Here is a 1,153,433-nt window from a genome sequence, read left to right as displayed (position 1 = left end):
ATTACGACGCTAGCGCCTCTAGTTGTGAAACGCGCAATCGATCAAATTCAAATTGATCGTTGAAGTCATGGTCGATGGAAATTTCTCTAGTGTTACGTCTGTTTGTCTGTGGTATTAGACAGTTTTCCTATTAACGATGAAGGATTATCTTCATACTAAAATAAGACTTATGGTCTTTTGGCAGCACTGTACAGCTAGAAGTTCTTGGGCCGAGGTGATTTTTTGTTCGGTTTGAGGATACATTTTTAAATGTATTCCAATATGTTTATATAAAATCTAGTGATACGAACAATTACAAAAGATTGAAGTGCGTGAGTTTAGCATTATTGTGTAGTGATAAACAGCCTGAAGCAATGGTTGTATCGAGCACTGTGACGATTTTCAGGTAGGTGTTTATTTGATGATACCGTTTTGTAAAAGTGGAAAGAATCACTCCGGCTCAGTGGTGTTGCAACGAAGAGCAAAATTTTGAAATCTACATTTTTATTTTCTATAATTGGATCGATTAGGAGTGAAATAAATGGTTGAAAAATATTGAGTATTGTGCGAGATAAATAGGAGACTTTTTTAAAATGATCAATCATAAACCTATGGCTACTAAACAGTATAAATCATTAGCTTTCTGTGTAGTGAGCCGGGAATGGGGTCCATAGGCCCAAGTAGTGATTTACCCTAGGTGTTTTACTTTACATCTATTTTTTTTTAAATAAAGATTTTTATAAAATGCCTGGTTAGTCATATTTGTCACCTATGCATAGCATTTCTCTGCTAACTTATGGTCATCATTTTTTGTGCTTATGAAAAGTCATCAATTCTAAGCTTAGCTTAAAGCACCCGTGGAGTACATAATACCAAGGAATTGATGCAGGTAACTGTGCCGCACGTTCTGCCCCCCCATGCATGGCGCATGTTGAGATCCGCTTTCCGAGTCTGATTTTCGAAGAAAGCGACTTGCATTTATTACCTCTCGTAAACGCAGCTCAACGTAGATCCATGTTGTAAAATATAGCTGAAAATATACTGCTGGGTGCATATGTCCGTGTTACTTAAGCCGGAGTACCTCAGCCATATTCTTATCCGACTACTGAAACTAATATAAATCACTACACTGTGCTGTACCATTAGTACCTGAGACGTTAGTACCATTGCGTATTAGTTTCCTTTGTGCAGATAGGACATTCCAGTCAAATTGTGCAGTGGAGAATTACGTCAAGCTGAAATACAGAAATAATGAATGTTTTGATCATATCTGAAAATAGTTTTTAATTAAGAAATGCTTGTTACGAATTTGTTTTTTCCAGATTTTTACGTTTCGTGACATTTTTTTAGGGAATAAATAAACAATGTGAAATGGTTACTAAGCTACAACAAGCGTCGGAAGCAGGTCAGCGTCGGAAGCAGTTACTGTCAGATTTCTTTATGGCAGCCGCCATTATGGCGAACGTGGAAAGCTGGATTGGAACCGACCGTTCGAAATTGTCGCTCCTTGAACGGTCGTCGAAATCGCCGTTTTCACCTTCACACCCGTCTTCATTCGCGAAGTCGAAGCAAAATTCTTCACACAAACAATGACAATTCTTTATGGGTTTTTACAGTAGAGCAACAGAGAGGAGGAGATGGCGGCCATGTTTCACTCAAACTCTGACAGATAGCAATGGGATTTCCCATAGGAGGGAAGAGCAGAATTTGCTTCGACTTCGGGAATAGTAAAATCTGTCAAAACTGACAAGTCTGACACGTGCTTTTTTTTCCTCGGACTTCTCTTTCTTTTTCCGATGTTTTGACCAAGATTTTTTTATGTATACAGGTTATCCGACTTGTCAATATCTCCAACTCAGCCATCTTGGATTTTTGTATGGAATTTATGCTCGTTTATTTACGTTTTGCACTGAAAATTTATGTTTCCCCCCCCCCGCTGGTTATTCCCATCTACTGACGAAGTCGGATAACCTGTACATAAAAAAAAATCTTGGTTTTGACATCTGATTTGATACACAAGGAGCAAAAAAACAAGGTAACCCGGATAAAAATTTACAGTTCCTTGTATGGTATGATCCATTGGAATTCAATTGGTTGTATGGTAAATAATACAATCTATTGTACTTTTATTGTAGATTTTTCACGGTTGTAAAAATCCTTTATTGTACTTACTTTAAAAGTACAATACATTTAAATGTGACCGATACATTCTATAATATTTTAGTTGTTCGCTTATGTTTTATATTGCTCATCCAAAAATTAAACAAATTATAAAAGTATTCCATCTCGGTGATCAGATAATCCGTTTTAAAGAAAATAAAAATATAATTTTAGAATATTTCATTGATTCATTATGTTGATGGAATAACAATTGAAAACAATAAAATAACAATAACTTTCATTGTTACATGAAAATTCTACCGATTTTCAAATATATGTTTTAATTGCAGGTCTTGAAATATTCATGTTCTGATCAATTTAAATTTAAAAATTCAAAGGAACAAAATCTTTCACTTTTAATTTTACTTGGAGAATGACTTGATTTAGATGAGCGTGTACAATTTTGTTTGTGATTAGTGAGAAGACGAAGTAAACGAAGTGTTCCTTTTATAATCGTCTATCCGGTACAAAGTTAGTACGCTTTTTATATCGAAGTTGGATTTTTCTCCAGATACAGATCCAGATCCAGATACAGATTTTCTCCCAACAAACATCAATTAGTTTGACAGATAAAATTTCGGAAGAAAGTTCGGTTCGGAAGTCCCGACTTCCGAGTTCTAAGTTGATGCTACGCCGACAATAAATACTGATTCTGCGAGCAAGCAACGGCCGATCATTTCCCGCTGTACCGTGGTGAGTATCTATCAAGGTATCTATATTAGTGTTATCATCATGATACCGGATCATTTTGATGTGGGATATATCTTTCAATACGTAAAGAAAAAAACTTATAAATTAAAACCTTATAAGCAACAACCTATTCGAAAATATCAATACACTAAATTCATTATGCCATCTGATGAATGATCCCATACCAAAAAGCAATAACATTAATAAGTTAATGAAAAGTATAAGTTTTGGAATGTATGTGCCTAGTAACATTATTGTTTTTTACGTGAAAGACTTTCAGGAAGGGGTCCCTTGATTTACACCGCCGAAGCAGTTCGCAGATTTTTTATTAACATGTATCCTTGTTCCTTTTCAGAAATTGAATTAATGATAAAACACTGCTGCATGCCACCATCACTGATGATTCAATATCGTTCGGCGACTATCATCGAGCTATATCACCAACGGGATACAGTAGCCGTTCGATAACTGCAAAATGTTTACTTTTCAGATAACGAATGCCGTTTGATAACTGCAACGCATTTTAGACGTCAAACGGTTGTCAGTCGACGTCAGGGTAGATGCAATAAAAGTGCATCTAATGGTGCAGTGCAATGCAGCTGTCATTAAGTTTGACATCAATTTGAAGTTTGGCGGTCCGATAACTGCAAAATTGTTGCAACTATCGAATTGCAGTTAAAAAGCGTTGCAGTTAAATGACTTGCAGCCATCGAACGTCTACTGTACAATAAAAAATTGAACAGGTAACTTTTGTTTTTCTTCTCGGCTTATACTTTTTGTAAGAAACCTGACATGATCTTATAATTTACGTCTTCCACAGGAAAAAAATGCGAGCAGCATTAGTTGCAGCGGCTTCAGTGAGTATAGCCGGTTGCATCATTGGCGACTGAAATCTACGTTTATGAATCCCGGTCTGAATAGCAGTTAACGCACTTAACAATACCACTAATAATTTTAATTTTAATTCGAACACAAATTGAACTAAAATCAAATTGAAATTAAATTAAATCTGAATTGAATTTAGTTAAAACTGAAGTAAAATTATCTTAAAAATATATTAAAAATGAAACAAAATTTAAATTTACTGATTACAAATAAAATTTAAAACTAAATTTAAATAGTACCAATAAAATAAATTGTACATCATTAAATTGAATTGTATTTTTATTGTAATATTGAAGTCGAGATTGAAGTGAAATTTATTTAAAATCCCATTGTATTTCTACTGTAAAACAATAAAAAAATTTAAGAAAAAACATTTGAAACACATTGTTTTCTATTGTTTTGGCCTTCGAAATCATCCCATTGAAGAACCGTTAAATCAATTGTTTTGCTCTGAATTTTGTATGAAATTTTTTCGATTTTTTTATTGTAAAGATACATAACAACCCCCCTTTTTTATTGTAAAAGTCCCATTTACCATTCATTTAATCGTGGAAAACAATTGTCTCTGATGTGATTTAGTTGTTAAAATTCCATTACATTCAATGGTAATTTCTATGTTTTACATGGTGATGTAACAGTAAAATTTATAATATTCTAATCATATTTTTTATCCGGGAATCTACCAAACATTTATTGAGTTTGGCAAACCTTGCTGGAAAAGGGAACGTTTGAAATAGGCAAGTGAATCGACCTTCGAATCAAAAATGAATAATTCCAATTATTGGCACGCCACATGAATACTTTTCACCAAGCCGCTGGCTATGAAAAGACTATTAACGCATTTGCACAAAAGTATACGCGCCGCTTCCCACAGGAAACGACGCACCGCGCTTTTTGCTGCCCGTATACTCGATTCTTATGCGGAGATAACATTGCGGCGTTTCCTAAGGTGCGGTTGTTCCTTTCGAATGTGGAACGCCGCGTGGAATCTTGTGCAAATGCGCTTTTGGAAACATTACAACAGCCGCGCGGTGAATCGTATTGACAGCACCCTACAATATTAAAATAGAAGGCTAATGAATGAATTACTTAGCTCTAATGTCAATAAGCTCTATTATTTATTCATTTATTTAGTTTACATCTAAACAGATAACACTGAATCAACAATTTGACGCCACAATGCACGGTTCGAGGCCGCATCTCTCCATCCTCGGATACGCCCCACGCTCGCCAAGTCGTTTTGCACCTGGTCTGCCCATCTCGCTCGCTGTGCTCTACGCCGTCTCGTACCTGCCGGATCGGAAGCGAACACCATCTTTGCAGGGTTGCTGTCCGGCATTCTTGCAACATGTCCTGCCCATCGTACCCTTCCGGCTTTAGCTACCTTCTGGATACTGGGTTCGCCGTAGAGTTGGGCGAGCTCATGGTTCATTCTTCGCCGCCACACACCGTCTTCTTGCACACCGCCAAAGATGGTCCTAAGCACCCGTCTCTCGAATACTCCGAGTGCTTGCAAGTCCTCCTCGAGCATTGTCCATGTTTCATGTCCGTAGAGGACAACCGGTCTTATAAGCGTCTTGTACATGACACATTTGGTGCGGTGGCGAATCTTTTTCGATCGCAGTTTCTTCTGGAGCCCGTAGTAGGCCCGACTTCCACAGATGATGCGCCTTCGTATTTCACGACTAACGTTGTTGTCAGCCGTTAGCAAGGATCCGAGGTAGACGAATTCCTCGACCACCTCGAAGGTATCCCCGTCTATCGTAACACTGCTTCCCAGGTGGGCCCTGTCGCGCTCGGTTCCACCCACAAGCATGTACTTTGTCTTTGACGCATTCACCACCAGTCCAACTTTTGTTGCTTCACGTTTCAGGCGGGTGTACAGTTCTGCCACCTTTGCAAATGTTCGGCCGACAATGTCCATGTCATCCGCGAAGCAAATAAATTGACTGGATCTGTTGAAAATCGTACCCCGGCTGTTACACCCGGCTCTCCGCATGACACCTTCTAGCGCAATGTTGAACAACAGGCACGAAAGTCCATCACCTTGCCTTAGTCCCCGGCGCGATTCGAACGAACTGGAGAGTTCGCCCGAGATCTTCACACAGTTTTGCACACCATCCACCGTTGCTTTGATCAGTCTGGTAAGCTTCCCAGGGAAGCTGTTCTCGTCCATAATTTTCCATAGCTCTACGCGGTCTATACTGTCGTATGCCGCCTTGAAGTCAACGAACAGATGGTGCATTGGGACCTGGTATTCACGGCATTTTTGAAGGATTTGCCGTACAGTAAAGATCTGGTCCGTTGTCGAGCGGCCGTCAACGAAGCCGGCTTGATAACTTCCCACGAACTCATTCACTAATGGTGACAGACGCCGGAAGATGATCTGGGATATCACTTTGTAGGCGGCATTAAGGATGGTGATCGCTCGAAAATTCTCACACTCTAGTTTGTCGCCTTTCTTGTAGATGGGGCATATAACCCCTTCCTTCCACTCCTCCGGTAGCTGTTCGGTTTCCCAGATTCTGACTATCAGTTTGTGCAGGCAAGTGGCCAGCTTTTCCGGGCCCATCTTGATGAGCTCAGCTCCGATACCATCCTTACCAGCTGCTTTATTGGTCTTTAGCTGTTGAATGGCATCCTTAACTTCCCTCAAGGTGGGGGCTGGTTGGCTTCCATCGTCCGCTGAACTGACGTAGTCTTCTCCTCCGCTGCCTTGACTTTCACTGCCTGTACTCTCAGCGCCATTCAGATGTTCCTCGTAGTGCTGCTTCCACCTTTCGATCACCACACGTTCGTCCGTCAAGATGCTCCCATCCTTATCCCGGCACATTTCGGCTCGCGGCACGAAGCCTTTGCGGGATGCGTTGAGCTTCTGATAGAACTTGCGTGTATCTTGAGAACGGCACAGCTGTCCCATCTCCTCGCACTCCGCTTCTTCCAGGCGGCGTTTCTTCTCCTGAAAAAGGCGGGTCTGCTGTCTCCGCTTCCGTCTATAACGTTCCGCGTTCTGCCGGGTACCTTGCGCGACCGCCCGCGCTGTGTCCTTCTCCTCCAGAATCTGTCTGCACTCTTCGTCGAACCAATCGTTCCGTCGACTTCGTCCCATATACCCGACGTTGTTCTCTGCTGCGTCGTTAATGGCTATTTTGACTATATTCCAGCAGTCCTCAAGAGGGGCCCCATTGAGCTCACCCTCTTCCGGCAACGCTGCCTCGAGATGCTGCGCGTATGCAGTGGCGACATCAGGTTGCTTCAGTCGCTCTAGGTCGTACCGCGGCGGTCGTCGGTACCGAACATTGTTGATGACGGATAGTTTTGGGCGCAGTTTAACCATCACCAGATAGTGGTCAGAGTCGATGTTAGCGCCACGATATGTCCTGACGTCGATAATGTCGGAGAAGTGCCGTCCATTAATCAGAACGTGGTCGATTTGTGATTCTGTCTGCAGTGGTGATCTCCAGGTGTACCGATACGGCAGGCTGTGTTGGAAGTAGGTGCTGCGAATGGCCATATTCTTGGAGGCGGCGAAATCAATAAGTCGTAGGCCGTTTTCGTTCGTCAGCCGGTGAGCGCTGAACTTTCCAATAGTCGGTCTAAACTCCTCCTCTTGGCCAACCTGAGCGTTCAAATCTCCTATGATGATTTTGACGTCGTGGCTTGGGCAGCTGTCGTACTCACGTTCCAGCTGCGCGTAGAATGCGTCCTTATCATCATCAGTGCTTCCGGAGTGTGGGCTATGGACGTTGATTATGCTGAAGTTGAAGAACCGGCCTTTGATCCTCAACCTGCACATTCTTTCATTGATCGGCCACCACCCGATCATGCGTCTTTGCATATCGCCCATCACTATGAAAGCTGTTCCCAGCTCGTGTGTGTTGCCGCAGCTCTGGTAGATGGTATGATTACCTCTAAACGTTCGCACCATTGATCCCTTCCAACAAACCTCCTGCAGCGCTACGATGCCGAATCCACGGTCCTTGAGCACATCGGCGAGTATGCGTGTGCTCCCGATGAAGTTGAGAGATTTGCAGTTCCACGAACCGAGTTTCCAATCGCTAATCCCTTTTCGTCGCAGTGGTCTTCGCCGATGGTTCCGGTCCATACTCTCTTGTTGATTGTTCGTTGCTTATGATTTTTTAAAGGCTGGCTTGCAGGGCCTGACACCAAACCCCCTAAATTTCCGGAAGACCATTCCTCCTTATTTCCGGTGGACCATGGTGCACAGTTTCACTTAGAGTCCCTCGCTGGCACTCGGACGATGATCAGCCGCCCCTAACATGGAGAACAGACGCTGTTGTGAGCCGATCCTGACATGGAGAACAGACGCTCAATAAGATTTGCACCTCCGGAGAGGAGCAAACCCCCCCTTCCCTGTCAGCATACGACCATAGTTCCCACCGGGGTTGGTTACCCGATCTTCCCTAAGGTTGCTCGTATCCCGGCCAGCACCGCGGGGAGGTAGGGATAGGAGTTGCTGGGTAAGAGGCTAAGGACCGCGAGATGGGGTCTATTTTATTCCTTCAGGTACGCGAAGTACCAATGGTACGCTTTACCCAGCATTTGCAGTGCCAATAAGCTCTATTGTCAAAGGGATTTAAGATGTTGCTCCTAGGACGCCTAGAAATTCTCTTTTGATTTGAAATTATTTCAGAATTTCATTTGAAATTCCTTCAAGAATAATTCTTCCATGAATTCAAACTAGGAATTCCTTCACGAATTTCTACAGAAATTAATTCAAGAAACCCTCCAGAAATAGCTTCGAATACTTTTTCGGATATTCGGATTTCCTGTAAAGCTAACATCCTGATGAACGATGTTTTGGAAGACATTATTGTACAAAATTGATGAATGTAAGGAATAAGAGAAGACCTGTTCAAGTGTGAACCTACCTCTCTTCCGTGATTTTATACAGTCAAGTCAATCTAAAATCGTGGGCATAAATATATCCCATCCTTCCTGAAAGGGTTTAAGCTCATCTGTTATTATCATGTTATTAGTTGGATGTTATAATTTAATATAAACGGTCGTGTAATCTCTGTATATAAGAATGAGTTTACTTTTCCTTTGAGGCATTATATTCTGACTAATAGATTCGTCTTAGGATTCTCTGTGTTTATATACACCTGTGTTCAGAATAATAGCAGCGGAAGCCGTTTTTCATACAAAATGGTCAACTTTAACAAGCTGTAATTTTGTACTCCGATGACCGATTGAGATGAAATTTTGGCAGTGAACTATAAATAAGTTGTTGACATTTACACATACTAAGTATAATTTTCGAACGCGTCATTCGTGTGTAAATTTCAACATCACTGCCAAAATTTCATCTCAATCGGTCATCGGTCATCAAAGTACAAAGTTGACCATTTTGTATGAAAAACGGCTTCCGCTGATATTATTCTGAACACAGGTGTATACTAAAATTTTGTCAGAGTAGAGTTTTTAAATTGTCGAAATGCAACATGAGTCCTGAAGAAAGCCATCAAACTCGAACTGTAATCGATCTACATAAGAGTGCAAAACTGCAATCAATTAAAAGATTGACAGTTTGACCGAGAGAGAAAAAAAAACAACCCGAGGGCCGAGTGAGATCGGACAGATTTGTATAGTAAATAAAAAATCATAAGATCAGTCAACATTATTGGGCTTGCCTAAAACAAAAAATATGTTGTTTGTACCTTATTTCCTTTTTCAAATTAGAAAGGAACTGGCAGCATTTCAACAAAAAATCTTTGTATTCACCAGCCTCTCCCGCTCATTGAGAGCAAATTTCCAACGTTTTCAGCTTAGAACCTCTTAGAACTAGAATTTTCCTTACCCAGAATCCCGGCCACTCTTTTAGTTCTTGTTTTGCTAAAATCATTCGTGACACACAGTCAATGCCAAACCTCGCATACTTACATGTTTCGTTACTAACACCAGCCACGCAGCTGCGCACAATTACTGATCAACTGTTATTTACCGGTCGCTCATTCTCAGCAGACGACCGTTTTCTGCGAGCATTTTTCTCGCAACTATAATACGTGACAGAGTATACAAGCAAGTATCCGGGAAATCACCTCCTCTATGAGTACCCTTTTGCCGGTTGTCAAACGCAAATCCGTGCAGTCTGTTTGGACGGCACCAGCTCAGAGAGCTCTATAATTATATAGGCCCTGTCGATAAGTTCCCAGCGTTCATGAATGCATTTTCCCGCAGTGCATTCTACATGCCGGGAAAGCATGCACGTTGCACTTCACTTGCACATAACAGATCACCGCGCGCCAGGAACGTTCGTGATGATGGAGCTAAATCAACAATCACAATACGTACCTCGAAGAGGCTGGCACTGCGTCGGTTTCTGCTGTTTGCGTTCACGACCTTGTCCCGTTGGTTTTGTATACGCTATGCGTGTGCACTTTATGCACTGTATGTTGATGGGATGTGAAAATGTCGATAATGCGAAACATCAAAAGAAAATCAAATGGGTACATACCTATAAGATGACTGCGGGAAATAGAGTGATTAAATGTGTAACGATTGTACTAACACAGTCATTTACAAGATTTTGGTGATTAAATCGTACATACAAATATTTCTGTTGTACTTATATTTATTCTAAATCACTGAATACTCGCGAATGATAATTTAAATCAACGAACTTATCACCTAACGAGATTGAACAAAAATGTATACCTATTATGATCTGAACTAACGATTTTCTTACCTTAATCATACGGCGAAGGAAATCCAACAACATCTTCTCCTAGGAAAGACACCCAGGCAGGATCGCCATGAAAATCAACACATTTCACTCATTCTCACTGCACTTTTCTAAGTTAGTTTTCCACTATGCACTAAATGAAATCAATATCTATTGCTGGAGTGAATAATTATTCGAAAAAAAACTCCCGAAAAAAACCTGTAAAGATTTTTAATTATTTGTTCTTCGTCGCCTTGTGTGCAGTTGGAAAACGCTTTGCCAAACTGGCGTTTTGAACTGAAATAATCTTATGTCATTTAATTTATTTAGTTTACATCTAAACAGCCACCAGCACACTCCGTATAGTCCGTCAATCTATTCAGTATCACTCTCTCCAACAACTTACCAGTTATGTCAAGTAGGTAAATTGGTCTGTATGGCGAAGGCTCTCCCGAGAATTTCCCAGACTTAGGCAATAGCACCAACTTCTGCCGTTTCCAACGAGCTGGGAAGTTTCCTTCGTCCAGGCAATGTTGGAGGCAGCTCCTGAACATATATGGAGCGACAAGAATCGCATGCTTAAGGACCAGGTTAGGAATACAATCCGGCACTGGTGCCTTGTTCAGCTTAGTTTTCTTGCAACGGCGATAAGCTCATCGTTAGTCACTAGCGGTACCACGTTCACTGACTCGTACGGTGTGGCGGGCCAGTCCGATTAATCAGAAGGTGTGCTGTTGGTCCTAGCCATCACTATCCTGTATGCATCCCCCATGGAGTATTATTGGCCATCCTACACAGCTCTTCGAAGCAGGCTCTCTTACTACATTTGATTTCGTAGTTCAGTGCTCTGCTCGCTGTTTGGAACACCCAGCGTCTTTCTAGCCTGTCCGCTTCGGATGCGGTTGCCGGTTGGCATAGTCCTCCTGGACATTGTCACGACACATGCTCGTGTTAAGACATCGGATAACTCATCACCACTAAGGCCTACAGTCCGATTTTCCCACCATAGGGATTCTTCCAACAGTTCTGGGTCGAACTGCAAGGTACGCCATCTTAGATTAGCTTTACTGACCCACCTTGTTATTCTGTTGGGGGTATAACTGACCATAACACATATTTCTTGATAGTCACTAGCAGTATACCCTTCGTGAACCCTCCATTCAGGCTCCACCGTCCTTCCCGCGCTGCAGAAGGCCACATCGATGCATGACTCGTCATTCGGTCCTCTGAATGTTGACGCTTGGCCCTCGTTCAGCAGTACTACGTTCAGTATCGCTAGAGACTCTAGCAGGATATGACCTCTAGCTTTAGTGAACCGAGAGGCCAAATCCACTGCCCACGCGTTGAAGTCACCTGCTACAACTAATGGTTTAAGACCAGTTAGTCTCGCTACAAGATTATCTTACACCCTAGTATACTGCTGTATGCTCCATCTTGGAGGAAAGTAGCAGCTGCAAATGTAAACTCCGTTTACCTTTGCTATATCAAAACCCTCATCATCAGGATATGACACTATCTCCTGGATGGGGTACCTCCCGCAAGTCCAGATGGTCACTATTCCGGACTTATCCACAACCCAACTGCTATGTTTAGCAGGGATGCAGTACGGGTCGGACAGCAAGGCAACATCAGTCTTATTCTCGTGTACCGATTGTTGTAGCAGCGCTTGCGCTGCCTCGCAGTGGTTGAGATTTAGCTGAGCTACTTGCATGACCGATCTTGTCTCGAGGCCGGACAGGCCTGCCTACCGGATGGGTTTTTGTTGTCTGTGCCAGGACCACAGATCAAACACCTAGGTGCGACCTGGCAAGTGTGAGCCTTGTGACCTTCAGCTCCAAACCTCCAGCAAAGCCGACTCCGATCAGGACCTTTGCAGTCATATGACTTATGTCCGTAATCGAAGCACTTGAAGCAGGCCTGAGGTTGTTGATTTGCGCTCACCGAGCATACCGACCAACCCACCTTCAGCTTGGCCTTATCCAGTACCTTCTTGGCGTCAGCCATGGGTACCTGGAATGAGGCAACCTGCGTTCCAGCACAACCTTTCCGCAACCGAATCGTGGTATCCTGGATTTCAATGCCACACTGATCTCTCAGTGTAGCTACCAGCTCACCGGCTCCGGTAATTTCGTCCAGACCTCGGCATTGAATTACATCTACTGGACATAGGGCTCTCACCTAAACCACATCACCCAGTACCTCTTCTGCCAACTTTTTATACGCGGAACTCTTCCGTGCAGCATTCCGCTTCAGGACAAGGATCATCTCGCCCTTCTGCATTCTGTGGATGCAGTTGACATCATCCCCAAGGCCAGTGAGCTTCTTATCGCCCCGCAATACCTTCAGAACGTCAGCATAGCTCTTACCATCAGCCTTGACGATAATTGCTTCCCCTCTGTCCTTCCTGCCATGACCTTTGGAAGGTGTGCCCTTTCCTCTACGGGCACTCCCCTTCTTGGCCAATGGCGCCTTCGCCTCCTCTACCGATTTTCGCTCCTTCTTCGCCTTTTTGGGATTCACAACTTCCGTCCAGAGCAGGCCTTCCTCCCGGCGAACTTCGGAAGTCCTCGAAGAAGGAGGAACTGGTTTCCGTCGTTCCTTAGGGCCGGCAACTTGCTCAACCTTCTCCCGTCGGATCTTAGTAGCCTTCTTCTCGTGCAATACCGGCTTGGCGCTAACTCCTTTCAGGTCGGTTGCCATACTGACCCTACTAAGCTTTGGAGTTGCTCCAGTAACAGCCATCAATCTGCGGAGTTCTGCAGTCTGGCTTTCTGCCAGCCGACTCTTCGACTCGGCTTCCTTCCTGGCCTCCACCGCTTGGCTCACTTACAACTCTTTCTCCTCGGTAAGTTGGTGGATCTCCTTACTTGCCTGCAGCAAGGACTTCCACTCCTCGTTTGCCTCTACAACCATGTTGCAGAGGATTAGCACGGACTTCTTAACTGCCGCTATCCGCAAGTCGAGCACATCTGTATATGGAGGCCCATATACAGATGTGCTCGACTTGCGGTTAGCGGCAGTTAAGGTCCTTGCTGTACTTTCCACCGTTGTCCAGAAAGGACATGATTACGTCTGTAATCATCTCCATTTTATGGGCTCCACTTTCCTTGTGACTAATCATCACCTCCGTGATGACCCTGGCCAGGGTAGCTCCGTCCATCTTGATCTCAGTGGGCGGCTCCTCCAACCTGCCACGCTCTTCTGCCCCTGGCGATCGGTGGGGCGACCTGTTAAGGCCACTTCGTCTGGCGAAGGGACCCACCGTTTCGTCAGACGCTTCTCTCTCTCCACTCAAATTTGATTTTTCTAGTCGACATAGGCACATGGATGAAGAAGGCCTTTACAAGTTTAAGAAATGGGGCCCTCCTTAGCCGTGCGGTAAGACGCTCGGCTATAAAGCAAGACCATGCTGAGGGTGGCTGGGTTCGATTCCCGGTGCCGGTCTAGGCAATTTTCGGATTGGAAATTGTCTCGACTACCCTGGGCATAAAAGTATCATCGTGTTAGCCTCATGATATACGAATGCAAAAATGGTAAGTTGGCTTAGAAACCTCGCAGTTAATAACTGTGGAACTGCTTAATGAACACTAAGCTGCGAGGCAGCTCTGTCCCAGTGTGGGGATGTAATGCCAATAAGAAGAAGAAGAAGAAAGTTTAAGAAATATCTGGAGAAACAGGCAGATAAGTCAAGACACTAAAATCCGTATTTTATTTCAAACTGTTGACTCGACAGACGTTGTTAGGCAGGCGCATAGTAGGCGAAATTGCGCGTTGTGAACTGCCTATGCAACATTTCCATACGAATCTCAATTGCTTTTTCCAATTTTACTCAATTTGACTTTCTATAAAATCATCAGAGTATATAACGAAAAGAATTGCTGCAGAAATGAAAAAAAATATCCTGTAGAGATGAGCCAAACTAGGGCTGAAAATCTGTTTAATCCCAAAAGTTCATTTTCGAACCGATTCTCAATTTTTTGGAACCAAATTGAAGATATGGATTCCACGGATGTTGTTACGGACAGGTTTTTGCACTTTGGCCATTCTGGTTCCCAGGAATCGATGCTGAAGGAACATAGATTCTTAGGCAATTTTTTAGCGAGCCTTTCGAAGGGTGATTTTGGAAATGCTCATTAATTTGCGTAGCAATAATTCCAATATAATGTAGCCATTGTCCATTTCCATGGATCAACACAATTCCTGGTTATTACGCGGTCCGGTGTCCCTCCGGAAGATCCGGAACATCCGTAGAAGTGGCAATTCATTGAACTCATCCTAGAAGAGCGCGGTTTTTTCCTAAGCTTTTCATTATCGAACGCTGAGTAACAAATGATCGTGGTGACCCATTTTGATGGACTTGCGTGGCCACCGGAGGTCCTCCAGAGCATCCGGAACATTCGGTGAAGTGGTCAATTCATGGAACTCATCCTAGAAGAATGCAGTTTTCTCAAAACTTTTGATTATTGTAATTTGAGTAACAAATGATTGTGGTTACCCATTTTGGTGGAACTGGGTGGCCACCGGAGTCCTCCGGAAGATCAGGAACGTCCGTAAAAATGAAATGGTCAATTAATGAAACTTATCATATAAGAGCGCGGTTTTTTTTTTCAACGATTTTCATTATCGAACTACGAGTAACAAATGAATGTGGTGACCCATTTTGATGGACCTGTGTGGCCGAAGGTCCTTCAGAAGATCCGGAACGTCCGTAAAAGTGGTCAATTCATGAAATACATCATAGAAGAGCGCGGTTTTTTTCAAAGCTTTTCCTTATAGTACTTTGGGTAGCAAATGATTGTGATGACCTATTTTGGTGGATCTGGGTGGCAACCGGAAGTGCCCCAGAAGATCCGGAACGTCCGTAAAAATGGTCAATTCATGAAACTTATCATAAAAGAGCACGGTTTTTTCTAAAGCTTTTCATTATCGAACTTTAAAAAAAAAACTTTCTATTATCGAACTCTGAGCAAGACACGAAGGAATGTCGTGACCCGTTCTTATTTACCAAAGTGACTATCGGAGGTCTTACGGAAGATACGGAACATCGGTTAAAGTGGTTAATGGATGTAATACATACTAGAAGAGCCTATTTTTTTTTTATTTCCTTGTCGTACTCTGAACATGAAATTATTGCCGTGACCTTTCTCACGGAGTAGCAACCAAAGGCCCTCCGGAATATCCGTATCACACGTAAAAGAGATCAATTCATAAAACCCATCTTCGAAAAACACGCCATATAATCAATAGAAGAAGTAGATGAAGCACACTATTCTTCTAAATCTTTTTATTTTCCTAATTTTAGAAACAAATGATCGTAACCAATTCGCATTAATTGCCCACTGTATGTCTTCAGGTACATTCAAATCATCCGTAAAATCGGTCAATTAATGAAACTTGTCATAGTTTTCCTATTTTCATATCCTGAGTAATGGATGATCGTTGTAACCCATTATCAGGAACGTGTGTAGTCATCAATGAAACTCCGCAAGATCAAATAATCTGTAATTATAGTCAATTCATAAAAATTAGAATGACAATCACATTAACCCAGAAAATATAGTATAGCATAATTTGCTTCCATGATCGATATTCAGTCATAAATCATCGACTCATGAAAATTTGACTTAAAATAAAAATTTACTTTGGTTGAATCTTTTGACAACTTTTGGTCAAAAATTTCTTGCAAGATGATGAACCATGGAAAACCTATCTTATAATTTTAATTTTTATTAACAGGGGGTCTATAATGGCAGCAAAGAGGTTCAACTATAAAAAGAACACCTTAAATTTTCTTAAATTTGTAAGGTGACAATATCAGGTCGAAAACGTGATAAAATCGGGTCGAAAACGAGAGAAAATCGAGGGCAAACAAAATCGCGAAGTGACAAAACTGGGTTGATACTGTTTTATTAGGCTAACATGATGAAACTTTTATGCTCAGAGAAAGTCGAGAAAATTTCCAACCCCAAAACTTCCTAGACCGGACCGGGAATCGAACCCCGCCACTCTCAGCATGATCTTGCTTTGTAGCCGCGAATCTTACCGCACGGGGGCACGGGAAATGAGGGCCCCGCAGAAAGCATCACAACAACCTTCATGAGATGATCAATAAGTAAAATAACAAACAGTTTTCAAAAGATCGTGTTCTAGTAGGATGAGTATCAAGTGTTGACCAATCCGTAGGAACTTTAGGAGGACATCCAGTGATCACTTAAGTCGTGTGTATGGATTACGAGAGGGCCTCCACTGGCCATTCAAGTCCATAACTGAGGGTCACGACAAAAATATCTTGCTCATTTCGATAATAGATTCGAGATGATGATTCGAGATGATTCGAGATTCGTTAGTTTGCAGCTTTTAGGAATATTACGGGCATTATTCATGAAGAAGTGGCCACTCAGGTCCATAAGAATGGGTTACGATAATTTTCTATAACTCAAAGAATGTTAATAAAAAGCTTTAGAAAAGCCGCGTTCTTCTTTGATAAGTTGCATGGAATAAACATTTCTACGAATGTTCCGGATCTTAGAAAGGACCTCCGGTAGCTACTCAAGAACATTTAAATGGGTCACCACTATCTTTTGTTACTCAGAGTAGCTTTGTAAAAATCGTACTCTTCCATGATGAGTTATATTAATTGACCACTTTAACGGACGTTCCGAATCTTCCGGAAGACCTCGGTGGCCACCCAGGTCCTTCAAAAAGGTGTCATCATAATCATTTATTACTCAGCGTTCGGTGATTCAGCTAATCCATGGTGAGGACTTCCGGTGGCCACCCAGGTCCACCAAAATGGGTCACCACAATCATTTGTTAGTCAAAGTACGATAATGAAAAGCTATGAAAAAACGCGCACTACTAGGATGAGTTCCATGAATTGACAATTTTTACGGACGTTCCGGATCTTCTTCTGGCCGCCCAGGTCCACCAAAATAGGTCCCCGCAACCATTTGTTACTCAAAGTACTATGAGGAAAAGCTTTGAAAAAAACCGCACCCTTTTATGATAAGTTTCATGATTTGGCCATTCTTACGGACGTTCCGGATCTACTGGAGCACCTCCGGTGGCCACCCAGGTCCACCAAAGTGGGTCACCAGAATCAATTGTTACTCTAAGTACTATGAGGAAAAGCTATGGAAAAATCGCACCCTTTTATGATAAATTTCATGAATTGGCCATTTTTACGGACGTTACGGATCTACTGGAGGACTTCCGGTGGCCACCCAGGTCCACCAAAATGGGTCACCACAATCATTTGTTACTCAAAGTACTATGAGGAAAAGCTTTGGAAAAAACCGCACCCTTTTATGATAAGTTTCATGATTTGGCCATTCTTACGGACGTTCCGGATCTACTGGAGCACCTCCGGTGGCCACCCAGGTCCACCAAAGTGGGTCACCACAATCATTTGTTACTCAAAGTACTATGAGGAAAAGCTTTGGAAAAAACCGCACCCTTTTATGATAAGTTTCATGATTTGGCCATTCTTACGGACGTTCCGGATCTACTGGAGCACCTCCGGTGGCCACCCAGGTCCACCAAAATAGGTCCCCACAATCATTTGTTGCTCAAAGTACTATGAAGAAAAGCTTTGAAAAAAAACGCACCCTTTTATGATAAGTTTCGTGAATTGGCCATTTTTACGGACGTTCCGGATCTACTGGAGGACCTCCGGTGGCCACCCAGGTCCACCAAAATGGGTCACCACAATCATTTGTTGCTCAAAGTACTATGAAGAAAAGCTTTGGAAAAAAACGCACCCTTTTATGATAAGTTTCGTGAATTGGCCATTTTTACGGACGTTCCGGATCTACTGGAGGACCTCCGGTGGCCACCCAGGTCCACCAAAATGGGTCACCACAATCATTTGTTACTCAAAGTACGATAATGAAAAGCTTTGGGAAAAAACGCGTACTTCTAGGATGAGTTCCATGAATTGGCCATTTTTATGGATGTTCCGGATCTTCTGGAGGAACTCCGGTGGCCACTCAGGTCTATCACAATGGGTCACCATAACCATTTGTTCCTCAGCGTTCGATAATTAAATGCTTTGGAAAAAACCGCGCTCTTCTAGGATGAGTTCAATGAATTGACCACTTCTACGGATGTTCCAGATCTTCCGGAGGGACACCGGACCGCGTAATAACCAGGAATTGTGTTGATCCATGGAAATGGACAATGGCTACATTCTATTGGAATTATTGCTACGCAAAATTATGAGCATTTCCAAAATAAACCTTCGAAAGGCAAGAAAACAGGCCAAAAATTGGCCTAAGAATCCATGTTCCTTCAACATCGATTCCTGGGAACCAGAATGGCCAAATTGCAAAAATCTGTCCGTACCGACATCCGCGGATTCCATACCTTCAATTTGGTTCCAAAAGATTGAGAATCGGTTCGAAAATAAACTTTTGAGAGCGAATTTAATTTGGGGTCATTTTTGACCCGCTAATGCACAATGTGTCACTTTTTTTGTTGTGGCGTTCCTAGAGGTCGCTGATAGCTGGTTATCACCCCAAAATGTTCATTTCCAAAAGTTAGGAAAAGTCAGAAAATTTCAACGCCCTATCTCATTTGATTACAAAGCTACAACGTTTTTAAATCATCTCTGGGCCAAAATAGACCCCAATGCACTAGGAAGGTTAAATTTAAATTGGGCTTCTAAAGATAATTCTCGCCAAATTAGTCACATGACATTCATTAATCGTATTTAAAATATATTCTCATACATTTGTAGTGAAAAGTAAGAAGGGTTTGTAGTGGGAAACAAAAAGTGAGAAGTAACAAATGAGAAATGAGTAGTGTGAAGTTGTTGGTAAGAACTAAGATGTGACAGGTGAGAAGTGATAAGTGTAATAGCGAGTAGAAAGCAATACGAAGCGCGATCATATCTGAATAAGAATAAAAAAAGAAGAAGGAAAATGGTAGAACAGCGGTTCTCAACCTGGGATACATGTACCCCTGGGGGTAACTTCGTTGGCCCCAGGGGGTATCCCGGATATAAATGCGTAATGGCGGTTTTATAACAATTCCAATAAACACTCTGTTGACACCGCGGTTCACCCAGTGTGCCGACCAACACTGGCATGAAGCAGATGAAGAGTTGATCATACCTATTTGGTATTTACTATTGGTATTGTTTAATGTGACTCCCTAGATAGTAAGATAGATGTTGATACTGAATGAAAACCAAAACAAACTGTGAAGAGGGATAAAGAAAAGTTGCGAAAACGGCCATTCTAAATTTAGCAAAGAGCAAGTTTATTTGAGTGGAAATTATAAAATTATTTCTAATTAGTTGAAATCAAGTTCGGTGCCTGCAAAGGAGATAAAGAAATTTTCGGAATTGCTGTAAATGAATTGAAGGTAAAGATAAGAAATTCAGTTAACTAACGAGTTTGTTTATATTTGTAATTTGAAGATTTGCGAATCGGTGTTGCTGCTGGTGGCGAATACCTGAAAAGTGGTTGAGGTTGAAATTATAATCTGAGTGAAGTTGTGAGTATTTAGCAAGATTTAAAGGTTTATGAGCCATTTAAATAATTAATAGTTACAGCTTGTGTAGACGGAATTAGAAACTCTTGAGAAGGTGAGAAGCACCGGAGAATACAAATTAGTGATCGGTTATAGCTGGAAGGGAACAAGACCAATTCTTGTGAGTAAAACCAACAAAAACAATGTATTCAAACGTAATAAATCTAATAAAATTTTAGTTTGAGCTGCCACGAAACAGTGCTGCTGCAAAAACTGGTACACCTCCGAACAACCTCAAAAGAATTGTACGAGAATCGGATATCCTCAACAGTACCATGACCGATTCTACTGCACAAATCCTGGACCTTACAGAAACCCCCTGTGCGGCGTGTGATGAAGTGTCAACTGAAAATGAGCAGATGATCAGCTGTGACGGATGCAAACAGTGGTTTCACACTCGTTGTGTCGGCATATCGGACGAGAAAGAGATCGAAAAAAACTGGTTTTGCGCAGAAATTAAATGCCAGCAAGCCATGCGAAAAAAGAAGAATCGCACCAAGAAGAGCGGAGATGACTCGGACCGCTCCAGCGTCAAATCTGATGCCGTACTCACTCTAGAGCAAAAGCTCAAAACCATGGAGGAGAATCAAAAGCTGATGGAGCAAGAGCTGGAGGCGGAAATGACCTTGAAGAAGAAGGAAAGGGAAATCAAGCGGGCAATCGAAAGAAAACGCTTGATGTTAGAGAAGAAGATGTACGAAGAAGAAGAAGAGCAGGAGAAGTTGCTGCAGGAAGAGATCCTACGGGAAAGGAAAGCGCAAGTGGATCGTTTGAGAACAAACAAACAGTCTTTCGAGGAGAATTTGAGGATTTTAGATGAACAGATGCGTGGCTTAAAATACCGTACAGAGCAGAATAAGTTGAAGAAAGACGTCGATGCTGGCGAAGGCGTTTCTGGTGTACGGACGCCGTTGCGTAATCCGGAGGTGGGAAAGGTAGCGGAACAGGCAACAATTAAGCGGAAAAGCACTCCAATCGTTCCATCACAAGATGTATCCGATTCTGATGATGAAACCGACGCAGACGAAACCGCTGAAGAGGACCCCACTACATACAGCGAGAATCCGACGGTTCAATAGAAGAGACGGAAAGAAAGCTCACCAAAATCAGCAAGAGAAAATCCAGCCAATACGGGTTGGGGAAAAACCGTTGCATGCCAACTAAATTTCAAATGGCCGCCAGAAGTGGTATCAGTAGAAAATTGCCTACATTTTCTGGAAAACCAGAGGAATGGCCGCTGTTCTATGGAACGTACCAAGCATCAAATGAAGCTTGTGGTTATAGCGATGTGGAAAATTTGGTACGGCTTCACGAATGCCTGAAAGGTCCAGCTTTAGAAATGGTGCGTGGACAACTGCTTCTTCCGAAATCAGTTCCGAAAGTAATTGCAAAGCTGCGCCAGCTGTATGGTCGTCCAGAACAACTGTTACAAAGCCACTTGGATAAAGTTCGTCGGCTAGAATCTCCCAAAACTGGCAAACTTGCTAGCTTCATTCCATTCGGGACTGCGGTAGAACAATTGTGTGAGCATCTAGAGGCGGCGGAATTGAAACAGCATTTAGTCAACCCTCTGCTTGTGCAAGACCTAGTAGACAAGCTTCCCGACAATGAAAAGCGTGAATGGGTGCGTTTCAAAAGAGGAAAGAAGAGGGTAACACTGCGAACTTTCACCGATTTCCTGTCCGAAATAGTTGCGGAGGTGTGTGAAGCCAACGTGAGCCTAGAATGCAAATCATCAAGTAAGCCAATTAGTGGAGGACGTTCTGGAATGGGTAACGGATCGAAGGGCGCACTTTTCAATCATGATGAAGGGGAACAGCGAGTAAATAGTCCCGAGTTGGTGAGGGAAGAACGTAAAGGTCTGAAACCGTGCAGAGTATGTAATAGAACAGATCATCGATTACGTTATTGCCAAGATTTTAAAAGCCTGGATTACGCGGAGCGAATGCAAGTTGTAAACCAGTGGAAATTATGTCGGGTGTGTTTGAATGAACATGGACAAGCATTGTGTAAGTTCAAGCTGCGTTGCAATGTCGGGGATTGCCGACAAGCACACAATCCTCTTCTGCACCCAGTTGACGGCGTAATTGGAACCAGCGCACATTAGAACAAATAATATGACTATGTTTCGGATGATTCCGGTACGACTCCACAGCGGACAGAAGTCAATCACCGTGCTCGCTTTTCTGGACGAAGGCGCGTCGGTAACATTGGTAGAGCGAAGGATAGCGGATCGATTAGGAGTAGTCGGTGTTCAAGAAAAGCTTACCATCCAGTGGACAGCAGAAATAGAGCGAGTTGAGAAAGCTTCAATGCGGACGAACGTATGGGTGTCGGCGCTGGGAGCGAAAGAAAAGCTGCTATTGACGACGGTAAACACCGTAAATAAGCTAATGCTACCATCACAGTCGCTAGACGCAAAAGAGTTAAGTTGCGAATATGCTCATCTAAGGATTTGCCAATTTCTTCATACAATGGCCGGCCGGAAATGCTCATCGGTCTGAATAATTTGCATTCATTCGCTCCGCTTGAAGCAAAGATTGGGACTGTGGTGGAACCTATAGCGGTGCGATGTCAACTTGGTTGGACGGTATACGGACCGAAGCAAACATCAAGAACAACAGAGTCTACGGGATATATGAACCTTCACCGGGATGTCACAAATGAAGACCTACATGACCTACTCAAAACTCATTACGCGGTAGAAGAGTCTGTAGTGTCACTTTCATTGGAGTCAGCAGAAAACAAAAGGGCACGTGAAATTTTACAGCGCACCACCAAACGAATCGGTCATCGCTTCGAAACCGGCTTGCTGTGGAAAACCGACAACCCGTCATTTCCAGACAGCTATCCGATGGCACTACGCAGGTTGAAGCAATTGGAGAAAAAGCTAGATAAAAACCCAGACTTGCAGCGAAATGTTAGCAAGCAAATCACCGAATATCAAAAGAAGGGCTATGCACATCTAGCTACCCCGAAAGAGCTTGCGACAGATCCTGATAAAGTATGGTACCTTCCGTTAAACGTCCTGCTGAACCCCAAAAGCCAGGGAAAATACGACTTGTATGGGATGCCGCAGCTACCGTCCAAGGCGTATCTCTAAATGCTCAGCTATTGAAAGGACCCGATATGTTGGTTCCGTTGGTGACCGTTATTACCGGTTTTCGGGAGCATCGAGTAGCTGTGGGTGGCGATCTACGTGAGATGTATCACCAAATCAAGATAGCAGAACATGATAAGCAGTTCCAGCGCTTTCTATTTCGGCATGATCCTAAAGATGATGTTCGTGTTTACGTCATGGATGTCGCAACGTTTGGGGCAACAAGTTCTCCCTGTTCAGCCCAATATATTAAGAACCACAACGCGCAGGACTACGCTGATCAATTTCCAGAAGCAGCAAACGCAATCATTAAACGCCACTATGTGGACGATTATTTCGATAGCGTTGATACCGTTGAAGAAGCAGTTATGCGCGCGAAGGATGTTACCTTTGTGCATCGAATGGGTGGCTTTGAGATTAGAAACTGGGTTTCCAATTCAGCAGAAGTACTCCAAAGCTTGGGTGAATACGGAGCTATTTCTCCCGTCCATTTTACCGAAGATAAAACGACGTCGCATGAACGCGTATTGGGAATGATATGGGATCCAATTAGGGACGAGTTTTCCTTCTCCACAAAACATCGTGATCAGCATCTGCCTTACTTCAATGGTGACCAACGACCAACAAAGCGTGCTGTACTAAGTTGTGTCATGGGATTCTTCGATCCATTAGGTCTCCTCACTCCGTTTACTATTCATGGAAAAATCATCGTACAGTGTTTATGGCGTAGTGGATGCGACTGGGATGAAACCATCAACGAAGAATGCTGGGAAATGTGGAAACGTTGGATTAGTCTATTGCCAGAGGTAGAGAACATTCGCATCCCACGATGCTATCTTGGCACCTACCTGTCATCGGATGTTGAAGCAGTAGAAGCGCACATCTTCACAGACGCCAGTGAACACGCATATGGCTGTGTTGCATATCTCAGAATTGTCGTCGGGGGGATCATTCGTTGTACGCTGGTTATGTCCAGATCCAAGGTAGCACCACTGAAGCGACAATCGATCCCACGATTGGAACTTATGGCAGCCGTTCTCGGAGCCCGGATGAGTCGAACGGTGGTAGACACGCACTCATTAAAGATCAATCGATGTGTTCTTTGGACAGATTCGCGAACAGTATGGAGCTGGATCCGCTCCGATCAACACTTCTACAAACAGTTTGTTGCATTTAGAATTGGAGAGATTCTAGAACTGACACGAGCTACTGATTGGCGCTGGGTTCCAACTAAGCTGAATCAAGCGGATGTGCTGACGAAGTGGCATCGAGATACGTTAGGTAGCGACGGAGATTGGTTTAAAGGCGCAGTTTCTTTATCAACCTGAACATCAATGGCCAACTCTTGATGTACCAATTGAGCAGACAAAGGAAGAAGCCAGAGGTAACGTATTTTTTCACGGAATTGTTGACGTCGGACGATGTTCACGGTGGATGAAACTGCAAAGAGTGATGGCTTATGTAGTCAGGTTTATCGAAAATTGCAAACGCAAAGTGATGAAGCAACCTATACACACAGTAAAATGCACGAAGAATCAGCAAAAGAAAAATTTGGCGCATTTACCGTCAGTGCTATGTGGGCTTACGAAAGAAGAGTTTCAAAGGGCAGAGGTTTTTCTATGGAAACAAACACAACTGGAAGGTTTTGCAGAGGAGATTAGTGCGTTATCCAAGAATATTTCAGTAAAGAAAACGAGTAACCTATACAAGCTAACACCAATGCTGGACAAAGACGGTGTGCTTCGGATGGGTGGAAGAATGGAGCTGTCGGGGGAAATTTCGATTGACAAGCGCTTTCCAATAATTCTACCTAGGAAACATGCCGCAACGGAGAAAGTGATACAGTTTTATCATGAGAAGTTCGGTCATGCTAACCGAGAGACTGTGACAAACGAACTTCGTCAAAGATTTTGGATTCAAAACATCCGTGCCACTGTGCGGAAGGTTATGAACGAATGCGTTTGGTGCAGAGTAAATCGATGTCGTCCACGAACCCCTATGATGGCACCACTTCCGACGCAGCGAGTTACGCCCTATGTTCGACCGTTTAATTCAGTGGGAATTGACTATCTTGGCCCAATTGAAGTCACCGTTGGACGTAGGAAAGAAAAACGGTGGGTGGCAATATTCACCTGCCTTGCTGTACGGGCAATACATCTTGAAGTTGTTGTGAGTTTATCAACACAATCATGCTTGATGGCCATCCGGAGGTTTAGCTGCAAACGAGGTGTTCCCGGAGAAATATTCTCAGACAACGCAACGTGTTTCAAAGGGGCAAATAACGAAATGAAAAGAATATACGGAGAGTGTGCAGAGAAAGTAGTGAATGCTGCGACAGCGTGGCACTTCAACCCGCCAGCGACACCTCATATGGGCGGCATCTGGGAACGGATGGTAAGGTCGGTAAAGGAAGCGATGAAAGCACTAGATGATGGACGAACACTGTCTGATGAGGTACTGACAACAACACTAGCAGAAGTAGAAGATATGGTTAACACGCGTCCGTTGACATACGCGTCTCAAGATGCTGACGACGAGGCAATCACTCCGAACCACTTCCTTCGTGGATCCGTTGCAGATGCAGATGCGAAGATAGAACATACGGTGAATATAGCTGAAGCCCTGCGCGATTCCTACAAACGCTCTCAACTATTAGCGAACCAAATGTGGGAAAGATGGTTGAAGGAATATCTGCCAACAATCAACAGACGGACTAAATGGTTCGAAGAGAAGAAGCCACTGCAAGTAAACGACCTAGTTTTTCTCGTCGATGGAAAAACCGAAAGAGTTGGATCAGAGGAACAGTAGAAGAAGTGTTGAAAGGACCCGACGGTCGAGTGAGGCAGGCGATAGTGCGTACAGCTCGAGGTGTATATCGGCGTGCAGTATCAAACTTAGCGGTGTTGGAGATTTGAAGGTAAACCCAGGTATTCTCAAGGAATCACAGGATGTTACGGGCTGGGGTATGTTGACACCGCGGTTCACCCAGTGTGCCGACCAACACTGGCATGAAGCAGATGAAGAGTTGATCATACCTATTTGGTATTTACTATTGGTATTGTTTAATGTGACTCCCTAGATAGTAAGATAGATGTTGATACTGAATGAAAACCAAAACAAACTGTGAAGAGGATAAAGAAAAGTTGCGAAAACGGCCATTCTAAATTTAGCAAAGAGCAAGTTTATTTGAGTGGAAATTATAAAATTATTTCTAATTAGTTGAAATCAAGTTCGGTGCCTGCAAAGGAGATAAAGAAATTTTCGGAATTGCTGTAAATGAATTGAAGGTAAAGATAAGAAATTCAGTTAACTAACGAGTTTGTTTATATTTGTAATTTGAAGATTTGCGAATCGGTGTTGCTGCTGGTGGCGAATACCTGAAAAGTGGTTGAGGTTGAAATTATAATCTGAGTGAAGTTGTGAGTATTTAGCAAGATTTAAAGGTTTATGAGCCATTTAAATAATTAATAGTTACAGCTTGTGTAGACGGAATTAGAAACTCTTGAGAAGGTGAGAAGCACCGGAGAATACAAATTAGTGATCGGTTATAGCTGGAAGGGAACAAGACCAATTCTTGTGAGTAAAACCAACAAAAACAATGTATTCAAACGTAATAAATCTAATAAAATTTTAGTTTGAGCTGCCACGAAACAGTGCTGCTGCAAAAAACTGGTACACCTCCGAACACACTCACCAAAAAAGTTTTAATAAGTTTTGATAAAAGATAATTGTGTAATATGCATCTCGATCAGCAAATCAAAACCTATAAAATCCTGTCACTACAGCCAGTATACTATATGAAGGGCTGTGGGACAAAACGTAGAGTGATTAAAATCTAGAACCTAAAGGCTCGGAAGCCTCCATTTGAAAGGCTTTTTCCGAAAAGCTAAATAGCTTCGTTGCAAGAGGCTTGGAAAGCTCCTTCCGAGCAGCTCACAAGCTTCTTTTCGAAAGGCTCCGAAGCTTCCTTTCGAAAGGCTCCGAAGCTTCCTTTCGAAAGACTCCGAAGCTTCCTTTCGAAAAGCCCCGAAGCTTTCATTCAAAAGGCTCCAAAGCTTCCTTTCGAGAGACTCCGAAGCTTCCTTCCAAGAGGCTCGGAAGCCTCCTCTTAAGAGGCTTGGAAGCTTCATTTCAAGATCGTCGGAAGCCTTCTTCCAAGAGGCTCAGAAACCTTTTTTCAAGATGCTCCGAAGCCTCCGTTTAAGAGGCTCGGAAGCCTCTTTTCGAAAGGCTTGGAATCCTCCTTTCAAGAGTCTCTAAAGCTTCTTTCCAAGAGGCTCGGAATCCTCTTTCCAAGAGGCTCGGAAGCCTTCTTCCAAGAGGCTCGGAAGCCTTCTTCCAAGAGGCTCGGAAGCCTCCTTCCAAGAGGCTCGGAAGCCTCCTTCCAAGAGGCTCGGAAGCCTCCTTCCAAGAGGCTCGGAAGCCTCCTTCCAAGAGGCTCGGAAGCCTCCTTCCAAGAGGCTCAGAAGCCTCCTTCCAAGAGGCTCAGGAAGCCTCCTTCCAAGAGGCTCAGAAGCCTCCTTCCAAGAGGCCTGGAAGCCTCCTTCCAAGAGGCTCAGAAGCCTCCTTCCAAGAGGCTCAGAGCCTCCTTCCAAGAGGTTCAGGAAGCCTCCTTCCAAGAGGCCTGGAAGCCTCCTTCCAAGAGGCTCGGAAGCCTCCTTCCAAGAGGCTCGGAAGCCTCCTTCCAAGACGCCCGGAAGCCTCCTTCCAAGAGGCTGGAAGCCTCCTTCCAAGAGGCTGGAAGCCTCCTTCCAAGAGACTCAGAAGCCTCCTTCCAAGAGGCTCTGGAAGCCTCCTTCCAAGAGGCTCGGAAGCCTCCTTCCAAGAGGCTCGGAAGCCTCCTTCCAAGAGGCTCGGAAGCCTCCTTCCAAGAGGCTCAGAAGCCTCCTTCCAAGAGGCTCAAGCCTCCTTCCAAGAGGCTCAGAAGCCTCCTTCCAAGAGGCTCGGAAGCCTCCTTCCAAGAGGCTCAAGCCTCCTTCCAAGAGGCTCAAGCCTCCTTCCAAGAGGCTCAAGCCTCCTTCCAAGAGGCTCAGAAGCCTCCTTCCAAGAGGCTCAGAAGCCTCCTTCCAAGAGGCTCAGGAAGCCTCCTTCCAAGAGGCTCAGAAGCCTCCTTCAAGAGGCTCGGAAGCCTCCTCCAAGAGGCTCGAAGCCTCCTTCCAAGAGGCTCGGAAGCCTCTTTCCAAGAGGTTGGAAGCCTCCTTCCAAGAGGCTCGGAAGCCTCCTTCCAAGAGGCTCGGAAGCCTCCTTCCAAGAGGCTCGGAAGCCTCCTTCCAAGAGGCTCGGAAGCCTCCTTCCAAGAGGCTCGGAAGCCTCCTTCCAAGAGGCTCAGAAGCCTCCTTCCAAGAGGCTCGGAAGCCTTCTTCCAAGCGGCTCGGAAGCCTTCTTCCAAGAGCTCAAGCCTCCTTCCAAGAGGCTCAGAAGCCTCCTTCCAAGAGCTCAAGCCTCCTTCCAAGAGGCTCAGAAGCCTCCTTCAAGAGGCTCAGAAGCCTCCTGCCAAGAGGCTCAGAAGCCTCCTGCCAAGAGGCTCAAGCCTCCTGCCAAGAGGCCTGGAAGCCTCCTGCCAAGAGGCTCAGAAGCCTCCTGCCAAGAGGCTCAGCCTCCTGCCAAGAGGCTCAGGCCTCCTGCCAAGAGGCTGGAAGCCTCCTGCCAAGAGGCTCAGAGCCTCCTGCCAAGAGGCTCAGAGCCTCCTGCCAAGAGGCTCGGAAGCCTCCTGCCAAGAGGCTCAGAAGCCTCCTTCCAAGAGGCTGGAAGCCTCCTGCCAAGAGGCTCAAGCCTCCTGCCAAGAGGCTCGGAAGCCTCCTGCCAAGAGGCTGGAAGCCTCCTGCCAAGAGGCTCAGAAGCCTCCTGCCAAGAGGCCTGGAAGCCTCCTGCCAAGTGGCTCGGAAGCCTCCTGTCAAAAGGCCCAGAAGCCTTCTGCCAAGAGGCTCGGAATCCTCCTTCCCAGAGGCTCGGAACCCTCCTACCAAGAGGCTCGGAACCCTCCTACCAAAAGGCTCGGAAGCCTCCTTTCAAGAGGCTCGGAAGCCTCCTTCCAAAAGGCTCGGAAGCCTCCTTCCAAGAGGCTCGGAAGCCTTCTTCCAAGAGGCTCGGAAGCCTTCTTCCAAGAGGCTCGGAAGCCTCCTTCCAAGAGGCTCGGAAGCCTCCTTTTAAGATACTCGGAAGCCTCCTTTTAAGATACTCGGAAGCCTCCTGGCAAGAGGCTCGGAAGCCTCCTTTTAAGATACTCGGAAGCCTCCTGCCAAGAGGCTCGGAAGCCTCCTGCCAAGAGGCTCGGAAGCCTCCTGCCAAGAGGCTCGGAAGCCTCCTGCCAAGAGGCTCGGAAGCCTCCTGCCAAGAGGCTCGGAAGCCTCCTGCCAAGGCTCGGAAGCCTCCTGCCAAGAGGCTCGGAAGCTTCCTGCCGAGAGGCTCGGAAGCTTCCTACCAAGAGGCTCGGAACCCGCGTACCAAGAGGCTCGGAAACCTCCTTCCAAGAGGCTCGGAAGCCTCCTTATAAGATACTCGGAAGCCTCCTTCCAAGAGACACGGAAACCTCCTTTCAAAAGGCTGGTAATCTCTTTTGAAAAGACTTGCAAACTACTTTCAAGAGGCTGGGAGGCTTTCTTCTAAGAGTTTCGGAAGCTTCCAAAAGTCATCGAAGTATGTAGGGACCCTCCTTAACCGTGCGGTAAGACTCGTGGCGACAAAGCAAGACCATGCTGAGGGTGGCTGGGTTCGATTCCCGGTGCCGGTCTAGGCAATTTTCGGAATGAAAATTGTCTCGACTTCCCTGGGCATAAATGTATCATCGTGTTAGCCTCATGATAAACGAATGCAAAAATGGTAACCTGGCTTAGAAACCTTGCAGTTAATAACTGTGGAAGTGCTTAATGAACACTAAGCTCCGAGGCGGCTCTGTCCCAGTGTGGGGATGTAATGCTAATAAGAAGTAGAAGATGTATGAACTGCCAAGCTGTTAGCTCCACGGAACAGCGAAAATTTCAGACAACTATTTGGAGCGCCATGTATCCCGTTAGTTTTCAGGTCCGTTTTTCATACTTATGCGTTAAGCTTGTTTTCATTTGCAGCGGAAAATATAGGGAGTACCTTGATAAATGTAAAAGCTCGAAAGAGTACCTCTGAAGGAAAAGGTTGAGAAACGCTGAGGTAGAAGAAAGAAGAAAGAATCAAGAAAGAAGAAGGAAGATGGAAGAAAAAAGAAAGAAGGAAGATGGAAATAGGCAGAAAGAAGAAGAAAGAGGGAGGCAGGAAGAATTTAGAAGGAAAAAAGATTGAGGAAAAGGGAGGAAGGAATAAAGTTGAAGAGAAGTAAGAATGAAGAAGAAATGAGAAAAGAGAGACAGAAAAAAGAAGAAGGAAGAAGGAAGAAAGAAGAAGGAAGAGCGAATAAGGAAGAAGAAAGAAGAAGAAAAGAAGACAGAAAACAAAAGGAGGAAGGAAGATAGAAAAAGGACGAAGAAAGAAATTCTCTGTTCTCAGTTCTCAGTTCACTTTCCTCTTTCCACTTTCTACTTGTCACTTCCTACTTCACATTACTCATTATCCACTACTCGTAATCTGAGGTGTTTTTTTTTACTATTCGGCTAAACGACATTCGGCCAAATGGCCTGACACCGCCAAAACTGGTACAATCACCCTACTTTATGACTATCGGCGTAAAACTTGGCTCTATTGATAGGGCAAAACTTTCTTCCCAGTATAGAAAACTGCTGCAAACATGTGCTTCGTTTGGTTCTCGATCGGGCGTCACGGTTTTCATTGAAGACATCTACAGCCAACTACAGTATCAGGAACTACTACTAATAATGGTTGCTAGAATGCCGCATGAAAGATTAACAACGATAAAACGATCTCTATTACCAATATTAACGTTAACTGGTAGTCGCATCGTTTTAATCGTCATTTGTTATTATAGCTACGAGAATATTTTCTACAGGTTGACAGAAAGCTAGATGAGCGTCATGTAGATGTAAGTACCGAGCGAACAAAACCTGACCCGAGTGAATTAGTCGTCTTGATCTAGATAGAACTTTGTTGATTACACTGTTCTTTTGGTATTAACCCGGTATAATTTTGTAATTGCAATTTTAAAATACACAGGATTTTGTTTTTACACGATTTTTTTTCGCTCGTATTTTTGATCGTGTGACTTCAATTTACCACCAAACTCTTCGAAACATGTTCAAAAAATTCAGAATAAATCAAAGAAAAATCACATGATAATTAATGTGCGTTAAACATTTAGGATAAGTGGCAAATTGAGAAAATGTAAATCGTGTAAAAACAGAATCCAGTGTATGTCCTTTAAATACTGAAATTGCCCAATCTTAAACAGGTAAGAATCTGATATTTATTTTTATTTTGAACAACTATATTTTTTACAATGTCCTCTATTCAGCAATTCAACATTGTTTAGCGAAGTTACACATTTAAACTAGACACCACTCACAACTATGAGTCTCTCGTGTTCCATAATAGTGCTTAGGAAACAGAATTCAATCTAAGTAATTGCAAAAACCAAAGATAAAAATGAAAAATGTCAGCAAAATGTATGCTCTTTTTCTTTGTATTAAGTTAACTACTAAATTTAATTCATTCTAATCATGCATAGAACAAAACAAGAGTGTACAATCTCACATTTGTTCAGGTAAGTAGACCCTGCAACAGAACCGTCCACATATAGCGTACCATTTTATAGCCCAGAGGATGACGAAATAAAGGATCGTCCATGTGCTATGCATATTATATTATCGAATGCTTATATGAACATATCGCGCATCACGGCATTTAGGGAAACGATCATGGAAACGTACCTGATCTAAGTAGAAGCTATCCCATCGTGACTCGTACCTGCACCTTTCGGCTGGGAACGCAATATTAGTTGCAGTTTTAATTCCACGCCGGTTGGGTCGAGACTTCGTTAGTGTTCTAAGTAAAGCCAGTTAACGTGCGCATGATACTATTAACGCAAGTGATTAATTGAGCTGATGCCCATTAGGCAATTGTAGTGCATTCAAGTGGACAGGTGAAATTCAGCTGAGCGTCCCACCAGATATTATGAAGGTTGATAATATGTAATTAAATAAACAACAACTTATAAAAGTTGTACCATGTGTTAGCAATATTCGATCCGCTGAATTAAAAGAATAGACTTTATAAGAGACAATTTAATTCATGCATCGTTGGTAATAGCAAAAGAAGTTCAACTGGTCGTTGCGTATGCATGAGCTTGAATTACGTGTAGGGAAAACACAAGTATGAAAAGGAACTGGATTCTTGGAATCAAGATCTGTATATATCTTGATTCTACGATGATACGCAATATGATCCGTAATATTATGAGAGCATCGTAGTTTTTTTTTCTGAAAGTAGATCAAGAAAAATCCTAGCATTTAAAATTATCAGACCAAATTAGAGCATAAAATCTATTAGAAAGCCTTCTTTTCGGAATATAGTAAAATTTATTAACATGATAAATATACGGCTGTGTAAAATAATTGAAAACTATTGCAGGAAGTGATATTTAAAAAGTGGTTTTGATATTGAAAGTTTAATTAATATTGTCATCAATCGAAATACATATCACTCTTCTACACATTGTAGCCGAACAACTAATTAATTTATGAATCATCTGTCTCGCATATATAATCGACCATTTCAGCAAATTATATTACTTTAAGTTCTACGAAGATTCAAACAACCTGTTTTCAATATCCAATCAAACCTTTTCTAACAATAATAATCAAAAGCTGACACACTCTCCTACTTCGGATTGAGATAGGAAATCAATAAAAGATGTGTCAACCGTTTAATATTTCAGTTACTTTTCCTGGTAATACTGCTGGGGATAGCGATTAATGGCAGTCACCAGAAAACATCTCCATGTCCTGCAGTCTTTAGTTACGATGAAAAGGAAGACACGTCGGACACATGGTATGGAACGCTGCGACTAAAAACCAACGTTCCTTTGCATGGAATCTTCATCGATGTGATTTTCGATGGACAAGTTTACGTGTTTGGGGTATAGAAAACATACATCTCGGATTAACAAACATATAAAGCAGATCAATTTCAGCAGGCATATTTCAAGGACGTTACAACCAAAGATAATCTACGATTTCATATTGAGGATAAGACATATCAGTTGAACGCTGGAGAGACTTTGATTTTAAAATTCTATGTAAAACATTCGGAATACGGACGATCTCCGGGTCTACGGCAAGTCCGTTTCAATGGACAAAATATCTGTGTGGACCTACCAACTGTGAAGCCAACAGTTACTGATCGTCATCAAATCAAGCCAATTGTGCTCAGCCCGTATGATAAACCGATTGTGTATCCAGATGATCCAATAACACGAGAACACCGACCTAACAGGTAACAACGCACGGCTAAAAATTTGTATCCTAATACATTTGTGAAATAACATTACAGAAGTGATAACTTGCATGATATAACAGCATATTCAGTCCAAGCGATCAACCCTGATGTACGTCACGATCCTGAAACTAACCTTCTTGCTAACTATACTTATCCAACATCAACTAGTTCATTGTTTAACACAAAACCCACTTCAATGACCCGAGATGATGTTTCTAAGATGCAAACAAGGTACTGCTGAAAATTCCTAACTAACTGGTCAATGAGAGATTTTTAACAGATTTTCAGAAACATCGAACGTGTCAACTGGAGTCAACAATCAGAACAGTAGCCCGACGATAGAGAAAAACCGCGAAGAATATGATCCTATTCAAGATCCATCAATTTGGAAGAAGCCGACTACGGAAACATCGACATCGCGATCAATTCGACAACCAGTCCCCGGTTATGAGAACACCAACGACAACAACAACAACTATAACTTAAATGTGCGGACCTCTACTAGCCCTGGAAATTACCGTCCACGCACCACCGAGCGTACTACAACCACGGAATCATCCTATTTTCAAGGGGACCATCATTACCAAAGAAGCTCTACTCAAAAGCCGTCGTATTTCCAGGGAGATTATGCCTTCATTCAACCAGTTGAAACATCTGTAACAAAAATTATATACAAATTAAAAACTATCCAACAATCTAAGATTGTATATAATTTTTCAGACCCACTACATAAACTCGTACGACAATGACATCTGCGGAACGGTTGTCCCTAAAGCGAATCCCCTGGTAGTTCACGGCAGCTCAGCTCAGCACGCTCAATTTCCATGGCACGGTGCGTTGTACCGTTCGTCCTCTACCGAACTGCGCTATCTCTGTGGATCCACACTTGTCTCGAAACGGTTCATCCTCACAGCGGCCCACTGCGTTGCTCTGGAGAAAAGCCGTCGTCCAATAGATGCGGATAACTTGCTGCTCTATCTGGGAAAGACCAATCTCAAAAAGTGGACCGGCCCGGAACAAGATGCCAAGGTCGAACGTATTCTCATACATCCGGATTACAACTACGAGCGTTTCTTCGCGGATGTGGCGTTGCTGAAGCTGAAGGCAGATGTGAAGTTTAACAACTTCATTCGGCCGGCTTGTATGTGGAACTTTGACGAAGATTATAAAGTTTTGATCAACAAGGTCGGACTGGTGCCCGGTTGGGGCTACAATGAACGAGGATTGGTTAGCGAGGAATTGTCGTTCGCGCAGATGCCAGTAGTGGCGCACGAAACGTGCATATGGTCCAATCGAGACTTTTTCAGCAAAGTGACCTCGAATACATCGTACTGTGCCGGATTCAGGAATGGTAATTTGGTAGAATATAATTGTCAATCACATGATTTTGAATATTTATTTTTTCGTTTCGCAGGAACCTCGGTCTGCAATGGAGATAGCGGCGGGGGAATGGTTTTTAAACAGAGCAACCGATGGTATCTACGAGGAATTGTTTCGGTCAGTGCTGCGCTTCAAGACAAGATCACATGTGACCCTAACCACTATGCCGTGTTCACCGATGTTGCGAAGTTCTTGGGATGGATTAAGAGTTTTATGTAAAACAGTGTAGAAGAAACTATTTTAAATTATTCAAATGTACGTACATTGACTACAAAAAATAAATTATTATGTAGGATAAAGTGCGTATTAAGTTTCTTGAAGTTATACTTCCACAAAACCTTGGAACGAACGGATTTCGGAACTTGTAATCAAGTTATCATTTGCATAATCAGGCTACCCTTGCCTGACCAATCAGGCTACCCTTTCCAGACGCACCTTGTCCCTTAGTTACTAGAACTTTGTTATTGTACCTTGCAAAAAAATGCCAACTTTCGTGATCATTTTCCAAGGCTCTCATAGATGTGTAAAATTTCTCCGCAGTACAAATAGCACGTGTTATCCAAGCATTCACTGCCGGAATGCACCACGTTATGGTAAAATTTTCAAAAATATCGTAGTAGCTTTTTTTCTTGAGGCATGTTTTTCTTAGGCGACTATCTGGCGCGTATTTTTCGTTGCGACAAAAAATGAGTGGAGGTGTTGTAGCCCTCTACTAGTGCGCTACTACTTGTTTTAACAAATGGCTTAAGCGCCACCTCTTCCGAGGACCACTTTTCGTTTTGTTGCCCGGCTAAACTCCGCTTCAGGGCGGGTTCAATTTTCAATCAACTACCCGAACGTGCTAGTAGAGGCTCTAGTTCTCGAAATACTCGGTTCGCAACCCCTAACAGTTTCAGAAAGTAATCCAAAATACGTTTTTCTACCAGACAATGCACACGAGCGACGGTTTATCATCACTGGCCAAGTTCTTCCCGTAACCCTTGTGTGACCCCAAATGGCTGGAGCGAATTGTTATGACAGCAGATCTCGGTGGGTGCGTGTGCACGCCGGAGGTCTGGCCAGAAGAGGCCGAGTCATGGCTTGCTGCGCACTGATCGACACGCTGAGGTGTTAATGTATAATCGCACGCTGATGGTAACTTACTCAAACCCCACATTTCCCTTCTACTCTCATTAAAAAAGGCAAAAAAAAATCCTCTAGCATAGAACGCAATGATTTTTTTTGGTGTAGAGCTACGTCTAACTTTTCTATATTGGGGTACACTTTACGATTGCAGAAAACTCTAAAAACGTGATGAAAATATGAAAGACTTTGATCGTTAATATCTTATACCGTCCATTAAGTCCAACTATCAGCTTTATGTATAGTAACACCAGCAAGTTGATCTTCAACATATCGATGTTGAACTTGTCAACAACCGCTTAGAACGTGTGTTCCCAAACTGTGGGCCGCGACTCCCGTGGAGGTCGGTTGTGAAAGACGAATCTTGATTCATACTTTTGTCCCACAAATCTATCACAGCCATTAGATTTGGATGTAGCGAATTTTGAGATTTTTCCAAATACAATGCAATCCAAACAATTCAAATCCAACCAAAATCCAATCCAAATCCAAACCCAATCAAAATCTAATCCAAATCCGATCCACATCCATTCCAAATCCAATCCAATCTAAATCTAATCCATATCCGATCTAAATCCTATCTAAATCCGTTCCAAATCCAATCAAATGCAATCTTAATCCAAATCTAATTCAAATCCAATCCAAATCCAACCAAAATCTAATCCAAGTCCGTTTCAAATCCAACCAAAATCTAATCCAAATTCTATCTGAATCCGTTCGAATTCCAAATCATTTCCAATCCATTCAAAGTAATATAATGATGCGATATGAAGCAATTCATAATGGTTTGTTCAATCTAATGCGAACTCATTTTTATCCGAATTCTAAAAGCCAATGTGGGAGGGTCGCAACCAATATGCGATTCTGCTAGGTGGGTCGCATGTACAAGTAGTTAGGGAACATCTGGCCTAGGATATGACATTTATCTAAAATTTCGCAGATATCATACTTAAATGAGATAGCATAAGTATATACCTAAACTTATGTTAACCAGTACTATTAGCCAATAACACCAAACTCATGACTTTGTGAATGCTGGCAACGTTTTTGAGCTTCGTGAATGTTGGATATCGTATCCAACGGGTTATTCCGCTACGACTACTTAGTCAGTAAATTCCAAAACAAACTTCAAGATAATATATTAAGCCTTCCAAACAACTTTGTGGCATACGATAGATCTCCATATCTCTCAGATTTCGTTAGAACTAGCTTAACTGGTAGTCTCATGTATACTAAAGTCGCCAAGTTGTACATTCCGAACTAAATTTATTTTAATCAAAATCAATGTTTCCATGACCCACTTGGGATTTTCTAGATTTTCAACCCTTTTCTCGGAAGTCTCCCAGAGGCGCCTTGTGGTATTGCAAACCAGAAACCACTTTCCAGTGATCTCCCGCGCTTTGTGATTTTTCAAACCACAATCCATTTTACAGCGGTCTTCCAGACGCGCTTTGTGGATAATCAAACCACAAAGCATTTTCCAACGGTCTTCCAGACACACTTTGTGATTTTCCGAACCACAATCCATTTTCCAGCGGTCTTCCAGACACGCTTTGTGATTTTCCAAACCATAAACCATTTTCCAGACGCGCTTTGCGATTTTCCAAACCACAATCCGTTTTCCAGCGCACTTTGTGATTTTCCAAACCACAATTATTTTCTAGAGGTCTCCAGACGCGCTTTGTAATTATCCAAATCACAATCCATTTTCCAGCGGTCTTCTAGACGCGCTTTGCGATTTTTCAAACTACAATCCAATTTCCAGCGGTCTTCCAGACGCGCGTTATGATTTTTCAAACTATAAACCATTTTCCAGACGTGCTTTGCGATTTTCAAACCACAATCCGTTTCCCAGCGGTCTTTCAGACACACTTTGTAATTTTCCAAATCACAATCCATTTTCCAGCGGTCTTCTAGATGCGCTTCGCGATTTTCCAAACTTAAATCCATTTTTCAGCGGTCTTCCAGACGCGCTTTGTGATTTTCCAAACCACAAACCATTTTCCAGCGGTCTTCCAGACGCGCTTTGTGATTTTTCAAACCACAATCCATTTTCCAGACGCGTTTTCAGATTTTCCAAACCAATTTCCAGCGGTCTTCCAGACGTCAAAAAATAACCTGGCAGTATCGCCAAAATGTGTGGCCCCAATGGCCGGATCGAAATGCGATGACAGCAGCTCTTCGTGGGTGCATGTGTACGCCTCTTAGATCTGACGAGAAGAGCTCGAGCATGGCTTGCTGCTTACCGATTGACACGTTGAGATCTTAATGCATAATCACACGCTGATGGTAACTTACTCAAACCCCACAATATACCGTTATGACTCAAGTCCCAAACAGACTCATATTCCGAACACTATAGTCACATGAACTGTTATCTGAAACATTTCATTATTATTGCATAAATAAGCGAATTCTCTCGGCAGGTGTATAGATCAAGGCCATTATAGTAGCCCAACAATGAGATAACTTTGAAATATTGCTTTTTAGTGCTTCCTAAGTGGTGTTCGCGACGATGGACAAGCTGTGGAGTCACCTACACTAGATGAGGATGAGTGCGCCAATTACCGAGGAATAACCCTCCTTAATTCGGCGTACAAAATTATGTCCCGTATTCTGTTCAACAGATTGAGACCGCTTGAAGAGTCCTTCGTCGGCGAATACCAAGCAGATTTTCGTGAGGGCCGATCAACGACGGATCAAATGTTTACCCTGAGACAAATCCTTGATAAATTCCGGGAGTACAACTGGCAGACACATCATCTGTTTATTGATTTCAAGGCGGCGTACGATTCAGTGAAACGGAATGAATTATGGCAAATTATGCTTGAACATGGTTTTCCGGCGAAACTGATACGGCTGATTCGTATAACGTTGGACGGATCGAAATCAAGCGTAAGGGTTGCGGATGAAATATCGACGTCATTTGTTACCTTAGATGGATTAAAGCAGGGTGATGCACTCTCGAATCTACTGTTCAATATAGCGCTCGAGGGAGCGATTAGGAGAAGCGGTACCATTATCACAAAATCGCATATGCTCCTGGGATTTGCGGACGATATCGATATTATCGGAATTAATCGCCGTGCCGTGGAAGAGGCTTTTGTGCCTTTTAAGAGGGAGACAGCGAGGATTGGACTCACGATCAATACCAGCAAAACGAAGTACATGATCGCTGGCAATCAACGTGGGTTCATTAGTGGTGGTGGTAGCGAAATGGTGCTGAATAGTGATAAATTTGAAGTGGTAGAAGAATTTGTGTATCTTGGAACATTAGTGACGTACAATAATGATAGGTGAAAAGGCGTATTGCAGCTGCAAATAGGGCTTATTACGGACTTCGTGACCAGCTTAAGTCCCGTAGTCTGCAAACGAAAACAAAACTCGCGCTGTATACTACTCTGATTCTTACGGTGGCTTTATACGGCCATGAGACATGGACGTTAAAGGAGGCTGATCGGAGAGCTCTCGGAGTGTTTGAGCGTAAGGTGCTGCGGACAATGCTCGGCGGTAAACAGGAGAACAGTATCTGGCGGCGTCGCATGAATCACGAATTGTACCAGGTGTATAAAGGGCTGGATATTGTTAAGCTTATACAACACGGCAGACTACGGTGGGCTGTTCACGTTGTTCGTATGCCGGAAGAACGTCAAGCGAAGATAATATTTAGCAGAGAACCCGGAAGAGGCCGCAGGCGCCGTGGAAGGCCGCGTACACGATGGCTTTTGCAGTTGAAGAGGACCTGAGGGCGCTCAATGTTCAGGGCGACTGGAAGCGATTGGACCAGGATCGAGTCCAGTGGAGAAGGATACTCTATTCGGCGTAGGTTCATCGAAGAGCTGTAGCCCATCAAGTATCAAGTAAGTAAGTGATGTTCGCAACCTGGCGGAAGATTGAAGGAGCGTAGAGAAGCAAAGGTCGAGATAGAGCGGGCAAGAACCAGAGCAGTCAAGTACGAGTCCCGTCAACGGTATTTGGCTCTAGAGAAGGAAGTTAAACGCTGCTACAGACGGGACAAGCGAGCGTAGGTAGACTTCCTGACCGACGAAGGGGAGAAAGCTGTTACAACTGGTGATATTTGCCTCCTCTACAGTGTCTTACGACGCCTGGAGCAAGGATGAATCCAAGGATGCGACGCTACTCCATTATTGCAGGAAATTAAAGCAGTTATTCAAAGCATGAACTCCCACAAGGCTCTCGGGGTCGCATTTCAGCAGAGATGCTCAAAACTGATCCCATGCTATCTGCGCAAATGTTGCATCAATTATATTACAATATCTACAAAACCGAGACTTTTCCTACCTACTAGATGCAGGGCGTTTTAGTGAAGATCCCAAAAAGGAGATATGACTGTGTATGACACATTAGGGTGGTTCAAAAAATCGATTTTGCTCCACAGTGCTCATCTGATTCTTTATCATGTTCTGAGTGTCCTCTGAAAATTTGAGTTCATTTGGATTAAAACTGATTTAGCACAAGCGATTTCAAGTTTGCATGCAAATTAGTATGGGGAAATTTATTTTTTCATTATACTGTTGATGACGCTTCCCCATTATGCGCAGGTTAAAAGAAAACCTACATAGCTAAAAGGAATACTCAACATCTTTCACTCAGTGAAAACCGCATCTTAATTAATCGTTCCAATAATTAGTAATCGAATTTAATCTATATCATGGTTTTCTGGAGCTAATTGCATAACTCCTCAACAGGCAACATTGCTGCTCGTGGCGCGAAAGATAGCACACACAAATTCAGGCTACTATGTTGCACTGCACATTTCAGTGATGCCCTCAAAGAAGTTTAACGATCATGACTAAAGATTCGCAACGTGTATTAAAATCGATTACTAATTACTGGGGCGATCAATCAACATGCGGTTTTCGTTGGGTGAAAGCTGTTGAGTATTCCTTTTAGCTATGTAGGTTTTCTTTTAACCTGCGCTTAATGCGGAAGTGTCATTTACAGTATACTAAAAAAATAAATTTCCCCATACTAATTTGCATGCAAACTTGAAATCGCTTGTGCTAAATCAGTTTTAATCCAAATGAACTCAAATTTTCAGAGGACACTCAGAACATGATAAAGAATCAGATGAGCACTGTGGAGCAAAATCGATTTTTTGAACCACCCTAATGACACATGTATGTGGGCTGCACACATTGTTTATATGCCAGAAGAGTATCAAGCGAAGATATCCAGTAGAGAAGCTTCGTGGAAGGCCGCGTACGCGATGACTGTTTGCAGTAGAAGAGGACCGGAGGGCGGTTAACGTTAAGGGCGATTGTAAGCCTTTGGCCCAGAATCGAGTCCAGTGGAGGAGGATACTCCATTCGGCGTAGGTTCATCGAGGAGCTGTAGCACATCAAGTCAAGAAGGCTACGCAAAACGCACGAGATAGCGAAGTCTGCAGCTCACCGGCAAACGAAAGCCCTTCCGTCATTTCTGACACTACCCCTTCAAGCATCAGGAAGCAAAAGTGTAGAATAGTATCATAAAAATGGATAGCGGATTATATTGAATGACAAGAATTGATTGCGGAAGATAAAAATTAGTATAGCCAATTCTTTGAAAACTCGTATTGATAATATTTAATTTTATGTTTATAGATCGTAAATGTGGTCTCCAGTAGCCTTGCGAGCAAAGGCGTAGGGTTGCCAATCTGGAGATGGCGTGTTCAATTCTCGGTCCAGTCTAGGATGTTTTCGTATGGGAAACATTCTCGACACCCTGGGCATAGTGTATCCTTGTAATTGCCACACAAGATACATATTCATGCAATGGCGGGCATAGAAAAGAGAGCATTCAATAAATTACTGAGGAAATGCTAATAGAATAAAAGAGGGCCAAGTTCCAGTTGGAATGTAGAGCCATAGAAGAAGAAGAAGTAGAGCGTAAATGTGTATTGTGTATAAATATACAATACTGTAAAGTGTCTTTGTGAAGTGATCCTCACGTCTAAGCCTTGCAATCAAACAGACTGCATGAAAACTGCGTCTACTTGTCTCTATAGATGAAATCGCATAAACACCATCCTCATCTTTCAGTATTCTTATTCATTCATAACCGGATTTATGTCTATCTGTTAAACGCCACTTTTATTCAATAATTATAATCAAACTCGTGCAACGGTCACGACGGCACAGTATCACTTGGCCATGCCCTCATCCTCAGTAGCTACCATTTTTCCTAGCTAGATCGTACCGCTCCGCATGTTTATCAGCAAGCAAAATTTGCGGTTAATAAATCACACATTCCTATGATTAAGTGCCTCATTTAATTACATGTGAAAGCGCGGCATTTAGCACGTCATTAAATTTTACCGGTTTTCAATTTTGTTTTGACTACGGTTCTTCGTGGTCGAAGACGATCGGCGACGTCCTTATACGAGAGTCATCTCTTATCAGCCTCATCAATGTTCTCCGACTGGTTGCTTTTCTAAAGATTTCGCATTTGGCGGTTTGCCTTCAAACGGATCGGACGTAGTTTGCAAATTTCTGTCTGTTATCATCTCTTAGTTGTGTCCTAGGCTTGCCTTTGGTAAGGTAATCAAGTATTTGAACAAGCGTTGATGAAATGTACGCATCAATAGTAAGTTGCTGTCGAATATAATGCTCTTATGCGTATTCTAAATAACGGCTAAATTGCAGCGTGGTTCAGCATTTCGCTTCTTCCTGCTTCTACTGAGTACTCAATCGGCTAGCGCCGGGCGCCAAATAATCGAACAGTCCTATCATCAGCCTGTCACCAGTCCGACTACTACGGGTGAAGTCAACTGTAACGATCTGTTCAATGTGGATCGCGAAAGCTACTATCAAAAGCGGTATGAGGGGACACTGCAGCTGAAGAGTGACATCGCGTTGCGTGACGTTGAGATCGATCTTCGGTTCGATCGCCAAGTCGATTTGTTGGTGGTGAGTAATAGGCACACGACATGACGTTTTAATGCATTCGGACTGGGTTTAACTGTTAACTCAAGATTAACGATCGTAAACAATTGCAATAGTGTTTGTGCTTCAGTTCCAATCAAGTGAAACAGTTGCAGTAGAGGCGAGAAAAATAACTGCATATTGATTACATGTGTTTCGAATCGAGAAATTCAAACACATTCCTAAAGGGGACTTCACCGACTTGTGACGATGAATACATTTGAATTAATTAATTTAATGCCGTTTTATGATTTTAGAATTATTTTGGAGGCGCAGCTAGTGTTAATAATCGTGATTTCCGAATAACTAAGTCCGGTTACAAACTATTCCCTTATACGCTATTAAGGATAAAGCTTGAAGTTAGCTATTCCACATCGTCACCCCCACAGCTAGAGGAGGTTCGACTTAATGGAGTTATTGTATGCCCCATTAAATTTGTTAGCAGGTAGATATATAGCTCAATCATTTAATGATATCCCATTTCAAGACCTGATTTCGACTCCCAGAACCAGCGTTTCAACCGAATCATCAACTCCAGTTTATCGCTACCCGCCAAACAGTTGGAGTCTCGAAAGAAATCCAGTTCCGTTACTACGACCATCGGCTATCAGCAATATCCCTTCGTTTCAACCAATTCAGCAACCGGCGGCTGTGCCACGCAATTTCACCGATGAGCGAGAAAACCGTTTCAATTCATCATGTGCGGCAATGAGTCCGAGCATTATTATCACCGCCGGTCGTTGGGATGGAGAGTTGACACTGAACACTGAGGTGGCCGTTGAACATGTGGAGATTGAGATTGTATTCGATAGACCCGTTTACGTCCTTGGGGTGAGTAGAGTGAATATGTTTTAACTTATTTTGTCGCACGGCGGACACGTGAATTGTATGTGCTATAATACGTTCCATAAACTTTTGTGATCCGAGAATGTAACTACAGAGTGTTGCGTTAACTGTGAGTTTTGACACTAATAACTAGTGATAGTGGAGACATTCAATGCTCAACAATGTATCAGTAGGATGTATGAAGGACTCCATGATACGTAAAAATCGTCCATTTCCAAAAAATGACGAAACATGGCAAAATAGGTATCGACAATCAGTATTTTGTAAGAATTATTGTCGGCGAAGCACAAAACTAGAATTCGGAAGTCGGGACTTCCGAACCGAACTTTCTTCCAAAATTTTATCTGTCAAACTAATTGATGCGTTTTTTAACGAATTTTATTTGCTTATTATCTAATACATACATTCATCTCTTAGACTAGATGTTCCGTGTTTTCTTAACACTATAATCCTTATTTGCTATGATACATTTTTTTATTATTATTAATACATTTCAATTGCCTCTGGCAGTTAGGATGTTTCCACTAGTTGAATTGAACCTTGTAGGAATTACAATGTTTTAAACTTAAACTAAACTCAACCTAATTTATACTAAGGGTACAAGGAGCTAATCGTACAATAGAAGATTGCAATTGCTGTACTCAAGCACTTCTTCTAAAATTCCGGCCCTAGCGCCGACTGGCTTACTGAGATCCACTGCTACGCTGTCTCGATCCCTCGCCGGTCCACAAACTTCCTAACTCGAATCCTCCTGATTCCCCCCGAAGTCGAGGGTGGTCCACTAGTTCCGGTGAAGGAAACTTCCGCACGGATGGTGCCACGACTACCGGCGGCTATCGCAGGGGACGCTTTCGCGCATTGCGCCGACTTCGTCTTCGGGTTGCAGAGGTGGTCCGACAGTTTCGGTGATGGATGACGTCCGCACTGGCGGTGCCGACATACCCGAAGCACTGCCTTCATCTTTCTTCTTTCTTCAGAAGGTTGGCGGTTCGAGTGTTGAGGTCGGTCCGAGGATTCCGATTGGCAGAAGACTTCCGGTTCGCTGGCACCCCGACGACTCGAGACCAAAAACTGCTCACTGTGCTGGATTTCCCTCCAGACTGACGCTTACTTGCTGGTCCCTTCTCCATCTCAACTGGATGATCTTCATTAATCCCGGCCCGCCATCGCCTTCTTGTATGCAGGGCATTGGAAGCCACCTGTCGTATGGTCATTTCCGTCCTCCGGTTTGCAGAGCAATCATTTTGGTTGCTTCGTGCAATCTTTAGCAACGTGCACTTCTTCGCCACATTTCCTACATATACCGAATCTGTCCGGGCCTTTGCAGCTTCGCGCCTGGTGGCCAATGCATGGCGATCCATCTGTCCATACTGTTGTGACCGGAGATGCGAATGAAGGCTTTTCATTTTTGCTTCTGTACTTCTTAACAATCATTGGAAGACTGATTTACAATTCTATTCTTCTGACATTTATAACAAACCAAAGCCTCCTATGGGAACTATTATAAGCACTCTATCCATCACTACATTACTCCCTTTCTCTAATCTCTTTATGTTCTTTTATTTGTACAGAATATAGTAATCTAAATAAATAAAAATGAGTTGAAGGCTCGTTTGTCATGATTCAACTCATGAACGAATTGCGTGGGATCAGCTTTCTTTTGCTTCTATCTTCCTCGACATTTGTTGGATGACTGATTTGAAATTCTATTTTTCTTACGTTCATCATAAACCAGAGGCTCATATGTTTCTAATCTACATTGAAATATGTTTACTTTACAACACATACCATCTTTTTACAATATTATTTTAAAGAAAATTGTGAACTTGAATTAATTCAGTTTGCAATAAAAGTCACAGTAACTTTATCACTTTTCTGTTAATCATCCTTCTAGTCTTCGTATTATCTGTTGTTAAAGGGTGGATAACTACCGTATTTTCATTTAATTTATGAACAGATCACAACCTTTCATGATGATTTGATCACTTAGAACATTGAATCTGCTGCACACAAAATAATTGTTTTCTATCTCGAGCGTGGTTCGGGCTATAGTTACGCATGTAAGCATAGTTACAATAGATTAATATTCAACAATAAAATTTTGAAATCTTTAAAAAATGCAAACGTGGACTTCATTGTTATATCATAGATAATATTAAATAATCGCAACATTTCTTTTGTCATTTCATTGCCTGTCAACTCTACACTGCCAAAAATATCTATATAAGATATATGTGCCGCCGTTATAAATTTTTGCAATAGCTCCACCCTAACATAATCGATATAGAACCACACATAAATTAAATAATTGCTAATTCGAGACCACTCATAAAGTTTATTTGGATATATATTTTATTAGCAGTTCACATGGAGAATGGTTATGTGTGCGCTGATATACATCATAAGTTAAATCTATGGATTTTCGCCAATAAATATGTGTGGATTTTTAGTAGTGTATGATTTACTCCAAATAATCCAAAATAATGAACGGTTTTTTCTATGCCCATGATTTGTTTTTTTTTTTTACATAAATCCATGAAATGCGAATATTGCTGTATTCAGTTCAATTAAAACCGATTTCTAAACCACTGTTAGTTTATAAATGAGTTCGTTTCAACATTAAAAATGATATCTATTGTTATCATCAAGTTAGTAATCATTTGGAGAACTATATATCTCATGAAAGCAATCCATTTTCTCTTCATTGGAGTTCCTAATAATTAACTAACTATGGACATTGATTGATCGGTACTCCGTATACAATATCGGAGATGACTATTCCGCATTCTTTATCGGACTTATCAACAGGGTTACTCTACCTTATCCAGCAAAGCTTAGTTCAAGTATGGTTCTCCACCTTCTCAATTGGACCAACCATCATCATCTTTATTTAGTAACAACTAGATATTCCGCCTTCTCAATCGGACTTATCTGAATTTGTCTCTGCTTTATAGAACTGTGGTACTCAACCTGAACGTAGAGCATCATTCCAGTACTTTGCTTTTTTTTCTTACTCGCCGAAGTAGTATTTGCTTGACCTAACATTGTCATTGGAAGCCATCAGGTATTCCAGGTTGCATTTAGTGTAACACAGTGTTAATCCAGTCTGAAAAGCCCTCTGCTGTTGTCTTTATCTGCTCTATAAAAGCATATTGTGAACTGGAATACCTCACTACTTTTATTGGACTTCAGAATATTCTGCAATCTTTATCAGAGCCATACAGTAATATAGTAATATAGAGCCATACAGTAATAACAATTCAAAAATACAAGAGCCTTTTCCGATCTTCGATGATTTGATTTTATAAACGCAGTAAACAGCAACCTAAATTATTGAAATTGTTCCAAAATACGCCAAATTTAATATTTCTGATTCCATTCAAATTTCTTGCAATATTTCTTCAGAATCGCTTCTTAGTTCCACCTAGGGAGACTCAATTGCGCCAATGTTGTGACCGGAGATGCGAATGATACATAGGCTTTTTATTTTTGCTTCTGTACTTCTTGACAATCATTAGAAGACTGATTTACAATTCTATTATTCTGACATTTATAACAAACCAAAGCCTCCTATGGTAACTATTATAAGCACTCTATCCATCACTACATTACTCCCTTTCTCTAATCTCTTTATGTTCTTTTATTTGTACAGAATATAGCAATCTAAATAAAAAAAAATGAGTTGAAGGCTCGTTTGTCATGATTCAACTCTTGAACGAATTGCGTGGGATCAGCTTTTTTTTGCTTCTATCTTCCTCGACATTTGTTGGATGACTGATTTGAAATTCTATTTTTCTTACGTTCATTATAAACCAGAGGCTCATATGTTTCTAATCTACATTGAAATATGTTTACTTTACAACCGACTGCGCCAATGTTGTGACCGGAGATGCGAATGAAGGCTTTTCATTTTTGCTTCTGCACTTCTTGACAATCATTGGAAGACTGATTTACAATTCTCGCTTAACTTTTCAAAATGACCTAAGTAACATTTTTTCATGAATTAATTTGAATACTGCAATCAATAGCTTTCATGTTGTTCTGTTGATTGCGCTATTCAAATTATTTCATGAAAAAAATGTTACTTAGGTCCTTTTGAAAAGTTAAGCGAGAATTCTATTCTTCTGACATTTATAACAAACCAAAGCCTCCTATGGTAACTATTATAAGCACTCTATCCATCACTACACATACCATCTGTTTGATGACTCGTGGGGCGAATCTCAACGGGCAGACTGACCATCTTACTTTCACCTTAACAGCCTCCACCATTTTGTTGACAGCCGCTGCTGGTAGTCGTATCGCTGCTACTTGTGTACCACCGTACGCTCTCCTCAGCCTGTTCTTCTTCCGACGTAATCTCGTGCAGACCTCTGCACTCGACTACTGCCTCCTGTGTTAGAGCTCTTACGTTTGCTTCACTGCCCAAGGAATTGGCCAATTGAGAATGTCCAATGTCGTTTTGATGGAAGCTAGGCATCGGCTCTACTAAACTCTAAGTCATAGCATCCCGTCATGATGGAGCGCAGTAACGCGGCAACCACAATTCTATGCTTAATCTTGACATGTAGATAAATAAGCCTTCTAGAAGAAATTGTCCATTCTGCTTCTGACCAGTAAACCAGAAGGAAGCTTCATTACGACTACTTCATTACGTCTTAAGTTCCAATCCAATAGGTTATGGCCCTAGGGATAATTTTATAGTCCGGGAGAACCTATAGAGCTTGCTGACGATAATCATCTTTCTCTTGCACGCGCATAGAGGGAATAGGATTTGTCGGGAAACGCTTCTGAGGCGTTGCTATCCAAAGATAATCAAACGTCAGCAAGCTCTATGGAAAAACGTGTCAGAGGACGCCTCCAACCTACTGGCCGATTTCTGAAAGGAAGTGGACGCCAAAACGGTGACATGGAGACCGACTTGTTTCGGATGTAAGAACTATTCTCAAGTTTAGCGAATGCGGGTCAGGAACTGGATGCGAATCTGAAAATGGCCATGGTTCTGAAGAGCATGCCAGAGTCTTTTGATTACCTCACAACGGCGTTGGAGACTCGTGCGGACAAGGACTTGACCATGGAATTGGTAAAAAGCAAGTTACTAGATGAAGCACAAGAAAAAAGGAGAAGTCCCATCAAAGTGAGTCCATCCTACGCGTCAAGTTGGATACTGAAATCATAAAGTACGAACTAGAAGTCGTTCAACAGTTCAATGTCGATTTTCTGGATGATCTTGCTGATGCGGCTCCAGAATCTGAAGAAGATATCAACGATGCAACTCTGGTTGAGGAGGAGCTATCGAATGAAGATTCAAGCATGTACGATACTCCGAACGAAGATGACGATGGTGCAGCAGTCGACGAAGTAATCGAGCCAACTGCCACACCGGTTAGATGATCATCCCGTAACGGAAAGGGTTTGTCGCCTCTGCGTTTCCGAGAAACAACAGGAATGGCATGACAATTTAAAGATGAGCCGAAAACATATAACGAAGCAATGAATAGTCCCGAAGCAGAGCTATGGAAGGCAGCTATACGAGATGAGATTAAATCATTGCATGAGAATGGTACATGGCATTTGGCGGATTTACCACCTGATCGGAAAGCGATTGGCTGCAAATGGATTTTTGAACGCAAATTGGACGAAGACGGCAACGTTATAACGCTTTATACCTCGCAATTGCAAGGTATAAAGCCCGCTTAGTCGCTAAAGGCTCCAATCAAAAGTTTGGGACTATAAAGAAGTTTTTGCATCAGTGGTTCGTCAAGTAACTTTTCTAGTTCTGCTAACGGTTGCCAGCCAACGAGGAATGTTGGTCAAACACGCTGATGTAAAAAACCGCCTGCCTCAACGGGGATATGAAGGAGTCAATTTTTATGCGCCAGCGTCCTGGATTTGAAGATGGAAAGCCAAACACAGTATGCTCATTACACAAGTCATTGTATGGGCTAAAATAAGCTGGTCATGGTCTGGATCAAGAAATTCGACCAAATTTTAAAGCAGATGAAATTCCAACAGTCGAAGAATGACGCATGCTTGTACGTTAGGCAAAATGGAAAGAAGTACTCTTATCTGGTGGTTTACGTTGACGACATGGTGATTGCCTGCCACAAAGAAGAAGAATATGAAGAGATTATCCGTAGTCTGAACAAGCATTTCCAAGTGGTATCGTTAGGTGACATACATAATTTCCTTGGCATCAAAGTAAGACGCACCGAGAAAGGTTTTTCATTGAATCAGCAGACGTATATTCAAAAGGTTTTGACACGTTTTGACATGGATCAAGCGAAGCCGTCCAAATACCCCATGGATCCTGGCCACATCAAGCAAAAGGAGGAGGTAGACAAGTTATCCGACTACTATCATTGCGATAAGTGTTTCCATTCTGGGCAGGTCAATGAGTGCACCAACACAGGCAGACTGGACCGAATCCAAAAGAATACTCCGCTACCTCAAGCATACCATGGACCATGAACTCGTTTTGGGAAAATCTGATTCCGACCTGGAGATGTACGTTGATGCAGATTGGGCCAGTGATGCGAAAAGTCGTAAGTCCAACTCCGGGTACTTACTCCTGTTTGACGGTGGACCAACATGCTGGGGATCCCGAAAACAAACGTGCATTGCCCTCAGCAGTACGGAGGCGGAGTTCATGGCGGTCGCAGAAGGTTGCCAAGAACTACTGTGGATTGATCGTTTACTAGCGAATTTCACGGTGAAAACAGCCAAGCCAATAGTAATCCATGAGGACAACCAGTCTTGTATAAAACAATTCCGGAAGTCCGGACGTTCCATTAGCCGCTCAAAACACGTGGACACAAATTACCATTTCGTGTACCAACTAAAGGAGGATGGGATGATCCGGATGCAGTACTGTTCTACAGATGAAATGGTGGCCGATATGCTGACAAAGCCCCCGACCAATGTGAAGCTATCAAGATTCAGGGAAGCAGGTGGAGTTCACCCGTCGAGGAGGAGTGATGGAAGCTAGACAGCTTCCTACTAAACTCTAAGGGGCAAGCCAGAGTAAACGCGACGAGCGATGCGACGCGACGCGACTCACGTAAAAGAATAACAATCATTATCAACAGGCTGTCAAATTGCACTGTCGCGTCGCGTCGCATCGCTCGTCGCGTTTACTCTGGCATGCCCCTAAGACATAGCATCCCGTCACGATGGAGCGCAGCAACGCGGCAACCGCTTACCCTAATCCGATTGGCCGGATTTTTTTTTTTTTTTTTTGTGTCTTTATTAAGGAGACTTTCAGCCCGAGGCTGGCTCGTCTCCGAATTGGCCGGATTGAATTATGACCAAAATACGACTTTTTATACCCAAAACGAGTTAAAAAACTATTATTTTTATAATGAACGGCAACATTACCGCAGGTGAATTAAACAGAGTTTTTTTTTTTAATATTCTATGACTTCTTATATGCTACGAGCTCGGTGGTCTAGTGGCTACCGCTTCTGCCTTATAAGCAGGAGGTCGTGGGTTCAATTCCAGGCTCGTCCATTTCCTATTTGTATTTCTATCTTAGTTCTTTCTGTGTTTCACGTTCTCTACCAAAACGATTCCTACTGTTATAACCTTCCACACAATCCCAAAACCTCCCGTGGCACCTATGAGAGGTCGTAGAGTTCTCTGCATCTTTCTTAAGTAGGTGTCCAACTAACCATCCTTCCCCTTCCTCTCAGCATTCGCAAGGACGTGGCCAGGACAGATCTCGACTATTGGAAAGTGCCTTGCTTCCATCTAAGAGGTAGTGATTAGTCCCAAATCATTATCTGTGGTAACGGATGAAAGTGAAGCTACTCTCGTACAATAGTGTTGGCTTGTACCTAGGATAGGATGTGCCAAGTAGTCATTAAAAATCGTACCGATTTTCTGTCACAATCGTACCGGTTGCTGATTGGTTGAAAATGACAATCGATTACTTCGATTGGTGGCGGCGCGTTTTTCGTAGGGCAGCATGTTGTTAGTTTGGCCGTGTTGCTGGTTTGTAAAGTTGATATTAAGCAAAACACGTAAATGTTTGAGTTCCAGTTTTTTGGCACAAAACCAATTTATATTGAACTGCAAACGCCATATAAATTTATCTAAAGGCTTGTTAAGGTTTAAAACTGTTGATTTTAAGCATTATCATTCACCTTTATGTCATTTTCGATCTCAAAATCATATTTTCATTAGCGAAAATTTCTCACTGTTAGTCTTTCGCTTCTCTTACAAAAATAATGGATGCAACGGAAAAAAAACATCAAATTTTGATACATGATGTTTGGAAGATTTTGTACCAAATTAATTTGGATGCACTGGCGACCACCTCGTCAGAGCAACCGACTAAAAAACAACAAGGCAGTCTTAATTGAGTTGTCACATCCTATCCTAGGCTTGTACCACCTACGAATATGTGCGAAATGCTTAATGCTAAAGCTAATGCTAATTCTATGACTTCTTATATGCTAACTTATATCCAACACTTCACAGAATCTTTTCGGAGAAGTACATACCCTGGACGGCGTCCGATTTATAATTGAAAACAGCACCCTGGCGCTGGCTGCCGATGCCGAGGTGAAACTCAACTTTTTCGTGAAATTTAACGAGAACGGTCGAATCCCGGACGTCCAGGAGGTCAACTTCAATGGTCGGGATCTGTGTCGGCAACGAGTGCGACGGGTTTCTGTTACAAGCGAGGCCTCTGTGGGAATTTTTGACACGAGAAGAGTGACAACCGAACGGACGTTAAGAGAATCGAGCGTAAGTTGAAGCTTGCTTTTTGATGCGTTTTTTTATGAACGACCACTAGTATCCACATTTTTTAGACGACAAAAGCTGTATCAGAAGAAGAGTATGATGAAAGCGATTGCGCCACGATATATCCTTCGAACGATCCCGTCGTTCAATCCAGAATCATCGGCGGAACAAATGCTAAATCTGGAGAGATTCCGTGGCACGTCGCCATATACAATGATGATGTAGGTATGGTCGTATCATAAATTTTGCATTAACTCTAATGACTTTTGACTATAGCAATACCAATGCGGTGGAAGTATCATCTCGAGCCGAAGCATTTTAACAGCAGCCCATTGCCTTACCAAGGAAAATAGTAACGAAACTTTGGAAATGGAACTCTTCAAGGTCTACATCGGTATTGTGGATATCGGATTGATAGATGATTATTTCTTCCATACTGCTGAAAGCGCCACAATCCATCGCGATTATAATTCAGCGACGCAGACTACGGATATTGGAATACTCAAACTTAGGAGGGATATCATTTTCAACAATTTCATCAAACCTGTTTGTCTGTACCGGAATACGACTGACATCAGTGCGTTTTACAACCGATATGGAAAGGTGGCCGGATGGGGAATTAACAGGAATGGCATTGTTACCAACATCTTGAACTATCTGGATATGCCCGTTGTTTCACAGAAAAAGTGTTCACAGACAAATATTCAGTATAACACAGTTCTGGCGTTCGGAGAATCGTTCTGCGCGGGACATGCTGACGGTTTGTTATAAAAATTCCTAATTAAATAACCATTACTTACCATACTATCCCTAGGAAACTCGGTGTGCAATGGCGACAGCGGCGGAGGGCTGGTATTTGTCGATAACTATCGATACTATCTACGCGGAATTGTATCGATCAGCGCTCAGAAACGCAACCAACTCATGTGTGATCCGAATCGCTACTCTGTGTTTACTGATGTGTCTAAGTTTCTCAAATGGATTCGTGAAAATATGAATTAGCATATACAAGGAATGTCATCTTTCGTTTGAGAAATCCTATATTTTGAGATTTTGAGGAAAGAGGGGAAAGTCAAACAAAAATCAAACTAAAGAGGACCCGCAAACCCAAAGTGTTAACTCAATCGATTCAAAATCTCAGCGAATTGAAGTGATGAATGTAGTGTATAAAAATGTGAGACACACTTTTTGGTACTCAGCATCTTTACTTATTGGGTTTGTTCGTCAAAATTTCAACGAGAAGACGGTATTTTTTCGCTATTGAAATTATGGCAAAAAAAATCACTATTTTTCCCAAGTAAATAGTTACCAACAATCGTATGATTCATAACTTTGTTGAACCAAAATAGTTGGATGCAATATAAAATTTAAACTTGCTTGTTTAAAATAATTGTCTAACTTAGAAAAAAATATATTTAAAAAAAAAATTCAAAGTTAAAGAGGGACAGATAAGGATACTGCAATAATTATCTTTGCATTATGTTCAAATTTGTAATTTATTTATGCTATGTATTGGTTATAAAACTAACAAATAGCATACTATTGAAGCAATGAAAAAACATTCATAAGGATCATTTGAAAACTTGACTTTGTAGATCATCGAGGTGATATTTTTTTAATGCTGTTAAATGAGCAGCTCGAAGTTGTTCCAGTCCTGCTCGTTCTTTTTAGTCAACAAACGGACATGAGAGGGATGGGAATAACTTCAAGCTACTTCGAGCTGCTCATTGGACAGCACTATTGTAGATCATTAGTCAGTTATATACAAAAAAGCAACAGATATAATAGATCCTAAATCGTTTTCACCTTCTTCTTCATCATTGGCATTACATCCCCCACTGAGGCATTGCCGCCTCGCAGCTTAGCGTTCATTAAGCACTTCCACAGTTATTAACTGCGAGGTTTCTAAACCAAATTATCATTTCTGCATTCGTATATCATGAGGCAAACACGATGATAGGGAAGTCGAGACAATTTCCAAGCTGAAAATTGCCTATACCGGCACCGGGAATCGAACCCAGTCACCCTCAGCATGGTCTTGCTTTGTAGCCGCGCATCTTACCGCACGGCTAAGGAGAACCCCCGTTTTCATCTAGGGACTAAAATTATGTTTCTTTACGCGTTTTGGGATATTTACCGTTTGTTTGAGGTTGTCCGGCATTATTACCCTATCTTAGAATATCCTAACCGCTTAAAAACCATCGATTTAAATTGAATTGCAGCTATATTTTCATGAAGCTCAATAATTAGATTTTTCGCAACAAATAAGAATACTTATGAAGTAAAACAAAAAAAATATATTCAAATAGAAAAAAACATTCAAAAGCAAAATTTCTCACGAAATACCCCCGTATGGAATTTTACCCAGATCAAACCTGTCGTTGCCTAAACTTAACTCAGTACCTCCTTACTGCGACCCCACACGATCCCGAGGAATTAACCGAAGCTCGGACCCGTGCTTCAGGAACACGTTGCCAGCCGTTTGCTGGGGATTGATACCGATGCCGTCGTCGGTGATGATGGCACTGGTTGCCGGAGGGACCTTGAACTCTTCGGCGGCGAACTTTAGCACTGCTGTGAAAGGCGTAGCTTCTGGAACACTGAGCCTGCAATTTCGTATTTTATTTTACTTATTGGCCTTCGGTCTGTAAACCATTGCTCCGTTTACTTACACTTTGAACGGAAGCTTTGGATCTGAAGTCAAAGTAATTTTGAAAGTAACTTTCGATCTGCAAAGATGACAAAAGTGAAAGTGATGACACTTATATCAGCAAAGGTTGTACTATACTTACGCCATAATGTATATCGAACAAACAGAAAAATAGTTATGTAGTTATAATACTTTAATATGTTAGGTATTTTATATGTAAAATCCAACAAAAAACGAAGTTTTTTCTCACGTTTGCTTCGCTGATACAATCAGATGGATGGAATGCAACGAAAACAAATTTTGACAGTTAATGACACGTTGCTCTGCTTTTGGCTGCGTATACCGTTGGCTGCGTTCTAACCATTTACACTGGAAACCAAAACTATCCCAAAGTGGATTATTTTCACCAGGGGGGGAGTAATCTAGGATACACTCAGAAATAAAATAAATCTGTTCAAGCATTGAAATAAACCTTTTTAGTCATTTTTTACTTTTAAACTATGCATAGTATAATAGGTATACTATCTAGGGTAAAACGACCTATTATGGAGGGGTTAAGCACCGTTTCAAAATGTAATTAATTACAAAAATTCTTCAAAAATTACCTGTTGGTCGAATTCCATATTGTAGTAGTTGAATAGGATGCTCGTTAACTATAGTTTCGTAAATATTACGTGAATTGTGCTGAACTTAAGTTGTTTTGTTTTTCTCACAATGAAAACAAACTACCGCAATAATAGGACGCAGTTGCCTATCGTTGCGATATTTTTTGAAGGTCAGTCCTATTGTTGCGGTATTGCATGTAATTCTTATGGAGAGCGATACCGCAACAATAGGACCTTAGCACTACCGGAATAATAGGCTCAAGGGATTCAAATTTTTAACGAAAAATGTTGATTTTTCATCATTTTGAACGAAATATTGTCAAACAAAAGCTGTTCTAGTCGTTAATTCGAAGAGTTTTAGCGTACCCACAATTGTTTTCAATGGTATTATATCCAGAATGGACTACTTTAACACTACCGCAACATTAGGGCATACCACAACGATAGGACGTTTTACCCTACTAATGTAATTTATACTAAGGGTCTGTCTCATTTGGAGAATTAAACCATTGACGAATACATAGACGGAATGCTGGCCAGTTTTCCGAGCACCACTCAGTACCCCTGGGGAGTGAGCGATTACAATTATTAAAATCACCCGACCGTTGAGAAGCCCCTCAATTCGAAACACGTCAGTTTGACAACAATAGAGATGAGTGACGTTTAGCGCTCGCACACTGATGTGTAATTCGGCATGTGTAAATACATATTTGTTTTCCTTCTGCTCATAACCTCAAAATTGATCGGGTCATCACAATGATTCCAAAGGAATCGAAATATATATGGAAATACACTAATTTTAACCCAAGCTTTGCTGAGTAGCACCATCTAGGAGTGTTTGTTTTCCTTTTATCGCCACTCACACATTCGGACGTGAGAATCTCAATTGTCAGTTATGCTTATTCACGCATAATTTTTCATATCGACGTATGTAACAATTATGAGGATTCGAGAAATCCTTTACAGAAAGTTGGCAAAACTTTTTCTAAAGCTGTTTAAAAACTAAATATTTTTTCAATATTTTTTTCCGCTGGCATGCATTAATACATGGCACTTAATAAGCGTGCTTCACGTCATAGCTCAGTTAATTTAAATTCCCTGTGAAAAACGATAAAATTATACATACACCGGTATGTTGTACATACGTCGCTGTACATTGGTCGGTTTTCCATAGTGCACGATTGACGCAACTGCAGTTTTGTTTTGTTTTGCTTTTTTGGTACATAGGTCGCTCTTAGTTCCCATATGTTAAAGCGACGTAAGTAACAGTGAGACTCCAAAAAACGAAAATTCTACATACGTCGATTTGCAAAAAGATTAAATTAAAGAATTTTTAGATCTAACATCAGTAAAATCTATGCGTATTATATTTATAAAGTCGCGTGTGATTGTCATGTTGTATTAAAAACCTCGTTTTGTTTAGAAATACTAGAATAAGAGATCGGCGAAGACGCCATCTTGTTTCCAATCGAACCGTCAAAAGCGGTTCCATTTCGACTTGTTTACTTTTTGCATCCATAAGAAGCAAGCAAAAAGTTCAAGTGCTGCCAGAATTTTTTTCACGATTTCATGCATTTTCATACGTTGCCATTTCGACAGTTTTTCACTCCGCCGGTCTCTGGTTATAGGGTTGCTAGTTTTGTTTACTTTTGTTACATACGTCCTTATGAAAAATTATGCTTGTATTTATTTATTTTCTTTCTCCGATGTTTGTTTTTGTTATCGAATTTTTCAATCGCGTTCGAAATGTTTTTGTGGAAACGAATGAATCGTGTTGAATTGGTTGAATTGGTTCCTTTTGGTGAATGGAAATATAGGTCATTGGATACTCACCAGCTAGCGGAATGGTGCATGTCATATCTCTGTGTGAACTACAACAGCACCTGCAAGCTTTCGCCGCGAAGTTTGAAGAGTCTGCATCCGGACAATCAGGATTATTTGCGAGAGCACCGATAGCCACCGGTGTGAAGGACTACGACTACTACCAACAATGTATGAACGAGCTCAACAATGGGAAGAAAGACTGCACGGCAGACGACAAGGGTTGTCTCTGCTTTTCCGAAGGGAAATCAAAACAATCGGCCGCGGCAGCCAAATCGACCATGCAGAAGGCAATTACCTAGTTAGCTCGGAGCACCAATCGGACATGGTTAGCACCAGTCTGTTCGAGTCGAATGCCAACTTGGTGAACCAGTTTAATCCGGAACACGACGGTGCGGATCTCTGACATTTGGCCTACGGATCGTGGAAGTCGCTTCGTTTCATTGTGATTCTGCCAGTGCTGATTTGTTTCATCTGCACCATCCTGAGCATTCTGATCATTTTCCAGATCTACAACTAATATTTGCTGCAAGGCGAATCCGGTAAATAATTTAAAAGCTTATTCATAATAAACTTATATTAATAATAACTATTTTGCATGCAGCTATCAAATTGGTTTTATTTGCCACGGCTTCTAAACCTGGTAGAGTGCCGGCAGGTGATTTAGGATGTCACGGAACGAAACCAGTGGGAAAGTTGAACACTGCTTGAGGTCATTGGATGCTCACCAGCTAGCGGAATTGTGCATGTCGTATCTCTGTGTGAACTACAACAGCACCTGCAAGCTTTCGCCGCGAAGTTTGAAGAGTCTGCATCCGGACAATCAGGATTATTTGCGAGAGCACCGATAGCCACCGGTGTGAATTCTGAAGGACTACGACTACTACCAACGATGTATGAACGAGCTCAACAATGGGAAGAAAGACTAGGCAGACGACAAGGGTTGTCTCTGCTTTTCCGGAGGGAAATCAAAACAATCGGCCGCGGCAGCCAAATCGACCATGCAGACGGCAATTACCTAGTTAGCTCGGAGCACCAATCGGACATGGTTAGCACCAGTCTGTTCGAGTCAAATGCCAACTCGGTGAACCAGTTCGATCTGGAACACGACGGTGCGGATCTCTGACATTTGGCCTACGGATCGTGGAAGTCGCTTTGTTTCATTGTGATTCTGCCAGTTTCATCTGCACCATCCTGAGCATTCTGATCATTTTCCAGATCTACAACTAATATTTGCTGCAAGGCAAATCCGGTAAATAATTTAAAAACTTATTCATAATTAACTTATATTAATAATAACAATTTTTCATGCAGCTATCAAATTGGTTTTATTTTCAACGGCTTAGGACGAATCTCGTCGCCCGGTTCTCTAGGCTTGCAACTCGCAAGCATCTTTCGTCAATCTATAATAGTACGGAGCGGAGACTACTCGTTGATTCGAAATTTGGAACCACATCAAAACAACTTGCAAACCTGCACTCAATATTAGCCAGAATACTACTGAAGATAGCAGATCTTCGATTAGCTCGTCATGCATGTCAAGCAGACATTTATCCGGCTTTTTGTTTAGGGAAGCTGAAACATTTCCAAGCTAAATATACTTTTAACAATGATATAGTAATACAGATGAAAGTTAAGGTCACATTCACTCACAGTACACTAATATGTACGTCTAGAATTTGAGAAAGCAAACCTAAAATTGTAGGTTACATAATTAGCTGTAATATTCCGATGGGTTCCTTAGAACTAGAAACAAAAACAAGCTAGCCAATTGTGAAGAAAAGTATTTTACTCTCAGAATTTAGAATGTTTCATTATTTTTATCTAGCTTTTTGAGCGCATGGAGTGATAAAATTACAGGAAATGATAAAGTAGTTTTTAAAACTTTCGTGAAATATAAGATTATATAAGTAATAATAATTTGGTTTTTATTTGAATTTAAAGTGCAAAACAATTGTTATTTCGAAAGTTTCACAGTTAATTCTATAATAAAATACATTTTTGATTTAAAGAACAAAATGTGATTTTGAAAAGTTATAAGAACGTTGTTTTGAAAGGTAAAATGTTATTTTGAAAGGTCGGTTCTTGTCATAGTTCTTACCGAAGTGACATTTATCAAATTGTTATTTAAACAATCTTATACTTTCTACTGAAAATCACTAACTGATTTACCAACGTTTCTTTTATTTCTACCAACGATTTTTTTTTTTGTGATAGGAACTTTTCATGAAAAACTATTTGGTACCGGTTAGGGGCAAGCCAGAGTAAACGCGACGTGCGATGCGACGCGACGCGACAGTGCAATTTGACAGCCTGTTGATAATGATTGTTATTCTTTTACATGAGTCGCATCGCGTCGCATCGCTCGTCGCGTTTACTCTGTCAGGCACCTTATGAAGGATGGTGTCCGCTACTACGCCCACCAAATATTTTTTCGATTAAGCTGCTTAATTTTGAGAAATCGAACCTTAGATGCCTTTCGCCATACTGATTTCAGAAAGTTAACTCCTGGTGTGCCGCTGTAAGCACGCTCAAAGCAGGCGATTCATTGAGACTGACTAATTGATTGAGATTGATAAATTGGTTTTACTCATTGATTGAGATTCATTAATTGATCGATTGAGATTGATTATGATTGATTGAGTAATAATGTTGGATTGAGATTGATTAATTCATTGATTGAGATTGATTGAATTATTAAGATTAATTGATTGATCTATTGAGATTGATTATAATATTGATTGATTGGCTGATCGATTAAGATTGATTTTTTGATCGATTGAGATTGATTAGGATTGATTGATTGAGTGATATTGTTTGATTGAGAGATTGATTGGTGATTCATTGATTGAATGATTGATTTTTAATTTATTTATTAAGATTGATTGATTGATTATTTAGTTGATTAACTGAGCTTGATTGAATGATTGATGGATTGAGATTAATTGAGTAAGATTAATTGATTGGTGAGGATTGTTTGATTGCTTGATTGAGATTGATTAATCGAGATTAATTGATTATGTGAGATTGATTGACTTATGGATTAATTGAGATTGATCAAGATTAATTGAATGCTCGAGATTGTTTTTTTTAATAATGATTGATTGGTTTTATTGAATGAGATTGATGGATTGAGAATGATTGATTGAATTTTTTTACTGATTTAGATCGATTAGGATTGATTGATTGATTGATTGACTGAGCTTGACTGAATGATTGAGATGGATTGATTTATGGATTGAGATTGATTGATAGATCGATTGAATAATATTGACTGATTGGTTTATCAGATTGATAATTTATTGATATTGATTCATTGATTGAATGATTGAGATTTATTGAGGTTGTTTGATAAAGATTAATGAGTGTAATTGATTTTATTAATTGAAATTGATTTATTAGGATTGATTGATTGATTAGTTGATTAATTGACTGAGCTTGATTGAATGATTGAGATTTATTGATTGAGATTTACTGATTGATTGATTGACTGAGATTGATCGAGATTGTTTGATTGATAGATTGATATTGATTGAATAATTATTTCATTTATTTTTTTATTATCTTTATTACGGTGACTTTCAGCAATCATTGGGTAAACCCAATATACAAGATAATTTATTAGTAACACATCATGATAATGCAGCAACATATAGCATAGTTCCGGTAGTTCGTCAAATTGTACTTCATATTGAAGCAGTACGTCTTCATAGCGTTATTAGCAAAAATGGCTTTCTTTTGCTTCTCTTCTTCTGAGCAGTATTTCTCGTTTGTTGATCATGCGTTTGATGTCCTCGATGCAAATGTGACCCTTGTCGCCGTTACATTCCGAATATCGTTTACATAAATATCAAAAGAGTACACCGCGATTTGGTGGTGATGTTCTGACCAGTTAAAGCATGCCAAGTATGTGGTGAAAGTTTTTAGATATGCTTATTTCGGCAACGATCTCATTAAGACGCAACATATCGGCGTTTAGTTATTTGAAACGGACACGGGTTGTCGTTGGTGCCCTCGAACAACAATTCATTTTCAAAGCTGACCAGTGTCGGTGACGACAATCGGTAGTCAGAGTCCTTACAGCCAAGATGGGTGTCATCGGCTGCAGACTTTGAAGATGCTATCATTGACAGGATTTACTCATCAATAGTACCGCCACCATAATTGATAAACATAATGTTTCACTCGCTGGTGGTCTTTTCATCCAGATCGTGGACAACGACAGCTGCTATTAGTTCATCATTTCGAAGATGGAACCGACTCTGACTTTGCAGGTCATTGTAGGAAAAGGCAGCATCGAGGGCAGCATCATCCTAACACAACGGCGTTGGACACCGTTTTGACAAGTGCTTCATGTTAGCCTCGTATCTAAAACGTCAAAACGAGTCGGTTGGTACATGAATGAGGTGTCCGGTGCTCCTTGGGAATACTGTTGTTGAGATGCGGAATGATCTCAATTATGCTGCTGAGGTTGTTGTACAGACCACTGTAAATAAAGGATGAAATGTATCATTTTGTTTGTAATATTTTTGTGGAAACAACAATATCTTATAAATCACGAATACTAACCGTTTTTCGAAACTAGGACTGCCGATTGTCTACCGTACTTTCCTGGCTGCCATCGTAGCAGAACGACAATGTATCCCCTGAATTTCACCAGAACACTCATCGTCGTCGTCAATTCTGGTCTTTTCATATTTGAATCCCGGGATGTCGGGCATCTCGTACGAAAAGATGTTTAGTTTCAACAGCCCTTGGTTGAGTATATTTTTCGGTTGTTTGCTAGATTTTCGGTTGGACCCAATGGCAATGATGTCCCAATGGCAATGATCGTCCTCCACTAATACTTTATTATCCGATGACACGACATAAACACCCGGCCATCGTGATTGACCTTTGGGGTTATTAATCATTGTTGATGGGATCAGCCTATAAAATACACCATCTATAATATGAATTAACTATTAATAAAATAGAAGACTTACCACAAAACAATTAATTTCACCTTATGAAATGTTTTGAACCATCCAGGCTATCCCGAAAGCTATCGTTTTTTATTAATCACCAATTATTCACAAATAGGATATTTTAATACAAGGATACTGCAACTAATCACTTGTGAGAAAAATCAAGTTTTTGTTGTTGCTTTTTGGATTTGACAGTTGGGCCGAAGTGTGAGAACGAAACAAACAGGCAAAATGTCAAAAGGTCGGGAGGGGTCCGGCAATTCGCTGGTGAAATTAATAATGTAATTCGTCACCCACGAGGGGTATTTTTCTCAAAATGAAGAAGAAGACATGGTGCCCGAATTTAAAATGATTTGTACCGGACATTGCGGTCTATGTATTAGTCTATGATTAAACTTAAAAGTGACAGTTCGAAAATTAAAAAATCACCCCGTCATAAGAATGGCTGGTGCTACCCAGCAATTCCAATAGGACATCGATGGAAAATGATTCGATATCTGTCAAAAGTAATCTTGCTCTGCGAGCAGGGTTATTTGATAATTATTGAAATGTCACTTTTAAGTTTAATTTCAGTTTAATTATCCAATTGAGACAGACCCTAAGCTGCAATATCACGACATTATTTTTATTTAGCATTTTGTTTTTGTATAAAATATGTTTTTCATTTACTTGCATTTTATTTACTTCATTTACACCCAACGCGGTGGATGATTTCCGGAAAATGTCCATCGTAGTTTTTTTATAGTTCCATCCTCGGTTCCGGCACGAGTGTTTATTAATTCCCCGGTAACTCAACCGTTTCTACATAGCGGAAAATTCACATGGAGTGGCTGTTCGCTGGCACATTTTGGCAATTTGCAAAGCAACGGTAGCTCTTCCTCAAGGACGACGACTACAACATCCGCGGAGCGGCTATATCATGGTTCCCGTTTTTAATCTGTGCCACACACACGAGTATCACGGCTCGAAGCATTTGGATTACCCGAGGAATGCTTGAGGTGCCACTGGCGCTCAAAACAGCTTCGCTGCGAAAAGTCATTCCAGCACCTGCACGATGCGGGACGGTTAGATTTGGTATTTTTGTGGATCATCCGATCGAAAGAACCGGAAACCCTTGTGTCGGCATGTGAATGTTATTTTGGTAAGCCAACATGATACAAAAAATAAATAGCATACATTTTGTTTCTATCAATTTCATTATTTTTCCCCAGATCCTCGAGCCTAAAGCAAAAGTGCTTCACCATGAAATAATATGCGCTTATTGCTTTCTATCTGGTGCTAATGAAACATTCTTGGTGAGACAGCTAAGCACGTAGGACCAAAATCACTCGCACCCACCTAATTTATGTTCAGCGAGACAACTAGACCCCGTTTATTCCCGTATTATCGAGCTTCTCCATCCTCGGCGGAAGACAGCCAAGCGCAGGATAATGGCTAGCCACACGCATTTTGTTCCAGTTTAATGTCAACAAGGCCCCGGTTCCGTACCGCTAGGTAGTCCTCAAACGATTGCATAACATCAATTCTTCCGAAGATTTTAACCCTTAAAGGCGCAAGGCGATTTTTTTAAAAATCGTCGGAAATATTTTTAGCGTAAATAACTATTGAAATTATTAACATTAAACGTATTTTCGGTTTGTTGTTTTAAAACAACATTGCGCATTTAAGGGTTAATTTAATAAACCTAATAAAAATTGTATTTTGATTTTGATTTTTATGGTTTCAATTATTAGAAACAAAACAAAAACAAACAAACATAACCTAGAAATCATTCTCAAATCCAAAATAAACTAAACAGTAATAAAGCTCATTTATACTAGAGAACGATTTTCTTAAAGTTATACTATCTTGGTATTGTTGGATAAAATACGAGTTTGGGGTCAACCAGGCGAATAGCCATTTAGGCTGTGAACCATTCCACCGATTCGTTTAACTTTTAGTTAAAATTTGACACTTCGATGGTTATTTTCGCATCGTGGTTAAAATTTTACTCCGAAGCCGACCCATTTGAGTTTTGACAGATTGATAGTTATTCGGAACGAAATGGATTTGGCGCCAATTTTCTCGCGAACAAAGTTTAACTATCGAACTGTCAAATCTAACCATGCTCCGGAGCAGGGTTATTTTTAACCACAACGAAATAACCATCGAACAGTCAAATTTTAACTAAAAGTTAAATGAATCGGTGGAATGGTTCACAGCCTTAGAATGACTTTTAATCTATTTAGAATAAATTAATTTCTGAGTGTAGGATCCCGCATACACTGAAAGAAAGGACATAGTAACGCCAACCATATCAAGGGTAAAATCAAAAACATTTTACCACTTGATTTCGGTAGAACGCAATACACGTTTGAAACTACTGCGTTTGTTGGCGATTTTACTATGTTGTTTACAGTGATGTGCTACAGCAGATTTTACTATTTTCATAGATAAATTTACCATGCGCGTTGTGCTATGATCGTGGTAGATTTGACTACGATATGTTATCAGATTACTATAGGTATGGTAGTGACTTTGCTTTCATTTCATTATAATGAAACTAATTGTTTTATTTATATAGGCTTTATTATGAATATAATTTAATCATTTTTAAACTGTTGACACCTTTACACATTTATGTTATGTAAATCTTATCTCCAGACTTCTCGAAACAAGGAAAAGTTTTTCCTGGAAAACCATAATGATGCAGTTGGCAAATGTGGAATGTGTGTTCAAAGCAAGGGGAGCGGAACAAGTTTTTCGAAGCTGAAAAAGACTGCATATCCCACTAAAAGACGGCATATGATGTGTGGATTTTGTCGTCTTTTATTGCATTTTTTTCGGCATAGGAAAACATGTCGTTCCCCTCGGGTTAGATTTCGTTTTACCTAAATTCTTTCCTCTCAATCGCGAGATAAATACTTTTGGACTCCCTGGTTCGTGGTAATAGGTGGGTAATTGAAACTGTTGTTCCGCAATTTTTAAGACCAAGTGGCCACCGGCAAGGGGAACAATACTTTTCAGATACATTCAACACCACAGAGTATTTCTCCATCTTCAAAACAGGATCATCTGCGATGGGCTTTGGGTGCCGGAACTAAGATCAATTTGCCTGAAAATATGTCTTTTCGTTACTCAATGTTTAAAACACACAATTGATAACTACTTACCACATGAATTAATTGTAACTAAAATTGTTTTCAAAGATGCAATTTAATAATGAATTGGAAAAATCGCCCAACACCATACATAAGCCAAATATTATTTTTTGATTGACTTTCGTGTCTGTTTTACTATAAATCATAGAAATCATAACTATGAACAATCATGATTGCAACTATGCGCATAGTAATATTGGCTATATTATACACAGTTAATTCAACCGTGGGTTATAGTAACAGTTTGACAGCTCACACATAGTAATATCGACTAGGTATCTGTATAATTCATTATGTTTATCAGTTAACCACACTATTCTAAGGCATAGTAATGCTAAACAGGTCTCTGTTGTCGCATTTACTACAGAATTTGTATCAGTGTAATTACAAACTGTACACTCAGAAATTTAAAAAACCATTAAAAGAATAAAATCTATACTATTTTCTTATTTATGCGATTTATTCATTGCTTACCCGGATAATAAAAAACAACATGTTATATGGTCAGAATCATTATTACGATGTAAGATATAGCTTCACAGTTTACGTTGCGGTTATCTAATACTTTTCGATCGATTCAACCATAACTGCTCGACATCATCACTAAATGTCAACATATAACATGTTGTCTCAAAAATGTTCTTTATTTCCTGCATTATATGTCAACATTTTATCATACTGTTGAGCGAAAATTTTGCACGCGAAAACAGACGATTTTTTATGGTGACATAACTTAACAACCCATTCAACATACTGTTATTTGTCAAATAACCGTACCACAAACTGTTAAAACTTTATATGAGATTGTTCATTTACAGTTGTCAACATTAAAGGATACTGTTGTCGACCGCACGGGAAAATATCCATGTACAGTTTCTAATTATGCGGGTAGTATAACACGTATACTACCATTGTATACAAAATAAACTAGTGAAGATTTGGGTGGACTTATTTTCGTTAGTATAATCGGTGTTGACAGTTCTTTTCAAGCATGATAAATGTACGCTCTTAGATTTAAAAGTTAAACTTTTATTTAAAAAAAATAAATGCATGGCGATAGTGAAACATTATATATGCGTGAAAGGTAAGTTGTGCAGAACAAATATTACACTAGTCCACGCTTTCTTTTACGTTCCACAGAATATAAGTTCGAAATGTTATTTTGTAGGCAATGCCGGAGAATCAAAAATGTTGGTCAACCAAGCTCAAACTCAAATTCAAGTCAATGCCGGAGAATTGATAATGCTGCCTTCGATGTCCAGGATCGAATCAAATGGATAAACGGTTCCCTGAAACTAGTAGGATTACGAATTATTTAATAAGGAGATTGCAGGAATACCGTGGCAAGAATAATCTGGATGCTATGAAAACGCAACGATCTACCGTGTGTCGTATTCTATGAATCCAAAAAGTGGTTTTCAGTTTGATTAATACCTAATTATTTGTTAAGATTTAGTTATAAGATGTGTTGAAAAACTATGTAAACGCGAAATAAAAACTGATATTTATGATTATATTTTCATTTCCATTATTTTATAATCAAAACAAAACATTCGTTCAATGCAGAATCCAGCTATAATTTCAGCCAAATGAAATTAAACTAATGTTGATTATAGTCAACTTATACATTACTCCCAATAAATCCAAGTTATACTAACGCGGTATAGTACACACCTAAACTAAGTTGGGGTCAACCAGGCAAGTTAGTATGACTTTTAACCTATTTGGTTTTTATTTTTTCCAGAGTGTACATGAACATTTTCCCGTGCGGTCGGCAACAGTATCCTTTACTGTTGACAACTGTATATGAACAATCTCATATAAAGTTTCAACAGTTTGTGGTACGGTTATTTGTCAAATAACAATATGTTGAATGGGTTGTTAAGTTATGTCACCATAAAAAATCGGCCGTTTTCGCCTGCAAAATTTTCGCTCGACAGTATGATAAAAAGTTGACATATAATGCAGGAAATATAAAACATTTTTGGGACAGCATGTCATACATTGACATTTAGCGTTGATGTCGAGCAGTTATGGTTGAATCGCCGAAAAGTATTTGATAACCGCAACGTAAACTGTGAAGCTATATCTTACATCGTAATAATGATTCTGACCATATAACATGTTGTTTTTTATTATGCGGGATGTGACAATTGAATAGACGAATCCAAGTAAAAATAAGAAGAAGACACACGACGGTGTTAACTTTGACAGATCCTATAGGTACTATCAACACATTTTTTTAACATGGAATAAGATCAGTTTTACCACAGATAACAGATGTTGAGGCTAGCATCCCATACGTGTGTAAACATCCGCAACCGTTAATTCAAATGTATTTTAAATTGGGACCGCGTTTGGCAATCGATTAGAGATGGCGCAAGAATCATTGTTATTGAAAACGCAGCCCGATTGCGGCTGTCAAATGCATTGGCTGCGTTCGCTGCATCCTTATGTACTGCCGCAATCAGTTGAGTAGATGGCAGTAGTGGGCCAACGTATATCAATTCAAAAGTTTACACAGGATTTTCAATAAAATTTGTTCTAGCTTCAATGTCTGTTATCTGTGGTTTTACAGTGTAATGGGTAAAAAGATGGTTAAAAATGCTTCTAGTCGAGTGTTTTAGATAAGCATAATCCTTGAGAATAATGCATATATCATTTGCAGTCTAGCATGAATTCATTTCACCCAAAAAATTAAAAAAACAAACATTTGAATTTTGTCATAAAATTGAATTTAATTACCCAGCAACATGGCCAAGCCACAGATAACAGACATTGAAGCTAGAACAAATTTTATTGAAAATCCTGTGTAAACTTTTGAATTGATATACGTTGGCCCACTACTGCCATCTACTCAACTGATTGCGGCAGTACCTAAGGATGCAGCTGAATTACAACCGTCGAACGCAGCCAATGCATTTGACAGCCGCAATCGGGCTGCGTTTTCAATAACAATGACCCTTGCGCCATCTCCAATCGATTGCCAAACGCGGTCCCAATTTAAAATACATTTGAATTAACGGTTGCGGATGTTTACACACGTATGGGATGCCAGCCTCAACATCTGTTATCTGTGGCCAAGCTAACAACAAACTGCCCTTTTGAAAATGTGATACCGCCGATCGAAGTAATCGATTGTCATTTTCACCCAATCAGAACAGACAGAAAATCGGTACGATTTTTAATGACTAATTGGCACATCCTACACACTTAAAATAAATCGCCGAATTCGGTAAAATTTTACCGAAATCTCAACAGCAGAACTGTTCGGTAAATAATTTAACTGATTTTCGGTGATTTTGACAGTTGAGCAATGGAAAAAATACAAAAAATCTGTAAAATAAATTACCGAACAGTTCTGCTGTTGAGATTTCGGTAAAATTTACCGAATACGGTGAAATGAGTTAAGTGTGTATCCTACACTCAAACCAAACTGCTGATATATTCTATGTGCACAAAGCGCATAGATTATAAGATGGGGCAAGAATTTTCATTCTATGCACTCTGGAAAAAATAAAAACCAAATAGGTTAAAAGTCATACTAACTGGCTATTTGCCTGGTTGACCCCAACTTAGTTTAGGTGTGTACTATACCGCGTTAGTATAACTTGGATTTATTGGGAGTAATGTATAAGTTGACTATAATCAACATTAGTTTAATTTCATTTGGCTGAAATTATAGCTGGATTCTGCATTGAACGAATGTTTTGTTTTGATTATAAAATAATGGAAATGAAAATATAATCATAAATATCAGTTTTTATTTCGCGTTTACATAGTTTTTCAACACATCTTATAACTAAATCTTAACAAATAATTAGGTATTAATCAAACTGAAAACCACTTTTTGGATTCATAGAATACGACACACGGTAGATCGTTGCGTTTTCATAGCATCCAGATAATTCTTGCCACGGTATTCCTGCAATCTCCTTATTAAATAATTCGTAATCCTACTAGTTTCAGGGAACCGTTTATCCATTTGATTCGATCCTGGACATCGAAGGCAGCATTATCAATTCTCCGGCATTGACTTGAATTTGAGTTTGAGCTTGGTTGACCAACATTTTTGATTCTCCGGCATTGCCTACAAAATAACATTTCGAACTTATATTCTGTGGAACGTAAAAGAAAGCGTGGACTAGTGTAATATTTGTTCTGCACAACTTACCTTTCACGCATATATAATGTTTCACTATCGCCATGCATTTATTTTTTTTAAATAAAAGTTTAACTTTTAAATCTAAGAACGTACATTTATCATGCTTGAAAAGAACTGTCAACACCGATTATACTAACGAAAATAAGTCCATACCCAAATCTTCACTAGTTTATTTTGTATACAATGGTAGTATACGTGTTATACTAAGCAATGAATAAGTGCCCGAACACAATGTGAACGGCAATGCGGCAGAACGGTAACGGCAAATTTCCAACACATGGAACTATATGGTGCAGCTCACAATGACGGCGCTGCGGCAAAAGTGACATTGTACTAAATCTCAGAAATTTGGAAACTTGCGAAACAGCAAGCTTTGCAAAACGGTAAACGTCAAACGTCCAAATCAAGATCAACGAATGAAAATGCCTGAGGTACTTTTAGAGATAATTTGTAAACAAATATATTTTTGTAAAGAAATATGCTCATGAATGTATATATTTTCTGAGAAACAGCAAGTCATGATGCCCTCCGTTTATTATATTGTCAGATTTTCTGTATATGATACACTGCGCGGCGTTTGTAATGTTCCCAAACGGGTACTTGCACAAAACTTCACGCGGCGAATGACTGTCGAAAGGTACGGCCGCGCCAAACGATACACCGCAATGCTATTCACCCATAAGAATCAAGTAAACGGGGTGAAGAAAGCGCGGCGGTACCTTTCATGGAGGATTCGCCGCGTGCAATTTTCAGAAAATCAGACAATACTAATAAGAGTGAAAATAACGAAAATTATGTTACAAAAATAAACTGTTTGTGGCTATTTTGAACTGCCAGTATCGCCTTTCAACCGTTCACATTGTGGGTTGGTCTGCGGCAAAGCGGCAACGGCAGAACGGCAACGGCAGTTTTAGAACAATTCCGCTCTGCCGCAATTCCGTTCTGCCGGATTGCCGTTCACATTGTGTTCAGGCACTAAATCGCATAAATAAGAAAATAGTATAGATTTTATTCTTTTAATGGTTTTTTAAATTTCTGAGTGTGTGCAGCTAATAAAACATATGAATTGTATTTATGAAGTATATCATTCCTAAATTAGATTTGAAGTATACCAACATAAAAAGCATGAGTACCCCGCAATATTTTTATTGACGCAAAATAAACAATGTTTGGGCGCGAGCAACAGTCTGGAACGTCTTGAAGAACCATAAATTCAACAAAATTGGAACTGTGGAGCACTGGCGAAACTAATCGAGGTAATTATTATGTTTTATTATTACATCCATTATTCAACTTTCTGTTATTCTATTACAGGCAGCACCCGCATACGTTCCCGCCAATTGGGCTTCGGAGAAAATTCGGCGAAACCAGTTCCCAGATCAGAATCGAGAATCCGGACTCAGATACAGCGAGCGATATATGCAATATCTCATCAAATCGTCCAATAAATTTGTCCGGGCCGGATTGTTTGCAACCATAGACAACAGAAAGAGAGGATTTTATTTGAGCCGTGAAACCTTCATTGAAACGATTGGATCATTCAATCCATCGCCCCCTCATTTTGCAATCGCAAAAGACCCCTCACCATATTGTCTGCATTCGTTTTTCCCCTGAAGCTTGGTCGCAAAGATAGGATTTGCAAAAAAACTAAATAAAATAACAATTTAACCAAATGTCCATTTCCAACAAGATTGAATTAAAGATTTACTTTCCATATAATCATTGCCATTTGGGCTTATTCTACGAGTGGAGTGACGTGAGATAGCTCGAATGACGTGCACGCTTACTTCAGTTCACCCAAATATGGGTGAAGAGTACCTAAAATCGCCAAAAAGTGCACATACCTAGATATGGGTGAAGTTGCATTTACCTATATATGGGTAAACCGAGCGAGGAACAATTTCTAGGTGATTTTCACGCATATTTGGGTACTTTTTTATTCTTTTGTATGCATACATCCATGGAATAGGAATCAAATATTGGATTCAAAATTGTAATTAAATTAAAAGTAAGTCAAATTAAAAAGACAAGGTCATTTAAATTTATTAAATTATTCCAATATGTAGATAGATACAATTAATCTAATGTATACAACCCTATAGGTAGTTTCTGCTCTAATCGTAGACTCCACATCGTGTCATTCATTGGGTGTTTCCTGAAAAACAAAGTTGAATATTATATTTCGCATAGCATGTTAAGATATTTCTTCCTGTTCCACTTACCGATATGCGTGGAATAAGCTGAACAACTGCTGAACCTTATAAAAATGTATTTAGTCACCGGATTCATCACAGGTATGACACTCCCGGCTCCGTTGGTGTAATGCAGTGTATATATGATATTGATACATTCCCCCGCTAGTGGTATATTGCGGCACATTCCTGTTATGAAACCCAAACAGTGTTTTCTCGTTGTGGAGATTGCAGCAGAATGTGGGTGGTGGCTCGGGTGATGGTCCATGGCGAATCCGGTTCCTGAAAGGTATGAAAACGAAAGATGGAGTGTCATTATGGAAGTTAGAGGCATGGACAATCATTAACACTCACATGTTGATGAGGTACGTGTCATGGTCGCTGATTTGGTGGGTATAGTGGATTTCCACATCAGATGTGCGCTCTTCATTGAAGCTGATTTCGTTGGGGTGGATGGGGTATTCATACTGGTATATCGTTGGAAGAAAAACGAAGAAATCGTTATATACTCCTAAAGTATCTTGCCTCGTACCCGGGTCGTCCGGGTGCATTACAAAACAAGCCTCCCGGCGATAAAAGAGAATGACAGTATTTTCACTGTTGATTCTGAAAATAAGAGAAAAACATCATGAGAATAAAACAAATACGTATTTGATGGAAATGATTGTTAATATTATTCATTATTCAGATTAATTCCGAACTGATTCTACCAAGGGAATAAAAATTTCATATCTACTTACCGATGAAGGGACACCTGTCTCGTGATTTGACATTTTACGCAGAAGGGCATAGCCGTGTTCCGACCCGTAATTGAGCCGTGATTTATCGTAATTGACTGTTGACCAGTAGATGATTCATAGAGGACACTATTGGTTGTCGATCTTCCGGAGGTTGGCAGAAGTTGAGACGGCATAGCGCTGGATTTTTATTGATAGTTGTCCGGATGTTTGAAAGCGACCGATAAAGAACAAAAAATTTTCGTCGGTAGCTGATTCCACTCATTGCTTGAAGATCAGATTTATACGGCCGTTGTAGAAGAAGGATGATTGAAGAGGATGACTGCTGATTCGGTACATTCTATTGGGTCACGGATCCGAGGGCTCCACAAGGATCGTTAGAGGCTCGAAAGAACTGCTGGCAGCTGCTGGCTTGGGGTTCGTCCGTTGCGTATAGCAAATCCGATATCTTTAAATAAATAAAATAAACAATAAATAATCTGAAACAGGATTTACCTTCTTAATTAGGATTTTACTCACCGCTCGCTTCTCGCTTCATGAACTGCAGGACCGGTTTAATGATTTATATTCAGAGCTTGAAATAAGAACAACAAAGTCCTATTTTTCAACCAAATATGAGTAAATTAATTTACCCATAAATTGGTAAACTCACTTCACCAACAATATGGGTGAAATTTACCGATTTTCTCAGTATATTTCACTCATAATATAAGTAAAGTTTTCAATACTCAAATATGGGTAAATCAACTACTCATAAATAGGTAAATTGATCTAAGCGTGTGAGAAGAGTCGTATAGCCCCATTTGAATAACATGGTCACCTCACGTGAGAATGGCTAAAATCGACTCACCTCACGTCACTCGACTCGTAGAATAAGCCCAATTATAAATAGCAATTTAATTGGGGGTACAATTTATTTGATCCTAATCCAAATAAAGCAAGACCAGAGGCAAGGCCATTACACTATTATTTTCATTACTCTAATAAATGTAATCCATTTGAGTTTCTTAATATGAATCAAAAGGCTGCACATAAAATCCATCTTGACGATATCGGCTATAATTCAATAGCGTTGCACATAGTTTGCATGTACGAAAGTAACTGGTCATATTTTAAGTGCAGGGCATATATATGTAATGTGCGTTTTTATTTGAGTGTAGGGAGTAATGGGTCAAACCACAGATAACAGATATTGAAGCTAGAGCAAATTTTATTGAAAATCCTGTGTAAACTTTTGAATTTATATACGTTGGCCCACTACTGCCATCTACTCAACTGATTGCGGCAGTACATAAGGATGCAGCTGATTAACAACCGTCGAACGCAGCCAATGCATTTGACAGCCGCATTCGGGCTGCGTTTTCAATAACAATGATCATTGCGCCATCTGCAATCGATTGCCAAACGCGGTCCCAATTTAAAACACATTTGAATTAACGGTTGCGGATGTTTACACACGTATCGGATGCCAGCCTCAATATCTGTTATCTGTGGTCAAACACAATTGATACGTTTGCGTGCGTTTTGACAGTTTTCCCATGGGAAAACTGTCAAAACGCACGCAAACGTATCAATTGTGTTTGGCCCATAAGCCTGCCATCAACGAACAAATCAAGCTTAAAGCCCTCTAAGAAATCTGAGTCCGACAGGAGCTTGACATCAAAGGGAGGATCAGTGAGACAGAGTCCGATCTGAGTCTCAGCAGAGCAAGAGGATCCGCCTTACATCTCGCGATTCTGCACCGTTTGCGTCGAGCCCGTCTGGCTTCGAACATGCGAAATGGTTTTGACGTTTCAGCCTGATATGGGTCCGACGTCTTGCTATGTAACGTCAAGCCATGTCGAGCTCCTTATTTGGGGTTCTTCTTCTTGTTTTTTCTTTTTCTTTCATCAATGAGCTCGCTGACGTCAAATCATCTTTCTCTTTCAAGCGTTTAGAAAGGATATGATCTACTTTCATCGTTTTCCGATGAAAACAAATCATATTCTTCCGACGCGCTTGAAAGAGAAAGATGATTAGACGTCAGCCAGCTCCAGTTTTGACCTTTGTTTTCAATGTTGGAAGGTTGAAAATAAAAACATTATTTTTATTTTATTAAATCAAAATTATTAACAGCTGTATAGTCACGCTTTTTAATAACTCGGGCTCTGCGACACCGGTGGATTCCTGGATCAGATTCATGGTCGAACGATGATCAGAAGGAACTGCAGTTCTGGTCACAAATTTCGGAAGTATCCCGCCGGGAAGATGTTGAAGTGTGTGTTTCTTGAAGTGTAGCTATCCGGTAAACGCTGCTATGATATTCGGAACATTATTGCTACACAGAGAAAAAAAAAGTTGGGATTCCAACTGTTTTCTAGTTTTATTTTAACAATATGAAAATTTTGGTGTTTTTAAGAGTAAAACCACAGATAACAGATATTGAAGCTAGAGCAAATTTTATTGAAAATCCTGTGTAAACTTTTGAATTTATATACGTTGGCCCACTACTGCCATCTACTCAACTGATTGCGGCAGTACATAAGGATGCAGCTGATTAACAACCGTCGAACGCAGCCAATGCATTTGACAGCCGCATTCGGGCTGCGTTTTCAATAACAATGATCATTGCGCCATCTGCAATCGATTGCCAAACGCGGTCCCAATTTAAAACACATTTGAATTAACGGTTGCGGATGTTTACACACGTATCGGATGCCAGCCTCAATATCTGTTATCTGTGGTAAAACTTTTCGTTCGAATGAAAAATTGATTGATTTGAAAGTTTTTTCTCAGTGTAAAATTTTCATTTTTACAGTGGAAGCTCTCAGGCCGGTCCCAATCCTGAAGTTGCAGTTTCAGTTTGGTACTGCTTGATGTTATAAAATTTATAACTGTCAAAATAGAACTACAACTTGGTGCCCGCAACGCAGAGTTGTAAACGAAATGCAACTTGGTTTTATTTTTTCATAAAACAAAAATAAAACAAACTAACGTTTTTCGCGGTAGTATTTACCTCGCATACGAACAATAATGAGTTTGTCCATCATCTCAAACAAACAAACACAATTAAATAAATTTGAAACTCAGTTTCATTCAAGTTTCAAATCAGGTTTTATTTGCAACAAACCAGTCGAGCAGTTGCAAATCAGTTTCAAAAAGTGCTCGAAAAATAAAACTGCAACTCTGCGTTGCGAACTGCTAGTTTCAGTTCTAGTTTGTTTTCCAAACACGCCATACAAAACCCAACAGCATTGCGACCGGCCTCAAAACGAAATTTATAAAATAATCAAACACACTTCGAGATTTCACATTTTTTGGCAACTCTGGCAGATAAAAATATCCAAACGATCCAAACTGGCATCCAACGACTATCTGTGACAGTTGTAAAAAAAAGAAAATTCCCGCCGAACTCTCACAAATTTTATTTCTTCGATTAAACAGGTAAGTAATTTGTCTCAAAGTAAAATAAATTAATATTAATGGTTTTAATTTGATATTTACAGCTTCGCATTATTCGCCAGTGGAAAGTGGAACATATGGAAGTGAACGTAATGTCAGCAGCAGTGAGAAATTCGTCGCAGAGTTCCGCATTAACACAACACTAGGATTACCGTCTCCATCAGCAGCACCGTCATCGTTTCCATCCGAAAGTACTTTTCCCGTCGCTCGGAGGCGAGTTATTTTCCGTACGGAACCAAGCTTGAGCTAGCGCTGCAAACATAGTGATATAACAGGCGAACGGCAATGGACGTCCCTACAACGATGCTGCAGCAGGAGATGTGGGAATTCGAGCAGAAATGCAAATGATGAAGGTGGTACGGGACGGTCGTAATAGTGATGGGATGAGATATCTACATTGTCGCAGAGTATCAACGAGATTAAAATTAGAGTCAGTGCAGTTAGGAAAAAATAAATTTATCCAATATCTGTGGTAGTCTGTAATTTAAAATGAGATAATAAAAATGATAATAAAAATGAAACTATTTAATTGAATTATTGATTAATTGTTAATTTTGACAAATAATAACTAAAAATGAATATTTATACAACTTGTTGCTTTAAAAGGATCACTTGATGATTCAAATAGAAAAACTACTTTTGATTTGAGAGGAAAACTTTTATTTTGAAAAGCAATCGGTTCTGGCCAATGTAACGTTTTTACATTAGTAAATTTAAGGGCATCTTTAGTAAAGTCACAGATAACAGATGTTGAGGCTAGCATCCCATACGTGTGTAAACATCCGCAACCGTTAATTCAAATGTATTTTAAATTGGGACCGCGTTTGGCAATCGATTAGAGATGGCGCAAGAATCATTGTTATTGAAAACGCAGCCCGATTGCGGCTGTCAAATGCATTGGCTGCGTTCGCTGCATCCTTATGTACTGCCGCAATCAGTTGAGTAGATGGCAGTAGTGGGCCAACGTATATCAATTCAAAAGTTTACACAGGATTTTCAATAAAATTTGTTCTAGCTTCAATGTCTGTTATCTGTGGTAGAGTTATAAATCGTATGGGAGTTAGGCCGGTCGCAATGCTGTTGGGTTTTGTATGGCGTGTTTGGAAATCAAATTAGAACTGAAACTAGCAGATCGCAACGCAGAGTTGCAGTTTTATTTTTCGAGCACTTTTTGAAACTGATTTGCAACTGCTCGACTGGTTTGTTGCAAATAAAACCTGATTTGAAACTTGAATGAAACTGAGTTTCAAATTTATTTAATTGTGTTTGTTTGTTTGAGATGATGGACAAACTCATTGTTGTTCGTATGCGAGGTAAAAACTACCGCGAAAAATGTTAGTTTGTTTTATTTTTGTTTTATGAAAAAATAAAACCAAGTTGCATTTCGTTTACAACTCTGCGTTGCGGGCACCAAGTTGTAGTTCTATTTTGACAGTTATAAATTTCATAACATCAAGCAGTACCAAACTGAAACTGCAACTTCAGCATTGGGACTGGCCTTAGGAAATGAAATTGAAACTGTAAAAATGCCATCTTCAACAGACGTTATAGTTTTAAAAATTCGAACAGTTTCGTCGGGAAATTTATAACTGGAATACTGCTCAGTTGTATTTTTGCACGAGTTTGCAACATAATTTACTCGAGTTTTATTTCATTCAAAACAATTGAAGATGACGTCATCGGCTACAAAAATTCTATTTCATCGACATCCTAACAGTTTGACATTTGAATTGGCCTCGGTAGATTATTTTTTCGTTTTCCAGTATAAAACATGTGCAGCTTATAACTGCTACTGAAGATGCATTTCTTGTTCTATATCTTTGACAGTTATAAAATGTAAAACTCGGGAAATATATATAACTATAACTGTAACATTACTAAAGATGCCCTAACAGTCCTATACTTTCTACTGAAAATCACTAACTCATTTTCTTAATTTTACCCACGATTCTTTTAGTTTTACCAACGATTTTTTTTTTGTGTGTACCCGAGAATGTACCGCCAGATACAGTGATCGTTCGCTAATTGGGGCACGACCTCACCCCAACTAGCGAATGCCGTTCGCTAATTGGGGCGTTTTGACAAGCGTCAATGTTGTTTACTTTTTGCATTGAACAAAGGAAAATTTTACGCACCAGAAAATTTCGATCCCGCCAAACACGGAAACAAAACGTCAACGCGTTTTTGACATAATATTCTGACGTTTAGCTGCTTTTTAATTGGGTTTCGCCCCAATTAGCGAACCCCCAACTAAAAAGCGCCCCAACTAGAAAAACCCCAATTAGCGAACGTTCACTGTACTGGTACAACAGCCTTAGCAAATGCCTTGTGGGCCCGGGAAGTATCAAACAATGCTTTGGACGCATTACTCTTTACTTGAAACACGCTCCAGCAGTTCCGTTTATGCCCGAAGAATGGATCTCGCATTGAATCTGGAAGGAAACAATTAATGTAGGCTGCAGATCAATGCTTTGCAGTTTTTTTTATCTACCTCCTATGCACGGTATCCGATTGTTGGCTAATCCGAGGCGCGGCAGCCAACGAGGGGCGATTCACTTGTGTATTTTCGATTCAGGCCAACGTATTTGATCACGTATTGATGTATTTTTTGGGTATTTAAACGCATTGTATGCAATAATGTATTTTTGAAAATTAATGCATTTCTCCGTGTATTTTAGTATTTAAAAGTATTTTTATCAAATAAAGGTATTGAAATCGAATGATCGTATATTTCAAATTACTTTTTGACGTTTCATTGTTTACGTTTGATTTCATGCTGAAAAAGCGTTCCAAGACAATTATTCGGTTTTGATTCCAGTTCCAAGATGATCTTTTGGATTTTTTGGATGAATTTGTAAATTTCTTGTAGAATGAAAAAATACTGGGATGTTTAGAATGTGCTGCTCGGTTTAATCCGAGCAACTTCACTTTTTGCTGACCATCACAAATATGCGAATACTCCACAGCCCATTGTCGGTAGCATCTTTCCCGAACCCGTGGCAGCTTGGTCAGTGCTATGTTAAGTACAAAGTACAGAATGTATGGATCAAGGCAAAGTCGATGCGCAAGTTGGGCTCGTTGGGGTGGAAATCAATCACGATCATTGGCGGTCGTCCTATAGTGGTGGCCACTGGCCGGGTGGCTACGGATTCGAGTATTGCGTCAGTGAACAGGACAAAGTTTAAGCCGATAGCGTCAGTCACTTTCTTCGGCTAGCTGGTATAGCTATTAGTGGACAACATTTAGAACATGAAGAACGGCACAAGATTTTCAAAGCCAAAAAATCGTGGAACAGACTCCACATCCCGCAAAAAACACGACAAAACCCGTACAAGATATGTCGTCTTTTTGTGGGATATGTAGTTTTTATCGGGATTTTTCAGCTTGGGAAAACTTGTCGATCGCGGTCCTCTTGATTTAGAGCACAGAAAATCCTTAAGACTTTTCGCATTTTCGCATCTGAACGGTAAATAAAATTGAAATAAAATTGTTAAATAAGCTTTATTTTTTTTGCTATAGTTGAATAACAAGATGAATTCGATTTCTTATCACCGCGGAATATAATTTGCTACACTTTCCAGAATACCAAGTAGTTTTTGAAATAAAATACAAAATGTCGTACACTGCTAGAAAAAACATTTTGATTTTCATAAGTCTTGCCTTATGAAACCCCATGAATTCATTATATTTAAATTTCATAAGGTACCAATGGAAACCATAAGTCTGCCTTATGAAATTCATAGCAATTTATTGTGTAAAATTATCATAAGGTATTCTTATGAAAAAGCCTTGTTCATTTCGATGTTCATCCTGACCTATATCCTGACAGTTACCAACGAAAATGGATTGCTTTCTGGCGCAATTTTTATTTATGTTCGAATTATTTACACCAGAAATATCTTAAATCCTACTGAACAAAATTGATATTAATATTTCACAATTACCAATTTCCATCGATTATTTTGTCGAAGTATACGCGTTAAATCTTATATATAAAAATGAAATGGTCTGTGTTCGTATCCGCATAACTCGAAAACGGCTGGATGGATTTTTTTCATTTCTTCAGCAGAAACATTCGTTATCGTTTCCGACGGGTTTATATGATATTTCCTAATAAGAAAATCACGAGTTAGGTTGAGTAAATCGTGAAAAACCAAAATTAAGATTCGTATGGAAATTTCATATGGGCAGTTCACAACGCGCATTTTCGCCTACTATGCAGGACAACGTCTGCCGGGTCGACTAGTGCTTAATTATTTCTATGCACAGCATGTACATTCTAAAGCCGTGGCATTCTTTCAGCCAGATGTTTTCCCCCGTCATCAGCGTAAGTATGTTTCGATTGAACTCACAAAATTATACCTATTAATCAAATATTGAATTTCTCCTTCTAATCTTTCTAATATTTATTTTAGTAAAAGTAAGAGTACGAACATCCTGCGCTATCAGAACTCAGGGATGACCAACTAGCTGGAAGCAACTATTTGAGCCATGAATCGATTCGACCAAGGTCCTCCGGAAACGAAAACAACTTCACGATCCCCGCTGCTAATGACCTTTTCCTTTTTCCCACGGTGAACGGTGTCCTCTACTGTGCAACGTTTGAAACCCGGTCAACTGGCTCAAGATGTTCAACTTCTCACCCATATACCAGCCATCCGCATCGGTAGCCCATCTCCGTGGATCAAGTTTACGACACATCTGTCATGTACATCACCTCGACACCTTACAACACAGCAACAAAAGACAATCAAGTCTGTATGGACTTCAACGTCTACATACAAATCAGTAAAAGTGCATTGTCCTTACTCCGCGTTTCATAGTGCATTTTACTGAACCCGGATAGACGATGCAAGAAAGCGACTATTATGGGGTTTTGAAGAAAGCCATCAAGGTAATATTCTGTCGAATATTTTAGAAGTATACATGAGAAGAACTAGGTACATGACATAAACTTACATAGCTAAATACAATCTTTTCATTATTCAGATCAGGAAAAAAAACATTTGCCGTTACTATGAACTGCATCACCGTTGTCAGGAGGAACTCGGACGATATAAATAAGGAAACTCTGGTACGCGTATAGGCTAATGGAACTTCGGTCAGCAATGTATATGTAATATTTTTAATCAATGGCTAATATTTGAAGGTAAGAGTAACTATGTTTTTCTTATCCTTTACAGGAATTCCATGGAAGATTCGGAACAGGAAAAGAAGCCAGGTGTACTTTGACCCGCAGCTAAGCCGGAAAAGACGTTAAGTTAAAGTTGGCCTCCGAGAATCCGAGCACAAGGTGAACATCAAAAAGAGCATACGATTTGCCTGCACTGTCGCTGAGCAAAAGGGGCATACGGAATAGAGTGACCGGTAGACATGGCTTATCACAGAAAGCAATTTCTCAGTTAAGATCAGAACTTTGTGTAGTAAGGCATTTGTCGCTAATCATCTAACTTCGGCAAAGAGAGCATTAAGAACCATATAGCCGCAGTTCCCACGAACTACAATGAAATTTATCAAGGAATTTCTGCCTAATTTTGGAGATCCTGTCATTACCTTCTTGTATAGTGCATGACGATTGTGAACTGGGTGTCGTGTCGTATATCCTGCTTGCAATCATAACCTAGTGTACTGCCTACATAAAGGATACAGGATACAGGAACCGTTATTATAACCTTATACGATGCCAATGTTGCTTCTGCTCGCCAATATGCTTCTGCTCGTATTTGTGTGGCAAATCGATCTCAGAATTACGTGCAGTTTATTCATTCGTGTGACAAAGTTTTGCTAGTGGACCAGCTCTTTTTGATTGTTCTGCAACTCCAATATAGTTTGTCAATGAAAACACGAGTGTGCTTAGATGTTCGATCATGCTTCAAACTCACGCTCCCAGTGTATGATAGCAGAAACCGAAATAGCAAACAGGTAAAGGTTCACGACAAAGACTTCTTTAATGGCTCTACATTCCAACTGGAACTTGGCCTGCTTTTCAACTTAGTGTTCTATTAGTATTTCATCAGTTATTAATTGAAAACTCTTCTATGCCTGCTATTGCATGAGTGTGTATCTTATGTGGCAAGTACAATGGATACACTATATGTACCCAGGTAGTCGAGACTGTTTCCTACCCTAAAACATCCTAGACCGGACCGAGAATTGAACTCGCCATCTCCGGATTGACAATCCTACGCCTTTGCTTGCAAGGCTAGTGAAGACCCCATCACCGCATGCTACTGGGAGACCTCATAGACCCCACGACAAAGACTAAGCAATACATAATTCTTGTAGTTTTTTCTTCATGGTTCATGGTTTTGATGGTTCAAACTTGGGATTTCCAAGACCTATTACGATTGCCATAACTGTGGCGATAATGTTCATTCAAGAGGAATATTGTGCTTCCAGTTGAAAACCGAAGTGAGCTCTCGCGACGATTGAGTTTTTCCTTATTTCCTGATTTCGCAACTGCATCGCGACTAGTGCGCATCTATGCCACCGCCGTGCGCCATGATGCGCACTAGTCGCGACGTAGTTGCGACAAAAGGAAACGGGAGAAAACTCGATTGTCGCGAGAGCTCACTTCGGTTTTCAACTGGAAGTACAATACATCATATTATATTTTACAGTTGAAAGAGATTCAGTTTCATGTTGGTGTAGTTAAGGTATAAAAGTTTCAGATCCGTATTTGACTTCTCCGGAAGCGATTTTAAACGGTTGCAAATGCGATCGAATATGTGATTTTGTCCAATGCATTTCCTATATTAGTGCTGCCATTTTTAATTTCATTCTTACTCGACTTACTCTTAAATCAATTAAGATATTGATTATGTATAGCAATTTCGTCATCGTGTTCTTCCCAAGTACTGACCGTCATACGGTCACTTAACGTGCCACTTATACCCTATAGGAATAAAATTCATATATAGTGTTAGTAAGTTAGTAAATAAAAATGATTAAAAAACATATTTCATTATTTTGTTTTCAAATTAAAATTTATTTTAAGTTAAAACATTGTCACACCGTATAAATAAGAATTTCATAAGGCAGGGTTATGAAATTTCATAAGGCAGGCTTATGAAATTTCATAAGGATAATCAATGAAAATGTTAAGGCAACTTTAAGATAAACATATGTCTCATTATGGGCATAATTCATTCAAAGTTCATTTTGTTCCATAAGGCAACCTTATGGTTTTCAATCAATTATCTTGTGGCTAATTTCCATAAGGTAAGTTAATGAACTTCGAAAGGTTTTTTTCGGCAGTGTATTTTTTCTCAGAATATTTAATTTTTCTTGCTTTTCCATTGTTTTGCCTTGTTTTTGAATTTTCGTGTATTTCAGTGTATTTTTGCCTTTCTCGTACAACAAAGTTGTACCGAAAGGCTATCATTTCACTCCAAAATCGAACTTTTTATAGAAGTCTCGGAGACCCATGATGCTATATTGTCTATCCGGATAAAAGTTAGACCGATTTTTATACCGAAGTTGGATTTTTCTCCAGATACAGGCAACTTTCCCAACTTCGGAAATAGTGCGCTAGATTCGCCTACACAGAAAAAACAAAAATTGTTTTAATGAAAATTTTATACTTTATATTTGAAAGTTGTTCTGTTTTGATCAAAATAAAAGTTTTTTTCTCATTTTGAAAGTGATATTTTTAATTTAAAAGTTTGAAATTCCTGTTCGGAGTATAAATTTGAAAGTATCTTCTTTCAGTGTGAAAATTATAGACCTGTCAAACTTCTAAGAGTAAAATCAGCAGTGATTCAAATCGTTCGGGGCTGTCAGTTTGAATATGAATCTGAAACATTGAATTTCCCAGCAGCTGTTCTAGATTCAGTTTTTATACCAGTCAACTGTCAAAAAATAAAACTGGTATAACGCTCCGTTCTATTTTCTGCAGATTTGAACCACGATTGAATCACGAGATTCAAATATTTTTCAATTGTTTTGGTGTATGAATGCGTCATTTTATCTACGGATCAACCCACTTTGCAATTACGGCACTTTTCTTGGCAGTAACATAATGATTTCAATTAATCGAAAATTTGAAAAACATGAATAGAACACTGCTGGGGAAACAAGTGAGTTTGTTCTATATTGCTCCAGATGCAAACTAGAATAGTGGTCGAAAATTTAGAATCAAACTGAATCACTCCTGATTTCACCCTAAAACAGATACGATAAAGAGTGTGCGTGTGGAATGGAAGAAAAGCGAAACAATAAAAACAAATTCTCAAACTGGAGTGCCGAAATTTTAATCGTTTTGATGTTGTGCTGAATATTCTTCTGATTGATAGAGAATACTTAATAAACATAAGGTAGGTGAAAAAAGTCCGATATAAATCGGTATAGTGATAATTTAGGGAAATACCAATGTTATAATACCAATAATTATTCCTTTGTAAACAGCCGAAATGAAAGCGATGACATATCCTGGTCTGTCGTGAACGCTGAGGTCAAAACTAGTTTTTTCCTAATGGATATCTGCTGCAGGCAATGGGCAGTGAAAGGTAAGTTTTATTTAAATAAATAATCGAAGTTGCTGTAAACCAATAGTGAAATGTTTTCCATTAATATTGACAGAGACAATCCATCATGATTTCCTCCACGTAACTTCGAGTGCAGTTTCAGCAGAAGGCGAAGCAGTAGACTGTTTTATTCGAGAATTTGCTGCCTGTTGGCTTCAAGGAAGATCATAGCCAATGGCATTTGAAGGGACCCGATTTGTATCACATGATAGGCATGTTCCTGAAAACCATGCATTGGATAGTAAGTATCTACACATTCATCAAATACATTTGCTTCCAGTTTTTCCTTTTTTCCCCGACAAATTAATGATTTATGACTTTTTAATTTGTATTCGTATGATTTGTTTCAGCGAAATTTGTGTTATATTCCTGACCACCAATAAATGGAGCTAAGCGGATCAATATGGATCGGGAGATCTATCATGATAACCTCAAGGATGAAAGCTCTCGTGGAAACAACGGGTCGGGTCGACAGTATAAAAATGTTAACCTTGCTTTAATTTGATTAATAAAATAATTCATGGTTGCAAATTCATTCTTGATTTTACTGGTCTGAAAATATAAAGAAATCGTCATTTAAAACAATAATAAATATACTTTTAGTTTTTGTAGCGTACCTCTTTCGATTTGACGGTTCTACAATTCATAAAGAAAGTTTAAACTTTTAAAAGTTTAGTTTCAGTGTGGCTTTAGGTTACTTCTAAAAACAAAAGTTGTTGAACTTTTATTTTGATTTTTCGCAACTCTCTACGAAAAAGAACCAACAAAACTTTTTATTTTAACCAATGGATTTTTTAATTCAACCAATGGTATTTCTTTGTGTGTAAAGATGCGCTAAACAAGACATCAATTAGTTTGACAGATAAAACTTCGGAAGAAAGTTCGGTTCGGAAGTCCCGACTTCCGAATTCTAAGTTGGTGCTACGCCGACAATATACCAATCGACTCAGCTCGTCGAGCTGAACAAATGTCTGTCTGTCCGTGTGTATGTGTGTGTGTGTGTGCACACGACAACCGAAAAACATTAGCCACTTTTTCATATAGTAATTCTTAACCGATTTTCTCGCAACAAGTTGCATTCGATGGGGGACAAACCCTAGTTGATCACTATTGAATTTGATAACGATCGACCATTGCGTTTAAAAGTAATTAAGAAAATGGAATCGAACTATGTAAGCGCCATATAAGGTTGGTGTCTTGGCTAAATGCGAGAAAGGCAGTGTCACCACTCGGTGATTTAGGTTGGGTTTTTGCATTAAAAATTATTTTCGAATTTTTCGTGTAATAATGCATTTTTTTGAATTATTTGCATTTTTATGCATTACTTTTTTTCGCATTTTCGAAGCAGTCATAAGTATTGATGAACACATTGGGGTATTTTCAAGCATTTTACGTTGCATATTGTTGCATTGGAGTACACATTCATATGCATTTCACAGTGCATTGATGCATTAGTGTACGCATTTCAATATTTTACCATGCATTTGTAATGGTTTCGTACTTCAAGTTTGACGTGGAGTTGTTATGTTTTCGAGCGCTGACAGTTCTTTATGGGTTTTTACAGTAGAGAAACAGAGAGGAGTGGATGGGGGCCATGTTTCTTGCAAACTCTGATAGATAGCAGAGCAATGCATGGGATTTTCCACAGGAGAGAAGATAAGAATTTGCGTCGACTTCGCGAATTTTCTTCATTATTCCACACAAATAATTTGGTTGTTTTATTGAATCTTTTGTCGTTCGTTTGCATGATGAAGTATTATTACGTGAATATTTAAGAGCCCCGCACATAGGAAACGTTTGCGTTGCGTTTGACACATTTCCCATGGGAAAACTGTCAAACGCAACGCAAACGTATGCTATGTGTGGGGCTCTTTACTCGTATTTACACTATCATAGCGTCTTCGAAAAAATCCCAGATCTACCCGTCTCACTGGCAAAGTGGGGTTAGGTCGCGGCCTGACAAAATATAAAATAATCGTGGATTATTTAAATATTGATCGGATTTTTCAAATGATATCTAAAAAGCTGGAAAGTCTACAAAGCAACTGTAAACATCTCGTGAATTTCTCGTTGCAAATGGAAACGATACAAGTTTTTTTTTAAATCCGAAAAATCCTTACAAGGACTGCATGTCCTACAGAAAAGACAATCTTTTTGATCCACCATTTCTGGATGCACCAAATATCCGTCGAAAACATGCCATTTTGTAGAAATATGAAGGTTGAAACGTCCTAGGCTGGGTTTTTAAAAGTACTCTAAAAGTAGCTATCTCTTCCGCGATCCTGCATTTCGGGATATTCCCCCAATTTTCAAAGTAGGACCGCTCTTTACACTCGTCTTTGCCAACAACCACTATGAGCAGCTAGGGTTCAGCGCCTTGTACCGAATGGAAGCGGGAACACCGTCAGTTGTATCACAGATAACAGATATTTAAGCTAGAACAAATTTTATTGAAAATCCTGTGTAAACTTTTGAATTGATATACGTTGGCTCACTAGTGCCATCTACTCAACTGATTGCGGCAGTACATACTGGCGCAGCTGATTAACAACCGTCGAACGCAGCCAATGGATTTGACAGCCACATTCGGGCTGCGTTTTCAATAACAATGATCCTTGCGCCATCTCCAATCGATTGCTAAACGCGGTCCCAGTTTGAAATATTGTCTATCCGGATAAAAGTTAGACCGATTTTTATACCGAAGTTGGATTTTTCTCCAGATACAGGCAACTTTCTCAACTTCGGAAATAGTGCGCTAGATTCGCCTAAAGATGCGCTAAACAACGCATCAATTAGTTTGACAGATAAAACTTCGGAAGAAAGTTCGGTTCGGAAGTCCCGACTTCCGAATTCTAACTTGGTGCTACGCCGACAATACATTTGAATTAACGGTTGCCGATGTTTACACACGATTCGGATGCCAGCCTCAATATCTGTTATCTGTGGTTGTATCAACACGCAGAAAAAACTACGTTAAAAACAAACATATTCTAGGTAAATCCAAACATAAATTCAGTTTGTTCTGGCATCAAACATAACTATGTTTGGATCAAACATATTGTTGCATTTGAAGCGAACGAAAACTTTTTTTTGAATCAAATGTGCGTTTCAACAAGGGGTAAACCACTCGGCACAATGTGCCGCCGGCACTTTTCGGCACACTTTCGGCACGTCTGGGCACCCTTCTTCACGATTTCCTATTTTGACAGCTGAGCCTTCATACATGAAATGTCAAGAGTGTAAAAGTAAAAACAATCGACCATCATCAATGAAATTTCGGAACTGAAGCACACCCAGCTAGTGGTCGTTGGCCACATTTCCGGATGATGGTACGAGAACATTGAAAATCCTCCCAGTGAATACATTGCAGATGATGTAAGTATCATGAGTTAGGAAAACAGAGTAGATTCAGAACTTTGCAAATCTATATGTATTGCAGAATCTCAAGCTCAATCTTGCGTTGATTGCAAGGAGTCGGACTGGGCTCTGCCACTTCCAGAAACCTCGTCAGTCTTGGATACCAGCGGATAGACGGAAAGGAGTTGGTCATTGATGAGGATCAGTTACCGGATTCGAATTGCAGCACTGCTACTAAACAAATCTCCGACACCGCCTAGCCAGTGCTGAAAATCAAGGTTCTATTAGAAGCAAGATTGAAGACATTGAATGAACAATCACTATAGGACGGCAGCTTCATATATTCGACCGCATGTCCTGAAAATATTAACGGTATAACGAAGAGTTTCAACAAGACAGACTGGAGGACAACTGGAGGAGATCCCAAGCGTGCAACTGACTTCTGGGAGAACAACGTCTCGACGGAAGTAAGTCGTACGTGTCCAATCATGCCTGGTGAATTTCTAATCACAACCTTGTGCATTCTGTACGGGAGTTCAGGTTTGAACGAGATACTATTCTCCATTTGCTGCTGCCAACCATGCCGTCAGTATTGTGTGCGTACATACAGCATTTGGAGGATAAACCAACAGGACCAACTTGGGCCTAATGAAATTGACCTGCTTCGCGATGAACTACACCGCGTTCTCCTCAAACAAAGGCGTTCAATCGATTCAATTGAATGTGTTCGTGGTGAACCGTGTGCTAAATACGTGCAACGTGGCTACAGGTAAAAAAGGAAAGTGGGCACAATTCTGCTGTATATATGCTGTATAGTATGGAGTATGCCGGAGGAAAACGCCAAATTAGGGAAGAAAACTACCGGATTTAGATGTAATTGTGGGCAATATTCAGTATACAATAACAATATGCTGATACCCGATCATGTCCATACCATGAATATGTCCAAAACGACAACGTAATAGCAAACTTGGCCTTACTTGCCATTGAACTTTGTTAGCGCCTTGGATAAAAGCGCTATGAACGAAAGCGGATTACTCATATATCAAAAGCACCGGCAGCAGTTACAACAATTTCTATTGCTAGAAAATTGAATCTGTTTTTGAACGTTTAACCAATAGGTCAATATTAGCCCGATGACGAATGTAATTCCACAAACGATGTCTGCCTATTTAGAAAAAAAAAGCAGGTTAGCCAAGCAGGCATTTAGTAAAACGTTCGCATTGCTGTCATGGTTGCCATGGAACACAACTTTATGGGCACACCGCTATTGAATTTTGAATAATTTCACAATCTGCACCACTCTCCTGGTTGTTGTTCACATGCTTGCTCTAAGGATAGCTTTACTGGTACATTGTGACGGCATGGGCCTTCTTGATTTCCTTAGGCTAAAACAGTGATGTAATACTTGGGCTACATCACTCTGTGCTGGTTCAAATTTGACGATCCCAATTCATGTAGGTATGCATAGTCCTCATTCCTCATCTCTTTGTTGGTCATGTTGGTGACGTTTGCCCTAAATTTTTATCGATCTCGCATGATGCACTCGTTCGAAGTAACCGTTTCCAGCATTCAGGAATTATAGATTCAAAAAAAAAACAAGTCAAATGCAATCCTACGTTCATGGCATAACGAGACTCCGTATCAGTCAATGCAAATCGCTTGATCCGTATTTCTATCATCACCATCACGGGCCACCGTATCAGATCATCAAGATCCTTAAGTCCATCATTTCAAATCGGAAACAATGCACACGTGGACGTGTGATCATGATTTCTTTTCCATAGCGAAAAATTATTAAGCTGATCTTTAGGTGCCCGCCAGAGTAGACGCGACGTGCGATGCGACGCGACGCGACTCACGTAAAAGAATAACAATCATTATCAACAGGCTGTCAAATTGCACTGTCGCGTCGCGTCGCATCGCACGTCGCGTTTACTCTGGCTTCGCCCTTATACTTTTTTCAGAATACCGTGGACCCCGGGTAATATGACCGCTTTTAATCTGAACACTTTTTAATTTGAACCCCGTTGGTTTGAACATCATTCAAATTAGAAATGGTTCAAATGACATTTAGCACGTGGAATCGAGAGAAAAAAAAAATGAAACATCTTGAAACGGAACGCAGAATCAAAACAAACCAGCAAAGAGAGAGGCCAGAAACCAGTTTTTCTGATGCAAATAGAGTAACCAGAAGTTCAAATTAAAAATGAACCCCGTTAATTTGAATGAAGTACCGTTCAAATTATCGGGGTCGGTATAACGAAAGTCTGTAATATTGATATTATGTTTACTCCAGACACGATGTTCTATCATAAAAGGCCGATATTTATATATTAATCAACTTAGCCCAACGAATTGAAGTGGTGTCCTATGTGCGCAATTATCAATCAATAATTGTTTTGGCACTCCAATGGGAATCCAGCCCCAATGTTTCCTATTAAAAATGAGACAGATCGAAATATAGGATTAAAAGTATTGCCAAAAAACTATGTTTTATAATACATCAGAAAGGCAGTATTAAAGCTAGGCGGATTAATCATGAACTGAATCCTGCAGGGTTCTTATTTTATATTGAAGTAATCTCATTTATATCAATGAATCAATAAATGTGATAATGCGCATATTTGAAGTAGGTATATTTTAAAAAGGCAACTCCTAATAAAATAACGCATTAGTCATTATCGTTTTTTTAAGCTAACATGCTATTATTTTATTTTCTTGTCATGATATTTATTTGTTTAAAAGATTTATTCTTGCTGTTGCTGTTGTGTTGAGCCATGCTTCGCTTGGATCTTTGTCGGTATACTTAGAATGCTGCTTTTCTCTCTGAATCCTTTTGCTGCTAGTCAACTCACCGACGGCGCTTCTGATCGTTTCTTATGCTGTTCTGATTATCGATTTTTCGCTTTCATATCCGGTTCCTCCTTTAGCGATTATGGGATCCCATGTGTGTTGCTGCTGGTGATGCTTATCGGATCAAAACATCGAAAGCAATGAACATGGAATCAAAACATACGTTGATGAGCCGAGGGTAATAGGTATATGGTCACCACGCCAGTATAGAATTTCGCTTGTACAGACGGAGACGTCTAATGCAGATGAGGTGGCGCTTTGATATGCCGCCTGTCTGATGTCCCTTACTATTCAGACTCTAAAGCAGACGGTGTGAACCCTCCATCCATGAAACTTGCATTTGAATAAACATTATTTCGTTCCGATGGCCGTCCCATCAGCTGTTCTGGAGACAATAGTGGCGGTGGTAGGGATATCATAGGTGGCAAACCACTAAAAACATCTTATTCAATACATCTACTTTCTGAAGGCATCTGCGGAATTGGCCCTAGCGGAAGTTTCCATTCGTAGGAATTTCAAAATTGCTATTTCGAACGAGTTTGTGTATACGCCACCCGGATGACTGAAAATTAAATTAGCTGCACAATTGTCATTTATGTATATAAAAAATACTTACTGAAGATAGTGGTTGCGCACTCTTGTTATTTCGATAACGATATAATTTGGAAAAATCCTACACTGAACCAAAACTTCATCCCGACAGCGACTGATACTTGATTTGGTCCTGCCCCTTAACGAGAATCATTCGCTTTCAGGATGATCGTCATTTGCCTGTTCCCGTTCGTGCGTATGACAGTCATCTCATTTCCTTTACACAATACAGATGAATGAATGCTGACAAGCATTCGATTAACGGTTGAGTTTTTGATGGTTTTGAAATTAATTTGATTTGAAAGTAATATGCTGTGATTTGGAAGTCGAATAACGATCTGTATTGTCTTTTCGTGTTACAAAATAAAAATACAATACAATAGACGCATGTTTTATTTACATTTTGCGAGAATCGAAACTGGTTTTTATTCATGATTTTAGTGTATACTCAACAGAAACGCGTAGCGACCTGCCTTTATTAAGTTGTATCTCAATTGCGAAATTTTGCGATATGGGATCCCGCCTTTCAGCATGATTATTCCTGTGTCCATAGTGCGGTTACATATCATCGCGTCAAAGCGGCCGTCCAGCGGGTTTCTAATCTTTATTTAGCCCGTTCAGCGGGTCAAATCCTGGAGAAAAAATAGAACAAAGTTCAATTTTATAAAGTTCTGCGTATTCGTAATAAACATGTTCTCACCGGATGCCACAGGGACGAAAAAGTCTTCAAAGCTCCAATCAGTTTTTGTTTAACCTCAAGTTTAACCTGTAAGTGTGACGCGATAAAATAGTTATTTGTAGAATAATTAGAAATGATTTATGACTCACCTATTTACTGAAAATAAAATGTTCTTCAGCGACACTTCAACTTAGCTTGAAACCGAAACGATTACAAATGGCGACAATTGAGCAGTGAACCACCCACTGACCCAAGATGCATAATAAAACTATATGATAAACGTAATGGGGCGCGACCAAAAGGAACATCATTTGTGTTTCGGGTTTCAATTCAGTCGGTACTGTGTCATCCTATAATTGGATGATACGTCATTTGGAAATGGTTCGAAAATCATCCGTTTCCCGTGTAACTATTTTATGGGGTTTTGATGATTTTACATTGACTCCGTTTCATCATACGCAAGCGGGATGACACGTTTCATAGGTAATAGAAATTACAAATCAGACTGTTTCGGCAGGATGTTTGGGTTCAGTGTACGTAAAAATTTTGGCGAAATCAATTTTACATTGATTTTGTGTTTTTAAATAAACATAAACAAAACAAATTATTTTTCCGTGATGCCATCTATACATAATAGCCAGTGCTCCCAAAAATAATATTATTTTTGGTTCGGCACATTTCGGCACAATTTAGGCACAGTGGGGCACAATTAGTCATTCTGGAACTGTGCCGAGTGGCTTACCCCTTGTCAAAACCCCATAAAATAGTTACACGGGAAACGGATGATTTTCGAACCATTTCCAAATGACGTGTCATCCAATTATAGGATGACGCAGTACCGACTGAATTTAAACCCAAAACACAAATGATGTTCCTTTTGGTCGCGCCCCATTACGTTTATCATCTAGTTTTATTATGCATCTTGGGTCAGTGGGTGGTTAACTGCTCAATTGTCGCCATTTGTAATCGTTTCGGTTTCAAGCTAAGTTGAAGTGTCGCTGAAGAACATTTTATTTTCAGTAAATAGGTGAGTCATAAATCATTTCTAATTATTCTACAAATAACTATTTTATCGCGTCACACTTACAGGTTAAACTTGAGGTTAAACGAAACCCGATTGGAGCTTTGAAGACTTTTTCGTCCCTGTGGCATCCGGTGAGAACATGTTTATTACGAATACGCAGAACTTTATAAAATTGAACTTTGTTCTATTTTTTCTCCAGGATTTGACCCGCTGAACGGGCTAAATAAAGATTAGAAACCAGCTGGACGGCCGCTTTGACGCGATGATATGTAACCGCACTATGGACACAGGAATAATCATGCTGAGAGGCGGGATCCCATATCGCAAAATTTCGCAATTGAGATACAATTTAATAAAGGCAGGTCGCTACGCGTTTCTGTTGAGTATACACTAAAATCATGAATAAAAACCAGTTTCGATTCTCGCAAAATGTAAATAAAACATGCGTCTAAAATTGTATTTTTATTTTTTAACACGAAAAGACAATATAGATCGTTATTCGGCTTCCAAATCACAGCATATTACTTTCAAATCAAATTAATTTCAAAACCATCAAAAACTCAACCGTTAATCGAATGCTTGTCAGCATTCATTCATCTATATTGTGTAAAGGAAATGGGATGACTGTCATACGCGATGCACGCAAGCGAACGGGAACAGGCAAATGACGATCATCCTGAAAGCGAATGATTCTCGTTAAGGGGCAGGACCAAATCAAGTATCAGTCGCTGTCGGGATGAAGTTTTGGTTCAGTGTAGGATTTTTCCAAATTATATCGTTATCGAAATAACAAGAGTGCGCAACCACTATCTTCAGTAAGTATTTTTTATATACATAAATGACAATTGTGCAGCTAATTTAATTTTCAGTCATCCGGGTGGCGTATACACAAACTCGTTCGAAATAGCAATTTTGAAATTCCTACAAATGGAAAGTTCCGCTATTGCCAATTCCGCAGATGCCTCCAGAAAGTAGATGTATAAGATGTTTTTAGTGGTTTGCCACCTATGATATCCCTACCACCGCCACTATTGTCTCCAGAACAGCTGATGGGACGGCCATCGGAACAAAATAATGTGTATTCAAATGCAAGTTTCATGGATGGAGGGTTCACACCGTCTGCTTTAGAGTCTGAATAGTAAGGGACATCAGTCAGGCGGCATATCAAAGCGCCACCTCATCTGCATTAGACGTCTCCGTCTGTACAAGCGAAATTCTATACTGGCGTGGTGACCATATACCTATTACCCTCGGCTCATCAACGTATGTTTTGATTCCATGTTCATTGCTTTCGATGTTTTGATCCGATAAGCATCACCAGCAGCAACACAAATGGGATCCCATAATCGCTAAAGGAGGAACCGGATATGAAAGCGAAAAATCGATAATCAGAACAGCATAAGAAACGATCAGAAGCGCCGTTGAGTTGACTAGCAGCAAAAGGATTCAGAGAGAAAAGCAGCATTCTAAGTATACCGACAAAGATCCAAGCGAAGCATGGCTCAACACAACAGCAACAGCAAGAATAAATCTTTTAAACAAATAAATATCATGACAAGAAAATAAAATAATAGCATGTTAGCTTAAAAAAACGATAATGACTAATGCGTTATTTTATTAGGAGTTGCCTTTAAAAATATACCTACTTCAAATATGCGCATTATCACATTTATTGATTCATTGATATAAATGAGATTACTTCAATATAAAATAAGAACCCTGCAGGATTCAGTTCATGATTAATCCGCCTAGCTTTAATACTGCCTTTCTGATGTATTATAAAACATAGTTTTTTGGCAATACTTTTAATCCTATATTTCGATCTGTCTCATTTTTAATAGGAAACATTGGGGCTGGATTCCCATTGGAGTGCCAAAACAATTATTGATTGATAATTGCGCACATAGGACACCACTTCAATTCGTTGGGCTAAGTTGATTAATATATAAATATCGGCCTTTTATGATAGAACATCGTGTCTGGAGTAAACATAATATCAATATTACAGACTTTCGTTATACCGACCCCCGATAATTTGAACGGTACTTCATTCAAATTAACGGGGTTCATTTTTAATTTGAACTTCTGGTTACTCTATTTGCATCAGAAAAACTGGTTTCTGGCCGCTCTCTTTGCTGTTTTGTTTTGATTCTGCGTTCCGTTTCAAGATGTTTCATTTTTCTTCTCTCGATTCCACGTGCTAAATGACATTTGAACCATTTCTAATTTGAACGATGTTCAAACCAACGGGGTTCAAATTAAAAAGTGTTCAGATTAAAAGCGGTCATATTACCGGGGGTCCACGGTATTCTGAAAAAAGTGTAAGGGCGAAGCCAGAGTAAACGCGACGTGCGATGCGACGCGACGCGACAGTGCAATTTGACAGCCTGTTGATAATGATTGTTATTCTTTTACGTGAGTCGCGTCGCGTCGCATCGCACGTCGCGTCTACTCTGGCGGGCACCTAAAGATCAGCTTAATAATTTTTCGCTATGGAAAAGAAATCATGATCACACGTCCACGTGTGCATTGTTTCCGATTTGAAATGATGGACTTAAGGATCTTGATGATCTGATACGGTGGCCCGTGATGGTGATGATAGAAATACGGATCAAGCGATTTGCATTGACTGATACGGAGTCTCGTTATGCCATGAACGTAGGATTGCATTTGACTTGTTTTTTTTTTGAATCTATAATTCCTGAATGCTGGAAACGGTTACTTCGAACGAGTGCATCATGCGAGATCGATAAAAATTTAGGGCAAACGTCACCAACATGACCAACAAAGAGATGAGGACTATGCATACCTACATGAATTGGGATCGTCAAATTTGAACCAGCACAGAGTGATGTAGCCCAAGTATTACATCACTGTTTTAGCCTAAGGAAATCAAGAAGGCCCATGCCGTCACAATGTACCAGTAAAGCTGCTCACAAGTGAAATGGAATTTTCTATCCTTAGAGCAAGCATGTGAACAACAATCAGGAGAGTGGTACAGATTGTGAAATTATCCAAAATTCAATAGCGGTGTGCCCATAAAGTTGTGTTCCATGGCAACCATGCGAACGTTTTACTAAATGCCTGCTTGGCTAACCTGCTTTTTTTTTTTCTAAATAGGCAGACATCGTTTGTGGAATTACATTCGTCATCGGGCTAATATTGACCTATTGGTTAAACGTTCAAAAACAGATTCAATTTTCTAGCAATAGAAATTGTTGTAACTGCTGCCGGTGCTTTTGATATATGAGTAATACGATTTCGTTCATAGCGCTTTTATCCAAGGCGCTAACAAAGTTCAATGGCAAGTAAGGCCAAGTTTGCTATTACGTTGTCGTTTTGGACATATTCATGGTATGGACATGATCGGGTATCAGCATATTGTTATTGTATACTGAATATTGCCCACAATTACATCTGAATCCGGTAGTTTTCTTCCCTAATTTGGCGTTTTCCTCCGGCATACTCCATACTATACAGCATATATACAGCAGAATTGTGCCCACTTTCCTTTTTACCTGTAGCCACGTTGCACGTATTTAGCACACGGTTCACCACGAACACATTCAATTGAATCGATTGAACGCCTTTGTTTGAGGAGAACGCGGTGTAGTTCATCGCGAAGCAGGTCAATTTCATTAGGCCCAAGTTGGTCCTGTTGGTTTATCCTCCAAATGCTGTATGTACGCACACAATACTGACGGCATGGTTGGCAGCAGCAAATGGAGAATAGTATCTCGTTCAAACCTGAACTCCCGTACAGAATGCACAAGGTTGTGATTGGAAATTCACCAGGCATGATTGGACACGTACGACTTACTTCCGTCGAGACGTTGTTCTCCCAGAAGTCAGTTGCACGCTTGGGATCTCCTCCAGTTGTCCTCCAGTCTGTCTTGTTGAAACTCTTCGTTATACCGTTAATATTTTCAGGACATGCGGTCGAATATATGAAGCTGCCGTCCTATAGTGATTGTTCATTCAATGTCTTCAATCTTGCTTCTAATAGAACCTTGATTTTCAGCACTGGCTAGGCGGTGTCGGAGATTTGTTTAGTAGCAGTGCTGCAATTCGAATCCGGTAACTGATCCTCATCAATGACCAACTCCTTTTCCGTCTATCCGCTGGTATCCAAGACTGACGAGGTTTCTGGAAGTGACAGAGCCCAGTCCGACTCCTTGCAATCAACGCAAGATTGAGCTTGAGATTCTGCAATACATATAGATTTGCAAAGTTCTGAATCTACTCTGTTTTCCTAACTCATGATACTTACATCATCTGCAATGTATTCACTGGGAGGATTTTCAATGTTCTCGTACCGTCATCCGGAAATGTGGCCAACGACCACTAGCTGGGTGTGCTTCAGTTCCGAAATTTCATTGATGATGGTCGATTTCGATTGTTTTTACTTTTACACGCTTGACATTTCATGTATGAAGGCTCAGCTGTCAAAATAGGAAATCGTGAAGAAGGGTGCCCAGACGTGCCGAAAGTGTGCCGAAAAGTGCCGGCGGCACATTGTGCCGAGTGGTTTACCCCTTGGGTTTTGATGATTTTACATTGACTCCGTTTCATCATACGCAAGCGGGATGACACGTTTCATAGGTAATAGAAATTACAAATCAGACTGTTTCGGTAGGATGTTTGGGTTCAGTGTACGTAAAAATTTTGGCGAAATCAATTTTACATTGATTTTGTGTTTTTAAATAAACATAAACAAAACAAATTATTTTTCCGTGATGCCATCTATACATAATAGCCAGTGCTCCCAAAAATAATATTATTTTTGGTTCGGCACATTTCGGCACAATTTAGGCACAGTGGGGCACAATTAGTCATTCTGGAACTGTGCCGAGTGGCTTACCCCTTGCGTTTCAAGTTGTTTCAACCAGCTAAATGTTTGAAGCAAACATGGATATTATTGTTTTGGTTCGACCACTCATAATATTTTCTTATCAATTCTACCAATTTTCATATTCTGGTAGCATTTGACTACCAGATTTCACTATTCCATACATTCATTTTTCATTTAAGCCCCAAACGCAATACAACGGAACGGCGACGGAAACGGAAAATCTGACAGAAAATATATGGGCTAACTGTCAAATTTGCCGTTTCCGTCGCCGTTCCGTTGTATTGCGTTTGGGGCTTTACTTACCTTTCTGTACCTGAAAAACATCCTTATCATCAATTTGGAAGCAAGAAAACATATGATTCACTCTTGCTCCTGCTCCTCTGTTGACTACCGATCGGATCCGATTTGAACTCGAGGTTTTGTTTACTTTTGCAAGAGCGAGCGAGGGGCTGCCCACTAGTGTATGTATAAAACAAACAGAGATTTAATTTGGTTTTAAAAATAAATATGTTTGATTCAAACATATTACCATTTTGGAAATAAACATGTATATTTTTGAAGCAAATGGATGAAATTTGTATCCGTGAAGTTTTCCTGAAATCAATGGCAAAAATTAGAGGCCTGAATAAGAGAAACGCGGATAGGTATGTGCCGCCAATCGAACCGTCAAAAAACAGCAGCCAATTGAGCAGGAGACCTGTCAAGCAGCCAAAATGTTGGCTCAAATACTGAAAAAGGCCAAATTCGATTTTATGCCATTTTTCAATAAACAAAATTGAATGTATTTTACATTAGTTTGCAATAATATATGCAAGTCATTAATAGATTATGAAATGAAATTCCATTGTTTATTGGATTCTATTGTTATGTGATGTGGACCTGGTGTGGACACATAAAATAGCGGATTGTGAGATTTTATCTACTTAAACCATTTCTTCCTTTTCATGTGTTGTTCTTTGATGAAGAGATTGAATGCAGTGTTGGCAGAGTCATATTTTCTATCCGCGTTTCTCTTATTCAGGCCTCTAGCAAAAATCAGTGTTTGTGACAACAATATCAAAATATGGCGTTTATATCTGTCAAATCTTTCAAGTGCAATTCGTGGAAAAAACGCACTTTCTAACGAATTGATGCATTTACAATGCATTATGTATTTTATACCAACGAATATTTATTAGCGCACTTTGTATTTAGACGCATTTTTGAACGCATTAAGCTTTTATTTGCATTTTTCAGCGCATTTGATATTTTATACATTTTTTAACGCATTACACTGTGCCAGCAAAGTACTCTTTAATGGGTAAAAAAGTACCCATTATGAAGTTAAATAGTTCAACTCATTAAAAGAGTAAACAGTATAGATAGTGGAATATATAGATGAGCGAAGATAAATCCTCTGTCTCCAAACGAACTGTCAAACGTGTCTCCAAACGAGCATGACGTCACGATTTCAATGGAAACGTTAAGGGCTGTGACGTCATATGCGCGTGTGCACGGGCAAAAAAATCGACTCAGCCGTGCATTCGCTCATCTATAGATTCTACTATCTATAGTAAACAGCGTTTACTCATTAATGAGTAAAAGGCTTCTACGTCAAATTCAAGAGTATTTTTTACCCATTAATGGAAAAAATATCTTGGCCGTAATGGGTATTTTTTACTCTTCTTTATTTATAGAAAAGCATTCGAATTTTAGTATGGTATTCAAACAAAAGACACAATAATTATTGGGAGGAATTCATGAAATAATGAATAAATAAAATATTGTTCTTTATTTCATATATATCAAAACAAATAATTGACAAGCGATTTTCTTTCATAGTAAAAACTAAAACTGTTTTGTTCGCTCATCTTCCTTATCGGTTCGCATCGGGTGGGAACTTCGCATCGAGGGAACATAAACAAAAACTAATTCCATGATCGTCGGCGTTCCAAATTTGCGACAACCGTCTCTGACCACGTTGACGTAATAGAAAATACAGACGGTCCCCATCCGTTGAACCTCACAAAAGGAAGGATTTCACATCGTCGATTGGCGGAGTCGACAGAGTCAGATCCTTTTTGACGCAGGGATACCCATCCAGTACGTTCATCGGATGTTCCTCGAATCATTTTTGTAGTTTGGAGCTCCCTATATATTGATTAGGAACGAGAATATGCTGTTATTGAACATTCGAGGAAAATAGAACCAACCCACCTAAGCTTTTATTTATAAATTCCGAACGATCCAAGCCACGATCGAGCTATCATTACCATTTATGCGCCGAAACGCCAAAACGAAATTCGACGTGTTGATCATCAGCTGTGTCACGCACCGTTTCTGTAACAAAAACAAAACATTAATCACCGAAATAGGTAGTTCTAAACTTCCGGAACAACGAAAAGAACAGATTGTCATCCCTCTAGCAGTGTTGTTAAAGGATATCATCATCGTACCATATCAATCAGCTGCCAAACGTTTTCCCAGCTTCCGAAGGAACTTGTAGATTTCGGAGAAGTTTTGATGATGGTGTTGCTGGAATGATGGGATTGCTATATTGGATCGTCCCCGACAAAGGCTGGTTCGCGAAGTCAGTTGATGCGCGGTACCGGGAGCAACATTATTTTGCTTTGTTTTTTTAACACCGACTCTCGACGACAACAGTGTTGGGAGCGCACAACAGTGGAAACAAAAGTACAGCGGAACGAGAAAACAAAACGTGAACGACTGACGAAAGTAAAACTCAACCAGTTACTTGGACTGCTCACGAACGAATACAATTTATTCAACATAAAAAATATAAACAATAACATTCGATAACACAATCATAGTGTGTCCATTATGCCTCAACATAAATGTTGTCTCGAATACGAGGGGTGACGGTTGCACACTAAATTTATTCCCAACACCCCTCCTCAAACCGACAACCTGAGTATCACAGTTCCTGATATCACTAATATCACAGATCGTTTTTCAAAATAAACACTTCGATTACTTGATCTTTCCAAGTCTCATTCCTGATACTTCTCTGAACAGAGGTTTTCATAGTAAATGCATCATTCTAAACAACAACCATAGCGTTTTTCTTTCGGCCCCTCCTAGCTGCAAGCCTCGTCAAACTCGTCTTCTCGGAACAATCTTTCCGTTTGTCAAACCTACGGTCCTGCTTGCACTTTCATACACTTCATATTCTTCCATTTCTTCAACACATTTCTTCCAAAAACTTTCTATTTATCGCCATTTGTGTACCTTCCTTCTTCTACACATTGCCACATACTGCTTGGCCAGAGTGTTTGATATAATTTCGCTCACCATTGCTGTACTTGCTTTACACCGTAGCTCACATCCAACTCGTATTGCTTTCCATTGTAGTACGCGGCAGCCACTACTGAACCACGTTTCATGATTTCCGCTTTATTATCGAAAAAGCAAACGTTCATACCGGCTCGTGCAACACGATTCACAGAGAATAAATTGCAGCTAAGGCCGGGTACGTACAGCACATTCTTGATTTCACAATTCTTCGTTTTTCCATCCGTTGAGTGCACTACTACATCGCCACAGTATTCCGCCAACAATTTTTCACCGCTCGCTACTACAACTTCCACAGGCCGCTTTAGTCGTCGTTTCGTACGAAAGTAACTGCAATTGTTCACCATATGGTCCGTCGCTCCAGAGTCTAGGAACCACTGCATCCTCGTCATGTCTTCCTCTCCGTCTTCTTCTTTGGAAGCCATGAATACAATCTCCGCGCTATCCGAAGTACGGTTTTCTTCAACCACTATGTCTGCTTTTTGTCTTCGGCTTCTCACTACTCTGTACTCACTCGGATCCGATTCTGACGCATTCACACGACAATTGGCTTGCCTGTGCCCAACTCTACCGCACCGAAAACACTTGAACTTCCTCCAGCTCTGTCTACTGAACATGGCAACACCCTCATCGTCGCCTCCAGGGGCCAGCAGATTTCTTCGCTTTAGATCTACATCCAGTAAACGTTTCTTCACAAATGGCATCGTTACACCGGTAGGAAGTGTCTCGATCGCGGTAACTACCGAATCAAACGACGGTGGTAACGTCAACAGCAAATGACAAATCGCGTCGGAGTCTTCAACAGCCGCACCACTTTCTTTTAACTCCCGAATCAAACGATCGAACTTTAGCAAGTGCTCCGGTAAACTATCATCAACTTCCTCCACATACTTCAATGTGAGGAGCTGTTTCCGAATAAACAACTGTCCGGCAACACCACGACGTTCGAACACCGCCTTCAGCGTGTCCCAAATTTGTTTCGGGGTCGCACAGTCTTTCACTAATTCAAGCTGGCTGTCAGCAATCGCCTGAATTATCACAGCTTTACACCTTTTCTCTGCGGCTTTCCGTTCCACCATTTTCTTTTTCTTCTCCGACTTTATACTTGCCGAATCGTCCGCCACCACTTTCAACTCGTCGATCTCACTCATCTCCCGGTGGAGGCAATCCAGAAGATCGTACGTGTCGAGAACGGTTTCCATCCGGAACTTCCAGTTGTGGAAGCCGGACCCGTCGAACGCGGCGATTTTTATTTTCTCGTCCATACCTGGGCCAATAACCTGTTGGGAGCGCACAACAGTGGAAACAAAAGTACAGCGGAACGAGAAAACAAAACGTGAACGACTGACGAAAGTAAAACTCAACCAGTTACTTGGACTGCTCACGAACGAATACAATTTATTCAACATAAAAAATATAAACAATAACATTCGATAACACAATCATAGTGTGTCCATTATGCCTCAACATAAATGTTGTCTCGAATACGAGGGGTGACGGTTGCACACTAAAATTATTCCCAACAAACAGGAGCAACAATCATTAAATTTTGTTCAACTTGTTTTTCACTCATTAATGAGTAAAAACTCGGAGCTTCTAAATGGGCATAAAATACGCATTATATGAAAAAATAAATTACCCACTATTTTGACAGGTTCATACTATAGATAGTGGAATATATAGATGAGCGAAGATAAATCCTCTGTCTCCAAACGAACTGTCAAACGTGTCTCCAAACGAGCATGACGTCACGATTTCAATGGAAACGTTAAGGGCTGTGACGTCATATGCGCGTGTGCACGGGCAAAAAAATCGACTCAGCCGTGCATTCGCTCATCTATAGATTCTACTATCTATAGTTCATACCTTGCCAAAAAAGGGGTGATTTTTACTCTTTAAAGAGTATTGTCAGGTTTACAGTGTAGATTAAATCAAGCATAATTTTTCATAACGACGTATGTAACAAAAGTAAACAAAACGAGGTTTTGATTACAACGTGACAATCACACGCGGCTTTATATAATACGCATCGATTTTACTGATTTCAGATCTTAAAATTCTTTAATTCAATCTTTTTACGAATCGACGTATATAAAAAAATCTATTTTTGAAGTCTCACTGTTACATACGTCGCTTTAACATATGGGAACTAAGAGCGACCTATGTTACAAAAAAGCCAAACAAAACAAAACTGTAGTTGCGTCAATCGTGCACTATGGAAAACCGACCAATGTACACCGACGTGCGTGCAGCATACCGGTGTATGTATAATTTTATCGTTTTTCACAGTGAATTTGAATGAACTGAGATTTGATGTGAAGCACGCTTATTACGTGTCATGTATTTAATGACGCATGCCAGCGGAAAAAAGTATCGAAAAAAGATTTAGTTTTAAAACAGATTTAGAAAAAGTTTTGCCAACTTTCTGCAAAGGATTTCTTGAATCCTCATAATTGTTACATACGTCGTTATGAAAAATTATGCTTGAAATGGCACATTTTTGGCACAATTTTTATCAATACGTATTTTGGATTCAGTCAAAATTCAAAGTGATTCGCCCCTCGATAGTTTTAAACAGCAATCGGAATAGTAGGAGTAATGTTATTTATCGTCAGAAATGATCTGAGATATGGTTCAATTATGGTTCACGTATGGTACGTGCACGTGAAATTCAGGTTTAAACAACGTTTGGGTAATTTGGAGTGTTCGAGTTCTCATTGGACAGGGCTAATAATTGTTTGATAAGCCGTTATGGAAAACTATGCTCGAAATGATTTTTAGCGTGTTTGTTGAAGTTTTGAAGTGAACGTACGCAGCCAGAAAAATAATAAGAGGAATTCTATGCAGCAGCAGCAGCAGCAGCAGAGAAGACAGACGAAATCGCGAGCCAATTTTTCTGTGAAAAAGAAGCGATTTTTTCAGTTTGGTGGATTTTCGGTCCGCGCGGTGCTTATTCGGAGCTCATCTCCCGAAGAATAGGAAGTTCAAATAGATCGGGAAGTACGGTTTACAAATAGTGCTTCCTGCCAAAGAACGGAGCAGTGGGATTGTTCGATCGGAGTGCATCAGAAGACTCGTTCTGTGCTGGCGTCAAAGTCGCGGCCAGTCCTTGCGACGAAAAAGGTACACATTTTCGGCATCCAAGGATGATGGGAATTGTGCGAATTTTGTGCGATTGAAAACCGCAGACTACTCTGAAATGGAAAAGCGAAATTAAATCAAGGAAAAAAAGGTAAGCGTGTGCGGCATGCCGAAAAGCTGGCCTCAGCCCGAGAACGGAAGACATTTTTTCCGCGGTTTGCGTGAGTGTATTTGTGCTCATATTGTGCCTTTAAAAGGACATTGTTGAAAATTTATTATTGTCAAAAAATGCAGTGATGGCCATTGTTGCGAGGGGCTTTCCTATGTGAAAAAGTTGTGATCTGATGAAGATGTTGCAGAAATGGTCTCGTCTCGCCCTTATTATCACTTATTGTGTAACAGTTTTGCCTACTTTCGAACGGTTCGGACTTCACTTTATTTTATGAAAAGAGACGAAAACAGAGCTGAATCCATGGCACCAAACATGGGCAAATAGCACGGCGTCTGGGGGGTTCGGATTCGGTGGGGAGGGTAGTGCATTTTTAAGCGATGAGTCGGTGTCTCGTGCGTGCGATCGAAATGTTTGGCACTGTGATTATTGTTTCTTTCCTCTTGTTCGAATGCATCCGATGTTCGGATGTTTAAGGAGTGTCCAAGCATTTGAGATTGCAGAAAGCGATCCTTTGTGGATATTCTCTTAGCTAATGTAACCAGTATGTACTTTTTGAGCTTGGTTTAGTTTGATTCAGTTTTTGAAATTATAAGAACATGTTAAAACTTTTCAAAATGATTTTAAATAGGTTGTATACAAAAAAAATCCATGACAGCTGATTGATTGGATATGTTATTCGGTATGGTTCAGGTAATCTCGGAAAATGTATTGAAAATGACCAACCTTCGTGCGTCAATATGACCTTGGAAAACTAATATTTAAGAACCCCAAAATATGTTGCTTAATACATTTCTATTTAGGTAGTGTAGATAAAGACAGTTATAGTTTTTGTTTTTGCAATCTTTTAAATACACTAGATTCTGTTTTTACACGATTTTCATTTGCTCAATTTTGCACTCATCCTGAGTGTTTACGCATATTAATTATCATGTGATTTTTCTTTGATTCATTCATATTGCAAAACATATTGCAAAGATTTAGGTGGTAAGTTGAAGTCACACGATCAAAAATACGAACAAAGAAAAAACGTGTAAAAACAGAATCTTGTGTATTGGATTTCTAAAAAATCCGTTTAACTGTTTCCTAGCATATTTGAGATTTAATAGACATCTGATTTTGCATATCAGTGAAAATGGTTCTTCTACAAAATCTCGAAATGGATTTTTTCCTACAAAAAAAATCTGTAAATTTGATCATTGAAAACAAATTTATGAAAATTCACGGTGACTTCGTCAAACTCAAACAAACAAACAAAATGCGACTCCGAACTTTCAAAAAGATAAAGAACAATAATGAATTATTTTGTCATGTGTACCGTACAGAAATTGTCGAAACGAATCTGAACAGTTTGAGTTTCTCCATGTAGTTCCTTTCGAATTCCACGCTACCACATAGCTTTTTGAGTAGCGATTGGAGCCACACAATCAGCCTGGAGTCGCTACTACAGTAGCTTGTATCCTAGTACAGTTCTACTCCCCCAGTCTTCTTGAAGACTTAGCCAAAGATTGATCGACGAGTAGTCATTTTCCAAATCCACATAGCTCTGTTCGTTCTTTCTTCGGTTTTTTCGTGTAGTTTAGCTCAATGTTCTATGCCATTTACAATACACTGGATTTTGTTATTACGCGATTTACATTATCTCAATTTTCCACTCATCCTAAATGTATAACGCATATTAGGGTAAGACACCCAGAAATCGCCCTCCCCCCAGTTTTCGCCCACCTATTTTAAAACCTTCATTTCTCGAAAACTAGTTGGGAAACAGTTAAAGTTCAGGTTTTTTTCATAATTTACTGATGCTTGTATGGAAAAACTTTAACTGGTACTGTTTTCAACAACTAGTTTACGAGAAATGAAGATTTTAAAATAGGTGGGCGAAAACTGGGGGGAGGGCGATTTCTGGGTGTCTTACCCTAATTATCATGTGATTTTTCTTCGATTTATTTTGGATTTTTTGAAACATGTTGCGAAGAGTTTGGTGGTAAATTGAAGTCACACGATCAAAAATACGAGCGAAAAAAAATCATGTAAAAACAAAATCCTGTGTATTAAATCTACGGCACAATAATAAGTGGATCTCTTCAAAATCTTTCAATTATGCGTTCAGTTTCTGATTCTATTCCCTACTAACTTGCTTCAGGCCTTGTGTTGCTTTAAGGCTTTAAATGCCAACTGGAACATAGGCTGCTTTCCAACTTAATGTTCTATTAGCATTTCTGCAGTTATTAATTGTTACTTTTTAATGCCTTCCATTCTATCGCATGGATATGTATTTCGTGTGACAAGCACAAGTAATATACTATGCCCAAAATTCGAGAATGTTTCCCACCCCGACCCGAAAGCTCACTTGACCGGATTAAGAAACAGGCCACTAACGGATTGGTGTTAGAAATCACAGTCAGGTACAGTGGGGTAAGTGGGTAAATGGGCGATCCCATAACTTTATAAACTGGATGTGCTTCTGCTTCGAAAAAGCTTTTGTGAATCCATTAGCCGGATGTTCATTGATGTTACCCTTCTCTACTACGTCCTTCACAAAGTTATGGCGAAAAGATACGTGCTTTTTCCGGGGATTCGAATTGCCTTTGCGTGCCATCTTCTACTTCTTATTGTCATTACATCCCCACACTGCGACAGAGCCGCCTCGCAGCTTAGTGTTCATTAAGCACTTCCACAGTTATCAACTGCGAGGTTTCTAAGCTAAGTTATCATTTTTGCATTCGTATTTCATGAGGCTAACACGATGATACTTTTATGCCCAGGGAAGTCGAGACAATTTCCAATCCGAAAATTGCCTGGACCGGCACCGGGAATCGATCCCAGCCACCCTCAGCATGGTCTTGCTTTGTAGCCGCGCGTCTTACCGCACGGCTAAGGAGGGCCGTTTATTTATTGCGGATTGGCTTCCTGCCTCGTGGTAAATTTGTCAAAATCCAGGTTTCATTTTCGTGTAACGCACGCATTTCCTCTTGTATCGCCTCAGTCCAGAGATGATGATCTGCTCGCTCTAGTGCCTCAGCATAAGTCGTCGGATCATCAGCCCCAGATCATCGTAGTTATCATTGCCAAACTGTTCAGGGATATTATGTACAGAAGTTGAACTTAAGCAAACGAAATCGGAATACTTGCCAGGAAATAAGCGCTCCCGACCACTGCGCCTCAACCCTTGTTGCTCATCAACTGGTCTTGTAAGTTGCGGTGGGAGCGCATGTTCAGGTGCGACACTATTTGCAGAACATTCTGATAAACTTGGATCTCCATAATAATAAACTGATAAACTTCTCCAATTAGAGCCACAGACGAAATTTCATTTTGGGTATTGTTTTCATCCGTTTCTATCCAAGCAAAAAGCTCCATGAACTCTACAGATTCTTGAGGTCCTATCTTCTCAAATTTTGGCGGTTGACCTTTATTTAAAATTGCTACATCTCTGCTGATTGTTTCGTTGTCAGAATCAGGGTTATAAATACGAAATCCTTTTGAATTGTGTGCATAGCCGACAAAAATACCTTCGCAAGACGTAGCATCATAGCACATAGCACGAGATCCAAACACCTTCAAATGTTGTATATCCGGTTTCCGTTTGGACCATTAAGTGACCTTGACGGACTACGATTTACCAGGTATGCTGCTGTGGATATAGCTTCTGCCCAATATTTCTTTAGTAATTGAGAATCTTGTAACATACATCTCGCCTTTTCAACTACAGTAATATCCCGATTTTATCACCCCCCTGGTGAATTTTGGGGTGATAAAACAGGGTATGTGACAAAATTGGAAAAAAAATATTTTCATTTTTTTTAATTCATTCCACAAGTATGAATCATTTTATGCCTTGGAAAGGCCAAATGCGTGAACAGTACCCGTTATTTCTTGTTGAAATTGCTTACAGAATATTTCCCAGGTACTCAGAAGTCTTTCGTAATAAACTACAGGCGGTGAAAGTTATTTCATGAAAATCAATGCTCACACTCAGTTCAGCTCGGCATTTTTTGATTCTTTTACCGAGATCCGCACAGCCGAGCGCTCGGTTCGTGACTTTTAGCTGATGTCTCAGCTGGAAAAGTAATTTGCTTATTGCGGCACTCAAGAGTGCCGCTGTAATTATACGTCATTTCAGACGATATCTCAGCTATTCAACTTTAACCGAGATTTGCACAGCCGAGATCGGTGAAAAAATTTAAGTGTGCTGTTTTTGATATTATTTACGAAAATAAAAAGAATGACAAAAATTTTTGGGGTGACAAAATCGGGTCGAAAACGTGACAAAATCGGGACGTGATAAAATCGGGTCGAAAACGTGATAAAATCGGGGGTAGACAAAATCGGGGAGTGACAAAATCGGGTCAACACTGTAGCAAGCGGTTCATACGCTCGGCAACACCATTTTGCTCTGGGGTGTATGGACAACTAGTTTGATGTATGACGCCACCAGGCTGCTGCATGCTCCTCTGCATTCCTGAATTAACATATTCGGTTCCATTATCATTGCGAAGAACTTTCAGCTTTCTGTTCGATTGTCTTTCTACTCGCGATTCGAACTGCTCATACACTTCAGCCATTTGATGTTTATAGACTCCACACAGTACACAAATACTCTCCTGCTTGCATCATCGATGAAGGTGACAAAGAATCGGCTTTTTCCCAGTGATGGAACCTCAATAGGACCGCATACATCCGAGTGCACCATGTCCAGTAAACCTTCCGCTCTTGTAGTGCTAGTATGGAAGGTGTCTCGTGCATAATAGTAGCAGCACAATCTGGAATAGCTTCCTTCTTCAAACTTATGCTCTCAGCCATTGATAACAGTTTTATCATGCTTTGCTGATTTAGATGTCCTAATCGCTTGTGCCACTGTCCACTGTCCACTGTCAGGAAAGACTGCTCCGCCTTCTTGAGGTTCAATCTATACAAACCGTCTTCCTCTGCTCCTGATGCAATGATGCCATTTTCATTATCCAAAACTTCGCATTTTGTCGCCGTGAAAACTACTTTCATCCCTTACTTTCAAATTTTGCAATTGATAATAAATAAATTACTAGGTCAGGAAGCAGTAATAACACGTCCGGAACTTCGATACTTCCTTCTTCGATATCCAGTTCGATGAGCCCTTACGCGACTGATTTGATGGACTGGTTGTTTGCGGTGTCTATAGAGTTCACAATACGCTCTTGTTTCTTGAAACTTTCTTCATTCTGGTCATATATCTACTTGCAGCCGATTCGAAGTACCATTCTTCTTATTTTCCTCTGCCCACAGGCAACATTGCTCACAGAGCCTTCCCCTTGTGTTTCGTTTGCTGCTTTTGTGGATAGTTCACTGCGTAATGACCTGGTTTTCTACAGTTGAAGGAGTTTCCATTTTCCTTCTCACTCTTCAATTGTCTTTGTTCTGCTTGGTATATAATGCTCCTTCCTTCCCATACTATTTCAATGGCCACTTTACGTCTGGAAGAAATTTCGCCTTGACAGTATCAGCAATTAGTTCAATGGCCGAAGCTTGCAGACCCATAATCATCGGGTTATAATACTCCGGCAATCCTTTCACACGCAAAAAAAGCGTTCCCGAATTCGTGAACTAACAAAAAATACACCGTGATTTAATTCATGGATTCGGGAACACCAGTCACGTTTTCCAGAACGTTCCAGAAAACGTGACTGTATTCCCGAATCCGTGACTTTTGTTCCCGAAAAAATACACCATGAACTCGTTAGTTCACGAATTCATGAACGCTTTTTTTTTGCGTGCAGTAACAGCGATGCCAAACACTGATAATTTACTTCAAATCCAATCTAACTCAAGTTTTGTGCCGTTGTAACTAATACATCTACGTATTCTACGACGGAGCCATGTTCTTCTAATTTCACAGAAGTAAGTTTATCCAACAATCCACATCGGCGAATCAGTCCATTGTCCTGGAACGCCCTCTGAAGATTTTCCCATGATTCTTTTGTGGTTTCTTCGTTCTTCACCAGGCTATAATTGTTCTTCTCCAAACTTAGGTAAATGGCTGCCAACGCTCGATCACTGATTTCTGGATCAACCTCTTGACCTTCTATCGGTTTCACAGCTCGCCAGGAACCTTCTTTTATCAGCGTCATCTTCATTGCGAATGCCCTCGATGCATAATTTTCACGTCCGTGCAGCTTCTTGTAAGATTTACAGGGTTTCCTAAGACACGATCAAAACCTCCTACTCGCAATCCATCACCACCAGCTGGTGATCCTGTGCCGCTATTTGTCGTCCTTGTACTTCTGCCTGTACTACTATCAGCAACGCTGTCATTATCGTTCGTATCCCTCGGAATCATGGCTTCAAATTCTACTTATCGTTGTTTCCATGCTATTTGAATGATAAAGTGTAGGATCAATCATTTCACATCCCAATCCTACATACGTTGAATCAGTAAAATATGAACTAATGACCTATTTAAACGAATGAGAGAGAGAAACTTCATTCAACTGCTATTCACATGTCAATAAATTGAATATTTTAAGTTGATTTTCAAAACGTAGAAAAACAAAAAATTGCAAATTTTAATTCACTTGAATGAATAAGTAATAGTAAATCCAAAACCGAAGGTGTATATCGTATCAAAATATTTGATAATCCATGTGGGGGGCTGTGCACAAACGACGTAAACCGAAATTTCACAGTTTCAAATCAATTTTAAAAATTCGTTGATTTTATACAAAATCAAACTGAATCCTTCATCTAAGGCTGCTGAAACCAGATCATGAAATCAACTAATGGCACTTCAGGTAGATTCGATTCCTCCTAGAGGTGTGTGCCACTGCCGATATTTTTACATCGACGCGCCGCTGTTTGAAATTTTTGAACATTTTTCTTCTAAAGTTCCATTATGAAGAATTTTCCACGGACATTCCGAAGAGTTCTCGTGGATATCCAAAGAATATCTCGTGGAAATTCCTAGAATTTTCCGCGGGCTTTTTCAGTATTTTTTGTGGAAATTGCGAAAGGAGATTCCGTGGAGATTCAAAGAAAGTTCCTTTGGAAAATTCCAAAGAATTTTCCGTCGTACAATTTCCAAAAAAGTTTCTGTAGAATTTTCAAAGATTTTTCCGTGGAATCTTCGAAGAATTTCAAGTGAGAATATTGAAAAGTTTTCCAAGATTTTGTAGTTCGAAACATAGAATTTTCTGAGGAAATCCAAGACAGTTTAACGCCAATATTCAAATTTTTACTTCAGTGCAATCCATTAGATTTTTTTTATTATTTAGTCTACCTACATCTAAACAGATAACACTAAATCAACAATTTGAAGCCACAATACACGGTTCGAGGCCGCATCTCTCCATCCTCGAATACGCCCCACGCTCGCCAAGTCGTTCTGCACCTGGTCTGCCCATCTCGCTCGCTGCGCTCCAGTTTGTCTCGTACCTGCCGGATTCGAAGCGAACGCCATCTTTGCAGGGTTGCTGTACGGCATTCTTGCAACATGTCCTGCCCATCGTACCCTTCCGGCTTTAGCTACCTTCTGGATACTGGGTTCGCCATAGAGCAGGGCGAGCTTGTGGTTCATTCTTCACCGCCACACACCGTCTTCCTGCACACCGCCAAAGATGACAACCGGTCTTATTAGCGTCTTGTACATGACACATTTGGTGCGGTGGCGAATCTTTTCTGACCGCAGTTTCTTCTGGAGCCCGTAGTAGGCCCGACTTCCACAGATGATGTGCCTTCGTATTTCACGACTAACATTGTTATCAGTCGTTAGCAAGGATCCGAGGTAGACGAATTCTTCGACCACCTCGAAGGCATCCCCGTCTATCGTAACACTGCTTCCCAGGCGGGCCCTGTCGGTTCCGCCCACAAGCATGTACTTTGTCTTTGACGCATTCACCACCAGTTCAATTTTTGTTGCTTCACGTTTCAGGCGGGTGTACAGTTCTGCCACCTTGGCAAATGTTCGGCCGACAATGTCCATGTCATCCGCGAAACAAATAAATTGACTGGATCTGTTGAAAATCGTACCCCGGCTGTTACACCCGGCTCTCCGCATGACACCTTCTAGCGCAATGTTGAACAACAGGCACGAAAGTCCATCACCTTGTATTAGTCCCCGGCGCGATTCGAACGAACTGGAGTGTTCGCCCGAAATCTTCACACAGTATTGCACACCATCCACCGTTGCTTTGATCAGTCTTGTAAGCTTCCCAGGGAAGCTATGAAGCTGTTCTCGTCCATAATTTTCCATAGCTCTACGCGGTCTATACTGTCGTATGCCGCCTTGAAATCAACGAACAGATGGTATTCACGGCATTTTTGAAGGATTTGCCGTACAGTAAAGATCTGGTCCGTTGTCGAGCGGCCCGTCAACGAAGCCGGCTTGATAACTTTCCACAAACTCATGACTTAATGGTGACAGACGTCGAAAGATGATCTGGGATATCACTTTGTAAGTGGCATTAAGGATGGCGATCGCTCGAAAGTTCTCACACTCCAGCTTGTCGCCTTTCTTTTAGATGGGGCATATAACCCCTTCCTTCCACTCCTCCGGTAGCTGTTCAGTTTCCCAGATTCTGACTATCAGTTTGTGCAGGCAAGTGGCTAGCTTTTCCGGGCCCATCTTCCTGAGCTCAGCTCCGATACCATCCTTTCCAGCTGCTTTATTGGTCTTTAGCTGTTGAATGGCGTCCTTAACTTTCCTGAAGGTGGAGGCTGGTTGGCTTCCATCGTCCTCTGAACTGACGTAGTCATCTCCTCCGCTGCCTTGACTTTCGCTGCCTGTACTCTCAGCACCATTCAAATGTTCCTTGTAGTGCTGCTTCCACCTTTCGATCACCACACGTTCGTCCGTCAAGATGCTCCCATCCTTATCCCGGAACATTTTGGCTCGCGGCACGAAGCCTTTGCGGGATGCGTTGAGCTTCTGATAGAACTTGCGTGTTTCTTGAGAACGGCACAGCTGTTCCATCTCCTCGTACTCCGCTTCTTCCAGGTGGCTTTTCTTCTTCTGAAAAGACGGGTCTGCTGTCTCAGCTTCCGTCTATAACGTTCCACGTTCTGCCCGCGCTGCGTCCTTCTCCTCCAGAATCTGTCTGCACTCTTCGTCGAACCAATCGTTCCGTCGACGTCGTCCCACATACCCAACGTTGTTCTCCGCTGCGTCATTAATGGCTGCTTTGACTCAAGAGGGGCCCCATCGAGCTCACCCTCTTCCGGCAAGGCTGCCTCGAGATACTGCGCGAGTTCGCGTTCTCGCGTTTGGGATTTCTTTTTAAAAAAGACCCAAGTCGATGGACTACTAAACTTAAACTGATTTATTGTCTTAATGTAACCTACCACCTAACCTAATAATGTGATCGATGATACTGCTGACCGAGCTCCGTGCCGTCGCCGTTGCCGAGGGCACCCAAATCGCTGACGTCGGTGGTGCCATCGATGGAATGTGCTAAGTCCGGGTGGCCGGGCGTTAACTCGACCTTCCTTAGAGATGAACCTCCTGGTTCATGGTATCCACTATGGAAAAGGTTTTGAAATTTTCCAAGCCCTGCCTAGGCTCCTTTGCTCCATGATGTTCCTTGTTGCTTGGTACCGTCTGCAGCTTGATCTTGGTAGTCCTATGGAAGAAAATACTGAAGAAAATAGCAATACCGATTATGATGGGGAGGATTGCAATTCCTCCAAACAGTGGCCAATGTGGAAAATGTAAGCTTTTGGTTTCCAAGCGAAGTAGATCCAACTCCTTTCGGGTTTCTGACTGGAGTTTGTGGAGATGTTCCATGCTGAGGTTCAAAACGTCTCCGTTTTTAGAGATGGTTATCCCGTCCAAAGGGAGATATATCGGTTTTCCGGCAATGTTTCTGGTTTTACTTGTGTACGGGACACCATTGATCTGTATGGTGCAATTCTCGTACTGGATTAAATACGATCCGGAGAGGATCCTCTCAGAACCGCTGCAATCGGATGAAAAGGTGAAGTTTTTGGCGGTGTTGACAAGTATATGGTGTGTGTCAATTGAAATGACTTCTTGTTGGATAGGGTTTGATGTATAGTTGCAGACAGCTGTTTTCCGTCCAAGAGATTGGGTATACATGAGGAATCGGCTACTTCAGTATCTTCCAAATTGTAAATTGTTGGTTCTAGCGTGTGGACTGTAAATTTTTCAGATGGGTGGATTAAGAAATATTTCTTGGCCGTGTGTATTTGTTGTCGATTGTGGAAGGTTGGGCAAACAAGGATCTTATGAAAAACTCGAGGATCCAATTTCGGCAATTTGATGAACAGTATGATCTCCTGGTTGTTGGTGGCTATTGAAGTAGTGGCATAGGTGACAACTTCGGCTGACGAATGGACAGTTACATTTTCCTCTCGAAATCTTTCCTAAACATTTCCTTCTCATTTTTAGTTAATATTTTCCCATTTAAAATCCCTAATTTAGCTAACATTATCGTATCTATTATATCTCCAATTTTCTCGTTTAAATCTTTAAGGTTAAAGAGAATGTTTATTGAATATAGCTCTGAAGATTTGTTCTTGAATAACTGAATAGCTTCTTTAGTCTTGAAAACGGATTCCTTTAGCTGAAGAGTCATTTCTCTGTTAATTTTGACTTGCTTGTTATTATTGTAGATGAGATTGTTAATGCTATTGTTAATCAATTTTAAATCATTTGCATCAGGTGACCCAGCAATAAATTTCCAAACAGTTCCTACAGCATCCCATCTTCTTTTGCCTTCTAATAGGGATTATACTTTCCAAAGACTTATTAATTTCATCGAATTTTTGTAGTATTATTTCCGAAAATTGGTTTTATCTATTTCATCAAATCTATTCCTGAGATCTACGACATGTGTTCTTAATGACTCTATGCTGAAGTGGTGGATGTAACGATACGATGAATATTTTAATCTGCTCATTCCGTGGTCGAAGACGAAAATAGGTTGTTCCAGTCGTTGTAGGGGTAACGTCCATGCTTCTGTCAGTAGGGTGGAGATTCTGAAAAGGTTGGAGTTTGTCAGTCAAATTTGTCTGATTTTTATGTCGTTTTTGTGGACACGTCTACCGTCATCTGTTTTTATTGTGCTTTTATTGACCTTAGCTATTTTAATCTTTTTATATCGTGGGGTCGTTTTTACTCTACGTCTTGTCTTTTCGTATGCGTCAATTCCTGCTTCAATTTCTGTATGTTTTGTCTTTTGATTGTGACGTTTCAGGTCTTTAGTCTGTGTCGCCAGCAAATTTCTATAAACAGTTTCACATATTGTCGAGCTTTGAGAGCTGGGAATGACTACTTCGTATGGGGTATGTTTCGTGGTGGAGTGAATGGTGTTGTTGTACTTTATTATTGAAATGTCCATGATTTCTTGTAGGGTTTGATTTGGATTCTCAGCTTTGCTTATTCGATAAATTTCTAGTAAAGTCGAATGGAAGCGTTCTACGATCCCATTCATCTCGCTTCGATTTTGTTGGTGTTATAAAAATTTACTAGCTCACCCGTCATGAATGACTTTTCCTGGTCCATGACCAAGGTTTCAGGGAACCTAAATTTTGATAACACTTCCTTTACAGCCGGAATAAGGTCTACAGCGGCTCTCGATTCAATTAAACGAGCTTGAGCATACTTTGAGAATTTATCGACATAAGTTAAGTACTGAAGATTGTCTATAAAAAGAATGTCGATGTGAGCTATTTGAAACGGTCGATTAGGTATTGGGGTTTTTTGGATAGGGAAGTGAATAGGGCTTCTATCATATTTATTTTCATGACAAATTCGGCAATTTTTTATAAAGTCATGCAATTTTTGAGAAAGCTTTGGAAAATAAAACTTCCTCAAAAGCTGCCATTTATTTTCATCTGCGCCGCGGTGCGCACGATAATGTTCTTTGTGTATCAAATCCCACTGCTCGTTCTCTTCTCGGACATCCTGGAGTTGACGGATTTTTAACAGCTTTTTATCTCCAAAGTGAGTTTTATACACTTCCTGTAATTTACCCATAATTTCCTCAGTTGTTAAGAGTCCGTTTAACTTATTAACATCAAAATGGTTTTTCAATACCTGCAATAGAGAATTGTCGTTAATATCACTGATAAAAACATTTACTCTGGTGAAATTTTCAAAGGGGTGTTCTGTATTGACTTTATCGGGACCTTTGTTCAAAATAACCTGGTGTCTAAATACATTAATAGGGGATTCCGTAGATTTGATATAGAAATGATCGCTATTTTCTGCTGAGTGTTGTGTAGCAGTCATGGAACACACTATTCGACTCAAAGCATCAGCAACCACATTGCTTTTGCCTGGCTTGTATTCAATGGTATAATCGTGTTCTTCCAAATATGCCTTCCAACGCTTAAGCTTTGCATTTGTATTTTTGCTGATAGAGAAAAGTTAAAGGTTGATGATCTGTGAGAATTTTGAATTTGGAACCGTATAAATAGTTCCTAAACGTTTGTAGTGCCCAAAATATGGTTAACATCTCCTTTTCTGGTACTGAGAATCCTTCTTCGGATTTCGAGAGAGTTCTGGAGGCGAAATGGATAGGCTTATCTTTACCTGCCTCACCTTGCGACAAGACGGCTCCGATGGCGAAATCAGATGCATCGGTTGTGAGAATGAAAGGCTTGCTATAGTCGGGATAAATTAAAATGTCTGAGGAAGATAAAATACTTTTCATTTTCCTAAAACAGTTTGATTCCACTTCGTTAAATTTGATCTTTTTATTTGAGGTACATCCCTCCCTCTCAGAAGGCTTGTAAGGGGTTTTGCGATTTTCGCAAAGTCCTTTACGAACCGTCTGTAATAGCCCATCATTCCTAAGAATGATCTCAGCTCTTTGATTGTTGATGGTTCGGGATACTTCTCTATCGCTTCAATTTTTTTATGTTTGGTTTAAGACCCTTAGATGTGATGACGTAACCGAGAAACTCAATTTCTTTATGTAAGAATTCTGACTTATCCAATTGAATTTTCGGATTAGCATCATTCAGCGCCTTTAAAATTATCTCGAGATTCTTAAGTGCTTCTTTGAGTGTTTTGCCAAATATGATTACGTCATCAATATAGACGTAACATATTTTCCCAATATGTTCCCTTAATATATCATCGATTGCACGTTGAAATATCGCGGGAGCATTCTTGAGTCCAAATGGCATACGAGTAAACTCGTATTTGCCATTATTAATCGAGAAAGCAGTTTTCTCGATGTCACTCTCTTTCATCTTTATCTGGTGAAAACCAGATGCCAAATCGAGGGTGATAAAATATTGTTGACCTTTTAATTGGTCAATAACATGGTTTATTTCAGGCATCGGGTACCTGTCTGATAAAGTTTTTTCATTTAATTTTCGGTAGTCTACTACCATTCGAAATTTTTCTCTCCGGAGGCATCGGATTTCTTTGGAACAATCCATACTGGGGACGTCCAAGCGAATCGTGATGGCCTTATAATTCCATCATCGAGAAGTTTTTCACTTGTTTATTTACCTCTGTTGCATATGCAGCAGGGTATGGATAAACTTTTTGGTGGATTGGAATATCATCCGCGGTGTTTATAGCACACTCAATTACGGTACTGCAAGTCAGTTTTGCATCGGGCTGATGAAACATTTCTTGATGCCGTTCAATCACCTCGAATAATTTGTCCTTCTCGTCGGCTGAAAGATGAGCCGTTCTGAACATTTTGTCTACGTTGCTTGCCCGTGGTTCGAGTGCCAATTGTTGGGGTAGGCAACTGGATGGTCTTGGATTTGTTTCAGGGAACTAACAATTTGTGTGGGGAATATTGAAGAAGGGAATAGTCAGAAATTCATTGTCTTTACTTAGCTGGAGAGTGTTATTTTTGAGGTCAATCTTTGCGCTGAGTACGTTTAATATTCCGGTACCTATTATACCGTGAAAAATGGATGAAAATCGTGTAGTAGAAATTGTGCTCGGTAATGTATTTTGGTCTAAAAATTCAATATCAATCGCCGAGTTAGCGCTGAATTTCCCATTAGCGCTACTGGTATCGTGAAATGATACGGTTTTGTTAATGAATAATTGTATGCTAGCATTGGATGTATTAGGTTTATATTTGCCCCTGTATCAATTAAAAAGGGGAATTCGCCAATGTTTGTTTGAAGGTTTATGTAAGGCATCGTTGGGGTTACCAACGGGGGAGCCATTCTAAAAAATTTGCGTGCTGTTCTTGTTGTTCAGTAGCATTCTATTTTGGCGGAGCGGTACCAGAGGCTTCTCCTATTTCAAACCTGTCAGCAGGAGGCGCTTCGTCATATGAGCAGTCCTGCATGGGATATGGGCTCCGATAATCTGGATAGCACTCGTTGTAGCACGATTGATCGTACTGATAAGCATACTGGTTGTAATTATCGTAATTATCATAATAATCATAAACAGGGTATGCGTTTTCTAACGGATGTGCTTGTCGTTTGACATTTTGGTGATATTGTTGAGAAGCTGGCCTTTTTAAATTCATTGGCGGCCGATTACCATAATTTACGAATTTCGATTGTTGACTCGGGTCAACTTCCATGGCTTCTACTCTTTGGGAAGTTTGAGGTGACCTGAAGGGGTTTTGTGAAAATGGATTGTATGAGAATGCATTTTGGGAAGGCTGATGCCTAAATGGGTTGGTTTGCAAGGGGACTCTGGGAGGTAAAGCATAATTTTGAGGCACACTAGGTTTTCTTGGAGGTAATGGTGGCGGTAGTAGAATTTTGGGATTTAAAAACTGTGTCCTGGAAGGTATTTTTGGAGGTTCCTTTGGCTTAGGCAATGATTGGCCACCATGTTCGTTTCGGAAGGGGGCAGAACGGATATCTAAATTATAATATTCAGTGCAGAAGTTGTAAGCTTGACCCAAAGTTTTTGGGTTTGTACTTTTTAACAGGATGCTCAGAGGTTTATCCAATCCTCTGATAAATGCATCGAGTGACTTGTCACGGAAGTAGTCGATATGTGCTGCGGCATTCGGTCGCAGTTTATCGTCCGTTTGTATCTGAGCAATTATCAATGATAATAACTCATTGACGCGGCTGTAATAACTGCTGAGGCTTTCCTCGGCAGATTTTCTTATAGATGTTAATTGGAAATCTAACGTCTTAACATCGCGTCGGTCACGATAATACAGGATTAACGTGTTTTTTATATCCGTGCAAGAGGACGAGACATTATTCGCATTCAAAATATCGGCAGCTTCGCCATCAATTTTCCGGCGCACTGACCGTTCAAGGATATTAACTTGCGACGGTGTAGCACCGTTGTCGCGGTAAGTTCTGAGAATGGAATCAACATCGGTGATCCAATCAATAAGTCTGGTAGGATCACCCTTGAAAATTTTAATTTCCTTGACAAAGTCTGGAACTTTGCCTAAATCAATAAACTGTTGAATGCTCATAGCAGGAGGCGGGGGCACTGGATTAGGGTTAGGATTCATCATATTTGAGTAATAGAAATTTACTCGCGATTTCTTCTTCGGTAAAATATTGAGCAAATTGGGCAAGAGCTTGAGGAGAACTTCGACAAAATCACCGTAAAAAAAAAAAAAAATCACTCGGATAGGAGCAAAAATTAAAACTTTTGAGATATTGGAATAAAAATTTCACTCACACTTTTCGGATTTAACAAACTATCACTAGCACTTGTTTGATTGAATAAAATAAAAGAAACTTACAGTAAAATTGCCAACATCCTCCGTTGGACTTCCTGGGATGATTTTTGATAGCGGGACTCCGTCTATGGGGGAGAACCAGGCAGTTATTTCGGGTTGGTCCGTTTTGCTGCTGACGGCTACTCCGGGCCCTAATAACGATCGATCCGGCTGGATGCGGTGTCCTGATCCTCGCTTCGTCCGTAGGGTAGGCTCGTTGAACCTAGGGTGTGGTGTTTGGCTCCTTCCACCAATGGTGTGATAGATCACTTTGAGGATTTTTACACTTCACTTGTTGAACGATTTTTCACTACCGGACACTTATACTATTCCCACGTCGACGGGTCCCTATTCGGGCGCCAGTTCGCGTTCTCGCGTTTGGGATTTCTTTTTAAAAAAGACCCAAGTCGATTGACTACTAAACTTAAACTGATTTATTGTCTTAATGTAACCTACCACCTAACCTAATAATGCCATATCAGCACCCTACACCTGGCCTCGATGCCAATCGATGATACTGCTGACCGAGCTCCGTGCCGTCGCCGTTGCCGAGGGCACCCAAATCGCTGACGTCGGTGGTGCCATCGATGGAATGTGCTAAGTCCGGGTGGCCGGGCGTTAACTCGCGTATGCAGTGGCGACATCAGGTTGCTTCAGTCGCTCTAGGTCGTACCGCGGCGGTCGTCGGTACCGAGCATTGTGGATGACGGATAGTTTTAGGCGCAGTTTAACCATCACCAGATAGTGGTCAGAGTCGATGTGTATTTCTTATAACAATTGAATAATAACTAAATTTTTTTCAGCACGCATTCTACTACAATAGCCACTTATATGTTTTTATTTATTTTTTTCAGGTCGGAAATGCTAAGTTCCCGTTGGAATGGTTCCTTCCACTACGTAAGGTTACTAAAATGTAACTCAAACAACTACTAAAAGTAAACATCAATCATCCTGGTTTTGGGGGAAAGAGTCAAACGACGTTCATCCGACGGTCGTATTGGACCAACACGAGTGGACTGTTTGAATCAGCCGAAGCAATACAGCTTACGATAACTGTAAGGCAAACCGAAAACCAGAGCGGTCTCCCATGCCGCCAAGTTAATCCAAAGTCATAACTGCCTCCCTCCGCATTGACGCTAGTTGTGCGAGCACGAGTCGACGACGGATGCCGTTAAAGTTATTATTTTAAAAGAAATATTTATTTATTTATTTAGTTCTATTTATCTGCCCTTAACTTCCTCTATTCTTCCTACTATTATATTAATTAAGAAATCAAACTATTGCGGCCATCGTATAAATAGAGTTGATCCTCTATGTTGCCGTTTTATAAAGTGGTTGAAACACAAGAATAAGCTCAATGTCTCTGAAGAAAATGCATCCACCAGCTATGGTACAACCGACTGCACCAATTGCAAGTAGGGCTAATACATTGGTAGTCAGTGGCGGTGGCAAAGGAACGAAAGATCGTCAAAATGCGGAAAATATTGTTCCCACCAACCACCAACAAAACGGGCTAAGTGAACAAGCAAACGGCAAGAAAATCAGCAATAAGACTTCTTCAGTGAAAGCAATCGCTGCGACAACACCAACTGTAATGTCGTCGAGTACGATTAGAACAGTTCATTCAAATGTCAATGGTTCATCGGCCATTTCTACGCTAAACAGCACCAATCGACGAAAAAGCCATCGAATCAATTCGCCCAATCGTAAACGGCGAGAACAACTGAACGTATTCAACAGTTTGAGGGCATGGAATGTAAAGTTTGTGCCGAGTAGCCAAACGACAGCCCGGGAAGAAAGTAGGATAGACGAGAAACAGCCCGCTGCTCCAGGCGGTGGCGGCAGCAGCAGCAATGAGGCCAGCAAAGCTAACAGCGAAAGAAGCAGCAGCGCCAGCAGCACTTCAACTTCTGGCAGTATGTCGAGTAGCGTTAGCAGCAATACTAGCAGTAGTAGTAGTAGTATTAGCAGCAGTAGCAATATAAGTGATAGTATTAAAGAAAACGCGTTATCAAAGGGGAAAAAGCGTACAACGGTGGCGACGGCAGTAGTTTCTAAAGAGCCTCCAGCGACGGATGTATCGACCACCCACAATGTGAAGAAAAGAGAGGACATCACTGAGCAAACCGCTGGATATAATGATGTTAAGCAGTTTCAGAAGGCGCCACCCACTCATACCATAAGCGTAACAAATGGACACCCGGGAGCTCACGGAAAAAATGACAAAAAGGTAAGTTCTAACTGAATTTTTAAAATTCGTATCATTTAGATAGGGTTGACAGTTGAGTTGACACATCTTTGTATTTCATCTTCAATTATAAAACATGTGTTTGTACTATTTCATTTATTTGTATTTATTTTTTGGCCAAAAATGTGAAAAAATAACTGCATCTTGCGCAACAAAGCTTCAAATTTTCATTCCACCTGTAGGGACCAGAAGTTCTTTTTTTTTATCAAATTTGTATTATTTTATCATTTATTGTTCACCTTAGAAACTGGATTACGATAAATGAAAGACTCTAAAATATTCTAGCCATTTTTCATACAAAGTTATTTTTGTATGCATTTTCCATAGACAGTATAACGACAGCTATTGGGTTTCGGAACCAATCTTACCAATAAATTTTATTGTGAAATTTGGCAAAACAAAATTCTTATCCTAAGTTTTTGGCCGAAAATAAGGATCCCGGTTGGAAATACTTGTCGTTAACCCATCAATTAATAATCTCATAATGATCCCTTTTTTCGATAGAAATGCAAATTTTTTACTTTTTGATTGTGATTGCTTTGAATTGCCGTCACATTTTTATTTTTGTCATTTTGTTTAATCAAAGTAACCATTTCTTGTCATGTAGCTGCGCGGCTTGAATAGTTTGTGTAGAGGGTTCTATAGGAAAAAATGCCAGGCTGTTGTCTGCAAAAGGGAAAATCCAACAGAGGCCTTCACTGGGCCTCATAGTAGTTCTTTTTGTTTGCGTTTCATCGTTTCCATCGTTCGCTAACCAATATGGGCGACAAACCTGATAAGCATTTTCGGCGCTCGCGGAGAAATCTAATCATACACCCATGTGTTCCCTCTCCTCTTCTATTCAAGCTGATGAACGGAAGTGGAGGCTTCAGTGCAAATCATCGTCATCCGTCAGCGGTCATTTCGCCATCACACTCATCATCCTCTGGATCTGTCATTCCATCGTCGTCGTCCGCGGTTGTTTCGCTACCGTCCTCAGCATCATCTATGACACGTTCATCGCTGACATCTCCTGTTATGTCTACATCATCTCCGGCAGTGCTAACGAGTTCCCCGACCAATCATTCGAGGCACATCTCCAACGGCAATACCCGCGCAGCCAATGCTGGTAAGGTGCTTCTTCCTAATGTGAATCCACTTGCCGGAACTCCGTTGGATCCGATGACGCTGCTCCAGGGAAAGCTGCGAGGCACAATGATTGGGCAGCAACCACAGACTCCTCATCACATCTCGCATCATCATTCCAATCATTCAAACTTGCCGGGACAAGGCCACCAGCAGCAGCAACAACACAACGGTCATCAACAAATGGCACCCACCACACCTCCGCATTATAGTTTGGACTTTTTGCACTCAGTTGGCATGCGAATGTTTACCACTACCGGAACTAGTCAGCCCACAAATGCTGCATCGTCAGCAGCAGCTTCCGTGCTTTTACGTGGTAACCCACATTTTAACAACAACAACAATTTCAATCAACAGCTGCACCAACAACAGCAACAATTAATCCATCAGCATCAACAGTCACAACAACATCAACAATTTCATCCGATGCAGAGGTATTACACAAATATCTACAATTGTGACGAAATGTTGGTCCACAGTAGTGGGGCAGGTGACCAAATGTATTCGGGTTTTCCCGTTTCGGATCATATGGCCGGTGCAGGAGGTGCTGCTGCAGGTGCGGACGGTAGCAGCGCAAATGATACCACCGGGATGGTTTACTGTTATTCACAGAATCATCACCATCAGCAACAGCATAATCATTCCACTCATCAGCAGCATCACCATCATCATCAACAGCAGCAGCAGCCGCAGCAAACGTATGGAAACGGAGGTGGTAATTACCATCAGAACAACAATTATCAGCAGCACAATAGGAACTACGGCCGGACAGGACCAAGCAGGTGAGTCGATGTCTTGATGCCGTAAGTGCAAAAGTTCCTAACAATTATCCTATTTCCCAATAGTTGTCAATGATTGCATTATAACTACCATCTTCCAGAGTCTCAAAACCAATGCATATCTTGCATCCAAATAGGTTTACACCATTTGAGTAGTAGGGAGCAGATTTATTTCGGCAGAGCACCTCTATTCCATTCTCCATCGCGTATCACTCATCAGTTTTACAACCAAATTACTCGATTTTTCGATAAGAAACAACGTGTATGGTTCATGCATTACTAAAGCATAAACCCTCGTGAAATGAATTCAAAAAATGAAAATAATCGGTTTTGTCACATTCCCCATTTTATCACCCCAAAATCCACCAGGGATGATAAAATCGGGATATTCTTTGAATGAATATTATTTATGGACTGAAAAACAGTCATTCGCTTATTAATTACCTTTTTATTAAAAAAGTTTATTCGGTTTAAATACGATTCGACTAAGTAATATGAGCCAGGGGAAGAAATATGAGTTAATTCTAATTCTTCCCCAGAGGTGCAAGCCGCAAGCCTCTTTAATAATGAATGAAAAAAATCTAACTCATTCACTCCAAAGTGAGTTCTAGCTCCTGGAGCTAGAAGTATTATTATTATTATTATCGTCTTTATTTAAGAGGTTTTCAGCCCTTGGCTGGCTCACCTCTAGCTAGAAGTATGTTGGGTTTCATTTGTCCATTAGAGATAATATAGTCATAACAACTAATTTGCAAAATGAAACATTTTAATGGAAATTTAATAATTTTACGACTTTCAAGATTATTTACTATGCTCGCTTATCTGCCTTTTGAATCCACAGTTGAAAAATCGCCTTTATATTAATACGTGTTGGTTATCATTTCAAGTATGGTTATGAATTGAAAAATATCGATTGTTTTATGTTTTTTTTTCTATATAACAGTGCAAATTTGCAAAACGGTGGTGGAAAGAAATCTTGGAATAACAACTGGAACAATGGCAAGAAGTCCATGCAAGGAAAATATGGCAATAAGGGACCCGGCTATAACCACGGCTACCGGAAAAATTTCCACTATTATCATAACAGCCATTACGGTGGTGGACATCATTACGACCAGACCCAGGTTCAATCAGAAAGCTTGCGAAATCTTATCTACATCAAAGGTTTCAACAATGGGCAAGGAGCTCCCGGAAGCAATGGGAGTATAAGCCGATCACCAACCCCTAGTCCACAATCGTCAAGTCCAACAATCGAAGCGACTGAGGCGAGCCAAACAATTGGTTCAGGTAGAATCATACTTCACGATGAACCATCGGATAGTGGAATCGAAGAAACGGGCAGCAATCATAAGAAGTCAGGCAACGTTCCGAGTTCATCCTCTTCTTCGTCTTCGATGGTTTCTATCCAGTCGACTGATTCTTCAACAATCACTGCGTCCACGGCACATAACCTCAGCTTGGAAATGAATTGTGGAAACGGACAAGGCTACGAATCGGATTCATCACATTCCTCCAACTACAATAATCATAGCTATCGAAACCGAAAGTATGCCAATAGTGGCCAGGTTTATCGATCTTCCTCCTCCACTTCCTCGGGTGTATCATCCACCTCAACTTTTCCACCGCTCCAAGATTATCACCCATCAGTACAAACATCTACATCCGCTACCAACACACCAGCAGCAATGAATGCTCAGATAACGGATTTCTTTTTGCGAAGTCAAAGCTATCATGGCTCTCATCAGAATCTGACTGTCGTCAGTGCCAGTGCTAGTCCAAATCCGCCAGATTCGCCCGTAAACACAGCTCGCTCGATCGTCGGTACGCAATCCATGCCTATGTTTAGTGAACTATTTACTGGAATGCCGCCACCACAACACTCCCACCATCCAAAACAGCAACGAAGTCAGCCTACCTCTCACTACGGGAGCGATAACTCGCTTGAGCTCACTCTTCCGGCTGGTGTCGAGTGCTCGGGAGCGACAGTAGTTAGCTCCAACGAGAACTGCGGCAGTAAAGAATATGCAAGTGCTCCAGCGTCTACGGTGCCGCCCAACGAGGCTCACTCGATGCAGAGCGGACATCCGAAGAAACGGTAAGTTTCCTTTAATAATCTAAAGATATTTGTCAAAATCAACAAAACATTCTTTTTTATCTCAAGCTTCTCGGGTCGTACATCACCGATGCCATATATTGCCATATCTGATCAAAAACCCAACAGGCCATCGCTCACTGTACCCAGTACGGCTTCATCTAGTCAACCATCCAGTCCTACTTCCTCTAACCGGAATGTCCAACCAGCGGCATGGAACAAACCATCAACCTCGATTGAACCTATTCCTGCTTTGTCACCAACAGTACCTCAAGCGGACTCTCCGGTCCCATTAAGTCCTGATCTTAACGGCCCTTTCTTGTATCCATTTGATGTTGTTAATATGCATACGCCAGCCGACCGTTTTCTAGTGCGAGGCCACCTAGTAGAAATGACTACACCTCCTGTTGAACTAGCCCCTAGTGGCTGCAAGTGGGCTTCATTGACAACGGCTATTTGGAATAAGTTCACCGGAGCACAACAGACCCAGCAGAAGTTTGTACAGAAGCTTCACATGTGGAGGTTTTTGTTTATAAACATCAGGACGGCGTTTCCGCGGCTTAGCTTGTACCTGGTCGGAAGTTCTATTTCCGGGTTCGCTTCCGACAACTCGGATGTGGATATGTGTTTGGTTTATCGTACCACCGCTCTACCATTTGATATGCGAGGCGAAGCATTGTTTCAGCTGGGTCAGATTAAAAACTACTTCATGAACGCCAACACCAATTTCGAGGAGTTCAGTCTTATCCAAGCTAAGGTGCCGATTCTCAGGTTTCGTGATACATCCAACTCGATTGTGGTGGACCTGAACTACAACAATTGTGTTGGTATTCGGAACACCCATCTGCTGTACATGTATTCGCAAAGTAAGTTTCCGTTTTGGACTGATGATCATGCGACAGGCTTTAATGATATACAAAATAATTACAGTGGACTGGCGATTGCGGCCGTTGACACTGGTTGTCAAACTGTGGGCTCAGCATCACAACATCAACGATGCGAAGAACATGACCATTTCGAGCTATTCGTTAGTACTGATGGTGATTCATTTCCTACAGTATGGTGTTTGTCCTCCGATATTGCCCTGCTTGCATGCGATGTATCCGGAAAGATTCATGGTTCGTTTTTTTATTAGGAAACTATAAAAAACATTCCTTATCGATTGGTTTCTATTTTAGCGAATGACAGACATCAGCGCATTGGATCTCATGGAAAAGGTGGAGCCTTACAAGAATGATAACTCCTCCACATTAGGCGAGCTCTTCTTGCAGTTTTTGGGCTATTATACCAAATTCGAGTAAGTATATTGGATAATATTTTTGTTATGTATATTTTATATAGAAATTTGGTTGGGGTGGCGGATTGATTGATTATTCGATCAACATTATTTCGATACCCGGGGAGACTTGTCAAGGGTTAAAACTTTTACGATAGAGATACGGAAGAGAGCTTTATCTGGGTAACAAACCATATATAATTATTAGAGTAGGACGCAGTTGCATGGAAAAACGCAAACTTCATCCAGTCATGTAAAATCTAGGTTTCGCTCTCGCTTTCCGCAACCTTATTTGAATTTTATTTGGAAATTATTATAGAAAAGTTTTTGCATTTTTTCAATCAATTTATCGTCAATCACGTGACTAAAACTCAATACGTTAGTGTATAGTCTGAAAGATGCCGAAAAAGGTACGTTGCTGGAGCGTCTACAAGTACAAGAAAGTTACAACGCTTCGAAGATTAATTGTTCAAGCCATATGCAGGGTGGCCAGTGAATCGGGAAATGCGGGAAATATGCGGGTATCGAAAGTCCATGCGGGAAAAAGTCGGAAATTTCTTAAAAGTATACAAAAAATCGGGAACGAAGTCACGTGGTGTTCATTTCATTAATTCATGTATTTATGCGACTACAAAGCAAGACCATGCTGAGGGTGGCTGGGTTCGATTCCCGGTGCCGGTTCCCTGGGCATAAAAGTATCATCGTGTTAGCCTCATGATATACGAATGCAAAAATGGTAACTTGGCTTAGAAACCTCGCAGTTAATAACTGTGGAAGTGCTGAATGAACACTAAGTTGCGAGGCGGCTCTGTTATAGTGTGGGTATGTAATGCCAATAAGAAGAAGAAGAATGTGGGGCAAGATGGGTCAGGTTCGTTCTAATTGTCACTAAATTTGATGATAAAATTTCATTTTGGTAGAGTATGGCGAAGTGAAATGTCATGTAGGCAAGGAATGTAAAATAACAACATTGCCAATGACAACAACATTGTCCTCTCTTGTAAATGTTAGGACAAACTCAACTCGCAATAAGCGTTTGTCCTAAACTGCAACAGAATAGGACAATGATCGCCTGCCGCGCATTTTGAGAAAAAGTCGGTTTTCGATGATGTTTTTGGTTAAATAAGTATCAGTTATCAATGTTTAGACATAAATTTAACCATCTGTTGACATGATTTGTGTTTTACTTCTGAAATATACAAGTTATCGCAGTTTGAAAAGTTCACAACAATTACCTCTCCATATTTGTTGCAAATAAAATGTCTTTATCAACAAAGTCTTTATCCTCTGCAGATGAGGACAAAGAGTTATCGCTATTCCCTTTTGTTGCTTGTTTTTTTGCATTTTTCAGCGACAATTACATTCCTTGCATGTAGGTGATGTCATACTAACTAGAGATGCACTTAATAGTGGTTCAGACCGCATCGTGCTTTCGTGCTGTGCGGTTCTTTCTCTCTTTGCGGAAGGAAGTTTTTAATACTACCCGAAGCTATTTTAATTTCAACGGTGCTTCTTAGCGCTATTTGTACCCACTGATCCCGTTACGATCTTTGCAAGGACCCGTGCCTTCGTTTTACGTTGGACCCGTTTGCGGAAGTAAAATTCCGACAAGCGGTGGTAATCCTGCAGGGACACCATTCTGGGAAAAAACCTCTTAGAAGGTCACGTCTCCACGCTCAGCCATGAGCATTAATAAAAACAAGAGGAAGGGGGAGTCTCTGAATTCTCCACTTCCTTCAAAGAAACAAGGTTTCAAGACTGTCCTGCCAAAGCGCGGAAAAAATAGAAGGAAGCTGGAGAATGAGAATTCAGATATTCCTTCTAACTCTAATATCGGAAATAATTCTTCTCCAATCGAACTGAGCAATCAGTTCGATTTGATTAACCTTTTGTCTGTGCTCTGGGGTCAATATGACCCCAGGCCACTTTGAGTGGCTGCCATTTTTTTAGTTTTCAACCGATTCTCCTAATTTTTGGTAGTTTGGTAAAACTCGCCAAAATCTGTCTCCTAGGTGCAAATTTGCTTGAAAAATCTTGAAAATATGCGGTACAGTGTACTTTTTTCAAAAAACTTACGTTGTCTGTGCTCTGGGGTCAAATTGACCCCAAATTGAAATTGCTATAACTTTTTTAATGTTTGGCCAATTTTGGATTTTTGGGGCTGTTTCAAAAGATAATTTAATCATCTTTCAGGTCGTTACCAAAGATTGACTGTAGGTGGGCGGGTACATCGCGGGGAGGGGTTTTTGTGAAAAAGGGTACAAAACAGTGATTTTTTATGATTATTTTGCTCATATCCGAAAATCCTACCCATATTGAACTGCACCTTTCTTTAAAAGGTTATGCAGGAAGGCATGCGCTTTGGCATGAGGCGTTGATAAGTTTAGAACTCGGCCGCCAGGTGGTGGTATATAGTCACCCACCAATAGTCAATCTTTGGTAACGACCTGAAAGATGATTAAATTATCTTTCGAAACAGCCCCAAAAATCCACAATTGGCCAAACAATAAAAAAGTTATAGCAACTTCAATTTGGGGTCAATTTGACCCCAGAGCACAGACAACGTAAGTTTTTTTGAGCACAGACAGAAGGTTAATGATGAAATTGAGCAAATCGAATATACCTCTAGCCCAGGTGATTCGATTCATGCGAAAAAGCAAAGGATTCCGCCAATTGTGGTATCTGTTGCCGAGTTTTCTGGCTTCCGGAATGAGATTTTGAGTAACCTTCAGGGGATCAAGGTTTCATTTCAGATTGCTAGGAAGGGTGACTGCCGCGTTTTGCCGGGATCCTTTGACGATCGCAAACGTCTTCTTCAGTATTTAACTGAGAAGCGCCATAAATTCTTCACATACGACGACAAAACTGAGCGATTGTTCAAAGTCGTCTTGAAAGGTCTCCCCAGTGATGATAAATCACTGGATGAGATTAAAATTGAAATTTCTCAATTACTTGGATTTTCACCAGTCCAAGTAATTAAGATGAAAAAGAAATCCCACTCTGGTACTTCCCAGAGGGGCATTTCTCAAGAATTTTATTTAGTTCATTTTAACAAAAGTGAACTAAATAATATGAAAAGTTTGGAAAAGGCCTGTATTATGTCTCATGTCCGTGTTACATGGGAACATTTCCGCAGGCCTGGGGGAAATTTCCAGAACCCCACCCAGTGCCGTAAGTGCCAAAAGTGGGGTCATGGAACCAAACATTGTCACATGGATGCTAAATGCATGATTTGTGGTGGAACCTCTCACGCCAAGGACGCATGTCCTGTGAGAGAAGATTCCAATAAATTTAAATGTGGAAATTGTGGGGCAATCATAAATCCAATTTCTGGGAATGCCCTTCACGCAAAAGTTTTGAATTCCCGTGCAAAATTGTTGACGGAAATTCCAATCGGATCCCAGATTCGACGGGTAGAAATTTTTCAAACGCTCAAATTTCGAAACCAGTTACCGGTCGAGCAATTCATACCCACCACAATTCACAAACAAATTTTGCCGCTCGTCAACGGGTAGCAAGCACTTCAGTAAATTCCAATTTTTCGAATGTACCTACGTATGCAAACATCGCTGCTGGTAGACAAAATTTCTCTTCTCAAAATGAGGTTTATACCCATGTCCCAACGGAAAATAATGGTCATGTTGCCGATTCAGGTAGCATGACTGCTTCCGATTTTGATTTTTAACTGAACAATTGCATCACATGATTGATGCAATGTTCAAAGCAAATACCATACCAGAAGCTGTTCAGGTTGGTATAAAGTACACACAAAAATTGTTATCGGACTCCGTTTTAATGGATCTAAATAATTGTGTGAAAGTTCTAAATTGGAATGCCCGCTCTCTAAAGGGTAAGGAAGATGAATTATTCAACTTCCTTTCAGTTCATAATGTGCATATTGCCATTATAACTGAAACGTATTTAAAACCAGGACTCTCCATTAAAAGAGATCCAAATTATTTTATCTACAGAAATGATCGTCTTGACAGCGCCTGTAGTGGGGTCGCCATCATCATTAATAGACGTATCAAATATAAATTATTTTCTAAGTTTGAAACCAAAGTTTTTGAAACCTTGGGAGTTTCTGTTGAAACAAATTTTGGTCAATTTTCCTTCATTGCAGCCTATTTGCCTTTTCAATGCAATGGGCAGCAAAAGAATTTGTTGAAAGCTGATCTTCAAATTCTGACTCGCAACAAATCAAAATTCTTCGTAATTGGTGACTTCAATGCCAAACACCGTTCATGGAATAATGCTCAAAGCAATTCCAACGTCAAAATTTTATTTGAAGATTGTTCTGCGGGATATTATACTATTCAATATCCCAATGGCCCTACGTGTTTTTCTTCCAGTCTAAATCCTTCTACAATTGATTTAGTTTTAACGGATTCAAGTCAGCTGAGTGGCCAATTGGTAACTCATGCTGACTTTGACTTGATCACCTTCCTGTGACATTTGAAATCTCACAAGAAGCCATTTACAATCCAATCAGCTCTACTTTTAATTACCATAGAGCTGATTGGGATTTATATAAAACATATATCGATAGGAATTTTGATGTTAATATTCCTTTGGATACCAAAAGTGATATTGACAATGCGCTCGTATCTTTGACAAATTTAATTGTCGAAGCCAGAGGCATTGCAATTCCTAAATGTGAAATTAAATTCAACTCCATTATTATTGACGACGATCTTCAGCTACTGATCCATCTTAAAAATGTGAGGCGAAGGCAATACCAAAGAACTCGCGATCCCGCGTTGAAAGTTATTTGGCGAGATTTGCAAAATGAAATTAAAAAACGTTTCGCTATTCTGAGAAATACCAACTTTGAGAATAATGTCTCGAAGTTGGATCCCAGTTCGAAACCCTTTTGGAAATTAACGAAAATTCTTAAAAACCTCAAAAGCCAATTCCAGCGCTTAAAGAGGGAAATAAAATTTTATTAACAAATGGCGAAAAGGCTCAAAAACTTGCTCAGCAGTTCGAGAGTGCCCATAATTTTAGTCTAGGTCTCACTAGTCCAATTGAGGATCAGGTTACACGAAGCTTCGAAGACATTCTCAACCAAGATAATGTTTTTGACCCTTCGTTGGGAACTAATTTGGATGAAGTGAGATCTATTACTAGAAAATTTAAAAATATGAAAGCCCCGGGTGATGATGGTGTTTTCTACATACTTATCAAAAAACTTCCTGAGAGCTCTTTATCCTTTTTGGTTAATTTATTTAACAAATGTTTTCAATTGGCATACTTCCCAGATAAATGGAAAATGCCAAAGTTGTTCCAATTTTGAAGCCGGACAAAACTCCAGCTGAGGCTTCTAGTTATTGCTCAATCAGTTTGCTTTCTTCAATAAGTAAACTGTTTGAAAAGATTATTTTAAATAGAGTGATGGTTCATATTAATGATAATTCTATTTTTGCTGATGAGCAATTTGGTTTTCGCCATGGGCATTCAACCACTCATCAGTTATTAAGAGTTACGAACTTAATTCGGCTCAACAAATCTGAAGGATATTCGACTGGAGTTGCTCTTCTTGATATAGAGAAAGCATTTGACAGTGTTTGGCATGAAGGTTTGATTGTAAAATTGATGAATTTTAATTTTCCTCTATACATTATTAAACTGATCCAAAATTATTTATCAGATCCGATCGCTCACTGCAGGTAAACTATCAGAATTCTAAATCTGATAGATTACCTGTAAGAGCTGGTGTTCCCCAAGGCAGCATACTGGGGCCCATTTTGTATAACATTTTTACTTCTGACTTACCTGATTTACCACCAGGGTGTCAAAAATCTTTGTTCGCAGATGACACAGGTCTCTCAGCCAGAGGGCGTAGCCTTCGTGTCATTTGTAGTAGATTGCAAAAAAGTTTGGCTATTTTCTCCACTTACTTGCAAAAATGGAAAATTTCCCCGAATGCTTCCAAAACTCAGCTTATAATTTTCCCACATAAGCCGAGAGCTTCTTATTTGAAACCTTCTAGCAGACATATTGTCACTATGAATGGGGTTCCAATTAATTGGTCTAGCGAAGCTAAATATTTAGGACTTCTGCTAGATCAAAAATTAACTTTTAAAAATCACATTGAAGCCCTTCAAGCCAAATGTAACAAATATATAAAGTGTCTATATCCACTTATAAACAGAAAATCAAAACTTTGTCTTAAGAACAAACTTTTGATTTACAAACAAATTTTTAGACCTGCCATGTTGTATGCTGTGCCAATATGGACTAGTTGCTGCAATACCAGAAAGAAGGCACTTCAGAGGATTCAAAATAAAATTCTGAAAATGATTCTGAAGTTGCCTCCGTGGTATAGTACCAATGAACTTCATAGAATTTCTAATATTGAGACATTGCAACAAATGTCCAATAAAATAATTTCCAATTTTAGACAAAAATCGTTGCAATCTTCTATTGCAACGATTAGCTCCTTGTACTATTAGTATAAATTAGGTTAAGTTATTTTAAGTAGAAAACATTGTAATTCCTACATGGGAGTTCAGTGCGAGATTTCTCTTGTTTCGGACAGCAGAACGATGGCGCGATTGGCCGAAATATTGTGTTCTGCTTTGCGCGGCCGGTAATAAAAATCAGTTCAGTGCGAGATTTCTCTTGTTTCGGACAGCAGAACGATGGCGCGATCGGCCGAAATATTGTGTTCGGCTTTGCGCGGCCGGTAATAAAAATCAGTTCAGTGCGAGATTTCTCTTGTTTCGGACAGCAGAACGATGGCGCGATCGGACGAAATATTGTGTTCTGCTTTGCGCGGCCGGTAATAAAAATTAGTTCAGTGCGAGATTTCTCTTGTTTCGGACAGCAGAACGATGGCGCGATCGGCCGAAATATTGTGTTCGGCTTTGCGCGGCCGGTAATAAAAATCAGTTCAGTGCGAGATTTCTCTTGTTTCGGACAGCAGAACGATGGCGCGATCGGACGAAATATTGTGTTCTGCTTTGCGCGGCCGGTAATAAAAATCAGTTCAGTGCGAGATTTCTCTTGTTTCGGACAGCAGAACGATGGCGCGATCGGACGAAATATTGTGTTCTGCTTTGCGCGGCCGGTAATAAAATTAATCAGTTCAGTGCGTGATCTCTCATGTTTCGGACAGCAGAACGATGGCGCGATCGGCCGAAATATTGTGTTCTGCTTTGCGCGGCCGGTAATAAAAATCAGTTCAGTGCGAGATTTCTCTTGTTTCGGACAGCAGAACGATGGCGCGATCGGACGAAGTATTGTGTTCTGCTTTGCGCGGCCGGTAATAAAAATCAGGTCAGTGCGAGATTTCTCTTGTTTCGGACAGCAGAACGACGATCGCGCGATCGGTCGAAATATTGTGTTCTGCATTGCGCGCCCGGTAGGCCGGTAGTTAGTTTGTATTACTTTTCGCGCCCGATTCATGGCTAGGTAAAATCACTGTGTATAAAGAATGACACGGTCGTATCGCTTATCAGAGTGAATCCAGATCCAACGATGCCTACCAATTAACTGATAATCCTTCCTGTGGTTTTTGTGGAGACGCAGAGGTAAACACGGTCTTCAAATAGCAAAAACCACCTACTAATATTCCTTCCTTCTTCCTAACTGACTACAAGGACGTGGCCGGCGCCGTTATTGATCATTTGAATTTTAGAGTCACTGAAACTTGCACAATGAGAATGCTTGAACAATCCCAGTCAATCATTCAGTTGATTCTTTGTGCAATTTCACTGATTCTGGTCAATCACGGAGTAGCAACCATAGATATGTGTAGTCAGTCAAAGCTAAAACATTGTAATTCCTACATGGTTCAATTCAACCAGAGGAAATATTCCAACTGCCAGAGGCAATTCAAATGTATTAATATTAACTAAAAATGTAACATAGCAAATAAGGATGATAGTGTTAAGAAAACACGGAACACCTAGTCTAAGAGATGAATGCATGTATTAGATAATTAGCAAATAAAATTAGTTAAAAAAAAAAAAAAAAAAAAAACTTAATAGTGGTATTCGGCGTTCGGCCGCATACCGAATATTTCTATTTTTAGTTTTTCTGCGAAACAAATAGGGTATCTGTTCCCATGTCCATCTCAGCCCCTATATCCATCTCATTCGGTACTCATCAAATTTAAATTAAGCATACCACTCTAAATAATCACTGATCGAATCAAAAAACCAATCAGGCACATTTTTACGGGTTCAAATTAATTTTTTTCTAACAAATATGAGCGAGAATCACATTTCCAAACCGTAATTTTTAATAAAAAGTCGAACATCTTCCATGTAGGATGAAAATCTTACCTTCATAAAAGTCATTCGTCTTATTAGTCAATCCGTACTAGTGCAATACCACTTGACACCACTGAACTTTTTCACATTTTTACAATTTATTCGCAATACTTTCCTCGAAAAAACACCACGCACAACACACTTCGAAACATAAACTCACGAATTTACTAATTTTTAGTTAAAAAATAGCCACATAATGCTTGAAAATTATGAGATGAATTTTGTTATCGAAGAAAAACTGTTTTGTTCGTATATGCATCTCATTTTACTATCTTCCTAGCAGCACAGAGGTGCCAGTTTTCAAGGCTATGGTACCGTTTTAAGAGAAAAAATTCCGGGATATACGCAGTGTATAACGATGATATTTTGTTTAATTTAGATTTGAATATTTTTTTCAAACACTAGAAGCACATAATCATAAGCTTTTTGACATAATTTCGCTCAAAATATATGCGGTAAATTTCGAAGTAAATTGTATGCAAAGTTAATTTTTTAACTTTGGCATCACGGCCAGCATGCTTGCGCGGCATCACGATGCGCATGCGCAAACTGGCAATGTGTGCGAGCTTGTTGGGAATAGACATATTTGTGAATTACTTTGCGCAATTTGTTGTTGTCGGTTTTTCCTTTGGAATAAAATAAACAAATCAATTGATAATGTCATTTACTATTCAAGCTAGCCGCTCAGGTGTGAGTTATACGAATAAATCTATATGAGACTATTGAAGAGCTACAGTAGTGTGAAGTAAATTTTTGGCAGTAAAAAATAAGACGGATATCGGTTCTCTAGTCGCGATTCACTTGAGATGAAAATCTTACGGTGAGATGGATATATGTTCAATTCGCTGCTAGTTTCAAACGGTTATTAGTTCAATTGGGGAAGGAAACTGCCTAATTTTCTAATTGCAGATAAATCAACGATTATGAGCAAGCACGGTTTTGATATGGATATAGGGACATATACCCTATTCGGCCGAATTTTCCGCCGAATAATCATTCATACTCAATTAATAGTAATAATTGAGTATGAATGACCATCTAGTAAAAGATGCCCAACGTATTGCAAGGAAACCGATACCCGAATTCGGGTTAACTTGTGTATATCCTACCCGCAAGCCAAACTTGACCAAACGTCACTACGACCAAACCCACGGACTAAACAGCTACTCCAAAATACCAGCAGCAGGTAAAGACCAGACGATGCCAGTTGTGCCATTGGACATAGGAAAATTGAAGTTCTCATGATGCCAAATATGAGGATCAACACATCAAGCTTGCCACATTGGACCTGGCAAAAGCTTTCAAATCGAGCTTGGACACCCGGCAGCAGCTCAGTAAATGGGGTTTATCTGGACACATTCTCCACTTCCTACGAAACTTCCTCCGTAAAAGATTCTTTCAAGTTTGTGTCGGCAACCACCGCTCGAAATGTTTTGCAGAGGATACTGGAGCCTGGAGTCACAGGGTTCTGTCATTGCCACGGGTTCTGTCACGATTTTTCTGGTAGCAATTAATGGAATCTTCGCTCACCTTCCGAAAGAGATATACATCTTCGTATATGCAGATAATATCATGCTCATAGCTGTGGATTCGACTGAGACTGAACGCTGTTGCCAAATGGGCAAACGAAGAAGGTTTCGATATCGCCATCGACAAAAGTGCTATAATGCACATTTGCAGTTCGTCAATCCCTTTGAAAAAAATCGATTCGAGTATACTAGGTGTCTATCTGATCTGGATTATCGTCTTTCATTCCAAGATCATTTCAAGCAAGTAAAACAAAACTGTAAAGCATGTCTGAATCTAAGCGGTAAGCAATTCAGCAAAGAAGACACGCCGAACCTATTGCCAGCTATTCGAGACATGATCTCGAACAAGTACATCCTTGACACTTTTCGGTTGTGCTCAGAGGGGGTGAAGCTCATGGTCTTTAACAAGGCCTCTTTCGATTTCGTGGTGCAGTATTATATGAAGAGAAAGGAATGGGAGTACTACAACCCACGACTTCCCCGGTACTAAACCACTAAAGGTAGTGCTACGCGGTCTCGATTATATGGATAAGAAGCAGGAGCTCGTTGAGGAGTTGAAGCATTGCGGACTGCAACCAGTAGCGGTTCACAAAATCGCGCAGCATGATAAAAGCCGCAGGCACCGTGACCAACTGTACCTCGACCATCTCGAGCATGGATCCACCTCGCTCAAGGACCTGAAGGCGATTAAGGTGGTCAACAGTACCGTTATCAAGTGGACAAAATATAAGCCCGTGCATCGCGGAGTGGAGATCCGGCTTGCTGCTGCCGCTGCATCGGTTTCTTTCGCGGCACACGATCCCCAAGTAGCCAGTGGCCCCCGCTTTCTCCCCATGGATTCCGTCGTCAGGACAACGAGTCCCTTCTGGATGAAGCTAGTTCCAATTTTCACACAACTGGCATCGCGACTACGCGGGTGCAAAACACGCTTCGACCAGATTTTCACCCTGGGCATGTTTGTCATCGGAATTGGCTGCTAGGGTGGGTCTGGTCAATTGGAACGCTTGCTCAGTTAAGAGCAAAACTATTGAGCTGGTTGGTTTCCTCGACGAGAGGGAGATCGACGTGGCTTTCATCACGGAAACACACCTGCAGCCCGAGGACTTCCGTGTGGTGAGACTCGATCGGCCTAACTCCAGGGGAGGAGGTGTGGCCATCGCACTGAGAAGCAACATCAATTGTCGTCTGCTACCAAGTCTCCAACTCAAGTTCATCGAGGCCGTTGGGGTAGAAGTTACTATTTCCGTTGGCGTCATCACCCTCATCGTGGCATACTGCCCAACGTAAGCCAAGGAGATCGATGGGACATCGGCCGCCCTACGCAGAGACATCGTCAAACTAACGCGGCGCCAAGGGCAGTACATAATCGCCGTTGATCTGAATGCAAGACATCAAGCCCGGGAAAACTCAAGGAGCAATCGGAACGGCATGATCTGAAGTAGCGATCTAGAAGAAGGCCATAACACCATCCTGAACCCGAACTCACTCACCCGTTTTAGCAGATCCGGGGTACATTCGACGCTCGATCTGTTCATCACGAACATAGATAACCAAATATCGCAGCCGGTCATCTTTCAGGAGTTGCGCTCCGATCACTATCCGGTGGTGAACGAAATCGGGTCTTCGATCAACCGACACCAACTCTCTATCATCGAGTGAACTGGCAGCGGTTCCAGCAGTGCGTCGACAACACGTCGGAATCCAAATTCAAAACCCGTTGCACATGACCAAAATCATCAAATCCAGAATCTCGTGCTCTCCCAAAGTGTGCTAAGCCGGCATTTCGTCAGCTCTCATAATCTTGGACAAAACAACGTAAGTCCACATGAAGCTGCTGTCAGTTAGCATACAAACAACATTCATCTTATTCCCAACGACTTCTTGGAGGAGTTGGAGATAACATCTGGTGAATTGTCGGCCTATATCAAATCATCCAAAAATGGAGGCCCCAGGTTTCGACAACATCTTCAACTTGGAGCTGAAGCATTTGTGTGTCCAGTTTTTCGATCACCTCGCGTTAATCTTCGATCAGTGCCTTCGACTTAGTTACTTCCCATCGTCCTGAAAGTCAGCAAAAGTGATCCCCATCCGGAAACCTGGGAAAGACCCTTCCTCGCCCAAAAGCTATCGTCAGCCTTCTCTCAGCGTTATTCAAGCTTTTTGAAAAGGGAATTCATTGCCGGCTACTTGATTTTGCCGACGAAAACAACATCACGCTCGAGGAACAGTTTGGATTCCGACGCGGTCGATCAACTGTGCACCAACTGACCCGAGTCACCAGCATCCTCAGACGGAACTAGTTTGTCCCAAGAACTCCGCCATGGCGTTGCTCGATGTCGAGAAGGGATTTGACAATGTATGGCATGATGGACTGGTGTACAAACTACAACACTACAATCTTCCCAGCTACCTCGTAAAGATTATCATAAACTATCTGTCGGAAAGGACACTCCGGGTCACAATCAGCGGAGCGACTTCCGATGCGCACGGCATCATCGCAGGTGTCCCCCAGGGCAGTATCCTCGGGCCCCTGTTGTTCAACCTGTTTACCTCCGACATGCCAGTACTTCCTGAAGACGGCATTTTGTCACTGTTCGCAGATGACACCTCGATCGTCTATAAGGGACGAGTCATCAAAGCCCTTGTGGCTAAGCTCCAACGTGGCCAGGGTGTCCTGACAAGCTTCCTCACCAGCTGGAAGATTTGTATCAACGCGGCGAAAACCCAGGTAATCATCTTCCCCCATTTCAAATCCCCTAAACTTGTTCCGCCTGGGGATTGTAACATCACCCTTAATGGCACATCCGTTCGTGTAATGGGCCGATACTTATGACTACCTTGGCTTGACCCTCGACAGCAAGCTTGTTTGCTATTGCTATTCTGCCGTGAATCGCATATCTGTCCCATCTTTGCTGGGTTTCCTATTCATATGGGACAAATATGCGATTCACGGCAGTATTAAACAAAATAAAAGATGAAGGGCCGAGTGGCCAACCACTTGAAATGATAAAAATGATGTAATAAAAAAAATCAGAAATGAAAAAAAAAAAAATAACCCGCAAAGTCTACCATCCTACCCAGTTTTCCGCAAGTGGTAATAGCCGGCAGCTTGCCTCCGGGTTAGTCTCTGATTTGAATTTCCGGAGGTCAACTGCACCTGCACCCACCGCTTCGAGCATTCTGACCAATGTGCCATAGAAAAAGGTGCTGATTCAGTGAATTCAAGCCTTCTTGTGTACCACATTGATCAAAATGCTCGAACGGTGGGTGCAGATGACCTCCACAAACGTCAGATCAAAGACTAAACCCGCAGGCAAGCTGGTGGCCATTACCGCTCGCGGAAAACTGGATAATTTTTTTTTTCATACTGCGTTTTAATGATGACAGCGGGCTATGTCTATTGATGATGATGATGATACCGCGCTTGTCACCGGCTCGCTTGTTTCCGTATCGGTCACTATTTTCGGCTCGCAATTTGATTGCTGTATTCCGTACCGGTGACATTTGACAGTTTATCAAATAGCAGCGCTCTTACCGCGTTACAAAATTTGGTCACCTGTCAGTCGCGCAACTGTTATCCAATTTTCCGCGAGCGGTAATGGCCACCAGCTTGCCTGCGGGTTTAGTCTCTGATCTGACGTTTGTAGAGGTCAACTTCACCCACCATTCAAGCATTTTGATCAATGTGGTACATAACAAGTAACCAAAAGTTCCTTTAAGAGTACGTTTGGCGCTTAAGCAGCTCAGTGAAGCTGATTAAGCGAAAAACTTACTCTTAAAGGAACTTTAGGTTACATGAGGAAGTACTCATTTTTTGAGATTTGTGCTAACGTAAGAAAAACGCGACGCGAGACTGGACACAACACTTATGGTTCTTACAAACGAAAAAATATTTTTTTTTAATTTACCTTTTTGTCGATCGGTTTCGGGCTCGATGTTGCCCATCTACAGGACGTGGTCCAACTGACCCGGTTGGACCACGTCCTGTAGATGGGCAACATCGAGCCCGAAACCGGTCGACAAAAAGGTAAATTAAAAAAAAGCCCTTTTTCGTTTGTAAGAACCATAAGTGTTGTGTCCAGTCTCGCGTCGTGTACATGGGGAAGACTTAAATCCACTGAATCAGCACCTTCTTCTATGGCACATTGGTCAGAATGCTCGAAACGGTGGGTGCAGTTGACCTCCAGAAATGTCAAATCAGAGACTAACCCGGAGGCAAGCAGGCGGCTATTACCGCTCGCAGAAAACTGGATAGCATAGGCGGATTGTGTAAACCTTGGTTATGATTTTTATCAAAATATGTCTGTTCTAACGGTGTATACATGTATTTACTTTTCAGCTATGCGCATTACGCTATCTCGGTCCGTACGGCTTCGGTGATTTCGATCGAAACTGCACGTGTAGCTCGTAGCTACAAAAACGATCCTCATCACTGGCGGCAGTTATGCATAGAAGGTAACATTTCTATGAAATAACATTTACACGATCTAACAATGTTCTAACTATTGCAGAGCCATTCGAACTTACTAATACAGCACGGGCAGTGTTCGATGCGGATGTTTTCGAGCACATTAAAACCGTTTTCCAGACCTGCTGGCAACGACTGAAGGAGACCAATGATCTCGGTTCGATATTTGACTGCGAGCCACTGTTCATACCCGTGAGTTCGGCGCTATCGATTACGTCATGATTACCACCATTGGCGATCCAAATGTTGTCTACGTCGTCGTGGTCGGAGCTGCTAATCGATTTCGGAGGCGGTTTTGTTGTAGTAGTTTGCACGTTCCGATGCAACTCACCTGATTGCTGATGGGAGGTGAGCTTCATAAGACTGACACTATTCTATAAGGGAGGTAAGAAATGGTAAATTCAGCTGGGCGATGCGTTCAATCAACGGATCTATGTACGAGTGCGTGGAGTCCGTTTTGCGCAATCGGGTTGGTGGGTGAATCGTAAAACCACGTCTACACATATCATCGGCATAAAAGGCCGATATCTTGCCCGCCACCTGCCGGAAGTGAACATGACCCAGCATTCGCTATGAAAGTTGGCACGTACTTTACCTGCAAGCAATGAAACTAAAAGGCATTAATCAGAGTCAAAAAATGGCAACAAAATGTGTTCTTTTTATCGCCAGTCGAATAGTGCGTATGTATTCCGGAGACTAACGAACGAGCGGCTTGTATGAATGGAAATGAGAGTCAAAAGAATTTTTAAAGTTAGATTTGCGCACTCCATAGCGGAACGCTATATCATGAAATGATCTCTTTAATTATTACGTTGTACTGTGCCATCGGTTTTTTTTGTTGTTTTGTACATTTGTACACTCGTAGCGTACGCGGAAAGTTTTTCGTTTTTTTGTGACTGAAGTGATGAATCCAGAAGGGATGTTCAATATGAGGGGACCAAATGGATACGCATACCCTGAAACTGCTTAAAATGGAAGCTTTCCCCTAGCTTGCAAACCAGTAGCAGTCCGTAAACATATATTTTCATCTTTCGCCCCGTCAAGAGTTCCTCTTGATTGATTTGAATTCAATACTCTTCCTAGCTAGCGTTGGCTTTATAGATACAAAAAGAAAGCTAAAAAACTAAAAGGAAATTGAGAGATCCTAAGTAATAATATATAGCAAAAGTAGGGAAACGGCTGAAGAGGTACAATAATTCAGTGGGTGAAACAAAGACAGTTTGCAAACACGAAATGAATACACTTTTTAAGGGTTCATTTTTAAAACAAAAAAAGATTTATATTAGAGATAAAAAAACACGGCTGTGAAAATTAAGAAATTTAAATTATTATTAAAAAAAGAGTGAAGCGTAACTTAAAAACTAATTAAAGGTATATTTTTAGATTTAATTTATATGAACATGGGAAGATGAAGACTATGGTTAATGTGAAGTAGGAAGCAAGAAGCGATCGAGACAGAAGGCGGAAGAGAGGAATGAAGAAAAACAAAAAAAAAACAAAAAAAGTATTAAAACAGAAAGTAAAAAAAAAAAACTAAAAAAAGTTACATAAAAAGTAAAACGTTTGACGAAGGCTGCTAGTATCAGGAACGAAGCAATCAAGAATCAAGTAGTCAGCAGTTTCGTTAAAATTGCATGAACCTATCATCAATGTTGGTTGTGTTCTGCACAACGGCAGTTTTCTCTTGCGAACCAAAAAAAGCAATAAGAAAGGATAAAGCAAACAAAAAAAAGTCCAAAAAGATGCGTTTCGTTTGAAAGGGCAAATTCTATCTCAATTTTTGTATATTGTTCAAAGGCACGACTAAAGGTGCAGCATTAGAAGGTAACCAGAGTTAGACCGAACAAAATGATCGGGCAAAGTTAACTAAACGGTGGCACAGGAAATAGAAAGAACGCTCATGCCCACATAACTCGAAACAAAAGGTTGGTTCAAGTGGCTCTTTGCTTCATTATCTCTGTTACACAAAATTTTTAAACCAAAAGCTTAGGATAATTAATCTTTGCCATTCTTGCTCCAGTTTTTTTTGTTATCTTTGCATCATCTATGTGAAATACTATAAGAGGCAGATTATTTCCGTATGTAAAGGACCAAAAGTCATGTAAAGCTAAAAAAAAGTTCAAAATCCAACCGAAACACAACGTTTGTTTTGTTCTATCCCCATTTCAATCACACTCGTATCGCCTGACGATTGAAGTCATGCAGCAACGTTCGTGGACAGCGTTCTTGTTTGTTTCCTTGTGCAGGTTTGAACGCCAAAGTTTTTTTTTTTAATTCTGATTATGGACAACGGAATTCAGAGGATGAGAGGAAAACAGAATGGATGGTTAGGAATTTACTGTTTGTTGGTGGCTCAAAACATTGATCGGAATCAAGGTTGACACGAACCACAGAGCTGTAAAGTATATAATAGGAGTTTTGCGTTGATGAAAAAGAATGAAAGGACAGTGTGAAAAAATAATTGAAATTTAACGTATCTGGCCGGACGCAAGAAACGTGATCATGAAAAGTTGAATAAAAAGTGAAAAAAGTGAATATTTGTCATAATCTTTCAATGTTTCCGAAAATCTGCTCTTACAAATCAATATTTTCCGAACCTAATCATAACAACATAAAATATTCAGGATTAGGGATTGAATCCGAAGGAGAATGAATAAAAATCTCTCACTTATCATCTCTGTATACATTTACGATTATGTAGCATATCACGAGAGACTTTTTTTTCGCAAGCTGTCGTCATGACAAAGATCTGATTTGGCCTATTATACCCCATGATAAACTTATTTTAAAAGGTTCTAAACGCTTCCCGCGCTGGTTCTGATGATGCATTTTAATTTATTTCACACAGTAGCAGGGGAAAAATATAGTATTAACATTTGCGAAAAAGAATCTACATGTCTTGGAAGGACTCGATCACTCAACCTCGTACGCTCTAGACAGGCGTGATAACCCCTACACTAAACGAACTGAACTATCGAAATTCATAACTGACGCCTTATGAATATTCGACCGATTATTCCATCAACAATGCTTCTTATACGCAGTTAGCTCCTCGAATACCCAAGCGTCGATGGGCGTGTGGTATACATAACGACTTCCCGATCCCGACGTCCATGGTTCGAACCCAGTCTGCCGCACTTCACTTTTTTTTAATGAAAATCATCATTCATAAGGCAACATATTGAAATTCATACCGATGCTTTGTGGCAAATTTCCATAAGGCGTTTTATTGATAATTGTACGTCCATTTTCCTCAGTGTACACAACAAGACCACTTAAAGATCACGTTTGCGGAAAAGCCATCAGAATCCGAGAGCCAGCATTCACGGTAAGCTCTTTTTTTTGCAATTTGAATATCATTACAGTTATCCTCTATCGGATACAGGAGAAAATAGACATGACTCTCCGACGGCAGCAGGCTGCATTCAGCTCCGCAATACATTTTTCGCTCAGCAATACATTTTTCGAACTAAATCTTTCACATGTTGTGCAACTGCACAAATCGAGTTTCAGACATAGTAAAGAAATAAGCAGGGAATCTATATTCCACCAACGCCTAACAATATAGGTACCCTTTGTCATCAACAGAGTTTGTTACTCGCAACTAGCCTTTTCAGAAGCCAAGGTGGAAGGCCTTCACCTACGTGTTGATGGTGGTATTTTGCGTCGGAGTGCTATCAGATTCGTCAAATCGACGTTTGAATCTTTGTTAACAAAAGCAAATAAGGCCGGCACATATATGAATTATTTCTTTTGTCATGTTGGTCATTGGATAACGAAGGGGGAGGTAAATAAAAAATAAATGGATAAATTGATAAAATCGTAATACTCATCAGTTTTCTTAAAGGATTTTCTGGGAAAGCCTAATATTTTATTTATTTTTACAATCAAATTTTGAATTCCCCCCTCAAATAATAAAATAAAGCCATCAAAAATGGAGGGGGGGGGCGGTGATAGAAGAAGAGAATAATATGTGTTCCGGTCTAAGTCGTTCCGAAAATTTGGTATTGATTGTCAAGTTCGGAGTATTACAAATAATCAACAAAACATAATACATTTGACCTCAAATTTTGCCAAAAATCCTGTTATGTAAGTCTGTTCACTGTACGATGTTGGGAATTGAGATCTTGCTAATTTTATCCCATGTTCTCATATTCCTCAAATTGCTTACTAATAACCTCACATTACTAGTCTGATCCAGAATTTTCCAGGGAATCGAGTAGACTTATTTTTGTCCACCGCACGACTAAAGAAGCCAAAATATTGCTTATTTTATCCCACGTAAACCAACTGCTCCTGGAATTCATCTCAAGGCTCCGGTATTCATCCCATCATAAAAGCAATGGAAAGCAATTTGATTTGTTTCTTATTTTTGTGTTTTTTCAGCAGTGAGCACATATGTCGACAAAAGGAAGCGACGAAATTGGTGCTGTATTTCTTTGTTTCGCGATAAGATGATATATTCAGTGAGTTGGAGATCGGAACAGTCCCCCCATTACCCAAAAGGCGCCGTTTCTAAATTTCCTCTTTCGTCCTTCTCGCTTCCTGTTGAAACGCATATACATAGCGTTTGCGTTGGCTGATTCAACTGTGGCGTACACGGTAAAGTAATTCCGTACGGAACATCCTGCCCCCGGTTGAAGCGTCGCGGTTCAAAAAAATATTGATGATCAGGTTGGCGTTGGTTTTCTTCAATTGACAAAACAGATAACTTCGCAATGGATCGGGAGAAAGTTTTGCCTTTGCTGAAAACGTCTACAACACGGACCAAACTGTCGGGACCAGGATAGACTTTGGTGATACGACCGAGCTTCCAGTGCAGTGGAGGTCGGTTTTTGTCCTGCAGAAGCACGATCATCCCAGGTCGAACGTTCGATGCGGTGTTCCTGTTTTTCTTCCTCGGTTGCAGGCTGCACAAGTAATCGCAAGACCAAGCCCTCCAGAATTGTTCTTGAAGTAGCTGCAGATGTTGCCAGCGGCTAAGCCGGCTGATCTTGATGTCCTCATAGGTTGGTTCGGGTAAGGCAGTCATTGAGCGACCAATCAAAAAGTGTGCTGGAGAAATCACTTCTGGATCAGCTGGGTCTCCGGATATAGCGAAAAGTGGTCTCGAGTTCAGAACGGCCTCAATTTCGCACAATAATGTTACCATTTCTTCGAAATTTAACGTTTTATTTCCTATTACTCGTTTCAGGTGTGTCTTGATAGGAAGAGTGGAATCGCCAACTTCTTATTGTTAACATTTCGTGGATAAAGGGCGGGCTCTTCTCCCCATCTATTTTGTCAATCTGGGAAACGAGGGCTAGATTATATTATTGTATGTACGAACTTTCTTCTGGAAGGAGATTCTCTTTTCATCCCGTGGATTCGCATAAGCGTCTTTGCGATTGTATGTCATACCCCAGAAACCCGTTGCCCAGAAAGTGATTCCCCAGAAATTAATTCCCCTGAATGCACTACTCCCCAGAAAACCATTCCCCAGAATACCACAATCCCCAGAAAGGCATTCCCCAGAATGCCCCTATCCCCCGAAAGACATTTCCCAGAATGCCTCCATCCCCCGAAATACATTCTCCAGAATGTCCTAATCCCCAGAATGCACCATTTCCTAGCTTAGACTAAATACTTCGTAATTGCTTCATCCCGGGCAAATGTGTACTTTTAAAGAAGGAGTCATCTACTCTTTTGCCTTATTCCGGACAAATGCATACTTCTAAAGAAGGAGTCATCTACTCTTTTGCTTCATCCCGGGCAAATGCGTACTTTTAAAGGAGTCATTTACTCTTCTGCCTTTTTTCCTGGCAAATGCATACTTTTGAAGAAGTAGTTATCTACTCGTTTGCCTTTTTCCGGGCAAACGCATACTTTTAAAGAAGAAGTCATCTGCTCTTTTGCATTATCCCGGGCAAATGCTTACTTTTAAAGAAGGAGTCATCTACTCTTTTGCATTATCCCGGGCAAATGCGTACTTTAAAAAAATGAGTGATTTACTCTTTTACCTTTTCCGGGCAAATGCATACTTTTGAAGAGGTAGTTATCTACTCGTTTGCCTTTTTCCGGGCAAACGCATACTTTTAAAGAAGGAGTCATCTACTCTTTTGTCTTATTCCAGGTAAATACATACTTCTACACGGAGACAAAAGCATTTAGTTTGAAACAACCATCTTTTTGGTTGAAAATCAAACTTATATTATGGCTGTTTTAAACTAATTTTTGGTTGTTTCGAAACCATGGTTTTGTTTGAAACAAACAGTCTTTATAGTTAGAAACAAACTTAAAAATAAGTTTAGATATACCATTTTTTTGTTTATTTCAAACGAAAAGCTAGATTCTATTTAACAAAATGTTGTATTGTTTCAAACAAAATTTGGATAGTAACTACAAACTGTTTATCTTGAGTTGTAACCGAAATATTTGTACACAAATTGATGAAACCGCACCATCACTGTGATCAATTACAGAAACAAGGAATTTAATTTCAGTAACTTAAATACAGGTAAGATATGATTACATTAAAATGATATATGCGAAAAACTATATACATCCTAACTGATTTATTCGAAAATTATATTTTGATGATAATTTGTTTTCTTTTTGCAGCTTGTAAACGCATTCGCCATGTTTAAAGATAAGTGCTACCGGGGCGAAGCTTGTCCATAGGAAATTATTTGAACAAAATCTACACTGGAATCGAATGCTACGACGAAACCGATCGACGAAAATCGTCAATATCTGCCATTATCTACGCCGCGCCGTTGAGGCATCAATTGTTCAGCTTATAATCCAGTTCCAAGAGCTCAAAGACCATCATGATGAAGACCCGTTGCTCTATGTATATATTAACCCGTCGAAACAAGGTCTGGAGGGCCTAGCGATAGCTTGGGAACGCTGATTAGAATGGCTGGCCTTGAAGACACAAGTGAAAATCTAAAATCCAAGTGGATGGTCATAAACATCAATATTTTTCAATATGAATCAATTAAATAAAATAGAATTGTAAGCAACTATGTAAGTTTCTTTTGATTACATAATATAAAAAACAAAAATGACAAGAAAACAATAAAAACAACAGTTTGGAATAAACTATTATTTGTTGGTTTCAAACAATAAATTGGTTTGATTCTAACTAAATTTTTGTTACTTCAAACTGTTTCCATTAGTTTGAAACAACCAAAGTTGGTGTCTGTAGCACGAAATGTCAAATGAATCAACCAAAATTATGGTCGATTCAAACAAAACTTTGGTTGAATTCAAAAACAAAGTGGAAAAACAACAACAGATTATTTTAGTTTGTTTTTACCAACATACTTGGTTGAAGTAAACATATTTTTGTTTGTGCCCAAATCAACCTAAGAATTTGTTTGAAGTAACCCAAGTTTTGGTTGTAGTTACTATTTATTTTTCTCCGTGTAAGAATAGAAATCATATATTCTTACGACCCATCGCATTTCATACTATTTTCAACGATTATGTCAAATGGTCATTATGCCACACGGCATTATGCCAAATGGTATTATGCCATATGGGCTTCCCCCAATATGAACAACGAGTATAATGGATTATATGCTCCTTCGTATTATATGTGAGCCCTAACAAACATATCAAAAGGGCTCCATTCCGGTCAAATGCGTGCTCTAAAATAAGGCAGCATATGTCGTTTTGCCTTATTCCGGTCAAATGCGTACTTCAATATAAGTATTTTTGCATATAAATATAGTATCTAGTATTTTTAGTTTTTTAGTATCTAGTAACATAGTTTCTTAGACTGATACCTTTTTCTGGGGAACGGGTCATTCTGGGTTTTTGGTTTCTGGGGAATGGGTCATTCGGGTTTTTTTTTTCTGGGGAATGGGTCAATATTATTCTGGAGAATTGGTCGTTCTGGGAAATGGAATTCTGGGAAATACCATTCTGGGGAACTGATTCTGGGGATTGGTATTCTGGGCATTGACATACAACCGTCTTTGCTTATGGAACCACCCCACCCATTTTTGTCCCTTCGTACAGGAGTCTGATGAAATACAAACAATAGCATAATCATGATTAAATCGTTCGTCAGATATGGCCAGTGCTATCGGCAGGTGCCTTGCTACAATAGATGGTAGTATCATCATCATCATCATCATTACTCGTTTCAGGTGTGTCTTGGTACTCTTTACGGCAGCCTCCCACATGCCACCGAACTCGCGAGAGTCTGGCGGAATGAAATGGCACTCAATTTCTTTCATGTGGCAAAACCTTACTATTTTGTCTACGTCGGGCTGGTTCCGGAACATCTCGAATACATGGTGAAGCTCATTCTTAGCACCATGAAAATTTGTCGCATTATCAGAATGAATTTGCGAAACATCTCCCCTACGGCTACGAAGCGTTGCAAGGCGGCGAGAAATGCGTCGGTTGTCAGATCGGACACCAACTCCAAGTGTGCGGCTTTCGTTGCCATACAAACGAAAACCGCGATGTAAGCTTTGACCACCTTTGGACGATGTGTTCCTTGCTTCACAGGCATCGGTCCGGCATAGTCCACACCAGTAATGCTGAACACGGGAGATGGTGTCACTCGTTGTTTTGCAAGATCGCCCATGAGCTGAGAAATGCCTGTTGGATTCGATCGAAAGCATTTCACGCATGACCTAGTCACCTGTCGAATGGTTGATCGAGCGCGTAGCAACCAAAACTGCTGTCTGATTGCAGAAAGAAGCCCAGCCGGTCCAACATGCAAAAGTTCGTGATGCATTTCTCGGATCAGGCGATGTGTGACTGGACGTGCGTTCGAAAGAATCAGCTGGTGCTTTGATTTGTCGGAAAAGTTGGAATGCTTGAGTCGTCCACCTACCCTTAGCACACCATCATCGGTGTAGATAGGATTGAGATTTCCAATGCGTTTGCAAAGCGTTTTAGTTTTCACTCGCTGGATTTCATCGCGTAGTTCGATATGCTGAACCACGCGTACGATGACCATCGTCGACCGTCGAAGTTCTTGTATGATTAGATGTCTTCTGGTGATGCGCTCCTTTTTAGGCTTGCGCGCGTTGTCCGAGAATTGCATTACCCATGCGATTAATCGTAGAAGCCGTCGGAAAGAACTGCAGGTTTCAAATATTTCCAGCTGCTCTTCGATGAGCGCCGGCATTACTGCTACATTGACCTTCAGTTCCGGTAGATCCTCGTCGAGCACATCATTCACCACCTCAAGACTAGTAACAAGTTGATATACTTGCCACCAGTCCAGAACAATTCGCTAACCATAAGCTCGCATGGAAGCATCCCACGAGATACAATGTCCGCTGTATTGTGTTAGGAACGAACATAATTCCACAGAAGTCCATCGGAGTTGGCTTGAATCTTGCTTACACGATTACATACGAATGTTTGTAGCTGATAAGGATGCTTTTTCAGCCACGCCAAAACTATTTCGCTGTCGGCTCAGCATCAACACTACCTTTCGTATGTTGATGCTGAGGGCTGGCAGCACCTTGCAGATCAGACGAACGAGTAACAATGACACGCACAATTCCTTGCGTGAAATCGTAAGTGCTCGGAGTGGTGCCACCTTCGATTTGCTGATTAGCTGTCTGGATTTGACGGTTCCATTATGCTTTGGATGTAAACACAGGCTCCGTATGCCGCATTAGATGCATCTGCAAATCCGTGCAGCTCATAACAAACAGCATCACGAAACGTTACTTGGCGAGGGATTTTTACCTGCATCAGTTGAGGGAGCGCGGTCTTGAGGTTGTTCCATTCCATTTGTGTTTGGTCGTAAACGGGTTCGTTCCAATCCAGTTTACATTGCCATAAGCGTTGCGCTTATTACATTGCCTTTGCGCATTCGGCAATTAATAGTTCATCGGTGATTATCTCCCACAGTAGGCCGAGAACGTTGATGACATTGTTGACATGGCGATCTGCAAGCGGCTTCAGCGTTTTTTCTCGTCTTCCGGAATACGTGCAATTAGCTCTGGTGAATTAGAGCACCACTTGTGAACACGGTATACAGAAAACAAGGTAGGCTCGTTAGAAAAATGACCCTTCGAATGTGACGCATATTTTATCGCCACATGTTGGAGTACAAAAGTAAGCATGCTGCGACCGTAGAGCATCGTCTCGGTCTAGCTTTTGCGAAGATAGCAGTGACGTCACATGTTTACATTCAAACTGAATGTTTACATACGTGATGAGCCTGCCTGACTTGTGAATTGGGAATCCACCACGAGCCAACATCAATTGTAGCTGGTGTTGTGCTTCTATGGCATCGTCGATCGTAGCAGTCCCTGATAAGACGTCGTCAACATAACAGTCAGACTTGATGATATTTGCTGCTACCGGGAATGTCGCTTCTTCTTCGTTGGCCAGCTGCACCAGGCATCGAGTGGCTTGGAAAGGCGCTGAAGCAGTACCGTAAGTGACGGTCAGTAGCTCCAGAATTTTCATCGGATCGTTCGGATTCTCCCTCCAATATATACGCTGCTTGTGTAAGTCGTGGGGGTTGCACATTAATCTGACGGTACATCTTGGTAATGTCCGCCGAGAAAACAATCTGGTGTAGTCGAAAGCGAAGCATGATGGAGACGATGTCGCTTTGAACTACTGGACCTATCAGCAGCACATCGTTGAGCGACAGATTCGTTTGAGCAGATTTAGCGCTTGCGTCGAAAACAACCCGAAATTTTGTCGACGAGCTTCCAGGACGAAGTACCGCGTGATGTGGCAAATAATATGGCTTGATATTCGTATCGTCGTCGACCACATTTACCTCTCGGCAATGACCAAGTTGCAGATACTCTCGGATAAAGTCCACATATTGCGCTCTCAGTTCGGGGTTGGGCTGTAGCCGATTTTCCTGCATGAAAAAACGTCGCATTGCTAGATTTCGGCAGCTGTCCATCTGATTGGCATTCTCTTTGAGCGGTAATCGAACCACAAATCGTCCACTGTTATCTCGGAAGTGTGTTGATGTAAAATGGTCTTCACATCGTTGTTCTTCGGTCGAAGTAGTGGCAGCATTAGGAACTTCTTCAATTTCCCAGAATTGGCGAATCATTTGTCCGACAGAAGCGAGAGATGCAACATGGGAATACTGGATCGCTTCTTCTTTTCGTGTTGGCCGGTAAGCACCAGTTACTAGCCATCCTAGGTGCGAGTTTCGTAGCTCGGGAAGATCGTCATCGAGTGTGATGTGTCCTGGTTTCATCAGTGCAAAGAACAACTCTGCACCAATCAGCATATCAACTTTGTTGGATTTGAAGAACGACGGATCGGCTAGTTGAATACCATCTGGGATTACCCAATCAGTGACATCGATGTTTGTTGTCGGGATTGCTCCAGTGACCTTGGGGGTCACCAGGCATTCAACTGCCGCACGGAAATCACTGCATCGGGATTGAAAATGAACTTCCACCTTGTCTCGTGCCAAAGTCCTGACATTGTTGATGCCAGATATGGGAACATTAGCACGCTGCTTTTCCATTCCAAGAGTGTTGGCCATGCGTTCGGTAATGAAGTTTCCTTGGGATCCACTGTCCAGAAGGGCTCTGTACTAATGGATTCGGTTGTCTCGGTCGGTCACTAGAACTACTGCAGTTAGCAGTAGCACTGTTTTCGGAGCGTGGTCGTTGCTCAGTTAGCATGTTGTCGTTACATTTTCTGACGAATCTTGTTCCTGTGGAATACACAATGAGGACGACGATGTCGTTCCGAGATTCGCAGTTCTCGACTCAGTCGTTGCGATAATGGTTTTAGACTCCAGCTGGTTCGTAGTGTCGTCATGCAGTATTGCGTGTGGTGTCGCTTTTGACATTTTTGTCAGGTCTTTGATGAAGGGCAAGCATTAGAGCGATGTCCCTTTCGGAGGCAGTTAAAGCATATACCTGCCGCGCGTACTTTCTCGAACTTTTCAGCACTCGACATTGTGTTGAGTTTGTTGCACTGATAGTTTCGATGGAGTGCGTCGCAGAAATCACATTTTTCGTTGAAATTTTCGGAATTCGTTGGCGCTGCGTGTGATCGCTGGTTAGCAACCTTAGCGGTTGGAATCTGAATCTGCTGTTTCAGTGCTGGCCTCGTTGATGACTGCAAGCAAGCAGCTTCGCACCTCCCCAGCACTTGACATTGCGGCTTTAGAAAGGTGATCGTGGGGCGATATTCTGGCAACTTCCCCAGCACTTGACATTGCGGCTTTAGAAAGGTGATCGTGGGGCGATATTCTGGCAACTTCCCTGGTTTCAGAGATTGTTTCCATTGCTTACGTGTCAACTTGTCTAATGCTGCAGTCAACAGATAGACAATCATCAACTCTGATACACCCTTCAACTCCTGGTTCAAGTACTCGAGACTCTCGACGTGGTTGATACATTCGTCGAGCAGGGATCGCAGTTCTCTGTGGGATTCGGATGTCATTCTTATTAGGGATAGGAGATCTCGGATGTGTGTCTCCACAATTACACGTTGATTCTCGTAGAGTTCTGTTAGGATTGCCCATGCCTGTGCGTAGTTACCTTCGTGTATTGTTTTTGCATCGAGTAAACCTGCTGCCGCTCCGACCAGTGCCTTGTCCAGGTGGTAGAGCTTGATGGCATCCGAATCGCGGGATTGTGCCATCACATCCTGAAGCATGGCTTTGAATATTGGCCACTACTCACCATCGAAAGCCGGGATCGGTGCTTTCAGTGGCTGCTGCTGTATGACAACTTGTGCTGGTGGGGCAACCTGAATAACCGGGTGTTGCATGATTCTTGCTTCCACTGCGGCGGATGTGTGGTCGAAATAGTTTTCGAAGCGAATGTATTCAATTTCTTGCGCTTCCAGCTCATCATCCGGAACAATGGCAACAATCTCACTGTGGTATTTCGAGTATTCAGTGTATGCTGACTGCAACTTCGTTGCGTACACTTTCAAATTGAATAACTCGATCGGAAGTTGCACGTTGACACTTTCGTAGATGCGCAGAATCTTATTCATCGCCTGGTCCCTCTGGCGTTTGAGGGATTTTATTTGCGCAGCTATTGCGGGATCACATACAGCAGCCGTCGGGTCATCCCTTTTTTCATTCGTGTCAGCATTGTTAGAACTAGCACCTTTGCTGGGAACGTCTTCGAACCCGAGGAATCCCGATTCATCTTCAGACGTTCTCACCGGCGTACGTTGCATCATGTTGGATTTTATTATTCACTGTTCTGCAATCGCAGGAAAATTTAATGAACTGTTCTGCACTTTGCAGGATTGTATTTTCGCACTGTTCTGCCGCAGCAGGAATGTTTTCGTTTTTGCACTGTTCTGCCTCAGCAGGAAATGTTTTCGTTTTCGCACTGTTCTGCCTCAGCAGGAAATTTCTTCTTCTTTCTTTCTTTTTTTCGGAAACTATTGCCCTCGCGGCGACGCGTACACAGAAGCTTAATCCGGTTCATTACGGACCATATGTTCGGTCGGGAAAAAATCGAGTTCGGTGGACACAAGGTGGACTGTATAATTTCGAGACTTCTGAGCACGGTTCTTTGCGGGCGGACAACTCGGGATTGTAGCGGTCGGAATAATTAGAAATCACAGTCGAAAATTGAATTTAATAAACTTATTTAATTTCATCACATTAGAAAAAAACACTAAACTCGGGGCGCATCGCGATGTTACTTCGTCGGTAGTCGGACTGAGAGTGATGCATAAAATGGAGGCAAACACGATTCAAGTTTTGCTTCTGCTTCCGTTGCGCGCGCTTTCGCGCCGTTTCTAAATTTCCTCTTTCGTTCTTCTCGCTTCCTGTTGAAACGCATACATAGCGTTTGCGTTGGCTGATTCAACTGTGGCGTACACGGTAAAGTAATTCCGTACGGAACACTCCTACACGGAGACAAAAGCATTTAGTTTGAAACAACCATCTTTTTGGTTGAAAATCAAACTTATATTATGGCTGTTTTAAACTAATTTTTGGTTGTTTCGAAACCATGGTTTTGTTTGAAACAAACAGTCTTTATAGTTAGAAACAAACTTAAAAATAAGTTTAGATATACCATTTTTTTGTTTATTTCAAACGAAAAGCTAGATTTTATTTAACAAAATGCTGTATTGTTTCAAACAAAATTTAGATAGTAACTACAAACTGTTTGTCTTGAGTTGTAAACGAAATATTTGTACACAAATTGATGAAACCGCAGCATCACTGTGATCAATTACAGAAACAAGGAATTTAATTTCAGTAACTTAAATGCAGGTAAGATATGATTACATTAAAATGATATATGCGAAAAACTATATACATCCTAACTGATTTATTCGAAAATTATATTTTGATGAATATTTGTTTTCTTTTTGCAGCTTGTAAACGCATTCGCCATGTTTAAAGATAGGTGCTACCGGGGCGAAGCTTGTCCATAGGAAGTTATTTGAACAAAATCTACACTGGAATCGAATGCTATGACGAAAACGATCGACGAAAATCGTCAATATCTGCCATTATCCACGCCGCGCCGTTGAAGCATCAATTGTTCAGCTTATAATCCAGTTCCAAGAGCTCAAAGACCATCATGATGAAGACCCGTTGCTCTATGTATATATTAACCCGTCGAAACAAGGTCTGGAGGGCCTAGCGATAGCTTGGGAACGCTGATTAGAATGGCTGGCCTTGAAGACACAAGTGAAAATCTAAAATCCAAGTGGATGGTCATAAACATCAATATTTTTCAATATGAATCAATTAAATAAAATAGAATTGTAAGCAACTATGTAAGTTTTTTTTGATTACATAATATAAAAAACAAAAATGACAAGAAAACAACAGTTTGGAATAAACTATTATTTGCTTGTTTCAAACAATAAATTGGTTTGATTCTAACTAAATTTTTGTTATTTCAAACTGTTTCCATTAGTTTGAAACAACCAAAGTTGGTGTTTGTAGCACGAAATGTCAAATGAATCAACCAAAGTTATGGTCGATTCAAACAAAACTTTGGTTGAATTCAAAAACAAAGTGGAAAAACAACAACAGATTATTTTAGTTTGTTTTTACCAACATACTTGGTTGAAGTAAACATATTTTTGTTTGTGCCCAAATCAACCTAAGAATTTGTTTGAAGTAACCCAAGTTTTGGTTGTAGTTACTATTTATTTTTCTCCGTGTAGTAAACACATAAATTATAATTCAATAATCTTGGCAGCTATTGAGCAAGCATGATCCTATTTTAGAAGGGCCATCAGTTACCTATTGAAGCGTATGAAAATATCCTCTTGTATTAATTTTGAAGTGTGAATCTCCAGTTACCCTTGTGAGCAGAGGCGTAGGATTGCCAATCCGGAGATGGCGAGTTCGGTCCGGTTTAGGATTGTTCTCGAGTGGAAAACATACTCGATTCCCTGGGCATAGTGTATCCATTCTATTTGCCATACAAGATACATATTTATGCAATTGGCATTCATGAAAAAAAAACTTTCTATTAATAGAAGTTGAAAAGCAGGCCAAGCTTTAGTTGGAATGTAGAGCCATCGAAGAAGAAATAATTTTGATCTACAGATAACAGTATCAATTATTCGATATTAATATTGATATCAATGCTGGAATATTTTGGATTCCAGTGTATGGCCGATAAAAGCGCTGCTATCACATTTGCTTGTAATAGACTCAATCCAGTTGAAACCCGAAAGTGGGTGCTAGCGAAGTTGGATTTTTCTCACAATCCGTACGTTAAACCTAACTTCGGAAGTGGTGCGCTGAATAGCGCTTCGCGATATGAAAACAGCGCACCACTTCCGAAGTTAGGTTTAACGTACGGATTGTGAGAAAAATCCAACTTCGCTATCCCCCAATTCCGGTTTTCAACTGGATTGAGAATAGTCATCCTCGTTGATTGACGTAGAATTACTTTTTGACGGCGCCAAGTATCAGCATGATACATATCCGTAAAGCTGCCTGCTACTGCTATGGCTTTGGGCATACCAATAACCATTGATAGCGATGGGCCGACGACCAACACGGGGATGATTAGATTGTGTGCGTCCAATGCGATCGGATGCGATAAATCAAATTATTCACTAATTGATTGCAATAGCCTACCGAGAGACGACGGTTGGCGATATTCGGTGCACTACGTGTTTCATGTTGCGGTCATCGTCCTCGATGCGCATAGATACGAAATTTATCCTGGGGATTTAACACTTAGAATATGAAATTTAGAACAAATATATATTGGCTCTGTCGCCACGGTAGATTAGTAAGTATGAGTATGTTTGATGTCGGCATTTGGATTGGAATAGATTGTGCAATTTCCATGAAATCATTGCATGCATAATGCAATTGTCTCGTTAAGCTTAATTGTGATTTCAATTTATCATTAGGGGGACATCCCCCAGTGCAGGACTCCTGAACCATTTAACGCAAAATTCTGGCACACCATAAATGCAAAGATTTATAGTTAATGATTCATACAAACCATATTTGAGCAGAAGAATTTATTAAAATAGTAAATAACGCTGCAAAAAACTTATTTCATGAACATATTGGAATGGAGAAAAACGCTTTTTTTCAAAAACAACTGGATTCCATCGACTACCTTTCAATGTAGACATACTTCCCAAGTAACAATTTCAATGCTTCGAAGATTTATGCTAGTTTTATAGAGGTTTTATTACGGCATGTAGAAATGCTTTAAGTTTTATTTTGGTTTTATTCAGTTGTCATTTAATTAGATCCGCAAAAGAACTTGAGAACTACGATTTGAATTCCAATATAAAAACACAGCTCTTTAGGTTTTATAATGCTCCTGTGTTCCTCCTCAGAGCTAAAAAATGGAACTGGCATAAAGCCAGCAGTTAAGTTATATGTTGGTTTTGATCAAGACTTATAAAAGCTGCCAAGCTTCGTAGAGTCCTGTATAAAACCCACATATAACCTTTACTCCTGAAGAAGACCTGCATAACCCAAGTAACAATTAAGGTTGTATCAGAGTTTTATAGCGTTCTTCAAAACCTAATCTCAAAACCTTCCATGCAGTCCTCGCAGTTTCCACAACCTCCTGTAGATTTCTATAAAACCATGTTACAGCCAGTTGGCCCAGTTTTATTGCAATCATTAAAACCTAATATGCGTTCCAGTTCAGAACCAACGGTTTTATAATATACTTCAAGTCTCACATAAAACATGCAACATAAAACCTCCTCTAGACTTGGTGGTTTTGAGAACCACTATATAACCATGATACAACCACTTCATGACTATGATACAACAGCAAATAAGCCGATAATGAAGCAGTTGTCAACTCTCAGGTTGATTATTTGTTTATTGTTTGTACTCGAAAAAAATATGCTATTCTTCCTGCAATACACGGATTACATGTCAACAACAAAAATTTGTTATCAGCCAGTTCAATAAAGTTCATATCTGGCTTTGAGTGTTCTATGCATGTTTGAAGGCATGCCAGGGATTTTCATGGTGAAACCATGATTAATAATCAGTATTTTAACAATGCGCTTCGTTAATTTGTTATTATTTAGAATTTTCAAGTTTAATTATTTGCCTTAGTTAATTGCTTTAAAAATAATGTTAATGAATAACCGCTTTGGTTGATCAAATAATCAAAGCATTGTTCCTAAAACTTATTAGAATGTCCAATTTTACCGTTTAAAAAGTGAAACAGAAATTTGCATGATATTTCGATTATGACATTCATAATTTTTTTCATATCGGCGACATTTTTTCGAATAAAACTTTGATTGCATAAAAAATGCCTCTATATAACCATCACTCCTGAACTGGCCCTATCTGGGCATTTCAAACACCTAGAGGTTTTATCTTGGCCTTTTTCAAGAGCATGTTACGACTAGCAAGTTTTATCTTGGTCAAACCTAAAGCTTGGTAGTTTTATATATAATGACAACATGACAATGTAGACAGATATAAAAAAACATAAACAAACTTTTCTGCCCTCGGCATCGAATGCAAGTACTTTTAAAACAAGTATTTCAATTAAAAAGCATATAGTGGCAATTGTTAAATGGTATATTTTGTACCATAAAGTGTTTTACTCGTGTTAAATTGGCAAAGCATGTATGGATTAAATACACATTTCCTTACCCCTCATGAGCAAATGCTGTTTGAACAGTTTTTCAACGACTCAAATATATAAAGGGAACTGCTCCTGGATTTCAACTCATGGCACTGATGTTCATCCCATTGAAAGCAGAGCAATGGAAAGGTATTTGATTTGTGATTTTTTCAGCAGTAGTTCGCATGTTGACAAAAAGAAGCGAAGAAATTGGTGCCGTATTTCTTTGCTTCCCGATAAGATGAATGTATTTTCAGTGAGTGAGATGGAGATCGGAACAGTTCCCCACATAATTCACGACATAGAAAAAACTGTTAATGTTTTTTTCATTTTCGACTGAAAGCGAAATTAAAAAACTTCCGTGGGTCAAACTATTTGTGCTGAAAATTTAGTTTCTATCCATAGTAGTTAGTAGTTTCAAGCTTCGTATTCTTCGATCTCCATCTCACTCACTGAAAATACATTCATCTTATCGGGAAGTAAAGAAATACGGCACCAATTTCTTCGCTTCTTTTTGTCAACATGCGAACTCCTGCTGAAAAAAATCACAAATCAAATACCTTTCCATTGCTCTGCTTTCAATGGGATGAACATCAGTGCCATGAGTTGAAATCCAGGAGCAGTTCCCTTATATATTTGAGTCGTTGAAAAAACTGTTCAAACAGCATTTGCTCATGAGGGGTATGAAAATGTGTATTTAATCCATACATGCTTTGCCAATTTAACACGAGTAAAACACTTTTATGGTACAAAATATACCATTTAACAATTGCCACTATATGCTTTTTAATTGAAATACTTGTTTTTAAAAGTACTTGCATTCGATGCCGAGGGCAGAAAAAGTTTGTTTATGTTTTTTTTATATCTGTCTACATTGTCATGTTGTCATTATATATAAAACTACCAAGCTTTAGGTTTGACCAAGATAAAACTTGCTAGTCGTAACATGCTCTTGAAAAAGGCCAAGATAAAACCTCTAGGTGTTTGAAATGCCCAGATAGGGCCAGTTCAGGAGTGATGGTTATATAGAGGCATTTTTTATGCAATCAAAGTTTTATTCGAAAAAATGTCGCCGATATGAAAAAAATTATGAATGTCATAATCGAAATATCATGCAAATTTCTGTTTCACTTTTTAAACGGTAAAATTGGACATTCTAATAAGTTTTAGGAACAATGCTTTGATTATTTGATCAACCAAAGCGGTTATTCATTAACATTATTTTTAAAGCAATTAACTAAGGCAAATAATTAAACTTGAAAAATTCTAAATAATAACAAATTAACGAAGCGCATTGTTAAAATACTGATTATTAATCATGGTTTCACCATGAAAAATCCCTGGCATGCCTTCAAACATGCATAGAACACTCAAAGCCAGATATGAACTTTTATTGAACTGGCTGATAACAAATTTTTGTTGTTGACATGTAATCCGTGTATTGCAGGAAGAATAGCATATTTTTTTCGAGTACAAACAATAAACAAATAATCAACCTGAGAGTTGACAACTGCTTCATTATCGGCTTATTTGCTGTTGTATCATAGTCATGAAGTGGTTGTATCATGGTTATATAGTGGTTCTCAAAACCACCAAGTCTAGAGGAGGTTTTATGTTGCATGTTTTATGTGAGACTTGAAGTATATTATAAAACCGTTGGTTCTGAACTGGAACGCATATTAGGTTTTAATGATTGCAATAAAACTGGGCCAACTGGCTGTAACATGGTTTTATAGAAATCTACAGGAGGTTGTGGAAACTGCGAGGACTGCATGGAAGGTTTTGAGATTAGGTTTTGAAGAACGCTATAAAACTCTGATACAACCTTAATTGTTACTTGGGTTGTTTCGCCCTGAAAAACCCGTATGGTTATTCTACGAACTATATATGATGAAATGGAACTATAAATTTTTTTTCCAGCGATTCCTCCGGTAAAGCCCCATGAGTTCCGACGGAAAGTCCATCAGGAGATCTTCCAAAAACTCCTCCCGAGTTACTGCGGCAAGTACTACAAAAACTGCCTTGAAAATACCTCCGAAAATTCTTTCAGGAATATCTCAACGAGTTTCTACAGAAATTCCTCCATAAAGTCCTTTGGCAATTCCTCCAGGAGTTTCTGTGGAAACGAGTTCCTTCCGAAGTTGCTTCAGTAACTTTTTTCGATATACCTCGGCAAGTACCTCCAGGAATTCCTCCAGATGTTTCTTCGGGAATTCCTCCAGAAGTTTTTAGAAATTTCTACCATGAATTTTTCCAGTTATTCCTCCAGGAGTTCTTCCGGAAAATCCTCCAGGAGTTCATTCGACAATTCCTCCTGGACTTCCTCTATGAGATCCTCCGAAAAGTTCTTCAGAAGTTCCTACGGAAATTTCTTTAAAAACGTCTTCGGAATTTCCTAAAGGTGTTCTTCTATAATTCGTCCAGGAGTTCCTTCAGAAATTCCTCCGAAAGTACCTCTAATAATTGCTCTGAAAATTCCTTCAGTGGCTTTTACGGAAATTCCTCCAAGTTTCTCCGGAAAACTCCAGAAATTCTCCAGAAATAGCTGCAGATGTTCCTCCGGAAACTCTTCAAACGTTTTTCCGGAAATCCCTCCAGAAGGTCATTCAAGAATTATTCCAGGAGTTCCTCTTCGTAATCTTTCAGGAGTTTCTTCGGAAATTCCTCCGGAAATAGCTGCAGTAGCTCCTTTGAATATTCCGAATTACTCCTAAAATTCCTTCAGTAGCTTATAATGGAAATTCCTTCAAGAGTTCCTTCGGAAATTCCTCCAAGAATTGTATATGAGAATTGCCGGAAAATTTGGCAAGAACTCCCCCGAAAATTCCTTCACGAACTCCTCTAGAAATTCCTCTAGGAGCTCTTTCGGGTATTCCTCCAAAAATACCTGCAGAAGTTTTTTGGAAACTCTTCAAAAGATTCTTCTGGAAATTCCTCCAGGAGTACCTTCAGAAGGTCTTTCAAGAATTATTTCAGAAGTTTCTCCTGAAAATCTTCCAGGTGTTTTTTTGGAAATTCCTCAAGGAGTTCCCCCAGAAGTTACTCCAGAAACTTGTTCCAAAATACCTCGGCAAGTACAGTTTTCAAGACATTCTCCCAGGAATTGTTCCAGCAATTTCTCCAGGAGTTCCTTCGAAAATTCCTCCAGGAGTTCATTCAAAAATTCTTCCTAGACTTCCTCCTGAAATTCCTCCAGGAGATCCTCCGTAAAGTTTTTCAGAAGTTTCTACGGAAATTTCTCTAAAAATTCCTTTTCCTTTTCTCAAGGAGTTTTTCCACAATTATTCCAGAAGTTCCTTTAGAAATTCCTCCATGAATTACCCACGAGTTTCTCCGAAAAATTCGGCAGGGACTCCACTGGAAATTCCTTCGGGAATTTTTCTTGTAATTCCTCCAGGAGCTCTTTTGGATAATTCTCCAGAAAAAAACTGCAGAAGTTCCTCCGGAAACTCTTCAAGAATTTTCCCAGAAATTCCGCTAGGAGTTTCTCCAGAAGGCCATTCAAAAATTATTCCAGGAGCTCCTCTTGAAAATCTTTCAGGATTTTCTTCGGAAATTGCTAAAGAAGTTCCTCCGGAAACATCTCCAGTAGCTCCTCTTAATATTCCAAATTACTCAGAATATTCATTCAGTAGCTTCTTCGGAAATTCCTTCAAGAGTTTTTCCGGAAATTCCTCCAGGATTGCCTTAGAAAAATCCTTCGGAAGATTTACCCTTGACTTCTTCCCGAAATTCCTCCAGCAGATTGTATGAAAAGTTCTTCAGAAGCTCCTAAATTTCTCTAAAACCTCCTTCGCAATTTCCTTAAGGAGTTCTTCCACAATTCCTCCAGGAGTTTTGATGCCTTGATGTACGTTCGTGAGAATTTACCGTCGATTAGAACGTGGTCAATTTGGTTTTCCGTTTCTTGATTAGGTGATTTCCATGTGGCCTTGTGGATATTCTTGCGGGGGAAGAAAGTGATTCGGACTACCATTCCGCGGGAGGCTGCAAAGTTTATGCATCGTTGGCTGTTGTCGTTCGATACGGTATGCAGACTATCCGGTCCGATGACCGGTCTATATATTTCCTCCCTTCCTACCTGAGCGTTCATTTCACCGATGACGATTTTGACGTCCCGCAGTGGGCATCCGTCGTATGTCTGCTCCAGCTGTGCATAGAACGCTTCTTTCTCGTCGTCGGGTTTCCCTTCGAGTGGGCAATGCACGTTGATGATGCTATAGTTGAAGAAACGGCCTTTTATCCTCAGCTTGCACATCCTTGCGTTGATTGGCAGCCACCCAATCACGCGTTGGCGCATCTTTCCCAGCACTATGAAGCCGGTTCCCAGCTCGTTGGTGGTGCCACAGCTTTGGTAGAAGGTAGCCGCTCGATGCCCGCTTTTCCACACTTTCTGTCCTGTCCAGCAGATTTCCTGCAGCGCTACGACGTCGAAGTTGCGAGGATGTAATTCATCGTAGATTATCCTTAGCCTAGCGACTTGCAGTTCCATGTTCCAAGCTTCCAATCGTGATCCTTTATTCGTCGCCTAGGTCTTTGCTGATTATATCGAATCGCATTATCTCTTATATTGTTCATAATTGTTGTTTTGGAAGGCGGCTTATTGGGCCTGCGCAAACCTCCTGTCTCGTCGGAGGGCCGTCGTGTCAGGGATGTTTAGCGTCCCACCGAACACCAGGACTTGGGTGTGCGCTTTGCGCGCCTGTGCTGCTACTGCTACTCCTGATACAACTCAAGCGTGTGAGTTTTGTGGATCCTTCTCTGCTTGTTCTTCATTTTGGTTATTCCAGGTCTGGCGTTAAGAGCAAGAGTCCTTTTTGAGTCCCAACGTTACACACATAAACTACTTGTCTTTGAGGCCATCATCTGCGTTTTTACTCAGCGCTTCCATCATAGCCTTCGGAGTCATAAACTTAACAAATATTGATCGCTCAATCGATGTTCAAGAACTTGGCTACCACTATAGATAGTGGAATCTATAGATGAGCGAAGATAAATCCTCTGTCTCCAAACGAATTGTCATTATCAAACGTGTCTCTAAACGATGGTCTATTGGAAATATCATCCACAGATTTCAGCATAGGAAAATTAGAACTTGAGCCCCATTTAAAATTACATTGAAGTTTAAAATACCATGATGAATGCTAATTTCAGTTGACTAGTCGATTGCTAGACATCAGATTTTGCATTATAACTTAAATCAAGAACTTCAACTTTTTCAAATTTATGCCATCAAAATAAAAAAACCAACCGTTTTCCTCATACCGCAACTATCCCGAAGGACAATGCTCTCTTTTGAGTTTCCACTGGAATGGCTTTGATTTTGGCGCTGAGTGAAATCTTGGCAGAACGCAGGACGTGCCAGACCAGACAGGCGTTTTACTGCGAAGGCAACTCCATGAAACAACAGCAACAATCTGCTGCTTTAGTGCACATTTTCTCAGTCAGTCCGTATATCCGCTTCGGTAGATTTATGCGGAATCCTGCAACAGTGAATAAATAAATCACGCCAAATTTAAACTCGCTCAATTCAACGGTTCGGTTTTTGTGGGATTATTTTGCGCTTCTTTGTTCGACGAAGTTTGGTGAACTTGTTTTCCCTCGGCGCGAAACAGAGCGGTTGGTTTTGTACGAAAATTTCGTTTGATTGTTCGGTAGACAGCTGGAAAAGATGTTTTTTATGACAGGAACTTCAGACTTCAACAAACTGTTGGAATATAATTTGCTCGGATCTGATTGAAATTTGAAATCGAACAGATTCTTATGGAATTACTAGAAGTTGGGGTAACGTGACTAGAAAAAAAGAAAACTTTTTCTTCAATTTATAGATATTGTTTCATCAACATCGCGCAACATCTGAGCGCTGTTAAACTCCCATTTAAGATTGACTTGAAAACATGTGGCGCTAATCACAACCAGTCTGCACAAATACTTAGCTTCAATACCCAATGTTATATCGAATATCATACCGAACGAAGCTACATAGTGCCAATATTATAATTTCAAATGATTATTATTTCATTATGTGTATATTTATGTCATGTTTATCCTTAACGGATTTCCTGGTTTGAGTATATTCAAACGGCACACCATAAGTAAATATTTATAAACCAATACAGCGAAAGGCGTCAATCTAAAGTAAGATTTTACAAAATTAAACACTTTCACAAATATGTTTCGAGAAAAGCTCATAGTTTTTAGGAAATTCACCATACATGTGAGTCGCATTATAAGCGGGTTTTCCTGGTTATTTCTGGTCTTAGGATTTATTGATACATCGAATTGACCCCACGAAAAACTCAACCAAAAAGAATAGAAGAAAAATCAGGTGGGACCGTCTATCGGGGTAACTTGCAACGCTTTTCACTTTCAAAGTCATTTTACTACAAATGAAGCAGCCGAAAAAGATAAGTTCCTCATCCCATATTCTAAAGGGGACGCGTAGAATGCGTTATGCATCCAACTTCACCGAAATAGCGATTGGATTGATTCAGAAGAATGAAAAATATGCTTATGTGGGGTAACTTGCAACACTTGTAACTTGTAATAACTTTACCGCTAAAAGCTTAAACTATTTCCATCAATTGTTTTAGAACAATCACCCTTATTTACGTACGAACGCGCTTTCGAACGAAAGCTGATGCGCATTCTCGTTTACGTCAGCAAAATCAAGTGGGGAAACGATTCGAACGCACGGCATTCGTTCGAAAGTTTCGTTCGTCTGTAAACAAGAATAGGGGTGAATGTCGTGTAACAAATAAGGGACCACTCCAATCAAAAATAAGCATACCCATGTTCTTTTTACGGTTTTTGAATCAATTTTCTGAATAATATACGAATAGGGTAATATTTCAAAACCATCCTTTCTCACGAAACGTAACACCATCGCTATTTTAGCACTCTCAGTAGTAGACCTGTGCGCCGAAGTATTTGTGAACGGTGGCGGCGTAAGGCCATTTTTACACCGGCGGCGGCGTCACGCCGTAAGCAATGTTCGGCGGCGACGGCGGCGGCGTGAATCGGCGTAAATGATCGGCGTAACTATGAATTCCTTCAGAACTTACTCCAAAATTTATTTGGCTATTGCTTCGGAAATTCTTTCCAAAATTTCTTCAAAAGTTCCTTCAGGAAATTCCTTGGAAATTACTTTAGGGATTGCTTCGGAAATTCCTTTACGGAGTCTTATGGGATTTTTTTCGGAAATTCATTTGAAAACTTTTTTTCTTCGGAAATTCCTTTAAGAATTCTTTAGAAAATACCCATGGAAACACCTTCATGAATTTCCATTGGAATACCTACGGACACTGTTTGAGGAATACATCCGGAAATCCCTTTAGGAGAACGCCTTCGGAATTCGTTTTTTTTTAACCTTTGCTTAAGTGTTTTTTGCCTTTCTCGTATACAAAGTATACGTAAAGGCTATATGTTCGCTCCAAAAACGAACTTTTTATAGGAGTCCCGGAGACCCATAGTGTTATATACCGATCGACTCAGCTCGACGAATTGAAGTGATGTCTGTGTGTATGTGTGTGTGTATGTGTGTGTGTATGTGTGTGTATGTGTGTGCGCAAAATAATCTCACTCATTTTTCAGGCACTTATCATTAACCGATTTGCTCGCAACAAGTTGCATTCGACGCGGAATCTTGTCCCATTGTTTCGTATTGAAAATTGGCCGAATCGGACTATGGGCTTCGGAGTTATGGCCAAAATATATTTTTTTACAACACAAATTCTCACTCCCTTTTTTGACACTTACTCTTAGCTGATTTACTCGCAACAAGTTTCATTCAACGCAGAATCATGTCCCATTGTTTCGTATTGAAAATTGGACAGATCGGACTATGGGTTTCGAAGTTATGGCCAAAATCCACATTTTCACATGATGAACACGTACAAAATTCTCACTCATTTTTCAGGCCTTTATCCTTAACCGATTTGCTTGCAACAAGTTTCATTCGACGCGAAATGCTGTCCCATTGTTTCGTATTGAAAATTGGTCTAATCGAACTATGGGATTCGAAGTAATGGCCAAAATACATTTGTTGACAAGAAAAATTCTCACTCATTTTTTAGGCACTTACTTTTAGCCGATTTGCCTGCAACAAGTTGCATTCGACGCAGAATCTTGTTCCATTGTTTCGTATTGAAAATTGGTCGATTCGAACTATGGGATTTGAAGTAATGGCCAAAATAATTTTTTTTTCGTTTTTTAGGCACTTACTCTTAGCCGATTTGCCCGATGCAGAATCTTGTCTCATTGTTTCTTATCGAATATTGGTTTAATCAGACTATGGGCTTCAGAGTTATGGCCAAAACATATTTTTACTTACTCTTAACCGATTTGCTTGCAACAAGTTTCATTCGACGCGGAATCCTGTTCCATTGTTTCCTTCTCGGTTTCTATTTGAGTGTCTCGAGAAAATATCAAGACAAAATTTTCAAAACGACTTATCTGCTTTTGTAAACAAAGATTCAAACGACGATTTGACGAATCTGATAGTTCTCCCACGCAAACTAACACCATCAACAGGTATCGGAAACCTTCACCTTCCTATTGGTGGTGTTGGTTTGCGTGGGAGAGCTATCAGATTCGTCAATTCGTCGTTTGAATCTTTGTTTACAAAAGCAGATAAGTCGTTTTGAAAATTTTGTCTTGATACAGAATATTGCGGCTTCCTGCTGGCCCCTCCGGTAATCGCAACAATCACTAATCAAAACAGAGTCAATGAAAATCTGACCCACCGTATCCACTTGCCATGAGAAATACTCTCGATGTACTCAGTGACACCAGCTGTCATTTACCGAAAAGCCCACCCCCTCGTAATGTGTTTTGTATGGAAGGGTTCTAAAATTTGTATGGGCCGTAACGCTCGCAGAATCATCAAAGACCAGTTATTTATTCCAGTTATTTAGACCCGACGAACTTCGTTTCATCTAAAATTGATTTATTCTCTGATTAGTTCTCGAGTTATGCAGAAATTTATGTTTCATTTGTATGGAAGCCCCCCTTTCCTAAGGGGGGATGGGTCTCGAATCATCTTAAGAACCTTCCCCGTCCCAAAAAAAACCTCTGCATACAAATTTTCACGCTGATCGGCTTAGTAGTTTCGGAGTCTATCCAGTTTTCCGCGAGCGGTAATGGCCGCCAGCTTGCCTGCGGGTCAGTCTCTGATTTGACGTTTGTGGATGTCAACTGCACCCACCGCTCCGAGCATTCTGACCAATGTGACATATAAGAAGGTACTGATTCAGTGAATTCAAGCCTTGTTATATAACGCATTGAACAAAATGCTCGAATGGTGGGTGCAGTTGACCTCCAGAAACGTCAAATCAGAGACTAACCCGCAGGCAAGCTGGCGGCCATTACCGCTCGCGGAAAACTGGATAATGGTCAGACAGACAGAAATTCATTTTTATGTATAGACCTGTACAGCTGTTTTCGAATTCACTCACCCGATGGATTTTTACCGAGCCTGTAACAAGCGCGGTTTCATCATCATCAATAGACATAGACCGCTGTCATCATTGAAAAGTAGTATGAAAAAAGTTATAGCCCGGGACATCCTGGCTACGATTTGGCGATAGGCTAAACAATAGCATGACAGTAGCCAGATTTTTACATTTGAGCGGCTCGTCTTCTCGAACAAAAGTTCATTATGCGACCCGCTCAAACGTCATAATTTCTTGGGGGAGTTCATTTTGCGTTAGTCTATATAGAAGATTATCAACGTTTACGAGGCCAGGTATCCAGGACCGAAAACCTCATTAATAAAGATATTAATAATAATAATTATCAACGTAGCCAGAGGCGGCTATGTCCCAGAGTGGGGATGTAATGCCAATCAGAAGAAGAAGAATCTAGCCAGAAGTACAATAATGCAACAAAGTTACTCAATTGTACCTTTACTGACCCATCACTCCAAGCTTCCGAAACAGACTAATAACATGTTGATATCGTTTCAATTTAAGGACAACTATGCGTCCATCGTCAGTATTACCGAGTCAATAAATCCATTCAAGTAACCCCCAATTTCCCAGTCCTTTTCTGCAGAGTAATCACTCTTTGTAAGCGCTGTCGCTCGTAGAAATGGCACAACGTCAAACCAGGCAATCCGAGATCTCTCGCTGCTTCAAATGGCCGATGGTCATGGTTCGGTGAAACACCTTTTCGATGAATTTGCGATACTTAGTCCGTAAAAGCCCTCCTTAGCCGTGCGGTAAAATGCGCGGCTACAAAGCCAGGGTGGCTGGGTTCGATTTCCGGTGCCGATCTAGGCAATTTTCGGATTGGAAATTGTCTCGACTTCCCTGGGCATAAAAGTATCATGGTGCTAGCCTCATGATATACGAATGCAAAAATGGTAACCTGGCTTAGAAACCTCGCAGTTAATAACTGTGGAAGTGCTTAATGAACACTAAGCCGCGAGGCGGCTCTGTCCTAGTGTGGGGATGTAATGCCAATAAGATAGAGAGAGTCCGTAAAAGCAAACGGAAATAAACAATAACTTTTCAATGGCGCTTGGTGCGATTTAGCATAACCCAGACCATATATAGCTATCTCATACACTGGGCTGGAGTAACCTGTAGCCGAGAATAGAACCGTGCTGTCAATACAGTGGCCAAGTCCTTACCCGCTAGTGTAACCATGAGGTATAGTTGATTGGTCACGCTACCCGTTCATAGCGCACATACGTACTAAGTTTCATAAAGAGGTCCTATAGTATCCGCGGTAATATCATGGGGGTTCCCCGAGAAAATGGTAACTGGATGTAGATGCGAAAGATTTAGAAGACATTTGGATTTTTGTAGGATTGATTGATATGTCTACGCTCATAAGTTTTTTTTGCCTTTCTCGTATACAAAGTATACGTAAAGGCTATATGTTCGCTCCAAAAACGAACTTTTGATAGGAGTTCCGGAGACCCATAGGCTCAGAAGTTAGGGACGTTCCGATACTTCCGATATATCGGAATATCGATATTTTGGTTTCGATATTCGATATATTTTTTTCGATATTTAGCTTTCAATATATCGGTCATATCGATATTTTTGCTTTCGATATCGATATATTGTATCAGAACATAGTAACACAAAAATAACAATTGTATTGTATTTTGTGAAGAAAAAATACCTCTTTCAAAATGGATCCAGAATGCGGTTTTTTTACTGATTTAGAGGATTTTTCTCGGTAGAGCGGATGGAGTAAGGTGTGCGCTGTCATCACAAATAGTTTTGACAACTCGACACTTTGCATTGATGCACCATTGTGCAACATCTGTCAGGCCGCTGGTCCTTAAATCCTTTTGCGAATGCAATTATCTATTTGGCGTTTTTCCATGATAAATTAGATAAATCAACTTAGAAATTAGGAAGAGATTTGTGGAAATAGGAGTTAAAAGTATTGGAAAACATATGAAAATTTTCTTCAAAATAATGCCCTGAAGGAATTAAACAGAATTTCCTGAAAACATTTCTAGGGTTTCCTGATGATAATTTTGATTTTTTTTTTCTGATGGAACTTTTGCGATAATTTTGAAGAATGCCTGTGAAAATCAAGGAGAATTTCCTAAAGAAATCCAAGAGAATTCCATATAAACAAAGAGGATAATTTCTCGTGAAAGTTTAAGAAAAGTTCCTTTTTAGTTAAGAATATTTTAATGGATTTTCTTGTAAAAATTCTGAATTTTATTTAAGAATTAAATTCAAACTTCAAAAACTTCCTTGGAAATTCTGAAGAGAGAATTTAATATTGTCAAAAAACAGAATAACCCGAGGAGAAATACAGAAAAAAAATCAGCAAATTTCTCGAAACTTCAGTTGATTTTTTCTAACGAACGGAAAATAGTGAGGTCAGTGAGGTGCTGTAAACGCTGTCTCTACCGGGTAAAACTACGACGTACGGCGCCGCCGATGATTGTTGGACTGGCACACTCTAGAAGCGGATTGGATTAAAAATAGTCATTTCTAATAATTATTGTAAATTGGTAATACGGTAATACGATAGTAAATGAATAAATACATAAAATATATTTTAAATATTTTCATTTTTAAAATATCATTTGATTTTCCGATGTATCGATATTTTCATTCCAATGTATCGGTGATATCGATACTTTGATTGGATTATCGTATCGAATCAAATATCGATATTTTGAAGTATCGGAAAGTCCATATCAGAAGTTATGGTCAAAATACTTTTTTTTCACCAAAAGTGCGTAGAAATTACTCACTCGAAAGAAACGAGAAAGGCACTATCACCGCTAGGTGGATTAATCTGGGTTTTTTAATTGAAAATAAGTTTAACGCTCAAATATCTTTGGAAATTTCTTCGAAAATTCCTTTATAAATTCCTCCAAATAAGAATTCTTTCCGGAATTATTCTTGTATGAATTTTGTATAGTTTATTGAAGGAATTTCCTAAGGACCTCCTGGAGGAATTTCCGACTAAATTCTTGAAGGAATAACCGAAAGAGAACCTGAAAAGATTTTTTAAATGAATTTCAAAGAGGTGAACCAGGGCTGAAAACCTCTATAATAAATTTTGTTTGACTCTTATCGGCTCTTTCAGTCATATAAGTATCACGAAAGTATCACATTAACTCTATAATAGAGAAAAAAAAAATAAAAATAAATGAATTTCTGAAGGAATATCCGAAAAAATTCTGAAAGTAATTTACGAAGAAATGTTTAATGGATTTACTGAACAAATAGCTATTGGTATGTACACAGAAATTCCTATAGTTCTCCAGGAATTTCTTCGAAAGTCCGGACAGTAGTAGAACAAACTCAGTTTTGGCTTTAGAATCAAGACTGCATGCCAAGAAAAACTCTCAAAATATCGAGATTGCAGATATTCGGATATTCTCAAGAATTCTTTGGGAATTTCTTGCACGAGTTCCTTCGAAAATTTCTACAGATTTTTTTTATAAATACCTTAAGTAATTCCCTAGGAAAAATATTCAGGAATTAATTCGGTAAGTCATCAGGAAACTCATCCTAAAATACCTTCTAAAACTCCGTCAGCAATCCGATCAAGAATTTCTTCAAAAACTCTCCACAAATGAAACCAGGCTTTTCTTTTAAATTCCCCCTAGGAATTGCTTCGGAACTTCTTGGGACCTTAAGAAATTTCTTAAGGAATTCTTCTGGAAATTCCTTCAAAAATTCATATAAGATTCACACTGACCATTCCATAAAGAATTCCTTCAGAATTTCTTTTTAGTAATAGATTTAATAATTTCTACTCATGTAGATTGGTACACTTCCCCACAGTTGTAATGGACTCGACGTGCCCTTCTTCAAAGAAGCCATCCCTCGGAAAACTCAAAAAGGCTTGCGAATCTATTTATTAGTCTGTTGGATTACATTGCTGAAAGGAGATTCTCTCTATCCCGCGGGCTTCACGTAAGTGTCTCTGGTTACGGGTCCGCCACCTCCGTTGCTTGCCCTTCACACAGCAGTGCATTTAAAGCAGAATGGTACTTAAGTTCGATTGTGCTATTGGGTGAAGCCGCATGCAGAGCAAGACTCAAGTCAGGATGATGGATAACTACATACATACATACATACTTTTAAAAATTTCTTCAAAATTCCTTCGGAAATTATTTTAACAATTCCACTGGAATTTTTCCAGGTATTTCATAAGGCATTCCATTACCTCGAAATTAATCTAGTAATTCTTTCGGAATTTCCAACACCATTTCCTTCCAAAACTGTAGGACGAATTTTAAGATACCTATTTCCGTACGAATTCCTAGAGCAATTTCCAAAGGACCTCCTAAAGAAATTACTGACATACTTAAATTTCTTAAACAATTTCTTTGGACATTCCTCGTAGAATTCCTTCATGATTTTCTCCAGAGATTCCTTTAGAAAATCCTCCAGAAATTACAACGGAGATAAATTCAGACATTCTTCAAGGCTCTTATTTTGCTGGGCTAACGGCTGTGTGGAATTTGCCGAGCTGTATAAATAAAAACTGAGTGTGTAAGCACTGGACCAATTAAGATATGTAACATGTGTTGGCCAAACCTCGGCGTGAAATACGAAATTCGGCGGCGTGGAGCCAACCGGCGTATGGCGCGCCGCCGACACCTTGACCGGCGTCGGCGTACGTCAATAAGTGTCGGCGGCGGCGGCGTGGCGCGGCGGCGCACAGGTCTACTCAGTAGAGACATTTTCATAGGCACGAGGTAACATTTTATGTACTTTCGGAGCATATATAGGAGAGAACAGTGCATAATGCACTCATCTGTTGTAGGACATTTATGAACGAATATTATCATTTCAATTCATAATTAGTTATCCATTATTGGGCTCCATTGGAAAAAATGAGTATTCATATTTTCTCAAATTTAGCGATTTGCGATTCTTCCACCTCACCCGTAAGATTGTAGTTCTGTAACGACTCTGTGTTAAACTGCAATGGGATTTCCTAGGAATCCCATTAAACAACTGGCATTAAGTGACTGTGCCGTCTCTCAAGAAAAAGAGAAATTGTTACTCTCGCGTTACGTTGTTCATGGCACCACCCAAGGTCTCTCTCACTATCTAGAATCCAGAAAATTAACCGACCATGAGTGGCTGCGCAGTAAGGTGGCTCGCACCCACAGCAATGAGGATTGCATACGGGATTGTGGTACACACAGAGAAATAATCTGGAAAGAAGATCCTCGGATCGCGTAATGGATGGCAGATGAGGATTAGCCTTGAAGGAAATTCCCATCTGTATTTGTAGATGACCTAATCCAACAATAGCTCCGTAATTTTTGCCCTGCTATCTCTTTCGTGAAACCCAGCAATTGAGTCATACGACAAAAATTACAAGGGAAAGTTAGCCTAAAAACTTTTTGTATTCTATAATCGCATAAGTGTAAGAAGACGAGCTCGGTGGTCAAGTGGCTACCGCTTCTGCCTTATAAGCAGGAGGTCGTGGGTTCAATTCCAGGCTCGTCCCTTTCCTACTTTGTATTTCTATCTTAGTTCTTTCTGTGTTTCACGTTCTACCAAAACGATTCCTACTGTTATAACCTTCCACACAAACCCAAAACCTCCCGTGGCATCTATGAGAGGTCGTAGAGTTCTCTGCATCTTTCTTAAGTAGGTGTCCAACAAATCATCCTTTCCCTTCCTCAGCATTCGCAAGGACGTGGTCAGGACAGATCTCGACTATTGGAGAATGCATTGCTTCCATCTAAGAGATAGTGGTTAGTCCCAAAGTGGTTAGTCCCGATATCTGTGGTAACGGATGAAAGTGATGCTACTCTCATACAATAGCCTTCACGGAAGATTGGAAGTACTCATTAAAGGAGTTTTATTCACCCATTTTTTGATCAAGTACTGACATGTCAAAAAATGGGTATATTTTAATGACCAGAAAAAGGGTACATTAGCCCCATTTCAATATAATTCTTCTCGTAAGAATAATGGGTAAACAGTACTCGGAAGTGTTTATTGAAATTCGGCCATTTTTTCTAGCTGTTAAGAAAACATGTTTGCACCGGGCAGAAAAAATATAAATTTAGTCAGCAAAAGAATGTTTCCAAGAGGTCAGCCAGCAGACGGCTGCAAGCCCTTTTTAATAAAGAACAAAGAAAAAGAATATTTTCTTTTCTTAGAAATGTGTAAAAACCAACAAAGGTAAGTTCCTACCAATAAGTTACTTCGAAGAACTACAAATGGAATCGGTAACAGCATTATTTTTGTTTGTTGCAGAAATTTCATGTGCACTGATTTTGCATCATTTTTTGGGCGCTGGATGCACCGGACAAGACGATTGGGCCGTATTTAACCTGCTACAGTTAAGTGATGTCGGTAGTTCCGATTTTTGTATGCTCCTGGAAGAAGCAGCTGCAGCGGGGAGTAACAAGCAATGGCCGGAAAGAGCATCTCGCGGCAGAGGCAAGCAGCCCACTAAAAGTTTATAATGTAGCAGTCTAATGTAAAATGCATGACTAAATAAATAACCTTGTTTTATTCTTTTAAATTGTGATATCTGTTTGTGGAAATCCATTAAATCCATGAGAATTCCCAAGAAAAGGAAAAACAAGGCGATGAGTTATTTTTACGCATTTATTGTTGTGGAACCGACGGGTACGAAATACCCATTTTGTGAAGTTTCATTCGAGTACTCATTAATGAGTAAAAGCGATTTACTCATTAAATGAGTTATGCCGCTTTTCTTTATAATGGGTACGAAAGTACCCATTAATGGGTACTTGCCAACTTCCGTGCAAGGCGTTGTGGGTATCTCTCTTCTTTATCGACATCAGTGCACCACTACTCTTCGGACCGTTCCAACCGGCTCACATAAGGCATCGTGAGAGAGAGTCACACTTGCTGCAGCCGCAGATAGATTCTGAGCCGAGAGCTTCACCCTCTCGATTTCCACGCTAACTCGGCGCATCATCATCCATTTATATCTCGATGAGCAACCGGGTCTCCCATCTCGAGACACAGAGAGAGGAACTCACACTAGTTGCCGCCGCTGGACAGTTCCACAGCAGGGTACCTCGCCATCGCGACGCTTCGTAATCGATTCTGAGTTGCGGTGAGCGATCGCGTCACAGAGGCCCGTGACAGAGACCAACCAATTTGTTGCATGTGGTGCATCTAGTCTGCAGTTCGATCTGTCGCAACGACGTCCAACTTAAAAACAAAGCTTGCAAGTAAGTGCTTAGGAACTTTGAGCTCAAACTAGGATCCCCCTGAAGATTGTAAACCTCCTCCTCTGAGATCTTCGTTCTAATTCTTAGTTCGGCTAGCTTCCGTTTGGATAGTCAAAGAATCACGAGTGTTTGAGCCACTTTCGAAAACTTGCCCAAAGATAGGGTCTCAGAGCCGGACCTATAGAAAGCGTCAGCAGTCTCTGTAACCCGGAAGTGGCGCTTAAGCTGCTGTAGGTTGTGTGCAGAACACGAACGTTTCAGTTCAATCGTTTAAGAAAAACAAACAACCATGCGTTCACCATTATTTTACATGCAATTGGGTCATTTGGCACCCCCATTCGGGCGTTTTGTCCCAGGTCTATTTTTAAAACATTTTTGGCTTACGCGTATACTAAGTATACGTAAAGGCTATAGGATCACTCCAAAACCGAACTTTTAATAGAAGGCTCGGAAACCCATAGTGTTATATACCAATCGATTCAGCTCGACGAATTGAGGTGATGTCTGTATGTGTGTATGTATGTATGTATGTGTGTGTGTACAAAAAAATGTGAAACACACTTTTTTGTACTTACCCTTATCCGATTTGCTCGCAACAGATTGCATTCAACGCGGAATCCTTCCTAATTTTCCGCTATTGATAATCGGATATTGCGCTCCGAAGTTATTAAAAAAAGATTGATTTTGTCCCCACTATTTCCAAGGGTCTTCTTCTTCGTTGGCATTACATCCCCCACTGGGACATTGCCACCTCGCAGCTTAGTGTTCATTAAGCACTTCCACAGTTATTAACCGCGAGGTTTCTAAGCAAAGTTACCATTTCTGCATTCGTATATCATGAGGCTAGCACGATGATACTTTTATGCCCAGGGAAGTCGAGACAATTTCCAAGCCGAAAATTGTCTAGACTGGCACCGGGAATCGAACTCAGCCACCCTCAGCATGGTCTTGCTTTGTAGCCACGCATCTTACCGCACGACTAAGGAGGGCCTCAAGGATCCCAAGGGTCCCCCCTTGGAAAAAAAAATCAAAATCGATTTTTTTTTCAAAAGTATTGCGATTCTCTTCTAAAATTAGCATACTGGCTTTCCAGTTACGCGGCGGGTACCACGCGTCGAGTTGTGCACCATGCAAAAAGTAAATAAATCAATGTCAAACAGATGTGAGCTTTCGGTGAACTTTTCCACATTCGAGTCTAAGGTAGGCAGCATTTTGCCGTCCCTTTACAAAATATATTTTTTGATGGAATTGTTTGAGTTTTAAACAGATTTTCCGTCATTAAGCATGTGTTGGGTTCTGTATATTATTGTGGTGGATCTTGGTAGTGTAAACAGTGTAATGTGCGATGTAATATTTTACATTGAAAATTGATGAAAATTGTATAAGTAACACAATATACTGAAATATGTACCTTAGCGGCGCACAACTAAGCGAGGCAGAGGTGACTGAGCGAAATGCTAAAAAATCTAAAAATCTCGAGAACCACAATAAATGTGAATTGATGGAAATAACTGAATCCTATCTCCCTAAAGGGCAGTTTTGACCTCTCTTATGTGCTTTTCTTACTCTTATGTGATTTTATGTTTTATAATACACATCACCGCTGGGTGGATTAATCTGGGTTTTTTCTTAAATGCGTTAGAAATTTATGTAAACCTTATTGTTTTAAATGGAAGATCATTGTGAAATGTAGTTGGTTTTGTAAATTTGGTATCTACACGTTGAAATAGTTCGGTATTTTTGTTTATATTGGTAAAAACATCGAAAAAGCTTAAAGGGTGCATTTTGGACCGTTCTCCCCAACTTATTTAACATAACTGCAAAAAAAATTGAAAGCGAGTTTCCAAACTTTGCAAATAACTGACATTCCATGTTTGCGTCGCCGGAAAGTAGGCAATTCCCATATTGTTCAAGGCTATACCAGAGACGATGGTATTATATAGAGACACGCGGAGAGAATAAAAGCAATTCTGGCTTCATGGCCAGCAGACGAAAAAATTCTTTGCGATCGGCAGCATAAAAATTTGTGAGAACTTGAAGTGACTCTCAGTGAGAGCAGTTATTTCGTTTTCTCCAACTACATATTTTCATTACTTTAGCACCATTTTATTATATTCAACAATAAATATGATTAAATACCATATATAAATTTGCTATGAGAACTCTAAAAACATCTTCATTTACTGAACTTTTCAAACTTTTTGATAATTTCTATAATGTTGATTACAATATTGTGGTTCTCGAGATATTATAGCATTTTGCTCATTCACCTCTGCCTCGCTTAGTTATGCGCCGCTAAGGTATTTTATCATATTGTGGTACTTAACCAACTCAAGTGTAGAATATTACATAACAAATTAAGCACAATTTCATCACTAAGATCCACTTAAACAATATACCAAACTCAACAGAGGCGAAAGAAAAGAAAAAAACTACTAAAACTCGAACAATTCCACTGAAGAATATCTTTCTGTATTAAAGGGACGACAATATACTGCATACCTTAGAAGCGAATGTGGAAAAGCTCACCGAAAGCTCGCATCGGTTTGACATTGGTTTATTTTCTTTTTGCATGGCGCACAACTCGACGCATGGGACCCGGCGCGTAACCGATGAGCCAGTCTGCTAATTTTAGAAGAGAATCGCAATACCTATCTTGCATTTAGTATCGATTGGTAATGTTTGTTTACTTTGATCGTTTGGTACCGCGTTTGACGGTTCGTTTAGTACTTTCAGCTTCACTGTTTGCGGGTCTCTATCTATAAACAACGTCTCTGGGCTATACCACTGTTGCAAGTTACCCCATACGAGTAGCCAGGAAAGTCGATCTTTTATGTTGTTTAATTCATATTATTTTTAACACACAGTTTTGTTCATTGTAACTTTTGATTATTCTTTCGAAATGTGGAGGTCTTGAGCATTGAGTACTTTCCTTCTGGCTAGGCGAGGTTCGATTTTCAGTTTTATTTCTAAGCTGAAATTGATTAAGCACTTCTTAAGGTCACTCCTGACGGAATCCAAGTTTCAAAGTGCTCGATACGGAAGCAACGCACAACTGTCATTTTTATATTTTCACGCATGCTGCGACGCAGCAAAACTATATCAACAAAAATGACAGTTGTACGCCGGCTCCGTATCGAGTGGTGTGCCCCCGAAAACGCGAGCACTGCGAAAGTTGGATTCCGTCAGGAGAATAGAGGTAATAAACTATAGAGGAAGATTGTCGCTGTCGTCACTGGCGAAACATGTTTTGCTGGCGAGGATAGGGCACTAAATGTCAACGAAGGAAAAATCACTATGTTTTGACAGATAGGTACCCAACATGTTTGGGAACGATAACAAAGGGAACCGCAGCGACAATCGTCCTCTATAGTTTATTACCTCTATTGTCAGGAGTGACCTTAAGCAAGTGACTTGAGAAAGGTATCGAATTTTATTCTGATCTAAACGTCATAGCTTGCGTCATAACGTCATAACAAACTCAAAGTTTGACAGTCTTGATTTCCAGATCAAAAACATAACTATCAGTCTAGAAAAATGTATCTGAATGGCAGCTTATCAAAGGATGTAGAAATTGAGATAGACAGAAAAATTGATAAAATCCACCCGCGTACAATGCGACCCCAGTGTAGGTGCTTTTTGACTATACACATTTCCGGTAATTAATTTGATGCTGAGTTTCGTAGGGGAAGAGGCCCCAAAACGCCCTCCGAGGCAAAACGCCTTTTGTGGTTTCCCTCATATTTACCGTCATTAAGATGTCCGTAACAAAACTAGATCTAAAATTATGTAGGTTAGACAAAAAAAGTTTCAAAATAGTGTATGGAAAGGTCGGAAAAAACGAAAATTTCCAACCGTCTAAGACGAATTAAGTACTCTCCATTTAATTCCACCAATTATTTTCGATATCTTTGCAGATACGTATTTCGACCACAACTGTGTGGTCGTCTTCAGTGTCTCGTACTTGACTCGACTTGAAGAAAACAATCGCAACTATTTATACTACGCTAGGTACCTAAATGGAGAGTACTTAATTCTTCTTAGACGGTTGAAGACATTCCACTAAAAGAGCTTAATATATTTTTCGGAAAATTTCCACATATTGGAGAAACATCTAACATGTTGACGAGGAAAAACGCCCTAGTGGCACTAACCTAGAATGTACTTGCGTCTCCACGGACTATCCATACCAGAATGCTGATTCGCCGACGCGTGGTGCTTTGTTCCCTAGGAGCTGCCAGATAAAAGGCGTTCTGCCTCATGAGTTTTCCGGCAACAGAATATCGCCACTTTTTTGAAATTTGAGTGTTATCAATATGATCGAGATTTTTGACAATTTTTGAATGGCACCAACTAGCTATCTTGTTTAACTGATGCATAATGTAAAAATACCCATGAATAGCGTTACAAATAAGACAATAAAGCAGTGTTTGCTTAGCTAGGGCATATTGCCCCCTTCCCCTAAATAAATAGGAGCCCAGTGATGTGCTGCCAACTGCAGCAAAGGATTCAATGTTCAGAAAATAATATCAATATAATGTTTAGGCCTATTGCTCACCGCAAGTTAGTTCGAGGTATTTTCAACCTTAAACGAACTCCCCTGGCTGGCTGTGGCTAGTACGGAAATCGAACCCACTATTGGCTTACGAATATTATTCTCCGTATCATGTGTAATTGGCATCCTACGGCAGCTGTTGCAGCTCTTATGCAACATACTCATATGCTTCAGAGGAAAAAACTCGAAAATACACGTTTTCAGTTGCTTGCAAGCTGGTGTAATCATTTTAATTTCCACCAGCGATGGACTTGGATTTTTGTTCAATCTTTAAAAGGAACCCACCAAGCACGTTTCTAGTTTTCATTGTAGGTACATATTGCGTTTTGGTAAAAGGTGTGCCCGTGAGCCATACAGCGGAATATATTTTCTGTATGAATGGCTCGGTAATATACTTCCGTTTTAATTAAATTACGGACTCTGCTGCAGCCATCGGAATACTTGGATTCTACAATATGCGTTAGGGATTCTCAAACAAAATTCGTTTTCACCGTGTGATTGTAATTTTACAGATTTTACATGTCGTCATGTAAGTCGAGTCAAGTAAGAAAAAATGAAGGCGACCTTATTAAGGTCTAAATACGTAGGTGTTAGGATTAATCAAGTGGTGGAATTAAATTGGATAGTACTAACTCGTCTTACGACAAGTTCGGAATTTCGGAATCATAATGTGAATAAAAAAGTAAACATTGCCCTTATATAATGTCACGGTGCAACAATGCGTTTGTAATAAATTCGAAAAGACAAATCTCACTCTAGTAGGGCAATATTTTCAATAAATTAATGCATAACATCAGCATTTCAACTTCTCCATGTACGATTCATTTATAGCCTGTGGATATGCAGTTGGGTGCAACTTGAGAAATACTGGTGCTGCAGTTTGCTGTTTCATTTTCATAATTAACCCTCAGGTGTTGTAACATATTGTGCTCGCAGTTTATCGTCAAGTTTCTTCAGTTACATGCGGTTCACCTGAAGTTCAGGGAAATATAAAATAGTCGTTGTGCAGTGGCACTTTCCTTGAGCAAATTAGCTTCATATGAAAAGGGCAGATGTAGTACAGATACTTGATCCTATGTTAATGGTTTATGCACCGCTTCGTGGAAATATTTGTCGAACAGTGGTCTGTAGGGAATCTTGCTTTGCTAGAGATGCATTTGGCGCCAAATCGTATTCGGCGCTGTACTTATGAACTTTGTCATAAGAAGCCGCTTTTTTTTTGAGAAGGGTCAAACTTTTTTTATCGATCTTTTTTCACATATCAAGACAAAATTTTCAATTTGATATGCTATCAAATGCTGGCTGCAGATCGTATCTCCAGTGCCCGAGGACCGATCCAAGAATAAGGCCAGAATACTATAAAAAAGTTTCCGCATCCGATAGTACCGGTTTTATCAAAATCAGATTATCTCAACCAAAGTTATGCTGATTGGAATTTTGATAAAATTTTGCCTATCTCAACCTTTTCGTTCAACGTCTGTACAGGAAATAGTCATAAGGACGCTCTTATTCGTACTAAATACTCGGGTAGTAGAAGCTCGAGAAGATCCATCATTTCTAGCTTAACTAAAGCGTGAACCTGATAGCTGGGTATCTCACAATATTCGCGGCAACAGCAACAAACGATGTCCTGTATGTATTCAGTGACAATTTTTATGATTTTTCAAAAAGATTAGGCAATGGTATGAGGGAGGTAGAACTGGAACGTGCTCATCAATTTCGTTCGTCTACTTTGAGCTTTGCGCTTCTCATTTTCTCTTGAATCAACAATTTGACGCCAGAATACACGGTTCGAAGCCGCATCTCTCCATCCTCGAAGGAGCACCACGCTCGCCAAGTCAATCTGTATCTGGTCAGTCCATCTCGCTCGCTGCGCTCCACGATGTCTCGTACCTGCCGGATCAGAAGCAAAAACCATCTCTGCAGAATTTCACGCCCTGCTCATCGTACCCTTAGGGTCTGTTCAAATATTACGTAACGCAATAGGGGGTAGGGAGTTGTTTGATTTTTGTTACGCTTTGTTACGCAAAATACAGGGGGTGGGGGTCCTTCGAAGTATTGTTACGCGTAACAAATTATTTCCAAAGGGAAAAATATTTTAAAAAATTCAAAAAATATTCATTATCTTTGAAAAAGCATGAAATAACAAAAGATAATAATTATCAAATTCTACTAAAATTAAGATCTATTTAAGAAAAATCGCATTTGTTACGCGTTACGCATAGGGGTGGGGGTGGTTCTGGAAATTGTTACGGATTGTTACGAGGGGGTGGGGGGTTCTTAAAATCAACATTTTTCGCGTTACGTAATATTTGAACAGACCCTTACGGCTTTAGCTACCTTCTGAATGGATTCGCCATAGAGCTGGGCGAGCTCGTGGTTCATCCTTCGTCGCCACACGCCGTCTTCTTGCACACCGCCACAGATGGTCCTAAGCACCCGTCTCTCAAATACTCCGAGTGCTTGCAAGTCCTCCTCGAGCATTGTCCAAGTTTCATGCCCGTAGAGGACTACCGGTCTTATCAGCGTCTTGTACATGGGACATTTGTTGCGGTGAATCTTTCTTGACCGTAGTTTTTTTCTGGAGCTCGTAGTAGGACCGACTTCCACAGATTATGCGCCTTCGTATTTCACGACTAACATTATTATCAGCCGTTAGCAAGGATCCAAGATAGACGAATTTGTCGACCACCTAGAAGGTATCCCATATATCGTAACACTGCTTCCCAAGCAGGCCCTGACGCGCTCGGTTCCATGTACTTTGTCTTCGACGCATTTACCACCAGTCCAACTTTTGTTGCTTCACGTTTCAGGCAGGTGTACAGTTCTGCCACCTTTGCAAATGTTCGGCCGACAATATCCATGTCATCCGCGAAACAAATAGATTGACTGGATCTGTTAAAAATCGCATCCCGGCTGTTACACCCGGCTCTCCGCATGACACCTTTTAGCGCAATGCTGAACAATAGGCAAGAAGTCCATCACCTTGTCTTAGTCCCCGGCCGAATTGAAACAAACTGGAGTGTTCGCCCGAAATCTGCACACAGTTTAACACCATCCACCGTTGCTTTGATCAGTCTGAGAAACTGTTCCCGTCCATATTTTCCCATATCTATACGCGGTCTATACTGTTGTATCTTTGGAGGATTTGCCGTACAGTAAAGATCTGGTCCGTTGTCGAGCGGCCGTCAACGAAGCCGGCTTGATAACTTCCCACGAACTCACTATTGGTAACAGACGACGGAAGATGATCTGGGATATCACTTTGTAGGCGGCATTATGCAACGTACACACCAGTCAAGCAGTTTGACGAACATTGACTTCGCCCCCAAGAAAACGCTTCGGTTGCTGCTTTGTTTGAACGTGTGTGAAGTTGTTCGAACAACCATTTGACAGTTGGCGGCTCGGTTGGAAAAAAAATAAAACGGTTTGATTTTGGTTTGAGTTGTCGGGGTCGGAGTCAAGGTTCGCCGAACATGTTTGAGCATTTGTAGTAAAGTTGCACAAACTTCCATATATTTTTGGATGGTTGGTGCTCAAGTTGGTGCTCCGGTCGTTCGTGTGTGATATTGTTGGTCGAATAAATTGATTGTTCGTGGCGCTGTTGGTAAAACTTGATGGATGTTTGAGCAAACGAGAGGTGGAGTCAATGTTGGTCAATCTGCTTGACCGTGTGTACGTTCCATTAAGGATGGTGATCGCTCGAAAGTTGTCACACTCCAGCTGTTCGCTAGGAAGGGGGGATACGACCCCTTCCTTCCACTCCTCCGGTAGCTGTTCAGTCTCTCAGATTCTGACAATCAGTTTTTGGTCAGCTTTTCCGAGCTCATCTTGATGAGATCAGCTCCGATACCATCCCTACCAGCTGCTTTATTGGTCTTTAGCTGATGGATGGCATCCTTAACTTCCCTCGAGGTGGGGGCTGATTGCCTGAACTTTTTTTCATACTTTATTACCGTGATTTTTTTCTGTTCAAGAAGTTCATCACTTTACTGTCCGCTGAACTGACGTACTCACCTCCTTCACCTCCTTGACTTTCACTGCCTCAACTTTCAGCGCCATTCAAATGTTCTTCGTATTAGTAGAGTGAGCATCGAACCCAGCTTCACGTGGCATGTTAGAGGTGAGCACCCAAGTTAGACTCACATGGTATGTTAAGGGCGAGCACCTATGTATGCTATGTCAGAAGTGAGAACCTAAGTAAGTCCCATATGGTGTGTCAGGGAGCGTGTGTCAGGAGGAGTGGCAGGGTGTGCTAGAATGAGCACTCAAATAAGTCTCAAATTACTGGGCTAGAGCGTGAATCAGGTGGTAGGGTGAGCATCCAAGTTAGTCTCACATGGTGCGTAAAGGGTGGGCACCCAAATTAGACTCACATGGTATGTCAGTGGTGAGCATCCAAGTAAGACTCATATGGTGCGTCAGAAAGAGTGTCAGGGTGTGTCAGAGGGTATATTAGAGAGAGAGCACCCAAGTGAGCCTCATACGGGATGAGTGCCTGTGTGAGCGTGAATGAGCGAGTACAGTAACCGTTCGATAACTGGGCTAAGAGCAAAGCCCGGTTAGCGAATGCTGCTCGACTTAGTCGAGTCAAGTACGAGACACTGAAGACGGCCTTACTGTTGAGGTCGAAATACGTATCTGTCGAGATACACTTAAGTGATGGAATTCAATGGGATTGTACGAGTTCGTCTTATGACAAGTGATTACAGACTAATTAACCTCATATCTTGTTTGTTTTGTTCCTCTAAAAATTATGCATTTGTCAGACGATGAGTTATTTTATTTAAACAACTAGCTAAATGACGTCTTATCCTGCGTCTTATTCTTTGGCAACAATTTCCATAAAGTAAGCAGCAATTGAGCTTTTCGAGAGATTATTGCATACCTTGATACTACTATTAAAACTGAATTTTTCATTCATGAAATATTGGATAAAAAATTAATTTCAATCGTATATTGGCCATTAAAATCATTTCGTGTATTGGGCTTTCAGCGATCGTGTACGTACACGCACGTTTCACTCACACTTTTACTCGGTTTGTTTGCAACCACGAGCAGCTGTCACGGCAAAATCAAATGGGATTGTTTGCAACCACGAACCCGCGTTCGTGTTGGTGAGAAATGTCGGCGAGACCCTAATTGACCACTGTTTCTAATTTAATTTTACTAAGCTGTCAAACAGAAAGCTAATTGTCAAATAATCAATTTTAAAATATCTTTCAAAATTGATTTCAATCCTCAAAACGTCTTTATTAGGTTCTGTTTTTTTTTAAATGAATATATTCATTCTTCATTCTTATAAGAAAAATCAACATGTTTTACAAAATTTGTTGGGTAAATTTTTTTTTACCTTTATCAACGTATCTTTCAACACGCTTTTTAATTGGGGGTTTGCTAATTGGGACAAAACTCAATGAAAAAGTAGGCAAACGTTAAAATATGATGTCAAAATAAAATATGTGTCATCGTTTCATTTACACTTTGGAGCGTAATTGTGTTCAATGCAGAAATAAACCACATTGACGATTGTCAAAATGCCCTAATTAGCGAAACGCATTCGCTATCCGGGGCGAGGCCGTGCTCTAACTAGCGAACGATGCACTCCAATCTAAATAAATGTAACAAAAAGCGCATTGAAAAATATGGCTAAAATCTACCAAAAATTAACTATCGGTATGCAGTTATTCGTTGTGGTCGATATTTCAAATCCATTGAAAACAACAAAAATATGCAACAAGAATGAATTGCCAATTGGGCGTATCAAAACTTTTTTACCCAGATTGTTGAAACGACTGATCTAAATTTTATTCTTACAGTTTGACAGATGTTGACGGAAGATATCAACGCATTTGCTTACATTACTCGTGGTGTTCCCAACAGGAAACAACGCACCACGTTTTTTGCTGCCATTAGTACCTATACTTGATTTGTATGAGGAGATAATATTGCGGCGTTTCCTAGGATGCAGACGTTCTTTTCGAATATCAAACACTACGTGAAATTTTGTGCAAATGAGATTTTGGTCTTCTGAACATTATGTTGCGATATCAAATTTTAATTGAATTAACTGAATAAAATTAATAATAGGATTACGCCCAATTCACATGTTACTCGAGAATTAATTATATTCACTCGTCTCCCTTACGCATGCCCCTAGATAGTTTTGACAATAAAATGTCAAACTCATTTTGACGTCTATTTTTAACGTTAACTGCTTTTTAACTGAGCTGTAGCCCAGTTAGCGAACGCCCAGTTAAAAAGCAGCCCAGTAAAAGAGCACCCAGTTATCGAACGTTTACTATACATTAAGTACTACCTATCCACCAGAAGTAATGCTGCGAGGCATTTCCGGGGGGAACCAGTGTATTAGAGCATCATTATCGGTCGCGAGCATTTTAATCACCCGCGCAGCACTTTCATTTTAGTTTCGTCACTCACTTCCGTATCGGTCACTATTTTCGGCTTTCAATTTGGTTGCTGTATTCCGTACCGGTGACGTTTGACAGTTGCCAGTTCATCAAATTGCAGCGCTCTTATCGCGCTACCAAATTTGGTCACCTGTCAGTCGCGCTACTGTTATTGCAGCGCGTTATAGGTAAAGTGCCAAGTAATGATACTGCGCTGCCAAATGGCTTAAACTCACCACCGGTAATCTTGCTCTTAGTAGAGAGTAACTCAAGTAACCCTCCGTTACTTGGGTGGGTTAAGCGTGTACAGCGTTCCGTCAGCCCCACTCCCTGAGTGATAATTTCAGGTGTCTGTTTGCAGATTTGCCTTCATCCCTCTATAAAAAATGTTCCTCGTAGTGCTGCTTCTACCATTCGATCACCACACGTTCGTCCGTTGAGATGCTCCCATCCTTAAGGTTTCCCCAAACACACGCGATGCGACAGTCGCGACGCGATTCTATCGCTTGGCGACAGCGATTCAGTCGCCATTGGTATGGAAGCGTAAACAGAACATTGCCGGCAGCGACCGAACGATAGAATCGCGGCGACTAGTTGTCGCCGTCGCGGCGATGAAATCGCTTAGTTCTGGGGAAGCCTTTATCCCTGCACATCTCAATTCGCGGCACGAAGCATTTGCGGGATGCGTCTTTCCTGTGTCTTTCTTGAGAACGACACAGCTGTTCTATCTCCTCGCATTCCGCTTCTGGGTCGGGTCTGGTGTCTCCGGGTCTGCGGGTCTGCTGTCTCCGCTTCCGTTTATAGCGTTCCACGTTCTGCCAGGTTCCTTGCTGCAGCGTGACCGCCCGCGTTGCGTCCTTCTCCTCCAGAATCTGTCTGCACTCTTCGTCGAACCAATCGTTCCGTCGACTTCTTGGTCGAGCTGACCCTCTTCCGGCAGCGCTGCCTCGAGAAGCTGCGCGTATGCAGTGGCGACATCAGGTATGTCTAGGTTGTACCGCGGCGGCCGTCGGTACCGAACATTTTTGATGACGGATAGTTTTGGGCGCAGTATAACAATTAACAGACAGCCTAGATCAATTTAGGAAAAGCTGCAAACTCGCTTTTTGTGACTAAGGGCATCTTCAGTAGAGTTATAAATTGCATGGGAGTTAGGAAATGAAATAAGAACTGTCAAAATGCCCACTATAACAAACGTTGTAATTTGAAAAATTCGAACGATTCGTTAGAAAATCATAACTAGAATACTGCTCAGTTGTATTTTCGCTCAAATTGGCAACAGAATTTACTCGATTTATATTTTGTTTATCCTTAGCCGTGCGAACAACATTTTTTTTTTAATTAGGGAGCGACGTACTCGCGACTACTTCGAAATTGGGGATAACAAACGTACAATGAGGAACAGAGGAGTTACATATATCGTTCCTTATTTATCAACTATTAAATACCTACTTTTCTTCAACATTCGGGGCAAACCATAATCTTCATTCTAACTAAACTCCAAAACCTTCATTTTCATTCTAAATAAACTTGGAAAACTCCTGTGACATTGCTCTCACTTCAGCAGGCACAGTTATCAGTTTCTACACTATCAAAAAGCTTTTGGCATTAACAAAAGTTATGATGACAAAGTTTCCAGAGCAAATTATAGAGAAAATTATTGACCACTATCTACGGGAGAAAATGTACGAAGCCGTTGGCTGTGAGGTAGGTATACGGGGCAACCTTCACGTGCGGCAAGTTTCGGCAAGCTACGACATTTTTGCTTCGTTTATATACCATTTTGATACTTCCGGGAACCGCTTTGATTCATTTTCCGACCAAACTCAATTTTTTAACAGTCAATTTTTAAGGCGATTACACAACAAAGTTAAAAACTGGACCTCTGGGAAACAACCTGCTTTTCCGGTAATTTTTCAAAAGAACGAGTTGAGCGAACCATATCGCACGTATAGTGATGGTAGATCATTTGATTGCTTATGCTGTCTTAATTTTCATCATTGTACGAAAATTTAATCACTTTAAGGTGATTCTAAAGTTAACTTCGTGGTGAATTTAAAATTCATCACATGTTTTTCTAAGAACGACTGTCAAACATGAACCCTACATATATCGTGTAGTCATCAATACAAGTTGCGGTTAACATATGGACCTACGGCTTTACTAATAGAATACTTGTTGTTGAAAGCAGGCCTAGTTCTAGTTGGAATGTAGAGTCATTGCAGATGTAAAAGAAGAAGCAGAGACCGACAGGGGGATAGAACCCAGACCCACTGGGGTGAGAGGTAGTCACACTTCACTCAACCACTAGTACCATCACTCCCTGTCCAATTAATTCCACTCATTTCTATATTTTTACATTTCGTTTTCAATTAGTTAGATTTGATAACTGTACAGCATATAAAACAGAACGGTAATTTCTAGCATGACCGAAAAGTGTCTTGATTGCTGCAACAAACATTGGTTTTAGTGGAAAAGTGGAACCACAAACAGTCGCCGATGAAATGCGGAACAAAGTTTACCAGCGCGTTGCATGCCCTTGCGAACAAAATATTTTGACAGCGTGTTTCAGCTTGTCAAGGATGCTTGGGTGGTTTGTGGGAATCAATTTACTAAATATTTTATTCACGTCTTTACGGTGAAAGCGGATCGCTTTAAAGCTGTAACGAATATGCACGGATATAACTTTGGCCTGATAAGGTTTGTGTATCACGTGAAGTACCCCGGCGGACAAGCGGATAAACTATGCAATGCTGGTCATAGACCAATCGAGATCATTATTAAGAAAAACATGATTCTAGAAAGATGGAAATTTTGATGTCTTATTAGTTACAATATGCATTATTCACGAATAAGCTCGTCGTTGTCAGTTCTACGGAGCACATTTTTTTATTCTTTACTAGCAGACCCGACGAACTTGGTTTCGTCTAAAATTGATTTATTCTCTGATTATTTCTCGAGTTATGAAGAAATTGATGTTTCATTTGTATGGCAGCCCTCCTTTCCAAAGGGGGGAGGGGTCTCGAATCATCTTAAGAACCTTCCCTGGCCCCAAAAAACTCTGCATACAAATTTTCACGCCGGTCGTTTCAGTAGTTTCGAAGTCTATAAGGTTCAGACAGACAGAAATTCATTTTTCTGTATATAGATTATAGTGATATTTTTATATATATAGGGGAACTGCTCCGTTTTCAATCTCACTGTACATATATTCATCTCATCGCAAAACAAATAAATACAGCACCAATTTCGTTCCTTCTTTTTGCTAACATGCATGCTCACTGCTGAAAAAAATCACAAAAATAATAAACAAATCAAATACCTTTTCGTTGCTTTGTTTTTCGTAGGACCAATATCAGAGCTATGAGATGAAGTCCAGGAGCAGTAACCCTATAGGAAGTTGATCACTTATACGTCATTTTGTTGCAAGGCACAATCGAATATACAGCTACCTACATAGTCTGACAGATGCTTAAAGACTATGCTGAATAACAACACAATGATAACTTTCGTGATCATTCTTCAAGGCTTCCACAGATCTGAAAAAAATATCCGCAATACAAATAGCACGTGCTATCAAAGCATTCACCGCTACAAGCCGCCACGTGGCGGTCAAATTTTCAAAATTATTATAGTAGCTTTTTTGCTGCAGATATGTTTTTTATAGGCGACTATCTGGCCCTCATTTTTGGTTGCGGTGAAATATAAGCGGATGAGTAGATTTTTTTTTATGCGCGGTACAATACGATGCCGGAAAGTCTATAAACAAAAAATAGTTTAACGCTTGAGAAATGATTCTGAATAATTCCAAAATGCTCCGCACTTTGAAGAGCAATTATAGAGTATTGCTTGCAGTTTTTGCACTGTACCCCAGTGTGTTGAGTTTTGCTGAAAATTATTGATTTGTATCGAAGAAATTGAAAGATTCGGTGCAAATTGTTAAAAAACAGTTTTTTTTGTTTTCTCGAAATTGTGTAAAATGGATATATGCAGTTTCTTAAACAAATGATTCAATTATAATCTGAATCGCATTCTGCTGATCACTGCTACCTTAATTAATAGTAGGTGAGGTACATATATTAAAAACGACGACCACTAATGCGAGATGTCCCTAATCATGAGCATTCAATCGTTTTATTGGTGCCATCCATTCCGGTAAGCATAGATTGAATCTATTATTTTTTTTCCTGTTGCTTGCAGTTTGTTCTGTCCCAGTGGGGAGAAAAATGTTTCCTGGTTGCCCCACATTTGCCGACATTGTCGGCGGTCGTTGTCGTTAGTTCTACGGAGGTGAATGTCAAAGTTTTTCATATTTCCTCTTGCTGGACATTTCCGACATCAACCGGATCTCGGTGCTAGGTTTTAGTTCAACGGATAGCTTGTGAGCAGCAAAAAAGTGTATGGAACTGGAACATAGCAACGATCACATGTAGGGAAAAGGACTGTTTCAGCATGAGGAAATTTAGTCAATTCTTCCGTGCACAACCGCATGCCCTGCTCTAACTAATTGTATGCTGAAAATGCTTCATTAGGCAAAACGGTTGTAATGAAGTATTACGGTTATGTAAATTGTTTTACTAATATACGAATCTTCGATGGAAATATGGTTCATTCTATATTTTACCTGCTAACCCCAAGCGATAAATACAAGAATTCAAGTCTGACGCAGCTCCGAGCATTATCATATACCTACTTCCGAAATAAATCCAATTCTTGCGAAACGGAAAGAGCTTCATATGTATGTGGTATGAAAAAGCGAATCAAGGGCCATCGACGGATTATATTCAATACTTTAGCATTGCTTTTTCTTTACAGATTTCATGCATATATTGGCATAGTTTTTTTTTGTAATGTGTTGTAAAATATACTCAGCTTAAAATGAGATGATGAATGTTTGTACGTGCGAGTTTGATACTTTCCTGGTAGCATATGTGACATTAGGGGCCCTCCTTAGCCGTGCGGTAAGACGCGCGGCTATAAAGCAAGACCATGCTGAGGGTGGCTGGGTTCGATTCCCGGTGCCGGTCTAGACAATTTTCGGATTGGAAATTGCCTCGACTTCCCTGGGCATAAAAGTATCATCGTGCTAGCCTCATGATATACGAATGCAAAAATGGTAACTTGGCTTAGAAACCTCGCAGTTAATAACTGTGGAAGTGCTTAATGAACACTAAGCTGCGAGGCGGCAATGTCCCAGTGTGGGGATGTAATGCCAATAAGATATGTGACATTGACAATGACAGCGGTGTTATTTCGTCGCCTCTAGCTACTCCGTGGCCATTTGTGCTTTATCAATATATATATAACCCCAAGTGCTATAAACTTTTTTGAATACCTGTCCATCGCCTCTGAGTATTATTCATATACATATTCACCTTCCATCTAATTGTTGTGCCCGTCATGTCGCTATCGAGATCCATTTTTGACATTATCGGTACGTTCCTTATAAGTAATTGGAAATATTATATGGGCAGCCATTAATTGCCATTCAACTCTATTACCACCTATTACAATGTTTGAAAACTCGATTTGTGGAATTGCCCAACATGTCAAATATTTAGTTCGAAAAATATATTGCATGTATCCACTTACTTTGGTAGATCGGTAACAAAGACCGTCAATTATTGGTAGTGTGTTGGCTGACAAAAGCCTGCGAACAGTTGTCCCCCTGACGTCAGCTAGAGTAAGTATCCATCAGGAGAATATCGCAAATTATAGAAAATTAAAGAAAAGATAGACGTAGTCCTACGTCAAAACGAAACACGTCAGCTATAGCCACCCTATAACCAGAGACCGGCGGAGTGAAAAACTGTCGAAATGGCAACGTATGAAAATGCATGAAATAGTGAAAATAATACTGGCATCACTTGAACTTTTTGCTTGCTTCTTATGGATGCAAAAAGTAAACAAGTCGAATTGGAACCGCTTTTGACGGTTCGATTGGAAACAAGATGGCGTCTTCGCCGATCTCTTATTGTAGTATTTCTAGTCAGCTATACTTAACCGCCTCACCAACACAGTGCGGCGTAGATAAAGCGACTGTAGTATATTGGATGTGTGTTCCATATTGACTTGTGATAGAATGCACAATGTCTCAAATCTTGTTTAATGCTGTCATTTGTACCGCATGTATTTATTATATATTTTGGCAGCACTGGCAGTGTTTATGTTGGATGATATGACGGCGAGAGCTCAGTCTTGTTTAGCTACAGCGACGGGCGGACGCGATTCCACAATTGGCGACGAGGATGGGATCGCGAAAGGTAAATATTGGAGATTATATTCGAAAGAAACCAAATGTGGGAACCAGTTGATTCTTTTCTCTGGTTAGCCTTAGTGGAGCGAAGCGATGGTATCACCATCGGCTCGAAAAGAGTTGGAACCAGTGGAAACCTTGGTTGGACTTGCGGAGTGAAAATGATAGTTTCACTGCCGGCTAGATGAGAAAAGAAGACGCGAGAATTGATGAGAATTCTCCGTGGGGCCGAACTTTGCGGGAATCAGGAGTGATTCACATGGAGTAAGCGGGAATCTGCAGGATTCCCCCTGTACTATTTGCGAGAATTGTTAGAATTCTCCAGGGGGCAAAGTTCGAGAGAATGTTTGACATTCTTATGGATGGAGTGAGCGGAAATCTTTAGGGTTTCCCAGATAATGGATTATCAGTCAAAATCTGAAGATTATATGTTGTAAAGAGACGGAAATGTAGTATTTCCCAGGAATTAGAGAAAGTGGAAGTGGTTTTGTTGAAATATGATTCGTTGATTGCGGGCGTTATTATTTCTCAGATAATGCGGAAATCTGAAACATTTGTTTTGTAGAATGACAAAGACAGAGAATCGAGGGGATTCTGACAGACATGGAGCGGGAAATTGTGATTTTGCGTGGATATATTCTGGAGCATAGAATGGCTTGCAGAATAATACATATCGAAAACAATGTGTGTTGAACTGGAGAAAACGAATGACGGGTGAAATCATACAAAGTGTATGAATTCTGACAAGTATTCATTTGGAAAAGACCCTTGGCATTGAAATAATGAGGATGATGAGAACTTCATAGAAAAGATGTTCTAGTGGCTTGAAACAGACCTGCTTGATAATTTGTTTTTTTTGCAGGATCAGAATAATCAGTGATTTAATAAAGATAATTGGATACTGATTTGACGCTGCCTCTCGTGTGGCAATGTTTGCGTGTATAGTTGCACTCGTATGAGTTGAGCAGTGGTTTTTCAGAATATTTACTGAGACTGACTTTGGTATGAGCTTGGTCTAGATTTGCAAGTGCTGTGTTTACAGAAAATGGGACAAACGAGAGACTAGGAATAAAGGAAATTTGTTGAACCAGCATTGTTGATATACAGTCGCGATTCGGTGGTTTGGCCACGACCTTGACCCAACTAACGTGTATTTCGACTTGAACATCACAAATGATATCCAGTGACGCCCAATCCCGTTTTCCGTGTTTACATTGAATTTTGACGTACGATTGCTTTTTAGTTGGGCCATGACCTAACCAGCGGAGGCCCAAGTTTTAAAATTCCAACCAGCGAATCCTGACTGTACTTCCTCAATTAGGATTGTTGGAACTTTAGATTGAAATCCTAGTTTGGTGCACTTACTGTGTATAGTCATTATTAGAAGATTGCTTGACTTGGTTGGTTTAGTAAAGTGCTGTCTGGGAACGACCAAGAGAGATGTTGACGTTTATGGCGAAATGAGATGGTCGAAGACGGTGTTCCTGTTTTATAATTGGAAGTACAATTTTTCAGAATGCACTTCAGAACTGAAGGGAATTGAGATCGACAAGTGTTTGCTTGGCTGTGTGGTATTTAGCCACTATTGAGCTTTATAACTTTGCTTTGGATAGCAGTAAGATGCGCGGCCAGGAAGTAACATTATGCTGAACGTGGCCGTTAAGAAAATGTTCGGTTTGTCAATTTTCTCGACATGTTTGGAAGTGGAACTACTTTGTAAACATATAACAGGCGAAGGTGCCGCAGTGGGAGATGTATGTGAAATAGGTAGATAAGGATCGTAAGATGTACGACTGCAATTTAAAAGCGCGCTGATAGATGTTGGGTGCGAATTAAGTTCCACTCTAGGAGATTTCGTCATAACGGATTTCTCGACATTTGCTAGGTGAAAAATGCCATAGTGTGTGTGCAATGAAGTATACGAATATGATAAGTTAGACTCGATGTGCTTTACTACTTTACTGAAGCACATCGAGTTAGACTGAACTCTACTCAAATGCTTTGAAAAAGCTTGAAGAGTAATGGGCTACGATGCGGAACTGTTTCAGTCGAATATTGCAAGGTAGAGGATTGTTCATGGCATCGAAAAGCATGAAAAACTTCTGTGACGTTGCGTGGAGTTTTACTTTCAACCTGTATGTTGCTTAATTGGGAAAGTATGTGGCTTGTCAGGCCGATTCCATTTATTTTGAAATTTAAAGTCGTTTACTCTTGTGAAAGGCATCTAGAGGCCAAGGAGCGGGATTTCATAATTTTCGATCCAGTGTGGATTTTAAGCTTGGTAATGTTATAAGAATGATAAAACTCTTTTGAAATTTAAGTGAAGTGTGGTATTATGCCTTCGTTGTGCGCTGCTGGAGCGCTGAGGTCTACGATAGCAGTTTTACACCATTTGCTTTTGGGCCTTAGGTGCTATGACCGTTTTGTTAAGGCCAAAGCTATTGCTGGGTAAGATTGAGTTTTCATGCTATGCATATGTTAGCGGTATTGAAGTGCACACGTTCAGTAGGATTTGGTTTGAACATGCATATCTAATTTCTGTGAGTCATTGGCCCACACTCGGGTGTGTGTATGGGTTGGTTGGCAGATGCGTACTCCTAGAAATGGATTTCTCATCCGCAGCGAGCGATTTTGAAGTGATAGAACCTTTGTTTGAGCGTTGTTAATGGCAGACTGATTCTTATTACAAGTCCATTCACTTGAGTGTTGCGGTTCCCGATTGATGTTGCAAGCGGGGCATGGGTTTTTGACCTAGGTTCGAGATCGGGTTCGGTACTCCGGTCTGCAATGATTGCGGGTGGGCAGCATTCTCGACTTCCGGGGCTTATCACAAAGAATGCATGTTTATAAAATGACGGGTGCGGAAAGACGTTCATTCAATAACTGAAACTGATAGTTCGAGGAACACTTAGTTTAGGGGCAGGCCAGGTTCTAGTTGGAATGGCACGAAAAGAAAGAGAAAGGCACGCTCTGGCATGTTAGGAAAGGGTGTATTCGAGTAGGATTACCTTAGGAGTGTGCGGAGATGTTTCTACGCTTCTAGTTTTAGATTCTTCTGAACAAAACAAACTATGGCGTTTATGATGGCTCATGCTCATTTGGCTGAATGGTGTTCACTAAGCTTAGTGTACGAACATTTGTTATCCTGAAGTATTCGTAGAACGTGTCGTTGTGTTTATCCCATTGAATCTTTCGGTCTCTTGAGAATGCATGATAGAAGCCAGATAGCAGGGGCTAAAATTTTGTAGTTGCTGATCTAACAGAAAACATTTGAGTTCACAGAAGAGACAGAACCACTAAAAGAATGGATAACTTACTGAAAAGCTTTGAATGCCATGGAAGTCGATGATAGAATGACAGGAAACTGAAATAAAATATATTATCAGGGTATTCTCAGGACTATGACTGATCTGAGCGATGTATAACGTTATGAACATTTCTTAAACTATGGTAAACTCCTCTAAACGAGTATTCGGGTATCAGTATTCTTGTTGAACGAATCTTTATTAGACCTCGCTTACAATGGGCATAACAAGCGGACAAACAATTACAGTGAATTGGATTTATCCGGATGTTTCGCATACATGAATGTTAGTTGGTGTTCAACAGAGGCAAGCAGGTTTATACCTGATGTTTGCAATCATGCTAGATAATTGAGCGACGATTTTTTGAATGTTATTGTTGATGTTGACTAATGAAATAATAATAGAAGGAGTGGCTACTTTGTTTCAACATGAGGAGAAAGAAACGATGAGCCAGAATAGGAGCACATTGGAAAGGATGTATGTATTTTGTGAGTGAGGTTGGTCGGTGACGAGTTGGGACTGGGATGGTTCTTGCATTCAAAAAAGGGTGCGGATTGAAAGAAGTACGAAGCTGTGACACATTTCTATCACTCTGAAATAGATCTTGTTTTTATTGTGGGATTGTATCATAGTGCGCGTGCAATACAGATTGTTGAATTGGAAGTTGCCAAAAAAAATATGATGAAACAGATTGATTCTTCGAATAAGTCATTTCCGTCTACATGAATTAGAAGCGAAATTGATAAGAAGTTACGATGAACATACACTGGAAAGATTCCCCAGGTAGCAGCAGTAGATGCAATGACCATTCAAATGGCTTATTATGTGTGGACAGGAATTGAACATATCTGACCTACAAGTGTTTGCATTTTTATATCAAAGGGGGGATTGTAGTATATTGGATGTGTGTTCCATATTGACTTGTGATAGAATGCACAATGTCTCAAATCTTGTTTAATGCTGTCATTTGTACCGCATGTATTTATTATATATTTTGGCAGCACTGGCAGTGTTTATGTTGGATGATATGACGGCGAGAGCTCAGTCTTGTTTAGCTACAGCGACGGGCGGACGCGATTCCACAGCGACAATGGTAAACAAGCTTACTGGAGAACTTACGAAAAATTAAAAAAATAGGAAAATAGAAAAATAGGAAAAAAAACGTTATTTTTTACAACCTGCTCTGCAACGAAATAAGGACTATGAAAAATACAGTACCCATGGATTTAATAACCTTAAATAAACCTGGCAGCAAAATGGTTGGTTGACATCAAAGAAGGTGCGTCTAACATAGCTCTAATCCCCACAAGTTCTTATCTAACGCTTCCACGGGTCGACCGATGACAAAAGACGTACTCAGCTCAGCTGGTAGTGCAGCCTGGGCGCTGTTGTCCTTCTGACATCAGCTATAGTGAGAAGGTGCGCCTCGAGCGTCTGTTCACCAGGAGGTGCAGCTCAAACAACGTCTTCCTGGTACCCAGCGGCTGATTAACGGAACGTTGTGTCGCGTCAGCTATACCTAAGGTGCCAGCCCCACCAGCGCGATGTAGGTAACGAGAGCCCGGTAAGGTAGCTTATTGAAGCCTCTTAAATACCACGAAAAATTGGGATAGAAGAAAAAGAGAACGTCATTTTTGGCAACCGACCCGGCAACGAAATAAGGACTGTGATTGTAAATTCGGTACCTGTAATGTTAGAACCCTAAATGAACCTGGATGAGTGAGCCTTCTTGCTCGTGAATGACAGAAGGTTGGAGTGAACGTGGCCGCTGTTCAAAAAGTCCGAGGGCCTAGCTCCGGAGAACGTAAATTCAGAGCCGTAGATCCCACGACGAACACTGCATCCAAATATAACATCTAATATAGCGGCGCGGCGGCGGAAAAAGCAGAGCATGAATCTGGTTTCGTAGTGATGGGCAAGCACAGTGGCGTCGGGGGTGGGTAGGACAAGTAGTACATGTCCTACGCATGAATTTTCCTGGGTCAAAGCATTGTCCTACCCATGATTATGGTAAGAAGAAGTTAATGGCTGGCAGAAATCTAATAACAATAATCATAGAGATTTATGTTTCTGAATGTTTTTGTTCATTTAGTAATTTCGGCACGATCATTTTGTAGTATGTTAATAACTCACTCCAGAGTCTGAATTTTAAAATGTGTTGTATGGTGGACTTCTAGTGTAGTGTGAACGTGTTTCTACAACTCCGCCAAACAAACCATTATTTGAAGTGATGAACTTGATGGCTCTTTGAATATACAATTTAATAAATTCTAAAAAAAAAAACCGTTGTTTGAATTCCACTGAAAACCGAGTTAACTCGCTAATTGCCGTAACTCCTACTAAATGAGAACTAAATTTCAATTATTTAGTCTAAGTTACTGCAATTAGCGCTATAACTTCGTTATAAATTGCATTCAAACAACGAACGCTTAGGCAATGTTGTAGCAAAAGCTTCGCACAAGAAGTTCACCATAAAACACATTTTAGAATTATGCTAAAGAAACAAAATTATGCTAAACAAACTACTAAATGATTGAATCCAGTTTACTAAATGATCGAAAACATCCTTTGTCTTAACCCTCTCCCGCCCATGGTGTATGTAGAGCACCATCAAATTTTGCACCTTCTATCCTTCAACGAATTGTTTCAATAACAAAAAGCAATATTTGGCATATTTGTATGGTTCCATTAGACTGAAAATACAATAAATTTTGAGTACGAATTGTAAAACTATTGAAAACAATAATAGTTAATTTACAATCAAACATTTTTTTTTGTTTTCCACTAGCTAAAGCATAGCTAAAGCCAAATAAATTTTGTTCCAGCATTTTTCTCAAAGATGATTTTTCTAAATGAAATCTTTGAATTAGTCGTGGACGGGAAAAGGTAAAAAAGAGGTAAGCCAGAAGTTGTTGAAATCTGCAAATGAGATTGATAAACATTTTTGGAAGTTATGATAAACAAAACACGCTTAAATGAATTCATAAAAGCTAACGGGAGAAGTTTTATACAAACTTCAAAAGATTTATTGAAATCTGAGGAACCACAAACATCCCAAATCCCGCTTGAAATCTAGTCAGTAAAGAATTCTGAGGTCCGAAAAAGATTATTTGACAATCATGCGATTGCTTGGTAGTTTGCTTTGAAGCGCTATTACTGCCCTTCTACGCATAGTTGTCCCATGTTAGTTTTTTGTGGATTTTGACTTTTCACCACAGAGCAGTCTATTTTGATGTATACTTTTAGAAAACTCAAACAGATTTCGAACTTTGTTCGGAAAATCATTGAAAACAACATCAAGTCTATTTGTCCCATTGCTTAATTTCTACGCATAATTGTCTCGCGGTGATTAAATTCATCGTTATGGCGGATTCTGTTATTTTATGAAGCAACACGCATTGAAATAGCATTTTCTGTTTAGATCTTGCAATCTTAGCCTGTTGCACTGGTTTAATGGGGGCAATTTGTACAATACTCATTCTAAGCGACATAATCACTTCAACCACGTGGCAGGTTCACTTCCATAGATAAAGCATGTGGAGACGTAAGTCAATCGCAGTAGTCATTCACGAAATCATGCATTGAACGGGGCTGATATGCGTAGAAACCATAAAACAAGTGCTCTATTTCTCGGCATAACTGTCCCGCCAAACTATTTTCATGATCGTTGTCGCAAATTCTATTTGTGAGTGAAAAATAAGAATGATTGCAATAAAATTAAGGCTTCTGAATGGTTCTGTGATGTAATAATCTTATATTGCATTATAGTTATACGCCAGCAATGAAAATTAGTGTTCAATTTAAAATGCCATTTTCTCATTTGTCGTTTTTTGAATTTGGTACAAGCATGCGCAGAACGGCAATATCTATAACAATTTTTAAAAGTTAATATAAAATCCAAGCGATTAGCAATAATTGATTGAAACAATTGATGATTTATACAAATTTCTGTGATTCGTGACTTCTGAAGCTTGTAAAGATATTAGATAATCGTAAGAATTCCTGTATGTCAGCTTCTTAGTAGGCCTTAATAATCATGGATGGAAATGCAATGTTTGTCCCGAAAATTTAAACAAAAATCTCAAATTATGTGAGTATTCTCCGCAAGAGCTTTACAAGTCCTGATGAATATTTTAGAATTGATTATATTGCCACCGCAAGCATAACTGTGCCATATAGAAATAGATTTCAAATCAACATAGGACGGTTATGTTTTCAGCGGCAGTATTGGTAGAATGTGCATCGATTTCTCAACACCAGAACGATTGCCCAAATCGGAGACAAGCTCGGTGGTCTAGTGACTACCGCTTCTGCCTGTGCTCAGGAGGTCGGAGGCTCGATCGCTCGAGCCAGGTTCTTATTCTGCAATCCTAAGTTTTTTTCTGTTTCTGTAAGGATTCCAGCGGAGATGCTACTCTCATACAACAGTCTAAGCTTGTAACACCTACGAATTCATGAAAATCGCTCAATGCTAAAGTTAATATGTACCAGAACTTTTGCCCAAATTGGCCATTCCTATTTGTCCTACCCACGACTCGGAACGTGGATGCGCCTCTGGGCAAGCAGATGAACGAATCTGTGTGTTGAGGCTACGGGGCAAATTCTTCAATTACGGCCTAATCAACGTTTAAGCACCGACAAACTAAAAACCGACGACGTGAAGGACATGTTTTATTAATGCCTTTGTAAAGCCTATAGAGAGAGCCCATAGCATGACGTGAAAATTGTCATCGGAGACGCTACCAATGACAACGGCCTACGGCTAGTAAATTTCGCTGCTGCCAGAGGGATGGCCATCAGTAGCACCTACTTTCCACGAAAGGAACATCCGAAAACACACCTGGAGACACCCAAATGGTAAAATTTGCAACCAGATACTATTTTTTGATGTATAGGTGCCGGGTGTTCAGAGGTCCGAACATTGACATTGATCACTTTCTCGTTGTCAGTAAAATTTGATCACGGTTGTCAACTGTATCAGACGAAAGATCATAGCGAACGATGCGTTATAATATCCAGCGAGCAAGTGTTGAGCACAACAGCATGAGAAGTGGTAGGCACTGCACAGAGGCGACCCAGGACGGGATGGTTCGATGTGGAGTGTCAGAGAGTGACAGACGAATACAGATCGGTACAAGGAAGCAAGAGCAGTCGAAAAACGAACCCATCACAGGAAGAAAACCCCAGAAAAATCCACCTTGCGGTGATGGTGCCTTTCTCGTGTATTATAAAATGTAACAAGAAAAGGGAGGTCAAAATTGCATTTTAGGGAAATAGATTCAGTTATTTCCATCAACTCACATTTTTTGCGTTCATTTGAACGCATTGCAGCAGTTTTTGTACTATTTGAAATAAAAAATTCGAAAGCTTAAAGAGTCCTTCGTCGGCGAATACCAGGCAGGTTTTCGTGAGAGCCGATCGGGGGTACAACTTGCAGACAGATCATCTGTTTGGCGGCGGCGTACGATTCAGTGAAACGAATTGTTTTCCAAATGGTTTCCATGGTTTTCCGGCGAAACTGATACGTCTGATTCGTGTAACGGATCGTGGACGGATTGAAATCAAATGTAAGGGTTGCGCATGAAATATTGACATTTTTTGTTATCTTAGATGGATTGTAGCAGGGTAAGCAGGGTGATGCACTCTCGAATCTACTGTTCAATATAGTGTTCAAGGCAGCGTTTAGGAGAGCTGGTTTGGGAAGAAGTACCATTATCACAAGATCGCATATGGTCCTGGTTTTATAGGGATTGATCGCCGTGCCGTGGAAGAGGCATTTTTGCTTTTTGAGAGAGCGGGGATTGGACTCACGATCAATACAATCTAAGAAACCACGCGAAGTGCGAGATCTGGATCTACAGATCTGAACTGAATATCTTCGGGTCCGAGGAAAACAACAGGAGCCTACTAGGTAAGTGTTGGTGCATCTTGATCTCAAATATTTGTCCCCTGTCCATCACCCCTCTCGTATGTCTTCCTCTCGTGTTGTCTCTCAAGAAAATATTTGTTTGTCCTGTTACATAGCGTAGCTTACTGACTGGGGTTTAATCACCGTGGAAACTTATTTGTTGTTTTGTTTGGCTTTTATTCGGAGAAATTTCACCGAGAAAAGCCAATCAAAACATCTAATAACTTAGCTTAGTTTGATTGACTGTGCCCTTCGTAGACTAGAAACGTGATTGGCCGAAAAGTAACAAATATACACACACAGCTCATCAATTGAACATTTTGCTTGGATTAGAAAACTATTCTCACTGTATGTATATGCTTTGAAGCTTCGTGTATTCAAGATCAGTAACGATGCCGAACATATCCTCACAGTGAATTTGGGATTAGAAGAGGAAATGAGTTCGATGATCATTGCTACCAGAGACCGAGGAATTCTCTGTATACTGGAGAATCACGACTCAATTAAATTACTCTATGGTAAGTGCAAAAAAGTGTTTTACTTTTTTGTATATCAACATAAACACTGCAAGTGAACCGTTTGTTTAAGAAACTGCATATGTAACGTTTTTGGCCAAAATGAGATTTTAATATTTTCTGAATCCTCGTTCAAAAATATGTATCCTGGCAAAAAATTCGAAAAAGTTTTTTGATTAGGAATGTATGATTTTTTGGTTGGTTTGTGAAACTGCATATGTGCACGCACTTTGAGGAGCAATTATGGAGTACTGCTTACAGTTTACTGAAAGTGCCCCAGGATGTCGAGTTTTGCAAAAACTATTGATCTGTATCAAAGAAATCGAAAGATTCGGTGCCAATTTATTCAAAAACAGTTTTTTGTTGTTCTCTCGAAATTGTGTAAATGGACATATGCAGTTTCTCAAACAAATGATTCAAGTGTAACCTCATTCAGTTAAACCGAGTCTATTAGTATGTTGGCCTCAGCGATACAGTCTTCCATTTAAGAATCCTTTCCATAGCGTTCTTTTATGTATGTAGTATGTTGCTTTTCAGTGAAACAAAGTTTATCATTGATCATAGATTGCTCTACAGTTTCCAATATGCTAAATCAATTCTTTCCGCATCCATCATGGTTCTGTCCAGTACCTAACATGGTTTCAACCCCTATCAATTTTAATTTAGTAGACAGCAATAATGTTTATAACCTCTCACATGTTCCAGCTTCGTAACCCAAAACACGGATGAAAATCTAAATTAGCTTCAGGACTCCATCCCAGCACACTCTTATTAATATTGAAATTTTAATTATTTTACCATAACAGTTAATGGACTGGCGGACGGCTGACTGGGGTGGATTCATGACAGTGCGAGAGCTTAGCCAGCTGACATGGTAGACATAATGATGACAGTGAAGGTATTTTCGGGAGCTTTAAGCAAAAACTCCAGTGACACATTAGGGTTGTTCGCTGGTAAATATGGGTAGACGAGGTAAGATGGATGTATCTGAATGTATCTGAATAGAATACTGTCATCATTGTCTCGTGATGTCGAGTCAAGCACGAGACACTGAACACAGCCTTACTGTTAAGGTCGAAATACATATCAGTAAGGATTACAAAGTGGCGAATTAAATGCATTAGTGCTATATTGTTTTATTACAAGAAATGAGAACCACTCTACTAATGTTCATTCATAAGTAGTGAAATGCTCGGGTTTGTCCTTAAGGTTCCTTTATGCTGCTTCTCCCTCTCTATTTAGAGGAACTTTGCACAATATTAGGATTACCAGTTTGTAATATGGTATATGGATTGGATTCAGTGGCGTAGCCACGGGGGTGGTTTTAAACATAAACCCTCCCCCAGAGACAAAATTTTTAGAAGAAATTTTTTTTGTCGAAAAAAAAATGTTCTGAAACCCCCCCCACCCCAGACCAATTTTCTGGCTACGCCACTGATTGGATATCTTGATGACATTGTTCTTGATTATGATTTGAATAACATGTCCGAAGTCTAAACGTAGTATTACCGCCTTGTCGGGCAAACATCATTGGTTGGGAAACTTGTATTCCGTGGAACTGTGGCCATATTGAAACAGATTGAAAGCGGGTGCAAACCTGTAAATGATTAATCTCATGCTCATATGCGAAAGCGGGCTTATCACCTGTTTTATTGCTGGTTGACGTGGGTTTGCAGAATGTAATTCCTATTTACCGTAGAATTCTCCATTCGGATATTCCGAGTCAGAAAGTAATTTTCAGCCTGACATGGTATAGATAAATTGAAATTGATTTCATTATCAAATATGTCAGTAGATACTCTGTGCTTTTCTTTACAAAGTTAATTAATAACTATTGGTTCATCTCTCGTCCCGGATAGAGTACCTATGATCTCGTAAGCTAATGAAAATTATGGTTATACCCCCATGCATTATCTATGAAATACTAAGAAATGATCGGTCGCTGTTGCAAAATAGTTGCCGGTAGGGACATCCTAATGAGTACTGGGTTTTGTACAAGCAAGGCAATCATCCATCGGAGCCAACTAAAATGCTGCGGCATTTCTAACCTCATAAAAGGAAAGCACCGGTTTCAATCAAACCGCCTTGAATAGATTGTGGCCATAAGCATAAATTAGACACGAGCATAAACTTCAATAGCGTAACCCAGCAGTGAGAAGCCTGACGTGTATCCTCGTCAGTCGCCGTCGGATGGAAGAATGCACGCCTTTGCACTAAAGGAGTTGGGTGGTTATTTATTTATCCCGCATAATGAACTGCTAGTAGAGTAAGACGGTTTTGGACTTTGATTTCTAGAAAACTATAACTAATTAAGGGTCAAAATCAGTTGGTACCTATAAGTATTTGTAAGCCCACCATACTATGTAAATGTGGAAGTATTTTTGTATTACACAATGAAAATAATAGCAAAATACAAAAAGTTACAGTTTTGATGTAACTTTTCATGTTTGTTTGCTCAACATACTGGTGCGACTCTGGCATACTGTTCGCAAAACTTGTACTGGAACACTCAGTTGGGCAACAAAATAACTTTCCTCAGTGGTTAATAAGATAAAAAATTGCTTCCATCTTCAAAAATGTAACGATTTTCGAAAACATGTTTCACTGGCCAAAACGCCCCAGTGTAGGCAGGACGATATGCCCTTACCAACTGGCCACAAGCGCAGCGAGCCTGCAGCAGTTACTTCCAAATTGTATGGAAAATATTGAAATGTAATTCACACCTCCTTGAATGGACCTATGTTGGTTTTTTAATGTCAAGCGCATAAGAATTTGTAGCCTTTTTATTATGGGATTGATAAATTACTAATGAAGGGCTATGAAACGTCTTTGGTTGAGGTGGGGCGTATTGCCCAGGCACTTTTTAAAATTCATTTTTTCACGACTTTTCAAAAAAGTTTTATTACGTGTTATCTGTAATATTTTTATATGACTACTCATGGGCAATGCATTTTGGACTTCCTGGACTACCAAATAACACAAAGTTTGCATAAATTGCGTTGAAAAGTAAAAAGTTATCAAGGGAGTTGCTTTAAGGGGGGGCATATTATACCGTCTTACCCTAATGCAGCCAATGTAGCTAGTCAGCTCACATCGTGACGTAGGGGAGAACAGAGCATAATGTATCCCTGGAGCAAAATGGCCTCACTCATAAAATCACTCATATAATCTGTTGTAGGACATTTATAAACGAATATCACCATTAGAATTCATAATTAGTTATCCATCATTGTGCTTCATTGGAAAAAGTGAGCAAAATCCCTTCATATTTACTCAAATTTGACGAATTGTGATTTTTCCACCTCACCCGTAAGATTGTAGTTGAATTCATTGAGAAAAAACCAAACAACCATGCGTTCATCATTATTTTACATGCAATCGAGTCATTTTACACCACCATTCGGGCGTTTTGCCCCAGGCCTATTTTTAAAACATTTTTAAATGCGTTAGAAAGCCATGAAAACCTTATTGTTTTGAATGGGAGATCATTGTGAAATGTTGCTGGTTTCGTAAATTTTGCATCTACACTTTGAAATGGTTCGGTATTCTTGTTTATATTTGTGAAAACATCGAATAAGCTTAAGGGGTGCATTTTGGACCGTTCTCCCCTAAAGTGAAACGTTGCTACAGGGTGTGAGAGATTGATTCGGTTAGTGCCAATCGGATGACGGGAGTGTCAACAGTCGGACAGCAAATATTTATGGAAGAGTGATTTTTTTTAATTTTAATTAAAACTATTGTTTAGCAAAATTTGTCTATAAATAGCTGATTTAAGGTTCCCCCAAACACACGCGACGCGACAGTCGCGACGCGATTCTATCTCTTGGCGACAGCGATTCTGTCGCCGTTGATATGGAAGCATAAATAGCGCATTGCCTGCAGCGACCCAACGATAGAATCGCGACGACTAGTTGTCGCCGTCGCTGCGATGAAATCGCTTAGGTCTGGGGGAGCCTTTATATTTAGGTTATTCAACGAAACAAAAATGGGTTTCCGGCAGTAACTTTTTTAAAGTTTTGAAAGCCTTCTGCAACAGGTTAAAGCCATGGAAGGACATCGCTCAGGATGAAGATCTTTCAAGACGGCTCTTTGTACCACATAGGGTATACACTGCCCTTCTACGCATAGTTGTCCCATGATAGTTTTTGTGAATTTTGACTTTTCACCATAGAGCAGTCTATTTTGATGTACACTTTTAGAAAACTGTAACAGATTTCGAACTTTGTTCGGAAAATCATTGAAAACATCAAGTCTATTTGTCCCATTGCTTAATTTCTACGCATAATTAAATTCATCATTATGGCGGATTCTGTTATTTTATGGAGCAACACACATTGTAATAGCATTTTCTGTTTAGATCTTGCAATCTTAGCCTGTTGCACTGGTTTAATGGGGCAATTTGTACAATACTCATTCTAAGCGACATAATCACTTCAACCACGTGGAAGGTTCACTTCCATAGATAAAGCATGTGGAGGCATATGTCAATCGCAGTAGTCATTCACGAAATCATTCATTAAACGGGGCTGATATGCGTAGAAAACATAAAACAAGTGCTCTATTTCTCGGCATAACTGTCCCGCCAAACTATTTTCATGATCGTTGTCGCAAATTCTATTTGTGAGTGAAAAATAAGAATGATTTCAACGAAATGAAGTCTTCTTAATGGTTCTGTGATGTAATAATCGTATATTGCATTATGGTTATTCGCCAGCAATGAAAATTAGTGTTCAATTTCAAATGCCATTTTCTCATTTGTCGTTTTATGAATTTGGTACAAGCATGCGTAGAACGGCAGTACAACAGGTGTTAAGAGGAAAGCAACGATCTAAAAATGTTTGTCTGCGAAATGTCAAACACAGGCTTTACCAATGCACTGTTGTGTCTACGTTAAGTGTTTAGATCATTCTATGACTATTGTAAAACTTTTCGGAAGAGTCTGGTATAGATAAATTGAAGGCCTTAGGTTTCTATAATATCGTAAATCTGGGATTGGTTCTTTGATCACTTTGATCACTACTTCCTCTCGTCCTGGGGGAAGTCAGTAGAAGCCGCCCTTACCTGGAAGCCAAGCGGCCTCCAGAAGTTGACGCCCGATTTGCCTTTTCTCGTTGTTTACCAAACTCATTGAAAAAACAATATATTGGAGGTCGATTGCTTGTTACTGCCGAAGAGAACAACATCTTGCTCCAGGAACAGGTTAGATATCGACACTGTCGTTCAGCAGTCCATAATTAGGTCTGGGCGTTTATCACCAGGCCATCTTGTTTCGCCTAGGCTTGTTTCGACCCAGGGTATTGTAATCCTCCTAAACAGCACACCAATAGAATGGAGTTATGTGATTATACACATCTCAGCCCCTCGCTTGACAGCCAGCTTATTTTCAGACAGCAGGTTGACAAGGCAGCTACCGAATACGACACTTTGTTGAAATCGATCAAATATCTAAGCTATTAAAATTTGTTTGGTGCCTTAAAACAAAACTTTATCCTCGTGATTCATTACGCTATGTTCGTTTGGTTGAATACATCATGCTTCAGAATAAAGACCTCCACTTGATTGCAAACATTCCGTGAAAGCCACCAACGTAGACTGGAATGAAAACTTTGAAGGTCGCTTTGGTGAGGCGAACACTATTTTGAGAAATGTCGAAGCGGTGAGAGATTTAATCATTAGGTTATAAAAGTTTATTTTTTTATTTAATTTTAATTTGTTTTTAGGACCTTTTAACTTGTTATTCAGGTCCAGATAAAAGTTTAGTTTGTGTAGTTGGTCGTTCTCCATAGTATTCAAATTAATCGAAGCTATTCCACACAACGGTTAGCCACACAACGGTTAAAATGGAGACGTGAATTCTACTAATCCATATATAGTCCTTTGGAGGTGAAACAGTCTAGGTTTGAAAACCAATAGTCCTATGGCTTGTTGATATTCTAAGACTAGATTATAGGATAAAAATAGTCCAGTTTTTATGGTATGGAATTCTTATTAAAACACATTCTGCTTACGTTTTTGCCTTTTAGGAGAAATATGATATTGGCCTGATTGATTATGTTTTTCGACAATGGCTCCTTACACTAGTTTTAACTAGGGACTGGTTTGAATGAATGCCATTATCGTCTGCCAATCGTGACCGGATATTCGATATTATTATAAATGCGTTCTATTCGCCGCATATCTGAAACAGAGGCTTCCTGATTAGATTTGCGGTGCGGCATCGGTTTGTAATGTGATAGGAGTGATAAATAATGGGTATGCTTAATGGAGGGAGCAGTTTTAGTTTCCTCCAGATATGCCTTATAAAAGATTTGCAGGAGGTGTTCAAGCTAGCATGGAGAAATATTTTTTAGGGATTACTCTTCTATTTCACTCTACTAATGTTCTAACGCTCTGAACGTGCAACTGCATTTAAATAAATAAAATTCTGAAAATTTGGACTGCGTGGCATTTTTCACAAATCAAAGTCCACTTATATAGAGGAAATACTGGTTGTTAACAATCTGAGCCTTTCGCTAATTAAATTCATGTTCACCTTAGAGCACGGACAACAAATTTGAGATAGAGATAGGCGAAAACATTTTTTTAGAATTCCGAATACCATGGTGGACCGAAAATCGTGCACCTGCCTAAAATCAATAAATTAAAGGGGAATTTAAAGAACAAATTTATAAGTAGGTAATAACACTCGGAAGTTGGGTTTCTCAGTCTGAAGAATCAGGACGATGGTTTTTACTTGTTTTTACTTTACAATCTATTGGTCGAAACGTCGAACAAATAAAAAACCATCGTTCTGATTCTTCAGACTGAGAAGCCAACTTGTTACAGCCGATTGTTACAATTTTATCCTGTCGATAAAACTCTTTTCCAGAGTTCAGTGCGTGTTTTCTCTTGTTTCAGACAGCAGAATGATCGTGCGATCTGCCGAAATATTGTGTTCTGCATTGCGCGGCCGGTAATAAAGTTAATCAGTTCAGTGCGTGTTTTTTTCGGATTAGCCATCGAGCAAGCGTTGTGCAGTGCGTGTTTTAGTCGTCGCGATGTAGATATCGAATCAGTCTTCGGGAAAATACGTAAGACACGCGTTGCTTTTCTGTTTTTGTATCATCATGAATATGGCGTCGTTCAATAGAAATAATTAGTCGCTTACCTAGGCGATTTCCAATATATTTCCTTCCCAACTAACATACTATTCCTTTCCAGTGCGCTCATGGAGATGCAGAGGATTCCTCGGTCTCTTGTAGCAATGAGTGTTGAACTAATTTTCCTCCCCTTATCCTAATTGACTGTGAGGACGTGGTCGGCATCGTTATTAGTCTTGAATTAAAGAAACTCTGAAGCATGTACAGCGAGAATAGCTTTCTAGTCCCGAGAAAACTATTCAATTGGTGAGCTGTGCATTATTTGTTGTTTCTCGGTCAATCACGACTAGCAACTACGATGGGTACAGTCAATCAAGCTAAGCTAAGCTAAGCTGTCGATAAAACTTTTCCAATTTATAAATAATTATTTTAATCTTTGTCATATCTACACTTCACAATAAGCTTTATGTCCATTGAAATGAAAGTAGGCCTCGAAATTTAAACAAAACAAATCAAAAACAATTCGCCACCCAGAAAACGCGGAATTTAAGGAATCATGTGTTCGCGTGTTGTCAAAAATTGTAGCAAAAGTGATGGTGTTTATATGGAAAATCGCAAAGGATAAAGAAAGATCAGTAGAATTTGAATCAAAAGAATCACTTCTTAAGGTGCGTGTTGACTATTCACAGTGGTAGTTTTTTTTATTCAATAATGCAACTTGTTGCGAGAAAATCGATTAAGGATTACTATATGAAAAGTTGGTCACATTTTTTTTTATTTTTTGTGCACTATAAAAAGTTCGCTTTCAGGGTGAAATAATAGCCTTTCTGTATAACTTTGTTGTACGAGAAAGACAAAAATATCTATACGGATTTAGATTCTATTATTCGAAGTCTGTTCACGGTGGACGGAAAATCATCTTTTTGCAACTAGTTACACTCTACAAAATCTGGTAAAAGACTATCTAGTTGCATATTGTTCGACTAATTAGTTGCATATTATTCGGGATTCCGCTGTAACTGAAATTAATGTTGCGAAAAAGAATCTTGATGGGACTTGAACCCTAGGCGTGATAACCCCTATACAATAAGACCACTTAATGGTCCACTTTGCGAAAAAGCCGTCAGAATCCGAGTACCAACCTCCACCGCAGATAGCTCTTTTTGCAATTTGAATATCTTTCGGATGCTTGATTTGCCTAATCGCCAAATGTAGCAAACCAGCAAACCTGTTGTATATTCACAACCATGCGAGCACATTTGTTTATTATCTAGAATCTCATACACTGAAGACCCCCAACAACTTGCTGGGTAGATGGTATAGTGTGTGAATCAATCACTCACTGCTACACAAGGTTTTATGGCAACAAAATAAAATACCCATAAAAAATTAGAAATTTTCCATAAACAATTAGGAAATTGCCAATAAAGAAATCAGGGTATGATCAATAAATAAATATATTCCACAAATAAAACAAAATTTTTATGAACAATTAGGAATTTTTAACAAAACAAAAATAAATAAGCACTTTTGAAAGCAAAAATAGCAATTATAAAAGAAGAATTATCCATAAAGAAATCAAAATGTTCCACGAAAAAAATACAAAGTTTCCAAAAATAAATCAATATTAGCAAACAATTAAAAAATTTTACACAAAATAATATTTTTTTCCATAAAAAAATTAAAAAAATCTACAAAATAATCAATAAAGAGCAATAAAAATAAGAAAATTCCCATAAAAAATACAAGAAAGCAATAAAGCTGATGAAATTTTACATGAACTTTAAACGCTTTTAAAGAAGGGGTATCTATGGCAAAAAAGCACATGGAAATTTTCTTATTTTTTATTGCTCTTTATTGATCATTTTGATGACAATTTTTATTTTTTTTTTGAAAAAAATATATTTATTTTGTGGAAAATTTTGTAATTTTTTATAGCTTATATTGATTTATTTATGTAAATTTTGTATTTTTTTCGTGGAATATTTAGATTTTTTTTATGGAAAATTCTTCTTTTGCTTATTTATTTCTGTTTTGTGGAAAATTCTTAATTGTTTATGAAAATTTTGTTTTATTTGGGGACATTTTATATTTATTTATTGTTTATATCCTCATTTCTTTATTGGCAATTTTCTAATTTTTAGGGGGAGTTTTTATTTAAGTCATTAAAACATATATGCGGATCGGACTAGTCATCAACACGTCGAAGACGAACATGATAGGAAGAGGTTCAAGAGAAGACAACGTAAGCCACCCACCGCGAGTTTGCATCGGTGGTGACGAAATCGAGGGGGTAGAAGAATTTGTGTACTTGGGCTCACTGGTGACTGCCGAAAATGATAACAGCAGAGAAATTCGGAGACGCATAGTGGCTGGAAATCGTACGTACTTTGGACTCCGCTAGACGCTCCGATCGAATAGAGTTCGCCGCCGTACCAAACTGACATTCTACAAAACGCTCATTAAACCAGTAGTCCTCTACGGACACGAGACCTGGACGATGCTCGTGGAGAACCAACGCGCACTTGGAGTTTTCGAAAGGAAAGTGTTGCGTACCATCTATGGTGGGGTGCAGATGTCGGACGGTACGTGGAGGAGGCGAATGAACCACGAGTTGCATGAGCTGCTGGGAGAACCATTCATCGTTCACACCGCGAAAATCGGACGACTGCGGTGGGCCGGGCATGTAGCCAGAATGTCGGACAATAACCCGGTGGAAATGGTTCTCGACAACGATCCGACGGGCACAAGCAGGCGAGGTGCGCAGCGGGCAAGGTGAATCGATCAGGTGGAAGATGACTTGCGGACCCTCTGTAGACTGCTTGGTTGACGACGTATAGCAATGGACCGAGCTGAATGGAGAAGACTCTTATATACCACACAGGCCACTTCGGCCTTAGTCTAAATAAATAATAATAATAATAAATAATAATAATAAAACATATAAGATCAACAACAATCTGTATTATTTCAATACAGTATCTATAAAAATAAAGGGGCCCTCCTTAGCCGTGCGCTACCGTGCTGAGGGTGGCGATTCCCGGTGCCGGTCTAGGCAATTTTCGCATTGGAAATTGTCTCGACTTCCCTGGCCATAAACGTATCATCGTGTTAGCCTCATAATATACGAATGCAGAAAAGGAAATTTGGCTTAGAAACCTTGCGGTTAATAACTGTGGAAGTGCTTAATGAACACTAAACTGCGAGGCGGCTCTGTCCCAATATGGGCATGTAATAAGAAGATGCCAATAAGAAGAAGAAAAAGATCTGTATAAAAAGCTTTCATCTTTCTTTTGTAAATCTTTCGACGTTTGAATCCATGTTCACAAAAGCAGATAAGTCTTTTTAAAAATTTGGTATTGATTTCTGCTTTCTAAAAAGAAAGCATGTTGGGCGTTCTCATGAGCAGCATGTTGTTTCTTTGAAATTCTTTGGAAGCAAACTTTTTTGTCGTTCATTTTAAGATAATGAAAACTTCACGGTTGCCATTATCTAGCCGTCCGTCATACACAGTTCCTCCATTCGTTGACCTCCAGGTTCAAAATAAAAACCTAATTACACAGTCCCGTAGAGCTCCTAATTACTATTGCATCTGACACTGTACCCACTGTAGCACATATACATACGAACAAGAGGTTGAATAGTTCTCACCCCAAAAACTATCCCATTAGCAACAGCATCAGCAGACTGCAGCCAGACAATTTATTATCTTCTTCCTCTGCAGAATGGTCCATCCATATTCAAATGTGATTATCAGCCCCGAGGGCTTCGGGCTCCCAAAAGAAATCTACTCGGTAAACGAGTAGAAAAGTACCAACCATTCGCAATTTTGAGACGATCCAGCAGCGCGAGGGGTAATAATAACGAAAACAGTCACTTTGCACCACAAATATATCTATGCCTGGAATCATCTCCAGTTCTTCTGACTAGGAGAGAATTTCAAGAAGGGAAAAGATTCTTGCACGGAAAGAAATGAAGTGGAACTTATTGGCTTATGACAGTACTATTGCATGGATGCATGAATATGTTCGTTATTTTCAATTGCTAATTCAATCTTAATATTCACGGAACCCATCCCGAACAACAACAAATAGATCACATCCAATGAGCAGCTCGAAGTTGTTCCCGTCCTGCTCGATCTTTTTTGTCAACAAATGGAGAAGGAGAGGGATGGGAATAACTTCGAGCTCCTTCGAGCTGCTCGTTGGACAGCATTAAAAACTCATGAACGACCAGATTCAATTACAATGAAGTTGCTGATTCTCTTTGGTTGTGTTACGGACCGTAACATACGGTTAAGGTTATTTAGCCACATTGATTTAAAGTTGAATCTAACTATTGAATGTGGAAAATTGCCATGAACACTGGTTTAGTTATTGTTTCCAGGGTTGGTTCGCTCTGAGGAGTATTCAAGAGAAGGTGTAAAAACTTCTCTTTTCACGATCTGTTATCCGAGTGTATTGTGCAGAAATACACTTTATCTTTGTATGAAGGAGCGTGCGTAGTATCCACTCTTCGTCGCACAAGTCCACAAGTGTAAAGAGTACAGGAAAATGGTAATTTGCTGTTTACCAAAATGCATACATTTAGGCTATATTCTAAATCTTCCATGTAAATACGCTGTTGTGAGCGCCTAAACATAGGCCATTTTGTACACAATATCAAAACACACGCGACCGAAAATGTTCTCACTCTTTGTCGATCATGTTTCTCTTGGCTTCAATCACACGTACGTGTGAACGCTCTCGAGTGTGAATCAATACACTTCTCTTTATTTGTAAATTCTCTACACATTTCAAGACGAAGTGTGAGAAATGACCAACCCTGATTGTTTCAACTTGCAAGGATTCAGAGTTGAAGCAATATTAAATGGCAGCCCTTACTTTGCACCGTTCGATGTGGAAAAACGATCCATAAAAAATGAAAAACGATCTATAAATAACATCTGAATGTTCCATAAAACGCTACCATAAATCCATAAAATAGTTCGAGAGATTCCATAAAGAATATTTTTATGATCCATAAAAACTATATATTGATCCATAAAATTTCAAATTTGCGCAATCCTGATGATGATCCATAATTTCAGCCATATGGTCCATAATTTTGGTCATATGATCCATAATTTTGATAATGTGATCCATAATGCTCGGAAAGAAGGCCAATGAAACTATATTAATTTATCCACACATTTTATAAAATCTATGGATCATTTATCAAAATTTATGGATCATATCACCAAAACTATGGATCATTTGAACAAAGTTATGGATCAAATGGCCAGAATTATGGATCATATGACTAAAATTGTGGATATTACTGAAATTATGGATCATCATCACGATAAAAAAATGCGCAAATTTGAAGTTTTATGGATCAAAATATAGTTTTGTATGGATCATTTTCCAATTATGGATTATGGATTATTTGTAATATTTTCATGGGAAAATAGCGAGAATTGGATTGTTTTCCTTGACCATGTTAATGGAACATATCTCCCAATTAATTGCTAAATTTTAGCTTAGTTATGGATCGAAAAATTATTCTTTATGGAACCTCATAAACTATTTTATGGATTTATGGTAGCATTTTAAGGAACATTCAGATGTTATTTATGGATCGTTTTTTAGTTTTTATGGATCCGTCTTTATCGTTTATATGCAAAAGTATGTTTTGCCATATTAAATCATTAAATGGTAGACAGTTGAATCAAGTAGCCATCTGTACCGATTGTTGTTTCAGTCGTAGCCTTTTTTCTGCGTGTAAGACAACCGGCAGCAGTCGTTCGTTAATGCCCTGGACTTATACAGTTATAAGTGAACTCATTTCTCAACGACCTCTCGCGCAAACGAGCGCTTTGGAAAAGCTGGATGGCCGTGTTTTCCGCTGCCCAAGGGTTTTCCTCACTTTCTGCTGCATGGCTGAGTCTTTTTTTAGTTTTAATTAAGTTCTTTTATTCGTTTCCATTACTCAAGCGGTTGTTTTACTGGTACCATGCTTCCACTTCGAGTGTATCTCAGTGCCCTGGCATCTCATTCTGCAGGGTCGATTGCCCAAATGCTGTGAAAGTAAATAAAAATGTATTTGTCAGGGTTTCCGTTATATTATGTAACTTAAGCTGGAACAGCATTGTCAGATAACACGATAGGTAATTGTTTGAAGTACAATCTTGCCTTTGATACAATCACGAAAAAGTCCGAAAATGGCTGCCACCATGGCCGTCCTGGCCCTCACCTCGCCTTTTTTCTGCAAAAATCTCTATTTATAGATGGTTAGCACATCTGAAAAACATTTTTCCAAACCTTTCTTTATTTATTCTTCCTTTATTTATTTTTTAATTATCATTTATTCGGAGACCTCCTTTATTTATGTTAATTTTTTAACTTGAAGTTCTTCACTTCTAGCCTTAGGAGCTGTGTGCCCCTGAAGCGTGATGTATAGTTTGGAAATTGGGTTCTAATGCGATTCACCTTAATTTCAGCATTATTCAAGTACAAAACAACCATACAAGAAAGTGGTGGAATTTCGAGCGGAAAGACCATACCATTCATTGGCTGGTTCTTCTTGAGTGCATTGCTTTACAGTTAGTGTTACAAATGAGATGACATTACAAGCACCTTCATTGCCCAGTTCTTCATTTCCATTCTCTGACACCCGAAAGGGCACCAGCGTTTAGTAAACAAAAACGGATCTTTCTTCCCGTTTGGATGCCATCCAAATGATTTAAGTTGGGGTTATTCAGTATTTACGTAAGACGCGGAAAGGTTGTTCCTATATAGAAATTCGATCAGTGGATGTTAGATTTTTTTTATAATTCTGTATAAGAACCTACCAAAATACGTATAACAATTGGGCATATTCCAAATTTGCTGGTTTTCTGTAACAAGCATTGTACGAAAAGCTTGAAAAAATGTAAAGTCTGGTTGGGTAACTTCTACGAAGAATAACAAAAAGTTTTAAACCAGTTTGAACAGAATAAGTGAGATGATTATTATGTTATTGTGGCTGTTGCTAGCAGATATATAATAGAAGCGTGTCTTATAATAGAATAGCAATATACAATTCAAAAAAATTTGCTTCAATCAATACAATTTATTACTTATATATAGCAGCATATCTATAGTCGTCGAGCTCAAAATAATAATTTAAGAGTGATTTGTTTTAAAAGTACACGTGTTCCAGTGGTAAAAGTTTCGTTTAGATACTCGTAGTAGTAAAAAAGTTCCGACGGTCTTTTAGATGCGCCTTGTGGTCTCCCAAGCCACAGCACATTTTCTGGTGGTCTTTCTGACGCGCCTTGTGATTTTGTAAACCACAAACTATTTTTCCAGCGGTCTCCCAGACGTGCTTTGTGGTTATTCAAACCACGAACAATTCTCGGGACTCAATTTTTACAGGTTTACCCTCAACTGTGGTTACGCTGAACCGTTGAATGTCACGAGGTCAGGATTTTCTCACATGAACGAGAATGGTTCGTGCACAGCGTTTATGGTAAAACCTTTTGTAAAACAATGGTGATCGATCTTATACCAGGTACTAAATTCCAAACAAGCGGAAACGGTCCTAATGCAACGTACACACCAGTCAAGCAGTTTGACGAACATTGACTCCAACCCCAAGAAAACGCTTCGGTTGCTGCTTTGTTTGAACGTGTGTGAAGTTGTTCGAACAACCATTTGTCAGTTGGCGGGTCGGTTGGAAAGAATTAAAACGGTTTGATTTTGGTTCGAGTTGTCGGGGTTCGTCAAGGTTCGCCGAACATGTTTGAGCATTTGTAGTGAAGTTGCACAAACCATCATATATTTTTTGATGGTTGGTGCTCGAGTTGGTGCTTCGGTCGTTCGTGTGTGATATTGTTGGTCGAATAAATTGATTGTTCGTGTCGCTGTTGGTAAAACTTTATGGATGTTTGAATAAACGAGAGGTGGAGTCAATGTTGGTCAAACAGCTTGACCGTGTGTACGTTCCATAAGTCCCAGACTACAGTGAACGTTCGCTAATTGGGGTTTTTCTAGTTGGGGCGCTTTTTAGTTGGGGGTTCGCTAATTGGGGCGAAACCCAATTAAAAAGCAGTCAAACGTCAGAATGTGATGTCAAAAACGCGTTGACGTTTTGTTTCCGTGTTTGGCGGGATCGATATTTTCTGGCGCGTAAAATTTTCCTTTGTTCAATGCAAAAAGTAAACAACTTTTAGTCCTTGAGTCCCAGGGTCGATGGAGGTAATGAGAAGGTTTTCGAATTTGCTAAAAATCGGAAGCTTGACGGTTATGCAATGGCATACTGCCTACAAAGCCAACTTGCTACTCGATGGCGTGCATGAATCACCGATAGGAAAGGGGTCTCGGCTCGATGGGTGGCTTTGCTGGACCGTTTGGCCGATGCCCATGATATAAAGAAGGTAGAATTATGCCTAACGTCTTTACGCCTAACGTACTACCTACCTAACGTCGCACTGATGAGTATTTCAGTCCAAATCCTGGTCAAAAGTCCAAACCGAAATTTTAGATGTTTCCGTTCACGATTTTCTTGGTTTTTAATTATTTTTAAGATTTAAATCAATGTAGGTATCAATAATGAGGGCATTTGACGTTTTCAAGCATGATTCGATTTGAAACCGTTTTCAGGTGATCCATAATCATGGTATTAATTGCTAGCTTTTTTCTACATTTTTCTTCTTTTATATTGTTCTTATTGGTATTACATCCCCCACTGGGACATTGCCGCCTCACTGCTTTGTTCAGCACTTCCACAGTTATTAACCGCGAGGTTTCTAAGCCAAGTTACCATTTTTGCATTCGAATATAATGAGGCTAACACGATGATGCTATACCTAGGGAAGTCAAGACAATTTTCAAACCGAAAATTGTCTAGACCGGCACCGGGAATCGAACCCAGCCACCCTCAGCATGGTCTTGCTTCAAAGCCGTTCATCTTACCGCACGGCTAAGGAGGGCCTCTACCTTTTTCAGGGAATCAATATTCGAGGTGCTAGATGAATGTAAACAGCAGGAAAACGAAAAAAAAATACACTTTACTGTTTATATTGAACGCATTTACAGACGACGAAATGATTGACATAGTTTTGGCAACGCTTTTACATTGCGTACTCTTATGTGCGTCGTGGACCCGCTACCAATAATATTTCGGAAATTCTCAGAAAGGAAGGATTGAAGGCGTAATTCTTCATAGTTGCTCCAGGAACTGCTCGATTCCCCCGAGGTTGGGGAGCTGGATGATCACACCAAACGATTCGAGTCAGCGGCTAATCTCGCTCGGCCACTAGCACTTGGCTCTGAAGGGATCAGGATCATTTGGCATAAAGTCATTTGGTAAACGCCATTTGGCATAAGGTCATTTTGCATAAAGGTCGTTTGGCATAATGATCATTTGGTATAACAGACATTTGGCATAATTTTGAACTACAACAAAAAAGTGGGTCATTTGGCAGGATTTGGAACTGTTCAGAACTACTTCCGAGGAAGGGATCACGTCCGTCATTAATTAAATCCCGGAAAACGTCTATACTAAAAAAAATAATCTTGATTCCCCTTGCTTGGTTCTTGACAAACGCCTACTTTCAAAGAAGGTATCACATCCTCCATTGTCTTACACCTGGTCAACGCCCGGGATTAAATTCACCACATCACATCCACTATAACCTTAATCCGAGCAAACGCCTACTTAAGAAAATATTGCATCCACCATTTTCTTAATTCTGTCAAGCGCTTATTTTATAGAAGAAATCCCTTTTAAAGAAGGGATCACATCCACCATCGCATTATGTCTAGCAAAAGTCTTCATTTAAAGAAGAGATCACATCCACAATTGTCGTAATTCGAGCAAGCACCTACTTTTAAAGAAGGCATCATACCCACCATTGATTTAACCAGGCAAGGGTCTATTATAAAAGAAGAGGTCACATCCACAATTGCCTTAATACGAGCAAGTGCCTATTTTATAAAAAAGAGATTGCATCTAACATTTGCTTAATCCGGACAAGTGCTTATTTTTAAAGAAGGGATCACATCACCAGTGCCTTAATTCGAACAATAGCCTACTTTTAAAGAAGGGATCACATCTACCATTGCCTTAACTCGGGAAAACGCTTCCCGATAGATGCTTTATTTCCAATAGAGAGATAAAATTTATCATTGCTTCATACTCGGCTATTACATGCTTGTTTCTAAAAGATTATGTCTTTTGACGACCTTCAGGATTCCGCACAGTATGTTCCACGAAGTGTTTTTCGTAATATCGCTCGCTTGTATACCAGCCCTTTGAGTGCTATACCTCTTCCAACTGCCAGAAACGGATAAGCAACAATGAGATAGGTCATTGGTTTCCGACATAACATTTTTGTATACCCCAACCCCGGTTTAAAGTGCTGCGGATGTCACATCAACTCGTACACAAGGTTAGAGAATTTTAGTTAAGGAATTTTGTTTTTTGAAATCAAAAGCATGTTAGTTATTACACCCTCAGCTTATATATCGTTGCTATGTGGAGTTTGAATCAATTTGAAGCACCTGTGAATATTCACATTCTGAGCAGCAATTTGGTCCAGAAGCAAAATTATACGAATGTGAGCCAAAACTTTTTTAAAGTTATCATCTGTTCTATGAGGTTTCAATTGTAAAATAAGTTCGTAATGCCCCAGTTAGGTAAAGTTAACCACCGCATTTCTATTGCTATTCTGTTGACGTCAGTGACGTATATTGTTGAAATTGTTTTTTTTGCGATTCTCTAAATCGTTTGAAAATATTTTGGACCAAACAGTAACAAACTTTCGATTAGAATTGCTAAGGAGCTACCAAGGAAGTTATAATAATATCACTCCCGGGCAGGGATACGACCCCAGTCGCTTTACCGTGGTCTGCCATGTGACTTACTGCTGCCTAACTTACTTACAATGGTAAAAGTAGCATACAAATTGAACGCAATTAATGGATAAGCCCTATCGAGTAGAATGCACTCTTTATTCGTCCCGACAACGAAAGAAAAACGAACCCCGAAAAGCATAACAACTGTGCTGTCCAACTCGGACCGGAAAATGAACACCAAAGTTTTGTCCGTTGATTGATACATCAAGTCGCGTTGCTGGTGCGGAATGGTGTAGCGAAAAACAGTGGCACACTTCTCCAGCGAACAGTGCAAAAGACATGATTGCTTTTTAGGTCCAGCGGGGGAAAAATTGCTTCGCTCCGGAAGTGGTAGAAACAAATTTAATGGCAGACTCTTTCCTGGCGCTGCAGCGCTGCTGCTTTGTAGAGATTTGTACGTTTTTCTGCTTTTCTTGTACAACTATTTTGTGCTGAAAGCTATCAGTTTACTCTAACAATTATTTTTTGAATGGCTTTTGTTATGAAGTCCTATACCCAATGTTAGATTTACTTACACTTTACTATATAAGAAGCGACAAAAAATTGTATAAGAACTATTCAATAAATATTGTATTAAGCCATATAATTTTGACAACTTTTTTTTCAATATCTGAACAAAAAGCTAACATTTGTTTTTGTATTAAAATCTAATAATTTATCATCTGCTAAGTTATAATACAGATTGTGGTTCTTATATAAAATTGTAAGACAGTCTAAAATCCGCTGGTCGGGTGTATATAACATTCATCTGTACTCGACGAAGTTTACAAACAGTCTGTCCGAGTAACATGCAGTAAAAAAATTAAAGCTAAACTTATGCCAACTTTATATAAAGTAATTTCTAGCCAAAACAGCGTTAAATTTTTGTTTCACGGAGAGTACGGTGAAAGGAGTATCGAGAAATGAGAGTCGAAATTTTGGCGATCTATGCGGAAGACAGCATCACTAGTAGGTGAATGAATTAGGGTTTTTTATTCCTTCAATATCGAGTGGGTAACTGCAATGGACAAGTGGAGATGTTAATGAAAAGCACTATGCATAACTTTATTCAAAATTTATTTCAGTTAACGTGAGCTTTTTGTTTCACTCTACCAAATAGCAGAAAAGAGGGATAAATTCGCTTCTAAGTGGTTGAGAAATGCCTGATGTTGTAATTTATGGCTTTGGCTCGGGAGGAAATGTAGTAGGATGAACGTTTTTTGATTTCGTTGCAGACGTGATTCGAAAAGAAGAGGAGACCATAGTAGATAAGATACCATCTGCACTATAGTAGGTAAAAGGTGATAATTGGCAATTTAAATTCTTCTGGACTCTAGATGTTGTAATATGTATTATGAAAAAAAAAACCTGAATCATCCACTTAGCGGTGGGGTGCCTTTCTCGTGCCAAAAAATACAAAAGCATATGAATGAGTGTTTTTAGCGTGTTTTGCATACAAGAAATAGTAATTCCAAACGAGCTGTTTGCAACAGGTGTTTATCTTCATCTTTTGACTAAACTTTAGAAAATTTTGCTAACTAGCTATCAATCACTTCATTTCATTTAGGTACAAAAGAGAAAAACACAAGAGTTGACAATATCTACGGTTGGAATTGTTAGAGCACATTGATATAAACCAGTAAAACTCGATAAAATTCTTTAAGGTAATTTCATTCCACTCCTGCCATATGAACATAGAACATGCACAGGAAGTCGCTTCCTTATGTTGCTATTTTTAAATTATCTCCAGCTATAACTTCCTGTTCCTTTCTTTTGAGAAGGTGATACAGGCGGGTAGCGACTGCCGTATGCTGTGCATGATTGGATCTAGGAGATCATCCGATAAAATATTCAAATTCAAATCACTGCAGCAGAAGCACCGAGAACCATTAGGTATCCTATCTGCTGTACTCCCTTTTTTCGTACTCGCTCAAAATGGAGCGGAAAATCCTCGGCAAAGATTTCACATATGCGGAGGGGGCACACGTAGCTGCTGCTGCTGAGAGCACCTTCAGTTATGGTTTCCATGCCCATTCGGAACCCACATATACAACCGATTTGCTGTAGGAAAAACGTGATCATACGAACGAAGAGAAGCAACGTTAAACAGTTACTAGTTTTTGGATGGATCCGAAAAAAGTTAACATTTTTAAAACCTAGTTTATGAATATTTACTCAAACTGCTTCGGAATAGCTTCATCTTCACTGGAAGCCTTCTATGCTGAACCATGCTTCAGTACGGCATGTGGTTTGGTCGTCCGTAAGGGTATTTTGTGGCGCTTGAAAGTTTCTGTCTATGAAAAAAGACGAAAGAATAAGTTAGAGTAAAATGGTTAGCGAAACTGTTATTTGAAGCATTTCCGATCCGTGTAAGTTCTGATTTCTGTTGGTTTGTTCCTATCACTAGCTTTGAGGGCAAAAGCATAGGATATAATTGCAAATCTGGAGATGGCGAGTCTTGGGTGGTGAAAACAGGCGTCAAATGATGCGTGGTATTGACAGCTTTCAGTTAATAACTGTGGAAATCTTACGCAGAGAGAACAGTTGTTGAAAAGCAGGCCTAGTTCTAGGCACTAGAAGAAACCAGAAGTGAATGCGGAGAAAAAAGGTGTTGAGTTACTGAAAAAAGATACACATAAAAATATTTTTTTCAAAATTATCAATAACATGCTGTATTCACAAAGGGAACAAATTTGGTATAATCTGTGTCGCTTTTTATATTCCACCATGCGGGCTCATAACTATATAAGTATATAATCACAAAATTGATAAACAAAGAATAATAAAACAATTGAATGGTAAACAATGATAGACATCTGTTTCTACAATAAATTGTTCCATTGGAAACTTCTCTGAAACGCTTCCCAGTTAACCAATAAGAATTAAAGTAAGCACTATAGCAGCATTATTCTTGCATTGCATATACTCTATGCTGTATATAAGCATTTCGAAAACCTGGCTGTTCTAAATAAGCATTATCAAAGCAATCATGAGAGGAATAGGTGGGTGTACAGCTCTGCCACCTTTGCAAATGTTCGGCCGACATTGTCCATCCGCGAAACAAATAAATTGACTAGTGTGGAGTTTTTTTTTTTTTCCCTCGTTTGTCGGGTGAAGATCACTGCGTCCAGATTTTAGGACTATTGTGATATACCCTTTTACTGTGAAATACGCAAGTTATCTCAGTAACATGTTTGTCACTGAGATACCTTGGTATCGACTGAACTCAAGACCATCTATTATTGATGAATAGAGATCCTGAGTTACAGTATGTGACTCCCCCATTCTGGCGAGACTAGCTTTATGAAGCCAACCACGTCCTTGGGGGATAAGATCCATATGTCAGCAGGCCCTAAAAGGGCTTGCTGAGAACTTGAACCTACGTTGGGTGAGTGCACTGCAATAGCAGAGGATGTGTTCTGATGTTTCTCTCTCCTCGTCACAGAAGCGGCAATTTGAGGTTTGGATTGCTCCGATCTTTGTAGATGGTATCTGCAGGGGCAGTGTCCAGTTATTAGACCGGTGTAGATGTTGAGATCCCTTTTGTTGAGACCTAATAGTTGTTGGGTTTTCTTGGGGTTAATCGTTACGAGCCTTTTGGATTGGCTCGTATGGGGAAGTGCATTCCAGTTTGATGTGATTTGACTGACCATATATTTGTTCAGTTCCATTTTTACAGAGCAGTCTGAGATCCCGCAGAAGGGCTCAGGGCCAATGAACCTTTCATTAGATCCATTCCTGGCTAGCTCATCAGCAATCTCGTTTCCCTCTAGACCCGTATGTCCTGGGATCCAATATAGGTAGACTCGATTGCGTATGGATAAGTTTTTCAAAGCCAGAATGCATTCCCACACTAGCTTTGAGTTACAAGTGTAGTTATTAAGCGACTTAAGTGCCGCTTGGCTGTCAGAGAAAATACATATTTTTGCAAATCTATACTTTCTCCTCAGGCATAATAACACGCATTCTAATATTGCATATATTTCCGCCTGAAATACTGTGGGCCACTGTCCTAAGTGGACAGAAATTTTGTTGTAGGGCCATAGATTCCGGATCCTGTCAGATTATTCATTTTCGAACCATCTGTGAAGAAATTTATAGAGCCTGTTGGAACGCTGGGTCCACCTCCTTCCCACTCCTGGCGGGAAGGAATGAACACATCGTAAGGTAAGTCATAATTGACTACCGTTTCCATCCAGTCACTACAAATTCCTATTGCGGGATTTATGGCAAATTCATTTAATATGCTGAGGTGACCCGTAAGGTCTCCCGACAGCAGTGTTTTTGTTCTCTTTAACCTTAGAGCACTTTTTCCGCTTCCAGCTTTATGAATTGATCTAACCGGGGCAGGTGAAGCATTGCGTCTAGGGCCAAAGTGGGTGTACTACGAACTGCACCAGTGATGGCTATGCAAGCGGTGCGTTGGATTTTGTTGAGCTTAGCCCTTGCAGCAGCTTCATTAGTTTTAGGCCACCAGACAAGGGAAGCGTAAGTTGTCCTGGGACGGACAATGGTTTTATATATCCACATGATCATACTTGGTTTTAGGCCCCATCTTTTACCAAGGGTTTTTGAACAAACCCAAAGTGTATTGAGACCTTTCTGCACAACTGATTGGAGATGAGAGTTCCAATTAAGCTTTGCGTCGAGTATGACACCTAGATATTTTACTTCACTTGAATAAACTAATTGTGTTTGATTCAAGAAAAGGTACCAGTTGTACCTTTCTCCGTTTGGTGAAAGGGATAATGGAAGTTTTTGTAGGATTTATGCCTAGTTGATACTTTTGACACCAGGAAAAAGTGTGATTTAGGGCATATTGCATTCTTTCCACGATAACACTTTCGAATTTGCCTCGTACAATAATGACTACGTCATCAGCATATCCAACCACTTCGAAGCCTCTTCTCTCTAAGCTGTCTAGAAGCTCATCCACCACCAGTGACCATCCACCACTCCGCCTTGCGGACACCCCCTTGTTGCTTTAACAGTGATGTATGAACCGCTAAGCTCAGAGGAGATTTTCCGATTAGCTGGCATAGCATGTACCCAGGTAACAATGCATGGGTCGAATTTTCTCCTCAACATTGCTGACCCTATAGACGAATAAGAAGCGTTATCGAATGCGCCCTCAATATCAAGAAATGCTACAAGAGCAAGTGTGGAGTTTATTCTGACTGTTAGCAAGCGGGAGCCACTTGGAACGTCTTATCGCACTGTTTGTTCACTGAATCTGACGGACGACACATTCCCCGATTGCTTTGATTGCTGATGATGTGACTCTAAGTTGTAGTTCACATTAGGCCTACTTCGATGGTTTCAAAGCAATTGAATATATGATTTATGTAGTAAACGGCAAGTACTGTTTCACTACCACACATTTCCCCTCTTCTCAGGAATTTATGTGAAAAAAATTGTCATTTGAATTGACTTTCAATGAAAAACATGAAAACTTTGTGGTTTTATTATGCCTATAAGAAACCAAAATATAAACCCGTTTACTGTATGTGGCACATACTATTACTACATACATCACTTAACAACTGTAAGACGAAGTTGAATTCATCTTGTCAAATTGTGTTGTTCTCCAGATATGAGATCTCCAAATATAATGTTTATACTAACTCGTACTGAGATACCTTGGTATCGACTGAACTCAAGACCATCTATTATTGATGAATAGAGATCCTGAGTTACAGTATGTGACTCCCCCATTCTGGCGAGACTAGCTTTATGAAGCCAACCACGTCCTTGGGGGATAAGATCCATATGTCAGCAGGCCCTAAAAAGGGCTTGCTGAGAACTTTGAACCTACGTTGGGTGAGTGCACTGCAATAGCAGAGGATGTGTTCTGATGTTTCTCTCTCCTCGTCACAGAAGCGGCAATTTGAGGTTTGGATTGCTCCGATCTTTTGTAGATGGTATCTGCAGGGGCAGTGTCCAGTTATTAGACCGGTGTAGATGTTGAGATCCCTTTTGTTGAGACCTAATAGTTGTTGGGTTTTCTTGGGGTTAATCGTTACGAGCCTTTTGGATTGGCTCGTATGGGGAAGTGCATTCCAGTTTGATGTGATTTGACTGACCATATATTTGTTCAGTTCCATTTTACAGAGCAGTCTGAGATCCCGCAGAAGGGCTCAGGGCCAATGAACCTTTCATTAGATCCATTCCTGGCTAGCTCATCAGCAATCTCGTTTCCCTCTAGACCCGTATGTCCTGGGATCCAATATAGGTAGACTCGATTGCGTATGGATAAGTTTTTCAAAGCCAGAATGCATTCCCACACTAGCTTTGAGTTACAAGTGTAGTTATTAAGCGACTTAAGTGCCGCTTGGCTGTCAGAGAAAATACATATTTTTGCAAATCTATACTTTCTCCTCAGGCATAATAACACGCATTCTAATATTGCATATATTTCCGCCTGAAATACTGTGGGCCACTGTCCTAAGTGGACAGAAATTTTTGTTGTAGGGCCATAGATTCCGGATCCTGTCAGATTATTCATTTTCGAACCATCTGTGAAGAAATTTATAGAGCCTGTTGGAACGCTGGGTCCACCTCCTTCCCACTCCTGGCGGGAAGGAATGAACACATCGTAAGGTAAGTCATAATTGACTACCGTTTCCATCCAGTCACTACAAATTCCTATTGCGGGATTTATGGCAAATTCATTTAATATGCTGAGGTGACCCGTAAGGTCTCCCGACAGCAGTGTTTTGTTCTCTTTAACCTTAGAGCACTTTTTTCCGCTTCCAGCTTTATGAATTGATCTAACCGGGGCAGGTGAAGCATTGCGTCTAGGGCCAAAGTGGGTGTACTACGAACTGCACCAGTGATGGCTATGCAAGCGGTGCGTTGGATTTTGTTGAGCTTAGCCCTTGCAGCAGCTTCATTAGTTTTAGGCCACCAGACAAGGGAAGCGTAAGTTGTCCTGGGACGGACAATGGTTTTATATATCCACATGATCATACTTGGTTTTAGGCCCCATCTTTTACCAAGGGTTTTTGAACAAACCCAAAGTGTATTGAGACCTTTCTGCACAACTGATTGGAGATGAGAGTTCCAATTAAGCTTTGCGTCGAGTATGACACCTAGATATTTTACTTCACTTGAATAAACTAATTGTGTTTGATTCAAGAAAAGGGGTTTCAGTTGTACCTTTCTCCGTTTGGTGAAAGGGATAATGGAAGTTTTTGTAGGATTTATGCCTAGTTGATACTTTTGACACCAGGAAAAAGTGTGATTTAGGGCAGATTGCATTCTTTCCACGATAACACTTTCGAATTTGCCTCGTACAATAATGACAACGTCATCAGCATATCCAACCACTTCGAAGCCTCTTCTCTCTAAGCTGTCTAGAAGCTCATCCACCACCAGTGACCACAACAAAGGGGAAAGCACTCCGCCTTGCGGACACCCCCTTGTTGCTTTAACAGTGATGTATGAACCGCTAAGCTCAGAGGAGATTTTCCGATTAGCTAGCATAGCATGTACCCAGGTAACAATGCATGGGTCGAATTTTCTCCTCAACATTGCTGACCCAATAGACGAATAAGAAGCGTTATCGAATGCGCCCTCAATATCAAGAAATGCTACAAGAGCAAGTGTGGAGTTTATTCTGACTGTTAGCAAGCGGGAGCCACTTGGAACGTCTTATCGCACTGTTTGTTCACTGAATCTGACGGACGACACATTCCCCGATTGCTTTGATTGCTGATGATGTGACTCTAAGTTGTAGTTCACATTAGGCCTACTTCGATGGTTTCAAAGCAATCCCAAGCAGCACAACTTGTTTCACTACTGAATATTTCACTGTGTTGCATCTATTCGGAAAGAAACAATCTTTGCGTATGTGTCATCAAATATAACTCTCTTGCAATCTAAAAAGCGCAAGAGGTGGAGCCTACGGAAACATCCTTCGATTGCAATAAAATTTCAATAATGTTGCAAAATACTACAGCGGAAAAAAAATAAAAATATAAAACTGGATTCGATTTATGAATCTTGTGATTGATAGTCCTTCACTCTACCACAGCACCATTCAACACTTCGAAGGGACTGCATGTTGACTCACCATAAAAACCATACGATTATGAAGTTGTGTACTCGGGTTTTCTGTTACTTGATTGCATCATCACCGGAAAAAATGTGAGTTGTCAAAACGTTGAACGATGCTTAATTAAACATGAAGACACACTCAACTTATCTGCAACTTAATTTAAACAAACAAATAAATTTTGAAAGACGCATTGATGTTACATGGTAAAACATATGCAACTTGATGATTTTGTTTCGTGTTTGCAACATAAAGTGCAGTATTCTTTGGTTGTTTGTTTCCAAATGTCAAACATGTACTGCATTGCAATGGTAATGAAACATTGATCACAACTCGAACGTTTTTGACATCTTGATGCAACTTGTTTGTGCTTTGATGTTTTTCCAATGCCTCTAATGAAACTGAATAGAAACATGGTGCTTTTTGGAAGATGTTGCGTGTGCTACTTGGGATTGAATATATGATTTATGTAGTAAACGGCAAGTACTGTTTCACTACCACACATTTCCCCTCTTCTCAGAAATTTATGTGAAAAAAATTGTCATTTGAATTGACTTTCAATGAAAAACATGAAAACTTTGTGGTTTTATTATGCCTATAAAAAACCAAAATATAAACCCGTTTACTGTATGTGGCACATACTATTACTACATACATCACTTAACAACTGTAAGACGAAGTTGAATTCATCTTGTCAAATTGTGTTGTTCTCCAGATATGAGATCTCCAAATATAATGTTTATACTGACTAGATACCGCATATGCTATGCTAGCTGATCCGTCGAACTTCGTCTCTCTAAAAAAACTATTATTTAGCGCCAACATTGTTTTTTTTACTACTTTATAGGCAAAATTATATCGATTCAAGCGCTTAGCAACGTACGTATCATCTGGTATTATTAATATTGCATTTATAGTATATGGCTACTTTTAAGCAAGGGTCTTAAGTGGCATTTTATTAGAATGCAACTGACTGTATCTCATTGTTAAATGTAATTATATGAACCACTCGCGCTCCTTACGAAGATTAGCTACACTAAGTCTCACTTATTAATTTATGCGAAAGCCACTCGTGCTCATTTAAAAAGTCATAACAATAACTCGTACTGAGCACTTCATGCGAGCACCACTCGCGCTCTTTGCGAAGATTAACAACACTAAGTCGCACTGACCACTTTATGCGAGCACCACTCGCGCTCATTCAAAACATCATAACAATAACTCGTACTGAGCACTTTATGCGAGCACCACTCGCGCTCTTTATGAAGATTAGCAACACTAAGTTGCACTGAGCACTTTATGCGAGCACCACTCGCGCTCATTCAAAAATGTATAACAATTTATAACTTTACGAAGATTAGCAACACTAAGTCTCACTGAGCACTTTATGCGAGCACCACTCGCGCTCATTCAAAAACTCATAACAATAACTCGTACTGAGCACTTAATGCGAGCACCACACGCGCTGTTTACGATTAGCAACACTAAGTAGCACTGAGCACTTTATGCGAGCACCACTCGCGCTCATTCAAAACATCATCACAATAACTCGTACTGAGCATTACTCGCGCTCTTTACGAAGATTAGCAACACTAAGTCGCACTGAGCACTTTATGCGAGCACCACTCGCGCTCATCCAAAAATCATACCAATAACTCGTACTCACTCACGCTCATTGAAGTATGCATAATACTAAGTCGTACTAAACACTTCTAAGTATGTCTGAGTTGAAACTACCTATTGTTAATTAACAAACACATTTTATTAATACTGGTATCAAAAAATGATGTCACTACCAGAGAAATTTTCGTTTGGTAGCCATGAACAGCCCTATACGTGTGCTTGGGCCTAACAAACTTCGAACAAACTGGAGTGTTCGCCCGAAATCTGCATACAGTTTTGCACACCATCCACCGTTGCTTCGATCAGTCTGGTAAGCTTCCAAGAGAAGCTGTTCTCGTCCATAATTTTCCATAGCTCTACGCGTTCTATACTGTCGTATGCCGCCTTGAAATCAATGAACAGATGGTGCGTTGGGACCTGGTATTCACGGCATTTTTGAAGGATTTGCCGTACAGTAAAGATCTGATCCATTATCGATGGCCGTCAACGAAGCCGGCTTGATAACTTCCCACGAACTCATTCACAAATGGTGACATACGACGGAAGATGATCTATGATATCACTTTGTAGGCTGCATTAAGGATGGCGATCGCTCGAAAGTTCTCACACTCCAGCTTGTCGCCTTTCTTGTAGTTGGGGCATAGAACCCCTTCCTTCCACTCCTCCGGTAGTTGTTCAGTTTCCCAAATTCTGACTATCAGTTTGTGCAGGCAGGTGGCTAGCTTTTTCGGGCCCATTTTGATGAGCTCAGCTCCGATACCATCCTTACCAGCTAATTTATTGGTCTTTAGCTGCGGGATGGCATCCTTAACTTCCCTCAAGGTGGTGGCGTCCGCTGAACTGACGTAGTCATCTCCTCCGCTGCCTTGACTTTTACTGCCTGAACTCTCAGCGCCATTCAAATGTTCCTCATTTGAAGCCATATTGGGCCAAAACTTGCTATAAAATAACAATAAAGGCGACTATAGGGCTTATTGGCATTTCATGTTTTGCCGTAGAGACGCATTATTTAATGCTTACTGGTTACCTGGGTTGTCATAAGCGGTGTAAAAGCAGTCTTCCTTACATCGTTTTTGGTATTTCAATTTTTGAATCATATCTTGTAAGTGGTACATTTTATTTCAGCTGTTAGCTTTGGACGAGTGGCTCTTGTGTAGTTAGTGCTAATTGTGATAATAGTGATAATTATATAATAAGTGATAATTATCGGCAATTCCTGACGGATACTTGCAATCGTAAAAAATTCTGGTTCGTTGAAACAAGAATTGTCGCTGGCTGAAATGTGGTCATAATAATGACCTGTTTTCCGGACTACTTAGAGCTTTTCTAAGTTAAACCAACTATTTTTTTATGAATCTACACAAAATCCTTATCAATACTTCTCTGAATAAGTCATAAACGAAAAAAGTCCTTCATTATTTCGTCAACCCCGGATGATGACCCTCGGTGACCATTAGAGGCAAAAAAATGGAAATTATATGGTCTGCGTAAACCACGTTCTAATCGACGGTAAATTCTTCTCCGACATCACGAACGTCCGCACTTACCGCAGTGCGAATATTGAATCCGACCACTACCTCGTTGCAGTATGCCTGCGCTCAAAACTCTCGACGGTGTACAACACGCGTCGAAGTCGGACGCCGCGGCTTAATATCGGGCGGCTACGAGACGGTAGACTAGCCCAAGAATACGCGCAGCAGCTGGAAGTGGCACTCCCAACGGAAGAGCAGCTAGGCGCAGCGTCTCTTGAAGATGGCTGGAGAGATATTCGATCCGCCATTGGTAGCACCGCAACCGCTGCACTTGGCACGGTGCCCCCGGATCAGAGAAACGACTGGTATGACGGCGAATGTGAGCAGTTAGTGGAAGAGAAGAATGCAGCATGGCCGAGATTGCTGCAACACCGCACGAGGGCGAACGAGGCACGATATAAACAGGCGCGGAACAGACAAAACTCGATTTTCCGGAGGAAAAAGCGCCAGCAGGAAGATCGAGACCGTGAAGAAACGGAGCAACTGTACCGCGCTAATAACACACGAAAGTTCTATGAGAAGTTAAACCGTTCACGTAAGGGCCACGTGCCACAGCCTGATATGTGTAAGGACATAAACGGGAACCTTCTTACGAACGAGCGTGAGGTGATCCAAAGGTGGCGGCAGCACTACGAAGAACACCTGAATGGCGATGTGGCAGACGAAGATGGCGGTATGGTGATGGACCTGGGAGAACGCGCGCAGGACATAATCTTCCCGGCTCCGGATCTCCAGGAAATCCAGGAGGAGATTGGCCGGTTGAAGAACAACAAAGCCCCTGGGGTTGACCAACTACCAGGAGAGCTATTTAAACACGGTGGTGAGGCACTGGCTAGAGCGCTGCACTGGGTCATTACCAAGATTTGGGAGGAGGAAGTTTTGCCGCAGGAGTGGATGGAAGGTGTCGTGTGTCCCATCTACAAAAAGGGCGATAAGCTGGATTGTAGCAACTACCGCGCAATCACATTGCTGAACGCCGCCTACAAGGTACTCTCCCAAATTTTATGCCGTCGACTAGCACCAACTGCAAGGGAGTTCGTGGGGCAGTACCAGGCGGGTTTTATGGGCGAACGCTCCACCACGGACCAGGTGTTCGCCATTCGCCAAGTACTGCAGAAATGCCGCGAATACAACGTGCCCACACATCATCTATTCATCGACTTCAAAGCCGCATATGATACAATCGATCGGGACCAGCTATGGCAGCTAATGCACGAACACGGTTTTCCGGATAAACTGATACGGTTGATCAAGGCGACGATGGATCGGGTGATGTGCGTAGTTCGAGTTTCAGGGGCATTCTCGAGTCCCTTCGAAACCCGCAGAGGGTTACGGCAAGGTGATGGTCTTTCGTGTTTGCTATTCAACATCGCTTTGGAGGGGTAATACGAAGAGCAGGGATTAACACGAGTGGTACAATTTTCAATAAGTCCGTCCAGCTATTTGGTTTCGCCGACGACATAGATATTATGGCACGTAACTTTGAGAAGATGGAGGAAGCCTACATCAGACTGAAGAGGGAAGCCAAGCGGATCGGACTAGTCATCAACACGTCGAAGACGAAGTACATGATAGGAAGAGGTTCAAGAGAAGATGCCACCCACCGCGAGTTTGCATCGGTGGTGACGAAATCGAGGTGGTAGATGAATTTGTGTACTTGGGCTCACTGGTGACTGCCGAAAATGACACCAGCAGAGAAATTCGGAGACGCATAGTGGCTGGAAATCGTACGTACTTTGGACTCCGCAAGACGCTCCGATCGAATAGAGTTCGCCGCCGTACCAAACTGACAATCTACAAAACGCTCATTAGACCGGTAGTCCTCTACGGACACGAGACCTGGACGATGCTCGTGGAGGACCAACGCGCACTTGGAGTTTTCGAAAGGAAAGTGCTGCGTACCATCTATGGTGGGGTGCAGATGGCGGACGGTACGTGGAGGAGGCGAATGAACCACGAATTGCATCAGCTGTTGGGAGAACCATCCATCGTTCACACCGCGAAAATCGGACGACTGCGATGGGCCGGGCACGTAGCCAGAATGTCGGACAGTAACCCGGTGAAAATGGTTCTCGACAACGATCCGACGGGCACAAGAAGGCGAGGTGCGCAGCGGGCAAGGTGGATCGATCAGGTGGAAGATGACTTGCGGACCCTCCGTAGACTGCGTGGTTGGCGACGTGTAGCCATGGACCGAGCCGAATGGAGGAGACTCTTATATACCGCACAGGCCACTTCGGCCTTAGTCTGAATAAATAATAATAATAATGGTCTGCGTAATACCTACACAGTATAAAAATGTTACAGCATATATGATGTAACAAACAGGCTCCGTTCGATTCAACTCATTTTTGTATCACTTTTTAAAATTACAGGTCGTCGTTACTATGGAACTCGTATTCAATATTGCATACAATAAAAAGTTGGATGTAAAATTAGAGGCTATTGAACACAAAAATATGCGTTCAAATATTTCCATAGGGGGCCATCCACAAAGTACGTCACGCTCCTAGGGGGGAGGGGGGGTTCCGAGCAGCGTGACGACTCATACAAAAATTTTAGAGTTTTAATACAAAAAGTGTGACGAAGGGGGGAGGGGGGGTTGAAAATCGCCAATTTTTGCGTGACGTACTTTATGGATCTTCCCTAGCGTGTAATTTCCAGAATTTTAACTGTGTACCTGGGTACTTGGTTGGTTACAGCGTCGATACATCTATGCATGGCGTATTGTAGAGCTCCATAATCGTCGGTCTTGGGCGATGTTCCTCCAGTTTCTCCGAACGTTTATGGTCCCTAGGTCCGATTCCACCGCGAACAGCGTGGTTCTCTCCTCTCTCCGAGTATTGTACGCAGCACTTTTCGCTCGAAAACCCCGAAAGCTCTCCGGTCCACCTCTTTTAACGTCCATGCTTCATGTCCATAAAGGGCCATTGGTAGAATCAGAGTTTTGTATAGAACAAATTTCGTTTCCGTCTGCATGTTGCGGGACCTAAGCTGGTTACGTAATCCGTAGAAGGCTATTTCACTGCTTTCCCTACTAAGTCAGTACCCGCTAAGCTGCGGTGGACGACGGAGGTCCTTCGTAGCTTAGTAGGGAAAGCACCTGTCATGCGAACTGGGGTCGTGGGATCAAACCCCACCGAAGGGGCGGTTACCCTCCAATACCTTTTCCGAACTAAATCTATCACATGTTGTACATATGCATAATCAAGTTTCAGACAAAAAAAGATAAACTAGCAGCACTGCATCAGTTTGACAGGTATTCTGGTCAACTATTATCATGTGTAATTGTAAACGATTTGAATGAACAACAAGGGAGATATGGAGTTAGATAACTTTTTGGTCATTTTGCTAAAAATAATTGGATTTCCGCAACTAGTATTTCATTACCATATATACGTTCATTCAGGTGAACATTATACCATTTCGATAACCTATTGTATAGAGTACTTTATGGTACAGAACACCAATCCGGTTGGTTTTCCAAGAAGTCAAAACCATTACTTGAATAATTTTTGGGACTGTGGGGTAAAAGTACGCCGGAACCGGTGGGGCAAGAGTACGCATATGAATTTTTAAATTATGATGTCAAACCCGTATCTCCGGTCGAAATAAGACTTCTTCCAAAGCGTAAAGATCCACAACTAAGAAAAAAGGGACAGAATTCGAAATTATCACAAGTTTTTAGGATAAGTTGAAGTAATTCGGTGTTAGAAAGGACTAAGCGAACAAAGCACTGAAGCGAAGTAATGAAATTGTATTAGGACTTGTTGTACACCTAAACATAGTATGAAAACACAATTTCATCTAAATGATAATTTCATTTAATCAAAAGAAACATTCATAAATTATGCAACGTTTAGCTGGGAGGGGTTGCAAGATTTGTGACGATCCATATAATTTTTAGAGGGTTCATACAAATATTTTAAGATAGGGGGAGGCCTTTGTATACGCCACGCGAAACCTGATACATATTTTTACCTCTGTAGTATATAAAAAACAATGGTTTTTCGTATGAAAGTGCACATTTTTAGAACCCCCTCCCCCTTTAAGAGTTACGTAATCTTTAAACATTCTCTAATATATGCTCATTAAACATCAATTAAATGTTATTAACTCTTATTTGTGTTAATATATACTTAAAGCACATGATTGGATAAAAGCGTACTCTTACCCCACCTGTTGACGGCGCTACTTTGACGAGAGCATCAAGCCCCACGCGCCCCGCAAAGTCGACATGAATTTGGAATTCATCCACTCTACACCCATCGCACGTTCGGAGGATCGTGCGAGATCTAGCGATCAAGAGAAGGTCAGACAAGTAAACAACCGCGTCTATTGTGTGGTCTGACCTTCGTCTGTAGGACGGTAGTGCATCAGAAGTGCGGAATGCTAAAATTGAACTACATATCTAATTGAATTATATCTTAAAAGTACTTACGAACTGCCTATTTGAATGAATTATATCTTAAAAGTATGTGCTTAAAACTATTTACGAACTACTAGTGTAAAACTTATCATCTACTTATAGAGCTAAACCGTAAATCTAGGAGGTTGCTTATCCTAACTAAAACTACGATTACTGCCAAGTGCGTTTAGGTGGTTTTCCTGTGGCAAATATGCATTAATATTGCAATTGATTAATATAAGTATGTGACTAAGACAAAATTACAAGACTAAAACTAATCTGTGAATCCTAAAGTCGCTAAACAGGTTACGGATTCTTCTTAGGTGGTAACAGTCGTCGAACCTCTTTGTAGGAACAGTTGAGGCTCGAGTCGAGTAGAGGTGAGAATGGAATAAGAAAACCTCAATGAAATTAAATACTTACATAAACTTATGACTAGACTACAATTAGAACGACGCACAGTACGACTACGAAAAATTAAAATAATCACCGTTGAGTGGTAGTATCCACTAACGTAAGTTATAAGCATACATCCTATTTTTTTATATGTAACTAAAATTATTTTTACACGGCAGGAATTTTGTAATAAACCCATATATTCGCCAACGGATTGGTTAATTAACAAAATTGAGGTTTTTACTACTACCACCCAACATTTTACAAAATTCGTTAGTGGTCGTAACAATGTTCGGCAAGGAGTTAAGGAATTCCAGGACGAGTTCCAAATCGAGTTCGGACATGGCTGCGGCGGGCCAGCTTTTGGCCACGGGTGCAATTGGAACCAACGACGCCATGGGTACTCCAACAACCAATGCAGATGTAGTTACCGGTATCAACAGTCTCACTATCGCGACTAGCGCGCAAGGCGAAGCGAGGGACTTAACGACGACGGTAACCGGTGCCAAGAGCCATGCATCTACGGTACAGGAAATACCCTCCCCAAGTTCTCAGGTAAATGCTGATATTGCCAATGTTAGTCCCAGAGGAGCCATACCGAAATTAAAAGCTGGTGTCAATACTAACGTCAATCCCATACGGTCGTCGAATGTCAACGATAACGCGAGTCCCACCGCGCCGCCAAATTCGAATCAACGCGTATACGTTACTCGGTATAGTCATTGCGAATGGTGTAGTGAACGAGATAATAGTAGAATGGTGCAGTGTGATGGTTGCGATAAGTGGTATCATTTTTCTTGTGTGGAAGTGACTGGTGGCGTTGCGAACCGAAGTTGGATTTGTCCAAAGTGTCCACATGAGCCAACGGGCGCAAGTAATCAAATGGAACAAGTACCAACACCCCATCAAAATCAAGCGGTAGCTCCACCCCCAAACATTACAAATACAAGGAAGTCCGCCGGAAAGGCAAGCAGCCATCGGAGTCATCAACGCAAGGTCGATCTACAGTTGCAGAAGCTCGAAGAACAGAAGAAATTGGAGCAAAAGTTTTTGGACGAGAAATACCGCATTTTGGAACAAGAAGACGGCGAGGGAACAGTGGTTAGTGATGATGATGTACAGTCTGGTGAGATGTCCAAGGTCCGAGGATGGCTGAGAGATACGGATAAATGTGGTGAAGAAAGTGATTCCGGTCTAGTTGAAGAATACGTGAACGGCGACCAGATGCAGCTTAGAGTTCAACAGGCACCAGATGGCGGGCAGATAGAACGGCGATCAACGTTACAGAGTTTCGTTCCCCTCTACGATCAACACCCCAAGAAGCGGATCGATCAGATGTTCCGCTGAGTAATCGTGAATTTCGAGCTACGGTTCCTACGCCAATCCCCGAAGATCGGTTCCAGCGAAGATCAATACTAGTTCCAGAGAAGCAGTGTCCTCCGCCGCCGTTTCCAAATAATCAACGAGCAGATGCAACACGAGGAGTCCAATTTCGTCGACCGCCGGCGTCCTTTCTTGAAGATCCGTGTCAGATGGCACAATTTTCAACTCCAGAGAACTTTTCTCACCAACACAAAGTTCGTCAATCAGTTCCAGTATCAGGAATACAGTTCAACCAACCGCAACATCGTCAACCGGTTTCGTCTCAAAGCTACCAGGCTCAGGACCAGTGGTCGGGTTCGAATCCAAGAGCCCAGTTGCATCCTTCGTTCGATCCACAGGGGGCGTTTGGCCCAACAATCTCGGGTGTCAGAACAGCGCCCTCCGATCCAAACGTCCAGTTCTGGACGAAAACCAGGGAAGGAATCCTGCCGGGCTTTCGAGTCAACACCTTCGAGGGCTCAGAAATTCGGAGTTTGACGATCGTGATGCTGACGATAACGTGTGTGTTCTCAACCGAAGTCAGGTGGCGGCACGCCAGGCTGTATCCAGAGACCTACCGGAGTTTTACGGGAATCCCGAAGATTGGCCTCTCTTCTTCTCGATGTACACTTCATCATCTCAAATGTGCGGTTTTTCCAACGAGGAAAACATGCTCCGTCTTAGGAAATGCCTGAAGGGAAAGGCATTAGAAGCCGTTCGCTGCCGACTACTCCATCCGTCCAACGTTGGCGGTGTAATGTCCACATTAAAAATGCTCTATGGTAGGCCAGATGCAATCGTACATGCTTCGATTGGGAAGATCCGGTCGTTACCATCGCCACAAGTAGAAAAACTCGACACGCTGGTCACGTTTGCACTAACGGTCGAAAATTTGGTTTCTACTATAGAAGCATGTGGAGTTCAGGACTTTATCTACAATGCTGCACTGAAAGTCGAGCTGGTAGATCGCCTTCCACCCGGATTAAAGCTCGACTGGGCAAAGTATTCTCGAAGTAATCCTGCACCGAACCTACTACACTTCAGTCGTTGGCTGTATTCGATTGCAGAAGATGCTAGCGCCGTTATGCAAACTCCTTCCAATACACCTAGAAGCCGCGGCTGGAAAAATGACGGATTTATAAACATCCATTCAGATGTTGAAGAAGAACGAAACCGATCCGCACCAGCAAAAGCACTAGCTGGCCACCGATCGTCCTCAGCGTCAACCACTGCATGCATTACATGCAAAGGAAGCTGTCCCACGGTTGCCAAATGTAAACGGTTTGCCGAATTAAGCCTAGATGCCAAATGGGCCGTCGTACGGGAGGCAAAGCTGTGCCGTAAATGTCTACGGAAGCACAATAGTACATGCAGACAACAGAAACATTGCGGAATTAAAGGCTGCACCTTTTTTCACCACCCGTTGATGCACAACGATAAGCAGGACAGTTCTGCTACCAGAAGCTGTAACATCCACCAAGCGCTAACCAGCGAAGTATTGTTCAGGATTGTTCCCGTGTTGCTCCGTGGGCCATCAACGCAGGTCCAGACGTATGCCTTCATAGACGATGGTTCGGAGCTAACGCTAATGGAGGATAGCTTAGCTGAGGAGTTGGGAGTAGACGGGCCTCGAACTCCGCTGTGCTTAAAATGGACGGAGGTACCAAGAGAGTAGAAAATGCGTCCCAGAAAGTTGAGTAGAAATCTCGGGCATCGAAGCCGCTTCCAAGTCTCACAGGATGTCAAATGTGCATACGGTTCAGAGCCTACAACTTCGGCCGCAAACGTTAGTGTACTCGGAGTTACTGCAACGGTTCAACCATCTCGACGGGCTACCCGTAAAGTCCTACAGTAACGTATGTCCGAGAATTCTGATTGGTCTTGATCATGCGTCGCTTGGGCATGCTCTAAAAAGTCGAGAAGGAAAACCCTGTGAACCTATCGCCGTCAAAAAGCGCTTGGGTTGGATCATCTATGGGAACACCTCACGAACACAACGACAGGGAAATTACGTGAACGTGCATTCTGTTAAAGTGTGTGAATGTCAGCATGAATCCGACGAGAATCTGCACGCCACAATGAAAAGCTACTTCAATCTGGATAGCCTTGGGATTTCAAAACCGGAAAAGATTTTGCGGTCGAATGAAGATCAACGAGCGTTGGATATGCTTGAAAAGCTAACAACCCCAAAAGAGGGAAGGTACGAAGCGGGACTCCTCTGGAAGTACGACAACGTTCGTTTTCCGAATAGCCAAAGTATGGCTTTCAGAAGATGGCAGTGCCTTGACCGGCGTATGCAAATGGATAATAATCTCGCAGAAACCGTTAGGATGAAGATGGAGGACTACGTGAATAAGGGTTACGTGCGAAAGCTGACGCAAGCAGAACTCAACAAACAGCAGTCTCAACAATGGTTCGTGCCCGTATTCCCTGTTGTGAATCCCAACAAACCGGGTAAGGTACGGCTAGTATGGGACGCCGCTGCTCCTGCTCATGGTGTTTGCCTCAATTCGTTCCTAATCAAAGGCCCTGATCTTTTGACATCGCTACTAGCAGTTCTCGTCCAGTTTCGGGAGTTTCGCATCGCTATCTGCGGGGATATTCGGGAGATGTACCTGCAGATTCTTCTGAGACAAGACGTTCGCCTGTGCTTCTTTTGGAGGGACGATGTAGGGAGCGCTGAACCCAGCATATACACTTTGCTGGTGTTGCCGTTTGGGGTATCATGTGCCCCTAGTATCGCACAATATGTGAAAAATACCAATGCTCAGCGATTCCAGGAAAGTCATCCGGCAGCGGTTCGAGCCATCGTCGATAAACATTACGTGGATGATATGCTTGCAAGCGTCGAAAGCGAACAAGAAGCAATAGATCTCGCGCTGAACGTGAAGGAAATCCATGCTGAAGCCGGCTTTGACATGAGAAATTGGATCTCAAACTGTCCGGCTGTTTTGGAGGCGCTACATGAGAGAATCACGGAAGAGAAGGACCTTAGTATGGCGGAAGGAGCCACTACGGAAAAGGTACTCGGAATGTGGTGGAATACTTGACTGACTGTTTCACCTTCAAGATTTCTCCTCGCTATGATCCAGAGCTTATGTCGGGCCAGCGGAGACCAACCAAGAGGGAAGTACTCAGAACGTTGATGATGATCTTCGACCCCTTGGGGCTTATTGGTCATTTCTTAATGTTCTTGAAGGTGGTGTTACAGGAAATATGGAGAACGTCCGTCGGATGGGATGATCCTATAGAAGAAAAACAGTTTGGAATGTGGATGCAGTGGCTAAAGGTACTTCCTGAAGTGGCGACGGTAGAAATCCCACGTTGCTATAGGACCGCTACATCAATTGATAGTACCAACGAAGTGCAAATGCACATCTTTGTCGACGCTAGTGAGAAAGGGTTCGCTGCAGTGGTATACCTGCGATTCAAGCAAGGAGACATCATTGAAACGGCGCTGGTAGGATCAAAGACACGTGTTGCACCTATCAAGTTCCTATCAATTCCGCGATCAGAGCTACAAGCCAGCGTAATCGGAGTAAGGTTGGCGAATAGCATAGCGCAATCGCTGTCCGTCAAGATTAACAGGCGCTTCTTTTGGACCGATTCAAGCGACGTCATCAGCTGGCTCAAATCCGATCATCGCAGATATAGCCCGTTTGTCGCTTTCCGAGTGAGCGAGATGCTGGAAGCTTCGGATGTCAGCAAATGGCAGTGGATTCAAACGAATAATAATGTCGCTGACGATGGAACAAAGTGGAAACGAGTACCTGATATGAGAAAAACAAGTCGATGGTTCCACGGTCCGGAATTTCTCAAAACTCCAGAAGCAGAATGGCCTGTGAAGATACACGTCGATAACGCTACCTCGGAGGAATTACGTCCACATTTATTGCTGCACATCAAATTTCCAGAGCCAATCATCGATCCTCAAAACTTCTCCAAATGGACTTCGCTTCTACGTCGATGCGCATACGTGTTTCGATTCATCGGGAATGTGAAGACATCTAGCTCTGAAGAAAGAACTGTTGGAGCATTGACAGCTGGTGAGCTAGTAAAGGCTGAAAACTACTTGTACCGGCTGGCCCAAGATAGTTCGTACGCAGATGAGCTAGCAATACTATCGAACACAAGAGCGTCCAAAGATTCTACCTTGACGATACCGAAGAATAGTTCAATCTATTATCTCTGTCCGTTCCTGGACCAACATGGCGTACTCCGGGTGCGTGGTCGAACCTCGGCGTGTCCCGGTGTGAATCCGGATGCAGTGAATCCAATCATCCTTCCACGAACTAATCACATCACACGTCTCATCATATCCCACTACCACAACAAATATCATCATCAAAACCACAATACCGTGGTTAACGAGTTGCGCCAACGATACAGCATTTCTCGACTGAAGCCTGCCTACAATGAGATTCGTCGATGCTGTCAGCAGTGCAAAACGATCGTGCACAACCACTACCACCAGCTATGGGCGACTTGCCATTACCTCGCCTGGCCGCCTACGCTCGACAGTTCACGTATATGGGGGTGGACTACTTTGGACCAATTATGATTACCGTTGGACGTCGTCAGGAGAAGCGTTGGGTACTTCTCGCCACATGTCTAACCACTCGCGCCATCCACTTGCAAATCATACACAATATGACTACCGATTCCTGCATTCTGGGACTGAGAAACGTAATGGCAAGGAGAGGGTACCTGCTGTAATCTTTAGCGACCGGGGTACAAACTTCGTGGGAGCTAGCAGAGAGCTAGAAAATGCCATGCAGAACTTGGATCAAGAGCTTCTTGCAGAAGAGTTCACTACCTCACACACCTCTTGGAGCTTCATTCCCCGGCCTCGCCCCATATGGGTGGATCGTGGGAGCGGCTAGTACGCAGTGTTAAGGCTAACCTTGCGAACCTGAAACCGAATAGGACGTTGTCCTATGAAGTGCTGGAAAACATGCTAGCAGAGGTCGAGAATATCATCAATTCTCGTCTACTAACCAGCATTCCGCTGGACGATGACCAGTCCCCAGTGCTGACTCCCAACCATTTTTTGCTGGGATCAAGCAACGGATTAAGACCTTGGGTTGCGTTTGACGACAGCTCGAAGGCGCTCAAGTACGGTTGGGAGCTATCTCAAACCTTAACAAACCAGTTCTGGAAGCAATGGCTTCGGGACTATCTCCCTACAATAACGCGGAGGACCAAATGGTTTGCAGAGACGAAGCCCATATGTGTCAACGACATCGTCATCATTGTAGACCCGAAGCTCCCTAGGAACACCTGGCCCAAAGGTCGGGTCATTTCTATTAAGAAGGGATCAGACGGAAAGGTCCGAAGTGCTGCTGTGCAGACATCCAGTGGCATCTACGAGCGACCAACCGTGAAGCTTGCTGTGCTCGACGTAGGCGTTAGGAGTAATGGGCATCGAACTCCGCTGTGCTTAAAATGGACGGGAGGTACCAAGAGAGTAGAAAATGCGTCCCAGAAAGTTGGAGTAGAAATCTCGGGCATCGAAGCCGCTTCCAAGTCTCACAGGATGTCAAATGTGCATACGGTTCAGAGCCTACAACTTCGGCTGCAAACGTTAGTGTACTCGGAGTTACTGCAACGGTTCAACCATCTCGACAGAACGACGCACAGTACGACTACGAAAAATTAAAATAATCACCGTTGAGTGGTAGTATCCACTAACGTAAGTTATAAGCATACATCCTATTTTTTTATATGTAACTAAAATTATCTTTACACGGCAGGAATTTTGTAATAAACCCATATATTTGCCAACGGATAGGTTAATTAACAAAATTGAGGTTTTACTACTACCACCCAACACCACCCGATGCGCACTTTTACACCACCGGTGGGGCTTGTAAGAGTACGTGTTTCACTTGTCTTGCAATAAGGGTTCTACTAAAACGAATCTCAATAATTTCAATATTTTTTTCCACTGGGTAACATAAAGGAAGAGTATATGAATCATCGACACAGATTTGATATGCAGAAGCTTGCTTCATAAGGGCCACATGATCGATTGAAAACTAAGTGCGTACTCTTGCCCCACTCTACTCTACTGCTCTGCAATCGATTCCAATGAGGTTGATGTCGTCCGCAAAGCCCAGAAGCATATGCGACCGTGTGATGATAGTGCCGTTCCTTTGCACGCCAGATCTCTTAATAGCCACTTCGAGTGCTATGTCGAACAATAAAATTCGAAAGTGTATCACCCTGCTTCGTCTAAGGTTACAAACGAGGTTGACATTTTGTCTGCCATCCGAATACTTGATTTCGAGCCATCCTGCGTGGCACTTATCAGTCCAATCAGTTTACGCCGAAAAACCATGTTCGGACATTATCTGCCACGGTTCATTTCTTTTCACTGAATCGTACGCTGCTTTGAAATCAATGAACAGATGGTGAGTCTGCCAGTTATACTCCCGGAATTTATCAAGGATCATCCGCAGGCTAAACATTTGATCCGTCGTTGATCGACCCTCACTAAAACCTACCTGGTGTTCGCCGAGGAAGGACTCCTCAAGCGGTCTCAGTCTGTCAAACAGGATACGCGACAGAATTTTGTACGCCGAGCTCAGAAAGGTAATCCCTCTGTAATTGGCACACTCTAGTATATGCCTTTTCTTATAGATTTGGCATATGAGGCCACCCAACCAGCTGGCAGGCAGTTTTTCATCCTCCCATATTTTCTGGATAACGTGGCGGATTGATTGCTCACTTCCATGTTTGAGAAGCTCGACCGTGACCTCGTCCTTCCCAGCAGCTTTTTTACCTCGTCCGGCGTTGGTTGTTCCACAGTAGGGCAGTTCAAATTTCAAAAATGTTCGAAAATTCCAACTCCCATATGTCTATTAGCATCATTTTGATAATATAGGACTTCTGGCAAAATTTCAGGCAATTCGGTGGCCATTTAGGGGTGGCGCGAAGTCAATTTATGTTTATATGGGAAAAACGTAAAATTTATTCAAGTATCCCTACAGCTGTCAAATCGTGATGAATTCAAATAAACATCCCCAACCTCCCTTTTTGGAATCTATATAAATGAGACCTCTGGATAACACATTAGTTATGAGTGTATTGAACGGTTCTATTGACAGTGTGAATATGGGATAAATGGCTAAAATGGTGTAATTAGCATCAACGTAGCAGTGGAAATATAAATCAAAATTAATGAGTTACCCACTGGTTGAGCACAAATAGATTCCAAAAATGGAGGTTGGGGATGTTTATTTGGATTCATCACGATTTAAGAGTTGTAGGGAGATTTGAATAAATTTTAAGTTTTTCCCATACAAATTTCCATATAAACATAAATTGACTTCGCGCCACCCCTAAATGGCCACCGAATTGCCTGAAATTTTGCCAGAACTCCTATATTATCAAAATGATGCTAATAGACATATGGGAGTTGGAATTTTCGAACATTTTTGAAATTTGAACTGCCCTATTCCACAGCTTGACCGTCGCTGACTGACCGTTCAACAAATCTTCGAAGTGCTCCTTCCACCTGGCTGCCACCATAGTCTTGTCTGTCAGCAAATTACCCTCTCGGTCATTGTACATGGCGGGCACTGGCGCAGTCTTATGCCGCGAGTCATTGACAGTTGCGTAAAACCTCCGCATATCATTTCTATCCACGTACTCCTGCGCTTCAGCTATCACACTCTCTTCGTGTTGCCTTTTTCTTCTGCGGTGGATTCGTTTCACTTCTGCCACAGTGCAGCAAACTGTACCGCTCTCTGTTGGAACGGGTGCGACCCACTAGCATTTGACTCCTAGCAGCATTTTTCTCGTCCGTCACTAGCTGGTACTCCTCATCAAACCAACCATTTCGTTGGCGTCGCTGTGCAATTCCTAACACTTTCTGCGCTGTTGTAGTCACAGCTTCGTGGATATTTTTCCACAATCTGTTGACGTCTCTAGCAGGGTTGGTCATTTCTCACACTTCGTCTTGAAATGTGTAGAGAATTTACAAATAAAGAGAAGTGTATTGATTCACACTCGAGAGCGTTCACACGTACGTGTGATTGAAGCCAAGAGAAACATGATCGACAAAGAGTGAGAACATTTTCGGTCGCGTGTGTTTTGATATTGTGTACAAAATGGCCTATGTTTAGGCGCTCACAACAGCGTATTTACATGGAAGATTTAGAATATAGCCTAAATGTATGCATTTTGGTAAACAGCAAATTACCATTTTCCTGTACTCTTTACACTTGTGGACTTGTGCGACGAAGAGTGGATACTACGCACGCTCCTTCATACAAAGATAAAGTGTATTTCTGCACAATACACTCGGATAACAGATCGTGAAAAGAGAAGTTTTTACACCTTCTCTTGAATACTCCTCAGAGCGAACCAACCCTGGTCTCTAGATCTTGTGGCATCTCCTATCCGGCCGTCTTCTGGTGTTACTGTTCAGCAACTCCTTCAACTGACAAGCATTGGATATTCTGTTCTGTTACCGCCGCTATAGTAAATGTGGTACTATAATGAAGTGTTCGCTATGGGATCCATCACCCGGAATTCACGTTCTCCAGTTTTGGGGATTGCTGCCACACTCACGCCGATCATTTGCAGCTCACGAGCCAGGAGCCCAACAAGAGCGGGCTCGTTCATGGTTCTCACGTTCCAAGATCCGACTTTCCAATCGTTGTCCTTTTTTCGTTGCCGGGGCTGTTGCCGTTGAATCCATCCATTTGCGCTATTTTATTTACTTTCTTGGTAACTGTAGAATCTTCGGTAGGCTTCAGTCAGCATACGACCATAGTTCCCACCGGGGTTGGTTAACCGATCTTCCCTAATGTTGCTCGTATCCCGGCCAGCGCCATGAGGATGTGTGGATCGAAGTTGCTGGAAAAGAGGCTAAGGGTCGCGAAATGGGGTCTATTTTATTCCTTCAGGTACGTGAAGTAGGGGAAGAGGCCCCAAAACGCCCCCCCCCCCAGGCAAAACGCCGTTTGTGGTTTCCCTCATATTTCCCGTCATTAAGATGTTCGTAACAAAACTAGATCTAAAATTATGTAGGTTAGGCGAAAAAAGTTTCAAAATAGTGTATGGGAAGGTCGGAAAAACCGAAAACTTCCACATTTTGAAGAAACATCTAATATTTTGGCGAGGCAAAACGCTCTAGTGGCACTAACCTACAATGTACTTGCGTCTCCACGCACTATCCATACCAGAATGCTGATTCGCCGACGCGTGGTGCTTTGTTCCCTAGGAGCTGCCAGCTAAAAGGCGTTTTGCCTCATGAGTTTTCCGGCAACAGAATATCACCACTTTTTTGAAATGTGAATATTATCAATATAATTGAGATTTTTGACAATTTTTGAATGGCATCAACTAGCTATCTTGTTTAACTGATGCATAATGTAAAAATACCCATGAATAGCGTTACAAATAAGACAATAAAGCAGTGTTTGCTTAGCTAGGGCATATTGCTCCCCCTTCTCCTTCCAATGGTACGCTTTACCCACCATTTGCCGTGCCGATCTGCGTAATATGGGAATTAAAGTTCATGATTTTATGGTATAATGTTTTGAATGTTATTTTTTAGATCCAACTGGCCGGCTTTTCAACTTAGTATTCTATTTAGCATTTCCTCAGTTATCAATTGTAAGCTTTTCTTTGCCTGTCATTGCATGAGTATGTACCTTGTGTGGCAATGGATACACTATACCCAGGGTATCGAGAATGTTTTCCACCCGCAAAACGTGAGAGATAAAGTCCAGGAGTGGTATCCCTATCTGTTTATGATACGAGCTTTATTTAGATTCATTGTTGTTATGGTGAAGTGATCGTCTTTCGGTATATCTGAGGCAAACTTATAGGCTGACTGCAATGGGCAGAATTTCTCAGAGAAGATGATATTGCATCTAAAAACAAACAAACAGTTTATATGTATGGCTAAAAGCGATGCAGATACCTACGAAAAAATATACTGTATACTGCTTCACGTTGATCTCAACTCAACCCCTGTTCCAACCTCTGAGCTGCACTCAACACTCGATACTTGAGTTTCCACGATGTTTTTTTTCTTTTTGAAGACAAACTTCAACTGTTGCAAATTTCCGTGAATCGGATGCAACCGAGAGCTCGTCGGAAGAGAGTCGTTTTAAAAGATATCAAAACTACTTGGTGAAAAGATAAAAGTATACCTCATACAGCGACAGTGAACCAATATTAGAGACCCGATGCCTGTCTGTTGGGAGAAAAAGGCAAAATTGAAAATTAAGACGAATTCATTCGATGGTGGGTGAGGAAGTTGTGGATCGACTTTTCGTTTGAACTCGACTTGGTTTGCATTACTTGCGTACAGCTTCTCGAGGGAATTTAAACTCTGTAGCTGCGGGGAAGGACAAGCCAATCGAAACTTTACGTTTTGCTGTTGGGAATTTGCGAAGCATTTGTAGGAAATCGAGTTTCAACATTCTAAGGGGAAATTGTGCTGGTGAAACTTAGTCGATGATTTTTGTCAGGAAATTGAATTTATGTGCTTGTGGATCAGTTATTTTCATCGGGACGGTAAATCTGGAGTACTTATTGGAACATTTCCGGGAAATAGTATGTATTCACATAAACTAAATTTTTAACTAACCAAACTAAACTATGTGTGTATTCATCATCAGTTCAAGACAGCAAAGTTTAGGTTGGCGTTCGGTGAAATAATATTATTTTCTTATTTTTAGAGATATAGCTTTGCAACAGCTTTGCAACGTTAATAAAACCCGAACTGTGCTGGCTATCAAAATCACCATGAGCGCTCTTTGATTGGTGATAATATCTTTGTTTAAATGGTATTGTAATGCCTGGTGGAGGTGAAAATCCCAAACGTAGCATTATGGGTGCCATACGCGCTTTACTGCTTCGGCTCTTCACCTCTTAGCTGCTATATATTGAACACATAAAAATTAATGCAATGCATTTTAATTTATTTCTAAATTTTGAGTTTTTTCAGCAGCTACTACCATGTAGCAAAAATAACCGACGAAATATGTAGTTTACTCTTTTTTTCAAGATTGGATGAATTTATAGCAACGAGGAACTGGTACCCATGTAGGACATATGAACAAGTTTAAAAGAATCATTGAACAATGTAACAACCACAGTGCGGAACTGCTACTATCTTGTTTCGACGAAGGCGTATCTGTTAAACTTCCAAGTGCAATGCTCAGCATACTGCTGGTATTTCCTACCTATTCTTAATTGCATTCCATGGTACAAACCACCGAACCAGACTCGGTTTGTAACCTTATTAAGCGATACAGAAAATTCTCTTTGACAGAATTATATACGGAGGAAGGTGGTTCACATTGAACTTATGTAGATGACATCCGAACCATTAAATAATTCCAGAAAGCATTTTCATTTTTTTTGCGTTTATGTATAGAAATAAATGTTGGAAGATTTGTACATTTCTTGTATATCGGCTTACTAAAAGCATTTTTTACTAGATACGAAAAGTTTGTCTTAATTATATTTTTGCTTGTGAATGACGCTTTAATGAAAGTCACCTAGAATGAAGTGATAGATTTGTAGGTTCTCATGCTTTTCACACTAAGTGAATCATTCATTTTTGAAGAAATTTGAGCACATAAATGCTAGTTCGAGTAGATATAATTATATCGTTATTTATGACCGTTTCTTTTTGCGTCGTTGAAATTTCGAAAATAGTAAAGTAACCGTGATGTTACAAAATTTGTAATTTAATATGTTAATTGACGATATACGAGCATTTCTCATCAGATTCTACTTATGTCATATATACATGCGTATGCGTAAAGTCTATCTAAGTTTTCGCTAACTTAAGGATTCATCTGCATTGTTCACAAGTAAACTACAAGCAGCTCGGTTAGCGTAGACGACAACTTATAATCTACTTCAGCACAACACAAGATGCTTGTGTTTTACCATCTGTTGCCAAAGGGTACGTGCTTCACAGTAACGCTCTTTCACCCCCGTTCGCAATTCGCATCACTTCCGAAATAACTTACCCGCGAACTTGTCCTTGTCAGTCCCTTGTTGGCACTTTATGGCCACCAACGTACGAGTGTGTCGCTAACTGGAACGGTGTTTGCTCCCGTCATCATCCGTGCGGTGCAGGGTTTCCTCGCGGCCATGTCCGTTCCAGAGCCAGTCTAGTTAACCATAGACATCAACGGCACTCTATCCGTGAAGAGCACATCGGCATTAGAAAATTAATTTGCTTTATGGTAATATTCACTAGACGCAACTTCTCTGCGTCGTTGCTCGGATCTCTGTACCATGATTATTGGAGTAAGGAGTCGGAAGCTGTTCACTCGACGAGTGAATCATGTATTATTCAAACGATCGAATTAGTGACCGGAAAGTTAAAATAATTCGATAAAATAGTCGTCGTTCTCAAGTTATGTAAAATTTTGCTTTTCAGGAATGGGCCAATTTGTAAATTACATAAGAGTCATTCCATATGAAGTGACCGAGAAAAAATGCAAACGTGCAATCGACTTTCTTAGAATTGAATGAAATTTTGAGCAATTGTTTATGTATGGGCTATACACCAAAAACCAAAATTTCGTGGTGATTGGACCTCCCCACGATGAATTAGACCATCCCCCTTTTCGGACAAATGTTTGAAACTCATCATATTGTTTTATACATATCTCTGGAACTGTGAGGACTATAATGAATCTAAGGTAACCATTCGAAAGAAGATTTTCCAAGGAATTTATAAAAAAATAATTTGTTGATGTGCAGTGTTGCCAAATGAACAATTTTTAAGTTTTTGTTTGAAAAATGCATTTTTTACCCAATGAGTATATTTTTATTCAGGAAATAACCTCACCAACGTGTTCTTTGACCATTTTTACATTGGAAACGCTTAAAACCCCGTGGTACTATGTTCCGATTTTGAGATACAGGATTTTAAAAATGAAAAGTCCTTTTTTCACTGTGAACATTGTAGATTTTTTATTGATTTCCGAACATACACACATATACGCATTGACACATACATAACACACATTCACAGCTCGATTGGTTGCTTCCCCACTTACAGCATCGCGTTTGAAATTTATATGGAGATTAGTATGGAAAAATATATTTTTTGCATTTTTGCTCCTAGCGGCTTTATTTTATCGTTAATTCAATCATCTGACTCAATACTGAGAGATGCTGAAAGAGTTTGCTGAAGAATAAGCATTGCTGGAAATATTAGAACGCTTTGAAGATTGATTGTTGAAATCATATGCAAGAAATCAATGTTTCTGCCAGCACTACCTGTCAACTGTCCTTACTATGTCTGAAACTCGATTATGCATATGTACAACATGTGATAGATTTAGTTCGGAAAAGGTATTGGAGGGTAACCGCCGCTTCGGTGGGCTTTGATCCCACTGTCCTTGTTCCTTGTTAGACGGAAAAACCATTTCTCTTTCAGGAATTTTCCATTAAAAATTGATCTGAATAACTACAATTTGTACCTCAGCACTAAAAGATTAAAAATTTTAAAATAACACTCAGTTGAATTATTGGTACACGTAGTTTGGCAGTTCTGGTAGAATAAACAATTCTAGTCGTCGTTCCAGCAAGGCTTCTTCTTCTGCGAAGATTTTCGGCATCCTTAGGGTCAACTATTAAAAATTAAAACAATATGATTCTGCCATAGTGGACTAGTATTGACATTAAGGTCTTCTTCTCCCTTTTATATAGCTACAAACTACGTTTAAAAATTGCATCCAACGTTTATCGCCATTTTCAACCCTCTTACCTCCCACCTGTCACAAATCACTAACCCTCTCCTTCTGTACGTACAAATACCATTTACATATTGATTTGCCTTTTCATACATTATTTTTCCACAATAACATAGTGAAAGTCTACTTCCTTATGAGCTAATTTATTTTTACCTTTCTCGTACACTAAGTGTACCGAAATGCTTTATGTTCGCTCCAAAAACAATCTTTTTATAGAAGGCGGGAGACCCATAGTGTTGTATACCAATCGACTCAGCTCAACGAATTGAGGTGATGTCTGTGTGTGTGTATGCATATGTGTGTGAGTAAAAAAGCCTCATCCACTATTTAGGGGCTTGCCCTTAACCGATTTGTTCGCACCATGTTGCATTTTACAGGAAATCCTGGCCCATTGTTTCCTATTAAAATTTTACTGGTTGGGATTATGGGCTCGAAAGTTATGGTCAAAATACTATTTCTATAATGCACGAGAAAGGCACCATTACCGCTAGGTAAATTAATCAAAGATTTTTAGATAACCATATCGTTTCTTTTGTCGTAATTGCCTCTCGTATGTTTTTCCTTTGTTGTTTTTAAGAAAATGTTTGTTTAACGGTGATGAAATTCTTGTTTTATTTCTATGTCCCGTAACAGTAATGAAACAAGAACTTCATCAATGTTTTCATCATCGTCATAAATTTAGTATTATTCGCTACTGAGATACTGTATTCCCTTATCCAGATTGAAAAACGAGTCTTTCGGTTCACTTAATCTAACGTTATTTTGTAAGAATAAAATAGTATAAAGATTTCGGCTCCGTAATGCTCAACGGCATAAGAGCCGAGAGCTTTCGAAATTAATAAATGTTCTATAAAATTTAAAAAAATCTTCCCATAGCAGGTGAAATAATATAGTATCTATGTGAGTAATAGCCCAGTCAACATTTTGATACCTATAACTCTTGATATAGGTTATCTAACTAAATCGTATATAATGCACAGAATGGCTATATACGTACCAAAGTGGAGGCGATATAGGTACATACGAGTTTTATTTCACGATTTTTCCCGACATCATACGAACAGTATTACGATTAAACATTAAAATATGAAAAATAAAAAAAATCTTACCAGCACCAAGTCTCGAACATGCGATCTTTGGATCTGCAGGCGGATACTCTACCACGGCACCATAGTGCACATCTTGAAGTGAATTGGATTTTTGTCCAACATAAACTACACAATTTATATCTTTACAACTGCTTGAAACTTCTGCAAGCCACTTGGACTGAGGTGGTTTCGATTGTATTACGATTCACGTAGACATTCATTCGCACTGATATAGGATATTACAAGGAATATAAGTCATTATGAGTTTTTATTTACACAATTACGATTGATTTTCACTAGGGTATAAATTTTCGTATATGATACGTTCAAGACGACATTTGTCGACAATAAACTTATAAAGTTTGATATGCAGTGCGATTTAGATTTTTAATGGACGCAAATGCGACTTTATTTGCTGTTTGTAATACGATATGTGGTTTACTGGGAGTTTAATAGTACGCTCTACAACAATACAGAAAAGCTATTCCTTCCAAAGGGACTACGTTGCCAAGTACATTATTTTCTATTCAAAGGCTCAAGTTACATGTTTTACAATTTATTTGAAGAAAACAATATCTTCGAATTCTTGGCAATTCCATAAAAGGTAAAGGTTCAGTATGCATAACAAAATCTTATGTGATTGATAAGTTCCATATGAATCATATAATATTCAGAACTCCATAACTCGAGAACGGCTCATAGTACCTTGGGGTTTCTGAGTGTTTCTTAAACAAAATTTTCTGGAGAACACGATGCTGGTGTTATTTTTAAATAAAATATACTCATTGGCAGAAAAATACGATTTTTACTTAAAATGCAAAAACAATAGAGGCAACACTTCTACTCAAAATCGATAATTTTTCTCAAAAGTTTGAAGAATTCTCTTCAAAATGCATAAAAAGAAGTTATTTGTAGCTTAAAAACTGTCCGAGATATGAGTTGTTCAAAAATATGGTTTTACAAATCGTCAAAAACGGGGGGGTGCTCGCATTTGCCGAGGGGTTGGCCAATCATTAAAAAAATTGGATTTTTACATAAAGTCGATAGACAAACAAATCCACGAAACTTGATTAAAATCTATGCAAATCGATTACAAGTGGTTCGGCCACTTGGTATGGAATGACCCATAAGCTTTAGAGGTTGGGAGTGTGTCCATCGTGGTGTCATTGCTCATACAACTTTTTGAAATCCTCCATACAAAAAAACACTGGTAGGATTGAAAATGGTCAATTTCAACATGACACATTGAAGCATATTGAACCATTTTATTCTTGTTAAAGGTTTCTCATTATAAGATAGGTAATAAATTCCAGACTTCGATTGATGTCTGTGTGTAGCCTGCCACTGTGGATCATTGGTTAGCCTAGCTGTGCAAGATAAAGGAAACAACCGTCGGGATCCATTTGTAATGCCGCTGGAGCAAGGGTACGGGAATGGCATGTTCGCTCTGGCGTTAATTTGCGCTATTTGCCCTCTGGGTTGTCGTCGTCCATTAGGTAAGGATATAAGTGCGAACATACAAAGCAGTTCCCGATTACGGGGATATGTTGGATTTCTGGATTGTGTACGTTAAATTTGAAACACCATTGCGTTTATGGGATCCAGTCATCGAAGTTGTAGATAAAAAAAAATCAAACTTTCTTGGTCATAGTTTTTGAGAAAATTATTGAATAGTGGCAATAGTAACATTCTTAAGGAATTTTTTTTTTCACTGGCACTGGAGCTCGAGAAACGTGCTAATTCTCAGCTATTCATTAAATTGATAAAATAAGATAGGTTTACTTTTTAAAGTAAATTTATTCACAGTTTTACCACCTTTGGAAATATCCGGCCTTGTCGGCCCTGTCCATGTCATCCGCGAAACAAATAAATTGACTAGATCTGTTGAAAATCGTACCACGGCTGTTACACCCGGCTGCATGACACTTTCTAGCGCAATGTTGAACAACAGGCACGAAAGTCACCTTGTCATAGTCCCCGGCGCGATTTGAACGAACTGAAGTGTTCACCTTAAATCGTCACACAGTTTTGCACACTCTCCACTGTTGCTTTGATCAGTCTGGTAAGCTTCCCAGGGAAGCTGTTCTCGTCGGGTTAGGGACAAAAGGTCTAAAGGACAAAAGGTCGAAATACAAAAGGTCGAAATATAAAAGATCGAAAGACAAAAGGTCGAAGGGACAAATGGTCGAAAAGGACAAAATGTTGAAAGGGACAACGAGTCGAAAGGACAAAAGGTCGAACGGGACAAAAGGTCGAAACGGAGAGAAAGTCGAACGGGACAAAAGGTCGAAGGGAACTAAAGATCAATAAAATCAAAAGGTCGAAATGGACAAGGAACTGAAACGGAGAGAGTCAATCTAGCACAACAGTTATCAAAAACTCTGATCTTTTATTTTTCACAATTTTTAATAAATAAATAAAATTCATTCAGTGAGTACAACTAACAGATGGATGTTGAGTTTTATAAATGTCACTTCGATCTGTCAAAATGGTGCACGCCACACATCAAATACACCGGCGTATATTACACGCCGGTGTATTTTCAATGCGTGCGCCTGGGTGGCTACGTAGTACACTCTTTTGACAGATTGAAGCGACATTCAGAAAACCTAGATTTTCATCTATTATTTGCACTCATTGAATGAATTTTATTTAATTGCTAAAAATAGTTTAAAATAAAAGAGCAACTTTTTTTGCCAATTGTATAGGACAACTCTGTCTCGCGCAATACAAGTTTTATTCATTTCCTAAATCAACAATCTTTTTATCTCTAACAGAACTATCTAGATATTCATAATATTGTTTCAGAGTAATTACTCCTTCTTTGAAAATTGCTCATTCTTCAACTTTGATTGATGTAATGAGTGTGTTATTTCTACTTGAAGTTAAATGCATTTCATAAATTCTTTCGGAATACACCAAACTTGTTATCAACTTGTTCTTGATCTACCTTTTGTCCCTTTCGACCTTTTGTCCTTTCTGGACCTTAGTCATTTTCGACCTTTTGCCCTTTTCGACCTTTTGTCCTTTTCGACCTTTTGTCCTTCCCATAGCTCTACGCGGTCTATACTGTCGTATGCCGCATTGAAATCAATGAACCAGGGATGGACAAAACGGATCACTTTGATGAACGCATCAGATCTGGGTCATTCATTCTAATGATCCGGATCTTTCAACCGGATCCGATTTTTAGAACAAAACGTAAGGAGAATGCAAAAAAGTGAAACCTTTGTCATTTTGGCTCACATTTTGAACCGTACGGTTGACAATCACTTTACCTTTTCTTGTTTACAAGCATATGGATTACAAAGAATGAACTTTTTATATTATTATTTCCTTACAAATGGTAAAATAATTTGCTGATCTGGTGAACCGGATCTTTTAAAAAATAATCCACGAATCATTCACTCACTTTAGATATCTGGATCATTTGACCGGTTCCGGATCTGAACGCCCATCTCTGCAATGAACAGATGGTGCGTTGGGATCTGGTATTCACGGCATTTTTGAAGGATTTGCCCTACAGTCCGTCCACGAAACCGGCTTGATAACTTCCCACGAATTCATTCACTATTGGTGACAGATGACGGGAGATGATCTGGGATATCACTTTGTATGCGGCATTAAGGATGGTGATCGCCGAAAGTTCTCACACTCCAGCTTGTCGCCTTTCTTGTAGATAACCAAATAGGTAGATGTTCAGCTTCCCAAATTCTGACTATAAGTTTGTGCAGGCAAGCTTTTCCGGGCCCATTTTGATGAGTTCAGCTTCGATACCAGCTGCTTTATTGGACTTCAGCTATTGGATGACATCCTCAAATTCCCTCAAGGTAAGAGCTGGTTGGCTTCCATCGTCCGCTGAAGTGAAGTAGTCATCTCCTCCGCTGCCTTGACTTCCACTGCCTGTACTCTCAGCGCCATTCAAATGTTCCTTGTAGTGCTGCTTCCACCTTTCGATCACCACACCACACCGCAGTTTAACCATCACCAGATAGTGGTCAAAGTCGATTTTAGCGCCACGATATGTCCTGACGTCGATAATGTTGGATAAATGTCGTCCATCAATCAGAACGTGCTCGATTTGTGGTTCTGTCTGCAGTGGTGATCTCCAGGTGTACCGATACGGAAGGCTGTGCTGCGAATAGCCATATTCTTGGACGGGGTGAAATCAATTAGTCAATAGCCGTTTTCGTCGTCAGGCGGTGGGCGCTGAACTTTTCTGAACTCTTCTTTCTGGCCAACTTGAGCGTTTCAATCTTCTATGATGATTCTGATGTCGCGTTCGAGCGGCGCGTAGAATACGTCCTTATCATCATCAGTACTTCCGGAGTGTGGGCTATGGACGTTGATAATGTTAAAGTTTGAGAACCGGCCCTTGATAATATTAAAGTTTAAGATCCTCAACGTGCAAATTCATATATTGATAGACCGCCACAAGATCACACGTGTCTGCATACCGCTCTGAAAGCTGCTCCTAGTTCGTGTGTGTTGCCGCAGATCTGGTAGATGGTATGATTACCTCTAAACGTTCGTATCAATGATTCCTTCAACAAATCTCCTGCAGCGGTACGATGCTGAATCCACGCTCCTTGAACCGAGTTTCCAATCGCTAGTTCCTTTTCGTCGCTGTGGTCTTCGGTGATTGCGCTGACCCGTATTAGTCTTGGTGACTGTTCGTTCCTTTTTTCCAAAGACTGGCTTGCAGTTCCTGAACTAAATCTCCTACATAAAATAATAATAATTAAAAAAATTATAGTTGACTGAACGGTTCATATGGCCGAAAGTGTTGTTTATACAAACGGGCGATTATGACGTAAACTGGTTTGGGGAGATCGCAGCAGTCTGCGTGCGCGAGTGGTTGTGTTTTTCCTAGTACCTAGCACTTCCCAATTTCAATCAATTCTTTTTGGCTGGAAAATAAGGTTTTGGCCGTAAACCTGTGAAATGTGAGTGGAGCCTCAAGTTTTATCGTTCTTTTGATTTCGAAATCGTGGTGCCACTTGGTAAACTGAACAACACGGGGAGCCAAAGAGATTTTTATCAGGCACAGCCCAGCTGTTTCGTTTTTGTCAAAAAAGCCGTTCCTATCGACGTATATGTGGGAATTCAGTGTTGCCCCTCATAGAAATGTGGAGGCTGATCGCTGTAGAGAGGGCGCCCTTCTGCTTCATAGACCTGTGCTGATGGGAGGCACGGCAAGCGGACCATGTTCACAGTCGATTGGCCAACATGCGATTTCGGCGGTGGACGTGTGCAGATCTCCTCCACTCCACTCCACTGAGGTGTCTTTCCAGTCTGCTGTTTTGGTGAGGTCGAATCTATTTAACGAAATATTTCTTCTTTTGGTTTTCCTTTGGATTTTCTTTTAACTAATGTGTTGTGTTTACTCTTTGTAGCTATTTAAAACTAGCCAGAACACTGATCATATAAAAACAAATATCAAAGCGATTAATCACAACCTAAGTGACCATGAGGTTGAGGCCCGGTTGATTGCATGTTTGGGGTATATTTGTGGCCTGCGCTGGCTGTAAAACCGTGGTTGAGTTAAAGGCGGGATATGATCGCATTTCGATTATATCTCATAACTATAAAACAAACATAATGGGACCCTTTTCCGATTTGATTTTACTTTTATGGTGGATTGTTATTTTGCATAGGTCTTGGATTTGCTCTAGATACGCAGATAATAATGCTCTAGCCTCATAGTTACTTGAGGAGCGCTTATTTTGACACATCCGCAACATGTCAACAAGCACTCACCAGAAAAAACATTAAAGCATATTTTCTATGGCAGCTTTTCAAAGATCGTCGATCAAATTAACCTGGGTTTATTTGTGCTTTAAATGTCATTATAGGCACAATTCTAAATCAACATTTTTTTCCGAAACAATGTTTCTTAGTTTTTGACCCAAAGTAGAAACTTTTGTATTTTTCTGTTCCTATAAGCTAGTTTTATCTCACACGACACTAAAAATATAGGGTTATTTAATTCTGGATACTATTTAGTGACATAATGGTAAAATATGATAATATTAAGTTAAAGTGAATTGTGTGTTTGTGAATCAAACATGGGAAAGGGCAATCAATGTATTTCACTTTCTTTCTCGTTTCAGAGAGCAAACAATGACGCTTAAACCTAAGATAATTAGCCAGGGTAAGTTTAATAGCCTCGCCTCATCCCAGGACAATAAAAAATGGAGTGACATAAATTTCTTAGCATTGTCACTTCCACCGTCTATTTAAATTCATTTTATCATTTGCTTATAATGATATTCCTAAATCACATACCTTTCCAAATATCCAACTTCTTGACATCTATGAGGGCGTCAGTGAGTCGCTGCCCTATCGTTTAAATAGATGTCATATCATCATTTCCTTCCCTTTCCCAGTTACGGAGAAAATGGGCGTGGCCAGCAATGGTAGCTTTTATGCTTTATCATTTTGGACCTCCAATTGGGTTGCTATTAAATCCCAAATAGCAATCCATAAGCAGTTGGGGTAAAAAGTTAAAGTAGGGGAACGGTTCGCCACTTCATCTCATAGCTCCTTTTTCCATCCCATCAAATATGGAACAAAGCAATGGAAAGGAATTTGGTTTGTTGATTATTTTTGTGATTTTTTTCAGCAGTGAGCACGCGTGTTGACAAAAAGAAGCGACGAATTTGGTGCCGTACTTCTTTTTTTAGCGATGAGATGGATATATGTACAGTGAGATGGAGATCGGAACAGTTCCCCTATATACATGACAGCTATCAGTATGCAGAAATACTCTGTCACAACGCAACGCAACGCAAATTTAACTGGTTTGGCCGAATAAATTTCATCTACGTCAACGCGTTCGATTAAATAGATCGTTCGAACAATATAGTTGTTTTTCATCCAAAAATAGACTCAAACGCTAAATTAATCACCGAAAAGTACATCGAAAACAGTCGAGAATACCAAAACGTTGTTTTGTCCAAAAAATCTCTTGTTCTGATCATTTTAAAGCATGTCGTTATATACCAGTTTCGCAGTGTTAGTATGCTGAAAAAATATGGTAGAAATTTTCCACATTTCATTTTTGACGCTGATTTCATAAATTCTGGCACCCTCGAAATTTAGTGCGTTGACTAATCTAGTTGGACCTCCTTAAGTCTCGTGAACTTCCAAAAGCAGCCCTAGCATTGTTTTTCATTTTATCAGTCAAATGGCCAAATACAATAAACAAATCGAGTCTAATCGAATAAGCTGTCCGGTCATATGACCTTTTCAACTATAGGACACGTTCGGCCAAATTACATTTTCGACCTAATAACATCTTCGGCCAAATGACATATTCGACTGTACACGCTGACCTACTCAGTGACTGAGTAAAATTGTATTGTTCTCTCTTTCTATCCCACGGAAATTTTACTCAATTTCCGTCAAAAACAGGACAACTCAAAACTATGAGTAATCCTGCTTTTGACGGAAACTGAGTAAAATTTCCGTGGGAAGAAAAGAGATGGCAATACAATTTTACTCAGTCTCTGAGTAGGTGAAAGTTAGAGTGTATGATCTGTTCATTTTTGGTCAAATGACATGTTAACATTAGCATTAGCATTGAGCAATTCGCACAAATTCGTAGGTGGTACAAGCCTGGATTATTGTATGAGAGTAGCATCACTTTCATCCGTTACCATAGATATTGATTTGAGCCTAATCACTATCTCTTAGATGGAAGCAATGCATTCTCCAATAGTCCAGCAATAGTCCAGATCTGCCCTGGCCACGTCCTTGCGAATGGTGGGGAATGGGAAGGATAGTTAGTCGGATACCTATTTGAGAAAGATGCAGAGAATTCTACGACCTCTCATAGATGCCACGGGAGGTTTTGGAACGGTTAGTGTGGAAGGTTATAACAGTAGGAATCGTGTTGGTAGAACGTGAAACATAGAAAGAACTATGATAGAAATACAAAGTAGGAAAGGGACGAGCCTGGAATTGAACGCATGACCTCCTGCTTATAAGGATAAGGCAGAAGCGGTAGCCACTAGACCACCAAGCTCGTCACATTTTTGGCCAAATGACATGTTCGGCGAAAGTATATTTTCGGCCGTATGAGCAGTTCGGCCAGAAGTAATTCTCTACCAAACGCCATTTTCGGCTGACTGATCTGTTCCGCCAAACCTTTCTTCCGGCCAAATGACTTGTTTGGCTAAATCGATTGAAACATTCGCCCAACTAGTTTCTAGCCATACGTTCAGTTCGGCTAAATGTAATTTGGCTAGATGACATTCTGCCCAATGTGTTATTCGGCCAAGGGGCATTCTGCAAGTGGCATTCAACCAAATTGCTTTCACCTGGAAGTCTTTCGGTCAAACGAGCATTCCTTCTTATGTATTTTGTAAAAAAAACGTCGAAGATTGATATGGTACAAATGTGCCTGGATGTTTCCTATGCATCCAAACGGATCGAAATTGACAATAGAATTGTAACATTAGTTTCTGAATGTCTATCGATTTGCCTCGGGCTGAAAGTCTCTTTAATAAAGACACAAAAAAAAAATGTCTATCGATTCAAGTGTGCCCAAAACTGGCCATCAGGCTTCAAAATTCGTGCAGATGCATCACAAATAAGTGTTCTCCACGATACGGCAATGAAAAGATGATTATTGTACGAATAACAAATAGGACCCCACTGAGACTCCGTGTTTATCTGGAATAGTTGAACGGACATGTCTTGATGATCGGCCTTCCTAAAATATGATGATTTCTGGTTGATGTCTGCTTTCGTAGGGGAGACACCATACAAGAGATCTATTATTATTATAGAGTTTTGGCACTTCCTCAGCAAGCGTGCTGGGAATTTTCACCTACCCCGGGCAATCTGAATGCCAAAGGGGATTAGGCTCTGTGGATCTCATTCGCCGGTTGACTTAAAATCCTATAATAAACGTTTGCACCGGATGTATTAGTTATGGTGGTTCAGGAATCTTCTTACGATGCTGCAAGTTCCAAGAACCACTGTCTTTTGGATGCTATGGAGGTTATGAGATAGATCCAGTTCTCCTAAGGATCTCAGAAGAGATTTCGGGACGATTCCGGTAGCTGAGATAACAACCGGAATTATACGCACGTCCTCCAGGTGCCACATCTGCTTCAACTCCTCCGCCAAGTCGTGGTACTTCGTTATATTGTTGGAGAATGTTGTTTGGACATTATGGTCTAGCGGTACAGCAATGTCGATGAGGGTTACCCGCTTCATCCTTTTGTCGTAGACCACAATATCGGGCCGATTGGCACGAATGAGGACATCCGTTATGATCTCGCGATCCCAGTACAGCTTCACGAAACTATTTTCCAGATCCGGGACAGGCACATATTTGTAGTAGGCGACAAACTGGTTAACCAAGTTGTGCTTTAAAGCAAGCTGTTGGTGCACAATCTTGGCTACTTCGTTATGACGACCGAGATAGGCTGAATCAGCTAAGGCTGAACACCCGGACACGATATGTTCGATCGTCTCTCCTACTGAATTGCACTTCCTGCAGCGGTCCTCCACGTTTTCGTGCAATATATAGTGCCGATAGTTCTTCGTCGCAATTACCCGGTCCTGGATGGCTACCATGAATCCTTCTGTTTCCGAGAAGAGTTCACCCCGCACCAGCCACGTATTCGACGCCGCTTTGTCGATATATTCCAGCTCCAGTTGATGGGGGTGCGTCCCGTGTAACTCCTTCTGCTTCCACGATGCGATCATCTCGTCGACAGATTTGATGTCGCAATTTAGCTGATAGTCCTCCTGCGCCAGATGCAGGGCACTGAATCCGTGGTCAGCTTCACATAGCGCGATAGATTTCGTGGCGGTTCTGGCTTTCCACGAAGTATCTTCGCAACTGCTGGATCTGGGAAACACATAGTGTTTGTATATCGGTGACGCCTCTTCCTCCTACTGTACGTGGCAGGGTGACTCTCTCAATGGACGATTTTGGATGGCGCATGCGATGCTTAGTGAACGCCACTCATACTGCTCGTTCTAACGCCTCCAAGTCAGTCTTGGTCCACTTCACCACCCCTAAACTGTATGACAACAAGGGCACAGCAAACGTGTTTATCGCCTTCACCTTGTTGCCGGCCGACAAGAGGCTCTTCAAAATACCGTTGACACGATGCAAGAACTTTTCCTGCAGCTCTTTCTTGATCGTCGTATGGCGAATTCCTTTCAGTTGCAGGAAACCTAGGAACTTGAATGTTTCGCCTTCAACCATGATTCGAATCTCCTCCTGTTCGTTGACGCGGAAACTGTCGGCATCCACCAGGTGACCCCGGTGTAGATGTATGGATCGACATTTATCGATACCAAACTCCATCCGGATGTCGTTGCTGAATACCGTTACAAGCCGCAGAAATTGGTGCAGCTTCTCCACAGATTCCGCAAACAGCTTCAAGTCGTCCATAAAGAAGGTGTGGGTAATGTTTGTACTCCTTTCCCCACTCTTCAAATGATAGCCATAGTTGTGTTGGTTAAGTGCTCTGCTAAGAGGATTCATGGCAAGGCAAAACCATAGAGGACTAAAGGTATCGCCTTGGAATATACCCCTCCTGATGCTGAGAGTCCTGGACCGTAACACCTTTTCTCCGTCGGTAATGTGTAGGGATGTGCTCCACATCCCCATAGCGTGCTGCATTAGCCTGATGACGTTACCGTCTATCTTATACAACTGCAGTACCTTAAGAAGGTACGAGTGAGGTACTGAGTCGTATGCCTTTTTATAGTCGATATACGCCATGCTCAGGTTTCTTTGCTTGTGGGTGGCCTGCCCAACAACGACTGCATCAATGATGACCTGATCCTTGCAGCCTCGTGTGTTACGGTTGGTCATCAGGTTGTTGACGTCACAATGGTTCTGCACCCTCCTCGCTATTACCGATGACAGCACTTTGTACAGACTCGAAAGGCACGTTATTGGTCTGTACTTGGCTGGGTTCAAAGTGTTCCGATCCTTCGGCAGAAGATAAGTGACACCCCTAGTGATGTATTCCGGTAGCTGCCCAGGGTTATCTAGTACCGTGTTGAAGCATTCCGCCATCCGCCCGTGAACCGTTGTGAGTTTTTATACCAGAAATTATGCACAAAATCGGGTCCTGGTGCAGCCCAATTCCTGGTATACCGAGTAGCCTCACGTATGTCTTGGGCGGTCACGTTGATAGCGGTCATGTCTCCAATTCCACCACAGTATTGCTCTTCTTCTGCCATCCACACCCCGTCACCGTTGTGTATGACGGGGTTCTCCCATAGATTGGACCAAAACTGCGTGACTTCTCCAATCTCCGGAAGGCCCTCGCCAAAGTCGGCTTTGTCGTTTCGGATGTGGTTGTAGAACTCCCTTTCGTTGATTTTGAACATTCGATTTTGCTCCTTCCTCTTCGAACATTCTCCATAACGTCGCAGTCGTTTAGCAAGAGCACTCAACCGCTGTACATGGGTGTCGAGGATCTCAGTTATGTTCACCTTGGTGAGATCACGGAGTTCTATGGGTTTCACAATTTCAGCAACATTCCGAACTAGCCTGGTTGATCGATTCCCCTGCTTGTACTGTGTTAATCGACCAACCTTTGACCGCAGTGTGGCGATGCGGGTCTCCAGACGTCGCATCCTCGCGGGTTTTCGTGCTTTGGGGCGTGCGCGTCCATCACTCTCACCTTGTGGGCGCGTTCGCAATCCCAACGTTCTTACAACAGCCACTGCAGCCGAATACACGATAAATTGCAGCTCCTCAAGGTTCTCCACGGTTTCCAAGTACTGTGGCAAAATATCCTGGTTAAGGATGCTTACTGTACTCGTCAACCGATAGGAGTACTGCAACTTGGGTATCTGGTGTCGGGACATGGGGTCTGTCCCACGGAACTGTGTAACTGCTGTGCCCATATGATTAGCTAGTTCGTCCTTCAATTGCTGTCGTTGCAATTCCACTGTTGGTCCTGGAGCGGCGGGTGCAATCGAATCGCGACGGTTACTTGCGATTGATGCATCCAACCCAACAGAACTCCTTCTCGACGTATCGCTCGATCTTGCCTCCTGCTCCTCTCCTAATTCCCTCTGCACTTCCCGCTTGATGTACTCTACGTCTTCTGGAGTCAGCATATTATGTGACATAATAGCTCTCTGGCGTGTGTACAACTTGTTCTGGTCAAGCTGGGGTGCAAACCGAGGGAACCTCTCATTGAACATCTCCAGCATCGCCGGTCTGCCGGACATATCCGTCTCCATCCTGGTGCAAACGTAGTAGCAACGGATCACGTACTGATTCATCTCCCTTGTCCACATGATCCGTTGCCGTCGGCGGCCCGCTAACGTGAGTGATTGACGTCGATCAACCACAGCAACATCAGCAGGTGCAGCATTGCATTGCCTTGGTGATTTCTTCTGCTGCCGTTTCTGTTTTGCCTTGTCGGCACGGGCTGAGCCCGATGACTAGAGGGTCGCTGTTGCACCTCTCCTTCCTCTAGCCGCTGGCCGCTCGCTCTGTCCCCCGTTCCAGGACCAGCTCCAGTAGGGGCTCCCTCCTCGGGCAATCGCATGGGTGGTATTGTTCTTGAGCGTAACTCCATATTTGGGTGTGCTTTCATTCCCGGAAGCTACGGGTTCTGTAAAGTTATTTAATTCTTTACAGTGCTAAATAGCTAGGTTCAAGCGCCAGTGCTCGCCCGAGGGTGGTTTTTCATTGGTGCTTAGGAATTGGGCCTTCAGCTCCCACCTACTCGAAATGGTGGTTTTTCATGGACGCCCAGGGTATTTCACCTGAGCTCCCACCTACCACCTATTATTATTATTATTATTATTATTATTATTATACAGGTTTTGCATTTTTTAATAACAATTTAAATGCTTCGAAAAACTTTTGAGTAAGAGATCTATGAAATAAGTAGCTTATGTCTGGTTGTGAGTTTTTACGATGTGATATTTAAGTTAACTTATATTAGTTAACTATACGAATAAGTTTGAGAGTTGCGTTTCGCGCATTTTCTTCTTATAAATGATAGACTCAATAGTTTGTAGCACTCCCAAAATCAATAAGGCCAAAACAAATATGAATTCCTTCTTCCATCCTGGTAGTATTTGGATAATGAAAGAAGTGAGAATAAAATAAACGAATAAATTGATAAAATTGCAAAAATCTTCAGTTTTCTTGATGAATTTTCTGGGAAAGCTAAATAGGTATTTTTTTATTTTCCAATAAAATTCTGAATCCTCTCAATTCATAAAATAAAGCCACAAAAAATCGAGGGTGGAGACAAAAGAAAATAACATTTGTTCCGGCCCAAATAAAACCGCCCAGGTCTTATCTTTCTTTTGTTACTAAGTATAGTTCTCACAAATTTAAATGTTGCAATGTCATCTATCATTCCCTATACGTAAAATCGTTTTCTCTTCTGCTGAACTTCAATGATACATCATTCGCGTGTATATGCAGTTGTCAGTAGCATGCTTTTAAAACCCACCGCTCCATTATCGAAATGTGACGCTGTTGGTGAAGCCATTGATCGTGATGGTGATAATGGTGATGGGTAATAATACTCCCATCTCTCAAATCTCATGACCAATTGCGAACAGTGCGCTGCTTTCGACAAACCGTATCATGTGTCTATTTGCGCATGTGGTCACCATTGCGGTGGGCGATAACATAGACCCCGAAAGTGCATCAAATTGCTATTTTATGCACCCATTTTGTGGTGGCGCCTTCATTGTCGCTGTCGGTATCTACTGTGCGGTCGCATTATCACCACTGCGTCTCGAAAACAACGGAACGCAGTTCAGGATGGTAGTCTGTGCTGTATCGTGACTTTCTCTTGTTCTCGCTTAACATGTGCGAACTTGGCAGTCCGAAAACGATGCATCTATGAAGTATTTCATGAGCTGCATTTCTGCGGAAGAACCTTGATCTGTGTTGTATCGTTATCAGTTATCCATTACGAGTTGGTTCATTAACCCTCAGTTGAGCTTTCCCGTCAAATATTGCTCAAATATTATTATCAAATATTACTCGTCGATAGATAATTATTGTTATTTGCTAAATCGATTGTGTAGTTTATTGAGGACAGCCTTTTCAAAAAAGCCCTTATTTTTTATATAAAAAAAAACAAAATTGAAAAAGTTCTACCATTTAAGTTTGATTCAACATTTGCCCGATTTTTTACCTAGATCAAACCATACTACAGGCTTTCAATTTTCAAATAGGTAGAGACTTAAATAAAAATGTGGGATCTTTAGGAAAATTGACCTTAAATAAGTCAAAAAAATCGATTATGACAAAAAACGAGGTAATATTTTAAAAGGGCAAGGGTAATGGTAACCATGATTGGCTGGACTATTTGTGACGTCGTTGTTATCAACGTAGCACAACATTCAACTCATAACTTTATAAGAGAGGAATAATATAATATGCACCCGTAGATCAAAAGGCTGAAATTGCTCATTAAATCATTTTTACAAATTTGTAACACTGCTCCCACGTTTTTTTGCTAGACTGTTTTAACATGATTAGTTATTTGTGAAGAAGATAAATACACCCCACTGGTTTAACGTTTTAAATTGGCATAGGTTACTAATTCGGTTCTTCATCTCATAGAACATTGATTCATTTTATTCACTTTTCCTATTTACATGCTAAATGAATCACTCTCTTATAAAAGATAAATTGATATTGACGCAAACGTCGAATAAGCTCAAAAGTAATTTTTTTTTCTTCTCTCCCTTATTCGACACTGCGAGGGCCTAGTTATGCTGTGAACAATGCCATCGTTTTCATTCTCACTCCATACAAACATGTGACGCAAAAACACCGTGAGCGCTATAAAATTATACCAATAGAGTAAGTGTTCTATTTCCAACGCGAGTATCAAAAGTAATTAACCTCACGATATTTATGAATAGGGAGCTGGCGAAGATTATAGGGCCTTCCTTAGCCGTGCTTTAAGATTGCGGCTACAAAGCAAGACTATGCTGGGTCCGATTCGCGGTCCGATCTAGAAAACTTTTGTGTTCTGAATTAATTCAAATAAAAAAAATATTAGACAAGATTTTCGAAGATCCGATAATCTATTACGCAGACCAAAGCGTACATTGCGTTGAGTTCATATTCATTTCCTATTATATACTTCAACTTTCGATACAACTACCCTAGAGCTAATATTATGACTAAATTTTACAGCCAACGTCGTGCGTCGTACGTCGACAACTTGTCGTATACCGCCTTTTTGACTGTTGATAGTAACGACCGACCGCTTCTGACGACGACGATGACGGTGCGAGGAAGATGCGTGTCCGATGCTGTTGTTTACTTGTCGCGGAATTTGTTACGCATTTGTCGTTCTAAACTGAGTTAGGAATAATGCGAGAATTTACTGACGCCGGCGCACCGTATGTAAAGTTGGTATCCACCTACTACAAGCACATCGTCACAGCACAGCCAGATAGTCATTTGGAAGTTGGATAATGCGATTCGCAGTAAATTCGTTTGTTTTACGACGATGATGATTGCGTTTTCACAGCTCACACGTCACTGCACTGACGCGGGGTCGATTGGAACGTCATACAGCAACAAGCCATGTTATGTTTCGAGTTGAAGTTTTTCTTGCCTTGGTTATGTGGATATTAAACTTGATGATTCGTTCGTTAAGAGGCGCCGTGGCTTAGTTGGTTAAAGCGCCTGTCTAGTAAACAGGAGATCGTGAGTTCGAATCTCGCCGGAGCCTATGTGAAACGATCTTTTTACAACTCTCATGCAAGAGGTTCAAAATCGCAAGATCGTATTATGATTGATGATCAAGTATCGTTGTAAATATCCATAACTTACACATTTTCATGGATTCCAGATCACTCAACTCAATAATATGGTCATAATGGTTATATCATTTCGCACCAAAATATATCCAATCCATTCAAACACGAATGAATAACTATGAGTCAAATTATTTAATCGTGAGAAGCACAGATTTAAGAATAATTTCGTTGAACTTATAATCGTATTCACCAGCAACCAAGCGAGAGGTCTCTTTTTCCGCAAAATGCAGTTTCAGCCATTATTCTCGCGCTCCTAGCTCTAACGTGCATGCTTGCACCACCAACCACAATATCGCTTTCATCTTCGGAGAAGTGCGGGAGAACCGAAAGAAAAACCGGCAGCCATTATTGTAATTTAACTTTTCGCCTCACAATGCCACATGTTCCGAGACGTTTGCAGAAAAGCTAAGCGGGAAACAGCCTGCTTCCTTTTGCAGAATCCATGCTGGTACCCATTTTTTCTCGTTTAGCACCGGCTCTGACGATATTGGAATCACTTCTTGTTCCAGATCGGTGGCAAAGTTCAGAAAAGCACTTTTCCAGAGACAGACTGCCTCTGCCTATTGTAGGAAAGTGCACTTCGGATGTGGCAGCTGGGGAAGTGGAAAAAGGGGTAACCTAGTTGGACCGTGCTATCAATATAAGTTGGTTACCTTCGGTGTTCGCTGGTTAGGTTAAAGACTGTGGATCGAAACGATATGTACGGCATCCAGTGCTGGTTACAATGGAAGACACAGTCTGCATCCTCCGCAACGTGTGCAAAATTGTCTGCAGTATCAAGTGCGAACATTTTGCACCCGCCATCTGCAGCCCATGTGGTGCTTGTTGAAATTTTTTCATGTTCCGAGGCGCGAAAAACAGGAGGAAACATGATCACCTACTCACGATGCGAGACGGGTTGTACTATGGAGTTATGAATCTTTTTCTGGGATATAGGGATCTTAATTTTACTAAGTATGTATGTTTCTTAGTATTTTCAGCTGAGGTCGTTAAATAATTAAGGTGTACATTTATCGTATAGACTGAATAGAGCATAATTCTGGTCTAAGACGAACAGAAATGGATTGAAATCTATACGAGATCAAAATAATACTGATCCATTACAGTGACTATGGAATTTGAAACGAATGGATGTATTGAAATACTTTTGACTCCACCAAAAAATTAGGTGGTGTATAAACAGTTGTGGAAATTAACGTGAAACTGATACAATCTATCCACGTAAGAAGCGACTCCAGCGTACTACTGCTGGTCTTCTACTGAAAGAATTCAAGATGATTGATGACGGCTCACTGTGCCTGCATGAATGGAATTGACAAGCATTACTTTGATCTCTTTGTTACCATCAACTTAGTTTCCTGTTTCTCAAGCAGTTATTTCCATCATTCCAAGAAATTATTCCTATCAATGTCGGTGCTTCATCCCTGTCGTCCATTGGATTCAGGCTTTTTTTTCAGGTTGTTGTGATATAGCACAAGCATCCGCCTGTAGGAGGGGCTCGAGTAAGAAAGACACCTTCAAATAAAATCGTTTTTAGAGAAAAAAAATTAAACTGTAAAATAATGGTTAAAGCATTAATTTGCAAACATTGTCGTTCACCAACAGTTTATTAATAAAAAAACACAATAAATATATTCAATTATCATATATCGTTAACGATGTTTTGTTTTTGAAAATGAAAATGTTTTTAAATTCAAGAATTTTTTTGGACGGGTGGCTCATACACTGAGCTAAATAAAAATAGCACTACCACGTTTTTGGCTAATATTTTTTGAAATTATGGACAGATGGCGGTAATTTTAGTTCAGAATGTAAGCACATTCACATTGCTATTTAAAAGGCAGAATAATTTTTCCAAGAATTTTCGACTCGAAATAACAGTAACGAGCAAGTATAAACCATGCTTAAATGTTAATGGTCCGCGTTATGGGCCAAACACAATGGATACGTTGGCGTGCGTTTTGACAGTTTTCTCATGGGAAAATTGGCAATAACGCACGCAAACGTATCTATTGTGTTTGGCCCATTAATGTCAATGTTGCGAAACAAAATGTCTCTGAACTGAAATTACCGTCGACTGTTCATGATTTCAGAAAATATTAAAATAAATAGTGGTGGTGCCATTTTTATTTTGCTCAGTGTATATGCCCAGCGTTTTAAATTGGCGGTGTAAAATCACAGCAAGGTCCCCACTTTCTTCAGCATAGAGGTCAAGTGTGATTATACACTGAAGATCCAGATTTCCGAAACCGAATTTTGTTTCTGATAGCATGCGAATGAATCTGAATTATTTGAAACCTATATCGCATTGTTTGATAATTGTGAACACTCACTCAAGTTTAGTTATCCTAAACGTCAAGCCAGTGATCAATTTTCAGGAAATTTCTAAAAAAAATCCATTTGAATTTTGTTTGTTGGGCGTAGAACCACTGCGTTCAGACATTCAGAACTGTGAACAGAAGTTCCTTGGAAAATTGTTCGAAAGGACCATCAGAGTAACTTTTTCTTCCTCTTATTGGGATTACATCTCCCACTGGGACTTGGCCACCTTGCTGCATAGTGTTCATTAAGCACTTCCCCAACTTTGAGGTTTTCAGCAAAGCTTAGATTAGAACCCAGCCTTCCTCAGCTTGTATTGTAGCCACGCACGAAGGCAGAGTAACCGAGAAAAAAGGCCAGTAGGAGCTTTTCAAAGTAATCAGTGAAATCATATCAACTCAATGGACATTATTCAAAACTCGATAAATTTATGAACTACTGTTACCAAAAAAGGAAAAAGTAGAAAAAACGGTATTTAACGGCATCAGATCCGGCAACGAAAGAAGGACAACGAGCAAAAATCCGGATAATGGAACGTGAGAGCTCACGAGTTGCGCTCCTGGCAGAACGTCGGTGTGAGCGTGGCAACACCGAAGATAGTTTCTCACTAGAAATCTCAGGTAGAAAATCTTAGATTCTCACATAAAAAGAATATTTTCCCACTCCAGACATACGGACAATCACTTGTTTTCCGTTGGCATATGAGAACGGAAGCAACGAAACGACTTTGCGGCTTCGGTCTTAAGTCAAAAAAATACACTCTTCTTGTACAGACATTTTGTACACAGTTTCCATCTTCGAATGCCAAAGTACTTTTCACCGCCGTCTTATTGTACTTTTCGAGCACTGGTATAAAACAAAGCACTGAAAACAAGCTGGCTAGCTACCACCCGGAAGTGTACCAGAGTGTGGGAATCCTCTAGCCGTGACTGGTCCTATCAACTAAACCTTCCTTGGGCTCCAACCCCATAATTCCCCTCGGGACTGCCTTCCAGTATTACTTCTGGGGGATAGGTAGTACTTAACGTACTCCTCCCAAAACGAAACACTTTGCGTTGCTTCTGTCCGTTGATCTGATTAACTTCTGAGCCCACTGGCTTCATAGTTCGCGCACTTTTGAGCAGTGACTGTGCCAGTAAGAACACCAAAGCCATGAGTCCTTTAGATCTTCCCATTGTACCATTTAGTACCACGAGCCTTATAGCTCTCAACGTGCTAGCAATCTACTCAGATAGTCCCCGGCGGCGGATCTAACCTAATCCGACCAGGAGTCCTCCGGCGGTGGAAGTTCCCAAGCTATCTGCACAAACGACTCGCACATGGTCATCTACGACCCGCACTTTTCATCTGGTCATCATATTCATAGAACAGCTTAAGTCCTAAGCACTTTTTCATTTCAACGGGTGACCGGACGAGTGCCGAGGTCGATCAAATTATTCCAGGTGGAAATAGCTTCCGATTCAATGGTGCCCCGACGACCAGAAGCCGGTGCAGTTCTAGTTCCTTGAGCCATTCGGCTTCCTGTCTAACCGTTGAGTTATTCAGATCCCGCCTTGATCGCAGACTACGTGGATAATCCCCGGGGTAATTCAGTTATAAACCGTCGGAAAGTTCTCAGGCGTAGGAAGCTCCCCCGTAACAAAAGGCCTGTCTCAACGGTTGACCGGACGAGTGCCGAGGTCTATCCAAAGATTCCGGGTGGAGATAGCTTCAGGTTCATTGGTGCCTAGGCGAGCCGAAGCACGAAACGATCTACTCAACGAGTCCCCGGCGCGGTGGATCTAGCCTCGACAGCCGTTTTTCATGCCCCTTAAGCCATACTTGAGCTGTCAATACTTATGTCGAATTCGTTTTTAAACCTTGGTTAGTGCCAACCGGAGCCTTGAAAAAAAAAAATGTTTTCAGTTCCATCTGTCATTGGATATGTTGGTGTGCGTAGCATCGTGTTTGTTTTGATTCGAAATATATGATCACCAAATGGTTCTTTCACAAATTACGTAACGCTGAAGGGAGAGGGAGGGGGTCAAGCCTAGCGTTATGGTCCATACAAAAATATTAAACCTTCCATACAAAAAGTGTTACGTGGGGGAGGGTGGGGGTCCAAAATCACCAAATTTAGCGTTACGTAATTTTAGAAAGAATCCAAACCGGACTGACAATGTGTGAGTCGTTTGAGTTCGCGCACTGATTTTTGAGGATGACGAAATTTACTTTTAGGCGGATATATGTATCTGATGGTATTCTATAAACCTGTGACATTTTTTCACCAAGAATTCCGTATGAAATTCATCTAGAAGATTCTCTATTCTACAGGAATTCTTCCTAAAATTCCGAATAATATTCCCACAGTTTTTATTCTTCTGAAAATCACTTAGCAGCTTGTAATAAAAATCCTCCAGAATTTGTTAAATGTTTTTTTTTTCGGAAAATCCACGTAACCTTACCTGATAATACTTCATAAGCAGTTTCTCTTGGAGATCGTCCGTAGATTACTTTAAGAAAGTCCTCCTAGAAATCCTTCCGAAATTAGTCCTGGAAATCCTCTAGGAGTTCCATCCTTGTCCTTCAAGAGGCCTACATGGAAAACATTAGAAAGTCTCAACCACAAATTCACCAAGAAAATCCTTTAAAAATCTCCCCTTTAAATTCCCCAGGAGTTCCGAATAATGTTTCCTCGGCTCTGCATGAAATTCGCGAAGTATCTAAGGAAGTATGCTCCGGAAATTCTTTTAGTAATTACCTCTAAAGTTTCTTCAGGAACTCCTCCGGAAGTTTCTTCAGGAATTTGCTCGAAGTTTCCTTCAGGAATTCCTCCGCAAGTTCCATATTCAAATGCTTCCGGAAATTTATTTAGGCATTCCTCGGAATTTCGTTCTGGAGCTTCTCCATAAGTTCGTTCCGGAATTTCCCCCGAAGTTCGTTCAGGATTTCTTTTTCCTCCGGAAGTTTCTTTGGGAAGTCTTTCGGAAGTTCCTTCAGAAATTTCTCCGGGAGTTCGTTCAGGAATTCCTTCAAAAGCTCGTTCAGGATTTCCTTTAGAAGTTCCTTCAGGAATTCCTTAGGGAGTTCCTTGAGGAATTCCTCCGAAAGCTGCTTGAGGAATTCATCCAGAAGTTCCTTCGAGAATTCCCCCCAAAGTTTTTCCAGGAATTCTTCCAAAAGTTCCTTCTGATAGTCTTTCGGAAGTTCCTTCAGGAATTTCTCCAGAATATCCTTAAGAAATTTCTCCAGAAGTTCCTTCGCGAATTCCTCCCTCACGAGGTTTTTTTTTTCAGGAATTCTTCCAGAAGTTCATTTAAGATTTCCTTTAGAAGTTCCTTTAGGAATTCCTTCAGAAGTTTCTTCGGGAAGTCTTTCAGAAGTTTCTTCAGGAAATCCAAAGGGGGTTCCTTGAGGAATTCCTTCGAAAGTTCCTTGAAGAATTCCTTCGAAAGTTCCTTGAGGAATTCCTCCAGAAGTTCCTTCAGGAATTCCTCCGGAAATTCCTTCAGGAACTCTTCCGGAATTGCCTTCTGAAAATCTTTCAAAATTTCTTCTGGAGGTATTCTTGGAGAAACTTCTGGAGGTATTCCTGAAGGAGTTTCCGGAAAAAATCCTCAAGGAACTTCAAGGGGAATTCCTCAAAACTTCCGGAATGGTTCCTGAAGAAACTTCCGGAATGGTTCCTGAAAGAACTTCCAAAGGATTTCCTGAAGAAACATCGGAAGGAAATCCTGAAGGAATTGCTGAAGAAACTTCCGGAGGATTTTCTTAAGGAACTTCGCTGCCGTAATCTGGAAAAGTAACAGCCATTTTACAACATGCATGTTTTTCATTTTTCTGTTAAAGAGCTCAATGAGTGATACGCATTAACACCATTTTTGGAAAATGGCGTATACGTCACTTTTTCAGATTACGGCAGTTCGGGAGTATTTCCTTAAGCATCTTCCGGGGGAATTCCCGAAAGAACTTCCGGAAGAATTCCTGAAAATACTTCCGGAGGAATTAGCGAAAGAACTTTCGGAGGAATTCCTGAAAAAAAAATCCGGAGGACTTACTGAAGAAACTTCTGGAGGAATTCCGAATGGAACTTTCGGAGGAGTTCCTGAAGGAACTTCTGGAGGAGTTCCTGGAAATTTATGGACGAATTCCTGAACAAACTTCCGGAGCGATTCTTGGAAGATTCCTTGGCTTCCGGTGGGATTCCTGAAGAAACATCTGGAGGATTTCCTAAAGGATCTCCCGGAGGAATTTCTGATGGATTCTCCGGACGAATTCCTGAAGGAACTTCAAGGGAATGCTTGGAAGACATTCCGGAAGAAGCTTCAGAAAGTATTCTAGAGGGATTGTCGGGATAAATTATTGCAGGAATTTCCAGATAAATTCCTGGACCAACTTCCAGAGAAAGAGCTCATAATTCAAAATATTCCTAGAAAAATTACTATAAGCATTCATCACGAAGGAATCCTTCGTGAAAAATTATGCAGGAATTCCTGGAAGATTTCACTGAGGAATTCCTAGAAGATATCGCCAAGAAATGCATATAAGAATTTAAGAAATAATTCCTGGTAGAATTACGGGGCCCTCCTTAGCCGTGCGATAAGACGTGCGGCTACAAAGCAAGATCATGCTGAGGGTGGCTGGGTTCGATTCCCGGTGCCGGTCTAGGCAATTTTCGGCTTGGAAATTGTATCGACTTCCCTGGGCATAAAAGTATCATCGTGTTAGCCTCATGATATATGAATGCAAAAATGGTAACTTGGCTTAGAAACCTCGCAGTTAATAATTGTGGAAGTGCTTGATGAACACTAAGCTGCGAGGCGGCTCTGTCCAAGTGTGGGGATGTAATACCAATAATAATAAGAAGAAGAATTACTGCGAATTAATCGCATCTGCACGGCATGAAACCGAGCCATACGTAAACCTATGATCATGGCCTATGTATTCGCCATGCAAAAAATTTGTTACCAGCTTCTAAGTACCACTGAATTGTATCCTTTGGGAACACTTCGCGCTGTTCAGCACATCCATCGTTTTCTTTCATAAACGAACATCCTAAATTGTGGGTGGATACGTCGTCCGAGGAACGTCGAATCTAATCGTAAGTACATGCCCCTTTGAAACGTAAAGGTGGTGGCTTGGTTTATTTTTCCTATTTGTTATAATTCTGCCCCTCACTTCACAAAGCAATTTTAAAAATTTGTATGTAGCCAGGTCATTTAACAGATACCCCACTTTTTCTGCAAAACGACCAGGTGATTTATTGATAGCCCCTTTCCCATACAAATCTGTCGTGAACAAAGCGCCTCGATAACGGCTATAGAGTATAGTTTTTTTTCGCTTGAGCTCGTTTGTTCCGGCGGCGGCCTAAGCGAAGCATGCCAATAAAGTGGGAAGCAAGGCCGTCTTTGGCCTCGCCTCGGTTGGAAATGCATCGAAACCAGTGCTCTAGCAGCCAAAGTGCAATAACAGCATTCTCGATTGCCGGTTTCTCCTCGATTCGTTATGGAGCCAATCCACTTGCTCAAGATGATTTCCCTCGTGTTGACACCATGGCATACGGAGCAAATGACGGGGCCGTTCCCCGGTTCAAGTAGCTTTTGATGGGTAGTCGTGACACGGTGAAGCTCTTGAAGAAGAACATACCGACCGCCTCTTGCATGGAAATGTAATTTAAACTTGGATGTCATTTCTCATCGGCTCAAGACGGCGTACACGTACTTACGCTTTTATCGTAGGCTATATTTCAAATACTCTTTTCGGCGTGTGCATAGTTTAAAATTGGCTGAATGTGGCAATAAAACTGCCAAAGGAAATTATGAAAAAGCGGCAAAACCGTTAATGTTGGGTTTATGTTATAAAATCTGCATGATTAAAAAAGGGCTGGATGAATTTTCTTCTCTTATTTAGCAGCTACGTTCGGTATAGTTTCCGACGGGTGTACATGCTATTTGCTAAAATTACAAGCAACATTGAGTAGGTAAATCGAGAAAAACTAAAACAAAAATCTAAAGAAATTTTATATGAGCAGTGTACAATGCGCATTTTCGCTTACTATGCAGGACAACGTCTGCTGGGACAACTTACTAGATAGGGTGAAATATCCAATAGTGGAAGAACTAGGCACCTTCCAACGCTATTTAATCGCTTGCACTAAATCTATACTTCATTTTGCTTACCTTGAGAGTGAGTTCGAAATCTGTTTAGCTTCATTTTGCATAAAAAGTGGTGAAATTTGCCACAGAATCCAGACTTACTACCTAAAACCAGTCCTTCAATTATTGGTGCATTGTTCTAATAGTTGCGGTATTTTATAACTCGTGTTCCTATAGTTACGAATCCCATTGGTTTTATTCGGGATTCGTAGCTTTGGAACACTACCGCAACTATTGTATATCGTATATTTTCTAAAAAGTATACTAACGCAACTTTAGGAACACCCACGACTATCGAACCATTTGACCTACGTATAATGAAATTATAATAACATGTAATTTTTTGATATATATTTCTTTATTATTTGTTCGCTATAAGAAGCTGCACACAGTGTATTATGCTTTAATATTATTTAATTATTCTTCCCATAACACGGGTGCTCTCCTTAACTCTATTTTAAAGCAACTTTTGAGTAAGGAGAGAAGTATCGAATAAGATAGGAAAATAAATAAAATTAATAAATATGTACCTAGTATCGTCAAACTAGCCAGGATTTACATTGTATTGAAGATGGGATAGTTTACTTTAACACTTTTGAAATACCGCCAACGGGGGTGACAATGGGTCTGGGGGCGAGAATGGGTCATCGCTCTCACCGGCAGTCTGGAGTTCGTAGAGCAAAATCGTTCAAAAAGGTCTCTTATATTTTGGTCTTCTTGCCCTCAGATGTATTCAATCTATACTACAAGCACTCTAAGTAGTTGAAACAGTGACCCATTTTCACATCCATTTGACCCATTGTCACCCCCGACGACGGTACTATAAGAAAAATCTATTATCTTCGGAATTCTTGGGTGCTAGTTGAGTTAATCTAATCACCGTTGTACAAAGTAGGACACCTTCGTAAACAGTTTGCTTGTTCATAAAAGCATCATGCAAGCCCCGAAAAGCTAAAAATATATTAGGTATACATCAAAATCCCAGGAGCTTATACGCCTAGCCTCCGACTATCTTTGTAACGGTTGACTTGCAGGTTTTTGGAGACCTGGAAATCAATCTTCTTGAACAGTATGGTTATCTACACATATAAAAATTCTAATATTTATACGCTACGTAAATATTTGAACACACAATTCGGCACCAACATTTTAAATTGGGGGAAACAATTTTTGTAAACAAGAGCTTCTCGCGTCGCTGCTGGTGGGCTAATTAGAACCCACCCACGCAATCCAACACCACTGATGGAAGCAATGAATCCTCTTCTTTTATTCAATGGCGCTAGATTGAGTGGGTGGGCACAAATTAGCCTACCAGTGACTTGAGAAGCTTTTGTTTACAAAAGCAGTTTCGCCCTTTTAAAATGTTGATGCCGAATGTTCTATCCAATATACATTTGTCGCATCTTATTCTCATAAGAAGATATTCAATCGATTTTCCAAGCTCCATTCCACTGTCGCACTTTCCGGGGGAGGAGGATGGTTATTTTCCGTCGATTGGCATTATTATGCATAAATGAGAAAACTCTGTACTTCCATTAGTGAGCCGCATTGTGCGGGATTGAGTTGACCAAGAGGAATGAACCGGCGTTTGACCTACCAAAATCTGTTTCATATAAGGACTCAGTGTATTCATTTGGATGCGAGAGCGACTCAAGGTTCAGCTTCAATATTGAGATGGGCAACAATATTGATATTTTACCATATAACAAAGTGATAAGAATTTTGCCAGGGGAAATTTCTCAGCTGCGCTCAGTTGCATAAATACCTGTTTCTTCTATGCATATCAGCACACAACCATAACAGATAGGCAATGATGATGGCTATCTGTTTTGTGATATTAGCCCAAGTATGTCAGTTGATATTGAATAAAATGTGAAGTGCTATGCACTGTCCAGCAAAGTTGCCCTAGATTGAGCTTATTAATATGTACTGCCATTGGCTTGATCATGATGTCGATGCCGTGGTCTGCTGAACGATAGAGACAAATAGTGAGACACACTGCCAATATCAGTAATTTGATGAATTTCATCAGAAACAAACAATGACTAGCTGGTCTTCAACACAATATCTGTTCATTAGTGCACATTCTGTTGGTAATTTGCCGACATATCATATAATACATGTTGTCCTAAAATCGAAGTGTGAATTTTAGTATTTTGGTATGCATGGTTGTTCAAGTGTTGTTTATTAGGTCTTACACAGCGAAATCTATAGTTTCCAAAACCTTTTTCTGGGAAATGTTGTTTAAATAAACAAAATTCATAAAAAAAACAAAGTCTTAAACTAATAAAAAAATACATATTGCCAAATTGTTTAATACTACTGAAAATCGTAGTTCAGCTTGTGTCTCTCCATGGGAAACGATTCTTTTTCGGCATCTCCCTCGACTTGAGTTGGCTACTTCAATTTTCTAACGACCGCAATCCGATAAAATGCCGTTCCGTGTAGCACCGCGTTTGATTTACGGATGGATGCTCTCGCGCACAACGAATGAAATCAAATCCAAACGAAAATTTTCTCATTAATCATAATTTTTAGGAAGATAATGGCGTGCTGGTTCTGATGTAATCAGTGTTGGGAAAGAGTTCAGATCCCGTCACGGGTCATATCACGGGAAGGGTGGTTTGTGATGGGACTGTGATCCGAAGGGATTGTATACGATTGTTTTAGGGATAGCTTCATAAATTATAATGATTGATTCGATTTTCTAGGCACAACGCTGATGGAAGGGTATGACTTTAAATTTACATATTGTTTGCATAAATGAAAAAATGTGTAATAATTTGAATATGAATTACAACAGAAATGAGATTCAGTTAGCCATCACTCTAAGTAGGGTATTGGCATGTATTACCGGCAGCATATTGCGCTTCGGCATACCCCACAAAAGCCGCAAATGTACCTTTAAGATCAATGGCAACTAGCTGCATCGTAGATGATTCTACTAACAGAGAATATCATCCGTAATAATTTTGAAACAAAAACTTACATTTTATTTGTTGGTTTGCTTGAAAACAGGCGTAAGGCTCAAGGAGGAATGGTTCAGAATCCAAACATGGTCCACAAATGTTTGTTTTGGTTTACATACGTGTTTTGGATGACATCATCGTAACAAAAAAAAACTTTATAATAAGATGATTTCGATTTTACAATGTACATATCAGAAAGAATCGTGGCTCTGTATACTGCCGCCAACCGCAAGTCGAGCACATCTGTATATGGAGGCCCATATACAGATGTGCTCGACTTGCGGTTAGCGGCAGTATAGTGTTATATAAGCCAGAGCCTACCTAAAAACCTACCTTAACGAACAAAGAAAAAATGGAACGAAAAACAGTTGATTCCTCTGTATCCTAGACATAACCGTTGATTCCTCTGCATTCTATCAATATATCGTGCGTACGATAGACGATTGTAGCTTGTATGCATGTTGCTAGCCAATGCGAAGCAACGCTTGAAATATGGAGTGCGACTGTTTCGGTATTTCCGAAAGTAGGACTGCTTATAATTTTTTAGCTTACAGAGATGTCCAAAGAGGTTTCAGCGGAAATTGCTTGAGTGGAGATCAACAAATAGCCGGGTTTCATGATTGAATATGCTGATCGTATCATTCAGATCACAAACAGAATCCAGAAATCGCCGATCTATCAAGAGATTGTTCAAACAGCAGCGGCAGAACCATCCTAATGCCGTAATCGGTATCGATATCGATATCGGCAACATTTATTTATTTATCATCAGACTAAGGCCGGAGTGGCCTGTGCTGCACATAAAAGACTTCTCTATTCAGCTCGGTTCATGGCTGCACTTCGCCAACCACGCAGTCTGCGGAGGGTCCGCAAGTCGTCCTCCACCTGATCGATTCACCTTGCCCGCTGTGCACCTCGCCTTCTTGTTCCCGTCGGATCGTTGTCGAGAACCATTTTCACCGGATTACTGTCCGACATTCTGGCTACGTGCCCGGCCCACCGCAGTCTTCCGATTTTCGCGGTGTGAACGATGGATGGTTCTCCCCACAAGTGATGCAACTCGTGGATCATTCACCTCCTCCACGTACCGTCCGCCATCTGCAACCCACCATAGATACGTACGCTATAGTACGCAACACTTTCCTTTCGAAAACTCCCAGTGCGCGTTGGTCCTCCACGAGCATCGTCCAGGTCTCGTGTCCGTAGAGAACTACCGGTCTTATAAGCGTTTTGTAGATAGTCAGTTTGGTACGGCGGCGAACTCTATTCGATCGGAGCGTCTTGCGGAGTCCAAAGTACGTACGATTTCCAGCCACTATGCGTCTCCGAATTTCTCTGCTGATATCGTTATCGGCGGTCACCAGTGAGCCCAAGTACACGAATTCCTCAACCACCTCGATTTCGTCACCACCGATAGAAACTCGTGGTGGGTGGCTCACATTGACCTCTCTTGAGCCTCTTCCTATCATGTACTTCGTCTTCGACGTGTTGATGACTAGTCCAATCCGTTTAGCTTCGCTTTTCAGTCTGATGTAGGCTTCCTCCATCCTCTCAAAGTTACGTGCCATGATATCAATGTCGTCGGCGAAACCAAATAACTGGACGGACTTCGTGAAAATCGTACCACTCGTGTCAATCCCTGCCCTTCGTATTACTCCCTCCAAAGCGATGTTGAATAGCAGACACGAAAGACCATCACCTTGCCGTAACCCTCTACGGGTTTCGAAGGGACTCGAGAATGCCTCTGAAACTCGAACTACGCACATCACCCGATCCATCGTCGCCTTGATCAACCGTATCAGTTTATCCGGAAATCCGTTTTCGTGCATTAGCTGCCATAGCTGGTCCCGATCGATTGTATCATATGCGACTTTGAAGTCGATAAATAGATGATGTGTGGGCACGTTGTATTCGCGGCATTTCTGCAATACCTGACGTATGGCGAACACCTGGTCTGTGGTAGAGCGTTCATCCATAAATCCCGCCTGGTACTGCCCCACGAACTCTCTTGCAATTGGTGTTAGTCGATGGCATAAAATTTGGGAGAGTACCTTGTAGGCGGCGTTCAGCAATGTGATTGCGCGGTAGTTGCTACAATCCAGCTTATCGCCCTTTTGTAGATGGGACACGACACCTTCCATCCACTCCTGCGGCAGAACCTCATCCTCCCAAACCTTGGTAATCACCCAGTGCAGCGCTCTAGCCAGTGCTTCACCACCGTGTTTAAACAGCTCTCCTGGTAGTTGGTCAACTCCAGGGGCTTTGTTGTTTTTCAGCCGGCCGATCTCCTCCTGGATTTCCTGGAGATTCGGAGCCGGAAGTCGCGTGTCCTGCGCGCGTGCTCCTAGGTTCATTACCATACCGCCACCGTTGTCTGCCATATCGCCATTCAGGTGCTCTTCGTAGTGCTGCCGCCACCTTTGGATCACCTCACGCTCGTTCGTAAGAAGGTTCCCGTTTATGTCCTTACACATATCGGGCTGTGGCACGTGGCCCTTACGTGAACGATTCAACTTCTCATAGAACTTTCGTGCGTTATTAGCGCGGTACAGTTCCTCCGTCTCTTCACGGTCTCGATCTTCCTGCTGGCGCTTTTCCTCCGGAAAATCGAGTTTTGTCTGTTTCACGCCCGTGTATCGTGCCTCGTTCGCCCTCGTGCGGTGTTGCAGCAATCTTGCCCATGCTGCATTCTTCTCCTCAACTAACTGCTCGCATTCGCCGTCATACCAGTCGTTTCTCTGATCCGGAGCCACCGTGCCTAGTGCAGCGGTTGCGGTGCTTCCAATGGCGGATCGAATATCTCTCCAGCCATCTTCAAGAGATGCTGCGCCTAGCTGCTCTTCCGTTGGGAGTGCCACTTCCAGCTGCTGCGCGTAGTCTTGGGCTAGTCTACCGTCTTGTAGCCGCCCAATGTTAAGCCGCGGCGGACGACTCCGACGCGTGTTGATCACCGTCGAGAGTTTTGAGCGCAAACATACCGCGACGAGGTAGTGGTCGGATTCAATATTCGCACTGCGGTAAGTGCGTACGTTCGTGATGTCGGAGAAGAATTTACCGTCGATTAGAACGTAGTCGATTTGGTTTTCCGTTACTTGATTAGGTGATTTCCATGTGGCCTTGTGGATATTCTTACGGGGAAGAAAGTGCTTCGGACTACCATTCCGCGGGAGGCTGCAAAGTTTATGCATCGTTGGCCGTTGTCGTTCGATACGGTATGCAGACTATCCGGTCCGATGACCGGTCTATACATTTCCTCCTTCCTACCTGAGCGTTCATGTCACCGATGACGATTTTGACGTCCCGCAGTGGGCATCCATCGTATGTCTGCTCCAGCTGCGCATAGAACGCTTCTTTCTCGTCGTCGGATCTCCCTTCGTGTGGGCAGTGCACGTTGATGATGCTATAGTTGAAGAAACGGCCTTTTATCCTCAGCTTGCACATCCTTGCGTTGATTGGCTGCCACCCAATCACGCGTTGGCGCATCTTTCCCAGCACTATGAAGCCCGTTCCCAGCTCGTTGGTGGTGCCACAGCTTTGGTAGAAGGTAGCCGCTCGATGCCCGCTTTTCCACACTTTCTGCCCTGTCCAGCAGATTTCCTGCAGCGCTACGACTTCGAAGTTGCGAGGATGTAATTCATCGTAGATTATCCTGTCGCCATCTGCGAAGCCTAGCGACTTGCAGTTCCATGTTCCAAGCTTCCAATCGTGATCCTTTATTCGTCGCCTAGGTCGTTGCCGATTGTATCGAGTCGTATTATCTTCTATGTCGTTCGTAATAGTTGTTTTTAAAGGCGGCTTATTGGGCCTGCGCAAACCTCCTGTCTCGTCGGAGGGCCGTCGTGTCAGGGCTGTTTAGCGTCCCACCTAACACCAGGACTTGGGCTTGTGCGCTTTGAGAGGCACACGGTCGCTTTGGCGGAGCCTACTTGCGGATACATGCAGCTTTTTATAGAGGTTTAACAGGGCCCACTGTCAAACCCCACCACATCCTAGGCAGGCGCCACAACTCGCAGATGGCCTGGGGAGGGATCGTCAAGCCCTTGGACATAGTCCCTGCTGCCCCTATCGGCAACAACTACACCTGTATTCAGAATAATAGCAGCGGAAGCCGTTTTTCATACAAAATGGTCAACTTTCAACTTATCTGTAGTTCACTGCCAAAATTTCAGCTCAATCGGTCATCGGGGTACAAAGTTACAGCTGGTCAAAGTTGACCATTTTGTATGAAAAACGGCTTCCGCTGCTATTATTCTGAACACAGGTGTATCTGCTCCACTGCTTCCGAAACGCAGCAAACTGTTAACGTCTTATCACCAGCGCCAAACCGAGAATCCTGTTTGCTAGTGTTCTTTATGCAGTTTATCTGTGTCAAACCATTCTTGCTAATCTTTTCTAAAGGATTGAAGGACAGACGTTGATAGCAATATTCAAATTAATTCATGGAAAAAATGTTACTTAGGTTCTTTTGAAAAGGTAAGCGAGCATTGAAACACAATGCATCGTATAGTGCATTCTCGGATCGTGGGAGCTGCTAACATAAATCTTGAAGCTACCAACCTCGGATCGTGTTCACCGCATTTCGAGCTGGAAGAAGAAGAAAAGCACAGTCGTTTTGGGTTTGGCAAGATGCCATGGATTCGATGGAGTCAATGTGCTGTTGAATAAATTTCAGATCGCTTTTCCGGTTACATCCGCCAACTGGAGTAGAATTGTCGAATAGGCAATAGTACACCGTCTCCTCTAGCCTTTTACTACTAAGCGTATTTCGACCAGCTCTGTGCACCGTTAATGATCCACCAACAAGTTGTGTAAAAGGATACAATTATCAATCATCAAGTCTCGGGTCCCCACGATAAAGTCGTATGTCGCATCCGAAGCTGCTACAAAAGGAGTCGATCTTAGTGCGAACATCAAGGTGGATCACCTCAACTTGAATCCGTAGCGCTGCAGTAGTATCCCTAATTTAAGGGCAGAGGAGTAGGCCGAGTGGCATAGAGAAGGTGCAAAATAAAAGACACAGAAGAAAGGAATGGCCAAGTAAAGTTGTTGAACAAAAGGCACAAAAAAATGCCCCAAAGAGAAAAATCCTATTTGGATTTGGATTGGATTTGGATTAGCATTGGATTTGGATTGGATTTGATTTGGATTGGATATGGATTGGATTTGGATTGGATGTGGATTGGATTTGGATTGTATTTGGATTGGATTTGGACTGGTTTTGGATTATATTTGGATTGAATTTGGATTAGATTGGGATTGAAATTGGATTAGATTTGAATTGGTTGGATTGGTTTGGATTGGTTTGGATTGGATGTGGATTGGTTTGGATTGGATTTGAATTGGTTTGGATTGGTTTGGATTGGATGTGGATTGGTTTGGATTGGTTTGTATTGGTTTGGATTGGTTTGGATTGGTTTGGATTGATTTGGATTGGTTTGGATTGGTTTGGATTGGTTTGGATTGGTTTGGATTGAATTTGGATTGGTTTGGATTGAATTTGGATTGGTTTGGATTGGTTTTGAATTGGTTTGGATTGGTTTGGATTGGTTTGGATTGGTTTGGATTGGTTTGGATTGGTTTGGATTGGTTTGGATTGGTTTGGATTGGTTTGGATTGGTTTGGATTGGTTTGGATTGGTTTGGATTGGTTTGGATTGGTTTGGATTGGTTTGGATTGATTTGGATTGGTTTGGATTGGTTTGGATTGGTTTGGATTGGTTTGGATTGGTTTGGATTGGTTTGGATTTGGATTGTATTTGGAGTTGATTTGGATTGGTTTGGTTTGGATTGTATTTGGATTGGTTTGGATTGGTTTGGATTGGTTTGGATTGGATATGGATTGCGTTTGGATTTGGATTGTATTTGGAATTGATTTGGATTGGTTATGGATTGGTTTGGATAGGTTTTGGTTTGGATTGGATGTGGATTGGTTTGGATTGTATTTGGATTGGTTTGGATTGGTTTGGATTGGATGTGGATTGGTTTGGATTGGTTTGTATTGGTTTGGATTGGTTTGGTTTGGATTGGTTGGATTGGATTGGTTTGGATTGGTTTGGATTGGTTTGGATTGGTTTGGATTGGATTTGGATTGGTTTGGATTGGTTTGGATTGGTTTGGATTGGTTTGGATTGGTTTGGATTGGTTTGGATTGGTTTGGATTGGTTTGGATTGGTTTGGATTGGTTGGATAGGATTTGGATTGGTTTGGATTGGTTTGGTTGGATTGTATTTGGATTGGTTGGATTGGTTTGGTTTGGATTGTATTTGGATTGGTTTGGATTGGTTTGGATTGGATATGGATTGGTTTGGATGGGTTTTGGATTTGGATTGATTTGGATTGGTTTGGATTGGTTTGGATTGGATTTGGATTGGATCTGGATTGGATTTGGATTGGATTTGGATTGGATTGGAGTTAGATTGGATTTGGATTGGATTGGAGTTAGATTGGATTTGGATTGGATTTGGATTGGATTTGGATTGGATTTGGATTGGATTGGAGTTAGATTGGATTTGGATTGGATCTGGAGTTAGATTGGATTTGGATTGGATTTGGATTAGATTTGGATTGGATTGGATTGGATTTGGATTGGATTTGGATTGGATTTGGATTGTATTTGGATTGGATTTGGATTTTGATTGGATTTGGATTAGATTTGGTTTGCATATGGATTGGATTTGGATTGGATGTGGAATGGATTTGGATTGGATTTGGATTGGATTTGTATTGGATTTGGATTGGATTTGGATTAGATTTGGTTTGGATTAGGATTGGATTCGGATTGGATCACGACAGAGACGTGTATCGTTTGCTAAATGTACTCTAGAGAAGCCCTGCTACATTATTTGTTTTTTAGTAATGAATATAATCATCTGTTTTAAAATTATTTAACAAATTTAGCATAACTTTTATCATAACTAGACAGTCAATTAGATATAGAATGTTGCTACATTGCGATGCCTGCTAAATTTTTGCACAAAGGAATCGTTACTCGACTCGACTTCGACTTAGGACAAGAGGAATTCGAGTCTTTCAACTGTCTGCAAGGTAACATTAATTATGTTTTGTTTCTGATACTGCTGTTGGTAGCGGGGATAAAATACGATGAATCCTTAATTACCACAACTTATTGCCCTAGCTAGAAAAATGGATTAAGCTTGGGCTCTGTTTGCTAGAACTTACATCGTAACACACTACGTCAAAGTGATCTACCGTGTTACGGGAAAAATATAATTTTATGTTTTTTTAAGCAGACCTCAGACTAGAGATATATTGACAATACTTTTCTCATCAAACCTTTCATCAAACTTTTCTTCAATATTTTCACTGATTAGCCGGCGTGGCCGTAGCTGAAGAAAAATTCAAATTTTTCTTGAACTACTACGAATCAAATAGCGGTAGCCACAAAACACGCACACAGTCAACCGTCGTCGACTCCTGTGGGCTGTAGGATATTCGGATGATGAAACAGGATATTTATATCACTCGGATAGGGATTTCACTAGGCTTTATTTCACTTCACACAGCCTGTCACAAACCACCCACTCGCTCTCGGTGTCGGAAACTAACTGCCTCCTCATCATCTATATCAGTGTCTACTTTGATCTCTCTGATACTATTAGGGCAAGACCCTACAACCCCCCTTAACCTTTATTTGCTTAATATGGGATAAAATCTTTAGATCTACTTGGTTCTACTCTAGTACGTTTATCGCGATTTGCTTGATTTTCCTCTGTTTTCTTCTCCGCTGACGCAATCTTTTTTAAATGAGCTACGTTACGCCTATATTCCTTCCCTGATTCAACGGATTCAACTGTTACATCCCCTCCTACTTTCCTTATGACCTTGAACTCTTCTGCTGAGAAATCTGTATCCAACTTGTTATTCTTCTTCATCCTTTTCATTATTACTCTGTCACCAGTTTGGATGTCACTTTCCTTCGCCTTTCGTTTTGAATCCGCATACACCTTCCCTTTCTCTTTGGCCACTGCATCTCGATCTCGTACTTCCTCATCATTCAAAATTTCTGCTTCAATTCTTGGTAATTTACTACGAATTTTTCTGCCGAACATCAATTCCGCGGGTGATTTACCAGTTGTACTATGAATTGTTGCATGATAGGTCAGCAAATATTGCCGAAGTTCCGATTTCCAATCTTTGCCCAACTCCTGCGCAATTTTCAATCTTTTCAAAATAGATCTATTCTGCCGCTCAACTTCGCCATTCATTGCAGGCCAGAAAGGAATAGTATTCACCAAAGTAATACCATTATTTTCACAGAATTTGCGAAACTCTTCACATTTGGAACTGAATTGCGGACCATTATCGACTCGTAATGTTTTTGGTATTCCAAACCGACTAAAAATAGTAGCAAGCTCTTTTATGGTATCCGTAGCTGTTATCATCTCCATAACACAAACTTCGGTGAAACGGCTATAATAATCGATTACAACAAGTAAATATTGCCCTTCTGGTAATGGCCCAAGGAAATCTGCTGCAATATCTTTCCACGGTTGCTCTGGAAGTGCTCGGCGCACCATTGGTTCTGGAGCATTTGGCGCCGATACCAAAGTACACCCTTTACATTGTTTGACGTATTTCTCCACATCCTGGTCCATTCGTGGCCACCAAACGTTTGTTCTTAGATGACTCTTCCCCTGGATGTCCTTCGTGAGCTAGCTGTAATACTCATTTTATTTACAGTAGGAGTAGTTACATTTACTAACTACGGTTTCACACTTGATCAATTCTTCAATTAGAATGTTTCGTATATTATTCCATAGAATGCCATATCTAATAAACCTTCAATAATCTTTATTATCATCCAAATAATAAATTCGCCATACCCCAACTTCTTGCTTTTTTTCATTCAGTTGATGACACACAGCAATCCTCAAATCACTTACCTTTCCCCTCAGTACCAGTAAAACAATCAACACAACGAAATAAATTTCATAAATGAATACCGTTACCTTTTTTTTTTAACTCACCTAACGGTCTTACATGCAAACACATACAAACATAAACCTTTTATCTCAGGTCCCGCTGTTTCTCAATGAAACGTGTACGTATTTGCCTAGCTGGGCTAGAGTTCTCTCACACGCAAAAATTCGTGCACCATATTGAACGTACCAGCTTCTCAACATGTGGTTAGAGCAGCTTCGGTACGTATATGCCATCACCGCGACCGTCCTGCTATTTTCCCAATCACTCACTCTCCCTAGAACCGTCATCGTCATGGTATCTCACTAACAAACAGAATAAAGATTATCGCACGCACCCCGCGCGCTTGTAACTGTCGCGTATTATGCAACGTACACACCAGTCAAGCAGTTCGATGAACATTGACACCGCCCCCAAGAAAACGCTTCGGTTGCTGCTTTGTTCGAACGTGCGTGAAGTTGTTTGAACAACCATTTGACAGTTGGCAGCTCGGTTGGAAAAAATTAAAACGGTTTGATTTGTGCCAAAAGTGGGGTCATGGAACCAAACATTGTCACATGGATGCTAAATGCATGATTTGTGGTGGAACCTCTCACGCCAAGGATGCATGTCCTGTGAGTGAAGATTCCAATAAATTTAAGTGCGCAAACTGTGGGGGCAATCATAAATCCAATTTCTGGGAATGCCCTTCACGCAAAAAAGTTTTGAATTCCCGTGCAAAATTGATGACGGGAAATTCCAATCGGATCCCAGATTCGACGGGTAGAAATTTTTCAAACGCTCAAATTTCGAAACCGGTTACCGGTCGACCAATTCATACCCACCACAATTCACAAACAAATTTTGCCGCTCGTCAACGGGTAGCAAGCACTTCAGTAAATTCCAATTTTTCCAATGTACCTGCGTATGCAAACATCGCTGCTGGTAGACAAAATTTCTCTTCCCAAAATGAGGTTTATACCCATGTCCCAACGGAAAATAATGGTTGCCGATTCAGGTAGCATGACTGCTTCCGATTTTGATTTTTTAACTGAACAATTCGGCACCAACATTTCAAAAGGGCGAAACTGCTTTTGTAAACAAGAGCTTCTCACGTCTCTGGTGGGCTTATTTGTGCTCACCCACGCAATCCAGCACCATTAAATGAAAGAAGAGGATTCGATGCTTCCATCAGTGGTGTTGGATTGCGTGGGTGGGCTCAAATTAACTCACCAGTGACGTGAGAAGCTTTTGTTTACAAAAGCAGTTACGCCCTTTTGAAATGTTGGTGCCGAATTGCATTACATGATTGATGCAATGTTCAAAGCAAATACCATACCAGGTTCAGGTTGGTATAAAGTACACACAAAAAAATGTTATCGGACTCCGTTTTAATGGATCTAAATAATTGTGTGAAAGTTCTAAATTGGAATGCCCGCTCTCTAAAGGGTAAGGAAGATGAATTATTCAACTTCCTAACAGTTCATAATGAGCATATTGCCATTATAACAGAAACTTATTTAAAGCCCGGACTCTCCATTGAAAGAGATCCAAATTATTTTATCTACAGAAATGATCGTCTTGACAGCGCCTGTGTGGTGGGGTCGCCATTGTCATTAATAGACGTATCAAACATAAATTATTTTCTTCGTTTGAAACCAAAGTTTTTGAAACCTTGGGAGTTTCTGTTGAAACAAATTTTGGTCAATTTTCCTTTATTGCAGCCTATTTGCCTTTTCAATGCAATGGGCAGCAAAAGAATTTGTTGAAAGCTGATCTTCAAATTCTGACTCGCAACAAATCAAAATTCTTCGTAATTGGTGACTTCAATGCCAAACACCGTTCATGGAATAATGCTCAAAGCAATTCCAACGGCAACATTTTATTTGAAGATTGTTCTGCTGGATATTATACTATTCAATATCCCAATGGCCCTACTTGTTTTTCTTCCAGTCGAAATCCTTCTACAATTGATTTAGTCTTAACGGATTCAAGTCACCTGTGTGGCCAATTGGTAACTCATGCTGACTTTGACTCTGATCACCTTCCTGTGACATTTGAAATCTCACAAGAAGCCATTTACAATCCAATCAGCTCTACTTTTAATTATCATAGAGCTGATTGGGATTTATATAAAACATATATCGATAGGAATTTTGATGTTAATATTCCTTTGGATACCAAAAGTGATATTGACAATGCGCTCGTATCTTTGACAAATTTAATTGTCGAAGCCAGAGGCATTGCAATTCCTAAATGTGAAATTAAATTCAACTCCATTATTATTGACGACGGTCTTCAGCTACTGATCCGTCTTAAAAATGTGGGAAGAAGGCAATACCAAAGAACTCGCGATCCCGCGTTGAAAGTTATTTGGCGAGATTTGCAAAATGAAATTAAAAAACGTTTCGCTATTCTGAGAAATACCAACTTTGAGAATAATGTCTCGAAGTTGGATCCCAGTTCGAAACCCTTTTGGAAATTAACGAAAATTCTTAAAAAACCTCAAAAGCCAATTCCAGCGCTTAAAGAGGGAAATAAAATTTTATTAACAAATGGCGAAAAGGCTCAACAACTTGCTCAGCAGTTCGAGAGTGCCCATAATTTTAGTCTAGGTCTCACTAGTCCAATTGAGGATCAGGTTACACGAAGCTTCGAAGACATTCTCAACCAAGATAATGTTTTTGACCCTTCGTTGGGAACTAATTTGGATGAAGTGAGATCTATTACTAGAAAATTTAAAAATATGAAAGCTCCGGGTGATGATGGTATTTTCTACATACTTAAAAAGCTTCCTGAGAGCTCTTTATCCTTTTTGATTAATTTATTTAACAAATGTTTTTAATTGGCATACTTCCCAGATAAATGGAAAAATGCCAAAGTTGTTCCAATTTTGAAGCCGGACAAAAATCGAGCTGAGGCTTCTAGTTATCGCCCAATCAGTTTGCTTTCTTCAATAAGCAAACTGTTTGAAAAGATTATTTTAAATAGAATGATGGTTCATATTAATGACAATTCTATTTTTGCTGATGAGCAATTTGGTTTTCGCCATGGGCATTCAACCACTCATCAGTTATTAAGAGTTACGAACTTAATCCGGCTCAACAAATCTGAAGGATATTCGACTGGAGTTGCTCTTCTTGATATAGAGAAAGCATTTAACAGTGTTTGGCTTGAAGGTTTGATTGTAAAATTGATGAATTTGAATTTTCCTCTGTACATTATTAAACTGATCCAAAATTATTTATCAGATCGCTCACCGCAGGTAAACTATCAGAATTCTAAATCTGGTAGATTACCTGTAAGGGCTGGTGTCCCCCAAGGCAGCATACTGGGGCCCATTTTGTATAACATTTTTACTTCTGACTTACCTGATTTACCACCAGGGTGTCAAAAATCTTTGTTTGCAGATGACACAGGTCTCTCAGCCAAAGGGGGTAGCCTTCGTGGGATTTGGAGTAGATTGCAAAAAGTTTGGATATTTTCTCCACTTACTTGAAAAATGGAAAACTTTCCCGAATGCTTCCAAAACTCAGCTTATAATTTTCCCACATAAGCCGAGAGCTTCTTATTTGAAACCTTCTAGCAGACATATTGTCACTATGAATGGGGTTCCAACTAATTGGTCTAGCGAAGCTAAATATTTAGGACTTCTGATAGATCAAAAATTAACTTTTAAAAATCACATTGAAGGCCTTCAAGCCAAATGTAACAAATATATTAAGTGTCTATATCCACTTATAAACAGAAAATCAAAACTTTTTCTTAAGAACAAACTTTTGATTTACAAACAAATTTTTAGACCTGCCATGTTGTATGCTGTGCCAATATGGACTAGTTGCTGCAATACCAGAAAGAAGGCACTTCAGAGGATTCAAAATAAAATTCTGAAAATGATTCTGAAGCCTTCGTGGTATAGTACCAATGAACTTTTTTAAAATGTCTAATATTGAGACATTGCAACAAATGTCCAACAAAATAATTTCCAATTTTAGACAAAAATCGTTGCAATCTTCTATTGCAACGATTAACTCCTTGTACCTTTAGTATAAAATAGGTTAAGATTAGTTTAAGTTGAAAACATTGTAATTCCTACATGGTTCAATTCAATAGCAAATAAGGATGATAGTGTTAAGAAGATACGGAACACCTAGTCTAAAAGATGAATGCATGTATTAGATAATTAGCAAATAAAATTAGTTAAAAAAAAAAGCGCCGCGGTAGTATCCCTGATGAAAGGGCAGAGGAGTAGACCGAGTGGCATAGAGAAGGTGCAAAATAAAAGACACAGAAGAAAAGAGTGACAAAGAAAAGGTGTTGAATAAAAGGCACAAAAAAAATAAAATAATGAAGAACGAATGCCCTGAAATGGTCCCCTAAAGAAAAAAAGGTGCAAAAATGCCACAATGAGAAAAATAAGGCATAAAAAGGAATAATTAAAAACGAAAAAAACGATGAAGAATTCTCGATTAACTTTTCAAAGGGACATAAGTAACATTTTTTCATGAATTAATTTGAATACAGCAATCAATAGCTTTCATGTTGTTCTGTTGATAGCGCTATTCAAATTAATTCATGAAAAAAATGTTACTTAGGTCCTTTTGAAAAGTTAAGCGAGAATTTTATCATCTTTGGTAAGCTTCCTGACGAGAAGGCAGACAACTAGGTAAGATGAAGAAAAATTTGGATTGCATTTGGAATGGATTAATATTTGATTTGGATTTGGATTGGATTTGGATTAGATTTGGATTGGATTTGGATTTGGATTCGATTTGTATTGGATTGGATTGGATTAGATTTGGATTGGATTGGAAAAAAAATTATTTTGAGCTTTTTAGTGGAATGTCTTCACTTGTCATAATACGAGCTTGTATAATCCCATTGGATATGAATTGGATTTGGATTGAAATTGGATTAGGATTGGATTTGAATGCGAACGTCTCTGGTAGACTCCCTGAAAAAAAGAGCTGCAAAGATGCCACAATGAGAAAAATAAGGCAAAAAAGGGGGAAACCGATGAAGAATGCTAACATCTTTAGTAAGCTCTCTGACGAGAAGGCAGATAACTAGGTTAGATAAAAAAAAGTCAAAAAGATGGCACTGTAAAAATAATATTAATTTGGCCTGAATTTAGATTTAATTTGGATTGGTTTGAATTTGGACTGGATTTGGATTGGATTTGGATTGGATTTGGATTGGATTTAGATTGGATTTGGATTGGATTTGGATTGGATTTGGATTTGGATTGGATTTAAATTGGATTTGGTTAGAATTTAAATTGGATTTGGTTAGGATTGGATTTGAATTTGATTTGGATTAAATTTGGGTTGGATTCGGATTTGGATTGGATTTGGATTTGAATTTGATTTGGATTAGATTTGCGTTGGATTTGGATTTGGATTGGATTTGGATTGGATTTGGATTGGATTTGGATTGGATTTGGATTGGATTTGGATTGGATTTGGATTGGATTTGGATTTAGATTGGATTTGGATTGGATTTGGATTGGATTTGGATTGGATTTGGATTGGATTTGGATTGGATTTGAATTGGATTCAGATTTTGATTTGGATTGGATTTGGATTGGATTTGGATTGGATTTGGATTGGATTTGGATTGGATTTGGATTGGATTTGGATTGGATTTGGATTGGATTTGGATTGGATTTGGATTGGATTTGGGTTGGATTTGGATTGGATTTGGATTGGATTTGGATTGGATTTGGATTTGGATTGGATTTGGATTGGATTTGGATTGGATTTGGATTGGATTTGGATTGGATTTGGATTGGATTTGGTTAGGATTGGATTTGGATTTGATTTGTATTATATTTCGTTTAGATTTTGATTTGGATTGGATTTGGATTGGATTTGGGTTGGATTTGGATTGGATTTGGATTGGATTGGATTTGGATTGGATTTGGATTGGATTGGATTTGGATTGGATTGGCTTTAGATTGGCTTTGTAATGGATTTGGAATTGATTTGGAATTGGAATGGATTTGGATTGGATTTGAATTTGATTTGGATTGGATTTGGATTGGATTTAATTAGATTTGGATTGGATTTGGATTGGGTTTGGATTGTATTTGGATTGTATTTGGCTTGAATTTGTATTGGACTCGGATTGGAATCGGATTAGATTTGAATTGGATTTGAATTTGATTTGGATTGGATTTGGAATGGATTTGCATTAGATTTGGATTTGATTTGGATTGGATTTGGATTAGATTTGGATTGGATTTGGATTATATTTTGATTGGATTGGATTTGAATTGGATTGGGATTGGATTTTCTCGACTTCCCTGGGCATAAAAGTATCATCGTGTTAGCCTCATGATATACGAATGCAAAAATGGTAACTTGGTCTAGAAACCTCGCAGTTAATAACTGTGGAAGTGCTTAATGAAAACTAAGCGTCGAGGCGGCAATGTCCCTGTGGGGTATGTAATACCAATAAGAAGAAGAAGAGTGACAATAGTATTTTCTACATTACTAATCAAATAACTTGTTGAGAGTTCTTCTTTCTTTTTGGTTTATTTATTTAACAAATGCTTCCAATTGGCATACTTTCAAGATAAATGGAAAAACGCCAAAGTTGTTCCAATTTCAAAGCCGGGCAAACATTCAGCTGAGACTTCTAGTTATCGCTCGACCAGGTTACTCTTCTTGATATAGAGAGAGCATTTCACAGTGTTTGGCATGAAGTTTTGATTGTAAAATCAACGAATTTTAATTTTGCTCTGTACATCATCAAACTTATTCAAAATTATTTATCAGACCGCTCACTGCAGAATTTGAATCTGATAGGTTCTCTGTAAGCAATTTTGTTCCAAGGTAGAATACTGGGGCCCATATATGTAGTATAAGATTTTTATTTCTGACTTACAAGCGCCAAAATACATAATAATTACATGTATCCCATTTTTCTGTTGAAGAGCCCGATGAGTAAGTATTACTTGTTAACATACATATTGGTAAATGTCGTATATGTCACTTTTTCAGATTACAGCAGTTCAAAACTCATAGGCCGAAAGTTTCTTATTTGAAACCTTCTAGCAATCGTATTTTTCACCTCATTATTCCAACTAATTGGTCTAGCGAAGTCAAACATTTAGAACTTATGCCTGATCAAAAATTAACTTTCCAAAAACACTTTGAAGACGTTCAAGCAAAATGTAACAAATATTATGTTATGTTTGTTTATCCACTTATCAACAGAAAAGCAAAACTTTTCCTTAAAATCAAATTCATAGACCAGCCATGTTGTATGCTGTGCCAATTTAGACTTATTCCTCCTTTTCTATGGCTCTTCATTTTAAGCTTTTCAACTTAGTATTCTATGGCAGCAAAATAAAATTTTCATGAAAAATTAGAAATTTTCCATAAAAATTGGGAAATTGCCAATAAATAAATTCGAGTATGAGCAATAAATAAATATAAAATTACCACAAATAATGCAAAATTTTCACAAAACAAAAATAAATTAGCCTTTTTAAATGCAAAAATATCAATTAAAAAAGATTTTTTCATAAAGAAAACAAAACATTCCATTTTGTTAAATTATTTGGAGCTTTTTAGTGGAATGTCTTCACTTGTCGATTTGTAGCCTCCCATTTAATTCCACCACATGATTATACGTTGACAGATACGTACGTGAGTTTACATTTCTTTTGAGTCAATATAATTCGCGAACGGATGAACCAATTTGCAAGATTTCCTCACAAATCCATTCATCTTGGAATCCGCTGAGAAAAGATAACAATTTTCGGTTAGATAATTTGAAAACCATAAAATGTAAAAAGCTGCTGCATTGTGAAAAATTTCAGAACAATCGTGTCAAAATCGATCTGGAGTGCGGCGCTGCATAGGTAGCAAAATAAAATTCCCTACGCTTTCCTACGCCTACGCTGTGAACACTACACTAATAGTCAACTAGCGCTTGTGCACGTGGTGTTTATATTGTACCGCTCATAAAGAAATCTACTCCTCCGCTTATTTTTAATCGCAACAAAAAATGAGCGCCAGATAGTTGCCTAAGAAAAACATACCTCCAGAAAAAAAGCTTCTTCGATATTTTTTAAAATTCGGCAGCCACGTGGTGGATTGTGGCGATGAATGCTTTGATATGTCGTTTTCGTTTTTGTGGTGTAGCTACACCGGAAAGTGCACCTTTTTGCACCACATAAAAGAACATTTTCAGTGCAATTCCAATAAGATTGCGAAAGTATGTGTGACATCGATCATCTTTCATGCTTCTGTCATATTTGTTTTTGTTCGGACCTGTTCTGACCGTTCTGACTGCCTGCTTCGAAATATGTTATTCTAATCATTTTTGTTGGGCCTAAATTGAAATTTTATAACTATAGTGTCATTCTTGTAGACATTTTACGTTTACTTTCTGTTTAATTGGTTCGATTATCTAAAACTGAGCACAGTACGCACTGTTTATCCGAGATATGGGACACAACATAAATCTTGAGAACAATGCATATTATTTCAAAACGAATCAACGTTGAATCAACGTGTTGACCCGATTTTGTTACATGTCATATTCAGAGTCTATTATATATATAGAGATGCGCAAAGAGTGAAGCTAAATCTACCTATTGAACTGTAAAACCCAAGGTAAAACCGTCTACCTGTCGAGCAAAGTAAATAAATGCTTGTTGGTAAGGCGGAAGTACTGTCATCGCCTAATGATTATTATGGCGAATTAAAACGCACGAGTTGAAATGTATTAGATTTGTTCTAGAAATAGCTTCAAAACACTTGAATATATTGTCGGCGTAGCACCAAGTTAGAATTCGGAAGTCGGGACTTCCGAACCGAACTTTCTTCCGAAGTTTTATTTGTCAAACTAATTGATGCGTTGTTTAGCGCATCTTTAGGCGAATCCAGCGCACTACTTCCGAAGTTGGGAAAGTTGCCTGTATCTGGAGAAAAATCCAACTTCGGTATAAAAAGCGGTATAAATTTATTCCGGATACACAATACTCCCCAATGAAGTAGCAACAAGAAATTCACGTGTTTGCACTCTGTGGGTGAATTGGTGACACTCCCGTGAAAAAACTTGAAGAAATGAAAAAAAATGAAAGTTGTTAACATAATAACAAGAAGATCTTCTTTGTGGAACTTTATAATCAGAAACTGTGGCCATATTGATAAAAAAAATCCACTATTTTATCACGTTTTCGACCCAAACTCAACGGGCACGAGTCGGGATTATTTCTAATGGAAATATGTATAAATATCCAATAAATCACAATACTAAACTACAAGAAAATTAATTATTGGGTTTTTATTGGGAATTCTTGGGCCAAGTCAGATTCTCGAGAAGTATATTGGAATCTGATGGAAACGTTTTCACTGATCCTCAATTTGCTATTATATTACAACTATTATGGCGGGGAACTTCGTTTCGTAAGAGACAGATATGATTCTTAGCATTCACAAATTAAATAGAAAGTAGAATGTGTTATAAATGAATCAAATGCAAAAAAAATGGTTTACACAGTTTACCAGTTTTATAAAATATTGCTTTAAAAAGATATTTATTCAAAAAATATAGAAGAACAGCTCACATCTAAGGTCGCATCTAAGAGCAAAATCGAGGCTGTAATTTTCAATATGTTCTAGATTCATATTTTCTACCATGATATTTATTAAGATAAATGTCGTAATCTGAATATGCTATGAAACTTCGCCACATCACAATTCACAATTTATGTTCAATTACGCGTTGCTCAACCACGTTTTTAAAATTCCACAAAAGAAGCATGTTCATTAGAATAATTTTATGACTAATGATATATTCAAACCGATAGTTTAGGTCGAAGTCATGGTAATGGAAGTATAAAATTAAGTAGTAGGAATACATATGAATCAGTTCTGATGATATCATACAACTGATTAAATGTAAGCAATTTCATTTGCCTTGGTATATATCGCCTAACTTTTATAAACTAATCGATTAGTAAGTCTGTTACACTCTTTTTAATTATCCTTTTCTTATGACATACATAAAATAAATGTTTATTCCTTTGCATAAGATAAATAGAAACAAAATAACTCGCAACAGAAATAAAATAACAATCATTCCCACTTCAAGGATCCCCAAACCTAAGCGATTTCATCGCCGCGATGGCGACAACTAGTCGCCGCGATTCTATCGTTGGGTCGCTGCAGGCAATGTTCCATTTACGCTTCCATACCAACGGCGACAGAATCGCAGTCGCCATGCGATAGAATCGCGTCGCGATTGTCGTGTCGCGTGTGTTTGGGGGAACCTTTAATTGCATTTTTTCCAAACCAACTCCAACGAGCACCCGGCCCATCAAAATCGAAAACAAAACAAAACAGAATTTGACAGCAACAAGCACGTGACATGCGACTGTATTGGTAGCACCACCGTTCGAACAAGCTACACTCCCGATTTTATGCGTGCTACACTACCCTTACGGTGCACGAAAAAGTGGGGTTTGAGTGTAGAGCGAAAACCAAAAACGAACAATTTCAGTGCAGAAAGTGTACACCTGGTGTAGCTACACCGCAAAAACGAAAACGACAATAGTACGTGTTATTTGTACTGCGGATAAATTTTCCACATCTATGAGAGCCTTGTAAAATGATTACGAAAATTGTCATTTTGTTGCAAGGCACAATACTTTGTTTCAGTAATTTCGTTTAGCTGACCAGTTGAGAATAAGTAAATTACTGCATGCAATAATCATTTTCACTTCACTCGTAAATCACACAAATCAACCATCTGCGCCGAAATAGCTCAGTTGGGAGAGCGTTAGACTGAAGATCTAAAGGTCCCCGGTTCAATCCCGGGTTTCGGCATGCTATCCTTTTTTGAAACTCTATTTAATCAAGGTTAAGGTCACAGCAATAGCACGCAAGTCAGGTCTGTATTATGTGGATTATTACGCCAATGGTGGTCGCAGTGGTATCATGGAAGAAAACAATTGATTATGTGTGGGGATTATCATTAAATCTCGGGTACTTATTCAAAAGGACGTATGTGATTTTGTAAGCAAAGATTCAAATGTCGATTTGTCCAATCTGATGGCACTCCCACGCAAACCAACACCACCAACATGTAGCCGAAGGCTTCTCCTACTTGTCTGAGGTGATGGTTTGCGTGGGAGTGCTATCAGACTGGACAAAACGACGTTTGAATCTTTGTTTACAAAATCACATACGTCCTTTTGAATAAGTACCCGAGAAATGTTGGTTACAAATTTCAATAACATTTCAAACTTTGTTTAGATACACACTTTCAATTCGACTCATGCTCTTTGCCACAAAAACTTCCATGATAACCAAGAACACTTGAATCATAAATCTAAAAAGTCGTTTCAAGTTCAAAATCGCACTCAATTCCAAATTTAAACAGACCATTGAGTTGCGGAAATGTAAGCAAACCCAGTCAACTGATGCAATAATGTTGTACCCTTGGGTGTGTGTGAATATGTATGAATATTTGAATGTAGATAGATATGTAGAAGATGAAATGGTTCATCCAGAACCAAGCTCACCGTCCATCCACACTGTTATCAGGCACACTAGATTAGAGAATGGACCACAAACACGTCGGAATTTGCTGGCTGCTGCAAATTCCAACATTTCGGTTCCGAAGGACGGTGGTCAAAACTCGTTCGGTATGATTTTGTGTGTAGGCATGTGCACATGATGAAGCCAAGATGTGTAAAATCGGCCTGTTTTGCTGCTGCTGCAGAGTGTTGGGCGATTATGACCAAATCCACTTCTTCTCCTCTGTGAGTACACCCTGCAGAGCCCCATTGACCGACCACCTGGTCGTTCATACCCCGATGCGATGATAGGGTGTTGGATGAGGTCGACTACTGTGTGTTAGCACGTGCAATCAACATTTTAATAGCTAGCTGTATGATAGTCTCAAAGTTGAATCCTTCGGTCAGTCGGATGTCTAGAAATGGACATTTTACAAAGCACCGAGTCGGAAAAACCATTGCAGCAATTATATAACGAACTAAAGACCAAATCACATATACAAACATACATATTTTCGTTCCACAGCCTTCATCCAATCTACATACGTTCTTTGCAGAAGAATCACCCTGAGAATGGCACTGAGAGCATCAAAAAGGCAAGATTGATGATAAGTCGTCTGGTTCAGTGCTTGTGCAGCATAAACTACCATTTTGGCCGCTTCAACTGGACTCTAACCCACAGTAGAGAGTTAACACGAAAATATTGTACGGCTTGCAACAGGAAGTAAGGCTTTCCTCACTACAACACAGAATGTATTGACAATTTTTACTGTTTTTTTTAATATGGTAATATAGATAATGATATCGGAAAATGCGTGACTTTTTGTTTAATGACGCCAAGATTACTCAAATTAAGAATATGTCACATTCACATGTAATTCATGCGTGGGTAAAAATTTTTGCCAATCAATAACTGCAAACATTTGACTGATTTTAATTTTATTTGTTGTTTCAAATATCTTGTTTTTCTTGCTTTATCATAAAGGTAATTATCTTCATTAATATTATGGGGCCCTCCTTAGCCGTGCGGTAAGACGCGCGGCTACGAAGCAAGACCATGCTGAGGGTGGCTGGGTTCGATTTCCGGTGCCGATCTAGGCAATTTTCGGTTGGAAATTGTCTCGACTTCACTGGGCATAAAAGTATCGTCGTGTTAGCCTTATGATATACGAATGCAAAAATGGTAACCTGGCTTATAAACCTCGCAGTTAATAACTGTGGAAGTGCTTAACTGCCGTAATCTGAAAAAGTGACGTTTTATAAACATTTTCCGAAAATGGTGTTAACGAGTAGTACTCATCGTGCTCTTTAACAGAAAAATGGAAAAGTAGTATGTTGTAATTTGGCGCATACGTCACTTTTTCAGATTACGGCAGTTAATGAACACTAAGCTGTGAGGCGGCTCTGTCCCAGTGTGGGGAGCAGCAGTAACTTTCTACTGGAAATCTAACACTCAATTGATCTAGAGTAACCAGTCGTGCATAATTCTTTCAGCCCGGTGGCATCCCTATCTCACACAATAGGTTTGTTTTGCAGCCAACATTGCGCGACCGTATCCCACTGACAGTTCTGTATCCTAATCAGAATCAAATGTGATGTTTGTAAACAAAACACATACTATCATGAATTTTATACTGATACTTTTATACTGTTCAATATTCATATAATAACTCTACTATGCTGTCGTAATCTGAAAGAGTGACGTATGCGGCAAATTACAACATACAAGTACACAAAAGTACACGAGTAGTACTCATCGGGGTACTACTCGTTAACACTATTTTTGGAAAATGGCGTATACGTCACTTTATCAGATAACAGCAGTATAACTTATTGTACCTAGAAATACAAATGAGGGGAATAAGAAAATGTTGCGGATATGATCACATGAAATTAATGACAAAACACACGTACCATAACTGTCCTACTAATTTTCTCGATGAAAACATGACACCTAGTAAAAACTTTAGTGTCTTGCAATAGTTTCGTAGTTACTCTTTATTTGCTCCAAAGGCGTATCGTATTATTACGTGTAATGGAATCACTGCAAATTTTTTTTTCGTTGTTCGCCACTTCAATTTGAACAAAGGTTTGAGGCATTCGTTAGCTCCCATGTGTGTAAGCAACTTCAGTTCATTGGTCGTTTGTCAAAACATGGCAGGCGAGTTGCATTGGCCGATTGTGATTGTCGTCTTTAGTTTTTCCCCACCTTTTTCTCAAACGACAACGATGACCACCGAGAATCTTTTTCGAAAAGTATCTGATTCTAGAGAAAACAGTGGTGAAGTGAAAACCTTTTCCTCGGTTATCCGCATTTTAGGTGCCCCTTTTGAAACAAATGGACGAGATTTTGATATATTACGTCCTTCGGGGTCGTTCTACAGATGTCAGGAAAAGTAGTCAGGAAGCATGGACTAATATTCTAGCCGGCTTCCAAGCGATTTGGAGATTTTCGTATGAATCGTGGTATCAATCGATCGACGAACTCTTAATGATTTTGCTCAACTATTAAAATAACGTACTGTTTAAAATCTGTAAACCAACATGGGCCATAATCCCGAGTTCAATCAAGACTTCACGAACAATGGACACGAGGACCGCACAGTACTATCGCAACGATGATGCCGGTAGCAGCAGTTTCAGCAGAAAGCGGATCACAAAAGGCCGTCGCCAACAGCAGCAGTACTCAAAAGAAATTTCCACGCAGCGTTCGGAACATCGTTCGACTGCTATTTAGTCATTAGAGAGGCACATTGTGAAGAGAAAATTGGTTCTTTTCAGGACCAACATTGCATGAAAAGAAGAGTTGATTGCGTCGGTTGCGGTCCCGGGATATACTAGTGGCGTTACTGAAAATGACTGTCGAGTGACTATCGGAAATTTTTACTTAAGGTTCGGGCTAACGTTTGGTTGCCGTAAGTGATTAGAAAGGCGCGTAAACGTAAACAAACGAGCATAAATTCCATACAAAAAGTCAGAAGACCCCCCAATAAATGCATCCTGGTCTGAATCTCGCTGCAGGTGATCGTTGAGCGTTTGTTGTAGTGTGGAGGCCTCAGCCGCAATAGGCGTGAAGATATCGTGAACGAAGCTGTTCATGATGCTTATCGCCTTCGACGAGAAGCCAGTGCCTAGATGAACCTGCTTCTGTTCCTAGTAAATGTACCTAGATGGCATAGCTGTCCTTCCACCGTGGATTCCGCTTCAGTGTCGCAATCGACGATATTTTTCTAAGCCTTGCTGTCACTACCCGTTGCCCCACCATATGTAGCAGCCACCGTCGCAGTTGCTTTTTTTCGTTGTCTTTCTGCCGACTTTCGGTGCCGTGATGTTTAGTTGTTTGGTGCTGCTTCTTTCCGGTCGTTGTTCTGCTGATCGGTCGCGAAGGCACTTTTTATTTTATTTTCTTACCGGTACATTTATTTCTGTTCTATATTTGTTTTACATTTTTGGTATGGTATAACATTTGGATATTGTTAAGCTTATACAACACGGCAGACTACGGGCTGGAAACATTGTTCGTATGACGGAAGAACGTCAAGCGAAGATAATATTTAGTAGAGAACCCGGAAGATGCCGCAGGCTTCGTGGAAGGCCGCGTACACGATGTTTTTTTGCAGTTGAAGAGGACCTGAGGGCGCTCAATATTCAGGGCGACTGGAAGCGATTGGCCCAGGATCGAGTCCAGTGGAGAAGGATACTCCATTCGGCGTAGGTTCTTCGAAGAGCTTTAGCCCATCAAGTATCAAGTAAGTATAACATTTAAGTAGGGTGGTCGGTATTGGCCATTTTTGACAAAATTGGTAGTCGGTATTTGGTGTAATCAATTTCGATAAAACCGGTAAAATACAGGTGCTTGCGTTTTGAAGGCCTCACCACTCCATACGGAAGTAACGCACAACTGTCATTTTTATTATCCTTTGCTATCTTATTGAGTGGTGTGCCCTTGAAAATCGAGTACTTTTCAATTTGGATTTCGTGGAGAGTGTCCTTAAATCCTTCAGATTCATAATAGGAAATTTTTGTTTACGGATTGCTTGCAAGGATCCTAGCGTCAACGTAGTTGCTACCGGCAAAGCAAGTGTTTTGCTCTCTGAAGTCTCTTCACGAGTTGTTCTTTAGCCGATAAGCCAGAAAAATCATCCATAAAGGCATCTTCTTCGTACTGATCGTCATCTGTGGTTGCTGTCTTAGTTTCAAGGATCGCATCAGTATGGATTAGACGCTTCAAGATCTCGCACGCTCTCGAGCACGCTCTGGATATCTTGAAGAAAATATCAAAATCGTTTCTGATCAATTGCTTTACGACAGGATTATTCAAAATGCAAAAAGATCGGCATATTCTAATCGTCTCCTTTGGATTCGTCTTTCATAAAGCTTCATAGTGCAGAACTCACGACAGAGTAGTTCCACAGCAGCTTTAACAGGTTAACAGGCTTCAAATCGATCAGTTTTTTTTTCTACTCAACATCCTTGCACTTTAGCTCAACATCCTTGCACTTTAGAATCCTCCTTAGAGTAAAATCAGTAGTGATTCAGTTTCATTCTAAATTTTCGACCACTATTCTAGTTTGAATCTGGAGCAAAATAGAACTAACTCGCTGGTTTCCCCAGCAGTGTTCCATTCATTATTTTCAAATTTTCAATTAAATGAAATAATTAAGTTGCTGCCAAGAAAGGCGCCATAATTGCAAAGTGGATTGATCCGTAGATAAAATGACGCATAAATATACCAAAACAATTGAAAAATATTTGAATCTCGTGATTCAATCGTGGTTCAAATCTGCAGAAAATAGAACTGAGCTTTATACCAGTTTTTTTTTTGACAGTTGGTATAAACTGTTGACTGGTATAAAAAATGAATCAAGAACAGCTGTTGGGAAAATTTATGTTTCAGGTTCATATTCAAACTGACAGCCCCGAACGATTTAAATCACTACTGATTTTACTCTGACAACTGCCAGTAGTAATGGCTGTACCTTACATGCACAGGGTGTGCAAGGGCTTTCATAAACTGATCCATGTTATAGACTGATTCATACCACACATCTTCCCTCTTCTCTCATAATCAGTGCATAAAACTAAATCGCTCTCAAACATCTAACAAAAACGAAAGAAACATTCAAACCGGAATGTGGTAAGCAATACCATCTAATAGAGTAGAGACATATAATGAAAATTAAATCATGTCAGCTGGCTTGTAAACTTATTCATTCGGTAATTTTTCTACTATTATGCATTTCGGGAAAACATGAAACCATTCCTAATCAAACTTATTACTCTCATTAGAAAATATGGACACGACAATACAATAGATTTTATCGAGGCTTGCTACCAAACTTTTTCACATCATCCAGAGAAAACAGCATCACCGATGAGACTTGCAGGAAGATTGAGTAATGAAGAAAAACCAAAACCGCGAACAAAAACCAAAGGAGACGGAATTTTAGCCCATCAACCACACTCGGCTCTGGAAAATAAAGTAAAGCACTCAAGTCGACGGGACAAGCGATAGTGGGCGGAATCTCTTGCCAAAGAAGATTAGAAAGCCACAGCAACCGGGGCAAAGATGAATGCAATGATTCCTGTGAAAGACGCGATTGGCCTGCTGAAAAAGAGGTTCAAGTTATTCGAACAACTTTTCTAAGTGTTAGCCGGGCCACCACCACCTTGGCATGATCTGCCTATGATACCACGCGTTAGTACCGAAGCTTCATCACTGCTAGCGATCCAAAAAACCATCCAATAATGAACCGACGGCAGCAGGTCGGGCTGTATGTGGGAAGATCCTATGTGTCTATATTGTCACGCTCCTTATTATTCTGGAACCGGTCAACGGATTCCAAGAGTCTTCCAATTTGGTTCCTATTGACTTCGAAAAATCTTTCAACCAACTTAATCACAATGAGACGCAAAACGGTTTGTAAAACTCGAATCTTCTGTCAAGAATAACCACAGATCAACATTCCCATTTCTTTTCAAATGATGGCAAGGTTTGAGGGATGTTCTTGAAGAACTCCGGTTTGCAGTATTTGTCTGGTGAGTTAGTTCCTTTCTTCAGTTTATAACGAGTGAGTTCAGAATAATTTGTCTGTGTTTATTTTATTTCTTGAAGTAGCAGTGATCAACATTTATAACAATTGTTCTTTCCTTGGTTAGTTCGGCAAGGAAATGAGATAAATTTGTAAATTTGTATTTCATCTAATAACGAAATTGACAACATCTGCGTTAGTGTTTAAACAAATCTGCACTTTGTAACATCTCGTGAAATCCATCATTTCCGTGATGAGAAAATTAGAAGAGCGTAATGAATGATAAACTGAATATAGACCTCTGACGAGATTAGTTTTCACACATACTATCGTCGTCCTAACACATAACTGATGATTCAACAGACTGTTCTGAGGACAACTAAACCATCATTGGCAATCGAGATAATATTATTTATTATTTCAATCAATAGTGTTTAAATTTATAAGTCAGGAAATTAAATGTTGATCACATGCTTTTTTGCTCGAATTGAGAGAAGTGTGCTTGAGTGTTTCCTTCAAATTGTATACACTAAATCAATATTTTCCTAGAAACGAGTTGTCATATGATTCTGGACCAATAATTATTCATTTTCCACATATGGTGTCCTATGCTTTTTTGTACATTGCTGTGTAACAATAGAATTACTGCAGTGCATCGATATTGAGGGAGCTAAAAAGATCATTAAAATTACTTGTCACATGACGAGTTTGTACTATTTCAATTAATTCCACTATATTATTGTACCTTAGACAGATACGTATTTCGACCTAAACAGTAAGGCCATCTTTAGTGTCTCGTACTTGACTCAACAGTATTAGTACAAGCTCGTCTTATGACAAGTGAAATACATTCCACTTAAAGCATTTAAAAATAAGTTTATTGATTTCAAAATAACCTATACATATGTCATATTTCCATTTTTATTTTTCTCAAAGAAATAATGAATTTTTAGTTAATTGAAGAAATAATGATAGCGTTGGTCCAAATTCAAATGAAAAATCACTCACTTTGGGCGATTGATGGTTTGTCCTCTTAATGGATGAACAATTTACCTTTTAAGGGGCAGCAGGGACTATGTCCAAGGGCTTGACAACCCCTCCCCATGGCCACTGTGAGTTAGAGAGCCTGCCTAGGATGTGGTGGGGTTTGACAGTGGGCTCTGTTAAATCTCTACGAAAAGCTGCATTTGTCTATAAGGTCCTATCAAACCCAGTCAACACATGAACGTTTATGGTGTCGTATAGGATGCTGAAATGGAGGCGATAGAGGTACTTCTCCTTACAATACGTATGTATATCGTCTTAGCATGTATATCGTCTTTGGCATCTTGTATTGCACCATGTACGATTTTATATAGACTGGGAAGTGACCGTGTGCCGCTCAAAGCGCACAAGCCCAACACGAGTGCCAACCGGCACATCAGTGCCAATCGGTACCAGTGAGATCCTGATTACGGTATACTGGTCACGGCAAGCGACACACACACGCGCGCGAAAGTAATGCAAAATAAACGACATGTAAAATAAACGTAAATTAACAAAATATGTCTGGCTGAACATTCTTATTTAACCTCAAATAGAGATAAAATAAGGGTTGCTGATTGACATTAGCTTTCATATTACTATCAATCTGGTTAAACAGCTGTGAATATTACTTAATTTTCAATTTAAATCCATTTTTTTTACTTTCCTTACGTTAAAGAAATGATGACGCGAGCGCCTAATCCAGAATTCAAATGAACAATCGCTCACTTTGGGCGATAGATTGTTTATTCTCGCGAAGGATGAACAATTTAACAAATTAAGGAAATGCTAATATACTGTAGTGTAGAAGTGGCATAGGTCACATCACTTTCCATGGTGAATCCCGATCTATGTTACTGATTACCCCACCCAACTAACAAAACTTCCTTCCCGTGGTTATTGTGGAGATGCAGAGGTATTCTCGGTCTCTAGTAGCAACAATAACCACATATTAACATTCCCTCCCTTTTCCAACTGACTGTAAGGACTTGGCCGGCGCCGTTATTGATCAACATTTGCGAGCTGCTGAAACGTGCACTTCGAGAATAGATGGTAAATCCCAACCACTATTCACTTGGATCGTAGTGCAATTTGCACCAGTTCTGATCAATCACGGAGTAGCAACCATTGATATGTACAGTCAGTCTAAGCTAAGCTAAGCTAAGCTAATGAGACGCAAAACGGTTTGTTAGCAAACCAGCAACCTAATCAAGGCAAAGCAAGGAGCCCTCTCATACAGAGTGATGAACAACGGGAACCTGTTCGATGTCAACCGGGTCGCAGCTGGTGAGGCAAGGATATATCCTATCATCAACATGCTGCACAGTAAACGACGGTGTTATTGTTCGTGATCGAAACCACAAACCACCAGACAGCACCTGAACGACTTCGATTTGGCTGAAAACGTTACACTTCTAGTTTGACGGCTATCTGATATGCAGATTAAGATTAACGAACTGCCTAATCGACAGGTTTAGTCATCAACGTCAACAAAACCAAATCGTTGAATGCAAACACGATGACCGCTTCCAGTCAGCCCGATCCGCTTTCTAAATTTCTTTGCGCGGTCACCCCGAACCGCTTCCTACATTCAAGTTCGCGGTCATCCCGATCCACTTCCTAAATTTCATTTCGCGGTCATCCCCTTCCGCTTCCTACATTCCACTGCGCGGTCATCCCGATCCACTTCCTTAATTTCATTGCGCGGTCATCCCGATCCGCTTCCTACATTCCATAGCACGGTCATCCCGATCCGTTTCCTAAATTCCATTACGCGGTAATCCCGATCCGTTTCCTACATTCAAGTGCGCGGTCATCCCGATCCGCTTCCTACGTTCCATTGCGCGGTCAACCAGATCCGCTACCTAAATTTCATTGCGCGGTCATTTCGATCCGCTTTCTACATTCCATTACGTGGTCATCTCGATTCGCTTCCGTCAATTCATTGCGCGGTCACCCTGATCCGCTTCCAACAAATCAATTAAGCCTCCACATCGATTCTTTACTAGTCACAAAGTTGCATGCAGTAACTTTAACCATTCACAACCCTAACAATCCCAATCAGCAAGGTCCAGTCACAAACTCAATTCCTCAATCCACCTAAAACCTCCATTATAAAAACAAACAAACAATAACATCTGTTTGGAAAGGCCTTTTCTATAGTAACGTACACCAATAAGCCAAAACTCTGTGAATGTCTATGTTGGCCCCAAAGGGAGCAATAACAATTCCAAATCTATGGGGCAAGGCGTTTCATTTCCTCAATCCAGCCCGACCTCCTCCAAACTATGATCTATAACACTTCACCCCGACCAGTCACAGCATCAAACCCATCGACCAACAATGATGTACTTGATCAATCTAACAAATTGCACCATACTCAATTTGTTAGATTTTCACTATAGTATACTATAGTATACAGTATACTGTGCACTGCTGTTATGAAAACAACAACACAACTACTCCTTTGCGCGCTCGGATGAGTAGTAGGAAAATCCCTTTTACACCATCTCCGCGAGCTTGTGCTGGGTTATTCTCCATTTATGCTACAGTAAATCGAATTAAACTCCTGGCAGGATCGCCAAATATGTAGCTTTGACTCCAACAGAGAATCACCCAACACAGCTCGACGTCCTTGCACTTTAGAATCCTCCTTACAACTGCCAGCAGTAATGGCTGTACCTTACATGCACAGGGTGTGCAAGGGCTTTCATAGACTGATCCATGTTATAGCCTGATTCATACAAAACAAGATGATTCAACAAGATCTTTTCCAATGTAAGAATGGACATATTTTTGTAGCAAATCATTTTTTACAGGTGACCTTCGGAACAGAACTTCTACGACAGGCACCTTTATCACCATTTCATACGTAGGGGGAAAATTCTCCACGATGTAAACAATGTTCATTGAAGAAAAAAGTCACTAATGCCTACTTGTGCAAAGGTTCATTCATGTGCGCGTTCATTTTTTGTAAGCGTTTGTTGCACGGTGTGTCTTTATCTGATAGGGGAAATGTTCCGATATCCATCTCACTGTACATATACCCATCTCATCGCTAAACAAAGAAATACGGCACCAAATTTGTCGCTTCTTTTTGTCATGTGTGCTCACTGCTGAAAAAAATCACAAAAATAATAAACAAACCAAATTCCTTTCTATTGCTTTGTTTTTGATGGGATGGAAATAGGCGCTATGAGATAAAGTGGCGAACCGTTCCCCTATATGTAGGTGAAAACTATTCGAGATTTTTTATACTGGCAGAAAAAATATGAAGTATCGGGAATACCGGTATTTTTCCGTCGCTAATACCGGTATTTTCGGTACTCAAAATGGGCTGGTAATATTAACTTGGTGAGAGAATTCCATTTATATTGTTACCAAATTATAGTGAAACTATATTATTATAAACCATAAAAAAACCATCAGGGCACCCGATTGAAGCGATTTGGATAGGAAGAGTGGAATCGCCAACTTCTTATTGTTAACATTTCGTGGATAAAGGGCGGGCTCTTCTCCCCATCTATTGGGTCAATCTGGGAAACGAGGGCTAGATTATATTATTGTATGTACGAATTTTCTTCTGGAAGGAGATTCTCTATTCATCCCGTGGATTCGCATAAGCGTCTTTGCTTATGGAACCACCCCACCCATTTTTGGCCCTTCATACAGGAGTTTGATGAAATACATACAATAGTACAATCATGATCAAATCGTTCGTCAAATATGGCCAGTGCTATCGGCAGGTGCCTTGCTACAATAGATGGTAGTATCATCATCATCATCATCATCATCAAAATGGGCTGGTAATATCGGTATTACCGGTTTCGGTCCTACCGGTTAGACCACCCTACATTCAAGTTATTTAGCTTTCACAGAAGCTATTTTATCTTTGTTTCGTTTGCTTTTAATTTTTTTTATGTTTTCATATGTTTGCTGTAGAGCTTATTTGAACTTCTTAAATTTTGATTATAGTATTATGTTGCTTATGTCTACAAATAGTCTATAAAAGCAAAAATCAATGAACCAAACTCTTTAATGCTGTTTAATTATAGGCCTGAACAATACCTACGTCAAAGCTTACGTCAATGTACGCAGATTGAATGACAGTAAAGAGAAAGTATAATATAAAAATAATTTTGTTTAATTTGGTTTTTATTCCATTTAGTGACATCTGAATAAGCCTGTCAATGCCTTTCATCGCATTTCCTTACCATCGATACCATTGATACGATACCATAGAGAATGCCATGCGATTAGAAATCTCCATTAACGAAATTGTTTGCATTCCTTTTCTTCAATTGGCGCTGTCGAGAGTACCGATGGCTGCTTCAGTACCAGTTTTCTGTCTCCAGTACTTGACTGGTGGTTTCAGTTCCAAGGAATTTTACGCTTTGAAATTGGAACCATTAACATGTCAATCGTATTGCCGCTGAACCAATATTATTATGTCTGTGAGGGAAAATTGAGCCGCTGCTATCTGATGGTGGTTTTGAGTTTGTATATATTAGGGGAACCCCTCCAACCACCGTACAGTGATATATTCATCATAATTAAAAGACCTTTTTTATTTGTTTTTGTTTCACTTTATTACTGGTATCACATCTCACAACTGGAAGATAGCCGCCTTGCATCTTGTTATTCATAAGGCCATTTTACATTTGCTATATTGCGATTAGAAAATTATTTTTAATTTTGTAGTGGAAAGTATTTACTTGTCATAACACGAATTAGTACATTTAACTACTAATAAATAATTGCAGTGGATGTATGTAAATGGAAGAAGGAAGAGTGATCAAATAATTAGTTTTGATTGATGAATTTGATATTTCTTTCAGATTGAACACCATTGACCCCATCCAAACTTTGATTTTGGATAGTGAAGCCACGTTTCATTTTGTTTTTGAAACATTCGGAGTCATTAGAGTCCCCAAACCTCGAGTGGTTTAGTTTAGCCACGATTCAGTGCTGACCCAGTGTAGGGTAATTCGCCATATGTTGAATAGCTAATTTTGTCGCGCCTAATGTTGAACGCACGTGCATTTCTTATGGGTGTTCCACAATAGGCAAGAATTTTCGCCGTTCAACATTTGGCGATTTCCCCTAATTGTTCATTCAAATTAATGTTTCTGAGAGTATTTAGCGCCATTTTTTTCTCAAACCAATGGGATCTATTCATTTTCCATTTTATTAAAAAATGCTAATGTGCCTTATTTAGGCCAATCCTATTACATGTTTGGTTGAATAATCAACTCTATACAAACCGATCTATTTTCGCAGTTTATGACGCTAAACTGTACACCCACAAAAATCTTTTTTTTTACAACCACCGACCTTATTTCATTCAACCTACATACACACACATCTTTCTACCGGGAGCAGAAGATGCATGTATTCTGCTTCAAACCCATCCCATCTCCGGTAGCCGAAACAGAAATTTAGGCCAGGAATTTTATTAGCATTTCTTTCGGATACCTGCATGAACTGTGCCGCCGTCTTGTGCCGGTTCCGCCGATAAAATGTGAAACGAGAGGACTAACAGCAGCTAGAAAGCCATTCGCTGTCAGACCAATTTCCGGGTGTTTTATGGCCTTTCACCCCCAAACAACACTCGGACGTAGGGATGTCGGTTGGACGAGAGTCTAGTCTCTCGTAGCGGCCAAGCCAAGAACTGAACAGGGATGATGTTTTAACAGTGGTAGTCCGTTCGGGTTCGAAGCTGCCCTCTTTGGCCGACATGAACGGAAGTTAAACTTCAACTTCACTTCCGCCACGGTAGAACCCTTTTTCGCCGTACCGTAGATCGATAGAGCCTTTCAACACGCAGACCTACATACCTTCTACAGAATGATTCAATAAAATGAATGAAATTAAAAGAAAATCAGAGATTTTTTAACTGTCATTAAATGAAGAATAGAAATTTGAAAACTAAACTAAAAATTTCACTAACATCCGTACCGAATCATGAAAATATTAAATATAAACAGTTCTTATGAAATAATGATGCATCACACTCTTGCAGATATTTGAGAGCAATAACTTATTGAATCCTAAATCTATTATTGGAATCGAAACAATGTTGTAGCGTTGTGCCCCATTCTCCCAGAGCTTAACATATTTCAAACAAAGTATTCGGAAAATCAGTAGATACAGCTATTCTTGGTATTTGCAAAAAAAAACCTAGGGAAGGACTATGCAAGATCGCCACCCGGGACAAGACGGGCACCCCTCAATGTTATCGTTATAATGCCTTTTGCTCTCTAAATAACCCCGCACACTGTTAAACTATAGTCCATCAAAAGATTTGTCACGAAAAAAATATTATGGAAATAAAATGAATTTGTAATACAGATGAATTAGCTAAAGGTAGAAAAAACTTGGAATTTCTTATAAGAAATCAGCATTAGAAAATAAAGATTTTTCTGAACATTTTTTTTCCGAAAAAAAAAAGTTTCTTCCAAAAATTTTGTCTCTGGGGAGGGTTTTATGTCCAAAACCACCCCGTGGCTACGCCACTGCATTTACATATTGTATGTTTGTTTGTCTTGTAATTCTTGTTATACGAAAGATTTTCTTTTTGTGCTTTTTTCCATCGCACCCTGTTATCATGGACTGCGCGCACAAGGTAGGCAGTGAATCGTTTTCGGGAAAATTGGAAAACGAGATCGTAAACGATTTTAATTGGTTTCATCATTGGAAGAGTGGCATTCTGGGTTGGCAACCCACCAAACCATCAGCCAAATTATAGCTCGCGTTTTATTTCCGTATCTCGTCGGATAATGCGTTCAATAGGCGTCAGAAGCGTGGATTCCCTATTGTGGAAGTTTAATGACTACAACGTCGTCGTCGTCGTCGTGGACCAAACGGTGGTGTCGTTAAATTTCAGAATAACAATCAATCGAATTTAAGTGGTGCAGAGTGGATTGGCACGCTTCTTCCATCCCCAGCTTACGTTCGGTTTTTAGGTACGCTAACGTGGATCGTTAGTTGATTGATGGTTAACGACCGACAATTAATCGAATTGGAGTGTTTTACTCCATCAAATAAAAATCGGAATTCGTCTAAACGCTCTGGTTGTTGGTGTTAGTGAATTTCTAAAAGTCCGTTTAAGGACGAAACGTTTCTAAGGATAGTGTGTTTCGAAAAGCTCAATATATACTATGCCACACCCAAAAAACAAATCTGACAATTATTGTGTAAAATCTGGGCATATACAATTCTGTAAGCTTTTTATACAAATATTGTATTAAAATAATACAAATCTGTATTATTTCAATACAATATTTGTATAAAAAGCTTACAGAATTGTATATGCCCAATTATTATACAGTTTCTGTAAGGTTCTTATGCAGAACTGTATTAAAATCTGCCATCTCCTGGTTGGGTGCAAAGGGGTTCATATGAGAAGTGAATTGACAATTTCAGCGCGACTTCATTAACTTCCCACCTTTTAAGAATTATCGACAATAACTGATTAATATATTTTCCCTAGTTTGTTCAAGATTTTATGAATTGTTCTTTATGAGCATTATTAAACAAATGGTTCCTAATCAGTCATAAGAGGAATAACTAACATATTTTGTCTCTGAGACCTTAGAAGTAAAATCAGAATTTGTTTCTCACATCGATTGAGCATGAAATTAAACACTCTGTAAAACAAGAGTAAAATTTTACTAGTAAAATTTCAAACAAATTCGTTTGAATGTGATCTTAAATTTATAGAAGAATAATTAATAAAATCAGTGTTATTAATAAGAATACAAAAACTTAGTTAATATTAACCACAAAAGTAATAAAATAACTGCCGAAACCCGGGATTGAACCGGGGACCTTTAGATCTTCAGTCTAACGCTCTCCCAACTGAGCTATTTCGGCTGGTTAGTATGAATGGTGCAGCTTGATTCGAAATGCATTTCTAAACGTTACCTACCGCCCGATAGTGCTCCAGTTATCAAGAGCAACCGTACATGCAGTTGGAAGCACTTGCCACTTAATTACTCACTATGCATTAGACTGGCCCAGATTACTATGGGGAGAAAAAAATGTTGTCAAATTCCACGGGGCACCCCCCAGAATTGTGTCTTTGGGTGAGAAAATCAATCTCTGAAAATTTCAGCTCAATCGCTTGTTGCATAAGCTGGCGCATTTGATTTGAAGTTTGTATGGGGATTTCAGCCAAAATGTATAGGAAAATACACCTCCGTCACTCATTCGATCTGGAAATTGGTTCTGATTGCTCGCTTGACCTCAGAATTGCAAAAACGGCAGTTGGTATGCTACAGAACAATTTCACAGAACATTGCATGATGATTAAATGAACTTTTATATAATTTTCGGCTGGTTTATTAGGAGCTGATTTGTGTGTTTTTGGGTTTTTTGATCGAATCGCAGCAGCCGAAACCTAAATAAAAGTTCATTTAATCATCATACAATGTTCTGTGAAATTGTTCTGTAGCATACCAACTGCCGTTTTTGCAATTCTGAGGTCAATCGAGCAATCAGAACCAATTTCCAGATCGAATGAGTGACGGAGGTGTATTTTCCTATACATTTTGGCTGAAATCCCCATACAAACTTCAAATCAAATGCGCCAGCTTATGCAACAAGCGATTGAGCTGAAATTTTCAGAGATTGATTTTCTCACCCAAAGACACAATTCTGGGGGGTGCCCCGTGGAATTAGACAACTTTTTGTTTCCTGGGCCAGTCTACTATGCATGGTCTCTGTGAAGGCCGACTGCGAGGCGTAAATCATGCCGCACGGATTATTGCAAACACACAGAGTGAAATTGTAGAAAGTCGAGTACCGCCTCTTATCAGGAAGTTTCGTATCAAGACGACGGCTCGACTCCTCCTCGGAACCGGAAAAGTAAACAATCAGAACTTTAACAGACTAAGCAAATCGACTGGACCGACTCGCACGGCAGAGCATATATTCTTACTACAAACTAGGGATCATATATTCATAGATGAGCGGATTCAGCCCAAGCGGATAAGTATTATATGCTTGGTCCTGATAGGGACGTTTAAAATGCGTATGTAAGATGCACCTTCCTTTGCCAGAAGTGAGATTTGATTGATTCGAAGGTAAAAAAAACATGCCTGTTGCAAATTACCCCACATATTCAAATTTACTGCTAAATAAGTCCCATTTTTACAGCAAAATAAGTCCCTTGACGTGTATAATAAATAAGAAAAATAAGCCTCTTTTGTGTATCTATTCATCCCAAAATGCGTCGAAATCTTTAAAATATATATGAATCTCATCATATTTTTAAACACCCTTCTCATAAAATTGTAACGCAAATCATAAATATTTCCATATTTATCACGAAATCAGAAAATCCAGATAAATCCATTTAACCCTTCCGTTCCCAATCCTCTTTAGAAAGAAAAAAAAAGCATTTTTTATATGGAAGGTATCTTTTTTGTTTTTCTATATTTTTTTTTCGCAACTTTCACCAAAAATTGGAATTTATTCAAATTTCAAGGACTTTTTGGATTTCCAGGATTGGCCACTTAGTTCCGGAGTTATTCTTGATTTAAAATAGGTTAGTCAGGGATCTTAATGCTCCCTCATTCTCGCAAGCAGAGGATGCTCACTCACGTACACTTTCGCCGAGCCTGATGAAAGATAACTATTTCTCCCTCACTGTCAGTGCCACGAAAAGTTGATTTTCTCGTTTTCATCCTTTTCATGCCTTCACCAATGCAAACAAGAGTAGCTTTTATGGAACAGGGGGCCTATACTTAATAAGCAGTATGGCAGAGTGAGCGCAACCCAGTGCCATTTTTGTTAGTATTCTGGGTTTGAATTCCGTTGCGGTCATATTTTTTTTTATAATTCCGCACCGGAAATTTTCGCTAAAAACGTAAGTGAGGCGTAAGAATGATGAAACGAAAAAACAATTTCATCAAGTAGGCACGATTTTCGTTTATTTCAGGCTTGCTTTAGAGGAAAACTCAAAGGTAAAGCCCAATCTGGTTGTACGCAAAGGTGACGTAGGACTACATGTGCTATACTAAATAGATGGTAATTGTCATCATAATTTGTGTCTCTTATTAACATTAAGCAAACTGTTCGGAGTTCAAACGAACCAAGAAACCGAATTGGAGCTCCCAGTAGGATGGACTTTGAGTCTCCAACTTTGGAAAAAGTACACTATTAATGATTATTATTATTTATTCAGACTAAGGCCGAAGTGGGGCCCAACTTAGCCGTGCGGTAAGACGCGCGGCTACAAAGCAAGACCATGCTGAGGGTGGCTGGTTTCGATTCCCGGTGCCGGTCTAGGCAATTTTCGGATTGGAAATTATCTCGCCTTCCCTGGGCATAAAAGTATCATCATGCTAGCCTCATGATATACCAGGGGACTGAAGAGAAGGCTAATACGCCTACCCACCATTTATTCAATATGGCGTACGATGTTTTTGTTTTAATTTCGTTCGATCCATAATAACAAAACTTCGGAAGTATCGACGAGCTATTTATCGACATAAATAATCCATACAAACACAAAAAGCTCGATGTACCTCAACCAAATGCAAGTTTTCGCCAGGAAAAGTTAATTGCCGATAATTAGCACTAACTGCGTACGAACCAATCACCCTAAATGAGCGCTGAATTCGGGTATACTAGCCAGAAACTGGGTACCAAAAACAGAAGTACCAAAAACGATGTTGGGTAGAGTGCCATTGTACCGCGGATGACAGGCGTTTCACCCTCCTGTGATATACGAATGCAAAAATGGTAACCTGGCTTAGAAACCTCGCAGTTAATAACTGTGGAAGTGCTTACTGAACACTAAGCTGCGAGGCGGCAATGTCTCAGTGGGGGGATGTAATGTCAATTAAGAAGATGAAGAAGGACGAAGTGGCCTGTACGGTATATAAGAAGAGCCTTCTCCATTCGACTCGGCCCATGACTACACGTCGCCAACCACGCAGTCTACGGAGGGTCCGCAAGTCATCTTCCACCTGATCGACCCAACTTGCCCGCTGCGCACCTCGCCTCCTTGTGCCCGTCGGATCGTTGTCGAGAACCATTTTCACCGGGTTACTGTCCGACATTCTGGCTACGTGCCCGGCCCACCGCAGTCGTCCGATTTTCGCGGTGTGAACGACGGATGGTTCTCCCAACAGCTGATGCAACTCGTGGTTCATTCGCCTCCTCCACGTACCGTCCGCCACCTGCACCCCACCATAGATGGTACGCAGCACTTTCCTTTCGAAAACTCCGAGTGCGCGTTGGTCATCCACGAGCATCGTCCAGGTCTCGTGTCCGTAGAAGACTACTGGTCTAATGAGCGTTTTGTAGATTGTCAGTTTGGTACGGCGGCGAACTCTATTCGATCGGAGCGTCTTGCGGAGTCTAAAGTACGTACGATTTCCAGCCACTATGCGTCTCCGAATTTCTCTGCTGGTATCATTTTCGGCAGTCACCAGTGAGCCCAAGTACACAATTTCTTCTACAACCTCGATTTCGTCACCACCAATGCAAACTCGCGGTGGGTGGCTCACATTGTCTTCTCTTGAACCTCTTCCTATTATGTACTTCGTCTTCGACGTGTTGATGACTAGTCCGATCCGCTTAGCTTTCCTCTTTAGTCTGATGTAGGCTTCCTCCATCTTCTCAAAGTTACGTGCCATAATATCTATGTCGTCGGCGAAACCAAATAGCTGGACGGACTTATTGAAAATTGTACCACTCGTGTCAATCCCTGCTCTTCGTATTACCCCTTCCAAAGTGATGTTGAATAGCAGACACGAAATACCATCACCTTGCCGTAACCCTCTGCGGGTTTCGGAGGGACTCGAGAATGACCCTGAAACTCGTACTACGCACATCACCCGATCCATTGTCGCTTTGATCAACAGTGTCAGTTTATCCAGAAATCCGTGTTCGTGCATTAGCTGCCATAGCTGGTCCCGATCGATTGTATCATATGCGGCTTTGAAGTTGATGAATAGATGATGTGTGGGCACGTTGTATTCGCGGCATTTCTGCAGTACTTGGCAAATGGCGAACACCTGATCTGTGGTGGAGCGTTCGCCCATAAAACCCACCTGGTACTGCCCCACGAACTCCCTTGCAGTTGGTGCTAGTCGACGGCATAAAATTTGGGAGAGTACCTTGTAGGCGGCGTTCAGCAATGTGATTGCGCGGTAGTTGCTACAATCCAGCTTATCGCCCTTTTTGTAGATGGGACACACGACACCTTCCATCCACTCCTGCGGCAAAACTTCCTCCTCCCAAATCTTGGTAATGACCCAGTGCAGCGCTCTAGCCAGTGCCTCACCACCGTGTTTAAATAGCTCTCCTGGTAGTTGGTCAACCCCAGGGAGGTTCAAGAAGAAGACAATGTGAGCCACCCACCGCGAGTTTGCATCGGTGGTGACGAAATCGAGGTGGTAGAAGAATTTGTGTACTTGGGCTCACTGGTGACTGCCGAAAATGACACCAGCAGAGAAATTCGGAGACGCATAGTGGCTGGAAATCGTACGTACTTTGGACTCCGCAAGACGCTCCGATCGAATAGAGTTCGCCGCCGTACCAAACTGACAATCTACAAAACGCTCATTAGACCGGTAGTCCTCTACGGACACGAGACCTGGACGATGCTCGTGGAGGACCAACGCGCACTTGGAGTTTTCGAAAGGAAAGTGCTGCGTACCATCTATGGTGGGGTGCAGATGGCGGACGGTACGTGGAGGAGGCGAATGAACCACGAATTGCATCAGCTGTTGGGAGAACCATCCATCGTTCACACCGCGAAAATCGGACGACTGCGATGGGCCGGGCACGTAGCCAGAATGTCGGACAGTAACCCGGTGAAAATGGTTCTCGACAACGATCCGACGGGCACAAGAAGGCGAGGTGCGCAGCGGGCAAGGTGGATCGATCAGGTGGAAGATGACTTGCGGACCCTCCGTAGACTGCGTGGTTGGCGACGTGTAGCCATGGACCGAGCCGAATGGAGGAGACTCTTATTCCGCACAGGCCTTTTCGGCTTTAGTCTGAATAAATAATAATAAATTAAACGACAAAGACGATTCTGAAAAGATCCTTTATTTTCAATAATGCGCCATTTCAAAGCTTGAAGCAACTAAACGAAATTTTCTACTAAGCTGGCGTCTTCATCCGTCTGACTGTTGTCGGCCGTAAGTGAAACTTTCAAGATTCTTTGGCTTTGTTTCTGTTAGTCATTAGAAATGAAATCTTTTTTTTCCGGGCCACCATTTTATACAAAAGAAGGTTAATCTGAGATAAATTTTCTTCAAAGTGCAAAACATGGCGACGATGCAGGGTCATTAGGCCGAATGGTCATTAGGCCGAACGGTCATTAGGCCGAATGGCCATTAGGCCGAATGAGAACTGGAGAGTGAGAAGTGAGTAGTGCGAAGTGAGGAAGAAGAAGAACGGAAGAAGAAGAAAGGAAAAAGGAGGAAGAAGTAAGAAGGAAGAAGGATGGAGAAAGAAGGAAGAATGAAGAAGGAAGCTGGAAGAAGGAAGAAGGAGAAAAGAAAAAGGAAGAAGGAAGAAAGAAGAGGGAAGAAGGAAGAATGAAGTAGCAAGACGGAAGAAGCAAGAAAGAAGAAGAAAGTAGGAAGAAGGAAGAAGGAAGAAGAAAGAATAAAGAAGAGAGAAAGAAGATGAAAGAAGAAAGAAGGAAGATGGCAGAAGGAAGATGGAAGAAGGAAGAAGAAAGAAAGAAGATGAAAGAAGGAAGAAAACGAAAGAAGATGGAAGAAGAAAGAAGGTAGAAGGAGGAGGGAAGAAGAAAGAAAAAAGAAAGAAGAAGGAAGAAAGAAAAAGAAAGAAGGAAGAAAGAAATAGAAAGAAGGAGGATGGAAGAAGGAAGAAGGAGTAAGGAAGAAGGTAGAAGGAAGAAGCAAGATGAAAGAAGGAAGAAGAGAGAAGGAAGAAGGAAGAAGGAAGATGGAAGGAGGAAGAAGGAAGAAAGAAGAAAAAAAGAAAGAAGATGAAAGAAGGAAAATGAAAAAAGGAAGAAAACAGAAGAAAGAAGAAAGAAAAAGGAAGAAAGAAGAGAAAGAAGGAAGAAGGAAAAAGGAAGAAGAAAGAAAGAAGAAGGAAGAATGAAAAAGGAAGAAGGAAGAAGGAAGAAGGAAGAAGGAAGAAGGAAGAAGGAAGAAGGAAGAAGGAAGAAGGAAGAAGGAAGAAGGAAGAAGGAAGAAGGAAGAAGGAAGAAGGAAGAAGGAAGAAGGAAAGGAAGAAGGAAGAAGGAAGAAGGAAGAAGGAAGAAGGAAGAAGGAAGAAGGAAGAAGGAAGAAGGAAGAAGGAAGAAGGAAGATGAAATAAGGAAGAAGGAATAAGGAAGAAGGAAGAAGAGTGAAAGAAGAAGAAAAAAGAAGAAGAAAGAAGGACGAAAACGAAAGAAAGAAAAAAGAATATAGAATGAAGAGGGGAGAAGAAAGAAAGAAGAAGGAAGAAGGATAAAGGAAAACGGAAGAAGGAAGAAGGAGAAATGAAGAAGTAAGAAGGATGAGAGAAGAAGGAAGAAAAATAAAAGAAGAAGGAAAAAGGAAGTAGGAAGAAATAAGGAAGAAGGGAAACGGAAGAAAGAAAAAGGAGGAAGAAAGTAGGAAGAAGGCTGAGGGAGGAGCAAGAAAGAAGAAAGAAGGAAGAAAAAAGAAAGGGGAAAGGAATAAAGAAGAAGGAAATAGCAAGAAGGCTGAAGGAAGACGAAAGAAGGAAGAAAGAAGAAAGAAGGAAAAAGAAGAAAGAAGGAATGAAGAATAAAGAATAAGGAAAAAGGAAGAAAGTAGAACGGAGAAAAAGCGAAGAAGGAAAAATTAAGAAAAAAGAAGAAGGAAAAAAGAAGGAATAATTGAGAAGGAAGAAGAAAAAGGAAGAGACAAGAGGAATGAAAGAAGCAACAGAGAAAAAGCAACAAGAAAGAAAGAAAAAGAAAGAAGGATAAAAGAAGAAGGAAGAAAGAAAAAGGAAAAAAGAAGAAAGAAGTAGGAGAAAAGAGGAAAGAGAAAAGAAAAAGAGAAAAGAAGAATAATGTAGAAAGAAGATGAGTGGGGAAAAGAAGAAAAAAAAGAAGGAAGAACAAAGAGAGAAGAAGAATGAAGGACGAAAGAAGGAAGAAGAATGCAGAAAGTAACAAAGAAGAAGGAAGAACGAAAAAGAAAGAAGACAGATAGAAGAAGGAAGATGCAAGAACGGAAAAGGAAAAAGGGGTAAGGTGAAGAAAGAACTTCACATTTTCACTTTTTGCTTCTTTTTACTAATTCGGTCTAATGGCCATTCGGCCTAATGACCTTCGGCCAAATGGCCTTCGGCCTAATGGCCTGACACCATGACGACGGAAGAAAAATGCTCTTCGATAGAATAAACACAATCGCTCGTCGGAGAGAGATGATGCAATAAATTTGTTTGAATGGATGGAATCACTCACAGCCAAACGCCGATGCTACCGAAACAGTCCTTTTTTCTGTCCAGAAATGCTGGTCCTGATAAAAATCAATTTTATTTCCTCAATGCGCTTTTCCAATAACTATCTGCATTCGAACGCTTGACGGAACATTGCGTTGGAATTTCACTTCGTTCTGTTATTTTTCGACGGCCACTCGATGAGTTTTCGCTGTACGACGCCACAATGAATCACATACAGTGGCTGATTTGCTACCCACCGCTGCCACCTTCAGGCACTAACGTATATATGCGATAATAGCCAGCATGAGTTAACCACTTGAAGTTTGTATGACGAAAGACATCTAACGCGGGATTTGTCAACAGTAGGAACTTTTCATGATTTGGAGCAGTTATGAAGGTAGGTGTCTGCTACTACGCCTACTAAATATTTTTTCGAATAAGGTGATTATTTTTGAGATATCAAACGCGCATCTAACCGCACGGCTAAGGAGGGCCCCCAGTTATTGTTAGAATAGTCAATTTGAAGGTTTAGGAGGATAGAGAAACGGAAACGGTGTAAAAGCTGATTTCCAGTTCTAGCGATTGTTAGAAAATGAGAAATATAGAGAAAGATTCAAAAGTAGGCCTGCGTATGAGGCAGAACCAGTAGCCATATGACTACAAAGTCCGTTCCATAGCAAGCAGTATTCAGCGGTATTCCCCCAACTTTTTTTTATTTACATTTTTCAGTAGTTGCTAACTTTGGTGGAATATGTACAGAACCTTGCACAAACATACAGAATGGACTGAAAGATCATAAAAAATGTAAAAGGTTGTTTACTTACTTATTAATGATTCCTTACAACTCATACTGTCCATAACGTCCTAGCACTCAATTGGAGGAATCTTATGCAAATTTCAGAAGTTTGTTGAGTCAAAAAAATCAACACTGAAATGAATCGGTTGATGGTCGAAATCGCTATCGGATCTATCCGAATCGACACTGAAATGAATCGGTTGATGGTCGAAATCGCTATCGGATCTATCCGAATCGAGAAGAATCAATTGGTCTGTCAGTGGTTTGAAGGCACTGTTGTACTTCGTTGAATCCAACTTTTAAGAGGTCGGAATCGCCATCGGAAGCAGATGGACCACGTGGTGAAGTGAGGCGATGAATACTTCAATAGCCTTGAGAAATGACAACCAAAGTAGTGATTTTAGCAAGGTGCATATATTATCTCTGTCCATCGTAGATTCAATAGTTTCCTCTTTCACTCATTGATATAAGTTTCTGGTTTGTCCCCGGGTCATATGCGGTCATAATTATCATTTTTCTGATTACATGGAATTTCTTCTGAATAAAACGAGCAAAATTAACAGATGTTAATACTTCCCCTTAGCGGTGACCAAAATAGTGGTTAAAACTAATCAGACCGCTTCGTGCTTTCGTGCTGTGCGGTTCTTTCTCTCTTTGCGGAAGGAAGTTTTTAATACTACCCGAAGCTATTTTAATTTCAACGGTGCTTCTTAGCGCTATTTGTACCCACTGATCCCGTTACGATCTTTGCAAGGACCCGTGCCTTCGTTTTACGTTGGACCCGTTTGCGGAAGTAAAATTCCGACAAGCGGTGGTAATCCTGCAGGGACACCGTTCTGGGAAAAAACCTCTTAGAAGGTCACGTCTCCACGCTCAGCAATGAGTATTAATAAAAACAAGAGGAAGGGGGAGTCTCTGAATTCTCCACTTCCTTCAAAGAAACAAGGTTTCAAGACCGTCCTGCCCAAGCGCGGAAAAATAGAAGGAAGCTGGAGAATTCAGATATTCCTTCTAACTCTAATATCGGAAATAATTCTTCTCCAATCGAACTGAGCAATCAGTTCGATTTGATTAATGATGAAATTGAGCAAATCGAATCTACCTCTAGCCCAGGTGATTCGATTCATGCGAAAAAGCAAAGGATTCCGCCAATTGTGGTATCTGTTGCCGAGTTTTCTGGCTTCCGGAATGAGATTTTGAGTAACCTTCAGGGGATCAAGGTTTCATTTCAGATTGCTAGGCAGGGTGACTGCCGCGTTTTGCCGGGATCCTTTGACGATCGCGTCTTCTTCAGTATTTAACTGAGAAGCGCCATAAATTCTTCACATACGACGACAAAACTGAGCGATTGTTCAAAGTCGTCTTGAAAGGCCTCCCCAGTGATGACAAATCACTGGATGAGATTAAATTGAAATTTCTCAATTACTTGGATTTTCACCAGTCCAAGTAATTAAGATGAAAAAGAAATCCCATTCTGGTACTTCCCAGAGGGCATTTCTCAAGAATTTTATTTAGTTCATTTTAACAAAAGTGAACTAAATAATATGAAAAGTTGGAAAAGGCCTGTATTATGTCTCATGTCCGTGTTACATGGGAACATTTCCGCAGGCCTGGGGAAATTTCAAAACCCTACGCAGTACCGTAAGTGCCAAAAGTGGGGTCATGGAACCAAGCATAGTCACATGGATGCTAAATGCATGATTTGTGGGGGAACCTCTCACGCCAAGGGCGCATGTCCTGTAAGAGAAGATTCAAATAAATTCAAGTGCGCAAATTATGGAGCAATCACAAATCCAATTTTTGGGAATGCCCTTCACGCAAAAAAGTTTTGAATTCCCGTGCAAAATTGATAACGGGAAATTCCATTGGGATCTCAGATTCGACGGGTAGAAATTTTTCAAACGCTCAAATTTCGAAACCGGTTACCGGTCGAGCAATTCATACCCACCACAATTCACAAACAAATTTTGTCGCTCGTCAACGGGTAGCAAGCACTTCAGTAAATTCCGATTTTTCCAATGTACCTACGTATGCAAACATCGCTGCTGGTAGACCAAATTTCTCTTCTCAAAATGAGGTTTATACCCATGTCCCAACGGAAAATAACGGTCATGTTGCCGTTTCAGGTAGCATGACTGCTTCCGATTTTGATTTTTTAACTGAACAATTGCATCACATGATTGATGCAATGTTCAAAGCAAATACCATACCAGAAGCTGTTCAGGTTGGTATAAAGTACAAACAAAAAATTGTTATCGGACTCCGTTTCAATGGATCCAAATAATTGTGTGAAAGTTCTAAATTGGAATGCCCGCTCTCTAAAGGGTAAGGAAGATGAATTATTCAACTTCCTTTCAGTTCATAATGTGCATATTGCCATTATAACTGAAACGTATTTAAAACCAGGACTCTCCATTAAAAGAGATCCAAACTATTTTATCTACAGAAATGATCGTCTTGACAGCGCCTGTGGTGGGGTCGCCATTGTCATTAATAGACGTATCAAACATAAATTATTTTCTTCGTTTGAAACCAAAGTTTTTGAAACCTTGGGAGTTTCTGTTGAAACCAGTGTTGGGAAATGTACATTAAAACACTTTGATTATGCGAATGTTTATCTTTTTTTCAGTCAAATTTATTGCGCCAAACAAGCCGAAACTGTTTGCCAAAAAAAATGTACGCGACATCGTGACATTTATTTTTCCGATGAAGCAAACTGTTTGCTTGCTGCTACGTTAGAGTCGTGCCGGCACGCGGTCAACATTTACGTGAGATTTTTTGTTTCGGCTCGTGCGCAGCGTAAACAGCACAGAATCGAGTTCAATTACCTGTGACGCAAAGCCTAGAAGGAGTGCTATCCGTAGGTACTGATTTATTCGTTCTTGTCTCTAAATCAAGCAAGTAGTAATGAAATGAATATTTCCCACCAAAAACGGTTATACGCTGTGAAATTATTGCACGAAAACATTAATTGTGGGGAGAGAAAATGGTAAAAGCATGTGCTGACTATCGTCTGCTTGGCGTGGCTGCTGCTGTGGCTGCCGTGGTTTTGTTTTTATTTTTTTGCATAGAAGAAGGAATGGTAAAAAGAAATGTCAACCATTCCCGTCCCTGGTTGAAACAAATTTTGGTCAATTTTCCTTCATTGCAGCCTATTTGCCTTTTCAATGCAATGGGCAGCAAAAGAATTTGTTGAAAGCTGATCTTCAAATTCTGACTCGCAACAAATCAAAATTCTTCTTAATTGGTGACTTCAATGCCAAACACCGTTCATGGAATAATGCTCAAAGCAATTCCAATGGTAAAATTTTATTTGAAGATTGTTCTGCGGGATATTATACTATTCAATATCCCAATGGACCAACTTGTTTCTCTTCCAGTCGAAATCCTTCTACAATTGATTTAGTTTTAACGGATTCAAGTCAGCTGTGTGGCCAATTGGTAACTCATGCTGACTTTGACTCTGATCACCTTCCTGTGACATTTGAAATCTCACAAGAAGCCATTTATAATCCAATCAGCTCTACTTTTAATTATCATAGAGCTGATTGGGATTCTATAAAACGTATATCGATAGGAATTTTGATGTTGATATTCCTCTCGATACCAAAAGTGATATTGATAATGCTCTCGTATCTTTGACAGATTTAATTGTCGAAGCCAGAGTCATTACAATTCGAAATGTGAAGTTAAATTCAACTCCATTATTATTGACGACGATCTTCAGCTATTGATCCGTCTTAAAAATGTGAGAAGAAGGCAATACCAAAGAACTCGCGATCCCGCGTTGAAAGTTATTTGGCGAGATTTGCAAAATGAAATAAAAAACGTTTCGCTATTCTGAGAAATACCAACTTTGAGAATAATGTCTCGAAGTTGGATCCCAGTTCGAAACCCTTTTGGAAATTAACAAAAATTCTTAAAAAACCTCAAAAGCCAATTCCAGCGCTTAAAGAGGGAAATAAAATTTTATTAACAAATGGCGAAAAGGCTCAAAAACTTGCTCAGCAGTTCGAGAGTGCCCATAATTTTAGTCTAGGTCTCACTAGTCTAATTGAGGATCAGGTTACACGGAGCTTCGAAGACATTTTCAATCAAGAGAATGTTTTTGACCCTTCGTTGGGAACTAATTTGGTTGAAGTGAGATCTATTACTAGAAAATTTAAAAATATGAAAGCCCCAGGTGATGATGGTATTTTCTACATACTTATCAAAAAACTTCCTGAGAGCTCTTTATCCTTTTTGGTTAATTTATTTAACAAATGTTTTCAATTGGCATACTTTCCAGATAAATGGAAAAACGCCAAAGTTGTTCCAATTTTGAAGCCGGACAAAAATCCAGCTGAGGCTTCTAGTTATCAGCCAATCAGTTTGCTTTCTTCAATAAGCAAACTGTTTGAAAAGATTATTTTAAATAGAATGATGGTTCATATTAATGACAATTCTATTTTTGCTGATGAGCAATTTGGTTTTCGCCATGGGCATTCAACCACTCATCAGTTATTAAGAGTTACGAACTTAATTCGGCTCAACAAATCTGAAGGATATTCGACTGGAGTTGCTCTTCTTGATATAGAGAAAGCATTTGACAGTGTTTGGCATGAAGGTTTGATTGTAAAATTGATGAATTTTAATTTTCCTCTGTACATCATTAAACTGATCCAAAATTATTTATCAGATCGCTCGCTGCAGGTAAACTATCAGAATTCCAAATCTGATAGATTACCTGTAAGAACTAGTGTCCCCAAGGCAGCATACTGGGGCCCATATTGTATAACATTTTACTTCTGACTTACCTGATTTACTACCAGGGTGTCAAAATACTTTGTTTGCAGATGACACGGGCCTCTCAGCCAAAGGGCAAAGCCTTCGTGTCATTTGTAGTAGATTGCAAAAAAGTTTGGATATTTTCTCCACTTACTTGCAAAAATGGAAAATTTCCCCGAATGCTTCCAAAACTCAGCTTATAATTTTCCCACATAAGCCGAGAGCTTCTTATTTGAAACCTTCTAGCAGACATATTGTCACTATGAATGGGGTTCCAATTAATTGGTCTAGCGAAGCTAAATATTTAGGACTTCTGCTAGATCAAAATTTAACTTTTAAAAATCACATTGAAGGCCTTCAAGCCAAATGTAACAAATATATTAAGTGTCTATATCCACTTATAAACAGAAAATCAAAACTTTGTCTTAAGAACAAACTTTTGATTTACAAACAAATATTTAGACCTGCCATGTTGTATGCTGTGCCAATATGGACTAGTTGCTGCAATACCAGAAAGAAGGCACTTCAGAGGATTCAAAATAAAATTTTGAAAATGATTCTGAAGTTGCCTCCGTGGTATAGTACCAATGAACTTCATAGAATTTCTAATATTGAGACATTGCAACAAATGTCTAACAAAATAATTTCCAATTTTAGACAAAAATCGTTGCAATCTTCTATTGCAACGATTAGCTCCTTGTACCCTTAGTATAAATTAGGTTAGGTTTAGTTTAAGTTAAAAACATTGTAATTCCTACATGGTTCAATTAAACCAGAGGAAAAATCCTAACTGCCAGAGGCAATTGAAATGTATTAATAATAACTAAAAAGTAACATATCAAATAAGGATGATAGTGTTAAGAAAACACGGAACACCTAGTCTAAGAGATGAATGCATGTATTAGATGATATTTAGCAAATAAAATTAGTTAAAAAAAAAAAAAAAAAAAAAGTGGTTAAAACTTAGACCAAACCATGACATGTTGATTTGAGATAGGTAAACAAACATTCTTTGATTGATTTAGAGTACTCAAAATATCGTCCTTTGGACTTTGTAGTCGGTTTGACATTAATTGGCCCTGTAAGTAAATAAAATTGGGGCCCTCCTCAGCCGTGTGGTAAGACGCGCGGCTACAAAGCAAGACCATGCTGAGGGTGGCTGGGTTCGATTCCCGGTGTCGGTCTAGGCAATTTTTGGATTGGAAATTGTCTCGACTTCCCTGGGCATAAAAGTATCATCGTGTTAGCCTCATGATATACGAATGCAGAAATGGTAACTTGGCTTAGAAACCTCGCAGTTAATAACTGTGGAATTGCTTAATGAACACTCAGCTGCGAGGCGGCTCTGTCCCAGTGTAGGGATGTAATGCCAATAAGAAGAAGAAGAACCAATAAAATTGTTCTGTTTTTCATGCCGTAATTCTTGATTCCGGCGCCCCCCTGAGGGCTGGCGCCCTTGGCGCGTTATATACCGATCGACTCAGCTCGACGAACCGAGGTGATGTCTGTATGTGTACAAATTTTGTAGACACAGTTTTTGGAACTTAGCATTACCCGATTGACTTGCAACAAGTTGCATTCGACGGGGAATGCGGTCCAATTGTTTTCTATTGAAAATTGGTCCGATCGGATATTGCATTTCTGAATTATAGAAAAAATAATTCCCCTTGGAAAAAAAAAATGAAAAACAATTTATTTTTCGAGAATGGTGGCAATGCATAGTAATTAATGCAAAAACATGCAAAATGATAGAAAATGCGATTTACTCCCGTAATGTGCTTTTTTGACCATTCTTATGTGATTTTTTAAATACATTTTACGAAGCACGAGAAAGGCAACATCGCCGCTAGGTGGATTATTCTGGGTTTTTTTTAAATCTCTCCGTATTGATACAGAACTCATCTGGTGACATTATCCCAATGTTTGTAATCAAATTTTAGCTGGAAATATTCGCTCCCTAATACACGATCTAATGAATGAGCCTCAATGTTGTTTAATTTGACCAGTTATCTTGCTAGGTCCAAATAATACAAGCAGATTATTATTGCTTGGAAGCACCCAAGGAGGTATGTTCATAGTTCGCAGCTGATAAGGTGGATTTGTATTTTAAGTGACTTGCTGTCAATTTTAAATTTTCTCTTTTGTTTTACTCGTACAACAAAATTGTACTGAAAGGCAATAAATTTATTCGTATAGCGAAAAGTTCCTGTGAAAATAAAAAGATTAAGTTTAATTGACTGTTCAATCCAGTAAGACAAATTGATATATGGATGATTAAAACTCCACTCCGTGAGAAACTTGATCAACTTAAAGCAGTTCATTTGAAATTTTTCCGATGTTAAACTTGACAGTTGTTTTGGCTCACTAAGAGAAATGCATTATTCCCATTAGGAGAATAAATCAAATTATTTGATGAACAATGACTTTCAAATTCAATATCAGCCTCCCGTGCGTATCACATGTGAACTAATCGTCGAGCCATATCTCAGAGATACTGAAGTCAGCGTGATAAGTTGATTTCATTGCAGCTATAAATGGCTTGTTCAATATTATTGTCGTCAAAAGAGCATACTTACCTCGCGCATAGTTACCATGTCGTCCGCGTACGATCCAGAGAAAAAAATTTGGTCCGGCGTTAAGCTGCCGGGCCCGTTTAATCCGCAGGCGAATTTGGGTCAACTGATCCTGAATACACTGGAAAGAAATCCGTCTATGGTGGCTCAGGTCTGTGTGGAATCCGGAGTGGAGTTAACATGCGAGGAGATACGACTCCGAGCCATTCGAGCTGCACAGAATCTGACCAAGCTGGGGTACAAGAAAGGTGACATGATTGGCTTTGCTGTGAGGAACCGAGAGAATGTTGCGCCACTGGTTTACGGTTGCTTCCTAATTGGAGCTCCGATCAATTGCATTGATCCGGATTTTACGATAAATGACATTGCGCACATGTTTCGCATCAGTAAACCGGTACTGGTGGTTGCCGATAGAGATAACGTGGAAACCGTGAAAAGTGCTTGTCGTGATGCTGGAATAAGCCCAAGGTTTTTATTAGATAGTGACGACTGTAAACAGGACGATATATCTATTTTGGATGTAATTAAGGAGACGGGAAGTGAACAGTATTATTTGTGAGTTATCCAAGACTCGCTTCTCGAAGAATGTTAAAATATGCTTAATTCGTTTTACTTTCCAGCCCTCAATATCTCGGTGACTCGGAGAAGCTTGTCGCAGCTATTCTATGCTCATCCGGAACAACTGGAATGCCGAAAGGAATCTGTTTATCACATGCACAGCTCATTCACCAGACTGCCATGATATGGTAAAAAATGGGTACACCCAGTTCTTTTTTTACACGGGTGGGTTTTAGTTAATTATGGTCTTTAGCGTTGATGAAACTATGAGTTAACCCCATGAAAAAATTCACAAAAAATCAAAGAAAATTCAGGTGGTATTTAAAAAGCTGTGAAAAATCAGGTTAACCGGGAAATTGAAGAATACCAACCGTGTAAAAAAAATATTGGGTGTATTATGAAATGCCTTTCCCGTGCATTGAGAAATTGTATTTAACTAACTCTTTTACGAATACATAGATGTTTCTATAATTTGTTTCAACCTAATTATGTTCAGTCCAAATATGAGTACCATTCCGCTCCAATGCACGACAAGGACTCTATCATAACGAAGTGGATTAACCTGCTTTTATTTTCTCCCACCAGCAACCTTCACTTGTACAAGATTCCGTTCTCGTTCAGCTCTCTTTACTGGGCCTCCGGATTTTTCCAGTTGATTCAGTGCCCGTTTAACAGCGCCACGCATTACATATCAACCCGTCGTTTCAGCCCTGAGGCATTTTTCGAAATCGTAGAGAAGCAAGCTCTCACAACCATGTTTTGTCCCCCTGCGCAGATGACGATGATCCTCCAAAGCCCTCTGTTGTCAAGAGCGAACTTGTCTAGTCTGAAGAGCATTTTCAGTGGAGGGGGATTTGTTTCAACTGGACTACGTAAGTCTTTTGAGAAAATGGTTCCTTCGTGCACTGTTGGTGTAGGGTATGGAACATCTGAAATCGGATATGTCTCTTCGGATGGATTTGGAGGAAAACCGCGGGAAGGATCCGTTGGAACTTTGGCGCCAAACATAGAAGCAAAGATATTGAATGACGATGGCAATCAAGTGGGCGTCAATGAGCAAGGAGTCCTCTGGTTTAGATACCAAATCAAACCAATAGGCTACCTGTACAATCAAGAAGCAACCGACGAAATAATGACCGAAGACGGATGGGTGTGCAGTGGAGATATTGGGTACTTCGATAAGGATTGTTTCTTGTTCGTGGTGGACAGAAAGAAGGAAATCATCAAATACAAAAACTACCAAATATCACCGGCAGAGATTGAAGCCGTCATTGAGCAACTTCCGGAAGTGGCCCACGTGTGCGTGGTGGGATTGGTCGACTCGGTTCAGCACACTGACTTACCGACTGCAGTGGTTCAGCTTCGGCGCGACTGTACGCTAAGTGAGGCAAGTATTGTCGACCTCGTAGCGGCAAAGTTAGCTGACTTCAAGCATCTCCGCGGTGGGGTGTTTTTTGCGGATGAATTGCCAATGACCAAATCTGGTAAGCTTCAGAGGTACGAGATACGAAAGTATGCAGAGAAAAGAGCGGCATCCAATAGTGTCGGAAATAGAGTGTCCGACACCGTGAAGCTTTTGGAAAAGTTTATTTCTAGTAATGGTAAATAAATGCTGGTTAAGCTAAACTATGCAAAATGCAGTATCAATCATACAGAATTAAGTTTTTACACGAATTTTTTCGCTCGTATTTTCGATCGTGTGACTTAAATTTGCCACTAAAATCATCGCAATATGTTTCAAAAAATCCTAAATAATTCAAAGATAAATCGCACGGTATTTACAATGTGTTAAACATTTGGGATGACCGCAGAATTGAAAAAAAATGTGAGTTGTGTAAAAACAGAATCCTGTGTATTTTAAGATACACAGGATTTTGTTTTTACACGATTTTTTTTCGCTCGTATTTTTGATCGTATGACTTCAATTTGCCACCAAACTCTTCGCAACATGTTTCAAAAAATCCAGAATAAATCAAAGAAAAATCACATGATAATTAATATACGTTAAACATTTAGAAAGAGTGGAAAATTGAGAAAATGTAAATCGTGTAAAAACAAAATCCAGTGTACTTATAACATATAAGTAGCTCAAATTTTCTTCGTTCTTCGTAACAATGCACTATGGTCCAGGATACAGATTTACGCGGAAAGATGCATTTTACGCCAAAACTTAGGCCATTACAAATATTGGATTAACATTTTGTCCTACTGTTCTCCGAAAGGATAATCTTAATCTATACATATAAAAACCAATCTATGTATGTATGTTCGCTAACTACTTCTGAACCACTTGGCCGATTTCAATCAAATTTGGTACAGACATTCTCTATCCTCAGGGGAAGTTAACAAAGGGGTGGGATTGTCATGTAGAAAAGGGGGAGGGGTGGTGGGAGGGGTTTTGTTCAGAAAACGAACAATTCTGTGTAACTTTCAACTCCCAAGACCGATTTCAACCAAATGTTGTTCACATATTCCCTACGAGGAGGCAATCATATGGGAGGGGAATTGGGAAAGGGGGAGGGGGCTGGAGGGAGAGGTTTTGTTTAGTAAACGGGCAATTCAAAGTAAATTATGAACCCCTGTACCGATTTCAACCAAATTTGGTACACATTCTACATTATAAAGAAAAGATAACAAAGGGGGTGGGATGGTCATTAGGAAAAAGGGGAGGGTATAGGGGGAGGTGTTGTCTTTGGAAAACGAGCAACTCACTGTAACTCCCAACTCCCAGGACCGATTTCAATCAAATTTTGTACACATCAGGGATGGGAAAAATCAAATTTTCCGAAAAATCGGGAAAGAAGAAACTCTCCCGCGATCCTACTTTTAAATTATCAAGTGATTAAAACTCGCCAACGATTAGGAATCGTTTGAAAATCGTATCTTGATTTGAAGCATTTAGCGTTACATTTTGAACTCTTTTTCCTTGCTACCATGAAACCATAACGCCAAATAGTAGATATAACGTGACTGTTAACAATTAGCTGATATTAGTAAAGAATAATGATTGAATGAAAATTCTGTGTTTATTATCGTTCGAGTACAAAATTTGAGAAGTTGTCGCCGGTGACAACTCGCCTACTGTTTTCACGTGAAAAGTTTTCGCATGAAAATCGCAATCATTATCGCCTGATAAGGGGCCATCCACAAAGTACGTCACGCTCCTAGGGGGGAGGGGGGTTCCGAGCAGCGTGACGACTCATACAAAAATTTTAGAGTTGTAATACAAAAAGTGTGACGAAGGGGGGAGGGGGGATTTAAAATCGCCAATTTTTGCGTGACGTACTTTATGGATCTCCCCTAATGATTCAGCACAACACTGGTACACATATTCACTATGAGGAGCCGATCATACGGGAGGGTAATTTGGACAAGGGGGGAGGGGTCTGAAGGGAGGGGTATTGTTCAGAAAACGTGTAACTTACTGTAACTTCTGAACCGCTGTACCGATTTCAACCAAATTTGGTACACAGATTCTCTATCCCGAAGAGAAGATAACAAAGGTGATGAAATGGTCGTTGAGAAAAGTGGGAGGGTAGAGGGGAAGGGGTTGTCTTTAGAAAACGAGCAATTCAGTGTAACTCCCAACCTCCAGAACCAATTCCAACCAGATTAAATGATTAAATCATTCAACTCTATGATTAAAGATTATGATTAATGAATTAATATTTTTGGAAATGATGACTGATAATGATTAACGATTAAATTCATTTTGACAATAATTAACGATTATGAATAATGAAAAAAAAAAAACGTTGGAGTATGATTAAGGCTCTATAAACCGTAATCAATCCCATAATGACGATGATTTTATTCGAATCTAAATCAATATTTTGGGGCTATTTAGGAACTTACCCTCCATCATAATATATTCATTGCATTTCCATATTATTTTTCATTTATCAAAACTAGCAATTACTGAGGAATTTACGCAATTACGCTGAAAACTGCGTTTTTCCTTGGCCGATATTCGTATGTTCAACGAACGCATACTATCGTTCGAACGTTCAGATCAAACACATACACATTCACTTTATTTTTCACTTGATCTTTTCCCAATGTTTCCTTGATTTGATCACTCCTAAAACATATTCACTAACTGAGTTTCACATTTTTCTTCAACCTTGACTACCAATTAATTCACTTCACGCCCAAAAACTGTCGAAAACTGCTTTCCAAAAATCGAAGTGAGAGACAAATTTGACGACCGTATTGTGAATGCAATAAAATGCGGATGACTCAAATTCACTAGCGCAATAAGTGAAATGGTGAGTACAAAATCTACGCGACGCAACTTCGTTCAATCCGAACAATACAACGTATACGCCAGCCAACACGCAAACAAAGATGTGCATACACAAGAAAATAATCATCTCTTCACCGTTGCCAGATTTATTTATTGGAAAAAATCATTGCTGTTTGTCGGATTGAACAATAAAACCAAAAATAAATATTTAAACATGTTATGTAAGCTTCTATCACATTCCAAGTGGTGTATAAATTTTTCTAAATTGATAAATACCCATATATTTGATACGCCATGAACATGTCTCATGATATAAAATAAACAATTCGTCAAGTTTGGCAACATTATGCATCAGCTGGCATATTTTACCACCCCATTTCCACCCACCCAGTTGAAAACAACATTTTATTCATCGCTGCTGCACTTTTCCGTACCAAATGCATCACTATTACAAGCAAGTGATACAGTCATTAGTTTTCAAAACATTGTGATGGAGTCTTGAGCCTTAACGATTACCGATCGTGATTAAATGTTGACTCACTATGTGTATGATTAATGATTAACGATCGATATGATTAATGATTGATGATTATGAATGATCAAATTGAATGATTTGCATAGTGATCCATAACCGAGTAACCTTTATTCCAAATTTTAAAAGGTATGAAAATTATATGATTATGATTAAAGATTAAAAAATAAAAGCAAGGTATGCAATGATCCAATGTTTCATAACTTCTGTACCTTTTGCCCGATTTCAACCAAATTTGGAACAAACATTATTTTCCTTAAGAAGGCGAAGATGGTAGAGATGATATTTTGAAAACGGGAAGGTTGTGGAGGGACTGGCATTGTTCAGCTCTCAATCTCCTCAGTGTAACTTCTGATCTCCCTTTAGCCGATTTCAGTTAAATTTGGAGCACACATTCTTCATATTAAGGAGACGACGATAGTGGGTTAAGGATGGAAAAGGGGAGGGTGTGGGGGAGTTGTATTGTTTAGTTATCGGTCAACTCAACACATCGAAATCATGGTTTGCCCAGTGAAAAGCAATGATTAAAGTGTTTCCTTCTGGATGATAAATGTGATCATTTCTTTAAAAATAGTAAGCATATGCGGTATTTCGAAAAATTTCGTTTCAGGTGGTTCGAAACGAAATTCCGCGAAATTTCGCGGAATTTTAGCATGGCGAAATAGCATTTCTTGATTTCGTTTCGTTTCGTAAAATTACAAAAATTTCGCTAGAAAAAACTAGATTCTAACGAAATTTAACGGAATTCCGCGGAATTTCGAAACAAATTTAAACTTAAACTATTCTTTATATTATCAAAAATTTTGGCTGCGCCGCTGAACAAAATCGTTAAATTGTTTTCAAAATATTAGGTTATACAATTTATTCTATTAACGCTTACTACATAACCCCATTCTTAGTCGACAAATAGGGGTAACGGCTCAAACCTTGGCCCATTATGCTACGGTTGAGCACAATTATCGTTATAAATCTTCATATATTGCATTTCCAACCAGAATTATTCCACCAGCCGGCTTGCTTACATTTGGTGTTGACGCCAAATATCAAAAAACGGCGATGAATGTCCGCAATATCTCATTTAAACCAGCGAAAGTCTCGAGAGAAATTGACAAAATGTCGGCATCCTTGTCCCTATCAGGTGGATCATTTTTCAGCCCACTTGGGACGAGTGATTGTTGATTTCGAACATACGAAAGATAAAGATGGGTTGCTGGTTGTAGTACCAGTCATTTTGCTTGCGTTGAATAAAGGCAGCATGCAAACAAATAGAGAAAATCAAATCATCTGATTGAGCGTGAATTCTAATTGGTTGCATGTAAAATACTACCACACGGATTGTGAGAGTGCGTTTTTGATTCCCCCAATAGCGCGCTTACCAAGGACATGCTAACGAAAATACTATTATATGAATCATTTTTTTCCCAAATATTTACCATATTTGCAAGTGAAGAATGAAAGAAAAATGCAAACTGTATTAAAAATTGCAATTGCAAAAAAGGCTACATGTTCTAGCCCTCATGTTATGCCTTCAAACAAATTATATACGTTAATTATTGGCTGCCGCATAATTTTGAGATTTACTGCTAGTTGAAACCATGGCAGTTGTGTTGCTCTCGCTCTCGCGATACTCTCAAAGAAACTTTTGACGTAGGACTTACGTCTCTCTTTACTATACCGGGTGTCATTTCAAAATATTCAAATCGAGCGCGTTACGCTGTGTTGAAAGATTTTAAACGTTAATAGCGTTCGTCTCAGTGGACGAATTTCTGCGGTAAGCCCCTCAATCGACAGATTTCAAGTATGCCTTTCATGTCCATGCTTGATACGACCCGAAAAACTTGTTTCAATAGGCATGAAACTGTTTTCAATGAAAAACATTGAGATCAAGGAAACCTATAAATATGGGTACCGCATAATTCTTGCATCATTCCATTACCACGTTCTGATTGGTGCAGACACCAGCGAATGAGCAGCCGCTGGGTCTGCGAAAAGCCATAAAATAGCGCAACGCGATTTTTTCCTTTCATTCTGACCGGGAGAAGCGAAGCAACCACATCATCGATTGAACAGCACTCACACCAGGGAATGAAGTCTGCTCGACACCATCGAAGCCACCATCATCAGCCGAAACCTAGCCAGTTCAGCAGCAGTCCACCCTACAGACCCGACAAAGCAGCAATGCTGAGCAGATACCGGCAGCAGCAGCAGAGTCGAGCCGAGACCGGCCGGCATCGGTGATGAGCCGAGACAGGCTGAAGAAAAGCCACATGATGCAGCATGTGTCCAAAAAACAACGGGTTCTTCAGAGAACCAAAAATAGAGATCAATATCAAAGCTTTCAATATCCTTCGGGATAGAAATTGTACTCCAATATTCTAGTGATAAAATTTTATGCGAGATTTTCATAAATAGCGACTTCGCTTGACCATGCCTGAAAAAAACATAAGATGTCCAAATCTCTAACATAATATTTGGATATTTGGATTTAAAAAAAACACCGATAACAGCTCAAACATTAATAAACTATCAATAGATTTTTCATCAAATGTTGGATTTTTTGGCATTGATCAAGAAATATCTGGATAAACATTATTTGATACTGACCGCACACAAAGTGAACGTGACTGAATGATCGTCCCATGTTACCAATTCTAAATCTTATCACCCGAAAACCCATGTCAGGGTGTTTCCTTCCATCTACTACTAACAATGTTGTCTCAGAAAAGAACACGTACTTCTCACCTTAACTAAAATTCTAAGCTCGCTTGCCCGGCTTATTGGCCTGTATCAAGCGAAAAGTCCCGGTTAGAAATAGACGCCAGCAGCGAGCAACAAGCGTAAAAAAGAAGAAGTCCTTCTCGAACGCGTTGATGATGATGACGCTTTGGCTGACAAAGAAGCAGGATACAAGACACTGGCTGATTGGCCCACCAATTGGGAAGCAGAGAAGTTCAGTCTTTTTTATACCACCACTAGAAATTTGCGGTTATTTGAAATGATCGTTATCTTACTTTTTGGACTTAGCCGAAGCAAACAGCCTTTTTCAAGGCTCTAAGAGTTAAAAATAATGTTCTCCTTCACCCAAGTAACATTTTGAGTTTTATCATAGTCTATTAGCGGATTTGGAGAACAAATTTTCAAGGCCAGCAATAAAACTAATATCTACATATTAACCTCTTGATGACCGCTATAAGATTATGTTATGACCAAGTGGACCACTCTTGAGAACGTCTTCAAAGCAAGTTCAAGAATGTTCATAAAACTGCCATAAAACCGCTGTCAAAAAAGGGAATTTCTTTTCCGTGGATCTTTTTGTTATTGTTTTGGAGAAAATGGAAAATAGTAGAAATGGATAATAAAAACATTCATGGACATTGATCATGATGAAAAATATTATAAAATAATCGGAAATTGGATGCCCCAGAATTCGTTCGCGTGCTTACAATTCTTATGCGCGTTCGAATTTCTGGTGAAACCAGGTAAGAAAATCAGTTTATTAAAGCGCGCCGTCGTAATATTGTAGTTTACGGCTTATTAATTAGTGAAAAAGTGCAAATGATAAATCGATATGCTGTCTATTTTTCTAGTGGCATTCCGATTCGCAACAAAACATTTCTTATGCTTCAATATTTGAAAATCATCGAGAAATGCAGCCGTTATTAATAATAGTAATAGATTTCGCAAAATATTTTCTCCAATATTAAATCAATTCTATGCTAACAGCATGGCTACTACACTGTGGGCAGTTTAACGGTCAAAATAAAATTTGCATAACTTTTAAAAATAAAATATTTTTTGCTGAAACTTGCGGCACTCGGCATTTACTCTCTGCTATTTTGTTTTGAATATGCGTTCCGTTTACCGATGTTTTCGCCATCCCACTTGCTGAATGACGTTTAAACCATTTTTAATTTGAATGATGTTCGAGTCAACGGGGTTCAAATTAAAAGGTCTTCACATTGAAAGCGGTCAAACTACCCAGTCCATGGGCAATTGAATAGAACTTATGCTTCCAGCAGCAGCAGAAGGACATCTCAAATCGTGGCCATCTCACCATTCGTGGCGTATTCGTATTTATACCATTTTAATTGACCGGTAGTAAAGTGACACGTTCCTTCAGTTTATTCTATTATTATTATCTGTTCCATTCTCAGGAGTGGAATTTGACCAATGGAGATTTTATTGTTAATAAACAAAACAACAATATTTTTAAATAGGGGAACTGCTTCTTGAATTCATACCATGTACCCAAATCAATACCATCAGAAAACAAAGAGTTGGTGCGCAAATAGATTTATTTCTCATTTTTGTGATTTTTTTCAGCAGTGAGCACGTCGGATAACAACAAAACACGACACTAATTGAGCTAAATTGCCTGTTTTGCGAATGTTATTGATATAGGGATATGTTATTATAATGGAACAGATACCCTATGCGAATGATCAATTGGGAATATTGTGTTTAATGGTTCCTTTGTTTAAATTATTTGAGGAACATGTAACAGAAACATTTCTTTTTAGCCATTCGAATGACCATAGTTCATGAAATTTAACATAAACATTATGCTCTTGTACAATGCCATTATAAACCTTTTGAAAACTACTAAGTTTTATTTAGGTTATGCGTAAGACAAGTCTATGACCAATATATTTGTCTTTATGACAGTTTTTAAAATTGGTTTTATTGAAGTCCTCAGGATAATCATTAGACCACTAATAAGCTCATGAGATATTTGACGTTTGTGGATTTATTGAGCGTTTTATTACGGTTTTGAAGATAGCTATAAATCTTCGAATTAAGCAAATCTCGCAGCATTGAACAAAGCAGCGATAAAACCGTTAAAAAACTTAAGTAAATCCATGTAGCCTTGAAATTGTTACTTGGGCAGTCGCTATCGCACGGATTAGGCGGCCCTACATCCCCTGCTGAGCCAACTTGTGGCTTATTTCAGGCAGTCCTTCAGTGGAACGGTTGCCACTGTCGAGGCTAATATTCCGTGGCCGGACAGATACTTCCTGAATTGTTTTTGATTATTCTTGTTCGAGGTAGATTTGATTTCTGTGTCGGTTTGATGAGAAGATTTTGCCAAGGAATGGTATGCAACGCCGATTATTTATCAAAAATAGCTGATGTGAAAAATTTGGACATATGTATCTTAAAGGCATGGTCAAGTCAAGTCCTACGTCCACTTAGCGGTTATGTCACAGACATTACCCACTGTTCGTTTTTTCCAAAACGTAAACAATGCTTTAGGTGGGGATGATGCATAACGCACTACTGAAGAAAGCCAAGTGTAAAACTTTTTCTATGCAATTCCTTGCTTTGTACTGTGCATAAACAGTTATAACTGAGCCAACTACCTGATATTATTACACAATTATTCATAAATACAATTATTGGATGCTTGTTTTTAACTCTGCCTGCATTGAAGTTTCATGATTGGTACGTGCGTTTGACTCCACTCCTCTCTATATCGATCAGCTGTTGTGAATCCTCTCAAATCTCTCACGTGTTTCAACTTTCCGAGTTGAAAGAATACTTTTTCGGTGTCATTTTACAGATCAAAATACTTTTTGCAAGCAATAGTAGATCTGAATTATGATGAAGATATTTGTCGAGTAATTTGACTTGACATTATTCACATGAAATGACGTTGAAAGTTTATCTAATGAAATATACGATCCATTGTATCGTTCCATTATTAAATGAAAAAATGTTTGTAGGATTCGCGCGAAAGAAGATATTCATACACTAATTGAATCATTTATTCGCGAAATTATGAAGAAAATGGTGTATCGAACCCAAAAGGTTGATGCTTGAATCGCTTTCGTTTGAATCGTGTTTGGAAGCCGTAAGGTGGGCAATTATTTTTGGTATGTTGTGCGAATGAAAGCGATTATATCGTGTTTCGAGAAAAGAATCAACCCATTCACAAACTACATGACGTTTTAGGTTGTGAGAGGGTACTTGTCTGAGCGTTAAGGACTTTATAAATTTCAGAACTCTACAATACATTGAGCATTACTAGAGGCTTGGTGTGGGTTGATTTTAGCGTTATGTAATTTGTGAATGAAACTTAACCGCTGAGTGGATTCACCTGTGTTTACAAAAATTCTCAGCATCTCAATCGCAAGCATCGGATATTCTATCTATCTGCAGCTTTCGGTTATTTTCTCCAGTACGGGTTATTGGTGAGAATGTTTTGATTTTAGAGTTTCACCTATACTAACGTAGTGCTGCAAATCGAAAGCGCATGCCAACATTTGACTACAGGTGCCCCCAGTATTGTCCAGAAAAGTTTTGGTTGATAATGTCGCTATACTAATAGAAATTGTGAAATAAAACTGATAGCTGACATAGTGTGGTTGTTATCCATTCATCTGATGTGCGAAAGCAGGTATGTTCATTCAGAAAACTCTTTTATTGGGCAAAAGAAAAACTCTAGCACAGCCAGTCTGCATAAGTCAACGAAACATGGCTGCTAAAAAACCGAGTCAAAGTGATTTTTCACGCAAGATAATTGCTTTTAATAGTTTAAAAAGTGTTTAAATCTAGAGTTATGAAGCAGATATTTGTTTGATACACTTTTCTGTAGAAGCAGTGGTTAATATCTCCCTACAAATCGACGTATTATCGCTGAAATATTGATTAATTTGCGTGATGAGCCAATGTTACATCCAGGGCCAAAATTACCGCCGGTTACCCTATGTCTTCTTAAATGGCTGCTTAAATCCGAGTCAAAGTGATTTTATCACGCAAGTTTATTGAGTGTATCAGTTGAAGACGTGCATAAATCTGTCGTAACGTAATGTAATTTAAATGTGCTTGATACAATTTTTTAGATAGGCAATAAAAAATATTTCTCTACAAAATAATGCCCTCAACAATGAGCCAACGTTTCATCCTAGTCTAACTTTACCTCCTGTGATCCTAATATTTTTTTTCTTATGTGCAGTCAAACAGTTCATTTTAACAGAGCCGTTTACGCCTATCTCTGTTAAAAAGATTCCTTCTACAATCGTGTCAGAGTGTGTGAACTAAGAGCAAACAACACGCCACCGCCGGCCGTTCTATCCATGTATAAATGTAGTGCACATTACTCAAGTAACCCCATTATAGGTCGAGAGTATCTTCTGCGGCATGATTGCGTTTCTCAAGACTTGCGGCGGGCTGGGATGTTGCACCTAAAATCATTTGCCGTGCTCGCATTACACCGGCCAGCGAGCCTGGGGGCTGCAACGAATCATGCAAAACAATCATTTGTCTTTGCGGCGTACTACCCACTTGTTCCTCGTGTTGGGCACAGGTGGCCATGTGAGCACGTGGACTACGAACTGTACCGGAGGGTTGTAAATCATTTCATGTGTCTGGTTGATATGGTCGATGGTTTGCTCGGATCGCCTTCTGACCTTTTCTGAATAATGGGTATTAAAATGGTACTTAGATTGTTAAGAGTAGTGATTATTCAGATAAGAGATGTTGCTTAGTGTTTTCTTGATGGTGTGGATCACATTTGCCAAATGCATTGCACTTTTATTAAACTTCATTATCAATGAAGTTTATTCGCTTAGATAGAAAAAATGTTGGCATTGTTATTTCCAATTCATTCAACTGCTCACAGTAGTAAATGTCATGATACAGTGGCTGATCATTTAGTATACAGTCGTTTGACATTAGTTTTAGCATTAAGGGGTTTGTCAACTATGTTCAAATATCATGACGATTGGGTAATAATGGAATGAAATCAACATTTTTCGCCTGTCGTACTTGAAGGGTTTGGCCAAGGCTCCTAATTTGGTTTATTTTGCAGAATATTCCAAAAATAAAGGTAGGTGGATTGATCAGGGTCTTTTTTTATAATAAATTTCTTAAATTATAACAGCTTTCGGGTCGGGTCTGAGCATGACGACCGACTGGCATATAGCTCTCATAAGCTCACTTGATCAGTTGCTGATGAAGAATGTGTGTAGCCGCCAGACATTCTAAACACTCACGCTCCTCTAATATGAACGTGTACCATACACATATGGAAGTGTTGGCTTGACAAGTGGATTGCGAGTGATTTGACTATGCGTCCAATTTGGGAATCTCGAGCTCATTCAATAGCCGCTAGGTTGCAAAGGCCGACGGAGGTCCTTCGTAGTTTAGTTGGCTAAAACACCAGTCTAGCGTACTGTAGGGTGCATTCAATTCGAAATTTTACGAAAGGAAACGACATTTTTTTTCCGCGGAATTTTCATTGAATTGGTTTTAGTCTAGATTATGTATGCAATTCTCATTTCCCTTTTTTTAAGGCAAATAACTATCTTACTATCAAGAGAGTTAAAATAACAGAAGAAGCAGGGTATGATAATCACCGCGTTCCCGTTTATAAATCATTGGCGATAAGGCAATACCCCAGCATTTGTGCCGCTTTTAAACGAATTCATCGTGGAGTGAGTACTTCCGAATCTGTTAAATTTTATATCACTTCGGTATAAATCTGTTAAAAACCTTATTTCACTTAGAAATTATTGAGATTATGTGATTCATATTGTCTCATCATCGTGGCTTTATGGTATTAGGCTAAATCTAACCAACTATAACATTTATATATCCACATCTGCCAGGCATATACGGAGATAGAGAATTGATAATAGCATACATTCCTGTGCAGAATCCTGCGTACCTTTCTAAAATGCACAAAGATATGTATTTCACAAATGGTGATCGTAAAGTTTTTATGGCAGGTATGAAAAAATAATTCTTCCTTTCCCATAGAAAAAGTTGTACCAAAAGGCATTCCAAATTCAAACTTTTTATATGAGGCTCGGAGACCCATAGTCTTATATACAATCAGCTCGACGAACTGAGCTATTGTCTGTTTCTGTTTGTCCTTGTATATGTGTTTGTGTATATGAGACATGCAAAAATTGATGCCAAATTTTCATCATCAACCCACTTCAATTAAGTGCAAGAAACAGCTGTTTTGGTCAGTATGTCAGTATGAAAATAATCATGAGTAAAGAACCTTCAGCAATTTTAATGATCATTCAACCCGTTCTGTTTTTTTTTACAAATTCCATGTGAAGATCTAGAAATGCCCGCGATTCTGCAATGTTGAATGAATAGCTTAGCTTGATTAACTGTACACATCGTAGTTGCTCATCAGGATTGGCCGAGAAACAACAAATGTGCACAGTTTACCAATTGAATAATTTTCTTGGGATAAATAAAAATTATTCTCATTGTACTTGCTTCAGTCAATTTAAGCATTAGGAGATGAAAATTAGTTTGACACTCATTGTTATAAGAGACCGAGGAATGCTCTGCATCTCCGTGAGCGCCACGGGAAAAGAATCGTTGATTGGTTGAAAAGATAATTTATGTGATGCCACCTTGGTAAGTTACTAAATATTTATTGTGAACGAAGTGCGCGTTCTCCCGGACTAACTGCCGTCCCCTGACCAGCAGCAACATGATCGATTTCGATTGTGCAAATAGTCAAATAACATCACAAAATGTTTATTAAAATCTTGGGGTCTGTATGTATATTTCGATGATTCGCCGAATATTGACTGGTGTGTGGAGTATCTTCAATCCTCCGAACTTTTTATTCTTACTTTTAGGTAAGATTCAAATTGTTGTTTGAACGTAAAATGTTGCATTTTGTTTTCCTTAGGGCCTTCTTAACGCTTAAGCGGTGCTTTCCCATGCACTTAAACCTGGTTTGAGGCCTAAGCGAAAGTGAAGAAATCAGCCTTTAATAAGAAAGAGGCGCTCAAAAAAGACTTCACAAGGGCCCTACGAATCCACGCCACGGCGTTGCCTTTTTGACAAAGTTATACTGATTTGATTCGTTTCTGATTACACTCTATTCACACATTGAGCCGCATCACTTTTACAAAAAATAGTATAGGATAGTTAAAGATACTTTTCGTTTTCTGTTAGATATTTCTAACAAGCCAAACCACTCTAGGGCGAAGGTTTTCATACAACTCTGCCTTATGATTCGTTGTTAGAATTTATCTAATAACGGAGTTATAGCGCTAGTTGCAGTAACTTAAACTAAATGATTGTAATTTTGCTATCATTTAGTCTAAGTTACTGAAATTTTAGCTATAACTCCGTTTCTAGCGGAATTCAAACAATGAACCATTAGGCAGAGTTGTTAAAAACCTTCGCACTTATAGTCCACCATACAACATATTTTGAAATTCAACTTTTGAAATGAATTATTGACAAACTACTAAATGAATCGAAAATGAATGAAATTACTAAATGATCGATAACATCCTTTATACAAAGTATGTTTTAAGTTTAAATTTGTTTCGAAATTCCGCGGAATTCCGTTTAGTTTCGTCAGAAGCTAGTTTTTTCTAGCGAATTTTTTGAAATTTGACGAAACGAAACGAAATCAAGAAATCAGATTTCGCCATGCTCAAATTCCGCGAAATTCTGCGGAATTTTGTTTAGAGTCACCTGAAACGTAATTTTTCGAAATACCGCATATGCTTAGTACGACCCCATACTCTGCATCAAAGCTTAGAACTAAAATCGTTAATACGCACAAGTTAACCTTCTACAACCAAAATTTTTGTTCTCGCTCAAAATCACTATTTTGCTCTCTAAATTCGATCTAAACACGGTTCGGGCATGAACAATTTTTAATTCGCGATTTTGTCAATTTCACACTTTAATTTTTAGAATTTTGTTTTTATCCAATCAAATATTTTTTGAACTTATTGCAATTTTAAAATGCAATTTTAAAATTTTCAGAGTTAATTTTTCTATTTTCCCTGTAACGAGCTGGATAAATATTTTAGAGTGCAGCAGTGATCTGATTTCATTACGTTTGGCATTTCAGAATCTCACATTTACACAGAGCTCTAATCAGTCAGAGGGTTTAGCAGATCCACCAAATTCGTATCCGCTCCTTTCCTAATTAACGAGCGCTCTGGAGCTTGGAGATTCATGTCGTCGGCTTCGAAACCAACCTAAAAGCCGTATTCGGAGAAGCTATTGGGCCATTTATATCACTGTCGAATATCATGAACTAATTTGAAATGTGTTCCCATATACCAATATTAATGTATTTAATCTTTTCCACGCATCTTTTTTTGTCAATCAAGCCTATTAACTCGTTTGTCGCAACCTAAACTAAAGGCACGAAAATCCAATTTAGAATTTTACCCATTTCACTTCTAATTAACACTTTCAGTGGGTTGGTCGTGCTGACTTCAACCGAATGTCCGTTTTTCACCACAGAAACCTCAGCCGGTCTCGAGGTACCGATGGTAATCCATCTCCGGTGACTGGACGGTACCAACGCAGCATAGGACTAAATATGTCGCGTTTTTGCGTTGCAAGTAAAATAGTTCACCGGTTCCCTGCTGTGTCGCCGCCGATTAATGTAATTTATTTGAAAACTAATTAAAATGCAACAGTTTTGCACCAACTGGCCTCTTGTATGACGTGACACGGTGGGAAATTTCGATGCATTTGCTCACAATTATGAGCAAAATCGAGGAGCCTGTGTGAAACTTTACCACCAGTGCAATCTAACAAGTTCGCACTTTCGTTGTCAATGGTAACACATAGTCGCTCACGAGTCACGTTACGTACGTTCAGAACCGACTCCAACGGGGTTTAAAAACCTACCCACTAGAATTACGTATGTAAAAATATTCTAAGTGGGCAGTCATCGATCGACCCAGGCGATTTCAGCTGGTCGGTCAAGTGCATTATCGAAATTTTCACATGCAACTAGCGAGATCCCTAGTCGCGCGGTGTCATAATCACGTATATTATGGAACGTTTATTTTCGATGAATTTTTATGAGCAAAAGCCTTTTTGGCTGGATATCAAACGAGGGACGGAATTGTTTAGAATCAAATACTGCCTTCATTCGATTTTGGCAACATGGCAAATGCGAAAATGCTAGATTTTTATACAAAAATTGTATGAGACCTTACAATTTTGCAAGCTTTTCTTACAATATTTGTTTGTTAGCTTACACTATGTGTATAAAAATCTAACAATTTCGCATATGCCCAGTTCTTATACAGGTTTTGGTAGATTCTTATACATAATTGTTAGAAAATCTAGCAGTCGCTGGTTGGGTGTAGGGTGTCCCAGAAAGTATAAGCACGATTTGAAAATACCATTACGATTTTGGTTTTTGAGGAAATTTGATTATCGTTTTATGTCCTATGTTTTTCTGCAGTTCTTTGCCACTTATCCGAGATCAATTTATTCGTATGGAAAGGAGTGGATTTTGGTGAGATGGTGCCCATTAGCTTCAGCACAGACCGTTTGTCAACGGTTGAGGTTACATTTTTAATCTTTTTTGGTTGTGATGGAGTTTGCCGCTTGATACATAAATGTGCCATTGTCAAAACCCAAAAAGTTTCAATATAAACTTCCTTGGGATATTTTAGACTGATAAGAGAATCTATCTCCTTGAGTACGGATTCGACTTCTTTTTTTACCAGACTACCATCTGTCCATCACGTAATACACTAATGCCAAATTCGGCCAAAATAGTACTGTGTTATGAAATTTTCGGATAATGGACAGAAGCAACAATAATTGAACCGGTGCCAGCAAAAATGGTACATGTTACTTTGAGTAAAATTTTCAGGAGACGCATTTTCCCAAAAACATCGAATAATAAATTGTACCAACATGTTATGACTGATGTGCCTAAAAACAGTAGTGAAAAAAAAGCGAAGCTTATGACAAATTTCAAGTTTATTGGAATCTACGAGGTGAACCGGCCCAGGGCAGAAAACCTCTTTAATAAAAAAAATAATAATAAGTTTATTAGAACAAATTGCACATGTAGGGAGAAAGACGGCTTTGGCAGGCTTTGTTCTATTATTGTCAGGGGGTTTTTGTTGACCAAATTTTATGAAATTTGGCCACAATATTCTTTGATATGCAAAGAATGTTTAGGCCAAATTTGGGCATAGTCAGTCATAAAAAAAACCCCTGCCAATAATAGAACAAAACCTGCCAAAGCCGTCATTCCCCCTACCACTATTAATGGGAACAAAAGGAAACAGAAACCGAAAAACGTTAACAGTAAAAATGGTACATGTACATTTTTAAAATCATTCTAAACGGCAGTAAACTATCATGTTGCTGAATTTTCTTTTAAATAAGCTGATTTTAGTGGGTGGAACTGTACATGTACCACTTTTTCTGGCAACAAAATGGCCATTGTAATATATACCAGAAAATAAAATGTGCATATCTCAAGATCTTTGCAAATAGAAGCCGTTGGTATTAAAAACTCAAAATTGACAAAATTGGTTTATGTGCCACTTTCGCTGGCACCGGTTTAATTCTCGAACGCACACATCCACTGTTATTGTATCGGTTGTTGCAAATGGATTTGAGAGCATTACTACACTTACAAATTGTTTGCTTTTTACAGAATTTTCCCAAGTAAACTGGCTTATCAGCATCGGCAATACTTTATTCGGATCGTGCAGAACTGGTACCGTGGAAGTATCTTTTAATTGAATTTCACTCATGATTCATCATCTATAACCTTGCATAAAAATCTTCAACACAAAAGCTTATCGTATAACTTATGGACCCATGTTCTGACATATGCGGTTTTTTCTCATTCTGCTCCCCGAGGCTTCGTAGTCCATTTTGTCATTGATTCGAGAATTTATTGTCTTGTCCATATGTCCTAGTTGGACAGTTTTACTTATTACGAGACGCGGAGAATACACTGTTTGAACACTTACCATAGCCAATTGAGCAGAATGTAGTCTATTGTTGGTTTTCCCAAATGAGTGTTATAATGATTTTTAATGAACTCATTTCAGTGCAATAATGCTACAATAATCCAGCCTAATTGACTTGGTAGACCAATTGGTCCGAAACGCAGAAAGATTCAAAAGACTTAAAACATCACATTTGACCATATTTAGATACAAGGGGCTGTCCATAAACCACGTAGACTCTTGAGGGGGAGGTAGGGGTTTCGGAAAAGTCTACGTTAGTCTACGAAGGGGGTCGGGGGGGGGGGGTATACTAAAAGTCTACGTAGACTTTCTTTTAACATTTCATACAGCAGCTTTGTGCGAAGTTCACTTGTTTGATTTTTTAAAGAATTGTTTCCGTTTTTTTTGCAAGAGTTTACCGAAATCACTTGAATTTCTCCAGAGAAATCTTATGGATTGCACTGAAGTAATAGTCTGAACTACGGCTTAAAAATATCATGATTTCAACAGAAATTTCTTCTGTGTTAAGCAGGAAAATTCTATAAAAACTTTTGAAAAAATTCAAAATTTTCGCTTGGACTATATTACAGATTCCATTAAAATATCTTTTGGCTTTTCGGCAAGAGCTTCTTTAGAAACTACAAGTGATTATTCAGAATTTCCACTGAAAATTATGTTGCACTTCAAAATTCTTTAGAATTTACAAATGAAGCATTTTGGAAAATACAACAAATTTAGGAACATTCTTTGGAACTTGTAAGGGAATTCTCCGAAATTTCCTCGAGAAACCCTTCAGAATTTCCACCTAAGATTTTCTGGGAAGTCCCCGGGATTTTTATCTTGATTTCGGTAATTCACCAAAAATTCAACTGAAAATTCTCCATAATTCACACCGAAAATTATTCGGAAAAATCTTTGGAATGTCCAAAAGATATTTTTTTTCAAATTTCCTCAGGATAAGGCTCCTATTTTGCAAAAGAAATTTAAAAATATCGTACCGTTTCGGTTCAATTTTCGAACATGGGTTATATCTCGAACAATCGCTTTTAAATGGCCATTTTAAATTTTCTCTATAGAAGCTTGAATTATTTTGCAATCTTGATCCTCAGTACGAAAAACCAATGAAAACTTTAGTTTCAGGGCCCTAAAACGCTAGTGTTATGAAATATGAGTCATGTTCGGAATTTAATCTAAAACGGTAGGTAACTATTCTGAAATTCCACGGGAAATAATTTTAAGTTTTTACGGAAAATTACTCGGCATTTTAACAGGAATACTTTTGGAATTAAAAAAAAACCGTGGGGTTTCAGCAGATGATTATTTAGGAAGATATTGTATGGGATTTTCAAGAAAAACATCGGAATTATCACGGAGAGTTATTTGGAGTATTACCTGGAAACTTTAGAGGTTATCAATCGGGAAATTCTACAGAATTTCCCCGAAAAACTTATTGGAATGTAGACTTGACTTGTCATTCTCGGAATTTCAACTCGAAATTTTTCGAAATTCTGAAAATTCTTCGGTTTTCTACTAATTTGAACCGGCATGAAGATTAATAATTAATTTTCAAACCCTGCGGCATGAAGAATTATAGGTCAGATGCGTGACCTGGCGCGCCAATGCAAGTGTAGGTGTCGGTGGCGCACACCTCTAGGATGAATCAAATTCAACAGAAAATAAGTTAATTGGCTTCGAGATTTGGTTTCAAGAGCTATGGACAGATGATTAAATTTGATTTCGTTTTGAATTGATATATGTTTTGTTGGATTTTGTTCAGTTTGATTTCGTTATGTGAATTTTACTGTAATGTTCACAATGGATTTGAATAGCTAAATTCCTGAAGATGTGGTTGATTTCCATATTTTTATTTTCCCATATTTTTACACTCACATATGATTTTTGTAAAATTTGATAAGTCTACGTAGACTTCAAGGGGGTGGGGAGGGGTTTCGGAAAAGTCTACGAAAGTATGCAAGGGGGAAGGGGGGGTTTGAAAATGTGAAATTTCGGTCTACGTGGTTTGTGGACAGCCCCCAAAAAAATCAGAAGGCTTGTGTACATGACACAACCACAAGGTAGCTTTCCAACAACGCAACGTTGGATTGATCTTTCTGCCGTCACTAAACTGTCCCTATTCGCATAAGCGTCCCATGTCAGTTTTCTTCAACTTGAGTATTATGCCGTTGAATGTTTGTTTACGTGGAGAAATGCAAAAAAACATTTAATAAATTGATGAAACCTGCAATCTTTCTGAAAATTTGGCATAATATTCTTTATCAGTATACATTGTTATGGACCAATTAAATGGGCCATAGTTATATTTATTTTTTGTGCCAAAGTGTATCAAAATCTGATATGTGACTGTTATGCGAATAAATAGAAAGATGGGACAACACAAAAGGGGTTTGATTTCAAAATTTCTAGAACAAAGCCTATTATTTTATCAGTTTTTCTTGAAGATGAGGTTATTTCAAGCTTATTTCTGGAAGAAAATCAAAATCATCAAAAATCGACATGGGACTCTTATGCGAATCGCGGCAGTAAAGCGATTGTGTTTTGTACTTTGAAAAAAATTCTTCTCAGATTAGAATTTATTTTCAATTATGTATCTTATCATTAGCAAACAGCATCAAAAACAAATCGAATTCTTGAGAAATAATTCTCGCTTAACTTTTCAAAAGGTCCTAAGTAACATTTTTTCATGAATTAATTTTAATAGCGCAATCAACAAAACAACACGAAAGCTATTGATTGCAGTATTCAAATTAATTCATGAAAACATGTTACTTAGGTCCTTTTGAAAAGTTAAGCGAGAATTTCACTTTACTGCTACTGACACCATGCATGCGGCGTACTTATATTTTTTGCAACATCTCTTTCCGACGCGCGCTTGTGACTCTGGACGAATGCCTCTTTCTGCTGTCGCCATGTAGTTATAATTTGCACTTTGAACAAAATTTGTCTCAGTTCAACTGGCTCTTCTAGGGGAACGGTTCGGCACTTCATCCCATAGCTCCTATTTCGAACCCATCAAAAACAAAGCAATGAAAAGAATTTGGTTTGTTTATTATTTTTGTGTTTTTTGACCACGCTTGTTAGCAAAAAGAAGCGACGAGATTGGTGCTGTATTTCTTTGTTTTGCGATGAGATGAATATACGTTCAGTGAGATGGAAAACGGAAACAGTGCCCTTATATGGTGCAAGGATGCAAAGTGCAAGCGAAAAGGTTTTGGAGCGTCATACCACCGCAGAATGAGGGAGCGAATGTATGGGTGATAGAATGAGTGAAGTCTTGCTAGGCCTGGGAGGATTGTGGAGGGGGGTTGATGTTTCTGCAGCACATCAGAAATAGATACATGTAAGACAAATGATGCCACGCTGTTGCATGACGGGGTGACCACTGTGTGGCCCTAAATGGCCGGAACGAAATTATGACAGCGACTCTCCGTGGATGCGTGTGCATGCCACGGAGGTCTGACTAGAAAGGGACATGGCTTGCTGCTCGCCGATTGACACGCTGATGTGTGCATCTATTAACACACGCTGAAGGCATTTTACTCAAACCCCACAGCCACAACACTGCTAGAGCACTAACTCGGCTACGAAATGTCAACTGGTGGGTACGTACTGCAAGATACCTGCAGATAACTTGTTGGCAGTATCCAAGCACAGGAGGTGCACAAACTGGATACATAAAGGAGTAATACCCAAAAACATACACACTTACAGACATCACCTCAATTCGTCGAGCTGAGTCGATTGGTATATAGCACTATCCTATAGTCTTTGCCTACGTATACTTATTTAGTATACGAGAAAAACAAAAAGGGTCGGAACTCCAGAATGATTTGGAGAACTTACTACATCTTCCGGAATATTGACTGCATTACGTTTCGTATTGATGAAACAGTTTTAGCACTCTATCGAGAGGAAAAACAGGAATAAAATCGATGTAACGCGGTGTTATGCAATTTTTGTCCAACTTTCAATCCTAACACCGTGTACAAAATGTATGTGTGACCGATCGTCAATCTGAAAATTTTTGAGCTTACAATTATTTTGGGTATATAAACATGTATATTTGGGTGAGAAAATGTCTGATATATTTCCAAGTCAATTCCGGGTCTATGTGGTTCGAACACCTTAAGTGTGAGTTTGAGCGCTGTATTGTAGGTAGGTTAAATGCGACGAGCTCGAAGGTCTAGAGGCCACCGCTCCTGCCTTACATGCAGGAGGTCGTGGGCTCAAATTGACGTTCAATTCCAGGCTCGTTCCTTTCCTACTTTGTATTTCTATCTTAATTCTTTCCGTGTTTCACGTTCTATTCAAAGGATTTTTTACTGTTATAACCTTCCATACTTAACAATTCCGAATCCTCCCGTGGCACCTTTGAGAGGTCGCAGAGTTCTCTGCACCTTTCTTAGGCCCGATGCCCACGTAGCGTCTTTTCAATGCAACGTGCACGCAGCGGTCAAATAACGCAGGTGTGTATCGGCGCGGTGACGCTTCGTACTGGTTTTTCCTGATGTACACAAGCCTCTTTTTAGCGCTGAGTGCACACAGCGTTGAAAAGACGCTACGTGGACATCGGCCATAGAGTAGGCGTTCAACTAACCATCCTTCCCCTTTCTTATCATTCGCATGGATGTGGCCATGATAGATCGCGACTATTGGAGAGTGCATTGCTTCCATACTTTTCTTCTTCAATGGCTCTTTAGAATTTTTCTGCTGTCGGTGTAGCCGACACACGCAAAGTTTTAGTTCAAGAGTGTATTGTACCAAAATAGGTAATGTTGAACTAAACTTCTCGATTTTTGTTTGAATGTATGCGAACTTTTTTGTGTACGGATTGGCATTTACTGGCGACGGACCGTCGCCAATAGCATACCACGGTGCCGGATTGGAACCAAAGACAAGGGTCCATTTGATCATGGGCGGTCATAACCGAAACAAAGTAGGCGAAGCCGCTAATTAAACAAGCCAATACGTTGGCTCTTATCGTCAGGGGAAATCAACACGGGAAGCGCGACGCCGCTTTCTCGAGCAAATCGGAGGCCTTCCGTTCAGCCACTACTCACTTCGTCCCTTTAGTTCCACCATAATTGCAAGAGCTCATTAGCTGCGCGCTATCTTCCATTCGTTGACACCATCGCCCCGAACCGTTTCGCCGCCATAGCGCCGACGAAGAAAAGAAACCTGCGCGTTTATATGTAACTATAAGAGTGTAGACAACGATAATGCAGACTAGGAGGATTAATAACTAAACTTTTCAAATGCCACATGAACCAACTGCGCCATTCTGCACCAGAAGAAGCAACGCACAACTGTCATTTTTATTTTTTCACGCATGCTGCGACGCAGCAAAGCACATAACATTTAGGAATCTTTCCCTTGGAATGTGGTCCCTCCATGATTTTGGAACGCTAGCGAACCTAGCGGTGGAAGTCAAGCTTTACTGAACAACGTGCATTAGACAGAGCAGCATCGCATGCTTTGCTGTCTCTCCATCACGCGGTTTTGAAAATTAATGACTTTATCGCTTGTTTTTTGGGGTAACTCGGGTAATATGCACCTGCACCCGGGGCAAAACGAACTTTTGGCATTTTTAGTGATTTTCCAGGAATATTTTCAAGAATGTTTACTACAGGATTGGTAGTTCAAGATCCGAACTACATACGCTGTAGTAAATACTATTGAAAAAGTACTGAAATTGTACTCAACAATGCCAAAGGGTCGTTTTGCCCCGGGGTGCATATTACCCTAGTTTCCCCTAACAGTGATTCAATTTGTACGGTAAAGTGCAACAGCGATAAATAAATTTTGCTTACAACCGGGGTGCAGCGATGCCAGATTGCTTCAACATCAATTCCGTAGATTCACTCAACAGTTTTGCCTTTCCCAGATCTTTCACTTTTCTCAATGAATAGAAATTAGATAACAACATGACCACTAACCGTAAAAATTTATAGTTACTGGTCTTGTTATATCCTAACTTTCATAAAAATCCAAAAAGAAAGAGATTCATAGGCACAGTGCCCTATACAGTTTTCCACGCTCCTGAGACGAGCCAGCCTTGGGCTGAAAGTTTCCTAAATAAAGTTTAAAAAGAAAAAAGTTTTCCACGCTCGTTATTATGGCAGTTGCGGTAGATATTTTTGACAGTGACTTTTGCCAACGCCGAGACTAACATTTTCGCATTTTATTTATTGAACTTTTATTAGTCCAACATAGAGTCAGTTTAATATGATGGACTTCTTATTTTTCAGAATATTTTAAATTATTAAGCTGATTGCTTGGCTTTTTAGTGCTAATAGGTTTCGAAGAAACTTCTGGAGAAATTTACAAAGGTGGTGGAATGAAATGTAATTGAACAAACTCGTCTTATGACAAGTACTTACAGTTTGTTATAGTTATCTTGTACTTCAACAAAGGGAAGATTATTTATCTTCCTGTGAAAGGATTGAAACATTTGGTCAAGTATTGCATAGTTTGAGCTTGTTAATAGTAGACTGTTACCCTAGCTGCACACATGCTTTGCATAAATTACTGAAACTCGTTTTTTACCTGATTTAGTCACAACCAAGTTGCTGCAATCATTTTTATCTAACTTGTGCAGCTCGAGAAGCAATGATAGTATATGAAATTATAAAAGGTACATGTGATATTTTTTAAATTTAATTATCAAATTACTAAATTTGGGCACCTAATATCTAATATAATAAAAATATCTTCCATAAACATCTTGTCGGTTATACCGCGCTTCAAACTCGTGACACCCGTACACGCATATAAATATCCCTTTTCTAAAAGTGAGCTCGGATGTGGAACCGTAGCAGCCGGCTCTTCTCAAATTCAATAATGTCACCAACAGAGGAAAGCGTTCGTTCGACACTGAGCTAATTCCGAATTCGACACCAATAGTGTGATGATATATAGCAGCATGCTTTTTGGCATACATTGCATTTACGAGCTGGGTAGGCGATTTTAGAAGGTCCACCGCATGCGGTTGAATGGGGCCCACTACGAGTATTATAAAATATACCGACCGGCTAAAATTACCTTCCAAATTGGCGTTAATTGGTTTAGAACGTGAAAATGAAAAATGTATCCCGGTTCGATACATGGTAAATTGATTAAGAATATTGGGATTATGTAAAATTTATGAAACTGAAAAAGTGTTTAAGAATGCAATTGAGGTATTTCTGAAAATTTAGTTCTACAAATAGTTAAAAAAATGCCATGGAAAGTACATTATTGTTCATCAAAGTCATCTGTTAATTTTATTAGCACACGAAAGAAAACAGTCATATGAGCTCTGTCCATTTGGAAGGAGTCTTGAATGAGTCCTGAGTTTAAAACACTCAATAAATGTGGCGTAACGAAACTAGGCGTTCTAAAATTGTTTTAAGGGGACATTACGCTAAAAGTCAGCGTCTTCCGTTTGCAATAAAAACACATCTTGATGTAATCCACTTAATGATTTATTGGTTTCATTTAAATTCTCAAAATGAATTAAAAAAACTCAGCTGTTCAATCAGATCAAACAACAACGGCAATAAATGTTTATATCTATTTTCAAACCATGATTTCTAAGTTATCAGAAAATGGATGAAGTAGTGTCTACTCACGCACAGATCAAATTCAAAAACAAATTTCAATACTTTAATCATGGTGGAGCTCATCAGATAATTCTTCATTCATTTCTTCCGTTTGACCAACCAAACACTGTGGGGTCCCTCCAACTTTGCTGTTATTTCATACCTAAACTTAAAGTCCGCTTGCTTTAGATTGGTTCGCACTTCGAAACACTGCAGAAGCCTCAGCAGCATTATCTTCATTGCGTTCATCGCGTACCGGTGTCCTATACAGTTACGGGCACCCCCGGAAAAAGGCAAAAACGCGTACGGATGCCTCCGCTGAACAGCTTCCGGGCGAAACCGTTCCGGGTCAAACTGCTCCGGATCAGGACCCCAGAACTCCTTGCGCCGATGGAGAGTGTACAAATCGAAAGCCAATATTTCACCTTTCGGCACACAGATGTCGTCCAAAAAGATTTGACTGGAGGTTTGACGAGCTCCGAACGGGGCCGTTGGACAAATGCGAAGTGCTTCTTTGATGACCATTTCGGTGTATTCGAGCTGCTTCAAGGTATCCTGGTTGATCGCCACTTCGGCAGAGTAGAATACTCGGTCCATTTCGGCTAACACTTTGTTCTGAATTTCCGGATTCATGCCCAAAAAAAGGCACGTGTAGGATATTGTAAGGGCTGAAGTGTCGTTGGCCTGTAAGTGACAAGTTTTTCTGTTAATATGAAAAGGTATGCAAACGGGGAAACTACAAACAGCGGACATTATGGTGAATAGCTGGTAAATGAGCTCTGTGTTAGAAAATGTTGTTCCATCACTCCTTCGGGCTGTTAAAATTTGATCCAACGTATTCATTCGCTTTTTAATATATTCATCATCGGTTGCACAATTAATTGGTTCATTTTGAATTTCACGTCTCCGTTCCTCGATGATCTGAAATTGTTAGAATAATCTATATATTATAAGAAATCATTTTAAAAAATATAATAAACCTTATTTGTAAATTCATAACAAATCTTGCGCGCTCGTTCATCTATTTTATAAGCTTCAGAAAAGCTATAAAATAACCAAAGATTGACGTTTATCAAACGTGCCCCTATGGCGTTCATTATTCTAAAAAAGAAATTAATTTAGTTGAGATTTAGATTTCATATGAGATTTGAACTGTACATTTCCAAATTATGGATGTAATCCTGTTGGCCTGGGATTTCATCGTCCATCCTTCCCATGGTGGTGCTAAGCGCAATCTCCAATGTGCAGGTCGATATGTACGGGTAGATGTCGATCTCGGTGTGTCCGTCGGCCATGGTTTGCAGTTTTGAAACCATTTTCGTTGCCCGTCCGTCCATTGTAGGAAGAAAACTCGTCAGCATATTTGTATTGAAAGTAGGACCAACCAGCTTTCTTGTCTGCAGCCATTGTTCACCAGCTAAAAGAGTAAGAACCAAGTTTAACTTAACTTGAAGCATCTAATCGATGCTCACTGGGGATTTTCCAAAACAAAAGGCTCTAAATTCAATAACTCCAGCTGACGCTGCAAAATTTCCAGAAAGCATATGCTTCCTGAAGGGAAAAAGTGCGATAAATCGATTGCGCGGGGTTTCGTGCTGGTTCAAGTGCCCATTTTGCCCCAATTCCTCTAAAAATTACAATATTTCTGCTATGCCTCGTATTGATGCTGAAACTTCTTCAATAATTATATGCTTCCTGAAGGGATGGTCGGTGCCACACATCATTGTGATATTTTCCAGTAACAACAGCTTTGAAGTTAAAAAAAAAATAGTTATTTTCCAAAAGGGATTCGAACTGGGATTCAATTTTGAGACATTATTCTCAAAGTTGGTATTTCTCAGAATAGCGAAGCGTTTTGCCTTTCTCTTATACTAAGTATATGTAAAGGCTATATATAGACCAACATTTGAAAAGGGCGTAACAGCCAAAATTTATTCCTTCTGATTATTAGTCCACATATATAGCTATATATGTAGACGAAGAATCAAAAGGAATAAATTTTGGCTGTTACGCCCTTTTCAAATGTTGGTCTAGATATGATCACTCCAAAACCAAACTTTTGAAAGATGGCTCGGAGACCCATAGTGTTATATACCGATCGACTCAGTTCGATTAATTGAGGCGACTCTTTATGTGTGTGTATGTGTACAAAAAATGTGAGTAAAACTTTTTAGAACTTTGCATTATTCGATTCGGTCGCAACAGGTTGCATTATATTAGTGGAATATTAGACCCTATTTAAAATTGGCCCAAGTGGCCTTTGCGTTCCGGATCTTAGAAAAAAAACATTGTTTTTTGCCAGAGGTACTCCTTGAAAAAAGGATAAAGACGAAAAAATAAAATTTACTCAAAAATGGCTGTATTAAAATGCATGCAAATAAATACCAAGGTGAATACTAGACTAACATTTGAAAAGGGCGAAACAGCCAAAATTTATTCCTTCTGATTCTTCGTCCACATATAGAGTTGTATATATAGACGAAAAATCAGAAGAAATAAATTTTGGCTGTTACGCCCTTTTCAAATGTTGGTCTAGAATAGATTTGTTTTTTTTATAGACAATGATTTTCAAGGATCTATGTATAAAATTTCTTTTTTGCTCCATTATGCATTAGATTTGACGGAAAATTTCTATTCGTTTGAACATACCTGCTTCACACAAAAATAAGTGTATCATACGCGAAGCCAATTACTTGGTAGCCTAGAGTCTCCAGTTGTACGAAGAAAATCAGCAACGATTAACAATAAAAATAGAAATAATTTCACCATTGCTTGGAGACACTTTTTGTTCGGTCTTACACTAATTGATAAACTTCCGAGGATTTATTTTTTTTCTTTTCGAGAACCTTTCCCCAATCAAGTTCAGTACACGCGTCGGAATGGCGTGTTTCATTGTGTTTTTTTCAATGAGATGTGAGATGTGCTATTGAATGTTGCTTTCCTAGGAACGATACCCGGGAGAGCTACTTTGTAGCAAACTTGTAACACACTGTTACTGACTCTCACCTTACTTAAATGTAAATTGTTTTACATGTAGGTTGACCAAGTTACTAGCTGACCCGGCGAACTTTGTCTCGCCAAAAACTGATAAATTTTCTGATACAAATTTTTGCGCCCACAAGTTATATAGAAAACAAATCGGTTGTTCAGAATGATCTCTCATTTTTTTACAACATTGTTTTATATATAGATGATCAAAAATTTAAAATTCCATGCAAATTGTAGGAAAAACCATTTATTTCATCGAAAAGATAGGGTTTTAATTTTCAAAACATTCCTGTTTCATCATAACATTTTTCCTCGTAAAATGAAAAAGAAAACGAATATAAATTAGCGAAAATTGGGCTGTCTTTTCTTGAGTGATGCACGGTCGTACAAATGCCAACAGATTTCTCATTTTTCAGTATAATGAGTAATAAAGCTAATTGGTTTGAAATATTTGGTTTAAATTATCTTCGAAAGCTAATTTCGGTATGAATAAAAATGCACAATAATCTGAACGGGTGGTAAGATCTCAAATCTGCAACGCAAGGAAGGGTAGTTTGGATGGTTAACAGCTATCAATCGCGCATTCACTTTCTGTTCATTAAGTGGTCATTGCACAGTAATGCTTTTTGCCGATTTTGTGCGCTTTTTAAAAGCACCGTTTCTAAAAAAAAATTTCGCTGTAGTTTGCTTGGAAAAGACGTTAGATATGAAAAGGACCTTCTTTTGAAAAAAAATGTAAAATGTAAAATCCACCTAAAAGTGAGATGAAAATTTTACTTATTCATCGAAAGCACATATGAGCTTAGTGCCTTCGGGAAAGTTGTAGCGTTCAAGCAACTTTCTCAAAGACATCCCATACCTAAGCTGCCCATGATCACATATGTCGAATTCGTTTTTAAACCTGGGTCAGTGCCAACCCGAACCCTGAATAAAAAAGCATTTTCAGTTCCATCTGTCATTGGATATGTTGGTTTGTTTTGATTCGAAACATATGATCCAGGACATCCAGTGCACTGGCAGTGCGTTGGCCTTGACTAATCATGATCATGATGTTTAAGTGCGTGAACTGATTTTTGCGGATAGTGGAATTTACTTTTGGGTGGATATACATACGGGAACTGCTCCTGGAATTCATCTCATGGCTCCGATATTCATCCCATCAAAAACAAAGCAATGGAAAGGAATTTGGATTGTTTATTATTTTTGTGATTTTTTTTCAGCAGTGAGCACGCATGTTGACAAAAAGAGGCGACGAAATTGGTGCTGTATTTCTTTGTTTCCCGATGAGATGAATATATTTGAGATGGATATCGGAACAGTTCCCCTATTTAATTATATGCTATAATCGCACATTTTTATACCAAGAATTTTTTTTCGGAGAACACTCAGAAGCATGTAATAAAAATTCTTCAAGATTCGCAAATTTTTTCCTTGCGGAGCAATCCCTGAAGAAAACTTCGTGTAAGTTCCTGTATTCCAGAAGGAATTTCCAAATTAATTCCTGGAGCAACTTCCAGAGAAAATCCTGGAACAGTATTCAAAGATATTCCCAGAAGAATTTCCAAAGTAGTTCATCTCGAAAGGATCTTTTGGAAAAAATATGGAGGAATGCCTGAAAGATATTGCCAAAAATTCAAGAAAGAATTACTGAAAGAATTTCTAAAGTAATTTCTGGCAGAATTCCCGAAGAAAATTCAGAAACGCACGAAAGAGTTTTTGGAAGAATTTCAAAAGAAATTCTGCATAAGGGTTTCAAGGGGAATTCCCAAACTACATAATTCCATCCACCGACCTAATTTAGGTCACAATCTGTGAGGAAAACCTGAATGAACTTATGAATACATAGCTTCCCTAACAATTATTTTTAAAACTGATTCTAGACAACAATACCGGATTAATTTCATTAAAAACTACAATAACAAATATCACAAAATTCCCGGAAAAAAAGAATTTCAACGCACATTTCATTTTAATAAACGGAAACGAAACTCTCCCTTCTGCTTGTTTATTCCGCCCAGTACCACCCACCCACGTGGTTTTGACAGTTGAAGTACAGTTGTATTGGTGAACCCGGTGCGAAACCGTGAAACAACACAGTGCGAACCCGACAGCTTTGGGGTTGGAACTAGTGCGAACCTATTATCAATTCAGTAGAAAACCGAATTATAGCCGCTAACGAAGTTGGATTTTTCTCACAATCCATACGTTAAACCTAATTTCGGAAGTGGTGCGCTGTATAGCGCATCACCAAGTGAAAACAGCGCACTACTTCCGAAGTTAGGTTTAACGTATGGATTGTGAGAAAAATCCAACTTCATTAGCGGCTATAATTCGGTTTTCCACTGAATTGATAATAGTTCCAACCTGAGCGAATAAAAAAACACTTTGACAGCACTTAGGTTGGAACTGGTTCCAACCTAGGTTGGAACTTTTTTGTGGACACTTTTTTTGTGGATATGGATTCTTCGTATGGTTATACATCCATGAAAAAATATTTATGTTTCGTTCGGCAACATTCGAGTTATGGCGATAATTGTTTTTGGAAAAATGGTCATTTGATTGCATAAGTTGACGTACCTCCATTACATGCTGCAACATGAAGCAAAAACCTGCCTTATATAAGGTGACCAGACCAGTCCCGCATTTTCGCCATTTGTCCCGCGCTGAAAAGAGTCCCGCGAAATGTCCCGCGTTTCACTTATTTCAAGATAATGTCCCGCGAAATAAAGAAATATTTAATAAATAGCAGTAATTTAGTAAACGTTCTTCAAGAACTTATAAGATTTTGAAAATTTATTATATTGATTAATGATTTTCGATTTTCGTCTCATACAAAGCATCGCTCCGGAGGCTTGATGAGTGGTCTTTCACCCAACGCCACGGCCACACTCGCATGTTGTTTAAACCTTTTTACTGCGTCCAAATTATATTTCTTACACCTTAAATAAAGTTATCATCAGTAACAAACAGAGTAAAGCCCCAAACGCAATACAACGGAACGGCAACAGAAACGGAAAATTTGACAGAAAATATATGGGCTAAATGTCAAATTTTCCGTATCCGTTACCGTTCCGTTGTATTGCGTTTGGGGCTTAAGGAAGAGCTAAACAAATTTTTTTAGCTCTTCCTTACTCTGTTTGTTACTAATGATAATTTTATTTAAGATGTAAGAAATATAATTTTACACAGAAAAGAGGTTTCTCCAAGTGTTTCTCATATTGTCAGCAACGTCATTTGTATCTTTCCGTCTCCTACAAAATTATAACAGTGATAGTGCAACGCTGAGCGGCAGCACAAGCACTCACTTAAAACACGTGTTTGTTGGTTTCCAATTTTATTTCGTCCGAGAGAGTCCGTAGCGAGTTTGAGGAATTTCGACAAGCCTGCTTTGGTGTATTCTAGTGATCCTAGTCAAATCCTCATGAACACGAGAACGAGGATAGACATTAAATGGGATACCTACTAAAAGAACTATAATAAGTGAAATGGAAGATTTCAATGTGCTATTGAGAAATATTTTACTCAATCTGCAAGAATAACAATGCTTTCAAAGTGAAGAACTGAAATCATTTCAAAATTCACAGAAATAATAAATTTTCAAGATTTTTCGGCTATACAGACTGATTTATAAGAACAAATTTTTAAATTTTGTCTAATGTTTCGGCATCGAGTGCGATGTCTTCTTCAGGTAAAAAAATTGTTTGCTCTTTGTAATGGAACGCCTACCATACTTAACAAAAAGCGATCATTTCTTTTCTCCTGGAAGAAGACATTGACCCCGATGTTGAAACGCTGGACAAAATTTAAAAATATGTTCTAATAAATCAGACTGCATAGCCGACAAATCTCGAAAATCAACACTACAGTAGAAGTCAACAACTAGAAATAATAAGAAAAATAACAATGCTCCTTTGGCACAGATTCTGACAGTACTCAATGCTCGATTGGCTCAAGATCTCTGAATGTAGGATCCCTAGCTCAACAATTTCAACTCACATCGTGTTCGTATGTTGTTATTATTTCAGTAAAAACTTCACTTGAAATCTGAGCAAGTTCGACGAATTTTATGTAGCTCGGATCTTTTTTTGTTTCAAGCTTATGGAAAAATTTATGATAAATCGTCTGTCAGTTTGCGGGGAATAATAAAAAAACTGAGTAAGATAGATGTAGGGATTTTAAGCAAATTTGAGCACTCTGCCTAATTGCATAAAACGAATAATACGATCTATAGCTAAATGAATCATGCATACAATACAAATAAGTTTAACTATCAGGAACTCGCACCGTTGTTTGATTAATTCACAACAGAGGTGGGATTGTGTGATTGATCCAGGGCCAAGCGAGTCCAAGAGGGGTTTATCAAGTTTTAAGGTTTTGACTTAAGCACATTTTTGTATAAAAACAAGGATTTACAAAATTTTGTCCCGCGCTGGCACAAAATATATCTGGTCACTTTAGCCTCATATTTTATCGACATTCACAATCCACTAATTAAGCACAACATAGGTTTTCGTTTTACTTTGTCGTATTTCAGGACTACTTCATGATTCGGGCGTAACTGGTTTTGTTATCAAACATCAATATGCAAGTTCCTGCAAAAGCAAGCATTTCTTGTGAAAACCACGGTATAATGCGATAGATTCTTTTGAATCAAAAAAATAATGTTTGTTTGCTAAATATTGTCGCGAATTTCACTCCGAAAGCAAACTTTTTATAGAAAGCTTGTAGACCCATAGTGTTATGTTATAGCTCGACGAACTGAGCAAATGTTTGTCCGTGTCTGTGTTTGTGTACGCGTGTGTGCTGCATTCGAAAGGTGGTAAAGTCTTGTTCATTGATATTGAATTTGATAACGATCGGTTATTGCGTTCAAAATTTAGAAACAAAATGGTGATCCAAACCGAAAAGGTTGGTGTCTTGGCTAAATTCAAGAAATGCAGTACCACTACTAGGTGATGTCATTTGGGTTTTTATATTCCTATGATTGCAATATACGATCCTAAACTAATATGAAGATAAAGGTAATTAAGCCTCCGAACGTGGTTTTATATTGGCTATACATTTGAACTTCCGAAAAATAACCATGGATAGCTAATCTCCAGCACAATTCTCCCAATTATTCGTACAATTTCCGAAGTTTGTTTATCATGATATACCAACTACGAATCGTACGGGCATCTTGCTCGTGCTTGTGCCTTTCCGTGTTTAAGGATAAAATACGTGTCTTTTAGAGGATTAAGATTAATTTTTATTTGATCTTTAGTTCAAAGCAAAACTACCTAAACAAATTTTAAAATAAGGATTGGAACAATTTTTGCAGGAAATTTGTTTGGAACGAGGGGCCAATACATGATAACGATATTATAATGCTGTAATGGTGCCAAAATCCCCGTACGGTACTGATTAAATATTTTGCAACACAAACTCTTCCACACATAATTTTAATTTTCACGGAAAAAGCTATCCGAAAAACCTTTCCCGGAAACTTGAACTTTTCGAAAGATTTCCCTTCCACAACCAATAAATCATCGGAACCAACTACAATTATTCTTTAGCGCAATATAACCACACGCAGTAGCCTGGTTTTGTTGTGGGAACAAACATTTCACAAAACGTTTGTTTGATTGCATAAACTGTCGTATGCATATTTTGACCACTTCAATCAAAGGAAATAGTAGTTTGTGCAACTAGTTGCAAAAAGATGATTTTTTCAGCACGAGTTGTACGTTTATCCAACGAGGCTTGCCGAGTTGGATAAATACCACGAGTGCTGAAAAAATCGAGTTTTGCAACGAGTTGCACACGCTATTTTTTGCAATGACGAAAAATGGGCTTTAATATGATTAATCTATACCAAAATTGTACAATCGAATTTACTCCACATGATCATTCATGCCAATAAATTATGTTGCGGCAGAGAACAATATGATTCCATCTTATCGTGCCAAATTGCATAGCTTGAAAAGCTATGAAGCGATGAATGCAATTGCCTTTGGAAAATTGTGATGTTATGTCCAACAAACCATTTAATTTATTACGAGACGCTTAGAGTACACTATTTAAACACTCACCCAAACGAATTCAGCTAAATGTAGTCAAGTAACTACTGTCCCAATGTAGGTTTTTCATTATAGCACCCAAATGAGTGCTATAATGAATATTATGCAACCCATTTGAGTTGCATAATGGTCATTAAAGCACCCATTCTGTTGGTATGGAAAAGTAGGCCGTTTTATCACTCAAATGACAACTGTAAACCAGGTATTATGATCAGGAATTGCAAATAATAATTTATTCCCCGCGGCCTTAAAACAACTACTAATATTGTCCATATAGTCAGATTAGTTAATGTATTTTGTTAATTGATATGATAATTCGGGTAAAATTAATAAAAATGCGTTTTCCCAACGTCGATAGTGCTGGTTGTTACGTCAACTATGAAATCAAGGGCAGCAAGGCTTATATAGTACGAGATATGTGACGTTTTCTGTGAAAGATCCCATAACTTTTTTTTCTATGTTTCAGACACCTCTACCACTTTCTACAAAGTTGTTTGGCTAACAAAAATACACGTTTTGATAGAACTTTGCAAAGCTCTATCTCTTAAAACTGAAAAATTATTTGGAAAAATGTGGTTTTCTAGGGGTGTTTTAAAATCAAGTTTAAAATCGTGTAACTTGTTCCGGCGCAAAATGGTGCACATAACTTTTTAGTACACTAAAACTGTTGTATGTTTACTATTGTCTAGCGGTTAAAGCTTGTGTCTACATGAAATAACACGTAAGTTATATAGATTTAAAATGTCCCACTTCTTGCCTTACTTGTACACCAAATTTTTGTAAGGGGCTGCCCATAAACCACGTAGACTCTAGAGGGCGGGGGAGGGGTTTCGAAAAGTCTACGATAGTCTACGAAGGGGGACGGGGGGTATACCAAAAGTCTACGTAGACGTTTATTTATTTATTTTTTTTAAGACGATATATACAGCAGCTTTGAGCTGAGTACACTAGTTTGATTTTTTTTTGGATTTTCTGTTTTTTTTGCATGACTTGACCGAAATAATCTTTTGCGTTTCTCCATGAAAATGTTATGAATTTCACTGAATTAAAAGTCTGAACTACGGCTTACAACTATCAAGAATTTTACCAGCAGTTTCTTTTGTGTTGAGCAGAAAAAATCTCCAAAGTATTCTATAAAAAAAACTTTCGAAACTTTTTCAACATCCTCACTTGGATTTTACTGCAGATTCTACTAGAATTTCTTTTGATTTTTGGAACTTCTTTGCAAACTATGGAAATTATGTCGTACTTCCACGGATTTTTTTTTTCATTTACAAAGGAAGCATTTTGGAATATCACAGAAAAAGTCTTTAAAATTATCTGACAAAACTTTGATAGGTTCGGTGATATAAAAACGGGAGGAGCTGACAAGATACAAAGGAAAGGTAACATTTCCAATACAATAGAAGAAACATATTTATTTTAATAATTTTTACCATATATTTTTATTAACACACGGTGATCTGGTGACGCTGATTTCTTGAAGCTGAGGTCCTTCGGTCAGGGACACTGTGAACTATTTTTCAAATAATGTAATCCCAATCTAAACATTAATATTTCCTTTTCAGCTGAAACAAGTGTTGCTGGTAAAGTTTATTTCACACCAAGGATCAATTTGCTCTCCTTTGATTTCCATAAATTTCAACGTTTTTTCTATACTTATTCTTAATATTTCCATACCACGGAGCTCCATATATTTTAAATAATCTCGCATAAACATTTATAAACAATCATCTTGTCAACGATTTACCTAACCAAATGACAATTATTGATCTTCATTTTCAGAAAAATTGGGTGCTGACGAAGATTCTGAAGCAGCATCACACTACAAAGTCTAATATTACTACAATTTATTATTTCAGAAATCTGCGGCATAGATTGCAAAATCAATGAAATTGTTTTGTCAAAATCTATTTATTCATATTACATTCCAGAACAAAACATTACCTTTTACAATGTCAATACCAATAAAAATATAATATTTACGCTTTTTCGCCTAGAAAATCACCCCTTAATAGCCCATCCAAACTCCAACTCCAGCTACTTATGAAGGTCGCGCAAGTTCTCTGCATCTTCTTAAGTAGGTATCTAATCAATACTTCCCACTCAAATCCCCACTGATCGTAAGGACCTGGCCAGATGTTGAACGAAGGGATCGTTGAATGAGAAACATGCAAAGCCCCAGGCTGTTTTTCTGGCGCATCTAATGTCCCTGTCGACAGCCAACCCAGGATAGTGTGCGGTCAGATATGCTATGCTATGCTATCCCAGAAAAAAGTCTTTAGAATGCCCAAAAGATATTGTTTGGAGTTTGTAAAAGGAATTCTCCGAAATTTCTGCGAGAAACCCTTCAGGATATTCACTGGAGATTCTCTCGATTTTTTTAAATTAATTTCTTTGGATATATAAGCAAAAATATTCGAAATGACCGTGGAAAATTCTTCGGCAGGTAAAATGCCAATTCTTTGGAAGAATCGATGGAGAATTTTTGAAAACTTCCAAGAGAAATTATTTTAATTTCCCACCAAAAACAGTTTGAGTCTCCACAAAAAAAATTGCAATTTTTGTAAAAAAGGCTTTCTAATTTTCATGAAAATTTATTCGAATTTTTTACGAGAAGACAAAAATTTCAAACTAAAATTCTCCAGAATTTCCGCCGAAAGTTATTCAGAAAATTCTTTGGAATGCCCATACGATTTATTTTAATTTCCTAAAGAAATTGCTCCAAATTTGCAAGAGAAATTAAAAAATATCGTGGGAAACCATTCTAAAAAAAAATATTTCGGGGAATATTTCGGAATGTCCGTTTAAACTTAAAATTACCTCGGAAAAACAATTCTTAATTTTCACGAAAAATTACTCGGGGTTTTTAAACGGGGAAACTTTTGGAATTGGTGGCGCACCGATGTAAAAGTGTCGGCGATGGTGGCACACACCTCTAGGAGGAATTGAATTCAACAGTAATTAAATTAATTGGCTTTGAGATTTTTTTTTATGTCTTTATTATCGAGACTTTCAGCCCAAGGCTGGCGTATTGTGGCTTTGAGATTTGATTTCAGGAGTTATGGACAGAGGATTAAATAAGATTTCGTTTCAATTTGATATTTGTTTTGTTGGATTTTGTTCAGTTTGATTGAAATACGAACTTTGTTGTAATGTGGGGGGGGGGGGGGGTGTTGAAAAAGTGAAATTTCGGTCTACGTGGTTAGTGGACAGCCTCTAAATGCTACAGTTTCGCCATAAAAATTAACCTTGATTTTCTTCATTTTGGAAAAGTCTACGTAGACTTCATGGAGAGGGGAGGGGTTCTGGAAAAGTCTACGAAAGTCTACTAGGGTGGAAGGGGGGTTTGAAAATGTGAAAATATGATCTACTTGGTTTGTGCACAAGCCCAGTACCTATATGTTTATGGGGAGTTCAATCGCGCACCTCCTGTATTCCCTTCTGCTCCAATATGAACTATGCAGTGATGATAGCTCCATTCATCACTTCGTGAAGAGCACACCGTATATAGACCAATTTGTTGAACATTCCGCAGACCTTATAGTCATTTCTTATGCTGAGGCTGTTCGGCCAGATTGAGAGTTGACGTAAAGTCAATGTCAACTTCTCTCCCCGAACAGCCAAGATAGCTGTGTGGTGTCGGCAGCCAGTTATCTGGCTAAGAATAACGCTACGGATTGCTTGTTCCGGTGGTAGAAGTCCACCATACAGGTGACCCCAAATTCTTGGTGTGATGCGGCTTTATGCTTACCGTGCCTACGAATGAATGGTTAGAAAGGTCTAAAAAGAACCTAACCGCTAACGGAGCCTGTGAAGCACCAGAGCACCCTTCACAGTATTGAGCCCTTACTGCGCTAACCGGAGCTATGGCGTAGTTGACTTTTTGCTTTTCCGAGATAATCGGCTACTCTTATTCAAACTCAACTTGAGGTTAAATATGGGTGGGATTATGAGTATGTTTTATTTAGTTTTTCAACAAATTGTCACCTATATGGATTTGCTTTATACGTTATACGCATTGTACTCTGTGGTTCGCCTTTGACGTTCTTGATAAGATACCAGTTTGTTTGCTGTTCATATTATTGCTGAAGTTGTGGAGTGCATTATCTTAATTTGCAATAGCTTCAGTTAAAATAGCTCAAACCAATCTTCAGCATAAAAGAACAGCGACGATAATTCTTTGTAGACTTATGCAAATTGGCAAATCCCAAGTGGCTTTGGTGAAGGAACCCTATTTTCGCAAGGCCTCAATAACTTTTGATTCGCATGAGATATGGCAACGCTAAGTCCATGAAAAGTTGCGCCCTGCAAAGCACAAAAAGTGCTCTGAACATCACATTGCTGAGAAATTTGAAACAAAAAAGTTAGAGCAAAAAAACTGTTTTTTTGAGGGTCACCCTAAGTAAACTTGGGAAAATTGCTCTAAATCAGTCAATTTAAGAGCTAGAGAAATAATTTTTTTAGCAAAATTCTTGGAATCTGGCTGAACTATATCTTCGCGAAACATTGTATAGCCGTATCTCTGCAAATGAAAAAGTTTTATACTTATTTTTTTTCAAATGTGGCCCACCCTAATTTTTATGAAAACCTCGAAAAGCCCCTCACCGTTAGGAGCAACTTTGTAGAACAAAGTTTTTTTCTATCTCTGCTATGTTCGGCTTGAACAACTTATTACCGCTTTATATGCTACCTGGACCAATGTGCAAGGGTAGCTTCTACCTAGGTAACCTAGTGAACCCGGTTTTTGCTGCTTTTAGTAAAGAAATGGCAAACTCTCGATCAATGCCGCGTGCATGTGTGCTTGCTAACAATGCTATTGTCGCTACACTTATCTCTGAACTAACAACCAGAGATGTATGTGCTGTCACAATTGATGGCGGAACCCCCGTCAGGAAATACGTCTATTGTTCGGTTTATTTACCACATGATGAACCATCCCCTACGGATGCTTTCAAACGAGTTGTCATATATTGCACTTCAAAAGGCCTTCCGCTAATTGTCGGCAGTGATGCTAATGCTCATCACATCATCTGGGGTAGCTCGGATATCAATCTGAGAGGCTCCAGCTTGATGGAATACTTAAGTAGTACCGAACTTAGTTTACTTAACATAGGCAATCGCCCAACCTTTATGGTATCTAATAGAGCAGAAGTGTTAGACATAACCCTTTGCACCAATAGAATCAGACACGAGTTGACGAATTGGTATGTGTCAGATGAAGAATCTATATCGCTACATCCACTTTGATCATTTGAATGCCACTTCGCAGACCTTGCGTTTTGAAATCCTCGTTGAACCAACTGGGATCTTTACACAGAGTTGCTCTCTACCAAATTTCATGGATATCTACCTTCTATAGAAACTCCTACCGACTTGGATGATGCAGTTGATACAACTACGTTGCACATCGTGGAAGCTTTCGAAGAAGCTTGCCCTTTACGTTCTGTAAAAACCTCAAGAGGAACCCCTTGGTGGAATTCCGATTTGGCTAAGCTAAGGAAGCAGTGCAGAAGGAGTTGGAACAGACGCCATTCAGCAGGGACGGATTCTTTCAAGTTGGCTCGCAAAGCTTACAAGAAGGCTCTACGATCTGCTGAACGATCCGGCTGGAAAAACCTTTGTGCAAATGTTTCCAATTTGAGTGAAGCCAGTCGATTGAATAAAATTCTTGCGAGATCCAAGGATTTCCAAGTTGGCGAAATTCGCAAGCCAAATAGCGACTACACTTCTTCTGATGAAGAATCGTTAGAACACTTATTTGATACGCACTTCCCTGGATGTGTCGATATAACATCTTCGGATGATCCTGATGTCTTTTCATGTAGCTATGGGTCTTGGGCTCAAGCACGTAGAATCATAACTACTGAATCGATTCAATGGGCACTTAACAGTTTTGCTCCCTACAAATCTCCAGGGGAGGATGGGATTTATCCCGTTCTACTTCAGAAAGGTTTTGAACATATCAAACATGTTTTGAAAAAGCTTTTAGTATGCAGTTTTGCTACTGGGTATATTCCCATATCCTGGCGGGATGTCACTGTAAAGTTTATCCCAAAAGGAGGACGTGCTTCGTATGAAGAAGCGAAGAGTTTTAGACCCATCAGTCTGACCTCATTTCTTCTGAAATGCTTAGAACGTATTATCGACCATCACATTCGTGATGACTGTTTGGCAAACATGCCTCTTCATGTTAATCAACATGCTTACCAATCTGGAAAGTCCACCGTGACTCTTCTACACAAGGTTGTGTACGATATCGAGAAAGCATTCGCTCAAAAGCAATCGTGCTTGGGTGCTTTCTTAGATATTGAAGGTGCTTTCGACAACGTGTCTTTCGATGCAATATGGGAAGCCGCACGTTGTCATGGGCTACCTAATATTATTACCATATGGATTCACCAGATGCTTAAAAACCGACATCTCTACTCGACATTACGTCAAGCAGCGATTAGGAAATTAAGTGTCTGCGGATGCCCTCAAGGGGGAGTATTATCTCCACTTTTGTGGAATCTCGTTGCAGATACGCTATTGAGGTTACTCAATAATGGTGGTTTTCCTACCTATGGATTTGCCGACGACTATCTTACATTGATAGTGGGTTTGTGCATTACTACCTTATTCGACCTGATGCAAAATGCTCTCCAGGTAGTTGAAAGTTGGTGTCGCCAATATGGCCTTTCGGTCAATCCGTATAAAACATCATTTCGGTCTACGTGGTTAGTAGACAGCCTCTAAATGTTACAGTTTCGCCATAAAAATCAACCTTGATTTTCTTTATTTTGGAAAAGTCTACGTAGACTTCATGGAGAGGGGAGGGGTTCTGGAAAAGTCTACGAAAGTCTACTAGGGTGGAAGGGGGGTTTGAAAATGTGAAAATATGATCTACTTGGTTTGTGCACAAGCCCAGTACCTATATGTTTATGGGGAGTTCAATCGCGCACCTCCTGTATTCCCTTCTGCTCCAATATGAACTATGCAGTGATGATAGCTCCATTCATCACTTCGTGAAGAGCACACCGTATATAGACCAATTTGTTGAACATTCCGCAGACCTTATAGTCATTTCTTATGCTGAGGCTGTTCGGCCACATTGAGAGTTGACGTAAAGTCAATGTCAACTTCTCTCCCCGAACAGCCAAGATAGCTGTGTGGTGTCGGCAGCCAGTTATCTGGCTAAGAATAACGCTACGGATTGCTTGTTCCGGTGGTAGAAGTCCACCATACAGGTGACCCCAAATTCTTGGTGTGATGCGGCTTTATGCTTACCGTGCCTACGAATGAATGGTTAGGGGGGTCTAAAAAGAACCTAACCGCTAACGGAGCCTGTGAAGCACCAGGGCACCCTTCACAGTATCTAGCCCTTACTGCGCTAACCGGAGCTATGGCGTAGTTGACTTTTTTGCTTCTCCGAAATAATCGGCTACTCTTATTCAATCTCAACTTGAGGTTAAATAAGGGTGGGATTATGAGCATGTTTTTATTTAGTTTTTCAACAAATTGTCACCTATATGGATTTGCTTTATGCGTTATACACATTGTACTCTGTGTTTCGTCTTTGACTTTCTTGATAAGATAGCAATTTGGTTTCATCGTTGCTGTTCATATTAATGCTGAAGTTGTGGAGTGCATTATCTTAATTTGCAATGGCTTCAGTTAAGATAGCTCAAATCAATCTTCAGCATAAAAGAACAGCAACGATTAATCTTTGTAGTCTCATGCAAAATGGCAAATCACAAGTGGCTTTGGTGCAGGAACCCTATTTTCGCAAGGCCTCAATAACTTTTGATTCGCATGAGATATGGCAACGCTAAGTCCATGAAAAGTTGCGCCCTGCAAAGCACAAAAAGTGCTCTGAACATCACATTGCTGAGAAATTTGAAACAAAAAAGTTAGAGCAAAAAAACTGTTTTTTTGAGGGTCACCCTAAGTAAACTTGGGAAAATTGCTCTAAATCAGTCAATTTTTTTAGCTGAATTCTTGGAATCTGGCTGAACTATAACTTCGCCGAACATTGTATAGCCGTATCTCTGGAAATGAAAAAGTTTTATTCTTCATTTTTTTCAAATGTGGCCCACCCTAATTTTTATGAAAACCTCAATAAGCCCCTCACCGTTAGGAGCAACTTTGTAGAACAAAGTTTTTTTCTATCTCTGCTATGTTCGGCTTGAACAACTTATTACCGCTTTATATGCTACCTGGACCAATGTGCAAGGGTAGCTTCTACCTAGGTAACCTAGTGAACCCGGTTTTTGCTGCTTTTAGTAAAGAAATGGCAAACTCTCGATCAATGCCGCGTGCATGTGTGCTTGCTAACAATGCTATTGTTGCTACACTTATCTCTGAACTAACAACCAGAGATGTATGTGCTGTCACAATTGATGGCGGAACCCCCGTCAGGAAATACGTCTATTGTTCGGTTTATTTACCACATGATGAACCATCCCCTACGGATGCTTTCAAACGAGTTGTCATATATTGCACTTCAAAAGGCCTTCCGCTAATTGTCGGCAGTGATGCTAATGCTCATCACATCATCTGGGGTAGCTCGGATATCAATCTGAGAGGCTCCAGCTTGATGGAATACTTAAGTAGTACCGAACTTAGTTTACTTAACATAGGCAATCGCCCAACCTTTATGGTATCTAATAGAGCAGAAGTGTTAGACATAACCCTTTGCACCAATAGAATCAGTCACGAATTGACGAATTGGCATGTGTCAGATGAGGAATCGATATCTGACCATCGCTACATCTACTTTGATCATTTGAATGCTACTTCGCAGACCTTGCGTTTTAGAAATCCCCGTTCAACAAACTGGGATCTTTACACAGAGTTGCTCTCTACCAAATTTCATGGATATCTACCTTCTATAGAAACTCCTACCGACTTGGATGATGCAGTTGATACAACTACGTTGCACATCGTGGAAGCTTTCGAAGAAGCTTGCCCTTTACGTTCTGTAAAAACCTCAAGAGGAACCCCTTGGTGGAATTCCGATTTGGCTAAGCTAAGGAAGCAGTGCAGAAGGAGTTGGAACAGACGCCATTCAGCAGGGACGGATTCTTTCAAGTTGGCTCGCAAAGCTTACAAGAAGGCTCTACGATCTGCTGAACGATCCGGCTGGAAAAACCTTTGTGCAAATGTTTCCAATTTGAGTGAAGCCAGTCGATTGAATAAAATTCTTGCGAGATCCAAGGATTTCCAAGTTGGCGAAATTCGCAAGCCAAATAGCGACTACACTTCTTCTGATGAAGAATCGTTAGAACACTTATTTGATACGCACTTCCTGGATGTGTCGATATAACATCTTCGGATGATCCTGATGTCTTTTCATGTAGCTATGGGTCTTGGGCTCAAGCACGTAGAATCATAACTACTGAATCGATTCAATGGGCACTTAACAGTTTTGCTCCTACAAATCTCCAGGGAGGATGGGATTTATCCTGTTCTACTTCAGAAAGGTTTTGAACATATCAAACATGTTTTGAAAAAGCTTTTAGTATGCAGTTTTGCTACTGGGTATATTCCCATATCCTGGCGGGATGTCACTGTAAAGTTTATCCCAAAAGGAGGACGTGCTTCGTATGAAGAAGCGAAGAGTTTTAGACCCATCAGTCTGACCTCATTTCTTCTGAAATGCTTAGAACGTATTATCGACCATCACATTCGTGATGACTGTTTGGCAAACATGCCTCTTCATGTTAATCAACATGCTTACCAATCTGGAAAGTCCACCGTGACTCTTCTACACAAGGTTGTGTACGATATCGAGAAAGCATTCGCTCAAAAGCAATCGTGCTTGGGTGCTTTCTTAGATATTGAAGGTGCTTTCGACAACGTGTCTTTCGATGCAATATGGGAAGCCGCACGTTGTCATGGGCTACCTAATATTATTACCTTATGGATTCACCAGATGCTTAAAAACCGACATCTCTACTCGACATTACGTCAAGCAGCGATTAGGAAATTAAGTGTCTGCGGATGCCCTCAAGGGGGAGTATTATCTCCACTTTTGTGGAATCTCGTTGCAGATACGCTATTGAGGTTACTCAATAATGGTGGTTTTCCTACCTATGGATTTGCCGACGACTATCTTACATTGATAGTGGGTTTGTGCATTACTACCTTATTCGACCTGATGCAAAATGCTCTCCAGGTAGTTGAAAGTTGGTGTCGCCAATATGGCCTTTCGGTCAATCCGAATAAAACATCTATTGTTCTTTTCACGGAAAAACGTAATCTTAATGGTATTCGTCCATTACATCTTTTTGGTTCTGAAATCAATGTAACTGATCAAGTAAAGTATGTGGGTCTAATTTTGGATTCAAAGCTTTCTTGGACTCCTAACATTGAGTTCAGAATCAAAAAGGCGTGTATGGCTTTCGGCCAATGCCGACGAACCTTTGGTAAAACTTGGGGTCTTAAACCCAAATATATCAAATGGATTTACACAACAGTTGTACGACCAATTTTGGCTTATGGATGTCTTGTGTGGTGGCAAAAGGGGGAAGTGAGGACAATTCAGTCTAAATTAGGCCACCTTCAAAGGATGTGCCTAATGGCAATGACTGGTGCGTTCTCTTCAACTCCCACGGCTGCTCTCGAAGTTCTCTTCAACGTGGCCCCACTACACATACATCTCAAACAAGAAGCATTTTCTTGTACTTACCGACTATGGGTTCTCGGTTTTATGGAAGAGAATCCTGTAAACCGCAGTTCTACACACACTTCGTTGTTACCGCTTATGGTTAATTGGGACAAAATTTCCCTTGCTCCAAGTGATCTCACACAAGTTAGTAGTTTTCCTTATAGGACATTTTCGACACAATTCCCCTCGCGGGATGAGTGGACATCTGGCTATTTGGAGAGAAGTATGTCGGACAGCATTGTTTGTTACACTGACGGCTCCCTCCTCGAAGGTAGAGCAGGTGCAGGCGTCTATTCGCGTGAGCTGAGATTGGAACAGTCACACTCACTGGGTGCACACTGCACTGTCTTTCAAGCGGAAATTTTTGCCATCATGTGTGGAGTGCAATCTGCACTGCAGCAACGCATTATGGGCAAAGTAATATACTTCTGTTCAGATAGCCAAGCAGCTATTAAAGCTCTCGCCTCGGCCAACTCAAGGTCGAAGTTAGTAATCGCATGTCGAACTCAAATTGAGGAACTGAATTCAGTAAATACTTTACACCTTATATGGGTACCTGGCCATTCTTCCATAGCTGGAAACGAATTGGCTGATGAGTTTGCTCGTAATGGAGCATCGCATGACTTTATTGGTCCTGAGCCAGCTATTCCAATATCCAAGTGTTGGGTGAAGCTTTTGATCAACTCTTGGGCTGTCACTCAGCACAAATGGCATTGGAGTAGTCTGGATTCATGTCATCAAACAAAATTGTACATCCGGGAGCCATCTCCGGTAGTAGCAAGCTATTTAGCTAATCTGTCTAAACAGAATTGCAGTGTCTTAGTCAAGGCTTTGACAGGTCACTGCCGACTGAACTATCACATGGCAAATATTCAACGCGTTGAATCATCTGTTTGTGATAGTTGTGAATCCGATTATGGAACTTCTTATCATCTAATATGTAACTGCCCAGTCTATGCACAATTGCGCTTCCAAATATTTGGTAAACACTTACTTAGTGAAATTGACTTCAGAAACCTGAACCTTCAGAGTATTTTGTTGTTCATAACCCGTTGTGGTAAGGAGCTATAAGCTCTTGTACGCTTATGCGTTGTATGCCCTCTTCAAGGGCCCTTTTCCAAACATTCCCTTTGTTCTCCCATCCACATTCCTTTCCTTTTGTTCACTTCCTTTTCCGTCAGGTGTGTGATGAAAAAGGCTGTGAATGCGATTGCACAAATCTCCCAAATTGAGGTGAACGTGCCCCTGGAGCCGACGTTCTGATACCTGATACCTGATACACCAAATTTTTGTAAATGCTACAGTTTCGCCATAAAAATTAACCTTGATTTTCTTCATTTTGGAAAAGTCTACGAAGACTTCATGGAGAGGGGAGGGGTTCTGGAAAAGTCTACGAAAGTCTACTAGGGTGGAAGGGGGTTTTGAAAATGTGAAAATATGATCTACTTGGTTTGTGCACAGCCCCAGTACCTGTATGTTTATGGGGAGCTGAATCGCGCACCTCCTGTATTCCCCTCTGCTCCAATATGAACTATGCAGTGATGATAGCTCCATTCATCACTTCGTGAAGAGCACACCGTATATTGACCAATTTGTTGAACATTCCGCAGACCTTATAGTCATTTCTTATAGACCTAGAGTTAATACATTTTAAGTGATTGCTCTTCAAGATTATCATTTAACAGTTTGTGATTTACATGTAACGCAACGCAACCTGAACAACTTGCTTTGATCCTCGTATCGATGTCAGTTCGAGTTTGTAGAATCCAAGCTATCGGCTTCTCACTTCAGTTCCACCATTGGATCTTATCACACTAGGAGGAAATTCAACCAATTGCAGGCTTCAAAAACCTTCAATTGACTGTGAAATAGTCATCAAGTATTTTGGCTGAATTTGAAAATTAGTTCTGCTTAAACGTATGATATGTACTTTGTACATATTTACTTTATTTTCAGTGAAAATTAAATCTGTGACATCAAAACACTATTTAATAAATGATAAAACCTGAAGTTTGATTATGCTATTAGTAATGCAAAGATCTATTTATTTAATTAACTTGAAATAATTTCTGTTTTACCATTCAAAACATTAGTCCATATTAATGACGGTAAATATGAGGGAAATCACTGTCAATGGGGGAGGGGGGGTTGCGGTTGTGGTTACGGGGCGTTTTGGGGCCTCTGCCAGCTAGAAGGCGTTTTGCCTCATGAGTTTCCGGCAACAGAATATCACCACTTTTTTGAAATGTGAATATTATCAATATGATTGGGATTTTTGACAATTTTTGACTGGCATCGACTCTCTACCAAAATTTAAATTTGTTTTTTGTTTTTTTTGCTTCATACCCAAGTAACATTTCAAGTTTTATTCCGCTCTAGGAATGGTTTTCAAGATTGAATTATAAGAGATTGAACATCAATAACGTAAATCTTCACTAAATTTATTGATATTACACCCAAATATGTTTGTTTTTTTTTTATATCTTTTATCAAAAACGTGTCTTTTGCGGCGAAAACACCGTCTAATCATAAATTCCAGTGATAAATTTCACTGACTTGAAGATGGTTCTCCATTTCCAATATGGACATCATAGATTTCGATCAGAAAAATGTTGCTCTTATTAAACACCGTTATAAACCCTTTGCAATGTAAATATTCTTATTGGGGTTATTCATTTGACCACATTACGACCCAAAATTATGGCTTTGATCAAGCTTTGAAAATTGGACTTATTATGCTCTTCGTTACAACCGTAAAGCTGCTAACAAGACCAGTTGGCATTTGACGTTTGAAGCTTTTCGAGCAGATTCATTAGAGGTTTATTGATAGCAATAAGATCGCCAATAAATCTGAGCAACTAGCCATGGTGACTGCTGTCATAAATCCGCTATAAGAATTAAGGTCACTCCTGACGGAATCCAAGTTCCAAAGTGCTCGCGTTTTCGGGGGCACACCACTCGATTCAGAGGCGGCACACAACTGTCATTTTTGTTGATTTAGCTATGCTGCGTCGCAGCATGCGTGAAATAATAGAAATGACAGTTGTGCCTTGCTTCCGTATCGAGTGGTGTGCCCCCGAAAACGCGAGCACTTTTAAACTTGGATTCCGTCAGGAGTGACCTTAAATAAATCCAACAAGCATGAAAATTGTTACTTGGGATACTGTTCTTCATTATTGCGCTCCCTCTCTCACTCACCGATAAATGCCAACAAATCAATTGGATCATTTGTTTGAGAAACTGCATATTTCCATTTTGCACAATTTCGAGAAAATAACAAAAAGCTGTTTTTGAACAAATTGGCACCAAATCTTTCGATTTCTTCGATACCGATCAATAGTTTTTTGGCAAAGCTCAACACCCTAGGAAACTTCCAGTACGAAAACTATAAGCGGTCCTCAAAAATTGCCCTTTTAAAGTCAAACACACTTTTTGTACTTACTTAACCTTATCCGATTTACTTTGTTTTTTTTTTCTCCATTTTTCCCAAGGGTTCCCCTTGAGATTTCAAATCAATGCAAATAAATGTGAAATGATGGAAATAACTGAATTTCGTTACACTTTATAATACACGATTTTTTATGTACATAACTGTTACATTTTATACAACGTATTCAATATTGATTAGTCGCAGTTATGTGAAAGACCCTTACGATTTCAGAATATATGTGCTTCGTCATTTCTGGAGAGGTTTGAAGTTTGATTAGGAATAGAAAATCTTAAACCTTCAGCACATCAATTATTTCTTTAGAACATTGTTCATTTTTCTTTCCAATTTATCCACAAAAACAACGAACCCACAATACTACCAATAGCACAAACCCTGCACTGAACTCACATCTTTCACTGATCAGTCCATTGCCCAGCCGGAAGAATTCGTAGAGAAACGGCTTATCGTACACATCGTTCCGGGTCAACACTTGCTGCATCAAATCCGGATGGTTGATGATGATCAACGGTTTCGGGCCGATCATGAGCTTTCCGACGCGCTCCACCGTACTCAGCAACCTAACGGCGGCATCGAATGCCTGGTGAGTGTTCTTCCCCCAGAACACTGGGATATGGCCGAGCAGCGGATATACCGGCTGCAACGATGGAATCCTGTCCGCATAGCTATTCCACAGCAGTAGTTTGATGTATTGGAAGAGCAGCAACGCTCCGACAAAACCAAGAAGCACTAGTAGCATTTTGTCACACACGTGCGACTCGCTACGAACCTTTTCCGAACCGACTATTCACGGGTTGAAGATTGGCGAGAACTGCTTGAGCAGTTGAATGAAAAACACAGTTTTATTTGATCTGAATAGTTGGAGTTTTTGCAGGGTTTTAGATGTTCTGGCGCAGCAGTGTTCAACTTGTTTAGGATGGCGGTATTTTGTTGGTTAGTAGATTTCCAGAGCTGATTGTAACAATGTGAGGATTTTCTTCATCTGCAAATTGAGTAATGTGACCGGAAAATGCTACCAGCCAACCCATTGCGGTCAATGCAAATTCGTATGCGTTGTCCACATCGCAGCCAATATCGCATCAGAGACAGACGCAGCTTCAATAAAAAAATAGAAGAAGTCGACCGAAAGCTAACCTGGCAACCGGTTAAAGCGATAGCTGGACATCACTCAGGATGGAGATCTTTCAAGTCGACCCTTTGCATCACTGGAGGTGTACAAGACCCATAAGTAAGTAAAATACGTTGTCCCAATAGAAAGCCTCAACTTCCTTCTATCTAAACTAAGTACGTAGATCATTACTTGTCATGAGACGAGTTTATACTATTCCATTCAACTCCACTGGAATTAAATGGAATAGTACGAACTCGTCTTAGGACAAGTAAATACATTTCACTAAAAGCTTAAAATAATTTTCGTATCAATACGTAAATTATATTTTTTTTTGGTTTTCTGTATTAGAAAAGGTGTTCTGCTTATAATGAATGGAAACGCAACACTAATGATTCAGTACAGGAAATATTAGTCGTCAAAGCTTCTTAGATTGGAAACTCCTGTCGAGAAACAGTTTACCAGGTTTGAGATCATAATTATCAATCTTTATTACAGCATGAGGAGAAAAAGTGGGTTTTAACGGGAGTGTAGTTTGGTTGTGTCATGTACGCAAGTGCTATTCGAGCCTACAGCCAAACGGAAGGAACGAAAATTGAACAAAAACCGACATGATATCAAAGGTTCAGACGCGTGTCACAAACTAACGTTTCAAGATAGGAGCAAATATATATTTTTTCCAATCTTTCTAGTTCATTGGCTTTCCATTGAAGGGTTTGATGTCCAATTTTGTCCATCACCATTTCTGATTCCAAAAAGAAATTGTGATCCGCTAAAATGGATGCAATAATATTGAAAATCGATTGTTTCAAATGTGTTAATTTGTTTCTTCAATTCCTCTATGGTTCATATTAAATTGTCATAATCAGTTATTAATTTTAAACATAATAGTAAAAACGGAAGTACATGTTTTTATTATGCTGGGCAATATCCGTTAATGATATCGACACCAACATTTCAAGAGAGCGATACTGCCTTTGTATACAAAAGATTTTTCCGTTGCTGTTGGGCTAATTTGTGCCTACCAACGCAATCCAGCGCCATTTAATGGAAAAGGAGAAATCGCTGCTTCCATCTGTGGTCTTAGATAGCGTGGGTGGTCTCATATGAGCCCTTGTCGCATATACCCATGACCCATCATATGCGCTTCATTTTTATATCATAATGTTGATATTACCAACTATTGCAGCAAGATTTGATCCTGGTTATATTATCATTTGTATATCTCCTGAATGAAGAGTTAAAATGTGGAAGGCGGATTCGTAAGCAGAGACACTTACGCATAATCCGTAGGGAATAGCACGTCAAAGCACGTTTAAAGTTCATTCCGGACTTGGACTCAGACAGCGATCAGCCGTTTCAGGGCTTCCTCATCCGCTATTGAATCAATGCTTGTCAGAAAAAGCTAATATTAGCACAGCTAAATAGAATTCTGAAAGACTGGTTGACCGGCGAAGTAATCGAGAGTTCATTGACGACTTGGCGACTCGTTGGATAGAATTATGATTCTTCTTAATGCTGAAAACTGATAACAAAAATTACGTTTATGTCTGTGAAAAAAAATCACGATCGGTTACAATTGCAAAAATCTTTTGAGCTTATATTATTCTGAATTCTCAAAAAAATAAATGCCCTTTACTGTTATGAAATAAAATAATGAACATCATACAGATTTAGAGGTTTGCGGTACTATGTAGATCGGTTTCAGACCACAATACCCTATGCTTTCAAGACAAAAAAACTGTCGCATTATTAATGGCTGCTTTTGACTCGGATGAGTTTGTATTTTTTTTTTCAATTGCGGTTCACACTTCGTCTGGAAGCTAAGTGCGACTATAGTAATAAAACGATGATAGTATTTCATTGACAAAAGATGCAAAAAGTTGTTTTGGTTAAAATTATGATACCAACTGGTAAAATCTAGTTTTTATTACAACATTCTAATCTATGTAGAATGACAACGACTATTTGATATGAAGCTTGTTTAACTAGAATTCAGTAAAAGTACCTGCATTCCACTTGTTATGCTAGTTATTCTCTTTTATTATTTTTCGGAAGAATTGTTTGAAGAATCACTTATTTTTCTGTTATTCTATTTATTCACATCGATCGGAATATCGAGATAATATTGTTATTTTATATGATGGTTAATTGAGATCTCGAGTAGGTTAATTATCAGTGACCTAGATAGATAGTATCAAGCTAGATCTTTGCAGAAGTAAATACGATTCCTGGTTCGGTCGGAATTGCTTGCGATAACAAGTTTCAGCAACATTTTTGGAATTGCCAATACCCTTGCAGAAATGCGATGGAGAAGATTTTTAAAATTTGAATTTATTTCAATCCTTCGAAATTACCTAACCTAAGCTTCAATTTAATATGGGGAATGACGGCTTTGGCAGGTTTTGTTCTGTTATTGGCAGGGGTTTTTTTATATGACTGACTAGACTCAAATTTGACCTAAACATTCTTTGCATATCAAAGAATATTGTGGCCAAATTTCATAAAATTTGGTCGACAAAAACCCCCTGCCAGTAATAGAACAAAACCTGCCAAAGCCGTCTCTCCCCCTACCAAATTTACAAATCGACTTTTTTGCTTTTGTAAACAAAGATTTGACTGTCGGTTCGATGAGTCTGATAGCACTCCCACGCAAACCAACACCATCTACAGGTAGCAGAATGTTATTAATTATTATTAATAAAAAAAATCACGTTAATAAAGTAAAATAAAACAGATGGAAGAAACCTTCACCTACGCATTGATGGTGTTGGTTTGCGTGGGAGTGCTATCAGACTCATCGAACCAACAGTTGAGTGTTTGTTTACAAAAGCAGAAATAGCTTAGTTTAGGTCATTTCGAAGGGTTGAAATAAATTCAAGTTTTAAAAATCATCTCCATCGCATTTCTGCAAGCTCATTGGCAATTCCAAAATTTCCGATACCCAAAAATGTTGCTGAAACTTGTTATCGCAAGCAATTCCGATCGAATAAGGATTGTATTTACTTCTGCAAAGATCTGGCTTGGTACTATCTATCTAGGTCACTGATAATTAACCTATTCGAGGTCTCAATTAACCATCATATAAAATTACAATATATTTCGATAATCCGATCGATGTAAATAAAAAGAATAACAGAAAAATAATATAATTCGTTAAATCGACGTTTGAATCTTCGTTTACAAAAGCAGATAAGTCATTTTGAAAATTTGGTATTAAATTACAACGGAAAATCATCAATCGCACTGTACGCTGCAGCAGCTCAATACATCCAGAAAAAAATGCAAGCAAATAAAACTAACTTCTTTAGCAAGAAATCGGTCTTAGTTATGCAGAGCACATTTAACAACAACGAATAACACAAATTCGACCATTAGTCGCGATTCTTCGTCGTTTATGTAGACCTTCTTCTGATAATAATTTTCCTCTGTCTGATAAATGTGTTCGCACTCGTAGGTATATCAAATTTGATTATTCCCATTAGGCGCGCAACACGTTTTCCTACTTCTTTTCAAACGACGACGGTTTTTTGATTGAGAAGTGATGACTCAAGGGTTTGCGAAAGCAATTTTCGGTGTTCGTTTTATTCGAAATTTAATTGGTAGATGTCAACTTGCAAGGGAGGGTAAGACGTGAGTCAGTGAAGCACGCTCGAATCAGACCGTAGACGATGGAAGACAACGATTTGCAATTCTTGTCGCCTGGGACGGAATCGTGCCTGGAAAAAAATCACTATTTACGGCTAACTTCATTTAGATAATAACCTACGGCGTTCAAAGCGGAAACATAAATCGATTCCTTATTCGTGATCACTTGGATGCTACTGTTTTAAAGATTCTAAAATGATCTTTGTTCCATGTAGAGGTGTGCGCCGGTCCGAAAATCGGCGGCGGCGGCGTTTGTCAGAATTTTGGTCGACGGCGGCGGCGTTTTCGGCGTCACGCCGAATGCCATTTTAACCGGCGGCGGCGTGAATCGGCGTTGCGTTTTTTATATAACGTTCTTTTTTTTTAATTTTTTTGGGATAAGACATGAATGGGAGCGTCTTTTCCAGAAAATTCTTTAAGTTCTTCCAAAATATTCATTATTGGAAATTATTTTCGAAATTTCCACAGGAACTACTTTGAAGCTTTTTGTAATTCCCAAGGAAAATTGTTCGAAATTTCAGAGGAAAATTATTCGGAATTTACATGAGAAACTATTCAATATTTTCACGAGAAATTGTTCCAAATTTTTTACAGAAAATTGTTTGGAAAATTATAGGAAAGTTCCTGTTTAGTTTCTGTTGAGTGTTTTGTAAAATTTACACTGAACATTTTTAGGAATAACTGCGGGATATTCTGAGGAGTTTCAACTGGAAACTCGCTTGAATTTTTACCAGAAATATTCCACGATAGATTTTTCAAAATGAGAAATTTTTTTTTGGATTTCAATGGAAATTGTAGGAAATAAAAAAATCATTCTAATTTGCACGGGCTGCCATGGGAAATTCTTTGGAATTTCCTCAGGAAATTTTTCAGGAATGTATTTAAAAAAGGATTTTAAGGCAGTTCCTGGAACAACTTAACAACAAAATTTCTGGATCAATTTTGAAAGAAATTTTAGGATGGTTTTCCATAGGAATCACTCAAGGCGTATCCATAGGAATTATTAGCGTAATTTTCTAAATAATTCCTGAAAGAATTTCCAAGATGAGTCTCCGGAAGAATTCCTGGAGGAATTTCTTAAGTGATTCAAGAGGAATTTACGAAAGAATTCTTCAAGAAATGAAAAAAGGAGAACATGAAAGGATTTTCCAGAAAAAATTAAGGAAATTGTGAAGGATTTTCGCCAAAGGAATTTTCGATAGAATTCCGAATGGATGTTCCAAAGGAATTTTCAAAGAAATGCCTAAAGGTATTCTCGAAAGAATTCGTAAAAAAAATTTCAAAGAATTCCTTAGAAGGATTCCATGATGAATTACTGAATAAATAACTATGGAAATTTTAAACAAATTTCCGAAGGGTCAAAAGAAGATTTGGAAGAGATGCTTAAAAAACTCTCTAGAAATGTGTAAAGGAATCTCCGGAGAAGTTACTAGAAGAATTTCCAAAACAAATACGGGAAATAATCTCCTCTGGGAATTCTCGAAATAATTTCCAAAGAAATTCGTAAAAGAATTTCCGAAGGAATCTCCAAAAGAAATTTAGTATTCAAACCATTCAAACCATAACAATTCCTTAATGTGTTTTCTAAAGTTTTCGTAAGTAAATGTTTGAATGAATTCCTAAAAAATCCGCAAGGAATTAAAAATAATCCGAAGCATTTCCCGAATGTATCTCCAGTAGAAGCAAAAGTACTAAAACGCTAGTGGCGCTGCAACCATTAAAATTATTTCGCCATTGAAAATTGTTTTGCTTCAATAGTTGAGCATTAACTTGACTTGGCCTTGTCTGTCATGTTGTAGTGTATGATTGGTTGCATCAACATCAATAACACTTATAAGTACCGGTTTTTTTGGCTGCTACGTTTGAGCACACGAACTGGAGCGACATTAGCAGTTTTATACTTTTGCATTAAGTGTATTTCCCAAAGATTTTCTAAAGGAATTCCTTGAAGCATTTTCAAGAATTTACAAAGGAATCGTCAAATGCTTTTCTGACGGACTATTTGTACGAAGTTCTGAAGGAATTCCCGAACAAAATTTCCGGAGATTACCAAATTAAAATCTTTTGAATTTTCGAAGAAATTTTGAAAGATTATCTGAAAAAATCTCCAAAGTATATTACGAAGGAGACCCTAAAAGAATTTCTGGATGAAGTTCTGGAAGAAGCTCGGAAGGAATTCCTAAAGGAAATTACGAAGTAATTCTTAGAATTCTCTCTTTGAAGGAGTTTCCGATTTCATTTCCTGCAAAAGAATTCTTGGAGGCATTTCCTAGTGAATTTTTTAAGTAATTTACGAGTCAGGGCTACAAAGCAAGACCATGCAGAAGGTGGCTGGGTTAGATTCCCGATCAGGTCTAGGATTTTTTTTTGAATTCCCTGCAATTTGTTGAACTTTCACCGAGATTCGCACAGCCGAGTCCCAGCAAACGTGTTTTTTGTCGAGATTTCTGTCAAAATTGCTGAAAATCAGCAAAAAATTGCCGAAAACCTGCTAACAAACGTTTTTTTTGCCAGAATATTAGTTTTTATTTTGCTGAGCGAACGGCTGTGTGGATTTTGCCGAACTGCAGAAATAAAAACTGAGCGTGTAATGTTGTAACAACAAGACCACAAACATGTTTAATGTTGATGATTTTATGATTGTTTACGTTAAAAATATTTTCAACGATTTGCAAATTATTGGGTTATTGAAAACTGTGAGGCGACAATGTCCTAGTCAGAAATGTAATACTGCCAATAAGAAAAAATAGGAAACGAGAAAAAATGTTGTGAGACCATCAATAATTTTGTATTATGTGGGGATCATTCGGGAAATTCTACGGAAATTCGATTGAATCTTCGAAATTTCGACGGAAAATTCTGCGGACTTCTTCAAATGTGAATCGGCGTGGTAAAATATAGATCAACGGCATGATAAATTTCACCCGGCGGCGCCCCGATGCAAAAATGTCGGCGGTGGCGTCGTGCCAAAAACAGTCGGCGGCGGCGGCGCACATTTCTAGTCCTATGTAAAAAAAAACGACGATGGTACCATCATGCAATGCAAAACAGACAATTTCTTCTATACTTATTTTGAGAATAAGTAAAAATAAAGGCTTAGATCAGACTTTTTAAGCAAAAAATGTAGTTTTTAGGGCGGCAATAATGAAATTCCAAAAATTCTAAACTACAAAATTCTATTTAGGGGAACTGTTCTGTTTTCCATTTCACATTCATCTCATCGCAAAACAAAGAAATACAGCACCAATCTCGTCGCTTTTTTTTGCTAACACGTGTACGTACACACTACTGAAAAAATCACAAAAATAAGAAACAAACCAAATTCCTTTTCATTGTTTTGTTTTTGATGGGATCAAAATAGGAGCTGTGGGATGAAGTGCCGAACCGTTCCCCTTTTTATCACTATTAACAATTTTGGCACCGGGGTAGAGTCCAAGGCCGATAGTTGTTTGACCAAATGGAAATATTAGTCGAATAGGATTTTCTTGGCCGATGCATGTTATTTGCCTATCAGTTAATACAGTGAGTCCAAAAAGTATTCGTCTAGCTGTGTGTTTTCTAGAAAATGTCAAAGATAGAATCTAGTAAGCTCATAAAATAAAACTATCGATTACATTATGTAGCAAATTAATCATTCCATCTTTATTATTGAAGATAGAAAAACAAAACAATAACAAAAACAAAGGTAACAAAACATAACAATTCATAAAATATGGGTTCAAAAAGTATTCGTCCATTCAGGTTTGGCGAACTTTTGAAACGAAAACAGGAGTTGTAGAATGGAATTCAATATTTCGTTGGATTCCCCTGTGTATCTACATATGACTGCTTGTAGTTCTTGTGGCATGTAACTGATCAAGTTATCCGTGACGGAGGACGGAATTTTCTCCCATTCTTCTTTCAACACTAATTTCAATTCGTTGTTGTTGTAAATCTGACTTTTACAAATTTTGTCGTCCAGCACCTTGCGATGGTGTTGAATTGGATTCATATATGGGCTCCGATGAGGTGTTTAGAGTTGATTGGGGTATTATAGAGTAGCTACAGCTTAGTATTTCGGGCTGTGTGGTTGGGGGAATTACCATGCCGAAAGATGTATGTTCCCTGTCAGCCTAATTTCTCAGCACTAGCGATCATATTTTCTTTCAAAATGCGGATAAACTTTTTGTGATACATAATTCCTTCATTTATGTGAAATTTTCCCACGCTCATGCACCTCAGGTTGCGCTCATGCACCTCAGAGATCATGACGGAGCCTCCATTATGTTTTACTGCTGAAAAGAGGTTCTGCGGCCGTATCTCAATATTTCTTTTCTGCCATACGAAACATCGGCCATTTGATCCAAATATACTGTACTTGCTTTCGTCAGATAACACGACTTGATTCCGAAAATCATCCATCTTTCAGCGATATTTTTTGGTGAAATCGAGCCGTTTTTTGTTAATTTGATGGCTCACTTGAAATTTCTTCCGTGACACTCGCCTTCTACACCCATACTTTTCACAGGTATTTCTGTTCGTATTGGTTTATATCTTAGCACATCTTCTCTCCAACTAACTTGCCCATTTGGGTGCACTCGTTTTAAGTTTTTTTTTCATAATTATCAGTTTACCATCACGGACGACCACTCTGTTATTTCTTTGATAGGTTTTTGTGGCGCTAATGCAATTAATCACCGATTTAATGGTTGAATTCTTGCTAATCATGGTCTATCCTTAATTCTTGCAAACGCATAAGTCAACTTGCACTAATTATGTAGGCATAGGGTAAGTTTTGCTTTCATTGGGTTGGGACCCATCTTTTTTACCTTTCCCAGCCATGATGCCTCTATTTTTCGCGCCAAGTTCAAACAAAACAAATACATTATTTGATTTGTCATTGAGTATTGACAAAAAGGTTGCCGAACATCACTAGAGTGTGCTAGTATAGCTACATGCGAATATAACTATTATATTCGTGTTTCACTCGATTATTTTTTGAAAAGACGAATACATTTTGAGCGAGCGAAATTAGTGAAATTTAGATATTTTCTACATGCCAACAAAAGTAATTGAAATTTATATATGTTCTTGAATAAACATCATGTACTGATAAGTTTTCTACTAAATTTAGAAAAAAGTTTTTTTATTTCACACCTAAGTTTAATACGTTACATAAAAATATGCAGCTAGACGAATACTTTTTGGACTAACTGTAGGTAAGAAAGTCGTAGGGCCTATTGGGTCGATAGGTCGTTATTTATTAAATGTCTTTGAGACCTCGGATAGAATCGGTTAGGATACGACATTACCGAACCGAAGGTTCAATTCCCACTTCGCTTGAGAAGCGAGAATTGGGTAGTGAGTGGTGAGAAATAAGGAGCAAAACGTTAGTTATCACTTCTTGCTTATCATTCCTTATTTTCATCGGTGAAGATTGATAGTAGGAATTGAATTTTGAAGAGTTGGAAGTGTAAAATGAACAATTACATTAGTGTAAAATTTCTTTTCGAACTCCGTCATTCTCATTGTTATTTTTTGACTGTGTGAAGTGCGAAAGGACAAGGGATAAGTGAGAATTAAATAGTGAAAAAAAAACTACTCACTATTTTTGTTGCTATCTGAGTTGGAAAAGAGTTACTGTACACCCTATATCTGGTGTACTTTCATCGAGCTCCTAGAATATTTACCGTAAAGCCCCAAACGCAATACAACGGAACGGCGACGGAAACGGCAAATTTGACAGAAAATATATGGGCTAACTGTCAAATTTTCCGTTTCCGTCGCCGTTCCGTTGTATTGCGTTTGGGGCTTAAGAAGTCCATTGTTTTTCCTATTTGCTTACTTGATACTTGATAGATAATGGGCTTCTCCTCTTGGTGAGCCTATATGCATAATGAAGTATTATTCGGCAGCTTTATAACCCGACCAGTTAGTCATAACAAAATTATTTCACAATTAAGGTATACCGGGGCAAGTTGAAATGCGGGGTAAGTTGAAACGGAAGCTGCAATTTAGATAGAAAATGACCGAAGGCTCTGATTATTTTTTTCAACAAGCTACTCCCTTAAACGTACCTTTTGACTGCCATTATCGGACGATTGCAGCTTTCAAAAGCAATCCTTGCCATCGTTTATTTTTCTCCCATTGCAAAATCCAAACCAACTATTTGACGTGCCAATGAAATAGGTCTCGAACCTCTGTTTGGAAAAGTTTTTTCATCAAATTTTCACGGTATGTAATCATTCAATGTTAAATAATCATAATGATTATGAAATATCGATGAAAGACCCGTTTTAATTTTTGTATATTGGTTGTTTGTGTAGGGATTGAGAGGGGTATGAGTAAATATATTGACTAAATAAGAGGGCATATAGTCATGAGCACTAGATGCGACAGGTGACAGTTCAACGAAGTGAGCATTCAGTTTTGTGATGTATTTCGCGGGAAGCAGTTGTGCTTCGGAGCTGCTGCGAATCGAGCAGCAGCTGGAGACGGCTGATTCGGATGCAGCTGCCTCCTAAGGACACGACAGTTTGATATTACTCCGCATGTTCAATTCAAGGGGCAAATAGAAATGCGTGGTGTGGGGCAAGTTGCAACAACGATTCAGAGCGTCACTCTCGCAATTAAAAGTAAGGCTTTTTTCCCCAGAATTCAACATGGTCCGTAAATACATACATTATGAAAACATAAATTTATAAAAACATGCAAACTTTGGTTTATTAATGTGCATTTTGTAAGATGCAATAATCGAAAATTAATCAAGTGCACAAGATACAATGGAATCAAATAATGAACCATCCTGAATAGTAATCCGAGTGGTTACCAGTAGGAGGAAATTAATTTGATAAATTTTCAGCGTAGTGCGTTCTCCAGAATTTGGTCTCTGAAATACGCTTGTGACTTCGTTGTACACTGCCCTTATATTTTTCAAAATGCTATCTTTTGAAAAATAGACATAATATTTTTTATCTGTATATGTTGCTGTGAGACAATTAATTGTTTATTTTTTGTGTAAAAGAGTATCAAAATCTGGAACGTTAAACTTTTATGCGGGTAAATATCAAGATGAGACAACAAAAGTGGGATTTGTTTTCAAATTTCTAGAACAAAGCCTACTTTTTATCAGTTTTTCTTGAACAGTAAACATTTTTAAGCTAATTTCTGAAAGAAAATCAAAATCATCAAAAACTTACATAGGGTTCTTATGCGAATCCTGGCAGTATTATAGTCATTTTGTTATTAATACGGAAAAATTAGCTTGTGTCTGTATGTAATGCAACGTACACACCAGTCAAGCAGTTGGACGAACATTGACTCCGCCCCCAAGAAAACGCATCGGTTGCTGCTTTGTTTGAACGTGTGTGAAGTTGTTCGAACAACCATTTGACAGTTGGCGGCTCGTTTGGAAAAAATTAAAACGGTTTGATTTTGGTTTGAGTTGTCGGGGGTGGAGTCAAGGTTCGCCGAACATGTTTGAGCATTTGTAGTGAAGTTGAACAAACCCCCATATATTTTTTGATGGTTGGTGCTCGAGTTGGTGCTTCGGTCGTTCGTGTGTGGTATTGTTGGTCGAATGAATTGATTGTTCGTGTCGCTGTTGGTGAAACTTGAGGATGTTTGAATAAACGAGAGGTGGAGTCAATGTTGGTCAAACTGCTTGACCGTGTGTACGTTCCATAACGCAGTGTTTCAACTTGCCCCGATACGCGGAGCAAGTTGAAACGATGCATATAAAAAAATAATTTAATTATATAAAATATTTATAAAAAGTTTGTTAGGGTTACTTATTTTTTATGTTTAATATATGGCCCGAACTAGCAAACACCGCAAATGGATTCAAAATATATCAAAGAGTGAATTTTTTTACAGCACTTCGAATTTCAACTTTGAAAAAAATGTTTCAACTTGCCCCGGTGTACCTTATATCAATATGTGTTTCAAATAACTTTATCTGCAATAATTCTGTTGTTAATTTTCTGATATAAAAAAATGATCGTTTATAAAAACACCCTTATTCAACTGACAAAATTTATTACTTTTTTCGTAAAAGTGATTGAAATCGCAGATTAGCAGCTGGATTTGGTTTTAAAGCCTTTTGGAAAGTCCAAAGAAATATGTAGTGGTAGTCCCTGTCAATTTTCCATGAAATTTAGTTTTTCTCATCGGGCCTTATTAGAATGTTTTATCAATTATTTTTCCGCATGTTACCCGCTCTTCGAAAGTGTATGAAACAAACTTTCAGAAACCTTTTTAAGGAGTTGGAAAAGAGTTACTGTAGCCGAAGATATTGACAGTTGAACAAAGCATTTGTTTTATAAAAACTAAAAACTGTCTGGCTCTGATGCCAATATCTTGATAAGAAGGTCAACTGGAATTTTGATTTCGAGATAGTCGATTTTTGATTATTGGCCATCTGATTCCTCATAGTGCTGAGTTGATGCAGATTTTTCAACTTCATTAGGGTGAGTGTTACAGCGCGCATTTTCGAGTGTTAATTGTCAGGTAAAATGTTCAAGAGGATGACTAGGAAATGTGTGAACCGGTTTTCTAGATTGGTGTGGCTGTTAAAGTCATTCCCTTGTAATGGATAATATGCCAGGTATTAGCTTACTTATAGGTACTTACATTTGAAACAAGACCACAAACGACAAAGATGTTGGTAACATGTAGGGAAAAATCTCAACATACTCGGTACAAGCCTTTTGGTTTCGCCTGGTCACCATCCTCGCTAGCGGTATTGGTCCGCAAATGAAGCCAATGATTAAAAAACCAGGCCGACGAAGGCAGCGCACTCGCTCGAATAGTAGGAGAGCTTGGTTACATATGGGGTTGATTTATTGATATTTTTCGGTGAACAATAACTACGCCATTTGTTTTCCTGCGTGACGTTTCGGTCTACTACTATGTCTCGACCATCTTCAGACGCCTTATTTATTGAGAAAATTAAACAAAAAATAAACATGAATTAAGTTACAATTATTTGGAACGACACTTTACGTTTTACACAAAACACTTTTTTTCCACCACATTTTTTTTTTTCACATTTCGATCATCGCAGCAATTTCCTCTGCTGGGCGATCACGTACCACTGGCAAGTGGGGTTGCAGTTGTGGTGTTTGTCGTCTATTTGTCTCTCTTCGTCGTCTTTCGTCATTCGTCAAATTTCGTAGCTTAACCACTAATGCATTGTAGTCCGAGTTGAACATTCCACACTCTCGCTGGAGGTTGACTGTGTTGTGTTCTCCCGCCAGTTTGATATGGAATGTCTCCGCCGTCATCCTGCTTTCCTGGTCGTCGATGCGTTCAATTATTTTAGTTTTGTCAAAATTAAAGTTGTGTCCATCAATCAGCGTATGTTGTGTTAATCCCGTACGGTTGTCTTTTCGTTTTACGTCATTCCTATGTTCTCTTATTCGTATGTCGAGTTTCCTTCCTGTTTGTCCGATGTAAACTTTTCCATCTCCTGTTCCACATGGCACGGAATACAGCTTGGTTTTTGCCAGAATGGGAAACAAACATATACACACTGGCCTCACATATATAAGTCACTTTGTAACAAGAAATAGACACTCCATTTTGCATGTTGGTCAAATGGGAATGACTCATATTCGTATGTGACCCATGATTGTGGGGTCAGTGTACCTAGTAGTAAATTGTAGTGCTTCGGACTGTTAATTTCTGTTGTGTTGCTGATAGAGAATGAATCTGACGACGTAGCCGTACGTCATTGAAGGACATAGTCATTTAAAAAGGGTTATGATACGGTGATTGTTCGTTTTGTAAAAGCATGGATGTTTATTGTCACGCTGTTCGTTTTCTTATGGATTACATTTTATGCCGCTTACGTTGGCTTCATGCGCAACAAATTCACTCCCATCGAGAACTAGTTTGAAGATGGCCAGTATGTCTACTAAGTCCGAGCAGCTAACAGGGTTGTGCTGGATGCCGAAGTTTTGGAGACTTTTGTTGCGCTTCAGGTGGCTGACATTAACGTACGGTATTTGGTTCCCGTGGAGCAAGAGCGTCCGTAGATACTTGAGCGGAACGAACACCAAGTAGTTGATTTCGTTGATATCGTTGTACGACAAATCGATTTCGTCTATGAGATCATATTTTCGGATTGAGAATGTACCGAATTCAACGTGTGAAATTCGGTTGTACCGCAGGTTGACGAAATTCAAGGATGACAGGTCCGAGAAAATTCCGATAGGAAGCTGTGAAATGTCGTTGTGGGATAGATCCAGCGTTGTTAAGAAATCCAAATTTTTAAATACGCTTAGCGGAATTCCATCGAAAGTAAAATTCATATGCGACATTATCAAAGTATGCAGTGAAGGAATGCTGTTTAGAAAGTTGTAATTCTTCAATTGTCTGTTGTTGGATAGAACCAATGTTCCTAATTCCGATTTGTTGTAGAATGCCATAGGACTGACTCCGATTAATTTGTTGTCGCTCAAATCCACCTTATCCACTATCATGAAAGACTCTTTTTCAATAATCGATATATTATTGCTTGCTAGATTTATCGTCAAATGATGACGCGTCTCTACTTCTGGGTCAATGGTGCGGAAATTAATAATGAAAGCGCCGGACGATACTCTTGATAGGTAATTATTGCTGAGATCAAGTTTCTCCAACGATTCTAGTTTATTAAATATCCCAACTGGAATGTTCATTATTTTGTTGTTACTCATGTTTAGGGTTTTCAAAACCTTCATGGCCGCAAACACATCAACTTCGATGAAATCCAAGTCCAATTTCATGTCCGACATTTGCAAATCTTGCAGTCCGTTCAATTTCTTCAGAAAACCCAAATCTTTCAACAGCGGATTTCCATTAATCACCAATGTCTGGACCTCTTCGGGCCAATCGAAGGCCTTCGCTGATATGTCACGTAGTCTGTTGTACGATACATCTAGGTGTTTCACAGTCGAAAATGTTTTCTCCACCACCCGCACCAAGTTTATCCCTTTGGCTTCCACGGATTTGATGTACGGTATCTTTGGCAATGTATGAATGTGGCAATCAAAAAACTCAATAATGTCACTATGTTCCACGCCGTGTACATCTTTAAAATTATCGTCTTCGGAGGCGTAAATGTTCTTCAGATAGCAAACACGATTTTTAATAACGCAGTTGAGTCTGATCAGCGCTGGTGTTGTTTCTGCTTGGGTGATTGCGATAAGAGTGGCGTAGGTTACGATGAACAGCAGCATAGCTGCCTTGGTCCGTACCGGAATCATGCTGACGATGAACTGAGTTGCGTATGGTTTTGCATTATTAGTTAGAACGAAGATGCATGTTATCAATTCGGAATGTTGTTGAGATTAAAACGGGGCATGTTCTAAAAGTATTATCGCTGCTATATTTTCTAACTTAGTATTCTCAGTACCTTAGAAAAGTAGGAGCACAGGCAAACAGAAGTAACACTGATGAAATTTCCATCGACTATGAATCCAACGTTCAAACTTACACACTAGACCTCTTCATGTTTTCAAAAAGTATCGTAAATTCAACCGGTCAGCCCAGAATAAAAATTCCTATGCTAAAATAAGTCTCCTGTCAAATTTTTAGCTAATTCGGAAAAAGATTCGAGGTGGCTCAAATCGATTTACTGTTTTCAGCTATTTTCAATTTTGGAAAAAATCTAACAAGAGATATAAACGTCGAAAACTATCGCAACTGAAGCATACGGAAGCTTTTGGTGTGCTCTACAAGTCTTGTGAACATTGCTATTCGTTCCGTTCACGTTTTGTCCATGTAAAAGTGATTTTCAAGCTTTCAAGTGCATATAAATACTGTTTCCTCCAAAAGTCGTTGTTCTACAAAATTCTTGAATTCATGACAAATGATTGCTAATTTATAATATTATTATTCTTCTTTTTTCCCTGAAAGTTTGAGTAATATAATTGTCGATGTGCGATTTACCGTTAAATTCTTAAAAATCAAAGGTGAACATTTGTCATAAATTTGCACGCTGAGATTTCTTCAAACAAGTTGTTCGAACAAAACATAAATCAAATCATATGATATTTATTGCTTACACATACACACGTTTGGGCTTTTTATTGACATTGGCCTTTTGGCAGCACGCGGCTAGAAGTGCTTGGACCGTGGTGATTTTTTGTTCGGTTTGAGGATATATTTTTAAATGTATTCTAATATGTTTATATAAGTTCTGTGATACGAACAAATAGAAAAGATTGAAGTGCGTGAGTTTAGAATTATTGTGTGTTGATAAACATGCTGGCAGGGAAGGGGGGGTTTGCTCCTCTCCGGAGGTGCAAATCTTACTGAGCGTCTGTTCTCCATGTCAGGATCGGCTCACAACAGCGTTTGTTCTCCATGTTAGGGGCGGCTGATCATCGTCCGAGTGTCACCGAGGGACTCTAAGTGAAACTGTGCACCATGGTCCACCGGGAATAAGGAGGAGGCTCCTCCGAAAATTTGGGGGGTTTGGTGTCAGGCCCTGTTGCCAGCCTTTAAAAAAAACATAAGCAACGAACAATCAACAAGAGAATACGGACTGGAACCATCGGCGAAGACCACTGTGACGAAAAGGGACTACCGATTTCCAATCGGTTCGTGGAACTGCAAATTTCTCAATTTCATCGGGAGCACACGCATACTTGCCGATGTGCTCAAGGACCGTGGATTCGGCATCGTAGCGCTGCAGGAGGTTTGTTGGGAGAATGGTGCGAACGTTTAGAGGTAATCATACCATCTACCAGAGCTGCAGCAACACACACGAGCTGGGAACAGCTTTCATAGTGATGGGCGATATGCAAAGGCGCGTGATCGGGTGGTGGCCGATCAATGAAAGAATGTGCAGGTTGAGGATCAAAGGCCGGTTCTTCAACTTCAGCATAATCAACGTCCATAGCCCACACTCCGGAAGCATTGATGATGATGCACACTGATGATGATAAGGACGCATTCTACGCGCAGCTGGAACGTGAGTACGACAGCTGCCCACGCCACGACGTCAAAATCATCATAGGAGATTTGAACGCGCTCAGGTTGGCCAAGAGGAGGAGTTTAGACTGACTATTGGGAAGTTCAGCGCTCACCGGCTGACGAACGAAAACGGCCTAAGACTAATTGACTTCGCAGCCTCCAAGAATATGGGCATTCGCAGCACCTACTTCCAACACAGCCTTCCGTATCAGTACACCTGGAGATCACCACTGCAGACAGAATCACAAATCGACCACGTTCGGATTGATGGACGGCACTTCTCCGACATTATCAACGTCAGAACATATCGTGGCGCTAACATCGACTCTGACCACTATTTGGTGATGGGTCAACTGCGCCCAAACTGTCCGTCATCAACAATGTTCGGTACCGACGGCCGCCGCGGTACGATCTAGAGCGACTGAAGCAACCTGATATCCCCACAGCATACGCGCAGTATCTCGAGGCAGCGTTGCCGGAAGAGGGTGAGCTCGATGGAGCTCCTCTTGAGGACTGGAATACAGTCAAAGCAGCCATTAACGACGCAGTGGAGAACAACGTTGGGACGAAGTCGACGGAACGATTGGTTCGACGAAGAGTGCAGACAGATTCTGGAGGAGAAGGACGCAGCGCGGCAGAACGGCAGAACGTGGAACGTTATAGACGGAAGCGGAGACAGCAGACCCGCCTTTTCAGGAGAAAAAATGCCGCCTGGAAGAAGCGGAGTGCGAGGATATGGAACAGCTGTGCCGTTCGAAATGTGGAAGCAGCACTACGAGGAACATTTGAATGGCGCTGAGAGTACAGGCAGTGGAAGTCATGGCAGTGGAGGAGATAACTACGTCAGCTTAGCGGACAATGAAATCCAACTAGCCCCCACCTTGAGGGAAGTTAAGGATGCCATCCAACAGCTAAAGACCAATAAAGCAGCTGGTAAGGATGGTATCGAAGCTGAGCTTATCAAGATGGGCCCTGAAAAGCTGTCCACTTGCCTGCACAAAGTGGTAGTCAGAATCTGGGAAACTTAACAGCTACCGGAGGAGTGGAAGGCAGGGGTTATATGCCCCATCTACAAGAAAGGCTGGAGTGTGAGAACTTTCGAGCGATCACCATCTTTAATGCCGCCTACAAAGTTATATCCCAGATCATCTTCCGTTGTCTGTCACCATTAGTAAATGAGTTCGTGGGAAGTTATCAAGCCGGCTTCGTTGACGGCCGTTCGACAACGGACCAGATCTATACTGTACGGCAAATCCTTCAAAAATGCCGTGAATACCAGGTCCCAACGCACAGTCTGTTCATTGATTTCAAGGTGGCATACGACAGCATAAACCGCGTAGATCTATGGAAAACTATGGACAAGAACAGCTTCCCTGGGAAGCTTACCATACTTACCTTACTTACCATACATAGATCAAAGCAACGGTGGATGGTGTGCAAAACTGTGTGAAGATTTCGGGGGAACACTCCAGTTCGTTCGAATCGCGGACTTTCGTGCCTGTAGTTCAACATTGCACTAGAAGGTGTCATGCGGAGAGCCGGGTGTAATAGCCGGGTACGATTTTCAACAGATTCAGTTAGTTTATTTGTTTCGCGGATGACATGGACATTGTTGGCCAAACATTTGCAAAAGAACTGTACACCTGCATGAAACGTGAAGCAACAAAAGTTGGACTGTTGGTAAATGCGTCAAAGACAAAGTACATGCTTGTGGGCGGAATCGAGCGCGACAGGGCCCGCATGGGAAGCAGTATTACAATAGACGGGGATACGTTCGAGGTGGTCGATGAATTCGTCTACCTTGGATCCTTGCTAACGGCTGATAACAATGGTAGTCGTGAAATACGAAGGCGCATCATCATCTGTGGAAGTCGGGCCTTCTACGGGCTCCAGGAGAAATTGCGGTCAAAAAAGATTCACCACCGCACCAAATGTGTCATGTATAAGACGCTGATAAGACCGATAGTCCTGTGCGGACATGAAAAATGGACAATGCTCGAGGATGACTTGCAAGCACTCGGAGTATTCGAGAGACGGGTGCTTAGGACCATCTTTGGCGGTGTGCAAGAAGACGGTTTGTTGCGGCGAAAAATGAACCACGAGCTCCCCCAGCTCTACGGCGAACCCAGCATCCAGAAGGTAGCTAAAGCCGGAAGGGTGCGATGGGCAGAACATGTTGCAAAGCAACCCTGCAAAGATGGTGTTCGCTTCCGATCTGGCAGGTAGAAGACGGCGTGGAGCGCAGCGAACGAGATGGACAAACTAGGTGCAAATCGGCTTGGCGAGCGTTTTTTTTTTTTTTTTTTAATTAAAGAACATATTTATTATAAATAATATCTACAAAGAAATATACATGGTTACTATTTATAATAAACACATAAAACGTTTGAAATGTTTGGCATACAATGTTTTGTTATTCCATCGTGTTACACTTGTTCCGTCTGTTCCAGCTGTTGTTCCGTCCGTGGGGTTATTTAAACAATATTTCAACGTTTCAACTGTTAACCAAATTGCTGCTTCCTATTTAGAATTATTATCTCCTATTCTCAATGTTAGCAAATCCTGAGCATCTTTTATATTTATTCTGAACCTTGCTTTTATTATGTTATTCAGCCACTTCCAAATCTCTGATGATCCTGTGCAATATTTGATTCTATGATCAACAAAATCGGTTCTTCCACAAGAATCGCATGTTGGAGAATCCGAGCCTCTTACTTGATGTCGAAAGAGTTTGGATTTGCATGGCACTAAATCTCGTAGCACCATGAAAAGTGTAGATCTTGAATTTGTAGTCAAAAACGTTTGATTAGAGTTTTCAAAAATGTTCTCTAATTCTAAATGGGGTTTCTTCTCTTGCTGTTTAATTTTGATATCCATTGTAGTAATCAAGTAATCATAAAACTGTTTACTAGTGATTAGATTTTTATCTTTAAGATCTAACGCCGAACAAATCCATTCACGAGTGTTTCTACTCAGGTTTCTGTTGGTGTTCTGCCTGATCATAAAATTGTCAATTAAACCGCTTTTTCGACTACATAATGTATTCTTGATAAAAAGTGCCTTTGCTTTTGACTCGATGTCAATCAAAGCGAGTCCTCCCTTATGCTCCGGTGCATACAGTTCCGTTCTTTCCGTTTTGTAGAAAAATCCTTTCCAAATGAAGTTTCCACAATGTTTCCGCAGAATGGCGATATGACTGTTTTCAGGGGGAAACAATTGTGCCACGTACCATAGCTTAGAGAGAATATACGTATTCAATAGCCAGATTTTTTGAATTATGTTCAGTCGCCTATTGAACTGTAGTGTGAGACTAAAGTTGATATTTTTGATTATAGCGTTATAGTTTAAATTAATCATCTTTATATAATTCTCGCTAAAATAAACACCAAGGATTTTAACATAGTCAGATTCTTTAACAAGGTGTGGTCCCAATGGACAGTTGTTCAGTCTGAGAAATTGCGATTTGAAAATATTGATTTTGATTTTAGAATAAATACTGTAGTAATTAATCAGTTCCAAAGCTATACTAAATTCTTCATCATTTCTGATGAAGATATTCAAATCGTCTGCGTAGGCTATAACTCTCACAAAATCGTCATTGACAAGAACACCTCGTAAATTACTTTTAATATTCCTTAAAAGTGGTTCAAGGTATAATCCAAACAAGGCCATGCTCAGCGGACATCCTTGTCTCACTGAGCATCCAATAGAAAACGATTGTGTCAGGAATCCGTTGAATAGAACTTTGGATGTTGCATTTTTTGTTTTTCCAAGCAGTTAGTGAAATTGTTTGGGAAATCAAACTTCTCCAGAATTTTCCATAGAAACTCATGGTCTACTCTGTCAAATGCCTTTTCCAGGTCAATAGATAATATAATTCCTTTGAACTTTCTACTAGAGTTTGCCTTGATGATTATGTTGCGTAATAGTGTTAAATTGTCTATGCACGAGCTATTATCCTTGCACGCTGACTGCCCGGATATTAAGAGTTTTTGCAAAATAGGCTTTAGTCGGTTGAACAACATTTTTGTAAAAAGCTTATAGTCAGCATTCAACATGCTAATCGGTCTTTTGTTGTCTAAATCAAATATGTTACCTTTTTTTGGAATTAATGTAATAACTCCCGAAGAAAAAAGTGCCGGAGGATATTCGTCACTTGTGAGATAAGCATTAAAAAGTTTTATCATGTCATTTTTAATTAAATCAAAGAATGTTGAATAGAATTCGTAGTTAACCTTCCTAGTGCATTGGGGTCTATTTTGGCCCAGAGATGATTTAAAAACGTTTTAGCTTTGTAGTCAAATGAGATAGGACGTTGAAATTTTCTGACTTTTCCTAACTTTTGGAAATGAAAATTTTGGGGTGATAACCAGCTATCAGCGACCTCTAGGAACGCCACAGCAAAAAAAAGTGACACATTGTGCATTAGCGGGTCAAAAATGACCCCAAATTGAATTCGCTCCCAAAAATTCATTTTTGAACTGATTCTCAATCTTTTGGAACCAAATTGAAGGTATGGAATCCGCGGATGTCGTTACGGACAGATTTTTGCAATTTGGCCATTCTGGTTCCCAGGAATCGATGTTGAAGGAACATAGATTCTTAGGCCAATTTTTAGCGTGATTTCTTGCCTTTTGATCTTGGAAATGCTCATAAATTTGCGTAGCAATAATCCCAATAGAATGTAGCCATTGTCCATTTCCATGGATCAATACAATTCCTGATTATTTCACGGTCCAGTGTCCCTCCGGGAGACCCGGAACATCCGTAGAAGTGGTCAATTCATTGAACTCATCCTAGAAGAGCGCGGTTTTTTCCAAAGCTTTTCATTATCGAACGCTGAGTAACAAATGATTATAGTCACCCATTTTGGTGGACCTGGGTGGCCACCGGAGGTCCTCCGGAAGATCCGGAACATCCGTAAAAATAATCAATTTATTAAACTTATCATAGAAGAGCGCGGTTTTTTTTCCAAAGCTTTTTATTATCGAACTAAGAGTAACAAATGATTATGGTGACCCATTGTGATGGACCTGAGTGGCCACCGGAGTTCCTCCAGAAGATCCGGAACATCCGTAAAAGTGGTCAATTTATGGAACACATTCTAGAAGTGCGCGTTTTTTCCCAAAGCTTTTCAAGATCGTACTTTGAATAACAAGTGATTGTGGTGACCTATTTTGGTGGACCTGTGTGGTCACCGAAGGTCCTCCAGAAGATCCGGAACGTCCGTAAAAATGGTCAATTTATGAATTACATCATAGAAGAGTGCGGTTTTTTCCAATGCTTTTCCTTATAGTACCTTGAGTAACAAATGATTGTGGGGACCTATTTTGGTGGACCTGGGTGGCCACCGGAGGTCCTCCAGAAGATCCGGAACGTCCGTAAAAATGGTCAATTTATGAAACTTATCATAGAAGAGCGCGGTTTTTTTTTCAAAGCTTTTTATTATCGAACTACGAGTAACAAATGATTATGGTGACCCATTGCAATGCATTGTGATGGACCTGAGTGGCCACCGGAGTTCCTCCAGTAGATCCGGAACATCCGTGAAAGTGATCAATTCATAAAACTCACCATACAATAGCTGAATCACCGAACGCTGAGTAATACATGATTATGATGACCTTCTTTGAAGGCCCTGGGTAACTCATCATGGAAGAGTGCAATTTTTACAAAGCTACTCTGAGTAACAAAAGAACGTGGTGACACATTTAAATGTACTTGAGTGGCCACCAGAGGTCCTTTCTAAGATCCGGAACATCCGTAGAAATGTTCATTCTATGCAACCCACCATTGAAGGCTTTTCCAAAGCTTTTCATTAACATTCTCTGAGTTATAGAAAATTATCGTTACCCATTCTTATGGACCTGAGCAATCACTCCTTTATGAGTAATGCCCACAATATTCCTAAAAGCTGGAAACTAACGAATCTCGAATCATAGGAGCATGGTTTTACAAAAAATCTATTATCGCAATCTGAGTAAGACATTTTTGTCGTGACCCTCAGTTATGGACTTGAATGGTCAGTGAAGGCCCTCTCGTGATCCATATACATGACTTAAGTGATCACTGGATGTCCTCCTAAAGTTCCTACGGATTGGTCGACACTTGAAACTTATCCTACTAGAACACGATCTTTTGAAAGTGTTTGTTATTCTACTTATTGATCATCTCATGAAGGTTGTTGTGATGCATTCTGCGGGGGCCCCCTTTCCCGTGCGGTAAGATTCGCGACTACAAAGCAAGATCATGCTGAGGGTGGCGGGGTTCGAGTCCCTGTTAATAAAAATTTAAAATTATAAGATAGGTTTTTTATGATCCATCATCTTGCAAGACATTTTTGGCCAAAAGTAGTCAAAAGATTCAACCAAAGTAAATTTTTATTTTAAGTCAAACTTTCATGAGTCGATGATTTATGACTAAATATCGATTCATGGAAGCAAATTTAACCATACTTGAAAATATTTTCTGGGTTAATGTGATCGTCCTTTCAAAAAAAAATTAGTGTCACCATATTTTTTATAAATTGACTATAATTACAGATTTTTTGATCTTGCGGAGCTTCATTGGTGACTACACACGTTCCTGAGAATAGGTTACAACGATCATAATGACTCAGGATACGAAAATAGGAAAACTATGACAACAGTTTCATGAATTGACCGATTTTACGGATGATCTGAATGTACTTGAAGACATACAATGGGCAATCCATGCGAATTGGTTACGATAATTTGTTTCTAAAATTAGGAAAATAAAAAGGTTTAGAAGAATCGTGTGCTTCATCATCTCTTATATGGCGTGTTTTTCTAAGGTGGGTTTTATGAATTGATCACTTTTACGTGTGATACGGATCTTCCGGAGGGCCTTTGGTTGCTACTCACATCCGTGAGAAAAATTTCCGGCAATAATTTCATGTTCAGAGTACGACAAGGAAATTTAAAAAATAGGCTCTTCTAGTATGTATTACATCAATTAACCACTTAAACCGATGTTCCGTATCTTCCGTAAGACCTCCGATAGTTACTTTGGTAAATAAGAACGGGTCACGACATTCCTTCGTGTCTTGCTCAGAGTTCGATAATAGAAAAAAAATTTAAACTCTTTTCTGGGATGAGTTTTTTTAAATTGATAACTTTTGTGGTTGCTCGAATCTTCTGGAAGACCCCAGTGACTGTTCAAAAATTGACCACTTTATGAGATATTTTATTATTCAGAGTACGATATTCAAGAGCTAGGAAGAAACTGCGCTATTTTATGATGAGTTTCATGAATTGACTTCTTTTACGGACCTCTTTACGGATATACTGGAGGACCTCCGGTGGCCGCTCAGATCTATCACACGGGGTCACCATAACCATTTGTGTGATTGATTCGCACTCTATACAATCCGCCCAGTCCGTTGTTGGGGGCTATAGTGCGATCCTCTCGTTTAATAAACAACTTGCACTCGCTTGACTGTGGATATACAACAGTAAAGCACATGTGGATATTGGACAAATCAAGCATCCGAAAGATATTCAATTTGCAAAAAAAGAGCTAACCGCGGTGGAGGTTGGTACTCAGATTCTAATGGCTTTTACGCAAGCGTGACCTTTAAGTGGTCTTGTTGTGTAGGGGTTATCACGCCTATCTAGAGAGTAGGAGGTTGAGGGTTCGAGTCCCTCCAAGACACGTGGATTCTTTTTCGCAAATTGCATATCAATTTGTCCATTTCTAAACATGTGCTGTGCATATGCACAGCCAAGATATTTAACAAAAAATGATTTCCGTACGACCGAGTTGCCGAATAATATGCAATTAATCATAATCATTTGTTACTCTGCGTTTGAAAATGAAAAGATTCGAAAAAAACGCACTCTTCTATGATAAGTTTGATGAATTGACCACTGATCTTCTGGGGGAGCTCCGGTAGCCACTCAGATCCATCAAAATGAGTCACCACAATAATTTGTTATTCAACTTTCGATAATGAAAAGCTTTGTAAAAAACCGCGCTATTATATGATAAGTTTCGTAATTGTCAATTTTTACGGACGCTCCGGATCTTCTGAAGGAACTCCGGTGGCCGTTCAGGTCTATCAAAATGACCAGCGTTCGACAATAAAAAAACGCAATTTTCTAGCATGATTTTCATGAATTAACCAATTCTACGGACGATCCGGATCTTCTGTAGCACCTCCGGTGGCCACCCAGTTCCACCAAAATAGGTCAAAATCCGCGCCCTTCTATGATAAGTTTCATAAATTGACCACTTTTACGGACGTTCCGGATCTTCTGAAGGACCTTCGGTGGCCACACAGGTCGTTCAGAATGGGTCACCACAATCATTTGTTACTCAAAGTTCGATAATGAAAAGCTTTGGAAAAAACCGCGCTCTTCTATGATGTGTTTGATAATTGACTTTTACGGACGTTCCGGATCTACTGGAAGACCTCCGGTGGCCACTTAGATCCATCAAATTAGGTCACCACAATCATTTGTTACTCAAAGATCGATAATGAAAAGCTTTATAAAAAAACCGCGCTCCTTTATGATAAGTTTCATGAATTGACCATTTTTACGGACGTTCCGGATCTTCCTGAGGACCTCCGGTGGCCACCCAGGTCCACCAAAATGGGTCACCACAATCATTTGTTTCTCAAAGTACTATAAGGAAATGCTTTGGAAAAACCGCGCTCTTCTATGATAAGTTTTATGAAATGACCATTTTTACGGGTGTTCCGGATCTTCCGGAGGACCTCCGGTGGCCACCCAGTTCCTCCAAAATGGGTCACCACAATCATTTGTTACCCAAATTACGATAATCAAATGCTTTGTGAAAACTGCACTCTTCTAGGATGAGTTCAATGAATTGATCACTTCTACGGATGTTCCGGGTCTTCCGGATGGACACTGGACCGTGAAATAATCAGGAATTGTATTGATCCATGGAAATGGACAATGGCTACATTCTATTAGGATTATTGCTACGCAAATTAATGAGCATTTCAAAAATCACCCTTCGATAGGCAAGAAATCACGCTAAAAATTGGCCTAAGAATCTATGTTCCTTCAAAATCGATTCCTGGGAACCAGAATGGCCAAATTGCAAAATTCTGTCCGTAATGACATCTGTGGAATCCATACCTTCAATTTGGTTCCAAAAGATTGAGAATCGGTTTGAAAATGAACTTTTGGGAGCGATTGCATTTTGGGGTCATTTTTGACCCGCTAATGCACAATGTGTAACTTTTTTTTAATGCACTAGGAAGGTTAATACCATCTAGACCTGGGCAGCTGTTGTTCGATGATTCTAGTAGCGCGTTTTTGATTTCTTCTACTCTGAACGGTTCAATCAACGCTAATTTATCATCTTCTGTTAATTGCTGGTAAATGTAATCTAGAGTCTCCACAACCATCATTTCGTTCAGATTTTTCTGGAATTTGTTTGAAAAGTGGCTGAATATTTCTTGTTTTAGAACCGACGGATTTGAAGTGACTTCCTCATTAACTTTTAGTTTTAGTAGTCTAGAGTGAGTAGATCGATTTAAGAAAGACGTGACCTGAAGAAACGATAGCTTTTCGTCAGTGTATAAAGAATGAACCTTAAATCTACTTCGTATCCTATTGAGCATGTTTTGCTCCAAGTCCATTAATTTTGATTTTGCAAATTTTAGCTCATCGCTGACGTTTGGTACTGAACTGCTTCTTGGAAACATTTGTAGTAAAAACTTTTATGTCTGGAAAGCTGTTGGTTTAAGTTAAATGATTCACTCTTAAAAAACCTTTTAATACTATTTTTTAAATCAGTATTCCACCAATAACTTATATTATGATAAGCGTTTCTTGTTTTTAACTGTTCGTACAAATTTCTGAATTTTTCTTTTGTTGCATCGTCGGTCAAAAGGTTTGGATTCATCTTCCAGTATCCTCGACCATAAAGATTAAGCTTCCTAGCATCATGAACATCTAATGTTAAGATTACACTATAATGGTCTGAAAAAGGTACCGCCAATGTTTCAACTTTCTTCACTTGCTGAACAAACACGCTAGATCCGTAAACTCGATCTATTCTAGAGCTGGATACCCTCTCATGAAGGTAAAACATCGCTTATCACTTTCAAGCAATCCAACATCCTTTAGATCCAACTCGCTAACCATTCTTTTTAAACCATTGCATATGTTTTAACCGAACCTGAGGAATCGTTCTTGTCAATTATGCAATTAAATTCACCGAGCACCACATTTTCTTTGAATTCTCTATCACCAGGGATATAATGCGACCATTTGTGTTCATAATCAAATTCGAATATTCAATATTCGATCTCACTAGAACCCCCGTTCCTTTCCCATCCTCACTGATATTTATTAAAGCTTTATGTGTCGATATATGAAAGAAAAATTTTCGAATGCCACTTCTTGTACGAAAATAACGTCCAGGTCATTATTCCATACAAACTCTTTGAAAAGATGTTGTTTAACGCGTGTACTTATTGCATTCAAATTGATAGTAGCTATCTTCCGCGTGAATGTTATGTTCATTTCAAAGCTATTATAGCGAGTATACCGATATTAACACTGTTCAACTTTCACGAGACGAAACTTGGGACAAATTTCCACTTTTTACGAGTTTACTCGACGTGAGTTACTCCGACGCGAGTTACTTCGAGATCGTCTACCGGGCTTCTCCGTTAAAGGTTTTTTCTTTCTGCCTCGTCCCCTACTTCCTCCAAACTCCATATCAGAGCTGTCATTTTCGGATATTGGTAGTGGTAGTCCTTTTAAGCTCTCCTTACCTACTCCCGATGTACCACCCGTCTCCATTGAATCTTGCAGTTCCATGTGTTTCGTGGTGTTAGTCAGGAGCTCTGAAGTCTCGCTTTGCTCTGCTGTAGCCATTGCATTATTGGCGTTCTCTCCCATGTGTGCTTCCTCTGATGCCATACCTTGAGCCACTGGTTCCGCTTGTTCTTGATTAGCGTTTTAAGAGCTGGGATGCTTTGGAACTTGTAGGACCGTCATCGTTGTAGACGCTGCGCTCACATCATCACTGCGTCCCGTCGCAATCCGAAGGTTAGCTGCTACTTGACTGTATAACCTGCTGTTGACTGAACCCGGCGCCCCTTGTTCCCTGTTGCTCGCCAACTTTGGACAGTCTGCTTTATTATGCCCCTCCGCTTTGCAGAAAAAGCACCTATTCTTCAGCCCCTCATAATAGAGTCTCGCACGGAAGTGTCCGATGTACAGGTTCGCAGGTATTTCTTTATCTATTTCCATGTGCACTCCCCTTACACCACTGAAAACCGGGTATGCATAATCTGTTGGGTACTTTTCACGCACGTGTTGACGGATTCGACCAAATTGTCCTAGAGCTGTAGCTATATCCTTATCTTCCGTTTCAGGAGGCAAGTTGAAGATCCGTATGTATTTAAACTGCCTACTAGCCATCTCGAGCTGCACACGTGTTTTCTCGCCATCTGCATACTGAAACCAATAATGATCCTCCATTGTGCCACTAAATCTGTTGAGGCTCATTTCGTCGATGCATTTCACGTAGAATCGCTGGTCGTTTTCGTCTTTGTACACTGAGTGCACATCAGTTGCTGGAATCTTCAGCACCCGCATCATAAACAGTAGCACATCCAGATGAATCGGTATTCTAGCAGCCGGCGTAAAAGCCAACCACATTGTATTCTTCCTGGTTTCCATTTTATCTATTAAATGAATAGATTCCGGTTGTTTGATAAAAAAAAATCACACAAAGTGTGAGCAACCATTTACTACTTGATCAGCACTTTCGAGTATGTGTTCACTCTACGGCGTCCGAGTATAAACTGATTTGGCGCATTCGAGGATGGATGGATGCGGCTTCGAACCGTGTATTGTGGCGTCAAATTGTTGATTCAGTGTTATCTGTTTAGATGTAAACTAAAGACATGAAAAATAAAACATGATCGATCTATTTCAGAATTGTCTGAAATGAATGCAAGCGCTCACAAATTCCCAGTTATATCTCTCAACAAGAACAGATCATCTGTAATAGTATGGGATTGCGGAATATGCGGAGCACAAATTGAACGGGTTACAGTCGTCAAAAACGTTGGAGTATTGTTGGTTCTTTTTCCGTGATTATTGCTAAAGCGTACGGGAATCTGGGATTTATTATGCGATCAGCTCGTTATATTCAGAACCAGAACCGTAAGCAAACGATTGCTTGACTTTATGTATGAACAACGAAGGTCGTACAGAGCCATGGTTATCGTTCATGGTTCTTGATATTTTTCCCATTGTATGTGATACATTTTATCAGTTTTTTGTCCTCTTGAGTACATCATCTGTGATTTCAAAAAGACTTTTCCATATCTCCGCCCTCATGAAGATTACTATCAGATAAGATTTATGAATAACAAACAAACAAGTGAAGAAATACCTACATTGGAATCGTTCGGATTAAAAAAAAAGACAATTATATCGTTTAATTTTCTCGTTCACTGTCTCAGTTTCGATTTTATTTCCAATTTGTTTACAAAGTTAATTTAACTTGAAGTTGTCTGCCAAGTTTTTTTTTTCTCTGCATCACCGTTGAATTATGTGACTTTTTTGTTTCAGTACGTTGCCAAACTATTGCAGCGTAATAGTACAGTTCGGGTCAGACTTCTCTATTTGTTTTTTCATCGTAATCCCTTTCTGATCCTCTCAAACTAGAGTTCCGTCGATGTACTCTCCTATTTAAAGGTTACAAATTGTGCGCCAAAAAGGAGCAAACTTATTACTGACGTGAATAAAATAGGAATTGAAAACAAAATGTACTAAATGACAAACTCCATTCAATTTGAATTAACTATTTACCATTAAAATTCAATTCTTTGTTGTACAATGGTTCATCAGCTTGATTTTGGATGATTCGTTTTCGTATTTCAATCCAGCTATCCTACATTTGTGCTGACGGTGAAAAAAAAATCTCGTCGACTAACAATGTTCATCAAAAAATATTGTTTAAAGTTAGTAGAGCTGTGCAAATTTTCCTAGAACTTAGTATCCGATACGGTACATTTTTCGATTTCATTAGCACTGACAGGTGCACTTAGCAGCATTTTCCGGTATTTAAAATCGATTCCCAGGTAAATGAAGCCAGCATTCGTTTCCACTCGCCCACGAGGTGCGGTTGCATGGTAATTTGTTATTCGAATCGGAAAACCTCGGATAATTATTTAATCCATTAAGCATGTTGGATTTTTTAATGAACTCATGTGATATATTCTCTTGTTATGCTTCACAGAAAAAATCTTTTCAGTGAAATGTTCTGCTTGGTTTATAAATTAGAACTAAGAATACATTTTTTGTCATTAGAATCAAGAAAATAAAGTTCAAATTATAGGTACATGTTTATTGATATTTGTGTTCAGCGACTCAGAATTTGCTAAATTCAGTTAAGTTAGTTTTGATGAGTGCATAAAATAAGAAATTAAGCAAAATGTACGAGAAAAACAAATATTCAATTATTATGCATATGACACTGAGAACTCCAAAATCATGCTTTCTGATGAACAGCGTAATCTCTTTCTGCTAAAAAAAATATTAATTTCATTTGCGCTTGTCACATTTCCCTCTCTATGAATTATTTAATTTACCGTCATTTGTACACATCATTCATTTGCTACTATTTTATACATTTTACATTATTTTTGTTTAACAACGAACCTTTCTGGACCGAATGGATGAATAAAATTTCGCACATTCTTAACAACAACGGCATTGCCCACACACGCACCCATCGCTCGTAACAGCTTTCTATTGCTCCGTTTTTTGTGTGCTATCAAAAGCCTGTGGGTTGATCAGAAATTAAATAGATTTCAATGGGCCTTTTGCCATTGAACGTATTTCGTTGCGAAACAAAAAAGTTATTAAAAATTAAATTAAGAGTTTCGACTCACTTTTTCACCCGGGCATTAATCGATGCCGACATTCAAACTGCTGCAGCTGCACATTCACGAACAAGGTCTGCCGAGTGATATGTTAACAAACACGTGCTTTACGCTTACTTTCTGTTTTAATTCCACTTTTTCATGGGACGATTTTTGATGGTATTCTCGGTTTTAATGGATGACTGTTACTATTTGCTCTTGATGGTTCAGTGAAAAGGGTGAGTAACAATAATTGTTTTACTTAATTTTTTTTCATTTCTGCATTTAGTTGGTTTTATTGGATTTGTCTAGATTTTAGTCATTTAGAAAATCATGCATAAACAACTCAGCAATAACGAAGACTAGCAATTCTGGCCTTGTATGTCGTTCATTTATGCTCTAAAACAATTTGATGAGATATTTTATGAGTTCTTTTAAAATTACGATAACTTATTAGTCCGGAATCGGAATTAAAGTCGTATCTTTTGATGATTGTAATTTATTTTTTGGTTTAAAATTGATGAAAATTTATCATTTTCAAAGGGCACTTCGACTTACGAAAAAGGGTAATGCAACCAGTTATGGAGCAATTAGGCATCCTATTTGAGCAAGATGAGTTATAAAGTATTGCTTACATTCAAGCAGCCTGCTGGAAAACTATTTTAACTCCTGGTTTATGAAAACTGGCCAATTTTGCCAAATGTTATTAGACGCATATCTCATGACACACATTATTGACACGAAGGCCCATCGTATTTCGTTCAATCGCAATGCTGCAATATTACTCCACAATAGGACCTTATCAAGAAACGATTGCTTTCAGCATCAATCGTTATCAAATAATTTAACCTTTAGGACAAACGTCCCGGAATCCAAAAGAAAATTCACTCGCGTTTTCAAGGGCACAACAGTCTATTCGGAAGCGATGCACACCTGTCATTTTTATTATTCCAAGTTTACTGTTTCGCAGAATGCGTGGAATAATAAAAATTACAGTTGTGCGTTGCTTCCGGTGTACCCTTAAAAACGTGAGTTTATTTAGTTTTGGATTCCGGGAGTCTTGTCCTTAATGAAGTATCTTAGAATGTAAAAACCCGCTTTGTTGTATGACAAATGCAAAAACAAATAGCGCGTTTAATACGTAATCAGCCTTCAGCATCCAACATTGGATGCAGAATTTAAATTAAATTTCAAGCATAGCCAGCTCTCAAAATATTTTCAAAATCAAGCCTGAGATTCACAGTCCCCCTTGAAAACAATTTAATGCAATTATGCGAAGGGTGAAGTGCATTGACAGCTGAATAATCAAACATATTAATACATGTCGAGGAAAGGAGTAAATCGATTAAACAATTAATTATACTTGCTCGTTGCCCAACCAGGCAGAAAAATCCTGGTATTCAACTTGATGTATGTGCATCTATAAAATACACAGCGTAGGTGTGGTAATTTTAATAGCCATACATTATTCATTCGTTTGCTATGTCAAAATCGTCGTTTGAAAAATCTTTTATCTGTAATATAAAATATCCACAACATGTACAAATTATTCCTCCATTCTCCACTTGAGATTTTTGCAACTTTAAACCGCCATTGTCGAATTTAACTAGAAAACACATAAAATCAAAATCTTATGCTATTACGGCCGTTAAACTACCATCCTCGAACAATTGTAATATGATATGTCATAAACGATTCAAATTAAAGCCCTTTTGATGACATCAATAGGATTCGATTGTTTAATCCTATTTACGTAAACTTAGTAATGATACAAGCAGCACGAACAAACTGCAGCACTCAAAACCAAACGGTGCTTCATCATGCATGGAGCATTGCAGTGATTGCTTTTTCAATGGAGATCATTAGAATTCGCTACAATATCGATGTGGAATCATTCGCAATACTGTCTATGATTTCATAGTTGACGTAAAAGCCACTTTACATTTGAATGACTTTTGACTTAGTTTGGTCTTTATGCAGATGGCTGACTCGATATTACATTCATGTGTCGAATGTTTCAATCCTTCCTGTCTACGAATTCGAATGCTTTGCAAATACTGACAGTTGACGTTGAAGCATTTGAATTATTAGCTAGGTTTAGTGAAATGGATTTTACGTCACCTATGCGATGCTGGGCAAAATGCTTTTTCATTGGCAATTATCTAAAATTAAATATGATTTTTATCCCTGATCCTATTACGACAGTTTTACAAACCTGAAAATCAATCTAGATTTGTGTACCTACTAATCGGATGTTCATGGGCACTGTTCATTAGGGTGGTTAACAAAACTATCAGAACACTCATTCAAATTTCATTCAGAAAACGAGTGAAACTACGGTTGTATACGAAAATTCATCGACTCTGTATGAAATAATAATCCAACTAATTCACATAGCTAAGGATGGTTCGAATAATATCGTCAGAGTTGGTAATTCTAATTACTGTTTACGGAAGCTGTAGTTGGTGAGATCAATAACAGACAGAATTTTGAAATTGTTTTCAATATTTATTTAATCATTTTAAAAACATAATATGCCATATGGAATGTACATATACCTTGTAGAAAAAGACTTTTTCTTTCGTATTCACATGATAGACGACCTAGCAAATTTAAACTTCAACGACGATTCCGTGATTGTACCCGAGATGGGCGTAAAACAGCGTTTTAGCTTGTTCGCCTTCAGGGACACGATTCTTTTTAATAGCTGTGTATTAGACCTGTTCACCATTTTCAAAAGTGTTCCACATTCATAGTGCCACCCCTCCATTTCAATAAGTATCTTAAATGGAGTCTCCTGACCAATTTTCAGCCAAATCCATGGAAATTTAGAGGTGCATCGAACGAGATTTGTTGATTTTTCAGACTTTCTCATACAAATGTCGTTTAAATGCATCAATTTTACTCCACAAATTGGTGGAATCAGTCGTTAATAGATGATTTATACTATTATCTACCACTTTGTCATTGATACTAGGATGTTTAGAGTGTTTATTCTTTTATGACTTATGCCTAAAAACTAGAAAAAATAAATTTCTAATATGTGCCGTTTATTTCTTTCGAGTGTTGCGGAAGTTTCGTTCATACATCACTTTATTCTGAAAAATAATCTTCGGCATGTAGAAATGCAGATTTCATGAAATACTCAACATTTGAATTGGGTAGTCAAGCAAGACCATTCCCCCCATACTAGATCAAAGTTGACCATGATTTATAAGCAATGTCATCCAGTATGCTCAACCTACTAGTATAGATCTAGAGTGGGCTATGTGGTAGTGTCACTGCCTACAGATCAAGGGGTCTACAGTTCAAGGCGCAGAGTAGATAAACATATTTTTTTTTCAAGGCAGGTTGGTAATTCCATGTTGCCGATGATCTGTCGCTGTCGGAAACTCACTTTAAATTGAGCGTGATAAAAAAAATCTTAAAAAAATTTAAAAAATCATCCTGATTTATTTGTTATCCTTTCTCTAGTTATTGTACCACACTCATGGCACACAAAAAAATACCGGATCGATGTCACCAACAAAAAACCATAACTTCACAATTGGTGTCTGCAATGATGTACATAAACTTATTATAATTTCAATATCTGAAGGTTTTTCAGCTAAATCTACTAAAAAGTCATAGAATAAACACTCTAAACATCCTGTATCAATGATATAGTGGTAGATAATAATATAAAGCAGCTATTAACGACTAATGCTTCTATTATGTGGAGTAAAATTGATGCATTCAGACGACATTTCTATGAGAAAGTCTGAAAAATCAACAAATCTCGTTTGATGCACCTCTAAATTTCCATGGATTTGGTTGAAAATTGGTCAGGAGACTCCATTTAAGATACTCATTGAAATCGAGGGGTGGCACTTTGAAACTGGAACACTTTTGAAAATGGTGAACAGATCTACTGTGTATGAACCATGCCAAAGACATTTTCTAGGTACCAACATATTCTATATTTGGCGACAAAACTTTCGAAATTACCAACTAAACTTCTAGGGAATCTGAAACGAACAATTCTTTTTGAAATCTTTAACGTAGTATTAAAAATTTAACACGAAATTGATAGAATATTGTAATGAAAATTTTGAGATTTTCTAGAAATTGAAAATGTTTTTTTTAATTGGTCAAAATCATCACAAAACTCGTCAATAATTTCTTCGCATAGTTTGAAAAGTTACGCCACAAAATGTAAACAAATTCGCCACAGGTTTTCAAAACAAAAATTGTCGACGATGGTTTTGAAATCGGCCATGTTTCTGAAAATTTCACCGTATTTTTTAAATATTCGATTTAACAAATGAATTGGCCAATGTACACATTTCGGAAGCTAATATATTTTAATTCAAAAACAGTGCCCTTTGCTCATATCATTAAGAAAGGATTGTTCATCTGACTCTCGTTGTCACTAGAGACCGAGTATACCTTTGTATTTCCACGATTGTCTTGGGATAATGTCTAACATCTAACAAACGCTGGTTGGGTGTACCACCCAATGTCCAGCCGGTTAATCAGGATTTTGCTCTAATAACTGTTACTAGGAAAAGTTTATTGTAGAGACTAGCAGCCCTAGATTGGCTCTGATTCAAAATAAGTTTGTTTGTTTAATTCAGAAAATCTTAAAGTGATCCGGAAATTGATCATTCCGGATGAATTTTATTGACCCAACTATTCTAGAGACCAGTAGTGCCTCCTCAACCCAAATAGATCCGATTTCGATCATCGACCAACCCACTAAAGAGTTGGGTTTTTCCTGATTCAACTAGGCCAATAGGAATTCCGATCATCGATCTTCTCACTTCATAGCTAGATTTTATTGAACCAACTAATCCATTCCAGGGACGGGTAACTGAGTTATTGTGGTTCCTTTCATCGACTCATACCAGAGTTGGATTATTTTGACGCAACGAAGTCCAGTAATATTCCTTCAAACCATCAACCGGCTTTGGATTTTTCTTGATATGAATAGGCCCGATGGCGATTCCGGCCACAGGGTTTTTTATCCGGCTAGGTCCGATAACGACTCTTACCATCGACCATCTCATTACAGAGTTGGACACGAAATCTTTTTCTTAGGATTTGCGTATATTTTTGGAATCTATCAGAAATTCGTAAAAATATCAAGAATTGTTATTTTTTAATTTTATTTTTTAGCAATTGTTACAATTGATTGTTCTTAAAATATAAAACACTGATCATTTGTTTAGTAAATAAGGGGCGCCCAACAATGGTTTTACCAAGGGGGCTGAGAGTCCACGCTACGGCTCTGGTTGATGCGTATTGACAATGTTCTACTCACATTCCTTCCTTTCGAACTGGTTTGCTACTTGCAAACACGATCAAACGTGCACTTACTAATTTATTTACTGACCGCACAAAGCAGAGGGAAATTCTTCGGATGACCGCGCGTTAATCGCAAACACGGTCGAACGCTCACCAAATATTTTATTTACTGGATGCGTTCATTATAAGAACACAATGTTTCAGATAATCGCGCGATTGATCTGTGTTCTAATCGAAAACCCAATAATGCACTAATGTCTACGATTTTTTTTTTGAAATGTTACGGAAAAGTTGCTTCGGTGTTTTAAAAGCCAGTTTTTCTGCAAGCAACATTATTGAAACTTTTCGATAAACTATTTTAATTTCAACGTCGATTTTTTTAAATTTTGCTCCGAAACGATTGTAGTACCGCAAAGTTTTTTTTTTAATTTTTATCGATGTTTGCTTCAAATTGGCAAATTTGCTATTTATAGATGAAAAAATTGAGAAATTTGCTGCAAAACTTTTGAAAGTGAGCGATGAAATATTTGATACTAAACGATTTTTTTATAACTCCCGCGATTAAAAAAATGAAGCATTTATTTAAATTTAATTTGATTTTTTTCCAAATAAACAAAAAGTTTGAACATTGTAGCTTTTATAAAATTTTACAGTTTTAAATATTAGCGAGGGGATTTTTCAAACTTCCACAACAATTTTGTTAAAATTTCACAACAAAGTTGGTCGAACCGAGAATTTGAAAAATCTTTCGATTTTTCGGAAATAATACTTGGAACTTTTCTAAAACTTTGAGAAAAATTACTAAAAATTTCGAGAAAAAAGTTTAACATTTATTCAAATAATGTAGTACAAATCTTTCCGATTTTACATGGAAATATTGGAAAAGTCGCGACATTTTATTTTATTTTTGGAAAATAATTATGATTTTTTTTGCAATGGAAGTATTGGTATTTTGGGACAAAATTGTCATTTTTTTACATTTTGCGTGAATTTATTTATGTTTGGAACTCTTTTAAAGTGTGAACCCAGCCAACACAAAGTCGCATATGCTAGCAAATAAGTGTACAAGGTGGAGGCGATATAGGCGCATTCCTCCGTTTGACTGCATAAAAAATGCACATCGTTGTGATATACGATCTTGTGTTTGCTGGGAATTCCATAATGATAACTGAGAAGTGAGAAGTAAGAAATAAGAAGCTTAAAGTTTGAAGAGAAAACAAAAATTTATAAAAATAAGCAGTGAGACGTCTCACTTCTCACTATGATAAGGGGACCTTTCTTAGCCATGCGGCTACAATGCAGGACCATGCTAAAGGTAGCTGGGTTTGATTCCCGGTCCGATATAGACAATTTTCTGGTTGGAAATTATCTAAACTTTTCCTTGGCACAAAAGCACCATCGTGTTTGCTTCATGAACCATGATATACGAATGCAAAAATGGTAAATTGGCTTAGAAACGCAGTTAGCAACTACGGAAGTGCTAAATAAACACTAAGCTGCGAGACTACAATATCCCAGTGGTGGATGTACTGCCAAAAACCCAGATTAATCCACCTAGCGTTGGTGGTGCCTTTCTCGCGCATTAAAAAAATAAGAAAAATACATAAGAGAGGTCAAAATAGCACTTAAGGGGAATAGATTTTACTTTTTCCATCAATTCATATGCATTTGCGGTCATTTGAATGCATTGCTGCAATTTTTGAAAAAAAAAATCGTTTTTGAAAAAAAATTCCAAGGGGGGAAACAATGTTTTTTCAATAACTTTGGAACGCAATGACCGATAAGGCCAATTTTCAATAGGAAACAACTAGACCGCAATCCGCGTTGACTGCAAATTGTTGCGAGCAAATCGAATAATGCTAAGAACCAAAAAGTGTGTCTCACATTTTTGTACACACACACATACATACACATATACAGACATCACCTCAATTCGTCGAGCTGAGTCGATTGGTATATAACACTATGGGTCTCCGAGCCTTCTATCAAAAGTTTGGTTTTGGAGTGATCCTATAGCCTTTATGTATACTTAGTATACGAGAAAGACAAAAAACTCACTGTGAGAAGTGAGAAAAGAGAAGTTAAAAAGTAATAAGTAAGAAATGAATACCAGAAGTCAAATAGAAGTCAAACGTCTCACATATCACTTCTTACTTCCCAGTTGTTACTTCTCACTACTCACTTCTAACATTGAAAAGTGAAAATAAGAAATGAGAAGAAAGTTATAAATAGAAAAAGAGACATCTATCTTCTCACTCCAAATGAAAATTGAGAGGTAAGAAGGGAAACTAACTATTTTTTTACTTTAATTTCTCACCTGTCATTACTCACTTCTCAATATATCATTAACCACTTTTACTTTAACAGTTGCTCATCGCGTTCGATTGATTTGAAATACGGTTTTTATTTCCGTGCTTTTAAAATACCGCCATCGGGGGTGACAATGGGTCTGGGGGGTGAGAATGGGTCATGGCTCTCACCGCTAGCCTGGAGGTCGTAGAGCAAAATCGATCAAAAAGCCCTCAGACACATTCAATCCATTCTACAAGCATTCTAAGTAATTAAAAAAGTGACCCATTCTCACCCCCATTTGATCCATTGTCACCCCCGACGACGGTACCCTCGCACTCAAACAATATTTAATCGCTTACCAAGGCTTACCTTCTCAACTAACCAACTATTCCTATTCCTATTCCGTGGCACTCATGGAGATACAAAGGGTTCCTCGGTCTTCTGTAGCAATGAATTTTGAACTAATTTTCCTCTCCTTATTCTAAATTGACTGTGAGGATGTGGCCAGCATCGTTATTGTTCTTGAATTAATGGAACCCCAGTTCATGTACACTGTACAGTGAGAATATCTTTCTTATCTCAAGAAAACTATTCAATTGATGAGCTGTGTACATTTGTTGTTTCTTAGCCAATCACGACTAACAACTGCGATGTGTACAAACAAACAAGCTGAGCAAGGTCAAGCTAAACGGCATTTTCGGCCAAATTAACATTTCAATCAAATAAATTTCGGCGAGATTGGTTTCGGCTCAATGCAATGTTTGGTCAAATGACGAACTAATTTTGGTCTCTCGGTCAGATGGCTTTCGACCAAATGAAACTACCCCAGTCATGTTGAGTAACTGGTCATCATTTCTCCACATTTTTTTTGAATTCCATATTTCGAAAAATTCCTTTCTTAGATGCACGGCTACAAAGCCAGACTAGAAGGTGGCTGGGTTCGATTCCCGATCCGGTCTAGAACATTTCGGGCTGGAAATATTCTTGACTTCTCTGAACACAAATGTATCATCGTGTTAGCCTAAGCCTAATGATATACGTATGCAAAAATGGTAACTCGGCTTAGAAACCTCGCAATTAACGATTGTGGAAGTGTTGAACACCAAGCTGTGATTCATTTGTTCGTTAGTTATAATGCCTCAAAGAAAAACCAATTTCAATTCTATATATATCTAAAGATAGAAAAGATAGATAGATAGATATATAGATAGAAAGAAGAAAGAAAAAAATAAATGAAGAAGAGAGGAAGAAGAAGAGAAGAAAAGAGAAGAAGATAAGCTTCCCGGAATTCAAATTTAAATCCACTCGCGTTTTCAAGGGCGCAACACTCAAAGGGAACAATCATACAAATGTCATTTTTATTAACCTGAAACTTTTCGTTCACTGGGTGGCGATTTCTTTTGAAGTGTAAAAAACTTTTCGAATTGAGCAGCATGATTTTTTGAAAATATAGTTGTTTTGGCCTAAATGATAAAAATATATTCTGAAATAAGAATCACAGTGCTCAATTTGAATTGGATGGTTTATTCGCTCAAGAATGTACACTTAATCACAGCTTTAATTAATCGAATATTTTTGGTGAAGCCCATCGGCCTTCTTTGTCACCCTCACTTCGTACATATTCATATTCGGCTGAACATTGACAATTCCCGATCAAATATCAGTCAGTGAGTATTTATTTAGATTTCGGAAACTAATAAATTACTGTAAAACTAAACACTTAAATGATGATTTCAACAATTACTCACATAGATCTGACCCCGACGTTAAACTGAGGGACAATTTTAGTGCCAAAAGTCAACATAATCAAGGCCAATTTTGTTTTCTTTAAACGCAGTGACGATTCTCAGTACCAATCAAATGAATGAATATGTGAAGAAGAAAACTGAGTAAGTCATTCTATGTTTTGAATAGTCATGCGACGTTTGTCAATATTCGGTCCGAAGTTGCTTCGTGAAGGTGATTATTTTATGCTCTGCACTCAATGCTTAAGGTAGCCTCACACCTCGGGAATTTGGTCCACGGATTTTTTCCCCATGTGTTTTTGCATATGCGATGTTTATAGAATATGGGCACGTAAAATAAAAATCCCGGTCCCCTTTAAAATACACGGGGGCAAAAATCCGGCGGAAAATTTTCCCGAGGTGTAAGGTAGCCTTTAAGGAAAGATAATTATAATACACCCAGTTCTTTTTTTACACGGATTTTAATCGGTTACGTTTAACGTCAGTGAAACTATAAGTTAACCTCATGAAAAAATTCACAAAAAAATCGAAGAAAATTCAGGTGGTATTTAAAAAGCTGTAATAGATCGGCAGCCCTCACTGAATGTTCCATAAAACGCTACCACAAATCCATAAAATAGTGCGGGAGATTCCATAACAAATAATTTTATCATCCATAAATATTTGGAAAATGATCCATGGAAACTATAGTTTGATCCATAAAATGTTAAATTTGCGCAGTTTTTATCCTGATGATGATCCCTAATTTTGGTCATATGATCCATAATCCTTGGAAAGAAGGCCAATGAAACTACATACACAGAAAAAAATAATGAAAACTAATCAGCGCGCAAAAAAAACAGACGCAGAAAATTACACTATTCTGAGCATACATGAATCTTTTCCTTCACTTTTGCCCTAAATGTATGCAATTTGTATAACATTATGCCACTTAATCGAAGTGATGGTGGACATCATAGTTTGTTTGCCTCTGTGCGGAAAGAAAAGTTAATTTTTGCGTGTGAAAGTGAACTTGTGCCGCGGGAAAAATATTTCTATCGTGTGCCCTTTTTGTTACTGTATCAGGATAAGTAGGAGGCATTTAGCCTCCGTGCCAAATTTTCATTTAATTTAACATTTATTACTCAACACAGCATCCCGTGAAGCCATAGTTCTACCTATAGCTTCGCGCGGCAAGCTGTTGTTGTTCATTTGCTTGCCCTATTTCTTTTATTCGTCTCTGTGGATCGTGTAGTGTGTTGTTGCATGTTTGAGTCCACTGCTGTGTAGAGGATGGAGTGCGAAAAGTGCAAAGTGGGGATCGCAATCAACGATTTCCCACTGTGTTGTTTTCAATGTGAGAAATATTTTCATGCCCGCTGCTCTCCTATTGAAGCGAAGGCAGCGGCCAGATTGATTACGGAGAATGCAAATGTTTTTTCAAGTGTTGTGACTGTCTATCTAGTCGATCTTGCGACGGACAGAATGTACAGGTTCCGAATACCATTCGTTTCGATGAAGAGATGAAGAAACTTTCTTCTCTTTCTGATTCGATCGGTGATATTCGGAATCACATTACTGCCCAAATAGACAGCGCGTTGTTAATCGGTATTGAGAAATTACAGAAAAATGTATCTGAGGTTTTGAACGAGGCTGTTAATGGTCTCAAAAATTCGATCAGCAAAGAAATGGAAAATATGAAATGTTCATTTTTTCAATTTAACCCGAGTAGAAATGTAGCTGTAATGAATGAAATGCAAGGTACATCGCAAAAGGCTACGGGGCCTAATTTGACTCCCAAAACGAAAAAGCGTAAGGTACAAGATGTTGACGATACATCTGATATTGCAATGCCAGAAAATGTTAGTTTCGCGGATATTGTTAAAAATAATGTTGGGAAAAATAACGTTAAAGTAACGAAAAAAGTCACTGCGCCTAAGGAAGTAAAGGTCACTCGTAAGGCTCGTCCGGTCATTGTGATTAAACCGAAAGAGTCCAACCAGAGTAGCGATGATACTCGGAAATTTTTGAATAGTAAACTGGATCCAAAAACACACAGGATCAGTAACTTTAGAAACGGGAAAAACGGCTCTATTATTGCTGAGTGTGCAACAGGATTTAATGTTGATGTTGTGAAAAATGGCATTCAAAGCAATCTGGGTGAAAACTATGATGCTGTTGTTCCCTCATCGGTGCCAAGACTAAAAGTGATGGGAATGTGCGATAAGTTTTCTTCCGATGAATTCATTCAGATTTTGAAAGATCAGAATGAAGACATCGCAATAAATGATGTTAAAGTAATAAGAATGTATGAAAATCCACGTTTTAAATATAACAAGAACAATGTTGTTATTGAAGTCGATAAAGAGACTTATAGTTGTTTGTTGACCGCGAGAAAAGTTAACATAAGGTTTGATCGGTGCCTTGTTGTTCCCGAAATTAGTGTTTTGAGATGTTTTTCAATGTGGAGAATTTGGGCACATGAGTACGGATTGCAAAAATGGCATTGCGTGCTCAAAGTGCAGCGATCGTCACAAGACATCCGAATGCACGTCAACTGTATTGAAATGTGTCAATTGTATAAAAATGAATTCCGAACGTAAAATGAAATTGGACGTGAACCACAGTGCCTTCAGTACTGAGTGTAGTGTTTATAAGCGATTAGTTGAACGGAAAAAGAGCAGCTTACGTTTCAATGAATAGCAACCAAGTTCTAGTAGAAATGTGAGCAAATTCGATATTTTGTATTTGAATATTGCGGGTTTGTCTACAAACTACGTTGCATTACGTAAGATTGTAGAAGATAAACGTCCATTTTAGTGTTTCTATCTGAAACTCATATAGTCGATATTGAAGCATTTGATCAATATAGCATTCCGGGTTATAGTGTAGCTGCTTGTTTTATCACATTCTAGACACACTGGCGGTGTTGCTATTTATGTCAAAGAATCAGTTCAGTTCAAGCTTCAATTAAACGAAGTTTGTGATGGAAACTGGTTCTTAGGCATTGTAGTTGTTGGTGGGATGAAGATGGGAAATTATGGTGTTTTATATCACTCTCCCAGTGCAAGTGACCAGCGCTTTATTGAGATTTTGGAATACTGGTTTGAGTCATTTATAGATCCTAGTAAATTAAAATGTAATCGCTGGTGATTTAAAACCAATTGGTGTGACGATTCCAATTCGAATCATTTGAAACGTTTAGCGGATTTTTTCAATTTAAAACAAAAAGTAAATTCTTATACGCGTATTTCCCAGCACAGTAGAACTTTGATTGATCATGTGTATACAAATTTTGATTCTGTAACTAGCGAAACGAGTAATGATTTAAAAGTAACCGATCATGAAACGCTAGTCATTAATGTTACCGACAATAATAGTAATGATAGTAATTTTATTAAAATGAAGTGCTGGAGAAAATACTCTAAACTAGCAATTTCGGGTCTTGTCGAAAGAAACGTGGATTTTCAAGAAAATTCCGGTAATATAGATGAAAGATCAGCTGTTCTCACAAACGTTTTGAAATCCTGTACCAATCAATTAATAGAACAGAAGTTAATAACTTTGCATAATTCTAACAGCTGGTATAATTTAGATCTTTTGCGCCTGAAACGTAAAAGAGATAAATTGTATAAAAAGTTTCAAAGAACTAATAATGAAAATCATTGGAATAGGTATCAGGTAGCGCGGAACAAATATTCGCAATCTTTGACACGTACACGATGCGAGTATATTCAGAGGAAAATTTATCAGCATCAAAACAACAGCAAAGAGTTATGGAAAATATTGAAATCATTATTAAAGCCTAGTAGTTGCAAGCCGCGGTCCATAACTTTTAATGGCACATTAGAACAGTCAGAACAAGAAATTGCATCTAAATTCAACGATTATTTCGTCAATAGTGTCTTATCCATTAACCGATCTATCGAGTTAGTGGATGAGCCTGATGAAATAAAACAGCCGATAAATATTAACTGTCGATTTGATTGTTTTCACCCTATTACTTTTGAAGAACTTAAAACATTTGCTTTTCTTTAGGTAAAACGGATGGTTTTGTAATGTTAATGCTAGAGTTGTTCAGGATTGCTTTCATGTCATTGGACACCACTTGCTGGACCTTATAAATGAATCGTTACAAACTGGACACGTGCCGCATATTTGGAAGGAATCACTAGGGATCAATACAAAAAGTTGCTGGAACGATTAAAGCCGTCCCATCAAAATGTTGCAACAATAAGGAAAATTTTAGAACGTGTGGTTAAAGGCCATCTAATTACATATTTAAATAGTAATAACTTGTTAATACCGGAACAATCAGGTTACAGAGAAGGTCATTCCTGTGAAACTGCATTGAACTTGGTATTATCTAAATGGAAAGAAAATATGGAGCGTAAAGATACTATTCTAGCAGTGTTTTGGATCTCAAACGCGCTTTTGAGATAATTTCTCGGCCCTTATTGTTGAAAACTGTTAAGCGCTTTGGAATTTCGGGTTCTGCATACAAATGGTTTGAAAGCTATTTGCTGATAGATCCCAACGGACTGCTTTCAATGATTATGTGTCGTGTCCCGTGGAGAATGACCTTGGTGTACCACAGGGAAGTGTATTAGGGCCCTTTTGTTCATTATGTACATTAATGACATGCGACAGGTCTTACGTTATTGTGATATTAATTTGTTTGCTGATGATACTGTAATATTCATTTGCAGCTCAAAATCTGGAGGAAGCGATTGAACACTTGAATGAAGATTTGCATTCTTTAAGTAGATGGTTGAAGTACAAACAGTTAAAATTGAATATTAGTAAAACAAAGTATATGGTAATTTCGCGAAATCGTTCAATTGATAATGTCTCTGTGAAAATTGATGACGAGACTCTTGATCGCGTACGGGAAATTAAATATCTTGGCGTGATTATTGATGATAAATTGAAATTTGACCAACATATTGACAATGTCATCAAGAAAATAGCCAAGAAGTATGGTGTCCTATGTCGACTGAGACACGAATTAAATACAGCTAGTAAGATACAGTTGTACAAATCAATCATCTCTCCTCACTTGGACTTTTGCCCTTCCATTTTGTTTTTAGCAAATCAAACACAAATATCGAGATTGCAGCGCTTGCAGAATAAGATTATGCGTTTGATTTTAAGATGTAACAGATTCACTTCCTCAACTTTTTTCGGTGAAGCAAAGAATTGTGTATTTAACAATGGTGTTCATTTTTAAAGTAGTAAATGGTTTGCTGCCTCGATATTTGTGTGATCGAATTGAAAGAGGAAGTGACATTCATAGATATAACACTAGAAACGCGGAAGATGTAAGAACACCTAACTTTTTACATGGAGCTTCACAAAATTCTTTGTTTTTTAAAGGTATCAATGATTTCAATTCGATGCCTACACATATCAAACGTGCAACGACATTATCACAATTCAAGAGACTTTGTGTTTCACACGTAAAAGCTGTATTTTAAGCAGCTACTTAGTTGACTTTTAAAATCATTAATTATTGTATCTTGACGAAGTTTGACCTACGGATATTTTGTTTGGACAATTGTGTTTTCAATTATTGAGGCACTAATAAACTATTTTGTTCGCCTAGATGATGATGATGGATTTTATATTTATTGACGTAATTGTAATTTGACCTTTTTCTTGTGTAGTTCTCAAAAGTTTGAGTCTCGCGCGCGAAAAGCAGATATGAATGATTTTTAAATTTATGTACAGACTTGCGCTTTTTCAGCTGTTTCAATGATTCTGCGGATTAGTAATAGGCTATCTAGTAGAGTTTGGTTCCCGCGGTTGATACCGAAACTTTTGATATCGACGGAGCGGTAACACAAGTTTTGATTTTGTTGACAACGACATAGTTTATTAGATTATTATTGATGCTTTCGAGTGGCTAACGTTACTTGTAATTACATGAAACGCGATTCTTGGTGGAACTTTTGAAATCTGTGCGAGAGGTATCACAAGTTTTGCATTTTTATGCACTCGAAGCATCACTACTGATACTTATGAGAATCTGTAGATGAAATAAACAGTTTTTACATTTAATATTTTTGCTGGATAGTAATGGAAAGTTAAGAAATTTATATCTGTGATGGTAATCAGATCGTTTTTGTTTTGTTTTGCAAATCTGATTAAATTGTTGAAAAATTAAATTCAATTAATTATCTTAAAGATAAATCGTCTAGCTCAAACCTTTGTAGGGGTATGTGGCGGGACCATCATCATCATCATCATCATCATCTATATATATAAAAATCAATCTATGTATGTATGTTCGCTAACTACTTCTGAACCACTTGGCCGAATTCAACCAAATTTGGTACACACGTTCTCTATCCTCAGGGGAAGTTAACAAAGGGGTGGGAGGGTCATTTAGAAAAGGGGAGGGTTTTGTTTAGAAAACGAACAATTATGTGTAACTTGCATCTCCTAGGACCGATTTCAATCAAATTTTGTACACATATTCAATATAAGGAGACAACCATATGAGAGTGTAATCTTTGAAAGGGGGGGGGGGGCTGGAGGGAGGGGTGGGGTTCAGAAAACGGGTAATTCAGAGTAAATTCTGAACCCCTGCACCGATTTCAACCAAATTTGATACAAACATTCTCTACCCTAAAGAAAAGATAACAAAGCGGGTGGGGCGGTCATTGTAAAAAAGGGAGGGTATGGGGGGAGGGGTTGTCTTTATAAAACGAGCAATTCAGTGTAACTCCCAACCCCCAGTACCCATATCAACCAAATTTTGTACACATATTCACTAAGAGTAGTCGATCATATGGAAGTGTAATTTGGGAAAGAGGGGAGGGGGCTGGGGGGAGGGGTATTGTTCAGAAAACAAGCAATTCAGTGTATCTTTTGAACCCCTGGACCGATTTCATCCAAATTTGGTACACACATTCTCTATCCTAAGGAGAAAATAACAAAGGGTGGTATGATCATTGGGAAAAAGGGAGGGTAAGGGGAAGGGTTGTATTTAGAAAAGAGCAATTCAGTGTAACACCTAACTCCCAGTACCGATTTCAACCAAAATTGGTGTACACATTTTCTATCCCAAGGAGAAGATAACAAAGGAGGTGGGAGGTTCATTGGTGAAAAAGGGCTGTTATGGGGAAGGGTTGTCTTTAAAAAATGAGCAATTCAGTGTAACTCCCAGGATAAATTACAACCAGATTTGGTACACTTATTCTCTATTTTTGGAAGATGTTTATTGAAAAGGTAGAAGGGCCAAACAAATATATAAAAATAGATTGATACAAAGGAACAATTCTATGAGCGGTAGATCTACCTCTGTGGGTTTTGTGCTACAGCATTGGACATTTTAATTGAATAATTTACTTTTCAGTCCCTAGCAAAGCCGAATACATATAGCTATTAGCTATCTATATATCTCGGATACTTATTCAACGTATGTGACGTATGTGATTTTGTAAACAAAAATTTAAACGTTGATTTCTGCAATCTGATAGCACTCCCACGCAAACCATCGCCACATACAGGTAGGGGAGGTTTCGGCTACATGTTCGTTGTGTTGGTTTGCGTAGGAGTGCCATCATATTTGACAAATCGACGTATGCATCTTTGTTTACAAAATCACATACGTCACTGAATAAGTACCGAGATATATAAAACTCAATGTTTGTATGTTTGTGTGTATGCTCCAGCCTAACTTCTGAACCCATTATTGTATTGTTTAGTTATCGATCAATTTAACCATTTATCGAAATTATGGTTGCCCAGTGACAAGCAATGATTAATGTGTTTCCTTCTGGATGGTGAATGTGATCCCTTCTTTAAAATAGACGTTTGCCCGGAATAAGGCATCGGTGGATGTTTTTCCTTCTTTAGAAATAAACGTTTGCCCGGAATATGGCGATTATGGGTTTGCTCCCTTCTTCAAAACCAGTCAATGTTTTCAAATGAAATCTGCCTTCTTCTGATCAAATGATGAAGTATCGATAAGAAAACGCAATTATCCTGTTGACCAATTGGTTTATTCATTTTCCGATTGTGAAAAAAAACTGCGAATCAAACTGGCAATTCCGAGCAAGGCCGGGTACATAAAGCTATCATCAATAAATAGTGGCATAATGCAATACAAATTGCATACATTCAAGCGAAAATATCGTTTAAAATTACGCTCTTTTTGGCATTCCCTTTATGTGCATTACTTTCGTGTAAATTTCAACAACTTTTTCTATCTGTGTATATTAATTATTATTAATAATAATATTATTGATTATTATTTTTTTTAAATCTATGGATCATTTAGCTAAATGTATGGATCATATCACCAAAACTATGGGTCATTTGAACAAAGTTATGGATCAAATGGCCAGTATGGATCATATGTCTAAAATTATGGATCATATTACTGAAATTATGGATCATCATCACGATAAAAAATGCGCAAATTTGAGGTTTCATGGATCAAAATATAGTTTTTTATGGATCATTTTCCAAAGATTGATGGATCGTTTATCATACGTTCATGGGAAAAAAGCAAGAATTGTATTGTTTTTTGACCATTTCAATGGAAAATATTCTCCAATTAATTGCTTAATTTTAGCTACACAGATAGAAAAAGTTGTTGAAATTTACACGAAAGTAATGTACATAAAGGGAATGCCAAAAAGAGCGTAATTTTAAACGATATTTTCGCTTGAATGTATGCAATTTGTATTGCATTATGCCACTATTTATTCGATTAAGTGGCATAATGCTATGTAAATTGCATACATTTAGGGCGAACTTGTTGGAAAAGATTCATGTACGCCTAGAATAGTGTAATTTTCCACGTCTTTATTATTTACGCGTCGATTACTTTTCATTATTTCTTTCTGTGTAGTTATGGATCGAAAAAATATTCTTTATGGAATCTCCTTAACTATTTTATGGATTTATCGTAGCATTTATGGAACATTCAGATGTTATTTACGGATCGTTTTTATTTTTTTTATGGATCCATCTTTATTGTTTATGTATATGCAAAAGTATGTTTTGCCTAAAAGATCAGGGTCACCAGGAAATTAAAGAATACCAACCATGTAAAAAAATGTTGGGTGTATTCAACTAAGGCCAAAACAACTTTTATTATCTACTTCTGTCTCCGCCCCCTCAAAATTTCGTAGTCAAATTTAATTATTTGAGGGGGGATTTCAAATTTTTACCCAAAAAAATAATAAAATTTCGGACTTTTGTAGAAAATTGTTTAAGAAAACTGATGAGTTTTTCGATTTTATCAATTTATTCATTTATTTTTTTATTTGCCTCCCCCTTCATTTTCAAAAGATCAATAGGACAAAACAAGAATTTTATATTTGTTCTGGTGTAACAGCAAATAACTGCTGCTTAAAGCTCTGCAATGCATGATTCAAGAAAATTAAAATTCTCTTCTACCCTTTTAATTTTTACACTGAACGAACATAGTAAATGTTCTGTTCGTTTCCGACGTTAGAACAACATTTTAAAGTGTAAGACGACGGTCTCAACTATAGGAATGCCTTTTTTACAGATCAAGAATTTCCAAAGAGTGATTCAATATAGAATCGGGCAGTCCTGTAATAGTGGGGGATCGTGGTTAGTCGACGACTAACAAGCTGTTCCGGGATGATTTTTTTGGTCTTGAGTTGTTGGGTGAAATGATGTATTCTGCAACATATGAAGTTTTTTTTTTTAATTTTAAAATGAGACAATCCATGCCGTAGTTGAAAAGTTAATGTTAGAGCTCAGAACTGAATCAAAGTAAAACAGCTATTACCCTTCATCACCTAAAAGTAAAAATTACTACCTTCGTGAACCAAAATTGATTCCCGAATCACCCTAATGCACATGTACCTTCCTTACACAAACACGTCAGATCGCCAGCAAATATTATTAATGTTCAGCAGCGTGACCCATTCCCCTTCTTTTGTATCAAACGCAATCGTTCGCTGTTTGTATTTGCGTTTAGAATTGAATTAAATAAATTCAACCTATCTGATCTGTTTACTTGTATAAATACCTATTGTTCAGCTATATGTAATTACTCGATTTCGGAACTGATTGGAAATTGAAAACGAATTATCGACTCTCGTCTCACACTCGCACGCACATCACTTCTTTGTTGCACACGCTCATGCTATCTGTTAGTTACCTTAAATGTACATTTATATAAAAAATCTATTCTTCATATATTTAACCGAAATATGCCGAACCTTCCGAAAAGTTCTATTTTTGACACGACGTAACTCAGATTTTTCTTTCTCTAGTATTTCAAACATACGGATTTCTCCAGACTTTTGTTTCACTTTCTCCGTTTTATAGTAAGTTTTAGTAGAATGTGGCTGTACAAAACAAGACACTCAATGGAGTTGTCTCTGCTTGGAGCGGGGATTGAGGGATATACAATGACTGTGACAGTGACTTTGTGGGTGTGACCGATAGATAGTGGTGATTAGTGACGAGTAAAAGATTTGTGGGGTTTGCATTGTTTTTTTTTCTCTTTCTGTCGTTGGCTGCCCGGATATGCCAGTACGGTGGCGAAGAAAACTGAGGAAGATCTTACTACGTCAGTGGATACTTCCACCGGATGCTGTGATGGTAGTACAGGAGTAAGCAAGAGAGCACGAATGCCACTAAGCTTGGACCGGCCAGGATGGTAGACATTCCGTGATGCATCGCCGCTGGGTGTTCTCCTGAAACGAAGGGAATACATTACTAGTAGAGGCGTTTCACTTAATCAAAAGTTTTGGTCTGTGTCTAATTTCAAATGAGGTATGTTAATATATTGTAGAATTCCTGTCCATGGCATCTCCTACATTTTGACTATCCCTCTTCTTGGACTGTAATCTTCAAATATGTGTGGAAGTTATATGATCGTTGCAACCTTATTTAATTGATGAATAAATTAGAATGGAAATAAAATGTCTAATTATGGTGCATCCCATGTTGAAGAAGGTATTTCACAATGCGTCGCAACAGACTTGTTTCTCTTGTATTGAATTCAACTGATAACACATTGTAACCGACCCCATATCGTTCAAATGTCATCTGTAGGAAAATAAAGTAGAGAACAGCAATGCAATCAAAACCTACCATTAAGTATGTGCACCCGGACCGAGGCCGGATTGGCATTGGAGGGTTCGCACGTGTACAGCCCGGAATCGCTGGCTATCGCTTTCTGCACCAGCAACCGGCTACTGGTCAGTACCCCTTTCTCGGTCACCAGCGAGATGCCACCTCGAGGCGAATCAAAGTTGATGTCCTGCAAAGAGAATGGGAAATGCGACCGTCAGACATATTGCAGCAACGTGCACCTTTGCGTCTTTTGAACTTGTTGGTGACGGCCGTGTCCACTGACTGTCCAGGCCGGGATACTTACGTCTCGATTGTGCTTCCAGATCACGGCTGGCGGTGGCTCCGGAGCGTACTTGACTATGCAGGTGAGATTTATCGTTGAGCCTTTATTGATAAATAAATCAGGCCCGCCATTAATCTCTGTCACTGGTTCTTGACGTGGAAGATGACCTCCCCCAGGGTGGTGGTTTTCCGTGAGGATGCGAAGACACCGAGCAACGACGTTGTTGAGTGGCGAATGCGGTATCAGTCAACGGGAATGCAAAAAGAAAAAGAGAGGTCATAGAAAAAGATGAGAAACACATTGATTGGAATGAATCGTTTGTATTGCTTCCGGTCGGTTGATGGGGTGGTGGCTTGGATCAAGTAGCTACAAAAACTTAACTAGATAGGATAGGATGACGTAATACGTCCTCTTTGGGAATTCTTGAATATATAGGAGATCGGCAACGTCATTAAACGGTGACAGGTTCCGACTTTTTCAGTCTCTCCAACAACCTGTGTGCCCTGTGTTTCAGCTCTACTGGTCAAAATGTTGAAATAACTGAACTGGCTGAGAAATCTCGTCACAATGTTATAAGAGACTTGTAATTAAAATTGTGAAATTAGTAATAAATCATTAAGTTTCGAATTATTCGGTAACAAAACGCCCGCATTTCTTTCACGAATAATTTATCACGGTGCAAAATAAAAAGCGTTTGTTGCCCCTACGTGATAGTTGGCGGCATTATGCATTAAGTTGGGCTTGTATAAAATTTCCATTTGTTTTCAACTTCTGTACTGATAAGTCTCCCCCTCAAACATCCCCGGGCCTACGGGTTATTGCCTAGCAGGTAATGTGTAGCAGTGTGATTGTAGGTGGTGTTGTCTTCCTGACAATAGCGGGATTGAAGAGGTGCGGCACGAACGTCTGTTTACCGTCCAAGCATCCAGCGGCTGAATACGGAAAGCTGTTCCCCGGAAGCTGTATGTACCTAAGCCATCACGGTGGATAGTGAAGCTTGGGTTAAAAGCATACCGCTCTCAAAACATCAGAACTGCTAAAGAAATCGATATGGTGTAATTGTTTGGTAAGCCTGATAGTTTTAACGCCGATCTCCCACTTATTGATGAGACTTCAGTTATGAAGGCTCGTTAGATGAAAAACGCTATTTTGCTATCACTTTTTACTTTGTATCAAACAGCTGCTGCTTCAATCTAAATTGTTTGAATTGGTTTATCTCCCTACTTAGTAATATAGAGATCATACATGTACATTTTGTTTTGGAAGGGCGCTTTACACCTTATTATCCGCTTGCTAGCGTGGCTCGTGATATTTGCACAAATGAAAAGACAGCACACTATGGCTTGGATTGGTCAAATTGTACACCTATTTCAGAATGCCGTACTTGCTTTGTATTTTTAAAATTTTATTTATCATAAATAAAAATCAGAAGAGTTGTGTTCAATACACGACCGCAAATAGACGTTGGACAACGTAAGGACATCGATTGATTTTTCAACAGTAACTTAGCGACTGTATTTTGTACATTGGAGAAATTTTTTCTCTGATCAACTTTATTTTGTATGACTTGAGAGCTGCTGATGCTGACGACGGCGACTACACGATCCAAGCCGTCGGTGAGAATAAAATTTCCTTCATTGTCGATGCTGCGACTGCTCTTCGCTTTCCGCGACATCTCGAACGAAATGTTTCGCGCGATGCGGAAAGCAGCTTTCTTATAGCCCCGCCCCGGATTACCTGTGCAGGATACTGAAAAGCTATTTTCAGAATAGGGTGCTGTTATACGACACTGATGCTGGTCAAAAGTCGATCGTAGTGTCCGCTGGTGTTCCACAGGGATCGATCCTCGGACCGGTTCTGTGGAATATTATGTACGATGGAGTATTACGCATAAGTCTCCCGGCCGGAGTGAAGATAGAAGGCTTCGCGGATGACGTAATGCTAGAAGTAGCAGGTGACACTCTCGACGAAGTTAGATTGAAGGCTTCATACGCGATTGGCAGGGTGGAGGAATGGCTCAACTCGAGACGGTTATCCCTTGCACACCACAAGACGGAAGTCGTGGTAGTGCATAACCGTCATGGATTGCAACAGGCTAGGATAAGAGTAGGGACCTGCACAGTTAACTCCGTGAGGTCTCTCAAGCATCTGGGCGTGATGATCGATGATAAGCTCAATTTTACGAGCCACGTCGATTATGCATGTCAGCGGGCTTCATTGGCGATAAAATCTTTATCACGAATGATGTCCAACAGATCGGCGGTGCATAGTCAAGTGCGTAGGCTGATAGCTGGCGTAGCATTGTCTATCATCCGTTATGGCGTGCCGGCATGGGCCGTAGCACTAAAGCCCAGTACAATGTAAAGAAATTGATCAGAGTACACCGGCTGATGTGCTTACGTGTCGCGAGCGCATATCGCACCATATCATATGAGGCGGTGTGCGTTATAGCTGGAATGATGCCGATCGACACACTCTTAGAGGAGGATGTGGAGTGCTACAACGAAAGGGACTCGGTGCAAGTGCGACATGTCAAGAGAGCAGCTTCGTTGCTCAAATGGCAAAGAGCATGGGACACCGCAGTCAAAGGTCGTTGGACCCACAGACTGATTCCAGATGTGTCCAACTGGGTTGATAGGAAGCATGGTCAAGTCAACTTCCACCTAAAACAGGTGTTGTCTGAACATGGCTGCTTTAAGAAATTCCTACACAGGTTTGGCTTCGCAGATTCTGCGGAGTGTCCTGAATGTGTAGGTGAGGTAGAATCGGCAGAGCATGTGATGTTCGCATGCCCGCGATTCGAGGTAGAACGCAATACCATGCTGCTTATTAGTGGTATGGATACAACCCCGGACAACCTCGTCGAGAGGATGTGCCGGGAAGAAGCTATATGGAATGCGGTGAACACAGCATCTCGACAGATTATGTCGAAACTGCAGCGGTGGTGGCGTCTTGAACAAAACCAACACAGAAAGAAATAATGAAAAGTAATCAACGCGTAAATAATGAAGACGTGGAAAATTACACTATTCTGGGCGTACATGAATCTTTTCCAACAAGTTCGCCCTAAATGTATGCAATTTACATAGCATTATGACACTTATTCGTATAAAAAGTGTCATAATGCAATACAAATTGCATACATTCAGGTGATAATATCGTTCCAATTTACACTCTTTTTGGCATTCCCTTTATGTGCATGACTTTCGTGTAAATTTCAACAACTTTTTCTATCTGTGAACGAGTGCAGTAAGGGCACTTGTGATGCAGTGAACACTTTGCTCACCCCGACAACTAACATGTCGCGGGTGGGCTGCGGGGACCTCAGTATGTAGATATAGAGGTCATTGCGGTTCACGCGCGGTGGTTGTTGTCGGGGTGCTCGTCTCCAACGTGAGATTATGATACGGACCGTTAGGTTACTATCATAGCTTGCGATCGACGGGTGGTGAGGTAGCCACCCTTGAAGTCGATGTTGTGTGTATTGACGTCAAGTGCGTTAGCATAGGCGTGAGCGTTCTCAATAGTCCCCCCCTGATGTATTGCTTAATTGCGGGCCGGGGGTACGGACTGGCGAAAGGGTTTTGGTTTTAGTGGGTCGGGTAAGAGTTACATGACATACCCATCCCCACACTACCTGAGTACCTCCTCAGGTGTCTGGTTGCAGATTTCCGTTTACCCTTGCTCAAGAAAAAAAAAAAATAGCCCCGCCCCATTTGGTGAGCTTTATGGTTGCACATATTAAATTTTTACCCATAGCGGCGGCGGCGGGACTAATGGGCCGAAAAAAATTGTCTCGGTTTAACCTTTTCTTCTTTAAAATTTTGGTTCTGGAAAAAAACCGAATTATCATCAATTCCAGTTCGTGACAACCAGGGGGGAGTAAGCCTGTCATCCACGAACAAATCAAGCCTACCTAAGACGTATTATCTGGGCCACCCCGCTTGGCAAGTGTAACAGTGTTCGAATTGGAATCTTGTAGGATATTGGTTAATCTACACTACTGCTGACTAACAAAAAAATGTGGGATTGTTTATTTACATTTGCTTCATACTACATGCAGAGGAGGCACGATGCACCGCATACTACCCCCTGGTGACAACAGCGCGTACGGACGTGCTTTTTGCTCGCGCATTTTTTTTTCCAAGGGCGCAATCGTTAATGCGAACATATTTAAATTCGGTTAGTTACTGCAAATAAATTCTTTTTCGAGTCCCTATAATCAAGCAGGTATCTCAAGCATACCACATCGTTATATTGCTGCATGATTAAGTGTTTAATTTTGATAAAATATCGAAAACAAAAGTGTGCATAAAAATTGCCTCGCCATAACAAAAAGGTGATAGAGAATTAACACTGTTGTTTACAGTTTAGAACCAAATCCAGATGACGCACATGTCGGGGTAGGGATTCAGTGCTTCGCCTTCTCCCCCTGGTTTTTTCTCGTTCGTTCGCTGTTTACATTTTCACTTCGTCGCGTTGGCGTTATTTTCTTCCGGACCCGTCATAGGAGACTCGGTTCGCGATTCGGTCGCGGGAAAAGTGCCTAAGCTCACTGCTCTTGGACGCGCTGGTAACCCGTCCAAGTAGCTTTTGCAGAGCAACGTGTTCTCCCTGTTGCCGCTTAATGACGCAGGCAATCATACGAAAAGAGAAAAAAGCAGTAATCGCAGGTGTAAACTGAGCGGATGAAGTGCCAGCCTGTCTTATTGCACCGAATTTGCGACAGAAAATCCGCCAGCTTATTGCAAAGGGCCTCAAGGGCACGTTCCGGCTTTGGAGCGAGGGAGTAAAGGTGATGCCTACAGGTCTACAAGTATGAGTTTTACACTCATGACTTCCCCGGTACGAAGCCGTTCAAGGCTATGCTGCGAGGGCTCCAAGATATGAAGGAGGAAGAGAAAGCAGTGAACTCAAGCCTATCGCGCTCGCCATGACAAGGCCAGAAAGTACCGAGATCAGCTTTAGCTGGTCTATCTGGAGCATGGCTCCATCACTTTCAAGAACCTGAAGCGGAGTAATAAACTAACTACACCGTCGTCGGCTGGGAGCAATACCAGCCCGTGCATAGTGACGTGACGCAGTGCACCAAATGTTTCAGGGCTGGTAGCGATGAATGCCGTTCAAAATAGTGACTTTAGTGACCAACGATGACAAAAAAGTGACCAAATAGTGACTTTCAATTGCAGAAAAAGTGACCAAATAGTGACTTTTGTATGAAGTTTTAAACCATGGATAGAGCTACAAGTTGCATTAGCATTGTTATGATATAATTCGTAGATTTCAAACTAGTGTTTTATTTTCGAAATCCTTTTCTGGAATGATATCAGAAATTAAGAAAAGGAAAAAACGACATAAGCATGAATATTACTGCTACTGGCCACGCATATCTTCAGCGTGAGGAGAAAGAGGATGGAAGCAAGAGGCCAGTATCACAGAGTTGGATATTGATGGTGGTATTAGTTGGATGAGCCAGAAGCTAGCAATGTGACCATGGTATCATATTAAGGCATCATATTACTGCCGCTAATCGCAAGTCGAGCACATCTGTATATGGGCGTCCATATACAGATGTGCTCGACTTGCGGTTAGCGGCAGATTAAGTTACGCACGTAAGGTATCTACTCGGCGTCACAGGACGGGTAGTGAATTACAAGTTGTTACACAAAATTATGTTGATAAAAAAATGTTTTTTTTAATATGAGCTCAAAGTTTTCTGTATAACAGCAAAAGAAAAATATAAAATACTAGTTGACCCGACAGACGTTGTTCTGCATAGTTGGCGAAAATGCGCGTTGAGAAGTGCCTATGCGAAATTTCCAAACAAATCTTCATTTTAGTATTTCCTGATTTACTCAATGATTTTCCACAGAGAACATATCATATAAACCCGTCGGAAACTATAACAAATGTAACTGCTGAAGGAATGAATAAAATCTATCCAGCCGTTTTCGAGTTATGCGGATACGAACACAGACCATTTCATTTTTATTACATAAGAAGATTCTAATTGATTCCTATACGGTGAACTATTTGGACTCACAAAGCTTATAAATCTTTGGTAGAACAGGGTAGAACCATCTGTTTTAAAAATTTAAAGTAATTGCACTAAGGCCGGAATAAACATTATTTTTTTAGGTCTCACTGACCTATCGATAATGAAGGGGGTGGGAAATAAAAAATAAAGGCATAAATTGATAAAATTGAAAAACTAAACTAACTAATTGCAAAACTAATCATCAGTTTTCTTAAAGATTTTTTTATGAAAGTTCAAAATTTTATTAGTTTGACATAGAATTACGTCCTTTGGTAAGAGGGGGGGGGGGTCATTCCAAAGTTTCAAATTTGGGACCGTCACGAAAAGAGGTCAGGAAGTACGAGCCAATAACTCAGTCGTTTTCCAACGGATTCCGGAGATCTTGGTATGAATCGATCAGCAAACTCTTTAAAATTCTATACAACTATTGTAAACAGTTGATTCAATGCATTTAACTATTGAAATATAAATCATTTTACATACAATTGAGTCATTTTAGACCACCATTCGGGCGTTTTGCCCCTGGCCTATTTTTAAAACATTTTTTAAATGCGTTAGAAAGTCATGAAAACCTTATTGTTTTGAATAGGAGATCATTGTGAAATGTAGCAGGGTTTGTAAATTTTGCACCTATACGTTGAAATGGTTGGGTATTTTTGTTTACATGGGCGAAAACATCGAAAAAGCTTAAGGGGTGCATTTTGGACTGTTCTCCCCTACAATTTACGATCGTATCTTTGATACAACCCTCCTCCTTATTCCGGTAAAATTTTGAAATCCCCCCCTCAAATAAAATTTAGCTAGGGATGGTGACAGAAGATATTCAAATTTGTTCCCGCCTGATGAAGAAATTTAAAAAAATACGATTTTACCTGTTATTAAGCTATGATCTAATAACAAGTTTAAAATCCAAAAGTTTCTGGGCGAGCGTGGTTCAGAGGTGAGGACTTAAGTCGAGGCTTCATTCGCGTGATGTCGAGACTTATGTCCAATCACTATTCACTAAACGCACATCTGTACAGAATAAACCTTGTCGATAGCAACTTATGTAGGTGCGGAGCCGGTTATGATGACATCGATCACGTAGTTTGGTTCTGCTCGGAAAATGACGCCTCCAGAGAGTGACTATTGGAGTGGCCCTAGTGGCCCGAGGTAAACAACCCTTCAGGGAAATTCGAGGTGTTTTGGGGGATCGTGATGGGGTCTATATGCAGGCCATTTATAGTTTCATTTGTGATTCTGACATCAAAATCTAATTTTTTTTTCTTCTGCCAAAGATTTGTTTGTACTGTCTCTGTCTCTATGTTCCGTAGATCTCCGTTACTCAGGCCATCCGGAAGACGCTCCCAGTCGAACCAATCCTCGAGCACGACGACACGCCACATCTTCCCTTACGCCAAATGCCCGGATGAGCAGCCGAAATTCCTTGATTCCGAATCCTAAGCCTCGTCCATCCTTAAATATTGTAAACTAACCTCGAGTCACCACGAGTACGCTGGCTCCTATCCCTCTCTTACTAACTGAAAAAATGACATTGATTGTATATATCACAAAGAAATATGGCTCCGTAAAGTGTTATACACGCCTAAGCCTACCAAATAAACGAACTTGAAAAAAAAAACAAGTTTAAATGAAATTTTCAAGATTTTGAGTTCGACGTGGCATTCTGAGGACTTTTTGGAAAATCCAATGGAACCATGGTCTTTTATTAGAAATCCAGAAATTCGAATTTTATTTTCTTTCTTATTTTATTTTTGACTAGCAGACCCGACGAACTCTGCTTCTCCTAAACTTGATTCATTCTCTGATTAGTTCTCGAGTAATGCAGAAATTCCTATTTCATTGGTATGCGAGCCCCCCTTTCCAGAAGGGGGGGGGGGGTTCGAACCACCACAGGAACATATCTTCCCTTACAAAACCACCACATGCAAGTTTTGTTTCCATTTGCTTGATTAATTCTCAAGTGATAAAAGAAATTGGTGTTTCGTTTGTATGGGAGGGGCTCTTTGGAAAGGGGGAGGGGTCTCAAGCCATCTTAAGAGCCTTCCCCGGCCTCAAAAACCTCTGCATATAAATTTTCATCCCGATCGATTCAGTAGTTTCCGAGGCTATAAGGGTCAGACAGACAGAAATTCATTTTTATTTATATAGATATTTTAGAAATTCGACCAATTCATTCACCTCCACACTAGGTTTTGGGTATCTATTCTGATGTTTCTTAAATAATTTTGAATTACACCACGATGGTTTTTTAAGGCGATGTTCGGGCATGACACCCGAAGTTGCCACATTGCCACGCGCTGCAACAAGGGAGGCGAACTGCACCCGACGGATGAGTGCGACAAGATGGAGGTGGCCGATCCAAAGTGCGCCAACTGTGGCGGGCCACTACGAAAAGCTGTCCGAAACGCGCGGAGTTCCTGGAAATCCAAAGAAAAGCATCAATCAAGGCTTATCCGAAGAGGAACCGTGTCCCAATGATCGACAAGGTGAACCGTCCTGCCATCCCGGCTTTCCGATGAACGGTACCAATACTTCCACCATTGCAGCCGCACAAGCGACTGGCCGCAGCAGCTGCATCGATTGAAGCCCCAGCACCACCTGCTTCTTCCTCCAGCGAATGGCCCCCGTTTACTCCTCCTGGATTCCGTCGGCAGCCGAAGAATCAAAGTGTCCCGCAGGAAAAACCTGCACCGCTCTACACCACGGAGCAACTGATGCCAATCTTCTACCAGCTCGCCACTCGGCTGTGTGGTTGCAAAACCCGATTCGACCAGGTCTGGTCAACTGGGACGCTTGCTCGCTAAAGAGCAAAACAATTGAGCTGAAGGATTTCCTTGAGGAGAAGGTGAACGCCAACATCCCAGACTTTCGCATCCTGCGACACGATCGGCCGACCAGGGGAGGTGATATGGCCATCGCTCTTCGCTACAACATCAACTGTCGTCTGCTTTAAGCTTCCAGCAGTGTCATTGAGGCCATCGGGGTCGAAATCACCACTTCTGTTGGCACAATTGGGTTCATCGCGGCGTACTGCCCAAGTTAAGCTAAAGCCGATGGTTCATCGACAGACCCTTCGGAGGGACATCGTCAAGCTTACGCGGAGACCAGGCCAGTTTATCATTACCGGCGATGAATGCCAAACATCAAGCCTGGGGCTACAGTCGTGGCAATCGAAACGGCGCCATCTGGAGCGCCAACATGGAGGAAGGCCACTACACGATCCTTAGTCCGGATTCCCCACTCGGCTGAGTCGGTCCGTAGTCCATGCAACGATAGATCTGTACATAGCTAACATGAACATGTGGTCGTTCCCAGCCGGTCGTGTACCAGGAGCTCAGCTCGGATCAATTTTTCGTGGTGGCGGAAGTGGGCTCCTCGGTTAATCGGCATCAGCTGTCCCGGAGAAATTATCATCGAGTTGACTGGGCCCGGTTCCAAAGGTGCGTGAATGTCGACATAGACGACGAGGTGCGTCCGGAAACTCCGGAAAGTCTCTACCCCCAGCTGTGCACTATCGAAGAGGCAATCTCGGTGGCTAAATAGCAGCATGTTCCAACGGCTCACTCACCATACTTAATTTCCATACACTCAACAAACTTAATTTCCGACGCAAAAGTTTCTGAAACGAACTGATTATGTTGCTTGGACTGTGAGTTACAGGGACTAACAACATCCCATGTCTACTATGCTGTTTTCATACTGAGATGCTTCTGAGATAGTGCTAGCAGAAGCTCAACGTTAGGCTTTGTGCCACGAGTTGAAATGTGCAGAAATAAAGAATGAGATCACCTCCAGATCTCATTCCGAAAGCCCGAAAACTCGTCAACAGATACCACAACTGGCGGAATCCTTTGCTTTTTCGCATGAATCGAATCAAATTTGATTAGCTCAATTTCATCATAAATCAATGTAGCTACCTCCTTTGACGTACTCACGTCTGTGGAGGAGACTTCGTAACGTCCTTCTTACTAGCTCACTAGGGTCTTATCTCACGATCGGCACGCAGCACCTACTTGAGGGAACACACGAACCTTATCTATACGGAAGCGTACTTAATCATGACGAGACAACAAACAAAAATCTCTCACATATCATGTTTGCATACACTCTCGATAGGTAGCATACCGTGAGAGACGTTTTTCGGCAGTTGTTTGTTACGATAATAAACTGATTCGGGGGGCTACAACCCATGATAAATTTCTTTTCTACATCCCATGATAAAAAGTTTTGCACAGCTGTGCGAAAAAAAAATGATCCCCAACATAAAATGAGCGAGAACAAAGCGTTTTATCAAACTCCCTCGGTGGGGGTCACCTATCCGAATCAGTTTTTTCAACTTGTATACAAGTGCGATAGTTTTGTTTTCATAGATTGTTATGATTCGAAGAGGTTTTTGCCTCAATTTTATTGTTGTTCGTTCTCTATTGAGAGCGGTTTCTGCAAACCCTGGTCTTTAAGGTTAGTACTGGTTTGACCGATCGGGCACGTTAGGCCCATTGCTGGCATGCGGCTTACTTTGATGTACCTTGTCTGCATGTAATCTGGTTCTACCTTTACCGCTACAGCAATATAGGGCTCAGCTCCAGAAGCCAGAGTGGGTTCGCTTTCCAGCTGGGTTATAGATGGACACGTAGAAATTGCTTGGAGCCTTCAGTTGATCGGATGACGGCTCAATACGGTCGGGAGATTATAATTTCTCTTGGTCTCGTAGTCGCGGGATACTCCGCTAGATAACTACAGAACAGAGCACGACACAGGCCGTCCACGGCTGGTGGTCTCGGGGTGTGGGTAATGATTGGACGCGTAGAATCTCGTGCTCATCGGAGGGTGACCTACCAATGTCAGGACATTGGTAATTTTCTAACCGTACGGGGGTGCCCGGAACGTGAACAGGCCCTGCGGCCGAGTAAGACGAGAGGTGACTGCTGATAATGGTGCTGCCCTGAGGCTTCTCTGGACCTAGGTGATTCGTGGATGCCGATCTATCACCATCGGGCGACAATGAAAACAGCGTATCGCGGTTCCGGACGGGTGACGACAATACGAGGCGTGATTTGTAGACGGCCCTTATGGTATACCAGGCGACCTGGTAACTTGATGCGGCACTTATTACGGTCAGGTGATGCTCTGGTCAGGATAGGGCCGGTGAAATCCCGGTGGATGGTGACAATCCAGTCAAGTGCAGGCCAAGTACGGCGGAGACCGTAGGTGTGGTATAATAGGACGGAACAAGGCTACCACGCGGCCAACTGTTTGCCGGGTTCCCGTAAGACAAAGATTGGACCATTGGACAGGCGAACTACGAACGGTACGGGATCGTCGGTGGAAGGCAGTGGTTCCTATTGTCTTCCGAAGAGAGCTCCTCGACGTCGAAAGGTCCGATGCCGAGCGCAGGCGGGTCTTCCTGACCCTTTACTCTTCTTCCTTAACACGCATTTTGTTTTCTTTTTTTAGAGCGATTCGTTTTTGGAACTTGCGTCGATGTTGGTGTTCGTTCTACTCCCCGAATCCTGCTTTTCCGTCGTTATTCCTCGTTTTTTCTCCGTCTCCAAACTCACCCGGAGTTCGTGTTGTCGCGAGGAATTCGCCTAGATTGATTTGGTACGTCAGTCAGGGGTTAGTGGTACATACACTATTAAGCCAGAGTACTCAAATAAATTGAAGATGTGTGTGGGTATTCATGGTCTCAAAAAATACTACGTGCGAAGTCTTACAAATCTTAGTTATATTTTTAAGGTACTAAAGCCCATGTCAGCTCGTCGTCTCATTGTTACCTTATACGGTAACATTAATTCGAACTGATTGCTCAGGTCGATAGGAGAAGAATTACTTTCAATGATAAAGTTAGAAGGAATATCTGAAGTCTCCAGCTTCCTTCTATTCCAGGAAGGGTGAATTCCTCTTGTTTTTGTAAATGCTCATTGCTGAGCGTACAGACGTGACCTTCTAAGATGTTTTTTTCCAGAACGGTGCCCTTGCAGGACTACCACCACTTGTCGGAATTTTACTTCCGCGAACGGGTCCAACGTAAAGCGAAGGAACAAGTTCAAGCAAAGATCGTAACGGGATCAGTAGATCCAGCGCTGAGAAGCACTGTTGAAATTAAAATAGCTTCGGGTAGTATCAAAAACTTCGTTCAGCAAAGACAAAATAGAGCCGCTCAGCACGAAAGCACAATTGCTCGAAACTGATCAAAGTAACGATGGATGCTATGCAAAACTGTGTGAAGACTTCTGGTGAACATGAACAGTAACTTCAGTGCCTGTTGTTCAACATTGGGCTAGAAGGTGTCAAGCCTGGTGCAACAGCCGGGGAACGATTTTCAAGCCAGTTAATTTATTTGTTTAGCGGATAATATGAATATTGTCAGTAAAAACTTTGAAAAGGCGAGGAATCAAAACACCCTCCGGAAATGTGCGGTTACAAAAGTTGGACTGGTACGTTTAAGTAGCTGAATGTTTAATTACCATTATTTTGAGATTAGATATTGTTGTTCTATATGTTAGAGATGAAACAAATGGGAAGCTGTTTTCTTTTTGAATAAAATATTTTATATGTAATACAAAGGAAATCATTTTCAATGCTAAGTGTCTGCGAAATATGCAAAAACGTGCAGCAGCTTAAGTTCTTAACATAGAGATATATTAAAATCAATACATTCTCGCAGTTATGATTTTGCAAAACGAAACGTGTACCATCGTACCATAGTGCAGTGTTTCTTTATATTGAAATGCTTGAGGCGTTACTGCGAAGCAGGATATTGAAACATGCTTTTTATTGTTATGTTTCACGAAAGTGGAACAATCCGTATGATTATCCAGTCATTAGACGAGAATTGTGTTGGGGTTTAAGAAAAAAGACAATGCGGAATGGAGTAGCATTGTTTCATTTAGAACATCCATCCATCATTCACTCACGGTCTCGATGGCTGTTTGCAATGTGGTGATCTGTGAAAGGATACCGAAACCGGAGAAGCATTGACGTAGCTTGAATTCATAGTATAGTAATTGTACTGGAGTTGAACATCAATGAAAAATAAAATGATTTGAAACACAGAGAACATTCTATTCTATTTTATTTCATGTGGTATCAAATATCTGCTCACACAGATTTTCAAGAGTTTTTACTTAGATATCCGATAGACGAGTCGAAGCACCTCAAGATTTTAATTCACTGGAAAGCTTCCCTCTCTATCTACGCCATTGACTATTGCAATATGGAATGAATGTGTAACGACAGATGTTCGTGCCGGATTGGATTTGCAGATGCTGATAATGGGATCCTCAAAGCAGACAGCAACAGAGGAGGAGTCCCGTCCCATTCAACCGGAGCTTCGTTATTTATTCTATTGTTTTGCTGCGCTTGTCTTAATTACACGAAGCCCCCAGACGGAGCAGCAAAATTGATTGCGCTGACAATGTGCTTTTTGTTCCTCTGCTCGGTATTCGTCGGGTTGCGGGAAGAGCGATTGTTACATTGATGAAAGAGACCATTCACTCACCTACAACCGTCAGATAGACAAAGTGTCCGATGGGAGGGGTGGTGGATATTTGACACTCGTAGATCCCGGAATCCTTACGCTGGGCGTATCGTATCCGCAGGGTCCACTCTTCGGTGTGGGGCGAGTGCATGGCCTCGAAGCGCTGATCCGAGGTGTACGTGTACCGACCTACTGTCAGCAGATGGATGTCACGGTGGCGCACCCAGGAGACCTGAAATTAGTCAAGAGAGAGAACCGGAGATGAGGAACACTTGTTTGGAAATGGTATGGTTTATCGGGGCAGTTTTCGTTAATTTTATTATCTAAGGTCAAGCGATTATCTAAGCATTAGAACAAATTCAGATCCATACAGAATAAAAAAATGGTAATTGTTATTAGTTGAAATTTCAATGCAAGCTTAATCCTATATATCATGGGACACCTATGCTTAGCTACAGATAAGACTGCAATACGTATTGAAGATGGCTAAACTCACATAACACCATTGTTCCAATTTTCATATCACAGTAACAAATTCATCTCTTCTCGACACATCGACTATCTGGTAATTCCACGTAGTGATAGGTGACCCGGTCCACTGCCCTTTTCTGTTTTAGTCTGAAGAATGCTTTACATGTACTTGAAGTTGTGTACCTTCAATGGGGGTGACAATAGGCATGGGGTGCAATTTGACCATCGCTCTTACGAACAGACTGCTGGTCGGATACTAAAATCATTCGAAAAGGTCTTATATATTTTAGTTCTCCTTTCATTATTTGCTACATTTAATTCATTCTTAAACCATTCTAAGACGTTGAAACAGTGGCCCATTATGCTGACCATACGTACCGTATTTAACGGGACAGTCCCGTTTTTTTACCTTTTTGTGCTGTCCCGTCGTAATCTGAAAAATCCTCAATTTGTCCCGTTTTTTCATTGATTCTACATTGATCATACATACACAGATAAAAATATGTTGTGATTTTAAATTTATTTTCATGCACATATTTGCAGCATGCAAATAAACGTAACATTCAATCGATGTTACTGTTCTTTCAAATCGAAATAAATTTAAACCGAGCTTGCTTGTAAAATTCAATAAAATTTAATTGAACATCGAGTGTTTATTCGTTTGTGGTGACAAGCTAACCATTTTTCAGGTAGTTGAATTTTCAAAATTATTTGCTGTGTAGTAATTGTTTGGGTCCTTATTAGAGAGATTTACAGCCCTCGGCTGGCTCATCTTTCAACGAAGAAAGTAGACGGAACCCATAAAAAAATGTTGGATGTTATGTTATTAGTGTTGCTTTTAAAAGAATGCTATCTATACCGTTTTGTATTTTCCATTGATCGACTTTTCTTAAGGTTTTTAACAGTTAATGACAACAAGTCGCTTCTCCGGGAGATTTTTATACAATCAATGATTTTTTCTGCTTATTCCGAGGGCATTGAAATTTGGCCAATTTCATCAGTGGATTGAACCGAATCAGTAACTTGGTAGACACGTATTTCCCTAAAATCAGGTTACACCTCAATGTCAATAAAATGAAGCGCAGGGACAGACATTCTAAATTTCAGATTAAGTTTATTTTCCATTATTCTTTTTTAATCTTCCGAAGTATGTACTTCAATTTTTTTCAAATCTGCTTTACCACATGTTGTTCAATCATTTGATTCTTTTCGAATCATTCCAAGTATTTCTAAATAATTCTGAATATTTCGAAATCATCCACTGTAAAAAAACGACGGCATGAGAAACATAACTTATAAATCAAATGAACAAAATTGAGATTGAGGCAGTTTCAAACCTAGGGAAAATTTGGTCGGATTAAAGGCTAGATTTAAGGTCCCCACGTACTTTAGGGCTAGTTCACACATCAGGAAATTTTGCTCTCATGTGTGTGGACGAGATTTATGGGATTCCGTTATGAAAAATTAGAAATTCGACTCTATTTAAAATACAATCCGGCGGAAATCGCTGAAAGTTCAAGCTATAAACCAGGCTATAAATTGGCCAGGATTTTTTACCTTTCCGCGACGAAATAGCATGAGTCTTGGTTTTTTGGGAGCACATGGGAACAAAATCAATTGACAAGTAGTCCCGAGGTGTGAGACCCCTTTTAGCGTCATTTAAATCAATTTCGTTTAAAAAGGACTGTGAATTGATTAGATTGGTACTCTGACTATTGTTTGTTATTTTGAAATGTTAAGGATTGGAAAAGTTCTTGATATTGGTCAATAGAAAACACTTTAATGCTTGTCTAGGATTAGATTAAAATAAAATTTCAAAATTCCCCATTTTTCCACAACTAACCTAATACAATAGAAGGTTATGGTGGTGAATGATTCACTCTAAAATATTTCTAATTTCTTACACGGAAAATGAAAATTATGGCCATAAATTTTGAAATTCCCATAGCTCTTGATCACAAGGCTTTTTGACATGTCCCGTCTTGCAAGCGTGTTTGTCCCGTTTTTTCACCGAAATGATCTGGTCAGCCTACCATTATCACAACCATTTGACCCATTTCCCGAGCCTACCTCGATACCATACTCTTTTATGAACTAGCCTTGCATAAGAGGTACAATATCGTCAAGCGGGGCTTCTTGACTTGGACTTGAAAGATCTCCATCCTGAGCGTTGCCCGGCTATCGTTTTAACCTGTTGCCAGGTTAGATTTCGGTCGACTTCTTTTATTTCTTTATTGAGGCTTCGCCGCCATGAGCCTCTGGGTCTGCCTCTGCTGCGATGTCCTGCTGGGTTCCAGTCTAATGCTTGTTTACAGATTTCGTTTCCGCCCTACGTAGAGTGTGGCCGACCCAGCCCCACTTCCGATCCCGAATTTCTGTTGCTATCGGCCTCTGGTGACAACGACGATGGAGCTCGTTGTTTGAGATCCAGTTGTGAGGCCACCAGGCCCGAATTATATACCGCAGGCATCTGTTAATGAACACCTGCAGCCGTTGAGTGTTCTCCACTGATACACACCATGTTTTGCTAGCGTATAACAGCACAGATTTCACGTTAGAGTTGAAAATTCGTATTTTGGTGCGTTCACTTATCTGCCTGTTTTTCCAGATATTTCTTAAACTCGCAAAGGCAGCCCTTGCTTTCTTGATCCGTGCGCCTATGTCGATCTTGGTACCGCCGTCTGACGCCATTTGGCTACCAAGATATTGGAAGCTTTCAACATTCTCCACTGGTTGCCCGGCTACTGTGAAACTGGAAGGAGTCACCGTGTTTACATCCAACGATTTGGTTTTGTTGACGTTGATGACTAAACCTGCCGAAGAGGAGCGCTCGGCAAGGTCGTTGAGCTTACTCTGCATATCAGAGCGCCGTTGCGCGAGGAGTGCAACATCATCCGCCAATTCGAAGTCATTTAGGTGCTCCATGGTTATAGGCTGCCATAACAGCCCGCGGTTTGGATCACGGTCAATCGCATCTACCAGAATCTCGTCGATTACGATGAGGAACAGTAACGGTGATAGAATACATCCTTGCCTCACACCAGCTACGGCTCGGATAGGGTCGGACAAGACTGCACAATGGGGCACTCTATACGAGAAGGCCTCATACTATGCCTCTATGAGGCCGATGTTTTTCTCAGGAACCCCTTTGCGTCTCAGGGCGCCCCGCATATTCTCGTGTTTGAGACGGTCGAAAGCTTTTCGTAGTCAATGGATACCAAGTAAAGGGACTCTTCGAATTCGTTCACCTGCTCCAGAATGATGCGGATCGTGATAATATGGTCCACACATGATCTTCCGGCACGGAATCCGGCTTGCTGCCGCCGGAGAGTCGCATCGATCTTCTTCTGAATCCGGGCTAGGATAATTTTGCACAGAACTTTGAGAACGGTACACAGCAACATAATGCCTCGCCAGTTATCGCATACAGTCAGGTCACCCATTTTGGGCACCTTTACTAAGATACCTTGCATCCAGTCGACCGGGAAAGTTGCGGTGTCCCAGATATTACGAAATAAACGATGCAGTAGTTGAGCGGATGTCATGGGGTCAGCTTTGAGCATCTCGGCTGATATGCGGTCGACCCCTGGGGCTTTATTCGATTTCATGCATTGGATGGCTGTTTGAATCTCTAGCAGTGATGGAGCTTCGGTATTGACGCGTGTTATACGTCGGATCTTAGGCAGGTCATGCCGAGGTGGTGATGGCCTGGCTGGCACTTGAAAAAGTTGTTCGAAGTGCTCGAACCAGCATTTCAGCTGGTCAGTTGGGTCGGTCAATAACTGATCATTCGCGTCTTTCACAGGCATCGTTGCATTCATCTTCGCCCCGCTTAAGCGTCGTGAGATATCGTAGAGGAGGCGAATGTCCCCGGTTGCGGCGGCTCTCTCTCCTTCGTCGGCCAGAGAGTCTGCCCACGCTCGCTTGTCCCGTCGACATGAGCGTTTTACTTCCTTCTCAAGAGCCGTGTATCGTTGACGGGCTAAGACCTTGGCTCCTCTGGTTTTCGATCGCTCTATCGCGGCTTTGGCTTCTCTTCGCTCCTCTATCTTCCTCCAGGTCTCATCGGTGATCCATTGTTTTCTCTGGGTGCGTAGTTCGCTCAGATTGTTCTCGCTGGTGGAGATGAAGGCATTCTTGATGGCGGTCCATTGGTCTTCCACGCTGCCACCTTCCGGAATATCTGCAGCACGCGTCTCCAGTTCTTCAACGAAGGACCGTTTCACCGTGGCATCTTCTAGTCGGCGTGTGTTGAATCGTCGTCCAACTCTTTCCTCCTGCCGACGAATCCGCGCAATGCGCAGGCGTATTTCGCCGATGAGGAGGTGATGATCAGACGCGATATCGGCACTACGTTTATTCCGTACATCAAGAAGGCTCCGTTTCCATTTTCGGCTGATGCAGATGTGGTCGATTTGATTTTCTGTAAAGCCGTCACGGGAGACCCACGTGACCTTGTGAACCATGTCGTTATTACCACAAAATTCTGCGAACAGCTCTCCGTTTTCGCTCATTTCTCCGAGACCATGGCGTCCCATAATGCGCCCATGGTTCGAGTTGTCGGATCCGATCTTCGCATTGAAGTCGCCCAAACAGATCTTGATATCACCCTTCGGAATTCTATCTACGACGGCATTGAGTTGACTGTAGAAGTTCTCTTTGTCTTGCAGATCGGCAGCATCGGTTGGCGCATAACATTGGATTATAGTAAGGTTTCGGACCCGTGTTCTAAATCTGGCAACGATTATCCTTTCACTTATAGGTTCCCACTTCATAAGCGCAGAGTGTGCCTGAGCGCTTAGTAGGAAGCCAACTCCGCGATGCCGGGGAGCGTGTTCACCTCGTAAACCAGAGTATAGCAGAACTTGTCCCGACGGCGTTCTGTGTTCGCCAAAGTTTGGCAAACGGACTTCACTCAATCCCAGGATCTCAAGCTTCATGCGGCGTGCTTCATTGGCAAGTTCTGCCAATTTACCCTGCTGGGCTAGGGTTAAAACGTTCCATGTTCCTATTCGTGTCCGTTGTTTCGCGCTTAGAGTCGTCGCCGTAAAATCAGTCCGTATTCTTTCATTATCGGATTCTCGAACAAATTGATGTTTCGGGAACAGTAGGTTGTTGGCCCAAGGTTCCCTATCCACCGGGATGGGGCTGCCATCTTAGGTATAGCTTCCGGGAATAGCATTTCATACTCAGCCGCTGGATGCCAGAACAGACGCTGTTGGAGCCGCACCTCCTTGGTGGACAGACGCTCGATCAGTCGGGTCAAATTTGTTTAAAGTCCCACCCAACACCAGGACTAGGCTAGTGCGCTTTGAGCGGCACACGGTCGCTTTGATAGGGCCTGCTTGGGGACACATGCAGCTTTTTATAGAAGTTCAACAGAGCCCACTGTCGAACCCCACCACATCCTAGGCAGACCCCACAGGACGCACTCTAGCTGATGTCAGAAGGACAACAGTGCCCAGGCTGCACTACCAGCTAAGTACGCAACCTTTAGCTGGCGGTCAATTGTCATCGTAAGACCCGTGGAAGCCTGAGTATTGGAACTTGTGAGGACCAGAGCTATGTTAGGTGCCTCTTCCCGGATGTCAACTCACCATTTCGCAGCCCTCGACACATCGACTATCTGGTAATTCCACGTAGTGATAGGTGACCCGGTCCACTGCCCTTTTCTGTTTTAGTCTGAAGAATGCTTTACATGTACTTGAAGTTGTGTACCTTCAATGGGGGTGACAATATGCATGGGGTGAAATTTGGCCATCGCTCTTACGAACAGACTGCTGGTCGGATACTAAAATCATTCGAAAAGGTCTTATATATTTTAGTTCTCCTTTCATTATTTGCTACATTTAATTCATTCTAAAACCATTCTAAGACGTTGAAACAGTGGCCCATTGTCACAACCATTTGACCCATTCTCACTCCCCATTTCACGAGGCTACCTTATAACATACTTAGGTATTTCAATACCAAGCGAATAATAATTTGTGATGCGTTTGGTATTGCAATAACAGAGTATGTTATGCATAAAGTATTGTGCATATTAATTTTTGGTAATATTTTTTGGTATTTTACCTGTTATGCAAGGCTGGTTCATAACAGAGTATGGTATCAATAACAGAATGAGGTATTATTGAGGTAATTTCTCCTGCTCGGATTGGCCCACGCTCCTCCATGATCATGTCTGCTCAAATTACTGGAGGACTGCAAATATTAAATCATGAGATTTTATAAATTCCATGTCTTTTGTGTTTATTCTACGTCTTGTATGAGATAAGGCGTTTTGGATGAAATGAGAATAAATTATGCTATTATTGCAAATTAATCAGGGTGCATTTTACCGTGTTACTGTTCAAAACAGTTTTGGGCTTATGAAGCCGAAGGAGCTGCATCAACTAGGTGGGTTCTTTCCAATTTTTATTATAATTTTATTATTACATATATATACCTATGAATGCGTATTTTGCATATTGGAATTCATTAAAAAGATATTGGATTATCGGCACAATAACCATTTCTGTCAACCGGTCAATTCGGACGAACGTAATTCCTTGAAATAACATGTTATTAAGCCGAATGGCTTTCGACGAATGTCTATAAAAAATCTAAAATTTAATCGGGAAATTCTTCCGAATATCCACGGCAAGTTGTTCCGAATTTTGTCGAAAAATTCTTTCGAACGCCTTTGTATTTTTTCAATTACCGGGGGAATTCTTTTCAGAATTTCCGTGGAAAACTTCATTGAATTTCCGTGCAAATTTTCTCAATTTCTGTTGGAAATTCCTGTGAGAAATCTACCGAAGTTTTGAAGAAATTTTTTCTGCATTTTTGTGAGACATTGTTTCAAACCTCCGTAAAAAAATATTTCAAATTTCCGTCAGAAATTTTTCAGACCTTTTGAAGAGATCCTTTCGAAATTCTATGGAACTTTTTCATGAGTTTCAAAATAAGGGTTTCCTGAATTTTCGTGGGAAATTCTTTTGAATTTCTCAAAAATGCTCTTCCAAACATCCGTTGAAAATTCCTTTCGTTCAAAATTGATTTCGCATTGGATTTATTGGAAACACGGTTTTCGTCTTTCTGTGTTTGAAATAACTTAGTTGAGATTCCATAAAACACCTTCTCAGATAACCAATCATTCTTTCCCGTGGTGCTCATGGAGATACAGATGACTCCTCGGTTTCTTGTAGCAATGATTGTCGAACTAACTTTTCTCCCATAATCCTTAATTAACTATGAGAATGTGGCCAGCATTTGGTCTTGATTTAATGACACTTCAAAACATGTACAGTGATAATAGTGTTCTAATACTAATAAGGCTATTCAATTGGTTAGCTGTGCATATTTGTTGTTCCTAGGCCAATTATGACTAGCAACTACGAAGTGGACAGTCAAGCAAGCTAAACTGGTATATTCCTTTTATTTTCCTTGGAGAACTCTTTCGATTTTGCTTGATAAATTCTTTCGAATTACCTTTCATTCAAATTTTCTTGGGTGAATCTTTCAAACTCATGTGGAAAATTCTTCGAAACTCCTTTGGATTTTTTCTCAAATTTTCGTGAGAAAACATTCTGAATTTCTGTGGAATATTCTTTAGAGATTATGAAGAAAGTTTTCCCACTTTTCCATTGGAAATTCTTTTAACTTTAAGATGGGAAATTTTTCCGAATTTCGGTGGGAAATTGTTCTGCATTTATGTGGGAAATTCTCCACATATTCTGTGGGAAACTACTTCAATTCTGCTTAATTTATTTTCGAGGGAAATTCTTCCACATTCCGACGATTTTTTTTCGATTTTTTAGAAGATGTTCTTCTGAATTTCCGAATTGAAATTTTTCTAATTCATTCAATTTTTTAAAAAGACAGGAACACCGCTTTCGGAAGAAGTCATACAGACTGAACACTTAATACCTGGACAACGGACAGAACACATTATACCCAGTGGACCGCCCGGTGGATAATTTTTCTATCACGAAAAGTTTCCTCCTTACCGGGAAGGAAATCGAACCTACGCTCCATAGCCCATGCGTTTAGACGATTATGTCGGAAACCGCACTTCCACGAAGCCCACAAAAATTCTTTTGTATTCCCTTTCTTCCGAATTTTCGTGGATGAATCTTTCAAATTGTATGTTTTTAAAAGAAGAAGAAGAAGAAGTAGAAGAATATGTTTTTAGAGCAGAATTCATCCTTTTTTTCATTAGGAATTCTCCTAGATTTCCGTGCTTCCGAAAATCCACCCTTTTTTTAATTTCCTAGTTAGATTCTTTTGAGACAATTTTCAGTCAAAAATTATTCGTTGCGTGGCGTCTAAAAAGCAGGAAAGTCTATTTCAGCCTCGGAAATAAGTAGACGTATGCTAGTCTAATGTTATATTTACAGAAAAGGTGGAATTACTTATAGTAACAAGCAAAAAGCTATGAAAATTTTAAACTCATCAAATTTGTTTCTGACGTTCCAGTGATGCATATCTTTTTCGGCTCATTGACCTATTATGTACCATACGCCTCCAAACGCTGCATGTACGAAGAATAGTGAGCGGACGCGTTTATTCTTTGAAGCTGATTTGTCTCCATGCCAACATCTAGTAACGACCTCATTTTCTTGAAAGCCTATTATCAAACTGATGAAACCGGTTTGACTCAAGTTCCAAACCTACTCATATTCCGAACACTTCGTGAAACATTTTGTTATTATTATTGCATAAATAAACGAAATGTCTTGACAGGCGCTCATATCAATGACATAATAATTGCTCAACAATGATATAACGTTAGAATGTTGCATTTTAGTGCATTTAAGGTAGGGACATGGCAGGTATTTCTGTCCATCGTCATAGGGGCTAAAACCAACGAAAGTAACGTACATTTGCTAGAACTCTACTATAGCAGAACGTTTCTCCTGAACTTACGATTTGGTACGTATGAGTTTTACAAAAAAGCGTCTCTTTTATTGGTTTTCGAGACAATGACGAACAGACGAAAATACCTGCCGTGTCCCTAGTGTTCGGAAATTGAATCAAAGTGTTCTGAATTTGAGACAGTTTTTACTATGCGTATTTGGCATTTAAAAAAAGTTTGATAAAATAAAATCATTCAGTATTGATTGTTACAAACAATAAAACATGACTATCAAGCGTTTATATGAAAGTTCTTTCCTTACGCTACCCGATGGGAGCTATCGATCTTTTCAAATATTATGGCATACCTCCGAAGTGAAAAATGTGCTTAAGTGTTCGGAATATGGATCAAAACGGTAAACCAATTTTACTTAAATTCCGAACACGCGTGTTTTTAAATAGCCATTCTGACTCTATTCCTGTGGAGAAAAACAGGAGATTGATTTCGTTGATTGATCCTCAGTGCGGAAAATCAATGAAAGTTTCAGGTTTAGAGCGCCAAAACGTCAGTGTTCGGAATATGAGTCATGTTCGGGATTTGAGTCAAAACGGTACACTCTCACCGTCTCTCTGATTGGCTTTTGGGCTACAAGACTTGCTCAATAATAAGGTGATACCGTTTTGACTCAAATTCTGAAGATGGTTCATATTCTGAACACTCGCTTTTAAATAGCCATTTTGGCTTTGTTCGTGTAATTCTCTCCATAGGATCTTAAATTCATTTGTAATCTTGATCAGCAGAACTGGAAACTGGTGTATTTTTTAGTTTTAGGGTGCCAAAATGCCAGTGTTCGAAATATGAGTCATGTTCGGGATTTAAGCCAAAACGGTACCTTTCGACATAATTTAGCTCGTAGCCAGCTGAAATGATCCATAAATCCATAATTCCATTTGAAAAATTTAAATGGATTCAACTTTTGGGAATCTAATCCGGACCGACTAACTTGAGCTGTGGGTTCCCTTGTGGAGCGCCGCTTAAGCCACGTGCTTTTATAAGTAAATCGTTATACGTGCCGGATACACCAGTTAGGTCAAACGTCTCATATGGTTAATTAACATTATAGTCGATAAACAACACACTGAAGATGTCCACAATTAGTGGACGAAATACGTATTTGTGAAGATACGTAAAAACAAAATAGTGGAAGTAAAAGGAAGATAAATTCTCTCAAACCCTGTAACATTTTCCCCTAAGACGCTCAAAACTAATTATTAATAACATTATCAGCTGAATCTATGACAAAAGGTGGAAAGACAAAAGGTCGAAAGGACAGAAGGTCGAAAGACAAAAGGTCGAAAGGGACGAAAGGTCGAAAGGGACAAAAGGTCGAAAAGGACAAAAAGGTCGAAAGGGACAATTTTGTGTATTCCAAAGGAATTTGTGAAATGCATTTAACTTCAAGCAGAAATTACACACCCATCTCATTAATCAAAGTTGAAGAATGAGCAATTTTCAAAGAAGGAGTAGATAGATAGTTCTGTTAGAGGTGAAAAAGATTGTTGAATTAAACTTTGTTTTGCACGAGACAGAGTTGGCCTATACAGTTCGCATAACATTGCTCTTTTATTTTTCATTATTTTTTTCACTCACTTTCACTTAACTTTTTACACTATTTTTAATAAAATTCATTCAATGAGTGCAAATAATAGATGTTTATCTAGGTTTTCTAAATGTTACTTTGATCTGTTAAAATAGTGCACGCCTTAGCCACGCAGACGCGTGCATTAAAAATACACCTATGTGTAATACACGCCGGTATATTTTATGTGCGGCGTGCGCCATTTTGACAAATCGAAGTGACATTTAGAAAACTCAAACATCCATCTATTAGTTGTACTAATTGTGAAAAATGAAAGAGCAGATTTTTTGCCAACTGTGTAGGCCAACTCTGGGGCGAGATTGATTATCTTCGTTTCAGTTTCTTGTCTATTTCGACCTTTTGTCCCTCTCGCATTTCTTTTTGATATTTTTTTTTCTTTCGACCTTTTGTCCCGTTCGACGTTTTTTCCTTTCAACCTTTTGGCTTTCGACCTTTTGTCCCTTCGACCTTTTGTCTTTCGACGTTTTGTCTTTCGACCTTTTGTCTTTCGACGTTTTGTCTTTCGACCTTTTGTCCTTTCGACCTTTTGTCCCTAACCCTTATCAGCCAAATACCTTTGTTTGCCTTATTGTAATAACAATATTATTACATAATTATTGTAATATGTTGTGCCTGAGGTATTTTGCATATCAATGTTTTGGTTTTTTTATGGTATTTTACTTATGCAGTGTAGAGGACAGAAAGCAGAATTTGGTATTATTGTGTAGTTTTCTCTTGTTCGAGTAACCAAGACAAACTACTGCCAAATAAAAAAAATCAGTTTTGTTGTGTACAAGACACGAGAGAAAGACAAACGTTGGATAACGTAAGAGCAACGTTGCGATTAATCTTAAAGCCGTCACTAAGTGAGTGTGTTTTGTACTTTGAAGAAACTTCTTCACGGATCAGCTTTTATTTGTATGAAAAGGTGGTCTTGAAAATTACCGATTCATTTCCAATAATGCACCTTCTCAATCACAAACAGCAACAAAATTAAATCATAATCTTGAGAGAAAATTTCACTGTTGACGCCATCCATGCGAATTACTTGTCATAAGACGAGTTTATACAATCCCATTGAATTCCACCACTTAATTGTATCTTGACAGATACGTATTTCGACCTCAACAGTAAGGCTTCAGTGTCTCGTACTTGACTCGATTCGTGTCGAGTCAAGTACGAGACACTGAAGACGGCCTTACTGTTGAGGTTGAAATACGTATCTGTCAAGATACAATTAAGTGGTGGAATTCAATGGGATTGTATAAACTCGTCTTATGACAAGTGAAAACATTCCACTAAAAAGCTCAAAATAATTTTCTTATCAAACATGCGAATTAGTTTTTGCAGCATCACCTTCCGAAGCGCGCTCGTGATTTTGTTACGAACGCCAACATTCTGCCGTCGCTAAGCGATTAATTTGCACTTCGAACAAAATTCGTCTCGGTTCAACCTTTCCTTGCATTGAACGGTGTTCCTAAAAATTAATTTCCTATATTGCGGCTTTCGAATCGCTAGCAATCAGTCTTAAGTTTGGTTTTGCAAGGAAGGTGTGGCTTGAGAGTTGCTTCCACTGATGATTGCCAATCAATGATACTTCAAACGCCACCGTTGCAGAAATATATTCCATCACGGTGCTGCTACTCGACCACAGACGCCATCGTAGCGAAATGGGCAACCGATAGTCTGAAAGCTGCGAAAAAATTAGCTTGAGTGCTGCTGATGGTAACGACGACGACGACCACACGACCCACGCCGTTGTGCAAATTCAAACTATTGAGTGGTTACTGTTAGTGATTCGAAACCGCATTATTGGTTCTTTCCAGGATCACCATTCTATACAAGGAAAGGTTGATCCGAGACAAATTTTGTTCAACGTGCCAATTACTCGCATGGTGACAACAGAAAGCTGCAGCTCAAGGATGGCGTCATTGCCAGCCAAGCGAAATTTTCTCTCTAGATTTGATTCTGTTGCTCGTAATTCTGCTATCTACGATAACTTACTGCCGTCGTCTAACGATTATACTTTGCATTTCGAAGAAAATATGACTTAACCGTCTCTTCTATAAAATTGTAGTCCTGAAAAGAATCGATTAATTTTCAGTAATACTCCTTCCCAATCACTAACAGCAACAAAACCAAATTCATAATCTTGAAAGAAGATTTCACTTGGCTTTTACAGCGTCTCCCTCCAACGCGCTTTTTATTTAGCTTGTGAAGGCAACTTTCTGCTGTCGCCAAGCGATTATGATTCGCACTTTGAACAAAAGTCGTCTCGGCTCAACCTTCCCTTGTATGAAATGGTGGGTCTTATAACTTACTTACTTACTTATGGATCCTGTACACCTCCGGTGGTGCAAAGGGCCGACTTGAAAGATCTCCATCCTGAGCGATGCCCGGCTATCGCTTTAACCTGTTGCCAGGTTAGATTTCGGTCGACTTCTTTTATTTCTTTATTGAGGCTTCGCCGCCATGAGCCTCTGGGTCTGCCTCTGCTGCGATGTCCCGCTGGGTTCCAGTCTAATGCTTGCTTACAGATTTCATTTCCGCCCCTACGTAGAGTGTGGCCGACCCAGCCCCACTTCCGATCCCGAATTTCTGTTGCTATCGGCCTCTGGTGACAACGACGATGGAGCTCGTTGTTTGAGATCCAGTTGTGAGGCCACCAGGCCCGAGTTATATACCGCAGGCATCTGTTAATGAACACCTGCAGCCGTTGAGTGTTCTCCACTGATACACACCATGTTTCGCTAGCGTATAACAGCACAGATTTCACGTTAGAGTTGAAAATTCGTATTTTGGTGCGTTCACTTATCTGCCTGTTTTCCAGATATTTCTTAAACTCGCAAAGGCAGCCCTTGCTTTCTTGATCCGTGCGCCTATGTCGATCTTGGTACCGCCGTCTGACGCCATTTGGCTACCAAGATATTGGAAGCTTTCAACATTCTCCACTGGTTGCCCGGCTACTGTGAAACTGGAAGGAGTCACCGTGTTTACATCCAACGATTTGGTTTTGTTGACGTTGATGACTAAACCTGCCGAGGAGGAGCGATCGGCAAGGTCGTTGAGCTTACTCTGCATATCAGAGCGCCGTTGCGCGAGTAGTGCAACGTCATCCGCCAATTCGAAGTCGTTTAGGTGCTCCATGGTTATAGGCTGCCATAACAGCCCGCGGTTTGGTTCACGGTCAATCGCATCTACCAGAATCTCATCGATTACGATGAGGAACAGTAACGGTGATAGAAAACATCCTTTCTTCACACCCGCCACGACCCCGAGAGGGTCGGGGCGGGCCCCCTTGTGCAGCACTCTACACGAAAAGGCCTCGTACTGTGCTTCGATGAGGCCGATGATTTTCTCAGGAACCCCCTTGCGTCTCAGGGCGCCCCACATATTCTCGTGATTGAGACGGTCGAAAGCTTTTTCGTAGTCAATGAATACCAAGTAAAGGGACTCTTGGAATTCGTTGACCTGCTCCAAAATGATGCGGAGCGTGACAATATGGTCCACACAGGATCTTTCGGCACGGAATCCGGCTTGCTGCCGCCGGAGAGTCGCATCGATCTTCTCCTGAATCCGGGCTAGGATAATTTTGCACAGAACTTTGAGAACGGTACACAGCAACATAATGCCTCGCCAGTTATCGCATACAGTCAGGCCACCCTTTTTGGGCACCTTCACTAAGATACCTTGCATCCAGTCGACCGGGAAAGTTGCGGTGTCCCAGATATTACGAAATTAACGATGCAGTAGTCATGCGGATGTCATGGGGTCAGCTTTGAGCATCTCGGCTGATATGCGGTCGACCCCTGGGGCTTTATTCGATTTCATGCTTTGGATGGCTGTTTGAATCTCTAGCAGTGAGGGAGCTTCGGTATTGACGCGTGTTATACGTCGGATCCTAGGCAGGTCATGCCGAGGTGGTGATGGCCTGGCTGGCACTTGAAAAAGTTGATCGAAGTGCTCGAACCAGCGTTTCAGCTGGTCAGTTGGGTCGGTCAATAACTGATCATTCGCGTCTTTCACAGGCATCGTTGCATTCATCTTCGCCCCGCTTAAGCGTCGTGAGATATCGTAGAGGAGGCGAATGTCCCCGGTTGCGGCGGCTCTCTCTCCTTCGTCGGCCAGAGAGTCTGCCCACGCTCGCTTGTCCCGTCGACATGAGCGTTTTACTTCCTTCTCAAGAGCCGCGTATCGTTGACGGGCTAAGACTTTGGCTCCTCTGGTTTTCGATCGCTCTATCGCGGCTTTGGCTTCTCTTCGCTCCTCTGTCTTTCTCCAGGTCTCATCGGTGATCCATTGTTTTCTCTGGGTGCGTAGTTCGCCCAGATTGTTCTCGCTGGTGGTGATGAAGGCATTCTTGATGGCGGTCCATTGGTCTTCCACGCTGCCACCTTCCGGAATATCTGCAGCACGCGTCTCCAGTTCTTCAACGAAGGACCGTTTCACCGTGGCATCTTCCAGTCGGCGTGTGTTGAATCGTCGTCCAACTCTTTCCTCCTGCCGACGAATCCGCGCAATGCGCAGGCGTATTTCGCCGATGAGGAGGTGATGATCAGACGCGATATCGGCACTACGTTTATTCCGTACATCAAGAAGGCTCCGTTTCCATTTTCGGCTGATGCAGATGTGGTCGATTTGATTTTCTGTAAAGCCGTCACGGGAGACCCACTTGACCTTGTGAACCGGTCGATGAGGGAAGAGCGATCCCCCGATCACCATGTCGTTATTACCACAGAATTCTGCGAACAGCTCTCCGTTTTCGCTCATTTCTCCGAGACCATGGCGTCCCATAATGCGCTCATGGTTCGAGTTGTCGGATCCGATCTTCGCATTGAAGTCGCCCATACAGATCTTGATATCACCCTTCGGAATTCTATCTACGACGGCATTGAGTTGACTGTAGAAGTTCTCTTTGTCTTGCAGATCGGCAGCATCGGTTGGCGCATAACATTGGATTATAGTAAGGTTTCGGACCCGTGTGCTAAATCTGGCAACGATTATCCTTTCACTTATAGGTTCCTACTTCATAAGCGCAGAGTGTGCCTGAGCGCTTAGTAGGAAGCCAACTCCGCGATGCCGGGGAGCGTGTTCACCTCGTAAACCAGAGTATAGCAGAACTTGTCCCGACGGCGTTCTGTGTTCGCCAAAGTTTGGCAAACGGACTTCACTCAATCCCAGGATCTCAAGCTTCATGCGGCGTGCTTCATTGGCAAGTTCTGCCAATTTACCCTGCTGGGCTAGGGTTAAAACGTTCCATGTTCCTATTCGTGTCCGTTGTTTCGCGCTTAGAGTCGTCGCCGTAAAATCAGTCCGTATTCTTTCATTATCGGATTCTCGAACAAATTGATGTTTCGGGAACAGTAGGTTGTTGGCCCAAGGTTCCCTATCCACCGGGATGGGGCTGCCATCTTAGGTATAGCTTCCGGGGAATAGCATTTCATACTCAGCCGCTGGATGCCAGAACAGACGCTGTTGGAGCCGCACCTCCTTGGTGGACAGACGCTCGATCAGTCGGGTCATATTTGTTTAAAGTCCCACCCAACATCAGGACTAGTCTAGTGCGCTTTGAGCGGCACACGATCGCTTCGAGAGGGCCTGCTCGAGGACCTGCTTTTAAAGAAGTTCAGCAGAGCACACTGTCAAACTCCACCATATCCAAGGCAGACCCCACAGGATGCTCACTCTAGCTGATGACAACAGTGCCAAGGCTACACTACCAGCTAAGTAAGCAACCCTTAACTAGCAGTCAATTGTCATTGGAAGACCCGTGGAAGCGTGAGTATTGGAACTTGTGAGGACCAGAGCTATGTTAGGCGCCCTTCCCGGATGTCAACTCACCATTTCGCAGCCCTGGGTCTTATAAGAACCGATTTATTTTCTGATGTGCGCATTTCCAATCACTTATTGCAACAAAACCAGAACCATGCGAGAAAATTACACTGGAGTGCTGCTGATGCCGTGGACTCTCGCACAGAAATGATGCACGAGCGCGTCTTTTTATACCAACACTCAGGCAAATAAACATACGAAATGCATAAGGCTAAAATTATGAATCTGCAAGATTGTTGAAAATTGTCGAAACATAAGTCTCTTATGCTTTTCATCTTGAGCTCTTTAAATATCATTATGGGACGTATGTTGTTTATTCGTTACATGTAGTGAATTTCATAAGACACCTCTAGTATTTTATTCAAAGCTGATTTGAAGGAAAACATAATGCGTTCTATGAAAGACATGATGCTCATTTTATTTATACCCTAATCGAAAGAAAGAGCTTCTGTCAAGAGAATCATGTTCTCACATATTGCAAAGTTTTCAAGTCGTGCGGTTGTATTGAATATCTAGGGGGTCTTGAAAAAAGATTAGGTGTTCTCAAGTGAACGGTGAGTAATATAAGTTCAACGGTAAAATAATAATTGCATCATGTGCAAAGGAACAGTTTCCATTCGATTAAGACAAGTAATGGAACGTACACACGGTCAAGCAGTTCGACCAACATTGACTCCACCTCTCGTTTGTGCAAACATCCAACAGCGGCACGAACAATCAATTTATTCGACCAACAATATCGCACACGAACGACCGAAGCGCCAACTTGAGCACCAACCATCAAAAAATATATGGGGGTTTGTGCAACTTCAGTACAAATGCTCAAACATGGTCGGCGAACCTTGACTCCGCCTCCGACAACTCAAACTAAAATCAAACCGTTTTAATTTTTTCCAACCGAGCCGCCAACTGTCAAATGGTTGTTCGAACAGCTTCATACACGTTCAAACAAAGCAGCAACCGAAGCGTTTTCTTGGGGGTGGAGTCAATGTTCGTCGAACTGCTTGACTGGTGTGTACGCTGCATAACGCAGGTTATTTATTCATACCCTCTCGATGTGTTCGATACAACCGAAACGCGAATTTGAAATTACTTGTACATATATGCATAACAATGAATGAACCAAATTTTTTAATATCTGACATTCAACACGTGCTAATAATTCAAGAAAATTTTCAATATACTCGATTTAGAAATTCATAATGCAGCATTATAAATTGATTAATATATCTTAAAATGCTATAACGAATTCATAAATCTGCATTATGAATTAATTAAGATGCTTCCTTAAAATTACGAAATTCATAAGGCGTGGTTATGGCCTCCAAATGCTACTTTCGTAATTCATAAGGCAGGGTTATGGATTTATTCGTGTCTAGCGTACAGGTTCACAATGCTTTATTGTGATTTCATAAATGTGCCTTAAAAAAATGTCATGTTTTGTATTGACCATGAAAATTTATTTCATAATGCGTCCTTTTGAATTTTAAATCTAAAACTTGTGGCAAATATCCAAAAGGCAGTATTATGATTTTCGATAGCCAATTTGCCTGAGTGCAGAGAAGATGAAGCAATGAGCCAAAAGGCCAAGAGTCAAGTGGATATAAGATCTAAGATCATTATGATGTCTGTTAGAAAAAATATTTTAAGCTCTTTTCAGTGTAATGTATTCAACCGTCTAAGACGAGTTAAGTATTCTCCATTTAATTCCACCAATTATTTCGATATCTTTGCAGATACGTATTTCGCCCACAACTGTGTGGTCGTCTTCAGTGTCTCGTGTCTCAGTGTCAAGTCGAGTCAAGTACGAGACACTGAAGACGACCACACAAAGATATCGAAATAATTGGTGGAATTAAATGGTGAATACTTAACTCACTGTCTTTGTTGGGAATGCATGAACGGAATTGGTTGATTCTGAAGTGCTGAAATTTTCAACAGTTTATCGCGAATGGTTCACACGTGTCCATGGTTTCAATGAAATTGGCAAATTGCTGTAGAGTTTCCGTGTCGATTGATATAAACATATTCGAAAATCCATCGAAAATTGAAGGCGCTTTTAACGTGCAAAATTTTAAGTAATGTCGACGAGAGTCGACCTAATAATCCTTCCTTTCTTTGATGGCCGTAAGGACGTGGCTGGTGCCGTTATTGACTTAGTAAAATGCGATGAATTTCCGCCATTTGTACATTGAGAATGATAGCTAAATTCCAAGCTCCATTCAATTCCACAGGTACAGGCATGGCATTATAATACGCATATGAAACTACAAACCATATATTTTTAATCCTTAGAGGATTTCCTTGCCCCGATTTCCCCCCATTATTTTTGGCCTTAAATCGCCGAAAACACACACTTATTCGACAATTTTATTCTCGGTAAAATAAATTGACGAACATGATCAGTAAAGCTTATTTTAACTGATATCTCGTTAATAAATATGACGTTTGCACAAGTTACTGAAAATCGGCAGTCAAGTTTGCCATAGTGATCGGTAGTTCGTAATTTCACCGAGTTTCGGCAAACCCATCTGTCAAACGCATTACCTCTAGCATGCTCTATCGCTGTTTAAAAACTTGTGAAGAAACAAAAAGTAATTGAAAAATAAAAACTTCATCTTTGCATTTTTGAAAGCAAGCAAGTTAAAATTAACCACATTTAAAATGCACATTTGAACTACGTTTCTTTTAAAATTTCCATGCACAGGTTGCAGAAAACTTCACTCCCATGCAATCGACACTCATCGTTCGTGCTCCGGTCGCTATATGTTGGCGAATCCTTACATACTGGGTAGAAATCGGACTTCCGACGGCGTTTGAGATATATGATTGGTACTATTCTGGGTATCGAGACGTTGGGTGGTATGATCATGCTTTATGCACGCGCTGCCTTGATGTTTTTGTTTTTTGTCCGATATTAAAGAATAAAAAAGTGTATATATCTTTGCCACTTAGTATTAATTCACCAGAAAAAATGCAATCCGAAAATTATTGATCAAATCCTTAAAACGTAAAAATACCGAATTGGTTCGGTACAAGCGATCCAGAAATTACCGAACAGTTCGGTTGTTTTTGACAGATCATCAAAAATCTGGTTACCGAACTGTACACGGAAGAAATAAACTACCCAATAGTGAGTTTAATTCACCCAACCTTGAACATCCGTACGGGAAGCCAAAATTGAGTAAGTTTTGACAGTTCATCAAAATATTCCATTACCGAACGTTCGGTAAAAAATTACCGTATACTGTGAAATATTCTAAGTGTGTAAGTTTCAAAAAATATGATTAAAAATTGAATTCTGATGGCCTGTCCATAAAAACCGTCCGTATTTCAAAAACGATGATAGATGGACACTCGATGTCTTCAGTAAAAACAATGTAATTAATCACACTACAACTTTGCCAAAGATACCATATTTAAAAAAAAAACTATGATAAGACAAGTTACGAAATTTGTAACTAGAACTTTTCATCATTCGATGAGCCGCATTTTTATAAAATGTATTCCCGAGGACACTGATGCAAAAAAAACCACACCCTAAAATGCAGAGAAAAAAAGGTTCATAATTTTCACCAAACGCATCACTGTGCATTGGTTCCCTGTGCACTGTGCCGTTACGATTGTGTACGATCATCATACTCATGTTCAATTATTTTCGGCCAAGCGACCCTTCTTCCAATTTTCTAGGAATTTTTTCCCAACTTCTGTGAACAATTTTTCCGAAATTCTGTTTGAGATTCTTTCAAATTTCTATGGGAGATTCTCTCAAAATTCCGTGGTAAATTTCTCTGTGTTTCATTTACTCTGAGAAATTCTTCTAAATTACTCTGAGAATTTCTTTCGAATGATGAAAAACTGAGATTTGCGATATTTGTATCTGACATTGTTGCGATGAAACACGTCTGCGTCATACAAACAATATACCATGCGCCTCCATGCACTGCCTATACCAGGAATAGTAAGCAGACGCGATGATTCCTTGGAGATGTTTTGTCTCCTTGTCAACACCTTCAAAAACCTCATACATTTCTTGAAAATATGAATGTTATCATATTAAAATTTTCTTCAATTAAGAAATACCATCATTTGCACTTTAAGTGAAAAGTATTGCAAAAATCGTTACACTTGAAAGATTATAGCAGCATTTTTTTTACTTAAGTAGGACATGTTGCCCGTTTTCATATATATTCATACTACCGCGGCATCAATACTACGTTTGTGTAAGAACTGTCGACGACAATTATTTACCTTTCCTGGACAAGTTGGTCTGCCCAAAATCACGTCGCGCGAGGATAAAAAGTGTTGCAGTAAATACACCGTGCCGCAGCATATTATTATCATGCATTTGGTGCAAGACACATCGCCGACCTGAATCACTTGACTTGCTGTATGCTCTTCTATGGTAGAATGTGCGGAACTGCCAACCGCCACCCAACGAGAAAGTTAACCAAATAACGTCACCGGCTTAGTAACGGCAAGCTAATGAAACTAAACACATGTGTGTGACCTCCGGATAGGTCGGTCGGTGCATATTCTATTTGCACTTCATTCCTCTGTTCCCGCTAGGTTTGTCCATGAAGCAAATAGAGTGGAGAATTCACTTTGAATCACCCTGCTAGGTTTATCCAAATGTACATCGAATGCCACTGCTAAGTCGACGAAGGCATATTGCCAGGTTCGCTAGATATGGTGTATCATGCGGTTGTTGTGAAAATTTCAACTAGTTTCTACGCGTTTTACATTTGACTACGCAGGTTAATCCTGTCGTCATAACAAACCCCTCATAGATCACATAGATATCATTTCTGTGGGTCCTGGAGATTGTTCGTTCATGCCAATGTATATAGTCGCATGGTTTTCAAATGGCCTATAGAATACAATGGACAAAACGTGTTGCGCCGCGCGCTCTACTTCGACAAAAACCGCGTGAAATTTTCGCGAAAACCTCAATAGAATAATCTGCTAGGCTTACGCCATGTGGTTTCTGTTGTTTGCGGCCTGCAGTCTGCCAACATGAAAACACGCCAGTGCCTACCACAGCAGCCAGCGTACATACATATGCGTTATGGGAAACCGGAAGATGTTGAACCAGACAGCGTACTGCAATGAACGTGGCAGCTATGCCAACATAGCATTATGACCCATTATAAGCATTTATGAGCTGAACAACGATCCGCTCTTTGTGCTGCGATGCGATGGTTGGCTGTCCAACATGGGAAACCGCAATATGTGAGCATACTGTCGGCGCACTGCGGGGTATTGGGTGACCATAATTGAAAAATACCTTTCTTTAAATCAGCATCTTCAGAGAAGAGCAGATGAGAGATAAAACGACATGTTCACATGTTGATCCACAGTGCATAAATGATATTTAATCATAGCTTTTGATCGCCAAATTGAGTGAAATCTACCTATAGTGAACTCATGAATATGGGAGTCAAAAATGGTCATCAGATTATTGCTTTCTGCTATCTGGGCTGGCCATCCGCATGAGGTATGGTAGCGATTATCGTTCTAGACGGTTAATTTTTTCCGTTTTATGGAAGTTATTTTCTTTGCTAGATAAGCTAGATGTACTGTGATTACAATCAACATTGGCGACGCTGTCCAAGTGAGGATAAGAATCATCTGTCAGTCTCATGCTAAATCGCGTTACAAACACGCAGACACCCTGTCCAAGTGATTTAAGGATGCTCCACTTCGTTTTCTTTATTTTAGTTTGATTCCCGACACTTTTTTTTAACAAATCGGATCAAACACTATTATTGTTAGACCGTTGGGTTCGCTTCATTGGATAAATGGATCTATTTGTGTTTCATTTTGTTATTTCCTGTCTCTCTTTTCACTTAAAATAAATAGAAAACGAAGTAGCAAAAACCAACAAAGAATGTCTTTTTTGTAGAAATCTTTCAATGAACCCTGGGGAAGCTTTTCAATAAAACTCTGTCAATTAAATCAACAAAAGCAGCTTTCTCGCTTTTCACGATTCACGTCGATAATCCTAGTCTGTGCGCAGCCCCAGGTAATGGTGGAACAGAGGCCAGCTTTATATCGTTCCACATTCCGAATGTCTGTGGGCTTGTTCACAAATAACGTAACACTGTAGGGGGAAGAAAGACAGGGTCAACTACACATATATCGAATCTCCCGTGCAAAAGTGTTACAAAGGAAAAGAGGAGATCATGAATTGGTAAAATTTCGTAATTTGTGAACAGACCGTACGACAGACACTGGCTGTACCGAATAGGAAGCGAAACAAGGGAAACCGTTTTAGCTTTGATGTCAGAGAAAATGAATCCCCACGCAGCGGCACAGCGTGAATGGAAAGCTCTTCTCCCCGGACCATACGGCCGGAGCACAGATTAAGATGAAATAAAGGCATTTTCGTAATGCCAATTAAGATTCTATCATCGGCTTAGCAGTGGCCCTACGCAATTCATGGCGCTCGTCCGTAGATGGCCCATCAGTATAGAATGGCACGTCCCGGTTTGCAGATGTCTCTGACTTTTGCCGAACTAGTTCCACTGCAGCAAAGTTAATGCCATTGTGGCTTTGCGAAAGAGTCGTTTTTTAATTAAGACTTCACTAAACGGATGAACGGAAAGTAGGTATTTTGTTCGAGAGAAGGGTAAGATAAACGGTTTGCAATCAACTAAGATTTGTACAAGTCGTTAAATGAGTAAATTTTAGTGAGATCACTGGGACACGTTATGGAATTGGAAGGATTAGGCTTAGGTTAAGAATTATGACACTGAAGAATATGAAGTTGAATGAAGCTATTTTTAAAGGATAATTTTGGATCTGGTTTTTCACTGTCATTTCTTTTATTGTCGTTTTTATTCATTCGACTCCTAACATATCGATTTTCTATATCTCGATATCTGTCCCTGTGTCAATGGTTTTCTGGTTGGTTCGATCTAGATGTCTTCTTCTTCATTGGCATTGCACTAGGCCCCACTGGGCCATTGCCGCCTCGCAGCTTAGTGTTCATTAAGTTCTTCCACAGTTATTAACTGCAAGTTTTCTAAGCCGAGTTACCATTTTTGCATTTGTATATCATTAGGCTAACACGACGATACTTTTATGCCCAGGGAAGTCGAGAAAATTTCCAACCCAAAAATTTTCTAGACTGGACCAGGTTTCGAACCCAGTCACCCTCAGCATGGTCTTGCGTTGTAGCCGCGCATCTGGAAGACATTTTTTTGTTGTCGTTTTTCAAAGCAATGAACTCTTTCTGATCTAGTACTCACTTCTATTTTCCTTTCATTTCTCTATCTCTACTTGTCTTAATGATCCCTTCAATATCGCGATGTGGAAAGGCGACTGTAGTTAAAGAGGCTGCACTCATAACAAAGAGATGAAGTATCAAAATTGGAACAGCGCATTTGCTGTCAAATCGGTTGTTCCAATCGAGCACAAGGTTGTTAAAGGTAGGAGTATTGCGTCTCTTTGTTTTTAATCCAGGCTCGTTAACTGTAGTAACAAGCTTGGTAACGAAGGTTAACGATTTTTTTTTGAACTAGCACTCATTTCAATGCATCCTTCACACGTAGCCAAAAACTACCTAAATGTGAGTTGTTTCCACTCGAAACTTTACTCTGGATCATAGCCTAATTTTGAGTAAAATTACTTTTCTGGTACTACACGCTAAAAATGAACTACTCAAAAATTGAGCCGAATCCGACTCATACTCCGAAAGCCGAATATAAATTAAACCAAGGAAGGATAATTGGTAGCACTTAGAAAGAAGATATATAAAACACTGCGAGACCAGGGGTGGCATTGCGCATCTTGATTCGAACGAAATTCTATCGAATCAAGCATGTTTGACATTACGGCTTTCGATTAGACATCTTAAACGACTGAAGTCGAATGAAAAACGCTCGTCACCTATATTGCTTTCGAATGTTGTTCGAGTGAAGAGAATGAATGTTTTATTATTGTATCTCGAATGAAAGAATGCCATAAATAAAAACTCCCCCTGAAAAATAAATTTTTCATGAAAAAAAGGAAATGTTCAAAAAAGAAATCAGGGTATGAGCAATAAAGAATTTTTTGTCACAAAACAAAAATAAAATAGCACATTTAAAAGCAAAAACTGCAATTATAAAAGAAGAATTTTCTATAAAGAAATCAAAATACTCCACGGGAAAAATACAAAATTTCCATAACTAAATCTATATTAGCAATAAACAGTTCCAAATTTTCCACAAAATAAATTTTTTTTATACAAAAAATAAAAACTTTTTACGAAAAAAACAATTAAGAGCATTAAGCCTGGTAACTCGACTTTATTTTTGTTATGTTGAAAATTCTTAATTGTCCCGGGAAATTCTGGCCAATTTCGATGTTTTTAAAAATATTTTATTTTTGTTATGAAAACTATTTTATTCAAAGTTTAGGGGTAAAGATTTTCAGAAAGGCTAGATGGCACATAATTCGAATTGAAACGCTATTAATTTTTTTTATTTAACTCGATTCTTTTGAAATGACTTAAAAAAAAATAGTATTCGCGTTTTTATCGGAAAGTTGGGTTTTCCCCAAGGAATGTAATTGTCGCTGAAAAGTGCAAAAAACAAGCGACAAAAGAGAATAGCGATAACTCTTTGTCCTCATCTGCAGAGGATAAAGACATTGTTGCGTTCCATTTTATTTGCAACAAACATGGAGAGGTAATTGTTGTGAACTTTTCAAACTGTGATAATTTGTATATTTCAGAAGTAAAACACAAATCATGTCAACAGATGGTTAAGTTTATGTCTAAACTATAATAACTGATACTTATATCACCAAAAACATCATCGGAAACCGACTACTTCTCAAAATGCGCGGCAGGCGATCATTGTCCTATTCTGTTGCAGTTTGGGACAAACGCTTATTGCGAGTTGAGTTTGTCCCAACATTTACAAGAGAGGATAATGTTGTTGTCATTGGCAATGTTGCTATTTTACATTCCTTGGTTTTTCCACAGATGGTCGGGGTTCAGCCAAACCGCACCAAACGGCTTTTTGACTGACTTGTGGTATATTGTTCGCAAAAAAAAACCGAAATCATTTTATATTAATTCATACGTACATTTGCTGAAAGATATCCACGGTTATGAGGCTAAGGGACATCCGATACTATTTGTGATCAATTTGATCTGCTTACCCAAAGTTTGGACAGAAAAATTGGTAATATTTTTGCTGGCACTCGGTGTAATTTTGCAGAACCCCGGCCAGATGTTCGCCGTGTCTGAAAAGACGCGTTCGCTGTCGGTCGAAGCAGGCTTGACTGTTAGTATTATATAGTGGATTTAGACCATATCTATGTTTTCATTAAAGGGTGGTATGGACTTCTAAAGTACTGTACAAATAGATAGGACAAGTAGTGGTCAAGAAATTAATCTGCTGTTGACATTCCTTGAACAGTACGGAGCTGATAAGGAAAACTAATAAATAGGCAATAGCAGGCGTGTCTCAGTAAATAAATCACAGACTGACATCTTCCCTTGCGGAATAATGCACTGATGCATTATTCCGCAAGTAAAGTCACATTTTATTCAGTTTCCTTTATTTTTTTATTCGCTATTTATTGCAGGTCGACTGTTTTCTGGGCTTGGCAATCTCCAGGTGTAATGATACGGTAAATCATGCTGTAAATGGGTGCTTCGAATGACCAAGAACATGGAAGCGGCGAAATTGGTTATTTAGCTGAAGGTCGTCCTTGTTTGCCAGCAGCCGGTGGACGCTGAAATTTCCAATAATCGATCTTAGTTCATCCTTTTGATCAACCTGAGCGTTCAAGTATCTTATGATGGTTTTGGTGTCGTAGCTTGAGCAGCTGCTGTTATCGTCCTAGCTGTTCTCATTATCAGTGCTTCCGGAGTGTCGTGCATATCGGTCATCAATATGAAAGCTGTTCCCAGTTAATTGCAAGCGCTGGAAAGCTGTTCATCCGCTACTAACAAGGAGATAGACGGCGTTGTGACCCGTTCCTGCTTGGTGAACAGACACTTAATCAAATTCGAATCTCCGGAGAGAAGTAAATCCTGCTCTCTGTCAGAATACGACCAAAGTTCCTATTCGACCGACAGGCAACACGGGATATAGATTTAGAAGTTGTATGGCAAAAGGCTAAAGAACACTCAATGGGATCTATATTATTTTAACACAAAGTACAAATGGTACGTCATTCCCAGCATGTAATATGCCAAATACTACCATCATATTATAGGACCATTACAAATATTATTTTAAAAATATGTCTTGGTGCTCTTCGAGTAGTCAAGGAGGTGGGAAAAATAATACATAATAAACCAAATGAAATCTGAAAACTCATCACATAACGTCTTGGAACTCCATGCACTTATTTTTCAAAGGAAGAGTATAAAATTAACGAAGCATTATTGATAATTGCTAGCCTATTTTATAACGGCTTGCATTCGTTTGAATTGTAAGCGTGTGCCATTGCTCCACTTTACTCACCATCTTACTACATCAAAACTAAGCTAAGCTTGAGTAGAGAATAGATTCCAGTGATTTCATAATAGGAAAGTATGAAACGATAAAAATATAATAAAAGAATTAATTGTAAATTATTGGTATATGCCCTCTAGATTTCGGTAGCGCTAATAAGCACCGGTGGGTGCAGAAGTGTTTTCATGGTTTTCATGAGTGAGGGCCAATAAAGGCCGGCGCAGAATGTATCCGGTCCGGATTGCGGATGAGTTTGCGGTTTGTACTAAATCTGATCCGGATTGTACTAAAGCGCTGACCACACGCAAAACCGCTAACGAACGCACAATTGATCCGGATAGACATGTCATTACGGATCGACTCCTGAAATATTTATGATGCCCCAAGGAATTAAAAAATAGTTTTTTTTTGCCATTGGAAATCAATTAATGATTAGTAATTAGTTGATTATTAATAATTGATTGATAATTAACACGTACGTCCCCATCCCCAACCCCCATTTTACGACAAAACTCTAAATTCAAAACCACGCAGCTCAGCCAATTTCTAACGGATTTTCAAGCAATCTTCTGGAATCGATCACAAAATTCCTATAGTTTTAGGAACCGAGATCAATTTTTGTGCAATGGCCATGGTTCCGGATATATTGCGGGGAGTACTGGGGTCACCTCCCTCCCGGAAAAAATTGTCACTGGCAGTTCGGCTTCAAAATCCATCGTGCGATATGTCAAACTTCATGATTTTGCAAAACAAGTACACTGGACTACATTTCGGTGACTTTCGATCGAATTGGTCCGGGTACTTCCAGGGCCTGGTTCCCTTGGAGATATGGCCAATTTTCGTTCAGTCATGGAACCAATCTTGCGACATGTCAAACTTCATGATTTTGCAAAACAAGTACACTGGAGTACATTTCGGCGACTTTCGATCGAATTGGCCACCCTCCGGGTACTTCCAGGGCCTGGTTCCCTTGGGGAAGTGGCCAATATCCGTTCAATCGAAACCCATCTTGCGACATGTCAAACTTCATGATTTTGCAAAACAAGTACACTGGAGTACATTTCGGCGACTTTAGATCGAATTGGCCACCCTCCGGGTACTTCCAGGGCCTGGTTCCCTTGGGGAAGTGGCCAATTTTCGTTCAATCTTGGAACCCATCTTGCGACATGTCAAACTTCATGATTTTGCAAAACAAGTACACTGGAGTACATTTCGGCGATTTTCGATCGAATTGGCCACCTTCCGGGTACTTCCAGGTAGACCTGTGCGCTGATTGAAATTTTACCGGCGGTGGCGTGATAGATCATTTTCAGCCAGCGGCGGCGGCGTCACGCCGTTGGTGATCAGCGTGAACCAGTTTCAAGCGCGAAAATTTCTTCGGAAGTTCGTCAAGGAATTCTTCCAGAAAATTCTCCACTAGTTTTTTTTAAAGATCGTCAAGAAATTCCATTGGACATTCCTCCGTAAGTGCCTCTGGGAAGTTCCTCCAGAAATTCCTCCCGGATTTCGTCTGGAAGTTCCTTCGGGAATTCCTCCGGAAGCTCCTCCAGGAATTCATCTGGAAGTTCCTCCAGGAATTCCTCCGGAGGTTCCTCCAGGAGTTCTTCCGGAAGTTCCTCCAGGTATTCCTCCGGAAGTTCCTCCAGGTATATCTCCGGAAGTTCCTCCAGGAATTCCTCCGGAAACTGGAATTGGCCATCTAGAACTCCAGGAATTTCTGGAGGATTTTCCGGATAAATTCCTGGAGGAACTTCCCGGGAATTCCTGATGGAACATACTAGATAAATCCTGAAGGAACTTCGGTAAGAATTCCTGGAGGAACTTCCGGAGGAACTACTGGAGGAACTTGCAGAGGAATTTCTGGAGGAACTTCCGGAGGAATTACTGTAGGAACTTCCGCAGGAATTATGGGAAAAAATTAGAGGATCTTTCGGAGGAACTGCTGAAGGAACTTGCGGAGGAATTCCAGGGGGAACTTGCGGAGGAATTCCTGGAGAAACTTGCGGAGGAATTCCTGGAGGAACTTGCGGAGGAACTTCTGGAGGAGCTTGTGGAGGAAATCCTGGAGAAACTTCCGGAGGAATTGCTGAAGGAACTTCCGGAGGAATTCCTGTAGGAACTTCCGGAGGAATTCCTGGAGGAACTTCCGAAGGAATTCCTGGAGGAACTTCCGAAGGAATTCCTGGAGGAACTTCCGAAGGAATTCCTGGAGGAACTTCCGAAGGAATTCCTGGAGGAACTTCCGAAGGAATTCCTGGAGGAACTTCCGAAGGAATTCCTGGAGGAACTTCCGAAGGAATTCCTGGAGGAACTTCCGAAGGAATTCCTGGAGGAACTTCCGAAGGAATTCCTGGAGGAACTTCCGAAGGAATTCCTGGAGGAACTTCCGAAGGAATTCCTGGAGGAACTTCCGAAGGAATTCCTGGAGGAACTTCCGAAGGAATTCCTGGAGGAACTTCCGAAGGAATTCCTGGAGGAACTTCCGAAGGAATTCCTGGAGGAACTTCCGAAGGAATTCCTGGAGGAACTTCCGGGGAATCTCCTGGAGGATTTTCCGGAGGAATTCCTGGAGGAATATCTGGAGGAAATTCCGGAGGAATTCCTGGAGGAATATCTGGAGGAAATTCCGGAGGAATTCCTGGAGGAATATCTGGAGGAATTTTTTGATGTACAACGAACTGTTGGAGGAACTTCCTGAGGAAAACATTGTGGAACTTTTGAAGAAATTTCGTAGAAAATTTGGCGCTTGAAACTAGTTCACGCCGAGTCGCGCAGCCGCGCCACTGCCGCCGATCACCAACGGCCACGGCACCACGCCGCCGCCGCTGGTTGAAAATGATCTATCACGCCACCACCGATAAAATTTCAATCGGCGCAAAGGTCTAAATTCCTCCAGAGTCCCAGAAATGGGGAATTCTTTTAGGACTGCCTTCAGGATTTCCTTCAGGAATACCTCCAAGAATTCTGCAAGAAATCCCTCCGAGAATTCCACTGACTTCCTTCAGGATTTATCCCGGGAATCACTCCAAGAATTTATGTGTTGTACTTAATACTTAATTAAAAAAACACATTAATGAAGAACAAAAAAAAAACTTCTAGAATTTTTCCGGGAATCTCTCCAAGAAACTCTTCAAGAATACATTCCTGTCCTTGCTAAATATATATGTTTCTATGTAATATCCGGCTATGGTATCGATAAAAGAAAGGAGGCACAAACAACTCGCACTTATGGAGAAAGAATTCCGTCCAAGCGAGGAGTGGAATCCTGTAAGGATATTTAGGGCCGTTAATATAAAATAAGATCCCACCGATTCACGCCAGTACGCTGCCGCTGCTGACAAGAAGTGTTCCGACCATCACTCATAAAATTTAACTGGAATAGTTGGAGATAGAATACAATGTAGTTACCTAGATCCTCTCGAGTAAGAGGGTAAGACAAAAATAAAATACAATTTATATAACAACCGTTGATATCACATCGAGCATATTACATACATCGATAAATCGTTTGGACACTCGTAACAAAATTATAAATTATAACAGCATGAGATAGATTTCAAAATTTTGTTAGAAAAATTAGTTATTTTAACAATAACCTGAACCATGGTAAGAGTAGCCTATGTTGAGAATTGTGTAAAGTGTAACTCAGTAACACAACATGATATAAATTCGTTATTATCTCCTGCTTGAGTTAGTTCGTGATACGCTACGTAAAGCCTATTTTCAATCATTTGTTTGATGATTTCAACTTGAATATTTCACCCTGGTGAACAAACTCGAATAGGTCGAAAGGTCCAGAAAGCCACATTGATCTCTGTCTATGGTCAAATTTACTACATATTATTAGATTGTCAGTGGAAGGATATAAAAGATTCTCATGGTAGTGATAGCATGACGATTGTCACCATAATCAAAAGTGGCTATCAACGAGCAGAACCTGTTAATGTTCCTTCCATCCTATCGAGGGACATTGACTAGCAAAAATTTACAACGGCAGTAAAAGTGGTATTGAATCAACAGATATTCTTCTACCACTGGATGAGTGAACGGCATATAATCCTGGCGACGTTTTGTCGAGGGACTACTACAAAAAACCTCAATGACAAGAATTTGTAAAATGGCTCGCAACAAGCGAGAGTGAAGAATACTCCAATCGATGGATATTCAACATAAAAAAATAAAAATGTCAAGATTCAGTACCATCTGATCCAATATTTAGAGAAACCAGACTTCTGAACGTTGGAACTATCAATGTCTCTTTGTTTATCAAATATTTCTTATACGGCATGCGATAACATTAAATCAAATATTAATAATATATCAATAAACTGTCTTTGATTAAATTCAATTATCTGAAAAAAAAAACCTGATATCGTAAATAGTCGATAAATTGAGCTGAGGAACTGTGTTGTGGAGTACAATATTGTGCCATCAGAATGGAGGCCGTTTTCAATGCTATTATGCATGAGAAAAATATTGTAAAAAGTATTATTTAATAAATCGACCATTGGGTCGAGCAAAATGCATCACGTTGATAATTAAAAAAGTGGCAGGTTTCTGGCACACAGCAGCAACAAACGGTTTAGGAAAATTCGCAGCTTTCTAAGTCAAATTATCAGAATTGGGCTTGTTGGTACCACGGGATCAATTAATGGTCCTTGCACAGACTGATGAATTATGAAAATACCGCATTTTTCTAGGATGAACGGATTTTTGAGTTGCTACGGGGTTTTTGGGATCGAGAATATATAAACTCCACCCCGGTGACCATCGCTGCACAGGAAGCTAAACATTTATCTTTTCTGATACATTTCAATTTTGGATGATACGTCACGAATATGGGGGTGTTTGAAATGTTCGGTTTGTTGCAAATTTTCGGTCAAATCTTCGAACTACAAATAAAAAAACACATTAATGGCTATTCACAAGAGATCTATTAGAGCTTCTTCATTTATCCCAATATCTGCAGCTGAAGTCTAATCAAAAGCTCGGTAGCAAATCAGCTGTTCAATAATTATATCTGCATTCAAATTCATCTTTTTCCGCTTCATTTGCTGCAGCTTTTAGATACATAAATACAACCAGCATACAACCGTCGAGCAAGCTACCAGAAAACAAAACCGTAAAACATTTATAAAAATGTATGGTATATGATTTCGTAAATTAATTATTTACAATTACCTGCTTGATGACATTCTGCTACATTGACTTACGGAAGAGGACAGAAAACAATTTGTTTTTCGCCTACTTTATGAATTACGTTAGCTAATCAAAATTACTTTGGTAATTAGATCGAATTTTCCTTGAGCATTTTCCTTGAGAGCTGCATACTAAGCTTAAGAGCCAGTTCGCGAGAAGCGCGACCCCCTTTCCAAGGGAGTAGAGGTGTGCGCCGGTCCAATATTCGTCGGCGGCGGCGTTTGTCAAAATTTTACCCGGCGGCGGCGGCGTTTTCGGCGTCACGCCGAATGTCATTTTACCCGGCGGCGGCGGCGGCGTGAATCGGCGTGGTGATTTTTTCATTACGTTTTTCAAAGATTTTTTTTTGAATTTTTTCGGGATACTTTCAAGACATCTAAAGATGATTTTTTTGATTTTCGCATGAAATATCTAATGATCTTCTCCAGAATATTTTAGGATTGTTTGAAGCTTCGCGAAATCTTTGGAATTACCAAGAGAAGCTCTTTTGAATTCCCAATTAAACTTGTTTGAAATTATAGCAGAAAATTTGTCACAATTTACGTAAGAAACTTCAGAATTTTCACAAAAAAAAAATGTTCTTAACTTCTACAGGAAAAACTTTGGAAATTAATTAAAAGTTCTTGTTGAGTTTCTGTTGGGTATTATTCCAAATTTTCACAGAACATTATTGATGATTGTAGTAGAGTGCGGCTGGTTGAATGGGAATGGCTTTCTCAGTCTAGAATAATAAAAACGGCTAGTTTGGCATCGCCAGCTATAAAACAGTCAATTATTAAGAATTTCCGCGGGAGACTCTAAGGAGTTTTCCAGAAAAATTCTCTAACTATCTGCTTACTGAGCAGAAACACGACAAAACAGGCATTTATGGCCGCGCAATGCAGAACCAGTTTGCCACATTTAAATCTGTATTTTTGCCCCAGAAAATCTTTATTCCTGTATCTCAAGTAAAAAAATCTGTATTGCAAATCTGTATCCATCTGAACCAAATCAAAATCGACTTTTATAAAGTTAGTTTTGAAAAGATAAAGTCCGGAAATACTATGCGGAACAACAAGTCAGACGTCAATATTTAGCATTTTTTTGCACATTTCTTCCCAAGGATTACAAATAAAGGAATACAAGCAACAATGCTTGCTTTCTCAATGTTTAATATTTGATCATTTACGAATAACATATGTAAAGGATCCATTATAGCCATATGGACAACATCTTTATTGGACTAGTATTCAGTACTAATAAACTGTTTCAAAGCATTTCAGATATGACCAATAATATATAGACCTGATTCTTTAGTATTAATTTTAGAGCGTTCTCTAAGATCACATGTATTAAAATATAATCTGAACATTCTGATCGAATTTCAAAATCATGAATCTGCATAAATTGCCAATTAAGAGCAAAACCTACCAGAGACCACATGCTCTGTATTTTTAAATTGAAATTGAGTTAATCTCAAAATGGCTCTAATTAGGATCATTTTAGAGTAGAATAAAAGTAATTTACAATAATTTTCGGTACTAAAATCCTCAAAAAATCTGTAAAATCTGTAAATTTTCCAAAAATCTGTATATCTGTATATACAGATTCTTGATCACAGCTATATCTCAAAAATCTGTATATGTTGCAACCCTGTGCAGAACACAATATTTCGTCCAACCGCGCGAACGTCCGAAACAAGAGCCAACACGCACTGAACTGATTAACTTTATTACCGGCCGCGCAATCGTTTAACCGAATAGATCATTTGACCGAAAATTCCGTTTGGTAGGAATGGTAATTTGGCCCGAAAATGTCCTTTCTGGCCGAACGGCATTATCTGCCAAATGACCTATTCGGTGCACGTTTTTTTCGACAAAATGATCAATTCAGCTGAACGACACTTTTGAAAAAAGGTTGCAGAAAGGACATTTGGGGCTGTACATCGCTTTCGGCCAAACTACATTTTCGGTCAAACCAGTGTTGATATGATAACAGTTTCCGTGAATCGTTTTGCTAAATGATAATACCTGGCTAAATGTCTTTTCTCCTAAAGTCCAGTATTAACTTAAAAATAAAGAGGTTACGGAATGTTGTTCAATGGTCAATTGACAAAAAAGATTATTTCGCCAAACAAGTGGCCATTTCTGACCATATTACCCGTTCAGTACGAGGTTCAGTCATTGAAATTTGGCCGTATGACCCCGTTGGTCCAAATGACATTTTTAGCCACATTGCCCATTCTGTAAAAAAAACTATTTCTGATAAATTGGCATTTGGCAGGGATTGAACTTATCATTTCATTATCATTTAGTATTTAGCCAATAACTCATTCCAGAGACGGAATTCCGGAAAGTGTTGTATATCAGACTTCTAGCGCTATTTCCCCTCTACAACTTTGTATAATGGTACATTGCTCTATGTCTAATATTTACAGCGTGATACGCTAGTATCACTTAATATACTAAATGATAATAAGTGTTATTATGTTATTATGTCAAATGATACTAGCTTTTCACGCTGTAAATATTATACACTAGCAGACCCGACGAACTTCGTTTCGTCTAAAATTGATTTATTCTTTAGTTTAGTCCTCGAGTTATGCAGTATTTTGTGTTTCATTTGTATGGTAGCCCCCCTTTCCGAAGGATGGAGGAGTCTCGAACCATCTTAAGAACCTTCCCCGGCCCCAAAAACCTTTGCATACAAATTTTCATGCCGATCGGTTCAGTAGTTTCGGAGTCTATAAGGTTCAGACAGACAGAAATTCATTTTTATGTATATAGAAGAAGAAGAAGATAGAGCAATGTACCCTTAGACAAAGTTGTAGAGGGGAAATAGCGCTAAAAGTCCGCCATATAACACTTTTCGGAATTCCGCCTCTGGAACGAGTTATTGGCTGAATACGAAATGATAAGTTCAATCCCTGTTTTTCGGCAACGATGGTTTCGGCCAGACGATCTGTTAGGGCAAACGGCTTTTTCGGTCAAATTACCAGCTTGGCGTCTGTCTGTTTCGGTCTTATTGGAATGGAATGGAACTTACCAGGAATTTTTAATCAAAAATAGATAAAATTTTCTGAAGAAATCCAAAAACAATCCTCAAAAATTTCGAGTATTTTTCCGATGTTTTGAAGTTAGCCGTTTAATGATGAACTTCTCGCAGCGAAAAAAAAAAAAATGAGGATAAAAAACTAACAAATCTTGATTAATTTAGATTGGAGAGGTCAACGTTAAAGCATCTCTTTCACTAGTCACAATTTTCTGTGTGAATTTTAAAGAATACTCAACAGAGACTCAATAGGAACTTTCCGTGAATATTCCGAATATTTTCCTGTAGAAATTTGGAACAACTTCCCGTAAAATCTATGAAGAGATTCTCATGTAAATCCCAAACAATTTTCCTTGGTAATTCCAAAGAGTTCTCGAAACTAGAAAGTAGTTCCCGTGGAAAATCTGAAAATAATTTTTAAATGAATATTCTGGAAAAACTTGAAGAATTTCTGGGGAAGTTCATCAATTTTTTGAGGCGAAATTCAAAAGATTCTCCCGTTATTGTCCAAAATGACCAATTCAGCCGAACGACATTTTCGATCGAATGTCCTTTCGACCAAACGACTATTTCGGCCGAAGGACAAGTTCACGATTTTTTCAGCCAAAAGAACTGTTCGACCAAATGACATTCTCGGCCAAATATCTTTAGGCTAGATATCCTACCAAAGTCTGAAAACATAATGAGAGCATATAGAATATTTTGATTTTGACATCAAATTGATTCATAATTAGTTTTCAAATATGTATAAATCATAATGATTGATTAGATATTTTGATCTCATGTTGCTGTAGATTACTAAATTCAATGATATGACATCAAACTGTGTACTTATTTTGCTATGTGAAATCAATATCAAATTTAGTTTTCGATTTGCTCTCATCGACAGCAGAAATAGTTTTTAATTTGATGTCACAGTAAGATAATTCTGCTGTACGTTTTGTTATTTTAACCGTTAAAACGACCAAAAAGATATCAAATTAAGTAAACATAATCGATGATTTCACAACATTAAATCAAGTTATAAATTTGCTCTTAAGCTTTGCTCGGGTAGGATTCTACCAAATAGTCTTTTCAATTGAACGATTCGGCCTAACAACTTTCAGTCTTGTGACTTTCTGCTCAAAAATTCAATTTAAAACAGATTTTTTTTATTTCAACGTGAACTCCTCCGCAATGTTCACGCTTGGTTTTTACGGAGAGCTCTTCGAAGTGTTAACAAGATATTGTATGGAATTTTCATGGAAATAGTTGGTTCTTCTTCTTCTTATTGGCATTACATCCCCACACTGGGACAGAGCCGCCTCGCAGCTTAGTGTTCATTAAGCACTTCCGCAGTTATCAACTGCGAGGTTTCTAAGCCAGGATACCATTTTTGCATTCGTATATTATGAGGCTAGCACGATGATACTTTTATGCCCAGGGAAGTCGAGACAATTTCCAATCCGAAAATTGCCTAGACTGGCACCGGGAATCGAACCCAGCCACCCTCAGCATGGTCTTGCTTTGTAGCCGCGCGTTTTACCGCACGGCTAAGGAGGGCCCCATAAATAATTGGTATAATTGGTAATAATTGGTATAATTGGAAATAATTGGTATCTTCACGAAAAATTCTCTGGAGTTTCAACGTAATGTTGTAGAGATCTATCAGGAAATTATACGGAAAATCCAGTGAATCTTAGAAGTTTCCACTGAAAATTTTAATCGGCGTGGAAAATTATAGATCAACGGCGTGACAAATTTTAAACGGCGGCGCGCCGATGCAAAAATGTCGGCGGCGGCGGCGTGCCAAAAACTGTCGGCGGCGGCGGCGTGGCGCGGCGGCGCACACCTTTACAAGGGAGGTTGCAACGATGTTCTCCGATTTGGATGAAATTTTCAGGGTTTGTTCATATATGTAAGAGAAGACATTTAGCAAATTTTCAGATTTTTTCTTTGAGGAGAAGTGGGGTAAAACGGCCCTTCAAAAATTAATGTTAAAAAAATCGCCAAAATAAAACAATGCAATAACTTTGGCAATGAGTGACCGATTTTGTTTAAATTTTGCACGTTTTTTCTACTCAATTAGTACTTTATACCAAGTGGTTAATAGGGTTATAAAGTTGTTTACTTTAGGAGAAAATTGACTTTTTCGATAAAAAATGGTCGTTTTTCCAAAGGGAATATTTTTCACCAACAGATCTAGGATAAAAAAACTAAACCCGTAAGGCAATTAAGGAACTAAAGAGCTTTCATCTCATATATAATTCAGAAGCGCCAACTCAAGAATTTCTAAGAAAATCGCAATTTTCTGCAACACTGTTTATTCTTAAGAAAGTTCACTTTAAATTTCGACCCTACCTATGTTGATGTTTTCCGATCTGGTGAAAACTGTCCAAACTTTTTGTCTCAGTTGAAATTAAAAATCAGAATTTTCTATTAGGGAGTGTAGGGTAAAATAGTCCTTTAAAATAAATGTCAAAAAATACATCATTTTTATGTGAGTTCCAGCAGAAAATACATAAGTTTAAAAAAACTGTTTCTTCTTCCTTTCAATTCATCTATATTTTTCGTCTCAATAGATACGTATATCCTTCGCTGATCTATATTAGATAGCAAACTAGGGGCCGTACACATATTACGTAAGCACTTATGGGGGGAGGGGGGGTCGGTCAATATCTTACGCTCCATATAAATAAAAAATCTCTTGTATGAATAAAATCTTACAAGGAGGGAGGGGGGTCGAAAAACCCAGAAAAAATGCTTACGTAATAATTGTACGACCCCCTATTTGCAGAACAATTTTCAACAGAAGTAAAATAGGACGAAAATAAGTGCCTTAAACATTAGCACGTCTTTCGAAAACTGAAACAAAAATGAACGATTTCGGCGAACGTGCTTGTTGAAATTTTTTTTTTGAATCAGCAACAATTAATGTGGGTACCGGTAGTGATGTTGCTTTTACATCTATGCGAACAAAAAACAATTATTCTTAACGACAAATGAGCAATTTCGGTAAATTGGGTAAAATAGCCTTGTAAAAATAAAATGTCAAAAACTCATAAGTTTTTATATGTGAGCTCAAGCAGAATATACATCAAACTTATTGAAACTTATTTCAGTGCGCCGACATAAGAATAATCAAGCAAATTAAAAATTTCTGCACATTGCACTGTTTGTTTGCAAGCCAGTTTGTGAGAATCGCAACTCCATTTTATCGATGTTTCAGCATCTGGCTGAAACTCACAAGGTTTATTTCTATATGTAGATGAAACTATTTGGCAAAATATTGGGATGGGGAGAGAGGGGTAAAATAGATCTCCAAATATAAATAATGTTACGAAACAAGACAATCGTAACCACACTTCTTATATTTGATTATTCCGACCCAGCTGGCAACTAATCTAGTGATTTTGCTAGTTTGCTTCGAAATTCTTCCAAGCTTAGTATTTTTATGGTTTTCTATCTGTCAACAAATAAATCCTTCACAATCTCTCAATCTCAAAAAATAACGTGAACTAGTCATGTCATTTCTATAATATTCCGGCGGAGGTAATGTAAACTTTGCGCCGTCTTAAACTCCCGTTCAAAAAGATTGTTCCACCAAAATATATTCCCACCAGTTCCTCCATGGTGACGTCTTAATTGCAAGAACGATGCATGGTTCAAGAACGACGTAAAGCAAAATCCAGTGCTTTAGCTAGTTTCCATCCATTCGGAAGTGAGAACATTTGTTTTGGTACTTTGTTTGTTACATTGGTACTTCACGGTACACGGTAGTCTATTCCTCGGTGAAAAAAGCAATAGATAGATTTCTCAAAAAGTATTGCAAGCTGTTACTACCCAAGTACTACTTCTTAGCAAATCACACCTTATGGTTGGTTGGAAATATGTTCATATAAGGTTAGCAAAGATTTCATGAGAAAAAGGCTGATATTTAAGGCATCCTTTTTACAATCAACTACACTTGCACTTTCAGGTGGTGTAAATTAAGCCGAGAATAAAACAGTTTTGCTTGGTAATCTTTAAATTAATTGATTAAGCGATCTACAATTTACATACTTTATCTATGAGTGTAGAAACGTGTATCCTAAAATTTTAAATATTTTCATGAGGGGTGTGTTTTCAAATCGTCAGACAATTGATACACTATCCTATTCAATAGTATACACATTACATTGTTACGCTCTCCTTGTAAAAAATCAGCTCGTTGTTGAAAAAAAAGGTTTCTCCCGTATTGTGCAAAATGAATGCAACTTTGTTATACTATGGAGTGTTTTTTACACAGTTGTGTAAACACAGAATCGAGGGTATTCCATTACCTATGAGATAAAATGTCCAACCCTTGAAAATATATACACCCGATTAGAACTGGTATAGTCCATTCAGTCAAACATTTTGTTCAGATTGTATCTCTGTAATATTGGCTAGCAGTATGAAGGTTAGTAATTCAAAATGTATGAATGGTACACGGTTTGACGTTTTTGCACAATAAACTTGCAGAATTCGGTTCAAATTGATAATGATGGAGGATGAAAGAGAGTTATGAATACCACACAATCGTTACAAGCTACAAAAACAAGCCTATGGTAACCTGATGCAAGTAGGTACAAAAGAAAAATATAATCTGAGAAGCAGCTCCATCAACAAGCTACACAGATAAAAATATGTTGTGATTTTAAATGTATTTCCATGCACATGTTTGGAGCATGCAAATAAACGCAACATTCAATCGATCTTACTATTCTTTTAAATCGAAATAAATTTAAACGGTGCTTGCTTGCAAAGTTCAATCAAATTGAATTGAATATCGAATGTTAATTCGTTTGATGGGTTCAGCTGCAATTTTACACGTCGTTGAATTTTCAAAATTATTTGCTGTGTATGTTTAAACGTTACGAACTTGCTCATTTGCCGTTAAGAATAATTGTTTTTTTTTCGCATAGCTGTAAAAGCAACATCAGTACCGGTACCCACAGTAATTGTAGCTGATTCAAAAAAAAAAAAATCAACAAGCACTTTCATCGAATCTGTTCATTATTGTTTCAGTTTGCGAAGAACGTGCTAATGTTTAAGGAACTTATTTTGGTTCTATTTTACTTCTGTTGAAAATTGTTCTGCAAATAGTTTGCTATCTAATATAGATCAGCGAAGGATATACGTATCTATTGAGACGAAAAATATAGATGAATTGAAAATAAGAAGAAACAGTTTATTAAAACTTATGTATTTTCTGCTAGAACTCACATAAAAAAATGATGTATATTTTAACATTTATTTTTAAAGGACTATTTTACCCTACACTCCCCTAATAGAAAATTCTGATTTTTAATATCAACTTGGACAAAAAAGTTTGGACAGTTTCCCCCAGATCGGAAAACACCAACTTAAGTAGGGTCAAAATTTGTGCGAGCTTTCTTTTGAATAAACAGTGTTGCAGAAAATTGCGATTATCTTAGAAATTCTTGACTTGGCGCTTCTACATTATATATGAGATGAAAGCTCTTTAGTTCCTTAATTGCCTTACGGGTTTAGTTTTTTATCCTAGATCTGTTGGTGAAAAATATTCCCTTTGGAAAAACGACCATTTTTCATCGAAAAAGTCAATTTTCTCCTAAAGTAAACAACTTTATAACCCTATTAACCACTTGGTACAAAGTACTAATTGAGTAGAAAAAAACGTGCAAAATTTAAACAAAATCGGTCACTCATTGCCAAAGTTATTGCATTTTTTTGTTTTTGGCGATTTTTGAACAATAATTTTTGAAGGGCCGTTTTACCCCACTTCCCCTCAATGAAAAAATCTGAAAATTAGCTAAATGTCTTCTCTTACATATATGAACAAACCCTGAAAATTTCATCCAAATCGGAGAATATCGATACAAGAGGGGGTCGCGCTTCTCGCGAACTGGCTCTTAAAGCAACCTATTTTTTATGGCAATACTAGGTAGCGTCAGACACCCCGCTGTAGACGGAAGATGCGCAGTGGAATCGTAGTGGGCCCATAACCTCATGCCGAAATAACAATAGGGTAAAACGTCCTATCGTTGTGGTATGCCCTAATGTTGCGCTAGTGTTAAAATAGTCCATTCTGGATATAATACCATTGAAAACAATTGTGGGTACGCTAAAACTTTTCGGATTAACAACTAGAACAGCTTTTGTTTGACAAAATTCCGTTCAAAATGATTTTTCGTTAAAAATTTGAATCCTTTGAGCCTATTATTGCGGTAGTGCTAAGATCCTATTGTTGCGGTATCGCTCTCCATAAGAATTACATGCAATACCGCAACAATAGGACTGACCTTCAACAAATATCGCAACGATAGGCAACTGCGTCCTATTGTTGCGGTAGTTTGATTTTATTGTGATAAAAACAAAACAACATAAGTTTAGCACAATTGACGTAATATTTACGAAACTATAGTTAACGAGCATCCTACTCACTACTACTATGTGGAAATCGACCAACAGGTATTTTTTGAAGAGTTTTTGTAATGAATTTTGTTTTGACACGGTGCTTAACCCCTCCATAATAGGTCGTTTTACCCTACTAGAGTTCCCTTTATATCTCGCTTAACTTTTCAAAAGGACCTAAGTAACATTTTTTTCATGAATTAATTTGAATAGCGCAATCAACAGAACAACATGAAAGCTATTGATTGCAGTATTCAAATTAAATCATGAAAAAAATGTTACTTAGGTCCTTTTGAAAAGTTAAGCGAGATATCATTTATATCAGTTGCAGCTCATCCGATTCTTCAACAGGTTATGGGCCCAGGGACGGTTCCGGATCTACAACTTAGGGTCGATGGATTAATCACAAAGACGTAATCAAAGACTAACTAATTGACTAAATAGTCTTTGACGTAATCGCAGTACGGGATCCATGAATTGGCTGCATAAGTCACGTGGCGCCGTGGCATTATGGAATGGTTGTGTTAATTGTAGGTAGCGTCGTACGGAATTCATCGGGATAGCTGGTTTGTCAGCAGAAGTTTAAGAGAAGCTTTGAACCAAAACATTCAGGAACTGGTCAGCAGAATTCCTGGAGGAGTTTCGGACCAAAACATAGATACAAGGGACGAGCCCAGGATGACTGGCTCGGTGTTATGAGGAGATTATGACGAGGCGTGCACACTACGCACAAAAAAAATGTAATGTAAATTAGATTACGTTTGAGATACTATTTTATATTTAATGAAATCATAAACTTTATTTGATGTTATAACAACCATCATGTAAATTTAAATTTAAATTAATTAATATTTCAATTAAATTTGGTTTATTGTTACATTAATCAATCAATTAAATCGATTTATATTTAAAATTAAAGCGAGTTCGTTTATTTTTGCGCCTATTTTTATGCTCCAAGTATGTGGTGCATCGAAATGAACGTAAATTTACAAAATATTTCAGGCTGTGTAGATATTGGAATAAGAATTAGGTGCTGTGTGACTCACCACTGTATACGGAAGATGAGTGGGAACTATGTGCCAGAATTAGTTGCTCTTTTATATATCAAAAAATATTGTTAACGATGTATTGCAGAAACTTGTTGTTTTAATATAAATGAAAAATGTTGTTTTGCCCCGGATTTTCGGGATTCTAAAAATAATATCCCGGGAATCGGAGAATCCCGAAAGTCCTGGGATGTTTTGTCCCGGGATGGAATCTCTAAAAAATCGTCAAAAAATATGATTTTTTTCCCCAAAGATAATGTATATCTAAACTAATAGTCTAGGTGCAAATATTTTTGTCTTGCTAGAATAAACTCTGGGATCATTGTGTCATTGTAATTGTTTATGTGACCATTGTGTTTTGTAATTGTTTATTGCTAATGTTGATTCATCTATATTTTTTTGCATATTTTTGCATATATTTTTCCCATGGAATATTTTGATTTCTTTATAAAAAAATCTCTTTTTGTAATTTTTGCTTTTAAAAGTGCTAACCCAAAATTAAGTTATTTTTTCATGAAATTAAGTAAAATTCAATTAATATTAGGTAAAATATAGTTAATTTTAAATAGAAACTAACCAAAAGTTAGGTAAATTTTACTCAACTTTTGGAAACATGAGATTACTCAACGTTAGGTTCCCACACTTTAATGCCCTTGTTGAGTGGTTTTCCTCTTCATTTTATGACAACAAAGAGAAGAGGGAGGGAGATGCAAGAGGAAAAAGTACCTAAAATTAGGTACTTTTTTCTAACCGTATGGGTGATGTGAGTTCTGTTGTTTACTCCTCTTCCTCTTCGCGAGTGTGAGATAAATTTCAAGGAAGGAAGAAAATTAAAAAAATGAAATAAATAAGCATTACCTTCATTCAGTGCTGCCAAATATTTACAGCCCTTGCTCATACTCTGATTTCTTTTCTGATTTCCTAATTGATTATGGATATTTTTTAATTTTTTAGGGGGAGATTTTATTTTAGTCTCTCTTGTTAGAAGGGCCACTTCCAGCTGCTGTGCGTAGTCTTGAGCTAGTCTACCATTTTGAAGCCGCTCATTATTGTTAAGCCACGAAGTTCGACTTTGACGCGTGGTGTACACCGTCGAGAGTTCTGCGCGCAGACATACTACAACGAGGTAGTGGTCGGATTCTATATTCGCACTGCGGTCGATTTGGTTCTCCGTTTCTTGGTTAGGTGATCTCCGTGTGGCCTAGTGGATATTCTTGCTGGAGGGGTCGTACACTTATTGGGTAAGCATTTTTTTTCTGGAATTTGTGAAAGGATAGTACTTTTGGCAGGAAAAGTTAAACAAATGTAAACATACTACGTTTTCATTGGATTTACAGGTAAAAAAGCAACCCAAGCTAGATCGGGCAAGTTCGTCTAATAGACACTTATAAGAGCTAAATTGTTTATCGCAAACATAATTTATTGAATTTCAATCATATTCACTTTTATCACTGACTAGTGCCAAAACCTGGATTTTTTGTATTTTAATAACAGCATTATTTAATGACATGCACAGTGCACAACGATCTTTTTAAATTTGGTAGAAATTGTGCTTTTGTTGCTCCTTTTAACACATCCTTTGTCATTTGCATATAATCCATTCAACCTTGAAGTCAATAACTGTCGCCAGACAGCGTTCACAGTGCACAGTCGCATTTGCTTGTGAATGACCAAACGGGTGGATCCGAACCGGCGATTAGCATCATCCACACCCTATTCATAAACAGTGGGAGTGTTCCATTCGCCATCGTAAAGTTTCATTTTATGCACAACTTTTGCCAGCCATGGTATTCCGTTCACGGCGAGCAGCGACGTACAGTCGACTCAGTGTCGGATCCTGTACCATGCAATGTGGGTATTTGCGCTCGCTATAATAGTAGACACCACCAGCGCAACGACCAACCTGAGTCCCTCGTATGGCGTCGAAGGAAAACTTTTATGAACTAACCAACTCAACTGGAGAGAAAAGCGGGTTCAAATTAGAGGGCGGAATGCATGAATACATGCTATCAACGGCCACTTTTATATTCATACCCGGGGTAGGATTAAAGCACCAGAAATTGTGATTTGAGTCTCTCGACCCTTCCAGATGAGCGGAATCCCGATCAGAACGATCGAACAAAACTATTTGAAAACTGTTATAATGGAGTTATTTTCTGAATAATTTTGTGTTTATCATGGTTTCCAAAACTTGTTGAATTATTATTAATAGGCGATGGTCTGATAATACTAAAAGTTGTATCCATTCTCTTGGCCCATTATTGTACATCGCTAACGACGCAGTCACGTAGGGTCCGCAATCCATCTTTTAACACAGATCGATCTTATCCTGCTCGATGGGTATATCATCTTTTGTGCTCTTCAAAACTTGATAGAAAACCATTTCCACAGAATTATTATTCAATGCATTCAATCTATTGCAGTCGTCGGATATTTGCTAAGGATTGATGCACGCACATTTTATCAAAATTTTGAACAGAACATCATGATTGCCACCATTCACAATTAATGAAAAACTTTCTCTTGATTCTGCAGAAAATTAGCCAAATTATGTTATTTCCTAGACCAAACTGGAAATCGCTTTGTTGCCGCGCATTTTACCACATGGCTAAGGAAGGCCCGGCAGTTTAGATATTGATGAATAATTAGCAAAACAATGAGTTCAATATTTCCTCTGTTAACTTTGTGCGGTGGATGCAAAGATCTCCATTTGATTTGGCAGAGATTTTTACTTAAGAAAATGTATATTTCCTAATAATACTATTTTAACATCAACGTCTTGCATACATTCTTCCGATGCCCAACAGAAATATTGAATCAGTTGCTGCATACGATTTCCATGAAATCCATAGATGCTATCACGCACAAGAATGTTTCATGATGTTTTACCATGGAAATGGTTGTTTCAAACAACGTGGGCATCATTATTCTGACAACCGTTCCATAATTCAGAGAAAAGATATAAACTAATCAACCACTTTATCTGTATGTATGAAGCATAAAGCAAAGGTAAAGTCGCTGACTCTCACACTCTTCCTTCTTTTTTCTTCCTTCTTCCTGATTTATGCCTATTTTCTTCTTCTTCTTTCTTCCTTTTTCAATCTTCCTTCTTCTTTCTTCTTTATTTCTTCATCCTTCTTCTTTCTTCCTTCTACCTTCTAGCTTATTTCTTCTTCATTCTTCGTGCTTCGTTTTCTTCTTTCCTTCTTTTCATTTTCTTCTTCTTTTTTCCTCCTTCCTTATTTCGTTAGCCTACGTCCTTTTTACCCACCTTCCAACTTTCTTATTCCTTCTTCTTTTTACTTTTTTTTCCTTGTCAATTTTTATTCTTTTTTTGCCTTCGTCCCTCTTCATATTTTATGCTTCCTTCTTGTTACTTTCTTTCTTCTTCCTTTTTCTTTTTCCTTCTCACTTGTTCTTTCTTCCTTGTTCTTCCTTTTTTCTTCTTTCTACCTTATTCCTTCTTTCTACCTACTTCCTTCTTCTTTTTTCTCACTTTTTTTTCCTTTTGCTTCCTTCTTTCTTCTTTCTACCTTCTTTCTCCTTCCTTTTTTATATTTTAGGGAGACTTTCAGCCCAAGGCTGGCTCGTCTCGTAAGCTTCTTCCTTTTTCCTTATTTCTTCTTCTTTCCTTTTGTCTGATTCTCTTACCTATGTACTTTCATATGATATATAAATCAGACAAATTACACCCAATCGGCGGATGTTAGATTTTCTAACAATTCTGTATAAGAATCTACCAAAACCTGTATAAGAACTGGGCATATGCGAAATTGTTAGATTCTTATAAAAGTATTGTATAAGAATCTAACAATTCTGTAATCTGTAGAAATAGTAAAGTTTTCAATTAGCGGCCACCCTATTCCACATAATGCACTGTCTCCAATGAATGTTCAGACCTGGCGTATTTCAAATGCTTTACAAGATACGTGCTTTCTTTCACTATGCGAGTATTCCTTCTAACTCTTGCGCGTTTTCTACTCAGACCATTTTTGTACCGTAGTTTCTCCCGCGGGAGGTTCCAAGCCTACAACTCCCAACAATTTCTAACCCCTATTCTTCAAGGATTCATTCAACAAACCGACCTGTCACAATCCTGGCCTTGCAATGGAATATAAATGTTTTTCACAATAACTATAGTGACCTTGACCAAGTTTTGTTTATGTTATTCGGTAAAAGATATTTTAGTTACAAGATAACGATTGTCGTTGTCGTCGCTGTCCGGAATATCTTCTGCTGGCGAGGATAGGGTGCTAAATGTTAATGAAGGAAAAATACATACGATTTGACAGTTCGGTACCCAACATGTTTCGGACAACAGAATATAAGGGAATCGAAGCGACAATCTTTATCTTGTAACTAAAATATCTTTTTATTTGGCACATAGTGATGTCGGTGGCAAAAATGCTCTTAATTTCATTATTGTCATTCGCTCCATAACGTTCGAAGTATTTCCGAACTTGAGAAGAAGATAAAACGTAGCTGTGGGTTCCACTTACCGTTCTGTTTCCCAGATTCTTCACTTTGCAGATCAGCAGAACCGTCTTGCCGACCAGCCCGGTTATGTTGGAGGGAATCGAAGCGGTGTCGAAGTAAGGCCCAGTTCCCGGCGTTGGCCACTCTTGGAGGAAATCGGTTCGAAACTTGCGCGACGCACCGACCAGTTCACCTGGAAAACACAATGAGAGAAAGGATTAAAAAATTTTCCTAATATAACATATGGCATTGATCAGTAAAATAATCAATAGAATCAAGAAAGTAGCATGGCAATTAGTGGTTATATGTTATAAGCGTACGTGTACTATAAATGAAAGACTAATTCTTTTCTTTGTCTCAATAATGGACCGATGTGTTCATTTTAAGAATCAATAGTTCTTCTTCCAAGAAAGAGTTTAGTATAATTTAAAGAAAGGATAATCTATGCACTCAATTACGTATTTTTTACCTCCACTGTATTGTTTAATTAAATACCTACTATCATATTTTTCTTTTAGTATGCATCGTACGTGCTTTGGACTCCGCAAAACGGTACGGGGCGAATAACCACGAGTACTCACTGTACTCTAAAATCTTATCCTTCCAGAATATCATTGAATAGATTTAAAAGCAAGCAACTGTTGAATTGCTTTCAAGTCTTTTGATGGAGTGATATTCAGATTCCAAATTTGACTGTAGTAATAGATAGACAGGTCCCTAAACATTTTTGAGAAGGATAATTCGACGTTTAGAACACGCACTCACTCATGAATGTTTGCATTAGCCTTGTCCTGCCCCAGGTCTGATTCCTATCGGCATCTTTTATACCTTTGTTGAGTCTTCGTCGCCATGAGTCCCTTATTATTATGATTCATGAAATTTATTTCAGCAGCTCGCAAATGTTGATCAATAAATGCGCCGGTCAAGTCCTTACAGTCAGTTGGGAAAGGGAGGGAATGTTGGTGTGTGGTTATTGTTGCTACTAGAGACAGAGAATACCTCTGCATCTCCACAATTACCACGAGAAGGAAGTTGTGTTAGTTATGTGGGGTATCCAGTAACATAGATCGGAATTCACCATGGAAAGTGATGTGACCTATGCAACTTCTACACAACAGTATTAGCATTTCCTTAATTTGTTCAATTGTTCATCCTTCGCGTGAATAAACAATTAATCGCTCAAAGTAAGCGAATGTTTATTTGAAATTCGGATTAGGCGACCGCGTAATCATTCCTTTAACGCAAGGAAAGTAAAAAAGAAACGGGACTAACTTACCACATTGATAGTAATCGGAAAGCTAATGTCAATCAGCAACCCTTATTTTATCTCTGCAGCTTGGCGTATTTCTTGATGGGCTACAGCTCTTCGATGAACCTACGCCGAATGAAGTATCCTTCTCCACTGGATTCGATCCTGGGCCAATCGCTTCCAGTCGCCCTGAACATTGAGCGCCCTCAGGTCCTCTTCAACTGCAAAAAGCCATCGTGTACGCGGCCTTCCACGAAGCCTGCGGCCTCTTCCGGGTTCTCTACTAAATATTATCTTCGCTTGTCGTTTTTCCGGCATACGAACAACGTGACCAGCCCACCGTAGTCTGCCGTGTTGTATAAGCTTAATAATATCCAGCCCTTTATACACCTGGTACAATTCGTGATTCATGCGACGCCGCCAGATACCGTTCTCCTGTTTACCGCCGAGTATTGTCCGCAGCACCTTACGCTCAAACACTCCGAGAGCTCTCCGATCAGCCTCCTTTAACGTCCATGTCTCATGGCCGTATAAAACCACCGGAAGAATCAGAGTAGTATACAGCGCGAGTTTTGTTTTCGTTTGCAGACTACGGGACTTAAGCTGGTTACGAAGTCCGTAATAAGCCCTATTTGCAGCTGCAATACGCCTTTTCACCTCGCGGGTAACATCATTATCGCACGTCACTAATGTTCCAAGATACACAAATTCTTCTACCACTTCAAATTTTTCACCATCCAGCACTATTTCGCTACCACCACCACTAATGAACCCACGTTGATTGCCAGCGACCATGTACTTCGTTTTACTGGTATTGATCGTGAGTCCAATCCTCGCTGTCTCCCTCTTAAAAGGCACAAAAGCCTCTTCCACGGCACGACGATCAATTCCGATAATATCGATATCGTCCGCAAATCCCAGGAGCATATGCGATTTTGTGATAATGGTACCGCTTCTTTGCTCTCCTAATCGCTCCCTCGAGCGCTATATTGAACAGTAGGTTCGAGAGTGCATCACCCTGCTTTAATCCATCTAAGGTAACAAATGACGTCGAAATTTCATCCGCAACCCTTACACTTGATTTCGATCCGTCCAACGTTATACGAATCAGCCGTATCAGTTTCGCCGGAAAACCATGTTCAAGCATAATTTGCCATAATTCATTCCGTTTCACTGAATCGTACGCCGCCTTGAAATCAATAAACAGATGATGTGTCTGCAAGTTGTACTCCCGGAATTTATCAAGGATTTGTCTCAGGGTAAACATTTGATCCGTCGTTGATCGGCCCTCACGAAAACCTGCTTGGTATTCGCCGACGAAGGACTCTTCAAGCGGTCTCGATCTGTTGAACAGAATACGGGACATAATTTTGTACGCCGAATTAAGGAGGGTTATTCCTCGGTAATTGGCGCACACCAGTCTGTGCCCTTTCTTAAAGAGAGGGCAAATGAGGCCGTCCAACCAACTAGCAGGCATTTCCTCGTCTTCCCATATTTTCGACATAATATGGTGCAGAACTTCGTAAAGCTGCTCACTGCCATGTTTGAGAAGTTCAGCCGGGAGCTGGTCCTTCCCCGCAGCCTTATTGTTTTTCAGCTCTTTGAATTTTATCTCTATTTGAGGTTAAATAAGAATGTTCATCCAGATATATTTTATTAATTTACGTTTATTTTACATTGTTGTTGCCGGTTGACACTCGTGTTGGGCTTGTACGCTTTGACCGGCACACGGTCGCTTTCCAGTCTACATAAAATCGTACATGGTGCAATACAAGATGCTAAATTGGAGACGGTATACATACATGTTGTATGGAGAAGCACATCTATCGCCTCCACCAAGATTTTTTTATGTACATGTTATCCCAAGCAGCACGCGCAACATCTTTCAAATAGGTGTTTGTTCCTAATAAATTGCATTGAAGACACTGGCAATACATCGAGTCACATTAAAGCCCCTTCCCAGTTTCAGAAAATCATAATGTTTCATTTCCGTTTAAGTGGCGTCGCAATATTCTACCCATCTGACTTCTTGGGTGGTTTAAAATTCGATGTGTTTCATATCAGTAACAAAACAGATAAGTTGCAGAATTAATAACACTTCGGTTCATTGCTGTTACGAAAATGTTTCTGATATGTTGCAAAACACTTTGAGCTCAGCTGAGCAGTATTTTATTTTTGACAGTCCCCTGCATGTTCCGTATAAGGTACAATGAAGTTACACTTTTTTTTGACTTAAATTCGTTTATTTTTCAATTTTTGTATAGTACAGTATTTTAAAAACAATTCAAGTGGTTGGCCACAAGGCTCTTCAACTTTAGTTTCTTTTTTAAGGTTATTTTCAATGAAATTTCAAAAGATTATCTAGCTTGATTTACCATATCATCCTTTAGGAGGAATTGATTATTTCAGAAATTTGATAACCTAACTACTATGTACACCAATATTTACAATAAAAATTTGATAACCTAGATTGGAACTAGCGCCCTAAGCGCTTCTTGGTCCGAGTGCAAGCAACGGACCCTAAACTTTTCTTTACACTCACCAAAGCGTTCATGTAAGGTTTTTATTCCGGCCAGACGGTGGACCTCGGATGTTCTTGTCCTGGGAGGGGTGTTGAGGATCATCCTCAGGAATTTGTTTTGGACCCGTTGAAGTTTGAGGTGGTGGGTTTTAGCGCAGCTCTCCCAGACCGGCATGCCATATTCGATCACAGGGAGGATGATTTGCTTGTAGACAGCAAGCTTATTTATCAGGGACAATGACGACCGGCGGTTGATCAAAGGGTACAGTAGTTTCAACAAGACGTTACACTTTGTCACCGTTTTGTCAACCTGTTGCCTGAAAATAAGCTTGCTGTCGAGGGTCAAGCCAACAGTCGTGCCGTTGAGGATGATTTTACAGTCCCCAGGCGGAACAAGTTTAGGGGATTTGGAGTGGGGGAAAATGATGACCTGGGTCTTCGCCGTGTTGATACAGATCTTCCAGCTGGTGAGGTACTCTGTGAGGGCATCCAGGCCTCGTTGGAGTTTTGCCACTAGCGCTCTGATCACTCTACCGTTGTAGACGATGGAGGTGTCATCTGCGAACAGAGACAGAATGCCGCCTTCTGGAGGTTCTGGCATGTCGGAGGTGAACAGATTGAAAAGCAGGGTCCCGAGGATACTGCCCTGGGGGACGCCTGCGACAATGTTGTGCGCATTGGAACTCGCTCCGCTGATTGAGACCCGGAATGTCCTTGCCGACAGGTAATTGTTGATGATTTTCACCAGGTAGCTGGGAAGATTGTAGCGTTGTAGTTTGTACACCAGGCCATCATGCCATACATTGTTAAATGCCTTCTCGACATCGAGTAAGGCCATGGCGGATGTTTTCGAGACAAACTTGTTCCGTCTGAGGACGTTGGTAACTCGAGTCAGTTGGTGTACAGTTGACCGACCGCGTCGGAAACCAAACTGTTCCTCGAGCAAGATGTTGAGATTTTCGGCAGACTCAAGTAACCGATGATGAATAGCATTTTCGAATAGCTTGGATAACCCTGAGAGAAGGCTGATGGGTCGATAACTTTTGGGGGAGGAAGGATCCTTCCCAGGCTTCCGGATGGGGATGACTTTCGCTGACTTCCAGGACGATGGGAAGTAACTGAGCCGGAGACACTGATTAAAGATCAGCGAGAGGTGCTCAAAGAAAGGAGCACTCATGCGTTTGAGCTCGAGATTCAGGATGCTATCGAAGCCTGGGGCCTTCATGTTCTTCGACGATTTGATATAGGCCGTCAATTCGTCAGCTGAGATTTCCAACTCCTCCGAGTAGTCGTTGGGAATCAAATGGATGTTGTTAGCATGCTCGTTGACGGCTGCTTCGTGTGGACAGACGATGTTCTGCCCAAGATTGTGTGAGCTGACGAAGTGACGACCTATTTCAGCGACCTTCTCTGCAGGAGTTATCAAGCGATTCTTAGAGCCATTATTGTCTAGTGGGATCAAAGGTGGAATGGGCCGAGGCTTGGATTTTAGAATTTTGGTCATTTTCCAGAACGGCTTAGCATAATCTGGGAGAGTGCGGATCTTATTTGAGAAGTCGTTATTTTTGAGGTCCACCATTCTGGCCTTGATAATTTTTGTGATTCGATTGCAGCGTGCCGTAAGCTCAGGCAGTCCAGTACGCTGAAACTGCCTGCGAGTGACATTCCGCAATCGAATCAAATCTTTGGTGAGTGTATCGATGTTTAAGGAGTTGCTTACCTGCCGAGCCGTCGGGACATGCTGCTCTCTGGCCACCGAGATTGCCTCTTCGATGGCGCACAGCTGGCGGTCGATACTTTCCGGCGTCTCCGGACGCACCTCGTAATCGACGGTGTTATCGACGCACTGCTGGAACCGCTGCCAGTTCACTCGGTGGTAGTTCCGCCGTAACTGCTGGTGCCGATTGACCGAGGAGCCCAGTTCCGCCACCACCGGATAGTGATCCGAACTGAGCTCCTGGTATACAACCCGGTTGCGAGACGTGGTCACTCAGGTTTGTTATGTAGAGGTCGAGCGTTGCGTGGGCACCGGACCGACTCAGCCGAGTGGGGGAATCCGGGCTCAAGATCGTGTAGTGGCCTTCCTTCATGTCGTTGCTCCAGATGGTGCCGTTTCGATTGCCGCGACTGTTGCCCCAGGCTTGATGTTTGGCATTCAAGTCGCCGGCAATGATATACTGGCCTTGCCTCCGCGTCAGCTTGACGATGTCCCTCCGAAGGGCAGCCGATGATCCATCGCCGGCTTTGGCTTGCGTTGGACAGTACGCCGCGATGAGCGCGATTGTGCCGACCGAAGTGGTGATTTCGACACCGATGGCCTCGATGACACTGAGCTGGAAGCTTGGAAGCAGACGACAGTTGATGTTGTAGCGAAGAGCGATGGCCACACCACCTCCCCTGGTCGGCCGGTCGAGTCGCACGATGCGGAAGTCCGGGATGTTGATGTTCACCTCCGGTTTTAGGTGCGTTTCGGTGATGAACGCCACGTCTATTTCCTTCTCCTCATGGAAATCCTTCAGCTCGATTGTTTTGCTCTTTAGCGAGCAAGCGTTTCAATGATGAACATGCCAAGTGTGAAGACCTGGTCGAATCGGGTTTTGCAGCCGCGCAGTCGAGTGGCGAGCTGCGCGAAGATCGGCATCAGTTGCTCCGGAGTGTACAGCGGGGCAGATTCTTCCGGTGGGACGGCTTCGTTCTCCGACTGCCGACGGAACCCAGGAGGAGGGAGCGGGGGCCATTCGCTGGTGGATGGTGCCGACGATGTTGGAGCTTGGACCGATGCAGCTGCCGCTGCCAGTCGCTTGTGCGGTTGTAGCGGTGGGAGTATTGGAATCACACGACGGGGAGCCGGGATGGCTGGAAAGTTCACCTCGTTGATTACAGGAACACGGTTCTTCTTCGGAATGGTCCTGGTGGAAGCCTTCTTCCGGATTCCCAGGAACTCGGCTCGCTTTGGGCAGCCCTTTGTGGTGGCCCGATGTTTGTCACCACAGTTGGCGCACTTGGGATCGGCCACCTCCATTTTGTCGCACTCGTCCGTCGGATGGGGTTCGCCACACTTGTTGCAGCGCGGCTTCATGCGGCAGTTCCTGGTGCCATGCCCGAAATTGAAGCAGTTGGTGCATTGCGTGACATCGCGGTGCACTGGCCGATATCGCTCCCAGTCAACGACGGTGTAATTTATAACGCCAACCAGCTTCAGGTCCTTCCAGGTAGTGGAGCCGTGCTCCAGATGGATCAGGTAAAGCTGGTCGCGATATCTCCTCGCCTTGTCGTGACGAGCGATCTTGTGGACTGCTACTGGCTTCAGTCCGCAACTTTCAAGCTGTGCTTGAAGCTCTTCCACCTCATGTCGTGAAGTCCTCGCAGCAAAACCTTGAGCGGCTTCGTGCCGGGGTGGTCATGAGTGTAGTACTCATACTTGTGGACCTCGAGGAGCTCCACGACGGATTGGTGATGGTCCCTGTTGGCCGGCATCAATTTCACGCCCTCGCTGCAGAGCCGAAAAGTACATTTCAGCCCCTTAGCGATCAGCTGACGAATTTTTGGGCGTAAATCCGGCGGATCGCCCTTCACAAACACAGGCGGGCACTTCTCCTTCCGCTCCGGTTGCACCTGCGGCAGCTGCGATTGCTGCTTCTTCCGCTTTTTCGGCGGATTGCCGGCGTCATCAAGCGGCAACGGCGAGAACACGTTGCTCTGCAAAAGCTGCTTGGAGGGGTTACCCGCACCTCCAAGAGCAGTGCGCTTAGGCACTTTTCCAGCGACCGAATCGGTTTACTATTTTTTGTACACACAGTTGATAGTAACTGTCATACTGAGACCCATATAGGCGAATCTGAGTTTTGATGAACTAAAATAGACCAACACAAATTTTTGCTTAAGAGGAAAGCTTCTTAGTTGTCGACTAAGCGGTTGACGGGTCCGGGAGAAAATAACGCCAACGTGACAAGCGAAAACGTAAACAGCGAACGAACGAGAAAAAACACTCAAAAAAAAAAATGCGCGAGCAACAAACACGTCCGTACGTGTTGCTGTCTCGAACTGGAATGAAGTTACAAATGACTTTGTTGTTTATGTAGTGCACTTGTAGCAGAATCACCAAATAGAATTGTTGGTGTGATGGTTATAGTAGAAGGTTGCAAATCTCAAGGTCCATGGTTCGATTCCCGGTTGGTTTTTGTGTTTTTATTTTCATTGTAGCCGCAAGATGTTGCAAATAGGCTCCACCTCTTGCGCTTTTTGTGTCACAAAGGAGTTCCAAATACGACGCGTTGTGCATAAGTCAGACCTTTAGTAAGTCACACCACAGTTGTTGTTACTCACTGAGAAACAAGAGGTGTTATTTGGGATCCGACTTGTCAATATCCCCAACTCAGCCATCTTGGATTTTTGTATGGAATTTATGCTCGTTTGTTTACGTTTTGCACTGAAAATGTATGTCCCCCCCCCCCTCCCCCGCGCTGGTTATTCCCATCTACTGACGAAGTCGGATAACCTGTACATAAATAAAAAAATCTCCATTTCAGTATCCCACATAGGGCCTGCTTATAGACACATTTCAGCTTTTTGTAGAGGTTTAACAGAGCCCACTATCAAACCCCACCACATTATAGGCAGGCCCCCTAACTCGCAGTGGCAACGGGGAGGGGTGCTGCTGCAAAAAAGGTACTATAGACTAAAAGCCAGCTACGGCGATAAAACCTGTAGAACGAAATGTCCTTACATGTACATAATTTATTTGAAAAAGATCACAATAATATACTATTTAGTTCAAATATACAATATTATGTAATATACAATATGAACTGAAAAACAAATGTTGCAAATATGCTGCGGCCTGCTTCAAAAACCTCGAAATTTCTGTGTGGCTCTGGATAGTAAACACGTTGGGGACCACTGTTCTACGTGATCCCTGGTGATAACTATCAAGTCTCACTGGCATATAAAAACACAGATTTCGCATTAGAAATTCCAAACTAGGGGTAGCATTGCGCATCTCGAATTGAATCTCTCGATTCTTACGTTTTTGCTCTCGATTCAGGAAAACGGCGGTATTATGTATTTCGTTCGTTTTCATCCATTCGCAGTACAAGATTTCGAATGGTGCCGTACTAGCTCATCGAGAGTATGCTGCCTTGGGGAACACCAGCTCTTACAGGTAATCTATCAGATTTAGAATTCTGGTAGTTTATCTGCAGTGAGCGATCTGATAAGTAATTTTTGATCAATTTAATAATGTACAGAGGAAAATTAAAATACATCAATTTTACATTCAAACCTTCAAGCCAAACACTGTCAAATGCCTTCTTGATATCAAGAAGAGCAATTCCAGTCGAATATCCTTCAGGTTTGTTGAGTCGAATCAAATTCGTGCCATTTAATAATAAAACATTACCATTGCCATTTAATAATAAAACATCACGTACAGAAAAAAAATAACGAATATATTGATAAACTTTCAACGAGAAAAAACTCTTGAACAACATTCGAAATCAATAAAAGTGACGATCAGACCGCATCGTGCTTTCGTGCTGTGCGGTTCTTTCTCTCTTTGCGGAAGGAAGTTTTTAATACTACCCGAAGCTATTTTAATTTCAACGGTGCTTCTTAGCGCTATTTGTACCCACTGATCCCGTTACGATCTTTGCAAGGACCCGTGCCTTCGTTTTACGTTGGACCCGTTTGCGGAAGTAAAATTCCGACAAGCGGTGGTAATCCTGCAGGGACACCGTTCTGGGAAAAAACCTCTTAGAAGGTCACGTCTCCACGCTCAGCAATGAGTATTAACAAAAACAAGAGGAAGGGGAGTCTCTGAATTCTCCACTTCCTTCAAAGAAACAAGGTTTCAAGACCGTCCTGCCAAAGCGCGGAAAAAATAGAAGGAAGCTGGAGAATTCAGATATTCCTTCTAACTCTAATATCGGAAATAATTCTTCTCCAATCGAACTGAGCAATCAGTTCGATTTGATTAACGATGAAATTGAGCAAATCGAATCTACCTCTAGCCCAGGTGATTCGATTCATGCGAAAAAGCAAAGGATTCCGCCAATTGTGGTATCTGTTGCCGAGTTTTCTGGCTTCCGGAATGAGATTTTGAGTAACCTTCAGGGGATCAAGGTTTCATTTCAGATTGCTAGGAAGGGTGACTGCCGCGTTTTGCCGGGATCGCTTTGACGATCGCAAACGTCTTCTTCACTATTTAACTGAGAAGCGCCATAAATTCTTCACATACGACGACAAAACTGAGCGATTGTTCAAAGTCGTCTTGAAAGGTCTCCCCAGTGATGATAAATCACTGGATGAGATTAAAATTGAAATTTCTCAATTACTTGGATTTTCACCAGTCCAAGTAATTAAGATGAAAAAGAAATCCCACTCCGGTACTTCCCAGAGGGGCATTTCTCAAGAATTTTATTTAGTTCATTTTAACAAAAGTGAACTAAATAATATGAAGAGTTTGGAAAAGGCCTGTATTAGGTCTCATGGCCGTGTTACGTGGGAACATTTCCGCAGGCCTGGGGAAATTCAAAACCCCACCCAGTGCCGTAAGTGCCAAAAGTGGGGTCATGGAACCAAACATTGTCACATGGATGCTAAATGTATGATTTGTGGTGGAACCTCTCACGCCAAGGACGCATGTCCTGTGAGAGAAGATTCCAATAAATTTAAATGTGCAAATTGTGGGGGCAATCATAAATCCAATTTCTGGGAATGCCCTTCACGCAAAAGTTTTGAATTCCCGTGCAAAATTGATGACGGGAAATTCCAATCGGATCCCAGATTCGACGGGTAGAAATTTTCAAACGCTCAAATTTCGAAACCAGTTACCGGTCGAGCAATTCATACCCACCAAAATTCACAAACAAATTTTGCCGCTCGTCAACGGGTAGCAAGCACTTCAGTAAATTCCAATTTTTCGAATGTACCTACGTATGCAAACATCGCTGCTGGTAGACAAAATTTCTCTTCTCAAAATGAGGTTTATACCCATGTCCCAACGGAAAATAACGGTCATGTTGCCGATTCAGGTAGCATGACTGCTTCCGATTTTGATTTTTTAACTGAACAATTGCATCACATGATTGATGCAATGTTCAAAACAAATACCATTCCTGAAGCTGTTCAGGTTGGTATAAAGTACACACAAAAATTGTTATCGGACTCCGTTTCAATGGATCCAAATAATTGTGTGAAAGTTCTAAATTGGAATGCCCGCTCTCTAAAGGGTAAGGAAGATGAATTATTCAACTTCCTTTCAGTTCATAATGTGCATATTGCCATTATAACTGAAACGTATTTAAAACCAGGACTCTCCATTAAAAGAGATCCAAACTATTTTATCTACAGAAATGATCGTCTTGACAGCGCCTGTGGTGGGGTCGCCATTGTCATTAATAGACGTATCAAACATAAATTATTTTCTTCGTTTGAAACCAAAGTTTTTGAAACCTTGGGAGTTTCTGTTGAAACAAATTTTGGACAATTTTCCTTTATTGCAGCCTACTTGCCTTTTCAATGCAATGGACAGCAAAAGAATTTGTTGAAAGCTGATCTTCAAATTCTGACTCGCAACAAATCAAAATTCTTCGTAATTGGTGACTTCAATGCCAAACACCGTTCATGGAATAATGCTCAAAGCAATTCCAATGGTAAAATTTTATTTGAAGATTGTTCTGCGGGATATTATACTATTCAATATCCCAATGGACCAACTTGTTTTTCTTCCAGTCGAAATCCTTCTACAATTGATTTAGTTTTAACGGATTCAAGTCAGCTGTGTGGCCAATTGGTAACTCATGCTGACTTTGACTCTGATCACCTTCCTGTGACATTTGAAATCTCACAAGAAGCCATTTATAATCCAATCAGCTCTACTTTTAATTATCATAGAGCTGATTGGGATTCTATATAAAACGTATATCGATAGGAATTTTGATGTTGATATTCCTCTCGATACCAAAAGTGATATTGATAATGCTCTCGTATCTTTGACAAATTTAATTGTCGAAGCCAGAGGCATTACAATTCCGAAATGTGAAGTTAAATTCAACTCCATTATTATTGACGACGATCTTCAGCTACTGATCCGTCTTAAAAATGTGAGAAGAAGGCAATACCAAAGAACTCGCGATCCCGCGTTGAAAGTTATTTGGCGAGATTTGCAAAATGAAATTATAAAACGTTCCGCTATTCTGAGAAATACCAATTTTGAGAATAATGTTTCAAAGTAGGATCTCAGTTTGAAACCCTTTTGGAAATAAACGAAAATTCTTAAAAAACCTCAAAAGCCAATTCCAGTGCGTAAAGAGGAGAATAAAATTTTATTAACAAATGGCGAAAAGGCTCAAAAACTTGCTCAGCAGTTCGAGAGTGCCCATAATTTTAGTCTAGGTCTCACTAGTCCAATTGAGGATCAGGTTATACGGAGCTTCGAAGACATTCTCAATCAAGATAATGTTTTTGATCCTTCGTTGGGAACTAATTTGGATGAAGTAAGATCTATTACTAGAAAATTTAAAAATATGAAAGCCCCGGGTGATGATGGTATTTTCTACATACTTATCAAAAAACTTCCTGAGAGCTCTTTATCCTTTTTGGTTAATTTATTTAACAAATGTTTTCAATTGGCATACTTCCCAGATAAATGGAAAAACGCCAAAGTTGTTCCAATTTTGAAGCCGGACAAAAATCCAGCTGAGGCTTCTAGTTATCGCCCAATCAGTTTGCTTTCTTCAATAAGCAAACTGTTTGAAAAGATTATTTTAAATAGAATGATGGTTCATATTAATGACAATTCTATTTTTGCTGATGAGCAATTTGGTTTTCGCCATGGGCATTCAACCACTCATCAGTTATTAAGAGTTACGAACTTAATTCAGCTCAACAAATCTGAAGGATATTCGACTGGAGTTGCTGTTCTTGATAGAGAAAGCATTTGACAGTGTTTGGCATGAAGGTTTGATTGTAAAATTGATGAATTTTAATTTTCCTCTGTACATCATTAAACTGATCCAAAATTATTTATCAAATCGCTCGCTGCAGGTAAACTATCAGAATACTAAATCTGATAGATTACCTGTAAGAACTAATGTCCCCAAGGCAGCATACTGGGGCCCATTTTGTATAACATTTTTACTTCTGACTTACCTGATTTACCACCCGGGTTGCAAAAATCTTTGTTTGCAGATGACACGGGCCTTTCAGCCTAAGGGCGAAGCCTTCGTGTCATAGTAGATTGCAAAAAAGTTTGGATATTTTCTCCACTTACTTGCAAAAATGGAAAATTTCCCCGAATGCTTCCAAAACTCAGCTTATAATTTTCCCACATAAGCCGAGAGCTTCTTATTTGAAACCTTCTAGCAGACATATTGTCACTATGAATGGGGTTCCAATTAATTGGTCTAGCGAAGCTAAATATTTAGGACTTCTGCTAGATCAAAAATTAACTTTAAAAATCACATTGAAGGCCTTCAAGCCAAATGTAACAAATATATTAAGTGCCTATATCCACTTATAAACAGTAAATCCAAACTTTGTCTTAAGAACAAACTTTGGATTTACAAACAAATTTTAGACCTGCCAGGTTGTATGCTGTGCCAATATGGACTAGTTGCTGCAATACCAGAAAGAAGGCACTCCAGAGGACTCAAAATAAAATTCTGAAAATGATTCTGAAGTTGCCTCCGTGGTATAGTACCAATGAACTTCATAGAATTTCTAATATTGAGACTTTGCAACAAATGTCCAACAAAATAATTTCAATTTTAGACAAAAATCGTTGCAATCTTCTATTGCAACGATTAACTCCTTGTACCCTTAGTTTTAAATAGGTTAAGTTTAGTTTAAGTTGAAAACATTGTAATTCCTACATGGTTCAATTCAACCAGAGGAAAAATTTTAACTGCCAGAGGCAATTGAAATGTATTAATAATAACTAAAAGCGTAACATAGCAAATAAGGATGATAGTGTTAAGAAAACACGGAACACCTAGTCTAAGAGGAATGCATGTATTAGATAATTAGCAAATAAAATTAGTTAAAAAAAAAAAAAAAAAAAAATAAAAGTGACGAGCGTTAATCATTCGACTTGAGTCGTTTTCCAGTGTGCTATCGAGTATCCATAATGCCAAAATATCTCGCTATTCTTGTACCTCCTCGAACGATAATTCGTTTTCGAAATCGAATCGAAAGTCGTAATGCCAAACATGCTCGATTCGATAGAATTTCGTTCGAATCGATATGCGCAATGCCACTCTAGGTAATTAATAAAATGGACTGGTAGGTTCTTAATTTAACAGAATAATATAACAGAATCTAGGCATTAATTACATACAGGTAAAAATCATTTTTCATCTTGCTAACCGCAATTGCAACCAGTTCATTACTTACTATTGGAAACATTACCTTTACACTAAAAGTTTAATGGCGAACATATAGGTAAGATTTTACTCTCTCAGTGAATCGAATCCCTTCTAACTATGGAAAAATGACACGTCATTTTCTCGCTTCGCAACTTTAACCATCAATGTAATGCACATACATATATTGAATTTAGTAAAATATCACGATGATCAAACCTGGGTGTGGGTGGCACATTGATTGTTGCCAGTTATTTTGAGCTGCTTATCGAACATAATGAACACTGTCGGGAAAAAATGTGTTTTTTTGCGACGTTTTGATTTTTAATCACTAATCGTTCTTATTTCAATCTAGAAAAGAAATGCAATTCTTATTATTATTATTATCGTCTTTATTTAAGAGGTTTTCAGCCCTTGGCTGGCTCACTTCTGGTGAAATGCAATTCTGAAGTGTTCATCGAAAGTGAGTAAAAGATTTTAACGATTCACACAACGAAAAGGGTTCTCAAAAAATGGGAGTCGTTCAAAATTTAAACGTTAACAGTTTTATATTTTGCTGAAATCTTACTGTCAACAACACTGGCAATCACATCAATCAAAACGCAAGTAATTGTGTGAAAAAAAACTCCAATGATCCAATCGATGCGATGCGTGCGCGTTGGCTGAAACGGTTCAATGGATAAAGTTCATATTCCACGTAATGCTCATATTTTACGACTTGGGCTTTGAGTTTCCTTAGCGTCGTCGTCGTCCAATTCTGCCCGGATGAGGACGGCGAGAAGCTTTTAGCTTTGTTACAGAATTCATGGAAATGAACACGCAAAATCATCGGAACCGTTTCGTTCCATCGCAACGGTACGGGGGCGCAGCGACGAAAATATCCACGTCTAAACGATGACTTAGTGAGTTTCGATGCTTAATTTGCCATAATTGCTTTTGTGAGCTTGTGTTATTTTATGTGTCTTGGACGGTCTTTCGACAATCAAGGTACATATACGTTCTTTGAAAGCTATGGTTATATGTAATGGAACAGAGAGATGTGTCTGGAGCTGGATATGATTAAGTTTTTTTTTTCATTTTGCTTAGCAGAATGTCGATAAATGTACATGTCTCATCCTCATATTGAGTCACAATCAGAAGGATCTTCTCCTTCTAGGCTTTATGCAACTTTATTGATAATGATAGTTAGATTATAGACGAATTTCAAACAAATGTTTTAGATACCAATCAAATGCGCCAATTTGTATTGTGTGTGAAATGATATTCGATGGTCAGAGAAGTCAAGAAAATATAGATCAGAGAGTTCCCCTCGACCGGCTAAGAATTGTACCTTCCACCTTAGCCGTGGTAATGTCGTGCCTTTCCCGATTAGGCTATCTGAGACCTCAAAGTTCAAGGAAGCTTAAATATGCATATATTCAATACAAACGCTCCTGACAGATGATTCTTCATTCATCAGATTAAAAAAAACCGATATCCAGATAAATTTATTTCACGAAGTCGACCTGTATATGCAAAACAGACTGAAAGGAGAAATAGACAAAAAATAAAGGAATATGGATTTAAAAGAAAAAAAAAATAGGTAGAAGAGAAGAAGGATTAACTATTAAAAGAAATAAAAAATAGTGAATTGGATGTAAGAAATAAAAATTCATAAGTGAGTAATCGAAAATAAAAACTCCGAAGGGCAAACGATCAGAAATTAGGCCTAGGCAAGGTACGACGTGTAAGGAAGAAGCACATAGCCAATAAATGAGAAATAAAACAGTCTGGGCCAAACGACTTGTGGCTAATCGGTCAACGGGCAATTTATATTCATTCGTTTGAACGGCAATCGATCTAATTTCCTACTATCCTAGATGAGAGGAATTTTTGGCTTCTACGACTGGCTTATCATTGTTGATATTCAACTGTGGAAATGCTTATTAAGATACAAAGATCCGCCGAAATAAGTAGACAAGTATAATTTTTCTTGAATAAAACTTTGCGCTCAGAAATTCCGTGCGCATAACCAAACTTTTGAAGAAAAAACTACAGTTCCTTTTAAAAGTGCTGATGGAGTCTTTCAAACTCAAACATCGTTAAATTTTATCCGTAAAGAATCTTAAAGAATCATCGTTTCTTTTTCGTCTCGTTGCACCGCCAGACAGCGAGGCGTTCTACACGGCTTATCACAATCAGCCGCCAGCTACTATCCGGCTTCTGTATGCTAGAGCTTTCCTCCATGTGCCTCGGACAGCCAGGGAAATCTATGTCGACACACCTGTTTTTTCATAGTCGATTATGCATGCAGTTGTTGCTACTGGCTGCACATAGCTCTCTTCCCTGTTTACCGTTTTTCCGGTCTCGGTTCTCGTTTTTCGTTTCATCAGAAAACAGATTCATGCAGTCGTCCGCTATATGGTGCTCATTAGACCTGTTCAGATCGAAGAAAATGACATGGAAGTATGTGGATATTTGGTATGTAAATTTACTGTTTCAGTTGATTATATCGGTAATTACATTAATGAACAAAATAGGGAAGCCAATCGTAATAGGTGTCAACGCTTCTTTCCAGCTCCTCCATAGTATAATCCGAACAGGAGATATCAGATTGTGCGTACAGAAACTAGTTGCTACTTTCGTACTCGGCAATGTGTGTACAAGAAATTGCACTCAATAACCATTCGAAATAGATTTAAACAATTCTTCTGAAATTCACAGGAAAATTCTATCGAATTGTCAATGTAATTTGTAATTTTCCGGCTTTTTATGGAAAAACATTCCATGAGGGAATTCTTTCGCATTTTCTCGGGAAGTTTTTTTTTCCAAATTTCTACGAGAAACTCTTCAGAATTTCCACAAACAAATCCGCGGAAAAATTTACCGAATTTCCTCAATAAAAAAACCAATGGAAATTCTTCTGACTTGTCAATTCATTCAAATTTTCACGTAATTTCCTTCAGTAGAATTTTCTCAGTGAATTCGTTCTAATTTGCTTTGGAAAATCTTCCGAAATTCCTAAGAAAATCTTCCTAATCTACTTGAAAAATTCTTTCGAATATCCCTGAGAAATTCTGCTGAAATTTTCCTTCGAACTTCCTTTGGAAATTCTTCCGAATTCTTTGGAAAATTATTCCGAATTTTCTTTGGGAAATTTTTTAGAACTTTCTTGTGGGTTCTTTCCGAATTTCCATGAATTTGTTCCGAGTTTCCTTTGAAAATTGTTCCGAATTTTCTTGTCAATATCTGTAAAAAAGAATATCCAAAAGACTCGGAAAAAATTTCCAATGATTTTTTTAATCTTGCCTTTATTTAGAAGGCTCATTTGCTATTTGGCGTTACGGAGCCGGATATATGTTTCTTTTGAACAATTTGTTTTTCAATTCTTGTGATTCTTCTTACAACTAAAGTTAGGTTGGGTAGCTGACGTACACGCGACTGACTCGAGGTTAGGGATCATAAATACACTTTAGTAAAGGAGGGGCTTTAGGGTTTTAAAATTATTGATTGCGATGTTGTTGACTTGGTTTGGTGGTGGATTTTGGCATTGATTTGTAATGGAAGACAAACAAAAACAAAAAAAAAAGACAACGAAAAGAAGAGGAACATTTTTAAGGGGAAATGCTACAGACAGGGGACATACAAAGAATCAAATTCTAAGATCAATCTCTTTCAGAAACAGATAGATAAGGTTCATATACTGCAAATAAAGGCCCGCCGACACTTCCCTAACGGGTTTTATTTTCTTTCCTCGGATTCGGACAGTTTCAGTCAATTCAGACCTGGTTTCATGAGGCTCGACGCTCCCTCACACGACGTGCTCGATATCCTGATAGTTGCCGCAGACACAGAGATTGATTCCAGAAAGCCCAATCCAAAACGTATGTGCATTTAGCGAGTAGTGATTAGACATTATTCTACACATGGTTCGAATGAAATCACGTCCCACATTCAACCCTTTGAACCATAGGGAGGAGGGAACCATGAGGGAGAATAGAATGCAGCCATCTACCCATGTCTCCACTTTTCCATTTGCGCTGCGAACTGATCCAGGTCTCCTGACGAGCTATTGCAAACAAATCATCAAAGGCGATTTGCCGTTCGTAAATATCGCCTTCCATAGCGCCCACCTTAGCCAGGGAGCCCGATTTTTTATTGCCCGGAATCGAGCAATGAGAAGAAACCCATGCCATGGTGATGATATAGGAGCGTTTCGATAAAGCACTCCATGCTTTTCGTATCCCTCTTAAGAAATACGCATAGTGCTCAATCGGCTTCATCGACCGAACAGCCTTCATATAACGTAGACTGTCGTTGAATATGAAGGAGTACTCAGTTAGAAATGTTGCAATATACTCTAGTGCGTAGTATATGGCTGCAAGGTCAGCAACGTACATACTGAACATCAATTCTGCAATTCGAAGGAGGCGTTATGAAAATTGTTGTACACACCAAAACCAGTGGAATCCTCAAATTTTGATTCATCTGTGAAAAACCTTCTGTCCGCGCTGACATGCCCGTACTTGTTTGCAAATATTCCCATCGAAAGATGGGAATCGGATATTTAATGAATCTCCTGTTTCATGGTTGCCTCAAACACTACAGCGGAACTGTGAGAATAAGAGAAGTTATCACGATTGGTCTTAACCGAAGAGGGGCATACCTCCAACGTCATGTACCGGTAGCACACATTTATAAAACGAGTTTGATGATTACGTTCAAGCAGCTTCTCGAAATTCTCAATGACCAATGGGTTTAGTACCTCACAACGAATGAGGAAGCGGAGTAATATTTCCACAAAACGACCAGTAAGAGGAAGTACTCCCGCAAGTACTTCTAGACTCATCGTATGAGTCGAGTTCATACAACATTGAGCGAATTCTCTTCTGGCATTTTTGTGTCAGATACACAGTGTGCTTCCCGAAGGTGCATTTGGAATCGAACCTGACCCCGAGGTATTTAGAAGACATGCTGTGAGTGATTGTCTTACCCATGAGTTGAAGCGGGAATTTTGCCAGCTTATGCTTTTTTGAAAAGACAACCATCTCAGTTTTCTCCGAAGATAATTCGATACCCAGCTTTAAAGCCCAAGTAGACAAATTGTCCAGAGTATCTTGTAATGGTCCTTGCAGATCAACTGCGGTTGGTCCTGTAACAGATACAATACAGTCATCCGCAAGCTGTCTTAACGTGCAATTTTCCATGAGACATTTGTCAATTTCTCTGACATAAAAATTGTAAAGAAGGAGGCTCAAACATGAGCCCTGGGGTAGAGCCATGAAATTGATTCGTGAAGTTGTCAAGTCACGATGAGAAAAAATCATACGCTTCTCTGACAACAAATTGTACAAATAGTTGTTCAAAATCGGCGAAAATCCGCTCTTGTGGAGCTTTTCAGACAAAACATTGGCGCAAACTGTGTGTCCAAAAATACATTTGCTCTTTATGAGAGAAGGTGTGTTGGATTTCTGAAGTAAGCAACGCAAGGCGGTCATTTGTTCCGTTGCCTCTCCGGAAACCAAATTGTGTATCTTACAACAAACCATAAGACTCAACCCATTCATCGAACCGATGAAGAAGCATCTTCTCCAACAGCTTCCGAAGACACGATAGCATCGCGATAGGACGATATGAAGATATGAATTATGAAGAATTAATTTAATAATGAATATGTTCAATAAGCGCCTCTTCGCGACGTCTGAGATGTTTTTCAGAAAATTAAACCTGATTCTATCCATCCCCGGAGCAGAATTGTTACATGAAAGAAGAGCGAGTGAGAATTCAACCATCGAAAAGGACCGTGCCTCCAGTAACCGCTTTTCTTTGCCTTGACCAGCTTCTTGAACTGGTCCTCAAGCGCAATATAACGCTTATGAAGTACGACCAAACTATGTTTTCGAAAATCCTTAAACGCTGTGGATTTCTCGCGATAGAGCTGTGTACAATCGCTATCCCACCACGGACTAAATGGCTTCCTACGGACCGAAACTCCCGGCACCAGTCGGCGTTGTGCCTGAAGAGCGCTGTTAAGAATCAATTCGGACACAAACTGGTACTCCACCCGCGGTGGAAGTACGTCTACCGACTGTTCACCGACAAAAATTGCCTCAGCATATTTACCCCAGTCAATGTGCTTCGTGAGGTCATATGCGATTTCGACCATATTGAAAGATAATCGGCTATCTTTCGCCGAATGTGCCACTTGTGTAACTTCTCCAGTACAAGAATGGTTATATTGGAGTCGTCGCAGAGGTCGTATATCAGAGATGTTCCATGAGAGTTGAAATCTCCTAAGAGCAACCGTGGCTCGGGCATAACCGAGCAGATATGTGGGAGTGCCTGCGAGATATCGCAGTTCCCGGAGGAAGATATATCGGGCGATACTGAGGCCTTTTCCTCGGATAGTCATCTGACATGTGATGGCTTCGGTGCCTGACATAGGTGCAAGATCAACTCTATAGAAGGAGTGCTGTTTTCTGATCCCTCACAGTACAGTATGTCTGTCTGCACGATCTCGGCGAATGATGTTAAATTCTGGAAAATGGAGGATCACATCGGGTGTTAGCCATGTTTCGCACAAAGCAAAAACATCGGATTGTAATTTGTTAACTAACAATTTAAAAATATCTAATTTGTGAAGGATGCTTCGACAGTTCCGCTGTAGAACCGAAATCCTACTGACCTTGTTGACCTTGTTAGACATCGAAGGATACGATTGTTTCAAGTAGGGGCATTTCGGAAGCCAGGTGCTTCAAAAGGGGTGTCAAAAGAGGGAGAATTGATTTAACCATGTTTGTCACATGGTGAGAAGCGTTGAAGAAGTTAAGGATGAAATACACGATGCCAGCAAACGTGAATATTGGAGTACCCTGGGATTGCTCTCGATGCCCAGCAGCTGACGGAGAAAACGAAAAAGTAGGAACATCAGGGATTTTATATGTCCCCGGAAGGGGCGGAAGTTACTGTTCTTCCTGGAGAAAGACTCTAGGAGCTGAACGTTTGGGCATACTTCCACTTACCTTCGATTTTGCCATGTTGGCTTGGGGAACACTGCGTGGCAGTTTTAGAGGTTTTTTTAAGCTCTCTGACTCTGTTTTCCTCGTTTCCTCGATGTCCTTTTGAAAACAAAGGACACTTCTTCGTCAACTTCAGAGTCAGAAGCTTGATCATCAACTGACAGATGTTATCTGCTTCAACAGGCGAAGCGGCCTTTTTCAGCATCTCGGCGTAGCTTCGTCGAGAACGCTGCTGTAGAGACCGCTTCTGGGACTCTCGCCGCTATATGTACGTAGGGCAAGCGGTGAGAGCATGCGGAGGGCCTTTGTTGCAATAAACGCATTTCGGCTGCCTTGCATGCACCGTCCTCATGTTTTTCCCCGCACGATGCACCCTCGGCACGTACAGCCGAGCAGGCAATCGAAGTTTGCCAATCAGTACAAAATCAGGCAATGCAGACCCGGAAAAGGTCACTCAAAAGGAGTCAGAAGCCAAGTAGACCTTTTTCTCTCCCTTCTACGACATCGAATGCATTTTCCTGCAATCCAGTATCGGGACAGGAGGAAGCGAACGGTTTTTGAATATCTTTGGTGGCCACGCCGATTGGCACAGGACCCAGAGGTACAAGAAGAACGTCTGTCTCGCACGGTAGCTCGACAAAGAATGACCGAGGAAATTTGAAAGGAATATCCGAGGAAATCAGAGAAAATTTTCCGAATAATTTACTTAGGAAAATGATCCGCATCTCCTAAGGAAAATCTTTTGAATTTCATTTGAAATTCTTCTGATTGTCATTTGGAAATTCTTTCTTATTTCCTTCCTAATTTCATTGGGAAAGTCTTCCGAATCATCTTAGGAAATTCTTCCGAATTTCCTTGGGAAATTCTTCTGAATTTCCTTGGGAAATTCTTCTGAATTTCCTTGGGAAATTCTTCCGAATTCCCTTGGGAAATTCTTCCGAATTTCCTTGGGAAATTCTTTCGAATTTCCTTGAGAAATTCTTTCGAATTTCCTTGGGAAATTCTTTCGAATTTCCTTGGGAAATTCTTTCGAATTTCATTGGGAAATTCTTTAAAAATTTCTTTGGGAAATTCTTTTGAACCACTGCCACTCGAACCTAACTTAAAAATTCCAACAAATTCCACATGAAATCGTGGCAAGTGCAGAGGTATATTTGGCTTGCAGTTGGCGAGGGATTGCATCATCATTTCCTCCCCCATCAGTACATTGATTTGCATTCTGACGTGGCAGGCGCCAGTATGAGCGAACATATGACCAGTACAGTACATTGAAGATGAGTGCTAGTCCCAAGGAAATATCTGTGTTTCTCTGTGGTCATAATGGAGTAGCAACTACGGGCAGTTAATCAAGCTCATGAAAGTTATTTGTCCTAAGTATTATGATATTATATTTATTATAGATCCCTAAAGGGGCCCTCCTTAGCCGTGCGGTAAGATGCACGGCTACAAAGCAAGACCATGCTGAGGGTGGCTGGGCTTGATTCCCGGTGCCGGTCCAGACAATTTTCGAATTGGAAATTGTCTCGACTTCCCTGGGCATAAAAGTATCATCGTGTTAGCCTCATGATATACGATATACGAATGGTAACATGGCTTAGAAACCTCGCAGTTAATAACTGTGGAAGTGCTGAATGAACACCAAGCTGCGAGGCGGCAATGTCCCAGTGGGGGATGTAAAAGCAATGAAGAAGAAGATACCTAGACTCTAATGTATGTACTTATCTCCTGCATTGATAGTATCAAAAGCTGCTCATCATCAAGCTTATAAAAATATTAATCTTGATTCTTGGCATACTCTTTTGCGTGAACAAGTCTACTGTTTTCTTCATCTTTGTATCTATTCGCCTGCCTGATTGTCCCAACTAAAAATGCGCTTATATGAATACATTAGCTTTGCTTTATATCAGGAAGGTTTTAAAGAACCGATTATGAGTCTTGAATGTGTGATGCAGCGAAACCAGAGCACGATGATCATTATGAAGTCGGGGAAGCTAAAACATATTGAATTGGAATAACTTAATTGAACTTATTACCGTCACATGTTTTTATTTGATAATCCTACCCATCAACCAATGCGTTCCGGAGTTATAACTGAATACTGATTTTCAATAACGGGAAGAATTTTTTTAAATTTTTTTTAAGGAGCTATACTTGAATTTCTTGTGGAAAAAAACATAAAAGAAACATCTGATCAAAAAACTAGAAATGTTCTAGAGGTTTCACTGAATAAACTACAAAAATGCTAAATTACTTCAGAACATCATTGGTCCATTATATGTAAGAGAGAATAGTGCGAATAGCAGCTTTCCAGTTTTCCCTTTTGGCTATGTACACCTAACTAAAATAAACTATTTTTGAAATAAATTCAACGACAAAGATTATTCATCCCGCTTTGGATAGTTTATTTCTTTTATTCTAAACATGTGCCAGAAATGGTATACGATTTTTATTACGGACATTACGTTTGTATGAAAGCTATTCCAGGATTTCTGCATAGGATAACGACATTATACGGAGCGACCTTCCCGTATGGCAGAAACCATTTTCCACAAAGCTCTGTTATAGCCGTACCCCATGCACTCCCGAAAATGGTTCCAATTTGGTTCCATCCCTTCGGGATGCGAGTCTGGGAATGTGTGGGTGTTGTACCTCGAAAGTACATTTCGATAGTCATTCCCAAGTTGCAAGAAGTTGATACAAATGGTTCTGGTAAAAATATTCCCTGGCGTTTGCCATAAGTTAGTGACTACCCTGCTGTTACTGTTGTTGGTGCCGCCGCTGCTTCTGCCATTGCCATTCCTACATCCGTTTGCATAAATAATGCCATTCTTCGCTCGTGCCACTCTGGCTCGCTCGCTGTGAATCATGATAATTTTAGACGGAATAGAATGCATTTAACGAACAGCAGCCAGCCCAGCAACAGCAAACTGCGGTACATATCTCGGAAGGAGTGAACAGCATTTCTAAATGGTGAAACGACGCTTAGTTGAAAATATGTTGTTGTGCAAGTTGTATGAAATTCTCGGAATAAATTGTACGGTAGCGTAATACAAATTGTGCTCGATAAAACAAAATTCAACACTAATCTTAGGTGACTTCACAAAAATAAAATTATGTATCTCTTTAAATTGAATGGGGTGGGAAAACTAAATACGGCTTCTGACATCCATAATTGAAGGTTTACATAAAGGAGTCAAGCACTAGACTAAGGAAATTATCTCACAGTTGAGGCACTATTATTCTTTCGGCCAGTGACCATGAACATATGTTATGGAAACAAGCTGTGCTTTCGAGCTATCCCTACTGCAGATAGGTTGGCAGTTGGAGACGATTGATTGGGGCTTAGCTGTCTCCTCCGCCACGACAGACATATTCAAGCTTTTCAATACAGCTTTAACTCTCAGAAAATAAAAATAAAGCTATCAATCTCACCAAATTATTTGAAATTCATATCTATCTGTTCGTTACGTACCCTTTTCTATTAAATTATTCCGAGAGTGAAATTTGCAATGTCAATTATTGATATCATTATATTTCAATCTACGGCAATGAGAAGGTGGACTACATAGCTAGCGAAGGTGAGCACACAGAAAGGTGAGGTTTACGATAGACAGCTCTCGAACAACGAGTTTTTCCCATTAGTCCGTACTCTTCAGAGTTGGCAAAGGAATTGGACACACACCGAAAATGGACGGTAGCTATTTTCCATAGTTTCAAAAGTTTCTGCGCGAGCGTGGTTCAGAGGTGAGGACTTCATTCGCGTGACGCGAGGCTTATGTCCAATTACTATTCACTAAACGCACATCTCTACAGAATAAACCTTGTCGATGGCAACTTACGTAGGTGCGGAGCCGGTGACATCGATCACGTAGTTTGGTTCTGCTCGGAAAACTACGCCTCCAGAGAGCGACTTTTGGATACCCTTGTGACCCGAGGTTGTTTAACCCTTCAGGGAAGTTCGAGGTGTTTTGGGAGTTTTCTAGTTTATAGTTTTCTTTTTTCTTCTGACGTCAAAATCTAATATTTTGTTTTTTTTTATCTTTCTTCAAAGTTTTGCCTTTCTCGTACAACAAAGTTGTACCGAAAGGCTATCATTTCACTACGAAAACGAACTTTTTATAGGAGCCTCGGAGACCCATAGTGTTATATACCAATCGACTCAGCTCGACAAACTGAGCACATGTCTGTCTGTCCGTGTGTATGTATGTGTGTGTGTGTGCACAAAAGCTAAGAAAAACATTAGACAACTTTTCTTAGTAATCGTCAACCGATTTCCTCGCACTAAGTTTCATTCGGCAGGGGGCAAAGCCTAGTTGATCACTATTAAATTTGATAACGATCGACTGTTGCGTTTAAAAGTTATAAAGAAACTGGTACATCGAACCATATTAGCACCATATAAGGTTGGTGTCTTGGCTAAATGCGAGAAAGGCAGTATCACTACTCGGTGAATAAAGTTGGGTTTTTTGTTAAGTCTTTGCTTTTCTGTTCCATAGAGCTCCGTAGCTCTGGGAGATACTCCCTGTCGAACCATTCCTCGAGAGCGAAGACACACCACTTCGTCCCTTACGCCAAATGACCCAATTCTTTGATTATAATGATTCCCTGATTTCTGAATCGTAATCCCCTTCCATCCTTAAACATTGTAAACCTAACCTCGAGTTACCACTAAAACGTTGGCTTCTACCCCTCTGTTACTAACGTTATAATAAAATGATATTGATTGTACATTTCACAAAGAACTCCGTAAAGTGTTATACACGCCAAACAAACGAATTTAAAAAAAATGATATCATTATAAATACCGAAATAGGCGAACAGAACATGGTAGATGAAGTTTTTCTCATTTTTCCAAAATTTGAATGAAATAAAAAAGTGTTTGTCACAAGAATGAGCTTTCAGGTCAGTCATTGCAGTGGATGCATGCAAGAGGGACTCCAGCTGTTCCCATTCGGAAAGGTCACTGAACAGTACTTAGTCATGTACGTACATACTCCGGTGCAATAAGCGGATTACAAGCCTGAACACGCACCCACCGATGCGCCTTTTTGTACGTTTGCATAAATGTAGCGAGGTCCGGTCGCAGAAGGTAATTCAAGAGTAATCCTCGGAGGGGAGACTGGTTTGATGTAATTATCGCGAACGTTCACATTAAATCATTTCAGATTCCGTGGGATTTAATGTGGACTTTGTGGAAAAAAAAAACAAGGGCGTGATTACGCTTCCGTTCGCGGTCACTTCGCACTTGTGGCGGCAGTTGGCGTCGGTTGAGTGATTCGGCAGGGTAGGAGAATTAATGGGAAAAATAATTGGAATAAACTTGTGACATGTCCGTGTCGTGCAAGGCTGTAAGGTGAAATCGGCAGCGTGTGATAATGTCATTTGGGCTATCTACATAATGAGGAGTTAACTGTTTTATGACGTGTTAATTCGCGAACGCTCGGTACCAATACAAAACGATCGTTTATGTACTCGGAAATGAATTTTGAATTATCATATTATTACTAGGGTTTCTGAAAGTATGTTCGTCCGTGTTTTAGTTCTCCTAACAGACTTGAAAGTCAATGAAAATTACTCTTTTTTGCTATAACTCTTTATTTATTTATTACCAGACTAAGGCCGGATTGGACTGTGCAGCCTTGAAGTCTTTTCTATGTAGCTCGGTCCTTGGCTGCACGTCGCCAACCACGCAGTCTGCGGGGGGTCCGCAAATCGTCCTTCACCTGAACGATCCACCTTTTTCCGCTGTGCACCTTGCCTTTTTGTTTCCGTTGGTTCATTGCCGAGAACCATTTTCACCGGATTACTTTTCTGATGTTTGCAGTGTGAACGATGGATGGTTTTTCCAACAGCTGATGCAACTCGTAGTTCATTCGCCTCCTCTACGTACCGTCCGCCATCTGCACCCCATCATAGATGGTACGCAGCACTTTCCTTTCGAAAACTCCCAGCCCAGTTGGTCCTCCACGAGCATCGTCCAGGTCTCGTGTCCGTATAGAACTACCGGTCTAATAAGCGTTTTGTAGATAGTCAGTCTGGTACGGCAGCGAACTTTATTCGATCGGAGCGTTTTTCGGAGTCCAAAGTACGTACGATTTCCTGCCAATATGCGTCTCCGAATTTCTCTGCTCCATTATACAGGGTGTTCAATAAGTTCGAATACAAATGTTTGATCATTGTGTTTGTAAGCCCAATGTGTATATTAGTGTGGCTCAAAAAACACTTTTTCTAATTTTTTTGATGGGCCGCCCTCTTATTCGGTTCTATTTGATGCCCTGATGCTCTGGACAAAATTTCAGCCAAATCGGTCAACGTTTGGGCGGTGCTAAACTCGTTGGAAGTTTATATGCAAAAACGTATGCAGAAACATCCAAAAACAGTGATTTGCAGTTGGACGGCACAATTTACGATCAAGAACCATGATACTCATTCAGTTCTTGTAGAATTAAATACAGAATGTTATGCTGAAAACCGCGAGAAGATTGGAGTTTATTAAGCAAAGATATTAGCATTTTACTGGAGTGTTGTAGGGGTGAATTTATTTCTTTTCAAAGGTAAAAGAAACGAAATTTGCTCAAACCCCACTTCAGAGAAATGCTAATAACTTAGCCGGGCAAACTCGAATCTTCTCGCGGTTTTCTGCATAACATTTTGTATTAAATTCTTCAAGATCTGAATGAGTAAACTGTGTCATCCAACTGCAATTCACTGTTTTCGGATGTTTCTGCATACATTTTTGCATATAAACTTCCAACGAGTTTAGCACCGCCCAAGCGTTAACCGATTTGGCTGAAATTTTGTCCAGAGCATCAGGGCATCAAATAGAACCGAATAAGAGGGCGGCCCATCAAAAAAAAAATTGAAAAAAGTTTTTCCCATACGATTTTGAGCCACCCTAGTGTATATTCTGTATTAGTATTGGTGTCAGCGTTAGCGGTATATATACGCTAACGAATGTGTGTGGTGTTGACATTCTGTCTCTTGTTGTTTGTTTATTACGCGCGTTGAAAATAGATTGGGGTATCGTAAATAGCCGTTTTTGAAGGTCGAAATCATTGCGGCGTACTACAAAACTGAGGTTTTGGGGATGATTAATGCGTCCAGTGGCCCGGTGATAACACAGAGATCAGCCCTACGTGTTCCAACAGGACGATAACCTTTTATACACGAAAAATGCGATTTAAGCCTTATATGGGGAAAATTTCATCGACTTTTTGGACAAAACTTTGCGACCTCCCAGCTTCCCGGATTTGAACCCTCTTAACTTTCTTGTTTGGTCCTTTGTTATGTTGAAGCTGTACGATTACGAGGTCAGTAACTTGGACCAGTTCAAGACGTAATTCTCAAAATCTGGAACGAAATGCCCATGCAGACCGTGCGTGCCGCTTGCGATGGGTTTTAGAAACGTTTGAAGTTCGTGAAGAAGTACAAAATAGAGGCCATTCCAAAAGAAATGTTACAAACGTTCCTTATAAACAATACTTTCAATGAAATGGAACCGGGAAAAGAAATAATTTAATCTCAATTTTCAAACATTTTTTGAAAGCGTATTCGAACTTATTGAACACCCTGAATGATGATGATGATGATACTACCATCTATTGTAGCAAGGCACCTGCCAGTAGGTCATATGTAATATTTGATAAACGATTTGATCATGTTTATATTATTGTTTGTATTTCATCAAACTCCTGTATGAAGCGCCAAAAATGGGTGGCGTGGTTCCGAATCAGCTGTAGGACAAAAGGTCGAAGGTCAAAAGGTCGAAGGACAAAAGGACGAAGGTCGAAAGGACAAAAGGTCGAAGGGTCAAAAGATCAAAGGGTCAAAAGGTCGAAACAAAAGAACTGCGTCAAAAGGTCGTAGGACAAAAGGTCGAAAGAGAGAAAGGTGCTTCGATGATGATGATGATGATGGTCCCGCCACATACCCCTACAAGGGTTTGAGCTAGACGAGTTATCTTTAAGATAATTAATTGATATACATTTAATCGGATTTCCAAGAAGAAAAACGATCCGATTTCTTATCACAGATATAAATTTGAATATTTTACATCACTATACAGCAAAAAATATAAATTTAAAAAACTGATCTTTCCAAAACCGCAATCTTGCTAAAACATCATACATACAGCTCTATGAAAATGCAAAACTTGTGATACCTCTCGCACAGATTTCAAAAGTTTCACCAGGAATCGCGTATCAAGTCAATTTTCGCTCAACAACTTATATGTATCTATAGTATTCATTATCCTCGACAATACAGGCACCAACACTTGTGATACCGCTCCGTCGATATCAAAAGTTTCAGTTTAACCGCGAAACAATCTACTGGATAGCTATATCGAACATTCAAAATGTGGCACACGAAAATTAAATTTGAAATAATTTATACCTGTATTTCGCGCGCGAGACTCAAACTCTTGTAGACTACACAAAGAAAAGTTAAATTGATAATTACGTCAAGAAAGTATAAAATCCATCACCATCATCATCGAGGCGATCGTTGTAGTCGTTAATGTCGCAATAACAAAAAATAAAATTAAAATAAAACACACAAAAGTATCCGTTGGGTAAAACTTCGTCAAAACTTAAATCAGCTAATGCTAAAAATTTGTCAAGTAGCTGAGATCTGTCTAGCTTCGATCTTATTTTTTCTCGCTTTTACCTTCTATTTTCTTCCTTCTTTATTTTTCCTTCCTCGTTCTTCCTTATTAATTCATATGTTTCCTTTCTTCCTTGTCCTTGCTTTTTTCTTATTTCTTGCTTTTTTCTTCCACATTTCACTTTCCTTTTTTCTAACTTCCTTTTTTCTTTCTTCCTTCTTTCTTCTATCCTTTTTGCCTTTCTCGTATACAAAGAATACGTAAAGGCTATGTTCGCTCCAAAAACGAAATTTTTATAGGAGTCCCGAAGACCCATAGTGTTATATACCGATCGACTCAGCTCGACGAATTGAGGTGATGTCTGTGTGTGCGCAAAATAATCTCACTCATTTTTCAAGTACTTATCCTTAACCGATTTGCTCGCAACAAGTTGTATTCGACGCGGAATCTTGTCCCATTGTTTCGTGTTGAAAATTCGCCCAATCGGACTATGGGCTTCGGAGTTATGGCCAAAATATATTTTTTTACAAGAACTCATTTTTTAGGCACTTACTCTTAGCTGATTCACTCGCAACAAGTTTCATTCGACGCAGAATCTTGTCCCATTGTTTCGTATTGAAAATTGGTTTCGAAGTTATGGCCAAAATTCATTTTTTCACATAAGAAACACATACAAATTTCTCACCCATTTTTAGGCACTTGTCTTTTACGGATTCGCTCGCAACAAGTTGCATTCAACGCGGAATCTTGTCTTATTATTTCGTATTGAAAATAGGCGGAATTGGCCTACGGGATTCGAAGTTAAGGCCAAAATATATTTTTTCACAAAAAAAGTCTCACTCATTTTTAGGCACTTACTCTCAGTTGATTTGCTCGCAACAAGTTGTATTTGACACGGAATCATGTCCCATTGTTTCCTATTGAATCCTTGCCGGATCAAACAATGGGCTCAGAAGTTATGGCCAAAATACTTTTTTTTCATACCAAAAGTGCGAAGAAATTACTCACTCGAAAAAAACGAGAAAGGCACCATCACCGCTAGGTGGATTAATCTGGGTTTTTCCTTATTCTTTCTTCCTTCTTTAATTCTATCTTCCGTCTTCCTTACGCCTTTCTTTCTTCTTTTGCCTTCTTTTTTCATACTTTCTTCTTTTTCCCTTTTTCTTCTTGTTTCCTGATTCTTTTCTTTATTGTTTCCTGGTTTCTTCCTTTTTATGTTTTTTCCTTCTTCCTTTCTTCTTTCTTCTTTCTTTCTTCTTTCTTTCTACCTTCTTTCTTTCTTACTTCTTGTTTCCTGTTTTTCTTCCTTCTTTCTTTCTTCCGTCTTTCTTCCATCTTTCCTCCTTCTTTCTTTTTTCCTTCCTTCTTTTTTCTTCCTTCCTTCCTTTTTTCCTTATTTCTTCCTTCTTTGTTCTTTATTACCTCTATCTATCTTTCTTCCTTCCCTGTTACTTGCTTCTTCTTTTTATCTTTGTTTTTGTTTCTTTGTGTCTTCTTCCTTCTTTCTTTCTTCCGTCTATCTTCCTTTTTCTTCCTTCTTTCCTCCTTCTTTCTTGTTCCCTTCCTTCCTTTCTTCTTCCTTCCTTATTCCTTCCTTTTTTTCTTCTGTTTTCCTTATTTCTTACTTCTTTGTTCTTTATTTCATCTATTTTTCTTTCTTCCCTGTTGCTTGCTTCTTCTTTCTATCTTTGTTTTTTTCCTTGTGTCTTCTCTCCTTCTTCTTTCTTGATGTTTTCTTCATTCTGCTCTCCTTCTAATTTCTTTCGATTTTCCTTCATCATGGCAGGCGCCAATGTGAGCGAACATATGACCAGTACAGTACATTGAAGATGAGTGCTAGTCCCATGGAAATATATGTATGTGTTTCTCTGTGCAAGAACAGCTGATCTGGTCATAATGGAGTAGCAACTACGGGCAGTCAATCAAGCTCAAGCTCCTCCTTTTTTCTTTCTTTTTTTCTTCTTTCTTTCTCCTCTTTTTCTTACCTCCTTTTTTCTTTTTTCTATCTTCCTTTCTACTTTTTTTTTTCTTTTCTTCTTCCTTATTTCTTTCTTTTTTTATTATTCCTTATTTCTTCCATCTTTCTTCTTTTTTTCCATCGCTGCTACTTCCCTGTTTACTTAAGATGGAAGAATCTTTCTTCTTTATTCCTTCTTCTTTTCTGGATCTTATTTGTACTTCTGTTCTTCTTCCATCCTTTCTTTTTCTTACTGTAAATTTTTCCTTCCTCCTTCTTTCTACTTTTTTACTTGTCATCTTTACCTCATTTCTTATTTCTCTCTTTCTTGCTTCTCACATCACACTTATTTATTTCTCATTTCTTCCTTTAAACTTCTCACTTCTCATTTCTCACTACTAACTACTCACTTCTCATTTCTCACTCATCAATCCTCATTTCCCACTTCTCACTTTCCACTTCTCATTTATCTATGCTCATTACTCCCTTCTTACTTCTTACTTTTCACTACTCATTTCTTGTGTTTTTGTCTTTTCGACCTTTTGTCCTTCGACCTTTTGACCTTCGCCGTTATGACACATATTCGACCTTTTGACCTTTCGACCTTTTGTTCGTTCAACCTTTTGTCCTTTTGACCTTTTGACCTTTCAACCTTTTGTCCTTTCGACCTTTTGTCCTTCGACGTTTTGACCTCCTTTTGATACAGATTCTCCGAATCTATGACGGTCGGAACATCGGTCGGTCTATGACGGTCTTATATTACAATTTCCCCCCCCCCCCCCCCTTAGTGCCCCTAGTTGAAAACATGGCCCAATCTAACCCTTACTTGGCCAATTGTCACCCCCGATGACGGTTCCTACATCAATTTCAACCAATTTTGTAATTTCGATCTTTTGTCACTTCGACCTTTTGTCTCTTCGACATTTTGTCCGTCAACCTTCTGTCCTTCGACCTTTTGTCTTTCTACATTCTGTCCCTAAGCCGTGGTTCCATAAGCAGAAACATTTATGCGAATCCACGAGATGAATAGAGAATCTCCTTCCAGAAGAAAGTTCGTACGTTCCTTGTTGTCTTGCGGGTTGTTCGGCCACATTGAGAGTTGACGTAAAGTCAATGTCAACTTCTCTCCACGAACAGCCTAGATAGCCGTGTGGTGTCGGCAGCTGGTTATCTGGCTAAGAATAACATTACGGATTGCCTGTTCCAGTGGTAAAAGTCCACCATACAGGTGACTCCTAATTCTCGGTGTGATGCGGCTTTATGCTTACCGTGCCTACGAATGAATGGTTAGGGGGTCTAATAAGAACCTAACCGCAAACGGAGCCTGTGAAGCACCAGGGCCCCCTTCACAGTATTTAGCCCTCGCTGCGCTAACCGGAGCTATGGCGTAGTTGACTTTTCGCTTCTCCGAGATAATCGGCTACTCTTATTCAATCTCAACGTAAGGTTAAATAAAAGTGGGGTTATGAATGTGTGTTTTACTAAGTTTTTCAACAAACTGTCACCTATATGGATTCGCATTATGCGTTTTTCACAGTGTACTCTGTGTCTCGTCTTTGACGTTCGGCTTCGGCTACTCTTGTTCAATCTCAACTTGAGGTTAAATAAGGGTGGGGTTATGAATATGTTTTTTTACTTAGTTTTTCAACAAATTGTTACCTATATGGATTCGCATTATGCGTTTTTTACAATGTACTTTGTGTTTGTCACCTATATGAATTCGCATGATGCATTTTTCACAGTGTACTCTGTGTTTCGTCTTTGACGTTCGGCTTCGGCTACTCTTGTTCAATCTCAACGTGAGGTTAAATAAGAGTGGGGTTATGAATATGTGTTTTACTTAGTTTTCAACAAATTGCTACCTATATGGATTCACATTATGCGTTAAATAATCATGTTGAAATGAAGCTTGGTGGTGATAAAGCGATGCGCAGATGGATCGATGAGGTTGAGTGTTTTGCAACCATAGAATGAACTGCAATTTGTGTGTTATGCTACGTACAACTATAAACCAAATTGAGTGGGCTTTACATATTGTGCCCGGGTATCTTTATCAGGATAAGCGATTATGTTTGCAGTAACCAAATTCCACAAATATATCTTCAGAAGACGTTTTCGATTGCAAACAGACCACGCTTCGCTTCTACGTATTTTCTAATCCAAAAATCGCATATTAATGTACAGCGAATCGCCTTCGACTACGATTTTTCTATGCAATATGGCGTAACGGTCATTGATCAACATATAAAACACGATGAGGATTGCATTATAGCTTGTACAAGCTTCGAAGAAGACATGAAGTCAATAGCCTATAAACCTTACTAGCCATCTACCGCTCAGTTTTCGGATGGTGGAACAGGCCACAAAGTCGGATCCAATGCTTCGAAAAGTATACCGTTATGTCAAAATTAACGTTATTTTTAATTTACCGCCACGCCGTTAAAATAATTTCAACAATCCGGAAACTTTTTGAGCGTTTTTGTAAAATGCAGGTGATTCATCGACTTTCAGTGGGCAAATGCAGGCATCTTCATTTCTGTAGCATTCCCCATGCCGGGCCAAACTTTTAACACTCGCACGAGAAATGTGGATAGTTGCTCAAGCAAATTTGTGTTTCATATTGATTGAGCTGAATCATAGCAAAAATAATTGTAAATAACGCAACGGTTTACTTTGCAATTAACAACAGTTAATAATTATGCAAACTTCAAAAAAACATCTGCAATAACATGTAGCCGCAAAAATTTCCGGGATAATTTTTAATCACGTGCAAAACATTTTAATTGTAAATTCCAATGTTAACCTTTTTCCGCTACAAAGGAATGAAACCAATGCACATCATTGGATGGAATATTTTAAAACACATTACATTCAATACCTCGAGTAATCCCACGACCACAGCCATGTCAACAATTGCGGCAACAAAAATCTGAACAGTTGTTTGTTTTTCCTACAATATTACAACCTGTGCCATCTGAATCACTACCAAAGCTGAAACAGTGCAGGGTGCCTGAAACGCCGGCGTACCTTTCCCGATGGGGCCAAAAAAGCATCACCAACCACATCCGGATCACTGGAGGTTGGTACAAAAATGTTCATTATGCAATTAATGCCACATTATTGTCCCTGTAACAACCAGGGAGACAGCAGTGAGGAGATACATGCAGTTGATCCGATGACATCGCCTCCGGCCGCTGTACCGGCCAGGAAGTCCACCCAAATAGTCACCATGCCACTCGGTTTGCTCATCCGTTCAACTGAGCAGTACGAGCTAACCCTACATGGTGGTGTGTTAGAAAAACTGTGTTGGCTTATTGTCCTGTTGTGTGGTTTTTGTACATCCACGTGGGATATTGAAATATTTTTCCTTTGTTACATGTTCCATGGATAAAATGATTAATAATGGACTTTTTAGTCGCAGGAATCTACTCTCCCTGTTTATTTTATGCATCGTATAAATGTGTTTATTTTTAATGCGTGGATCTCAATAATTGGAACACAGTGGCATTTACTAATGTGAAACAAGCTTCTTGTCAAAACTTTAGTTTCTGTCTATGAAGACTATTAGAAATCGAAGTGTGGAAAATATTTTCATTCCAACCTTAGACACAATAAATGTAAACATAGAATGATTATTACTTCCTTCAACGCAAACATTGAGAGAAATTAACTGTTGATATGGTACTTTCTGAAAAAATGTCATGTGCCAATCTAGTCATACATTCGACTGAATTCGGTAAATCTGGACGTGTGCGCCGGTCCGATATTCGTCGGCGGCGGCGTTTGTCAGAATATTGATCGGCGGCAGCGGCGGCGTTTTCGGCGTCACTCCGAAAGCCATTTTAGCTGGCGGCGGCGGCGGCGGCGTGGTGATTTTTTCATTACGCTTCTTAATTTATTTTTTTTGAAAGGATCTTTTGAATTTTTCATGAAAAATTTTATTAACTTCTCCAGAAAATTCTATAAGTTTTTCCGAAATTTGGAAATTATTTTCGGATTTTCCACGGGGGAAGCGGGCTTGGTAGTCATATGGCTACTGCTTCTGCCTCATACGCAGGAGGTCGTGGGATCAATCCCAGGTCCGTTCCATTCTCCTACTTTGTATCTTTCTCTTTATTTCTCATGTTCTAGCAATCGCTAGAACTGGAAATGGACTTCCATACCGTTTCCATTACTATTCCTATACCTTCAACTTGAGTATTCTTACAGTAATCTGTTAGAATTGGAAATGAACTATAGAGCTCGTTTCCTACATCCAATTAGAAATTCCATCAGTTACCTTCTCCTATCTATCACATTGGCAGCTCGTTAACCAAGACGGACCTCTGCCTCTCCAACCTAACCCAGAAATTCCAACAAATTCCGCATGAACTCGTGGCAAGTGCAGAGGTATATTCGGCTTGCAGTGGGCGAGTGATTGCATCATCATTTCTCCCCCCTTCCCTACATTGACTTGCATTCTGACGTGGCAGGCGCCAGTATGACCTAACAAATGAGATCACCAGTACTTGTACATTGAAGATGTGTGCTAGTCCCAAGCAAACATCTGTTGGTTCCCTGTGCAAGAACAGCTGATCTGGTCATAATGGAGTAGCAACTACGAGCAGTCAATCAAGCTCAAGCTCAAGCTCAAGCTCAATTTGGAAATTATTTTCGGATTTTCCACGGGAGCTAGGGGAAAAGACGGCTTCGGCAGGTTTTGTTCTATTATTGTCAGGGGATTTTTGTCGACCAAATTTTAAGAAATTTGGCCTCAATATTCTTTGATATGCAAAGAATGTTTACGCCGAATTTGAGCATAATTAGTCATAAAAATCCCTCCCTGACAATAATAGAACAAAACCTGCCAAAGACGTCATTCTCCCTACTTTAAAGTTTCGATAATTCTTTTGAATTACCAAGAGAAGCTCTTTGAAATTCTTAAATTAGATTGTTTGGAATATCAGCAGAAAATTCGTCGCAATTTACATGAGAAACTTCAGAATTTTTCACGAAAAATTGCTCTTAACTTCTACAGGAAAACATTCGGAAATTCACGGAAAGTTTCTGTTGAGTATTCTTCGAAATTTGTATTCATAATTGCATAATAATCGCAGGAGAGTGTTTTAACGTTGACTTTCTCAGTCTAGAATAATAAGGTTTGGCATGGCCAACGGCTAGTTTGGCATGGCCAACGATAAAACAGTAAATTCTTAAGAATTTCCGCGGGAGGCTCTAAGGAGTTTTCAAGGAAAATTCTCTGGAACTTTCACGAAAAGTTCTCCGTAAGTTTAACGGAAACTTCTTTAGAATTTTCGCGGAGGATTGTTCAAAATGTAGATTTCAATTAAAAAAATATTCGGATTTCAACGGAAAACTGTTCGAAATTATTGAATTTCTAACGAAAATGCTTTCTACAATAGACGTTCGATAACTGAAAGTCATTTAACTGCAATGCTTTTAACTGCAATTCGGTAGTTACATCAGTTTTGCAGTTATCGGACAGCTGAACTTCAATTGCATCTGACGACGCTTTACAATTGTTTGACGTTTAGACTGCGTCGCAGTTATCGAACGGCATTCGATAACTGAAACGAAAACAAAATTGTCCAAAAGAAATTCTTGGGAAATTCCATTTGGCGAAAGGTAAATATACGGCCGAAAAAGTCGTTTGCCCTAATTGGTCATTTGGCCGAAACCTCATCAGCCCGAAAAGACCGTTTGGCCGAAATGGTCGGTTAACAGAATGGGTCATTTGGCCGAAACTATCGTTTGGACCAACAGCTCATACGGCCAAATATCAAAAACTGAACGTTGTTGAACACCCATCATACTTAACAAAGAGCAATCAAACTTTTTTACCTGAAGAAGACACCGATGTTGAAACGTTGAACAAAATTTTTAATTTGTTCTAATAAATCAGATTGCATAGCCGAAAAATCTCAAAAATGAACGGGTAATTCAGTCAAAAATATCCATCCGTTTGGCCTAATGACATTTACTTTGAAAAGGCCTTTTTATCAAACGACCGTTGAACGAAATTTCGTAACCTCTACTTTTCAAGTCGATACTGGCCTTTAAGTCAAAATTATTCTACCCAATTCACATTAAGCCGAACTGAACGTTAATGCAAAACAGTTATCAGGTCAAAAATGCTTTGATTAAAAATGTACTTTGACCGAAAGCGGTATACAGCCAAAATGGATATTCAGCCGAACTGTTAATTTGTCCGTAAAAAAACGTTCAACCGAATAGATCATTCAACTGAAAATGCCGTTTGGTAGAAATGGTCGTTTGGCCCGAAAATGTCTTTTCTGGAAAACAACCCTTCCGGCCAAACGAATATTTTTTCAAATGACCTATTCGGCTGATCGTCTTTTTGGGAAACTGATCAATTGAGCCGAACGAAGAACAAGGTCAAACAAGGTTGCTGAAAGGACATTCTTTGGCCAAGCGGCTTTATCTACCAAATGACAACTCTTACCAAACGGAATTTTTGGTCATACGACTTTTTCAGCCGAAGGGCATTTTTAGCCAAGTGACCGGCTAGGTCAAATAACTTTTTACAAGTTTTCAAAGATGAAAGTCTTATTTATGAAATAGAAATTCGAAATGAGCTTCAGTTATTGATACATCAGTGAAATTTTCCATTTTCTGAAATGAAAATATTCTTCGTTTTGGACAGTGCAACATATTTTGGACCCCCAAATGTACACATTTTTAACACCCCCAATTTAGTCTCTTCGAAGTCTAATTTCTAATTTACCCTGGAAAATTGAGTCGAAGCCAAATCTTATCTTTCGATTGGCATGCATCAATGAGAGGATTTCTGCGTTTTAAATTCACAATTTCGACAAAAACTTATTATGTACGTTTTGAGATTTTCAGTTGCAACGCTCGCCTTCTTGAACAAACTAATTTCCTCGAAATTTCATCTAAATATCGCTTTTTCGCACGGGAAACCAGTGAAATAGATACTGAACAATGTTAATTTCCTGAAGCCAATGGGGGGATTAGCAGCGGCCTTTGTTTTAGTTCAGAAATCAGAAAAATTTCGTCAGGAGGGTCCAAAATATGTAGGGGTCCAAATCAAGTTGGTTACCCTATCACCCGTTCAGTCCGTTGGACCAAATGACATTTCGGCTAAATGGACCATTCTGTCAAAAAACATTTCGGCTAAACGGCATTTTTGACCAACGATCGTTTCGATCTGCTAGGGCATATGGCTCTTTCGGACAAATTACCGTCTGTCGCTTTCGGTCAATGGAATTTCCCAAGAAATTCTTATCATAAATAAAAAGAATTTTCTGAAGAAATTCAAAAAAATCCTCAAAAAATCCGAGTTTTCGTTGTTCTAAAGTTTATTATGCCAAACTAGCCGTCTAGTGATGAACTTCTCCCTGCGAAAAAATCACTCTTATGAAGGATAAAAAAACTAGCCGTCTTGAATAATCTAGATTGACAAAGTCAACGTTAAAGCGTCCCTTTTACCAGTTACAATTTTCTGTGTAAATTTCAAAGAATACTCAACAGAAACTCAAAAAGAACTTTCCGTGGATATTCCGAATATTTTCCTGTAGGAATTTTGAACAACTTCCCGTGAAAACTCTGAAGAGATTCTCATGTAAATTCCAAACAACTTTCCTTGGTAGATCCTAAAAGCTACTCTTGGTAATTCCAAAAAGTTCTCGAAACTTGAAAATAGTTCCCGTGGAAAATATGAAAAAAAATGCCAAATTAATATTCTAAAACTTGAAGAATTGTCTAAGAAAGTTCATTAATTTTTGAGGCGAAAAACAAAAATTCTCCCGTTAATGTTTTCAAATAAAGTAAACATAATCGATGTTTTCACAACATTAAAAAAAGTTATCGATTTGCTCTCAAGCTATGCTCTGGCCGGGTTCTACCAAATAGTCTTTTGGTTAAACAACATATTTGCCAGACTACTTTCAGCCCTGTGGTCTTCAGCCAAATGGATTTCTGTCGAACGACTCTGCCATTCAAAAATTAAATTTCAATAAGTTTTTAAAAATTTCAACGGGAACTCCTTCGCAATGTTTACTCGAAGGTTTTGCTTAGTTTTTACGGAGAGCTTTTCGTAATTTAAACAAGTAATTGTATGGCGTTTTCATGGAAATCATTGGTATCTACACGGAACATTCTTTGGAGTTTCATGGTGATGTTAAAGAGATCTATCAGCTAATTATACGGAAATTCCACTGAATCTTCGGAATGTCCACTGAAAATTTTGCGGACTTCTTCAAATTTGAATCGGCGTGAAAAATTATAGATCAGCGGCGTGAAAATTTTTAAACGGCGGCGCGCCGATGCAAAAATAGCGGTGGCGGCGTGCCAAAAACTGTCGGCGGCGGCGGCGCACACCTCTAGGTAAATCATAAAAACTTGATTTCCATGTAGTTTTCTAGACTAATTTGTAAATTTCTCAAATTTTCCGTTTCGAGTGAAATTGTGTATATTACGCTCTATAAATGAATTTATTCTAAAGAAGCCATTTATTTGTCTTTTGTCGGATCGAGTGACGTACACCAATTATACCTCCAAAGGACAAGAAGCCACCGGCTGTTTATGGTCCAGCTCAAAAACATCCAGAGGGACTTAGACAACATCTCTAGATTTGTACAAAACTACCAGCCGACCTTTACTGTTAGTATAATCAACATTCGTCTGCAACTAATTGTGGTCTAAATCTAAAGTTGTGGAGAGTTGTCGGTCTAATCTAAAGTTGTGGGGAAGGTTTTGAACGACATCTAGGCTCACGATGACTTCGAGGATGAGAAAGAAAGAGAGAAAGAGAATTTTATGAGGCCAGGTTAAGGTATAGCGATAAGTACTATGCTGCCAGTAAAGGCTTATTTGTCACATCATGACATTGATCTCTCAAGACATATTATGGATTGCAGCAATAATCTAAATAACTTATTCTGCCGAATGAATCCAACTTTCAGCCTCGTGTGTGGTAACACCGTCTAGCTGACCTTCAACATGTCGATGTTAAACTTCCGAACAATCGCCTTGAATATGATATTTATTTAAAAACCCAGATTAATCCACCTAGCGGTGATGGTGCCTTTCTCGACCTTCGTAAAATGTGTTTGCTTGAAAGTAGATGAGCTAGTAGCTAGGAGTAAAAAATAAAAACTTCTTTGTCCGTTCTATGAAAATCGGATTATTTCAAGCAAAGATATTGTAGATCCAGTTGAAAACGCGAGATCTCGGTTCGATTTTCAACTTGATCTACAATATGCTAGAATTTCTACAATTTTTTTCCTTTCCCAATCTTTTTGATGTACATACCCCTGTTTTATGTTACCCAGTTATAGATTTTAAGGATGTTTGGATGTTTGTTAAACTGAAGCTCTGACTATACAAAAAGAAAACGAAAATGTCATTCCCATCAAGCGAGCGGAGGGCAATATTTGTTATGATATAAATCTCAAGACCGTCCTTCTGCCAAACTCCCGTATGAAGAGGGAGGGAAGTGTATCAGTGTGGAAGCATCCGATAGTTCGTTTTCGGAGAGAAATTATAGCCTTTCGGTACAACTTTGTAGCACAAGAAAGGCAAAAAGTATTTAGGCCATAATTTCTAAGGTAATAGTCCAAGCTGGCCAATTTTCAATAGAAAATAATAGAATAGGATTCCGCGTCCATCAATCGATTGAGAGTAAGTGCATTAAACATGATCTAGACTTTTTACGCGCTTTTTATAACATAAAGCATTTTGGCCATAATTTTGTGCCCATAGTCCGATCTTCCAAATTTTCAATAGAAAACAATACGAAAGGATCCCACGCCGAATGGAATTTGTTGCAAGTAAATCGGTGGAGGATAAGTACCTAAAAAGTGAGCTAAACTTTTCGCACTTTTGGTGCGCGAACCGCTCACACATGCATACACACACAGAGACATCATCTCAGTTCATCGAGCTGAGTCGATTGGTATATAACACTATGGGTCTCCAGGCCTTCTGTAAAAGTTTGGTTTTGGAGCGAACATATAGCCTTTTCGTATACTTTGTAGACAAAAGGCAAAAATGGTGTTCTGGCCAATGTTCAATAGGACACATTGGGACAGGATTATGCGTCGAATGCAACTTGTTGCGAGCAAATAATCTGAAGATAAATGCCTAAAAATGAGTGACATTCTTTACGCGATTTTTTCGTAAAAGTTTTCATTTTAGCCATAACTGGCCAGTTTTCAATAGGAAACAATGGGACAGGAATCTGCGTCGAATGCAACTTGTTGCGTGTAAATCGATCAAGGTTAGGTTTCCGAAAAATAGGTGACATTTTTTGGTGATTTTTCTATTAAAAAAAGGTATTTTGGCCATAATTTCCGATCCAATAGTTCGATCTGGCCAATTTCAAATAGGAAACAATGGGACAGGATTCTGCGTCGAATGCAATTTGTTGCGAGCAAATCGGTTGAGGATAAGTGCCCGAAAAATGAGTGACATTTTTTACGCGATTTTTTCGTATGAATTTGTATTTTGGCCATAACTTCTGATCCCATAGTCCGATCTGGCCAATTTCAAATAGGAAACAATGGGACAGGATTCTGCGTTGAATGCAACTTGTTGCAAGTAAATCAGTTGAGGATAAGTGCCCGAAAAATGAGTGACATTTTGTACGCGATTTTTTCGTATGAATTTGTATTTTGGCCATAACTTCTGATCCCATGGTTCGATCTGGCCAATTCAAATAGGAAACAATGGGACAGGATTCTGCGTCGAATGCAACTTGTTGCGAGCAAATCAGTTGAGGTAAGTGCCCGAAAAATGAGTGACATTTTTGAGTAGTTTTGCACACACACACACACACACACACACATACACACACACACACACACACACACACACACACACACACACACACACACACACACACACACACACACACATCACCTCAATTCGTCGAACTGAGTCGATTGGTATATAACACTATGGGTCTCCGGGCCTTCTATAAAAAGTTTGTTTTTGGAGCGATCATATAGCCTTTACCGTATACTTAGTATACGAGAAAGGCAAAAAGATAGATGATGGTTCTCCATATGTCTCAGATTCCGTTCTTCTTCTTCTTCTTCTTATTGGCATTACATCCCCACACTGGGACAGAGCCGCCTCGCAGCTTAGTGTTCGTTAATCACTTCCACAGTTATTAACTGCGAGGTTTCAAAGCCAAGTTACCATTTTTGCATTCGTATATCATGAGGCTAACACGATGATACTTTTATGCCCAGGGAAGTCGAGACAATTTCCAAACCGAAAATTGTCTAGACCGGCGCCGGGAATCAAACCCAGCAACCCTCAGCATGGTCTTGCTTTGTAGCCGCGCGTCTTACCGCACGGCTAAGGAGGGCCCCTTAGAATAAGCTTAGCTTGTGGTCTCGTGTATACTGTCAATGGCATAAATTTTAAATTAAAATTATTATATCCAAAATCTATGCTTCCAGGACTTATCCTGGAATTTTCTAAATCGATTTTTGTGATTCAAATTGAGCACACTATGAACAATCCTAGGTACACAGAAATGTCATTTCAGCAAACAATACGTAATCTCTGAAAGTACTTTAGAACAAGGCTTAACACTGATGTCATAGCAACATTTTCTAATCTAATCTAATCTAATCTTATCTAATCTAATCTAATATAATCTAATCTAATCTAATCTAATCTAATCTAATCGAACACAAACGCAGCCTGTATAAAGAAAACATCCTGGAAGTGATTAAACCGAAATCATAAACCCAGAATAATCCATCTAGCGGTGATGGTGTATTGTATATCTCGTGTATTGTAAAATGTAACAAGAAAAGCACATAAGAGAGGATCAAAATGCACTTTAGGGAGATAAATTCAGTTATTTTCATCAATTCACATTTATTTGCGATCATTTGAATGTATTGCAGCAGTTTTTGAAAAAAAAATTCGCAGTTTTTGCAGTAGTTTTGAAAAAAAATTCGATTATGATTTTTTTTGTCCAAGGGGGGAAAAGGGAGGAACGTAATGGCCAATTGGGTCAATTTTCAATAGCAAAAGTTTAGGATCCGCGTCGAATGCAACCTGTTGCAAGCAAATCGGATAAGGCTAAGTGCAAAAAAGTGTGTCTCACCTTTTTTTACACCCACACACACATACAGACATCACCTCAATTCGTCGAGCTGAGTGATTGGTACATAACACTATGGGTCTCCAAGCTTTCTATAAAAAGTTCGGTTTTGGAGTGATCCTATAACCTTTACGTATACTTAGTATACGCGAAAGGCAAAACCGAAATTTGCTGTAGAGATAGATAACGGATTGAAAAGTTAGCAACAAAATTGTCTTCTTTTTTGTCGCTGAAATTTTTTTTCGGATCTTTGTCATTAATATCTCCGACAAAAACAAAGCTTTGTAGTTTGTTCTTTTTTGTCGCTTGTTTCACATGCAAAAAATTGATTCCCTGCCTACCCCACATATCCAAAATCTCGTGGAAGTGCAGATGACTCGTCGGCTTCTATCAAAGCGAGTATCATACCTATTCCTTAATTGACCTGCATTCAGACACGGCCGGCGCTGGTATTGCTTATTTTTGGGGTTACCAGTTCTTACACATTGAGGATGATGTTAGTCCCAAACTTCATCTGTTGATTCACTGTGTAATTGCATCTGACCTGGCAATAACGGAGTAGCAACCGTGGGCGGTCAATCATGCTCATGCTCAAGCAGTTTTGTGAAAATCGTGTAGATAAAGATCGTGTAAAAATAAATCGTGTAAGCACATTTGAAATTTTTATCTTCTGCGACGCACAAAGGGATTTTTGCGCGAAATCGACCAGTTGTTAACATTATAAACAATTTTGTAAGGATTTTTCTTATTTCAAAAATATTTCAATATTCTGTAACATTTAAAGAACCCTATAACTTGCTATAACTTTGTCTAACAGATCATTGTGTATGGGACATAAGAGTGAAATCATAAAAAGATAACGAAATTAAATGACATTAATGTCATTTGACACTTTTTTGGTTCTCACGCTGCCGATTTTGGATTTAGAGCAATGACCAATTAGACAAAGTTATAGGATCTCTTATGCATTACATGTTCATTTAAATCCCATTTTTTCTAATAATCAGTGAAAAACGGAACATAGTTACTTCAGAAAAACTGACAATAATTATAGGTTACATATACCCAGATGGATTTAACTCATTGTTAATAAGGGGTGGTAAACTTCAAAAAGCGCAAGAGGTTTATTTGTTCTCAAGTTTTCCTTAAATTCGCATGATAATGAAGATCCACTGCTAAGATAGGTACCGTTCTGACTCAAATCCCGAACATGACTCATATTCCGCACACTGGCGTTTTAGCGCCCTAAAACTAAAACTTTCATTGGTTTTCCCCACTGAGGATCTAGATTACAAACGATTTCAAGCTCCTGTAAAGAAAATTACACGAATAAAGTCAAAATATGCATTTAAAAGCGAGTGTTCGGAATTTGAGTCAAAACGGTACCTAAGATTAAACAACAGTCAAATACCAAGTCAACTACTTAGCCATTCTAGTTTTGCTGTGTACGCAGTGTCCATTGCTTTGAAGCTCTGACTGCATCAAGCCACTGCTGAAACTACCGGGCACACAATCACAACCACTTAAGAGGATACAAAAAGATATAAAATAAATACCCGAAGCAGCACATTCCTGACTGCAGCTTCAAATTGAAGAAAATTAAAAAGGAAATGAAGAACATTTTTCGCAGCTCGGTACGTTCTTGGTTCGCCAGGAGATTGCCAGTTCAAAACAAGTTTCACTCAAAATCTATTACACTGAGCACCCAAGATAAAGTTGGTCCCAGAGTAGTCGCCAGAGTCGCAACTATTTATCAACGGTTTTCTACTTTTTTCTTTTTTCAGACATCTCCGCACCGCCAAAACAGAGGGCTGCCCAACCTAGTTTGGATCAGAAGGACTAGGAAGACCACGACGAGATCAGAGCAGTTGTTTGTTCCATTTTGCCACCAGCCTCTGTGTATGTTTTCCATGAATAGCAAAGAAGTCACAAGATACAGTTCTTGCCTGCCGTTTGCAGCTGGCTGACGCATCCTTCTCCCCACCCGCCGATATAGCTGCAGGAAATGAGAAAAATGTAATTCCATTTCTGTTTGTGTCGATTTTCGCTGACTTTTTGACTTTTGAGTTCCGCCAGCACCAAGTCCGGATCCGGATTGCTTTGCGATGATGTTGTTCCACACTTGACCCACCTCGATCCGAGTCCCTCGCTTTTTATGCGCAGTGAAAGGATTTCGTTCCCATTTAGCAGTTCGTTTTCAGCAGGAAAATTGCCAACAAGATTGCATCTTAGCAATTCGAAAACGAGGGGATCTCTCTGTTTTCACAGAAATGACAAGCTCCCTAAATCCAATTAGGCAGCACATTCCAAGCTCCAGATTACGGGTGAATAACACCAGCAGGAACCGAGGCAAACTGTCTTCAAATGTCAATTTTACAAAGAATACTTGCTCAAGTTATAATTCCGCTCCGGCAAACTCGTTGTAATTTATTCGGTAAATTTTAAGACATCGTAAGTTCATTTGCGAAGGGAAATTTATCGGTGGGAAGTCACCCGCAGTCAAGGAAAAAGAATAATTTTCCGTAAAATGTTCCAAATGCCGTAAGACCCTCATTACCGAAAAGTGAGGAAGTTTTCCTGGCAACCGTCGGCCCATATCGATTTTCGAACACACGCGACACTGCTGCACTGGTAGGAATGTGCCTCCACCTTTTTTTACATCCAGAGACGGATTCACACTCGTACGTAATCGGGACCAAGACATTATATTAAAAGATATTTTGTTGTTGAACGTATCAACCAATTGACGAGATATTTTATTTGTTCAATCCATAATTTACCAAGGAATTTTTATACAAAAATAGAAAAGTTGAAAAATGGTTGCAAACACACAAACAAATTGGGAAAGTTGAATTAGCATGGGCTTCTCGAAAACTTAGGCCCAATGCCCAAGAAGCGTCTTTTCAACTCCACGTGCACACAGCGTTAAAATGGTGGTGCACAGATGTATCTTTTGAACGCCATGTACACGCAGGGCCATGTACGTGGGCATCGGGCCTTAGGGGACTCCTACTTTTGTAGAAAGTACAATAGATTTTAAAAAAGCACGCTTGCCACTATCACTAGTTACTAACTAGTAGTTAGTCTAATGCCGTACTCGCATGGCTGCATGCTTTGGTTTTTATTTCATGCTTCTATTTCGTCAAATTCGACCCTGCTCGCTACGTATACAGGTGGAAATGCTGTCGAAGGAAAGCAACCTAATAATGAATGGGCCATGCTGGCAAGCGAGCGGGTGAATATTATGCGTTCTGGCACCAGAAGATACAAACTCCGCTACTGCTCCATCGTACCGAGAAACGAATTAAGTCTTCTGTTGAATGAACAAGACTTAGTCTTTACATAAGTGCGATAAGATATTTCGCACGCCAAGCTGTTACGCCCCTCTAAATATTCCCAATATCAGAAAATTAAATAAAGAAATCTTGATTACTTTGCATTGAGCAGTCACTGAATGAGTACGGAAAGCTTTGCTTTTTTTTGCTTGACAGTCTTCTTCGCATAAAAATAGACGCTTCTTAATTTTATACGAACATTCAGGAATCTTAATTTGTTATATCAAATTGGGGATGAAAAAATCTTTGCACTATGAGATCAAATAGTGCGTATGTAACCAGAGGTTCCGTGGAATTAATTTGTTACTTGGATGAGTGTGGTAGCTCTGAATCCTACGTTTACTACACTATGGTTAATTCTATGTTTGGTTTGGGAATTAGGAGACAGCAATGCAATCATTGAGATATATTTGACATCTAAATATATACCCAATTCCTCTGGGCAATTCGTCTGCTGCGTGATTTTCTCTGGATACAAGACAAACTGATTCAATTGAACCAATAAAGCCTACTTATCGCTTCAAATGTACCTTACTGAACCGTGTTAAATACAATCAAGATGTCCCAATCTTATGTTTATTTAGGATTTCCCTAAATTGCGACCCCTGTTCCACGAACTTGTTTCGTTCCACTAGGTTTCAGGTTCTCCAATAGGCACACCAACCCATGTGAATACAAATCTCACATACGCTCTATTTCCCACCCGCCAATAGAGTAAACATTTTGTGAACAAACGTCCTCAAGTGGAACGTGTTCTACCTCGAGCATAGGAGCTCCTACATACCGCACCGCAAACCGAGTGATTACATTCTTAAGAAAACCAAAATGTAACCGTATTGCCGAAAGTCAGAAAACAAATAACAATTTGATAAGGTTCACTCTCCCGTGTTGGCATAGCGCTTTGAAGAACTGCCCCGTATGCCTACACGGAATGTGAAGGGGGTTATCCCAAAGGGGAAAACAGCAATTGAGGTGCGATTGACATTTGAATACGTTCCTACTTGAAGTAGAAACGTGGTTCGGAGAATAACCCGAGATCTAAGAATCTTTGAAATCGGAGGAGGTAAGTAAGCGAAGTTTATTTGTTTGACCAAGCGTGATACTTAAATATCCTTTTTCTTCTCTGTTAGATGGGAATCAGGTTAGATGTTACAGTCTTCAATGTTTATTGGGGCTAAATTGAAGCTTTAGACGAGTGAATCGTGTTTCAAAAGATTGCATCGCCAGTCCATTTGGATAAGACAGTTTATTTGTTGTATATAATGCATGCGAAAGCTTGCCAATTAAAGAGCATACAGAGCAACCACATGTAGAACATTCGGGCTCAACGGAGATTATTAATAGACGACTTATATAAATTTGCCCTCTGTCTTACGTTTGATTTCAAACATCATACTTATGAGAATTACAATAATACTCGACCGTTTTAATAAACAAAATGTGGTGGAATTAAAATCTTCGGAAATTAAAAATTCCTAAATTTTTCGCTGTTTCTGTATGTTTTCTTTTACAGAACTGTATTAAAATCTGCCATCCGCTGGTTGTGTGAGTTATTCGTTTGATACCTTCTACGCATTACTATAGCGAGACTAATGAAAGATACAAGTGATTTTATAAAAAAATATGGGAAATTCTCCTTGTACTATTTTGGGGATATCCTTTCTCTAGGATTTTTGGGAAATTCCTTCTTCAATAAATCTGGTTCATTTCATCCGCAGAAATTCTGTGAAACAACACCATGAGAAATTTCTTCTGTAAGAATTTTGGGGAATCACTCTCTCGGAAATTCTGGAGAATCCTTCCACCAAGAATTCCTTCTGAGAATTTTGCGAAGTCTCTCTCCTCACTTCAGATATTCTGGGGATTTCATCCATCAAGAATTATGGGTACCGTCAACTGGGGGGAAGATGATCATTGAGGTGAAGATGATCATTTGATGCGTCAGTCAAAAGTGCCAATTTTTTTTATGAAACGGTAGTCAACAATATTCTCCGTTCAAGTAATGTTACCGCTAGGTAGAAATCCGAGTTTTTCGATTATAATCATGAAAATGTATTTTGTGGAAGAAAAAGAGATATAGTCATAAATGACGCTATTTTCGTTTCAAATATTGACTTCGTAGACTTCTTTACGTAGTAAATTCAACATTCATACAAATAACCTAGTGTATTTTGACTACTAGGTCATAATGATTTTAGTAGAGCTATCTTGATCAACTTCACCCCAAACCAGATTACTCAAAAAAATGTGTGATAATTTAATTTATTTTAATAAATGCGAACGCATTTCAGAAAACTAAAGTTGTTGATTATTGCAACGTATAGCAGTACATGTTTTGAAAATATTTATTTCGATTTAAAATGTAAACACACTTTGTTATTGCATGTTTTGTCTTATAAATGATCATCTTCCCCCCAGTTGACGGTACTTTATTATTACCTTTTTCAATTCTGAGGATATTTCTGGAAATTTCATACACTAGGGTCGCATTTTACGCGGATATATTTTGTAAATTTCTTGGTATGCAATGTTTTGATAAATCCAAAGTCCAGAAAAAAAACAAAAACAAAGCGCACAAAAACAACCCTAGTCCACTCCAGGAAATCAGAGTTATTGCTGCTCTAAGAATTCCTTCCCAGGAGTTCTGGAATCCTTGAGAAATTATTACTCTGAAGATTTTAAGAAATTAATGCCCCACTAGGTATTTTTTTTCATTGAATTCTATTAGGGGGTATCGATTACCATTGCTACCGTCGTCGGGGGTGACAATGGGTCAAATGGGGGTGAGAATGGGTCACTGTTTCAACTATTTAGAATGTACTATGTAGAATTGATTGAATGTATCTGAGGGCAAGAAAACTAAAATATAAGAGACCTTTTTGAACGATTTTGTTATCCGACCTTCATGCTGTCGGTGAGACCGATGACCCATTCTCATCCCCCAGACCCATTGTCACCCCCGATGGCGGTACTGTATCTGTTGCATACGCAGGAGGCCGTGAATTCAATCCCAGGCCGTGGATTTAATCCGTTCCATTCCACCTACTTTGTATCTTTCTCTATAAATTTATCATATTCTAGGAAATTTGCTAGTTGAATTGGGAATGAATTCCATACCGTTTTTATCTTCTATCATATGTCTTCAACTTGACTGTTCAGTTAGCATTCAGTTAGAATTGGGAATGAACGACAGTAAGTTTGTCCTTGCGTCCTTTCTTTCCTGTCACATTGGCAGCCGTTTAACCTAGAAAAAACCTCTGCCGCTTGAACTCGTGGCAAGTGAAAAGGAGAATGTTTTCTTTCAGAAACTCTGGAGAATGCCTCCTTCAAGAATTCATTCTACAGCAATTCTTTAGAATACTCTTTCAGAAATTTTATGAATTTACCCTTTTAAAAGTTCAGAGCAACAAATTTGGGGAATGAAGTTCAGATGAATTCCTTCTTCAGGTAATGGCTCCTCATAGAATTCTGAAGAATTGCTCAACCCAGCCTAGATATTTTGGACAAATTCTCTACATAGAACTCTGGAGCATTTGTTCCTCTTGAATTATGACGAAATCTTCTTCCACGAAATCCATGTTTCTAGGGAATTTTTTCAACTCAACTTCTAGGAAGTCACTTATCCATTATTATTCTCTTAAGTAAGGGGAGCTTGTTCTGCTAGATGTTTTAGAAATTCACTTTCCAGGAATTTCTTATCGATTCATTTTGGGGATTGCCTTAAATGGTGGTCGTCCCAGACTTCGGATATAGCGATGCAACTGGACTCAACGTTAGGATGAGAATGCGACAAGACTAGGGTGGTCTAACCAGTAATACCGGTATTTCCGGCCAATTTCGAGTACCGAAAATACCGGTATTTTCGGTATTATATATTCTGTACTCATACAGGGGTTAGACAGAAAGGTTGAGATAGGCAAAAATTTGTCGAAGTTCAAATCAGCATAATTTGCGTAGAATAATCCGATTTTGATGAAACCGGGACCATCGGACGTGGACACTCTTATAGCATATTTTCATTTTGCAAAACCTGAGATGAGTCTTTAGTCGCTGGAGATATCCGGGTTTTCTGAGGGTATGTTCAAGATGCATTTTTTTCACAGTTTGTTATTTAATGTGACGTTCAATTTCATCATGTTTTATGCTTTCTCCAAAACTAGAACTAATATACCGATCAATGGTGGCTGTAGATCGAGAATCCATCAAAACTACGCAGAGATATGGCCATTTCCGTAAAAATTGTTCCGGGAACATGATGAAATGAAAACAGCTCGGACTAATGCAAATATTTTTTAACTTCATGACTTTGCGAGACGATGATTGCAGAAAAATTTCCAGAATGATAGTGTCCACTGCCACCCTTATAGCAGGTTCCAAGAGGGGCCGGTTTTGGGTGCCAAAATTCATGTTGTCCCTAGACGATGAATATAGGATCTTTATTAAAGATACATTTTGAGGATTGTAAGCCTCTGTGGCCAATTTGTAACAGGTTCCGGGTGTTCTGCGAAAGTGACATCTGTTTTGGTTGTACGGCCAAACTTCGACAAAATTTTGCCTATCTCAACCTTTTTATCTAAATCCTGTATATCAGCTGAAAACAAACCGTGAAACTTACAACAATTTCATGCATGCATGAATGAGGTTTTGCACAAGTAAAGCCCCAAACGCAATTCAACGGAACGGCGACGGAAACGGAAAATTTGACAGTTAGCCCATATATTTTCTGTCAAATTTGCCGTTTCCGTCGCCGTTCCGTTGTATTGCGTTTGGGGCTTAAGGATCATTAACGACGTTCTACAATAAAAAACGATCATTATCGTCAGTAGCTCCATCGTGTTGCTCCATTCTCTTGGTCATCTGTCAAATTGCCAATGACTTTTTTCTTTAATGAACATTGTTTACATCGTTTACAAGTTTGTCAATCAATATTGTTTTTTCACCCAAAAGTCCAAACCAAAAGTTTTTTTATATACCTATATCTGATTTTTTTACAAATACCGGTATTTTGCCGGTATTACTGGTATTGACTCCGCCAAATACCGAATACCGGTATTTGTCAAAAATGGTCAATACCGACCACCCTGGACAAGACTTATTTTCAGACCTTATCTTAGTTAATGATTACAAATGGTTTACTGTTTACCTACGGTGACCCAGAACAAGGCAGCAGGGCTGACAATAGTCATTCTCGTCGTATGAAGCGAAAAAAATTTAGTCTTCGTCATAACATTGGACGACGCAACACCTATTCGTTTTCTTCGCGCCGCATGCGTACCACGACGATAGTCGCGCAGCCAAAAGTTATGACGATTTTCGTCGTCACTTCTTCACACAATTGATTGCACGTCATTATAGACGGACTGGTTAAAAACATAATAGCGTCTCAAATAAACAAATAGTAGGAAATTTGGTAACATAAGTGTATCGATAACATTCATAACGTTTTCATAAGTTGCTTCAAATTCATTATTACAAAGAATTAGTAAAAATCTTCGCATGGCAGCTGGCGCTTGAAGAATAACGGTAGGGTAAAACGTCCTATCGTTGTGGTATGTCCTAATGTTGCGGTAGTGTTTAAATAGCCCATCCTGGATATAATAGCATCAAAAACAATTATGGATCCGCTAAAACTCTTCGAATCAACCTCTAGAACACCTTTTGTTTGACAAAATTTCGTTCAAAATGATGTAAAATCAACGTATTCCATTAAAAAATTGCTTCCTTTGAGCCTATTATTGCGGTAGTGCTAAGGTCCTATTGTTGTGGTATCGCTCTCCATAAGAAATACAGGCAATACCGCAACAATAGGACTGACCTTCAAAAAACACCGCAACAATAGGCAACTGCATCCTATTATTGCGGTATTTTGTTTTTATTGCGATAAAATAAAAACAACATAAGTTTAGCACAATTGACGTAATATTTACGAAACTAGAGTTAACCAGCATCATATTCGACTACTGCAATATGAAAAAAGATTTACAGTTAATTTTTTAAGAATTTTCGAAATTAATTTTGTTTCGATGTGGCGCTTAAGCCCTCCATAATAGGTCGTTTTACCCTATGAAGTCTTCGTTCTTCGATGTCGTCAGGACGATTTGGTTACACGACGAAAGCTAACGTCGTGCGCGTCAATGACGATGTGTAGAGTAGCAATGAAGACAATGCAACTCGTCGCTACTGTGGCATTTCGTGCTATGACGATGACGATTGTCAGCCCTGCAAGGCAGACAAGCTGTGTTGTTGCTTATGCGCAGGCATCAGCTCGACGGTTAAGGTCGTGTTTAATTATAAATTATAACGTTATGCGTCGTGCTTGTTTGTTAGTCGGTTAGAATGGAAACTGGAAAGGTTTTTCTCATGGTGCTGCAATGATATGTTTAGATAGAAAGGTTTGAAATGTGCTAACATCGCAAGGATGAATCTTTATTAGAGGTTGTTTTATGACTGTCGGGTTTCGCTATAGGTGGTAAGGATTTTTTTGGAATATGGGTAGAAGTATAGAAAGCGGGGGAATTGTGCAAACATGCTACACTTATCCAGGAGTTCTGAGAAATGAATGAGACATTTCCCAGGGTTTCTGTTGGCCGATCAATGGAAGAATGTGCAGGTTGAGGATCAAAGGCCGGTTCTTCAACTTCAGCATAATCAACGTCCATAGCCCACACTCCGAAAGCACTGATGATTATAAGGACGCATTCTACGCGCAGCTGGAACGGTAGTACGACAGCTGCCCAACCCACGACGTCAAAATCATCATAGGAGATTTGAACGCTCAGGTTCGCCAAGAGGTTTAGACCGACTATTGGGAAGTTCAGTGCCGACCGGCTGACGAACGAAAACCGGCCTACGACTAATTGATTTCGCCGTCTCCAAGAATATGGCCATTCGCAGCACCTACTTCCAACACAGCCTCCCGTATCGGTACACCTGAAGATCACCACTGCAGACAGAATCACAAATCGACCACGTTCTGATTGATGGACGGCACTTCTCCGACATTATCGACGTCAAGACATATCGTGGCGCTAAAATCGACTCTGGCCACTATCTGGTGATGGTTAAACTGCGCCCAAAACTATCCGTCATCAACAATGTTCGGTACCGACGACCGCCGCGGTACGACCTAGAGCGACTGAAACAACCTGATGTTGCCACTGCATACGCGCAGTATCTCGAGGCAGCGTTGCCGGAAGAGGTTGAGCTCGATGGGGCTCCTCTTGAGGACTGCTGGAATACAGTCAAAGCAGCCATGAACGACGCAGCGGAGAACATCGTCGGGTATATGGGACGAAGTCGACGGAACGATTGGGTCGACGAAGAGTGCAGACAGATTCTGGAGGAGAAGGACGCAGCGCGGGCGGTCGCGCTGCAGCAAGGTACCCGGCAGAACGTGGAACGTTATAGACGGAAGCGGAGGCAGCAGACCCGCCTTTTTCAGGAGAAGAAACGCCACCTGGAAGAAGCGGAGTGCGAGGAGATGGAACAGCTGTGCCGTTCTCAAGATACACGCAAGTTCTATCAGAAGCTCAACGCATCCCGCAAAGGCTTCGTGCCGCGAGCCGAAATGTGCCGGGATAAGGATGGGAGCATCTTGACGGACGAACGTGTGGTGATCCAAATGTGGAAGCAGCATTACGAGGAACATTTGAATGGCGCTGAGCAGTGTTGGTAAAAACTCAAAATCTCAAAACTCATGGATGATTCAAATCAAGCGTGAGTTGAAACGAACCCAACTCACCACCTAAAAACTCATGGATGAGTTGAATCATCCATTTGAACCATCCTAGGTTTTCATTTATTCTCCTTCGTTGAAAACAGTGAATTGACGTTTGTCGCTTAAAATATTAGACTCTCTTTTATGTATAAGCAATAAATTGCCCCCAAATTGATTTCAAATGCATTTTTAAACCAAAATTATTTTTTGGCAAATGAGTGAAATGATGCGTTTTAGCATGAAAAATTCAAGCGTGATGCTTTTTTAAAATCGTAGACGATTTCGTTCGCACGGGAACGCTCGTTGATTGAAATTTATGAGTGATCCTTGCTAACGGCTGACAACAACGTTAGTCGTGAAATACGAAGGCGCATCATCTGTGGAAGTCGGGCCTACTACGGGCTCCAGAAGAAACTGCGGTCAAAAAAGATTCGCCACCGCACCAAATGTGTCATTTACAAGACGCTAATAAGACCGGTTGTCCTCTACGGACATGAAACATGGACAATGCTCGAGGAGGACTTGCAAGCACTCGGAGTATTCGAGAGACTGGTGCTTAGGACCATCTTTGGCGGTGTGCAAGAAGACGGTGTGTGGCGGCGAAGAATGAACCACGAGCTCGCCCAACTCTACGGCGAACCCAGTATCACGAAGGTAGCTAAATCTAGATGGATACAATGGGCAGGCCATGTTGTAAGAATGCCGGACAGCAACCCTGCAAAGATGGTGTTATAAAGTCGAGTGCGTTAGAATTATGCATGACTTCTCGTTGGGCGAATTATCGAAGGGATTCATGGACAATCTCAAGGAAATCGTATATAAATTACTGAAAAAAATCGAGGATAGAAGGTAGGATTATTTATTATGGTATTCCTGAATGATCTGTTAGATAAATTGATGAGGAAGTCTAGAATAAGCTCGTGGAGCTGTTGTCTGAAGAAATTCTCGAAAAAAAAATCCTGGGCCAATTCTGCAGTTTTCCAACATGTTTGAAGGAATACTTTAGAAATTGTGGAGAAATTCACCGGAATTTCCGGAATTCTCCAAAATTTACAGAAAATATCTTTAGAATTCCCTGTTATCGTTGTGTATTGGAGATTTTTTATTTTCTAAAACGCACACTTTTTTGCCACATTACAGAGTGAAAATTGACTGCGTATTTAAGGACAAGCCTCCCGGAATCCAAATTTAAATCTACTCCCGTTTTCAAGGGCACACTACTCAAAACAGAAGCAACGCACAATTCTCATTTTTATCATTTCAGATTTGCCGCGTCACAGCAAGTGTGGAATAATGGAAAAAGTCCTTTTTGCGTTGCTTCTGGGAGTGGGTAATTTGGCATAAAGCCATTTGGCATATGCGCATTTAGCGTAATGAACATTTGGCATAATTGTGAACAGTCGTGTTTTCGTCTCCAAAAATAACGCATCTATTTTGATGCGCTTGTCTGGGTTACGGCAATGGTGGATGTGGTTATTTCTTTAAAAGTAAAAATTTGCTCGAAATAAGACAATCACGCGATAGCTTCTTGAAAAGTAGACACTTGCCCGGATTAAGGCAATGGTGGCTATGATTCATTTTTGAAAACTAGGCGTTTTCCGGATTAAGGCAATGGTGGATGTGAACTCTTCTTTTAAAGTGGGCACCCGCTAGGATTGACGCAATGGTGAATATGATGTCTTCTTTAAAAGTAGGTGTTTGCCAGATGTAAGACAATGATGGATGGGATTACTCTTTAAAAGTAGGTCTTTGCTTGGATCTAGGAAATAGCGGATGTATACCCTTCTTTGAAGGTAGGCGCTTGCCCTTATGGTAGATGTCATCCTTTCTTTTAAAGTTAGCACTTGCCTGGATTAAGGTAATGGCAATTAAGGCAATGGTGATGTGCGTTCTTTAAAAGAAGGAGTTTAACCAGAATAAGGCAATGGTGAATGTGATTCATCCTTTGGAAGCTGGCATTTTTCCGGATTGAGGCAATGATGAATTTGATTCCTTCTTCAAAAGTAAGTGTTTGTCCGGCATAAAGCAACGGGAATTGCGATTTTTTTTTTGGATCTAGCCGATTGCCTGCAATAAGTCAATGATGAATGTGATCCAGGGCCGGATTTAGACGGAAGGAGGCCCCAAAATCTACAAAAAAGGTTAGTTTTGGTACACAATATTTGTGGTGGCCCGGGAAAACGCCCCCCCCCCCTAAATCTGGTCCACATTGTGTTTTCTTCCTCGGAAGTAGTTCTGCCATTTCAATTATCCGTCATTCCAATTCATAAATTTATCAGAACGTATCCTCGATCTACTTTATTTATGTGAAAAAATACATTGAATAACCCCTTTTCTGTCATAGTTTCAATTTATGCCAAATTTCCGCTATGCCATATTACCCACTCTTTTGTTGCAGTTCAAAATTTTGCCAAATGCTCTTTATGGCAAATGACCCAAACCTTCTTAAAAACGTGAGTGAATTTAGTTTTGGATTTTGGATTTGGGTGATCGAAGCTCATCGTCAATATATATTGCGAAGCATCAGCATTTCCACTGCATGCTGATGGCAATGGAAAATGAAATTGAACATTGCACAACTGGGGTCGACTGTTGGTTACGCGATTTGTTTTTGATTGATCATGACCTTCGGATTTAATAAAGCTTTTAGTTGACGAAGAAATTCACCAAAAAAAAAAAAAACGAAAAATAATCAAATACCGTGGGGGACCGAAATCCGTCCACCTCATGAGATATCAATAAATGAAAGATTTTTTTTTGGTGGGGCGTAGGAGCACTGCGTCCATTGAGTTGAACTTTTGTGGTATACCCCTATTTGCAATAAACTCCGCATCTTGTAGGTTGATCACCATTTCTCAAATAAACAACCTAAGACGCGTCTGATCACAGTCCTGCAAAATTGAATTAATAAAACTCACTACCTTTCCAGGGTTTTCGTTTCAAATTTCACTTAGTTGCATAAAGCCACTATTTAAAAATTTGGATCTACATTTGTACAATGCACAACAACTGCAAAGCAGATGCTCCGAGGCTTCACGTTCCATGTTACAGAAACGACATATATCATTCTGAACCTGGCCAATATTTTTTAAATGATATCTACTCGGGTAGTGTCCGGTAAAGGTACAAAGAGCCCTCTTATTGAGCTCCTAAACCTTGTTGGTTATTGAAACATTGGGAATTATAAATCTCTTTGATTGAGCACGCTTTTTGGCGACCATCCAGTTGGCCATCAATGTTTATGCTTCTCAGGATTTCAATTCCATTTTATGGTACAGTATGATATACCACAGAAAGGTTCTGGGCCAATGAACTGTAGGAGAGACTGGAGACCCTTTTCTGATTTCCAATAAATCACAGCCAAAAATAAATAAACTTTCGCGGTTTTCGCACAAACTCTCTAAGGGCCGATTTCTTCACCTCCGCTTAGGCCTTAAACCAGGTTTAAACGTATGGGTAAGCACCGCTTAAGAGTTAAGCGAAGGTGAAGAAATTGGCCCTAAGAAATACAGTATTTAACTTTACTGATGTATGATAGGCCCGGAAGCCTCCTTTCAAGAGGCCCGGAAGCCTAATTTCAAGAGGCCCGGAAGCCTCCTTTCAAGAGGCCCGGAAGCCTCCTTTCAAGAGGCCCGGAAGCCTCCTTTCAAGAGGCCCGGAAGCCTCCTTTCAAGAGGCCCGGAAGCCTCCTTTCAAGAGGCCCGGAAGCCTCCTTTCAAGAGGCCCGGAAGCCTCCTTTCAAGAGGACCGGAAGCCTCCTTTCAAGAGGCCCGGAAGTCTCCTTTCAAGAGGCCCGGAAGTCTCCTTTCAAGAGGCTCGGAAGCCTTCTTTTTCAAGAGGCCCGGAAGCCTCCTTTCAAGAGGCCCGGAAGCCTCCTTTCAAGAGGCTCGGAAGCCTCCTTTCAAGAGGCCCGGAAGCCTCCTTTCAAGAGGCCCGTAAGCCTCCTTTCAAGAGGCCCAGATGCCTCCTTTCAAGAGGCCCGGAAGCCTCCTTTCAAGAGGCCCGGAAGCCTCCTTTCAAGAGGCCCGGAAGCCTCCTTTCGAGCGGCCGGGCACCCTCCTGTCATGAGGCCCCGAGGCCACCTTTCGAGAGCCCTCGACTCCTCCTATCAAGAGGCCCGGAAGCCTCCTTTCCAGAGGCCAGAAGCCTCCTTTCAAGAGGCCCGAAGCCTCCTTTCAAGAGGCCCGAAGCCTCCTTTCAAGAGGCCAGAAGCATCCTTTCAAGAGGCCCGGAAGCCTCCTTTCAAGAGATCCGGAAGCCTCCTTTCAAGAGGCCCGGAAGCCTTCTTTCAAGAGGCCCGGAAGCCTCCTTTCAAGAGGACCGGAAGCCTCCTTTCAAGAGGCCCGGAAGCTTCATTTCAAGAGGCCCGGAAGCTTCCTTTCAAGATGCCCGTAAGCCTCCTTTCAAGAGGCCCGTAAGCCTCCTTTCAAGAGGTCCGTAAGCCTCCTTTCAAAAGGCCTGTAAGCCTCCTTTCAAGCGGCCCGTAAACCTCCTTTCAAGCGGCCCATAAGCCTCCTCTCGAGAGCCTCGGAAGCCTCCTTTCAAGAGGCCCGGAAGGCTCCTGTCGAGAGGCACGGAAGCCTCCTTTCAAGATGCCTGAAAGCCTCCTTTCAAGAGGCCCGGAAGCCTCCTTTCAAGAGGCCTGGAAGCCTCCTTTCAAGAGGCCTGGAAGCCTCCTTTCAAGAGGCCAGAAGCCTTTTTTCAAGAGGCCCGGAAGCCTCCTTTCAAGAGGCCAGGAAGCCTCCTTTCAAGAGGCCCTGGAAGCCTCCTTTCAAGAGGCCCAGGCCTCCTTTCAAGAGGCCAGAAGCCTCCTTTCAAGAGGCCCGGAAGCCTCCTTTCAAGAGGCCCGGAAGCCTCCTTTCAAGAGGCCAGGAAGCCTCCTTTCAAGAGGCCAGAAGCCTCCTTTCAAGAGGCCAGAAGCCTCCTTTCAAGAGGCCCGGAAGCCTCCTTTCAAGAGGCCCGGAAGCCTCCTTTCAAGAGGCCCAGAGCCTCCTTTCAAGAGGCCAGGAAGCCTCCTTTCAAAAGACTCGGAAGCCTCATTTCAAGAGGCTCAGAAGCCTCCTTTCAAGAGGCCCGGAAGCCTCCTTTCAAGAGGCCCGGAAGCCTCCTTTCAAGAGGCCCGGAAGCCTCCTTTCAAGAGGCCCGGAAGCCTCCTTTCAAGAGGCCCAGAAGCCTCCTTTCAAGAGGCCCAGAAGCCTCCTTTCAAGAGGCCCGGAAGCCTCCTTTCAAGAGGCCCGGAAGCCTCCTTTCAAGAGGCCCGGAAGCCTCCTTTCAAGAGGCCCGGAAGCCTCCTTTCAAGAGGCCCAGAAGCCTCCTTTCAAGAGGCCCGGAAGCCTCCTTTCAAGGGGCCCGGGCCTCCTTTCAAGAGGCCCGGAAGCCTCCTTTCAAGAGGCCAGAAGCCTCCTTTCAAGAGGCCCGGAAGCCTCCTTTCAAGAGGCCCGGAAGCCTCCTTTCAAGAGGCCCAGAAGCCTCCTTTCAAGAGGCCCAGAAGCCTCCTTTCAAGAGGCCCGGAAGCCTCCTTTCAAGAGGCCAGAAGCCTCCTTTCAAGAGGCCAGGAAGCCTCCTTTCAAGAGGCCCGGAAGCCTCCTTTCAAGAGGCCCGGAAGCCTCCTTTCAAGAGGCCCAGGCCTCCTTTCAAGAGGCCAGGAAGCCTCCTTTCAAGAGGCCCGGAAGCCTCCTTTCAAGAGGCCAGGAAGCCTCCTTTCAAGAGGCCCGGAAGCCTCCTTTCAAGAGGCCAGAAGCCTCCTTTCAAGAGGCCCAGAAGCCTCCTTTCAAGAGGCCCGGAAGCCTCCTTTCAAGAGGCCAGGAAGCCTCCTTTCAAGAGGCCCAGGAAGCCTCCTTTCAAGAGGCCAGAAGCCTCCTTTCAAGAGGCCCAGAAGCCTCCTTTCAAGAGGCCAGGAATCCTCCTTTCAAGAGGCCAGGAAGCCTCCTTTCAAGAGGCCCGGAAGCCTCCTTTCAAGAGGCCAGGAAGCCTCCTTTCAAGAGGCCAGGAAGCCTCCTTTCAAGAGGCCCGGAAGCCTCCTTTCAAAAGGCCCGGAAGCCTCTTTTCAAGAGGCTCGGAAGCCGCCTTTCAAGAGGCCCAGAAGCCTCCTTTCAAGAGGCCCGGAAGCCTCCTTTCAAAAGGCCCGGAAGCTTCCTTTCAAGAGACCAGGAAGCCTCCTTTCAAGAGGCCAGGAAGACTCCTTTCAAGAGGTCCGGAAGCCTTCTTTCAAGAGGCCAGGAAGACTCCTTTCAAGAGGCCAGGAAGCCTCCTTTCAAGAGGCCAGGAAGCCTCCTTTCAAGAGGCCAGGAAGCCTCCTTTCAAGAGGCCCGGAAGCCTCCTTTTAAGAGGCCGGGAAGCCTCCTTTCAAGAGGCCCAGAAGCCTCCTTTCAAGAGGCCCGGAAGCCTCCTTTCATGAGTCCTGGAAGCCTGCTTTCAAGAGGCCCAGGCCTCCTTTCAAGAGGCCCGGAAGCCTCCTTTCAAGAGGCCCGGAAGCCTCCTTTCAAGAGGCCCGGAAGCCTCCTTTCAAGAGGCCCGGAAGCCTCCTTTCAAGAGGCCCAGAAGCCTCCTTTCAAGAGGCCCAGAAGCCTCCTTTCAAGAGGCCCGGAAGCCTCCTTTCAAGAGGCTCGGAAGCCTCCTTTCAAGAGGCTCGGAAGCCTCCTTTCAAGAGGCTCGGAAGCCTCCTTTCAAGAGGCCCGGAAGCCTCCTTTCAATAGGCCCGGAAGCCTCCTTTCAATAGGCCCGGAAGCCTCCTTTCAAGAGGCTCGGAAGCCTGCTTTCAAGAGGCCCGGAAGCCTTTTTTCAAGAGGCCCTTTTTACAGTGGTAGTTTAGTCAATCAGACTGCTTCAATTTCCATATTTAGTTAAAAATAGCTGTACGGATTTTGATCCTTTGATTCTAAATCCATCCACGGTGGACGGATTTCGATTCAAAAGTAGTTAATTTTATTCATTATTTTATCATGTTTTTCATAGTTTTTAATAAGTAAACGTAAAACACTTCAAAAGTAGAAACCTTCATGCTCCTGTGTCAATGACAAACGTTTTATTTATATTTGATTCCTTTTTCTAATGACTTTTTCATATACTAAGGTGCTTAAGTGTACGGATTTTGATGCCCCACGGTAGCATTTGAATAGTTGCGGAGAAAAATGAAAACTAAGAATATCCCAATAAGCTTTTTCCACCTGGCGGCAACCCCTGTTTGTCATGACGAGCATTCTCAATGTCTTTGCCATGTTTAAAAGAAATTTTAAGTTTAAGATGGAAGAGAGAAAGATCAAAGACAAATTTAACTAAAAACACAAAAACCGGCTTGATTCTCTTTCACATTCTTTCCAATGTCTTGTAATATATCGCATAGGCTTCTGGAATTTCAAATTCCGAACTTAATTAATTGCCGTTAACACCAGCGAAAAAGTACACTTGATGTTCACAACGCAGGTGTAGCTGCATAGAATTATCACAGGCGTGATGTCTCAATAAGGTGAAAATGTCCCAGTTGCGGGATAAGATGCCACTGAAGACTGCGTTTTCATCCATCGAGTCCACTATATAAATTGGTTTTTTAGTAACGTTATTATCGCAAAACATAATTACCGATTAGATCCATATGCAGCAGATTTTTTTTTGTTATCGTGAGAAGAAATCCGCAAATACTGAATTTTAATAATCAACCCACATATTCCCCCGGTAAAAGTCGGGTTGTGTTGGCAACTCATATCTCAATATCTATGTATGTTTTCAATATGGTACCGCAATTAAACCTCTATCACTACTTGGAATTTATTTTGAGCATATGATAATCAGCTTTCTTCAGTGTTCAGTCAAACAGCAGAAACAAAATTCGATCCCACAAACTGAAACAACATCGTTCGCCCACGCCGATGGCACAAAATTGAACCCGTAAGTGGCCAGAAACCAGCCCGCATCCGTTTTCTTGAACATTACAGCACAAACGATAAACCGGCCGCACATATTTACTCGCGCGGGTCCCATTAGAATCAGTTGCGAGTTTAATGGTTCGAACGTAAAGATTTTAGCACTTACGGGGTTTGCTCTAAATTCTGAAGCCCGCAAAGCAATTGAGAGCTTTAGCGGTGGCGTTTCCATAAGCTAGTATCACTGGGAGCAGCCTCTTCCAGCTCGTTTGCTTCAGGGCTAGGGAATATTATTTTACCGGCGCACCACATCGAGGCGCCAACGGAGAATTACGTAAAGATGGAATCGACTTTGCTTATCCCCCCCCCCTTACGGTTCGAACGATTTACAATGATGGTATGGACCGTAACTCTCTACGGCACTAGCGTTACGAAATAAGTGGACGGCGCCTCATACATGAGCGAGGGTGCGCCATTAATGGTAATGCTACTGGCAGTGACGGAAGTGGTGGCAGATTCGATAGCGTTCTCTCGGAAAAAGAGCATCCATCCGCGCTCGTGTATAACGTGGTTGGCTTCATTCGACTGGAGGGTAAAAACGGGGTGAAGAACAAACACCCGGCTGTCGAAGCTTTAACGGATTTGCCAGATAGGTTTAAAGTGCGGGCCAGTGCCAGCAGTAGTGGCTACATGTGCTGGAAGAAGGCCACGTTCAAAAGCTGTAGGATAAGCGAGATCTATACTGTAGTTATCGATTTTGGGAAGCGAAAATTGACGCTGCAAAACCGATTTTAGATTTATGTGATTTGCTCCTGTGGGAATTTTTATGTGTTTGAACTCATTCTCCTAACCGGCATGAGTTATTTTTTGCTTGCTTTCAAAGTGTATGATATTGAATATGTTTGTATATGGAATTGTAGTTTTGTTTAAATCTAAAATTTATTCCAATATTATAAAGGAAGTACCGCAATCTTGAAACAAATTTATCATTTTGAAACGAAGATTTAGAGAACAATACATTGTTGTGATTCCACCATTCGGTGATAATTTGTAGTTGAAGCACCGTGATTAAATTAAACTTCAAGAGAAATTTCCCAGGGAACCAATAGAAAGAGCCTGATGCAGTTTAATCTACTCGCAATGTACTTTTTTCGACATGTCAACCATTTTCAGGTTAATAATGGCGCCGGCCACGCCATTATGTTCAACCGAAATGTTTATTTTCAACTAACGGATGTTAGTTCAAATTTGTTTGTTTGAAAAATCGTTTCAGCCGTTTCATCAATTTTACAATTTTGTATGGGAAACTTCTAATTCTTTATGGAACTTTTGGATTCCTGCCTTTCGAAATCGCGTTGGATTGAAATATGAATGAATTAACTGCTTACCTTAATTTGAACACTGCACAATGATAACCTATAGAAGCACGGATGAATTACCTGCAATAAAAATGAAAAATATGTTTTATATTAGACATATAACATTATTGTTGGTGAACGATACATAAAAATGAATTTCTATCTGTCTGTACGACCCTCAAACGCCAAACTTTATTATGGAATATTTAATATGGAATATTGAAACAGAAAATTAAAAAAAAACCGAGATGAGCCGGGCTAGGGAATAAGGTCTCGTTAATAAAGACAATAATAAAACAAGACAGTTTAAATCTTAAAGGGCGGTACAACTCGCACTGTTGTATAAAAGTACATCTCTTCGGAAAACAGCAAGCTTATCAACAGGAGCGGGACTGCGTGACTGCCCAAAGATAATGCAAGTCCCGGAGGGTTAAATCAGTGGAGAATTAGATTGAAATCAAGAAATTTTTGACGACAAACGTCAAAAAAACAAGGTAGTCGTCTTGCTGAGCAGTTTAATGAACAACGCTAAATCTTTTTTGCATGGATTGCTTAACATTTTTACAATGTTCCGTCTCCTTTAGAGGAGAATTTTGTCAGCTACTGTTTCAGTTTGGTGAAAAATATGTTAAACTGATATTTTTTTTTCTTTTTTGTGCTGATTCATAAATATCTGCAGTTTAAACAACTGATGTTACAACTGTACTAAAAAAAATAGTTGCAAACATTTTGTCTAAGCAAACATTACCTTTCAGTTGAATTTGTATTTAATTTTCAAGGCACTTTTTCTTTCAATTATTCTTCCAATTTCTAAGAAATTTTATCACTCTTTCAAATCAGGCTTTACAATGATTTAAGGTATAAAGAGCTTAAGTTGTTCATCAGTATGGAAATAAATCAAAACCATCTTCATAAGTTGAGCCCGTGATTAACGGACCACAATTCCCAAAACGTCGATTTCAACAATCAACGAAATTTCCATTGATTGAATCTCATCCCACCCCCTTTGTGATGATGAAATCAAGATAACCTTGCATAACATCTTTCACACATTCTCACGAGAAACCCTTCTCCCATGTGGTATCAAAACAAATCCTACAGCTCGTTCAAACCGTAGATGGTTGCAAAACTGCCACAAATTAGCATCCGCAAATTGACTTCGCTGATTAGGGACTCTTGGCTTTCGGGGCCGCTTCCGAGCTTCCGCTGGCGCCGGGTATTATGCCACGGAAATATATTATTCCAGAAACGTATGGCTTGTATAACGATTGCGCAAGAATGAAACTAACTACAACAAAGTAGGGCACCGGGCCCCAACCGGTACAGGAAGTGCGGCCACATTGGATCAACAGCAGCAACAACATAGGAATACACGAAGTTTTCCCACAAAGGCGACGACAGTGCGCAGTGGCCGAAACCCTGTACCAGTGTAGAAAAATGTAACTTCGCGTTATTTGACATAATTACCGGGATTTTTTTTCGGAAGTAATACTCGAACTGAGATTTTTAGGAAACTTTAGGAACGTTTAGGAATTGTTTAGAAATTTTAGTTTCAAAATGTGCTGTATGTTGGAGTATCAGCATAATGTTTTTTCTACAACTCTGTCTAACAGTTCGTTGCATAAATTCCACGAACAATGGAGTTGAAGCGCTAATTGCTTATCACATATTTTTCGAATTTTCAATCTCAATTTTGACTCAGGATTTGAGTTGAAACGGTTTGTTGTTTCTGATAATTCTCCAAACAGATAGGCTGTCTTCACATAAACGTGATGTACGTTGAGCGGCTTCTTCACAGAGATCAAGTTTGACTCAAAATCTGGGACATACAGAACATCGGTTTGAGTTACTTTAAAGTGTTCACCCTCGGGAGAAACGATTGTCATACAACATGACCCAGTTCTTTTCGCTAAAGCCTTCTTCAAGGATGTTTTCAATTATTTAGTAATTTGGGTTCGATCGCTCAGTAGTTTGTCCTGTTGTTGTTTGAATTAATAACGGAGTTGCTAGTTGCAGTAATTTATACTTAATGATAACAAAACTTGAATCATTTATTTTAATTTACTGCAACTAGCGCTACATTATGACTGCAAAGTTTTTACGGCAGCAGTTTGCCAGATATGAAATAATTTTCCTTTCTCATACAAAAAATTGTATCAAAAGGCTAGTTATCATTCCTGCCAAATTAAAACTTTTTATAGGATACTCGGCCCGTAGTCTTATATACAATCAGCTCGACAAACTGAGCTAGTTTATGTTTGTCCTTATTTATTTATCATCAGACTAAGGCCGGAGTGGCCTGTGCTGCACATAAAAGACTTCTCCATTCAGCTCGGTTCATGGCTGCACTTCGCCAACCACGCAGTCTGCGGAGGGTCCGCAAGTCGTCCTCCACCTGATCGATCCACCTTGCCCGCTGTGCACCTCGCCTTCTTGTTCCCGTCGGATCGTTGTCGAGAACCATTTTCACCGGATTACTGTCCGACATTCTGGCTACGTGCCCGGCCCACCGCAGTCTTCCGATTTTCGCGGTGTGAACGATGGATGGTTCTCCCAACAGCTGATGCAACTCGTGGTTCATTCGCCTCCTCCACGTACCGTCCGCCATCTGCAACCCACCATAGATGGTACGCAACACTTTCCTTTCGAAAACTCCCAGTGCGCGTTGGTCCTCCACGAGCATCGTCCAGGTCTCGTGTCCGTAGAGGACTACCGGTCTAATGAGCGTTTTGTAGATTGTCAGTTTGGTACGGCGGCGAACTCTATTCGATCGAAGCGTCTTGCGGAGTCTAAAGTACGTACGATTTCCAGCCACTATGCGTCTCCGAATTTCTCTGCTGGTATCGTTATCGGCGGTGACCAGTGAGCCCAAGTACACGAATTCTTCAACCACCTCGATTTCGTCACCACCGATAGAAACTCGTGGTGGGTGGCTCACATTGACCTCTCTTGAGCCTCTTCCTATCATGTACTTCGTCTTCGACGTGTTGATGACTAGTCCAATCCGTTTAGCTTCGCTTTTCAGTCTGATGTAGGCTTCCTCCATCCTCTCAAAGTTACGTGCTTTGGGGGGGCTTTGTTGTTTTTCAGCCGGCCGATCTCCTCCTGGATTTCCTGGAGATTCGGAGCCGGAAGTCGCATGTTCTGCGCGCGTGCTCCTAGGTTCATTACCATACCGCCACCGTTGTCTGCCATATCGCCATAGTCTTGGGCTAGTCTATGTGTTTGTGCATGTGAGGAATGCAAAAAAAGAGCAATCTTTTGCAAACTGTATAGGACAACTCTGTCTTGTGCAATACAGGTTTTATTTCAACAATCTTTTTTATCTCTAACAGAACTATCCAGATATTTATAATATTGTTTCATAGTCATTACTCCTTCTTTGAAAATAGCTCATTCTTCAACTGTGATTAATGTAATGAGTGTGTAATTGCTGCTTGAAGTTAAATGCATTTCACAAATTCCTTTGGAATACACAAAACTTGTTATCAACTTGTTCTTTATCGACCTTTTGACCTTTCGACCTTTTTGTCCTTTTCAACCTTTTGTCCATTTCGGCCTTCTGTCATTTTCGACCTTTTGTCCATTTCGACCTTTTGTCCTTTCGACCTTTTGTCCTTTCGACCTTCTGTCCCTTTCGACGTTTTGTCCTTTCGACCTTTTGTCATAGATTCACTTTGTGAAGCATACAAGGCGTTGAAAGGCCGAAACGTGAAAGATTCTCCGTTGTTTTTGGGCGATATCATGGACTGGGCGATTTTTTGAAAATGAATTCAAAACGTCCACTGAGTAGTTTCATCTTTCCGATCGTGATAACCCTGATAACCGCAGGAGGCTAAACAAAGCACTGCAAGGAAAAGCATTCAAGACCGTGGAGCCATTGCCGTCCACTCCACATAATTTCGATGAAATTATAAACCTCGGGCGCATGAAAATTTGAATGAAGGAAATATCGAATTATTCCGGGCCTTCTACAACGCGGTGGTTGATACAAAAATTGCGATGCAGAATGTTAAGGCGGGTAACTGAGGGGGGTAAATGAGGCTTCGCCGCCATGAGCCTCTGGGTCTGCCTCTGCTGCAATGTCCCGCTGGGTTCCAGTCTAATGCTTGTTTACAGATTTCGTTTCCGCCCCTACGTAGAGTGTGGCCGATCCAGCCCCACTTCCGATCCCGAATTTCTGTTGCTATCGGCCTCTGGTGACAACGACGATGGAGCTCGTTGTTTGAGATCCAGTTGTGAGGCCACCAGGCCCGAATTATATACCGCAGGCATCTGTTAATGAACACCTGCAGCCGTTGAGTGTTCTCCACTGATACACACCATGTTTCGCTAGCGTATAACAGCACAGATTTCACGTTAGAGTTGAAAATTCGTATTTTGGTGCGTTCACTTATCTGCCTGTTTTCCAGATATTTCTTAAACTCGCAAAGGCAGTCTTTGCTTTCTTTTTCTGTGCGCGTATGTCAATCTTGGTACCGCCGTCTGACGCCATTTGGCTACCAAGATATTGGAAGCTTTCAACATTCTCCACTGGTTGCCCGGCTACTGTGAAACTGGAAGGAGTCACCGTGTTTACATCCAACGATTTGGTTTTTTTGACGTTGATGACTAAACCTGCCGAAGAGGAGCGCTCGGCAAGGTCGTTGAGCTTACTCTGCATATCCGAGCGCCGTTGCGCGAGTTCGAAGTCGTTTTACATCCAACGTGTTTACATCCAACGATTTGGTTTTTTTGACGTTGATGACTAAACCTGCCGAAGAGGAGCGCTCGGCAAGGTCGTTGAGCTTACTCTGCATATCCGAGCGCCGTTGCGCCAATTCGAAGTCGTTTAGGTGCTCCATGGTTATAGGCTGCCATAACAGCCCACGATTTGGTTCACGGTCAATCGCATTTACCAGAATCTCATCGATTACGATGAGGAACAGTAACGGTGGTAGAATACATCCTTGCCTCACACCAGCTACGACCCGGATAGGGTCGGACAGGACCCCATTATGCAGCACTCTACACGAAAAGGCCTCGTACTGTGCTTTGATGAGGCCGATGATTTTCTCAGGAACCCCCTTGCGTATCAGGGCGCCTCACATATTCTCGTGATTGAGACGGTCGAAAGCTTTTTCGTAGTCAATAAATACCAAGTAAAGGGACTCTTGGAATTCGTTGACCTGCTCCAGAATTATGCGGAGCGTGACAATATGGTCCACACAGGATCATCCAGCACGGAATCCGGCTTGCTGCCGCCGGAGAGCCGCATCGATCTTCTCCTGAATCCGGGCTAGGATAATTTTGCACAAAACTTTGAGAACGGTACACAGCAACATAATGCCTCGCCAGTTATCGCATATAGACAGGTCACCCTTTTTGAGCCCCTTCACTAAGATACCCTGCATCCAGTCGACCGGGGGAGTTGTGGTGTCCCAGATGTTACGAAACAAACGATGCAGTATTTTAGCGGATGTAATGGGGTCAGCTTTGAGCATCTCGGCTGATATGCGGTCGACCCCTGGGGCTTTATTCGATTTCATGCTTTGGATGGATGTTTGAATCTCTAGCAGTGATGGAGCTTCGGTATTGACGCGTGTTATACGTCGGATCCTAGGCAGATCATGCCGAGGTGGTGATGGCCTGGCTGGCACTTGGAAAAGTTGTTCGAAGTGCTCGAACCAGCGTTTCAGCTGGTTAGTTGAGTCGGTCAATAACTGATCATTCGCGTCTTTCACAGGCATCGTTGCATTCATCTTCGCCCCGCTTAAGCGTCGTGAGATATCGTAGAGGAGGCGAATGTCCCCGGTTGCGGCGGCTCTCTCTTCTTCGTCGGTCAGAGAGTCTGCCCACGCTCGTTTGTCCCGTCGACATGAGCGTTCTACTTCCTTCTCAAGAGCCGCGTATCGTTGACGGGCTAAGACTTTGGCTCCTCTGGTTTTCGATCGCTCTATCGCGGCTTTGGCTTCTCTTCGCTCCTCTATCTTCCTCCAGGTCTCATCGGTGATCCATTGTTTTCTCTGGGTGCGTAGTTCGCCCAGATTGTTCTCGCTGGTGGCGATGAAGGCATTCTTGATGGCGGTCCATTGGTCTTCCACGCTGCCACCTTCCGGAATATCTGCAGCACGCGTCTCCAGTTCTTCAACGAAGGACCGTTTCACCGTGGCATCTTCCAGTCGGCGTGTGTTGAATCGTCGTCCAACTCTTTCCTCCTGCCGACGAATCCGCGCAATGCGCAGGCGTATTTCGCCTATGAGGAGGTGATGATTAGACGCGATATCGGCACTACGTTTATTCCGTACATAAAAAAGGCTCCGTTTCCATTTTCGGCTGATACAGATGTGGTCGATTTGATTTTCTGTAAAGCCGTCACGGGAGACCCACGTGACCTTGTGAACCGGTCGATGAGGGAAGAGCGATCCCCCGATCACCATGTCGTTATAACCACAAAATTCTGCGAACAGCTCTCCGTTTTCGCTCATTTCTCCGAGATCATGGCTTCCCATAATGCGCTCATGGTTAGAGTTGTCGGATCCTATCTTCGCATTTAAGTCGCCCATATAGATCTGGATATCACCCTTCGGAATTCTATCTACGACGGCATTGAGTTGACTGTAGAAGTTCTCTTTGTCTTGCAGATCGGCAGCATCGGTTGGCGCATAACATTGTAAGGTTTTGAACCCGTGTTCTAAATCTGGCAACGATTATCCTTTCACTTATAGGTTCCCACTTCATAAGCGCAGAGTGTGCCTGAGCGCTTAGTAGGAAGCCAACTCCGCGATGCCGGGGAGCGTGTTCACCTCGTAAACCAGAGTATAGCAGAACCTGACCCGACGGCGTTCTGTGTTCTCCAAAGTTTGGCCAACGGATTTCACTCAGTCCCAGCATCTCAAGCTTCATGCGGTGTGCTTCATTGGCAAGTTGTGCCAATTTACCCTGCTGGGCTAGGGTTAAAACGTTCCATGTTCCTATTCGTGTCCGTTGTTTCGCGCTAAGAGTCGTCGCCGTAAACTACTCGTCGGGTAACTACTTGCTGAACCCTAAACTTATTTCGCACCTGGCTGAAAAATTACCTGCTTTCAGCAAGCAGATGTGGATTTAAACACTTACGGCCGCTGCTTGGAGGATGATATGAAGACATCCTTCCAAATTCTCATTCGTCAAGTGGACCAGGACTCCACTTGGTAAAGATTTGGTAAAGATTTTCGGAGCCGAGTCCTCTCCTTCCATAGCGCATTTCATCAAAAACGTCAACGTCAAAGAGTTGGAGTAAGTGTTCCCCGGGGTGGAATGAGTCGTTTTGAAGCAATGCTATGAAGACGACTTTTTCTTATTGCGCGGACACCGAGGAGGCCGCCGTTAAACTTATTCAGCGTGTCATCGAGGTGCATAAACACGGCACGGATTTAAGCTAGTCAAATTTTCGTCAAGCTCTGAAGTGCTCCTGAATTCACTGGATCTAGAATCGATCGCTGATAATAATACAAGTACCACTAGTGTGCTTGACATAGTTTGGGACCTTCGCTCTGACGAGTTCGTGTTTTCGTTGGAATTCTCAAAACTAATTGAAAGTTTCTGATCTGACGAGAGTATTCCTACAAATCGACAGTTAACAGCCCAATCACAATACAGTTGAAGATAATTTTTCATGAATTTTGGCGACGATGAGATTCCGGACGGTTTGGGTTCGAGGTAGAATGAGTGATAACGTGAAACTGCGAAACTGAAAGAAGTTCATGTCTCAAGGTACACTCAAAATAATTTTCACTTAGAAGCTACTTGAAAACATATGCAGATATTTTCCATGTAGTTTCGTGTGTGAAAGTTAAATGATTTATTAGTGATGGCACTCATTATTCTCAATTCACTAGAAAATAAAATAAAATTTAAGTGAAATTTTGTTTGGTCATGTACTTAAATTTTAAGTGAAACTTTGATCATTTTTTTCTATAGTATCCCTATTAGTGATGTATATCCCGTCCACTAGAAGCGGACGAGGGCAAAAATTGGAGTACAAAACTATTTCATACTCAAACATTTTGCTTCGCAAATCGTTCTCATAATGCTTTTGCAAAATGTTTCATTAGCGATAGTTGATAAACATACATTTCATTCTGAGAACCCCACTCATATATGTTTAATACATTCATTTTGAGTAGAATTCACTAGAAGAGTATATAGATATTATTTTCAATGTTTTCTAATGAATTCCACTACATTTCTTATTAAGATGCACTTGTGATTTGAGTAAGTTTTATTTGATTCCAGTAAGGTCGATGGAAGTTTCGATTTTTAAAGTCTACATGACTTTTTATAGTGGAATTAAAGTGACAATTATTTTGAGTGTACTATTTCTCAGAGCTACCATCGTTTTCCAATGTCGAATTGCATGCTTTCTGTGACACGAGTGACAAGGCCTTCGCTTGTGCGATTTACATGGTTCATCGTCAAGAAGGTTATTCGCATGTGGCCTTGGTCTATGCAAAGTCGATTGGACTGTGTCACAATTTGAGCTTCAAGGCTGTCTTCTTGCAAGTCAGATGATGAAAGTATTTCAAGAAGAACTAGATATAGATGTGACGAAGACGTTTTTCTGGACGGATTCCAAAAATTTGCTTAAGTTGAATGAAACTGATCAAAATCTGTCCGACAATACTAGCGCGATTAGCACAATGTAAACAGGAATTGTCTTCGCTAATAAGCGTTTACATTATGCTAATTTCGCGCTAGCACTGTCAGCTAGTGCACTGTCCGCTAGAACTGACGTATATGTAAAAGGGCCATAATGCACATCAAGGCTTAGTTGTCAACAACATCAAGCAACGCCATCTTATTCTCTGGATTCGCTCGCAGGTGAAAAAATACGTTGTGTTATGTGTCAAGTGTCGTGAGCTCAGGGCGAAACATCTAGTTCCGCAGATAAGAATGCTTCCACCAGAACGAACAACTCCTTTCGTACTCTTGTTTAACAAACACTGGAATAGATTATTTTGAGCCACTAAGTGTTAACGTCAGCCGTCGTGTTGAGGAAAGATGGATGGTGGAGTAGTGCATCTTGAAACAACTGAATAATGGCCATACGCTGCTTCATGTCCATCCGTGGATGTGTATCATGACAGGCAATGGTATCAACATCACTTGCGCAGATCAAGCACTGAAGAAGCTAGTGAAAGCTTTGGATCAGCCACAACTTGAGGACTCATTGAGTGTCAGAGACGTCGAATGGAAATTCATTCCACCGGGTGCTCCGCATTATGGAGGATCCTGGGAGCGTTTGGTGCACACTGTGAAAAGTGATCTTCGTGCAATTCGCGAAGTCGAAGCAAAATTCTTCACACAAACAATGACAGTTCTTTATGGGTTTTTACAGTAGAGCAACAGAGAGGAGGAGATGGCGGCCATGTTTCACTCAAATTCTGACAGATAGCAATGGGATTTCCCATTGGAGGGAAGAGCAGAATTTGCTTCAACTTCGCGAATGCTTTATGAAAGACATCCGATGGTCTTTGTATTGCGAACTATTTTATGTGAGGTGATGAATCCCGGACAGAAGCCATGACAGAATAACAAAACATGATATGGACTTAATTGATATAAGAGATAAAAGAACAGGCAACAATATGAAATGTTTGTACCGAAATATCATTTATTTATTTATTTATTTTTTTTATTTCTTTATTAAACAGGCTTGCAGCCCTAGGCTGGCTCACCTCTAAAATATCATTTAAATATCAAGATATGCTATGGATAAGAACAAACTAATGGCACATGATATTGATCACTTATTACAAACAGCAAAACTCGATTTCCTCATAATATTTTAGTGCAAAATATTGATGTTGTCGTCTGATCTGTTATCTCTTATATCAATCAGGTTCATATCTCATTTTGCTATCTTTACAACATTTGACATTATTGAGCTATTTTCGTCTACTCGGGATACTATCAACAATAGGCCGTTCACACATGTTCCGAAAACCCCCAAGATGTTGAACTCCTGACGCCGAACATGCTGGTATTAGTTCGAAACAATTCGATACAGTTCGACCACGACTTCGACGAACGAGACTTGGACTGTCGTGTCGCTTATAAGCAATCCTAGGCTTAAGCCGATCGTTCCTGGCGCAAGTGGTTAGCGTGTTATCGTCCTGAACTGATTAGGAGTCGGAAATGGCCGGACAACAGGAACTATCATAAATAGCGTACCGGTGATAATGAGTAAGTAAGTAATGATAGTTGATGAAGTCTTGCATCGAGGTAGTTTGATAAAAGGCATATAGTCATAGTCGAAGCAGTCTAAAACAGTCCAGATGAAAAAGTCAGAACAGTATCGGTGAGAACATAAAAATCATCGTTTGAAAGGCCAATGACCAAGATTGTACTACTTCGGCCTATCAGCTCGTTTTTGGACCCGTACGTAGAAAGTTACCAACCCTGTCAGCAGTACAGCCACTTTTACTCGGGTACGTTGTTACCATGACGACCTAGGCACACATCGAAGTTAGACCTGTGCACCGGTCATATAATCGGCGGCGGCGTAGTGGTCACTTTTGCCCCGGCGGCGGCGGCGTCACGGCGGCGCGCCGTTGGCTTTTATCGGCGGCGGCGTGAACCGGCGTGAATGAAAAAATCATTGACTAAAATTTTTTTGGATTTTTGAATTCACGTCGATTTGATACACACGGTAGGAATCGCCCGTATAAAAGTCGACTTCAGTGGATTAAATTTGTAATATTCTATTACCTATTACCAGCGAAACTAATAAGTACCTGATCTCAAAATGTTATTTAAATTAAAACTATTTTATTTTTCTCTGATTTTGATGATTCAAAATTTAAAAACGAATCCTGCTTCACTTTTCGTAACCTTTGAGCAGTATTGAAAATGAGACTTCGGTGTCTACGGTTCTAACTACACTGGGGTCTCTTTTTACGCGGGTATTTGGTATTTACGCGGTTTTTGGGATTTACGCGATTTTTCGAAAAAGTCTTGAAATCACGTGAAAATTGTAAAAAGTTGATTTTTTATCGATTTTTGCAAAAGTTGTGGATTTCGGATTTTACGCGGTTTTCATAAAAATATTCTAAGTCCTTTTCAAGGGAAAATACTTAGAATATTTAATGGAGGTACGATGCTGGGTCATTGAAGCGAAGGCCGTCAGTCCCGAAGGTAATTTGGCCACAGCCGTTAGGCCGAATAAGAAGGGAGAAGGGAGATGTGAGAAGTGAGAAATGAGAAAATAGGTGAAATATGTGAGATGTGAGAAGTGAGTAACAAGAAGGGAGAAGTGAGAAGTAAGATGTAAAAAGCGAGAAGTGTGAAGTGAGAAGGGAGAAGGGAGAAGTGAGAATTGAGGAAGTGGGAAGTTAGAATTAATAAGTGAGAAGCGAGAAGTGAATAGTGAGAATTGAGATGTGAGAGGTGACAAATAAGAATTGAGAAGTGATATGTGAGAAATGAGAAGTGAGAAAGCGAGAAGTGAGAAATAAGAAGGAAGAAATGAGTAGTGACAAGTGAGAGAAGAGAAGTGAATACTGAGAAGTGAGTAATGAGATAAACATGTGAGAAGGGAAAACTAAGAAGCGAGAAGCGGTAAGTAAAAAGAGAAGAGTGAGAAGTGACAAATGAGAAATTAGATACGATAAGTTAGATTTAAGATAGAAAAAGTGAGAAGCGAGAAGAGAGAATTAGGAAGTACGTAGTGAAAAATGAGAAGTGCGAAGAAAGTAGTGTAAAGTGAGAAGTGAGGAGTAAGAAGTGAATAGTGAGAAGTAAGAAACGAGTGGTGTGACCCGAGAAGCAAAAAAGAAGCGAGAAGGAAGAAGTAAAAAGTGGATGAGAAGTGAGATGTGCGATGTGAGAAGTGAGAAATAGGAAGGGCGAAATGATAAGTAAGAAAACGGTAGCGAGTAGTGAAATGTGAGATTTGGAAAGTGTGAAGTAAGGAATGATATGCGAGTAGTGAGAAGTAAAAGGTGAGCAGTGGAAAATGATTTTTGAAAAGTGAGAAGTATATAGTGAGAAGTGAGATGTGGCAAATCAGAAGTGAGAAAGGAGAAGTGAGAAGTAATATTTAAGATGTAAGAAGTAATAAAAAACGAGAAGGGAGAAGTGGGAAGGCAGAAATGAGAAATTAGAAGTGAGAAGTAAGAAGTGGGGAGCGAGAAGTGAGAAGTGAGAAGTGAAAAGTGAGACGCGGGAAGTCAGAAAGGAGAGGCGAGAAGTGAATAGTGTGAAGTGAGAAATGAGATAAATATGTGAGATTTGAAAAATGAGATAGGCCATTGTCACCCCCGATGGCGGTATTCGATTTCAGTCGAGCCATGCGTGACGTGACTATCGCACTCTATGAGCAACTGTCTTCGCAATGTCGCTGCATGCAGTGTTTCACACACTATTCCAATTTGAAACGGAGTGATAATAAAAAAACTACTACTACTACTAGTACTATTCTTTGAGTTACATTTACAATTGGGCAATGTTTAAGCGGCTGCATATCTAGTATATTTAGAGAATTTACAGTTTGTTCACCTGCTATGACTCTTGGATCCTGGAAGGACATTCACGATGGCATCCACTTATTACAACCACAATGAACAGTTTACTCCCCACCTTGCGTTCTTGTATGCACAAATCTCAATAGATGATAAACATAAATAAAATGAGCTCTGATTGAGTAAGGCTGCGGCACGATGACCAACCAAATTGAATATTTTCCTCAAAAGTTGGTAAAATATGACAAAAAAGTTCTTGGTGGGATTTCCTGAAAGGATTTCCGGAGGAAACTACGATTTTTTTTTACGTTTCTTTAGAAATTCTTTTGTAAAACCCTATGGAAACTGCGGAAACTCATATAGGCATTTTTCCAAAAACCATTAACCACAGGTAAACCATACAATACTCTTTTAGGATTTCATTAGGAAATTTATTAAGGAATGAAATAGTTTCCGAAAGAATTCCTAAAACAATTTTCGGAAAAAAATGCTTAAAATATCTTTGAAGGGGTTCAGAAAGGACTCTCCGAGTGAATGGCAAAAAGAGTTTATAAAGACATTTCTGTCAAAATTTTTGAAGGAATTTTTTAAATAACTTAGTGTAAAAATACTTCGTCCGAACTAGACCAACTTCACTATTGATTCCACAACTGACTTCCCACAAATCACACCAAGGAAATACAGAACCGAACTGGCTTGTTTGCTTGCATGCTAAATGTAGACTCGTTTATTCGTCATAAGGAACAAAGATTTGGGCACGCAGGCCTTGCTTATTATGTGTATAAGTATTTCATAATCTTGCCCGGTAGCACCGACTTCAAAAATAGTTTAGGGAACCAAAGGAATTCCCGCAGAAAAATTAAAAAAATCCTTTCAGTAAATTTTGAAAAAAATTCCGTAGAAATTCCTAAGCAAACTTTCAAAGACTAAACATATTTTCAAAGAAATCTATAAATGAATTTCTGAAAGATTTTATGAAGCAATTTCTAAAGCAATTTCCTACGAAATTTCCAAAACAACGAACCTTAACAAATTTCCTAAGGTTTTTTTTAAACAAAGGAATACGTGGAGGAAATTCTGACGTAATTTCTGAGGTAAATTTTAAGGAATATCCAAAAGAATTTCCGAAGAACTTTCTGGAATTCGTTTTTGTAGAACTTTTTGAAACAATTTCCTAAGGAATACCTTAACGAATCTTCAAAGGAATCTCTGGAGGAAATTGCGAATAAATTACTGGGAAAAATTACAAAGGAATTCTTGAAGAAACCTAGAAATTACGTCAGAAATATGAAATTCTATTAGGAACTCTTTTAGAAGTTGAAGAAGAATGTATTTTGGAATTCCTATAGAATTTCATTTTTTAAATAATCAAAAAAATACCGCCCGGAATTCCATCGGATATTCTTCCAGGGACTTCTTTAAAAGATTATTCGAAAAACCTCCGAGATTTCCTTTAAAGATTTCTCCAGATTTTTTTTTCGAGAGATCTTCCAGGAAATCCTTTGAAATTTATTGAAAATGAAGTTGTTTGCAATGTAGTTACTCATTGAATTTTCAAAAAAAAATCCAAAAATAAACAGCAAACACTAAAAGACTTTCGGAAAGAAGAAGGCATTTTTAAAGAAATTCCTGCAGGAAGTTCCGAAAGAATTCCCGGAGAATGTTTTGAAAGAATTGCTGGAAGAAGTTCTGAAAAAATTCCTTAGGATAATTTTGAATGAATTCTTTATGGATATCTAAAAGAATTCTTTCCAGCGATTCATGAAAAAATTGCCGAAACAATTTCAAAAGGAAAAATTTCCGAAGAATATCTCAAAAAAATTTCCGATTACATCCTCAAAGAATGGATTTTTTTAAGGAATTCCTTAAGAAATTTCCGCAGGAATTGCTGAAGAAACTTCCAAAGGAATTCTTCAAGGAGTCTCCGAAGGAGAATGTAAGAATTCGTGGAACAAAATCCGAAAGCATTCCTTAAGCAATTTCCGAACAAAAAATCGTAAAGGATTTTCTGAAGAAATCCGTAATGAAATTCTTAAGGAATTTTTGGTGAAATTTTGTAAGGAATCTCCGAAGGAATACCCAAATTTCAAATTCCTGAATAATCTCCTAAGGTTAAAAAAAACTTTCGGAGGAATATCTGGAGGAATTATTTTTCTTGATTATAAATTTCTTGATTTATTTCCAAACTAATGTCTAGAGTATTTTTCGAAGGAATTCATAAATGAATGTTTGAACGATACTTTTTTGAATATTCTCAGAAATTCCAGGAATTTCACAATAAGGCTTTTACAATACAGTATTAAATAATTTGTCTGTAAATTATTTAATACTGTATTGTAAAAGCCTTATTGTGAAATTCCTGGAATTTCTGCGAATATTCAAAAATGTATCGTTTAAACATTCATTTATGAATTCAATGTGTGTGTGTGTGCGTCATCCTCTATTCCTCACCCATCTGGGGGCGTTGATCAAGTAGTACTACGAATAATTTGATCAGATCGCATGCTCCGTTATGGTGCCCTTTTTGTTACGAAGACTAGTACTACAAAAAGGATTCACTTCTGAAGCACGAAATGTTTCTTCAGAAAGTGTAGGGAATGGGATGTACTAGTTGTTCATAACAGGTACAGCATAACTTCACAAGGACGCCCTTATTCGTACTATCTACTAAGGAAGTAGAAGGTCGAGAAGAGCCACCGTTGCTAACTAAAGCGTGAACCGGATACCTGGGACTCCCACAATATCCGCGGCAATAGCAGCAAACGATGCCCTGTACGTATTTAGTGGTTATTTTTATGAATATTTAAACTGATAAAACGATGAAGGTTAGAAAGATAAAGAGCTACAACGTGCACATCAATTTAGGTCATTCACTATAAAGTCAAATTCAATTAGTTATATTCATGGTAAATTTTCTAAGTACATTTTATATGCTTAAAAAATGGAACTATAATAAATACAGTCAGATCTGCAAGAGTCTAATTAAGAGATCATCCATTCATGAAAATATAAGGAAAAAGAAGTAATACATATAGGGAATATAACAATTATAAAGTAAATTGAAAAATACAATGTTCACAATGAATATAACAAGAGGTACAGAGATTATATCAAGCTATAGAATATAAGAGTGAAAGTTACTTGCAAATGCAATTTACTTAAGAAAAAAGGATAGATTGATTGGCAAGAAAACTAAATTGTAAGAGACCTTTTTGAACAATTTTGTCCTCAGAGAAAACTAAATTGTAAGAGACCTTTTTGAACAATTTTGTTATCGGACCTCCAGACTGTCGCTCTGATCCAATCTAACTCTAAACCCATTGACATTAATTAATACTGCTAGTATTGATAGAACGAACAACAAATAATTTGTCAAAAAGAGATAATTATGACCATAAACAAACGTTCTACTACAGGTTTATGAAGAGACATGAAAACAACATATAGTTTATTTAACTGAAGAATTATAAGAGTACAAGGATAGATCTCACCGAGTCTTCTGAGAAGCTTCAGAACTTTTCACCATTCAGCACAGAGGTTTTCTGGATCAAGTCAAATAATCCTGGAGTGGCTACACGTTGCCCGAAATAGAATTCATTTTCGATGAATCAGCACTGTATCAATAACTATCATATCCTTAAACAGAACAACAGATTAAAAAGCCAAGCACCTCCGTTTTTCTAGAAAATTATTTAGCTCTATTTAGTGGAATGTTTTCACTGTCATAAGAGGAGTTTAGCAAATGAATCACTCAATTTAAATTTGAAAACACTTTTTTTTCACTTTCTACCCTGCTTTTTACTACACCCATTATAATCTTCTAGGCATTTTCCTTGAGCCTGAACAATATAAACGACCGTGGTAGCGTGCGTGGTGAGAACAGCCTAATCTCGATGAACCAGGATTCCGGGTAGTTATAAAATACCCCCAAAATTCTACTTTTTTCTAACCGGCATAAAAACCACTGATCGTCACTTCGTCACACTATCTCCAGAATCACAAAATCTAAAAAATCACAGCGAAGACACAACCGGCCGCCCCAGTTACAATGGCTGTAAATAAGAAAATAAGAAGCGTTTTAAACTGAGGATCGTAATATTTGCCCAGCAATATTTGATTTGCTGTTGTCAGTTATATTCAGAAATTGATTTTAAAATATAAATTACAAACAATAAAATATAAATCGAAACAACAAATCGGAAAAGCATTCACAGTTGGGATTTGATTATTTTGCTAAATCAGTTTGTCAACTATCCTAATAGCACAAATCTAAAAACAAAGAAAACTGATCATTTTTTTATGTATTTATTTGTGTGTGTGTGTGTGTTTTTTTTTTAAATTTTACATTAAGTTCAACACAAAACTGATCAAATAAATTGATTAAAAATAAATAAAAAAAAAGATGTAAATAACTAATGAGCAACTTAACTTGAAATGTCTAAACTTCAATAATTTACCTGCACTAATGCCAGATGCTTTAAGAATGGGGACGATTTGGGCATGTATCCAGTTCCCACAAAAGCTTATGAACCACAACAAACCCATTTTGCGAGTCACCTACAAATTTAGGTACCCGACTGAATGAGGCCTTGACTTAACGCATTCTAAAGATCAGTTTAACATTTATTGTATTATTATGCTAGATAAAGCCTCATTCAAACTCTCAAACTAATCAACCAACCTATTAATTAACCAATGTATTTCACTACACCGACTTACAGACACCATCGCTTGAGGTAGATTTGAAATTGAATTTTGACGAGATCCACCTTAACAACATTAATGAACTGTCATAAGACTAGTTTAGTACTATTCCAATTAACTCCACCACGCTGTATTCCTACATATATAAGTATTTCGACTTTGATTATTAGGCCGTTTTCAGTGTCTCGTGATTGGCTCGATTCGACTTTAGTTAATTAATTTTTTTTATTGCGATGAGTCATCGGCGAGGCAAAATTATGATCGGCGGCGCGCCGACCCAAAATCGTCGGCGGCGGCGGCGCGAGTAAAACCACCGGCGGCGGCGGCGTGGCGCGGCGGCGCACAGGTCTAATCGAAGTAGGCGAGTATGGTATGGCATCAAAGTAGGCGTTTTTTTTGCAATTTTAAATTTTCATTCATTCCACATTTTCTGCTATACGTGTTAAAAATAGTTTCTTTTCAAATTGTTAAATAAAATTAAAACCTGTTATAATAAAATAAACGATAAGTAAGTTTAAAACTATGTACAATGGATACTCTACATATGCTCTCAACAAACCGGACAGGGTATTGAACTCGCCATCTCCTCTATGCAAACCTACACTGTTGCTTTAAAGCAATTCAAATAATGACTTGTTTGCTTCCCGATGCTTAAACGATTATTTCCCATTTTAATAATCTTAACTTTTTTTTAGCTAATTTGAACGTTATTTAATTAGGCACACTTAATTTGAAGTTTGTACGGAAATTACTGTAGAAATCGATAACATATTTACCATAAAAAAACAAAGCGGTGTTGAAGGCTCTGTTTTATTATTTGCCTTTGTAAGCATCGTATCGGTAACCTTTTGATTCACTGGTCATCGTACTTATCATTTGGGCAGTGCACTCGACCTATTCTGCTGGTAACCGTTATGTTCTGAAACATACATTCTTCGATTTTTGTTCCCGACAGTCTGCCACTGTGTAATGCAGCGAAGGCGCACGCCGTGGTATGGTCGTGCTAGCTCACAAAGAGCAGCGTAGTTACGTTTCACTCTTTCTTGGCGGTTAGGCTAGGATGATGGTGCGGAGAAATAAATAAGAACAAGATAAATGTAGTGGAAAACGAGAAAAACTTTGTTGGGCCCGGCATTCGGCATGTTCTGGGAAAGGTTCGCTTGGGTGCCTGTGTAGATTGCTGTCACCTCCGTGGAGCGCTGGTGTGTACTGAATTCCAGTACGTGTCACAACGCAACAATGCCAATGGTATGGCGTTCTTAAGTAGAAGCACCGAAGCCAGAGCAAATGATAACAAGGATGCTGGTCTGCGCAGCCGGCGAATGTTCATGACAGAAAGGACTTAGTGCTGCTTAGCATCGGGGTCAGTACGCTGCGTTTCGTTCAACACCGCTTTCCCCCTTTCCTGTCGGACAATCAAGCGAACGTTGGTTGCTTGAATCTGGAACCTCTTTCCCGTAATCCCTGGCTGAATTGGGACAGGACAGGGCGACAACAAGTTGCGGTGAGGCGTATACCAAACCTATGTTAGGGTGGTAAGTTTGATGACAACCGACCGGCGACCCCAACCACCTGCTTCGCTAACCGTTCTTCCGGAGCCGCCTCAGCTCCAAGACAATTGGCGAAGTAAAGCAGCGATCTCGTTGTCATAGCCGTCGGTTGGTTGCTTGCTTGGTCATGTTGTTGTCGTTCAACCTTGGCCAAATAGCGCACAGTTGTACCGGAAAGGTGTACTGCAGCTACCAGTCGTCAGCCAACAACATCGCCTCGCTGAACATACCGAACGAACCGAGAGAATTATGGTTATGAGACAAAGGGGGTAAGAAATTTGTATTTTCATCACTGCTCACCGTGGTGGAACGGTTTGCTAGACCGGGAGGATGATTCCATCCACAAAACGGAGACTACCAACCTGAATGGTGATTGTGGAAGATGGCGCCACTCGGTGAAAGCGGGCCATTCTAATATATTCATCACGTCTCGCCTGTTTTGTTCACTGGAGCTTGAATGGATGGCGGTGGGATGGAATTTTCTTGGCGATTATTCCAGCAAGGTGGTCTACTCGGGTTCTTTAGTTGAACATCCACGGTGTCACGATTTCCGTAGTTGCTCACGTTTTCGGAGAAAAGGAGATAAATCGGTTATACCCATTACGGGGAACGTATTTGGAGGATACTCTTTTAGATCATTCATGATAAACATTTCATTTTGCAAGACAATGGGTGCAATAGCACTAGCTCAGGATTGTGGAAACTGGAACAATCTAGGACATATGTGATTCGAAGGATGTGAATAATTTTAAGCAGCATTGAGAACTTGGGAGGGGCTGAAAGACATTTATCTTTTGCATACTCTCTGCATGAGGAGATTCCCTGCATTATGCCAATTAAAAATGTTTTGCCATGCCTAATGAAAACATGATTTGAAATATTTTAATGAAACTGTATTTGAGCTAACATCATTTTAGGAGAAGCAGAGATTGTTCGAAAAGCAGCATCAAGGGCAATTTATGGGTGCCCTATTTCCATGAGTAAAATCTTAAAATTTCAACACAAATAGTAATTAACATACCCAAAAAGCCACTGATTTGACAAAAAAGCCTCATCTGACCGTGCTTACCAAATTCAAAAAGGTTTCAAATAATCATTCATCATTCTGGTTTCGGGCCTTAAAACCTTCGTCTTCAAACTTCTCGGAAAATCTGTTTTCGTTCATAGAACTTTCCATGCATTATTCATTTTCTTCGTGATTCCAATAATTACCCTTATTTTCCCAGACAGATGCCATGCCCAGCCCATGCTACCCAATGACCATCGGCTTCGATAAACAATGAGGTTATTTTTCTCCTTCCCAAACTGTGTTTCTTAAAACGAGGCCGAAACTTTCCCCATTTCTATTTTCGGCAGCATTAGTACGACAACAATGGTGATGGCCGCGTGGCTTGGCTCGACTGTTCCAGTTTCCAAGTCGGCTTGCTGCGGGCAGTTAACTTTAAAAAGGTCACAATGGAACGTGCCGGAAAATTAAGGGCAATTTCAGGGAACATTAGGATCCACGGCAGCAGAGCAACTTTTCCTACTTGAAGGGAGGCTCAGTTGTTCTGCTTATGAATAAAAAGAAAATGGCAGTTGCTCGAACTTACCCATGGTTGAAGATGGAACTCGGATGAACAGAAGAAAAAAAAACAAAACAATTCCATTAAGGATCTCAGTGGGATTGTAGGATTGACCTTTTTTCAACATAAATAGATGGCCAACCAGACAGTAAATGTTAATCCAATCACTTTTACGATTGGGGACAATGCAGGATAGTATGTAGTTGATAGAGAGCTTGTTTCGGAACACTAAGGAAATTTTTTGCAGCTTTGTCAGCGAATAAATTCTATTTTTTTTACAAACAATCTTTTTCAGTGTTCATTGAGAACCGAACAAAACCTTTTTAATGTTTTCACTTTCTTGGGGGATTTACCAGCGTACTGTGTCTAGTCCAAATGGGACGTTTCGCTTCCTAAGTCGCAAAAGCTTCCCTGTTGGCAGCTGTCCGTTTTCTTATCCGTTTACATCCCAGCTTGACTAACTGGACAATGGGGAAGGCTTTTGTTTTTTTTCCGCAGACACATTTTCGTCTGCAAGCTGATCGGGACATTCTTTTGGGGACAATTTGCTCACGTAATAAATTTAAAAAGACGAGCATGATTTTATGTGTTTCGTGAGGCTCTATTCATTCCAGGACACCCCAACCACCTCGTCTGCGCGTGGTTCCTCTCTGTATTCTTTGCTTCCTAGAGCTTCTGAAGCTTAGGGAACTGCCGCCGGTCGGGTGTGCTACGATGAATTAGTAATAGACAGCTTGGAGCTGAATAATTTATGGTGTTCTTGAAACGGGAAACCATCCCTCGTTTTTGGATAAACTTTCGTCGTTTCTTGTGATGACAAGCGTGGGGACGGAAACGAGGGTCTGATGGGAGTTTAAAATAATGTCTCACTAGAATCCGAAATTAGATGATTCGGATTGTTCGGTGGGTTTTCTGCCTAATAAAGAAATCAAATTAATGATCTTTTTGTACGAGAGCTGGGATGCGGTAATCTGATTTCGGACAAGGGATTGATTAAATCTAGTGGATCCAAATTTTTGTTACAAGTGAACTAATTGCAAATTAACGACGGATTTGCTTTCCACAAAAATAGTGTACTTTTATTTTTTGTCGAGTTTTAAAGAAAAGCAACAAAATCTCACCAGCCCAAGGCTGGCTCGTATCGTACCAGAAACTTTTTTTTTTGAAAATCGGCTACAATAGATTGCAAACTGAATCTCAAAAAAAAACCTGGAAGTTTTATTATTGTTTAAGATTTTAGTCTCAATGGAAAAATATTAAAAATGTGTAACTCTTATTCTCCACTCCACAACATCGCGACTTACTCAATAGTGAGTTTTCTTCAAATCCTATTTAAATTTAGCGATGATTGTCTGATGTTGTGTATTCAAGAAATTAACCTTTTGAACGTTTCAATTTCTAATTTGGAAAATGTTTTCTTAAGGAATACAAGTTTTGTTGTTAAATAAACAGATTGACCGAAGAAGTTATTTGTTATTTGTTACGAAATTATTTCTTCTACGGTTTCAAGGTTTTTTGAAACACAGTTTTAGTTATGTTTCGACTTATTTCCATGAAGCATACGTTCAGAATCCATTTATATTAAAGCCTATTCAAGTTGTAAGTCTACGTTGATTGAATTTTCAATACACTGCAACAATTCATAATTGCTTTTTGAGCCTTGGTGTTTTTTTACACTGCGAAGCAAGACTATTATAAGTCAATGTAATGGAGCAAAACAACATTCCAGCTAAATGATGATATTCGTCAGGGCATCCTCTCCCGTAAAGCTCAATTCCCATTTGAGTTTCCACGTGTGTGAATAAAACAGCAGAACGAGATCCCGCACGGAAGTTGTAAAGGGAATGGATTCTGCAAACAAACATACGTACGAAGGCCATGGAGCGAGAAAAAAAAACTTCCACGTACCCGTTTTTTTCTAGTAGCTGTTGACATAATGCACGGATACGTTATTTGACATGTATACAAACACCTTTCATGAGGAAATTGCTTTTCATCCGTGACACGAACAACGTCCCACGTCTCTATATACAAGAGGAAGTATTTTCCAGTATCGATCTGGAAATGATTCTACCATGCCATGGAATGCGATGACAGTACGTGAAGTATGTGTTTAAATAGATTGGTACAATTGGTAGCACAGTATAAATAGAAAATTATTTTTAGAGCTCTTGATTGGATTGTATTCACATGTCCATTAAGATCCATTACTTCAATTGTACCATGACTGGACTAGTCGAGCAAAGTATGAGACCCTGCAGACGATAAAAGGCACTGTGGATGAAATCCGTATCAGTACCCGAGCAGGAGAAAATAGTTCAATAATACCAAATTCTGTAATTGATGCCTCACTCAGTTATGAACTTGGTGTGCATAAGACGGTAAAGATGACAGATTAGTATTAGCATTAGCATTAGCATTAGCACTGAGCAATTCGCACAAATTCGTAGGTGGTAGAAGCCTGGATTATTGTATGAGAGTAGCATCACTTTCATCCATTACCACAGATATTGATTTGGGACTAATAACTATCTCTTAGATGGAAGCAATGCACTCTCCAGTAGTCCAGATCTGTCCTGGCCACGTCCTTGCGAATGCTGGGGAAGGGGAAGGATGGTTAGTCGGACACCTACTTAAGAAAGATGCAGAGAACTCTACGACCTCTCATAGGTGCCGCGGGAGGTTTTGAAATTGTTAGTGTGGGAGGTTATAACAGTGGGAATCTTGTTGGTAGATCGTGAAACAGAAAGAACTATGATAGAAGTACAAAATAGGAAAGGGACGAGCCTGGAATTGAAGCAACGACCTCCTGCTTATAAGGCAAAAGCGGTAGCCACTAGACCACCGAGCTCGTCGGACGGTAAAGATGACAGATAAGCACAAAATGGTGTACATATAAACAATGTTTGCATATATTTTCCTTAACAGATCAGCTTCGGTTTGATTATTCTGCAAGAACACCATATCAAACTCTAAAATTACTTCGTAATGAATGAGGTCAGATTGATTGTTCGTGTTCTGGTTGCTATTGTTGTTCACATAGTGGAACATATCGAGTTTTAAAACATAGTAATTGATTTCCCCTCCGGGTTCGCAAAACTCGGAAGTTATAGGCATTAAACTTTGATTGAACTAACTGAGCTGGAGTGGCGAGATCTACCTTCACAAGGTGGTCAGTCCAGAGGATGACGACTAGAGTTGATATTTTATAGATCGTTTAAACGCCTAACAAGCTCAAAAAGCGTAGTATTTCGAGTTTCGATAAGTTTGCTTGGATTAACACAAGGATTGTTGCAAAAACATTAGCATTTGAATTCCGTTTTATTACGTATCTTTAGGGTCACTCCTCACGGAATCCAAGTTTCAAAGTGCTCGCGTTTTCGGGGGCACAACACTCGATATGGAGGCGGCGCACAACTGTCATTTTTGTTGATTTAGCTTTGCTGCGTCGCAGCATGCGTGAAATAATAAAAATGACAGTTGTGCGTTGCTTCCGTATCGAGTGGTGTGCCCCCGAAAACGCGAGCACTTTGAAACTTGGATTCCATGAGGAGTGACCTTAATAGGAAGAATTTGATTTTGTGTGTTCCCAACTTTATTTTTTTGTATTAACAACTTGTTATATAAGTTGAATTCTAACAAATAAAGATAACTCTCCACCATTTTAATATACAACCGAATCGAGTCATAATAGGAGTGTGCTTCTGGGGTGCTGATGCTGATTCATACTGACAGTAGTCATATACAACTTTCACTTCCTAGCTGCAAGTGATTATGGGAGGCTTTTATTTATTTTTTATTATCCCAGCTTTGCTGCGTGGAATAATGAAAATGATAGTTGTGCGATCCTTTAATATTGAGTGTTGTGCCTTTGAAAACGTGCGTGAATTTTGTTTTGGATTCCGAAATGCTTGTCCTTAAGGTCACTCCTGACGGAATCCAAGTTCCAAAGTGCTCGCGTTTTCGGGGGCACACCACTCGATTCAGAGGCGGCGCACAACTGTCATTTTTGTTGATTTAGCTTTACTGCGTCGCAGCATGCGTGAAATAATAAAAATGACAGTTGTGTGTTGCTTCCGTATCGAGTGGTGTGCCCCCGAAAACGCGAGCACTTTCAAACTTGGATTCCGTCAGGAGTGACCTTAAAGAAGTAATGCGTAGTGAACCGGAGTGTGTGACTCTCCCCACTAAACCTTCCTTGGGCTCCAACCATAATTTACCCCCTGGACAGCTTTCCAGCATTACTGCTGGAGGATACTTACTTGATGGGCTACAGCTCTTCGATGAACCTACGCTGAATGTATCCTTCTCCATTGGACTTGGTCCTGAGCCAATCGCTTCTAGTCGCTCTGAACATTGAGCGCCCTCGCGTCCTCTACAACTGCAAAAAGCCATTGGGTACGAGGCCTTTCACGAAGCCTGTGACCTCTTCCGGGTTCTCTATCAAGTATTATTTTCGCTTGACATTCTTCCGGCATACGAACAACGTGTCTAGCCCATCGTAGTTTGCCGTGTTGTATAAGCTCAATAATATCCAGCCCAGGGCTGACAATAGTCATTCTCGTCGTATGAAGAAAGCGAAAAAAATTTAGTCTTCGTCATAACATTGCAAGACGCAACACCTATTCGTTTTCTTCGCGCCGCATGCGTACCACGACGATAGTCGCGCAGCCAAAAGTTATGACGATTTTCGTCGTCACTTCTTCACACAATTGATTGCACGTCTTTATAGACGGACTGGTTAAAAACATAATAGCGTCTCAAATAAACAAATAGGCTAGATGTACCAGTTGTGGCTATAGCACCAGTTGTCGCACTAGTGCTTTATATGCCAAATGGCCAATCAAATCACTGCAAACGAAGTTCATATCGATAAAGCATATTCATATGATACGATAAGACCTTTGATCTCCTCCAAAACAAGCAAAGCATAATTGTAAAAATTGATTTTGCTTAATTTTTGACGTCCTTTGCACCAGTTGTCGCACTAGTGGTCTCTATTTGGCCAATCCCATAAGAAAACAATGGGTTTTGCCAAATAAGGAACCAAAATTAAGAATAGTGCCACAACTGGTGCATGCGTTCCTATTATGGATTAATCAATTTTGAGGATTATAACAAATTTTATTGTGGTTTTCACATCTGTTCTAAGGAGCAGGAAGTAAAACCTTTCGCTTGATATATAAAATCCACCCACATGCCTTTTACTTATTTTTTTTAATTCTTGTTCTTATGTATGGCGACAATTGGTACACCCACCTTAGTAGAAAATTTGGTAACATAAATGTATCGATAACATTCATAACGCTTTCATACGTTGCTTCAAATTTATTTTTGCAAAGAATTAGTAAAAATCTTCGCATGGCAGCTGTCGCTTGAAGAATAACGGTATGAAGTCTTCGTTCTTCGATGTCGTCAGGACGATTTGGTTACACGACGAAAGCTAACGTCGTGCGCGTCATTGACGATGTGTAGAGTAGCAATGAAGACAATGCAACTCGTCGCTACTGTGGCATTTCGTGCTATGACGATGACGATTGTCAGCCCTGATCCAGCCCTTTATACTTCCGAAAGCTCTCCGATCAGCCTCCTTTAACGTCCATGTTTCATGACCTTATAAAGCCACCGGAAGAATCAGAGTAGTATACAGCGCGAGTTTTGTCGTTTGTAGACAACGGGGCTAAATCTGGTTACGAAGTTCGTAAAAAGCCCTATTTGCAGCTGCAATACGCCTTTTCAGCTCAGATACGCAAATTTTTCTACAACTTCCAAATTTTCACCATCCAGCACCATTTCACCACCACCACTACTAATGAACCTACGTTGATTGCCAGCGACCATGTACTTCGTTTCGCTGGTATTGATCGTAAGTCCAATCCTCGTTGTCTCACACTTAAAAGGTACAAAAACCTCTTCCACGGCACGGAGATCAATCCCGATAATATCGATATCGTCCGCAAATCCCAGGACATATGAGCATATGTCGATATTTCATCCGCAACCCTTACATTTGATTTCGATCCGTCCAACGTTATATGAATCTGCCGTACCTGTTTCGCCAGAAAACCATGTTCTAGCATAAGTTTCACTGTTTCACTGAAATCGCGCCTTGAAATCAATAAACAGATGATGTGTCTGCAAGTTTTACTCCCGGAATTTATCAAGGATTTGTCTCAGCGTAAACATTTGATCCGTCGTCGATCGTTCCTCACGAAAACCTGCTTGGTATTCATCGACGAAGGACCCTTCAAGCGGTCTTATTCTGTTGAACGGGACATAATTTTGTACGCCGAATCAAGGAGGGTTATTCCTCGGTAATTGGCGCCCTCCAGTCTGTGCCTTTTCTTAAAGATCTTCAACAGGTTTCTATCTTTTGAGCTTGAATTGATTTTATTTCACCGAGAAAAAACAATTCAAGTTCGAAAGACCTTTCTTAAAGAGAGGGCAAATGAGGCCGTCCAACCAGCAGGCAATTTCTTGTCTTCCCATATTTTCGACATAATATGGTGCAGAACTTCAAAAAGCTGCAGGTTTGAGAAGTTCAGCCGGGAGCTGGTCCTTTCCCGCAGCCTTATTGTTTTTCAGCTCTTTAATAGCTTTTCTAACCTCATCTAGTGGCACCACCAACGAGCTGGGAACCGGCTTCATAGTGCTGGGAAAGATGCACCAACGCGTGATTGGATGGCAGCCAATTAACGCAAGGCTGTGCAAGCTGAGGATAAAAGGCCGTTTCTTCAACTATAGCATCATCAACGTGCACTGCCCACACGAAGGGAGATCCGACGACAAGAAAGAAGCGTTCTATGCGCAGCTGGAGCAGACATACGATGGATGCCCACTGCGGGACGTCAAAATCGTCATCGGTGACATGAACGCTCAGGTAGGAAGGGAGGAAATGTATAGACCGATCATCGGACCGGATAGTCTGCATACCGTATCGAACGACAACGGCCAACGATGCATACACTTTGCAGCCTCCCGCGGAATGGTAGTCCGAAGCACTTTCTTCCCCCGCAAGAATATCCACAACGCCATATGGAAATCACCTACTCAAGTAACGGAAAACCAAATCGACCACGTTCTAATTGACGGTAAATTATTCTCCGACATCACGAACGTACGCACTTACCGCAGTGCGAATATTGAATCCGACCACTACCTCGTTGCAGTATGCCTGCGCTCAAAACTCTCGACGGTGTACAACACGCGTCGGAGTCGTCCGCCGCGGCTAAACATTGGACGGCTACAAGATGGTAGACTAGCCCAAGACTACGCGCAGCAGCTGGAAGTGGCACTCCCAACGGAAGAGCAGCTAGGCGCAGCATCTCTTGAAGATGGCTGGAGAGATATTCGATCCGCCATTGGAAGCACCGCAACCGCTGCACTAGGCACGGTGGCTCCGGATCAGAGAAACGACTGGTATGACGGCGAATGTGAGCAGTTAGTTGAGGAGAAGAATGCAGCATGGGCGAGATTGCTGCAACACCGCACGAGGGCGAACGAGGCACGATACAAACGGGCGCGGAACAGACAAAACTCGATTTTCCGGAGGAAAAAGCGCCAGCAGGAAGATCGAGACCGTGAAGAGACGGAGGAACTGTACCGCGCTAATAACGCAAGAAAGTTCTATGCGAAGTTAAACCGTTCACGTAGGGGCCACGTGTCTCATCTCGATATGTGTAAGGACATAAACGGGAACCTTCTTAAGAACGAGCGTGAGGAGAACCAAATGTGGCGGCAACACTACGAAGAGCACTTGAATGGCGATGTGGCAGACAACGATGGCGGTATGGAAATGAACCTAGGAGCACGCGCGCAGGACATGCGACTTCCGGCTCCGAATCTCCAGGAAATCCAGGAGGAGATCGGCCGGCTGAAAAACAACAAAGCCCCTGGAGTTGACCAACTACCAGGAGAGCTGTTTAAACACGGTGGTGAGGCACTAGCTAGAGCGCTGCACTGGGTGATTACCAAGGTTTGGGGGGATGAGGTTCTGCCGCAGGAGTGGATGGAAGGTGTCGTGTGTCCTATCTACAAAAAGGGCGATAAGCTGTACAAGGTACTCTCCCAAATTTTATGCCGCCGACTAACACCAATTGCAACAAAGTTCGTGGGGCAGTACCAGACGGGATTTATGGGTGAACGCTTTACCACAGACCAGGTGTTCGCCATACGTCAGGTATTGCAGAAATGCCGCGAATACAACGTGCCCACACATCATCTATTTATCGACTTCAAAGCCGCATATGATACAATCGATCGGGACCAGCTATGGCAGCTAATGCACGAAAACGGATTTCCGGATAAACTGATACGGTTGATCAAGGCGACGATGGATCATGTGATGTGCGTAGTTCGAGTTTCAGGGGCATTCTCGAAACGCATAGAGGGTTACGGCAAGGTGATGGTCTTTCGTGTCTGCTATTCAACATCGCTTTGGAGGGAGTAATACGAAGGACAGGGATTGACACGAATGGTATGATTTTCACGACGTCCGTCCAGTTATTTGGTTTCGCCGACGACATTGATATCATGGCACGTAACTTTGAGAGGATGGAGGAAGCCTACATCAGACTGAAAAGCGAAGCTAAACGGATTGGACTAGTCATCAATACGTCGAAGACGAAGTACATGATAGGAAGAGGCTCAAGAGAGGTCAATGTAAGCCACCCACCACGAGTTTCTATCGGTGGTGACGAAATCGAGGTGGTAGAAGAATTTGTGTACTTGGGCTCACTGGTGACCGCCGATAACGATACCAGCAGAGAAATTCGGAGGCGCATAGTGGCTGGAAATCGTACGTACTTTAGACTCCGTAAGACGATCCGATCGAATAGAGTTCGCCGCCGTACCAAACTGACTATCTACAAAACGCTTATAAGACCGGTAGTTCTCTACGGACACGAGACCTGGACGATGCTCGTGGAGGACCAACGCGCACTGGGAGTTTTTGAAAGGAAAGTGTTGCGTACCATCTATGGTGGGGTGCAGATGGCGGACGGTACGTGGAGGAGGCGAATGAACCACGAGTTGCATCAGCTGTTGGGAGAACCATCCATCGTTCACACCGCGAAAATCGGAAGACTGCGGTGGGCCGGGCACGTATCCAGAATGTCGGACAGTAATCCGGTGAAAATGGTTCTCGACAACGATCCGACGGGAACAAGAAGGCGAGGTGCACAGCGGGCAAGGTGGATCGATCAGGTGGAGGACGATTTGCGGACCCTCCGCAGACTGCGTGGTTGGCGAAGTGCAGCCATGGACCGAGGTGAATGGAGAAGACTTTTATGTGCAGCACAGGCCACTCCGGCCTTAGTCTGATAATAAATAAAAAACCTCATCTAGTGTAGGCGACTCCACAGCATGTCCATCGTCGCTAATATTTATTCTGTTCACCGATGAACCGTCACTTCCACTATTCAACAAAGTCTCGAAGTGTTGCTTTCACCTGGCAGCCACTTCGGTTTTATCTATCAGCAAATTCCCTTCTTGGTCGTTGCACATGACGGAAGATGGCGCTGAGTTTCTCCGCACGCCATTGACAGTCTCATAAAACCTCCGCATATCATTCTGCTCCATTTTTTCTTGCGCCTCGCTAATCACTTGTTCTTTATACTCTTTTTTAAGAACTTTTTTCGTCCTGCGGTGGGTTCGTTTCTCAGCTGCTCTTGCTTCCTTGTATCGATATCTATACGATCGGGTACCTGACACCAACATCCGGCTTCTGACAACGTTCTTCTCGTCTGTCACTCTCTGATACTTCACATCGAACCAACCCGTCCTGGATCTCTGTGCATTGCTACCTACCACTTCTCGTGCTGTTGTGCTGACCGCTCCATGGATCGACTCCCATAGATCGTTGATGTTGTCGCTAACGTTGATTGCACTTATCCGTTCGTCGAGCTTCTGGCGATACTTAGCCGATACTCCTTCCGCCGACAATCGCCGGATATTGTAACGCATCGTTCGCTGTGATCTTTCGTTCGATACAGTTGACAACCGTGATAGAATTTTACTGACAACATGGCTGTGATCAGACCCAAGTAGCACACGCAACATCTTCCTAAAAGCACCTTGTTTCTATTCAGTTTCATTAAAGGCATTGGAAAAACATCAATGCACAAAAAAGTTGCATCAAGATGTCAAAAACGTTCGAATTGTGATCTATGTTTCATTAAAATTGCAATGCAGTATGTGTTTGACACTTGGAAACAAACAAACAAAGAATACTGCACTTCATGTTGCAAATACGAAACAAAATCATTAAGGTGCATATTTTTTATCATGTAACTTCAATGCGTCTTTCAAAATTTAATTTGTTTAAATTAAGTTGCAGATAGGTTGAATGTGTCTTCATGTTTAATTTAGCATCGTTCAACGTTTTGACAACTCACATTTTTTTCCGGTGATGGTGCAATCGAGTAACAGGAAACATGAGTACAAAACTTCATAATCGTATGGTTTTTATGGTGAGTCAACATGCAGTCCCTCCGAAGTGTTGAATGGTGCTGTGGTAGAGTTAAGGACTATCAATCATTGCAAGAGAGTTATATTTGATGGCACATATGCAAAGATGGTTTCTTTCCAAATAGTTGCAACACAGTGGAATGTTCAGTAGTGAAACAAGTTGTGCTGCTTGGGGAGTCAGTTTTTGGACCTCTGAATGTCCGCACATCGATAGCATCCGAGAAATGGCGCCCATCCACCAGAACATGGTCTATCTGGTTGGAAGTTTCACCATTTGGGTGTCTCCATGTGTGCTTTCGGATGTTCTTTCGTGCAAAGTAGGTGCCACCGATGGACATCCCTCTGGCAGCAGATAAATTTACTAGCCGTAGGCCGTTGTCATTGGTGGCGTAGTGAAGGCTCTCCCTACCGATTATGGGAGGGAAAAAGTCCTCTTTACCAACCTGAGAGTTAGCTCTGCTTTTCCGCCGCCGCTGTGATAAATGTTATGTTGGTCGTCCACGGCTTGGAATTCACGTTCTCCGGATCTAGGCCATCGGACTTCTTGAATAGCGGCCACGTTCACTCCAACCTTCTGCAGTTCACGAGCCAGAAGGCTCACTTGTCGAGGTTCATTTGGGGTCCTTCTGGAGGATAGGCTGTACTTAATGTACATATTCACACAGACACTCAAGCCATTTGAGACTTACTTGGATGCTCACTCTAACACTCCACTGCCATGCCTCGAGGAGTCTAGCGATAACTGCATACTGTACTTGCTTAACGACTGTAGGATCTTTAGCTTTAGGAATTTCTTTCTACCTTGACAGTCTGTTAAAGCAGTAAAAACGAGTTTGCCTTCCCAGTCAACCACTGATCGTATATTTTAATAGATATTTGATCGCATATACTGTAGTTTTTTATCGCACTCGTATATGTTTACTTATAAAGATAACCCAATACGTATTACTATCGTATGTAACACCTGCGTATGGAATATTTACGATTGTGTTCAAAAAAGTCCTAAAACGATATAAACAATATCCGATTAATCTGATTGAGTCGCAAATATCGTACATCCACATACGTGGTGCCAGGAAAATCGTATACGGATGTGCTTTGCACGTATATAGTTTTCACTTCAGCGCGTTGGTCAAAACCCACTGTATCTCAGCGATATTATTAATTTCATTTCTACTTACTTCATTCCATCCGATGTGATTGAATTCCATTCCATTGATGCTGTTATTTAATTCCATTACATTAATCCTATCGATTTGCACTCCGCACCACTGCCAAACATCGATCAAAACAACTAAACTTTAACCAAATTAAAATAACTCAGAGGTAAACACGGCGAAATAAAATTTCACTGATGTTGACATTTCATCATTGTTTATATGTCGGTAGAATCGTTTGGAATGCTGCGTAATCGTTTTATGTATGGACATTATCGGAACAATTACAAACAGTTTCCATATAAGACTCAAGCTACATTTGTACGTACAACAACATGATTCTCGAATCGTATAAATGTAATAAACATCGTATACTGCAATATCGTAGTCAACATTAGAGTTTCATCTAGATTATGATTGTCAAAAAGTTGCTGCTTTTCAAGAGTTGCTGTATAGCACATCGATAGAGCATTAGCCTCTAGATTCAAAGGTCAGATGTTCGATACATAGTTGTTCACATTTTTTTTATGTTTACTAGATCGTAATAATGCTTATGAAAACTCAAGAAAGTTGTTGTTTAGTACGTATATGGCCTCCACTTTAGTAGGTATATAGTGATTCAGTGCATTATATACAAGTTCTTTGCTTGTATATGACAACTTATATCAAAAGCTATACGTATCAAAATGTTAACTGGGTTTACATCCGATGATTTCGGTTTTATATTAAACCTTTTTCAAGGAATATAGGCTCGCGTTTTTGTTAAAACATGGACATGTTCCATATACGTTCGTCTGATTGAACTAAATGGTGCCCACCCCGGTGCTGCGGTGTCGATAATTTTGGGTTAGCTGTGATCGCCACTGATCTGGAATTTATCTCGTGATCTGTGCGATCTGTATTTTTATGTTTTTGTTGTATCGCCTACACTTTCTTCTCGACACCTACGTGTTTCTGCCTCTATTCCTTGAAAAAGGTTTAATATAAAACTAAAACCGAGGCTTTTACAGACTGCCAAACAAGGCTGAGTTCGACAAGAGGACCCACTCTCCATGCATCTGTTCGTGTTATACCTGCACCCTCTGATGAAATGGCTCGAGATGCTGGGTTGGCCACAAACTCAGCGAATGTGTACGAGCCCAGCAGCTTGGAGTTTGCAGTAAGGCAAAACTTCATCATTGCTCAATGGATGGCGAAGACTTTCGATAGGAGAGCTCCTGCGACCCAAACTATTAGAAATAATGAAATGGAAAAAGTAAAAAATTTTGAAAATATTTTTTCAATATGTCTTCTTTATTGCACAGTATAATAATGCTATAGATATAGGATCTCTAGAATTTGAAATTCAACACACCTAAGAAATAATTTTGTAAATTAATTTTTATCTTATGCACAAATAAACAAATGTCAAAATAGGACAAAAAATCTGTTCGGCCAAATGACATTTCAACCATTTAATCTGTACGGGCAAACGACATTTTAGGCCAAAAGACTTTTTGTCAGACGGCTCTTTCAGAGCACAAACAAAAAGTGGATACTAACTTGCATGATTTTACAGATCGGGCATATTCATTGTGACGAAGCCCGGATCCGTGTAGGAACTCCTTCTCCGTTTTCCTTGATCCATTTGTAGAACCTATGCGGCGAGTTCTGCGGATTACCATCGGCTTGAATCTGCTTCCACAACGGATACAGCAAGCTCAAGTCTCGATCCTCAAGAATTTCCGTAATACGGTACCTGGTACGACCGTTTTCGGGAGATGTGCTTATCAGGTACACCTTGCTTTGCTAGAACAGTCCCTGCAGGGGTTTTTCCTAGCTGTTTATGCAACTACTGCAGCTATAACAGAAAAAGCAGACAGTGCTGTTCATTAGCTGTGTAGTTGAAGATGTCGGACAGTTTGAAACAAAGTACCGTACACGGATGACACGGACACCACCCACGACGGCTACGATGGCACAAACTGGAGATTGTCTTTTCTTTCGAAGATCTCGTTCATTTTTTTGTAACTGTCACTGACAGACAGTCCTTGGCTGTCAGTTATATTATTATTTCTGTCAGTGTTGCCAAAATTTGAAATGCTGTAGTTTAGTTGACTATTTTATAAGTTTTGTTCTCAAAGTTCCCACTGTGAAAATCAGAATATTAACCGATTCAATCCGGATTTTTTTCGTCGTATTTCAACATAAATTTTGGACTTACCGCTTCAAAAACAGAAGCAAACCATAAAAAAAGTAAAAATATGAGGGAAAATATTTCCCTCATAACTTCCAAACCCTTGAATTCAGAGCTTGATGATCTACATAAACAACAAAGCGTTTTACGGGGCCTCAATCCTAATATGAAGTTGGCAATTGTACTTGAGACATAATTAAACTATTTTTATCAAATCGCAGTTTTACCAGAACATCAACGGTACTGCAAACTATTCTTGAGTTCAGATCTTGGAAGTCTTCAAGGCCAACAGAGTGATTGATTGGTTCCTGAGCTTGTGTGTTAGTTGGAGTGTCGTAGATATTTAACGAATTGTGTGGTGTGACTGTAATGGTGCTACGAGGTACCGTGGAGCTCTTCCAACTCATAAAACTAGTGAGGACATCAAAGATCTTCATGTTGATCGATTTGAATATTAAGATGTACTCAAGGATAGTTTGCAGTTTCGTAGATGACGAACGAATACTGAAGTTTATCTGTATGGTGTAACGAAGTCCCATGGAGCTTTTCCAACTCATAAAACTAGTAGCGATATCGAAGATCTATATGTTGATCAATTTGAATATTGAAATCTGTACTCACGGATAGTTTGAAGTGTCGTAGATGTCGAACGAATTCTGTAGTTTGTCTGTAATGGTGTTACGAGGTACCTTGGAGCTATTCCAACTCGTTGATCGTTGATCGATTTGAATATCATGATCTGTACTCAAGGATAGTTTGGAGTGTCGTAGATGTCGAACGAATTCTGTAGTTTGTCTGTAATGGTGTAATGAAGTCCCGTGAAGCTATTCCAACTCATAAAAAAAGTTGAGACATCGTAGATCTTCTTGTTGATCGATTTGATTATTAAGATCTGAATTCAAGGACAGTTTGGAGTATCGTAGATGCTGAAAAAGATCTGTCATATCGCTGGGCAGGCGCAGAATTTTATCATTAAGCATTGAAATATTTACCAAGAATATGGTAAAGTATGGTGTTTATTCCTAGGAGCATGAGCATGAGCATGATGACCGTGCATTCCGTAGTTGCTACTCCGTGATCGACCAGAACAATCGCAATTGCACAGGGAACCAATGGATGGGAGCATGGGATTTGCTCTCCAACCTCAATGTGCACAGTCAAAGAGTTCTGGTATTTTGGATAGTCGATAACGGCGCTGGCCACGTCCTCACGGTCATTGGGGATGGGAAGGAATTGATGATGCAGTCAATCGCCCACTGCAAGCCGTCAACACCTCTGCCAATGTGATAGTAATGAAAGGGTGGTGTACATTCTAATTGGAAACCGCTTTTTGGCTCATTTCGAATTTTAACAGTTACCTAGTAGGTTACAGTCAAGTTGTAGTTATAGGGATAGAAGATGGAAACGGTATGAAAACCCATTTCCGGTTCTAGGGATTGCTAGAACATGAGAAATATACAGGGTCCGGCAATTCAACAGCTACATAAGTGATTAAAAGTAATATAATACAAAATACGTAGTGAGAATTAGTTCTACAAAACATCGTCGAACCGTGGGCACGTCGTTATTTTGATACCAGGGGTTAGGGCTTACGAAAGGATTAGATGCCGGCTCAAAAAGTGAAGAAAACCCAGCTAAGGGGTTTTCAGGGGTCATTTCGAGCTAAGAGCGGCCAGCGAGTTTACCGGACATGAATCCTGTACATCCTGTACATATAATAAACACAGCATTTCAATTATAAATATTATTTTGTGATACAACACTTTATACACAGCATAAGAAAAGTTCAACCGTTTTTATTAGATTTCTTTTAGAATTTTTGACGAGAGTTTCAAAAATATCTTCATATGCTAGGCGTGCAATTTTTCATCATCAATTCATTAATAGAGTGCTTGTCACAATCTTTGTGTTCAATCGTTTTAGCACAGATAGACTGCTAGAGATTATGGCCAGCAATATCTTTATCATCGAGCAACGATGTCATTATCTGGAAAACAAGGAAAAACAAATGAACTCAAGTTTTTTTTATATGTTTTAAACAAATATGAAATAATCCAATAACTTCCCCTTAAAAATATGGAAACGCCAGGATTTTTTCTTAAAACTTTATTATTGTGAATTTTGATTTTAACAACCAGTTCTTCACTCATAAGAGAAAAATGAACAAGTTCTGTCAAATGTACGTACATGCTCAACCTTAGGCCACGAATATGCCAAGCTTTTCCGCTGTCAATCAAAAGACCCGTCCGAAATAGATACCAATTTGCATTCCTTTGTCCCTTCTCCTTAGCATATTTCATCCCAGTCACGAAAACCAACTTCAATCAAAGAAAGATTCACATTGCACACTTTGAATATACGTCCACAGGATGATTTATTCAACGATGGAGGCCTACAAACGGTCGCCATTGAACCTGCTCTATGGCCGCAGTTTGGCGATCGAAGACGTGCCACCATTCTCGTTCCATTCATAATGCATCGCGCAATACCTACTGTCCTAGTGGTATTTGTGCAAAGTGTGGACGCGCCTATTCTATGGAAGAGCATTGGCGTATCAAGAGCGAGGTCTCCGACCTCAGGTATCAGCAAATTCGAAATTAACATATCAGAAAGGTCAAACTACTCTAGTTTTGTGTAGGTTTATAAAAAATCGCTCATCTTTTATAATTCAAATAATAATTATAAATACATTAAATGTGATTACCAAGAATCGGAATTTGGTGAGATAATTCCCTTATGGATAATTTAAACGAAAGTATTACATGATCATTAAAAAGGAATATGAGAAGATCTTCACGGGCCCGATTGGAGCGATGGAACATGGATGAAGCAGGCATGAAGCATTTTTACATAGGGTAGAGGCAGGCATTTTTGTTTTTTTTTTGTCATAGTCTTGAAAACCAATTTGCCATACTCATTCGTACCGAATCGTAGCCTCAGGAGAAACGTTCGGAGTTCTAGCAAGTGGACGTTGCTTTCGTTGGTTTTAGCCCCTACGACAATGGATGGAAATACCTGCTTTGTCTCTACATGTGGTTTTAAAAGCAAGCGGAGGGCAATTTGGGTGACGATATAACTAAATCGAACGATCTTCCAAACACAAAGAGTCGATAGAAAATATTTCCGTACGCAACGGTAGGTATATGAGCGATTCGGGCCATCTTTCTATTGCCGGGGAAGAGAGATCAGTTGCCAGGCTGATACTCTTTTTGTTTCTCTTCAAATATAAGCATGGCAAAAGGAAGCTCGTTCGATTTATATATCGTCACTAGAAAAGTTCCTGGGCTCGATTTCAATCAAATCTATACTTTCGCCACTAATTCTATCACAAAAATGATCGTCTTAGTTTGAAAGATGATATTAGCGTTTCCATATCATTGTAAAACTTGTTTTTGGTAACATTTCGAGGACAAAGGGTGGACGCTTCTTCGCATACGTACTAGCTGAACTTGCGAAAAGGGACGGGAGCTTGATTTTATTATTATATGTGTGCTCTTTTTTTTGATTCTCTATTCGTTTCGTGGGTTTCGCGTGTGTTTCTTCTTATCTACATGTCGGATACTTACGCTCCTTACAAAAATAAACTTGTATGAACAAAATATGACTATAATAAAATGACGTGGGGGGATTGAATAACCTTGCAAATACATTCTAGAAACATCATAAAAGAATTAAGTAACCCTTACCCCCCTTTGATAACAAAGTTTTCCAAACATGCCGATGCGGAAAAAGTAGTTCTCCGCTGCTTCGGGAGCAAAGTTGTCACACAGAGTAGAATAGCCATTGTGCAGAATTTATGACTCGCAATACCGTTTGACCCTACCAACTACCCAAACAGGGGATCGAATCCGTACACGACTGCATGGTTGAATAGATAGCATTTCTTGCTCTGCTGGTCGTTGTTGGGTGCGACAGACACGAATTGTGAACCCGGGTGATGATGGTGACGGGGTGGCAACGGTGCTGGCGTACGTGCATCTCAAGACGAATGTTTTGTACGTGTTGGAAGCAGATATTACACATCCCGCTAGGCAACTCACCGGCAACAGCTCCGGAATGGGACAATTGAGGGAAGTGATCCAGAACAATTGGTCGAAAAACAAAACTCAATGCAATGTGTGCGACGTGTTACGGGCGATGAATGGTCGCTTCAGTTTGGCTCATACTCATCTTTTTGTTTTGTTTTTCGAGTTGGGAACAGTTTAGACATTTGTCCATATAATATGCGAAAGAAAATTTGATTTGTTTACCGCTTAGTTTCATCACTATTTTTTTCTATTCAATCAAACAAATCAGAATCCTATCTATATTCTATCTTATCGATTCATACAGTGAGAGGCATTGCACAGAAAAACAGACATAACATTCGTGAAATTTGCATCTTTCACTGATTTACTGGTCCAATTATATGCATTAGTTGGCTAATCACTCACTCGTGGCGCGCGCATCGGTTTTGCTCGAGTTTGACATTTGCGCACTACCGCCACCTGGCGTTAGTGTCCTACATTGTTTAGCACGCCATGGGGGAACAAATCCGGTGAAATCAAACTTCAATTTCATGTACCCCGTAGCCATAGGAAAAAGGAGCGTTTTTATATGGTGTCAATCCTTGTGTCAATCGATATGTCTCACCCATCTCATTGATGAACTCGGATTGTCGTTCGGTGCTCGTTCTTAAACTGCCTTCAACTCTTTTCTTTTGCATCCAGCCATCTATGTTAGTTTCAAATGTGCTCTATTTGTTACTCGTGGATACCGAATACCAAACTTTTTTTATTAACGAGTAATAAAGCAGAGACCAACTCCTTCGCTCTGTTGTCGAATTCAGTTAATCTGGCACCGGAAAAATCTTTTGTCGTAAAATTGTTGTTCGGACTCAGTGGCTTACGTAATTTGAAAACAAACGAAAGCTTTCCCACCGAAAGCGATGGTTTCATGCTAGATTAAGCGTACCGTAGTGCAAAACTTTCCCCATTCGATAGCGGTTATTGTGAAGTTGAAGCAAAATTTCATGTAAACTACGGTTCAACAGTAACTACTGAACTACAAGTTGACCGACACATTTGATGCAGACTAATCTGAGGACGGTACGTTTCTTACTGCTGACCTGCTCAAGTGCATTCCGAGCAATAGATAGGGTTCTTGTCACTGCACCTATTCCGGGTACCTTTTGGACTCGAGAATGTAAATGAAATAGGGGCGCCAAGTCGACCTAGCCCAACATAGTATTAATGCAAATATGTCCTTATTTATTATTGTCTTTATTAACGAGTTTTTGACTAGAATCAGACAAGATGCATGTGCTGGAATTAAATATGGGGACCCCAAACGTTCGGATGAACTGGAAGAACATCGCCCAAGACCAACGATTATTGAGCTTTACAATACCCAGTCATATGTGTAACAACGCTGTAGCCAATCAGGTACCTAGTTAGGTCGTAATTTTCAAAAATCGCTATCACTGAAATCGTGCTCTAGTAAATTTATAATTTAATTGCGCACTTGCCAACAGTAATTACTATTTTATTATTACGTCTAAGTCATGACGTTATGTCAAAAATTCAAACAGCATGAGGTGCCTAAACCCTTCTACAAAACCGGCACATCAACCCTACTGGAATTTTCCTGTTGATGGGGATGAACGGTATTCCTATTGCCACAGAAAAAGTAGAAGTGAAACCACATAAAATACATGTTCTGAGGTTTGGGTTGGGTCGAGTGGAGGATTTTTCCCTGCGAGCGAGTTCGGTTCCGAAAGTTGAAAGTTTTTTAGGTTCAACAAATTCAACTGCACGGTGCTTCCCATGGGTGCGCATGTACTGAGCCATAACTGATGTGGGAACCGACTGACTCGGCCGTCTGTGTGGAGCAAATTCAGTCGCACTCGTTCACTGTTGATGCAGTGAATTTGATTGATAAAATGGCTAAACAAAGTTTGCTGCCTCTACTGGTGGACTACTAATAAATTTAATTTATACCCACATAGTCCTATTGTCTACTGAGGTGGGGCAAAACGTTTGCTGCTTCCTAAATTGTTGAAAGTTTGTTTTAAGCGGTGAAATCGGATTTGCAAATTATGCGTATGTATTGCTAACGACTTTTAAATTTGTTTGTGTTTTCGATTATGATTATGGTAATAGATTTGATTACATGCTTTTCAGAGAATTGAATCCTCTGTGGTTAAATAGTTCAATTTGATATATCCATAGATTCATATTCAGATTCATTGTATCCGATAATACATATAGGGTAGAAGACCCAATAGTGGAGGAACTAAGCACGTTCCACCACTATGTCTTGCTTTCCATCAGGTATATAATTCATTGCACTTACCTCAAGAGTGTATAAGAAAGATCGTTAAACATATTTTATCCGTAAAGTGTTGTAATTGCAGCAGAATCCATTATTGCCACCTAAAATAGTACCTCCAATTACTGGTACAGTGTTCCAATAGTTGCGTTATTTTTTAATTCGTGTTCCTATAGTTGCGAATCCCATTGTTTTCATATGAGACTCGCAACTATGGGAACACTACCGCAACTATTGGTGCAAAGCCGAGAAAAAGATAAGGTATTTTAGTGATACTTTATCGATTTTGAGGGAAACCTAATCCTGTTTCCTTTTATTTCGTCTACTGACTTGTCAACAAATTGATGGGCTACATGGGTTACTGCGTTCAATTCGTAGATTTTGTAAAAACAACACTACCGAAACTATAGGAACACCCACGACTATCGGATCTTTCACCCTACCTTTTGATTCTCCGCTTTCAGACTAGACTAATTTATATTTCATACCATTTATGCATTGAACTGAATGATTGTTCAAATATCAGTGTAGAGATTCGCTCTTGATAAAAACACATCCTTCCTGTCCCGGGAGATTTTCTTGCCTCTTGAAAGGAGGCTTCCGAGCCTCTTGAAAGGAGGCTTCCGAGCTTATGTGGAATATATTGATTTGAAAAATCTATTGGAAGTAACCACTTTCCCTTCGATGGGACTCGAACTCACGACCCTGCAGTACGCCAGACTGGTGCTTTAACCAACTATGCTACGAAGGACCTCCGTCGGCCTGCGCAACCTAGCGACTACTGAATGAGCTCGAAATTCCCAAATTGGACGCATAGTCAAATCACTCGCAATCCATTTGTCACTTGCACAAGTGTATAGTACACGTTCACATTAGAGGAGCGTGAGTATATAGAATGTCTGGCGGCTACACACATTCTTCACCAGCAACTGTACTGATCAAGGGAGGTAGTGTGAGCTATTTGCCAGTCGGTCGTCAAGCTCAGACCCGACCGCATTGCTTAGCTTAGTTGGTTAAAGCACCAGTCTAGCGTACTGTAGGTTCGTGGGTTCGAGTCCCATCGAAGGGAAAGTGGTTACCTCCAATACATTTTCCAAATCAATATCTTCCACATAACGTACATATTCACATATGAGTTTTCATAACATTGTAAATCCTATCAGATATTTAAGATCCGCTTCACCCTCGTCGCCATTATAAAGATTCGCTCTTGATAAAAACACATCCTTCCTGTCCTGGTGTCAATGTCAAAGTGATTCGTTATTGTCACGGTTTACAGAAAACAAGGTAGGCTCGTTAGAAAAATGACACTTCGAATGTGACGCATATTTTATCGCCATATGTTGGAGTACAAAAGTAAGCATGCAGCAACCGTAGAGCATCGTCTCGGTCCATCTTGTGCGAAGATAGCAGTGACGTCACATATTTACATTCAAACTGAATGTTTACATACGTGATGAGCCTGCCTTGTTTTTTGTATGCCGTGGTTATTGTAACAATAGTACACAATATTTACAGCCTACTACACTCAGGTATTCGCAGTTTGTCCTTTCCGTGCTGATCATTTTTAACTAAAATGTTTCATGGTTCGGGTTCTTGCTCCAATCAAGTTGGATTCGTTCTAACGTGGTTAGGAGTGAGGCTTGCAACATTTTAGTGCGTGCCAACGGAAAATGTGTGTCTACTTCCCCTCACTCATGTGATCCATTCTATATTCATGTACTTTTGCGACTGTTCTCGAAACCAAAATAGGAGAATTCTCTGGAAAATGCTTACGTGACGTAGAATGAAGATTTTATGCACATACCTCTTACGGTTCACACGTTCTCTTCAATTAATCCAGCTCTTTCGGAGCCGGCACCATTGGAGCAAACAGTTTTATCGTTCAGTGCTTGACAGGAAAAATCGCTTACCCATGGAAAGATACACACTCAAATATCAGCATAAAAAGCGGTATACCACCATTTCCGTTTGTGAGCTTCGTAAAAGGAAAATGTGTACATTTGAAGTTATTGTCGTCCTCACTCTGCTCCCAATACCAGACATGTCAGTTGCTAGCCGTGGATAGTGGAATTGTCCGGATCTGTCTACGCGTGTGTCTTCTAGTCGTCTGGTGTTAGCAGGCGAGATCTGTGCACAAAAAAGCATTGCACCGAATATGCATATTTATTTGCATGTGGAACAACTTCAGCGAAATATTTACATAATGTTCATTTATTTGTATGAATATGATTTACAAAATCATTGCTTACGGCAAGAAATATTTTTGTTGTGAACTAATAATAAAAATCTCATGGGTCACACAACGTAACTCGTACAGCACAGTCTTTATCGCACTCTTGCATGGACATCCATGGACTTTCATTTTTGTGGAAATTGTAAGAATCTGAATACCGAAGACTTCGAAAGTAAGAACTATTGGAAAAACTTTATTGATTGTGCGTTTTGTAACGCTTCTCCGCACTCACTCAGCATTTGGGGCCAAATTGCGCAGAAAGAGACGATTTGTTGAATGGGGGGAAAATGCATACCTACCTAGAAAAAATGGGGTAAACGAGGATCGTTCCATTTTTGCGACTACACGTAAAACAAAACGTTCCATATGTGAGTTATTTTTCCGAATGAGTCTCAACGGTCACTCGGAACAAAAGAAGAAACGCATTTCAAAATTCACAGAATGCTAATTCTTTGTAATGTTAAATATATTTTATTCGAACGTTTATTTTCACCGGCTTCCTGTAACCTTTGTCAAATAATTGAATTTTCGGCTTTGCGGAATTTGGTTCCTATATTTGGGTAATTTTATTGTGTCTTGTGGAAGTAGGCATGTGTTATACAGCAGGCAGAAAACGAAATGCGAAACCATCATTCGTACAATGCCCGAAGCCATAATGCTACAAGTGAATTGCACACGTTCCACAGTTTGACACTCCATTTGGAACCTCGCTACGTTGGCAGAGTTTCTCACAACAACAACAGTTGACTACAACGCTGGTACTGGATGTCTATGGCATGGCGGTGGAAAATTTGATACGCAAAGTACAAAATATTTGATTTCACTTTGGCAAACGATTCACGAATCGAATATAGACGCAACGCTGAACCGGATAATACGTACATGGAATGTTGAGGCATAGTTAGATGAACAAATATGCGATAAAGCATTGTTTTGAGAACATTTAAAGTAAAAGTTCAACATGATGGCGCCATAGTAATGGTTGGTATGCACGACTGATGTACTGTGTAAATAGATAAGATAAATAATAATTTCACTTCTGGGATTCCTTGAATAATACGGAACTGGAAGCAGTAGCAAATTTCATAATACCAATCATGCTGCCTTAGCGAGTTTACGAAAAATTAGGAGATTCACTCTGTTGAATACCAGCATTCTGGATAGCTGATGATAGTGTAGATTCCAGATGCTATCCTGTAGTCGTGGCCAGAGTCTCTTAATTCTCGTGCATACATGGATGAGACAGTGTGCCATGAGCTACAAAAGCTCACGTAACATCGATTCGGTGCGACGAGAGAAGGTAGCGCCCGCATAAAATAACTGAGTGAGCGTGTCTCAATGTACGTCTCATGAGACATATCTCATGCGCTAGAAATGCATAGCTGGCGTTACTTAGGCGACGATATTATTGAATGAAAATTTCCCGCCCTAGCTGTTTTACGCACCTCCGCTGTTGTTTGTAAAGGTTTGCCATGGCAAACAGCGCATGAGCTAATCGCATTGAGATGTCTCAATGCGACTCACCAATGTTAATGTGAGGTACACAAGCTTCATGAGACTCGCGTGTGCTTAATTTTATGAGCGCGTACCAGTCGTTGCTCAATATCATACTTTTTTGTACGCGTACATGATGTCTGGTCGTGGCTTGGAGCGAATGATGGTGGTATAGCAACCGATGCCATCAGGAGATACACATCAACCATCCATGGATCCAACAGTGACAAAAGCGAGTATTTCGTCGAAGGAATTACAGTCCAGTGCAGTGTAGACGTTCTTCTCAACAGCATTGTGGTGGGCACTTCCAATCATTGTGCAATGCTCCCGAATCGACTTCCACGCCACACAAAACCATAAGTACACCTTAAGTTATCCTTCAGAAATCAATTCATTTGCCAACGGAGCAACAGTATTCGATCAAAGCTTCATATATCCGTTATTCTATTTATCCAACTTAAGTCTCGCAGCCTAAAGACACGGACAACACGATAAAAGATGCATATTATAGAATTCTCGGAGTGTTTGAGCGAAAAATACTGCACGCACAATACTTGGCGGCGTGGTGGAAAATGGTGAATTTCGCAGACGCATGAATGCCGAGTTGTATCAAGCGTAACACAATGTAGACATCGGCAGGCTGATAAAATACGGCAGAAACCAGTGGGCTGGACATGTAGTGCGTATGCAGGAAAAGAGACCAGCAAAAGTCATATTTAGCAGAGAATCTAGAAGAGGACGTCAGCTCCGGAAGGTGCGCGTGCGGCTGGCAGCCCAAGAACGAGCGCCCTTGAAGAAGACATTACACACGCTAAAAATGAACTACTCAAAATTGAGTCGAATCCTACTCATTTTCACTTAGGTAAACGGCACAACTCAAAATTTGAGTAAAAGATACTACTTCAATAAAATGATGATTGCAGTCAAACTAGGAATCTGTTTGCCGTAAAATACACTCAGATAGATAGATGAACTTGTTTCCCATCTGTCGTATCAGAAAATGACGGAAGACCTTTAACGAAATCATCATTTTTTAAGTAGTATGTTTTGCTCAAATTTAGAGTTGTCTCGTTTACCTCAGTGAAAATGAGTCGGATTCGACTCAATTTTGAGTAGTTCATTTTTAGCGTGCATTTGGTTTTGCTACGGGCAGCAGGGACTATGTCCAAGGGCTTGACGATCCCTCCCCAGGCCATCTGCGAGTTGTGGGGCTTGCCTAGGATGTGGTGGGGTTTGACAGTGGGCCCTGTTAAACCTCTATAAAAAGCTGCATGTATCCGCAAGTAGGCCCCACCAAAGCGACCGTGTGCCGCTCAAAGCGCACAAGCCCAAGTCCTGGTGTTAGGTGGGACGCTAAACAGCCCTGACACGACGGCCCTCCGACGAGACAGGAGGTTTGCGCAGGCCCAATAAGCCGCCTAGAAAACCAATCATTACGAACAATATAAGAGATAATGCGACTCGATATAATCGGCAAAGACCTAGGCGACGAATACAGGATCACGATTGGAAGCTTGGAACATGGAATTGCAAGTCGCTAGGTTTCGCAGGTTGCGACAGGATGATCTACGATGAATTACATCCCCGCAACTTCGACGTCGTGGCGCTGCAGGAGATTTGCTGGACAGGACAGAAAGTGTGGAAAAGCGGGCATCGAGCGGCTACCTTCTACCAAAGCTGTGGCACCACCAACGAGCTGGGAACCGGCTTCATAGTGCTGGGTAAGATGCGCCAACGCGTGATTGGGTGGCAGCCAATCAACGCAAGGATGTGCAAGCTGAGGATTAAAGGCCGTTTCTTCAACTATAGCATCATCAACGTGCACTGCCCACACGAAGGGAGACCCGACGACGAGAAAGAAGCGTTCTACGCACAGCTGGAGCAGACATACGATGGATGCCCACTGCGGGACGTTAAAATCGTCATCGGTGACATGAACGCACAGGTAGGAAGGAGGAAATGTATAGACCGGTCATCGGACCGGATAGTCTGCACACCGTATCGAATGACAACGGCCAACGATGCATAAACTTCGCAGCCTCCCGCGGAATGGTAGTCCGAAGCACCTTCTTTCCCCGCAAAAATATCCACAAGGCCACATGGAGATCACCTAACCAAGAAACGGAAAACCAAATCGACCACGTTCTAATCGACGGTAAATTCTTCTCCGACATCACGAACGTCCGCACTTACCGCAGTGCGAATATTGAAACCGACCACTACCTCGTTGCAGTATGCCTGCGCTCAAAACTCTCGACGGTGTACAACACGCGTCGAAGTCGGACGCCGCGGCTTAACATTGGGCGGCTACAAGACGGTAGACTAGCCCAAGAATACGCGCAGCAGCTGGAAGTGGCACTTCCAACGGAAGAGCAGCTAGGCGCAGTGTCTCTTGAAGATGGCTGGAGAGATATTCGATCCGCCATTGGTAGCACCGCAACCGCTGCACTTGGCACGGTGCCCTCGGATCAGAGAAACGACTGGTATGACGGCGAATGTGAGCAGTTAGTGGAAGAGAAGAATGCAGCATGGGCGAGATTGCTGCAACACCGCACGAGGGCGAACGAAGCACGATATAAACAGGCGCGGAACAGACAAAACTCGATTTTCCGGAGGAAACAGCGCCAGCAGGAAGATCGAGACCGTGAAGAAACGGAGCAACTGTACCGCGCTAATAACACACGAAAGTTCTATGAGAAGTTAAACCGTTCACGTAAGGGCCACGTGCCACAGCCTGATATGTGTAAGGACATAAACGGGAACCTTCTTACGAACGAGCGTGAGGTGATCCAAAGGTGGCGGCAGCACTACGAAGAACACCTGAATGGCGATGTGGCAGACGAAGATGGCGGTATGGTGATGGACCTGGGAGAACGCGCGCAGGACAGAATTCTACCGGCTCCGGATCTCCAGGAAATCCAGGAGGAGATTGGCCGGCTGAAGAACAACAAAGCCCCTGGGGTTGACCAACTACCAGGAGAGCTATTTAAACACGGTGGTGAGGCACTGGCTAGAGCGCTGCACTGGGTCATTACCAAGATTTGGGAGGAGGAAGTTTTGCCGCAGGAGTGGATGGAAGGTGTCGTGTCCCATCTACAAAAGGGCGATAAGCTGGATTGTAGCAACTACCGCGCAATCACATTGCTGAACGCCGCCTACAAGGTACTCTCCCAAATTTTATGCCGTCGACTAGCACCAACTGCAAGGGAGTTCGTGGGGCAGTACCAGGCGGGTTTTATGGGCGAACGCTCCACCACGGACCAGGTGTTCGCCATTCGCCAAGTACTGCAGAAATGCCGCGAATACAACGTGCCCACACATCATCTATTCATCGACTTCAAAGCCGCATATGATACAATCGATCGGGACCAGCTATGGCAGCTAATGCACGAACACGGTTTTCCGGATAAACTGACACGGTTGATCAAAGCAACGATGGATCGGGTGATGTGCGTAGTTCGAGTTTCAGGGGCATTCTCGAGTCCCTTTGAAACCCGCAGAGGGTTACGGCAAGGTGATGGTCTTTCGTGTTTGCTATTCAACATCGCTTTGGAAGGGGTAATACGGAGAGCAGGGATTAACACGAGTGGTACAATTTTCAATAAGTCCGTCCAGCTATTTGGTTTCGCCGACGACATAGATATTATGGCACGTAACTTTGAGAAGATGGAGGAAGCCTACATCAGACTGAAGAGGGAAGCTAAGCGGATCGGACTAGTCATCAACACGTCGAAGACGAAGTACATGATAGGAAGAGGTTCAAGAGAAGACAATGTGAGCCACCCACCGCGAGTTTGCATCGGTGGTGACGAAATCGAGGTGGTAGAAGAATTTGTGTACTTGGGCTCACTGGTGACTGCCGAAAATGACACCAGCAGAGAAATTCGGAGACGCATAGTGGCTGGAAATCGTACGTACTTTGGACTCCGCAAGACGCTCCGATCGAATAGAGTTCGCCGCCGTACCAAACTGACAATCTACAAAACGCTAATTAGACCGGTAGTCCTCTACGGACACGAGACCTGGACGATGCTCGTGGAGGACCAACGCGCACTTGGAGTTTTCGAAAGGAAAGTGCTGCGTACCATCTATGGTGGGGTGCAGATGGCGGACGGTACGTGGAGGAGGCGAATGAACCACGAATTGCATCAGCTGTTGGGAGAACCATCCATCGTTCACACCGCGAAAATCGGACGACTGCGATGGGCCGGGCACGTAGCCAGAATGTCGGACAGTAACCCGGTGAAAATGGTTCTCGACAACGATCCGACGGGCACAAGAAGGCGAGGTGCGCAGCGGGCAAGGTGGATCGATCAGGTGGAAGATGACTTGCGGACCCTCCGTAGACTGCGTGGTTGGCGACGTGTAGCCATGGACCGAGCCGAATGGAGAAGACTCTTATATACCGCACAGGCCACTTCGGCCTTAGTCTGAATAAATAATAATAATTGGTTTTGCTTCGGCCAACACGAAGTGTACGAGGTAGATCGACGCGGTTGCTGCAGAGAATTCTTCTTACATTGTCGCGGTTTTACTGTGAATCATCGTGTGGCCGTCGTCAGCATCACCAGCACACAAATAAAATTTTCTTATAGTTGCGGTAAATCATCGAGCCATTATCGACAGCAAGTGAAATATTCTCGGAAGATTAGGATAATCGTTTAGTTGCTATTAGTAGTTGGAGAGGCGCATCAATAAATATAAATCGGTTCTTTTCAGGATTACCATTTTAAACAGAAGAGAGTTGATTTGAGACGTTTTTAACGTTGGACAACGTAGGTACTGGGTGTCAAAACAAAATCTAAAATTGAGGACCGACACGAAATCATGTAAGATTTTGAAAGTTAAAAGAGCCTTTATTTTTCGATGGATTTTGGATGGATTTGGATTCTCCAGCAATTTACCAATTTCATTGAAACTTTTGATTATTTACGATAAACTATTGAAAATTTCAATCATTTTCCTACCCAGTGAAAATATCAGAACCAACCAATTCCGTTAAGCATTCCCAACACGGACATCAGAATGACCCCTTTTGACCCACCTTTTAATTTCCTCTCAATGTTTCGCGCTCGCGCGTCATTTCTCTTCGAGGATCCGCGGTGCACGCTTAAAATCAATAACACAGTGATGTGTTTGCTTCACACAAAACGGACCTAATGCAGAACAACACCTAGATGAGCGACAGCTACACAGGCACAAAAATGTCTCGTACGGTCGTGATAACGTCGGTCGTGATTTTGTGTGAAGCAAATATATCTCTGTGTTCTTGATTTTAAGCGCGTGAGTGATCACGGAGAGCGGACAGAACGATGGCGTTTATAGGGGTCCCAGCATCGATGACGGTGGTTTCTGCATATTTAGTGGTTCAACGACAAACTATCGAGTGGCTATCGTCGGCATCAGCGGCACTCCAGTGAAATTTTCTTTTATGGCTCTGGATATGATTTTAATTGCAGCAGTCACATGACAGATCGTAGCAGCCATCGCATGCAAGAGACACATTCGCGGCCAGTCAATTCTTCCTTCATCACGAGGTCAGTCGCGAGTGCAAGCAATGTAAACATGATGGGTGATTCGTATGTGCGATGTTGAATTGCACATTTGGTGATCCTGCCAGGAGTGTGTGCTGGCGTTGCTTATGAAATCACCCATCATGTTGTGTAAAGATGTGTGCTAAGCAGTTTCGAACGAACTGCACGGGAAGCCGAAAAGAGGTTGGAAGGGAGCCGCGGACTCGAGAGATTCTAATTTTCAAAATGTTTTGCTACAGACCCGCAGCTCTCCTCTCAGTGCACACATTGCGATTTTTTTACACGTGGAATTGTTTACATTGCGATTTTTCACGTGGATTGTCATTGTGTTGTTTTTTAATTAGTTACAACTATTTCTTCGATTTGCCGCATTGCATAAGTGATTGCGCCGAATGTAAAATTAATTCATACCGTTCACTTATTGAGTTTTGTTGGTAGTTAGCTATAAGATATTTTATGAGACGTATAGCGGCAGCCCGATTAGTTACATTTAAGGTTTTGTTTTGATATGATTCTGCTTGAACATTCCGGTAGATCCGAACACAAAATGATGTTTGTAACGTTTTACTTTTTATTAGTGTTTTCTTCAGCATTTTATAACGGAGATTTTCTGACAATGATTTTTGATGTTTTGATTTTATCCATCGACCCAGCCGTTGGGTGCTGTTCTTGGACATTTGAAAAACATCGGATGTTTGGGACGTTTATGTGCTGGCATTTTATGGTTTTATGGTATGTAAAACAGAGTAACTTTCGTAAGGCTTTCTTTAGATTAGTTAAATAGAGTAGTAGAAGAGTACCCAAGTAACAATTTTCATGCCTGTTAGATTTATTTAATTCTTATAGCGGATTTATGAAAGCAGTCACCATGGCTAGTTACTCAGATTTATTGGCGATCTTATTGCTATCAATAAACCTCTCATAAATCTGTTCGAAAAGCTTCAAACGTCAAATGCCGACTGGTCTTGTTAGCAGCTCTACGGTTGTAACGAAGAGCATAATAAGTCCAATTTTCAAAGCTTGATCAAAGCCATAATTTTGGGTCGTAATGTGGTCAAATGAATAACCCCAATAAGAATATTTACATTGCAAAGGGTTTATAACGGTGTTTAATAAGAGCAACATTTTTCTGATCGAAATCTATGATGGCCATATTGGAAATGGAGAGCCATCTTCAAGTCAGTGAAATTTATCACTGGAATTTATGATTTTCGCCGCAAAAGACACGTTTTTGGTGAAGGATAAAAAAACAAACATATTTGGGTGTAATATTAATTAATTTTGTGAAAATTTACGTTATTGATGTTTTAATAATTTTAAATTCATTGCCCAAAACTATATTATTTTGCGGGCGCGTAGTGCTTAATCTCATTTTTGCACTAGCTTTCACCATGAAATCGAGCGCGCACCTCATTTCCATGAAAGTACATTGAAAAAAAAAACTTGAAAAAGTATTATTTTGCAGTCATCCTCATCATGATTTTCACCAACACTTTTGTTTGTTATTATTTGTTTGCAAGATTTTATTTCTCTTTTTTCAAAGCAAATTTTTGACAGCTGCCGCAGCCAAACTCCCTTTTTTGCGGGCGGCTTGAAACGGATTTTTATATACTCTTATAAGAGGTTTATAGTGGTAATCTAGAGAGGGCCATTTGGACATATCTTACTCTTATAGTGGTCATCAGAAGGTAATCATGTAGTAATGGGTTTTATTGTCAGTTCTTGTAATTCGATCTTGAAAACCATTTCTAGAGCGGAATAAAACTTGAAATATTACTTGGGTAGAGTAGGGTTTGTTTGTTGATGGATTATTCCAAGTGTGCGATGGATGAAAGATGATTAACTTCGGAGCAAGGCGATATGAACCGGTTCAAGGGAGGCTTTTTAAATTAAAGTATGATTATCAATACGCACACAATAAAATTAGTGATAAAAATAAAAGTACCATTGTAAAAGTATAGGAGTGATTTTCAGTACGACGAATGAAAATTTGAAATTTACTTATGAGAAAGAGTTGTTCCATAAATTACTATTTACAAGTTCCATTTTCAAAACTATGTGTTATGTTCAATGTCGTTGTTTTCAGAATTTTCTTCTTGATTGCAATAGTTGAATTTTCCGAAAATATGCAATCGCAATGCTCCTTGTATCTGAGTGTAGTGAAATCGAATGATACTGTGACATAAAATATCTGCAATGCCGTGTGGATTGGATGTATTGTGCTTAGAAAGCAATATTTCCATTAGGTGAATTTTGTTGGTGGCATGTGTTGCCAAAAAAATCGTTAAATTACTTTTTGAATGTTGTTGATCTTTCTGTTGAAAAATTTAAGCATGTTAGTTCAGCAAGGAGTTCAATAAAGAGAGTTTTACTGTTTTAGTTAAGCGTGAAAAGACGTCCGCATTCAGTAGATTCTTCCTCTGCGTTGGTGGGACGCCCGCAAGAAGAATGGTGTTATTGTGGATCGGAATGATCACAATTCAGCGTGGTGGAACGCCCGCATTCAGTAGATTCTGTCTCTGCGTTGGTGGGACGCCCGCAAGAATAATGGTGTTATTGTGGATCGGAATGATCACAATTCAGCGCGGTGGGACGCCCGCATTCAGTAGATTCTTCCTCTGCGTTAAGAGGAGGCAACTCATTATCTATCAAGTATCAAGCAAATAAATATGAAAAAAAAACCATAAGGTACCCCGGGGCAAGTGAAAATACGGGGTAAGTGGGTACTATGGCTGCCGATTAATCCGTGAACGTTTTTAATGGTAACTATGTTCTAGAAAGACGAAGCAGAGGCATTCCACGGGGGCATGTCAGTCGATCCTGAGCGACCATTTCGAAAATATTTGAAACTCTGCACAGTTTTTCAATTTCATCTAAATCGTCATTTTTCGATATCAAATCTTCATATTGAGTCACGACTAACTTTTCAAAAGGGTGTATGTGAAAATGGTTCAAAAATATTTAAAAAGCTGCACAGCAAAAACGGAATGTTCGATTGTTATGATTTTTTCAGCAAAGTTAGACAACTAAATGGTGATTCTTAAGAAAATGTGCACAGCAAAAAAATTTTTTTGCCTTTAAAAATATCATTTTGTCACAAAACTCAAATATCTCAAAACCCTATCTTTTTCGAACGTAATTTTTTAGGGAAAACGGTCCATTATATTAGCTATCTACCATAAAAATTTGGTGATGGTAAACTAATAAACAAAAAGTTATGACATTTCAAACATTTCACAATTTTCACATTTAGTAAAAAAAATTTTTTCTGTGTAAGTTATTTCGAGAATTGCAGTTTGATGCAGATTTTATTGTTAAGGGACGTGATTTAAACAAGTTGTTTTCATGATATTTTGATTTAATTATTCATAGCATCTATAAGAAACTTAGACACGATCCAGTGTTGTGATCAAAAGTATTGATAGTGTCATAATTTTCATTGCACGTGACTGGCGAAAAATTCTTTTAATAGTGTAGAAACCTGTTGATAATAACGTTGATAGAAACATATCAGAAATGTTATTTTTAAGACAAAAGCTGCAAAATCAAAGATTTATATACACGTGTACGTCTATAGTTTACCTGCAAAAAATATACCTCTTAGAGAATAGACTTTATGATCGGGAGGAAACGGGTATCTTCAACAACAACAAATGCATGATAGGTACATACCATGACAATGCTCACGAAAAAGCAAAAAATTACTACTACTAAGGTTGTTAAAGATCTTATAGTAATTTTTTCTTCAGTCAAGCAAATGACACCAAACTAGTCAGTAAAAACTTAAAAGTGATTTTGTTTATTGAAATATTACGAACAACATGAGTAGCCGCTTTCTCAACTGTTGTAGGCCGTTTGATGGAAAAAGTGTTCAAAAGAGTTACGAAATCTCACCGAAAGCACCATAGATAAACTGAAAGCGACTGGTTATGCTCCAATGTCCACATTGAATACAAATTTACGCATTTGCACGTCCTGCCGTCTAAACGTTGACAAAAGAGCAATCTGTATATCATCGGTTGAGCAGAGCGCAGGAAGTTCGAAAACGACAGCAACTGAGGAATTGCCAGATGTATCGACAACAACTGAGGAATTACCAGAAGTATTAAGTGCTGAGAGCCTTGCCACCGTACCATCAGCGAAATCTGTTTCAACAAATCAATCGGAAGATGAGTGTATCCAAAAGGTCAACATCGAACGCTTTAACGAGGGCATAGCTGGGATAAAAGTGACTCCGATTAAATGGAGTAAGATGGACTACGTTTATTACCCGGAGAAAAATACCGTGAAATAAACGAAGCTGTACGAAGAAACCTCTTCAAATTAGGACCTGATGATGTGGAAAATACAGACTACGATGAGGTAATTATAAATATGAAGGAAAGGTTCTCGAATGCAGCCACGACAAGGAAAGAAAAATTATTGATTTTGTCGATGCTGCCAAGTTCGTGGTCTATTCAGGATGCCATTGATGAGTTCAAAACCAATAGAAATACAGTAAAAGAGGCAAAACAATTGAAGAATAACTGTCTTTCAACCAAAAATACTAGGTCTAGTACTGCATTAACAGATGAGACAAAAGAAATAGTAGTTCAATATTTTGAAGATGATGAAGTAAGTCGAGCTATGCCTGGTCAAAAAGATTATGTATCAGTAAAAAAGATGGAAAGCGTCAAGCAATCCAAAAACGATTAATGATGACGACTTTGAAAGAAGCGTACACACGCTTCAAGGAAATTCACGATAATATTAAAATAGGTTTTCCTCATTTGCAAGCCTTCCGCCAAGGCAATGTAAGCTTCTTTCCAATTCAGGAACACATAATGTGTGTGTGCACAACCCATGAGAATATTAATCTTATTTTACATAGTTTGAAAAGAATCAATTTAACAAAGGATATTAAAATGTTAACTGGTAGTCTTTTGTGTGAAAATACAACATCAAATTGCTATCTACGATCTTGTTCGGATTGTCCAGATTCTTCATCATTGGAAAATACTTTATTCGCTGAGTTTGAAGAAAAATATATTGATCAGTTATCATTTGAGCAATGGGTGTAAAATAGAAACTATTGTAAAACCTGTAGATGAGTTTGTGTCATATTTATTAGAAAGAAATTAGAAAGTTTAATCCCTCACGATTTCATTAAAACAGAACAATCCAGCTTTTTAAAAAATACGAAAAATACATTACAAAATGGTGAATTTTTAGTCATTTGTGATTTTTCTGAAAATTACAGCTTTGTATTGCAAGATGAAGTGCAGTCCCATCACTGGAACGTACAACAAGCTACAATTCATCCATTCGTTATTTATTTTAATGGAAGTACGCAAATTGAACACTTAAGTTTTATTATAATTTCCGAAGATTTAAGACACGATTCAGTATCCGTAAACTTGTTCATTGAAAAAATGATTAACTTTTTACGCGTTGATAAGCATAAAGAAGTCGAAAAGATATATTTCATGTCTGATGGAGCAGCGTCGCATTACAAAATCGTAAGAATTTTTCGAGCCTATGTCAATTTAAATCAATGTACGGAATTGATGCAGAATGGCATTTTTTGCTACATCACATGGCAAAGGTCCTTGTGATGCTATTGGAGGAACAATAAAGCGCATGGCCACAAGAGCAAGTTTAGCCAAAGAACGTGAGCATCCAATTAAAACTGCGAAAGAACTTTTTGATTGGGCAAATCGTAGAAAAGAAAAAGATTTAACCAAATTATCATTTTGTTTTACTACTACTGAAGAGTACGAAATAAAGGCTTCAGAGCTCAGCGAGCAATTTAATAGCGCGAAAACGATCCAAGGAACCCAAAAATTTCACTGTTTCATTCCATTGTCGGAAAATAAAATTAAAGCAAAACTATACTCAAACTGTGCTGATAATAATTCAAAAGTGTTCGATATTTTAAAAAATTTGAATAAAAATAAATAAAAAATAAGTATTAATAAACTGTTTTCATGATATCATAACCCATACCAAAATTCAAACCCAAAACTCTTAGAGTTTCTATAACAACATTGTGTAACTGCCACATTTAATTTAATACTTAGGATAATATTAATTCATTTTTATTTATTTATACATATAATATTTATACATATAATATCTATATATATAAAAATCAATCTATGTATGTATGTTCGCTAACTACTTCTGAACCACTTGGCCGAATTCAACCAAATTTGGTACACACGTTCTCTATCCTCAGGGGAAGTTGACAAAGGGGTGGGAGGTCATTTAGAAAAGGGGAGGGTTTTGTTTAGAAAACGAACAATTATGTGTAACTTGCATCTCCTAGGACCGATTTCAATCAAATTTTGTACACATATTCAATATAAGGAGACAACCATATGAGAGTGTAATCTTTGAAAGGGGAGGGTCTGGAGGGAGGGTATGGTTCAGAAAACGGGTAATTCAGAGTAAATTCTGAACCTCTGCACCGATTTCAACCAAATTTGATACAAACATTCTCTACCCTAAACAAAAGATAACAAAGCGGGTGGGGCGGTCATTGTAAAAAAGGGAGGGTATGGGGGAGGTTGTCTTTATAAAACGAGCAATTCAGTGTAACTCCCAACCCCCAGTACCCATATCAACCAAATTTTGTACACATATTCACTAAGAGTAGTCGATCATATGGAAGTGTAATTTGGGAAAGAGGGGAGGGGGCTGGGGGGAGGGGTATTGTTCAGAAAACAAGCAATTCAGTGTATCTTTTGAATCCCTGGACCGATTTCATCCAAATTTGGTACACACATTCTCTATCCTAAGGAGAAAATAACAAAGGGTGGTATGATCATTGGGAAAAAGGGAGGGTAAGGGGGAAGGGTTGTATTTAGAAAAAGAGCAATTCAGTGTAACACCTAACTCCCAGGACCGATTTCAACCAAAATTGGTGTACACATTTTCTATCCCAAGGAGAAGATAACAAAGGAGGTTGGAGGGTCATTATGGAAAGGGGAAGTTATGGGGGAAGGGTTGTCTTTAAAAAACGAGCAATTCAGTGTAACTCCCAACCCCCAGGATAAATTCCAACCAGATTTGGTACACATATTCTCTATTTTTGAAAAATGTTTATTGAAAAGGTAGAAGGGTCAAAGAAATATATAAAAATATATTGATACTTACAGGGGTACAATTCTATGAGCGGTTGATCTACCTCAGTGGGTTTCGTGCTACAGCATTGGACATTTTAATTGCATAATTTACTTTTCAGTTCCTAGCAAAGCCGGATACATATAGCTATTAGCTATCTATATATCTCGGATACTTATTCAACGTATGTGACGTATGTGATTTTGTAAACAAAAATTTAAACGTTGATTTCTGCAATCTGATAGCACTCCCACGCAAACCATCGCCACATACAGGTAGGGGAGGTTTCGGCTACATGTTCGTTGTGTTGGTTTGCGTAGGAGTGCCATCATATTTGACAAATCGACGCATGTATCTTTTTACAAAATCACATACGTCCTTTGAATAAGTACCCGAGATATATAAAACTCAATGTTTGTATGTTTGTGTGTATGCTCCAGCCTAACTTCTGAACCCATTATTGTATTGTTTAGTTATCGATCAATTTAACCATTTATCGAAATTATGGTTGCCCAGTGACAAGCAATGATTAATGTGTTTCCTTCTGGATGGTGAATGTGATCCCTTCTTTAAAAATAGACGTTTGCCCGGAATAAGGCATCGGTGGATGTTTTTCCTTCTTTAGAAATAAACGTTTGCCCGGAATATGGCGATTATGGGTTTGCTCCCTTCTTCAAAATCAGTCAATGTTTTCAAATGAAATCTGCCTTCTTCTGATCAAATGATGAAGTATCGATAAGAAAACGCAATTATCCTGTTGACCAATTGGTTTATTCATTTTCCGATTGTGAAAAAAAAGTCTGCGAATCAAACTGGCAACTCCGAGCAAGGCCGGGTACATACAGCTAGTACATAATATCGATGAATACATAAATATGGAATATCATACAAACAACTTGTTTAACTCACGCAAGGCCCTTAACAATAAAATCAGCATCAAACTGCGATTCTTGAAAAAAAAAATACACGGAAATTTTTTTTTTGTTTACTATATGTGAAAATTGTGAAATGTTTGAAATGTCATAACTTTTTTGTTTATTAGTTTACCATCACCAAATTTTTATGGTAGATAGCTAATATAATGGACCGTTTTCCCTAAAAAAATTACGTTCGAAAAAAGATAGGGTTTTGAGATATTTGAGTTTTTGTGACAAAAATGATATTTTTAAAGGCAAAAAATTTTTTTCTTTTACTGTCCACATTTTCTTAAGAATCACCATTTAGTTGTCTAACTTTGCTGAAAAAATCATAACAATCGAACATTCCGTTTTTGCTGTGCAGCTTTTTAAATATTTTTGAACCATTTTCACATACACCCTTTTGAAAAGTTAGTCGTGACTCAATATGAAGATTTGATATCGAAAAATGACGATTTAGATGAAATTGAAAAACTGTGCAAAGTTTCAACTCAATAGAAAATCATGAATTAAAAATTTTCTTAAATTTTGATGCTGTTGCTTGGAATCGCTCAGCAGAACTATCAACGAATTCACCTGACACAAAAATATTTGGAATTAAGACCATTAGCGGCACCGTACTAATGGTATTGTTTTATCATGAGTTTAAACTACAGGCAAAAGCTATTACTTTTATTTTAATTCAATGGATTTCCAACAAAATAGTCGTTTCTAAATTCATCATTGATGTGGAAAGTGAATATCTTGAGCAATTGAATAATTGTGTGATATCGAAAACGATTTAAAAGTTTTGATCAAAGCCAGAATCTGCAATTTTCACTTGCCCTTGAGTTTTAACATAGATGGGGCAAGTGGGACATATTTGAACAACATTCTCGATAGAGCCATTTTACCTGTTTTTAGATTGTTGTCTAGTTAAAAATAACTTCGACACTCATATATCATGTGGATCTGAATCAAATGCAGTGGATATATTTATTTTCGTTGTTAAGAAGTAGTGTACAGTTGATTTACCAAATGTGTATTTTACTTTCTGAAAATTATCTCCCTCATGGAAAAGAGCAATGCTTATAACTATGTGAAATTTTCCGTTTACAGTGCAAATAATCTATTTATTTTACAATAGATCAACAGGTTTTGTCTTGTGTTTTGATATTTTTAAACTTCGCATCAGATTTTCAGATAAATAAAGTGCTTAGGACATAAATTGGCCATTTTGTTCTATTACAAATTTACAACACTGCGCATCGCCTGAATAAAAACGTTTCTTTCGAGGTCCTAATTTATGTAATAATTTGTGTTCTAAACAGATAAACATTCATTCGAAAGGTGAACAATGATTTGCGTATCTTGTCCATCTAACACAATTGGTAAGCAAGTAAGCTAATAGCTAATGGAAAGCCAGTCAATAGCCAATTAAACAGTGAACCGACTTTTTTTACATCTGCTAACATTCTAAACCCTTTCTTTTTGAAACAACAAAAGTCTGACAAGCAATAAACCTCCATCCATGATCTGAAATACTACGACTCAGAAACTACATGAACATTTTATCTACATTCTTCATATTAGTTTCGTTCGACAGTATAAAGCAGAATAGGTCCCACTTGCCCCGTTTGAAGGGGTAAGTGGGTCCCACAGGTAAATTTATTTCTGTCACTACCAATATTTTTTGTAACTGAATAAATGGCTTACAACACGTCCACACTTCAACAACGGAAGCATATAATGATGTATCCGTGGTTAATGTCCTGAAATACCCTGTTTTCTTAGTATGCGTAAACAATTTTGTTGAACTAGCGTTTTTTAGGTCCCACTTGCCCCGGGGTACCTTATACTCTTGAGGGTTACGAAAATATTCTAGGCTTCATTTGAAATTATTTCATAAAAAGTAAAATTTTGATATTAATTAAAATCCAACATGTGAATATAAGAAGCAAAAATGTCTGTACCTAAGGACATCTTTCGATAATTATTGCTATGTACCTAGGTGAAATAAATAAACAGAACATGTGATTGCTGTGATTGCGAAGGTAAATCGTGTGAAGTGTTTGTACTTATTATTTAATGAATCATGAATTATAGGCAACTCATTGAAGTATTTAGAGCTCACGAGGGACGTCAGTTAGATCGCGTTAAAAAAGCTATGGAATATATCTGCCAAAGCTTCGCTGTGGATAAACAAAAAAAAAACAACTCCATACAAAATTGAAAAATCTGCATTTGAAATTTGAAAAAAAAAATGGCAGGCCGCATCCCGGTCCAAAACTTACTTTGACTCATATAATGAGGAATGGCTTGACACAGAATTTGAATTAGAAGAATTTTATCATGCTGAGCCAGAGCCAGTGGCTTCAACATCTCGTGGAAGGCCATCAAAAAATTTTGAGGATTTAAGTGAGCGTACGAAGCGCAGAAGAATTAATGACGAGCTAATAGATCCATAGGGGGATACCATAGAAAAAGCGCTACGAGTATGGTGAAAGTGATAGGCCATATTTAAAAAAAAACCGAGATCACGCTTCCGGAATGTACACTACTCTAAGTGATTCTCATGGAATGATGTCCGATGAAGAAACTTTTGAATATTTTCTCGATTGTGATATGAGTAAATATGTGTACGAACAAACACATAAAAAAAATCCTGCAAGATTTCCTACTTACAAAGTGATACAAAAAATGAAAGCGATATGTTCTCCTCCGCTGGATTCCATCGAAAAACGGCAACAAAAATACAGGTAATGAAAGATAGATCATCTCCCTTGAAATGGAATAATATATGTATTCATATTTTTCTTTTAGGTTAGAATACAATCGCCAATGCAACATACTGTAGAACGAATAGTGAAATCATTGAAACACGAAATCAATCAATATATGGATGAAAATAACCAGGACTTCGTCGAAATGGTCCTTTTAAGTAGTTGGGGTATGGACGGATCTACGGGATACTCGCAATACCATCAATCATTCCCAGGTACGAATCAACAAGATGATTCAGATGTATTTTCAGTGACAACGACTCCAATACATTTGTATTTACAAAGTAATCGTAAACATGTTTTCTGGTACAACTTGACCCCACAAAGTATTCGTTATTGCAGACCAATTATGCTAGAGTTTGTGAAGGAATCGAAGCAAGTTGTGATCGATTGCAAAAACACCATAGAGAGAGAAATAAGTGAATTAGTTCCAGTTAAGATCGATTTGGAGCAGGAGAAATATGTTTTGCTTGACTTCGATTTTGTCATGAGCATGGTGGATGGTAAAGTCAACACAAGCACTTAAAAAAAAGTCGGACTCATCATGCCAGGCAAGCCTCAAGAGAAGAAAATTTACATGACGTTTTGTGCTATGAACTCGTCGGATCCTTTGATAAGCTCCCTCAATTTAGGTAAGCGACTTCAAAATAAATCTAATCTGGAATATCCAGAAGATGTTCAAAGTTTTTTAGTGACTGAAACTTCTTGCAATACAACAGATTCGAGTACAGAAAAATATACCATAGCAGATATTTTAATCGATCTTGAAGAAATAAATGATGATTTTGTTGAGGATGTTCATGTACATAATGAATAAATAAATGTTGTTGCAGTATACTTATATATCTTGAAGCTTTTATTGCATGGAGTTCGTTTAGCTTTGATAGAGCTTTATATTGTATTCCCTTTACTTGTTTTACGGGTTAAGAGCCTGAACCAATCTGAAAAATCCTACAAAGACAACCTGTTACGTATGTAGATGGAATGGCCTGTATTTGACGGAGTCCTTGTGCAACTTAGAACATCTGTACAACTCAATTCACATAAAAACAGTATACAATTTTCTAGTTTGAACTCTACAGGTCTGCGCTGCAATAAAATACACATCTATAGACTGCTGTGTACATGAGACATTCGTAGATATATTCCATAGAGATCAAAGGTCTGTATTCCAGGGAGTTTGGAGACCTTAGAAGTAATAACGACCTGCAAAACAAGTATTTCACCTCTTTTAGGCAATAATCTACGATATAAGTGTGAAATATTGCAGAAATGAAATGAAAATATTTTCGGCCACCCACTTGTATGGAGCCGCCCCATAGTGCGTTGGTGGGACGCCCGCAAGAAGAATGGTGTTATTGTGGATCGGAATGATCACAATTCAGCGTGGTGGGACGCCCGCATTCACGCATTCAGTAGATTCTTCCTCTGCGTTGGTGGGACGCCCGCAAGAAGTATGGTGTTATTGTCGATCGGAATGATCACAATTCAGCGTGGTGGAACGCCCGAATTCAGTAGATTCTTCCTCTGCGTTGGTGGGACGCCCGCAAGAAGAATAGTATTACTACAGACCGAAATGGTGAGAGCTCTGTAGTAGAACGTCCGCATGCAAGATTTTAATTTCTCCACAATGGTAGAACGCCCATAAGAATTAAGATTTTATCGTGGATTCGTAAGGTGCTCTTGGAGATTGATTGCATTGGGAAAAGATATCCGCCTATAGTTAAGAACAGTTTATCGATACTATTCCGGATCGGTTTCTAGTTTTTGTTGCTGGTTGTTTGACATTTATAGTTACATATTGAAATAGACTTGTGCTCAAAGAAAGTAAAGGTAGTATTAGTACTGATAATTTTTACTAGAAGCAAAAAAGGGTTATTAAAAATGGTGTTTCCATTGCACGGGAAAGTCTTGAGAATTATTTTCCATATTTAGTTGGGCAACCATAATGATGGTTTATCCATAGTGTTTTTCGATTACGAAATTAGACACTCGCTGTACAATAATGCGCCGGAAGTGATCGTTTGATTCAAGATGCCTTTTTATCATTGTGAGAGACTATTCCTATCATTAATAATATGTCGGTAAAGTTTTTTTTTTCTTTAAACATACAGTATGACCCATAAAAAAATGCGACATGTGACAGTTTTTTAAATAAGTGTGATTCCTGAAAAAATAATTATGGAAGCAAATATTTTTTATGATTTCCCAAGTTTATTTGACATGTTTTGAATACATTTATTCAATGTGTCCACCCTGATTTTCAATCACCTGCTCCAAGCGGGGTCTGAATCTGGAACACACGGTTGTAATATACGACGCTGACATTGAGGCCCATGCCTTGCGAATGGATGATCTGAGTGAATCCACACTGGGATGAGAGGTTTCACATGCCTTAGCCTGAATATTGGCCCATATTGAATAATCCAATGGATTCAAGTCCGGGCTGCTGGGGGGCCAAAACTCCTTCGGCCAAAAATTAAGGTTTTCAGCCAGCCAAGCTTGAGTCCTCTTGGATGTATGACAGGGCGCTCCATCCTGCTGGAAAACTACAAATTGGTCTTTTCCAAAGTTGGCCTTGATCCATGGCAACAGATGGTCCTTCAAGATGCCGATGTAGACCTCCGTATTCACTTTTAAACCCTCTTTGATGAATACTGGGGGCATTGCCAATCCATTGGATGCGACTGCCCCGAACACCATAACTCCTGCAGGGTGTTTGGTGGTAAATTTAAACTTGATGTGCTCAGGAACTTCCTCGACCTTCTTTGGCGAAATAAACCGGTCAGTGCGCGTGTTGGACACCGCATCTATGTTGAATAGTTTTTCGTCAGAGAACACGATTATTGGTTTTCCCTTTTTTAAGTTGGAGAGAAGCCGCTTGCTTCTCTCAAGCCGCAGTTCCTTAATCCGGTTCGTTATCAGGTGGCGCTTCACCCTAGCTCTAGACGAAGCCTTCAAGTCATCTTTGACCAACCGTTGCATCGAGGTATTGGAGATATTAGCTGCTTTCGCCAATTTCCGGATCGATCTAACAGGATTCAATGTAATTTTCCTCTTGACGGATTTGATGACTTTTGGAGTGCGTGCCGAGCGCGGACGACCACTTCCTGCCTTCCGTGGATGTGGTCCATCAAGAAGAGAACGTTTAATCCGATGAACAGTGGCCCGGTGGCATCCTACGATCTTCGTTATCTCTTTTATCGACTTTTGGGCGACAAGCAAACTTGTAACTAAATCTTTTGCGAACATTTTTGGACTTTGTTTAAAAGAAACTCACTGTTTTGTTTACGTCAATTGACAGAAGAGATTCCAACGAGTACACACATATATAATACTAGTTAAAAAAAATTCAATTCTACCCAAAAATAAGTTGAAAACAATGTCGCATTTTTTTATGGGTCATACTGTAGATACCTGTCGTTATTTTTTTTAGAGAAGAGGGGAGATGTGTGGCGTTGGACAGGACTATAAACACGAATAAGTCTAATATACTGTTCTTCAGTCACATGACAGATCGTAGCAGCCATCGCATGCAAGAGACACATTCGCGGCCAGTCAATTCTTCCTTCATCACGAGGTCAGTCGCGAGTGCAAGCAATGTAAACATGATGGGTGATTCGTATGTGCGATGTTGAATTGCACAACTCCCATAACTTTTAGGTTAAAATCTAACAAATCACTTACCAAAAAATTGTTGACGGCGTAATTGATCTCTAGTATTATTTGACTTTTCAAACTATTCAACACAAAAATAGAAACTCCTCCACCACGTTCCTCTCTACAGGAATGATAAGATGTATAATCTTGAATGTTACAAATTTCATTATTATATAACCAAGTTTCGGAAAATACAATCACATGAATAATTATATTTAAATCCATAATCAACTGCGTCAGATCTTCCATTTTATTTCTGCAACTACGTGTATTCAAATGAAGTATGTTCAAGTTTGAACAAGAAATATCAATTACATCAACTTTATATTCAACATTCAATTCATTTAATAAATTCGGACAATAATCCATTGATTTAACAATACAATTTTAGTGAACTACGATAGAATTCAATTAATGCAATCCAATGAGATAACGAATATCAGTTATTTTTATAGCTCGCGATGATTCATCCTTCCTTAAAAATATTTCTCCGTTCGAAAACCATGCAAATTTGAAATTATTCTGCTTCTTATATCTGCGAGTAGCTCCGAGAAGTCATTGATTAGCAGGTGTGAGGCGGTGATTAAAGTAGATCCGTTGTTTCACACCTAAACCAATTTCGTCACAGAATATAGGGCGGTCACGAGCTGCCTTCAAAACCTTCTCTTCCGTTGAGACACATGCGAAGCGGACTAATATTGGTTGTATTCCTTGCTGATTTGACGACGACAAACGACCCATGCTTATAACGCTCTCGACATTATAAACGATGCCTAGCAAGGTAAAAATATCATGCAATAGCTTTTCGATATTTTCCTCCGCTGCCTTGATCACATTAGAGATGAGCATATGACTTTCCAAGCTTGACTGTTTCAAAACATCCAACTCATAGTTTAGTTCTTCAACATTCTGGTGTGTTGTTACACAATCTGTTTTGACCACAGAGACCTCTCTCTTCAGGGAAATAATATCTTCTTTCTGATCAGAAACACTAATTTTCAGTGCTTCGAACTCATTGGATATGAACTGCTGAGAAACTTTGATATCGTTGATTTCAGTTTCCAACTTTGTTATCGATTGCTTCGAGTTTTATCACTTGCTTCGAGAATATCATTCCTTATCGGTGTCAGGCCATTTGGCCGAATGCCGTTTGGCCGAACGCCATTTGGCCGAATGCCGTTTGGCCGAACGGGTCGTTTGGCCGAACGGGTCGTTTGGCCGAATGCCGTTTGGCCGAATAGTTGAAAAAATTGACCTCAGTTTACGAGTGGTGTTTCTTCCTACCTCCTTCTTTCTTCTTCTTTCTACCTTCTTCCTTCCTCCTTATTCCTTCTTCCATATTCCTTCTTCCTTCTTTCTTCTTTTTTCCATCTTCTTTCCTTCTTCCTTCTATTTTCTTCCTTCTTCCTTCTTTCTTCTTTCTTCTTTCTTCCTTCTTCTTTCTTCTTCCTTCCTCCTTCTTTCTTCTTCCTTCTTCCTTCTTTCTTCCTTCTTAGTTTTTCTTCATTCTTCTTTCTTTCTTCTTCCTTCTTTCTTTTTTTCCCTCATTCCTTCTTCCTTCTCCCTTCTTCTTTCTTCTTTCTTTCTTCTTCCTTCTTTCTTTTTCCCTTCTTCATTCTTCCTTCTTCCTTCTTCATTCTTCCTTCTTCCTTTTTCCTTTTTCCTTCTTCCTTCTTCCTTCTTCCTTCTTCCTTCTACCGTCTTCCTTCTAACTTCTTCCTTTTTTCTTCTTCCTTTTTTCTTCTTCCTTTTTTCTTCTTTCTTCTTCCTTCTTCCTTCTTCTTCCTTCTTCCTCCTTTTTCCTTCTTCCTTCTTCCTTCTTCCTTTTTCCTTCTTTCTTCTTCCTTCTTCTTTTTTCCTTCTTCCTTCTTCCTTCTTCCTTCTTCCTTCTTCCTTCTTCCTCTTCCTTCTTCCTTCTTCTTTTTTCCTTCTTACTTCTTCCTTCTTTCTTCTTTCTTCTTTCTTCTTTCTTCTTTCTTCTTTCTTCTTTCTTCCTTCTTCTTCCTTCCTCCTTCTTTCTTCTTTCTTCTATCTTCTTTCTTCTTTCTTCTTTCTTCCTTCTTCTTCCTTCCTCCTTCTTTCTTCTTTCTTCTTCCTTCTTTCTTCCTTCTTAGTTTTTCTTCCTTCTTCTTTCTTTCTTCTTCCTTCTTTCTTTTTTCCCTCATTCCTTCTTCCTTCTCCCTTCTTCTTTCTTCTTTCTTTCTTCTTCCTTCTTTCTTTTTCCCTTCTTCATTCTTCCTTCTTCCTTCTTCATTCTTCCTTCTTCCTTTTTCCTTCTCTCTTCTTCCTTCTTCCTTCTTCATTCTTCCTTCTTCTTTCTTCCTTCTTCCTTCTTCCTTCTTCCTTCTTTCTTCTTCCTTCTTCCTTTTTCCTTCTTCCTTCTTCCTTCTTCCTTCTTCCTTCTTCCTTCTTCCTTCTTCCTTCTTCCTTCTTCATTCTCTCTTCTTCCTTCTTCCTTCTTCCTTTAGCCTTCTTCTTTCTTCCTTCTTCCTTCTCCCTTCTTCTTACTTTTTCTTTCTTGCTTCTTCCTATTTCTTTCTGCCTACTTTCTTCACCCTTCTTCTTTCTTCATTCTTCCTTATTATTTCAACTATTCGACCAAACGGCATTCGGCCAAATTACCCTTTCGGCCAAATGGCATTCGGCCAAACGACATTCAGCCAAACGGCATTCGGCCAAATGACCCTAAACCTTCCTTATCAGCTGTCGCAACTCATTAAGAGAAATACTCATCTCATCATTCTCACCATGTCGATTGTGCTCACTTGAATTCATTTTAAATTGTTTACTGCGTTGCCCGTTTGTTTTATTAAGATCTTCGGGAGAGTTACTTATGTGAATTCTGTTTTTATTGCGTCTCGACATACCACTGTGTTTTGAAAATACTATGCAATCTCATGAAACTCACTACTTCAATTCCAACTAATCACCAATATCAACAGCAACAGCAAACAACAGAGCAGCAATACAACCAGAAGCGATCGAAAGTGAGTGTTTTACAGTTTACACCACACGTAGACTTCTCTACGCCCCGGGAGCGATTTCTTCGTGGTTTGAACTGTCCAGTGACAATAGCAGATCTAGGTGAATTAGGAGGTGAATTAGGATCACTCGAAAACAAAAAGACAATATGTCTCAACGATTTCAGATTCAATTAGGTAATTGATAGATTTGTATGGTTTTCCATAAGAAATTTACAGTATGCGCATATGAAGCCGGATGTCCACGTTTTTAAGTAATGTTCAATTGATTTCCAGGATTTTCTTGCGAACCAATCACAGGTAAATATTCGAAAGTTTTCTAGAACTTTAATTTCACAGCGAACTGTTTGGGATGCTGCAATGAGTACAGCAACGTTGCCGTGTCAGTTATCTTTGTGAGTTCAGTACCGCTCGATGCTTAACCGTCAATAGATCATACAGCAAAGGCGTCAGTAAAACAGCGCGGCCAACTGTCAATATTTTACTACTGCTAAGTGCAATTCAAAGTGCATTTTGAATGCATAAATTTACAAGTTGCTTGTCATAAGATGAGTTTGAACTATTCCAGTCGAAGTCGAGTCAAGTACGAGACACTGAAGACAGCCTTACTGTTGAGGTCGAAATAAATATCTTTCAAAGGTACAATAAAGCAGTGGAATTGAATGGAATAGTACAAACTCGTTTTATGACAAGTGAACACATTCCACTAAAAGCTTAAAATAATGTTCTTATCTTACAAGTTGAATAAGTGAGGTGTAGTTTAAGTATTATATTTGTATTGAATTATGAACACCTTTTGAATCAATCTTTATGCCACGATGCCTACATCAAACGTCAATTTATTCATATACTCAAACCGTCGCCATAGAATGGGCCAGTACCTGATATCGCTATAGAAAACATCATATCCATCTGTGGGATGTACAACAATATAAGGATTGATAATTTGTATCATTTTGAATCAAATCCCGAACATATTCAGATTCCGAACACTCGTTACATGGAGATTGTAGTGATCAGCCATTTCCTTTGTAGTACACAAAACTCCACACCGTAACTTTTAAACGTTTTTATTTCTCCAAGCTCAACCAACAAACTGATTTCAAAATTGTTGCTCTGTATGAAGCGCCTACTGCGATCCGCTTTTTTGAATTTCCTTTGAGCGACGCACGTACTTGATTGCGCAATTTGAATTCATCTTACTTATCTATTTCTACTCTACCTCTCTATTTATTATTATTATTATTATTATTATTTGTTACATATATATATATACATTTTTAATAAGAATAATTAGCACTTCAAATTCATTTTATATTTTTTTTATAATTTCATTATATATATATATATATATATATATATATATTTTTTTTTTTTCATTTTATAATTCTTCATGATCCCTACAGAGATATATCTGATTTTTTTGTTATTATTGCATAAATGAACGAATTTTCTTGGCAGGTGTACACATCAAGGACAATAGAATTGTTCGACATTTTGCATTTTAGTGCATTTAATGTGGTGTTCGGAATTTGAATCAAAGTGTTCGAAATTTGAGACAAAGTTTGGCAAATTAAAATCATTCAGTATTGTCACAAATAATAGAATATGATTATCAAGGGCATTGTTGAAAGTTATATTTTTGCGCTACCCGATGGAAATAATTGATCTATTAAAACATTTATTGTAATGCATGTGCCATAAAGACCTTACAATTGAGAAATATGCTGAACGCACTAAAAACGTTAAGTTAAGCACGAGTGTTTCGAACATCCCCAAGCCTTTGAAATGGAGAATCAAAACTAGTAGATAGACAGACGTAGCTCAAAGAAATTTACAAAATAATATTGGAAAAAGAACAATACAGGAGGACGCGATACACAGTTGAAGCGTCTATTATTATAGAAACAAAAATTCTTTGTTAGTTTGAATTTTGGTGGCTAGTCTAGTTATTTACAACTTAAAACAAGCTAATTTGCATTTCAGTTTATATTTCACGTGTCGTCAAATTTCATTCAGTTCAACGTTATTTAATCGATTTCATTCATACAGCCTCGTGGACCAATATTTTATCATTTTTCCGAGCTGAGCTTCTCCAAATAAATCAAGTCGATATTTTTCCACAGCCCATAAATTACTCCATCACGTTTGATAGCTCTGTCGTAACTCACAGCTCATCTCAATACCAAAGCCTATTGTAGTTCCAAAATAGGATACCAAAAGCATCCTTCCTATCAAAAATTGACTTTCGTTCTATCCTCCACAACATAAAAGGCACAAAACCATCGTCAGACTATAACAGGAAAAAAACACCCATAAGTGTCTGAATGACTCGAGGACCCCCTTTCTGCTGGCGCCCGTTCACCTAACCATTTTCACTCGTTTTGAGAAGGGTATGACACGGACTTCCTCTATTTCCGTTGATTTTCCACTCAATGCCATGCTTCTGCCAGCATTCCAGCAACAACAGGTTCCCACCTCGACTGGGGCTTCGTCGAACGCGCGCGGCGAGCTAGGTACCTACGCTGCGCTGATGCAACCATGAACAAGCAGCAAGTGCTGCTGGTCGTAAAGTTTATGCCGGCTGTGAGTAAAACTGAAACATACTGCCACAGTGTCCATAACCGCTGCCATCAGTAGCATCGTACTCATCAAAGAAAGTGTTTCATATTTTCCGGGCCCCGTGGATCGGCGGAAGGTGACGACAACGAAGATATCAGATGAGTAATGATAGTGACGGGCTGGTAGCCGCGTTTTTTACACACTGCGCCGCGTGGTGGCAATTTCTGAGAGTGACTTGTATTGTGCTTTGATATCGGACCGTTTTGCCAGAGGGTGGATAAATTTGTTGTATCATGAGATTGGATTTGATGGAAATATTGTTCAAATTGGATACTCTACTTTGTGCTTGCGTAAAAGTTTGTCTTTTTCTTCCAAAAATTGACACCATTCAGTCGCCTAACTCAATTACGAAGTTGAAAAATACATTACTCAATAACCGTCGTTCCGTTCCATCGCCTCTCATCAGCCTTCGTCTCACGGTGTTTCGCAACCAGCTATGCTGGTTTAGCCAATCACGTTTCCACTGATCCCGGCCAGAAACTTCCTCGATTGGTAAACAAATTTTATTGCCAGTTCATCACTCTGAAATCCGTCGCACAATGGGACCAATCCTACAAAAACAGACCGACTGAAGAGATTTATTGGAAACATAGAATAATTTTGAAAATGTTTTTATAACGACTGATATTCAAATGGATTCAAATCTGGAGCGTCGAACAGTGTCGAACGATTTCAAGAAAACTTCAACACATGATTTTCTACGAATCAACTAATTTAGTAAGGGTATGCGATAACACATTTTTTCCTGGCGAAACGAAACGAAACGAAATTAGAAATGCAACTGTTGGATCGGAACGAAGCGAAACGAAATTCAAATTTTCTTCCGAAACTTCGAAACGAAACGAAATCCGGGTCCATTTAATTCGAAATTTTACGAAACGAAACGAAATTTAATTTTTTTCCGCGAAATTTTTATTAAATAGTTTTTTTAGCATTATATAAATAATGCAAAAAAAACGAATAAAAAAAATCCGCGGAGAAAATAATTTTGTTTAATATTTTTTGAGTCAAGGTCGTAGATTTTTTTTCTCTAAAATAAAATGTTGATGCGACAACATTAAAAAAATCGGAAAATTATTTGTTTTGGTGTATGAATGCGTCATTTTATCCACGGATCAATCCACCTTGCAATTACGGCACCTTTCTTGGCAGCAACAAAATGATTTCATTAAATTGAAAATTTTTAAAACATGTGTTGGGGAAACCAGCGAGTTCGTTCTATTTTGTTCCAGATTCAAACTAGAATAGTGATCGAACATTTGAAATGAAACTGAATCACTACTGATTTCATTCTACATAATTGTTACCCAAATGCCATAGGGCTGGCTTAATTTTACAAAAGGACATAGGTAAGTAACAGATCACTTTGGATCTATTCACCATTTTCAAAAGTATGCCCCTCACCATAAACAACGTGAGAATATTCATCGAATGAAATCTGTTGGAAATATTGAGCGATATTAAGCGATGAATATTTCCAACAGATTTCATATTGATTAGATCTGCTCACCATTTTGAAAAGTATTACAGATTCAAAGTGCCACCCCTCCTTTTATTAACATTTTAAATAAAGTCTCCAGAAAAATTTTCGACCAAATTCATGAAGATTTATTGAATCTGTAAAATTTTCCAAAATGGTCTTTTCAACAGATCTAAGCAGTTGATTGCAATACAAAACTCGACTTTTTCAAATTTTTTACTAAGGTCTATTGGAAATATTAATTTTTAAATTTGAAGTAATTTTTTTACGTTGTGAGTTTTTTTATGATGAGGGGCATTTTTCATCCATCACTTTTTTATGGAGTTAGCCTTGGGTAGGTAGCTAGATGAAAACCTTTTATTGTTCCATGACTTTTTCACAAATTCTTTGGTGCGTGGGATGCGCTGACTCTAGCAACACTTTCAAGCTATCTGCATATAGGCATTAGCTTACAGTGGCTAAACGTCCCGGATTATGTGGAACAGTTTACTTGCCTCGAATTTCCTGGTGCCCCTGAAACGCTCGGAATTCCATGATGAATCTGTAAATCCGTTTTTTTCTGCAGCTCAGCAAAATAAAGAACAAATTTCCGTAAAAAAAATACGGTTATTTGCTGATTTTAGCAATAAAATAAAAGCTAAGCAGAGTCGTAGCGTGGACTTCCAACGCCCTTGGCGAATTATTTATTGGGCGCCCCTCTTCTACTAAGAAAAACCAAAAACGTAAATTTTATATTTGAAGAACAATTTGAATATCAATACCTAAAAAATGTTTAATGGTTTAAACATACCTACTTCAAATAGCATTCAATATTTAGAGATGTATTGGAAGCAGATACCTGAAATCCACAAAGAAGGATTGAATAAAATACCCTTAAATTATTTGAAATTTTGTTGTACTTTTTTACGCAAATAATGTAAGGAAACTTACAGAATCGGGTAAGAATCTCATAATAAGGCTACGTACATAACAGTCGGAAGCATCTCATTAAAAAGATAAACAATTAGATATTTAGACAGATATCGCGACGATGGGGAGGAAGTTCAAAATCAATCATGTTTGCGTGATGCACTAAATGAATACTTCCTTTATGGTTTTTGCAAGCATCTGTAATCTGTATTCGGAAATGAGATTGCCAGAATAGCTATCGGAATTAGTATAATTATGAAGAAAAGTTACACTAAAGTGGATTGGTTGAAGGCCGGAATCCCCATCTGGAGTAAGCCCTTGGATGGTTTTTAGATGCCACTGGACCTAGTTGGGTCAATGAAATAAGGTGGGTTTATCGGTGTTCGGAGTTGGTTGGAATCACTATTAGACCTCTTCGATCAAATGGTTGGATGGTGGAAATCAACATCGGATCTATTCAGATAAAGGAAAATCCTATTCTGGATTGGGGCCAGTGTTGTGCTTAATCATTATCAGACGATCATGATTGCAATTTTCATGTGAAAACTTTTCACGTGAAAACAGTAGGCGAGTTGTCGCCGGCGACAACTTCTCAAATTTTGTACTTAAACGATAATAAACACAGAATTTTCATTCAAACATTATTCTTCACTAATAATAGCTAATTGTCAACAGTCCCGTTATATCTTCTAGATGGCGTTATTGTTTCATGGTAGTAAGAAAAAAGTGTTCGAAATGTAACGGTAAGTGCTTCAAATCAAGATAAGATTTTCAAACGATTCTTAATCGCTGGCGAGTTTTTATCACGTGATAATTTAAAAGTAAAATCGCGGGTGAGTTTGATCATTCTCGATTTTTCGAAAATTTGATTTTTTCCCAACCCTGATTGGGGCTGTTGGTGGTCTCGAGGCTCTTATACACATAGTTTGGTCAATAAAATCCAACTCTGAAACAATTTAGTCGAGGGCCGGAAACGCCATCGGAAGCAGGAGGACGAAGGAAAATATCCAACTCTCGATTTGATTAATATTAAAAAAGAAGAAAATTCTCCTAGCAACAATTCTAACAAAGCAAATATTTAGGAGTTATCGATATTCCTCGATACAGCCGCCGATATAACTCAATGTCATTCAGACTACATGGAGTTTTTCTAAATTAAACAAGCAAATTGATATCAAATCGCAAAACCAAACCACTACAAACCTACAGTCACTCTCAAAATTGAGCGTACACCATGGATTAGATGAATATATTCGAAAATTCCAAAGGAAATTTAATTGTTGGCTCGGTTGTTTTTAATGCATTTCAATATTCATCCCTTCCTTCAATGTATGCGTACATAAAATGGTTGAAATTTTTTCTCTAAAGTTCAGTTATTTGAAAATGATCTCAAAATACGCCTATTAGATGTTACAAAATTGAGCGTACAGCAAATTTTTTTAAATAAAATTTCTTATTATAAACATGATTAATGTATTTTAATATTGTTTTTTCATGATTATATTTATTATAATAAACATCCGCTACTTAAACATTCAATGTTTTGAAATTAAACCATGTTTTGGTCAAAATGGCGATCAAATGAGAGGTAAGAACATTGCTATTTAACAATTCAATGCTGCTAGGGAAAATAGATGCTTTAAGATATGGATTTCACCGGCATCGTATCTTATATATGATAGATAAGCGAAATCGAGCGAGACATACGATAAATTTGGGAAAATTCAGTCGATAAATGATGAAAACAGATGTAAACATACAGAGAAAACGACAAATGTTAGGAATGACATAATTCAAATTTAGTATGTCTTTAACTGAAATTTGTTTTAAAGCTTGACTTTTGTCTCAGGTCTTTCATTAAGAGTAATATTATTGAATCCAATCATAAACAGTCAAATTCTAAAAGTACAAGGTACGTGTTAAGGTACCGAACATAAAAACAGCTTTTCAACCCCGTAGAGCAATTCTGATTGAATATTGAAAAGATAGCTTTAAATCGTAATTTCATAATTAAATTTGGATTAAACTCCACGATCTGTTACCATAAGGGATACAATTGGATGATTTCCATGTGAAGAGAAAAAATAAACTTTTTCAAAAGTTCGACAGCTTATTTAATGATACCTTGATGAATTTAAATGATTCAACCAAATTTGTTCCTACGGTGACTGAGTCTTCAAATATAAAATGACGTCTTATAATGTATCCGTGTTCTGCTCTTTTATTAATATTATTATTAATGAATGTCCTGAGCTTATAAGCTACCTATACATTGACTTTTAAATAAAGTTATACTTAATTTGAAATATGCCATTCCCAACATTTGTCGTTTTCGCTGTATGTTTACATCTGTTTTCATCATTCACTGACTGAATTTTCCCAAATTTATCGTATGTCTCGTTCGATTTTAATAATCTATCATATATAAGACACGATGCCGGAGAAATCCATGACTTAAAGCATCTATTTGGCCCAGCAGCATTGAATTGTTAAATAGCATTGTTAATACATCTTACTTGTTCGCCATTTTGATTAAAACATGGTTTTTTTTCTAAACATTGAATGTTTAAGTGGCGGATGTTTATTATTATAAATATAATCATGAAAAAGCAATATTAAAATACATTAATCGTGTTTATAATAAGAAATTTTATAGAAAAAAAATCGCTGTACGCTCAATTTTGTAACATCTAATAGGCGTAATTTGAGATCATTTTCCAATAAATGAACTTTAGAGAACAAATTTCAACCATTTTATGTACGCATACATTGAAGGAAGGGATGAATATTGAAATGCATTAAAAACATCCGAGCCAACAATTAATTTTCCTTTGGAATTTTCGAATATATTCATCTAATCCATGGTGTACGCTCAATTTTGAGAGTGACTGTAGGAGCAAAAGGACCCTTCGAAATTTAGCTAATCGCTTGTTTATGAATGTATTCCTTTGAAGGAACCTACATGGAAAAACTGAATCATTTCTTCACTAATCTTTCCTCACTGCTGAAACATTACGGTTCCGGAGGACTCTCGATACTATCAGATTTCTTCTTATTCAATTGCCTTTTTCAACCCGGTTTCAGAAGTCCCTGAGAATCAAGAATAGTAGTCAAAACTAAAACCAACACATATAACATGTATATGTGAAATAATGAAAAAATATTCTTTGTTTGCTCTATAGATTACTAGATTACACATCTCTGCTATATACCTACCCATGGATCTTTGGACCAATCCATACTCGGTTTGATAATTACAAGACCTATAAGTAATGAAACTGTTTTATTAATACAAGTATTTTGTCTCCCACCCCTCGTTTTTTTTTTGCCAAAAAATAATATTTTGAGGGGGCAACAAAATAAAATTCGGATAATTTTAAGCATTTTAAAAACATTCTTTAACAAATCCGAGGAGTTCTTAGATTTTTTTTCATTTTAATATTTATTTTTTATTGTCCTCCCCCTTGACCTTCCAGAGACCAATAGGACAGAATGTTAATTAAATATTTGTAACGGCCTTATCAAAGAGTAAACATTGATTTTGGCGCCCCCTGAAGTCTGGCGCCCTTGGCGGGGGCCAACCTGGCCAACCACACGCTACGGCGCTGAAGCTAGGACATGATATAACAATTCAATTGAGACTGCCTTGTTACTTTTCAGTCGGTAGCTCTGAAAAGGTGATCGCCAGTGTAACCTAATTAATTTGACACAGATCTTCCAAATACAGGTCGGGCTCGATTATCCGGATTATCGATTTTATTTTCACTCCGGATAATCGAATAACCATAAAAAATTTCATCTGCAATTAAAAAACTTGTTTGTTTCATTTTACTTGCGGTGGTGTAGTCAGAAATTATTTCGGAAAAACCCTGAATAATCAACCTGCGGTGACTTTCTGGTGTATTATGGAAAAATAGTATTTTTGCCATAACTTTTGAGTCCATAGTCCGATCCAGCCTACTTTCAATATGAAATGATAAGACAGGATTTTCATTTGAATGCAACTTGTTGGTTGAGAATACGTGCAAAAAAAATGGCTGGACTAATTACACACTTATTCACAGTTTGCTTGTTCGGTAATATTTTTTACCGAATTGTATTGTAAATCTCAATCAAATACTGAAAACTCGGTAGTTTTATCAAATTTTACTGATGATCAGTAATTATTTTGAAAAATTACTGAAGTACTGTTCTAGTTCGTACTGAGTTATCGGTAAAAGTGAATCTTCACTGACTTAAGCCAAAAGTCAGTAAAAGCGATTACCGAGTTTTCTGTATTTTTTTATTGTTGTACCGAACGACTCTGCAAAATCAAATGTCAGAAATTTGTCCCGCATATTTTGCATTATCATCTCAACCACTTCGTTCTATATTTTGAAAAGAACATCTGCAGCATCAGCGTTTTTTTAGGCAAAGACATTTGGACGCTCCCGGGAAGCTGCTGGTGAGGTGAGGCCAAGATTGAGGACGTGTTTTTGACTAACTTGCCATTCTTCTTCTTCTTCTTCTGTCGTGGACGTTCGAAACGCTGTCCACTTTTGATGAAGGACCAGTTGCTGCGACTATATGCCCTTAACTTGCCATTGAAATAAGAGACCAAGAACTGGTGTTTCCGCAAAATTCAGGCAAATGTAGCGATATTTTGTTAATAGACAGGAAAATAGGGATGAACATGTTTCATGCAAAAATTTCCCAGCGATCAAAGCTTAAACAACACCCGCCAAATCTCTTGAACAGCGTCAAAATCACGATGGGTGATGCACGCATGCTAATTTGAAACTCAAATGCGTACACTGACACTTTTATCAACACAGATAAAAATATGTTGTGATTTTAAATGTATTTTCATGCACATATTTGGAGCAGGCAAATAAACGTAACATTCTATTAATCTCATAAATCAACTGTGCTTGCTTGTAAAATTCAGTCAAATTCAATTGAATATCGAATGTTAATTCGGTTAATGGGATAAGCTGCAATTTTACACATCGTTGAATTTTAAAAATTATTTGCTGTGAAAGATAATGATCCAAATTAGTTTGGAATGAAACATTTAAATTATTTAGATTTTTAGAAACATTAAAAATAAATTTACTGAATTTTTCGGTAAACCACAGTAAACAAATAAATTACCGAAAAAGACGGCAATAAAATTTGCTGACTATATCAGTAATTCTTGACATTTCAAGCATTTTCAACTTTACTGACTTATCGGTAAAAATGTCTTTACCGAGTAAAGTCAGCTGTTCAAATTTTACCGACTTCGGTAATTGAAACTAACTGTGTACGCGCTTTTTGTACAAAAAATAGTATTTTGGCCATTCCTCATTTTATGCCAACAACACGAACGCAGACCTTTTCGATTATTGCTAAATATTATTTGTTAAAAGCAACAGCACGTCCAAACTAACAACAAACTGCCCCACGGTAAACGCAACGTACCGGCACGATTGTGACAGAAAATCGGTACGATTTTGAAACAATTGAATAATCTGGATCTGAAGGATCTAGATAATGTGAGAAAATTTGCTTAATGTAATTCCATAATGTACGGAATCAAGAATATCTGAAGGTAGAAGTTTAGGTCATGACAATCGGAAAGATATGAACCAGTTCCACAATCCGAAATAAATGAGATATCAGAGAATCCCTCAAATTTGGAGCATTCTTTAATCTGCAAATATCTAACAATCTACTAAATCAGGAAAACTTCTGAAACGTCACCATCTCCATTTCATTGCTTTCAAACAATGATTGTTAAAATTGAATACTTAAAAAAAACGGAAAACGGACAATACTCAGTAGTTCAGCGAGGATTATTTCGCTTATCGAAGAGTTTCTACAACTAGAAGAGCAGAAATCGAACAAGCGCCTCATAATACATTACATATTTCATACACAAATCAGTTAATTTTAATAAAAATATAGCATACCAAAACGATGAGATCTACAAATTATTTTTCCCCACTGAACAATATTATTTAAATTAATAAATTGAAAGCTGAATGCGTTTCTGCAGATAAAGAATTGTATTACGTAGTGAGACTTAGTGAAAGAATTTATATGTATAAAATATTGAGTAGAATTTGAATGGTTTTATTCAGCGGCGCAGCCAATTTTTTTTTATTTTATAAAAATTGGAATTATTAAAAATTAATTTCGAAATTCCGTGAAATTCCGTTTAATTTCGTTAAAAGAAAGATTTTTCAGTCGAAATTTTTGAAATTTAACGATACGAAACGAAATCAGAAAAACAGATTTCGCCATACTCAAATTCCGCGGAATTCCGCGAAATTTCGTTTCGAATGCCCTAAAACGAAATTTTTCGAAATACCGCATATGCTTATAATTTAGATTAAGAATTGAACATTTTTAGATCAAATTCTATATTCGTACAAAAGAAGTGCTGGTAAGACCTTGCAAGCAGCAAGCATATCTGAAAAAAGTGCGACAGATGCAGAAAAGAGGTCTCTTCGTTTTTCTTTTTAGATTAAAAGTGCAAGCTGAAAATTCATCAGATTGATTTCGTGATCTCAGATTCAGACTCAGATCAGCTTCTCAGATTTCCACAGTTGAAACGTAAGTAAAAATTAACGACATCGACCTTTAATTGAGGTTCCTGTGAGTTATTACTATCAAGGAGTGGATTTTTGATAAAATAGTACCAACTCGTCTTACGACATTAATTGAGATGCTGTTTGATACAGAACTTTTTCTGTACAACACTATATGCAATGTCTAGCCCGTCTTTGTCGTCATCTTTTTCACCGATTTGGTACCACTGTGCCCCGCTGTGGTCTCCGCACTGCGTGACGCAGAGTCTGTTTGCCTCGGATAGGCTCAGCAAGAACCCATTTAAACGGATGACCAAAGCCACCGAAAAAGCAATGGGATCTCTTTAACGACATCCGACTGGGACGACAAGCATACCATACTATGGGTGAGGTTTGCATAAGCCTCGAGTGACGTTTGAAACAGAAATAAAGCCGAGAATGAGACAAAGCACCCCGGGAAGGGGCTAGGGCTCTCTGTTTCTTTTCGCGGGATGGTATTCAGCTTAACGATGCGATGGTGGGTGGTTGGGGTATTTCTTGGCTTGTTGGGAGAGGGGGAAAGGACGACGAGGCGAAAACGTGATTCTTCCAAAAGATTAAGTTAATTTCCACGCGCGGAAAAGCATATTTTGTTTGAGCTCTGATTTAATGGCGGTGCGTGATGGGGAAAGTTTAGAACGTGTAGGGCCAAATGGAAGGCAAGATTTACAAGGCCTCCCGTCGGGGGGTTCTTCAGTAAATGTTGTGAAAAATTGAGCAATAATAATTATCGTGCGGGTCGTAAATTTCTTTCTCAAATATGTTTTCGCTTAGACCCGACAATATGATATATTGAATTACATGGAAAGTTTGACTGTAAATTTGTTTCAAATGTTGGTCTTTCGCGTTTTTAAATGTGGCAGGAAGCGATTTCACAAACACGTGCAACTCTAATATTCGTATTTGTACATTCATATCATTTTCAAGGAAGGGTTTGAACTCTTATTACATCACGTCTTTCAAATCCTTGTTATAATTTATATGAAAAATTGCCCATGCAGGAGGAGGGGGTTCCTGAAAGTGATAAATACTTGCCCAAGTGGTATATGAACAGCCCCCAACTGCTTTTCTTCGATGACTTAGAAAGAAAGAAAAATGCAGATCATTTTCAAAGTTTCGTGATAAATAAATTGATTCCATATTGGCTGTCTTAATCCTTCCCTCTGAGGTCGGATAGGCGGGTGTAAGTTCAAATGAGACTACCTTATTGCGCCGATCCGGCATTGAACCTGAACTAGACTGATTCAAATTTTGACATTTTTGCTCCCCTATGCTTAAACGATAGCATTTACCATTTTGATAATCGTCTTAAATTTTTAGCTAATTTGGATGAAATTTGACTGAGCCCAAGCAGTTTGAAGCTTGTATGAAAATTACTATGAAAACAGTAACTTTTGTGAAAAACCGTTCCCCATCCTTGCCCATTAAGTTCTAAAAATGTATGAATACGTTAGCAACATAGACAATTTAACAAGGAAAAATATCGTCGTTGTTGCTAAACGATTTGATGTTGGCAACAAAAGTTATTGGGTAAATACTGAATTGTGGGAAATTCAATTTAACACGTAAAAGAATAACATCAATATCAATAATGAGCATTTATGTTTTCTTTATAGTTTTGCTCATAAAAGTCAGATTGCTTCGCAACAACAACTGACTTTTAGCTTAGAATCTATTCTATGATGGCGATGCGTTAAATATATTCAAATAGATTCTGGGCTACTTCACGAAAGGATCCTTTACATAAGTGGCAATTCTCATAGTAATTTTCATATAACCTTCAAACGGCACGTGCACAACCAAATTACATCCAAATCAGCTAAAAATTTGGGAGGACTATTAAAATAGCAAAAACAATCGTTTAAGGATAGGGGAGCGAAAAAGTCAAAATTTGACTCACTCTACTGAACATCTTACTGTCAATCCTAGTAAGGCTACCAATGCTTCCTTGCGTACTTGAATTGAATAATAATGGGATCATTTAGCAGCCTAACAGCAGTGAGTTTCGATCCAACTGCTGCAAATACGTAGGTGCACATTGCGACCTCTTTACACGAAGGTGATTGATCCTTCATCCAAATTCTAGAGACATGAACCAGGTTGAAGACAATCCATAGAGCGAGTGCACCACATTACAAGTTTTTAAGAGTCTGGAGTTGACTCATACTTCCCACACGAGAACCATAACGCAGTATAACTTACTGAGTTAGCATGTCTTATTCAGTCGGTAGAGGTCAGGATAGATGCTATTTGAGCCGTACCTCTTTGATGAACAGACGATCGATCAGTCGTGTCAGCTCTGTCCCATCCTTCCCAAAACTGAGCTAGTGAGCATTAAACGGTTGCTTTGGTAGGGTATACTTGTGGATACATGTAGCTGCTTATGAGAGTTTAAAAGAGGAAATACTCAACACGCGAATCTCGATAAACTTCATCTTATCTGACAAGGCAGACAAAGCCAAGCCTCGCTATGAATGCATTAGGCAGCCTACTTTCAAAGATATTTATAAATAGTATACTGCCGTCATAAACATATTTGTCCCATGTTTACTGAGAATTCCTATGTACATGGGACAGTTATGCGTATAACGGCAGTTTAGGTTAATATAAATAATATCACTTATTTTAGTGAGGAGGTTATACCGCTTTTCATAACACGGAGAATATTTAATCTTCTACAGCAGCGGTTTTCAACCTTTTTCCCCTTCGAGCTTTTACATTCATTGAGGTACCCTTATTTTATTTCGCTGTAAATGAAAATAAGCATAACTCATAAATAGGGAAAACGGCACTCCAAAAAGATATCTGAAATTTTTACTATTCCGTGAAGCTTTCCAATTCAAATTAAGTATATACATAATTTGAGGGCTTTTTGAAGCTTCCGAGCCTCTTGAAAGTAGGCTTCCGAGCCTCTTGAAGGATGCTTCCGCTCTTGAAAGGATGCTTTCAAGCCTTTTGAGAGGAGGTTTCCAAGATTCTTAGAAGGGGGCTTCTGAGCATTTTGAGCATTTTGCAAGGACGCTTCTGAGCCTCTTCAAAGGACGGTTCTGGGCCTCTTGAAAGGAGGCTTCCGAGCCTCTTGAAAGGAGGCTTCCGAGCCTCTTGAAAGGAGGCTTCCGAGCCTCTTGAAAGGAGGCTTCCAAGCCTCTTGAAAGGAGGTTTCCGAGCCTCTTGAAAGGAGGTTTCCGAGCCTCTTGAAAGGAGGTTTCTGAGCCTCTTGAAATGAGGTTTCTGAGCCTCTTGAAAAGAGGCTTCCGAGCCTCTAGAAAGGAGGTTTCCGAGCCTCTCGAAAGGAGGTTTCCGAGCTTCTCGAATGGAGGCTTCCGAGCCTCTTGAAAGGAGGCTGAGGCCTCTTGAAAGGAGGCTTGAGGCCTCTTGAAAGGAGGCTGAGGCCTCTTGAAGGGAGGCTCGAGGCCTCTGGAAGGAGGCTGAGGCCTCTTGAAAGGGAGGCTCTGAGGCCTCTTGAAAGGAGGCTTCTGAGGCCTCTTGAAAGGAGGCTTCTGAGGCCTCTTGAAAGGAGGCTTCCGAGGCCTCTTGAAAGGAGGCTCTGAGGCCTCTTGAAGGAGGCTTCTGAGGCCTCTTGAAAGGAGGCTTCCTGAGCCTCTTGAAAGGAGGCTTCTGAGCCTCTTGAAAGGAGGCTTCTGAGCCTCTTGAAAGGAGGCTTCCAGGCCTCTTGAAAGGAGGCTTCCAGGCCTCTTGAAAGGAGGCTTCCGAGCCTCTTGAAAGGAGGCTTCCGAGCCTCTTGTAAGGAGGCTTCCGAGCCTCTTGTAAGGAGGCTTCCGAGCCTCTTGAAAGGAGGCTTCCGAGCCTCTTGAAAGGAGGCTTCCGATCCTCTTGAAAGGAGGCATCCGAGCTTCTAGAAAGGAGGTTTCCTTGCCTCTTGAAAGGAGGCTTCCAAGCCTCTTGAAAGGAAGAAGGCTTCCAAGCCTCTTGGAAGGAGGCTTCCAAGCGTCTTGGAAGGAGGCTTCCAAGCGTCTTGGAAGGAGGCTTCCAAGCCTCTTGGAAGGAGGCTTCCGAGCCTCTTGTAAGGAGGCTTCCGAGCCTCTTGAAAGGAGGCTTCCGAGCCTCTTGAAAGGAGGCTTTCGAGCCTCTTGAAAGGAGGCTTCCGAGCCTCTTGAAGGGAGGCTTCCGAGCCTCTTGAAAGGAGGCTTCCGAGCCTCTTGAAAGGAGGCTTCTGAGGCCTCTTGAAAGGAGGCTTCCAGGCCTCTTGAAAGGAGGCTTCTGAGCCTCTTGAAGGAGGCTTCCAGGCCTCTTGAAAGGAGGCTTCCAGGCCTCTTGAAGGAGGCTTCTGAGCCTCTTGAAAGGAGGCTTCCAGGCCTCTTGAAGGAGGCTTCCAGGCCTCTTGAAAGGAGGCTTCCAGGCCTCTTGAAAGGAGGCTTCTGAGCCTCTTGAAAGGAGGCTTCCGGGCCTCTTGAAAGGAGGCTTCCGGGCCTCTTGAAAGGAGGCTTCTGAGGCCTCTTGAAAGGAGGCTTCCAGGCCTCTTGAAAGGAGGCTCTGAGCCTCTTGAAAGGAGGCTTCCAGGCCTCTTGAAGGAGGCTCTGAGCCTCTTGTAAGGAGGCTTCCAGGCCTCTTGAAAGAAGGCTTCCAGGCCTCTTGAAAGGAGGCTTCTGATCCTCTTGAAAGGAGGCTTCCGATCCTCTTGAAAGGAGGCTTCCAGGCCTCTTGAAAGGAGGCTTGAGGCCTCTTGAAAGGAGGCTTGAGGCCTCTTGAAGGAGGCTTCCAGGCCTCTTGAAAGGAGGCTTCTGAGCCTCTTGAAAGGAGGCTTCCAGGCCTCTTGAAGGAGGCTTCAGGCCTCTTGAAGGAGGCTTCTGAGCCTCTTGAGAGGAGGCTTCCAGGCCTCTTGAAGGAGGCTTCAGGCCTCTTGAAAGGAGGCTGAGCCTCTTGAAAGGAGGCTTCCAGGCCTCTTGGAAGAAGGCTTCCAGGCCTCTTGAAGGAGGCTTCTGGGCCTCTTGAAAGGAGGCTGAGGCCTCTTGAAAGGAGGCTTCTGAGCCTCTTGAAAGGAGGCTTCTGAGCCTCTTGAAAGGAGGCTCTGAGCCTCTTGAAAGGAGGCTTCTGAGCCTCTTGAAGGAGGCTTCCAGGCCTCTTGAAAGGAGGCTTCCAGGCCTCTTGAAAGGAGGCTCTGAGCCTCTTGAAAGGAGGCTTCCAGGCCTCTTGAAAGGAGGCTCTGAGCCTCTTGAAGGAGGCTTCTGAGCCTCTTGAAGGAGGCTTGAGGCCTCTTGAAAGGAGGCTTCCGAGCCTCTTGAAAGGAGGCTTCCGAGCCTCTTGAAAGGAGGCTTCCGAGCCTCTTGAAAGGAGGCTTCAGAGCCGTTTGAAAGGAGGTTTCCTTGCCTCTTGAAAGGAGGCATCCGAGTCTCTTGAGAGGAGGCTTCCGAGCCTTTTGAAAGAAGGTTTTTTTGCCTCTTGAAAGGAGGATTCCGAGCCTCTTGAAAGGAGGCTTTCGAGCCTCTTGAAAGGAGGCTTCCGAGCCTCTTGAAATGAGGCTTCCGAGCCTCTTGAAAGGAGGCTTCCGAGCCTCTTGAAAGGAGGCTTCCGAGCCTCTTGAAAGGACGCTTCCGAGCCTCTTGAAAGGAGGCTTCCGAGCCTCTTGAAAGGAGGCTTCTGAGCCTCTTGAAAGGAGGCTCTGAGGCCTCTTGAAAGGAGGCTTGAGCCTCTTGAAGGAGGCTTCCAGGCCTCTTGAAGGAGGCTTCCAGGCCTCTTGAAAGGAGGCTTCCAGACCTCTTGAAAGGAGGCTTCCAGGCCTCTTGAAAGGAGGCTTCCGGGCCTCTTGAAAGGAGGCTTCCAGGCCTCTTGAAAGGAGGCTTCCGAGCCTCTTGAAAGGAGGCTTCCGAGCCTCTTGAAAGGAGGCTTCCGAGCCTCTTGAAAGGAGGCTTCCGAGTCTCTTGAAAGGAGGCTTCCGGGCCTCTTGAAAGGAGGCTTCCGAGCCTCTTGAAAGGTGGTTTTAGAGCCTCTTGAAAGGTGGTTTAAGAGCCTCTTGAAAGGAGGCTTCCGAGCCTCTTGAAAGGAGGCTTCCGAGCCTCTTGAAAGGAGGCTTCCGAGCCTCTAGAAAGGAGGCTTCCAAGCCTCTTGAAGGAGGCTTCCGCATCTTTCCAAAGGAAGCTTCGGAGCATCTCGAAAAAATCCGTACGAGCTTGATAGAAGGAGGCTTCCAAGTCTCTTGCAACAGGGCTATCAAGCATTTAAAAAAAAGTCGTCGTATCTCTCAAATGGAGACCTTCGAGCCCTTATAGGTTCGGGATTTTAATCACTCTACGTTTTGCCCCACGGTCCTGTATTCACCGTGCTGGTTGTAATGGCAGTCCGGGCAGAAGCCATGAACAGAATAACAAAGCATGATATGGACTTGATTGATATAAGAGATAAAAGAACAGGCAACAATATCAAAAATTTGCACCGAAATATCATTTAAATATCAAGATATGCTATGGATAAGAACGAACTAATGGCGCATGATATTGATCACTTATTACGAATAGCATAACTTGATTTCCTCATGATATTTTAGTGCAAAATATTGATATTGCCGTCTGATCTTTTCAATCAGGTCCATATCTCATTTTGCTATCCTACAATATTTGATATTATTGAGCTATTTTCGTCTACTCGGGAGGATTTAATAGTTTTGTATGCGTACATAATGATGGCGATCAGCCATACATATTATGTACGGTACAAAGTTTTTAAATAAAAAAATACGCAATTTTCAAAAGTTACACAACTTTATTAATGGAATTGTAATACATCCACCATTACACATTTTCGTCCGAGGTACCCCCTGGGGTCAACGAAAGTACTCCCAGGGGTACATGTGCCCAGGTTGAGAACCGCTGTTCTACGGTAATGGAAGAGTCCTTGGTTCCATAAAACAGAACGATAGGCCAGCACAGCATTCCACCATTAAGTTCCTGTGTGAAGCTGATATAATGTTGCCGCCTTTCCACCTTAATAAAATAACATTAACATGCTTTGAAGGCTTTCTCAATAACGTACAAAGATAAATTAATAGTTTTTTTTATATATCCTCAAAAGTTTAGAAGCTTTGAAATAAATAAACAGATGATGTGCTGCGAGTTTTACTCCCGGAGGATCCTATTCCTGTGCTGAAAGTTTCTAAACTAAAGCCAAAAAAAAAATTAACCCTTCTTTCATTGGACTTAACAAAAACCGGCTTAAACCGTAATATAACTGGTACCTGTTTGGCTACTGCGTCGATACACCTATGCTTGGCGTATTGTAGAGCTTCATAATCGTCGGTCTTGGGCAATGTTCCTCCAGTTTCCCCGAACGTCCAGGGTCCCCAGGTCCGAAGTGGCCGACATCTATCCGGTTATCTGTTGAGTATTGTTCTCGCTATTCTTAATTTAGACATTCACACTAAATGACCAGTCCACTGAAGTCTCCCGTACTTTATAAGATTCATAATATTTTCCTCTTTGTATACTTTATAAAGTTTATGATCCATGCGACTCCCTCCCTCCTTCCAAGTCCATGAATGGCCACTGGTAGAATCAGAGTTTTCTATAAAACAAATTTCTTTCCTAAGCTGGTTACGTAATCCCTAGAAGGCCCTATTCGCAGCAGCAAAACGTCTTTTCTCGGGAAACGTCATTGTCATCCCTGGCAGAAGTCATGAACAGAATAACAAAACGTGATATGGACTTGATTCATATAAGAGATAAAAGAACAGGCAATAATATCAAAAATTTGCACCGAAATATCATTTAAATATCAAGATATACTATGGATAAGAGCAAACTAATGGCACATGATATTGATCACTTATTACAGATAACGTAACTTGATCTTCTCATGAAATTTTAGTGCAAAATTTTGATATTATTGTCTGATCTTTTATCTCTTATCTCAATCATGTACATATCTCATTTAGCTATCTTAATAACATTTGATATTATGGAGCTGTTTTCGTCTACTCGGGATATGTCACAAGTGTTCCAAGGTAAACAAATTCTTCAACAACTTCGACCACATCCCCATCAAGCACTTCTTTTGCACCAACACCACTAGGTCTTCCTTTATCATATATATTTTTTTATCATATATTTTTGCAAGTGTATGTGTGTATGTTCGAGTATATGCGTCCGAGAAGAGCAACGTTCGAAGATACGTTCAAGAGTGTCTTATTGGAGATTATCTACTCAAGATCCTTTGATAGTATTGGATGTTCTTGATCCTCCAAGATGTGTTGTTTAATTGAAAAGATATCAGAGTGCAGTGTTAAAAAGGTGACTTTTATACTAATTTAGTCGAAAAACGACAGCTTTTTCTAAAAAATAGAATCTCGAACTACAGTTTCGATTAAATTATTTTTCCTTACAAGCGTGCTCCTTCAGTGATCGAATTATCTCCTCGCCTTGCCTTATTTTCTTTTGCCTTATAGCGGATAGACGAATTCGTTTAAAGAAGGCATTATCACCTCTATTCGCATTATACTGGGCAGACGCGATCATTGAAAACATTGTTTAATTTTCCCACTTTATTCCAGGCAAACGAGATCATTTAAAGAAGGGACTACATATCCTCTTTGCCTTAAATCGGGCAAATGTGTTCATTTGAAGAAGGCATTATCACTTCATTTCCCCTACTACCGGGCGATGTTATCATCTAAAGAATGCATATTGCATAATCTCCTTTCTTCGCCTTATATCTGGCAGACGCGTTTATTCTTTTCCTTTTGCTTAAACCAGGCTGATGTGTTCATGGTTCATCATACCGATCAAACGTATTCACTGGAAGAAAGTGACAGCTCAAGCACTCTTAAATGTTTCCTTCTCTAAAGCATCCTAGGCTGAACCGAGAATCGAGCTCGCAACTCCGGTTTGGCAATCCTACGCCTTTGCTTGATTGGCTATAACTGAATACCCATCGCTATGTACCGAACACAAAAAGAAGAGAGAAGCATTCGGGGAAATACTACATTCGGGGATTTGTTACATTCGGGTAATTGTTTTTCGGGGAAATTGCATTCCAGGAATTGGTTTTCTGGAAACATGTACACCCGATTCTTTTTTTACACGGGGGATGCGTTCCGTGTGAAAACAGAATCGGGTGTAAACCTTTCAAGCTAAATTCCTGTATACGTTGAAGCAACAATCTGGTCAATAATCAGTATTTTCAATAGTTTCATATGAGCTTAAAAGCTTGCACATCTAGACACATGTCAGTGGTGCTCACTTTTACATTATAGACTAAAATGATTGCAATAATGATCTTTATAAAACTCGTTTGAGTTCTATCATAATTATTTCAACACTCATTACTGATGTTTGGTGGAGAAGGCCTTTCAAACACTCATACACGATTTGTAAAAGTTGCAAGTTCAATAGATTTTTGGTTTGATTTTATAATATTCCGGTGTACGTTAAAGTAACCGACCGGCAAACATCTCTGTTACATGTTCACCTAATTTTCTCTCCAGGGATTGACTACAGACAAGTTAATGATCTCGAATTATAAATTCACCTCACTTTCAGCAGTTCCATGAAAAATGTCTGCCAATTTCCTCATACTTTTACATGATACATCAACCATCATCAACACAACCGTCTACAGCTACACTGAAACTCAAAATACCTACATTTTTCGACTCAAGAGCGTACCACGAACTGGTTTAATTCAAAAGAAAATCTAGACAAACTGGAAACGACAAACGGCAAACGGAAATTGAAACGATTTCCAGTTTTTCAACTTCCCAATTCAAGTTTACATCCCACGCTAACTAATACATACCATAAACCTTCCCATCTGTCTGTCTTCCTGCCAAAGCTGTCATTCAGTCAATCAATGCGTATCATCCGCACCGTACCCACCTAGCTGCTCATCTCGAGACATACCGGGAAGGTTTAGGCAAAAATTGAGCACTTCCTTTTATTTCAACGTTTATTTTTTCTTTTATCACCGCATGTATTTCCAGATAAAGTGACGATGTGTGAGATGAATGCTTTCATCTTCGTTTCCGGTTGCCATGATGTTGTTGGATATATTGGACCCCTTGGGAACGTTTGTAACTAGCAAGCTCTCGTTCTCCGAGGCGTTTCTGAGGAAGCTGCTACACTGGATTTGGATTAGGGGCATGAACACTGGAAATAATCGCCTCGTCTATAAATAATAAATTACACCACATTTCGCGTTGGATTGCTGTCGATTGGCTTAATATCTTTTATGCGTTATTAGCATTGAAACTGTGTTGAAACGCAAAAAGCATGGATTTCAAAATCATACAGATCTCATTACAAATACATAAAAACATGTATGAGGGCTTGCGTAAGTTCCATTTTTGGTGTTGCATTTGTCTATCAGATCTGCACGAAACTTTCATTAACTTTATTGCTATTCAAATTGAAGGCATCACTTTACCACTGGTCATTAATTATCTTAAATTCATTTGCAACATTGATCCTCAATTGTGATCTTACATCTGTGATCGAACTATGAGTAATGTTTGGGATTTGCAATGAAACCGTCTACCTACTGTACTTCTACAAATCGTCAGTGATTAACTTTTTATAAAATAAGAAATCACGGAAAAGAAGTAAAAAAAATCTACTAATTCCTTCTTGTAAAATAAAATCATTTAGAGTAATATTTATTATTTTTCGTAAAAAGCGAAGGGGAAAAGGTCATCTATATTTTCATGTCTCAATAGTGTGTTGATTATTTTGAGTGTAAGTAAGAATGGTATGGAATGAAATGTCTCGCCCTGATAACAGAACACCGGTTTTATAAGAAGGAACAGTAGCGATGAGGATTTTTTTTTTAGATTATCCGACCGGGCTTACTGGGTGAGTCCAATTGGAGATTTACTACAGATTGCCATAGTACAATGCGAAAATGGATAAATAGCAACATAACTGTAACCTAACTTTGTATGCAACATTTGTCTTGAACTTAGATCAATTACCTTCTACAAAATAATTAAAACCATGCGTAATACTAAAAAATCAAATTCTTATTCATCTAATAGTCTCATTACTTCATCACTCTTATTCATTTTGCGTTTATAAACTCTTAAAAAAAATTGTTTTCCATCCGAATGAAAAAAAGGCATAAATTGCTCATAATTAGGAATTAAATCTCAATTTTCTAATACGCTACCATGAATAACACTAAGCAACACGTAATCGTAACACATGTTACCACTCAACATCGATCCAACAGAACCGAACAAACTGGCGCATCCATTTTTTATAGGCAAAGTTTTACGCTTCCGAAAGTTTATCGTAGACTAAGTGCCCCAATAAAGCACAGCTTCGTCCAATCGAAGGCAGGCCCTGCGAGAAAACAGGGCGGACAAACAGTTCAGCTCGCCTGCACACAGAGACGACTCTCCGGGGTTGGTTGAATTGTGCTTCAGCCCTGTTCCCCGTCGTCCAGCAAGATCGAAAGTCAAAAGTCCAAACTCAGCACCAGCATGGAACAGACGACGACGGTGACGGGCAGTGCGGTAGTGGTGTACGTGATTTTTCTGACCACTTTTGCGTTCCGGTGGGCGGGCGAGCAACACCTCCGTACGATCCGATATGCGTGGGAAATTTCTTACTATCCCACAAAGATATCCGCCCTCTGGGGAACGATTTGAAGCTTTCCGCAGAAACATTGGGTGGTTTAATTTTCTGTGCGATGCACGAGTACCTATTACTTCGGCAGACAAATTATATGGAAAATTGGAAAGTCTTTTGGACACCCGATTTTTTCCACGGGAGATGCGTTTTGCGTAAAATGTTTTCAGATCAAAATTTACAAAAAATGTTCAAAAATTAAAAGTATGATTTGGTATGAGATTTTTTTTATGAATGTGTTATAAAAATCCATGTTAAAATAGAATCGTTTGCATTCAATATTGACTGGTGTGAATCGCTCGATGGAATATTGAGTACTCGAGATTCTAATAATCCATTAATATGAACACACAGGTTACGTCAATCTTAGTTACTTTTCAGTTTTCAATTCGGAACAAACAATTGAAATTTATTTTGTATCTAACAGTATCTAACGAACAAAATATAAATTTCCTTGATCTGATATGGGAATTACCAACAGATTACCATAAGATTATCGTATGGTTAATAAATTACAATTACAATTACAACAAAATTACTCGGAAAGATAATTTAAATTGTTATAGCTTTCACTCTAAGGTTAGTGGAACTGGGTTTTGCAAGACGATTTTGTCGTTTTCTGTTCACGATATTTGTTACAAATCTGTTTTACAGCAATTCTTTTTATAAATCTGCAATAATTCCCGTTCAATTTACAAATCCAAGACAATTGCGAACGATTTCTCTAGTGGCATTTTTTTTGCAATACACCCAGGTTTTTTTTTACACGGCTTGGTTTTAGTCGTTTAAGACCTTCAGCGTCAATGAAACAATGAGTTAACCCCACGAAAAAATACACAAAAAAATCAAAGATAATCCAGGGCGTATTTAAAAAGCTGTGACAGTTCAGGTTAATCGAGAAATTAATGGCCAAAAACGACATCGCCGAAAAAGCCATTTGGCTGAATTGTCGCTCGGTAGTTTGGCCGAATGGAGTCGAAAATGTTGTCTGGTTGAACAGGTTATAACTATAGTTGGCTAAAAAGCGCATCAGCCGAACGGGTCACAAGGTCATACAGTTAAATACCCCGAAATGATTATATGGCCGAACGGGTCATATATAGCGGAAAATTCAGTCTTCCCGATCGGGTTTGGCCGGAAATGTTTTATAGTCGAGATCTCCCAGGGCTAACTCCTCAGTTCTAACTTCTGTCTTTTTACTGTGAAGTGAGATACAAGAAATGTTTCGTGAGATATGTGCAGAGAAATAAGAGATGTGAGAAATAAGAGCAATGATCTAGACGTTTCATATCACACTTATCACTTCACACTGCCCCCTTTTTATATAAGGTACACTGGGGGAAGTGGAAAAGGAAAAATCGATAGTGCATGTTTGAATTAGTATAAAACCAGAGTCTATTATATACATATAGAGTTACGCAAAGAGTGAAGCCAAATCTACCTATTGAACTGTCAAACCGTCTACCTATCGAGCAAAGTAAACAAATGCTTGTTGGTAAGGCGGAAGTATTGTTATCGCCTAATGATTATTATGGCGAATTAAAACGCATTAATTGAAATGTATTAGATTTGTTTTAGAAACAGCTTCGAAGACTTCAATACACCCCCCCAATAAAGTAGCAACAAGAAACTCACGTGTTTGCACTCTGTGGGTGACTTGGTTATCGAATTAAAAAACTTTAGCAGTGAACACTCCCATGAAGTCACTTTAAGGGTTGAACAAAAATGAAAGTTGCAAACACAATAACAAGAAGATTATTCAGAATAAGTGTAAGAAGATCCTCTTTGCGCAACTCTATATAATAGACTCTGTATAAAACCAGTTTAAATGATCTAAATGCATTCAATCAAAATGGGCTATCAAAAACAGTCAATTTTGCACCAGCTGTGCGGTAATTCAAATCATTTTGGGCGCTTGAAATTTATGGAAATACATTTTAAAATTAGGAGTTGTTTTTCCACTTACCCTGGTGGGATGGGGTAAGTGGAAAACCCATGTTACCTTGACCTTCAATAGTGATGAGTAGTTACATATAACTAAAATCAATACGATAATTGCTCTGAGTATCTTTTGTGGAATAATTTCATTACCTTAACGGAATAGATCCTCAAGGAATTCTCGTAATAGCTAGGGGAGGGCTGGTTTTGCCTTCTCAAACACTTAGTGTACGTAAAATCTATATGTTCGCCAAAAAGAAGAACTTTTTCAAGGAAACATGGGACTTACAGGTTTATAAACTTATCAACTTAGTTTAATGAATTGAGATGATGTCTGTATGTGGGTATTTGTATGTAAGTGTGTGCGCAAAGCACGTACAAAATTATCAGCTATTGTTAAGCACTTGTCCTTAACCAATTTGTTCGCAAAAAAAAAATGCATTCAACGGCGAAACTTGTTATGAATAAAAATTAATGTGAATTATACAATATATTTACCTATCAGTGCTATTTTAACTTTCTTATAATTTTTTTTTTCATTTGTAAAACATGTGAAAGGTATCAACACCGATAGATGGATTAATCAGGCATTTTCTTATTTATATTAGTCAAATCACCAATGGAATCACAATTATAACAAAGAAGGAACATATTAAGATTCACAGCTATCGAAATAAACCTTGGAGGAAAGAAAAAAAAATGCGTAATTAGAACATTATCCACTTCCCCCGCAGTGTTTGATACCTGGGGTAAGTGTAAAATCTTTGAATTATTTGCTTTCTTGTTACAAACCACTACCAATTGAATCGGATTAGTTTGATTGAATTATAATGGTCACCTGTGATATAAATTCACTTGAAAAAAGGACAATTGGTGCAAATAAGAATTGATTTTATGAATGTAAAAATCAACTTTTCGCGAAACCTAAAATTACAGTTCAAGCGTTAACCGTGTTAGTGTATGTATTATACAAATTTCAACATAGTATTAGTGTGAGCATCAAAGTATATTGTTGCATAATGTTATGATGTGGTAAAAACTGTAAAGTATGTACAATTCAAGTTTTTCGAGTCGATTTTTACACTTACCCCCTTTTTCCACTTCCCCCAGTGTACCTTATCACTTATGCACACCATCTCAGTCGTAGGTATACGGATCTGATTTTGGTGATTAGCTGTGGATATTTATCGGAATATCTTTCAAAAAGTAATTGGACAAAAATGCCGTTTGGCCGCAAATTACTTCTGGCCGAACGGATATGGCTGAAAATATTTTTTCGCTGAACCAAAAATGGCATTTTGCCCTACAGGTCATTTGACAGAGAATGTCGCTCGAAGGAACAGGTGATAAAACCGAATATTTCATTTGACCGTAAATGTGATGAATGCTGAACTGGTCCTACAATCGAAAAGAGTGATCAGGACGATAAACTCATTTGACTTCGATTTTTAAGACCAAAAACAAACATTCAACCAAATAGGTCGTTTGAGCAAATAGGCCACTTTGGATTACGCCGAACATGTTGTTTTTGTCGAAAAAAACTTATTCGCCAATAAAGTTCAGAAAAGATAAAAACAAACTTATCAAATAATGCAAACCTACAAAGGCAGGCGATTGTTTTAGTTTGAAGTGCTGTGCCAAATGCTTTTCCAAATGAATAGAAGTGTGCGTGATTCCGCAGTATTCCTCTCAAAGTGTTTGTTGTAGTTTTGCTGCAACTCAATTACCACCCACTTTTATTTTTCACATCCTACACAGTGACATTAGGGTTGGTGATTCTGGCTTTGAAGAAGTCAATTTTGAAATACACACATACATTTTGCCACCGATCTCGGCAGTGCGAATCTCGGGTCAAGCTCGTTTGCGGAAGTAGGGTAAATCACTACTTGGGCCTATGAACCCGGTTCCCGGCTCACTGCACAGAAAACTAATGATTTATACTGTTTGGAAGTCGTAGGTGTATGATTGATAATTTTTAAAAAGTCTCCCATTTATTTTTCACAATACTCAATATTTTTCTATCACTTGTTGTACTCCTAATTGATCCAATTGTGGAAATTAAAAATGTAGAATTCAAAATTTCGCTCTCCGATGCCACACCACTGAGACGGAGTGATTCTTTCCACTTTTACACGGTATCAATCGGTATCATCGAATAAACACCTACCTGAAAATCGCCACAGAGCTCGATACAACCATTGCTTGAAGCTGTTAATCACCACACCATAGTTCTAAACACACGCACTTCAATTATTCTTATTTGTTCGTTTCACTAGAACTTATTTAAACATATTAGAATACATTTTAAAATGTATTCTCAAACCGAACAAAAATTCACCTCGGCCCAAGAACTTCTAGCCGCACCGTGCTGCCAAAAGGCCAGGATTATGGAAATGATCCTTCATCGTTAATAGGAAAATTGTCTAATACGTTGACGCTATCATGTTATTTATAATTCTCTCGATTTTAAAAGGTGAAATAAATATTGTTTTCAAGTATTTGGAAGAAATTTGGATGAGTTTATATATCTTCTTAACCAAATAAAAATGATTCTGAATAATACCATCTGGCATCTTGTTGTCGTGGATCGTGCATACTTTTGTTTACATCGCATTTTCTACCGTCCCGAGAGAGAATGAGAGTAAAATGTTGAGAGATTGAGTGAAATTTTGCTTAGGCCGGGAACTGGTTTTTGTATGCCGGATTGGGAATCGCTATGACTGAAATGAGTGCTGCACCTCGTTAATTTAAATCAAATAAAAGCTTCTTTGAACGATATTTAGCACGAATAGCTATTTTTTAAGCAGAAGTGAACCCCAATGCAGTATTATACAGCCTACAAATTTCAGAAAAAGTTGCTTCCTGTCATAAATATCAATTAAATAATGCAGTCGTACGCATGTTAGGCCGGGAATGGGGTAAGAAACCCTAGACAAACAAAACCGTGAAGTTGCATTTGTTTTATCTAACGCAAAATTACGCCTGTCAACTAAAACATGCCGTAGAGCTGTAATTTATCAAATTAGGGTTTATGTGTGCGTATTACATCATACTAGACGCGTAATCCGCGTTTGGAAAAGTTGTTTTGTAGAGATTTGTATGTTAGTATGTTATTAGTTGCATATGTTTTGTCCAATACTGTTTATCGAACAACATCAATCTTCAACGTTTTTTTACGATATACATAGAGAAGAAGGCTATATGACCGAAAGTCATTCGGCTTAAAGCCATTCTTCTGAATGCCTCTTGGCCGAATGACACGTTAGGCCGAAAGTCATGTAGCCGAATTCCATTCCATCATTCCATCCATGGTAAAATTGAATGTTTTGCTGGAAACTAGTTGACCGAATACTTCAATCGGCTAAATAAGATAGAGAAGCCATTTAGCCAAACAAATAATTTGATCCAAAGCAAGTCATTTGGTCGAAAATGTCGGTCGGCCGACTGCGTAATTTGACCGAAACTGTTATTTGGTCGAAACCGAAAATGAAATTTGGCAGAATAGAGTCGAAAAGGTCGTCTAGCGTCTAGCCGAACCGGTTGTAACGAGCATGTCGTTTCATGTTTATTTGTTCATTCAATGTTACTCGTAATATCCGTTATTTATTTAAATTAATTTAGTAATTTGCCAAATTTGCGTTCATTTCCGTTCATGAGCGACACTCGCAAGAAGCGCAAAACAAAATTGGTTATGTGAGTTCCTACTGACGTTGTGAGCGGCCGTGGGAATTAATTGCTCATTAAAATTGATCAAATCTGCCGGGTGACTTGTAGCACATGCTATCGCCCGCGTGCAGAGGATCTCAATCAAGAAGAGATCGATTTCGAATTTCTGGTTCGGAATCAACCACAGGATGTATTTCACCTTGATTTGGCAGGGAAACAACGGCATTTAAGAAGTTTGTTCAAGAATGACGCTAAAGAAGGAATTTGTCACAAATCACCTTTGTCAATAACGGAAGAAGTGGTAAATATTCAGGGCAGAATTGATACTCTCGAGAAAGCTCTGGAGAGGAAAGTTGAAGCAAAATATGAATCCAGGGTTTTGCACTATCAGTTAGGGCCACCTCAAACCCCGATTATTGGTCAAATCAATAGCATTCTTACAAACACCGAAGGGGCAGTAGGAGGTCAGGGTAGTGGGTCAACACCAAAGCGATCAAGCGCAGATTTCAATGGCGAGAAATCGACCGGAACCATTCCAAAACAACCAGCTCCGTCGGATGAAGTCGTCAGAGGTTACAGTCAGTCGGGTAGAGTGGGAAGAAATGAAAAGAGCGTTCGGAATTAACGGCTAAACTGGCCGAAACAAATCGACCAAAGCCGAATAATAACTCGTTTAATTTTGATATCCATACTAACTCGTCTCGGGACCCGGAAAGGAAGCCTGAACATCAGAAACTATTTTCCACAAGAAATGGGCCTCTAATAGGTGCACCAGAATCGGATATCTGTCGGGCTCAGCGTAACTCACGGGCCAACGATCAGGAGACGAGTAGTGACGATGAAGTATTCCTTCAACCCAGCATGGGAAAAGCAGCACGGCAACCATACTCGGCCTCCAGATGGTATCAAGGGATGACAGGGAGCAACCAACAAATTAACCGAAGAGGTAGGGATCCGAGGGTTGAAGCAGAGGATCATTCTAGCTCGGATTATGACAACTGTTATCGCGGAACTGTCAGACCATAAGGAGTAGGACCTAACCACAGACAACTGTGTCAGAGCCGCATCGAGAAGTGGAAATTAAGATTTTCCGGTGAGCAGAGATGTCGAAAATTTCCTGCATAAAACCAAGAAGTTGGCAGAGCGCGAAGGGATTTCGAAGGAGATCTTGTTAAGATGTTGCTAAAGGGACCAACTTCAGACTGGTTTTTTACCTTTGTATATGACCTAGTATCGTGGAATAACTTTGAAACTTTGATTATTTACAGGTTCGGGAACCCGAACATGGACCAGGATATAAAGTCTTAGATCCATGAAAGGAAGCAGCTCACTGGAGAGTCATTCATTGCGTTCGTTTCGAAGATTGAGAAGTTGAATCGTTTGTTTTCTCGGCCACTTTCAAAGCGTCGCAAGTTTGAGGTAGTGTGGGACAACATGCGCCAACATTACAGGTCGAAAATTTCGTTGGTGGTGGTTGAAGGTCTCCAGCAGCTGATCCGGCTAAATCATCGGATTGACGCTGCTGATCCTCAACTCCAACAGCAGCCTGGAGATCATCATTTTCGTAGACCAGTAAACCAGATAGCAGCAGACTACAGTGACAGTGAGGGCGAGCAGTCACCTTCAATCAACGCGATTGGTGGCCGAAACTTCCGAGACGGTGGAAGAGAGACGGTACACGCAACTGCAAGCGGTCAGCGGAACACAACTTCTGGGCGGACGGCCAATTCAAGTCTCCTCGCATGCTGGAATTGCCAAGAGCAAGGGAGGCAGGGCCAAAAGCCGAAAGTCATTTTCTGTTACGGCTGCGGAAGTTTGGGAAGAACCATCCGAACCTGTGAGCTCTGCTCCAGATCTACAGGAGGTGATCGTGAGGGAAACGAATGAGGGGATGCAACGAAGGCGGGAAGACGTTCATCCCTCCGACATCGGCGATTCCCAAGAAAGCAACACCGGTTTCGTTCGGTGTTGCTTTCTTTTCGTTTAACCCATTTTCACAGATTTACCATATTAGGATCCACAATACTAAATGTCCTCACATTAGAGTGAAAATATTCGACACGGAATGGAATGCCTTACTAGATTCTGGAGCAGGGATCAGTATTTTGAATTTCCTAGATTTGGTACACCGGTACAGACTGAGAATACAACCAGCGGCAATCCGAATTACAACGGCGGACGGATCGACTTACGGTTGTTTAGGGTACGTCAATGTACCATTCTCTTATAAAGGACTCACCAAAGTCATTCCCACGCTAGTGGTTCCAGAGATTTCTCGGCAGCTGATCCTGGGTGCCGATTTTTGGGACTCCTTCGGCATTAAGCCGATGATCGACTTGGGACGAGGAATGGAAGAACTGAAGACAGTGGATTACCGGAACAGCGCGCCGTTGTGTTATACGGTGGAGCCATCTGGCGAGATACCGAAGCTGGAAACGATCGAAGAGGACGAAACACTCAAGATTCCTGTCTACGAGGGTCCAACTGAAACGACACCCAACTTAGACGAAATTGAAACCGAACACGATCTCACAGCGGAACAACGGAGACAACTAGCGGACGTAGTAAGGCAGTTCGAGTTGACAGGAGTGGGTAAGTTGGGAAGGACAAGCCTACTCGAGCATGAGATCGTACTGAAAGAGGGTGCAAACCCACGGAATGCACCTATGTACAAATGTTCGCCTTATATACAGCATGCTATCGACGAGGAAGTAGAGCGCTTCAAGAGTCTAGATGCTATAGAGGAATGTTATAGCGAATGGACTAACCCTCTTGTTCCCTGTTATGAAAAAGAACGGTAAAGTGAGAGTATGTCTGGATTCGCAAAAAATAAATAAAATGACCGTGAAGGATACGTACCCAATGCGGAACATGCAAGACATATTCCGGCAATTGGGGAAAGCGAAATTCTTTACGGTCATCGACCTCAAAGACGTCTACTTCCAGATACCCTTGAAGCAGGAATGTCGCAATTACACGGCGTTCAGGACGGCAAAAGGCGTATACCGGTTCAAGGTACTTCCCTTCGGATTAACCAATGCACCGTTCACTATGTCGAGACTCATGGACAAGGCGATAGGTTTTGACCTAGAGCCAAACGTCTTCGTCTACCTTGATGACATAGTGATCGCGTCGCGCACCTTCGAGGAACACCTACGTCTAATGCGAATCGTAGCAGAAAGATTGCGAAAGGCTGGACTGACGATTTCAATCGAGAAATCCAAATTCTGCCGAAAACAAGTGGTCTATTTAGGCTACCTCCTCAATGAGAACGGAGTGGCCATAGACACGTCAAGGATCCAGCCGATTCTTGATTATGCGCAGCCAAAAACGCAGGAGGACATACGGAGGTTGATGGGACTTGCAGGGTTCTATCAACGCTTCATAAAAAACTACAGTAAGGTCACGGCTCCCATTACAGACTTGCTAACGAAGGAGAACAAAAAGTTTAAATGGACGAAAGAGGCTGAAGAGGCATTCCGAGAGTTGAAAGCGGTCCTCACATCGGCACCGGTACTCGGTAATCCAGACTTCGGAAAAGTTTTTACTATTGAGTCTGATGCTTCCGACAGGGCGGTAGGAGCGGCCCTGGTTCAAGACCAAGACGGGGTCACAAGAGTAATAAGCTACTTTAGCAAAAAGCTCAATCGTACGCAACGTCGTTATTCTGCGGTAGAGAAGGAATGCCTGGGCGTGCTATCCGCAATACACCACTTCCGTCATTACGTGGAAGGTACGAAGCTCCGCGTGATTACCGACGCCAGAAGCCTGTTGTGGCTCTTCAACGTCGTCGGAACGGAGACAGGAAATGTCAAGACCTGGAATACCGGAAAGGGAAAGCGAACATTACCGCTGACTGCTTGTCCCGTTCCATCGAGATCGATACAATCGTAGCAACTGCACCTGATTTCGAATACGAAGACCTGATTGATAAAATCCAGGCGGACCCAGGAAAGCACACTGACTTTCGTGTGGTAGATGGTCAAGTTTATCGGTACGTCAGTAACCAAAATCGACAAACTGACCCACGATTCGAGTGGAAACTCATTCCAAATTCAGCGCAGAGGAAGGAAATAATTCGTAACGAGCACGAAAAGGCTCATCTGGGGTACGAGAAGACGCTAGCGACGGCAAAACAGCGATATTTCTGGCCTCGCATGAATGAAGAGGTGCGCAGATTCTGCAGAGGTTGCCTGAAGTGCCTAGTCAGCAAGTCTGGAAACATCAACGTGACACCACCAATGGGTTCTCAGAAGCCCGTCGAGTATCCATGGCAGTTGCCAGTTGCATCAGGACGTGGAAGGCACACTTGTCTCTTAGTGGCCACGGACGTCTTTAGCAAGTTCATTCTGGTGCAGCCATTCAGAGAAGCTAAAGCTCATTCGTTGGTGGAATTTGTGGAGAACTCGATATTTCGGTTGTTCGGCGTCCCAGAGACAGTCTCAATTCGTGTCGAAACAGTTCAAAGAACTGTTGAACAAATATAATGTTTCGCACTGGTTAACCCCGGCCTACCACCCGCAGGTTAATAATACCGAAAGGGTTAACCGGGTTATCACGACTGCCATACGAGCCACGCTCAAAGGAGAGCACAATCATTGGTCGGATAATTTGCAGGGAATCGCGGAAGCTATCCGAAACTCTGTTCACGACTCGACGAAACACAACCCGTACTTTGTAGTGTTCGGAAGGAACAAAATCCCCGACGGAACTGAATACTCGCGAATTCGGGACAACGTACCATCGACCAACATCACCAACAACACTGCGACCGAAAAAAGGCAAAAGCTATTCGATCAGATCAAGGTGAATTTGTCGACCGCTTACGCAAAACATGCCAAAACGTACAACCTAAGATCCAACCCTAACTGCCCCACCTACGCGGTGGGCGAAACACTATTGAAACAGACCTTCGAACTTTCCAATACAGGGAGAGGATTTTGTCGGAAGTTAGCTCCAAAATACGAACCCGCAGTAGTGCGAAAAATTTTGGGGACTAACACCTATGAACTAGAGGATCAGGACGGAAAACGATTGGGGGTCTACTTCGCCAATAGGTTCAAATATAATATATATATATATATATATATATATATATATATATATATATATATATATATATACGTTAGGAAAAGATATTCTAAACCTAGCCACCCAACATGCCACATCGACCGACCCAGCGGACGATGTACAGGAGAAGGAGGACAACGGAGGAGACAGGTAGCCACCCATCCGGCTAGCAACGAGGAAACAGCTGACGCGGACAACAACGGATCGAACGATATCGACGGGGACTTCGTACCGAGACCGATTGTGCTGACTAAGTAGATTTAATTAATAAAAGGTTCTTCGTTAGGGAAATTCAGGCAGTCTTAAGTGTGAATTTAAAGTGAAATCATTGTAATTAATTATCCAAAGTAAATAAATGTATTTTTTTTCAACACTCTGGCCTAACAGAGCATTATTGGCGCAGTCGACGGCAGTGTGTGGAAGTAGTGCAAATAAAACTTCTGAAGTGCAATAAAAATACTTAGTGCAAAAATCTGTGCTAATCAAAAAAAAAATCCTAAGTATCTAGGAAAATCCAGACTTAGTTAAACCAGTGAACATCCAGTGATAGCACAAACCGGAGTGAGCTTAGTGAATATAAGCTCATCTACCTAAAGTGACAATCCAGTGATACAAAAGAAAAACCAGAAGAAAAACCTAGTGAATATAAGCGCAGCTTCGAGAAATAATTTGCGCTTGGAAGCATAGCAACGCACGAAACACCAACCCGAGCAGCATTCATTGTGAATAACCGGATCATCGGCGAAGCCACTGGGGAGCGCATATCATCCAGTTTGTGTGATTCGGAGCGAAGGAAGGACCCACCACATCAACCTACAACTAACCACACTATACACAGACTCCCTGATGAAACAACAAATCATCTTGTAAGTAACCAATTTAAAATTACTACATTACTTTATTAAAGTGCCAAACAGTGAGATTACCTGTGAGAGTGCTCGCTAAATTATCATAGAGAAAATAAAAATTAAACGGACGTAGTCACTTTTCGCTCGTCTAAACATATTAAGTGCACGTTCACGTTCAGAAATATATCAAATTTAAACGTGATGACGGACTCAAACGCCGACTCAGCAGCGGTATCAAACGCTGACGCTCCGGCGGGACCACAGGTCGTCACACCCGAACAGCTGTTAGCACAAGTCGCTCAGCTTACAAATAACCAGAACAGCTTGATCGCAACGATGAATTCGATGCAACGGAAGATGCATAATCCTTTTATGAATTTTAAAATACCCGACCAAATCAATATAATATCTAATTTCAATGGAAACAAAAAGAGACGCTAGCATGGGTCAAAGACACCCAAGAAGCTCTTGATTTGTTTGAAGACTTTGAACTTGAGCCCTCGTATAAACAGATTATGAGGGTGGTCAAGTCAAAATTGTCGGCGAGGCTAGGGAAGTCCTTATAGCCGCGGGGAACCCAACAGAATGGGCAGATATCAAGGAAGTCCTCTTGAATGCCTTTGGGGACAGAAGAGACATAACGTCTCACATCCAATCTTTATTTTTTATTAAGCAGGAAAATACACCCTCAATGAATATTTCCACAGAGTAAAATCTATCGACACCGCTATAAAATCAACAGCAGCTCAGATGGAAGATTATAGATCTTCAACTGAAGCAGTCAATAAACTGATTAGCCTGATGTCTCTAACACGATACATCGACGGACTGAATGGCGAGAATTTGGCCATGTACGTCCGAAGTTATCGGCCAAAAACATTAGAGGAAGCTCATGAGATCACTACCCAACATTCAAATGCATCTTTTAGGCAAAAACTGGAGAATAGGCAAGGGACGGGTAACCCGAAAATTCAGAATTTCAACCAAAAAGCATTCAATCAAAATAGAACGGACAATCCAAATTTTCAACAAACAGGGCACCAAAATAAACCACAATTTAGTCCAAATAGAAGCGATAACCAGAAAAATAACCAATATTCAGACCATAACAAATCAAACTCAGGAAAATTTAGATACCAAAAACCTATTCGGGACGACGATGTCTCTATGAAAACAGCGAAATCCAGGATGGAAGTGAATAACCACGATGACGAAGAGGAATGTGAACACAGAAATTCGAACGCAAAAGAATCTGAAACCCAAACCCTCTGTAAACAACCAGACGACTCGGTTTTGGAGTCAGATGATGATGAGTACTTTGTCGACGAGTTAAATTTTCACGTGGGCGAAGCACATCAAATAAAAAGATAAATAGCAACAACTTTATCCCTTACGTCGTCATACAAACATCGGAATATGAAATGAAATTTTGATCGACACAGGTGCGAACAAAAATTACCTTTCACCCGATCATGTGAACATAGAAAACTGTAAGGACGAACATGGAATAAAAGTAACGAACATAAGTGGAATGCACAATATCACGAAGTCAGCTACCTTTGATCTATTCCAAATTAATAAAAAAAAATCAATTTTACATATTTAAATTTCATAAATTCTTCGACGGGATAATTGGATATGAGTCTCTCAGAGACTTGAACGCTCAAATTGATATTCGGAAAAACTTACTAAAAGTGGGAAGGAAGACTATTCAGATGCAGAAAAGGTTTCCAGACAACGATAAAATAAATTTCACTGAGTAGGAATTTCAATTTGTTAAAGTAAAAACAGCAAAGAATGGGGAATTTCTAATCGAAGAGGAACAAACTCACGATAAGTTTACCATTTTACCAGGACTCTATAAAAGTTTGAATAATTCAGCTTACATAGCAGTACAAAATCACGCAAAAGCTCCAATCGAAATCAATTCCAATGAGCTTGATCTCGAAAAGGATAGTAAAACCAACGCAATAGCTACAAATGATCCGTTCGATTTGACCGAATCACTGGAACAAATCGACCTCACAAATTACGAGATTAGAGACGATCACATGAGTACATTAGAAAAAAAATACTTTGGAAAATGTAATCAAACGGAACAAAGATGTCTTGTATATGGAAACGGACAAACTGTCCTTTACACACAAAATTAAACACCACATTCGTACAGTAGACAACATTCCAGTGCACTCAAAATCGTATAAATACCCGTATGTGTACGAAAAGGAGGTACAGGAGCAGGTTAAGAAAATGCTGAGGGACGGCATCGTAAAGGAATCAATTTCACCATACACATCCCCCGTATGGGTTGTTCCTAAGAAACCCGACGCATCTGGACGGAAAAAGTTTCGTTTAGTTATCGACTACCGAAAACTAAACGAAAAAACTATTAACGACAAATACCCCATCCCGGAAATCACAGATATCCTTGATAAACTGGAAAGGGCAAAGTATTTCTCAACCATTGACTTAGTCTCTGGCTTACACCAAATTTAATTGAAGGAAGGCGACATGGAAAAGACGGCCCTTTTCAGTAAACGGTGGCAAATACGAATTCACCCGCATGCCGTTTGGTTTGAAAAACGCACCGGTTACTTTTCAAAGAGTCATGGATTGCATTATGAGAGATTTGATAGGAGTATGTTGCTTCGTCTACATGGACGATATTATCATATTCTCCAGTTCTCTCCAAGAGCACGAGAAACATTTAGCGATAGAAACTAAAAGACGCGAGATTGAAAATTCAGCTAAGCAAATGCGAGTTTTTCCGAAAGGAAACTCAATTTTGGGACACACAGTATTGGAAGAAGGAGTACGGCCCAATAGTGATAAAATCAAAGTTATCAAAGAATGGCCAATCCCAACAACCGAGAAAGAAATCCGCCAGTTCCTTGGAATATTAGGATATTATAGGCGATTCATCAAAGATTTTGCTAAGATTGTAAAACCATTGACGAAACTCCTCAGAAAGGATACGGAATTTGTAATAACTCCAGAAGTAGAAGCATGCTTCATAAAATGCAAAGAACTCTTAACGCTAGATCCAGTATTGATTTATCCTGATTTTAGTAAAGAATTCATACTAACAACTGACGCAAGCAATTATGCAATAGGCGCAGTGCTGTCACAAGGCCCAGCAGGAAAAGACAGACCCATCGCATATGCTTCACGGACATTAAATAAAACTGAAGAACGGTATTCTACCACCGAAAAGAATTTTAGCAATTGTGTGGGCAGTCAACCATTTCAGACCATATCTTCATGGTAGAAAGTTCACAATGTTTACGGACCACAAACCACTAACATTTTCATTTACCAACGCAAATGACCGAATAATAAGAGGTAAACTTGCATTAGAAGAATTTAACTACGACCTGATTTATAAACCAGGAAGTCAAAACGTCGTGGCAGACGCTCTTTCTAGAATAGAGAAAAGCAAGAACTGAATGCGAATTCGCACGCATCTCTGGATGTAGAGCCCTCAGAGCAAGGGAATGATCCATCAGACGATGAAAGCGACGGTATGACAGTACATTCAGCGGATACAAGTGATGATTACTTTATTCCGTGTACTGAAAGACCAATAAACGTCTTTAGGAACCAAATAATCTTCAAATACGGAACCATAGAACTCACGGCCCACGAACAAGTGTTTCCAAAATAAAATAGGCACATTATAGTCAAACAAAATTATACAGAAGAATCAATAATGAATATTTTCAAACGCACCCTCAACCCTAAAGAAGTAAAGTGTCTCAAAATTCCCATAACCCTTGTTCAAATGGTACAAGAAACCTACAAAAACACATTTCACCTAATAGATCATTTAAGATTTTCATTTCAGAAATCCTCCTAGAAGACATACGACTTGACGAGCAGCAAGACGAAATCGTCAGGGAAACCCATAATCGAGGACATAGAGGAATCAAAGAAAATAAAAATCAGATTTTACTAACATTTTTCTTCCCCAGCTCGAACGAAAGTTAAAATTTTGATAAGCTCCTGTGACATCTGCAAGAAAGCCAAATATGACAGGAAGCCTCCAAAACTTATAAAAAAGAGTATTTTGGCAACCATCTTTTCGATCGAGTTCACATAGATATCTTCTTTCCAAAAGGTCAGAAGTGGCTCACCGTAGTTTTTTTTTTTCTTCTAAATTTGCAAACGCCATACCTTTGGAAACGAGAACAATAATAGACATTAAAAGTGCTATTACAGAATATATTAGGCAATTTGGTAGACCAAACACTATTGTGAGTGACCAAGAACCTTCTTTCAGGTCTTTGGATTTTATCGGATTTCTTGATGATTTAGGAATCGAATCCCATTTCGCGAGTAGTTCCAATTCAAACGGTATTGTGGAACGGTTTCACTCCACACTTATCGAAATATTCCGCACGAACAAATATAAATTCAATAGTCTGGCTACGCGAGAACAAGTAAATATCGCCGTAGATATTTATAATAATAGCTTCCATTCGGCAATCAAAAATCTTCCGCGCAAACTAGTTTTCAACCACTCCGGGTCCACAGATATGGAAGAAATTACTGAAAAATTTAAAAACTTGCAATCTGCAGCTAAAATTGAACTCAGTAAACGAAAAGCTAAATATGAAGAACTAAATAAAAATAATGAACAGCCTAAACAACTACAACCGGGAGATGCTAAATACATTAAAATCACCCAAAGAATAACCAAAGACATAAACCCATACAAAATAACAACCATCAAAGAGGATAACGATTTAACATTTAAAGACGTCAACGACGTCAAAATACATAAAAATCGCATTAAAAATTAAAACTTATTTATAAATCAACAACGACGTTTAAAAGTAATAACGAAATTAAATCACATTCTTTTACAGATTAACCATCATCAACATGATAAACGCTACTACCTATAAAGAAATACCTAACAACAATGGACTTCTTGCCGTAAAACTAAAACTACAAGGATAAAAACCGGATACGATCGTACCATACACAAAATTGACCTAATATCGATTGAAGATAACATAAAATATGTAGACAAAATCATGCATTCATTTAATTCCATAGAACATTTAGAACAAACACTTAAGGAGAAATTAGGAATAGCTAAAGAGAAGCTAGCAGGCTTAATACCAAAAAGGACAAAACGAGCACTGGTTAACATTTTAGGATCAGCCATTAAATACATTGCAGGTAACCCCGACGAAGAAGACCTAGAAATCATACATGAGAGCTTAGGAATTCTAAAGAATCAGGAGAACAAAATTATTCTAAACCAAAACAAACAAATCCAAATTAACGAACTTTTTAAAAGCAAAATTAACAATATTACAGAATCCCTTAGGAAAATTAGTACCCAAATTTCAAGAGAAGCAAATACTGTACAAAATATGAAATCAAGCTTAGAGTTCATCAACCTTATTTGGAACGTAGATAGAATCATCCACATATTAGAATCCATAGAAGAACAAATAGAATTCTCAAGAATAGGGCTCATAAACAAAAATATTCTTTCTATTGAAGAAAAACGGGCAATTTTAGGAAAACTAAGAGATCAGAAAATTAAGCTTAACTACCTTGATGAAATTTTTCAGTACTGCTCAGCAAGTATCGGTATCAGCGGAGGACAAGCAAGCATACTCATAAAGATCCCAATCCTAGACGAAACTTCATACGACCTGCTGGAACTACACACCCTGGGAATCAACAATACAAGAATAGACACGAACATCAAATTTGTGGCTAAACATGGCAGTCTTATCTACCCCAAACATCAAACTGTGACATATGCGAAGGCAACAAATTACTCGAAGACGAATGTATCTACAAAATTCTAACACAACAAAAACCGGAATGTACATTCAGAAAAACGAAACAAAGTTTTCAAGCAATAGAAACTATCAACGGAGTCATCTTAGTAGACACTACAGAAACTACGGAGGTATTTGACTCATGTGGAAGCTCCAGAATTATCAACGAACCCACAGTAATAGAGATGGGGAACTGTACTATCAGAGTACGCAATCTCACATTCTCCGGCAAAATAGATGTAATCCACATGGAGGAATATTTGATCCCGATCTACAGCAAACCCATTCAAAACACAAACTACAACCAAAGCGAAGAAGATAACTTTATGCAGCGGATTCAAAACCTCGAAGTACTCAGCGAGACTCAGCTTTCTCTGAATAAGACACATCAAAGGGTAACATTCGGAGGCGCAATCCTCCTTGTTTTAACATTTCTTTGTTTCTTCATTGTTTTTCGTTACAAGAAAATATTTAGAAAGGACACTAATGGAAACCACGAAAAAGCTCCAGAACTTATTGGAGTAAATAACCTAGAAAATACAACAGCCAACGCATTCACCAATACCCAAGCAATTACCGGAAAGGATCCAAACAAGAAGCAGACGATATCATTTCCGACACCAAGGTTCGAGCTCCTAAAGTCAATCGAGGACGCTTGATACTTAAGGGGGGAGGCGTTAGGAAAAGATATTCTAAACCTAGCCACCCAACATGCCACATCGACCGACCCAGCGGACGATGTACAGGAGAAGGAGGACAACGGAGGAGACAGGTAGCCACCCATCCGGCTAGCAACGAGGAAACAGCTGACGCGGACAACAACGGATCGAACGATATCGACGGGGACTTCGTACCGAGACCGATTGTGCTGACTAAGTAGATTTAATTAATAAAAGGTTCTTCGTTAGGGAAATTCAGGCAGTCTTAAGTGTGAATTTAAAGTGAAATCATTGTAATTAATTATCCAAAGTAAATAAATGTATTTTTTTTCAACACTCTGGCCTAACAGAGCATTATTTATATATATATATATATATATATATATATAAATATAATATATATTATGTTATATAATGGCTAAATGGTTATATAACATGGCTAAACAGCGCATTCGGCCAAGGTCATAGGTCAAACATGTAATTTGGCCGAACAGATCGTACCCCGAAAGGGTCATTTGGCCGAACGTTTCATATTGCGGAAAATTTCGTTTTCCCGATCGGGTGATGTAAGAAATAGAGAAATGGGAGAAATTATCCAGACGTTTCACATCCCACTTATCACTTCACATGTCTCTCTTTTTAATTTTACTTCTCACTTATGCACACCTTCTCAGTCGTAGGTATCCGGATCTGGTTTCGGGGATTAGCTGTTGATATATCTCTGAATGCCTTTCAAAAACTAATTGGCCAAAAATGCCGTTTGGCCGCAAATGACTTCTGGCCGCACGAATCATACGGCCGAAAATATTCTTTCGCCGAACAGATCATTTGACCAAACATAGCATTTTGCCGTACAGGTCATTTGACAGAGAATGTCGCTCGACCGAACAGGTGATAAAACCGAATATGTCGTTTGGCCGTTTATGTGATTAATGCCGAACTGGTCCTACAATCGAAAAGAGTAATCTGGACGATAAACTCATTTGACTTTGATTTTCAGGACCTAAAACAAACATTCGACCAAATAGGTCGTTTGAGCAAACAGGCCACTTTGGATTACGGCGAACATGTTGTTTCAGTCGTTGGCTAATCTGATTGAACCGCCTTATGTTTCGTATACTTGCAAAAGCGGTCCAAGCATTCTTGAATCATGTTATTGAACGCTATTCTTCACTGCTTGCCCGGCAACCGTAATATTGGAGAGAATACTTGTGTTGATATCCAACTATTTGGTCTTGTTAACTATGCCTTTTCACCGAATAGCTGAGAAAATTCTTCACATTGTGAAATCATTACGCGCAAACTGTTCAGCCAACTGGGGGAAGTGTCCTTTGCCCGAAACCCATTCGGCTGAAAGCCATCTGGCCGAATGCTACTAGGCCGAACAAATCATTGGGCTGAAACCCACCTGGCTGAACGGGTCATTTGGCCGAAAAGGTCATTTGGCTGAATAGGACATTTGGCCGAATACCACATTAGGCCGAATACGAATTTTTGGCCATATAGGTCATTTCCCAAGTAACATTTCAAGTTTTATTCCGCTCTAGGAAAGGTTTTCAAGATCAATTTATAAGATCTAACAATAAAACCGAATAATACACGGCAACCTTTCGATGACCACTTTAAGAGTAAGATATTGCCAAGTGGCCCTCTCCAGATTAAGCCATCCGCAAAAAAGGGATTTGGACTGCGGCAGCTGTCAAAATGTTGCTTTGAAAAAAGAGAAACAAAACATTGCAGAAAAATAATAACAAAATGGATTACTGATGGAAGTTATGATGATGACAACAAAATAATATTTGCTCTCAGGTTTGTTTTTCAATTTACTGCCATTGAAAATGAGGTGCGCGTCCGATTTCATGGTCAAAGCTGGTGAAAAAATAAGGTTGAACACCACGCGCCGGCAATATAACGTACCTCAGGGAAATATATTGAAAATATTTATTACCACATTATCTAAGATGTCTGCTAAATTGATTAGTACTTTTACCGAAATTATTAATAAGTAAAATTTGTTGTCAGAAAAGGCATGATACGCGGTGAAAATTACGTTTAATTGTAAATTTCAGTGATATTTTTCACTGACTTCGAAATGCATTTCCATTTTCAATATGGCCATCATGGAATTTGATCAGAAAATTTTCGCTTTTTTTAAACACCGTCATAAACTCTTCGCAATGCAAACATTCTTATGGGGGTAATTCATTTGACCACATTATGACCAAAAATTGAAGCTTTATCCGAGCGTTGAGAATTGGTGTCAGGCCATTTGGCCGAATGCCGTTTGGCCGAATGCCGTTTGGCCGAACGCCATTTGGCCGAATGCCGTTTGGCCGAACGGGTCGTTTGGCCGAATGCCGTTTGGCCGAATAGTTGAAAAAATTGACCTCAGTTTACGAGTGGTCTTTCTTCCTACCTCCTTCTTTCTTCTTCTTTCTACCTTCTTCCTTCCTCCTTATTCCTTCTTCCTTCTTTCTTCTTTTTTCCATCTTCTTTCCTTCTTCCTTCTATTTTCTTCCTTCTTCCTTCTTTCTTCTTTCTTCTTTCTTCTTTCTTCCTTCTTCTTTCTTCTTCCTTCTTCCTTCTTTCTTCCTTCTTAGTTTTTCTTCATTCTTCTTTCTTTCTTCTTCCTTCTTTCTTTTTTTCCCTCATTCCTTCTTCCTTCTCCCTTCTTCTTTCTTCTTTCTTTCTTCTTCCTTCTTTCTTTTTCCCTTCTTCATTCTTCCTTCTTCCTTCTTCATTCTTCCTTCTTCCTTTTTCCTTCTTCCTTCTTCCTTTTTCCTTCTTCCTTCTTTCTTCTTCTTTCTGCCTATTTCGTTCTTCCTTCCTCCTGCTTCCTTCTTCCTTCTTCCTTCTACCGTCTTCCTTCTAACTTCTTCCTCCTTTCTTCTTCCTTCTTCCTTCTTCCTTCTTCTTCTTCCTTCTTCCTTCTTCCTTCTTCTTTTTTCTTTCTTACTTCTTCCTTCTTCCTTCTTCCTTCTTCCTTCTTCCTTCTTCCTTCTTCCTTCTTCCTTCTTCCTTCTTCCTTCTTCCTTCTTCCTTCTTCCTTCTTCCTTCTTCCTTCTTCCTTCTTCCTTCTTCCTTCTTCCTTCTTCCTTCTTCCTTCTTCCTTCTTCCTTCTTCCTTCTTTCTTCTTTCTTCTTTCTTCTTCCTTCTTCCTTCTTCCTTCTTCCTTCTTCCTTCTCCATTCTTCCTTCTTTCTTCTTTCTTCTTTCATCCTTCTTCTTTCTTCTTCCTTCCTCCTTCTTTCTTCTTCCTTCCTCCTTCTTTCTTCTTCCTTCTTTCTTCCTTCTTAGTTTTCCTTCATTCTTCTTTCTTTCTTCTTCCTTCTTTCTGTTTTTCCCTCATTCCTTCTTCTTTCTCCCTTCTTCTTTCTCCTTTCTTTCTTCTTCCTTCTTTCTTTTTCCCTTCTTCATTCTTCCTTCTTCCTTCTTCATTCTTCCTTCTTCCTTCTCCCTTCTTCCTTCTTCCTTCTCCATTCTTCCTTCTTCCTTCTTCCTTCTTCCTTCTTCCTTCTTCCTTCTTCCTTCTTCCTTCTTCCTTCTTCCTTCTTCCTTCTTCCTTCTTCCTTCTTCCTTCTTCCTTCTTCCTTCTTCCTTCTTCCTTCTTCCTTCTCCCTTATTCCTTCTTCTTTCTTCCTTTTTTCTTTTTTTACCTCATTCCTTCCTCCTTCTTCCTTCTTCCTTCTTCCATCTTCCATCTTCCATCTTTCTTCTTCCTTCTTCTTTCTTCCTTCTTCCTTCTTCCTCCTTTCTTCTTCCTTCTTCCTTCTTCCTTCTTCTTTCTTCCTTCTTCCTTCTTCCTTCTTCCTTCTTCCTTCTTCCTTCTTCCTTCTTCATTCTCCCTTCTTCCTTCTTCCTTTAGCCTTCTTCTCTCTTCTTTCTTCATTCTTCCTTCTTCCTTCTCCTTCTTCTTACTTTTTCTTTCTTGCTTCTTCCTATTTCTTTCTGCCTACTTTCTTCACCCTTCTTCTTTCTTCATTCTTCCTTATTATTTTAACTATTCGGCCAAATGACCCTTTCGGCCAAATAGCATTCGGCCAAACGACATTCGGCCAAACGGCATTCGGCCAAATGACCCTAAACCTTGAGAATTAAATTTATTACGCTCTTTATCACAACCATAGATCTGTTCATATGGTCAACAAGCATTTGACGTTTGAAGCTTTTTTCAGCAGATTTATGAGAGGTTTATTGATAGCGATAAGAGCGCCAATAAAACTGAGCAATTAGCTTGGTGATTGCTGTCATAAGTCTGCAATAAGAATTAGATAAATCCAAGAAGCATGGAAATTGTTACTTGGGTTGAAATGAGGTGTGAAAAGGGAGAAGTCTCACTTCTCACTACTTATTCCTCACTTCTCACTGTGAGAAGAGAAAAGTGATAAATGAGTAGTGAAACGTCTCACAACTCACTTCACGCTTCTCACTTTTTACTGTGATTAGTGAGAAACAAGAAGTGAGTAGTGAGACGTCTCACTTCTTACTCCTCATTTCTCACTGTTCACTGTGAAAAGTGAGAAGTGAGACACCTCATTTCTCATTTCGAACTACTCACTTTTTACAGTCAGAAATGAGAAATAAGGAGTGAGATCGAGACATCTCACTACTCACTTCTCATTTATCACCGCTTAATGTAAAATCTCATATTCATCCTCTCGGTCAAATATCCTATTCGGCCAAATGTCCTATCGGGCCAAATAACCTATTCGGCCAAATGACTTTCGGCCTAATGGCATTCGCCCGAACAGTATTGGGCCAAACAGCTCTTCCCCGACAAAATGACCTTTTTGACGAAATAACCCTTTCTGTCCAGTCAAACGATTTTCGACTGAAGGACCCGTTCGGTCAAATTACCTTTTCGACCTAACGACATTTTCTCTCAAATGAAATATCTGACAGTTTGATCTGTTCTGCTGAGCGACATTTTTGGTCCGTATGACATGTTTGGCCGATATTATTTTTGACCAAATGACCTGTACGGCAAAGTGTCATTTTTGGCCAAATGCCCTGTTCGGCGAAATGCCTTTTTCGGCTGTATGACCCGTTCGGCCAGAAGTCATTCTCAACCAAACGTCTTAGTTGACCGATCGAAATTTTGGTTTGGTTTTGGAAAATTGAAACGTGTGTACAATTAATAGCTTTAGTAACGTTGGATATAATCTGTACATTGGAACCGCTTCCTTCGAGTTTCGAGTTTTCCTGGAAGTGACCACAAATAGTCTCAATACTAAAACCCTGAATAATCCACCTAGCGGTGTTGGTGCCTTTCTTGTGCAACAAAAAATATTCCAAAAAAATATGAATGAGTGATTTTTTATGCCTTTTGCACATAAAAAATAGTGTTTTGATTCCCAGTCTAATGGAACCTGTTGCGAGTAATTCGTACAATGTTAAGTTCCCAAAGTGTATCTACAAAATTTGTACATATACACACATACACAAACACATACAGATATCACCTCAGTTCGTTGTGAGGAGTCGATTGGTACATAACACTATGGGTCTCCGGGCCTTCTATCAAAAATACGTTTTGGAGTGATCATATAGCTTTTTGGTACAACTTTGATGTACGAGAAAGGCAAAAATTGTTATCCTATACATTTTGTACATGAAGCACTATGATGTTTGATATGTCGCATACTAAGTTCTTTTCAAAAACTGAATTCAAGGCCCAGGGTCTTCAAAATCGGTTCCGGGTGTCCCGGGATGTTTCCTATGTCAAAGGGGTCAAAGTTGATAATAAAATCCAGAAATTAGTTTCTATATATTTTTCTCAGAAATGTCTAATATTTAAATGGCTCATAATGACTAAAATAAAAACTCCCCCTAAAAAATTATAAATTTTCCATAAAAAATAGGAAATTACCAATAATGAAATCAGGGTATAATCAATAAATAAATGTATATAAAATTTCCATTTTTTCCATTTTTCCCCTTTTTATTACTTTTTTGTATATTTTTTAGGAAAATTTCTTTTTTTATTGTTCTTTATTGATTATTGTGTAAAAAATCCAATTTTTTTGGAAAAAATATTTATTTCGTGGAAAATTTTGTAATTGTTTATTGCTAATATTGATTTTTTAATGGAAATTTAGTTTTGTTTTCCGTGAAACATTTTGATTTCTTTTTTTAAAAATCTTTTATAATTGCAATTTTTGCTTTTAAAAGAGGTAATATATTTTTGTTTTGTGGAAAATTCTCAATTGTTTATGGAAATTTTGCATTATTTGTGTAAATTTTATATTTATTTATTGCTTATAGCATGAATTTTTGACAATTACCAATATTTTTATGAAAATTTTTTTATTCTTCATGGAAATTTTATTTTGCTGCTGGCTCATAATACATGTAAAGGTATTGTGATATAACCGGTTCCAGTACGCCCGAAGTTGGCCATCATGCTCCCAAATTCGTTCAGGCATCGTAAACAAGTTTTCTTCTTGATAAGGTTATGAAAAAACGATGCTAGTACGAAAAACAAACAAAATAGTCAAAAATGTCCTAAATTGCCACCCGACAGACCTCATTAGACCGTTGAACTGATCTGTTCAATCGATTGGTCCTCCAAACTTTGATGATTTCTGGTCTAATGTCTGGAAATTTCAATCAAATCGGTCAAAAATTGAATGGGTTGGAACAAAAACATTATCCAAATCTTTTGGTAGCACAAAAAAAGGTTTTGGATGCAAAGGTCAACTCACGACGGATTTGCAAGATTTTATCTTTAGTTTGTTTTGTTTATATATAGGTATCTAAAAAGTCGGTGTTGAGGAACGTTGGAAAATCATTACAAAACTACGACACTGATAAGTAAGCGATATGACAACATGTCCTTTCATCGAGCCATTTCTTACCAACCATTATCTGACCACATGCGGCTCTACTGAGGAAACGTGACCTGCTGTGGCCCAACCAACCCAAGCGCAGTTTTCAATCCACGCCAATAAACATTGTTCGCTTCGAGTTGTGCTGAATCCTTCAGAATTCAATTTCTATCACCGCACGCTGCACTCGTATATAGGGTGTCAGCTCCGATCCAATTTAAAGCTTCTCCAAGCCACGGACCTAACATAACTTTGCGCTCTTTCTCTGCTCGGCGTGATACAAACGCCATTCCAGAGCCAGGTGGAGGGAGAGTGGTGGCACAGATGCATGGCTGCAGCTTCAGGGGGCAAACGACAACCGACAGCTAACAGCAATAGCAACATTCCGAAAACGTTTGTCATATTTCTACACACACTACACATTTTTTTCCTCACTATGATGACGATGACAACGGCGATCGGTGTTCAGGCGAAAATTGTAACCAAGGACTGTAACCAGGAGTAGTGCACACATACGTTGAGATATGTCCAATATGTGACAATTTGAAATATAAAAGGGGAAATTATGGAATGATGATTCACTTGATACACATATTTCAATTTGAATTATTTGATAAGTAGACTGTTTTCCAACAGCTATGACACATTCACACAAGCGAATCTATTCGAATACCATTCTGTTCGAATTGTGGCGTGCGTGGAATTTTCTTTTGTATTTCTTGACACTGTAATAATGATGTCAGCTTCCCTCACTTTGGTGGCTGGAGTTGCTGATGGATTTTTAAAAATATTTCTAAGACCAACTTCAGCGATGCGCCGGGCTTTAGGAGTGTTTCTGGTTATTCCAGCAAAAAATGTGTAGAATAAGATTTCGAAAAACTTTTGGACAATCGATATAACCGGGAAATAAGAAAGATATGTAGTTGCGCCATAATCTAAGTAATTGGTGACACACATTGTCTATTAATGCTTGGGTTTATACACTAAGAAAAGTCATCAGATTTCTGATAGATTAGAACAAGATCGCTTATCATGAACCTCTGCTGAGCAGTTTCTAAAAACATTTTATACAGCTTTAATCAACAAAAAAGTAGGATTCCGTGAAGTGCCCCCAAGCGTGACACCTCTGACTGTTTTGTTTCACACGTTTTAAATTGCTATACCGACAAGATGGAACCCGTTGTTCATTTCTCTAAACAGCGGAGCGTCCAGTCAGCCGAGCGCGTGTGTGCCTACCATTTTTATGACACATTCATGCATTTTTTTTTTCGTGCATGCTCAACGATTCGTGGTTTGGTCCAAATTGCTTCGTCCGTTTCCTCATCCCTATCGGATTGCAAAATCCTCGGAAGGGAGAATAAAGCCCTGCTAAATTTATTTTGGCTAGGCACCAAACAGCATACGTAGAATACATCCGGGGCTGGTTTTTACAACAATTTTGTCCTGGCATGTCACACGAGCTTCAGTCGGAGTGTATGTTTGGGATTGTGAACTTGTTTTGGTTCTATTAAGAAAACAATACTCCAATTGTATAATATTGAATTATTTGAAATGGATTACCCAAGGCTAAGGAAGCCAGAAATTATCTTATAAGTGCTTATATTACCCTGAGTCTGTGCGAAAAAACATCGCGCTCATTTGGTTACAATGTGAGCTTATATTCCAAAATAGCTATGAGAATTAAAATCTAATTCCAGGACTAAAACCATGTTGGGGCATATTTTTGTGAGTCTAGGAGCATTTTTTTGTGTGTATTTTGAACAAATCTGAGAAAACGATAAATTTTCTAAATTAAAAAAAGCATGACTGTTATTATGTTGCGTGTTTCAGCTTGGGTCGTTGTCTGGTTCTGGTTTATATTGGTTTCCCCTGTTGTGATAAAACTTATAGTACGCAATTGCACGAAACCATAAATAATTTTTCAATTTTTGAAACTTTTCAGTTAGGTTTTACAGACGAAATATAGCGAGCAGCCCTACGTCATGTGCCATGTGTTGGACTTGTTAAGGGAAATGCTGTAGAATGTGGAATGAAAATAATCCAATGTTCATTTTTGCGATGATTTTATGAGCGGCTAGTAGGATAATGACGGGCTATTGCCAGTGACCAGATGAGTGTGACGAGCTGTTGTTATAACCGAATGGAGTGCTTTGTCATTGTGTAGGATTTTTTTCAGTGAAGTTTCTTTCACTGTGCTAAGCCGAATGTATCTTTCTTTGGTCACGGTATTGTTGAATAAAATGAGTTTTGTTATGGACGAAATAAAAGTTTATTGTTAATACGTTTTCTGAGTCTAAGTCGTAGGGCTACAAACAAAATAATGCTCAAGTTTTGATCTGATTTAGCAATTTTGAAAATTTACAAATTTCTTTCAATTTATTTGGACTGAAATTATGTAGTAATTGATGGTAAGTAATTTATGAAGGATTGTTGATGCTTGCAAAGAGACGAGTTAGTACTATGTCTGTATAATTTTACTAATATGTATCTTTACAGGTGCGTATTTAAATCTCAACCGAAAGGTCGTCTTCAGGTCGAAATACGTACCTGTTAAGTTACAAAGTGATAGGATTTAATGGAATAGTACAAAATCTTATAATTAACATGTATCTATATAAGATTTTCGGAAATAAAATCTACATGGTTATGCTTTTCTTTCTACACAATTGAGGGAAGTCCGAATTGAATTTAACGAGATTTACTATATTGAATTTAGTATTTGATATAGTGGATTTGACAACAAACTATCTACTTTGATTTTTTTTTCAAGTTCGTTTATGTGATAGGCTCAGGCGTGTATAACACTTTACGGAACTATAATTTTTTGGTGATTTATACAATCAATATCATTTTGTGTTTCAGTTAGTAAGAGAGGGGTAGAACCAACGTACTCGTGGTGACTCAAGGTTAGTTTACAATGTTCAAGGATGGACGGGCCTAAGGATTTGGGATCAGGGATTTTCTTCTTCTCATCCGGGCATTTGGCGTCAGGGCAATTTGAATTTAACATATTAACATATTAAGAAAGAGAAGATTTGAAAGCGTATCAGAATTTGAATCGGGCACGAATTTTCGCGAGGTCTGGAAGATTTATTCTGTCTTTTGCTTTTCTCGAACAACAAAGTTGTACCGAAAGGCTATCATTTCACTCCAAAATCGAACTGTTCATAGAAGTCTCGGAGACCCATAATGTTCTATACCAATCGACTCAGCTCGTCGAGCTGAACAAATATCTGTCTGTCCGTGTGTATGTGTGTGTATGCACACGAAAACCGGAAAACATTAGCCACTTTTTCCTATAGTAATTCACAACCGATTTTCTCGCAACAAGTTGCATTCTACTGGGGAGAAAATCTTGATCACTTTTGAATTTGATAACGATCGACCATTGCGTTTAAAAGTTATTAAGAAAATGGAATCGAACTATATAAGCGCCATATAAGGTTGGTGTCTTGGATAAATGCGAGAAAGGCAGTGTCACCATTCGGTGAATTAAATTGTTTTTTTTTTTGCGCTCGGAATATAAAACAAACAGTACGTGATCGTGTTTTGTATCGTTCTTTCGCAAGATCCGGGTGTTAAGCTCTGCAGTCTGAAAGTTTACCAATCTGTGCGGACTGGCCATGTTTCGTATAGGATGCAGAACGTTCGCGATATGTGTCGTATTTCGATTAGCACGGAGATTGGTTGCGCAATATGCGATATTTTGTTCTACTTTGAATGATTCTTGAAGTTAATCATTTGGCTCGCGTTTCCAATTCGCTTTTAACGACACAGCGGAGAACAACTTCGGATATGTGGGACGAAGTCGCGGAACGATTGGCTCGACAAAGAGTGCAGACAGACTCTGGAGGAGAAGGACGCAGCGTGGGAAGACGCGCTGCAGCAAGGGACTCGACAGGTCGTGGAACACTTAACACGGAAGCGGAGCCAGCAGACCCGACTTTTTCAGGAGAAGTGCGGAGTGCGATGAGAACAGCTGTGCCGTTCGCAAGAAACACGCAAGTTCTACCAGAAGCCCAACGCAACCCGCAAAGGCTTCGTGCCCCGTGCCGAGATGTGCAGGGATAAAAATGGGAACATCCTGACGGACGAACGTATGGTGATCGAAAGGTGGAAGCAGCACTACATGCAACTACACTAAATGGCGCTGAGAGTACAGGCAGTGAAAGTCAAGGCAGCGGAGGAGATGAATACGTCAGTTCAGCGGACGATGGAAGCCAACCAGCCCCCACCCTGAGGGACGTTGAGAATGCCATTCAACAGCTAAAACAAAAAAGCAGCTGTAAGGATGGTATCGGAGCTGAGCTCATCAAGATGAGCCCGGAAAAGCTAGCCACTTGCCTGCACAAATTGATAGTCAGAATCTGGGAAACTGAACAGCTACCGGAGGAGTTGAAGGAAGAGGTCATATGCCTCATCTACAAGAAAGGTTACAAGCTGGAGTGTGGGGACTTTCGAGCGATCACCATCCTCAACACCACCTACAAAGTGATATCTCAGGAATAAGCGTAGTGTCGTTGTTGCTTCAGATTATGAGCTCCTCAACGGCGAAATACGCCTCAGCATTGCGCAGATTCATCGGCAGGAGGAGAAAGCTGGACGATGATTCAACACATGCTAAGTGGAAGGTGTTACCGTGAAACGGTCTTTCGTTGAATAACAGCCCAAGTAACAATTCCCATGCTGGTTGGATTTATTCAATTCTTATAACGGATTTATGAAAGCAATCACCGTGGCTAGTTGCTTAGTTTTATTGGCGATCTTATTGCTAATAATAAACCATTCATAAATCCGCTCGGGCTCCAGAAGAAACTGCGGTCGAAAAAGATTCGCCACCGCACCAAATGTGGCATGTACAAGACGCTAATAAGACCGGTTGTCCTCTACGGACATGAAACATGGACAATGCTCGAGGAGGACTTGCAAGCACTCGGAGTATTCGAGAGACGGGTGCTTAGGACCATCTTTGGCGGTGTGCAAGAAGACGGTGTGTGGCGGCGAAGAATGAACCATGAGCTCGCCCAACCCTACGGCGAACCCAGTATCCAGAAGGTAGCTAAAGCCGGAAGGGTACGATGGGCAGGACATGTTGCAAGAATGCCGGACAGCAACCCTGCAAAGATGGTGTTCGCTTCCGATCCGGCAGGTACGAGACGGCGTGGAGCGCAGCGAGCGAGATGGGCAGACCAGGTGCAGAACGACTTGGCGAGCGTGGGGCGTATCCGAGGATGGAGAGATGCGGCCTCGAACCGTGCATTGTGGCGTCAAATTGTTGATTCAGTGTTATCTGTTTAGATGTTAACTAAATAAATGAATGAAATGAATAAATTCGCTGAAAAAAACTTCAAACGTCATATGCCGATTGATCTTATAAGCAGCTCTGCTATTGTAATGGAGAGCTTAATAAATCCTATTTTCAAAGCACGAATGAAGCTACAATTTTTAGTCATAATGTGGTCAAATGAACAACCCCAATAAGAATATTTGCATTGCGAAGAGTTTATAACGGTGTAAAATAAGAGCAATATTTTTCTGATCGAAATTCATGATGGCCATGTTGAAAATGGGGAAGCATTTTCAAGTCCGTGAAATTTATCACTGGAATTCATGACTAAACGATATTTTCACCGCGTGAAGCACTTTCTAGTTAATTGATATAAATTACAAATATTTTGTGGTGGAATATCAATAGTTTCAGTAGACTTGTATAATATTGTTATTGTAATTATTTTTAATTCATTGCCCAGAACTACATAATTTCGCTGGCGCGTGGTGTTTAAGCTATTTTTTTCACTAGCTTTCACCATGAAATCGAACGCGCACTTCATTTCGATTGAAGTATATTGAAAAATAAATCTGAAAAAAATATATTTGTCAGTCATTCTTATCATGATTGGCATCAACAATTCATTTTGTTATTATTTTTCTGCAAATCTATTTCTCTTTTTTCAACACACATTTTTGACAGCTGCCGCAGCCAAATTCCCTTTTTACGAGTGGTTTAAAAAGGGGTTCATTTTACTCTTATAGAAGGCTTATAGTGGTTATCTAGAGAGGGCCACTTGGTCATATTATACTCTTATAGTGGTAATCAAAAGGTTGTCGTTTAAAAGGTGGTTTTATTAGTAGATCTTTTAATTTGATCTTGAAAACCATTCCTAGAGCGGAATAAAACTTGAAATGTTACTTGGGAGGAGACACGTACTGCAGATATTCCGGAAAGAGGCATCGTGGAAGACTAATGGACCACCATCAAGAATGCTTTCATCGCCACCAGCGAGAATAATGTGGACAAACGACCCAGAGAAAACAATGGATCACCGATGAGACCTGGAGGAAGATAGAGGAGCGAAGAGATGCCAAATCTGCGATAGAGCTAACAACATCCAGAGGAGCCTAAGTCTTAGCCTGTCAACGATACTCGGCTCTGGAGAAGGAACACGCTAACTTTCATCTACTCAATGACTGAGTAAAATTGTATTCCCGTCTCTTTTCTTCCCACGGAAATTTTACTCAATTTCCGTCAAAGCAGGATTACTCATAGTTTTAAATTGTCCTGATTTTGAAGGAAATTGAGTAAAATTTCCGTGGGATAGAAAGAGAGAGCAATACAACTTTACTCAGCCACTGAGTAGGTGAAAGTTAGCGAGAAAGGAAACGTTCACGCTCAAGTGAACTCTCTGGCTGACGAGGGAGAGAGCCGCAACAACCGGACACATTCGTCTCTCCACGCTAACTTTCACCTACTCAGTGGCTGAGTAAAATTGTATTGCTCTCTCTTTTTATCCAACGGAAATTTTACTCAATTTCCGTCAAAAGCAGGGCAACTCAGGGCTTTTGACGGAAATTGAGTGAAATTTCCGTGGGAAGAAAAGAGACGGCAATACAATTTCACTCAGTCACTGAGTAGGTAAAGGTTGAAATGCTTTACGATATCTCACGACGCTTAAGCGGGACGAAGATGAATGCAACGATGCCTGTGAAAGGCGCGAATGGTTAGTTATTGACCGATGCTGAAATGCTGGTTCGACCACTTCAAACATTTTTTTTCAAGTGCCAGCCAGGCCACCGGCACTTCGCCATGACCTGTCAGGACCCGAATCCATCACTGCTGGAGATTTAAACAGCCATCCACTGCATGAAATCGAACAAAGTTCCAGGGGTCGATGGCATATCAACCAAGATGCTCAAAGCTGACCCCATGATATGTTCTATCAGGAGTAATTTTTCCACACATTTTTTTTCCATTGTCTTTATTTATTAGGCTCAGCTATTCCATTAAAACTCTATGGAGCAGTGAACAAAAGAAATTATATGAATGTTACATAAAATGTAATTAATAATATGATCTGCGAACGCATTTTTTTCCGGGTTTGTTGTTGAACCGATACTTGAACCAGAGCCCGACGCAGCCAATAAAATAATTAAGATCTGAGCAAAATAAGTGTTACTTGCACTGCAAGCCAGATATCGAATTATCTGCATATGGTTATTTGGTGTAAGTACATCAGGTTCGGGGATTAAAATACGGGATAAAATTCATATTTAAAGCCTGTCCATTAATTTACAATGTTATGAAACTCATATGTGAATATGTACGTTATGTGGAAGATATTGATTTGGAAAATGTATTGGAGGTAACCACTTTCCCTTCGACGGGACTCGAACCCATGACCCTACAGTACGCTAGACTGGTGTTTTTAACCAACTAAACTACGAAGGACCTCCGTCGGCCTTCGCAACCTAGCGGCTACTGAACGAGCTCGAGATTCCCAAATTGGACGCATAGTCAAATCACTCGCAATCCATTTCTACACCAGTCTAGCGTACTGTAGGGTCATGGGTTCGAGTCCCATCGAAGGGAAAGTGGTTACCTCCAATACATTTTCCAAATCAATATCTTCCACATAACGTACATATTCACATATGAGTTTAATAACATTGTAAATTAACGTCCAAGTCGGGTGGTTTAATCCCCGGAAATAGGCAATTAACTTTGATTGAACCGAGCCTGTCCATGTTAAATTTCGGACGCCCATCTTCCAACGCGGTTTTTGAACATTTTTACTGAGACGATCTATTTTCATGACAGCTAAATCTCTCCGCTTTACTGCTGCTTCCAATATGTCTTAGCTCTCGTCCAAATTGATGAAATGGCAATTAATAAATTGAAGATTATCTAACCGTCCGAAATTTAACGTGGACAGGCTTTAAGTAGCCATGTGAGCCACTGTTTATGGTGACAGCGGTGGAACTCGTTTCGATATCCCATTTAAAATTGTCGCTAAATCCATTACACGTCTTACTGATTACCTTTTCGAAATCTGCGCAATAGTAACCTATAGCAGCAACGATGAATTACCTGCAATTAAACATAGAAAATATGTTTCAGATTAGAAATACATTTGTTATTGTTTGTTGAATGATTATGTAAAATGCTTTAATTGCACCGAAATCGAGAAAATTTCTAATCCGAAAATTTCTTGGACCGGATCGGGAGTCGAACCTTGCTATGTAGAAGTGGATCTAAGAAAGGCTCGACTAAGAAAGGCTCTTTTGATTTGATTAAAACATAGCGAGTAGGTTCAGCTACTGATATTCAAATCGCGATTCCGCTCCACAGCTATATGGCGAGATTTGAAGTTCCCGGGCTGCCTGGTCACTGGGATTTTATTTCCTTGGATAGATCCAAGGAAGACTCGAATGCCGCTTTTTGTGGTACTTACTCCCGAGATATCCTTCTTGATGACCGTAAGGCATGTATAAGCCCTCATGATGTATAACTCTCATGTTCTGTATTTTGCCATGTGGATAGAACTCGCTTGGATTCCTAATAGCCTATTCAGATTACGCCATTAATGACATAATAATTGGCGTTTCAGGGTAAATACGCTTTATGATGTCATTATTTACGTAATATTCCATACATTTTGCGCTGTCAAAAGATACCCGGTAAAAAGAGTCACAAAGAATTTATTACGAACAATTATTACGAGAGAGCTTTCGTTCTAACTGGAATGCAGGGAGAAATTCAACAAAACAAAACTGACAAGCGTCACGCTCTCTTTGCCAGAGAGAAAATTCTCTCTGTTTTCATTTTGTTTCGTAGTTGACAGTCATGCTCTTTCTGTCGCAGCAGGGTCGAATGCATGTTAGATGGAAATCTTCTGAGCGCTGAAGAATAACTCGGATTGTGATGGTTTTGTGGAAAGCATTTTATATGATGAAAAATAATGATGATAATTATTTATTCTCCACTTATTCAACATGAATTGTTTAAAAAACAGATGCTCTCTAGAATTAACATGAAGTATTTAACTTAAACCTATATTTAATAGAACAAATCGAATAAATTTTCAAAGTTCAAGGGCCAATGCGAAAGACAATTTAAAACGTAGGAATCGTTGTAAAACGAATATATTTGATGAATAAACATGATTTCATAAATTGTTTCAATTCTGCTCCTTGAATGGCTTAATATACTTTGGATCTCAACATTTTTCACGTGGGACAACTGTACGATTTGAATGGGATGTATATATATATAGTAGAATAACCTTAAATAAAACATGGATTGGTAATGCATTAATTCATCCAAAATCCAGTTTAAATTATATCACATTCACACGATTCGATTTTGTTAGAAGCTGTATCATTGATTGTCGAGTAGAACGCAATGGTTCAGTTTCCATTTTTGAAAAAAAAAAAAATTGCTGAGTTGCCCTTCATACATGGAGATACTGGTGGAAATACATTTTAGTTCGATAATATTTCTTGAAAATTGGTCCAATTTTTCTATCAAATCTCCGTTCGATCATAGTACAGAATCAAAATACTTTTTAAACTTAAAAATAAATTGAGGAATAGTCTGATTCCCCGAAGAACGGCGCACCCAACTCATTATCCTTAATGAGAGCTTCAAATATTCTTCGAAAATCCCTTTTCATATTTTTTTTTATATTTTTTTTTCGTGGAAACTTTGTTTAGAAAAAAATGTTCGATTGTCGCCACACAAATGCTTGATTTCGCAAATTAAATTTTAAAACTCTCCTTGAATTCAACCCTGTATTAGCGTGCAAATGAGGAAACATGGAAACATCAAGATATATTATCTTGCTGCAGTCTGAACACCTCGTAATAATTGGATACCCTCTCACTTAACAAAGTCATAAATAGCCCAATCTGAATAGGCTATAACCCTACAAGAAAGTGCGTACTTGGTAAAACTCCTCGGATCCGTGAACCATTTATCGGTTATACGTTATACCAGGCCCGTGGAGCACCATTGCCGTTGAAAAAACTTGTCGATCAACATTTTTTATGTTTAATCATAGATCATTAATTAACGGCAACTCAGTCTCATATGACTAAAACTAGTTTTTATTCGTCAGACGTTTCGACACGGGATTAGTGTCTTCTTCAGGGGAAGAATGATTTGTTCGCTTTTTGTCTTATGTTTTGTCTAACTTTAATTATTTGGTTATTATGTCGTCGGTACATGGTCTCAGTATCACTTTTTATTTCACTAACAACTGGCAAAAGGCCATTTGAAACTGAACAATTTTTTTTCGAAAACAAAATTTCATCTAAAAATGTTGTCTCTGGGGAAAATAAAAATAATAAAAAAAATAATTAACAATACGAAAAAAAAAATAAAAAAAAACATCTAGTCTTGCCCCACAAACATTGGATGCTGAATAAGAGCTTGTTTCTTCAGCTAAAAAAACTAACTTGTTCAGCTTTATTGAAAATCCTCAAAATTATCCAAATTTTATTTTGTTGCTTCATAAAAAATATAACTTTTGAACGAAAAAATCCGAGGGGAGAGACATAATTGTTTTGAATATTTGTATCAGACTAAAGAGAAAAAATTAAATTGTTTGTGTAAGCCGAATTGCCAAATCAACTTTGTTCTGGCCTTAAGTGCTCTTAGTAGCACGAGAGCAGCAAATTCACACACACACAGGACTCTGAGGAAACAAATAATCAAGAGGCCCACTCCGAAAGAAAGGCCCATCCCAGGTCCTAGAATCGTATCAAACGCGTCAATGGCTTGACCAACGCCAATCCAGCTTGACTAAAAGGGTTGATGCAGGATATAACCCGTTAGGCACTTTGGACTATAGGCATATTAAACGTTCTTCATGATATGTGCCGAAGAACCTCGCATTATGTACATAAATAAGGGTGAATTATGGTATTTTCGGGCAACTGGTCTATTCGAGCGTTTGTCATTCGGCAAATGGCATTGCCATTGGGGGTTTGTGATAGAACCGTTGGAGGCTGTAATGTGTGCTTCTTGAGTGCTTCTTGAAAAGTGGTTAGCTCTTACCGGGAAGTTCACCACCCTTTTTGTTGGTTGCACGCTGGATTTCGGAGGCTTGTCTGAGGTCTTTGGAATAGGGGGATGTGTTCGTAAGGCATCGTTTAGGGTTATTGAAAACTTTTACTGACACATTCTTCGGACAGGTCCACCGGAGCACTATTTTTTCAAACTCAATTTTTGACATTACCTATGTGTTACCCATATTCTCCTATACCTAAATCATCAAATAAAATTTTTGGTATGATAATAGTTTGGAAAAATAAGTTTTCGACTAACAATTAGATAGTAATGACGAGTGACGTTAAGACATATTTCGATGTTAAGACATATTTTCCCAAATTGACTGTAACGTGGGTTCTGGTGATCAATTTCCACTCTTTTCGCACCTATTCAAAGATGAAAAGGCATAGAATCTGTGCCCTATGTAAAATTTGATTTAAAATTGTAAGAAATCTGAATCTGTACAAGTTGAAATCGGTCACTAAAAAGCGTTGTAACGTCACAAAAAATTGACTGTTTTAAATTTTCTGAGAAGTACATATAAGCACATAATAAAAGCCTTGAATTTAAAATTTCGCATGCTCTTTATACTCGAAAAAAGGTTTGTTTTGGTAGTAATAGAAACCAAATCGGTGGTAAATAGACAGAGTTTCACCTAGGTGAAGTTTGTGTAGTAACGTCACGGAAAAATATTCCTCAAAAAGCCTACGGAATTTGTAAGATATCCGGACAAATTGGCTCGATTTGCGTTCAGCTACGGGTTGAACATATCAATATAAATATAGAAAGCAAATTTTCAACCGATGTGACATAGGGTGAGGCAATATTTCGGTGATATCGCTTATTTCCGTCAGTATATGCAGACTAATTGAAAAATCTGTGGAATTATTCTCTGTAAAGTTAATAAAGTGGCTACTAACAGGAATGTACAACACAAAACTCATTTTTATACATTAAATAAATAAAAAAAGATATTTGCCCACATTACAACCAGCTATATTGACTTTAAATTATGTTTTTAGCAAAATAAGAAAATAATTAGGCTTTTTCAGTGGGATGTATTCACCTGTTAGTACGAAACAATTTACTTCACTATAGCCATCTTCAATGTCTTGTACTTGGCTCGACTTAAGGCTTACAGTTGAGGTCAAAATACGTATCTGTAAAGATTACAACGTGGTGGAATTAAATGAAATAGTAGTGAACTCGTCTCATGACAGGTTCAGGGAATTGTTTCAAAGCTCGATGAAATACGTTTTCACCTGTCAGACCCCGATGGCAGCGAATATTTATGAAAAAATCATTTTAAAAGGTCCATTCTCAATTCTCAGTGAACTAATTTGTACAAAAATATCGCGTACTCTAAATTATCAATTTTACTGCCTATGATCGCATATCACTCCCAGCTTTACTGGACTTCCTATTCATGTGGGACAACTATGCGATTGTGGGCAGTGTCAGTTTAGTTAGGAACAACACTATCCAATAATCAATGTGAGATTTCTCGATCTAGAAGTCTGGGCGTTTTGCTGGGTCTGGAGTCTGGGCGATTCATAGCCTCCCGGGGCTCATAAAACTCAAACTGCATTGAGAGTGACTATGTGCGTTTATGAAATGAAATATGACCCACCTAAAAAAAATGAAATTTCTTCAACGATGATGTTGATAAAAAATGTTTCACGTGAAATACACAAATGGCGTTTTAAAACCCAAGAATCTTCTTCTTCTTCTTATTGGCATTATATCCCCATACTGGAAAAGAGCCGCCTCGCAGTTTAGTGTTTATTAAGCACTTCCTCCACAGTTATTAACTGCGAGGTTTCTAAGCCAGGTTACCATTTTTGCATTCGTATATCATGAGGCTAACACGATGATACTTTTATGCCCAAGGAAATCGAGACAATTTCCAATCCGAAAATTGCCTAGACCGGCACCGGGAATCGAACCCAGCCACCCTCAGCATGGTCTTGCCTTGTAGCCGCGCGTCTTACCGCACGGCTAAGGAGGGCCCAACACTCAAGAATATTAAGTCTAATTGTACACACTTCCTTATAATTATTTTTATCATTAGATTTCAAATGTATTTTTTAAATAAAATTTTCAATTTCAGTTATGCCGCAATTTTTACATAAGACCAAACAATGTGTGTTCGAGCGATCAGCTTTTTGTCTCTACTCGGAGGAATCTTACAAAGCCATAATACCTATGTGTTCCAGTTTGCAAAATTGGGCATTGGAATTGACGCTCCGTGATCGAAAACCATGATTTCATCTAATAGATTATTGAACACTATATCTTTTTCATTTTGGTATAATACCTTATGGATCGAAAACTCATGTGAAAATTGATTTTAAAGTGGTATACTTCTTCGTGACGTTACAACGCATTGAAAAACCTGTTTTAGAGCACCTTGCGTTGTAACGTCACGAAATGTTGATGACGAATAAAACGAACTTAGACCGTATTTAAGGCATATTACCCCGTAGGGTCATCAATTATCCTCATATAGTTGAAGGGTGTTCATTATATTTGGAGTAAAATAACGACCAGAGCAGAGAATTAACCATGTTTAAGTCGAGGTACAAAATCACGAATTTACGCGCGTTGTAACGTCACGCAGCCAATTGTATCTCAGATAGCCATTTTCCTACACATATTCGGTGTTTATATGTCTATTTGATTCAAAATTTTATTAGGATTCAGAATATGTAATAATTTGCATATGTTTACCGATGTTTTATGCAAGTTTTCTCTAAAAAAAACATTTGAAAGTACGTCAAAATATCCAAGCCTCTTTAAAAAAGAAATAAAAAAAAAATACGTCGAAACGTTGTAACGTCACGCCGGAATGTGTCTACTGGTGCTATCATCGGGTTGCGCGAATGTTTAAAACATTCTCAACCAGATTGCATATGATTTTTCGGGTATGACTGATTTGATACAGATAGCTTACTGTTAGTATTTTTTTTGTTTATTTATTGAATGAATGTTCTGAATTGGCATTCTTTCCAGATAAATGAGTAAATGCCATTAAAAAATGTAGTTGAAGCTTACAGATATTGCTCGATTAGTTTGCCTACTCCAACCAGCAAGATGTTTAAAAAGATTATTTTTAATTGAGTGACACTTCTTATTGATAAGATTTACAATTTTGCGATTAGCATTCTGGTTTCTGCCATAGGTATGCAACTACCCATCTGATTTGACTAAAGGAGTATGAAGGATGCTTGAATAGACTCGATCATGTTTGGCATGAAGTTTGGATTATAAAACTAAAGATTTTGATTTTTTCTTATAAGGGAATTACAAATATTCAACAAAAATTATGTCCTGCTGGTCTCCGAATGGTCAAGAGGGGGGGGGGGGGGGAAGTAATCAAAAATAAATATCAAAATGAAAAAAAATAATCCCTAAACACCTCGGGTTTATTACATAATGTTTTGCATACACTCTAAATTTACCGATGTTTTTAGTTTTTTAGTTTTTTTTTATTGTATTAGGCCGATACAAATATTTAAAAACTATTTTGTCTCCCCCCCTCGGATTTTTTTTGCAAAAAAATATATTTTGAGGGGGCAACAAAATAAAATTTGGATAATTTTGAGGATTTTCAAAATTTTCTTTAACAAATCCGAGAAGTTTTTTGATTTTTTTCATTTTAATATTTATTTTTTATTATCCCCCCCCCCCTTGACCTTTCGGAGACCAGTAGGACAAAAAGTTAATTAAATATTTGTAACGGCCTTATTTTTGGGCAAAAAAAAAACCGAAGAGAGAAGAGACATAATTTATTTTTAAATATTTGCATCGGCCTTATTGTTCAAATATAATCAAAATGCTGCAATATCAATAATGATTTCAATAATCATAGAACTACGATTCTGGTAACTTTGCTAAGTAATCGGCAGTTACCCTCGTCGAATAAACGTTTTGTTGTTGAACATTTTCATTTGTGGTTAAATAACTCCATCGGGTCATTCTTACTCTTCTTCTCCTTATTGGCATTACATTCCCCACTGGGGAATTGCCGCCTCGCAGCTTAATGTTCATTCGGCACTTCCTCAGTTTAACTGGGACACTGCGAGGTTTCTAAGCCAAGTTACCATTTTTTTTTGCATTTGTATATCATGAGGCTAGCACGATGATACATAAAAGTGGGAAGTCGAGAAAATGTCCAACCCGAAAATTTCCAAGACCGGCACTGAGAATCGAACCCAGCCACCTTTAGCATGGTCTTGCTTTGTAGCCGTGCAATTTACCGCACGGCTAGGGAAAGTCCCTAAGCCGACATATGTATTAGATTTTCGAACCAATTACGGTGTTCCTGGAAAACCATCAAAAGATGCCCTTACTCATCCGTTCGATCGGCCAAACTTCTCCGAATATACCGGCCTCGAGAAACAAGCACAGGATGATTGACAATCGTGAAATGAACTGTCAGGACGCGCTTCTGCAAAATTGCAATGAAAGGCTAATTGATGAGAATTTTGTTCGATTCATTGGAGGCCAAATGGACGACCGAACCGGAGCGAATGCTTCTGAATCCCACCTTTTTGCCTTTCTTCCGTAAGCATATCGAACAAGTTTGCGCCGATAATAGACTTTTGTGCTGCCAACGTGTGAAGACACCGGCTGGCTGGCTATAGATGGAAAGACGGTATTCGATATCTGGTCGATTACAGTTCAGTGCACATTGGAAATGGCTGGAGGGATTACGTGCGCTGCTGTTCAGGAAGGATACACGGAGTGCGTGGGCGAAAGGATTCTGAATATAGATAGGTATTTATTGCTGGTGAACTGACTACCGAAATGTGTGACTGTTGGTCCATAGTTTGTCGGGACGTGTGTTAATCGGAAAAGGTATGATTGAGCGGGCAGCATTGAGTGATTATTTCTGATGGATCGATGTTTGTAGATTATCCAGAGGATAAATCATGCGATTGCTAGAAAAATAATGATTTCGTTGGTGCGCAGTCGGCATTGGAGGGCATGAATACTTGAATATGTTGAGAGGGCTTCTGCTGAAACGGAACCAATCCATTTTTTGACGACGGAATAAATATCTGATGACATGATTTTCTCATTTTTCCTTTCTCCACTTTGGAATCCAACCCCAGTAAGACTTATCACACTACGCAACCTAACCCCCTGGCGGTGATATTATGGCTGGCTGGAAATGGTGAATGAAAGTTGTCTTTATTACAGTCTGGCTCAGTCCGGTAGTTAAGAAGAGATAGCTTCACTGCACTTTACGACAGCAACTATGTCGATCTGCATGAAATTAACAACCAAGTCGACTTACTTTCACATGCAATAATAGCCGTCCCTCATAACTACCATTATTAGTAGTGGAGGTGGACATTCCATATTGCGGAGAACTTTTCGTTGAAATTCAACAATTTTAAATTCCGAGTATTCCTCGAGAATTTTTTTTAAGAATCCAAGAATTTTCTGTGGATATTCTGAAGAATTTTCAAAGGAAGCTTCGAAGACTTTCCCAATAGTTTCAAGAGGAAATTCCAAAGAATTTTCTGAGAAAAAGTTTCAAAGAATGTCCAGAATCATTCCAGAAAATTTCCCGAGCTAATTCGGTCGAATATCCCACGGAAGCTCTGGATGATCACCTATGGAAGTATTAAAAACTTGCTGTGAAAATATAGAAGAATTTGCCGAAGAAATTAAGAAAAATTGGTCGTGGTAATTTCAAAGAATTCACCGGGCGAATAATATCAGCAACAAAGTTTCCTAACGCTTGATAACGTCAACTGACTTAATCATATTTCTTCTTTTCTGGTTCTATATTCCAACTGGAACTAGGCCTGTATCTCAACTTAGCATTCTGTTAGCATTTCCTCAATTATTAATTTATAATAGCATAAAAACTAGCTTTAAACGAAATTTAACGGAATTCCGCGGAATTTCTAAATTATTTTAAACTCATATCATACTTGCCTATATATTGACGCCTACTATTTACGTAACCCCATTCCGAATCGATAAATACGTATTGAATTTTTCTAGAAAACGTCTTCAGTGTTTTGTTGGAAATGTTTAACAGAAAACGAAAAGCTTCTTTTCCTTAATTTTTTGAGGTTATCCTATTTTTAACGAAAATGCGTCGGATTTAACAAAACTTTTAGTACGTCAGGCTTAGAGTGTAAATGCTAGTAGTAAGAACTAGTTATTCTGATAACTTTGTCTAGCAGGCAAAGTCGTGGATTCCTAGCGCTTTTGACGAAGTCTTTTCTAGGAGCCTCTTTCGAAATAAATGCCTTCACCTCCACTTAGGCCTTAAACCAGGTTCAAGCGTATGAGCAAGCACCGTTCAAGAGTTAAGCGAGCAAGGAGAAGGAAAACAAGATGTGCAACGAAATGTGCAACATTTCACATTAAAACTACAATTTGAATTTCACTGAAAGTAAGAATAAAATTTCTAGCGGATTGAAGATGGTCCATATAACTTATCTGTGATATAACAGTCAATATTCAGCGAATCAACTAAATATACTTACAGTCCTTAGAAAGGCTTGAAATTTGTTGAAATATTGTTTGACTCTTTGAAAAATATGTTGTAACATTGCAGAGTCGTATGTATTTCTAGATCTTTGTATGGCATTTGCCAAAGTCCAGAACGGATTGAAAGATTAGTAGAATTGCTGATAGTAAAGACTCATGATTGCCTTCAGGTTCAGCTCAATCAGTCCATAGCAGCTGTTTCTTGCACTTAAGGGGGAACATAGATTGGCATCATACCACTACACAAATCCTTATTTGTTTAATGAGTGTTGGTGGTATGTCTCAGTGTTGCACTATTGCAATAACAATTTTTCGAAGGACGAAAAGAGACAGACGACACAACGCCGGTGGTAAATCCTTCAGAAAGCACTTTTCATTGTCCAACTTTTCTTGAGCCTTAATTGAAGAAGTCGACTTACTTTATAGTACATCACGAAGAAGAGGGCTTTAAAAACATGACAAATCGTGACAAATAATATCTCGCGCAAAGTTTCTTAAGAGCGTAACTGCATTGATCGATTTGTCTTCATAGATTTTTTTGTTTATAACGCAAAAGATTCAAAGCTACAACTATGATTGTTGCTTCTGGAGTAAGATCCAACCATTCTTTACCATCTCTAACTCTAAAATCTATGGCAAACTGGCTAAATTCGCTACAATGTTAAAAAGAAATCATCGACGAAGAGAAATCGATTAACGCAGGTACGCCCTTATGATCATAAGCGCGAGATATACAAATTTCTGATGGTTAGCTACCTCTGAAGTGGATCGGTCGATTATCGGATTAGCTTTCGAGCCTTGGATAGCTCGTGCTGATTGCTTTGCGAATTAATTTTGCTCATCTTTAGCATACTTTAGCATAATCAATAAATTTTAAGGTGAAATAAGGGTTTTAACAGAATTATATCCGTTATGTGCTCGTCATGAGCTTTGGGGGCATACGCCTCACGATAAATTTCTTTTCAAACCGCTTCCAGAACCTGCTTCTTCTGTTACTAAAACTCTATTTGTTGCATAACAGTTAGGACAATACAAATATTTAAAAACAATTATGTCTCCCCCCCCCTCTCATATAAATAATATTTTGAGGGGGAACAAAAAAAAATCGGGTAATTTTGGGGATTTTCAAAACATTTTCTAACAAACCCGAGGAGTAAAGAAAATTATTTTGAGCTTTTTAGTGGAGTGTCTTCACTTGTCATAAGACGAGTTTGTACAATCCCATTTAATTCCACCACTTAATTGTACCTTGACAGATACGTGTTTCGACCTCAACAGTGAGGTCGTCTTCAGTGTCTCGTACAAACTCGTCTTATGACAAGTGAAATCCGAGGAGTTTTTTTAATTTTTTTTCATTTTATTTATGTTTTTTATCCCCTGCTCATCCAACCCTGGACCTTTCGGAGACTAGTAGAACATAATTTAAATTACATATTTGTAACGGCCTTATTTGACTTCCAAAAATTATACTTAAATTGCGTACGTAAGCAATTTAACGAAAATTCCGCGGAAAAAATTTAAAATTTCGTTTCGTTTCAAAAAATTTCGAATTAAATAGACTTTGATTTCGTATCGTTCCGTGGTATGGAAAATAAATCTATATTTCGTTTCGCTTCGTTCCGAATCAACATTTTAAATTTCGTTTCGTTTCGCCAAGAAAAAGTGTTTTATCGCATACCTTTACTGGAGACGTCAACTGATATAAGATGCAAATTAGCCGAACGCTTCACTGGTAGGTATAATAATACGAAACCTTTCTTTGTTTTGGTTTTTATTATGATTTTCTCTTATTAAACTCTTCGTCATAATATGCCATATGCCAACCTCCACATTTTGTACAATGTATAGGTGTGCAAGGTAAGCGAAATCTTTGCTGCTATCTCCTGCTTTGGAATAGGTTTTAGGAAGAAACATAAGATTGATAACCGATATTCAAACAAATCAAAAAGGAAACTTCTGCCCAAAAAACATTTTTTTTCTTCTTACCCATCTATCGAATTCACCTCAACGTACAAACTGATGAGAGTTTGACCATCATCATCGATATTAATGTCATATTCAGTATTTTCTGGAAACGAAAATAAAAATGGATTTGGATGGCAAAACACAAAAAGCGCACCTCGTCCGGTGTTGGATATGGGATGTGAAAAGCCGCCCCAAACGGAAATAGATGGTGCGGCCGGCTGCCAAACCCGGGCTATAATTATGATTTATTTCTGCCCATAAGTCCCACCGGATAATTGTGACCAATCATAGCTCGCAAGGGGCGGTGGTCATTATGGGTCATTTCGAAAAAAGCCCATCCAAATTCACTGCGAAAAATGTTCAACATCAAATCAATTGTGTGTTGCACTTTTTTGTTGATATTATTGTCGAATAAATGACGCATTCGTTACTGCGTTAGTTTTTGACTCGTTTGAGGCAGATAGAATGTGTTCTATCAATAATCAATTTAACACAATGATTTAAGTACTGCATAAAAATCGTTTTTTTTTTCATATTTCATGAAGTAAATGAATTTTACCTCTGAATAAATCTTATCGAGAAATTGATATAATCTGTTTCGGTAGCTGGGTGCATTTGAAACTGTTTTCTTCAACTGTGCGGTGCTTGCGGTTATGATGACATTGGAGCCACGGTCAGTCAGCGCGTGGTGGCTCAGGTCGTTATCGTTTAGAAAATGGGCTCGTTTTTTCTGCTGCTGATCCTGGCTCGCCTCGTTGATACCCACCAGACCAACGCATATCCATCTTTGGGTAGTGTTTTTGGGGCAGCTATCGGGGAAGTTATTTTCGACTCAAGGAAAAAAAAAAGAATGGGCAAAGTGATTTAAATCAAAAGCACAAATCAGAGTTACACCAGGCAAAAATTGCCATTTAGCACAACTCGGATCGTTATACGGTTGCAGTAACTAAAGTGCAACCAAATTTGGTTACATAGCCATAACAGGAATCACTCTTCAACATGTGGGTTGGTTGAGCGGTGTTTCTTATTATCCCAGAAATGGATAAAATGCGGTGGTAGTTTGGGTTGCTATCTCAGATTGTCAGATTGTCAGACGGATGTCACATTCGGGACGATGGCGTCCCAGCACATTCTGTAACAAAAACGACGACGACAACGGCAATCCTGGTGGTAATAATGATAAATGCTTTCATAAACTGGGTATATTTATGATATTTATTCAAGCCGAAGCCACTTGCTTCGTGGAGTGAATAATTCATCAAGATTGTTGCTATACTCAGGGGTAATGCGCACGAGATTAATCTAATTGATTGTGAAGATCTTTGCAACGGCGAGAGGCTGTCGCGGTGAGGTTGAATAATTACTGCCGGGATATGTGAAATTGAAAATTAAATCTGATGAATTTCCGCCTTGTCAGTCGGTCCTCCAGCACAGAAGGCAATGCACAGCGGTATGAAACGTAAAAAATCTACATTGACTTTTGTTCGGCCAAACGATATTTTCAGTAGCCGCTAGGTTTTTTTTCTCTTTATTAACGTGATTTTTTATTGTAAATAAGTTCATCACCTCAGCCGCTAGGTTGCGGAGGCCGACGGAGGTCCTTCGTAGCTTCGAAGGGAAAGTGGTCACCTCCAATACATTTTTCAAATCATTATCTTCCACATAATGTAGGGGAACTGGGGGTAGGACGCCCAGGTTAAGGAAAATGCCATTTTTATCAATGAAAACCACCAGTTCAGCCTGTTTTCATCAGCGCAAACTGAAGAACAGCTACCGATAACAGTTATATAATTTAGCATTTTATTGTACAGATATTTGATTTTTAAAGTGAAGCGTCGTTTGGCCGAAATCCATCCGGCCGAAAGCCATTTGGCCGAATGCCACTAGGCCGAAAGTTGTTTGCCCGAATATACCATTTTGCCGAAAAGACTATTAGGCCGAAAGTCATTTGTCCGAAAGGGTCGTTTGGCCGAAAGAATCTGCCCGGTTTAAGGCGAAAGAAGTTGATAATGCCTTAAAATAAAAATACAGAATCACCGTCTTCGAATAGAGGTCGCACAGACTGAACACTTAATATCTAGCATGAGACAACGAACCGGACATTCACACAACACCCAGTGGACCAGTGGAGAAATTCTTGCTTTACGAAAAGTTTTCTTATTACCGGGGTTTTCTTATTATCGAACACACACTCCACAGGACATGCGTCTAGACCATTGACGTCGCTAACCGCACGGCCACGAAACCCACGACAATGAGTCTACCCGGTATAAGGCGAAGAGAGGAGTAACGCCTGCTTTAAATGGGTGCTGTTGTGGTGGGGAAAGGTTCCAAATTCCTTTAAGCAAACCCGATTTTGGGATGGTTAGCTAAAACCTAAGCAATTAGTTTATTAGCAAAAAAAACAATCTGGCTACCCTATCACTAGCTTACATTTTTTGGTGAACACCTTAGAATGTGGGATCTTTGGCTATAAATTCAATATAAATGTGTTCACTGATGCCTGTTGAAATTCATATCATTACTCATATTTCTGTGCAAACCACGGTGCAACGTTTCCTGATTGTCTCCGAGCTTGTCACGATTGAGTGACCATAATCATGACCGCAGCATAAATTCGCCACAGTGGATAATTGGCAGGGGGTGACGTGAACCCTAGTCACGTTCCTGTGGCTCTGCGACATATTCCAATGGTTCACTTCTATCTAGAACGCCGAGTACTGCCAATTTCACTGCTGGCCGTCGTAGCGCTCCATTTGCCGTCCTAACTGTTGCTTGGTGTACTCTCCCGTCCCGTCCAGGTATCACCATCTCCACTTGTCCGCGGATCCACTGGTCCTTCGCCGTTTCACTAACAACCAGCAGAGCGAACAAGGCGCTCCCATGCGCTTCCCATATGAGGGGCGGCAGGTGGTATAAAGCACCATCGAGTTTGAGCGTTTGTAAACGTAGTGGCCAATGCGTTATTCCGTTTCGTTATCTCTTCTATCTGCAATTCCTTGCTCGCGCTTTGGAAGCATGTTTCGTTATCCGAATAGAACTCGGGTACCCGCGACGAGTTACGAAGCGTCGTACTGCCATATTGCAGGATTCAGAGGACAGGCTGTGTACTACCTCCAAATGTATTGCACGAATCGTAAGGCAGGTGAATAGAGCTACCCACTGCTTCACCTCCCAAGTAACATTTTTAGTTTTATAACGCTCTTGAAGACCATTATTTGCTCTACCAGAGTGCCTTAATACCATTATAAAACTAAAATGTTACTGGGGCTGGCTCCTTCCCACTTTGACCAATACCGGCCAGAAATAGTGCTCCCCAACGAAGCTGAATGCCGAACGAATTGTTGTAAACGAGCCGCAGGAAGTGGAGCCAATGCGCAAGGACTTGGCGCGGCTTTCTTTAGTCAAAGCGATGGCGGCATATCATGCAGTTTTTCGAGACCTTTTCGACCAAGGCGCGCAGCTTACAGATTTCAAAGCGTTGGTTCATCTCGTTGACGATGGTTTCGCGATTGGCGTGGCGGAAACGACGATGGTACCATTCTGTAATTAGGAGGGTGAATATGTGTCGTCGGGAAAGAATCATAGGGTACTTAGCTTCGGTTGGTGCGAATGTGGCGGCACCAATTCGGCCATGAAGACGTAGTACTCCACGTTCGTCTATATCGTTCTTGTAAATCGGGTTGGATTTAGCTACGCGTCTGTGACGCGCATCAAATGAACCTTGAGTTTCCGAGAGGATGGACATTTATTCCGGAAAGGCATCACCTTGTGCTACCTTCCAGGGTTCTTTCTCAGAACGTTTCAGCTCGTTTTGGCAGAGAATGCCAAGTGGTGGTGCAAAACCACTTCGTCTACATTTTAGGTTGTTGATGAACCAGAGTACAAACGCCATCGCTCGTGTCAGGTGGAACCACTGGCTAAACCGTGAGGGGTCGATTAACGATGCAGCCGTAGAATGGGTGTGAATAGTCTTCAGTTCTTCACTGGTGGTTATTGTTTGCACTTGTTGTGGCCAGAAGTCCTCCGGCAGGTGAAGGAACGACGGTCCGTCGAACCAAGGAGTGTCCGGCGAAAAATCTGGCCCATTTTTCCACTTAGTGTCAAGGTCTGCTGTATTTAACCCAGCGGAGACCTATCTCCATTCGCGGACATCTGTTGCGGTAAGGATGTCGCCAATCCGGACGGTGACGAATTAATTGTATCGACAATGTTCAGACTGAATCCATGCCAGCACGGTACTTGAATCGCTCCAGAGGAACCTTCGACGAAGAGGGTAAGTGTGATAACTGTGCACTGATTCCAGCATCCGAACTCCCAAGACAGCTGCTTCCAACTCCAAGCGAGGGACCGATAGTACCTTGAGAGGCGCTAACTTGTTTTTCGAGCATATCAGCGTTACATGAATCGATCAGTTCTGTGCGTGATCTCTCTTGTTTCGGACAGCAGAACGATCGCGCGGTCGGACGAATTATTGTGTTCTGCATTGCGCGGCCGGTAATAAAAATAATCAGTTCTGTGCGTGATCTCTCATGTTTCGGACAGCAGAACGATCGCGCGGTCGGACGAATTATTGTGATCTGCATTGCGCGGCCGGTAATAAAATTAATCAGTTCTGTGCGTGATCTCTCTTGTTTCGGACAGCAGAACGATCACGCGGTCGGACGAATTATTGTGTTCTGCATTGCGCGGCCGGTAATAAAATTTATCAGTTCTGTGCGTGATCTCTCATGTTTCGGACAGCAGAACGATCGCGCGGTCGGACGAATTATTGTGATCTGCATTGCGCGGCCGGTAATAAAATTTATCAGTTCTGTGCGTGATCTCTCTTGTTTCGGACAGCAGAACGATCGCGCGGTCGGACGAATTATTGTGATCTGCATTGCGCGGCCGGTAATAAAATTAATCAGTTCTGTGCGTGATCTCTCTTGTTTCGAAGCGGGCTTGGTAGTCATATGGCTACTGCTTCTGCCTCATACGCAGGAGGTCGTGGGTTCAATCCCAGGTCCGTTCCATTCTTCTACTTTGTATCTTCCTCTATATTTCTCATGTTCTAGCAATCGCTAGAACTGGAAATGGACTTTCATACCGTTTCCATTTTTATTCCTATACCTTCAACTTGAGTATTCTAACAGTAATCTGCTAGAATTAGAACTATAGAGCTCGTTTCCTACATCCAATTAGAAATTCCATCAGTTACCTTCTCCTATCTATCACATTGGCAGCTCGTTAACCAAGACGGACCTCTGCCTCTCCAACCAAACCCAGAAATTCCAACAAATTCCGCATGAACTCGTGGCAAGTGCAGAGGTATATTCGGCTTGCAGTGGGCGAGTGATTGCATCATCATTTCCTCCCCTTCCCTACATTGACTTGCATTCTGACGTGGCAGGCGCCAGTATGACCTAACAAATGAGATCACCAGTACTTGTACATTGAAGATGTGTGCTAGTCCCAAGCAAACATCTGTTGGTTCCCTGTGCAAGAACAGCTGATCTGGTCATAATGGAGTAGCAACTACGAGCAGTCAATCAAGCTCAAGCTCATATCAGCGTTACATGAATCGTTTCAACGTTTCGAGGCGGTAGTATGCAACGCAAGCATAAGCGGAATCACTAGTGTCGACGAAAATATGGAGCTCTATACCGTCAAAGTTAGTGGGAAATGGAGCACGAAAATAGCAGCGAGGAATCCGCACAGTGTCCAATTGCGGAAAGTTGTTGGTCCATAGACTCCAACGGGTGTAGAGCTGATCGCTGATTCGTTCATCCCAACCGATTCCAAATGCCCAAATAGTCGTGGACTAGGAAAAAGGACAGGAATCACAAGGGATCAAAAAGGCTCATGACCACTTTCAGGACTTCGCGTTTCGTCGGAATGTGATCTTTATCAAGAACATGCCGTACGTCGTCGCGCATAGCAAAACTGTACGTGAAGACGTCTTCGGCTGTGATCCACTTCACCCCGAGCACTGTTTCGGTAGTTTTTGAATGCATTAGAGCAAAATCTTTGGATGCATCTGGTTCGATCTCCCCAGTTCTTCTCAGTACTTCGCCTTCATTCGACAGAATGTTGCGTATTTCGAACCCGCCTCCTGAGTGAACAAGTTTGACTTCGTTTACCACCTGTGCAGCTTCGTCAACTGTCATTTTGGAAAAGAATTTGGAAAAGCGTATTCCAGCCGTAAGCAGCTTGTGTACCGAAGATACATTCACCGAGTGTGTCGAGGTTGTTGGAGGAGACGAAGAATGAAGAAGAGTGTGGTGTTTCAGTCGACATCCATCGAATTCGCATCCTCTCCATGATTTGCATGGCCATTTGCCATGGTTGTTGAGACATGTTCGGCAGAGACCTCGATTCTGAACTTGTTTCCACCGCTCATCCAAGTCAAGCAACGTTTCCTGATTGTCTCCGAGCTATCAGCTTAACCCTTTTGTTACCGACATAAAAAAACACCCTTACGTTACCGACAGGGTACCCGGGTACCCACGGACTTAAAATGATCATAACATTGTCAGTTTTTCACCGATTTTGGTTGCTACGGATGCAGGAACTTACCTGCTATTCGATACATGTTACATAGAACCGATTCGGATTACCTGGTTACCGGAATTCCGGATTAACTGGGCCAAGTCCCAAAGTATGTATAAATTAAAGATATATATTCAACCAAATGAAGATTTCTTGCGTCATGACTAATAAACTTCAGTGGAAATCTAAAGAATATAACTTAACTGTCCTGTAACACATCTTATGATTAAATCCCGAAACGGTTATTCCGGAAACAGGTTCCCGTCGGGCCTAAAGTGGCCACAAACTCATTTTGAAGAAACCCTGGCAATATGGGTGTCAAAATTCATGAAATTGTTTCGGAAGCATGATCTGATAAGTTATTGGACCATAGGATGGTTTGACAACGAACCGGTCATCCTGGAACAGGTTCCCGTGGGGCCTAAAGTGGCCTCAAACTCATTCTGAAAAAACTCTGACAATATGGGTATCAAAATTCATGAAATTGTTTCGGAAGCATGATCTGATTAGTAATTGGACCATAGGATGGTTGGACAACGAACCGGTCATCCTGGAACAGGTTCCCGTGGTGCCGAAAGTGGCCACAAACTCATTTTGAAGAAACCCTGGCAATATGGGAATCAAAATTCATGAAATTGTTTCGGAAGCATGATCTGATAAGTAATTGGACCATAGGATGGTTTGACAATGGATGGGTATCAAAATTCATGAAATTGTCTCGGAAGCATGATCTTTTGGGTTATTAGACCATAAGATGGTTTGACAATGGACCGGTCATTCTCAAACAGGTTTCCGTGGGGCCCCTCATTTAGAAGAAACTCTTGCTATCTTCTTTTTTCGTTATTTCTTGTCAAAAAGACTTGAAAATTCTTGACAGGTACTCAGAAATGATTTATAATGAACCACAGGCGCTGTAAGTATCATTGGTGTTTGCTGAATAATTTACAAAAATAAAAAGAAAGACTAAAATTTTCAAATTTTTTTATGGTGACAAAATGGGTAAAAAACATGACAAAAGCGGGACGTGATAAAATCGGATCGAAAATGTGATAAAGTCGAAGGAAGATAAAATCGGGGAGTGATTTCAGTGAGTTCATTTCTTTCATTTCACTTTTCACTTTTCTCTTTCCACTTTTTACTTTCCACTTCTCACTGCTCACTTGTCATTCGACCCAATAACCATTCGGCCTAACGGCCATTCAGCCTAATGACCCAACATCAGTCCCATCTTCTTGGAAAAACATGATTCCGAAAATATTCCAAGAATTTTGATGCCAGGGTGTCTTCTAAATGAGTTTGTATGTATGTATGTATGTATGTAGTTACCCACCATCCTGGCTGGAGTCTTGCTCTGCATGCGGTTCCACTTAACAGTAAGGTCAAATTTCAATATCATTTTGAATTCAACATATTGTTGTATGAACAGCGAAAAATAGGAGCGGTGGACTTGTAAGCAGAGACACTTACACGAAACCCACGGAAAATGAAAATCTCCTTCCAGCAGAATGATTCAACAAAAAGAAAAATGAAATTTGCAATACTTGTCAAGCTTTCCACGGGATGGTTTGTTTGAAGAAGGGCGCGTCAACTGGTTGACAACTGTTGGAGATAAAAGTAATAGACGCTAACGACTAATACGTTCCTTCCTTGACTCCGATTGGCTACCACTTCATTGTCCAGTTGTAACTTCATTGATGCCCTGATGCACCCTCCCAACCCCATATCATATATTTACAGTCAAATCAGTAATATAATAGGAGTATTTAGGTATTTGTAGAAAATATGTGAAATAGTTATTCAGCAGATAATCCAGGAAAGCTACTGTGCACAAATTCTTCACTCTGAAACATCAATATTATTGTAAATTTAGGTTATAAATAACTACTTCCTGTATGCACAACGTAATACGGTGTTGTTTTAGTTGAAAAATACCGCTATTACTGGACCTCGGGCAAGGAAATATTATTCCTGACGACATTAGCAGTCGTTAATACACTGAAAAAAATATTAAAGATATATATTTTGTCCTGATATAATATATAGAATATGTATTATAACTAAAATTAAATATACGCATGATAAGAAGCAATGTGATGAGTATTAAATAATACTAATGAATATTTAGAATTTTATGTATCCTATAACTTTGCGAGCAAAGACCTAAAATATTTAGAAGTTTGTTAAAAAGGTCTGTTGCTGTCCCCAAAAATAAATACTTGTTCCCTTGACTGTGAAGAATCGACCGTAATGAACATGATTAGATGGAACACGATAAATATCATGTTTTATACTTGTGGAGTTTTCTTTTGCAGATTACAAATCAATAATCCGGTAATATGGAATTCACGCATGGATGCTGTTTCATCATACTATTCCTGAAAATGAAATTACAGATTGAATAAAATGAAAAAAAATGTGAAAATATCCATCGAATTGTGTATGAATAATAATAATACTAATACAAAACTAAATAAATAATTAATAGTAATAGCATAGCAGAGCATGAATCCTTGCACAATCGAAGGTAGATTTGTAGAGATAAACATTGTGGATTCTGCCATAATCTACAATTAGGTAGACACGACTTCCTCCACACACCTATCCACGTCCTTACAATTATTTCAAGTATGTAAGTAAAAAAACAATATAAAAATATTGAAACAAAAAATATGAAAATATGGAGAACTAAATATATAAAAAAATGAGAATACGAAAATATGAAAACATGATGAAAAATATTTAAAAAAAAATGCATTCGCCATGACACGCCACTTCATCTCAAAGCTCCTATTTCCATCCCATCTAAAACAAAGCAATGGAAATGAATTTGGTTTGTTTATCATTTTTGTGATTTTTTCAGCAGTGAGCATGTTGACAAAAAGAAGCGACGAATTTGGTGCCGTATTTCTTTGTTTAGCGATGAGATTGATATATGTACAGTGAGATGGAGATCGGAACAGTTCCCCTATATGAAAAATAAAAATAAAAAATAAAAAATTGAAAATATGAGAGTATGAAAATATGCAAATAAGCAAATATAAAAATAAGAAAATATATCTATGACGATAAGTATGTGTTGCTCCTCGTATTTTTTTTCGATTAGGAGTGTATTTGAAAGCTGCAAATTTCAAATAATGTTAAAAAGGGTATTGCTCAAGTGTATATTTCTGTGAAAGTTATTCCATTGGAAGTATAAAACATTTTTTTATAAGATGGTGGATGGTGAATAATACAAAAGTAATAAATATAATAAGCGTAATTGGGCAACCTTTTAATATGCTGACTACGGAATGGAGGATCTAAGTTTTTAATAAAATATATTTCTCTGATGAGAAACAAACGGACTCATTTTCCATAAAAGGCGCTTTTCACGCACGTCAACGAAAGAATCAAACAGCCACAAACATTTAAATGAAATATTGTTGTTAGAAAAACAGCCATTAGCACGAAACAGTGCACAATTTCACAGCATAATACGAATATTTAATTTATTTATATTAACCAGAAAACACTGTAAAATTAATGGATTGTGTATGACACCAACTATCGAAATATTCAAAATTCGCTACATTTATGATAAAAAAATAAGTTCATGATATATAATTTTGTAAAAATACCCGCTATTTGAATCAATTGAACTATATGGAATAGTGAATGTTGAATATAAGGAATCCGTAAAAGAATAATCAAAACTCTCGAATATAAAAAAGGTAAAGTTTTCAAATAATATTAAGAAAAGAAAATAGAGGACTTAATAAATGCATATTACTTTGGTATACTAAGTTCGTCTTACTTTTGACAGACGACAGTTAGCTTTCGTTCGGCTTATCGTAGTATGGAGTACAGAGTCCCGCAAACAGGGACGTTTGTTTTTTGTTTGAAAATTAATTTATAGGAAATTGTTTAAGTGCAATAATACATGTACGGGCTCTTAAGACTGGTCATTTCTTGTTCAATTCTATCAAATCACCGAAACAACAATGTAAAAACCAGTAGTTAGGGAATGAAGATACGATTAGTGTAGCATGAAACGAACTCACCCATTATCGTTATGAAAAACAGCTTTTATCGTCAGCTAAGTATAGGCATATTCTAGCTTCGATAGTTGATCCAAGCCGTAGGTTCTTGATAGTACTGGAAAGCAGCCGAACAATTTTATTCCATGTTACGTTTCACCATATTGTCATCACCGAGGTCATCACATTTGTATTTAAACCTTAACTGATTAAACTGAACATCACAAGTGATCACTTCAAATCTGATCTTTACCGATTTCACCGTTCAGTCTTGGAAAACAACAAAGGGTCGAAACCGTGTCACCACCAGCCGAATTGAAAAAATCGTTTAGAAACAAATTTTGAGACGAAATGTCAAACAGGTCCATTTTTGCTCAAGGCACACTGCGACTGGCATCTCCTCTTCACGATACATACATAAAATACTCAAATACTCGACGTTATTCGTTGAAATTAACATTTTAAAGTGTGACTGAATTCGCCCTATAGTAGACCCCCTGGGGGTCCATAATAAGAAATTGCTTCCCTATAGTCGACACTTCATTTGATTTTTATGTTCCGTTTCGGGACGTTCTTCTTCCCTATTATGGACTCCCCAAATATTCCTATATTGAACACTCTCGTGTTTATTTTTTATAGAATTGTAAAAAATCATCTAATTATAGTTTTCATAGCATTTCTAATCCATGTAATCAAATCATAGGACTGTAATGTAGGTTCCCCCGATGGAATTTCATAGCAAAATGTTTACATTGTGCTGCAATAATGCAAAAATGGCTGTTGGGTCTACTATTCGGCACATTACCTCAACTGTACCTACGAATCGAAGAATTGAAAGGCTATGGGATCTATTCGCTTGTTGTGAGATAAATACAGCAGAAAAGACTTTAGTTGTGGTAGAAGTAAAAAAAAAAGTAAAAAAAGAGAGAACAGCTCTTTCGATACGAAAACTGATTTTAAGATTTTAGTGGAATGTATTTACTTGTCACAAGAGGAGCCTGCACTACTCCATCCAACTTAGCCAACTCCACCACCCCCGCTGCACCCTCGACAGACACGCACCCCGACCCCAACAGCAAGGCCACCTCCAGCGTCCCGCACTCGACTCGACTCGCACAAGATCGTTCTATGACCCTTTCGATCCCACCACCCTCTTTAAAATAGAGTCTACAAAAGAAAAACAACATGAAGGGTGTCTTCTAAATGAGTTTGTGGCCACTAAAGGCCTTTCGGGAACTTGTTCTAGGATGACTGTTGCGGTTGATATCCTTCAACTTTATTGATAACATATTTCCGAGTTTTGATACCCATATTGCCAGGGTTTATTCTAAATGAGTTTTTGGCCACTACGGGCCCTCCGGGAACCTGTTCCAGGATGACCGTTCCGGTTCAAATCCATCCTATGGTCTCAACTACATGGAAAACATGTTTCAGGAACAATTCCAAGAATTTTGATACCCATATTGCCAGGGTTTATTCTAAATGAGTTTTTGGCCATTACGGGCCCTCCGGGAACCTGTTCCAGAATGACCGTTCCGGTTCATATCCATCCTATGGTGTCAACTATATGAATAACATGTTTCCGAAACAATTTCAAGAATTTTGATACCCATATTGCCAGGGTTCCTTCAGAATGAATTTGCGGCCACTATAGGGCCCACGGGAACCTATTCCGGGATGTCCGTTCCGAGTCCATATGATCACGTGGTCCTAATACATTGGGAAGTCATAATCCTCGAGTTTTCTGCGAAACTGGTAACTCAGGATACAAGAAATCATCATTTGGATTCTATAAGATCAACTTCTCCATTTTTGAGACATGGTCTAGCAAATCCGGAACTCCGGTAACCAGGTAATCCGGATCGGTCCTATGTGACGTGGTTCGGATAGAGGATGAATTTCTTAATCCATAGCAAACGAAATCGTCCAAATCGGTTGAAAACTAACGAAGTTATGGTCATACCAAAACGTGGGTACCCGGGTACCCTGTCGGTACGTTACGGGGTAAAAATATTCAGAAGCCCCTCCCAAAGCCCCCCCTTACTGGATTTTCATTTTCATACCACCCAAACCTTAATTTTGCCGAGTTTGAAGATGTCACGGAGTTTCAATTTCCTGCGATATTTAGAACCCTAAAAAAATTTCACTTGAAAACGAAAAAGGTACCCGGGTACCCTGTCGGTAACAAAAGGGTTAAGGAAGGAACTCTGCTCTCTTTGCTAATTGTAATCATTTAAAGAAGAAATTACCCCCAGTTTTCGCCTTTATACCAGGAAGATTCAATTATTTTATGATTTGATGTATTTTATATTATTTACTCCTCTCCACTACGTTATATAATCAGAAAATAGGGGAACTGTTCCGATCTCCATCTCACTGAACATATATTCATCTCATCGCGAAACAAAGAAATACGGAACCTATTTCGTCTTTTTGTCAACATGCGTGCTCACTGCTGAAAAAAATCACAAAAGTAAGAAACAAATCAAATTGCTTTCCATTACTTTGTTTTCGAAAGGATGAAGATAGGAACCATGAATTCCTGGAGCAGTTCCCCAAAGTTAAACAATCCTGACTGAATTCTGCCAAATGGCTTCCGTGGAATGTCTTTAATAAAAATGGTACATTCCACAAGATGTCACACTGCGAAGAAGAATCCGTGGAAAGATTTTTCGACTAAATTCAATTCATCCGAGGATTAGTATGGAGAGAATTAAGATAAATGTTAAAAACATTCATCATGTGTATATACATATTTTTATATTACTCTCTAGCATCATAAAAGAATGACCTTGATAGGGAGACATATTACGTTGAATAAAGCATTTTTTGGGCCAAACTACAGTCCTACATGAATGAGATATGAGTTAAAATTATGAAATTATGATAGACACAATCAACTTGATAGAATGTGAGTGAATTTGATTTCCTCGCTATGAACCACTGTGCAAGGAAAGGGAGGTTTAATTAAATGATAACGGATGAGCCTTCATTCGCACTATCTCGGATGTTGTGCACTTGTGCTGAGAAAACAATTTACTCCTGTTGGAATTTATCTCATTTGAGATTGTTGATAAGCAATGTTTCATCAAACGCCGCAGTCCGTAACACTCTCCCCCCTGTTACCTGTTCCGACTAATGAATTCTTCTGCCGAAATCATGTCCTCTCCAATGACACAATCAATCAAATTCCTTTTCATCAAAGTCGTTGGGTGAAATCTTACTCCAGTGCCGAACCGAAGGTAACTTTTTTCATTAGCTTTTAATTAGAAGTAGATTGACAGGAGAAAGTGCCAGGACTTTTGCGTCTTCAACAAGCCAGCTTTTACCCTCAATGGCCGGGACGAGCAAACGAATTAACTGGGTTGAGTGCCGGGCAAATCTTCGTTAGCTATCAACACTGGTATAAGAAGCCACCCCGAAGAAAGCGAAATGATGGTAGCTTTACTCTGGCTATGAAGGAGCTCTCCGGTTGAATAGCCTCCGACACAGCACCTTTAGGTAAAGCGATTAATTGAAGGACTTGCCTTGTTTATTATCGACAGTCTTCGGGCGCAGAGCAAAGACGTATCCAGGGTGATTTTACGCACTTTGTGTAATAATCGATTTCCATTTCGCATAAGCAATGCAATCAAATGAGTCTTCGTATGAAGTGGCTTTGCATAGGTTTTAAATTTCATTTATTAGTTTTAAAAGAAAATTATCTCAAGAACGAACGAGAAATAGTATCCAAATATCATCACATTGCTGCTAGCTCATAAAGATAAAAATAAAAAGCCCCTTGTGCTACGAACATCTGATGAAAACGAAAACGTGACCGTTGTGCCATTAACTGTAGCATTAAATCGGAAACATTTTATCGTAACTTTGTCCTTTTGCTCAAGACCACCAGCTTATTCTATGATAGAGAGTGGAGAGATGAAAATAGGCTCAAGGATTGAGTTACATTGAGCCAGTGCTGATAAATAACGGACACAAACTTTCCATATCTGGCTAGAAAAGATAGACAGGTTTATCTTCGCTATCGGTTAGTTGACTTTTCTACTTGCCACAAACATAAAGCAGGTGTTCAAGGGTGAACATGTAGGAGTTAAATCATTCCCAAAGTTGAATATGGTAAACTAGCATTCAATGAAAATTTCTCAAAATATTGGGTAGGTTGAATATTTTCCTGTGAATTTATTTTTAACCGCGAATAAATGTGATTCAAAACACTGAGACTTGCTCACAAAATAATAGCTTAATTTTCTTCAAGTGTTGAATTGTGTTTTTCTACACCCACAAATAACGGATGAGCGCTTCAGATAAATGCATCGACACAAACAAGAGTTTTGCAGAATGTTATCAATCAAATGAATAACAATTTCACATTTTTATAAGTTTAATTGATTTTTGCGTTTACTTGTATTAACATTAATTTAAAACTTTAAAATATACATATTGCTAACGTTTTTTAAACAGTTATATAGCTAAAAAGTCAAAATAGTCTCAAACGATCATGTAATTAGATGAGATTTTGAGCAATTGTACAAATATAGAAGCGAAATTATTTATAGCACTGTGTTTCAATTTGTTTAAATTGCGGAATTTAAACTTGTTTGCGAAAGCTTCAAACCATTAGAACACGGAATTTGAACTTCTCATTCAAATTATCACCAAAAGGAATGTTCCCAAGTTTCATATGTCACAAGAACATATTCTATACAAAGTAAAACATGGAGTCCACCACAGGTCAGCTCACAATACGAAAAAAAGAAACGCGATAGATATATTCCCACGCCATCGTCAACGGAAAAAATCTGCCGCCACTGGTGTTCAGCTGACTAGCAAGGGAATTGTGTTAATCCGAATGAAGAAGGTTCTTTTTTCCTGATGAACAACTTCTACCAATTTGCTATGTAGCAAGTTCGCACGTAATGAAGGAAATCGTGATTCAAGGAAATGGACGAAGATTGGTTGTTCTTTACCGCATCTAATTTGCGGGAGATAACCATCAGCCGGTGGATTAGATGCGCTAGCCGGTGGAAGAATCATGGACAGGTTAAGCAATAATTAGCTTCCTTTTCCAGATAGCTCATATTAAGTGAATTGCTTTCAAGGATTAGGACTACCCATTGAAATGATTCCCTAATTTGGCCATACAATCATAATAATGTTAATGGTGTTGTAAATCCTGAACGATTGATAAAACTGTGTGTATATTTTTTGAAAGTCAAGCAGAAGGTTATACGTGGGTTGAGAAAATTATCGCTGTTGATTGGATATATTTAGTGTCCAGTTCAAACACTATACACTAGATGGGGTCCAATTAGCCTTGCGAGTAATGGCGCAGGATTGACAATCGCTCAAGGATGTTTTCGTGTGGAAAACCTTCTCGAAATCCTAGCGACCTTCTCGAAATAGCGTATCTATTGTGTTTGCCAACACAAAACATATTTGATTGATGTCAATTATCGCATCATTTCACTCCACTTTGTCAGTTCACACCGATCCAATCGATTCCTTTTTTGCATAAGTTCCATTATGGAATTAATTGGTGGGGTAAGTGTTTGAGGAGTTTATAGCATTATAAAGATAGGATCACCGTCTTCGACCAGAAGTCGCATAGACTGAATACTTAACACCTAGAATCAGACAACGGTTAGTACATTTACACAACACCCAGTGGACCAGTGAAGAATTTTTTGCTCAAGAAAAGGTTTTTTCTTACTGGAATAGGAATCGAATTCGAACTCTACGGCGCGCAAATTATATTATATTATATTCTTTCACATAAAAAGAAACATGTTTTCGACCTTTCAGTAGCACATAGTCCTTAGCAAGTATGTACAATTTGACGGTAATGGAAAAACAATTTATACCAATGCTTTCCCCAAATATGGCAAAATAAACAGAAAGAGGATAAAAACTTCTAAATAACAACCCAGTCTGGGTCATAACCGTGACAATCAATTTTCGATTTCTCCCCCATCGATATCAACGTAAATAGAGGATGCTTTGCAGAGGGATCTTCTGAAGGATATTCCGCAACGTAATTTACGCGAAGTAGGAGCACGAAATGCTAGCAGAAAAACACTGTGCCGTATTTTACCGTCGATTTTAGCATTGCCTCCCCAAATCGCCTATGGAGTAATTTTACAGCAAATTATACCTTCACGCTACAATTTGCCAACCTCTGGTTATACACGCAATCATAACACAATAACACAAACATCCCCCTCCTCAGCGCCCAATTGCCACAATTTATTCCGAATGTAGCTCCGAAGTGTTTCCGTGAAATTGCAAACGATTCCATTAGTCGAGGCGCAACATACCTTCCCACATTTCAGTGTTTGGATTGGCGATGGGAGTGCTTCCCATGAACTAGGTTTTCCTCTGGACCTTCCCGTCGGAATGTTGATTGCGAACGTTGTGAGCGGGGTAACAGGGTTTACCAGAATTACCATAATTTCAGAAAACTTATCTACGGTTCGGCTGTAGTGGAGTACAACAAACTATCCGGTACCTCCTTCGTTGTTTCGTCTAACTAGTTGTCAACTGAGATTAGCACTGACGGTGTGCGGTGCTTAATTTAGATAGCCCCTCCCATGACTAATGAACCTTTCGAAAATTTACCAATCCCTTTCGTCGCTTATCAGCTTAAAGATAAATCGAATTCCATTTACCCGTTCCAGCTAAATGAATGCTGGAGTCGTTCGACACGGTTGCCAACAAACCGTGGCCATTGCCAATTTCCTTCGAATTACCTGAAACGGAAACAAGAGAAGAAGGAAATCATGAAAAATTGATCGGTGCATCGTTGTTTTCTCTCATTCATAGTGTCAGTGCCGGTACACACAATGGGTTGCATTTTAGAATATGTTGATAAAAACCACTAAGTTTATACAGAAAGAGTAATGAGTAGGTCGATGGCAGAAATATTAATGTCTAATTCTTTCATGAGATCAAAAACCAATATAGAAGCGAAATTGTTTTGCTATTTAATTTAAAAGACAATAATCACCGTTTTCGACCAGGGGAAGAGGTGCATTGTTCCCTAAGAGCTGACGGCTAAAAGGCGTTTTGTCTCATGAGTTTTCCGACAACGAAATATCACCATTTTTTCTAATTTTAATATGGCATCAGCTAGCTATATTGTTTAACTGTTGTATGAGATAGAAACACCCATGAAAATCGTTATAGCTAAGGCATAAAGCAGTCTATGCTAAGTTAGGGCAAATTGCCCCTCCTTCCCCTATAGGTCTCACAGATTGAATACTAGCATTAGGCAACGGACAGGAATTTACACAACACCACTTTACGAGAAATTTTTTACTCACTAAGGCACTAAGGCTCACAATTTGTATCAAAAATCAGTTTTATTTGCATTCAACGAAATCCATAAAATAATGTTTGATTACAAAATAAATTACGCCCAAATCGCAAATCGGTCCCAAAATATCCAAACTGATGATTTATTTACAATTAGCAGAAAATACCCAGCTCTGTGTCACATACTGAACAGTTTGCAGCACCGCACTCTAAATCAATTTCCGTGCGATTGTTTTGATTTACTCAAGAGCTGACTCAAAATTGAATTTTAATCATTTTTCACATTTTCCCGTTAAATTTAGCCTCTTTTTGTATACATGTACAAACATTTCGGACCCCAAAACAAATCGATTAGGGAAAAAATCTTGCAAATCAGTCAACCCGTTCGTGAGATAAATCGTAAGGAAGGAAATCTCAACTTATTTTTATGTAAACAGATTAAAAAATGTTTCGATTCTGTTTCCACATTAATTTAATAAACGTTTAAAACACTTAATGGAATGAACCTATATCTATCATACGTAGAACTTTCATCTTACATGAATCGCGATGTGTGTCCATCTTTTTTATTACCAAGATTTTTATTTAGTTCGTTTATTTGGTAGGCCATAGCGTGTATATAACACTTTACGGCGCTACGGCTTTTTTTGTTATATACAATCTATATCATTTTATAAAAAAAAATATGTTGCTCTTCTTTAGTGGAATGTTTTCATAAGACGAGTTCAGTACAATTCCATTCAATTGCACCACCTCTAATACTTGAACAATCGCAGCTTATGCTATTTATATTACGCTATGTACCTAATTGAATTGCCCTACCTACACTAACTAATTATCTTATTGCTTAGATAGAAACTTGAATAGCCAAGAGCTGCCGTTTCCTTTATCTTTATTCAATGTACCTGTCGGTAGATTTCCAAGCTCTTAGCCACATCAAGTTTCCACGGTGAAGAAACTTTCTTAAAATTCTAATATTTGATGTCGTAATTGGGAGATTTTCCTTATACATATACATGTTCTGCTACCTTAGATCTAAATTCGTAATGCAATCCCTTATCATGTTTCCTTTTCGTCTTGCTTACTTCCGCCATATGCTCCTTGAACCTTACATCTGATGATCTTTTTGTTTGGCTTCTCCTGGAGAATACTAGATCGATACCGAATTTCCTTAGTCGAAGGCGTAGTTGATTGATGATATGTTGATCATATGAGCATGAGCATGAGCATGATTGACCGCCCACGGTTGCTCCTCCGTTATTGCCAGGTCAGCTGTAATTACACAGAGAACCAACAGATGATGTTTGTGACTAACATCATCCTCAATGTGTAAAAACTGGTGACCCAAAGTCAAGCAATACCAGCGCCGGCCGTGTCCGAATGCAGGTCAATTGGGGAATAGGTAGGAAATTGTTGACGTGATACTCGCTTTGATGGAGGCCGACGAGTCATCTGCACTTCCACGAGAAATCACTGGGATGTTGGATATATGGGATGGGAAGTGTAGCAGGGTTCGTTTTGGTAAACGGTTTGCCGTGTGTAGCGTGTAGTTTGATGAAGTTACCACTAAAACACAATCGAACGCGCACTAATTAATTGACTTATCGACCGCACTTAGCAGAACAAAATATTTTGATGATCGCGCGATCGCTTTGCGTACTAATAGAAACACGATAGAACACGCACTAATTTTTATTTGTTAATTAATTTTATTACCCGAACAACGCAAAGCCTAATATCTCTATGATCGCGCGATCGTTCTGCTCATTAAAGGAAACACGATCGAACGCGAACTAATATTTCATAAGACGGCAGTACACTTTATGTTCAGAACGATTAGCTTACCGTATATTTGACATATCATGTTCTACTCTGTTTCTCACAAAACAATTTGATATATAGGTGTAATAGAAAAAAATGTTTAAATAATCTTAATAAAGAAGGTTAAATACGAGTTGTGATTGGGAACAATAAAAGAGAATGTTTTCCATGCAGTGATACATTTGTTATGGATTACCAAGAGTGTGGATTAACGAGTACATGATAAAAAGAAAACAAATTAACCAAGCGGACAGCACAAAAGAAATCTTAACTTTTAAAAAGGACAATCAACACCCTCCTCACAAATTAATTTGAGTACTGCAAAAAATGCTAAGCGAGTTAGGCGAGAAAAGTACAGTTTACTCGTTACCCGTTAGAGAAACTATTGAATAGTTGCTGGTTTTATTTTACATAGGGATGAATAGAAATTTCAACGAACTAACTAAGTGGAGGCACCGCAATATCAGAATTCTGAAACACCAACTGGATTGTTTTTGTTTTTTTTGTTTCAATAAATGTCAATACAAGGATTTATTACAGTGACTATAATAACAGTGTCGTCAAGTGTCAGAATTGGAACAGAATCGTCTGTCAGTTCCATACAAATGCGCGTTCCAAACGAGCAGGAGACCTGTCAAACGTGGCACATGACGTTACTCTTCTTGTAGGACTCTAGGATTTATAAATATATCAATATATTGAATGCAATTTATATACTAAGCATTTTTAAATTTTACTGGCGTTTCACTAAAAAAGTTAACGAAAACGATAGAACAAATCGTAATCAGGAGTTTAAAAACCTACAAATATTCAACATGACTTTGGTGTTGGGTGACCATATCCCTATACATAGGGAAGGAGGGCGTAATTTCGCAAACGGGGTGGAATGGCCAATGCCTTTTTCAAGATGAAAATGCAATCGCTTGTTAAATTATTAGCTCCACCCAGTTGCCTGTTCGTATGATGAAGCAATGTAAGCTGTTTTCCAAATTAATTTCAAGTTTTTATCACAAAAAAACCCGGATTAATCCACCTAGCGTTGGTGGTGCCTTTCTCGCATTTAGTTAAGACACCAACCTTATGCGGGGTTTAAATGGTCCGATGTACCATTTTCTTCATAACTTTTAAACGCAATGACCGATCGTTATAAAATTCAATAGTGATCAACAAGGCTTTGTCCCCTGCCGAATGAAACCTGTTGCGAGAAAATCGGTTAAGGTTTACTATACGAAAAGTTGTCTAATGTTTTTTATAGCTTTTGTGCACACACATACACACACACATACACACACATACACACATACATACACACGGACAGACAGACATGTGCTCAGGGGCAGCAGGGACTTTGTCCAAGGGCTTGACGACCCCTCCCCATGGCCACTGCGAGTTAGACCGGGACCATCGTCCCTAACCCCTAATCCCAAGGCGTCAAGCGACCCGTGCCGAGGGGATGCATGGCCAGGGGGGTGAAATAATGAGCTAGGCCTTTAACGGAGCCTTTGGGGTACCTGGGCACCCTCCACAGTAATTGTCCCTTACCGCGTCATGCTGGGCTCTGGCGTGGTGGACCTCTTTTTCCCGAGCAACTCGTGGGACCAAACCAAGTCAATTCTTCAATTAGTGGTAGTAGTGTAGGCGACAACCCCTTCGCAAGAGGTGGGTTGTTCAGGTCTCCGCCTAGGAGGCCAGAGGCAATAGTCGGCAGCTCAGTGCGCAGCGCCAGCGTGGGTCACTCAACTTTCCTCTCGGCTATAAAAACGCCGGTAGGGGTTATTGACGGCCCATGGCTTGTGGAGGCGATGAACCGCAAACGCGATGGGCTTTCGGCCTTCGAGGTGGCGACGGAACAGCTGGACGCCATCATCGACTTTGCGTCATCGAAGCATAATATCAGCAAGGACCTCAAGAGGAGCTTGCAGAAACTTCGAAAGTCGATGCTGGACGCCAAGCTGGAGAGGGCGGTCGGGACGACCAAGTGTAAACCCGTGAAATCGGTGGAGTCGAGGTCTACCCAGACTGAAGCCCAAGGATTCGCGGACTCGGGCAAGGTCGAATCGACCGAAGGCGTGCCAGCGAAGACGGTGGTGCCAAAGTCTACCCAGACTGAGGCTCAAGTATTTGCGGGTACGTCAGGGGTGACTGCTCCAACGGAGCAGACACAAAACGGGGAGACAGTCTCCAGGGATGAGCTCCCTGGATGCCGCTCCAAAACGCGGAGGGTTACTACCCCGAACAAGGGTAGTGGGGCTGGGAAGCTGAACCCCGGTCAGGTACCTCCAAAACCGGGGGAGGAAGGACCTGGAAAGGTCCGTCCACTCAGGAAAGACGGTGATAAGGGGTTACGGCAGGCTGAAAGTTCTCAGCCGCACCAGACCAGGGAAATAGAGGGGGGTGACGCCTCCTGGACCCTGGTCAAGAACAAGAGGAAACCGAAGACGTCAAGGGCCGAAAAGAAGGCCCAGGCGAATGAGGGTAGCAAGAAGTCTAGGGTAGGCGCCAATCGCTCCAGGGGCGATGCCCTAGTCATCACGGCGGACGAGGCTAAGTACTCGGATGTTTTGAAGGCTTTGAAGGTTTTGAAGCTCGGTGAACTCGGCGCCGACGTACGTCGAATAAGATGTACCCGGATGGGCGAGATGATACTCGTGCTGAAGCGGGGCGTCTCGCAAAAGGGCGCCGCCTACAAGAAGTTGGCGGAGGAGGTCCTAGGCGAGACGGTCAAGGTAAGGGCACTCACGACGGAGGTGAATCTAAGGGTTAAAGACCTGGACGAGATCACTGAAGTCGAAGAGCTCGTCACGGCACTGCGGCGACAGTGTGAAGTGGAGACGACCACCGCAGCCGTTCGGCTACGGAAAGGTCCGGCAGGGACGCAGGTAGCATTGGTTCGGCTATCTGCAGCGGACGCCTCCTAGGTAGTCAAGTTAGGGAGCGTCAAGGTGGGATGGTCGGTATGCCCTGTGCGCATATACGAGCAACCCGAAGTTTGCTTCAAGTGCCTGGAACCGGGGCACAAGCAATGGGACTGCAAAGGCCCTGACAGAAGCAATCTCTGCCGACGCTGCGGATTGGAGGGACATAAGGCACAATGCTGCACGAACCCTCCCAATTGTTTGATTTGTTCCAGCAAAGCTGTGAACAGCAAGCACCACATGGGGGGTTCGATGTGCCCGGCGTTTAAGCGTGCTGCAAAATCAAAGTGCAGGTAACGCAGCTGGCTTGCTCGGCCTCGCCCGAGTGTTTGGTGTGCGCAGTTTTAGAGGAAACGGCGGAACACGTGTTGTTCGTGTGCTCACGTTTTCGCGCAATGCGTGACCACATGCTTGCCACATGTGGTCTGGACACTACCCCGGACAACCTAGTTCGGAGGATGTGTAAAGATGAAGTTGGCTGGAACGCCGTTTTATCGGCTATCGCCCAAATCGTCTCGGAGCTACACAGAAGGTGGCGCGTGGACTCAAGGATGGCTAGTTCAGGCGCAAATAAGAGGTGGTCCAAGGGATCGGAGTCGGCTTCATGGGTCATACCGGTGGTCATGCTCTATGGTCGAATTCGATCCTTTTATCGAACAAGTGGCCGCGCGAAGAACAACATGGTATCGTCGCTTTCGCGGCGTCGGTCAACCGGGCGGGTTCCGAGCCCGAGGACGGAAAGGGGTCCTCGTCAAGGCTGGGGCAGGCGTAGGCACCGCGTCGGCAAGTCCCTCTGTGTGCTGGCGAATAGGCCCTATCGCAGAAAGGTCAATTTGGGGTGCACGCGGCATCATCATTCTTGATACCAGTCGTGCAGAGGGAAGCAGGCGCGAAGTCGACCCTGCCCACCTTCCGAGGACATAGGGCGTGGTAAGGCCACCTGGAAAGCCGGCAATGCGCTGGCACGATACCATGGTGTTCTTCTAAAAAAGCGAGTCACGATGTTCGATGCTGCAAGGACACGCAGCTAACCTCGAGGGTGCGTCATGCACTGGCCCCCCTTTGAAGCATTACTTTCTGGTTGTACCGAAGGGACGATGGGCTTGGCGGCAATGGAAACGGTTTAGTTGGTCGGGGATGCAGTCCTGCCTCCCTCATTGGAGGTGGCCCCTAACCCAGCACTTCCTGGTCAACCCAGGATGTCTGTTGAGCAGATTCCCCCTCTATTGTTTAGGAAGAAAAAAAAAAAACAGACATGTGCTCAGCTCATCGAGTTGAGTCGATTTGTATATAATACTATGGGTCTCAGAGGCTTCTATGAAAAGTTCGTTTGCGGAGTGAAATGATAGCCTTTCGGTACAACTTTATTGTACGAGAAAGGCAAAAAGTTAAATTATTAATAACGGAATAAATATGAGGAAAATTATATGAATTGGACCATCCTAAATAAGGATCAAGTTTATTTTGTCTTATTTTGCTTATTTCCGAAGTTAAGATAACTTTGTCTATTCATTATTTGCATACTAAAAGTATTTGATTTCCATATAAAATTTGGTGTAACACAACGTCAATTTCAACTAATCACTCGTTGGGGTAACATGAGCATCGATGAGAGGGGCGATATCGGCATGTTGAAATGAACAAATTTAAGTTTATTTACATTTCCAAAATTGAAAGAAAGGGTTTTGTGGTTGCTGCATTTTGATTTTTAAGTGCCTATGAAAGCGTGAGGTAGATTATTTCAAATCTAAAGTTTCTAAAGGGTTTCACCTTAAGTTTAATATGACTAAAAAAATATTGTTTGGTGTTACAATTGTGTAGGTCATCAGAAGCAGTGGTTTATCAACAGCAATTGAAAATTATTCTCTCAACAGCAGTGGTGAATAAACCCAAAATGTTATGCGCAACAGAATACTTATTTTTTTTTAGGAAATAACTTCATTACTGGAGAAAATAAAAAAAAAGTTTAGATTGAAAATTCACACTTGCTCGAATTGTCCCAACTCATATTATCCCCATCAGTTATTCTTAAGCAGGTTGAATTTCTAAAATGATCTCAAATGAACTAAAATTGATTATTTTTCAAAAGTAATACATTTGATATGAATGGTAATACTCCACACATTGGTTTTAATGAATCAACTATGAAAAATGTGTTCTTGTACCTGTGGCAAGTAATTTCCTTAGAGTGGTCAAATTGCTCCCCTTTCCCCTTACATGTTACAATCAGCACTCATTCATGTTTTGTAGTCGCGTTGACGCGTTAGGTGAAAAAGGAACAGACTTACCGAAGCAGTGAACACATCATCCCTGTATCGTTGACGAAGCTTCTAATTCTATTCCATTTCCCGCTTCCAAACTCCTACCTTCATATATACACCTTCAGAGAAGGAATTCCCTCTTCAGCAGGTGCAGCAATTTTTCCCTCGTCGAATATATTTTTATCCGAACGTTCAGTGGCATCGCGAAGATTTTTTGATTTGTTTGATTTTTGCGGATCAAAATTAGAGATTTCGGATGTTAGCATATTTTTTCATATGTATGACTTATCCGATCATAAGCGTGAGCTTGGGCCTATGCATTGCGAATGCCATCTGTATCAGCAGAACATTATCCGAATAAATTTAATTTCTTTTTTTGTGAGCACCAAAAAATGACGGATGAAAAAACTTTTGCTTCCACATCGCACCGCGACCTACTTCGATCTCGGTTGATGATATGTTGATCATATGGGACCGAAACTCTTTTCAGTGGCTCATCGATCGGTGTCAGCGTTGTTAGTCCGTTTCGGCGTAGGGTTCTTTCCTCCTTGTTGATGATTGCTCGTGTAGTCCTCTCCTGGTATCCGTTGAACTTCGCTGTTTCCAAAATGTGTTGTAGTTCCATCGTTTTTCCTTCTTCGCTCGGGGTTATCGTCTGCATCCTGTGGATCATGTGATGAAACGCTGCCATTTTATGCTGATACGAGTGGTTTGATGTAAATGGAATGACTCTCATGGTGTTAGCCGGCTTCCTGTAGATTTCGAGGCTCAATGTCGTACTTGCTTCCCTGATGACCAGTAGATCCAAGAAAGGTAGTTTACCTTCTTTTTCCTCCTCGAAGGTAAATTTGATGTCCTTATACACGTTGTTTATCGCTTCCAAAGTCCAGGGTAGATCATTGTGATTGATGATGCTGAAAATGTCTTCAACGTATCTCCACCATTTCTCGGGTAGTACTCCTTGTTCCTGCAGGCTGTTCTCCAAGTTCGTCATGAAAAGTTCGCACAAGAACGGTGATAGCGGATTTTTCAAACGTGCTCATTTTGTCTGTTTGTATTTAGTAGTTTCCTTGGAATGTGAAGTAGTTCACCGTCATGCAAAGCCTTGCCAGATTTAGGTACATCTTCACCTTTCCTCTCCATGTTGTTTCTGTCCTTTGTGTAAGCAGCCAATCCTCCAGAAGATTCAGAGCGTCTTACACTAGGACGCTTGGAAACAATACCGCTACGTCGAAAGATACCATTATGTCCTCTTCTTTAATGTGTCCTGATTCCAATAGCTTCTGGGCGAGCTCCTGGGTGTTGATGACTGACCTGCTGGAGAATGGTTTCGGCATACTTTGGAACTCCTTCACTAACGATTTGGCCAGATTTAGCGTAGGGGAACCCACTGATGAAACTATCTCTTGTATCTCCTTTCCTGGCTTATGGATCTTTGGTAATCCTTTCATCCTTGGTAACACTGAGTTTACTGTCTTCACTCGAGCTTCTCCGATGATTGCCTTACACTCCTTTACCCATTAGGAGGAAAAGTAAGGTAAATTACCTTTCTTGAATCTACAGGTCATCAGGGAAGCAAGTACGACATTGAGTCTCGAAATCTACAGGAAGCCGACGAACACCATGAGAGTCATCCCATATACATCAAACCACTCGTATCAACATTAGGGACGTTGTGGCGTGTCATCGTGCTCGAGGATTGGTTCGATTGCAGGAGCATTTTCTGAATGGCCAGAGTAACGTAGATAGTTCTATGGAACAGAGAGGCATAGACCGCATCACGGTCCCCCAAAACGCCTCGAATTTCTCTGAAGGGTTGTTTGACTCGGGCCACAAGGGTATCCAATAGTCGCTCTATGGAGACGTCATTATCCGAGCAAAATCAAACTACGTGACCGATGTCATCGTAACCGCACCCACATAAGTTACTATCGAAACGGTTTATTCTGTACAGATGTGCGTTTGGTGAAGAGTGATTGGACATAAGACTCGACATCACGCGAATGAAGCTTCGACTTAAGTCCCCACCTCTGAACCACGCTCGCTCAGAAACTATAGCAGTTATAGAAAATACCCACCGTCCAAGTTCGTTGTGCGTCCAATTCCTTTGATAACTTTGAAGAGTACTTTGACGGACTAATGGAAAAAACTCGTTGTTCGAGATTTGTCTATCATAAACCTCACCTTCCTGCCCACCTTTGAAAGCTAGTTTGCCTCATTGATTGAAACCAAATGAAGGTAATTTTGGATGATCTCTCGCCAGAACACGCACCCCGAGTAGTACAATTAGGGTGGTCGGTATTGGCCATTTTTGTCAAATACCGGTATTCGGTATTTGATGGAGTCAATACCGGTAATACCGGTAGAATACCGGTTTTTGTGAAAATTTCAGGTACCTAGTAGAAGAAAAACGTTTGTTTTGGACTTTTGGATGAATAACAATATTTGCTGACAAACTTCAAATGTTAAAATCGTTGCTTGTTGAGCTTGGCAATGCGAAACTTAAGTAGACATTACATACTGAGCGACTTATCTCCCAAACCGCATTGGATTTTGTCAGCAATGTTAACAACTACTGAGAATGCCCTCTCTCGGTTCAACCGAAGTAGGACGAATTGTGCCAAGACTGTCGAAAATCAGTGTCAAATACTTGCATACACGCACAGAAATGTATTGTAGAAACAACAATATTCTGGTTTGAATTCAACAATAATTATTGTTAACTCAGGGCTAATAATATTTCCCCTTTGAATCAATCCAGAATATTGTTGTTTCTACAATCATAGTTCTTCGTGATGTTTGTAGACCTATTGTTATTTCAATAATATTATTGTTGAAACGATCGTCACTGTATTATTGTTTCAATAATACATGTACGATTGATTTTACAATATTTTATTATAGAAATGATTAAAATGCATTCAATGGGATTTTTATTTTTCATAACTTTTCAATTAAACCAGCAAAAAAAGCGTTTTATTTTCATGTCATTTATTAATGCTTATATAATGTAGTAGCACATTTGAAATACAGTTAAATTTGATTTGCTAATGATGCTAACACTAGGTGATCGGTTACCGGGAACCAGGAAGACGAACTGTTCACATGTGCTTTGGTTTAGCGTCCTTCGAAACTTATGCATGCTTCCGAATCTCAGTCGTGTTGATTTTATAAATCCTGATGTAAAAATTGATGATCTATATCAGCAACGTTAAGTAAATACAAATTTTATGCTGACTTACCTTTATTTTGAGGAATAATTTGGCAACGATTCGAACTTTTTCCTCAATATAACTTTGACTAGCGGAGAAGACATTTCGGTGTATATTTTTTGAAGTACACTTAAAAAAAACACATGCTGATTCGTAAACAGTCAAATTCACAACAATACAAAATATTGTTGAAATAACAATAATATTGTAAATTCAATCTGAAAACACTGTAGTTTTAACAATCAAATATTTTGATTCAACAATACCTTGATTGTTGAAATCAACAATTCATATTTTTAGTTTAAACGTTCAAAAATATGCTGCGTGTATACATATATGCGATTACAGGCAGTTGAGCTGATAAAAGTAGGTGAAAATTATTCGAGTTTTTTAGACTGACAGCAAAATTTGAAATCCCGAAAATACCGGTATTTTCCGTCTCTAATACCGGTATTTTGGTACCCAAAATTGGCCAATAATACCGGTATTACCCGTTTCGGTACTACCGGTTAGACCACCCGAGTCCAAATGGACCCCAATGCACAATGTGTAACTTTTTTTCAAATGCATTAGAAAGGTTAATGTGAGAACCGTCAGTGAAATATTTGTTGTTGCAATTGACATGCTCACATTTTTCAGAAAAATGGAAGGGAATAGATATTTGACGAAGATGATCTAGTATTCGTTGAATAGCATGTTTAATGAACAGATCGTATTCAATCGAGGAACTGTCATTGGTGAAGCAAGCTTGAGGTGGATTAAAACACGGAAGACAAAGATCTGAAGCAATGTGGATGAGATAAACTCTCAGGAATCTTAATCGATGAATCAGTTCAAGAATTTTAGTGAAGTTTAAGACAAGTGTGTTGCTCGTTCCACATTGTGGGCTTCGTGGCCGTGCGGTTGGCGTTCTCAATCGTCTAGACGCATGTGCTGTGGAGTGTGGGGAGAAAACTTTTCGTAAAATCGAAAAATTCTCCACTGGGTGTTGTGTGAATGTCCTGTCCGTTGTCTAATGCTAGATGTTTAAGTGTTCAGTCTGTGCGACCTCTGGTCGAAGACGGTATTGCCGCGAATATAACCTTTTCACACAACATCTATTTATCGACTTAGAAGCCACATATGATACAATCGATCGGGACCAGCTATGACAGTTAATGCACAAAAACGGATTTCCGGATAAACTGATACGGTTGATACGGGTGATGTGGGTAATTTGAGTTTCAGGGGCATTCTCGAGTCCCTAAGAAACGCCAGGGTTGTAAATATTCGGCAGCACTGGATGAAGGTGATTTATTTATAATTTTTTTTATTTTCTTCCTTCCTTGAAATCGATCTCACATTCCCGAAGAGAGAGAGGAGTAAACAACAGAACTCTCATCACCCAGTGCGCCATGAATATGAAATTTACCACAGCAAAATGTATACATTCACTCAGAAAATGACAAAAATTCACCACGCGTTTAAATGGGCCACGCACATTTATGCGGTAACGCACGATCTGAGCAGTCTGTCATGTCAGAGTGCCTTGTGTTGAGTTGAATGCTAAATTGAATGGTTGGTGCTGGAATGATCAGTAAAATTATTTACCGAACAGTTCTGCTGTTGAAATTTCGGTAAAATTTTACTGAATTCGGCGATTTATTTTAAGTGTGTACAGTCGCACTCACGACAGCGGCGATGAGATCGAACCCAGTACGATTTTCACAAAGTCCGTCAAGTTATTTGTTTTCGCTGACGATACAGATATCATGGCACGTAACTTTGACAGGATGGAGGAAGCCTACATCAGGCTGAAAAGCGAAGCTAAATGGATTGGACTAGTCATCAACACGTCGAAGACGAAGTACATGATAGGAAGAGGCTTAAGAGAGGAGGTTGAAGAATTCGTGTACTTGGCCTCACTGGTGACCTCCAATAACGATACCAGGAGAGAAATTCGAAGACGCATCATGGCAGGAAATCGTACGTACTTTGGACTATGCAAAACGCTCCGATCGAATTGAGTTTACCGCCGTACTCAACTGACTATCTACAAAACGTTTATTAAACCGGTAGTTCTGTACGGACACGAGACCTGGACGATGCTCGTGGAAGATCAACGCGCACTTTTAAGCACTGCACAGGCCACTCCGGCCTCAGTCTGATAATAAATAAATAAACAACTCTAGTAGGCGGATTTATTGTCATCGTATCTAGTTGCATCCTCCCATGGTCCCAGCTGCAACGTCATCATTTATGTAAAGCATATGCGAATAACAAATATGTAACAACTCGTTTTGAAAAATTCTGTTCAGCATACCAACGCAAAAGTCGTGATGATATTAAAATACCGACATTGTGATAATTCAATCGTCTTCGTAATCTATATCTCTGTACTTGTTTATCTCGGAGCTAGGGTAACGGCTGTATTTTGGACCGGGCTCATATTTTGGACCACCCAGCAGAATTTTGTATTTATATCACACAAAACTAAATAAAACATGCAACATTTAAATGTTATTGCAAAAATAAACTATCAGCACGGTATTTCCTACATTTGTTTTTTATGAAATATTGCAATTATTAAGAATATTTGCACGCATTTACCCATTCTAGCTGGATTAGACCAAAACAAAGACGACATTGTAAAATTTAAGTCAACTTTCAAAAGCTGTAAGTTTATTTGTACATAGATTTAAAACATGTGAATGATGTTGATGAATTATTACAACCTAATAGAAGCAGTTTCCTATCTCGAGCAAAACATTGTAAGTTTAAAAACAGTATTCTTAGGCATGTCCAAAATAGGTTCATTTTTCATTGAGCCGAACATATTTTCGACATATCTTCTTTTTAAGTTCTAGATCTCTTAAACTTTTGTTTTTACCAACCATTTGTTTCTCTAGTATCAAATCATTCATAAATTACTGTTCATATAGCATTTATAAATTACCGTTCATTAGAAAAATGAAAAACATTAAAAAATGTCTACTAACCCAACATGTAACTGTTTTTTTTATTATTATTTCCATACGAAAATACTGCCTATGATCGCATATCAGTCCCATCTTTACTAGAATTCCCACAATATGCTATTGTGGGCAGAACAGTTAAGAAAGCTCTATGACAAGAACCAATCTTTGCTAGAGCTCTCCATCCGTGCTGCTTGCCAATGCAACAGAGTTCCGCGTTCTACGATTATGTTTCGTTTTGAAAAAGAATGTCCAAGGAGCAAGAAAGAACCGGGCAACCCACTACTATCAATGGCGCAAATGGAACAGATCTACATAAAAATGTGGCAGGGTAGGAGTGACCAGGTGCATACATCACGGCCATGGGCCGCACGTTTGTTTTGCTTTCATGATGCTGTACCGAGTGGTACTGAAATTGATATTAGTTTCAATACCCTTAGCTAGTAGATATTGTTCTAAGCTTTTGAGTGCTTATAAAAATGTATTGCTTAACAAGGAATTTCAGCTGTCATAAGACGAGTTTAAACAATCCCATTGAATTCCACCACTTAATTGTATCCTGACAGATACGTATTTCGACCTCAACAGTAAGGCCGTCTTCAGTGTCTTGTACTTGACTCGACTTGACGGAATTTCAGGATGAAAAAGCCGAAAATGCTGGAGATCACTAATTTAATCTAATAGTAACATAACTTTGCGAGCAATACAAAATTATTTGAGTGGTCCAAAATATGTTCAATAGGTGGTCCAAAATAAAAACAGGCGGTCCAAAATTAAATCTTACATATCTTCAGAATTTATGATAGTTTGGTTCTTTCGGTGGGATTTACATCATTTTTACCTACAAATCCTACCTAGCATTCACCATTTTTAGTTTCATAGGGAATTGATCAAGCATTATTACAAAATCTAACTTTTATTCGAAAAATTGTTCGGCCATCTCCTAAAGCGGTCCAAAATACCTCCCTTACCCTATATATTGGTTATCTGTTCGATTAAAACATCCTTCTATAATAGTCGTATTTCCAAATAGACGATTTGGGTTTAATTTTTTCCATCCCTTCTTCGTTATCGTACATTCGTGCGTGCTTACTGCCGAAAAAAAGCTTACAGACATAAGAAGCAAATCGGTTGGGGTTCCAATCCTTTGTTTTCGAGTATGATTAATATGAGTACATGAGCTTAAACCCTCCATCGTTTTGCAAGTTTTGCCGTCGAACTTCGATCTGTGGCCCACAGTAGAGTACGGAGCATACACAGCTTAGTGAGCGGCGGTTTGGGTGGAACCTACAAAGTAAGCAAACTGTGTAGATCTTGATAAAATATAAATCACTTTCCACCCGAAAACGGTAAACCTCCCCCACAAAGCATGAAACTAAATTGATAGCATTTCGCCCCACCAAATCAGCTAAAAAGAACGATGCTGGTGGCGCCAGCAGTTAGAAGTCTCACATATAGGGGAATGGCTATATTATTCTCTATTCGTTGTTACATGGATCACTGTAAACCATGGAGATATCGATTTCGAATCAATTGGTTCTTGTGATAACATTTCGGTGGTAGTATTTAACGATAATTTATTAACAATTTGCGCTCACGAGAGCAAAAATGGATAATATAAGCGCTTACCCTACGTATGTTCGCCCCGTCGGGTCTAAGCAGTGCCAAAGATGGGAACAAAGCCGGCAATATTTTAAAAGATTAATTGAGTTATCTTTATTGCTAATATGACCTATTTCCTGAAGCAATCCATTTCCGAGGTCTCACCTCTTCGCCCCTCGGCCACCGAGGTGGCCACTGAGGCGGTGGTTAGTTGGCGTGGTGAACTCCCACGGTTGGGTGAATGGAGTGTAATGGTCCATTGATATTTGATTTGGACAAGGAAATCGGCAAGCCATGGAATATGGGATCAGAGATAGTGCGGCTTGCATTTATCAGTTATGGAACAATGGGTATGTAATGTTATATGCATAACATGTTTCAATTTACTTTTTAGATAAAAAATAAAACCATTGCATAACACTACAATTTAAGTACCTATGAAAGTATGTAAGGATGTACCTATCCAATTTTAAAATGGAAACCGTCATTGGGTTGTGAAGAGATTTAGAGATTGGGCAAGAAGCACCTTTGATCTAATATCTCCCAAATGTACTTCTGGGTTCATTCTCAAGCCCCAAGCCTTCAATCCAAACCCAGCAGGCCATTCATACATCCACCCGAACGGCAACAGCGCCATCTGGAAACGCCAAGAGCTGCAGGTTGCAGCATACCTAGCTCTGGAAAGTGGAAAACCGCGACTAACCGTCATTGTAACCGCAAATGCAAACCAGGGTTGAGCCGCCCACCGTTGCCGACTAACTGGCTTCGGTTCGTTACCGAAATGAACAAGAAGCATCCGCAGTCTAACGGTGGGTAGGCTTCGTCTTTATTTCGGCCGGCAGGGAGTCCCACGAAAACAATTTCCTTTGACCTTGTTTTCCGCTCTGATGCACGGCGGTAGTAGCGGTTGGCTGGTGGTGCGATATAAAAGAAAAGCTTCCCGTTTAACATTCGGTTGCGGAAAAAAGGAGCCGAAATTTTGAGAAAAATGTTTTACAGTTCAGTAAGGGTTTGCTCATAAATGACGTAGCACGATAATTAGATTTGTATACGTAACATAAAATACATTTGCAGAACCCTTTTCTCTGCTTACTGTAATAACTAAGCAATAATTAAAATCAGACGACGGAGATCCTTCGTAGCTTAGTTTGCAAATCATCTTTATAGCGCACTGGTCGTGTGATCAAACCCCACCGGAGGAAGTGGCTGCCTCCAATACATTTTTCGAATTAGGGTAAGACGGTATAATATGCCCCCCCTAAGGCAAAACCTTGATAACTTTTTACTTTTCATCGCAATTTATGCAAACTTTGTGTTATTTGGTAGTGCAAGAAGTCGCAAATGCATTGCCCGTGAGTAGTCATATAAAAATATTACAGATAACACGTAATAATGTTTTTTTGAAAAGTCGTGAAAAAATGAATTTCAAAAGGTGCCTGGGCAGTACGCCCCACCTTAGCCAAAGACGTTCCATAGCCCTTCATTAGTATTTCATCAATCCCATAATAAAAAGGTTACAAATCCTTATGTGCTCGACATTAAAAAAGCAACATAAGTCCATTTAATCAGGTTTTAATTACATTACAATAATTTCCATACAATTTGGAAGTAACTGCTGCAAGCTCGCCGCGCTTGTGTCCAGTTGGTAAAGGCATATCGTCCTGCCTACACTGGGGCGTTTTGTCCAGTAAAACATATTTTCGAAAAACGTTACTCTTTTGAAGATGGAAGCAATTTTATATCATATTAACCATTGAGAAAAGTTATTTTGTTGCCCAACTGAGTGTTCCCGTGCAAGTTTTGCGGACAGTATGCTAGCGTCGCTCCAGAATGTTGAGCAAACAAACACGAAAAGTTACATCAAAACTGTCACTTTTTGTATTTTGCTATTATTTCCATTATGTAATACAAAAATACTTCCACATTCACATAGTACGATGGTTTTACAAATATGTATAGGTACTAACTGATTTTGACCCTTAGTTAGTTATAGTTTTCTAGAAATCAAAGAGGGGCGTTTTGGCCAGGTGGGGCGCATTATACCGTCTTACCCTAACTCTTTTACATGTTGTGCTATGCACATCGTGTTCCAGACATTAGAAATAATTGTGTTATAAACATCGTAAAAAAAATAAATCAAAAATTTGCCGCAAAGCTTCACAGCAAAAAAAAAAATATTACATCGGATTTGATGCACATCATCGCCGTCGTAAATCGCATGTATCATTACATATGTTTGGGCTGCGAAATGGTGAGTTGACATCCGGGAAGGGCGCCTAACATAGCTCTGGTCCTCACAAGTTCCAATACTCACGCTTCCACGGGTCTTCCGATGACAATTGACCGCCAGCTAAGGGTTGCGTACTTAGCTGGTAGTGCAGCCTGGGCACTGTTGTCCTTCTGACATCAGCTAGAGTGAGAGGGTGCGTACTATGGGGTCTGCCTAGGATGTGGTGGGGTTCGACAGTGGGCTCTGTTGAACTTCTATAAAAGCTGCATGTGTCCCCAAGCAGGCCCTATCAAAGAGACCGTGTGCCGCTCAAAGCGCACTAGCCTAGTCCTGGTGTTGGGTGGGACTTTAAACAAACTTCACCCGACTGATCGAGCGTCTGTCCACCAAGGAGGTGCGGCTCCAACAGCGTCTGTTCTGGCATCCAGCGGCTGAGTATGAAATGCTATTCCCCGGAAGCTATACCTAAGATGGCAGCCCCATCCCGGTGGATAGGGAACCTTGGGCCAACAACCTACTGTTCCCGAAACATCAATTTGTTCGAGAATCCGATAATGAAAGAATACGGACTGATTTTACGGCGACGACTCTTAGCGCGAAACAACGGACACGAATAGGAACATGGAACGTTTTAACCCTAGCCCAGCAGGGTAAATTGGCACAACTTGCCAATGAGGCACGCCGCATGAAGCTTGAGATCCTGGGACTGAGTGAAGTCCGTTGGCCAAACTTTGGAGAACACAGAACGCCGTCGGGACAAGTTCTGCTATACTCTGGTTTACGAGGTGAACACGCTCCCCGGCATCGCGGAGTTGGCTTCCTACTAAGCGCTCAGGCACACTCTGCGCTTATGAAGTGGGAACCTATAAGTGAAAGGATAATCGTTGCCAGATTTAGAACACGGGTCCGAAACCTTATTATAATCCAATGTTATGCGCCAACCGATGCTGCCGATCTGCAAGACAAAGAGAACTTCTACAGTCAACTCAATGCCGTCGTAGATAGAATTCCGAAGGGTGATATCAAGATCTGTTTGGGCGACTTCAATGCGAAGATCGGATCCGACAACTCGAACCATGAGCGCATTATGGGACGCCATGGTCTCGGAGAAATGAGCGAAAACGGAGAGCTGTTCGCAGAATTTTGTGGTAATAACGACATGGTGATCGGGGGATCGCTCTTCCCTCATCGACCGGTTCACAAGGTCACGTGGGTCTCCCGTGACGGCTTTACAGAAAATCAAATCGACCACATCTGCATCAGCCGAAAATGGAAACGGAGCCTTCTTGATGTACGGAATAAACGTAGTGCCGATATCGCGTCTGATCATCACCTCCTCATCGGCGAAATACGCCTGCGCATTGCGCGGATTCGTCGGCAGGAGGAAAGAGTTGGACGACGATTCAACACACGCCGACTGGAAGATGCCACGGTGAAACGGTCCTTCGTTGAAGAACTGGAGACGCGTGCTGCAGATATTCCGGAAGGTGGCAGCGTGGAAGACCAATGGACCGCCATCAAGAATGCCTTCATCGCCACCAGCGAGAACAATCTGGGTGAACTACGCACCCAGAGAAAACAATGGATCACCGATGAGACCTGGAGGAAGATAGAGGAGCGAAGAGAAGCCAAAGCCGCGATAGAGCGATCGAAAACCAGAGGAGCCAAAGTCTTAGCCCGTCAACGATACACGGCTCTTGAGAAGGAAGTAAAACGCTCATGTCGACGGGACAAGCGAGCGTGGGCAGACTCTCTGGCCGACGAAGGAGAGAGAGCCGCCGCAACCGGGGACATTCGCCTCCTCTACGATATCTCACGACGCTTAAGCGGGGCGAAGATGAATGCAACGATGCCTGTGAAAGACGCGAATGATCAGTTATTGACCGACCCAACTGACCAGCTGAAACGCTGGTTCGAGCACTTCCCAAGTAACACCGAAAACATCTTGATTTGAAAAAAATATAAAAACTTGTTGTATTTGAGTTGTAATGGTGATAAGTAATACTTCTTTTGTTTCAAGAAAAGTTTAAACATGTTTTATGGAAACATCTTTTGACTGAATTGCTTTATGCTGTATTGCTGAAGACTTGAAATGTATATAACTTCAATACAACCATCATCACAACTAATTTCTTGATTGTTTTATTGGTGTTGTCTAAATACTTCGGTTAACATAATGTGCATTCAACGACAAATATATAACATGCTAGTTTTCGCAATGATTTATCCAATATATTGGAAATAGATGTCAAATAACGTACCTATGAAGAAACTAAAAAAGTATGCAAGAGGGCGAGTGATTGTAGTGTCAGCAAAATAGAAGGATATCATTTATTCCGTATTTAATCAATTATTTATTCTTCAAAGTGTTATTGAAACAGTAAAACAATTTAACAAATCACCACCGTGTACTGAAAACATTTTAAAACAAAACAATGAATTTAACTTATAATAAAAACGATTTTTGTTTCTTACAATTCAATTTCAACATCACCCTCGATTCCTTGATCGAAACCCTCATACATAACGAGTGGTCCGTTCTCCTGAGTGGAATAGTTCTCCAGATTTGACATGTGATCCGTTGATAGCTCCTTGTCCTTAGCTGACTCATCGCTCTGAGTTAGTTCGAGCTTCTGGTTCGCATCGTGTTGAACTGGTTCCTCATTTACCTTTTTTGGTTTTCGTGTTCGAGAGCTGGAGGCCCGGCGACTACGACTGTCCTCTAGGAAACGATTAATCTCCACCTTCTTTTGTCGCAGAAACTGGCTGAAACACTTCTCAGTTTCCTCTACAGTTTGATTCATATCGGCGGCAAATACGACACGTTGTAAGAATTCTACCATGCATGGAAAAGTGTCCTTGAAGCTGCGATTAGGAACAAAAGGCTCAGACTCATCAGTTCTTCTGGAATTTCCCTTCCAGGAAAATGGAAGCAAGATTGTAGGCGCCATTATTCTTCGAATAATCGTTTTGAAAAAGCTTTACCGTCACGTTTGCCATTCAGGTTATACTCAGAATCAAAGAATCGAAAAAACTTATCGGCGTATACTTTGTTTTTCAAATGATTTTCAAGCACCTGCAATCGATCTTCGCTTAGAATAGGACACAGCGCCTTGAGCTCGGAGAAATCTTCGAACTCCCGTCTTCTCTCCAAACAAACCGACGCTGATTGCTTAGCTGACATAAACTTATCAAAATTGGCTGAGAATGAAAGAACTCGATCCAATCGAGCAGCAAGTCCATCCAACTTGGTATGAATCTTTTGTAATTCATTGGTGATTTTCTCATTATTCGCTTCACCTGTATTTTCAATAATTTCATTTCCCGGAACCGATTGGAGTACTGCTTCCCGAACGTCACCACTGTTAGATGCGACCTCAACTGTCGGGTCGGATTCTTCGCCCATTATTTCCATATAACAGCTGTTTCCCAAATCGACGTACTGTCGCCCATCATCTCCACGAATAATACATACTGGTTGGGACATGTTGACGGCCTGCAAATACATTTAAAATATATAACTCTTCCGCAAACATGTAACTAGACAATATGGTCCACTAATTACACTATTTATTGATGACTTTAGAACATAACATTACCTAGGATTTTCAATTTTAATGGTTTTTGTAAAAATAAACCTTTTTTCAGAAGTTCACTACTTTACTACCACTGGCTAGCTAGATAATAAATATATCTTGTACGTTGGGGCAATTCAAATACTCCACTACTTTTTGATGCTTTTCAACTACTCCTTCTTCCTTTGTCACGCTTTTTTGTATACCTACAAAATCTCAGATCTCCCTTTCCTCCCTCGCACGATAGGAATATTGGCAATAAATCACTAATCAATCTATACTTTAATTTTTTGGTACTTTGTTAATCAACATGTTGACATTTTGAATAAAACAGTAAAATAAACAACTTCTTAAATTCCATCCCTAATTTCAAAATTTTGACATCCAACTCACACAATCAACTTTCTCAACAATAATCACGATATTGTCAATATTTACTTTCTTCTGAGGGTCGCTTTCCCGTTTCGATTCCTTCTGGTAGAACGTATACCTACGTCAAATTTACAAAGAAAAACGAACCCAAACAGAAACTTGATGACCAATGAAAATATATTGAAATTTTAAGATGAGGAACACCAACTGCAAGCGTATTTTGGTATTAGTGGATGGTACAAGATGTAAACAAAAAAATGTGACGTACATTATTACACTGCTTTGGGAGCTCGTTGAATGTCACGCACCTACGTTCCTCACCTTATAGCACATATTTCATTGACAGTAAACAAGTCAGCTGATGAGAATTTATTGGTGAAAAGCATTATGAAGAATTGAACAAATATTTTATTCTGTGATTTAAAAGTAGCTTTCTTTGAAGTTTGTTTTTTCTTTTACCCAAATTTAAAAAAAAACAGTGCTTAGTGGACAGTGTAAAATTTTAGGTAAAAAGACCGGGTATCTCACCTTAGAATCTTGACCTCGAAACAACGGATGGTTGACTGAAGGCTCCGGATTCAATGTATCAGAAACGGTTCCATTCGAACATGAAACCAATTGTGATTCATGTGATGATTGGGTGTTCTCAGCATCTTGAAGTATTGCGAATTCATGTTGTTTTGGAAAATTGATTGGCTTTTCAAGTGCCATTGAACAGGATCCTTCTCTTGGATAATGGACGGTTGATGTGGCGTTAACAGGTGAAGAACGAATGCGACTCGTATCTAGTGGAGAATATGCTGGAGAACCATTCGTCAGATTTGGGGCACACTGTTTCAACGATGTGTTTAATTCCTCCGGCTGGGACTCATTCTCTTTTTTCAGGTAAGAAACCGGACATTTGCTAGAAATTGTTTTGAGATCTGGGACGGTATTGACCTGGAGAACTGTCTGGATATTCCTTTCAGTTTGATCAGTTTGTGGGTATGCAACTTGAGCCTAAAATTTGAATAAGAACATTAAGAAACAGTCTTATATATAAAAAAAATCTAATCACCATTGTCGTTTGTGGTGGTACTAATTCATAAGATTTCGAAACAAACTTTGGTTTCTTCTTGGCCGGGTTTGCGCGAGTTCCATGTGTCATATTTATAGCATCTTCAGAATCTGTGATAATTTCAAGCCTGCTCACGATGTTTTCGGCTTCTCGGTAGCTCTTGGCACGGCCGACGGTTTTGCATGACTGCTTTGCCCAGGTACATTTGTCTGGAAGACTATTTTCATCCGTTGATAGAGATATCAGGTTTCTTGGTGGCCAAAACACATTCTCATTATTCACCCAATTTGAAGGGACAACTGATAGGCAAGGCTTACTTTTTTTGGTTTTCCTTGTCTGAACAACGGAAAACGCCATTATTGTTTCGGTAAAAAAATGCGGAGGCTGCACGATGGTTGCCACGCGTCAACTTCTTTTGATAATCGACGACCTACTACTTTAAATGCTCCTCTACAAGCGTTCAGTCACGTTCAGTGGTAACTAAAGAAGTTCTAATCATGTCGTAATAACTCCCCAAAAGCAAGTATAGAGCATGGTAAAGAACGTGTTATAAATTTGTTATAATGCTGTATTTATTGTTGGTTATGAGCGTACGCATAACATCCTTATATAACTAAGTAATGGATCAGAAAAATACAGTGTCGGCTAAAAAATAGGACAATTATAAATTTATACTATTTAACTGAATCAGATTTAGTAAATATCCATCTTGCTGACAGGAGTTAAAAGCAAATATTTTCAATGGCTCTACATTACAACTGGAACTTGGCCTGCTTTTCAACTTGGTACTGTATTAGCATTACCTCAGTTATTAGGGTAACCGTACCATTAGTGGAGGTAGCACCAATAGTGGAGGTACATAGTGGGGTTCTAATGAGATTTATCATAATTATATACTTTAGGATGGTTTCAGTTGATGCGTCGTGCTTTAAATATACTGTCAAATCCAACTTATCCTAAGATTTCGCTGGAAAAACTATTGAAAACAATGATTTTTTTCCTTAATAAAATTGACTCCCTTGCACCTATAGTGGTGCAACTGTGCCAATAGTACAGGAATCCAATACCAATGATAGGAATTTTGCTTTGTTTTGAAATCTTAATTATTAAGTGGTTTGATAGATATGACATTTTCCTAGATATTTCTCATATCAATCATGGCTATTTATTTTCAACTGATTCATAAAACGAATGAAAAGCGAAGGAATACGTTTTCTCTTTGAAGTCATTATTATTATTTCTGCTTCTTCTTTTTATTGGTATTACATCTCTCACTGGGACATTGCCGCCTCTCAGCTTAGTGTTCATTGGGCACTTATGAGAAGTTTCTAAGCCAAGTTATTTTTTTTGCATTCGTATATCATGAGGCTAACACGACGATACTTTTATGACCTGGGAAGTCGGGCTAACGGGCTTGATGGTCGTATGGCTACTGCCTCATACACAGAAGGTCATTGGTTCAATCCCAGGTCCTTCCCATTCTCCTACTTTGTTTCTTTCAATATATTGTCGCTTTTATCTTTTTCTAGACTTTCGCGGCGGTCTTACTCTCGCAGGCTCGACTGCGAAAGTAGACGTCAAGATAGCCGCCGGGTTAAAAGGGGAAAATTTTTCCTCTCAAAACAAAACCACGTGCTTTTCGCCAAATGACAGCAGTACTCGATTGTATTAGTAATACTAAGGACACACCTGTGGTACTTGTACCATGGTACAAGAGAACAAGAAAATTATTCCAAGACTATCTTTAATAAAGACCTGGGTACTGCGGATAGAGCCGCTTTTCTGCGCTCAAGCAAGCAGAAGGATATTTTGAAATCACTCCCATAAACAAAATTATATTGCAGTTACTTGGCTGTCAAACATTTCCCGCTCTTCGAATTTCTCTTTCCACGCTGTATGAGAGCGCACAAATGCGCTAGACTCTACATGACTTTACGATTGTTTATATACATTCATGCTCCAATCAGCTGCTGAATCTCGTGAAATTTCGTAACGAGTGCTTTTTAGTTGCATTCCCATTAATTTTCCACTCGAAATATAAAGTGAAAATATTTGTTACAAAGAATACAAAACTCAAACAAAGTTTATTTTTATTTTTTCCTAAAATAATAACAATACTTCTCAATATTAGATCAGAAACGAACATAACCACAATCTTCAATGTTTGGCTCCGGCACAATAGAAAATTTTGGCTTCAGTTTGACAACCAAATCGATTCTATCCGCACCACCCAGATAAAGACAATAATTGGTATGGTACTCATTTCAAGATTCTTGTACCATGGTACTTGTACCACCAGTGTGTCATTAGTATAAGAGGCAACCGGAGTCACTGAGTACATGGAGAGTGTTTATCATGACAAGTGCATACAGTGGGTAAGATTTTTATTGACTCTGTCGTGTTTAGTGACTGTTGCGATTACCTGAGAAGCAGCCAGCAGGACGCCGCAGTATTCTATATTTTCTCGAGATGCATAATATTTCCCATGTTTTAGCAATCGCTAGATCTAGAAAAGGATTTTGTATTGTTTTCATTTTCGATCCTATATCCGACCTATATCTACAACTTCACTAATTCTAGCAGTAACTGTTAGAAATCGAAATGGAAAAAAGCTCGTTCGTACAAAAAAAAAACAATACCCATTCATTCCTATACTGCCCATGATTTCATAGTTGACGCAACAACCATTGTACTTTCGCATGCATTTCGAATGATTTTAGGACAAATACCGCAAATTTAAAACATTTCAACCCGTAAACACTTAAATTAGATTTGGAACATTTAACGTATCGATGTTGCAGCAGTTGAATTACTGTAGTAAACGCGTAATTTGACAAATTTGCTGAAATTTCAAATGGTTGATACGTCAACTATGAAATCATGGGCAGTATAGCATTGGCAACCCGTTCACCAAGACGAATCACTCCCATAGAAATTAACTCCCAGATTCCAATAAAATTCCGCATGAGCTCGTGGAAAAGATTAAAATACTTCTTAACAAAATCCTATGTCCCATACATAAGGCCCTTGTTCAGTTGCGATTGTTCTGTTCAATCACGTAGTAGCAACTACGAAGTGTACGGTCATCAGGTTCATGCTCAATTATTTCAATTAATATTAAATAATTCATAGAATAATTATTCTTCACAATTGACGTTTGACAGTACAACTATTTCTCTCAAAAACTTCCCGGTTGAAAGGAGAGGGCTTATTCATTAAGATCTACAAGTATTTTTCTTTTTTGTTTCAAATGATAAGTCACAAATATTTTGATTGGCACTGTGATGTCTCATGATTGATATGTTCTCATATATTCTAGAATGAAAAATTCAAAAATATGAATTTTGCCAAATGCGTTCTTAATTTTACGAATGGCGCATGAATATTCAGCAAGCAGAATGGAAAGTTGCACCATAAATTTTAAACGGCTACAAAAAAACATTCTCCTATAGATAGTATTAACGTAATGTATAGTTTATAATTTTAAATAATCGATAAGATAATCATCTTTGTCATGCCAAAAAATGGATGGCCTTAAATTTATTTAAATGAATTTATCAAGACACATTTTGTCTTTTTTCGCTGTTATTGTTTGGCTGAAAATATGTATCTTGAAATGTGTTTATTCGAACATATGAATAACAAATGACTATATAAAACTTTGTTATAGCTCAATTATAACATATTAGAATTATGAAAACTGTTATATAACATTTAAATATGTTCTTAAAAAGCAATTCAAAACGTATTTATAACTATTATTGTTACACCATGTTATATAAAGCACATTTAAGACAAACACATTTGCTTTACAGACGTTATGTAAAACATATTGTATGACATAAATGATGTTTTATAAGCCGCCATTTTTTGCGCTTTTTTGGGCACACAAGTGTATGAAATTAGGTAAAGTTATTTTGACGAAATACATGATAATATGTATGATATGAGTATTTTAAACGCATATAGAACATGTTGTGTTACTTGGGTTCGAACAACTTTTTCAAGTGCCAACCAGGCCATCACCACCTCGGCATGATCTGCCTAGGATCCGACGTATAACACGTGTCAATACCGAAGCTCCATCACTGCTAGAGATTCAAACAGCCATCCAAAGCATGAAATCGAATAAAGCCCCAGGGGTCGACCGCATATCAGCCGAGATGCTCAAAGCTGACCCATGACATCCGCTCAACTACTGCATCGTTTATTTCGTAATATCTGGGACACCGCAACTTTCCCGGTCGACTGGATGCAAGGTATCTTAGTGAAGGTGTCCAAAAGGGTGACCTGACTGTATGCGATAACTGGCGAGGCATTATGTTGCTGTGTACCGTTCTCAAAGTTCTGTGCAAAATTATCCTAGCCCGGATTCAGGAGAAGATCGATGCGACTCTCCGGCGGCAGCAAACCGGATTCCGTGCCGGAAGATCCTGTGTGGACCATATTGTGACGCTCCGCATCATTTTGGAGCAAGTCAACGAATTCCAAGAGTCCCTTTACTTGGTATTCATTGACTACGAAAAGCTTTCGACCGTCTCAATCACGAGAATATGTGGGGCGCCCTGAGACGCAAGGGGTTCCTGAGAAAATCATCGGCCTCATCGAAGCACAGTACGAGGCCTTTTCGTGTAGAGTGCTGCACAATGGGGTCCTGTCCGACCCTATCCGGGTCGTAGCTGGTGTGAGGCAAGGATGTATTCTATCACTGTTACTGTTCCTCATCGTAATCGATGAGATTCTGGTAGATGCGATTGACCGTAGAACCAAACCGCGGGCTGTTATGGCAGCCTATAACCATGGAGCACCTAAACGACTTCGAATTGGCGGATGACGTTGCACTACTCGCGCAACGGCGCTCTGATATGCAGAGTAAGCTCAACGACCTTGCCGATCGCTCCTCCTCGGCAGGTTTAGTCATCAACGTCAACAAAACCAAATCGTTGGATGTAAACACGGTGACTCCTTCCAGTTTCACAGTAGCCGGGCAACCAGTGGAGAATGTTGAAAGCTTCCAATATCTTGGTAGCCAAATGGCGTCAGACGGCGGTACCAAGATCGACATAGGCGCACGGATCAAGAAAGCAAGGGCTGCCTTTGCGAGTTTAAGAAATATCTGGAAAAACAGGCAGATAAGTGAACGCACCAAAATACGAATTTTCAACTCTAACGTGAAATCTGTGCTGTTATACGCTAGCGAAACATGGTGTGTATCAGTGGAGAACACTCAACGGCTGCAGGTGTTCATTAACAGATGCCTGCGGTATATAATTCAGGCCTGGTGGCCTCACAACTGGATCTCAAACAACGAGCTCCATCGTCGTTGTCACCAGAGGCCGATAGCAACAGAAATTCGGGATCGGAAGTGGGGCTGGGTCGGCCACACTCTACGTAGGGGCGGAAACGAAATCTGTAAGCAAGCATTAGACTGGAACCCAGCGGGACATCGCAGCAGAGGCAGACCCAGAGGCTCATGGCGGCGAAGCCTCAATAAAGAAATAAAAGAAGTCGACCGAAATCTAACCTGGCAACAGGTTAAAGCGATAGCCGGGCATCGCTCAGGATGGAGATCTTTCAAGTCGGCCCTTTGCACCACCGGAGGTGTACAGGATCCATAAGTAAGTAAGTAAATTAAATCTGTTTTGTGTTACAAAAAGTGACGTAATTGGTATTTCGTTGCCAAAATAAAACGGATTAAGACGTAATATGTTCGACGTAATGAACAAAACGACGTAAAAACTAGCCAGCAGAAACCTCGCTTTCGGCAGCTGGGTTAGGGGTGTTCGGGAATTTTCTTTCATGCTTTCAATAAACATTTGCAAAAAAATCTTATAAATTGGTATTTATCATACATTTGAGCTGAGCAAATCGATATTTAATATTACAACAAATTTTGGATTTTTGTTTCACCTAACATTTTAAAATAAAGAATTTTGTAAGTAATAAAAGTATCAAACATTGCAATAATTCTTATTTTTTATACTTAGATTTTCAGTTTTTCAGGCTTTTTTTGGTCAGCAGCAACAGCGTGGATCGCGTGGACTCATTTTATACATTGAACTTTTTTTTGTCAATAATGTGATGTACTGTACTTAACGAAGAATTCCTCCGGAAATTTATCCAAAAACACCTTCGGAAATTCCTTCGGCAATTCTTCCAACAGTTACTCCCAAAATTCCTCTACGAGTTCCTCCGGAAATGAGATTATTCGAATATTTTTCCAGATGTTCCTGCGGAAATTCTTCCAAGAATTCATAAAGAAATGTCTCCAGGAGTTCCTACGAAAAGTCCGCCATTAGTTCCTCTGAAAAATCCTCCAATGACTTTCTTTCGAATATTCCTTCGGAAACTACTCCAACAATTGCTTCGAAAATGCCTCCAGGAGTTTCGTAGGAAATTACTCCAGAAGGTCTTCCAGGAGTTCCTCCAGAGATTCCTCCAAGAGTTCCTCTGGGAATTTCTTAAGGAGTTCCTTCGGAAATTTCTCCTTGACATCCTCCGGGAGAATATCCTTGAGTTCCTCCGAGAATTCTAATTCCTCTTTCTGCGGAAAGTCCGCCGCAACATATCCGAAAATTGCTCAAGGAGCCCCTACGGAAATTCAGCAGGCATTTCTTCCGCAAATTCATCGAGGAAACCCTATGGAAAATTCCCTAGCAGTTACTCCAGATATTGATCCAGAATTTTTTCCGGGAAATTCCTTCAAGAGTTGCCAAGAGTTTTCTCGAAAATTCCTCCAAGAGTACCTCCAGAAATTACTACAAAAACTGCTTCGGATGTACCTCCAGGAGTTTCTTCGTAAATTCCTCCATAAGTTCTTCCGGATATTCCTCCAAGAGATCTTTTGTAAATTCCTCAAAAAGTTCGATCGGAAGTTCATGCTCGAATTCCTCCATAAACTCCTTCAAGAATTTCTTTGGGAAATACGCCAGGAGTTCTTCCACACTTTTTCTCGAAATTCCTTCAGGAGTTCTCCCGAAAATTTCCCAAGGAGCTCCTACCGAAAGGCCTTTACAAATTCACCTAGTAATTTCTCCGGAAATTCCTACAAGAGTACGGAGAGTCTGTCAGGAGTTAATCCAGAAATTCTGCCCAAAATTCCTCCGGAAAAAAATCCATTTTTTTTTTCAAAAATGGTTTCTTAAATTCTTTTAGGCAAGGATGTTAACGATCATTCAGTAATTTGCGTTCGATCATTTAGTATTTTGTCAATAACACATTACAGAAGCTGAATTTCAAAATATGTTGTATGGTGGACTTCTAGTGCGAAGGTTTTTCTACAACTTTGCCTAAAGGTTCGTTATTAGAATTCAACTAATAACGGAGTTAGAGCACTAAATGATTAGAATTCTGTTTAGTCATTTAGTCTAAGTTACTGAAACTATAGCTATAACTCCGTTACTAGTGGAATTCAAACAACGAACCATTAGACAGAGTTGTAGAAAAACCTTCGCACTAGAAGTCCACTATACAGCATATTTTGAAATTCAGCTTCTGTAATTTGTTATTGATAAAATACTAAATGATCGAACGCAAATTACTGAATGATCGTTAACATCCTTGCTTTTAGGAATTCTTGCAAGAGTTTTTTTTTTCAAAAACTCTTTAGAAATTTCTCCGGAGATTCCTCCAAGAGTTTTTTTTTCAAAAATTCTTCCAGGATTTCCGAGTTCAAGTTTAAGTTCCTCCGAAAATTCTTCCAAGAGCTCCTTCGGGGTGGCTTTGAAGAAGATACTGAAGTAATTTTCGTGCAGCAGTTTCCGAAGGATGAGTATCTCCTGGAGGAATTTAAGAGGAACATCTCAGGGCGGACTTTCCGTGGGAACTTTTTGATGCGATTCTGGCAGAATTCTTGAAGCAATTACTTTAAGAACTTCAAGATAATCTTTTGCATGAATTCATGAAGGAAGATGTGCGGGATTTTCAAAGGTGTCTTTGGATAAACTCCTGAAGTACTTTCCGAAGGAACTTCTGGAGAAATTTCTCCAGAGCTCCAGTAGGCATTTCCAGAGGAACCCCTGGAGGAATTTGAGAAGAAAATAAATTTCCTAAATCCTTCCGCGTGATGTTTCGAAAATTCCTCAAGAGTTCCTTTGACAAATGCTTCGGAAGTTCCTCCAAAATTCCCTTCAATAATTTATCCAGAATTTCTCCAAGAGTTCCCATAGAAAGGGCACCAGAAGGTCCTTCAGAAATAGCTCCAGGAGCTCTTTCGGAAATAACTTCCAGAACTGCTTCGAAACTGCTTTCGCAAATTCCTCCAGGATTTCTTTTTTGGATATTCCTCCAGAGATTCCTACAGGAGTACCTACGTAATTTCCTTCGAAAACTTCTTCAGGTGTGGTTCCAGATATTCTCCTAGAAGGACCGTCAGAAATTCCACTACCCGAACAGCACGTTTGTCATAAATGGCTTTCTGTGACGTCTAGGTGTCCTTCCAGAAGTTCCTCCCATAATTCAACCAGGAGTTCCTTCGAAAATTCCTCTAGCAGTTCCTCCGGAAAAGTGTCTCAAAATTCCTGAGAAAATGCCTTAGGGACTTCCTCCAGAAATTATTCCAGAGGATCTTCCGGGAATTCGTCCAGGAGCTCTTGCGGCAATTTTTCCCAAAACACCCTCAATTTTTTTTTTCGGTGAAACTCCTGAAGGATTTTTTTTGAGGAACTCCAGGAAGAATTTCCTGAAGTACTCATGGAGGAATTTCAGGAGAAACTCCTGGAGAAGGAACTCCAGGAAGAATTCCTACAGAAATTTTCCCTGGAGGAATGTTCGGAGGAATTTTTGTTAGATTTTTTTGGATAAACTTTTGAAGGGATTTAGTAGCTTTCGAAGCAGTTATTGGAGTAATTTCTGTAGGAATCCCTGGAGGATTTTTTTTGTGGTACTTTTGACGGAGTTTTGAGGAACTTCTGGCAGACTTTTCGTTGTAACTCTTGGGGGAAATTCCGGAAGAGGGTGATTATCTGAATCAAGTCCTGAAGGAGTTCCTGTGCATGCTGCAAGGAACAAGGAATTTCTTGAGAATCCTCCGTAAAATCTTCTGGAGGAATTCTTGGAGGAATATGTAAAGGAATTTTTGAAGGTGGTTTTGCAACTCCTGGAGGACTATCCGAAGAAATTCCTGAACGAATTTGCGCAAGAATTTCGGGACGAATTTCCGGAAGAACTCCAGGAGGTTTTTTTTCTCGGAAAGGAACTCTAAATTACTCCAGAAGTTTGTTCCTTCGGTAATTCCTCCAGTGGTTCCTCCGGAAAGTTCAACATGAATTCCTGCGGAAATTCACCCAAAACTTCAACCAGGAATTCCTTCGCAAATTTTTCCGTAAAAAAATACCTAGAATTCCTCCGGAAATTTATCCTGAATTTGCTACGCAAATTCTTTCAGAATTTTTCTCGGATAGTCCTCCAGGATTTCCACATCCATCTTCAAAATGCTTTCACATATTACTCCAGGAATTCATCAAGATCTAGATATTTCTTCAGGGGAATCTCCCTGGAAACTCATAAAGGATCATGTAAAGGAATTCCTACAGGACGTGCTTCGGATATTCATCATCGCCCGGAATTTCCCCCAAGAATTCCTACGAAAAGTCCGTCCAAAAATCCCCTCAAAATTCCGTCAAAAATATTCCAGAAATTCCTCCAAGGAAAATTTTCCTTGAAAATTCTTCCCGAAATACCTTCAAGAGTTACTTAAAAAAATCCTCCAAGTGTTTCTCTGGAAATTCCTAAGAGAGTTCCTCTGGAAATTCTTCCAGAAGTTACTCCAAAAATTCCAAAAGTATCTCCAAAAATATTCTGGAATAATTTATGGAGGAGGTATTTCCTCAGGAGTTTTGGGACGAATTCTGGAATTTTCGAAGGAAATCCTAGCTGAATAGTGGGAGGAGTTTGTGACCCCTTGAGGGCATTCCTGAGAAACCACTGGAGGAATTACCGAAGGATTCTTTTAGGTATCTTTGGAGTAATTTCTGGTTGAACTCCTGGAGAAATATCCGGAGGAACTCCTAGTGGAATATCTGGATTCTGCAGGCACATCTGAAGAAGTTTTCGAAGGAATTTCCGCAGGTACTCCTGTAGGAATCTCTGGAGGAATTTCCGAAAAAAACCTGGAAGAAATTGCGAAAACAGTTTTGGAAGTAATTTCCGGAAGAACTCCTGGGGCAATTTCTGAAGGAACTTCTGGCGCCTTTTCTATGGGAACTCTTGGAGGAATTCCTGGATGAATTACCGAAGGGACTTTTGGAGGAATTTCCGAAAGAATTTCTGAAGGAACTCTTGGAGGAATTTTAGAAAGATCGCCTGGAAGAATTTATTTCCTCCTCCAATTCATCCAGAAGTTCACTGGGAAAGACCTTCAGGAGTTCCTCATGAAATTAAAAAAAAAAACCTTCAAAAATATCACGCAAATTCCTCCATGAGTTCATGCAGAGGATTCTCTAGAAGTTTTATAAGAAAATCCTTTAAGAGTTCTTTCAGAAATTCCTCTCGAAATTCCTCCAGGAGATACTTCGAAAAGCCTTTCGGGAATTTTAACTAACTTTTTCAGAGCTACCCCGAAGCAGCTCTTGGAAGAATTTTTGGAGGAACTCCTGGGGGAATTTCGAGATAAATTTTAGGAAGAACTCATGGCGGACTTAGTAAGAACTTTTAGGGAGATTTCAGGAATCCTGAATGAACATCCGAAGGATTCAGAGGAATTTCCGAAGGAACTCCTGGAAGAACTACCGAAGGAACTCTCAATGATTTTCCTCGAAGAACTTTTAGGGGAATATCTGGAGGAACTTCTGAAAGAATTTTCAAAAAAAAACTCCTTGAAGAATTTGCGAAAGCATTTTCAAAGAAACTCCTGGAGTTCAGTTCAGTAGTTATTTCCAGAAGAACTCCTGGAGCATTTTTGTAAGTAATTCCTTGAAAAAATGAATTATGAATTTGAAAAAAATCAAAAATGTGACTAAACTAAAACAACTAACTAAAAATTATTGTTATTTTGAAATTTAAATGTTTAATTTTTAATTTAAATTTTTAAATTCTTATTTTTTTTTAATTTCTAAATTTTTAAATTTCTAAATTTTTAAATGTCTAAATTTTAAAATTTTAATTTTTTTTTAATTTTAAAATTTTAAAATTTTAAAATTTTTAAATTTTTAAATTTTTAAATTTTTAAATTTTTAAATTTTTAAATTTTTAAATTTTTAAATTCTTAAATTTTTGAATTTTTATATTTAAGTCCTTATTTTTTTAATTTTAAAGTTTTAAAGTTTTTAAGTCTTAATTTTTTTTAAATTTTAAAACCTTTAAGTGCTTAAATTGTTTAATTTTAAAATTTAAAATTTTTAGAAATTTTAAATTCAGAGTTTTTAATTTTTTTAAATTTTTAAGTTTTAAAGTTTAATTTTTTTTAATTTTATTTTCAACATTTTAAAATTCTTCAATATTAAATTTTGGAACATGATCTTATATTTTACAATATTCAACAGAGAACCAGATAGAGGCCGGCGACTTCGTGGTTTACTCCGCTACGGAGGTGTAAAGCTGTTCGAGCATCTGTCCATCAAGAATGTGCGGTTCACAAGAGCATCTGTGCCAGCGAAGGATTCCAAGCAAAACTATGCTTCATGGTCCTTCACTCACCAAGGTAAACCCTGATTAATCCCGGTAATTGTACATTCCTCGTGAATTAAAAAAAAATTTTACCACAACTTTAGGAAATGTGTCCCCCCATTTCCAATAGAGACAATGAGGTAACAGAATTCACCGTCGAATTTATTTGAGGCGAAAAAAACAATTAAGGGTAGGTAAGTGCCTGAAAAAGTCGAGAGAACTTTTTTGCGTGTTTTTGGCTATAACTTCTGATACCATAATCCGATCTCATTAATTTTCAACAATGATATTCCCCATCAAAAATGCAACTTGCTGTGAGCAACCCAGGTAAGTGCCTAAAAAATGGGCGAGACTTCCTTCCGCGTTTTTGGCGTGTGAAAATGTATTTTGACCATAGCTTCTGATCCCATAGTGCAATCTCGCTAATTTTCAACAGGACACAATGTAATGGGACTCATCGTAGAATGGGACTTATTGCTAGCAAATGGGTCTACCACCACCACCACAGGCAGCAGGGGCTATGTCCAAGCGCCTGACGGTTCCTTCCCATGGCCACTGCAAGTTAGAAGGCATGTGTAGGATGTGGGATGGTTTGACAGTAGGCTCAGTTGCATTTTTTGACAAAGAATTACGTCCTTCGGGAAGATAGGAGGGAGGGGTCATTCTACAGATGAAAATTCAAATTCCGATGGCCATGAGAGAAAACCGACAAACCTGCTAATCCCGTACGTGCATCGCAAGCACAGATTGGCAAAAAACAAATCACATCAAGTCAAAACACATTTCTATTCTTAAATACATAATAATTCATACATAAAAGCTGCATGGAACGCTTGAAGGATGCAGTTCAACCGAATAGATGGCATCGATAGTTAAATAATTTACACTTTACTTAGGGTGTCTTACCCCATTTTCTAACATGCATACGACTGCATTATTTAATTGATATTTATGACAGGAAGCAACTTTTCCTGATTTTTTTGGCCGTGCAATACTGCAATGGAGTTCACTTCTGTTTAAAAAATAGTTATTCTTGCTAAACATTGTTTAAAAAAGCTTTTGTTTGATTTAAATTAACGAGGAGCAGCACTCATTTCAGTCAAAGCGATTGCATTTCCGGCACATCAGTTCGCGGCCTAAGTAAAAATTCACTCAATCTCTCAACATTTTACTCTCATTCTCTCTCGGGACGGTAGAAAATGCTACGTAAACAAAAATATGCATGTCTACGACAATATGATAGCAGATGGTATTATTTGTAATAATTTTTGTTTGGTTACTGTTGAGGTCAAAATACGTATCTGTCAAGGTACAATTAAGTGGTGGAATTAAATGGGATTGTACAAACTCGTCTTCTTCTTCTTCATCATCATCTTCTTCTTCTTCTTATTGGCATTACATTCCCACACTGGGACAGAGCCGCCTCGCAGCTTAGTGTTCTCTAAGCACTTCCACAGTTGAGGCATTCCACGGGGGCATGTCAGTCGATCCTGAGCGACCATTTCGAAAATATTTGAAACTCTGCACAGTTTTTCAATTTCATCTAAATCGTCATTTTTCGATATCAAATCTTCATATTGAGTCACGACTAACTTTTCAAAAGGGTGTATGTGAAAATGGTTCAAAAATATTTAAAAAGCTGCACAGCAAAAACGGAATGTTCGATTGTTATGATTTTTTCAGCAAAGTTAGACAACTAAATGGTGATTCTTAAGAAAATGTGCACAGTAAAAAAATTTTTTGCCTTTAAAAATATCATTTTGTCACAAAAACTCAAATATCTCAAAACCCTATCTTTTTTCGAACGTAATTTTTTAGGGAAAACGGTCCATTATATTAGCTATCTACCATAAAAATTTGGTGATGGTAAACTAATAAACAAAAAGTTATGACATTTCAAACATTTCACAATTTTCACATTTAGTAAAAAAAAAATTTTTCTGTGTAAGATATTTCGATAATTGCAGTTTGATGCAGATTTTATTGTTAAGGGACGTGATTTAAACAAGTTGTTTTCATGATATTTTGATTTAATTATTCATAGCATCTATAAGAAACTTAGTCACGATCCAGTGTTGTGATCAAAAGTATTGATAGTGTCATAATTTTCATTGCACGTGACTGGCGAAAAATTCTTTTAATAGTGTTGAAACCTGTTGATAATAACGTTGATAGAAACATATCAGAAATGTTATTTTTAAGACAAAAGCTGCAAAATCAAAGATTTATATACACGTGTACGTCTATAGTTTACCTGCAAAAAATATACCTCTTAGAGAATAGACTTTATGATCGGGAGGAAACGGGTATCTTCAACAACAACAAATGCATGATAGGTACATACCATGACAATGCTTCGGCCAAGGCAATGTAAGCTTCTTTCCAATTCAGGAACGCATAATGTGTGTGTGTGCACAACCCATGAGAATATTAATCTTATTTTACATAGTTTGAAAAGCATCAATTTAACAAAGGATATTAAAATGTTAACTGGTAGTCTTTTGTGTGAAAATACAACATCAAATTGCTATCTACGATCTTGTTCGGATTGTCCAGATTCTTCATCATTGGAAAATACTTTATTCGCTGAGTTTGAAGAAAAATATATTGATCAGTTATCATTTGAGCAATGGGTGACCACGGATAGGTGTGACATAGAAACTATTGTAAAACCTGTAGATGAGTTTGTGTCATATTTTTGCTTGAAATTAGAAAGTTTAATCCCTCACGATTTCATTAAAACAGAACAATCCAGCTTTTTAAAAATACGAAAAATACATTACAAAATGGTGAATTTTTAGTCATTTGTGATTTTTCTGAAAATTACAGCTTTGTATTGCAAGATGAAGTGCAGTCCCATCACTGGAACGTACAACAAGCTACAATTCATCCATTCGTTATTTATTTTAATGGAAGTACGCAAATTGAACACTTAAGTTTTATAATTTTTTTAGGGAAAACGGTCCATTATATTAGCTATCTACCATAAAAATTTGGTGATGGTAAACTAATAAACAAAAAAGTTATGACATTTCAAACATTTCACAATTTTCACATTTAGTAAAAAAAAAATTTTTCTGTGTAAGATATTTCGATAATTGCAGTTTGATGCAGATTTTATTGTTAAGGGACGTGATTTAAACAAGTTGTTTTCATGATATTTTGATTTAATTATTCATAGCATCTATAAGAAACTTAGTCACGATCCAGTGTTGTGATCAAAAGTATTGATAGTGTCATAATTTTCATTGCACGTGACTGGCGAAAAATTCTTTTAATAGTGTTGAAACCTGTTGATAATAACGTTGATAGAAACATATCAGAAATGTTATTTTTAAGACAAAAGCTGCAAAATCAAAGATTTATATACACGTGTACGTCTATAGTTTACCTGCAAAAAATATACCTCTTAGAGAATAGACTTTATGATCGGGAGGAAACGGGTATCTTCAACAACAACAAATGCATGATAGGTACATACCATGACAATGCTCACGAAAAAGCAAAAAAATACTACTACTAAGGTTGTTAAAGATCTTATAGTATTTTTTTTCTTCAGTCAAGCAAATGACACCAAACTAGTCAGTAAAAACTTAAAAGTGATTTTGTTTATTGAAATATTACGAACAACATGAGTAGCCGCTTTCTCAACTGTTGTAGGCCGTTTGATGGAAAAAAGTGTTCAAAAGAGTTACGAAATCTCACCGAAAGCACCGCTAAATAAAATTTCCATTTAAAATTAGAAATTTTCCATAAACAATTAGGAAATTGCCAATAAAAAAATCAGGGTATGAGCAATAAATAATTATAAAATTTCCACAAATAAAACAAAATTTCCATAAACTATTAAGAACTTTCCACAAAACAAAAATAAATAAGCACTTTTTAAAGCAAAAATTGCAATTATAAAAGATGATTTTCCTTAAAGAAATTAAAATGTTCCACGGAAAAAATTGAAAATTTCCACAAATTAATCAATATTAGCAATAAACAATTACAAAATTTTCCACAAAATAAATTTTTTTTTCCATAAAAAAATAAAAAATTTCCACAAAATAATCAATAAAGAGCAATAAAAAATAAGAAAATTTCCATTAAAAAATACAAGAAAGCAATAAAGCTGATGAAATTTTACATGAACTTTAAACGCTTTTAAAGAAGGGGTCATCTATGGAAAAAAAGCACAGTTTGATTGCTTTTTTATATTTCTTTATGGAAATTTTCTTATTTTTTTATTGCTTTTTATTGATCATTTCGTGGAAAATTTTTATTTTGTTATGGAAAAAATATATTTATTTTGTGGAAAATTTTGTTATTTTTTATTGCTAATATTGATTTATTTATGGAAATTTTGTATTTTTTTTTTCGTGGAACATTTAATTTTTTTATGGAAAATTCTTCTTTTATAATTGCAATTTTTGCTTTTAAAAGTGCTTATTTATTTTTGTTTTGTGGAAAAATTTTAATTGTTTATGGAAATTTTGTTTTATTTGTGGAAATTTTATATTTATTTATTGCTCATACCCTGATTTCTTTATTGGCAATTTTCTATTTTCTTATGGGAATTTTCTAATTGTTTAGGGGGAGTATTTATTTTAGTCATAGATAAACTGAAAGCGACTGGTTATGCTCCAATGTCCACATTGAATACAAATTTACGCATTTGCACGTCCTGCCGTCTAAACGTTGACAAAAGAGCAATCTGTATATCATCGGTTGAGCAGAGCGCAGGAAGTTCGAAAACGACAGCAACTGAGGAATTGCCAGATGTATCGACAACAACTGAGGAATTACCAGAAGTATTAAGTGCTGAGAGCCTTGCCACCGTACCATCAGCGAAATCTGTTTCAACAAATCAATCGGAAGATGAGTGTATCCAAAAGGTCAACATCGAACGCTTTAACGAGGGCATAGCTGGGATAAAAAGTGACTCTGATTAAATGGACAAGATGGACTACGTTTATTACCCGGAGAAAAAATACCGTGAAATAAACGAAGCTGTACGAAGAAACCTCTTCAAATTAGGACCTGATGATGTGGAAAATACAGACTACGATGAGGTAATTATAAATATGAAGGAAAGGTTCTCGAATGCAGCCACGACAAGGAAAGAAAAATTATTGATTTTGTCGATGCTGCCAAGTTCGTGGTCTATTCAGGATGCCATTGATGAGTTCAAAACCAATAGAAATACAGTAAAAGATGCAAAACAATTGAAGAATAACTGTCTTTCAACCAAAAATACTAGGTCTAGTACTGCATTAACAGATGAGACAAAAGAAATAGTAGTTCAATATTTTGAAGATGATGAAGTAAGTCGAGCTATGCCTGGTCAAAAAGATTATGTATCAGTAAAAAAGATGGAAAGCGTCAAGCAATCCAAAAACGATTAATGATGACGACTTTGAAAGAAGCGTACACACGCTTCAAGGAAATTCACGATAATATTAAAATAGGTTTTTCCTCATTTGCAAGCCTTCGGCCAAGGCAATGTAAGCTTCTTTCCAATTCAGGAACGCATAATGTGTGTGTGTGCACAACCCATGAGAATATTAATCTTATTTTACATAGTTTGAAAAGCATCAATTTAACAAAGGATATTAAAATGTTAACTGGTAGTCTTTTGTGTGAAAATACAACATCAAATTGCTATCTACGATCTTGTTCGGATTGTCCAGATTCTTCATCATTGGAAAATACTTTATTCGCTGAGTTTGAAGAAAAATATATTGATCAGTTATCATTTGAGCAATGGGTGACCACGGATAGGTGTGACATAGAAACTATTGTAAAACCTGTAGATGAGTTTGTGTCATATTTTTGCTTGAAATTAGAAAGTTTAATCCCTCACGATTTCATTAAAACAGAACAATCCAGCTTTTTAAAAAATACGAAAAATGCATTACAAAATGGTGAATTTTTAGTCATTTGTGATTTTTCTGAAAATTACAGCTTTGTATTGCAAGATGAAGTGCAGTCCCATCACTGGAACGTACAACAAGCTACAATTCATCCATTCGTTATTTATTTTAATGGAAGTACGCAAATTGAACACTTAAGTTTTATTATAATTTCCGAAGATTTAAGACGCGATTCAGTATCCGTAAACTTGTTCATTGAAAAAATGATTAACTTTTTACGCGTTGATAAGCATAAAGAAGTCAAAAAGATATATTTCATGTCTGATGGAGCAGCGTCGCAGTACAAAAATCGTAAGAATTTTTCGAGCCTATGTCAATTTAAATCAATGTACGGAATTGATGCAGAATGGCATTTTTTTGCTACATCACATGGCAAAGGTCCTTGTGATGCTATTGGAGGAACAATAAAGCGCATGGCCACAAGAGCAAGTTTAGCCAAAGAACGTGAGCATCCAATTAAAACTGCGAAAGAACTTTTGATTGGGCAAATCGTAGAAAAGAAAAGATTTAACCAAATTATCATTTTGTTTTACTACTACTGAAGAGTACGAAATAAAGGCTTCAGAGCTCAGCGAGCAATTTAATAACGCGAAAACGATCCAAGGAACCCAAAAATTTCACTGTTTCATTCCATTGTCGGAAAATAAAATTAAAGCAAAACTATACTCAAACTGTGCTGATAATAATTCAAAAGTGTTCGATATTTTAAAAAATTTTAATAAAAATAAATAAAAAATAAGTATTAATAAACTGTTTTCATGATATCATAACCCATACCAAAATTCAAACCCAAAACTCTTAGAGTTTCTATAACAACATTGTGTAACTGCCACATTTAATTTAATACTTAGGATAATATTAATTCATTTTTATTTATTTATACATATAATATTTATACATATAATATACATAATATCGATGAATACATAAATATGGAATATCATACAAACAACTTGTTTAACTCACGCAAGGCCCTTAACAATAAAATCAGCATCAAACTGCGATTCTTGAAAAAAAAATACACGGAAATTTTTTTTGTTTACTATGTGTGAAAATTGTGAAATGTTTGAAATGTCATAACTTTTTGTTTATTAGTTTACCATCACCAAATTTTTATGGTAGATAGCTAATATAATGGACCGTTTTCCCTAAAAAAATACGTTCGAAAAAGATAGGGTTTTGAGATATTTGAGTTTTGTGACAAAATGATATTTTTAAAGGCAAAAAATTTTTTTTACTGTGCACATTTTCTTAAGAATCACCATTTAGTTGTCTAACTTTGCTGAAAAATCATAACAATCGAACATTCCGTTTTTTGCTGTGCAGCTTTTTAAATATTTTAAACCATTTTCACATACACCCTTTTGAAAAGTTAGTCGTGACTCAATATGAAGATTTGATATCGAAAATGACGATTTAGATGAAATTGAAAAACTGTGCAAAGCTTCAACTCAATAGAAAATCATGAATTAAAAATTTTCTTAAATTTTGATGCTGTTGCTTGGAATCGCTCAGTTATGAACTGCGAGGTTTCTAAGCCAGGTTATCATTTTTGCATTCGTATATCATGAGGCTAACACGATGATACTTTTATGCCCAGGGAAGTCGAGACAATTTCCAATCCGAAAATTGCCTAGACCGCGACCGGGAATCGAACCCAGCCACCCTCAGCATGGTTTTGCTTTGTAGCCACGCATCTTACCGCACGGCTAAGGAGGGCCCCCACAAACTCGTCTTATTACATGTAAACAATTTAACTTATTTTTTAAACATTTTAACAATTTTCTGTAGCAATAAGTTGAACCGAAATTCTACACGCAAAAAAAAGCGTTCCCGAATTCGTGAACCAGTAAAAATACACCGTGGTTTAACTCATGGATTCGGGAACACCTGTCACGTTTTCCAGAACGTTCCAGAAAACGTGACTGTATTCCCGAATCCGTGACTGTTGTTCCCGAAAAAATACATCGTGAACTCGTTAGTTCACGAACTCATGAACGCTTTTTTTTGCGTGTAAAATAAATCGCCTACTTTCAATCAAACCGTCATATTGATTCATAAGATTTTGTTGACCGTAGGACATTTGTGGCTGTTTGTTGCCCACATTTTCCTTTTCCATTATTCGCCTTTGTTAAAATGTCATATTGTCACCCTACCCCAACTGTCATGAATACAATGCTTTTTTCTTTTGTTAGTTTATTCTTTTTTGTCTTCAATTCATCCTCTCCCCTCAATTCAGTTGTGACTTATACGAGCATATGTCAATTCTTACGGTAATGATCCAATCAGAAATTGAAGAAAAAAATCTTTTCAAGCATGGGAAAATGATCCTTTTCACCAGTCTCTCGGCGTCCTTTAGCTGTTCCATTCATTGATCGACAATCGCCTCTTGAGGATAATCGTTAGTCGTTATCATCGGTAGTGCCATTGGAAAAAGGAAAAAGTTTTCCAGCTTTCAGGAGGATTATGTTGTCGGTTGTGTAGTAGAGTGGATATTTTCTTGAATTCACACGCAAACAGAACACCAAACAGGCGGAAGGCCAATTTTGTTCCATCTCCACGAGCGAACACGTTATTGACTTTTCGGCCCAACGAACATCGCGGTTGAAATGTTGCCAAAACAATCTCCAACCGCTGGTGTTGCGGAACTGACAGCGTATGGAGGGTAACGAAAACATCAGCTTTCTGACGAAAGGGGGTGGAGCGGGCACCACCAGTAAATACCGAACTCACAGTGAATTCTTTGCCAAAAAGGACGACGACGACTGAGGCAATGTTTTTCGGTACGGATGCCATAAATCTCCTTGAAATCAATTTCACATTATATTCATCGCCAGAAGAGGTCTGCAGATGCTAGACGAAAGTTATAAGTTTTACGGCACCATGACGTTCGGTTCAGTAGGACCGTCGTCCCGGTAATTGGCGAACCATAACAAGGGGCAAACTTGCAACTATTTCTCGCCTGGAGTTGGTAAAGTACTTATAGTTGGTGGAAAATTAGCTGCATAACAGCAGCGAAATTCTTGATAATGTTCAATGCGGAAGATTCTTCTCCTTCAGTAGTTCCTGCTGAATAAATCAAAAATTATTTTTGGTTAACTCAAAAGATTCACCATACTCTGACAAAACTTGGTAGTTTCAAAATCATTTGCTGAATTATCTATGTCATACTATTAGCCAGACTCATGTTTTCATGTCCACAGTAACCAACGTAAAATATTGCTCAATTTGGTATCAGACCTAATTCAAATATTGTCTTATAAGAGGCCATGTTCTACATACGCTTAAGGTTACTATCAGTAATTGCTTCCAGCTCGGGATAGGAAAACTTCATTATTGCGTCAACTTACCCACAAATATTTTCCGGCGCACGGATGGTGACAATTTGATGACCTCATACGACGTTCACAATAATCACTACCTGGTACCGGCCGGCTGGCTCTAACGATCTAGAAAATTGTCCTCAGGAATGCCTCCACAACACACCTTTCCAGTTAGTAGTTACGTGTCCCATTAACAGGAGTTACAACAATCCGGAACCGAACGGTGCCCACCGTCAGTGTCATTAACATTCCGAGTAGCCAACCGGGACCGGAGGAGCAGCAGTACCGTCGTCTTTGCCGTCTGACACCGCTTGGACGGACACCTATCAAGAGGTGCAGGACTCTACAATGGTCCCGTGATGGTGTGGCTAAGGATTTGATGAGAACGGCTAGCCCTGAAAAAGGTTCGTCAAACCACGCCTCGAATCCGCCCACAGGCCTGTTCGGTGGCGAATTTCACTGTGTGAAGTTTTCCTAGCATCAGTTGGTCAGAAATTGTCCCTTTACGACTGTATAAAACTGGTAGGTTTTCTACACTTTTGTTATATAAATAAATAATTAATCAATCTGTTCAAAACTGTTCGATTGGAACTGCATAGAAGAGGAGGTTCGGTTGTGGGCACCCTTTTGTCTTTGGTTTATAACTTTGACCCTAGTTAATCTTATGCTGACATTTGCTTGTATATCAATGGAATGCTAGACAAAACACTCTACTATTCGCGAAAAAAAATATATTGATTACGACGATTTGCGAAATTTTATTGACAATTTCGCAAATTTTACATTTTTGGACATTTCAATTTTGTGGTTCGGTTGTGGGCACTAGGGCTTCCATTCCCGGAAACGATTTCCCGGGAAATCATATTTCCCGGGATTCCCGATTCCCGGGATTTATATATCAGTTTCCCGAATTTCCCGGGAAATGAACGTACTAAAATATTTTGTAATAATTGTCTTATTTTTTAAATTTGATGATAACGGATTTTGGGGTATCAATTACATTTTTTACTAGCATCATTATTTCACTTTTGAAGTTTAAGAATTTCAGTTATAACTGAAAATGTTACAGAATTATACGGTGCATTCCAACACGTGTTGAAGAGAGGCGAGACAAAGAACCAGTTTGTATCTATCGTTCGTTTATTCAGTAGGTTCAAACGTCGGTAAGCGTTGTGAAGTCGAAATAAAAATTTAGTGTCTGTGGTGAAACAAAAGAGCTACCAATGTTCGCAGATATTCAGGCAATAGGCAGGTTTGTCCTAATATTGTCAAAGGTTTTTTAAGACCTTCAATCCTTTTTGATTCAATTTCCGAACAGACTCATATTCCGAAGACTCGTATTTTGAGATATTTTTGAAATATTTCATTGGATATTTTATATATTGGTGGGCAGATCTTGATGAAAAAAAAGAAAAACAGATGTCTTTTGTATGCGATCATTACAACTGTCTTACAACAAATACTCGCAAAACTTTTGCAATTTGATGCGTTTTAGGTGTTGTTCGGTATTTCAAGCAAAGTTTGACTGAAACAAATTTTATAGTCAGGATCATTAAAGTACGACAATCAAGCACTCGCCGGAAAGCTCTTTTTTATTTCGAATGGAAGAATTCTCATTTCAAATATTTCATTCATTTGCTTTAAATACAAAATGTGTTCAAGTGGACGTGCATGAATAAAAATGGTTTTTCCTTCAAAGTTGACCAGCAGATTCTATGCACTAAAAAAAAGTCGTCGAGTAAAAGAATAGTTCATGTTAGGAATATTTTGGCGATTATAGAAGAGAATCTCCCGTCGTTGTTTAAAAACTGAAAAAAATGCGGATACAATCAGAAAAAGTTTTTTAAAAAATATGGAAAAGTAGCACATAGTGGAGCTCATCAGGACACTGCAGATCTTACTCTTGAGCCAGAGCAGATGCTGATACTTATGACATGGCGAACGTTTTGTAAAAGGAGTAAACGCTTTTCAAACTGAACAAAAACTGTCTCAGGCTTTCAACAACTCTCTCATCATTTGAGGACAAAATAGCAAGCCTCCCTGATGTCGAATGTATACAGTCGCCTCTCCACATCTCGATATTGAAGGGACCATCGAGATAAGGAGAGATCGAGGAATGGAAGGAAAATTGAAATGGGTTCTAGATTGAAAAATGCTCGTTGCTATGAAAAATGACAACAAAACAAATGTCATCTCTTCTTGTTCATGTGTTTGTTATTGTCCAAAAATGGTCTAGTGACCTAGAAATACGAATATATCGACATAGGGAGAGAGAATCCTGAACAAAATATGACCAGAACACATCGAGATAGAGAGATATCGAGATAGGGAGGTTATCGAGATATAGAATGCCCAAGTGTATGTATGATTGAAGGGACCGAGAAAACCATCGACATAGGGAGAGATATCGAGATATAGAACATCGAGATGTGGAGAGTCGACTGTATTTTCAAAATCACATTTTACGACAAAATTTAAACTACGATTTTGAACTAGTTTCGAGAGTTTTTTTATTTCCCGGGATCCCGGGAAATCCCGGGAAATTTTTATTTCATTTCCCGTTTCCCGGGAAGTTGATTCCCGGGAAAAATGGAAGCCCTAGTGGGCACCTTTGAAAACTCGGCAAAAAATAAAGAAAAAAGAATCATAACCACCTAAATTTAAAGAAAAGGAATAATTTGATATGGAAATGCTAATATCATCTTCCAAACTTGGACGTACATGTTCATGATAGCATTAGAGGCGAAAGTATAGAATTGATAGTTCCATTAGGATACGGCAGGCATGAAGAATGTTTTTATAGAAGTCGATTTGAAAGCGAGCGGAGGGCAATATTTGTGATGGCACATATCGCACGACCTTCCTTCTGCCAAGCTCCCGTATGAAGGGGGAGGGAAGAATATCAGTGTGGAAGGAATAATTTGTTTATTCTAATAGCCAGGAGGCACTAAAAACTCAAATTAATCCACCTAGTAGTGATCAAGCCTTCCTCGTGCATTAGGGAGGATATGGAAAGCAATCACATAAGAAAAGATTAAAATTGCACTTTAAGTAAATGGATTTCATTTTTTCCATTAATATACGTTTATTGCATTAAGAAAAACCTGATTAATCATCCTGTTGGAAATGGTGCCTTTCTCGTTCATTATAAAAAATATTATTGAATAATATTTTGGCCATCAATTTTGATTTCATGATCCGATTTGATCAATTTTCAACAGAAAGCAATAGGACAGGATACCCGTCGAATGCAACTTGTTGTTAGTAAATCGGTCAACGCTTAGTTCTAAAAAGTATGAGTACAATAACTAGACATGCACAATAAATAAGAATATAAATTAAACTAATTATTTCTATTAATTATGTCTAAATAATTGTAAAAACTGGTTAAAAATGCCATTGAAAATAAGTTAGGGGAAAACTAAAGCAATATTGATTGTTTTGTCAATAAAATGAGGGTGCCTACAACAGAACCAATAAGGATGCCCACAGCCGAATTTCGCAGCTTTTTTGAATTGTGAAGAAAAAAAAATCCGCTCTCAAATTTTGATGTCAATCGTTATTGATCCTCAAAACAAAAATTGAATTTACTATTTTTTTTAAATTAAATCACTTTAATTTATGACACTTTGAAAGGGTAAAAAAAAACTTTCGTATTGTTTTTGTTGTAAAAAAATTGATTTGTTCGTAGTTCAAAGTAGAGATGTCTAGTTGGTTTGAAATTGAGCACAAAACATCTTGTTACTATATACACAGAAAAGAACCTAAAAAATAGTTTAAAGAACTCAGCTTTGAGTACACAGTTCAAATTTTTATCTCAATGTTAGGTAGTTTTCTCACTCCCTCTCATGAGTGATATTATAAACAAAGAGAGCTGCATCGACTTAATGTGTGTTGTTCCATGGAAGAAGCTAAATTTGAGTTGTTTCCACCATAGTCTCGGGTGAGTGAAAATAACATAAATTTGAGTTTGTGAAACTTCATAGTGGGCTCATTCAACACGGAAGTAAAGGCAAAGTACTCACCGGATTTTCTTGCATTCTACTTTTTTTGGCTTCTTCCACACAAGGGCGGATTTGAGTGAAAGGAACCATAAAGTGAGTTGTTTCGCGGTTCCGTGTAGCAAAAAAATGACGGTTGTCAAAATGACAGCATCTGTTATCTGTCCAAAGATACGTAGGGATACCCATAACCGAACCTCTTCCCCTACATATACATTTTTATTATTTTAACTCTCTATGTTGTCATATTTATATTGTATGTACATCTGAAAATTTTGCAAGGGTCGTCACACTGCTCAAATTCCCCTTTCCCCTTTAAGCCTTACATAATTTCTGAATGTTTCATAAAGCGATTAATACTACATGAGTTATCTAATATATGGTACACCCGATTATTTTTTTACACTGGGGATGCGTTCCGTGTAAAAAAAGTTTTCAGTTCAAAATTTGAAAATCCGTGTAAAATAAAGTTTCATGATTTCTCGAAAAATCATGCAAAATGGAGCAACTTTGCAAAAAATCCGTGTAAAAACAGAATCGGGTGTACATGATATGAGTCTTGCTAATATATGGTACATGAAAATTACGAAACTAGTCCGGAACATAACATAATTTTCGATTGCATTGAAAGTATTTAAAATACAGAATTCTCCACCGAGAAACTGGCCGAGAAACAACAAATTTGCACAGCTCACCAAATGAATAGCTTTTCGGGGATTAGAAAACCATTCTCACTGTACATGATTTGGAGTTTCAATAATTCAAGACCAATAAGGATGCCGGCCACGTCCTCACAGTCAATTTAGGATTAGGGAAAATTAGTCCAACACTCATTGCTACAAGAGACCAAGGAATCCTCTGCATCTCCGTGAGTGCCACGGGAAAGGGATATTTGGTCAGATGTATAGGAAGTCTCCTTGGTAAGCGACTATTTATTTATTTATTCCAAACGATTTATTTATCCCGAACGCGTGCCATCGTTCTGCTGTTCGTAGCATGAAAAAACGCTCACTGATTAACTTTATTACCGACCGCACAATGCAGAACACAATATTTCGGGAGATCGCGCGATCATTCTGCTGTTCGTTACATGAAAAAACACGCACTCTATCAGACTTTCCATTGAGATCTAATTTTGTAATTTTGAAAGGATATTCCGGTGGAATTTCTGAAGGAATTTCAAGAAAAAAATCCCAAAAACTTTCTTGAAGATTTTTTTGGGAAAATTTTGACGGGAGGGTAAGGCAAAATTTTAGGAGATTTCCAGCAAGAAGATTTTCATTCAAGAATTTGTGGAATTTGTGAAGAAAAAAAAACAGTTGAATGTCCCGAGAAATGTCCAGAGAAATTTTTCTTGACATTTACGGAAAATCCCTGAAGGTGGGGTGATATCCTAGAGGAATTACACTGAAGGAACTTCCGAAGAAATTCTTTAATTATCATTCGAAGGAATTCCTTGAGTAGCTTCTAGATGTATTCCTGGAGAGATTTTTTACCCCAAGACGATCCAATCAGCGAGAAAGTACACCTGAAGGTATTGGCGATATGGTTCGGTGTCGTGTCACTACGACGGCATCTAATCTTTGAGCAGTTTGACGTTTTCCGGCCCGATCTCTCGAAAGATTTCTTGTGGAAACTTCCGTAAGAGTTCCTGTAGAAACTTCCGAAGGATCTCCTGGATAAACTTTTGTAGGAATTTCAGAAGGAATTCCTAGAGGAGCTTCCAATGACGTTCCTGAAGGAACTTCCGTGGCAGTTCCTGGAGGTACTTCAGTAGTAGTTCCTGGGGGAACTTGTTTAGGAGTTCTTGTGAATTCCTGGAGGAAGTACCGAAAGAGTTCTTGGAGGAACTTCTAGAAAAAATCCTGTATAAACTTTCACAGAAATTCCAGGAGGATTCCAGAAAGGCGCATTGTGGATTGAAAATCCATTCCTTTCAGATCCACCATTTTACTCAAGGGAAGGTAGAGCCGAATTTTTTTCTTCCAAGTGCAAATCATAACCACTTGGCGAAGGCAGAAGGTTGAAGTTGATAGCAGTGAAAGCGCTACCAACTTCTACATATACTATAATAGCCCTGGCAAATTATTTCACCCTAAAGGCCACGGTACTCGCTTATTAAAATAAAATGACCCCAATACAGATTCCGCGTTGCAGTGGAACGTCTGCAATGCCGAATATAGTCTTTATTTTAGACCAATCAAATTGCTTATCAAATTGCATTATATACATAAAAAAACCCAGATTAATCCACCTAGCGGTGATAGTGCCTTTATCGTTTCTTTCGTAATTTCTTCGCACTTTTGGTATGAACAAAAGTATTTTGGCCATAACTTCTGAGCCCATCTGAGTCCGATCCGGTCAATTTTTAATAGGAAACAATTGGACATGATTCTGCGTCGAATGTTGCGAGCAAATCGGCCGAGAGTTAGTGCCTAAAAAGAGAGTGAGAATTTTTCTTGTAAAAATTTTTGTTTTGGCCATAACTCCGAAGCCCAATATCCGATTGGGCCGATTTTCAATACTAAACAATGGGACAGGATTCCGCGTCGAATGCAACAATGCGAGCCAATCGGTTGAGGATAATGTAGCTAGCAGGGCCGATCCGCCCTTAAACACGTGGCCCCACTCCACAAAGAAAACTTCCACTGGATGGACTCACCGGATTTTGGATGGCTTACCGACCCAGTCGTTGACCTACGGGCGGGTCAATGAGCCCGTCTCGAGCGGCGACGATGACGCCAAGCGCCTGCGTTGGCTTGCCCGCTCTAAACGGCGGTGATGCGGTGATGGCGACACGCGGTGGCAGATCGCGATGGCCGTTGACGATGGCTGAAGCGGACCGATTTACCGACCCTGTCCAAGTGGAGGTCCCCTGGGCCTCGCCCGGACGATATGTTGGCGGATCGTCCGGCTTCCAGCGGGTTGACGGTTGCAGGGAATGCTTTCGTCCGTGGAGGGGAGGAAATTCGCACGCTTGGGTGCGAGTCTGATTGCTGCGAATGAAAATAGCCAAACGGATAAATAGAACACTAAGCACAAGCACAACACAGCATATATCGAGCACGTTACCTTATCTCGTTGGTTTAAACTCAGTTATCGCACACAATTCCTGACTACGCACACTTTACTTCTAATCTAAGGACGAACAAATATTTAATTAATGACATGCACTTAACGTCACTATATTTAACATATTTTACAGAAAAAACGAGTAAATTACAAACGCGCACACTTCCTATGTACTGGCTGTTCACAGACGAAATGGCAGAATCTATGTTCCCTCAGATTAAGGAAAGTGAATCCCGGACAATCCTGAGATTCGCCATTTCCCGAAACTTCTTCGTGCACATTCGTGATTGCACAATTCCGAAGGATAACTCGGTGCGCTGGACCTGCTGCCGTCCCTTTCCAACCTTTCGAGGCGACAAATAAACTCGCCCAAGGAAAGATTTGGCAAAAAAATATGACTTGTTGCCTATGCTAAGGGACAGTTAAACATTTAAACATTTTGAATGGCATTTTCGCTCATTCACATATATACAGAAACACATTTACTATTTACAAAATTCTGTCCGTTACAATAAGTGGATAAGGAAAAGTATTTTGGCCATAAATTCTAAGCCCTAAGTCCAATCGGGTACAATGGGATAGGATTCTGCGTCGAATGCAACTTGTTGCGAGCAAATCGGTTGAGGATAAGTGCCTAAGAAATAAGCTAGAATTTTTGCGCACACACACAGACATGACTCCAATTCGTCGATCTGAGTCGATTGATATATAACACTATGGGTATCCGGGCCTGCTATAAAAAGTTTGTTTTTGGAGCGAACATATAGCCTTTACGTATACTTTGTATACGAGAAAGGCAAAATGTATAACTTAATTCATTCCAGAAATTCGGGTGAATCCCGATTTAAATCATGAAAATCCCCTCAACAATATTGAGAAACAAAAAAGTAACTCAGTTCAATCGAAGGTAATTGCCTATTTCCGGGGATTAAACCACCCGACTTGGAAGTTAATTTACAATGTTGAGAAAACTCATATGTGAATATGTACGTTATGTGGAAGATATTGATTTTAAAAATGTATTGGAGGTAACCACTTTCCCTTCGATGAGACTCGAACCCATGACCCTACAGTACGCTAGACTGGTGCTTTAACCAACTAAGCTACGAAGGACCTCCGTCGGCCTTCGCAACCTAGCGGCTACTGAACGAGCTCGAGATTCCCAAATTGGACGCATAGTCAAATCACTCGCAATACATTTATCAAGCCAATACTTCCACATTTGTATTCCCAAGTAACATTCGAACAGCACTTTGGCATTTGATGATATTTATTGTGGTTTTATTGCGACAATCGTCATGCTCTTCAGTTTAGGAAAGGCATTTAATGGAACGTACACACGGTCAAGCAGTTTGACCAACATTGACTCCACCTCTCGTTTATTCAACCATCCATCAAGTTTTACCAACAGCGGCACGAACAATCAATTTATTCGACCAACAATATCACACACGAACGACCGAAGCGCCAACTTGAGCACCAACCATCAAAAAATATATGGGGGTTTGTGCAACTTCACTACAAATGTTCAAACATGTTCGGCAAACCTTGACTCCACCCCCGACAACTCAAACCAAAATCAAACCGTTTTAATTTTTTCCAACCGAGCCGCCAACTGTCAAATGGTTGTTCGAACAACTTCACACACGTTCAAACAAAGCAGCAACCGAAGCGTTTTCTTGGGGGCGGAGTCAATGTTCGTCAAACTGCTTGACTGGTGTGTACGTTGCATAACAGGCATGAATTATGATCTGCCTTCTAGCTGTTGTCAAAACCTTTTGAAGGAGGTTGTAAATTCCAGGCTGTAAATAATATAAAATTTAAATATATATCTATTGCGGCACTCAATGCCTTGATAAAACGCATCTTAGAAATAATATTAAAGCTCATAGATGTTAGTTTTATTTGTCGTAATGAGATACTTTTTAAAGTCATTTTGTAACCATAAAAGTCACTTTCAAAACATTTGGCTTCAAATGAGATCAATTGGCATTTGTGATGACTACAAATTTTGCATTTCTGATTGAAAACAAAACATGTTGTCAATTGAATATGAGTAGCAAGGACTGAAAACTTTATTTAAATAGCAGAAATACCTACTTTACTATTACCATGCTGCGTGCTTACTCATAATATACACGCTGATACATTTTCAGCTACATCAATCATCTTGATATTGGAAATTGCATATGCCAAATCGCGAGGAAACGGAGGTAACAAAATCGACAAAAATCACAAATTCGAAAAAAAAAATAACACGATGCGTAGACAGCGCCCTGATAGCTTGAACTTCACTTTCACTGACGGTGACACGAAACTGTGCATTTTTGTTTCTAACCGATAAAGTGCCGTCACAAGCGACTATTTTATTTCCTACTTACGTGTAATAAAACAATCAATTCGAAGTTATAATCCGTAACTTCTCCTGTTTCCATTCCTTTGTTTTTTTTTTCGAGAAACTTGAACTGTCAAATTCTCTCTAATTATGGTTATCACATACATTGAAAAATAACCAATCGGCATTTGTAACAGCCACTCGATCTAGTACATAATCAATTCAGCATGGAAATAAGCCTCATTATTGCCACCTCTAAACATTATGATTTTATAGTTGATTTCATCGAAGCAAAACAATTTGAACCAATGGATCTCGAAAAATCATCTTGTATGCCATCGCCATATTTTTTCACTTCACTTTAGTAGATATTTTGAATCCAAATACTGCATTACATCCATGGTTACAGCAATGCGATAATGTATAAACGATTCAGCTACGAACAATAAATAATAAGTGATGATAATTTAGTATAAAAGTGCAAATTTGGATTCCCTGAAAAAAAAAAATGTTTTGAAAAATAATTATTGAAACTGGGTTTACTGATAGCGCGTCAATTTTATCTATGTTTTACACTAAATGACACAATAAATCTCACTCCGCACTTAAAATTAATGCACCGTAAAGTCACTTTTTCTTTTATTATTATTATCGATGATTGAGAATATTTTAATTGAATTTTTGATTATGGCATTTTGGGTCTTCATGTTCAATGTAAAATTAATTTTCTCGAGACAGAAAGTATTATAAAAATTCATATGATTGTTTGAATAAAGCTATATCTAGAGAATTCGGAAGGCATCGAGATTATATGGCTTAAAAAAGGCTTTAAATAATGCCAAATTTCTGTTATAGTAGTTTGCAAAATGATATCAAAAGGTTTTTGGTGCCGAGATTGTATTCATTTTTCGTCATACCCTGATCTTGAAGCCCGTCTTATATTAACACTTCAAAACCATTGCAAGAGTGGGCCAGCTAGGCAGATGCTACTCTTTAAGAGGTTTTGGTGTAAGCTACGTTAAAGCGATTGTCTTGACTAGGGTTCTGTTGCCAAAACAACATACTCTTGTAGTAAATCATAAAACTCAAAATGTTACTTGGGTTGTACACGTCCACATTAGAGGAGCGTGAGTATTTAGAATGTCTGGCGGCTATACACATTCTTCATCAGCAACGGTACTGATCAAGTGAGGTTGTGTAAGCTATTTGCCAGTCGGTCGTCAAGCTCAGACCCGACCGCATTGCGTAGGCAAGAGCACGCAACTCAAGTTCAGTTCAATCAAAGTTAATTGCCTATTTCCAGGGATTTAAACCACCCGACTTGGACGTTCGATGGGACTCGAACCCATGACCCTACAGTACGCTAGACTGGTCCTTTAAGGACATAGTTGGAAGAGTACCACGATGGCCGCCAATATGGCACCGGACCTTCCACGGACCAACCCCATACCTCCCGCACTCCTCTCCCACCAACATTCGAATGCATCGAACAGCATCGAACAAAAGTTTAATATTCAAATTACTAACCTGCTCACAGCATATTTATTCACTTCCCGTGATAATGGACATGTTTATCCAAAGAGTCCCATGCATTTCGGCTCGAATAATATCATAAATCAGCAGTTTCGTGCCAATTTATTAGCCATTCGCGATTTGGTGGGCTCATCACTGCACTTCACTTCTTCTCAAAGGGCACTAAAAAATCAAGTTTTCACTCACTTCTCCGCACATGAGGAGCCCGAAATGTTGATGGAATGCAAATTAATCATCACTTTTCGAAATCAGTCACTTGTTTAAACCGAAAACTTAATATAAACTGCTATTTTGCCCGAAAAAACGATTAAAAACTGATCGCGGAGCGAATGTAAACAACGGCACCGGCAGCAGCAAACTAATAATTAGGGTGGCTCAAAAAATAATTTTGCTCCCGCTCAGTCGATTGTGATTTATAATTTGGGTGTCATCCGATGGTTTGGGCTGGTTTGAATAGAGGCTTACCGTGCACAAGTCGTTTCAGGCTTGTATGACTTTTTATATGGCGAGATTAAATTTAACATTATTCTGATTGTGGTGCTTCGTCATTGGGCCCTGACGAGGAGGGAGACCATATCTGCCGTAATCTGAAAAAGTGACGTATGCGCCATTTTACAACATGCATGTTTTCCATTTTTCTGTTAAAGAGCTCGATGAATACTACTCGTTAACATCATTTTTGGAAAATGGTTAAAACGTCACTTTTCCAGATTACGGCAGATATGACTGGATGAAATATTCAAGAGCTTCAACTCCATAGACAATCCATATTGAATGGTCGTTCCAATAGTTGCGAGTCGATTTCAATCGAGGTTGCGAATCTTTAGCATGATAATTAGGCTTCTCAGAAGGCATCAGTGAAACGTGCAATTCAACAAAATACCCAGAATGTGTCTGTGATATCTATCGCAGCAGGGGCAGATACTGCTAGTCTAGTCTAGTCTACACTATTGCACCAGGTGCAGATGCTGGGGGTGAGTGGGGTATAAAATGCTATTTTTGCGTTACGTAATCAATGGATCTTTTCTGCGGTGCGGTTTTCTTTCAGTGAAGTCTCTGGAATGTTGCTTCCAGCTATGTGGATTCTCTTTCGCCAGCGTATGGAGGGGAGGCACTGTAGCCAGTGTAATAAAAGGTTTAGTTTCCATACTAGTTTTCATACAAACTTGAACCGGCATGCGCTCAACCACTTTTTGTTCAACAAATCGGTTTTTGGAGGACACTCGGAGCATGGGACGGAATCGAGTGAGCGTGGTGGTGCTGGGTCGTTTTTTGAACCACCCTACTAATATTCTTTGTTTTTTTAATACGACACCAATACTACTACAGTATATGACAGTTTTTATTGTACAAATACTTTCAAAGCTTTGTTTTGGTACTCAACCCACCTTCACCTTAACCAACTAAGCTTCTAGGTTGCGAAGGCCGACGGAGGTCCTTCGTAGCTTAGGTGAATACCGTAGAATACCGTCTAAAGGCAGTCTTGGGCACTAGAGGGTTAATCAATTTTCCAGTCTTTCTGCAGACAAATTCGGTAAACATGGTAAAACATGGAGAAAAGTCTTAGTATAATTTAACTGGAAATAAGTTTTTAAGGAAGCAAACCTTACTATTCAGTTGGAATGGGATGTTCTTTTAGGTAATGGTCTTTCAACGTAATGGATTTCGGAATACTGGCTCTCGAGGTGGTACTGCTAGCTGCACCAAATAATAATCAATAAAATGTAAAAATATAAAATTTAAACGTAGGCCAAACAACTTCCTTGGTAAACATAGACCTCCTGGGACTAAGAAACAGTCTGAAGGTTTTTTAATGGTAATAAATTTCCTTAAGAAATTAAGCACAGGCTGCGTTAAAGGGTGTTTCCTATTCCACTATAACAGTGTATTTTCTAACTACGGTGTTATTGCAAATTGTTTCCTTTTCCAATTCAAAAAAGAACAATGCTGCTCTGAATCTGGATTAGGAAAAATATCACTAGCATAAGTTTTATCGTTCTCTCATTGATCTGATCTTTATTCTTCATTCAGGTTCGCAAACCTTTTGAGAATACTCGATGCTTGTCATCTTGATTGCGCTATTGGAGAAAAAGAAAGTTTTCAGCTTCAGAGAGAGATTATGTTTTCGTTCATGTGGTTGAATGGATGTGTCGTGCGGGATCAAATACCTTCTACCTGAACACAATTTCATTTCTCCTTTTTACACTTGAAAAATAAATAAGGAAAATTAAAAATAAATTTCAAACTAACCCACCTTGTATACCTTGTACGCTATATGATAATATGCGTTTTACTTCAATAAAAAAAAGAATAAACACTGTAAATTTGAGAACATAATGTTTATTAGGTAATAGTGCGAAAACAGCGATAATAGCGGTTTCAGATAACAGTGAGATAATTTACAGCTAACAGTATCTATAATGCAGTTTTGGTAATATCATTTTAACGCTTGCTATAGAATAAATAATAAATAAATCGCTTCATAATGTTTATAAGGCTTTTTCATATAAATTTCTGCTTTTATTATTAGGTGGATGATTTCAATGCTGTACGTATTTTGGCCCAGCACAGTAGTTTGAAATCGAACGTAAACATGACGCCAAACATCTGGGTGGACAGTTCTGCGGGAGAAAGTTTGCTGGAAACTTTCCAGCTTAACGAATGTCGTGTCGAGGCTGACACGTGTAACCGCTTCATATATGGCATATATACGTATACTTGTTTTCTGTTTATATATGAGAGTTATGCCCGTCTGGACAACAAGATTGGCATGATGTTAGTAACAAACACACAATCTCTGTATTCTATTTCGACACGCCACATTTGAGCATCACGCAACTATACCGCTAGCAGGCGATGCTGTTTACAATATGGAAACATATCTACAAAGCCACCCGGATATAACGAACGGATAATCACATTTCAACCTACTGAAATTCTTCACATTGAACAATATTTTTTGGATACTTTGTTCGTCTCCCGTAACATATGAGATTATGTTTAATGTAAAATTTAAATTGAATTCACTTGCTACATGTTCGGAAAAACTCAGATTCAACTCAAGCGCGACTCACATCCCATCAGCCACATGGACGAGAGAATCATTCATGATTCGTCTCGCGATTTGCATCATTGTATGTTTTCTACACGTTTTTCTTTGTTTTATTGATTTAATTTACTTTCTTCGCTTAAAAGTGTGGACAATGAAACGCCTCTAGTTGGATTTAACGCCTTTTGGAGCGAAATCATTTTTCAGCAAACGAGCAAAACGCATCTGACCGAAAAGCCCAAGCACGATACTCTCACTGCATAATTGTGCAGCACTGCCTATAATATTAATTAGTAACTCCCCGTCAATGATGCATCGGTAATTAGGAAATGAATATATTTTCGGTTAACATTGGTCTCTATTTGTGTTACGAGAAAATTATGTTTTATGCATGCTTTTATCCTTTAATCCTTGGGTGCCCTTCAACCGGTAATTATACTACTTTGACAAAAAATCGTAGGAAATGCATAGGGACACGGCAGGTATTTCCGTCCTTCGTCGTAGAGGCTAAAACCAACGAAAGCAACGTACATTTTGTAGAACTCCACTATAGTAGAACGTTTCTCCTGAGCTTACGATTTGGTACGTATGAGTTTTACAAAAAAGCGTCTTTTTTATTGGTTTTCGAGACTATGACGAACAGACGAAAATACCTGCCGTGTCCCTATTTTTAAATTGTTTTCATGATTTATGGTCACCTCTCTTCCCACAGTACACTCCGAATACTATACCTAGCTATGGGATCGTAATCGTCCCATATTCCATCCTGTTATGAACGATGGCGGATGATGGCGAACGTGCGGCGTCGAATTAATGGGCCTCTTATCACGCTCTGTCATCGTCTGCTGCGGAAAGGTCTATGGAAGTTAATATCATGCGGGATTCCTGAAAGGGGTACCTCGGAAAAGTTGATGATGACCGGGATACTATCGTTTCACTATCGCAGGCGATGGGGGTGATATTCTAAATGAAGAATTATACGCTGGGTTGCTTATCAATCTGCTCTACTAGTGAAGTTATTTTTTTCTATATCAATGGAAAGTATAGCTTCTGCTGATTTATGCTTAATTACTCCACGTTGATTGTTCTTAGATTGGGTAAGAATTTTCTTGATTTATCAAAGTCGAGTGTCAGAATCTTTGACTAATGGAACGCCCCCATGGTTTCCTAAAAAAATATGGCTTTTCAGGTATAATTAACTATGAGTTGTAGGCTTGTCTAGAATGTGGTTAAACTTTTATAAAAAGCAGTATGTTTCAGTAAGTGGTGCATTAGTTCAGTCCTAATGAGGAGTGGGACTCTTCTTCTTCTTCTTCTTCTTCTTCTTCTTCTTCTTCTTCTTCTTCTTCTTCTTCTTCTTCTTCTTCTTCTTCTATGTCTCTATATTCCAACTGGAACTTGGTATGCTTTTCAACTTAGTGTTCTATTAGCATTTCCACAGTTATTAATTGGAAGCTTTCTTTGCCCGCCAATGCATGAGTATGTATTTTGTGTGGCTGGTACAATGGATACACTTTGCACAGGGAGTCAAGAATGTTTCCCAACCGAAAACATCCTGTTCCGGACCGAGAATCGAACTCGCCATTTCCGGATTGGTAATCCTACGCCTTTGCTCGTAAGGCTAACTGGAGTTCCACTCTAAATTGCCCTAATACAACGACCTCCCGAGGAGGGGGAAGCAGGACGTTTACGTAGGCTCAATTTGTCGATACGGCTCGACAAAGTCGGCAGCGATGGGGTTTTGTGCAACTTCACATATTTATAAATAACAATTTTGTCCAACCTTAATTCCGCCGCCGTATGAAAACTGACCACGCCACCGATTATGTTTTACCACACCTTTTGCTGTGGAAAAACGAACAGTGGGTAATGTCTGTGACATAACCGCGAAGTGGACGTAGGACTTGATTTGACCATGCCTTTGAAGATGTATAATATATCCAAATCTCTCACGTCACCTAATTTGTATAAAAAATCGGCGATAACAGCCCAAACATTATTATAACAATTTTCATGAGCAATATAGGAAAAAATATCTCAAAAAGAAAAGCCACAGAGAAACAGACGTCTCACTTAAAACATATTCCATCGTTCACCTTTTTAACGGTGGATTCAATTTTTTGTAGGTGGTCAATCGGCCACCGATGGCGCTTCGATCGGATTTGCTTGTGTTTGACGTTTGCACACTACCGCCATCTAGTTGCCGCTTGTCCACACACAGTGCTTTTAGCACTGGGCGATAATGTTTCCGCGACGGTGATTTTGATTGCATTTTGTTCTAAGTGAGACGTCTGTTTCTCTGTGGAAAAGCTCTCAATCGATTTTTCATCTAATAGTGGAATTTTTCGTGATTCATTTCATTATATGTCCCAGTTCATGTTATGTAACGGTTATGAAAAAGTCTTGAAAATCTGCTATTCGCGTATAACATTTTATCTCTAGAGTATTTTAGAATTTTTAAGAACTCTTTAGTAAGTCTATCAATGGCTCTCAGAAGAACCGTATGCTTTGAAAATAAACATTTTCTATGTCCATCTGTTGCGTCATGTTGTAGTGGATTGTAAAACTAATGTTGGGTGCTCCGGGTGGAGCGCGAAACCAAAGCTGTCTTCATGCAGTGTAGGTATGTGCCGACGTGTGTTGTTTCTTCAGATGGAACCAGCGGGATACGAACTGCCGACCGATGAACCGGTGACCAATTGCGAGCATTATCATTATCTTTCTTGGCCCTTTTCATGGACAACTGGTTGACCGAAAGAGTTTCTTGTTCGAAACCAAAACACACACACGGTTTCTTCAAAAGCATCGCAATTCTTTCTCTTGCTTTTCTTCAGCCTGTCTCGGATCGATACTGATGCCGGCCGGCCTCGGCTCGACTCTGCTGCTGTTGCCGGTATCTGCTCGGCATTGCTGCGGTGTCAGGTCTGTGGGGTGGACTGCTTCTGGAACTTCTTCTACTGATGTATTGATGGCTATGCTTCGGCTGATGTTGGCCTCGACTCTGCCGGGCCGAAAAAGTGGATAGTATGGACGATGCTGCCTTGCTATAAGGTGTGAATGCTGTCGAATCGATATTACTGTTACTTGGCTTGTCCCGGTCAGAATGAAAGGAAAAAAATCACGTTGCGCTATTTTATGCCTTCTCTTCAGACCCAGCAGCAGCTCATTCGCAGCTTCGACTGAAGGGCCTCCGAGTCCATGCGATATCGACTGAATAAGGAAATTATTTAACTATTATAGCCTTGAAAAAGGCTGTTTGTTTCGATGAACCTTTTAAACTTAATTTTGAATCGTCTCTGCTTCAAAAATGCTTAAGGGGTGCATTTTGGACCGTTCTCCCCTATCAAACAATGTTTTTCTATATAAATCGATTGATAGCTTTTCATTTTGAGATATCTTTTTTAAATTGCTCACGAAAACTGTTAATAATTTTTGGGCTGTTATCACCGATTTATTTATCTAAATTAGATTATGTAAGAAATTTGGACATTTTAAGTGTCTTTAAAGGCATGGTCAAGTCTAGTTTTTCGTCCACTTCGCGGTCACAGTTCTTGTTATGTGACGGTTATAACAAATCTTAAAAATCTGCTATTCGCGTATAACATTTTATCTCTAGATTATTGGATTTGACACCCAAGTACATTTTCTAATGCGGAGGGTGTTTAAAACTTTGATATTATATATATCAGTGGCTCTCAGAAGAACCGTTTGCTTCAAAGAAATACATTTTCTATCATCTGTTGCGTCATGTTGCAGCGGACTGTAAGGCTGATGCTGGGTGCTCCTGGGTGGAGCGCAAAACCAAAGCTGTCTTCATGCAGCGTATCCGCTTGACGTGTGCTGTTTCTTCAATGGAACCAGCGGAATGCGAATTGCCTTAATGCAGCATGCGACGAACCAGTGACGAATGCCACCCAATTGCGAAAATTATTATTAACTCTCTTGGCCCTGATAAGGGCCGAAAATTAACTCCTTTCGGGGAACTGGTTGACCGAGGGGGTTTCTTTACTCGAAACCAAAACACACACACGCGATTTCTTCAAGAACATTGCAGTTCTTTCTCTTGATTTTCTTCAACTTGTTTCGGCTCGATACCAATGCCGGCCGGTCTCAGCTTAACATTGATGCCGGTCGGCCTCAGCTCTTCATTGATGCCGGCTAGTTTCGGCTCGACTCTGCTGCTGCTGCCGGTATCTCCTCGGCATTGCTGCGGTGTCGGGTCTGTAGGCTGCTTCTGGAACATTTTCTGCGGCTGTACTGGCATGCTTTGGCTGATGGTGGCCTCGGCGCTGCCGGGCTGAAAAGCGGATGATGCTGTTTTGCGAAAAGTTGCGAGTGCTGTTGAATCGATGCTGCTGTGGCTTTGCTTGTCCCGGTTAAGCGCATTTTACACCTCCCGTGAACGTGAACGTGAACAAACTGTTTTTCGATAATAACTTCTTGATACATACTCAAATCGTGAGGGAATCATGTTCAAATGAAAGGCAGATGCTACATTTAGTAGTGAGATGCATAAAAACATTAAAAATATCAATAATATCAGATTTATGAGCATTCCACGGTCATGCCTGTGATATCATCGTGAAATCGTATCTGCGTTGAACTCACCGCAAGTGTAAACGCGACGGTGAACATGAACGTGGAGCTGTGGTGAATTCAAAAATACAAGGAGAAGAGATTGATTTTGATTGGGAGTTCACATCGACCGAGAGTGTTTACTGTTCTCGTTGAATCGGTTTCGGGTGGGTTCCTGCTTTGTGTGTCGCTGTCGCCCTCATATCGGTTTGGTCGAAAGGAAACTAACTCAGTACTTTCTCATAAATAAATTGTGTTTCTTTTTTATTATTTGGTAATATTATTTTTTTTTTTTAAATATTTTTTATTTTAATACTTCAATCATTCGTATATTTAATCGAAAAATTTATATTTTCATAGATAGTTTACTTCATTCATAAAAAAATAAATTCATTATTTTTCCTTTTCTAGTTTCTTTACTCAATGTTCCATAAACATTTCCACAGTTTTGATGTTTCTATTTCTGTGCCCGTCAATTGCATGGATATGTGTCATATGTGGCAAGTACAAAGATACGCTATGTCCGGTGAGTTAAGAATGCCCGAAGATCCAAAAAAATCCTTAAGGCCGCAACGAAAATCGAGAATACTCCGCCTTTGCTGACAAGGCTAACTTGAAACAATTGTATTTATTATTTTATTTATTATTTTTTTATTTCATGATTTATATTAAATGTAATAGTTAATTTATATTTTAATAAATTATATTAATTTATACGGATCTTCTGTTAGCCTTGCCAGCAAAGGCGTACGATTCCCAACCCAAATGGCGAGTTCGATTCTCGGTCCGACCTAGAATGTTTGCGGGTTGGAAACATTATCGGCTCCCTTCCAGTGTATAGTGTATCCATTTTACTTGCCACACAAGATACATACTTATGCGATTGACCGAAATGCCAATAGAACACTTAGTTAAAGGTAAGCCAAGTTTCAGTGGACTGTAGAACCAATGCACACTGCGAAAACCCGATTTCGAACTTTTTTTAACGTTCTTTACGAGCAATTTATAGAAGAAATCAAGGGCTTATTCGAAAGGGAATTTTCCAAGAAAATTCAGTGAGTGCTGTTTCATTGAACGTGGAACACTTCTGTATGTAGATATTGTGCATGTTTTGCCCCAATGTTCCATATATCACGAGTTTTCATATTTTTTGTCATTTTATCTTTAGGAAATTGCTCTAAAATTGTGTTCATCTCTTCACTGTGGATCCATAGAGGGGCACTAAATATGGTAAAAGTTAGAAATTTATGGAATTTAGGGGTCAAATAGGCATCAAAGTGCATTTTATGCGAACTTTCATGTATTCTGTAGAAATGAATCATATTTACAAATAATTGTTGATATAATTGTCCAAAAATGTTATACAGATATTGATAAATGTTTGTGAAACAATAACTAAAGAACTAAATCATTTCGCAAATGTTTTGTTTTGTGATTTATTGGATAAAACACGATTTTTAAATACTTTTGAATAGAGCCGATGCCGAACATTTCCAAACCATACCCGATTGCACAACTAGACAAGAGTTATCATATTATTTGAGGGTCGATTTGACAATAGATAGGATGAGATCTGAAATATTCTTTTCTTATGTCTTTTCGCCCAAATTCCTCTATGAAATTATAAAGCTCAGTAATTAAGAGTTAAAAAAATATGGAGTAATATTAATTCAATGATAATTTGTCAATTATACTATGAAAATAACAAATGTTCGTATATTCATTGAAAAAATTGATTCCAGGGGGTTTTTGAGGTCAAACAAGCTCAGAAGCTTATTTTATATTAAAAATAAATTCTCAAAAATGCGCTTTGGTGATTATTTTACCCCAAAATCACTTTAATCTCCAACTTTTACCAATAAAATATGCATAGTACTTTTTGAGGATCTACGATGAAGAGGAAAATACAATTTTAGTACAATATTTTATAGATAAAAGGACGAAAAAATGAAAAAAATTTTGGGACATTGAAGTGAAACGAGCTTAATAACTACACACAGTAGTATCCCGCGTCTATAAAAAATCACTCACCGAATTTCTTTGAAAATTTCCTTTTGAATAAGCCCTTATTCTCCTCTGTGAGTCGTCCGTGAAAAAAGTTAGTCTATTTTGTAAAAAAAATATATTTAATGATCTTTGAGACTCGTATGACCCCAAAGTCCCCTATAATTCAATACATTCAATGAAATATATGATTATTCGTTATTTTCATTATATCATTGGCAAATATCATTTGAATTAATAGTATTAGTACATTCAAAGTTAATTGCCTATATGCCGGGTATTAAGCCACCCGGAGTGGAAATTAATTACTATGTCTGAAACTTGATTATGCATATGTACAACATGTGATAGATTTAGTTCGGAAAAGGTATTGGAGGGTAACCGCCCCTTCGGTGGGGTTTGATCCCACGACCCCAGTTCGCATGACAGGTGCTTTCCCTACTAAGCTACGAAGGACCTCCGTCGTCCACCGCAGCTTAGCGGGTACTGATGAAACCAAATTCCCAGCACCAGGTACCAGCCGATCTCTCGCAATACATTTTCAGAACTAACTCTCTCAAATGTATTTTGGTACACATCATGTCAACCAAGTAGGATGAGTATTTAATATTGTCCGGCTCCTACACACTTGCTTCATCAGCAACGGCGCTCAATGAAGTAGGGTTGTGTGAGGTTGTGCCAGTTTGGTCGTCAGATCCCAACACGACCACGCAAGCGAAGAGAGATCGCCACTCGAGATCAGTACATTCAAAGTTAATTGCCTATATGCCGGGTATTAAGCCACCCGGAGTGGAAATTAATTACTATGTCTGAAACTTGATTATGCATATGTACAACATGTGATAGATTTAGTTCGGAAAAGGTATTGGAGGGTAACCGCCCCTTCGGTGGGGTTTGATCCCACGACCCCAGTTCGCATGACAGGTGCTTTCCCTACTAAGCTACGAAGGACCTCCGTCGTCCACCGCAGCTTAGCGGGTACTGATGAAACCAAATTCCCAGCACCAGGTACCAGCCGATCTCTCGCAATACATTTTCAGAACTAACTCTCTCAAATGTATTTTTGTACACATCATGTCAACCAAGTAGGATGAGTATTTAATATTGTCCGGCTCCTACACACTTGCTTCATCAGCAACGGCGCTCAATGAAGTAGGGTTGTGTGAGGTTGTGCCAGTTTGGTCGTCAGATCCCAACACGACCACGCAAGCGAAGAGAGATCGCCACTCGAGATCAGTACATTCAAAGTTAATTGCCTATATGCCGGGTATTAAGCCACCCGGGTGGAAATTAATTACTATGTCTGAAACTTGATTATGCATATGTACAACATGTGATAGATTTAGTTCGGAAAAGGTATTGGAGGGTAACCGCCCTTCGGTGGGGTTTGATCCCACGACCCCAGTTCGCATGACAGGTGCTTTCCCTACTAAGCTACGAAGGACCTCCGTCGTCCACCGCAGCTTAGCGGGTACTGATGAAACCAAATTCCCAGCACCAGGTACCAGCCGATCTCTCGCAATACATTTTCAGAACTAACTCTCTCAAATGTATTTTTGTACACATCATGTCAACCAAGTAGGATGAGTATTTAATATTGTCCGGCTCCTACACACTTGCTTCATCAGCAACGGCGCTCAATGAAGTAGGGTTGTGTGAGGTTGTGCCAGTTTGGTCGTCAGATCCCAACACGACCACGCAAGCGAAGAGAGATCGCCACTCGAGATCAGTACATTCAAAGTTAATTGCCTATATGCCGGGTATTAAGCCACCCGGAGTGGAAATTAATTACTATGTCTGAAACTTGATTATGCATATGTACAACATGTGATAGATTTAGTTCGGAAAAGGTATTGGAGGGTAACCGCCCCTCCGGGTGGCTTAATACCCGGCATATAGGCAATTAACTTTGAATGTACTGATCTCGAGTGGCGATCTCTCTTCGCTTGTGTGGTCGTGTTGGGATCTGACGACCAAACTGGCACAACCTCACACAACCCTACTTCATTGAGCGCCGTTGCTGATGAAGCAAGTGTGTAGGAGCCGGACAATATTAAATACTCATCCTACTTGGTTGACATGATGTGTACAAAAATACATTTGAGAGAGTTAGTTCTGAAAATGTATTGCGAGAGATCGGCTGGTACCTGGTGCTGGGAATTTGGTTTCATCAGTACCCGCTAAGCTGCGGTGGACGACGGAGGTCCTTCGTAGCTTAGTAGGGAAAGCACCTGTCATGCGAACTGGGGTCGTGGGATCAAACCCCACCGAAGGGGCGGTTACCCTCCAATACCTTTTCCGAACTAAATCTATCACATGTTGTACATATGCATAATCAAGTTTCAGACTTAATAATATTGTCAGTTTCGCTGGTAACAAAACGCATCGATCACTTTTTTGCACCTTTAAAATCGTCGCCAATATCTTTAATTTAAATGTGTGTTAATGCAAAGCCAAATCATTAAAACATGCAAAAAAAAAAGTACTCAATTTCTGGAAATAATCTGATTATTGAAATCAAACAATTTTGTTCACAGTTGATCTAACAGATCTTATGGCCAGGTTTTCTGGCGACGATTTCGGCGACAATTTGCTTTGCGACGATCTTAAATCGACGCGGCCGAAAAATTCAAATAAAATGCATATTGACGCTTATTAAACAACAAAATCCCTCCAATTTTCAACTTTTACCAGCAAAATATATGTATAGTACCCTTCTGTCGATCCACAGTGAAGAGATAAACACAATTAAGAGCAATGTCCTAAAGACAAAATGACAAAAATATGTAAACTCGTGATGTATGGGATATTGGGGCAAAGCGAGCCTCATAACTACATACAGAAGGATTCCACGTCCTTGTTTCTTAAATTCTTTGGAAAATTCCCTTTTGAATAAGCGCTTCATCACTTCTGTAAGTTGTCCGTAAAAAAAGTTATTATTTTTTCCTCTTTTGAAACCTTGTGTGCAATGAAGGAAAAATATCATTTTTTTCGTGTGTTTTTACAACACCATTATTATTGTTCATTAATTATAATTTGTACATTTGCTTATTTATTGAGTCGCTGATTTACTAGGTTTTCAAAATTAATTTATGGATTTATTATTTTTTGTTATTGATATATTAGATTTTTGATTTATTAGTTTTTTTTTAATTTATTAATTCACTGCTCATAAAAGCATAACTTTCCCATATAGATAGCAAATCTTGTAAATATTGGACAGTTATGCTTGCAGCGGAAGTTTAGTAATTTTTTAATTATTAATTGAATAATTCATCTTTTTTTTTATTCATCCATTTATTAATTTATTATTTCCTTGATTTATGAATTTATTAATTTGTTTATTTATCAATTTGCTAATTTAATAATTTTTTAATATAAGTTTTTAAACTTATTTATTATGAAATATATATTTATAATTCTACTATTTAATTTTTTATTATTCTATTATATTTATTATTTATTATTTTTTATTGATTCAATAATTTATTAATTTATTTATTTCTGAATTTATTAATCTAAAAATTTATCCATTTATAAGTTTTTCAAATCAATAATTTTGTAATTTAATCGATTGCTCATAATTTAATTTATCAACCCATTAATTTCAAGTTATTTATTTATTTATTGATTCATTTGTTTATTCAAAGTCTTAGCTATATTAGTTATAAATGCTTGGGCATACTTTTTCTACTTTGCCTATTAGACTACTGCTGAATCATTTGATATGCTTCTGAAATGTTTGCGCATCGTCTCTGTCGTTCACGGTGAACAGATTTTCAGAATGCTTTTGCCATTCGAACGTGAACGAGCTCCGTGGAATTTTTTTTACCTGAATTCACCAGAGAAAGCTTCTCTCCTCTCTGATATTTACACCATATACGCCATATACACCACAGCGATACAGGGAGAATGAAGAATCTAACAAGATGTGTAGATTGCCTCTCTGACGTTTTCATCCTGCCTGTCAGTCCGCCCTTGTTTTTTTTGTACACACATGCTCGTATGCTCTTTGCGTTATGACCGTCCACGAGGTACAAATATTAATAATAATTATTAATCAAAATGTTTGGGATTAGGTATAGGGTATCTGTTCCAATAATAATAACATGCTCATATATCAATAACATTCGCGAAACGGGCAATTTAGGCTCAAGTTGTGTCGTGTTTTGTTGTAATCCTGCTGCTGAAAAAATCACAAAAATGTAAAATAAAACAATTTGCGCACCGATTCTTTGTTTTCGAATGGTATTGATTTGGGTACATGGTATGAATTCAAGGAGCAGTTGCCCTATATGAATTTATTCAATAAAGGTGTTTATTTGAAAATCAGAAAACATGAGTTCCATGAAAACTCAAGAAAGTGACTTATTTACATAACTTAGATAATGACTATCAACAAAATCTTAGCACAGCAAAAGTTATTAAATGCATATTAAGACTTTCAATAGTAAGCACAACAATTATATACGATACGATATGTTATCAATTGAATTTTATACACCAAAACTTGAGCAAAAATTGGGATTTTTTATTGGCGAACTCTGGTCAAATATTCAAACATTAATTAACACTATTCGAACAAATGAATAATAAATTTAAAAAAAAAAATGTGATAAAGAAAAGTATTTAACAATATCTTGCAAAAGTAAAAAAAAAAATAATTCCTCATCAAATTAAACTTGTTACTACATGTCAAAATCAATTGTTCAAATGGGATAGAAGTCACTAGAGCACTAGAATGAGTCACTAGAATTTGAAGAAATTACTTGTCTTTTCGTACATTCGTATTTTCTTGTGATCATGTGAATTACATGCTTCGTGGGTAGGTTTACCAGAACTACTCAAACTAGCTAGAGTTAAATAAAACCATCATCGACAAAACGCTGCGTTCGCATCCTCACGAGTTCGTGAGTGATTACTTTCCATTAGAGTTTCCATTTCCCGGCCATTTTCGTTGTCCCGGGATTCGGGATGAACTGGTTCGTATATCCCGGGAAATCCCGGGATCCCGGGATTTTTCGATATTTCCTTAAAAAACTTATTTTTTGGTTTAAAAACGATTTTATGCAATGTTCAGGGGTAAAGTTTATGTTTTAGAAAGGCCAGATAATACAGATTTCAAATTGGAACTCAATTCAATTCTTTCGATTCTTTCAACAAAAAAACGACTTCAAAAAGCAAATAATATTCACGTTTTTCTCGGAAGGTAGAGTACCCTTTTGGAATATATGATCGCCGAGTCCGAGAAGAAGGGTTCGCTGGCGATTGAAGTCGGCTTGACTGTTTGCATTGTTTTGAATATGCATTGGGTTTATACAGTTTCTGGGAATGCATTCAATACGTTTGTGACGAAAGATGGAGGATGTGCAGTAGAATCGTACTGGGCCCATAACTTATTGGAGATATGGGAACCCCCTCATATAGAAATTTTGTGTGAAATCATTATCGGAGTTCGATAATTTAACGTTAGTTAACTCGATAATTTAACGATAATGGGGTTAATAGATTACGCGATGAAAGTTGGTATATAATTTTGACAGAAGCCGAGAATTGGACAAATTGATTGCAGCCTGTTGACCAGAGTTGATTTCGATCGAAGCGATTCACCAAAAAAAAAAATAGGCAGAGCATCGGGATCGGACCACTTGTACTTGCGCATGTGATGGAAAGTTTGTTGTACGAACGTCGATTGGAAGGACATGAATTGGATCAAGAATTGTTTTGGAGCCAAGAAGCTCAGGAAGACTGACTGATGTTGGGCGGCGCGAGGAGATTAGCAAGGCGAATATCAGCTAGTGTACACAATTACACAACTTTTTGGTAGACGGGAGATGGGTAGGAAGCAGGCGCCAAATAGATGTAGCTGATCTTGTACTGTAGATACTTGTCGTTTAATTAATAGAGAGCTATAGCTGCTGGAAAAGTATCAGTCAGTACGCCTCCATTGAGTGGTATAGGGAATCTAATATTTTTTTTGTGAAGGTGTTCTTTTAACTCTCTCCGATATTTCCATGTCTGTTCCTCTCTTACTAGTTTAATAATAAGATGATATCGATTGTGCATCCCAAAGAACCTTGGCTCCGTGTACATGCCTGAGCCTACCAAATAAGCGACCAAATAAGCGACAAAATTATGTCTGATGGGAGGTTTTTATGATTTGAGTTTATCACCTAAGTTGGGTTTCGCATTCAAAACAAATAACTTTTTAAGAAGAAAAATTACACTATTTGCGAACTGGAAATGAAACAGTATTTTTGTCCTGGGTATCCCAGGATGTTGGGGATTTCAAAAATAATATCCCGGGAATCGGGAAATCCCGAATTTTCTGAAATCCCGGGATTTTTTGTCCCGGGATGTCCCGGGATGGAAACTCTACTTTCCATCTAATTTATTTTTATTTTCGTATCTCTCTGTTCAGTAGATTTGCTTCTTGCAACATTACAAATTGCTTCATGTTTCAATTGCATTATCAATTTATTTATCTAATATTAGGCCGATACAAATATTTAAAACCAATTATGTCTCCCCCCTCGTTTTTTTTTGCCCCAAAATAATATTTTGAGGGGGCAACAAAAAAATTCGGGCAATTTTGAGGATTTTCAAAAGATTCTTTAACAAATCCGAAGAGTTTTATTGATTTTTTTTTCATTTTAATGTTTATTTTTTATTATCTCCCCCTTAACCTTTCGAAGACCAGTAGAACATAATTAAAATAAATATTTGTAACGGCCTTATTTCATTCAACGAATATTTGATAAATTAATATTTATACATTTCGAAGAAAATCATTAAAAATATAGGCCAACATTCTTGTACATAGAAAAATCTAGCAATTCTGTATGGCCCAATTTGTTTATACATTTTGTAATGATCCTGTACAGAATTGTATAGATAATTTAACAAAAGTCGAGTCAAGTACAAGACACTGAAGACGACCACACAGTTGTGGTCGAAATACGTATCTGCAAAGATAACGAAAATTAACTAGTGGAATTAAATGGACAGTACTTAATTCGTCTTAGACGGTTTAATACATTCCACTAAAAGAGCTTAATATATTTTTCTTAACAAAATGTGTTGTTCTCTCCTTTGATACATACCAGTCGAAAGATAATATTTGGATTCAGGTTAATTGACCACCGGAACTTGTTAATTCAACTTTGAACGGTGCAAAATGTATACATTTGATAGCACAGTTGAAATTGTTGAAACATTCAAAAATCATTAAGTATATGTAACTACTGACTTTTCATAACAAAATTCCCGAATATTTCAACGAAAATTACGATTAAAATTAAATAACTTGATCAACATCGTTCCTTAGATTACCCACTCAAATAATTCATATACATATATGCGACAAAGTGTTTCATTTTTATTTTCTTCGTTTACTACTGCACACTTACTTGCTGCCTGCATTCGTGGGCAATAATTCAACACTTCCAACTAGACTCGATTGTCCACGACGATGTTCACTGTGAAATTATCGCTCTTTCTCACCTCTTGTTCATGTTCATGTTCACGGGAGGTGTACAGAGGGCTTTAGAATGAAAGAAAGAAAAATCGTTTTGCGCTATTTTATGCCTTCTCAGTTGGGTCGGCAGCTGATTCGCTGGTGTCTGCACCAATCAGAACGCGGTAATGGATACTTTGCATTGAAAACAGTTTTAGGCCTATTGAAACAAGCTCTTCGTGTCTAATCAATGATGAATATGAAACGTGTACTTATAATCTTTTGATTAAGGGGTTTGTTGTATAAATCTGTTCAGTCAGATGGACGCTATTCACGCTGTTGTACTGCTGTTGCTCCTGTTGGGATTTTCATTGCTCAACCGCAGCTATTATTCCGACTGGTTTGCGGGTGCCCAACAAATAAGAAAAAATATGATGATGATAATATCCCGTTGGAAGTTCTGAACAGAATGAGAAGGAAAATTGCGTCACCCTCTTTTATGGCTTATTTTGGTGCGCAGTTGCAGCTTATCCGCTAGCGTCTGCACCCATCAGAATCAAGCGAACAAATGACGCGAGGAACAAGCGGCACCCATATTTATAGGTTTCAGTGCATTAAATGTTTTGCTTCGAAAACAGTTTTAGGCCTATTGAAACAAGTTTTTCGGGTCATATCAAGTATGAATATGAAAGGCATACTTAAGATCTGTCGATTAAGGGGTTTTCCGAAGAGATCCGTTCACTGGGATAAACGCTATTATCATTCAAAATCTTTCAACATAGCGTAACGCGGTCGATTTAGAAATATTGAAATGACACCCGGCATAGTGAAGAGAGACGTAAGTCCTACGTCAAAACTATTAAACCATTTGATTACTGGTTAAATCAACAAATTGAATTTGGAGTATAGTTTTCATGGCAGATGTTCGTATTGGTTAACGGGTATCCAAAGTTCTATATCTCGATATCTCCCCCTATGTCCATGTTTTTCGCAGTCCCTTCAACCGTCATACATTTTTATAACATCTACATTCTACACCTCGATATCCTCCCTATCTCGATATCTCCCTGGCTCGATATCTCTCTATCTCGACATCTCACTATCTCGACGTGTTCTGGTCAATTTTTTTCTAGTTTCACTCACTCTATGTCGTTATATTCAAATTTTTAGGCTACTAGACCACCTCGAGACAATAATAAACACATCAAAAACAAAAAAAAAAAAACATTTGGTATGTTGTCGTTTTTCATTGCTAAAAGCTTTTATCGATCTATTATCCACAGGGTTTGCAGAAATCGCTCTCAATAGATAACGAACAACGATAGAAGAAAGGCAGAAGCTACTCCGAATCATAACAAGCAATGATAACAAATTCATCAAACTTGTATACAAATGCAAAACAAGAGAATCGGATAGGCAGCCCCCACCGAGAAGTGATGATTCTCGCTTTTTTCTCGCTCATTTTGTATTGGGGACCGCACAGTTGTGTAGAACAAGTTGAAATGCATCATAAGTACCAGTGCTCCCCGAGTTTAAAGCTTTTAAAAGAAATTTATCAAGAGGTATACATACTAGGGTGGTTCAAAAAATCGATTTTGCTCCACAGTGCTCATCTGATTCTTTCCCATGTTCTGAGTGTCCTCTGAAAATTTGAGCTTATTTGGATTAAAACTGATTTAGCACAAACCGTTTCAAGTTTGCATGCAAATTAGTATGGGGAAATTTATTTTTTCATTATACTGTTAATGACGCTTCCCCATCAAGCGCATGTTAAAAGAAAACCTACATAGCTAAAAGGAATACTCAACAGCGTTCACTCAGTGAAAACCGCATCTCAATTAATCGTTCCAATAACTATTAATCGAATTTAATCTATACCGTGGTTTTCTGGAGCTAATTGCATAACTCCTCAACGGGCAACATTGCTGCTCGTGGTGCGAAAGATAGCAGACACAAACTCAGGCTACTATGTTGCACTGCACATTTCAGTGATGCCCTCAAAGAAGTTTAACGATCATGACTAAAGATTCGCAACCTGTCTTGAAATCGATTACTAATTATTGGGGCGATTAATCAACATGTGGTTTTCGTTGGGTGAAAGCTGTTGAGTATCCTTTTTAGCTATGTAGGTTTTCTTTTGACATGCGCTTAATGGGGAAACGTCATTAACAGTAAAATGAAAAAATAAATTTCCCCATACTAATTTGCATGCAAACTTCAAACGGCTTGTGCTAAATCAGTTTTAATCCAAATGAGCTCAAATTTTCAGAGGACACTCAGAACATGGTAAAGAATCAGATGAGCACTGTGGAGCAAAATCGATTTTTTGAACCACCCTAATATATACTATATAGCCTAATAGCTGTAGCCTCCCGAATCAGTTCTTTATCATGACAGCTTGCAAAAAAACCTTCTCACGGTATGTTACATATCGTATATGTATACAGAGATTATAAGTGAGGGACTTTGTCATTCTCTTTTGGATTCAATCCCTTGGATTTAAATTTTTGTCGATTCCTTGATCTCTCCTTATCCCGATGGTCCCTTCAATATCTCCACATCCACATGGACTGTTTATTATTTCTTAGAAGCAGAAGCGCGAATTTCTGTTTATTTCCAACTCTAACAGAATGTTTATTAATAATGCAGAATTTATTCTCCTTTCCGAATAAGTTTATTAATTGAAATCATTCGGTAACGACACACCCACAACTGCAACTTGCATAAAGATGATTTCTAGCTAAAAAGTCCGAAAACGTCATTTGAAAATACCTTTGTAAGACCAACTTGAAAATATTGTTTAAAATATGCTTTCTTGAGACACTTTTTTTTAGAAATTCCATTCCTTCATCGGGAAATGCATCCGAAATTCCTTCAAAAATTTATCAAAAAAAAATCCACAAGGGATTAAAACCAGAAGTTTTGCGCACTTCTTTAAGAATTTCTCCATTAAATCTTCCCGCAATACCTTCGGGATATCTTTAAGAAACTCTTTTGGATATTCCCACAAATATTCTTTCGGAAATTCCTCCTGGAAGACAATTTTTCCGGAAAATACTTTGACGAATTTCTTAGGATATTTAGAATTTTCAGGACAGATTTTGGAGAAATTCGCCGAGGAGTTTTCCAGAGATGTCTGGAAGAATTGGAAATAAAATTCAGATACATTCATGGAACAATTTTTGAGAGAATTCGTGGTCAGTTAGAAAAAAATCAGAAGGATTTCTAGAAGCATTTTTAGAGTAATTTTAAAAGAATGGAATGGTGGAATTTTCAGACGATTTTTTTTAAGAAAAAAATATCAAAGGCTTTCTTGAAACATTGGTAGGGATTTTTTGGGAGGCAAAGGAGAAATTTTAGAAGATTTCCGGCAGGAGTTTCAAAAGAAGTTTTTAGAGAAATTTTCGGAAAGAATTTCCACGGCAATGTCTGGATGAATTATTGGGGTATGTTTGAAAGAAATCCCGAAGGAAATCTTTGGAAAAATTCGGTTAGAATATTCAGAGGCATTTAAGGAACAATTAGCGGCGTTTTTTTTTTAAAGTAACTACCAGTGGATTTGAGGTCAGACTTCCAAAAGGATATTTGAAAGAATTCCAGAAGGATATTTTTGAGGAATTCTGGAACGAAATTCCTTAGAAATTTCTAGTGAAAACTCCGGAGGAACGCCGGAGAAAAATCTGGTCGAATTCAGGAGGAGTTCCTATAGAAGTTTGCAGAGAAATTTCTGGAGGGGCTTCCAGAGCATTTCCAGGTAGAGTTTCTTGAGGAATTCCTTGAGAAACATCCTGAGGAATTCTTTTAGGAACTTTCGGAAGAATTGTAGAAAGTTCTGGAGAAATTCCAAAAGGATTTATGGAGGCCTTTCAGGAGAATGAATTACTGAAGGAATTTCTGACAGAACTTCCGAGGGACTTTCTGAATGAACTTTCGAAGGAATCTCGTGAGGAACTTCTAGAGATTCTAGATTTCGTGTGGGAACTTCCGGAGGAATTCCTTTAGGAGCTTCTGGAACTCCTGGATAAACTTCTTGAGGAAGTTCAGAAGGAATTCCAGGAAGGGCTTCCATTGGCGTCTCTGGAGGAGCTTCCTTGGCAATTTCATTTGGCCGAAAGGGTCGTTTGGCCGGAAGGTTCATTTGGCCGAAAGGGTCATTAGGCCGAAAGGGTCGTTTGGCCGAAATGGTCGTTTAACGGAAATGGTCATTTGGCTGAAAGGGTAATTTTGCCGAAAGGGCTATTTGGCCGAAAGTGTCGTTTGGCAGATATACGTCTCACTTCTCACTCTTCATTTTTCTCTTCTCACTGTAAATAGTGAGAAGCGCGAAATAAGTAGTCTCACCACCCATTTCGCACTACTCACTTTTCACAGTGAGAAATGAGAAATGATGAGTAAAAAGTGAGATGTTTCACTTCTCACTCCTCATTTCTCCCTTCTCGTTGTGAAAAGTGAGTAGTGCGAAGTATGTGAGATGTCTCACTTCTCACTCCTCATTTCTCACTGCTCGCTGTCAAAAGTGAGTATGTAGTGCGAAGTGAGTAGGATAGTTGCATTCGGCCGAATGTGTTTCGGCCACGACCCTTCCCCGCGAACAACAGCAGCGCCTTAGAAAAATTTCCATGCAATGTTCGAACCATCGTTTGGTGTCTGTTAGTGATTAGAAAGGCACATTGTGAAAGAATTATAATCAGTTCTTCTCAGGACTTACATTTTATGAGACAAAAGGGTTGATTGTAAAAATGGAGTCGGTTGCTGTCCCGGGACTTCAGTGGCAGTACTGAAAATGTATTCTAAAAGGTGGTGACTTAGCGGAAAATTATCGAGCGACTGTCGGGAAGCAGCAACAGTTTAATAGCTCTAGCTATGATTGGTTAGAATGGTCATGTGGATTGAAAATCGATCCTTTTAGTTCCACCATTTTACTCAAGAGAAGGTAGAGCCAAAACATTTTTTCCAAGTGAAAATCATAACCGCTTGGCGAAGGCAGTAAGTTGAAGCTGGTAGCAGTGAAAGCGCTCGTCGGAGGAAGACGCTGTGAAAATTAATTTGGATTGATGATGTCTAAAATCATCGAGTGGCTGACATTGGCATCAGTACCCGAGTAGACGAAAATAGCTCATTAATATCAAATGTTGATAAGATAGCATAATGAGATATTGACATGATTGATATAAGAGATAAAAGATCAGACGATAATATCAGTATTTTGCACTAAAAACAAATATTGATATTCAAATGTATTTCGATGCAAATTTTTGATATTGTTGCCTGTTCTTTTATAAAAAAAACATATCATGTTTTAATAAGAAAATTATTTTGAGCTTTTTAGTGGAATGTCTTCACTTGTCATAAGACAACGTCGAGTCGAGTTGAGTCGAGTCAAGTACGAGACACTGAAGACGGCCTTACTGTTGAGGTCGAAATACGTATCTGTCAAGATACAATTAAGTGGTGGACAAGTGATATCATGTTTTGTTATTCTGCTCATGGCTTCTGCCCGGGATGTCAAGTAATTTTTTTCTAGAATCTGTTTTCGGTTTTTTTTTGGCAGTTTGTGATTGGAAAAACGCATAAGGTCGATACAAATATTCAGAACAATTATATCTCCTCCCCCTAGGATTTTTTTTTGTCCAAACATAATAATTTGAGAGGGCAACAATAAAATTTTTGAAAATTTTGGGGAATTTCAATACATTCCTTTACAATCCATTTGCTTGATTAATTCTCGAGTTATGAAGAAATTGGTGTTTCATTTGTATGAAAGCCACCCTTTCCGAATGGTTCTAAAGGTTCTAAAAACCTCTGTATACAAATTTTCATGCCGATCGGTTCAGTAGTTTCCGAGTCTAAAAGGGTCAGACAGACAGAAATTCATTTTTATGTATATAGAAGATAGAAGAAGAAGATTTGTAACGGCCTTATTGAAAACAAATCGATTCCTTCCAGAACCATATTTTTTACACGAGAGAAGGTTGAGCCGAGACAAATAGTTTTCAAAATGCAAATCATATATATGGCAGAAATTCTTCTTCGGTAGCAGCACAAGCGCTCGTCGGAATGTATGCAACAATGTATCTGCATGGATGGCGTCTATCGTGTCTCAGCGATAAGTCATAGGGTGGGTCACGTTGGCGTCAGTACAGCAAGGAAGAGGATTTTCCTGTCAAAAATTCTGATTTCCAGCGTGAGCGGTACAAAAACCCCTCTCTTCTGTGAGCACAGCTGGGGCTCTGGAAAAGGCCGTTTTGAGTGGAACTACGTTCTCGTTCAAGGTAAACAAAATCTTCTACAACTTCAAGCACATCCCCACCAAGCACTACCTCAGCACCAACACCACTAGGTCTTTCTCTATCTCTACCTGCCACCATGTACTTTGTATTGGTAGAGTTAATGGTTAAGCCTATCCTAGCCGTCTCCCTCTTCAGTGGGACAAAAGCCTCCATTACTGCTCTGCGATCGCTTTCAATGAGGTGGATGTCATCTGCAAAGCCCAGCAGCATATGCGACCATGTGATGATAGTGCCGTTCCTTTTTTTTGTGTCTTTATTTAGAAGACTTTCAGCCCGAGGCTGGCTCGTCTCCGAAAGTGCCGTTCCTCTGCACGTCAGATCTCCTAATAGCGCCTTCGAATGCAATGTTGAACAATAAATTTACAAGTGCATCACCCTGCTTCAATCCGTCTAAACGAGGTTGACACTTCGTCTGCAATCCGAATACTTAATTTCGAGCCATCCAGCGTTGCACATATCAGTCTAATCAGTTTCGCCGGAAAACCATGTTCGGATATTATCTGCCACAGCTCATTTCTTTTCACTGAATCGCCGAGTTCAGCAGAGTGATCCCTCTGTAATTGGCACACTCTAGTATGTGCCCTTTTTTGTAGATTGGGCATATGAGGCCATCCAATCAGCCGGCAGGCAGCTCATATTTTATGAATAATGTGGTGGATCAATTGATGCAGCTTCTGTATTTGACAAGCTCGACCGGGGTCTCGTCCTTCCCAGAATTTGTTTACCTCCATCTCCCTTCCCAGAATTTGTTTACCTCGGAACGCTTGTGACATGTGACAATGACGTTTCCCGTGAAGTAAAAAGACGTATTGTTGCTACCTTTTATGGATTACGTAACCAGATTAGGTGCCGCAACATGCAGATGGAAACGAATTTTACTGAAGCATGGACGTTAAAAGAGGCCGACCGGAGAGCTTTCGGGGTTTTCGAGCGTACAATACTCGGAGGGCAACTAGAAAATGGTGTGTGGCACAGACGCATGAATCATGAGCTGTATCAACTATACTATGAAGAAAATATTGCGATTCGTATAAAATATGACAGTCTTTAGTAGGCTGGTCACTTAGTGCGAATGTCGGAAGAAAGGATCGCGAAAACAATATTCAACAGAGAACTAGATAGGGGCCTGCGACTTCGTGGAAGGCCATAAACACGTTGGCTGCACGCGGTGCAATCAGACCTGGGGACCCTGAACGTTCGGGGAAACTGGAGGAACATCGCCCAAGACCGACGATTATGGAGCTCTACAATACGCCAGGCATAGGTGTATCGAAGCTGTATCCAACCAGGTATCCAGGTAGGTATACGTCCTCGTTCACTTGGAGCTGGTGTACTTGGTGAAGGCTTTGGTATCCTCCGAGACGGCATGCTTGACCAGCTCGCCCGGCAGTAGGAGGTGGACGGCGGTCTGAATTTCGGGCATTTTCTTCAAAGTGCAAATCATAATCGCTTGGCGTTGGTAACAGTGCAAGCGCTCGCTAGAGGGAGAACAGACAAACAAACAAACTCCTTCTTGCTTTGCGATGCTCAGGTTTGTAGATGTTCAGTGTTGTAAAGTTTGAATGCTAGCACTTTTTCCTTTTTTTTTGCTCCTCATCCACGCGGTGAGAGTTTCTGACATGCCTTCCAAAAGGAAAAAAGCGGACGCTTGGTGCATTGTTTCCAAAGGTATGCCAGCTGACAGGCGTTCTCAGCAGTAAAGCATCACCACTTTTGTGAAATGTGAATGCTATCAAGAATATAGAGCTTTTTCCTACATTTTAAAATGTCATCAGTGTCAATCAGCTTTGATTCTGTCTACTGAACGGGATTTATTCCATTTTCTTATTCCACTTAAGAACACATATGTGAAAAAATCTAATAAAAGCGTTATAGATCTGATTGATTAAACTTAAGGTATTCGCCTTTGCAAAAGTTCATTTGATTTCATACCTGATGCAACTCGAAAATCATTGCTGGACGACCATAGTATACTTGCTGATAAAAAAAATTGTTCGTAATTGTATTCACGAATAACTATACGAGAAGTCGCGTAATTATTGCTCTTTACTCTATTAATTATTGATACATTATACTACAATCGGTGCATTTAAAGTTTAAATATTAACAACTACAATTTCAGCTCCATATGCTACCACTGCTGAATTCCGTGATCAAATAAGTGGAACAAATAGTTGCCAACACATCAACAACCAGAAATGTGTATCCCACCATCCGAACTGGAGAACGGTAGCAATTATGGACCAATTCAGTCGAACAATCAACCAATTCTCATAAACGAAAAATATCATCCAATACAAGCGAACAAACCAGAAGAATGGTTCAATTTTGCGCCTCAAAACCCGCACCCATTATGTTATTTTCCTCCCATTAACAATTAGAGCCCACCCGACCGTATGCCGTCCTTCCGTGACGGCCAACGCACAACCCATTTACACAATCGATCGAGATTACACAAAAATCCCTACCCCATTAGGGCATCGCAATAGCGGAGAGGGGGCTTACTGCAATACGTGCCTTTCCATTGAATTTTGACCCGTTCCGCAGTGTCCGGAGTGACTCGGAAATATTGAACGAAACTTTAAATCTGAATCCATATTTCTTTTCTGTTTCATCTACTCTTTCTGTTTTGAATTTTCACCTGATTTCGAAATTGATAGTAATGCACTTTTAACATTAAGGAGAAGCTAGTACCTCGACCCCTTTCATTTAAATTTAACAGAACCTCTAAGAATGTTATGTGTAGGTTAATTCTCGATTTGATTATTTGAAGTTCATCTTGGAAAGTTTAAAGGAAATTCGACTTTATATAAACTTTTAACTGCTATTTTTGAGTGTGACACTTCATTTGAAAACAGTTTTTTAAGTTTTTTAAGTTAAGTTTTTTAAGTACCCAAATGATTTTAATTTTTTATGGCATTGTCATGCGTTTATCAATCGATTGGTGAGCAAAATGTTTACGGAGAGGGCCATAATCGCTAATCGAATTTGCAATTGCAAGTTCAAATACCTAAATACCTACAATACTAAGTTTCCCTCGGCCAAAACAAAAATTGAATTTACAGTCTTATGAATGCGAAATATTAAGAATAAGATTTGTTGTTTTGTTTTGACTATCGGAGACTGTGAGTTCATCCAATCAGTGGCCGATGGCTCTGTAACCTCCTTTCCCGTTCTCATTGGCCGGGATAGTTTTGCTGACAGATTCAATTTACTCCCCATTCAACGTGGTTTGCGACAGTCAATGGCTTGGCGTAGGTGGGAGCTACCTTCCAATTGCTTGGGCGGTGGCACATTATGACACCGACACGTCAAGGATGGCGAAATGGAGGCCCGAAGAAAATAGGCTCCACGTCAAAATTAAATTTCATATAGGAACGCTGGACCACGTACTTCTAGGATACGATTGATTCGATCACGTGCCTTTTTTATTGGGCGAAATTTAACGAAAAAATCATCAATTCATTGGAATGGTGTTTTGTTACTACATTTAGGTCTGAAAAAATCAGCAGAAAACCACCATTCCAAGAATTTCGTTTCGCTGCTACTCATTTCACATATAGTTAAATTATTATAAATATACTCATTTTGACTTTCCTATCAAAAAACGCCTAGCTGTTTAAATGCAAATGAACCTATATTATACCACTATCCTACAAATAGGGCAGTCCTTGGGAACGGGCATTAGTGAGGTAAGCAAAAATAATTCAAACTCATCGTCTTTCTGCATAAGCACAATCACACTATTGAGGCAGCGATGAGTTTCACCTGCGAGGTGTTTTATTTCATAAGTGAATATAGGCAACTATTAAACAATCACGTTCATTTTCCAAGTTTCCATAAAGTGTATCAACTTCTTGAGAAATTAATTTTATTTTTCAACTTTAAATTCAAAACTTTGTGCTGTGGCAGCGAAGAATAGCAATAAATTTTTACCGCACTTCATATTAAAAAAGGTGTCATTTTGCAGCACAATACCTCAACTCAAGTAACAATAGCAGCTGCAAATGAGAAACTTTCATGACACACTCTCACCGAGTGCTCTATCTTGTGCTGGATTTCCACTATTTGACCATCCGAATCACGATTACATCCGCTGCATTTCATCCACCCACGCAAAAAGGAGAAGAAGAATAACAAGAAAACTGCACTCTCAGAAAGTCCTCGGTGTATAAAATTTCCTCCACTCGCCATGGGAACGCCGAAACAAATGTTACTGACTGTAATCCGTTTTGCTTATGGCTTAGCCCACTTGACTTCGCAGCGACAAGTTTTCCCTTTCGCAACTCCCCAGTGCATGCAGTGCTGGTTTCTGGCCATTTTCCAGTGTACATGTTACCCGACGGCCGGCACGGACTGTAGCAAAACTTTCCGTCACTGAAATTAATCAAAACTTGCAGTGGGGATTACGAAAACCGAGGATGTCATTTTTCTCGAGCGGTTGTCCGGTATTTTATGGTGCAGCGAAGGTTCTCAACTGTTGGCCCGGAGAAAGCCACTGTCAAAATTTTCAGATGGTTCTTTCCCGCTACCAACCAAACGTAGTGGACGTATGAGTAGTCAATATCATAAACATACCACAAATTTCGCAAGTAAAAAATTGTCTCAAATAAATGGTGTACGTAAAGGCTATAATAGGATCACCCCTAAATCAATATTTTCATAGTAGGCCCGGTAAATCGTTCAACATTGCCGTTGGACAACTATGCCGGGTGTCTAATCCGATTCTGCCTCATGTTCTGAGTTTCCTCCGAAATTTTGAGCTGATTTGGATAAAAATTGATTTTGCACAAACCATTTCAAATTTGTATGGAAATTAGTACGGATAAACTATATTTTTATTGTACTGATTATAGCAGCGCAGGAGAAAATAGAAGCAGTATCCTAGATACCCGAGCAGCACAAGTCAGACTAAAATGGTTGCAGCAACTTGATAGTAACCAAATCTAGTCGCATATCCGTTGCAGTAATCTATGTGGGACATGTGTGCTACTTGGGTAGAAGCAATAGATTTTAATCTATGTCGTAGTTTTCTGGATCTTATTACGTTGCCAATCAATTGGAGCTTATCAACAGGCAACATTGTTGGTCCTGGCGCGAAACATGGCACAGAAGAATTAACGTTACTTTGTTGCCCTGCACGTTTTAGTGAAGCCCGAACGTTTAGTGAAGAGTCGAACGCTCGTAGCCAAAGATTCGTATCCTGGATTTAGATCGATTATTAATTAATGGAACGATTAATTAAGATGCGATTTTCGTCAAGTGAAAGTTCTTGACTATTGCTTTTAGTTATGTGTTTTTTTACGCCTGGGTTCTATAGAAAAGTGCTTTAATTATACAAACTTGAAATGGCTTGTGCTAAATCACTTTTAATTCAAATCAGATCAAATTTTCGGAGAGCACTCATAATGTGGGACATAATCGGATGAGAGTGGTGGAGCAAAATCAATTTTTGGAACTACCTTAGTGGCTTGCATTACTTAGAACTACTCTCTAAAAATAAGTCTCAACCGATTGTAATGAGATTTTCAGGGATTGGAATGCAATATGTAAGCTTGGTTTAAGTTTTTTTGTCGTAATTTTGATCGTGTGATTTCAATTTACCATTAAAATCTATGAAACACATTCCATAGAATCCTAAATAATGTAATAATAAAATGTAAACAGTAATGTAAAACAGAATTCTGTCTATTTCGCTTTAATTCTTCAACACATCCGAATGCATGAGCTATTTTCTAAAAATTTGTACAAGACTTGAACCAACATATTTCTGCTTTCAACTTTTTGCGCAAAAATATCCATTTCCTTTTAATGATACATTCGATTATTTGGATTGATTTCGATCCATATACTATTACTATCCATTTTACTATTCAAAAAATCGAAAACAAAAAACCAGCTTGAATGTATATTCTTGAAATCTGAATAAGCTTGAGGTTAGCCCAAAATCTGGCGAATAGAGGCTCGAAATAAGATTTGAGAGCTATGGTGGTGTCAACACATATGAGCTCTTTGAAAAGTTTACATGGAATAAGGTAGTTAAATAATCAAACTTGTTGACGTTGTCCGTGATGACGAATTTTGGAAATTTGCAAAATTGTACTTTTTGACAAAATGCAGATTTAGTTTTTTATTCTTGTCTCTGTCTTATTGTCCCGTTTACCATGAAGCACTGACCATCCGGAATTCGAACAATTCCACGAACACACGCCACGACGCCACGCCATACCGTTAATAACATCAAATACCCAGGTAAGCAGAAGTAATACCTCAAACCTAAATCGTCCGTCCTGAAATAACGTGATGTAACTTTGAGTCACCACGAGTATCTTGGTCTATGTCCCTTCCCCTGACTAACTGTTCATAATAAGATGATGTTCCTCCTTTGGAAGTTGCTCCAGGAATTCCTCCGGATGACTCCAGGAAATCCTGCGGAAACTTCTCAAGAGGTTGCTTTAGTTAAGTTTTTCCGGGGAGGTTCTTTGGAATAACGATCTGACACGGTTGAGTGTACAAACTGAAATCATTTTATTTAAGTTCAAACACAGAGTTGAAACCTACAAAATACAATTCAGGCGACTCAGCGATGACGGTCCCGCGGCGGTTGAGCCAACTCGGCATTGGGCGATCGATGCCCTCGACAACGTTGTGATTGTTTTTATCGACGTTCGTTGAATTTATGGCCGTTCGTCGCTATGTGTTAACTCTCTCAAAGTTCCTTAAGAAAATACTTTCTTAGTTCCTCCAGAAGTTATTCCAGGAATACCTCCGGTTGATTATTCAGGCATTCCTCCTGAAGTTTCTCCGGAAGATGCTTCTGGAATTACTCTGGAAGGTGCTCCCGCAATTCCTCTTGAAGTTATTCCAGGAATCCCTCCGTAAGTTGCTCCAGCAGTTCCGCTAAAAAATCTTCCAGGAATTCCTCTGAAAGTTGCTCCAGGAATTCATCCAAAAGTTGTTCCAGGAATTCCTCGAGAAGTTGCTCCACGAATGCTCCAGGGATTCCTCCGGAAGTTGCTCCAACAAGTTGCTGACAACAAATTATACAAGAAATTGTTCAAAATAACGGGTAATCCACTACTGTGCAGATTGTCTGACAGTACTTCTATGGAAACTGAATCAAAAGCGCCCTTAATGTCCAAAAATACTGAAGCCAATTGCTCCTTGTGCGCAAAGGCCAGTTATATATCTGAAGAAAGCAACGCTAGACAATTGTTTGTTCCTTTCCCTTTTCTAAATCCAAACTGAGTATTTGAAAGCAATGCATTTTCTTCGACCCAATGGTCGACTCTTGAAAGGATCATTTTCTCCAATAATTTTCTCATGCATGATAGCATGGCAATCGGTCGGTATGAATTGTGATTAGACGCTGGTTTCCCAGGCTTTTGAATAGCTATTACTTTGACCTGTCGCCATTCAGGTGGCACAATGTTGTACTCTATGAAACAGTTGTACAGGTCAAGTAATCGTCTTTTTGCGATATCTGGGAGGTTTTTAAGAAGATTGAATTTGATGTTATCGCATCCCGGAGCAGAGTTATTCGATGAAAGAAGAGACATAGAAAGTTCCAGCATTGAGAATGGTCCACCCAAAGAACCGGGATCAGTGACTGATTCTCGAAATAGCGGTTCTGCTGGTACGGAATCTCGACAGACCTTGTTTGAGAAGATGAACATCCATCGATTGGAGTATTCTTCTCTCTCGTTGGTGGAAATGCGGTTCCGCATGTTGCGGGCGGTATTCCAAAGTGTTGTCATTGAGGTTTCTCGTGATAGTCCTCGACAAAACGTCGCCAGTAGCTACGATTTTTGCCTTGAGAAGATTTTTTGAGCTTTCTTTCGAGCCTCAAATACTCTTCAAGAAGCTCGGACCTTCCGTGTTTACGGAAGGCCTTGAAGGCATCAGATTTCTCAGAATACAACTTAGTACATTCATCATCCCATCCAGGAGTGGCTGGTCTTCTTATGACAGATGTACTTGGAACGCGTCGTTTCTGAGCTTCTAGTGCGCTTTTTGAATCAACTCAGTAAGGAATCGATATTCATCCAAAGGTGGAAGAGTATCAGTTGATTCAATACCAATTTTTACCGCCGATGCAAATTTTGGCCAGTCGATGTTTTTCGTGAGGTCGAAACTCGAAAGGAACATTAACTGGCTCAGATTGTTGATAGCTACTTTTAATTATGGTAACTATCGGCATATTGTCACTACCATGGGGATCTTGGATTACCTTCCACGTGCAATCTAATGATAGTGAATTTGAACATAAAGACAGATCAATATGGCTTTGTTGCCCATTTCGTCCTATTCGAGTTACTTAACCAGTGTTCAAAATATTCACATTGAAATCGTCACACAAATCATAGAAAACTGGCGCTCGATAATCGTCATACGTTTCGCCCATCCAATATCATGTGCGTTCATATCACCCAATATCAATACTGGTGATGATAGGAGGGAGACTGCGCTCCAAAAATGTCGACGATTAATAGAGGCATTTGGAGGAATGTACGTACACTGAAGCTATGCAAAGATCTTTATTCTTCACATTTACTTGGCATGCGACGATTTCTAAGCCGGGAACAGTCGGAATGGGAATTCTTTAGAAGGAGTAGTATTTTTTGATCCCCAAAAGAACGCCACCATAATGATAATCCCGATCTTGGCGAATAATGTTAAAATCGTGGAAGTTGATTTCATCTTCAGAAGAAAGCCATGTTTCACAGAGTGCAAATATATCGAATTCGGAATTGCGAATCAAAAACTTGAACACGTCTAATTTATTTTTCAGACTATGACAGTTCCACTGCAGTACAGTGATTGTATCTTCGGTATTGGCCGTATTATCCATCGAAAGATACAATTTCTGCAAGAAGGGGCCATGAAACAGTCAATTGCTTCAGATAACTTTCAACTGTTGGAATAAAGAGGTCAATGATTGGCCTCAATGAATTCGGAATATTGAACAAGTTCAAAAAACGGTCCACAAGGTCCTTAAAGGAGATCAATCCTCGCTTGGACGGAATACTTTTTCTAGAAGTGCGAATTTGTTTTTCTTTCGTTGATTCTCCTAGCCGGATGTTTCTTCGAAACATCGGATTTAGGCAATGGCGGGAATGTCTTACTGCAACTAGGATCAAAAGAAGCAGTAGGGACAGATTGCTTCGGGATTTTAAATAAACCCCCATTACCTTCAGATTTTGGCAAGCTTTTATGGATGACTTTTGTTCTCTTACGGCGCGATCCCGAGGAAGACGGTTGCTTCCTCTTTTCGGGCACGTGTACCTCCGCAGAATCATCCATGTCGGCTGAGTCAGAGTCCAATTCGTCAATTGATATAGAATCATAATAATCACGTACACGAACGGTGGCTGAAATAGCAGTCGATGCAGTGGCTGTGGCGGATGTGTCTTGCGACCTAACCATTTCCGCATACGACTGCTTGGAGCGCTGTACCAACGAGCGCTTCACTTTTGGGTGCGCTTTTGTACACCGGGCGTTCTTGCAAACCATGGGAGGGTTCAAACCACAATAAGCACATTTTGTTGCTTGTTGCTGGCAGAACTCCCCGATGTCTTCTGAGCATTTGCCATAACGTGGTTTGTTTTCACAAAACTCGGCAGTGTGACCAAGTTGTTTGCAGTTGGTACAATTAAATACCCTTGGCACAAAAAGACGCACCGGAAACAACATATTTTCTATATCGACATACTTTGAAAGCATCGAACCGGCGAATGTCACCCGAAGCGAGCCTGACTTGGAATAAACCTTTTTGCCATCTACCGTGGCTGCTGAATGCAATTCCTTGCAGTCCAGAATATCCACGGTAGATTGCAGGGCGTTCTTCAGGCGACCTTTCCCTGCAAGCACATCCTTGCAAGTCAAGCTCGCTGCGTTGATTACGCCTTCTATCTCGACCTCCCGCGAGGGCACATAAACTAAATATTCAACATTGTACGCTCTGTCGCCAGCAATTTCATTCGCCACCTGGTATGTAGGTGCGGTGATGCGTAGTTTGTTCCTGTTGATTTGGCTGAATTCAAGCTACGTAAAACGACGCGTCAAATCTCGTTTTATGCCCAGACAATCTAGGCTCTTCACTTTCTGCCGAAAGTAAACAACCCAAGGCCCAGGCGAAGCCGCATGGTACAATCGTGTGCGCCCTGCATCTTTTGGAGGCCCATTGCCTTCCACAGTCTCTGTCTCCATTCTCACCCCGCAAGGTGGAAGGATGATTTTGCTTATGTTAACTTAAGACTAATAGCTAATCAGAAAAAAAAAACTAATTTTATTTATTCTATCAGTCCCACTCCGAATCAAGCAGATGGGAGAACAATAAAAACGTTTCTACTTATCTGCCCCTGCTGCTGTAGGTAGCAGCAGTAACAATAGCCTGCTTCACTGGCGTCGTCAGAAGCAGCTACTTCACTCGCCGACAGCGATCGCCTTGGATCCGTAGGTAGGAATAGCACCACACAATACAACTCGCACTTCCGAACACAATCCGCGATGAGACACAGCACACACGTCTGGCTCGTTCGAACTATCGGCACGGAATGTTATATATAAATCTTAAAAATCCATAAAAATATAAAGGGGCTAGTAACGTTCGAAATCTTCCCTTTCAGCGCAATGCTCTCGATTTCCAAAAATCTAAATGACCCCCAGTATAGTAAAGAAAGACGTAAGTCCTACGTCAAAATGAGAAATGAGACGTTCCATTTCTTATTTCTCACTTCATACTTCTCACTTTTCGTAATGAGAAGTGCCTTACTTCTGAATTCTTATTTCTTACTTTTCACTTCTTGTTTCTTACTTCCTCTTTTACTTACTTCTCAATCATCATTAATGACTTCACACTTTCCACTTGTATTTTTTGGCTAAACAACGTTTTCAGCTATATGACCTGTTCGGCCAAATGTGTGTGTGTGTGTGTGTGAGTCATCCTCTACCCCTCACCCAGCTGGGGGTGTTGGTCAAGTAGTACTACGAATAATTTGATCATATCTCATGCTACGTAATGGTGCCCTTTTTGTTACGAAGACTAGTACTACAAAAGGGATTCACTTCTGAAACAAGACAAGTTTCTTCAGCGAGTGTAGGGAATGGGATGTACTAGTTGTTCATAACAGGTACAGCAAAACTTAACAAGGCCGCCCTTATTCGTACTCCTACTCAGGGAATAGAAGGTCAAGAAGAGCCACCGTTGCTAACTAAAGCGTGAACCGAATATCTGGGACTCCCACAATATCCGCGACAATAGCAGCAAACGATGCCCTGTACGTATTTAGTGGCATTCAGATGAAATTTAAAGTTTATAGCACAATGAAATGAACGATCAGAAAGTTAAAAATTTGGGACGTGCTCACCGATTTAGTTCCTCCACTACTGTTGACTTCATTGCTGGCGACATAAAGTCGTGGACCAAGTTGAATTTTATGACGGAACAGGCTCTCCTGCCTATGTCAGAATAAATAGTAAACGACTTCACACTGGTAAGCTGCAGGGATGCAAAATCCGACTAATTAAACACTTGAACGTTTACTGTTCAATCGACTTAACGGATATATCAACTTCGTTAGGATCCAAGTTGGGATGTTCTAACATTTAAATCAGCTCTCTGAGGGTTTCTTCCGCTAAACCTTCTCGCATCAGCCAAAACGAAAAAAAAACGAGCTGTCAAAATTATTCACTTTCGCCCGTCACACGCGGCACACTACGATCTTTCAGTATGACCTGTTCGGCCAAATGGCCCTTTTTTCCAAACGACCATTTCGGCCAACTGTATTTCTGATCAAACGACTTTTTTGGCCAAATAACTTGCTCGGTCAAACGACCTTTTCGGTAAAAATATTTTTTTTTGCCAAATTTTTCTTTCTACTTAATGATTATTTCGGTCATACGGCATTTTCAGGTTGACCTATTCGGCCAAGTGACCTGTTCAGCCAAAACCACACGAATGAAATTTCCGGCTCAGGAGATATTCCTGATCGAGCTTAATAAGATTTCTGACCAAATGACCATTTCTGCCGAACAGAATTTTGAGCCGAACAACATTTTCGACTATACACTAAGTTTTTGTTTATTTGTCGCTCCATGTACCGCGTAAAAAACCGCATTATTTAAAAAAAACGATGTAAACCAAAACTATTGGGGGACTTAGAAAATGCTATATGTTGGTGCCTACTGGGGACTTGAAAATGTTTCAATTAGTATTTATAATGGACGGGGCTTTTACCTATTTGTTAGCTAGGTGTTGTTTGTAGGTCGTAGTACGCTAGTATGGATCGTGATATGGTACATGCACAGACAAACAGACGTAACACTAGAGAAATTACCATCGTAACATGCCCGCAACATGGTAATAAAGGAGTTGAGCAATGGATTTTCAGAAAAATGTTCAAGCTGTTACGTCTATTTGTCTGTGGTACATGGTTTTTGTGATATGAAACCTGGAATGTGTACCGATCTATGCTCAAACTCATCCAAGAATTTTCCCCTAGGCCTAGAGATCTATACGCGTAACCGAAGATCTATCAGCCTGTTTCAAATATGGTACAGGGGTTAGACAAAAAGGTTGAGATAGGCAAAATTTACTATAACTTTGCGTAAAATGATCCGTTTTCGATGAAACCAGGACCTTCGGACGCGAAAACTCTTCTAGTATACTGTCCTCATGCTAAACCTTAGATTGGCCCGTGGCCACCGGAGATGTTCCGGGTTTCCCGAGGGTATGTTAAAAAGCATTTTTCTTCTGCTTGTTGCTTGTCTGACGTTTACTGCCATCATGTTTTACACTCTCCCTGGAAACTAGAACTAATAAGCTGACCAATGCTGGCTGCAGATCGAAAATTCGTTTGGTATACGCAAAGATATCGCCATTTTCGTAAAATCGGTACGAGATTGGCCATACACCCTGAACAAATGTCACTTTCGCAGAACACCTGGAACCTGTTACAAATTGGCCAGAGAGTCTTACATTCACCATAATGTATCTTTAATAAAGTTCCTATATTCATCGGCTTGGGAAAACATTAATTTTCATACCCATATACGCATAGTTCCAGACGGTGCCAAAACCGGCCCCTCCTGGAAGGCCCTTGGAACACGCTATAAGGGTAGCAGTGGACACTATCATTCTGGAAATATTTCTGTAATCATCGTCTCGCGAAGCCATGAAGATAGATACCCATATTTGCATTGTTCCGATCATTTATCATTTCATTATGTTCCCGGAACCATGGAAATGGAAATGGCCATATCTCTGCGTAGTTTTGATGGATTCTCGATGTACAGCCACCATTGGCCGGCATATTAGTTCTAGTTATTGGAGAAAGCATAAACAACATACCTTCTCAACATACCTTCGGAAAACCCGGAACATCTACGGTGGCCAAAGACCAATCCTAGGTTTTGTAGGGAGGCAATATACTAGAGAAGCGTCCGCTTCTGATGGTCCTGCTTTTAACAAAATCGGATCATCCTACGCAAAGTTATGATGATTTGAATTTCGACATAATTTTACCTATCTCAACCTCTTTGTCTAACCCCTGTACATGCTCTCTGTGACTCATAGAATAGATTCTGTTCAAATCCTAAGTACTTGGTCATCCAAAAAAAATCGCGTGGCAAGGTCCTTAGATCTACACGCGTAATCAAAGATCTGTCCGCCTGTTTCAAATATGGTACATGCTCTGTGAGACTCATGGAATAGATTGTGTTCAAAGCCTAAGTTCTTGGTAATCCGAAAAAAAAATTCGAAGCAAGGCCTTTAGATCTACTCACGTAACCAAAGATCTTTCCGCCTGTTTCAAATATGGTACATGCTCTTTGTGGTTCACAGAATAGATTGTGTTCAGAGCATAAGTTCTTGCTCATCAAAGAAATTCCCGAAGTAAGGCCTTTAGATCTACACATGTAACTAAAGATCTCTCTGCCTTCTTCAAATATGGTACATGCTCTTTGTGGCTCATAGAATAGATTGTAATCCCTTCCAGATTTTGTTACCTTCTGGATACTGGATTCACCGTAGAGTTGGGCGAGCTTGTCGTTCGTCCTTGGTCGCCACACACCGCTCTCTTGCATACCGCCAAAGATAGTCCTAAGCGCCCGTCGCTCAAATATTCTGAGTGCTTGCAAGTCCTCCTCGAGCATGATATGAGTTCCATGTCCGTAGAGGACTACCGTTTTTGTGAGCGTTTTGTGCGTGACACAGTGGCGTAGCCAGAAAATTGTTCTGTTTTGAAGACATCGGTGGTTGGCGTGATAGCTTGGTTGCTGTTAGTTTTTGGAAAGACGATTAATCATTGAAGTAGCCAAAGCGGCAGCAGAGTTCAAGTGAAATTTTCGTTCGCAACATTCGGACTATCGCTTGGCTCCTTTTCGTGATTGACAAAGCGTTTGTTAAAATTAAATCGGTTCTTTTCAGAACCCACCGTTGAAAACGAGAAAAGGATGAACCGATGTGAAATTTCTCAAGACAACTAAATTCAACCGAAACCGAAAATAATGATTTTCAATTTTGCTTCGAAGGCGCATGCGGGGATTTTGCGGTAAATCTTAGAGTGTCGTCGTCGACTGCAGCAGCACTCAAGTTACATCTTCTCGCATCATTGGGACTATCGCTTGGTTGCTGTTAGTTATTGAAAGGCCATGCGTTTGAAATATATCGATTTTTCTAGAACCACCATTCTATAAATGAAAAGGTGATAATCTGAAATGATGTTCCATAAATGTGATTTTTCGAAAAATTTACAAAAATGTATATAGTTTTAAAGCATTTCAAATCAATAGTAAACTCAATATAAAATGCGGTGCTGCAATATTTGACATTTGAAAAGCAAAAGTGCCGATCCCGAGCAACGCAGGATCCGATCTGCTAGTAACAGTTATATTTTTATTCAATTAATAACATATTTAGTAATATTTTTCTTAAAACTAGAAGAGATTTTGTTACCATTTTTGTTATTTTAACTACTAATGGTACATTTTTTATAACAGCCGCTGTTATAAACATTTTCTGTAACAGAATAACAAGATCTGATATAAATCTGTTATTATCTACTGGTCCGGGTATGCAAGGTGAGGAGTAAATGGAGGAGGATGGCACAATAAAGACCTCTTAAGCATTTCCGATTTACACCCGATTCTGTTTTTAAACGGATTTTTTTACACGGCTGTGTAGAAAAATCCCATACAAAATGTTTGCAAAGTTGCTCCATTTTGCATGATTCGTCGAGAAATCATAAAACTTTTTTTATACGGATTTTCGAATTTTGAACTGAAAACTTTTTTACACGGAACGCATCCCCCGTGTAAAAAAATAATCGGGTGTATTTGTCATTAAGAAATAACACATAATTACAAAACACAAAAATTGGCTATTTTCACACCCCTCCCCCTAAGTCACACTTTTTGTATGAAGCATCCGGATCGTCACACTTCACAACCACCTCCCTCTTCTAAGCGTTACGTAATTTATGGATGATTCCTAATTGAAATGCCAATATGAACAAATCGTTCAAATGCGCCGACAGAAAAAAAAATACAGAACTAACTACTGGTAAATCCGTCATCTATTCATCGACTTCAAAGCCGCATATGATACAATCGATCGAGAACAGCTATGGCAGCTAATGCACGAACACGGTTTTCCGGATAAACTGACACGGTTGATCAAAGCGACGATGGATCGAGTGATGTGCGTAGTTCGAGTTTCAGGGGCATTCTCGAGTCCCTTCGAAACCGGCAGAGGGTTACGGCAAGGTGATGGTCTTTCGTGTTTGCTATTCAACATCGCTTTGGAAGGGGTAATACGAAGAGCAGGTATTAACACGAGTGGTACAATTTTCAATAAGTCCGTCCAGCTATTTGGTTTCGCCGACGACATAGATATTATGGCACGTAACTTTGAGAAGATGGAGGAAGCCTACATCAGACTGAAGAGGGAAGCTAAGCGGATCGGACTAGTCATCAACACGTCGAAGACGAAGTACATGATAGGAAGAGGTTCAAGAGAAGACAATGTGAGCCACCCACCGCGAGTTTGCATCGGTGGTGACGAAATCGAGGTGGTAGAAGAATTTGTGTACTTGGGCTTGGGCAGAGAAATTCGGAGACGCATAGTGGCTGGAAATCGTACGTACTTTGGACTCCGCAAGACGCTCCGATCGAATAGAGTTCGCCGCCGTACCAAACTGACAATCTACAAAACGCTAATTAGACCGGTAGTCCTCTACGGACACGAGACCTGGACGATGCTCGTGGAGGACCAACGCGCACTTGGAGTTTTCGAAAGGAAAGTGCTGCGTACCATCTATGGTGGGGTGCAGATGGCGGACGGTACGTGGAGGAGGCGAATGAACCACGAATTGCATCAGCTGTTGGGAGAACCATCCATCGTTCACACCGCGAAAATCGAACGACTGCGATGGGCCGGGCACGTAGCCAGAATGTCGGACAGTAACCCGGTGAAAATGGTTCTCGACAACGATCCGACGGGCACAAGAAGGCGAGGTGTGCAGCGGGCAAGGTTAATCGATCAGGTGGAAGATGACTTGCGGACCCTCCGTAGACTGCGTGGTTGGCGACGTGTAGCCATGGACCGAGCCGAATGGAGAAGACTCTTATATACCGCACAGGCCACTTCGGCCTTAGTCTGATTAAATAAATAATAATAATAAATCCGTCAGATTGTAAGCTATCCATGTCTCATCAAGAGCACATTTTTTTTAGAAGCATGGTGTTCTTTTTCACCAAGATTGTTTCTGCATATAAAACTCACGTGAAAATTTTGTTACAATTATATAAAGAGTTCAGATCAATAATTGAAATTGAGAACCAATGGAGCTAAAACAGCATAACAGAATAGTGTTTAAAAGGCGGAAATGCAGAAGCTTTGGTCGAAATTAATTCCCCCTGCGTACTGATGCGATGTCCAGTTTGCATTTTGCAGCGAACATACCAGCTGTGGGAATACATTACTCCCAGGCCAAAGAGCTTGGAATGAAATAAAACTTCTGATTGTCAGAGACGCTTGTAAGGTGAAATGGCAACCCAACGTATTATGCTCTCGGTAATGTGATGTGACAATTGTATATTCCAATGTTTGAGCCTTCGTTGGTATTAGGGAAAAAAGAAACAGATACGTCTCATGTTTTATTCTATTAAACATGTATAACATTCCCTTCTCTGAATTAAATTAGTAAAAACATGGATGGACACGAGCTCTAGATAATATTACACTTTTCACTTTCAGGGCAGTTAATGTTAATCAGATGCAAACTTCGTTGATGTTCGCTAAATAATTCAGCGTGAACGGTGTTGCGATGAATTTTCGGAGAATTATGTTCAGTTCAAGGTTTGAATTACACAACGCTTCTATGTTCTAGGATACCCATTTGCTAGGATACACATTGAAATAAAAAGATATGAACGCATCCATCTGAAAATCAGCTATTCGGTTAGCCTCACAAGAAAGAGATCTCACATCTCTCAATGACCTTTTATGGCTAATCACGTTTCGTCTGGTCACGAGACTCGTTTTTTCCACTACCCGAGCAATCATTTCCCAATTCAGCTCATTCGGTAAGTTCAGTGGAAAAGCTTTTCGAAAATTTGCGTGATTCATCTTCCAAGAAACCAAGATCCCACCCCGTGAACGAAAGCGCACCGACCCATGACGAATACCCAATCGGATCAATTTCTTTGACACATGCTTCCGCAGTCCTCCGTCATCCGGATGTGTACCTCCCGAGAGCAGTGGAAAACAGGATGAAATCCATTTGCAGATGACTGAAATCCGGTTTAGTCAGCAGCAGCAGCACTTTCATCATTCGATCCGGAATCAGAATGCGCTGTTCGCTTTTGCCATTCCGTAATCTTACGCATTATGCTTATCGTCTTGGCGATTCGGTTCCGTTTTTTTTTTGGATGGGTTGCAGGCAGAGTGGTCTCGGTTCTCCACACTCACCAGACTTTATCGTTTCATTATCAAGATCCTAAAGATTCAATAGTTGAATAAGAAAATAGAAAGCTACATTGCTTTCCCGCCAGTCTTGGGTGCTAAGTATCCTGAATACAATAACAGAGTTTTACTTTTAGAAATTTTCCATTAGATTTGTTGTTTGAATATTTTTTTCGTTAGTTAAAAATAATCTGAGCAAACTAGAACAATTTTTACCATCACGTTTCAACCGACATCTGGTGTTATTCTGGTCGCTATTCAACTTCCGAAGAAAGTTTTACAGTGGTCTTAACTGCAGTTTTTATCGGGCAAAACTCTTGTATACATAGTTTTAAACTTATATGTATAGTTTTATTCGTTCATTATTTTTCTCTGGTGTTAATGTATATGAAGGATCTATTTGGAAACAAAATAAACTGATCATTTTTGAGATCGCAATCTCAATTCAAAACGGTTGACACTTTGCCTTCAGGTTTAATATTACCTACCTACCTGGTTGACTACAGCGTCGATACACCTATGCCTGGCGTAATGTCGAGCTCCATAATCGTCGGTCTTGGGCGATGTTCCTCCAGCTTCCCAGAACGTGTAGGGTCCCCAGGTCTGATTCCACCGCGTGCAACCAGCGTTTTGGTGGCCTTCCACGAGGTCGCCGGCCACTATCTGGTTCGCTGTTGAATATTGTTTTCGCTATTCTTTCTTCCGATATTCGCACTAAGAGCTGATGTCTGCCGTATTTTATACGATTCACAATATTTTCTTCTTTGTATACTTGATACAGCTCATGATTCATGCGTCTGCGCCACACACCATTTTCTAGTTTCCCTCCGAGTATTGTACGCAGTACTTTTCGCTCGAAAACCCCGAAAGCTCTCCGGTCCACCTCTTTTAATGTCCATGCTTAATGTCCATAAAGGGCCACTGGTAGAATCAGAGTTTTGTATAGAGCAAATTTCGTTTCCGTCTGCATGCTGCGGGACCTATGCTGGTTACGTAATCCATAAAAAGCCCTATTCGCAGCAGCAAAACGTCTTTTCACTTCACGGGAAACGTCATTTTCACAAGCGTTCTAAGGTAAACAAATTCTTCAACAACTTCAAACACATCCCCATCAACCACTACCTCAGCACCAATACCACTAGGTCTTCCACTATCTCAACCTGCCACTAAGTACTTTGTCTAAGTAGAGTTAATGGTTGAGCCTATCCTCGCCGTCTCCCTCTTCAGTGGGACAAAAGCCTCCACTACTGCTCTGCGATCGATTCCAAAAAGGTCGATGTCGTCCGCAAAGCCCAGGAGCATATGCGACAGTGGGATAATAGTGTCGTTCCCCTGCATGCCAGATCTCCTAATAGCGCCTTCGAATGCAATGTTGAACAATCAATTCGAAAGTGCATCAGCCTACATCAATCCGTCTAAGGTCACTAACGAGGTTGACACTTCGTCTGCAATCCGAATACTTGATTTCGTGTCATCCAGCGTTGCACGTATCAGTCCAATCAGTTTCGCCGGAAAACCATGTTCGGATATTATCTGCCACAGCTCATTTATCTTCACTGAATCGTACGCTGCTTTGAAATCAATGAACAGATGGTGAGTCTGCAAGTTGTACTCCCGGAATTCATCAAGGATTACTTGCAGGCTAAACATCTGATCCATCGTTGATCGGCCCTCACGAAAACCTGCCTGGTATTCGCCGACGAAAGACTCCTCAAGCGGTCTCAGCCTGCTAAACTGGATATGCGATAGGGTTTTGTACGCCGAGTTCAGTACCTGTAGTAATTGTCACACTCTAGTCTGTGCCTTTTCTTATAGGTTTAGTATTACTTGACTTTTTAATCAACGACCACCCGAGCAGGAGCGACGACCTCGATAACAGAAATCGGTATGAACTTGCCTTGCATAAGAGGTAAAATATCAAAAAAATAATACCAATACCAAAATACTTCAGGCATAACATGCTAAGGTATTTTAATACCAAACGAATAATAATTTATCATGTGTTTGGTATTGTAATAACGGAGTATGTTATGCCTGAATTATTTTACCTATTCATTTTTAGTATTGCTTCTTCAGTATTTTATCTCTTATGCAAGGCAAGTTCATAACAGAGTAAGGTATTAATAACAGAATTAGGTGTTATTGAGCTGGTGTTATTGGGAAGGGATGTTTTAAATATAGACGAATGTTTAGAATTATAATCTACCAGCTAAGGGCTTAACACTTTTGTTGATATCTAGGTATCAATTTTTTTTTGCTTATTGGGTAGACTTTCAGTCCAGGGCTGGCTAGACTCTGAAAATAAAATTTCCGGAGATAACAAATTGCCAAATGTAAATTTCCATATTTTTAATAAGGGAAAAATACTAATTCTTAGCAATTTAAGACTATTTTTACTCCAAAACACGGATTAAGTTAAAGGTGTATACAACTGTAGACTCTTATTTCATGATTGGTACTCACTATATATAAGAGCTATTATCACAAACTTTGTGATTTCAATTTAAAATCAACATGTCTGCAGTAGATAGGATCAGGTCTGTAAAGTATCGAAAAAAAAAGTGATTCACTATACTGCATTGTGGTGCATCAGTTGACTTTTGTAATTTGAACACGCTCTTTTGATATGTATTTCTTTCGAATGGGTAGCATAGCAAGCTACCTTATTTTAAAACATGAAGAATGATTGTGTCAAAAGCAAAGAGCGAATCAGTTTGCTGAGTATTGTTACGACGAACGGACGAGCCTATAGTAACCTCGACAATGACGCAGCCGGTATATTTAAATTTGAACCTCGTTTTTTGTTGATTTTGCTTTCTAGTGCTCAGGGAAAATATGTGATACGTAGTGAAGGGTGGAATCAGGAAACGATAAGAAAAAAAATGAAAGAAATAGCGGAATCAAAATCAAATATAAATAGGTATTGACTGTTTCTTTGGTAACAAAACGCGCCGACCATTTTTTAGGCACCTTCAAAATCGTCGCCAACATCTTTATTCTAAAACTGTGTTAGTTTTATTAGTAAATCATGTTAATCTGCATGAAAAACAGGGCTAAATTTTGGGAAATAATGTGATTATTAAGTATATAAAATTTTGTTCACAGTTGATTTGACAGATCTTATGGCCATTTCTGCTGGCGACGATTTTGGCGTCAATTTGCTTTGCGACGATTTCAAATCGTCGCGGCCGATAAGGTGGGAAATTGATAATATATAAACACAAATGTCCCAGGTAGGCTCCCTGACGTAAGGGCAGAGGAGTAGGCCGGGTGGAAAAGAAAGTGCAAAAAAGATGGCATCCAAAACAAAACAAAAACGCAAATGACGAAAGCTGGCGTCTCCGGTAGGCTCCCTGATGGAAGGGCAGTGGTGTAGGCCGGTTGACAAAAAAGTGCAAAAAGACGGCACAATAAGAAGAACAAAATAACGAAAAAGGCAAGCATCTCCGGTAGGCTCCCTGACGGAAGGTCAGAGGAGTAGGCCGGGCGACAAAACAAAGCGCAAAAGAAAGCTGAAATAGGGCAAAAGAGCTTAAAATATGACAAATGTTTATTCAAACAAGATGACGAGTTAGATTGTTTGTTTGATACAAATCTAAAACTTTGAAACAAAATTTCAAGATTGTGTGGAAGGATTGGTTCTGTAATTTGGTTTCAAATATCACGTTTGCAGAGCTCTTATTTGGAAACAGTTCCTAGATTTGGATTACATTTGAATTTTGAATTTGATATGGGTTCGATTTGGATTGGATTTGTATTGGATTTAGACCTGACTTGAATTGGATTTGGATTCGATTTAGATTGGATTTGAAATTGGATTTGGAATGGAGTTGAATTAGATTTCGATTGGATTTGGATAAGATTTAGATTGGATTTGGATTGGATTTGATTTGGATTTAGATTGAATTTGGATTGGATTTGGATAGGATTTGGATAGGATTTGGATTAGATTTGGATTGGATTTGGATTAGATTTAGATTGGATTTTAACGGGATTTGGATTTAGATTTAGATAGGATTTTTTATGATTGGAGATGAATTGGATTTGGATTGGATTTGAAATTGGATTTGAACTGGATTTGGATTTGGATTGGATTTAGATTGGATTTGGATTGGATCTGGATTGGATTTGGATTGGATTAGATTTGGATTGGATTTGGATTAGATTTGGATTGGATTTGGAATGGATTTGGATAAGATTTAGGTTGGATTGGATTGGATTTGAATTGGATTTGGATTTGAATTGTTTTTGGATTGTATTTGTAGTAGTAGATAGGATCAGGTCTATAAAGTATCGAAAAAAAGTGATTCATTATACTGCATTGTGGTATTGACAATCAGTTGATTTTTGTAATTTGAACACGCTTTTTTGATATGTATTTCTTTCGAATGGGTAGCAAGCTACCTTATTTTGAAACATGTCGAATGATTGTGTCAAAAGCGAAGAGCGGATCAGTTTGCTGAGTATTGTTGCGACGAACGGACGAGCCTAGTAACCTCGTCTAGGTCACGATAACACGGCTCGAGGCCACATCTGTCAACCCACGGTTGCGCCCCATGCTCGCCAAGTTTTATTTTGTAGTATATTCATCCTTGCAGTATAAACAATGGAGACATCAACTTAGTTGAAGATGTTGAAATGTGTTCAGTAAAAATAATGTTTGACGGTGATGGTCGTGAAATCGTTGATGCTCATGGTGTCGTTGTTGCCACGGGTTCCCGGCAGAATGGCTTGTATTACCTGCGTGTAGCAGAAGCATCGCTGGCGGCAGCAGAAGACCGACACAGAGTGGACTGCCAGCACCAGTGGCACCGGCGGCTCGGCCACCGCGACTGGATGCCGTTCACTCCAGTAGTCGAACGGAAATCGTCCCGAATACTGGACATCGTCTTCACGGACCTTTGTGGACCGATGGACAACGAAACGCCGAGTGGAAACCGATATGCGATGACCATAATCGATTACTTCAGTTGGTTTACGGTCACATACCTTCTGAAGCATAAGTCCGAAGCTCCTGGAATTATTAAAGAGTATGTCAGTTGGGTCAACAATCACTTCGGTCGCAAACCGGACGTTATATGCTCTGATGGAGGGGGACACGCATACCAGGAACGACAATATTATGAAACTAAGATGAACCTCCGATCTGTTTTCACAGGGTTCTAGTACTAATTACCCCCTTTCCGAAAATCATGCGATCAAAATATTCTATCGGTGAAATTTTGAGAAAATTATATTTTAAGATTTTACAGTGATTAGATATAAAGGTTGAAATGTCGAAATTCTATTTAGCATAATTTTCCGTTCAATAGTTCAGTGTACTTCGATTGGCTTTAAACGGGATGTATCCCATACTGTTTCCTATTGAAAATTGGCCAGGTCGGACTATGGGCTCGAAGGTTATGGCCAAAATACTAATTTCAAAATGTGTCTTGAAAAATATTTTTTTTGGCATCTATACTCATCTGATTTATTTTATTTATTTTATATTTTTTTTTACATTTTATTAATTTGCAGACCAAAAATTTGTTGTGCATTGATTAAATGGAATTGTACTAAGCTAGTCTTTTCACTAAAAAAGAGCTTTAATAATTTTCTTCTAAAATAGGAACTCAACCATGTTCTACGAATACCAAATGCACAATAGAAACATGGTTGGGATTTTCATAATTATATCGACACAGTTTAGACCGATTTTGTCACAGCAACTGAATTAAACTAGCACATAAACTAATAAGGTCATGTTACGGTCATTGTTACTTATCTATGACGAGTATCATTCATTAATATCAAGTTATGATATATGTATGTTATTAAATACCTCCTGTTCTGCTTTTGATTAGATTTCCAGGACTGTAAGACTCACCGACCAATCTTTATCAGTTTCCGGGTACCATAGAAAAGTGGAATCAGTAATTGCCGAATTTGCTTACCAAATTAAATAATTGTAATGAGCAGCATTCATAAAAAGGATTTGTTACAGTAGACAGACGAATTTCTGCTGGGAATGCTTGTGTTCTAAAAACAAAAAATGGCATTCTTGGCGAATCTAACATCAACTATTGAGTAGTCAGCTATAATTATTATCTTGAAAATATCTCTATTGCCATCGCTTCACATAACTATAAAGTTTGATACCCATAATTACATAATTTGGTTCATTAACAATTTGGTTATATTCCCTGAACTAATTGTCACGACTCCCGAGCACCGGAAACCTGTTACGAAGTGGCCATTAAATCTCACGGTCTAGAAAACGTTTACGTAGTCATCGTCTTAAATAAAATTTAAGTGATAAATTTATAACTTTATAAAAAATCACAATAATAAAGCCAGAAAAAAGTTAAACAAAATCAAAAATATGATAGTACGATTCCCAACAACATATTACAAGAAAAATGGTCCACCTGAAAATGTCTATAGTCCTCGTCTTTCCAACGTCGTTCACATTCCCATAATCCATTCCACAAAAACGTCCATTTAGCATCCAATGGTTTCATTTTTATCAAAAGTGAATTATTTTACGAAAAGTTTTGCTAATTTGAGTTTCGACAAGTCGAGTCAAGTATAAGATACTGAAGACGACCTTACTGTTGTAAGCATATGCGGTATTTCGAAAAATTTCGTTTCAGGTGGTTCGAAACGAAATTCCGCGGAATTTCGCGGAATTTGAGCATGGCGAAATCTGATTTATTCATTTCGTTTCGTTTCGTAAAATTACAAAAATTTCGCTACAAAAAACCAGCTTCTCACGAAATTTAACGGAATTCCGCGGAATTTCGAAACAAATTTAAACTTAAACCATACTTTATATTATCAAAAATTTTGGCTGCGCCGCTGAACTAAATCATAAAACTATCTTCAAAACTTTATGTTAGCAATTTCTGACCTTTCTTACGACATCATCATTCTCACTGAAACATGGTTGGACTCACGCACGCTCTCCAGCCAGATATTTGGCAACGATTATGAGGTTTTCCGATGTGACCGGTCTGCGGATAATAGTCAAAAAGCTACAGGCGGCGGCGTATTAGTTGCTGTTAATAAAAACTTCACTCCAACTCAATCGAGAATCAGGAATGGAACTGCTTGGAACAGTTGTGGGCTTTAATCGAATTCGGAGATCATACATTGTTCCTCTGCGCGCTATACATTCCACAGGACAAAATTCACGAACGTAGCGTTATTGAAACTCATTGTCAATCTGTTTCCACTATTCTGGAAAAGACAATTACAGCTCTGCCACGCTCTCGCAAATAAATCACGTAACTAACCAGAATTGACGTAGCTTAGACCTATGTTTTGTCAGCGTTCAAGATGTCGCGCCGTTCATATGCGAGGCTCCATCACCACTGGTTAAACTAGTTAACCACCATCCTCCTCTGCTGGTTTCTCCACACCGAAAGTTAGAAAACTATGTCGATACCTCCTCCGCTGTATTCTTCTATGACTTCGGAAATGCTGATCATCGCAGTATTTCAAATCTCATATCTAGTTTAGACTGGGGTAATATTCTGGACAATGACGACGTCGACCGAGCAGCTGAAACGTTCTCTCATGTACTGTCATATATCGTTGACAGACATGTTCCCAAAATAGTGAAGCATAACCCTCCCCACGCACCTTGGCAAACAGGTGGTCTGCGACGACTGAAGTCGTATAAAAGAGCAGCGTTAAGGAAGTTCTCAAAGTACCGTACATTGTCATTGAAACGGCACTATGCACAAATCAATCACGAATACAAACGGACTGCTAAAAGTTGCTGCTCGCAGTATCAGCGTGGACTGCAACGGAAGCTGAAAACACATCCTAAAAAGTTCTGGAAGTACGTAAAATTGCAACGTAATGAATCTGGCCTTCCTTCGCGAATGACGCTTAACGGAATTTTGGCGTCTAATTCTCAGGACATCAGTAGACTGTTTGCAGTAAAATTCGCCAGTGTTTTCAGCAATGAAAGATTATCAGAAGATCAAATACGAAATGCTATGAGCTCCGTTCCTATCTCCGGCCAAGCTATGAGCATGGTTGATATCAATGTTGAAATAGTTCGTGAAGCTGCATTGAAACTGAAAGCATCCTACAAACCCGGACCAGTTGGAATTCCTTCCGTATTTCTGAAAACGCACATCGATGACATGTTTTTCAACTTTCGATTACGTCAGGAATTTTTCCGTCTTGTTGGAAGATAGCGCACATGTTCCCTGCTCATAAGAAAGGTAACAGACGGGACGTTGCAAATTACCGTGGTATCACCTCATTGTCTGCTGTTGCCAAGTTGTTCGAGCTAGTCATCATGGAACCTCTACTCGCCCATTGTACATCATACATTAGTGACGACCAACATGGATTTATGCCCGGACGTTCCACGGCTACAAATCTTTTGTGCCTTACCTCCTACATCAATAGCAGCATGGTGGATCGCAGTTAAACGGACGTTATCTATACCGACCTAACAGCAGCCTTTGACAAATTGAATCGCCTCGGAATCAATGGTTCTCTCTTGCGATGGTTCCAGTCGTATTTAACCGGTCGCAGCCTTACCGTGGTTATCGGAGATCATCAGTCGAATCATTTTGCCGCTACCTCAGGCATTCCTCAGGGTAGTCACCTGGGACCACTGATATTTCTGATCTTTTAAAACGATGTCATTCTAACAATCCAAGGACCACGGCTCTGCTATGCAGACGACCTCAAACTGTATCTCCGAATTTGTTCCATTGAAGACTGTCACTCTCTCCAACGCCAACTGGATGCCTTTGCAAGTTGGTGCTTGCTTAACCGAATGGATTTTAACCCATCTAAATGTTCGGTAATCTCTTTCTCGTGGAAAAGGGAAACAATAATTCACAAGTATATCTTGTATGACACAGAACTTGAACGAGTAAATCTTGTTAAGGACCTGGGAGTTATTCTAGACTCAAAGCTCACCTTTAAGCAGCAAGTTTCCTATGTTGTCAGCAAAGCATCAAAGGTTTTGGGTTTCATCTTCAGGATTGCCAGAGAATTCACGGACATTTACTGTCTAAAGTCGTTGTACTGTTGCCTGACTCGTTCCGTTCTGGAGTACTGCTCGGTTGTCTGGTCTCCACACTATAATAATGGCGCCGAAAGAATTGAATCCGTCCAGCGTCGTTTTCTGAGATTCGCTTTGCGCAGATTACCGTGGCAAAACCCCTTTCGTCTTCTAAGCTATGAAAGCCGTTGCCGTTTGATTGATCTGGAACCCCTTTACGTCCGCTGAAGCACAACGAGGGCATTACTGATAGCAGATCTACTACATGGACAACTTGACTGCCCTTCTCTTCTGGAACAAATTAACTACCACGTGCAACCCCGATCCCTTAGGAATAGTTCGATGTTCAGGGCTCCTATGTATCGAACGAACTACGGTATGTTCGGTGCTATCGGCGGTCTTCAAAGACTATTCAACAGAGTTGCATCTCTTTTTGATTTTAACTTGTCCCGTCAACTAATTCGCGAAAAGTTCAGTTCTTTTTTCAGGAATAGTTGATAATGATACTTGACCATAGAAAGTAATTTCGCATTTTGTAATTAATTATAAGTAAGCATCATTGGGGCCAATACAGCCTGTTGATGTATCATATAGACAAATAAACTAATAAATGATTAAGTCTATAATTTTTTTTCTATTAACGCTTACTTCTTCTTCTTTAATGGTTCTACATCAACTGGAACTTGATCTGCTTTTCAACTTAGTATTCTATTAGCACTTCATCAGTCATTAGTATGTATCTTGTGTGGCAAGACAATGGATACACTATGTCTAGGGTGTCGAAAAAGTTTCCAACCCGAAAACATCTTTGACCAGACCGAGAATCGAGCTCGCCATCTCTGGATTGGCAATCCTATGCTTTTGCTCGCATAGCTATTTGAGATGCTTACTACATAACCCCGTTCTGAGTCGACAAATACGTATTTAGTTTTCTTCTATAAAACGTCTTCAGTGTTTTGTTAGAAATATCTAACAGAAAACAAAAAGTATCTTTAACTATTCTATCCTATTTGTGTTAACGTAACCAGCTTTGAATCAGTATAACTTTGTCAAAGATGCAAAGTCGTGTCGTGGATTCCAAGGGCCCTTTTGAAGTTATTTTTCAGCGCCTCTTATTAATAACCGATTTATTCACCTCCACTTCGGCCTCAAACTAGGTTTAAGAACATGGGTAAGCACCGCTTACCGAGTTGAGAAGGCTCTAAGGGATGAATTGACTGTAAGCATATCATTATTGGTCATGAATTGGAAACTCCGAAGCAAGTGAATAACTTTTTTTTTTATCCAGAGTAGATTACACCCAGTTCTTTTTTTACACCGTTCTTTTTTTACTCGATTACGACCTTTAGCGTCAATGAAACTATGAGTTAACGCTATTAAAAAAATTCACAAAAAAATAAAGAAAATTCAGGTGAAATTAGGTTTTTAACGAAACTCCGTACATAATATAAAACTAATTTAATAAAAATTCCGCGGAAAAAAATTAAATTTCGTTTCGTTTCGAAAAATTTCGAATTAAATGGACCCTGATTTCGTATCGTTTCGAAGACTCGAAAGTAAATCTATATTTCGTTTCGTTTCGTTTCGAAGTCTCGAAAATAAATCTATATTTCGTTTCGTTTCGTTTCGAATCAACATAGATATTTTAAATTTCGTTTCGTTTCGTTTCGTTAGGAAAAAGTGTGATATCGCATACCCTTATACTGTTGAGGTCGAAATAAGTATCTGTCAAGGTACAATCAAGTGGTGAAATTAAATGGGATGGTACAAACTCTTCTTATGAGAAGTGGATTTTCTTCGTATATAAACCTTTATGTCAACCCCTATAAAATCTTAAAACCTAATTTTCTTAAATTTTCACCGATAGAATATTTTGATCGCATGATTTCCTGGAAGGGGATGATTAGTACTAAAACCCTGTGAAAACAGATCGGAGGTTCATCTTAGTTTCATAATATTGTCATTCCTGGTATGCGTGGGGGAGAGTTCATTAACAATGAGCTGAAGAACTACTACAATGTCCTCCTCCCACGTGGTATCTATTTGGCGTGCGGTTCATATTTTCGCTAATAAAGTCTCACGCTCTATCCCGAGATGTGTTGCTGCCAGTGGAATCGATAACTTTTTTGTTCATTTCGCCTTTTTTTTCCGAATTTGAAGGAAATATTTAATACACTTGCTCTTTCTGTTGATAAGGAAAAGATTTACCCTAATCAGTAAGTATGTAAATAAGTGGCGATCCAATAATGGCAAGGCTCTCTGAGGTGCAAAAGTGTTTTGGCTTTTATTTCTTCAAATATTCCAACTTCAACACAGAAACACACTCGAAAGAAAGCCAAGAATTGTGTGTTTGAATCTTAGTTATGTGCATAAGCGGTGTATTTTTGTTAAATTATGCAAATGTTGCTTAGGCTGCTAACAATAGGTGCGAACTGCCATATCGTATTTTTCTCTTTTTTTAAATCGTTATTGTAGAAAGTTTTAATTTTTAATGATGAAAAAATGTTAATTATTTTCAGAATTGTTCAATTACTTTTTCATGGATTAATGTTTCTTTTCGGTAATTAATTTTTTTTGTAAAGAACTTCCAATTTTTTAGTAAGAGTTTTTGTTTTAGTCATCTCATAACCACTTCGTATACGATCACAGCAAAAAATAAGTGCGTTCCGCTCAGATCACTGCTCTAGACGTCTGTTTTTCTGATAAAATCAAACTATTCTGAAGGCATTCACTTCTGAACGTTGGTTCAAAGAAGGTAACTGTCTTTTTTATGCAACCTTTTGTCCGACTTTGAACCACCATGAAGTGATAACATCTTGCGATGTGTTTTTTCTCCTCCCAGTTCAGCATCGACGTTTGATTCCGAGCCGAGCACGGCGAAACGGAGGTGGACCATATTTAACTTTCACTACTGTTTGTTGGTTCTTCCAAGTTTTCTTCGCCGAAAGATGATCTGAAAGATTTTATTCAAATTTCCCCCCCACAAAAACAATGATTAACTAGTTTTTTATTCATGAGTCAAGTTGGCCGATGAGTGCAATCAACCACTTCTGGTCGTAAAAAACCGTATCTGCTGTGCTTCGGCAAGTTTCCTCTGCCGGGTGGTCTCCGCAATGTCTTTTTGATAAATTACATTTTAATAACTTTGATCTGACTGGGCGACGAACGGCGCAAAGACACTGGCGGCGAAGGCTAGACCTCTGGCTGCAGCTCGGTGTGAAGCGTACCATCATCACCGCTCATGCTATTTATTAGCTCTTCTGCGTCGCATAGTTTGGAACGGTACTTGACAAGAATTTTGGCTTTTTTGTTACTTTCTGGCATCGCCATGGCCAAACAAGAACAAAAAAAAGATTTGTCTGGTGGAAAAAAAAGTTCGACTGCCGAGTGGGACTGGCGTGGATCGTAAAGAATACGTGATGGTGCTCGAAGTAGAGTCGTATAATACCGTCCTGAAAGCTGTTGAACAAAGTTTGCGCCTTGTTTTGCGATTGAATATGATAAAGGGAAAAGATAGGGATACCGTTTGCGACTGGAAATAAAGACGCATTGAGATTTTTGATATTGCTATGAGAAGATTTGTACTGCTTCGAAGTATGAGAAAAGTTGCCAGACTTAAGAAAGCTGTTTGGTGGGATTTAACCAATCAAAAAATTCATGAGTTGGAAATTTAGATCTATTCTTCTTCTCTTCTTGTCTTCTTGTCTTCTTGTCTTCTTGTCTTCTTGTCTTCTTGTCTTCTTGTCTTCTTGTCTTCTTGGTTTCTTGTCTTCTTGTCTTCTTGTCTTCTTGTCTTCTTGTCTTCTTGTCTTCTTGTCTTCTTGTCTTCTTGTCTTCTTGTCTTCTTGTCTTCTTGTCTTCTTGTCTTCTAGTCTTCTTGCCTACTTGTCTTCTTGTTTTCTTATCTGCTTGCCTTCTTGTATTCTTGTATTCTTGTCTTCTTGTCTTGTCTTCTTTGTCTTCTTTGTCTTCATGTCTTCTTGTCTTCTTGTATTCTTGTCTTCTTGTCTTCTTGTCTTCTTGTCTTCTTGTCTTCTTGTCTTCTTGTCTTCTTGTCTTCTTGTCTTCTTGTCTTCTTGTCTTCTTGTCTTCTTGTCTTCTTGTCTTCTTGTCTTCTTGTCTTCTTGCCTTCTTGTCTTCTTGCCTACTTGTCTTCTTGTTTTCTCATCTGCTTGTCTTTACATCTATTCTTCTTGTCTTCTTGTCTTCTTGTCTTCTTGTCTTCTTGTCTTCTTGTCTACTTGTCTTCTTGTCTTCTTGTCTTCTTGTCTTCTTGTCTTCTTGTCTTCTTGTCTTCTTGTCTTCTTGTCTTCTTGTCTTCTTGTCTTCTTGTCTTCTAGTCTTCTTGCCTACTTGTCTTCTTGTTTTCTTATCTGCTTGCCTTCTTGTATTCTTGTATTCTTTTCTTCTTTGTCTTCTTTGTCTTCATTGTATTCTTTGTCTTCATGTCTTCTTGTCTTCTTGTCTTCTTGTCTTCTTGTCTTCTTGTCTTCTTGTCTTCGTGTCTTCTTGTCTTCTTGTCTTCTTGTCTTCTTGTCTTCTTGTCTTCTTGTCTTCTTGTCTTCTTGTCTTCTTGTCTTCTTGTCTTCTTGTCTTCTTGTCTTTTTGTCTTCTTGTCTTCTTGTCTTCTTGTCGTCTTGTCTTCTTGTCTTCTTGTCTTCTTGTCTTCTTGCCTACTTGTCTTCTTGTTTTCTCATCTGCTTGTCTTTAGATCTATTCTTCTTGTCTTCTTGTCTTCTTGTCTTCTTGTCTTCTTGTCTTCTTGTCTTCTTGTCTTCTTGTCTTCTTGTCTTCTTGTCTTCTTGTCTTCTTGTCTTCTTGTCTTCTTGTCTTCTTGTCTTCTTGTCTTCTAGTCTTCTTGCCTACTTGTCTTCTTGTTTTCTTATCTGCTTGCCTTCTTGTATTCTTGTATTCTTGTCTTCTTGTCTTGTCTTCTTTGTCTTCTTTGTCTTCATGTCTTCTTGTCTTCTTGTATTCTTGTCTTCTTGTCTTCTTGTCTTCTTGTCTTCTTGTCTTCTTGTCTTCTTGTCTTCTTGTCTTCTTGTCTTCTTGTCTTCTTGTCTTCTTGTCTTCTTGTCTTCTAGTCTTCTTGTCTTCTTGTCTTCTTGTCTTCTTGTCTTCTTGTCTTCTTGTCTTCTTGTCTTCTTGTCTTCTTGTCTTCTTGTCTTCTTGTCTTCTTGTCTTCTTGTCTTCTTGTCTTCTTGTCTTCTTGTCCTCTTGTCTTCTTGTCTTCTTGTCTTCTTGTCTTCTTGTCGTCTTGTCTTCTTGTCTTCTTGTCTTCTTGTCTTCTTGTCTTCTTGTCTTCTTGACTTCTTGTCTTCTTGTCTTCTTGTCTTCTTGTCTTCTTGTCTTCTTGTCTTCTTGTCTTCTTGCCTACTTGTCTTCTTGTTTTCTCATCTGCTTGTCTTTAGATCTATTCTTCTTGTCTTCTTGTCTTCTTGTCTTCTTGTCTACTTGTCTTCTTGTCTACTTGTCTTCTTGTTTTCTCATCTGCTTGTCTTCTTGTCTTCTTGCCTTCTTGTCTTCTTGTATTCTTGTCTTCTTGTCTTTTTGCCTTCTTCCCAAGTAACATTTTAGGTTTTATAACGTTCTTGAAGACCATAATTTACTTTATAAGAGTGTTATAAAACCAATATAAAACAAAAATGTTACTAGGGTTGTCTTCATGTCTTCTTGTCTTCTTGTCTTCTTGTCTTCTTGTCTTCTTGTCTTCTTGTCTTCTTGTCTTCTTGTCTTCTTGTCTTCTTGTCTTCTTGTCTTCTTGTCTTCTTGTCTTCTTGTCTTCTTGTCTTCTTGTCTTCTTGTCTTCTTGTCTTCTTGTCTTCTTGTCTTCTTGTCTTCTTGTCTTCTTGTCTTCTTGTCTTCTTGTCTTCTTATCTTCTTGTCTTCTTGTCTTCTTGTCTTCTTGTCTTCTTGTCTTCTTGTCTTCTTGTCTTCTTGTCTTTTTGTCTTCTTGTCTTCTTGTTTTTAATAGAAATAAAAAAAAAAACAAGTCTAAGTGTAGGTCTCGGAAAAAAAGAAAATTTCAACCAATCGATCCAACGAACGTATTACGCATCGATAATGTTCCAACCGACTACAAAAGTTACATTGATCTGATTGTCGAAATAGGCTTTTGGTGTCGAACATTTATCAAATTACCGAACCCCGTGAACAGCAGCCAAACAATTTCCCGCAGCGATAGTAAAAGTGACAAATTTCAAAATTAACACCCTTGCTGATGTGTTCAACAGATAGGTTCGTGACACACAACTGTAAATAACGAGAATTGGCTCAGCAAGCATCCATGTTTCATTGCGCTCGTTGTTTACTGGGTAGTAAAATTAGCTCCCGTCAAGATTAAGCACCGGCTATAAAAGCTTGAAAGCGACATTCCTGCTTTCATCTGTGTGTTTTTTTGCTTCATGAGTGGCATTAAATAAATTGGGTTCCATTTCGAAACCTGTGGGGTGCTTTAAGTGAATGAAGATACTGCGCCCCCATCATTCCCAACTAAATAAAAGTTCTAGACTTGCAAGCAGATCTTTTTCAATCCAATTGTGGAACCGAGCCTATCAATCGGGCAGCAATGAAGCTAAATAAATATTTGCAAATCGAACCGGTATCGCTAACGACCAGCCGTCGAGCGTGCAAACGAAACGAACCTCGTACCAGGATTGCATCTGCACGAAAAGGGAAACTGGATAACATTTGTTGTGCGAAGCATTTCCATTTTTCGATACTGATAGGCACTGCTACGGAGGCAAAAAATCAACGAATATGTATCTTGGATCGAAATCAAATGGCTGATTCGCTTTCACCGATGAACTCATTTTTCCACTGTCAGCTTAAACCTACGCGCGGGTGGTGGATTCGATCGTTTGTTTGCGAGTGTATCCCCTGGTCCCCGGTCGGATTAGCCGTTGTTGCTGAATGACAGGCCTGATTTCATACATTCCGGACAGGGTCGAAACATGCTGGTTGAGAATGAAGGATTTTTTAAACCCTTCTCGACAATTCCAATGTTATCTGCAAGGCATACCTGCATTGAATTCCTGAGCCGGGTTCATTGAAAGCTGAAACTAAATTGTCTGACTAAATGTTTCTATTCAGCAGAGATCATATCTTGGGCTTTTATTTGTAGTCTTTCATCTCATCTTTTCCGTCAATTCCCATTTCACATCCTTTTTGAACTTTCTTTTCTCTTCGTTTTCTCTGATTACTCTCCATTTTATTATTTCCTACCTTTGTTACTTCTTATCTCTCTATTCTATACCCGTCTTAAATATGCCCTGTTTCTTCTTTATTCTTTTTTTTTTATTTAACCTTTCTTTGGTATTCCTTCTTTGTTTTTAATTTTTTGATCTTCATTTTTATTTATTTTTTTTCTAATTCTTCATTTTTCATTATTTTTTTTCCTTCTACTTTTATTTGTTTTTGTACTTTTATGAAACCAGACCAAACAGGTCTGACTCTGCCCGCTCGGAAGTGATTGCATGAGCCCGGTGTTTGCATATATGTATTACATATTTTCTTCCATCGCGAAAGAGCCGGGATATGTCATCGATGCGATCCAAGTGTAGCGTCGACGTTGTCGGCCCAAATAACGTTACCCCCAGGGATGCCGAGTGGAAGAAAAAAGAACACGGCTCGCGGCGGCTAGGGGTTACTGGTCGTACTGCGACGTGTAACACGAGCATTACCTTACTTGCGAGCCCAACAAAAAGAGGAGCACTCAGTTCCTATTGAATCCGCTTTTCCAGACCGACGGCCCCACTGGCCTACACGACACGGTGCCACCGTGGGATTATTGGGAGCGGAGTAGCAAATAACGCTCGGTTCGATGAGATTGGTAAAACGATTTGCACCAGACAACCTTTACATGAATTCATATGATTTGAAAACACTTTGAGGATGCCTGTTCGCTATGTTTCCGTACACCATCGCCAAAAATGATTCCCACGGAACCAACTTGCTGAAAATATGTTTGCCGGTTTGGTGATCCGAATTTTTTTCTTCTTCTAAACAGCCAACAGGAGCAGACGCTCCAACGAAGGATTATTGATTTTGGCTTCCCTCTTTTGGGTCCACCAAACCGACGGAAATCCTAGCCGGAGTTTGTGAAATTCTATTCAGTTGGTTGTCGTTTGTGTACCCGCCAAACTCACAGGCGACTGATTGGGAGATACAATTTATCTCCTTATTGTATTGATTGGCCTTATTATTGTGAGGATATGAAGCAATAAATGGCTTCTGGGAATGCTAAGTAACCGTTCCCATGAGAAAGATGCTAACGGATGTTTTTTGCCAGAAGTTTGAAGACGAGTTTTCGTTTTCGGGATTATAGCTCCTTGAATTGTGTCTCTAGACTAGAAGGACGTATGACATTCCGATCACAGAATTATTGCTTTAGAATCAGTGGACAATAAAAATATTGATCAAAATACATCTCTGTATGCAGTATACTTCAGTCCGTATGTAATCCTGTGGCTCCAACCCATTGAAAACTCTGACGATATTATGAATAACGCATTTAATCTAAGCCCACTTGATATCTGATTAAACTGATCGAACGATTTTATTTCGGAACATAAACCACCCAACAGAAAGCCATTCTATCAACCCCTAAAATCCGTCTTTCAATCACCGACTTTTTCCAACAACTCAAGCGAAAGAAGCTTTTCTTAAAAAAAAAAACTTTTATTGAACCCTCTCATAGGAAAGAAATCACTCAATCCAGATTACGGCAACAAAAAAAACTTCTCCTTTATCACCTGTCTTTGTGAGAAAATGACGGTGCGGTATCATTCCGCTAGAAGTTCGCAAAAAAAAAACCGCTGCCAGCTCACCAGCTGGGAAAAGTAACTAAAGATTTTCAGCGGGGAACATCGTCACCGACAAGGATGAAAATCTGTCAGTACTGTCCCATCCCTGCCGGTGTTGCCGGGGCCGTGGTTGTCGTACACGCCTATCGCATCCCAAAGCTGTCCGAGATTTGTAGGGATTTTTTTCCGTTTAGGGACATTTTATTTCCCATCAAGTGCGGAACGCGAGCAATTCATCAGCTGGAAAGTTTCGCCCAACTTCGGCTGCGGATGTACGCGTCAGTCGGCCGGATCGTTAAGACCATTATTAGGAGTTTGCAGAGGAATCAACCTGTCGTTGGGTTCGCCGATTTTTGGCATTTTTAATTAGTTCAACCGAAACAGCTGGTGGTATCCTCCGTCCTTGAGGCATGAATCCTTCTCGGAAGCATAGCACTGCACTGCTTCAATAACTTTGTTAATATTTCTTACGGCCGTTATCTACTTACTTCATAAATTTGTTTCTCGGTAAGGTTACCCTCATTCGCGCCAGTGGTTGTTATTTTTTCATCCTTTGTTGATTCGAGTCGTGTCTGCTTTTTCGCGTAGGTTCAACATAAATAGTTGCGCGGAAAAGCTTTTATCCTACTCAGAACATGAACTTAGGGGTTAAAGGTAAAGGTAAAGTTTTGCATTCTTTTCGTACGAAAGGCTTACGTAAAGGTCAAATAATCCGAAAACGATCTTTTGATGGAAGACCTTGAGACCTTTAGCATTAAATATCAATTGATACAGCTCGACGAATTAAGGCGGTGTCGAGAGAATTGTGAACGGGGTGCCATCAGCACCTGGATTCGGAACAATTTGGCTTCTATCGCGATTGATCAACTGGTACACCAACTGACCAGAGGTATCAACATCCACAGATGGAACAAGTTTGCCTCGTCTGCCACGGCTTTTCTCGTTGAAAAGGCATTTTCACCTAGTGTCATGATCAGTGGCGTAGCCTGAAAATTGCTCTGGGGGGGGGGGGGGGTGTTGTTGGGGTTTCTGAACATTTTTTTTTCGAGAAAAAAAATTTCTTCTAAAGATGTTGGGGGGGGGGGTTATGTCCAAAACCACCACTGGTCATGATAATATTTTGCCGATAACGGCAACAATTTTGTCTAGCGACAGAAATCGTAGGTGACATAACGAACTTTTTTGTCACTAACCCGACAACTATTCTTGTCCGTCTGGTTGTGCAAAACGTTAGTCATGGTGGAAAGCAATTTTGGGTACTATAACGAATTTGAATGCGGTTTTCACATTTGTTCTAAGGAGCAGGAAGGGAAATCTTCCGCATGTCATATCAATACCTGCCATATGACTTTTATTTAAATTTTTAAAAATAGTTGTTCTTAACAATTTTAAAATGTCTTGTCAGAGAGAGAGACCAGTAGTAGTACCGTGTACCAAGCTATCGTTGGTTAGGTTGTGTGTCTATTTGAGTTGACTGTTTTCTCTTTGGTTTTGTCATATGGTTTTTGTGTATAAAGGTGATAAATCCAAAGTCTGGTCAAATCGCAATCCAAAAATGGGGAGCGTCACGGAATCATATGAGATAACGTTAATAGAGCCTCTAACTTCCGATGGAATTTAGAGAAACTCTCCAGCAATTTGTCAATATCATCGAAACTTTCGATTATTTACGATAAACTGTTGAAAATTTCAAACCTTGTCCTATCCTGCAAACATATCAGAACCAACCAAACCCGTTCATGCATTCACAACAGTCAGAACGGACGTCAGAATGATGTAAGTTACGGGCCTTTTGACCCACCGTATCATTTTCTCTGGGAATAAAAAGACCCGTGTTTTGCGCTCGCGCGTCTAGGTATAAATGATCTTCTGGGTCAGCGGTTCTTAACCTTTTTCTCGAGAGGTACCCCTTCGAAAATTTGCATTAATTGAGATACCCCCTTTTTGCAGTGAATGAAAATAATCGAAACTAAAAAGAGATGATTGGCTAAAATTTTCCTTATTCTGGGAAACTTTCCAATTCAGATTTAGTTTATATATTAAGCTTCCTACAGGACTTTTATGACTGTTGGTGCTTTCGAGACTCTTGAAAGTAGGCTTTCGCGCCTTTTGTATAGAGGTTTCTAAGCCTCTGGATGGAGGCTTCCGGGCCTCTTGAAAGGAGGCTTCCGGGCCTCTTGAAAGGAGGCTTCCGGGCCTCTTGAAAGGAGGCTTCCGGGCCTCTTAAAATGAGGCTTCCGGGCATCTTGATACGAGGCTTCTGGCCTCTTGAAAGGAGGCTTCCGGGCCTCTTGAAAGTAGGTTTTCGCGCCTTTTGTAAAGAGTCTACCGAGCCTCTGCAACGGAGGCTTCCAGCCCTCTTAAAAGAAGGCTTCCGGGTCTCGTGAAAAGAGGCTTCTTGGCCTCTTCAGCCACTTGAAAGGAGGCTTTAAAGCATCTTGAAAGGAGGCTTCCAAACCTCTTAGAAGAGGGTTTCCGGGCCTCTTAAAAGGAGGCTTCCGGGCATCTTGGACGCAGGCCTTCGAGAAGCGTAGAAGCAGGATTCCGGACTCCTTGCGACAAAGCAAGTCAAGTCAGCGGCACTCTAGTGAAATTTTGTCGCATGGTTCTGGATCTGGTTGGCAAATTGTTCGAAATTTTCATAAGAAATTCATTTGGAATTTTTTTAAACTTTTATGAAAAACAATTTGAAATTTCCACGGTGAAATTTACGAAATTTTAACTAGAATTGTTTAGAACTTCAACGTGATTTTTTTGAATTTTCTACGGTAAACTGTTCGGTATTTCAACAAAACTTTCGAAAGATTTTTTTCTAAGTTCAAGGGAAAATTATAAACAAAGTGAAAGAGTCGTTTGGCCGAAAATCATTTGACGTAAAGCCATTTGGTTGAATAATGCGTTTAGTCAAAAATCATCGAGTTGAATTGCATTTGGCCGAAATGAACGTTTGGGCGAAACATTCAATCAACGGAAAATAGTTTAACCAAAACTTACATTTAGCCAAAGCGACATGCGGCCGAATTGGTAATTTGGCTAAAAAAGCACTCTTTCTTAACACGTCGTTTGGTTGAAATGTTCGTTTTCTCCAAATTGGATATAAGGCAGGTTTTGGAGCCACACTAGATTTAAGCACAGAAATAACTTCTTGTACCGTATTCCCCTTATATCAAATTCACTATTGGTCTCGTTTTGCCACAGTGCTGTTTTCAATCTTGCTCTCTTATCACTAGCCATCTGCTAGCAAGAAGAAAACGCCTTCATACTGAATTCCCATTTATTTCTATAGAGTAGAGTGGGGCAAGAGTACGCACTTAGTTTTCAATCGAACATGGGGACCTTATGGAACAAGCTTCTCCATATCAAATCAATGTCGACGATTCGTATACACTTCCTTTATGGTACCCATTGCGAGACACCTAACAAACGCACTCTTACCACCGCGGTGCACCGGTGCATTGGGTGGGGTAATAGTACGCACTTCTCCAATCATATGTTTTAAGTATTTATTAACACAAATAAAGCCGATACAAATATTTAAAAACTATTTTGTCTCCCTTCCCTCGGATTTTTTTGCCAAAAAATAATATCTTGAGAGGGCAACAAAATAAAATTCGGATAATTTTGAGAATTTTCAAAACATTCTTTAACAAATCCGAGGAGTTTTTTGATTTTTTTTCATTTCAATATTTATTTTCTTATTATCCCCCTCCCCTTTGACCTTTCGGAGACAAGTAGGACAAAATGTTATTTAAATATTTGTAACAGCCTATGATCTAATAAAATTTAGTTGATGTTTATTGAAAGTATATTATGTGATGTTTAAAGATAACGTAACTCTGAAAGAGGGAGGGGCTCTCAGAAATTTTTTTTCTTCTTTATTAAACAGGCTTTCAGCCTTTGGTTGGTTCACCACTCGAGGGCTCCTAGAGATGTGAACTTTCATACGAAAAAAAAACATTGTGTTTTTCTAAATACCAAAAAACCATGAAGGTAAGGTTTCGCGTGGCGTAAACAAAGGATTTTTTCCACTAATTACGTCACGCAAAATTTAACCATTTCATCACCCCTCTCCCCTGTCTTACAATTTTTGTATGAATCCTCTAAATAATTGCATGGATATACCGCACCCCAATACAATTTCAATAGGCGTGAAAAATTATAGACCACTAGCGTGACAAATTTTGAACGGCGGCTTGACGAGGCAAAAATGTATGAAAAAGCAATACTTCGGGGATTACTATTGGGCATTGCGCCCTCTACATGACGTATACAAGTGCACGTATGCGCCTCAACTCTCCTGGTACTTCCCATGCACTACCTGTGCAGAAGACAGACTGGCACCACATGTGCCCAACACTCATCTGCCTATGCCGTTCGAATGATTGCAAGAGTCTTACAGTTACCCTGCAGGAGGTACCCCATGCTACCATCTCACAACATAGGCAGTCCTCAGTCAGTATGGTGTTCACCCCGTCCTGCAACAGGATGGCACCACTTGTCTACCAAGCCGGGGGCGATTCTAGATTGGTGGCTCCTATGCCGCTCCTACCTCAGCTACCCTTTCAGGTCTCCTATTTCTGAAGTGCCGCAGAAGCATCAACCCCCGACACTCCTGCCAGGCCAGGCACTCAATCCGTCACTGGCAGATCACACCGGATCACACTAATGCCCAAGCAGTCACCCTGACCACACGTACCATACGAGGCTTACTTGTATGCTCGCTCATACATTCAGTCCCTATCACTTGCACCAGTCTCCTGAAGTTCAGTCTCTTGCTCCGTCGGGGTTGCAATAGCCCCATCTTCCATTTGTTTCCATTTTGTGCATCTCCTGTGCATCGTTTTGGGCGTGGAACACCCGGCACGTCATGCGTGCCTAACACTCATATACCCGGACTTTGATACTGCCAACAGGATCTCGGACAGGTACTTTGCAGGCGGTTCCATCCTGTTGACGTTTCGAAGCTCAGCTGGTCCTCAATAAGTGTGGTGGTCACCCCATCCTGCAGCAGAGTGGCACTACTTACCTTACACGTCTCCAAATTCTGAGGTGCAGCAGAAGCATCAACCCCCGACACTCCTGCCAGGCATAGAGAGTTTTTCGTGTTCTGCCGCAGAGGTATCTGATCACCATATGCGAAATTGTTAGATTCTTATACAAAAAATGTAAGAAAAGCTTACAAAATTGTTAGATTCTTATACAATATTTGTATAAGAATCTAGCAATTTCGCATATGCCCAGTTCTTATACACGTTTTTGTAGATTCTTATACATAATTGTTGGAAAATCTAACAACCGCCGGTTGGGTGTACTTGTGTGCTCACCCATACACTCGATCTCTCACTCTGTGGGGGTATTACGAGTAAAACCCCCAGCTCCCATTTGCTTGCACCACATGTGCACCACTTGGGGGTGTGTGGGTACCACCCGTTTGCCGCTGCAGCAGCCCTCACACTGTGGAACCTCCAAGGCTCTGTTAACGACCTGGCCAATTATTTTATCCCCCAGGTCATTCATTCCCTCGGCACGGGTCGCCTGACACCTTGGGATTCCGGGTGCATACCTCTAGCAGCATCACAAGCGCGCTTCGGGAGGAGACATTGCAAAAATTTATTCGCATGAATGACATTTGATCTCAAGATGTGATTTGGTTTTGTTGCTGTTAGTGACTGGCAAGGCACATTGTGAAAATAATTAGTTTCTTCCCAGAATCACAATTTTATAGAAGAGAAGTTTAAACCAAGACAAAATTTTTTTAAAATTTAAAACGCATTAGAGCGAGAGGCTGCAAAAAATCATTCGTATGCAGAAATGTACTCCACCGCGCTGCTTCCATGTCCGCTACAGACTCATTTGAACTATCGGTTACCTGTTTTGCTTCGATGGCGTCAGTTGCGGTCGTGACGAGTGGAGTACATTTCTGCAACGGTGGCGTCTGGAGTACTATCGATTGGCAATGTGGAAGTAGCTTTCAAGCCACAATTTTCTTGCAAATCCAAACTGTTGAGTGTTTGCTTTAGTGATTCCAAAGGCGCCTTATTGGAATTCAATCAGTTCTTCTCCGGACCACCATTCTACACAAGGGAAAGTTAAGCCGGCAGAAAGTTATCGTCGGTAGCAGATCCACGAGCGCTTCAGAGGGAGACGTTTTGCAAAACATATTCGCACGGATGACATCAGTAGCAGTGAAGCGAAACTTTCTCTCAAGAATCTCATTTGGCTTTGCTGCTGTTTCTGATTGGGAAGATGCATTATTTAAAATAAATCGGCTCTTTCCAAAACCAACTTTGTATACAAAAAAAGCTGATCCGAGAAGAGATGTCATTACGGTATCCAACTAGAAGTTGCGGTCGTGCCTTGTACACCATTCTGATTTCGTTTACTCTTTAGCTAAGGAAATGAAAATTACATAGCAACGCCCATGACGAGCAAGGTTTGTCTACGTCAGGAAGAATAATAAGCGAAAATAGAGCGTCGATGACGAAGACACATCTGGGTTAATAATTCCAATTATAAACTGTGTTTGGAAGAACAAAAGAAGCAAAAAATGAAGAAAAGAACGAACATTAGGGAGCTAAAATCATCGTTCGATAAAAAATAGGATATGAAATCTCCACATAAGTATGTCAAATTCCTCATAAGTATGTCATATCATTAATATGTAAAACCGGACTTCGCCTAAAGAGTTACGGGCTACGCACATGAGGTCTTGGGGAAAAAAAAAACCAACGGATGTATAACACATTAAGAAAATACTTAAATTTGGAAGTCACTTCTAAGTCACTATTTTGCTTATTTTATTCACTAAAGTCACTATTTTTCATCCATGATTCCGCTACCAGCCTTGCTTTCGATGTTTTGTCCTTTCGACTTTCTGTTCCTTTCGACGTTTTGATTTTCATCCTTTTGTCCTTTTGTCTTTTGACTTTGTCCTTTCGACCTATTGTTTTTCGAATATTTGTCATAGATTCGGAAAGTTCAACTTATTTGAATGTTTCATAACCCGCACGTGTAATTTGAAATTTATGTGGAGTTTTTGACAAATGTTGCAACAATCTCCCTTGACGTCCTCACTTCTATGGAGTGGACGTCCAGACTAATTAGCTCACCAAATTTCTCAGGGTCGACTTGTAACCTGCTTAAGGGGCCTACGATACCAAGGAGGCAGAAACGGACTGCCGAATGCGGCACAACGCCGCTGGGGTGGGTGTTTGTGGTTGGACGCGGAGACTGGCGAAGGCAGGTTGAGCACACTGCCGAAAACGGCAAAACGCCGCCGGTGCTGGAGGTTGTGGTTGGACACGGAGGCTGGTGAAGGCAGGTTGAGCACACTACCGAATACGGCAAAATGCCGCCGGTGCTAGAGGTTGTGGTTGGATACGGAGGCTTTCTCCCGGGTATTGTGGCCTCGCCGAACGCCGTAGGTAGGGTTAGGGTTGACCACGTGGATTTCCCCGGGTACTTCCGCCCGAAAATTTGTCGGATGACGAACGACTGAAGCCAAACAATTTGGGTACCGTCGGATGGCCACCAGGCACGGTTGGCCAATAACGGCTGAAAGCTGCCCGAAATAATAACGACCGGAAGCGAATAACGACCACTGCAGCCAACCCGTGGAACGTGCGTTTACAGACGCCACGATAGGCCTTGGAAAACACTCGGCGTTACGCGGCTTGGCTTCCTATCCGAGGACTCTCGTCTTGATTCGTAATGTCCGGGGGTTTCTCGATGCTCGGGTCCCGGTCTCAAACGTTTTCACACGCGGTTTTTATAAACGCGTTCAAAAGAAGGCCGTAGTTTTTCTTCCGCCTTGATCGTACCTTGGTATCGGATCGACTGACCCCGATCTCACACCTTGCTCGTTGATTGTCTCCTTTTTCTTCTCTCTTTCTTTCATTCTGCCTCGGCTTTTAGGGGTGCCTCGGCTTTTAGGGGTACCGCGGCTTCGCCTCGGTAGACTTGCCACCGAGCAGGGGTGCGCGTTAGTGTTTTACATACACTGTTAGGACAGAATAGTCAAATAAATATAAGATGTATGTGTTTATTCGTGGCCTAAGAAAATACTGCGTGCGCAGTCTTACAAATATTGTTAGTGGGTATATATATTATATGTCTATCAATGCAAACCCAATAGGGTTGCTGGTCGTCCTTGTTAACATCGGTAACAATGTACAACCAAACATCGGTAACAACACTGAGTCTCTTCTATTTTGCAAATTCGTTTGCAGCCTGTTCAAGCCGTTTAAGCTTGTTCTTGATTTTGCTAAAAATAATTTCAAAGAACTTTTTTTCTTCCTTAATTGTAGCGACTTGCAGGCCTAGACCTGCACATCGCCTTTTCACAGAACATTGTACTGTGTGAATGTACTGTGTTATAACACTTGATCTTCAATCAGTGTCTCTAACTCAGCTACTTTACCTTTGAGGTAGTGGATGAATTCCTCTTTCTTGGATCCTTGGCTGTCAACAACGTTAGTAATGAGATACAAAAACACATCATTTGTGGAAGTGGAAGAAGACCTAGGCTTTAGAGTCAAGAGGAAACTTAGGTGAAAAATATTCATTCCGGCACAAATAAACATCACACCGACAACGTACATAACCCTCGTAGGATCGATGGTCCTGTACGGACATGAAAATTGACCCATGTGCAGCGAAACAACTTGACAGCCCTTGGAGATTTCTAGCAACGCGTGATTGCCCTAACCATCTTTGACGGTGCGCAAGAAAACGTGTTGTGCGACACGAGGATGAACCACGATTTTATGCGGCTAATCTAAAAACAAAAGCTGGAAGGATGTTTGAACCCTGAAAAACGTTATAAGAACCAGATTCGTTTAATACTCAAAGACACCGCGATGGCGGCAATCGGGCAAACCATATGCACGACTTGATGATCGTGATGCAATGATGAAGGGATGTGGCCGCGAACCGAGTGTTATGGCGTGAAATTGTTGATTTAGTGTTATCCTCGGAGTTATCCGTTCAGATGTTAATCAAATGTACGTAGAGTACAGCAAAAGTGATAATGAAGCTTGAAATGGATTTAACTTCTCCTGTAAGCTATAGGCTATTTTATAAATCGGACTAAATAATAACAGACCAAAAGTCAATATTTACTATTATTCGTCAAACCAAGGAATATTCACTAAAATGGAATAAAATGATGACGAATTGATGTTGGTTTGCATGCATTTTTACCAAAACGAATGAGCCGTTCATTTAATTGATTGTGAAATTTCGATCAGCTGAAAGATCTGTCTTGTGAAATGGCTTATTGCTCCATTAGTCGTCAAAAAGGCGATCCACAACTGACTACTTGAACGTAGAACACCTTGTTCGAGTAATAGTATGTTTATCGATACATATACGTAATATAATAATAAGTTTTGGAACGTCATTGCGTACACTCGTGTTGCTCATGAGGTGCATATGTTAACGAAGCAAACTATTTGATTTTTTACATTATGTCGTCATAATGATCCCCTCAACATTCCAACAAACTAAAACATCCGCTGCAGCAAACCACTTACCTGCAGTAGCTATCGATTTTTCTCTGCAATTTCTAAAAACGCAATTTCCTTACATCGTACAGTAAACTTCCCTTGGAAACTTACTTAATTAAGCTTTTCCCGCTATTAAACTTGGATCCCGAACCCTTTTCTGAGTGTCTCGCCCTGAAAAGTGTTCATAAGCCATCACTCTGACTACTAACAACATGCATCTCAGTTCCCCACCAAGTTCGGTAGCAGGAGCTCCAACAACTTTCCGTGGCGGTTTATCAGATTATCGCAAACCGGCAACTTGAAGAAGTTCTCCACTCCAGTTGCTTTCGCTAATTTTCCACAGGTTTGCGCTCGACGACGAGTGACGAGCGGCGGCGAATCGAGTGCTTCCCATAAACTCAAAATTGCATCACCACACCACGCATAAGAATGTCGCGGAACCGACATCCAACCGAACCCCCGCCAATGACGGGGAAGACCAACTTTTCTTATCTGGCAAGTAGCGTAGTGATGGTTGTTTTTCTTTCCACTTCATTTCTACCTCAACCGCCATTCAGCTCTCGTCATACTCAAAACTATACCGGAACAGGTGAAAGGTGGTTGGCGTGGGTGGTTGGCACTATAAACAAGCTAACCCGTCATCTGCAGGAGCACAGCCATTGCGGCGCTGGGAGGTTGCTTTTGTCCTTTTTAGCTCTACGTCGGTGCATACCCGTCTTCAAAATAGCGATGGGCGATTTCGGCTAATCGGTTTCATTTCATTAAATCGTACTAGCGAGAAATATAAGATAGATGATTCAAGTTATAGGATTTTTACATTTGAAGTTGAATGCTATACACCATGGGTCTCCAGTTAGCCTTGCGAGCAAAGGCGTAGGATTGCCAAGCCGGAGATGGCGAGTACGATTCTCGGTCCGGTCTAGGATGTTTTCGGGCTTGAAACATTCTCGACCCCCTGGGCATAGTGTATCCATTGTACTTACTTGCCACACAAGATACATATTCAACTCATGCAATGGCGGGCATAGCAAAACTTACATTTTATATCTGAGGAAATGCTAATAGAACACTAAGTTGAAAAGCAGGCCAAGTTCCAGTTGGAATGTAGAACCATTGAAGGAAAAGAAGAAGAAGCGATGCCCAGAAAATATTTAAATAGAAGTAATTCAAATACCATACAATACAATGAAGAAATCGTCTGATGGTTTTAAGATTTGTATAGCAGACTTCCCGGAAGAATTTTCAAGGAAGATCTTGGTATATGGCGAAATGCTTAAATAAATTAACTTTGTTATCAAATTTTTATAATTAAACTTGTCGCTTCCTTTTTAGTTATACGAGAAAGACAAATATGTTAACCTGCTTAAATAAATCCATCAATTAACTTTATTATTCAACCGTTCTACTCGATTGCACATGTGTTGTTACGAGGCCTGCCCAATGCTACCGTAAACTTAGCGTATGCCTAATACCGGAGAACGACTTGACTTCCCCCATTATTGTAGTACCCTCAACGGGTCGATGTTCCGCACCCGCCCCGACCCAGCCGCAACCGCAAAGACTTTAATGCGAGACAGTTTTGGCTCTTAGGCAAAAACAAGAAACTTTACACGTCTTCACACACTTTTCAGGTACCTATACGACACGTGACACGCACAGAGCACCGAAACAACTTGAGGTTCGCCGGTATTATCGCGTCGGAGAGCCATAAAACACAACGACACCGCCGATTACTGACCCGGTAACGGCGAATAATTTGCACTTCTTGATGAATTATTTTAGAGCGACGGAACATAACACCTTAGCCGAATCCCCAAATCAGTTTAGTAAATTGGTGCGCTGCAAAGTTTTAGTTAATGGGTGTTACAGTGGAACCTTTAGGAGACTAATTATCGTTTCTTGTTATTTATTCTGATTATGACACTGTGACACTTGTATATTTCGATTATCTCAACTGTTAATAGTAATGTGACCAGCAAGCGTCCTGCGAAACGCGGGACGCCTGTCTGGATTGTGTCACTGGCTTGAAAATGGATCCTCCAAAAGTGCATTTCGCATAGATTTTGACCCAAAAAAATTGTAAAAATATTTGTAAGGCTGTATGAATTGTAATAAATTTTTAAAACGAAGTTGAAAAATGCAGCGTCCCGCGAAACGCGTCTGGTCACATTAGTTAATAGTCTCATCCAGCAATTATCAATTCATGCAGGACTGATGGTAAACAGCGAAACAGTCTAAAGTTTGTATCTCGACAGTAAAATAAACTGTAATGAACGTGTTACTCACCTCCGGAATGTTCATTTTTATGTTTCCTTGATTACAGTGCACACATTAAGTAGGTGATAAAAACAAGTGTGTCTTTACAATCATGTTATCCCCCTACTACAGGGTGGCAACGCTAAGATGACACACATGAAATCTGTATATAAAAATAAGTTTAAGTGAAATTTAAATATAGGTATGGCAAACATTTAAAAAAAAAATCTTCTTCTTTTAGTAATTTTGTCATATGTTCATCAGGAAATTCTTCGGGATTTCTTCCTGCAATTCTCAAGAAGTTCCATGGTATCTTTGGACTTTCTTCTGGTTATTGTTTGGAATTTTCTCAGCAAATTCTTCGTAATTTTTGCGGCAAATTGCAATTTCTACAAAACACTCTTCGCATCACGCTCGAGAAACTCTTCAAAATTTCTTGGCAAATTTTTTGGGATTTTTTCATGATTTCCTCGAGAAATACTCCGAGACTTCCTCAAGAGTTTTTCTGGTCTTTACTGGAAAATTCTTCGGAATTCAAAAAATCATTCCAAATTTTTTTGTCAAAAATTCTTCTCGGAAAATTTTTCGTTATTCTTTTATAAAATTCTTCGGAATTCTTTCAAAAAATCAATCAAAATCTGTGAAATTCCCTCGGCAAGCTTTTCGTTTTTTTTCTCGGTAAATTACTTGGAAATTCAGAAGGAATTCTTGGAAATTCTTCAAGGAAATTAATCGGAACATTCTCGCGAATTTTGTTTTGAATTTCCTCAGCAATTTCTTCGAAAATATTCGAGGTAAGTTCTGCAAAGACGAGTGTCCAATTATTCGGAGTTTTCTCGGCAAATCCTACTAAATTCTTCGGCAAATTATTTGATATTCCTGAGGCATCTTCTTCTTCATCTTCATTGGCATTACATCACCCACTGGGACATTGCCGCCTCGCAGCTTAGTGTTCATTAAGCATTTCCATAGTTATTAACTGCGAGGTTTCTAAGCTATGTTACGATTTCTGCATTTGTACACCATGAGGCTAACACGATAATACTTCTATGCCCAAGGAAGTCGAGACAATTCGCAAACCGAAAACTGCCTAGACCGGCACCGGGAATCGAACCCACCCACCCTCAGCATGATCTTGCTTTGTAGCCGCGCATCTTACCGCACGGCTTCTTGAGGAATATTCATTGCAATTCCCTTGGCCCTTTTTTGCAATAACGTTGTTTTTTTTTGCAATTTCCTCGTCAAATTCAATTTTCGAAATTTTCTTTAAGAATTTTTTTTAATTTCTTCGAGCAAGTCTTCAAAGGTTTCTTGGCAAAATATTCAAAATTTTCTCGAAAAATTCTATAATACTTTTTCGGCAAACTTTTTATTACGGAAAATTCCTAGAAATTTCTTGGCATAATTTATTAAAATTTCCTAGGCAAAATATTCGAGATTTGTTCGGCAAAATCCTTGAATTTTTCTCATAAAATTCTTCGAAATATCTCGGTAAACTCCTCGGAAAATTATTTTATTTAAATTCTACAGGGGATTCTTAGAGCTTTCCTCACTAAATTCTTTGTTATTTCTGTGGAAAATTGCAATTCCTACAAAAAATTCTTTGCAACTCCCTGCTTAGGAATGTCCTTGTTTTTTTCTCCCGCGATCCTGAGATAAGTCCGCGGAATTTCTTAACGAAATTCTTCAAAAGCTCCTCGGTAAATTTTGAAATTTCCTCTGCAAATTATTCGTTATTTCCTCAACAAATTCTTTTAGGAAATTTTTTAAAAACTTTCTCGGAAAATTCTTCGGAGTTTCCTTGGCAAATTCTTTGAAATTTCTTTGGCAAATCCTCCTGAATTCCTTCGGAAAAAGTCTTCTGGGATTTCTACTCAAAATTCTTTGCAATTTCCTCGGAAAATTCCTCAACATTTTCTCGAGATTCCTTGGAACATCCTTGGATTTTTTTTTAGGATTCGCTTCGGAAATTCTACGGAATTCCTTCGAGATATCCTTCAACACTTCCTAGGTAAAAAAAAATCGGAGATTTTTCGGTAAATTTTTCGAAATTTTAACGGCTAATTTTTCGAAATTTATTTGCGACTGAGATTGAATTTTTTTCGGCGATAGTAGTCTTAATAAAGAGCAAATTCTTTGTTGCTCTTACATCCTACAGGAGTAAACAAGTATTTGCTATTTATTGAGACTGCTATCGCCGAAAAAAATCAATCTTAATAGTTCACTTCTTCCCAGATAATTTATTTGCGACATTTTTCAAAATTGCCAAATATTTTAAATCCGCTCGGCAAATTCTTTGAAGTTCGCTCGTTTTTTTTCGGATTTTCCTCAAAAAATTCATAGAAATTCTTTGTAACTTCTTCAGGAAATATTTCGTCATTTCTGAGGCAATTTTTTGCATTCTACGGGAAAATTTTTACACCTACTTCGGAAAATTCTTCGAAATTCTTTGGAATTTATTCGGAGTTTCCCCTGGAAAGTTTTCGGAATATTCTTCAAAGAATTCTTTTTTTCAAAATTTTTCCCGGAAATTGTTTGGGATTGCCACAGGAAACTCGTCAAAATTTTCTCAGCTGTTTTTTCGAAACATGTTTTGAAGCGTCACCTCTTGAAGACTTTTGGGGCTTTTCAAAATGCGGTTTTTGCTATAAGAATATCGTCTGTATCTTCTCCCATTGTCGAGTTATATCAATTTACTTGAAAAAACATGATTTTGGTAAAATTGGTAAAACTTGAGATAAAAAAAATAACATACATATCTCCATTTTTTCCACATTATTAAGTCAGTTAGTTGCTCTTTCAAATGCCGTGTAAACATATTTTTTTTAGTCTGCCCTAACCGGAGAAATCAACTTTCTAATCTAATCTAATCTCATACTTGCGTAGCCAATACTTGAAAGCATCCTGAAAAATCACGGTTTCTGAATTCCGTCATTTTTCTTTTCATATGGCCAGGCCAACTACGCAGTATGTACCGCAAAGATGACTCCTAGATATTGAGCGGCTTAAGGAATACCTGAAGTCACTCAATAGCTTGGAATCGAGGGGAAAGGAAGAAAGCGTGGACCTCCCGTACCAAACGCTTTCAATAATATAGATACCTAATATATATATATATAATAAAAATTATGTACGTGTTTATGTATGCATGTATATGAGTATATATGTATATATGTGAGTAAATATATTTGTCATGTAGATTACAATGAAAATATGACGAATACCTATGGCCATCAGTGTATGTATTTTTTTTTCTTCTTCCTAAGCAATGGAGGGGGAATCTGCTCAACAGACATCCTGGGTTGTCCAGGAAGTGCGGGGTTAGGGATCACCTACAGCAGCAAACGAGGGAGGCAGGACTACATCCCCGACCCGCTAAACCGTTTCCATTGCCGCCAAGCCCATAGTCCCTTCGGTACAACCAGAAAGTAATGCTTCAAAGGGGGGCCAGTGCACAACGCACCCTCAAGGTTAGCTGCGTGTCCTTGCAGCACCGAACATCGTAACTCGCTTTTTTAGAAGAACACCATGGTATCGTGCCAGCACGTTGTCGGCTTTCCAGGTGGCCTTACCACGCCCTATGTCCTCGGAAGGTGGGAAGTGTCGACTTCGCACCTGCTTCAATCTGCACGACTGGTATCAAGAATGATGATGCCGCGTGCACCCCAAATTGACCTTTCTGCGATAGGGCCTATTCGCCAGCACACAGAGGGACTTGCCAACGCGGTGCCTACGCCTGCCCCAGCCTTGACGAGGACCCCTTTCCGTCCTCGGGCTCGGAACCCGCCCAGTTGACCGACGCCGCGAAAGCGACGATACCATGTTGTTCTTCGCGCGGCCACTTGTTCGATAAAAGGATCGAGTTCGACCACAGAGCATGACCACCGGTATGACCCATGAAGCAAACTCCGATCCCTTGGACCACCTCTTATTTGCGCCTGAACTAGCCATCCTTGAGTCCACGCGCCACCTTCTGTGTAGCTTCGAGACGATTTGGGTGATAGCCGATAAAACGGCGTTCCAGCCAACTTCATCTTTACACATCCTCCGAACTAGGTTGTCCGGGGTAGTGTCCAGACCACATGTGGCAAGCATGTGGTCATGCATTCCGCGAAAACGTGAGCACACGAACAACACGTGTTCCGCCGTTTCCTCTAAACCTGCGCACACCAAACACTCGGGCGAGGCCGAGCAAGCCAGCTGCGTTACCTGCACTTTGATTTTGCAGCACGCTTAAACGCCGGGCACATCGAACCCCCCATGGGGTGCTTGCTGTTCACAGCTTTGCTGGAACAAATCAAACAATTGGGAGGGTTCGTGCAGCATTGTGCCTTATGTCCCTCCAATCCGCAGCGTCGGCAGAGATTGCTTCTGTCAGGGCCTTTGCAGTCCCATTGCTTGTGCCCCGGTTTCAGGCACTTGAAGCAAACTTCGGGTTGCTCGTATATGCCCACAGGGCATACCGACCATCTCACCTTGACGCTCCCTAGCTTGACTACCTTAGAGGCGTCCGCTGCAGATAGCCGAACCAATGCTACCTGCGTCCCTGCCGGACCTTTCCGTAGTCGAACGGCTGCGGTGGGCGTCTCCACTTCACACTGTCGCCGCAGTGCCGTGACGAGCTCTTCGACTTCGGTGATATCGTCCAGGTCTTTAACCCTTAGATTTACCTCCGTCGTGAGTGCCCTCACCTTGACCGTCTCGCCTAGGACTTCCTCCGCCAACTTCTTGTAGGCGGCGCCCTTTTGCGAGACGCCCCGCTTCAGCTCGAGGATCATCTCGCCCATCCGGGTACGTCTTATTCGACGTACGTCGGCGTCGAGTTCACCGAGCTTGACGTCACTCCTCATCGCCTTCAAGACGTCCGAGTACTTAGCCTCGTCCGCCGTGAGGACTAGGGCATCGCCCCTGGAGCGATTGGCGCCTACCCTAGACTTCTTGCTACCCTCATTCACCTGGGCCTTCTTTTCGGCCCTTGACGTCTTCGGTTTCCTCTTGTTCTTGACCAGGGTCCAGGAGGCGTCATACCATCAGTGTATGTATGTATATGTGTATTTGTGTATGTGTATATGAGAATGTGTGTGCGTTTGTGTGAGTGTGTTTAAATATATTTACAGTTTATCAAAGTCTTACCTCTTCTCCTCAATTATTCTGACGCTGAACATGTTTGAGCATTTACATAGGCTTGATCGAAATATTAGCAAGGGCATTGCCCTTGATAACAATTGATCAACCCTGGCATGCACGAACATGCGCGCGTCTCCAGCAGCTGTAGCACTTTATTGCAATTTTATTGCACTACACATTTTTTTCGACCGCGGTCACTGCACTGGTTTTATTGTTCTATTTTTGTGCGAATCACCGCACAAAAGTAGAGCGCAAAACCAACCGCACTGGATGACGGTCAAACGAGACTCCCTAACCAGAGAAATCAACTTTTGAAAAAAAAAAAAATTTGACGGAAAAACAAACATGGCAGTATTCCGAGTTTTTTTTTTCAATTTTTTTATATGATGGGCCACCCTATTTTTTGGTAGTAACATAATGATGGCCTTACTATTTCGAACAATTGTGTAAAACAACAGTTTTTCCTAAAAAATATAGTTTTGGCCTAAAATGCATCTTTCCGCGTAAATCTGTATCCTGGACCATAGTGCTGATGTAAACAAGTTACAACAAAATTCTACCTCAACAGATGAAGCTAAACACAATATTTTCTTTTCCTCTGAACGGGTAGACATTTTACAAGCATGATTAAATTTCTATAACAAATTAATTTCACGGAAAACATTTGTTTAACATACAATATACTACAAAGAAAAAAAATATGTTTTGCCTTTCTCGTATACTAAGTATCACTCCAAAAACAAACTTTTTATAGAAGGCCCGGAGACCCATAGTGTTATATACCGATCAACTCAGCTCGATGAATTGAGGTGATGTCTGTGTGTATGTGTGTGTGTCTGTGCGCACCCACTCAAAAAATGTCACTCATTTTTCAGGGACTGGAGGTTTTAACCGATTTACTCGCAACAAGTTGCATTCGACGCAGAATACTCTCCCATTGTTTCCTATTGAAAGTTGGTCAGATCGGACTATGGGCTCAAGAGTAATGGCCAAAATACTATTTTTATAATGCACGAGAAAGGCACTATCACCGCTAGGTGGATTAATCAGGGTTTTTGTATATGTTTTTATGCACATATTTGTAACATGCAAAAATTGCAACTGTCAGTTCAACTTGCTCGAAATTAATTCAAGCGGCGCTAGTTTGTACAATTCTATTTTATATATTCCCATTTATATCATTTATTTGTTTGCATTCCCAGTTTCTTCTGTGCATGTAAGAATATTTCATGTTGACTTACTTACATTTGTTGAGAAACATTTTGCTTACCTGTAATAAGAATAAAAAAACAAATTAATTCTCCTAGCAGTAATGCATACAAAACTAACAATTATGGTTTTATAACGCTCTTAGAGACAGCGATTTATTATTCAAGTATGCTATAAAACCATAATAAATCCAAAATCTTGCTCAGTTCGCCGACTCAATTGGTACATGTACAAAGAATGCAATATGATTATTTTAACAATATGGGACGTACCTAGGTTGTGGGAGTGTGTTGAAAAAGGTTGTTTTGCATATTGAAATTTGACTATAGGCTTGTATAACAAATTCATGCATTCAAAAGAATGTATTACTGTTATATTCATACAAAATATGATTATTCGAAGTAACAGGAACGTAGTTGGTATGGAGGGACTGAAATAGGGGTGTAATATATATTTGATCCATGAATCAATTATTTTCTCTAGGACATGTCCACAAACTTCTCGTTTCAAAAACTTTTCCGTGGAAGCACTTAAGCTGTTGCATTGGAGACATTTATACCAATGCAATAAGGTTCCAAAACTGATGAAGCAGTCACTCATTCAACAGATGAAATTTACTTGGCATTTTGAACAATCAGCTTGGTAAATTTTTCTGAATTTTCATTGGAAGATCCTCCCAATTCCCAGGGAATACAACAACAAGCAACTGGTTGCATTTAATGGAAAATCCTATTAAGGTTCCCCCAAAAAACACGTGACTGAAAAACCGTGACGTGATTCTATCGCTTGACGAATGCGATGCTGTCGCCGCTGGAGTGGTAGCGTAAATGGAACATTGCCTGCAGCAACCCAATGATACGGCGATGAAATCGCTTAGGCCTGGGGGAGTCTATACATTGTTTCCTATCGAAAATTGGATGGATCGGACAATTGACTTAAAAGTTTCATTGCTTTCTGTTGAAAATTGACTAGGCCAAAGTTTGTGTTCAGAAATAATGGCCAAAATATAATTTTCTGTACAAAAAGAGCGTACGTAATCTAGCAATTTTTTAGCACCTATTCTGAACCAACAAGTTCAATTCGAATGGGAATCCTGCCTTATAAATTCATATTAAAAATTTGCTGAATCGGACTATGCACTCAAAAGTTATGGCAAAAATATTATTTCTCCATTATACACCAGAAAGTCACCGATACCGCTTGTCACATTTTCTCTCTTAGGGGGACTTTTTTGTCTCACCCTCAGACCTCAGGGTCGTTTTGCCGGTCTTCCTTTGGGAGAAATTGGGGGGTTTTAGGTGGAAATGCTTCCCTTTACAATCCGAAGTGGACTGAACAATAGATAGTGAAATGCGATAGTGTAAACCAATAAACTCAAATGCCAAATACTTTACATAATCATTAATTTTCTTTCGGGTCCGTTTCCGTTATAGGTTTTTCAATAACATGCATAATAGGATACAAAAATGTACCTTGGCACTTTACCATGATTTCGTTGAATGTTGAATACTTGCATCGGGGTGGGGGATTCCGGGCTACGACGAGGTGGCAGTCAGCGATCTTCGACGAGGTGGCAGCTTCGTTAGATAGACCAGCGGACGGGCCGGTAATTAAGCGAGATCTCAAATTTCCTATCGCTGTTAACCGCATAGTCGGTGTGCCAAACGCCAAATGCATTGTCGAATAACACAAAATGGCGCGCCACCGGTGCCTGGAGGTAGCTGAATCTGGCTCACTCACTCGAGAAAGCTGGTGGTTCGTCGTTTCCGATGCCTTGTAGAAATTTCACTCCGAATATCGACCGTACCGGAGGATGCAATTCCAGAAGATTTCTAATTCTCACAGCTCTTCAGGCACAACGGCCCACACAAGGACACCACGCCCGACTTGACGATGAAGAGAACGGCGCACTTGTAAGAAAGCGAATTTGTTTTCGTTCTCTGGTTTTATCCCCTTTTTCCCGCTTCGTAGCTGCAGTAGGAATGAGCGATACCGATACGATATATCGGGAATCGATATTTTCGCTCCGATTAATCGATATTTTGTATCGATTTTTTTATGTTCGATATTTGACCGTATCGATTTTTGATTTTATCGAAATAAAACCTTTTTAGCAGTTTACACGCTAAGTGGATTAATCAGAGTTTTTTCCTAAAGAATTTATGATCACACCACTGCAAATAAAACAAAACATAAGTTATTCGTTGCTTAATTGCAAATTTGATTTTTTTTTTCAAGTGATTCGATTTTTTTGTACTGGTAGAACGGTTGGCAACTAAAAAATTTGAATGACTTCAATACCTTTCTATCAGAATAATAATGCTTACACAGAAATATGGCTTTATGTGAATGAATCCTTAGAATTGTTGCACACACACTTTCACTCCAACATTGCTTACAACATGCCATCGAAACAGTAAGTTTGGGAGAACGCACAGTGGTTGAAATCCCGAAAAACGTGATCGTCAGTTTTTTCGGTATGAAATCGTGTTTTAAATGGCATAGTATATTCAGCAAGTATGTTGCATACATCAAGGGGTATCATTTGAGAAAATTTTATTTTTATTAATTCACCTAAAAGTGAGATAGGAATTTTATTTTTTTCAAAATTTGTTGAAACAAAATGGCGTCTTTGGAAAAGTTGTCAGAAATAATGTACAGAAAAACTTTGTCAAAGACACTATGGGTCTATCTGTTGAAACTAACAAAATATGACTCAATTTTAGATAATAGGTCATTTTACCCTATAAAAACTGGTATACAATGAATAACTTTGCATGGTTTAGTTTTGAGGTCAACAGTGTTCTAGAAACTTATTCAGCACATAAAAATACAGCATTTAACTACTAACTCATAACAATAATATCAATTGTTGGAAGAAAATTCAAGATTTACAAACAAAATTACACATTTTTCAAATCAAAATATTTGGCAAGCTAGCAAAAAGTAGCAGCCAAATCAATGCATATTCGAAAGGTAAGCTTCAAAGCTTTCTATTATAAGTGGTTTCATTTGTATCCCCTTGATGTATGCAACATACTTGCTGAAGATACTATGCCATTTAAAACACGATTTCATACCGAAAAAGCTGACGATCACGTTTTTCGGGATTTCAACCACTGTGGAACGGTCCAAAATGCACACCTTAAGCCTTTTCGAAGTTTTCACCTATATAAACAAGAGTATCGAACCATTTCAAACCAAAACCAAAAAGATGCAACATTTACAAAGCTAGCTACATTTTACAATGATTATTTTATGCATAGAAGTTTTAAAAATGGGGCTGGGGCAAAACGCTCGATTGGCGGTGTAAAATGGATGTAAAATAATTGCATGTAAAATAATGGCGAACGCATGGTTGCTTGTTTTGCCTTAATGGATTGCACGACAATCTTATGGGTGAGGTAAATAATTCGCAAATTGTTAAATTTAAGCGAAAATTAAAGGATTTTACTCGTTTTTGCATTGCAGCTCAATAATGAATAACTAATGGCAATATTCGTTCATAAATGTCCTACAAAAGATTATATGAGTGATTTTGTCAGTGAGACCATTTTGCCTCAGGGGTGCATTATGCACTGTTCATCTCTACTGCGGCGCATTTTAAATTTTTCAAGTGAACAAAGATTATGGTGAAGGTCACAGTCGACCATTTCAAGCGTGAACAATGAACATGTTTTGAAAACTGTCATAGCATTTTTTTGGTCTACTGAGCTCTATAGTATACAAAGGTGATTGTAAGACCAAAAACACGAAGCAACGCATAAGCAGGATTAGAAGCAGCATTCCGAAAATCGATGTGACAGATCCGTAAAGCGCGTTGTCCTGCAGCGCCGCCTCACGGAGAACTACGGACCATATAATAATATTCAGTAGTCATTCAAGTTAAGGCTTCTATGAGCTCTGCATTGCAAAATAACCTTCAAGGTACAGCAGTGAAAATTAGTGTAATCTAAAAAATCTTGTCCCCTCTCAACTCGTGCGGTTTTGATGAAATTTAGCGACAATTAATTCTTACAAACAATGGAATGAAAACTACAAAGAAGTACAGTTCAATATGTTATACAAAGAGTTGAAAACTAAGGACAACTCCTTGTATAACATATTGAACTGTACTTCTTTGTAGTTTTCATTCCATTGTTTTAGTTGCAAATAAAGAATTAATTGTGACTGAATGTCATTAAAATCGCACGAGGTGAGAGGAGCCAAGATTATTTAGATTGCACTAATTTTCATTGCTGTACCTTGAAGGTAATTTTGCAATGCACAGCTCATAGAAGCTTATAGCCAACTGCTATGACCTAAAAATGTTGGACACTTGTTCCATGTTGTTCCCTAAATGTTTTGCAGTCCATTCCCATGAAGAAGTGCATTATTAACATATAACCATTTGCCTTCCGCTCTACCAATTAACGTCCATAGAAACTCTGCTCAGTCCAGCTACTCTGAAGTGCATCAAAAGGCAATAGTGTCATTCAGTAAACACAAAGGCATCATTTAGAATAAATGTCAGAAGTAACTCTTGAACTTCAACATTTTGCCACCGATCCGAAGCGTATGCAGACCGGAGAGCATCGTGGTTTTGCACCAGAAATAAATGAATTTAAATGAGAACCATCTCTGCCACAGGCGACCATTTTTCCGACCGAGCTCATAAAAAGAAATGATACACACATGGCAAACCTCAGCCAACCAGCCAGCCGAAAGCACCCGTCTTGTCCATTCGGAAAAGTTTGTCCCATCCCGGCGAAGTGGTACATAAACAAATGAAAGAGCTCACATTATCCTAACGGTTATTATGTTAATTTATTCATGTTTTTCCACTTTCCCAAGCGACTCGCGATGCAATAGCTGGCAAGGGTTGTGCCGACTTTTATTCAATTTCAAATGAGCTTCCCATACAGTTTCGTTACATGTGCTTCCGCTTGGGGGAAAACTGCGTCGTCATCTGCATATGTTATTGGCTTGTGTCTTCGTGCTGGGTACCGTTCCGCTCAGTGCTTGTGCATGTTTGTCGGGAAAAAATCTAGCCCTGCCACAATCTCCACTGAGACCGGACCGAAATGGGTGCTGCTGTGGGTGGATGCACATATATGGAAGGAAAATTATCGCCCTGTAATTATTAGCGAAAGCTGCACCTGGCAGGCGTGGCAATATATGAAAATAGGGTTTCTCACCCCATTTCAGGCCTAACATGCGTACGACTGCATTATTTAATTGATATTTATAACAGGAAGCAACTTTTCCTGAATTTTGTGGGCCGTGTAATACTACAACGGGGTTCACTTCTGCTTAAAAAATAGCTATTCTTGCTAAACATCGTTTAAAATGGCTTTGTTTGATTCATATTAACTAGGTGTAGCACATATTTCAATCACAGCGACAGCTTTTAAATTGGACTATTTTTCTCGATCTCCTTTTTATGAAGTGCGTTGTGGCTCTTTGATATAACAACTTCGTCCGGATAAGCTGATGCCTGCACAGTGCGCCATATGTTGTTTTCTGCTTTTATCATCACTTCTTGTTTTAGATGACCGATGACTAGCATTTGCTTCTCGCAATTTACGACGTAACGGTAAACGTAAGCTGCTACTCTCAGCAGTCGTTCCCATTTGGAGAACCCGTTGAACTGGTAAATATCCTTGAATTGTTGTGGTGGTGGTGTAGCATACAAGGCCGTATCTCTTCATATGTCTCTAGCGACTTCATAGATTTTTGCCCTGGCCATTCAGCCTCCGGTAGGTAGAGGAAATCGGGCCCTCGAGACCATCGAGAGGTGCAATCAGTACTGGGTCCCTTTCGCCACTTGGTTGCCTCTTCGGCCGGATTTAGCTGAGTAGGACAGATCTTTGCTTCCGTCTTGTTCAAGATTTCTCCTACTCGGAATGCTACAAATTGCCGGTACCGACGATGCTGTGACTGAATCCAGGCCATTGTGGTTTTCTAGTCCGTCCACATTACACGATTACCGATTTGTAACGTATTGTACTCCATCACTGCCTTGGCAAGCCTTGTCCCTAGAAGTGCCCCCATCAGTTCCAAGCGTGGTACTGACTATGCTTTTAACGGTGCTACTCTCGCCTTCGCCATAGCTAGCGTGACGTATGTCCTCCCGTTAATCACGGCTCGGAAGTAAGCCGCACACGCATATGCTTCCTCGCTCGTATCCGTAAAAACATGTATGTAGTACCACCATACCGATCTCCGTGGAGGAGAATTTTGGAAAATAGGCCCGGATAAGTTTCATTTGACCTACCTTCTTAAACAACTTTTCCCATCGCAACCAGTGTGCAAGTACAGCTTCAGTAACCTCTTCATCCCATTCGGTTTGATTGCGCCATGTGTCCTGGATAAGCATTCTTCCCTGAATCGTAATATGTGAAAGAATACCTTGCGAGTCAAATAGACGCATGACGCAACGCAATATGTTTCTCTTCGTTGGTACAATGCCGTCTAGCTGAAGCTCCGTAGGAAAAGCAAGGACGTCTTCATCCGGTAACCACAAGAGGCCTAAGACTCGTTCTACTTCACCTTCTGCATCGATATTGATTACTTTCAGCTGTGGTTTTTCGGTATCCCCGACTCGTTGCAGAAGTTCATCGGAATGCCAATTTCTGATCTGGAATCATCCCCTTGCGTGCACCTTTTTCACCTCGAGTGCTACCTTGATTGCTTTCTCTACCGTATCGAAACTGTCGAGATAGTCATCGACATAGTGCTTTTCTATGCGCGTTGAGGTTCTTAATGTACTGTGCTTGACAGGGTGAGCAGGTAGCCCCAAAACATCCAACTTCCATCACAAATATCTTCCCAGGTTGCGACGGGTGGTCGCGATAGAGGAATCGTTGGCTGTGCATGTCTTGTTGGCGATTTCTGAATTCTTCAGATGGCCGCAAACGGCTAGTAGTCTCTCCCGAAATTTGCACAGCACTGGAGCGAGGGGAGTTAAAAAAGCTGGTCCTTTTAGCAGCATTCTATTTAACGAGATACCTCCGAATTTCGCCGCAGCATCCCAGACAAGCCTTATTTGGCCTGGCGTCTTTGGGTTTCTTACGGCGCCCACCCGAGTAGCACACGTGTTACACATTGATCACAGTAACTTATATGTTACAAGATTCAGTCACAATTAGGTTGCTGCAACCATTTTCAATTAACTTGTGCTGCTTGGGCAATGGCAAATACGACACACGGCGTGGGTCAATAGACTCTTCCTCCTGCTGAGTTACTTCGTGAATGTAGTTGTTCTCCAGGTGCTTGATCTGTCGGTGCACACTGTCCTTCAGCTCAGGGTCTTTGTCCATCCACCTTTCAAAGCATTCTAGGCGACGCATTGCCATAAGAAAACTGTTGGGAAACTCCACGTTACTATGCCGCCACAATAGACCAGTCTCAAATCTGTTCGGAACACGCTTTGTCGTTTGTCCCAGCATCTATCGAGCCCGTTTGTTTTCTTCTGATTCTGGTACTTTGTCTGCCGAAATGCCAATGCTCTCAACAGCAAAGTGTCGTTTGACCAGATAGTGCAGGTCTTGATCGGTTTGGCATTCTCGTCGACACTCGCATACGTGCAGCGTGAAGTTCATCGTCTTCGCTTCATCAGTTGTGTACCCGTAGATCAACCAACCCAGTTTTGCAAGCCAGTGGATCACCTAATTGATCTTCACCTAGGTTTAGTGTTGCTGTAAGACTGGCGTTGTTCGAGCTGATCAGAATACCCGGTGTGACCCTTACGTAGCTACTGATTGGAAGCCCTCGGAGATAAGTGTGTTGCCGCGCTAGCTCTTTATAATTGAGGCTTTGCTTTGGCAGATTGAGACTAGCAACTGTTCTTACGTCGTTCATAACAAACTTTCCGCCTTTTCCTTCCCCGGAGATCTTAAGCTGTACACGCTGAGAATTCGGTTCCTGTGTCGTAACATTGCTCATCCACGTGAGAGAGGGGGGTTCACCGTCGTCTATGCCTAATCGCTCTGCAATCGACTGCTCGATCACTGATTAGTGTTTGCAGCTTACATGGTCTTCGTCCATGTTTCCCTAGACATATTCGACAAAGATGATGAATGATGATCTTGAACAGTTTTCCATCGGCTGTCAGTTCCCCATTTCTTGAAAACGGTGCAATCTTTTACTTTGTGATGACATCCGTTGCACGCCAGGCAACGAACTTCCTCAATTACTTTCTTATCTGACTCCTCTTCTTGTTTGCACTCTTTCCTTTTTGTTTTGTTTTTGTCTCTACCACGCTCATTTCGCCCCGATTTCGTAGGCTTGGTAACTGTGACGTCGGGGGCAGCCATGTTTTCAAGCTTTTAAGTGCATAAAAATACTGTTCCCCCAAAAGTCGTTGTTCTATAAAATTCTTGAATTTATGACAAATGGTTGCTAATTTATTATATTATTATTCCTCTTTCTTCCCTGAAAATTTGAGTAATATAGTTGTCGATGTGCGATGACCCATTAAATTCTTAAAAATTAGAAGCTGAACATTTGTCACAAATTTGCACGTTAGGATTTCTTCAAACAAGTTGTTCGAACAAAACATAAATCAAATCATATGATATTTGATGCTTACAACTAACGACTTTCAAATTTTGTTAATTTCACCATATGTCTGCATGCTTTTAACATTGAGTGCATCGTAGTAACAAGTGAAATCGAAGCTTCTTTGTTTGAACAACTTGTTTGAAGAAATCTCAGCGTGCAAATTTATGACAAATGTTCAGCTTCTGATTTTTAAGAATTTAACGGTAAATCGCACATCGACAATTATATAAAAAAGAGGAATAATAATATAATAAATTAGCAACCATTTGTCATAAATTCAAGAATTTTATAGAACAACGACTTTTGGGGGAACAGTATTTTTATGCACTTAAAAGCTTGAAAATCACTTTTACATGGACAAAACGTGAACGGAACGAACAGCAATGTTCACAAGACTTGTAGAGCACACCAAAAGCTTCCGTATAGAGGTTGTTGCGATAGTTTTCGACATTAATATCTCTTGTTAGATTTTTTACAAAATTGAAAATAGCCCAAAAACACTAAATCGACTTGAGCCACCTCGAAATTTTATCCGAATTAGCTGAAAATTTGACAGGAGACTTGTTTTAGCATAAGAATTGTGATTCTGGGCCGACCGGTTGAATTTTCGATACTTTTTGAAAACATGAAGAGGTCTAATACACATGAATCCTGCAAACGTGCGTAGATCGACTGCCAGGAACTGTTGCTTGTAAAGGGCCCAGTTCAGACGCTGCTGTGCAGGTATTTTCTCGTCTAATTCACGTAAAAAAACTGAGTTACATACTTGACCCCACTTGACCAGTTGCCTCAATGTGGTCGCATAAATTCTGGACCATCATTCCAAAAGTGATCAGCGTCTCTAGCTTATCCGCCTTCGTCGAGGGAGTATCGCGTACCTTGTCCAGAAGCGTTTGAATGTTTAGTTCTGGTCGTCCGTATAACATGTACAGGGTAGACATTACTTGAGGAACACACGCCGGTAGAAGAAGATGACTCTTCAGTGCATCAAAGGCTTTACCCTGTAGTGCACGTTGGAGGCGTGCCAAGTTTTCTACTTCAGAATACCCACACGCATTTGTCGAATTCACATAGGCGCTGTTAAATAACGGCTGGATCTCCACGAAATGGGGGAAGATCTCTTGGCATTACCTGTCTTGCCAGCAGCTCATTTTGCGTAGGGCCCACCGCGATTGATAGGGTTCCCACCCAAATAAGCCTGTGAGAAAAGGGGTGCTGGTTTGGACAAGGGAACATTGCTGCTTACCGACCGTCCACCGTGAGATTGTGCTTGCGGAATCGAAGCTATTGGTACTGTGGGACAGGCTGTCACTACATTTGTCAAATGAGTGTTTTTTAACCCGTACAACGGAAAAGTTTGGTTATTAATTGAAAACGTACTACATTGACGAGCTGGGACAGTAGCAGTTTGCGATTATCCCTGCAGATGAGTAGATGGCGTCGTGGGAACACAAGCTGAGGACGGAACTGTAGAAATCTCTCTCGTATTACTAGGAATGACCAGAGCTACTAACGGAAGAGTCTGATCAAATATATTCCGATTAGCTAAGCCCGCAGTTGTCGGAGTAGATCTATTGTTCAGCAAGGACATACCAGGTGTAGTTACCACTGCTCCCATGCTTACTGGTGTGATAGACAGATATCCCATCTCACCTATCATCCCTCCCAGCCAGTTTCCTCCGCTATTTGTCCCAACTGCCATGGGTTGTTCCTTAACTGTTGCGCCGGAGATGAGTCCTTGCATTGCATTATCCGCAATTTGCGCCAGTATTGTCTTCTGTTTTTCCAACTCCCTTTTGTGGTTTTCCGCCATCTGCAGCTCTAGCGACATTCGCTGTTGCTGAACCCAAAGAAGATTAGGGCTTTAGGGGCCTCTGTCACTCCAACTCATCGATTCAACATTAGCTACAGCAGACATCACTCCCACGCAGCGTTAGTGGTACCACTCTAAATTGGCATACTGCGCAAAATTCCATGTCGTCCTCGCTGTTCGATTTCCGACATAGGTATGTTGCAATCGCTCCGTTTCAGGCATCTCTTTCTACCGCACTCAGGCAAATCTTTAAGCTTTGTTAGACTCGTTTCCTGTTGATTAGGTTTATTAGTGTGAATTAGATGAGAAAATTTTTGGTTGACTTACATTTGGCGCCTCTTGAGCCTTTCAAGTCCAACTAATTAAATCCTTAAAGAAGGCGATATGGTAGGTGTAATCTATAATAAATTCAGTTTTGTTCATAAGAATTATGATCCTGACGAATCTTCTATAACTTAACTTACAGGGCCAGTTAGTCTGTTAGTCAGTAATAATCAAATGAACCGTTTGTTTGAGAAACTGCATATGTAACAATTTTGGCCAAAATGAAATTTTTATATATTCTGAATCCTTGTCCAAAAATCCGTATCCAAATCGTATCGCAAAAAATACGAAAAACTAAAATTTGTTCAGGAATGTATGAAATTTTTGTCGTTTGTTTGAGAAACTACATATGTCCACGTACTTTGAAGAGCAATTATGGAGTACTGCTTACAGTTCTTGCACTGGAAGTGCCCCAGGGTGTTGAGTTTTGCCAAAAACTATTGATCTGTATCGAAGAAATCGAAAGATTTGGTGCCAATTTGTTCAAAAACAGTTTTTTGTTGTTTTCTCGAAATTGTGTAAAATGGACATACATGCAGTTTTTCAAACAAATGATTCAAATATTCTCGAGAGATGAATCCACGTTCTGAGCACATTAGTTTGTTGGTATCTGCTATGTCCATTATATCGCATTCGTCATTCAAGTGACTGCTGTCGAAAGTGACGGGTGACGTTTGCGGTATACCTTGGTTGTTAAAGCCAGATTGCCGGAGGGATATCGGCAGTGCTGCCAGTGGCCACAGCACTCGGAACGGTAGAAAATGCGACGTAAACTAAAATATGCACGTTTCATGACAACTTGATGCCAGATGGTATTATTCATACTAATTTTTATTTGGTTGAGAAGATAATATTCACTCATCCAAATTCCTTCCAAATACTTAAAAACAATATTGTTTTACTATTTGAAACCGAGAAAATTATAAATAACATGATAGCGTCAATGTATTGGGCAGTTTTCCTATTAACGATGAAGGATTATTTTCATACTAAAAAGGCTGCACGGTGCGGCTGCAGTTTTTGGGCTGAGGTGATTTTTTGCTCGGTTCGAGGATACAGTTTTAAATGTATTCTAATATATTCATATAAGTTCTAGTGATAGTTCTGATGATGCCGTTTTGTAAAAGTGGAAGGAATCACTCCGGCTCAGTGGTGTTGTAAAGATGAGGGAAGTTTGAAAAAAATATTCTTATTTTCTTTAATTGGATCAATTACTCCTAAAATAAATGGTTAAAACATATTAAAGATTGTGCGAGATAAACGAGAGACTTTTTGGAAATTGTCAATCATAAACCTACGGCTTCCAAACAGTATAAATCATTAGTTTTCTGTGCAGTAAGCCGGGGATCGGGTCCATAGGCCCAAATAGTGATTTACTCTATGAATGTTTCTCATTCGTAGTCGACTACAGTTTGTATTTCTTATTGGATTGTTAATTTCCAGATTTGCTAATCATTCAAAATGTAAGAATTTGGTCTTTAATATTTTTGTTAGTTGAATACTAATATAGAGCTTTGAAATATTTTAGGATTAAGTATTAGGTTGAATAAAGCCCGCAGTCCACTGTTTCTCATATTGACAAATATTTGTCAAGTTTATCCGGACATCTATCCGACTGATTAGAAATCGACATGGATTTCATGCTGACCTGACAAATATTTGTCATCATGACAAACAGTGTACTGAATACTTAAGTGTCGAAACAAATTTTCAGCCCAACATCTGTTTCTGAACTAATCCTTGACCTTTCGGTGTAGCGCGCAATGTACGACAAAGTAAGTTCAGTTCAACATGTTTTACCGAACAAGGAAATTATTTTCCGACTTCGTCGACTCTGGCTGTGCGACAGACTAGTATCCGCGCTCGCCGGTCGCTAGTCACAGCGAATTTCACGCTGTTGTACTTCTACTTTTTGCTGGGTGAATGGAATACAAAAACACACACAAAATGAAATTTCGCTTCTTGATTAGGGAAATTAAACCAACCCACAAGTCCGCCACCCACACTGGTGGTCGCCAGCCTGTCAGAGGGCGGTTTTTGTGTGTGTTTTCGTGCTCGTGTGCAGTCAGGGAAATATGCCTCGTCATGTGGGGAGAACCGGGAACATCCGTAAAAGCTACGTTAGTGGATTTGAATGGTACGGCAAAAGAAAAGGCTGCGACAACTAAACTGACATTTTCCGTTGTGCATTGCACCCGGTAGTCAGGGTTAATTATAACAACCTGCTGAGTCCAAAACATTAAGAACTGTAAAAATAAAAAAGCTCAGCACTATTTTTAAAATATATTGTATTTAAAGTATGTTCTACTTCTTTATCTTTTTATTACAATGAAAATAAGTTGAGGATTCTTTTTTCACGCTTAAATTTACGAAAGTATTATCCGCTTTGCAAGATTTTCTTCTGGCCAATTCGTCTTGGGATCCAAATTGTTCATAGATACGATCAGTTGGAACATTTTGATGGAAATTCCATAAAACCGGTGAATTATTACACAAAGCATTAGCACTTATTATAATGATCTGATGTTTGGAATTATTTGGGCCGCTTTGCAATTGATTTTTTATAGCCTCTGCACGACCAAATAATTTCATTTCAAAAATCTAAAACTATAAAGTAGTTCTAGGGGAACGTCCACAAATTACGTAACGCTTAGAGGGGGGAGGGGGGGTTGAGCGAAGTGTGACGATCCATACAAAATTTTCAGAAGCTCCATACAAAAAGTGTGACATAGGGGGGAGGGGGGGTTGAAAAAGTCCAATTTTAGCGTTACGTAATTAATGGATCTTCCCTAGGAGTGAGGTATCGGAGTTGGATTGGAACATTCTATACCACTTTCCCCCACGAAACGCGAATCTGCTTGCTAGATTTCCATTACCAATAGCGGCAGCAGCAATGGTTGACCTCCGGTGTGCACATGGTGGCATAAATTAAACCAATTTGTGTGGCTACCGGTGCAAAAATATGCGATGATACCCTGCGAGTGACCATGTTTTCCGATTCCGAGAAGAGTCGAATTATTCTGCTACGGGTCGGAGGACCTTTCCGTTTTACCGATGATTAAATTTTGCATAATGAATTCGATTAAAGCTGCCATCTGAATGGATGCAAACATTCAAGCTCTCGGAATTAAATTTCACCAATACACTACTTCGCAGATTGTTATTACTGGTTGTGGGTGTGGGAAACAGTGAAGATGTGGCAAATCTGAAGGAAATACGTCCAAGACTGGCCCTGGAAACAAAAATTGTCGAATTCTACAGAGCAGGATTTAGCATTTACCTGTGATGATATTTCTTTTCTCTCAAATTTTTTAGTTCAATCGCCTTTGTATAAGCTAGCGTTGTGAAAATACACCTAAAACTTATTGTTATGAATCCATTCCATATCTAGGGAATTGATTCATAACATTCAACATGTAGCACAGCCCCCTTTTGGTTGATCACTCTAGCTCAAGAATACTGGGAAATTTAATAATCCCATCTTTTGAGATGCGCTTTTCCTATATTTCGTGAATACTTTGCATTTCATCCCACCTACATGAGGTATCACAAAGGATTTCATGGATCATTGAATTTTAGATTACCGGGGCCTAATTTAATTCCTATCATCTTTCATTATATGTGGTTCTATCAAATGGGAGTGCTCCCAAAGAGCTGTGCATCGGCGTTAGTCACAATTTTGGTCGCCTACGGCGTTTTCGGTGTCACCTCGTAAGCCGGCGGTGGCAGCGGCGTGAATCGGTATGGTATTTTTTTAATGCGTTTGTTTCTTTTAAAAAATGATTTTTTCGGAATATTTTCAAAATATTAACGGGAATCTTTTTGCATTTCGCTGGAAATAATCGTATGAACTTCTTCAGGAAATTCTTGAAGATTTTCTAAAATAGTCATTTAATTATTATTTTCGGTTTTCTCAAAGGAACGTCTTCAAAGTTTAAGCTAGATTTTGTTATTAATTTCCTCGGAAAATTCCTTGGAATTTTCTTGAAGAACCCTTCGGAGTTTACTTGTAAAACCCTTTTGAATTTTCGACAAGAAATCGTTCAGAATATCTAAGGAATTTTCTTCTGAGTTTCCGCGGGAGATGATTCAAAATGTAGATTTCAATCAAAATTATTTGGATTTCAAAGGAAAATTGTTCGGTATTTTTTTTTCAGAATTTTCACGAGAATTTTTCACATTTAACGGAAAAGAGAAAATATTCCGGAATTTTGAAGGATTTTTGCCTATCTCGTATACAAAGTATACGTAAAAGCTATATGTTCGCTCCAAAAACGATAGTGGAGACCCATAGTGTTATATACCGATCGACTCAGCTCGACGAATTGGAGTGATGTCTGTAAGTGTGTATGTGTGTGTATGTGTGTGTGTATGTGTGTGTGTGCGCAAAAAGTCTAGCTAATTTTTCAGGCACTTATCTTCAACTGATTTCGCAACAAGTTGCATTCGACGCAGAATCCTGTCCCATTGTTTCCTATTGAAAATTAGCTCGATCGGAATATCGGCTTAGAAGTTATGGCCAATATACTTTTGTTCACATAAAAACGCATTAAAAAGTCTAGCTCACTTTTTGGGCACTTATCCTTAACCGATTTGCTCGCAACAAAGTTCCTTTCGACGCAAAATCTTGTTCCATTGTTTCGTATTGAAAATTGACCAAATCGGACTATAGGATTCGGAGTTATGGCCAAAATATTTTGTTTACAAGAAAAAATCTCACTCGTTTTTCGGCACTTACCCTGAGCCGATTTGCTCGCAACAAGTTGCATTCGATGCAGAATCATGTCCAATTGTTTCTTATTGAAAATTGGTCGGATCGGGCTACTTTTCTTTATATCAAAAGTGCGTAGAAATTACTCACTCGAAAGAAACGAGAAAGGCACTATCACCGCTAGGTGGATTAATCTGGTTTTTTTTTATTTATACGGGCAATCTTTGTATTATCCATAAAAAAACACAGAAAATTATTAATTTTTCAAACAGGGAAAGGGTTTGATTTTGACCGGTGACCTTTCGGCAAAATTCCATCTGGCCGGAAGTGCCGACTGCAGAACAAGTAACACTCAAAATAATTGTCACTTCAATTCCACTATAAAAAGTCATGTAGACTTTAAAAATCGAAACTTTCATCGGCCTTACTGGAATCAAATAAAACTTACTCAAATCACAAGTGCATCTTAATAAGAAATGTAGTGGAATTAATTAGAAAACATAGAAAATAATATCTATATACTCTTCAAGTGAATTCTACTCAAAACGAATGTATGAAAAATATATGAGTGGGGTTCTCAGAGCGAAATGTATGTTTATTAACAATCGCTAATGAAACATTTAGCAAAAGCATTATGAGAACGATTTGCAAAAGAAGTGTTTGAGTGTGAATTAATTTTGTCCTTGTCCGCTTCTAGTGGACGTGATATCAATTACAGGGATACTATAGATAAACATTATCGAAGTTTCACTTAAAATTTAAGTATTTGGCCATAGAAAAATTCACTTAAATTTAATTAGCTTTTCTTGTGAATTAAAAATAATGAGTGTCATCACTAATGAATCATTTAACTTATACATCCGAATCTACATGGAAAATATCTGCATATGATTTCAAGTAGCTTCTAAGTGAAAATTATTTTGAGTGAAGGTCATGATCAAAAATGTCGACCCATTTGGTCAGATGATAGTTTCTGCCAAACTGCCTTTCTCTCAATCGACCATTTCGCCCAAATGGTCTTTTCGGCAAAGGACATTTTCAGAGAAATGAACAGTTTGGTCATACGACCGTTTCGACCAAATGACATATTCGGCCAAACACCTTTCGGCCATGTGGCCTTTGCCCAAACGGCCCATCCCGTCGTTTGGCCGAAGGTCATTAAGCGGAAAGCCGTTTGTTCGAATGTCACTTGGTTGAATAAGCCGAGAGTCATCTAGCCTAATTTAATTTGATAGAATTGAACGATGGTCCGAAACGTATATGGTCGAAAATGGTTTGACTCAGAGACGATGTTATTATATAGAGACACGCGGAGAGAATAAAAGCAATTCTGGCGTCACGGCCAGCGGACAAAAATATCTTGTACGATTGGCAACATAAAAATTCGTGAGAACTTGACGTGACTCTTCATATGAGCAGTTATTTCGTTTGCTCCAACCATATATCCTGCCTCGTTCAGCACCATTGCAATATAATGCAACGACAAATATGATGGAATGCAGTAATAAAATTGGTAGAAGAACTCCAAAAACAGCTTAATTTAATTAACTTTTAAAACTTTTTCACAGTTTCTATAATGTCGATTACAATACTTATCTCGCATTTAGCACCGATTGGTAATATTTGTTTACTTCACTCAAAATAATTGTCACTTAACTTCCACTATAAAAATCAGGTAGGCTTTAAAAATCGACATTTATGATGACCTTACTTGTGTCTAATAAAACTTACTCACATGTCATATGCATACCAAAAAGAAATGTAGTGAAATTTAAATGAAAACGTAGAAAACAATATCTATGTTCTTTTCTAGTGAATACTACTTATCACGAATGTATGAAAAATATATGAGTGGGGTACTCAGGCAGAAGTGTATGCTTTGCATCAATCGCTAATGAAAAATTGTGCAAAAACATCATGAGAGCAATTTACAAAAATAAGTCTGAGTATGAAATAAATATTTCACTACTCTATTTTTGGTCCCGTCTGCTTCTAGTGGACGGGAATTATTATCACTAACACGGATATTTCGCAAACTATAATGCCAATTCACTTAAAATTTATGTGTTTGTTGAAATTTCAATTCACTTAGAATTAATTACATTTTTTAGTGAATTGAGAGCAGTGAGTACCATCACTAACAAATCATTTAACTTCTACAAACGAAACTAGATGGAAAATATCTGCATATGTTTTCATGTAAGTCTCAAGTGAAAATTATTTTGAGTGTTTGCTCGTTTGATACCGCGTTTGACGGTTCGTTTGGTACTTTCGGCTTTACTCTGCGCGGGTCTCTGGTTTGACTGAAAATTTCATTCGGCCGAAAATGACATACAGCCGAACTGATAATTTAGTCGAAAAAGTTGTTTTCCCTAACAGGTCCAAAAAGATTTTTTGGACAAAAATGTCGTTTGGTAGAAATAGTCCTTTGGCAGAGAGAGTAGTTTGAGCCAAAAATATTCAGAAAAATATATAAAGCTCTTTTAGTGGAATGTATTCAACCGTCTAAGACGAATTAAGTACTCTCCATTTAATTCCACCAGTTAATTTTCGTTATCTTTGCAGATACGTATTTCGACCACAACTGTGTGGTCGTCTTCAGTGTCTCGTACTTGACTCGACAAAAATATTCTTTTTATTTACCAAACAACCATTAAAAAAACCGGCATTTTCTGCTAATTGACTTATTCGGCTTAAAGGAAAATGACCAGTTCACTGCCGTAATCTGAAAAAGTGACGTATACGCCATTTTCCAAAAATGGTGTTAACTACTCATCGAGCTCTTTAACAGAAAAATGGAAAACATGCATGTTGTAAAATGGCTGTTACGACACTTCTCCAGATTACGGCAGTTCAGCCGAACGACACTTTCGGCCGAATATCACTTCCGGCCAATTATTTCGCTCAAACGGCATTGACAGCCGAATGAGCTATTCGGCCAACTGACCTTCAAAGGAACTGTTAGACCGAACGACATTTCCGGCCGTAGAGTGATGTGCCCGCCAGAGAAAACATGACGTGCGATGCGACGACTTGCGTAAAAGAATAACAATTAACTGTCACGTCGCATCACATCGCGCCGTCGCATTTACTCTGGCCTCACCCTTAGAGTGTTTTCGGATTTTTGACGTTGGACAACGTCTTGCAACGTCGGTGTCAAATCAGAATCTAAAATTGGGGACCGTCATGAAATCATGTAAGATTTTTAACGTTAATAATTTATATATCATTCGACTCCGAAACTCTCCAGCAATTTGTAAATTTCATTGAAAGTTATAGTTCATGCACTACCAACACGGACATCAGAATGATTTAAGTTACGGGCCTTATGGCCCACCGTCTCATTTTCTCCATGTTTGAATAGGCCAATAATTCGCACTTGCGCGTCATTTTTGTACGATGATCCACGATGAGTGATCACGGAGAGCGGGAACATAGCGCATAAAACGATGGCGTTGTTGGTAGCGGTTTTAGCATCGATGGCGGTGGTTTCTGCATATGTAGCGGTTAAGCGGCAAACTGTCGAATGGCTATCGTCGGCGTCAGCGCCACTCCAGTGAAATTTTGTTGCTGGTCGCATGCCACAGGCCAATAAATTAGTGCTTTTCAGGACCACCATTTTATTTATTTTAGTTAATTTTTATGTTTTGCACACTCCACGAATCGGACGTCGAAGTCGGACGGCTTAACATTGGGCGGCTACACTACAAGACGGTAGACTAGCCCAAGAATACGCGCAGCAGCTGGAAGTGGCACTCCCAACGGAAGAGCAGCTTGGCGCAGCGTCTCTTGAAGATGGCTGGAGAGATATTCGATCCGCCATTGGTAGCACCTCAACCGCTGCACTTGGTACAGTGCCCCCGGATCAGAGAAACGATTGGTATGACGGCGAATGTAAGCAGTTAGCAGAAGAGAAGAATGCAGCATGGGCGAGATTGCTGCAACACCGCACGAGGGTGAATGAGGCACGATATAAACGGGTGCGGAACCGACAAAACTCGATTTTCTGGAGAAAAAGGCGCCAGCAGGAAGATCGAGACCGTAAAGAGACGGAGCAACTGTACCGCGCTAATAACACACGAAAGTGTTATGAGAAGTTAAACCGTTCACGTAAGGACCACGTGAAACAGCCTGATATGTGTAGAGGCATAACGGGAACCTCCTTACGAACGAGCGTGAGGTGATCCAAAGGTGGCGGCAGTACTACGAAGAACACCTGAACGACGATTTGGCAAACGAAGATGACGGTATGGTGATTGGTGATGGACCTGGGAGAACGCGCGCAGGACATAATTTTACTGGCTCCGGATCACCAGGAAATCCAGGAGGAGATTGGCCGGCTGAAGAACAACAAAGCCCCTGGGGTTGACCAACTACCAGGAGAGCTATTCAAACACGGTGGTGAGGCACTGGCTAGAGCGCTGCACTGGGTGATTACCAAGGTTTGGGAGGATGAGGTTCTGCCGCAGGAGTGGAAGGTGTCGTGTGTCCCATCTACAAAAAGGGCGATAAGCTGGATTGTAGCAACTACCGCGCAATCACATTACTGAACGCCGCCTACAAGGTACTCTCCCAAATTTTATGCCGCCGACTAACACCAATTGCAAGAGAGTTCGTGGGGCAGTACCAGGCGGGTTTTATGGGTGAACGCTCTACCACAGACCAGGTGTTCGCCATACGTCAGGTATTGCAGAAATGCCGCGAGTACAACGTGCCCACACATCATCTATTTATCAAAGCCACATATGATACAATCGATCGAGACCAGCTATGGCAGCTAATGCACGAACATGGATTTCCGGATAAACTGACACGGTTGATCAAGGCGACGATGGATCGGGTGATGTATGTAGTTCGAGTTTCAGGGGCATTCTCGAGTCCCTTCGAAACGCGCAGAGGGCTACGGCAAGGTGATGGTCTTTCGTGTCTGCTATTCAACATCGCTTTGGAAGTGGTAATACGAAGAGCAGGGATTAACACGAGTGGTACAATTTTCAATAAGTCCGTCCAGCTATTTGGCTTCAACGACGACATAGATATTATGGCACGTAACTTTGAGAAGATGGAGGAAGCCTACATCAGACTGTAGAGGGAAGCTAAGTGGATCGGACTAGTCATCAACACGTCGAAGACGAAGTACATGATAGGAAGAGGCTCAAGAGAAGACAATGTGAGCCACTCACCTCGAGTTTGAATTGGTGGTGACGAAATCGAGGTGGTAGAAGAATTTGTGTACTTGGGCTCACTGGAGACTGCCGAAAATGATACCAGCAGAGAAATTCCGAGACGCTTAGGGGCTGGAAATCGTACGTACTTTGAGCTCTGCAAGACGCTCCGATCGAATAGAATTCGCCGCCGTACCAAGCTGACAATCTACAAAACGTTCATTAGACCGGTAGTCCTCTACGGACACGAGACCTGGACGATGCTCATGGAGGACCAACGCGCACTTGGAGTTTTTGAAAGGAAAGTGCTGCGTACCATCTATGGTGGGGTGCAGATGGCGGACGGTACGTGGAGGAGGCGAATGAACCACGAGTTGCATCAGCTGTTGGGAGAACCATCCATCGTTCACACCCCGAAAATCGGCGACTCTTATATACCACACAGGCCACTTTGGCCTTAGTCTGAATAAACAATAATAATAGCACTCCTCGAATTAGACATAAATTTAAGGCAACGTTAAAAAGTTTGTTGCTCAAAATCCGTCCAGAGTGTTCGAACTTCAACTTCAAAGGAACTAAATTATAGTCCCATTTATTGATTTCTCAACAAAATTACAGACTAATATAATTTAAAATAACACTGTGAAGTAACTAAAAAGGAGCTTGAACGCGGCTCAGAAAGTTGATCTGCTCATTATAATACGAATTTCACGGCCTACTTGGATTGAATAAGTGACAGTTTCCGTCAAAAACATGCGAATTTTTAAAAATAATAAGACACTGTGGGAGATTTACGGCAAGTTTCTGCAACCAAATTCACGTTCGTTATATTCTCTATAGCCCAAAGATTTTAACCAAGATAAAATATAAGTGGGAACTGAGGGGAGTATTAACGTAAATCAGTTTTTCTATATATTTTTGAATATTTTATAATAATTAAGACGTTTTTCCTAGTTAATTCTTGGTCAAATCGGATCAGACACTACTTTATAAATCAGTCGATTCTTTTCAGGACCACCATTCTATACAAGAGAAGGTTTAGTCGATACGAGTTTTGTTAAAAATGCAAAATAATCGCGTCCGTAGCAGAATCACGAATGTGCGTTGGAGTGAGGATGCAAAAACTTATTCGCATAGATGGAATCTCTAGCAGTCAAGTGAAATTGTCTCAAGATGCTGATTTGGTTTTGTTTTGAAGGTAACTTTCTTCTGTTGTCAATAATAAAAGCGAAGACTCTTCCGTGATAGAAAGGCTAACAAATGTCAGTCCATCGAGAAACGACTGAGATAGTAACGTGTCGATTTCGATTTTTGCAAATGCAAAGTACACTCCAGTATAGAAAACACAGGCGTAGTCTAACGCCAGAACTGAAATTATGTAGGTGGTGTAGTTCGCATATAGTAGCTAGACGTGACTTTGGCAAAGATGCTTCTCAAAGTAAATATGTAGAACATTTTTATTTATTTAGTACTAGCTGACCCGTCGAACTTCGTCTCGCCCAAAATTAATTGAGACGATGAATACTCCAGGAGCAAATGTAATCGCAGAGCAATCGTCAAAACTGCTGTTCACATGGTTCCATTTGCTTGATTAATTCCCGTGTTATGCAGATTTTTTTTGTTATTTTTGTATGGAAGCCCTCCTTTCTAGAGCGAGAAGGGGTTTCGAACTATCATAGAAACATTTCTTGTTCCATTTCTTGTTCACATTTGGTTCCAACCGGTTGATTAGTTCTCGAGTTAGGCGGAAATTTGTATTTCACTTGTATGAGAGATCTCCCTTCCAAAGGGGGAGGGGCCTTGAACCATGTTAAGAACCTTAAACGGCCCGAAAAACCCCTGTATACAAAATTTCAGGCTGAACGGTTCAGTAGTTCACGAGTCTATAAGGGTCAAACAGACAGAAATTCATTTATATGTATATTATATCTATATCTATCTTCTATATAATAAAAATGAAATGGTCTGTGTTCGTATCCGCATAACTCGAAAACGGCTGGATGGATTTTTTTCATTTCTTCAGCAGAAACATTCGTTATAGTTTCCGACGGGTTTATATGATATTTCCTAATGGGAAAATTACGAGTAAAGTTGAGCAAACCGTGAAAACTAAAATTGTGATTCCTATGCGAACTTTGCATGGGCAGTTCGGAATGCACATTCTCGCCTACTATGCAGGACAACGTCTGCCGGGTCAACTAGTCTTATATATAAAAATGAAATGGTCTGTGTTCGTATCCGCATAACTCGAAAACGGCTGGATGGATTTTTTTCATTTCTTCAGCAGACACATTCGTGTTCGTTTCCGACGGGTTTATATGATATTTCCTTATGCGAAAATCACGGGTAAGATGGAGTAAATCGTGAAACACTAAAATTAAGAATCGTATGAAAATTTCGCATAGGAAGTTCACAAAGCGCGTTTTCGCCTACTATGCAGGACAACGTCTGCCGGGTCGACTAGTATATAATAAAAATGAAATGGTCTGTGTTCGTATCCGCATAACTCGAAAACGGCTGGATGGATTTTATTCATTTCTTCAGCAGTTACATTCGTTATAGTTTCCGACGGGTTTATATGATATTTCCCCATGTGAAAATCATAAGCAAAGTTGAGTAAACCGTAAAAAACTAAAACAAAGTTTCGTATGAGAATTTCGCATGGACGGTTCATAACGCACATTTTCGCCTACTATGCAGGACAACGTCTGTCGGATCGACTAGTTAGATATATATTTAGTAGGAGCTACAGTTTAGGATTTGTAAACGGAATAATAATGACATTTTTGCAAGCCAGGTACTGAACGAAAAAATTGAAAAACTGGTGCTGATTCAAATTAACAGTCGGTAAATGGCAACATATGCAGCAAAATTAGTTTTGCAAGCAACCTTGTAAGAAATTTGCTTTAATGTTATGAGCTTTTGTTATTTCCCCTAGAAGCATTTATTTTTATTTGAATTGAACCAATCTTCACAGGTCTGGATGCAACATTGAATACGAATGCGGAATACACACAATTCGGCACAGGAACATTCTCGAACGACTTTTCCCGTTGCTGTTTACCGAACACAGATATTGTCCAGAATGACGAATAAAAATGGAATCAATTTACGGGGATCCATTTGCATCGATCTGCGGCGTCAGCATGTTTCTGGATCACCCATCAGTTGGATACAAACGTGAAGCTATGCTTTACGGTCAATATTCATAGTAGATGGAAATGTTGGAAGCCTGAGACTTACTCGGTCGTGATGGTGAATGGACGATCCGGCAACGTCTTTGAAATCGCACAGGAGGCCATGCTGTATTTTGTTGGCATTCTGTCACGGAAGAAGCATCCACATGCCGATGGATCGCAACAAAGTACATATGTTGTGGGCAATAACAACGACAAAGGAGAAGGGGGTATTCTGGAAGGACATTCCATGCCAGTGTGATTCGGATACGGTTTTGTATGCTAGTAGAAAAATGTTTCTCACTTTTCACCACGTCTCCATTGCCAGGCTGCAAGTATATAGAGGAAGCACGAACATCTTTTCAAATTTGCATTCAACAATGCTTTGAAAGCGCTGCATATTCTAAGAAAAGAAGTAATTCGCTGTAAAATTCGAACCAGAAACCCAGGAGAACTTCTAATGTACAAATACAAATTATTAAAAAAAAAAAAATGATGTCTCCCTCGCTCGGAATTTTATTTTCCTTGAATTGTAAATTTGAAGGAGCAATAATAAAATTTCAAAAAAGCCTCATGATTATGCAAAACATTATTCAACAAATCCGATAAGTTTTTTTCCATTTTATTTATTTCAACATCTAGTTTTTTTTTATTTTCCATAGCCTTGACCACATGAAGTAAAGTAAAGTTATTCTACTCTGGATCGTACCACCCTGTTGGTTGGTTTTGTTACGATGCTGTTTTCCTACCTGACCTACATCTAGCCGGGAGCAGTCTCTTATCCAAACGAATACCCATCCTACCGGAGCGCGAGCGATAGTCAACCCAAGCCCTAATTCAATTTTCCGCGCCGACGACGACGGTTCTCCGAACAGAAGGACGGAAATTCAGGCCAAACGTACGCTCGGTTCCGCCACATACTCGATGGCTAGCGAAGCTGGTTTTGTTAGTTACCGAAATTAGGTTGTGCACATTCCCTGCCTTTATTAGCGAACTGTTTGATGTTACGTATTCGAAATAAAGCTGAACGCCTACAACAGTAAACATTAGCCATTGTGTGGGTATTTAGGAGTTTAATTTAAAACACAATGTTGATGCATCTGCTACACTGAATAAGAACATATTTAGGGCGATCCCACCATTTGTTTTTTCAAGCATAGTCTATTCTGACGAGTTGCTCTGGGCGAAATGTGAAAAATCAAGGAATACCATCTGCAAGCTCCTAGGAAAGAGATTGAATTGAAATTTTATTCCCTCGCTGTTGTATATACGGAGAGATGCCCCAGGAACGAACTTCACAGAAATATAAGAAGAAATTTCAGAATAACTTTGTTGAAAGTTCCTCAACAAACAAATGAAGGAAATCAATAGCGCCTATATCAAGACAGACATGGGCCCAAATCAAGACTAAAGCGAGCAGCGTTCCAGGAAGGAGATCTTTTACGTAGTCTTACACACTTAAAATAAATCGCCGAATTCGGTAAATTTTTACCGAAGTCTCAACAGCAGAACTGTTCGGTAAATAATTTAACTGATTTTCGGTGATTTTGACAGTTGAGCAATGGAAAAAATTACAAAAAATCCGCAAAATGAATTACCGAACAGTTCTGCTGTCGAGATTTCGGTAAAATTTACCGAATACGGTGAAATGAGTTAAGTGTGTATGATGCTTGAAATCCATCCCAAAATGCACACATTATATTAAGATTGATATACCCCCTTCTCTGAAAAGAGATTGTCGATGTTAAACACGTTCTCAAAATATGAAGTTCTTTGAATTCAAAACCATTTTGCATGAAATGACCAACTTCAAAAAATCTAATAATTCTAATAAAAAAAATAAACCTTTTTCCGCACTAAAATTATATATATATATATGTATATATACATGATATACAGATACCAATCAATGCTTACAATCATAGTAAGGGTAAATCAAAATGTGCTAGCTACGCAAATGAGAAAACAACAACACAATATGCTCTACCGGTATATTTTGCAACTCTGTAGTCTTCTCTCGATTGTGGCAACGCAAAAATCATAGTTTTGGCGTGTTGCAAAACTCGCCGACCTCACCGGTTCAACCTACTACTTATACTGAAAAAATAATATTTGTGCAACTTTTCAAATATTTAAGTTGAGTTAAGTGAAAATCAGCCCCAGTAGCTTAGATTATTCGTGTAATATGGGAGCTATTTACCGCCCAAATTTCTTTATGATTTTCTATCAGTTCACTAAGGGGCTATCCACAAAGTACGTCACGCCCCTAGGGAGGGGAGGAAAATCGTCAATTTTTGCGAGACGTAGGTACTATATAAAGTTCCCTAAGATGAAAGAAGTTAGAACCGATAGCACTGGCCATATCTGACAAACGATTTGATCATGATTATACTATTGTTTGTATTCCATCAAACTCCTGTATAAAAAGCCAAAAATGGGTGGTTTAGTTCCATAAAAAAAACATTTATGCGAATCCACAGGTTGCATAGAGAATCTCCTTCCAGAAGAATGTTTGTGCATAGGAGAAGGAGGAGCAATATGCCCTAGATAAGCAAAGACTGCTTTAATTTCTTAGTTGTAACGATTTTCATGGGTATTCTCATCTCATGCAACAGTTAAATAATATAGCTAACTGATGACATTTGAAAATTGTAGAAAATCTCAATCATATTAAAAATATTCACATTTAAAAAAGTGGTGATATTTCATTGCCGTAAAACTCATAAGGCAAAACGCGTTCAAGCTGGCAGCTCTTTGGAAACAACGCACCACGCGTCTGCGAATCAGCACTCTAATACGGATAGTGCGTGGAGACGCGTAGTACATTGTAGGTAAGTCCGCCAAGGGCGTTTTGCCTCGCCAAAATGTTAGATTAATCAATAAAATGTGGAAAATTTTGGTTTTTCCAACCTTCCCATATTTTGTTATGACACTCTTTTTGCCTAACCTACATAATGTAAGGTCTAGTTTCGTTACGGCCATATAAAATAGGGTAAATATGATGGAATACTCAAAAGGCGTTTTGCCACGGGGGGGGGGGTCGTTTTGAGGCCTCTTCCCCTACAATAATATAATCTAGCCCTCATTTTCCAGATTGACCCAATATATGAGGAGGAGAGCCCGCTCTTTATTCACGAGATGTTGACAACAGGAAGTTGACGATCCCACTCTTCCTATCCAAATCGCTTCAATCGGATGCCCTGATGGTTTGTTATATGGTATATAATCATATAGCTTCAATATAATTTGATAAATATATAAATGAAATTCTCTCATGAATAGCTGAAGTGCTGGATGAATTGCAGCTCTCGGAGGAAAAAAATACTTGATGTGTTTTTCTTCTTAGTAAAACGAACTTTATCGAAAGGACACATCACATCTAATATGTCAAAGCAAAATAAATTTCAGGAACATGAGATGTTTTACGCGGAATGCTATATAATCATTGAACGGCATGCGATGGTAGAATTAAATACTTCATTGCTATCATGGCTAGTTGTTTAACTAATTTTCAATGGTGAAGCTGAACAATGTACTAAAATACAATTAAAATTAGCTTCAAAAACCATACAATAGTTGAAGATAAACATGTTTAGTCTTACTTAAGTTTATGACAACATTAAGCGGATCCTAATCTATGAATTATTATTTACCTAACCATACATTGGCAAAGATTATACCTTCAATTCTTTGACACGCCATGCTTTTCACCGTTCCCAACAATTACCAACCCCTCGAGCAGCCACGTGTTGCTCTTTCCACAATGAACGGAATGCTCATAAAAAATATTTGATTGAGCCATCACGAATAATTTGAATACCTTTCACTGCAGTACCTCCCGTGTTGTCTGCCGCCATTATCGTTGGGCATAATTTTCTTCGTCACAGACCCTTCGCAGACTCATCGCAGAATGACTTAAAAAATACAGCACAAGAAGCAGAACAGAAAAAAAGGCCAAAATGATTGAGATTGACATTATCGCCGCAGTCTGAGTGGAGGGAGCCGTTTTGAGAGCCCTTGCCAACGAGCACACTATACGTCTCGATGGCGGCAATCGCAGAGAGGGGAGACTGTGTAATCACAATAAATCTCCCCGGGAAGCCCCCAGCTGTTGACGTTGCTGATGCTGCTGTTGTTGCTACTTTTGGTAAAGAAGAGAAGCAATCGAGGAAAAGAACCACGAATAATCCACTTATTTGCGTCGCGATTCTTTCAGTTCAGAATATTAGCTAAGTTTTAATCAGATTAAATGTCTGCACATTTACTAAATCAAATACGAAAACGAATTATGTTAATGCTGCGTTTGAACTGAAACTATGCATTTATGAAGCGTTGATCAATTACATTCAAATCACTTTGAGAAGCTTTGAAAGGATAAACAAACTTCAATGGATCGCTCACACTATTCCAGGTCGGTACCTCCTTACGCATTGGAGAACGATAAAACATAAATGACCATGTACAGGGGTTTGGTCAAAATGATCGGGACAGGCAAAATTGTATCGAAATTCAAATGACCATGGCGCTTGAATTTTTTGCTTGGGTGAAATGTTGACTCTTTTTATATTTTTTACATAAACTAGAGCTCTTCCTGAGTTGATTGATATATTCTAGACCAACATTTGAAAAGGGCGTATCAGCCAAAAATTATTCCTTCTGATTCTTCGTCCACATATATAGCTATACATGTAGACGAAGAATCAGAAAGACTAATTTTTGGCTGTTACGCCCTTTTCAAATGTTGGTCTAGTATTGATGTCACAGATCGGACACCAAAAACCTGAGATATGGCCGTTTCCGTGAAATCGGTTCCACCCAAGAACGCTGCCGTTCTTGCACCAAGTGGTATCCCGTGTTTCTGAACAAATATTTAAATCACAATTGTCCTAGAAGAGGTGAGTGCCGGTCCCAAAATCTTCGGTGGCGACAGCGCACAATGGTCGGATTCGTCAAATTTCACGACATAATTTGATAACTCGAAAACCATCAGCGCTAAAGTTTTTACGTTTTCAGACGAAATTATTTACAAAAAATATCTATTTTTGGTGTAAGTTGTCATTAGGGTGACCCTTTTGTGACAAATTTTGTAATTTTTTTGACCTAGGACTTACGTCTTTCTTTACTATACTGGGTGTCATTTAGATTTTTGGAAATCGAAAGCGTTACGCTGGAAGGGAAGATTTCGAACGTTACTAGCGCCTTTATCTTTCGGTGAATTTTGAAGATTTACACCCAGGATTTTTTACGCGGTTGGAATTCATTAATTTCTCGGTTAACCCGAACTTTCACAGCTTTTCAAATACCACCTGAAATTTCTTTGATTTTTTGTGATTTTTTCGTGGGGTTAACTCTTTGTTTCATTGACGCTGAAGGTCTTAAACAACTAAAACCAAACCGTGTAAAAAAAACCTGGGTGTATATATCAATCAACTCGGACACTCTACAGCAATTTGTCAAATTCATTGAAACTTGAGATTATTAACGATTAGCTATTAAAGTTACCAATTCTTGCCAAAGCCAATAACAATTCCATGTATAACCAATCCCGTGAATTCCTGACACTGACATCAAAATGCAGTATCCTACGGGCCTTCAGGTCCACCGCAATATTTTATTTGTGTATAAAAAAAGCTGTGCCTGCCACGTGTGAATCATTACAATTTGTGACAGCAGCGCGTACTGACTCGTTGCTCGTTTTGTAATCTTTCAAATTAGGGGATCGTACTGTTCAACAAAGTTGTAGAAATTTTAATTCTAATGGATGGAACCGATTTCACGGATTTTACGGAACCGGCCGTATCTCAGGTTTTTGGTGGCCGATCTGTGATATCAATATATCAATCAACTCAGGAAGAACTCTTATTTAAATAAAAAATATAAAAAGAGTTAACATTTCACCCAAGCAAAAAATACAAGCGCTCAAAAAATAGCATTTTTGACATGCCCTCAAATAATCCGAATTATCTCCGGTATCCAGCGGTCTGAACATGGATTTGAAACAGTTTCTCAAAACTTGATTAATTGTCTTGTCGAACACTGTAGGAACCAAAGAAAACGGTTGATTTTTCACAGAGTTATGGTCATTTGAATTTCAATACAATTTAGCCTGTCCCGATCATTCTGTCCAACCCTTGTACTTCCATTTTTCACGCAGGCTGTTCAAAGCGACTCATCTTCATTTTCGGTAGGTTGTTGAATCAGTGACTCATCCCCATTTAACCCATTGTGACCCCAGATGATGGAATCTTTTAGATATTCTCGTAGGGGAGACGTGGTGTACTCTTGGTGGTGAATTCTTTTCGAATGTGGACCGTATTTCATTCGTGATGGCCGGAGTAATGTAGAATATAGGAATAGCAGGGAATAGCTCTTCGTGTTTGTTCGGTTCGAGCCAAACATATGGAAGTGGCGAGTAACCTATCAACAGATTCCGGCATATTGGCAGTGAGACGTGTTAGGCACCAATTTCCAAGGTGCTAGTAAGGAGGTGAAGCAGGAGCTACGTAATACCTAGGATAGGATGGGACAATTGATTTGCGACTGCCTTGTTGTTTCCTCAGTCGGTTGCTTCGATGTGGTGGTGGCTAGTGCTTCCGAATATTGTTACGCAAAATTCGCCGAACAATATATGTAAAAAATCATGTTTTCTCGTTCATTTCTCCCATTATTCGTAATAAAAGATGCTACATACTATAAGAAACAAGTTTTTACATGGAATTAGATGAGTTTCAGTGAAATGGACATTAATGCTTCAAATGGTTAATAATGCTTCAAATCGAGTGTTTCAAATTAGCATATCCTCTAAGAATCATGCATACATCATTTGCAGTCAAGCATAAATTAATTTGGTGTCAGGCCATTTGGCCGAATGCCGTTTGGCCGAACGCCATTTGGCCGAATGTCGTTTGGCCGAACGGGTCGTTTGGCCTAATGCCGTTTGGCCGAATAGTTAAAAAAATTTGACATCAATTTACGAGTGGTTCTTCTTCCTACTTCCTTCTTCTTTCTACCTACTTCCTTCACCCTTCTTCCTTCTTCCTTCTTCCTTCTTCCTTCTTCCTTCTTCCGTCTTCCTTCTTCCTTCTTCCTTCTTCCTTCTTCCTTCTTCCTTCTTCCTTCTTCCTTCTTCCTTCTTCCTTCTTCCTTCTTCCTTCTTCCTTCTTCCTTCTTCCTTCTTCCATCTTCCATCTTCCTTCTTCCTTCTCCCTTCTTCCTTCTTCCTTCTTCCGTCTTCCTTCTTCCTTCTTCCTTCTTCCTTCTTCCTTCTTCCTTCTTCCTTCTTCCTTCTTCCTTCTTCCTTCTTCCTTCTTCCTTCTTCCTTCTTCCTTCTTCACTTTTCCTTCTTCCTTCTTCCTTCTTCCTTCTTCCTTCTTCCTTCTTCCTTCTTCCTTCTTCCTTCTTCACTTTTCCTTCTTTCTTATTGCTTATTACTTCTTCCTTCTACTTTCTTCCTTTTTCCTTCTTAATTCTTCCTACTTGCTTCTCACTACTCACTTCGTAAGGAAACGTATTTCAACTATTCGGCCAAACAGCATTCGGCCAAATGGCGTTCGGCCAAATGACCCTTTCGGCCAAATGGCATTCGGCCAAACGACATTCGGCCAAATAACCCTAAACCATTTATTTTACCAAAAAAAAATCAAAAAACTAACTTTTGAATTTTGTCATAAATTTCAATTTAATTACCCAGCAACACGGCTGAACAAACCATTAGGTCGAAATCCATCTGGCCAAAAGTCATTTGGCCGAAAGGGTCTTCCGGTCGAATAGGTCATTTTGCCGAATAGGACATCTGGCCGAATAAGACATTTGACCGAACAGGGAAGGGTCGTTTGGCCGAAAGGGTAATTTGGCCGAAAGGGACGTTTGGTCGAAAGGGTCGTTTGGCCGAAAGGGTCATCAGGCCGAAAGGGTCGTTAGGCCTTAAAGGTCATTTAGCCGAATAGGACATTTGGCCGAATAGGAGATATGACCGGATAAGACATTTGGCCGAATAGGGAAGGGCCATTTGGCCGAAAGGATCATTTGACCGAAAGGGTCGTTCGGCCGAAAAGCTCGTTTGGCCGAAAGGGTCATTTGGCCGATTAGGACATTTGACCGAATAAGTCGTTTGAATAGTGAGTAAGGGTATGCGATAACACACTTTTTCCTGACGAAACGAAATTTAAAATGTCCATGATGAGTCGACACTAAACGAAACGAACCATAAATTCACTTCCAAGACTTCGAAACGATACAATATCAAAGTCCATTTAATTCTAAATTTTTTTTACGCGGAGTTTTTATGAAATTTGTTTTTACACTATGTACTAGGATAGGATGTGACAATTGAATTGCGACTGCCTTGTTGTTTCCTCAGTCGGTTGCTTCGACGTGGTGGTGGCTAGTGCTTCCGAATACTTTTACGCTAAATCCGCCGAACAATATCAGTAAAAAATCACGTTTTCTCGTTCATTCCTCCCATTATTCGTAATTAAAGATGCAACGTACTATAACAAACAAGTTTTTACATGGAATTAGATGAGTTTTACAGTGAAATGGGCATTAATGCTTCAAATGGTTAAAAATGCTTCAAATCGAGTGTTTCAAATTAGCATATCCTCTGAGAATCATGCATACATCATTTGCAGTCAAGCATAAATTAATTTTACCAAAAAAATAAAAAAAACAAACTTTTGAATTTTGTCATAAATTTCAATTTAATTACCCAGCAACACGGCCAAGGTAACAACAAGCTGCCCTTCTGAAAATGTGATACCGCCGATCGAAGTAATCGATTGTCATTTTCACCCAATCAGCAACCGGTACGATTTTGACAGAAAATCGGTACGATTTTTAATGACTAATTGGCACATCCTATCCTAGACTATGTACGCAATTCTGATTTTTTTTTTCGAAGTTAAAAAATTTCTTATTTGTAACAGAAGAAGCAGTCGGTGATGAATTGCTGCATTTCCTTTTATATACCAATGGCGATAAGGTAATAACCCAATTATCGTGGAATGTGTGCCCCCGAATAGGATCAATTTTATATCAGTTCAGATTTATATAGAATATAGAAATTGTGGCATTCTTTTGTGTTTGGACTCAAATTCTGTTAAAAACCTTATTGCACTAAAGAATTATGTAATTTTGCTGAAGCATACTTCATATTGTCTTATCAGCGTGGTTTTATAATATTGAGCTAACTCAAAACCAGACAATGAATTAATAGATTTTGTTTTTTATCTCCCGAACAAAGACTGAAAACATAATGAGTGTATGTAGAAAACATATTTTGATTTTGACATCAAATTGAAATCATAATTTGTTTTCAAATATGAATCATATTTTGAAAATTCGAAAATGAAAACCGTGTTTCAAATCAATCCAACGCAAAATCAATGTGAAAGAGGCGCTCTTAAAGACGAATAGAAAAATTTGTTTAACATTAGGTTTTGAAAATAGTTTTATAATTTAGCTTATCGGCGCAGCAAAATTTTAATTACCGCGTATGCTTAATAGTGAGAAATTAGAATTGAGATGAGATAGTCTCAATTCTCATTCCTCATTTCTCGCTTCTCACTGAGAAAAATGTGTAGTGCGAAGTGGGTAGTGAGACGTCTCGGTTCCTCTGTGAGAAAGTGAGTAGTGCGAAGAGGGAAGTGAGACTTCTCACTACACACTTCGCGATTCTCACTTTTAACGAAGTAGTAGTGCGAAGTGGATAACGAGACGTTTCACTACTCACTTCGCGCTCCTCAATTTTTACAGTGAGAAGTGAGCAGACACTAGAGTTTCTGAACACCCAACACAGCTCAATTAAATTCACTGTTGAAAAAGAGGTGGATGGCAAACTTCCCTTTCTTGACCTTATGATCATGAAAACAGAAGATGGCACACTAAAGTTTGGAATATATCGAAAACCCACATCAACTGATCGGTACATAACATCTGACTCCAATCATTTTGGTGCTCAGAAACAAGCAGCGTTCCACTCTATGGCACATCGACTGTACAACGTACCCATGGATAAACCAGAATTCGAAGAGGAAGAAAATAAAATCTACAACACAGCTGAATGAACGGGTACGACAGGAAGTTTGTGGAAACAATTCTCCGAAAACACAAACGAAAAAGGCACCGCCAGGAAATCACAACACTGGAACCAGCAGCAGAGAAAAATAGAAGAATAAGTCTACCATTTTATCCCAGAATAACCAACCCAATTAAGACCGCACTTCGACGACAGGGACTACACGTAGTACACAAAAGCGAAAACACCTTACGTGATTTACTGTGTAACCTGAAGGATAGGGTTCCATCAGAAGAGCAGTCAGGAGTTTACCGAATCTCCTGTGATGACTGTTCTGCAGTCTACATCGGTCAGACCCGCCGCAAAATTAAAGTTCGTTTAAGGGAACACAAAAGTGCTGTGGAAACACTGCGTGGCCGCACATGCAGTAAACTGTGGTCACAACATAAACTGGGAGGATTCAAAACTGTTGAGAGCAGTAAGAAAAAACTCCCAGCTCAACGCATGGGAGTCGATGTTCATCACAAACTCCAAGGAACCGCTGATGAATGAAGACGAGCCACCCATCGTATCCAACCTTTTCGGGCTGACCGAAAAGAGCATTCCCTAACAACAATTGCAACCGAACGTGTACGAGCAACGTACGAAAAGTAGTCAGTTGGACATAGTCCTGATGATGGGCAACATCGCGCCCGAAACCGGTCGACTTAAAAGGTAATTTAAAAAAAATCTTAGTTGACGAGTGTAAAAACGATAAGTGTTATGTCTTGTCTCGCGTCGCGTTTTATTAGTGAGAAGTGAGAAATGAGGAATAAGGATTTAGACGTCTCTCTTCTCACTTCTTATTCCTCACTTTTCAAATGACCTATTCGGCCAAATGTCCTGTTTGGCCAAATGTCCTATTCGGCCAAATGACCCTTTCGGCCTAATGACCCTTTCGGAAATGGCCCTTTTGGCCGAATGACCCTTTCAACCAAATGACCCTTTCGGTCAAACAATCCCTTCGGCCAAATGACTATTTCGGCCGAATGATGTTTCGGCCAAATGGTATATTTGATCAAACAACTTTCGGCCTAGTGGCATTCGGCCAAATAACATTCGACCGAACGGTATTTGGCCAAACGGCCCTTCCCCACATATGGGAGCGTTCTGAACATCCCAGAATCCCAGTGAAGAAACTTTCCAGACTATTTAAGTCGACATCAAATCGATAATCAACTCTAGACTACTGACGTGTGTATGCTGTGAAAAACGATGTAGCTTTCACGCCCAACTACTCACTGAACTTGAGTTTAAGTGGACTGGTTCAGTCAGTAGAGCATCAAACGTTTTAAAGGTTTCCTAAAATAGTGGCTTAACTTAGAAACATCACAATTAATAACTGTAGAAGTGCTGAATCGATCTGTCAGTCAACGACATCAACATTTCCAATACTTTTGCTCAACACAAATTTTTCTTTTTTTACAAGTAAGTACTCTTGAACTGAACACTTTTTGTGAATATGAATAAAATGAATTGTAATTATGAAATATGGGGAAGCAATTTGTCCGAACAAACCATTAGGCCTAAATCCATCTGGCCGAAAGTCAATTGGTCGAATAGTTCATATGGCCGAATAGGTCATTTGGCCGAATAGTACATTTGAAAAGTGAGAAATGAGGTGTGAAACGTGAGACGTCTCATTTATCACTACTTATTTCCCACTACAGGTTTGTTCCGTTTTTATCAACACGGTCCGTGAGATTCAGTTGATAAAATCGGAACAGTGACAAAATCGGAATAATTTTTTTAGACGATTTTTGAGCTAAAATTTTAGTAAAAATGATTTATTGCTGGTAAAATATGAGAATTTCAGGTTCTAACATTTTTAAATGCTAAAGGACTGTCCATAAACCACGTGAACATGCTAGTGGGTGACAAGGGTCAGTGAAAAGACATCGGAAATAAATATTTATCATCATTGTCCCACTTTTTGTATGAAATTGCATTCCACTCTCCATTCATTGTCCCACTTTTTGTATGAAATTGCATATAAATTGATATGAGCAGTCACACTTTTAGAAACCCTCTCCCTCCCTCTCCTCCGCGTGACGTAATTTATGAGCGTTTCCTAAGATAAGGTGGCATCCGTTGATAACATAACAATAAATTTTATTTCACCTCCTTTTCAAATGTTTCACCTCCTTAATTCTTTCGGGACGGATGGGTCATATATGCCCAGCGTTTGAGATTGGCTGTGAAAAACTACCGAAAAGAGCTAGGTCCCCAGTTTCTTCTGCAAAAATGTTCATCAGGATGTTGGCCACCCAGGAAAAATATTGGAGGTCAAGTTTGACTATACCCTGAAGACCTAGATATCCAAAACCTTGGGAAGATTTTGCTTCTGACAGCTTGCAGATGAATCTGAAATATTTGGATCCTATACCACATTGTTTAATAAATCTGAACACTCAATCAAGTTTAGTCATCTTGATCGTTGCGACAGTGATCAGTTTTCTGGAATACGAGATGCTCAAAGTTTTCCAAAACGTTTTCAAATTCAGCGAATGATAGATACCGTACCAAATCAATCAAGGCTTATGCAAAGTAATCATCATCCTCATATACCCAATCCAGTCCAATAGGCATATGCGCATCATTTGAATCCAGTTTTCTCAATGATGGTCAAGGTATTCCAAAACGCCGAAGTTCAACCCAAAGTATCTACCGGACAACCAAGGCTTCATGCAATGTCCTCAACATCGATATGTACCCAACATGCAAACTCAATTCTCTTGAATTTGAGATGTTCATGGTGCTCCAAAACATTCTCGAGTTCAGCTCAAGGTATCTACCAGGTCAATCAATCAAAGATTTTGCAATGTCTTTGGCATAATCTAAATATATCCAATAGGAATAATGTAAACACAATTTTCTGGAATACGAGGTGTTCACGGTTAGATCCGGTCCGGTCCAGAATATTTTCGTTTGGGAAACATTCTAGATTTCCTGGGCATAGCGTTCCCTTTGTACTTGGTTCACAAGATACATGCTCATGCAATGGCGGGCATAGGAAAGCTTTCAATTAATAACTGAGGAAATGCTAATAGAATACTATGTTGAAAAGCCGGCCAAGTTCCAGTTGGAATGTAGAGCCATAGAAAAAGAAGAAGAAGAAGATGTCCAAGGCCCTCCAAAATGATTTTGAGCTACGATCAAGATATCTATTAGATGCATAATAACTTTGTGTTGAGCATTTTAGCTGCGGACTTTTTTGTTGAGGCGTATAACGGACTTGGATGATTACATAAAACAATACGACTTCCAGAATATTTTAGCCAAACATAAAGGCCTGCAATGGCTAGAACAAGTGATGATTGAAGTCATATAAGCTAAATGGTTTCACTAGGGTATCATATCTAACATCATTCATAAGTTGGATCATTGGATAGGTCAAAGCCGTTTTGAAAATTCGGTAGTGAAATGATCTGAGATTCATGACGTTTTGAAGAGATTTAATATAGTCAGTATTGAGATGTGGAGAAAAAATTTCTGGAAAATTGTTCGCAAAGACTATCAAAGTAACCGTGAAAATATTTTCGTATGGCATCATTTGTTCCAACGATTCGATATCGAGTCTTAGAACATCAACTCATGGAGGGTCCACTGTAGCTTGTAAAAGAATTAAGTGATATCCTACCAGCTCTATGGAACTGCTGGAATGTTTGTGATGTTATGCACGGATATATCATTTAGGACTTGGTTGAACGGATAGATCACATGTTCGGAACTCAAGGACATGTTAAAAAACAGAAAAGGCTTGTAGTAGTTTGTAAAAGTAATAAGTGCCATTCTACCGGCTCGACGGACCTGCTGGGATGTTTAGCGATACACAGGTACATCTTTCAGGACTTGGTTGAGCAACTAGATCACATGTTCTGAACTCAAGGACGTTTTGAACAACCAAAAATGCCTGTAGTAGCTTGTAAAAATAATGAGTGAAATATTATCGGCTAAATGGATCTGCTGGGATGTTCAACGATGCACGAATAAGTCGTTCAAGGCTTGGTTGATCGGGTATATCACATGTTCTGAACTCCAGGACGTTTTGGAGACCCTGAAATAGTTTATGTTTATTTAAAACTCGATCAATTGATGTCTTAAGATCACAAAGATATTTTTGTACATAAATCCCAGCTTTGGAGGTTTTGTTTGTAAACATATTTCCTAATGCATTCGAGGATATGTACTCCAGAACAGTTTGGACGGCAACCGAAAAAGTTTCTCAACGATTTTTCGGTTATATCAGAACGCCAGATAACAATTTAATCCTTCGTCTTGAAGTAATAAAGTGCAAACAAACCCGTATCTTGTCATTTTTATTTCGATGGGGAGAAGTCGGTAAAGAGAAATCTTGTCTTGTTAGTTACGGCTTCTTTACCGCTAGTGCTTGAAATACTATAAATATAACATTTGGCCTGACACTAACCCAAGATATGTAATTTTAAAAGCTCAATCTCTAAAAAATGATTGAATTTTCTTGTTGATAAAAACAGAATAATTTTAGAAAAATATATAAAGCTCTTTTAGTGGAATGTATTCAACCGTCTAAAAGACGAATTAAGTACTATCCATTTAATTCCACCAGTTAATTTTCGATATCTTTGCAGATACGTATTTCGTCGTCGAGTCCAAGTCGAGTCGAGTTTTCCAAGTCGAGTCAAGTACGAGACACTGAAGACGACCACACAGTTGTGGTCGAAATACGTATCTGCAAAGATATCGAAAATTAACTAGTGGAATTAAATGGAGAGTACTTAATTCGTCTTAGACGGTGGAATAATTTTGTTGACGAAATCGCAGCGTGATAAAATCGGAACATATCTGTACTCACTTTACATAGTGAGAAGTAAGAAATGAAGGGTGAGAAGTGAGGCGCATCACTTTATCTTACTTAACACTTCTCACTGCGTAAAGTGAAAAGTAATACGCCTTTCTTCTCACTCATTTCTTCTAACTTCTTATTTCTCATTTTTCACAGTGAGAAGCAAAATATGAAACGTGAAATGATACATTCGGCCAAACGACTTATTTTGCAGATGACATATTAGGCCAAATAACCTTTTTGATCAAATGACTTTTTCGGCTTAATGACTTTTTGGCTAGTCGGCTTCCCCATTCAATAGGTATTAAAACAAAAAATAAGCTTGGCAATAGTCACGCGGTAAATTTGTAAATAATTCATTTGACTGGAAAGTAGGAGTTGCAAAAAATGAGAAATTTACTTCTTAGCTAACAACTAGTTCTGCACGAATCGGTTATATTCATGGTGCTGATCATGGATATATTATTTATCACCGGGACTTCTACAACATGGTTCCTTTTAATCACTCATAGCCAAACGCAACTCCAAATACCGTCTAATACGTTTCATTTTCATTAAAAATAGATCACCTCTAAAATTGACGATTTATCAATAATCAAGGGATAGTTTACAGAAAAGTCCAGTCGGAAAATTACCCTCGATTTACATTAAACCGTGATTGTCTAAAGCTGTATAACTTCCATAATTTTTAGATGTATTGTTTTAACAAAAATGAATCAGATAAATCGTAATTTCTGCTGAAGCAGTTATGTACTTACTTGATACTTGATACTTGATGGGCTACAGCTCTTCGATGAACCTACGCCGAATGGAGTATCCTTCTCCACTGGACTCGATCCTGGGCCAATCGCTTCCAGTCGCCCTGAACATTGAGCGCCCTCAGGTCCTCTTCAACTGCAAAAGCCATCGTGTACGCGGCCTTCCACGAAGCCTGCGGCCTCTTCCGGGTTCTCTACTAAATATTATCTTCGCTTGTCGTTCTTCCGGCGTACGAACAACGTGACCCGCCCACCGTAGTCTGCCGTGTTGTATGCTTAATAATATCCAGCCCTTTATACATCTGGTACAATTCGTGATTCATGCGACGCCGCCAGATACCGTTCTCCTGTTTACCGCCGAGTATTGTCCGCAGCACCTTACGCTCAAACACTCCGAGAGCTCTCCGATCAGCCTCCTTTAACGTCCATGTCTCATGGCCGTATAAAGCCACCGGAAGAATCAGAGTAGTATACAGCGCGAGTTTTGTTTTCGTTTGCAGACTACGGGACTTAAGCTGGTTACGAAGTCCGTAATAAGCCCTATTTGCAGCTGCAATACGCCTTTTCACCTCGCGGGTAACATCATTATCGCACGTCACTAATGTTCCAAGATACACAAATTCTTCTACCACTTCAAATTTTTTACCATCCAGCACTATTTCGCTACCACCACCACTAATGAACCCACGTTGATTGCCAGCGACCATGTACTTCGTTTTGCTGGTATTGATCGTGAGTCCAATCCTCGCTGTCTCCCTCTTAACACTCCTATGACCGTGCCTCCCAAACAGTCGGAACGCTATTTTCAAATCGCTATATCTCAGCCGTTAATGAACCGATTTGAACAATTTAGGGACTCACAAATTTTCCCGTCCATCAAGATTTGTCTGAGATGTTGAGACCTCCGATCGGACCAAAAATGACCTCTGTGGACCTCCAAACGTCGGAGCAAGTCGTGATTTTCATACAAATTGCGTGGTTGGTGCTCACCAGCTTGATGTTCATGCTAATATTAGTAAGATATTTCGAAATCCGTGAGATTTAGAAAGTTGCCGTCTTCTACAATTTTGTTCAGGAGGCCAAAACCATACTGTCGCTGATTATATTATTTCAGAACTCGTCCGCTTGGCGGCGCTAGTGTATATGAGAAAGATCGCTGGGTCAAATATTTCGAAATCTGTAAGATTTAGAAAGCTGCCGTCTTCTACAATCTTGTTCAGAAGTGTAAAACCATACTGTCGCAGATCATATTATTTCGAAACCCGTCCGCTAGGCGGCGCTAGTGTATATAGGAATACTCGTTGGGTCAAATATTTCGGAATACGAAAGATTTAGAAAGCTAGTTTATATGAGAAAGATCGCTGGGTCAAATATTTCGGAATCCGTAAGACTTAGAAAGCTGTCGTCTTTTACAATTTTGTTCAGGAGGCCAAAACCATACTGTTGCAGATCATATTATTTCGGAACCCGTCCGCTAGGCGGCGCTAGTGTATATGGGAATACTCGTTGGGTCAAATATTTCGGAATACGAAAGATTTAGAAAGCTGTCGTCTTCTACAATTTTGTTCAGGAGGCCAAAACCATATTGTCGCAGATCATATTATTTCTGAACTCGTCCGCTTGGCGGCGCTAGTGTATATGAGAAAGATCGCTGGGTCAAATATTTCGGAATCCGTAAGACTTAGAAAGCTGTCGTCTTCTACAATTTTGTTCAGGAGGCCAAAACCATACTGCTGAAGATCATATTATTTCGGAACTCGTCCGCTTGGCGGCGCTGTTGTATATATGAATGCCCTTTGAGTCAAATATTTTGGAATCCATAAAATCTAGAAAGCTTCCTTCTTCTACAATTTTGTTCAGGAGGCCACAACCATACTGTCGCAGATCATATTATTTAGGAACTCGTCCGTTTGGCGGCGCTACCCAGGTAACCAGTAAGCATTATATAAAGCATTTAAGTGGCATTATATGCGCCTTTACTGCAAAATATTAAATGCCAATAAGCCCTATAGTCGCCTTTAATGCTATTTTAATGCAGGTTTTGGCCCAATATATGGCTGCTTAAATGCTCCATCCTACTTTATCGATAAAGTAGAAATTTTGCTGAGTAGCATCTATTCAGCATCCGTAATGCTGAATAAATGCTTAATTTTAAAAAACAAGAAAAAAGGTTTTTTTAATGGCATTTTTTTTCTAATTCATTTTTTTTTCATATTATATCGTTATTGTATTTTTCATATCTGAAATGGAACACAATTTTTTACTTTCTTCGAGCGGAATTCGAACTCGTGCTCTTGCCAACCCGACACTGTAGTTGTCATCGCCCTTACCAGCTGGCCCATAAGAGAGAGATGGTAGAGGGAATAATTTTGCCCAACATAAACATTACGTCCCTTCAGGAACATTGAAACTTAATCTAACTCATCTCAGAATGGAACCGTCACAAACGTCATACCCAGTTGCAATGAAACAGCTACAGTAGTGCTGATTTAATGCATCCATCGAAAATAGTGCAATGGAATAATAAAATGTAGCTAAATCATGTAATTGGTGATAGGGTTACGTTAACGACAAGTACTCCTGTCCATGGTCGGAATGGAAAAAACATTCTGCACGTACCGATTTCTATTCTCAAATGTAAGCTCATTGGACAAATAGTCCCCACTATATGGTACCATATTGAAAAACGTTTGACGTACAGGCCTTAAAGTGGCACTAATGTGGCTGTTCTATTGCACTTAAAGGGAAACAACATTGTGCATTCAAAATGCTATTATAAGACTATGTCTCTCATGATTGCTTTGAGAATGCTTATTTAGAACAGCCAGGTTTTCGAAATGCTTATTTACAGCATGAAGCATATGCAATGCCAATATAATGCTACTATAATGCTTACTTTAATGCTTATTGGTTACCTGGGTAGTTTATATGAGAAAGATCGCTGGGTCAAATATTTCGGAACACGAAAGATTTAGAAAGCTGTCGTCTTCTACAATTTTGTTCAGGAGGCCAAAACCATATTGTCGCAGATCATATTATTTCTGAAATCGTCCGCTTGGCGGCGCTAGTGTATATGAGAAAGATCGCTGGGTCAAATATTTCGGAATCCGTAAGACTTAGAAAACTGTCGTCTTCTACAATTTTGTTCAGGAGGCCAAAACCATACTGCTGAAGATCATATTATTTCGGAACTCATCCGCTTGGCGGCGCTAGTGTATATATGAATGCCCTTCGAGTTAAATATTTTGTAATCCATAAAATCTAGAAAGCTTCCTTCTTCTACAATTTTGTTCAGGAGGCCACAACCATACTGTCGCAGATCATATTATTTAGGAACTCGTCCGCTTGGCGGCGCTAGTTTATATGAGAAAGATCGCTGGGTCAAATATTTCGGAATCCGTAAGATTTAGAAAGCTGTCGTCTTCTACAATTTTGTTCAGGAGGCCAAAACCATACTGTTGCAGATCATATTATTTCGGAACTCGTCCGCTTGGCGGCGCTAGTGTATATGAGAAAGATCGCTGGGTCAAATATTTCGAAATCTGTAAGATTTAGAAAGCTGACGTCTTCTACAATCTTGTTCAGGAGTGTAAAACCATACTGTCGAGGATTATATTGTCTCGGAACTCGTCCGCTTGGCGGCGCTAGTGTATATGGGAATGCCCGTTGAGTCAAATATTTCGGAATCCGTAAGATTTAGAAAGCTGTCGTCTTCTACAATTTTGTTCAGGAGGCCACAACCATACTGTCGCTGATTATATTATTTCGGAACTCGTCCGCTTGGCGTCGGTAGTGTATATGAGAATACTCGTTGGGTCAAATATTTTGGAATTCGCAAGATTCAAAAAGCTGTCGTCTTTTACAATTTTGTTCAGGAGGCCAAAACCATACTGTCGCACAGGTTGTCCTACGCTCAGGGAAAAATTCTGCTCTTTGGTTTTACTCCATCTGAACGATTTTATAGTCATAACTGAGTAAGTTTAACTAATAGAGAGATATTTGAATTTTCTAAATGTTATAGCAAACTGTCAAAAAAATTCACACCAGGAATTCCTCCGGAAGTTCCACGAGGAGTTCCTTCGGAAGTTCCCCCAGGAATTCCTCCAAAAGTTCCTTCAGGAATTCCTCCAGAAGTTCCTTCAGAAATTCCTCCGGAAGTTCCTCCAGGAATTCCTCCGGAAGTTCCTCCAGGAATTGCTCCGCAAATTCCTCCAGGAACTCCTCCGAAAGTTCCTCCAGGAATTCCTCCGGAAGTCCCTCCAGGAATTCCTCCGGAAGTCCCTCCAGGAATTCCTCCAAAAGTTCCTTCAGGAATTCCTCCAGAAGTTCCTTCCGAAATTCTTCCGGAAGTTCCTTCAGGAATTCCTCCGGAAGTTTCTCTAGGAATTCCTCCGTAAGTTCCTCCAGGAATTCCTCCGGAAGTTCCTCCACGAATTCCTCCGGAAGTTCCTCCAGGAATTCCTCCGGAAGTTCCTCCAGGAATTCCTCCGGAAGTGCCTCCAAGAATTCCTCCGGAAGTTCCTCCAGGAATTCCTCCGGAAGTTCCTCCAGGAATTCCTCCGGAAGTTCCTCCAGGAATTCCTCCGGAAGTTCCTCCAGGAATTCCTCAGGAAGTTCCTCCAGGAATTCCTCCGGAAGTTCCTCCAGGAATTCCTCCGGAAGTTCCTCCAGGAATTCCTCCGGAACTTCCTCCAGAAATTCCTACGGAAGTCCTCCAGGATATCCTCCGGAAGTTTCTCCAGGAATTCCTGCGGAACTTCCTCCAGGAATTCCTGCGGAACTTCATCCAGGAATTCCTGCGGAAGTTCCTCTAGGAATTCCTGCGGAAGTTCCTCTAGGAATTCCTGCGGAAGTTCCTCTAGGAATTCCTGCGGAAGTTCCTCTAGGAATTCCTGCGGAAGTTCCTCTAGGAATTCCTGCGGAAGTTCCTCCAGGAATTCCTGCGGAACTTCCTCCAGGAATTCCTGCGGAAGTTCCTCCAGGAATTCCTGCGGAAGTTCCTCCAGGAATTCCTGCGGAAGTTCCTCCAGGAATTCCTGCGGAAGTTCCTCCAGGAATTCCTGCGGAAGTCTCTCCAGGAATTCCTCCGGAAGTTCCTCCAGGAATTCCTCCGGAAGTTCCTCCGAAAGTTCCTCCAGGAATTCCTCCGGAAGTTCCTCCAGGAATTCCTGCGGATCTTCCTCCAGGAATTCCTGCGGAACTTCATCCAGGAATTCCTGCGGAAGTTCCTCTAGGAATTCCTGCGGAAGTTCCTCCAGGAATTCCTGCGGAAGTTCCTCCAGGAATTCCTGCGGAAGTTCCTCCAGGAATTCCTGCGGATCTTCCTCCAGGAATTCCTGCGGATCTTCCTCCAGGAATTCCTGCGGAACTTCCTCCAGGAATTCCTCCGGATGTTCTTCCAGGAATTCCTCCGGAAGTTCCTCCAGGAATTCCTGCGGAAGCTCCTCCAGGAATTCCTGCGGAAGTTCCTCCAGGAATTCCTGCGGAAGTTCCTCCAGGAATTCCTCTGGAAGTTCCTCCAGGAATTCCTGCGGAAGTTCCTCCAGGAATTCCTGCGGAAGTTAATCCAGGAATTCCTGCGAAAGATCCTCCAGGAAGTCCTGCGAAAGTTCCTCCAGGAATTCCTGCGGAAGCTCCTCCAGGAATTCCTGCGGAAGTTCCTCCAGGAATTCCTGCGGAAGTCTCTCCAGGAATTCCTCCGGAAGTTCCTCCGGAATTCCTCCGAAAGTTCCTCCAGGAATTCCTCCGGAAGTTCCTCCAGGAATTCCTGCGGAACTTCCTCCAGGAATTCCTGCGGAACTTCATCCAGGAATTCCTGCGGAAGTTCCTCTAGGAATTCCTGCGGAAGTTCCTCCAGGAATTCCTGCAGAAGTTCCTCCAGGAATTCCTGCGGAAGTTTCTCCAGGAATTCCTGCGGAAGTCCCTCCAGGAATTCCTCCGAAAGTCTCTCCAGGAGTTCCTCCGGAAGTTCCTCCAGGAATTCCTCCGGAAGTTCCTCCGGAATTCCTCCGAAAGTTCCTCCAGGAATTTTTCCGGAAATTCCTTCAGGAATTTCTCCGGAAGTTCCTCCGGAATTGCTCCGAAAGTTCCTCCAGGAATTCTTCCGGAAATTCCTCCAGGAATTCCTGCGGAAGTTCCTCCAGGAATTCCTCCGGAAGTTCCTCCAGGAATTCCTCCGGAAGTTCCTCCAGGAATTCCTCCGGAAGTTCCTCCAGGAATTCCTCCCGAAGGTCCTCCAGGAATTCCTCCGGAAATTCCTCCAGGAATTCCTCCGGAAGTTCCTCCAGGAATTCCTGCGAAACTTCCTCCAGGAATTCCTGCGGATCTTCCTCCAGGAATTCCTGCGGAACTTCCTCCAGGAATTCCTGCGGAACTTCCTCCAGGAATTCCTCCGGAACTTCCTCCAGGAATTCCTCCGGAACTTCCTCCAGGAATTCCTGCGGAAGTTCCTCCAGGAATTCCTGCGGAAGTTCCTCCAGGAATTCCTGCGGAAGTTCCTCCAGGAATTCCTGCGGAAGTTCCTCCAGGAATTCCTGCGGAACTTCATCCAGGAATTCCTGCGGAAGTTCCTCTAGGAATTCCTGCGGAAGTTCCTCTAGGAATTCCTGCGGAAGTTCCTCCAGGAATTCCTCCGGAAGTTCCTCCAGGAATTCCTCCGGAAGTTCCTCCAGGAATTCCTCCGGAAGTTCCTCCAGGAATTCCTCCGGAAGTTCCTCCAGGAATTCCTTCGGAAGTTCCTCCGGGAATTCCTCCGGAAGTTCCTCCGGGAATTTCTTCGGAAGTTCCTCCGTCCTTCATCCAGTAATTCCTTCAAAAGCTCACCCAGGAATTCCTCCAGAAGTTCATCCAGAAATTCCTCTGGAAGTGGTGTGGCGCGGCAGCTACAGGTCTAGTCCAGTTTTGACCTACTGAACAAATTGAGCAAATTTCAACTTTCTAAGTTTCACGGATCCCAAAATATCAAACCCAATGAGTATTCCCATATACACTAGCTCCGTGTAGCGGTGGGAGTATTGGAATCGCACGACGGCGAGCCGGGATGGCTGGAAAGTTCACCTCGTTGATTACAGGAACACGGTTCTTCTTCGAAATGGTCCTGGTGGAAGCCTTCTTCCGGATTTCCAGGAACTTGGCTCGCTTTGGGCAGCCCTTTGTGGTGGCCCGATGTTTATCGCCACAGTTGGCGCACTTGGGATCGGCCACCTCCATTTTGTGGCACTCGTCAGTCGGATGGGGTTCGCCACACTTGTTGCAGCGCGGCTTCAAACGGCAGTTCCTGGTGCCGTGCCCGAAATTGAAGCAGTGCACGCGGTGCACTATCCGATATCGCTCCCAGTCAACGACAGTGTAATTTATAACGCCAACCAGCTTCAGGTCCTGGATCAGGTAAAGCTGGTAGCGATATCTCCTCGGCTTGTCGTGACGAGCGATCTTGTGCACGGCTACTGGCTTCAGTCCGCAACTTTCAAGCTCTGCTTGGAGCTCTTTCTCCTTCATGGACTCTCCTTCCATGGAGTCCTCGCAGCAAAGCCTTGAGCGGCTTCGTGCCGGGGTGGTCATGAGTGTAGTACTTATACTTGTGGACCTCGAGGAACTCCACGATGGATTGATGATGGTCCTTGTTTGCCGGCATCACTTTCACGTCCTCGCTGCAGAGCCGAAAAGTACATTTCAGCCCCTTAGCGATCAGGTGGCAAATTTTTGGGCATAAATCCGGCGGATCGCCCTTCACAAGCACGGACAGGCACTTCTCCTTCCGCTCCGGTTGCACCTGCGGCAGCTGCGATTGCTGCTTCTTCCTCTTTTTTGGCGGATTGTCGGCGTCATCAAGCGGCAACGGCGAGAAAACGTTGTTCTGCAAAAGCTGCTTGGAGGGCTTACCCGCGCCTCCAAGAGCAGTGCGCTTAGGCACTTTTCCAGCGACCGAATCGGCCACCGAGTCTCCCATGACGGGTCCGGGAGAAAATAACGCCAACGCGACGAAGCGAAAACGTAAACAGCGAACGAACGAGAAAAAACACTTGGAAAAAATGCGCGAGCAAAAAACACGTTCGTACGTGCTGCTGTCTCAAACTGGAATCGATCGGATCCCTTTGTTCTTTGTATCCCAGCGCCTTCTGGTGAAAATGTCATACGAAACATTGTTTCGTGTAACATGCTCGCAAGGTGGTAGTAGAGGAATTGAGCGATCGATTTTTAGAAAAATGTTCAAGCTGTTACGTCTGTTCGTCTGTGGTTTTAGCCTCCTGAACAAAATTGTAGAAGACGCCAGCTTTCTACATCTATCGGATTTCAAAATATTTGACCCAACGGGCATTCCCATATACACTAGCGCCGCCAAGCGGATGAGTTCCGAGATAATATGATCTGCGACAGTATGGTTCTGCACTCCTGAACAAGATTGTAGAAGATGGCAGCTTTCCAAATCCTACAGATTCCGAAATATTTGACCCAACGGGCATTCCCATATACACTAGTGCCGCTAAGCGGAAGAGTTCCGAAATTATATTATCTTTGACAGTATGGTTTTACACTCCTGAACAAAATTGTAGAAGACGTCAGCTTTCTAATTCTTTCGTATTCCGAAATATTTGACCCAACGAGTATTCCAATATGCACTAGCGCCGCCAAACGGACGAGTTCCGAAATAATATGATCTGCTACTGTATGGTTTTGGCCTCCTGAACTAAATTGTAGAAGACGTCAGCTTTCTAAATCTTTCGTATTCCGAAATATTTGACCCAGAGATCTTTGTCATATACACTAGCACCACCAAGCGGACGAGTTTCGAAATAATATGATCTGCGACAGTATGGTTCTACACTCCTGAACAAGATTGTAGAAGACGGCAGCTTTCCAAATCCTACAGATTCCGAAATATTTGACCCAACGGGCATTCCCATATACACTAGCGCCGCTAAGCGGACGAGTTCCGAAATAATATGATCTGCGACAGTATGGTTTTACACTCCTGAGAAAAATTGTAGAAGACGTCAGCTTTCTAAATCTTTCGTATTCCGAAATATTTGACCCATCGAGTATTCCCATATACACTAGCGCCGCCAAGCGGACGAGTTCCGAAATAATATGATCTGCGACAGTATGGTTTTACACTCCTGAGAAAAATTGTAGAAGACGTCAGCTTTCTAATTCTTTCGTATTCCGAAATATTTGACCCAACGAGTATTCCAATATGCACTAGCGCCGCCAAACGGACGAGTTCCGAAATAATATGATCTGCTACTGTATGGTTTTGGCCTCCTGAACTAAATTGTAGAAGACGTCAGCTTTCTAAATCTTTCGTATTCCGAAATATTTGACCCAGAGATCTTTGTCATATACACTAGCACCACCAAGCGGACGAGTTTCGAAATAATATGATCTGCGACAGTATGGTTCTACACTCCTGAACAAGATTGTAGAAGACGGCAGCTTTCCAAATCCTACAGATTCCGAAATATTTGACCCAACGGGCATTCCCATATACACTAGCGCCGCTAAGCGGACGAGTTCCGAAATAATATGATCTGCGACAGTATGGTTTTACACTCCTGAGAAAAATTGTAGAAGACGTCAGCTTTCTAAATCTTTCGTATTCCGAAATATTTGACCCATCGAGTATTCCCATATACACTAGCGCCGCCAAGCGGACGAGTTCCGAAATAATATGAGCTGCGACAGTATGGTTTTACACTCCTGAGAAAAATTGTAGAAGACGTAAGCTTTCTAATTCTTTCGTATTCCGAAATATTTGACCCAACGAGTATTCCTATATACACTAGCGCCGCCTAGCGGACGGGTTTCGAAATAATATGATCTGCGACAGTATGGTTTTACACTTCTGAACAAGATTGTAGAAGACTGCAGCTTTCTAAATCTTACAGGTTCCGAAATATTTGACCCAGCGATCTTTCTCATATACACTAGCGCCACCAAGCGGACGAGTTCAGAAATAATATGATCTGCGACAGTATGGTTTTGGCCTCCTGAACAAAATTGTAGAAGACGACAGCTTTCTAAATCTTTCGTATTCCGAAATATTTGACCCAACGAGTATTCCCATATACACTAGCGCCGCCTAGCGGACGGGTTCCGAAATAATATGATCTGCGACATTATGGTTTTACACTTCTGAACAAGATTGTAGAAGACGGCAGCTTTCTAAATCTTACAGATTTCGAAATATTTGACCCAGCGATCTTTCTCATATACACTAGCGCCGCCAAGCGGACGAGTTCCGGAATAATATAATCAGCGACAGTATGGTTTTGGCCTCCTGAACTAAATTATAAAAGACAACAGCTTTCGAAGTCTTACGGATTCCGAAATATTTGACCCAGCGATCTTTCTCATATACACTAGCGCCGCCAAGCGGACGAGTTCCGAAATAATATAATCTGCGACAGTATGGTTTTGGCCTCCTGAACAAAATTGTAGAAGACGACAGCTTTCTAAATCTTTCGTATTCCGAAATATTTGACCCAACGAGTATTCCCATATACACTAGCGCCGCCTAGCGGACGGGTTCCGAAATAATATGATCTGCGACAGTATGGTTTTACACTTCTGAACAAGATTGTAGAAGACGGCAGCTTTCTAAATCTTTCGGATTCCGAAATATTTGACCCAACGAGCTTTCTCATATACACTAGCGCCGGCAAGCGGACGAGTTCCGAAACAATATGATCTGTGACAATATGGGTTTGGCCTTCTGAACAAAATTGTAGAAGGCGGCAACTTTCTAGATCTCACGGATTTCGAAATATATTACGAATATTAGCATGAACATCAAGCTGGTAAGCACCAACCACGCAATTTGTATGAAAATCACGACTTGCTCCGACGTTTGGAGGTCCACAGAGGTCATTTTTGGTCCGATCGGAGGTCTCAATATCTCAGACAAATCTTGATGGACGGGAAAATTTGTGAGTCCCTAAATTGTTCAAATCGGTTCACTAACGGCTGAGATATAGCGATTTGAAAATAGTGTCTTTCGAGGCATGGTCGTTCGTGTAAGTAAAACCTATCACGGTCGGAGTAGTGTTAAAAGGCGCAAAAGCCTCTTCCACGGCGCGGCGATCAATTCCGATAATATCGATATCGTCCGCAAATCCCAGGAGCATATGCGATTTTGTGATAATGGTACCGCTTCTTTGCACACCAGCTCTCCTAATCGCTCCCTCGAGCGCTATATTGAACAGTAGGTTCGAGAGTGCATCACCCTGCTTTAATCCATCTAAGGTAACAAATGACGTCGATATTTCATCCGCAACCCTTACACTTGATTTCGATCCGTCCAACGTTATACGAATCAGCCGTATCAGTTTCGCCGGAAAACCATGTTCAAGCATAATTTGCCATAATTCATTCCGTTTCACTGAATCGTACGCCGCCTTGAAATCAATAAACAGATGATGTGTCTGCAAGTTGTACTCCCGGAATTTATCAAGGATTTGTCTCAGGGTAAACATTTGATCCATCGTTGATCGGCCCTCACGAAAACCTGCTTGGTATTCGCCGACGAAGGACTCTTCAAGCGGTCTCAATCTGTTGAACAGAATACGGGACATAATTTTGTACGCCGAATTAAGGAGGGTTATTCCTCGGTAATTGGCGCACTCCAGTCTGTGCCCTTTCTTAAACAGAGGGCAAATGAGGCCGTCCAACCAGCTAGCAGGCATTTCCTCGTCTTCCCATATTTTCGACATAATATGGTGCAGAACTTCATAAAGCTGCTCACTGCCATGTTTGAGAAGTTCAGCCGGGAGCTGATCCTTCCCCGCAGCCTTATTGTTTTTCAGCTCTTTGACAGCTTTTTTAACCTCATCTAGTGTAGGTGACTCCACAGCTTGTCCATCGTCGCTAATATTTATTCTGTTCACCGATGCACCGTCACTTCCTCCATTCAACAAAGTCTTGAAGTGTTGCTTCCACCTGGCAGCCACTTCAGTTTTATCTGTCAGCAAATTCCCTTGTTGGTCGTTGCACATGACGGGAGATGGCGCTGTCTTTCTCCGCACGCCATTGCAGACTCATAAAACCTCTGCATATCTTTCTGCTCCATTTTTCCTGCGTCTCACTAATAACTTGTTCTTCGTACTCTTTTTTCTTCCTGCGGTGGGTTCGTTTTTCGGCTGCTCTTGCTTCCTTGTACCGATCTCTATTCGATCGGGTACCTGACACCAACATCCGGCTTCTGGCAACGTTCTTCTCGTCTGTCACTCTCTGGCACTCCACATCGAACCATCCCGTCCTGGGTCGCCTCTGTGCAGTGCCTACCACTTCTCGTGCTGTTGATCTCACCGCTCCATGGATCGACTCCCATAGATCGTTGATGTTGTCGCTAACGTTGATTGCACTTATCCGTTCGTCGAGCTTCTGGCGGTACTCAGCCGATACTCCTTCCGCCGACAATCGCTGGATATTGTAACGCATCGTTCGCTGTGATCTTTCGTTCGATACAGTTGACAACCGTGATCGAATTTTACTGACAACGAGGTAGTGATCAGAGTCAATGTTCGGACCTCTGAATGTCCGCACATCGATAACATCCGAGAAATGGCGCCCATCAACCAGAACATGGTCTATCTGGTTGCAAGTTTCACCATTTGGGTGTCTCCAGGTGTGCTTTCGGATGTTCTTTCGTGCGAAGTAGGTGCTACTGATGGCCATCCCTCTGGCAGCAGCAAAATTTACTAGCCGTAGGCCTCATTGGTAGCGGAGTGAAGGCTCTCCCTACCGATTATGGGACGGAAAAAGTCCTCTCTACCGACCTGAGCGTTAGCGTCTCCGATAACAATTTTCACGTCATGCTTTGGGCACTCTCCATAGGCTTTATCAAGACATTCATAAAACGTGTCCTTCACGTCGTCGGATTTATCGTTTGTCGGTGCGTACACGTTGATTAGGCTGTAATTGAAGAATTTGCCCGTATCCTCAACACACATATTCGTTCGCTAATGGGTTTCCACCGCATCACTCGCTTCATCTGCTTGCCCATCACTACGAAACCAACTCCATGGTCTGCTTTTCACCGCCGCTGTGATAGATGTTATACTTGAATGCAGTATTGGTCGGGGTCCACGGCTCGGAATTCACGTTCTCCGGATCTAGGCCATCGGACTTCTTGAATAGCAGCCACGTTCACTCCAACATTCTGCAGTTCACGAGCCAGAAGGCTCACTCGTCCAGGTTCATTTAGGGTCCTGACATTCCAGGTACCGAGTTTCCAATCATAGTCCTTATTTCGTTGCCGGGTCGGTTGCCAAAAATAACGTTCTCTTTTTCTTCTATCTCCATTTTTCGTGGTATTTGAGAGGCTTCAGTTATGAAACAGTTATGTACTCCGCCCAATATTGTACAAAAAATGTTGTCAGAAAAATCAGCTATACTGGACCGACAAATACTAAAACTCATGCCCGGTAAACTATTTCCACTGTGAAAATATCCCCTTTCAGCACGGAACAACTAGTTGATATCACGTGGTTTCCGAAAAAAGGGAAATCATAGTCATTGGGATATATGCACGGAGCGGAGATGCCGTTGTCATTGTTGGCGATGACAACTGATGGGATGTCGGTGTCGTCGTCTTCGCCTCCGTCATAGGTGCGGATACCCGTTCAGTCGGATGACGGAATTGTTTTGCGTAAATTTACCATAAAATATCGATAAATTATTCCAAACGGTGGAACGTGGAAGGTTTTAGGTTTATGTCGATTCAACGGAATGCCATCCGGCTGCGGTTTGCTTTCGCATGCCTTGCCATCGGATATCCGTTCCGCTAGGATGAAGTTTCTCGGCTGTGCTAACTAATTTATGGTACAGAAGTCACGGTTCGTTGGACGTGGGAGGTGGACATTCAGTTCATCTAATAACATGACTTGTGGATTAATCAGGGACTTTTTCCTCAGCAAAGCCTCAAGCAGCACTCAAAATGCTGTATTCCATCGCATGGGCATTTTTCTTCTCGTCTTGATTGCTTCCACTTGGCGGCATGATTTATTGAAAGTCATAAATTACGATGATATATCCCTGCACGGGTTGTTAGCGTCAATGTGTGGAAGTCAGGTACTGGAGCGTGATGGGCGAACCGAGGAAAGCTTCGATGCCTCACAATGATGGAACGCTGAGTATATCCCTGGAGGAGCCAGAAGTGGGAACAGTAATGCGTGAAAGGTGAAGGCCCTAATCGTGTTTCTCTCGAAAAGCAAGAGGGCCCGAGTGTTTGCATTTGGCAAGGAGGCGACAGGAATCACTTGATGGCCGCTCCTTCATCGTTACAGGCCGGGCCGGATGAGGTTGAATAAAATACGACCACAGTTTGTCGCTGATTGCACTTTGGAGAGCTTGGTTTGCGAAGCGATTTGGAAGGAAACAAAAATACATCTACCAATGGACTGGAAATTATAAAAAGCATTGCCCCCTGTACAATAATAAAACCATTTGTTATTGTATATTTGAGTACGTTTTTGTGTCAAACAATTAACTGTCTTTAAATGAGGTTACTTGATGGTATTTTCTTTACTTGATTGCCTAAAATTGATTAACTTGACAAATAAAAGGAAAAATGCTCAGTTGGATCCTTCTTAAGTTGAACTAATTTATAATAATATCCTAATTGAATTTCATCTACAAATTGTTGCTGGCATAAAGTCTCGATGCAACAAAAAGCAATATTGTAGTATGCGCTTTCACAACCCAACCCAACCACGATTGGCTGTCTTGTGATAATGCTTCGCTCCGGGTGTTACGATATTGCTCAACACGTTCCCTCTCTGACCGCATGCTTACTGCACACTTTTGGTTGCCTTTGGCTTCCTTTTCAGAGCAAGAAGCACCTTTCCCCTAGTGGAAATCGATTTTTTTTCGCTACCCCTAGCATGAGCTTGGATATGCCGTGAATAGTGGGTGAAACCCCACCATGAATTGAGCTTTTTATTCCAGTTCCGGGAGCGGGCCCGCCTTCGCATACTACATAACAGAAGCTACCATGCTTCGAACAAAGCGAAATTAACAATTTAAATTATGATTTTATGGCATATCCCATTCGTTTAAAATTTCGAACCACAAGAAACACGGCACTGCCTGGCCGAAACAACGGAATCGGATACGATGGCCGTATGTGCTATTGGACCATGTAGATGATTGCATTTAAACCAGTTCCGGGAAAGTAAATTTTCCATCTCAACCCGTCATCGTTCGGTATGGGTGGGCTTGATTAGAATCTCTCATTTGCAAACATAATATCTGGTGCGCATCGCTGGTGGAACTGTCCTGTGTTGACCCAGGGAGGGTATCCGCCGGTGACCATTCATTTGAATAAAACGGTGGTTGGATACTGGAAAGAGTAGCAACCGGTAGGTAAATAGACCTTCCTGGATGTTGATTGCGTTTGTTTAACCCGGCTGGATTATTATCATGAATTTTTACGATTGAAGAAAATATTTGTCGAGCGAAGGTTCAATTTTTTTTTTCGATTTCTTACGTTTCATTGGATTTTCCGTCGTTTCATTACCAGCAAACAAAAAAATACCAATAGAGTAAATACTTGCTCAAATAGAATAGTAGCGAACAGGATTTGAAAAATGTTCTTTGTAGTGCTTTTACTTAGAATTAGAAAAAAACAATTGAAATTTATGTATTGCCTTCTCAAATTAAGCTTGAAACACATTGTTGAATGAGGTTTGGTGAAATGGCATTTAGTCGGAAAGACACTTGCTCCATCAAATGTCCCTGGTATTGATATTTTGTTGAATGAACGTTTGGTCAATGCTTACCAAATATAGCATTGATAAAACTGTATCATTGGCTTCCCTTATTTTAATTTTTATTGTATACATGTAATCTGCTGGAACCCAGGTCCCGAAGAGGTCATTTGGCTGAACAAGTTCTTCTTCGTCTTCTTCTTATTATTGGCATTACATACTGGGACAGAGCTGCCTTGCAGCTTAGTGTTCATTAACCCTCAAACTGCCGGGACGAATCTTGACAACTTAAAACAGCTCGTTCTCGGTCAATTTTTAACTAAATTGCAAGCGGTTTCAACTGTGATCAAGGGGAATAGCAGTTCCAGAATGTAGAGGGGTAAAATGCTCAGGATGACCCTCCCTCTTTTAGAGGGGGGAGTTTTTAAGTGTGGCATAAGTCATTTTTTGAGCAAATGTTTAGTATTTTGAAATTTTTAACGTCGTGACAGGTGTTTTAGTATACGTAATTAATGATAAATGTGAATGGTTGACAATAATGGTCAAATAGACATAAATTGACCTCCGGATGACTTTCGAATGGGTTCCGGAAACCCGGAATATCCGATATAAAAGGCCAGCATAGAATCACCGAACATATCGGTCTTCCGACACCTCAAACTTCTCAGAATCTCATAGGTAACTTAGGAAACGTCATAGTTTCTTGGTAGGGTAAAACTGTCCATTTGATGGCCACGGAACAGGTTCCGGAAACCCGGAATTTCCGGTAAAAAATGGCCAACATAAAACAACAAAACAAATTAGGCTTCCGACACCTTAAACTTCTCAGAATCTCATAAGTAACTTAGAAAACGTCATAGTTTTTCAGTAGGGTAGAACTGGCCATGCAATGACCACGGAACAGGTTCCGGAAAACCGGAATTTCCGGTACAAAAGGCCAAGATAAAACTGCATAACAAATTAGGCTTCCAATACCTCAAACTTATAAGAATCTCATGAGTATTTCAAAAATGCCTTAGTTTCTTGGTAGGGAAAAACTGACCATGCAATGGCCACGGAACAGGTTCCGGAAATCCGGAATTTCCGGTAAAAAATGACCAACATAAAACTACAAAACAAATTAGGATTCCGACACCTCAAACTTCTCAGAATCTCAAAAGTAACTTAGAAAACCCCATAGTTTTTCAGTGGCCAGTTGGCCATGTAACAGGTTCCGGAAACCCGGAATTTCCGGAACAAAAGGCCGACATAAAACTACCCTCTCAAAATCTCATGAGTAATCTAGAAAACGCCTTAGTTTTTTGGTAGGGTAGAACTGGCCAAAGGCCATGGAACAGGTTTCGGAAATCCAGAATTTCCGGTAAAAAATGGCAAACATAAAACTACAAAATAGATTAGGCTTCCGACACCTGAATTAAAATTTTAAAATATTTGAAACTGGCTGACTTTTTTTTTCAATTGACTTATCGCTTGACTGATTATTCCCTCAAATTGAAGTTCTTACTACTGACGCTAAATTATAAATTAACCTTCTTTCTTCTTCTTCTTCGTTTATCATGAGGCTAACACGATGATAATTTTATGCTCAAAGAATTCGAGACAATTTCCAATCCGAAAATTGTTTAGACCGGTACGGGAATCGAAATCGGGAATCGTCTTGCTTTGTAGCCGTGCATCTTGCCGCACCGCTAAGGAGGGCCCCAATGAACCAAAAACGCTAAAAATGCTGGTGCTCGGATTAGATGAATGAATTGACAATTAGGTAACATATTTTTTTTTTCAAGAAACCCTTAACCCTTTTAGATGGAAATGGTTTTGTACATATAGCTAAATCCCAGGTGTGGTGTTCTACTGGTGATATTGTAGAAGCAAGACGAAGAGGTGGCTAGGGCTCCGATACTTGGTCGAATAACAGTATTACTGTTCTGTATTCTCAAGAAAGGATTGAATTCTTATTGAGAAGGGGCGCACATTCAATGAGATTGCTCTCTGTAAAGGGTCCAAATAGGCTATCATGATCCTCTTGAGAGAAAAAAAAACAAGAACTATATCGAAACCGATACTGCATTGCTTATCAATAGTATTGGAGTAATTGGAGATGCACCTATACATTAAGAATACGGGGAATGCTGCGATAGATCTAATAGCTGGTCAAAGTGGTACATCCGAACATAAAAATGTTTGAAAAGTGATTTATTTTGTAGTTCTACGTTGGTCTTTAGTACCGGAGAAGTAAGGTGTAAGGTAAGATAAGGATCCAAGTCTTATTGGTCCAAGGTCCAGGTCCAAGTTTTATTGTTCTATGTTGGCCTTTTGTACCGTGAATTCCGGGCTCCCAGAACCTGTTTCGTGATCATCACATGCCCAGTTTTACGCTACCAAAAAACTATGGCGTTGTCTGGATTACTAATAAGATTCTGAGAGGATTGAGGTGTCGAAATACCGATAAATTTCGTGATTCTATGCTGCCTTTTGAATTGGAATTTCCGGGTTTCCAGAACTTGTTCCGTGGCCATCGCATGACCAGTTTTACCCTATCAAGAAACTAAGGTATTTTCTAAATTACTCATGAGATTCTGAGAAGTTTGAGGCGTCGGAAATCTAATAGGTTTTGTACTTTTAGGTTGGCCATTTTTTACCGGAAATTCCGGGTTTCCGGAACCTGGCCACCATACGACCAGTTTTACCCTAACAAAAAACTAAGGCGTATTCTATATTACTCATGAGATTCTGAGAAGTTTGAAGTGTCTGAAGCCTAATTTGTTTTGTAGTTTTATGTGGGCCAATTTTTACCGGAAATTCCGGGTTTCCGGAACCTTTTCCATGGCCATCGCACGGCCAGTTTTACCCTACCAAGAAACTAAGGCGTTTTCCAGATTACTCATGAGATTCTGAGAAGTTTGAAGTGTCTGAAGCATTATTTGTTATGTAGTTTTATGTCGGCCTTGTGTACGGAAATTCCGGGTTTCCGGAACCTGTTCCGTGGCCATCGCATGGCCAGTTCTACCCTACTGAAAAACTATGGCGTTTTATTAGTAACATATGAGATTCTAAGAAGTTTGAGGTGTCGGAAGCCTAATTTGTTTTGTAGTTTCATGTGGGCCATTTTTTACCGGAAATTCCGGGTTTTCGGAACCTGTTCCATGGTCATCGCACCGCCAGTTTTACCCTACAAAGAAACTAAGGCGTTTTCTGGGTAAGTCATGAGATTCTAAGAGGATTGAGGTGTCGTAAGACAAGTTTGTTATGTAGTTTTATGTTTGCCTTTTGTGCCAGAAATTTCGGGTATCCGGAACCTGTTCCGTGGCCATCGCATGGCCAGTTTTACCCTACCAAGAAACTAAGGCATTTTCTAAATTACTCATGAGATTCTGAGAAGTTTGAGGTATTGGAAGCCAAATTTGTTATGTAGTTTTATCTTGGCCTTTTGTACCGGAAATTTCGGGTTTCCGGAACCTGTTCCGTGGCCATCAAATGGCCAGTTTCACCCTACCAAGAAACTATGGCGTTTTCTAAGTTACCTATGAGATTCTGATAAGTTTGAGTTGTCGGTAGACCGATATGTTCGGTGATTCTATGCTGGACTTTTATACCGGATATTCCGGGTTTCCGGAACCTACTAGGAGGTCATCCGGAAGTCAATTTATATTCATTTGGCCAGTTCTACCCTACTGAAAAAGTATGACGTTTTCTATGTTACTTATGAGATTCTGAGAAGTTTGAGGTGTCGGAAGCCTAATTTGTTTTGTTGTTTTATGTTGGCCATTTTTTACCGGAAATTCCGGGTTTCTGGAACCTGTTTCATGGCCATCAAATGGCCAGTTTCACCCTACCAAGAAACTATGGCGTTTTCTAAGTTACCTATGAGATTCTGATAAGTTTGAGTTGTCGGTAGACCGATATGTTCGGTGATTCTATGCTGGCCTTTTATACCGGATATTCCGGGTTTCCGGAACCTATTAGGAGGTCATCCGGAAGTCAATTTATGTCTATTTGGCCATTGTTGTCAACCATTCATATTGACCATTATTTACTTATACTAAAATACCTGTTATGACGTTAAAAGTTTCAAAATACTAAACATTTGCTCAAAAAATGACTTATGCCACACTTCAAAACTCCCCCCTCTTTAAGGGGGAGGGTCATCCTGGCCATTTTACCCATCTACATGCTGGAACTGCTATTCCCCTTGATCACAGTTGAAACCGCTTGCATTTTAGTAGAAAATTGACCGAGAACGAGCTGTTTTAAGTTGTCAAGATTCGTCCCGGCAGTTTGAGGGTTAAGCACTTCCACAGTTATTAACTGCGAGGTTTCTAAGCCAGGTTACCATTTTTGCATTCGTATATCATGAGGCTAACACGATGATACTTTTATGCCCACGGAAGTCGAGACAATTTCCAATCCGAAAATTTCCTAGACCGGCACCGGGAATCGAACCCAGCCACCTCCAGCATGGTCTTGCTCTGTAGCCGCGCGTCTTACCGCACGGTCGAACAAGTTATTTGGCCGAATAAATCATGTGGCTGAATAGGACATTTGGCTAAACAGGTCATTCAGCCAAACAGGTCATTCGGTCGAATGTGTCATTTGACGTCTCACATCTCACTTATCACTGTGAAAAATGAGAATTAATAAGTTAGAAGATGCGTGAGAAGAGAGGCGTCTTCCTTCTCACTTGACGCAGTGAGAAGTGCCAAGTGTAAAATTAAGGGTTAGAAGTGAGAAGTCGTTTCACTTCTCACTCCTAATATCATACTCTCACTGTGAAAAGTGAGTAATGCAAAATGAGTAGTGGAACTTTTAACTTCTCACTTCGCACTACTCACATTTCACAGTGAAAAGTGAGTGATGAGGAGTGAGAAACGAGTAGCGAGTAGATGTCTCACTACTCATTTCCCACTCTATCTCACTGTGAAAAGTGAGAAGTGCGAAGTAACAAGTCAGGCTGCGTGAAGTGAGAAGAGCAAAGTGAGAAGGGAGACTACTCACTCATCACTTCTAACTTCTTTATTCTCATTTTTCACAGTGAGAAGTGAGATGTGAAAGGTCAAATGACACAATCGATCAAATGACTTTTTCGGCCAAATGGCCTTTTCGGGCAAATGCCTATATGGCCAAATGACCTATTTGGCCGGAAGACCCGTTTGGCCAAATGGCTTTCGGCCTAATGGGTTGTTTGGCCTAGTTGCATTCAGCCAAATGGCTTTTTCACAAAACGTGAAAAGGTGCAACCGCTATCAATTTCAAAAAGTTTGAAAAATCAACGAGAAATTAATTAAACATCAAAACATGTGTCGAGATTTTTTGCGGATATGATTTTGGTAGCTGATTTTGTCACCGGAAAATAAAAAGCTTCGTCACCAAGAAAAAAATTAATTTTCATTGCTACACACTTAACTCATTTCACAGTATTCGATAAATTTTACCGAAAACTCAACAGCAGATCTGTTCGGTAATTATTTTACAGATTTTATGTAATTTTTCCCATTGTTCAACTGTCAAAATCACCGAAAATTAGTAATATTATTTATCGAACAGTTCTGCTGTTGAGATTTCAGTAAAATTTTACCGAATTCGGCGATTTATTTTAAGTGTGATACAGTATACTATATATGTGTTGGGTACACAAAAAAAATCGTTGGTAAAGTTAAGAAAATGAGTTAGTGATTCTCAGTAGAAAGTATAGGATTGTTAAATTTACCAATGCACAAACTGTAGTTTAGCAAGAATGATCTATTCGTCGAAAGAAAAGTTTTCTTCTCAAAATAAAATGTGTTTCTCTATTTGTATCAACAAAAAACTTTCAAAACAACAAGATAAATTAGCTTTAGATTTGAGTGTTTGTTTTGTTAAAATTTAATTCTAAAATAGTAGCAATCCCAACTTCCTCTTCGGTTCATTCCATAGTGTCAATGTTGGAGCGATTGAACGCAATGTTTTGTTGTATTTTGAGGAATCATCAACCTCCGGTGCATTATTTTTACAATTTTCTCGCCCACGCAGATTGGTTACTGAATTTTCTTCATTCACCTAAAAAATCCTCCTCCTTTTTCCCGGATCTAGTTTGTGTCTCGTTCTTCAGCTTAAAGTAAATACAACACCACAATTGACCTGCAATATTTATTGACCTACCTGTTTTAATCTCATCGATATTAAAATTATTCTCTGCTGTGCAAAAAACGGTGGACATGAATATTTTTTTCTTTCTTTTTTTTATCTTCTGTCATGACAAATCGACATCTGACATCTTCCCCCGTAAGAATATCCACAAGGCCACATGGAAATCACCTAATCAAGTAACGGAAAACCAAATCGACCACGTTCTAATCGACGGTAAATTCTTCTCCGACATCACGAACGTACGCACTTACCGCAGTGCGAATATTGAATCCGACCACTACCTCGTCGCAGTATGTCTGCGCTCAAAACTCTCGACGGTGATCAACACGCGTCGGAGTCGTCCGCCGCGGCTTAACATTGGGCGGCTACAAGACGGTAGACTAGCCCAAGACTACGCGCAGCAGCTGGAAGTGGCACTCCCAACGGAAGAGCAGCTAGGCGCAGCATCTCTTGAAGATGGCTGGAGTGGAGAGATATTCGATCCGCCATTGGAAGCACCGCAACCGCTGCACTAGGCACGGTGGCTCCGGATCAGAGAAACGACTGGTATGACGGCGAATGTAAGCAGTTAGTTGAGGAGAAGAATGCAGCATGGGCGAGATTGCTGCAACACCGCACGAGGGCGAACGAGGCACGATACAAACGGGCGCGGAACAGACAAAACTCGATTTTCCGGAGGAAAAAGCGCCAGCAGGAAGATCGAGACCGTGAAGAGACGGAGGGACTGTACCGCGCTAATAACACACGAAAGTTTTATGAGAAGTTGAACCGTTCACGTAAGGGCCACGTGCCACAGCCCGATATGTGTAAGGACATAAACGGGAACCTTCTTACGAACGAGCGTGAGGTGATCCAAAGGTGGCGGCAGCACTACGAAGAGCACCTGAATGGCGATATGGCAGACAACGGTGGCGGTATGGTAATGAACCTAGGAGCACGCGCGCAGGACATGCGACTTCCGGCTCCGAATCTCCAGGAAATCCAGGAGGAGATTGGCTGGCTGAAAAACAACAAAGCCCCTGGAGTTGACCAACTACCAGGAGAGCTGTTTAAACACGGTGGTGAAGCACTAGCTAGAGCGCTGCATTGGGTGATTACCAAGGTTTGGGAGGATGAGGTTCTGCCGCAGGAGTGGATGGAAGGTGTCGTGTGTCTCATCTACAAAAAGGTCGATGAGCTAGATTGTAGCAACTACCGCGCAATCACATTGCTGAACGCCGCCTACAAGGTACTCTCCCAAATTTTATACTGCAATTGCAAGAGAGATCGTGGGGCAGTACCAGGCGGGATTTATGGGTGAACGCTCTACCACAGACCAGGTGTTCGCCATACGTCAGGTATTGCAGAAATGCCGCGAATATAACGTGCCCACACATCATCTATTTATCGACTTCAAAGCCGCATATGATACAATCGATCGGGACCAGCTATGGCAGCTAATGCACGAAAACGGATTTCCGGATAAACTGATACGGTTGATCAAGGCGACGATGGATCGGGTGATGTGCGTAGTTCGAGTTTCAGGGGCATTCTCGAGTCCCTTCGAAACCCGTAGAGGGTTACGGCAAGGTGATGGTATTTCGTGTCTGCTATTCAACATCGCTTTGGAGGAAGTAATACGAAGGGCAGGGATTGACACGAGTGGTACGATTTTCACGAAGTCCGTCCAGTTATTTGGTTTCGCCGACGACATTGATATCATGGCACGTAACTTTGAGAGGATGGAGGAAGCCTACATCAGACTGAAAAGCGAAGCTAAACGGATTGGACTAGTCATCAACACGTCGAAGACGAAGTACATGATAGGAAGAGGCTCAAGAGAGGTCAATGTGAGCCACCCACCACGAGTTTCTACCGGTGGTGACGAAATCGAGGTGGTTGAAGAATTCGTGTACTTGGGCTCACTGGTGACCGCCGATAACGATACCAGCAGAGAAATTCGGAGGCGCATAGTGGCTGGAAATCGTACGTACTTTGGACTCCGCAAGACGCTCCGATCGAATAAGGTTCGCCGCCGTACCAAACTGACTATCTACAAAACGCTTATAAGACCGGTAGTTCTCTACGTACACGAGACCTGGACGATGCTCGTGGAGGACCAACGCGCACTGGGAGTTTTCGAAAGGAAAGTGTTGCGTACCATCTATGGTGGGTTGCAGATGGCGGACGGTACGTGGAGGAGGCGAATGAACCACGAGTTGCATCAGCTGTTGGGAGAACCATCCATCGTTCACACCGCGAAAATCGGAAGACTGCGGTGGGCCGGGCACGTAGCCAGAATGTCGGACAGTTATCCGGTGAAAATGGTTCTCGCCAACGATCCGACGGGAACAAGAAGGCGAGGTGCACAGCGGGCAAGGTGGATCGATCAGGTGGACGACTTGCGGACCCTCCGCAGACTGCGTGGTTGGCGAAGTGCAGCCATGAACCGAGCTGAATGGAGAAGTCTTTTATGTGCAGCACAGGCCACTCCGGCCTTAGTCTGATGATAAATAAATAAATGACAAATCGACGGTGTTGCCAGAAATATAAAATGTGAAAATAAATAGTTTGATTATTATATAAATTTTTTTCTGAGTGCTCGCACTGTGAAAACCACAATATTAATTTAGAAAAAAAAAACTTTCAGATCAAACATTTATCATTTGTCTCGAATATTTTTGCACTCAAAAATACTTAATTTGTCACACTTTTAAAATAAAATTAGAAAAATGTTAAAATCCCAACTTTTTTTGGCTCTGTGTAGTTTGAACGGACAAAAAAAAAAAACAAAATGTACACCAGAAAAATATTTTTTAAATTTCTTTATTTGAGGTGCTCTGGCGTGTATAACACTTGACGGAGTGGAGACTCTTTATGATATTTACAAACTATATCATTATTATCGACATACAGCAGAAAAATCTTACTGTGATATCAAATAAAAAACTATTTCTGCTGTCGATGAGAGTAAATTGAAAATATATTGATGCTAATTTATACATCAAAATAAGTAATCAATTTAGATTGTATAACATTTCACCGAAAACTATTTCGCGGAATTCATTTTCGCGGTTGAACATTTCGCGGAATAACATTTGGCGGTTTGGAACTTTTCGTGGTACGACATTTGGCGGATTGTACCTTTTCGCCGAATGACTTTTGGAGGAATGTACCATTTCGCGGAATGCACCATTTCGCGGAATATTTATAATAATAGCTTAGTGTTCATTCAGCACTTCCACAATTATTACCGAAGAGGATTCTAAGCCTAGTTACCTTTTTTTGCATTCGTAAAACACGAGATTAAGGCGTTGAGACTTGTGTGCCAAAAAAAGTCGACAACTTTTTTTACCGATAAATTTCCTAAACCGTTGAACCCAGAAGTTGATTCCAGCCACCTAGTGTATGCTGCTTCTTGCATGGCAGCCGCGCATCTTCCCGCACGGCTAAAGAAGGCCTCCCAGAACATTTTCAATTTCCCATTACAAATCCTTCATTATATCTGGCAGACGGACTCCTCTCTTTACTTTGTTACGAATAGGCGTTTTTATGAATAATCCTCTATTTCCTCCTTTTCGCCTCATACCGAAAACGTATTCATTTGAACATGGAATTATATCCTCCCCTCGCTTTGTACCGAGCAGAGCAATTATTTAAAGAAGGCACTTTCCCTTCCTTCGCTCTACACCAGGCAGACGCATTCATTCACAGAAGGTATTATCCCTCCCTTCGCCTTATGTAGAGCAGACGCGTTATTAAAAAAAAAACGTTTCATCTCCACTTTCATCTTCTACTGGGCTGACGCTTCCATTCGAAGAAGGCATTACCCCTTCCTTCGCATTATGCCGGGCGGACGCATCAATTTAAAGACAGCATTACCTTCCCTTCTCCTTATACCGGGCAGACGCGTTCTTTTAAAGAAGGCATTATCAACTCCTTTCGCCTTATACCGGGCAGATGCATCCATTCAAAGAAGGCGTTACTCCTCCCTTCGCCTTATACCGGGCAGACGCGTTCTTTTAAAGAAGACATTATCAACTCCTTTCGCCTTATACCGGGCAGACGCATTCATTCAAAGTAGGCATTATCTTTTCCCTTTGCTTTTTTTCCTGTCAGACGCGTTAATTCATAGAAGGGTCTACCACGGACTTCCTTCTTTCTTTTCTTAATACCGAGCAAACGTGTCCATTTTAAAAATACATTGTTCCCTGACTTTGCGGTATAACGATCGCATTCGGTCATTCAAAGAAATTATTACCTTCTTTCATTGCTATAAATCACAATCCAAAAGAGTTTAGCCCGGATTGCATGTAATTAAGCAAACATCGGTAAATATTTCAATAATTATTATTCTAACTGAATTCCGCTAAATGGCATTCCGCGATATGACTTTCGGTAAAAAGGTACATTCCGCGAAATGTCTTTCGGAAAAAAAGGTGCATTCCGCAAAATGTGTTTCGGAGATTTGGTACATTCCGCGGAATGTCGTAAAAAAAATCCGCGATATGTTTTTCGGGGAAATAATATTCAACCATCAATTTAATATCAGCATATTGAAACCATAATAAGTATTCAATTCGGGAGGATAAAACTTAATCTTATTGTGCTGGTATAAAAATGCTTTATATTTCTCAGGCCATAGACATCAGATAACCCTACGCTGAAGGTGCCCCTTGAATCAAATATATTATATTAGTATATTTGCTTGAATTCTTGGATGTGGACACGATGGTCAATGATCCTTCCTAGCTTTACAGAGCAAATAGCTGAAAAGGTTTCAAAATCTTGTCAGCCGTGTACGGTTTCAGAAGGCGAGGTATGGCTCTAGAAGAAGAAGAATAAGATGTGTGCGGTTTGAGTCAGTTATCTTCGCGGCGTGTGCTTCATCGGTCCGCCTCATAACGCAAGGTTTTTTCTTGTCTTCTCTCAGCAGCGCATTCATCCATACGGTGAGCGGCTGTCACTGCATTGCATTCTGGCGGGGAACGGTCGTTTGGCTGAAACCCATTCGGCCGAAAGCCATTTTGACCCTTTCGGCCTAATGACCCTTTGGGCCTAATGACTCTTTCGGCCAAATAACCCTTTTGGCCAAATGACCTTTTCGGCTCAATAACCCGTTCGGCAAAATAACTTTCGGCCAAATGGGTTTTGGCCTAATGGTGTATTCAGTTTAGTGGCATTCGGCCTAATGGCTTCGGTCAAATGACCCTTTCGGTCAAACGACTCTTCCGGCCAAATGACCCTTTCGGCCAAATAACACCTTCGGCCTAATGACCCATTCGGCCAAATGACCCTTTCGGCCAAATGTTTCGGCTAAATGACCCTTTCGACCAAATGACTCTTTCTGCCAAATTACCCTTTTGGCCTAATGATCCTTTCGGCCAAATGACCCTTTCGACCAGATGGGTTTCGGCCTAATGATTTGTTCGGCCTAGTAGCATTCGGCCAAATGGCTTTCGGCTGAATGGGCTTCGGCCAAACGGGCAATACACAATATTCCTGGAGCGGATTCTGTATGTTGAATAGAATTAAAGTAATTAATGTCTGATGTGAAAAAATACACAGAATTCTGTTTTTACACGTTTTTTTTCGGTTGTATTTTTTATCGTTTGATTTCAATTTACCGTTGCAACATGTTTCAAAATATCCCAAATCATTAAAATTAAAATCAGATGACAATTTATAGGCGGTAAATATTTGGGATGAGCGTGAAATCGAAGAAAGTAAAATCAGAATTCAGTGTAATCAGTGGTTTGGAAAACAACGAAGCACATTTAAAACACCTCCAGAAATTCTTTTGCTGTTTGGAAACCCACAAAATGCGTCTGAAATGGTTTGACTATCAAAGGATCATCTGAAAATGATTTACATTCTGGGAAATCATAAGGATTACCCCTTTAAGGAACGTGGCAACTATATTGCCATCAACAAATTATATGTTTTTTTATTTATTAATAAGAGCTCTACCTATTATTTTTCATGTAGTGGCTTTATTTGCTACCTAGTAACACCCCAGATGAATTTGGCCCATATAAAAACTTGAAATTTCAATTTGAGAACAGTTTTTTAACGAACAGACCGTAAGTTTCGAGTGGAAGAAGGATTTCCATTCATAATTCGTTAAAAAATGACAAATATATTTTTTCTCGTTGGTATTAATTATTTTGAATCTAGGCGGACGGTACGTGGAGGAGGCGAATGAACCACGAGTTGCATGAGCTGCTGGGAGAACCATCCATCGTTTACACCACGAAAATCGGACGACTGCGGTGGGCCGGGCACGTAGCCAGAATGTCGGACAGTAACCCGGTGAAAATGGTTCTCGACAACGATCCGACGGGCACAAGAAGTCGAGGTGCGCAGCGGGCAATGTGGATCGATCAGGTGGAAGATGACTTGCGGACCCTCCGTAGACTGCGTGGTTGGCGACGTGTAGCCATGGACTGAGCCGAATGGAGAAGACTCTTATATACCGCACAGGCCACTCTGGCCTTAGTCTGGTAATAAATAAATAAAAAAAAGTCGAGCGGCGCAGCGAGCGAAGTGGATCGATCAGGTGGAAGACGATTTTACGACGTGCAGCCATGGACTGAGCTTAATTTAAATGACTGGTGTGTACTGCAAATGCCTCTCCGGCCTTAGTCTCATCGATCCATCCCAAATACGTTATCGGAAAATATTTTGGAGATGTTGTTCGTCGGAAGAACTGGAGGTTTCTGTTAATACGGCTAAGTATACTGTTGATTACGGAAAACAGCTTTGTGTCTTTATGTAAGACTACGACAGGAGAAAGAATTATCTTGAAGCAGCATATAAGTCACCCTGACTGACTCTTATATGGATAATTTTTGAAGTTGCTGAAATTAAATTAGCGTCGACTTCGACTGTAGTGTTGATTTTTGAGATTATTCGGATATGTAGTCTGATTTATTAGAACATTTTTGACGTAAACTACGTCTAAGGGGAAGACTCTGTTACAGGGTGTCAAATGAGAATTTCAAAACTGGAGACCGTCACGAAATCATGTAAGATTTGTAACACTAATAGGTCCTTTATCTTTCAATGGATTTTAATGATTTATATATCACTCGATTCGTAAACTTTCCACCAATTTGCTAGTAGTATTGAAACTATTGATTATCAACGCTAAACTATTGAAAATTTTAGTTCTTTCATGCATCATGCATCCCTTATACAGCGCGTTCCAATCCTTGGTAATTGCCTACTTTTAGGGTATTATCTATTATTGAACTGGGTTGTATGAATGGGGTGGCCCAGCCGCTAGACAGTGGAGTCCCTCTAGAGATGTCGTGAAATCCCGATTAATCGATTATTAACTAATCGATTATTCTCGATTCTTGTCGATTGTTGAATCGATTAATTGTTGGATAGTAATCAAAATCAATCGATTATCATAACGATGAATCGATTAATCGAAGTAATCAATTAATTAGCGACATCCTTATGATGTCGTAAAATCCTGATTAATCGATTAGTAACTAATCGATTACCCTCGATTCCTCTCGATTATTATATCGATTAATCGTTGGGTAATAATCGATTCAAAATTAATCGATTATCACAACGATGAATCGATTAATCGAAGTAATCGATTAATCGAAGTAATCGATTAATTTGCGACATCTCTAGAGATGTCGTAAAATCCCGATTAATCGATTAGTTACTAATCGATTACTCTTGATTCTTGTCGATTATTGAATCGATTAATCATTGTATAGTAATCGATTCAAAATTAATCGATTATCACAACGATGAATCGATTATTCGAAATAATCAATTAATTTTCGACATCCTTATGATGTCGTAAAATTCTGATTAATCGATTAGTAACTAATCGATTACTCACGATTCATCTCGATTATTGAATCGATTAATCGTTGGGTAATAATCGATTCAAAATTAATCGATTATCCCAACGATGAATCGATTAATCGAAGTAATCGATTAATTTGCGACATCTCTAGACATCTCGAGTCCCTACTCCTTCATAGAGTGGAAGATGTTGCTAAGCTGGGTAGCTGGGTAGTATTGTCGTGGGATGGTTCCTTCTCTTCTATATAGAGCGGCATAGTTGGTTCAGTGTACTATATTTGGTTTTACGTAGTTTACGTCGAGCGGTCGTGTCTTGTATACAACCCCAATTTTTTTAGTACATTCAAAGTTAATTGCCTATATGCCGGGTATTAAGCCACCCGGAGTGGAAATTATTTACTATGTCTGAAACTTGATTATGCATATGTACATATGGAGGGTAACCGCCCCTTCGGTGGTGTTTGATCCCACGACCCCAGTTCGCATGACAGGTGCTTTCCCTACTAAGCTACGAAGGACCTCCGTCGTCCAACGCAGCTTTTTTTAAATTTTGTCCAACGTTTCGACATCGGGTTCGATGTCGTCTTCTTCAGGGAAACTATTGTATTCAAGGACATAGTTGGAAGAGTACCACGATGGCAGTCAATATGGCACCGGACCTTACACGGGTCAATACCACACCTCCCGCACTCCTCTCCCACCAACATTCAAATGAATCGAACAGCACCGAAAAAAGTTTGATATTCAAATTACTAACCTGCTCACAGCATATGTATTTACATTTATTATATCTTTTACGATTGTGGGCACTGTAGTTCTTCTGAAAGCTTTGATGAACTATGAAAAGTAGTTTTGGAAAGTTTCAGTTTGGAAAAGGCCTGTTAGGTCCTGGCTGGTCAAAAAATGTACTCGATGAATGAATCTGTATACAGTCAAACCTCCATGAGTCGATATTGAAGGGACCATCGACTCATGGAAATATCGAGATGTGGAATAGCAAATCTTTGGAAAGCTGTTTGAAGGGACCATCACAGTAACCCAGAAAATATTTTTTTATATGGCATAATTTGCTTCCATGAGTCGATATCGAGTCATAGAACATCGACTCTTGGAGGTTTGACTGTACAACGTTGATTTTGTGTTTCATTTGATGGAATGACAGAGAGCTCAGCATTCTTCCTGATGCAATTGGTTTGCTATACCAACTTGTATTCAGTGTCCGGTCTTCGTTTCTGGTAACGGTCATGTCAAGAAATGGTAATTTGTTTTTGTTGTTTTCTACCTCTAGGGTCAACTGCACACTGCTGTTCCTCCCACAAATATGGGGCCCTCCTTAGCCGTGCGGTGTGTTGCGCGGCTACAAAGCAAGACCATGCTGAGGGTAGCTGGGTTCGATTCCCGGTTCGGTCTGGAAAATTTTAGGGTTGGAACTTTACTCGACTTCTCTGGGCATAAAGTATCATCCTGTTAGCCTCATGAAATGCAAAAGCAAAATTAGTAACTTGACGACTAAAATAAATACTCCTACAATTAGAAAATTCCCATAAAAAATAGAAAATTGCCAATAAAGAAATCAGGGTATGAGCAATAAATAAATCTAAAATTTCCACAAAAAAAACAAACTTTCCATAAACAATTAAAAATTTTCCACAAAACAAAAATAAATAAGCACTTTTAAAAGCAAAAATTGCAAATATAAAAGAAGAATTTTCCATAAAAAAATAAAATGTTCCACAAAAAAAAACAGAATTTCCATAAGCAAATCAATATAAGCAATAAAAAATTACAAAATTTTCCACAAAATAAATTAATTTTTTTGTTTCATAAAAAAATAAAAATGTTCACCAAAATGATAAATAAAGCGCAATAAAAAAATAAGAAAATTTATATAAAGATATATAAAAAAGCAATCAAACTTTTTTTTCATAGATGACCCCTTTTGTAAAAGCGTTCAAGGTTTATGTAAAATTTCATCGGCTTTATTGCTTTCTTTTTTTTTTCATGGAAATTTTCTTATTTTTTTATTGCTCTTTATTGATTATTTTGTGAGTTTTTTAATTTTTTTATGGAAAAAAATATTTATTTTGTGGAAAATTTTGTAATTACTAATATTGATTTGTTTATGGGAATTTTGTATTTTTTTTTCGTGGAACATTTTCAAAGGTGCTTATTTATTTTTGTTTTGTGGAAAATTCTTCATTGTTTATGGAAATTTTGTTTTATTGGTGGAAATTGTATATTCATTCATTGCTCATAGCCTGATTTCTTTATTGGCTATTTCCTAATTTCTCATGGAAAATTTCTAATTTTTAATAAAAATTTTATTTTGCTGCTCAACTTGACTATGAAACCTCGCAGTTAATAACTGTGGAAGAACTTAACCTTCCTAACGTCTTCGGGTCAATATGACCCGAATAGCACATTCAAATTGTAATGGCTTTTTAACGCAACAACGTGAAGGTCAGAGACTGCTTGACTTTTCCTGTTTCGTGAAAACTATGTTCCTAAACGTTGACCTACTTTGTACGACGTTTCTGAAGAAGTCCAAAAAAAATCAAACTTACGGTGTTCGAGTCATATTGACCTGGATTGGACTTGGCAATATCTTGGCAGACCAATTGGTCTGAACTCTAGAACTTGGAACATCCGGTTTGGACATATCTAGATCGTAGATCATGCATAAGGCCTCTAAGGGCAAGTATGAATTCAATGGAATATTATTGGCTTTGTATCGAGCCCAGTTGTCTTGGTAGACTAATTCGTCTGAACTCCAGAATGATTTGGTGAACTTAGAACATCAGATTTGGACATATCTAGATCGCAAATCATGCGCATGGCCTCTAAGGACCTATATGGATTGTTATAGGCTTCATATCGAGCCCAGTAATCTTGGTAGATCAATTCGTCAGAACTCCAGAATGATTTGGAGAACTTAGAACAGACGGTTTGGACATAACTAGATCGTCGATCACGCATAAGGCCTCTAAGGGCATGTATGATCCTCATGGGATATTATTGGCTTTCTATCGAGCCCAGTTGTCTTGGTAGACCAATTCGTCTAAAGTCCAGAATGATTTGGAGAACTTAGAACATCCGAATTGGACATATCTAGATCGCAAATCTTGTACATGGCATCTAAGGACCTATATGGATTGTTATTGGCTTGATATCAAGACCAGTAATATTGATAGATCATTTCGTCTGAACTCCAGAATGATTTGGAGAAATTAGAACATCCGGTTTGGACATTTCTAGATCGTGAATCATGCACAAGGCCTCTAACGGCGTTTATGGGTTGTTATTGGCTACATATCAAGCCCAGTTGTCTTGGTAGATCAATTCGTCTGAACTCCAGAATGATTTGGAGAACTTAGAATATCTGGTTTGGACATATTAGATCGTGAATCATGCACAAGGCCTCTAAGGGCCTGTATGGGTTGTTATTGGCTTGATATAGAGCTAAGTAATCTTGGTAGATCATTTCGTCTGAACTCCAGAATGATTTGGAGAACTTAGAACATACGGTTTGGACATATCTATATCATAAATTATGCGCATGTATGGGCAGCATGGATTGCTTTTGCTTTCGTACCAAGCGTAATTGACTTGGTAGACCAGGGCTCTAAAATCCAGAATTGTTTGGAGAACCTAGAACATCTGTAGAAATATTGTCAGCATTCACGATTCATCATTACTGAAATAGTATTATGTACATTTCTGAGAAAAAACAGCAATAAAATCGTTCATTCGCGATATTTTTGTGCAATTTTCGCCATATAAAAATGGCCAAATGACGATCCTTCCTCTGACGATTACTGGAAGTAGGTGTGCCCGATCAACAAGCTGAGACCAGTTTCGGTAAATTTATGAGCAGACGATTATTTTATAATATAAACATGTGAATTTGGCTGTGAAATGCCCGAGATATTGCCAAGTCAAATCCGGGTCAATATGACCCGAACACCGTAAGTGTGAGTTTTTTTGAGCACTGTAGGAAGGTTAATGAACAGTAAGCTGCGATGTCCCAGCAGGGGATGTAATGCCAATAAATAAGAAGAAGAAAAAGATTTGTGGGTTATATCAAATTTTCTTTCAAAGGGAAACTATTTTAAATTGATTGCACCCACTATCATATTTTTTCTGATTCTGAATGGATTGTTAAATAGTAAAATTCCGGGAATTTGCAGCACTGGTTGATTTGGATGGATACAAAATTAAATCTTACTACAGATTCAAGATCCTCTGACTAAACGATGGAAACCCACTCTTATTAACAACTCCACAGGGTGCTCAAGATTAATGTCGGTGAAAAGGTTACAACATCTCACCTAGTGATTGATGAGATCTCTGCCTGGGTGACAAGCAGTGCCACATCTATAACTTCGGTTTAGCACCCACATGAGTGACATTTGGTTTCAATTTCAACCTGCTTTTATTTTCACAGTTAACTCCCACACAGATCCTCTATTTTATATGTTGGTAACACATAACAGTTTTATGATAGTTGCAAGCACTCATCTTAGCGTCGACATCAATTACCATTAACAACATTCTAAAACTTGCCTCCCACTTTAATGCGTACTCAAACAAGCGTTTTCATCATCTTGACACAAACGAAAGCCCGCTCAGCTTTGCCGTGCGTTAGCTGCCGCTTAATCAAGTGACTTTCCGATGTCAAGTCAAATTTGCATCACCGAGCTACGAATTTCCTTCCGATGCAGGCATCCGTGAGTCTTATCACCACGTGCCAGCCGAATCCGCTTCGATTCTGCCAAGAAGATGATAACTTTTGCGCGACTCGGTTCGGAACTTTCAAGCAGGCAAGCTTAATTTCCGTTTGACTGCCGAACGGAGCGCTATTATCGTTAATTACCACGATTGCTGCAGGCGCCTCCAGCTTCGAACATGCCGTTCGGCGAAGAAGACATCATTGGGAAATTGCTGGGAAATCGGTAAAAGTTCACCGCGGACCGTCCTTCGCGATTTTAATTAAATATAAATTTTAATTGTTAGCTCGTTACACAGCGAATAGCGATGCCCGTTCTGGCGTGAAGGTGCGAAATTCGTGGTCGTCGTAAGGAAAGTTGTCCTGTGTTGATGATGATGACATTACCTGCAAATATTTAATTTTACTAAATTTTGAGCACTGAGATTATGAAAATTTACATAGTTTGTTATAAGGCTGTAAAAATCCATATAAAAATGAAGAGTCGATGTTTCATTTCTTTGAAAACGTAAATCAGCTGTAACATGCCTCCCATGACGTTTTAATTCTCCTTACGCCTATGGTGCTGTCTGCTCATCGCAACCCGGAACCGCCAACAGTTATTAGTGCTGGGCCGGATTCCTACTGAAGCATGATTTCTCATTTTTCTCAAATCCTATCCTCTTTTACCCACTTTTCCTGCTGTCCATGGTTAAATAAACTGTTGATCGTCCTTTGGATAATTGTAGTAGCAAGCCCCGTCGGTAGGATGCCGGTAAATGCTTCCCACTTTTCAAACAATATATTTTCAGATTATGATGGTTCGAAAGCTGTGGATTAAAGGAAAGGGAAACGTGAAAATCGATTTTCCTGATCGTTCCACAAAACGGTGGCGCAATGTACACGAGTTTTGATATAATTAGTTTTGACTCTACTGTTATGGGTTCTCGTTCGTGCGCTTCACTTGCGCGTTGATGTGTGACGTTGATTGGTTATTTTTGATCTTCCGAGCTATATGTGGAACACGGAAGGTGGTAAAGCATCTTGACGTCGGTCGGTGTGTGTACCGAATACGGTTCACCTATTTTTAAAGTCTTTTAAAGTTGAAATTTGCAGAATAGGTCAATTTGAACAAATATGGAAAAGCGGTTAAATTCGACCCATTGTTTCAATCAGAAGGTTAAACTCGCAGTGAATTGAAATCAAATTTCCATGTCCTTATGAAAAAATACTGTCTTCCAATAAAGTCATATTTTCAGATAATTCTCTCAATAAAAATAAGCAAATTATAAAGTCAATTCGCAAATTTGTACGACAATCGAACGGGTGGCAACCGTGAAGAAAACACATCAAATCAAATAATTTTCTAGACAAACACTGGAAGCACTGCGATTACGATTCTCGGTCCGTTCTAGAATGTTTTCGGGTGGGAAACATTCTCGACTCCCTTGGCATAGTGTATCCATTGCATTTGCCGCACAAGACATGGGCATACAAAAAGCTTTCAATTAATAACTGAGGAAATGCTTGTAAAATACTTATTTGAAAAGCAGGCCAAGTTCCAGTTGGAATGTAAAGATATTGAATAAGAAGACGAAGAAGAACCGTGATTTGTTATGCATCGAATACGTCATCAGAAGCAACTTTCCATCATCCTATCGGGATGCGTCTTCATCGCTCGTAGAAGCATCACACTTCCGATGAATAACATTTCGACACCATACCATCCATCGTCAGTGAAATTCGGATGGGAATCAACTTTGTAAATGGCACAAAGCACGTACATATTCGAAAAAATACCTAACTCCAATCAAATCCAGCAAATGATTTGCATCTATGTACTGGCTGCAATCAAATTCCAACCAACATCAGTTTTCCATTTTCCCATCTGCGAAGAACCAAACCGATGCAGCAGCAGCAGCAGCATCATCGTAACTCGTTGCATAAGGTGTAGCGTCCTCGATGCAGTTAAATTGACGATTTTTTATTGTTGCTGCAGATAGGGGAGAATGTCTTCGGAAGTATTTAAAACGCTATCAGGGTCTGTTTTTCGTTTCAAATCATTAATCTATGAGGGGTTTTCCATTTTCCTAAACATTCAAGGTCGTCTCCATAATGTTTCGTACTTCGTTCAGATAGGCCAGGTGAATTTAATCGACTTGCCGAAAGTATGACGTATCCAGTTTTCTTTCAAATTCCAGTGAGTTGAGTGAATGTTTTCGACATCCATTTCGCGATCAAGTCTGGTTTATTGCACTTGATATCATGATTGGATACTGCCTTTCACCCATGTTTTCCCTATTGCGATGATGGTGTGACAAACCATGCCCTAGTTACTCACATCAACGATAGTGACGATGCTATTTATTGGAAATAACATCAACTTTATGGTGCAATCTAAAAATTTGCATCTTCTCCTCTAGTTCTGGGAATGATGTTCAAACTGGATACGTGAATGACAAAGTTTTTCGAAAGGTGTAGATACGCGTAATATTAAATATAAATCCTTAATTACCAACTATATTGCGTCGTGATGAGGCATGAACGTTATTTATGGGCTGTTTGACCAAAACGGAATGACCTTTCAATTCATCGAATTTGAATCCACTGGACTGTTTGGAATGGTCCTTCTTAAAATCAAGAGCCTGCAGAACCCCGAATTAATCATCTCATCATTATCATCATCGAAGTATCTGTGATGCAGGAGTAATTAGTACCCACGTCTAACGTCCGTGCCCACGTTCTAACAGAGAACAAGCAGGTGCCATAGCCGCTCTCTTAGATCGTCGGCAAGCCTGCAGCAACAGCACAGCGATGTTGACTGTCGCTTGTATTCAGGGAATTGAGCCCGGAAAGCGTAAAGTAATTTCGAATTGGATTCTTTCGCGATATACTGGAAAACTTGTTTGCACATTTTGACGATTTTCGTCAAAAACTGCGTTCATTTAGGCCAGCGGTTTTCAACCTGGGGTACATGTACTCCTGGGGTACCTTCGCTGGCCCCAGGAGGTACCTCGGACAATAATTCCTAATGGCGATTATTAATAAAGTTTTGACAATTGGGTTTTTTTTATTTCAAAAATTTGATTTGTACATATGTAATATGTATAGCGATCAGTAAATTAAAGCCAATTGAATCCTTCCCTTCACAACTAGCACAGTGTATGAATGGCTACGGGATAAAAGATCAACAGGATAAAACGTTGAAATAACCAATTTAAAAAATCTTCTACTTGATCGACACAAAATTATAAATTATATCTTAAGTATATGCTTCTAAACAAAAACCTAGAGCCTAAACATATTGAAGATACCAGCCAGGCAGCCTCCTTGCAAGAGGCCCGGAAGCCTCCTTTCAAGAGGCCCGGAAGCCTCCTTTCAAGAGGCCCGGAAGCCTCCTTTCAAGAGGCCCGGAAGCCTCCTTTCAAGAGGCCCGGAAGCCTCCTTTCAAGAGGCCCGGAAGCCTCCTTTCAAGAGGCCCGGAAGCCTCCTTTCAAGAGGCCCAGGAAGCCTCCTTTCAAGAGGCCCGGAAGCCTCCTTTCAAGAGGCCCGGAAGCCTCCTTTCAAGAGGCCCGGAAGCCTCCTTTCAAGAGGCCCGGAAGCCTCCTTTCAAGAGGCCCGAAGCCTCCTTTCAAGAGGCCCGGAAGCCTCCTTTCAAGAGGCCCGGAAGCCTCCTTTCAAGAGGCCCGAAGCCTCCTTTCAAGAGGCCCGAAGCCTCCTTTCAAGAGGCCCGAAGCCTCCTTTCAAGAGGCCCGAAGCCTCCTTTCAAGAGGCCTGAAGCCTCCTTTCAAGAGGCCCGGAAGCCTCCTTTCAAGAGGCCCGAAGCCTCCTTTCAAGAGGCCCGGAAGCCTCCTTTCAAGAGGCCCGGAAGCCTCCTTTCAAGAGGCCCGGAAGCCTCCTTTCAAGAGGCCCGGAAGCCTCCTTTCAAGAGGCCCGGAAGCCTCCTTTCAAGAGGCCCGGAAGCCTCCTTTCAAGAGACCCGAAGGCCTCCTTTCAAGAGACCCGAAGGCCTCCTTTCAAGAGACCCGGAAGCCTCCTTTCAAGAGGCCCGGAAGCCTCCTTTCAAGAGGCCCGGAAGCCTCCTTTCAAGAGGCCCGGAAGCCTCCTTTCAAGAGGCCCGGAAGCCTCCTTTCAAGAGGCCCGGAAGCCTCCTTTCAAGAGGCCCGGAAGCCTCCTTTCAAGAGGCCCGGAAGCCTCCTTTCAAGAGGCCCGGAAGCCTCCTTTCAAGAGGCCCGGAAGCCTCCTTTCAAGAGTGCCGGAAGCCTCCTTTCAAGAGGCCTGGAAGCCTCCTTTCAAGAGGCCTGGAAGCCTCCTTTCAAAAGGCCTGGAAACCTCCTTTCAAGAGGCCCGGAAGCCTCCTTTCAAGAGGCCCGGAAGCCTCCTTTCAAGAGGCCCGGAAGCCTCCTTTCAAGAGGCCCGGAAGCCTCCTTTCAAGAGGCCCGGAAGCCTCCTTTCAAGAGGCCCGGAAGCCTCCTTTCAAGAGACCCGAAGGCCTCCTTTCAAGAGACCCGAAGGCCTCCTTTCAAGAGACCCGAAGGCCTCCTTTCAAGAGACCCGGAAGCCTCCTTTCAAGAGGCCCGGAAGCCTCCTTTCAAGAGGCCCGGAAGCCTCCTTTCAAGAGGCCCGGGCCTCCTTTCAAGAGGCCCAGGCCTCCTTTCAAGAGGCCCGGAAGCCTCCTTTCAAGAGGCCCGGAAGCCTCCTTTCAAGAGGCCCGGAAGCCTCCTTTCAAGAGGCCCAGGCCTCCTTTCAAGAGGCCCGGAAGCCTCCTTTCAAGAGGCCGGAAGCCTCCTTCCAAGAGGCCCGGAAGCCTCCTTTCAAGAGGCCCGGAAGCCTCCTTTCAAGAGGCCCGGAAGCCTCCTTTCAAGAGGCCCGGAAGCCTCCTTTCAAGAGGCCCGGAAGCCTCCTTTCAAGAGGCCCGGAAGCCTCCTTTCAAGAGGCCCGGAAGCCTCCTTTCAAGAGGCCCGTAGCCTCCTTTCAAGAGGCCCGGAAGCCTCCTTTCAAGAGGCCAGGAAGCCTCATTTCAAGAGGCCCGGAAGCCTCCTTTCAAGAGGCCCGAAGCCTCCTTTCAAGAGGCCCGGAAGCCTCCTTTCAAGAGGCCTGGAAGCCTCCTTTCAAGAGGCCCGGAAGCCTCCTTTCAAGAGGCCCGGAAGCCTCCTTTCAAGAGGCCCGGAAGCCTCCTTTCAAGCGGTCCGGAAGCCTCCTTTCAAGAGGCCCGGAAGCCTCCTTTCAAGAGGCCCGGAAGCCTCCTTTCAAGTGGCTCAGAAGCTTTCTTTCAAGAGGCTCGCACGCCTGCTTCCAAGAGGCTTGGAAGCCTCGTTCTAAGCGGCTTGGAAGCCTACTTTCAAGAGACTTGGTAGCAACCTTTTTGAAAGGACAGAAAGCCTTCTTTCAAAAAGCTAGGATGGCTCCTTTTAAGAGGCTCGAAAGCCTGTTTTCAAGTGAATCGGAAGCCTCCTTTCAAGAGCCTCGGATTCCTCCCTTCAATAAGCTCGACTTCTTCCAAGAGGGTTGGAAGCATATTTTCAAGAGGTTGAGAAGCATCTTTTGAAGATGTAGAGGAAGCATTCTTTTAATAATCTCAAAAGCCACCATTCAAGATGTCCGAAAGCCTCTTACCAAGAGGTGCGGAACCATACTTTCAAGGGATTCAGAAGCATTTTTCAAGAGGCTCAGAAGGCTGTTCCTTGTAAGAGGAACAGAAGTCTTTTTTCAAAAAGCTCGATAGGCTCATTTTAAGAGGCTCGAAAGTCTCCTTTCAAGTAGATCGGAATCCTCCTTTCAAGAGCCTCCGAAGCCTCCCTCCAAGAATCTCGGAATTCTTCTTTCAAGAGGCTCAGAAGCGTCTTTTGAAGATGCCGCCATTCAAGAGACTCGAAAGCCTCTCTACAAGAGGCTCAGAAGCCTCTATCAAGAGCTGCGGAAGCCTACTTTCAAGGGATTCAGAAACTCCTTTCAAGATGCTCGGACGCCTCCCTTCAAAGGGCTCGGAATTATTCTTTCAAGAGGCTTGGAAGCCTGCTTTCAAGAGGGGTACCTCAATTAATGATAAAGTTTGAAGGGGTACCTCTCAAGAAAAAGGTTGAGAACCGTTGGTGTAGTGTAAGTCAACGCCATCGGTTAGTAAGGCACTGATGAGCTTTACACACGTTTTCTATAAAGCATTGTTCGAGTCTCCATGTCTCTTTGTTTGTTCTATGTGCATTAGCTATTTAAAAAAAAATGAAACACCGCGACTTTCGCGACCGGCTGGATCCAAGGCGTCTCTTGAAAGGTCCCAACTGTCGGAACATCATGTTACTGTTATCCTAAATTGGTTACCGGAGAAGATCGATACGACTCTCCGACGGTAGCAAGCAGGATTGTGTGCGGATTATATTGTTACGCTCCCTATCATGCTGGATTATTTATTATTTAATCAGACTAAGGCCGAAGTGGCCTGTGCGGTATATAAGAGTCTTCTCTATTCGGCTCGGTCCATGGCTACACGTCGCCAACCACGCAGTCTACGGAGGGTCCGCAAGTCATCTTCCACCTGATCGATCCACCTTGCCCGCTGCGCACCTCGCCTTCTTGTGCCCGTCGGATCGTTGTCGAGAACCATTTTCACCGGGTTACTGTCCGACATTCTGGCTACGTGCCCGGCCCATCGCAGTCGTCCGATTTTCGCGGTGTGAACGATGGATGGTTCTCCCAACAGTTGATGCAATTCGTGGTTCATTCGCCTCCTCCACGTACCGTCCGCCATCTGCACCCCACCATAGATGGTACGCAGCACTTTCCTTTCGAAAACTCCAAGTGCGCGTTGGTCCTCCACGAGCATCGTCCAGGTCTCGTGTCCGTAGAGGACTACCGGTCTAATTAGCGTTTTGTAGATTGTCAGTTTGGTACGGCGGCGAACTCTATTCGATCGGAGCGTCTTGCGGAGTCAAAGTACGTACGATTTCCAGCCACTATGCGTCTCCGAATTTCTCTGCTGGTGTCATTTTCGGCAGTCACCAGTGAGCCCAAGTACACAAATTCTTCTACCACCTCGATTTCGTCACCACCGATGCAAACTCGCGGTGGGTGGCTCACATTGTCTTCTCTTGAACCTCTTCCTATCATGTACTTCGTCTTCGACGTGTTGATGACTAGTCCGATCCGCTTAGCTTCCCTCTTCAGTCTGATGTAGGCTTCCTCCATCTTCTCAAAGTTACGTGCCATAATATCTAGGTCGTCGGCGAAACCAAATAGCTGGACGGACTTATTGAAAATTGTACCACTCGTGTTAATCCCTGCTCTTCGTATTACCCCTTCCAAAGCGATGTTGAATAGCAGACACGAAAGACCATCACCTTGCCGTAATCCCGTGCGGGTTTCGAAGGGACTCGAGAATGCCCCTGAAACTCGAACTACGCACATCACCCGATCCATCGTCGCTTTGATCAACCGTGTCAGTTTATCCGGAAAACCGTGTTCGTGCATTAGCTGCCATAGCTGGTCCCGATCGATTGTATCATATGCGGCTTTGAAGTCGATGAATAGATGATGTGGGCACGTTGTATTCGCGGCATTTCTGCAGTACTTGGCGAATGGCGAACACCTGGTCCGTGGTGGAGCGTTCGCCCATAAAACCCGCCTGGTACTGCCCCACGAACTCCCTTGCAGTTGGTGCTAGTCGACGGCATAAAATTTGGGAGAGTACCTTGTAGGCGGCTTTCAGCAATGTGATTGCGCGGTAGTTGCTACAATCCAGCTTATCGCCCTTTTTGTAGATGGGACACACGACACCTTCCATCCACTCCTGCGGCAAAACTTCCTCCTCCCAAATCTTGGTAATGACCCAGTGCAGCGCTCTAGCCAGTGCCTCACCACCGTGTTTAAATAGCTCTCCTGGTAGTTGGTCAACCCCAGGGGCTTTGTTGTTCTTCAGCCGGCCAATCTCCTCCTGGATTTCCTGGAGATCCGGAGCCGGTAGAATTATGTCCTGCGCGCGTTCTCCTAGGTCCATCACCATACCGCAATCTTCGTCTGCCACATCGCCATTCAGGTGTTCTTCGTAGTGCTGCCGCCACCTTTGGATCACCTCACGCTCGTTCGTAAGAAGGTTCCCGTTTATGTCCTTACACATATCAGGCTGTGGCACGTGGCCCTTACGTGAACGGTTTAACTTCTCATAGAACTTTCGTGTGTTATTAGCGCGGTACAGTTGCTCCGTTTCTTCACGGTCTCGATCTTCCTGCTGGCGCTTTTTCCTCCGGAAAATCGAGTTTTGTCTGTTCCGCGCCTGTTTATATCGTGCCTCGTTCGCCCTCGTGCGGTGTTGCAGTAATCTCGCCCATGCTGCATTCTTCTCTTCCACTAACTGCTCACATTCGCCGTCATACCAGTCGTTTCTCTGATCCGTGGCACCGTGCCAAGTGCAGCGGTTGCGGTGCTACCAATGGCGGATCGAATATCTCTCCAGCCATCTTCAAGAGACGCTGCGCCTAGCTGCTCTTCCGTTGGAAGTGCCACTTCCAGCTGCTGCGCGTATTCTTGGGCTAGTCTACCATCTTGTAGCCGCCCAATGTTAAGCCGCGGCGTCCGACTTCGACGCGTGTTGTACACCGTCGAGAGTTTTGAGCGCAGGCATACTGCAACGAGGTAGTGGTCGGATTCAATATTCGCACTGCGGTAAGTGCGGACGTTCGTGATGTCGGAGAAAAATTTACCGTCGATTAGAACGTGGTCGATTTGGTTTTCCGTTTCTTGGTTAGGTGATCTCCATGTGGCCTTGTGGATATTTTTGCGGGGAAAGAAGGTGCTTCGGACTACCATTCCGCGGGAGGCTGCGAAGTTTATGCATCGTTGGCCGTTGTCATTCGATACGGTGTGCAGACTATCCGGTCCGATGACCGGTCTATACATTTCCTCCTTCCTACCTGTGCGTTCATGTCACCGATGACGATTTTGACGTCCCGCAGTGGGCATCCATCGTATGTCTGCTCCAGCTGTGCGTAGAACGCTTCTTTCTCGTCGTCGGGTCTCCCTTCGTGTGGGCAGTGCACGTTGATGATGCTATAGTTGAAGAAACGGCCTTTAATCCTCAGCTTGCACATCCTTGCGTTGATTGGCTGCCACCCAATCACGCGTTGGTGCATCTTACCCAGCACTATGAAGCCGGTTCCCAGCTCGTTGGTGGTGCCACAGCTTTGGTAGAAGGTAGCCGCTCGATGCCCGCTTTTCCACACTTTCTGTCCTGTCCAGCAAATCTCCTGCAGCGCCACGACGTCGAAGTTGCGGGGATGTAATTCATCGTAGATCATCCTGTCGCAACCTGCGAAACCTAGCGACTTGCAGTTCCATATTCCAAGCTTCCAATCGTGATCCTGTATTCGTCGCCTAGGTCTTTGCCGATTATATCGAGTCGCATTATCTCTTATATTGTTCGTAATGATTGGTTTTCTAGGCGGCTTATTGGGCCAGCGCAAACCTCCTGTCTCGTCGGAGGGCCGTCGTGTCAGGGCTGTTTAGCGTCCCACCTAACACCAGGACTTGGGCTTGTACGCTTTGAGCGGCACACGGTCGCTTTGGTGGGGCCTACTTGCGGATACATGCAGCTTTTTATAGAGGTTTAACAGGGCCCACTGTCAAACCCCACCACATCCTAGGCAAGCCCCACAACTCGCAGATGGCCTGGGGAGGGATCGTCAAGCCCTTGGATCATGCTGGAGCAGGTCACGAATTCCAAGAGTCCATCTATTTGGTATTTATTTACTACGGAAAAGCTTTCGATCGTCTGAACTACGAAAATCGCGCGCTCAGACGCAAGGGAGTTCCGAACAAAATTGTAAAGCTCATTGAAATGCAGTACGTGCAGCTTTAACGTGCTTTGTCCTGCGAAATGGAGCATTGACTCTTGACTGACCCCATGCCGGTAGTCGCTGGAGTGAGGTAAGATGCTTACCTGCTCTTATCACCCCTACTGTTCATCATCGTAACCGACCAGGTTATGATGAGTGCGATTGACCGTGTACCAAACCGTAGAACACCCGATAGACTCCATTAAGCAGGCTTTGAATCGAATTTCCTACATCTGGCTTAGGAATTTCAACACTATATTTATAAGGCTATCTAAGGTGTCTCTCAATAACTAGACTCATTTATTTGTCAAGATTGTTTCGTAGGATTATGTTATCGATAAAGAAACACAAGTTCTATTGTATCGTCTTGCAGTGCATCAAATAATAATATTTGAAGTGAATGTACCCGTAGCAAGCTTGTGATCTGTCTATCAATTTAAATTTCATATCTCATATTTGTCTTTGTACTTCTTCCACTCAAACATGTAGCTCATTCCCAAAACAACAGTTCGTTCTGGATGTATTTCCATATAAATTTGCATGTACCGTGAAATGGGGGGTTTCTGATAATTGGCGGCCTAATTTTGTATATTTACGGAACATGACAGCTATTTTATCGTAGTACGGTTTCAAACTTCTCTGATTTCCTTTTATCAACTTATCTGCCACTCCAATAGCGTATATGTGATTTTTTTTTGTCAGACTGGATATCATAACATTTCTGATTATTATCACAAGACTGAAATGTCCCTTACATCTGTAATGTAGCCCCACATAACAGTATCCTTAGCAAATTACACATTCTCATTAAAAGCAACACTTCTAACTGATTCAAATGTACCCCATGAGGGTTTCTCGGCTAACAAACCAGCTATCGCTCGCTGGCGCTTCGATGTCTGTCTTCCAGCACCATCTGCGAGCAACCTTAATTCAAGTAGGTAGGTATGTCGGAGACGTCCCTGATTCCCGCACTGCACATTGCACGGGAACAGAACGTATGTTTATGAAAATGAGCTGTTTTCTATTCAAGTCGGTGCGGCTGCCGTTCCCTTTTCGCTTTTTCACGGTGGGGTATTTTTTCAGTCGGGCTGATCGCAATTTTCGCAAAATAATTGTCCTAAAACCATTGGATACGAAGCAATAGCTAACTTCGTAATCCATATATGTTAATCAGCAAAGCTTGAAGTTGAACTACAAACTTTCAATGAAAACAAGGGTGACTAACTCCATAACTTGAGTTCTTACTAGATTATCTGTAAAATTGTTCTCTAAACGCTGCTCAAATTATAAATACTTCTGCAGGAAGACTACATACTTCGAGAGGATATTACGGTATCAGGCACACTTTTATTCATCAGAAGAACTCATTGGCCACTATCCTTCAGTGTTCTTGTTTACCAAAATAAATTGTTATTTATTTATTCACTGTTTTCCATGTCCACTACTTGATTGTACCTTTGACAGACACGTATTTCGACCATAACAGTAAGACAGTCTTCAGCGTCTCGTACTTGACTCGACTTTCATTGGTTTTCTGAACAGTGTGCCAGGAATTGGTCCATGTGCCCAAGCAGTGATTTATCCTACCTGCTGAAGCAAGCATTTCTTAAGGAAATCACGATATGCATCCAACAAAACAGGTTTCCCCAAGGGGCAACCCACTCTAAACTTTCCGCGACACCCAAAAATACTAACAAATACTAGCGAAAACTACTCCGTTGCTATAGTGAATTGATAACAAAGCCCTGATTGCGAAAGCCGAACAAATGAATCGTCTGCTTGAGAAGCAACGTAAGTCCTTCTATTCATACTTCTAGAAAAACTGTTTCAAACAAATTAGTACCGAATCCTTCAATTTCTTCTATACAGATCAATAGCTATATGCAAAAATAAAGCCCAGGGACACTTGTAGTTCGGAAGCTGCAACAAATGCCCTGAAATTGCTCTTCAACGTGCATGGGCATGTTTGGTTTCTGAAACAAACGAGATATTTTTCAGTTCTTTCTTAACGAAAGTTATTGTGTTTTTCTTGCCAGAGCACGTAGTTTTGAATGAGAATTCAGGTCGATTAAAAGAAAATTTTCTTTATAGGATGTTTTCTCAAGCAACGAGTAGGGTTGAATAAATCGTGAAAAACTGAAATTGAGATTTGTATGGACATTTAGCATGGGCAGTTCACAACGCGCATTTTCGCCTACTATGCAGGACAACGTCTGCCGGGTTGACTAGTAGTCGATAAAACTGAATCAATATTTATGTTATCCAAAATAGTGAGAGCGAGTTAAGTCCCAAACGCAATACAACGGAACGGCGACGGAAACGGAAAATTTGACAGAAAATATATGGGCTAACTGTCAAATTTTCCGTTTCCGTTGCCGTTCCGTTGTTCAGCCCCACTTACAGCCCTGTGCCCTCAATTTCAACCAACTAAAATAAACAAATACTGCTCTGTGCATCTCATCGTTCATTGTTTGTTTGTCCCGTTTATACATACGTTTTCGTCGTATCTAGTCTTCTCTGTATCTGAAGCTAATGGTCGGAAGTGGAAGCTGCCGGTACCGGGACATAAATTTTATTATCATATTCCCCCCAGCGCGAGCGAGAGACTCGGTGCAGCTTTCTTGGCATAATCAGACACTATGTGCTACCAGTCCCATCCTACAACCGGAGTGTGCAACATACTACTTGCTCATCTGTCTTCGGGGAAATTCATCCTGAAGGTAACATGCATTTAAACCCTGTGGATCAGCAGCAAGTTCAAGTGTCTGAGCAAAAGAGTTCAAATAGGTAAGATGCCTGCATATCGGATAGTCTCAGCTAATTATTTGAATTCCAGTATCTAGGTGAATATATCATCAATTTCGCAACAATATTTGCTATATTATAAAATTGTCTATAGAGAGCATATTCTTCGTAGTTTCACCAATGATAACTTTCGACTACACTGTGGTTTGGATTTAAGCGAGTTTTGTTTTTTCACATAGATTTTTGTACAAACACGGTGTTTGCTTAACGCGCACGTGCCTACAGCATGTCCGCATAGAACCTTGTGCACATCTTATACTGCTCCAGACAAATATTTGTAACGGTCTAAGTTATTTTTTATAGCAAAAATGGCCGTTCATTAGATAACGTGGAAAGGGCAAACATCGCCAAAAAATTAAATAAATTACATCGGACGGATGAAGCCGTGTTCGGCAGGATTTCAGTCAGTCAGTCGAACGGGTTGGATCGCATCATCGCATCGACCAGCCAGCAGCCTACGGCGGGCGGGGACAGCCATATCGTTAATATTGCTAGAACTGCAGAGGAAATTAAACGAAATGGTTTCACTGCTCATTCGTTTCAATTATTGTCATACCGGGCGGTGTTGTTTTTCTGCTCACCATTATTGCCGGGCCCGATGATGCGATGGTGGTGGAAAACGAGCGGAAGCTACTTGCATAAATTGCAAAAGTTTGCATGAAAAATTGCTAATGAAGCTTCCAGGAAAATTAAGGCATCAATTCGCTGTCGCCCGTCGCCTCCAGCGAGGAATTGGATGGTAGCAATTACATTAACGTTTGTTTTGCTTGGAGATCTTGGGTGTTCGTGTTGTCGAGATTGGAATATTACTGTTACGGGATGATGGATGGTGCACCAAATATCGCGGGAAAAGAAGAAACAGACCAAAAGCCCTGGGGTTGCAATAAGGGCGCTTCGATGAGATTAATTAAACAAATATTTGAATCATTTGTAAATCAAAGTTATGTATATAAGTTATTATTATTAATATGTATATCGATGGTTCCGTGTGGGAGTCCATGATAAAGTTCACAATGTATCAAAAGAAATTTATTCTATTTATAGCTACACCTAAAACAAAACTTTAACTTTGTACCGCAACGAGATAGACATAAACAAATCTCTTCCTAAATTTTTGGGAGCCGGAGATACTCTGAAAAAAAATAACATTCCGGTGGCCTCTAGCAAAAAATGTAGTTTCGTTTCATGTTTCAAACATTGTTTAACAAACAATGTGCACTCGCTTGACCATGGATATACAACAGTAAAACACATGTGGAGATTGGACAAATCAAGCATCCAAAAGATATTCAATTTGCAAAAAAGAGAGCTAACCGCGGTGGAGGTTGGTACTCGGATTCTGATGGCTTTTCCGCAAACGTGACCTTTAAGTGGTCTTGTTGTGTAGGGGTTATCACGCCTATCTAGAGAGTAGGAGGTTGAGGGTTAGAGTCCTTCCAAGACACGTGGATTCTTTTTCGCAAATTTCATACCAATTTGTCCATTTCGAAACATGTGCTGTGCATATGCACAGCCAAGATATTTAACAAAAAAATGCATTATGTGTGTTTGGAGCATGTTTATGGTGGAGTACAATTAGGGTGGTCGGTATTGACCATTTTTGACAAATGCCAGTATTCGGTATTTGGTGGAGTCAATACCGGGTTTTGTGAAAATTTCAGGTTTTAAATAAAAAATTTTTGATTTGGACTTTTGAATGAAAAACAATACTTTTTGACAAAAATTAAATTTTAAAATCATCAACGCTGAGTAAAGCGAACATACTGGTCGACTCAACTCCCAATCCGCATTGGATTTTGTTGGTAATGTTGCCAACTACTGAGAATCTCCTCTCTGGTTCAATCGAAGTTGGACGAATGGTTACAAGACCGTCGAAAATCAGTGTCATGTACTTACCCTTAATCCCTTCAGAGGCATCTTCTAAGTACCGATGATTAGACGCTTCATGATCTCGTCCCCTTGCTTAATTAAAGCCGCTCTGGATTTCTTCAAGAACATCTTTTCTGATCAATTACTTTACGGCAGAATTATTCAAAAAAGCAAAAAGATCGTGCAGAACTCACGGCAGAGTAGTTCCACATCAACTTGAACAGGTTCGAGGGCTCAAATTACTTCTCCAACCGCCAAAAAATCATCACTGAAGTTCAATTTGGATTAAAGCTTCAACTTATAGATCCGTTTGAGCATAGATAACATGCTATTCCAGTGTGCTTTGGAGACAGCCACTAATTTAAATTCTTTTCCGAATTCATATCGGACATATTTTTGCTGCAAATCGTTTTTCACAAGTGATCTTCGGAGAAAAACTACTACGACACGTACCTTTTTAACAAATTCATATATTGTCAACAATGCAATGTTCATTGGAGAAAAAAGTCATTGGCAGTTTTACAGATGTCTAAGAGGATGAAGCAACACGTTATGCAACGTACACACCAGTCAAGCAGTTTGACGAACATTGACTCCGCCCCCAAGAAATCGCTTCGGTTGCTGCTTTGTTTGAACGTGTGTGAAGTTGTTCGAACAACCATTTGACAGTTGGCGGCTCGGTTGGAAAAAATTAAAACGGTTTGATTTTGGTTTGAGTTATCGGGGGTGGAGTCAAGGTTCGCCGAACATGTTTGAGCATTTGTAGTGAAGTTGTACAAACACAATATATTTTTTGATGGTTGGTGCTCAAGTTGGTGCTTCGGTCGTTTGTGTGTGATATTGTTGGTCGAATAAATTGATTGTTCGTGCCGCTGTTGGTAAAACTTGATGGATGTTTGAATAAACGAGAGGTGGAGTCAATGTTGGTCAAACTGCTTGACCGTGTGTACGTTCCATTAGGGTAGCTCAAATTAGTATGGGAAAAACTTTTTTCAATTTTTTTGATGGACCGCCCTCTTATTCGGTTCTACTTGGTGCCCTGATGCTCTGGACAAAATTTCAGACAAATCGGTCAACGCTTGGGCGGTGCTAAGCTCGTTGGAAGTTTATATGCAAAAATGTATGCAGAAACATCAAAAAACAGTGTATTGCTGTTGGACGGCACAACTTACGATAAAGAACTATGATACTCATTCAGATCTAAAAGAATTTAATACAGAATGTTACGCAGTTTTCCCGGCTAAGTTATTAGCATTTCTCTGAAGTGGGGTTTGAGCGAATTTCGTTTCTTTTACCTTTGAAAAGATATACATTCATTCCTATAACACTCCAGTAAAATGCTAATAACTTAGCCGGGCAAACTTTAATCTTCTCGCGGTTTTCAGCATAACATTCTGTATTTAATTCTACAAGAACTAAATGAGTGTTATGGTTCTTGATCGTAAATTGTGCCGTCCAACTGAAAATCACTGTTTTTGGATGTTTCTGCATACATTCTTCCATATAAACTTCCTACGATTTTAGCACCGCCAAAACGTTGACTGATTTGGCTAAAATTTTGTCCAGAGCATCAGGGCAACAAATATAACCGAATAAGAGGACGGCCCATTAAAAAAATTGAAAAAGTGTTTTTTAAGCCACCTTTCAACACGTATTATTAATAGTGTTGAACTTAACCTACACCCAACCGGCGCGGCGGTTGTTATTGTATAAAACCTGTATAAAAACTGGGCATATGCGAAATTGCTAGATTCTTATACAAATATTGTATAAGAATCTAACAATATTGTAAGCTTTTCTTACATTTTTTGTAAAATAATCTAGCATTTTCCCATATGCCCAATTCTTAAACAGGTGTTGGTAGATTCTTATACAGAATTGTTAGAAAATCTAACAACCGACGGTTTGGTGTAGAATTGAAAAAATAATGTATGATTAATGACGATGATGATCGATTTTTGCTGTACGTGAACGTCCTCATTGATCCTTAATTGTTAATGAGTTCATTCATGCGCGCATTGAATTGTTTTGTTTTTTGCACGATGAGTTTTTACTGCTTGTGCTTGTAATCGAATATTTCTCCCATCTATGCTGGATTTCCTATTTATATGGGACAGATATGCGATTACAGGCAATTTAGCTGATATAAGGAGGTGAAAACTATTCGAGATTTTTTATTCTGACAGCATTATTTGAAATACTGAAAGTATCGGTATTTCCGTCTCTAAAACCGGTATTTTCGGTATCCACAATTGCCCGGTAAAACCGGTATTACCGATTTCGGTACTACCGGTTAGACCACCCTTAGTACAAAACACAAGTGTAAGCGTTGTTTTGTGAAATTGATTGTGAGTGCTTTGACTATGCGTCCGAGTTGGAACTTGGGAATCTCATGGCTTATTAAGTATCCGCTAAAATGCGCAGGCCGATGGAGGTCCTTCATAGCTTAGTTGGTTAAAAGCACCAGTCTAGCGTAGGTCTAGGTCATGGTTCGAGTCCCAACGAAAGAAAGTGGTTACCTCCAATACATTTTTCAAATCAATATATTCCACATAATGTACATACATATTCACTTCAGAGTTTTTCTGAATATTGTAAATTAATGACTATGTCGAGTTCGAAGTAGGCCGTGATTATAAACGGAAGAAGTTTTGATTTTCTGGCAAGATTTTTTCTGCTGAAGTTTTTGCTGGTATTTTTACTAGTGCCGTCCATCCGGGATATGGTTACGCGAGTGATACATAATTCAATTTGCCGCACATATGAAAACGTTAAAAAAACGCGGACTTAACAGAAAAATGTAATGTTAGTAAGTGTAATTGAACGGATGCCGTGTTGAATGCGCTTGTGATGCGCAAAAAATCAAATGCATTTTACTCGGCAGACAACAGACGGATCTACAATCAGCATTGCCCAGGATAAGCCGGTGAGGATGTTCCAATCTTCTTACACTACACTACTTGCCTTATTTATACACACATTAGTTTTTAGAATTTATGAGGTACACTGGGGCAAGTTACCCCCGTTAATTGGGACTTGAACCCGCACTATTCCATTAAGAACACGGACGTATTACCAATTATACAACAGCTGCCCTTGCGAGAAAGCTGTCCCATAACCAGCTAATAACGGTGGCATATGAGTCAATTCCCCGTATCCATCGAATCCTACTTTAGCAATATTTCACATCTTTTCTCTCTACCCAACTATGTGTATCGAAATTGAACAACAGTCGATCGCGTTTGAATCACAAACATGTGCTTCTGCCTGTCGTATTGAGGCGGGTTTGCTTCTGCTACGACAATAGATCGTTTGATCATTTATTCATCCACTTAGAATTCATTTGTTGATCAAAATCATTATCATATCAGGGGGGAAAGGGAATTTAATTTCTTTTTGCTCTTTTTTCGTTTCAGAGAGCGAGCAAAGGCGCTTAAACCTAGGCTATTAGCCAGGGCAAGGCTAATACCTTCGCCCCATCCGAGGAAAATCATCGGCAAGGATAATGGAGTGACATAAATTCCTTAGCAAAGTCACTCCCAACGTATTTCCACAAATTTCCTATCATTTGCTTATAATGATACTCCTAATCCACATACCCTACCCACCATCCAATTCCTTGACATCTATGAGGGCGTCGGTGAGTCGCTGGCCTCTCGTTAAGTAGATGTCATATCATCATTTCCTTCCCTTTCCTAGTAACGGAGAAGATGGGCGTGGCCGGCAATGATAGCTTTCATGTTTTATCATTTTGGACCCCCAATTGGATTTCCATTAAATCCCAAATGGAAATCCATAAGCAATTGGGGTAAGAAAGGTAAAGAATATACATGACAACTATCAGTATGCAATCTACGAAATACTCCGTTACAACGCAACGCAACGCAACGCAACGCAACGCAATATTGTAAATTAATGACTATGTCGGGAGGTTGTTTTCCGTAGTTTTCATGCAATACGTATCCCCCGCGTAAAAACCGACTATGGTTTACTTTGTTTTTAAAAACATGATATGTGCAGATGCACAGCATGTTAAAAATCTAATTCTATTAATCCAAAACTCTAATCAAACATGTGGTTCAATAAACACGAAATATGGCAGCAAAAAAAAAAGAATCATACAGAATAAGCAATTGTTATAAAATAAGAAATGGTTGATAAGAAAATCAGAGTATAAGAAATATAAAATGTTTCTAAGCGATGCAAAACTTCCATAAACGAAAGGAAAATTTTCCAAACACTCAAACATTTTTAACAATTTTATGGTCCCCTCAAACAATTCAAGACAAAATTTTCAAAACGACTCATCTGCTTTTGTAAACAAAGATTCAAACGACGATTTGACGAATCTGATAGCTCTCCCACGCAAACCAGCACCACCAATAGGTAGATGAAGGTTTCCGCTACCTGTTGATGATGTTGGTTTGCGTGGGAGTGCTATCAGAATCGTCAAATCGTCGTTTGAATCTTTGTTTACAAAAGCAGATAAGTCGTTTTGAAAATTTTGTCTTGAATTGTCCATCACTTGGTATTACCTTGCTTGCAGCGATCCAGTGATAAAGTCGCGGCAACAATCGCACAGTGGGAGAAAGGCAGTTTGGCCGAAAGTCATCTGGCCAAATTCCATTTGGCCGAATTGAACGTTTGGCGGAAACGATTATTTGTCCGAATAATAAGGCCGAAAATGTCATTGGTCCGAAAGAGACACACTGTCGAAAGAAACATAAGCTTAGCTAACTAGCTTAGCTCTGCCAGAGTGTAAAATAATCGAAATTTTTTATTGAAGTCCATTTTTCTTCATTTGTCAGTTCACTTCCGACACATTCATAGTCGGCTCTGGACAGTCAATTTTCAGTTGAATATTAGTCATTGAATATTTATGCACATTTTACAAATTGATAAATTATCTGAAATCTGAACACGTTTCAAATGAGTAAAGTGATTTATCACACAGGACTGAATCCGATTTTCATCCGCGAGGCACTTTCAGCGGTAAACATCAACATAAACAATGCTAATTATGTTTTTTTCTGTACATAGTAAACACATTCAGTGACAGTCGAATGAATGAGTTCGTGGAGTAGTCGTCTGACTATGTCATTCTATGTTTTGAATATTCATGCGATGTTTGTCAAAATTCGGACCGAAGTTGCTTCATGAAGATGAATATTTTAAGCTCTGGCTCTGACTGACTACACTACACATATTTATGGCTGCTACTTCGTGCCCAGTGGCCACAAGTTCGTATATGATGCCACATAAGATGCTAAAGTGGAGGCCATATAGATACTACCCCATACAATATGTATGTGCATCGCCTCCACTTGTATCATATAACATTTTGTGTTGATTGTTGACAGAATCTGTGAAATAGCATAATACAGTCAAACCTCCATGAGTCGATGTTCTATGACTCGATATCGACTCATGGAAGCGAATTATGCCATATTAAAAAATATTTTCTGGGTTACTGTGATGGTCCCTTCAAACGGCTTTTCAAAGATTCGCTATTCCTCATCTCGATATTTCCATGAGTCGATGGTCCCTTCAATATCGACTCATGGAGGTTTGACTGTAGTCAATCATTCTCACTGTGCAAGTTTCAGTAACTCAATAAATGCAAAGATCAAAACCGCCATCGGCTACGTTCTTACAGTTAGCCTCTGTGCCTCCACAAAAATCACTGGAAGGTACAGTTGTTAATAGGATGATATCATTGGATCTGGATTCACACTTATAAATGAAGTGACCATTAGAAAATTTTAAACAATAATACGAGCACGCAATAATTAATCGATTTATCGACCTATCACCACCTAGCAGAACAAAACATAACGATGATCGCGCGATTGTCCTGCGTTCAATTTCAAACGCGAGCAAATGGACATTGAATGTTTTATTTTATAATAATTTAATCACTCGCATAAAGCAGTTTTGCGTTCAATATGAAAAATATGAACCCGTTCAATCGCGAACTAATTTATTAACGTTACGTTCTCAGCACCAACATGATCAATCCTGCTCCAATTATTTTCTGCACTTCGATGCAGTCATGGTTTTTTTCACTTCGTGTTCTCCCAGACTAGCGTTCCCAGTACCAACCTGATCTGGACCGGAGCCAAGAGCAACACAAACGCGCGATCCTTCGAAGGCACTTGTTCGATGACTACTGCAGACTATCCGTTTTGCCGAACATATCATTTGTCCGAATAAGTCGATTGGTCGAACAGGTCCTTTGGCTGAAATTTCCATTTGACCGAAATGGCTGAAAATATTGTTTAGCCGAACAGGTCGTTTGGCAGAATAGTTTATTTGGCCGAAAATGCCGTATGGTCGAAATGGTTGTTTGGCAGAAAAAGCCATTTGTCCAAATTGTCGTTCGATCGAGCAGGTGTTATGGCCGATAATTTTATTTGCACGAATTGATCATACGACCGCAAATACCGTTTGGAGGGTCATATGTTCGAAAATGTCGTTTGATGCAACGATAGGGAATTGTGATATGTGATAATAGACAGTTGAGGAGTGAATTTAGAAAGAAATAAAAAGCAAGAAATGGGAAGTAAAAAATATGAAGTGTGTAGTGCATCGTTTCACTTCTCAGTCCTCATTTCTCACTTCTCACCTCTCATTGAAAAAATTAGAAGTACTAAGTGAGCAGTAAGACGTCTCACTTCTCACTTCTTCTGTGAAACATGAGAAGTGAAAAATCAAGGAGAGAGAAGTGAGAAGTCTCATTCACCACTTCTTACTTTTTCCTTGTTATTTCTGACTTCTCACAATGAGAAATGAGAAATGACAAGTGAGAAATAAAAAAGTGATAAGTAAGTCGTCGTCTTCTTCTTCTTATTGGCATTACAACCCCACACTGGGACAGAGCCGCCTCGCAGCTTAGTGTTCAATAAGCACTTCTGCAGTTGTTAACTGCGAGGTTTCTAAGCCAGGTTACCATTTTGGCATTCGTATATCATGAGGCTAGCATGATGATACTTCGAAAATGGTCTAGACCGGCACCGGGAATCTAACCAAGCCACCCTCGAGATGGTCTTGCTTTGTAGCAGCGCGTCTTATCGCGTCTTACCGCACGGCTAAGAAGGACCCCTGTCTTTAGTACCGAGTTTAGTACTGTTTCATTCAATTCCACCACGTTGTAATCATTGCAGATACGTATTTCGATCTCATCTGTAAATATGTCTTCAGTGTCTCGTACTTGAATCCACTTGAAAATAATAATCCCCAATAAATAGTTGAAAATGATCTTCGCCTGTTTATATTAATATTGCGATTTAATTTGCCTGGCGAACATGATATTAATTCAATATTTTTAAATTGCGGAGATCTTATAGATCATTTTGAAAAGTTTCAGCATCAACTGTATTGTGCCACAGACACACAGACATAACCCTTGGAACATTTAGCGGTTATACTTTTCGTCACGAGAACACTAACGGAATCTGTTCTTTACCTGACTTAGGCAAATCACGAACCAGGTGTCGTTAGTGAGCAAACGTCGAATTCGAACAAAATCTATTACGAGTTTCTGTTACGAACAAGCAGAGATCATCGCTTGATAAACGTTTCAAATAAACAAAAATCGCGTTTTTATCTACTACGGAATGGAATTATTTGAAATTTGGTATTATCTGGTCAGAGTACATGTACCTAAAACACAAACCTTACAATTATTGTATAACATCTTGGCATATACAATTCTGCAAGATTTTAATACAATAAATGTAAGCTTTTTTACAGATGCTGTATTAAAATAATACAAAATTGGAAGATTCCTTTACAAGTGTTGTCTTGAAATCTTCCGAAATTGCATATGCCAGTGTTTTAAGCACTTTCCGCAGGTTCTTATGCAGAATCTGTCATTTACTGGTTGGTTGATGGTTCATTTCACACCCTTCAAATTGATTGATATCTTGGTAATGAGAACATTTATTTTATTCAATTGCATAGTGTCTTTTTATACTAGATTTGTTTAGAATGCGATTTTTTCTGTTTATTTCAAAATGTACTCACGCCATTTATTTTTGTGCTTAGTAGTATGTTCACTTCCATCTGAGGACAACCCTTGGCCGACATGAAAAGTGAAAGAGCTCAACTGGGGGGTCAAGTTCTTCATTGAGTTTGATCTTTTTGAAGTGGCCTTATGTCTTACCAGTTTCTCTGCACATAAATCACGAATATAACAAATGTAAACCTTTCGATGAGGGCTTTGCATCTAATAATAGCTCCAGTTGATTTTCCCAAGCTTCTTCTGTACAGCAGCAAGAAGATTTGTTGCTTCCTCTGACGGTTTCACACGGTGCTCTACCAACTCAAGCACGATAATATTGCCTTCAAGTAGCAAATCCCAGAATTAGTGAGAGAGAAAAAGCTCATATCTACCTTTTTGACTTTGATAGTCGTCAACTCTATTGTTGCCACAGGTGAGCTCTATGGAGAGGGAAGAAAGCAGAAGAAAAAGTGATTAAATTTAACAACTGCAAATCGTCGTCGTTTCAAGTTGACATCTGAAAGGCAAGATGAGAAGAGTGAGTAAGTGGAAAAGCACGAAAGATGAGCAACAAATTCATTCTACAGAAATAGTCCCCCGTGAGCATAAAAAACCCTTGTCACCACGAAAAGGAAACAATTTTTCTACCGCCAAGGACGATGACGAAGAGTGCTTTTCTTCACCATCACAGCCGTCACTTCGCGGTGAGATTAATCACGAAACGGCAAAAATCCTTCCACAAGCGAAGAAATGCGTTTCGTTCGTTGTTTCGCAGTTCTTGGAAGAAGACGCTCGTCTTCACTTTGTTGTCAAGGTACGGTGTGTATCAACCACTTCAAAGCTTCCTAGCCGTTTGTTCCCGCCAGGAAGCTTATCGCAGTTCCTCGCTCCGGATGCTACACTAAGGCTACTCACCACTGAAGAAACCGGAAATCCTGTTGAAAGAAAATCTCCCTTTACACAATCTGCACCGAGCGAAAGGATTCGCTGATGGTTCACGTAAAGGGGAAACATTATTTATTTGATGGTTTTTTATGAAACCAAAACGATTCTAAAAAGTTTCCTTCCATTCTGTAGTGGGAGCCCCTTGCACGAGAGGAAGCACCCCATTCATTCGTTGAAGTTCGCACTCTTCCATTCCCATTATTCAGCAACAAACCTCAATAGAGCAGCGGCAAATGGCCATGGCGTGCCTGTGAGCGTTTAATACCTGCCATTTGGGTTGATTGTTTTCCACCGCTGCACTGTGCTGAGTTGTGGTTCAATCTGTTGGTCAAATACATTTTCTTGCTAAAGCGCTTTTTATTAGGTCTATGTTTGTAAATAAATAAAATACCTTAAAGAAATTAGGATTATCATATTGTTTACAGTTACATTCCTGCGCATGGTGTTGTCGACCCAGACCCCATTGCATTGTATGGTAGCTTGGATTTCACGTTGGAATTGATTGGTGGACAGTAAATTTATATTCGTGATGCACATGTGTTGCATTTATAGTTCTCGATCTCAAAAATTCACTGGTTATTAGCGTTTGTTGTTCAATTGGGAACATTCCGAGATTATTTGGTCACAAAGTACGAAAGGGATCATCGCTTTAACGGCGTTAAAGTAACTTGCTTGTTTGTATAATTGCATGTCCAGATAAGTTAAAATACTAAGTTGTTAGGTACGATAATCTAAGTTATTCTTTTTCTTCTTTTAATTGGCATTACAACTCTCACTTAAACATTGCCGCCTCGCTGTTTAGCGTTCATTCAACACTTTCACAGTTATTAACCGCGAGGTTTCTAAGCCAAGTTACAATTTTTGCATTCGTAAATCATGAGGCCAACACGATGATACTTTTATGTTCAGGGAAGTCGAGACAATTTCGAATCCGAAAATTGCCTAGACCGGCACCGGGAATCGAGCCCAGCCACCCTCAGCATGGTCTTGCTTTATAGTCGCGCATCTTACCGCTAGGGTAAGGAAGGTCCATAAGTTATTACGATACCTGAATGTCCTCATGAGTGTTTTTCAAGTAAAATGGGCCTCCCGGGGGAAACGATATGTAGGGATTTTGAAAACTGTTCAGCAGCATATAAGCGTAAAAGCTTATGGAGACGCATGGTACATTTGTGCGATGATTCATCTTGTGACTTGACTTTTTATGCCAACTTCATCACATCGTTCTATTAAATAAATGAACAAGCGTGCAAGCTTGGATCTGGTATTACGGAAAACCTGTTCCTAATTTCATGTCGGGAAGTCCTTGATTAACATGTCGAATACTGCGATCAAGAAATCATTAGAATCATGATTTTAAACAGCAGGTTTTCGGGCGTCTCTCTAAGCGATTTTCATATTTTTTTTCACGGTGGTCTTATCCGATACAAAATGCAGAACGTGACGCGTGATGGAAATTTGATCAAGTCGTACGAACATTTTATTCGCAACTGCTAATTTTAGACTATTTCAAAACAAATATTACGTATATACACATTACACAATCATATAAACTTGTCTCTTCGAAAATATTTAATTCGTTGTTCTCTGTCGATCTGACTTGGTGATCTGCTTGCGGTCTTTAGGATATGGGTACTGCTGAATAGGTTCCGTTGACAAATCTTTAGAATACTTCGTTGTCCGCACGGTCCGTGTGGCTCCGGTTGAGCTCTTCGCTGGAGTCGTTTACTGAATCCTCCTCGAATCGTCTGCCCCAGATGCCAATCGACCTCGGTTGAGGGATCTTCGTGTGTGAAAATGATATACATAACGACTTCCCTGGGTTGTGGAGGCCGTCCACCTTCGCAGGCGCTAATGCGCCACCGATGAATCCAACGATGTGACCTCAGATGAAATGTTGACGAGAGTTCCGAGTATGGTACCGACTTCAAGGTGGCCGCAACTTTCCAGAAAAACTTCAAACTGCTGACGATCATTTTGGCTACAGTGTGGATCTGGTGTGCATCGGTTGAAGTGCGCCGAGTTCGGATGTATCCTCCTATTCAAACAGATTGCTCGAAACGACGAATAACATGGAAGATACGTAATTTTGTGTGGGGATTCCTCAACCCCCACCGAATACAGGAACTGAGCCAAGCTTGATTCGACCTTGGATGAACCAGACATCAACGGAGTGAATAGCGGCGGCTCCTGCCGAGGACAAACATTCTCTGAGCTTTTTGACTATATATTATAAAACAAAAACTTAACTGGGAGGCGGAGACCGAAGGCCTCCGCAGCGCCACCAGACGCCTGATGGAGATGGAGTTAATCCTCCTCGTGAGTTGACGTGGACGGAATGTCGTTGTCGAGAATTGGTAGGACACACACTTTGGAAATTGCCCGAAGGAAGTCTTCATCCCTCGTGCGAATTTTAACGACACGGATGTTGCCGTCTTTCCCGGGTGCATCTCACTGACACGGCCCATTCACCACCTGAGAGGTGGTAAATTGTCCTCACGTAGCAGAACCATGGTTCCGACGAGAATGTTGTTCCGTTGTCTGGTTCATTTCGTGCGAGCATGCAAGCTCGACAAATATTGTGTTGACCAACGATTGCAGATACGTTGTAAAAAGTATTAAACTCGCTGCCATCTTGAGAGCCGTGACTGACTGAGATCTTGCAGAGATGGTTCTGGTATTGCTGTGAATGATCTACCCAAAAGAAAGTGAACTGGTGTCAGAAAATCCAAGTCGTTTGAGAGTGGCGTAATTGGCCTCGAGTTGAGGCAAGCCTCAAGTTGTGCCACCGAACGGACCACAGTAGTCCACTCTCACACGCATGAACGGTGGCGCTTGATTGACCAGCTCGGGTGGTAAGTCTGCCATGAGGGCCATGAGTTGTTCGGGACTCTTCGGTCGACCCCGAAAGAATTTAACGCACCGATGAATAACTTTCCTTGCCAAGCTATGAGCTGATATCGGTTATTATATTTCTCGCATGCTGGCGATGAGCAATTGTTGCCCAGCATGCAGGGCTCACTTGTTATAGTAATCCGCACGAGGACTGAAAGAGAATGCTGATTGTTCAGAACTATAGAATGCTTTCGACAGGCTAAAATGTTAGCGTTTCAAAGCCGGCCACCGACGAGTATTAGTCCGTTTACTAAGCGAGGGCATAGTTGCTTTAAGCGAGATGTAGATTTGACTTCTCTATTCATACGTAACGTGACTAAATCCTCTGGAAAACCTTTTCTTTGGGCTAAAGCTATGTCCATTTAGAATCCGGAATAATAAAATCATCTGTATCTCGGTAACGGATTGACGTACAAATAAGGTTAATACATCAAAACAAGGGTAATTCACTGTACTTTAAGGAAAAACTATTGGTTCACATAATTTTTTCTTGTTTCGAGTGAAAATTCGCACCTTCTTCTTTATTCCTCTCATCAAAAGTTGCACACCTCCGGAGTCAACTTCCTTGGCACATTTGTTCCACATTTTGGTAATCTGAGTCGCATCCCGAGCTGTTTTTCCACTTTTTCCACTTTTCTTAAACTTCCGCTTCATTACCTCCCAAAATGTCTCGGTGGGCCGGAGCTGTAGGCAGTTGCGTGGATTTATGTTTTTATCGATGAAATCTTCGTTATTATCGCGGTACCACTGGATGACTTCCCGGCTGTAGTGGCTACTCGCCAAATCTGGCCAAAGCTTCACGGGACCTTCATGGGCTTTATAGAAGGTCGACCGTGGTTTTTGAGATATTCCTCCTTGTACACTTGTACAGCTTTGAGTCCACCGTCTTATTCGTCACAAACACTTAGGTCTTTGCCACACACTTGCATATCCCTTGCCACAATCATCCGTTTTTTTTGCAAGTTTGTCCAAAAAGTAAACTTAAACTTCGCAGGAACTACTCCTCGTGCCGTCACCATGTAGAATTTTTGGCTAGGAAGCTGTCCGAAATCCATTTTGACGTAGGTTCCATCGTCGATGACAGGATTATCAACGTGGGTGTGCAGACTTTTTTCTCTCCTTTCGGCTTCCATCTGGAATAATTTTTGACACGCTGCACGAAACTTCGTGAAATTTATACCACAGCAAGTGGGCGCCTAGGTAGACAAACCGCTGTAAAAGAATTCTTGCAGCGGTCACTTTCCGTGCCGCTGCAATACAATAAATGATTCCGGATTCTAAATGGACATAGCTTTAGGATCAGTAGCTCATGTAAAGCTGCTTCTCGTTTTTCATGTGACAGTTGTGCACAAATTTCGAGGGATACTGTGAGGTGCATGCCGGTCTTATTACGTCAGTTTCCTTACCCATGGGGATAAAACACAAAGTTAACTTTATTATGTTGGTATCACTGACTGTCGCAAGTCGATTGCGAGCAAGCCGAGGAAAACCATGTCGCCGGCCGGCTTCGTCCGACCCGGCATCAGCAGTCGGCGAGCGCAAGTGACGCGTCATAGCAATTCGGAGCGCAAATAGCGAATCATATTTGTAGCGTATTTACATTGGCGATCCTGCCAGTTTAATTATTGGTACATTTGTAGAGTGTTAATCAAAAACTGGTTGTGAATTAAGCTAATCGATGCAAGTTAAAAGCGGAATAGGTAAGATGCTTGTAGAATAGAAAAAGAGTGACAAGAGAATGATTTTTTTTTGTGTTCGGTAATGAAAACCGAATTGAAAAAAAACTGTTGTTTTGAATGGTTAAAAAAAAACCATTCAGGAGGTAAGGAAAACCTCCTAATCGGTAATGAAAACCGATGGAAAAGAAACATTCCAAATGGTAATGAAAACCATTTGGGAGATAATGAAAATCTTTTCATCGGTAATGAAAACCGGTGAAAAAAAAGTGGTCATGAAAACCATTCAAGAGAATGGTAAAGAAAACCATTCGGGAGGTAAGGAAAACCTCCTCATCGGTAATGAAAACCGATGAAATAAAACATTTCGAATGGTTATGAAAACCATTCGGGAGGTAAGGAAAACCTCTTGATCGGTAATGAAAACCTTTCAGGAGGTTATGAAAACCTCTTAATCGGTATTGAAAACCGATAGAAAAAAAATCGAATGATAATGAAAACTATACGGGAGGTAAGGAAAATCGGTAATGAAAATCGATTAAAAAATGGACTCATTTAGAACTGTATAGTGAAAACCATGCATGCGGCATTTACTACTTAATCGGGTAATATTAACTTAACATTTAACATGTTAAATTTCAATGAAACTAATCTGGAGAAGAAGGAGACCTCCTGATCGGTAATGTAAACCGACGAAAAAAATATTTTGAATGGTAATAAAACCCATTTGCAAAATATAGAAAACCTTTTGATCGGTAAAGACAGCACACACACTGCTATGCTTCTGGTTCCAGCATATAATACATGTTATTTTGCTATAGGCGTAAATTTCTGATACTTGTATTACCGAAAATTAAATTAGTTTCACACTGTACCAACAGGATGGTATTGAAAGATGGTTTGAAGATTGAGAATCAAACATATTTTTTAGCCATGAAATACGTAGTACATAACGATAAAAGTAATAAATTCGATCAAAACGCTCGATGTACAATAATCAATTCATCCTAGAAAATTATACCCGCAAAGATGTTTTGTTAACAAACGCTAAACTCCAGAGATGTTAGCCAACATGCGTTCCCATTGGAAGGATAGGTGATGCCAGTAAGGTGGGACAGCCGGTAAAAATTCAAAAAAATGATTGTGTTAGTGAAAACCATTCAAAAGAAATTCTCTCGATCGGCACCAAGCGAAAATAATCTTCTAAAAATATGGTATTGTGTAGTTGAAACCTCTTTTGTTAAATGGTAGGAAGAACTATGTTCATTGGTTATGGAAACCCTAGAGAGGATGACTAATTTGTCCATCATTTATTCAAAATAGCGTCCAATGTTTTTGTTCTTATTTCGGTAAATTAATTAATTTATCTATTGTCGGCGTAGCATCAAGTTAGAATTCGGAAGTCGGGACTTCCGAACCGAACTTTCTTCCGAAGTTTTATCTGTCAAACTAGTTGATCCGTTGTTTAGCGCATCTTTATGCGAATCCAGCGCACTACTTCCGAAGTTGGGAAAATTGCCTGTATCTGGAGAAAAATCCAACTTCGATATAAAAAGCGGTAAAAATTTGTTCCGGATAGACAATAAAGCTTTGAAGGTATCTACTTGCTATTATTCGACATATGATATACAAACAAAAAAAGGCTCGAACAAAATTAGCTAATTGCACAAGTTTTTGTCTGGAAAAGTTAAATGCCGATAAATTAGCACTTACTACATACGTGCCAATGGTCCAAAATAAGTAGTTAAATTAGGGTATATATGATGTTGAGTAGAATGGCATTGGCGTTCCACCATCCTGTGGAAACCATTTGTATTCATTCAAATTTGTGAAGTCCGTGGTGCGCTGAATATCGAAGCTTCAGATATTGTTGAAATTCACTCGTTGATCTCTTGTTAGTTAGGTATTCTCTGGTTAAGCCGTACCCAACAAGAAATTTGGGTTGAACAAGCTAGTTTTTTAGCTGAAGAATACTATTTTTGGCTAAAATGAGCAAGATTATCGGTAACCAAATTGATACCCGAAAACAGTGACTGGTACGGAAAAGAGTGACTAAACTAAAATGACAGCGCAGTGCGGGTGATCAAAATACTCGCGCCCGGTAATGATGCTGTGATTTACCCGCTTTTTTTTTTTTTTTTTTTTTTAAGTTGGCTGGGTAGACCGAATACAAAGTATTTTCGAATAAAAGTTTGTTTCACATTCCAAGCGTCTACAGATAATACTAGGTAGGTGGAGCCGCCATCTTGTTTCCTATCGGAACGTCAAAAACAGTTGCAATCCGGCTTGTTGATATATTTATGCGCAATAAATAAACTTAAAGTTCGACAGTTTTTCACTTTGTTGTTCTATGGTTATAGGGTTGCTAGCTGATAATTGACAAAGAGTTTTATACATTAGTTGAGATGAGATTGTCAATCAATTAATGAAACGTGTCTGTACTTGTCATGTTCAGTGAGAAATATAGTAAATTGGCAAACCAGTGGCATTAGATGCCCGACTGGCTTGAAAAGGAATGACAAAGAATGCTCTGAAATTTTCAAGCTCAAAACATCGCATGGGTCCGTTCTACCAGGCGAATGGCTTGAAATAAGAACCGCATTGGAGACCTACGAAAACAAAATATCGGATTCGTTGATTAAAGGATAATTACTAAGTTGCATTTAGAAACGCAGAAAGATCCTCAATAAGCATTTATACATCCTAATATTTAATTAACCAATGATAAAAGAATAAAAATAGGAAGAGATGAGTGAATATTTAATGCACTTTGCACACTTCGGATTTTTTAAATATTTGATAATAGTGTTACATATGCCTATAAATTGAACTGCGGATATTTTTTTTTATAGAGGAGAAGGAGGATGTGAGGTGCATGCCGGTCTTATTACGTCAGTTTCCTTACCCATGGGGATAAAACACAAAGTTAACTTTATTATGTTGGTATCACTGACTGTCGCAAGTCGATTGCGAGCAAGCCGAAGAAAACCATGTCGCCGGCCGGCTTCGTCCGACCCGGCATCAGCAGTCAGTGAGCGCAAGTGACGCGTCCCGAGCAGTCATAGCAATTCGGTGCGCAAATAGCGAATTATGATTTGTAGCATATTTACAGATACGATGCGAATCAAATCTTGAATTGACAGTCGAAGGATGAAGATTGTGCAAGGTTCAATAACTTGAGCTGGAGCAGACACCGATGTGCATTCCTCGAACAACAGAGGATCTAGGTTGATGAGGATCCATTCCTCTTGATAGAACAGCTGTCGGGTTATCCAAGCCGGCTAAGTGATTCCAGATACCTCCTGCCGCTGAGGCGCTGCGATCCAACACTTAACGAGCATTGAGTCGGTCCAAAATGACGGCTGAGCTGCGATCTCGAGGTTTTGGGCGACTTTTCGTACAAATGTGCACCTGTGAGTGCAGACGAGAGCTCTAATCGTGGAATCAAAATTTGTTTTCGTTTCTTCTCTAGGTCTTCAAGCTACTCGAGAGGAGCTACTCGAGATCTAATGGTAACCAGCAACGACGAAACTGTTCCATAGAACGAGACACACCTGAGTACGCCTTCTGAGATGCATCGCAAAACATGTGAAGCACGATGAACAATGTTTCGCTTTCGAATGCGATCCAACGAGGTACTTGCAACAGAGTCAGACCTGCCAAACTATTTTTGAATCCACCATACTTGAAGCTCTTCGGGTAGAATATCGTTCCGGGAATACTTTATTCTCCAAAGATCCTGGAAAATACCTTGGCTGGAAAAAACTAGGTCCAACTAGACCTTACGGATTGACAAGCTTTGCGAAGTCGGACAATATGATCCTCTTGGTGATCTCAGTAGCAGGGATTCACTGAGGTACAGTGAACCGAAACATGTCCGAGCGGGGTTCCCATTTTATTCCTAGGGTCTTAACGGTGGGGTTAGAAAGTTCGAGATCTAAACAAGAGCGTTCATCCCGCATATAAGGTGGAATATGATCAAGCAATTCTCGAGAGTTAGAACTCCATTTCCTGTAGGTAAGCCCAGCTATGCTTAACACTTGGATGAGATCCTGGACAGTAGCAGTACAACTTCTTCAAGATTATCGAGGCTCTTCAGCATGTCGTCGACCTAGAACTCGTAGACAATCGTATATGTGACGGCAGGAAAGTCGTTCTTGTCATCCTCCGCCAACTTCTTAGGGCAACGTGTAGCCAAGTACGATGCCGAAGACGTGCCGTACGTGACTCAGCCTAAATATTCGGAGCGCCTTGGTAGAATCCTCTCTCCACACTATGCATTGGAGCGGATGATCCATCGGATGCATTTTGATCATCCTATACATTTTCTCAATGTCCAATGTCGGCAGTTATCGCGTACTTCCTCAATCGGAACCGCAGTGTTATGGAAGTAAGGTCCTCCTGAACTACAGGACTCACCATCGAACACAATCAAAGCTCACTCATATGCTGCACCCGAAGATATACGTTAATAAAACCGGAATACATCTTCTTCAGGAATGGATCGGCATCCAATCTGCGCTCCAGTGATGGCCTGAGTATCTCCCAACCGATCAACGAGAAACTGCTTCTTGGGTAGTTGAACAACGAATCTGCCGGTAGAGTCTCTCGTCATCGTTCTTCTAATGACAATGTGCTAATGGTACTACACGATTTCAGCTCAAAGAATCGTGCTAGTCCTTCTTCAATATTCTCTGCTACACACGATGACACGACTGGTAAACCTACTAACTCATCCGGAATCCCTCCAGAGACAACCCAGTCCAAAAGAGTATTTTGCAAAATTGGACCAGAATCTCCCAGCTTCATTTGACGTTCTGCAATCATCAGCTCCAGATATACTTCTGCTCCTATGATCAGATCTTCAGCTGCAGACGTTGTGGAACGTTGAATCGGCTGTCAATACTTCGTGTTGAAAGACAGACTGGTGGCAAGACATGGAACTTAAGATTTGCCACATTGTTTGTAGCAAGTGAAAGAACTTCCGCGAAAACTGCTTGAGTGGATGCTCGTCGGAATGATCGGTAAATGCTCACGAGCTCGTTTGAGCTTGAGCCTTTGCGAAACGGTTTCTGACATCCTGCTTGCATATGCTGAGTGTGTGTTGAGTTACCGATTTGAATTGAATTGGCTAACTTATAGTGGTTACTGTCCAGGTGATTTCCTAGATAACAGATTCTCATTTGACTGTCCTGACTTGGCAGACGGATTCGCGATGGTCGATGAGTTCGTGTGAAGTAACGAGTGACCACAATGGAAGCACGATCCTCGGGTGCAGAATCGAGCGAAATGACCGGATGACAGGCAATTCAAACAAAGCAAATATTTATTCACGGCGTCGAGCCTCTCCGAAATCCGCCGCTGATGTCCGCAGAATGGACAGCAGTTTGATTGGATTCCAGTATGACTGATTGTTGGACGAAATGGCTTCTACAGCTCCGGTTGGAACTGCTTCCCAGGTGCGATGGGCTATAATACGGAACAATGACTTTCTAAAAACATTACCAAGTATTGATACCTTGGAATCTCCTTTGAATTGTAGTATGATTCCCACTGACGCAACGGTGTGAGATGTAGACGCTTGCAGAGCATGGACTGTAGTAGCGTATTCCAGGCTTCAATGTTCTCACCAATCTTGGCGATCATTTAGAGGTTCCTTTCGAAACTGTTGACTAGCTTACTCAACGCCATCGCTTGGCGGACGAAATCTCAATCGATGCGATCTCTGCCGGTGAGAGACTAACATCGTTGTGGTTTTTACGTTTCTCAATGTGACCCAAGCCGACATCCTTCCACTGAAGATTGGCAACTTCAGGTCTGGGAGGTTCACTTTCGATTGGGGAACAACTGCAGGTAAATGCGGCTGAATCTGCAATAAGTTACTTGCTTGTAGCAAACCAAACATAATCTCCTTCAAAAGGTAAACATCGTTCTCACATATTTGGAGCATGCAAATTAACGTAACATTCAATCGATCTCACTATTCTTTTAAATCGAAATAAATTTAAAAGGTGCTTCCTTGTAAAATTCAATCAAATTTAATTAAATATCGAATGTTAATTCGTTTGATAGGGTGAGCTGCAATTTTACACGTCGTTGAATTTTCAAAATTATTTGCTGTGTAGACAATATAGATGAATAAATGGGAACAGGACTAAGCAAACCAACTTACAAAGCGGACAAAGCCAACAGAGATGGCGAAACAGTCAAGTCACAACTCACCAAAAATGATTTGGACTACACAAAATTATCATGCACGCAGTGTTATTGAGGTTTTCTAAATTGCATACGCTTTGGCTCAATATATATACATTGCCCTCAGTTTGCCCTCCTGTTTCAGCAAATCCGTCCTGAATTATCTGCTTCCGATGTCCGTAGCTCAATCAGCAATCTGCAAATCTTTGTCGTGTCCAACTTAATCTCGAACTGATGATCGATAGCAGCAACACTTAACGATGAGGACGCCCATGCACTATTGTTCTCCCTCGTGGAAAATAATTAGTGACCACGGGGCTGACACCAAATTGTTCTTAAATTCACTTAACTTTCACGATTCCTCACAATCCGGTTCGAAGGACCAAAAATGTTCAACTTGCACTCAAATTACTTAACTTAAACGGAACGTGTCGGATACACGCACTTAGAATCGATAACTACCTGCTGAGCGAAATGACACTGACTTTCACAAACGATACAAAATGCAGAACGCGACGCGCGATGGAAAGTCGATCTAGTTGTACGAACGTTTTATTTGCAACTGATAAAACCTTACATTAGTGTTATCTAACTTTCTGCGTGCGATGTTTTCTGACCATCGTTTTCGTACTGCGTTCGTTTCTACCAATCGTGAACTAGGTTCTCCAAACTGTTCTTAATTTAGATCAATTGGTCTACAAGGTCAACTAGGTCTGGTATTGAATCGAAATCATCTCAGCATGTCCATACAAGCCACTGGAGCCCTTGCGTTTTATATGCAGTTTAATTTGGTTTGATACAGTGATACAGATGTTCTAGATTCTCCAAACTATTGTCGAAGTTAGATCAATTGGTCTACGAGGTCAACTAGGCCTGGTATCCAATCGGAATCAACCCAGCATGTAAAAACAAGCCACTGGATCCCTCACGTTTTATGTGCAGACTAAACTAGTTTGATGCAGATGTTCTAGGTTCTCCTTATTGATCCTGAAATTAGATCAAATGGTTTACAAGGTGAACTACGTTTTCCAATTGAAATCAACCCAACATGTCCCAACAAGCCCCTAGAGCCCTTACATATTATGAGCAGTCCAAATTAGTTTGATGCAGATGTTCTAGGCTATTCAAATTGTTCTGGAGTTTAGTTCATTTGGTCTAGCAGGTCAATGGTATCCAATCGGAATCAACCCAACATGTCCTAACAAGCCCCTAGAGCCCTTGCGTATTATGTGCAGTTCAAATAGATTTGATGCAGATGTTCTAGGACCTACAAATTATTCTGGAGTTTAGTTAATTAGGTGTAGCAGGTCAACTACGCCTGGTATTCAACCGGAATCAACCCAGCATGTCTATACAAGTCCCAAGAGCCCTTGCGTATTATGTGCAGTATAAATTGGTTTGATGCAGATGTTCTAGGTACTCTAAATTGTTCTCGAATTTAGATCAATTGGCTTTCAAGGTCAACTACGCCTTGTGTTTAATCGAAATCAACCCAACATGTCCTAACAAGCCCCTAGTAGAGTCCTTGCGTATTATGTGCAGTCCAAATTAGTTTGTTGCAGATGTTCTAGGTTCTTCAAATTGTTCTGGAGTTCAGATAAATTGGTCTACAAGGTCAACTTCAACGCAAGGGCTATATGGACTAAACTTAACAACTTAACAAGACTATGATGAGATTTGGTAAGTAGCCTCACTCTAGATACCATTCGAATGGGATCAAAGAATACTTTGTTATGCAATACTCTCAGCTTTGCATGGCATCCGTATTTCTTTGCTTCGTATTTCTTTGTTAATCTATATTTCGCTTTCGACGAAGGCTACTTCAGATTCCCTAGCATACGTGCGAAAACATTTCTATCTTTTAATTTGTTCATCAACACATGTGAAGGCAGAGGCATCTATGCCTGCGCAATACGTAAAAGGATCCGTAAAGTGATGTTTAGTTTTATTTTAAACCCCTTTGTGGCCATCAATTTACAAGAAAGAGACCACTTCTACAATATCTACTGTGACATGCCGAGTATTACTTCTAGTAACGGTAGACATTTATATATCTAATACCACTTCTATATTTTTGACCCCCAGGAATCCAATAGTGGCAGTCGTCTTCCCCGGGCACCGTTATCGCCTTCTGATGTTATTCATTGGAGAAGCAATATTATCCATTCAAGTTCTTCGCGTGTCGAACAAAACAGGCTCGCCATTACGGCTAAGTATACTTTCAGTTTATGCTATGTTTCCAAGCTAATCGGATGGGAAATTACTGCTATCAATTTGCTCTTTTTACGATCAAACCATCAATCAATGCCTTTATTTGAGTGCTGTTCTCCTGTAGAAGAGTGTACTGAAAACTAGAAGTTTCACCATCGTCAAGTGTCTGAAGTAGCCTTTTGTCTTGCTCGCCGCCGTGTCAACTAATTAGGCACTACGCGTGAAGCCGAGTAATTAGGAAATGGGAACGGCGATCCTTTGTCGGTACCTCAGAAAAGGTGGAATAATTTTCTAAATACGATGGTTTGATTAGGCAGATAAGAATAACTTTACCAGTGTGGTTGAAAAAACCGTAAGGGTCCTTCAAAAATGATGTCACAGGTTTTAGGGGGGCGATTTTGTGACAGTACATGTACAAGGTATACAAAAATGCGTGACAGATGGGGGAGGGGGGTAGGCCTAGAAAATCCCAAAAAGTAGTGGACGTCATATTTGAATCACCCTAACCACTGTTCTACACACGTAACTTACATCATGCACAACTAATTTAACATTCAACTATGTTTGAAACACTGACAGATGCTGTCATACCACATTACACATAATTTATTAAAATTAAATGGAACAGTCTCTTAGAAGAAATGCTATTCACGATCTCTATGTAAATTAGCATTAATAAATGAGCTCTGCTATCGTCACCATTCCAAGGAAAGCGCTAAAGTAATTCTTGACATTCCTTACAATGTTATTACTGTCGATCCATGACTATGGCTTAGGGCGTCGTCGTTACCGTCGCCAACGCCTGTCGCCATTTAAAAAGTATTATAACAAATGGCCATTCATATTACATCCCTGACTGCCGCCGTCAAGTAGAAAAAAAAATGAGTTTCACACCACGTTTCTGCTACCTCAACAATCACGCGGAAATCCAAACGATTGGACATTTTTCCGTATTTCCCACCCACTTTAGCTTGGTTCCATTCGTCAAACTGTTGCTTGGGCTCACCGTTCAGAGCAAACGTCCTATTTGGCGAGTGGAAGTTTCGTTGCACCAGCCACTATAATTGAAAAGGGAATAATGGAAAATCCACCAACTGCCTCGTATGGAAAATGTTGCTCGAGCGAGATACAGCCTGGTGGAGATTTGCGAAATTTCATCTTTCGTGCCTAGGGTTACGGCCGATATTACCGTCTGCGGTCCATTTCCCACTTTAGAATCGTAAACCAATGAGGGCAATATTTTTTGACATAAATTCTGCAAACACTGTAGTTTCCTTCGAATTTCAAGTCTAGGTGATTAGAGTCTCTATGAAAAAACCTGCCGTAACCCTAACTATATTGTTTCATGAAGCGGACGAGTACAGGCTTGCGTATTGGTCTGGACACCCATCCATTTTTCTCGGGACTGCAAGCGTCAATAGGGTGTTCCAAATATTTTCAGATGGTTCCATAAAATTGTCCATATTTTTTTTTAACAAATATTGTTTTGTTCGGCAGGTTTAGTCATCAACGTCAACAAAACCAAATCGTTGGATGTAAACACGGTGACTCCTTCCAGTTTCACAGTAGCCGGGCAACCAGTGAAGAATGTTGAAAGCTTCCAATATCTTGGTAGCCAAATGGCGTCAGACGGCGGTACCAAGATCGACATAGGCGCACGGATAAAGAAAACAAGGGCTGCCTTTGCGAGTTTAAGAAATATCTGGAAAAACAGGCAGATAAGTGAACGCACCAAAATTCGAATTTTCAACTCTAACGTGAAATCTGTGCTGTTATACGCTAGCGAAACATGGTGTGTATCAGTGGAGAACACTCAACGGCTGCAGATGTTCATTAACAGATGCCTGCGGTATATAATTCGGGCCTGGTGGCCTCACAACTGGATCTCAAACAACGAGCTCCATCGTCGTTGTCACCAGAGGCCGATAGCAACAGAAATTCGGGATCGGAAGTGGGGCTGGGTCGGCCACACTCTACGTAGGGGCGAAAACGAAATCTGTAAACAAGCTTTAAACTGGAACCCAGCGGGACATCGCAGCAGAGGCAGACCCAGAGGCTCATGGCGGCGAAGTCTCAAAAAGAAATAAAAGAAGTCGACCGAAATCTAACTTGGCAACAAGTTAAAGCGATAGCTGAAAAACGCTCAGGATGGAGATCTTTCAAGTCGGCCCTTTGCACCACCGGAGGTGTACAGGATCCATAAAGTAAAAAAGTAATATTGTTTTGGTTATTTCACAAATGTAAACACTGGGCTTAATAAAAAGTGCTTGTTACTTTATTATTAGATTGTTTCCCACCATCCATTTTATCGACTTTAAAACTCCATGACTTAACTATTTTTGATAACGCACTATACACGCAAAAAAGCGTTCATGAATTCGTGAACTAACAACATCACGGTGTATTTTGAGTCACGTTTTCGGGAATATCATTCACGTTTTTTGAAACGTTTTGGAAGCCGTGACTGGTGTTCCCGAATCCGTGACATAAATCACAGTGTATTTTTCCTGGCACACGAATTCGGAAACGCATTTTTTTGCGTATATGGATACGCGGACAACAGGACTTGTGGTGATGACAATTTGCTTGCATAGACAGCCTCGTGTTTTCTTGAAACGCGCTCAAAATACTTAAGTAAATTAGAAGCCTCAAAGTTTCTAATTTTAGAAATAGTTGCCCAGTGACAACAATATAGAGTAGGTTACGGCAAAGTGATGGTCTTTCATACCTGGTATGCAACATCACTACTGAAACATCACTACTTAAAATAAATTTACACTTTGAACCTATGTTATTTACCGAAGGTTGCGAGCCACCCTGGTAATCATTCCGCCGAAACCGTTTTGGTTGTGGCAGGTTCTGCTCCTGCTGATAAACACCACCACCGTGCAACCGGAAAAACCACATCAAAAATTCATATCTGCCGGTTTTTAATTTTCACCAGTGCTCGGTTGCTCCCAAGACCGTCGGTGCTTGGCTGCTTCATCACTCGACACCACCTTTATTCTCTTTCTGTGAACCATCATGCATGAAGAGTTGAAATATTAAGTTGGTAACTACCTACATTTTAGCAGGGTCAAATTTTTCCTACAGCCAGGAATATATTTCTTCGTCGAAAATTCAACGCATTTGTTAGATTTCTGAATCGTAATTTAATTGCATTGTTTCATACATGATGATGATTTTTTAGATTTCTAAAGCCTTTCCCTACCAATCAAATTTACTGAATGAAGCCCTTCCCAACCCACTCCAGACGCCGAAAGATTAATGAACCCAGATACGTGTTCCCAGCGAAAAGGGCGGAGAGATTTTGCATTACGGCTGACTCAAAATCCAGAAAAGGAAGACATAATACGGCAGCTAGTGAAAATTGTGAACGAGTTTACATCATTTATAATCGTAACCGGTGCGTCATATTAGTCAGTGTTGGATGTCGAAAAACGTGATGAACGACTCCACCGGGCGGGCCGCGCGCGGTTTGCCTGGTAACCCTTCTTGGGGGGTGAGTGGAAAATTAGCGGATGCAAGTAAAATCATTTGGGAAAGGACGCCTCCGCGCAAGAATGATGCCATGACACGCAATCCTACCACCGCGCTCGGTGTAGAAAAAAGTAATTAAAAACTCAACTCTTTAATTGCGGGACGGGGTAAACGGCTGAGTCATAAATCATTTAGGCGAGGCGCAGGTTCGAGCATACCGCCGAAAAATCAAGATTAGCAATTTGAATAACAAACTTTTTCCGATATTGGAAAAACAAATGCAATCATTCGGATCCGCCATAAATTTGGGGCAAGAATAAACAGTTGAAGAACGGTCATTGGCGTAGCAATTGAAAGGGGTGGTTCATATCATAAAAACCTGCAAAAGCAGATTGTGAAGTTTATTTATTCTCTTCTGTTTATTTATTCAAACCAAGGCCGGAGTTTCCGCTGCAGTATACAAGACTCGTCTTTATTAAATTCGGTCCTTGACTGCACGTTGCCAGCTACGCAGTCTACGGTCGGCCCGCATATCGCATACCATCTGATCGATCAACCTTGCCGGCAGCGCACCTCGCCTTTTTATGCCCGTAAGGCACCACTTTCCTTTCAAAAACTCCAAGCGCGCGTTGGTCCTCTACGAGCATCGTTCTGGTCTCGTGCTCGCTACCGGCTTAATGAACGTTTTGCAGAATGTCAGTTTGGTACGGCGTTGAACTCTATTTGATCGAAAGGAGCGTCTTGCGAAGTCCAAAGTGTATACGATTTGTACCCTTTGTGCTACTCTCTCCCAAACGATGTTGAATAGCAGGCACGAAAGACCATAACCTTGCTTAAAACCTCTTCGTGTTTCAAAGGGAATAGAGAATACCTCTGAAACTCGAACTACGCACATCACCCGATCCAACGTCGCTTTGATCAACTGTGTCAGTTTATCCGGAAATTCGTGTTCGTGCATTAGCTGCCATAGCTGGTCCCGATCGATTGTATCATATGCGGCGTTGAAGTCGATTGGCAGAAAATGTGTGGCACGTTGCATTCGCGGTATTTCTTCAATAACTGGCGTATGGTGAACACCTGGTCCGTGGTAGAACGCTCGCTCACGAATCCCGCCTGGTATTGACCCACGAACTCTCTTGCAATTTATGTTACACGGGAAAAAATCTGTTCCACAAAATGAGAACATAGATCATGATTTCTGAAATCCAGTATGTTTTCATGAAAATGCACCTAATTCTCCCAAATATTTGGTAATTACTCAGCTCAGCGCTCTAGCCAGAGCCAGTGACTCAATCCCAGGGGATTCGTATTTTCTAGCCGACTAATTTCCGTCTGAATTTCATGGAGATCGGGAGCTGGAAAACGAATGTCCTGCGTACGTGCTTCCAGGTACGGCACCATCATAGTGCTGCTGCCGTGCTGGATCAGATCAGACGCTTTCGTAAGAAGGTTACCGTTTCTGTCCTCACTCATGCCAGGCGGTAGCACATTACCCTTACGTCGGTCTCGGTCTCGGCCTGCAAGCGCTTTTTCTTCCAGATAATCGAGTTTTGTCTGTTCCGCACCCATTTGTATTCGCCCTCGTGCAGTGATGCAGCATAACCGCCCATGCTGCATTCTCCTCCTCCACTAGCTGCTTACATTCACCATCATACCAGCCGTATCTCTGATCCAGAAGCACCAGACACTTCCAGCTGCTGCACGCATATTAAGGCTAGTCAATTGTCTTGTGACTGCCCAATTTTTAGTTACGGTGTTCGACTTCGACGTGTGTTAAACATCATCGAGAGATTTGAGCGCAGGCATACTGCAACAAGGTAGAGGTCTAATTCAATATTCGCATTGCGTTAGGTACGGACATTCGTGACGTTGGAGAAGAATTAACCGTCAACCGTCATTCCGCGGGAGGCTGCAAAGTTTATGCATCGTTGGCCATTGTCATTCGATGCGGTATGCAGACTATCACCGGTTTGATCACCGGTCAGTACATTTCATCCATTCTTACATGAGCGTTCATGCCACCGATGACGATTTTGACGTCCCGCAGTGGGTATCCATCATATGGGTCATTCCATTCCAAGTGACCGAACCACTTGTAATCGACTTACACCGATTTTAATCAAATTTCGTGGATTTGTTTATCTATCGATTATACGTAAAAATCCAAATTTATTTGATGATTGGACAACCCCTCGGCAAATGGGAGCACCCCCCGTTTTTGACGATTTGTCAAAACCATATTTTTGAACAATATCATATCTCGGACAGTTTTTAAGCTACAAAAAATTTCTTTTTATGCATTTTGAAGAGAATTCTTCAAACTTTTTGATAAAAATTTCGATTTTGAGTAGAAGTGTTGCCAACTCTATTGTTTTTGCGTTTTAAGTATAAAATCGTATTTTTCTGCCAATGAGTATATTTTTATTTGGAAAATAACACCAGCATCGTGTTCTCCAGAAAATTTTGTATAAGAAACACTCGAAATCCCAAGGTACTATGGGCCGTTCTCGAGTTCTGGAGTTCTGAATGTCATATGATTCATATGGAACTTATCAATTACATAAGATTTTGTTATGTATACCGAACCTTTACCCTTTACCTACCCTGTTTTCTTAAAATAAATTGTAAAACATGTAACTTGAGCCTTTGAATAGAAAATAATGTACTTGGCAACGTAGTCACTTTGGAAGGAATAGCTTTTCTGTATTGTTGTAGAGCGTACCATTAAACTATTACTCTCATAGATACTATATTATTTTACCTGCTATGCAAAGATTTTTTTAAAATTTTATGAAACATTTATTAATTTCGAAAGCTCTCGGCTCATATGCCGTTAAGCGTTACGAAGCCGAAATCTTTACACTATTTTATTCTTACAAAATAACGTTAGATTAAGTGAACCGAAAGACTCGTGTTTCAATCTGGATTAGGGAATACGATATCACAGCTTCCCTACCGGAAACAAATAATACTAAATTAATGACGATGATGAAAACATTGATGAAGTTCTTGTTTCATTACTGTAACGGGACATAGAAATGAAACAAGAATTTCATCACCGTTAAACCAACATTTTCTTAAAAACAATAAAAGAAAGACATATGAGAGGCAATTACGACAAAAGAAACGATATGGTTATCTAAAAAACCCTGATTAATTGCCCTAGCGGTAATGGTGCCATTCTCGTGCATTATGGAAATAATTTATTGACCATAACTTTCGAGCCCATAATCCCAAACAGTCAAATTTTAATAGGAAACAATGGGACAGGATTTAATAAAAAAAAAAATATGAAAAATGCGTAAAATGCTCTGGTGCGAACAAATCGGTTAAGGGCAAGCCCCTAAATCAGTGATCCCCAAAGTGCGGCCCGCGGGCCGCATGCGGCCCTCCAAGCCTTTTCCTGCGGCCCGCGAAGGATTTGTGAGAATACACTACATGTGGCCCATTGTTAGGCGTTATATGTATGACAAAGGAAGCTTTTCATTGTGCCAATTTTTTCGTTGTATTCGGGTATTCTGTCTAGATTGCACCATTGATGATATATGAAGCAAACATACTTCGTTGTTATTGACCCGGGCTATAAAATTAGCAAATATATGTTTTTTCTTCGCGGATTTAAACGAGCTTAGTGTTGAACTTCTTGTAAGAATAATTTTGCCTTACATTCATTCCACGTCGAGCATCCGAGCGAGACGGTTGTAAGTCCGCGTACGGTCTGCTTCTCTTTTGGTTTTTTTCCTGAAGTACAGGTAGAGGTTTTTTTCCGAAAGTGTTTTGAAGCATAGTGCTTGAGTGGAAGTGGTGCTTAGCTGAAGCAGTTAAGTAGCCATTTCGTTGCTTTTGCAAGACAACGCAAAGTTTTGCCGTTTCTTCGGCGTCCATCGCAGGCGCAGGCATCATCGCCCCACGCCGACAGTCATCATCCATCGTGCGTCTCCACCAACACAGACGCTGCCGTCCTGCCACCATCCATCATCCCAGTTGCAGTGTTGTCTGCGGCAAGAACACCAACAACAGCGTGGTTCGCTTCGACCGCACCACCGCCCCGGCGATTGTCCATCCAGTCAGTGTGTGCTGCCAGAACCGTTAGCCGGCGACACAGCAGTGTGAACGCAAGTATTTACTTGAGCTCCCTCTCGTTGTTCCCCTTTCTTCTCCATCTTATTGGAATAGTTTTTTCCTTTTTCTTTAACTCGTCTTCCCCTCTCATTAATTTGTGTGTGTGTGTTTTTTCTGTCCTTGTGATAATTGTTTAGTTTTAAAATAGATTGTGCCTCGCTGCAGCGGCGCATTTCGTGTCCGCAATGCGCGAAGGCGAAGATGGCGGGGGTACTTCGTATTCCATGTCAGATGTTTCGTTGCGTGCGGGTGTTCCAAACCAAAATGAAATGGACACCAGCAACACTAAAATTTCCTCTACGAGCCCCCGTCCCAAGGTCTACCCTCACGACTCTAGTGGGCCGTATGTTGTTTTCTTTCGACCCAAAGGCAAACGTTTGAATATCAGCCAGATTAGCAAAGATCTGGAAAAGCGATTTTCGTCTGTCACGACCATTGACATGGTTGGGTCCAGTAAACTCCGTGTCACGGTCAGTGATCGCAAACAGGCCAACGAGATTGTCACCTGTGAGCTTTTCACTCTCGAATATAGGGTGTATTTACCGTCAGCAGTGTGTGAGATCGCGGGGGTGGTGACGGAGGGAAGTATGACATGCGACGATTTGAAACAAGGTTTCGGTCGTTTCAAGAACGTTTCTTTGCCTCCTGTTGCGATACTGGATTGCAAACAAATGTATTCGGTGTCGCAGGAGGGAGAGAAGCGGAGTTATTCCCCGTCTGACTCTTTCTGCGTCACTTTTTCCGGGTCAGCACTGCCTGACTACGTAGTGATTGGCAAACTTCGTCTACCTGTTCGGCTGTATGTACCGAAGGTGATGAATTGTGTTAATTGCAAGCAGCTGGGCCACACCGCTCAGTACTGCTGCAATAAACCTCGCTGTGCATCATGCGGAGAGAAGCATGTGGAGGTGCGTGCAAGACGGCACCGAAATGTGTTTATTGTAACGAAAGCCCTCCACATGCTCTTGAAGCTTGCCCAACGTACATACAGCAGCGAATACACCAGAAGCGGTCTCTTCAGCAGCGTTCTCGGCGAAGTTACGCCGAAATGTTGAGGAAGGCCGCTCCTCCACTCGTTTCTGACACCATCTACTCGTCTCTTCCTTTGGACGATCAAGGTAGCTCTGACTCCGAGGTTGGAAATGGGGTTCCCTTTGTTTTCAATGGCTCAACGAGGAAGAGAATAAAACAGAGCCTAGAAAACAGCCTCAAAGTGAGCCCCAATCCAACATGGTCAAATTCAAAGCGGGTGGAAATACTCAAAAACGTTCAACTTTTGTGGTTTCACATCGGGATGATCGAGAGTTTCCACCGCTTCCGGGAACATCTAAAATCCCAGATGCCCCATTTTTTGCGATTTCTCAGCCAGAAAGAGAGCATACAGAGCGAGCAGAAGAACTCCCGACCGCTCCAATGTTCACACTTTCTGGCATCGTGGAGCTCATCCTCAACTTCTTTGATGCTTCCGACCCCGTGAAGAACATGGTCAAAACTGTTCTTCCTATTCTGACTCCTCTCCTGGAGCAGCTGGCTTAAAAAATACCGCTCCTCGAGTCATTCGTGTCCTTCGATGGCTAACTTCGCCAATAAGGCAAATATGATTTCGATTTTACAGTGGAACTGTTGAAGTATTCTTCCAAAATTAGATATTTCCAAATTTTTAGTTAACAAATCACTATGCGATGCTTTTTGCTTTATGTGAAACATGGCTAACACCAGATGTGAACCTTCATTTTCCTGATTTCAACATAATCCGCCGCGATCGGGCAAATCGATATGGAGGGTGCTTTTAGGGATCAAAAACAGCACTCCTTCTATAGAGTCGATCTTGCGCCGATGTCTGGCACCGAAGCTGTCGCATGTCAGGTGACTATTCGAGGAAAAGACCTCAGTATCGCCTCGATATATCTTCCTCCAAACACCGCGATATCTCGAAGAGATCTCTCGCACATCTGCTCGGTTATGCCCGAGCCACGGTTGCTCCTGGGAGATTTTAACTCCCACGGAACAGGCTGGGGGGAACTGTACGACGACAACCGCTCATCAATGATATACGACCTCTGCGACGACTTCAATATGTCAATTTTGAATACAGGAGAAGTTACACGAGTGGCTCCTCCAGCAAGAGATAGCCGTCTAGATCTTTCCATTTGTTCGAGCTCATTATCGTTGGACTGTACTTGGAAGGTGGTCCAAGATCCCCATGGTAGTGATCATTTGCCGATCGAAGTTTCGATTTCCAATGGACATAAGCAATCTGCTTCCATCGATCTTTCATATGACCTAACGAAGCACATCGATTGGGGCAAATATGCGGACGCCATCAGCGATGGCATACAGTCGATAGAAGCGCTTCCCCCGCGGGAAGAGTACAAGTTTCTATCGCAGTTGATTCTTGAAAGCGCTCTTCAGGCACAACGTCGGCCGGTGCCAGGAGCTTCGGTTCGTAGGAAACCCTACAGTCCGTGGTGGGACATCGAGTGTACGCAACTTTATCGCGAGAAATCCGCCGCGTTCAAAGAATTTCGGAAACACGGGGCGATCGTTCTTCACAAACGATACACCGCGCTCGAAATCCAGTTCAAGAAACTGGTCAAAGTGAAGAAGCGCGGATATTGGCGCACTTTTGTTGAAGGTTTATCGCGCGAGACTTCAATGAAAACTCTGTGGACCGTCGGGAGAAGAATGCGCAACGCGTCGTCCGTAAACGAAGATCGTGAAAGCTCGTCGCGATGGATACTTGACTTCGCAAAGAAAGTTTGTCCGGATTCGGTACCGGTGAGGCAAGAGCTACGTGATGCTTTTGCTGACAGGGATGATATGGATCGTCCCTTTTCGATGATTGAGTTCTCACTTGCTCTCCTTTCATGTAACAATTCCGCTCCAGGGATGGATAGAATCAGGTTCAATTTGCTCAAAAACCTCCCAGACGTCGCGAAGAGGCGCTTATTGAACTTGTTCAATCAGTTACTGCAGTGCAACATTGTTCCGGATGATTGGAGGAAGTGAGGGTGATAGCCATCCAGAAGCCCGGAAAACCCGCGTCGGATTGTAATTGTATCGCCCCATCGCGATGCTGTCATGTCTTCGGAAGCTGTTGGAGAAGATGATTCTCTTCCGGCTAGACAAATGGGTTGAATCGAATAGTTTGTTGTCAGATACACAATTTGGTTTCCGCAGGGCAAGGGAACGAACGACTGTCTTGCGTTGCTTTCTTCAGAAATTCAGCTTACTTTCGCTAAAAAGAGCAAATGGGCTCAGTGTTTTTGGACATTAAGGGGCTTTTGATTCAGTTTGCGTCGATGTCTTATCTGACAACCTCCACGAGTGTGGATTTTCACCAATTTTGAACAACTATTTGTACAATTTGTTGTCAGAGAAGCGTATGAGTTTTTCTCATGGTGACTCGGCAACTTCACGAATTAGCCCCAGGGCTCATGTTTGAGCCCCCTTCTTTACAATTTTTACGTCAGAGACATTGATGAATGTCTCATGCCAAATTGCTCGTTGAGACAGCTTGCAGATGATTGTGTTGTATCCGTTTCGGGGCCAACAGCGATTGATCTGCAAGGACCGTTGCAAGATACTCTGGACAATTTGTCCACTTGGGCTACGAAGCTGGGTATCGAATTCTCTCCGGAGAAAACTGAGATGGTTGTCTTTTCAAAAAAAACATAAGCCGGCAAAGTTCCCGCTCCAACTGATGGGTAAGACAATCACTCATAGCATGTCTTCTAAATACCTCGGGGTCTGGTTCGACTCAAAATGCACCTTCGGGAAGCAAATTGTGTATCTGACACAAAAATGCCAGAAACGGATCAACTTCATGCGATCAATAACCGGAACATGGTGGGGAGCGCATCCCGAAGATCTTATGACGTTGTATAGAACAACCATTTTGTCGGTCCTCGAATACGGTAGTTTCTGCTTCCAATCCGCGGCTAAAACACACATGCTGAAGCTTCAAAGGATTCAGTACCGCTGTCTCCGTATCGCGTTAGGATGTATGAATACGACACATACGATGAGCTTGGAAGTACTTGCGGGAGTACTGCCACTAACAGATCGTTTCGCGGAATTATCGCTCCGGTTCCTCATCCGCTGTGAGGTTCTCAATCCATTGGTCATTGACAACTTCGAGAAGCTGCTCGAACAAAACCCTCAATCTCGATTCATGAGTATTTACCACTGGTACATAACGCTGGAGGTAAGCCCTTCTTCGGTAGATACCAATCGTGCTAACTTCTTAGACTCTTACAGTTCCTCTGTTACTTTTGATCTGTCCATGAAACAGGAGGTTCATGGAATACCAGACTTTCTGTGTGCGGAGGTCATACCTCCATTATTTGCAAGCAAATACGGGCACGCCAGTGAGGAGAGAAGCTTTTTCACATACGGGTCAAAAATGGATGACTCCACTGGTTTCGGTGTTTTCAACGTTTTTCTTACTTTAAGCTTAAAGAGCCTAGTTCCGTGTATACTGCTGAGCTAGCAGCTATACACTATTCACTTGAGCAAATCGCATCCCTACCTCCTGACCACTTTTTCATCTTCACCGACAGTCTAAGTTCCTTGGAGGCTGTTCGGTCAATGAAACCGGTTAAGCACTCAGCGTATCTTCTGAATGGGATACGGAAAGCTTTGAGTGCCTTATCACAACGGTCTTACACAATCACCATGGCTTGGGTCCCTTCTCATTGCTCGATCCCGGGAAATGAGAAAGCGGACTCTTTGGCTAAGGTGGGCGCTATGGAAGGTGATATTTACGATCGGAAAATCACCTTCGATGAATGTTTCACATTAGTCCGTCAGGAAATCTTGATCAGCTGGCAACAGAAATGGACAAATGGAGGGTTGGGTAGACGGCTGTATTCAATTCACCTACAGGTGTCGAAGCGTCCATGATTCATTAAATTGGATATGGGACGAGACTTTATACGAGCCATGTGTCGTCTAATGTCCAATCACTACACTCTAAATGCACATCTTTTCAGAGTGGGGCTCTCGGAAGGAAATCTCTGTGTTTGCGGCGAGGATTATCAGGACATCGATCATGTCGTGTGGGCGTGCGAGGAGCATCGTGGCCCCAGATCTGCGCTAACTGAACATCTCCGGGTCCGAGGAAAACAACCAAAGCCTATTAGGGAAGTGTTGTCGGGCCTTGATCTCGAGTACATGTCCCTGGTCCACCAATTTTTGAAAGTTGCTGATGTAAAACTGTAATCGTTGTCTGCCCATTCCCTTGTCTGTCGTACTCCATATCGAATGTCTTCCTCTTGTTGTACATTTCCATGTCTGTCGTTAATCCCTTCCGTATGTCTTCCTCTCGTCGTTGTCTCCCAAAAAAAGTTTGTTTGTCCCGTTACAGATGTAAAAATGCGAGGAATGTCAACTTTGTGAACATCAGCATCGTAATTACTTAAGCACCCTAAAATCCTTTCCTTTCCTACTGTATTATTGTATTCCCTAACCTCGACTAAACCGCGAGTCTTTCGGTTCCCCAAAGCTAACACTATGTATAAGAATCAAGAAATGTATTGTTAAACTTGATTTCGGCTCCGTAACGCTTCACGGCAAATGAGCCTTCCAAATAAACGAAAGATAAAAAAAAAAAAAAAAAAATTTTGCCTTACACTGCTTCGTAAGAAGTCTATTGTTTAATATTGTTTAAGAAATGGTTTCAGAAAACTTGATTGATAGGAAAGCATGATAGCAAGGCTCGGAATGCAGATATATTCGATTTCTATTCAACACTGCTGGCATGGTCACCTGGCTTCAAAAACACTTTTGAAGCATGCTGTCGTTATTGGAAGCAAAATAGAATTTCCATGAAGAATTTGAAAATTTTCCTTAAAAAAATAGGAAATTGCCAAAATATTTATTTTGTTGAAAATTTTGTAATTGTTTATTGCTAATATTGATTTATTTATGGAAATTTTGTATTTTTCCGTGGACCATTTTGATTTTTTTAAATGAAAAATTCATCTTTTATAATTGCAATTTTTGTTTTTAAAAGTGCTAATTTATTGTTGTTTTGTGGAAAATTCTCAATTGTTTGTGGAAATTATATATTTATTTATTGCTCATACCCTGATTTAAAATTAATAAAATATTCTGTTAAAATTTTATTTTACTTATAAAAAATAATGTTGTACTAAAATTCAATTTGAAATAAAAAACAAATATTGCAAATCAATACCAAATTTTCAAAACGACTTATCTGCTTTTGTAAGTACTATCAGATTCGTTAAATCGACGTTTGAATCTTTGCATGCAAAAGCAGATAAGTAGTTTTGAAAATTTGGTATTGATATGTACTGCGGCCCGCTTCAACAGCTCAAAATTGCAATGCGGCCCTCAATAGTAAGCATGCTGGGGACCACTGCCCTAAATAGTGGATAAGACTTTTTTGCGCGCACACATACATACACATTAGACCTCTTCATGTTTTCAAGGAGTATCAAGGGTTCAACCGGTCAGCCCGGGATCACAATTCTTATGCTAAAATGGGTCTCCTGTCAAATTTTCAGCTAATTCGGATGAAAGTTCGAGGTGGCTCAAGTCGATCTAGTGTTTTTGGGCTATTTTCAATTTTGGAAAAAATCTATTATTATTTATTTATTCAGACTAAGGCCGAAGTGGCCTGTGCGGTATATAAGAGTCTTCTCCATTCGGCTCGGTCCATGGCTACACGTCGCCAACCACGCAGTCTACGGAGGGTCCGCAAGTCAAGGAAAAAATCTAACAAGAGATATAAACGTCGAAAACTATTGCAACAACCTCTATACGGAAGCTTTTGGTGTGCTCTGCAAGTCTTGTGAACATTGCGATTCGTTCCGTTCACGTTTTGTCCATGTAAAAGTGATTTTCAAGCTTTTAAGTGCATAAAAATACTGTTTCCCCCAAAAGTCGTTGTACTACAAAATTCTTGAATTTATGACAAATGATTGCTAACTTATTATATTATTATTCCTCTTTTTCCCCTGAAAATTTGAGTAATATAATTATCGAAGTGTGATTTACCGTTAAATTCTTAAAAATCAGTAGCTGCACAAATTTGCACGTTAGCATTTCTTCAAACAAGTTGTTCGAGCTGAAAATTTGACAGAAGACTTATTTTAGCTTAAAAATTGTGATTCTGGTCTGACCGGTTGAATTTTTGATACTTTGATACACATACACAACCAAGGATGTTATCGATCATTTTGTAATTTGCTTTCGATCATTTAGTAGTTTGTCAATAACTCATTCCAGGAGCTGAATTTTAAAATGTGTTGTATGGTGGACTTCTAGTGCGAAGATTTTTCTACTGCTGGCACTGGCTACTGCTTTCTAGTGCTGGCAGAAACATTGATTTCTTGCATATGATTTCAACAATCAATCTTCGAAGCGTTGTAATATTTCCAGCAATGCTTATTCGTCAGCAAACTCTTTCAGCATGTCTCAGTATTGAGTCAGATGATTGAATTAACACGTACGTCCCCAACCCCCATTTTACGACAAAACTCAAAATTCAAAACCATGCAGCTCAGCCAATTTCTAACGGATTTTCAAGCAATCTTCTGCAATCGATCACAAAATTCCTATAGTTTTAGGAACCGAGGTCAATTTTTGTCCAATGCCCATGGTTGCGGATATATTCCGGGGAGTACTGGGGTTACCTCCCTCCCGGAAAAAATGGTCACTGGCAGATCGGCTTCGAAATCCATCTTGCGATATGTCAAACTTCATGGTTTTGCAAAACAAGTACACTGGAGTACATTTCGTCGATTTTCGATCGAATTGGCCACCCTCCGGGTACTTCCAGGGCCTGGTTCCCTTGGGGAAGTGGCCAATTTTCATTCGCTCTTGGAACCCATCTTGCGACATATCAAACTTCATGATTTTGCAAAACAAGTACACTGGAGTACATTTCGGCGATTTTCGATCGAATTGGCCACCCTCCGGGTACTTCCAGGGCCTGGTTCCCTTGGGGAAGTGGCCAATTTTCATTCGCTCTTGGAACTCATCTTGCGACATATCAAACTTCATGATTTTGCAAAACAAGTACACTGGAGTACATTTCGGCGATTTTCGATCGAATTGGCCACCCTCCGGGTACTTCCAGGGCCTGGTTCCCTTGGGGAAGTTGCCAATTTTCATTCGCTCTTGGAACCCATCTTGCGACATATCAAACTTTATTATTTTGCAAAACAAGTACACTGGAGTACGTTTCGGCGATTTTCGATCGAATTGGCCACCCTCCGGGTACTTCCAGGGCCTGGTTCCCTTGGGGAAGTAGCAAACTTTCATTCGCTCTTGGGACCCATCTTGCGACATATCAAACTTTATGATTTTGCAAAACAAGTACACTGGAGTACATTTCGGCGATTTTCGATCGAGTTGGCCACCCTCCGGGTACTTCCAGGGCCTGGTTCCCTTGGGGAAGTGGCCAATTTTTGTTCAATCTTAGAACCCATCTTGCGACATGTCAAACTTCATGATTTTGCAAAGCAAGTACGGTGATTTTCGATCGAATTGGCCACCCCCCGGGTACTTCCAGGTAGGCATGTGCGCTGATTGAAATTTTACCGGCAGTGGCGTGATAGGTCATTTTCAGGCAGCGGCGGTGACGTCACGCCATTGGTGATCAGTGGTGGCGTGGATCGGCGTGAACCAGTTTCAAGCGCCAAAATTTCTTCAAAAGTTCATCAAGGAATTCTTCCAGAAGTTCCTCCACTAGATTTTTTAAAAGATCGTCATGAAATTCCTTTGGACATTCCTCCGTAAGTGCCTCTGGGAAGTTCCTCCAGAAACTCCTCCCGGATTTTTCTCCATGAACTCTTCCGGAAGTTCCTCCAAGAATTTCTTCGAAACTTCCTCCAGGATTTTCTCCGTAAAACTGGAATTGGCCACCTGGAATTCCAGGAATTTCTGGAGGAATTCCTGGAGGAACTTCCGGAGGAATTCCTGGAGGAACTTCCGGAGGAATTCCTGGAGGAACTTCCGGAGGAATTCCTGGAGGAACTTCCGGAGGAATTCCTGGAGGAACTTCCGGAGGAATTCCTGGAGGAACTTCCGGAGGAATTCCTGGAGGAACTGCCGGAGGAATTCCTGGAGGAACTTTCGGAGGAACTCCTGAAGGAACTTCCGGAGGAACTCCTGGAGGAACTTCCGTAGGAATTCCTGGAGGAACTTCAGGAGGAATTCCTGGAGAAACTTCCGGAGGAATTCCTGGAGGAACTTCCGGAGGAATTCCTGGAGGAACTTCCGGAGGAATTCCTGGAGGAACTTCCGGAGGAATTCCTGGAGGAACTTCCGGAGGAATTCCTGGAGGAACTGCCGGAGGAATTCCTGGAGGAACTTTCGGAGGAACTCCTGAAGGAACTTCCGGAGGAACTCCTGGAGGAACTTCCGTAGGAATTCCTGGAGGAACTTCAGGAGGAATTCCTGGAGAAACTTCTGGAGAAATTCCTGGTGGAATTCCTGGAGGAACTTCCGGAGGAATTCCTGGAGGAACTTCCGGAGGAATTTCTGGAGGAACTTCCGGAGGAATTTCTGGAGGAGCTTCCGGAGGAACTCCAGGAGGAACTTCCGGAGAAATTCCTGGAGGAACTTCCGGAGGAATTCCTGGAGGAACTTCCGGAAGAATTCCTGGTGGAACTTCCGGAGGAATTTCTGGAGGAACTGTCGGAGGAATTCCTGGAGGAACTTTCGGAGGAACTCCTGAAGGAACTTCCGGAGGAACTTCCGGAGGAATTCCTGGAGGAACTTCAGGAGGAATTCCTGGAGGAACTTCCGGAGGAAATCCTGGAGGAACTTCCGGAGGAATTCCTGGAGGAACTTCCGGAGGAATTCCTGGAGGAACTTCCGGAGGAATTTCTGGAGGAACTTCCGGAGGAATTTCTGGAGGACCTTCCGGAGGAATTCCAGGAGGAACTTCCGGAGAAATTCCTGGAGGAACTTCCGGAGGAATTCCTGGTGGAACTTCCGGAGGAATTCCTGGAGGAACTTCCGGAGGAATTCCTGGAGGAACTTCCGGAGGAATTCCTGGAGGAACTTCCGGAGGAATTCCTGGAGGAACTTCCGGAGGAATTCCTGGAGGAACTTCCGGAGGAATTCCTGGAGGAACTTCCGGAGGAATTCCTGGAGGAACTTCCGGAGGAATTCCTGGAGGAACTTCCGGAGGAATTCCTGGAGGAACTTCCGGAGGAATTCCTGGAGGAACTTCCGGAGGAATTCCTGGAGGAACTTCCGGAGAAATTCCTGGAGGAACTTCCGGAGGAATTCCTGGAGGAACTTCCGGAGGAATTCCTGGAGGAACTTCCGGAGGAATTCCTGGAGGAACTTCCGGAGGAATTCCTGGAGGAACTTCCGGAGGAATTCCTGGAGGAACTTCCGGAGGAATTCCTGGAGGAACTTCCGGAGGAATTCCTGGAGGAACTTCCGGAGGAATTCCTGGAGGAACTTCCGGAGGAATTCCTGGAGGAACTTCGGAGGAATTCCTGGAGGAACTTCCGGAGGAATTCCTGGAGGAACTTCCGGAGGAATTCCTGGAGGAACTTCGGAGGAATTCCTGGAGGAACTTCCGGAGGAATTCCTGGAGGAACTTCCGGAGGAATTCCTGGAGGAACTTCCGGAGGAATTCCTGGAGGAACTTCCGGAGGAATTCCTGGAGGAACTTCGGAGGAATTCCTGGAGGAACTTCCGGAGGAATTCCTGGAGGAACTTCGGAGGAATTCCTGGAGGAACTTCGGAGGAATTCCTGGAGGAACTTCCGGAGGAATTCCTGGAGGAACTTCCGGAGGAATTCCTGGAGGAACTTCCGGAGGAATTCCTGGAGGAACTTCCGGAGGAATTCCTGGAGGAACTTCCGGAGGAATTCCTGGAGGAACTTCCGGAGGAATTCCTGGAGGAACTTCCGGAGGAATTCCTGGAGGAACTTCCGGAGGAATTCCTGGAGTAACTTCCGGAGGAACTTCCGGAGGAATTCCTGGAGTAACTTCCGGAGGAACTCCTGGAGTAACTTCCGGAGGAATTCCTGGAGGAACTTCCGGAGGAATTCCTGGAGGAGCTTCCGGAGGAATTCCTGGAGGAACTTCAGGAGGAATTCCTGGAGGAACTTCCGGAGGAATTCCTGGAGGAACTTCCGGAGGTATTCCTGGAGGAACTTCCGGAGGAATTCCTTCAGGAACTTCCGGAGGAATTCCTTCAGGAACTTCCGGAGGAATTCCTTCAGGAACTTCCGGAGGAATTCCTTCAGGAACTTCCGGAGGAATTCCTTCAGGAACTTCCGGAGGAATTCCTTCAGGAACTTCCGGAGGAATTCCTTCAGGAACTTCCGGAGGAATTCCTTCAGGAACTTCCGGAGGAATTCCTTCAGGAACTTCCGGAGGAATTCCTTCAGGAACTTCCGGAGGAATTCCTTCAGGAACTTCCGGAGGAATTCCTTCAGGAACTTCCGGAGGAATTCCTTCAGGAACTTCCGGAGGAATTCCTGGAGGAACTTCCGAAGCAATTCCTGGAGGAACTTCCGGAGCAATTCCTGGAAGAACTTCCGGAGGAACTTCCGGAGGAATTCCTGGAGGAACTTCCGGAGGAACTTCCGGAGGAATTCCTGGAGGAACTCCTGGAGGAATTCCTGGAGGAACTTCCGGAGGATTTCCTGGAGGAACTTCCGGAGGAATTCCCGAAGGAACTTCCGGATGAATTCCCGAAGGAACTTCCGGAGGAGTTCCTAGAGGAACTTCCGGAGGAATTCCTGGAGGAACTTCCGGAGGAGTTCCTAGAGGAACTTCTGGAGGAATTCCTAGAGGAACTTCCGGAGGAACTTCCGGAGGAATTCGTAGAGGAACTTCTGGAGGAATTCCTGGAGTAATTCTTGGAGAAGCTTCCTGAAGGAACTTCCAGACGATATCCGGGAGAAGTATCTGGAAGAATTTCCCAGAGGCACTTATAGAGGAATATCTGGAGTAATGTCCAAAGGAATTTTTCAACGATCTTTTAAAAAAACTCGTGGAGGAACTTCTGGAAGAATTTCTGGAGGAACTTCTGGAAGAATTTCTGGAGGAACTTCTGGAAGAATTTCTGGAGGAACTTCTGAATAAATTTTGGCGTTTGAAACTGGTTCACGCGGATCCACTCCGCCGCCAATCACCAACGGCGTGACGCCGCTGGCTGAAAATGATCTATCACGCCACCGACGGTTAAATTTCAATCAGCGCACAGGTCTACCTGGAAGTACCCGGAAGGTGGCCAATTCGATCGAAAATCACCGAAATGGACTCCAGTGTACTTGTTTTGCAAAATCATGAAGTTTGACATGTCGCAAGATGGGTTCCAAGAGCGAATGCAAATTGGCCACTTGCTAAAGGGAATCAGGCCCTGCTTCCGTCGGGTACTTCGCGGAGGGTGGTCAATTCGATCGAAAATCGCCGAAACGTACTCCAGTGTACTTGTTTTGCAAAATCATGAAGTTTAACATGTCGCAAGATGGGTTCCAAGATTGAACAAAAATTGGCCACTTGCCCAAGGGAACCAGGCCCTGGAAGTACCTGGAAGGTGGCCAATTCGATCGAAAATCGCCGAAATGTACTCCACTGTACTTGTTTTGCAAAATCATGAAGTTTGACATGTCGCAAGATGGGTTCCAAGAGCGAATGAAAATTGGCCACTTCCCCAAGGAAACTAGGCCCTGGAAGTACCTGGAGGGTGGCCAATTCGATCGAAAATCGCCGAAATGTCCTCCACTGTACTTGTTTTGCAAAATCATGAAGTTTGATATGTCGCAAGATGGGTTCCAAGAGCGAATGAAAATTGGCCACTTACCCAAGGGAACCAGGCCCTGGAAGTACCCGGAGGGTGGCCAATTCGATCGAAAATCGCCGAAATGTACTCCAGTGTACTTGTTTTGCAAAATCATGAAGTTTGACATGTCGCACGATGGATTTCGAAGCCGATCTGCCAGTGACCATTTTTCCGGGAAGGAGGTAACCCCAGTACTCCCCGGAATATATCCGGAACCATGGCCATTGGACAAAAATTGACTTCGGTTCCTAAAACTATAGGAATTTTGTGATCGATTCCAGAAGATTGCTTGAAAATCCGTTAGAAATTGGCTGAGCTGCGTGGTTTTGAATTTTGAGTTTTGTCGTAAAATGGGGGTTGGGGACGTACGTGTTAACGATAAAATAAAGCCGCTAGGAGCAAAATGCAAAAAATACATTTTCCCATACTAATCTCCATATAAATTTCAAACGCGATGCTGTAAGTGGGAAAGCAACCAATCGAGCTGTGTATGTGTGTTATGTATGTGTCAATGCGTATATGTGTGTATGCTCGGAAATCAGTAAAAAAATCTACAATGTTCACAGTGAAAAAAGGACTTTTCATTTTTAAAATCCTGTATCTCAAAATCGGAACATAGTACCTCGGGGTTTTAAGCGTTTCCAATGTAAAAATGGTCAAAGAACACGTTGGTGAGGTTATTTCCTGAATAAAAATATACTCATTGGGTAAAAAATGCATTTTTCACACAAAAACTTAAAAATTGTTAATTTGGCAACACTGCACATCAACAAATTATTTTTATATAAATTCCTTGAAAAATCTTCTTTCGAATGGTTACCTTAGATTCATTATAGACCTCACAGTTCCAGAGATATGTACAAAACAATATGATGAGTTTCATACATTTGTCCGAAAAGGGGGATGGTCTTATTAATCGTGGGGAGGTCCAATCACCACGAAATTTTGGTTTTTGGGGTATAACCCATACATAAACAATTGGTCAAAATTTCATTCAATTCTAAGAAAGTCGATTGCACGTTTGCCTTTTTGCCTTTCTCGTATACTAAGTATACGGTAAAGGCTATATGATCGCTCCAAAAACAAACTTTTTATAGAAGGCCCGGAGACCCATAGTGTTATATACCAATCGACTCAGTTCGACGAATCGAGGTGATGTCTGTGCGTGTGTGTGTGTGTGTGTATGTGTGTGTGTGCGCAAAACTACTCAAAAAATGTCACTCATTTTTCGGGCACTTATCCTCAACCGATTTGCTCGCAACAAGTTGCATTCGACGCAGAATCCTGTCCCATTGTTTCCTATTTGAAATTGGTCAGATCGGACTATGAGATCAGAAGTTATGGCCAAAATACAAATTCATACGAAAAAATCGCGTAAAAAATGTGCCTCATTTTTCGGGCATTTATCGTCAATCGATTTGCTCACAACAAGTTGCATTCGACGTAGAATCCTGTCCCATTGTTTCCTATTGAAAATTAGCCAGATCGGACTATGGGCTTAGATGTTATGGTCAAATAACTATTTATTGTGAAAAAGAGTTCAAAAAAGTCTAGCTCACTTTCTTAGCATTTAGACTTCATCTATTCCCCAAGCAACACAATTTCAACAAATCTGGTTGCAGTAACCATATTGTGACTGAATCCGGTCATATATAAGTTACTGTGTTTGATGTGCAATATGTGTGCTTCTCAGGTCTTTTGCAACAGATTGCATTCGACGCAGAATCTTGTCCCATTGTTTCCTATAGAAACTTGGCCGGATCGTACAATTGGGTCAAAAGTTATGGCGAAAATACTAATTTTAAAACTACTAAATAAAATGCCATTTTTTGCTCTTATGCTCATCCGATTTGTTTGCAACAAATTGCGTTTGGCGAGAATTTTTTTATGCATATAAACAAATATGAAAAATAAGACCAATCCACATTTTGTTGTTATTTGAAATTTTTCCAAACCTTTTGAACGAACGAGAAAGGCACCATCACCGCTAGGTGGATTAATCTGGGTTTTTCTCGGTCACTTCATATGGAATGACCCATATATATTGTTGAAGAAACCAACCAAAAAAAGTCATTTAGGTCTAAACCAGATGACAACAAATAAATTACAAAACAAATTATACAAAAAAACCCTGATTAATCCACCTAGCGGTGATGGTGCCTTTCTCGTGCATTATAAAAATAGTATTTTGGCCATTACTCTTGAGCCCATAGTACGATCTGGCCAATTTTCAATAGGAAACAATGGGAGAGTATTCTGCGTCGAATGCAACTTGTTGCGAGTAAATCGGTTAAGGATAAGTGCCTAAAAAATGAGTGACATTTTTTTACTCAATTTTTCTATAAAAATGTGGTATTTTGGCCATAACTTCCGAGCCCATAATCCGATCTGACCAATTTTCAATAGGAAACAATGGTAGATTATCCTGCGTCGAATGCAACTTGTTGCGAGCAAATCGGTTAAGGATAAGTACCTGAAAAATGAGTGAAATTTTTTTTGGGTGGGTGCGTACAGACGCACACACATACACACACACACACACACACACACACACACACACACACACACACACACACACACACACACACACACACACACACACACACACACACACATACACACAGACATCACCTCAATTCGTCGAGCTTAGTCGATCGGTATATAACACTATGGGTCTCCGGGCCTTCTATAAAAAGTTTGTTTTTGGAGCGATCATATAGCCTTTACGTATACTTAGTATACGAGAAAGGCAAAACACAGAGAGTAATTCATTATCTCAATTCCTAGCGTTCTGTACTTTGTCCTGGAAACTAAAAGCTTGTCGTTATATCCCGTGGCGCAGCTATATACTCCCGAAATAAGTAAACCGTACAGCCCTGTTTTCCGTACAAAATGGAAATGTTTGAGGATCAATATCTCGATTCCTAGCGATTAGATTAGTTTCATGTTTTGTCGTCCAGCCTGAATTTCAACCCAATGGATGTGATTTGTATGCTGTGTTGTTGCTTATGAAATTTTCAGCGCAAAATAATTATAACGAACACCACTTTCGAATGGAGCTTCAAATAACATTCATTGGATTGAAATTCAAGTGTTTTAGGCTGAACGACAAAACATGAAACTAATCTTATTGCTAGGAATCGAGATATTTATCCTCAAACATGACCATTATGTAAAAAAACAGTGAATATGTTATACAAATTTCCTCTTCTGTACTTACTTGATACTTGATTGACTACAGCTTTTCGATGAACCTACGCCAAATGGAGTATCCTTCTCCACTGGACTCGAAGGGCCAGTCGCTTCCAGTAGCCCTTTCAGTAGTAGGTCCTCTTCAACGAACAATGTGATCTGCCCACCGTAGTCTGCCGTGTTGTTTAAGCTTAATGATATCCAGCCCTTTGTACACCTGGTACAATTCGTGATTCATGCGACGCCGTCAGATACCGTTATTCTGTTTACCGCCGAGTATTTCCCGAAGCACCTCATGCTCAAACACTCCGAAAGCTCTCCGATCAGCCTCCTTCAACGTTCATGTTTCATGGCTGTATAAACCCACCGGAAGAATCAGAGTAGTATACAGCGCGAGTTTTGTTTTCGTTTGCAGACTACGGGACTTAAGCTGGTTACGAAGTCCGTAATAAGCCCTATTTGCAGCTGCAATAAGGCATTTTATGAGACGTTTCGCGGTGGCCCGTTTATTTACTTCTAATGTTTTGTTTTGGTATGTTTCTGCGTGAACATTCCGTTAGGTCCGAACACAAAATAATGTTTGTAACGTTTTACTTTTCATTCGTGTTTTCTTCAGCATTTCAAGCTTAGAATGCAATGGCATGAATTATGTAACGATACATTTTAAGAATCATATGAAAAACTATGTTCTAAAACCCTGGTAGACGAAAAGTAAAACAGGCAGAATTGACCCATGGGACCCATCGGAATGTTCGGCGCGAAATTACCAAACAAACGGGCTCCCACTGATTGTCAAAGTAGATAAACACGAGAAAAACAGCTGTTTCGATCTGTCTCATAAAATGCCTTATACGCCTTTTCACCTCGCGGGTAACATCATTATCGCACGTCACTAATGTTCCAACATACACAAATACTACTACCCAGAGCCGTAGCGTGTGGTTGGCCAGGTTGGCCCCCGCCAAGGGCGCCAGGCTTAAGGGGGGCGCCGAAATCAAGAATGTCGCTAAAGGAAATGATTAAAAATTATTCTCAAATTCATTGGTTCAAAATAATTCAAATTCAAGCGACCAGGACAAGACTATTTTCTCAATAATCAACTGTTTGACTAGTATCCATAGAGCCCTTTTCTGTTAATAACTAATAGGGTAAACTGGGGTAATATGCACCCCGAGGCAAAACGTCCCTTTGGAGGTTTTGAGGATGGTCTCGGGAGTTTTCACAGAGTACGGCAGTTTTTTTAGTACGGAGCTTTTAGTTCGAATCTAGAACAACAGATCCAGCAGTAAACATTGCTTGGAATTAGTCTGAAACACCACTAAAAATGTCAAAAGGTCGTTTTGCCCCGGGGGTGCATATTACCCCAGTTTACCCTACATGTATCGGAACGTCGACTCAGGTGGCACGTTTCCCTCAATTTAAGAGATTTATGCCATCGCCTTCACTGTCTTTTACTGCATTTATTTGACGGATTAGAGCAATTCTCTGTGAAATCATGATTTTTTCGAGAATTCAATTTTGTATTTTTTGATTTGACAAAGGTTGAGTAGAATCGAAGAACATTCGAAAATGACTAAAAATTTTAAAAAATCCCAGATTAATCCACCTACAGTGAGATTTTGACCCTTCCTTAGTTATAAGGATTTTTTTTCCAGACTCCAGTAGGGGGAATGACGGCTTTGGCAGGTTTTGTTCTATTATTGGCAGGGGGGTTTTTCATGACTGACTAGGCTCAAATTTGGCCTAAACATTCTTTACATATCAAAGAATATTGTGGCCAAATTTCATAAAATTTGGTCGACAAAAACCCCCCTGCCAATAATAGAACAAAACCTGCCAAAGCCGTCTTTCCCCCTATTTAAAACGAGATAAAACTACTTAGCTTCCCACGGCGATTTACCGTGAAAGTGACAAAATAATTGCCTACCCAAAGGCGGATGTCATGGGTTGAGTGACAACTCAACGAATGATAACGTACTGTACTTCATGCTGCCTATCTATAAGGCGCTCGTCGGATTCAATAACTATTGTGACATGGTTAGTAACAATCGTAACGCTGGTTGCATATATTGTACTCGTAATTTCCAGACCTCGATATTAATTAATCCAGAACTAACTAAATCAGTCATTGATCTGAGCGAATTTCAATAGCGTTCAATAATAACATATATTTCGCCTTATGGATGCCTAATTTGGTATAACTAAACGTGTTCGATACCTTAAAAATGAGTGAGATTTTTATGGTAGTAAATTTCAGAATTTGCACACATACGCACACATACATGCATACAAGTGATATATTAGTGTCTCAAAACATGCTCACATTTGCTATCTAGCTTTCACTGAAGAAATTTTTGAAATCCCTTTCAATTTTTACGTTTTTGCTTTTCTGAGAAGATTTTTTTGTACATGCTTCTATATGTTCCTCAATTAAAATCATTTTTCTTTGAAACAAATCAGAAAAATAGGCATATTTCCATATCATATCATTTGTTATAATAATATTTTCAATATCAAAGTGAATTTGTTTCAAATACCATACATTTTATTTAATAATTCACGAGATTTCTTGATAGATTAATACGTAACACACCTGCGTAACGCATACAAAGTGAAATTATAGACACTTCCGAGGGAAGGGTCAAAACGGTATATTTTATCTTAGTGCTATATCTCAGAAACGGTAGCACTTAGTAAAAAAATACTGTACACCTTTTACATTGGAAATTTTGCGTACTTTCATAAAATCGAGTCGATAAAAACGTAAAAAATATTTCGACCATTTTTGAAAAACCAACTTATTTAAAAAAATTATAACTTTTTTCGTCCATCATTTCTCCATTATGACCCATAGTGCAAAAAAGTACATATACAGTCACTCCACATCTCGATATTGAAGGGACCATCGATATAGGGAGAGATCGAGGAATGGAAGGAAGATTGAAATGGGTACTAGATCCAAAAAGCTCGTTGCTACAACAAAACGAATGTCGTTTCTTGTTGTTGATGTGTTTGTTATTGTCCAAAGATAGTCTAGTAGCCTAAATATTTGAACATATCGACATAAGGAGAGTAAATCTTGAACAAAATATGATCAGAACACATCGAGATAGAGAGATATCGGGATAGAGAGGTTATCGAGATGTAGAAAGCTCAAATGTATGTAGAGAGGGACTGAGCAAACCATCGACATAGGGAGAGATATTGAGAAGTAGAACATCGAGATGTAGAGAGTCGACTGTATTATATGCTACAACGTATCGAAAAATAAAAAATATTGAAAAATTCTTTTTTGAGAAAATCGATTTTTAAGTTTTATTTTCAATGATTGAACAATTTTTTTTTTCACAGTGTTTATTTTTCACATAGCCCCAATGATTACTTAAAACATTACCTAAGACACTAAAACTATAAACACTATCGGACAAGCCGTTTTCAAGTTATTTTTTTTAAGTGTTCAGAGAGTTTTTGCTTAGGCCCTTGTCAAAAGTTAGACTAGTCAAAATGACACCAATGATGCAAATTAAGTTTTTTGTTTTTTGATCACAAAGAATGTATATGCGAAATTTCAAATAAATACAAATGAAGGGTTAAGAAATTCATAAAAAACAATTAGAAAATAATTGATTTTAAATCTCGCTGATTTAATTTGCTTTTTGTTTTGAATATCTGCATGAAAGTAAGGGGCGCCCAATAAAGGTTTCGCCAAGGGCGCCGGGACGCTACGCTACGGCTCTGCTACTACCACTTCAAATTTTTCAGCATCCAGCACTATTTCGCTACCACCACCACTAATGAACCCACGTTGATTGTCAGCGACCATATACTTCGTTTTGCTGGTATTGATCGTGAGTCCAATCCTCGCTGTCTCCCTCTTAAAAGGCGCAAAAGCCTCTTCCACGGCATGGCGATCAATTCCGATAATATCGATATCGTCCACAAATCCCAGGAGCATATGCGATTTTGTGATAATGGTACCGCTTCTTTGCACACCAGCTCTCCTAATCGCTCCCTCGAGCGCAATATTGAACAGTAGGTTCGAGAGTGCATCACCCTGCTTTAATCCATCTAAGGTAACAAATGACGTCGATATTTCATCCGCAACCCTTACACTTGATTTCGATCCGTCCAACGTTATACGAATCAGCCGTATCAGTTTCGCCGGAAAACCATGTTCAAGCATAATTTGCTATAATTCATTCCGTTTCACTGAATCGTACGCCGCCTTGAAATCAATAAACAGATGATGTGTCTGCAAGTTGTACTCCCGGAATTTATCAAGGATCGGCCCTCACGAAAACCTGCTTGGTATTCGCCAACGAAGGACTCTTCAAGCGGTCTCAATCTGTTGAACAGAATACGAGACATAATTTTGTACGCCGAATTAAGGAGGGTAGTTCCTCGGTAATTGGCGCACTCCAGTCTGTGCCTTTTCTTAAAGAGAGGGCAAATGAGGCCGTCTAACCAGCTAGCAGGCAATTCCTCGTCTTCCCATATTTTCGACATAATATGGTGCAGAACTTCATAAAGGTGCTTACTGCCATGTTTGAGAAGTTAAGCGGTGAGCTGGTCCTTCCCCGCAGCCTTATTGTTTTTCAGCTCTTCAATAGATGTTTTAATCTCATCTGGTGTAGGCGACTCCACAGCTTGTTCATCGTCGCTAATATTTGTTCTGTTCACCAATGCACCGTCACTTCCTCTGTTCAACAAAGTGTTGCTTCTACCTGGTAGCCTCTTCGGTTTTATCTGTCAGCAAATTCCCTTGATGGTCATTGCACATGACGGGAGATAGCGATTTCTTTCTTCGCACGCCATTGACAGTCTTATAAAACCTCCGCATATCTTTCTGCTCCATTTTTTCCTGCGCCTCGATAATCACTTGCTTTTCACATTCTCTCTTATTCCTACGGTGGGTTCGTTTTTCGGTTGCTCTTGCTTCCTTGTACCGATCTCTATTCGATCGGGTACCCGACACCAACATCCGGCTTCTGGCAACGTTCTTCTTGTCTGTCACTCTCTGACACTCCACATCGAACCAACTCGTCCGGGGTCGCCTCTGTGCAGTGCCTACCACTTCTTGTGCTGTTGTGCTCACCGTTCCATCGTTGTTATCGTTATCCGTTCGTCGAGTTTCTGGCGGTACTCAGCCGATACTCCTTCCGCCGACAACCGCTGGATATTGTAACGCATCGTCCGTTGTGATCTTTCGTTCGATACAGTTGATAATCGTGATCGAATTTTACTGACAACGAGGTAGTGATCAGAGTCAATGTTCGGACCTCTGAATGTCCGCACATCGATAACATTCGAGAAATGGTGCCCATCCACCAGAACATGGTCTATCTGGATGCAAATTTCACCATTTGGGTGTCTCCAGGTGTGCATTCGGATATTCCTTCGTGCAAACTAGGTGCTACTGATGGCCATCCCTCTGGCAGCAGCGAAGTTTACTAGCCGTTGACCGTTGTCATTGTATTGGTAGCGGAGTGAAGGTTCTCCCTACCAATTATGGGACGGAAAAAGTCCTCTCTATCGACCTGAGCGTTAGCGTCTCCTATAACAAATTTCACGTCATGCTTTGGGCACTCTCCATAGGCTTTATCAAGGTATTCATAAAAGGTGTCCTTCACGTTGCCGGATTTATCGTTTGTCGGTGCGTAAACGTTGATTAGGCTGTAATTAAAGAATTTGCCCCGTATCCTCAACACACAGATTCGTTCGCTAATGGGTTTCCACCGCATCACTTGCTTGCCCATCACTACGAAACCAACTCCATGCTCTGCTTTTCCGCCGCCGATAGATGTTATACTTGAACGCAGTGTTGGTCGTAGGGTCCACGGCTAGGAATTCACGTTCTCCGGATCTGGGCCATCGGACTTCTTGAATAGCGGCCACGTTCACTTCAACCTTCTGCAGTTCGCGAGCCAGAAGGCTCACTTAGGGTCTTGACATTCCAGGTACCGAGTTTCCAATCATAGCCCTAATTTCGTTGCCAGTCGTTTGCCAAAAATAACGTTCTCTTTTTATTTATCGCGTTACCTACATCGCGCTGGTGGGGCTACCACCGCGATACAGCATTTCGTTAATCAGCCGCTGGGTACCAGGCAGACGCTGTTTGAACAACACATCCTGGTGGCGTCCGAGGCGTACCTTCTCACTCTAGCTGATGTCAGAAAGACAACAGTGCCCAGGCTGCACTACCAGCTAGGTACACAACCCTTAGCTGGCAGTCTTTTGTCATCGGACGACCCGTGGAAGCGTGAGATAGGAACTTGTGGGGACCAGAGCTCTGTTGGACACTCTTTCCTTGATGTCAACCCACCATTTTGCTGTAGTGTCCTGAAAATGATAATGAAAATTTGGCTCATTCTATCTCATTCCAGTTCGAGACAGCAACACGTACGGACGTGTTTTTTGCTCGCGCATTTTTTCGAAGTATTTTTTCTCGTTCGTTCGCTGTTTACGTTTTCGCTTGTCGCGTTGGCGTTATTTTCTCCCGGACCCGTCATGGGAGACTCGGTGGCCGATTCGGTCGCTGGAAAAGTGCCTAAGCGCACTGCTCTTGGAGGCGCGGGTAACCCCTCCAAGCAGCTTTTGCAGAGCAACGTGTTCTCGCCGTTGCCGCTTGATGACGCCGGCAATCCGCCGAAAAAGAGGAAGAAGCAGCAATCGCAGCTGCCGCAGGTGCAACCGGAGCGGAAGGAGAAGTGCCCGCCCGTGTTTGTGAAGGGCGATCCGCCGGATTTACGCCCAAAAATTCGCCAGCTGATCGCTAAGGGGCTGAAATGTACCTTTCGGCTCTGCAGCGAGGGCGTGAAAGTGATGCCGGCCAACAGGGACCATCATCAATCCGTCGTGGAGTTCCTCCTACATAACAAACCTGAGTGACCACGTCTCGCAGCCGGTTGTCTACCTGGAGCTCAGTTCGGATCACTACCCGGTGGTGGCGGAACTGGGCTCCTCGGTCAATCGGCACCAGCAATTACGGCGAAACTATCACCGAGTGAACTGGCAGCGGTTCCAGCAGTGCATCGATAACACCGTCGACTACGAGGTGCGTCCGGAGACGCCGGAAAGTATCGACCGCCAGCTGTGCGCCATAGAAGAGGCAATCTCGGTGGCCAGATAGCAGCATGTCCCGGCGGCTCGGCAGGTAAGCAACTCCTTGAACATCGATATACTCACCAAAGATTTGATTCGATTGCGGAATGTCACTCGCAGGCAGTTTCAGCGTACTGGACTGCTTGAGCTTAAGGCACACTGCAATCGAATTACAGAAATTATCAAGGCCAGAATGGTGGACCTCAAAAATAACGACTTCTCGAATAAGATCCGCACTCTCCCAGATTATGCTAAGCCATTCTGGAAAATGACCAAAATTCTAAAATCCAAGCCTCGGCCCATTCCACCTTTGATCCCGCTAGACAATAATGGATCTAAGGATCGCTTGATAACTCCTGCAGAGAAGGTCGCTGAAATAGGTCGTCACTTCGTCAGCTCACACAATCTTGGGCAGAACATCGTCAGTCCACACGAAGCAGCCGTCAACGAGCATGCTAACAACATCCATTTGATTCCCAACGACTTCTCGGAGGAGTTGGAGATCTCAGCTGACGAATTGACGGCCTATATCAAATCATCGAAGAACATGAAGGCCCTAGGCTTCGACAGCATCCTGAATCTCGAGCTCAAACACATGAGTGCTCTGTTCTTTGAGCATCTCTCGCTGATCTTTAATCAGTGTCTCCGGCTCAGCTACTTCCCATCGTCCTGGAAGTCAGCGAAAGTCATCCCCATCCGGAAGCCTGGGAAGGATCCTTCCTCCCCCAAAAGTTATCGACCCATCAGCCTTCTCTCAGGGTTATCCAAGCTATTCGAAAAAGCTATTCATCACCGGTTACTTGAGTCTGCCGAAAATCTCAACATCTTGCTCGAGGAACAGTTTAGTTTCCGACGCGGTCGGTCAACTGTACACCAACTGACTCGAGTTACTAACGTCCTCACATGGAACAAGTTTGTCTCAAAAACATCCGCCATGGCCTTACTCGATGTCGAGAAGGCATTTGACAATGTATGGCATGATGGCCTGGTGTACAAACTACAACGCTACAATCTTCCCAGCTACCTGGTGAAAATCATCAACAATTACCTGTCGGCAAGGACATTCCGGGTCTCAATCAGCGGAGCGAGTTCCAATGCGCACAACATCGTCGCAGGCGTCCCCCAGGGAAGTATCCTCGGGCCCCTGCTTTTCAATCTGTTCACCTCCGACATGCCAGAACCTCCAGAAGGCGGCGTTCTGTCTCTGTTCGCAGATGACACCTCTATCGTCTACAACGGTAGAGTGATCAGAGCGCTAGTGGCAAAACTCCAACGAGGCCTGGATGCCCTGACAGAGTACCTCACCAGCTGGAAGATCTGTATCAACGCGGCGAAGACCCAGGTCATCATTTTCCCCCACTCCAAATCCCCTAAACTTGATCCGCCTGGGGACTGTAAAATCATCCTCAATGGCACGACTGTGGAATGGGCCAATGAGGCCGACTACCTTGGCTTGACCCTCGACAGCAAGCTTATTTTCAGGCAGCAGGTTGACAAAACGGTGACAAAGTGTAATGTCTTGTTGAAACTACTGTACCCTTTGATCAACCGCCGGTCGTCATTGTCCCTGAAAAATAAGCTTGCTGTCTACAAGCAAATAATCATCGAATACGGCATGCCGGTCTGGGAGAGCTGCGCTAAAACCCACCACCTCAAACTTCAACGGGTCCAAAACAAATTCCTGAGGATGATCCTCAACACCCCTCCCAGGACAAGAACATCTGAGGTCCACCGTCTGGCCGGAATAAAAACCTTACATGAACGCTTTGGTGAGTGTAAAGAAAAGTTTAAGGTCCGTTGCTTGCACTCGGACCAACAAGCGCTTAGGGCGCTAGTTCCAATCTAGGTTATCAAATTTTTATTGTAAATATTAGTGTACATAGTAGTTAGGTTATCAAATTAAAAAAAAAAACACTAGCGCCTCCTGAAGGCCGTCATGATACATTATATTTTAAAAATTAAGTCAAACATTATAATTATAATAGTAACAATAATTGAAATTGAAGTTGGAGGGCCAACCGGCCGATCACTGTACATGTTAAAATTAATTGTAGAACCAAAAATGTTTTAAATAAAGAAGAATTTTACTACTACTACTGGCTCATTCTACTTCTGGCTAAATCGCTTTCCATTTCTTCCTTTCGGTTCTTCACTGTTCGTTTCTCATTCCCAAATTTTTTTTTTCTAATAATAATTTCTCACTTCGTCGACGTCTCATTTCTATTTTTTTTTTACTTCTCACATCACATTTATCACTTCTCATTTCTTGCGTATAACTTCAAACTTCTCACTATTTACAGTGAGAAGTTGAAAAAAAGTTAGTAGTGATAAAAGATGAACCAGAAGTGAGACGTCTCACTTTCTCACTACTCACTCCTCATTTCTCAATTCTAATTTCTCGAATCTTACTTCTCACTTGACACACTTAATGCTTGCTGATTTCTTACGTATTATTTCTTATTTGTCACTTCTCACAGTGAGAAGTGACATGTGAAAAGCGAGATATGAAACTTCACTACTCTGTAATTACTTCTCACTCCACACTTGCCACTATTCACACATCACATTTTTCTCACTACTCATTATTCACTTCTTATTTCTAACTTCTCACAGTGCAGTGGGAAGGAAAAAAATAGAAGTGAAAAAAAGATAAAATTAAAGGTGGAAAGGCAGAGGTTTCACTGTTAACTATCCACTTCAGACTTCGCACTTCACATTTCTTTCTTTTCACTACTAACTTATTACTTCACACTTCTTACTATTGAGAGTGAGAAGTTAGAACAAAAGTGAGTTGTGCGAAGTGACAAATTAGAAATGAGAAAAGAGGAGTGAGGTGTAAGAAATCAGAATGAGAAGTGAAAAATGAGGAAAGATAAGTGAGATGCGAGACGTATCATTTGTCACTTTATAATTCTTACTCTTCGTGTTTCAATTCTCAACTCTTGCTGCAAATTCCCACTTTTCCCTGCAATTTCTCACTTAACTTCTTATTTCTCACTTCTCACAATAATAAGTGAAATACGAGACGTCTCACTTTTCACTTTTACAGTTCACATCAATGTACACTTTCCTCTGTTCGTTACTTATTACCCATTTATCATTCTCCCCTCTTCCTTCACAAGCTGCAGAAAATTATTCGCATGGATGACATTAGTAATATGAAATTTTAGCTCATTATTCTGATAAGGTTTTGTTACTATTAGTGACTGGAAAGGCCCATTATGGAAAATAATTAGGTTCTTTTCAGAACCAAAATTTACCAGAAAAGATTATACCGAGACAAATTTTCTTCAAAGTGCAAATCAAAATTACTTGGTGACGGCAGAAATTTTCCGTCAGTAGCAGAATTACAAACGCATATCAGAGCGAGAGGTTGCAAAAAATTATTCGCATACATGCATTTACTCCACCGCGTTTGCAACCATCGACACATAACACCAAGGAACATGCAACCGATAATCCGAATGTTGCGAACGAAAAAGCTCGCGCGTGCGGTAGAGCAGCCTTCTTGTATTCAATAAAGAAGCCGCATCAGTCCCGCCTTCTTGTTAATCGGTATAAGTGCGAATATTATATGCAGCCATAACACCCAGCAAAGGGGCGGGGGTTTACATTTTTCCACGCGCGCGAGCCATTTCGTTCGAATCATTCGAATTATCGGTTGCAGGTTCCGCTGGCTATATCAAAAATCAATACTTTTTGAGTTTTCATATTTCGATCGTGAAAATGACGAAATAAAACACTGTGAAATGTCATACCAATAGTCGTTCCAAAAACTGTTGTCCACTACGGTAACGGCCGTATTTTTGACTGGGCTTATATTTTGGACAATCTTGTCGAATTTCTCATTTATATCGCACAAAATAAATCAATCAAGGAACATGTAAAGTTCATCCTAAAAGGAGACAAACCACAAGGTGTTTTATACATTTTCAAAACATAGCATTTTATGCAAGTAAATTAGGAATATATCTCGGGTACTTATTCAAAAGGACGTATGTGATTTTGTAAACAAAGATTCAAACGTCGATTTGTCAGATTTGAGAGCCCTCCAACGCAAACCATCACCATAGACAGATAGGGGGAGGCTTCGGCTACCTGTTGGTGGTGTTGGTTTGCGTGGGAGTGCCATCAGATTGGACAAATCGACGTTTGAATCTTTGTTTACAAAATCACATACGTCCTTTTGAATAAGTACCCGAGATATATATATATTTTCAAGCATTTTCCCATTCCTGCTGGATTAGACCAACACTAAGAGAATATTGTAACTTACTAAAACCCAATTTGAACAGTTTAATATCTCAAGCAAAATATTGCAAGTTTGAAAATAGTATCTCCGAGTTTTGTCCAAAATAGGTTCATTTCTCATTGAACCGATCATATTTTCGATTTAAAGTGCTAGATCTCTTAAACATTTGTTTTTACCAATCACTTGTTACTCTGGTATCAAATCGTTTATAAATTACCTTTCATTGATGGCACGGCAAATGCTGGGTAAAGCGTACCACTGGTACTTCGCGTACGTGTGGTGATCGAAAGGTGGAAGCAGCACTACGAGGAACATCTGAATGGCGCTGAGAGTACAGGCAGTGAAAGTCGAGGCAGCGGAGGAGATGACTACGTCAGTTCAGCGGACGATGGAAGCCAACCAGCCCCCACCTTGAGGGAAGTTAAGGATGCCATTCAACAGCTAAAGACCAATAAAGCAGCTGGTAAGGATGGTATCGGAGCTGAGCTCATCAAGATGGGCCCGGAAAAGCTGACCACTTGCCTGCACAAACTGATAGTCAGAATCTGGGAAACCGAACAGCTACCGGAGGAGTGGAAGGAAGGGGTTATATGCCCCATCTACAAGAAAGGCGACAAACTGGAGTGTGAGAACTTTCGAGCGATCACCATCCTTAATGCCGCCTACAAAGTGATATCCCAGATCATCTTCCGTCGTCTGTCACCATTAGTGAACGAGTTCGTGGGAAGTTATCAAGCCGGCTTCGTTGACGGCCGCTCGACAACGGACCAGATCTTTACTGTACGGCAAATCCTTCAAAAATGCCGTGAATACCAGGTCCCAACGCACCATCTGTTCGTTGATTTCAAGGCGGCATACGACAGTATAGACCGCGTAGAGCTATGGAAAATTATGGACGAGAACAGCTTCCCCGGGAAGCTTACCAGACTGATCAAAGCAACGGTGGATGGTGTGCAAAACTGTGTGAAGATTTCGGGCGAACACTCCAGTTCGTTCGAATCGCGCCGGGGACTAAGACAAGGTGATGGACTTCCGTGCCTGTTGTTCAACATTGCGCTAGAAGGTGTCATGCGGAGAGCCGGGTGTAACAGCCGGAGTACGATTTTCAACAGATCCAGTCAATTTATTTGTTTCGCGGATGACATGGACATTGTCGGCCGAACATTTGCAAAGTTGGTAGAACTGTACACCCGCCTGAAACGTGAAGCGGCAAAAGTTGGACTGGTGGTGAATGCGTCAAAAACAAAGTACATGCTTGTGGGCGGAACCGAGCGCGACAGGGCCCGCCTGGGAAGCAGTGTTACGTTAGACGGGGATACCTTCGAGGTGGTCGAGGAATTCGTCTACCTCGGATCCTTGCTAACGGCTGACAACAACGTTAGTCGTGAAATACGAAGGCGCATCATCTGTGGAAGTCGGGCCTACTACGGGCTCCAGAAGAAACTGCGGTCGAAAAAGATTCGCCACCGCACCAAGTGTGTCATGTACAAGACGCTCATAAGACCGGTTGTCCTCTACGGACATGAAACATGGACAATGCTCGAGGAGGACTTGCAAGCACTCGGAGTATTCGAGAGACGGGTGCTTAGGACCATCTTTGGCGGTGTGCAAGAAGACGGTGTGTGGCGGCGAAGAATGAACCATGAGCTCGCCCAACTCTACGGCGAACCCAGTATCCAGAAGGTAGCTAAAGCCGGAAGGGTACGATGGGCAGGACATGTTGCAAGAATGTCGGATAGCAACCCTGCAAAGATGGTGTTCGCTTCCGATCCGGCAGGTACGAGACGGCGTGGAGCGCAGCGAGCGAGATGGGCAGACCAGGTGCAGAACGACTTGGCAAGCGTGGGGCGTATCCGAGGATGGAGAGATGCGGCCTCGAACCGTGCATTGTGGCGTCAAATTGTTGATTCAGTGTTATCTGTTTAGATGTTAACTAAATAAATGAAATGAATGATGTAAATACGAGTTGGTTCCTATAAAACCAACGTGTTACAGTTTTTATTATTTTCATACGAAATTCGGCATTCGGAAGCTGACAAGAACCAATTTTTGGCTTCGTCCATGCTGCTTGCCAACACAACAAAGTTCCGCGTTCTAAGATTATGTTTTGTTTCAAAAAAATATGTGTAGGATGCAAGGAAGAACCGCGCAACCTAGTATGCACTATCAATGACGTAAATGAAACGGATCTGGCAAACTGGATAAAAAAAGATGGCTCGGTAAGGGCCATCGGTGACCAGGTGCATACGTCAAGACCGCGTGCAGCACTTTATTTTTGCTTTAATCATGTTGTACCGAGTGGTTTTGAGATTGATATAAGTTTCAATGTTCTTAACTTGTTGGTGTTTGCCAGCTAGGGATATTAAAACTTAAATCAATTTCAAAATCTTTCGGTAAAACATGATCAAAGCAAAAATAAAATTCTAAGCTTTAGCTTTGAGAAGCAATTCGAGGAGAAAACGCACTAACATAATTCTGCAAAATGATTTGTGTGGTCCAAAATATGTTCAATAGGTGGTCCAAAATAAAATCTTGCATATCTTCAGAATTTGTGATACTCTTGTGTCTATCTGTAGGATTTAAAACAATTTTTTTCTACGAATCCTACACATTAGGGACTTGAACAATCGTTATTACAAAATCTCACTATTATTCGAAAAAATGTTCAATCCTCTCCTTAAGCGGCCCAAAATATCTCCTTTACCCTAGTGTTCACCGTTTTCCCACTAACAAATCCGAAAAATGTAGGACTAGCCCCCTCTCGCCCCGCATTCTGGCTCCGTCGGTGACGCTCACTCGGCCGATGGGTCAGTATGAGACACAATGCCATCGAAATCAGAATGGGGCATTCATTCGAGTGGATCGATATTTACCGATCCGCTTCCGGATGAGTTCTCTTGTGAAAGTTGATTGAAGATTGGTTTGGTCGCAAATATCTAAACTGAAGAATGTGCCTGGTTTGCTTTATGCTGTGAAGCAGCCGTTCGTTCCTTCGGAGAATTGTTTTGTTTGTGCACTCCGCATGCGTATCGTTTTCTATAGTCCACTCCACTATGGAGATACACGTGTTATTTACGAAACAACAGTTGAGGGGCTCTCCGAAGCATGTTATTTACATGTGAGTGGATGTGCCAAGTCATACAGCAAATAGAACCCCAAATGATTGTTTCAAGATGAATATACATATTTGCGTAAAATGAATACGGCTATGTGTTCTGATACTCGATTCACTCGAATAACTTGTGAGCAGGGCTGAATAACAACGTATTAAAAACATAATACGTTTTATGGTTGCGTTCAACAATGATGAAACAGTAATTTGAATAATCTTTCTTATTATCGGTATCGGTATGAAACACTTAAAGGCTCAGTGGTGGATCGAGAATATGTGTTTAGACTGTCAACCTGCTGTTTCCGAAACTCTAACAATATTATGTAAATTAGTAAGTAGGTAAAGATTCACTCTCCTGAAATAATTCAATAGAAAACAATAAAAGACGAGCAATCTATATAACAATTAATTACCTGTGCACATAACAAGTAGGAATCCTATCAGCAACCAGAATCGTCCGCCATCAAAACTGGCGTGATTTTGCAGAAGCACCATTGTTGACATCGATTAGTTTCCGCAGGAGATAGATTAGATAACAATTTTTATTTTTCAATTGCGCATCAACAGCACACTGACAAAAACTTATCCACTATTCGGTGAAGCGACATCTCTGTAAACTTTTTTCCATTTCCATTTTCCGATTGATGGTGACTTTCAGCGCTCAACTGTTTCAAACTTCTATGCTTTTTTTGCAGCTTGTAAACCGGTATTTATCTTTGCGTTAGCTCTATTCTTTGAACAAAAAAATATACATACACTTGTAACCTCATTCTCGCTACATCTACATTCGGAACCACCCTCGAAAGCTGTGTTAGCAACGGCTTGTGTGCCGGAAACTCCGAACCAACCGAGTACGAGCCGTTACCTCGATGGCAACGAGATGTTAACAATTTCACTTTTTGTCACTTTTGCATTGCACGATTTATTTTATCTTCTAACATTTTGCTTCTGCTCGCGGTACCCGCGGTTCTGCTTGTGGGAGGAAAAATCGCTTGATTTGTTCAGTATTTTTTCTCTACCAGGAACTGTTGATTTAACCTAGATTTGCGGGCCGGCTGAAATAGAAGAGAAAACGGTAAAATTATAAATGAATGCAAAGTAGACGTTAAAAAATCTTATGGTGATGTGAAGTATTGTTTGCTGTTATGTGAATGCTGAAGAAATATTGTATAAAATATCATGGAATTCTTCCTGCCATTTTTCATGCTTCAGACTTCTTCGACAAGTTAAAATACACGAAAGTTGTATATTTTATGTTGAAAGTGAATCCCACTAAAATCCAATTTTCCCGAAGGTTCTGGGTATCAAATCAGAATAAAAACACAAAGGTGCAGCCAAACGGGTTGTACGCAAAGGTGACGTTGAACTAAGTAGCTGTTTGTAATGTACAGTTTTTCGACTTTTCTGTTCGATGAGACCAAAGCATGCGCTTTCAAGCCCAGGGTGAATCTGTTTCGTTGTTTATCCTGTGCTCCTGAGATTGAGTGAGCATTCGAACCCTTGTGATGTATAATATTTCAGACCAACTTTTGAATAGGTTGATGAAAATAAAATTTTCAAATAATCGACGATAATCAACACTCGGGATAGGGATTTTTTCGACTTTTTGCGAATAATCAACTTCGTTGATTTCCGCGGAATATCCGGCGACAGAGATCTGACATCCCGCGCCTTGATCTGAGGATCCTTGAACTTGACTCTTTCATTTTGATCTGATCTGTGGAAGAGGCGAAAGCGGTCCTAGTTTATTCCCGCGCCGTGGTGTGAAGTTCAGGTGTGGACTTAGAAAAAACGTGAAGATTTTCTGCCTTACTAATTTGGATTTTCCCCCATTTCCCTCAAACAGTTAGGCAGGCAAGTTAGAGAGCCTAGTGTGTGCAAGTAACGTAGAGTAGTGCGTGCGTTGATTTTGGAAGCTAAAGGTAATTCTGGTGTTACATAAATGTGCAATGTGAGTAGAAAATAATTGTCATGCAATGGCATGGTCTTGAACAGATTGGTAGCGAATGTTGTGAGGCCCGTCACACCACAACCCCCGTCAGCGACCGCCTTCGACCCCACCCTCGACCAAGCGAGTTATCGTCGGCCCGTTTGTGAACGAGATTCCACGGTAAAAAAAAGTTTCCCGGAGCCGGATTCGAACTGGCGATCACAACGTGTAAGGCGCGCACGGTACCACTACGCCACCGAAAAGAGACGCCCGCCCGCAGGAATCATACCATGTCCTTTGAGACGCCCATCCCCAGTGTAGGAAGCGTTCCCGTCGTGACGAACAACGGCGACGTACCAATGAGCCAGCCGTAGCGTTTCTCGCAGTCCACCGGAGTAAGAGGACCGCGTACTGAACGCGGCGACAACCAATCTTTGGACGCCGAGCTCCTATGAAGTAAAGTAGACAAACCGTGAGTACATGCAGATAAACTTTTTCCCAAGCGGCCTACCCTGAGTTGAACCGTTAGTGTGGCCGCCGTTTATTTAGCCCCACTCACTGTTCGTTCGTCCATTCGTCGCTAATCGTCAAAAAAAATTGCACACCCTCATTGTGCACCCAAAATGAAGTTTCCGCAAAGTTAGTCAGATTGAGAGAAAACCTGTAGAGTACGCCCACCAACACACGAACAAATCCATGTCGATAAAGAAGAGGAATAAATTTGTATTGTAAAATGAAATAGAATCCGTTCTTTTTTGAATCCTGTGATCGAAAACACTTCGGCAAGGAAGTATCTGGACAGTTCCTCAGGAGCGAATTCTGATGAGGTAAAAGTAGCAGATTCTTCACGTTTTCGAGTCGTTTTTTGAAGTTTAGCAGGTTTATTTACCAGGGACCAACCACGGATAGCTTTTTATTCGAACTGGATCGTTCTAAGTGTTTTAGGGTCAAGCGTCCGGTGATGATAGCAGCCACGAAGGCATTATTGTCGTCGTCGGTGGGAATCAGTATTCTGAACACTGACGCTTTCCTTTGTCTTTCCTTCCAGTCGTGAATCCCTTGCACTCCCCTGCCGTTTCCCTCCCATTTTTGGGAAAACTTGAACCCTCCCCATAAGGGTCTCATAGGTCGGGCAACCCATAAACGTGGTAGATGGTCTCCTTCGGGAGTGGCGCTTAAGCCATTTTTACTTCTTCCGGGGAACTCGTGAGGCTGCCGGGTTGCAAGGTACCATCATCGGGGATGACAATGGGTCAAATAGGGGTGAAATGGGCTACGTTTTCAACAACTTATAATTTCTTTATAATGGAATTAATGTATCTAATGGCAAGGAAATTGTATTATAAGAATCTTTTTTGAAAGATTTGGACATCGAACCTACATACTGTTCATGAGAACGATGGCCCAAGCTTGACTTGATCCTACAACTTTATATGTCTACACAGGCTCTTTCCACCAATATGCAATATGCATATGCATACCATGATTATTAATTAACATAATTGTTCGTACCACCGTAACTATCGAATTATGCAATTATTTGTGTTACGCACTGTTTGGAGTTAAAAGGCCATTCTAGGCCACTAGTCATTCAGCATCACCGTCCCGAGAACTGATTAAAAAAACATACAATGCTGTCGCTTGATCATTCCGGTGGCTGCTGCATGCCCACTGTAAATTGATTATTGATTGATTGAATGCCCATGAAATAAAGGAGAAATCTCTAGGAAATGGTAAAATCTAGATTTTGCTTTAGAAGCATGTGTAACCAGTCGTTTAGTAATGTTCACTCTGCTCTCAGAAATTCCAACCACAGATAATAATTATGAGGAAAATCCGGTATGATACGTTGGAAATTTAGCTAGCTAGTAGGAACAATCTGAAACCATATCACGGTGCGCCGGTAGACCGTTATTATAAAATAAAAATGTCCATCAAAACCAAGTACAGGGCTCGATTCCTGTGGTAATTCTGCACCTCTGGACCATCTTTTAAAAAAAATCCCTAGGAGGAATCTCGAGAAATCTTGATTTGAAGTTTTTAATTAAGAAATTTAAAAATAACCTATATTTTAATTCAATAATATCCCCAAAATGTCTTCAAAGCCGTCCAAAAAGTGGTCCAAGTTGTTTTCAACCAGTTTGCATTTGTTGCCTCTATTACAATTATAATTTCTTACAACTAATTAAGCTCACCAAACTGACTTAGGTATGTTTTTTGTATGACTTGAAGCCGTCTATCTTCAAGTATGCTCCCTCTCGTTCAGAACCATTCATGAATTCACGTGCAGGCTGCAGATTCTTTGTTGAATGCCATTTAGATTAAAGTTTGTTTTTATTGTATTCACAAATGTATTCGAGCATCAGAAGTAAAGATTGGAGTACGGAAGAAATTGATGAAAAAAAAAACAACAGCTTAAAGATTTGTTTAAAGTAGTGTAGTTGTTTAGTATTATATAAAAGATTAGATCTTCGTCAGATGCTGCAACAATTGAATTGACGGAGCAGCTTTATCAAATTCTGAGATTTCCCCGCAAAAGGATCATCGGACTGGTAATGACTCCAAAGATGGCGGTAAGGAAAAGCTACGATTTTCAAGAGTGAGCTCGGCATATAGAATGAGATCTCGAGAACCAAGGAAAACATCAGGAAAAATGCACAAGAGAAAGAAAGAATTTTACAAGCTTTGTGCATATTCTTTTGGGTTTTCGGTTACGATGAAGACAGAATATTCAATTTTTGAAGTTTTAAAAACATTTTAATAAAGAAACAAAATGAACCTTCGCTTATCTCCGCCACTATACATCTAGTTCGGAATTGTTAATACGATTTTAAAGCTGCTCGAGAAGCGCCATGTTGAGTAAATTTATGGGTAAACCAAGTACAGATGGCAGATGGCATCAACAAATTGCAGAGTTCACTAGAATCCCGATCTTTTACGTCACGGTAAGTTACTCTGCTTAAACATTAACAATTTTCTAATTAATATTTCAATCAGCAGGTTCTGAATGATTTCAAAAAAGTGTACGCAAGATACAGCTCTTTGAAACTCGAGCATGGTTTTGAGGAAGCAATTGATTGCTTTGTTAGCAGCTGGAAAAAGTCGAATTATCATGTTTCAGAGTTCTGTAGAGGTACCGGAATAGGTCTTGGCTTACATATCTCTGTAGTATATAAGATCAGGTCTATAAGCCATAATTAAATTTCCAATTTGAATATACTCTTTTGTTGTGGTTTCTTCCAAACGTGTAGCGAGCTACCTTAGGTTCAAGGATACTTTATTCCATCTCTAATGTAAACAGTTTGAGATGATCGTGTAAACGCGGGAGTTGAGACTAACGGTCGACTGGAAATCTCGATCGGGTCACGACAATGACGCAGCCGGTAGTTAATTAAAACTACGCTTTTTGTGATTGTGTTTGTGCTCCCCGAAATTAAAATTGAAGTGGAATAGAAAATCAATCAGGTAAATATGTAAAAGCGAAGTGAAAAAGCGAAATTACAACAAAAAAGATAGATTGTTTACGTCTCCGGTAGGCTCCCTGACGGAAGGACAGAGGAGTAGGCTGGGAGACTGAAAAATGCAAAAAAGAGGGCACAATGAGAACACAAAAAAGGCAAAATGTTTATGTCTCCGGTAGGCTCCCCGACGGAAGGGCAGAGGAGTAGGCCGGGAGACTGAAAAGTGCAAAAAAAGAGGGCACAATGAGAATATCAAAAAGATAAAGTGTCTCCGGTAGGCTCCCTGACGGAAGGGCAGTGGAGTAGGCCGGGAGACTGAAAAGTGCAAAAAAGAGGGCACAATGAGAATACAAAAAAGGCAAAGTGTTTATGTCTCCGGTAGGCTCCCTGACGGAAGGGCAGTGGAGTAGGCCGGGAGACTGAAAAGTGCAAAAAAAGAAGGCTCAATGAAAATATAAAAAAAAGACAAAGTGTCTCCGGTAGGCTCCCTGGCTGAAGGGCAGAGGAGTAGGCCGGGAGACTGAAAAGTGCAAAAAAGAGGGCACAATGAGAATACAAAAAAGGCAAAGTGTTTATGTCTCCGGTAGGCTCCCTGACGGAAGGGCAGAGGAGTAGGCCGGGAGACTGAAAAGTGCAAAAAAAGAAGGCACAATGAGAATATAAAAAAGATAAAGTGTCTCCGGTAGGCTCCCTGACGGAAGGGCAGTGGAGTAGGCCGGGAGACTGAAAAGTGCAAAAAAAGGGCACAATAAGTATACAAAAAAATTGGAATTGGATTGGATTTGGATGGGATTTGAATCGGATTCACAATGGATTTAAATTGAACTAGATTTGGATCGGAATTTAGTTTGGTTTTTAATTAAATTTGTATTGGATTTTAATTGGCTTTGGATTATATTTAAATTGGTTTGTGTTTTTATTTGAAATTGTTTTGGATTGGATTTAGTTTGGATTTGGATTAAATCGCATTTGTATCGGAATTTTGATTGAATTTAAATTGAATTTGGATTGGATTTGCAGTAGATTCTAATTGGATTTGGATTGGATTGGATTAGATTTGGATTGGATTTGGATTGAATTTTGATTGGATTTGGATTGGATTTGGATTGGATTTGGATTGGATTTGGATTGGATTTGGATTGGATTTGGATTGGATTTGGATTGGATTTGGATTGAATTTGGATTGGATTTAGATTTGGATTGGATTTGGATTGGATTTGGATTGGATTTGGATTGGATTTGGATTGTATTTGGATTTGGATTGGATTTGGATTTAAATTGAACTTGGATTTAATTTGGATTGGACTGTATAAGATTTGGATTTAATTGGACTTTGATTGAATTTGAATTGGATTCAAATTGAATTAAGATTAGGTTTCGACTGGATTTGGATTTAAATTGTCGACTGGATTTAGATTGGATTTAAATTCGATTTGGTTTAAAATTTTTTAGATAAGATTTTGATTGTATAGGAATTGGATTTGGGTTGCATAAGGATTAGATTAAAATTGGTTTTGTAATGAAATTTGAATTGGAGTTTAACTGAATTTGCATTGTACTTGTAATGGTTTCTTATTGGCTTTTGATTTAGATTAAAGTTTAATTCAAATTGGATTTGGATTGAATTTGAATAATTTGGTTTTGGGTTTTGGGATTGGTTTTGAATTGGATTGTAATAGATATGAATTAGGTTTAGGCTTGGATTTTATTTAGATTTGGATTGGGTTTAGATTATATTTAGCTTGAATTGGATTTGTATCGGAATTTGGGTTGAATTTTAATAAAATTTTGAATGGATTTGGATTGGATTTTGATTGAATCTAAATCGAATTCACAATGGATTTGGATTGAATTAGATTTGGATCGGAATTAAGATCTAATTTGGATTGGATTGTGTAGGAATTTAATTATTTTTCTCATGATTTCAGTTGTTTCATGGATGTTTTGAATTTTGTGTGAAGTAATTGATGTGGATGATATTTTTCCAATGATCAAAAATATATAGCAATAATGTAATTTTTCGTTCATTGTATATCTGGAGAGTAGAGGAGGAGAAGAATGTAGTATATAAGATCAGGTCTATAGGCCATAATTAAATTTCCAATTTGAATATACTCTTTTGTTGTGGTTTCTTCCAAACGTGTAGCGAGCTACCTTAGGTTCAAGGATACTTTATTCCATCTCTAATGTAAACAGTTTGAGATGATCGTGTAAACGCGGGAGTGAGTTCAGTTTGCTGAGTATTGTTGAGACTAACGGTCGACTGGAAATCTCGACAATCTCAAACATGCTTTTTTTAATCCGTTGATTAGAACTATGACAATATTTGGCAGCAAAGATTGGTTAATAAGTGCTGTGATCGAGTATAACAGCTTCTAACTACTATTATTCTACACGAAGTCTGGTTTTACTGCTCTCCATTATGAACATAGACACTATATTAAAATTAATTTTTACCTTAAACATGGAAAGCAACACTTATACTTAACTCGAGCAACTTAGCCATACATAAACATACTTAAGATAAGATAAGTCAGTTGTAAATATTTATGGTTCTAATAACGGCAACGCGTGCTTAAGGCCATCTTTGGCGTTGTTCAAGAGAATGGTGCTGTGGCGGCGAAGGATGAAACAAGAGCTCGCCCAGCTCTGCGGCGATCCAGTACCCAGAAGGTAGCTAAGCTGGAAGGGTACGATGGGCAGGGCATATTTCAAGAATTCCGGATAGCAACCCTGCAAAGCAGGTGGTTACTTCCGACCCGGCAGGTACAAGAAGAATTGAAGGACATCTATCTAGGTGGACTAGTCAGGGTTTTTGGTGATATTTTTGGATTCTTATATGGATTTTTTAAAATTTTTTAACTAAAAACTTCAAATCAAGATTACTCGAGATTTCTTCTAGGGATTTTTTTAAAAATTGGTTTTGATGGACATTTTTATTTTATAATAACGGTCTACCGGGACACCGTGCATATATTACTAGACTGAAACTGATATTAATAAATATTGTTTATAAACTAAATCATGCAATTAAATAAAAATCATGCAAAATTATTTAAAGCTAGATAGAAGGACGGCACAACGGTCAAATTAAAATAAAGCACAAAAAACTCGACGTAGGTATATTTGTAAATCCTACAGATTTCAATAAACTCTAAAAAGCTTTCAGAGTTCTTTGTTTTTCATAGGTTTTCTCGGTCTCAATAACTACACACTAACATTACTATCCTTTCCCAACTGGCTGGCGCCTTTATTGATCTAAATTTTAGTGCTGTGGTAAATCCCAACCTTTATTCAGTTGGATCGTAGCGCAATTTACACCAATTCTGATCAGTCAATCATAGACAAGTACAGTCCAGTTAAGCTAAGTTAATCTAAGCTATATCCTTGTTTAGATGTTCAACTTTTATTCAATTCGCTTATTCTTATGAAATTTCAGAAATTCTCTGAGCCTAATCTAGCAGATATAATTACGCAGTTCCAGCAAATTTTCCACAATTTTATGGAAGTGCAAAAACTATTAGAAACTTCAAGACTTTTTGGAAAATTTCAGAAAAAATTTCTCTTTTACAATCCCGGAAACCTCCACGATTGTCAGTTTATTCTCTGATAAACTTTCAAACCTCTGATTGACTTTGAAACGTTTAAACAATATTTTTTAGGATCAAGATTTAAACAGTATTAGATCTTTTAGCGATCCATATGGTATGTTCAATTCGCAGCCCAATTTAACATAATGCGGCACAACACGAACATCTCCCGTCGTTTTTTTTTCGAAGTGTAGTCGCATACCCGTTATCTGACCCGTCCAGACTGTCAAAAATCAGATTTGGGACTTGGCGGCCACTACATGTTCGCCGCTCTGAAGGTAAATTTTCCATACAGATCAGTAGTTTTATTTTTTTCTTTTCGCCAGGAAATTGTTCCACAAAAAAATCCTGAAAGCCAATTCATGGCCATCATTGTCTTCTTTACTCAACAATGTCTTAAATAAATAAGAGTTAGTTTGAAATGTAATATTTTAAAAGAAGCTGAAAACTGAGTTCTTGCGCAAATTGATTTGTTGTTGAATGACAAATAACACAGTGGAAGTCACAGGCAAAGAAGAAAATCAGCGTTTGCTTGGACGTAAATTCCAGTTCAGTGTCGGGAAGCAGTTCTTGTCAAATTATTTATTAGCATCCGCCATTATTACGAGCGTGGAAAGCTGGATAGTTACCGCATTCTTGGTGACATACGCTTCCACCGAGAGAAATACTGCATTCTTTCGGGAGGTTGAGCTTTCGGATTACGCCATGGGATTGGAATGCGGACCCCACTTTGTCATCTTGCTTGAAACCATCATCGATCTGTGGAATCTGTTCGAAAGCAGCTGTTGGACGAACTCAATCTGGTGGCTCGAACACTGTTCTTTACGTCACACTCCTTCGACGATCTACGCGCGTGTCCGATATGATCGCTTTGCCTTACTATCTGGGGCCTGTAGCATAATCGAAATTTTACTAATAATATTAGTAGAGTAGCTTGTAACTTGTATTTTTCTGTTGCATAATGTATCTACAAGTATGAATTTACAAGACTAATATTACAAGTAAACCGCACTAATAATATTAGTGGAATTTACAAGTAACTGTTGCATAAAGAAAATACAAGTAGAAATTATAAGCGTTGGCTTGTAGTTTCTTTTACAAGTATGAATGGTACTGTAATTTAATTTACAAGTAGCTTTTATTTTATTATTTTAGCTGTGCAAAGTAACTATGCATCTTCAAATTACCGTATAATGAAATACTGTGCATTAAGAATACATTTCTCGTTCCCATATAACACTGAGAATTATGAAAATTTTCAAATGACTAAGTGCTGACATCAAGTATTCAAATGGTGGAGTGCTAAATATCATTAGCAATTATGCAGTACACAGAAACCCAAAACTACTGAAAAGTGGGTTGTTTTAGCTCAAATCCGTACGACCAATAACCCAATTTTGAGTAAAATGAGTTTCCTAACACTCAATAGTTTAACTTAATAGACTTAAAACATATTAATCAAAGCTGGGTTTAGTTTACCCAAAGTTGACTTCATTCATCTCAAAATTGAGAATAAATTAGTTTACTGAAATTTGTTTTATTATATTATTGTATTATTATACGAAACAATCTCGTTTAAGACCATGCATATTGCTTTATTCTTGACCTATCATGGGACAAAAAAGAAAAACGGAAAAACTAACTAAATTTTGAGTAGAATTTATTGCGATATTCTCATCAATTAGTATTTCGTATATAATCGAATTAGAAGCAAAATCCAAACCCGCACAACAAACAAGTCTAGCGGGATTCGATTTATCATGGAGGATACGTTCGCGTAACTTACAAATCGCCCTAATTAAAACTTATCTCAATCCTAAAGACCACGTAAAAACGACTCAAGGTGCATTACATTGGCTTGGTTAAAAATACCAAAACCACGAAGCCGGCTTAAACCGCGGAATCAATAAATTTACAGAGTGTTCCGTACATACCTATCGCAGTCAAAATATGTATTCTATCCACAAATTTACAAACAAACGTAAACAAATCGTTTACCTCCGCATTGACAGTGAACTGTCGGATGAATTTTTACAGGTAAATGAACCTGACGGACTTATAATTTCAACCTTACTAATAATACAAGTACTTATATTATTAGTTGGAAAAACATTATTATGCGACGCAAATTACAAGTACTTGTTATTTGTTGAATTGTAACTTGTAACTTGTAGCTAATATTATTAGTCTGATTATGCTACAGGGCCCTGGTCGACAACGGGATGTATTGAACCCATTAACTTGAGGACACGGTCAGGAGATCAATGAACGAGCGGAACGGTGCTTTTCTGTCGACTTTTGGCAAGAATTCACAGTAACACGGTAGATCACTTTGACGTTTAAGCTAAGGCAATAAGTTGTGGTAATTAAGTATTAATCGTATTTAGTCCTCGCTACCAACAGCAGTGTTTGAAGTATAGAAACATTCACTTTATCAACTTTACCCTGCAGACAGTTAAAAGACTTGATTTTCTGTATGCAGCGGGAGCAACTTCTCAGCAATTAGTTCAAAAAACCTCGCTACCCATCCTAGGCTGAATTGATCGCTGAAAAAATCAGGGGCCTCATTGAGCATCTTCTTTCGACAGCTCGTATGACGGTTTGCATAGTTTGTTCGTTTCGAGTGGAGATGCGCAATGCCACCCCAGGTTAGCGGTTTTAATGCGTACTAACTCTTCATGAACATTCCGTGTGTGTTGAGGGTTGTATACTATTTCACCGAAAAAAAATTCGCGGAATTTTTTTTCGCGGTACGACATTCCGCGGAATATATCAACTCTCCGAAACACATTTCGCGGAATGCACCTTTTTTCCGAAAGACATTTCGCGGAATGTACTTTTTCACCGAAAATCATTCCGCGGAATTCAGTTAGAATAATTATCATTCAAATAATTACCGATTTCTGCTTAAATACATGAAATCCGGGTTTTTTTTTATTTAATGCAAACCCGAAGCCGACCCGTTCCCGAGAATTTTTGCATTCGTAAACCCGTACTCGACCCGAGACCGACATAATTTAATTATTTTAGCCTTCACAAAATTTTTCCCCGAAAAATTCAAACTAGATATTTTCTGGTTCTCTTTAAATTGAAAAAAAGTAAGCCCAATCAACAAACTAGCCTCACAATTAACAAAACTGAATAAAATAATTTGCAGTATTTAATTTCTTCAACCCGAACCCGATATTCTACTAAGTTTTCAAACCCGAACCCATCTGGTACGGGTTCGACTCGGGCTGCCGGTTTCAAAACCTGAAACCCCGCCATATCTACGGCCCGTTATAAGGCGAAAGGAGTTGCTAATGTTTTCTGTCAAAGAACACGTCTTCCCGATATAAGGCGAAGGGAGAGGTTACGCCTCCTTTAAATGGATGCATTTGTCTGGTATAAGGCGAAAGGAGTTGATAATGCCTTCTTTAGAAGAACGAGTCTGCCCGGTATTAGGCGAAGAGAGTGGTAACGCCTTTTTTAAATTGATGCATATGCTCGGTATAAGGCGAACGGAGGGGTAACGCCTTCTTTAAATGGATGGATCTGCCCGGTATGAGGCAAAGGCAGGGGCAACGCTTCCTTTAAATGGATGCATCTGCCTGGTATAAGGCGAAAGACCACACTGGTGGGATGTGAACGTTTTTTTTAATGTAAGTGGGTGGAAAAGAAATTTTATTTAGCTAAAAGTAATGACGGTATAAGGCGAATGGAGGAGTAACGCCTTCTTTAAAGAGATGCATCTGCCTGGTATAAGGCCAAAGGAGTTGATAATGCCTTCTCTAAAAGAACGCGTCTTTCCGGTATAAGGCGGAAATGGACGCATCTGCCTGGTATAAGGTGAAAGGAGTTGATAACGCCTTCTTTAAAAGAACGCGTCTGTCCGGTATGAGGCGAAGGGAGGGGTAACGCCTTTTTTAAATAGATGCATCTGCCCGGTATAAGGTGAACGGAGGGGTAACGCCTTCTTTAAATGGATACATCTGCCCGGTATAAGGCGAAGGAAGGGGTAACGCCTTCTTTAAATTGATGCATTTGCCTGGTATAAGGCGAAAGCAGTTGATAATGCCTTCTTTAAAAGATGGCGTCTGCCCGGTAAAAGGCGAAGGGAGGGGTATTGCCTTTTTTAAATGGATGCATCTGCCCGATATGAGGCAAAGGTAGGGGTAACGCCTTCTTTAAATGGATGCATCTGTCCGGTATAAGGCGAAAGGAGTTGATAATGCCTTCTGTAAAAGAACGCGTCTGTCCGGTATAAGGCGAAAGGAGAGGTAACGCCTTCTTTAACCCTCTCTTTCCCACGACTTTTTTCAAAGATTTCTATAGGAAGGAATCACCTATGGGAAAAATGCTAGAACAAAAGTTATTTGGCACAGCTAAAATTAGTGGAACACGAAATAAAGTTTTTATTTGTAAATCATAGTTACTTGATTGTTTTCAATAGTTTAACTATTTTTACACAAAATTGATTATATTTGCAGTCTAATGAAACCATTAAATTGTGTCAAATACTGCATTTTGTTGTTGAGATAATTCGATAAATGTAGGAAGGTGCAAAATTTGATGGAGCTCTACAGCTACCATGGGAAGGAAAGGGTTAAATGGATGCATCTGCCTGGTATAAGGCGAAAGGAGTTGATAATGCCTTCTTTAAAAGAACGCGCCTGTCCGGTATAAGGCGAAGGGAGGGGTAACGCCTTCTTTCAATGGATGCATCTGCCCGGTATAAGGCGAAAAGAGTTGACAATGCCTTCTTTAAATGAATTCGTCTGCCCGGTATAAGGCGAAAGGAGGGGTAACGTCTTCTTCAAATGGATGTATCTGCCCGATATAAGGGGCAATTGAAATTTTGAAATCTACTTCTAAATATTCTGGGAGGCGTTCCTTAGCCGTGTGGGAAGATGCGTGACTGCCAAGCAAGACTATGCTGAAGGAGGCTAGGTTCAGCTTCTGGCCCGGTCTAGGAAATTCATCGAAAAATTTTTTTAGGCTTTTATAAAAGTTTCAACGTGTTCAACGTTCAACGAATGCAAAACAAAATGAACATGGCTTAGAGACCTCGCAGGTAATAATTGTGGGAATGCTGAATGAACAAAGGCTATTATTATTAATATTCCGCGAAATGGTGCATTCCGCGAAATAGTACATTCCGCCAAAAGTCATTCGAGGAGAATGTACAAACCGCCAAATGTCGTACCGTGAAAAGTTGTAAACCGCCAAATGTTATACCGCGAAATGTTCAACCGCGAAAATGAATTCCGCGAAATAGTTTTCGGTGAAATGTTATACAATCGTGTTGAGTGCTATTGAAAATAATATGAAAATAGAACCACGATTGTTATACATCGGCCAGGGTTTGAATCCTGGAAATTGAAATTGAAATTTTGAATTGAATTGAAATTGAAATTGAAATTGAAAGAGAAAATCTCTCACTTATCATGACTGTATACACTCTCTCGATAAGTAGCATACCGTGAGAGACGTGTTTCGGTAGCTTGTACGATAATGAGCTGAAGGAAGGGGGGGGGTGGTTTACAACCCATGATAAATATCTTTCAATAAGCACCAATTGCGGCGGTACCGGTTCTGATGATGCATTTCTACATGTTTTACACAGCTGTGCGAAAAAAATATGGTTTCAACAGAAAATGAGCGAGAGCAAAGCGTTTTATCAGACCCCCTCGATGGGGGCCGCCTATCCGAATCCGTTTTTATCCAACTTGTATACAAGTGCGATAATTTTGTTTTCATGGCTTGTTATTGCGCTGTTCACACTAAATCGAACAACACAGTTTGAAAGTGTGACGGTTCCAAACTGTGACCAAAAGTGTGACGGTGTCAATTACAATGGATTTTGACATCGATAAATGTCAGACGAAAGCAAACGGTGTGAGAACCACGTGCTTTTGTTTTGAACATTTTCTTCTGACATTTTCGCATTTTGCAACTTCTTGCATTTTCTCCTTCTAAATGATGGCCAAGGTTGCCAGTTGTGCAGTTTTCATAAGGGAAGATCCATTAATTACGTAACGCAAAAATTGGACATTTTCAACCCCCCCTCCCCCCTATGTCACACTTTTTGTATGAAACGTCTGAAAATTTTATATGGATCGTCACACTTTGGCCAACCCCCCTCCCCCCTCGAAGCGTTACGTAATTTGTGGACGCTCCCTAATTATTTCCTTCAAAAAGTAATATTATTTAGTAGGATTCGCAAAAAAGAATTCGGCAACTGTGTTCACGCAATAAAAAAGTGTGATTATCGAAGTGCATCTTATCGATCAAGGCAAACTGCAATATGATTCGAAGAGGTTTTTGTCTCTCTTCTATCGTTGTTCGTTATCTCTTGAGCGTAAACCCTAACATCTGCACAATCCTAGCAACCGTATCTTTGTGAAGATGGAAAAAATCTCGGTAGCTTTTGCCAGTTTTGTGATGTTCAATAATCAAATTTCTGTTGCTGGTCGGAATGTGTATTTTTTTAGCATTTTGCAGCGAATAACTTAAAACAAGAATGTTCAAATAATTTTGAACACGAAACTGATATTTTGGCCAAGAAAACTTCAAGAGCACTAAATGACTGCTAGACACAATGTTTACATTCGAGAAAGTTGCAGAATATACACTTTAACTCAGTAAAAACAGTTAAATGTTAATATCCAAAGCAGCACAAATCAAACGAATCTGGTTGCAGCAACTTAACTGTGACTGAATTCGGTCGTTCATAAGTCACAGTAATCCATGTAACATGCGTGCTGCTCCGGATCCGTTTAGAGTAGTAAAATTTTTTTTGCCTAATTTTTGCATTATTCATCACATAAAATCTCAAGAAAAGATAGAAACGCCATAAACATAAATTGATAAATCATGGAGGAACACTCACCAAATAAAGCTGATGTTCACAAGAAAAATAGAAAAAAAGTAAATTGGTATGAGGTGGATAAACTTTTTCCACATACTATATTTAAAAATAAATATGTGAAAAAAGGGTGTCCCACATAATTAGGTACACTAGAGCAAAAGAAAGTGTTTATCGTAAAACCTCTATTTGTGGCTGAGCAATAAGAAATAAAAAGGTATTATAAGATACATACACGAAGTGCATTACCGGTTAATACGCTTCAGTACTTTGGGCAGAATGTGTCGTACCCCGGATTCTGGAAACTAAAATGGGACTAAAACTGTGGATAAACCCTAACCCACAATCAGACAAGTTTTACAGAGCAAAGTCGATGAGCTGGCAGAAGGAAGCGGAATCGGCAACTAAGCGAATTTTTAATAGCTTCTATGCTGAAGTTGAACAAATTGTGAATCATCCAGTAATTATTCGAACCATTAAAGTATTTTTTTCTATTTTTTTTATCGTTTTGACCTAAATGGTTTTTACACAACTTAGCATGGGAAAATGCTACGAATTAGGGGGATGGGTCGTTTGGCCGAAACCCATTCGGCCGAAAGCTATTTGGCCGAATGCCACTAGGCCGAAAAAAACCATTAGGCCGAAACCCATCTGACCGAAAGTCATGTGGTGGAACGGGTCATTTGGCCGAAAGGGTCATATGGCCTGGCCAATGAGAATTGAGACGTCTCTTTTCACTCCTAATTTCTCACTTTTCAAATGACCTATTCGGCCAAATGTCCTATTCGGCCAAATGTCCTATTCGGCCAAATGTCCTATTTGGCCAAACGACCCTTCCGGCCAGATGACCTTTTCGGCGTGATAGCCCTTTCGGCCAAATGATACTTTTGGCCAAACGACCCTTTCGGCCATTTGACCCTTTCGGCCAAATGACTTTTGGCATAATGGTCTGTTCGGCCAAATATTATATTCGGACAAACGACCTAGTGGCATTCGGCCAAACGGCCTTCCCCGCGTTGGCCCTTCATATTTTCATTGTCGTTTGAATACGGTTGAATGGCTAATTCGAGTCGCATCCCAACTCTATAAAATCCAGGAAACCTACCGCAAGCCGATACCCAAGTGAAAGTGAATGGAAGAGACTTTGTCAACCAGCTGGAAACACCTTTTAAAATGCATGTAAATAGACCAAAAATTGGAGGAAGTGGATCATGGAACAATAGAAACATGGCTCGGAAACTTTTGGCAGACCCACAGAGTTTTGCTGTAATCTTGGGTATCAATTATGATTTGGTGGAGAAAGTCCGGTTGATCAGCAGTCTTGCCTAGCAGCCTAGCAGGAACAATGAAAGTGGCAGGAGTGATGAATATGAAAATCTTCAAGAATCTGATGAAAGTGAAGAGGACAGCACTGAAGATGACAGCGAAGTTTTTGAATCCGATAATTTTTGCAATGGCTCAGAAGAGCCTAAATTTATATTTAACTGTTCAAGCTCAAAGCCCCTTTTTCACCTGTCTCGTAAATTAAGTAAACGTCAAGCATCCGAAAGATATGCAATTTGCAAAATAGAGCTAACCGCGCGGTGGAGGTTGGTACTCGGACTCGGATGGCTATCATGGATGGTTATCACGCCTATCTAGAAAGTAGGACGATGAGGGTTCAAGTCCCTCCAAGATACGTGGCTTCTTTTTCGCAAATTTTATTTAAATTTGCGCGTTTCGAAACATGTGCTGTACATATGCGCAACCAGATATTTAATAAAAAATGATTTTCGTACGGGTGCATTGCCCAATAATATGCAATTAATTGAAGACAATATCAGTTTGCGATTGGTATAAATAAGCGAATACTGACGTGTGGGACCTCTTGCCCCACAGTGCCAGTCGTTATCGAAACTATTACCTACACAATTGATTCTAGATCTACCGGGAACAGCCAGCACCAGGTGAAGACTTTGTGTAGCTCTATAAACAACGATGTTGTTGGATGCTGGTCAGGATTATTTAGACAGTTTTATTTTCGGCTTGACATTTGACACATTTTTTCTAATCTGTTTCTTCTTCCCAGGTTGTATTAGGTGTAAGTACTGGGACGTCTATGCTAGATTGTGTGGGGCTTTTTTTGGGTGTTTCGCTACCCTTAACTTCGGCAACTGAATATAGCCGAACGACAGCTGTTTATTTCGGTCGTCTTCAGCACGTGATAAATATACACTTTTTTATCCGTTTTTCGTCGATTTGCCCCAAATATTCACTATCCGGAACAATTGTACAATCTTATAAGCTTCTTTTTAAACGTTTCGAACGCGGTGCGGCATTCGCAAATAACAGGGATAAAATAAACATGTCTGATTCCCAGAGCGCGCACTATGTCACCGCACGGCACGTTGTGTCGAACGTCGCTGAGTTCCCCAATAGCTATGTAGCTGTACAATTTTTGGCTGCAAATGGGGTCTACTATTACCTCCTCTGGACGATGGTTGACGTGGTCGCCAAATAAATTACTTACAATTCTATTCAATTATATGTGGACAAAAGTATTACAAAATAAATACTCACCCTAATAAATTCGATGAATCTGACATAGAGAGAGAAAAAAGTCATAAATGAAAACATGTTCTTTTTTCATGTTTTATGTGCTCTTTCCAGTTCCTGCATAAGAACACTGCTCTATATCCCCATGTGACTGATGGTGGTACGCTGGCGAGGTCATGGACGCTTGGATGTGGAAACTTTTCTGTTAGCCAAAGTCTCAGGCGTGCGTGCTTGATGTTGATCCGGGCAGCGCACCCAATTCCGTCCACCGGGGATTTTCATGTTTTTTTTCTGGTTCCTGCAATGCAAAGAAATACAAAAAATACATTATTTTCTGGAAATTTATACAAGCCGGTTGGGTGTGCTGAAGCTTATTATGATTCACGGTTCCATTGTTGCAATAACTTTAAACATATTTTCGGAATAGAGACTAAAATATAAATTCCATCACTTGATTCTGTGATAATAATTCGAATAATTAAAACAAAATGAAATAGAATGCTGGATATAGTGGATGTTGAAAAAACTAATAATGTTGAACTGTGTATTTTTTGTTTTCAGAGCCAAACTAAACACGAAGTCCTTGTCTCGTCTTGATTTACACGAAACAATAAAACGTTCTCTGGGTACTCTGATAGACCAGATTCAATCAAAACGGCTGAACATTTTATAAGGTCGAAGTGTAAGCTGTAGTTGTGGATTTATATCAATTTATCAAAGTGTAGCACATCCATTTTAAGTCACAGGTTGATGCGCAAAATTGACCATGAAAGGCGTCAATATGGTGCAAAAAAATTGGGACGGTTGCTTCCATTGGGATAACCTTTTAGCCGTTTTCTTTTTAAATGCGAAAGATCCACACTACACCTTTCGTGTGGTGACACAAAAAGCACCACTTGTTTCAAACGCTTCCCCATCCTGTCATGTCGTTCGTTCATTTATCTTTCGAAAGTCATTTATCTTCTCGATAGGCTGTGGGTTTTTTTTATCTTAACTCGAATGAATTGATAAGAGCAAGTCGGGATTGTAGAGGATCTATTAACCTGACCTGGTTTTTGTGTTTTTCATCTGGTGGGCTACGGCTGAAAAAACGTGGTCAGATTTTCTGCACGACATGGGTTCAAAACAGATTCACGGCACTCTTTAGGACTAGGTATAGAAATCGCAGATGCCGTAGACGCGGGAAGACAAGGTTGAGTCATTTTAATTTAGTTCTTCCTTTTTTGTTTTTCCACACTACAAATATCAAAAGTGAAATCTCTCTCGTTTGGCTCCACCCTTCTCAGCCCCAGTTCTTCTATTGAATCTATAAAAGTCTCTACAGTATGTATGCAGTGCTTTCAAGTCGACAGCTGCGTGATTGGCCGATTTCTTCTCAAGTGTGTTCAGTTCGAAGTAAAATGAGAAGTATTTATTACACGGCTGGTGGGCAAGCAAAGTTAAATAAAAAGCATACCTTTTTCCAGAACTGTAACTGATGTGTAACTGACGTCACCGATTTCAATGAGAATATTGTTTTTTAAAGCTCACATGTTCTTCGGGAAGGAGTGAAAACGAAAAAAAATCGGAATTTTGTGACAACAACAACATGAAGATTGTAGGATCGCTTTTTCTCATTCACCACTTCTACAAAGTTTGCTAAAGAGAATCAAATATAATAGGATTACAAATTAGTCATTTGAATTGTTGTAGATAATAACTTTTCTCTTAGTATAATATTATTTGGTGTTTTCAAACAGATTATAATTTACAGCATGTGGAAATATTTAAAACGAGATGTTTGATTTGAAAATTGTCTCCTTCCAAGTAATATACTGTCATTGTATCATGTCCACACTTGCTAACCGCAAAACAATCCCACACCGCTTGAAGTCCTTCCTTTTGCGGTTAACCTTCTGATGGATCAGCTTTACCGAAGTTGTCTAAATCGATTATGGACCAATGTGCGATAAGCACATTGACAAGATTTATCGGCCCAAGCAATTGACCCATATGAGCGAGTACAACCCCAAGACCAACTTTTCCCATTTGACCGCAGAGCAACAACAACAGAACACACAACCGGCAGAAGCAATCGAGTGCGATGGTCGTCGTTCCAATGCTTGGGGCCCATTCATTTGGGGCTGAATAGCGGGGACCAACGACCGATGAGGTAATGAATCAATAGTTTCACCCTGATGAACTGACCTCCCGTTCCGATCAACCACAGGCTTTTTCCACTTTTCAAACCGATGCGATGGAAGGAGGAAGGTGCTTGCGATTGTGGTTTTGTATCTACCGGTATGGGACGAGATGTTGTATAGTGGGATATTGTTTTCTCTGGAGGGGCCACACTGTCGGAGATCGATGACCCCATTTGGATGGGAGAGGGTGATACCTAAGAATGGTTGTGGCGAAATACGTGGGTAGGTTTGAATTTCATTTATTTTGTTTTTCGCACCAGTTTCAGAATACGACAAATGGAGTGAAACCACATCCCTATTATTGGTACCGGCTGGTAGCACTCAAGTGAAAAATGTGGTTTTACGAAGTGTTTATTCAAAGAATCTTGCCTTCTAGGTCAAGGTACATGTGCATAAAGTTAATAATATGTATAAAGGTTGCAGGTTGCCGAGATATAGTGGCATTATGCAGTAAATATATAGTGCATATAAAATGTGTGGTCAGGGAGATCTCATAGTACATAATCAAAAAAATTATGCGCATCATAAATTTCCATATCCAATGATGAATTCCATCAATCGTTGATAGAGCAAATTTGTTTTAGCCCATCCAATTCAACGGAACGGAAACAAACCGATGAACCGGGAGATCTGCCGAATAAGCACTAAAGCACCTCGAACCGTACAAAGCTCATGCAACAACGTTGCCATAATCGTAATGTAAATATTACGAGAAAACAATAAATAAAACACGCTCTCGACTGTTATTCCCTTCCTTTATATGTCTCTGTTTTATTGAGGTAGTTTGTAGTCACCCCGGCCACCGGACATAAAAAGGGAAATCCCCACAGGGCGGAACTGCCTAGGATGTCCTTCCGCTCCACCACCACTCGCTCGTTCTGCCAACTTCGTTCCGTAGCGCAGCGCGGATACATCCGAGTAGGGCACTATACGATTGCGAAACCGTGCAAACGACCTTAAGCCAGAAAGCCCACCACCGTCGGAAAATAGAAATCCGATGAAACTAATTTTACAACCGTCATAAAAACGGTAAAGGCACGGTTTTTCCTGTTTTGTTTTGTGAGCTTGCCGTGTAGTAAAGGTGTTTATTGCGTGTTTGGGAAGTAGTGTATGGGAACAGCGGAAGCACTTTAGGGGGTTAGGTTTCGAAAAAGCTTCCGCGGAGGCATTGCACTTTCTCGAATTGTTCCCAGGAGGGTTTGAACAAATTTCCGGAAATGAACAACAATTGGCTTTTTGGGGTAGACCCTAAGGTTTGTTTAAATGAAACGAAATTGAGCGGAATGGAATACGTGACTGAGGCCTCTTACTCTTAATAAACCTACCAAAAATGGCATGCCGTACGATGGGAATTAGGTTTATCTACGTTCGATAAGAAATATTTGATTATTCCGAATGTTACCGCTTAATGAACGATGCTTTCTATTTTAAATGTCTTAGAAAGGTTTATTGATTAGGTCACGTAACATGTAACCAATTACAGTTCCACTTTACCTGCTAAATAAATGAAGTTTTATTTTACCGTGCTACATTGTTGGGATGACCCTCTCGATACTGCTAGTCAATTACAATGCTGAAAATCTACAAGAACGATTTTCCTGCATTTTGTACATACGTCTTATTTTTCTTTACAGATATAATCAAAATATCCAAATTGTAAGTTTTCTAAAGATTACCTTGCTCTTGAACATATAAAAACAAAAATTAAAATCAAGAAGTTAACGAAATAATAAACAATCGGAACATGTCTTGTTCAATCCCAGCAGACGGTTATCATAGCCTGAGTGAGACTGGAAGCCATTAAGTATGCATCCAAATAAAAACGGGATTCGAACAAATGGAATAACAATCAATTTAAGAGCATTTCCTTCCCCAAAACATCCCCAAGGGTCGCATAAGTTAACGAGAAATAAAAGCAACCGGCAGAGCGATGCAGCGAAAATGTGCCAAATCTGGCCATAAATATAAATAAACGAAAAGCTTGTTAGTCGATAGCTCCCGATCAGCGGAACAAAGTTGCGTTTTCGAAGACGTGTGTTGGTATTATGTTTCATTCATCTGCGACCCTGAATAAATGCGAAAGCGCGAAAAGTTTGTTTTCCCTACGGCGGGATGTGATTTGCAAAGATGGCAATTCTCAAGAAGTGGTAGGAGGGCCGACGACGCACGCCTGGCAGAAGGCGGAAAGCAGACCCGAGAGATCAGTCTGAATAAAATATACCCATGTACCACCTAATAAGTTTAATTTATTTAGGAACCCAAAGCAGCTATTTATTTCGCTGGAAGCAATCAAACAGAATTGCGAATGCGTCGGATAAAAAGTGCTGAGATGCGATGTGGAATGCTTTTGACGGAGAATTTCGTCTTCCTGAATATCTTGGCGCCTAATTTCATTGTTTCTGTTGTTTAAGTTGTAATTTAATGGGTGAACCATCCCGCATGCATAAATGTTTTTTTTCTGGATATTTATTCATGGGCTTCTAATTGCCAATATTCATAGTTCTGAAGCCATAAAAGGGCGGGGCCTTCAGATCATAAAAAGGGAGTGTTTCGTCAGAGCTTGAAAGTCAACCGATTGATAGAACATCAGAAGATCAAACAAATCATTGCATTGTAATGCACAAAAAGCTGTGGAGTGTCTGCTGTCGGCTGCGAACGTCTTATCATGCAAATGCTGAAACTTTATTTCGGACATACTGATTGGATAATAGCTAATAGACTAAAGCTTCTACGAAACCTGGATTCTGTGAAAGAAAGCAATTTTCAGATTGGAAATTGCCTCGACTTCCTTGGGCATAAAAGTATCATCGTGTTAGCCTCATGATATCTTCTTCTTCTTATTGGCATTACATCCCCACACTGGGACAGAGCCGCCTCGCAGCTTAGTGTTCATTAAGCACTTCCACAGTTATTAACTGCGAGGTTTCTAAGCCAGGTTACCATTTTGCATTCGTATATCATGAGGCTAACACGATGATACTTTTATGCCCAGGGAAGTCGAGACAATTTCCAATCCGAAAATTGCCTAGACCGGCACCGGGAATCGAACCCAGCCACCCTCAGCATGGTCTTGCTTTGTAGCCGCGCGTCTTACCGCACGGCTAAGGAGGGCCAGCCTCATGATATACGAATGCAGAATTGGTAACTTGGCTTAGAAACCTCTCAGTTAATAACTGTGGAAGTGCTAAGTGAACACTAGGCGGCAATGTCCCAGTGCAGAATGTAATGCCAATGAAGTAGGTATGATATATGTCACGCAATGTTTACACATCTCTCAATCTCTACAAGGAAGAAACAATCTACCGTCGTCGGGGGTGACAATGGGTAAAATGGGGGTGAGAATGGGGCACTGTTTCAACTACTAAGAATGCTTGTAGAATAGATTGAATGTATCTGAGGGCCAGAAGACTAAAATATAAGATACCTTTTTGAACTATTTTGCTCTAGGACCTCCAGGCTGCCGGTAAGAGCGATGGCCCATTCTCACCCCCTAGACCCATTGTCACCTGCGATGGCGGAATAGTGAGTTCAATTTAGGGATCCTACATTCAGAGATATGCGAAAGCGGCCATCTTGATCCAATCGAGCATTGAGAGATGTCAGAATCTGAGCCAAATGAACATTGTTATCGTTGCGGATTGAGAGGTATTGCGGTTGTAATGAAAAAGTTTGTACGAAAAGTTTTGTCGAATAAACAATTTGTTTTACAATGGCAAGTAGAAGTAGTCTAGTTTATGAATGGTATTATGTTCATTTGTATTGCACTTTTATTTTAGCGATAATGCATTGTTGGACATTAGATAACAAAATCGAAGGGTGCCATCATACGCAAAGTCATGTTCGAGCTCTAACATTTTGTGCCGCGGCAAGTGCTGGCAGCGTTTGTTTACGAAAGTAACAGCGTTGCTGAACCGTCTGGAAAAGCATTCGCACATCTCTTAATATAGGATCCCTAATACAATTCACCCAACCTCGAACAGCCAAAATTGAGTAAATGGGGTCGAAGTAGTTTGCCTTTACTCCCATGTTAAAAAAGTACCCAACGGAAAATTTATTTACCCAACTGGAGGTTTAATTTACTCAATTTTTGTTTAATTTACTCAATTTTGTTCAATCATTGAATCCACATATAAATAAAATTTACTTCGGAGCGAAACCCGAAGAAGAAGCAGCGAGAAAAGAAAAAACCCAGATTAATCCACCTAGCGGTGATGATGCCTTTCTCGTGCGGTAAAAAATAGTATTTTGGCCATAACTACCAAGCCTATTGTCCGATTCGTCCAATTTTCAATAGGAAACAATGGGGCAGTATACTGCGTCGAATGCAGCCTGTTGTGAGGGAATCCGTTCAGAGTAAGTTCATTAAAAATGAGCTAGACTTTTTTACGCGCTTTTTTATGAGAAAAAGTATTTTGGCCATAACTACCAAACCCATTGTCCGATTCGTCCAATTTTGAATAGGAAACAATGGAGTAAGATACTGCGTCGAATGCAGCCTGTTGTGAGGGAATCCGTTTAGGGTAAGTGCATTAAAAGTGAGCTAGACTTTTTTACGCGCTTTTTTATGAGGAAAAGTATTTTGGCCATAACTTCCAAGCCCATAGTCCGATCCGGCCAATTTTCAATAGGAAACAATGGGGCAGTATACTGCGTCGAATGCAACCTGTTGCGAGTAAATTGGTTGAGGGTAAGTGCTAAAAGTGAGCTAAACTTTTGCTCTTTTGGTGCGCACATACACACACACATACACACACACACACACACGCACACACACACAGACATCACCTCAATTCGTCGAGCTGAGTCGATTGGTATATAACACTATGGGTCTCCGAGCCTTCTATAAAAAGTTTGTTTTTGGAGTGAACATATAGCCTTTACGTATACTTAGTATACGAGAAAGGCAAAAAGAAGAAATGGATGGAAGAAGATATGAACGCTTTAGACGAAATAGTGATGATGGTGAATAATCAGGTTTTAAATCAATTGATTGGCCTAGATTATGCGAAGCAAGCAAGTGATGGATGTTTTGGTCAGCACATACCAGAAAGTTGGGACTGGAGCAATGATCACGATGCGAGATCGTCTATTCAATCTCAAACATAAACGTTTTAATAGCCATCAGCGTTTGTTTGATGAATACGATCTGATCATTCGAGAGCTGGAAAGAATGCGAGCTGTACTAACGCCAGCGGAGAAGATCCATGCTCTAATTATTGCGATGCCAAACCGATTTAAGCATGTCGAGGGTGCATTGACTGCGCAACCAAACGATGAGTTGTGTCGTAAACCACTAGGCGAGATAAAACGCATGTATTTGGATGCGGAAATATGAAAGGAAAGGGAAAGAACCCGAGTCGCCATCATGCACTGATGACTCAAACCAGCGGCAACGGTGAAACATCACGGAAAGTGAGATTTGTGGTCGATTCAGGAGCCAGCGACCACATGGTGAATGACGAGCGAATGCAGGAAGATGTGGAAGAATTGGAGAAGCCAGTCGTCATTGCAACTGCTAAATCAGGAACAACTCTTCGTGGTACGAAGAGAGGTAAGGTACGAGTAAGCAGTGTTGTCGGAGAAAACAAAATAAAGAAACTCGAATTCTATAATGTTCTTTTGACGTAAACTACGTCTAAGGGGAAGACTCGGATACAGGGTGTAAAATGAAAACTTCAAAATTAGGGACTGTCACGAAATCATGGAAGATTTGTAACAATAATAGGTCCTTTATCTTTCAATGGATTTTTAAGATTTATATATCAATCGATTCATAAACTCTCCACCAATTTGCCAGTACTATTGAAACTTTTGAGTATCATCGCTTAACTATTGAAAATTTCAGTTCTTTCATGTATCATGCATCCCCTTTGCATCGCGTTCCAATTCTTGGTAATTGCCTACTTTTAGGGTATTATCAAGTGTTGAACTAGACAGCTACTAGACAGTGGGGTCCCTACTCCCGGACAGAGTGGGAGATGCTGCTAAAGCTGGGTAGTAGTGTCGGTGGCATAGTTTCTTCTTTCCTATAGGTATAGAGCGGAATAATTGGTTCAGTCAGTGTACTATATTTGGTTTTACGTAGTTTACGTCAAATGGTCGTGTCTTGTATACAACCCCAACATCTTCTTATTCCGGAGCTAGATGTGAATCTCCTTTCAGTTAGAAGGGCAAATTCTATGGGAAAGAAAGTTACTTTTATGTATGAGGATGTCGTAATCCATGATCAGCATTAGTAGGAAAGAACCAGATAAATGTCGAAACGTGGCATAAACGATTGCGACATTTAGGCAAAAGTAATATGCTGAAATTAGTAAGAAATGGCATGGTTGAAGGTATCGACTGTGGTGAAGAAAGTGTTGGCAGTTTGCCAGATGTTTGCGAAAGTTGCCTTGCGGGGAAGCAAGTTAGCAACAAGTTTAATAGTTTGCAGTTGCCAAGGTCTACTAGACCATTGGAACTAGTTCATTCCGATGTTTGTGGATCTATGGAGGTAGCAACTCATGATGGTTATCGTTATTTGGTAACATTTATCGATGACTTTACGCACTTCGCCGTGGTTTATCTTCTGAAATCAAAGAATGAAGTCTTCGAAAAATTTAAGGAATATTACGAATTTAGTACAGCACATTTCGGTCAGAAACTGTCTAAATTTCGTATAGAAAACGGTGGGGAATATCAAAATAGAGAGTTCCAGAATTATTGTAAAAGTAACAGAATTCAGATGATATATACGGTACCGTATACTCCTCAGCAAAATGGAGTAAGCGAGCGTTTCAATAGAACATTGATGGAAAAAGTACGCGCAATGCTTCATGATAGTGGATTACCTAAGAAAATGCGAGGAGAGGCTGTTTATGTAGCGACATACCTTACAAACAGGTACCCTACGGTAGCATTACAAGAAAATTAGACACCATATGAAAAATGGTTTGGAAAACTCCCAAACTTGAAAAATCTTAGAGTTTTTGGATGTACAGCATACAAACTCTTTCCAAAAGAAAAGAGAACAAAATTAAATTCCAAATCTAAAAGATTGATATTCGTGGGCTACGCGAATAATGACTATAGGCAATGGAATGGCGCTTTGAAGAGAATTGAAATTGCCAGGAATGTAGTATTTGATGAATCGAAAACACCACACATCGGTGAGTCTGCAGGTTCAAATGATTAGGTTTTCTCTCAAAAAATTACAAGAGAAACTGGTGAAGAGAATACCGATGAGAAATATGGCAACGAGGAAACTAAAATTCCAGAAGAAATTGTATCAGAGGATCGGGAAGATTCTGAAGGAACGATTTCCGTGGAAAATCATCATGATGGCATATTCGAAGAATTGGAATCGGAAATCGTCGAAAACGATAATCATGAACAAGCATATGATACATCGGAGTCAGATAATTACGAACAGCCCACAGAGAAACAGCTAGAATTACGTCGAAGCACGAGAAACGGCAGAACGTAGAACGTTATAGACGGAAGCGGAGACAGCAGACCCGCCTTTTTCAGGAGAAGAAACGCCGCCTGGAAGAAGCGGAGTGCGAGGAGATGGAACAGCTGTGCCGTTCTCAAGATACACGCAAGTTCTATCAGAAGCTCAACGCATCCCGCAAAGGCTTCGTGCCGCGAGCCGAAATGTGCCGGGATAAGGATTGGAGCATATTGACGGACGAACGTGTGGTGATCGAAAGGTGGAAGCAGCACTACGAGGAACATCTGAATGGCGCTGAGAGTACAGGCAGTGAAAGTCAAGGCAGCGGAGGAGATGACTACGTCAGTTCAGCGGACGATGGAAGCCAACCAGCCCCCACCTTGAGGGAAGTTAAGGAGGCCATTCAACAGCTAAAGACCAATAAAGCAGCTGGTAAGGATGGTATTGGAGGTGAGCTCATCAAGATGGGCCCGGAAAAGCTGGCCACTTGCCTGCACAAACTGATAGTCGGAATCTAGGAAACCGAACAGCTACCGGAGGAGTGGAAGGAAGGGGTTATATACCCCATCTACAAGAAAGGTGACAAGCTGGAGTGTGCGAACTTTCGAGCGGTCACCATCCTTAATGCCGCCTACAAAATGATATCCCAGATCATCTTCCGTCGTCTGTCACCATTAGTGAACGAGTTCGTGGGAAGTTATCAAGCCGGCTTCGTTGACGGCCGCTCGACAACGGACCAGGTCTTTACTGTACGGCAAATCCTTCAAAAATGCCGTGAATACCAGGTCCCAAAGCACCATCTGTTCGTTGATTTCAAGGCGGCATACGACAGTATAGACCGCGTAGAGCTATGGAAAATTATGGACGAGAACAGCTTCCCTGGTAAGCTTACCAGACTGATCAAAGCAACGGTGGATGGTGTGCAAAACTGTGTGAAGATTTCGGGCGAACACTCCTGTTCGTTCGAATCGCGCCGGGGACTAAGACAAGGTGATGGACTTTCGTGCCTGTTGTTCAACATTGCGCTAGAAGGTGTCATGCGGAGAGCCGGGTGTAACAGACGAGGTACGATTTTCAACAGATCCAGTCAATTTATTTGTTTCGCGGATGACATGGACATTGTCGGCCGAACATTTGCAAAGGTGGCAGAACTGTACACCCGCCTGAAACGTGAAGCAACAAAAGTTGGACTGGTGGTGAATGCGTCAAAGACAAAGTACATGCTTGTGGGCGGAACCGAGCGCGACAGGGCCCGCCTGGGAAGCAGTGTTACGATAGACGGGGATACCTTCGAGGTGGTCGAGGAATTCGTCTACCTCGGATCCTTGCTAACGGCTGACAACAACGTTAGTCGTGAAATACGAAGGCGCATCATCTGTGGAAGTCGGGCCTACTACGGGCTCCAGAAGAAACTGCGGTCGAAAAAGATTCGACACCGCACCAAATGTGTCATGTACAAGACGTTAATAAGACCGGTAGTCCTCTACGGACATGAAACATGGACAATGCTCGAGGAGGACTTGCAAGCACTCGGAGTATTCGAGAGACGGGTGCTTAGGACCATCTTTGGCGGTGTGCAAGAAGACGGTGTGTGGCGGCGAAGAATGAACCATGAGCTCGCCCAACTCTACGGCGAACCCAGTATCCAGAAGGTAGCTAAAGCCGGAAGGGTACGATGGGCAGGACATGTTGCAAGAATGCCGAACAGCAACCCTGCAAAGATGGTGTTCGCTTCGGATCCGGCAGGTACGAGACGGCGTGGAGCGCAGCGAGCGAGATGGGCAGACCAGGTGCAGAACGACTTGGCGAGCGTGGGGCGTATCCGAGGATGGAGAGATGCGGCCTCGAACCGTGCATTGTGGCGTCAAATTGTTGATTCAGTGTTATCTGTTTAGATGTTAACTAAATAAATAAAAATAATAACGAGAAACAGAAAACAGACTACGTTTCATAATTTCTCTGCAAAAATAGCGCAAGTTATTTTTCATATTTTTGGATAGGCCGCCCTGTTATTCGGTTCGATTTGATGCCCTGATGTTCTGGATAAAATTTCAGCCAAATCGGTCAACGTTTGGACGGTACTAAACTCGTTGGATGTTTATATGGAAAACTGTATGCAGAAACATCCAAAAAACAGTGATTTGCAGTTGGACGGCAAAATTTACGGTCAAGAACCATGATACTCATTTAGTTCTTGTAGAATTAAATACAGAATGTTATGCTGAAAACCGCGAGAAGATTGGAGTTTATTAGGCAGATATATTAGCATTTTACTGGAGTGTTGTAGGAGTGAGTTTATTTCTTTTTTCTGCAGTTTTCTGCATAACATTCTGTATTAAATTCTTCAAGATCTGAATGAGTATCATAGTTCTTCATCGTAAGTTGTGCCGTCCAACTGCAATTCACTGTTTTTGGATGTTTCTGCATACATTTTTGCACATGAACTTCCAACGAGTTTAGCACCGCCCAAACGTTGACCGTTTGGCTGAAATTTTGTCCAGAGCATCAGGGCATCAAATAGAACCGAATAAGAGGGCGGCCCATCAAAAAAATTGAAAATAGTTTTTCCCATACTAATTTGAGCCACCCTAATATAGATCCGAAGCAAAAGGAATTATTTTGCTTTTGTATGTGGATGACATACTGATATTACTTAGCCAACGATCAGGAAAATTTGGATTGGATAAAAGAAGAACTTGGAAGGCTATTCCAAATGAAGGACCTTGATGAGGACAAATATTTTCTCGGAATGGAAATTAAAAGAGATTTTGACAACCAAACGATAGAAATATCACAATCAAGATACGTTGAGAAGATTTTGAACCGTTTCGGTATGATTGATTGTAAACCTGTGGGGACACCGCTCGATTCAAATGTAAAATGGTCTAAAACAAATCAGCAAGAAACTTATCATCCCTACAAGGAACTGCTTGGATATTTACAATTTAACACTAACGTCTCGACCTGACATTAGCGTGGCACTCAATACGCTAAGTAAATATCAGACTGATGCTCATTGGGTTGGTTTGAAACGAATTCTTAGATACCTGAAAGGGATACAATGATAAAATATGATAAGAGACCTTACACACACATTGTCAAGGGATATGCGGATGCAGATTTCGCTAATGATCATGATGATAGAAAATCGGTTTTAGGATATGCTTTCGAATTTTTTGGAAGCTTAGTTTCATGGTCAACGAAACGACAACAAACGGTCAGTTGGTCAACATCAGAAGCAGAACTTATTGCACTTTGCACAGCTGTAACTGAAGGAATATGGCTTGTGAAATTCCTCAAAGAATTGGATGTGGGTAGCATTCCATTCATTATTATGGAAGATAATGTTCCATGTACTAGTATCGCGGAGGAACCTCGATCACACCAACGAATGAAACATCTGGACATCAAATACATGTTTATACGGGATCACATCAAGGAAGAAGATTACAACTAAAATTCATCCGTTCCGAGGATCAACCGGCTGATGCATTCACCAAGGGCCTCCCGAGAGACGCACATCGAAGGTTATTGGGACGTCTCAACATCCAAATTGGGGGGAAGTGTTAAAATACGCGAAAATCCCGGTGGATTAACTAAAAACTTTTCGCGAGGTGATCGCGATCGTCGCGGAATATGCGATCACAACAAACAATTTGAATGACAGACTGAATGACGTCTTGTAAAACCAACGCCAGAATATTATCCCCACCCTGGACTTGCATGCAACATCACAACATCGCAATATTGGATTGCACTACAAATGTTTATGAGTAATCAAAACCAACCAAAATTGGTAGAAGTGTTGCCAGAGTCACTGGAATATACTAGTTGAATTATGAATTATGTTTATATATCAATAATGTAGAATAACTTGTTAATGTAATATGACGATGGAAGCTAATGAACAATATACTCTGAGAACCAACAGAAAATCGTGTTTGATATTCTAATGGCGCGAGATGGCGCGACAATTATTTTTATGTAAAATGCAGCTGTGAATCGTATTGGCTGCAAATGATGGTTGCTAACCAGTTGCGTACGTATGTACTTTCGCAATCAATTGAGCAGATGGCGGTAGTGAGTCAAAGTATATCAATTCAAAAGTTTACACGAGATTTAAAAAATAATTGTTCTAGCTCAAATATCTGTAATCTGTGATATTTTAAATAAGAGTAATTGTTTATAATTTTATAAGTTCGTAACAATTCTTTTAATTAGTCTTTAAAAACAACTGTTCTTCAATGATATGGAAATGCTAATATTATCTTCCAAACTTAGACGTACATGTTCATGATAGAATTAGAGACGAAAGTATACATTTGATAGTTCTGTTAGGATACGGTAGGTATGAAGGGCAATATTTGTGATGGTATAAATCTCACGACCTCCTTCTGCCAAGCTCCCAAGGGAGGGAAGAGTATCAGTGTGGAAGGTGATATCTCTCCACTGGCTTCCTCACTGATATTCTTCCCTCCCTCTTCATACGGGAGCTACACAATGTCATCGTACATAGCCTTTTCTTTTTATCATTGAAACGGTTTTCGATGCAAGTATTCAGCTAAATTTTTCCGACTGCAAACCTGGTTGTTTTGAAAACGTTATAAATTTTTGTTATTTAACGTAGAGGAAATTACGGCATTGGCAGGTTTTGTTTTATTATTGTCATTAAAGTATCCTAAAAGTAATTTTGCTAACCATTCTTTGATATTGCGGCGAAATTTCATAAAATTTGGTCAACAAAAACCCCCATGACAATAATAGAACAAAACCGGTTAAGACGTCATAGACACGATTATCGAAAAACGGTGCAGCCTCTCCGCCGATCAACTGATTGCAGTAAGGAGGAGTAAGTGTCACGCTGCACTTGGAGTAGCGGCCGAAGAAGTTGCCTAATGCAAAGGACAGGAAATTATGTTTTGTAGACAGAAAACAGCAGGATAAACATATGTATTCCATATTTGCCCAAAGTATAGAAAAATCGAGCTTCCCAAGGAGTGGAAACAGATCATGCTAGTGCCGATACTGATGCCGATTCTGATCTATGTGCCGCCGGATCAGTTTATTTACTGGGTATAAAATATACGCCATGTGGGTTCTGGAAAAGCTTAAAAAATCGTGGGAGACCTGTCATCAAGCTGCTTCTTTGCCAAAAAGATCGTGCAGGGATGTCCCTTTAGTACTTTTCATCTATCTTTCATGACGACTTTTAAAGATTCAAGACGATAGGAACTGTTTTCGCCACTGTTGTCAAGGTAACAAACACGCTATCCTAGCAAATTAGAAGGGGAAAATATATTTTTCAACTATACTGATTACAGAGCGCTTCTCCACAGGGTAAAAGAAAACCTACATAGCTAAAAGTTATACTCAAGAGCTTTCACTCAACGAAAACCGCTTCTTGATTACCGTGCGAAGATAAGCGAAATACAAATCGATGGGATCGCTTCTCAAGGTGCGTATCGAACTATTTACAGTGGTAGTTTAGTCAATCAGAATTCTTCAAGTTAAATATTTAGTTAAAAAATAGCTGTACGGATTTTGATCCTTTGATTCGAAATCCGCCCACGGTGGACGGATTTCGAGTCAGGAGTAGTTGATTTTATTCATAATTTTATCATGTTTTTCGAAGTTTTTAATGAGAAAATGTGAAACACTTTAAAAGTAGAAGCCTTCATGCTCCTGTGCCAACGACAAACGTTGTATTTACGTTCGATTCCTATTTTCTAATGACTTTTTCATGTACTAAGGTGCTTAAGTGTATGGATTTCGATGCCCCACGGTAATCGACCCGTAACTACTCATCAGAAAACAATGCTAAAACAGATTCTACCCAAATCAGCTCAATTTTTCAGAGGACACTTAGAACATGATGCAGAATCAGATGAGCGTTGTGGAGCAAAATCGATTTTTTTAATCACCTAATAATAATATCAAAAAGCATTTATACGGCCTGATTGTGGAGAATACTTCACAGCTTGAGTACCTACTCCGACCGGATGTTGTTCCGATTTTTTTTCTATTGCCTAGAACAATCTCTAGTTATCCTTGCGAGTAAATACATAAGCTTGCCGGGGATATATTCATGCAATTACAGGTATAGCAAAGATTTCAAACAATAACTATGCATATTCTTGTAGAACACACAGTTGAAAAGCAGGTCTATTGTAAGAAAACAAAAATAAATACACATTATCAGCTTAGAACGAATTGCGATTAACATCTCAAAAGATTATTCAAATTCCATAATTACTTATAGAATGAGATTGATGCTTCTAGGATTCTAAAGGTGAAGGTCGTGGTAATCAAACTCATTCCTCGCATCGTTCTGCATTGAAAGGAATTCACAGAGCACTGTCAATAAAGGCATCAACAAATAATTCGCGACATTTTTTCCTCTCACTTTTCCACATACCATTCGTAAGCACATATTTCTGCAGCACATTCTCACCTTCCCTTCATTATTACGATCGGAAGGCCCTGAAGTACTTTTCCATTCGTCACGCATAAATCCCTCCAACAAGACACAGCTCGCCGTACAAATGGTGCCGCCTTCCAGAAACACTTCCCCGAACCTGGGGGAAGATACGGCGACGCTCATCACATCCGATCCACATGGATTATTTCTGCTCGGTAGATATCTGCTGGTATGGCACGAACCATGTCTATGCGGATAATGAACCGTTCACCACATTCCTTCATTCAATCGAAGAAGGACGGTATCCTGGGTTTTGCCCCACCCACAATCATTCCGCTCACCAACTGTTCTGCACCAGAAATAAATGTTGAATACCTAGTCGGGGGGAAGGTCGAAACGAATTGCGCCAACCGCACACCCGGCTCAATGACACAAATGTGCTAAGTGATAGAGTGGCTGTCACTTTATTTTCCGCTTCCATCGGCATGCATGCAACCGAAGTGTCCCGCCTCCGCGTAGTTCCGTTGTTCCGCAACGCTCGGGCCCGGTGGACCAGGAGCTCAGTTGATTTAGCTCATGCAGCTTCTTCGGAGTTTCGAAGTGCCATATCACATCAACGGACTGGCTCTTATGAGACCCTCGAGGAATAGGATGTGCTGACGGATGCGGTGCCCAGCAGCAGCAAAATCGCTGACACGAGCCGGCAGCAAGTGGTATCCAGCAGAAGAAACAAGTTCGGAATACGTCTGAGCGGAAGTAATTGAATCAGACGAGGACAAATCCTACACCAGCAGAGAGACAGAAAGCGAATTGAGTGACAAGATATAAGTCGATTTGTGTGAGTGGCTAAGAAAAAAGGATACTGGTTGTGGTTTCCGGGATGCCCAACCGAGCTTGGATAGCCATGTTGCGATTGTACCTCAAAGAGATTTTTCTTATTTTCCACGCTAGGCATGCTGTTTTTCAAGTGCCGAAGAAAATTACATTGGCGTTGCTAGGGAAATTGTTTAGAAGTGACCACATGAGCTCCTAGACTTTTTTTTTCTGTTTCAACATTAAACATGAAGTTAATCCTGTTGTGGTATTGCAAGGGCAAATCCCTGCGGGAAATTGGCAAATTAGTGGAACGTACTCATTCAACTGTGCAGAAGATCATCAACAAGTGAAGGTAACGATAAGAAACGATCAATGAACACATACTTACGGTAGAGATAAACCAATTGAATAGTTTTATCGGGACTAGAAAGCTATTCTCACTGTACATGCTTCGCAGTTTCTTTAATTCAAGACCAATAACTATGCCGGCCACGTCCTCACAGTCAATTATGATAAGGGGAGGAAAATTAGTTCGACACTCGTTGCTGCAAGAGACCGTGGAATCCTCTGCATCTCCATGAGCGCACTGGAAAGGAAATCTATTGGAAATCGCTTTGGTAAGCGACTATTTTTTTTCTTTTGAACGACGCCATATACATGATGATACAAAAACGGAAAAGCAACGCGTGTCTTACGTATTTTCCAGAAGACTGATTCGATATCTTAACTAGGGGGAATGACGGCTTTGGCAGGTTTTGTTGTATTATTGGCACGGGGGTTTTTTATGACTGACTATGCTCAAATTTGGCCTAAACTTTCTTTGCATATCAAAGAATATTGTGACCAAATTTCATAGAACAAAACCTGCCAAAGCCGTCTTTCCCCCTACTTCGCGACGACTAAAACACGCACTGTACTTGCTAGCTCGATGGCTACTGCAAACTATTGAAGATCGCGCTCGTTTCGACCGGAGCAAAGCGCAATACATGCGCATGAACCACCGAACACCAGATAGATATTTTATTAGTTTCCCGACGAATGAAACACGCACTGCACTTACTTGTTCGATGGCTATTGTCACATGAAGTAGCCTGGACTCTACTCTAAAAACTGAAGTGACCTTACTGATGGAGCCAGCACCGGCAATGAGGGGAATGAAACACTTGCGTTATGACTCTTCCAAAAAAGAAACAGCAATTATAATAATATTTCTCTGCACATTACGTTATTCAACAAAATAAATCAAAGTACGAAAAAGATTAAAATTCCTGATGTATTGACGCTCTTCATCAAGACAATCATCTTTATAATCGCAAGAGATCTTTACTATCACCAATTCCAAATGTTGTTAACAGAAATGGAAGCAGAATATTATTTGCTGGCGCATTGGGAAGTTCGTTGACTAAGCCGTGATATCATGTTTAAGAAGTTTTATTCCCTTCGAAAAAAAATCCTACTATTTTTTACAAGATAAACGAAAACCAATCCCCGAACTGAATCATCCTGGATGGGTGAGTGTCTTAACTTTTCGAGTACCAAACATCTCAATGACTCGAACAAGGCAAGGTCCACAACATTGGACTTTCATTGAAAAAAGTTCATGCAAATTTATTAAATATGTTGGTAACATAGAAGTCCCTCAACTGGAATATTCAAGCCTATTCGTTAATTTTAATTTCCTTTTTTTATTTAAATTTTCTCAACACCTTTTATTAAGGTCACTTCTGACGGAATCCAAGTTCCAAAGTGCTCGCGTTTTCGGGGGCACACCACTCGATTCAGAGGCGGCGCACAAATGTCATTTTTGTTGATTTAGCTTTGCTTCGTCGCAGCATGCGTGAAATAATAAAAATGACAGTTGTGCGTTGCTTCCGTATCGAGTGGTGTGCCCCCGAAAACGCGAGCACTTTTAAACTTGGATTCCGTCAGGAGTGACCTTAATGTGAAACAATTAAAAAGGAATGTTTTGAATGAAGATTATTGACCTCCAATACATTCCATTAAATTTTCAACCAAAATACTTAGTAAATATGAACCAAAAATCCCAGATTGATCCACCTAGCAGTGATTGTGCCTTTTTCGTACATAATTGAAAAGTTCAACCCAGAAAATTAGTTGAAATGCTGAGTTATTTGTGAGTGTATTTTCAAAAGTTCTAGGTAAAGTATTATTAGCCTGTGCGTTTCATTCGAGCTTTTTTTATTATGCTTTAAAGCTGCAGAAGCGTTATGGCGTTATGAACGTAACTTGCATGCTATCAAAACGTGTGTTGCATAACAAGTCTTGTGCTAAAGCGAGTAGAAGAGCTTGCATGGGTTGATTCTATTTACAAGGCATTTTATAGCATGTTATGGCTTTTTCACGACTATCATAACTATTTGAATATTTAGAATTTTTTGGAATGTGCAATCGTTATGAAATTCAATAGTGATCAACTACGCTTTATAGGTAGAGCGGGTGTAGGTGTCTACTCGCGTGAGCCAAGATTGGAACAGTCACACTCCCTGGGTAGACACTGCACTGTCTTTCAAGCGGAAATCTTTGCCATTTTGTGTGGAGTGCAATCCGCACTGTAGAATCATATAATGGGCAAAGTAATATACTTCTGTTCAGATAGCCAAGCAGCTATCAAAGCCCTCACTTCGGCCAACTCAAGGTCGAAGTTAGTAATCGCTTGCCGAACTCAAATTGAGGAACTAAATTCAGTTAATACGTTGCACCTTATATGGGTAACTGGCCATTCTTCCATAGCTGGAAAAGAATTGGCTGATGAGTTAGCTCACAAGACTTGTTTGGTCCTGAGCCAGCTACTCCAATATCTAAGTGTTGGGTAAAGCGTTTGATTAGCTCTTGGGCTTCCACTCAGCACAAACGGTATTGGAGTAGTTTGGGTTCATGTCGACAAACAAAATTATATATCCGAGAGCCATCTCCGGTAGTAAACTATTTAGCTAATCTGTCTAAATAGAATTGTAGTGTCTTAGTCAAGGCCTCGACAGGTCACTGCTGACTCAACTATCACTTGGCAAATATTCAACGTGATGAATCTTTTGTCTGTGATGGTTGTGAATCCGATTATGGAACATCTTATCATCTGATATGTAACTGCCCAATTTATGCGCAACTGCGTTTCCAAATATTTGGTAAACACTTACTAAGTGAAATTGATTACAGAAACCTGAACTTTCAAAGTATTCTGTTGTTCATAACCAGTTGTGGCAAGGAGCTATGAGCTTTTGTACGTGTTGTATACGTTGTATGCCCTCTTCAAGAGTCCCTTTCCCAAATTTCCCATTTTTCTCCCATCCATATTCCTCTCCTTTTTGTTCACTTCCTTTTCCGTCAGGTGCGTGATGAGAAAGGCTGTGAAGGCGATGGCACAAATCTCCCGAATTGAGGTGAACGTGCCCCTGGAGCCGACGTTCTGATACCTACGAGCTTATGCAACTCATACGAATGGTGTGGACATGACATATCTTGTAATAATGATGTAAGGATTATAGAATTCGCTCTCAATTCAGTCTTCCACACTCACCATAATGGCGGATGCTCTAAATAAATCAGACAGGAACAGGGTGCCAATGGAATGTATAGGAAAAAATTGTTATCGAATTTCAAAAAACTATATTGCTCACAAGTTTCATTCAAGGATGTTAAGAAGAAGTCAAAAATCGAATTTTTGTTTTTGATGCCAAATAACTTAGAAATGCATGAAACGTCGAGAACTGATGTTATTAAAAAAATTGAATAAAAAAACTTTTTTCTCTTAGAACATTTTTGGGACTTTTTTTCATCGAATTTTAACACCGGACGATACGCAAACGTTTTCGTAGCCAAAAATATACCCCTATGCAAAATTTGAGCTAAATCGGACATGATCTAGGGGTACTCAAAAAAATTTATCAAAAGGAAGAAATATTTTTTTGTTTAATGCAAAGGACTCAAAAAGCATGAAACTTTGAGAATTATTTTTTGAAAAAATCGGCTGTTTTGGGACTTCGAAAAACAATCTTACGGCAAAACAATTTTTCATCGAATTTAAAAACCGGACGTTACGCAAACATTTCATAAGCCCTATGCTCCTATGTAAAATTTGAGGTTCATTGAACACGATGTCAGGATCGGCTCACAAGAGCGTCTGTTCTCCATGTTAGGGGCGGCTGATCATCGTCCAAGTGCCAGCGAGGGACTCTAAGTGGTCTAAGACAGGGATTGAACTTATCATTTCATTATCATTTAGTATTCAGCCAATAACTCATTCCAAAGGCGGAATTCCAAAAAGTGTTGTATGCCGGACTCCTAGCGCTGATTCCCCTCTACAACTTTGTCTAAGGGTACATTGCTCTATGTCAAATATTCGCCGCGGGAAACGCTAGTATCAGTTCATATACTAAATGATAATAAGTGTTATTATCATTTAGTATATTGAGCGATCCTAGCGTTTCACGCTCTTAATATTAGACATAGAGAAATGTACCCTTAGACAAAGTTGTAGAGGGGAATCAGCGCTAGAAGTCCGCCATACAACGCTTTGCGGAATTCCGCCTCTGGAATGAGTTATTGGCTGAATACTAAATGATAATGAAATGATAAGTCCAATCCCTGGTCTAAGGTCCTCCGGAAATTTAGGGGGTTTGGTGCCAGGTTAAAAAAAAACATACGCAACGAACAATCAACAAGAGAGTACGGACCGGAACCATCGGCGAAGACCACTGCGACGAAAAGGGACTTGCGGTTGGAAACTCGGTTCGTGGAACTGCAAATCTCTCAACTTCATCGGGAGCACACGCATACTCGCCGATGTGCTGAAGGACCGTGGATTCGGCATCGTAGCGCTGCAGGAGGTTTGTTGGAAGGGATCAATGGTGCGAACGTTTAGAGGTAATCATACCATCTATCAGAGCTGCGGCAACACACACGAGCTGGGAACAGCTTTCATAGTGATGGGCGATATGCAAAGGCGCGTGATCGGGTGGTGGCCGATCAATGAAAGAATGTGCAGTTTGAGGATCAAAGGCCGGTTCTTCAACTTCAGCATAATCAACGTCCATAGCCCACACTCCGGAAGCACTAATGATGATAAGGACGCATTCTACGCGCAGCTGGAACGTGAGTACGACAGCTGCCCAAGCCACGACGTCAAAATCATCATAGGAGATTTGAACGCTCAGGTTGGCCAAGAGGAGGAGTTTAGACCGACTATTGGAAAGTTCAGCGCTCACCGGCTGACGAACGAAAACGGCCTACGACTAATTGATTTCGCCGCCTCCAAAAATATGGCCATTCGCAGCACCTACTTCCAACACAGCCTCCCGTATCGGTACACCTGGAGATCACCACTGCAGACAGAATCACAAATCGACCACGTTCTGATTGATGGACGGCACTTCTCCGACATTATCGACGTCAGGACATATCGTGGCGCTAACATCGACTCTGACCACTATCTGGTGATGGTGAAACTGCGCCCAAAACTATCCGTCATCAACAATGTTCGGTACCGACGACCGCCGCGGTACGACCTAGAGCGACTGAAGCAACCTGATGTCGCCACTGCATACGCGCAGCATCTCGAGGCAGCGTTGCCGGAAGAGGGTGAGCTCGATGGGAGGACTGCTGGAATACAGTCAAAGCAGCCATTAACGACGCAGCGGAGAACAACGTCGGGTATATGGGTCGAAGTCGACGGAACGATTGGTTCGACGAAGAGTGCAGACAGATTCTGGAGGAGAAGGACGCAGCGCGGGCGGTCGCGCTGCAGCAAGGTACCCGGCAGAACGTGGAACGTTATAGACGGAAGCGGAGACAGCAGACCCGCCTTTTTCAGGAGAAGAAACGCCGCCTGGAAGAAGTGGAGTGCGAGGAGATGGAACAGCTGTGCCGTTATCAAGATACACGCAAGTTCTATCAGAAGCTCAACGCATCCCGCAAAGGCTTCGTGCCGCGAGCCGAAATGTGCCGGGATAAGGATGGGAGCATCTTGACGGACGAACGTGTGGTGATCGAAAGGTGGAAGCAACACTACGAGGAACATCTGAATGGCGCTGAGAGTACAGGCAGTGAAAGTCGAGGCAGCGGAGGACATCTGACTACGTCAGTTCAGCGGACGATGCAAGCCAACCAGCCCCCAGCTTGAGGGAAGTTAAGGATGCCATTCAACAGCTAAAGACCAATAAAGCAGCTGGTAAGGATGGTATCGGAGCTGAGCTCATCAAGATGGGCCCGGAAAAGCTGGCCACTTGCCTGCACAAACTGATAGTCGGAATCTGGGAAACCGAACAGCTACCGGAGGAGTGGAAGGAAGGGGTTATATGCCCCATCTACAAGAAAGGTGACAAGCTGGAGTGTGCGAACTTTCGAGCGGTCACCATCCTTAATGCCGCCTACAAAGTGATTTCCCAGATCATCTTCCGTCGTCTGTCACCATTAGTGAATGAGTTCGTGGGAAGTTATCAAGCCGGCTTCGTTGACGGCCGCTCGACAACGGACCAGATCTTTACTGTACGGCAAATCCTTCAAAAATGCCGTGAATACCAGGTCCCAACGCACCATCTGTTCGTTGATTTCAAGGCGGCATACGACAGTATAGACCGCGTAGAGCTATGGAAAATTATGGACGAGAACAGCTTCTCTGGGAAGCTTACCAGACTGATCAAAGCAACGGTGGATGGTGTGCAAAACTGTGTGAAGATCTCGGACGAACACTCCAGTTCGTTCGAATCTCGCCGGGGACTAAGACAAGGTGATGGACTTTCGTGCCTGTTGTTCAATATTGCGCTAGAAGGTGTCATGCGGAGAGCCGGGTGTAACAGCCGGGGTACGATTTTCAACAGATCCAGTCAATTTATTTGCTTCGCGGATGACATGGACATAGTCGGTCGAACATTTGCAAATGTGGCAGAACTGTACACCCGCCTGAAACGTGAAACAAAAGTTGGACTGGTGGTGAATGCGTCAAAGACAAAGTACATGCTTGTGGGCGGAACCGAGCGCGACAGGGCCTGCCTGGGAAGCAGTGTTACGATAGACGGGGATACCTTCGAGGTGGTTTATGAATTCGTCTACCTCGGATCCTTGCTAACGGCTGACAACAACGTTAGTCGTGAAATACGAAGGAGCATCCAAGATGAATACACAGCTAGGTATGCATCTTGGGCGCATCATCTGTGGAAGTCGGGCCCAGCCTACTACGGGCTCCAGAAGAAACTGTGTATTGTGGCGTCAAATTGTTGATTCAGTGTTATCTGTTTAGATGTAAACTAAATAAATGAATGAACACGATTTAGGGGTGCTTAAAATCTTGTTATCAATGTTTTGATTTTTTTGTAACTTTGAAAACTTTTGAGATCAGATTTTTGGAGAAAATTTTACTAGGCAATGTTTATCACACTGAGGTTTATTTTTACGCGGTTATTATTACGCGGTACCGCATGAATTCAAAACACAACGTGTAAAGATCAAGTTACAAAAAATTCAAAATTTTGATACCAAGATTTTGACCACCCCTAAATCATGTCCGATGGAGCTCAAATTTTGTATAGGGGCATATTGTAGGGCTTAGGAAATGTTTGCGTAACGTCCGGTTTTTAAATTCGATGAAAAATTATATTTGCCATAAGAAATTTTTTGACGTCCCAAAACAGTCGATTTTTAGTTCTTTGGCATTAAAAACCAACAAAAAAATTCCCCTTCGTGAAAAAAAATAAAGTTTTGATTAATTTTGAGCACTTCTAAATCATGTCCGATTTAGCTCAAATTTTGCATATGTAGATATTTTTGGCTGCGAAAAATTTGATGAAAAAATCCCAGAAATGTTCTAAGAGAAAAAAATCGATTTAAAAAAAAATAACATCAGATATCGACGTTTCATGCATTTTTAAGTCATTTGGCATCAAAAACAAATCTATTTTCGAGTTTTCCTGTGGGAAAATTTTCATGGGTAAAAAATAATTTATGAATTTTAGGCAATTCTAAATCATGTCCGCCTGAGCTCAAATTTTGCATGGGGTCAGGAAACTTGTGAGCAATGTCGTTTTTTAAAATTCGAAAATGTCATTTTTATTGACACCCGCATATAGTATCTACACGACAGACGCATATCGTATCTACACGCCAAAAAAGCGTTCTTGAATTCATTAGCTTATAAGTTCACGGTGTATTTTTAGTCACAGATTTGGGAACAGCAGTCACGTTTTCTGGAAAATTGTGGAAATCGTGACTGGTGTTCCCGAATCCGTGAATTAAATTACGGTGTATTTTTATTGGTTCACGAATTCGGCAATGTTTTTTTGCGTGTAAGCAGTCATTTAACGCTGTTTATTTTTTGTCGTCGAAGAAGATTTGCAATCATTTAATATTTTATTGGTAGATATTTTACCTCTTTCATTATTTATTTTTCGTATTGAAGTATGTTTTCTTATAAAATAATTCAACATTCGTCAGATGCGGAAACAAATAGAATAATGTCTAGAACAATTCCTCGGAGAATGATTTCCCCGGAAAAATGTAAATAATGGGAAAATTCAGAAGAAGTTTCCGTAAAAAATCTCATGCGCAACCACTTGTTGACTAACACAAAACGCATCAATTTTTTGTTGATTTCGTCTCCAAGATTCTCATGGAATAAGTTTGACTATTGCACCCCCTGACCACTCTTTGGCTACTCCGATGAAACGGTGCATTCATACTACTCTGTTCATCCTATACAGCTCCAGGGCGAAACAGTTTGAATTGAATTGTATTAGATCTGCATTGCCTTTTCTAGTACGCCGGAAGCCTGCAGATCGTCTTACAAGGATGGCTCACGTAGACTGGCAATCGACACCGAGGTTAAGGTTGAGATTGAGGCAGCGCTGGACCACCCCGAAGACATACCCCGGAGGTGCTCTGTCAGTATTTTCCTCTCTGCCACCCGACACATAAAAATGCAATCCGAGCTGATTGCACTTGACACACCAACGGTGGAAAGTGTAGCCAAGTTGTTACAGATATTTTTTGCCACTTTTGTCACGTCCCGATGCTGGCTGGCGCAGAGCGCTTCTCTGTGTTCTTGGATCCGGCAAAATTATGACTTGATTTACACTCCCTGACCAGCGCCGAAAGGGCAGAAGGGCTCTCTACCATGAACCAGTCAAGGAGCTGGGAGGCTACCGAGCCCGATGCAAACGGATGAGAACATGGACTATCATTTTTATCCATCAGCAATTTGCATGGCACAAGCCACCTTCCTAGCTTAGCCATGCTACTAATGATGACTTACAGGAGATTTTTTCGACATTTTCATGCAGTTTCATGCAGGTTAACCAACGTGATGGGGACACATCAAATGTAATTGATTTTACGAAAGGTGTAATTGTGAACCATGAATTCAAACTTCGGATTCTTTAGTATCAGGTCCGGCTGAATGTTCAACAATCCTTAAGGGTTTTCCATGTTTGAAAAATATATAAAAATATAAATTCTGAGTTGAGAAACTTTTTGAAACGTTCGCGGATTGCAGTCTCCTTGAAGGTCTTATGCCACTGCCCCACAATACAACCACTTTCTTTGATTGAAAACTTTTGTTGGTTCCCGAATGGAAGCTTATTCATCAGAAATGATAATCCTAAACCGAGTAAAACCTGATTATTCATCATCTGTTGCCTCTGTACAGTTGTGTGTCTGCACTATAGAAACCATACTGGAGGTTGTTTCCAAAGAATTTACTTAAAGCTATTATTTTCACTAACGTACATATTCACTCTCATTGGTTCTTTCTTCCAATGACACTACGCTTCCGATGGAAACAGACATGCTTTTTGATTTTGTGTTTGGTGAATTCTTTGATGAAAGATTCACAATTGAAATTAGTTTCTACCATGTGAAATTCAAAATTACTATCACAGAATTGGCATTCAAAATGCTTCGTTCACAAAGCTGTCCGAACACCTTCATCCTAATAAATTACCCCACACCGTAACACAATCCAAATCGCTCCAGGTTGTAGCTAACCTTGATGAAGCTCATGCTGTTTTCAACATAGAGAGAAAACATGCAATTCAGTAGAGCAGAATGACGTTCCGATCAAATTCAACACCCATTTTCTCGCTTGTGATGGAGCAAATAACGATCATGCATTCAATTTACATTTCTATTTATTCAGCTCATACTGCGGTTGTATTGCAAGTAGATGTCCGAACATCGTTATCAACGTGATGTAGCTTGGATCTGAGATGCGTCATGCTGAAGGCAATTTCAACCGGCGGTGGCGTGACTTGGTGTGGATTCTTGCTGCATTAACAAGGGAAATTATTCCGAATTTCCAAGATAGATTCGTTAAAATTCAAAAACAAAAATTGTTTGGTATTTCTGGGGGAAGTTCATCTAAATTTCTACGGATGGTTTCTCCGTGAACGGTACCCCAATGTTGTATAGCGGTTATCACGTCTATTAAGCTTAAGGAGGTTTTGGGTTTGAGTTCTTGATTGACTTGGTTGTTGTTAAGCTCTATTTTTACTGCGGGATGCGGGTTCACAGGAAAACCGGAAGACAATCATTACATAATTAGCGATTGACCTCCTTGCTGAGCATGTCTGCTCAGTGCTTCTCCGTTCTACAACCAGAACATCCATCATAATCCATCATAAACTCTTAGTCTGCTACACATTTACTGCACTTCACTCATCGAACAGCAGCAATCAAATGCAGGTTCCGAGCATGGCGCACCTCTCCGTTGGCCACCATCCTGCCTCGATGTTCGGTTGATTGAATTATTGATTGAATTTTACTACCCGCTTGGTGAACGAACGGGCGGATGTGCTTTTGTCGCGATTCGTCATCGTTTGGCGCTTGGTGGACGGACGGCCCGGGGTGTCGTCACCGTCACCGGCGAAGCCGTGGGTGTCCGCCCTGTCGCAGTATAACATGGCTTTCTAATGGTATCCGCTCCGGCAAGTGCAAACACATTCTAGCCGGTGGTACTTGAAGCTGATGGCAACGGTCACGACGACGGCAATGATGGCTATGTCGACGACGACGACGACGTCGACGGCGAAGTTGTCCGTAAATGGATATGCTGCGGTTTTATGGATTTTTATACTGCCAAGTACAGCTTTGAGCGAGCATCCCAGTCATTGAAAGTTTCACCGCTGGCACTGGAGACGCTAGTTTGATGGGACACTTGATACAATTGAATGTGGGACCCATTAGGAGTAGCAAAATGACGGTTATATCTGTTCTAATGATCCGGTATAGTGTTGTTTAACCATAACAATTGTGGAGATAAATCGCAAATCGTTGGTGTGATAAGCAACTGGATGGTGTTTTACTAATGCAGGGTGAAGCGAATTTTTTGGTGCCATAACTTTAAAAACATTAGTTTTTTAACCCCTTTTTTACCTTTTTTTATTTGGCTCTCACTCTGTAAGATATTTTGAGTACACAGTATAAAAATGTTACAGCATATATGATGTAACAAATAGGCTCCGGTCGATTCAACTTATTTTTCCATCACTTTTTGGAATCACAGATCGTCGTAACTATTAAGTTTGCATTCAATATTGCCTACAAGAAAAAGTTGGATGTAAAAATTAGAGGCAAAAATGGGTTCAAATATTTCCATAGCGTGTAATTTTCAGAATTTTTAACTGTGTACGTTTTACACGACTTATTGACACACCCTCCTCTAGGTCGTGAAATTGCAATGGGCTAATATTACTGTGCTGAAACATTAACAGATTAAGCTCATTGCTAAAACATTTCACCATATTTCTTAACTACGTCTTTGACTACTATTTTTGTTATTTTTGAGATTTTGAAGATTTCTGAGAATATGCACAATTCATGTTGTGAGTTCTGGACGATGGAAAATTATCTTGCTGTCTTTACTGAACAGACTAACGGTGGTCTTGACTTAACTAGCATAGATTGACCACCGGCAGTTGTTATTCCATTATTACCAGGTCAGCTGTTAATCCTCATTTGTTAGGTCACACTGCAGCTTGTAAGATTGCAAGTCAATGCTGGAAAGGTCGAGGAAATGATGATGTAATCACTCGCCAACTGAAAGCCGATTTTACCTCTGTATTTGCCACGAGTTCTACCTGAATACCAGGTTGGCTACAGCGAGTGGCGATGTTCCTCCAGTTTCCCAGAACGTTTAGGGTCCCCAGGTCCGATTCCACCGCGTGCAGCACCATGAAGCCAACTCCTCGTTCTGCTCTGTCATCGCCGCTAAAGTAGATGTGGTACTCGAATGAAGTTCTCGCTTTGGGATCCACCGCCCAGAATTCACGTTCTCCAGTACTAGGTCACCGACACTATAAGATCGTGATCAGATAGCTATTATATTGTAAGTAGCCTTTTTTTTGCAAATATAAAATATCAGACCTGAAGACATCACAACTAAATCTGAACTCGATCTGAACTCAATCACAAATTAGGATAATTGGCAGTAACAATCTTGTTAGTCGATCAGAAGTGGCAGGTATTCAAGAATTTCACCAATAATGTTAGATTGTCATTCCACGTCGAGCATCCGAGCGTGACGGTTGTAAGTCCGCGTACGGTCTGCTTCTCTTTTGTTTTTTTTTTTCCTGAAGTACAGGTTTTTTCTCCGAAAGTGTTTTGAAGCAAAGTGCTGGAGTGGAAGTGGTGCTTAGCTGAAGCAGTTAAGTAGCCATTTCGTTGCTTTTGCAAGACAACGCAAAGTTTTGCAGTTTCTTCGGCGTCCATCGCAGGCGCAGGCATCATCGCCCCACGCCGACAGTCATCATCCACCGTGCGTCTCCACCAACACAGACGCTGCCGTCCTGCCACCATCCATCCACCCAGTTGCAGTGTTGTCTGCGGCAAGAACACCAACAACAGCGTGTTTCGCATCGATCGCACCACCGCCCCGGCGATTGTCCATCCAGCCAGTGTGTGCTTCCAGAACCGTTAGCCGGCGACACAGCAGTGTGAACGCAAGTATTTACTTGAGCTCCCTCTCGTTGTTCCCCTCTCTTCTCCATCTTATTGGAATAGCTTTTTTCCTTTTTTTAACTCGTCTTTCCCTCTCATTAATTTGTGTGTGTGTGTTTTTTTTTCTGTCCTTATGATAATTGTTTAGTTTTAAAATAGATTATGCCTCGCTGCAGCGGCGCATTTCGTTGGCGGGGGTACTTCGTATTCCATGTCAGATGTTTCGTTGCATTCGGGTGTTCCAAACCAAAACGAAATGGACACCAGCAAAGCTAAAATTTCCTCTACGAACCCCCGTCCCAAGGTCTACCCTCACGACTCTAGTGGGCCGTATGTTGTTTTCTTTCGACCCAAAGGCAAACGTTTGAATATCAGCCAGATCAGCAAAGATCTGGAAAAGCGATTTTCGTCTGTCACGACCATTGACATGGTTGGGTCCAGTAAGCTTCGCGTCACGGTCAGTGATCGCAAACAGGCCAACGAGATTGCCACCTGCGAGCTTTTCACTCTCGAATATAGGGTGTATTTACCGTCAGCAGTGTGTGAGATCGCGGGGGTGGTGACGGAGGGAAGTATGACATGCGACGATTTGAAACAAGGTTTCGGTCGTTTCAAGAACGTTTCTTTGCCTCCTGTTGCGATACTGGATTGCAAACAAATGTATTCGGTGTCGCAGGAGGGAGAGAAGCGGATTTATTCCCCGTCCGACTCTTTCTGCGTCACCTTTTCCGGGTCCGCATTGCCTGACTACGTAGTGATTGGCAAACTTCGTCTACCTGTTCGGCTGTATGTACCGAAGGTGATGAACTGTGTTAATTGCAAGCAGCTGGGCCACACCGCTCAGTACTGCTGCAATAAACCTCGCTGTGCACCACGCAGAGAGAAGCATGTGGAGGGGGCGTGCAAGACGGCACCGATATGTGTCTATTGTAACGAATGCCCTCCACATGCTCTTGAAGCTTGCCCAACGTACATACAGCAGCGAATCCACCAGAAACGGTCTCTTCAGCAGCGTTCTCGGCGAAGTTACGCCGAAATATTGAGGAAGGCCGCTTCTCCAGTCGTTTCTGACACCATCTACTCGTCTCTTCCTTTGGACGATCAAGGTAGCTCCGACTCCAAGGTTGGAAATGGGGTTCCCTTTGTTTTCAATGGCTCAACGAGGAATAGAATAAAACAGAGCCAGCGACCCTCGAAAAAGCCTAGAAAACAGCCTCAAAGTTAGCCCCAATCCAACATGGTCAAATTCAAAGCGGGTGGAAATACTCAAAAACGTTCAACTTTTGTGGTTTCACATCGGGATGATCGAGAGTTTCCACCGCTTCCGGGAACATCTAAAATCCCAGATTGCGATTTCTCAGCCAGAAAGTGAGCATAGAGAGCGAGCAGAAGAGCCCCCGAGCGCTCCAATGTTCACTCTTTCTGGCATCGTGGAGCTCATCCTTAACTTCTTTGATGCTTCCGACCCCGTGAACAACATGGTCAAAACTGTTCTTCCTATTCTGACTCCTCTTCTGAAGCAGCTGGCTTCAACCAGCTGGCTGTTCAACCAGTTTCTGGAGTGCAACATTGTTCCGGATGATTGGAGGCAAGTGAGGGTGATAGCCATCCAGAAGCCCGGAAAACCCGCGTCAGATTATAACTCGTATCACCCCATCGCGATGCTGTCCTGTCTTCGGAAGTTGTTGGAGAAGATGATTCTCTTCTGGCTAGACAAATGGGTTGAATCGAATAGTTTTTTGTCAGATACACAATTTGGTTTCCGCAGGGGCAAGGGAACGAACGACTGTCTTGCGTTGCTTTCTTCAGAAATTAAGCTTACTTTCGCTAAAAAAGAGCAAATGGGCTCAGTTTTTTTGGACATTAAGGGGGCTTTTGATTCAGTTTGCGTTGATGTCTTATCCGACAAACTCCACTCGTGTGGACTTTCACCAATTTTAAACAATTATTTGTACAATTTGTTGTCAGAGAAGCGTATGAGTTTTTCTCATGGTGACTCGGCAACTTCACGAATTAGCTACATGGGTCTCCCCCAGGGCTCATGTTTAAGCCCCCTTCTTTACAACTTTTACGTCAGAGACATTGATGAATGTCTCATGCCAAATTGCTCGTTAAGGCAGCTTGCAGATGATTGTGTTGTATCCATTTCGGGGTCAACCGCAGTTGATCTGCAAGGACCATTGCAAGATACTCTGGACAATTTGTCCACTTGGGCTACTATGCTGGGTATCGATTTCTCTCCGGAGGAAACTGAGATGGTTGTCTTTTCAAAAAAACATAAGCCGGCAAAGTTCCCGCTCCAACTGATGGGTAAGACAATCACACATAGCATGTCTTCTAAATATCTCGGGGTCTGGTTCGACTCGAAATGCACCTTCGGGAAGCACATTGTGCATCTGACACAAAAATGCCAGAAACGGATCAACTTCATGCGATCAATAACCGGAACATGGTGGGGAGCGCATCCCGAAGATCTTATGTTGTTGTATAGAACAACCATTTTGTCGGTCCTCGAATACGGTAGTTTCTGCTTCCAGTCCGCGGCTAAAACACACATGCTAAAGCTTCGACGGATTCAGTACCGCTGTCTTCGTATCGCGTTCGGATGTATGAATTCGACACATACGATGAGCTTGGAAGTACTTGCGGGAGTACTGCCACTAACAGATCGTTTCGCGGAATTATCGCTTCGGTTCCTCATCCGCTGTGAGGTTCTCAATCCATTGGTCATTGACAACTTCGAGAAGCTGCTCGAACAAAACCCTCAATCTCGACTCATGAGTATTTACCACTGGTACATAACGCTGGAGGTAAGCCCATCTTTGGTTGACACCAATCGTGCTAAAAAATGAAAGTATTTACTATTCACAGAGATCCCAAAAAATAACAATTGTATATTGATAAAGTAGTGCTTCCAACACCTATCTCTGTGTTAATGTCTGTGTGTGATAAATACACCGAAATGTCATAATACACACTTTTAACCTATTTTTAGGGCCATTTTGAGGTTTTGACCAACCTTTGTTCTGGAGCGAACCACTGTGCGCTGACTAAACCGAGGCAATTTTTTTGATTGTTACTCATAGCAAAATATTTACCGTATCTCAGCGAACGAATTGTCGCTTTTACTGAGATCTCGGCAAAAATCATGTTTGCTGTAACTCAGCGGTGTCCTCCTCGGGAAAATAAACAAAAAAAAACTGCTGAGATCACGGCTAAAAAATAAGTGTGTGCGTAGCTTATTTGATTAAAAGCACCAGTCTAGCATATTGAGGGTCATGGGATCGAACCCCATAGAAGGAAAGTGATGACCTCCAATACATTTATCGAATTAAATCTTCATCTACTTTGCACATACCTATTTTTTACCGGGATCTCAGCAAAATGATAAACTTTTACCCAGATTCGCAAATCAGCTAACAAACGTCATTTTTGCGGAAAAATCAGTTTTTCGTTTTGCTGGCTGTGTGGATTTTTGCCGAGCTGCAGAAATAAAAACTAACATCCGGTTTTCAAACATTGTACGAAACTTTAAGTAATTTATCGAAAATTTTATTTTTAGATAATTTCATGATTCTACAACAGAGCAGATTTTTTACACCTATGACGTTCTTGAGTCACCACGAGTACGTTGCACATTGGTCCAGGTAGCATACAAAGCGGTAATAAGTTGTTCAAGCCGAAAATAGCAGAGATAGAAAAAAAAAACTTTGTTCTACAAAGTTGCTCCTAACGGTGAGGGGCTTATTGAGGTTTTCATAAAAATTAGGATGAACCACATTTGAAAAAAATGAAAAATAAAACTTTTTCATTTGCAGAGATACGGCTATACAATGTTCCGCGAAGTTATAGTTCAGCCTGATTCCAAGAATTTTGCCAAAAAAATTATTTCTCTAGCTCTTAAATTGACTGATTTTGAGCAATTTTCCCAAGTTTACTTAGGGTGACCTTTAAAAAAACAGTTTTTTTGCTCTAAATTTTTTGTTTCAAATTTCTCAGCAATGTGATGTTCAGACCCCTTTTTGTGCTTTGCAGGGCGCAACTTTTTATGGACTTACTGTTGCCTTATCTCATGCGGATCAAAAGTTATTGAGTTTTTTCTTCGAAAAAAACGTTTTCTTCTAACGGCTGTATCTATGAATGGCGCAAACATTTTTTCAATCTGTTTTCTCGACCTTATTCTACTACTTTCAGGCTTCATTTCAGGGTGTTTAAATAGAGGGGATAATTGTAAATAACCCTTATATTATTGCAATGAAAAATTGCCGTTTTTTTCCATTTTCAAGCACTAATTTGCTATTTTTAAGTGTTTTGCTTCCATGGCTTACTTCGTGATATGGCAAACGCCACTCCATTTTGTTATAGAGCCTGAGTGGAAGCTAATATCTTGAAAACAGCAGTTCTTATGAACTTGATATGAATAAGAGGTAACATGACAAAAAATAAAAACAAAAATTAATATCCAAAATAAATACTTTAGGCATACCGTCATCGGGGGTGACAATGGGTCAAATGGGGGTGAGAATGGGTCACTGTTTCAACTACATAGAATGCATGTAGAATGTTTTGAATGTATCTTAGGGCAAGAATACTAGAATATAAGAGACCTTTTTGAACGATTTTGCTCTACAACCTCCAGGCTGCCGGTGAGAGCGATGACCCATTCTCACCCCCCAGACCCATTGTCACCCCCGATGGCGGTAACATTATCAGATATTTTAATACAAAACGAAAAATAATTATGTTTTGCCTTTGATATTGTAATAACAACATATGTTATGCCTTGAATATTTTGTATATTACTTTTTGTTATTTCGTATCTTATACATGTGAGTAATTCTCGCTGAGACCGGGCCACTATTTGCACGAGGTCTTTGAAAATGCCCAAATTTATGTTCATTCGAATGCTTTCGGCGAGTTTATTAGGGATCCGAGTTAAATTTTTCAGAAAAATGGACCCCTCGTTAGTTATGGACGAAATCACTTTTATGGACCCCTCGATTTTTGTCGATAAATTCTCGATTCACCAAAACTGTCATAACTCCAACATTTCTCAACCGATCTTAGGGATCAGCATATCGTTGGAAAGAGGAAGAGTGTATCCTCAATTTGCAATAATAACAATGGGACAGCCATATTGGATTTGGTTGGTTTTGAGCCTCCCAAATAAATTACTGTTGTAGATATGCTCTTCACTTTCAAAATATATTAGGCGTAGAATAGTGTATGAAATCAATGAACTGATGTCATAGTCTCATATTAACCATACAAATAATGTTCTTTCGTCAGATGGGCCTTAAAACATAATTTGGTGAATCATACATAACTTTTGATAGAAAAAAACATACACCTGAGATTTTTGAACAAAAAGCTCTATATAAGCTAATATTTCCATCGATGTGGTGATATTCAAAATCGGTAATTGCAAGTCTAGCGGAAAAATAGTTTTAAAAAAAATCCAAGTTGGCAGCCAAATCAAATATGGCAGCCCCATTGTTATTATTGTAAATTGAGGATACGCTCTTCCTCTTTCCAACGATATGCTGATCCCTAAGAAAAAAAATCATAAGGGTTGTGTACAAGACACGACCGCCCGACGTAAACTACGTAAAACAGTTTGGTGAAATGAAGAATCTAGTGCCAGTGCAAGAATACATATTTGCAGCAGCTATCTACAATACGCGCTCGTTTTTCTGTTACGAACGGCAACGTAATTCGGCTACGACGTCGTACTTTGAACAAATTCGTCTCGCCTCAATCTTCCTATGTTTAAAATGGTGTCCATGAGAAGAATCGATTAATTCCCAATAATACATATTTCGAATCACTAATAACCACACGACCCACGCCATAGGCTGGAATAACGAAACCAAATAAGAATCTTGAAAGAATTAAACTTGACTGCCACTGAAGCCATCCATGCGAATACATATTTGTAGCATCTCCCTCCGACGCGCGCTCGTGGTTCTGCTACGGTTTCACGTTTGAAATCTTACATGATTTCGTGACGGTTCCCAATTTGGAAATTTTCATTTTGCACCCTGTATCCGAGGCTTCCCCTTAGACGTAGTTGTCAAAATGCGCGAACAATAAACACGTCCGTACGTGCTGCTGTCTCGAACTGGAATGGGCAACGCACGCGCGGGAGAGCAGTTTTCTTATAATCAATTAAGATGGCTCATTAGTCCCGCCTCTTTGTTGTCCGATATGACTGCAAATATTGTGTAACCGTCACACACTCACCAAAGGGGCGTGGCTACAGGTTCAACTTTATTGACTACAAGAAAGCAGCTCTTCCGCGCGCGCGAGCCAGTTCGTTCGAGATGTCGCGGAGAGCAGACCGTGGTACCACCTTCGGCATCGGCGGAGCTCCTACCGGAAATTTTATTCCCGGCGATGGTGTGGGTCGCGCGGTCGTCGTCATTAACATTAGCAGCGCTCAGTTTAAATTTTCTTGTATGATGTAGGAGGAATGACGGCTTTGGCAGGTTTTGTTCTATTATTTTCGGCGGGGGTGGGGTGGGGGTTGGGGTTTGTTGAATAAATTTTATGAAATTTGGCCACAATATTCTTTGATATGCAAAGAATGTTTAGGCCAAATTTGAGCATAATTAGTTACAGAAAACCCCCTGACAATAATAGAACAAAACCTGGCAAAGCCGTGATTTCCCTTACTAACGATTGACTACCATCAATAAAAATAGCTCTTAAGTCACAACTTGAGGCGAGATGAATTTTGATCAAAGTAAAACTCAATTTCTTGGTGATAGCAGATTGTTTTCCGTCGGTAGTAGAATCACGAGAGCACGATTCAGAGAAAGACTTATAATTTTGGTAGATAGTCATCCATTCGAAAACATTTTTGCAGCTTCTCCGTTTTACGCGCGCTCGTGATTCTACATACATACACATCCATGAGTTTTGAGGTGCTGAAATGCCACGTGCGCGCGGGAGAGCAGCTTTCTTATAATCAATAAAGATGGCTCATTAGTCCCGCCTCTTTGTTGACCGGTATGACTGCAAATATTGTGTAACCGTCACACACCCCCCAAAGGGGCGTGGCTACAGGTTCAACATAATTCATTACAAGAAAGCAGCTCTTCCGCGCGCGCGAGCCAGTTCGTTCGAGATGTCGCGGAGAGCAGACCGTGGTACCACCTTCGGTCGGCATCGGCGGAGCTCCTACCGGAAATTTTATTCCCGGCGATGGTGTGGGTCGCGCGGTCGTCGTCATTAACATTAGCAGCGCTCAGTTTAAATTTTCTTGCATGATGTAGGAGGAATGACGGCTTTGGCAGGTTTTGTTCTATTATTGTCGGGGGGGTTTGAAATTTGGCCACAATATTCTTTGCTATGTTATGATATGATATGATATTTGATATGAAGTACTAACGATCGGCTACCATCAATGAAAGTGGCTCTAAAGGTGACTCGGGGAGGCACTACAGACCGTGTTATTTTTCCTATCTTCTGTCTCTTTTTAACATTGTCACCTCGTAATTTTGGAGTGGCGTGTTTCGGTTTTCAGTTGTTTGATGTAACTATAAATGTATCAGCATGTAGATTGCGAGTAAGCACGCGCCGGTGATACTTTTTCAAAATCATATTTGTTGTAGAAAAAATTAAGCATTAATGATAATCAATAGTATCAATAGAATTGGCAAATTGCTGAAGGGTTTCCGAATCGATTGATAAGCAAATGTCGAAAATAAGTTAAAGACGCTATTAGCGTTTGAAATCCATCCTATTTTTTGTGACAGTCTCGAATTTAGAAATTTCCGTTTTAAACCCTGTATCTGAGTCTTCCCATTAGACGAAGTTTACGTCAAAAAATCTGTAGCAAACATCAATACTGACGCCATACAATTTTTTCAGTCATAATGCGAATCAATTTTTTGCATGGTCTCCTTCCGATACTTGCTTGGGATTCAACTACCGACGTTAGCGTTGCGCTTTGAATAAAGTTCATCTCGGAACCGATTTCTTTTTCAATCAACAGGAAAAATACAAAATTAGTCTCGCGGGAAAATTTCATGTTGTGCCGACAACATCCAAATCGTTGCAAACGCCACGTTAGTGAATAAATTGCTGTAGCAATCTTCCGATGACAGCCTATGCTCGGACCGGCACTAATGCTATGATTCCGCTACCGATGCCAAACAATTATGGTTTGTTCTATTTAGAAAGTTCGTCTAATATCAACATTCACAATCACTAAAATCATACAACCCCGAATTACGCTAGAAAATTTCACCGAAGAATTTTCCAGTTCCTAACGGTTGCACTTTAGGAAAATTATTTCAACTTAACCTTCCTCCCAAATATAATGATGGTCCTGAAAAGAACCGATTAATTGCCACTTATGTGCCTTATTAACAGCAGCCACTGGGCTGCGCGACTGCCATCCGATGATTCGGCTCAACGAACGCCGTCGATTGCCAGATCCGCCGAAGATGGGACACGGATGAAAATGATGTGCTGCTGCTTCCACGACCGCCACCACCACCGAGCGAAAAAATTTCATCCGCACCACCACCGCTTCTGGACGCCCTGGTCCACTCTCCGTGACATCCAGAATGAAAATGACGCGCGCACGCGAAACACGGGGCTTTTAATACACAGGGAAAACGAAGCAGTGGATCAATAGGCCCGTACCTTACTGCAATCTGATGTCCGTGTTGGGGATTTATGAACGGAATTGAATTTTTCACCCGGTTTGGAAAGAAACAACATTTTCAATAGTTTAACGTTGATAATCAATAGTATCAATAGAATTGGCAAATTGCTGGAGAGTTTCTGAAACGATTAATAAGCAAATGTCGAAAATCCATCGAAAGATAAAGAAGCTATTAGCGTTTGAAATCTATCCTAATTTCGTGACGGTCTCGAATTTGGAAATTTCGGTTTTACACCCTGTATCAGAGTCTTCCCCTTAGACGTAGTTTACGTCAAAAAAATGACAAAAATCGAGGGGTCCATAAAAGTGATTTCGTCCATAACTAACGAGGGGTCCATCTCTTTGAAAAATTTAACTCGGATCCCTAATAAACTGGCCGAAAGCATTCGAATGAACATAAATTTGGGCAATTTCAAAGACCTCGTGCAAATAATGGACCGGTGTCAGCGAGAATTACTCACATGTATAAGATTCGAAATAACAAAAAGTAATATACAAAATATTCAAGGCATAACATATGTTGTTATTACAATATCAAAGGCAAAACATAATTATTTTTCGTTTTGTTATAAAATATCTGATAATGTTATGCCTAAAGTATTTATTTTGGATATTAATTTTTGCTATTATTTTTTGTCATGTTACCTCTTATTCGTATCAAGTTCATAAGAACTGCTGTTTTCAAGATATTAGCTTCTACTCAAGCTCTATAACAAAATGGAGTGGCGTTTGCCATAACACGAAGTAAGCCATGGAAGCAAAACACTTAAAAATAGCAAATTAGTGCTTGAAAATGGAAAAAACGGTAATTTTTCATTGCAATAATATAAGGTTGTTTTCAATTATCCCCTCGATTTAAATGAAGCCTGAAAGTAGTAGAATAACGTCGAGAAAACAGATTGAAAAAATGTTTGCGCCATTCATAGATACAGCCGTTAGAAGAAAACGTTTTTTTCGAAGAAAAACCTCAATAACTTTTGATCCGCATGAGATATGGCAAAAAGTGGTCTGAACATCACATTGCTGAGAAATTTGAAACAAAAAAGTTTGAGCAAAAAAAATGTTTTTTAAGGGTCACCCTAAGTAAACTTGGGAAAATTGCTCTAAATCAGTCAATTTAAGAGCTAGAGAAATATTTTTTTTAGCAAAATTCTTGGAATCAGGCTAAACTATAACTTCGCGGAACATTGTATAGCCGTATCTCTGCAAATGAAAAAGTTTTATTTTTCATTTTTTTTAAATGTGACCCACCCTAATTTTTATGAAAACCTCAATAAGACCCTCACCGTTAGGAGCAACTTTGTAGAACAAAGTTTTTTTTTCTATCTCTGCTATTTTCGGCTTGAACATCTTATTACCGCTTTGTATGCTACCTGGACCACTGTGCGTTGGCTTCTACCCTTATGTTACTAATGTTACTTCATAATAAAATTATATTGTTTATGAATTTATTTTGTGGAAAATTTTGTAATTGTTTATTGCGAATATTGATTTATTTATGGAAATTTTGTTTTATTTGTGAAAATTTTATAATTAGGGGAAGGTGGGTAGACTTGATCCCCGCCCAAGTAACATTTCAAGTTTTATTCCACTCTTGGAATGGTTTTCACGATCAAATTAAAGAACTCACAATAAAACTCATTTTTATACGACAATCATCTGATGACCACTATAAGAGTAAGATATGGCTAAGTGGCCCTCTCTAGATGACCACTATAAACCTCTTATAAGCGTATTTGAAAACCCTTTTTAAACCACCCGCAAAAAAGGGAATTTGCGGCAGCGTCAGCGTCAATTTGCGTCAAAAATGTTGGTTTGAAAAAAAGGGAAACAAAATTACGGAGAAATAATAACAAAATGGACTGATGATGAAAATTATGATAAGGATGTCAACACAATAATATTTATTCAGGTTTGTTTTGCAACATTCTATCATTGAAATAAGTTGCGCTTTCGATTTTATGGTGAAAGCGAGGTAAATAATAAGATTCTATACTACGCGCCGGCAAAATAATGTAGTTCAGCGCAATAAATTGAAATCAATTAAAATATCAACATCGCAAATATCCACTTAATCTGTAGATTTCCACCCTGATATGTTTCCAATTCTAATCATTTACCAGGAGAAGTGTTCTACGCGTTGAAAATATTATCTAATTATGGATTTCAGCGATAAATTTGACTGATTTCAAAATGCTTCTTTTTTCCAATACGGCCATCATCAATTCCGATCAGAAAAATGTTGCTCTTATTTCACACCCTTATAAACTTCTTCGCAATATTGCAAATATTCTTCTTGCGGTTATTCATTTGACTACATTACGACCAAAATTTTTGGCTTTTATTGAGCTTTGAAAATATGGCTTGTTGCGATCTTCATCACAACCGTAGAGCAGCTCATAAAATCAATTGGAATTTGACGTTTGAGGCTTTTTCAGCAGATTTATCAGAGGTTTATTAATAGTAATAAGACTACCAAATAAAACTGAGCAACTAGCCATGGTGATTGCTGTCATAAATCCGTTATAAGAATTAAATAAATCCAACAAGCATGGAAATTGTTACTTGGGCGGGGAGACTTGATCACCTCCTGTTTTATCGAGAACTAAAGCAGTTTTGTTCTAGCGTATTTTTAGTATAGATCCTCTAGACAAATGACCTTTATGTGGATTTTTTGGATTGACAACCTTATTTATTCTGCAGGGTGGTTTGTATGTTTTGACCTTCCCAATGTTTTTTTTATTGGCCAGGCAAAATTTGAACAACTTTTCCTAACAATGACCAAAGTCTTTCGTTTTTTCACAGCAACAAGCCATAAATATGCTTATTGATCTGTACTGATGAAAATGTCAACATTCCATCAAAATTTTAGGATATTTGGATTTGAAGAAGACACTTGATCCCCCGTTAGTCACCCATACAAAAATTTGGCGAAAAAAAAACTGTTCTAAAGCTTCTAATTTTTTGTAGATTTGACGTATATGATGAAGAGTTGGCAGGAAAAATTATTTATTGCGTAGATCTTATAGAAAGGGGATCAAGTCATCCCAAATTTTCAAATTGCATGTGCTGTCGAATTCAATAACAAAAATCGTTCATGTATACGCACAGCAATTCGATAATTCCGCGTATTTTGAAGGGAAAATATTCAAAAAAAATCTGAGGACACCTTTCTAATTTTATCAACGCAAGTTCTTGGAGAGGGATCAATTTTCCCCCGAATATTTTCAAAGTCGATTTTTGACAGCACTCCAAAAAATTTATTTATTTTTTAATTTATAATTCATCTGACAGCTTAGTCTTAATGAATGAAACTAAAACTAACGGTTACAATAATAGTGACCTCTTCACCCTATTTTTAAAACGTTCGGGTGCTTCGCAAAAGTCAAAAAGCTCCTCAACCATTGTAAATGTCCTGATCATTGCAGAGACTGGTTCGTTGTGTCCAAAGAACGTACGATGAAATCGATCCTGCAGCAGTGATCGTTGTCGAAGAGGTCGTTGAATGGCACGAATATCCAGTAGCCCGAGTAACCGAGGAGAGTCGATTTCTCCGCACAGTAGTCTAGCCACGAATGTCGCTTGCTGCAGCTTTCGCCTTCTTTCGAGGGTATCCATATTGAGCAATCTGCATCGAGCAGGATATGGAGGAAGATTAAGTGGATCACGCCATGGTAAGTGACGCAGGGCCATTCGAATAAACCTCCGTTGGACACGTTCAATTCTCAAGTTCCATACAACGTCATTCGGAGTCCAGACAATAGAAGCGGTTTCCACGATAGGTCGCACCAGCGCAGCGCACAGTACAAGGACTTCAAGCAGTGTGGATCGGTGAAGTCCTTCGCAATTTTCGATATGAAACCCAGCTGGCGGTTTGCCTTAGAAATTATCGACGTATAATGGGTGTTGAACGTCAGTTTTGGATCCAACACAACTCCAAGGTCAGTAACCTCCGTAACTCTTTGAAGTGTGGTTCCTTCAATACGATAATCAAACAATAATGGGTGTTTTGAACGATGGAAGGTCATAACAGAGCACTTTGGAACACTGACAGTCAATTTGTTCTGATAGAACCAGGAAATGAACACGTTCAACAAACTTTGCAGACGATGACAGTCATCAACTGATCGTACTATTAGATATATTTTCAGGTCGTCTGCATAGATAATTCTGCAATCCAAACCAAATTTCGATGCGACGTCGTTGAAGTAGAGTGTAAACAGCAGAGGTCCCAAGTTGCTTCCTTGTGGCACGCCAGATAAGTTGCAGAAAGGGAACGAAACGCACGAGTCAATTTTCACACGGAGTGTTCTGCCAGTTAGGTAAGAACCAAGCCACGAAGTGAGTTTGGTCGTTGCTCCGAGGCGCGATAGTTTGGACAACATGATGTTGTGGTCGATCTTGTCGAAAGCAGCCTTCAAATCGGTGTAGATAACATCTACTTGAGCCTTATTCTCCATAGCACTAATACAAGTGTGAGTGAAGTTGAGCAGGTTTGTAGTGACTGATCTACCCGGCATAAAACTAATTGGCTAAGAATAACATCACTGATAATTATTTCGAATAACTTTGATGCTGCAGACTAGTTGGTTATTCCTCGATAGATTTTGACATCCTTTCTATCAACATTTTTGTATACCGGAAACATATAGGATTGTTTCCAAATGTCCGGAAAAATGCCGTCGTCCAGTGATCGATTAAAAATGGAGGAAAGCGGCTCAGCAAAAACAGCTGCACAACGGCAGAACACAACAGATGGGATGCCATCAGGACCAAAGGAAAAGGAGATTTTCAACTTTTTGGCAGCAGCGATAATCATTCCAGGAGTAACCACGAAGGTTGTCAAATTAAGAAGGTCCAGAGGTACATTTAATGATGCAGATTCAGCTTTTGATTGATTGTGTATCAATAACAACAATAATTGTGTATCAATAACATCAATATGTATATGTGTATCAATAACAACAATAATTTAAGGACTGTCATACATCAGTAAAGTTAAATACTATATTTCTTAAAGAGTCTGTGTAGAAATCGCGTATGTTTATTTGTTTTTGGTTGTGATACACCGGAAATCAGTAAAGGGGATCAAGTCTACCCAGTCTCCCCTATTCATTGCTCGTTCCCTGATTTCTTTATTGGTTTATGGAAAATTTCTATTTTTTTATGGAAATTTTATTTTGCTGCCCACAAATAACCATAGGTTTGTAAAGTGTTATACACGCCTGAGCCTACTAAATAAACGAAATTGAAAAAAAAAACCAGCAATCGTTCTCAACATAACGAGCAACGATACATGAGATGTCGATCTTTTTTTGCACAGCTGTGAAAAACTAGCTGAGATGTATTATCAAAACAAGTGCCCTCGAAATTGGAGGAATTTATCATTGAGTATAGTCCCCCTTCCTTAACTGTTCGGTCTGATGCGCGGCTACAAAGCAATACCATGCTGAAGGTGGCTGGGTTCGATTCCCGTTTTAGTTTAGACAATTTTTGGATTGGAAATTTTCTCGACTTCCTTGGGCATAGGAGTATCATCTGTTAGCCTCACGATATACAAACGCAAAAATGGTAAACTTGGTTTAAAACTCTCGTAGTTTATAACGGTGGAAATGCTGAATGAACACTTAGCAGTGAGACGGTAATGGTAGAAGATTATCGAAACAGTTTACGAAAAACGTTAGGAAATCTAACAATCACCGATTGGGTACAGAGATGATAAGTGACAATTTTTTTTTTATTTCCTAAGTCAATCCTAGGGTAAAACGCATCAGATTCACATTTCAAATGATACTTCGGTTCTAGAAACAAATGTTAGAGCAAGCAAAAAATAAATTTTGCTACCCATTTTTTCTTTGCTGTGCTTGCATAAAAATGAAATTTATGCGTGGTTCGACTTCTATTAAGTGTCATCAAAAACGTGAGATGATGACCAGATTAAAACTTCTGGTAATCATTTTTGGATTCCGTAATACAACTGCTGAAGTTAAACATTTCTATGTTCCCATTCGCATGTAAAACCATTTGCCCCAAAGAATCAGTTCATAGTATTTCTGCTGTAGTTTTTGTAGCAGTTGTTTGTTTCCGTTGAAGGTATGAAGGTACAACTTATAGCCAATATACAGCCCTTTTCGCAGCCCAAATATGACATGATTTGGTCTCTGTATATTCACTTGTCATAAGACGAGTTAATACAATCCCATTGAATTCCACCACTTAATTGTATCTTGACAGATACGTATTTCGACCTCAACGGTAAGGCCGTCTTCATATTGGCTGTATATTGGTCATAATAACTCATCAAACACTAGTGTGTTGCCTAAGGACCTGAGTCGAATATATTTAATGAAGCCCATCGGCCTTCTTTGTCACCCTCACTTCGTACATATTTAATTTTTTTTAACACGGTGACCATTCTCAGTACCAATCAAATGAATGAATATGTGAAGAAAACTGAGTAAGTCATTCTATGTTTTGAATAGTCATGCGACGTTTGTCAATATTCGGCCCGAAGTTGCTTCGTGAAGGTGAATATTTCATGCTCTGGATTCGACTACTACTGCGATTTATAGTTCTAAATGTATTTATAGCCGAATCACCATATTAAAGACTGAAACCCTTCCCGGATACTAAAAAAATAAATAAATCTCAAGTCCAATCCAAGGTAGTGTCTAGTGTTCAATTTCCACATTTCGATTAAGATACCAAATGTAAGAGTATTAAAAAACACTTGTGATCAACCTAGCGGTATTCCTATCAAAGAATTACGAAAAACAAATTTTAATCTATATACCCTCAATGGCTTTGTACAGCGAACGAGCTTATAAACTTATTCTCCAGTTAGATTTTCTCCCCACGCGATCCGAACATTAACCTACGCACTTAGTCAGTTTCCCTTTGAGTGCCTGAAGTTCCCTTTCCACCCACACTAGCAACCCAATTTCAGTGCAGTCGTTCAAAACATGCTAATGGTTTCCCATGTTATTGAATTACCTTCCATCTTATGCATGAAAACCCATTAAAATTCGCCGAGAAGAAACCTATCTTCACCGTTCATCAGCCAGCACGCAGAAGGAGTAAACAAACAACTATATCAACCCGAAGAAAATCGATATAAGCTAATAATGGAATCGCATGGGGATACGTGGAGTGGATAGGTGTAGGGGTTCGAGTATCTCGGCCTCGTAGCTTACCTTTATCTCATCATCTGCAGACAAAATCAAACGCTGTTCGGTTAGTTAACCAACGAGAGAAACTTCCTCCGACTCGGATATCGTTACCACTCGCTGGAAGGTCCTTTAATTTGATTTAATTTCCATTCATCCTAATCCATTTCGAAGGTTTCACTGCCATTTCCACGGAAATCGACTGAATTTCTATTTATCATTGGAGAAGAGCTGACACTGATCGTGACACTTCAAAGAAATTTGCTCATAGAACGATGGACGCTTGGGAAATCCCCTTCAACGATGTCGTTCGGTTGCCTCGCACTGCTCTTCACACATTCTCTCCCATTGTTAATTGGATGCTGCCCCCATCCGTTTGTAAGATAATCGTTTCCACCTTTTCCGCACCAGCTCCACAGAACACCGTTTTGCACGGCAAGATAATCTCACATAGCTTTGCAGCGAATCCACCGTTCTTCTTTTCGAATCATCGTCACGTTCTCATTGTGTAACAGTGCCAATTTCTGGTTGATGCTCCTGCTTCTGCTGATACTACTGTATGGCCCCACTGGAAATACCAACTTCAAACAAGGCTCACCCGCTTCCGAACGGATGCCGCGAAACTTTTGCTTCCCAATTGAAACAGCGCGCCCTGTCGATGTTGCACCTCTGAAGCACGTACTTCTCCGGAACGTACACCGGTTGCCGGAAGAGTTTGACTGCTTTTCCACGGGTCGAACACAAAACTTTTCCTAGTGTGGTAGTTTTAATTAAATTGGTATTTTAACAGTTTGAATATATGGGGGTTCACAATGGCGACCGAAAACTTCTGCAGGTTGCTAGCCCGCGGTATTCTCTTAAATGCTACACAATTTCAACAAGCTTCACATAACACAGGACGTAAATCAACACAATTGCCGCAACAGATCATCTGTTAATCCTTCAATAAGAGCTGATAAAATCTCGACAGTATCAAATATCACCCCGCCCAAAATCCACCCCGAGCACTTCTCATTCCACAATCTCCCATATCGCACCAGGAATCATTCCCCACCAAAAAGCTTGATAACAGCCTGACACCGACGACGCCTTTTCAATAGGGACGCCACTCACGACGACTACCGTATCGACGCTTTCACGTTACTCAGCGATAATACCGATTAGAACCGTTGTCACCTTACTCGTACTGGATAGGACGGGACACGGATCACACTCTCGCTCGGATCGAAAGTAACGAAAAGACTGACAGGATTGCGGTCCCAGCTGGAAAACGAGACCCCCGTCTAGCGCCGTCGTCACCGTCGCCGACGGAGTTGAGTGGGTGAGCTTTCTCGGTCGAGGCCGGCAACGGTGACGGGTGGAGGACCATGCGGCCCCATTCGGGCTGGAAAAGCACGACTACGAGACGAACGAGCAGCTCCGGCGAGCGAACGCCGAACAGGATACGACGAATGGAAAATGCACACTGGAAAGCGATTGGGAATGGGTCGTCGTGCAACGGGCGGCGAACGTTTCCCGGCGGCTTATTTGTCTCTGGAAAATGGGTTTGTTTTGATGGCCTTCGCTGCAATAGGAAGGCACGATTTTCGGTACATGCGAAACAACAATGCGTGTGGCCTGTAAGTGTATGTGTTTTCACGAGAAGCGGTGGATATTGGGTAAACAAACGGAACGCGAATTATCGGCGGTAATTTGAAGCGATTCAGTATAGGATACAGTGTAAGTAAGTTTCGATTGATTTTCTCTTTCGCTGATAGCTTTGGGTTGTGCATCAATTGCGTAATCGATTTCTCGAGATATTTCAAACCGTTCCTCTTTCTTCTCCGACTTGGGATTTTTCCCATATGACTTTATGTATCTATTGGAACATGGCAAACATTTTTACTTGATGTTCTCATTCACATTTCTACATATCTATAAAAATGCGAAAGGTAAAAGACATGCTACAAAAATCCAACCAATTTTTATTTCGTAACAGCACATGAAAGTGTGCAGTGTGTGCTTTATTATTGTGTTTATTGTCACTTTCAACTCGGTGGATTAGGGGAATATTATAAGTTTGTCCACTAGCAATTGTTCTCTGCATATATCTATTAAGCTAATTCAGAAAATTTAATATCAAAGCAAAGCACAACTTTCTTTCATGATTAGACAATTATTTTGAGCTTTTAGTGGAATGTCTTCATTTGTTCTTTTCGTGACTGCTTTTTATGCGAAATTGTTCAAAGAGCCCACGATAAATCAATTTGGAAATACTTACAGAAATTTGGTAGTTTACAAAATATATATTCATTCGGAGTGTGATAGTGTTCAGCCGTATATGAATATGTTAGGAAGTGAGGATAGCAAAGAAGGCCAACGGGTTTCACCAAAAACATTCGATTATTTAAGGCTCGGTCCGAATAAAAAATTAGCACCCTGATTCTTTTTATTATTTTAATTTGTAGCGCATAAGGGTATTTATCCTTTTCCCAGTTAAAATTTAATGAAACAGCTGATTATCAATGGATTGTTGATTATGATTTACTCAATATTGAATGGCGTAAAACATGTTGCAGAACTTTCTTCGAAAGTACATAAATTATCTTACATGTACCCACCTTCTGTTTGAAAATAAATACAATGTTCGAAAATAGAAGTTTAAGTTACAGCATATCTTCTTTTTTTTTATCTATTGTGTTTATTTGACAGGCTCAGGCGTGTATAACACTTAACGGAGCCGAGACTTTATGATATTTACAATCGATATCATCTTATTATCAACAGTTAGTAAGGGGAAAGGGTATAGACCAAGATACTCGTGGCGACTCAAGGTTAGATTGCGTAATTTCAGGACGGACTAGGTTGGGATTTAGGTTTGAGGTATTTCAGCTGCTCATCCGGGTATTTGACGTCAATAACGGTATGGCGTAGCGTCGGGCTCGAGTTGTGGTTCGTCAGGGAGCATCTTCCGGATGGCCATAGCTTCGTATTACACAGAACAATAAGACAAAACCAAACGAGAAAGAAAAAAGATAGGGAATTAGTCTTTTATGTCAGACGAGCAAAGAAAGGCATAGATGGCCTGCATATACTCCACATCGCGATCCCCCAAAACACCTCTTACTTCCCTGTAGGGTTGTTTACCTCGGCCACAAGGGTATCCAATAGTTGCTCTCTGGAGGCGTCGTTTTCCGAGCAATACCAAACTACGTGATCGATGTCATCGTAACCGGCTCCACACCTACATAGGTTGCTATCAACCAGGTTTATTCTATAGAGGTGTGCGTTTAGTGAATAGTGATTGGACATAAGTCTCGACATCGTGCGAATGAAGCCTCGACTTAAGTCCTCACCTCTGAACCACGCTCGCGCAGAAACTTTAGGAACTATGGAAAAGAGCCACCGTCCAAGTTCATTGTGTGACCAAATCATTTGCCAATTTTAAAGAGTACTCTGACGGACTAATGGGAAAAACTCGTTGTTCGAGATTTGTCTATCATAAACTTCACCTTCCTGTGCGCCCACCTTTGCTAGCGAGTCCGCCTTCTCATTGCCATAGATTAGGCAATGGGATGGGACCCATACAAAGCTAATCTTAAATGATCTTTCGACCAAATCACGCATCTGCTCTCTTACAGTTGTAAGAAAGTAAGATGCGTGCTTAACAGGTTTCATCGACCGGAGTGCCTCGATAGAACTAAGACTATCCGAGAAGATGAAATAATGGTCTACGGGCTGATCGGAAATTATCCCAAAGCGAAATTAATTGCTGCCAGCTCAGCAACATAAACCGAACACGGTTCCTGAAGTTTTCGGAAGGTGGTTGAATTTACGTTGAAAACACCGAAGCCAGTGGATCCGTTAATGCGAGAACCATCAGTGAAATATCTGTTATTGCAATTGACATGTTCATATTTTTCAGATAAAATGGAAGGGATAGATATTTGTCGAAGATGATCTGGTATTCCTTGAATAGCGTGTTTCATGGACAGATCGTATTCAATTGAGGAACTGTCGTTGACGAAGTGAACTCGAGGTGGATTATAACATGGAAGACAGAGATCTGTCGATATGTAGTTGAGATAGACTCGCAGGTATCTTGAATGATGAGCCAGTTCAAGCATATTATCGAAGTTTTCTAATACAAGTGTGTTACTTGTTCCACATTTGATCAGTATTCTAAGTGAGAGCTCCCAGTAACGGTGCTTTAAAGGAGTGACTCCAGCAAGCACCTCCAGGCTCATGTTATGCGTTGAATGCATACAGCCAAGGGCAATACGCAAACAACGTTATTGAATTCGTTCCAATTTGATTAGGTTGCACTCAGCTGCTGAGAGAAAGCAGAAAGAGCCATACTCTAAAACAGAGAGAATAGACGTTTTATATAGTTTGATGAGGTCTTCAGGGTGAGCGCCCCACCATGTTCCGGAGATAGAACGGAGAAAATGGATCCTTTTTCTGCATTTCTCTAACAAATAATCAATATGGGTCTTCCAGGTACACTTAGAATCAAACCAGACCCCAAGGTATTTAGAAGATAAAGATTGGTTTATGTCATCTTTCAACAGCTTTAGTTTCAGTTGAGCAGGGTACCGCTTCTTAGTAAACACAACCAATTGAGTTTTTGCGGAGAGAACTCGATCCCTAAATGTCTGGCCCAAACAGTCAGGTTATTTAGGGAATTTTGCAATGGTCTTTGCAGGACTTCTGCACATGAACCTCTTAGGGAGATCACGGCATCATCTGCAAGTTGTCTAAGCGTGCATTGTCCTTCCAAACAATTGTCAATATCTTTAACATAGAAATTGTAAAGCAAGGGACTTAAACATGAACCTTGGGGAAGGCCCATGTAGCTATTTCTGGAAGTTGTCAGAGTGCCGAGAGTAAAGTTCATGTGTTTTACTGACAACAAATTGTACAAGAAATTATTCAAAATAACGGGTAATCCACTACTGTGCAGATTTTCCGACAGTACTTCTATGGAAACAGAATCAAAAGCGCCCTTAATATCCAAGAAAACTGAAGCCAGTTGCTCCTTGTGCACATAGGCCAGCTGTATATCTGAAGAGAGCAACGCTAGACAGTCATTTGTTCCTTTACCTTTTCGAAACCCGAATTGAGTATTTGACAGTAATGCATTTTGCTCGACCCAATGGTCAATTCTTGAAAGGATCATTTTCTCCAATAATTTTCTCATGCATGATAGCATGGCAATCGGTCGGTATGAATTGTGATTTGACGCTGGTTTCCCAGGCTTTTGAATAGCTATTACTTTGACCTGGCGCCATTCTGGTGGTACGATGTTGTACTCCATGAAACAGTAGTACAGGTCAAGTTATCGTCTTTTAGCGATATCTGGGAGGTTTTTTAGAAGATTGAATTTGATATTATCGCATCCCGGAGAAGAATTGTTTGATGAAAGAAGAGACATAGATAGTTCCAGCATTGAGAATGGTCCACCCAACGAACCGGGATCAAGCGTAGATTCTCGAAATAGCGGTTCAGCTGGTACGGAATCTGGACAGACCTTTTTTGCGAAGTTGAATATCCATCGATTGGAGTATTCTTCACTCTCGTTGGTGGAAATGCGGTTCCGCATGTTGCGGGCCGTTTTCCAAAGTGTTGTCATTGAGGTTTCTCGTGATAGTCCCTCGACAAAACGTCGCCAGTAGCTACGTTTTGTAGCCTTGAGAAGATTTTTGAGCTTTCTTTCAAGCCTCAAATACTCTTCGAAAAGCTCAGACCTTCCGTGTTTACGGAAAGCCTTGAAGGCATCAGATTTCTCGGAATACAACTTAGTACATTCATCATCCCATCCAGGAGTGGCTGGTCTTCTTATGACAGATGTACTTGGAACGCGTCGTTTCTGAGCTTCTAGTGCGCTTTTATGAATCAATTCGGTAAGGAATCGATACTCATCCAGTGGAGGAAGAATATCAGTTGATTCAATACCAATGTTTACCGCCGATGTAAATTTTTGCCAGTCAATGTTTTTCGTGAGGTCGAAAGGAACATTAACTGGCACTGATCGTTGATAGCCGCTTTTGATTGTGGTGACTATCGGCATGTGGTCACTACCATGGGGATCTTGGATTACCTTCCACGTGGAATCTAATGATAGTGAATTAGAGCATAAAGACAGATCTATTCGACTTTCCTGACCTTGAGGTCCTATTCGAGTTACTTCGCCTGTGTTCAAAATATTCAAGTTGAAATCTTCGCACAAATCATAGAAAACAGGCGCTCTGTTATCGTCTCTAGTTTCGCCCCATGCAATACCATGTGCATTCATATCACCCAGTATTAAAACTGGGGATGATAAAAGAGAGACTGCGCTCCAAAGATGCCGACGATTAAGTGAGGCATTTGGGGGAATATACACTGAAGCTATGCAAAGGCCTTTATTCTTTACATTTACTTGGCAAGCGACGATTTCTAAACCATTAACAGTCGGAATGGGAATTTTGTAGAAAGTGTGACATTTTTTGATTCCCAAAAGAACGCCACCATAATGATCATTCCGATCTTGGCGAATAATGTTAAAATCGTGGAAGTTGATTTCATCTTCAGAAGAAAGCCATGTTTCACAGAGTGCAAATATATCGCAATCGGAGTTGCGAAAAAAACTTAAACACGTCCAATTTATGTTTCAGACTATGACAGTTCCACTGCAGCACAGTGATTGTATCTTGTATGGCTGTATTATCCATCGAAAGATACAAGTCCTGCAAGAAGGGGCCATGAAACAGTCAATTGCTTCAGATAACTTTCAACTGTTGGAATAAAGAGGTCAATGATTGGCCTCAATGAATTCGGAATATTGAACAAGTTCAAAATACGATCCACAAGATCCTTAAAGGATATCAATCCTCGCTTGGACGAGATTCTTTTCTTAGAAGTGCGAGTAGCAGTTTTCTGCTCAGAGATATTCCTTGCCTGATGTTTCTTTGTAACATCAGTTTTAGGCAATGGCGGAATGTCTTACTGCAACATGGGTCAAAAGGAGCAGTATAGACAGGCTGCTTCGGAATTTTAAATAATCCCCATTACCGTCAGATTTAGGCAAGCTTCTAGGGATGATTTTGTTTTCTTATGGCGCAATCCCGGGGAAGACAGTTTCTTCCTCTTTTCGGGTACGTGTACCTCCGCAGAATCATCCATATCGGCTACGTCAGAGTCCGATTCGTCTATGGAAATGACATCATAAAATCACTTACTTGAACAGCTGCAGCTGAAATAGCAGCCGTTGCGTTGGCAGTTGCGGATGTGTCTTGCGACTTCACCATTTCTGCATACGACTGCTTAGAGCGCTGTACTAATGAACGCTTAACTTTTGGGTGCGCTTTTTGTACACCGGACATTCTTAGAACCATGGGGAGGGTCCATGCCACAATAAGCGCACTTTGTAACTTGTTGTTGGCAGGACTCCTCCCTATGCCTTTCAAAACATTTGCCACAACGGGGCTTGTTGTCGCAAAACTCGGCAGTGTGCCCCAACTGTTTGCAGTTGGTACAATTGAAAACTCTGGGTACAAAAAGGCGCACCGGAAACAACATATTTTCGATATCTACATATTTTGGGAGTATCGAACCGGCAAACGAACCTGACTTCGAATATACTTTTTTACCATCTACCATGGCTGCTGAATGCAATTCCTTGCAGTCCAGAATATCCACGGTAGATTGCAGGGCATTCTTTAAACGGCCTTTTCCTGCAAGCACATCCTTACAAGTCAGGCTCGCTGCGTTAATTACGCCTTCAATCTCGACCTCCCGCGAGGGCACATAAACCAAATATTCCACATTATAGTTCAGGTCTTTTGCGATAGCATTTGCATCCTGGTATGTAGGTGCGGTTACACGTAGTTTGTTCCGATTGATTTGATGAAAATCAGTTTTCGGAAAACGACGCGTCAAATCACGTTTGATTCCTAGGAAATCAATACTTTTCACTTTCTGCCGAAAGTAAACAACCCAAGGCCCAGGCGAAGAAGCCTGGTAGAATCGCGTGCGAACGACATTGTCTTTGGGAGGCGTCTCGCCTCCGTTTTCTTCGTACATGAAATGTAATACAAAACCCCCCCCCCCCCCCAAAAAAAATAGAAGAATAATACTAATAGGTTTTAATTATAATAATAACAAAACAAACACACACAAAAAAAAGAAGAAAAAAAAATTCAAAGTTTTTAATAATAATTCAAACAAACTTGCGTTTCGTGTCACCCTAATGCAACGGAACCACCCTTGCCTAACGATAGGCAAAGCCTACAAAGGCTTCACCAGTGAAACGAATGCAACGGGACAATGGGATACGAAGTTTTACTTAGCCTGTTTGCTGCCTACCTGAGTAGGTAGCGTTGTCGATGACGACCTGATGCTGATTGATACTGATCGTCGTCGCAGCACTTGATGAAAAAAAAAACCCAACTAACGAGACTGCAATAGCATCGCTAGAACAGCTCGCTTCCTTAACTAGTCGGCTGGATAAATCACCTTGTAACTAGCTTTACACTCGCGTAGGCAACTTAACGATATAAAAACAACCCGCCGAATACTAAACGGGGGAAAAAAAACTCTAGCGGTATAAAGCGCGTCACGTGATGAGACACGGGAGTAAAATACGTCCGGCTCGTCCAGAAACACGACAAGGAATGAGCATATCTTCTTCTATATAATAAAAATGAAATGGTCTGTGTTCGTATCCGCATAACTCGAACACGGCTGGATGGATTATCTTCATTCCTTCAGCAGAAACGTTCGTTATAGTTTCCGACGGGTTTATATGATATTTCCTTATTCAAAAAATACGAGTAAAGTTGAGAAAATCATGAATAACTTAAATTTAGATTCGTATGGAAATTTCACATGGGAAATTTACAGCGCCCTTTTTCGCCTACTATGCAGGACAACGTCTGCCGGTTTTTTTACGAAGTCAGGTAGGAGGTAGAGTCGTTTGGACGAAACCCATTCGGCCGAAATCCATTTGGCCGAATGCCACTAGGCCGGAAGTTGTTTGGCCAAATGCCACCAGGCTGAAAGTTGTTTGACCGAATATACCATTTGGCCGAACTAACCATTAGGCCCTCCTTAGCCGTGCGGTAAGACGCGCGGCTACAAAGCAAGACCATGCTGAGGGTGGCTGGGTTCGATTCCCGGTGCCGGTCTAGGCAATTTTCGGATTCTAAATTGTCTCGACTTCCCTGGGCATAAAAGTATCATCATGCTAGCCTCATGATATACGAACGCAAACCTGGCTTAGAAACCTCGCAGTTAATAACTGTGGAAGTGCTTAGCGAACACTAAGCTGCGAGGCGGCTCTGTCCTAGTGTGGGGATGTAATGCCAATAAGAAGAAGAAGAACCATTAGGCCGAAAGTCATTTGGGTCGTTTGGCTGGAAGGGTCGTTTGGTCGAAAGGGTCGTTTGGCCGAAAGGGTCTTTTGGCGGAAAGGGTCGTTCGGCCGAATAAGACATTTGGCCGAATAGGGCATTTGAAAAGTGAGAAATTAGGAGTAAGAAGAGAGACGGCTCACTTATCACTCTTCATTTTTCTCTTATCACTGTAAAAAGTGAGCAGGGAGACGTCTCACTTTTCAATCCTCATTTCTCACGTCTCACTGTAGAAAGTGAGTAGTGCGAAGTGGGTAGTGAGACGTCTCACTACTCATTTCGCGCTTTTCACTTTTTACAGTGAGAAGAGAAAAATGAAGAGTTAGAAGTGAGACATCTATCTTCTCATTCCTAATTTATCACTTTTTAAATTACCTATTCGGCCAAATGACATATTTGGGCAAATGTTCTATTCGTCCGGCTTCATAGTGCTGGGTAAGATGCGCCAACGCGTGATTGGGTGGCAGCCAATCAACGCAAGGATGTGCAAGCTGAGGATTAAAGGCCGTTTCTTCAACTATAGCATTATCAACGTGCACTGCCCACACGAAGGGAGACCCGACGACGAGAAAGAAGCGTTCTACGCACAGCTGGAGCAGACATACGATGGATGCCCACTGCGGGACGTTAAAATCGTCATCGGTGACATGAACGCACAGGTAGGAAGGGAGGAAATGTATAGACCGGTCATCGGACCGGATAGTCTGCACACCGTATCGAATGACAACGGCCAACGATGCATAAACTTCGCAGCCTCCCGCGGAATGGTAGTCCGAAGCACCTTCTATCCACAAGGCCACATGGAGATCACCTAACCAAGAAACGGAAAACCAAATCGACCACGTTCTAATCGACGGTAAATTCTTCTCCGACATCACGAACGTCCGCACTTACCGCAGTGCGAATATTGAATCCGACCACTACCTCGTTGCAGTATGCCTGCGCTCAAAACTCTCGACGGTGTACAACACGCGTAGAAGTCGGACGCCGCGGCTCAACATTGGGCGGCTACAAGATAGTAGACTAGCCCAAGAATACGCGCAGCAGCTGGAAGTGGCACTTCCAACGGAAGAGCAGCTAGGCGCAGCGTCTCTTGAAAATGGCTGGAGAGATATTCGATCCGCCATTGGTAGCACCGCAACCGCTGCACTTGGCACGGTGCCCCGGATCAGAGAAACGACTGGTATGACGGCGAATGTGAGCAGTTAGTGGAAGAGAAGAATGCAGCATGGGCGAGATTGCTGCAACACCGCACGAGGGCGAACGAGGCACGATATAAACAGGCGCGGAACAGACAAAACTCGACTTTCCGGAGGGAAAAGCGCCAGCAGGAAGATCGAGACCGTGAAGAAACGGAGCAACTGTACCGCGCTAATAACACACGAAAGTTCTATGAGAAGTTAAACCGTTCACGTAAGGGCCACGTGCCACAGCCTGATATGTGTAAGGACATAAACGGGAACCTTCTTACGAACGAGCGTGAGGTGATCCAAAGGTGGCGGCAGCACTACGAAGAACACCTGAATGGCGATGTGGTAGACGAAGATGGCGGTATGGTGATGGACCTGGGAGAACGCACGCAGGACATAATTCTACCGGCTCCGGATCTCCAGGAAATCCAGGAGGAGATTGGCCGGCTGAAGAACAACAAAGCCCCTGGGGTTGACCAACTACCAGGAGAGCTATTTAAACACGGTGGTGAGGCACTGGCTAGAGCGCTGCACTGGGTCATTACCAAGATTTGGGAGGAGGAAGTTTTGCCGCAGGAGTGGATGGAAGGTGTCGTGTGTCCCATCTACAAGAAGGGCGATAAGCTGGATTGTAGCAACTACCGCGCAATCACATTGCTGAACGCCGCCTACAAGGTACTCTCCCAAATTTTATGCCGTCGACTAGCACCAACTGCAAGGGAGTTCGTGGGGCAGTACCAGGCGGGTTTTATGGGCGAACGCTCCACCACGGACCAGGTGTTCGCTATTCGCCAAGTACTGCAGAAATGCCGCGAATACAACGTGCCCACACATCATCTATTCATCGACTTCAAAGCCGCACATGATACAATCGATCGGGACCAGCTATGGCAGCTAATGCACGAACACGGTTTTCCGGATAAACTGACACGGTTGATCAAAGCGACGATGGATCGGGTGATGTGCGTAGTTCGAGTTTCAGAGGCATTCTCGAGTCCCTTCGAAACCCGCAGAGGGTTACGGCAAGGTGATGGTCTTTCGTGTTTGCTATTCAACATCGCTTTGGAAGGGGTAATACGAAGAGCAGGGATTAACACGAGTGGTACAATTTTCAATAAGTCCGTCCAGCTATTTGGTTTCGCCGACGACATAGATATTATGGCACGTAACTTTGAGAAGGCGGAGGAAGCCTACATCAGACTGAAGAGGGAAGCTAAGCGGATCGGACTAGTCATCAACACGTCGAAGACGAAGTACATGATAGGAAGAGGTTCAAGAGAAGACAATGTGAGCCACCCACCGCGAGTTTGCATCGGTGGTGACGAAATCGAGGTGGTAGAAGAATTTGTGTACTTGGGCTCACTGGTGACTGCCGAAAATGACACCAGCAGAGAAATTCGGAGACGCATAGTGGCTGGAAATCGTACGTACTTTGACTCCGCAAGACGCTCCGATCGAATAGAGTTCGCCGCCGTACCAAACTGACAATCTACAAAACGCTAATTAGACCGGTAGTCCTCTACGGACACGAGACCTGGACGATGCTCGTGGAGGACCAACGCGCACTTGGAGTTTTCGAAAGGAAAGTGCTGCGTACCATCTATGGTGGGGTGCAGATGGCGGACGGTACGTGGAGGAGGCGAATGAACCACGAATTGCATCAGCTGTTGGGAGAACCATCCATCGTTCACACCGCGAAAATCGGACGACTGCGATGGGCCGGGCACGTAGCCAGAATGTCGGACAGTAACCCGGTGAAAATGGTTCTCGACAACGATCCGACGGGCACAAGAAGGCGAGGTGCGCAGCGGGCAAGGTGGATCGATCAGGTGGAAGATGACTTGCGGACCCTCCGTAGACTGCGTGGTTGGCGACGTGTAGCCATGGACCGAGCCGAATGGAGAAGACTCTTATATACCGCACAGGCCACTTCGGCCTTAGTCTGATTAAATGAATAAATCTATTCGTCCAAATGACCCTTTCGGCCAAATGACCCTCGGCCAAATGACCCATTCGGCCTAATGACTATTTCGGCCAAATGACTCTTTCGGCCAAACGACCCTTTCGACCAAACGACCCTGTCGGCCAAATGACCCTTTCAGCCAAATTACCCTTTCGACCAAATGAATTTCGGACTGATTGGTTTCGGCCTAATGGTTTGTGGGAGCTAGTGGCATTCGGCCAAATGGCTTCCGACCGAATGGGTTTCGGCTAAAACGAACCTCAAAAAATTATTCTTCTTCTTCTCTTTCTAATTCTTCTTCTTATCATTCTTTTTCTTCGTCAATGGCTCTACATTCCAACCGAAACTTGACCTGTGTGGCGTCAAGTGTTCTATAAGCATTTCCACAGTTATTAGTTGAAAGCCAGAGACTCGAGAATCATCCAAAAACATCCTAGACCGGACCGAGATTTGAACTAGCCTTCTATGGATTGGAAATCCCACGTCTTTGTTAGCAAGGCTAATTATACTATTATTTATTATTATTATTATTATTGTTTATTCAGACTAAGGCCGAAGTGGCCTGTGCGGTATATAAGAGTCTTCGCCATTCGGCTCGGTCCATGGCTACACGTCGCCAACCACGCAGTCTACGGAGGGTCCGCAAGTCATCTTCCACCTGATCGATCCACCTTGCCCGCTGCGCACCTCGTCTTCTTGTGCCCGTCAGATCATTGTCGATAACCATTTTCACCGGGTTACTGTCCGACATTCTGGCTACGTGCCCGGCCCACCGCAGTCGTCCGATATTCGCGGTGTGAACGATGGATGGTTCTCCAAACAGCTGATGCAACTCGTGGTTCATTCGCCTCCTCCACGTACCGTCCGCCATCTGCACCCAACCGTATCAGTTTATCCGGAAATCCGTGTTCGTGCATTAGCTGCCATAGCTGGTCCCGATCGATTGTATCATATGCGGCTTTGAAGTCGATGAATAGATGATGTGTGGGCACGTTGTATTCGCGGCATTTCTGCAGTACTTGGCGAATGGCGAACACCTGGTCCGTGGTGGAGCGTTCGCCCATAAAACCTGCCTGGTACTGCCCCACGAACTCCCTTGCAATTGGTGCTAGTCGAGTACCTTGTAGGCGGCGTTCAGCAATGTGATTGCGTGGTAGTTGCTACAATCCAGCTGATCGCCCTTTTTGTAGATGGGACACACGACACCTTCCATCCACTCCTGCGGCAATACTTCCTCCTCCCAAATATTTGTAATGACCCAGTGCAGCGCTTAAGCCAGTGCCTCACCACCGTATTTAAATAGCTCTCCTGGTAGTTGGTGAAGCGAAGCCGTCGTCCTCTCTGGAGTGGCCTCAGCCATCTCCAGCTCCTAGGGAATGTGATATGGTCGGTGGAGAGAAGAACAAGCTCTACCTTAACTCTAATTTTATTATCTACTTACATACTATATATATATTAGAGTGGGGCGCAGTTGAATGGAAAAACTCAAACTTCGTCCGATCAAGTGAGATCAAGGTTTTTCTGAATCGTTTTGGGACCCCAATCCACTGTGCAAAATAAGGGCTCGATTGGTTGCGACCTCGCATGCCGCATCGCGTTTTAAATTTACATGGAGATTAATATGGGAAAACGTACTTTTTTACATTTTTGCTATTAGCGGCTTCAGTTTATCATCAATCACGTGACTCAATACGTTAGCATATAGCCTGGAAGATGCCGAAAGACTTTGCCGAAGAAGGTACGCAGCTGGAAGGTCTACAAAAAATGTTATTACGTTTCGAAAATTGATTGTTTAAACCATATGCAAGAAATCAATGTTTCTGCCAGCACTACCGGACAACCTTTAATGTTTCTGAGGGCAAAACCCATTTTCGTTCTAGTCGGAATTTTTACTTTGTGAAATCATTTCGAATATCTCCCATTAGCTCCAAAGTCCTATAAAATCAATAATTTTGAAAAAACACTCAGTTAAATTATTACTCCACGTAGTTCGGCAGTGCTGGCAGAATAAATGATTTTCTGCATATGGTTTGAACACTCAATCTTCGAAGCGTTATAACTTTTTTCGTGGACGTTCCAGCAACGTGTCTCCTTCAGCAAAGTTTTTCGGCATCTTTTGGGTTATACTTTAACGTAATGTCTCACTTGGTTTACGATGAACTGAAACCTCTAGTAGTAGAAATGCAAAAATATACGTTCTCCCATACTAATTTCCATACAAACTTCAAACGCGATGCGGAAAGCGAGGAAGCAACCAATCGGTCCCAAATTCTGCACAGTTGTTCAGGACCCAGAATGGCTTCGAAAAACCATTGATTTGAAAAAATGACCATGACGCCCCACTCTAATATATATATATATATATATATATATATATATATATATATATATATATATATATATATATATATATATATATATATATATATATATATATATATATATATATATATATATACATGATCAGGTAACTATCGAGAGGTAAATATTCATAATTATTTACCTATCGATGAGCTGCCTGGTTTTCATTGTCCTGATCTACCTTGACGGGTAGATGCTTTGAGACAATGTAGTGGTAGATCACCACATTGGTCAACCCCAGGGGCTTTGTTGTTCTTCAGCCGGCCAATCTCCTCCTGGATTTCTTGGAGATCCGGAGCCGGTAGAATTATGTCCTGCGCGCGTTCCCCCAGGTCCATCACCATACCGCCATCTTCGTCTGCCACATCGCCATTCAGGTGCTCTTCGTAGTGCTGCCGCCACCTTTGGATCACCTCACGCTCGTTCGTAAGAAGGTTCCGGTTTATGTCCTTACACATATCAGGCTGTGGCACGTGGCCCTTATGTGAACGGTTCAACTTCTCATAGAACTTTCGTGTGTTATTAGCACGGTACAGTTGCTCCGTCTCTTCACGGTCTCGATCTTCCTGCTGACGCTTTTCCTCCGAAAAATCGAGTTTTGTCTGTTCCGCGCCTGTTTATATCGTGCCTCGTTCGCCCTCGTGCGGTGTTGCAGCAATATCGCCCATGCTGCATTTCTCTCTTCTACTAACTGCTCACATTCGCCGTCATACCAGTCGTTTCTCTGATCCGGGGGCACCGTGCCTAGTGCAGCGGTAGCGGTGCTACCAATGGCGGATCGAATATCTCTCCAGCCATCTTCAAGAGACGCTGCGCCTAGCTGCTCTTCCGTTAGGAGTGCCACTTCCAGCTGCTGCGCGTATTCTTGGGCTAGTCTACCGTCTTGGAGCCGCCCAATGTTAAGCCGCGGCGTCCGACTTCGACGTGTGTTGTACACCGTCGAGAGTTTCGAGCGCAGGTATACTGCAACGAGGTAGTGGTCGGATTCAATATTCGCACTGCGGTAAGTGCGGACGTTCGTGATGTCGGAGAAGAATTTACCGTCGATTAGAACGTGGTCGATTTGGTTTTCCGTTTCTTGGTTAGGTGATCTCCATGTGGCCTTGTGGATATTTTTGCGGGGAAAGAAGGTGCTTCGGACTACCATTTCGCGGGAGGCTGCAAAGTTTATGCATCGTTGGCCGTTGTCATTCGATACGGTGTGCAGACTATCCGGTCCGATGACCAGTCTATACATTTCCTTCCTTCTTACCTGCGCGTTCATGTCACCGATGACGATTTTGACGTCCCGCAGTGGGCATCCATCGTATGTCTGCTCCAGCTGTGCGTAAAACGCTTCTTTCTCGTCGTCGGGTGTCCCTTCGTGTGGGCAGTGTACGTTGATGATGCTATAGTTGAAGAAACGGCCTTTAATCCTCAGCTTGCACATCCTTGCTAATTATACACTATTGAGTATAAAATATCGTGTTGCTGTTGCTACTAGCCAACGGAAACGGCAATCATTATGAACGAGCAGCATTGATGATCACGGCAATTCCAGTCTACAGTCAGGGCTGAAATAAATAAAATTGTGCTTTTATTTGTGCATTTTTGTCATCGCTTACTAACTGCTTATTTACTGGCAATGGCAATCCAGAAATGCTTCATTTAGGTATTATAAACCGTGAAAATTGAATACAATTTAAGTTACACACTTCATTGCCTTGCTTCTACCACACAATATGACAGCTTCGATGTTGACAGTAGAAATTTTCATCACTATGATTTGCTGTTGTTTTAACTACGCGAATGGTAATATCAACAACAATGAAGTTATTTCAATAATAAAATTATTAATTCCAACTACAACTTGAAACAGTAATTTTAAGAGCCATTTTTTAGTTAAAAATACTTCAACATTTATTTCAGTGTGGGAAGTTTTGCTTTTAGCTAAATGCAAACAATTTACCCAAATCTGAGTTCAGTTTAACTACAGTTGACTTCATTCAATTTAAGATTGAGAATATATGATTTACATAAGTTTGGGTTATTGTGCTAAGCAAGCCCGGTTGGAGCCATGCATCACCCTTTACGCGCCATGTGACATTGACTATCTTTTTTTTTCCTTTATTAATGTGAATTTTAATATTTGAATCAGTTCTTCACTCGTCGCATGGACCAAGGCCAGAGGCACTTGGAAGGGGGAGGGGGTTCAAAATGGCTACTCTCAGGCCCAACATTGGGACTTTCCATAGGCCAAGTTTAATTAAAGAATGAAAATTAAGACTAATATTGATAAAACGTAATAAAACTATTAAAAACTAGTCGATGAAAGCAACATAGACAAAACATATGTGAACGATTTTATTTAGTGTTAATTCAGCAATCCGGTAATCAGCGTATAGTTGGGATCCAGGTAACCATTGGAAGTCTTGAAGCCGGACCTGTTGTCGTTCAATACAAAATCATTGGGCGCAGAGGCGGAAGTTAAATCCTTAACTCCAAAGTTAGTAATGATGTGCAGGGATCTAGACGGGATCACGTCGGAAGAGAACCTCAAGGATGCACTAAAGTCACAGAGTAATCTGAGTGAGGTGCAAATGACCATCCGAATAAGGAAATCATATAGAGGCACACGAACAGCGATGATTCGTCTGCCAGTAACCGCTGCTAACAAAGCTCTGGAGGTAGACAATCTTACTGTTGGATGGCCAAAATGCCCATTGAAAGCCACCCCGCCAGTAAAAAAAACAAACGGAGAGATGCTTCAAATGTTTGGGCTTCGGACACCGGGCATGAGCTTGTGAAGGTCCGGACAGATCCAACATGTTAAGTGTTGGAAATGCAGAGAAACAGGTCATTTTTCGAAAGACCACATGCAAAGACCCAAGTGCATGCTTTGCACACCAGAGCACGGAAATGACAATCAGACGGGTGGTTACAAATGCCCTGCATATAAGAAGACGATCGCAGGCCAGCAGTAGTGGACATAATTTAGATTAATCTGAATTACTGCCATACCGCACATCAACTGTTATGGCAGTAAACAACAGAGCCGTATCAAGTTCCTCCTGAGGGATTCGAGTTCAAGTGAGGGATTCGTGATCGTCAAAATCAACGGCGTTTACGTATGCGGTTGCTATGCGCCTCCAAGGTGGACAGTGAAGCTGTTTAGCCAGATGCTAGAGCGTTTAACTGACAACCTAATTGGACGAAGGTCAGTTATTATGGGAGGTGATTTCAATGGCTGGGCTGTGGTGTGGGACAGCAGAGTCACCAATACGAATGCAATGAATGCTCCGTAAGCACATTTCGGAGAGACGGGAAGAAGGATCACCGGGCGATGCCGTATTGTATTGGGCGACGAAACCCTACGACAACATGGAGAGAAATGACCATTGAGCAGAAATGGAGGACGAAAGCCTTCGATAAGGACCTCTTCGTTGAGGCACTTTACCCGGACAACAGTTTCGAGAACGTTGATGCGGCCGAACTGATAAGAAGGATGGTAACGGCTTGTGAAGCCGCAATGCCGCGAAAACTGGAGCCTAGGAGCAACCGGCGTCCAGCCTACTGGTGGAACGAGAGGCTCAGTGCGCTACACGCTGCTTGTCTCAGATCCAGGAGGCAGGGACAGAGAGCGAGGACGGAGCCAGAGAGAGGGGAGCGCAAGGCGGAGTTCCGGGAAGCATAATTAGCAAGTCAGATTTCTACAAAGAGCTATGTCGATAAGCAGACGCCAATCCCTTCCCGGGCAGAAGCCATGAACAGAATAACAAAACATGATATGGACTTGATTGATATAAGAGATAAAAGAACAAGCAACAATATCAAAAAACACCGAAATATCATTTAAATATCAAGATATGCTATGGATAAGATCAAACTAATGGCACATGATATTGATCACTTATTACAAATAGCATAACTTGATCTTCTCATGATATTTTAGTGCAAAATATTGATATTATCGTCTGATCTTTTATCTCTTATATCAATCATGTCCATATCTCATTTTGATATCTTATCAACATTTGATATTATTGAGCTATTTTCGTCTACTCAGGTGGGGTGACGCGTACCGCGTTGTAATGGTCGCAGCTTCTGCCAGTTCCTTCATACTCGACCCAACCCTCTGGAGTGGGATGTATTTTGGAGTCTTGACACTGCGGCTGCCCAGGAAAGTGAGAATTGTGGGTTTTGCGGACGACGTGTCATTTACAGTGATGGTCGAGACACTCACAGAAGTGGAGGCGCCTGTGACAGAGGCGATAGCCGCTGGATCGATGGAGTTAAGCTACAGATTGCTCACCACAAAACGGAGGTGCTATTAGTCAGCAACTGCAAGGCGATCTAGTGGAAGAAAATCGTCGTCGGAAGACATGCGATTGCTTCGAAGCGATCACTGAAGCACCTGTGATGAGTGATGATTGACGACCGGCTAAACTTCAACAGCCACACGTTGACTACGCCTGTGAAAAGTCGGCGAAGGCAATGAACGCAATAGCGAGGATCATGCCAAACGTTTGGTGGCCCAAGAAGCAGCACGATACTGCGGTATGGGGCTCCTTCCTGGGGCAATGCACTGCAAACCAAGTGGAGCCGGGAAAAGCTACAAAGTGTGTTCCGGCTGATGACCATACGAGTTGCAAGTGCGTATAGAACGATATCGTCGGAGGAAGTATGCGTTATCGCCGGGATGGTACCCATTTGCATCACCCTGGCGGAAGACATAGAGTGTTACCAGTGGAGAGACACCGGAAACATGAGAAAGGTGATGAAAATTAGTTCTATGGTGATGTGGCAGCAGGAGTGGGACAGTACGAAGAAAGGAAGGTGGACCCACCGGCTCATTCCAAATCTGTCGACGTGGATGAAGAGAAAGCATGGTGAAGTAATTTTCTACCTGACGCAGTTCCTGTCGGGCCATGGATGCCTTCGGAAGAATTTACAACGTTTCGGACACACCAATTCCCGGTTATGTCCAGATTATGAGAATGTTGAAGAGACGCCGGAGCATTTGGTGTTCATATGTCCACGATTTGCGGAAATTCGTAGAGAAATGCTTGTCACAAGGGCTGATAATATCGCAGAGCGAATGTGCGAGAAAGACACGTGGAATTCGGTAAGCAGAGTCGTGACGCAAGTACTTTCGGAGCTGCAGCAAAGATGGAGTCGAGATCAGCGAATAAGTGCCAGTTCTGGGGAGTATTCAGCGCAGTGAGCATTGTTTGGCTTCGTGTCCTCGGGCGCCGGTGAACTAGAAGTCTAAATTCTGTCAACCGGAATCGGCGGACCGACCTCGGCACTCGAACAGCCAACCTGCTGAAGATGTAATAAGAAAGCGCTTCGGGTATGTAATAGGGCACTCGAAGAGGAAGTCGGCGCAATGCGTGAAAGCGTCCCCTGCGATGGCCTCCGGTAGTCGAGACACTATCGTTGCGGGTCGCAGTGCGTCCATTCGGGTTAGTGTTTCCGCTAAGGCCCGAAACACGAGGTAGCTAAACGGAGGTTCATTAGCGGAGTCAGTTTGGGGTTCCCGTCCGATTTTCGTTGCGGGTCGCAGAGCGTCCATTCGGGTTCATGTGTCCGCTTTTCGAGGTAGCTAAGGTAGTGAAGTTCGCCAGTCAGTCGAGCGAAACTGACCTGACAGTCGCCAAAGGCTGTCGTAGAACCACTTGTACATTACAACCCCCGGTGATCAGATTCCTAGAGCACGGTCCCCGTACGTCGCTAATTATCGTATGCTGGACCGAACCTGAACCAAGAGATAGTAGCTTCTTTTCAGGTCGCTTTCGAATTTCCACCCTATACAGCCCATTGTCTGATTTAAATTTTCCAATAGAATGGAGGAAATTCGCGCAATAGTCAGCCGCACTGACGAAACAAGCTTCTATCTTCGATAGACTTGAAGGTTCACACGTTCCAGTTTTGAAAATCTCTAACTCTTTTTTCGGAACTTAAAAATCGCGATACTTTTACTCCTCTAGTGTGAGCGAAAATCAACGAGCTTGGCGTTTTTCCGAAAACCAACAACATTTTGGCGCTTTTCTAGATCTAAGCAAATGGTTGAAAAAGAGAACTATACTTTCAGGAGCCATTGCTGCACTCACTGAAGCAGTATACCACTCTGCTCAGCCGAGATACAAACCGCACGAAACATTTCATTACCCAAGACAGTCAAGTAGTCAGGCAAAGACTGGTTATATTTTGGTCTCGCTTTGGATTTCGAATCGATTACCGAATTCAATCATTATTTTACTTAAAAAGAAAAAAAAACGTCCAAAGCTAAATGAGTTCAAAAGAAAATAAATATATACAAAAAATAAGAATCAATCATCAAAAATAGTCATAAGCTTTAATTCAATTTATTTATAATTTTGCTTGAAAGGATAAAAACTCAAAAGCTATTAACTTTAATTACAATAATAAAAACTAATTTCAAAATTTATTTACAAATGATTTTGCTTACAAAAAAATGTCTAAAGCTTTTGAATTTTATTTCAACCTAAATTCAAAATATCCCGACAACGCTACAAGGTATACAATGATCCAAACAACAGTCCATGACATAAAGAAGGCAAAATTATACCAAACGTCCATATGTCTAAATTACATTTTGCCTGACGTCCATTATGTCTAACATACTTATGCCTAACGTACTTATGTTTCTGGCATTATATTAAAATCTTCCAAATTTGTATACACCAAATTTTTACACAGATTTTGCAAAGTTCTTACACAGAACTGTTTTGAAATCTACCATCCGCTGATTGGGTGTATCAATTAGGGTTATGGAATATGATAACATTAAAAAAAGTACTTTCCTCTCACATGGAATATTAAAGTTTACCTGTCCCAGGAAAACAGGAAAATATGTGACAGTTATGCCTGCACCGGCAGCACATCTTTTGCAAATACTGCACTCCCTCAGATGACGAATAAAATCGAGAAATTCCATTGTTAACAATTTGTATACGGTGCTTGATTTCTTCTTAATGTAAAATAACTTAGAAAGGATTTCTTTCATAGCAACAACATTGTTCCCTGTACGTAATAAAAGGTAATGATTGCTTATCAACTACCAAACCATTTATTCGACTACTCATTCTGCCTGGCAAAGTCTACTGATAAGCAACAAGCGTAAACACCTAATACACGTGCCCGTTTCAAACCAGCACATCCAATATAGATTAACAGCGCGCGTAAACAGCTCGAATTTCCCTTATTTCGGAGGCTGATAGTAGTGCGTTGGAACGAACGGCATCTTGGCGACCTGACTGTGATAGAACTTGTCTCGAACTTTCAGCGTAACTTCGGTTCCAACCTTTTTCGACTCTTCCCGGATGTAGCCCATGGCGACGTTTTGCTGCAGGCACGGGCTCGGACAGCCGCTGGTGATTTCTCCGATTTTGTGCTGCTCGTTGTCGAAAATTTCAACATGCTGCCTGGCGGGAGCCGAACCAGCGGACATTCTAAACCCGACGCGCCGTCTGGTGACGCCGTTTTTGATTTGACTGTTGATTTTGTCCGATCCGGGGAAGTTGTTTTCTGCTCGTCGGCGTTTTGCCACCAACCAGAGGAGACCCGCTTCGACGGGGGTCGTGGTTTCGTCGATGTCGTTGCCGTACAAGCACAAACCGGCTTCCAGTCGGAGCGAATCGCGAGCACCGAGCCCTGCCAACTTGAGATTGCCCACTTTCTGCTCTAGCAGGGCTGACGCGATTTCCGATGCTTTATTGGAAGGGATAGAGATTTCCACTCCATCTTCGCCGGTGTATCCGCACCGGGTGATGCGACAATTTTCCACACCGGCGATGGAATCGAATGCGGAGTTCATGAAGTATAACCGCGAGAGGTCCTTGGTTACCAGTTTTTGGAGAACGGAAACGGCCTGCGGGCCTTGCACCGCCAGAAGCGACTGGTCGTCACTGGTGAGAAATTCCACGGAGACGTCCTTGCCTTGAGCTTTGAAGGATGCCTGTCGGTAGGGAAAAGTTACATAACGTTATTATTATTGTCTCTAGTTATAAACAAGACTTTCGGCCCTTGGCCGACTCACAGACCATTTTATTTATGAAAATATACGAGTTTCAGAGACGGTTGTATGACATTCGCCAGAAAGTCATTTGCCAGAAGGCCTTTTGCCAGAATCAATTTGCCAGAATGGACCATTCCCCAGAAAGTCGTTTGCCAGAATGCACCATTCCCCAGAATTGGTCGTCACTAATTTGCCATGCGCGCGTTTGCCCAGTATGCGCAATAATTCTTAACGCCATGAATAGGCATAACTATGAACAGCGTTGAAAGAGAGGGTCATTTGGCATAAGGGACAATTTTATAATTTTGCTTTGTTGTTGTTGTATAGTTGTTTTCTACTAAGGAATAAAACACCGCTCCGGTCGATAATAGAATTGAAAATAACTAATCTGTACTTAAAATGTATGCATACATAAGCCGAGTATAGTAGCTTGCCCGTATTAAGGCAAAAATGGCGGATGTGATCCTTTCTTTCAAATAGGTGTTTGCCCGGATTAAGGCAATGGAGGGTGCGATCCCTTCTTCCAAAATAGGTGCTTACCCAGATTAAAGTAATGGTTGATGTGAATCCTTCTTTAAAAGTAGGCGCTTGCCCGGATTATGGCAATGGTGGATGTGATCCCTTCTTTAAAAGCAGGCGCTTGCCGGAATTAAGGCAACGGTGGATGTGAACCCTTCTTTAAAATTAGGCGATTGCCAAAATTAAAACAATGGTGGATATGATCCCTTCTTCAAAAGAAGGCGCTTGTCCGAATTAAGGCAATGCGTAATGTGATACCTTCTTTGAAATTAGGTGCTTGCTCCGATTAAGGCAATGGTTGATGTGAACCTTTTTTTTAAATAGGTGTTTGCCAGGATTAAGGCAATGGTCGATATGATCCCTTCTTCAAAAGAAGGCGCTTTTCCGGATAAGGGTAATTGTGCATGTAATTCATTCTTTAAAAGAAGGCGCTTGCTCGGATTAAGGCAATGGTGGATGTGGTCCCTTCTTTAAAAGTAGGCGTTTGCCTCAAATGAAGCAATGGTGGATGTGGTTCCTTCTTTAAAAGTAGGCGCTTGCCCAAATTAAAGCAAAAGTGGATGTGATCCCTTCTTTGAAAACAGGCGTTTGTCAGAAATGAAGCAATGGTGGATATGACCCATTTCTTAAAAAAGGTGTTTGCTCCGATTAAAGCAAGGATAGATGTTATCCCGGTGTCCTCCTTAGCCTAGCGATAAGATGCTCGGCTATAAAGCAAGACCATGCTGAGGGTGAGGCTGAGGCTGAGGTTGACCGCCAGCTAAGGGTTGCGTACTTAGCTGGTAGTGCAGCCTGGGCACTGTTGTCCTTCTGACATCAGCTAAAGTGAGAGGGTGCGTCCTGTGGGGTCTGCCTAGGATGTGGTGGGGTTCGACAGTGGGCTCTGTTGAACTTCTATAAAAAGCTGCATGTGTCCCCAAGCAGGCCCTATCAAAGCGACCGTGTGCCGCTCAAAGCGCACTAGCCTAGTCCTGGTGTTGGGTAGGACTTTAAACAAATTTGACCCGACTGATCGAGCGTCTGTCCACCAAGGAGGTGCGGCTCCAACAGCGTCTGTTCTGGCATCCAGCGGCTGAGTATGAAATGCTATTCCCCGGGAGCTATACCTAAGATGGCAGCCCCATCCCGGTGGATAGGGAACCTTGGGCCAACAACCTACTGTTCCCGAAACATCAATTTGTTCGAGAATCCGATAATGAAAGAATACGGACTGATTTTACGGCGACGACTCTTAGCGCGAAACAACGGACACGAATAGGAACATGGAACGTTTTAACCCTAGCCCAGCAGGGTAAATTGGCACAACTTGCCAATGAGGCACGCCGCATGAAGCTTGAGATCCTGGGACTGAGTGAAGTCCGTTGGCCAAACTTTGGAGAACACAGAACGCCGTCGGGACAAGTTCTGCTATACTCTGGTTTACGAGGTGAACACGCTCCCCGGCAACGCGGAGTTGGCTTCCTACTAAGCGCTCAGGCACACTCTGCGCTTATGAAGTGGGAACCTTTAAGTGAAAGGATAATCGTTGCCAGATTTAGAACACGGGTCCGAAACCTTACTATAATCCAATGTTATGCGCCAACCGATGCTGCCGATCTGCAAGACAAAGAGAACTTTTACAGTCAACTCAATGCCGTCGTAGATAAAATTCCGAAGGGTGATATCAAGATCTGTTTGGGCGACTTCAATGCGAAGATCGGATCCGACAACTCGAACCATGAGCGCATTATGGGACGCCATGGTCTCGGAGAAATGAGCGAAAACGGAGAGCTGTTCGCAGAATTTTGTGGTAATAACGACATAGTGATCGGGGATCGCTCTTTCCTCATCGACCGGTTCACAAGGTCACGTGGATCTGCCGTGACGGCTTTACAGAAAATCAAATCGACCACATCTGCATCAGCCGAAAATGGAAACGGAGCCTTCTTGATGTACGGAATAAACGTAGTGCCGATATCGCGTCTGATCATCACCTCCTCATCGGCGAAATACGCCTGCGCATTGCGCGGATTCGTCGGCAGGAGGAAAGAGTTGGACGACGATTCAACACACGCCGACTGGAAGATGCCACGGTGAAACGGTCCTTCGTTGAAGAACTGGAGACGCGTGCTGCAGATATTCCGGAAGGTGGCAGCGTGGAAGACCAATGGACCGCGATCAAGAATGCCTTCATCGCCACCAGCGAAAACAATCTGGGCGAACTACGCACCCAGAGAAAACAACGGATCACCGATGAGACCTGGAGGAAGATAGAGGAGCGAAGAGAAGCCAAAGCCGCGATAGAGCGATCAAAAACCAGAGGAGCCAAAGTTCTAGCCCGCCAACGATACGCGGCTCTTGAGAAGGAAGTAAAACGCTCATGTCGACGGGACAAGCGAGCGTGGGCAGACTCTCTGGCCGACGAAGGAGAGAGAGCCGCCGCAACCGGGGACATTCGCCTCCTCTACGATATCTCACGACGCTTAAGCGGGGCGAAGATGAATGCAACGATGCCTGTGAAAGACGCGAATGATCAGTTATTGACTGACCCAACTGACCAGCTGAAACGCTGGTTCGAGCACTTCGAACAACTTTTTCAAGTGCCAGCCAGGCCATCACCACCTCGGCATGATCTGCCTAGGATCCGACGTATAACACGCGTCAATACCGAAGCTCCATCACTGCTAGAGATTCAAACAGCCATCCAAAGCATGAAATCGAATAAAGCCCCAGGGGTCGACCGCATATCAGCCGAGATGCTCAAAGCTGACCCCATGACATCCGCTCAACTACTGCATCGTTTATTTCATAATATCTGGGACACCGCAACTTTCCCGGTCGACTGGATGCAAGGTATCTTAGTAAAGGTGCCCAAAAGGGTGACCTGACTGTATGCGATAACTGGCGAGGCATTATGTTGCTGTGTACCGTTCTCAAAGTTCTGTGCAAAATTATCCTAGCCCGGATTCAGGAGAAGATCGATGCGACTCTCCGGCGGCAGCAAGCCGGATTCCGTGCCGGAAGATCCTGTGTGGACCATATTGTCACGCTCCGCATCATTCTGGAGCAGGTCAACGAATTCCAAGAGTCCCTTTACTTCGTATTCATTGACTACGAAAAAGCTTTCGACCGTCTCAATCACGAGAACATGTGGGGCGCCCTGAGACGCAAGGGAGTTCCTGAGAAAATCATCGGCCTCATCGAAGCACAGTACGAGGCCTTTTCGTGTAGAGTGCTGCACAATGGGGTCCTGTCCGACCCTATCCGGGTCGTAGCTAGCGTGAGGCAAGGATGTATCCTATCACCGTTACTGTTCCTCATCGTAATCGATGAGATTCTGGTAGGTGCGATTGACCGTGAACCAAACCGCGGGCTGTTATGGCAGCCTATAACCATGGAGCATCTAAACGACTTCGAATTGGCTGATGACGTTGCACTCCTCGCGCAACGGCGCTCTGATATGCAGAGTAAGCTCAACGACCTTGCCGAGCGCTCCTCTTCGGCAGGTTTAGTCATCAACGTCAACAAAACCAAAGCGTTGGATGTAAACACGGCGACCCCTTCCATTTTCACAGTAGCCGGGAAATCAGAGTGGACAATGTTGAAAGCTTCCAATATCTTGGTTGGCGCACGGATCAAGAAAGCAAGGGCTGCCTTTGCGAGTTTAAGAAATATTTGGAAAAACCGGCAGATAAGTGAACGCACTAAAATTCGAATTTTCAACTCTAACGTGAAATCTGTGCTGTTATACGCTAGCGAAACATGGTGTGTATCAGTGGAGAACACTCAACGGCTGCAGGTGTTCATTAACAGATGCCTGCGGTATATAATTCGGGCCTGGTGGCCTCACAACTGGATCTCAAACAATGAGCTCCATCGTCGTTGTCACCAGAGGCCGATAGCAACAGAAATTAGGGATCGGAAGTGGGGCTGGGTCGGCCACACTCTACGTAGGGGCGGAAACGAAATCTGTAAACAAGCATTAGACTGGAACCCAGCGGGACATCGCAGCAGAGGCAGACCCAGAGGCTCATGGCGGCGAAGCCTCAATAAAGAAATAAAAGAAGTCGACCGAAATCTAACCTGGCAACAGGTTAAAGCGATAGCCGGGCAACGCTCAGGATGGAGATCTTTCAAGTCGGCCCTTTGCACCACCGGAGGTGTACAGGATCCGTAAATAATGCTGAGGGTGACCGGGTTCGATTCCCGGTGCCGGTCTAGGCCATTTTCGGTTTGGAAATTGTCTGGACTTCCCTGGGCATAAAAGTATCATCGTGTTAGCCTCATGATATACGAATGCAAAAATGGCAACTTGACTTAGAAACTTTACGAAACTTCAGAAACTGTGGAAGTACTGAAGGAACACTAACCAGTGAGGCGGCTATATCTCAGTGGGGATGTAATGCCAATGAAGAAGAAGATGTTATCCCTTCTTTAAACGTAGGTGGTTGCCCGTGTCCGTGTTTGAATATGTCAATTGTGGATATGATTCCTTCTTTAGAAATAGACATTTTGCCTAGACTTGTAGATATAACTTCTTCAATGAAAGCAAATGGCGTCTAGTATGACTTAAAATGATATTATCCAATTGTAGATATGATTTAATTTGGCGTGTGGAATGAGACGAAGAAATATGATATCCATTCGTAAACAGTTTGTTTGGTATTAGACAAATATGATTTTTTTTTTACAATCCATCTTTCTGAAAATTGTCTAATATGTTGAATAAACCCTTTTATGAAAATTAATTATACCGCAAATCTCTTCATCACAAAATAATGCCAAATCCACTAAATAATGCAAAATTACCTTCTTTATATATATTTTTTTTTCTATTCTTTAGCCATCAATAATAATTGGAATTTCCAGTTTTACTATTTCTGGGGAACGGTAGATTCTGGCAAATTACATTCTGGCAAATGGTCTATTCTGGGGAATGGCTTTCTGGCATATGGTCCATTCTGGCAAATGGGTTTCTGGCAAAAATCGTTCTGGCAAATTGATTCTGGCAAATGGTTTTCTGGCAAATGTCATACAATCTCAGAGACAGATTGATGTCAAATATAAGCTATTTCGATTCAATATCGAAAGTCAACTGAAATGCATATTCTAAATACGAGTCACTAATCAAAATATTGACTTTCAAAACTCTGTCTATAGTATAATTAAGCAATTTAAAATACCTATGTAATAAGAATGATTTGTTTAACGGCTTTATCGGTCATTTCTACTCAAAGTATGAGGGAGTAGATAATCGAAAGATAATTGAAAATCATTAGATTGAAAGGCGTTCGCTAGGGCGCGAACAAGTATGAAGCGATAGAGGGTGAAAGGGAGAAAGGAAGACCATCTATTGAACAGCACACAATCGAAGCGTGAATCTTCTTGCCTAACGCCCTGGTTGTGGACGACTTGGTTAGTGGTATGGAAACCACCGTGCCAAGACAGGCAAAAAGATCCAGGCAACGATCTCCCCATGTGCTGTTCTGTTTTACTTCTAGTTCTATCGATCGGCAGGTTTATGCGGAATTCGCACTACCACTCATGGAGGTATGTCCATATCGTGACGTGTTCTTCCAATCACCCGATTTCGATCTTATTGGATAGAACCTCATTTTTTTTTTTTTTATGTAATAAGTCATTTATTTTAAGATTATGACCGTGTATTTTAATTTGCAGCTAAAGCTCTACAAATATTTTATTTTTTTTAATACAGTTTGTAAATAAATTGTTTGACAACCTTGGTGAGCAAGCACGTGGCTGTTAAAACAAATCAAAACAAACTTCACTGCATTTCATGCAAACCGCAGCTGGCACCTATTTTATTCATATTAGCATCAACCAAAATGGCTATCGTCGCATATGAAGACAAAGCAGGCTTTATGACGTTGCATTTTATTGCTATTACAATTCATTGCTTCTTCCGACGAGAAATCTGGGATGCTTTCAGCAAACTCAACCTTCAATTTAAGCTATCGTTTAGTCTGATGAAGAGTAATTGAATCACCAGAACGCTTAACCTGCTATATCTGGAGCGGTTCGCTTTCAAATAGTTGAAATACTCGAGTGTCCAACGAGATGGGCTCTCACTCTGCGAACCAAGGTTTCGATTCCCTGTGTTGACCTTATTTTTTTATTTTCCATTAAAAATATAAACTAGGAAATTACAGCCCGTGTAATATTAAAACAACGTATAACTTTGTGTTGATAAACACGGAGGTCAATTTGTTACATCGATTTGAACGGAAATTTACAGGTTTTGTTCGAACTGTGAGTCCAAGAATAATCCGAAGGTTTGTGTACAAGAGATGAACGTAAGATACACAGTATAAAAATGTTACAGTACATATGATGTAACAAACAAGCTCCATTCGATTCGACTAATTTTTCCATCGCTTTTTAAAATTACAGGTTCTCTTCACTATGGGGCTTGTATTGAAGACTGCACACCAGAAAAAGCTGTGCGTAAAATTCTATTGAACAGAAGGTTAGGGTTATTGAACAGAAAATCGTACATAGTTAAACATTCTGCGAATTACATGCTATGGGAATATTTGAACTCCTATTTTTGTGTTTAATAGTTTTTAATTTACATTCAACTTTTCCTTGCACGTAATATTGTATACGAGCTCCATAGTTACGATAACCTGTAATTTTAAAAAGTGATGGAAAAATGAGTCCAATCGAACGGAGCTGTAACATTTTCATACTGTATCGAAATTAATTTATTGGCTTTTTTCGGTGATAATTATACTACACACTTAAAATTTTCCACCGATCTCGGCTGTGCAAATCTCAGTTAAAGTTCGATAGCTGAAATATCGGCTGAATAGACGTATGATTACGGCGGCTCCTTTGAGTGCCGCAGTAAACAAATTGCTTTTTCAGCTGAGATATCAGCAGAAAGTCACGAACCGAGCACTCGGCTGTGCGGATCTCGGCAAAAGAATCAAAAAATGCCGAGCTGAACTAAGTGTGTACTCAAAGCGAAAGGGAGTAGATGAAAGTAATGAAGATACAGATTCGATTGACACCGCAAGCGAGCGGCAAGTGTGAAATGAATAGAAACTGAAGATTAGCAGAGGGCCATATGAGAGAACAAGCATTGTTGAAATCGCTGTTATTCTGCCTAACGTCCACCCAGGAACGGCTTGGATAGTGACGTGGTGATCACTGTACCAAGACAGGCATCTACTTTCATCTACTCCCTTTCGCTTTGAGTAGTATAATTATCACCGAAAAAAGCCAATAAATTAATTTCGAAAAAGTCACGTTGATCAAAACTATCTTAATTATAGAATCCAATTGGCGAAAAATTGATGAAATACAGTTCGAATAAGATTCAATTTGGGCGAAGTATGAGCTTGCGAGAGTTATGCGTGAAGAGATTTAGCGCGCTCTTGTATGAATCTCTGAAAATATGCCACGAATCAATAGAACTGTTTACGCTAGCCGAACAGCACTTTAGCAGGTTGAAATCGCTGTTATTTTGCCTGTCTTGGTACAGTGATCACCACGTCACTATCCAAGCCGTTCCTGGGTGGACGTTAGGCAGAATAACAGCGATTTCAACAATGCTTGTTCTCTCATATGGCCCTCTGCTAATCTTCAGTTTCTATTCATTTCACACTTGCCGCTCGCTTGCGGTGTCAATCGAATCTGTATCTTCATTACTTTCATCTACTCCCTTTCGCTTTGAGTAGTATAATTATCACCGAAAAAAGCCAATAAATTAATTTCGATAAAGTCACGCGGTGATCAAAGCTTTCCTAATTATTTTCATACTGTATAACTTTTGAAGTTAAGATATTCTTAGGCCAACATTTGAGAAAAGCGTAATATCCTAAATGCAAACATTGTCGGTTTTCATCCATATATAAAGCGGTGCTGGGTGATTAGGTCGAATGCTAATTGAGCGGATGGTCATCGGGCTGCACAGATAGAAAAAGTTGTTGAAATTTACACGAAAGTAATGCACATAAAGGGAATGCCATAAAGAGCGTAAATTTAAACGTTACTTTCACCTGAATGTATGCAATTTGTATTGCATTATGTCACTTTTTATACTAATAAGTGTCATAATGCTATGTAAATTGCATACATTTAGGGCGAACTTGTTGGAGAAGATCCATGTACGCCCAGAATAGTGTAATTTTCCACGTCTTTATTATTTACGCGTCTATCACTTTTCATAATTTTTTTTCTGTGTGCATTACAAATGAAATGTGAGAAGTGAGATATGGAAAATGATATATACGAAAGGAGGCCGAAGAAAGAAGAGTACAGGAAAAGGAAGAAGGGAAAATGGTAAAAAAGAAAGATGATAAAAGAAGGCAGTAAAAAGAAGGGAGAAGGGAGAAAGGAAAAATAAGATGGAAGAAAGAAAGAAGAAGGTAGAAGGAAAAAGAAAGAAAGAAGAAGAAAGAAAAAATTAAGTAAGAAAGAAGGAAAAGGAATGAAGAAAAGAGGAAGAAAAAGAGAACTGACCTCTCACTTTTTGAATTTCTATCAACATTTCTTTGAAATTTGTATTGAAAATCGTTTGGCATTTTCAAAAGAAATCTTTTGTTTTTATTTTCAACGGAACTTTATAGAAATTCTTTCTACTTTCCTAACAGAATTGTTCGAAATATCTAAAAACTATTCCGCGTTCTAGTACAAACACATCAAATCGCGAACTGATTTTGGGGAAGAGTAATTTTTCCGAAACTTATCATTTGGCCGAACAGGCCATTTGGCCAAATAGTCTCACTTCTCAGTCATAATTTCTCACTTCTCACTCCGAAAGGTGAGAAATGAAAAGTTATAAATGATGAGTAAGAAGAGAGGCGTCTCCCTTCTCGCTTCGCTCTTTTCACTTTTCACAGTGAGAAGATATAAGTGAGAAATATGGAGTGAGAAAAGAGTCTAGACGACTTACTTTTTTCTTCTCACTTTCCGATTTCTCACTTCTTACTATAAAGAAGTGAGCAATCGGAAATGAGGTGTGAGAAGAGATAAATGAGACGTCTCACTTCTCACTTATCACTTCTCACCGTGAAAAGTGAGAAAGGAGACGCCTCTCTCGTCACTTATCATTTCAAACTTTTGATTTCTCACTTTTCGAAATGATAATTGAGAAGTGAGACGTCAAATGGCCTGTTTGGTCAATCGATAAAGTCAGCTGAACGTCCGAATGACCTATTCGGCACAATTACCTATTTGGCTGTATGACCTTCGGCCAAATGGCATTTGACCGAATGGTTTTCGGCTGAACAGACCTTCCCCGATTTATTCACTTGTATTCTCTCCGAAATTTGCGACACAATTTACAATGAAATGAACAAATTTGACGGCATGAGCTCCCCAATATGTTTTTGGGAACTCTCGGGTAAACTTACTTACAAAGAAATTTTTGGAAGAGTATTCGAAATTATCGCGGGTAATCCGAATGGCGTTCTGAAAGAAATTTCTGAAGAATCACTCAGGAGATTTTTTAAGAGAACTAGCCGATTTTTTTTCCAATAATCCAATATCTGGGAAAACGCAACTTTTCCGGGAAAATGAATGCAGGGCGTTTTAGAGAAGGTCCTAAAAAGGAGATCTGACTGTGTGTCGAGCATCATGTTACAGTGCATTGTTCCCAAAGCTCTGTGCAAAGTTATCCAAAATCGGATGCAGGAGAAAACAGCCACGACTCTCCGACGGCAGCAGACAGGATTCCGCCCCGGAAGATTGTGTGTGGACCATATTGTCACGCGCCGTATCATCCTTAAGCAAGTCAACAAATTTCAAAAGTCCCTCTATCTGGTATTCATTGACTACGAAAAAGCTTTCGATCGAAATCAAAATCTGTGGGGCACCCGTAGATGCAAGGAAGTTCCGAACAAAATCGTCAGCCTCATAGTACGTGCAGAGTCTTGCATAACGGAGTTTTATATTATCTAATCTTGCTAGTCGCTGGTGTGAGGCAAGGATGTATTCTATCTCTGCTACTGTTCCAAATCGTAATGGACGAGATCATGGAGGGTGCGATTGAGCGTGTACCAAACCGTGGGCTGCTCTGGCAGCCTTTTAATATGGAGCATCTAAAGGACTTTGATTTGGCTGATGATATTGCTCTACTAGCGTATCATTCGGCTTACTCTGAAATGCGGAGTAAGCGAAATGACCTGGCCGAACGAAACCAAGATCGACTTAGGAGCATGAATCAGGAAGGCTAGGGCAGCCAGTTTACGAAATATATGGAGATTCAATAAGGTTAGTCAATGCACTAAATTTGGAATATTCAACTCTAACGTGAAATTTGTGTTGTTGTACACCAGTGGGACTTGGTGTGTATCAGCAGAGATCACGCAGAAACTGCAATTATTCATCAAACGATGCCTACGTTTTATAATTCGGGCCCGGTGGCCTCACAACTGGAAAGAACTCAGAAAAGAAATAAAGGAAGTCGACAGGAATCTGACCTGGGCCCAGGTTAAGGCTCAGGGTGGAAATCTTTTACGTAGTAGGGGTTTTAAGGTGATACATAACTGAATGAGTGAGAATGCCAAAAATGCACAACAAATTCTTAGAGAATTAAAATACTTTTTCAGATGATATTTCATATTTTATCGATGTAAGTTATCGCTGGAAAAACTAAAGAACTCATTTCATGTTCCGAATGCTCCGAGGACTGGTTGAAAACATCTAATTGACTATTTAGACTTCAAGCTGCGATAATGTTTGATATTGATTAATATTGATATTGATGTCAAACCAGTAGGAATAATAAAAATAAAACAGAGGGGGGAAAACATTTAAAAACGTGAGTCATTATTTTTGTTGGTTTCATCTATTTTGAAGTAGAATTTTTGACAATCCCCTTTTTAATAATAAAACTTAGACACAAAATCCGTGATCAAGCTTTCCGAGGTGTGTGACTACCTGTGAAGATTGGTGACGCGTTGCCCTAGGGACACAAGCTACTCAAATAACTCACTGAGTGTTTTAGAATCATTTTACATGTGAGACGTGAGATGCGGCATTCGGCCAAATACCCTGACAATTGTATATCTTTTATACTTTTTTTGCGGAATATTACTAACGATTGTATACCCAAGCAGCACGCGCAACATCTTTCAAATAGCTGTTTGTTCCTAATAAATTGCATTGAAGACACTGGCAACACATCGAGTCACATTAAAGCCATTTTTCAGTTTAGGAAATACACAATGTTTCATTTCCGTTTAAGGGGCGTTGCAATATGCCACGCATCTGACTTCCCGAGTGATTTGGAATTCAATGCCCAACAAACATTCACTAGTTTAACTAACATCAGTGTGATGATTCAGTTCAGCACTGTGTTGAATTATGTCTGTACTATTTCTTATCGCAACTTCTGTTCAGGCGTTGTTCACACAATTTTGGAGAAGTTATACAGCTACAACATCTCATTTTGAAAAACAACTTTATTACCTGATTCGTTAAACCTTCAATAAGCATTTTACTTAGCCCTAATTCAGCTACATATAAATTCTTCGAAAATAATAACGCATTGAGAGTAACATGATCAAGATTTCAATTAAACGTATTGCAATTGCTATTTTCATATAATCATTTTAAAATTTTCCTAAATCGGGTCTCGAACTGCTGACATTTGATCATCCGCCGGTAACGTTGCCATCCACGCCATCCTTGATTTGTAAGTTATGGCTTACTCAATGCAAAACATAAATAATCGTATGGCTGAATATGAATCATAATTGGACTCTTAATCAACAAGTCAATCTGTCAAACTACAGTTTGTTAATAACTATACAAGATTTTATATCAATCATTGTTTAGCCAGTCATAACCGTTCAACACTGCGAAAAATATGAGAAAATAATGTCAAAACGATGAAATAAAATTCGTCTCCAATGATGGGGTTTATGAAAATTAAATGAATTTATGTTCGACCTTTCTCAGATACTCTGAATAACCGGTTGCGATATTATTCTGCCATCAATACCACACATGCAGCGAGTAAATAACTACACATATCGACATTTATTTACATATAAAAAACAACTAGTATATAGGAAATCTGTAACAGACATATGGTCGATTTTTTTTTACGAATTTGTTTGTGTTCGTTTCCTTTTCAACTTTACAACAACTGCCTGAATTTTCTTCATTGCAACAGCAACTTTGTTCGTTATAATGTCCAACAGCTTTATCCTAGATCAGGAATTAATTATGTATCAGGAAACAATTATGCATTGCCCCACGAATATAAAAAAGCCTGAGTGTGAATGAATCCAGCAATGTCTTGAAAATAAATTATTATTTTCCTATCCAAATATCATCAATTCAAGCCATCACGATTTTCTTTCAAACGGAAAAAGCATAAACTATTATCATGTTTTCTCCCACTGTGCGATTAGATCAGGTAAAGGTGAAATCCAATGGTTAAGAAGGACAACGGTTAAGAAGGATGTCTAATGCTCGCTTATTAATCTACTATTCAAACGCAATTCGACCACCCTTTTAGAGCATCACATCATAGTCGAACAGAGAATTTTGAAAATCATTTGTTCAGCACATTGATGAATTTCCCCAATGTGCTGAAATGTGATAATACTAAAACGTTAGTTCGACCTCAAATAAATGTGGTAAACAAATAAATAGGCCAAGTCGAATATTAGTTGGATCAAATACTGAGATGAAATCTGTCTAGCGAATTATTCAGCATCCATTTTATTCAGCTATGAAGATTGCAAATAAACAATAATTCGACTTAGATGCTTATTTGTAGCTTGTCGTTGTTTGTTGGGTGTGTTTCAAATCAGAAACAAAACAGATAAGTTGCAGTATAAATAACTTTTCGATTCATTGCAGTTACGGAAATGTTTCTGATATGTTGCAAAACACTTTGAGCTCAACTGAGCAGTATTTTATTTTTGACAGAGTCCCCTGAATGTTCCGTATAAGGTACAATGAAGTTACAATTGACTTTGTTGTTTATGTAGTGCACTTGTAGCAGAATCTCAGAACAGAGTTGATGGTGTGATGGTTATAGTAAAAGGTTGCAAATCTCAAGGTCCATGGTTCGATTACCATTTTGTGTTTTTATTTTCATTGTAGCAGCAAGATGTTGCAAATAGGCTCCATCTCTTGCGCTTTTTGTGTCACAAAGGAGTTCCAAATACGACGCGTTGTGCATAACTCAGACCTTTAGTAAGTCACACCACAGTTGGTGTTACTTAATGAGAAACAACTGGTGTTGCTTGGGTACTATTTCGCCGAAAAACATTTCGCGGAATTTTTTTGGGAAATAAGCAAAACCCATCATGCGGCACATCAAACTTCATGATTTCAAAAGTAATGGCGTTCTATGGCAGTTTTGTACTTTCTGGACCGTATTTGAACCGATTGGAACCGGTGAACTGATTTGCCGAGTACCGGTTCAAGGGCTCATTTTGGGAAATAAGCAAACCCCATCATGCGGAATATCAAACTTCTCCCCTGATGCCGTGAACCTTATGGGGTCATATCTATATGGCAGATTGTTGCTCAAGCAGCGGTGCCGTCTGGTGTACCACAAGGCTCAGTCCTTGGTCCACTACTCTTCAGCTGTCATATCAACGATCTATCAACGGTACTTAAGTATTGCTCAATTCAAATTTTTGCTGATGATGTTGAGTTTTACATTACTCGGCTTGGCCCTTGCGCACGAGAACTTGTCAGAATGGTGAATGAGGACCTTGTACATGTGGCAGACTGGTCACGGCGAAACAATCTTCCCAGCTAAGAGTATAGCTTTGTTCGTCACAAGCCGACGTCGTATTGCTGATGGATTTACTCCACCCGTTCCTGGAATCGTAATGGATGGTCAGATCATCGATTGGTCAGATAAAGCAAACAACCTCGGATTCGTTTTTCAAAGTGATCTGCAGTGGGATGGACTGATTACTCAGCAATGTGGCAAGATCTATGCCAGCCTGCGCTCGCTGTACTGCTGTACCTCCGCTGCATCGTCGTCTATCAAGATGAAGCTCTTCAAATCCCTGATCCTGCCGCATTTCATGTTCGGCGATATATTACATGTCCATCCGAATGCAAACTCTTTAGATCGACTTCGAGTGGCGCTTAACTGCTGTGTACGCTACGTCTATGGATTAAACCGCTACGATCATGTGAGTCACCTGCAACGTAACCTTATTGGATGCCCTATACAATACTTCTATGCGCATCGCTCCTGCATTTTTCTGAGAAACCTGGTGATAGCCTAAACTTCTACGATACTGTATAGGAGACTTATTCGGTCCCGAGGTCGACGCTTGCAGAATCTTGTAGTTCCAGCTAACAATACGTTATGCTACGCTAGTTCGCTGTTCGTTAGAGGTGTGGTAAACTGGAATTCGTTACCGCCCGATGTCAAACGTTCTTCGTCGGAAGCAAGTTTCAAGAGTGGCTGCATCAATTTTTGGAACCGTCCTAAATAAATTTATTTAATAAGTAGTAGACTAGTTAATGACAATAATTTTAGACAGCTTTCGTATCTTTTCAAAATCGGAGGTAGTAATTTTAAAAAGATTTAAATCTTACACTATTGGACAATAATAAACAAACAAACAAACAAACTTCATGATTTCAAAAGTAATGGCATTCTATGGTAGTTTTGTACTTCCTGGATCGTATTTGAACCGATTGGAACCGGTAAAGTCGAGTCAAGTACGAGACACTGAAGACGACCTTACTGTTGAGGTCGAAATACGTATCTGTCAAGGTGCAATTAAGTGGTGGAATTAAATGGGATTGTACAAACTCGTCTTATGACAAGTGAAGACATTCCACTAAAAAGCTCAAAATAATTTTCTGAACAAAACCGGTAAACTGATTTGCCGAGTACCGATTCAAGGGTCAATTTTGGGAAATAAGCAAAGCCCATCATGCGGCATATCAAACTTCATGATTTTAGAACGTTCTGGCATTCTAAGGTAGTTTTGTACTTTCTGAACCGTATTTGAACCGATTGGAAACGGTAAACGGATTTATCGAGTACTGGTTTGAGGGTCAATTTTGGGAAAATCCCTAATCCCATTATGCGGCATATACATTTTCATGATTTCAGAAGTTATTGCATGGTAGTCTTCCATGGTAGTTTTGTACTTCCTGGATCGTATTTGAATTGATCGGGGAACCAGTAGACGGGTAGTTTTTCACTCATGGGCAACATTTGAACCTATTGAAATGTTTGTATTGGTCGAATAGAGAAAAATGTTACATAGAAAATACAAATGTATCATATTATGCAATAACTTTCGAAAACATGATGTTTGGTATGACACATGATTCATCCTATCGGCTCAAATATAGTCCAGGAAGCAGAAAAATACCATAAGAACCCATAACTTTTGAAATCATGAAGTTTGATAATTGAGTTTGAGTTTGCTTATTTCCCAAAATTGACCCTTTAACCGGTACTCGGTAAATCAGTTTACCGGTTCCAATCGTTCCTAATACGGTCCAGGAAGTACAAAATTACCATAGAATGCCATAATTTTTGAAAGCATGAAGTTTGGTATGCCGCATGATGGGGTATGCTTATTTCCAAAAATGTCCATTGATGGTAAAACCTCTAACAAACAGACATAACACTCATGAAATTCTAATAGTTAACTGATTTATTGCCCATTTTAAATAAATATTAGTTGGACAATCACAAGTGGTACACGCATCGAATTTGCTCGAGTTTGACGTTTCCTCCCTAGCGCCATCTGGTTCGTGATTTGCCCAACTAAGTGAAAACTACAGATGTCGTTCATGTTTGTACGACGATGAATTTGATGAGTGAATGCTCAATGTGTTATGTCTGTTTGTCTGGGTTAAAACGTTTACCGGTTCCAATCGGTTCAAATACGGTCCAGGAAGTACAAAACTACCATAGAATGGCATAACTTTTGAAATCATGAAGTTTGATGGGTCGCATGATGGTATTCGCCTATTTCCGTAAAGTGACCCCGTAACAGGTTCCGGCGGAACGTCCGGATTCCGGAATACAGGCCATATTTCGGACCGATCAAATTCCTAATCAAATTTGGTATAGTTTATGCGTCGTTTCTCTTCAAAATATCTAAAATAATCATTTCCGAAGTATGCGTTCTGGCATATGGCCAAAAGCTAACACCCATTTTAAATCCGGAATAACTCCGATATCAAGTGGCCAGTCCTAAAAATTCATAGAGCACCTGAAACTTGAATAAGTTCCGCTTCTTTTGGTGAAAGTTGCGAAAAAAATGTCAAAAGACAAAAAAGTAACAGCCAAAAAGATTCTTATTTTCGTTTTCAAAAGGGGGGTTGGTAACGGAAGGGTTAAAGAACGAATCTGCCCGGTATAAGGTGAAGGGAGGGGTGATGCTTTCTTTAAATGTTAGCGCCTGCGAGGGAGGATATAATCCCGACTAGAAGATCATATCAAAATTATATCAACATATGTTATTATGTTATACTAAATTTTTATAACAAAATATGTTACAAACATGGTGCAGGATGTTGTTAAAATATCTAAATTTCTATCAAAAATTACACTACTGGAAACAAAAAACTATCAAATTTTGTTACAATTTTATCATAAAAATAACATATTTTGTTAGAAATTTCTAACAGAGTCAGATACAAAATATATATGCAATATATATGGCATATGCCATATTTGACTGACAAAAGGGAGAAATAAAGGATTATTCATAATAACGCCTTTCCGTAACGAAGTAAAGAGAGGAGACAACCTGTTAATTATATCTGGTCCGTCTGCAAGATATAATTAAGGATTTGTAAGGGGCTATTGAAATTTTGAAAACTACTTCTACACATTTTGGGAGGCCTTCTTTAGCCGTGCGGAAAGAAGCGTGGCTGCCAAGCAAGACTATGCAGAAGGAGGCTGTGTTCAACTTCTTGCCCGGTCTGGGAAATTTATCAAAAAAAAAGTTTAGGTATAAAAGTTTTAACGTGTTAATCTCGTGTTATGCGAATGCAAAAAAATGGTAACTTGGCTTAGAAACCTCGCAGGTAATAATTATGGAAGTACAGAATGAACACTAAACTATTATTATTAATATTCCGCGAAATGGTACATTCCGCCAAAAGTTATTCGGCGAAAAGGTACAAACCGCCAAATGTCGTACCGCGAAAAGTTACAAACCGCCAAATGTTATTCCGCGAAAATGAATTCCGGGAAATGGTTTTCGACAAAATGTTATACAATCATTACTAACAATCATTACAAATATTACAAATCCCGACTAGAAAAGCATAACAAGAATTGAACACAATTTTAACATATTGTGATATTCATAACTTATTTTGATACAATTTTGTTCTCAGTAGTCATTATCTTTCAAATGTTGTAAGAGGATTATATCATAATATGATTTGAAAAATGCTTAACACCGAATTGCCCAACAGTAGGCAATTAAAATAGACGTAGCAAAGTCTCCCAGCCATAGATATCACAACGTTGATATAATAATTTGAGAAGGTTGCCTTATTTGTAATGTTGTTAATTTCATGTTCTCGAAAAATATTTTGTCCAGCCAAAAAAATGTGATTGTTGATGACAATCTATAGACCTCTCACGACCTGTAAAATTCCAACTGCACAGAAACAATATATTTTGTATCTGATTCTGTTATAAATTTCTAACAAAATATGTTATTTTTATGATAAAATTGTAACAAAATTTGATAGTTTTTTGTTTCCAGTAGTGCAGTTTTTGATAGAAATTTAGATATTTTAACAACATCCTGCACCTAGTTTCTAACAAATTTTGTTATAAAAATTTAGTATAACATAATAACATAGGATGATATAATTTTGATATGACCTTCTAGTCGGGAAGCTTAGTGTTCGTTCCGCACCTCTACAATTATTACCTGTGATGTTTCAAAGCCATGTTACCATTTTTTTGCATTCGTATAACACGAGATTAACGCGTTAAAACTTGTATGTTCAAACAAGTTGAAAAACTTCCTAATCAATGAATTTCCTACACCGGGCCAGAAGTTTAACCCAGCATAGTCTTGCTTGGCAGCCACGTATCTTCCCCCACAGCTAAGGAAGGCCTCCCAGAATATTTAGAAGTAGTTTTCAAAATTCAATTGCCCCTTACAAATACTTTATAATATCTGGCAGACAGGCCAAATATAATCAATACAATATCTCTTCTCTTTACTTTGTTAGTGATGGACGTTTTAATAAATAATCCTTTATTCCTTTCCTTCGCTTTGTACCAGACAGACGCTACCATTTAGAAAAAGCATTTCCTCTACCTTCGCCTTATGCAACGTACACACCAGTCAAGCAGTTTGATGAACATTGACTCCGCCCCCAAGAAAACGCTTCGGTTGCTGCTTTGCTTGAACGTGTGTGAAGTTGTTCGAACAGCCATTTGACTCGCTCGGACTCGGACTTGGCGGCTCGGTTGGAAAAAATTAAAACGGTTTGATTTTGGTTTGAGTTGTCGGGGGTGGAGTCAAAGTTTGCCGAACATGTTTGAGCATTTGTAGTGAAGTTGTACAAACCCCCATATATTTTTTGATGGTTGGTGCTCAAGTTGGCGCTTCGATCGTTCGTGTGTGAGATTGTTGGTCGAATAAATTGATTGTTCGTGCCGCTGTTGGTAAAACTGGATAGATGTTTGAATAAACGAGAGGTGGAGTCAATGTTGGTCAAACTGCTTGACTGACGCATCCATTTAAAGAAGGCATTACCCTTCTCTTCGCCTTTTGCCGAGCAGACGCGATCTTTTAAAAAAGGCATTATCAACTCCATTCGCCTCATACCAGGCAGACGCATCTATTCAAATACGTTAATTCATAGAAGGGACTACCTCCTTTCGAGCAAACGTTTCCATTTCAAGAAGGCGTTCTTTCCTCAGTTTGCCTTATACCGACCGGCTGCGGCCATTCAAAGAAAGAATTACCTTCTTCGATTGCTTTAAATATCAATCCAAAAGAATTTAGTCCGGATTGCATATAATTAACCAGTATTCATTTAATTATTTCAATGATAATAATTCTAATTGAATTTCACCCAATGGCATTCCGCGAATTGACTTTTGGAGAAAAGATACATTCCGCGAAATGTGCTTCGTCGGAGATTTGGAATGTCGTACCGCGAAAAACATTCCGTGAAATGTTTTTCGGCGAAACAGTATACAATCGGCCTGACACTCACTGAGTATGTAAAGTAATTCCTGTATGCGTTGTGCCATATCAAAAATACAAATAGAAGTATATTCCTAGCACTACTGCTGCTAACTATCGTGCGCTTCCATAACCGTCGAGCTCCCTCAAATGTAACTCGTGTGCCTTTTTTCATTATAAAACTCATTTTTCATGCGAATACTAGTTCTATTGAGAATTTTGCGTCCTTGACGATACAGGAAGGAATATCATGTTATGTCGTTTCGGTTTTGCGGCTCTGCTGCACACTGATCCTACTATTGATCCAGTTAATATTGGTTTCTGGTTGTCATACTACACTCGTTATGCACTTTTCGGGCACCGTAAACCGACAGAATGTACCTACAGTCCGTGGTCAGAGGTGGGGTAATAATTCACACCAATATAGACACACCAGTCAAAATCTGCTTTGTTTTAAATTTCCGCTCCGATGTTGCTGTGTAAATCATCAGCGTTGCAAGCATTGACACATTTTTTGTTTGAATCCTTATCATTTTATTCACAAGACACATACAACTGAATGTTTAATGTACCTGTGACCGAAATGTTAGTCACTAAGCGAACGCTAATCGAACGGTTGGCAACTGATGGGACAAAACAGAGAGAATTATCGAAACATACTCGCTAGTTTTAAGTGCGTTTGAAAACTTTTGGAAGTTTAAATTCTTAAACAGACTTTCATCAAAGATTAGAAAGAATCGTTTACTTGCATGATGAATGGAGATTCACTTGCAGAGCTAGTTTTGCAAACCGAAACTAAGCAAAAAAGCATAAGAGAAGTGTTATCTTCGCAACGTCCCACATTATGACTATACATTACTGACCAGGTCTGCGATTGCTTACTCTATTCTAATCTATCTATTCTAGCTTGCTTTCAAACACTCACCACTGCGTCCATCATAACGGCCATATCGGTATCCTTTCTTGAAGCATTCGATACGACATAGAGCGTATCCTCCGACACTCGGTTCACAATCAAATCATCCAGAATACCTCCTTTCCCATTTGTAAACACGGTTAAAGTTCCAGTACCGTCGCGAAGTCCCTTTATGTCTGCTGTACAAACCGATTCAAAACAGCTGATAACGTCCTTGCCTAAACATAGAGGAATTAAATTACGTTGATTATTTCCTCTGCTTTCTCCTCCAATAATAGACTTTACCAACCTCTCAAATAAGTCTGCAGCATGTGCGATACGTCAAAGATCGATCCATACTGGCGAGTGTAATTATGTGATTTGATAATACTCTGATCACTGTACTGCACGGGCAACCAATAGCCAGCAAAGTCAACCAGCTTTCCACCGTGATGCTGGTGGAAATCGTACAGGGCCGTTTTGCTCGGTTCTTTTGCACCGGTGGACGCGTAACGATTTGCCGAAGAGATGGCCGACAAGCCGATCCTCCCCCGCTGAGTCGTTTTCGACAAAACTGACAACATTCTAGTCCGGGAACGGATTTTCAATCACGCAGTAAGGGTGCCGATCACTCTGGGAGCGCAGAGATGTGATCACTTTCACTTTCGATCCTACACTGGACCGGAAAGCGATGGGTCGTGCTCAAAACGGTTGTCGGGTAGAATTCCCTTATCGCTACCAGCACCGCGCCGGCTATCGATGCTCGAGATGACTGTCGATCGTTTCACAGGTCAAGTAAACAGAAGTGCGCCGGAGATAGAGTGAAACAGTGAGAGTGAAGACTCATAAAGTCTTTTGCAAACTAAAGCGCATGCGACAAGCATTAGGTTGTTTGATGTTTTCAGCATACCAGCCAACACAAATTTGCATATGCTAGTGAATAAGTGTACAAGGTGGAGACGATAAAGGCGCATTCCTTTATTTGACTTCATGCAAAGTGCACGTACCTATATGGTCTCCACTTTGTACACTTATTCGCTATTATATACGATCTTCTGTTTGCTGGGATGTTTTCATGGGCGATCCTATTTCGTCATTGTAGATTCTCATTTTTCATTTGAAATCCGAAACATTTGATTGACGATTTTCTGCATTTCTCATGCACAAAGTATGCGTGAAGGCTACTGAATCCCTCCAAAACCGAAATTTTGGTAGAAGAGACTAAAATTTTACTATAATTTGAAATTATGAAAGTTAATTTTTGATCTAGCATAAGTCCTAATAGTTTATTTAAGCTAGTCCAATCAATTAGACCCAATTTATAGAGACAATTTGTCAACTACAAGATTTAAAATAAGAAGATCTCGGCTTATGTAGCAAAAGTATAAGATGATTTTTTTAGGCAATCGCGGAAATTTGTCATGTTTGCAAATAAGTGGAAAAATAATCTAAACTTTTCTGCAATCTACTACAAATTAACGAAGGCTTCGGCGGAGAGTATCATGTCAACTGTAAATAGCAATTTTCGACACCCTAATGGTAAATCAGGAGAGTTAAAACTAAACATGCTATACAATATGGACCCCAGTATTCTGCCTTGGGGAGCACCAGCTGGTAGGTAATCTCTTCGAATTCGTACTTTGATAGTGTTAAAACCACCCTCGAACCTACCTCTACATCAATGCAAGTACCCTGTTTATTGTTTATTATTGTTTATCTTCTTCTTATTCTTCTTCTTATTGACATTACATCCCCACACTGGGACAGAGCCGACTCGCAGCTGGGCAGATATAATTCTGATAGGTTTTAACACAAAAATGTAAGCTTTTTACATAGATACTGTACTAACATAATACAACATTGTAAAATGTTAATGCAATGATTGTATTAAAGTCTTTCAAATTATCATATGCCAAAATGTACTGATTTTGCAAGGTTTTAATGCAGAACTGTAATAAAATATGCCATTCGCTCTGGTTGAATGAATGTGCCGGAACAGTACTTGTCAAGGTACTCGCCGCTCTGTAATTTACTTTCTGTCGCGGATAAATCTATCGTTTCGTAGTCCGTGCAAGTTACGTGTTGGGTGTAATTTTCAACTCCACTGCGGTTAAATTTTTAGTCCTTGTCGACCGGATCAACCATTGAGTGTGAAAAATAAAGGTGTAGTATAAGACCATTCGATTCGCGGTTCTGTGTGTTACCGAAGAGTGAGTTTTGGTGTGAAACATAGACTGGACAGCCTCGCGAACAATAACGGCCTAGAGAGAGGCATAAGAAAAATGCGCACAGAAGGAACGATAATTATTATCGATTTCGATGGTGTCGGATCGAGTGACTATCATTGCAGTTTCTGCAGTAGATGTGCATCTTGAAAACGATTTCGTGCAGGTCCACAGATTCCTCACTAAGGAACTTCGCAAGTCCATGACACCCCAAACTAAAATCCTTACCACGCCGCCATCAAGTTGATGACATATATTCGCGTATAGATTGCAAACAAGTTTGGATATTTTTTCCACCTATTTGGAAATGGAAAATTTCCCCGAATGCTTCCAAAACTCAGCTTATATTTTCCCCACATAGGCCGAGAGCTTCTTATTTGAAACCTTCTAGCAGACATATTGTCACTATGAATGTCTATATCCACTTATGAACAGAAAATCAAAACTTTGCCTTAAAATTAGTTAAAAATCAAATGAATAGAATTGCTTAACTCAGCGCCATCTGTTCAAATAAAATCAAATGAAGAATAATTCACTTGGAAGTGAAACCGTTTATTTAATCAAATTAATTGAAAATTCATTTTGGTCACATATTTCCCATAATGGTTCCTATTCTTATTCCGTGTTGTACCAGTGGAAATCAGCAACATTTCTCGCTATTTTCATGCTTTGTGACTTATCATCGTGGGATGGTTTCGGTCGGGTCAGGTTAGCGAGGTTACTTAAAAATTTCCAGTATCAGCAGGTATCAGCTGAACTTGTGTGTCGTGTGTTTATTGTGAATACGGTCAGCTTATATTGATTTGCGTCAGAGTTGCAACTGGTTCAAACCGGTGCAGTGCAACGATAGGTGAAGTGTCAATAACAAAAATAACATGATTATTGGGAACAGCAAACTAGGTTGGGATTTACATTAGGTAGGTTAAAGCGCACAGGTTTTGCGACCTCAATTTAAAATTGGAAATGCGCGTTGAGTAGGTGATTAATTTGGTACAAAATCCGTACAGCACCGAAATCCGTCCACCTCTAGAGCCAATTTGGGTCCTAAAGCCCTACATCGTTTATGGTTGCAAACAATAGTGCATCGGTCAAGAATCCATGAACCGATGTTATATAAATTCTGATAATACATAGTCAATAAAAATGATATTTTTGGGTTTGGGACCTTTTAAGACATGTTTTGGGCTGAGCAACGTCTGTTGCTGAAAAGGCAACATATCAGAACGAATGAATCATCAGCCCAAAACGTCAGGCCCATATATTAACTGTCAAAAGTTGAATCAAAAGCGTTGCGGTGTTTTGCTACTGCGTTTGAATCATATCATTCCGTACGTGAAACAAGACCGAAAATGTCGAGGAAGCATTTTCCATCTATTTTTTTAAATTTCAAATTAAACAATATTTCTTTCGACTTTAGACGACTTGATCCTTTGATTCGAAGTCCGCCCACGGTGAACGGATCTCGTTTCAGGATGTGTTGATTTAATTCATGATTTTGTCATATTTCCGGTAGTTTCTAATGTGTGATTGCGCAACAGTAGAGGCCTTTGTGCTCCTATATCAACGCTTAAGTGTACGGATTTCAATGCCTCACGGTACTCATCAAAAACCTCAATTTTAGCACCGCTGAAACAAACTCGTTCCATCCGATCCGGTTAGACCTTGTAAAATAGACTCGTTTTTAGTATCACCCCTACCAAAGCAATGTTAAACAACAAATGAGAAAGATCACCACTGGCGGAGTGTAGCTGGGGCACGATGGGGCTAGTAGGCAGCACTTTCCTCTTGAAAACTCCAAGTGCACGTTGATCATCCACGAGCATTGTCTAGGTCTCGTGTCCGTAGAGGACTACCGGTTTGATAAGCATTCTGTAGATAGTCAATTTGGCACGGCTGCGAACACTATTCGTTTGTCTTTATTAGCACTGCCCTGGGGTGGCTCGTCTCGAGGCACTTTCGTTCTGCAGAGTCCAAAGTACGTACGATTTCCTGCCATTATGCGTCTCCGGATTTATCTGCTGGTATCGTTATCGAAGGTCACCAGTGAGCCCAAGTACACGAATTTTTCAAACACCTTGATTTCGTCACCACCGATACAAACTCGTGGTGGGTGGCTTACATTATCCTCTTTTGAGCCTCTTCCTATTATGTACTTCATCTTCGACGTGTTGATGACTAGTCTAATTCATTTAGCATCGCTTTTTAGTCTAATGTATGCTTCCTCCATCCTCTCAAAATTACGTGCCATGATATCAATGTCGTCGGTGAAACCAAATAACTGGACGGAAACAAAACCCTGTTTGAATCTGAAATTAAGACTTTGTAGTCGGCGCTGGCCGATGCTCTAAAAATCGTGCGGCCACTCCATTCGGAGACCGCACGACGCGTCTAAATTTGCCCGGTTGAGACTGCCGCAGGGCGAGTCCATTTCAATAACTCCGAAGAGGAGATCGAACCAGCCCGCCTACTAACTACGCAGAAACTCGGGAAACTACCCTACCACACCTCAGCATAAATCTCGAAACTTCCAACCTATTTCTCCAAAGTACGATATGAGATCACGCATACCCTCCAACGTTGCAACCAGCAATGCTACGTTGCACGTTCTCTTTCATCACTGGTAACTTCAACTAAAGTCCACCAGAGGTGCAACCAACGCGGAAGAGCATGCGCAAACAGTCAAATTCCGCCACGCGGAAGACATTCAAAACAACATAAACAAACCGAAGCAACGGGAAAACACTTTCTCTCTTTAACACTATACGTAGAAAATCTAACAATAACCCATTGATTTCACAACGAAGACGACATTTTATTTATAGGTAGGTAAAGCGGGATACATAATTTATTGAAACAGCATGCTTAATGTGGTATTTCGTTCATTTCACTATGTACTAACTACGATTGTCCTATCTGTGTGTACGTTTTTTCTGTCTATTCTTTTCTAGCTATCTACATGTGCTCATACTTGTGTATCGTCCATTCACGAATCCCCTACGATGTGACGAACGACGAAAAGCTTCACACCCGGGTGTCTGACAATAGAGGTTGGATGAGACGTTCACGAATTACGTTACGTGCGCACGCTTTATAAGTTCCACATCCAACCTCAAAATTTTATGGACGCGTCCAAATTCCTGACTCAGTCAGTCATCGACCTACGGTCGGCACAAAAAAAGCTCTCCGAGGCCACTGGACGCCCCACTCGACAAAAAAGAGATCGCTTGACTCACCGACTGTTGTTCGCCTACCGGTACTGCTGCGCTCCTGGTAGACGGCGGAAAGCGATCGATGTTCGAAGCGAAGAATGGCCGTTGGTGACGTGGCCAATTCACCCACAGGGGGAGGGGGGGGGGGGGGGTCGTCGGCCGCTTGGCACTCGCTCTCAGCGACGATGCGTGGCAATTGACGACCACGATTGGAATTGGGTCCAACGCACAGTGGGACCAATCCCAAAAAAGACGGTCATAAATGTTAGAAGTGAATAAAATGGCCTAGCAGGCCACATATTGTGATTTTTCATTGAATAGATGGTTCCTCTTCTCGGCATCAACGATCCATAAGCTAAAGTCCAACTATCGCAGCGAGAGGTGGGGCACCAGTCGTCGCAAGCACGCTATAGCTCTCTAAGACAACGTGCTTGCACCAAGTGGTGTCCATCAAATATTAATGGCTGGCGCCGCCAATGTAGAGTTCCACAGGTATTTAATTACCGATTTCAGCCGCCTCACCGCAGTGTTAAGGAAAAGTTTATTGTTAAAAATTGTAAACATATGGAATAGGTTTTGTTTCGTCCTTAACCGAAGTAAAGCTGTAGAGGCGCAATTACTTGATATTCTGGTTCATGTGAAAACTCATGATATTTTTACAGAGTAAGTTTGGAAAATTAGATGTGAGGAATAAAATAAAATCCTCTCCCGAAATTATCCATTGCGACTAGACTTAACATGACTTGATAGTTTTTTTTTTCCAAGTTCGTTTATTTGGTAGGCTCAGGCGTGTATAACACTTTACGGAGCCATATTTCTTTGTGATATATACAATCAATGTCATTTTTTTTCAGTTAGTAAGAGAGGGATAGGAGCCAGCGTACTCGTGGTGACTCGAGGTTAGTTTACAATATTAAAGGATGGACGAGGCTTAGGATTCGGAATCAAGGAATTTCGGCTGCTGATCCGGGCATTTGGCGTAAGGGACGATGTGGCGTGTCGTCGTGCTCGAGGATTGGTTCTACTGGGAGCGTCTTCCGGATGGCCTGAGTAACGGAGATCTACGGAACATAGAGACAGAGACAGTACAAAAAAAAACTTTGACAGAAGAAAAAAAATTAGATTTTGATGTCAGAATCACAAATGAAACTATAAATGGCCTGCATATAGACCGCATCACGATCCCCCAAAACACCTCGAATTTCCCTGAAGGGTTGTTTACCTCGGGCCACTAGGGTATCCAATAGTCGCTCTCTGGAGGCGTCATTTTCCGAGCAGAACCAAACTACGTGATCGATGTCATCATAACCGGCTCCGCACCTACATAAGTTGCTATCGACAAGGTTTATTCTGTACAGATGTGCGTTTAGTGAATAGTGATTGGACATAAGTCTCGACATCACGCGAATGAAGCCTCGACTTAAGTCCTCACCTCTGAACCACGCTCGCCCAGAAACTTTTGGAACTATGGAAAATAGCCACCGTCCGAGTTCATTGTGTGTCCAATTCCTTTGCCAACTTTGAAGAGTACTCTGACGGACTAATGGGGAAAACTCGTTACTCGAGAGTTGTCTATCATAAACCTCACCTTCCTGTGCGCCCACCTTTGCCAGCGAGTCTGCCTTCTCATTGCCGTAGATTGAGCAGTGAGATGGGACCCAAACAAAGGTAATCTTGAATGATCTTTCGACCAAAACACGCATCTGCTCTCTTATATTTGTAAGAAAGTAAGATGCGTGCTTAACAGGTTTCATCGACCGGAGTGCCTCGATAGAACTACGACTATCCGAGAAGATGAAATAATGGTCTACGGGCTGATTGGAAATTATCCCCAAAGCGAAGTTAATTGCTGCCAGCTCAGCAACATAAACCGAACACGGTTCCTGAAGTTTTCGGAAGGTGGTTGAAGTTACATTGAAAACACCGAAGCCAGTGGATCCGTTAATGCGAGAACCATCAGTGAAATATCTGTTATTACAATTGACATGTTCATATTTTTCAGAAAAAGGGGGGGAATAGATATTTGTCGAAGTATTCCTTGAATAGCGTGTTCCATGGACAGATCGTACTCAATGGAGGAACTGTCGTTAATGAAGTTAACTCGAGGCGGGTTATAACATGGAAGACTATATGTAGTTGAGATAAACTCTCAGGAATCTTGAACGACAAGTTAGTTCAAGCATATTATCGAAGTTATCTAGAACAAGTGTGTTACTTGCTCCACATTTAATGAGTATTCTAAGCGAGAGCTCCCAGTAACGGTGCTTTAAAGGAGTGACTCCAGCAAGCACCTCCAGGCTCATGTTATGCGTTGAATGCATGCAGCCAAGGGCAATACGCAAACAACGATACTGAATTCGTTCCAATTTGATCAGGTGGCAATCAGCTGCTGAGAGGAAGCAGAAGGAGCCATACTCTAAAACAGAGAGAATAGTCGTTCTATAGAGTTTGAAGAGGTCTTCCGGGTGAGCACCCCACCATGTTCCGGAGATAGAACGTAGAAAATGGATCCTTTTGCGGCATTTTGGTAGCAAATACTCAATGTGGAGTTTCCAGGTACATTTGGAATCAAACACGACCCCAAGGTATTTAGAAGATAAAGATTGGTTGATGTCATCATTCAACAGCTTGAGTTTCAGTTGAGCAGGATACCGCTTCTTAGTAAACACAACCAACTGAGTTTTTTGCGGTGAAAACTCGATCCCTAAATGTCTGGCCCAAACAGTCAGATTATCCAGGGTACTTTGCAATGGTCCTTGCAAGACAGCTGCACATGGACCTCTTAGAGAGACCACGGCATCATCTGCAAGTTGTCTGAGCGTGCATTGTCCTTCCAAACAATTGTCAATATCTTTGACATAGAAATTATAAAGCAGGGACTTAAACATGAACCTTGGGGAAGGCCCATGTAACTAGTTCTGGAAGTTGTCAGAGTGCCGAGTGTGAAGTTCATTTGTTTTTCTGACAACAAATTGTACAAGAAATTATTCAAAATAACGGGTAATCCATTACTGTGCAGATTGTCTGACAGTACTTCTATGGAAACTGAATCAAAAGCGCCCTTAATGTCCAAGAATACTGAAGCCAATTGCTCCTTGTGCGCAAAGGCCAGTTGTATATCTGAAGAAAGCAACGCTAGACAATCGTTTGTTCCTTTCCTTTTCTAAATCCAAACTGAGTATTTGAAAGCAATGCATTTTCTTCGACCCAATGGTCGACTCTTGAAAGGATCATTTTCTCCAATAATTTTCTCATGCATGATAGCATGGCAATCGGTCGGTATGAATTGTGATTAGACGCTGGTTTCCCAGGCTTTTGAATAGCTATTACTTTGACCTGTCGCCATTCAGGTGGCACAATGTTGTACTCCATGAAACAGTTGTACAGGTCAAGTAATCGTCTTTTCGCGATATCTGGGAGGTTTTTCAGAAGATTGAATTTGATGTTATCGCATCCCGGAGCAGAGTTATTCGATGAAAGAAGAGACATAGAAAGTTCCAGCATTGTGAATGGTCCACCCAATGAACCGGGATCAGTGACTGATTCTCGAAATAGCGGTTCTGCTGGTACGGAATCTGGACAGACCTTTTTTGCGAAGTTGAATATCCATCGATTGGAGTATTCTTCACTCTCATTGGTGGAAATGCGGTTCCGCATGTTGCGAGCCGTTTTCCAAAGTGTTGTCATTGAGGTTTCTCGTGATAGTCCTCGACAAAACGTCGCCAGTAGCTACGTTTTTTGCCTTGAGAAGATTTTTGAGTTTTCTTTCGAGTCTCAAATACTCTTCAAAGCTCTGACCTTCCGTGTTTACGGAAGGCCTTGAAGGCATCAGATTTCTCAGAATACAACTTAGTACATTCATCATCCCATCCAGGAGTGGCTGGTCTTCTGATGACAGATGTACTTGGAACGCGTCGTTTCTGAGCTTCTAGTGCGCTTTTTTGAATCAACTCAGTAAGGAATCGATATTCATCCAAAGGGGAAGAGTATCAGTTGATTCAATACCAATTTTTACCGCCGATGCAAATTTTTGCCAGTCAATGTTCTTCGTGAGATCGAAAGGAACATTAACTGGCTCAGATTGTTGATAGCCACTCTTAATTGTGGTGACTATCGGCATATGGTCACTACCATGGGGATCTTTTATTACCTTCCACGTGCAATCTAATGATAGTGAATTTGAACATAAAGACAGATCAATACGGCTTTGTTGACCATTTGGTCCTATTCGAGTTACTTCACCAGTGTTCAAAATATTCAAATTGAAATCATCACACAAATCATAGAAAATAGGCGCTCTATAATCGTCATACGTTTCGCCCCATCCAATACCACGTGCGTTCAAATCACCCAATATCAATACTGGAGATGATAGGAGGGAGACTGCGCTCCAAAAATGTCGACGATTAATAGAGGCAATTTCTGCAAGAAGGGGCCATGAAACAGTCAATTGCTTCAGATAACTTTCTACTGTTGGTATAAAGAGGTCAATGAGTGGCCTCAATGAATTCGGAATATTGAACAAATTCAAAAAACGGTCCACGAGGTCCTTAAAGGAGATCAATCCTCGCTTGGACGGAATATTTTTTCTGGAAGTGCGAATTGCATTTTTTCTTTCATTGTTTCTCCTAACCGGATGTTTCTTGGAAACATCGGTTTTAGGCAATGGCGGGAATGTCTTGCTGCAACTAGGATCCAAAGGAGCAGTGAAGACAGATTGCTTCGGGATTTTAAATAATCCCCCATTACCTTCAAATTTTGGCAAGCTTTTATGGATGACTTTTGTTCTCTTACGGCGCGATCCCGGGGAAGACGGTTGCTTCCTCTTTTCGGGCACGTGTACCTCCGAAGAATCATCCATATCAGCTACGTCGGAGTCCAATTCATCAGTGGCAATAGAATCGTAGTAATCACTTACTCGAACGGCAGCTGAAATAGCAGCCGTGGCGGTGGTTGTGGCGGATGTGTATTGCGACTTAACCATTTCCGCATACGATTGCTTGGAGCGCAGTACCAACGAGCGCTTCACTTTTTGGTGCGCTTTTGTACACTGGGCATTCTTGCAAACCATGGGGAGGATCCATGCCACAATAAGCGCACTTTGTAGCTTGTTGTTGACAGGACTCCTCCCTATGCTTTTCAAAACATTTGCCACAACGGGGCTTGTTGTCGCAAAACTCGGCAGTGTGCCCCAACTGTTTGCAGTTGGTACAATTGAACACCCTCGGCACAAAAAGACGCACCGGAAATAACATATTTTCAATATCTACATATTTTGGGAGAATCGAACCGGCGAACGTCACCCGAAGCGAACCTGACTTAGAATACACTCTTTTACCATCTACCATGGTAGCTGAATGCAACTCCTTGCAATCCAGAATATCCACAGTAGACTCCATTGCATTCTTTAATCGGCCTTTTCCCGCAAGTACATCCTTGCAAGTCAGGCTCGCTGCGTTGATCACACCTTCGATTTCGACCTCCCGCGAGGGGACATAAACCAAATATTCAACATTGTAGGCCTTGTCTTTAGCGATTTCGTTTGCATCCTTGTATGTAGGTGCGGTTATGCGTAGTTTGTTCCGATTTACCTGATGGAAATCAGTTTTCGGAAAACGACGCGTCAAATCTCGCTTCATGCCGAGAAAATCTAGGCTTTTCACTTTCTGCCGAAAGTAAACAACCCAAGGCCCAGGAGAAGATGCATGGTAGAACCGTGTGCGACCACCATCTTTGGGAGGCCCACTGCCCTCCGCAGTCTCCGCCTCCATTATCACCTCGCAAGGTGTTGGAAGTATAGTTATTACAAGCTAAGAACTAATAACAATTAACCAATTAGAAGAAAAAAAACTAATAAAAAAAAAACTAATTCAAACTATTCTAATCAGACCCACTCTGTGGGAGAACAATACAACAATCTTTGCCACTTATCTGCGGCTGCTGCTGTAGGTAGCAGCAGTAACAATAGCCTGCTTCACTGGCGTCGCCAGAAGCAGCTACTTCGCTCGCCGACAGTAATCGCCTTGGATCCGTAGGTAGGCACCACACAATAGACACGCACTACCGAACAAAACCCGCGATGAGACACAGCACACACGTCTGGCTCGTTCGAACTATCGGCACGGAATGACTTGATAGTTTATCCTACTTTCATTATCAATATTTTCAAAATCTCAGAGCGCAAAAGCCTTAAGAACTAATGATCACGTGGGATTTCCTTAACAACAGTATGCGTGAGACAAAAACAAATTGTGCTGGGGGCGTACACATATTACGTAAGCACTTAAGGGGGAGGGGGGTGGCTTCTGTCGTTTTCTTACGCACCATGTAAATAAAAAACATTTGTTTGAAAAAAATCTTACATGAGGGAGGGGGAGTCGAAAACTCCAGAAAAAAATGCTCACGTAATAAGTGTACGACCCCTAGACAATTTTAAGCTGATGTCACACCATTGCATTGGGGCAAATGAGAAGTAGAAAGAGAAGTAAAAACAAATTGTGCGTTACTGCACTTATCAAAATTGATTGGCAAGACCGAAAGGACCACCGTCAGTAAAACCGAAATAACTGAGCGGGCGGAGGGTGGCGGAACCTAATTTCTTCAGGATTGGATTCCTGACAAGAAAAATGAAGCTACAGTGTGAATTTCATTGATGGGTACCGATGGGTACCTTTTTGAATTTTACAATGAATACCGCAAGAAGATAATACAATAATAATTTTATACATAATAAAGACCGAGTACTTTCTGCGCGATCAAAATTAATTTACGAACGTTTAAGCGTGGCTTCATTAGTTTTAAGGCTACACTTTGTAATGGTGCCAAATATAATAGGTTTGGGCGATGTATACGTTGTGGCCAACATAATGAACAGTAAGATAAATGTTACAATATTTAACAGAATTAAAAATCGACAACATGCTCAACTTGTATTGACTGCAAAGGTAAGATCCACCCGAATAAAATTAATCAAAACTATGTTTAGATCATCGTCAAGTATTCTACTAACAACCCATGACTCAAGTTATCAATTTGGATCATTTTGAAAAAATGGTTTTTGACCGTCTTTTTGAAGATTGGTCCTTCTGTGCAACGTGTAGACGGGTTGGCCCCCTCCGGCGACGGATGCCGGGAATCTTTCGTCCCAACGATGGCGGTGTGACGCAGTTGCCTGAGACAAACGTAGCGGTTGGCTACATGAAGGACAATTAATTACACACAATGCACGGGAAACAACGAGCACGCGGAGCACATTACCTGGACAATTTCTTCGAGAAACGCACAAAACTGACCCTAACGCACACACTACGTTTGTTAAGCAAACTTGGCACTACTTAACAAAAATAAATAGAATTAAATTAAGAAAATCTAACACGTTGCTTAATTTTTTAACTTACACTTCAACAAGAAACGAATCACGGACAAAAAGGCGCGACACTTCTGCTTCAGTTGGCGGTTTGGGAGAAATTGAATTTGAAGCCGTTACCCTCAGATTAAGGATGGTGACCTCGGCCGAACAGGAATTCGGCATTTCCCGCGAATTTCATTGAAATAGGTCGGAATTCTGGAAGCTTACGCTGAGGCGTTTGCTAATGTTTCGGGTTCAGCCGCGACCTTTTCTCTCTCAACATCTTCGGCGGATTTCAAATAAACTTGACCTTCGGAGTTGTTGGCTGAGTACTTGAATGACACAGGCGCTTAATGTCATTGCACTATGGTCCCCTAGGAATTAACTAATTAATAATTAGTCATCCATAATTCTATCGTAAATGTCTCTAAGTAATCCATTGGAATTCGTTACAAAATTCCTCAAAAACTTTCTCCGCAAAGAAATAGAAATACCTTCAGAAATTCATTAAGGAACTCTTTCAAAAATTCCTTCAAATTTTTTTCCAAGAATTCACTTACAAACTACTCCGGAATTTCCTTCAAAAATTCCTGTAGGAATACTTTCAGAAATTCTTCCAGGTATTCCATTAGATTTTTTTTCGGAAGGATTTCATCCGGAATTTCAGATTTTTCTGAGTTTTTCTGGGCGTTCCTTTAAGAATTCTTTTGGATTAATAATTAGGAAATACTTAGGAAATTGCTTCACAAATAAATCCAGAATTTCTTTTGAAAAGGGAAGATATTCCATCGAAAATATAAAAAATCCCTTCAAAAATTCCTATTGGAAATTTGGTCGGTATTACGGAAAACTTTTCGGACACAAATTGCTTCAGGAAAGCCTTCCAATTTTTTTCAGGGAAATTCTTTCAGAAATTTCGCCATAAATTCCTGTAGAAAATGCTTTCGGAATTCCTGTGAAAATTGGCTTAAGAATTCATTCGAACCTTTTTTTTATGAAATTGCTTCACCAATTATTATTCATTAAGGATTTTTTTTAGGAATTCCTTCGGACAATTTTTTTTTAGAAATTCTCTAAAACCTATGAATATTCCTTTAATTTTTTTCTTGACAATTACATCAGAAATTATACGGATCATTCGGAAATTTCAGCTGTAAATTCCTGAAATTTTCATTAGAAACTCTTCCGAAAATACCTTAAGGTCACTCCTCACGGAATCCAAGTTTCAAAGTGCTCGCGTTTTCGGGGGCACCCCACTCGATACGGAAGCAACACACAACTGTCATTTTTATTTTTTCACGCATGCTGCGACGCAGCAAAGCTAAATCAACAAAAATGACAGTTGTGCGCCGCCTCCGTATCGAGGGGTGTCCGTATCGAGCCGAAAACGCGAGCACTTTGAAACTTGGATTCAGTGAGGAGTGACCTTGAGTATTTCCTATTTCATTCTTAAATCAATTTCCGAAAAAATAACTTTCATCCAAATTTCCGGAATAATTCCTATAGGTATTTTGAAGTGAATGCCGAATCGAAAATCCAAATGGAATAATTGAAATTTTCTTAGAATTCCTTCTATGAATTCTCAGGTTTTCCAGGAATAGGAAGTTCTTGGAAAAAAAATTGCAAAAAATGTCTACAGACTTTTTCAATATATTACTAAGCAAGACGATAAAACGAGCTCGGTGGTAGTGGCTACCGTTTCTGCCTTATAAGCAGGAGGTCGTGGGTTCAATTCCAGGCTCCGCCCCTTTCCTACTTTGTATTTCTATCTTAGTTCTTTCTGTGTTTCACGTTCTACCAAAACGATTCCTACTGTCAAAACCTTCCACACAATCAGAAAACCTCCCGTGGCACCTATGAGAGGTCGTAGAGTTCTCTGCATCTTTCTTAAGTAGTTGTAAAACAGATCATCCTTCCCCTTCCTCAGCATTCGCAAGGACGTGGCCAGGACAGATCTCGACTATTGGAGAGAGTACATTGCTTCCATCTAAGAGTTAGTGATTAGTCCCAAATCAATATCTGTGGTAACGGATAAAAGTGATGCTACTCTCATACAATAGGCTTGGCTTGTACTTGTACCACCTACGAATTTGTGCGAACTGCTAAATGTTAATGCTAATGCTAAATATTACTAAGCAAGACGATAAAATGCAATTCAAATTTCGTTATATAACGGGCAGCAGGGACTATGTCCAAGGGCTTTACGACCCCTCCCCACTGCGAGTTAGGGGACCTGCCTAGGATGTGGTGGGGTTTGACAGTGGGCTCTGTTAACCGTTGTGTGGCCAGCAAAAAAAAACACCCTTAACAGGCCGGCAGGGTACCCGGGTACCCACGAAACTAAAATGCTTATATCTCTGGAAATTTACAACCGTTTTCAACAATTTTGGGCTTATTCGATTCAGAAATTTCTCTTCTATAAAGATGTTATCAGGAAGAACCGATCCGGTCAATTCTATTCCTGGAAAATCCGGATTTCCAGGAACATGCCCTGCATAAATGATACTGATCGTGGATTTCAGTAGCTTATCAGTTATATGGCTATCAAACTTCTTGAAATTTCATCACTAGATTGATTTTTATCGATTTGGGTCCATTTGAAGTGCAGACTTTCGATTGGCCATTCCAGAATAGGTTCCTCGAGGGGTCATAGGTGCCCATGAACATTGTTCAATGGAACATCAACAATATGGGTATCAAACTTCATGAAATTAACTGTTGCGTATATCCTGCATGATCTTAGGCTCACCAGACAAGTTGACTCCGGAGTGGTCATTCTGGAACAGGTTCCCCGGGAACCGGGGTTGGCCAAAAACATTTCTCATTGGACCCCCAACAATATGGGTATCAAACTTCTTGAAATTGTCTCAAGCGTTTATTTCTGATCTATTTGGGCTCATCAAACAAGTTCACCCCGGATTGCCAATTCCGGAATAGGTTGTCAAGAGGAGTCAAGAGTGTTCATAAACATTTTCAGAGCCGCATTTTGTTTTATATCAATTTATCTAGCAATGTGAGTGCAAAATCAATGCAAGGACCACTCATTTGCGCCGGGTGACCAGCAGGAGACCCACCATAAGATTCCGGACACTCGGAGATATGATCGATTCCAGAAATTCTTCTAAATAGATGTGACTTTTCATAAACCGTTTGTTTTAACATTGTCACATCAAAACCAATGCAGGCACTACTCTTTGATCCTAGGTGGCCTCTATCTGATACTACGAAAGTTTGTTCTACAAATTTGCGGCTTTTTTATAAACAAACTGTTGAAAAGTAATGTCCAGGACCATCAATTGATTCCAAGTGAACACTAAGTTATCACCTGTCATAAGACGAGTTTATGCAATCCCATTGAATTCCACCACTTAATTGTATCTTGACAGATACGTATTTCGACCTCAACAGTAAGGCCGTCTTCAGTGTCTCGTACTTGACTCGACTTGAAGAAAATGATCGCAGCTTACACTATTTATACTATGCGTAGGTATAATAATTTATCTAGGTACTTATCTTCAATGGGATTGTATAAATTCGTCTTATGACAGGTGAAAACATTCCACTAAAAGCTCAAAATAATTTTCTTATCAAACTAAGTTATCCTTGGGAAGCTCCGAATCATCCGGAGCAGTGATTGATTCTTGAAATTCGTCATTTGTTGTGAGAACAAAACTAATGCAAGGGCTACCTGGTGGTCCCCAAATGGTGCTCCAAAAGTGCAGGGACATCCAGAGCAGTGGTAAATTATTGGAGTTCGTTCTAGAAACTTTCAAAAATCGTTTGTAATAGCAGTATATAAGCAGAGTCTTTGCTCGCGCTTAGAATCATAGGGGCGTAACTGTATTGATCGATTTCTCTTATTCGATTTTATATTTACTTCAGGTAGAAGATGCAATCATCCTTCATTACAACCCTGAACTCGTCGAAGATAAATTAATCAAAACAGTTACGCCCTTCTAAGCGCGAGATTGCGAATATCATTCATTGATCCCGAGTGGTCACCAAGAAGTCCTCCTGAAATACCGGAATTCCGAAAGCAATCGTCATTTCTTACTTTTTGTTTTCAACAGTTGCGTAATCGTGAACAATTTTTTTGTAACAAAGTAAAAAGAGAAGGAGAAGAGAGCGGGCTTGGTAGTCATAAGGCTACTGCTTCTGCCTCATACGCGGAAGGTCGTGGGTTCAATCCAAGGTCCGTTTCATTCTCCTACTTTGTATCTTTCTTTATATTTATCTCTAGAAATCGCTAGAACTGGAAATGGACTTCCATACCATTTCCATTTCTATTCCTATACTTTCAACTTGACTATTCTAGCAGTATCCAATTAGTACATCCAATTAGAAATTCCATCAGTTGCTTTCTATCTAATAACATTGGCAATTCGTTTACCAAGACGGACCTCTGCCTCTTGAACCTTAACCCAAAAATTCCAATAAATTCCGTACGAACTCGTGGCAAGTGCAGAGGTATATTCGGCTTGCAGTGGGCGAGTGATTGCATTCATTTCATCCCCTTTCCCTACATTGACTTGCATTCTGAATCCACTGATAACCTGTGTGAAAAAAAAAATCTGTAACTAGATGGGCTCCCTCAGTAGATGAAGAAACTGGCAAGTCCTATCAGTTTCGTCGTTCCAGTTTCAAAATCTACCTGTCTGGCCGTGAAGGCCGATCGACGACGGATGAGAGAGATGTTTAGCCAGAAGATGATCCTTTATGAATTTCGGGAGTACAACTTGCATGCTCACCATCTGTCTATTGATTTCAAAGCAGCGTACGATTCAGTGAAAAGAAATTAGCTGTGGCAGATAATGTCTAAACATGGTTCTCCGGCGAAGTTGATTACGATGATACGTGTAACGCTAGATGACTCGAAATAAAGTATTCGGGTTGCAGACGACGTATCAACCGTGGAGAGATTGAAGCAGAGTGATGCGCTTTCAAATTTATTGTAAATATTGCACTCGAGGGGGTGATTAGGAGATCTGGTGTGCAGAAAAATGACACTACCATCACATGGTCGCATATGCTCCTGATCTTTGCGGACGACATTGACTACTACATGAAGAGGGAGCCGGCGAAGATAGGCTAAATCATCGACTCTACCAAGACGGAGTCCAAGGTTGCGGGTAAAGATAAAAGTAGACCTATTGGTGTTAGTGCTTAGGTAGTGCTTGATGGGAAAGTTGTTGTAGAATTTGTTTATCTTTGAACACATGACAAGTGACAATGACGTTTCCTGTGAAGTGAAAAGATATATTGCTGCTGCGAACAGGGGCTTTCTCGAATATTGGAAACGAAATTTGCTCTGATTCGTAAGAATGTAAAAAGAGACGGACAGGAAAGCTTTTGACGTTTTCGAGCGAAAAGTGCTACGTACAATTCTCGATGGGAAACTAGAAAAAGATGTGTGGCGCAGACGCATGGATCACGAGCTGTATCAAGTGTATAAAGAAGAAAATATTGTGAATCGTATAAAATACGGCAAACTCCAGTGGGCCGGTCAATTAGAATGTCGGAAGAAAGAATAGCAAAAACAATATTCACCACAGATCCGAATAGAGGCCAGTGACTTCGTGGAAGGCCACTAACACGCTAGCTGCTGCACGCGGTGGAATCGGACCTGGGAACCCTAAACGTTTATGAAAACTGGAGGAACATCACCCAAGATTGACAATTGTGAAGCTGTACAATACGTCAGTCAAAGGTTCAAAGTTCTTCACTTGTCATAAGACGATTTCGTACAATCCCATTTTATTCCATCATTTGAAGTGAACGAACGATTTATTGAAAGTCGCAGCATTATTGGATGTATTGTGGCTATCCGTTTAGATTGCATCAATTATGCTCTCACATTTCTCAACAAGCGATTTCTAAAACCTCACAACTTTCTAGGACGACTTAAAAATTGGCACATCTTCGAAAGTTTCGAAGCTTCCAGATGCTCACCTAACGGCCACACTGTGTCAATGAATGATTCTCGAATTGATTTTGATCGCACACAGCTACAAAAAAAATCGCAGCTTTCTAGAGCGAGTTTCTAGAATTGATTACCTTTTCAGCTATTCCGGAGCTTCTGGAGCACCACTTAATGGCCTCCCGGGGTCAACGTTCGGTTCTTGAAATGATATTGGTCTCATTTTGATGCATAAATCGTTTTGTGAAACAGTACGGTTTACGAGGATGAATTTAATAATTGGCCCTTTTCTCAGAATGTTCCGGAGTTCCCTGGAGGACCATTTAGCGGAGTTTTGCTCTCACATTCATAACAAACCACTGTATTCTAGAACGATTTTCAAGAATTTGTCTTTACTATGGGTGTTCCAGACCTACAGTGCCAGTTGTTCATGCAATGATTTTAATCTCACAATGCTAGAACAAGTAATAGTTTCTAGGACGGATTTCCAGAATTTTCATTACGCCAACAATAGACTTATAAAAAAAATCGCAGCTTCAAAATATAATCTTCTACATCTGGTCATTTCTCCTGATAATCCAGCAAAAGATTTTAGTTACCAAATAAAGACTGTCGTTTCGGTTCCCTTTGTTCTGCTGTTCGAAATATGTGTGGTACCTAACTGTCAAATCGTATGTATTTTTCCTTCATTGACATATAGATTCCCTATCCTCGCCAGCAAAAGATGATTCGGACAGCGACGACAGCTAAAATATCTTTCGTTCCAGCACTTTCTAAAAACCACTTAGTAGCCATCCGGGATGAATGAGTAGTCCTTGTATTGATTTTGCTCCCTCATTGCTACAACACTAAAATTCTAAAAAGTCTCAGTTTTCTAGGATAAACTTTCAGAATCGGCAACTTCTCCGGATGTTTTGGAGCTTTCGGTGGTCCACTTAGTTGCCTTCTGGTGTCAAAGGGTGGTCCTTGTAATGATTTTACTCTCAACACACGGATTGCAAAAAACTGCAGCTTTCGGCCAATTGAAGATCTGCACGTCTGATGGACCCAAATCAATAAAAATCAACCTGCTGATAAAATATCAAGAAGTTTGATACTCATATTGCTGATTACCTATCGAAATCCACGGTCAGTATCATCTATGCAGGGCATGTCCCTAGAAATCCGGATTTCCCGGTGATCCGAGGGACCCGACCAATCCAATCCTAAAACAGCATGATAAAGGACAAAATTCTGAATCAAATGAGCCCAAAACGGTTGAAAACGGTTAAAAATTGCCAAAGATATAAGCATTTTCGTTTCGTGGGTACCCGGGTACCCTGCCGGCCATTTAAAGGGTAAAAAAATGTCGGAACCCCTCCCTCCACCTCTCCTTTGTCAAAATTTCAGTTAACCCATACAATCGATTTTGGCCATCATTATTGTGGATATGACAGAGTTTCAACATCCTACTATGAAAATTTATTTAGATATCGCGAATTGAATTCCAAAAAGGTACCCGGGTACCCAGCCGGCCACACAAGGGTTAAACTTCTACAAAAAGCTGCATGTATCCGTAAGCAGGTCCTATCAAAGCGACCGTGCGCCGCTCGAAGCACACTAGCCCAACCCAGTGGCATCGACAACGGCAACGTCAACGGACACGAGCGGAAATCGAGATATACAACGAATCTAGGGCTGACAGTTGTGTCATTCCACTCCTTGAGTAAAGCCGGGTGACACCGTCTTGAAATGGCGGGTGGGGTAATGCCACAGCTGCCTTCCGTCCCGTAAAACCGTGGCAGGCCTTGGGGCACGCCGTCCCAATCCAGCCGTCTGGCTTAACCAACCAGATGGGAGTAGGACCAGTTGATTCCTTCCTGGCTTACGCCGATCCGGCTCTGAACACCGAGGTGTCAACCCCCGCATGGCCTCACTGCATCAGCAAAGATAACCATGGGATCAAGAAGGCGACTATTCCAGTTGGGTTCGAGGGCAGCCCTAAGGGGGACCCAACAAACATGAATAAAGCTAAAGTAAACAAACAAGCATCGGAAGTGAACCCCTTCGCAAGGAGAGGTTTGGAGAGATCTCCACCCAACGCATCGGGTGCGAGAGAAATGGAGACGAAGGACACGAGTAGCGATGTAGTCGTCGTGGAGAGCGATAACGATACGCCAATAGTCGATAAGCAGCAGAGCTTGACCGTCGTCATGGTGCAACTCGATGACATTATCGACTTCACCAATGAACGGGGCAATATGTCGAGGGAGCTGAAGCTGAAATTGCTTAAGCTTCGCAATTTGGTTCTTGCTGCCAAGCAAGAACAGGAAGTGCTTGCAGCCAGGCTGGAAGGCTGTGGTAAAGCGGAGAAGAGTGCACAGACTGCTCCCTTCTCCTTCCATAGTACCACAACCATGGCACAGGAGGCGTTAGATTTTGCCCTCAGAGACAGAGCGGTAGAGAGGAGAACAGATAAGCGAGCCAGGGACTCGCCTGGCATTAAGCGCTTTAAACAGAACGCAAAAAGGCGTCGGGAGAGCGCAAATCAGAAGAGTGGGCCCACGGAAGTTGCAAACATGGGAGAACGGCGTAAGAAGAAAGCGAGGACGAAACGAGCCAGTCGGCCACCGGAGGAGGGAAGCCAACCTGACCAAGACAACCTGCGGTCGGACGGTCCCTGGCAAACGGTAGTAAATAAACCGAAGGTGAAAGCGGCAATCACGCGCCCGGCGAGAGCCAGACAGAAGGGTGAAGCACTTCTCATTAAAACAGAGAAAGAGCGCTACGCCGACGTGCTCAAGGCGATGCGCAGCGCCGAGAAACTGGCGGACCTTGGTAAAGAGGTTTGTAGCATAAGGCGGACGAGAGCGGGCGAGATGATCCTTGTCTTAAGGAAGGGCTCACAGGCGAACGGTACCTCATATGGAGCGCTAGCCCAGGAAGTCCTAGGCGAGAGCGTAGAAGTGAGGGCTCTACACGACGAAGTGACTCTCCAATGCAAGCAGCTGGACGAGGTCACGACATCGGAAGAGATCGCCTCGGCCATCAAGGACCAAGGTGGAGTGGTGGTAGCAAATGCATCCATCCGTCTGCGAAGAGGACCGCAAGGGACGCAGATTGCCACGGTGAAGTTACCGGCCATCGACGCTAACAAGGTGATCAAAGTTGGTAAGCTGAAAATTGGCTGGTCAGTATGTCCAGTCAGCCTCTACCAACCACCGGTAGTCGACAAGTGCTTCCGCTGCCTCGAACCGGGACACAAATCGTGGGCGTGCAAAGGGCCGGATAGGAGTAACCTATGTAGGCGATGCGGCGAAGAGGGTCATAAGGCGCACACGTGCGAGAAAGCACCATCGTGTACGCTATGCGCGAGCAGGAAGCAGGAACATAACCACGCTATGGGTGGACCTGCGTGCCCGTTGAGTGGTTATACGAGGAAGCCGTGCAAGTAACGCAGCTCAACCTCAACCATTGTGCGGCCGCCCAGCAGTTGCTGTGGCAGTCGGTAGTAGAAGCGAGAACGGATGTCGCTATCTTGTCAGACCCGTACCGCATCCCCGCGGATAACGGGAACTGAGTAGCGGATGGATCTGAACCAGCGGCGATTTGTACGACGGGAAGATACCCGACCCAGAAGGTGCTGAACACAAGAGCGGAGGGTATAGTTATAGCGAAAATAAATGAAGTGTACTACTGCAGCTGCTACGCCCCACCAAGGTGGCCGATAGAACAATTCACCGAGATGGTCGATCGGCTAACATCAGACCTAGTGGGTAGCAAGCCAGTAGTAATTGCAGGAGACTTCAATGCGTGGGCGATAGAGTGGGGAAGTCGCTTTACTAACCGGAGAGGGCAAACGCTGCTAGAGGCTTTCGCCAAGCTGGATGTCGTGCTGTGCAACGAAGGCTCCAAAAGTACCTTCCAGCGAAACGGAGTGGAATCGATAATAGATGTAACGTTCTGCAGTCCAAGTTTGGTCGGTGATATGCAGTGGATGGTCGACGACGGTTACACCCACAGTGACCATCTAGCTATCCGGTACAGGATAGGCAGCGAGGCAAGAAGAGAAAGCCGGAGAGCTACTCCCACAACCCGGTCGTGGAAGGTCGCCCACTTCGACGGTGGGACCTTCAGTGAAGCTATGGGTCTGGAAGAAAACACGGGAAGTTTAAGCGGCGACGAACTGATTGCGGTCCTGTCTCGAGCTTGTGACGCGACCATGCCGAGGAAGGTGCGACCACGGAACTGCAGGCCACAGGTATACTGGTGGAGCGATGAAATTGCAGCCCTTCGAGCAGCCTGTCTCCGGGCTAGAAGAAAAACGCAAAGGACACGCTTGGCGGAAGTGAGGGAGGAACGCATCGAGCAATTCAAAGCAGCGAGACTGGCTCTAAACAAGGCCATCAAAGAAAGCAAGAAAGCCTGCTTCGACAGACTGTGCCAGAGCGCCAACTCGAACCCATGGGGAGACGCCTATCGGGTGGTGATGGCCAAAACAAGAGGAGCACTGGCTCCTCCCGAGCGATGTCCAACGAGGCTGAAGACTATAATCGAGGGACTATTCCCGCACCACGGCCCAACCCACTGGCCGCCAGCAGCGAGGGTAGCAAATGATGAAGCGGTGGAGAGGGTGACGGTAGAAGAGATATTGACGGTGGCAAAGTCCCTCGACCCGAGTAAAGCACCTGGTCCGGACGGGATCCCGAATATGGCATTGAAGGCAGCCATAACGACTAACCCGAACATGTTTAGGTTGGCCATGCAGAAGTGTCTGGATGAGAGGACATTCCCGGATATATGGAAGAGACAGCGTTTGGTCCTGTTACCGAAACCTGGCAAGCCACCAGGAGACCCCTCAGCGTACAGACCAATCTGTCTTATAGACACGGTAGGGAAGCTACTGGAGAAGTTGATCCTGAACAGACTGTCGCCGTACGTCGAGGAGGTAGGAGGATTATCGAGCGAGCAATTCGGCTTTCGGAGAGGAAGGTCTACTCTGGGTGCCATTAAATCGGTGGTTGACACTGCAAAGGTCGCCATCGAATGCAAGCGGCGCGGCATACGTTACTGCGCAGTAATAACGCTCGACGTGCGGAATGCATTCAACAGTGCGTGATGGATGGAGATCGCGAACTCGTTACTTCGGCTGGGAGTACCGGTAGGGCTGTATAAGATTCTGGGAAGCTACTTTCAGAATCGATTATTGATCTACGAGACAGACGAAGGCTTGGCTACCGCCCCCATCACGGCAGGTGTCCCACAGGGATCAATTTTGGGTCCATTGCTGTGGAACGTGATGTACGATGGCGTGCTGCGGTTGAAGCTCCCGCCAGGAGTCAAGTTAGTGGGATTCGCCGATGACGTAACCATGACCGTGTACGGAGAATCCGTCGAAGAGGTCGAATTGACTGCAGCCTATTCGATCAGCCTAGTGGAGGAATGGTTGCGCAGCAAGAAGCTACAGTTGGCGCATCATAAAACGGAGATGATAGTCGTTAACAATCGGAAATCGGTTCAGGAGGCGACAATTAGAGTCGGCGGCTGCGACATCACCTCCAAGAGATCTCTGAAACAATTGGGGCTGATGCTCGACGATAAGTTGAGCTTTAAAAGTCATGTCGACTACGCCTGCCAGCGCGCGTCGACGGCGATAGCGGCACTATCGAGGATGATGGCGAACAACTCTAAGGTGTGCTCCAGCAAGCGCAAGCTGCTGGCAAGCGTGGCGGTTTCAATACTACGATACGGAGGACCAGCTTGGGTGTCAGCGTTGAGCGTAAACTGCAACGTGCGAAAGCTGGAGAGTACTCATAGGCTAATGTGCCTGAGAGTTATCAGCGCATATCGCACCGTATCTCGCGAAGCGGCATGTGTACTCGCGGGCATGATCCCTATCAAACTGGTGGTAGAGGAAGACGAGGAGTGCTACGCCCTCAGGGGCACCGATAACGCTCGAAGGAATATAAAGGCAGCAACGGTAGCCAAATGGCAGAGAGAGTGGGACAACTCGCCTAAGGGAAGGTGGACCCATCGCTTAGTCCCAAGTGTGTCGGCATGGATTAGCAGACCTCATGGGGAGCTAAACTTTGGCTTGACCCAGTTCTTAACAGGCCATGGATGCTTCAAGTGGTACCTACACAGGTTTGGTCACGCGGCTTCTCCCACCTGTCCGCAATGCCCAGACGTGACAGAAACGGCTGAACACATCCTGTTCACATGTCCTCGGTTCGAAACGGAGAGGAGTGCGATGTTGGGGGCATGCGGAACGGACACCAACACCGATAACATCGTCATAAAAATGTGCCAGAACCCAGAACAGTGGAGAGCGGTTGCAAGAGCGACGTCCAGGATAGCCGACATCCTGCAACGAAGTTGGCGCATAGAGCAGCAGCAGGCAGCCGTTACGGATAGCGGACCATGAGTCGTGGAAGTCGTGAATATATATGTCGATAATGGATGGGAACGACAGCGTCGCAACTGTATTCAGCTTGCGGCGAGCGCGTAGCCGCAGAACGTGGCGAAACGGCCGGGTTCGGAGGAGCTCCCGCTTTCGGGGAACTTCTCGTCGGAGTAGGTTAGATCCGCCGTCGGGGACTATCCGAGTCGTTCGCGATCGCGACCGAGGCGGGAGCTAAATGGCTCAATGAATAAGGTGAGAGCTGAATGGCTCAAGGCAAATGAAACTCGGTTATCGGAGTAGGCTAGGTCCACCGCCGGGGATCAGCTGAGTAGACCGTGGCGTGCGAATGTACCGGCCTCGGGTCGTCGGGGCACCATTGAACTGGAAGTTATCTCCACCCGGAATCTTTGGATTGACCTCGGCACTCGCCCGGTCACCCGTTGAGACGGGTCGTCGGTTACGGGGGAGCTTCCGACGTCGGGGAACTCCCTGTCGGAGTAGGATTGATCCACCGCCGGGGACTATCCGAGTAGTCCGCGACCAAGGTGAGAGCTGAATGGCTCATCGGTTAAGCAAGAAGCTGAAAGGCGCAGTTCATGGGAAATCGGTTAATCGGAGTAGGCTAGGTCCACCGCCGGGGACCAGTTGAGTAGATCGTGCCGCGTGAATGCACCTGCTTCGGGTCGTCGGGGCACCACTGAACCGGAAGCTATCTCCACCCGGAATCTTTGGCCTGACCTCGGCACTCGTCCGGTCACCCGTTGAAGTGAGAATGTGCGTAGGACTTGAGCGGATCTATGAACATGCATACCAGGTGAATGTGTAGTAGGGTGGCTCAAAAAACACTTTTTCAAATTTTTTGATGGGCCGCCCTCTTATTCGGTTCTATTTGATGCCCTGATGCTCTGGACAAAATTTCAGCCAAATCGGTCCACGTTTGAGCGGTGCTAAAGTCGTTGGAAGTTTATATGGAAAAATGTATGCAGAAATATCCAAAAACAGTAATTTGCAGTTAGACGCTACAATTTACGATCAAGAACCATGATACTCATTCAGTTCTTGGAGAATTAAATACAGAATGTTATGCTGAAAACCGCGAAAAGATTAGAGTTTTTTAGGCAAAGATATTAGTATTTTACTGGAGTGTTGAAGGGGTGAATTTATTTCTTTTCAATGGTAAAAGAAACGAAATTTGCTCAAACCCCACTTCAGAGAAATGCTAATAACTTAGCCGGGCAAACTCTAATCTTCTCGCGGTTTCCTGCATAGCATTCTGTATTAAATTCTTCAAGATCTGAGTGAGTATCATAGTTCTTCATCGTAAGTTGTGCCGTTGTACTGTTTTGGGATATTTCTGCATACATTTTTGCATATAAACTTCCAACGAGTTTAGCACTGCCCAAACGTTGACCGATTTGGCTGAAATTTTGTCCAGAGCATCAGGGCATCAAATAGAACCGAATAAGAGGGCGGCCCATCAAAAAAATTGAAAAAAGTTTTTCCCATACTAATTTGAGCCACCCTAATGTGTAGTGTTGATAATGTAACAGCCATCCACGAATGCGGGTCGTCGGTACCGGGGGAGCTTCCGCCGCCGGGGGACTCCCCGTCAGAGTAGGGTAGATCCGCCGCCGGGGGACTATCTGAGTAGCTTGCGAGCACGTTGAGAGCTAAATGGCTCTAAAAATAAAAAGGAAAGTAGATGCGTTGCTGAATGGCACAAGGAAAAAAAAGTAAAGGGCTTAAGGGCCCACGCTTTTGTGTGCTTGCTGGCACCAATAAGGGAGCCAAAGGGCTCAGACGTATGACAAAACATCGAAGAAAGGCACTGTGAAAGGTGTTGTTTTGGGAGGAGTACTTTTAGTACTGCTTTTCCCCACAGAAGTAATACTGAAAGGTAGTCCCGGGGGGAATTGTGCATTAGAAGAGAGGGTAACTCAAGTAACCTTCTGTTGCTTGGGTGGGTTTAGTGGGTCCGGCGGTCTGGCCTTCTGCCAACCGCGCCAACCCCACTCCCTGAGTGATAATTTCATATGTCTGTATGCAGATTTGTCTTCATCCCTCTACAAAAAAAAAAAAAAAAAAAAAAAGGCACCTGCCGATAGCACTGGCCATATCTGATAACCGATTTGATCATGATTATACTATTGATTGTATTTCATCAAACTCCTGTATGAAGGACCAAAAATGGGTGGGGTGGTTCCATAAGCAGATACACTTATGCAAATCCACGGGAGGAATGAAGAATCTCCTTCCAGAAGAAAGTTCGTACATACACTAATACAATCTAGCCCTCGTTTTTCAGATTGACCCAATAGATGGGGAGAAGGGCCCGCCCTTTATATACTATACTATTTATATACTATATACGTACTATTGATGCAAAATTATAAAAGAATTAACTGAGCCAAAAATTCTGGTGCCCATCATTTCTAGAGCTCTGGCGCCGGCAGGGCAAAATACCGTCATGACATTCACATCACCCGATCTATCGTTCCTGGTTTGGATAGTCGACTATTTGATTTCTAACCCGAACAGTAACCTGATTTTTTATTTGCAAAATTAAAGAACAATAGGATTTGTTAAAGAATGTATAAGGGAATTATGAAATTTGACTCTGAGAATATATTATTCCCTCAAATTGATAATTTTGACCAAAAAAATCGAGGGGGGAAGACATATTTTTCAAATAAAATTTGTATCGACGTAAGTACACTATTGAATTAAAATTTTCGTTTTTGGTTTAGTAGCATATTCGAGATTTTATTCAAATTGTATCATGATAAATAAAAATACTGCCATTGTGCCGATTATCTGGAATTCAAAACACATACGGATAACATACTCCGTTTCATATGTATGAATTGTGGATACTTACTTACCTCATAGCATACTGTTAAATTTGCGTTGAAAAACCATGTGTTCAGTTTTGGTGCATTATGATGGATTTGCAATATAAGGCATTTGATCTATAATATATATGATATAGTAATTGTTGTGTCACTTATTAAAATAAAAACAATAGAGATAATAAACCATAGAGGAAGATTGTCGCTATCGTCACTGGCAAACCATCTTTTGCTGGTAGACTGGGAACTGAATGTCAACAAATGATTAAAACTTTTTAACAGCTATGGACCCAACCCAACATGTTTCGGGATGAGAATAAAGAAAACTGCAGCGACAACCTTTCTCTATGGTTTATCGCCTCTATTTCACATACCTTTTTCACTACTAACGGGTTATTTTCCTTAGAAGCAGCAAATCCCAACAGAGCCAATGTTCTGCGACATCCCATTTCCATTTTGTGCCCCGCAATAAGATTGGTCACCAGCCCAAGACTATACTCCGGCAACCAAATCAAGTGCGTTCCTCCGACGAGCAAGTGCAAATAATTTCCCCTGGCTATAGCACGATACACGGCAAAAGTGGCGAGAATACCGTAACCAAGCACTACTATACAGAATATGACTATCTGAATTGAGAAGTACGCAAAGTGATAGGAATATTTCGTAAGAAATTCAATGCGCACTTACCTCTGAAAGCCAAAGAGCGCTTATATCAAGAGAAAGTTTGAACATGTCATCGTAAACAAATGCAATCTCAGATATGTAACGATCGAGCTTTTCGGGCGATACTATCTTCCTCGCTTTGAATGGCTGCAAGCTCAATTCCTTCCTTGAAAGTTTGAATTGCAAAACTGAGATTCACGTGGAGAAAAAATCAAACAAAAGCCTCACCTCAGTCGATGATTCAACAACTGAATCCTTCTCACAAGCAATTGATTCATAACGAATCCGCTATGCGCCAGTAGCAGACCTTGGTAGCTTACGTAGACTTTTCCGCTGTAAAAGAGCGTCCTCGTCCCTATGGTGCCCATCAAGTAGAACATGTACAATCCTCCCAGGGCAGCCATTCCGATGACGCCAACAATTATCCAAATGTAATTCAACACTAGCTGTGCTTCCCGGCGATGATCCAGCAGCATCCGGTTTTCCGCCATCCGTTGATCGATTACGCGAAAATGATTGAGGATTTTCACCATCAAGTCCCGACGGGCGAGTCTCATGAAGACGGTCGCCAGCATGGAAAAGTAGCTGAATCCCAACGTCAGTTGACCCCCACCGTCCAGCAAGTAGGACCCGCTGTCGCCGTACTTTTCCGGGGGCAGTACGGCGTTTTGAATCGAGAAGAATAGATTCAGCACTACGTGGAATACCACGAGAGCGACTCCGGTGCGGCTCCAATTGAAAATAACCTCGGACGAGGTTTGCCGATAAGTGAAGGCGTTGAGGCCGAAAAGTTGATTCACCGTTAAAACTGACCGGAGACCTTCCATCCTGCATGGTTCAACGAAGCCGTTGGAATGGAATAAATTGTGATAGATGGAATCAAAATTTGATCAGATTGCTTCCTGGTCAGTGGTCATGCGATAATTAATGCGTTTCGTGGAAGGAATGATTGTTTTGAAGGGGATGATTTAATTCCTATCTGCGCTTGATATGCACACATTTGATAGAATATGACCGGACAGGTGTCCTTACAATTTACTCAGGAGGTGGGACTGATTCGAGAGCGACGCCAGTCAGATAAGGAAATGTAATGCTTATCATGTGACAAATTGATTCCATTCATTTCGATTAATATTGGCTGCGAGAGTGTCAATTACGGGAAAGTGAACACATCATTCCATTCTATAGATAAAACAACGCCACGTTTGGCTTCTACTCTATTGAAAGTAGATTAGTGTGCAACAGTTAGATAATGCCTGTTTCAATCCACAATAGTCGGGTTACATACAAAGAGACAGCCAAAACTACCAAAACATTAGAATAGGTATTGTATACTTTTATTGATCTTATTATAAATAGGGGAACAGAAGGTAAAATGAACACGTTAAGGTCTTGCATTGAATTCAATCATTAAACGAGGATAACAATTTAACTCATATTCTTATTGCACTGAACAATTTTAACCCTAGAAAACATTGTTTTATATAGTTTTTCTCCGAAAATAAACATCGAAATTTCGTATGTACAAAAATAGTGCGGAAATAGTGAAATAGTGAACATTGCCTGGTGGTAAAATGAACATCGCTTCTAAAACCCTTTTGTAACATTTCTAGACCAACATTTGAAAAGGGCGTAGCAGCTAACATTTATTCCTTCTGATTCTTCGTTCACATGTAGAGTGAATATTCAAAGTTTTACCTTGGTTATTTGATAGGGTTTGGTTCTTGAACTTCCGCTTTACAATTGTACAACTTTTATCATACCTACATTTGTATAAGTTTGATACAAGTGTTCATTTTATCTGCATATATGCCATGTGATAAATAGTTAACTTTAGTTAAATAGTTAGTCCTATAACGATTCAAACCAAAAAATTTAGTATTTCCGTCGCATTCATGGAGATCTTTACGCACCAGGTTTCACATGTTGAGAATCCAAAATGTTTCTCTGGCGCTTGTGATTACTAACGTAGCGAGAGGATATCGTGGACCAATGATCGTTGGATGCTACCGATTTCGTGAAACTTTTGCATTCCGAAGGCGGCCGACAACGCGGACCATACTATCTCGTAGTATGGGGTGGAGTGATGATATTCTAGAGGAGTCTTACACCTGATCCTATTGGGAGAGGTGAACCAGTCGCAGTAGAGCATCTTAGTGTTCTTGTGTGCTGATGAAGCCGAGTTTCCTGGAGTTACGGTTCGTTATCTGTGAGTTGTGACGGAATCGACGTAATAAAGCCACCAGTCGAACGAGAGAGAATAGTGACGACCGTAGCGAGAATATTTCGCTTGGTGCAACGACTTGCAGCGTCGGGACTACAGATTTTCATTCTTCAAGTGAGGTGGCTTGACTGATCTTCTCGTACAAATGACTCAGAAGCAGGTCGGATGACAGTTCAAGGCGGGGCGTCCGTGGTAGTCCAACACGAAGACCTGAAGATTTTCTGAGAGTGGGTCATCCCAGTTCAGTTCCTGCATCCACAGTGTCTGGATAAAGATCTCAGCTTCGACGACGACTGGCCCTATTAGACCCAATGGATCGAAAAACTTGTACGCGTCGGAAATCAAAACACGTTTTGTGAACACCGACGTTGTATTTCACTCGGGCAAGATGAAGCGTAAGTTGTCGATTTTAGTGCACCAGACAAGACCCAACGATTTCACGGTTGAAACCGGAGGTGAGGAATCCATTTCGAATTCCACTCGATGATCACGAAGATCAGGCTCCAACTCACTTAGCACATTTTCACAGTTGGTTTTCCACTTGCGCAGTGTGATCCCAGCAGAGTCTGTGAGGGCAATTGTGTCTTCGACCAGCCGTCCTACATCGGGATTGTTAATGCCAGTGACCCTATCGTCGACGTAAAAATCTTTCTGCAATACCTTTGTGGCGTCTGGTCGTGTAGTTTCTCCGCCTTCTGCCAACTGAACCATACAATGTGTAGCTAGAAAAGGAGCGGAAGCGGTGCCGCGGCCAAACGTTACGGTCGTGAGCTGGAACACTTCGATAGATTTGTGCGGCCCAATTCCGCACTGTGTGCTGTCTTGCCGAGCGTGCAACTCCGTTCCTCGCCCGACAAGGAAAGAGGCAAAGTCATGGCCTGCTATTCACTAGTCAATGTTGACAACCAAACCCTTTTAGGTCTAGGATAGGATGTGCCAATTAGTCATTAAAAATCGTACCGATTTTCTGTCAAAATCGTACCGGTTGCTGATTGGGTGAATATGACAATCGATTACTTCGATCGGCGGTATCACATTTTCAAAAGGGCAGCTTGTTGTTACCTTGGCCGTGTTGCTGGGTAATTAAATTGAAATTAATTACAAAATTCAAAAATTTGTTTTTTGATTTTCTGGGTAAAATATAATTTATGCTAGACTGCAAATGATGTATGCATGTTTCTTAAGTGTTATGCTAATTTAAAACACTCGATTTGAAGCATTATTAACCAACTTTTTACCCATTGCACTGTAAAACTCATCTAACTCTATGTAAAAACTTTTTTCTGATAGTACTTAGCATCTTTTATTACGAATAATGGATGAAGTGAACGCGAAAACATGATTTTTTTACATATAAATTATTTGGCGGATTTTGCATAAAAAATATTCGGAAGCACTGGCCAACACCTCGTCGAAGCAACCGACTGAGGAAACAACAAGGCAGTCGCAATTCAATTGTCACATCCTATCCTAGTTTTAGGATATCGCATATCTGTCATCAGTACACGCTGAAAGTGGATTGCCCAATTTCTAATATGTTGTCTCTCACTAAAAAAGAGAAAAAAAACCACAATTGACAACTATTTACATCGCAGTATCCAATATCCGTACTCAATTCCCATATTTAAAAATATCCTAATTCAAATTTGTATTCAAATATTTCAATACGATTTTTCAATCCGATACTCAAATTCAATGTATTAGCCCGAAATGCAAATCCAATTGTTCTATTTTATGCACAAAGTTTTCATCCCAAACCAACATTGGATCGTTTTTATAATAGAATACCAAAAGTAAACATTCATATAAAATATTCAAGTTATTTCTTCAATCTCTTCATCTCTTCAATCTCTTTATCTCAATGGCAATGGCTACAATTTACGTGTTCTATAGCATTTCCGCAGTAATTAATTAACTAACCCTTCCTCTTGTTTTTATAAATACTCATTGCTGAGCGTGGAGACGTGATCTGCTAAGAGGTTATTTCCCAGAACGGTGTCCCTGCAGGATTACCACCGCTTGTCGGAATTTTACTTCCGCAAACGGGTCCAACGGGTAAAACGAAGATACGGGTCCAGGCAAAGATCGTAACTGGATCTTCTTCTTCTTTTTGACATTACATCCCCACACTGGGACAGAGCCGCCTCGCAGCTTAGTGTTCATTAAGCACTTCCATAGTTATTAACTGCGAGGTTTCTAAGCCAAGTTACCATTTTTGCATTCGTATATCATGAGGCTAACACGATGATACTTTTATGCCCAGGGAAGTCGAGACAATTTCCAATCCGAAAATTGCCTAGACCGGCACCGGGAATCGAACCCAGCCACTCTCAGCATGGTCTTGCTTGAAACCGCGCGTCTTACCGCTCGGCTAATGAGGTAACGGGATCAATAGGTACAAATAGCGCTAAGAAGCACTGTTGAAATTAAAATAGCTTCGGGTAGTATTAGAAACTGCCTTCAGCAAAGAGAGAAAAGAGCGCACAGCACGAAAGCACGATGCGGTCTGGAGGTTTTGTCAAGGTTTCCGCCATTGTGGGACGTTATGAAGTCAAATTAAAAATTTAGTGTCTGTGATGAAATTGCAAGTTTTTTATTTGTGCAGAGCTACCAGAGCTTTTTTTCATTTCGGCCATAATAGAAGAGAATCTCTCGACGCTGTCGTGGCACATAGAGCAGAAGCTGACAGTTACGATATGGCGACCGTTTTTTAGAAGAAGTTAACGTTTTTCGAACTTAACAAAAAAAACTTTCTCAGGGTTTCAACAACTCTTTCGTCATATGAAGACAAAGTAGCAAGCATCCTTGAAGTCGAATGCATATTTTCAGCTCAAACTATTTTTTTTTCGAAATCATATTTTACGACAAAATTGAAACTACGGTTTTGAATTGGTTTCGAGAGTTTTTTCTATTTCCCGGGATCCTGGGAAATTAATATTTCATTTCCCGTTTCCCGAGAAATTGATTCCCGGAAAAAAGGAAGCCCTACTCCAGAGTTCTTTCAACATTTTAACTCGTTAACAAATAAGTTATTCCGACACTCTTCCAGAGCGTCTTCGACGTCACAAGCCAGCACTGATGGGCAAATCATTCATCCGGGCTCTGCCACAGCAGCTTCGACATCCCATATCCCATGCCTTTTTAAGTCGAAACCGTTGAGAAACAGCACATTTTTCAATACAGCGCCCTTCCAGAGCGTATTCGACATGACAAGTCGAAACCGATGAGCTAATCATTTAATCCAACGCTCTTCCAGGGCGTCTTCGACACTACAAATCCAAACCGATGAGCAAATCATTCATTCCGACGCTTTCCCAGAGCGCCTTCGTGCGTGCTGTCTTGCCGAGCGTGCAAGTCCGTTCGTTCTTCGACGAAGAAGTCATGGCCTGCTATTCACTAGTCAATACGCTAGAAGAAATGTCAAAAAAGAAAAAGTAGAATCACGAAAAAAATTTCACAGCATGGAATGCAATTCTCTAAATAATTTTTAAATTTTCAATATGATGTTTATTTGAAAATTATTTGGAGCACCGTGTTAGACTTTTGATTATCTACATTGTAAATATATTTATTTGATTGTTCATGATACTTACTTGATACTGGATGGGCTACAGCTCTTCGATGAACCTACGCCGAATGGAGTATCCTTCTCCACTGGACTCGATCCTTGGCCAATCGCTTCCAGTCGCCCTGAACATTGAGCGCCCTCAGGTCCTCTTCAACTGCAAAAAGCCATCGTGTACGCGGCCTTCCACGAAGCCTGCGGCCTCTTCTGGGTTCTCTACTAAATATTATCTTCGCTTGACGTTCTTCCGGCATACGGACAACGTGACCAGCCCACCGTAGTCTGCCGTGTTGTATAAGCTTAATTATATCCAGCCCTTTATACACCTGGTACAATTCGTGATTCATGCGACGCCGCCAGATACCGTTCTCCTGTTTACCGCCGAGTATTGTCCGCAGCACCTTACGCTCAAACACTCCGAAAGCTCTCCGATCAGCCTCCTTTAACGTCCATGTTTCATGGCCGTATAAAGCCACCGGAAGAATCAGAGTAGTATACAGCGCAAATTTTGTTTTCGTTTGCAGACTACGGGACTTAAGCTGGTTACGAAGTCCGTAATAAGCCCTATTTGCAGCTGCAATACGCCTTTTCACCTCGCGGGTAACATCATTATCGCACGTCACTAATGTTCCAAGATACACAAATTCTTCTACCACTTCAAATTTTTCACCATCCAGCACTATTTCGCTACCACCACCACTAATGAACCCACGTTGATTGCCAGCGACCATGTACTTCGTTTTGCTGGTATTGATCGTGAGTCCAATCCTCGCTGTCTCCCTCTTGAAAGGCGCAAAAGCCTCTTCCACGGCACGGCGATCAATTCCGATAATATCGATATCATCCGCAAATCCCAGGAGCATATGCGATTTTGTGATAATGGTACCACTTCTTTGCACACCAGCTCTCCTAATCGCTCCCTCGAGCGCTATATATATACGCTATATCGTAGTGCATCACCCTGCTTTAATCCATCTAAGGTAACAAATGACGTCGATATTTCATCCGCAACCCTTACACTTGATTTCGATCCGTCCAACGTTATACGAATCAGCCGTATCAGTTTCGCCGGAAAACCATGTTCAAGCATAATTTGCCATAATTCTTTCCGTTTCACTGAATCGTACGCCGCCTTGAAATCAATAAACAGATGATGTGTCTGTACTCCCGGAATTTATCAAGGATTTGTCTCAGGGTAAACATTTGATCCGTCGTTGATTGGCCCTCACGAAAACCTGCTTGGTATACGCCGACGAAGGACTCTTCAAGCGGTCTCAATCTGTTGAACAGAATACGGGACATAATTTTGTACGCCGAATTAAGGAGGGTTATTCCTCGGTAATTGGCGCACTCCAGTCTGTGCCCTTTCTTAAAGAGAGGGCAAATGAGGCCGTCCAACCAGCTAGCAGGCATTTCCTCGTCTTCCCATATTTTCGACATAATATGGTGCAGAACTGCAGAACCGGGAGCTGGTCCTTCCCCGCAGCCTTATTGTTTTTCAGCTCTTTGACAGCTTTTTTAACCTCATCTAGTGTAGGTGACTCCACAGCTTGTCCATCGTCGCTAATATTTATTCTGTTCACCGATGCACCGTCACTTCCTCCATTCAACAAAGTCTCGAAGTGTTGCTTCCACCTGGCAGCCACTTCAGTTTTATCTGTCAGCAAATTCCCTTGTTGGTCGTTGCACATGACGGGAGATGGCACTGTCTTTCTCCGCACGCCATTGACAGACTCATAAAACTTCCGCATATCGTTCTGCTCCATTTTTTCCTGCGCCTCACTAATCACTTGTTCTTCGTACTCTTTTTTCTTCTTGCGGTGGGTTCGTTTTTCGGCTGCTCTTGCTTCCTTGTACCGATCTCTATTCGATCGGGTACCTGACACCAACATCCGGCTTCTGGCAACGTTCTTCTCGTCTGTCACTCTCTGACACTCCACATCGAACCAACCCGTCCTGGGTCGCCTCTGTGCAGTGCCTACCACTTCTCGTGCTGTTGTGCTCACCGCTCCATGCATCGACTCCCATAGATCGTTGATGTTGTCGCTAACGTTGATTGCACTTATCCGTTCGTCGAGCTTCTGGCGGTACTCAGCCGATACTCCTTCCGCCGACAATCGCTGGATATTGTAGCACATCGTTCGCTGTGATCTTTCGTTCGATACAGTTGACAACCGTGATCGAATTTTACTGACAACGAGGTAGTGATCAGAGTCAATGTTCGGACCTCTGAATGTCCGCACATCGATAACATCCGAGAAATGGCGCCCATCCACCCGAACATGGTCTATCTGGTTGCAAGTTTCACCATTTGGGTGTCTCCAGGTGTGCTTTCGGATGTTCTTTCGTGCAAAGTAGGTGCTACTGATGGCCATCCCTCTGGCAGCAGCAAAATTTACTAGCCGCAGGCCGTTGTCATTGGTAGCGGAGTGAAGGCTCTCCCTACCGATTATGGGACGGAAAAAGTCCTCTCTACCGACCTGTAATTGAAGAATTTGCCCCGTATCCTCAACACACAGATTCGTTCGCTAATGGGATTGTTCATGATAATAAATGTTTTTCTCGAATTGATCCCGGAAAAGGTACTATATTTTATGTTAACTGAATTTCTAATCTCGTGCAACGAACCATTAAAAAAAACAAAAATCAGCTCTCAATTTTTAAAATTATTTTGTATTCCGTTGCACGGTGTGCCTGTGACGGTTATTAACGAAAAAAAATGTCCATCCATTCTGAACTCGCCTTTCGAAAGATATAATATTCAGGCGTCTGCTATGAATATTTCAAAATATTTCATCTAGGGAATCGAAAGTTATAGCAGTTACAAGTTTAATGATTTTTGCGATCGATATTTCACTAATATGCAACCATATATACTGTGAATTTCCTCCTGATTACATCCAAATAAATTATCATCAAATATGCAATTTGCATCCTCAACCAACTATAACCTAGAACCTATGCTTTGAATAATAGAAAACAAATAAATAACATAGGATGTTAGAGATAATATTGTTCTATTATCAATGACAAAATAGACAATACAACCACAATACAGTATTCAAATTACAGAATTATTGCACTTCAATCTCCTAATCATACCAAAGTGTGAATAATGTCTATGACAGACAATTAACTACACTCTGTATGATGATTCTGCTTTTATTAAATATGATAATAGTTGGTAACATAGAATACCGCGCTGAAACAATTTTGTCTTTTATGGCTACTGGGTAGTTAGTGAGACTAGTAAGTTTTCCGAGGATGGTAGAAGGAAAAAGCATATATGCACCACTTCGGAAGGTCTCAACAATTCAACTGACTTGTTGAACTACGATGCATTTACTTCATTAATTAATGCATTTACTACATAAATTAACTGACACAGGGAATACTAGTATCCGACTTAGAACTATAAGAGAAAAACCATCGCATTTCCATAAAGCCTGGTAAGAAAATGAACGATTTTAAAAGACTGAAACTATTTAAGAAATATTTCACTGTCATGAGTCGAGTTTACTACAATTCCATTTAATTCCACCAAATCGTATTACGTCGTCTTCAGTGTCTCGTACTTGACTCGACTCAAGTCTGTTGACTTGTAAGGTCGTCTTCAGTGTCTCGACTTGAGTCGAGTCAAGTACGAGACGACCTTACACACTTAATTTTTTAACCGGGATCTCAGCAAAATGGTCATCTTTTACCGAGATTCGCACAGCTGTGCACCAGCAAACATGTTTTTTGCCGAGATTTCTGTCAAAAGTGCTGAAAATCAGCAAATGATTTGCCAAAAATCAGCTAACAAACATCATTTTTGCCGGAATATCAGCTTTTTATTTTGTTGGCGTACGGCTGTGCGGATTTTTGCCGAGCTGCAGAAATAAAAACTAAGTGTGTACGATTAAGGTCGAAATACGTATATGGAAAAGTAATACGATTTGGTGGAATTAAATGGAATTGTAGTAAACTCGTCTCATGACAGTGAAATATTTCTTGAATAGTTTCAGTCTTTTAAAATCTCTCATTTTCGTACCTGGCTTTATGGAAATGGGATGGTTTCCCTCTTCTAGTTCTAAGTCGGATACTAGTATTCCCTGTGTCAGTTAATTTATGTAGTAAATGCATCGCAGTTCAACAAGTCAGTTGAATTGTTAAGACGTTCCGAAGTGGGGCAGTTTTCCGTCTACCGTTCTCGGAAAAGGCGGTTTTCCTCGTGAAATCTAGCCTTTCCCATTTTTTTACAAATGGAGCTCGTTTTTGTACCACTGCTTGAATCGAACTGGATGATGGTTGTATAACTGACAACAAATGATGCACATTGTTGTTTAAGGTCACTCCTGACGGAATCCAATTTTCAAAGTACTCGCGTTTTCAAGGGCACACCGTTCGATACGGAAGCAACGCACAACTGTCATTTTTATTTTTTCACGTATGCTGCGACGTAGCAAAACTGAAAAAATAAAAATGACAGTTGTGCGTTGCTTCCGTATCGAATGGTGTGCCCTTGAAAACGCGAGTACTTTGAAAATTGGATTCCGTCAGGAGTGACCTTAAATGTTGGTTACTAGTCTTACTAACTACCCAGTACCCATGATAGACAAAATTGTTTCAGCACAGTATTCTATGTTACCAACTAGACAATATTCACACTTTGGTATGATTAGGAGATCGAAGTGCAATAATTCTGTAATTTGAATACTGTATTGTGGTTGTATTGTCTATTTTGTCATTGATATTAGAACAATATTATCTCTAACATCCTATGTTATTTATTTGTTTTCTATTATTCAAAGAATATGTTTTAGGTTAAAGTTGGTTGAGGTTGCAAATTGCATATTTGATGATAATTCATTTGGATGTAATCAGGAGGAAATTCACGGTATATATGGTTGCATATTAGTAAAATATCGAACGCAAAAATCATTAAATTTGTAACTGCTATAACTTTCGATTCCCTAGATGAAATATTTTGAAATTTTCATAGCAGACGCCTGGATATTATATCTTTCGAAAGGCGAGTTCAGAATGGATGGACATTTTTTTTTCGTTAATAACCGTCACAGGCACACCGTGGTTGGCTATACCTTGCCGTGGTAAATTTTCGTGATTCTACTTTTTCTCTGATGACAGCATTCATCCGGTTCTCCTAGCCCATGTTGGCAACCGAAGCGTTATATCACATTTGCATATCTGTCATCAATGCACACTGAAAGTGGATTGCCCAATCTATATATATAAAAGTCAATGTTTGTATGTTTGTATGTATGTTTGTATGTATGTTTGTATGTATGTTTGTATGTATGTATGGTCCAGCACAACTTCTGAACCCATTGGCCGATTTTAACCAAATTTGGAACACACATTCTTAATCTTATGGAGACGACGATAGGGAGGTTAGGGATGCTCTTTGGAAAAGGGGGAGGGTAAGAAGGGAGGGGTATTGCTAAGTTATCGATCAACTTAGTGTAACTTCTGAACCCCTTTTCAGATTCCAACCAAATTTGAAGCACACATTCTTTATCTTAAGGAGACGACGATAGGAGGTTAAGCATGCTCTTTGGAAATAAGAGATGGTATGTGGGGAGGGGTATTGTTTAGCAATCGATCAACTCAATGTAAGTCTTGAGCCCCATGACCGATTTGAACCAAATTTGTATCAAATATTGTCTGTCCTAAGGAAACGATTTTAGTGGATATTGGTAGGTCCTAAAATGGGGAGGTCGTGAGAGAGGGATATTGTTTAGTTAGCGATCAATTCAACATAACTTCTGAACCGAGCGTGTGTTAATAGATTAACACATCAGCGTGTCAATCGGTGAGCAGCAAGCCATGACTTGGCCTCTCCTAGTCAGACCTCTGCGGCGTGCACACGCATCCACGGAGAGTCGCTGTCACAACTTAGATCCGGCCATTTAGGGTCCCACATTTTGGCGATCCTGCCAGTCTATTTTCTGATCCTGCCGCTGATTTCATAAGGTGAGTTGAATTAAAGTGGTTAAATTGTGACAAGTGATATATTTCAGTTTGCAAAATCACAAGGCGTGTCTAGAAGACCGTCGGAAAATGGTTTGTGGTTTGCTAAATCACAAGACGCGTCTCGAAGACCGTCGGAAAATGGTTTGTGGTTTGCTAAATCATAAGGCGCGTCTCGAAGACCGTCGGAAAATGGTTTGTGGTTTGCTAAATCACAAGACGCGTCTCGAAGACCGTCGGAAAATGGTTTGTGGTTTGCTAAATCATAAGGCGCGTCTCGAAGACCGTTGAGAGCTGAGCAGAATGGATACGTTTGCGTGCGTTTTGACAGTTTTACCATGGGAAAACTGTCAAAACGTACGCAAACGTATCCATTCTGCTCAGTTCTTTGGAAAATGGTTTGTGGTTTGCTAAATCATAAGGCGCGTCTCGAAGAAAAAGATCGCAGTAAGCATCGGCATCGAACGGTTGTGATTTTCCGCGTCCTGTCGTTTTTCATTGAAAATTTTGAAAAAAAATATTGAGGAACTCTTCCTTTTTTATTCAATACCTAACTATAATTATAAATACGTAACCATGATTTTCAAGAATTTGTTGAACAGATTGAAATGGAATTAATTGGATTTTCAATTCGTTGTCTATCAAACTGATTTTCCTGTATTTTAAGTGAAATCGTATTTTCAGTGAAGTTTCTCCGATTAGTTTAGAAAGTGTATCAAAAATAAGCACAATGAAACATAAGGAAGAAGTGAAGCAGCCGTGATTTGTTGACACAAAGGTTTACGTCGACTAAAATTTAGGATATCGTGGGAGTTCAGGTTAATGTTCGGTAACTTCCGTTCTGGTTAACGTGTCTCAAGCTAATGGTACTAATTGGATGCTGGGCAAACTTTGTCGGATCTCTCGCAGAAGCAATTCAAGAGCCTTGTTCACTTCACAATTCTTTCCGGACATAGAATATTAGAAGTTGGTACTAAATGTTGATCGTCTTTGAGAAATACACGTGGTATGTATGTGGATGCTTTCTTCGGCTTTTAGAATGTTTGCAACAACAAGGTAAGTAGCAAATAATTTCACACTTGTTTCCAAATTCATTTACCGTGGACCCCCGTTAATTTGACCGTTTTTAGTTTGAACACTTTTTAATTTGAACCCCGTTAATTTGAACATCGTTCAAACTAAAAATGGTTTAAATGTCAAACCCAATGATAAACAAACTCAAACGAAAAGTGCATAAGTGATAACAAGAATTATTTTGTTTTGATTATCTCGCTTATTAAAAAGCAATCTGCACTAAAATCCAAATTCTACAGAATAATTCTTTTAGGGACGATGGTGTCTTAACTCATTACATACCAAATTTGTTGTGAATGCAATCAGTTTGATAGACAAAAAGAAATTCACAAAAATGTAAAGCTGCATATAATGTATATGGAACAATCTATTTTTAGATATTAGTGCAACGACCCGGTATTTCCGATCCGGAGTCATTTCCAGTACCTTCTCATAGTCCATGAATATATAGACAAAATTATTATTTGCCCACACTCCACCGTAATCTCATCCGTGCTTAGGGCTCGTTTACAAATAACTAAAATTGGCGATTTTTGACCCCCACTCTCCCCTACGTAACACTTTTTGTATGAAAGGTTTAATTTTTGTATGAAAAAGTTACATATTGGTTTTCGCTTATTACTAAGGGCATATATTAATATGACTACATAATTTCAATTGGGATCGCATAACGGGAAGGGAAAATTAATATATTTTATATTCTTTCTCGTTTCAGAGAGCGAACAATGGCGCTTAAACCTAGGCTAATTACCCGAGCAGCACAAGTCAGACTAAAATGGTTGCAGCAACTTGATAGTGACCAAATCTAGTCGCATATCCGTTGCAGTAATCTCTGTGGGACATGTGTGATGCTTGGGTAGCCAGGGCAAGTTCAATAGCTTCGCCCCATCCCAGGACAATTAACAATGGAGTGACAAAAATGTCTTAGCATGGTCACTCCCAACGTCTGTTTAAACGCATTGTATCACTTGCTTATGATGATATTCCTAAACTATATTCCCTACCAACCATTCAACTCCTTGACATCTATGAGGGCGTCGGTGAGTCGCTGGCCTCTCGTTAAGTAGATGTCATATCATCATTTCCTTCCCTTCCTTAGTAACAGAGAAGATGGGCGTGGCCGGCAATGGTAGCTTTCATGCTTTATCATTTTTGACCCCCAATTGGGTTGCTATTAAATCCCAAATAGTAATCCATAAGCAGTTGGGGTAAGAAAGTTAAAGAAAATACATGACAGCTATCAGTATGCAATCTACGAAATACTCTGTTACAACGCAACGCAACGCAATTCAACATAACTTCTGAACCAATTTACCGATGTCCACCAAATTTGGAACCCATATTCTCTGTCTAAGGAAGACTATATCAGACTGGGTAAGAGTGTCATAGCTGAACGAGAGAGGGTATATTTATTAAACGAACAGTTTAGTATACCTTTTTATCGCATGGGTGAATTTAAACGAAATATTTAAACACGTATTGTTTACCCAAAGGAAACTATTTTAGAGAGACTGGGAGGTTGTTGAGGTTGGATATTGATTAGGAAACGACTCAATTTAAAATCCCTTTTATTTATTTCATCCGAGGTTCTTTGACATTGTACAATGCTCCGAAAACAATTCCTCAAAAATAGCAAATTCCGACAACAACATTTCCCTGAAATGACATATCCCTGAGTGAAACAGGCCATTAACATAACACTATTTGGCCTAAGGTCATTTAACATGAAGTGAATTTGGGATAATACTGAACAGCATCAGAAAAATCTTTCATAGAAAGCATGCATTTGCTGGGTATAAAGCAATGATAATTGTTACCCTTCATCGGAATCATAGTTTGCCCAGTGAAAAGCAATGATTAATGTATTTCCTTCTGGTTGGTGGATGTGATTGCTTCTTTAAAAGTAGGCATTTGCCCGGAAAAAGGCAATGGTGGGTTTGATCCCTTCTTTAAAAATATGCGTTTGCCAAGAATAAGGCATCGGTGGATGTTTTTCCTTCTCAAGAAATAGATGTTTGTCCGGAATAAGACTATTCAAACCCACAATCCCTTTTTCAAAATCAATCAGATATATATCAGGTTCTTACTCAGATTTGATGATTGTATGGGCTTCCCGTGTCACTTTAAAGCGTTTCTTTAGAGCTCAGTGCAGTGGTTTGATCAATGAGTTTATTGTAATTATTTCCATTATTTATTAATGAAGGCAAAGGTCACGAGAACGACATCCGATTATCAAAGCAATGGAAGCTCTGAATTCCAAAAAACAACATTAATCAAAAACCAAAACGTGTGTCAATCAAAAATCTCCAATAAACTGAGAGACAAGTCGATAACTTTCTGCCGTGGTGTCAGTTCTCGAGTTGCTTTTTAGCATGAAGTTGCCTGGCTTCATAACGCGTCGATCAAATTCGGTCTACAAAACCATTCAACTGTATCGAATGTTTTACACGTTTACAGGAATGCATTACTATGCACCACCGAAGGCCAAATTCAATCATCAGCTTCGCATCACCATGCCCTGGATGGTCAACTTCCTGCGATTGGTATTGATGCAGCTCATAGTTACCTACATCTATTTGTATGCTCCCAGCAACCTGAAGCGTCAAGGGTCGTTCATCTCGTATTATGGATTTAAAGTTGGTCAAACCTTATGTGGAGTTTGCGCCTTAATCGCAACACTGTTCTTCAACTTTCGATATCGATCATTTGTGGAAATTTTACTAAAACTTTACTCGGTCGACAAATTGTTTGCAACTTTTGAAATGCGGACTAACCACCCGCGTCAACAAAAAGCAATATTGCAATCAATCGGTTCAATGGCCGCCATCCATTTAGCCTTGAACTTATTTTCGGCTTTCGTCTATTTCAGACCCAACAGCTCCGCCAAGGAGTCTCTCTACCTTCTGATAATACTGATTTTCAACATGTTTGCATTCCATCATCCATATACGATAGCTTACTGTAACTTTTTGATTTACACATATCTCATTCAAGAACGCTTTGAAGTGCTTCATGAACTGATCAAAAAACGATTTAATATCTCGAACAGGAGACGCGTTCTTTTTGTTAAAGAAGTTATCCCTGCCATGCACGGTCAGCAAGTGCTCGTTCAAACAGTCTCCGAAATCCATGCCAACCTTTCGGAAGCGTTGGACATTCTCAACGATTCCCAGTGGGTTTCATTTGTGTGCCTGTCCCTCAATACCTTGTCGTATGCCACCTTCAATGTCTATTCCTTCTATCGGATGCTGTTGCTGCAAGTAGAATGGGCAACAATGTCCCGTTCCATACCCACTTTGCTGTGGAATGTGGTCTACGTGGGGCTGTACGGGACGGTTATCGTTCGAGGTACACTATTGGGATGGAAAGCTGACAGAACGGTGACGTTGATCCACAAGGTGCTGAACAATGTGCGGGATCCAAAGGTGGAAATGGCTTTGCAAAATGCGGCAAGACAAGCTGCGGAAAGGCCATCGGGGTTGAGGTTTCGTTTTTTCAACAGTAGCTTTCCGGTGTTATTTTCGGTAAGTGTTTATGTAAATTGTGCTTAAAATGCTTATTAATGTAATGTTGTTTTTTACAGACTGCTGGCGTAATCCTTTCTTACTTAGTGATTTTGTTCCAGTTTGATAGTATGATTAAGTAGTCATAGATAATAAATTAGTTTATTCGCAAGTATTATTTACGCCTTTATAACGCACTATTCTAGGATAACGATTTATTCTTCAAGTATACTATAAAACTATAATAAATATGATATTGCTATTTGCAAATAAAATAAGCATTGCAGACAACCTGCAAGCAACTTGCAAGGGAACGAGCTGTAAAAATACTTGCTGATGTATCTATTTTAAATGTGATATTCATCGGATTCACGTTAGTTTTGGTTTGATGTGTACATCGGAGCAGTGGTGTTAAAATATTTTAATTTATTTTCAATTGAATTAATTCAAATTTTGCCACTTTATTTGCTAGTTTTATCATACTTTAAAAAAAAAAAAAAACTTTGTATCACAATACTGTAAAACCTCTTTTTACGCTCCCTCTTTTTGCGCCCATATTTTTACGCTCAAAATTCCAAATAACGCTCCCTCTTTTTACGCTCCAAATTCGAAATAACGCTCCCTCTTTTTACGCCTCATAGGAGCGTAAAAAAAGTTTCAAGCAATTATATGAGGCAAATTTGGATTAGTTTCGGAGGTTGTTTTTAAATGATCTAAGTACTGCGGATGTTCTAGAAACAGAATTAAGGCTTGCATGAGAAGTGGTATTAGCTGTTGTCATGATCTACGAACTCCACACACTCAAGGTCTATGGATCAATCTCCGTAATGGAGGCAGTTATTGAAGAATTAACAAGTTGTGTGACCCCTTCTAGGTATATGTTTGTATTCCAAGTAGATCTTGATGTTGTCATGGTCTGTGGATCAACCTCCGTAATGGAGGCAGTTATTGAAGAATAAACAAGTTGTGTGACCCCTTCTTGGTATATGTTTGTATTCCAAGTAGTTCTTGTTGTTGTCGTAGGCTCCAGGTGGTCTACGAACTCCACAGAGTTAGGGTCTGTGGATCAACCTCCGTAATGGAAGCAGTTATTGAAGAATAAACAAGTTGTGTGACGGCTTTTAGGTATATATTTGTATTCCAAGAAGATCTTGTTGTTGTCATTGATGCCAGGTAGTCTACGAACTCCATTTAGTCAAGGTCTGTTGATCAACCTTCGTAATGGAGACAGTTATTGAAGAATAAACAAGTTGTGTGAACTCTTTTTGGTACATGTTTGCATTCCTAGTAATTCTTGTTGTTGTCGTGGGCTCCAGGTAGTCTACGAACTCCATAGAGTCACGGTTTGTTGCTCAACCTCCGTAATGGAGGCAGTTATTTGAAAATAAACAAGTTGGGTGACCCTTCTAAGTATATGTTTGTATTTCAAGTAGATATTGATCTGTCATAAGACGAGTTTATACAATCCCATTGAATTCCACCACTTAATTGTATCTGACAGATACGTATTTCGACCTCAAAAGTAAGGCCGTCTTCAGTGTCTCGTGAAAACATTCCACTAAAAAGCTCAAAATAATTTTCTTATAGATATTGATGTTGACATTGATGTCAGGTAGTCTACGAACTCCATAGAGTCAAGGTCTGAGTATCAACCTCCGTAATGAAGACAGTTATTGACGAATAAAAAAGTTGTGTGAACCCTTGTTGGTACATGTTTGCATTCCTAGTAGTTCTTGTTATTGTCGTGGGCTCCAGGTAGTCTACAAACTCCATAGAGTCACGGTCTGTGGATCAACCTCCGTAATGGAGGCAGTTATTTGAAAATAAACAAGTTGGGTGACCCCTTCTAGGTATATGTTTGTATTTCAAGTAGATATTGATCTGTCATAAGACGAGTTTATACAATCCCATTGAATTCCACCACTTAATTGTATCTGACAGATACGTATTTCGACCTCAAAAGTAAGGCCGTCTTCAGTGTCTCGTGAAAACATTCCACTAAAAAGCTCAAAATAATTTTCTTATAGTTTTTGATGTTGTCATTGATGCCATGTAGTCTACGAACTCCATAGAGTCAAGGTCTGTTGATCAACTTTCGTAATGAAGACAGTTATTGAAGAATAAACAAGTTATGTGGCCTCATTTTGGTATATGTTTGTATTCCTAGTAGTTTTTGTTGTTGTCGTGGGCTCCAGGTAATCTACGAATTTCATAGAGTCAAGGTCTGTAGATTAACCTTAGTAATGGAGGCAGTTATTGAAGAATAAAAAAGTTGGAAGACCCCTTCTAGGTATATACTTGTATTTCATGCAGTTCTTGTTGTTGTCGTGAGTTACAGGTAGTCTACGAACTTCATAGAGTCAAATACTACGGATCAACTTCCGTAATAGAGATAGTTATCGAAGAGTGCACAAGTTGTGTGAACCCTTCTTGGTATATGTTTGCATTCCAAGTAGCTCTTGTTGCTGTCATTGGTTCCAGGGAGTCTACGAACTCCATAGAATCAAGGTATGTTGATCATCCTCAGTAATGGAGGCAGTTATTGAAGAATAAACAAGTTGTGTGACCCCTTCTAGGTATATGTTTGTATTCCAAGTAGTTCTTTTTACTGCTGTCTACGAACTCCAAGGGTCGAGGTCTGTGGATCAACTTCCGAAATGGAGGCAGTTATTGAAGAATAAACAAGTTGTGTGACCCCTTCCTTATATATGTTTGTATTTCAAGTAGTTCTTGTTGTTGTCGTGAGTTCTAGGTAGTCTACGAACTCCATAGAGTCAAGGTCGGTGAATCAACCTCCTTAATGGAGGCAGTTATTTGAAAATAAATAAGTTGTGTGACCCCCTCTTGGTCTATGTTTGTCTTTAAAGTAATTCTTTTTGTTGTCGTGGGCTCCGTAATGGACGCAGTTATTGAGCATTGAACACTTTTTGTGGCCCCTTCTTGGTACAGTAATATCCCGATTTTATCATTCCTAGTGAATTCTGGGGTGATGAAATAGAAAATGTGACAAAATTGGAACAATTTTTATTTTCAATTTTTTTGTTTGTTTCGCTAATATGAATCATTGTATGCCTTGGAAAGGCAAAATACGTGAACGCTTACAAAACTCTTGACAGGTTCTCTGAATTAATTCATAATAAACCACAGGCGGTGAACGTTATTTCACGAAAATCATTGAAGTTTGCTTTATTATTTGAAAATAATAAAAACGACAAAAATGCGGGGTCGACCAAATTAGAGTAGACAAAATCGGAGAATGACAAAATCGGGTCAATACTGTATATTTTTGCATTCCATGTACTGCTTTTTATTGTCATGGGTTCGAAGTAATCTACGAACTCCGTAGATTCAAGATCTACTTGTTAACCTCGATGATGGAACCATTAATTGAAAAAAATAACAAGTTGCGCAACTCTATCTGAGTGAATGTGTGCATTCCAAGTAGTTAAGTTGTTGTCATTAGCTTTAGGCAGTTATTGAAGAACAAACAAGGTGTGTAACCTCATTTTGAAATATTTGCATTCCAAGTAGTGCTTGTTGTCATGGGTTCCAGGTAGTATACAAATTTCATTCATATCACGTACGAAACTGTTAATTCCTTGGAAATGCAAAATGTGAATAATTTGGAACGAGACAACTTCACGCCGGAAACGTAAGGAAAAAACGGGCTAATATTGCATAATAATACATAATACAATTTGATCAATAATTAAAAAAATACACAATTCAGCTCCTAATGAATCAGCCGACAGCTACAGGGGTTAGACAAAAAGGTTGAGATAGGCAAAATTTTGTCGAAGTTCAAATCAGCTTAACTTTGTGTAGAAGGAGGATATGTTAAAAATGCGTTTTTTCTACTGCTTGTCGTTTTATCAGACGTTTACCGAGCAACACACATGTTGGAACCTGCTATAAGGGTGGCAGTGGACACTATCATTCTGGAAATGTTTCTGTAATAATCGTCTCGCAAAGCCATGAAGATAGATACCCATATTTGCATTATTCCAATCTGTTATCATTTCATCATGTTCCTGGAACCGTTTTTACGGAAATGACCCTTTCTCTACGTAGTTTTGATGGATTCTTGATCTACAGCCACCATTGGTCGGCATATTAGTTCTAGTTTTTGGAAAAAGCATAAAACATGATGAAAGTAAACGTCACATAAAATTCCAAGCAGTGGAAAAAATGCATCTTGAATATACCTTTGGTTTCGAGGTCCGAGCAATCAGAACCAATTTCCAGATCGAATGAGTGACGCAGGTGTATTTTCCTATATATTTTGGATGAAATCCCCATACAAACTTCAAATCAAATGCGTCAGCTTATGCAACAAGCGATTGAGCTGAAATTTTAAGAGATTGATTTTCTCACGAAAAGACACAATTGTGGGGGTGCCCCGTGGAATTTGACAATTTTTTTTTCTACCCATACTAAGCTGGGCCAGTCTAGTGTAGATCTGAAGGCCTATTCCAGGGTTTTCTTGGATGACCGTGAACCTTTGCAATGCACGCATTCTATTCTATGTACCACAAAGAGGTTGTACCACTTTTGAAACAAGGCGAAAGATTTCTGGTTACGCGTGTAGATCTTAAGGCCTATTCCAGGGTTTTCTTGGACGACCATGAACCTATGAAATGGACGCATTCTATTCTATGTACCACATAGAAAGATTTCTGGTTACGCGTGTAGATCTTAAGGCCTATTCCAGGGTTTTCTTGGATGACCGTGAACCTATGCAATGGACGCATTCTATTCGATGTACCATAAAGGGGTTGTACCATTTTTAAAACAAGGCGAAAGATTTCTGGTTACGCGTGTAGATGTTAAGGCCTATTCCAGGGTTTTCTTGGATGACCGTGAACCTATGCAATGCACGCATTCTATTCTATGTACCACAAAGGGGTTTTACCATTTTTGAAACAAGGCGAAAGATTTCTGTCTACGCGTGTAGATCTTAAGGCCTTTTCCAGGATTTTCTTACATAACCGTGAACCTATGCAATTGACGCATTCTATTCCATGTACCACAAAGGGGTTGTACCATTTTTGAAACAAGGCGAAAGATTTCTGGTTACGCGTGTAGATCTCAAGGCATATTCCAGGGTTTTCTTGGATAACTGTGAACCTATGCAATGCATGCATTCTATTCCATGTACCACAAAGGGCTTGTACCATTTTTGAAACAAGGCGAAAGATTTTTGTTTACGCGTGTAGATCTCAAGGCATATTCCAGGGTTTTCTTGGATAACTGTGAACCTATGCAATGCATGCATTCTATTCCATGTACCACAAAGGTCTTGTACCATTTTTGAAACAAGGCGAAAGATTTCTGTCTACGCGTGTAGATCTTAAGGCCCTTTCCAGGGTTTTCTTGCATAACCGTGAACCTATGCAATTGACGCATTCTATTCCATGTACCACAAAGGGGTTGTACCATTTTTGAAACAAGGCGAAAGATATCTGGTTACGCGTGTAGATCTTAAGAGTTATTCCAGGGTTTTTTTGGATGACTGAGAACCTATGCAATGGACGCATTCTATTCTATGTACCACAAAGGGGTTGAACCACTTTTGAAACAAGGCGAAAGGTTTCTGGTTACGCGTGTAGATCTTAAGGCCTATTCCAGGGTTTTATTGGATGACCGTGAACCTATGCAATGGACGCATTCTATTCTATGTACCACAAAGGGGTTGTACCATTTTTGAAACAAGGCGAAATATTTCTTGTTGCGCGTGTAGATCTTAAGATTTATTCCAGGGTTTTCTTAGATGACCGTGAACCTATGCAAAGGACGAATTCTATTCTATGTACCACAAAGAGGTTGTACCTTTTTTGAAACAAGGCGAAATATTTCTTGTTACGCGTGTAGATCTTAAGGTTTTCTTGGATGACCTTGAACCTGTGCTATGGACGCATTCTATTCTATGTACCACAAAAGGGTTGTACCACTTTTGAAACAAGGCGAAAGATTTCTGGTTACGCGTGTAGATCTTAAGGCCTATTCCAGGGTTTTCTTGGATGACCGTGAACCTATGCAATGATTGCGTTCTATCCATTGTATCACAAAACACAGGTCCAAGCTTCAGGAGGTTCTTGTAAAACTTTAAATACTTGAAAACGATGATAAACGTCTTACTGTGCGTTATCAAGGATCTGCACCACTCATGACTTGTTGAGTTTTTGGCGTACCAAGAACATCTTAAGGCCTCAGCATTCAAACAATTGGACGACCATGATAACGGAAACAATTTGGACGACCCTAATACCAAAATTGGTAAAAGACACATCTTAAGACTAAAAGTGAGTTAAATATCAAATTTTGCTTACCAAAAAGATTGCAAACTTTTTTTACGCTCCAAATTCCAAATAACACTCCCTCTTTTTACACTCAAAATTCCAAATTACGCTCCCTCTTTTTACGCCCTAAATTCGAAATAACGCTCCTTTTTTATGCTCTGATTCAATTTACGCTCCCCCGTTTTGGGCGCAAAAAGAGGTTTTGCAGTATCTTAATTCTCGAGTAAAGGCTCATTATATTTTGCTTAAATTGCACGACAAATCAGTACAACTTCCATAACACAATCTTCTTGAAAGAAAAAAAAACCAGCAACACTGTATGCAAGATGTCTTGCAAGTTGACTGCAACAGTTGACAAAACATTTGGCGAACTCAACGCAAACTGTAATTCTATTACTAAGTATTGAACGTGAGCTCCCCTATAAAAGAAAACTCTTCTTCTTCTTATTGGCATTACATCCCCACACTGGGACAGAGCCGCCTCGCAGCTTAGTGTTTATTAAGCACTTCCACACCCGGATAAAAATATACCATTGACTATTATGTGGGCACAATCCAATTACATTACATTATATAGTAAACAATAGGTTATACAGTTATTGAATGGGTACATCAGATGATCTAGAATTTTAAATACAACACAAAAACTTTGTTTTCTATTGTAACATTTTCAATATATTGTTATTCTTTTGTTTTTGGCAATTTTTTGTTAGGAATGAGGAAAATGAACAGAATTTTTTTTTTAATCATACATCATGAATCATGATAACCTTTTGATTGTTATGTGCCATCCAGACTACGAGCTATATCACTTGATGTAGAGTAGCTTGACATCAAAGTTCACATATCTTATTTTCACTGCAAATAATGCATATGACATCTCATGTCAAGATTCTCTATATCAAGTGATATAGCTCGCAATCTGGATGGCACATTAATCGACCCAATGTACAAATTAAACCAACCTTATAATCAGTCTGCTAGAAATAAAAATGTTGGGTTCATACACTAAACCCCCGATTTGAGTGTAAAGTACCTAATATTAGGTACTTTTTTCTAACCGTGTATGTTTTCTGACGAAGTTCATTTTTTGTTGTGACATCCTCAACCACAGCTGCTTGATAATATTTTTTTCAAAATGCATCCGAAGAAAAGAAGCCTCCAAGAACGGTGAGTAAATACCCGCAGTTTGAAATTAGACAGAAAATAAATCTATCATATTTATTTTCAGCGGGAGCAGTAAATAAATCCGCCCGTGATCTTGCCCGAGACACAGCAGCAAAACAAAATGGCGCTCGTAAACGTGCAAAGCTCTGCAACCAGGGATATTTATTGGAAGCTGTAAGTTTAATGGATAATGTTTGTAGATTACCTCACGTGTTCAGGGGTTGAAAATGACCGATTCTTACGTGACGTAACATTTTTTTAATATAATTAATTAATAATAAATTCCTACTCCTAATTCTTTTCAGCTCGATGAAGCGATGTCCAAAGGGAATGGTGCCGGTTTCACCAACAGTGGCATTGTATTTGTAGCGACAAACACCGCTAGAAGCACGACAGAGGACAATGGGCAAAGATATTCCGATTCGCTGAATTTAAGCCAAAAGGCAGTTCAGGTAGACAAAAATCAGTATGCCGAAAAACGTTCGACTGCTGGCAAAAACATCGGACAGGTTTTGAACTCAAAAACAATTGTACAATGACAAAACTAATTCTCACCGTAGTCAGAAAAATCGTCAATCGATTCAATCGTTGACATTATTGAAAATAGCTAGTCAAACACGACGTCGTTGAAACCAGGTTCAGCTAGAAAGCTAGTAACCGAGTTTACTGCCAACGTTTCAAATAACCCAACGAAAAGCTCCTATCAGCGATGGAAGCGTCTGATCCCAGATTATCCACCGAGTTGTAAGGGAAATGAACTGAACAGTTCCGTTGAAGATGCCTTCGATGACTGGGATGTTGGTCTAAATACAAGTCCACAAGTTCTTGCCAGCACACTTAGTTCAGCTCGGCATTTTTTGATTCTTTTGCCGAGATCCGCACAGCCGACCGCTCGGTTCCTGACTTTTTGCTGATATCTCAGCTGAAAAAGTAATTTGTTTACTGCGGCACTCTAAGAAGCCGCCGTAATCATACGTCCATTCAGCTGATATTTCAGCAAACGAACTTGAACCGAGAATGGCACAGCCGAGATCGGTGAAAAAATTTAAGTGTGAGCAAAGTGTCTGCTGATGATATGCAACCAGACTCAAAGCCCGAGGGGTCAAATGATCAATCACGTATCCCAGTTCCTTGTCTGTCCCACGGTCATGTTAATGCATCTCGGCCAAGAAATCGCGCCTCCTCAATTCTTCCAACAAGCTTGGTAAATTTTAACATTGTATGGCTTTCATTTGATTAATAAATAAATATTCATATCAAAAATAGTTTATTAAATTTTCTAGTAAAATACTATCGAACAGTAAAAAATGTGGTTATACCATACATTGTATTGTAGAACTACTTATTTCATTACTATTCATAACAATACGTGCATAATACCCCTTTTTATACAGCTACTTTAGAGAAACAATTGAATTTAAGGTAAAATTCATTTAATGCTCAGTTTTATCAATAATAAGTTTACTATAAATCGAATTGTTATGCGAAAAAAAATGTATGAAATTTATCAAATTTTTGTATTGTTACGATGCTTAACCACCCGTATATTCAATTGCGAAAACTTCACTTACAGTTCAGTAAATAGTTCATAACAATACATTCTAATGTATTTCTATAATTGCATCTACAATATATTCTATATTAATATTATTGTTTTGAAAGGTAGTGTTACAATAAATTGTATTGTTTTTCTAAAATACTTTTTATTCGGGCAGTTATTACCTGCGGGTTTCTAAGCCAGGGAAGTCGAGACAATTTCCAATCCGACAAGGTTTCCCGTATGCAGGTAGGTTTTTACAGGTTCCAGGTAAGTAATTCACCGTATCGTAGGTTTAAAACACTTTATTACACTAATACTACACTACATTTATTACACTCTACATCAAACATTTATTTGAACTATAGACTATACATTTATTCGCTTATATACACTACAGAATAAAATTGACTTTTGAGCGGTTATTGAACGAACCTTACTGGCCGGTGGCAGGAGCTCTAGCGCTTTTGACTCCACGCGTGACAAAACCTATATGCTACCATCTATCTCATCGATTCGAGAGTATTCCTATTTGGATTCTGCATATCGTCACGATCTCGTTATGAGTTCGAGCAGTTTGGTAGCAACAAGACAGTTGAACTAATAAACATACGAAGAGTATCGAGAAAAGATAAAAACGAAACATTGAAAATATCAGGACTCAGGAGAATTTTGTAGAGATTTTTATGTTAATAAGGCGAACATTTTTTTTACCTTTTTTCATTAAATGGGCTACCCTATTTTTCAATAACTCTATAATAATGGCCTTAGTGTCCATAGTAACTTTGTAAGGACTGTTCAGTTTATTGAGAGGACAATTTTACATGACGATATAAAACAGACAGTTTGGTCAATTTTGATAGAATTTGCTTTATTGTATTACACTGTCAATCAACTGTAATTTTTGAAAAGAGGTAAAACAATTTAAATCCAACAAAATGGCGTCTATTGTCAAAGCTTCTCGAATTTCGCGTAAACATAAGTTTCTCAACACATTTTTTTATAA

The 1,153,433-nt window shown here is 40.3% G+C and overlaps 11 protein-coding genes, 7 long non-coding RNA genes and 3 other non-coding genes across 24 annotated transcripts; 11 read left to right on the top strand and 10 right to left on the bottom strand.

Moving 5' to 3' along the window:
- Positions 1-687: 687 nt before the first annotated feature.
- Positions 688-1,380, bottom strand: LOC134226924 (uncharacterized). The gene is made up of 3 exons (XR_009983579.1): positions 1,285-1,380; positions 1,144-1,214; positions 688-1,090 (listed from the first exon to the last, which is right to left on the bottom strand). It is a non-coding gene; the product is annotated as an uncharacterized LOC134226924 (long non-coding RNA).
- Positions 1,381-31,896: 30,516 nt separating this feature from the next.
- On the top strand, positions 31,897-53,614 carry LOC134227773 (uncharacterized). Its single transcript, XM_062709451.1, has 15 exons — positions 31,897-32,093; positions 32,851-33,051; positions 33,106-33,407; positions 33,465-33,641; positions 33,691-34,066; positions 34,131-34,761; positions 34,825-35,005; positions 42,428-42,449; positions 42,560-42,823; positions 43,096-43,283; positions 43,345-43,669; positions 52,166-52,435; positions 52,501-52,653; positions 52,709-53,192; positions 53,247-53,614. The coding sequence occupies exons 1-15, from the start codon at positions 32,088-32,090 to the stop codon at positions 53,432-53,434; spliced, it is 3,768 nt and encodes a 1,255-aa protein (XP_062565435.1). The 5' UTR covers positions 31,897-32,087; the 3' UTR covers positions 53,435-53,614.
- Positions 53,615-54,637: 1,023 nt separating this feature from the next.
- Positions 54,638-55,390, bottom strand: LOC134226684 (ubiquitin-fold modifier 1). The gene is made up of 3 exons (XM_062707626.1): positions 55,225-55,390; positions 55,105-55,161; positions 54,638-55,038 (listed from the first exon to the last, which is right to left on the bottom strand). Exons 1-3 carry the CDS (start codon positions 55,227-55,229, stop codon positions 54,840-54,842), a joined length of 261 nt encoding a protein of 86 aa, XP_062563610.1. The 5' UTR covers positions 55,230-55,390; the 3' UTR covers positions 54,638-54,839.
- Positions 55,391-57,515: 2,125 nt separating this feature from the next.
- LOC134223745 (uncharacterized) lies at positions 57,516-59,367 on the top strand. The gene is made up of 3 exons (XR_009982702.1): positions 57,516-58,050; positions 58,113-58,760; positions 58,823-59,367. It is a non-coding gene; the product is annotated as an uncharacterized LOC134223745 (long non-coding RNA).
- Positions 59,368-71,828: 12,461 nt separating this feature from the next.
- On the bottom strand, positions 71,829-73,361 carry LOC134220141 (uncharacterized). The gene is made up of 5 exons (XM_062699134.1): positions 73,229-73,361; positions 72,713-73,157; positions 72,327-72,578; positions 72,003-72,254; positions 71,829-71,935 (listed from the first exon to the last, which is right to left on the bottom strand). The coding sequence occupies exons 2-4, from the start codon at positions 72,883-72,885 to the stop codon at positions 72,053-72,055; spliced, it is 627 nt and encodes a 208-aa protein (XP_062555118.1). The 5' UTR covers positions 72,886-73,157; positions 73,229-73,361; the 3' UTR covers positions 71,829-71,935; positions 72,003-72,052.
- A 7,068-nt stretch (positions 73,362-80,429) lies between these two features.
- On the top strand, positions 80,430-83,406 carry LOC134227835 (uncharacterized). 3 transcript variants are annotated; one of them, XR_009983776.1, is made up of 5 exons: positions 80,430-80,477; positions 80,566-81,044; positions 81,140-81,266; positions 81,334-82,072; positions 82,816-83,406. It is a non-coding gene; the product is annotated as an uncharacterized LOC134227835 (long non-coding RNA). The 3 variants fall into 3 exon arrangements; XR_009983774.1 differs by lacking the exon at positions 82,816-83,406 and having other exon boundaries at positions 81,334-82,531; XR_009983775.1 differs by lacking the exon at positions 82,816-83,406 and having other exon boundaries at positions 80,430-80,481; positions 81,334-82,531.
- Positions 83,407-84,338: 932 nt separating this feature from the next.
- On the top strand, positions 84,339-85,221 carry LOC134225111 (uncharacterized). The gene is made up of 4 exons (XR_009983170.1): positions 84,339-84,465; positions 84,557-84,657; positions 84,731-84,916; positions 85,026-85,221. It is a non-coding gene; the product is annotated as an uncharacterized LOC134225111 (long non-coding RNA).
- Positions 85,222-93,075: 7,854 nt separating this feature from the next.
- LOC134221091 (uncharacterized) lies at positions 93,076-93,601 on the top strand. Its single transcript, XR_009982202.1, has 3 exons — positions 93,076-93,185; positions 93,248-93,313; positions 93,382-93,601. It is a non-coding gene; the product is annotated as an uncharacterized LOC134221091 (long non-coding RNA).
- A 2,779-nt stretch (positions 93,602-96,380) lies between these two features.
- Positions 96,381-97,588, bottom strand: LOC134222326 (uncharacterized). Its single transcript, XR_009982412.1, has 2 exons — positions 97,453-97,588; positions 96,381-97,388 (listed from the first exon to the last, which is right to left on the bottom strand). It is a non-coding gene; the product is annotated as an uncharacterized LOC134222326 (long non-coding RNA).
- Positions 97,589-104,156: 6,568 nt separating this feature from the next.
- Positions 104,157-144,523, top strand: LOC134220063 (poly(A) RNA polymerase gld-2 homolog B-like). Of its 2 annotated transcripts, none has more exons than XM_062699014.1 (9): positions 104,157-104,448; positions 121,047-122,422; positions 123,287-124,347; positions 125,288-126,439; positions 126,506-127,302; positions 127,367-127,554; positions 127,615-127,733; positions 141,860-141,975; positions 142,032-144,523. In XM_062699014.1, exons 2-9 carry the CDS (start codon positions 121,550-121,552, stop codon positions 142,208-142,210), a joined length of 4,485 nt encoding a protein of 1,494 aa, XP_062554998.1. In that variant the 5' UTR covers positions 104,157-104,448; positions 121,047-121,549; the 3' UTR covers positions 142,211-144,523. The 2 variants fall into 2 exon arrangements, with proteins under 2 accessions (XP_062554998.1, XP_062554997.1); XM_062699013.1 differs by having other exon boundaries at positions 104,157-104,557.
- Positions 144,524-242,134: 97,611 nt separating this feature from the next.
- LOC134221672 (uncharacterized) lies at positions 242,135-243,508 on the top strand. Its single transcript, XM_062700860.1, has one exon. It carries the CDS (start codon positions 242,135-242,137, stop codon positions 243,506-243,508), a length of 1,374 nt encoding a protein of 457 aa, XP_062556844.1.
- A 25,917-nt stretch (positions 243,509-269,425) lies between these two features.
- On the top strand, positions 269,426-269,499 carry Trnat-agu (transfer RNA threonine (anticodon AGU)). Its single transcript has one exon. It is a non-coding gene; the product is annotated as a tRNA-Thr (tRNA).
- A 31,199-nt stretch (positions 269,500-300,698) lies between these two features.
- On the top strand, positions 300,699-300,771 carry Trnaf-gaa (transfer RNA phenylalanine (anticodon GAA)). The gene has a single exon. It is a non-coding gene; the product is annotated as a tRNA-Phe (tRNA).
- Positions 300,772-316,320: 15,549 nt separating this feature from the next.
- Trnaf-gaa (transfer RNA phenylalanine (anticodon GAA)) lies at positions 316,321-316,393 on the bottom strand. Its single transcript has one exon. It is a non-coding gene; the product is annotated as a tRNA-Phe (tRNA).
- Positions 316,394-332,048: 15,655 nt separating this feature from the next.
- Positions 332,049-334,242, top strand: LOC134219119 (probable 4-coumarate--CoA ligase 1). Its single transcript, XM_062697808.1, has 3 exons — positions 332,049-332,611; positions 332,677-332,802; positions 333,200-334,242. The coding sequence occupies exons 1-3, from the start codon at positions 332,076-332,078 to the stop codon at positions 334,221-334,223; spliced, it is 1,686 nt and encodes a 561-aa protein (XP_062553792.1). The 5' UTR covers positions 332,049-332,075; the 3' UTR covers positions 334,224-334,242.
- A 24,346-nt stretch (positions 334,243-358,588) lies between these two features.
- On the bottom strand, positions 358,589-382,656 carry LOC134220451 (cytochrome P450 4V2-like). The gene is made up of 5 exons (XM_062699510.1): positions 382,248-382,656; positions 359,870-360,128; positions 359,692-359,812; positions 359,456-359,632; positions 358,589-359,395 (listed from the first exon to the last, which is right to left on the bottom strand). The coding sequence occupies exons 1-5, from the start codon at positions 382,594-382,596 to the stop codon at positions 358,811-358,813; spliced, it is 1,491 nt and encodes a 496-aa protein (XP_062555494.1). The 5' UTR covers positions 382,597-382,656; the 3' UTR covers positions 358,589-358,810.
- A 13,710-nt stretch (positions 382,657-396,366) lies between these two features.
- On the bottom strand, positions 396,367-397,867 carry LOC134227138 (leucine-rich repeat-containing G-protein coupled receptor 5A-like). Its single transcript, XM_062708428.1, has one exon. The coding sequence runs from the start codon at positions 397,839-397,841 to the stop codon at positions 396,417-396,419; it is 1,425 nt and encodes a 474-aa protein (XP_062564412.1). The 5' UTR covers positions 397,842-397,867; the 3' UTR covers positions 396,367-396,416.
- A 34,565-nt stretch (positions 397,868-432,432) lies between these two features.
- Positions 432,433-1,056,243, bottom strand: LOC134220702 (zwei Ig domain protein zig-8-like). The gene is made up of 9 exons (XM_062699803.1): positions 1,055,071-1,056,243; positions 1,009,437-1,009,710; positions 991,463-992,104; positions 939,475-939,522; positions 495,030-495,199; positions 447,640-447,850; positions 434,120-434,247; positions 433,834-434,002; positions 432,433-433,433 (listed from the first exon to the last, which is right to left on the bottom strand). Exons 3-9 carry the CDS (start codon positions 991,551-991,553, stop codon positions 433,303-433,305), a joined length of 948 nt encoding a protein of 315 aa, XP_062555787.1. The 5' UTR covers positions 991,554-992,104; positions 1,009,437-1,009,710; positions 1,055,071-1,056,243; the 3' UTR covers positions 432,433-433,302.
- Positions 625,553-648,142, top strand: LOC134223960 (uncharacterized). Its single transcript, XR_009982790.1, has 3 exons — positions 625,553-626,344; positions 626,444-626,467; positions 647,700-648,142. It is a non-coding gene; the product is annotated as an uncharacterized LOC134223960 (long non-coding RNA).
- LOC134220633 (uncharacterized) lies at positions 731,160-734,555 on the bottom strand. The gene is made up of 3 exons (XM_062699734.1): positions 733,823-734,555; positions 733,294-733,764; positions 731,160-732,314 (listed from the first exon to the last, which is right to left on the bottom strand). Exons 1-3 carry the CDS (start codon positions 734,177-734,179, stop codon positions 731,769-731,771), a joined length of 1,374 nt encoding a protein of 457 aa, XP_062555718.1. The 5' UTR covers positions 734,180-734,555; the 3' UTR covers positions 731,160-731,768.
- A 20,714-nt stretch (positions 1,056,244-1,076,957) lies between the features above and the next one.
- LOC134219853 (aminomethyltransferase, mitochondrial) lies at positions 1,076,958-1,099,242 on the bottom strand. The gene is made up of 3 exons (XM_062698740.1): positions 1,098,803-1,099,242; positions 1,098,523-1,098,731; positions 1,076,958-1,077,888 (listed from the first exon to the last, which is right to left on the bottom strand). Exons 1-3 carry the CDS (start codon positions 1,099,074-1,099,076, stop codon positions 1,077,133-1,077,135), a joined length of 1,239 nt encoding a protein of 412 aa, XP_062554724.1. The 5' UTR covers positions 1,099,077-1,099,242; the 3' UTR covers positions 1,076,958-1,077,132.
- Between the last annotated feature and the right edge of the window lie 54,191 nt (positions 1,099,243-1,153,433).

The sequence above is a fragment of the Armigeres subalbatus genome, chromosome 3 (genome assembly GCF_024139115.2).
Source record: "Armigeres subalbatus isolate Guangzhou_Male chromosome 3, GZ_Asu_2, whole genome shotgun sequence".
NCBI classification, from domain to species: domain Eukaryota; kingdom Metazoa; phylum Arthropoda; class Insecta; order Diptera; family Culicidae; genus Armigeres; species Armigeres subalbatus.
This window is presented reverse-complemented; position numbering and strand designations above follow the sequence as displayed.

Coding starts and splice junctions, on each gene's coding strand:
- LOC134219853 (XM_062698740.1), bottom strand. CDS start 1,099,076: ATGTTGTCAGTTTTGTCGAAAACGACTCAGCGGGGGAGGATCGGCTTG. Junction 1,098,732..1,098,802: donor GCTGCAGACTTATTTGAGAG/GTTGGTAAAGTC, acceptor CTCTATGTTTAG/GCAAGGACGTTATCAGCTGT. Junction 1,077,889..1,098,522: donor CCGTTATGATGGACGCAGTG/GTGAGTGTTTGA, acceptor CCCTACCGACAG/GCATCCTTCAAAGCTCAAGG.
- LOC134220141 (XM_062699134.1), bottom strand. CDS start 72,885: ATGCCGTCTCAACTTCTGCCAACCTCCGGAAGATCGACAACCAATAGT. Junction 72,579..72,712: donor AGACAGGTGTCCCTTCATCG/GTAAGTAGATAT, acceptor TCTTATTTTCAG/AATCAACAGTGAAAATACTG. Junction 72,255..72,326: donor GACACGTACCTCATCAACAT/GTGAGTGTTAAT, acceptor CATACCTTTCAG/GAACCGGATTCGCCATGGAC.
- LOC134220702 (XM_062699803.1), bottom strand. CDS start 991,553: ATGTCAACAATGGTGCTTCTGCAAAATCACGCCAGTTTTGATGGCGGA. Junction 939,523..991,462: donor CCTACTTGTTATGTGCACAG/GTAATTAATTGT, acceptor CCCTCTCCATAG/AGCTCACCTGTGGCAACAAT. Junction 495,200..939,474: donor CGACTATCAAAGTCAAAAAG/GTAGATATGAGC, acceptor TGTGTTTTCCAG/GTGAACTGGTCGGTGCGTCG.
- LOC134220063 (XM_062699014.1), top strand. CDS start 121,550: ATGTCTCTGAAGAAAATGCATCCACCAGCTATGGTACAACCGACTGCA. Junction 124,348..125,287: donor GGCCGGACAGGACCAAGCAG/GTGAGTCGATGT, acceptor TCTATATAACAG/TGCAAATTTGCAAAACGGTG. Junction 127,734..141,859: donor GGCTATTATACCAAATTCGA/GTAAGTATATTG, acceptor TTTACTTTTCAG/CTATGCGCATTACGCTATCT.
- LOC134220451 (XM_062699510.1), bottom strand. CDS start 382,596: ATGCTACTAGTGCTTCTTGGTTTTGTCGGAGCGTTGCTGCTCTTCCAA. Junction 360,129..382,247: donor TGGACTGATCAGTGAAAGAT/GTGAGTTCAGTG, acceptor TTACTCTTTTAG/CTGGTGAACAATGGCTGCAG. Junction 359,813..359,869: donor TACATCCATAATTTGGAAAT/GTACAGTTCAAA, acceptor TTTCTTTTTTAG/AATAATGAACGCCATAGGGG.
- LOC134226684 (XM_062707626.1), bottom strand. Junction 55,039..55,104: donor CCAAAGCTTCCGTTCAAAGT/GTAAGTAAACGG, acceptor ACGAAATTGCAG/GCTCAGTGTTCCAGAAGCTA.
- LOC134227138 (XM_062708428.1), bottom strand. CDS start 397,841: ATGATTCCGGTACGGACCAAGGCAGCTATGCTGCTGTTCATCGTAACC.
- LOC134219119 (XM_062697808.1), top strand. CDS start 332,076: ATGTCGTCCGCGTACGATCCAGAGAAAAAAATTTGGTCCGGCGTTAAG. Junction 332,612..332,676: donor GGAAGTGAACAGTATTATTT/GTGAGTTATCCA, acceptor TTTACTTTCCAG/CCCTCAATATCTCGGTGACT. Junction 332,803..333,199: donor CACCAGACTGCCATGATATG/GTAAAAAATGGG, acceptor TTCTCCCACCAG/CAACCTTCACTTGTACAAGA.
- LOC134227773 (XM_062709451.1), top strand. Junction 42,824..43,095: donor GCCAAGTCGATTTGTTGGTG/GTGAGTAATAGG, acceptor TTATGATTTTAG/AATTATTTTGGAGGCGCAGC. Junction 52,654..52,708: donor TCGCCATATACAATGATGAT/GTAGGTATGGTC, acceptor TTTTGACTATAG/CAATACCAATGCGGTGGAAG.
- LOC134220633 (XM_062699734.1), bottom strand. CDS start 734,179: ATGGCGTTTTCCGTTGTTCAGACAAGGAAAACCAAAAAAAGTAAGCCT. Junction 733,765..733,822: donor TACCACCACAAACGACAATG/GTGATTAGATTT, acceptor TTCAAATTTTAG/GCTCAAGTTGCATACCCACA. Junction 732,315..733,293: donor TTCGAGGTCAAGATTCTAAG/GTGAGATACCCG, acceptor ATGTATTTGCAG/GCCGTCAACATGTCCCAACC.
- LOC134221672 (XM_062700860.1), top strand. CDS start 242,135: ATGTTCTTGAAGGTGGTGTTACAGGAAATATGGAGAACGTCCGTCGGA.